Source organism: Ranitomeya imitator, chromosome 1 (genome assembly GCF_032444005.1).
Source record: "Ranitomeya imitator isolate aRanImi1 chromosome 1, aRanImi1.pri, whole genome shotgun sequence".
Classification (NCBI taxonomy): domain Eukaryota; kingdom Metazoa; phylum Chordata; class Amphibia; order Anura; family Dendrobatidae; genus Ranitomeya; species Ranitomeya imitator.
This window is the reverse complement of record NC_091282.1, coordinates 1,128,610,447-1,129,716,683: the sequence shown is the minus strand read 5'-3', so window position 1 is coordinate 1,129,716,683 and position 1,106,237 is coordinate 1,128,610,447. Positions and strand designations below refer to the sequence as shown.

Here is a 1,106,237-nt window from a genome sequence, read left to right as displayed (position 1 = left end):
TGATAAGGGTATACCGTGAAGATTGGTAGAGCAGCTTAGTATACATTTTTTGCAAAAAACGTATCAACCAAATACCCTGTTATTTACATCTTTTACTAGCACTTGCGGATTACTGCAAACATTTTTTCAAACTGAGTGTTTTTGGTTTTACCATTCTCTTTTGTGTCTTCAGGTTTCTTGGTGGTGTGTGAACATGTTCTTACAGACTTGTTCACTGTGCAAGTAGCCCATGTGTTCCTGTTTCCACAGAGGTGTACGGAGCACAGCCGCGTGTGTACGAGGTGTACGGAGCACAGCCGCGTGTGTACGAGGTGTACGGAGCACAGCCGCGTGTGTACGAGGTGTACGGAGCACAGCCGCGTGTGTACGAGGTGTACGGAGCACAGCCGCGTGTGTACGAGGTGTACGGAGCACAGCCGCGTGTGTACGAGGTGTACGGAGCACAGCCGCGTGTGTACGAGGTGTACGGAGCACAGCCGCGTGTGTACGAGGTGTACGGGGCACAGCCGCGTGTGTACGAGGTGTACGGAGCACAGCCGCGTGTGTACGAGGTGTACGGAGCACAGCCGCGTGTGTACGAGGTGTACGGAGCACAGCCGCGTGTGTACGAGATGTACGGAGCACAGCCGCGTGTGTGAAAGGTGTACGGAGCGGAGTCGTGTGTACGAGGTGTACAGAGCACAGCCGCGTGTGTACGAGATGTACGGAGCACAGCCGCGTGTGTACGAGGTGTACTGAGCACAGCCGCGTGTGTACGAGATGTACGGAGCACAGCCGCGTGTGTACGAGGTGTACGGAGCACAGCCGCGTGTGTACGAGGTGTACGGAGCACAGCCGCGTGTGTACGAGATGTACGGAGCACAGTCGCGTGTGTACGAGGTGTACAGAGCACAGCTGCGTGTGTGAAAGGTGTACAGAGCGGAGTCGTGTGTGTACGAGGTGTACGGAGCGCAGCCGCGTGTGTACGAGGTGTACGGAGCGCAGCCGCGTGTGTACGAGGTGTACGGAGCACAGCTGCGTGTGTACGAGGTGTACGGAGCACAGCCACGTGTGTGAAAGGTGTACGGAGCGGAGTCGTGTGTACGAGGTGTACGGAGCACAGCCGCGTGTGTACGAGATGTACGGAGCACAGCCGCGTGTGTACGAGGTGTACGGAGCGGAGCAGCGTGTGAAAGGTGTATGGAGCGGAACCGTGTGTAAGAGGTGTGCGGATGAGAGCAGAGTGTGAAAGGTGTATGGAGTGGAGCCACGTGTGTACGAGGTGTACAGAGCAGAGCCACGTGTGTACAAGGTGTGCGGAGCAGCGTGTGCAATGTGTATAGAGCAGAGCCGTGTGTGTACAAGGTGTACGGAGTAGTGCCGTGTGTGTACGAGATGTATGGAGAGGAGCCGTATGTGTATGAGGTGTACGCAGCGGAGCCGTGTGTGTGCAAGGTATACGGAGCGGAGCTGTGTGTGCAATGTGTATAGAGCGGAGCCGTGTGTGTACGAGGTGTACGGAGTAGTGCCGTGTGTACGAGATGTATGGAGTGGAGCCGTATGTGTATGAGGTGTACGCAGTGGAGCCGTGTGTGTGCAAGGTATACGGAGCGGAGCAGCTTGTGCAATGTGTATGGAGCGAAGCGGTGTGTGTATGAGGTGTACGGAGTAGTGCCGTGTGTACGAGATGTATGGAGCGGAGCCGTGTGTGTTTGAGGTGTATGGAGCAGAGCTGAATGTGTACGAGGTGTACGGAGCGGAGCCGTGTGTGTATGAGATGTATGGAGTGGAGCCGTGTGAACGGAGCGGAGCCGTGTGTGCAAAGTGTACGGAGCGCAACCGCGTGTGTAGGAGTAGCTATGTGTGGCCATTATACGGTACGAAGTATCATGTGCGGCCAATATACAGTATGGAGCATCATGTGCGGTCATTATACGGTACGAAGTATCATGTGCGGCCATTATACAGTATGGAGCATCATGTGCGGTCATTATACGGTACGAAGTATCATGTGCAGCCATTATACAGTATGGAGCATCATGTGCGGCCATTATACGGTACGAAGTATCATGTGCGGCCATTATACAGTATGGAGCACTGTGTGGCCATATTTTTTTGTTTATAATTATTCTTTATGAACAGTGTGATCAGCAGTGCTAAATGGGTGTGGTTGAGACGTGGATATGGGTGGGACTAGTAAATGGGTGTGGTCAGAGGCGTGGCCTAAAATTTGCCGCGGCGCCCACACAGCCTCCCCATGTCCTGCATATGAGGCCCACACAGCCTCCCCATGTCCTACATGTAAGGCCCACACAGCCTCCCCATGTCCTACATATGAGGCCCACACAGCCTCCCCATGTCCTGCATATGAGGCCCACACAACCTCCCCATGTCCTGCATTTGAGGCCCACACAGCCTCCCCATGTCCTGCATATGAGGCCCACACAGCCTCCCCATGTCCTGCATATGAGGCCCACACAGCCTCCCCATGTCCTGCATATGAGGCCCACACAGCCTCCCCATGTCCTGCATATGAGGCCCACACAGCCGCCCCATGTCCTGCATATAAGGCCCACACAGCCTCCCCATGTCCTGCATATGAGGCCCACACAGCCTCCCCATGTCCTGCATATAAGGCCCACACAGCCGCCCCATGTCCTGCACATAAGGCCCACACAGCCTCCCCATGTCCTGCATATGAGGCCCACACAGCCTCCCCATGTCCTGCATATGAGGCCCACACAGCCGCCCCATGTCCTGCATATAAGGCCCATACAGCCTCCCCATGTCCTGTATATGAGGCCCACACAGCCTCCCCATGTCCTGCATATGAATGAGCCCCACACAGCCTCCCTATGTGTAATGACCAGAGGCCCGAATAAGATCCAGTGAGTCACAAACCAAGACCAAGGCAGAAATCTCCAACTGTAGTTTACTCAAAGGCAGAATAAGTAAGGTAATATGAGGAATACTCAGGCAGATGCACCCAAAAGATGCACTAATTCAGCAGCAGCTGAAATCACTGTGCCACTCCAAGGTCTCCTGAGAACTGTATACTCCAACAGGCTAGTAATCAATTTACCTCACAGAACAACTCAATACAAGAACAAGCGTAAATTGAGTGTAGTGTTATCAAGAGGAGCCCCTGGAATGACACACTGAGTATAACTTACACACATCTAATATGCGATACACCTCTAAAGTAACGATTAAACACTCTGCAAAGGGATACCCGGGTATCTATGACTATGGTACCGTTAACCTAAGATGAGTCTTCTCTCAGGCAGGATTCCACACAGGCTGCAGCCAGTCCAAGTCTTCGGCGCCAATAAGTTACAGCACGCTTCTCCGTCTTGTCGGCCGATGCCGAGCCCAAACGCCGGGGACTTAGTTTAGTGGCTTAAAGAAGTTGTCTCTACTCCTGTAGTTCCTAGAGATGTTCTTACAACAATCCGTCCGTCTTTATATCAGCAGTCTGTCCAAACTTGTTTCTCAACTCAATGCACAGGGACTCCACAGACTCTCAAATACGTACTGGGTTTTCAGTAAAGTCTCAGTCTTCCAAAATAAAAAGGTTAACTGTTCCCAGAAAAACGTTCGCAACAAAAACAAGTCTCTCACAGAGTTGATTCTTCTCGAAAGCTTTTCTCCAACACACTGGCAGCAAATTCACACAGTCTCTTGCTATAACACTGCTGCTTCCTTCTCCCTTCCCGCCTTTTCTTCTCTGCCCCCACTTCCTTATATCACACTTTACACACCCGACACCAGACCCCACCCACCAGCACACATAGTCTCCGGGGGCCTGGCAGTGTCTGTCCTTTGCTGCAGCAGGCAAAAACCACAGGGTCCTAGTGCCCTCTCAGTGGGACTACAGTTCACCCTCTTACACATGCACAGTACATGAGGCCCACACAGCTGCCCCATGTCCTGCATATGAGGCCCACACAGCCTCCCCATGTCCTGCATATGAATGAGCCCCACACAGCCTACCCATGTACAGTACATGAGGCCCACACAGCCACCCCATGTCCTGCATATAAGGCCCACACAGCCTCCCCATGTCCTGCATATGAGGCCCACAGAGCCGCCCCATGTCCTGCATATGAGGCCCACACAGCCTCCCCATGTCCTGCATATGAGGCCCACACAGCCTCCCCTTGTCCTCATATGAGACCCACACAACCTCCTCATGTCCTGCATATGAGGCCCACACAGCCTCCCCATGTCCACATTAAGACCCCCATAGCTTCACAATGTCCATAGTAAACCCCAGTAGCCTCCCCATGTCCACAGTAAGACCCCCATAGGCTCCCCATGTCCAGAGTAAGACACCCATAGCTTCACAATGTCCATAGTAAACCCCAATAGCCTCCCCATGTCCACAGTAAGACCCCCATAACCTCCTCATGTCCAAAGTAAGACACCCATAACCTCCTCATGTCCACAGTAAGACCCCCATAACCTCCTCATGTCCAAAGTAAGACACCCATAACCTCCTCATGTCCACAGTAAGACCCCCATAACCTCCTCATGTCCACAGTAAGACACCCACAGTCTCCTCATGTCCACAGTAAGACCCCCATAACCTCCTCATGTCCACAGTAAGACACCCACAGTCTCCTCATGTCCACAGTAAGACCCCCATAACCTCCTCATGTCCAAAGTAAGACACCCATAACCTCCTCATGTCCACATTAAGACCCCCATAACCTCCTCATGTCCACAGTAAGACCCACATAGCCTCCATGTCCACAGTAAGACACCCATAGTCTCCTCATGTTCACAGTAAGACCCACATAGCCTCCATGTCCACAGTAAGACCCACATAGCCTCCCAATGTGCAGCTAAACATCTCACATACATAACAAAAAAAAAACATACTCACCATGGTCCTGTTCCCCGGCGCTCTGCTTCTGCTCCTGCTCCTGTCTTGGTGTCTCAGGTGCGCTGAATCTCCGCAATACACAGCTGACACGATGAAATGACGTCATCATATCAGCTGTTTCACACGCCGATTGGTGGAGGAAGTGGCCGGAGGCTGCTCCTCCACCTCTGCAGTCAGCATGGCTATAGACAGCGGAGACAGCGAGGCGGCACAGTGCAGACTGTGGGCCAATATTGTCAGCCCCTCGGCTGTCTCAGTCTGCTGGCCGGACTGAGACAGCCAGAGGGCTGGATGTGGCCCGCAGGCCACACTTTGCCCAGGTCTGACATACTGTAGATAACTAAAAAGTAAGTTATACATCAATGATTGTGATATTACACAGATAGATAATAAAGATTGGATGTATAGATAATGTCGATGCTGCAGAGAAAACTCACTGATTATTTTATGTAAATTAATAGTGTTCAAAACTGTAAAGGTACCGTCACATTTAGCGACGCTGCAGCGATATAGACAACGATGCCGATCGCTGCAGCGTCGCTGTTTAGGTCGTTGTGTCGCCGCTGGAGAGCTGTCACACAGACAGCTCTCCAGCGACCAACGATGCCGAAGTCCCCGGGTAACCAGGGTAAACATCGGGTTACTAAGCGCAGGGCTGCACTTAGTAACCCAATGTTTACCATGGTTACCATTGTAAAAGTTAAAAAAATCAAACAGTACATACTTACATTCCGGTGTCTGTCCCCCGGCGTCAGCTTATATTTACCCTGGTTACCAGTGAACACATCGCTGGATCGGCGTCACACACGCCGATCCAGCGATGACAGCGGGTGATCAGCGAACAAAAAAAAGGTCCTGATCATTCCCAGCGACCAACGATCTCCCAGCAGGGGCCTGATCGTTGGTCGCTGTCACGCATAACGATTTCGTTAACGATATCGATGCTACGTCACAAAAAGCAACGATATCGTTAACGAAATCGTTATGTGTGAAGGTACCTTTACAGCCCGTAATTCTTCTCAATACAAAAGGTTGTTGCGTTCATTGAAAAATAAAGACCACAACCATATTTTTATTAAATAAGTGTAAAAACATAGCACTACATAAATAACTTCCCCTGGACATCATCCATCCAGGTATATCTCTGTCTGATGGAACTAATACCAACATATTTTCATAACTAGATGCTGAAAAGTTCTGTTCAGATTTTTGATTGGAAAATTTGCACAATTAAACAGTAGTACCAGAGTAGATGATATTTTAACAAATCTCATCCACATGCTACTGTACAATATCTGCTCATAAATTGAAGCTGTGCGGACTTTAAGCCCAACTGTGAATTTCATTTATTGAAGTGAATAGAGGCAGATAATAAATTGCTAGTAACTTTTATCCAAATTCATATTCCAGTTGTGGGCTGCAGTAAGATTTGTGGTGGAAGATACGCCACCGATTGTCATGAGTTTGACAAGCAAGATTTGATACAACCTGTCCCATCCCAGTTCCACCTACTTTGTTGGAGTTGGGCGAAAATGGCAAAAAAATGACAAAAATCACAAGATTTTTGTGCTTTCTTGCGTGTGCAAAACTTTGGCAACCTTTCCAAGCTTTTTAGTGCCAGTTTTCCGGCTTCAAGGCTTTGCTGGATCGGGGCATTGACTTCAATGGAAGCTGCACACATATCGACAATTTTTTGGATGTCTATTGTTTTTTTTAACCTTGAACCACTTTTTTCAAAACGTTATCATCACCTGAACTCGAACTACTGTTATGGATGACTGCCTGAGAAAAGTTTGGAAAATTATATTATTGACATTTGGAGCAGAAAAATACAAAATGTTAACTTGATCAAATAAACTGCACACTAAAATCACACATTAAAATAGCAATATAACTCCAATTCAACAGACCAGTTGCACTCCTTTTTTTGCCATGCTATTTGTTTGCATCTTGATATTGCAGCATAACCCATGCCTTAATATTTCCCATTTTTTTCTGTGTATGACAATTTACAGGAAATCCCATGTTTTTCCACATTGCATAGTATTTTACATTCCTCTGTCAATAGATTACTTACTTTTGTAACTTCTGCTTGCTAGAACTTCCCATGCACATGCATAATGAGTCACACAAATTCTGGGGTCAGCAGCCGGTCTTCGGAGCGCTCCATTGCTGCATAGACGGTATCAGCATCATTACACTAATGTGAACCATGTGAGAACCGACTGCTGCTTCAGCCAAGACTGAAGGTTTTTCCAACATGCTGAAATGTGTTGTACAAGCTACAGCATTGTACTGAGAGCGAGGATCACATTAAAATCAAATTAATCTTCTTCATCGCCAACGAGCTGCCAGATCTTGTTTTCTTGTTTTCTAATCAAAGTTTAACTTGTGTATTCTACTACCCATACTATCTGTCTATGTGAATGGTGCAACGGGTATATGTGACTCATGAGAGCTTCTTTTCATGACAAAACCCATTACCCCCTTTTTATTGGTTCTGCAAAATAACCATACCACACCTGAATGTTAGAATTAATTTGGCCACAGCAGCCCTTTACTAGGCTAAACAACTTCCTAGTGATATGGACGGTCCTTGAAGCCCCAAACTTAACAAGAAACCAGGTTTGGTTTTGCCCAACTCTGCTCAGATTGCTTCTTACCTCCAGCCACTATGCACCAGCTCAGATGCATCAATTGAACAACCTGGCCAATAAACTAAAAAGCCATTGTCAATGGGCTCTCCAATCCCTTCCCCCGTCACCAATTAATTCTACCTAGGGTCCAAAACATCCCATGATCCCCCCATCGATCCGCCATTAACCAATACCACCAAATTCAAGGACCTCCCCTCATGCCTGCTGCTAAGACAAGATTATTAATAGTTATTACCAAATTAAGCAAAGCAGACAAATTAACAAAAAATTCAACATTACTGTGCCCCAAAACCTATTTTCAGGACATAATTGATCTTTTTTAGCTGATGGTAACCTAAAATGGCTACCCAAACCCAAATGGCCATCCCTTATAAACCCTATTTCCTCCCCCCATGATGTCTCCACTCCTTGATGACAACCAACATTCCTTCCTCCATTCCCATTTAACCCTGACATTCCCAGCAACACATCAGCTTCCTATAATTCCCACTTGAATCCTGTTATGCCGGCCTTCCTCTAAGGCCTGGGGCCAAGTACGCTCCCTCTAGTGATGACTACAGGCAGTTAGAATTTTATTAATTACTCTTAAAGGGAGCCTGTCATATCCGATATTTCTATTAGTCTGCAGATATACGGTTAATCTACAGGTTAATAATGTTATTAAGGTGCCCAGCAGCAGTAAAAAAAAAAGTGCGGCACCCAGGAGAAAATAAACTTTACTTCTCTCGGGAGCCGCTAGCGTTCAATCATGCAGGCGTGCCTGGAACAATTACAGTTATTGCTCATAGCACTGAGAGCAGTGGCTGTAAGCATGCCCTGGAACTGACTGACAGCCGGATCTGCACTGAATACACTTCAAATCCAAAAATTTACACAAAATCTGAACAAATGGCATTGGAATAAATTTTCAATATGTGAGAGCAATCTACTCCCCAGATAAACTTCAGGTAATTAAAAAAAACAAACTAGTCTGGGTAGGTAGTGTTTATCCTCAACTAAGACTTGATGGATAGGACACATTTATACAACCTATTTTGTAACAGATCCCATTGACTTGTAAAGGTCTGCACGTAGCCTTGTTCTGCTGAAAGCCAGGTATACATATATTATAAATGTACAGTGACAAGGCTTTGTGACTTACACAACCTTACAGATGTGTGTGTATATGTTTTTAACACTTTGTATATTAAAACACATGGAAACATTGCTATTAGCATTCTCATACTCATTGACCTGGAAACTGAAATATGATGTGTGAAATATAAGACAGTCACACGTTTGTGCCAACCACAAAGACAGAGTGCATTCTTGGCATTGGTTCCCAGGTCTACAAAAAGGAGGTTAATGGGTGAGAAGAGCCTAAGTGATGTCGCAGAATACCCCTTATTTGGTAATCTTATTCCTCGAACTGTTAGTCCTTGTTTTCATTTGTGAATTTCCCTAGAATGTTTATGTTTCCATGCTATTGAAAAAGAAATCTGAGAAAATGATTGATGGTCTTCAGGCTTAGGGAGATTTTAATAGGATGAACTGCTCTCAGTTAGTTGATGATCCAACCAGAGGAGGTGATTTGTTGAATTTGTCCTGTCGTATAGATGAGATATAATATGAGAGCTACAGGTCTTCATTTGGGCATCAGTGCAGTGACCATATTAACTTTCAAAGTAATATTCACATGAACATTACAAAACGGAAATACAATATAATAATAATAATCTTTATTTTTATATAGCGCTAACATATTCTGCAGCGCTTTACAGGTTGCACACATCATCTTCGCTGTCCCCATTGGGGCTCACAATCTAAATTCCCTATCAGTATGTCTTTGGAATGTGGGAGGAAACTGGAGTACCCGGAGGAAACCCACGCAAATACGGAGAGAACATACAAACTCTTTGCAGATGTATACAATACATACCTTTTCTGAAAGGCCACAGAGACTGCAATATCATTAAGCAAGAAGCACCAGTAACCAAACATCACCATGAAGACCAAGGAGATCTCCAAACAAGTCAGGGACAAAGTTATTGAGAAGTACAAGTCATGGTTGGGTTATAAAAAAAATCCCAATCTCTAACTATCCCTCAGAGTACATCAAATACATTATCATCAAATGGAAAGAACTTGGTACCACAACAAACCTGCCAGGAGAGGGCCATCCACTAAAACGCTCAGCCTGGGCAAGGAGGGCATTAATAAGAAAGGTAGCACAGAGCGGCGTGGCCACGGCCGGACTGGGACTAAAATTCAGCCCTGGCATGTGAAGTTGCACAGGCCCACTTGTCACATGGTGGGTTTGTAATATGTTTGTGCACTTGTATGTTACAAGAAGTGAGGTGCATGTAATATGACTATATAACATCTAGTCACAGCTGTGTCCAGTATTACAGCTCAAACGGGGTCTATCTTTTTGCCCTGATGCACCAATAAATGCCTTTAATCTATATCTCGATTTGAACAAGTTTTTTTGGAAACTGACCATTCAGCGCCACTTCCTTATCGAAGCAAAAAATAGGCCCCCTTTCACTGTCGAATTCTCTATAGCTGATACTGAACCTTATCTACATGTGAATCTGAAAACAAATTCCAGTAAATTCTATCCTGTCCATCATAAAGGTGCTCACTTAGAAACCTTTCAACAGATCATATTTAAAGAGCTACGTTCCCTTCCTTTGGTTTCTAATAGATCTTCCAATTTGAGTTTTGCTGAGAAAGCAGCAGTGAAATCATTAAGAGCTAATAATGATATAATTATAAAAAGCTCTGATAAGGGAGCTGGGGTGGTCATCATGGATAGGGACTGGTATGTTAAAGAAGGTTTTAGGGGAGCCTGGTCCCTTGGCATTTTAAACAAAAAGGAATTCAAATTTCTTAACATCCCCAAATATAGGTCTCCTTTCTTTTATTTTTTACCCAAAATACATAAAGACTCTGGTAATCCTCCCGGTCGCCTCATCATATTGGACTCCATCACCAGCAATCTTTCTCACTACGTTGATTTGGTTTTAGAAGAACATGTTATAAAATTGGATTCCTACATTAAGGACTCCTCGCATTTGATTGATCATCTTTTAGCACTACCCAACTTAGAGAATTGTTTTTTGATAGCCATGGACGTCGAAGCCGTCTACTCAAATATTCCCAATAATCGGGGCCTTGAAGTGGTGTCTCAATTCCTTTTAACTTAATGATGTGGGCGTTCTGTGGAATTGCTTCTTAATTTCCATAGGCTGCTTTCCCTATATATACCTGCCCCACTCCACTCTATGTATAACTGTCACCTGAGGAAGACGGAGCCATTCCGTTGAAACGCGATATGGAAACTATTAAAGATTTTTTACACCAACTCATCGCCTTGCATGTGCTCCTTACGACTGGTTTACTTGTCCCTTGAGTATTACAGCTCAGTCCTCTTTATTTCTCTTGATTTGAACCCAGATCCCCAGCGCTGCAAGACTGCAGTGCTAACACTGAGCCACCAAAAAGCTCTGCAAAGGCCAATATCTAGATTACCTCCATATGGTGACCATAAAGTGGTAGATACCAGTCCTGCAGAACATGTAAAAGATTATAACACAGTTATAGATGGAAACTTACAGCTGACTTCCTTCTAATGGAATTGTTCACTTTTCCCGTCTTTTCCATCTACCTCAGACAAATATGACAACTTCTCCAGCCAGGTCTCGGCGGCAGAGATAACAACAAAAACACATTGGACTTCTCACATTTTCAGCACCGTCCCTATCTATTCCCAACCTGCACAAACGCCTCATCCTGCTGATACCCCAATACTGAGCAGTGTCCCTATTACTGCACCCGCTGTGTGGTGCAATAACCGTGCTCCTCTTTCTGCCCCACATAATAATGTCCATCATTGTGCTCCTTACATAGTAATAATGACTCCTTTGTGCCCTCTAGATGGTAAAATTGCGCCCTAGAAAATATTTATGCACTAGAAAACAGTATCGGCATTTCTCCCCTAGAAAGTAATATTGCCCCATGTGAACATATGACAGCCACAATACTCTGAATGCCCCTATAACAAATATGCTTCTTAAGTGCCCACTTAACATCTACTAATGTCCCCTGAGTCCCCAATGTACAACTCCTCTACATACTTCTCACAATATATATTGTATATATATATATATATATATATATATATATATATATATATATATATATATATATTATATAGCGTCATTACAGAGTGATCTATTTCAAGTCTTTATTTCTGTAAGTATACGTGCTCACGTTGCAGATTTGCCTGTGGAATTTTATGTGTAGATTCTGCATCTCTTGGCAGAAAACGCAGGTAAAAATCCACACGGATTTGATGCGGTTTTTATCCGCTTTTGGTGCGTTTTTGATGCGGATTTTCATGCGTTTTTTATGAGCATTTTTATGCGTTTTAGTAGGCTAAATAAAGATCTGTTATTTAACAAAAAAAATAAAGAGTTTTTAAATATATGTGGGTTTAATAAATCCTGCACATTTTTTCAAAGGATATGGAGTGCTGCCTACGTTTTTGAATTTAGATGGATAGATATATCAATAGATAGAGATATCTATAGATAAATATATCTATAGATAGATAATAGATAGATGATAGATAGCTAGATCTATAGATAGATCTATAGATAGATTGATAGATCTATCGATCTATCGATAGATCTATCTATCAATCATCTATCTATTATCTATCTATAGATAGATAGATCTATAGATAGATAGATATTAGACAGATATATCTATAGATAGATAATACCAAGCACGATGTTTAGTAATAAACATAATAAAATGGTACATAAAGAGTTAAATCAAGACACACACACACACACAATCTGCGTTAGGATGGGGTCACACATGCGAGAAACTCGCACGAGTCTAGCACCTCAATACCTGGCACTGCCGCCGGAACTTGGGCTGGAGTGTTCAGTTGCATAGAAATAGCAATATCTGTTTAATTTAAAACAATTTGAAAAAAAAAAATGGTGTGGGCTCCCACGTAATTTTCTGCGCCAGAGAGGGAAAGTCAGCAACTGGGGGGCGATGTTTATAGCCTGGTAAGGGGTTAATACCCATGGATCTTCCCAAGCTATGAATCTCAGCCCACAGCTGTATATTTAGCTTTTATTGGCTATTAAAATAGGGGTTCCCCCCCAAAAAAACAACGTGGGGTCTCCCTATAATTAATAGCCAGAAAAGGCTATGCACACTGCTACAGGCTGATATTAATAGCTTTGGAAGGGGCCATGGATATTAGTCCCCGGCTACAAACACCTGCTCACAGCCACCCCAGAAATGGCACATCTCTAAGATGCGCCAATTCCGGTACTTAGCCTCTCTCTTCTCACTGTCCTGTAGCGGTGGCATATGGGGTAATAGTTGGGGGTTGATGCCACCTTTGAATTGTAAGGTGGCTTAGTAATGGAGAGGCGTCAATAAGAGACCTATCCAATACTAATCCTATAGTTGTGAAAGGGGTTAAATAAAGACACAGTCAGAATAAAGTTTTTAGTGAAGTAAAACACAACACAGTTTTGCCATCTTTATCGTTCTGCCAGTCCATGCAACACCCTTGATCTCCTGCAAAAAAAAGAAAAAATAATAAACAAGCACAAATACTCCCTGGTCCGACGCAGTCCATTTAATAACGAGTGTCCCACGATGATCTCCCCTATAGAGCAGTCACATCAGGAGATGTGACTGCTCTATATGCCTCCAGTAACACGTTGACAGGAGACAATGGCTCCTGCAGTGTTATCACTGAGGGTTCAATGGGCTCTCACTTTACGGCACTGCCGCGTGAGAATTTTCCCACGCAGTGGTGCCGCAAGTGAAAGTATGAATTCTGCACTCACAGCCACGGAGGGATACAGTATGGAGGATTATCTCCTGTCATTGTATCACCGGAACCCCAGGAGAGCGGTCTCATCTGCCGATGTGACAGCTCTCCATGGGAGATCGTCGTGAGACACTCGTTATTAAATGGATTACATCGGTCAGGGAGTATACTGTTGGTTTATTTTTTTATTTTTTTTACAGGTGATCGAGGGCTTCGGGGACTTGATGATTGGTGAATATGTACTGTATCTTGTATGTACTGTATGTACTGTATGTCTATGTGTGTGTATATGTGTTTTTTTTTTTACACTTGAATACAGTAGCAGGATGATGGGACTACTATTTTCCCATCATCGGCTAGCTGTCACTGTAGCAGGCATAGCCGAATGGGCCTAACAGTTTCATCTGATGATGCCTGCCTTCACACAGCCCCGCGTGCACACACATACAGCCCTGCACACACACACACAGCCTCGCAGACACCAGCAGACCCCCTCACACACACAGACACAAACAGCCCCGCACACACACACAGCCTCGCAGACCCACAGACACACACAGACGCACACAGCCCCACACACAGCCACACAGACCCCCACAGACACAAACAAACACCCGCACACAGACATGCACATCTTCTCCGCACACACACTGTCTCTGCCCACACACATAGTCTCCGCCCACACACTCTTCCTCCTCCCGATCTGCAGCGTTTCTCGCAGGCAACTCTGCAGCAAATCCTCAGATCTTTTTTAAACCTGCGGTTTTGCTGCAGATTTGCCTGACACAATGGAAGTCAATGGGTGCAAAAACGCTGCAGATCCGCAAAAAGAATTTTACATGCTGCAGAAAATAAAATGCTGCAAATCCGCACATTTTTTCTCGCAGCATGTGCACACCAATTGTCAATTTCCTATTGACTAACATTGCTTGTGCACTACACTGTGGATTTGATGCAATTCCGTGAGTCCCAAAACGCTGCAGATCCGCATCAAAATCCGCACATAGCCTTAATGTTGATGATTATGGCTTACAGCCAATGAAAACCCAAAAGTCATTATCTCAGTAAATAGAATTAAAATACTTTATAACACTAGCTTGAAAAAATTATTTTAAAATCCAAAATGTTGACTTACGGAAATATATGTTCAGTAAATGCACTCAATACTTGGTCGGGGCTCCTTTACATAGTAACATAGTAACATAGTTAGTAAGGCCGAAAAAAGACATTTGTCCATCCAGTTCAGCCTATATTCCATCATAATAAATCCCCAGATCTACGTCCTTCTACAGAACCTAATTGTATGATACAATATTGTTCTGCTCCAGGAAGACATCCAGGCCTCTCTTGAACCCCTCAACTGAGTTCGCCATCACCACCTCCTCAGGCAAGCAATTCCAGATTCTCACTGCCCTAACAGTAAAGAATCCTCTTCTATGTTGGTGGAAAAACCTTCTCTCCTCCAGACACAAAGAATGCCCCCTTGTGCCCGTCACCTTCCTTGGTATAAACAGATCCTCAGCAAGATATTTGTATTGTCCCCTTATATACTTATACATGGTTATTAGATCACCCCTCAGTCGTCTTTTTTCTAGACTAAATAATCCTAATTTCGCTAATCTATCTGGGTATTGTAGTTCTCCCATCCCCTTTATTAATTTTGTTGCCCTCCTTTGTACTCTCTCTAGTTCCATTATATCCTTCCTGAGCACCGGTGCCCAAAACTGGACACAGTACTCCATGTGCGGTCTAACTAGGGATTTGTACAGAGGCAGTATAATGCTTTCATCATGTGTATCCAGACCTCTTTTAATGCACCCCATGATCCTGTTTGCCTTGGCAGCTGCTGCCTGGCACTGGCTGCTCCAGGTAAGTTTATCATTAACTAGGATCCCCAAGTCCTTCTCCCTGTCAGATTTACCCAGTGGTTTCCCATTCAGTGTGTAATGGTGATATTGATTCCTTCTTCCCATGTGTATAACCTTACATTTATCATTGTTAAACCTCATCTGCCACCTTTCAGCCCAAGTTTCCAACTTATCCAGATCTATCTGTAGCAGAATACTATCTTCTCTTGTATTAACTGCTTTACATAGTTTTGTATCATCTGCAAATATCGATATTTTACTGTGTAAACCTTCTACCAGATCATTAATGAATATGTTGAAGAGAACAGGTCCCAATACCGACCCCTGCGGAACCCCACTGGTCACAGCGACCCAGTTAGAGACTATACCATTTATAACCACCCTCTGCTTTCTATCACTAAGCCAGTTACTAACCCATTTACACACATTTTCCCCCAGACCAAGCATTCTCATTTTGTGTACCAACCTCTTGTGCGGCACGGTATCAAACGCTTTGGAAAAATCGAGATATACCACGTCCAATGACTCACCGTGGTCCAGCCTATAGCTTACCTCTTCATAAAAACTGATTAGATTGGTTTGACAGGAGCGATTTCTCATAAACCCATGCTGATATGGAGTTAAACAGTTATTCTCATTGAGATAATCCAGAATAACATCCCTCAGAAACCCTTCAAATATTTTACCAACAATAGAGGTTAGACTTACTGGCCTATAATTTCCAGGTTCACTTTTAGAGCCCTTTTTGAATATTGGCACCACATTTGCTATGCGCCAATCCTGCGGAACAGACCCTGTCGCCATAGAGTCCCTAAAAATAAGAAATAATGGTTTATCTATTACATTACTTAGTTCTCTTAGTACTCGTGGGTGTATGCCATCCGGACCCGGAGATTCATCTATTTTGATCTTATTTAGCCGGTTTCGCACCTCTTCTTGGGTTAGATTGGTGACCCTTAATATAGGGTTTTCATTGTTTCTTGGGATTTCACCTAGCATTTCATTTTCCACCGTGAATACCGTGGAGAAGAAGGTGTTTAATATGTTAGCTTTTTCCTCGTCATCTACAACCATTCTTTCCTCACTATTTTTTAAGGGGCCTACATTTTCAGTTTTTATTCTTTTACTATTGATATAGTTGAAGAACAGTTTGGGATTAGTTTTACTCTCCTTAGCAATGTGCTTCTCTGTTTCCTTTTTGGCAGCTTTAATTAGTTTTTTAGATAAAGTATTTTTCTCCCTATAGTTTTTTAGAGCTTCAATGGTGCCATCCTGCTTTAGTAGTGCAAATGCTTTCTTTTTACTGTTAATTGCCTGTCTTACTTCTTTGTTTAGCCACATTGGGTTTTTCCTATTTCTAGTCCTTTTATTCCCACAAGGTATAAACTGCTTACACTGCCTATTTAGGATGTTCTTAAACATTTCCCATTTATTATCTGTATTCTTATTTCTGAGAATATTGTCCCAGTCTACCAGATTAAGGGCATCTCTAAGCTGGTCAAACTTTGCCTTCCTAAAGTTCAGTGTTTTTGTGACTCCCTGACAAGTCCCCCTAGTTAAAGACAGGTGAAACTGTACAATATTGTGGTCGCTATTTCCTAGATGCCCGACCACCTGCAGATTTGTTATTCTGTCAGGTCTATTAGATAGAATTAGGTCTAAAAGTGCTGCTCCTCTGGTTGGATTCTGCACCAATTGTGAAAGATAATTTTTCTTGGTTATTAACAGAAACCTGTTGCCTTTATGGGTTTCACAGGTTTCTGTTTCCCAGTTAATATCCGGGTAGTTAAAGTCCCCTATAACCAGGACCTCATTATGGGTTGCAGCTTCATCCATCTGCTTTAGAAGTAGACTTTCCATGGTTTCTGTTATATTTGGGGGTTTGTAACAGACCCCAATGAGAATTTTGTTACCATTTTTCCCTCCATGAATTTCGACCCATATGGACTCGACATCCTCATTTCCTTCGCTAATATCCTCCCTTAAAGTGGACTTTAGACAAGACTTTACATAGAGACAAACCCCTCCTCCTCTCCGATTTTTATGATCCTTTCTAAACAGACTGTAACCCTGTAAGTTATTCCCACTATGTCAAAGTTACCTGTAGATATTTCTGCTTCTAGTTCTTCCATCTTGTTTGTCAGGCTTCTGGCGTTTGCGAGCATGCAGTTTAAAGGATTTTGTTTTGTTCCAATCTCCTCGCTATGGATTGTTTTAGAAATGTTATTACCTCCCTTCTGAGTATGTTTTCCTGGATCTTCTATGTTCAAGTCTAATGTTTTTCTTCCCGTCCCCTCTTCTTCTAGTTTAACGCCCTCCTGATGAGTGTAGCGAGTCTTCTGGCGAATGTGTGTTTCCCAGGTTTGTTGAGGTGTAGTCCGTCTCTGGCGAGGAGTCCATCGTACATGTAATTCACACCGTGGTCCAGGAATCCGAATCCTTGATGTCTGCACCATCGTCGTAGCCAGTTGTTTGCATCAAGGATCCTGTTCCATCTCCTGGTGCCATGCCCGTCTACTGAAAGGATAGAAGAAAAAACTACCTGTGCATCCAGTTCCTTTACTTTCTTCCCCAACTCTTCAAAGTCTTTGCAGATTGTCGGTAGGTCCTTCCTTGCCGTGTCATTGGTGCCAACATGTATCAGAAGAAATGGGTGGACGTCCTTGGAGCTGAAGAGCTTTGGTATCCTATCGGTCACATCCTTGATCATCGCACCTGGAAGGCAGCATACTTCTCTTGCGGTTATGTCCGGTCTGCAGATGGCTGCTTCTGTGCCTCTCAGTAGTGAGTCTCCCACCACCACCACTCTTCGTTGCTTCTTGGCTGTGCTTTTTGCTGTCACTTGTTGCTGTGTGCCCTTTTCTTTTTTGCTTGCTGGTATTGCTTCATCCTTAGGTGTGCCATCTTCATCCTCTACAAAGATTTGATATCGGTTCTTCAGTTGTGTGGTTGGTGATTTCTCCATGGTCTTCTTACTTCTTTTGGTCACATGCTTCCACTCATCTGCTTTTGGAGGTTCTCTGACACTTTTTTCACCTTCTGTGACCAGTAGAGATGCTTCTGTTCTGTCTAGAAAGTCTTCATTCTCTTTGATGAGTTTCAAAGTTGCTATTCTTTCTTCCAGACCCCGCACCTTTTCTTCTAAAAGGGCCACTAGTCTACACTTTTGACAGGTGAAATTGGATTCTTCTTCTGGTCGATCTGTGAACATGTAGCACATGCTGCAGCTCACCATGTAGGTTGTCACATCTGCCATGTTGCTCCTAGATCCTGCAGACTTGCTGTGTGTTTTCCTTCTTGTGTAATCTACTCAGCCAAGCTCTCTTGCAATAATGTCCTACAGGCAAAAATTCCCTGGTTTGGTGATGCTTTCCAAGCAGCTGGTCCCGGCTGTACCCAACGATCTTCTAGCTTAGGGAGACTCTTCGCTTTTCCCAGAAGGCACCTGGAATATGCAAATTAGCCTCCTCAAGCTTGAATCCCTGGTTTGGTGATGCTTTCCAAGCAGCTGGTCCCGGCTGTACCCAACGATCTTCTTGCTTAGGGAGACTCTTCGTTTTTCCCAGAAGGCACCTGGAATATGCAAATTAGCCTCCTCAAGCTTGAATCCCTGGTTTGGTGATGCTTTCCAAGCAGCTGGTCCCGGCTGTACCCAACGATCTTCTAGCTTAGGGAGACTCTTCGCTTTTCCCAGAAGGCACCTGGAATATGCAAATTAGCCTCCTAAAGCTTGAATCCCTGGTTTGGTGATGCTTTCCAAGCAGCTGGTCCCGGCTGTACCCAACGACCTTCTAGCTTAGGGAGACTCTTCGCTTTTCCCAGAAGGCACCTGGAATATGCAAATTAGCCTCCTCAAGCTTGAATCCCTGGTTTGGTGATGCTTTCCAAGCAGCTGGTCCCGGCTGTACCCAACGATCTTCTAGCTTAGGGAGACTCTTCGCTTTTCCCAGAAGGCACCTGGAATATGCAAATTAGCCTCCTCAAGCTTGAATCCCTGGTTTGGTGATGCTTTCCAAGCAGCTGGTCCCGGCTGTACCCAACGACCTTCTAGCTTAGGGAGACTCTTCGCTTTTCCCAGAAGGCACCTGGAATATGCAAATTAGCCTCCTCAAGCTTGAATCCCTGGTTTGGTGATGCTTTCCAAGCAGCTGGTCCCGGCTGTACCCAACGACCTTCTAGCTTAGGGAGACTCTTCGCTTTTCCCAGAAGGCACCTGGAATATGCAAATTAGCCTCCTCAAGCTTGAATCCCTGGTTTGGTGATGCTTTCCAAGCAGCGGGTCCCGGCTGTACCCAACGACCTTCTAGCTTAGGGAGACTCTTCGCTTTTCCCAGAAGGCACCTGAAATATGCAAATTAGCCTGCTCAAGCTAGAATCTCTGGTTTGGTGATGCTTTCCAAGCAGCTGGTCCCGGCTGTACCCAACGATCTTCTAGCTTAGGGAGACTCTTCGCTTTTCCCAGAAGGCACCTGGAATATGCAAATTAGCCTCCTCAAGCTTGAATCCCTGGTTTGGTGATGCTTTCCAAGCAGCTGGTCCCGGCTGTACCCAACGATCTTCTAGCTTAGGGAGACTCTTCGCTTTTCCCAGAAGGCACCTGGAATATGCAAATTAGCCTCCTCAAGCTTGAATCCCTGGTTTGGTGATGCTTTCCAAGCAGCTGGTCCCGGCTGTACCCAACGATCTTCTAGCTTAGGGAGACTCTTCGCTTTTCCCAGAAGGCACCTGGAATATGCAAATTAGCCTCCTCAAGCTTGAATCCCTGGATTGGTGATGCTTTCCAAGCAGCTGGTCCCGGCTGTACCCAACGATCTTCTAGCTTAGGGAGACTCTTCGCTTTTCCCAGAAGGCACCTGGAATATGCAAATTAGCCTCCTCAAGCTTGAATCCCTGGTTTGGTGATGCTTTCCAAGCAGCTGGTTCCGGCTGTACCCAACGATCTTCTAGCTTAGGGAGACTCTTCGCTTTTCCCAGAAGGCACCTGGAATATGCAAATTAGCCTCCTCAAGCTTGAATCCCTGGTTTGGTGATGCTTTCCAAGCAGCTGGTCCCGGCTGTACCCAACGATCTTCTAGCTTAGGGAGACTCTTCGCTTTTCCCAGAAGGCACCTGGAATATGCAAATTAGCCTCCTCAAGCTTGAATCCCTGGTTTGGTGATGCTTTCCAAGCAGCTGGTCCCGGCTGTACCCAACGACCTTCTAGCTTAGGGAGACTCTTCGCTTTTCCCAGAAGGCACCTGGAATATGCAAATTAGCCTCCTCAAGCTTGAATCCCTGGTTTGGTGATGCTTTCCAAGCAGCTGGTCCCGGCTGTACCCAACGACCTTCTAGCTTAGGGAGACTCTTCGCTTTTCCCAGAAGGCACCTGGAATATGCAAATTAGCCTCCTCAAGCTTGAATCCCTGGTTTGGTGATGCTTTCCAAGCAGCGGGTCCCGGCTGTACCCAACGACCTTCTAGCTTAGGGAGACTCTTCGCTTTTCCCAGAAGGCACATGAAATATGCAAATTAGCCTGCTCAAGCTTGAATCTCTGGTTTGGTGATGCTTTCCAAGCAGCTGGTCCCGGCTGTACCCAACGATCTTCTAGCTTAGGGAGACTCTTCGCTTTTCCCAGAAGGCACCTGGAATATGCAAATTAGCCTCCTCAAGCTTGAATCCCTGGTTTGGTGATGCTTTCCAAGCAGCTGGTCCCGGCTGTACCCAACGATCGTCTAGCTTAGGGAGACTCTTCGCTTTTCCCAGAAGGCACCTGGAATATGCAAATTAGCCTCCTCAAGCTTGAATCCCTGGTTTGGTGATGCTTTCCAAGCAGCTGGTCCCGGCTGTACCCAACGATCTTCTAGCTTAGGGAGACTCTTCGCTTTTCCCAGAAGGCACCTGGAATATGCAAATTAGCCTCCTAAAGCTTGAATCCCTGGTTTGGTGATGCTTTTCAAGCAGCTGGTCCCGGCTGTACCCAACGACCTTCTAGCTTAGGGAGACTCTTCGCTTTTCCCAGAAGGCACCTGGAATATGCAAATTAGCCTCCTCAAGCTTGAATCCCTGGTTTGGTGATGCTTTCCAAGCAGCTGGTCCCGGCTGTACCCAACGATCTTCTAGCTTAGGGAGACTCTTCGCTTTTCCCAGAAGGCACCTGGAATATGTAAATTAGCCTCCTCAAGCTTGAATCCCTGGTTTGGTGATGCTTTCCAAGCAGCTGGTCCCGGCTGTACCCAACGACCTTCTAGCTTAGGGAGACTCTTCGCTTTTCCCAAAAGGCACCTGGAATATGCAAATTAGCCTCCTCAAGCTTGAATCCCTGGTTTGGTGATGCTTTCCAAGCAGCTGGTCCCGGCTGTACCCAACGACCTTCTAGCTTAGGGAGACTCTTCGCTTTTCCCAGAAGGCACCTGGAATATGCAAATTAGCCTCCTCAAGCTTGAATCCCTGGTTTGGTGATGCTTTCCAAGCAGCGGGTCCCGGCTGTACCCAACGACCTTCTAGCTTAGGGAGACTCTTCGCTTTTCCCAGAAGGCACCTGAAATATGCAAATTAGCCTGCTCAAGCTAGAATCTCTGGTTTGGTGATGCTTTCCAAGCAGCTGGTCCCGGCTGTACCCAACGATCTTCTAGCTTAGGGAGACTCTTCGCTTTTCCCAGAAGGCACCTGGAATATGCAAATTAGCCTCCTCAAGCTTGAATCCCTGGTTTGGTGATGCTTTCCAAGCAGCTGGTCCCGGCTGTACCCAACGATCTTCTAGCTTAGGGAGACTCTTCGCTTTTCCCAGAAGGCACCTGGAATATGCAAATTAGCCTCCTCAAGCTTGAATCCCTGGTTTGGTGATGCTTTCCAAGCAGCTGGTCCCGGCTGTACCCAACGATCTTCTAGCTTAGGGAGACTCTTCGCTTTTCCCAGAAGGCACCTGGAATATGCAAATTAGCCTCCTCAAGCTTGAATCCCTGGATTGGTGATGCTTTCCAAGCAGCTGGTCCCGGCTGTACCCAACGATCTTCTAGCTTAGGGAGACTCTTCGCTTTTCCCAGAAGGCACCTGGAATATGCAAATTAGCCTCCTCAAGCTTGAATCCCTGGTTTGGTGATGCTTTCCAAGCAGCTGGTTCCGGCTGTACCCAACGATCTTCTAGCTTAGGGAGACTCTTCGCTTTTCCCAGAAGGCACCTGGAATATGCAAATTAGCCTCCTCAAGCTTGAATCCCTGGTTTGGTGATGCTTTCCAAGCAGCTGGTCCCGGCTGTACCCAACGATCGTCTAGCTTAGGGAGACTCTTCGCTTTTCCCAGAAGGCACCTGGAATATGCAAATTAGCCTCCTCAAGCTTGAATCCCTGGTTTGGTGATGCTTTTCAAGCAGCGGGTCCCGGCTGTACCCAACGATCTTCTAGCTTAGGGAGACTCTTCGCTTTTCCCAGAAGGCACCTGGAATATGCAAATTAGCCTCCTCAAGCTTGAATCCCTGGTTTGGTGATGCTTTCCAAGCAGCTGGTCCCGGCTGTACCCAACGATCGTCTAGCTTAGGGAGACTCTTCGCTTTTCCCAGAAGGCACCTGGAATATGCAAATTAGCCTCCTCAAGCTTGAATCCCTGGTTTGGTGATGCTTTCCAAGCAGCTGGTCCCGGCTGTACCCAACGATCTTCTAGCTTAGGGAGACTCTTCGCTTTTCCCAGAAGGCACCTGGAATATGCAAATTAGCCTCTTCAAGCTTGAATCCCTGGTTTGGTGATGCTTTCCAAACAGCTGGTCCCGGCTGTACCCAACGATCTTCTAGCTTAGGGTGACTCTTCGCTTTTCCCAGAAGGCACCGGGAATATGCAAATTAGCCTCCTCAAGCTTGAATCCCTGGTTTGGTGATGCTTTCCAAGCAGCTGGTCCCGGCTGTACCCAACGATCTTCTATCTTAGGGAGACTCTTCGCTTTTCCCAGAAGGCACCTGGAATATGCAAATTAGCCTCCTCAAGCTTGAATCCCTGATTTGGTGATGCTTTCCAAGCAGCTGGTTCCGGCTGTACCCAACGATCTTCTAGCTTAGGGAGACTCTTCGCTTTTCCCAGAAGGCACCTGGAATATGCAAATTAGCCTCCTCAAGCTTGAATCCCTGGTTTGGTGATGCTTTCCAAGCAGCTGGTCCCGGCTGTACCCAACGATCTTCTAGCTTAGGGAGACTCTTCGCTTTTCCCAGAAGGCACCTGGAATATGCAAATTAGCCTCCTCAAGCTTGAATCCCTGGTTTGGTGATGCTTTCCAAGCAGCTGGTCCCGGCTGTACCCAACGACCTTCTAGCTTAGGGAGACTCTTCGCTTTTCCCAGAAGGCACCTGGAATATGCAAATTAGCCTCCTCAAGCTTGAATCCCTGGTTTGGTGATGCTTTCCAAGCAGCTGGTCCCGGCTGTACCCAACGACCTTCTAGCTTAGGGAGACTCTTCGCTTTTCCCAAAAGGCACCTGGAATATGCAAATTAGCCTCCTCAAGCTTGAATCCCTGGTTTGGTGATGCTTTCCAAGCAGCTGGTCCCGGCTGTACCCAACGACCTTCTAGCTTAGGGAGACTCTTCGCTTTTCCCAGAAGGCACCTGGAATATGCAAATTAGCCTCCTCAAGCTTGAATCCCTGGTTTGGTGATGCTTTCCAAGCAGCGGGTCCCGGCTGTACCCAACGACCTTCTAGCTTAGGGAGACTCTTCGCTTTTCCCAGAAGGCACCTGAAATATGCAAATTAGCCTGCTCAAGCTAGAATCTCTGGTTTGGTGATGCTTTCCAAGCAGCTGGTCCCGGCTGTACCCAACGATCTTCTAGCTTAGGGAGACTCTTCGCTTTTCCCAGAAGGCACCTGGAATATGCAAATTAGCCTCCTCAAGCTTGAATCCCTGGTTTGGTGATGCTTTCCAAGCAGCTGGTCCCGGCTGTACCCAACGATCTTCTAGCTTAGGGAGACTCTTCGCTTTTCCCAGAAGGCACCTGGAATATGCAAATTAGCCTCCTCAAGCTTGAATCCCTGGTTTGGTGATGCTTTCCAAGCAGCTGGTCCCGGCTGTACCCAACGATCGTCTAGCTTAGGGAGACTCTTCGCTTTTCCCAGAAGGCACCTGGAATATGCAAATTAGCCTCCTCAAGCTTGAATCCCTGGATTGGTGATGCTTTCCAAGCAGCTGGTCCCGGCTGTACCCAACGATCTTCTAGCTTAGGGAGACTCTTCGCTTTTCCCAGAAGGCACCTGGAATATGCAAATTAGCCTCCTCAAGCTTGAATCCCTGGTTTGGTGATGCTTTCCAAGCAGCTGGTTCCGGCTGTACCCAACGATCTTCTAGCTTAGGGAGACTCTTCGCTTTTCCCAGAAGGCACCTGGAATATGCAAATTAGCCTCCTCAAGCTTGAATCCCTGGTTTGGTGATGCTTTCCAAGCAGCTGGTCCCGGCTGTACCCAACGATCGTCTAGCTTAGGGAGACTCTTCGCTTTTCCCAGAAGGCACCTGGAATATGCAAATTAGCCTCCTCAAGCTTGAATCCCTGGTTTGGTGATGCTTTTCAAGCAGCGGGTCCCGGCTGTACCCAACGATCTTCTAGCTTAGGGAGACTCTTCGCTTTTCCCAGAAGGCACCTGGAATATGCAAATTAGCCTCCTCAAGCTTGAATCCCTGGTTTGGTGATGCTTTCCAAGCAGCTGGTCCCGGCTGTACCCAACGATCGTCTAGCTTAGGGAGACTCTTCGCTTTTCCCAGAAGGCACCTGGAATATGCAAATTAGCCTCCTCAAGCTTGAATCCCTGGTTTGGTGATGCTTTCCAAGCAGCTGGTCCCGGCTGTACCCAACGATCTTCTAGCTTAGGGAGACTCTTCGCTTTTCCCAGAAGGCACCTGGAATATGCAAATTAGCCTCTTCAAGCTTGAATCCCTGGTTTGGTGATGCTTTCCAAACAGCTGGTCCCGGCTGTACCCAACGATCTTCTAGCTTAGGGTGACTCTTCGCTTTTCCCAGAAGGCACCGGGAATATGCAAATTAGCCTCCTCAAGCTTGAATCCCTGGTTTGGTGATGCTTTCCAAGCAGCTGGTCCCGGCTGTACCCAACGATCTTCTATCTTAGGGAGACTCTTCGCTTTTCCCAGAAGGCACCTGGAATATGCAAATTAGCCTCCTCAAGCTTGAATCCCTGGTTTGGTGATGCTTTCCAAGCAGCTGGTTCCGGCTGTACCCAACGATCTTCTAGCTTAGGGAGACTCTTCGCTTTTCCCAGAAGGCACCTGGAATATGCAAATTAGCCTCCTCAAGCTTGAATCCCTGGTTTGGTGATGCTTTCCAAGCAGCTGGTCCCGGCTGTACCCAACGATCTTCTAGCTTAGGGAGACTCTTCGCTTTTCCCAGAAGGCACCTGGAATATGCAAATTAGCCTCCTCAAGCTTGAATCCCTGGTTTGGTGATGCTTTCCAAGCAGCTGGTCCCGGCTGTACCCAACGACCTTCTAGCTTAGGGAGACTCTTCGCTTTTCCCAGAAGGCACCTGGAATATGCAAATTAGCCTCCTCAAGCTTGAATCCCTGGTTTGGTGATGCTTTCCAAGCAGCTGGTCCCGGCTGTACCCAACGACTTTCTAGCTTAGGGAGACTCTTCGCTTTTCCCAGAAGGCACCTGGAATATGCAAATTAGTCTCCTCAAGCTTGAATCCCTGGTTTGGTGATGCTTTCCAAGCAGCGGGTCCCGGCTGTACCCAACGACCTTCTAGCTTAGGGAGACTCTTCGCTTTTCCCAGAAGGCACCTGAAATATGCAAATTAGCCTGCTCAAGCTTGAATCTCTGGTTTGGTGATGCTTTCCAAGCAGCTGGTCCCGGCTGTACCCAACGATCTTCTAGCTTAGGGAGACTCTTCGCTTTTCCCAGAAGGCACCTGGAATATGCAAATTAGCCTCCTCAAGCTTGAATCCCTGGTTTGGTGATGCTTTCCAAGCAGCTGGTCCCGGCTGTACCCAACGATCTTCTAGCTTAGGGAGACTCTTCGCTTTTCCCAGAAGGCACCTGGAATATGCAAATTAGCCTCCTCAAGCTTGAATCCCTGGTTTGGTGATGCTTTCCAAGCAGCTGGTCCCGGCTGTACCCAACGATCTTCTAGCTCAGGGAGACTCTTCGCTTTTCCCAGAAGGCACCTGGAATATGCAAATCAGCCTCCTCAAGCTTGAATCCCTGGTTTGGTGATGCTTTCAAAGCAGCTGGTCCCGACTGTACCCAACGATCTTCTAGCTTAGGGAGACTCTTCGCTTTTCCCAGAAGGCACCTGGAATATGCAAATTAGCCTCCTCAAGCTTGAATCCCTGGTTTGGTGATGCTTTCCAAGCAGCTGGTCCCGGCTGTACCCAACGATCTTCTAGCTTAGGGAGACTCTTCGCTTTTCCCAGAAGGCACCTGGAATATGCAAATTAGCCTCCTCAAGCTTGAATCCCTGGTTTGGTGATGCTTTCCAAGCAGCTGGTCCCGGCTGTACCCAACGACCTTCTAGCTTAGGGAGACTCTTCGCTTTTCCCAGAAGGCACCTGGAATATGCAAATTAGCCTCCTCAAGCTTGAATCCCTGGTTTGGTGATGCTTTCCAAGCAGCTGGTCCCGGCTGTACCCAACGATCTTCTAGCTTAGGGAGACTCTTCGCTTTTCCCAGAAGGCACCTGGAATATGCAAATTAGCCTCCTCAAGCTTGAATCCCTGGTTTGGTGATGCTTTCCAAGCAGCTGGTCCCGGCTGTACCCAACAATCTTCTAGCTTAGGGAGACTCTTCGCTTTTCCCAGAAGGCACCTGGAATATGCAAATTAGCCTCCTCAAGCTTGAATCCCTGGTTTGGTGATGCTTTCCAAGCAGCTGGTCCCGGCTGTACCCAACGATCTTCTAGCTTAGGGAGACTCTTCGCTTTTCCCAGAAGGCACCTGGAATATGCAAATTAGCCTCCTCAAGCTTGAATCCCTGGATTGGTGATGCTATCCAAGCAGCTGGTCCCGGCTGTACCCAACGATCTTCTAGCTTAGGGAGACTCTTCGCTTTTCCCAGAAGGCACCTGGAATATGCAAATTAGCCTCCTCAAGCTTGAATCCCTGGTTTGGTGATGCTTTCCAAGCAGCTGGTCCCTACTGTACCCAACGATCTTCTAGCTTAGGGAGACTCTTCGCTTTTCCCAGAAGGCACCTGGAATATGAAAATTAGCCTCCTCAAGCTTGAATCCCTGGTTTGGTGATGCTTTCCAAGCAGCTGGTCCCGGCTGTACCCAACGATCTTCTAGCTTAGGGAGACTCTTCGCTTTTCCCAGAAGGCACCTGGAATATGCAAATTAGCCTCCTCAAGCTTGAATCCCTGGTTTGGTGATGCTTTCCAAGCAGCTGGTCCCGGCTGTACCCAACAATCTTCTAGCTTAGGGAGACTCTTCGCTTTTCCCAGAAGGCACCTGGAATATGCAAATTAGCCTCCTAAAGCTTGAGTCCCTGGTTTGGTGATGCTTTCCAAGCAGCTGGTCCCGGCTGTACCCAACGATCTTCTAGCTCAGGGAGACTCTTCGCTTTTCCCAGAAGGCACCTGGAATATGCAAATTAGCCTCCTCAAGCTTGAATCCCTGGTTTGGTGATGCTTTTCAAGCAGCGGGTCCCGGCTGTACCCAACGATCTTCTAGCTTAGGGAGACTCTTCGCTTTTCCCAGAAGGCACCTGGAATATGCAAATTAGCCTCCTCAAGCTTGAATCCCTGGTTTGGTGATGCTTTCCAAGCAGCTGGTCCCGGCTGTACCCAACGATCGTCTAGCTTAGGGAGACTCTTCGCTTTTCCCAGAAGGCACCTGGAATATGCAAATTAGCCTCCTCAAGCTTGAATCCCTGGTTTGGTGATGCTTTCCAAGCAGCTGGTCCCGGCTGTACCCAACGATCTTCTAGCTTAGGGAGACTCTTCGCTTTTCCCAGAAGGCACCTGGAATATGCAAATTAGCCTCTTCAAGCTTGAATCCCTGGTTTGGTGATGCTTTCCAAACAGCTGGTCCCGGCTGTACCCAACGATCTTCTAGCTTAGGGTGACTCTTCGCTTTTCCCAGAAGGCACCTGGAATATGCAAATTAGCCTCCTCAAGCTTGAATCCCTGGTTTGGTGATGCTTTCCAAGCAGCTGGTCCCGGCTGTACCCAACGATCTTCTATCTTAGGGAGACTCTTCGCTTTTCCCAGAAGGCACCTGGAATATGCAAATTAGCCTCCTCAAGCTTGAATCCCTGGTTTGGTGATGCTTTCCAAGCAGCTGGTTCCGGCTGTACCCAACGATCTTCTAGCTTAGGGAGACTCTTCGCTTTTCCCAGAAGGCACCTGGAATATGCAAATTAGCCTCCTCAAGCTTGAATCCCTGGTTTGGTGATGCTTTCCAAGCAGCTGGTCCCGGCTGTACCCAACGATCTTCTAGCTTAGGGAGACTCTTCGCTTTTCCCAGAAGGCACCTGGAATATGCAAATTAGCCTCCTCAAGCTTGAATCCCTGGTTTGGTGATGCTTTCCAAGCAGCTGGTCCCGGCTGTACCCAACGACCTTCTAGCTTAGGGAGACTCTTCGCTTTTCCCAGAAGGCACCTGGAATATGCAAATTAGCCTCCTCAAGCTTGAATCCCTGGTTTGGTGATGCTTTCCAAGCAGCTGGTCCCGGCTGTACCCAACGACTTTCTAGCTTAGGGAGACTCTTCGCTTTTCCCAGAAGGCACCTGGAATATGCAAATTAGCCTCCTCAAGCTTGAATCCCTGGTTTGGTGATGCTTTCCAAGCAGCGGGTCCCGGCTGTACCCAACGACCTTCTAGCTTAGGGAGACTCTTTGCTTTTCCCAGAAGGCACCTGAAATTTTTTTTTTTTTTTTTTATTTTCCCTCAGATGGGAAAATCCACGGTCCAGAAATCCAAGACCAAAGAAAAATCCCAAACAGCTGCGTCAAATCCAAAACACAAAAGCTGTTCCCATCATCATCGGAAAATTTCAGTTTAATACAACATCAGAAAAAGCAAGTCAAGACATATTTACAAGGTATCTCCACTTCTTCACCTTCCAAATCCCTTCGGCATCCACCTCCCCCCTTATTCTTTTATCCCATAGAAAACACACATACATCTTCCCCAAAATCACTTTTAGACTATTCTTTACTACAATTTCCTTTCTCTTAAAAACATACACATTCCTCACATCCCATAATACTTCTTTTATACATGCAACTATTAACCACAACACTCTCTCCTTCACACCATCACACATTCCCAAGCCAAACATGAACAACTCGAATGATAACAAGCTCACACCACACAATTCTTTACACAACGGTCCCATTCTTCCAATCACCTCCCTAGCATAATGACAATTCCAAAACACATGTATTACACTTTCCCTTCCACCACACCCACCTCTCGGACACATATCATTTCTCCCCAACCCACGATTCTTCTGAAATTCTCTAACTGGTAACACTCCATGCAAAGACTGCCACACAATCTCACTCTGCCTATTCGTCATACCGTCTAACCGCACTTTCTTCCATACTTTTTCTATATCATTCCCTCTTACCATGTTTATTCCACACTCTGTCTCTCTACATTCAATCATCCTATATACAGCCTTCTTATTACTCAACAACCTAACATCCACATCACATAACTCATACTTCACCAAAAATTTATAAACCCACACATACCATCTAGGCACGTCAAAAGCAACCGGATACCTCAGATCCCTCTCTCGCCACTTCAAACGAAATAAATACGCCCCAAACAAAAACCTACACAGACAAGAAAACTTGCCATCCATCCTAATCACCCTCAACACAAAAACCACAATATTTACACCAAGAAACACCTCAAGGTTTGGAAAACCCAACCCACCTTTTTCTAAACGTTTCACCAAAACCTCCCTCCTAGCCCTCTCCATTCTAGAATTCCACAAAAACACAAACAGAATCCTATTTAACCCTCTCATACACATATACCCCGGCGGAAAGACCACTGCAATATATAAGAAAATAGGCAAAATCACACTTTTAATAACTAAGATTTTTCCAAAAAACGAAAGACTTCTCATCTTCCAAAAACATAACTTCCGCTCAACCTTTCCTTTTGCATCATCCCAACTTTCTTTCCCATCCAAACTCTCTGAAAATTTCACCCCCGAAACCTTAATAGACCCAGTCACCTCATTCACTCCTACATCCTTACTTAAAACCCCTCCCCCAAAAACCTTACACTCACTCTTCTCCCAATTCACCTTAAATGCTGACGCACCACAAAAAATAGACGCTAATAACTTCACCCGCCTCACAGAATACTCTGAATCACACAACACACACACGTCATCCATATAAGCACTAACCTTCCATTCCCTCCCTCCACCTCCTGGCACTTGTACTCCTCTAATCACTTTATCTTTCCTCAACATACAAAGCAACGGTTCAATCGCACAAATAAAAACCACAGGAGACAAAGGACAACCTTGTCGCACACCTGAAAAAACATTCACTCTTCTACCCACAGAACCATTCATCAAAACACAACTATAAATGTCTTTATATAAGCTCCTCACCCTCCAAACAAAATCAGGCGGAAACCCCATTCTCAATAATACCCGGAACAAAAAACTATGTGATAACCGATCATACGCCTTTTCAAAGTCCAAACTCAAAACAAATACACTCTTCTTCCGACTCATACAGTCCCACAAACAATCTCTCAACATACACACACACTCATGTATACGTCTCCCAGGCACCGCACAACACTGTTCATCCCCAATCACACTCTCTATCACATCACGCATCCTATTCGCCATTACTTTCGCATAGATCTTATAATCGCAATTCAACAACGTTATCGGTCTCCAATTTTTTAAACTCTTCAAATCTCCTTTTTTAGGTATTAACACAACCATCCCTGCACGCATACTCTCAGCCACCTCCATACTAGACCACATATACTTACACACATCCACAAAATCCTTACCAATCACATGCCACATCACCCTATAAAACTCTATAGGAAGTCCATCCTCTCCTGGAGTCTTATTTAACGCCATGCTATTCATTACCTTCCATACCTCATCACCTGTCACCTCACCCATCACTCTCTCTCTCTCCATCTCACTCAATTTATTTTCTAATACACTTAGTACATCCTCCTCCAAAGCCTCATCCCTCCACTTCACTGCATACAGCTCCTCATAAAACTTAGCCACATGTTCACACATATCCTCCCCACTTACCTCTCTTCCATCCTCTGCATTCAAAACACCCATACTCTGCTTTTTCCCAAAAACCTTTTTAAAGAAAAACCTCGAACACCTTTCATCTTGCTCCATTCTATCAATTTTTGCCCTAAAAATAATACTCTTCCCTTTCTCTTCCAAAAACTCTTTAATTTCTTTTTTAACCTTTTTTATCCCCTCCTCCACCTCCATTCCTCCTTCCCTCAATTTATACAATAAACATAAACGGGCATTCAACTTAACAAACTTTTCCCTCTTAATTGCCGCAAATTCATACCCCACACTTTTAAAAAACTTTTTTGTCTGCCTCTTAACCCAATCCCACCACTCACAAACATTCCCAAAACTTTCCTTACTTTTACACCACTGTTCATACTTTCTCACATACTCCTTCCTCACAGCTTCATTTTCCAACAATTTCACATTTAATTTCCACAAACCCTTTCCAAACACACCACTAACATTAATATCTAACTCGCACAACACACAAACATGGTCCGAAAAAACGACCCTATCCTGCTTATATCCAACAGGAATAATATTTTTAGAAATAAAACAATAATCCAACCTGGACTGTGCTCTTCCACTATCAGAAAAAAAGGTATCTAACAAAGGGTTAACCTTACACACACGCTGCATATCACTCAAATCAAAGTCAGTAACTAACTCCAGCAAAACTTTTCCAGACACATCCACATTCACTCCCCCCACATCACAATTCATATCACCCACAATCACCACAGGCACTCTTCCTGGAACAAAAAGCTTCACTTTTTCAAATAATAACTTACGCTCATTTTTTTCTACTGGCGCATAAATATTGATAACACAAAACTTAGCATTTTTATATTCAAAATTTGCTAAGATACACCTCCCCACCTCCACCACCAAATAATTATTCAAAACCACCTCCTGCCCCTTAACTAAAATACCCACACCATCATTTCTATTATTTGCACTACCAGACCACACAGACGCACCATAAGACCACTCATCCCCTTTCACACCATCCACAATCCCACATTCTTGCAAACAAAAAATAGATGCACTCTGCATAGCTAAAAAATCCAAAATTGCTGCTCTCCTCCTCGCTTTCTTAAAAACTCTCACATTTTGAGAAACTATAGAAAAACCCATACTATAAAAACAAAAAACAATGCAAAAATTACCACAAAACTACACACATTACACAAAAAGCCCTTGACAAAGGTCAAGACTCACAGAAAGGAAAGAAAAAAAAAAAACAACAGATCCACTGAGCTTTCATTTTACCCAGTATCACCATTGTCCTCCTCTGCCATTCGGACTGAACAGCAAGTCTCTGAACCACTAGCCCCTTCGTGCTCACTCCATTTTTTTTTAGCTGGCCCAATTTTCCTCTTAGGCATACTACTGCATGCCTCATCACTTTCCCCATCCTCCTCCCTCTGACACTTATTCGCACCCCTGTCCTGATCTGAAGAAAGCCCTCTAATATTCTGAGGATCTGAGGGGTGCACAGGGCTCTCAGCTTCAGAAATACGCACGTCTTCCTCCGTTGCATCCATTGCTTCCTCAAGAGAAAACATTTCAGGCACAGTAGAGTCATCATCTTCTTCCTCATCTTCTTCCTGATCTTCTTCCTTCTTCTTAAACCCCTTCTCTACTTTTTTTGCCGCCAACCAAAACTCCTTATCTTCCTTCTGTGCATCACTCATAGTACCACGGGGTGCTAGCACAATGTCATCTGGAGTCACAGAGCGTCTTTCCCTCTCCCTCTCCCTCCTTTCCTCTCTCTCCATTCTTTCAGTTTCCTTCCTGATAGTCGCCAACCTCCTCCTTCTCTCCTCCTCCTCTCTCCATTCACTCTCTGAGCGTCTAGGCGCCCTCCACGGACAATCCTTATACATGTGGTCACTACTACCACACACGTCACAGGTCTTAGCCATCGGGCAATCACCAGCCATATGCCCCTCCTTCTTGCAGTTTCGGCAACACTGCCCCTTCTGGCAGTCTGCCTGGACATGTCCAAAAGAGAAACATCTCCTGCAAAACAGAGGCTGCCCAGGGTACGTGAGGAAACCCCTATGCCCTGCCACAGAGAAGTTCGCCGGAGGGTGTCTGAACCCACCCACACTGCCAGGATCTCTTCTGAACTTTACACGATATTTGTATCGACAATTGAAGATTCCTAAACAGTTCACTTGCTTCTCTCCCTTTGAAACAAAGTCACAATACTGTGAGAGGAAGCTCTCCAACAATGCAGGTTCAGTAAAGGGGTTATAGACAGTGATAGTCACCTGCCTTTCCTGAAGACCAAACAGTGGTTCACATTTGACTCCCTTCAAACAGGGATCTCCGGCATGATTCCGAAACCACTCATAGACATTCAGGCAATAATGCTCCGACATAAAAGTAACATCGTAGTTACCTTGATTAGGGAACTCATTGATGCTATAGATGTTCTCCCGCTTTCCTCCAGCCTTTTCCTCAATAAGGTCACGTACAATAAAGACCACGCTGTTCCTTGCCCGGATAGATGGCTCCAACGTCACTCGGATGGTGTTCTTCACATAACTCATCTTTAAAGCTGTCGGTACGAACGACCACAGAAAAAAACAGAATTCTCTGCAAAAGGGTCTGGATTGCTCCAGAAAACCTCACTCCAGACAGCTGTTTTGGGGTTTTTGCCCCTCATCAGTGTGGAGTAGGAATCTGGCTATTAGGAGCAGTGCCTAGTAAAAAGGCTATAAAGGCACAGATGATTGGCCTCGGGGAGACCAAAACATCCAACACCGCGGAGACACCATCACGTGTTTCTCAACGCAGTGATTCCAGAACACTGCCCCCATCCCTTATGGGAAATATGCAGATGCATGTAAAGAATCTGCGGAGACACCATCACGTGTTTCTCGACGCAAGCAGTGAATAGCCAGGCCTTTCCCCGGGAAGGAACAACCACGGGAAGGGCAGCATCCTATGAAGGAAAGCCACCTATGCCAAGCATGGTTTCATTTCTGTCTATCTCATCATCCACCCCTTCTGAGGTCCCAGAGTTCTTGTCTGATTACCGGGATGTATTCGATGAGCCCAAGTCCAATGCCCTACCTCCGCATAGGGATTGTGATTGTGCTATCGATTTGATTCCTGGTAGTAAGTTTCCTAAGGGTCGACTGTTTAATTTATCTGTGCCTGAGCACGCCGCTATGCGGAGTTACGTGAAGGAGTCTTTGGAGAAGGGTCATATTCGCCCGTCATCGTCGCCATTGGGAGCGGGGTTCTTTTTTGTGGCCAAGAAGGATGGTTCGCTGAGACCTTGTATTGATTACCGCCTTCTAAATAAAATTACGGTCAAATTTCAGTACCCCTTGCTGCTGCTGTCTGATTTGTTTGCTCGGATTGAGGGGGCTAGTTGGTTCACCAAGATAGATCTTCATGGTGCGTATAATCTTGTGCGTATTAAACGGGGCGATGAAATAGATTTAGCAAAGTGAGGCCCGACTTACTGAATAGACCGAGGATAGGAAAGATAGCTTTGCGGTCAACACAAAAACCTACAAACAACCACGCAGAGGGGCAAAAAGACCCTCCGCACCGACTAACGGTACGGAGGTGCTCCCTCTGCGTCTCAGAGCTTCCAGCAAGCAAGAAAGACCAAAATAGCAAGCTGGACAGAAAAAATAGCAAACAAAAATAACACAAGCAAAACTTAGCTTATGCAGGATAGACAGGCCACAGGAACGATCCAGGAGGAAGCAAGACCAATACTAGAACATTGACTGGAGGCCAGGATCAAAGCACCAGGTGGAGTTAAATAGAGCAGCACCTAACGACTTAACCTCATCACCTGAGGAAGGAAACTCAGAAGCCGCAGTACCACTCTCATCCACCAAAGGAAGCTCATAGACAGAACCAGCCGAAGTACCACTCTCGACCACAGGAGGGAGCTTGGCCACAGAATTCACAACAGAATATACACCCAGTCAAGCAGCGATCCTTTCATCAGCATTGGGATCTGCTCCACGATTGATGAGCTGGTTCTCCGCTGCCACTTTTGTTCTGTCCTAATGTGTCTTAAGAGTCAGAGCCTGTGAATTTGTCTAGGTGATTTATTAGATGACGTTGCTTCTGGTGCAAAGTCTGATATAATGGGGAGAGGTTGACGGAATAATTAAAGTGTTAGCTTTTGAATGGGGAGGTAAAAATTAAACAGCAAATAAATTAAAAAGTCTGTTTATTAAAGATGTTGTTATGTCCAAATTGATAAGTCTGCAGTCACACTGTGAGTGCAGACTTATGAATTCCCCCAGTGCATGCGCTGTGCGCTGCAAGACAAGGAATCGCCGGTTTCTGAGTCGCTGTGGCTGTTGCAGCAGGATGTCACCTGTAGTCAGGGGAGGTCTGTATGCTTATCTCTCAGCTGTATAAAAAGGTGGTGCTGAGGAATAAAGCCCATTAATGGCAGCAGCATGGGAAAATATAATATTAGTAAAATACCATTACACTGGGTCTGTCATTCTCATGAATAACACTAAGGCCATAACCTCTATGAATTCTTATTACAGCTCAGAAGACCAACAGTAACTAGGTAGTACTAGTTTCAGTACGATTTGCCTCAGCTTGCTTCCAGGGAGAGGCTACAGGGAGGTACAGGGAGAGGCTAATTTAGATTTTTTTTCCTGTTAAATGAAGGATATCAAGGATTAAAAGCATCCCAGAAAATATGCTTTTAAGGCAACCCAGAATGCTGAGTGGTTATGAAAAGGTTTCTTTTCTGAGATGTACAGTACATTATGTTGATGAAGTATTCTGTCCTAATGCAAACAGACCATGACTAAAGACGTGTTAGCACCAGAAACATCAGCTAGCTGTTCACTTGACTTTTAATGGATTTATAATAAAATTGGACTACTTTTATCCTCGGAATAGTTGCTGACATCATAATGCTCCCAATCAAGCTGGGATCCTAGTATCAGGAGTGGAGTCCGTTTTGGAGGTGGTTCTCCTCTTCCACTTTTGTTCTGGCCTATGAGTCTTAAGAATCGGGATCTGTGAATTTTGCTCTGGTACAAAGTCTGCAATAATGTAGAGTAGTTGGACGAATGTATGGCAAGTGGAGAATTGAAGTTAAAATCTAGCATTGCCTGTGTGTTGCTATATACAGTACATGACAATACAAGGGAGGAAATTCTCACAATGAGTGAAAGTTTAATAATTAGAGTAACTAAACTTTCATAAAGTATTTCCTTATTTAGCAAATGCTTTAATTACCTGTAGACCTGTTGACCCAAGACCACCACCAATCTCTCAATAGACCCCCAAACAATGCAAATCTCAGGAACCAAAGGAAAAAAGAAGGCCAGGCTTCTGCCTGAGCATGCACACAGAGCAATGTATGGATGCAAAAGAAAGCATAGGCTTCAAAGTCTTAGGACTCGGAATCCCACGATCTACAGTCATTTAAAGTGCCTATCAAATATGAAAAGGTTTTTTATAAAAGTTTAGTTTCTTTTTATCTACTAGTTGAAGAAGCTGCCAAATGTCATGTTACCCTAAAGGAAATAGATAAGTAGATAGTTTGTGATTAGGAATTTGGCAAGGGGTAGACCATAGCTTATCCAGTGTGAGTGATCCTTAAAGGAATTGAAATCTACTATATAAAGCTGAATGTGTGTATGTGTGTGTGTGTGTGTGTGTGTGTGTGTATGTCCGGGATTGGCATCTGCACCGTCGCAGCTACAGCCACAAAATTTTGCACAGTCACACGTCTGGACCCCGAGAGCGTCATAGGCTATATTGTGAGGCGAAATTTTAACCCCGCGCGTTCCAATTCACCAAACAATTTTGCCCCTATCTACATAATGGGGAAAAAAGTGAAAGGAAAAGTGTTGGAAGCGTCGCAGCTACAGCAACAAAATTTTGCACAGTCACACGTCTGGACCCTGAGAGCGTCATAGGCTACGTTGTGAGGTGAAATATTAACCCCGCGCTTTCCAATTCACCAAACAATTTTGCCCCTATCTACATAATGGGGAAAAAAGTGAAAGGAAAAGTGTTGGAGGCGTCGCAGCTACAGAAACAAAATTTTGCACAGTCACACGTCTGGACCCTGAGAGCGTCATAGGCTACGTTGTGAGGTGAAATTTTAACCCCGCGCGTTCCAATTCACCAAACAATTTTGCCCCTATCTACATAATGGGGAAAAAGTGAAAGGAAAAGTGTTGGAGGAGTCGCAGCTACAGCCACAAAATTTTGCACAGTCACACGTCTGGACCCCGAGAGCGTCATAGGCTATATTGTGAGGCGAAATTTTAACCCCGCACGTTCCAATTCACCAAACAATTTTGCCCCTATCTACATAATGGGGAAAAAAGTGAAAGGAAAAGTGTTGGAGGCGTCGCAGCTACAGAAACAAAATTTTGCACAGTCACACGTCTGGACCCTGAGAGCGTCATAGGCTTCGTTGTGAGGTGAAATTTTAACCCCGCGCGTTCCAATTCACCAAACAATTTTGCCCCTATCTACATAATGGGGAAAAAGTGAAAGGAAAAGTGTTGGAGGCAAATTGACAGCTGCCAGATGTGAACAAGGGGGACTTAAAAAATGAGAGCGATGGCGCCAAAGAGTATATACCGTACAGTTGCTAAGGTGGGCCCCCGACATGGGATACTCACCACACACAGGGATATGAACACACACCAAATGCGCCACACATTACCACGTGCTTGAACACATATCACCCTCAGCACACATTTCACCACACATACACCAACCTCGCCACATAAAAGTCGAAACACAAAAGTCGCCGCTCAAAACTCGCCACGCGCAAAACTCACCACATGCAAAACTAGGCTCACGCAAAACTCGCCACACGTGCAAAACTCACCTCATGGGAAAACTCGCCACACGCAAAACTTGCACCCGCGGAAAAATTGCCACATGCACAAAAGTTGCAACACATGTAAAAGTTTCCACACACAAAACGTGCACATACTCAAAAGGCACCACACATAAAACTCGCCACGCGCAAAACTCGCCATGCGCAAAATTTGCTGCACACAACTTGCTACACTAACCTGTCACATGCAACTTGACACACAAAAAGTTGCTACACGCATGTCGCCACACAAAACTCATCTCACAAAAGTCGCTACATGCATGTCACCACACGCAACTTAACACACACAACTTGACACACGAAACTCACCCTAAAACACACACAAGTCTGGTATTATCCTTCAAAAATAAAAATCTGATTAATAAGCAGAAAAACTACAAGAGCAACAAATGTACCATATAGGAAATCCGGCAGCTGTCAGTCACATGACCTGTCTATTATGTGTATGTGTGAGCTAATATATACTGCCAGGGGGAGGGCTTCCTGTTGGCTGGGGATTTATCAGGCTGCCAATTTAGCTTACAAATACTGAGGTAAAAATATTGACCAAATAACGTGTGAACGAGGTCTAATACAGGAGGAAATGACATACAGATATATACTATGCACAGGGGAGATAACACACAGGTATATACTATATAGAGGAGGAGATGACATACAGGTACATACTATATACAGGAGGAGATGACATACAGGTATATACTACTGTATATACAGGAGGAGATGACTCACAGGTATATACTATATACAGGAGCAGATGACCTACAGGTATATACTATATACAGGAGGAGATGACATACAGGTATATACAGGAGGAGATGACACACAGATATATACTATATACAGGGGAGATGACACACAGATATATACTATATACAGGAGGAGATGACCTACAGGTATATACTATATACAGGGGAGATGACACACAGCAGGTATATACTATAGACAGGGGAGATGACATACAGGTATATACTATATACAGGAGATGACATACAGGTGTATACTATATATAAGGGAGATGACAAACATGTATATACTGATGTGAAAATGAGAGGTGTGAGGTGAAAATGAAAAGGTGTGAGTGCAAAATGAGAGGAGTGAGGGAAAATAGTGGAGTGATCGGAAAATGACAGATGTGAGGTCGGAATGACAAGTGTTAGGGGGGAATGAGAGGAGTGAGGGGGAAAATGAGAGATGTGAGAGGGAAAATGAAAGATGTGATGGGGAAAATGAGAGGCATGATGGGAAAATAAGAGAAGTGAGGGGCTATAACTAACCACAGATATTTACTATGCCCAGGCAACGCCGGGCTCTTCAGCTAGTCCTCCATAAATATCAAGGTGGCCTGAGGAACACCTGTGGAATAATAGGCAGCTTCTCTTAGTATGGACATGGATGCTAGAGGTGACATATAGATTTCTAGCAAGACATATGGCTACAATCCATGCCTAAGTTCATATCTTCATTTTTAGGTTTGTTTTGTGAAATAACCAGGGACATGACTTGTGGTGTTGTGCATGAACTATTGGATCCAAAATGTTTTCACAAATTTGGTTTTAGATTAAATTGATGAATCAGGCGTAAGTATTAGTAAATGCTGAACTCTAACAACAAAGCAGAACACACAAAAAAAGATGCGTTCATATAAAATAGATTTAACCCCTTCACACTGTGGCCATTTTCCGTTGTTTCATTTCTGTTTTTTCCTCCCCTTCTTGTAAGAGCCATAACTTTTTTATTTTAATAAAAATAAAACAGTAGGAGAGCTTGTTTTTTGGCACGAGTTGAACTTTTGAACGACACCATTGATTTTACCATCTATAATATAATGCTAGGAGAGTCACTCTGTTCAAAGCCTTTATAGACTGTACAAGCGCGATGCGCCTGCGCAGTCTGGACCCCACAGAGTTACGCATCCGGCAGTAGCGTAGCTACCGGGGGGCATAGAGGCATCGCCCCAGGCCCGATGCTCAGAGGGGGCCCACCCAGAGCTACGCTACTGTAACTGTATTGGCGTGCACAGCGCGCCAATACAGTTACATTCTGTGGCAGAGCAGGGAGAATCAATCTCCCTGGTCTGCTGCCCGGCCGCTATGGGCCCCGGAGCAGGCGGGAGAGCTGGTGCCAGCAGTGGGCGCCCCGCTTGTCATTGCAGAGTCAGCTGTATTGGCATTTAGCCGATGCAGCTGACCGCATTGATGAGGGAAGGAACGCTACGCTCCTTCTCCCATTATCCCCTGTCAGTGTCTGACGTCACCGATGCTGACACTGGGCGCAATGCCAACAGGGGGCGCGATAATGTCACTGCCCAACCCCTGTGGTCTGGATGTGAGCGGGAGCAGTGCAGGAACCAGGAAGAAGAGAGGTGAGTATTTATTTATTGTTTTTCTTTATGGGGGTTGCCTTATATTACAGGGTCTGTGTGTGGGGTGTGTGCTGCCTTATACTACAGAGTCTGCCTGTGGGGGGGTCATGCCTTAAACTACAGAGTCCGTCTGTGGGAAAGTGCTGCCTTATACTACAGTGTCTGCCTGTGGGGGATGCTGCCTTATACTATAGAGTCTGCCTGTGGGGTGCTGCCTTATACTACAGAGTGTTAGGGGTCGAGTTCCCACCTCTGCACAGGGGGAATCTCGAGCCATCTCCGCTGCGGTCTCACATTCTTCTCCTGCCGCAGTGAAGCCTGATCAGCGGAGGCATCAGTCCCAGCATCTCGCTCAGTCTGACACTGTGCAAAGGGTTACTGCTGCCTTTCCAGCTTCTGCCATTGTAGCCAGTACTGGTCAGTGGAGAGCAGTCATACTTTTCCCCTTCTGAGCATGCCCAGGGTAAGATCTCTCATTGGAGATCAAGGGTCACATGCTCAGGTACTGCAGCAATTCCCATTGGTCCTCTAGGAAGGTCCTGAAGTTGCTCAAGTTCCGTGGCAGCCTCCCATTGGTCCTTCTGGGAAGGTCCTGTAGATGCTGCAGCTATAAAAGGCTCGCATGACCGCACGGCCATACGCTAGTATTAATCCTTGTTATGTGCTTTGCGCCAGTGTGGTCATGTATGCATGTATTATGGGCCCGGCTGAAATAAGCCACTAGAATACCGGCTCCTCCTGTGAGGAATTGGTAGTGTACTTTTCTGACTGCGTGACCACTGATTGCTATCTGTTCCGCAGTTATCCATGTGCTCCTGTGAACTTAACAGGACACAGTCGTTTTCTATATCAGTGACTCTGTGAGGTAACAGAGTTCGCGTATACTGCCATATAGTGCCATTTACAAGCAGCAGGTTCCTCCTGCACAGTGGACCACGGGCTGCGAACACACCAATAACATCATCTATATTTACTCAGTGCGTTCCGCTACTCCTAACACAGAGTCTACCTATGGGGTGCTGCATTATACTACAGAGTTTGCCTATGGTGTTCTCCCTTATACTACAGAGTCTGTCTATGGGGTGCTGCCTTATACTACAGATTCTGCCTATGGGGTACTGTCTTATGCTACAGGGTTTGCCTATGAGGTGCTGTCTTATATTACAGAGTCTGCCTATGGGATGCTGGCTTATACTACAGGGTCTGCCTATGGGGTGCTGCATTATACTATAGTGGCTGCCTTATACTACAGAGTCTGCCTATGGGGGCTGCCTTATGCTATAGAGTCTGCCTATGAGGGTGCTGTAGTATACTACAGAGTTTGACTATGGGGTGCTGCCTTATGCAACAGAGTCTGCCTATGGGGTGCTGTCTTATACTAGAGGGTCTGCCTATGTGGTGCTGTCTTACACTACAGAGTCTGCCTATGGGATGTTGCCTTACAGTACAGGGTCTGCCTATGAGGTGCTGCCTTATACTATAGTGTCTGCCTATGGGGCTGCCTTATACTACAGAGTCTGCCTATGGGGGTGCTGCACTATACTACAGAGTTTAACTGTGGGGTGCTACCTTACGCTACAGAGTCTGCCTATGGGGTGCTGTCTTATACTACAGGGTCGGCCTATGGGGTACTGTCTTACACTAGAGTCTGCCTATGGGGTGTTGCCTTATAGTACAGGGTCTGCCTATGAGGTGCTGCCTTATACTATAGAGTCTGCCTGTGGGGGCTGCCTTATACTACAGAGTCTGCCTATGGGGTGCATTATACAATATAGAGTAGGCCTAGGGGACGCAGGATGGGAGCAGCACATTACAGAATGGGGCGCAGGATGGGAGCAGTGCAGCGCCCCAGAGTCCAGGTCGTTGCAGTAATGTCATTCCTCCACCAGGGGAAGCGATGTTACATTTGATGGGACCAAATAGTTCACCCTGCCAGGTATCACAGCCACACACACACTTCACACGCCAGACACCAGGGTGGAGAAAAAGGTTCTATCTATTAGGCCACTCCTCACACTTGGGTAAAACTGGGGGTTGGTTAGGTAGTGAGGGAGAAGGAGTTTGGAGTTGGAGCCAGGAGGAGGAGAGGAGCAGACTGGGCTCGGCCCAGGAAAGGGAAAGAAGGACACGGAGCTGCGCCTGAAACCCATGTGGCAGCCTCCTAAGAAAGGACAAGAAAGGAAGTGTGCCATAGTGAGTGAGCACAGAAGTCGTAGCAACAGGAGTAAAACACCAGTAAGAGACCAGCTAGAAGCAGGCTGCCTCCCACTGAGTGCAGATCTGGTGGCCGGAACACCGAGGGAGTAATAGACTCTATGCTTTACTTCAGAGACCGGCAGGACAGTCGATTCCAAGTTGGCTGTCCGACCTAAGAACCTAAGCAGACAAGGTGGCAACGTGGAGGAGGGGCGACGCTAGGGTCCCTATAAAATAGACTCAGGCCACCACCATCATATGGGTTTGTCCTATCCATCTGGGGGACAGAGAGAGAAGAGTAACAAGAGTGAGGACCTTATGGTAGCTAATGCAAGTAAGGACCTACTACGTTACTGTGCACAAGGGGAAGGCTACTGATTTCCACCTGGATAACGGGACTCTGGAATTGTCATCAGACCGGCCGAACTCTGCCTACCCCGTCATCTGGCACCCTGGAATGTGGATGCTGAAGCCTTCAATAAAGGTAAAGAGACTGCACCCATTGTGTCCTCGTTATTCACCACGCCTTGCACCACCCACCATCAACATCTACACTTCTGGGAAGCCCTGGGGATATACTTCACCTGTGGGAAGGTATACCATCTAGCTGCCATTCCATCACCCCAGCGGACCCCTAAGCAGCGTCGGTCACTCTGACCGAATACCACAGGTGGTGTCACAAACACTACCGTTATCTACAAACTATCCCCTTTTATTGTGCGCCCCTCATAGGGCCACGGTCCGGGTCGGGCCACCGTGACATCCTCGCTGAGGGAACTGAAGAACCCGGTACCGAGTACCCAATTGCCCTTACGTGGGGGCGATCCAGCAGCACATTACAGAATGGGGGTGTAGGATGGGAGCAGCATGACAGGATGGAGATGCAGGATGAGAGCACCACATGACAGTATGGGGACGCAGGATGAGAGCACCACATGACAGGATTTGGGTGCAGAATTGGAGTAGCACATACCAGGATGGGGAAGCACATACCAGAATTGGGGCGCAGGATGGGAGCACATGACAGGATGAGGGCACAGGAAGAGAGTAGCACATGACAAGATGGAAGTGCACAAAACAGGATGAGGGCGCAAGATGGGGCTGCACATGACAGGAAGGGGGTGCAGGATGGGGGCTGCACATGACGGGAAGAGGGCGCAAGATGGTAGCAGCACATGACAAGATTAAGGCGCAGGAAGGAAGCAGCACATACCAGAATGGAGACCATACACCAATATAAATGCTCGCCACCCAGGCCTAGAACGGGTTCAATAGCTAGTACAGTATGATGTACTGGAAAATGGGGAAAAAATTCCAAGTGCAAGTGAAATAGCAAAAAAAAGTGCATACCACCAAATTGTTTTTTTTTTAACTACCGTATGTTCAATATATGGCAAAACTGACCTGACAGTATGATTCTCCAGGTCCGTACGAGTGCGATGATACCAAATGTGCATAGGTTCTTTTTTATTTAGGTGGTGAAAAAAAATTGGGACGTTTGTATGAAAATGTATTCTTGCTTTTGTTGCTATTTTCCGAGACCCATAGCATTTTAATTTTTTGTGATATGGGACTCTGTTGGGCTTATTTTTTGCACCCTGAGATGATATTTTTTCGGATATCATTTTGGGTAGATACGATGTTTTTCTCGCCTGTTATTGCATTTTATTGCATTGTTGAGACAGCCAAAAATACGTATTTCTGGAGTTTTGATTTTGTTTATTGTTATGCCATTTACCAATTAGATTCACTTGTTTAATATTTTGATAGGTCAGACATTTCTGAATGCAGCAATATCAAATACGGTATGTGTAATTTTTGTTTGTCATATTTATAAAAACTTTTTTTTTCAATTTTTACTTTATTTAACAATTCCTTTAGGAGACTTGAAGCTGAAAATGTCCAATCGCTAAGTTGTGCAACACATAGCAATGCTTCAGCAGAAAATCCCAGGAGTATTGTAATGACCGGAACTGGGGTCATCAGCAGAATCCCAGCTGTCATGATAACCTATCAGCGGCCCACGAACATGTCACAGATGCACCCATGAGACTGTGAAGTGAGGCATGCCCCAGTTGGTGCAAGTTAAATCCTGCTGTCAGAGATTTGATAGTGGGATTTAACAGGTTAACTCTTAAAGGCACATGATGGCTGATTAAACAAGCTGTTTTGTATCTGATGTGGGCTCAGTGTGTGAGCCTGCATAAAAGTCAGGGTCACGATGTATGATGCAAATATGCGTCATATGTCATGAAGTGGTTAAAAAAGGTGCAAACAGAATAATGATTAAAAAGGTGTAAAACACACAACAGAAGGCAAAAAAGTCAATAATGAATTGGGGCCTATTTGTCTTTGAAATTCACAAATTATATGGATCCAAAATTTCTGCTGTTCTTTTGATAAAAATTTGATTTTTTTAATCTTAATATTGTTTCCATAACAGTATAATTAGTTTATTGAAATCTATGTCCAAAGGTGCATAGGCCGACTTTAATATTTGTAATGCCCGATGTTTTAAGATCCAACTACTTTGCACAACATAAGCACATTTCTTCTGAGTGTCACGTTGCTACTGTAGTAATATACTTTAGCTGTTTAGTAGCTATGTGGGGAGCATTGCTTTCATAGCCTACTAGTATACTGTCATAACATTTACTGTATATTCAACCACACCATAGTAACCCTAGTAAATAGACAAGCTGCTGCAAGGGCTTACGTTCAACCATTCAAAATTACCATTCAACCCAATAAAGATCGGCTGCCTGTCAAAGGTTAAATTCCATAAAACACATATTTTATCCCAAACACGTGTCTGTCTGCCAAGTCCCAGGGGCCTTGGTGGTAAAGTTCAGAAGAAGGACATGCTTACTGTAACCATCATAAACTTAGTTTTCTGCCACAATTTATGTAGCTGCAGACAGGTAATGGTAGGTTAATAAAGGAGAAGGTATAATTATATGTAAATCAGTTATGATCTTAAGAGACATTGCTTGTCTTACTTTTACATTAGCATTATTATTTTTGCATCATACACTTGATAGCTATTCAGTGCTACAAGTTGGTTTAAAGTTGGTAAATGTCACTAAGCAGAGACCACCATATCACCACGTGCACCTAATCATATCAATTTGATCTTTACTGTTACAAATTGGCGACGTGGTCACACATGTATATTACCTGTCCACCATAGTCTTGAATGTTATGGAGACAGCCCCTATTTTAGGCTACACAGTGAAGGAATGTTCACTGTTCATGTTCTGACACATGAAGATTCACTAGAGAAAAAATGACTAGAGGGTTTGACTGATACCTTAAAGTGGTAAGTCCTACATGTGGTATGCAGATAATATCCAATTCGTACTTTGTTTCAAAGAAATTTGTAGGATGTTCCTATGTGTATAATATGCAGACTGTGTTGTGCTGTGATCACTCCCCCTTACAATATATTTTTATGTGACTTAAGGTGATACAGCATAATGTTTCAAGTGTGCATGTCATAATGTGTCCAAAGACCGGAAGTAGCGCACGGATACGGCAGGAGGTGAGACAGACATGATGCGCTCCACAGTGCGGTCCAAAGACCGGAAGGAGCATCTCATACTGGCACCATTAACCAGATGTAGTATAAAAAGGGATATGACATCACATCCGGTTGGACTGCGTTCCATGATGCAGTCCAACAACGGGAAGTAACGCCGGTGCTAATGAGGGTGAGTATGCCCTTATTTAAAGGAGCATGGCATTGGGGTGGGGTGAAAAAAAAGGGAAAATAGCTTAGACTTTAAGGGGTTAAAATATTTCCATCAATTTATCAATTCCAAATCACTAGACACTTTGCAATGTTCTCTGCTTTGATCAGAAAAATGGCTAGAAAGTTAAATGGATATTTGTTTATCTGCTTGATCAGAAATTATCTCATGCGGTCAGGAGTGGGTGAAGACTTAGAAGCTTTGGTTGCAAAGAATGGACTTTTTTATAATTGCATTTTGTCTTCATGTGGTTCCAGTTCATTCATTTGTAAAGCATGGATTGTAAGAAGTGAAAGCGTTGACGTATGGAGTAGATGGGGGCCGCTGATGTAATTTCCATGTTATAATGATAGCAGAATTTGATTTAAGGTTTTAGAGTGTTATATAAGTGGCTCTGGCACATTAGTTGTTCTCGCTCAGTAGAAAAGAACATTATCATCCCTACTATGTTCTCTATAACCACTTTCAAGAGTAAAATAGGAAATACAAATTAGGTTTAGGAAAATTTGACTTTATCACATTACTATTAACTGTGATTTTTCCAAACAGAAGTAAAAGTGAACCAACTGCTGCAGTTTTATTGTAATTTCTGAAAATTGCAGAAAAAACAAAGCCTTAAAGGTGATGGGTGCAAAGTTGACTTAGCGTTAGCAGGTAAGAAGCATATTTATTTCCTCCTAATCCTTTGACAGTGCAAACTTGGACTTGACAGTCTTGAAATGTTCAAGATTTATTATAATTCATAGTGCTTAATAAATCTAGCATATTTTGAGACTGTCTATATTAATTTTAATCAGATCACTTGGCTAACTTTCTGCCAAAAAATTTTCACCAAAATTTTGGCACATTTTTTTATGCAGAGTTTCACTCTATAAGCCACAACCCTTTCCCCCAAGCTATGTCCTAGTTTTCCGCATTGCCACGCTACCTGGTCAGACAAGGAAGGGAAAATGTCTAAAACACATACAAAATATGGTGTAAGTCATGAAAGACAGATTTTGGTACAAATTATAGAGGAATTCTGACACATCAACCCATTCACCACCTTGGGATTTTCCGATTTTTTCATTTTCATTTTTTTGCTCCCCTAATGCCCAGAGCCATAACTTTTTATTTTTTTTGTCAATATGGCCATTTGAGGGCTTGTTTTTTGCAAGACAAGTTGTACTTTTGAATAACACCATCAGTTTTACCATAGAGTGTACTGGAAAATGGGAAAAAAAAAATTCCAAGCGTGGTGAAATTGCAAAAAAAAGTGCAGTTCCACCTCTGTTTTTTTATCATGTTCATTAAATGCTAATACTGACCTGCCATTATCAATTTGCAGGTCATTACGATCTTGCCGATACCAAGAATGTATACTGTAGGTTCTTTTTTATTTAAGTGGTGAAAAAAACATCCAAAATTTGTAAAAAAGCAAAAAATGTGTAGTTTTTTTTCCTAGACCCATGGCATTTCCATTTTTTTAGATCTGGGGCTGGGTGAGGGCGTACTTTCTGTGCACTGAGCTGACATTTTTGATACTATTTTGGGGTAAATACGATCTTTTGATCGCTTGTTATTGCAATGTTGAAAAGCACTTTTAGATAGCATGGTGTGGGCAGGGTTAGCTTTTTCAGCTCTGCTACATTGCTAAATTTAAAAACTCTGATTGTGTCAGAACCACTGCTCTCAGTAAGCTAAGTGATACAGTTTGGGCACCCCTGGTCAAAATTACTGTTATTGTGAACAGTTAAGCAAGTTGGAGATGTAATGATCTCCAAAAAGCCTACATTTTAAGGAGACACATTTCCTTTTGGTCTCCAGCGACCAAACAGCGACGCTGCAGCGATCCGGATCGTTGTCGGTATCGCTGCAGCGTCGCTTAGTGTGACGGTACCTTAAGAGTGAATGGACAAAATCCTGTTGAGATTGATAGAGAGCAGTGAGAAAACGTTTTAAACATGTCTAGGTCAATAACCGGTGATCCACAGTAATGTGTGAGTTTAAGGTACAGGATAGTAGAGTGGATGCCGAAGAAGAATGTAGTTTATTGTGTATCACAACCACAGTGTTTATCAAGGGAGGAAAAAGAAGGAAACAAAAGAAAAAAGGAAAAAAAAGGAAAAACGTTTCTATTTACCAAAATGGGGGAAGTTATGCACAAGGGTCAAAAATGATGCCACACTGATTATATACTGTACATCTATAAGACTGTAACTGAAAACAGGAAATATATAATGAATGCGGATACAGCGGAAAATATAAGGATAATCATATTCAAAATATGGTTGGCTCACTTCCATAAGTGGTAAAGTTGTGCATGAAGACACAAATGTGTCTTGGGAACAGCTGAATAGCATTGTAGCAGAAGCCGACACCAGTGGCTATTAAGCGAATGCTGGCACGTATTGTGTCTGAGGCGGATTCAGATAAAACAGGTCGGTGCTGTCATATAGGTTAGGGAGCCGACTGGAGTACATATATGCGAAACAGATGAACAGATACAATTAGTATTTGTAGGTATAAGAGATACAGGTTTACTTATCTTTTTTGGGTGTTAGTCTGCTCACATCCAATGGTGATAGCGCGGTTGTGTAAACAGATGCAGTGATACCCCAGGAGCATATGATAGGCGCAGCTGCAAGAGCCGGCATTGGTGGACAAGTGGGAGACACTGGTACACGTGTGTCCGAGCGCTGGGTAACTAAAGCAGTGAGGGCTGCGCTGTCATAAAAGGCCCTCTTTGGTCATGTGACCGGGAATGGTGTCAGACACTCGGCGCATGCGCAGTGGGTTAGTTAATCCACTGATGGTGCGTCATAGGGCAGTGTGTTAGTGTTTTGCCATGGACATGGTCATGTGACCGGGGGTGGAGTTGGGTGACCGCACAGTGGGTAGAGATATATGCGGATAGAGTGTATGTAACTTATGTGGCATGCAATTATGTAGAGCCCATCATGTAAAATACACATAACCAGAGGTTAATATCTTATAGGAAACATGCCCCAAACTGATAAAGGGAGTATCATGATGGAATCTATAATATTACGCTGGTAGCGTCACTCTGTCAGTCTCATTTATAGACTGCGCAAGCACAAATGCCTGCGCAGTCTGGACCCCACAGAGTGACGCAGCCCAGGAGAGCTCAGTATGCGTAAGCACTAAACGCATATCGCGATCTCTGACTGAGAAGCAGGGACGTGCCAGGAGGGTGAGTATGCTATATTCACCTGTCCCATTCCACCGCTGCACGCCGCTCTGTCTTCCACATCCTCAGCCTGTGACATTTAGGTCAGAGGGCGCGATGACGTGTTTAGTGCGCACCCTCTCACTGAACAGTCACAGCCAGAGGACCTAGAAGACAGAGTGGCGCACCACGGTGGAACGGGACAGATGAATATAGCAAGTGTCAGGGGCCTGAGCCAGCAGCGACTCCGGCACCTGACCCACATAGCAGGTGTCCCCGCCTGCTCTGGCCCCCATCACTAGGCGCCCAGTGACGATAGGTGAGTGTGCAATTTTTTTTTTCTTTTAATCACAGCAGCATACGGACATTTGACAATATAGACCACAAAATTTGTTTTGCATGTGTAATAATCTTGAATGGGGTATGATTTGCTGGTGCAGGGATGAACCACCTCACTGCCCTTTATGATGTTGGAACAGCTCATACAATTTAAACATAGGAAAGTGCCCGTCCTCTTTTGTCCACTCAGAGTTATTGATGATGTTGATTTGCGTGATCCAAAGTCAGCTCTAACTACTTTGTCTCTAATGTTTTGTGGCCGTCTCATGCACATTAATGGTTGGTTTTTGAAAATCTGGATGTTCAGATAGGCCTTATTTAGAAGGGGCCAATGTCTCTGGATGAGATTATGGATCCTACGCATTGTGAGGTGATGGTTATGGGCAAAAGGGAGTCTTGGAGTCTTGAAGGTGGATATGGTGGTATTATCAGTCTCATTTAGTGCTCTGACAGTTTCAGTGTTAAGGAGTTTTGTAGGATAGTTGCGGACTCTAAATTTGTCAGCCATCTCTCGCAATCTAGTTGCTCTGGTGGTTGAATTGGATACAATTCTGGTCACCTTTTTGAATTGTGATCTGAAGAGGCTGTTCTTGGTGGATTTGGGGTGGCAGCTATTGTATAAGAGGAGGCTGTTTGCAGTCAGTGGATTTGGTGTAGATGTCTGTGTTAAGTAAGCCCTGGGCATCTTTGAGTATTTTGGTGTCTAAAAAAATAGATTTCATTCTGGTGGTATGATAGTATGAATGATAGCTCTGATCTAACATTGTTGATGGTATTATAGAAATCTAGAAGACTGTTCTGGTCACCTTGTCATATACAGAAAATGTCATCTATATATCTGTACCATGTCAGGGCATTCTTTTGGTTAGGGTTAGTATACACGAAATCCTGTTCAAAGAGGTCCATATATAGGTTTGCATATGCCGGTGCTACATTAGACCCATGGCGGTCCCGCATGTCTGTACAAAAAATCATCTTCAAGAAGAAAAAAATCTCTCTAAGAACTAGATTGCGTAGATCCAAACATAACTCTTGGGAACCTTCATCAATGTTTGCCTCCTGCAGAGTGAGGGATACGGCTTCAATTCCTTTATCATGGGCAATTGATGTGTACAGACTGTTCACATCATAGAAGGCTTTCAGGTGGAATGTTGTTAATATGCTGTATTTTGCCTAGAAATCTCCTTTGTCTAGGATGAAGGATTCTGTTGAATGTGTGTATGGGGTCAGTAGTTTCTCCAGAAAGATGGATAGTGGATTGAGGATGGAGTCAGTGGATGCAGTAGGGCATCCTGGTGGATTCTGAAGATCCTTGTGTATTTTGGGAAGAATGTACAGTACAGGGGTTACAGGATGGTGGTTTAATAAATATGTTTTGGTTTTGGTGTCAATAGTTTTAAGTTGTAAATGTTTATCTAGAACTGTATTGAACTTATTGTGCATGGAACTGGTTGGATCAGAGAAGATTTTTTGTAAGTGGCAGTGTCAGAGAGTTTTCTTCTAACCTCGGTGATGTAATAGCTCCTGTTCATGACCACGATTGCCCCACCCTTGTCGACTGGTTTTATGACAATAAATTTTATGACAATATTTTTGTTGACAATTATTTTTTGTTGTCTCTTAGTAAATCAAGAGCCTGTTTCTCTGAAGGGTTTAAATTATGTCGAATTGGGAGGAAGTCAAAGCGTTTGATACCGTGCCGCACAAGAGGTTGGTACACAAAATGAGAATGCTTGGTCTGGGGGAAAATGTGTGTAAATGGGTTAGTAACTGGCTTAGTGATAGAAAGCAGAGGGTGGTTATAAATGGTATAGTCTCTAACTGGGTCGCTGTGACCAGTGGGGTACCGCAGGGGTCGGTATTGGGACCTGCTCTCTTCAACATATTCATTAATGATCTGGTAGAAGGTTTACACAGTAAAATATCGATATTTGCAGATGATACAAAACTATGTAAAGCAGTTAATACAAGAGAAGATAGTATTCTGCTACAGATGGATCTGGATAAGTTGAAAACTTGGGCTGAAAGGTGGCAGATGAGGTTTAACAATGATAAATGTAAGGTTATACACATGGGAAGAAGGAATCAATATCACCATTACACACTGAACGGGAAACCACTGGGTAAATCTGACAGGGAGAAGGACTTGGGGATCCTAGTTAATGATAAACTTACCTGGAGCAGCCAGTGCCAGGCAGCAGCTGCCAAGGCAAACAGGATCATGGGGTGCATTAAAAGAGGTCTGGATACACATGATGAGAGCATTATACTGCCTCTGTACAAATCCCTAGTTAGACCGCACATGGAGTACTGTGTCCAGTTCTGGGCACCGGTGCTCAGGAAGGATATAATGGAACTAGAGAGAGTACAAAGGAGGGCAACAAAATTAATAAAGGGGATGGGAGAACTACAATACCCAGATAGATTAGCGAAATTAGGATTATTTAGTCTAGAAAAAAGACGACTGAGGGGCGATCTAATAACCATGTATAAGTATATAAGGGGACAATACAAATATCTCACTGAGGATCTGTTTATACCAAGGAAGGTGACGGGCACAAGGGGGCATTCTTTGCGTCTGGAGGAGAGAAGGTTTTTCCACCAACATAGAAGAGGATTCTTTACTGTTAGGGCAGTGAGAATCTGGAATTGCTTGCCTGAGGAGGTGGTGATGGCGAACTCAGTCGAGGGGTTCAGGAGAGGCCTGGATGTCTTCCTGGAGCAGAACAATATTGTATCATACAATTATTAGGTTCTGTAGAAGGACGTAGATCTGGGGATTTATTATGATGGAATATAGGCTGAACTGGATGGACAAATGTCTTTTTTCGGCCTTACTAACTATGTTACTATGTTACTATGTTACTATGTTGGTCATGGATAGTGCGTTTGATGTCTCTGTCAAGTAAGTCGATAAAAGTCTCAACCGCATGGTTAGTCTTAGGTGGAATTAAGTTACTTGGATTCCTTAAGCCCATGGGTATCAACTGTAATTTTGGGTCTCCTACCGTGGTCTGGTATTCTGCCTAGCGTGTTTATACTCGAGTTAGTGTTAACCTCGAAATGTACCTTGAGTCTAATGCTCCGGTAAAAACGATGGAGATCCTTTTCAAGTTGGAAAGAATCCCATCTGGGAGTAGGGCAAAAAGATAGGCTCATATTTAGAATTCTTAATTCGAGAGTGGAGAGGGAGTGATCCGATATATTGACCACTACGTTTGGACTCCTGTTGTGAATTCTGTTATCAAACTCCCTCCTGTGGTCATGAATGGTACTTCGGCGAGTTCTGTCCATAGACTCCCTCTGGTGGCTGTGAGTGGAGCTGCTGGTTCTGAGGTTCCTTCCACAGGTGACTTAGTTTATTCTTTGGCTGGCTTCTCTATTTAACTCCACTCAGATCGTTTCCCCTTGCCAGCTGTCAATGTTCTTGTACTGGTTCAGTTCGCTCTTGGATCTTTCTGGTGGCCTGTCTACTCCAGCAGAAGCTAAGACCATGCTAGTTAATTATTTGTTCATTGTTTTCTTGTCCAGCTTGCTATCATGATTTTGCCTTGCTAGCTGGAAGCTCTGGGATGCAGAGTGGCACCTCCACACCGTGAGTCGGTGCGGGGGTCTTTTTGCACACTCTGCGTGGTCTTTTTGTAGTTTTTGTGCTGACCGCAAAAATACCTTTCCTATCCTCTGTCTGTTTAGTAAGTCTGGCCTCCTTTGCTGAAACCTGTTTCATTTCTGTGTTTGTGACTTTCATCTTAACTCACAGTCAATATATGTGGGGGGCTGCCTTTTCCTTTGGGGAATTTCTCTGAGGCAAGGTAGGCTTTATTTTCTATCTCTAGGGCTAGTTAGCTCTTAGGCTGTGAAGAGGCGTCTAGGCAGAGTTAGGTACGCTCCAATGCTATTTCTAGTGTGTGTGATAGGATTAGGGGTTGCAGTCAGCAGAGCTCCCACTTCCCAGAGCTTGTCCTGTGTTAGTTTAACCATCAGGTCGTTCCGGGTGCTCCTAACCACCAGGTCCATAACAGACTCCTACCTGTGATCGAAGGGTCATGTGACGGTCCGCTCCTATTCTTCCTTGATCTCCTGTTTGGGGTGTGTTTGGCCCTAAAAAAGATGGTCTTGTGGATTGGGTGCCACCAGTCTCGCTGCCAGAACCTGGAGAGGAGCCGCCGGCAGGTGAGGAGCCCCCTGAGGGATAATTCCCTCCTGCTGTGCGGTGGTATCTCGGACGCTGTCGTCAGGGAAATTGGTACTCCCATCTGTAGACTTTATTTGTTAAATAGTCCTCTGTGTCCCTCTGAAATTTGGTACGTTTTCTTTCCTCCAATGTCTTTTGATGTGTAGACAAAACAGAGTCCACTTTGTTTTTAAGTGTAGTAAATTCAGTGATACTGACAGTTCCTCAGCATCGTTTCTGCATGGCTCCACTACAGATATGCATCCCTCTGTCTGTTTCGCACCAGACACAAGATCATTAGTTCCCAGAGTCAGAAACCACTGGGAGAGCGACCTGCCCTTCTGTACTGTTCCCTGCGCTTGCCCCACGTCTTTACTGTCCAAACTCACTGCACCTGTAGTTCCTCCAGTTGTTTCGCCCCAGCCTTGTGGGTATCTACCCAAGCAATGAGTTGCCACATTCTGGAACCGCTATTTGCCTCTAACTGTACTGGCCCGCTGCTGTACTGTTCTGATGCTGTTGATGACTGGACTTCACTACTTTACCTTTTTGTGGCTGCTGTAGAGTCCTGGGCCTATAGCCCATGTGGACGGTTGGGGCGTTCCTCACCCTCTGCTCTATCCTAACACTTACACGACTTACCATAGCAACCCCTCCTACTATTAACCATCTACTTACACTATACACTATCTTAGAGCTGTGTGCACTAAAATGCCCTCCATCTAGTGGCTAATCCTACAAACTGCACTTTCCTTAACTTTATACATAGTAGCACATAAATATGCATTACACATTTAACCCTTAAGGTAATACACAGAATAGTGTAGCAGTACCTATGTGACACACTTAATGGTAATACACATGATAGTGTAGCAGTACCAGTCAAATACGAAAAAGAAGTAAAAGATAGAACAATAACATCTTCCATTTCCCTACAGGAGCTCAGTATGAAGAGTAGGGCAGTATGGAAGAAGTCCAGGATGGGGCTCAATATACCAGAATTGGGGACATATTGTATATTACTGGAAGGGGGCCAAGATGGGGGACATTACAACAGGATGGGGGGAATATATTACAGGAAGGGGCCAAGATGGGTAAGTTATTACAAGGGCCCATACATCTGACAAATATGCAGGTGGGAGCCCAGGTCCAAATTTTGCATCATGGCTCATTACACTCTAGCTACGCCACTGCAGAACGATATAGCTATAGTATTAATTTATATACTGTTCCCCATTTTACACAATCATTTTATTGTTGGTATGATACTTTATTATGACCAAACACTTATACTTTTGTTATTTGATAAAACATGGACCTATCAAAGTAGGGTTATTGTTGTAACTTATACTCTGCATCCCTTAGGGCAATATCTCTACTTAATTGCTAAGAATCAATATGTTAAGGCTGCGATTGTTAGATATTCATCTGTGGCCACACAGGATGAACTTGCATACTTTTTCTCCAATGTACTTATCCCTGAGGTCTAAAGCACAGGTGCACCAATAATTCATAGTGTAGCTCAAAATTCACTGCTTGCAATTGGAAAAGAGAGAACAAAACCTCCCAAAAAAACTTACTGGCATCCATCAAAGCTTGAACATGAAATACCAGTAAATCTCTACCCCCAAAGGGGTGATTTGTACACCTCTAAAACAAAGCTATGTGTTTATTATTTTTCACATTTGGGAAGGAATGCTGGGAATGTATTTCAGTAACTCCAGACACATTCATCTGTTTATCTGCTTGTTTGTCCAAGTGGATAGTCCGTCTCCTGTTATCAATCTGCCCATCCAATTCTCTAAAAACTGTTTGTTTATTTTCTTTTTTTTTTTCCAAAATGATCTTCCTTAAAAAATTGGACAGTTTTCAGGATCAAACTTTTCTGGTGATTAATTTCTTATAATGACTTTAATCCATTGATGCTGCAGTAAATTTTCAATTTTCCACTTTTGTTCTTTTCCTCTCCGCCTTCTAAGAAACATCATGTTTTTTTATTTTTTCCTTCCACATATGAGGTCCATTTAGTTTACCATATAATATTCTGCACTATGGCAAGATTAGAATTGTGCTAAAGAGAACATGTCGTCAGAACAAAAGTGGTCGGTCTTTGCTCTTATTGATTACTATTGCTCCTAAATATAACTTTTTAAAAAAATCTGCCATACGGTTTCAGAGATATTAGAGTTATAAGCCATGCCCACTTGTAAGAAAAATTTGCTCTAACTGAAGGGGCCCATACCTTAGGAGCTGTATGGCAGATTTAAAAACAAAAATGGAATACTCAGTGGAACATCAAGAAAAAAATATTCTATTGAAACCATTGTCCCCTGTAAAGAATAGAAAATAATAAATAACCATTATACTCACCTTATGCCTAATTCACCGATGCCCATGTCCCCTGTAAAAAAGGAAAAATAATAAACAACCATATCACTCACCTTGCCGATAATCCATAATGTCCCATGATGATCCAGATGATTTGGATAGCGGTCACGTCAATGATGCGTGTGCTATCTCCTCCAGCTGAAACACACTAACAGGAGTGTAATCGCTCCTCCAGTGTGAAGCTCTGAGCTGTCATGAGAAAGTTCAAGCCTGATGAACCCCGATGACTTCATGGCACCGCTCGTTGCATGAGATAAAGCACCGCTCACTGCGTGAGAACTAAGTGAGGTCACCGAGGTTTAACTATAAACTCTGGTAAATTTTCTCACTGGAGTTCAGCACTAGACACTGGAGGAGCAATTACGCTCCTCTCAGTGTGTTCACAGTATGGATTATCTTCACTTTGGACAGGTAAGGAATATGGTTGTTTATTAATTTCTGTTTTTCTTTACAGGTGACAAGGGCTTCAATGGAATAGTCGTAAGGTGAGCATAACTGTGCTTTTTTATTTAAAATAAAGAAGTCTGTCTTTCAAATAAAGGATTTTATTTTGGCTATGTCTTTTTTGCAACCTAACTATGAGGTTAGTAATGGGGGTGTCTTATAAATGCTTCTCCATTACTAAACTGTGTGCTTGATGTCAGTGACCATAAAACAGCTGAGACCAGCTCCACAGCGATTACCCCACTTGCCACCGGACCAGGCAAGTGGAAAGAGTCTGGAAAAGCGCCAGAATTCACCCATATAATAAATGCAGGTTTTTGGGGGCCGGTGGCAGTGTTTATGTAAAAAATGGGGGGATCCCATGCCATTTTTTAAAATTATTTATTTAAATAAAAAATAAAAAAACGGAATGGGGATCCCTCTATTCTTGATAACCAGCCATGATAAAGCTGACAGTTGAGGGTTATCAAAAATAGAAGAGACCCCATGTAATTTTTTTAAACTAATTTATTTATTTGTTTAGAGCATAGGTGTCGGCTGATGAATACTCCCATCAGCTGCGCCTGTTCTTGCTGTTTTCACCGACAGCAGGCATAAGATGATGGGAGTAGTACTCTTTCATGAGCCGATGCCTGTAACTGGCGGCAACCTTTTTACCACTGGTCACAGCTGCTGACTCATACTGTCATCTGACAGCATGGGAACCGCAGCTCTCTGACTGATAGTAATGATCTTACCGCCACTCAGAGCCCATGTTTGCTGCGCTATGTTTTTTTAATTCTTGGAATTTTGCATCACCTGGCCTTTCTTAATAATGATAGTGAATAAGGCCGCCGTCACACATGCGAGTTTTACGGACGTAAGAGCGCAGAATCTACGTCCGTAAAACTCGCAAAAAATACGGCACAATTATTCTCTATGCCCCTGCTCCTATTTGCCGTATTTTACTGATCAGTATTATACGGCTTTCTACGGCCGTACAAAATCGCAGCATGCTGCGTTTGTCACCGTACTGCGCAAGAAATACGCCAATGAAAGTCTATGGAAGCGTGAAAAATACGGATTACACACGGACAAGCAGTGTGACTTGCGAGAAATACGCAGCGCTGTTAGAGAGAAAAGCCGGTAATTCAGTGCGGTGTACAGTAAAATCACACTGACAGCTTACAGTCCAATAGATATAATAAATGTGTACACATAGAATAGGTATATATATATATATATATGTCAGTGAGACACATATATGTATATATATTAATATTTATTCCAGCGCTATACAGCTTGAAAGCCGGTAATTCAATTACCGGCTTTTTCCTTCTCCTTCATAAAACCCGACATGATTTGAGACATGGTTTACATACAGTAAACCATGTCTTCTCTCCATTTTTTTTGCAGATTCCACACTACTAATGTCAGTAGTGTGTATCTGCAAAATTTGGCCGTTCTAGCTCTTAAAATAAAGGGTTAACTGGCGGAAAAAATTGGCGTGGGCTCCCGCGCAATTTTCTCCGCCAGAGTAGTAAAGCCAGTGACTGAGGGCAGATATTAATAGCCTGGAGAGGGTCCACGGTTATTGGCCCCCCCCTGGCTAAAAATATCTGCCCCCAGCCACCCCAGAACAGGCACATCTGGAAGATGCGCCTATTCTGGCACTTGGCCACTCTCTTCCCATTCCCGTGTAGCGGTGGGATATGGGGTAATGAAGGGTTAATGCCACCTTGCTATTGTAAGGTGACATTAAGCCTAATTAATAATGGAGAGGCGTCAATTATGACACCTATCCATTATTAATCCAATTGTAGTGAAGGGTTAAATAAAACACAAACACATTCTTTAAAATTATTTTAATGAAATAAAAACAATGGTTGTTGTAGTATTTTATTCAACGCCCAATCCAGTCACTGAAGACCCTCGTTCTGTGAGTAAAGAAACATAATAAACCAACAATATACTTACCCTCCGCAGATCTGTAACGTCCAACGATGTAAATCCTTCTGAAGGGGTTAAAACATTTTGCAGCAAGGAGCTGTGCTAATGCAGGCTGCTCCTCGCTGCAAAACCCCAGGGAATGAGGCTAAAAATAGATCAATGATCTATATTTAGCATCATTTGCGGTGAGGCGCCCTCTGCTGGCTGTTCATAGATCGTGGGAAATTACCTAGAAAGCCAGGGAGCCAGGGAGCTTTCTAGGTAATTTCCCACGATCTATGAACAGCCAGCAGAGGGCGCCTCACCGCAAATGATGCTAAATATAGATCATTGATCTATTTTTAGCCTCATTCCCTGGGGTTTTGCAGCGAGGAGCAGCCTGCATTAGCACAGCTCCTTGCTGCAAAATGTTTTAACCCCTTCAGAAGGATTTACATCGTTGGACGTTACAGATCTGCGGAGGGTAAGTATATTGTTGGTTTATTATGTTTCTTTACTCACAGAACGAGGGTCTTCAGTGACTGGATTGGGCGTTGAATAAAATACTACAACAACCATTGTTTTTATTTCATTAAAATAATTTTAAAGAATGTGTTTGTGTTTTATTTAACCCTTCACTACAATTGGATTAATAATGGATAGGTGTCATAATTGACGCCTCTCCATTATTAATTAGGCTTAATGTCACCTTACAATAGCAAGGTGGCATTAACCCTTCATTACCCCATATCCCACCGCTACACGGGAATGGGAAGAGAGTGGCCAAGTGCCAGAATAGGCGCATCTTCCAGATGTGCCTGTTCTGGGGTGGCTGGGGGCAGATATTTTTAGCCAGGGGGGGGCCAATAACCGTGGACCCTCTCCAGGCTATTAATATCTGCCCTCAGTCACTGGCTTTACTACTCTGGCGGAGAAAATTGCGCGGGAGCCCACGCCAATTTTTTCCGCCAGTTAACCCTTTATTTTAAGAGCTAGAACGGCCAAATTTTGCAGATACACACTACTGACATTAGTAGTGTGGAATCTGCAAAAAAAATGGAGAGAAGACATGGTTTACTGTATGTAAACCATGTCTCAAATCATGTCGGGTTTTATGAAGGAGAAAGAAAAAGCCGGTAATTGAATTACCGGCTTTCAAGCTGTATAGCGCTGGAATAAGTATTAATATATATACATATATGTGTCTACTGACATATATATATATATATATATATATATATATATATATATTCTTTTCTTTTTGGGACACATGGATCACTTCTATAGCGGTATGTTGGTTTTGCAAGCCTGCGAGAAAACCACGCAGTACGGATGCCATACGGATTACATACGGAGGATGCCATGCGCAAAAAACGCTGACACAGCCTGCCTACGGAGGAGCAACGGACCATTTTTTTGGGGACTTTTCAGCGTATTACGGCCGTAATATACGGACCGTATTGTTTTACGCTGTGTGTGACGCCGGCCTAAGCCATGACCCTAACAGGCTAATTAAGGTCTGAAACCTTGGTCAAAATTATCTGAGCACATAAATCTCCAAGTGTGCTAAAACATTTGGATCACGTTTTTTCCTTTTAGCAATTTTTAAAATGTAAAAAATTACAATATATATATATTTTTGCCAACCATCCATATTGACATTTCGTGTTCCAATCTAGAGAAATTTTTCCAAGCGGTATGTCTGTTTTCAATTTCTTACTATTCTCTATGATATTTTTTATGCGTACATAATACCTTGCCAATACTACCCAGTCTTTTACCATTGATGTCTTTATACTCTATATATGTATATAAAATAAACATATCCTTGTTGGTAACTTGTACTATTGCACCTATATTTGGAACAAATTGAAGATTTTTTTTTCCCTTTTCAGGACATGCTTTCGACATTGTATATATGTAAATATATTTATTACTTGATGTATTACTTATTGCATTTTGTAATTTATTGTAGTTTTTTGATGTTTTGCAGCAGCATTGTGATCAAGGCCATTAACTGTCCAAAACGTTAATTTGCCTGTCTGTTCACCTGCCACCTGTATTAAATTTTTCACTTGAAGCAAAATTCCTCAATTTGTACGAGTGCAGTGATTACGTACTCTATTGTAGAGGAACTGTCAGGGATGGCCCGACCTGGGTCCATACTATGTGACCATGAGAGAACTGCAGGGAAAGGAAAGGAGCACCGTTTTATGAAGCCTGTTGTGAAAGCTGTGAAGACTTTGCATGCGCTGTGTAAAGAACCTAGTAAAGATGTTCTTGTTGAAGTTGGAATGGACTGTGTCTCAATGAATGCAAATCGGCCTGGAGAGGGTCTCCCGCAGCATAGGTAAGATCCAGAAGGAGCCAGACCTAAAGACACAGGTATGTATTGCTGACTAATGGTAATCATTTTCCTGTGAGGGGAAGCCAGGGCACAGAAACCCAGGTGTCCACGGCCATAACTACGGTCCTGGCTGACCCTTACACTCCCATGCTGCCCCACTCACTATACTGAGCCCCCCAAGCTTCCCTCTCTCCATACTGAGCCCAAATGCAACCCTCTCCCTATACTTGAGTAATCTTTACTGCTCTATTCACCATACTGATCCCCTCCTGCTGTCCCACTCTTTAAACTGAGCTCCTCAAGCTGCCCTAATCTCCATACTGAGCTTCCTATGCTACCTTCTGCTTATATTGACCCCCATGCTGCCCTCTCTCAATAGTGGGACACCTATGTTATCCCTTCTCCACACTGGGCCACCGTTTTATGGCCCTTCTCCACACTGAGACCCCCATGTTGCCCTTTCCTTATGCTAAACCCCTCATGCTGTTCTCTCTCTAAACTGAACACTCCATGCTGGCTACTTATTCTACCTCTTCTCCATACTCCCACTTCTACATACTGAGTCTTCCATCCTTTCTTCATATTGAACTCTTGTGATGCCCTCTTTCCACACTTCCACATGCTATCCTTTCTATACTGGGCCTCTATTCTGGCCACTCATGCCGCCTGCCCCTTCTCCATGCTAAACACACCATGCCGACCCTTTTCCACATTGAGCCTCTCATGTGCCCTTTTACATATTGTGCCCCCCATACTCCTCTTTCTCCTTACTGAGCCCCTCATGTTGTCCTCTCTCCATACTGATTGCTCCATGCTGCTCCCTTAAAATACTGAGCCCCCCCAGACTGCCTCTTCTCCATACCAAACCCCTCCATGCTGCCTTCTTTCCATACTGATTTCCCATGCTGATTCACTTTGAATACTGAGCCCTCCTCTCTCCATACACAGCCTTCCATGCTGCCTTCTATCCATACTTGAGCCACCCCATGCTGCCCAATCTTCAAACTGAGCTCCCATACTGCCCTCTCAACACTGATCCCCCCATGCTACCCTCTACATACTGAACTTCACACTGCTCGTTCTCGATACTTTTACCTCATAGTATCCCTCACTCTGTAAGCCCCCTTAAATCCCAGTCTACAGTAAACGCCTCAGTGTATCTTCTGCTCTGTAAGTGTTTACCTGCTCCATTCTGGCAGGGGGGAGATTTAAAAAAAAAATAATAATTTTCTTTTGAAACCTTTCTATTGGCACTGCTTTCCACAGCCTGACCTTAAAATCCTAATTGCAAATGTGGGCATTCTTGGGATAGAAATTGGCTTAATATGTTCAGAGGTTTTTACCTTGTTTTTGAGTAACAGCTGTAAGCAACACAACGCTAGTCTCAATTAGCATAATGGCAGATCCCCGAAACCCTTGGGATCACGTGCAGCTTCACAGGTTGAATATCTGTTTTCCATAACAAGGTAGTATAGAATAAAACAAAATGTAGCTCTCCTATCTGCTACTGGTTTAAGCCATTACACCCTTATCCTAGGACAGTAGGGTAAGTACTGTTTCCTTTCTTTGTGGGTGGGAAGAGAAATTTAACAATAAACCAGTTAATTTCCTGATGCTCTATAGGCAGAGTGATGTATGTCTGAAGATATAGCAAAGTAATTACAAAGTTGAACGTTTTTGGTGCACTGAGTGCACATTTTGCATAAAACACTCTTTTATCTAATCTATTATACATTTTGTTGTGAAGTTACATGGAAGCTCACTGAGGAGTTTTCAGAATCTGATTCCTCATTGCTTTCATCTAAGGATAATCAATAGTGATGACGAGCGAATATACTCGTTACTCGAGATTTCCCGAGCACGCTCAGGTGTCCTCCGAGTATTTTTGAGTGCTTGGAGATTTAGTTTTTATTGCCGCAGCTGAATGATTTACATCTGTTAGCCAGCATAAGTACATGTGGAGGTTGCCTGGTTGCTAGGGAATCCCCACATGTACTTATGCTGGCTAACAGATGTAAATCATTCAGCTGCAGCAATAAAAACTAAATTTCCGAGCACTAAAAAATACTCGGAGGACACTTGAGCGTGCTCGAGAAATCTCGAGTAACGAGTATATACGCTCATCACTAATAATCAACAAATGCACGGAATGGGCTGTGGAGTTTACATTTTATCTTTAGAGTCTTTAAATCATTCCCTAGTGGTCTGTGTAGGTGCCATCCTCTCATATTGCCTGAACCTGTACACGACATATAACGTATAAGTATGTCATAGTTTGTGTTCCTGCACTCCATGAGGCCTCCGGCGCTGAGCTGATCAGCTGTCATGTGTCTCTAACAGCTGCGGGTGGAATCGCGATCCACCCGAGGCCGTTAACATGTTAAATGCCTCTGTCAATCTCTGACAGCGGCATTTAACATGGCCGCGTCGGAAGTGCGTCACTAATCCTGCCCATCATCACCCATGCCTATGGGTTGACATAGCAACCTGGGGTCTGTCATTGTCGGAATGCTATGAGCGCTGCCCTCATAGCAGATGAGCATTTTTGTTACATACAATCCCTGCTGTGAGTAGAACAGGCGATCGGAAGTTCGCAGCATTTAGTCTCCCATGGAGACTATTAAAGCATGTGAAAAGTAAAAAAAAGTTTTTAAAAATATCAAAAAATGTAAAAAATATAAAAGTTCAAATCGCACTCTATCACCTTATCTCTTTCTCTCTTCCTAAACCTCTCTACTTACCTGTTATTATTGTAAAATATATAAAAATGTATGTACAGAAATGTAAACCTTTCAGACAATGGTTTCATGGAGGGCAGAGATATACCGTATGTTTTTCAGAGTCTGAATTTGTAATTTTTAACACGGAGAAGTTTGTCGCGAAGTATGATGTCATAAACACCTTGTGTAATTTAACTTGAGCTATGAATAACAGAAGAATGATCTTCTAACACTTAAATGTAATAGTTCATACATTCCGTATTGTTAATTTGTTTGCATCAAAAATTTCAATAAAAAGGTGTTTTAAAAAAAAGTTAAAATCGCTCCCCTTTCACCCCATTCAAAATAAAGCAGAAGAAAAACAACACATATTTGGTATACTCGAGTTCAGAATCGCCCAATATATATAAAAATATAAATATATAAAAAGTATGAATCCGGTCAGTAAACAGCGTAATGAGAAAAAAAGCACAATGACAGAATTAATTTTGTTTTGGTCGCCGCAACATTGAAATAATATGCAAAAACAGGCGAACAAAAGATCGTATACACACCAAAATGGTATCAATAAAAATGTCAGCTTGGCGCGCAAAAAATAAGCACTCACCCAACCCCAGATTGTGAAAAACGGAGATGCTATGGATCTTGGAAAATGATGACATTTTTATTTTTATTTGCAAACTTTGGAATTTTTTTTCATTACTTAAATAAAAAAGAATCTATTCATGTTTAGCATGTGTGAATTTGTAATGACCTGGAGAATCAGATCGGCAGGTTAGTTTTAGCATTTAGTGAACATGGAAAAAAACCTTCAGCTGTTCATGGACTAGCATGGTTTTTACCTCACTCATGGTTTATTGAGATAAAACCTTGTAAATATTAGAGCAATTCCTATTTTAGGGGCCAAATGAACTCTGTTTTCCAATTGCTAATATGTTTTAGGATCTCTCAGTGAATGAAAACATTGGTTTACAGCTAGGAAGTGAATACAGTTGTATCTCATCTCGGCAATCTCCAAGCTCCCATTGTAGCATTCTTCATTAAATAGTTAAGGTACCGTCACACTGGACGATATCGCTAGCGATCCGTGACGTTGCAGCGTCCTGGCTAGCGATATCGTCCAGTGTGACAGGCAGCAGCGATCAGGCCCCTGCTGTGATATCGCTGGTCGGGGAAGAAAGGCCAGCACTTTATTTCGTTGCTGGCTCTCCCGCTGACATCGCTGAATCGGTGTGTGTGACGCCGATTCAGCGATGTCTTTGCTGGTAACCAGGGTAAACATCGGGTTACTAAGCGCAGGGCCGCGCTTAGTAACCCGATGTTTACCCTGGTTACCATCGTTAAAGTAAAAAAACAAACACTACATACTTACCTACCGCTGTCTGTCCTCGGCGCTCTGCTTCTCTGCTCTGGCTGTGAGCGCCTGGCAGCCGGAAAGCACAGCGGTGACGTCACCGCTCTGCTTTCCGGCCGCTGTGCTCACAGCCAGAGCAGAGAAGCACAGCGCCGGGGACAGACAGCGGTAGGTAAGTATGTAGTGTTTGTTTTTTTACTTTAACGATGGTAACCAGGGTAAACATCAGGTTACTAAGCGCGGCCCTGCGCTTAGTAACCCGATGTTTACCCTGGTTACCGGCATCGTTGGTCGCTGGAGAGCTGTCTGTGTGACAGCTCTCCAGCGACCAAACAGCGACGCTGCAGCGATCCGGATCGTTGTCGGTATCGCTGCAGCGTCGCTTAGTGTGACGGTACCTTTAGTTGTATACAGTAGACAGGACAGAAGACCGAATGTCACATTTAATATCTTATTTATGAGCAGATTGATATTATTACAACAGATGCTCATCTATGTAAGGATTATGATGTACAGACTGGCCATGGGTCTCCTGTCCCAAATTTAACAGCCTCTTAGGATAGGTGGCTTTTGAGTTTGGATCAAAAGACCAGTGTACAGTTCGTACACGGTCTGTGTGTTTCATCTATGTTTGCATGTCTCCTCTTTGCTGGGTTCAGAGTTTGCTAATACTGGTCTTTGATGCTCTCTGTTCACACCGTGGATTTGCATTGACAAGTCTTTCATGTCCTGAATCAGGAGAAATTGGCAGTGTAGCACAACTGATGTCCAGAGCTTTGCATGTGAACGGGTTTTACGTGGTAGATTGCAAAATATGGAGTTCATTCAGAGATAACAAAGCCATCTCAGTAAAACATGATCAATAAATTCTGAACTAATGTTGCTTGCTAACAAACATAATCTGCCTTTTTCATATTATTATCTTGTATGATAATGTGAATAGTTAAAAATCTAGGGTAAAAAAGCCATATAAATGTAGTCTTTAGCCCAAGTGTGACGCTAGTCAATTCTCATGTCAAGCAGTGAATCAGAAGGGTCAAAGAGTCCAAGGTCAGAAGCCAGGAGGGTATGCCATAAACAGAAGGAAGATGTAATGTGCTATTGCAGTGCAGAATAGTGCAACCTCCACCAGGGGGTTATGGTGAGGGAAAAGAGGTTGTACACACAGCGTAGCAACACTGAACAACAACACAGGTACCACAGGTAATGAAAGAGAAGTCATACACAGAGAGGTCAGCTCAGTACACAGGGGGAGTCAGAGGAATAGTCTGGGACAAACAAGAAGTCAGAGCCTACTGGGAACGTGGTAACCAAAACGTGAGATGTAAGAGGAAGTCGGGATACAAGCCAGAGTCGAAACCAGTCGGGAAGCGTAGTATCAAAGATGGAAAGCAAGGGGCGAAGTCCAGAAATAAGATCGAGTCATACACGGGTGCAGGCAGTCAGAGGAACAAGGATCACTAATAGGAATACAGGTCAGGGTCTCCAGCCGGGACGCTTGAACTATAAGTGGCACTGGCCCACAGGATGCAGAGGACTGAAATAGCTCAGCCAGCTCCATAACGAGGCAGAGGGGATTAACTCCCGCATGACCAGTCCAGAGACAAGACTCAGGACTGGACCATGACAGAAGAGACAAAAGCGTGGTCAGGTAATGTTCCGAGGTCAGAATACCAGGAGGATAATGGTTCAGAGCAGAAGGAGATAAACAGTTGGATGGTCAAAACGAGGTCCAAGGTCAAGCAGGAAAAGATCAAGCATACAGAACTCAAGGCACAGAAAGCACAAACCGCATTTGTTGAAAGTACGTCCGGCAGAGGTCGGGGAGAAGCAGCTCAGTTAAGTAACATGGCAATCACCTGGGGTAATGAACACTTGGAGACAGCCGTCGCCTCCTAGTCTCAGATTGGATAGTCGAGTTGTCAATCAACACATTGACAGCTCAGCACGTCTCTGTATTGGATTGGATGGCTGAGCTGTCAATCAAAGTAATGACAGCTTCAGCACGCCCCAGTACCAGATTGGATGGCTGAGCTGTCAGTAACTTCATCCTGGACACACTGAGGGGTGGAACCGTGACACCAAGAGAGGATTCACACAGGCAGGTTCCCAGCAACGAGAATCGTCTTATCGTCGTTGCTGGGTACACATGAATTGGCCAATTTATGCGCTAAGTATTCTTAATTTTGCTAATGTTCTAGAGGAGTAATGCACTTCAAATTTTATATATTTCATGTTTGTATACTATAGTGCTACAGAGTGCTACTTGATTTGTTGGGTATTTGAGGTATGGCTCAGAACACCTAAACCAGGACCCCCGGTTGTCCTGTCAAAAGTGATAAGTCTGCAGTCACTCTGTGTATTTGCAGACTTATGAATTCCCCCAGTACATGCACTATGTGCTGCCGGGATTCACTGGTTTTAGACAGGGGACCGAAAGGTATGGGTGAGTTACACATGCTCCCGGCCAGTGTATTGAGCCGAGGCTGCGCCACTTCTAGTTGGCCACATCCACTGGTCGTCGGTGTCACTAGACGGGGCACGGCCTCACTCCATACAAGTGCATGGAGAGCAAGGCCGCTGCTCCCACTGGCCGGGAGTATGTACACCTCATACATATCCTCTGATCCTGTTCAGAAACTTGCGAATCCCCGCAGCATACAGTGTGTGTGCTGGAGGAATTCATAAGTCTGCAGTCACACAGAGTGACTGGAGACATATCGGTTTTGATCGGACAACACCTTTAACTTTACTTTGAGTCTACCCCCTTCTTACCTTTATCACTACATGTTTACCACTCCAAAGCTCTGTCCTAGGATGAAGCATCTGACTTCACACACAAAAAACTTCAAGAAATGTTGCTTTATATGAAGTTTTCGTTGTGCCTTGTAAATTTGTCAAATCTTCTGAAGTCTTGATGGTCTTACCTTTTTTCATATTTTACCAGGATCCTTCTGGTTGTTTGGAGACAGGTGGCAATAAGTTTGCCATAACCTGGTGAAATAGCCTATCATTTTACATAATGGAATATCTTTTAAAGAGGAGCCCATAATAATGTGACGTAAATTAAACTAAACGTCCTCTACTCTGAAGTGGTTGTGGGCATAATCAGCTATATATCTCACCCACACATGTAATGTTTTTAAGTACCAATTTCCAGATGACACTTACACTTACCATGTGATGACTGCTATCAAAAGTGCCTCGACCTACAGCTCTATTACAAGATGTGAATCAATGACAGTAATGTCTCTGCACATTTAAATGGCTGTAAATGGAAGTTCACGGAGTATAATGAACTCGCTGATCACTCAGTGCTCTTTTCTAATCATGTTGTGATGTGATGATGCAGAGTAGGATGGTGATAAGGAGGTTTTATGTCTTCTCGAATTCTTAAAAGCATCTGCTCAATGTCATTTATGCTAAAATTACATAGATTTTTCCACCAATGATTTCACACTAATAGGTTTATAAGATTTATATGATTCATACACTGATGTCTGGTTGCAGAGACTTGCATCGGGATAATCAGTAGGGTACCCCCAATGGCTGCTGCTCTCAGATGTATGGGACAATATGGCCCAGCCATGTATAGTATTATATTAAAGTCACCTGCCTGTCTATGTACAAGGAGAAGTATGGAGAAAGATTGGGAGGACTGATCAGTTCCAAAAACGTTGGAACTGGTTCATTCCATAAAATAAAGATTGTTGATATTAAAGGTGACGAGTCATCAACAGGTTATGGGGCTGGAAGCTGGACCAGTCCCTCAGTGAAGAAAATTACCAGTATACTGAGGGGTTAACTAACTGGGATTGCACTTTCCAGGGCTTGGAACACATCGGCTATAGGAATCAGATATATATAATCAAGCAGTGAGGAGCAGCCACTCGGTAAGTTTTCCAGCTCTCTCCCTTCAGTTTGAATGTCAAATAGAGGTGTGTCAAGGTTTAAAATGTAACATCTGGTTAGGGCGCAATCCTGGTGGGCTTCAGTATGCAGTCCGAACCACATTCCTAGTAATATTGATGGCTGACCCAAAGTCCTTTTGCTCCGGTGGATTGCTATCCAAGGGAAATTGACTGTAGTTATGGTCAAAATATTTGTCTAGCTACAAAATTGACTTCAAGGGATAAACTTTTGAAGGAATTAATAAAGATAATTGTATTACACTCTGATAATCTTGGTTCACTTTTACTCAACTTGTTAGCATCACAAGCAGCATTATAATTAACAATATCTGTTACATATAAATAAGACAGGATCTGCCATTCACAATGGATGATGTAAAAAATCACCATCCTCCGCCTCTCTGCACAATGACCTCTGCACAGATCACAGAGCATGCCTGGACAACGTAAATGTTATAAATCAAAAGTGTTTAGTCCTACCAAAAATGTCTGCATGTAAATAGATAATGACATAAAGATAACAGTAGCACAGATATAAGCGTTACAGGGTAACAGTCCACAAAGTTATAATTACTAATAAAGTACCAAGAACACTAATTGTAATATTTATTTTATAGATACAAAAACAGAAACAGCAATAACTAACATCTCCATATCCAAATATGCATCTTGGTGTGCATTCGCCCTACACCATCACACCATTCTCCGGTACACAGCAGACAAACTATTTTTGTGTATCAAGCACAACTGGCCACCTAGCTTTGGTCCATCCTCTACCACTAGGCCACATTATAAGCAATAGTAAAAAAAAAAGTAGCTGAACTACAATGGGGCACTGTAAAATTCCCTGTTTTGCTCAAGTTCGCTACCTAGTGGTGGCAAGAAAAGCTGCTGTCATTGAAAAAAAATGGAAGCATACGTTTTGACATTTTTTTTACTTCACAATGATCCATATCGCTTTTGAAGTTGAGAATCCCCCTGCTTGGTTAGTCACAAAATTATCCATTTATCCAGGGAAAAAAACTGAGCTGGTAACATTTAATGTGCATTTGAGTATTGTTCAACAAATCAAATTAATTTTAAGGGAATCTGTCACCAGATTATTCCCACCTAATCTCAGAGTAGTTTAATGTTGAGAGAGACCCCGATTCTAGCAATGTGTCACTTTCTGGGCTGCCTGCTGTAGTTTTTATAAAATCAATGTTTTATCAGTAGGAGATTATCACGGGCAGCACGGTGGCGCAGTGGTTAGCACAGCAGCCTTGCAGCGCTGGGGTCCTGGGTTCTAATCCCACCCAGGACAACATCTGCAAAAAGTTTGTATGTTCTCCCCATGTTTGTGTGGGTTTCCTCCGGGCACTCCGGTTTCCTCCCACATTCCAAAGACATACTGATAGGGATTCTAGATTGTGAGCCCCATCGGGGACAGTGATGATAATGTGTGCTAAACTGTAAAGCGCTGCGGAATATGTTAGCGCTATATAAAAATAAAGATTATTATTATTAGTGGACTACTTGGCATTCTGTCAAGTGTTTCAACCACGTCTGCACCACGGATTGGCAGCCTTCTGCTTGCGTGCAGTGTACACAGAAAGCTGTTAATCAGAAGTGTGGGTGGGGTTATACATGGCTCAGCATTCAGAGAACCGATAGATCAAAACTGAAGCAAGCAGCTGCACCAGTAAGTGACACATTACTGGGATTAGGGTCTCCCCCTATATCATGCTGCTCTTAGTTGGGATAGCAAAATTTGGTGACAGATTCCCCTTAATTGCCATGTTGGTATACTGATTATAATTAAATATGCTTTCTGGACCAGTTTTCATGGCGTATGATAGTACATCATATTACAGTAAATACCCGATAGTGTCCTTTTCCTCTTTGCTTGTTTCATGCTCATGCATTAGTCCCTCCGGCTGTCACCCTGGCTATAACTAGTGTGGTACATACCCGAGCCACGTGCTCACAGTTAGCATGCCACCTTTTAGCTGGGGTCAGGAGTTTTTATGTCTCATTCATGATTATAATACTGGTCTTTGATGCTTTATGTTCACACAGTGGATTTGCAATGACGATCCTTTCATGTTCCCAATCAGGAGGCATTTACTGGGGAGCAGGCAGTTTATTGTAAAACTGATGTCTACAACAATTACATGCGACCAGGCTCTACTGGGTTTGAGCTTGCAGAATAGTTTTTTTTTTATTCACACATATCAAAGCCATCTTGGAAGAAATGTTCTCTACTAGAGTTGAGCGACTTTTACTTTTTTCGGATCGAGTCGGGTTTTGCAAAACCTGACTTTGTCAAAAGTCGGGTCGGGTGAAATCGGCTGATTATTGCGAAAAGTCGGGGGCTGACTGAAACACGAAACCCAATGCAAGTCAATGGGGAATCAAAGTCGAGTGGAGGACAGGAAAACACCTACAGTCCCCATTTTAATGCCAAAAACATCAATTCTTATTACTTAAGCTTAATTTATTTTATAATAATAGTTAGGCATTGAAAACTGGGGGTCATTTGGCTAAAGTTGTGGGGCGGTAGGGCTGGCTCAAGATTTTTGTGGGACCAGGAAACGCGGAATACGTCACGGCAGTGGAGCAGGGAGAGGTAAGTATTTCAACTTTGCAAGTCCTGTGATCCTGAGCAAGCAGGGGGGGCCCACTCGGCACTGGCACAGGGCCCCTCACAGGACGGCAGTGTGTTTGACGGCGGGTGGCGCCTCCCACTGGCAGAGACACTTTTGCGCACTATGAGGGGCCCTGTGCCAGTGACGTCGCCAACGAGTATGCCCCCCTCACCTGATGAAGGAACCTGCACTTTCATCTGCACCTTCCTCTTTGTCCCCGTGTAAGGTGGTATAGTATGTGGGAAGGGGAACCTGAATTTCAGCAGGGTCAGATTCTGGCTGTGTAGAGTGCAAGGGGAATGTAGTGGTCTGGGTCAATGTACCAGCAGACTCATCTAGCAGTGGCTGGGCAATGGGCAGGATGAGGAGGAAACACAGATATAGGCCCAAATAATAAAGAAGGCTAAATGCAGTTCAAAATTGGTAACAGGACTAAACAGGCGGCATTGCTTTGTTCAGTGGAGGAAAACTGTAATGAGTGGCAGACACAGTTAGTAAGCCCAAATAATAAAGTAGGCTAAATGCAGTTCAAAATTGGTAACAGGACTAAACAGGTGGCATTGCTTTGTTCAGTGGAGGAAAACTGTAATGAGTGGCAGACACAGTTAGTAGGCCCAAATAATAAAGTAGGCTAAATGCAGTTCAAAACTGGCGACAGGACTAAACAGGCGGCATTGCTTTGTTCGGTGGAGGAAAATTGACCACGGCCCTGTGGGGAGAGTCAGCCCATTTAGGGAGGTATAAAAATGGCCTATGGTGGACATTCAGCAGCTGCAAATGGTGGAATTGGAGAAGTCAGTAAGAGGAGGCCAAAAGCAAGACATTTTTCAGGCAAGCTATGTGTCAGCAGGGGAAGGTGGGGCAAAATAATTTGAAATCCATGATTGGTTCATTTTAATGAAGGTTAGATCATCAACATTCTGGGTAGCCAGACGTGTCCTTTTTTTGGTCAGTATTGAACCAGCAGCACTGAAGACTCTTTCTGATAGCACACTAGCAGCAGGGCAAGCGAGCTCCTGTAATGCATATTCTGCCAATTCAGGCCAGGTGTCTATTTTAGATGCCCAGTAATCAAAGAGAAATGACCTGTGAGGGAGAACATCGATAAGGGAGGAAAAGTAGTTCGTAACCATACTGGACAAATGCTGTCTCTTGTCACTTTGAATCGATGCAGCAGTACCTGTCGTGTCAGCGGTCATTGCGAAATCACTCCACAACCTGGTCATAAAACCCCTCTGTCCAACGCCACTTCGGATTTGTGTACCTCTAACACCCCTGCCATGTTGCCCCCTATGGCTCGTGCGAGAACCATCACTGACGCTGTGTGCTGGGAATGCCTGAACCAAACGGTCTACAAGAGTTGCTTGTTTGGTAGCCAATATTTGCTCAAGGTTCTCATGTGGCATGATATTTTGTAATTTTCCTTTATATCGTGGATCTAGGAGGCAGGCCAACCAGTAATCGTCATCGGTCATCATTTGATAATGCGGGGGTCCCTTTTTAGGATACGCAAGGCATACTCAGCCATGTGGGCCAATGTTCCAGGTGTCAATTCACTGCTTTTGCTGGGTTGAGGAGCACTTTCTTGCAAATCAACATGACTTGTGTCCCGCAAAAACCCTGCACCTGACCTTGCAATGCCACCAGTTTCTATTGCCCCCTGAGAAGCATCCTCCTCCCATAAATATTCATCCCATCATCCTCCTCCTCCTCCTCTTCATCCGCCACCTCGTCCAGGAGAGTTCCCTGAGCATACAATGGCTGACTGTCATCAAGGCTTCCCTCCTCCTCGGCTGCAGACGCCAGCTCCTTAATGTGCATCAATCTTTGCATCAGCAGAGGCATTAGTGGGATGCTCATGCTTATGATGGTGTTGTCTGCACTTACCAGCTGTGTGCATTCCTCAAAACACTGAAGGACTTGACAGAGGTCTTGTAGCTTCGACCACTGCACACCAGACAACTCCATGTCTGCCATCCAAGTGCTTGCCCGTGTATGTGTATCCTCCCACAAATTAATTACAGCACGCCTCTGTTCGCACAGCCTCTGAACCATGTGCAGTGTGGAGTTCCACCTTGTTGAAATGTCGATTATTAGGCGGTGCTGGGGAAGATTCAGCGATCGCTGATGGTTCAGCATACGGCTGGAGTGTACGGGCGACCGGCGGATGTGCGAGCAAAGTCTTCGCACCTTCAGGAGCAGAGCTGATAATTTTTCAGGAAGCACTGCACCACCAGGTTCAAGGTGTGAGCCAGGCAAGGTATGTGTTTAAGTTCTGAAAGGGCTATGGCAGCCATAAAATTACTTCCGTTATCACTGACTACCTTGCCTGCCTCAAGATGTACACTGTCCAGCCATGACTGACTTTGTTGCTGCAAGTACTCGGCTAGTACTTCTGCGGTGTGTCTGTTGTCGCCCAAACACTTCATTTCTAACACAGCCTGCTGACGCTTACCACTAGCTGTCCGATAATGGGACACCTCATGTGCAACACTGGAAGCTGCGGATGGAGGGGTCGTGCGACTGCGCTCTGTGGACGAGCTTTCACTTCTGGAGGAGGAGGAGGAGGGGTGGTGAACACCTATAGTCAACTGTTTCCTAGACCTTGGGCTAAGCAGAACTGTCCCACTATGGCTGTCCCCTGTGGACCCTGCATCCACCACATTAACCCAGTGTGCAGTGATGGACACGTAATGTCCCTGGCCATGCCTACTGGTCCATTCATCTGTTGTGAGGTGCACCTTTCCACTGACTGATTGCCTCAGTGCATGGACAATGCGGTCTTTGACATGCTGGTGGAGGGCTGGGATGGCTTTTCTCGCAAAGAAGTGCCGACTGGGTAAGTCATTGCGTGGTACTGCGTAGGCCATCAGGTCTTTGAAAGCTTCGCTTTCAACCAACCAGTAGGGCATCATCTCTAACGAGATTAGTATAGCAATGTGGGCATTAAAACCCTGTGTACGCAGATGAGAGGATGAGTACTTTCTTTTCCTAACGAGAGTCTCTTGTAGGGTGAGCTGGACTGGAGAGCTGCATATAGTGGAACTAGCGGTGGTGGTGGTGGTGGACATGGCGGATTGAGCGAGGGTTGGTGATGATATTCTTGATGTTGGAACCAGAAACACATGGGCTACTTGCACATTGAACAAGTCTGTAGGAACCTGTTCACACACCACCAAGAAACTTGAAGACACAAAAGAGCACAGTGAGGTTAAAAATACTCTGTTGTAAAAAAAATCACAGTAATAAGCAAGTGCTAGTCAAAAGATGGAAAAAACAGGGTATTTAGTTGACACGTTTTTTTGCAAAAAAATGTATACTAAGCTGCTCCACCAATCGTCAAGGTATACCCATATAGAGCAGTCCTACCGAATGTATATAATCCCTATCTGATGTTTTTATAAACCTGATCATCTGTATAGTACCTGTATAAGCAGGGTTCAGAGACGGAATATCCATGTGGACATGCTGAATGGATCAGCTTTGATGCAAATGACCCATAAGGAGTGGTGGACTCCCTATTCTTGTAGAAACAAGAGAACAATTATAGAACCAGAAACACATGGGCTACTTGGACATTGAAAAAGTCTGTAGGAACCTGTTCACACACCACCAAGAAACTTGAAGACACAAAAGAGCACAGTGAGGTCAAAAATACTCTGTTTTAAAAAAAAAATCACAGTAATAAGCAAGTGCTAGTCAAAAGATGGAAAAAACAGGGTATTTAGTTTATACGTTTTTTTTGCAAAAAAATGTATACTAAGCTGCTCCACCAATCGTCAAGGTATACCCATGTAGAGCAGTCCTACCTAATGTATATAATCCCTATCTGATGTATTTAAAAACCTGATCATCTGTATAGTACCTGTATAAGTAGGGTTCAGAGACGGAATATCCATGTGGACATGCTGGATGGATCAGCTTTGATGCAAATGACCCATAAGGAGTGGTGGACTCCCTAGTCTTGTAGAAGCAAGGGCTCTTCCGCCCAAGGGCTCTTCCACCAGACTTCCTCATTTTTTGGAAAATCTAACCAAAATAACAACCGTTATATGGTACTGTAAAACAAGGTAGAAGGTGTATATAAACTTGTTGAGAATTTAAATCTCCCTTTTTTGGGGGGAGACTGAACCAAAACTCAGGCCCAGTGTATATAACAACACAATGTAAGTGGCAGAAAGTGGCTGGCTGATATACGACAAACTAACAGGACTGAAGTATATCCACTTTGTGAGCATTTGAATCTCCCTTTTTTATTGGGAGACTGAACCAAAACTCAGGCCCAGTGTATATAAGAACGCAATCTAAGTGGCAGAAAGTGGCTGGCTGACATACGACAAAATAACAGGACTGAAGTATATCCACTTTGTGAGAATTTGAATCTCCCTTTTCTTGGGGGGAGGCTGAACCAAAACTTAGGCCCAGTGTATATAACAAGGCAATCTAAGTGGCAGAAAGTGGCTGGCTGACATGTGACAAACTAACAGGACTGAAGTATATCCACTTTGTGAAAATTTGAATCTCACTTTTTTGGGGGGAGACTGAACCAAAACTCAGGCCCAGTGTATAAAACAACACAATGTAAGTGGCAGAAAGTGGCTGGAAGATATATGAAAAAATACAAGGACTGTAGTACAATTTCAATCTCCGTACAATGATCTCAGGACAAGTATGGCAGCAATAAAAAGGAGTGCTGCACACAAAAGTGTGGACAAATAAACAAGATAACTGTGCAGAAAGGAGCAACAGGATCTTTGCTTTTAAAAAAGCAGTTGGTTTGCACAGCAGCGTGCAAACAGCAATGCAGCTATCAGGGAGCCTTATAAGGCAGCCTAATAAGCTACAGAGCTGATGCACAAAAATATAAACTCCACTGTCCCTGCAAAAAAAATGGTGGTGTTGGACAGTGGAAATCGCTACAGCACAAGCAGTTTGGGGGTTAATCTTCCCTCCCTAACTATATCCCTTCTTCTGATGCAGCTGTGGCAACCTCTCCCTATGCTAAGATCAGCAGAAGTAAGATGGCGGTCGGTGTGCACGCCCCTTTATAGCCCCTGTGATGCCGCAGAAAGGAAGCCAATCACTGTCATGCCCTTCTCTAAGATGGTGGGGACCGAGACCTATGTCATCATGCTGCGCACACTCTGCGTCCTCCTTCATTGGCTGAAAAATGGCACTGAAAGCGTCATACGAAACGTGACTTTTGCGCGCAGATTGGCGACCTCATGGCCGATCCCACACTAGGATCGGGTCGGGTTTCATGAAACCGGACTTTGCCGAAAGTCGGTGATTTTTGAATTTGTCCGATCCGTTTCGCTCAACCCTATTCTCTAGTATTGGTTGGTAAAGAGAAAATGACAATGCAGCACGATTGATTTGTGCTTGTAAAGATAGCTTTCACAGAGGTGTCTACTGTGATGATCATGTCCTGGAAGTTTCCGTTCCACTGCCTGAAGCTTAAAGGGGTTGTCCGAGACTGACATTGATTTAATTCTAAGTGTCTAGTTATTTAATGTAATAATCGAATCCCTTTTTGAATATACCTTAATTATAAAAAAGTCCCTACCATTCCCTCTCTACTATAACTGCTTTATTTTTGTTTTTCCATTGTTCCGTTATGATGACACTTCATTTGAAAATCTCCAGTGGATGTTAAGATACTCAAATGAGACGTCATCAGGGGGCAGAGACTGCGAGCACCGCAGCAGCCTCTGAAATGAAGCAGCATCAGTGATCTCCGTTCCAGGGGCTGGACTAGTCCCTGCTGTACTGAGCATTTGGAATGCCCGCCAGGGCCGTGTGGTACTCGGTATCGGGTCCGGTAATTTAAGGTGACGCGTCACGGCGGCGGCGACCCCGTCGGTGGCCCTGGGCGCCCATGTTAAAGGAAAGGTCTTTAAAGGGGTTTTTTAAATAAAGTAAGTTCGTGACCACGCCACCTGTGCTATTCAGTCAGAGGTGACCAACGTTGCTTTAAGGGGTCCTCTGGGGTGATGTTATGGCAGCCAGATGGTATAACTTCCCACAGGTGAAGTAGGTCCCCAGGGCTCCTGGTGAAGTAGATAAAGATGGTGAATGGTGCGATAAAAATGGAGGACACAATTTTGCAGTCTTTTTACCTGATTTACTGATGGTAACAGGCAGCCCCAGTTTAGGGCACCAGATCACAGGTACAGGCAGGGTCTGGCTGGCTTGGAAGCGAGTTCAGAGTCCCCTTTAACCAGGTGGAGTTAAATGCCTTCCTTTTAGTGTGGTGGTATTGTAGTCCCTTACTGCCTAAGGCTTCTGGCAAGGTCGTCTCAGTTCTCTCTGTCCCCCTTTACCTAGGATTCAAACCCATATGACAGGTGACTCAAGCCTTTTTACAGGGTCTCTACCCCAGCTCTATGTGTCACTGTGTCTCCTGGGTATTAGGGCGGACAAGTTACATGTAGTCTAGCTGTCCTACCGATTTCTGCTGTGCCTCCTAGAGTATGACACAACCTTGGTCTTCCGGTTACCGGTATCTGCGCTCTGTCAGGGAGGTAGCCCAGTTGCTGCTATTCTCCCTTATTGTCACTCTCCTGTGCTTCACTCTCCAGCACGTTCACTAAAAGCTGTTCTTCCTTCTGTATCTCGCTATCCAGGGGCTACAGCACTTTAGGCTGTACGGCCTCTCTCTCGTCCTTCTGCCTCAGACTGCTCCAGTCGGCTGTCTGGCATCAACTGTCTAATTCTTCCCAACTGCCTAGCAACTGCCTAGCAACTAACTCCTCCTTTCGACCGAGAGAGCAGCTCCCCCCTAAAGTCGGGTGTAGAACTCCCCCTTCTGATGTGGAGTCAGAATGATGATATATGTGCTGATTACCTGTCAAAAGGAATCCTTCATTGCTTCCAAGCGTAATATCACTCTCCCTGTGAAGAAAGCAATGCCACTGTGATAACCAGGACCCTGGGGCGTCACACATATGTCGGCTTTCAAGTCCGATGTATGCTCAGTACGAGCTCCCTTATCACTGTGCAAGTGGAATATTCTTTTAAGTGCACAATGACAGTGTGCTCCCTCACTGGCTTTGATAAAAAGTGACGAGCTGGAAAGAGAGTGCACTGTCTGTGCACTTTGTAAGGAGATAACCAAGCAAACAGGAAAAGCAGAGACCAGTCCTAGTTCTTAAACAAACACTACTTTCGAGGGTAAGGCTTGTCTCTTGCTTCCTGGTCACTGGATTACCTCCTTACAATGCTCACTGACAGTGTGCTTCTCTTGCTAGCTTGTCACTAGAGATGAGCGAACATCGTCGGCTCCCTCCTTATTCGGCAAGCTACAGTGCTTACCGAAGAAACTGCATCAGGAACCCGGATACCTGGAGCGCTCCCGATGATCAGCTGTTCGGCACTGCAGCTGCATGTATCGCGGCTGTGTGACAGTCACAACACACAGGTTCTCCATGCATGTGTTGTGACTGTCACACAGCCGCGACACATATAGCTATGGCACAAAACAGCTCATCACTGGGAGCGCTCCAGGTAACCGGGTTCCCTATGCAGCTTCTTCGCTAAGCGCTGCAGCTTGCCGAATAAGGAGGGAGCCGATGATGTTTGCTCATCTCTACTTGTCACTTCTCATCAGAGCCGGCGAACGAGCGTACAGTCACTGTCCATTAACAAGAATATTGCACTGTGACAAGATCATACTGAGCATATGACAGAATTGACAACCGACAAGATTGCCTTGCGGAGGCGTGTACTACAGAGGACAGAGAATGAACTTCAATCCAATATTTCGGCCAGCATGCAGCCAGCGGGTAAGGAAAGGGTGAATCCAACACCCGAAAACTCCGCCCATATGACCCAAAACCTGTCCCGCCAAATTCAGGTGACAGGTTCCCTTTAAAGGGGTATTCCCATCACCAATGTCCTATCCAATATCTGGTAGGTGTAACAATCATAATAATATTAGCATATACCTCCCATTAGAAATGTAGTATAATTTTTCTGATTTGCTATGTCTCTTTCCTTATGTGCATGCATTGCAGGACCTTAGGTATCCATGGTTACGACCACTAGCAACAAGCTAACTGTCACTATATCAGTGGTCGTTACCATGGATACCTAAAGTCCTGCAATTCCTGCACATAAGGAAAGAGACATAGAAAATCAGAAAAACTATACTACATTTTTAATGGGAGGTATAATATTAATAATATTATTACTAGATGGAGGCCCGATGCTATCACATCGGTAGGGCGGTAATGTCACAATGGAGGCAGACTTTGCAGTGTTGAGAATCTCTCCCCATGTGCTCACCCACCTATCCACTCTCTCTTTCCCCATGTGCTGACTTCTCCCCGTCTGTGCTCTCTTCTTTGAGCTGTCTACCCTATGTGCTATCCCCCCTGTCTCTTTCCTTCCTGTGCTGAGTTCTCCCCTGTGCTGAGTTCATTTTAAAAATTGTCTGTGCCTGACCGTGTACGGAGCATACCACAACTCCTGGGCAGGGGAGAAAGCAAAAGACAATACTGACATTACAGCAGGAGATCGCAGAGGATACATTTTGTGAGGTAAAATATTGTTTAAAAACAGTCAGTGAAATATTTTACCTGACAAAAGAAATCCTCTGTGATCCCCTGCTGTAACGTCAGTATTGTCTTTTGCTTCCTCCCCTGCCCAGGAGATGTGGTATGCTCCGTACACGGTCAGACACAGACAATTTTTAAAATGAACTTTCGTTTGTGGGAAAACCCCTTTAATGTGACCGGCTTCCTCTGCCTGTAGACATGTCATGCATCTGCCGCCGGGATCAGTCGAATGATTCACTGCGCCTGCGTGGAATTCGTGCAAGCGCAGTAAATTAGACTGCCTCCATCATTGTGCATACAGATAGTGGCGGTCACATTAAAACGGCGCATGCACTCCTCCTGTTCAAAGATGGCGGCGGTCAGTAAATCATTTGGCTGATCCCGGTAGCAGCGTGTTCGCGACGGTATTTCAGTGTGTTTGTGTGGTGCGTACGGCGTATACAGTGTGTGTGTGTGTGTGTGTGTGGTGCATACGGCATATACAGTGTGCTTGTGTCTGTGTGTGTGGTGCGTACGGCGTATACAGTGTGTGTGTGTGTATGAGTATTCTGCTGGTTCTGACGATATTCCAGTGTGTGTGTATGGTGCGTACGGCGTATACAGTGTGTGTGTGTGGTGCGTACGGCATATACAGTGTGTGTGTGTGTGGTGTGACTGTGTTCCGCTGGTGGTACTGCGCAAGAGACAGGTACCACCAGCAGTTTCCATATTGAGACACCTATCACTTAGGTGTCCCAATATGGCGGTCTGTGAACTTCCGCCGCTTGCAATTCTGGGACCTGGACACATCTGGACGGAACAGGATAGGAAGACATTACAAGGTAAGTATATATTAAGATTATTACACCTACTACATATTGGGATAAGATCTTGGAGATGGGAATACCCCTTTAAGAAGGGGTTATCCATTAGTGGACAGCCCCTTTAACCCTTTGGACGGTGACAGTGGACACCACCATGACAGCACTGTGTTTCCTTCTTTGTCAAACATCTGTGGGGTATTACAATTTTGCTTTCTGCAGGTCAGTTAAAATATAAGAAGGAGCTCTTCTCAAGAACAATATTCGGAGCCAATTGTCTTAATTTAGCAAAACTGTCTAAAGAAAAAAAAGTCATTGTAGTCCGTAGCAAGCAATCACAGCTCAGCTTTTATTTTTTTTAATCTCCTCCGATAAGGACAAATAATCACAAAGGTTTACTTAAAATGTTTTTCATAAATCTGCCCAGTATATATTTCATGGCGCTGTAAGAATGGAATTTTTTCTTTATTTTTTTACCAGTTGTTGTCAGTTACACAATATGTTATAAAAACTGAAAAATAGTTATGTGTCCTCCAATGACTTAGCAGACAGTGTGTGAAAACTTGCAATCACTTATTTTGAAGTAGCAATTATTATTTTTTGCAACCTTTTCAAATATAGCAATAAAGTGATGAAGTGTTTATGAACAATTTAGACTTGAAGGTGCTGCTGTCATTTTTCTTCTTTGAATCTTTGTGCTTGGCATCTGTAAGCAGTAACTCACCTCTGCCAAGCTGCTATATTTACACTGTGATGGAAAATTAGGCTATGCAAACACTTTCACGAGAAGAGTAAAAAAAAGAATAAATTGTTTTAGAAAATGTGTGGAAGAACCTGATTTTTATCTCTGATTCCGCACTCAACAATTTATTGAATACCTTCAGGCCTCATGCACATGGCATTGACGTGTAATACTGTGCGCCGACGTATTCTGTCCTAGGGTAGGTTTCACACGAACGTATAAAAAAACTGTCAGAGTTTCATTCATTTCTCTCTTGTCATCCGTATATAGTCTATATTTTTTACATTAGCAGCTATTAATCATTTACAGATCACTTACAGTTTCCTGTGTTACAGATTTGCAATGTATCCATAAAACTCAGATGCAATACTTTAGCTCCATATGACTTGAGTGGGTGACTTTTATCCATGTTACAGAAGAAATTAGTGCATGCTATTATTTTTTCATATGCAGATTTTGTCAGCGACAAAAACGCTCATCTGCACTGGTCCAAACATTTTTTCACAGCCAGCACTCGGACTGAAAATACTGTTATGTGAATAAGCCCTTAGAAAGTTTTCTGTATGCAGAATCCCATGGACCAGGCCCAAATTTTATATATGGCAGCACAGGGAGTCCTTACAATCCTTATACTAATAAAGTGTGGAGTTTCATAGGCTAGTCTTGAACCTAGGGCCAGATGGAAATATGTCAATGTATATCAAATAAACTTTAAATTACTAGTGATGATCTAAAATGTTCAATTGCTCAGTACTCGAGTCGAGCATGTCGGAAGCTCAGACGGGCTCAACTCGGGTAATGAGTATAATAGAAGTCAATGGGAAACTCAAGCATTTCTCTGGAAGACCCTACAGGAAGACTGGGCTGGGGAAGGGGCAGGAAAATCGCTGAAATGGATGGCAACAGCGCTCAAATTGAATGGGAACAGCATGAAGAAGACGCCTGGATGCATCTCTGACTCCCAGGTCACTGCGAGGAACAATGTTAAAACACAGTATTATGCAACCTTTACAGAGTTACAATAAAACATACAAAACCAAAGATAAAATGGATTTTACAGTGAACAATGTTAGGAAACATTCTTTCACGTATAATGAATTGTATGTTACACAAAATTAAAAAGAGGAGAAAAAAGCGAACCTTGCCTCCACCACCCCTTAATAGCTGATTATCTCTCATGACTACTGTAGATGACATAGTAGAGGAGGAAATAATAATAAGTCTAATGTTCGTGATGCCACCTGTAGTACTCTGCCAGGGATGACCGACGCTGCCTAAAGGGGTCCACTGGGGCTGATGGTATTGCAGCAGAGTTGGTATAGCTCCCCACAGGTGGAGCTTAGTCCCCAAGGCTCCCGATGCAGTTGGTAAGAGGGTTGATAGATGGTGAGGTGCAGGAAATAATTGGAGGACACAGGATTTGCAGTCTCTTTACCTTTTACTGGTGAAATTGCAGTCCAAGGCACAGGTTACAGGTGATTTTGAAATACGGGCAACCTGGAAGCAGTTCAGAATCCCCCTAGCCAGGTTGGGTTGGAAGCCTTCCTTTCTGCACTGAATTCTAGGTACTTGATGCTTTAGCTTTCCTCAAGCCCCTCTCTCAATCTGTCCCTTGGATGGAACACTACCCACATGGCAGGCAACTCGAGCCTTTTTACAGGTGTCCCTCTCTTGTGGTGACTCCGGGCTCTAATCTGTTGCTGTGCCTTCGAGTGTAGTTGTGGCCAGGAGGCCAATCTCCTGCCCTCCGGTTTCTCATGTGGGGCACACAGTTCCCACACAACTTCGAACCCTGGAGACGGATTTCTTGCACTCAAACCTGGAGTGAGCCCAATCACTGCTCCACTCCAGTTTCTCTCATCTCATGTGCTACCTCTCCCTTCACTGTCTCACACAGACTGACCTCTAGCTCCTCCTCCAGACCAGAACTTATAGGGAAGCTACCCCGAAACCGGGTTTAGAGCTCCCCCTTCTGGCCTGGAGTCAGAAAAGTGTTGTATGTAAGGGTTATCTGCCAAGGGGATTCCTTCTCGGTTCCAGGCATGGCATCACCATCCCCAAGAGGCAGGCAATACCACTGTGACAACTGGATTCCTGGGGTGTCACAACTATACCCACCAATAGTCACCGGTAAATGTAATTTTAACATATTATTATCTTATCATGTGGTATGTGTTAATTTATAAAGAAGGGACAAAGTCTATTCGGACAATACAAGAGCTGCAAAAATAAGAAGGAAAAGGGACACCAATACACCCTATCATAGACATAAACAATTCTGTTTAAATTGTTAGGTAGTGGGACTCCTTGACTTATAAAGCCTATGCACTAAGTGCAAGGACTGCCAAAAATGAGAAGGAAAGTCTGCAATACATCCTGGAAGTCAAGTAGAGGAGTGCTTCAGAAAACATTTTTTTCCCATTTTAAGGAGTGATACTCCTAGACTGGTAAAGTCTATGCACTAAGTGCAAGTGGAACGCCCGCCAGGGCCGTGGTGTACTTGCCATGGGTCATGGCGTGACCCGATCTGTGGCCCTGAGCTCCCATGTAAAAGGGATATTGATTAAAGTTTATGTTCGTGACGCCACCTGTGGTATTCGGTCAGTGGGGACCGACGCTGCTTAAAGGGGTCCGCTGGGATGATGTTATGGCAGCTAGATGGTATAACTTCCCACAGGTGAAGTAGGTCCCCAGGTCTCCCTGTTGTGAATTCTGTGGTCACAAGTGGTATTGCAGTCTCTGGGCGTCCTCCCTCAGGTGTTTTGGTGAGCTCGTTGGCTGCCTTGCTATTTAGCTCCACCTGAGTCTGTCTTCCTTGCTCCTTGTCAATGTTCCAGTGTTGGATCTGAGCTACTGCATCTTTCCTTGGGCCTGCTGCTCTGCTAGATAAGTGCTTCTAGTTTGTTTTCTGTTTTTTCTGTCCAGCTTGTTATTATCTTTTGCTGGAAGCTCTGAGAAGCAAAGGGGTGCACCGCCGTGCTGTTAGTTCGGCACGGTGGGTCTTTTTTGCCCCTTTGCGTGGTTTTCGTTTTAGGGTTTTTTGTAGACTGCATAGTTCTCTTTGCTATCCTCGCTCTGTCTAGAATATCGGGCCTCACTTTGCTGAATCTATTTCATTCCTACGTTTGTCTTTTCATCTTGCTAACAGTCATTATATGTGGGGGCTGCCTATTCCTTTGGGGTATTTCTCTGAGGTAAGTCAGGCTTGTATTTCTATCTTCAGGCTAGTCAGCTCCTCAGGCAGTGCCGAGTTGCATAGGTAGTGATAGGCGCAATCCACTGCTGCTTCCAGTTGTGTTAGGACAGTTCAGGTACTGCAGTCTACAGAGATTCCACGTCTCAGAGCTCGTCCTATTGTTTTGGGTTTTTGCCAGATCTCTGTATGTGCGCTGATTACTGCACGCTGTGTTGCCTGATTGCCAGCCATAACAGTACAAGGAGCCTATTCAATGATTTCCAATAGAGGGAAAAAAGAAATCCTGACATCATTTTTTTTTCTTAGCTCTGTCTTCAGTCTTTTTTTTCCCCTAGACATTAGAGTGCTTCAGGACACAGCTGTGGACATGGATATTCAGGCTCTGTGCTCCTCAATGGATAATCTCGTTGTAAATGTACAAAAGATTCAAGATACTATTGATCAGAAATCGATGCTAGAACCAAGAATTCCGATTCCTGATTTGTTTTTTGGTGACAGAACTAAGTTCCTGAGCTTCAGAAATAATTGTAAGCTATTTTTGGCCTTGAAACCTCATTCTTCTGGTAATCCTATTCAACAGGTTTTGATTATTATTTCTTTTTTGCGCGGCGACCCACAGGACTGGGCGTTTTCTCTTGCACCAGGAGATTCTGCATTGAGTAATATTGATGCATTTTTCCAGGCGCTGGGATTGCTTTACGATGAGCCTAATTCAGTGGATCAAGCTGAGAAAAATCTGCTGGCTTTATGCCAGGGTCAGGATGATGTAGAACTATATTGTCAGAAATTTAGAAAATGGTCAGTACTCACTCTGTGGAATGAATCTGCACTAGCGGCTTTGTTCAGAAAGGGTCTCTCTGAAGCTCTTAAGGATGTAATGGTGGGATTTCCTATGCCTGCTGGTTTGAATGAGTCTATGTCCTTGGCCATTCAGATCGGTCGTCGCTTGCGCGAGCGTAAATCTGTGCACCATCTGGCGGTATTGTCTGAGAGTAAGCCTGAGCCTATGCAGTGCAACAGGACTATGACTAAAGTAGAACGGCAAGAACACAGACGTCTGAACAGACTGTGTTTCTATTGTGGTGATTCTACTCATGCTATTTCTAATTGTCCTAAACGCACTAGGCGGTTCGATAGCTCTGCCGTTATTGGTACTGTACAGTCCAAATTCCTTTTGTCCATTACCTTAATGTGCTCTTTGTCATCATATTCTGTCATGGCGTTTGTGGATTCAGGCGCTGCCCTGAATCTGATGGATTTGGATTATGCTAAACGTTGTGGATTTTTCTTGGAGCCTTTGCGGTGTCCTATTCCGTTGAGAGGAATTGATGCTACACCTCTGGCCAAGAATAAGCCTCAGTACTGGGCCCAGCTGACCATGTGCATGGCTCCTGCACATCAGGAAGTTATTCGCTTTTTGGTACTGCATAATTTGCATGATGTGGTCGTGTTGGGGTTGCCATGGCTACAAACCCATAATCCAGTATTGGATTGGAACTCTATGTCGGTAACCAGCTGGGGTTGTCAGGGAGTACATGGTGATGTTCCATTTTTGTCTATTTCGTCATCCATTCCTTCTGACATCCCAGAGTTCTTGTCGGACTTTCAGGATGTATTTGAAGAGTCCAAGTCTGATGCCCTTCCTCCGCATAGGAATTGTGATTGTGCTATCGATTTGATTCCTGGTAGTAAATTCCCTAAGGGTCGTTTATTTAATTTGTCCGTACCTGAACACACCGCTATGCGCAGTTATGTGAAGGAGTCCCTGGAGAAGGGACATATTCGCCCATCGTCGTCACCATTGGGAGCAGGGTTCTTTTTTGTAGCCAAGAAGGATGGTTCGCTAAGACCGTGTATTGATTACCGCCTTCTTAATAAGATCACTGTTAAGTTTCAGTATCCCTTGCCATTGATTTCTGACTTGTTTGCTCGGATTAAGGGGGCTAGTTGGTTTACTAAGATTGATCTTCGTGGTGCGTATAATCTGGTGAGAATCAGGCAGGGAGATGAATGGAAAACGGCATTTAATACGCCCGAGGGTCATTTTGAGTATCTGGTGATGCCGTTCGGACTTGCCAATGCTCCATCTGTTTTTCAGTCTTTTATGCATGACATTTTTCGTGAGTATCTGGATAAATTCTTGATTGTTTACTTGGATGACATTTTGATCTTCTCAGATGATTGGGAGTCTCATGTAAAGCAAGTCAGAATGGTTTTCCAGGTACTGCGTGCTAATTCCTTGTTTGTGAAGGGATCAAAGTGTCTCTTCGGTGTGCAGAAAGTTTCATTTTTGGGGTTCATCTTTTCCCCTTCTACTATCGAGATGGATCCGGTTAAGGTTCAGGCCATCCAGGATTGGACTCAGCCGACATCTCTAAAAAGTTTGCAGAAATTCCTGGGCTTTGCTAATTTTTATCGTCGCTTCATCTGTAATTTTTCTAGCATTGCCAGACCATTGACCGATTTGACCAAGAAGGGTGCTGATTTGGTTAATTGGTCTTCTGCTGCCGTGGAAGCTTTTCAGGAGTTGAAGCGTCGTTTTTGCTGTGCCCCTGTGTTGTGTCAACCTGATGTTTCTCTTCCGTTCCAGGTCGAGGTTGATGCTTCTGAGATTGGTGCAGGGGCGGTTTTGTCACAGAGAGGTTCTGGTTGCTCAGTGTTCAAACCATGTGCTTTCTTTTCCAGGAAATTTTCTGCTGCTGAGCGTAATTATGATGTGGGCAACCGAGAGTTGCTGGCCATGAAGTGGGCATTCGAGGAGTGGCGTCATTGGCTTGAGGGTGCTAAGCATCGCGTGGTGGTTTTGACTGATCATAAGAACCTTACTTATCTTGAGTCTGCCAAGCGCTTGAATCCTAGACAGGCCCGTTGGTCGTTATTTTTTGCTCGTTTTGATTTTGTGATTTCATACCTTCCGGGCTCTAAAAATGTGAAGGCGGATGCTCTGTCTAGGAGTTTTGTGCCCGACTCTCCGGGGTTATCTGAGCCGGCGAGTATCCTCAAGGAAGGAGTCATTGTGTCTGCCATCTCCCCTGATTTGCGGAGAGTGTTGCAGAAATTTCAGGCTAATAAACCTGATCGTTGTCCGGCCGAGAAACTGTTCGTCCCTGATAGGTGGACTAGTAAACTTATCTCTGAACTTCATTGTTCGGTGCTGGCCGGTCATCCAGGAATCTTTGGTACCAGGGAGTTGGTTGCTAGATCCTTTTGGTGGCCGTCTCTGTCGCGGGATGTGCGTGCTTTTGTGCAGTCCTGTGGAATTTGTGCTAGGGCTAAGCCCTGCTGTTCACGTGCCAGTGGGTTGCTTTTGCCCTTGCCGGTCCCGAAGAGGCCTTGGACACATATTTCGATGGATTTCATTTCTGACCTTCCCGTTTCTCAAAAGATGTCTGTCATTTGGGTGGTCTGTGATCGCTTTTCTAAAATGGTCCATCTGGTGCCCTTGGTTAAATTGCCTTCCTCCTCTGATTTGGTGCCTTTGTTCTTCCAGCATGTGGTTCGTTTACATGGCATTCCTGAGAATATTGTTTCTGACAGAGGTTCCCAGTTTGTCTCAAGGTTCTGGCGAGCCTTTTGTGGTAGGATGGGCATTGACCTATCTTTTTCCTCGGCCTTCCATCCTCAGACTAATGGCCAGACCGAACGAACCAATCAGACCTTGGAAACATATCTGAGATGTTTTGTTTCCGCTGACCAGGATGATTGGGTGTCATTTTTGCCGTTGGCTGAGTTCGCCCTTAATAATCGGGCCAGCTCGGCTACCTTGGTCTCTCCATTTTTCTGCAATTCTGGGTTCCATCCTCGTTTCTCTTCAGGACAGGTTGAGTCTTCGGACTGTCCTGGTGTGGATTATGTGGTGGACAGGTTGCAGCAGATCTGGACTCAGGTAGTGGACAATTTGACCTTGTCCCAGGAGAAGGCTCAGCTTTTCGCTAATCGCAGACGCCGTGTGGGACCCCGACTTCGTGTTGGGGATCTGGTTTGGTTATCTTCTCGTCATATACCTATGAAGGTTTCCTCTCCTAAATTTAAACCTCGTTTTATTGGTCCGTATAGGATTTCTGAGATTCTCAATCCGGTGTCTTTTCGTCTGACCCTCCCAGACTCCTTTTCCATACATAATGTATTCCATAGGTCGTTGTTGAGGAGATACGTGGCACCTATGGTTCCATCTGTGGAGCCTCCTGCCCCTGTTTTGGTGGAGGGGGAATTGGAGTATATTGTGGAGAAGATTTTGGATTCTCGTGTCTCTAGACGGAAACTCCAGTATCTGGTCAAATGGAAGGGTTATGCTCAGGAAGATAATTCCTGGGTTTTTGCCTCTGATGTCCATGCCCCAGATCTTGTTCGTACCTTTCATGTGGCTCATCCTGGTCGGCCTGGGGGTTCTGGTGAGGGTTCGGTGACCCCTCCTCAAGGGGGGGGTACTGTTGTGAATTCTGTGGTCACAAGTGGTATTGCAGTCTCTGGGCGTCCTCCCTCAGGTGTTTTGGTGAGCTCGTTGGCTGCCTTGCTATTTAGCTCCACCTGAGTCTGTCTTCCTTGCTCCTTGTCAATGTTCCAGTGTTGGATCTGAGCTACTGCATCTTTCCTTGGGCCTGCTGCTCTGCTAGATAAGTGCTTCTAGTTTGTTTTCTGTTTTTTCTGTCCAGCTTGTTATTATCTTTTGCTGGAAGCTCTGAGAAGCAAAGGGGTGCACCGCCGTGCTGTTAGTTCGGCACGGTGGGTCTTTTTTGCCCCTTTGCGTGGTTTTCGTTTTAGGGTTTTTTGTAGACTGCATAGTTCTCTTTGCTATCCTCGCTCTGTCTAGAATATCGGGCCTCACTTTGCTGAATCTATTTCATTCCTACGTTTGTCTTTTCATCTTGCTAACAGTCATTATATGTGGGGGCTGCCTATTCCTTTGGGGTATTTCTCTGAGGTAAGTCAGGCTTGTATTTCTATCTTCAGGCTAGTCAGCTCCTCAGGCAGTGCCGAGTTGCATAGGTAGTGATAGGCGCAATCCACTGCTGCTTCCAGTTGTGTTAGGACAGTTCAGGTACTGCAGTCTACAGAGATTCCACGTCTCAGAGCTCGTCCTATTGTTTTGGGTTTTTGCCAGATCTCTGTATGTGCGCTGATTACTGCACGCTGTGTTGCCTGATTGCCAGCCATAACATCTCCCGCTGTATAGGTGGAGATGGTGAATGGTGCAGTAAGAACGAGGACACAGGTTTGCAGTCTCTTTACCTGGTTTAATGAAGCTTCAGGCAACTGCAGTCCAGGGCACCAGATCACAGGTACAGGCAGGGTCCAGCCGGCTTGGGAGTGAATCCAGAGTCCCCTTTACCAGGTGGAAAGGAAAGCCTTCCTCAAAGCGTGGTGGTGTTGTAGTCTCTTACTGCCTATGGTTTCTGATAAGATCCTCACAGTTCCTCTCTGTCTTCCATATAGGTTAGAACGCAAATCCGTATGACAGGTGACTCGAGCCTTTTTACAGGGTCTTTAACACGACCCGGGCCCTATATGTCACTGTGCCTCCTGGGTGTAAAGGTGGACAGGTAACTTAAAGTTCAGCTGTCCTGCCGGTTTCTACTATGCCCCTTAGAGTCTGGCACAGCCTCGGTCTTCTGACTACCGGAATCTGCGCTAGCCAGGGAGGTAGCCAAATCACTTCTCTCCCCTGGTGTCACTCTCCTGTGCCTTTTCTCTCCTGCACACTTTCCACAAGTTGTTCTTTCCTTCTAAGTTTCCTCTCTCCAGGAGCTGTAGTACCTCTGGCTACATGGCCCCTTCAGTCTCTCTTCTTTCCTCTTTCTGCCAGGAGCTGCGAACCCCCACGTCTGCTCAGCTATTCTCCTATCATACCAGCTCCGCCTATCTGATGTTCCTCAACAAGCTCCCTTCTGGCAATCTCTCTCTCTAGCACATCTTTCTGCTTCCTTCCCCTCTGTCTCTCTGAAAGGAACTGACTACTTTTCCCTCCAGACCAGAATGTAGGGAAGTTCCCCTTAATCAGGGTTCAGAGCTCCCCCTTCTAGCCTGGAGTGTGAACATGTTGTGTGCATTGTGATTACCTGATAAAAGGAATCTTTCATCACTTCCAAGCGTCACATCACTCTCCCCTTTAGGAAAGCAATGCCACTGTGACAACCAGGACCCTGGGGCATCAAACATGTACTGCCAAAAATTACAAGGAGGGACTGCAATACACCCTGGAAGACACGTGAAGGTGGGCCTCAGAATTTATTTTACCATTTTTAAGGAGTGGGACTTCTAGACTGGAAAAGCCTATGCATTAAGTGCAAGGGCTAAAAAACATTTACCCCTGGAGGGTATACTTATATATGCAAGAGAATTGTAGAGGTAGGCCTCATACACATCCTGTAAAATTTATGAAGGAGGGCATCATACAAACCCTGGAAAAATTAAGAGCAAGGGTCACATTATGACACTCTAACAATTTTGATTGGGGATTGCCTGATGACTCTCTAAAGATTTTCATTGAGGACCGCCTGTTGATCCTATAAAGATTTTAAGTAAGGGCTGCGTGATAATCCTACATTTAAATTGGCTTTATATTCTGCTGCTTACATTTGGTGGGGTTGAAAAGTCTGGGCTAATCCAGGTCTTGTTAATTTTTAGTCTGCCTATAAGTATTTTCAGTTGACAGGTATATGCACCTATCAGGTATTATTCGCGTAGGCCAGCACTTCCAAGATGTAGAGAGGCAGTTCATGCCATATGTCCAGCTTGGATACCCAATAGTTTTACGGCACAGAGGAATCACTGAGGATACTGGTGCAGTCAGCTAGGTACTTCATCACTATCCTCCAAAACTTTTTCCTCCTTGTCAGAATAACCCGCGCATCAGGGCATGGGCGTTGGGAGGGTCTAATAAAACTTTCCCAGACCTTTGATAGTGTTCGCCTGCCTCTGTTAGACCTGGTGTATGTCTCCCTCATTTCTCCTCCTTTGTTGCACAAGGATCTATGATCTCTGCCGCCACTGTTGCTATATGGGAATTTTTTTACTAATTGTTAGACTAGGGCCTTCTGGTATTGCACTATTTTATTAGCCCACTTCAGCTAAAGGAGAGATGGAAAATTCTCCTTGTAGTGTGGGTCGAGAAGGGTGAACAACCAGTAATCAGTGTTGGCCATGGGAAAGGAAGCAGGACATGAAGTCAGCCATGTGTGCCCGACTCCCAACACCAACAGGCAAGATTTCCCTGTTCCCATCACTAGGACGTCTCTCCATTTTCTCTTCCTCCTCCCATCCACGCTGAACAGACGGGATGAAGCTGGTGTCGAGTTCACACTCAGTCGGAGCAGCCTTTGGAAGTGGGGAATCACCAGAAAATAATACACAAGACACGTCTTGTATAGTGTATCACTGGGAAGTCTCTGAAGCACGCCTACCTTCAAAGGTGCTATCCCTTCTTTATATAGTTGTTTCAGTAGGTTTAGTGGTTATACAAGTTTTGCATGTTTAAACAAAGACACAAAACAGGAATGAAAGAAAAGAAAAGAAAACAGTTTCGTGGGCGGCAGTTTCACAACAAACAGTACAAAGGCAATTCCACAGACAAGAAAAACAGGATTTCATACTATAGCTAAAATGTCCTTGAATGGACAGGTCAATATTTATCACAAATTCTTTTTTTTTTTATTTTTGTTCATTGAGGTAATCATTTTTGTTCTGCTCTTCACAATCCCCCCTTTGACATATTCCATTCAAAACCTTGTCGATCATTTTAGTCATTCTTTTTGTGATATTACAAAAAAAAACTTTATATTCTCGCATCCATTACACAAAATTTATTTGTGCATACCGAGATACCCTTGAGTACAACCTTGAATAATACATATATAATTACAATAACCATAACTGTATGTATTAGGCTTTGCATAATCCCGGTAACCCACCCACCGATCCCTCTGAACCAATTGGCCGGGTTAAGAAAAGAAAAGGTATCTGACCACCAGCTATCCTTATTTTGGTCATTGTCTTTGTCATACTGATCCCTGAGTCGTTGTACGTCTTTTAATTTAAATCTCATACTCATAGTACTATTCGGGTCTATATAATGACAGCAGGTGGGTCCGATGATTTGACACATACCCCCTTGTGAGGCAGTTAGGTAATCCAATACCAGGGTATGTTGGTTAGTGACTATTATAAGCTGATTCTGTACAGCTATACTAGTATTTAATATGTCCAATATATCCCAAATCTGATCATCTAGATAATCCGTGGCTCTAACTAATTTATCCCACATTTGTGTTAACATAGGATAAATAAAAATGGTACTAGCAATTTTGTTGGGAATTCCCATTTGTACTATATGCGGCCTCCCCGAGGGACGTGGTGAGTTATCTGCAGCTCTTTTATACAGTGTGTGCTTGGGCACGGCTTGCATATTCACTTGTTTATTTGAAATTATGAAAGTAGCCGGGGTTAGGCGTCCTAATGTACAAGTACCCTTTATACCTACGGGAAGCCATTTATATGCTCCTTCTCCGCATATCCAAAATGTACCCTCAGGCAGATCCCACAAAGCTGAGTGCTGCAATACCAATCTGTGAGCCAAATCCACAAAACTAGATACATTCTGAAGCATACACCAAGAGCGTTTTTGTCCCAAGGGGCTACAGTACCCGGCTGCGGGATTCCCACATACATGCATTCCGTTGACATACTCATTGGATTCATTACAAACCAGGTTCCCCGGCTTACTTGTACAACTGTTTGCATCACCTTGGGGGAACAACTCAGAATGTTCCCATTTTCTATTATGTATGTATCTTTCCAATACTGTAGGTTTGAAAGCATCAGAGGAAGGGGTGGTTGTACTGAAACTGAGCTGTAGATTTTCAGTGGGGACCTGTCCTAAATCAGTTAATCCAGTCTTATTCCTAGGTACCCATTTTCCTCCCTTGAATGCTAAATATTGTAAGTTGTCTATTTTTCCTGTAAGATTGCCCTGCCACCAAGGAAATTCTACCCATCCCACAATTGGTATGGCGATTGTAGTATTCCATAGTCTAGTATTGCCAGGTTGGTTGTTGGCCAGGTTGTCTGAACAATTAGGCCAAGCGAATATTTCTTCAGCTGACACGGGAACTGCTAGAAAAGGTATACTTGTGGCTGATACTGGTGAATGGGTACAGATCCAACAATCTGCCAGGGGTTGCGTATTATTTAACAAGTCATGCACTAATTTTCTATGATGTTGTACGAATCTATTGTTCAAAGGGGCTAGAGAATTCAGTCTTTCCCATGCCTCCGTTGAGGTTAACATTATTAACATCAATATCATGAGTCTTATACTGCTTTTTTGCAATGGCTTGCATGTATCCATGATGCCTTTCCTTCAAGCTTGACTGCTGTTGGAGTTGTTAACAGGACTTGGAAAGGTCCGTCAAATCTCGGTTCCAGAGTCTTTCTGGTGTGTCTTTTCACGTAGACTTGATCACCAGGTTCCAACTTGTGGCCTCCTTCGAGATTTTCTGGATCTGGAAGGGAAGCAAAAACTTGCGAATGCACTTTAGTTAAACGTTTTTGTAATTCTTGTACATAAGCAGTTAAAGTCTCAGTATTCAACATCAGTTGTTGTGGAAAATAACAACCCAAATTTGCTGCTCTACCAAAAAGAATCTCATGTGGTGACAGCTTAGCCTTCCCCCTTGGGGTGTTTAGGATGGAATACAGGGCAAGTGGTAGACACTCGGTCCAAGGCTTTCCTGTTTCTGCCATGGCCTTCTGGATTTTTAATTTTATTGTCCCATTTAATCTTTCCACTTTACCTGAACTCTGTGGATGATATGGAGTGTGAAACTGGTTTTCTACTCCCAACATTTTCATAACATTCTGGAATATTTCCCCAGTAAAATGGGTACCTCTATCTGACTCGATCACCTCAGGCATGCCGTAACGGGGTATCAGTTCATGTGCTATTTTAATGGCAGTAGTTTTTGCTGAGGCTTTACGAACTGGATAAGCCTCTGGCCACCCTGAGAACATGTCCACACACACAAGCACATATTCGTATCCATTGTACCTAGGAAGTTGGATGTAGTCGATCTGGAGTCTTTGAAAGGGATACAGTGGTCTTACATGATGCTTGGTTGGGGTTTTAATGGCCTGACCTGGATTGTGTGCCAGGCATATAGCGCATGCAGCACACATGTTCGAGCAAAATTACCAAAGCCTGGAGCCAACCACCTTTCTTTTACCTTGAGCGTCATACCATTTGCCGACACATGCGTCGGTAGGTGGAGGTCACTTGCCACTGCGGGGTACCAGGCTCTGGGTAAACACAACAAAGTTCCTTTTTTCCATAATCCTTGCTGATCTTCTGCCCCTTTTTTCTGCCACTGCCCTCGTTCTTCGTCGTCTACCTGTTTCTGAGCTTCCTTCAATCTTTCCTCATCATCTTCAGAGCTATCTAGTGTGTGGGCATGATGTAAGGGTTTACGTGCTGCCTGTTTTGCTGCCTTATCGGCTTTATCGTTACCCCTGGCTTCCTCGGTGTCGAGTCTCACATGTGCAGCTACCTTTATCACCGCTATTTCTTTAGTTTCTTGTGCTGCCTCCAGAATCTGTCTAATGAGGGAGGCATGTTTAACAGGTTGGCCTGAAGCAGTCATATAACCTCTGGCTCTCCATATTACGCCAAAATCGAAAATAATGCCATGTGCATATCTAGAATCAGTGTATATGTTTGCTGTCTGATCTTTGGCTATTTTTAGAGCTTCAACTAATGCCGTAAGTTCTGCTTCTTGTGCAGACTGATTAGCAGGGAGAGGTTCTGCTTTCAGCACTTCATGCTGAGTTACTACCGCATAACCTGTATGAAATTGTCCATTCATATCTGCATATCTACTGCCATCTATGAAAAGTTCAAATGTAGCATTACAGAGTGGCTTGTCACGTACATTACATAAGCCCTGAGTCTCTTGTTCCATTAATTGTACACAATCATGCATTGACTTTGATGGGTCAAAGGAGTTGGAGAGTGCAGTTTCAAAGGAGTTGGAGAGTGCAGTTTCCTCAGGTATGGTACCCCCCTCAGACTCTAAAGGGAGCAAAGACGCGAGATTAAGAGTCTGAATCCTGGCAAAGGAAATGTTGGGCGGCAGTAGTAGGGAACATTGGAGACGGAGGTGTCTGGCCATTGAAATATGTTTAGGTTGGACCTGGTTAAGAATGCCATGTACATCATGAGTGGTCTGAACTAGAAGTGGGTGATCAAGAACAATCTCAGAAGCTTTATCTAATAACAGTGAAATTGCGGCTACTACTCTTACACAAGAAGGTGCGGCTCTAGCTACAGGGTCCAGATGAGCTGATATGTATGCCACAGGTCTCTGTTTGTTTCCATGTTTTTGTGTGAGCACCGCTGTAGCATGTGAGGATATCTCAGCTGCCATCAATTGAAAAGGTTTAGTGTAGTCTGGGAGTCCCAAAGCCGGAGCTGATACCAGTGCTGTTTTCAAAGAGGAAAATGACTGTTTAGCCTCTTCACTGAGTGAATATGGTGTGTTGGCAATACAGTCATATAAAGGCTGCATGAGTTGACTTGCATGTATGATCCACTGTCTACAGTGTGAAACAATACCTAGGAAAGCACGCAGCTGTTTGTGATTCCTGGGTTCAAGCATGTTACGTATGGCTTCCGTACGTTGAGGTGTGAGGTGTCTGATGCCCTGTGATATGCAGTGACCTAAAAACACGACTGTTTGTTGACAAGCCTGGAGTTTCTGTCTATTTACTTTACAGCCTTCTTGCGCTAGGAAAATTAAGAAATTAACAGTTGAGGTAACTGCCGTCTGCTCATCAGGGCAACAAATAAGTAAGTCATCTACATACTGTAGAATGACTACTCCTGGTTCTGGGATGAAATTTTTTAGCACGGTCTGCATTGCTTCAGAGTACAAAGTTGGTGAGTGTACCATACCTTGTGGCAATCTTGTCCATGCTAATTGTTTACCCTTGAATGTAAAGGCAAACAAATGCCAACAGTTCTTATGTAGTGGCACAGAAAAAAATGCGTTTGATAAGTCAATTACCGTAAAATATGCAGCAGTGCTGGGAATTTGAGACAGTAAGGTATGAGGATTCGGTACCACAGGGGTGACCGGTGCCAAAACCTTATTGATTTTCCGTAAGTCGTGCACCATGCGATATTTCACCATAGTTTCTTTGGAGGACACTTTCTTTTTAACAGGATATAAGGGTGTATTGGCGGGTGACCTGATTTCTACCAAAACACCTTGTAACACATAATCCTGAATTTGTTGAGAAATCGCCTGTTCTTGCTGGGCGCTGATGGGGTATTGCCTAAGCTGAGGTAATATGGTTCCCGGGGCAGTTTCTAACAGTATAGGAGCTACTGATAAAAATCCTACATCAGTGTCTCCTTTTGCCCATAGGCCGTCAGGAACCCGAGACAAGTCAATTTTTGCTTGTTGAGTGTAAATTTCGGGAAAATCCTCCATTGCCTGTATTCTAACATATGGTTCCAGAGTTTCTGCATCTTCAGGGATGGTCAGCATAACTGTGCCATCTTCTCTAAAATGGATGTTTGCATGCATTTTACTTAAGACATCAGTACCCAACAAGCAGGTAGGTGCACCTTTAGCAAATAAAAATTTGGATACAAAAGTTTTAGGGCCAAAGCTCACATTTAAAGGTTTTGTAAAGGGCAACGCCTGAATTTTACCATCATACCCTTCTGCATATGTAACCTTTGAGGATATATTGTCAGGATATGGTAAAAAGTCCTGATTTAAAATGGAGGATGTTGCTCCCGTATCTATCAGGAAAGGTACATTTTTACCCTCAACTTCAACTTGTATTATTGGTCTTCTAGAAGGAAGAGAGACCTGCATAACTTTCAGTCATTCTGAGCTGTCTGTTTGATCAGGCACTGGGTTATTTATCCTATTTTTGGGTACAAAGGTTCCTGAATCTATATCTGCTTTTCTCTTCCTACATTCCCTTTGGAAATGTCCTGGCTTCTTACAGTAATGACAAGTAAACTTTTGATTAGCAGAGCCAGTATTAGCCTGTGCAATTCTTACTGGCTTAGAATTTTCTCTTAAGTCCATTTCTATCCCTACAGCTTTCTGTCTAGCCAGGTGTGGGTCTTCCAAGGTTCTCCAATCAGGGGTTGCGGCCTTAAGCTTTTCCTTCACTTTTGGAGACAATCCATCTATAAAGGTTTTTGTAACTAACCTCATCATTCCTGGAGCGGTTAGATCCATGCCTTCATCTCTGAAATTATTTTCTACACTTAGATAATATTCGTCTACTGATTGTCCAGATTTCTGAGCCACCACTCCCGTTGTTCCTCTCTGCCTCTGTCTCTCCCTCATGAAAACCATTAAGTGATCTACAAATTGTGTACCTGATTCTATCGTTTGTAAGGCACCATCTCCTGCTTGGGGCCTATGTACCTGTAGATTTGCTAATAGCTCCTGGAAGAGTCCAGGAGTCATTTTCATTCTACATAATTCTTCTCCATCTGCCCAAACTCCAGCGTGAGTCTGCATAATTTGCTGTATATATTGTGCAAATCTAACTGGACACTGGGTGGGATCTGGTGCGTTATGCAAGAGAGACATGCCTTCAGCGGGGGACCAAGGGAAATATTGTCGAGTTTGGTGATATCTAGTTCCCATTACTCCGTCAGCACCAGGTTCCCTAAAGGGTCTTGGTACTACCCTAACAGGGGCAAGTACAGCGCCATGTCTAGGTGTACCACAGGCTAGGCAATCATTTCTCCAGTCTGGATTTTGTTGTCCGGCTAAACTTTGAGGTGGTGTTTGGAGAAAAGATGGGGCATGTGGGTTAAGGTATGGGGGTGGGGTATTTTTAGATTCCACATTTTGTTTTTCTCCACAGCCTGTGGGTCTAATACACCACTTTTTACTCTGTTGATTATATGTCCATCCCTCATTTTCTGCTACCCTAGAGACATCAATCAATGCTTGGATCTGATCTATCCATTTCTTGTCTCTGATTATGCCTTTTTTCCTTTCCTGAATTCCTTCCCATAGTTTTCTACTAAAAGCTTCTGCCCTAGTAACTCCAAACTTACTAAAAATCTTTTTCAGCCCCTTAGTGGCATCTTCACCACTTCTCTCCTTTATGATAGTATAGATATCTAATTCTTCTGGTTCCGACTTTGTTTGCTTATTCTCCATTTTCTTATCCTGAGCTTTCTTGCCCTAGGTGGCGTTTGGGTATGAGAATACCTCGTTACCTTCTTCCTAAGGAGCTAGGATGTCTTTTTCTTGCCCTAGGTGGCGTTTAGGTATGAGAATACCTCGTTACCTTCTTCCTAAGGAGCTAGGATGTTTAAACTGTGTTGATGTAAGAAAATCCTGATTCCTACACCTATAGCAAACAACACAAATGCAACCAGACAGAAAAAGAAAAAGAACATACAACGTATCTTGTCCCAGGCTAATTTATCTGTCCTGGGCTTATACTATCACATACAACGTATTCTTGTCCCAGGCTAATTTATCTGTCCTGGGCTCATACTATCATACACTTATCCGTCACCAGGTTTTTGTCAAAGACAGGATCAGAGATTGAACATAGGCGCGGAGGTCTCCCCGAAAGGACGCAACCACGTTGCCCAGTGGGACAGTCACTTCTTCTGTTTCAACCCCCTGGGCGGCTTATAGGGCTATTCCCAACTTCCACACACCTTCTATTCACATTCACTCTCATTCAATGCCGTACTCCGTGAGGTGATCAATTCCTAAATAGTTCAAGAACCCGAGCTATAGGTATCCTCCTCTACTAGAACTACCCGCTAAAGAACACGACACAGAAAATCTTACGGACAGTGCAGGGCAGATATAAGAGATCTAACAGTGTCTCTTACCTGGCCAGGTTTTTGTTCATCTGCCGTCCATTATCCCAGATTCTCTTTTCGTTCGTATTCTGCCGGTGTTCTTGAAGGAATACACAGACCTCGGGTCCCTGTTCGGGCGCCAGGAAATGTCGAGTTCACACTCAGTCGGAGCAGCCTTTGGAAGTGGGGAATCACCAGAAAATAATACACAAGACACGTCTTGTATAGTGTATCACTGGGAAGTCTCTGAAGCACGCCTGCCTTCAAAGGTGCTATCCCTTCTTTATATAGTTGTTTCAGTAGGTTTAGTGGTTATACAAGTTTTGCATGTTTAAACAAAGAGACAAAACAGGAAAGAAAGAAAAGAAAAGAAAACAGTTTCGTTGGCGGCAGTTTCACAACAAACAGTACAAAGGCAATTCCACAGACAAGAAAAACAGGATTTCATACTATAGCTAAAATGTCCTTGAATGGACAGGTCAATATTTATCACAAATTCTTTTTTTTTTTTTTTTTGTTCATTGAGATAATCATTTTTGTTCTGCTCTTCACACTGGTGAGGGTGGTACCATCTGTAGAGCAGGCAACCTTCTCCTAGTCCTCCTCTTCAGTCTCCTCATTATCACCCAATCCATGCAGTGACTATGAGATTACGCTGGGCTGGGTTACCCTAAGGCTTACCCTCGGGCTTACCCTAAGTACTTAATTCCTCCATCTACACCTGATCCACAGGCAAATATTATTTTTTAATTGTGAGCAGCGAGTGTTTGAGTAGACACAGAAGCAGGATGGTTATGCCACTCACCATCTTGGTTGATTCCTCAAAGTTTTTTTAGAACCTCACAGATGTCAGACATTCATGCTCACTCATCGGTTGTTATTTACAGAGGCTGACTGGAATACCGATGTGCATGTTATTAAACTACTGCCGTCTGCTGCTCAGAAAGCCTTGCCAACATGTGTAGTGTGGAATTCTAGTACGTTGTCACATCGCATATCAGTCGGTGATTTGGCACTTGCAAGAGTTGCTGCAGTACTGCCAGACCGGCGGCAGCTGTAGCTGACTTGCACAAATAGGTGCACACGCAGCATACCTTCACAAGTAGTCTAGGCATATCTTGGTAAGTTTTCAGACATGCTGAATCACTAAGGTGAGCAATTGGGCCAGGCATGCTACTTTTGCAAGCTTGCCAAGCTTCAGAGCTGCCACCAGGTTACAGCCATTATCACACATGACCATGTGTAATACTGGTATTGGGAAGCAATGACACAGAAGCACAGAACAGGAGTTAACAATTACTTATTTTATCAATACAGAGATAACCTTCTTGCAGATAGCAACAGGAAGTAAAGGAATAAAGGATGAGGGGAAAACTCACTCCATTTTGATCATTTCCAGCCATTACTTGGTCACTTTTAACCTGACATGTACTTTTTTTCCATGCTCACTGTAGTTGCCTACTTAACAAGTATGTCACAATGTTATCCATGTTATTTTATTACCCTCAACTCTTCCTTTTTATTTTATGTATCCCCTCCTTTCCTCACAGTTCTGATGAAGGTCTTATTCAGACTGAAAACGTTCAACTTTTGAGTGCAAAAAAGAATAAATACTTTATTCCACCTTAAATCATTTTGAGTGCCAAGTTTTTCACCTATTAGAAGTACAGAGGTTGTTCTGGTGGTTAATTGACTTTTATGTACCTGTACAGAGGCATCTTTTCTGTTTCTATGTACAAATACCTAGATCTTTCTTCACCAAAATGGCACATAATAAATTAGGCTCTTTCAAACATTTTCGAGCATTCAAGATATTCACCAAAAAATGACATGGAAATGCAAATATTAAATTACGGCCAAATGACTTTACTAATCTGCTCCACTAATTTGCCTCTGCAGGAGGCTTTTCATCAGGTTTCAGCTCTGCAAGACCTACTGTTATTGATACATTCTCAAAAAATGGTGTTTCAAAAGCATTCCGTGTTCTAGAAATATTCGCCAAAAACAGAACATGAAATCAAACATTAATTTACTGCCAATTTTCCCCATGTTTGCTACGATAAATCAGGCAAATTGGACACTTTCACATCAGGATTCAGTACTTCAGGATCTACCATTTCTTAAGATACTCACCAAATAAAATATGTAAGCATATATTGACTTATGTTCATAGGAGGACCAATCAGCACCAAATTTAACATAAAGGTGAATCAGGTACCACAGAAGGTTTTAAATCAGGTTCCAGCTCTCTAGAACTTACCGTTTTCAAGATTTTTAGAAGAAAAAGGAACAAATGCAAACATTTATTTACAGAAAAACAACTGCACCAATATGCACCAAATTTGCCACTCAGGTAAATAAGGCACTCCAGAAGGATTTACACTAGGTTACATCTCTTCAGGACTGATATGTTGGCTTCATATAAGAGGCAAACATAGTTTTTAATCACACACAAACAGTTAAATCAAATAAACCTGTGTGAAGTCGTATAATTCTATTATCTCTATATATAAATTAATTTCACTTGTTATTTTCTGTTGTTTTATGCCCATTCTTCATGCATGGCCAAACTACTAGAACAATCTGAATCAAATTTGGCACATAGGTAAATCAGGTTTTAGACCGGGTTTCAGCTCTCTAAACCCTACTGTTCTTGACATAATTCCCTTCTCTCCATCCCTTCTAAAAAAAAAGCTGAATACGAGAGAAAAGATTACCGTATTTTCCATTTTGTAAGACGCACTTTATTTCCCCCAAATTTGGGGGAGAAATGGGGATGCGTCTTACAAAGCAGATATACCACTTACACTTACACAGGCTGGGATGAGGGGGTGTCCGCCGCCGCCCACCACCGCTGTCTCCTTGCCCGCCACCGCTGCTGCCCCGGGTGATGCTGGAGGCTCCGGTGCTGCGGGGGGCTCTAGCGACATTTTGTGAAGTGAAAGACCGGAGCCCCCCGGCATTTCGTCCATGAGTTCCTGTACGACTGACTCCGGGAAAATGGCCACCGGAATCTCGGGAGATGAGATTTCGGCACCGAGATCTCATCTCTCGAGATTCCGGCGGCCATTTTCCCGGAGTCAGTCATACAGGAACGCATGGACGAACTGCCGGGGGGCTCTGGTCTTTCACAAAATGTCGCCAGAGCCCCCCTGTTATGGACCTGGTGGTTAGGAGCACCCGGAACGACCTGATGGTTAAACTCACACAGGACAAGCTCTGGAAAGTGGGAACTCTGCTGACCGCAACCCCTAATCCTATCACACAACTAGAAATAGCCGTGGAGCGTACCTAACTCTACCTAGACGCCTCTTCACAGCCTAAGAGCTAACTAGCCCTAGAGATTGAAAATAAAGCCTAACTTGCCTCAGAGAAATTCCCCAAAGGAAAAGGCAGCCCCCCACATATATTGACTGTGAGTTAAGATGAAAGTCACAAACACAGAAATGAAACAGGTTTCAGCAAAGGGAGGCCAGACTTTCTAAACAGACTGAGGATAGGAAAGGTATCTTTGCGGTCAGCACAAAAAACTACAAAAAGACCACGCAGAGTGTGCAAAAAGACCTCCGCACCGACTCACGGTGCGGAGGTGCCACTCTGCATCCCAGAGCTTCCAGCTAGCAAGACAGAATCATGATAGCAAGCTGGACAAGAAAACAAAGAACAACAAATAAACTAGCAGGGACTTAGCTTCTGCTGGAGTAGACAGGTCACCAGAAAGATCCAAGAGCGAACTGAACCAGTACAAGAACATTGACAGCTGGCATGGAGTAACGATCTGAGTGGAGTTAAATAGAGCAGCCAGCCAAAGAATAACCTACGTCACCTGTGGAAGGAACCTCAGAAGCAGCAGCTCCACTCACAGCCACCAGAGGGAGTCCATGGACAGAACTCGCTGAAGTACCATTCATGACCACAGGAGGGAGTTCGATAACAGAATTCACAACACCCCCCGCAGCAACGGAGACAGCACCAGAGCCCCCCTGCAGACCCCCTCATCCCAGCCTGCAGCACAGGAGCCCCCCTACAGACCCCCTCATCCCAGCCTGCAGCACAGGAGCCCCCTGCAGCACAGAAGCCCCCCTGCAGACCCCCTCATCCCAGCCTGCAGCACAGGAGCCCCCTGCAGCACAGAAGCCTCCCTGCAGACCCCCTCATCCCAGCCTGCAGCAATGCTCCACTCCTGCCTCCAGCAACGACCCTGGGACCCTGATCCACCGCAGCCACAACCCCTGGTAAGTAATAAGATGCATGGATTATAAGACGCCCCACCAATTTATTAAAAAAAGTTTTTTCCTATTTTTCTCCTCAAAATTTGGGGTGCGTCTTAGAAAGCGAAAAATACGGTACTATACGGACAAACCACTGAACTAATCTGCCCCAAATTTGGCACGTAGGTCCTAATGAGCAGAAACCGAGGGTAAAACTTTCTGAAGTGCCTGATTTACCTATCGTTCGCTACTTGTGTTGAGCATTCCGATACCGCAAGTATCGGGTATCGGCCGATATTTGCGGTATCGGAATTCCGATACCGAGTTCCGATATTTTTGTGATATCGGGAATCGGTATCGGGATTAAGATTCATGTGTAAAATAAAGAATAAAAATAAAAAATATTGATATACTTACCCTCGGACGCGCCCTGGTTGTCACCGCTGCAACCGTTTCCTCTCCTTCAGACCCTGGGAACCATAGAGGATACCTTCCGATATTTGTGTCCCATTGACTTGTATTGGTATCGGATATCGGTATCGGCGATATCCGATATTTTTCGGATATCGGCCGATACCATCCGATACCGATACTTTCAAATATCGGACGGTATCGCTCAACACTATTCGCTACATATTTAGGAAAAAACACATTATAAAAGCTAATAATATCAGTAGCAAACTAAGTTTTTAACCACACAAACCCAATCCACAGACAGTTCAACGAAATATACCAATGTGATGCCAGGTAATTCCACTTTATTTTATACTAGCTGAAGAGCCCGGCGTTGCCTGGGCATAGTAAATATCTGTGGTTAGTTATAGCACCTCACTTCTCTTATTTTCCCATCACGCCTCTCATTTTCCCCATCATATCTTTCATTTTCCCTCTCACGTCTCTCATTTTCTCCCTCACACCTCTCATTTTCCCCCTCACTCCTCTTATTTTCCCCCTCACTCCTCTCATAACACTTGTCATTTCGACCTCACATCTGTCATTTTCCGATCACTGCACTATTTTCCCTCACTCCTCTCATTTTGCACTCACACCTTTTCATTTTCACATCACACCTCTCATTTTCACCTCAGTATATACATGTTTTTTATCTCCCTTATATATAGTATACACCTGTATGTCATCTCCTGTATATAGTATACACCTGTATGTCATCTCCCCTGTATATAGTATATACCTGCTGTGTGTCATCTCCCCTGTATATAGTATATACCTGTATGTCAACTCCCCTGTATATAGTATATTCCTGTGTGTCAACTCCCCTGTATATAGTATGTATCTGTGTGTCATCTCCTCCTGTATATAGCATATACCTGTATGTCATCTCCTCCTATATATAGCATATACCTCTATGTCATCTCCTCCTGTATATAGTATATACCTGTAGGTCATCTGCTCCTGTATATAGTATAAACCTGTGTGTCATCTCCTCCTGTATATAGTATGTACCTGTATGTCATCTCCTCCTCTATATAGTATATACCTGTGTGTCATCTCTCCTGTATATAGTATATACCTGTGTGTTATCTCCGCTGTACATAGTATATACCTGTGTGTTATCTCCCCTGTACATAGTATATATCTGTATGTCATCTCCTCCTGTATTAGACCTCATTCACACGTTATTTGGTCAGTATTTTTACCTCAGTATTTGTAAGCTAAATTGGCAGCCTGATACATCCCCAGCCAACAGGAAGCCCTCCCCCTGGCAGTATATATTATCTCACACATACACATAATAGACAGGTCATGTGACTGACAGCTGGCGTATTTCATATAAGGATAATACTAGACTTGTGTGTGTTTTAGGGCGAGTTTCGTGTGTCAAGTTGTGTGTGTTGAGTTGCGTGTGGCGACATGCATGTAGCGACTTTTGTGAGATGAGTTTTGTGTGTCGAGTTGTATGTGACAGGTTAATGTAGCAAGTTGTGTGCAGCAAGTTTTGCACATGGCGAGTTTTGCGCATGGTGAGTTTTATGTGTGGTGCTTTTTGAGTATGTGCAAGTTTTGTGTGAGGCAACTTTTGCATGTGTTGCAACTTTTATGCATGTGGCAATTTTTCCGCGTGTGCAAGTTTTGCGTGTGGCGAGTTTTCCCTTGAGGTGAGCTTTGCACGTGTGGTGAGTTTTGCGTGAGCCTAGTTTTGCATGTGGTGAGTTTTGTGCGTGGCGAGTTTTTAGCGGCGACTTTTGTGTTTCGACTTTTATGTGGCGAGGTTGGTGTATGTGTGGTGAAATGTGTGCTGAGGGTGGTATATGTGTTCAAGCACGTGGTAGTGTGTGGCACATTTTGTGTGTGTGTTCATATCCCCGTGTGTGGTGAGTATCCCATGTCGGGGCCCCACCTTAGCAACTGTACAGTATATACTCTTTGGTGCCATCGCTCTCATTCTTTAATCCCCCTTGTTCACATCTGGCAGCTGTCAATTTGCCTCCAACACTTTTCCTTTCACTTTTTCCCCATTATGTAGATAGGGGCAAAATTGGTGAATTGGAAAGCGCGGGGTTAAAATTTCACCTCACAACATAGCCTATGACGCTCTCGGGGTCCAGACGTGTGACTGTGCAAAATTTTGTGGCTGTAGCTGCGACGGTTCAGATGCCAATCCCGGACATACACACATACACACATACACATATTCAGCTTTATATATTAGATATTACAGCCAGTTGAAGTCTGTATAAGATCACACTGGATTTGGCCCTAGGTCACACATCAATATGTCATATGTAAAGCAAGTTGTTATATTTCATGATATTAAACTGAGTTTATGTTTTTCTGTGCTTCAGAGCGACCTTAAGTGGACATTATCTGGCTTCTACACCAGCCTCAGTTGACCAATGAAAGCTATAATGCCATCATGCTCCGTTCAGCCATGATGACTTCTATGGAAGTAGAAATACCTTAAAAGTTTCTTATATAAATCACAATGCACTCATGCCAGACTAGGCCAACTCCTCATGCTAGCCAAAAACCTCTATACCTGTACAAATGTCCTCCCGTGGCAGTCATTATGCCTCTATAACAGCCATTATGCCTACCATACCAGCCACAATGTCCAACTTGCTAACGACAAGCTTCACATTCACTCTTCCACACCACAAAAATAAACTTTCAGACGCTAGACTTTTAAGAGAAGAAGTGTGTGCAGATTGGCTAACCCTGAGTGAGGGAAACAGTAGCACCAAAAAATTCTGCACTGTCCCTCCCTTCTCATCTCATTGGCTGTTTTCAATGCATATACTACACAGGATTGGCACATACATATTCCAATCTTTACGTTTTAGACATGTTCTGCGTTTTGTTCAACAAGAGGATGCGGCATAACTGAAAAGGCGATTGCTTATTAGAAAAGTGGTACTGTCTGAAGTGAGACACCAAGTGCCAAAAAATACATCACAATTGTTGTGTAGAATTCTTGCACAAAGTAATCCAGCTAAAAAGTGGCGTAAATTTACACTAGACAGTCTTAAAATATGTCACATTAATCAACATTTATAACAGAATGAACCACTATGATAAATTTGAAAAATCATCATTATGCCATGATTAAGAATCATTCAGACAAATCGGTTTGAAACGCGTAGGCCGGTGTTAGCTTTATTTTGCCAGGATATCCTGTTTTTAAACATGTGGATGTAATTTATTCTGATATGCATTAAATAAAGTAGAATTATATTACCTTTGAAGTTTGATTGCTGGACTACCCTTCCTTTCCTAAGGAAGATGAACAGCGCTCCAGCCGGGTGTCGTGGTATCAAAAAAGGAAACTTTATTGGTCTATGTAAAAGCAACGTTTCGACCAGTGTCCTGGTCTTTTTCAAGCATGTAGCACAGTACAAAGTGTCGGCTTAAATGGTGTGGATACCACACAGGGCACCAATCACCAACCAGCCACTAATTACATATACAAATACAAAAAGTAACATCAATCAAACTATATATAATACATTAAAATAGATACATACAATATCTGCAGCGTTAGAAACAAAGAAAATCAAATCTCAAAAGCATATAACATAATATTGCTGCAATGTTTATATTCCGTCCAGCCAATTAGGTTCCGGCATATCCGTAGTCACGGCTACAAATTTCCAATGAAACAGTCCTTGCAGCGATCCTCCTGTCCAATCCGGATCAATTCTGCGGTGGGCGCCAAAATTCAACCAGCCTATCAAACCCCATCATGCTTCCAAGCCAGTCCCAGGTAATCAATCAGGCAAACACTTATATCATATACCATGACTACATCACAACCCTGCGACTCACTACGGCAAGCCACCTGGCCGCAGAGGACTCAGAAGCACCCTGATAGGTGTAGCTGTGCGTCATGACAACAGCCCGCCCACCTCACGTGATCACACAACCGGGTCCGCCCCACAGTGACGCAACCATCCATCCCCCATGCACAGGGGAAGCCGCGGATGCGCGCAGACTCAGTACCGCTGGAAACCGCCGCATCGTAAGCCACGATACAGGCAGATCCAGCGGCACAGTGAGATGCCACGCCCCCCGCCAACCCACATGCAAAGAGGACGCCGGCGCGTCACAAACAGGACGTCCCAGATGCGACGTCACAGAGTCAGCTAGCCAGATGCCAATACACAGGCGCCTATAACCATTGGATCTGTGCAGCCACGGCCACAACGGGTTGCCAAGGGAACCTAAATAAATATAAATAGATATAATTAGCCATCTATAAGGTGTAACTCAAGATAAAACATGGAAAAAGCCATTTTGATCAGATAGATCAATAGAGTGACACTACCTAGGGACGGAAAAGGACATTGTATAATCAATCGCTAAAAACAATAAAAAACGACAAAAACACTATAAAAACAATATACCGATGAATAATGCCATAACCAAGAGGAGAGAGAACAATAAACCAGGGGAGAGAAAATATTACCTAGGAATGCAGACCTGTAAATTAAAGTCTAAATTAAGGCCTCCAGGTTGTAAGGTCCCTAATGAGTAAATCCATCTCATTTCTTTCTTCCTAAGCAACGATAATCTATCCCCACCTCTCCTCAAAACCGGAACACTATCTATTACCCTAAAGCGTAATTGGTTGACAGAATGTTTATTGTCCAGAAAATGTTTGGGGATCGGCAAATCTGTAAGTCCTGTACGTATCGTGCGTTTATGCTTACTGATTCGCGCCCGCACCTCCATCGTGGTCTCCCCCACATAAGCTAACCCGCACGGGCACGTAATCATGTAAACAACAAAGCTCGAAGAACAAGTGTAACGTTCCTTCAGATAAATCTTCTTCCCCGTATGAGGGTGATAGAAAAATTCCCCTTTAAGCATGTTGTTACAGCTCGCACACCCCAGACATGGAAAATTTCCAAGTCTGGGTGTGCTTAGAGTCGATTGGACTAGGGAGCTCTTAGATGATCCAATATCCGATCTCACCAAACTATCACCCAGATTGCGACCCCTTCTGTATGACATCATTGGATAGTTTTTAAACGCTGGTATAGATGGTAAACCGCGCTGCAAACCCATCCAATGTTTTTTCAAAATCCTGTCAATTTGACCACTAGCTGAAGTGTATGTAGATACAAAAGGGATACGTTCCCCGGGCTGCTTCAAGGACCCTGATTTACGAGTGGACTCCCGTGATATATTCCGAGCCTTATGACTAAATCTGCAAAGCTCCTTCTTGGGATAACCAAGTCTGCGCGCATCCGCGGCTTCCCCTGTGCATGGGGGATGGATGGTTGCGTCACTGTGGGGCGAACCCGGTTGTGTGATCACGTGAGGTGGGCGGGCTGTTGTCATGACGCACAGCTACACCTATCAGGGTGCTTCTGAGTCCTCTGCGGCCAGGTGGCTTGCCGTAGTGAGTCGCAGGGTTGTGATGTAGTCATGGTATATGATATAAGTGTTTGCCTGATTGGTTACCTGGGACTGGCTTGGAAGCATGATGGGGTTTGATAGGCTGGTTGAATTTTGGCGCCCACCGCAGAATTGATCCGGATTGGACAGGAGGATCGCTGCAAGGACTGTTTCATTGGAAATTTGTAGCCGTGACTACGGATATGCCGGAACCTAATTGGCTGGACGGAATATAAACATTGCAGCAATATTATGTTATATGCTTTTGAGATTTAATTTTCTTTGTTTCTAACGCTGCAGATATTGTATGTATCTATTTTAATGTATTATATATAGTTTGATTGATGTTACTTTTTGTATTTGTATATGTAATTAGTGGCTGGTTGGTGATTGGTGCCCTGTGTGGTATCCACACCATTTAAGCCGACACTTTGTACTGTGCTACATGCTTGAAAAAGACCAGGATACTGGTCGAAACGTTGCTTTTACATGGACCAATAAAGTTTCCTTTTTTGATACCACGACACCCGGCTGGAGCGCTGTTCATCTTCCTTTGGACTATTGTACATATCCAGGTTGGTTCCCTGGACAAGGAACGAGCGCCCGTTTGTGTGAGTGCTGTCAGCCCGATCTTTTTTCTACTACATGGACTGAACCTGGACTGATGTGCACCCCAACCATAAATATGGATGTGAATACCAATCTAGAGGTGGGTGGCCTAGCTAATGCCATGATTTTTTCGTATACTGACGATGATGCCAGACGGATACTTTCTGGCTCTAATGCGGATATGTCATTCTTGAGTAAACCCACGGCAGATATGCTTAAAAAGAAGTGGGAGAATGACAGAAGGAGATACATTTCCCTGGAACTCCATGTGGTGACTCTGATGGAATATTTCAGAGCGAGGAGAATTCCACGTGGGCTACGGCCACATCTTAGACCCACCCTTTTACCAGATAATGAACAATTTTGCTCTAAGTTCGAGTCAATTACTAATAAATTTGCATTTGACATCATGTTATTGAACATTGAATTTCTAAAGAAGGAGATGGAGGTGCTGAAGAAAGGTACTTTAGAACTGGAGGAACAACTGAAATCGCAGCTGACAGCACAGGACTGGGGCTCCCTACAAAATAAAATCGAGGTAAATTTGGGGAAGTTCCGGGCAGACATTGAATCCACTAAACGGGTAAAGTGGTTCCGTGACGTGGAAGACTATAAGGCGGGCCGGGTTTTCTCATGGCATATGGGACCTAATCATCTCCCCTATAAGGGTAGGGGTAAGCCCGGGGTGCCTAAAAAGCGCAGGAGGCAACAGGTGAAGAATCATTCGAATTTTGGCTTCACCTCAGCTGAATCTGATTCCACAGAGGATTCTAATATGGAGGGCGCTAGGCGTTTGCCTTTTTTAGAGAGAGAAAATATGGACAAAACAGATCCAGGAGGAGGGGCCGGAGAGGCGGCCGGAAACACAGAAAATCGGAGTATGCACAGAGAACAACGTCCAACGAGGAAGAACACGATGAAAATGAGGAACACGAAGGACAGTTAAATGATAATAGGAGCTTGGTGGTAAATATTTCTTCTGTCACTCTCTCTGAAATTGAACTCAAAGTATTGTCTAAAGGCCTTTCATTTTGCCCGTCTAGTAACCCTGATTGGTTTTCGTTAGAAGTTGACCTGCATGCCTTTTTTAGGAGGTTAAGACTATCTTCATTTTTTGCTGATAAATGTAATGATGAGTCGTTTAGTACGAATGTACCATCACGGGGTTTTACTCTGCGGGAGTTGGGGTTATATACCAAAAGTGATTTTCAGCCACCCAATAGGGATCATTTTGTAGAATCCTATATTGTATTGGTTCAGAGGGATATCGATAGATTAAAAAAGACATTTAAACCTCCGAGCAATTGTAATATGACAGTGGCTGATAAGAAAGTTTTGAGGGCCTTGGCAGATAATTCTTTGTTGACCATTAAACAGGCCGATAAAGGCGGGGCGGTTGTCGTTATGGACAGTGTAAAATACAAAGCAGAAATCTTACGGCAACTGGGAGATCGATGTGTCTATGAGAAACTACCAAGTAATCCCACTACTCGTTTTCAGAAGGAATTACAACTTGTGGTCAGTGACTCCCTAGCCATGGGACTCATTGACCACAAGTTGTCAGAATTTTTGATCGTTGATGCACCAGTGATACCGGTGATATATATACTACCGAAAATTCATAAGGATTTGTAAAACCCCCCCGGAAGGCCTATCGTGTCGGGGAGGGGCTCTCTATTTAATAAGACAGCGATTTTCTTAGATAAAGTATTGCGTACCTATGCTATATTAGCTAGATCTTACATTCGTGACACGAATGATTTCCTTGACAAACTTGAAGGCATCACTGTGTCTGAGACCACCTTGCTTGCATCGTTTGACGTTGTATCTTTATACACGTCGATCGAGCATGACAAGGGGCTCGACGCAGTTTCTTGTGCGCTATCGGGCTCTGACGTGGCCCCGGAGAGTGCACGACTTGTCCTCACACTGTTAGAGCTCATCCTCAGGAGGAATTATTTTCTCTTTGGGGATGAGTTCTTTTTACAGTTGAGGGGTACCGCCATGGGGTCCAATGTGGCCCCCACTTATGCAAACATCTATATGGCGGTATTCGAGGACAGGTTTGTGTACTGTTCCAGCCTCTGGCGCCACGTCAGAGCCTGGTGGCGTTACATTGATGATATTTTTTTGATTTGGGATGGTAATGTGACAGAACTTAATGAGTTTCACCATTATCTTAATGGAGTATACGTGGAATTACAGTTTACTTTGACCTCTTCTACTTCTCAGCTCCAGTTTTTGGATACCCTTGTTTATAAAGAAGGAGATAAATTGAAGACAGACATTTTTGTGAAGGAGACCGATAGAAATGGCCTGTTGCTATTTGATAGCAACCATCCTCGGAGAATGGTTAACTCCTTACCATGGAGCCAACTCTTGAGGGTGCGGAGAATAGTGTCGGATGACACTGTGGTTGATCGGAGGCTGGATTATTATTATTATTATTATTATTTATTATTATAGCGCCATTTATTCCATGGCGCTTTACATGTGAGGAGGGGTATACATAATAAAACAAGTACAATAATCTTGAAAAATACAAGTCACAACTGGTACAGGAGGAGAGAGGACCCTGCCCGCGAGGGCTCACAATCTACAAGGGATGGGTGAGGATACAGTAGGTGAGGGTAGAGCTGGCCGTGCAGCGGTTTGGTCAATCGGTGGTTACTGCAGGTTGTAGGCTTGTCGGAAGAGGTGGGTCTTCAGGTTCTTTTTGAAGGTTTCGATGGTAGGCGAGAGTCTGATATGTTGTGGTAGAGCATTCCAGAGTAGGGGGGATGCACGAGAGAAATCTTGTATGCGATTGTGGGAAGAGGAGATAATAGGGGAGTAGAGAAGGAGATCTTGTGAGGATCGGAGGTTGCGTGCAGGAAAGTACCGGGAGACGAGGTCACAGATGTATGGAGGAGACAGGTTGTGGATGGCTTTATATGTCATGGTTAGGCTTTTGTACTGGAGTCTCTGGGTGATGGGGAGCCAGTGCAGGGATTGACAGAGGGGAGAGGCCAGGGAATAGCGGGGGGACAGGTGGATTAGTCGGGCAGCAGAGTTTAGAATAGATTGGAGGGGTGCAAGAGTGTTAGAGGGGAGGCCACAGAGCAGGAGGTTACAGTAGTCAAGGCGGGAGATGATGAGGGCATGGACTAGGGTTTTTGCAGATTCTTGGTTTAGGAATGTGCGGATCCGTGAAATATTTTTGAGTTGGAGGCGGCAGGAAGTGGAAAGGGTTTGGATATGTGGTTTAAAGGAGAGATCAGTGTCAAGGATTACCCCAAGACAGCGGGCTTGTGGGACTGGGGAGAGTGGGCAGCCGTTTACTGTAATGGATAGGTTCGTTGGGGAGATCGCGTGAGATGGGGGAAAGATGATGAATTCTGTTTTGTCCATGTTAAGTTTTAGAAATCTAGTGGAGAAGAAGGATGAAATAGCAGACAGACATTGAGGGATTCTGGTTAGTAGGGAGGTGATATCTGGTCCAGAGATGTAGATCTGTGTGTCGTCAGCATAGAGATGATACTGAAAGCCGTGAGATTCTATGAGCTGTCCCAGGCCAAAGGTGTAAATGGAGAAGAGCAGGGGCCCTAGCACTGAACCTTGTGGGACTCCGACAGATAGGGGGCGAGGTGAGGAGGTGGTGTGTGAGTGGGAGACACTGAATGTTCGGTCAGTTAGGTATGACGAGATCCAGGATAGGGCCAAGTCTGTGATGCCAAGGGATGAGAGGGTTTGTAGTAATAGGGAATGGTCCACTGTGTCAAAGGCAGAGGACAGGTCCAGGAGGAGGAGGACAGAGTAGTGTCGCTTGCTCTTGGCGGTTAATAGGTCATTGGTGACCTTAGTTAGGGCAGTTTCAGTGGAGTGGTGTGACCGGAAGCCTGATTGAAAGCGGTCGAAGAAGGAGCAGGAAGATAGATGGGAGGACAGTTCAATATGGACATGTTGTTCCAGTAGTTTTGAGGCAAAGGGGAGAAGTGATATAGGGCGATAGCTAGATACAGAGGATGGGTCAAGAGAGGGCTTTTTGAGGATAGGTGTGATTGTGGCATGTTTAAAGCTTGAGGGGAAAATGCCAGTTGTTAGTGATAGGTTAAAGAGATGGGTTAGGGTTGGGATGAAGACTGTGGTGAGGTTTGGGATGAAGTGGGATGGGAGTGGGTCAAGTGCACAGGTGGTGAGATGCGATCTTGAGAGTAGAGTGGAGAGTCCGTCTTCTGTAATGGTGGAGAAGTTGGTTTTGGAGGTGGAGGGCTGGGTAGTTGGGAGGAAGGGTTCTGGGGGTTGTTTACTAAAATTGTCTCTGATGTTCTCAATTTTCTGCTTGAAAAATGAGGCGAAGTCTTCAGCTGAGATGAGTGGGGAGGGAGGAGGTGCTGGGGGACGGAGGAGAGAGTTGAAGGTGTTGAATAACTGTTTGGGGTTGTGAGACAGGGAGGATATGAGAGATGAGAAGTAGGTTTGTTTTGCTGTGGCGAGCATGGTTTTGAAAGCAGTGAGGGACTGTTTGAATGCGATGAAGTGCTCGATGGAGTGGGATCTTTTCCATCTGCGCTCAGCAGCTCTGGAAGCTCGCCTCAGTTCTTTTGTCATGCTGGTGGATGAAATGTGTCTGAAGTTCTCCAACAGGGGTTATCCCAAGAAGGAGCTTTGCAGATTTAGTCATAAGGCTCGGAATATATCACGGGAGTCCACTCGTAAATCAGGGTCCTTGAAGCAGCCCGGGGAACGTATCCCTTTTGTATCTACATACACTTCAGCTAGTGGTCAAATTGACAGGATTTTGAAAAAACATTGGATGGGTTTGCAGCGCGGTTTACCATCTATACCAGCGTTTAAAAACTATCCAATGATGTCATACAGAAGGGGTCGCAATCTGGGTGATAGTTTGGTGAGATCGGATATTGGATCATCTAAGAGCTCCCTAGTCCAATCGACTCTAAGCACACCCAGACTTGGAAATTTTCCATGTCTGGGGTGTGCGAGCTGTAACAACATGCTTAAAGGGGAATTTTTCTATCACCCTCATACGGGGAAGAAGATTTATCTGAAGAAACGTTACACTTGTTCTTCGAGCTTTGTTGTTTACATGATTACGTGCCCGTGCGGGTTAGCTTATGTGGGGGAGACCACGATGGAGGTGTGGGCGCGAATCAGTAAGCATAAAAGCACGATACGTACAGGACTTACAGATTTGCCGATCCCCAAACATTTTCTGGACAATAAACATTCTGTCAACCAATTACGCTTTAGGGTAATAGATAGTGTTCCGGTTTTGAGGAGAGGTGGGGATAGATTATCGTTGCTTAGGAAGAAAGAAATGAGATGGATTTACTCATTAGGGACCTTACAACCTGGAGGCCTTAATTTAGACTTTAATTTACAGGTCTGCATTCCTAGGTAATATTTTCTCTCCCCTGGTTTATTGTTCTCTCTCCTCTTGGTTATGGCATTATTCATCGGTATATTGTTTTTATAGTGTTTTTGTCGTTTTTTATTGTTTTTAGCGATTGATTATACAATGTCCTTTTCCGTCCCTAGGTAGTGTCACTCTATTGATCTATCTGATCAAAATGGCTTTTTCCATGTTTTATCTTGAGTTACACCTTATAGATGGCTAATTATATCTATTTATATTTATTTAGGTTCCCTTGGCAACCCGTTGTGGCCGTGGCTGCACAGATCCAATGGTTATAGGCGCCTGTGTATTGGCATCTGGCTAGCTGACTCTGTGACGTCGCATCTGGGACGTCCTGTTTGTGACGCGCCGGCGTCCTCTTTGCATGTGGGTTGGCGGGGGGCGTGGCATCTCACTGTGCCGCTGGATCTGCCTGTATCGTGGCTTACGATGCGGCGGTTTCCGGCGGTACTGAGTCTGCGCGCATCCGCGGCTTCCCCTGTGCATGAGGGATGGATGGTTGCGTCACTGTGGGGCGGACCCGGTTGTGTGATCACGTGAGGTGGGCGGGCTGTTGTCATGACGCACAGCTACACCTATCAGGGTGCTTCTGAGTCCTCTGCGGCCAGGTGGCTTGCCGTAGTGAGTCGCAGGGTTGTGATGTAGTCATGGTATATGATATAAGTGTTTGCCTGATTGGTTACCTGGGACTGGCTTGGAAGCATGATGGGGTTTGATAGGCTGGTTGAATTTTGGCGCCCACCGCAGAATTGATCCGGATTGGACAGGAGGATCGCTGCAAGGACTGTTTCATTGGAAATTTGTAGCCGTGACTACGGATATGCCGGAACCTAATTGGCTGGACGGAATATAAACATTGCAGCAATATTATGTTATATGCTTTTGAGATTTGATTTTCTTTGTTTCTAACGCTGCAGATATTGTATGTATCTATTTTAATGTATTATATATAGTTTGATTGATGTTACTTTTTGTATTTGTATATGTAATTAGTGGCTGGTTGGTGATTGGTGCCCTGTGTGGTATCCACACCATTTAAGCCGACACTTTGTACTGTGCTACATGCTTGAAAAAGACCAGGATACTGGTCGAAACGTTGCTTTTACATGGACCAATAAAGTTTCCTTTTTTGATACCACGACACCCGGCTGGAGCGCTGTTCATCTTACTTTGGACTATTGTACATATCCAGGTTGGTTCCCTGGACAAGGAACGAGCGCCCGTTTGTGTGAGTGCTGTCAGCCCGATCTTTTTTCTACCCTTCCTTTCCTGTCTTGGTTACAATATTCACGCTTTTCCGGTTCCTACAAGAATTTATCTGTCCGAGAACCACATGTAATTCTAACAGTACGCTATGGAGTGGAGTCGGAGGTGAGCTGAACATACACATATCTTTGTGAATATGTGCTGCCGAGAATAATGATCATCTGTTACCGATTGTTCTGTGCACATCGAAAGTGCGGTCGACCTGTCTACACAGGCGATCGGATTCTATGTATTTACTATTAGCTCAGACACTATTTTTATTTTACCATAACCTTGATTTATTCTGATTTAATGTATTATCGTTAGATTAATACAAGATAAGGATGTTTCACAAAAAGGGAATATTCTCGTTTACAGAGACAACAATCATCAATGGTGAATTATTACTTCCTTTTCCAGTTTCGATGTTCTCTTCAGCAACCCTAACAAGACGCCTTAAAAATTCATGGAATACTCCAATGTCTACTCATCTTTTCTTTGAAATGTCTTTGTCCTGTGCGATAGATCAACTACCTACGAGAAAACTGAGATTTGGAAACAACGGGGATCCTATTGTTGAACAACTTTTCTTTATTGTGTAATTTCCTTTCTTATTTTCATTGGTAATATGTCCAGAGCCAAATCCTTCAAGCAGGGAGAACAGTTTTACATATTTTATCACTGACTTCACATATTGAACAGATAAGTTGTGTGAAGCGTGGAACATGTTAACAGTACAGTATGTACTTTACATGAAAAGGAGATCAGGCCACGTGTTTTTCAGAGGGTCCACTGTCATGCATTGGAACACGTGCTAAATTTTATATGTCATTTTTTGGCATATTTGTTGTATTCACAGAATCCCTCCTCCCCAGACTGTACAGTTTTGCAGACTCAATTTATAGCATTGATATCTTTATACACGTTTTATTAAAATAAAGCTGATTGTTTAGCTAGCATCTTTATAAAGATTTCTTATCTTATAGGGCTGCGGCCTGCTTGTTCAATTTCCAGTTAGCAACAGTATTTTTCCACAGTGCCAGCTGAAAAGATGAACTGAAAATTATGTGACAACAGCATAAAATGATGATATGCTAATTTTATCAAGTATACAGTATGACCAGTGATAATTAACTAGGGATCTTTAACCCCTTAGTAACCACCAATATGTCTTTTACTGACCTGCGATATAAGATAATATCATCCCCATACAGGTGACAATCCAGCAGCTGCCGGCTGTCCACTATAGCTGACAACTTGCTGCATCAGCAATGATCAGTGTTGGCACCATCCATGGCTGTTTAACCCCTTAAACACTGCTCTAAATAGTGACTTCAGCATTTAGATGGCTAACAGAGTGTGGGGGCTCCTTTTTTATCCCCATCGGCACCCTGAGATCTTGATTATGTGGTCCTGATGTTTGCCATGGCAATTCATGGCCAAATAATGGCCTTAGAGTCTGCCGGCTAAATTGACCTATTCAGAAGTTATAAATATTTAGATGGTAAAAATACATTTTTAAATTACTGTCATGTCACTTTGCATTAATTCCTGAAAAGCTCCTAAAGGGTTAATAAACTACTTGAAAGCAATTTTCAACACATTGAGGAGTACTGTTTTTAAAATAATCACTTTTGTGGGTTTCCAATATATAGGACCCCTAAAGTCATTTCAAAACTGAATAGGTCCGTAAAAAGATAAATTTTGTAAATCTCCTTGAAAAATAAGAAAATTACTGCTACATTTTTAAACCTTCTAAAATGTTAACAAACTAAAAAAAATGTGACAAATGAATCTGATGTAAAGCAGACATAAGGGAAATGTTATTTATTAATGTTTTTGTGTATTGTGATTATCTGGAATAAAGGGATAATCATTCAAAGTTTTAAAATTGCTAATTTTTGTAACTTTTTGTCAAATTTCTGATATTTGTATAAATAAACATTAAACGTATCAACCTACGCTTAACATTATCATAAAGTATAATGTGTCACGAAAAAACAGTCTCCAAATCAATGGGATATGTTCAAGCATTCCAGAGTTATTATTATTAGTGATGAGCGAATATACTCGTTCCCCACATGTACTTATACTGGCTAACAGATGTAAATCATTCAGCTGCGGCAAGAAAAACTAAATCTCCGAGCACTAAAAAATACTTGGAGGACCCCCGAGTGTGCTTGGGAAATCTCGAGTAATGAGTATATTCGCTCATCCCTAATTATTACATAAAGTGACACTACAGACTTCAAAAATTTGGTCCAGTCATTAAGGGGTTAAATGGGTAGTCCGGCCTAAAGAAGGGATTCAGACAGAAGATGGCCCCTATGCTAGAACAATATATGGCAGTTTTCTGGCACAAATCTTTGAATGAACCCCAATTTGTACCTCAAAATGCAACATGCGACAGCAAATCTTGACACGATAGAACATATATATGGACTTACAAATTACGGTGATAAATAGTGCATTGCATCAAAAACTTTACTTAATCTAATTCCTTTTTTGCAATGAAGCTTGGTGGCTGCCAATACAGTGTCTAGATAATGAAACCATGACATTTTATAAGTGACAAACAGTGCCAGCTCGTCCAATCGACCATTTCAGAGACTATTTGGTTAAGGTCCAAAATGCTTAGCCCTTCTAAGTCATTGCTTCAGTCCATTACCTCTGTTTATACCTCCCTGAAGTTTGTATATTGGCAGCACCTTTAGATTTTTGTTGATTCATTAGTTGAATTTTTCAAATTTTTTTGTTACAAGTTTTTTTCGGGATATAAACAGTTCTTAGCAATTTTAACGTTTTACTAACCATCTTCTAAAGAGTATATTCACATGCAATAGATTTCCTTGCATGGCAGATATATTTGTTGTGCTGATGAAGCAGATACTGCTTCTGCACCCACACGATCAACTGCAGTAATATGACAGATACACATACATTACTCGTGCTGAAAGTGCAAGAAATGGTAAGAGCAGCTACCGTGCCTTGAAAAAGTATTCATACCCCGTTAACTTTTCCACATTTTTTCACGTTACACCAACAAACTTAAATGTGTTTTATTTGGATTTTATGTGAGATGCGAACTCAAAGTAGCAAGTATTTCTAAAGGAAATGATACTTAGTTTTCTAAAAGAAATTAACCCCTTTACCCCCGAAGGTAGTTTGCACGTTAATGACAGGGACAATTTTTACAATTCTGACCACTGTCACTTTATGAGGTCATAATTCTGGAACACTTAACTGGATCCTGTTGATTCTGAGATTATTTTTTTTCACAACATATTGTACTTTATGATAGTGGCAACATTTCTTTGATTTACAGTATTTGTGTAAATGGAAATTTGGTGAAAATTGTGAAAATTTAGCAAAATTTAAATTTGTATGCCCTTAAATCAAAAAGATACGTATGTCACACAAAATAATTCATAAATACCATTTCCCACATGTCCACTTTATATCAGCACAATTTTGGAAACATTTTTTTTTTCCTTAGGATGTTATAAGGGTTAAAGTTGACCAGCAATTTATCATTTTTACATTTGAAGTCACTTTCAGGGGTCTATATGATAGAAAGTGACACCATTCTAAAAACTGCACACCTCAAGCCGATCAAAACCACATTCAAGAAGTTTATTAACCCCGTAACCCCCAGGGTGGTTTGCATGTTAATGACCGGACCAATTTTTACAATTCTGACCACTGTCCCTTTATAAGGATATAACTCTGAAACGCTTGCATGGATCCCGGTGATTCTGAAATTGTTTTCTCATGACATACAGGTCCTTCTCAAAAAATTAGCATATAGTGTTAAATTTCATTATTTACCATAATGTAATGATTACAATTAAACTTTCATATATTATAGATTCATTATCCACCAACTGAAATTTGTCAGGTCTTTTATTGTTTTAATACTGATGATTTTGGCATACAACTCCTGATAACCCAAAAAACCTGTCTCAATAAATTAGCATATCAAGAAAAGGTTCTCTAAACGACCTATTAACCTAATCTTCTGAATCAACTAATTAACTCTAAACACATGCAAAAGATACCTGAGGCTTTTATAAACTCCCTGCCTGGTTCATTACTCAAAACCCCCATCATGGGTAAGACTAGCGACCTGACAGATGTCAAGAAGGCCATCATTGACACCCTCAAGCAAGAGGGTAAGACCCAGAAAGATATTTCTCAACAAATAGGCTGTTCCCAGAGTGCTGTATCAAGGCACCTCAATGGTAAGTCTGTTGGAAGGAAACAATGTGGCAGAAAACGCTGTACAACGAGAAGAGGAGACCGGACCCTGAGGAAGATTGTGGAGAAGGACCGATTCCAGACCTTGGGGAACCTGAGGAAGCAGTGGACTGAGTCTGGTGTGGAAACATCCAGAGCCACCGTGCACAGGCGTGTGCAGGAAATGGGCTACAGGTGCCGCATTCCCCAGGTAAAGCCACTTTTGAACCATAAACAGCGGCAGAGGCGCCTGACCTGGGCTACAGAGAAGCAGCACTGGACTGTTGCTAAGTGGTCCCAAGTACTTTTTTCTGATGAAAGCAAATTTTGCATGTCATTCGGAAATCAAGGTGCCAGAGTCTGGAGGAAGACTGGGGAGAAGGAAATGCCAAAATGCCTGAAGTCCAGTGTCAAGTACCCACAGTCAGTGATGGTGTGGGGTGCCATGTCAGCTGCTGGTGTTGGTCCACTGTGTTTCATCAAGGGCAGGGTCAATGCAGCTAGCTATCAGGAGATTTTGGAGCACTTCATGCTTCCATCGGCTGAAATGCTTTATGGAGATGAAGATTTCATTTTTCAGCACGACCTGGCACCTGCTCACAGTGCCAAAACCACTGGTAAATGGTTTACTGACCATGGTATTACTGTGCTCAATTGGCCTGCCAACTCTCCTGACCTGAACCCCATAGAGAATCTGTGGGATATTGTGAAGAGAAAGTTGAGAGACGCAAGACCCAACACTCTGGATGAGCTTAAGGCCGCTATTGAAGCATCCTGGGCCTCCATAACATCTCAGCAGTGTCACAGGCTGATTGCCTCCATGCCACGCCGCATTGAAGCAGTCATTTCTGCCAAAGGATTCCCGACCAAGTATTGAGTGCATAACTGAACATTATTATTTGTTGGTTTTTTTGTTTGTTATTAAAAAACACTTTTATTTGATTGGATGGGTGAAATATGCTAATTTATTGAGACAGGTTTTTTGGGTTATCAGGAGTTGTATGCCAAAATCATCAGTATTAAAACAATAAAAGACCTGACAAATTTCAGTTGGTGGATAATGAATCTATAATATATGACAGCTTAATTGTAATCATTACATTATGGTAAATAATGAAATTTAACACTATATGCTAATTTTTTGAGAAGGACCTGTATTGTACTTTGTGGTAGTGGTAAAATTTCCTCGATATTACTTGCGTTTATTTATGAAAAATGGAAATTTGGCGAAAATGCCCTTAAATGCCCTTAAATTACAGAGATATGTCACATAAAATACTTAATAAGTAACATTTCCCACATGTCTACTTTACATCAGCACAATTTTGGAACCAAAATTTTTTTTGTTAAAGGTTAAAAGTTGACCCGTGATTTCACATTTTTACAGCACCATTTGTTTTAGGGAGAACATCATACTTGAAGTCACTTTGAGGGGTCTATGTGATAGAAAATACACAAAAGTGACACCATTCTAAAAACTGCACCCCTCAAGGTGCTCAAAACCACATTCAAGAAGTTTATTAACCCTTGAGGTGCTTCACAGGAATTTTTGGAATGTTTAAAAAAAAATTAACATTTAACTTTTTTCACAAAAAATTTAATTCAGATCCAATTTGTTTTCTTTTACCAAGGGTTTTAGGGGAAATTGGACCCAAAAAGTTGTTGTACAATTTGTCCTGAGTGCACAGATACCCCATATGTGGGGGTGAACCACTGTTTGGGCGCATGGCAGAGCTCGGAAGGGAAGGAGCGCTATTTGTCTTTTCAATGCAAAATTGGCTGGAATTGAGATAGGACGCCATGACGCATTTGGAGAGCCCCTAATGTGCCTAAACAGTGGAAACGCCCCACAAGTGACACCATTTTGGAAAGTAGACCCCCTAAGGACCTTATTTAGATGTGTGGTGAGCACTTTGACCCCCTCAAGTGCTTCACAGAAGTTTATAATGTATAGCCGTAAAAATAAAAAATCATATTTTTTTCACAACAAATTATCTTTTGCCCCCAGTTTTTATTTTCCCAAGGGTAACAGAAGAAATTGCGCCCCAAAAGTTGTTGTGCAATTTGTCCTGAGTATGCTGATACCCCATATGTGGGGGTAAACCACTGTTTGGGCGCATGGCAGAGCTCCGTTTGACTTTTCAATGCAAAATTGGCTAGAATTGAGATAGGATGCCATGTCGCGTTTGGAGAGCCCCTGATGTACCTAAACAGTGGAAACCCCCACAAGTGACCCCATTTTGGAAACTAAACCCCTAAAGGAACTTATAATCTTTTGTGAAACACTTAGGGGTCCAAAGTGCTCACCACACATCTAGGTAATGTATAGTCATGAAAATAAAAAATCAATTTTTTTCACAAACATTATCTTTTAGCCCCCATTTTTTCATTTTCACAATGGTAAAAGGAGAAATTGGAGCCCAAAGTTATTGTGCATTTTGTCCTGAGTACGCTGATGCCCCATACAGTTAGGTCCACATATATTTGGACATAGACAACATTTTTCTAATTTTGGTTATAGACATTACCACAATAAATTTTAAACAAAACAATTCAGATGCAGTTGAAGTTCAGACTTTCAGCTTTCATTTGAGGGTATCCACATTAAAACTGGATGAAGGGTTTGGGAGTTTCAGCTCCTTAACATGTGCCACCCTGTTTTTAAAGGGACCAAAAGTAATTGGACAATTGACTCCAAGGCTATTTCATGGACAGGTGTGTGCAATCCCTTTGTTATGTCATTCTCAATTAGGCAGATAAAAGGCCTGGAGTTGATTTGAGGTGTGGTGCTTGCATTTGGAAGGTTTTGCTGTGAAGTAAACATGCGGTCAAAGGAGCTCTCCATGCAGGTGAAACAAGCCATCCTTAAGCTGCGAAAACAGAAAAAACCCATCCGAGAATTTGCTACAATATTAGGAGTGGCAAAATCTACAGTTTGGTACATCCTGAGAAAGAAAGAAAGCACTGGTGAACTCATCAATGCAAAAAGACCTGGGCGCCCACGGAAGACAACAGTGGTGGATGATCGCAGAATAATCTCCATGGTGAAGAGAAACCCCTTCACAACAGCCAACCAAGTGAACAACACTCTCCAGGAGGTCGGCGTATCAATATCCAAATCTACCATAAAGAGAAGACTGCATGAAAGTAAATACATATGGTTCACTGCACGGTGCAAGCCACTCATAAGCATCAAGAATAAAAAGGATAGACTGGACTTTGCTAAAAAACATCTAAAAAAGCCAGCACAGTTCTGGAAGAACATTCTTTGGACAGATGAAACCAAGATCAACCTCTACCAGAATGATGGAAAGAGAAAAGTATGGCGAAGGCGTGGTACAGCTCATGATCCAAAGCATACCACATCATCTGTAAAACAAGGCGGAGGCAGTGTGATGGCTTGGGCATGCATGGCTGCCAGTGGCACTGGGTCACTAGTGTTTATTGATGATGTGACACAGGACAGAAGCAGCCAAACAAATTCTGAGGTATTCAGAGCCATACTGTGTGCTCAGATCCAGCCAAATGCAGCCAAACTGATTGGTCGTTGTTTCATACTACAGATGTACAATGACCCAAAACATAAAGCCAAAGCAACCCAGGAGTTTATTAAAGCAAAGAAGTGGAATATTCTTGAATGGCCAAGTCAGTCACCTGATCTCAACCCAATTGAGCATGCATTTCACTTGTTAAAGACTAAACTTCAGAAAGAAAGGCCCACAAACAAACAGCAACTGAAAACCACAGCAGTGAAGGCCTGGCAGAGCATCAAAAAGGAGGAAACACAGCGTCTGGTGATGTCCATGAGTTCAAGACTTCAGGCAGTCATTGCCAACAAAGGGTTTTCAACCAAGTACTAGAAATTAACATTTTATTTACAATTATTGAATCTGTCCAATTACTTTTGGTCCCTTTAAAAACAGGGTGGCACATGTTAAGGAGCTGAAACTCCTAAACCCTTCATCCATTTTTAATGTGAATACCCTCAAATAAAAGCTGAAAGTCTGAACTTTAACTGCATCTGAAATGTTTTGTTTACAATTTATTGTGGTAATGTCTATAGCCAAAATTAGAAAAATGTTGTCTCTGTCCAAATATATATGGACCTAACTATATGTGGTAGAAAACTACTGTTTGGGCACAGATCGGGGCTTGGAAGGCGATTAGTGACTTTTTTGAATGCAGACTTTGATGGAATTGTCTGCATGCATCATGTCGAATTACAGAGCCCCTAAACAGTTGAAACCCCCCACAAATGACCCAATTTTGGAAACTAGACCCCTTAACCCCTTAGTGGAAAGCCCCTATTGTGCCTAAACAGTAAAAAAAAAACACAAGTGACCCTATTTTGGAAACTAGACCCCTTAAGAATGGACGCTGGGGGCGGCGCATGCTCAGATTCAGATCTCGTCCCGAGATCTCGGGAGACGAGATCTGAATCTGAGCATGCGCCGCCCCCAGCGGCCATTTTCCCAGAGGCCACCGCATCGCAGCAATGGAGCTGCCGGTGCCTCCGGGCTTTAAGGAAATGCCGGAGGAGCCCTGACTCTGCACGAAGATACGCCGCCGCCCCACAGCACAGAGCCCTGACGCTGCACAAAGATACGCCGCCCCACAGCACAGCACCCATGCGGCACAAAGAAGAGCAGCCGCCGCCGCTCCCCAGCACAGAGACCCCACACGCTGCTACAATGAGGTAATAGGGGGATACTCCACTCACACTTTCCTGTGAGACGCCCCCTCTCTTCATCATCGGGACCACTCCCCCCCAAAGGCACATTAGTCACCGGCCCTATAAGACGACACATGGCATATAAGAAGACCCCCGACTTTTAAGAAGATTTTATATTTTAACTGGAAAAGTTGGGGGGGTCGTCTTATACGCCCAATCGTCTTATACACCGGAAAATACGGTAATTATCCATTGAAAAAAATAATGCCAGAAGAAGCTCAAGTAGAACACAGTTTAGCAGCAGAAATTTCTGTTAGCTGTTCTAGTGATAATGTAGATTAATCCCATGACACCACCATCTCACATCCTATGTATGAGGAGAATGCTACTGTACTGTCTATTATTTGCATGTCCCATACAAGGGCAGCTAGTAAGCAGTTGTAATAAAGAAAATGCAGCTTACTTCATGTTAGTAAATTTAACTACAAAATAGCCAATCTCAATATTGTCAACCAACAAAGTATTGACTAGTGTGCAAAGAGGCTATAAGAAACAGACCAAGATGGATGGACAATTGACCACTACCATTGTAGACTTCATGATTTTCAACTTTATACCACATTTACACCAGCACAACCAGGAAAGGTTTTGGTCACAGGCGGCTGTCACAACATGGCATCCTTACTCTTTACCTGAGTTTAACGTGACTGCAAGATAGTTGCATCAGAGAAAATATAGAGCTTGTGGGCAAAGCTGGTGGTTGCATAGCCCGGACAATATTGTTTACATGTTTGTAAAGATGCATTGTGGTTTAAATGGCACAGAAATAATTACAGTCAGTGTCAGTCTGGAACACAGTCCTAGTTTGTGGCACAGTTGAATGTTTGATATTATCCCTGTGATCTCTTACCTCCTATATATATGGAACAAGTAAGGTGGAAAACAAAGGTGGAAAGATGGGTAAGCTAGTATAGAGGAGGAATGATTGGTAAGCTGGCACATAGGTGCCAATTTTCTAAGGAAGAATGGATGAAAATCCCTCAAACAAGAATTTAAAGACTCTTGGCTGGCTACAAAAAGCATTTACAAGCTATGATATCTTCAAAAGGGGTACTACTAGGTACTAACCATGCAGGGTGCACAAACTTTTGCATCTGCCCATTTTCCTTTTTTGTAATTTTTAGGTCTTTTAGAGGTCATTTCATCTTCAACTTGCTTAACTGTTAAAAATAACAGTAATTTTGAACATGGGTGCCCAAACTTTTAACATGCCACTGTATGTCTTGTATCAATAAAATATTATTAAATAATTACAAATAATACCAATCACTAATATAACAGGGAGGGCCCCTTCCACCAAGTACAATCAGCGTTACATGCTGTTCAGTAATAGTTTGCTTTCTTCTTTGACTTTTAAGTGTTGAACAATGATGCATGTTGTACTTTCCTGAAGCCATGATTTTGCTCTCTGTAGACTATTGTCATTAACGCTCTTTGACCATCGCTATATCAAAGTCAGTGCACTTGATATGGTCACTGGGAGGTGGTACTTATGCCATAGATCGACTCTTTGATTGTGCACTTGTAAAACCCTCTAGTCCTCTTGTGCCTGGCATTTAAGAGAAGCCTTTATTGGACAGAGATGAGTCTTTCTTGATATTTTGGAAGAACACACTGTACAGGTCAGGTATTGATTATCATTTATAAAGTAATGCTCCCAGATCAGCAACCGCTCATTTTCATACAATATGTCTATCCTTTACAATATAATCCCATTAAATGTATATTCTGGTTCCTGGAAATGAAGTCTATTCACTGTAATTATCATTCTGCTTCAACTCCTGATGGTTTCTAAGTTCTCTGTCATTGAATGAATGTTCATTGTTTACATCGAGTGAATAAAAGGAATCAATCAGCCCCAAAATGCATTTTAAATGGGCTGTACAGTGTTGTAGGGGATTTAACCCCTTGTAACAGAGTCACTGGTAATGTAATAGAGGAACGATATGTTTGACTACGCCTAGTGGCATCAGTGATATAAAATCCATAGTTGTATTTCCTCCAGCACAGTAAGTGTTGCGAGGGTTAACTTATGGTATGGGCTGGTTTTCACGGGGACATTCATAGAGCGGATGGGAAAGTGTCCCCCATATCTCCCCCTACAGAGCTAGCACCACTGTGTGCTGACAGGACCTGGGTGAGGTCACTGTCATGTGATCAGTCACATGGTTGAGGAGTCACATGGTCTGGGCATACATGGCTGATGTAAAGAACTTTCAGTTTTCAGTGTTTCTCGCCTGGAGAAGGAGCACTGCAGGAGAGTGCGCCATGGACTAGAGAACCTGAACCGTGAAACACGCTCACAGAATGACTGTTTGTTCTGCCACCATTTTGCTTTGTTTTCCTGTTTGCCCAGAGGACTGTATTTCCATTACTACACCTTGGTTTATGCTGCCTACAATAAACCAAAGGAAGGTCTTAAAGCTGCAGTGTACCCGTGTCTACCTCCGTGTGCAGATCTACCACAGGTGGTGTTAGACGTGAGGGTAGTATTTTCAGTGAACACGTGGGATGGCCATAAGCCAGTGTGCGATGTCAGGCAAGCTAGAGGACCTGCTAAAACATCTACTGCAAGCACAGCAGCAACAGCAATTGCAGCACCAACAACAATTTCAGCAGCTACAGTTGTTTATATTTGTTCATGTTTATTGTACTTGTCTATATTTGCCCCTTTTCACATGTAAAGCGTCATGGAATAAATGGCGCTATAAAAATGCATAACAATAATAATAATAAAAATTTTCCCTGTTGGATCCCCAGCGGTGACCCTGGACTCTTATTGCCTGGACTACAGTGACCAAGGAGGAGAACAGGTAAACTTTGGAGAAAAACTGCACCATTTACATCTTACATGAAGAAAAACTGCACCATTTACATCTTACATGTACAAGGGACCGATGGGCGCTCGCTGACAGTGTGCTCAGAACTGTGGCTTTAAGTGACCCGCCCACAACTACTCCTCCGGTACCCTTGTTACAATATTATTTATGTATTATTATATTTTTGGAGATCCCTGTATACATAGCATGTTTCTTTCTTTTGCCTGTATACAATTCCCTGCAATCGGCTCACCTGTACCAATCATGCATTAAGATTTCAACTGTACAAGCGACTACGTTTCAGATGTTTCCAGAGCCTTCACATTTATTATTTATTTTAGTCACTCACATAGCACCATGATATTTCGTACCATTTTACAGATATCATTATCACTGTCCCCGATGGGACTCACAATCTAAATTCCTTGTCAGTATGTCTTTGGAGTGTGGGATGAAACTGGAGAACCCGGAGGAAACCCACACAAATATAGGGGAGAACATACAAACTCCTGCAAAAGTTGTCCTTGGTGGGTTATGAACTCAGGACCCCAGCGCTTGTAGCTACAGTTCTAACTACCCTATGGACACCACAAATGACCTCCAAATGAAGAATCATAGAGAAAAAGTGGATGGCTATAAGTTGATATAATATGAAGAAAAATATAAAGAAAAAGTTGACTGATATGTAGAAGATGCAGTTATATAAAGGTGTGGGAGAATTTAGGAATCGGAATGATTAATTTAATGTTTTATTAATAGCGTCAACAATTCCACTCCTGTCTTTTACATTGGATCATGTTTGTTTTCCAACAAGTTCCTTTCTGTATGTAGACAATTTCTGGCTACAGTGAACAGAATGTCCCATAGCAATGTCCATGACTTCGCATCCCAGTATTTTACTGCATGGTTTGCCACATGTCGTGACATAGTAGTTTAAATTAAGTACGTGTGTCAAGAGAAAGTAGGGCACTAGAGAAGAATGTAAACTGGAGAGTAATGAGAACAACGTGTCCATATAAACATCAACGCAAAAATAAACACAATTACAGTACAGCAGGCCAATGCCAAGTCACCAATTAATCTGACAAGTTGTATACTATGTCCTGTCCCTTTGGAACGCATAGAACAGCGTTCACGTCTTATGACTCCCCAGATATTGTCAAAAGTAAAGGGGAAGAGTGGGTATAGGGAGCGTGAATATAAAAAACAATTTTTATTAATTACTGGTTAAAATAATTCCTATATATAGTTTCAAAAGATTTAGGGAAGGGGGGAAAATGCTGCAAAGTAGAAATACTTTCTTAGGCTACGTTCACATTTGCGTTGTGTGCTGCTGCGTCGGCGACGCAATGCACAACGCAAACAAGAACGCATGCAAAACGCATAGTTTTGCGACGCATGCGTCCTTTTTTTGCCAGATTTTGGACGCAAAAAAAATGCATCTTGCTGCATCCTCTGCGCCCTAACGCTTGCAGCAAAAAAGACGCATGCATCGCAAAATGCATGCAAACGCATGTCCATGTGCCCCCATGTTAAATATAGGGGCGCATGGCGCATGCGTCGCCGCGGCTGCGCTCGACGCAGCCCGGCAGAACGCAAATGTGAACGTAGCCTAAAGTAGAAGCGTTAACAATTTATCAATTAGCAAAATAATGCAGAGGGAATAAAAGGAAGAGAAATAAAAGTCACATCTATGAATCTACTACCTTTTCCCTCTTTTTGCTTTTGTTCTTGCATCCCCGTCTTCCAAAAGCCATGTTTTTTATTTTTCCGTCAACATAGCCGTATGAGGCTATGACAAACTATAGTTTTGAATGACACCATTCATTTTGCCATGCTATGTATTGAAAATCTGGAAAAAAAATCAAGTTGCATGAAATGTTGAAAAAAATGCAATTCCGTTATTGGTTTTTTTTGCGGTATTCATTGTGCGGTAAAAATTACTTGGGAAAACATGATTGCCAAGGTCAACAGGATTTACCAAACACATACATTTTTAAATTTTTATTTCAGTGATAAAAAAAATTATGAATTTTGTAAAATGCTTTCATTTGCTTTGTTACTCCATTTTCCCGAGACCTGTAACACTTTTTTTCCTGTGGATAAAGCCGAATGAGGACTTGATTTTTGTGTGATGGGCAGAAACTTTTAATGATACCAGTTTGGAGCAAATACCACGTTTTTAATCCCATTGTTTTTTAGATGGTGAGGTGACCAAACACCTCAGTTTGTTATATTATGTTTACCATATCAGTTATTTAATGTTATGTTTTAGTAGATTAGACTTTTATAGACTCAGCAATATCAAATATGTTTTTATTATAATAACTTTTTATTTTTCCCCTTTTTAATAGAGGTAAAGGGGAATGCTTTGAATCTTTATTTTTTTGTAGTTCTATCACATTTTAAAAAAACTTGTATTTTTTGTCCTATTATGGGACTTGAACCTGCTATAATTTGATCGCTTCTACTGTATACTGCAATATCATGGTATTGCAGCTCCACTGCCTTCTGTTGTCCATTTAAAAAATAAAAGCCCATGGTAGGTTTTCTTAAATCTGCCTTGGACAAATAGCTTGCCCAAGACCAACAGTCACTTTTATTTAGCATTGCAATCACAGCAATGCCTGTGACTGCAATGCACTCCCGCGGCCTCAATATGCTTCTTTGTGCATCCTGGTGGACACGTAGCGACCTTCACATATGACCCCGATCACTGCCTCACAGGTAGGTAGATAGATAGAGATATTATTATTATTTATTTATATAGCACCATTGATTCCATGATGCTGTACATGAGAAGGGGTTACATACAAGTTACAGATATCACATACAGTAAACAAACTAACAATGGCAGACTGATACAGAGGGAAGAGGACCCTGCCCTTCCGGGCTTACATTCTACAGGATGGTGGGGAAGGAGACAATAGGTCGGGGGTTTGCAGCAGCTCCGGTGTTGGTGAGGCGGTAGATAGATAGATATAGGGTAGATAGATCGAGAGAGAGATAGTGAGCTGGCAATAAACCGGTTATAGCACATCACATGGTGGATCTCTACATGTGAACAGTGAAGTGACTTTCAAGAAGCTGCAGGATCAGGTAGATAGCCTTCCTCGAGCTGCTGTGGTGTAAAATGTTTGCTAGTAGAAGGGTTGTCTTAGTAGAAAATTGTCAAGTGGGGTGATGTATGTACTCTTAACAGGGTGAGACTGGATAGAAACCACTGGAGACTGGACGGAGGTGGACATGACTTGGGGATGGGTGGTCTGAGAACTCCTGCAGCCTTTGTTTGTATTGCAGTATAGATTTTAAATAAGAGAGCTGTTGCTTTAAGAGGAAGGAGTTTAGATGTTTGTGCCTGGTGTATTACTGTGAGGAGGGTGGGGCTTATATAGGGGAGGCAACTCTGGCTTTCCCTCTTTCTCTCACACGATGGACAGGAGGAAACATGTCTGCAGTTTCAGGAAGTATAATACTGGGGTTATCACCTCACATTATAGCTGATAGGAGTACATTCACTTCACACATCATATATTAGTGTAGTATCAGCTCCTACATCATATATGGGATCAATTTTACCTCATAAATTCATGTAGCTGCCATGTTCCCTCATGTGTACCTCCCTGCAGACATGGCTGATATACTACTCCACATTCATCATGTATTAGTGTAGTCTCAGCTCTTACATCTTAGGCTACGTTCACATTAGCGTCGCGTCGCTGTTGCGTCGGCGACGCAGCGGCGACGCAGCGGCGACGCGCCCCTATGTTTAACATAGGGGACGCGTGCGTCTTTTTGCACGCGTTTTCCGACACGTGCGTCGTTTTAGACGCTAGCGTCGGACGCAAGAAAACGCTACAAGTTGCATTTTTCTTGCGTCCGATTTCGTCAAAAAACGACGCACGCGTCGCAAAACGCGCGCGTTTTTGCGCGCGTTTGCGCGCGTTTTTCCGTGCGTCGCGCGTTGCGTTGCCGACGCAGGGCGGCGCAACGCTAGTGTGAACGTAGCCTTATTTGGGAGCAATATTACCTCAGAGATTCATGTAGCTGCCATGTTCCTTCATGGGTCTGTTACAAGTTGCCTCACACACTGCAGAGACAGCTGCTGTGTGACCTGCTTACAGACATGGCTGTTGTGTCTTATTTCTGCTGTATTATGCAGAGTCTTCATGAGTTTGTGTATCTGTGTGATGGGTCAGAGCATTGGCACATACAGTGTCTGCTATTGGTAGCGTGGAGCTGAGCAGTTACAGGGACTAGTCACTGGTGAGAGGGAGCAGTAAAGGGATGGTATATATATATATATATACCTTATATATATGAGGGTAAGAGGCTTCATGTCTGTGCATTGCATGCTGCTTTCTGCTGATTCCCCCCTTCCAATTATGGAGTCTGGTGACCTGTATGTGACCTCATCTTTGCTGCAGTACAGTCTGATGATGCTGGGTGATAACCAGGTTACTATCACTATCTATATGTGATATATGAGAAAAGGCTCCATCTCTGCGCAGCATGCTTATCATGTATACAGACTTTGAGTACATGTTAGATCCCGGGTGTCCAGGTTATTTTCCTTGCTGCACATATAATCTGTACATGACTTCCAAATCCGTGCTTTATTTCTGGAGATAAGGCAGCCTTTAGTCCTATTATGTTGCATGCTGTCCTGCCTGATATATCCACCCCTTTTTTCTGTATATACTTATGGCTGCAGGCAGCTTATTACAAGCCTGAATGGATTACCTGGAGCCTTACTATATATATTTTATCAGGTGTCAATAATTATTCGGGGAGTAATTCAGCACATGGTGGGGTGGAGAGTGGGCACTAATAGCTCAGCACATGCAGAGGCGTAGCTAGAGCTTTTGCCGCCCGGGGCTGTTCCCGAGTTTGGCGCCCCCCCCCCCGGCTCAATACACACAAAGGTTACCAAAAACGGTTTTCCTGTTTTGTAGAACTTAAACTGGGCCTAATGGTGTCACCCCCACATGCCACACCTGTGACTTAATACCACCACACCATGACCAGGCCACATAGTGACCGAATAATACTACATACAAGGGACAAATACCACAACACCATTTCCAGACCACATATTACCACCACATAGTGACTGAATACTACAATACTGATCAGTAATAAAAAAAAAACCCACAATACTATCACCATAAGTGCCAGTATTCACAGGAGATCTGTACTTCGTATGCAGTGTCTGTGTAGAGGTAATACAGAGATCACTGGTGACATTATACACAGGACCTCTATATAGTATACAGTGTATAGTGTCAGTGTATAGGTAACACTGACTCACCAGTGACGTCTCTAGGTGAAGTCCTTCATCTTTCATCCAGCACAGACCGCCATCATTCCTTCCAGCCAGGACTCGTTTCTGCAGGAAATAACACAGTTATCTCGAGCTCCGCTTGCAGAACACATTACTTAATTTTTCACAACTTCTACATTACATCACATGAAGAAAAAAAGGTGATATAGTGTCACTCTGCACAGTAACAGGACCGCCCCCCCATTTAAAACAGTATACTCAAAAAAATAAAATAAATACATCACTGCAGTAATAATATCCCTTAATTAGCCCCTATGGTAATAATATTCCCCACCCTGGCCCCGTTTCTCATTCCTGGCTCCAGCCATATGTTCTCGCATCCTGCCCTCATGAGTATCCATTCTACCCCATATGATCTCCACATCCTGCCCCACCAGCCTCCATCGTATCCGTCCTGCCCCATGATCCAATCCTGCCCCGTGTCTCCAATCATGCCCCGTATCTACATTCTGCCCATGCCTCAAGTCCTGCCCCCAGTGTGTCCAGCATATTACCCCCATGTTGTCCAGCAATCTGCCCCAGTGTGTCCAGCATATTACCCCCATGTTGTCCAGCAATCTGCCCCAGTGTGTCCAGCATATTACCCCCAGTGTGTCCAGCAATCTGCCCCAGTATGTCCAGCACTGCCCCCAGTGTGTCCAGCAATCTGCCCCAGTGTGTCCAGCAGTCTGCCCCAGTGTGTCCAGCATATTACCCCCAGTGTCCAGCATTGCCCCAGTGTGTCCAGCATATTACCCCCAGTGTGTCCAGCAATCTGCCCCAGTGTCCAGCATTGCCCCAGTGTGTCCAGAAGTCTGCCCCAGGGTCTCCAGCATTGCCTCAATGTGTCCAGAAATCTGCCCCAGGGTCTCCAGTATTGCCCCAGTGTGTCCAGCAATCTGCCCCATGGTCTCCTGTATTGCCCCAGTGTGTCCAGCATTCTGCCCCATGGTCTCCAGTATTGCCCCGGTGTGTCCAGCAATCTGCCCCATGGTCTCCAGTATTGCCCCAGTATGTCCAGAAGTCTGCCCAGGGTCTCCAGCATTGCCTCAATGTGTCCTGAAATCTGCCCCATGGTCTCCAGTATTCAGTGTGTCCAGCAATCTGCCCCATAGTCTCCTGTATTGCCCCAGTGTGTCCAGCATTCTGCCCCATGGTCTCCAGTATTTCCCCAGTGTGTCCAGCATTCTGCCCCATGGTCTCCAGTATTGCCCCAGTGTGTCCAGCAATCTGCCCCATGGTCTCCTGTATTGCCCCAGTGTGTCCAGCATTCTGCCACATGGTCTCCTGTATTGCCCCAGTGTGTCCAGCATTCTGCCACATGGTCTCCTGTATTGCCCCAGTGTGTCCAGCAATCTGCCCCATGGTCTTCTGTATTGCCCCAGTGTGTCCAGCATTCTGCCACATGGTCTCCTGTATTGCCCCAGTGTGTCCAGCATTCTGCCACATGGTCTCCTGTATTGCCCCAGTGTGTCCAGCAATCTGCCCCATGGTCTCCTGTATTGCCCCAGTGTGTCCAGCATTCTGCCACATGGTCTCCTGTATTGCCCCAGTGTGTCCAGCATTCTGCCCCATGGTCTCCAGTATTGCCCCAGTGTGTCCAGCAATCTGCCCCATGGTCTCCAGTATTGCCCCAGTGTGTCCAGCAATCTGCCCCATGGTCTCATGTATTGCCCCAGTGTGTCCAGCAATCTGCCCCATGGTCTCCAGTATTGCCCCAGTGTGTCCAGCAATCTGCCCCATAGTCTCCTGTATTGCCCCAGTGTGTCCAGCAATCTGCCCCATGGTCTCATGTATTGCCCCAGTGTGTCCAGCAATCTGCCCCATGGTCTCCAGTATTGCCCCAGTGTGTCCAGCATTGCCCCAGCCCCAGACAGTCAGACATAAAGAAAAAAAAAAAAGTAAAATCCTCACCTCTCCCGTTCCTAGCGCAGGTCCGGTGCAGTCAGCGTCTCTCCGGCTCTGCGACGCTCAGGACAGAGAGGCTGAGCGGCGCGCACAGTAGTGACGTCATCGTGCCCTCTGCTCTGAGACGTCGCAGAGTCAGAGGACGCTGTAGCTGCCGGCGCCGCAGGAACCAGGAGAGGTGAGTATAGAGCGGGGGGCGGGGTCCGGTGGTGGGGGGAGCTGGCCCTGGTCGTGGCGGCGGACGGCGCCGCCCGAAGATTTAAAGGGGCGTCTTTTTTTTTTTTTTTCTTCTCCAGCAGCGCCGGCCGCCCCCCGCATTGTGCCGCCCGGGGCGGACCGCCCCCCCCCCGCACCCCCCTTCCTACGCCACTGAGCACATGGCGGGCAGTGAGTGGGCACTAATAACTCAGCACATGGCGGGGGCAGTGAGTGGGCACTAATAACTCAGCACATGGCGGGCAGTGAGTGGGCACTCCTAGTGTGATGCTGCACCTTGCTCTGGAGAACACATCATGGGCCCAGTTTTCAGCCCTGTCTCTCGTCTATTGTATGTAGGTAGTGTGACTGACTGGGGACACAGACCTTGCAGTTTTCTGCACATACACTTATGGCTGCAGGCAGCTTATACTAGACCTACATATTATATTTTCTTACGATGTATGTGCAGCTGATGATTAGAGAGCCTGTCTGTAACTGCTGTAGAGGAGCAGGCGGCTTCTTTATTGTTACAGCATATAACAGCATTGCCCATCATCGAATGTATCTGACCTTATGATGGGACATTTTCCAGTATCAACCTGTAATATGCCTTGGTTGTAAACTTACATGGTGTTTTCATCTTCACTTATCCCACATCTTGTGCAGTTAGGGGGGGGGGTCCTTGAAGTTGGTTATAAATTGGTCTGGGGGATCCATTGGGATATTGATTCCTCTTTTTGGAATTTAATTTGGTTCTTGATCTGGTGAATGGTAAAGGGGATTTTCAGCAAGGGTTTGTTGAATCCTCAGGAAGTTCAAGTGAACATTGGAACCCTGTGGTTTTGGTGCTCCCGAGCTAGTGGGGTAACGGCTGGGAGTAATTGTTGGTACATTTTATGTTCACTTTATGCTTGGTAATCTCCAGATCTTATGAGCTTCAAGGACTCCTCCCAGCTAGCTAAGGTTATTTATGCTTTGTTGGGTTATTGTATGTTTGTATTAATAAAGGTGTGTATTTAAAAAAAAAAAAAAAAGCACTTATTTGTTTCTTTTTTAGTGGGTCCTTGAAGCTAATTATAATTTGGTCAGTAGGGGTAACCATCTCAGGTATGGACCCTCTGTTTAGGGGGGGGTGTTCATCATAGTATCACCCCTTGTGTGGAGGAGTAAACATCTCGGGTGTGGCCCCTGGATGGAGGGGTGTACATCATAGTATGACCCCCTGGAATGGAGATGTAACCATCTTTGGTATGGCCCCCTGGTGTGGAGGAGTGACCATCACGGTATGGCCCCCTGGTCTCCAGAAGCATTTATATCTTATAAGACCCTGTTAGGGTAAAGTCCCTGTGGTCATGGCAATCATATTCTACATGCATACAAATTGGGTTTTGGATGAGGTCCTGAATAGAACCTGGACAGGTTATATGCCTGGGGTGTTGGACGAGGTCCTGAATAGTACCTGGACAGGTCATATGCCTGGGGTGTTGGACGAGGTCCTGAATAGCACCTGGACAGGTCATATGCCTGGGGTGTTGGACGAGGTCCTGAATAGTACCTGGACAGGTCATATGCCTGGGGTGTTGGACGAGGTCTTGAATAGTACCTGGACAGGTCATATGCCTGGGGTGTTGGACGAGGTCCTGAATAGTACCTGGACAGGTCATATGCCTGGGGTGTTGGACGAGGTCCTGAATAGTACCTGGACAGGTCATATGCCTGGGGTGTTGGACGAGGTCCTGAATAACACCTGGACAGGTCATATGCCTGGGGTGTTGGACTACGTTCTGAATAGCACCTGGACAGGTTATATGCCTGGGGTATTGGACTGACGTCCTGAATAGCACCTGGACAGGTCATATGCCTGGGATGTTGGACTGATGTCATGAATAGCACCTGGACAGGTTATATGCCTGGGGTGTTGGACTGACGTCCTGAATAGCACCTGGACAGGTCATATACGAGGTCCTGAATAGTACCTGTGACTAGAGAATGCTGAGGCACAGATTTTGACTGTTTATATTGACCAACTCCTATTTCTTTCAAGGTTGTTGTCTGGACGATGCAGTAATCTGGGGCATTAAACTGAAGAGCAATGTACCTAATATGGGTGCCCTGGAGTCAGTGGGAGTGACTAAGAGAAAAGTAATAAAGTGCATCCCGATGCCCTTGAGCCAGTGGGAGCGGCTCGGGGTGAAGACATCAAGTGCATTAACATGAAGGGCAATGTGCCTATTCCCAATGCCTTTGTCCCAATTGCAGAAGGTTAATGGTATATGTTATTAAGTGCCTGTAAAGCAATTAACAATGGCGTGGCACGGTTATTAATAATGTCTTTGTAGACTTTTCTGCTATAGGCTTATTTCATTTACCATGTCCAAATATTGCAGAAATTATTTAAATTAGTTAATGATCGGTTATAATGTCGATATTATATTGTGTATGGCTTTTAATTACTCTTTGTTTATAGTATCTTTCTCTTTACATACACTCATCACTTTTTGGGTAGTAATAGTAAGTGGGTTTAAGAATTGGTTACTGCACAGCCCAGCTACTGTATGTAATGGTGGTTTCTTGAACTGAAATCTGTGAATTAGTGAGTTATTAGAGCTGGCTACAATACATGCAGTATAATAGTTTTTGAGGCATCACAGATGTCATTATACAGATAGTCAGACTGTGGCTACCCCTTTGTTATGGTTTAGTTTCTGCATTCCCTATTATAGGATCCACATTGCAGGATGTTTAGCGGCTGGTATTTTGCTGTAGTTACCATATTATCGATCATAATTTGGTAGTGTTGCATTGTTAAAATTAATCTGTTGCAGTCCTGGAATTTTGTTCCTTATATGCACAGTCCTTCCATAGCATGCAGATCTGGTTGATGACTTTATTAGGCATGGGTGATGGGGGTCGAGTCCATTCAAGGTGTCAAATGGCCTCGCTGGTGGCGGTTTAGGAGTCAGGTGGAAGTTGCAGACAACTTAAGGTGGACTCATTTTAACTAATAGAGGATGTAAAACCTCATGGTGGTGAGCAGGCTCGGCTTTGGTGGCCAGCCTCAAGGATGTTGTAATGGTAACATCAATCAGGGGCGGGCACAGTGGTTAAGCACAGGAGTGAGGATAATAGGGTCATTGGTGCCCTGAAAGTTTACTGGCTCTGCTTGAATGGCAAGCCAGTGTGTGCCGCCCCTTTATGGCTGTCTGTCCTGGTGCTGTATGTCAGACAGCTGGGGATATCGCAGTACTTGTGAATCCCAATGTACTAGCACTCCACCTGACTCCTACTGTGATTATTTAATCCTGTGATTTGAATAAAAGCTGTGGCCATTTTGACAACCAAAATAATGTGTTTTGTGTATTTATTTTAGTACCTAGGTTTACAGTAGTTATGGTGGTTTTAAGAAGGAGTGGGGTCCATCCCATATCCAAAAGTCAAGAAACCACTGGAGACTAGATGGAGGTGGACATGACTTGGGGATGGGTGGACTGAGAACTCCTGCAGCCTTTGTTTGTATTGCAGTATAGATTTTAAACAAGAGTGATGTTGCTTTAAGAGGAAGGAGTTTAGATGTTTGTGCCTGGTGTATTACTGTGAGGAGGGTGGGGCTTATATAGGGGAGGAAACTCTGGCTCTCCCTCTTTCTCTCACACGATGGACAGGAGGAAACATTACCCGCCCTCCCGCCCTGTTTATAATCTCTGTCCTTAAACTTTTTAATTATTGCTTGTATAATGATAAATGCTTTATTGTATTTTTGAATTTGTCATTGTATATCTTGTACCAGGTTCAATTGTATATTGGCTATAAAGAGTTATTATTTGCGGTAACCTTCTAAGCCCAAGGGAAGGGCAATCCTTCAGCCATGGTTCCCTGGAGGTTTCCACCACAGGGGGTTTTTCCTCTCCTGAGTGCTGTAGGATGACTCTTTGTGAGTCGGGGGTTTGCCAAGTTTAGTCCCATTAATGCTTTTGCAGGGACTCCTAATTTTTAAGTTTGCAAAAATGATTTAATTATTAAAAAAATAAATAAATAAAAGTGTCAAATGAGACTTGGAATTTATAACCCGTCACGGCTTTGCGGTTTAGGAGTCAGGTGGAAGTTGCAGACAAGTTAAGGTGGACTCATTTTAACTAATAGAGGATGTAAAACCTCATGGTGGTGAGCAGGCTCGGCTTTGGTGGCCAGCCTCAAGGACGTTGTAATGGTAACATCAATCAGGGGCGGGCACAGTGGTTAAGCACAGGAGTGAGGATAATAGGGTCATTGGTGCCCTGAAAGTTTACTGGCTCTGCTTGAATGGCAAGCCAGTGCGTGCCGCCCCTTTATGGCTGTCTGTCCTGGTGCTGTATGTCAGACAGCTGGGGATATCGCAGTACTTGTGAATCCCAATGTACTAGCACTCCACCTGACTCCTACTGTGATTATTTAATCCTGTGATTTGAATAAAAGCTGTGGCCATTTTGACAACCAAAATAATGTGTTTTGTGTATTTATTTTAGTACCTAGGTTTACAGTAGTTATGGTGGTTTTAAGAAGGAGTGGGGTCCATCCCATATCCAAAAGTCAAGGCCTGACATGTTATTATTAAATCGAGGGCTGGAAAATGTGAGGCCTGTGCTTAGCAGTGAATGCGAAGAATGCGGATGTGATACTCACAATATATATAAGAGGCTGACATTGCTGGGCATCTACCATCTGGGAGCAATAATGCAGTGAATAGCACGGCTGAGTCATGTACACTGCTGTGTAACAAGCAGTCTCTATGGGCAGGCGATTTTCACCTCACTGACCTGTATCATCACCATGACTATCACTATAAATGCATCAAATAAAGAGAAGCCCAGTGGTCGCTAATTCAAACCATGACGGGGCGCTGCCAGAGGTTAAATTGATACATGTAATTCAGATCCGTGCTCCCCACGAAGCTCATTAAACCCGCAGACTGCTAGTGCTGGATACCATGAAGCCACCGCTCTCCTTTCAAGTGCAGTAAACCTTACTGACTTCTTAAATGGAAACTCAGTGAAGACTTTATCCCAATAGCAACTGTAGATCAGTTACAAAGTTCTGTTTTTGTTCTTTTCGATATATAGAATTTTTGATTATAGATAATGTGCAGATAAATGGTATATATATATATATATATATATATATATATATACAGTATATATATATATATATATAAAAAAACTCAAAAAAAAGGAAAAGCAGCACAAAGGATAACACATCCGAAACGTTGCCACGCCATTCAGGCATTAAAGTCCGCTTTTTTTCAATTATTTTGTGCTGCTTTTCCTTTTTTTTGAGTTTATTACTTTTTGACCATTGGATTGCTGGTCAGGAGAGCTCTGCATGCCTTGTAAGGTAGTAATTTGATGCTGTTCCAATTTTTTCACTTTATATATATATATATATATATATATATATATATATATTACACCTATGCATGTAGTGTAAAAGGATCCAGGTGTTGAAAGCATATCAGTCTTAGCATATAATTCTTAGTCTTATATTTTTTGTACCATCCACAGAATATCGTAAGACACAATGGAGGAAATGTATCATTATGTTTGTACTTATATTGCTGCATAAATAGTAATTTTGTTATTGTCATACATGCCTAAACCAATTGTACTAATGTTTTACACCAATTATAACCCTTTTTATGTACATGGGCCAAAAACCAAAAATGTAGAGAAAATGGGCATGGATCACTTTTTTCCATGAAATATTAATAATTGCATGCTTACATAAAAGACTTAAAAATTATATATTCTGGACAGGTCATAGCTGTCTTAAAAGTAATTGGACAAATAAATTTATGTTGCCACCATTTTAAACTTGCATTAGGCTACTTTCACACTGGCGTGTTTTTGAATACGTCGCAATGCGCCGTTTAGGGGAAAAAACGCATCCTGCAAGGTTGTTTGCAGGATGCGTTTTTGCCCCATAGAGTAACATTACCGACGCATTGCGACGGTTGCGCCGTGCTGTGGCAGACCGCCGGGAGCAAAAAACGTTAAATGTAATGTTTTTTGCTGCCGACGGACCGCTTTTTCCGACCGCGCATGCGCGGCCGGAACTCCGCCCCCCACCACCCCGCACCTCACAATGGGGCAGAGGATGCGCCAGAGAAATGCATCCGCTGCACCCGTTGTGCGGCGCATCAAACGCTAGCGTCGGAATCTCGGCCTGACGCAATGCGACGGGCCGAATCCGACGCTAGTGTGAAAGTAGCCTTAAAGGGTTGAAATTTGCACAAAAAATTTACATTAAAATGATCCTCCAAGACTATAATAAAATGGCCCCTGTCACGTTAATCAAACAGCAGCCTATCCTAGTCATGTGTCAGAAGGGCCTGCAGTCTAAAGAGATACTGCTCCTCCTGAGATCTTGGTTAGGCTATGTGCACACGTTGCAGATTTGCCTGTGGGATTTTCTGCGCAGATTCTGCATCTCTTGGCAGAAAACGCTGGTAAAAATCCATGCAGATTTGATGCATTTTTGATGTGGATTTTCATGGTTTTTTTTCATGCGGATTTGTATGCATTTTTGTAGGCTAAATAAAGATCTGTTATTTAACAAAAAAAAAGAATGGTGATGTCATTTCTTGTCCAACCTCTTCATTTACATACTTCATTGAAGAATAATGTTTACACACACAGATAGATAGGTAGATTGATAGATCTATAGCTAGATAGTGTCATGCCTTTATACAAATGCATATAATCAGTTTTGCTATGCTTGCATTGAACTGTGGTGCATTGTGATAACTTATCCAACAGCACCATCTATTGACAATGTTCTAATTACAGCTTACTTTCTGTTTCATTGCTTACTGTGCAATTTAAGGTACCGTCACACATAGCGACGCTGCAGCGATACCGACAACGATCCGGATCGCTGCAGCGTCGCTGTTTGGTCGCTGGAGAGCTGTCACACAGACAGCTCTCCAGCGACCAACGATCCCGAGGTCCCCGGTAACCAGGGTAAACATCGGGTAACTAAGCGCAGGGCCGCGCTTAGTAACCCGATGTTTACCCTGGTTACCATCCTAAAAAGTAAAAAAACAAACGCTACATACTTACCTACCGCTGTCTGTCCTCGGCGCTCTGCTTCTCTGGTCTGGCTGTGAGCTCCAGGCAGCCAGAAAGCAGAGCGGTGACATCACCGCTCTGCTTTCCGGCTGACCGACGCTCACAGCCAGAGCAGGAGGAGAGCAGAGCACAGCGCTGGAGGACAGACGGCTGTAGGTAAGTATGTACTGTTTGTTTTTTTACTCTTAGGATGGTAACCAGGGTAAACATCGGGTTACTAAGCGCGGCCCTGCGCTTAGTTACCCGATGTTTACCCTGGTTACCAGTAGTGTTGAGCGATACCGTCCGATACTTGAAAGTATCGGTATCGGATAGTATCGGCCGATACCCGAAAAATATCGGATATCGCCGATACCGATATCCGATACCAATACAAGTCAATGGGACATCAAGTATCGGAATGTATCCTCATGGATCCCAGGGTCTGAAGGAGAGGAAACTCTCCTTCAGGCCCTGGGATCCATATTAAAGTGTAAAATAAAGAATTAAAATAAAAAATATTGTTATATTCACCTCTCCGGCGGCCCCTGGACATCAGCGGGAGGATCCGGCGTCCGGCACGGCTTCTTTCTTCAAAATGCGCGCCTTCAGGACCTGTGGAATGACGTCCCGGCTTCTGATTGGTCGCGTGCCGCCCATGTGACCGCCACGCGACCAATCAGAAGCCGCGACGTCATTCCTCAGGTCCTAGAAGGCGCTCATTCTAGGACTTTAGCTGAGGAATGACGTCGCGGCTTCTGATTGGTCGCGTGGCGGTCACATGGGCGGCACGCGACCAATCAGAAGCCGGGACGTCATTCCACAGGTCCTGAAGGCGCGCATTTTGAAGAAAGAAGCCGTGCCGGACGCCGGATCCTCCCGCTGATGTCCAGGGGCCGCCGGAGAGGTGAATATAACAATATTTTTTATTTTAATTCTTTATTTTACACTTCCGATACCGATACCCGATATCACAAAAATATCGGATCTCGGCATCGGAATTCCGATACCGCAAGTATCGGCCGATACCCGATACTTGCGGTATCGGAATGCTCAACACTAGTTACCAGCAAAGACATCGCTGAATCGGTGTCACACACGCCGATTCAGCGATGTCTACGGGGAGTCCAGCGACGAAATAAAGTTCTGGACTTTCTTCCCCGACCAGCGATCTCCCAGCAGGGGCCTGATCGCTGCTGCCTGTCACACTGGACGATATCGCTAGCGAGGACGCTGCAACGTCACGGATCGCTAGCGATATCGTCTAGTGTGACAGTACCTTTAATATTTAAGGCTCATCAAGGCTTCTGTAGTTCCCCATCAGCCTCTGCATTAGCCTTCCCTCCTTCTTCTCCAGCAGTCATTTTGGCCTCATGGATGCTGACATGCTGATTATCTCTCCCTGATTTTCAGCCCATCTGGTTGCTTACCTCCACATAGCACAGTTTTCCCCTTGTTAGAGCTCACCGTATTGTATTATGTAGCTACTCTGTTCTACATGTTTTATATCAAAGTAGTCTTTTGATATTACACTACCGCCATGTTGTGCAATTAAACTGTGAATATCCTGTACCATACATAATGCTATGTATTTAGATATGTTGTATGCCTTGTACTGAGTACTTTCATTTTTTCTTATAGTTTTACACTGATCCTATCAATAAAAGTTGCGAAGTACCCCCTGCGTCTACCTCAATGCATCGATATGAAAGAGTTTAGTTGTCTGTCAACTCGCATTTCTTAAGCCCAAAGTTGAGGGTGCCAGAACAGATAGATAAATAATACCAAGCCCGATGTTTAGTAATAAACATAATAAAATGGTACTTAAAGAGTTAAATAAAGACACACGCACAAAATCTGCATTAGGCCGGGGTCACGCTTGTGAGAAACTCGCATGAGTCTCTCGTATCAATACCCGGCACTGCCACCGGCACTTGGGACCGTAGCATTCAGATTCATAGAAATACATGCTTCCGCACACTCCGGTCCTGTGTGCCTGTGGCAGTGCCGGGTATTGATACGAGAGACTTGTGCGAGTTTCTCGCAAGTGTGACCCTGGCCTTAAGCGCAATATCTGTTTAATTAAAAAAAAGTTGAAAAAAAAATGGCATGGGCTCCCGCACAATTTTCTGCGCCAGAGAGGGAAAGCCAGCAACTGGGGGCCGATGTTTATAGCCTAGGAAGGGGTTAATACCCATGGATCTTCCCAGGCTATGAATCTCAGCCCGCAGCTGTATATTTAGCCTTTACTGGCTATTAAAATAGGGGGACACTCATTATTAAATGGATTACATCGCAACACGGAGTATACTGTTGGTTTATTATTTTTTTTTTTTTACAGGTGATCGAGGGCGTAGGGGATTAGCTGTATGGTGAGTATGTATATGTATGTATATATGAATGTACTGTATATGTGTGTATGTGTTTGTTTTTTTTACACTTGAATACAGTAGCCGGATGATGGTACTACTGCTGTCCCATCATTGGCTAGCTGTCATTGTAGCAGGCATGGCTGGATGGGACTAGTAGTCCCATCGGGAGATGCCTACCTACATACAGACCCGCACACACACACATACAGCCCTGCACACACCTGCAGACCCCTGCACACACACACAGCTCCGCACACACCTGCAGATCCCTGCACACACACACAGCCCCGCACACACCCGCAGATCCCCGAAGGCACACACAGATACACACAAACACCCGCACACAAACACGCACATCTTCTCCGCCCACACAATCTCCGCCAACACACTCTTCCTCCTCCCAATCTACTGCGTTTCTCGCACCCAACTCCGTAGCAAAACCGCAGATCTGTGTAAGGTGTAGAGAGCTTCCTGCATTTAGTGAGAAGGGTCTCTGAGCCTGTGCAGGGCAGTTGAGCCATGTAACGTTTCTCAAGTGAAGGAGCCCAGCTTGTCCAGGGTCTAGGAGTAATGATTGCCAAGAAGCAGAGGAATACAGGGCAGCTTTGTCATGATGGCGGTCAGCTACTTAAGAAGACGCCTGCGTGTCTGGTGCGAAACAGACCGGGAACTCCTACATTTAGTCAGACTGGTCAGACCGAGTGCTGCAGTTACCGGGAACAACGGTGCGACCCTGTGGTATTCCTAAAGAAGAGAGGGACAGAACAGGAACAGAAAATGTCGTGTCTTGTGAAGTATCTTGTGCTGTACCTAAATGTGAACTGGACGAGCTGAAAAAGGAACTACTGTAAGTAAAATTGTTTGTTTTAAGTTGGAACTTGACTCTGTCTCTCTTTATATGGAGTCTTAAGAGAGAAACCCACAGCGAACCAGAGAGGACCAAGATGGACAGGAAAGCGGACAAAAAGGTACGCTACCGCTGGGAAATTGTGTGCATGTGATGGAGGGCCAGGGTGCGCTAAAGCAGCCACCATTGAAAGCCACGACTACAGCCCTGGCCCCTGTTACAGTACCATCAGTCTACGTGGGAGCATCTCTACGGCATTAAACTTTGTGGAGGCCATAAAAGGAACAATGAACAGTATGAAACACTATGGGGCTTCATTAACGGCACTATTTTTGTATGGTCGCACAAAAATAAACTGCATGGTTTAAGGATGTGGCTTATCGGTCCCTGTTTCCTGGCCTTCCAAGTTGGGAGGTATGGGTCCCATGAATGAGAAAAAATCCATATGATTGGTACATTGGAGATTTTAGAAAACTATCTGAAACCAAAATTGTCACTGTTGCCCATAGCAACCAATCTCAGTGCAGCTTTCATCTTTTATGAACAATGGAAACTGTGCGGTGATTGGTTGTTATTGGTTTTGCTTTTAGACAATTTTCATATGTAGCATCTTAACTAATACACTGTAAGACTTTCATGTCTTCATGAGCAGCTCCCATTCTGCTGCTGACAGTAAATAATAAAATTTATGTAGAAGTCTTGTCCTTTATGTGTTGAAATCCTACAGGGGCTTGTATTATGGTCGCTCATTTATTTTATGAGAGCACAGTAAACTGGGTCTGGAATCTACTTATACAGAAAGGACATTAAATCATCTGATACATGAAACCAAAAAGGTTACAAGTCAATGCACATAAAGAACTGAAATTAGCTTAATCAGTGCAGTCTTACTGAACTCAGGCTTTACAAGCAGTGCAATCAAGTCAGCATTTTGTTTCTAGGATCAATTACCCAGGGGTCTAGGTAGCACATAACAAATTGTGCTGAATACTGCAATAACTTATTCCCACACCTGGTAAACATAAAGGGAATTTATCACTAAGTTTTTGCTACCACTTCTGAGTGCAGAATAATGTAGGGGCAGAGATCTTGATTCCACTGATGTATCACTGTGCTGCTTGCTGCAGTTTTGATAAAATCAGTGTTTTTACTACTGCAGACATAGCAGTTCTCTGAAGGCCGAACTCTGCCCACCCCACTGATTGACAGCTTTCTGTGTATACTGTGCATAGGCAGAAAATTGTGGTGGGGGCAGACTTAGACAGAGTTCATGAATATGGATGACAACATGACAGCAGGTTTACTAGTCCTCTAGTGATAATCTCCTACTGATAAAACAATGATTTTTATCAGAACTACAGCAAGCAAATAATTAAATGACACATCATTGGAATCAGGCTCTCTGTCTCATATTACAGGTCCTTCTCAAAAAATTAGCATATAGTGTTAAATTTCATTATTTACCATAATGTAATGATTACAATTAAACTTTCATATATTATAGATTCATTATCCACCAACTGAAATTTGTCAGGTCTTTTATTGTTTTAATACTGATGATTTTGGCATACAACTCCTGATAACCCAAAAAACCTGTCTCAATAAATTAGCATATCAAGAAAAGGTTCTCTAAATGACCTATTACCCTAATCTTCTGAATCAACTAATTAACTCTAAACACATGCAAAAGATACCTGAGGCTTTTATAAACTCCCTGCCTGGTTCATTACTCAAAACCCCCATCATGGGTAAGACTAGCGACCTGACAGATGTCAAGAAGGCCATCATTGACACCCTCAAGCAAGAGGGTAAGACCCAGAAAGAAATTTCTCAACAAATAGGCTGTTCCCAGAGTGCTGTATCAAGGCACCTCAATGGTAAGTCTGTTGGAAGGAAACAATGTGGCAGAAAACGCTGTACAACGAGAAGAGGAGACCGGACCCTGAGGAAGATTGTGGAGAAGGACCGATTCCAGACCTTGGGGAACCTGAGGAAGCAGTGGACTGAGTCTGGTGTGGAAACATCCAGAGCCACCGTGCACAGGCGTGTGCAGGAAATGGGCTACAGGTGCCGCATTCCCCAGGTAAAGCCACTTTTGAACCATAAACAGCGGCAGAGGAGCCTGACCTGGGCTACAGAGAAGCAGCACTGGACTGTTGCTAAGTGGTCCCAAGTACTTTTTTCTGATGAAAGCAAATTTTGCATGTCATTCGGAAATCAAGGTGCCAGAGTCTGGAGGAAGACTGCTGAGAAGGAAATGCCAAAATGCCTGAAGTCCAGTGTCAAGTACCCACAGTCAGTGATGGTGTGGGGTGCCATGTCAGCTGCTGGTGTTGGTCCACTGTGTTTCATCAAGGGCAGGGTCAATGCAGCTAGCTATCAGGAGATTTTGGAGCACTTCATGCTTCCATCGGCTGAAATGCTTTATGGAGATGAAGATTTCATTTTTCAGCACGACCTGGCACCTGCTCACAGTGCCAAAACCACTGGTAAATGGTTTACTGACCATGGTATTACTGTGCTCAATTGGCCTGCCAACTCTCCTGACCTGAACCCCATAGAGAATCTGTGGGATATTGTGAAGAGAAAGTTGAGAGACGCAAGACCCAACACTCTGGATGAGCTTAAGGCCGCTATTGAAGCATCCTGGGCCTCCATAACATCTCAGCAGTGTCACAGGCTGATTGCCTCCATGCCACGCCGCATTGAAGCAGTCATTTCTGCAAAAGGATTCCCGACCAAGTATTGAGTGCATAACTGAACATTATTATTTGATGGTTTTTTTGTTTGTTATTAAAAAAACACTTTTATTTGATTGGATGGGTGAAATATGCTAATTTATTGAGACAGGTTTTTTGGGTTATCAGGAGTTGTATGCCAAAATCATCAGTATTAAAACAATAAAAGACCTGACAAATTTCAGTTGGTGGATAATGAATCTATAATATATGAAAGTTTAATTGTAATCATTACATTATGGTAAATAATGAAATTTAACACTATATGCTAATTTTTTGAGAAGGACCTGTATGCTACTTTCAGATTAAGTGGCAAAAACCTGACAACAGATTTCCTTTAAAGGGGTTGCTCAGTGAAAACAAGTTATCAATTACCCACAGGAAAACTTATAACTTGTTCATCAGTGAAGGGGTAGGGGTGGCAACTGCTGTGAACTACCCACATGGGCAGAACGGGAAACTTTTATCCACATTAGAATGGAGCGGCAGTGCACTGCTCCATTCAATCCTCATAAGGCTATCGGGTGCTGCTCTATTTTTTTTTAATGGCAGACCCATAGGCAGTGGCGCCCCCTCATCCCCAAAACAAATATTTGGCAAAGTAGATGGGGTCATATCTCCTTCCTTGAGTTTGATGCTCCCAAAATGCCCCCCACCCATAAAGTGTATGATATCCCGACAGTGAATTCCTCCCCATTTCACTCCACTGCCCACTCACACATAAATATGATGAATCCACTGTGCCTCCAGCAAAGTATGATGTCCCCACAGTGTCCCCAACACAATATAATACCTCCACAGCATGATGGCTCTAAAGCACGCATAGTATCATGGCCCCCACACAGTGTGATGGCTTGTCAGTATGATGCCCCACAACCATATCAGACACTCCACAGTCCCCATACAGTATGATGGCCCTTTAATATGATGCCCCCACAGCCCCTCAGTATGATGCTCCCACATCCCCTATTCAATATGATGGCCCCCATTCAGTATGATCCCCACACAGCCCTCAGTTTGATCACTCCCCCAGTCCTCAGTATGATATCCCACAGCCCACCCCTCAGTATTATGGCCCTCACAGCCATTGCACAGTATGATTGCCCCTTGGTCTGATGCTCCCACAGTCCCTTACTAAGTGAGATTGCCCACTTACAGTAGTCCTCTGCTCAGTATGATGCCCTCCACAGACCCTCACTCAGTATGATTCACCCCAAAGTCCCCTCTGATTATGACTCACCCCACAGCCACCACTCAGTATGATGTTCCCACAGTCCCCCACTCAGTATGATGTTCCTACAGTCCCCCACTCAGTATGATGTTCCCACAGTCCCCCACTCAGTATGATGTTCCCACAGTCCCCCACTCAGTATGATAGCCCCATAAGCTCCCACTGTGGTGACAGTCTCCCATTCATTATGATGGTTCCACAACCCCAAGTTCAGTGTAAGGATCTTCTCAATTCCCCTCAATATGAAATCCCCACAGCTCTCCACTCAGTGTGAGGGTCCCTATAGCTGCTGACATTTAAAACAAAAACACTAATCCGCACTGTAATTGAGATGGAGTGATGTTGTTGCACCTCGAGTGCATGGACTTTCAGACTCACAGGCTCTGAATGAAAGGTGGATCACTTAGTCTTTGGCGCCCTGATCTATCATTCTACTCAATGGCGCCCTCCTCCTGTAGATGTGGACACAGGTGAAATTTTGATGATGGATGGGAAGGAAGGCCCAGTTGCTGAGCGGCACTGGCCCCCCTAGCTTATGGGGCACATGGCATAGCAAGGTTTGCAGCTATGGACTGCACGCTCCTGCCCATAGGGTATGAATGGAACTCAAGTCGGGGGACCTGCTGCTTCATTTCTAAGTGGGGCTTAAAGTTCCCTCATCTACTTATCGGTGCGGGTACCAGAGGTGGGACACTCGCCAATCAGCAGATGCAGATAGATTATAGTAACTGTTTAATAATTTGTTTTTATTGGCCAACCCTTTTAAGGCTTGCAGCCAAAGAACCCTGTATGCTACTAGTACATTGCAGTTTAATACAAATAAATTGAAAGTACTGTGACAAATAATCCAGTTGGTTCTGGCCTTTTGTGACTTGCTTGTCATTGTCATGCTGCATTGCTGGTCAAAATGCAACTTCTACTTGCTTTATGCTGTGATGTGGCTGATGGCAATCTTTAGCCATGTGACCTATGTTACGGGCAAAGCTGTCATGTCCTCACAACCTAAGTTTTCATTGTTAGTAAACGTTTGAGTCATGGCGAACACAATTTTTGCAAATCACATTGCTGAAAGTGTCTACAGTTGTATAACACTCTGTGGTCTCCTTGGTTTATACTGACCCTGTTTTGAGCTCTATAATGCAGACACAGCCTTATTAATTTCCAAGTGACGTCAACCTATCAGATACACAGTATCAGATTTGTTATTCCCCTTTAATTGTAAAAAGAGTCCAAAAATGATCTGTATACATGGGCAGTGCAAATAGAAGAAGTCGTGGCTTTTTCACACAGGTAGTACCAAATTATTCTTGTTCGGAGAGCTTTGCTTTTTCCAATAGCTTTCTTACAAACCATCAGAAATGATCCCTTTATTTAGGGAGACAAAACAGGTGCACTGTTTTGAAAGAGGTTGTCCACAACTTTAACATTGATGTTCTATAAATGTCTGATTGATGTTCTAATGTCTGATTAGTGGGGGTGTCATCTGTGCCAGCAGCGACCAAAAATGCTCAGTTACGGAGCTGCTCCCTCTACTGATAGTGACAGCAGTCAGGTACTGCACATCCACCCCCTATTGATTTTTGTCACCCACTTGGTCATCATGGCGTGTGTCGTCATCATCATCATTCTCACTTTGCCTTTCTGCCTCGTTCCCTGCCTTTGCCAAGTCTATGTCTTCCTCCACATTCACCTTCTGCAGCTTGTTTTTGCCCATAAACTATTCTAGGTACATGTTCTGTCCATAAAAATCCCAGATAGAACATTTACGTGAATGGGGCCCAATGCTGAGTCCAGATGAGCATAATTTCCGTCTGTGCACGATAACCTGCACACGGACAGAACTACGACTAATGTAAGTCAATGGCACAAATCAGAGTAATATTCTTCCGCATGGACACCGTGGCTGTGTGAACACATCAGTGGCATATACTACTCATATTTAATTTCTGGAAAGGGCTTACCCATTGAACTCCATGAGTGCATACACAAAAAATAGGGACCGTGTAAAACACTATCTGTGTGTCATTCGTTTTTAAATGCTTCTGCTGCAGAAATAAAACAGTAAATGATCCCTTTTTTGTGCTGTTGTAAAAAAACAAATGTACTATGGATGTAAAGGATGGATCACATGCGGATATGATTTTAGCACATACGGAGCACCATATGGTTGAATAACCATCTGTTCTGTATCCTGAAAAAATGACAATTTTTTGTACTCTTGTCTAATCTTAACATATACTATTCGTCTTCTCTGCCCACAGATCCTTCAGCTGATACATTACTATAGCAACATTGCTAACGAAAACATAAATTAAATAATATTAGATCATTTTTCTGCCATTGTAGTTTGTGCAGTAAAAATAATTTGCAGAGATGTGTCCTTAACCTACATCATTAAGGCTGGATTATTACACTGACAATGGAAAAAAAGAAAGAATGATTAATATTTGCTCCTGTAAAAGCAAGATAATAGATCACAGTAATATAGTAACCCAAACATCAGATAAAATGTAAGATTCAATGTGGCACAATACAGTAGTGTCATCCTCTTAATGCTATGACAACACAAACAATTATGAGTCGTCGGAGTAAGAATTATTAGTTCATTACTAGGAAATCAGATTCAGCCATGTGACATCCTTACTTGCTGATATTCTCTCTTTTTTTTTTCTTGCTATCTCTCGACGAATAGTTAGGGTTATCTTGAGGACGTTTATGAAAAATAGTGCAAAGGGAAATGGTGAGGTAAACCAGCATCAGGCCATATATCACATTGGCTCATATCCAGGACTGGCATTAGGGGTATGCATACCAGGCAGCTGCCTAGGGCTCCCGCTCCCCCAGGGGCCCCGAGCCAGTCCTCTGCCGCCAGCACCGACTCCCCCCGCCAGCGCTGACTTCCCCCGCCAACGCCGATGCATTCAACTATACCGGCGTCTGTGACGTCAGTACAGTTCAAAGCAATGATTGAGGAGAGAGCGTCAGCTGACGGTCCCTCTTCCATCATTCACCTCTGCCTCTGAGGCCGGCTTCACACAGCGCAGAAACTACGTCCATAAAACTCGCAAAACGTATGGCACAATTATTCTCTATGCCCCTGCTCCTATCTGCCGTATTAAACTGATCAGTATTATACGGCTATCTACGGCGGTAGAAAATCGCAGCATGCTGCGTTTGTCACCGTATTGCGCAAATTAAACGTCAATGAAAGTCTATGGAAGCCCCAAAAATACGGATCACACACGGACCAGCAGTGTGACTTGCGAGAAATACGCAGCGCTGTTAGAGAGAAAAGCCGGTAATTCAGTGCGGTGTACAGTAAAATCACACTGACAGCTTACAGTAGAATAGGTAGAATAAATATGTACACATAGAATAGGTATATATACAGTATATATATATATATATAATTGTCTAAGGGTTTTTCCGTCTGTCTGTCTGTCTGTCTGTCTGTCCTGGAAATCCCGCGTCTCTGATTGGTCGAGGCCGCCAGGCCTCGACCAATCAGCGACGGGCACAGCGACGATGATGTCATAAAGGACGTAGACATCCTGCGTCTCTGATTGGTCGAGGCCGCCAGGCCTCGACCAATCAGCAACGGGCACAGTATCGATGTAGATGTCATAATGGTTGCCATGGCGACGATGATGTCATAAAGGTTGCCTCGACCAATCAGCGACGGGCACAGTCTGCCGCGAATTCTGGAATCATCATTGTCCATATACTACGGGGACATGCATATTCTAGAATACCCGATGCGTTAGAATCGGGCCACAATCTAGTATATATATATATACCAGAGAAACAAAGAAGGAATGGAGCGCACTCGCTGGAAATCCGGTGCGGGTAACTTTATTAACGCAAGGTAAAAAACATCTTCACGACCGGGGGTGCTGTACAAAGATACAAAGAAAAGCGGCGAGGCTAGACGACAACCAGCAGAGGGCGCCCTCTTATGATCTCGAGCCAGGGAGCTTTCTAGGATAGTTCCCACGATCTAGGAACAACCAGCAGAGGGCGCCTCACCGCAAATGCAGGTAAATATAGGTCACTGACCTACTTTACCTACATTCTCTGGGGTTTTGCAGACATGAGCAATGTTGCATTAGCAAAGCTCGTGTCTGCAAAATATTTTAACCCCTTCAGATGGATTTACATCGTTGGACTTTACAGATCTGTGGAAGGTAAGGATATTGTTGGTTTATTATGTTTTTTTGTTACAGAACGAGGGTCTTCAATAAAATATTAAAACAACCTTTGTTTTTATTTAATTAAAATAATGTGTAATATTGTGTTTGTGTATTTTTTTAACCCTTTACTAGTATTGGATTAATAATGGATAGGTGTCATAATTGACGCCTCTCCATTATTAATTTGGCTTAATGTCACCTTACAATAGCAAGGTGGCATTAACCCTTCATTACCCCATATCCCACCGCTACACGGGAATGGGAAGAGAGTGGCCAAGTGCCAGAATAGGCGCATCTTCCAGATGTGCCTTTTCTGGGGTGGCTGGGGGCAGATGTTTTTAGCCAGGGGGGGGCCAATAACCATGGACCCTCTCCAGGCTATTAATATCTGCCCTCAGTCACTGGCTTTACCACTCTGGTGGAGAAAATTGTGCGGGAGCTCACGCCAATTTTTTCCGCCATTTAACCCCTTAATTTACTAGTTAGAACGGCCAAATTTTGCACATACACACTACTGACATTAGTAGTGTGGAATATGCAAAAAAAATGGTGATATGAGATGGTTTACTGTATGTAAACCAGGTCTCATATCATGTCGGGTTTAGGAAGGAGAAAGCAAAAGCCGGTAATTGAATTACCGGCTTTCTGCTATATCACGCTGGATGAAATATTAATATATATACATATATGTGTCTACTGACATATATATCTATATATATAATTGTCTAAGGGTTTTTCCGTCTGTCTGTCTGTCTGTCTGTCTGTCTGTCTTGGAAATCCCGGCTCTCTGATTGGTCGAGGCCGTCAGGCACAGCATCGACGTAGAAATCCCGCGTCTCTGATTGGTCGAGGCCGCCAGGCCTCGACCAATCAGCAACGGGCACAGCGACGATGATGTCATAAAGGACGTAGACATCTCACGTTTCTGATTCAGCGACGGGCACAGTATCGACGTAGATATCATAATGGTTGCCATGGCGACAATGACGTCATAAAGGTTGCCTTGACCAATCAGCGACGGGCACAGTCTGCCGCGAATTCTGGAATCATCATTGTCCATATATTACAGGGACATGCATATTCTAGAATACCCGATGCGTTAGAATCGGGCCACAATCTAGTATATATATATATATATATATATATATATATATAAAAGAAAAAAAGGAAAACAGCACACAAAAAAATAGAAAAAAGTGGGCTTTAATGCCTGGACGGCGTGGCAACGTTTCGGATTTCCAATCCTTTTTCAAGCAGCTGCTTGAAAAAGGATTGGAAATCCGAAACGTTGCCACGCCGTCCAGGCATTAAAGCCCACTTTTTTCTATTTTTTTTTTGTGTGCTGTTTTCCTTTTTTTCTTATATTATTGGAACCATTTGAATATTGGTTTGGAAAGCTTTGCACCACAAGTTTGGTAATATGATGCTGTTCTAATTTTTTCTCTCTCTCTATATATATATATATATATATATATAGACAGTATATATGTTTTTTTTTTTTTTAACACATGGATCCCTTTTATATCCGTATGTCGGTTTTACAAGCCTGCGATAAAAACACGCAGTACGGATGACATACGGATTACATACGGAGGATGCCATGCGCAAAAAACGCTGAAACACCCTGCCTACGGAGGAGCTACGGACCACTATTTTCGGGACTTTTCAGCGTATTACGGCCGTAATATACGGACCGTATTTTCATACGCTGAGTGTGAAGCCGGCCTGACACTGCTGGTGCGCGATGACGTCACTTCATCGCTTACCTGATATGTGCTGGGCAGACTGCAGCCACTGAGACCGGAGCCGAGCCGGGAGCAGCGCGGGGCTCGAGGAGAGGTGAGGATTGTGTGTATTTTTTTTAAAAAATATATCAGTGAGTACTGGACTGTGGGGCCATTGTTGGGAGGGGGCTACATTATATTGTATGGGGGAGGGCTGTATTAGATTTTATGAGGAAGGATTGCATCATACTTTGCATCAAGATTATTGTACTTGTTTTTATTATGTATACCCCTCCTCACATGTAAAGCGCCATGGAATAAATGGCGCTATAACAATAAATAATAATAATAATAATCATAATAATAATACTCTTTGATGGGGCTACATTATATTCTATGGGGAGGTATTTTAATATATGGAGGACTATAAGGAGTGTATTATACTATATGGAGGACTGAGTGTATTTTAATATATGGAGGACTATGAGGAGTGTATTATACTAAATGGAGGATTATGGGGAGTGTATTATTCTATATGGAGGACTGAGCAGAGTATTTTAAGAAATGGAGGACTATGAGGAGTGTATTATACTATATGGAGGACTGAGGCATGTATTATACTATATGGAGGACTGATGAGTGTATTATACTATATGGAGGACTGAGGAGTGTATTATACTATATGGAGGACTGAGCAGTGTATTTTAATATATGGAGGACTATGAGGAGTGTATTATACTATGTGAGGGACTGGGGAGTGTATTATACTATATGGAGGACTGAGTGTATTTTAATATATGGAGGACTGAGGAGTGTATTATACTATATGGAGGACTGACCAGTGTATTTTAATAAATGGAGGATTATGAGGAGTGTATTATACTATATGGAGGACTGAGTAGTATATTATACTATATGGAGGACTAAGTGCATTTTAATATATGGAGGACTATGAAAGTGTATTATGCTATATGAAGGACTATGAGGAGTGTATTATACTATATGGAGAACTGAGGAGTGTATTATACTATATGGAGGACTGAGGAGTGTATTATTCTATATGGAAAACTATGGGGAGTGTATAATGTTATATGAAGCACTATGAGGTGAGTATTATACTATATGGAGGACTGAGCAGCTTATTTTAATATATGAAGGACTATGAGGAGTGTATTATACTATATGGAGGACTAATGGGTATTGTATAATACTATGTGGAGGACTGAGGAGTGCATTTTCATACAGTATATGGAATACTATACAGTTTGTATTATACTATCTGGAGGACTATGGGGAGTGTATTATACTATATGGAGGACCATGGGGCACATTATATTATATGGAGGACTATGGGGTGTGCATTTTACAATATGGAGGACTGTGGTGCACATTATACTACGTGGAGGACTATGGGGTGTATTATACTAAACAAGCAAAATCCTTGTTCACAGCTGCGTATCGCCGGTGTAAACTGTAGATACTGTATGGGGACAGATTGATCTAATAGTGATTGTTCTGTTCCCATCATTCTTTCTCAGTTGGTGTAAAAAGACCGGGAAACAAGCAAACGACTTCAATACTGTCGATCACACTCATTTAGCGGCCTGAGCTCAGCGCATGTAAATACAACAGAAATGCTTCTGTGTTAAGTGCAATATGTTAGCATTTGTGGCCCCATTTTAAACTTTTGCCTAGGGTCACACTTTGCCTAAAACCAGCCCTACTCACAGGGCCATATTTGCCACTATGCACTTGAGGGCACGTGCCTAGGGCGCCAGGAGCCATGCAAACAAGATGGGACAGGGGGGAACAGAGCTGTTATGACCTGGTGGTTAGGAGCACCCGGAATGACCTGATAGTTAAACCACATACAGGACGAACTCTGGGATGTGGGAACTCTGCTGACCGCAAGCCCTAATCCTATCACACACACTAGAAATAGCCGTGGAGCGCTCCTGACCAGACCTAGGCGCCTCGTCACAGCCTAAGGGCTATCTAGCCCTAGAGAAGGAAAATAAAGCCTACCTTGCCTCAGAGAAATTCCCCAAAGGTAAAGGAAGCCCCCCACATATATTGACTGTGAGTAAAGATGAAAGTCACAAATGCAGAAATGAAAACAGGTTTTCAGCAAAGGGAGGCCAGACTAACTAAATAGACAGAGGATAGGAAAGGTAACTTTGCGATCAGCACAAAAACCTACAAAGACCACGCAGAGTGTGCAAAAAAGACCTCCGCATCGACTCACGGTGCGGAGGGGCCACTCTACATCCCAGAGCTTCCAGCTAGCAAGACAAAATCATGAAAACCAGTTGGACAAGAAAACAGAGAACAAAATAAGACAATAAGGAACTTAGCTTCTGCAGGAGAAGGCAGGTCACCAGAGAGATCCAGGAGCGAACTGAACGAATGCAAAAACATTGACAGCTGGCCTAGAGTAACGATCTGAAAGGAGTTAAATAGAACAGCCAACCAAAGGATAAACCACGTCACCTGTGTAAGGAACCTCAGAAGCCGCAGCTTCACTCATAGCCACCAGAGGGAGCCCATAGACGGAACTCGCCGAAGTACCATTCACGACCACAAGAGGGAGCTTGACAACAGAATTCACAACACAGAGCCATGCATACAAGATGGGACTTGGGGGGAACAGAGCCATGCATACAAGAAGGGATTGGGGGGAACAGAGCCATGCATACAAGATGGGACTGGGGGGAACACAGCCATACATGCAAGATGGGACTGGGGGGGAACTGAGCCATGCATACAAGATGGGACTGGGGGGAACAGAGCCATGCATACAAGATGGGACTGGGGGAACAGAGCCATGCTTACAAGATGGGACTGGGGGGAAGAGAGCCATGCATAGAATATGGGCCTTAGGGGGAACAGAGCCATGCATACAAGATGGGACTGGGGGGGAACAGAGCCATGCATACAAGATGGGACTGGGGGGGAACAGAGCCATGCATACAAGATGGGACTGGGGGAACAGAGCCATGCATACAACAAGATGGGACTGGGGGGAACAGAGCCATGCATACAAGATGGGACTGGGGGGAACAGAGCCATGCATACAAGATGGGACAGGGGGGGAGCAGAGCCATGCATACAGGATGGGACTGGGGGAACAGAGCCATGCATAGAAGATGGGATGGGGGAGCCGAGCCATGCATTCAACAGGGGGAGCCACATAGAGCAGGACAGGATGGGGGGAACCACACATACTGGGATAGGAATGAGAGGACAATGCATATCCGGCTTATACTTGAGTCAATAAGCTTACCCAGTTTTCCGTGGCAAAATTAGGTGCCTCGGCTTATACTTGGGTCGGCTTATACTCGAGTATATACGGTATGTAATATATACACATGTATGTGTGTGTGTGGCTATATATATATATATATATATATATATATAGCTTTGTTGCCATAAAAGGAGGGGGCCCAGACACAGTTCTTGCACAGGGGCCCCAAGCTGTCAGTGTCTGACCCTGCCCAGGGATCAATTGTACTCGCATCTTTCAGAAGTGAGTCCTATTGAGGCTCTGACTGCCGGGTCAGAGTGACATGAGCAGCGTGATCAGATCATACTACTGATGTCACTCACTTGCGCTGCAGAGGCCAACACTGGTGATAAGTGCTCCAGTGGAGCAAAAGACACCGAAGATTAAGTGCACGGGGGGGGAAGAATTGGAGTGGGGATGGGGAGATTTATTATGTGTGGAGAATTTGAGTGGGGATGGGAAGATTTATCGTGTGGGGATGGGGGAGATTTATTATGTGTGTGGAGAATTTGAGTGGGGGTGGGGTTATTGTGTGTGGGGAGATTTGTAGTGATGATGGGGGGATTTAATGTGTGGAGGAGATTTGAGGACACAAAATGAAGAGCAAAGGGGAGGTGGGGAAACAGTACTTGGGAATGGGGGGCATGTATGAGGAAACAGTGCTGGGGAATGGAGGGTATGTGTGAGGAAACAATATGCGGGAATGGAGGGCATGTATGAGGAAACAGTACAGTGGAATGGGGGAATGTACGAGAAAACAGTATGGAAGAATGAGGGGCATGTATGAGGAAACAGTACTGGGCAACGGGGGGCATGTATGAGGAAACAGTATTGGGGAATGGAGGGCATATATGAGGAAACAGTACTGGGGAATGGAGGACATGTATGAGGAAACGGTACAGGGGAATGGGGGCATGTACAAGAAAAAGTATGGAGGAATGGGGGCATGTACGAGAAAACAGTATGGAGGAATGGGGGCATGTATGAGGAAACAGTATGGGGGAATGGGGGCATGTATGAGGAAACAGTATGGGGGGCATATACAAGAAAACAATATGGGAGAATGGGGGGATGTATGAGGAAACAGTACTGGGGAATGGGGGGCATGTCTGAGGAAACAGTATGGGGGATGGGTGCAGACAGTGTGGGGAGCGAAAGGCGAATGTATGTGAACCCAGTATGAGTAGTGATGTGAAAAGTGTATGCGTACAGAGTACGGTGAGAGAGGGTGATGGGATGTGTGCAGACACAGTATGGAGAGTCAGGTGAGCAGGCAGTATAGAAAGTGAGGGGGAAATATATGAGGAGGAGACAGTAAAGTGAACAGGAGGGATGTGAGAGGACACAGTATGAGGAAGGAGGGGAATAGTGTGAGGAGACAGTATGGGGGAGAAAAGTGAGTTGGCACAGAATAGAAACTGAGTAGTGGGGGTGTAGCATGGGGGGACAGTGTAAGGACAAAGCCAGGAGGGGACAGTATACCTAGGAGGGGGAGTGTGATGACAGAGTACAGCATAAATACTGGGCCCTATAGGGGGGACACAGTGTGAGAGGACAGTGTGAGGAGTCTCAGCGCTGGCAGATTCTTCCTGTGCTGAGCGGTTACATGGTACCGCTCATTAAGGTCATGAATATGGATGCATATTCATGACCTTAATGAGCGGTACCACATGATCGCTCACTCAGGAAGAAGCTGCAGTGCCGGGACACAGGTGGAGGGACTTTCGGCGCGGTGTGACTGAGAAAGGTGAGTATGAGAGAGAACAGAGGAGAATGGAGGAGGACGAAGGGGGAAGAGGGGGGATGGATGGGGAGCCATGCATACAAGATGGGACTTGGGGAGGAACAGAGCCATCAGCCATGAATACAAGATGGGACAGGGAGGGACAGAGCCATGCATACAGGATGGGACTGGGGGGGACAGAGCCATGCATACAAGATGGGACTTGGGGGGAACAGAGCCATGCATACAAGATGGGACAGGAGAGAACAGAGCCATGCATACAAGATGGGACTGGGGGGAACAGAGCCATGCATACAAGATGGGATTGGGGGGGAACAGAGCCATGCATACAGGATGGGACTGTGGGGAAACAGAGCCATGCATGCAAGATGGGACTGGGGGAACAGAGCCATGCATACAAGATGGGACTGGGGGAACAGAGCCATGCATACAAGATGGGACAGGGGGGAGCAGAGCCATGCATACAAGATGGGACAGGGGGGAGCAGAGCCATGCATACAAGATGGGACAGGGGGGAGCAGAGCCATTCATACAGGATGGGACTGGGGGGGAACAGAGCCATGCATACAAGATGGGAGGGGGAGCCGAGCCATGCATACAACAGGGGGAGCCACATAGAGCAGGACAAGATGGGGGAACCACACATTCTGGGATAGGAATGAGAGGACAATGCATATCCGGCTTATATTTGAGTCAATAAGCTTACCCACTTTTCCATGGCAAAATTAGGTGCCTCGGCTTATACTCGGGTCGGCTTAAACTCGAGTATATACGGTATGTAATATATACACATGTATGTGCGTGTGGCTATATATATATATAGCTTTGTCGCCATAAAAGGAGGGGGCCCAGACACTGTTCTTGCACAGGGGCCCCAAGCTGTCAGTGTCTGACCCTGCCCAGGGATCAATTGTAGTCGCATCTTTCAGAAGTGAGTCCAACTGAGGCTCTGACTGCCGGGTCAGAGTGACGTGAGCAGCGTGATAAGATCATGCTACTGATGTCGCTCACTTGCGCTGCAGAGGCCAACACTGGTGATAAGTGCTCCAGTGGAGCAAAAGACACCGAAGATTAAGTGCATAAGGGGTGGTCTGGACAAGATGAAGAAAAGAAGAATAGCTGCAGAGACGACGTCATCTATAAGGTACCTGGATGTAATGTTATTTGTGATACTGACTAACTCTCATGGTTTTATTTATGTTAGGAGCATTAAAGGGAATGTCCAGCTTTGTAATGAGTCTGCTGTCATTCTTTGTGACTGCAGACTTCTGAGTTCTCACAGTGTGCACTGCACGCTGTCAGGATTCTCTTGTGCTGGCGATTTACATACATGCGGTCACGTGCTGACTAGACATGTGTGGCCTCACTCATTGAAAATGAACTGAGCGAGGCCGGGCACGTCTAGTCGGAATGTGGTCAGAAGTATACAAATCTCATGCTTGTGCTGACATGACCGTCCACTGGCAAGGGAGAATCCTAAGGCCAGTCTCACACGTCCAGATAATTCCGGTACCGGAAAAATCGGTACCGGAATTATCCATGTCCGTGTGTCCGTGTGCTTACGTTGAACATCAGTGTGGCACACGTGCCGCAGCTGTGTGCCACCCGTGTGCCGACTGAGGACCACATGGACCGTGCAGGAGACAGCGCTAGAGTTAAGCGCTGTCCCCTGCATGCGGTGCTGGAGCCAGTATTCATCCCTTCTTCCCTGCAGCGTTCGCTGGAAAGAAGGAATGAATAATATTTTTTTTTTATTTATTTTTGTTTTTAAAATAAAGTTGCCGGTAATCTGCCCCCTCCCACCCCCTGTGCGCCCCCCCGCTGGCATTAAAATTCTTACCCAGCACCCTCGGCGCTTACATCCTCTCAGCGTCGCTGCTTGTCTTGTATGAGCGGTCACATGGTGCCGCTTATTACAGTAATGAATATGCGGCTCCACCCCTATGGGAGGTGGAGCCGCATATTCATCACTGTAATGTGCGGCACCACGTGACCGCTCATACAGGACAAGCAGCGGCGTTGAGAGGATGTAAGCGCCGAGGGAGCTGGGTAAGTAGATTACCGACAACTTTATTTTAAAAACAAAAATAAATTAAAAAAAAAGATTATTCATTCCTTCTTTCCAGCAAACGCTGCTGGAGAGAATAAATGAATGGGGCTTCAGCACCACACGCGGGGGGAACAGCGTTTACAGTAGCGCTGTCTCCTGCACGGCACACGGACTGCACACAGACAGCATCCGTGTGCGGTACGTGTTTTACACAGACCCATTGACTTTAATGGGTCCGTGTAATACGTGCGCTCCCACGAACACTGACATGTCTCCGTGTTTTTACAACGGACACACGGTCCGTGAAAACACGCTGACATGTGCAGGGACAAATTGATTTTAATGTGTCTACGTGAGTCAGTGTCTCCGGTACGTGAGGAAACTGTCACCTCACGTAGCGGAGCCACTGACGTGTGAAACCGGCCTGAGACACGGTCAAGACACCAAAAAATAAAGTTTATTAACGAGAAACATTAGTAACATGTAAGAAAATAACTGGTACAGATAAAATAACAACAGGACATTTACACAACATTGTCCTGCCATGACACACGTCCAATATCCGAATAAAAAAGGCAGCAAATTGTTCCCGCATGTGGCCAACTTCAGCTGTTGACCGCAGCGGGTGATGCTGGTAATCGGGCAGTGGGTGTGCAACTGGTTCATCCAGTTCAATGTTGGGCCGCTCCTTAGCCATTATGTAATTGTGCAGAACCACACAGGCTTTGACCACCTCGTCGACTGTCTCCATTTTTAGATTAATGGCTGATGCAAGAATGCAGCATTTTGATACTAGAATCCCAAAGGTACACTCTACTGTTCTTCGAGCCCTGGTCAGTCTGTAGTTAAAGATCCTTTTAGTGTGGTTCAAGTCCCGACTGGAATATGGCTCAAGTAGGTTTTCATACATATGAAAGGCCTCATCACCAACCACAACAAATGGCATTGGTGGACCTTGAGTGTTGGGGAGCAGTCGTGGCCGAGGAAAGTTAAAATTTTTGCCATACACACGGCGGCCCATATCAGAGTTCTTAAAAGTCTGGGAATTGTTGCCACGGCAGATGAAGCGACAGTCCGCGTCGGCTATTGCCATGAGCACAACAGAAAAATATTTTTTACAATTGAAGTACTCCGATCCTGTTCTGGCTGGTTTGATAATGCGGATGTGCTTTCCATCAACTGCTCCCAAACAGTTGGGGAAATCACACACACTCCAGAATTTTTCCGCAATTCCAATCCACATGTCTGCGGTGGGTATGGGTATAAACTCATCCCGGAGTACATTCCACAAAGCCCAGCAGGTGTCCGCAACTATGCCGGACAGGGTGGATATTCCAAGCCGGTATTGGAAGTGGAGGGATGATAAACTCTCTCCGGTTGCCAGAAATCTGGAGGAAAAAAAAAAAAATTACAATCAATTCTATTTATGGTGTGGTTATGCTAAAGACATAAAGGTAAATACCCCAAAAATACATGTCAGAACACCCAAAATTTGCACTGCCATTGGTTTAGATTTGTTACGTACCTTAATATAATCAGCAGACATTCTTCTGGTGGAATCGCTCTACGGAGCTGGGTGTCCTGTCTTCGTATGGCTCCTTGGACACGAGCAAGCAAATCCCGGAACGAGTCTTGCAACATCCTTGTATATTCCGGAAATTTGTTCGAGTTGGCATTAAGCTCGCCATACAGCGTGTGATATGCTACACGGCTCTCACGTAGTTCAATAATGAGGTGTCTCCAAAAACGCCTACAACGTCTCCTTCTCCGTCTTTCTTGATTTCTGTCTTGCTCCCAAGCAAACGCACAGGTAAGAAACAGCTTGATGCTTAATTCCAGGTTGAAGTAAAAGCTCTCCATGCGAAGATCCATTATGACACAGGAAACAGGAGCAAAATCTGAAGATTTCAGCTGTTCAAGGGTCTATATAAAGATATCCCATAATACACGCCCTCTGTAGTCACATTGGCAGTGTCTGGTTATCTAGATTTTTCTCCAGTAAAATTTGTCACCATGCGCACCAAAAACACAAACGCAGGAAAAAGCGCATTGAGAAGCATGCAAACGCGGTGTTTTTTTACCGCATGCGTTCCCGCATGCGTCTAAAAAAATGCCGCATTTGTACGTGTTTATATGCATTTTCTCCTGTACTTGCGGATGCGGATTAAACACTGCGGATTCTAACGCAAATGTGAAACTAGCCTAAAAGTGCCTAGGACAGCAGAAACTCTAAATACGGCCCTGCCTACTCATATCCAGCACATTTGTTCATCTTTCCCATATACAAAAGCTAAAGTTGGGGAACTATTTTACTTTTTGTCTCAGGCAGCAAATAAGCTACATTATAAGCACCCGTGATGTGCCTGATTCAATACATATGGTCAGTGATACATACATGTCTAAGGCTTTCTAATAATATAAATCTCAACATTGAAATTGCAGCGCCCAGCTGCCATGAAGAAGGATTCTAATAGACCTGAAACTGGGGGTGTGGGAATGCTCCTGTGCTAAGGGCAGTCCCACACGTCCAGATAATTCCGGTACCGGAATTATCCGTGTGCCCGTGTGTTTCTGTGGCACATCAGTGTGGCACACGTGCGGCACACGTGTGCTGCCCATGTGCCCACTGGGTACCACACGCACCGTGCAGGAGACAGCGCTAAAGTTTAGCGCTGTCCCCTGCATCTGGTGCTGAAGCCGCGATTCATATCTTCTCTGCAGCAGTGTTTGCTGTAAAGAAGATGTGATAAATCCTTTTTTTTTTTGTTTCTCGTGTTTAACATAAAGATCCATGTACCCACCCCCTGTGTGCCCGCCCGCTGTTATTAAAATACTCACCCGGCTCCCTTGCTGGCTGGCGCTGCTTCCTGTCCTGGCCGCACCTTCTACTGTATGAGCGGTCACGTGGGGCTGCCGATTACAGTCATGAATATGCGACTCCACCTCCCATAGGGGTGGAGCCGCATATTCATTACTGTAAATGAGCGGCCCCACGTGACCGCTCATACAGTAGAAGGTGCGGCCAGGACAGGAAGCAGCGCCAGCCAGCGAGGGAGCCGGGTGAGTATTTTAATAACAGCGGGCGGGCGCACAGGGGGTGGGAGGGGGGTGGGGACATGGATCTTTATGTTAAACACGAGAAGCAAAAAAAAAAAGGATTTATCATATCTTCTTTACAGCAAACGCTGCTGCAGAGAAGATATGAATTGCGGCTTCAGCACCACGTGGGGGGACAGCGCTTACTGTAGAGCTGTCTCCTGCATGGCACACGGACTGCACACGGACAACGTCCATGTGCGGTACATGTTTTACACGGACCCATTGACTTTAATGGGTCTGTGTAATCCGTGCGCTCCCACGAACACTGACATGTCTCCGTGTTTGGCACACGGAGACACGGACTGCAAAAAATCAATGACATCTGCACAGATGCATTGATTTGAATGTGTCTACGTGTGTCAGTGGCTCCGGTACGTGAGGAAACTGTCACCTCACGTAGCGGAGCCACTGACGTGTGAAACTGGCCTAAGAGGATGTGTTTGTGTTTAGCTTCTGGAATCCTGAGAAGTTATCCTTCAAAAAACCCATATTTATTTCTGCGCTTTGTTGCCCTATCTCTCCTGGACAGTGAGGGAATAAGGGTATGTTTCCACATTCAGGATTGCTTCAGGATTTGGTCAGGATTTTATGCAAGTAAAATCCTGACCAAATCTGCACCTGAGGTCACTGGCAGGTCACCTGCTGCGTTCTGAAAAGACGCACCGCATGTGCGTTTTCGCGGGTATGCCGCATGCGTTTTTTACTGCATAGTGGATATGGGATTTCATTAAATCCCCTCCACTATGCTGTAACATCTGGACGCTGCGTTTTTGACGCTGCGGCTCAACGCAGCATTAAAAACGCAGCGTTTCCTGAACGTGGAAACATACCTTAAGTGTTTGGGTCCAGTGTGGTTGAAATACAATGACCCTCAGCAAAAAGATGGAAAAGAAAATGGAATGACAACATGGCGCCTGTGCGTCCTCTGGGAGGAGACAGTAGGATGTCAATTGGGACAGTGCTGCTAGTTTAGGGCAATATGCTCACAGATCGCATGCTAAAGCTTTGTGCCAAAAGTCATGTATGAATGCACAGGAGTCCTCGAATACATCCCCTACAGGGTCTCGCTACTTGGACCTCGCTGTAGAGGGAAGAGTACTGCGGCTTCTGAGTTTCCTTCCTCAGGTGATGAGGTTAAGTCGTTAGGTGCTGCTCTATTTAACTCCACCTAGTGCTTTGATCCTGGCCTCCAGTCAATGTTCTAGTATTGGTCTTGCTTCCTCCTGGATCGTTCCTGTGGCCTGTCTGCTCAGCATAAGCTAAGTTCTGTTTGTGTTACTTTTGTTGCTATATTTTCTGTCCAGCTTGCTTTATTGGTTTTCCTTGCTTGCTGGAAGCTCTGAGACGCAGAGGGAGCACCTCCGTACCGTTAGTCGGTGCGGAAGGTCTTTTTGCCCCTCTGCGTGGTTGTTTGTAGGTTTTTGTGTTGACCGCAAAGCTATCTTTCCTATCCTCGGTCTATTCAGTAAGTCGGGCCTCACTTTGCTAAATCTATTTCATCTCTGTGTTTGTGTTTTCATCTTACTCACAGTCATTATATGTGGGGGGCTGCCTTTTCCTTTGGGGAATTTCTCTGAGGCAAGGTAGGCTTATTTTTCTGTCTTCAGGCCTAGCTAGTTTCTCAGGCTGTGCCGAGTTGCATAGGGAGCGTTAGGCGCAATCCACGGCTACCTCTAGTGTGGTGTGATAGGATTAGGGATTGCGGTCAGCAGAGTTCCCACGTCTCAGAGCTCGTCCTATGTTTTTTGGTTATTGTCAGGTCACTTTGTGTGCTCTGAACTTCAAGGTCCATTGTGGTTCTGAATTACCTATTCATAACAGATCCCCAGCTGGGGCATCCCTCCATTAAGTGTGCTATGGGGGAACCGTCCAAAAACCCCAACATAGGCTCTGACTGTGACTGCAGAGTATAGCTGATCTCCACAAAGGACCACGTCTTCGGTCACACCAGACAGTTAGTTCTGTGGTACAAATTTAAACATGCACGGTTCTATTCACACTAAACAAGTGGGGTAAAACCAATAAGGGGCACTTTAAGAAGTGCTAATTATGTACAATAATAGTTTTTGGGTCACTCATCGTTCATTATCCTATTGTCCTTCAAATTGGTTAGCAATAAAGGCAACGTTCAAACTTTTTTCATTTTGCTCACTAATCTCTGGAACAATTTACTTCTTTTACCAAGGCTGCTCCTGGTGACAGCCGCTCCCTGGTCGGGGAAGATCAGGATCATAACTTTCCACAGGTACATCATACAGTGCCAGGAGGGTTGATTCCACCACAGGTGTCTGAGTGGCTTGTGTGCACTGAGTGACTGATTGGGCCACACCTGCAGGGTCTGTTGTTGCAGCCAGGTCTGCAACTGCTAAACCTCTTGGTGCAGGTACACACTGTTTGACATCCAGGGCATACCACCCCCTTTTCTGATGAAAGGCTATCACCCCTATTCCCTGCAGCAGTGGACTTTGGTTAATGCTTTTGCTCTTATGGGCTTGGGCCTTAGCCTGCAGGTTCCTCTTCTCCCTCTCCTCCTGCTGGGATCTCTTTTCTGCATAATATTTTGCTGCCTGTGATATTCTTCCCATGTGATGGCTAGGGTTTCCTCCTGGGGTCCCCCTTTAAATACCACCGGCTCAGCGTGCACCTCCTGAGGCCCAATCGTTGGTGTCAGTGGGGTTGGCATCTCGTCTGAGATGTCTGGCGTCTGGTCCCAGGACGCATTTCTTGACGCCCAGCCAAGCCTAGGGGCTGTAGGGGTGGGAAGTGGGCCTACGAAAGTACTGTCGGTTACCGGGGCAAGGTCGTTTGCTGGAGTGGGGTCGGTCACAGTACCTGCCACTGGTGTCTCAACGGTGCCGGTCTCCTCCTCCGATGCGGTTGATGTTGTTGGTGGCAAGGCCATCAGTCACCCGATCAGTTCTCCAGGAAGGCCTCCTTCCATCCCGCTATTGCCGCCAGCTGAGTCTGCAGGAGCTGGCAGGTCAGCTCCTCTACCTCCGCGTCCAGGAGGTCCGGGCCAACTGCAGGCAACTGGTACAGTTTTTGCGAGTCCTGGCTGGGGGAGTCCTCCTGCTCCACATCACGCACTGGTGCTCGCTTACCTCCCTCTGCCATGGCATTGCCCGGGTCTGTTCCATCCTTGCAGTTTCCCGCTCTCTCCCTGCCCGTCTTCATGGGTGGTTCCTCTTTCTTGGTGGGCGGTTCCTTCTCCTCTTCTCGCCATTCTGGGCCAGTAGGCAGATAACCCTGACTGACGGGCCTCTTCTTTCTGCATCATTCTCCTGACGTGCAGGCACAGCTTTTGCACTTTTCAGAAACACAGTTGAAAATAGGCACACAAGACCCGATGTAGTGGGTCGGTTCATCCTGTTCCTAATGCCAAGTTGGAGTGCCCCATTGGCAAAGGACACAGCAAGGTGCAGTTTCCAGACCGGTTGTGCTGTGTCCTTCGGGTCTGTGGCCCAACAAACTCCCAGGTAGTTTGGAATGCACCTTTCCAGGACTCCTTTCATATGCCTTCATTTAGCTGTCTCTCTACGCTGGCTTTCCTCTTCTCCTGCCCAGTGCCTTACCCACAGTGTCCCAAGCCAGCATCCATGAACCTGGTCAGGCGACGTTCTCTCAGTCCCCTGGATTCTGTACGGCTGCCTTTTTGGTGAAGTATGGGTGGATGTGACTGTGACCCTTGCAGAAGCCACATCCTCCGGTTTCTTAGCTAGACTTGCAGATTCTCACTAATTTGGGGCTGGTCCCCTGACTGCGACTTGGTCTCTCCACATCTGGTTGCAGGTCTCACAGACCCCTTCTTTCTTTCAGGGAGCTTCTTTCTATCTCTATTTCCACTTCATCTGTTCTGTCTGTAAGGAGCTGCAGACCTGCTCCACTTCCTCCCTCCTTCTCCTCACTTGCCCTCCTAAATAGCTCCTCCCCTACTCTACCTACCCCACCCCCAACACCCATTCCTATCCAGCCTGGGATGAGGCCTTCCTCCCTAAGGGTACGCCCAGGTGCCCGGACTGAAATGGTGTGTGTTGGATGTAAGACTTAGAGTCCTGGATAGTCCTCCCTCCTTACCTGAGAGTGGGATACCAGACCTCTGAATGAGGTGCAGTATCTCTGTGGCGATTGGACCCCAGGGCCACACCAGCACCAACAACTTCTGCACAGCCAGGGGGAAACAACTGCAGGCTGTTTTGAAACACATCTATTTGGGGGACTAATCCCACATTGCTCAGGAGCAATGGACGGGGATCAAGCAGCAGACAGATGATTGGTTGCTGCTTGTGAACATCAAGCCTGCAAGCAGCAGGCAATAGTGGAGTTTCAGCTGCAGCACGCACGGGTGAGTTGCTCTGCGGAACAGTATCATTTCACAAGCAATGAGTGGGCCTCCATATGGGACATATGTGCCATGTTGTTTTTATAACAACACAATAACAGCAACACGATTCAGCCGTCCCCTCATGAATAGCTCAAAACTCAAACAACCAGCAGTCAGCCCTGGCTGACCAGCCTGACCAAAGAACTGAGACGGGTTTCCAGGGTTGCTGAGCGGAGATGAAAACGATCCCCCCTCTACCGAGCACTTCATCGCATCCAAGCAGTCCCTCGCCATCTTCAAGTCCACACTCACTACCGCAAAACAATCTTACTTCTCATCTCTCATATCCTCCCTGTCTCACAACGATAAACAGCTTTTAAAGACTTTCAATTCTCTACTCCGTCCCCTAGCACCTCCTCCCTCTCCTCTCATTACTGCTGAAGACTTTGCCTCCTTCTTTAAGAAGAAGATTGATATGATCAGAGAAAGCTTTGGCCCGCAGCCCTCAATGCCCCTCTTAGCTATATAAATAACATTATTATTATTATTATTGTTATTAGCTGCTCAGCCCTATTCTTCCAAAACCAGCTTCTCCATCATGACAAAATATCAGCTCTCCACCCTCCTGTCAAGATCACACCTCACCACTTGCACGCTTTACCCACTCCCGTCCCACCTCATCCCTAACTTCGCCACAGTCTTCAACCCAACTCTAACACACCTCTTCAATCCCTCAGTTACAAAAGGTGTCTTTCCCTCATCCTTCAAACATGCCTTGATCACACTCAGCCTCCAAAAGCCCTCCCTCGACCCATCCTGTGTATCTAGCTATGGCCCGATATCTCTTCTCCCTTATGCCTCAAAACTACTGGAACAGCATGTCCATCTTCAACTGTCCTCCCACCTTTCCTCCTGTTCCCTCTTCGACTGGTTACAATCTGGCTTCCGACCGCATCACTCAACTGAAACTGCCCTAACCAAAGTCACCAATGACCTACTAACCGCCATGAGCAAGCTACACTACTCTGTCCTCCTTCTCCTGGACCTGTCTTCTGCCTTTGACATGTGGACCATTCCTTCCTGCTACAGATTCTATCATCTCTTGGCATCACAGACTTGGCCCTATCCTGGGTCTCGTCATATCTAACAGACCGAACACCGAACATTCATTGTCTCCCTCTCCCACACCACCTCCTCACCTCGCCCCTTATCTGTCAGTTTTCCTCAAGGCTCAGTTCTAGGACCCCTACTCTTCTACATCTACACCTTTGCCCTGGGACAGCTCATAGAATCCCACGGTTTGCAGTATCATCTCTACGCCGATGACACGCAGATCTACCTATCCGAACCAGACCTCACTTCCTTAAGTGCCAAAATCCCACAATATTTGTCTACTATCTCAGCCTTCTTTTCTGCTCGCTTTCTAAAATTGAACATGGACAAAAGTGAATTCATCATCTTTCCCCCATCTCACTCTACCCCTCCACCAGTCCTATCCATCAATGTCAATGGCTGCTCACTTTCCCCAGTCCCACATGTTCGGTGCCTCGGGGTGATCCTTGGCTCTGCATCTCTCTTTCAAGCCACATATCCAACCCCTTGCCTCCTCCTGCCAACTCAAACTCAAAAATATTTCCTGGATCCGCGCATTCTTCGACCAAGACACCACAAAAACACTAGTGCATGCCCTTATCATCTCCCACCTCGACTAATGCAACCTCCTACTCTCTGGCCTCCCCTCTAGCACTCTGCACCACTCCAATCCATCCTACACTCTGCTGCCCGACTAATCTACCTGTCTCCCCGCTATTCCCCAGCCTATGTCTTTGTGACCTGCCCAGAAGAAAAGCACTAGGCCATGTGTTATGCAAGCATTTAACCCCTCTGGGTCACTCTCCTCCTGTCCTCTCCTCTAGGCTGAACATAAATTCTCTCCCCTTAACTCTACAGCTAAAAACTCCAAAACCTATGAAAGATCATAACTCCTTTCTGGACGGTCCTAGGGTGGTGGTTCTTGTGCCATCAGATCCATACAAGCACCGGCTACACGTTAAGACCAAACCCAGCTTTGCTGTCTGTTTCCTACTAGTTATTCTACGTACTTCCCCACCCTGTGAGGCTAGAATGGATTGAGACCCCGCAAGGTATTCGGTCTGGTCTGGGAATCTCAGAAATATACACGAAGTATGGTTAGGATGTATAGTATCTCCATAACTCGCTATGGAATCATAGCAGACTTAACAAAATATTTTTGACCACATGGCATCCACATGGCGAAGAAGCCTTTAGTTTGCTCTGAGCTGGTCAAGGTATGAGATCTGTCACTCACAGCCCTTTGAATCTCCCCCTCTCCTTGCTGCTGCTGTGTTCTATTACAACTGCACACTGAAGGGGTTTTTATAATCCCATGCCAAATAGGATATAAATGATTGACATGGAATTATATCTCCAATATTCTTCACAAGCAATTTTTTAGGCAATTGACTGTCTGGCATTCTGATAACATGTCCAGCCCACCTGGCTTGCACTTTCAGCATGTGAGTGTAGACATTACAGGGTGCAGCTGGTTCCAGGATAGATGTGTTGGTTACAATGGCTTGCCACCTGAAGCGGCTGAGGCAGCTTAGTAGAAAGTGATTGAACTGTTTGGCATTCTAGCTGCAGACAGTCCAGGTTGCTTTGGCATAGAGAATTGTGGTAAGGACCACCTTATCCAGCACGAGGTCCGGCTCGTGTATTGCAGCTGGATCGGGGGGGAGAAGATACCTGCCCGAGAATACATACCCCATGAAGGTGAGTGCACTCCCCTGGGCCGTCCATGTCCCTCCAAGTGGCTGAAAAAGTGGAATAGGAGGAAGAATGGGACAGGGATTTTCTGCTCCCTGATCCTTTTCCCCTGCCGCAGGCTATGCCCAAAGTCTCTGACTGGAACATTGGATGCTGGAACACCCCGATCCCAGAGATGTTCTGAGTGACGGAGATACCCTAGTCAACTAAGGAGTTGATCTCAAGTACCCAGGCTAGCATACTGAACCCCAATAGGACCGGAGAAGTTAAATGCTTCAGTGCTGAAGCTTCCCGTCTGGCGATCCTATATTTTTCTTTCTCAAACTACAATTCTATGATGTTGTGGTAGCTGAGACTGAAGTTCCAGAGGTGAATCATGCCAAGGAGAAGTATTCTGACCATCCCTGGAGGCGGGATCATCCTCCTTCCCCCATAACTTGGCTGGTGTCATTAAAGGAGAAGACGAAGTAATGCCAGTGATATCATTCTCCCGGGAGCTGTGTTCCAGTGTTGGTCGAGTTATAGGCCAACGGTTCCACAAGTTCTTTGGGTAATAGCCCTACAATGAGGTGTAGGCTCTGGAACTCACTATTGTCAAAGTTGTAGCCAGTTGGTACTGGCGGTCGTTGCTCCATCAAATGGACTGAGACACTCCAGTTGGGCAGTCCCTCCTTGTGGCCAGCCAAGTTTGATTAAACGTGGACATTGTTCATGGGTGAAGAAAAGAGGGTTTGAACTTTGTCATTTACAGTTTTTTTGCTACTTATATTCTAATGTAATAAATTGGTCGGTGACGACCATATTTTGTCGTGGAGGCAAACTCCACCACACCAAACTCTCCTGACTGACCCCCGTATAAAAGAGGGGTTCCAGGGCAACCAGAACTCAGTTCCGGCCCACAGCAAATCGGCTTTGTACTTGTCTCCAAGTACATCACCACCTATATACTGTCATGACTCCCGGGTATTACTACTGCGGGGAGAGCTGCATGCCACAGCAAGGGAGCTGAGAGCCGAGCGGCGGAGAACTCACCAGGTAGCAAACAGGACCTGAACCACATGACAGGGAAGGAGGTGGTCGAAGGCGGCGCTGGGTGTAGAGGAGACGATATACACTGAAGAGTAGTTAAACGTGCCAAGTCAAAACCAAGAGATAACGAGGTAACCAAGGGGTGAGATGGAGGGATAGTCAGAAAAGGAAGCCAAAGGTCAGAAAGCCAGCAGAACAAATAAGCAATGCAAACCGAGCATACACTCAAGGGCTCAGACACACAGACAAGACGAAAGTATAGCTGACAGTGAATCCTAGTCTGGAGTGTGTATAATTACCCCTAGCAGATCCAAAGAGAGGCCAGCAATATTAACCCTGAGAGAGCAGGACATGAACCATGTCCTATACCATGACATATACACATTCCCAATCTACAGTACATCGCTCCCCAGTCCCATCATGCAGCAAATCACTCATCTCATCTTCCTCCTCAATGTCCAGCTTTTGTATTGGTTTTGGAGAAACTACTTGTTAGTTTAGTTGTTTTGAGCTACATATAAATTGTTTGCATTTGATTGGTTCATTGCAAACAGCAGAAATATTCTAAAATTATTTAATGAGCCTAATTTGCAATAGGGGTTGATTAATTTGCATTGCAAATGTGGTTTACATCTCCCACCTGGCGAGGTAGCCCTAAGTCCTGCTTGGTGAGCCAGAGGTTGTTCCATGTACATGTACATGACTTATCAGCATATGCCACTCCTTTCTGTAAATTGCTCTGACCACTAGTGTTGAGCATTCCAATACTGCAAGTATCGGGTATCGGCCGATATTTGCTGTATCGGAATTCCGATACCGAGTTCCGATATTTTTGTGATATCGGAAATCGGAATCGGAAGTTCCTAGTCATCTTCGGCGCGTGCGGTGCGTGTGGTTCCCAGGGTCTGGAGGAGAGCAAACTCTCCTTCAGGCCCTGGGATCCATATTCATATTAAAAATAAAGAATAAAAATAAAAAATATGGATATACTCACCCCTCCGACGAACCCTGGCTGTCACCGCTGCAAGCGTCTGCCTCCGTTCATAAGAATGCAGAGAGTGAAGGACCTTCGATGACGTCGCGGTCACGTCATCGAAGGTCCTTCACTCTCTGCATTCTTATGAATGTAGGCAGACGCTTGCAGCGGTGACAGCCAGGGTCCTTCGGAGGGGTGAGTATATCCATATTTTTTATTTTTATTCTTTATTTTTTACATTAATATGAATCCCAGGGCCTGAAGGAGAGTTTCCGCTCCTTCAGACCCTGGGAACCATCCAGGATACATTCCGATATTTGTGCCCCATTGACTTGCATTGGTATAGGGTATCGGTATCGGCGATATCCGATATTTTTTGGATATCGGCCGATACCATCCGATACCGATACTTTCAAATATCGAAAGGTATCGCTCAACACTACTGACCACCAATCCTCCCACCAATACTAATGGCAGGAAAAAGTCTCCTTTTTGATGGATCAGTCATGTGAATGTCAGTTTCGTCAGTGAGTTTAACAGACAATTTCTAAAACAGAACCAGACCCATTTGGTTCAGCTTCTTACACTTCTCATCATTCCTAAAGCATCATTTAGACATCTGTGTTTTTTCACATGCTCAAAAAATGGCACGAGTGACATCAATGTTTTGGATACTAGATTAATCAGTATTTGGTCAGTTTTACATCACTGTTTCAACACTAAATTCTGTTTCAGGGACTGGGCTAGTCCTTGCTGTACTGAGCAAATGTCAGGTGTCAATTCTGATGTATGCGCAGTAAAAATAGTAATTCTGATCAGAAGTAACAAGCTGGCAAGAGAGGGCACTGTCAGTGCGCATTGTAAGGAGATTATCCAGCGTGTAGGAATAGCAAAGACCAACGCTGCAAGTGATGTCACTTGCGGAAGTGGGTCTGGTCTCTGCTTTTTCTGCTTGCCTGGTTTTCTACTTACAATGCACTCTGACAGTGTGCTCTCTTACGGGCGTGTCACTTCTCATCATAGCCGGAGAGCAAGTGAACTGTCATTGTGCATGTTACACAGTGGCAAGATCCTACTGAGTATAAGTGGGAATTGACCTCTAATACATGTTCAGTAGAGCAGAGACTAGCCAAGCCCCAGAAACATACATCACTGATGATACTTCGTTTCCAGGCATAGGCAGAGACTGCGGCAGTGACTCTGGTCTCTGCCCCCTGATGACACTGAGTATATCCCAGTATGCCCTGAGATTCCCAAACAAATCATCATCAAACAGGAAGTAAAAATGAATAAAGCAGTTAAAGAGAGGATGGAGGGAATAATAGGAATTTTTAATTAAAGTGCAATGGGGAAAATAAGTATTTGATACACTGCTGATTTAGCAAGTTATTCCACCTACAAAGAATAAAGAGGTCTGTAATTTTTATTGCAAGAACACTTCAACTGTAAAGACAGAATCTTAATAAAATCCAGAAAATCACATTATATGATTTTTACATAATTAATTTGCATTTTATTGCATGAACTAAATATTTGATACAATAGAAAAGCAGAACTTTGTTTGCAATTATAGAGGTCAGACGTTTCATGTAGTTTTTTGACCAAGTTTGCACACCCTGCAGCAGGGATTTTGGCCCGCTTTTCCATACAGATCTTCTCCAGATCTTTTAGGTTTTCTTGACTGCTGCTGGGCAACATTGAGTTTCAGCTCCCTCCAAAGATTTTCTAATGGGTTCGGGTCTGGAGACTGCCTGGGCCACTCCAGCACCTTCAAATGCTTCTTATGAAGTCACTTCTTAGTTGCGCTGGCAGTGTGTTTCAGGTCATTGTCATGCTGGAAGACCCAGCCATGACCCATCTTCAATGCTCTTACTGAGAGAACGAGGTAGTTGGCCAAAATCTTGAGTTACAGTACATGACCCCATCTACCCTCCCTTCAATGCGATGCAGTCATCCTGTCTCATTTGCAGAAAAGCACCCCCAAAGTATGTTTCCCCTCCATGCTTCACTGTTGGATGGTGAAGCATCGAAACATTCCTCCTCCAAGCACGGAGTGGAGTTGATTCCAAAAAGTTTTTTTTTTGTTTCATCTGACCACATGACATTCTCCCATACCTACTCTGGATCATCCAGATGGTAATTGGTGAACTTCAAACGGGCCTGGGCATGTGCTGGCGTGAGCAGGAGGACCTTCTGTGCTCTTCAGGATTTTAATCCATGATGGCGTAGTGTGTTACTAATGATAATGTTTGAGACTTGTAGTCCCAGCTCTCTTTAGGTCATTTACCAGGTCCTCCCGTGTAGTTCTAAGCTGATTCCTGACATTCCTCAGAATCATCCTTGCTCCACGAGGCAAAATCTTGCATGGAGCCCCAGACCAAGGAAGATTGACGGTCATCTTTTGTTTCTTCCATTTTCTAATAATTGCACCAACGGTTGTTGCCCTCTCACCAAGCTGCTTGCCTATTGTAAGGCTACAATTTTGTACCTGGTGTCCTTAGACAGCTCTTTGGTCTTGGCCATGGTGGAGAAGTTGGAGAGTGATTGATTGTGTGGACAGTTGTCTTTTATACAGGTAACAAGTCCAAACAGGTACAATTAATAAAGGTAATGAGTGCAGAGGAGGAGGGCTTCTTAACGAAAATGTAACAGGTCTGTGAGAACCAGAATTATTGCTAGCTGGCAGGTGATCAAATGCTTATTTCATGCAATAAAATGCAATTTAATTATTTCAAAATCATACAATGTGATTTTCTTTATTTTTACTTTTAGATTCTGTCTCTCACAGGTGAAGTGTACCTACGATAAAAATTACAGACCTCTCCATCCTTTGTAGGTGGAAAAACGTGTAAAATATTCAGCGTATCAAATATTTATTCTCCCCACTGTATATCAGAAAAGAGAATAGATTATTACATTGAAAAGATAGACATTTAAGATAAACTGTTAAGGTTAATTTCAGACCACCCTTTTAATATAGTGAACAATACATTTGAATTATAAAACCAAACAATAAATTTAGAAAAAAAAATGTTTCAAATAAAAACTTTGAATTAAACGATAAGTCATTTTATCTATGAAACATTCTCTTTAAAATAGGCCAGTGTTGATCTGGTCATTATCTGGCTCAGATGTCAAGTTGTCCTATATTTATATCCTAACAATAGCAAACAACCACAAAATACAAGAAAAAAAACATCTGTTTTTCAGGCTCAATCAGGTTCTAAACCATTAGGAGGCTGAGACAGTTTGTTTTGCCAGTAGTTTTGTGTTGGTGTTATTTATTTTATTATTTGATTTCGCTTCTATTTATAGAATCCTATAATGATGCTCAGATGTGTTGCTTGTTTTGTGACAATTTGGGCTTGTTTTTGTGTTTTATTGTGTACTGTGAGCTAAGTCATTGCATGTTGACTTTTAGAAAGAGGCAATCAATCTTTATTCTTTACATTACAATTCTTAGTGGAATGACACTTTGCTATCTCTCAACCTGTTTGTTCATAGGAGATCATTTTGATCCTTCCTTTGGACACTTTCTCATAATCCAATCTTGTCACATTAAGCATAACCTGTAGGAATGGCAATGTCACCAACGTGCAGTTTTGCAAAACATTTCTCAGATTTAGAAATTATAGCGATCATGGGGCCGGATATGTTCGTGGACTTCCTGTCCTTAATCCTGTTAAAACTCCTTAATACAGTCCATAAAAATTAATTTCAGTATCGATGATGGGAAAACAAATGCAAATGTGGATAATAATTAAAATTAACCGAATATTGGAGCAAGAAGTGCAGGGACCAGCGAGGGACACGGATAGCATCAGAATGATCGGTGTTTTATTATTTTATTTTATTCAGATTTATTATAATCAATATTCATTATTATTTTCACATTTTCATTGACCGTGCAACTCCTTAAAACAGTGCTAAAACTGCATGTTTCCTCTAGCATGTAAAGTGTGTGTACATATCATGACTAAGGAATGGCTGACTTCAGCCTGCACCCAACCAAAAACCCCTTCACCAAGTTGACATCCCACCATTAACTTCTCGCCTTCCCTAACCCATAATAAAGACAAACACTGTGGGGTTTGGATAAATTGACCACTGCAGAATTTATTAAATAACATTAACATATTAAGTAAAACATAAGGAGAAGTGTCTATGGTAGCTCAACCAATGAACTTAGTGCCATCAGCTGCTCCTCTCTTCCCCAACCACATCGCAGAGGGGACCCCAAGTATTTTCTCACCACTTATAAAAGGAGGAGGGAATGAGATTGACCCCAGCAAAATGGGTCACATACTGTCCTCCTTTTCCATAAAACCAATTGGCTTTCCACAGACCCGTTCCCACCAGCTGCCATAACATTAGGGTTAACCCAAGCAGCCCACCAGCTAAACATACACATTAACTTCTTACCATCCTTGTAACATTTCAAAGGGGGTGGGACTTGGATCCACAAATGGACTGTGCCTATCCCACCCCCGGCTACTCAATATACCTTGAGCCCTCTTCCCATCAGTTAAGTTCCCATGGGAGGACCCTCTTATGGACTACAACCCGAAAGTTTCCTGAGAGCCTACCCCTCAACACCAAAAATGCTAGCTTAGATTTTTCCTACCTGATGTGATCCCTATACTTAACTTTACTGAGACCTAGCAGGCATCCTAATCATGTTGCCCTCCATTAGCCATTTGGGCTTGCACTCCGTGACCTTTTTGACTAAGGAATGGCTGACTTCAGCCTGCAACCAACCAAAAACCTCTTCCCATATTTGCCATCCCTCCGTTAACGCTTCACCTTCTCTAACCCATAATAAAGACAAACACTGTGGGATTTGCATATATTGGCCACAGCAGCCTTTATTAAATAAGATTAACATATTAAGTAAAACATAAGGGTCTAAGGAAGCTCAGCCAATAAACTTAGTGCCATCAACTGCTCCTCTCTGCCCCAACTGCAACGCACTGATTCAGGGACCCTCCTGCTGAATGGCACACCCCCATAAGATTGTCCCCCTGAAACCTTGACTCAGTGGGGACCCCAAGTATTTTCTCACCACTTATAAAAGGAGGAGAGAATAGCCCCACCAAAATGGGTCACCTACTCCACCCTTTTTCATACCACCAGTTGACATTCCACAGACCCGTTCCCTCCATGACATGCATGCATGACAACAACTTATGCGTGTATGTCCCACCACAACTTGACTGCTCTTTCCAGGCCATCTCTTAAACCCAGCACCCAAAGATCAATTCCTATTGGAGACAAATGAACCCCATCCCATCTCAAATGCTGTCTGGATGGAGTTTCCAATTCCCGATGCCTCGTTATAATAGTCTAATTTCTTGCCAGAAAATGGGTTACTTCCCTGTTAAGTTTAATGCGCACCATGCAAGCACAGCAAATGGTGGACCAAACAATCACCATACCCAGGTATGAGGACATGAGACACAGACAATCAAATTTGACATCGCAGATCAAGTCTCTTGATGTCCTCACACCCAGGTCATTTCCCCCTGCGTGTATAATTAAAATATCTGGGGGTCTGTCCAGATTTGAATGGAAATAAAATTCCAGCATGCGACTCGTCCACAACATAACACTAACCTCAATTTATTGGACTGTGACTTCTTCTTTTAAAAGGCCCAGCTTGCACCAGGAGGGCCTGACATCTGCCCTCAATGCTCCCCATACTACATACAAACCTGCAAAAGAAAATAAACATTCAACTTGTAAAACTTGCACACTAGCATCCTTTACTCGCTAAATTATAACCACTGTAAATGAACATAAGACCGAAATCGTTCAGACTCCCAGCGGCCAATCTTGCATACTACAAATGCAATCAACCCCCAACGTGCTGCCTCAGTCGCTGCTTGTATTCTAAATGAATTGGAACCAAATTATGACCCATCTGTACCGATGGCCACCAAACACCTCCTAAAAAATGATATAAATTGAATCTGTGATAACGCCAAACCATTAACTTGAATCAGAAGAGATCCCGGGTTCTCCCCCTCAGTGCCATGTATTTTGCTGTCCAGAACACCAGGCATTCAAATAGGCCTTCAACAGCCCATAACTCAATTACACAACATCACCCTGGTCCGTTTTGATTTTCTCCAAAAGCAACTGGTAACCCCTGATTCACATACCACATCACCATACTGCAAACCGCTATGACTCACCAATTCGCTAATCCTGAATGCGCCAAAGAGGGCTAACACAAAAGCCAGCTGAAATAACACCGTCTGACTAACTGACACACATACTTCATTCAAAATTCATAACATCTTGCCCAACAGCTCAAAAGAAACCAGGTGTCTCCAATCCCACATCGTCTGACCCCTTCTGTAACCCTTTAAAGCTTGCCGGACCATATACTTTTTAGTAACATCCCTGACTCCTGATAATTTAAACCAAAAGGCTAAATCTGCAATACAACTGTTTAATACTGATATAGAAACAAATTCTTCGCATAATCTACCAACCGTGTGCAAAAGCTTTCCTTGTCTGATTTGCAAACTCATGTCTAAGCATACAAATGTTGCCAAGAGTTCCATACCACCTTGTACTTCGCCCAGATACCAGGCGCAATAAATCTCCTAACCCACCTCAATGCTGCTCTTATACCAGATTCCAAAGGTCATGCGGCCAATTGGATCCATGCTGCTCTGCTGACAGTGCCAGCTCCCGTAACTGTGCACGCTGAAACCGAGAAAATGCATCAGCTAAGAAATTATTGACCCCTGGCACATGCAATGCCCGCAGCTAAACATTCAGTTGTAAGCATCTCAAAACCAAATGCCACATCAAGTTTAAAACTGGAAGAGATTGAGCTGACATGTTATTGATGCATTGTACCACACTCATGTTATCTCACCCCAGACATCAACCGCTATAACAATTGGAAACAATTCCAGGACCACCAAATTCCTGGTTAACTGCTTTACTTCCACGTAAGTGGATATTACACCACAAACCATTTTCCTTGAAAGAATGCCCCAAAAGCATGTGACCCTACCGTCAGTAACTCTAAATTATTATTATTATTTATTATTATAGCGCCATTTATTCCATGGTGCTTTACATGTGAGGAGGGGTATACATAATAAAAACAAGTACAATAATCTTGAACAATACAAGTCACGACTGGTACAGGAGGAGAGAGGACCCTGCCCGCGAGGGCTCACAGTCTACAAGGGATGGATGAGGATACAGTAGGTGAGGATAGAGCTGGTCATGCAGTGGTTTGGTCGATCGGTGATTACTGCAGGTTGTAGGCTTGCCGGAAGAGGTAGTTCTTCAGGTTCTTTTTGAAGGTTTCAATGGTAGGTAAGAGTCTGATATGTTGCGGTAGAGAGTTCCACAGTAGGGGTGATGCGCGAGAGAAATCTTGTATGCGATTGTGGGAAGAGGAGGTAAGAGGGGAGTAGAGAAGGAGATCTTGTGAGGATCGGAGGTTGCGTGCAGGAAAATACCGGGAGACGAGGTCACAGATGTATGGAGGAGACAAGTTGTGGATGGCTTTGTATGTCATGGTTAGGCTTTTGCACTGGAATCTCTGGGTAATGAGGAGCCAGTGAAGGGATTGACAGAGGGGAGAGGCCGGGGAATAGCGGGGGGACAGGTGGATTAGTCGAGCAGCAGAGTTTAGAATAGATTGGAGGGGTGCAAGAGTGTTAGAGGGGAGGCCACAGAGCAGGAGGTTACAGTAGTCGAGGCGGGAGATGATGAGGGCATGGACTAGGGTTTTTGAAGATTCTTGGTTGAGGAATGTACAGATCCGTGAAATATTTTTGAGTTGAAGGTGGCAGGAAGTGGAAAAGGCTTGGATATGCGGTTTGAAGGAGAGGTCAGTGTCAAGGATTACTCTGAGACAGAGAGCTTGTGGGACTGGGGAGAGGGAGTCGCATTAGATGGGGGAAAGATGATAAATTCGGTTTTGTCCATGTTAAGTTTTAGAAATCTAGCGGAGAAGAAGTATGAAATAGTGGATAGACATTGAGGGATTCTGGCTAGTAGGGTGGTGATATCTGGTCCAGAGATGAAGATCTGTGTGTCGTCAGCATGGAGATGATACTGAAAACCGTGAGATTCTATGAGCTGTCCCAGGCCAAAAGTGTAAATGGAGAAGAGCAGGGGCCCTAGAACTGAGCCTTGCAGGACTCTGACAGATAGATAGATGGCGAGGTGAGGAGGTGGTGTGTGAGTGGGAGACACTGAATGTCCGGTCAGTTAGGTATAACGAGATCCTGGATAGGGCCAAATCTGTGATGCCAAAGGATGAGAGGGTCCGCAGCAACAGGGAATGGTCCACTGTGTCAAAGGCAGAGGACAGGTCCAGGAGGAGGAGGATAGGGTAGTGTTGTTTGCTCTTGGCGGCTAATAGGTCATTGGTGACCTTAGTTAGGGCAGTTTCAGTGGAGTGGTGTGACCGGAAGCCTGATTGTAAGTGGTCGAAGAGGGAGCAGGAAGATAGATGGGAGGACAGTTCAAGATGGACGTGTTGTTCCAGTAATTTTGAGGCATAGGGGAGAAGTGATATAGAGTGATAGCTCGATACAGAGGATGGGTTAAGAGAGGGCTTTTTGAGGATAGGTGTGATTGAGGCATGTTTAAAGCTTGAGGGGAAAACACCAGTTGTTAGTGATAGGTTGAAGAGATGGGTTAGGGTTGGGATGAAGACTGTGGCAAGGTTTGGGATGAAGTGGGAAGGGATCAGGTCAAGTGCACAGGTGGTGAGATGCGATCTTGAGAGTAGAGTGGAGAGTCGAGCTTCTGTAATGGTGGAGAAGTTGGTTTTGGAGGTGGAGGGCTGGGTAGTTGGGAGGAAGGGCTCTGGGGTTGTCGCCTAAAACTGTCTCTGATGTTCTCAATCTTCTGCTTGAAAAATGAGGCAAAGTCTTCAGTTGAGATGAGTGGGGAGGGAGGAGGTGCTGGGGGACGGAGGAGAGAGTTGAAGGTGTTGAATAACTGTTTAGGGTTGTGAGACAGGGAGGATATGAGAGATGAGAAGTAGGTTTGTTTTGCTGTGGCGAGAGTGGTTTTGAAAGTAGTGAGGGACTGTTTGAATGCGATGAAGTGCTCGTTGGAGTGGGATCTTTTCCATCTCTTTTCCAGATCTCTAAATCCACACTGGAAATCATTTCTTCCATCCATAAAGAACAACTGTTATACAACTTCAGAACATGCAGCCTGCCTTCTGATTTGAATTGAAGCATATGAAATGCATGAGTCGTGTCTCCGCAGTAGACCAAGCCAACCTTCTAGAAAAAAATTCTAACCATTGGCAATATCTTACTTTCAAAATGAAATTTGCCCAATAATAATTGGAATTCGCGCAGATCTTTTTTGCTCGCAATGTCTTTCTTATAACTGCCTTTAAATCATCTACTTTTGCGCTCGGGGAGACAACATTCCATTAACATAGTATCTATTTAAATTTCAAAAAGTGTTAACGTTGTTCTTGGGCCTTCCATTTTTTCTGGAGCCAACAGTATACCAAAATTCCCAGACACCTGCTTCATTGTGTTCAAATGCACCACACACACTGGAGACTCCCTCCTCCCCCGCCGCTCTATCAAAGGACACATATGATCCATGAAACAACTTCGGATTTATCTTGTCGTTTACTGATTACCCCCCAGGTACGATAAATGATATGCCATCCAGAATTTGTTAGGTTTCTTCTTTGGGACCAACCACAAAGGAGAAATTCTCAAATTCAGTAAAAGGTGGTCCCTGTAGGGGCCCGCTACTCTCCCCAATTCCACTTCTTTTGCTAGTTTTTAAAAAAAAACAAAAAACGGGGCCATAATCTTGCCAACTTTAAATTACATACTTCCATAGAAACTCTGTTTACTATGGAAAGAATTCTAAAACCGTAACTAAAACCATCAGTAAAAAAACTGTCTGCCTCTTTGTCTCGGTATCTATTTAGATGATGCTACATTCCTTTCCCTTTCTTAAAGCATTTTGTGAAGCTTTGGTTTCCTCTGCAACCTGAACATTTGGTCCTAAATCTACATAATGAGCCAAAACTGAACTCTTTCTTGTTAAATTGTCAACACACTCCCTTCCGGGTGCCTGCCACAGATCCCCCCAAATTGGCAGGACCCCCGGTGGACCCAGAAATGATTGCAAGGCAGCTCGCAGCGTTGTCATCAGTCCCATCCGTAGACTGTTCTCCTTGTGTTCCCACCGCAAATATGGACGTACCACCTTCTGCTGTCTAACCTGCTCATCATAGCGTACCCATCCAACACCCCCATAAGTATAGTATGCTTCCTCTATTCCGTCCAAGTAGCTAAACTGTGCCGAGCAGTTCTCAGGTGCCTTTTCCACTATCACACTAGACAATATGGCAAATGCCTGAAACCAATTAGCAAATGTCCGAGGAATCAAGCGATACATCCGCCACTCTTTTTCCTCTTTCTCCTCTGCCACACAGCTGCTGGGGAGGCTCCCGCAGCACCAATCCATTATCTCATCATCCACAACAATTGTGACACCTCATTGTCATCTGCTGCCTGCCTTGCACCAACCACACTCTCCTTGCATACTAACGTACAGTGACCATGTTTCTTACCAGGCTGACTACGAGGGCAACTTGGAACAGCTGTTGCGCATGTCCCCCGTGTGTCCGTCTCTTTCTCTTCATCCGATAACAGCAGTCCATCCTCTTCATCCGAGCTGTCTGATGGCTCACCCACAACCAGTGGTCCCTTAGGTCCTGTTGTATTGTCACTGTGGTCCCCAGGTCTTGCTGAATGACATCCAGCAGCAGGGGTCGGCACTTCAACTGCACGCCTGCATCCAGCAATCCAATGACAGCCATGTACCCCTTCCATGTCCCTTTTTGTGTGGTATATGCCTCTTGGAAATGTCCTTTCTAGACCTCTTCTCCTTTTGCTTGCCACCCCATCCAAGTTCAAGCAATCTGTAATCCTCTTCCTCTCTGGGGCCAGCCAAACTCCCCAGACCATATGAGTGGTCGAGAACCCTGACTACCCATTCCGGAGCATCCTTAGACTTGGATGCCCTTTCAGCTGCTGGCACTTCTGCACATGGTGACATACATGGTGACATGGTGAAAACCCTATATTAAGGGTCACCAATCTAACCCAAGAAGAGGTGCGAAACCGGCTAAATAAGATTAAAATAGATAAATCTCCGGGTCCGGATGGCATACACCCACGAGTACTAAGAGAACTAAGTAATGTAATAGATAAACCATTATTTCTTATTTTTAGTGACTCTATAGCGACAGGGTCTGTTCCGCAGGACTGGCGCATAGCAAATGTGGTGCCAATATTCAAAAAGGGCTCTAAAAGTGAACCTGGAAATTATAGGCCAGTAAGTAACATAGTAACATAGTAACATAGTTAGTAAGGCCGAAAAAAGACATTTGTCCATCCAGTTCAGCCTATATTCCATCATAATAAATACCCAGATCTACGTCCTTCTACAGAACCTAATAATTGTATGATACAATATTGTTATGCTCCAGGAAGACATCCAGGCCTCTCTTGAACCCCTCGACTGAGTTCGCCATCACCACCTCCTCAGGCAAGCAATTCCAGATTCTCACTGCCCTAACAGTAAAGAATCCGCTTCTATGTTGGTGGAAAAACCTTCTCTCCTCCAGACGCAAAGAATGCCCCCTTGTGCCCGTCACCTTCCTTGGTATAAACAGATCCTCAGCGAGATATTTGTATTGTCCCCTTATATACTTATACATGGTTATTAGATCGCCCCTCAGTCGTCTTTTTTCTAGACTAAATAATCCTAATTTCGCTAATCTATCTGGGTATTGTAGTTCTCCCATCCCCTTTATTAATTTTGTTGCCCTCCTTTGTACTCTCTCTAGTTCCATTATATCCTTCCTGAGCACCGGTGCCCAAAAGTGGACACAGTACTTCATGTGCGGTCTAACTAGGGATTTGTACAGAGGCAGTATAATACTCTCATCATGTGTATCCAGACCTCTTTTAATGCACCCCATGATCCTGTTTGCCTTGGCAGCTGCTGCCTGGCACTGGCTGCTCCAGGTAAGTTTATCATTAACTAGGATCCCCAAGTCCTTCTCCCTGTCAGATTTACCCAGTGGTTTCCCGTTCAGTGTGTAATGGTGATATTGATTCCCTCTTCCCATGTGTATAACCTTACATTTATCATTGTTAAACCTCATCTGCCACCTTTCAGCCCAAGTTTCCAACTTATCCAGATCCATCTGTAGCAGAATACTATCTTCTCTTGTATTAACTGCTTTACATAGTTTTGTATCATCTGCAAATATCGATATTTTACTGTGTAAACCTTCTACCAGATCATTAATGAATATGTTGAAGAGAACAGGTCCAAATACTGACCCCTGCGGTACCCCACTGGTCACAGCGACCCAGTTAGAGACTATACCATTTATAACCACCCTCTGCTTTCTATCACTAAGCCAGTTACTAACCCATTTACACACATTTTCCCCCAGACCAAGCATTCTCATTTTGTGTACCAACCTCTTATGCGGCACGGTATCAAACGCTTTGGAAAAATCGAGATATACCACGTCCAATGACTCACCGTGGTCCAGTCTATAGCTTACCTCTTCATAAAAACTGATTAGATTGGTTTGACAGGAGCGATTTCTCATAAACCCATGCTGATATGGAGTTAAACAGTTATTCTCATTGAGATAATCCAGAATAACATCCCTCAGAAACCCTTCAAATATTTTACCAACAATAGAGGTTAGACTTACTGGCCTATAATTTCCAGGTTCACTTTTAGAGCCTAAGTCTAACCTCTATTGTTGGTAAAATATTTGAAGGGTTTCTGAGGGATGTTATTCTGGATTATCTCAATGAGAATAACTGTTTAACTCCATATCAGCATGGGTTTATGAGAAATCGCTCCTGTCAAACCAATCTAATCAGTTTTTATGAAGAGGTAAGCTATAGGCTGGACCACGGTGAGTCATTGGACGTGGTATATCTCGATTTTTCCAAAGCGTTTGATACCGTGCCGCACAAGAGGTTGGTACACAAAATGAGAATGCTTGGTCTGGGGGAAAATGTGTGTAAATGGGTTAGTAACTGGCTTAGTGATAGAAAGCAGAGGGTGGTTATAAATGGTATAGTCTCTAACTGGGTCGCTGTGACCAGTGGGGTACCGCAGGGGTCAGTATTGGGACCTGTTCTCTTCAACATATTCATTAATGATCTGGTAGAAGGTTTACACAGTAAAATATCGATATTTGCAGATGATACAAAACTATGTAAAGCAGTTAATACAAGAGAAGATAGTATTCTGCTACAGATGGATCTGGATAAGTTGGAAACTTGGGCTGAAAGGTGGCAGATGAGGTTTAACAATGATAAATGTAAGGTTATACACATGGGAAGAGGGAATCAATATCACCATTACACACTGAACGGGAAACCACTGGGTAAATCTGACAGGGAGAAGGACTTGGGGATCCTAGTTAATGATAAACTTACCTGGAGCAGCCAGTGCCAGGCAGCAGCTGCCAAGGCAAACAGGATCATGGGGTGCATTAAAAGAGGTCTGGATACACATGATGAGAGCATTATACTGCCTCTGTACAAATCCCTAGTTAGACCGCACATGGAGTACTGTGTCCACTTTTGGGCACCGGTGCTCAGGAAGGATATAATGGAACTAGAGAGAGTACAAAGGAGGGCAACAAAATTAATAAAGGGGATGGGAGAACTACAATACCCAGATAGATTAGCGAAATTAGGATTATTTAGTCTAGAAAAAAGACGACTGAGGGGCGATCTAATAACCATGTATAAGTATATAAGGGGACAATACAAATATCTCGCTGAGGATCTGTTTATACCAAGGAAGGTGACGGGCACAAGGGGGCATTCTTTGCGTCTGGAGGAGAGAAGGTTTTTCCACCAACATAGAAGAGGATTCTTTACTGTTAGGGCAGTGAGAATCTGGAATTGCTTGCCTGAGGAGGTGGTGATGGCGAACTCAGTCGAGGGGTTCAAGAGAGGCCTGGATGTCTTCCTGGAGCAGAACAATATTGTATCATACAATTATTAGGTTCTGTAGAAGGACGTAGATCTGGGTATTTATTATGATGGAATATAGGCTGAACTGGATGGACAAATGTCTTTTTTCGGCCTTACTAACTATGTTACTATGTTACTATGTTACTATGTTACGCACAATGGTGTGCGATGATGTCACCACGCCACTGCACGGTGGCATCAGTATGCCATCATGCGGTGATGTCTGCATATCCTGGTGCATGCACGCAGTCATAGAAGGGTCAGCACTCCGATGCAGATTCCTCCCAGACGAGAGATCAGCCGAGCAGCTTGCGCTACTGATTCTGTGGGATCCTTGGTGGGGCTCCTCTCCTTCAGTTGCACTCTCAGGGTCATCTCCGAGCTCAGCCGCACAGGAGCCTGGGATCTACTAGGTCGCTTGGGAGGTGTCGGTAACTCATCCACCTCGCCGACCCTGTCGCTCAGCATCCTTAACTGCTGCTGGAGCCACCCTGGACCTTTTTCAGCTGCCAAAGCCTCAGCTTTCAAGCAAGGATTCCATTACAGCATGGGTTTTCTAACGTGGATCCACCAACTGACTGTGACTATCCCGCCCCCGGCTGCCGTATATTCCCTAAGCCCCCTTTCAATCAGGTAAGCTCCCATGGGAGGATCCCTTTATGGACCCCACCCCAAAATTTCCCTGAGACCCTGCCCCTCAGCATCAAAACCGCCATCTTAGATTTCCCTTCCTAATTGTCACTGGTGTGTCAGATGCAACAGACTGTCGCTCTGCATCTGGCTGCAAAAGGTCTTTGCATTTAGTATTACAGATGCCTCCTTAATCTTTCTGACTCTTGGACCCAGCGGCTACCTCCCTCCGACTCAAGTTGACACACCTGGTCCTGGGTGTCCTTTGTGTTTATAAATCCCCAGTCTGCTGCAGAGAGTCATCCGTGATATTCACATTTTTCCCTTGTGAAAGCTTGAAGCTATAGCAGTCGGCTAACTTCCTCTCTGGAGCTGTTTGAGGACATTTGGTGTCACCTCTCTGAGTCTGCTCAAGCTAAGTTCATTCCTCTTGACTGTCTACCTTTTTGTCTTTAGTTTACAATGGAGACTGACCAGTGCTAATCCCACCCCCTCTCTATCCTGGGTTTAGCTCTAGGGAGATACAGGGCTTAGGTTTCCTGCCTAGGGGTCTCCACTCATCCTTTCCCTAGTGTCTGGGCTTCCTTCCCCTCATCCCTTCGTGTTGCACTCTTTCCCACACTGTGCGTAACAATAATGTTATCCCTATACTTAACCTTATTGATGCCTAGCAGGCATCATAGTCATGTGGCTCTCCATTCCCATTTGGGCTTGTATTCCGTGCCCTTCTTACTTGCAAAAAGATCAAAAAAAGTTATGATTTTACATATACCAACTCCATACCTAGTCGTATGGTACCCGTTACCAGGGCTGCCATCAGGAATTTCAGGGTCCCATACTGGCAAAATTTTTGGACCCCCTTGAGACTCCACCCAGGCTCCACCCCAGCTCTGCTTCCACCCCGCGAACCTTCCACAGTCCCATCACCTACTCTTGGAGATACTACACTTCTGCACCACGTCCTCACCAGTCACACATTAACAGTTCCCATTGATCATCATACTGTACCACATACATAGCCAGAAACTTTTGTTTTGGCCAAGAGATTTTTTAAGCTGCCACCACAACAAGGGAGACTCTTTGACAGGTCCCTACTCTACTCTAACCTATTAAATATTTGTTAAAATATCCAATACTCTTTCTAGGTATAGTTTTATTTATTTTTCTTTAAGGGAATGTGTCACATACATTTTTAAAGATTATTATTACGGTATTTATTATAGCACCATTTATTCCATGGTGCTTTACATGTGAAAAGGGGTATATATAATAAAAAAACAAGTACAATAATCTTAAACAATACAAGTCATGAATAGTACAGGAGGAGAGAGGACCCTGCTTGTGAGGGCTCACAATCTACAAGGTGACCAATAATACTATATACAAGGGAAAAATACCATCACACCATGACCAAGCCACATATTACCACCACATAGTGGCTGAATAATACCAAATGCAAGGAACAAATACCACCGTATCATGTCCAGACCACATATTACCACCACCTAGCGACTGAATCATACCATATAAAAAGAGAAATACTGCCACACCATGACCAAATCACATATTACCACCACATAGTGACCGAATAGTACAATACTGATCATTAATAAAAAAACACAATACTAATATTACCATAACTGCCACTATACACAGGATCTCTGTACATAATATACAGTGTATAGTGTCAGTGTACAGGTCATAGTGATCACCAGTGACATTATACACAGAAGCTCTATATATAGTATATAGTGTACAAGTAATATAGTGATCACCAGTGACATTATACACAGGAGCTCTGTGCACAGTATCTAGTGTATATTGTGATTGTACAGATAACACACTGACTCATCGGTGACGTCTCTAGTTCAACTCCTTCATTTTCGCATTTCTTCTTAATCCACTACAGACCGCCATCACTTTTCCCAGCCAGGACTCATCTCTACATAAAACCATAAAGCAACACACAGTTTTCTATAGCTGATTGCTTCCAGAGCACATTCCCCCCTTCTTCCCCAATCACTACACTGCGCAGCTGAATAGAGACATGGACCCACCACTAATATATATAACTAGTTATTATGCAACCATTATACCCACCATTTGAAATATAAATTGTAATCCATCACATCGCCTCCACTAACTAAAAAAGTCACTTTCCCTACCCAATAAAGATATAAATTAACCCCTTAACGTCCAATGACAGGTATAGCCCACCATGGCCGAGTTGTCAGTTCCCGCACCAGGATGGGCTATGCCCATCATGCATTTAATCTGTCACTGTGTGTAAACACACAGTGACAGTTCAGTGCCGACAGCTGTCTATGACAGCTGAGAGGCACGGGAAGAAGTGCAGGGACCCATGCCATCGGTCCCCGCACCCAGATCGCTTTGATTGATCAGTCAATCTGACTGACCAATCACAGCATGATCGCGCAGGAGATGCTGAAATATTAGCACTTCCTGCCCAATCAGTGCAGCAGCTCAGCTTTGCCAGTGGCTGAGCATCTGCACTAACAGCCAGGAGCGGTGTCAGCGCCGCCCCTAGCTGTTAACCTCCTAAAGCACGATCGCAGCATTCAGGAGTGAGGCACAGGAACAGAAGCTCCATCTGCCTTCAGATCGGCGGCCCGTGACGTCATTCCGGGGGGCCCGATCATTGCCATGGTGAGCCGGGGTTGGCATGACGACCCCCAGGTCACCAAGGTGCAGAAAGCTTGGTGTTAGAAGCTTTCAGTATAGGTATAATGCAGTGCAATGCTAGTGCATTGCTATGTATTTTACCTGCAATCAAAGTAAAAAAAATTAAAAGTTCCATAAAGGGACTAGGTAAAAAAGGAATTTAAAAAAATATATATGTAAAAAAAAATATTACAAAATAATAATAATAAAAAATGTAAAAAAAATCCACTAATAAATACATATTTTTATGTAAAAAAAAAAAAAGCACATATGTTTGGTATCGCCGAGTCCGGAACAATCCGATCTATAAACGAGTCATGGAAGTTAAGCGCTTCAGTGAAGGCTGTAAAAAAAACACCAAAAAAAGTAGCAAACTATGCTTTATCATCATACCGCTTGGAAAAAGTGGAATAAAATGTGATCAAAAAGATGAATGTAAATAAAAAGAGTATCACTAAAAATACCAACATGTTCCTGCAAAAAACAAGCCATCAGCGGAAAAATAAAAAAGTTATAGCTCTCAAAATAAAGCAATGCAAAAATAATTATTTTTTTCTTTAAAGTTTTTATTGTGTAAAAGCACCAATACATAAAAATAAATGTGGCATCGTTGTAAAATACTGACCCGAAGAATAAAGTGACCTTATCAATTTTACCACACGCAGGAGGAAGAAAAAAAAACAATTGCTAAATTGCTGTTTTTTGTTCATTCTGCCTCCACAAAAATAGGAATAGAAAGTGATAAAAAAAAATGTCATGTGCCCGAAAATGGTACCATTAAAAAAGTCAACTTGTCTCACAAAAAACAAGCCCTCACATGACTCTGTGGGCCGAAATATTATAGCTCTCAAAATATGGTGCTGCAAAAACTTCTTCTTGCAAATAAAAGTGTCTTTTAGTGTGTGACAGCAGCTAAACATAAAAAAAGGATATGAATCAGGTATCACTGTAATTGCACTGACCCAAAAAATAATGTTGCTTAAAGGGACACTGTCACCTGAATTTGGAGAGAACAATCTTCAGCCATGGAGGCGGGGTTTTTGATTCACCCTTTCCTTACCCGCTGGCTGCATGCTGCCTGCAATATTGGATTGAAGTTCATTCTCTGTCCTCCATAGTACACGCCTGCGCAAGGCAAGATTGCCTTGTGCAGGCATGTACTACGGAGGACAGAGAATGAACTTCAATCCAATATTGCAGCCAGCATGCAGCCAGCGGGTAAGGAAAGGGTGAATCAAAAACCCCAAAACCCCGCCTCCATGGCTGAAGATTGTTCCCTCCAAATTCAGGTGACAGTGTCCCTTTAAGCAACATTATTTTTTGGGTCAGTGCAATTACAGTGATACCTGATTCATCACTTTAATCACTTATACCGCACAAGGAATGGCATAAAAAATAAATAAAACCAATTGTTTTCCTGCTGTGGATTTGTTCATTCTACCTCCCAAAGATCGCAATAAGGCTCTGCGCACATTTATACTGCGCTCTACACTGAGGGCTTATACCGAGGTTTCTGTGTAAATCTCTGAAATACATGATTCAGACAGAACCGCCGGCGGAAGATTCCCTATAATGAGGCAGATGGAGGAACTGTGAATGCCAAAGGACCTGTGATCCGGCGGTGACAATCTTTATAGGTGTGCATAAAAACACGGTCCACCATAGTTTTGTGCACCTCTGAAAGGAAGGACAACGCTGAACAGGGGCCAGATGGAGTCCAGAGTAACTCTGCTGCCTCATTATAGTAATTGGATCTATCCGGGGTTTCATCTGTCATGTCACTCTGAGATTTAGATGCAAATTGTTTCTTCAGAGAGGAAGAGGACTAGAACTCTAGTGCCACCTATAGGAAGTAGCAATCCTAACAGTCAATGTCGACCCTTTAACGAGCCTTGTCACATAACGTAGGATAAAAGCCAAACCAGAATCTCAATTTCCACTTGATTGAGATTTAGATGGAAACCCCAAGTATGGGCTCTCCATCCCTACCAATACTCTCCGTATGACTAAGTAGTACTGTACAGCCACATATGGGGTATTGCCACATTCAGTAGAAATTGTGGAACAAATTTTGGTGCCATTTTTACCCACTTTTTGTGTGAAAATGTAAAATCTGGGGCTAAAACAATTTTTTTGTGGTAAAAATGTTATTATTTTTTCTTCACTGCCCAATGGTATAAAATTCTGTGGCCCAGCGATGGTGTCAAAATGATCATTGCACCCCTAGATTAATTCAACAAGAGGTGTATTTTGTAGAATGGGGCCACTTATGAGGAGTCCTGCTGTTATGGCACCTCAGGGGCTCTCCCAGTGGGTCATGGCACCCTCAAACCATAATAGTAAAATCTGCACTTTAATATGGCTCTCCTTCCGTTTTCAACTTTGCACTGTGCCTCAAAAGTAGTTTTCACCCATACATGGGGTATTAGCACACTCAGGAGAAATTGCACAACAAGTTTTAGAGTCCATTTCTCCTGTTACCCTTGAGGAAATATAAAATATTGTGCTAAAAGATGATTTTTGTGGAAAAATGTGATTTTTAATTTTCACGGCTCTAAGTTATAAACTTATGTGAAGCACCTGGTGCTCACCAAACATCTAGATAAGTCCCTTGAGGGGTCTAGTTTCCAAAATGGGGTCACTTGTGGGGGGTTTCCACTGTTAAGGCACATCAGGGGCTCTCAAAACGAGACATGGCGTCCTCTCTTGATTCCAGCCAATTTTACGTTCAAAACCTCAAATGGTGCTCCTTCTCTTCTGAGCCCTGCCGTGCGCCTAAAGAGTAGTCTTCCTCTACACATGGGGTATCAGAGTACTCAGGAGAAATTGTACAACAAATATTGTGGTTCATTTTTTCCTGATACTATTGAGAAAATAAAAAAATGTGTCCAAAGTAAAACTTTTGTGATAAAAAGTGAAATGGTATTTTTTTTTCCTTCCACATTGCTTTAGTTCTTGTGAAGCACCTGAAGGGTTAATAAACTTCTTGAATTTGATTTTGTACACTTTGAGAGGTGCAGTTTTCAGAATGGTGTCACTTTGGGTATTTTCTGTCATATAGGCCCCCAAACTCACTTCAAATATGAGGTGCTCCCTAAAATATGGTTTTGTAAATTTGTTGGAAAAACTTTTGTTGGTCAACTTTTAAACCTTATAACTTCCTAATAAAATAAAAAATATGTTTCAAAAATTGTGCTGATGTAAAGTAGACATGTGGAAAGTGTTATTTATTAACTATTTTGTGTGACATAATGCTCTGATTTAGGGGCATAAAAAATTTAAATTTAAATAAATGGCGCTATAACAATAAATAATAATAATAATAATAATAAATAATAATAATAGTTTGAAAACTGTGAAATTTTAAATTTTTTTGCGAAATTTACATTTTTTTCACAAATAAGCGCAAGTCATATTGAAGAAATTTTACCATTATCATAAAGTACAATATGTCACAAAAAACACTCTCAGAATCACTGGGATTCGTTGAAGTGTTCCAGAGTTATAACCACGTAAAGTGACAGTGATCAGATTTCAAAATTAAGGCCTGGTCATTAACCTACAAAGTGGCTTGGTCCTTAAGGGGTTAAGTATCACCTGTACTTTCTCACAATTCATTGCCAGTCACACTCTGTCATCCTCAACGGCCCCCACTCTGTACCACTCACTCTCCCGATTCATTATATGTACATGCCTGCCTCCTCTCCAAATCATTATGCCATGTCCCCTCTTTCCCCCACCCCCACCTCTATTCATCATCATTTACACTCCCCCCAACTTTAATTCATCGTTTGCTATCCATCACTCCCAATTCATAATTTTTTCTGCCCCCACTGCCAATTCATCATTTGTTCCCCCCCACTGCCAATTCATCATTTGCTCTCCCCTTTCCCCCCCCCCCACTGTCAATTCATAATTTGCTGTCCCCTTTCCCCCACTGTCAATTCATCATTTGCTCTACCCCCACTGCCAGTTCATCATTTGCTCCACCCCCACTCCCAATTTATCATTTGTTCTGCTCCCCCTACTGTCAATTCATCATTTGCTCTGTGTCCCTCTGCTAATTCATCATCTACTCTGCCCCCCTACTCCATATTCATTATTTGGTATCCCACCCCACTGCCAATTAAGCATTTGCTTTGTCCACAACTGCTAATTCATCATTTGCTCTGCCCCCCCCCCCCCCCCCCCCACTCCCAATTTATCATTTGGCCAACCCAAAAAAATTCTATACTTACCTCTCATACAATCCCCTGCAGCTCCACTTCTCGACTGGCCTGGCGGCTACATTCACCAGCGCGTCACAGAAGAGGTGGAGAGAGCCCTGGAGCTGCACAGCTGTGAGAGCTACAAGCCTCCCTGTGCCAAGATGTGCCCTGAATAACAGCGCTCCGGCACATGATACCCTGTGGCCTGATGAGCTGAAGCACAAGAGGGGGCCCCCCTCTTTGCTTCTGCTCATCAGGCCCCATACAGCAGTAAGAACAGTAATGTCCTCATGGCGACCCTGCCCGTTACTGTTAAGATTAAAGGTCATCATAAAACACTCTGTACAATACTGACAAAAGTATATGACAAAGAAGGTGTAAAGCTGATTTCCTGCTACAGATGATGGATTTTATCGGAAAGCTTCTGGAACAGGAGGGATTTTTACAGAAAACCACAGTGTGATTTTTCTAATTAATTTTATGATATCCATGATGAATTCATCCCTTTGACAGTAAACGCAATAAACTATTAATTCTAGCAATAACCAAACTTGCACACAATGACAGCAGCGAGCCACATGGCACTATTAATTTCATCACTGACAGTACCCTGTCCTGCTGTAAGTTATGGTCCAAGGAAGGGTTCGGGCCCAAGGGATGAAAATATTGCGGGAACATGAAGTTGTGTTCCAAATCAATGTGCGCTGATGAGCAACATCCTCTTTACAGTAACCTGATGTTTGTACTGAACATTGTGTCTGCTTTTGATAATAGACATATCTACATGTAATCCATGTTTATTGAATTTCCTAAATTTAAGAGGCCAGAAGCATCATTGCATTGCTGCTTATTAGAAAGTAATTTAGAGGCTTAATCCCAAGTGTGTTTTTGAACTTGAATTAATTTGTGATGAGTCACAGAACATCCTCATTTCAGAACACGGGTAAACAGTGTAAACACAGTGTCATAATAAACTAGTGTGTGGTAATGCAATTTCCACATAATTGATTTTTTTTGTCCTTTCTGAATATTAGCATATCATTTTTTTCTTACTCAAAATTGAACTCCCAGAATAAAACTAAAAGTGCTACAAAAAAATTGTGCCATTGCGTGTACATGATAAAGTGGTATTATATCTATAATATAACGATGGGAGCGTCCCTCTGTCCGAAGCCTTTATAGACTGCGCAGGCGCAAGCGCCGGCGCAGTCTGGCCCCCACAGAGTGACGCTCCCAGGAGATCGCGGTATGCGTAAACACTGAACGCATACCGCGATCTCCGATCTCCACAGGAGAGTCAGGGACCCCCAGGAGGGTAAGTATAGTCACCTTTCCCCGTTCCAGCGCTGCGTGCGGCTTCGTCTCCCGGCTCCTCTGCTGTGACAGTTCAGAGGGCGCGATGACGCGCTTAATGCGCGCCGGTGCCGCCCTCTGACTTACCAGTCACAGGTAGAGGAGCCGGAGAGTGTCTTCAAGAAAATGGCGCCGGAAAGCGCGGACTGCGCAGGTGCCGATTCCTGCTGCCGGAATCGGCGCCTGCGCAGTCCGCGCTTTCCGGCGCCATTTTCTTGAAGACACACCTGCAGTGGAGCCGGACGATAGGTGAGTATGGTATTTTTTTTTTTATATGGCAGCAGCATACGGGGGCATACACACTGGAGCGTCTTATGGGGGGCATATAATACAATGGTAGCGCAGGATGGGAGCAGCACATGACAGAACGGGAGCAGGATGGCAGCAGCACATGACAGTACGGGCGCAGGATGGCAGCAGCACATGACAGAACGGGCGCAGGATGGCAGCAGCACATGACAGAACGGGCCCAGGATGGCAGCAGCACATGACAGAACGGGCGCAGGATGGCAGCAGCACATGACAGAACGGGCGCAGGATGGCAGCAGCACATGACAGAACGGGCGCAGGATGGCAGCAGCACATGACAGAACGGGCGCAGGATGGCAGCAGCACATGACAGAACGGGCGCAGGATGGGAGCAGCACATGACAGAACGGGCGCAGGATGGCAGCAGCACATGACAGAACGGGCGCAGGATGGGAGCAGCACATGACAGAATGGGGGCGCAGGATGAGAGCAGCACATGACAGAACGGGGGCACAGGATGGGAGCAGCACATGACAGGATGGGAGCAGCAAATGACAGAATGGAGGCGCAGGATGGGAGCAGCACATGACAGAACGGGGGCGCAGGATGGGAGCAGCACATGACAGAACGGGGCGCAGGATGGGAGCAGCACATGACAGGATGGGGATGCAGGATGGAGCAGCACATGACAGAATGGGGGCGCAGGATGGAGCAGCACATGACAGAACGGGGGCGCAGGATGGGAGCAGCACATGACAGAACGGGGCGCAGGATGGGAGCAGCACATGACAGGATGGGGATGCAGGATGGAGCAGCACATGACAGAATGGGGGCGCAGGATGGAGCAGCACATGACAGAACGGGGGCGCAGGATGGGAGCAGCACATGACAGAACGGGGCGCAGGATGGGAGCAGCACATGACAGGATGGGGACGCAGGATGGAGCAGCACATGACAGGATGGGGACGCAGGATGGATTAGCACCTACCAGGATGGAGACCATATACCAATATAAATGCTCGCCACCCGGGCGTAGAACGGGTTCAATAGCTAGTAGGTAATATGTTTGGATAGGCAGTATCCGGAACCGATATACCACTGGTGCAACCTGTGCAGCCACACAAAGGCCCAAGAGGTAAGGGGGCCACCACCACCTCCAAAGCAGGAGGAATTGTGCATTATGACCCACAAGGGCCGTCTTCTGTCTGTGTCTGCCCGCGGGCAGTATAACACAGGATTTTGATTATGAGCATTATTTGGATATTGTAAGACTCTATGGCAGTATTGTGTGGACATTGTATGGCTTGCCTTGCGCAGGCGTGTACTATGGAGGACAGAGAATGAACTTCAATCCAATATTGCAGCCAGCATGCAGCCAGCGGGTAAGGAAAGGGTGAATCAAAAACCCCAAAACCCCGCCTCCATGGCTGAAGATTGTTCCCTCCAAATTCAGGTGACAGTGTTCCTTTAAAGGAGGGTGGTATTCCCTAATTTATCTGAATATCCGCTATGGAAATGTTAGGCTGGCCACAGCTTCCATCTACAAAATCTGCCGCTTGCCAACAATGTTGAAACTAGGACCTATGACAACTGGATCGCCCCTGGAATACATTCTGAAATGGGTTTTCTCAAGTTGATTACGCAACTGAGTCCCTATAGGGAATGTGTTATCAGAAAATGACATATTGTTTAAAGAGCTTGTCCTGTTTCAGGAAAGTGGATCAAAATGTTGTCAAATACCTAAGATACAAAATGCAGCAGGTACTCTCCTCCCTGGGTCCAGTGCCTATTATCAGAGTTTTGGTTGAAATGGTGATGTAAAGTCAGCAATGGGTGTCACCACTGTAGCCAATCACTAAGCTCAGCGGTTCATGCTGTCTGTTTTGGCACAGTCACTGAGTTTATTGATTAGCTACAGCATGTGTGCTGAGGACATGACGTCAAAGAAACAGCCAAAACACTGAGGTCTGCGCAATGGACAGAGTCGGCGCTGGTCCGAGATAGGGGAGTACCAGCTGTGGCTGTTATTTTAGGCATTTTACAGCATTTGGGGTCCACTTTCCTGATTTATTATTATTTTCATCTTTAGCATTCCTACAATATTCTATTAGGGGAGGTGCATACAACCGTTTTCTCTCCATCTGAGAAAAACAGCCCGATTATTCTGATCAGAGTATGATTGGAGTGTGATCACAGTGGCATCAGTTTTTCTCAGAGGTGGAGAGAGAAAAAAAGTTTCACTACCTTCTCCATTCTGTCATCGAAGTGCATTCCGAAGTTTTTCACAGTCCCATAGTCTTGCATTGCAGATTTTGATTCGAAACTTGGTCAAAATTGGACGTGTTTCCGATTTTTTTTTCTTCAGACCAAAATCAGACATGTACACAGCCCTATAAAATAACATTGGTATGAGAGCTATCCGTGACAACCACGTATAGCACTCGTCCGATATTATCAGTTGTGTGCATGAACTCATGAAGCTGTTAATGCTGCCAAAAGAAACTCTGTCAAGATGGCCAACCCCATCATGATGCAAAGAAAATGAAATGAAGAAAATTATACAATCATAAAGCAAAAACAGAAAAAAGTGTATCTGGTTTTAATTATTAAAATATTGAAAATACAATAGGTAATATATTCTCTTTCAATTAGAAAAATTATTATCTATAATTATATAAAGATTGTGAACATTTTCCTAGCCTCTTGTTGGTTTATCACTAGTACAAATCCTATGTTGTCAATTAGGACAATATAATTGTATAAGGACAACACGTGTTTTGTCATTTTCAGAAATCTGCTCCAGTGAAGGAAAGTTTGGAACAAAGAACAGAAATAAAAAAAATCCTGCCAAAACTTTGGGAAATGATATCCAAAGTATAAGCAAACCATATTTACTGCACTCAACAGAAATGCTCAGTCCAACATTTTGTGCATATGAATTTTACATAGCGACATCCAGCCTGAACAATCCCATTATTCATTGCTGAAGTGAACGCTCGCTCCAAACAATGCAGCTCTTTCTAGGCTAAACTTTCTATACAGCTGATATTATGATGACTAGTGTAGAGCGTTCAGCCTTGCATCTGTGCTCGTTCATACTAATGAATAATAATATAATTCACATTATACATATATTATTGCTGTCTAGGCTGAAAGAATAGAGGTATTATTCCTGACCCTGTATGCCATTAACTGTTGATCATTTCATTTTCTACCACAGATATTTAAAAAAGAAAAAAAAAAAGAAGAAAAGAGAGGGGGTGTTAGACGAAGGGTAGGGGCCAACGGGATACAATACCACACAAGTACAAGGTTGCAGCCTGAAATGTGAACTAAGCTAACCTTTCTATTTAGAATGTGAGAGAAGGTGAATCAGGTGGAACAATAATGGCTATGCAGAGGTGTAACTAGGGTTTTGGTTCAGGGGGGCGAAACTTCTGAGTGGGCCCCTAACCAGGTAACTTTGATTACAACTGGGTGACGCACCCTAAGGCTGCCGTCACACTAGCAGTATTTGGTCAGTATTTTACATCAGTATTTGTAAGCCAAATCCAGGAGTGGGTGATAAATACAGAAGTGGTGCATATGTTTCTATTATACGTTTCCTCTAATTGTTCCACTCCTGGTTTTGGCTTACAAATACTGAGGTAAAATACTGACTAAATACTGCTAGTTTGACGGCAGCCTAATAGTGGAGGAGAACCTCAGCAGATGACAGCAATGTTGCTGAACATAATCTCTATACAAAGCAACATTACAAAGCTAAAAAAGAAAATAATCGTGTGCCTCTAGTAGTCACCTACAATCCAAATCTGGAGGTGCTAAGGGGAGCTGCACGGAAATTACAACTTTTACTACAAAAAGATGCCCGATTACAATCCATTTTTCCAGACCTCCCAAATCTAAGAAGCATAATTGTCAGAAGCTCCTTGTCCTCTCCAACAGCTGCAGGAACCTTTCCTTGCAACCAGAAAAAATGTAAAACCTGTCCATTTATAATGACCACGGACAAGATAAAGATCCCCAATTCACATCAGGACTACAAGATACCAGGTACTTTCAGCTGCGTCACTTCTAATGTGGTGTACCTAATTATTTGTACTAAATGTCCAACTGGGGGTCTGTATGTAGGGGAGACAGGGCAGAAACTGAGAACAAGGATGAACTCTCATCGCCATACAATAAGAGAAAAAATAATGGGTCTACCTATGGCAATACATTTTTGTCTACCTGATCATAGCATTATGGACATGAAATTACTTGTATTAAAAGGTAGCTTCAAATCTCAGAGAGACAGAAGAGTCTGGGAATATAATCTGATGATGACATTTGACACACTCAGTGCAGAAATGAATGTCTCGCATGGATTTATGTTTTTTTTACAATTAAGGAATTTGCTCCTCAGACCGTGTGGGGTTATCATAACATAGAACCAGACCAGAATCAGAGGACAATAAAACATTCACACTCCTTAACTATGAAGTGTTCCAATATTTATGGACATATCTGTTTATCACTCACATAATGGTAGTTTATATGCAAATTGCCTCTTCTGAGAAAAAGAGGACTTAAACTCTATAGCGCCACCTGTTGGAAGTAGCGATCCTACAAGTCACAATCAACCCTTTAACGAGTCGTGCAATATGACTTAGGATAAATAATGGTAGTTCTGCTTCATGTCACCTGTCTTATCTATGGCATTTTTCTGTGCTGTGTTGTGCATAAATATGTGATTCTTCAGAATTTCTATTAGTCTATGCCTGATGAAGGGACCGGAGTAGTCTCGAAAGCTTGCAATTTGTTACCATCTTTTCAGCTAGCCATTAAAAGGTATCAACCACTGAGGACTCTCAAATTCTAAATATTTTTCTTTACAAAAAGCTACATTGATAATACCGCCATATGGTCAGTGGTAGATACCAGCCCTGCAGAACATATAACAGATCAAGGTACAGTTACAGATGGTGACTTAACGCTGACGTTCTTTCTGATGGAGTTCACTTTTCAGGTCTTTTCCATCTGGCCCAGACCGACACAACTTCTTCCACCCAGGACTCTTCTGCAGAGAATACAACAAAGACACATTTCACTTCTCATATTTTCAGCACATCACCATCTATTCCCACAACCTGCACAAACTCCTCATCCTACTAGTACCCCAATGCTGCTGCCGTATGTGTCCCTATTTCTGCACCTGTTGTGTGGTTCTCTGTGCCCTCTAAATTCTAAAGCACCCCTCTATAATATAGTAATGCCAAGTGCAAGTGCTCTAGAAAACATTTAGTCCCGAGTCTCCCCCCTGTAGAGCTCCCCTATACACAGCATGATGCTCTCTTATACATAACATGATGCTTCCTCACTGTAATGTTCCCCCACACAGTATATTGACCCTTTAGTAGCCCCCAAACTGCTTCATGGCCCTAACACTGTGTGATGGTCCCTTCACTGTAAGCCCCACGCTGTATGATGGCCCCCTAGATTGCCTCCATATAGTATAATGTGCCAGATAGTCCTCAATATAGTATAATACATTCTCCATAGGCCTGTGTAGTATAATGCACTCCCCATAGGCCTGTATAGTATAATGCACTCCCCATAGGCCTGTACAGTATAATGCACCCCATAGGCAGCCAGTACAGTATAATGCACCCCCATAGGCAGCCAGTATAGTATAATGCATCCCCATAGGCAACCAGTACAGTATAATGCACCCCATTAGGCAGCCAGTACAGTATAGTGCACCCCTATCAGGCAGCCAGTACAATATAATGCACCCCCATTAGGCAGCCTGTATAGTATAATGCACCCCCATAGGCAGCCTGTTTAGTATAATGCACCCCATTAGGCAGCCTGTATAGTATATTGCATCCCCATAGGCAGCCAGTACAGTATAATGCACCCCCATTAGGCAGCCTGAATAGTCTAATGCACCCCCATTAGGAAGCCTGGATAGTATAATGCACCCCCATTAGGCAGCCAGTACAGTATAATGCGCCTGATTAAAAAAAAATCCAATACTTGCCTTTCTTCCTCCTTGTTCCTGCAGTGCTCTGAGTGCCCGCTCATCTCCAGACAGCGGGCGCTGAATACTGACATCATCGCGACCCCCTGTCAGTGTCTGCGTCGGTGATGTCAGACTCTGACAGGGGGATGATGGGAGAGGGAGCGTTATGCTCCCTCTCTCATTAATGCGGTCAGCTGTATCGCCATGTAGAACATAAAGCTGACCCTGCGATGACAGGCGGGGGCCCACTGCTGGCACCGGGCCCCCCCCCTCCTGCCCAGGAGCCCCATAGCGGCCTGGCAGCAGACCAGGATGATCGTGTCTCCATGCTCTGCGCAGAATGTGACTGTATCGCGATGTGCATGCCAATACAGTTACATAGTGTAGCTCCGGGTGGGCCCCATCAGAGCGCGGGGCCCTGGGCCACCACCCCCTTTACCCCCCAGTAGCTACACTACTGTGGCTATGAGGTTAAGAGAGTCTGTCAATCAGGACAGAAAAAACACGTTTTCCTGAATGTTGTTTTACTCTATTAAATCAAATTAATAGTAGATTTCTACTTGCACCTATATCTGGGGGATATAAGAATGGACTCTGTATGGTCTCTGTGCTGGGACTCCACATGCCTCTGTATGGTCTCTGTGATGAGTCTCCACGTGCCTCTGTATGGTCTCTGTGCTGGGACTCTGTTATGGCTGGCAATCAGGCAACACAGCGTGCAGTAATCAGCGCACATACAGAGATCTGGCAATAACCCAAAACAATAGGACGAGCTCTGAGACGTGGAATCTCTGTAGACTGCAGTACCTGATCTATCCTCACACAACTGGAAGCAGCAGTGGATTGCGCCTATCAACTACCTATGCAACTCGGCACTGCCTGAGGAGCTGACTAGCCTGAAGATAGAAATACAAGCCTGACTTACCTCAGAGAAATACCCCAAAGGAATAGGCAGCCCCCACATATAATGACTGTTAGCAAGATGAAAAGACAAACGTAGGAATGAAATAGATTCAGCAAAGTGAGGCCCGATATTCTAGACAGAGCGAGGATAGCAAAGAGAACTATGCAGTCTACAAAAAACCCTAAAACGAAAACCACGCAAAAGGGCAAAAAGACCCACCGTGCCGAACTAACAGCACGGCGGTGCACCCCTTTGCTACTCAGAGCTTCCAGCAAAAGATAATAACAAGCTGGACAGAAAAAACAGAAAACAAACTAGAAGCACTTATCTAGCAGAGCAGCAGGCCCAAGGAAAGATGCAGTAGCTCAGATCCAACACTGGAACATTGACAAGGAGCAAGGAAGACAGACTCAGGTGGAGCTAAATAGCAAGGCAGCCAACGAGCTCACCAAAACACCTGAGGGAGGAAGCCCAGAGACTGCAATACCACTTGTGACCACAGAAGTGAACTCAGCCACAGAATTCACAACAGTACCCCCCCCTTGAGGAGGGGTCACCGAACCCTCACCAGAACCCCCAGGCCGACCAGGATGAGCCACATGAAAGGCACGAACAAGATCTGGGGCATGGACATCAGAGGCAAAAACCCAGGAATTATCTTCCTGAGCATAACCCTTCCATTTGACCAGATACTGGAGTTTCCGTCTAGAGACACGAGAATCCAAAATCTTCTCCACAATATACTCCAATTCCCCCTCCACCAAAACAGGGGCAGGAGGCTCCACAGATGGAACCATAGGTGCCACGTATCTCCTCAACAACGACCTATGGAATACATTATGTATGGAAAAGGAGTCTGGGAGGGTCAGACGAAAAGACACCGGATTGAGAATCTCAGAAATCCTATACGGACCAATAAAACGAGGTTTAAATTTAGGAGAGGAAACCTTCATAGGTATATGACGAGAAGATAACCAAACCAGATCCCCAACACGAAGTCGGGGTCCCACACGGCGTCTGCGATTAGCGAAAAGCTGAGCCTTCTCCTGGGACAAGGTCAAATTGTCCACTACCTGAGTCCAGATCTGCTGCAACCTGTCCACCACATAATCCACACCAGGACAGTCCGAAGACTCAACCTGTCCTGAAGAGAAACGAGGATGGAACCCAGAATTGCAGAAAAATGGAGAGACCAAGGTAGCCGAGCTGGCCCGATTATTAAGGGCGAACTCAGCCAACGGCAAAAATGACACCCAATCATCCTGGTCAGCAGAAACAAAACATCTCAGATATGTTTCCAAGGTCTGATTGGTTCGTTCGGTCTGGCCATTAGTCTGAGGATGGAAGGCCGAGGAAAAAGATAGGTCAATGCCCATCCTACCACAAAAGGCTCGCCAGAACCTCGAGACAAACTGGGAACCTCTGTCAGAAACAATATTCTCAGGAATGCCATGTAAACGAACCACATGCTGGAAGAACAAAGGCACCAAATCAGAGGAGGAAGGCAATTTAACCAAGGGCACCAGATGGACCATTTTAGAAAAGCGATCACAGACCACCCAAATGACAGACATCTTTTGAGAAACGGGAAGGTCAGAAATGAAATCCATCGAAATATGTGTCCAAGGCCTCTTCGGGACCGGCAAGGGCAAAAGCAACCCACTGGCACGTGAACAGCAGGGCTTAGCCCTAGCACAAATTCCACAGGACTGCACAAAAGCACGCACATCCCGTGACAGAGATGGCCACCAGAAGGATCTAGCAACCAACTCCCTGGTACCAAAGATTCCTGGATGACCGGCCAGCACCGAACAATGAAGTTCAGAGATAACTTTACTAGTCCACCTATCAGGGACGAACAGTTTCTCGGCCGGACAACGATCAGGTTTATTAGCCTGAAATTTCTGCAACACTCTCCGCAAATCAGGGGAGATGGCAGACACAATGACTCCTTCCTTGAGGATACTCGCCGGCTCAGATAACCCCGGAGAGTCGGGCACAAAACTCCTAGACAGAGCATCCGCCTTCACATTTTTAGAGCCCGGAAGGTATGAAATCACAAAATCAAAACGAGCAAAAAATAACGACCAACGGGCCTGTCTAGGATTCAAGCGCTTGGCAGACTCAAGATAAGTAAGGTTCTTATGATCAGTCAAAACCACCACGCGATGCTTAGCACCCTCAAGCCAATGACGCCACTCCTCGAATGCCCACTTCATGGCCAGCAACTCTCGGTTGCCCACATCATAATTACGCTCAGCAGCAGAAAATTTCCTGGAAAAGAAAGCACATGGTTTGAACACTGAGCAACCAGAACCTCTCTGTGACAAAACCGCCCCTGCACCAATCTCAGAAGCATCAACCTCGACCTGGAACGGAAGAGAAACATCAGGTTGACACAACACAGGGGCACAGCAAAAACGACGCTTCAACTCCTGAAAAGCTTCCACGGCAGCAGAAGACCAATTAACCAAATCAGCACCCTTCTTGGTCAAATCGGTCAATGGTCTGGCAATGCTAGAAAAATTACAGATGAAGCGACGATAAAAATTAGCAAAGCCCAGGAATTTCTGCAAACTTTTTAGAGATGTCGGCTGAGTCCAATCCTGGATGGCCTGAACCTTAACCGGATCCATCTCGATAGTAGAAGGGGAAAAGATGAACCCCAAAAATGAAACTTTCTGCACACCGAAGAGACACTTTGATCCCTTCACGAACAAGGAATTAGCACGCAGTACCTGGAAAACCATTCTGACTTGCTTCACATGAGACTCCCAATCATCTGAGAAGATCAAAATGTCATCCAAGTAAACAATCAAGAATTTATCCAGATACTCACGGAAAATGTCATGCATAAAAGACTGAAAAACAGATGGAGCATTGGCAAGTCCGAACGGCATCACCAGATACTCAAAATGACCCTCGGGCGTATTAAATGCCGTTTTCCATTCATCTCCCTGCCTGATTCTCACCAGATTATACGCACCACGAAGATCAATCTTAGTAAACCAACTAGCCCCCTTAATCCGAGCAAACAAGTCAGAAATCAATGGCAAGGGATACTGAAACTTAACAGTGATCTTATTAAGAAGGCGGTAATCAATACACGGTCTTAGCGAACCATCCTTCTTGGCTACAAAAAAGAACCCTGCTCCCAATGGTGACGACGATGGGCGAATATGTCCCTTCTCCAGGGACTCCTTCACATAACTGCGCATAGCGGTGTGTTCAGGTACGGACAAATTAAATAAACGACCCTTAGGGAATTTACTACCAGGAATCAAATCGATAGCACAATCACAATTCCTATGCGGAGGAAGGGCATCAGACTTGGACTCTTCAAATACATCCTGAAAGTCCGACAAGAACTCTGGGATGTCAGAAGGAATGGATGACGAAATAGACAAACGTAGGAATGAAATAGATTCAGCAAAGTGAGGCCCGATATTCTAGACAGAGCGAGGATAGCAAAGAGAACTATGCAGTCTACAAAAAACCCTAAAACGAAAACCACGCAAAAGGGCAAAAAGACCCACCGTGCCGAACTAACAGCACGGCGGTGCACCCCTTTGCTACTCAGAGCTTCCAGCAAAAGATAATAACAAGCTGGACAGAAAAAACAGAAAACAAACTAGAAGCACTTATCTAGCAGAGCAGCAGGCCCAAGGAAAGATGCAGTAGCTCAGATCCAACACTGGAACATTGACAAGGAGCAAGGAAGACAGACTCAGGTGGAGCTAAATAGCAAGGCAGCCAACGAGCTCACCAAAACACCTGAGGGAGGAAGCCCAGAGACTGCAATACCACTTGTGACCACAGAAGTGAACTCAGCCACAGAATTCACAACAGGACTCCATGTGCCTCTGTATGGTCTGTGATGAGACTCCACATGTCTCTTTATGGTCTCTGTGTTAGGACTCCACGTGCCTCTGTATGGTCTCTGTGTTAGGACTCCATGTGCCTCTGTATGGTCTCTGTGCTGGGACTCCATGTGCCTCTGTATGGTCTGTGTTGAGACTCCACATGTCTCTTTATGGTCTCTGTGTTAGGACTCCACGTGCCTCTGTATGGTCTCTGTGCTGGGACTCCACATGCCTCTGTATGGTCTCTGTGATGAGTCTCCACGTGCCTCTGTATGGTCTCTGTGCTGGGACTCCATGTGCCTCTGTATGGTCTCTGTATTAGGACTCCATGTGCCTCTGTATGGTCTGTGCTGGGACTCCACATGTCCCTGTATGGTCTTTGTATTAAATCAAATTAATAGTAAATTTCTACTTGCACCTATATCTGGGGGATATAAGAATTGACTCTGCATGGTCTCTGTGCTGGGACTCCACATGCCCCTGTTTCATCTCTGTGCTGGGATTCCATGTGCCTCTGTATGGTCTCTGTGCTGGGAATCCATGTGCCTCTGTATGGTCTCTGTGCTGGGACTCCACGTGCCTCAGTATGGTCTCTGTATTAGGACTCCATGGACCCCTGTATGGTCTGTGCTGGGACTCCACGTGTCCCTGTATGGTTTTTGTACTGGGACTCCACATGCCCCTGTTTCATCTCTGTGCTGGGACTCCATGTGCCTCTGTATGGTCTCTGTATTAGGACTCCATGGACCCCTGTATGGTCTGTGCTGGGACTCCACGTGTCCCTGTATGGTCTGTGTTGAGACTCCACGTGCCACTATATGGTCTGTGCTGGGACTCCATGTGACCCTGTTTCATCTCTGTGCTGGAACTCCATGTGCCTCTGTATGGTCTGTGTTGAGACTCCACGTCCCTCTGTATGGTCTCTGTGCTGCGACTCCACATGTCTCTGTATGGTCTGTGCTGGGATTCCATGTGCCTCTGTATGGTCTCTGTGCTGGGAATCCATGTGCCTCTGTATGGTCTCTGTGCTGGGACTCCACGTGCCTCAGTATGGTCTCTGTGCTGGGACTCCACGTGCCTCAGTATGGTCTCTGTGCTGGGACTCCACATGCCTCTGTATGGTCTCTGTGTTAGGACTCCACGTGCCTCTGTATGGTCTGTGCTGGGACTCCGTGTGACCCTGTTTCATCTCTGTGATGGAACTCCATGTGCCTCTGTATGGTCTGTGTTGAGACTCCACATGCCTCTGTATGGTCTCTGTGTTAGGACTCCACGTGCCTCTGTATGGTCTGTGCTGGGACTCCGTGTGACCCTGTTTCATCTCTGTGCTGGAACTCCATGTGCCTCTGTATGTTCTGTGATGAGACTCCACATGCCTCTGTATGGTCTCTGTGTTAGGACTCCATGTGCCTCTGTATGGTCTCTGTGTTAGGACTCCATGTGCCTCTGTATGGTCTCTGTGCTGGGACTCCATGTGCCTCTGTATGGTCTGTGATGAGACTCCACATGTCTCTTTATGGTCTCTGTGTTAGGACTCCACGTGCCTCTGTATGGTCTCTGTGCTGGGACTCCACATGCCTCTGTATGGTCTCTGTGATGAGTCTCCACATGCCTCTGTATGGTCTCTGTGCTGGGACTCCATGTGCCTCTGTATGGTCTCTGTATTAGGACTCCATGGGCCCCTGTATGGTCTGTGCTGGGACTCCACATGTCCCTGTATGGTCTTTGTATTAAATCAAATTAATAGTAAATTTCTACTTGCACCTATATCTGGGGGATATAAGAATTGACTCTGTATGGTCTCTGTGCTGGGACTCCATGTGCCTCTGTATGGTCTCTGTGATGAGTCTCCACGTGCCTCTGTATGGTCTCTGTGATGAGACTCCACGTGTCTCTGTATGGTCTCTGTGATGAGACTCCACGTGTCTCTGTATGGTCTCTGTGCTGGGACTCCACGTGCCTCTGTGTGGTCTCAGTGCTGGGACTCCATGTGCCTCTGTATGGTCTCTGTATTAGGACTCCATGGACCCCTGTATGGTCTGTGCTGGGACTCCACGTGTCCCTGTATGGTTTTTGTACTGGGACTCCACATGCCCCTGTTTCATCTCTGTGCTGGGACTCCATGTGCCTCTGTATGGTCTCTGTATTAGGACTCCATGGACCCCTGTATGGTCTGTGCTGGGACTCCACGTGTCCCTGTATGGTCTGTGTTGAGACTCCACGTGCCGCTATATGGTCTGTGCTGGGACTCCATGTGACCCTGTTTCATCTCTGTGCTGGAACTCCATGTGCCTCTGTATGGTCTGTGTTGAGACTCCACGTGCCTCTGTATGGTCTCTGTGCTGGGACTCCACATGTCTCTGTATGGTCTGTGCTGGGATTCCATGTGCCTCTGTATGGTCTCTGTGCTGGGAATCCATGTGCCTCTGTATGGTCTCTGTGCTGGGACTCCACGTGCCTCTGTATGGTCTCTGTGCTGGGACTCCACGTGCCTCTGTATGGTCTGTGCTGGGACTCCACATGCCTCTGTATGGTCTCTGTGCTGGGACTCCACATGTCTCTGTATGGTCTCTGTGTTAGGACTCCACGTGCCTCTGTATGGTCTGTGCTGGGACTCCGTGTGACCCTGTTTCATCTCTGTGCTGGAACTCCATGTGCCTCTGTATGGTCTGTGTTGAGACTCCACATGCCTCTGTATGGTCTCTGTGTTAGGACTCCACGTGCCTCTGTATGGTCTGTGCTGGGACTCCGTGTGACCCTGTTTCATCTCTGTGCTGGAACTCCATGTGCCTCTGTATGGTCTGTGATGAGACTCCACATGCCTCTGTATGGTCTCTGTGTTAGGACTCCACGTGCCTCTGTATGGTCTGTGCTGGGACTCCGTGTGACCCTGTTTCATCTCTGTGCTGGAACTCCATGTGCCTCTGTATGGTCTGTGATGAGACTCCACATGCCTCTGTATGGTCTCTGTGTTAGGACTCCACATGTCTCTGTATGGTCTCTGTGTTAGGACTCCACGTGCCTCTGTATGGTCTGTGCTGGGACTCTGTGTGACCCTGTTTCATCTCTGTGCTGGAACTCCATGTGCCTCTGTATGGTCTGTGTTGAGACTCCACATGCCTCTGTATGGTCTCTGTGTTAGGACTCCACGTGCCTCTGTATGGTCTGTGCTGGGACTCCGTGTGACCCTGTTTCATCTCTGTGCTGGGACTCCATGTGCCTCTGTGTGGTCTCTGTGATGAGTCTCCACGTGCCTCTGTATGGTCTCTGTGCTGGGACTCCACGTGCCTCTGTATGGTCTCTGTGATGAGACTCCACGTGTCTCTGTATGGTCTCTGTGATGAGACTCCACGTGTCTCTGTATGGTCTCTGTGCTGGGACTCCACGTGCCTCTGTCTGGTCTCCGTGCTGGGACTCCATGTGCCTCTGTATGGTCTCTGTATTAGGACTCCATTGACCCCTGTATGGTCTGTGCTGGGACTCCGTGTGACCCTGTTTCATCTCTGTGCTGGAACTCCATGTGCCTCTGTATGTTCTGTGATGAGACTCCACATGCCTCTGTATGGTCTCTGTGTTAGGACTCCATGTGCCTCTGTATGGTCTCTGTGTTAGGACTCCATGTGCCTCTGTATGGTCTCTGTGCTGGGACTCCATGTGCCTCTGTATGGTCTGTGATGAGACTCCACATGTCTCTTTATGGTCTCTGTGTTAGGACTCCACGTGCCTCTGTATGGTCTCTGTGCTGGGACTCCACATGCCTCTGTATGGTCTCTGTGATGAGTCTCCACATGCCTCTGTATGGTCTCTGTGCTGGGACTCCATGTGCCTCTGTATGGTCTCTGTATTAGGACTCCATGGGCCCCTGTATGGTCTGTGCTGGGACTCCACATGTCCCTGTATGGTCTTTGTATTAAATCAAATTAATAGTAAATTTCTACTTGCACCTATATCTGGGGGATATAAGAATTGACTCTGTATGGTCTCTGTGCTGGGACTCCATGTGCCTCTGTATGGTCTCTGTGATGAGTCTCCACGTGCCTCTGTATGGTCTCTGTGATGAGACTCCACGTGTCTCTGTATGGTCTCTGTGATGAGACTCCACGTGTCTCTGTATGGTCTCTGTGCTGGGACTCCACGTGCCTCTGTGTGGTCTCAGTGCTGGGACTCCATGTGCCTCTGTATGGTCTCTGTATTAGGACTCCATGGACCCCTGTATGGTCTGTGCTGGGACTCCACGTGTCCCTGTATGGTTTTTGTACTGGGACTCCACATGCCCCTGTTTCATCTCTGTGCTGGGACTCCATGTGCCTCTGTATGGTCTCTGTATTAGGACTCCATGGACCCCTGTATGGTCTGTGCTGGGACTCCACGTGTCCCTGTATGGTCTGTGTTGAGACTCCACGTGCCGCTATATGGTCTGTGCTGGGACTCCATGTGACCCTGTTTCATCTCTGTGCTGGAACTCCATGTGCCTCTGTATGGTCTGTGTTGAGACTCCACGTGCCTCTGTATGGTCTCTGTGCTGGGACTCCACATGTCTCTGTATGGTCTGTGCTGGGATTCCATGTGCCTCTGTATGGTCTCTGTGCTGGGAATCCATGTGCCTCTGTATGGTCTCTGTGCTGGGACTCCACGTGCCTCTGTATGGTCTCTGTGCTGGGACTCCACGTGCCTCTGTATGGTCTGTGCTGGGACTCCACATGCCTCTGTATGGTCTCTGTGCTGGGACTCCACATGTCTCTGTATGGTCTCTGTGTTAGGACTCCACGTGCCTCTGTATGGTCTGTGCTGGGACTCCGTGTGACCCTGTTTCATCTCTGTGCTGGAACTCCATGTGCCTCTGTATGGTCTGTGTTGAGACTCCACATGCCTCTGTATGGTCTCTGTGTTAGGACTCCACGTGCCTCTGTATGGTCTGTGCTGGGACTCCGTGTGACCCTGTTTCATCTCTGTGCTGGAACTCCATGTGCCTCTGTATGGTCTGTGATGAGACTCCACATGCCTCTGTATGGTCTCTGTGTTAGGACTCCACGTGCCTCTGTATGGTCTGTGCTGGGACTCCGTGTGACCCTGTTTCATCTCTGTGCTGGAACTCCATGTGCCTCTGTATGGTCTGTGATGAGACTCCACATGCCTCTGTATGGTCTCTGTGTTAGGACTCCACATGTCTCTGTATGGTCTCTGTGTTAGGACTCCACGTGCCTCTGTATGGTCTGTGCTGGGACTCTGTGTGACCCTGTTTCATCTCTGTGCTGGAACTCCATGTGCCTCTGTATGGTCTGTGTTGAGACTCCACATGCCTCTGTATGGTCTCTGTGTTAGGACTCCACGTGCCTCTGTATGGTCTGTGCTGGGACTCCGTGTGACCCTGTTTCATCTCTGTGCTGGGACTCCATGTGCCTCTGTGTGGTCTCTGTGATGAGTCTCCACGTGCCTCTGTATGGTCTCTGTGCTGGGACTCCACGTGCCTCTGTATGGTCTCTGTGATGAGACTCCACGTGTCTCTGTATGGTCTCTGTGATGAGACTCCACGTGTCTCTGTATGGTCTCTGTGCTGGGACTCCACGTGCCTCTGTCTGGTCTCCGTGCTGGGACTCCATGTGCCTCTGTATGGTCTCTGTATTAGGACTCCATTGACCCCTGTATGGTCTGTGCTGGGACTCCACGTGTCCCTGTATGGTTTTTGTACTGGGACTCCATGTGCCCCTGTTTCATCTCTGTGCTGGGACTCCATGTGCCGCTATATGGTCTGTGCTGGGACTCCATGTGACCCTGTTTCATCTCTGTGCTGGAACTCCATGTGCCTCTGTATGGTCTGTGTTGAGACTCCATGTGCCTCTGTATGGTCTCTGTGCTGGGACTCCACATGTCTCTGTATGGTCTCTGTGCTGGGATTCCATGTGCCTCTGTATGGTCTCTGTGCTGGGAATCCGTGTGCCTCTGTATGGTCTCTGTGCTGGGACTCCACGTGCCTCTGTATGGTCTCTGTGCTGGGACTCCACATGCCTCTGTATGGTCTCTGTGCTGGGACTCCACATGTCTCTGTATGGTCTCTGTGTTAGGACTCCACGTGCCTCTGTATGGTCTGTGCTGGGACTCCGTGTGACCCTGTTTCATCTCTGTGCTGGAACTCCATGTGCCTCTGTATGGTCTGTGTTGAGACTCCACATGCCTCTGTATGGTCTCTGTGTTAGGACTCCACGTGCCTCTGTATGGTCTGTGCTGGCACTCCGTGTGACCCTGTTTCATCTCTGTGCTGGAACTCCATGTGCCTCTGTATGGTCTGTGATGAGACTCCACATGCCTCTGTATGGTCTCTGTGTTAGGACTCCACGTGCCTCTGTATGGTCTGTGCTGGGACTCCGTGTGACCCTGTTTCATCTCTGTGCTGGAACTCCATGTGCCTCTGTATGGTCTGTGATGAGACTCCACATGCCTCTGTATGGTCTCTGTGTTAGGACTCCACATGTCTCTGTATGGTCTCTGTGTTAGGACTCCACGTGCCTCTGTATGGTCTGTGCTGGGACTCCGTGTGACCCTGTTTCATCTCCGTGCTGGGACTCCATGTGCCTCTGCATGGTCTGTGTTGAGACTCCACATGCCTCTGTATGGTCTCTGTGTTAGGACTCCACGTGCCTCTGTATGGTCTGTGCTGGGACTCCGTGTGACCCTGTTTCATCTCTGTGCTGGAACTCCATGTGCCTCTGTATGGTCTGTGATGAGACTCCACATGCCTCTGTATGGTCTCTGTGTTAGGACTCCACGTGCCTCTGTATGGTCTGTGCTGGGACTCCGTGTGACCCTGTTTCATCTCCGTGCTGGGACTCCAAGGACCCCTGTATGGTCTGTGCTGGGACTCCACGTGTCCCTGTATGGTTTTTGTACTGGGACTCCATGTGCCCCTGTTTCATCTCTGTGCTGGGACTCCATGTGCCGCTATATGGTCTGTGCTGGGACTCCATGTGACCCTGTTTCATCTCTGTGCTGGAACTCCATGTGCCTCTGTATGGTCTGTGTTGAGACTCCACGTGCCTCTGTATGGTCTCTGTGCTGGGACTCCACATGTCTCTGTATGGTCTCTGTGCTGGGATTCCATGCGCCTCTGTATGGTCTCTGTGCTGGGAATCCGTGTGCCTCTGTATGGTCTCTGTGCTGGGACTCCACGTGCCTCTGTATGGTCTCTGTGCTGGGACTCCACATGCCTCTGTATGGTCTCTGTGCTGGGACTCCACATGTCTCTGTATGGTCTCTGTGTTAGGACTCCACGTGCCTCTGTATGGTCTGTGCTGGGACTCCGTGTGACCCTGTTTCATCTCTGTGCTGGAACTCCATGTGCCTCTGTATGGTCTGTGTTGAGACTCCACATGCCTCTGTATGGTCTCTGTGTTAGGACTCCACGTGCGTCTGTATGGTCTGTGCTGGGACTCCGTGTGACCCTGTTTCATCTCTGTGCTGGAACTCCATGTGCCTCTGTATGGTCTGTGATGAGACTCCACATGCCTCTGTATGGTCTCTGTGTTAGGACTCCACGTGCCTCTGTATGGTCTGTGCTGGGACTCCGTGTGACCCTGTTTCATCTCCGTGCTGGGACTCCATGGACCCCTGTATGGTCTGTGCTGGGACTCCACGTGTCCCTGTATGGTTTTTGTACTGGGACTCCATGTGCCCCTGTTTCATCTCTGTGCTGGGACTCCATGTGCCGCTATATGGTCTGTGCTGGGACTCCATGTGACCCGGTTTCATCTCTGTGCTGGAACTCCATGTGCCTCTGTATGGTCTGTGTTGAGACTCCGTGTGACCCTGTTTCATCTCTGTGCTGGAACTCCATGTGCCTCTGTATGGTCTGTGATGAGACTCCACATGCCTCTGTATGGTCTCTGTGTTAGGACTCCACGTGCCTCTGTATGGTCTGTGCTGGGACTCCGTGTGACCCTGTTTCATCTCTGTGCTGGAACTCCATGTGCCTCTGTATGGTCTGTGTTGAGACTCCACATGCCTCTGTATGGTCTCTGTGTTAGGACTCCACGTGCCTCTGTATGGTCTGTGCTGGCACTCCGTGTGACCCTGTTTCATCTCTGTGCTGGAACTCCATGTGCCTCTGTATGGTCTGTGATGAGACTCCACATGCCTCTGTATGGTCTCTGTGTTAGGACTCCACGTGCCTCTGTATGGTCTGTGCTGGGACTCCGTGTGACCCTGTTTCATCTCTGTGCTGGAACTCCATGTGCCTCTGTATGGTCTGTGATGAGACTCCACATGCCTCTGTATGGTCTCTGTGTTAGGACTCCACATGTCTCTGTATGGTCTCTGTGTTAGGACTCCACGTGCCTCTGTATGGTCTCTGTGTTAGGACTCCACGTGCCTCTGTATGGTCTGTGCTGGGACTCCGTGTGACCCTGTTTCATCTCCGTGCTGGGACTCCATGGACCCCTGTATGGTCTGTGCTGGGACTCCACGTGTCCCTGTATGGTTTTTGTACTGGGACTCCATGTGCCCCTGTTTCATCTCTGTGCTGGGACTCCATGTGCCGCTATATGGTCTGTGCTGGGACTCCATGTGACCCTGTTTCATCTCTGTGCTGGAACTCCATGTGCCTCTGTATGGTCTGTGTTGAGACTCCACGTGCCTCTGTATGGTCTCTGTGCTGGGACTCCACATGTCTCTGTATGGTCTCTGTGCTGGGATTCCATGCGCCTCTGTATGGTCTCTGTGCTGGGAATCCGTGTGCCTCTGTATGGTCTCTGTGCTGGGACTCCACGTGCCTCTGTATGGTCTCTGTGCTGGGACTCCACATGCCTCTGTATGGTCTCTGTGCTGGGACTCCACATGTCTCTGTATGGTCTCTGTGTTAGGACTCCACGTGCCTCTGTATGGTCTGTGCTGGGACTCCGTGTGACCCTGTTTCATCTCTGTGCTGGAACTCCATGTGCCTCTGTATGGTCTGTGTTGAGACTCCACATGCCTCTGTATGGTCTCTGTGTTAGGACTCCACGTGCCTCTGTATGGTCTGTGCTGGGACTCCGTGTGACCCTGTTTCATCTCTGTGCTGGAACTCCATGTGCCTCTGTATGGTCTGTGATGAGACTCCACATGCCTCTGTATGGTGTCTGTGTTAGGACTCCACGTGCCTCTGTATGGTCTGTGCTGGGACTCCGTGTGACCCTGTTTCATCTCTGTGCTGGAACTCCATGTGCCTCTGTATGGTCTGTGATGAGACTCCACATGCCTCTGTATGGTCTCTGTGTTAGGACTCCACATGTCTCTGTATGGTCTCTGTGTTAGGACTCCACGTGCCTCTGTATGGTCTGTGCTGGGACTCTGTGTGACCCTGTTTCATCTCTGTGCTGGAACTCCATGTGCCTCTGTATGGTCTGTGTTGAGACTCCACATGCCTCTGTATGGTCTCTGTGTTAGGACTCCACGTGCCTCTGTATGGTCTGTGCTGGGACTCCATGTGACCCTGTTTCATCTCTGTGCTGGGACTCCATGTGCCTCTGTGTGGTCTCTGTGATGAGTCTCCACGTGCCTCTGTATGGTCTCTGTGCTGGGACTCCACGTGCCTCTGTATGGTCTCTGTGATGAGACTCCACGTGTCTCTGTATGGTCTCTGTGATGAGACTCCACGTGTCTCTGTATGGTCTCTGTGCTGGGACTCCACGTGCCTCTGTCTGGTCTCCGTGCTGGGACTCCATGTGCCTCTGTATGGTCTCTGTATTAGGACTCCATGGACCCCTGTATGGTCTGTGCTGGGACTCCACGTGTCCCTGTATGGTTTTTGTACTGGGACTCCATGTGCCCCTTTTTCATCTCTGTGCTGGGACTCCATGTGCCGCTATATGGTCTGTGTTGGGACTCCATGTGACCCTGTTTCATCTCTGTGCTGGAACTCCATGTGCCTCTGTATGGTCTGTGTTGAGACTCCACGTGCCTCTGTATGGTCTCTGTGCTGGGACTCCACATGTCTCTGTATGGTCTCTGTACTGGGATTCCATGTGCCTCTGTATGGTCTCTCTGCTGGGAATCCGTGTGCCTCTGTATGGTCTCTGTGCTGGGACTCCACGTGCCTCTGTATGGTCTCTGTGCTGGGACTCCACATGCCTCTGTATGGTCTCTGTGCTGGGACTCCACATGTCTCTGTATGGTCTCTGTGTTAGGACTCCACGTGCCTCTGTATGGTCTGTGCTGGGACTCCGTGTGACCCTGTTTCATCTCTGTGCTGGAACTCCATGTGCCTCTGTATGGTCTGTGTTGAGACTCCACATGCCTCTGTATGGTCTCTGTGTTAGGACTCCACGTGCCTCTGTATGGTCTGTGCTGGGACTCCGTGTGACCCTGTTTCATCTCTGTGCTGGAACTCCATGTGCCTCTGTATGGTCTGTGATGAGAATCCACATGCCTCTGTATGGTCTCTGTGTTAGGACTCCACGTGCCTCTGTATGGTCTGTGCTGGGACTCCGTGTGACCCTGTTTCATCTCTGTGCTGGAACTCCATGTGCCTCTGTATGGTCTGTCATGAGACTCCACATGCCTCTGTATGGTCTCTGTGTTAGGACTCCACATGTCTCTGTATGGTCTCTGTGTTAGGACTCCACGTGCCTCTGTATGGTCTGTGCTGGGACTCCACATGCCTCTGTATGGTCTCTGTGCTGGGACTCCACATGTCTCTGTATGGTCTCTGTGTTAGGACTCCACGTGCCTCCGTATGGTCTGTGCTGGGACTCCGTGTGACCCTGTTTCATCACTGTGCTGGAACTCCATGTGCCTCTGTATGGTCTGTGTTGAGACTCCACATGCCTCTGTATGGTCTCTGTGTTAGGACTCCACGTGCCTCTGTATGGTCTGTGCTGGGACTCCGTGTGACCCTGTATCATCTCTGTGCTGGAACTCCATGTGCCTCTGTATGGTCTGTGATGAGACTCCACATGCCTCTGTATGGTCTCTGTGTTAGGACTCCACGTGCCTCTGTATGGTCTGTGCTGGGACTCCGTGTGACCCTGTTTCATCTCTGTGCTGGAACTCCATGTGCCTCTGTATGGTCTGTGATGAGACTCCACATGCCTCTGTATGGTCTCTGTGTTAGGACTCCACATGTCTCTGTATGGTCTCTGTGTTAGGACTCCACGTGCCTCTGTATGGTCTGTGCTGGGACTCCGTGTGACCCTGTTTCATCTCTGTGCTGGAACTCCATGTGCCTCTGTATGGTCTGTGATGAGACTCCACATGCCTCTGTATGGTCTCTGTGTTAGGACTCCACGTGCCTCTGTATGGTCTGTGCTGGGACTCCGTGTGACCCTGTTTCATCTCCGTGCTGGGACTCCATGTGCCTCTGTATGGTCTCTGTATTAGGACTCCATGGACCCCTGTATGGTCTGTGCTGGGACTCCACGTGTCCCTGTATGGTTTTTGTACTGGGACTCCATGTGCCCCTGTTTCATCTCTGTGCTGGGACTCCATGTGCCGCTATATGGTCTGTGCTGGGACTCCATGTGACCCTGTTTCATCTCTGTGCTGGAACTCCATGTGCCTCTGTATGGTCTGTGTTGAGACTCCACGTGCCTCTGTATGGTCTCTGTGCTGGGACTCCACATGTCTCTGTATGGTCTGTGCTGGGATTCCATGTGCCTCTGTATGGTCTCTGTGCTGGGAATCCATGTGCCTCTGTATGGTCTATGTGCTGGGACTCCACGTGCCTCTGTATGGTCTCTGTGCTGGGACTCCACGTGCCTCTGTATGGTCTCTGTGCTGGAACTCCATGTGCCTCTGTATGGTCTCTGTGTTGAGACTCCACATGCCTCTGTATGGTCTCTGTGTTAGGACTCCACGTGCCTCTGTATGGTCTGTGCTGGGACTCCGTGTGACCCTGTTTCATCTCTGTGCTGGAACTCCATGTGCCTCTGTATGGTCTGTGTTGAGACTCCACGTGCCTCTGTATGGTCTCTGTGCTGTGACTCCACATGTCTCTGTATGGTCTCTGTGCTGGGATTCCATGTGCCTCTGTATGGTCTCTGTGCTGGGAATCCGTGTGCCTCTGTATGGTCTCTGTGCTGGGACTCCACGTGCCTCTGTATGGTCTCTGTGCTGGGACTCCACATGCCTCTGTATGGTCTCTGTGCTGGGACTCCACATGTCTCTGTATGGTCTCTGTGTTAGGACTCCACGTGCCTCTGTATGGTCTGTGCTGGGACTCCGTGTGACCCTGTTTCATCTCTGTGCTGGAACTCCATGTGCCTCTGTATGGTCTGTGTTGAGACTCCACATGCCTCTGTATGGTATCTGTGTTAGGACTCCACGTGCCTCTGTATGGTCTGTGCTGGGACTCCGTGTGACCCTGTTTCATCTCTGTGCTGGAACTCCATGTGCCTCTGTATGGTCTGTGATGAGACTCCACATGCCTCTGTATGGTCTCTGTGTTAGGACTCCACATGTCTCTGTATGGTCTCTGTGTTAGGACTCCACGTGCCTCTGTATGGTCTGTGCTGGGACTCCGTGTGACCCTGTTTCATCTCTGTGCTGGGACTCCATGTGCCTCTGTGTGGTCTCTGTGATGAATCTCCATGTGCCTCTGTATGGTCTCTGTGCTGGGACTCCACGTGCCTCTGTATGGTCTCTGTGATGAGACTCCACGTGTCTCTGTATGGTCTCTGTGATGAGACTCCACGTGTCTCTGTATGGTCTCTGTGCTGGGACTCCACGTGCCTCTGTCTGGTCTCCGTGCTGGGACTCCATGTGCCTCTGTATGGTCTCTGTATTAGGACTCCATGGACCCCTGTATGGTCTGTGCTGGGACTCCACGTGTCCCTGTATGGTTTTTGTACTGGGACTCCATGTGCCCCTGTTTCATCTCTGTGCTGGGACTCCATGTGCCGCTATATGGTCTGTGCTGGGACTCCATGTGACCCTGTTTCATCTATGTGCTGGAACTCCATGTGCCTCTGTATGGTCTGTGTTGAGACTCCACGTGCCTCTGTATGGTCTCTGTGCTGGGACTCCACATGTCTCTGTATGGTCTCTGTGCTTGGATTCCATGTGCCTCTGTATGGTCTCTGTGCTGGGAATCCGTGTGCCTCTGTATGGTCTCTGTGCTGGGACTCCACGTGCCTCTGTATGGTCTCTGTGCTGGGACTCCACATGCCTCTGTATGGTCTCTGTGCTGGGACTCCACATGTCTCTGTATGGTCTCTGTGTTAGGACTCCACGTGCCTCTGTATGGTCTGTGCTGGGACTCCGTGTGACCCTGTTTCATCTCTGTGCTGGAACTCCATGTGCCTCTGTATGGTCTGTGTTGAGACTCCACATGCCTCTGTATGGTCTCTGTGTTAGGACTCCACGTGCCTCTGTAGGGTCTGTGCTGGGACTCCGTGTGACCCTGTTTCATCTCTGTGCTGGAACTCCATGTGCCTCTGTATGGTCTGTGATGAGACTCCACATGCCTCTGTATGGTCTCTGTGTTAGGACTCCACGTGCCTCTGTATGGTCTGTGCTGGGACTCCGTGTGACCCTGTTTCATGTCTGTGCTGGAACTCCATGTGCCTCTGTATGGTCTGTGATGAGACTCCACATGCCTCTGTATGGTCTCTGTGTTAGGACTCCACGTGCCTCTGTATGGTCTGTGCTGGGACTCCGTGTGACCCTGTTTCATCTCTGTGCTGGAACTCCATGTGCCTCTGTATGGTCTGTGATGAGACTCCACATGCCTCTGTATGGTCTCTGTGTTAGGACTCCACGTGCCTCTGTATGGTCTCTGTGCTGGGACTCCACATGCCTCTGTATGGTCTCTGTGCTGGGACTCCACATGTCTCTGTATGGTCTCTGTATTAGGACTCCATGGACCCCTGTATGGTCTGTGCTGGGACTCCACGTGTCCCTGTATGGTTTTTGTACTGGGACTCCATGTGCCCCTGTTTCATCTCTGTGCTGGGACTCCATGTGCCGCTATATGGTCTGTGTTGGGACTCCATGTGACCCTGTTTCATCTCTGTGCTGGAACTCCATGTGCCTCTGTATGGTCTGTGTTGAGACTCCACGTGCCTCTGTATGGTCTCTGTGCTGGGACTCCACATGTCTCTGTATGGTCTCTGTGCTGGGATTCCATGTGCCTCTGTATGGTCTCTGTGCTGGGAATCCGTGTGCCTCTGTATGGTCTCTGTGCTGGGACTCCACGTGCCTCTGTATGGTCTCTGTGCTGGGACTCCACATGCCTCTGTATGGTCTCTGTGCTGGGACTCCACATGTCTCTGTATGGTCTCTGTGTTAGGACTCCACGTGCCTCTGTATGGTCTGTGCTGGGACTCCGTGTGACCCTGTTTCATCTCTGTGCTGGAACTCCATGTGCCTCTGTATGGTCTGTGATGAGAATCCACATGCCTCTGTATGGTCTCTGTGTTAGGACTCCACGTGCCTCTGTATGGTCTGTGCTGGGACTCCGTGTGACCCTGTTTCATCTCTGTGCTGGAACTCCATGTGCCTCTGTATGGTCTGTGATGAGACTCCACATGCCTCTGTATGGTCTCTGTGTTAGGACTCCACATGTCTCTGTATGGTCTCTGTGTTAGGACTCCACGTGCCTCTGTATGGTCTGTGCTGGGACTCCACATGCCTCTGTATGGTCTCTGTGCTGGGACTCCACATGCCTCTGTATGGTCTCTGTGTTAGGACTCCACGTGCCTCTGTATGGTCTGTGCTGGGACTCCGTGTGACCCTGTTTCATCTCTGTGCTGGAACTCCATGTGCCTCTGTATGGTCTGTGTTGAGACTCCACATGCCTCTGTATGGTCTCTGTGTTAGGACTCCACGTGCCTCTGTATGGTCTGTGCTGGGACTCCGTGTGACCCTGTATCATCTCTGTGCTGGAACTCCATGTGCCTCCGTATGGTCTGTGATGAGACTCCACATGCCTCTGTATGGTCTCTGTGTTAGGACTCCACGTGCCTCTGTATGGTCTGTGCTGGGACTCCGTGTGACCCTGTTTCATCTCTGTGCTGGAACTCCATGTGCCTCTGTATGGTCTGTGATGATACTCCACATGCCTCTGTATGGTCTCTGTGTTAGGACTCCACATGTCTCTGTATGGTCTCTGTGTTAGGACTCCACGTGCCTCTGTATGGTCTGTGCTGGGACTCCGTGTGACCCTGTTTCATCTCCGTGCTGGGACTCCATGTGCCTCTGCATGGTCTGTGTTGAGACTCCACATGCCTCTGTATGGTCTCTGTGTTAGGACTCCACGTGCCTCTGTATGGTCTGTGCTGGGACTCCGTGTGACCCTGTTTCATCTCCGTGCTGGGACTCCATGTGCCTCTGTATGGTCTCTGTATTAGGACTCCATGGACCCCTGTATGGTCTGTGCTGGGACTCCACGTGTCCCTGTATGGTTTTTGTACTGGGACTCCATGTGACCCTGTTTCATCTCTGTGCTGGGACTCCATGTGCCGCTATATGGTCTGTGCTGGGACTCCATGTGACCCTGTTTCATCTCTGTGCTGGAACTCCATGTGCCTCTGTATGGTCTGTGTTGAGACTCCACGTGCCTCTGTATGGTCTCTGTGCTGGGACTCCACGTGCCTCTGTATGGTCTGTGCTGGGACTCCGTGTGACCCTGTTTCATCTCTGTGCTGGAACTCCATGTGCCTCTGTATGGTCTGTGATGAGACTCCACATGCCTCTGTATGGTCTCTGTGTTAGGACTCCACATGTCTCTGTATGGTCTCTGTGTTAGGACTCCACGTGCCTCTGTATGGTCTGTGCTGGGACTCCGTGTGACCCTGTTTCATCTCAGTCCTGGGACTCCATGTGCCTCTGCATGGTCTGTGTTGAGACTCCACATGCCTCTGTATGGTCTCTGTGTTAGGACTCCACGTGCCTCTGTATGGTCTGTGCTGGGACTCCGTGTGACCCTGTTTCATCTCCGTGCTGGGACTCCATGTGCCTCTGTATGGTCTCTGTATTAGGACTCCATGGACCCCTGTATGGTCTGTGCTGGGACTCCACGTGTCCCTGTATGGTTTTTGTACTGGGACTCCATGTGCCCCTGTTTCATCTCTGTGCTGGGACTCCATGTGCCGCTATATGGTCTGTGCTGGGACTCCATGTGACCCTGTTTCATCTCTGTGCTGGAACTCCATGTGCCTCTGTATGGTCTGTGTTGAGACTCCACGTGCCTCTGTATGGTCTCTGTGCTGGGACTCCACATGTCTCTGTATGGTCTGTGCTGGGATTCCATGTGCCTCTGTATGGTCTCTGTGCTGGGAATCCATGGGCCTCTGTATGGTCTCTGTGCTGGGACTCCACGTGCCTCTGTATGGTCTCTGTGCTGGGACTCCACGTGCCTCTGTATGGTCTCTGTGCTGGAACTCCATGTGCCTCTGTATGGTCTCTGTGTTGAGACTCCACATGCCTCTGTATGGTCTCTGTGTTAGGACTCCACGTGCCTCTGTATGGTCTGTGCTGGGACTCCGTGTGACCCTGTTTCATCTCTGTGCTGGAACTCCATGTGCCTCTGTATGGTCTGTGATGAGACTCCACATGCCTCTGTATGGTCTCTGTGTTAGGACTCCATGTGCCTCTGTATGGTCTCTGTGCTGGGACTCCATGTGCCTCTGTATGGTCTGTGATGAGACTCCACATGTCTCTGTATGGTCTCTGTGTTAGGACTCCACATGCCTCTGTATGGTCTCTGTGCTGGGACTCCACATGCCTCTGTATGGTCTCTGTGATGAGTCTCCACGTGCCTCTGTATGGTCTCTGTGCTGGGACCCCATGTGCCTCTGTATGGTCTCTGTATTAGCTGTATTAGTACTCCATGGGCCCCTGTATGGTCTGTGCTGGGACTCCACATGTCCCTGTATGGTCTTTGTATTAAATCAAATTAAGAGTAAATTTCTACTTGCACCTATATCTGGGGGATATAAGAATTGACTCTGTATGGTCTCTGTGCTGGGACTCCACATGCCCCTGTTTCATCTCTGTGCTGGGACTCCATGTGCCTCTGTATGGTCTCTGTGATGAGTCTCCACGTGCCTCTGTATGGTCTCTGTGCTGGGACTCCACGTGACTCTGTATGGTCTCTGTGATGAGACTCCACGTGTCTCTGTATGGTCTCTGTGATGAGACTCCACGTGTCTCTGTATGGTCTCTGTGCTGGGACTCCACGTGCCTCTGTCTGGTCTCCGTGCTGGGACTCCATGTGCCTCTGTATGGTCTCTGTATTAGGACTCCATGGACCCTTGTATGGTCTGTGCTGGGACTCCACGTGTCCCTGTATGGTTTTTGTACTGGGACTCCATGTGCCCCTGTTTCATCTCTGTGCTGGGACTCCATGTGCCGCTATATGGTCTGTGCTGGGACTCCATGTGACCCTCTTTCATCTCTCTGCTGGAACTCCATGTGCCTCTGTATGGTCTGTGTTGAGACTCCACGTGCCTCTGTATGGTCTCTGTGCTGGGACTCCACATGTCTCTGTATGGTCTCTGTGCAGGGATTCCATGTGCCTCTGTATGGTCTCTGTGCTGGGAATCCATGTGCCTCTGTATGGTCTCTGCGCTGGGACTCCACGTGCCTCTGTATGGTCTCTGTGCTGGGACTCCACATGTCTCTGTATGGTCTCTGTGTTAGGACTCCACGTGCCTCTGTATGGTCTGTGCTGGGACTCCGTGTGACCCTGTTTCATCTCTGTGCTGGAACTCCATGTGCCTCTGTATGGTCTGTGTTGAGACTCCACATGCCTCTGTATGGTCTCTGTGTTAGGACTCCACGTGCCTCTGTATGGTCTGTGCTGGGACTCCGTGTGACCCTGTTTCATCTCTGTGCTGGAACTCCATGTGCCTCTGTATGGTCTGTGATGAGACTCCACATGCCTCTGTATGGTCTCTGTGTTAGGACTCCACGTGCCTCTGTATGGTCTGTGCTGGGACTCCGTGTGACCCTGTTTCATCTCTGTGCTGGAACTCCATGTGCCTCTGTATGGTCTGTGATGAGACTCCACATGCCTCTGTATGGTCTCTGTGTTAGGACTCCACATGTCTCTGTATGGTCTCTGTGTTAGGACTCCACGTGCCTCTGTATGGTCTGTGCTGGGACTCCGTGTGACCCTGTTTCATCTCCGTGCTGGGACTCCATGTGCCTCTGCATGGTCTGTGTTGAGACTCCACATGCCTCTGTATGGTCTCTGTGTTAGGACTCCACGTGCCTCTGTATGGTCTGTGCTGGGACTCCGTGTGACCCTGTTTCATCTCTGTGCTGGAACTCCATGTGCCTCTGTATGGTCTGTGGTGAGACTCCACATGCCTCTGTATGGTCTCTGTGTTAGGACTCCACGTGCCTCTGTATGGTCTGTGCTGGGACTCCGTGTGACCCTGTTTCATCTCCGTGCTGGGACTCCATGTGCCTCTGTATGGTCTCTGTATTAGGACTCCATGGACCCCTGTATGGTCTGTGCTGGGACTCCACGTGCCCCTGTTTCATCTCTGTGCTGGGACTCCATGTGCCGCTATATGGTCTGTGCTGGGACTCCATGTGACCCTGTTTCATCTCTGTGCTGGAACTCCATGTGCCTCTGTATGGTCTGTGTTGAGACTCCACGTGCCTCTGTATGGTCTCTGTGCTGGGACTCCACATGTCTCTGTATGGTCTGTGCTGGGATTCCATGTGCCTCTGTATGGTCTCTGTGCTGGGAATCCATGTGCCTCTGTATGGTCTCTGTGCTGGGACTCCACGTGCCTCTGTATGGTCTCTGTGCTGGGACTCCACGTGCCTCTGTATGGTCTCTGTGCTGGAACTCCATGTGCCTCTGTATGGTCTCTGTGTTGAGACTCCACATGCCTCTGTATGGTCTCTGTGTTAGGACTCCACGTGCCTCTGTATGGTCTGTGCTGGGACTCCGTGTGACCCTGTTTCATCTCTGTGCTGGAACTCCATGTGCCTCTGTATGGTCTGTGATGAGACTCCACATGCCTCTGTATGGTCTCTGTGTTAGGACTCCATGTGCCTCTGTATGGTCTCTGTGCTGGGACTCCATGTGCCTCTGTATGGTCTGTGATGAGACTCCACATGTCTCTGTATGGTCTCTGTGTTAGGACTCCACATGCCTCTGTATGGTCTCTGTGCTGGCACTCCACATGCCTCTGTATGGTCTCTGTGATGAGTCTCCACGTGCCTCTGTATGGTCTCTGTGCTGGGACCCCATGTGCCTCTGTATGGTCTCTGTATTAGCTGTATTAGTACTCCATGGGCCCCTGTATGGTCTGTGCTGGGACTCCACATGTCCCTGTATGGTCTTTGTATTAAATCAAATTAATAGTAAATTTCTACTTGCACCTATATCTGGGGGATATAAGAATTGACTCTGTATGGTCTCTGTGCTGGGACTCCACATGCCCCTGTTTCATCTCTGTGCTGGGACTCCATGTGCCTCTGTATGGTCTCTGTGATGAGTCTCCACGTGCCTCTGTATGGTCTCTGTGCTGGGACTCCACGTGCCTCTGTATGGTCTCTGTGATGAGACTCCACGTGTCTCTGTATGGTCTCTGTGATGAGACTCCACGTGTCTCTGTATGGTCTCTGTGCTGGGACTCCACGTGCCTCTGTCTGGTCTCCGTGCTGGGACTCCATGTGCCTCTGTATGGTCTCTGTATTAGGACTCCATGGACCCTTGTATGGTCTGTGCTGGGACTCCACGTGTCCCTGTATGGTTTTTGTACTGGGACTCCATGTGCCCCTGTTTCATCTCTGTGCTGGGACTCCATGTGCCGCTATATGGTCTGTGCTGGGACTCCATGTGACCCTCTTTCATCTCTCTGCTGGAACTCCATGTGCCTCTGTATGGTCTGTGTTGAGACTCCACGTGCCTCTGTATGGTCTCTGTGCTGGGACTCCACATGTCTCTGTATGGTCTCTGTGCTGGGATTCCATGTGCCTCTGTATGGTCTCTGTGCTGGGAATCCATGTGCCTCTGTATGGTCTCTGCGCTGGGACTCCACGTGCCTCTGTATGGTCTCTGTGCTGGGACTCCACATGTCTCTGTATGGTCTCTGTGTTAGGACTCCACGTGCCTCTGTATGGTCTGTGCTGGGACTCCGTGTGACCCTGTTTCATCTCTGTGCTGGAACTCCATGTGCCTCTGTATGGTCTGTGTTGAGACTCCACATGCCTCTGTATGGTCTCTGTGTTAGGACTCCACGTGCCTCTGTATGGTCTGTGCTGGGACTCCGTGTGACCCTGTTTCATCTCTGTGCTGGAACTCCATGTGCCTCTGTATGGTCTGTGATGAGACTCCACATGCCTCTGTATGGTCTCTGTGTTAGGACTCCACGTGCCTCTGTATGGTCTGTGCTGGGACTCCGTGTGACCCTGTTTCATCTCTGTGCTGGAACTCCATGTGCCTCTGTATGGTCTGTGATGAGACTCCACATGCCTCTGTATGGTCTCTGTGTTAGGACTCCACATGTCTCTGTATGGTCTCTGTGTTAGGACTCCACGTGCCTCTGTATGGTCTGTGCTGGGACTCCGTGTGACCCTGTTTCATCTCCGTGCTGGGACTCCATGTGCCTCTGCATGGTCTGTGTTGAGACTCCACATGCCTCTGTATGGTCTCTGTGTTAGGACTCCATGTGCCTCTGTATGGTCTGTGATGAGACTCCACATGCCTCTGTATGGTCTCTGTGTTAGGACTCCACGTGCCTCTGTATGGTCTCTGTGTTAGGACTCCATGTGCCTCTGTATGGTCTCTGTGCTGGGACTCTATATGCCTCTGTTTGGTCTCTGTGCTGGAACTCCATGTGCCTCCATATGTCCTAAATGTTCTAAAGGGCTTATTTTACTTATTTTATTTTTAAAATGAAAGGATTGGGTCTGGGTAGTATAAAGTAAGTAAATGCACGGTTGATGGAAAAGAGTCCAATTACTTCCTCAGTCACAAATTGTTAAAATCTGCCACTGGTTGCCTATAAATGAATCTTTTAAAGGTCAGTGAAGCAGTACTATTTTGCTGCCAGACATTCAGTGCTTAGATATTCCACCTCACATATGTACAGGTTATAGCTTTGTGGATTTCGGAGTCTGTCTTTCATGTGAGTTGAATAAAATTCCCTGCTGTCAACATTGCAGACAAAAAAATATACCTCTCCATAACCGTTCAGTTTTTCTTGGCACCTAAACCTGTAGATATTGTAGCAGCAAAACCCACTTTAAAGCAGAGAGAACGAAAGTAATAATGGTAATGAATCGCAGGTTTCCTGTTACATTTGAAACAGAATTTAGAAATAATTATTGAAAATGGATTGCAGGTTGTAGACTGTACCCAGAAGAAGAAAGTGAGCTTTGAAAATATGGAGCTCCGTTTGTTTTCTTTTCCTTGTGTGTACAGGACGCACCCTGATCACACACCTTTTTAAAATATGAGGTTTTAGAACCCACTGTTCCTTTCTGTACTTAAACCGCCGGTTTTGGGAACAGGGTCATGCTATAGTTTAATAAGTAAGAGTATCGAGAAGCAGCGAAAAGGTTCTAGTATTAGACATAAGTGAAGAATAACATTCCCTATGTAAATATTTGGTCTTGATCTCTGGGAATGTTCTTTAAAAAAATTTGAAATAACATTGAATACTAGCGGGAACCTGTCACCCCCAAAATCGAAGGTGAGCTAAGCCCACCAGCATCAGGGGCTTATCTACAGCATTCTGGAATGCTGTAGATAAGCCCCCAATGTATCATAAAAGATGAGAAAAAGAGGTTAGATTATACTCACCCAGGGGCGGTCCCGGTCCGGTCCGATGGGTGTCGCGGTCCAGTCCGGCGCCTCCTATCTTCATCAGATGACGTCCTCTTCTTGTCTTCATGAGTCGATCTGTTTGTTCATGTCTTTTTTACAATGTGGTTCCCAGAACTAGACACAGTATTCCAGATGAGGTCTGACCAAAGAGGAGAAGAGAGGGATAACTATTTCACATTATCTAGACTATATGCTTCTGTTAATGCAACCCAGAATTGTGTTTGCCTTCTTTGCTGCTGCATCACACTGTTGACTCATGTTCAGTCTGTGATCTATTAGTATACCCAAGTGTTATTCACATGTGCTGTTGCTTAGTCCTATTCCCCCATTCTGTATATTCTTTTTCATTTTTTTTAAGTAGGACTTTGATTTCTTAATGTTCAAAAACATTCTGTTAGCTGCTGCCCCCAGTTCCAGTTTGTTTAGATGTTTTTGAATCCTCTCTCTCTATCTCTTTTTGTATTAGCTATCCATCCTAGATTTGTGTCATCAGTAAATGTAATCAGTTTACCCTCAATTCCTTCATCTAAATCATTGATAAATATGTTGAACAAAACAGGGCCCAGGACAGAGCCCTGTGGTACCCCACTTGCGACATTCTTTCATCGTGATGTGCAGCCATTTATTACTAATCTTTGGGTCCAATCACTAAGCCAGTTATGAATCGACCTGTTGTGAATTCTGTTGTCAAGCTCCCTCCTGTGGTCATGAATGGTACTTCGGCTGGTTCTGTCCATGGGCTTCCTCTGGTGATTTGAGTGGGGCTGCGGCTTCTGAGGTTCCTTCCACAGGTGACGAGGTTAATTCGTTAGCTGGCTGCTCTATTTAACTCCACTTAGGCTACGTTCACATTAGCGTTCCGCTAATGTGCGTCGCTGTTGCGTCGGCGACGCAGCGGCAACGCAGCGGCGACGCGCCCCTATGTTTAACATAGGGGACGCGTGCGTTTTTTGGGTGGCGTTTTTCGACACGTGCGTCGTTTCCGACGCTAGCGTCGGATGCAAGAAAATGCAACAAGTTGCATTTTTCGTGCATCCGATTTTCGTCAAAAAACGACGCACGCGTCGCAAAACGCAGCATTTTTGCGCGCGTTTTGCACGCGTTTTTTGTGCGTCGCGCGTTGCGTCGCCGACGCACCGGCGCGCAACGCTAATGTGAACGTAGCCTTAGATCTTTGCTCCATGCCACCTGTCAATGTTCCAGTATTGGTCTAGTTCACTCCTGGATCGTTCTTGTGACCTGTCTTCCCAGCAGAAGCTAAGTTCCTGCTTGTTTTTCTCTGGTTTGCTATTTTTCTGTCCAGCTTGCTATTTTGATTGTTGTCTTGCTTGCTGGAAGCTCTGGGACGCAGAGGGAGCGCCTCCGCAACCTTGAGTCGGTGCGGAGGGTCTTTTTGCGCCCTCTGCGTGGTCTTTTTGTAGTTTTTTGTGCTGACCGCAAAGCTACCTTTCCTATCCTTTGTCTGTTCAGTAAGTCGGGCCTCACTTTGCTAAATCTATTTCATCTCTGTGTTTGTAATTTTCATCTTTACTCACAGTCATTATATGTGGGGGGCTGCCTTTTCCTTTGGGAAATTTCTCTGAGGCAAGGTAGGCTTTATTTTTCTATCTTTAGGGCTAGCTAGTTCCTTAGGCTGTGACGAGTTGCATATGGAGCGTTAGGAGCAATCCACGGCTATTTCTAGTGTGTGTGATAGGATTAGGGATTGCGGTCAGCAGAGTTCCCACGTCTCAGAGCTCGTTCTATATTATTAGTAACTATCAGGTCATTCCGTGTGCTCTTTACCACCAGGTCCATTATTGTCCTGACCACCAGGTCATAACATCGACCTAACAGTTGCATTGCCCATTCCATACTTACCCATTTTTTCAATAAGAATGGTATGAGATACTTTGTCAAATGTTTTCCTGAAGGCAATATATACTATATCTACTGCGTTTCCCTGATCCACCCAGTCAGTGATTCTGTCATAGAAGGAAATTAAGATAGTCTGGCATGACGTACTTGTGCAAAACTCATGCTGGCTTTGGTTAATCACTTCATTCTCATCCAGGTACTTGCATAAATGTTATTTTATATTTTTTCAAAGATATTTCCTAGTATAGAAGTCAGGCTTAGAGGCCTATAGTCCCCTGGGTTCACCTTCTTCCACTTTTGAAGATAGGGACAACATTCACTCTTCTCCAGTCTTCTGGGACTTCTCCTGTTCTCCAAGAATTTTCAAAGATTATGGAGTACCCTAGGATGTAATTCATCTGGACCTGGAGATTTGAATTAATTTATGTTAGCTAAGTATTCCGTCACTATCGCTTTGTTTATAGATAGTGTTGACTCTTCTATTCCTTCAATAGTAGCGTGAAGATCAGTTGATGTTACATTTACTTTCTGAGAGAAAACAGATGTAATAGTTCAATCTTTTCAACATCATTTTTGACCACCTCACCATTTTCATCCCGTAAAAATCCTATAGTTGTTACGAGTATGTAATGTCCTCTTGGGAGTTCTAGGATTAGAAAATATTTACGTATTGTTTACTGTGTGTTTTTCTCGTTCCATATTAATGGATTTTGATTCCTTTGGTGCTCAAGAGATTAACAGCCCATTCTATGCCCCATCTCACAGCTGCTCCTGTCCTGGTCATTTCCTCTCTGTATAAAATCTGGCCAGACCTCTCTTCCTCGCCAGTGAAAGTTTACTTACTAGTTACCTGGAGTTGTTGTGCTGAGTTGGAGATCATTTTTGCTGCTAGAGATTGATTCGTACATTCCTACCCTTCCCTATATACCATCCTATCTTTGGTGAGTGTTTTGTATGCAAGATGCTTTTTGTTATCCCTGTTTGTCTTATGTGATTATACACTAGCATTTCTGTCCCAGGCCTCCTGAGGGAAGGGGAGGGGACAACTTAGGGTATAACAGAACAGTAAAGCATGTGGCCCAAACCTCCTCACCGTCAGCGGTACCTTCTGGAGCAAGGATAGTTAAGGCCCCAGCCCTAGGGACAGGGGAGGACCCCTTTCTATATTCATGTACAATCACAGTGTGACATTTTCACTGGCCCCACAATTTTGGATCTTGACATGGATCTCGTCGCTAACCTTGCAAAACAGCTGCAGGGTCTGTCTTTAGAGCTATCAGATCTACAGACTAAGGTTTCATCACAACAGCTAGCTGTATGGAAACCTAAAGTGTAGCTTCTGGATAGGTTTTATGGGGGTCGTGATAAATTTCTCACATTCCAGGATGCCTGTAAGCCCTATTTCAGTCTTTGTCATCTCGGACTGAGGTACAGATTGTACTGAGGTACAGATTGTGTGGATTGTTGTCTCCCTTCTTCAAGTATGTGGAAAAACACCATGAGCACAGCTATGGAATGGTGCTAAAGTTAGGTTCCCAGCCCATATATGAAGTGAATATAACTTAGCACTCAGCTTAGATGCTTAAATGGAAAACTTTATTGCAGTATACAGAAAACGTTTCGGTTCATGTGGAACCTTCTTCAGTTACGTATTGTATTGCGCACATAGTATGCTTAGTTTTCAGATGAGAAAACTCAGTATAAGATTGCATTATTAGAAGGGACAGTAACGTATGGTATGATGAGCTGTAGTAGATATGATGTTCGGTCGTGCGTGCCGCCAGACGCGGAGTCCAATAGCGGTGGACTCCACGTCTGGCGGCACGCATGACCGAACATCATATCTAGTACAGCTCATCATACCGTACGTTACAGTCCCTTCTAATAAAGCATGGCTGAAGATTGCTCCCTCCAAATTCAGGTGACAGTGTCCCTTTAAACCTGACAGGACACACATGTGAAGTGAAAACCATTCCCGGTAACTAGCTCTTGAAGCTCATTAAGAGAATGCCAAGAGTGTGCAAAGCAGTCATCAAAGCAAAAGGAGACTACTTTGAAGAACCCAGAATATAAGACAATTTCAGTTGTTTCACACTTTTTTGTTAAGTATATAATTCCACATGTGTTAATTCATAGTTTTGATGCCTTCAGTGTGAATGTACAATTTTCATAGCCATGAAAATACAGAAAAATCTTTAAATGAGAAGGTGTGTCAAAACTTTAGGTCTGTACTGTACGCTCAGGTTGTAATGCTCCACACAACCTGGGGTCAGAAGTTTTCCGATGGTTTGTGGTGTTTTAAATGAGAAGGTGTGTCCAAACTTTTGGTCTGCACTGTATATATTTACTCCGCAGGTTTGTCTCAGTTCTTCCTACCTGAAGAAGTGGTTATAGGTACAGAAACTGAGACAATATCTGTCCTACTGGATAGTGGGGCAGGAGCCAATATGGTGGATGCTCGGTTTGCTGAGATTCATAGTCCTCCTGTAGTAAGCTGCCTAATTCCATTCCCATATTTGCGATAGATTCTGCATCTCTTGGTCAGGGAAGCTTTATGCAAATAGCACATAAGGTGACCCTTTGTGTTGGGGCTCTTCATAGGGAGCTTCTTTCTTGTTAACTTCTGGAATGCCTCCCTACTCCTATTGTGTTGGGTTTTTCCCTGGGTGACTATGCAACTGTCTGATTTTTAGGAGGTGTTCTCTGAAAAGGGGTGTCAAGAAATGCCTCATCATGCGTCATTTTTGGAGAGGGCAGTTCACCCGATCACAGTCATCACAGATCACAAAAATTTGATGTTCTTGAATTTGCTAAACATATGAATCTCAGGCAAGCAAAATAGTCTTTGTTTTTCACCAAATTTAATTTTGTAATCACTTACCATCCTGGTGTTAAGAATGTCAAAGCGGATACTTTGTCTTGAAGTTTCCCTGGGGGTGGGAGTACTGATGATGCTGTCCCCATTTTACAAGAAGAGGTGGTCGTCTCCGCATTCTGTTCTGGACTTGAGGATGAGGTATTGAAGTCTCAGGGGGACTCAGGCTGGTCCTTCAGGGAACTTGTTTGTACCTGTACATCTACATCTCAAAATTTAAGAGGTACATCATAACTCAGCTCTGGCTGGTCACCCAGGTAGTAAGGCGACCTTAGGCCTCCTTTCTTGTCATTTTTGGTAGCGAAGATTGCGTAAGGGTGTAGTTGACTTTGTGTCCTCCTATAGGCTGGGGCTCTTTTACCATCAACCATTCCTGACTGACCATGGACTCATTTATCCATGGATTTAACTGTTGATTTTTCTTCATCCTATGGGAAAATGGTTATCTTAGCTGTGGTGGATAGGATTTGTAAAATGGTGCACTTTATAGCTATAGATGCTCTCCCTAACGCCAAGGCACTGGCTCAGGTGTTTGTCACTGAGATCGTGAAGTTTCACAGGGCTCCCTCTGATGTGGTGTTAGATCGAGGGACCCAGTTTGAATTCAAAATTTGGAGGGCATTTTGTTCCCGTTTAGGGATGCATTTATTCTTTTCCTCAACATTCCACCTTCAAACTAATGGTCAGAATGAACGCCTAAACCAAAGTTTGGAGACATATCTCAGATGTTTTCTGTCAGATAACCAGGAGGATTGGTCTTCTTTTTTACCACTAGCTGAGTTTGCTTTAAACAATCGTCGTAGCGATTTTTGGCGCATCTTGCTTCCATCCACAATTCTGTACCTTCAGTAAAGATGAGTCTTTGGGGGTTCCTGGGGAGGAATAGTTTTCTTCTTTGCTCTCATCTGTGTGGGAAGGGATTCAGAATAATTTAAAGATCATGGGGACAAACACAAACGTATGACTGATAAGAAACGATTATCAGGTCCGGACCTGGGTGGTGAATGATTTAGCATGGCTGTCAACCAAAAATATTGAACTGAAAGCTCCTTTGTGGTAATTAAGCCCTAGCTTAATTGGTCCTTATAAGGAGGTCACCGTAATGAACCCTGTAGATTTTTGTCTCAAGCTTCCTTTGACTCTCAAGACCCATAATGTTTTCCACAGGTCTTTGCTCAAAAAATTTGTTGCACCTGTGGAACCGTCTACTTCACCACTGCCATCGGTTATTATTAATGGCAATTTAGAATTTCAGGAAGTGAAAATCATTGATTCCCATACGGTTTGCTGCTCTGTACAGTACTTGGTACATTGGAAGGGGTATGGTCCTGAGGCGAGGATGTGGTTGTCAGCATCTGAGATAAATGTTGGTAGGTTGATACGGTCCTTTCATTTGGTGCATCCGTATAAACCCAGCAACGAGGGTCCTTGTATATTCCTATCCTTCCCTATATACCTCTCTACCTTTCATTGTTTTGTATATTTGTTGTTTTTCATTATCTGTCTTACGTGTATATACACTAGCATTTCTGTCCCATGCCTGCTGGGGGAGAGTACAGCTTAGGGTATAACAGGATAACAGTAAGGCATTTGGCCCAAACCTCCTCACCATCAGAGGTACCTTTGGGAACAGGGATAGTTAGGGCCCCAGCACTAGGGACAGGGCAGGGCCCCTTTCCCTAATCATGTATAGTCACAGCATTACAATAGCATCTATGACTTTTCTTTTACTTTTGACATACCCCCAAATCCTTTTTTATTGCTTTTGACATACCTTGCAAGCCTTAATTCATTATCAGCTTTAGATAATGCAGACAGCATTATATTGTTCTTTATTATTATTATTATTTATTTATATAGCACCATTGATTCCATGGTGCTGTACATGAGAAGGGGTTACATACTAATTAAAGATATCACTTACAGTAAGCAAACTAACAATTACAGACTGATACAGGGGGCGAAGACCCTGCCCTTGCGGGCTTACATTCTACAGGATGGTGGGGAAGGGGACAATAGGTTGAGGGTTGCAGGAGCTCCGGTGTTGGTGAGGCGGTAGCTTCGGTAGTGGTGAGGAGGCAGCGGGGTCAGTGTAGGCTGTAGGCTTTCCTGAAGAGGTGGGTTTTCAGGTTCAGTCTGAAGGATCTGAATGTGGTTGATAGTCAGACGGGTTGGGGCAAAGAATTCCAGAGGATGAGGGATATTCAGGAGAAGTCTTGGAGGCGGTTGGGTGAGGAGCGAATAAGTGTGGATTAGAGAAGGGGGTCTTGGGAGGACCGGAGATTATGCAAGGGAAGATATCGGGAGATTAATTCAGAGATATATGGAGGTGACAGGTTATGGATGGCTTTGTAGGTTTGTATTAGTAATTTGAACTGGATACGCTTGGGGAATGAAAGCCAGTGAAGAGATTTGCAGAGGGGGGGGGGGGGGGAGCAGAGGAGTAATGAGGAGAGAGATGAATTAGTCGGGTAGCAGAGTTAAGAATGGACTGGAGAGGTGCAAGGGTGTTAGCAGGGAGGCCACAGAAAAGGATGTTGCAGTAGTCAAGGTGGGATATGATGAGGGCATGCACAAGCATTTTAGTAGATTGATGGTTGAGGATAGGACAGATTCTGGAGATATTTTTGAGCTGGAGGCGACAGGAGGTGGAAAGAGCTTGGATGTGCAGTTTGAAGGACAGGGCAGAGTCAAGGGTTACTGCGAGGCAGCGGACTTCCGGTATGGGCGAAAGTGTGATGTCGTTAATTGCGATAGATAGGTCAGGTAAGGAAGATCTATGAGATGGAGGAAAGATGATAAGTTCAGATTTGTCCACATTAAGTTTGAGGAAGCGAGAGGAGAAGAAGGAGGATATGGCTGATAGACACTCCGGGATTCTGGACAGCAGAGAGGTGATGTCTGGGCCAGAAAGGTAGATCTGAGTGTCATCAGCATAAAGGTAGTAGTGGAATCCATGAGACTTTATGAGTTGTCCCAGGCCAAGTGTATAGATTGAGAACAGTAGGGGTCCTAGAACAGAGCTTTGGGGGACTCCAACAGAGAGGGTGGGATGAGGAGGTAGTGTGGGAGTGGGAGACACTGAATGTGCGGTTAGAAATTTATGAGGAGATCCAGGATAGGGCAAGGTCTTTGATGCCCAAGGAGGAGAGGAGCTGTAGTAGGAGGCAGTGGTCAACTGTGTCGAAAGCAGAGGACACGTCTAGAAGGAGGAGTACAGAGTATTGCCGTTAGCTTTGGCTGTAAGTAGGTCGTTAGTAATTTTGGTCAAGGCTGTCTCAGTTGAGTGATGGGAGAAGAAACCAGATTGTAGATTGTCAAAGAGAAAGTTAGATGAGAAGTGGGAGGAAAGTTCAGCGTGGACATGCTGCTCCAGGAGTTTGGAGGCGAATGGGAGCAGTGATATTCGTCGATAGCTAGTGTGATGCAGTGACCCCTGTGACAGCTAGGGGGCGCTGTGAGTGCTCCTTGGGATGTGCATGGAGGCATCTCTTTTGTGATAATCGTGGTGAAACAGTGACTGGCTGTATTGCGAATGGCCGATATGTGTCGCAGAGGGAGTCTGCGTGGTAAGTCTGATGCAATGTTGTTGTTCTGGGACCTGTAGTCCCTCAAGAGTGTGTATATGTAGGGTGTAGTTGTAAGGGAGACTTACTAGGCTAGTTGTGTGAGATGGGCGGGACAAACTAGCCACACATCCACACTCCCACCCAGGGGAGTGGTTAAGGGTATATAATGTGACCAGGGTGTGGGTCACATGTTCCTGTGTGGTTCCAGTGGAAGGTCCTGGAGAGCCTGTGTGTTGGGAGGTCCTGGGAGTAGGACTGGATCCCTGAATAGCACACTGAACAACCTGTGTTGGATTTCCTGGGAGTAGGAGTCCTGAAGAGCACATGGTGGGGCTTTGGACATGCTAGTGGCCTGGGGTGTTGGACTGACATCCTGAATAGCACCTGGACAGGTCATATGCCTGGGGTATTGGACTGACATCCTGAATAGCACCTGGACAGGTTATATGCCTGGGGTGTTGGACGAGGTCCTGAATAGTACCTGGACAGGTCATATGCCTGGGGTGTTGGACAAGGTCCTGAATAGCACCTGGACAGGTCACATGTGCGGTTCATGTGAGGAGGAGATGCCAGTGTGTTGGATTTCCTGGGAGTAGGAATCCTGAATAGCACACTGGGCAACCTGTGTTGGAAGACCTGGGAGGAGGCTTCCTGAAGAGCACATGCAGGTGTGTTGGATTTCCTGGGAGTAGGAGTCCTGAATAGCACACTGATCAACCTGTGTGGGATTTCCTGGGAGTAGGAGTCCTGAAGAGCACATGGTGGAGCTTTGGACTTGCTAGTAGCCTGGGGTGTTGGACTGACGTCCTGAATAGCACCTGGAGAGGCCATATGCCTGGGGTATAGGACTGACGTCCTGAATAGCACCTGGACAAGTTGTATGCCTGGGGTGTTGGACGAGGTCCTGAATAGTACCTGGACAGGTCATATGCCTGGGGTGTTGGACGAGGTCATGAATAGCACCTGGACAAGTCACATGTGCGGTTCATGTGTTAGAAGTCCTGGGAGTAGGAGTCCTGAAGAGGTCATGCTGGTGTGTTGGGAGGTTCTGGGAATAGGACCGGATCCCTGAATAGCGCACAGTAAGACTCTAATTCTGGATGGTCTATGTGGGGAAGCTACCGTCCTTCGGTGGGTCTGGACTGACTAAGATATGCCGCCCAGGCAAGTTGGTGATCCCTGTGAGGCAGCTTTCCCAGAGGAGTGGACTGACAAGGAGTCAGCAGGTGGAGCAGGAGCTCCCGTCAGGTACCGATACAGACTGTTGGTGCTTGTGATGTTCTATGAACTGTGTGGTCTCCCACGGTGACTGAACGGAGTGAGGTTTGGCGTGTTTAGAGACCGCGACCCAGTGTCATATGCGCTGTATGTGACTTGGGACATTGGTGAAGTGTACGGCGTACAGACACCCATGGTAACTGGGCGAAGTGAGAGGTCCAGCATGTTTAGTGTCTGTGAGACAAAGCCGTGAATGAAGTGTTGAAGACAAAGCTGCAAGTTACTGTAATATCACCAATTTGTGCCTATTGTGTTTGATGAAATGTAAATGTGAACTGTGCATAACCCGGTTTATGACTTTAATAAACCGTATAGACTGTGTTTAAGCGAAAAATCGTGCCTGACTACGTTAATCCCGTGCCAAGCGAGTGTCCCCCAATACTCTTAGTGAGAGCAATCTTACACTAGACATAGCTGTTGGATCGAGGGTTGGCTTTTTAAGGATAGGTGTGTTTGTGGCATGTTTGAAAGCAGAAGGGAAGGTGCCAGAAGTTAGTGAAGTTAGGTTGAAGAGGTGGGTTAGGGATGGGATAAGAGTGGTGGTGAGGTTGGGGAGGAGGTGGAATGGGATGGGGTCGAGCGCACAGGTGGTGAGGTGCGATTTGGAGAGGAGACAATTAAGCTCCCCTTCAGTGATGTTGGATAGGGAGGTTATGGATTCGGGCATTGGTCTGGTATACAAACGGATTGTGGTGGTTGAACAATGAAGACTTGCCTTGTTTGGTCGATCTTATTTTTAAAGTGTGTGGCAACGTCCTCAGCAGAGGACTCTTTAGATGTGCCTCCTCTTACCATTTGGTAAACATTTATTTCTTCTTTTTTAGCATATGTTAAGTTTTGTGTTCATCCATCCTGGTTTACTTAAATGCTTCCTATTCTTCCATTTTTTAGGGATTGTTAACGATTGTGCATTGAGAATCTACTTTTTCAAAATTTCTCATCCTTCCTGGACATTTCTGTAAAAAACGCTTCTGCAGGAAGGTGCCAGCTGTGGCACCTGTGCTGCAGCATAATCGTATGTTTTCTGTGCACTTAATCCCTTTTGCTGCCTGCATAAGCGTTTTTTTTTATTCAAAAAGTGCTGGTATTCACTATGCAAACTAGGGCGCAGATCACTGAGGGATCAGTGACCTGTCAGCAGTCAGCATTATGAATATAAAATCAGAGAACCACATAAACCAACCCCGCCTTAGGGCATGAGAATCTCATTAACACAAAACTGAAAATAAAGATTATGACACAGCCACAAGATGGATTTCATCAACCAAGGTATCATTTTATTCAGTATAACGGCGCCGACCTGACAGTGTGTGTAGGTTACTGTACACAATCCTGCTGACAGGTTCTCTTTAAGGACATCCAGCCATTGGATCCCTCCTATACTCTTTCTGAGTCCCTTAAAATCTGCCTTTCTGAAATCCAACCTTGAAGTCTGAGTCTTCACAGGTCTTTCTCCTCTAGTTATGCAAGATTCTATGATAGCATGATCGCTGCCTCCTAGGGTCCCAGCCACCCTTACCTCCAGCGTCGGACTGGCGCACCTTGGGCCCACCAGAGAAAATCATTCTTGGGGCCCACTATGTAGCTACATAGAAATAGATACAAGACCACCAATTGTGCGGTAAAAAGCGCTAATATCAGGGTATAATATAAGGTAGTTCACGTCTTAATAATGTAGCAGGGGTTGGGGTAGCCCCCTCACAGAATATAATGTAGCCCCCTCATAAAATATAATGCTGTCCCCTCTCATAGAATATAATGCAGCACCCCACAAAATATAATGCAACCCCCTCAGGTATGACACAGTCCCCACCACAGAATATAATGTAGCACCCCATAGGGTATAATGCAGCCCCCCTCATATAGTATAATGCAACCCTCCACAGAATATAATGTAGTCCCCTGAGAGAATGCAGTTCCACCACAGAATATAATGCAGCCCCCCCATAGAGTATACTGTAGCCCCCTCATATAGTATGATGTAGCCCCCATAATATAATGTAGTCCCCTGAGAGAATAATGCAGAACCACCACAGAATATAATGCAGCCCCCCATAGAGTATACTGTAACCCCTCATATAGTATGATGTAGCCCCCCATAATGTAATGTAGTACCCTGAGTATAATGCAGTCCCCCCACAGAATATAATGTAGCCCCCCAGGGCCGTATTTAGAGTTTCTGCTGCCCTAGGCACTTTTAGTGCTGCCTGCCCCTTTGGTGAGTATGACACTATTGGCAGTGACTTTGACAAGAATCACTGATGTGAAAGTCACCTTTTGCAGCAGATCTGGGAGTTTTTCTGCATCTGCCGCATAACGGATCACTTACAGCAACACTGCATTCGGTCTCATCCATTCCCTATGGGATTTGTGGCACTTGCCGTGATCTGGCAAATATGGCACCATACCTCCCAACTTTTGAAGAAGGGATGGAGGTATAAAGTTTGCGGCGCGCGTAGTGCGCCGTGGCAAATTTTAGGCCACGCCTCTGACCACACCCATTTTACAACTAGTCACACCCATATCCAAGTCCCAACCACACCCATTTAGCACTGCTGGTCACACTGTTTTATATACAATAATTATAAACAAAAAAAAATATGGCCACACATAATAGCCACACATGATGCTCAATACTGTATAACGGCCACCACACATGATGCTCAATACTGTATAATGGCCAAACACAGTTCTCCATACTGTATAATGGCCGCACATGATGCTCCATAGTTTATAATGGCCACACATGATGCTCCATAATGTATAATGGCCACACAGTGCTCCATACTGTATAATGGCCACACATAGCACTCCATGCTGTATAATGGCCACACATAGTGCTCCATACTGTATAACAGCCACACACAGTTCTCCATACTGTATAATGATCCCACATGATGCTCCATAGTGTATAATGGCCACAAATGATGCTCCATAGTGTATAATGGCCACACATGATGCTCCATAATGTATAATGGCCACACACAGTGCTCCATACTGTATAATGGCCACACATAGCGCTCTGTTATGAACTGGTGGTTTAGGAGCAACATGGGACGAGCTCTGTAGGAGGTGGTACCTGTACTGACCGCAGTCCCTAAGCTCAACACAACACTAGAAGTAGCCGTGGGATGCTCCTGTCACTCCCTAGGCACCTCATCACAGCCTGAGAACTAACTACCCCTAAAGATAGAAACAGGAAAACTATCTTGCCTCAGAGAAAATCCCCAAAGGATAGATAGCCCCCCACAAGTAATGACTGTGAGTGGAGAGGGAAAAGACATACACAGAATGAAACCAGGATGTAGCACAGGAGGCCAGTCTAGGTAGATAGATAGGACAGGATAGAATACTGTGCGGTCAGTATAAAAAACTACAAAAATCCACACAGAGTTTACAAAAATCTCCACACCTGACTAAAGGTGTGGAGAGTAAATCTGCTTCCCAGAGCTCCCAGCTTAACTGAATTAATCCATACTGACAAGCTGGACAAAACATGGAAAGCACAGAACGAATAAGTCCACAACCTGTGGACAGAAAAGAGCAAGCAAGGACTTAACTTTGCTGAACTGGTCAGGATAACAGGGAAATCCAAAAGAGATGTGAATCCAACCAGGAACCATTGACAAGTGGCACTGGCTGAAGGAAGAGCCAGGCATAAATAGCCGAGCAGAAAGACAATCAGTGGAAGCAGCTGCAGACTGCTAAATCCAAGGAGCAGCCATACCACTTAAAACCACCGGAGGGAGCCCAAGAGCAGAACTCACAAAAGTGCCACTTACAACCACCGGAGGGAGCCCAAGAGCGGAATTCACAACAGCGCTCCACACATAGTGCTCCATACTGTATAACAGCCACACACAGTTCTCCATACTGTATAATGATTCCACATGATGCTCAATACTGTATAATGTCCACAAATGATGCTCCATCCTGTATAACGGCCACACATGATGCTCCATACTGTATAATTGCCACACATGATGCTCAATACTGTATAATGGCCACACACAGTTCTACATACTGTATAATGATCCCACATGATGCTCAATACTGTATAATGACCCCCCCTCCTGTATGCATGGCTCATATCCCAGCCCTCCTGTATGCATGGCTCATATTCCCCCTCCTGTATGCATGGCTCATATTCCCCCTCTTGTATGCATGGCTCATATTCCGCCCCCTTAATGCATGGCTCATATCCCCCCCTGAATGCATGGCTCATATTCCCCCCCTGTATGCTTGGCTCAATTTCTCCCCCTGAATGCATGGCTCATATTCCCCCTCCCTGAATGCATAGCTCATATTTCCCCCTCCTGTATGCATGGCTTATCTCTCCACCCCCGCTCACTCCCGCTCCCGCTCCTGACCTGCTCCCTTCTTGCATGGCGCGCCGGCTTATGTCCTCCTTCATCCCACCGTCACTCATACTCACCTGACCCGTCCCTCATACTCACCTGACCTGTCCCACACACCGCACGGCCGCGCCGACATCCCTCTGGCTCTGTCCCGACTCCCGGCGCAGCACCTTCTTCCTGCGTGAGCGGTCATGCGATACCGCTCATTAAGGTCATGAATATGTGCATATTCATGACTTTAATAAGCGGTACCACATGACCGCTCATTCAGGAGGAGCTGCAGACGCTGAGACCAGGCATCGCTGGAGCAGGGTGAGTATCGTCTTCAAGGAGGGTGGGAGGGAGGCGTGGGGGCCCTGGAGCGGGGGGTGGCCTGGAGTGGCGGGGGCCCTGGAGCAGTGGGAGCCCTAGGCAGCTAGCTGCTGGACAGTATGCCAGCAGGTGTCAGTGCCTGGGCCCACCGGAGAATCCTCCGGTTCTCCGGTGGGCTAGTCTGAGCCTGCTTACCTCATTAACCATTTCCTCCCTGTTTTATAAGGATTAAATCTAAGGTAGAAAATTCTCTTGTTTTGTCCTCTACCTTTCGGAAGATAAAGAAAGGAAAAGAATTTGCTGGACCTGTTACTTTTGCCATTTCTGGGTGGTTGAAATCTCCCATAATCACTGCATCATATTTTTTTGAGAACTTGACCATCTGATGCATAAGGACTTCATCCATACCTTCAGCTTGCCCAGGTGGCCTGTAGTAAATGCCTACAATGGTGTCCTTCCCATTGTTCTCTCCTTATATTCTTACCCAAACAGTTTCCACAGAACTCCCCGTCTCTGAAGCTTCAATCTCTGTGGAGATAAACGCTTTTCTAATATACAATGCGACACCTCCTCCCCGTTTATTAAGTCTGTTTCTTGCAAACAAGTTGTATCCTTCTAGCCTTGTATTCCAACCATCTGTATCGTCCCACCAAGTTTCAGTGATGCCAATGACATCATATTTCTTTAACTGCATTAGTAGTTCTAATTCTCCTTATTTGTTGCCCATGCTTTGTGCATTTGTATAGAAATCTTTTAGTTTGTAATCGGTTTATCTTTCTGCAATATTTTTATTATTCTGATTTTTTTGGCGTTGTTTTTCCTTTCCACTTCTAATAGCAGAGTTCTCAACAGTATTTGTTTGCTGTATGGTTTTACCTGGTCTTTTGCTTTCCATCCCATGATTCTCTAGTTTAAAGCTCTCCAGATGGGTGTAGCAAGTCAAATTCCAAATATGTGGTTTCCAGTCTTGGTAAAGTGTAGCCTATCTCTAGCAAGTAGTCCATCGTATAGGTAATTCGCTCTGTGATCCGGAAATCCAAATCCTTGATGATGACTCCATCAACAAAGCCAATTGTTTAACTATAGAATCCTGTTTCACCTCCTTGCTCCATGGCCGTCCACGGGGAGGATGGATGAGATGTCGAGATCTCTGAGATGAGATCTCTGACAATGGCATTTAACTCGTGCTTTCGGAAAGTACGCCAGAAATCCCGCCCATCGGTGACCCCATCATGTGATCGTGGGTCTCCCATGGGTTGGCATGACAACCAGAGATCTCCAGCAGACCTCTATAGTTGTCACTGTCGGATTGCTATGAGCACCGCCCAGTGGTCGGCGCTCACAGCAAGTGAGCAATTCTGCTACATACAGGCAATCTGATCATCGCCTGTATGTAGCAGAGGCGATCGGGTTAAGGCAGCATCTAGTCTCCCATGGAGACTATTGAAGCATGCCAAAAGTAATAAAAAATGTTTTTAAAAATATAAAAAAATATATAAAAGTTCAAATCACCCCCCTTTCGCCTCATTCAAAGTAAAACAATAAAAAAATCAAACATACACATATTTGGTATCGCCGTGTTCAGAATCGCCCGATCTATCAATATAAAAAATAATTAACCCGATCACTTAATGTCACAATGAGAAAAAAAAGTTAAAACACCACAATTACATTTTTTTTGGTCGCCACAACATTGCATTTAAATGCAATAACGGGTGATCAAAAGCTCGTATCTGCACCAAAATGGTGTCATTAAAAAAATCAGCTCGGCGTGCAAAAAAATAAGCCCCACACCCCACCCGCTATCATGAAAAATGGAGACACTACGGGTATCAGAAAATGGCATCATTTTTTTTTCTTTTTTTCAACAAACTTGGGAATTTTTTTCCACCACTTAAATATAAATGTACCTATACAGGTTTGGTGTCTATGAACTCGTAATGACCTAGAGTATCATAATGGCAGGTCAGTTTTAGCATTTAGTGAACATGGTAAAAAAAAAAAAAAACAACTGTGGGATTGCACTTTTTTGCAATTTCATCGTGCTTGGAATTTTTTTCCTACTTTCCAGTACATTATATGGTAAAATCAATGGTGTCGTTGATGGAATAATAAAACAGAAACGTAAAATAATAATAATAATAATAATGATGTTTATTTATATAGTGACAACATATTCCGCAGCGCTTTACAGTTTACCAAAAATGGAAAATGACCCGGGGTGAAGGGATTAAGAGGATAAAAACCATTTTCCAGTGGACGATATGTTAAAACCAATGATGTCCTTTAAAAGTACAACTCTTCCCACAAAAAACAAGCTGTCACATGGCCATTTTGACGAAAAAAAATAAAAAGTTATGCCTCTGGTAAGAGGGGGCAAAAAATGAAAATGCAAAAACAAAAATACCTCTGTCGTTACGGAGTTAAACTACTACATGACTACTGTTCTTCATCTGTTTTATTTCCAAGTTGTATAAGTCCATTGCCCAGTTGATGACATAAACCTGCACAGGGGTTTCTCTGTTTTCAAGCTTCTCAAAATTAGAAAACATGGGAGGGTAAACTGTGCAAAAGGGGAGGCTGGCTACAATGTTCCAAGACAAGGAAAGATCAAATTGTGTGTGCTTGCGTCTAAGACAGGGAAATTAGGGTGCCAGTCCAATTAGGGACAGGAACAGCACTGAACAATACTATATAATAAAATCACAAGAAAATATACTAAAGAAAAAAAAAATGCTAAAAAGAAATACCAAGGGAATCTTACAGAAAAATTGAATAGAAGCCTTAAAATTATTTTTTTTTTAATGTTGGACATTTAACTTTTTTTAATTCTACAGCAATATTGTGGAACCACCACATATACCTGACTGACTGAACCTCAATTTACTTGAAGATACTGGCTTTTAATTTCCCGTAGACGATGAAGCCGGCGCGCCAGCATCCCGCATGAGCAAAAAGATCATGGCATAAGAAACATTTAGAAAGAAAGCTAAATTAGCAGAATCTGTGATTAAAGTCTGGTATATTCAGATTTTTTGTAAATTATATTCAATAGTAAATTGTCCTTTTCTAAAATTTTCGTATATCAAAAATTTTGACCATGTGGATCCAAATACTGAGTCTGTACTTACTGGGCTTAAAATATATATAACTATAGACTTTATATGTCCCAAAGATTGCACTGAGCTGATGGGTCACATTGCTCAGCCTCTTATTTCGTTTTATTAGTTCCTCAGCATCCAATATCTGACATGTCACAATGGTTTGGAAATATATTTAAATCAAAAATGTGCCTAAAGAAATCTCATTACAAATTATACACATTTTTAGTATTTTCTGATGTATTTCATAAATGTAGGAACAAAACAATATATTAATTCTCAAAGAATGGACTAGATCTGCTAATTTAAGATACAGAACTATTTACAGATGTTTTCGTATTTTAGTAAAAATAAATCAAATACTGATCTAAATATTAACATCATACAATGTGTCAGGACCATATATGATATTCTTTTCAATGTAATTATTTAAGTTTATGTATCATGCTGAGAAGTATACAGAATCTTGTACCTCTGCATTATCATCTGATATCAATGAGTCCACTAGAGTCATTACTTGACCTTTCCTACCCCCTTAGCTCTGGTGGAGAATAATGAACTCCAGTATCATGTACTCATTTTCCTATGACTAGACTCTTTGTCCTTAAAGGGAATTGCAAAGTTACACTTAACAAGAGCTTACTATACAATCTAATTCAAAGCCATTAACTTTTGATCTTTTCCACTTTTGATGCTTTTTAAATTATCGGGACAGATACTTGTTTCTATGTAAGAAACCTTTAGAAAATTATATATACTCTTTTATTTGTTAAGAAAATGCAACCTCCTTTCAAAAAATGTCAAAATAAGAAATCCTAGGTAGATATATGTCTGTTCAAAAAGCCATCGCCTGCAATAGGGCGCAGTATTGTTGTGACAAGCATGGATGTTAAATTTGACTGGTAAAACAGATGTGTAATTGTTTGCAATTTATTTGCTTTGTGAGGTAGAGCTTCCCAGTTAAATGTCTGTATTTTGGGGCATTGTCTTCTGTATTTAAAAAAACAACTGTTGATCACTTTAAAAAAAAGTATTTCATAAAAAATGCAAAAACTCAGTACAGTCATTTGTGACAAACAAACATGCCATCTATGACTGACATTGATTTTAGATTTTTTTTTTAATGAAAAATATTGTGCTGGCTTGCTGCTGCTTTCTAGTGCATTTTGAATGAAGAAGAAATGTGTAATTGTAATTCCAATGCAGCAGGACAAATGCCAGCTACGCTATATCAATCACACTGAGTCTGACATTGGTGCTGGCACTTTGCCTATCTCTCTCTCCTCCTATTAAATGAATTTCTGTATTATTCACAGCTTACTACACTCTTCTTCTATACACTACTTCTCAGAGTATTTGTCCAGTGTTTTAGGGTTTTCTCTTCCTGTCTTCCTATTTATTGCAAAGCCTTGAGCTCTTTTGTAATCTTACTATACTAAATTATCCTAAAATGGCTGCTGCATACTCCCTGCCTTGATATTTATATGGGCTATCATAATCCCTCATGATAAGCTGTGCTCTACCATTTTATGTGATAGCTGCAAGGCACTATTGCAAGGCGCTGTTTTGCCTGAGTGTACGTAAATCATTGGCTGACAAAATCGTTTCTAATATGTAAAATGTCAGTGAACATTTTTTTTACACAATTGACGTAAATCGAATATCACATTATTCGAAACCACAAAGACTTGCAAGTTTCTTAAAATTTAACACAAATTGATTTTGCCCCAAATCGATTTGCTCATCTCTAGTCATTAGTACTATTAGTATTCTTAAGTTTTATAAAACTTAAGTTTCATCCACAAGGGATGTATCTGCTGCACAATTTTCATTCCAGCAAAGTGTATTACAATAAATGTTGAGGGTTCTTGAAATCTCATCCACACAATTGCAGAAAAATTTTGAAGAACAGATATATCCTATGTGAATCTATTGGTTAAGTAATCCGGATAATCTGACAGCCAATAAAAGTGATATCAATAAACATTTAATGGTTTCAATATTTTAAAGGTCTTGTACGCCTCATATCATTGAGGCCTATGAATCAAATTTAACAAAGAACAAGAATTAAATTTCCAAGTTTGTGTAGATTTCCTCAAGGTACCCCACTTCCTTTAAAAATGGTGTGCTTGGCATAGGGAATTACATTGTGACTTCTTTTGGTTTTAGGGGCGGATGTGAAACATGTCAATCTGTGTACTGTGCTGCTGTATGTGCTGGTGCAATCGAAGCAACTGCAAATACATAAAAGTAGCACCGCATTTAGCAATTCTCATCTTCCAGGTCTTTGAAACATCGTTCATTTTTGAAGCTGTGCCAAGTAGGCATGTTTATAGAGAAGTCAAGGGTAATAGCTGTCAACCAAGTAACAGGGCACAATGTCTATGGTTGCCTATAGTATCTGTCCAATAATCTGGCAGATTTTACATTCCGCAGATCAGGAGGATACATCTAGTCTAGTGTGTCTTATTATTTATAAAATGCACTTGACATTTGTTTCCAGAAATAAAATAGATGGTTCTGAGACGAGGAAAGGCTCCGGCTAATTCTAGTTATTTCCCTCCGTAGAAAGACTGTTCTAGACAAGCCGGCTAATGTATCAGGGAGAAGCATGAAGCACAAAAGCCCAGTGTTTCAGACGCACATATACAGCACTTTGTGCAGAGAGCTGATCTCCCAGACAGTCATAAACTCTTAGTGCCCCAAGTTTGGTTTTGTGTTAAGTTCACCACTATACCCAAGAGAGCGATCGCAGCGGAGAAAGCATTTCATGTAACAAGGCTTATGTAAAAGAGCGCTGTGATAGCAACATTTTACAGCCTTCCCTTACACAAACAACCATTTCTTTCCATAACCTTTTTTTATATTGTTACTGGCTCTTCTATACACATATCGTTTACGTATTATTCCCCCGTACCACCAACTAATAGACGTGTGAGATCCCTGAAGAGGGCTGGGGCAGGACATGTTAGTTGGGATTGGCAAGCAAACAAAGCATCTTAAGAAATCCAGAGGATGAACATGACGTCTGTGGTACCTGTTAGTGGTCCTTGGAGGGTCCTCCATTAGTTTGAAGTTCAGCTATGTTATATACACTGAGGTGGGATGTGGTAAATCGTAAATGGTCCTGAACTATCAAGAGGCTGCTAATCATTACTGAGCCCCAACAGCTTGACATACACCTATATTAATATGTATTTTGTATGTTTCTGTATATTATTTTATAACATTTGATGCTTATTTTTGCATTGGTATGATGTATTTCACATTATTATTTGGCACGAGTCTTGACATTTGTGTGAACAGGGAATTTGTGTTTGGAAAGGTTTACTTTAAAGGGGTATTTGTAAGTTTGGAAGTTATGACCCTATCCACGGGATAGAGGATAACTTCATAATCACTGAGGGTCTGACCCAGAGGCGTAGCTAGGGGTTCAGCTCAGGGGGGGCGAAACTTCTTAGTGGGCCCCTAACCCCTGATTACAACTATGATGGTGCACTCTAATCGTGGGTATAGTAGAACGTCAGCAGATAATCCTGCTGTAGGTAAAAAAAGATCTCCAAAAAGACCAACACTGATATTACCACCATACAGTGACCATATAGTGGTGGATACCAGTCGTACAAAGAATACAAGTGATTACAGTACACTTATAGATGGTGACATACAGCTGACGTTCTTTTTGATTGAATCGTTCATTTTTCCTGTCTTTTCCATCTGGACCAGACCGACATGACTTCTTCCACCCAGGACTGCTGCAGAGATTACAACAAAGACACAGTTCACTTTTCACATTTTCAGCACTGTCCCCAATGGGACTATTCTCAACCTGCACAAACTCCTCATCCTTGTGTCACCCCAATACTGAGCCGCTGCCGTATGTGTCCCTATTACTCCACCTGATACCCCAATACTGAGTCGCTGCCGTATGTGTCCCTATTACTGCACCTGCAGTGTGGTACAATAGCAATGCTCTTCATGCGGATTCACATAGTAATACCACCACTGTGCCATTACATAGTAAAATGTCTCCTTTGTGCCCTCACAGTAGCCCCAAACTCTTTACAGGCCCCAACAGTAGCTCCCACACTGTATAATGGCCCCTGCATTATCATTCACGCTGTATAATAACTCCGTATTAGCTCTCACGCTGTATAATGGTACCCACAATAGCTCCCACTCCTTGGATTCTGTGGGTTGATACTTGCACAGCTCTGATATATATGGCAAAGAGCTAAATAGAAGAAAATAGAAAGAGCTAGTAGGTGCATAGAGTCCAGCATATGGGCATTGCTCCCTGAATGTATCCAGGTAACCTTAAAGGAATACTCTTGTCTGGAGAAGAACCAAAAGAGGGAAAAAGAAAGGAAGGCAACCAGAAGAAAGAGAGGGAGGTAGAATATTACCAATCTAAAGAAGTACACCCCCTGGTTCGTCTGTTCCTTTTCCCCTTCTCCCCCTTTGGGGGTTTTGCTGTCTAGACAGAGTATTTGTTCAGGGTCCGGCACCGATATATGATCTCCTATACGCACCTATTTGCTGTTTCTATTTTCTTCTCTCTTGCTATTTATCATATACTAGATGGTGGCCGGATTCTAACGCATCGGGTATTCTAGAATATGCATGTCCACGTAGTATATTGCCCAGCTACGTAGTATATTGCTCAACCACGTAGTATATTGCCCAGCACAGAGCCACGTAGTATATTGCCCAGCCACGTAGTATATTGCCCAGCCACATAGTATATAGCAGAGCCACGTAGTACATTGCCCAGTCACGTAGTATATTGGCCAGCACAGAGCCACGTAGTATATTGCCCAGACACGTAGTATATTGCCCAGCCACATAGTATATAGCAGAGCCACGTAGTATATTGCCCAGTCACGTAGTATATTGGCCAGCACAGAGCCACGTAGTATATTGCCCAGACACGTAGTATATTGCCCAGCCACATAGTATGTAGCAGAGCCACGTAGTATATTGCCCAGTCACGTAGTATATTGGCCAGCACAGAGCCACGTAGTATATTGCCCAGACACGTAGTATATTGCCCAGCCACATAGTATATAGCAGAGCCACGTAGTATATTGCCCAGTCACGTAGTATATTGGCCAGCACAGAGCCACGTAGTATATTGCCCAGCCACGTAGTATATTGCCCAGCCACATAGTATATAGCAGAGCCACATAGTATATTGCCCAGTCACGTAGTATATTGGCCAGCACAGAGCCACGTAGTATAGAGACTTAAAAAAAAAACATATACTCACCTATAGCCCGTTGAAGTCCTGCTATACTTACCATCCGCCGCCCTTCCCACTCCTCTCCACGCTCCCGGGATCGCTCCATTGCAAGTGGCAGCTTGCGGTCCCAGGGCTGGTGTGAGCAGGACCTATGATGACGTCGCGGTCACATGACCGTAACGTCATGGCAGGTCCTTGTCGCACACCAGCCCTGGGACGGGAGCGGAACCTGCCGCTTGCAATGGAGCGGTCCCGGGAGCGTGGCGAGGAGCGAGAAAGGCGGCGGAGGGTGAGTATAGCAGGTTTTTAGTTTTTTTTTATTATTTTTAACATGACATATTTTTACTATTGATGCTGCATATGCAGCATCAATAGTAAATAGTTGCGGACACACAGGGTTAATAGCAGCGGTAACGGAGTGCGTTACACCGCGGGCCGTTACCGCTGCCATTAACCCTGTGTGAGCGGTGAGTGGAGGGGATTACGGAGCGGGCGCCGGGCAGTGAGTGCAGGGGAGTAGGGGAGGGACTAATCGGACTGTGCCCGTCGCTGATTGGTCGCGGCAGCCATGACAGGCAGCTGCTGAGACCAATCAGTGAACGAATAACCGTGACAGAAGGACAGACAGGCAGACGGAAGTACCCCTTAGAGAATTATGTATATAGATATTCAGCCTCAACTTTTTTATTTTTAATACAAGGTTTCATAAAGGGGTTTTCATGTTTACTACCTTGGATTTACTGATATGAGATCATGCAGACACTGTACTGATAGGATCCTTACCTTGGCTATAGGATGGATGGATAGATATCCTATAGCCGGGGTCAGGGTCCTATCAGACCAGTGTTTGTGTGATCTCATATCAGTAAATGCAGTGTGTATATATATATATATATATACTGACAAGACAGGTCAGCAATGTGCACTTATAGATTTGACCCCGGCTGCAGGACCCCCACAGAGGATATGACACACACACACACACACACACACTCTACAGTGCCTCAGATATAGACTGCAGATATACAGCACCAAGGCAGGGTCTTATCAGGAGGGGAGCCGTGTTCTGCCACATCCTCCCTGCACGGTGCAGACATCTCCGGCCAGTACCTGCAGAAATCTGTACTGTTACTTACAGCACCACTGTCCTGTGACTGTCTGTCTTGTTCTTCTCTGGACACTCACAGAAGCCGTGCCCTGGTCCTCCTGACTTCTCTGCAGCAGAGCAAACACACTCACACAGCAGTGCAATGTGGGCGTGACTCTGCTGTATGCTGGAGTCAGCCAGCAGACAGATATAGTGCCGGCACCTATCCTCCTCCTTCGTGCATGAGTTCCTCTGGCTCTCCCCGGTCACTGCCCGCAGTAGAGCAGGCAGATCGTGTCTCCCTGCTCTACAACGGAACATGGAGATTAACTAGATCAGCGGGCTGTTCACGCTGATGTAATTAAGTGTAGTGTAGCTCCAGGTGGGCCCCTGTGAGCGGTGGGCCCGGGGCGGCCGCACCCTCTGCCCCCCCGGTAGCTACGCTACTGGTCTGACCACTAGGATTGACCACTGCTCCAGAGAAATGGGGATCTTCAGAACTCCTGTTATTGAAAGTGATGGGGGTCCCAGTGGTCAGACTCTGAATGATCAGGATTTCCCTACTGCATAGATAGGTGATAACATCCATACTTGAGAGTACTTTTAACCCCTTCACCTCAAAGACTGTCTTCACCTTCTTGACCAAGTCAATTTTTTCAATTCTGACCAGTGTCACGTTATGGGTCATAACTCTAGAACGCTTCAACAGATCCCACTGATTCTGAGATTGTTTTTTTTCATGACATATTGTATGTACTTCATGATAGTGGTAAAATTTATTTCATATGACTTATGTTTATTTGTGAAAAAATCTGAATTTTTTTTTACATTTTTCAATTTTTTAACTTTTAATTTTTATGCCCTTAAACCAGTCATATCGCACAAATAGTTAATAAAAAACATTCCCCACATGTCTAAATTACATCAGCACAATTTTTGAAACATATTTTGTTTTGTTAGGAAGTAATAAGAGTTAAAAGTTGACCAGCAATTTCTTATTTTTACAACAAAATTTACAAAAGCATTTTTTTAGCGACCACCTCACATTTGAAGTGACTTTGAAGGTTCTATATGACAAAAAAATACCCAAAAGTGACACCATTCTAAAATCTGCACCCCTCAAGGTGCGCAAAACCACATTCAAGAAGTTTATTAACCCTTTGGGTGCTTCACAGGAATTAATGGAATGTAGAAGGAAAAAATAAACATTTAATTTTTTTTCACAAACGTTTTACTTTAGACGTAATTTTTTTTACTTTTACAAGAATAACAGGAGAAAATTAACCATAAAATTTGTTGTGCAATTTCTCCTAAACATGTTGATTTCCCATATGTGGAGGAAGTCTTCTGATTGGGCGCATGGCAGGGCTCGGAAGGGAAGGAGCGCCATTTGATTTTTTTAATATAAAATTTGCTGACATAATTAGCAGATGTCATCTCGCGTTTGGAGAGCCCTGATGTGCCTAAACAATGAAAACCCTCCATAAGTAACACCATTTTGGAAACTAGACCCCTCAGGGAACTTATCTACATGAATGGTGAGCACCTTGAACCTCCAGGTGCTTCACAGAAGCAAAAATAATTTACATTTTTACCACCAAGATTGTGTGTTAGCCCCAAATTTTACATTTTCATACTGGGAAATGGGTAAAAATGGCACCAAAATTTGTTCCACAATTTCTGCTGTATGTAGAAATACCCTATATACTGCTATGCAGTACTGCTTAGCCATACGGTGGGACTCGGGAAGGACAGAGCGCTATTTTCCTAGAATAGTTTGCAGATTCCATATACAAAGCCCCTAAGTGCTAGAAAAGCAGAATACACCCCCCCCCCCCCCCCCAAGTGACCCCATTTTGGAACTTATACCCATTTGGGAATTTATCTAACTTTGTTTGTTCTACTATTTTACATTGTCCCAAGACAGGACATCATTGTATAGTGACAGATCGCTGATCTGATACTCTGCAATGATTCTGCATTTCAGGGCATTGGAGCACCGACTGACAGGCAGGGGAGAAGGAGTGTCAGATCCTCCTCTTAGCAGGCACTCACAGGCCACCTTCCCTGCTGGACCCTGAAGGACCCCGCAGCCATCTTGCGGCCTGGGGTCGCATTGTGACAGTGGAAGCAGAGAGTGAGCTCACTCCCTCTGTGATGCTCCTCGATGTCATTGTCACTATTGGCTGCGGCATTAGAGGTGTTATATGTCTGCGATCGGTGCTAGCACCAATTGTGCACATTGCTGCAGGGTGGCAGCTCTCACATAGAGCTGACACCCGCACCCAATCGCAGCGGCACTCACCATGAGCCCGTACAATTGTTGCAACATACATATACGGCAGTTTGTGGGAACGCCGCCCCCATGTCGCTGTATATATATGGCGCATGTCAGGAAGGGGTTGAAAGGATTGTTAAAACATCACTGCAGCAAGTTTTTTTTATTGCAGCACTAGCGTGCTGCTACTAACATAAGCTCTCTGCACTCAGTATTATATTTCCTTGTTTCCATCTTCACCTTCTATCACCACCGCTCCGGTCGGTCTACAGCAATCTATGATCTGCTGGATCGCTTCAGTGTTTACTGGGAGAGCTAGTGGTCAATTTCCAATCCAAAACTATGAGCATCATTTTGGCTCTGGTAGACTTACATTGAGAGCTTGTGACCATTAATTCTGACTTCCAGCCAGTTAGAAGTTGTGGTAACAAGATGGCGGCGTGAGATCACAGGGTCTTTGGGAAGAGCTAAATATGGAGGATGGTATGTATAAGAGTATTAGACTAGGGTCAAGGACCTTACATTAGTAGCACCAACTCCAGCGCTACAGTAAAAAAGCGCTGCATGGTGCCTAAAGGCTAAGAAAAACATGGCTGCTTTCTTCCAACAGCATCACTCTTCTCCATACTGTAAGTTGAGTGCCTTACTGCAGTGCAGCTTCATTTTCTTCACTACAACTGAGCTGCAGTTCCAGACTCAAAGTGGGGACAAATGTGACATAGTTTCTGCAGGAAAACAACCCTGCTGTTTTAATACTGGAGATTTCATTTAAAGAAGCACACCCATTAAAGTTTTTATCCTCTTAATATATTGCAATTATTATATAATTTAACATTGTGTACTTACAATTGCTCATCTTGTCTTTCTACCCAGTTAATTTTTTTTCTTTTCAATTAGGTCTATGACATCACGTGATTAAAAATTGACTAGCTGGATCCTTCTAAGCTCTTTGTAGAAAGAGGAAGTCTCTTTTCCCAGCATGAGACATCACTGGAAAAGTCTCTGGCAGGGGTAGGAGGGAGTAGCTTGCTCAGGAGCTGAAGAAGGGCTAGAAACCCAAAATGAGCAATTGTAAGTACACACATCAAATCTTTGATGGGAAGAGGAGTGCTTTGATGGGAGACTTCTACTGATGGAGGAACTATCTGAAGTGCACAGCTCCTGCATGAAATGTGAGCACAGAGCATTGTAAAGCACAATAGTAAGTGTCTGCATCCATATACTGCTCTGTGAGAGTGAATGAAAAGACCAAATAAACTCATGTTGGAGCTATGCACTTCAGATAGGAAAAACATTGGAAATGAAATTTCAGCTCACCGCGAGGCACAATGAGCCAGGTGGTGCACAGATTGAAGCAGGCAGCCTGTCCGAAAGAATGTAGAAAAGCTGTATCTAGCATGCATCCCAAGGTTGAATAGAAATTGCCATTTTGAGATTAAAAATCAACGATACAAAAATTTAACGAAAAAGTACACGTGTGTAGATTGTTACGTGTTTCCAACCCTAGTCCATAGGTTAATTATAACTCACTTCAGATAGGTATTTTGTCCAATTGTTCGGGTATCAAAATATGGACCGCACCTGCCCAGAAAACATGCCTGTAACACTGTCAGTTCTCCAAGAACTGAATTCAACTATTTTCTGACTTTTTGGCAGATATCCAGTTTCAGTAATTTCAGAGTAAGCTCTGCATTTCTATGACTATAGGTAAATGGATCTATACTACCATTCAAAAGTTTAGGGTCACCCACACAATTTTGTGTTTTCCATAACTCATACTTTTATTAATCAAATGAGTTGCCAAATGAATTGAAAATCTAGTCCAGACATTGACAAGGTTCGAAAAAAAGATGTTTATTTGAAATAATAATTTTCTCCTTCAGACTTTGCTTTCAGAAGAGAATGCTCCCTTTCCAACAATTCTAGCATTGCAGACCTCTGGCATTCTAGCAGTTAATTTGCTGAGGTAATCTGGAGAAATTTCACCCCATGCTTCCAGAAGCCCCTCCCACAAGTTGGTTTGGCTTGATGGGCACTTTTTGGGTACCATACGGTCAAGCTGCTCCCACAACAGCTCAATGGGGTTGAGATCTGGTGACTGCGCTGGCCACTCCATTACAGATAGAATACCAGCTGCCTGCTTCTTCCCTAAATAGTTCTTGCATAATTTGGAGGTGTGCTTTGTGTCATTGTCCTGTTGTAGGATGAAATTGGCTCCAATCAAGCGCTGTCCACAGGGTATGGCATGGCGTTGCAAAATAGAGTGATAGCCTTCCTTATTCAAAATCCCTTTTACCTTGTACAAATCTCACACTTTACCAGCAGAAAAGCAACCCCAGACCATCACATTACCTCCACCATGATTGTTAGATTGGGTCAGGCACTCTTCCAGCATCTTTTCAGTTGTTCTGCGTCTCACAAATGTTCTTTTGTGTGTGTGAACCAAACACCTCAAACTTGGATTAATCTGTCCATAACACTTTTTTTCCAATCTTCCTCTGTCCAATGTCTGTGTTCTTTTGCCCATATTAATCTTTTCCTTTTATTAGCCAGTCTCAGATATGGCTTTTTCTTTGCCACTCTGCCCTGAAGGCCAGCATCCCAGAGTCGCCTCTTCACTGTAGATGTTGACACTAGCGTTTTGCATGTACTATTTAATTAAGCTGCCAGTTGAAGACCTGTGAGGCGTCGATTTCTCAAACTACAGACTCTAATTTACTTGTCTCGTTGCTCAGTGCAGCGGGGCCTCCCACTTCTCTTTTTACTCTGATTAGAGCCTGTTTATGCTCTCCTCTGAAGGGAGTAGTACACACCATTGTACTTCAGTTTCTTGGCAATTTCTCGCATGGAATAGCCTTCATTTCTAAGAAGAAGAATAGACTGTTGAGTTTCACATGGAAGTTCTTTTTTTCTGACCATTTTGAGAGTTTAATGGAGCCAACAAATGTAATGCTCCAGATTCTCAACTAGCTCAAAGGAAGGTCATGTTTATAGGTTTTCTAATCAGCCAAACTGTTTTCAGCTGTGCTAACATACTCGCACAAGGGATTTCATGAGTATTCTAACCATCCTTTAGCCTTCTTACAAAGTTAGCAAACACAAAGTACCATAAGAACACTGGTGTGATGTTTGTTGGAAATGGGCCTCTATACACCTATGAAGATATTGCATTACAAACCAGACGTTTGCAGCTAGAATAGTCATTTACCACATTACCGCATAGAGGGTATCTCTGAATCATTTAACCCCTTTCTGACATATGACATACTATCCCATCGAGGTGGGTGGGCCTGTAATGCCCACCGATGGGATAGTACGTCATATGCGATCGGCCGCGCTCACGGGGGGAGCGCGGCCGATCGCGGCCGGGTGTCGGCTGGCTAAAGTGACATCCGGGTTTCAGTTACAATTGAGGGGTTTCCACTGTTTAGGCACATCAGGGGCTCTCCAAATGCAACATGGCATCCGATCTCAATTCCAGCCAATTCTGCGTTGAAAAAGAAAAAACAGTGCTCCTTCCCTTCCGAGCTCTCCCGTGTGCCCAAACAGTGGTTCCCCCCCCACATATGGGTTATCAGCGTACTCAGGACAAATTGGACAACAACTTTTGGGGTCCAATTTCTCCTGTTACCCTTGGGAAAATACAAAACTGGGGGCTAAAAAATAATTTTTGTGGAAAAAAAAGAATTTTTATTTTCATCGCTCTGCGTTATAAACTTCTGTGAAGCACTTGGTGAGTCGAAGTTCTTACCACACATCTAGATAAGTTCCTTAGGGGGTCTACTTTCCAAAATGGTATCACTTGCGGGGGGTTTCAATGTTTAGGCACATCAGGGGCTCTCCAAACGCTTCATGGCGTCCTATCTCAATTCCAGTTAATTTTGCATTGAAAAGTCAAATGGCGCTCCTTCACTTCTGAGATCTGCCGTGCGCCCAAACACTGGTTTACCCCCACATATGGGGTATCAATGTACTCAGGACCAATTGCACAACAACTTTTTGGGTCCAATTTCTTCTGGTACCCTTGGGAAAATAAAAAATTGGGGGCGAAAATATCATTTTTGTGAAAAAATATGATTTTTTATTTTTACGGCTCTGCATTATAAACTTCTGTGAAGCACTTGGTGGGTCAAAGTGCTCACCACACCTCTAGATAAGTTCCTTAGGGGGTCTAATTTCCAAAATGGTGTCACTTGTGGGGGGTTTAAATATTTAGGCACATCAGGGGCTCTCCAAACGAGACATGGCGTCCTATCTCAATTCCAGTCAATTTTGCATTGAAAAGTCAAATGGTGCTCCTTCACTTCCGAGCTCTGCCGTGCGCCAAAACAGTGGTTTACCCCCACATATGGGGTATCATCGTACTCAGAACAAATTGCACAACAACTTTTTTGGTCTAATTTGTCCTGTTACCCTTGGTAAAATAAAACAAATTGGAGCTGAAGTAAATTTTTTGTGAAAAAAAATTAAATGTTCATTTTTTTAAATATTCCAAAAATTCCTGTGAAACACCTGAAGGGTTAATAATCTTCTTGAATGTGGTTTTGAGCACCTTGAGGGGTGCAGTTTTTAGAATGGTGTTACACTTGGGTATTTTCTATCATATAGACCCCTCAAAGTGACTTAAAATGTGATGTAGTCCCTAAAAAAATGGTGCTGTAAAAATGAGAAATTGCTGGTCAACTTTTAACCCTTATAGCTCTCTAACAAAAAAAATGTTGGTTCCAAAATTGTGCTGACATAAAGTAGACATGTGGGAAATGTTACTTCTTAAGTATTTTGTGTGACATATCTCTGTGATTTAAGAACATACAAAATCAAAGTTGGAAAATTGCAAAATTTTCAACATTTTTGTTTTTTTCACAAATAAATGCAGGTAATGTCAAAGAAATTTTACCACTATTATGAAGTACAATATGTCACGAGAAAACATTGTCAGAATCATCAGGATCCGTTGAAGCGTTCCAGAGTTATAACCTCATGTTTACATAAATTTTATTCACCTTGAATTTATTGACTCATTACTGACAGTGACAAGCAATGAGCTGCAATATTTTTTCTAATATTCTCCTTTAGAACTGGGCATGGCCACTTAGTTACAATGTTGCAGTTTATGAATAAACACAACAATTTGTGGTCCTTGTAGATGCGGCACAGGCTGGAGACATCTGAGGTTTACTTCATCTGGAGTCACAATTCCTGTATTTTGGTGGCAGAGAGAGGTCATCGTCTCGTCCTCCGTCCCAGAGCGACCATAACTCAGGAGGTTTTAGTAAAGAATTTGTTGTCTCTTTCTATCATTATGCAGGGGTGTTGGTGAGATTTGGCGGGGATTTCCTAGCTAACACGACCACTTCCATATCTACAGACGCTGTACTGTCAGGTCCGCTCTTGCTGCTTTTCTAGGTTTTCGAACTGAGTTACTAGAACGATGTCTCAAGATTTTAAGTTTAGCTCATCATTGTCGATTGCTCCATAATCATGTTGGGCCTGAATCTGAAGAAAGAAGGATAAGAGAACAAAAATGTGTCAAAGCATCCAAATATCTACAAGGATGAGGGCGAGTACAGCAATGAGTGCGGTAACGGGTATAATGCATTTGTAGTAAACTTGTGATCATCAGACAAATGGATACAAAAATTCCAGTAGTCTGGTAAAACTATTCAATCACCACCAATAATATACCAAAAGTTTAATAAAATGAATTACGCTTTAAGTTAAGTAAAATGTGATTTTCATGTTTCTTGTAATTTTTATTTAAAAAAAAAAGCAATAAAAATGACCCATGTTAACATAGCTTCAATTGTAGCTCCAAGGTTTAGAAAACATGAATGCATATTTCTGGCTATAGCCTTGAATGTGGTTTCTTGTTAGATCTGTAGCATATCAGCGCTTTCCCTTAGATTTGTGTTCTTGGCAAAACGTAAAGTGTTATTACAAAATCACATGTAACTGTGCAAAAATCAAGCTAGTGCTTTGACATTGAACTTGTCCTTGGCTGCAATTTTAAAAAAGCGCCTAATCCCAAACCAGCCAAGGCCAAGTCCTGTATCTGGTCAAGAACCTATTAATTACATAAAATCTGGCCAGCCACTTTCCTACATGTGTCTGCGAGGGAACGGCTGTATGCCTGATACAGAGCAATCTGCTCAAGACATTTTGCTCCATCCAAGGAGAACTCGGTGTTTTTGGTCAGTATGCAAGAATAACTGATCTGTACACAAAGAAAGTAACGTTGATTAGATTAAAAGCCCCCAAAAATCTCAACAGATGAAAGATTCTGTGAACTATTTTACACACAGTAGTACTTAAAAAGTTGTCATTGCTGCAGTTATATCAGTGATGACCATGAGCAGTAGCAGACGGCCACCGCTGGAGCATCAAAGGAACATATCCATAACAGCCGGAACATTGCACCAACATTGTAGTAAAACTAGATTTACTACAAAAACAATGAAAAACAGTATTTTTATATATATTTTGGTGAATGAGAAATAGAAGAAAAATGAGTTAGGAGAATATTCTGTTATATGCATATGGTTTTAAAATACATAAAAAATGTAATTTATTAAAGACGCCATTGAGCCGGAATCTTGCATCACGTGACCAATAGCAAATACAGACTCTGGAAAGGAATCTAGAATCAAGAAGTGTATACGAAAGATGGTAAAAACAACTGTTTATTAATTATCAAAAAATAAAACAAGAAATTCATTACACTAGGTGCCTAATGTCAATTAGAGAACACAGCAGCGTTTATATATTATAAGCATTAAAAAATTTAATAGATACAATACACAGATCAATAACACTTTTCATCTAAAGTTACAAGTGTACACTGCACATATTTTCTTTTCTAATTTTTGGATAAGTGTGGGAAAATAAATATACAGCAATTTAAAGAAAAGTGCTTAGTGCTGTAAACAGTAATATGTATCCTGTAACACAAATGGCTTATGCATTGTTCCCACAGGTAACCATATTGTAATTATGTCTAAGTATATCAAGACCAAAAATTTGCATAATAGTAACAGATTAGGTAATAATATAAAATTTGATACAGTATCTTACATGGAAAAATAGTTCAAACTCAAAGTGCATAGTGCTTGGTGATATGTCAATCAATTATAGTGTATATTCAGTAAAGAAATCCAGTGTTGTATGGATAGGTGGAATGAAAACCAAGAAGGTTACCTACATGCAGGTCAAAGGAGATGTGACTGCTGACTGTGTCCCTTACCCCGACGCGCGTTTTTACATGTCTTCTTCCGGGGACGTGTCTATGTGGAGGAGCCCTATGACTATTTAAATAAGGCAAGCACCAATCAAATGTTGTCTATTGTAATATCCGGTCACATGCGTGGCATGGACTAATAGTAGCTGTATGTGGAGTGATGTATAATGAATGCCCATTGGTGAATCACGTACGATCTCATGTTACTCGCAAGACCATATAAGGTGATGTGCAGAGGTTAATTATGAAAAAAATTATTGATCTGTGTATTGTATTTATTACATTTTTATACTTATAATATATAAGCACTGCTGTGTTCCCCAATTGACATGAGGCACCTAGTGATAATTAATAAACAGTTGTTTTTACCGCCTTTCATACACACTTCTTGATTCTGGATTCCTTTCCAGAGTCTGTATTTGCTATGTAATGTGAAGTGTGACCTTGTAGTATAAGGTCTTTTGAGCAAATATGTTGGCTATCATGTAGCCAGTCTTTGACCGCTGATCAGCTCCAACCTTTATTATTTTCTCGGAGCGAATATCCCATCTTATACAGCTGATCATTGGAATAATATGTGACAAATTTATTAGGAAGTTAACATCTCTTCATAAATTTTGCGCATCTTTGACTGTCCATAGACCACAAACTGAAATCTACATGAGCTATGAAGACAGAAATTATAATTCTGGTAATTCTGTAGGGCTGCAGTTGGTCATGCTTCCTTCTGCTGAGCCTTGGCTACTTTTATAAAATCGGCACAAGCTTTTTAAAATAAAATAAGTTATGCATTTTTGAGCAAAACAGGCAATACTTCTGACTTTTTCCTTCCAGAAAGCTGGAGTGCGGGCCTTAATAAATTCCTTTCTAATTTTGTATTTTTTTCACAAAAAAAAATGAAGTAAATAAACTACATATAAGACGTTATTTAGATCTTTCTATGTATGTTTGTATCCATTATTTAGACTTAGTCTGTGAAAAACGTACAGCACACAGACAGCATCTGTGTCCTGTACGTATTTAAGTTAGCAAAGTATACGGAATGCTTAGTAATTAGTGTAGTCAGCTGATGCGACCGCTCTCCAGGGGCTCCAGTAATACAATGACGGGAGAAAGGTATCCTTCCGCACTGCATTCCTCCGCCGCTGTAAAAAAATAGTCCCTAGTCTCACTTTTGGCATTGCTGTGTGAGAAATTTTCCCACGCAGCAATTGCCATAAAGTGAGACTTTGAACTATAGTAACCTCAGTGATGCACTGCAGGAGCCATTGTCTCCTGTCAGTGTGTCATTGAGGGTCCTATAGAGCAGTGACATCACCCGATGTCACTGTTCTATAGGGGAGATCATCGTGGGACACTCGTTATTAATTGGACTACGGCGGACAGGTAGTATACGGTTTATTATTTTACGTTTTTTTGCAGGCGCTGAAGTATGGTGAGTATGGTTAAATGAAGAATATTAAAATACTTTTTCCCTAATATGTGCGTGTTTTATTAACCCTTCATTATTATCGAATTAATAATGGATAGGCGTCTTATTGACGCCTCTCCATTATTAACCCGGCTTAATGTCACCTTACAAGAGCAAGGTGACATTAACCCCTTATTACCCCATATCCCACTGCTACACGGGAGTGGGAAGAGAGGGGCTAAGTGCCGGAATTGGCGCATCTTACAGATGCGCCATTTCTGGGGCGGCTGCGGACTGGTATTTGTAGCCGGGGGGGGGGCAAAATAGTATGTATGTAGTATGTAGTATGTATGTAGTATGTATGTTGTATGTATGTAGTATGTATGTAGTATGTATGTAGCATGTATGTATGTAGTATGTATGTAGTATGTATGCAGTATTTTTTTTTTACATTCAACACATTAGCCGGATGATGGGACTACTACTGTCCCATCATTGGCTAATGTGTCAATCACTGTCACTGTAGCAGGCATCGTCCGATGGGACTTGTAGTCCCATCGGACGATGCTTGCACACACGCACAGACCACGGGCAGCCCACACAGAGCCCCGGCAGCCCGCACAGAGCCCAAGCAGGCCCGCACAGAGCCCCGGCAGGCCCGCACAGAGCCCCGGCAGCCCGTACCAACCCCCGGCAGCCTGCACAGAGCTCCGGCAGCACGCACAAACCCCCGGCAGGCACACACAGACCCCCGGCAGGCATGCACAGACCCCACCCGCACACACACACAGTCTCCGCCCATGCACCGCCCATACTCCATTATAGTGCATCATTGCACTATGGGAACTTCCGATTACGGTATCCGATATCGCAAAAGTATCGGAACTCGGTATCGGAATTCCAATACAGCGAATATCGGCCGATACCCGATATTTGCAGTATCGGAATGGTCAACACTATTAGTAATGTATTTATTTATTTATCCACAAGTTAAATGTTCTTTAAATATTTAGTACTACTGTTTGCGTCTAGTCAGTACTGTGGTACCTGTAAGCTCCACAGTCTGATGATAGCTGGTAACAACAATCCCCATGATCTCCTTTCCATAGTTAGGGCTATAATGTATATGCTAGAGTCTGACCTGACATTGCAGTTGATGACTGTACTATGTCTGGTGCTCTATACATGTATTTAGGGTGAAAAGAAGTTGGGGCGCGTGTTGAGAACCATGGAGAAGGAAAAGGGTAAGATATGAATATGGGACTAGTTCTCCTACACTTTGACTGTTTTGGGGTCATTGAACTATAGGGTATTTACCCTTCACTTGATGTAACGTTCTGACCCCATATAGCTGCTTAGGGATCTATTTAGCATTGGGCACTTTACCTTACCCTAGAGGCAGCCATTAGTTCTTATTACCGGGTCTATACCCCCCCCCCTTTTTCTATGTCCATGGTGCAACACTGTTTTTATTGTACCCAGTTCTCAATATTCAAATGTTTCTGTATTATGTAATCGTTCTGACTATACATCTGGATTTTTGTCTTTACAAATTTTAGTGTTGCTTATTTGCACTAATAAACATGAATTTTAATACGTTATTTTCTGAGTTGTTATACTTCATGTCCTTTGGTTATTATGTATTTAGGGTGGTTTTAGTGATGTATTCATATACAGATGATTGTTCAGGGTAAGTATTCATGTACCGTTCTGGTGAAGAATTCATGTACTGATAGTGGTTCTGGTGCTGTATTCATAAACTGATGGTGGTTTTAGTGCTTTATTTATGTATTGATTATAGTTCTGGTCATATAATCATGTACTGACGGTGGATCTGGTGATGTCAGTGAGACACGTACCTCTCTGTGTTCATCATCGCATTAAATACATTTACATTTGACCAGCTTGATTTTCCTGAAATTGCCTGCGCCCCCAACAACCAATGTGCGAAAATTTCGCACAGGCCAACTAGTACAATATTAATGTGGATATAGTCATGTTTCATTTTTTAGATTTGATACTCGATAATTATAGGGTAAGTGTGTTGTCCATTGCACACATGGACAACTTAATGACTGAAAACACAGCTGTCTGACTGATGACACATATGTCAGCTGAACAAGTGTTTGAATAAAGCCCCATACACTTTACATAGCTGTCCGATTTTTCAGTCAGCAGCTATTTTGCACAATTCTGCCATAAACAGAAAAGATTGCTTTGGTCTTAGAGAACAAAAGGATCTGCAGCCTGAAATTGGACATGTCCACTGAGAGTTATCAGTCATGGAAACCCATATCCATTACATTTTCTGCCAAACTCGTTGACATCGGTGGGTTTGGCCAACGTTAGTAGTTAAGACCCCACACACATTACACTATGTGTACACGATGTCTGGAAACCCGGACATTATTTTTTGTAATTATTATTTAAGGCTTTTTACAGGTGGGTTATGGAGTAAATCTTCCTAAAAAAGACATATTATGCACATACCCTTAGTATGTACTAATAGGGAGCATGACCACTTATAGTATCTAGTGCAATATGAACGCAAAACAAGGCCCTATCAGTTGACACTAAATCAGTTCAATCTGTACAATGTTGCATTCATTAACAAAGGTCATTCTTTATTTAAAAAAATATATATTTAGCATAAACTTAGCAAATTATCCAGCACATTCAAATACATCATGTGGAGTGCCAGCTCGGCAGAAAATTAAATATGATAATGTATTCGTGCAATAAAAAAATAATCTGACGGAGAAATGGCATATGGCATGAGGGCCTCAGACTAACAAGGAACATTGTGTTCCTATGTATACTCTTCATACAAGCAGTGACACTTATTCATGAAAGTTAAAGAGCTATAAAAAAAACCTCATAACACTCATAACATACTGTCCCTCGTGCCAAAGTCTGCTCAACAAAGTTCTGGATGACACAATGCAAAGTGTGTTACTGATTACAAAATCAGTGATATAGCTCAATTCCAAAGATATTTCATAGCTAAAACTACTGTATCCTAATGATATCTCCGTCTAAACGCAACTAATTGTATATATTCCTGCACTATTTCCAAGACTATTGAAATACATTTTATTTAACCCCTTCTCCACTGGGTAATTATTTGTTTTTGTGCTTTTGTTTTTTTTTCCAAGAGCCATACGCTTTTGATTTTTCCATCAGCATTGCCCTAAAAAGGACTTGAGTTTATGTGATGAATTGTAGCTTTAATCGATACCATTGATTTTACCATATAACATACTGAAAAGCAGGAAAAATGGTGAAAAAAATACCATTCTACCATTGTTTTTTGGATTGTGCCTTACAGTATTCATTGCATGCTAAAAATGACCTGGTCACTTGATTCTTCACATGTGTCAGTACAATTCCGATGATACCAACCATTTTATATTATTATTGTAAAAAAAATTCTGAACTTTGCAAAAAAAAAAAATTAATTTGGTTTGTGCTGGCATTTTATGAAACCAGACCAATAACTTTTTTACTTTTTGTGAATGGAGCAGTGTGAGATCTGCTTTTTGTGTGGCAATCTGGTGTTTTTTTTCTGGGGTGCATACAACATTTTAATCAATTTTTATTGCATTTTTTAGGTGAAGTGCAATGACTGAAAAAAAATGGCAATTCCGTCTTTTATTTTATTTTTTCTATACTATGATTAACATTCTAAATAAATTTTTATTTTCAATGATCAGACTTTTACAAAGACAATATTAATATCTTTATTATCATTATTTTTTTTAAATGTCTTTAGGTTTAAATTGGGAAAAGACGAGTGATTTAAGCTTCCCTATTTCTTTAACTTTTTTTTTATAAACTATTTTTGTTATTCTTTTAATTCCTCTACGGGACTTGAACCTCGTTTGCTGCTTTTAGCTGAAGGTTCTGATTCAGCTTCTGAGCTCGCTCCCCGCACTCACACCTGACTTAGGACATACCAGTACTTCTTATGTCAGGAAAAAATCGGTACCGGAATTATCCGTGTCCGTGTGCCCCTACGTTTCTGTGGCACATCAGTGTGACACACGTGCGGCACACGTGTGCCGCCCGTGTGCCCACTGGGTACCACACGCACCGTGCTGGGTACCACATGTACCAGCATCTGGTGCTGAAGCCGCGATTCATATCTTCCCTGCAGCAGGGTTTGCTGTAGAGAAGATATGAATAATTGTGTTTAAAATAAAGATCTATGTGCCCCCCGCCCTCCCACCCCCTGTGCGCCCCCCCCCCCCCCCCGTGCGCCCCCCCCCCCACTGTTCTGAAAATACTCACCCGGCTCGCTCCCTCGCCGGCGCTGCTTCCTGTTCTTGCCGCATCTTCTCCTGTATGCGGTCACGTGGGGCCGCTCATTTACAGTAATGAGGAGGTGGAGCTGCATATTCATGACTGTAATCGGCGGTACCACGTGACCGCATACAGGAGAAGATGTGGCCAGAACAGGAAGCAGCGCCAGCGAGGGAGCCGGGTGAGTATTTTCAGAACATTGGGGGGGGGGCGCACAGGGGGTGGGAGGGTGGGGGGCACATAGATCTTTATTTTAAACACAATTATTCATATCTTCTCTACAGCAAACGCTGCTGCAGGGAAGATATGAATCGCGGCTTCAGCACCAGTGGGGGGGACAGCGCTTAATGTAGCGCTGTCTCCTGCACGGCACACGGACTACACACGGACAATGTCCGTGTGCGGTACGTGTTTTACACGGACCCATTGACTTTAATGGGTCCGTGTAATACGTGCGCTCCCACGAACACTGAAATGTCTCCGTGTTTGACACACGGAGACACGGTCCGCAAAAAATCAATGACATCTGAACAGATGCATTGATTTTAATGTGTCTACGTGTGTCAGTGGCTCCGTTACGTGAGGAAACTGTCTCCTCACGTACCGGAGCCACTGACGTGTGAAACCGGCCTCAAGAAGAACCGGTCATGAAAATACTTGCATTCCCTATAAAATATCAATTCTGAGTCATCCTCTCTTCTCTTTATTTCCTCTTTTAGGCTTCATTCACATGTTATTTTTTTTTGTATGAGAAGAAATGGATTATTTTTCATCAGTGTGCTGGTTCAGATTTTAATCTATTTCAATCCATGTGTCCGTTTTTACCATGAGTGTGGCATTCCTTTTTTATCATATACTAAAAATTAGAAAAATTCCATGCTTCTCCTGCCCATTAGACAGTAAAAAATAGACAGCAAGGGTGGCATCCATTCTTTTGACAGACCCATTCATTTGAATAGGAGAGTTTGGTCCACAAATTGGATCCAAAACAGACGTGTCTCCATTTTTTCGACAGACAATAGGTCAATAAGCAAGCGGACCCATAGACTATTTAGTAATGGCTGTGTATTCTATCTGCAAAAAACTCAAATTGAGCACACGTGTGAATCATTAACATTTTTTGCTCTAATCTCATTAATGGCTATATGATGTTCCAGTGTGTTACAGCTTTGGAGCCGTTCAATGTGTAACACAGGGTCTCTAATGGTGACATAACCAGAGGCAACTCTAGAAAGTTTTCTGAATATTGATGTGTACAAAACAGAAGCTTAATTAAAAGATGTTCTGTACTGTAGATTGTGCACTGTAGCTGTAAGTAGAGCATGAAAACTATGCCAGTCACTTTCCCATGGAGAATACCCTTGTGCGGTACTGCACGCCCTGTGATCCGCAGTACACATTCTATGCAAACTCTATTCAACATTTGTCGTGTAGCTCTAACTTATTTTATCTTTTTTTTTTTAAATTAGTTTTGTATTAGTTTTAACCTGATATACAGATATCTAGATACAGCGTATTTTGAACAATCACTATGACAATCTTTATTTGTGCTTAAAAACATATATATAAAATTAAAAAGTTAGTCTATAATGCTTGCAGTTGAGCCAAACAGATGTATAGTGGCACCGCCACAGGGCTGGTAGTATTAAGAATGTAATGATATAGTAATAATTATACCGTACAGTGTTCCCCTATCACTATAACAATTCCAAAGGGAGGCAAAAGGACACTAATGATTTATACAATCAGCTTAAAATCTATCAAAACATATTGGCGTGCCCATATTTCAATGGCTTAGAAGCACAGATCGGTGGCGATATGTTGAACACTGAACGGGGAGTAAAGCAAAACATAAGAAGATTCAAAATTACTGATGCCCCAGTGATGGTGCCACTGCCCCTATGCACATATAGGCAGCGGTCTATTTACGTGATTTGTGGTGAAGAGATGACCAATAATTGAAAAGGATAATATCCGATGACCGTATAAGAGGAATGGGTGGTCGAGATCACCTTAACCAAACAGGTTTATAACCTGAGAGGCATGTTTGACCATTTAAATTGTAGGCTTCTAGCCCAAGAGAGGCATGTTTAGGATAATTGGACCCAACAGAGAACTTTCACCTTGCCATGGTTGATTGGCACGCATGAATTTGCCAATTTATGTGCTAAGAACCTTCATTTTGTAAGTACTTCTTTTTGTTAGTAGGCATTTAATTCAGCAAAAGTGTAGTCTAGATCTCGTGTTTGCACATACGCTGAACTTTCCTCACACCTCTCATCTAACTTGCTCCTTGACAATCTACAATCTGGTTTCTGCCCCCATCACTCAACTGAGACAGCCCTGACCAAAATTACTAACAACCTACTTACAGCCAAAGCTAACGGACAATACTCTATACTCTTCCTTCTAGACCTGTCCTCTGCTTTCGACACAGTTGACCACTGCCTCCTACTACAGATCCTCTCCTCCTTTGGCATCAAAGACCTCGCCCTATCCTGGATCTCCTCATACCTTTTCGACCACACATTCAGCGTCTCCCATTCCCACACTACCTCCCCATCCCACCCTCTCTCTGTTGGAGTTCCCCAAGACTCTGTTCTAGGACCCTTACTCTTCTTAATCTATACACTTGGCCTGGGACAACTCATAAAGTCCCATGAATTCCAGTACCACCTTTAACCCCTTTCTGACATCGGACGTACTATCCCGTCCATGTGGGGTGGGCCCCTATGACCATGGACGGGATAGTACGTCCAGCGCGATCGGCGGCGCTCACGGGGGGAGCGCCGCCGATCGCGTCCGGGTGTCAGCTGCCTATCGCAGCTGACATCCGACACTATGTGCCAGGAGCGGTCACGGACCGCCCCCGGCACATTAACCCCTGGCACACCGCGATCAAAGATGATCGCGATGTGCCGGCGGTGCAGGGAAGCACCGCGCAGGGAGGGGGCTCCCTGCGGGCTTCCCTGAGCCCCCCGCAGCAACGCGATGTGATCGCGTTGCTGCGAGGGTCTTACCTCCCTCCCTGCTCGAGCCCTGGATCCAAGATGGCCGCGGATCCGGGTCCTGCAGGGAGGGAGGTGGCTTCACAGAGCCTGCTCAGAGCAGGCACTGTGAAGCAGCCTGCACTGCTCTCAGATCGGTGATCTGACAAAGTGCTGTGCAAACTGTCAGATCACCGATCTGTGATGTCCCCCCCTGGGACAAAGTAAAAAGGTTAAAAAAAAAAATTTAAAATGTGTAAAAAAAAATTAAAAAAAATATTCCAAAATAATGAAAAAAAAAAAAATATTATTCCTATAAATACATTTCTTAATCTAAATAAAAAAAAAAACAATAAAAGTACACATATTTAGTATCGCCGCGTCCGTAACGGCCCGACCTATAAACCTGGCCCACTAGTTAACCCCTTCAGTAAACACCGTAAGAAAAAAAAAAAAAAACGATGCAAAAAACAACGCTTTATTATCATACCGCCGAACAAAAAGTGGAATAACACGCGATCAAAAAGACAGATATAAATAACCATGGTACCGCTGAAAACGTCATCTTGTCCCGCAAAAAACGAGCCGCCATACAGCATCATCAGCAAAAAAATAATAAAGTTATAGTCCTGAGAATAAAGCGATGCCAAAATAATTATTTTTTCTATAAAATAGTTTTTATCGTATAAAAGCGCCAAAACATAAAAAAATGATATAAATGAGGTGTTGCTGTAATCGTACTGACCCGAAGAATAAAACTGCTTTATCAATTTTACCAAACGCGGAACGGTATAAACGCCTCCCCCAAAAGAAATTCATGAATAGCTGATTTTTGGTCATTCTGCCTCACAAAAATCGGAATAAAAAGCGATCAAAAAATGTCACGTGCCCGAAAATGTTACCAATAAAAACGTCAACTCGTCCCGCAAAAAACAAGACCTCACATGACTCTGTGGACCAAAATATAGAAAAATTATAGCTCTCAAAATGTGGTAACGCAAAAAATATTTTTTGCAATAAAAAGCGTCTTTCAGTGTGTGACGGCTGCCAATCATAAAAATCCGCTAAAAAACCCGCTATAAAAGTAAATCAAACCCCCCTTCATCACCCCCTTAGTTAGGGAAAAATTAAAAAAATGTATTTATTTCCATTTTCCCATTAGGGCTAGGGTTAGAGTTAGGGCTAGGGTTAGGGCTAGGGTTAGGGTTAGGGTTAGGGTTAGGGCTAGGGTTAGGGCTAGGGTTAGGGCTAGGGTTAGGGTTAGGGCTAGGGTTAGGGCTAGGGTTAGGGTTAGGGTTAGGGCTAGGGTTAGGGCTAGGGTTAGGGCTAGGGCTAGGGTTAGGGCTAGGGTTAGGGCTAGGGCTAGGGTTAGGGCTAGGGCTAGGGTTAGGGTTAGGGCTAGGGTTAGGGCTAGGGTTAGGGCTAGGGTTAGGATTAGGGCTAGGGCTAGGGCTACAGTTTGGGTTGGGGCTAAAGTTACAGTTAGGGTTTAGATTACATTTACGGTTGGGAATAGGGTTGGGATTAGGGTTAGGGGTGTGTCTGGGTTAGATGTGTGGTTAGGGTTACTGTTGGGATTAGGGTTAGGGGTGTGTTTGGATTAGGGTTTCAGTTATAATTTTGGGGTTTCCACTGTTTAGGCACATCAGGGGCTCTCCAAACGCGACATGGCGTCCGATCTCAATTCCAGCCAATTCTGCGTTGAAAAAGTAAAACAGTGCTTCTTCCCTTCCGAGCTCTCCCGTGTGCCCAAACAGGGGTTTACCCCAACATATGGGGTATCAGCGTACTCAGAACAAATTGGACAACAACTTTTGGGGTCCAATTTCTCCTGTTACCCTTGGGAAAATACAAAACTCGGGGCTAAAACATATTTTTTGTGGGAAAAAAGATTTTTTATTTTCACGGCTCTGCGTTATAAACTGTAGTGAAACACTTGGGGGTTCAAAGTTCTCACAACACATCTAGATTAGTTCCCTGGGGGGGTCTAGTTTCCAATATGGGGTCACTTGTGGGGGGTTTCTACTGTTTAGGTACATTAGGGGTTCTGCAAACGCAATGTGACGTCTGCAGACCATTCCATCTAAGTCTGCATTCCAAATGGCGCTCCTTCCCTTCCGAGCTCTGCCATGCGCTCAAACGGTGGTTTCCCCCAACATACGGGGTATCAGCGTACTCAGGACAAATTGGACAACAACTTTTGGGGTCGAATTTCTCCTCTTACCCTCAGGAAAATACAAAACTGGGGGCTAAAAAATAATTTTGGGGGGAAAGATTTTTTTTTTTAATTTTCACGGCTCTGCGTTACAAACTGTAGTGAAACACTTGGGGGTTCAAAGCTATCACAACAGATCTAGATGAGTTCCTTAGGGGGTCTAGTTTCCAAAATGGTGTCACTTGTGGGAGGTTTCTACTGTTTAGGTACATTAGGGGCTCTGCAAATGCAATGTGACACCTGCAGACCATTCCATCTAAGTCCTCATTCCAAATGGAGCTCCTTCCCTTCCGAGCCCTCCCATGCGCCCAAACAGTGGTCCCCCCCCACATATGGGGTATCAGCGCACTCAGGACACATTGGACAACAAATTGTGGGGTCGAATTTCTCCTGTTACCCTCGGGAAAATACAAAACTGGGGGCTAAAAAATAATTTTTGTGGGAAAAAATTTTTGTTTTATTTTTACGGCTCTCCATTATAAACTTCTGTGAAGCCCTTGGTGGGTCAAAGTGCTCAGCACACATCTAGATAAGTTCCTAAGGGGGTCTACTTTCCAAAATGGTGTCACTTGTGGGGGGTTTCTACTGTTTAGGTACATTAGGGGCTCTGCAAACGCAATGTGACACCTGCAGACCATTCCATCTAAGTCTGCATTCAAATGGCACTCCTTCCCTTCTGAGCCCTCCCATGTGCCCAAACAGTGGTTCACCCACATATGGTGTATCATCGCACTCAGGACAAATTGGGCAACAAATTTTGGGGTCCAATTTCTCCTGTTACCCTCAGGAAAATACAAAACTGGGGGCTAAAAAAATAATTTTTGTGGGAAAAAAATTTTGTTTTATTTTTACGGCTCTGCATTATAAACTTCTGTGAAGCACTTGGTGGGTCAAAGTGCTCACCACACCTCTAGATAAGTTCCTTAGGGGGTCTACTTTCCAAAATGGTGTCATTTGTGGGGGGTTTCAATGTTTAGGCACATCAGTGGCTCTTCAAACGCAACATGGCGTTCTATCTCAATTCCTGTCAATTTTGCTTTGAAAAGTCAAACGGCGCTCCTTCCCTTCCGAGCTCTCCCATCCGCCCAAACAGTGGTTTACCCCCACATATGGGGTATCAGCGTACTCAGGACAAATTGTACAACAACTTTTGGGGTCCAATTTCTTCTCTTACCCTTGGGAAAATAAAAAATTGGGGGCGAAAAGATAATTTTTGTGAAAAAATATGATTTTTTATTTTTACGGTTCTACATTATAAACTTCTGTGAAGCACTTGGTGGGTCAAAGTGCTCACCACACCTCTAGATAAGTTCCTTAGGGGGTCTACTTTCCAAAATGGTGTCACTTGTGGGGGGTTTCAATGTTTAGGCACATCAGTGGCTCTTCAAACGCAACATGGCGTCCAATCTCAATTCCTGTCAATTTTGCATTGAAAAGTCAAATGGCACTCCTTCGCTTCCGAGCTCTGCCATGCACCCAAACAGTGGTTTACCCCCACATGTGGGGTATTGGCATACTCAGGACAAATTGTACAACAATGTTTGGGGTCCATTTTCTCCTGTTACCCTTGGTAAAATAAAACAAATTGGAGCTGAATTAAATTTTTTGTGAAAAAAAGTTAAATGTTCATTTTTATTTAAACATTCAAAAAATTCCTGTGAAGCACCAGAAGGGTTAATAAACTTCTTGAATATGGTTTTGAGCACCTTGAGGTGTGTAGTTTTTAGAATGGTGTCACACTTGGGTATTTTCTATCATATAGACCCCTCAAAATGACTTCAAATGAGATGTGGTCCCTAAAATAAAATGGTGTTGTAGAAATGAGAAATTGCTGGTCAACTTTTAACCCTTATAACTCCCTAACAAAAAAAAATTTTGGTTCCAAAATTGTGCTGATGTAAAGTAGACATGTGGGAAATGTTACTTATTAAGTATTTTGTGTGACATATCTCTGTGATTTAATTGCATAAAAATTCAAAGTTGGAAAATTGCGAAATTTTCATAATTTTCGCCAAATTTCTGTTTTTTTCACAAATAAACGCAGGTACTATCAAAGAATTTTTACCATTGTCATGAAGTACAATATGTCACGAGAAAACAATGTCAGAATCACCAGGATCCATTGAAGCGTTCCAGAGTTATAACCTCATAAAGGGACAGTGGTCAGAATTGTAAAAATTGGCCCGGTCATTAACGTGCAAACCACCCTTGGGGGTAAAGGGGTTAAGCTGATGACACTCAGATCTATCTCTCTGGCCCAGACGTCACCTCTCTGCTGTCCAGAATCCTGGAATGTCTATCAGCCATATCCTCCTCCTTCTTCTCCTCTCGCTTCCTCAAACTCAATGTGGACAAATATGAACTCATCATCTTTCCTCCATCTCATAGATCTTCCTTACCTGACCTAGCTATCGCAATTAACAACATCACGCTTTCCCCCGTACTGGAAGTCCGCTGCCTCGGAGTAACCCTTGACTCTGCTCTGTCCTTCAAACCACACATCCAAGCTCCTTCCACCTCCAGTCGCCTCCAGCTCAAAAATATCTCCAGAATCCGTCTTTTCCTCAACCGTCAATCTACTAAAATGCTTGTGCATGCCCTCATCATCTCCCACCCCGACTACTGCAACATCCTTTTCTGTGGCCTCCCTGCTAACACCCTTGCACCTCTCCAGTCCATCCTTAACTCTGCTGTCCAACTAATTCTTGTCTCTCCTCACTACTCCTCCGCTTCCCACCTCTGCAAATCTCTTTACTGGCTCCCATTCCCTCAGGGTATCCAGGTATCCAGTTCAAATGACTAATATTGACCTACAAAGGCATCCATAACCTTTCTCCTCCATATATCTCTGAACTAATCTCCAGATATCTTCCCTCATGTAATTACCGGTCCTCCCAAGACCTCCTTCTCTCCTCCACACTTATTCACTCCTCACCCAACCGCCTCCAAGACTTCTCCTGAATATCCCCCATCCTCTGGAATTCTTTGCCCCAACACGTCCGACTATTAACCCCATTCGGATCCTTAAGACAGAACCTGAAAACCCATCTCTTCAGGAAAGCCTACAGCCTGCACTCACCCCGCTGCCCCCTCACCCCTACCAGAGCTAACGCCTCACCAACGCCAGAGCTCCTGCAACCCTCGACCTACTGTCTCATTCCCCACCATCCTGTAGAATGTAAACTCACAAGGGCAGTGTCCTCGCCCCTCTGTATCAGTCCATCATTGTTAGTTTGCTTACGGTAAGTGATATCTGTAATTTGTGTGTAACCCCCTCTCGAGTACAGCACTATGGAATCAATGGTGCTATATAAATAAATAATAATAATAATATATCGTGATCATTACTGAGTGCTGCTGTGCCCCTTTTTTGTATGTTATGCAGTCATTGCAGCTTACAGCTGTTCACACTACAGTATATGGAGGTGCTGGTCATTTTTGTGGGGTTTTGTAGATAGATCGATACTGTAGATGGAGATACACATCCATGTTTCACAGTTCCTGTGGGTTTTACACAATATCATAATTTTTTACAGTGATTTAGCCTTGGGTCTCATATATACAGTATGTTTTGGAGGTTGTGGCTCTGAGCTGCATATTCTTATTCAACTTGGCACCCAGGTAATATCATTAACAAAAAAGGTACTTTTTGTAGTTATTTTAATTGTTTCAGTACAGTCTATATTTATTTTATATGATAAAAAAATATTTTAATATTATATAATTGTTTCAGTACAGTCTATATTTATTTTATATGATAAAAAAATATTTTAATATTATATATGCATCACAGTTCTTTTGTGCTTATTCACACTGCTGTTTCTTTCTCTTTAGTGTGCAGTAAGAGTGTTACAATTGTGCTGTTAGCAGTGACATTCTTGTTGTTGATTAGTATATAAATGGGCTTCAAATGTTCAAATAAATCTATTTAGAAGAAGAAGACGAGCAACAATTCAGAGAAACAAATGTACAGATAAACCAAGATTAGCTCTCTGATCTCCATCATGCACATGCAATAATAGTTTCCTGAGTTTAGATTTTAAAAATTCGATGTTCTTTGCAGTCCTATGTAAATATAGCAGTAACCTATATAGGTAATGTTGTACTTCTTTAGCGTGAGCTATGTAACGGCAGAGAAGTCATTCAGAGCATTAGGTATGGGATTTATTACAAGCTAGTGGACCAGGAGCTCCTCACCGGTGGTCAGCTCTCCAGCCAGGTCTCTGCATTGTTCATGAATTTTCATCTCTACAACAGGAATGTTTAATATTTGACCCACAGCATGGGGTAGAAAATGTCCTCAGCTTCCAGCACTAAAATTGCACATTATAAGAGATCTTCATGGTTGATACCAGCTTAAACTGGTTCAGTGCTGAAAGTTTGTATACCTTAGCTTGAAATCCCACTAGCACTGGGTAGATTTACATTCCTCGTGAAATATGATTGGTTTTGTCCCAGCAATCTCTGTGGAGATGCCCCTGCATTCCAACCTTTGTGCCTTCATAGCCTGGAGTTTCTAACCTGGAGAATTTCACCCCCAGTATGTTCTATTTCTGGACGTGTTCTTAATTTAGAGACTTGTACTATTTGGGTAGTTGGGAGATATGAGTCAGTAGGCGACTTTTTTTTACATTCCAGCGCTGTGTTTATGTTTTTTACATGATTACATGTGATCAGAATCAAAGCCTCTTGCGCTGGACTCCTAAAAAACGCACAGGTCCCTCCTTCTTCTAGTAATCTGCATTCACTTCGGGACATTCCTTGGTTGAGTGGAAGAATTGCAGTGTGTTCCTCATTATCTGGCCTACTCTAGTTCAGCAGAGAGGGGCCTACGTCTCATGTACTAGAATGTTATGCAAAATGCAAACAGATGGAGCAAGGAAACATAATGATGGAATCGGATATGTGAAGTGTTATCAATCTGTGCCGTTAGACAAAAGAACATGGAGGATTATCCATAAACCATTTGGTGTTTACGCCCAGACGCCAGTCAAGAAACAAACAGAGCTTCCAGAATTAATGGCCTAGTTCTCCACTGTGTCTTACATATGTAGCTGCAGGGTGAAAAGCAATAAAACTATTTATTTGCAGTGAGGAATTCCAGGAAAGACAACATTAAAACAATCATCTAGTCAAACATGCCATTAGGCTCCATGATGGAAAAGCAGCCGAAGTTCATAACATGGTATTAACAAGCTTATTTAGTCCTGACTTTCTGCACTCATCTACTTATCTGATAATTCAGACAGATGTAGAACAGGGTCTTGTGAACTTCCTCGGCTGACACTATAATGCTGGCATCCTGGGCGCCTCTAATAATAATAATAAGTTTATTTCTATTGCACCAACATATTTCGCAGCACCTTGCAGTTAAGCGGAGTGATGTACAGATAATAAAAACATCACAAAGTAACACATAGTTCACTAGTGACAGGAGGCGTGAGGGTTCTACCAGAACAAGCTTGTTATGTATGGTCCAGCCATCATCTATTTATATAATTGCCTTGTAATGTTTTCATTTCCTATTCTGTCCAGAGGTCACCGTATCCCAGAATTCCAAGCGGAGGAAGTTCACCGACCGCCGTATTGGGACACCCAAGTGATGGGTGTTTCAATATGGAAACTGCTGCTGTTACCAACCTATTGCGTGGTACCACCAGCGGAACACCGTCGCACCACACACACGCACACATACATACTCTATACGCCGTACGCACCACACACACTCACTCACTCACACACTCACACTCACGCAGCCTTTTGCGCGAACATGCCGCCGGGATCAGCCGAATGATTCACTGACCGCCGACATCTTTGTACAGGAGGAGCGCATGCACAGTTTTAATGTGACCGCCGACATCTTTGTGCAGAAAGATTTACTGCGCCTGTGCGAATTACGCGCAGGTGCAGTGAATTATTCGGCTGATCCCGGCGGCAGATGCGCGACATGTCTACAGGCAGAGGAAGCCGGTCACATTAAAGGGGTTTTCCCACGAATGAAAGTTCATTTTAAAAATTGACTGTGTATGGAGCATACCACATCTCCTGGGGAGGGGAGGAAGCAAAAGACAATACTGACATTACAGCAGGGGATCACAGTGGATTTATTTTGTGAGGTAAAATATTTCACTGACTGTTTTTAAAAAACATTTTACCTCACAAAATGTATCCTCTGCGATCTCCTGCTGTAATGTCAGTATTGTCTTTTGCTTCCTCCCCTGCCCAGGAGCTGTGGTATGTTCTGTACACGGTCAGGCACAGACAATTTTTAAAATGAACTTTTGTTCATGGGAAAACCCCTTTAAAAAGCAAATATCAACGCCAACATGGCTCCTTCTAAAAAGTACGCCAATGACAATGAAAGGAAAGCAGCAAAGGCACAACGTCGAAGACAACAAAGGGCAAATGAGACTCTTGAAGAGCAACAGCATCGCTGGGACAAAAACAATGTATATAAGCATAGCCTTCAAGGACATGAGTCCCCTGATGCAAAAGTCATTAGATTATCACAGGATGCCATTAGGCAACAACAGCGCAGCATGCCTGCCCCCATCGCGACATTACCTCCCTCTCGATGCAATAGCATCGGGCCTCCATCTAGTAATAAATAAGGGTTTTCATGTAAAGCTACATGTTCCGGTAACCAGCCCGTATCTGCCTGAGCACAGTTACCAAGTGTTGTTCGGTACATGGAGAATGTAGAGAGTGATGACTAGGAGGTACCAGGTTCTGGGGAAAATTTATAAATTGGGAACAAGGGAGAGTTAGATTAGTGAGTTGAGGTGATAGGCCTGACTAGAGAGATGTGTTGCTTAAAAATTAGGGCTAGGTACAAGTTCATCCAGTGTAGTGCATTCCAGAAAACTGGCACAGCACGAGAGAAGAGAAGTCTTGGAGATGTAATCGGGAAGTTCGGATTATGGAGGATGTTAGCCTTAGATCAGTTGATGCACTAGTCCTTGTGACATTGCAGGAGCCTTGTAAATGCCAGATGTGCCGGGGATACCGTCATCCTAATACTAGCCATAGAAGGTGGTAGAACCCATGGGGTACCAACATGGATGCCAGACCACAGTCCTGCAAATCTTTTTGCTTCTCTGCTGCTGAGTTAATTGCAAAATTATCAGGTAAATTATGAATTCAATATTGTTATCTCTACCTTGATAAAGCAATACAAATTGTCACTGGGAAATGTATTGATCTGGCAGTGGTGTAAGTGTCAAACGCATAGAATGCAATACAATTTTAGGCTGTTCACAAGCTGTGTTCATATGTAATAGTTTTAGTTCTTTTGTTTTGCTGTGAATAGAAGCACAAAAGCAACAGACATGTGTAAGATCTAGTTTCATGAAAGCTGGTTATATTACTTATTGCTATACATTCAATACAAAACAAAGTATTTATGTCAAGTATTCTATAAATTCAATATACTCTTAAAATATTCGTTAGACATTTTAGTTGGGTAAGACTCCCCTGTTCTTAAGTTATGAAATGTGCTTACCTTGGTTACTATAGTGTCTCAAACAACATAGCTATAAGGGTCCTGACTACATAAAGATAAAATGTAACTTTTAATAATAACTTTTAAAATTGGATCTGGACCATCCACATTCGTGACGCAAAATACCAAAGAAAAAACATATAAAGTGCTCTTGCTTAACAGTGCTCAATAAAAAAATGGTTTGGTCTCACCACATCTCATTGTCCCGTATTGAATCCACCATGGACAGGAGCATCTATAGCAATTTATGTTTGGGGAAGGGAAAATATCTAGTCTTCCCTGTCGTGCACATGCATTGCTCCTGTCCTGACAAAGACAGTCCCCAAATATTTCTATTTATGGGGTACCCACTGTCACCTAAAATAATGTATACAATCCCTACGCGTTTCCTCCCTGATAAAAGGGATTCATCAGGGGAATCTAATCCAGTATTAGGTATCCAAGAAAGTTGGACTTCTATATGTATCAGATATAACAATAGGGGACTGCAGTGGCAGGTCTCTCCTATCCCGGCGTGACCATTTGTGTCACCGGCCCTGTTGCAAATGTGACTATAGTGTCTCCAAATAACAAACTATCCAATGCTGGAAAAGTGCACATTCATTAAGAGCTGCTACATTTCAGAACATAATAAATATTAATTCCTGTATTTACTTGATACATCTTGGTTAGGTGTTATAATTGTAAGATATTAGAAAGAGAATTACTGTACGATATATCAGCTCTGAAGCTGGACAGCTATGCTTGTCTGCCCTTACAATCATTTTTTCATTTGAGGAATGCACATTCCTCCACAAGTGCAAGAGCACATCCTTGTCCCACTTATTGCCTGGGTGACATTGCAGAGATCTTGCTGGAGCCTCAGTCATTTACCATATGAGGTTTGCTTATATTGGAATGTCAATCCATTAATCTGAGAGGTCATCCCTGTCTGGCTGTATGACGCATGACAGAGATAACACCAACAATATGTGATCATGTTCGTAATATATATTTTGTTTCTCACTGACAGCATATGAAATTAATTGCTTAATAGGGTTGTACTATGAACTAAGTACATTTGTATTAATAGATTTTGGAATAATAATACATTCCACAATTGGAGGTGTTAGAAAAATGTTCCTGTGCTGAGCTAATCTTATAAATGTGCCTTCGCTATGTACTGTGTTATGGCTTTGTCCAACCATGAAGAGCTGCTCCAGTTCATGGTCGGTAAATACCACATACCATGATATAATCACTTATGATAAAGGGGTATGCAAACAAAACAGCAGTATCTCGAAGCTGCTATTTTTTGAGGTGACACATTTCACTCTATGTTTTATCACAGGAGTGAGTGTTTCACCAGTCCTATGAGCTCATCATAAATCGTGTCAGTGACATAAGCTCAGCAGTTGCTAGAGTGTCATGATCTGGTAATTCAGTACCACAATGGACATAGGAGTCAGAGCACATACAGTGACCTGACAATAACCCAAAAACATAGAACGAGCTCTGAAACGTGGAAACTCTGCTGACCGCAATCCCTAATCCTCTCCAACACAACTAGAGGCAGCCGTGGATTGCGCCTAACGCTCCCTATGCAACTCGGCACAGCCTGAGAAACTAGCTAGCCTGAAGATAGAAAATAAGCCTACCTTGCCTCAGAGAAATACCCCAAAGGGAAAGGCAGCCCCCACATATAATGACTGTGAGTTAAGATGAAAAGACAAACGTAGAGATGAAATAGATTTAGCAAAGTGAGGCCCGACTTTCTGAACAGAGCGAGGATAGGAAAGGTAACTTTGCGGTCAACAAAAAACCCTACAAACAACCACGCAAAGGGGGCAAAAAGACCCTCCGTACCGAACTAACGGCACGGGGGTACACCCTCTGCGTCCTAGAGCTTCCAGCAAGCACGAGAAAACAAATAAGCAAGCTGGACAGAAAAAAACAGCAAACAAAAAGCAAAAGCGGAACTTAGCTATGCAGAGCAGCAGGCCACAGGAACGATCCAGGAGGAAACAGGTCCAATACTAGAACATTGACTGGAAGCCAGGATCAAAGCACTAGGTGGAGTTAAATAGAACAACTTCACCACATCACCTGAGGAAGGAAACTCAGAAGCCGCAGTACCACTTTCCTCCACCAACGGAAGCTCACAGAGAGAATCAGCCGAAGTACCACTTGTGACCACAGGAGGGAGCTCTGCCACAGAATTCACAACAGTACCCCCCCTTGAGGAGGGGTCACCGAACCCTCACCAGAGCCCCCAGGACGACCAGGATGAGCCATATGAAAGGCACGAACAAGATCGGGAGCATGGACATCAGAGGCAAAGACCCAGGAATTATCTTCCTGAGCATAACCCTTCCACTTAACCAGATACTGGAGTTTCCGTCTTGAAACACGAGAATCCAAAATCTTCTCCACAATATACTCCAACTCCCCCTCCACCAAAACTGGGGCAGGAGGATCAACAGATGGAACCATAGGTGCCACGTATCTCCGCAACAATGACCTATGGAATACGTTATATACGTTATGTCCTCTGCAAGGACTTTGAAGAGTTGGGGAAGAAAGTAAAGGAACTGGATGCACAGGTAGTTTTTTCTTCTATCCTTCCAGTAGACGGGCATGGCACCAGGAGATGGAACAGGATCCTTGATGCAAACAACTGGCTAAGACGATGGTGCAGACAACAAGGATTTGGATTCCTGGACCACGGTGTGAATTACTGGTATGATGGACTCCTCGCCAGAGACGGACTACACCTCAACAAACCTGGGAAACACACATTCGCCAGAAGACTCGCTACACTCATCAGGAGGGCGTTAAACTAGAAGAAGAGGGGACGGGAAGAAAAACATTAGACTCGAACAAAGACGACCCAGGAAAACATACTCAGAAGGGAGGTAAGAACATTTCTAAAACAATCCACAGTGAGGAGATTGGAACAAAACAAAATCCTCTAAACTGCATGCTCGCAAACGCCAGAAGCCTGACAAACAAGATGGAAGAACTAGAAGCAGAAATATCTACAGGTAACTTTGACATAGTGGGAATAACCGAGACATGGTTAGATGAAAGCTATGACTGGGCAGTTAACTTACAGGGTTACAGTCTGTTTAGAAAGGATCGTAAAAATCGGAGAGGAGGAGGGGTTTGTCTCTATGTAAAGTCTTGTCTAAAGTCCACTTTAAGGGAGGATATTAGCGAAGGGAATGAGGATGTCGAGTCCATATGGGTTGAAATTCATGGAGGGAAAAATGGTAACAAAATTCTCATTGGGGTCTGTTACAAACCCCCAAATATAACAGAAAGCATGGAAAGTCTACTTCTAAAGCAGATAGATGAAGCTGCAACCAATAATGAGGTCCTGGTTATGGGGGACTTTAACTACCCGGATATTAACTGGGAAACAGAAACCTGTGAAACCCATAAAGGCAACAGGTTTCTGCTAATAACCAAGAAAAATTATCTTTCACAATTGGTGCAGAATCCAACCAGAGGAGCAGCACTTTTAGACCTAATACTATCTAATAGACCTGACAGAATAACAAATCTGCAGGTGGTTGGGCATTTAGGAAATAGCGACCACAATATTGTGCAGTTTCACCTGTCTTTCACTAGGGGGACTTGTCAGGGAGTCACAAAAACATTGAACTTTAGGAAGGCAAAGTTTGAACAGCTTAGAGATGCCCTTAATCTGGTAGACTGGGACAATATCCTCAGAAATGAGAATACAGATAATAAATGGGAAATGTTTAAGAACATCCTAAATAGGCAGTGTAAGCGGTTTATACCTTGTGGGAATAAAAGGACTAGAAATAGGAAAAACCCAATGTGGCTAAACAAAGAAGTAAGACAGGCAATTAACAGTAAAAAGAAAGCATTTGCACTACTAAAGCAGGATGGCACCATTGAAGCTCTAAAAAACTATAGGGAGAAAAATACTTTATCTAAAAAAACTAATTAAAGCTGCCAAAAAGGAAACAGAGAAGCACATTGCTAAGGAGAGTAAAACTAATCCCAAACTGTTCTTCAACTATATCAATAGTAAAAGAATAAAAACTGAAAATGTAGGCCCCTTAAAAAATAGTGAGGAAAGAATGGTTGTAGATGACGAGGAAAAAGCTAACATATTAAACACCTTCTTCTCCACGGTATTCACGGTGGAAAATGAAATGCTAGGTGAAATCCCAAGAAACAATGAAAACCCTATATTAAGGGTCACCAATCTAACCCAAGAAGAGGTGCGAAACCGGCTAAATAAGATTAAAATAGATAAATCTCCGGGTCCGGATGGCATACACCCACGAGTACTAAGAGAACTAAGTAATGTAATAGATAAACCATTATTTCTTATTTTTAGTGACTCTATAGCGACAGGGTCTGTTCCGCAGGACTGGCGCATAGCAAATGTGGTGCCAATATTCAAAAAGGGCTCTAAAAGTGAACCTGGAAATTATAGGCCAGTAAGTCTAACCTCTATTGTTGGTAAAATATTTGAAGGGTTTCTGAGGGATGTTATTCTGGATTATCTCAATGAGAATAACTGTTTAACTCCATATCAGCATGGGTTTATGAGAAATCGCTCCTGTCAAACCAATCTAATCAGTTTTTATGAAGAGGTAAGCTATAGACTGGACCACGGTGAGTCATTGGACGTGGTATATCTCGATTTTTCCAAAGCGTTTGATACCGTGCCGCACAAGAGGTTGGTACACAAAATGAGAATGCTTGGTCTGGGGGAAAATGTGTGTAAATGGGTTAGTAACTGGCTTAGTGATAGAAAGCAGAGGGTGGTTATAAATGGTATAGTCTCTAACTGGGTCGCTGTGACCAGTGGGGTACCGCAGGGGTCAGTATTGGGACCTGTTCTCTTCAACATATTCATTAATGATCTGGTAGAAGGTTTACACAGTAAAATATCGATATTTGCAGATGATACAAAACTATGTAAAGCAGTTAATACAAGAGAAGATAGTATTCTGCTACAGATGGATCTGGATAAGTTGGAAACTTGGGCTGAAAGGTGGCAGATGAGGTTTAACAATGATAAATGTAAGGTTATACACATGGGAAGAGGGAATCAATATCACCATTACACACTGAACGGGAAACCACTGGGTAAATCTGACAGGGAGAAGGACTTGGGGATCCTAGTTAATGATAAACTTACCTGGAGCAGCCAGTGCCAGGCAGCAGCTGCCAAGGCAAACAGGATCATGGGGTGCATTAAAAGAGGTCTGGATACACATGATGAGAGCATTAAACTGCCTCTGTACAAATCCCTAGTTAGACCGCACATGGAGTACTGTGTCCAGTTTTGGGCACCGGTGCTCAGGAAGGATATAATGGAACTAGAGAGAGTACAAAGGAGGGCAACAAAATTAATAAAGGGGATGGGAGAACTACAATACCCAGATAGATTAGCGAAATTAGGATTATTTAGTCTAGAAAAAAGACGACTGAGGGGCGATCTAATAACCATGTATAAGTATATAAGGGGACAATACAAATATCTCGCTGAGGATCTGTTTATACCAAGGAAGGTGACGGGCACAAGGGGGCATTCTTTGCGTCTGGAGGAGAGAAGGTTTTTCCACCAACATAGAAGAGGATTCTTTACTGTTAGGGCAGTGAGAATCTGGAATTGCTTGCCTGAGGAGGTGGTGATGGCGAACTCAGTCGAGGGGTTCAAGAGAGGCCTGGATGTCTTCCTGGAGCAGAACAATATTGTATCATACAATTATTAGGTTCTGTAGAAGGACGTAGATCTGGGTATTTATTATGATGGAATATAGGCTGAACTGGATGGACAAATGTCTTTTTTCGGCCTTACTAACTATGTTACTATGTTACTATGTTACTATGTATGGAAAAAGAATCTGGAAGGGTCAGACGAAAAGACACAGGATTAAGAACCTCAGAAATCCTATACGGACCAATGAAACGAGGTTTAAACTTAGGAGAGGAAACCTTCATAGGAATATGACGAGAAGACAACCAAACCAAATCCCCAACACGAAGTCGGGGACCCACACAGCGTCTGCGATTAGCGAAACGTTGAGCCTTCTCCTGGGACAAGGTCAAATTGTCCACTACATGAGTCCAAATCTGCTGCAACCTGTCCACCACAGTATCCACACCAGGACAGTCCGAAGACTCAACCTGCCCTGAAGAGAAACGAGGATGGAACCCAGAGTTGCAGAAAAACGGCGAAACCAAGGTAGCCGAGCTGGCCCGATTATTAAGGGCGAACTCAGCCAAAGGCAAAAAGGACACCCAGTCATCCTGATCAGCAAAAACAAAGCATCTCAGATATGTTTCCAAGGTCTGATTGGTTCGTTCGGTCTGGCCATTAGTCTGAGGATGGAAAGCCGAGGAAAAAGACAAGTCAATACCCATCCTACCACAAAAGGCTCGCCAAAACCTCGAAACAAACTGGGAACCTCTGTCAGAAACGATATTCTCTGGAATGCCATGTAAACGAACCACATGCTGGAAGAACAATGGCACCAAATCAGAGGAGGAAGGTAATTTAGACAAGGGTACCAAATGGACCATCTTAGAGAAGCGATCACAGACCACCCAAATGACTGACATCTTCTGAGAGACGGGAAGATCTGAAATAAAATCCATAGAGATATGTGTCCAAGGCCTCTTCGGGACCGGCAAGGGCAAAAGCAACCCACTGGCACGAGAACAGCAGGGCTTAGCCCGAGCACAAATCCCACAGGACTGCACAAAAGTACGCACATCCCGTGACAGAGATGGCCACCAAAAGGATCTAGCCACCAACTCTCTGGTACCAAAGATTCCAGGATGACCAGCCAACACCGAACAATGAACCTCAGAGATAACTTTATTCGTCCACCTATCAGGGACAAACAGTTTCTCCGCTGGGCAACGATCAGGTTTATTAGCCTGAAATTTTTGCAGCACCCGCCGCAAATCAGGGGAGATGGCAGACACAATTAATCCCTCTTTGAGGATACCCACCGGCTCAGATAAACCCGGAGAGTCAGGCACAAAACTCCTAGACAGAGCATCCGCATTCACATTTCTAGAGCCCGGAAGGTACGAAATCACAAAGTCAAAACGGGCAAAAAACAGCGACCAACGAGCCTGTCTAGGATTCAACCGCTTGGCAGACTCGAGATAAGTCAAGTTCTTATGATCAGTCAAGACCACCACACGATGCTTAGCTCCTTCAAGCCAATGACGCCACTCCTCGAATGCCCACTTCATGGCCAGCAACTCTCGATTACCCACATCATAATTTCGCTCAGCAGGCGAAAACTTCCTGGAAAAGAAGGCGCATGGTTTCATCACCGAGCAATTAGAACTTCTCTGCGACAAAACAGCCCCTGCTCCAATCTCAGAAGCATCAACCTCGACCTGGAACGGAAGCGAAACATCTGGTTGACACAACACGGGGCAGAAGAAAAACGACGCTTCAACTCTTGAAAAGCTTCCACAGCAGCAGAAGACCAATTGACCACATCAGCACCCTTCTTGGTTAAATCGGTCAATGGTTTAGCAATACTAGAAAAATTGCAGATGAAGCGACGATAAAAATTAGCAAAGCCCAGAAACTTTTGCAGACTTTTCAGAGATGTCGGCTGAGTCCAATCATGGATGGCTTGGACCTTAACAGGGTCCATCTCGATAGTAGAAGGGGAAAAGATGAACCCCAAAAATGAAACCTTCTGAACACCAAAGAGACACTTTGATCCCTTCACAAACAAAGAATTAGCACGCAGGACCTGGAACACCGTTCTGACCTGCTTCACATGAGACTCCCAATCATCCGAAAAGATCAAAATGTCATCCAAGTACACAATCAGGAATTTATCCAGGTACTCTCGGAAGATGTCATGCATAAAGGACTGAAACACTGATGGAGCATTGGCAAGTCCGAATGGCATTACTAGATACTCAAAATGGCCCTCGGACGTATTAAATGCAGTTTTCCATTCATCGCCTCGCTTAATACGCACAAGATTATACGCACCACGAAGATCTATCTTGGTGAACCAACTAGCCCCCTTAATCCGAGCAAACAAATCAGATAACAACGGCAAGGGGTACTGAAATTTAATCGTGATCTTATTTAGAAGGCGGTAATCTATACAAGGTCTCAGTGAACCATCCTTCTTGGCTACAAAAAAGAACCCTGCTCCTAATGGCGACGATGACGGGCGAATATGCCCCTTCTCCAAGGACTCCTTCACATAACTCCGCATAGCGGCGTGCTCAGGCACAGATAAATTAAACAGTCGACCTTTTGGGAATTTACTACCAGGAATCAAATTGATAGCACAATCACAATCCCTATGCGGAGGTAGGGCATCGGACTTGGGCTCATCAAATACATCCCGGTAACCAGACAAGAACTCTGGAACCTCAGAAGGGGTGGATGACGAAATAGTCAGAAAAGGGACATCACCGTGTACCCCCTGACAACCCCAGCTGGACACAGACATGGATTTCCAATCTAATACTGGATTATGGACTTGTAGCCATGGCAACCCCAACACGACCACATCATGCAGATTATGCAACACCAGAAAGCGAATAACCTCCTGATGTGCAGGAGCCATGCACATGGTCAGCTGGGTCCAGTTCTGAGGCTTATTCTTGGCCAAAGGCGTAGCATCAATTCCTCTCAATGGAATAGGACACTGCAAGGGCTCCAAGAAAAACCCACAACGCCTAGCATACTCCAAGTCCATCAAATTCAGGGCAGCGCCTTTATCAACAAATGCCATGACAGAATATGATGACAAGGAGCAGATCAAGGTAATGGACAGAAGAAATTTTGACTGTACCGTACCAATGGTGGCAGATCTAGCGAACCGCTTAGTGCGCTTAGGACAATCAGAGATAGCATGAGTGGAATCACCACAGTAGAAACACAGCCCATTCAGACGTCTGTGTTCTTGCCGTTCAACTCTGGTCAAAGTCCTATCGCACTGCATAGGCTCAGGTTTAAGCTCAGGTAATACCGCCAAATGGTGCACAGATTTACGCTCACGCAAGCGTCGACCGATCTGAATGGCCAAAGACATAGACTCATTCAGACCAGCAGGCATAGGAAATCCCACCATGACATCCTTAAGGGCTTCAGAGAGACCTTTTCTGAAAATAGCTGCGAGCGCACCTTCATTCCATTGAGTGAGTACGGACCACTTTCTAAATTTCTGACAATATACCTCTATCTCATCCTGACCCTGACACAGAGCCAGCAAATTTTTCTCTGCCTGATCCACTGAATTAGGCTCATCGTACAGCAATCCGAGCGCCAGGAAAAACGCATCAACATTACTCAATGCAGGATCTCCTGGCGCAAGGGAAAATGCCCAGTCTTGAGGGTCGCCACGCAAAAAAGAAATAATAATTCTCACTTGTTGAACTGGGTCACCAGAGGAGTGAGGTTTCAAGGCCAGAAACAGTTTGCAATTATTTTTGAAATTCACAAACTTGGCTCTATCACCATAAAACAAATCAGGAATAGGAATTCTTGGTTCTAACAGGCTTCTGAACCACCAAATCTTGAATCTTTTGTACATTTATAACGAGATTATCCATTGAAGAGCACAGACCCTGAATGTCCATGTCCACACCTGTGTCCTGAACCACCCAAATGTCTAGGGGAAAAAAAAGGCAAAACACAGTGCAGAGAAAAAAAAAATGGTCTCAGAACTTCTTTTTTCCCTCTATTGAGAATCATTAGTACTTTTGGCTTCCAGTACTGTCATGATCTGGTAATTCAGTACCACAATGGACATAGGAGTCAGAGCACATACAGTGACCTGACAATAACCCAAAAACATAGAACGAGCTCTGAGACGTGGAAACTCTGCTGACCGCAATCCCTAATCCTCTCCAACACAACTAGAGGCAGCCGTGGATTGCGCCTAACGCTCCCTATGCAACTCGGCACAGCCTGAGAAACTAGCTAGCCTGAAGATAGAAAATAAGCCTACCTTGCCTCAAAGAAATACCCCAAAGGGAAAGGCAGCCCCCACATATAATGACTGTGAGTTAAGATGAAAAGACAAACGTAGAGATGAAATAGATTTAGCAAAGTGATGCCCGACTTTCTGAACAGAGCGAGGATAGGAAAGGTAACTTTGCGGTCAACAAAAAACCCTACAAACAACCACGCAAAGGGGGCAAAAAGACCCTCCGTACCGAACTAACGGCACGGGGGTACACCCTCTGCGTCCTAGAGCTTCCAGCAAGCATGAGAAAACAAATAAGCAAGCTGGACAGAAAAAAACAGCAAACAAAAAGCAAAAGCGGAACTTAGCTATGCAGAGCAGCAGGCCACAGGAACGATCCAGGAGGAAACAGGTCCAATACTAGAACATTGACTGGAAGCCAGGATCAAAGCACTAGGTGGAGTTAAATAGAGCAGCACCTAACAACTTCACCACATCACCTGAGGAAGGAAACTCAGAAGCCGCAGTACCACTTTCCTCCACCAACGGAAGCTCACAGAGAGAATCAGCCGAAGTACCACTTGTGACCACAGGAGGGAGCTCTGCCACAGAATTCACAACACTAGAGCTCCTACTTCACTGACTTGATTTGTGATGAGGACTGAAGATGCATCAGAAACACTCACTCCTGTGTTACCTCAGGCAGGGAAATGTGTTACTTCAGACAAGGAAATGTGTAACCTTAGAAAGTAGCAGCAGTGAGCCACTGCTGTTTCATCTGTATACTCACTTATCATAAGTAACTTATTATTTTCCCCCTGGCTATAAGCTGCAGTATGTGCCAACCATGAACTGGAGCAAGTCTGCATGGTCAGACACAGCCATCACACAGTACATATCAGGGGCACATTTATAAGATTATCTTATCACCAAAATATTTTTTCCAAGATGTATTGATTCAAATGTACTTTGTTAATGGGACAACCCCTTTAAAGATATTCTATCACCAGGTCAAAAGTGTCCAGTTTTTGCTCTTATTATATTTCTGCTGCTCCCCTGAGTAGTCAATTTTTGTATTTTTAAAGGGAACCTGTCACCCCCAAAATCGAAGGTGAGCTAAGCCCACCAGCATCAGGGGCTTATCTACTGCATTCTGGAATGCTTTAGATAAGCCCCCGATGTATCCTGAATGATGAGAAAAAGAGGTTAGATTATACTCACATGGGGGCGGTCCCGGTACGATGGGCGTCGCGGTCCGGTCCGGGGCCTCCCATCTTTTTACAATGACGTCCTCTTCTTGTCTTCATGCTGTGGCTCTGGCGCAGGCGTACTTTGTCAGCCCTGTTGAGGGCAGAGCAAAGTACTGCAGTGTGCAGGCGCCGGGAAAGGTCAGAGAGGCCCGGCGCCTGCGCACTGCAGTACTTTGCTCTGCCCTCAACATGACAGGCAAAGTACGCCTGCACCGGAGCCGCAGCGTGAAGACAAGAAGAGGACGTCACCTGATGAAGATAGGAGGCACCGGACCGGACCGCGACACCCATCGGACCGGGCCGGGACCGGGACCGCCCCTGGGTGAGTATAATCTAACCTCTTTTTCTCATCTTTTAGGATACATCGGGGGCTTATCTACAGCATTCCAGAATGCTGTAGATAAGCCCCTGATGCTGGTGGGCATAACGCTCCTTAGATTTTTGGGGTGACAGGTTCCCTTTAAATATGGGCCTTTTTATTCAGTGCTAAATGTTATGGTCTTTACCAAAGGGGAGTTACTCACAGGGGAATGATGCAGAGTAGCCCGAAGGCACACCCCTAGAGAATGGTGTCTGCCATGCCCCCTTGGAAAAGACCATAAAAATTAGAATTGGATAAGAAAGACCATATCTCTTGAACCGTATGGTGGATTTACATGAGATCAGCATGAATAGAACAAGATAAATAACTGAACACTTTTGACCTCGTCCTCATTTCAGAGATCCTCTTTTACTAGAATGTCATTCAGAAATATTCCAGGTTACAAATCAAAAATGTTTATGCGAAGATGAGAGGCCATCAACTTAATAAAAAATATATTGTTTATGAAACCATCTTGTCAAATTTAACCATGGGTGACAATAATAGGTTCAGTGGTGTGAGCAGTAGTGTTGAGATTTGAGCAATGAGTTCATAGTTAATAGTTCAGTTCAAATTGGGAATAGAAACAAAAATAAGTAGAAAGTCTTTAGTTTTTCCATTGTTTTTAGCTTAAATATATTAATTTTAGGTTTTTGACACAGTAATTTTATAAATGTTATTCATTCAGCACTTTTATTGGATTTGTACAAAGTCTACAAATGTTGAGTGATTATTTTAGACAAATTCTTCACCCAGGATACATCTGCATTTAGTAAAGAGGTGAACACTAGCCTTTGTTTGGGCACAGCTGTGTCACATATGACCCAAGGACTGACCTTAACAAAGCACAGTCTGACCCTCCGACTCCTCTGAAAGGTTCCTGTGACCTTCATGAAAAGAAAGTGAAACAGTAAGAAGTTCAGTGTGATGAAACCTTGATGTGTATTTCAGCCCAAAAAGTGATGCTTCTGACATTCCTTCAAGATGGAGAGCTCTGTCCCAAAAATGTAACATATTTTATATTTTCATTTCATTCATTGCAGTCAGTGTTGTAAATATGATGAGGCAGCAGGTAGCTCATGTAGCATTGGAGACAAAAAAAAGTATTTATTTAACCCCTTCCCGACCTTTGACGCCACATAGGCGTCATGAAAGTCGGTGCCAATCCGACCCATGACGCCTATGTGGCGTCATGGAAAGATCACGTCCCTGCAGATCGGGTGAAAGGGTTAACTCCCATTTCACCCGATCTGCAGGGACAGGGGGAGTGGTAGTTTAGCCCAGGGGGGGTGGCTTCACCCCCCCGTGGCTACGATCGCTCTGATTGGCTGTTGAAAGTGAAACTGCCAATCAGAGCGATTTGTAATATTTCACCTATTATAACTGGTGAAATATTACAATCCAGCCATGGCCGATGCTGCAATATCATCGGCCATGGCTGGAAACACTAATGTGCCCCCACCCCACCCCACCGATCGCCCCCCCAGCCCCCCGATCTGTCCGGTACACTGCTCCGGCTCCCCTCCGTCCTGTGCTCCGCTCCCCCCGTGCTCTTGTCCGCTCCCCTCGTGCTCCAATCACCCTCCCTGTGCTCCAATCACCCCCCCTGCACTCCGATCCACCCCCCTCCGTGCTCCGTTCCACCCCCCGTGCTCCGTTCCACCCCCCGTGCTCCGTTCCACCCCCCGTGCTCCGTTCCACCCCTCCCGCGCTCCGATTCACCACCCCCCATGCTCCGAACCCCCCCCCGTACCCCCCTCCACCCCATCATATTTACCGATCCTGCTGGGGTCCGTCCGTCTTCTCCCCGGGCGCCGCCATCTTCCAAAATGGCGGGCGCATGCGCAGTGCGCCCGCCGAATCTGCCGGCCGGCAGATTCGTTCCAAAGTGCATTTTGATCACTGAGATAGATTATATCTCAGTGATCAAAATAAAAATAATAATAAATGATCCCCCCCCCCTTTGTCACCCCCATAGGTAGGGACAATAAAAAAATAAAGAATTTTTTTTTTCCACTAATGTTAGAATAGGGTTAGGGTTAGGGTTAGGGGTAGGGTTAGGGTTAGAGGTAGAGTTAAGGTTAGGGGTATTGGTAGGGTTATGGGTAGGGTTAGGGCTAGGGTTAGGGGTAGGGTTAGGGCTAGGGTTAGGGTTAGGGGTAGGGTTAGGGCTAGGGTTAGGGGTAGGGTTAGGGTTAGGGCTAGGGTTAGGGGTAGGGTTAGGGCTAGGGTTAGGGTATCGGTATGTGCACACGTATTCTGGTCCTCTGCGGATTTTTCCGCTGCGGATTTGATAAATCCCCAGTACTAAACCGCTGCAGATTTATGGCGGATTTACCGCGTTTTTTCTGCGCATTTCACTGCGGTTTTACAACTGCAATTTTCTATTTGAGCAGTTGTAAAACCGCTGCGGAATCCGCACAAAGAAGTGACATGCTGTGGAATGTAAACCGCTGCGTTTCCGTGCAGTTTTTCCGCAGCATGTGTACAGCGATTTTTGTTTCCCATATGTTTACATTGAACTGTAAACTCATGGGAAACTGCTGCGGATCCGCAGCGTTTTCCGCAGCGTGTGCACATACCTTTAGAATTAGGCTATGTGCACACGGTGCGGATTTGGCTGCGGATCCGCAGCAGTGTTCCATCAGGTTTACAGTACCATGTAAACATATGGAAACCAAATCCGCTGTGCCCATGGTGTGGAAAATACCGCGCGGAAACGCTGCGTTGTATTTTCGGCAGCATGTCAATTCTTTGTGCGGATTCCGCAGCGTTTTACACCTGTTCCTCAATAGGAATCCGCAGGTGAAATCCGCACAAAAAACACTGGAAATCCGCGGAAAATCCGCAGGTAAAACGCAGTGCCTTTTACCCGCGGATTTTTCAAAAATGATGCTGAAAAATCTCACACGAATCCGCAACGTGGGCACATAGCCTTAGGGTTGGAATTAGGGTTGTGGTTAGGGTTGTGATTAGGGTTATGGCTACAGTTGGGATTAGGGTTAGGGGTGTGTTGGGGTTAGTGTTGGAGGTAGAATTGAGGGGTTACCACTGTTTAGGCACTTCAGGGGTCTCCAAACGCAACATGGCGCCACCATTGATTCCAGCCAATCTTGTATTCAAAAAGTCAAATGGTGCTCCCTCACTTCTGAGCCCCGACGTGTGCCCAAACAGTGGTTTACCCCCTCATATGGGGTATCAGTGTACTCAGGACAAACTGCGCAACAATTACTGGGGTCCAATTTCTCCTGTTACCCTTGTGAAAATAAAAAAATGATTGCTAAAACATCATTTTTGAGGAAAGAAAAATGATTTTTTATTTTCACGGCTCTGCGTTGTAAACATCTGTGAAGCACTTGGGGGTTCAAATTGCTCACCACATATCTAGATAAGTTCCTTGGGGGGGTCTAGTTTCTAAAATGGGGTCACTTGTGGGGGGTTTCTACTGTTTAGGCACACCAGGGGCTCTGCAAACGCAACGTGATGCCCGCAGACCATTCCATCAAAGTCTGCATTTCAAAAGTCACTACTTCCCTTCTGAGCCCCGACGTGTGCCCAAACAGTGGTTTACCCCCACACATGGGGTATCAGCGTACTCAGGACAAACTGGACAACAACTTTTGGGGTCCAATTTCTCCTGTAACCCTTGGGAAAATAAAACATTCTGGGCTAAATAATTATTTTTGAGGAAAGAAAACGTATTTATTATTTTCACGGCTCTGCATTATAAACTTCTGTGAAGCACTTGGGGGTTCAAAGTGCTCACCACACATCTAGATAAGTTCCTTTCGGGGTCTAGTTTCCAAAATGGGGTCACTTGTGGGGGTTTCTACTGTTAAGCCACATCAGGGGCTCTGCAAACGCAACGTGACGCCCACAGAGCATTCCATCAAAGTCTGCATTTCAAAACGTCACTACTTCACTTCCGAGCCCCGGCATGTGCCCAAACAGTGGTTTACCCCCACATATGGGGTATCAGTGTACTCAGGAGAAACTGGACAACAACTTTTGGGGTCAAATTTCTCCTGATACCCTTGGGAAAATAAAAAATTGCAGGCTAAAAGATCATTTTTGAGAAAATAATTTTTTATTTTTATTTTCATGGCTCTGCGTTATAAACTTCTGTGAAGCACTTGGGGGTTCAAAGTTTTCACCACACATCTAGATTAGTTCCTTTGGTGGACTAGTTTCCAAAATGGGGTCATTTCTGGGGGATCTCCAATGTTTAGGCACACAGGGGCTCTCCAAACGTGACATGGTGTCCGCTAATGATTGGAGCTAATTTTCCATTTAAAAAGCCAAATGGCGTGCCTTCCCTTCCGAGCCCTGCCGTGCGCCCAAACAGTGGTTTACCCCCACATATGGGGTATCAGCGTACTCAGGACAAACTGTACAACAACATTTGGGGTCCAATTTCTCCTATTACCCTTGGCAAAATAGGAAATTCCAGGCTAAAAAATCATTTTTGAGGAAAGAAAAATTATTTTTTATTTTCATGGCTCTGCGTTATAAACTTCTGTGAAGCACCTGGGGGTTTAAAGTGCTCAATATGCATCTAGATAAGTTCCTTGGGGGGTCTAGTTTCCAAAATGGGGTCACTTATGGGGGAGCTCCAATGTTTAGGCACACAGGGGCTCTCCAAACGCGACATGGTGTCCGCTAACAATTGGAGCTAATTTTCCATTCAAAAAGTCAAATGGCGCGCCTTCCCTTCCGAGCCCTACCGAGTGCCCAAACAGTGGTTTACCCCCATATATGAGGTATCGGCGTACTCGGGAGAAATTGCCCAACAAATTTTATGATCCATTTTATCCTATTGCCCATGTGAAAATGAAAAAATTGAGGCGAAAAAATTTTTTTGTGAAAAAAAAGTACTTTTTCATTTTTACGGATCAATTTGTGAAGCACCTGAGGGTTTAAAGTGCTCACTAGGCATCTAAATAAGTTCCTTGGGGGGTCTAGTTTCCAAAATGGGGTCACTTGTGGGGGAGCGCCAATGTTTAGGCACACAGGAGCTCTCCAAACGCGACATGGTGTCCGCTAACGATGGAGATAATTTTTCATTCAAAAAGTCAAATGGCGCTCCTTCCCTTCCGAGCCTTACCATGTGCCCAAACAGTGGTTTACCCCCACATATGAGGTATCAGTGTACTCAGGAGAAATTGCCCAACAAATTTTAGGATCCATTTTATCCTGTTGCCCATGTGAAAATGAAAAATTGAGGCTAAAAAATATTTTTGTGAAAAAAAGTACTTTTTCATTTTTACGGATCAATTTGTGAAGCACATGGGGGTTCAAAGTGCTCACTATGCATCTAGATTAGTTCCTTGGGGCATCTAGTTTCCAAAATGGGGTCACTTGTGGGGGAGCTCCAATTTTTAGGCACACGGGGGCTCTCCAAACGTGACATGGTGTCCGCTAAAAAGTGGAGCCAATTTTTGATTCAAAAAGTCAAATGGCGCTCCTTCCCTTCCAAGCCCTGCCGTGCGCCCAAACAGTGGTTTACCCCCACATATGAAGTATCAGTGTACTCAGGACAAATTGGACAACAACTTTCGTGGTTCAGTTTCTCCTTTTACCATTGGGAAAATAAAAAATTTGTGGCTAAAAGATAATTTTTGTGACTAAAAAGTTAAATGTTCATTTTTTCCTTCCATGTTGCTTCTGCTGCTGTGAAGCACCTGAAGGGTTAATAAACTTCTTGAATGTGGTTTTGAGTACCTTGAGGGGTGCAGTTTTTAGAATGGTGTCACTTTTGGGTATTTTCAGCCATATAGACCCCTCAAACTGACTTCAAATGTGATTTGGTCCCTAAAAAAAATGGTTTTGTAAATTTCGTTGTAAAAATGAGAAATCGCTGGTCAAATTTTAACCCTTATAACTTCCTAGCAAAAAAAAATTTTGTTTCCAAAATTGTGCTGATGTAAAGTATACATGTGGGAAATGTTATTTATTAACTATTTTGTGTCACATAACTCTCTGGTTTAACAGAATAAAAATTCAAAATGTGAAAATTGCGAAATTTTCAAAATTTTCGCCAAATTTCCGTTTTTATCACAAATAAACGCAGAATTTATTGACCTAAATTTACCACTATCATGAAGCCCAATATGTCATGAAAAAACAATCTCAGAACCGCTAGGATCCGTTGAAGCGTTCCTGAGTTATTACCTCATAAAGGGACACTGGTCAGAATTGCAAAAAACGGCAAGGTCTTTAAGGTAAAAATAGGCTGGGTCATGAAGGGGTTAAATAATTAAAAACAGTGTGGGGACCCCTCTATTCTTTATAACTAGCCTTGCTAACGCTGAAAGCTGAGGGTTGCAGCCCCCAGCTGTGAGTTTTGCCTGGCTGGTTATAGAAAATACGGGGGGCACCCACGCCTATTTTTTACATTTATCTATTTTTTTATAGCGCATGCGGTGGGTGACTGTTATTAGCAGCAGCAAGTGTAGGCTGATGGGAGTAATAGTCCCATCAGCCGCCGCCTGCTGAAATTGTTATCACTTGAATATAACTCTCTGATTGCCAGCAGAGCAGGGGAGAATGATGAGAGCCATCTTCAGCGCCCGAGGCTGGGGAACAGCACTTACTGTACCGCTGCTTCTCAGGAGCCAGGACGTGTCACACGTATGACATCTCAAGGTGTCATCCGTGTGCACATGTGGGGGACGTTTTGCAGCCTGTGCTGACAGTAAAAAATGGACATGTCTACGTGTGGGTCACATGGACACACAGTCCGTGGAAACACACTGACGTGCACAGACCCATTCACTTTAATGGGTCTACGTTTGTAAGTGTCTCCAGTACATGTGAAAACTGTCACCACACGTACCGAAGACACGGATGTGTACGTTTTCCCAGCACTGTACAGAACAATGAATACACAGATGTGGATATACAGATTTATGTGTTTATTGAGTTATATGTACTAGATGAGTAATTGTCTCCTATGATAGTTGCTCCTTTCTGTGTACACGTACTGAAACAGGGTCATTGATGAAATTAAGTTTTATAGGTCTAATCTCAGCATCTGTCTATAAAGAAATCATCTGTATTTGTAATACACCAGGGTTACTTACTGGTAACAGGTTTTTCCGGAACCCATGACGGCACACCTGAGAGAGGGGATCCGCCCAGCCAGGACAGGAAACCCTACTGAAAATAAAAGGGCGGTACCTCTTCCTCGCTTCAGTTGGTTTTCAGAGCATGAGAGGCCCCCCTGGTTAGTACACATGGCAATCCAACACCACATCATATTAACTAAAAAAGCACCCAAAACAATAGTGCACACCGAAAAGGTGATAAAGGGGGGGAATATACAGGTGCCGTCATGGGTTCCGGAAAAACCTGTTACCAGTAAGTAACCCTGGTGTTTTCCCTTCCCCCATGACGGCACACCTGAGAGACTTTTGTAGAATGAAACCTTAGGGAGGGACCACCGCTTGGAGTACCCTTCTACCAAAGGTTAGGTCAGCAGAGGAGGAAAGGTCTAGCCGGTAGTGCTTGAAAAAAGTTGAGGGTGAGGACCAGGTAGCAGCCTTGCAAATTTGATCAATTGATACCTCAGCCTATTCCGCCCAGGAGGTAGCCATGGCTCTGGTAGAGTGAGCCTTGATGCCTTCAGGAAATGGAGTGCCACCCGCAGAGTAGGATAAACTAATGGCCTCCCTAATCCATCTAGCAATAGTACTTTTAGCTACCCCACACCCTCTTTTGCTAACCTGAAAGGCTATGAATAGGGTTTGGTCTTTCCTCCACTGACTAGTCATAGATATGTACTGTAACATAGATCTTCTCACATCTAGCATGTGGAACTTTTGTTCCCCTGGATTTTTGGGATTACTACAGAAAGATGGTAAGGTAATCTCTTGAGTCCTATGGAACTTTTGAACCACCTTGGGGAGATAAGCCGGGTCTGGTCTTAGAACGATCCTGTCATCAAAAACCTGAGTATAAGGAGGGGATATTGACAGGGCTTGCAAATCACTTACCCTACGTGCCGATGTTAGGGCTACTAGAAGAACTGTTTTAAGGGTAAGTAACTTAGGTGATAACTCCTGTAAGGGCTCGAAAGGGTGTTTAGTTAGAGCTTCTAAGACCAAATTTAGATCCCAAGGAGGGATTTTTGGGATAACGACCGGCCGAGATCTACTGCAAGATTTTATGAATCGTGAAACCCATCTATTTGAGGCAAGATTACAGTTATACAGGGCCCCCAAGGCTGAAACCTGAACTTTAAGGGTGCTGGTTGCTAACCCAAGATGTAATCCTGCTTGCAGAAATTCTAGGATAGGACCCACTGGAGCCATCTCCCCCAATGGTTCACCCAGGAAGTCAAGAAATTTTTTCCATGTCCTACCATAGATTCTAGAAGTTATGGGTTTTCTGCTTTTCAACAGGGTGGAGATTAAACCTGGTGAGAATCCATGGCGACTTAGTAACGCCCTCTCAAATTCCAGGCTGCCAGATGGAAGCCCTTCACCTGAGAGTGGGTTACTGGGCCCTGGGTTAGTAGGTCCGGAATTTCTGGCAAAATCCATGGATCTGTTACCGACATCTGTCTTAGAAGGGAGAACCATGGTCTCCTTGGCCAAAATGGAGCTATGAGGATAATCCTCGCCTGATCCTCTCTGATCTTCCGGATCACAGCTGGGATCATCACTATCGGGGGGAATGCGTAGGCCAGAGAAAACTTCCAAGGTATTAGTAGGGCATCTACTGCGAAGGGATGTTCTCTTGGATTCAAGGAGCAGAATTTTCTGACTTTTTTGTTGTGAGAATTGGCAAACAAGTCTATTTCTGGTGAGCCCCAGGCTTGGACTATTTGTTGAAATATCTGGGGGTTTAAGGACCATTCCCCCTGTCTTAAGCCTCTGCGACTCAGGAAGTCTGCTTGAGTGTTTTCTATGCCCCTGATGTGTAGTGCCGACAGAGATAACAGGTGTTGTTCCGCCAGTTGGAAGAGGAGTTTTGACGCATTCATGAGGCCTTTGGACCTCGTTCCCCCCTGATGATTGACATACGCCACCACTGCTCGATTGTCTGTTAGGATTCGAGTATGGCGACCCTGGAGTAAAGGGAGAAAATGTCTTAGGGCTTTCTCCACTGCCCATAGCTCTTTTTCGTTTGATCCATAGTTTTTTTCTCGTATGGACCAGGTACCTTGTACAGAGTGAGATCTCAGATGAGCTCCCCAACCTGCACCGCTTGCGTCGGTCGTGATGATGTCTATGACTGGATTTTTCCACCGGACCCCCTTTGTCAGGTGGTGTTCTACAGTCCACCAAGCTAGGGAATCCCTTACGCTCAGGGAGAGACATAGATTTCCTTCTAAATCCCCTCTTAACAGTCTTTGAGCTGAGAGAACTTCCCACTGTAGATGTCTTAGGTGGAATTGTGCCCATTCTACTGCCGGTATACACGATGTTAACGAGCCTAGAAGGGACATCGCCTTTCTGAGAGTCATTGCGGGTTGACGTATTGCTGTACTGGTCAGGTTTATTATCTTGTCCACTTTGTTTTGTGGAAGGAGGCAGAGCTGACGCTCGGAGTCCAGTATTAACCCCAGGAAGGACTGTATTTTTACTGGCAGTAGTCTGGATTTGGGGATGTTTATTATCCAACCCAGCTCCATTAGAGTTGATGTTACCACTGATATTTGATGAGTGCAGTGGGACTCTGACCTCCCTATTACCAGGAAATCGTCCAGATATGGGACAATTACTACATCCCGGAACCGGAGGTATGACATCACTTCCACCATCACTTTGGTGAAAACTCTGGGGGCTGTAGACAGGCCGAATGGAAGAGCTGTATATTGAAAATGCTTTACCTGATTTTGAATATAGAGAGCTACCCTCAAGTATTTCCGATATTCCTGATGTATTGGTATATGGTAGTAAGCATCCTTTAAGTTTATTACTGCCATGAAGCAGTGTTGGAAGAGAAGTTTTATGGTCGTGTTTATAGACTCCATCTTGAAAGTGTAGTTCTCTATGGATTGGTTGAGCTTCCTTAGATTTATAATAGTTCTCCAAGAACCATCCGGTTTTTGGATCAAGAAGAGGGGGGAGTAAAACCCCTCTCCTTCCTCCTGAACCGGGACTTCCTGAAGAACCTTTTTGTGGACAAGTCCCAAGATCTCGGTTTCTAGGGCAGATTGTTCCTGCTGAGACTTCCGTCGGGGAGTTATTATGAAGTTTTGTCTGGGAGGACAGACGAATTTTATTTTTAGGCCGTCTCTGATGATGTTCGTGACCCAGATACTGGGGGAGATATTTACCCAGGCCGGAAAGAAGAGGGAGAGTCTTCCTCCCACTTCTGGCGTAATGTCATTGGGGGGATTTTTTTGCCGATGTGGAGGGGCCTTTAAACATATAGCCCGATCCTCTTTTATCTCTAAAATCCCAATTTTTCCTCTCCCCTGGGGGGCGACCTCTATTATATCTTCTCCTCCGAAAAAAAGGTTTTTTAGGATCTTTAGGGATGTTGGGAAAACCTTTCTTTTTATCTCCTGCATGTTCCAGGATGTCTTCAAGTTTTTTCCCGAAGAGAAGTTGGCCGTCACATGGAATAGAACACAGTTTGTGTTTAGATGGCAAATCCCCCGGGCAACCTTTGAGCCAGAGGGCTCTTCTTGCCGCGTTGGACAAACCCGCGGCTCTAGCTGTTAGTCTTGCGGAATCCGCAGAAGAGTCTGCCAAAAAAGCTGCTGCTCCTTGTAGCAAAGAAATATTTGCAAGGATGTCAGTTCTGGGTACTTTGTTTTTCAGCTGATCTTCTACCTGATGTAGCCAGACCATTAGGGCACGGGCCGTACATGTTCCCGCAATCGCCGGCTTAAGGCCCCCTGCTGAGGCTTCCCAGATGTGTCTCAGGAAACTATCTGCTTTCTTATCAAGCGGGTCTTTGAGAACACCAGAGTCCTCTAACGGAAGGGATGATTTTTTTAAACATTTGGCTACTGCCCCGTCAATCTTAGGGATTTTTTCCCAGGACTCAGAGTCTTTATCCTCAAAAGGATATCTCCTTTTGGATGAAGAGGGCAAGGAACCCATTTTTTCGGGCTTTTTCCACTCTTTGTCAATTAATGCTTTTATTTTTGCATTAACCGGAAACGTGCGTTTCCTTTTTTCTTCTAGGCCACCAAACATGACATCTTCTAGTGACCTAGGTGTCTTCTCCTCTTTAAGCCCCATTGCAGATCTAACTGCTTTGACCAGTTTATCTACGTCCTCAGTTGGGAAACATGGACGACCTCCTGAATCACTGTCCGAGGAGGAATCTGAAGACTGGACAGAGGCCGAGGAGGTAGAGGGAGACCGGGATGTTTTATGACTCCCCTGTCTCTGAGAGGCATCTGAGTCTGTGGACGCCTTACGGCTTCTCCTTCTTGGTTCGCTAAGGGCCAATTTTAAGGAGTCTTTTATTTCAGCCTGTATTATGGCTATTAGGCTAGTGGCAAAATTAGGGGTCTCTTCTTGTATGGTTTTAGTAATGCAGTCAGCACAGAGATCCTTCTGCCACTGAACTGCAAGTGGGTTTCTACAAAGGGCACACTCTCGGTTCTTTGTTTTACCAACTGCTTTCCTGGACCCCTAGTGATCAAAACAGACAAAAATGGACCCTGTTACCATAAGGGTGACATTCACGTAGATCACTCACCACTACCGACAATCAAGGGTAGCGATTTTGGAGGCTGGACAGTTGCACGTGAAGCGTCCCTCCTGGACGCCGACGAATCCTGCCGGACAGAACGACTGCTGTTCCTACCACTTGAGCGGCTGCTCTTGGTATGCTGGTGGCTCGACAAGGCATCTGGTGAGAGCTCCATTTGCTGCTGCTGCTGCTGCTGTGAAGGCGGCTGCTGCTGCTGCTGCTGCTCCTGTTGTCCTACTTCCATGGTGAAGTTTATGGACATGAGCGCGTCTTCTGTGGTCTAACCCCCTCCAAATTAACCCCCTCCCACTCTCTGCCGTGCCGCCGGAGTTCCCTTTCACCGGCCGGCGTTCTCATCATGGGCGCCGCCATCTTGGATCCGGCGCCCGCCCCCGACGTCACGCGGGCACGCCCATTCCCAGCGTGCCTTGCGCGTGACGTCAGACGAGCGACCCGGAAGCAGCCACCGCACCTGGACGCCGGCAGAGAGGGGAGGGCGGCGTGGCAGCCATGGAAGGGAACACAGCCCTCTGACCATGCTGCTCAACGCCCGCTCGGACGCAGAGACCCGGGGGACCTGCGGACGGCGCTTCCAGACTCCCGAACCCGACGCACAGGCGCTGCCTGATTCTTCCACGCCGGGACGGGACCTGGGTAAGTGAACCGCCGTGTTCAGTAAGAGGGTCCCTGTCAGGACAGGAAACCCAACTGAAGCGAGGGAGAGGTACCGCCCTTTTATTTTCAGTAGGGTTTCCTGTCCTGGCTGGGCGGATCCCCTCTCTCAGGTGTGCCGTCATGGGGGAAGGGAAAATTGATGTATTCACAAAAAAACTAATACAAGATCATTACAGCCCAAATTTCAGGGGCAAATGTTCAAAAGAAAAATTGCTTGCATATGTATGCAGATACAAGGGAAGAATGGATCACCTAATTACCTCTGTACAACTGTGAAATGGGGAGAACAAAGCAACTAAAAGGGGTTCAGAGGCTACCAGGCTTTGATCTGAGGTCTGGGTTAATTGCAAACAAAACCTATTGTGTCCCTAAAGGCCATCAAATGAGCGTGAAGAAGGATCACAAGACATGGATCTCATCAATGAAAGTTTTAGTTTTAATCCTTACAAAGATCATGGATCATAGATATTTTTATATTAAAGTACATGAGAATAAATGATGAGTACAATCATGGCTCATTGTCACCTAAAATCATGAAATCAAATATTATACAGTGGTTTGCAAAAGTATCCCCCGCCCCTTGTCATTATTGTGTTTTGCTACCTCATAATCTGAAATTTCACAGTTTTTTTGTTTGTTTTTTAAAATATTTGGCTTTCTTTTTATTGTTTAGTAAACAATATGATAAAATAACTGAAAACTTCAGTGTGCATAACTATTCCCTCCCCCTAAAGTCAGTACTTTGTAGAGCCTCATTTTGCATCAACTATAGCTGCAAGTTGATTTGGGTAAGTTTCAATAAGCTGTCCAAAACTTGTCACTGAGATTTTTGCCCATTCCTCAAGTCAAAACTCCTACAGCTCTTCAAGTTAGGTGGTTTCCTCTGGTGAACAGCAATCTTCAAGTCTGACCACAGATTCTCAATTGATTAAGGTCTGGGTTTTGATTAGGCCACTCCAAGACATTTATACGTTTCCCCTTAAACCATTGTGTTGCTTTAGCAGTATGCTTTGGGTCATTGTCTTGTTGGAAGGTGAACCTCCGTCCCAGTCTCAAATTACTGACAGACTGAAACGGGTTTTGCTCAAGAATATCCCTGCTTTTAGCACCATTCATCTCCCCATCGACTCAGACCATTTTCCCTGCTAAAAAAAACATCCCCACAGCATGATGCTGCCACCACCTGGTTTCACTGTGGGGATGGTGTTCAAAAGAAGCCTTAAACTTTTTCTGTGTAATTAAAGGCATTTTATGTGCCCACTTTTCCATAAAGACCACCTCTATCAAGTGTATGACTTATTGTAATCATATGGATCGATACTCCAGTCTCTGTTTGAGAACTTTGCAGCTCCTTCAGGGTTACTTTTGGTCTCTGGGCTGCCTCTCTGATTAATGTCCTCCTTGCCGGGGCTGAGAGTTTTGGTAGGCATCCCTCTATTTGCAGGCTTGTTGTGGTGCCATGTTCTTTCCAGTTGATGATAATGATGATTTGACGATGTTCCGGGGAATCATCAGAGATTGGGATTTTATTTTTATAACCAAACCCTGACTCGTACTTCTTAACAACTTTATCCCAGACTTGTTTGGAGATCTCCTTTGTCTTCATGATGGTGTTTGGTCAGTGGTGCCACTTGCTTAATGGTGTTGCAGCCCCTGTGGCCTTTCAGAAAAGGTGTGTATACATTGACCGACCATGTGACACCTAGATTGCTCACAGGTGGATTTCCCTTCACTAAGCATGTGACTTATGAAGATAATTGCTTGCACTAGAATTTTTTAGGAGCTTCATAGCAAAAGGAGTGAATACATATGGACATGCCAATTTTTAGTTATTTGATTTCACAAATTTAATTTATGCCTATATTTTTCTTATTTTACCAACTTAGACTATTAATTGCTGATACATGACACACAAATCAGATTACAAAAATATTTAAACACAGGTTGTAATGTAATAAAATTTGTAAAAAGCCAAGGGGGTGAATACTTTTGCAAGCCACTGTATGTCACTGAGTTATTACAAAGGCTTCAATTAAGGAGATGTAAGCAATAAGAGAATATATCTAGCAATGTACCCTGCCATGTAGGGGACACAGTGAGCATGTGGAATAAGGTGGCATAATCAATTTTTTTTTTGCTTAAAAATTGCTATGTGTGGCGGAAAGCTAACACTGCACATCACCTTGAAAACACCATCCCACATGATGGTGGCAGCATTATGCTCTAGGGATGCTTATTGTCAAGAGAAAGATGAGAGACACCAGAACCAACAATGCAGACGAGCTTAAGGCTGCTAACAAAGCAATCTGGGCTTCCATAACACCTCAGCAGCGCCACAGGCTGATCGCCTTCATGCCACGCCGCATGGATGCAGTAATTGATGCAAAAGGAGCCCGGACCAAGTACTGAGTGCATTTACTGAATATACATTTCAGTAGGACAACATTTCGGATTTTAAAATCATTTAGCAAGCTGGTGTTATAAAGTATTCTAATTTACTGACATAATGACTTTTGGGTTTTCATTGGCTGTAAGCCATAATCATCAACATTAACAGAAATAAACACTTGAACTAGATCACTCTGTTTGTAATAACTATATAATATATGAGTTTCACTTTTTGTATTGAAGAACTGAAACAAATTAACTTTTTGATGACATTCTAATTTAGTGAGAAGCACCTGTATATACAGTTGTGCTCAAAAGTTTACATACTCCGGCAGAATTTGTTCCTTTCTTGGCCTTTTTTCAGAGAATATGAAGTGGTTGGGTGAAGCTATTTATTGTCAAACTACTGTGTTTTCTCGTTTTAAATCATAATGACAACCCAAAAAATCCAAATGACCTTGATCAAAAGTTCACATACCTCATTTCTTAATACCATGTATTGCCCCCTCTAACATCAATGACAGCTTGAAGTCTTTTGTGGTAGTTGTGAATGAGGTTCTTGATTTTCTCAAATGGTAAAGCTACCCACTTGTCTTGGCAAAAAGCCTCCAGTTCCTGTAAATTCTTGGGCTGTATAGCATGAACTGCCCGCTTGAGATCTTTCCAGAGTGGCTCAATGATATTGAGGTCAGGAGAGTTGATATATCCACTCCAGAACCTTTACTTTGTCCTGCTGTAGCCAATAACAGGTCGACTTGGTCTTGTGTTTTGGATCTGCATTCATCTTTCCTTCAACTTTGACCAACTTTCCTGTGCCTTTGTAGCTCACACATCCCCAAAACATCAGCAATCCACCTCCATTCTTTACAGTAGGAATGGTGTTACTTTCATCATAGGCCTTGTTTACTCTCTCGAAATGTAATGTTTATGGTTGTGGCCAAAAAGTTCAATTTTGGTCTCATCACTCCAAATTTCCTTGTTCCAGAAGTTTTGAGGCTTGTCTCTGTGCTGTTTTGCATATTGTAGGTGAGATACTTTGTGGCATTTGCGCAGTAGTGGCTTTTTTCTGGCGACTCGACCATGCATCCCATTTTTCTTCAAGTTCCTCCTTATTCTGCATCGTGAAACAGCCACACCGCTAGTTTTCAGAGAGTCCAGTATTTCAGCTGATGCTATTTGTGGGTTTTTCTTTGCATTCCGAATAATTTCTCTGGCAGTTGTGGACGAAATTTTTGTTTGACTACCTGACCGTGGTTTTGTTTTTACAGAGCCCCTAATTTTCCATTTGTTAATCACATTTTGAACGTTGCTGACTGGCATTATCAATTCCTTGGATATCTTTTTGTAACATATCTTTTTGCAACGTAATCACTAAAAAGCTTCAGCGAGTATCCAGAATTTCAGAACGGTGTTGGAAGAAAACGCATTAGCAAGATGATTTCACTGCACTCAAACAAGCAACACTCGCATTCAAATGAGCTCTCACCTCTGCTAAACAGGCCTATTTCACATCCCTCGTATCTTCTTTATCCCACAACCCCAAACAGTTGTTCAACACCTTTAACTTCCTCCATCGCCCACCACTGCCCCCTTCGACTTCCTTAATCTCTGCTGAGGACTTTGCCAGGAACTTCAAAAATAAGATAGACCAAACAAGGCAAGTCTTTGTTGTCCGACCACCACAACCCCTTTGTATGCCAGACCAATGCCCTAACCCCATAACTTCCCTCTCCAAAATCACTGAAAGACAGCTTGCTCATCTTCACTCCAAATCACACCTCACCTCTTGTGCACTTGACCCCATACCATCTTCTCCCCAACCTCACCACTACACTAATCCCATCCCTAACCCATCTCTTCAATCTATCACTAACTTCTAGTACCTTCCCCTCTGCTTTCAAACATGCCACAATCACACCTATTCTCAAAAAGCCTTCCCTTGACCGGAGCACTATGTCCAGCTACCACCCTATATATTTTCTTCCCTTTTGCTTCCAAACTACTTCAGCAGCACGTCCATGCTGAACTTTCCTCTCACCTTGCTTCTAACTCTCTCTTCGACAACCTACAATCTGGCTTCAGTCCCCACCATTCCACTGAGACTGCCTTGACCAAACTTACAAACGACTTACAGCCAAAGCTAACAAACAATTCTCTATACTTCTCCTTCTAGACCTGTCCGCTGCCTTTGACACAGTTGACCACTGCCTCCTACTACAGATCCTCTCTTCCTTTGGTGTCAAAGAACTTGCCCTATTCTGGATCTCCTCATACCTCACCAACCGCACATTTAGCGTCTCCTACTCCCATACTACCTCTTCATCTCGCCCTCTCGCTGTTGGTGTCCCTCAAGGCTCTGTCCTAGGACCTCTTCTCTTCTCAATCTATACCCTTGGCCTGGGACAACTTATAAAGTCCTATGGCTTCCAGTACCATCTATATGCCGATGACACTCAGATCTACCTCTCTGGCCCAGTCGTCACCTCTCTGCTCTCCAGAATCCCAGAGGTGTCTATCAGTCATATCCTCCTTCTTCTCCTCTCGCTTCCTCAAACTCAGTGCAGTTTTGTCCACTTTAATTATCTTTCCTCCATCTTGCACACCTTCCCTTCCTGATCTATCTATCACAATAAATGAATTCACACTTTCCCCCATCCCGGTAATCCGCTGCCTCAGAGTAACCCTTCACTCTGAACTGTCCTTTAAACCACACATCCAAGCTCTCGCCTCCTCCTGTCGCATCCAGCTCAAAAATATTTCCAGAATCCATCCTTTCCTCAACCCTCACTCTACCAAAATGCTTGTGCATGCCCTAATCATCTCTGGCCTCGACTACTACAACATCTTCCTTTGTGGCCTACCCTCTAACACTCGCACCCCTCCAGTCCATCCTTAATTCTGCTGCCCGACTAATTAATCTCTCCTCGCTACACTCCTGCTTCCCCTCTTTACAAATCCCTTCACTGGCTCCAAATTTCCTAGTGTATCCAGTTTAAACAACTAACACTGACCTACAAAGCCATCCATAACCTTTCTCCTCTGTATATTTCCAAACTAATCTCTCAGTATCTTCCCTCACGTAATCTCCGGTCCTCCCAAGACCTCCTTCTCTCCTCCACACTTATTCGCTCCTCACCCAATCGCCTCCAAGACTTCTCCCGAATATCCCCCATCATCTGGAATTCTGTGCCCCAATACGTCTGGTTATCCACCACATTTGGATCCTTCAAACGGAACCTGAAACACCCATCTCTTCAAAGAAGCTTACAACCTGTAATGACCACATGACCATCTCAACACCATTGGGGTTACTGCAACCCCCGACCTACTGTCTCCTTCCCCACAATCCTGTAGAATGTAAGCCCGCAAGGGCAGGGTCCTCTTCCCTCTGTACCAGTCTGTCATTGTTAGTTTTGTTTACTGTAAGTGATATTTGTATTTTGATATAGCCCCGTCTCATGTACAACCCCATGGAATTAATGGTGCTATATAAATAAATAATAATAATATCCCTTTCCTGTTTTATACAGTTCAACTACCTTTTCCCGTAGATCCATTGACAATACTTTTGCTTTCCTCATGACTCACAATCCAAAAATGTCAATAGCTGGATGAAAGATGCAAGAGTCTCTCTGGATCCCAGAAACTCACTCAGCTTTTATGCACACACACTGATAATAAGGAAACAGGTCACAGGTGAAGATGTTACATTTAGTAACCAGTCAAACTCATGTGTGTCAACTTCTGTGCATGTTATCAGGCCAAAATCACCAGGGCATCTGAACTTTTGATCAGGGTCAATTGGATGTTTTGGGTTGTCATTATGATTTAAAAAGAGAAAACTCAGTAGTTTGATAATAAATGGCTTCACCCAACAACTATGAGTGGAGGAAAAGTTTTGGTGTTATCATTGATATTCTCTGAAATGTAAAGGTATGTAAAGTTTTGAGCAGAACTGTATATATATTTACGTGCAGTCATGTCTAAATGTTTTGAAACTGAAACAAATTTTGATTTTCACTGCTGCTTCAGTGTTTTTAGGTCTTCTAGTCGGATGTTTCTATGGTAACTGAATTACAAGTATAAGTATTTTAGAAGTTTTAAACTTTTATTGACAAACATATCAAGTTCATGTAAAGAATCAATATTTATATTGTTGTGTCTTATTTTTCAAAACTTCTATAATACTAATTAATGGGTATCTGGCTGGGAAACTGCCCAGATCACAATCTCATTCAGAACCTGTGATAAATTCTTAATAACTGCAGGCAAACAAAACCACGGAAATTGTAAACTTCAAGCACTGATTTGACAAGAATGGGCCCGGAAGCCGATATCCAACTGCCAGGGCAAAGGGCAGAAGTCTTGAAAAATAAGGGTCAACACTGCAAATATTGAGTCTTTGTAGAAACTTGATTATTTGTCAATAAAAGTGTAAAAACTTATGAAATGCTAATTATACTACAGTAACCATAGAAACATCTGACTAAACAATCTAAAAATACGGAAGCAACAAACTATACTATAAAAGGTCTATACTGTATATACCATGCTGCAGTGTAAGGAGGCTTGCAAAAATAGAAGTGTTAATAGATTTTTTTTTAATCAATTATCAAAATAGAAAAGTGAATGAACAAAAGACAAATCTAAATAAAATATTATAATAGTATATCAATATTTGGTGTGACTGCCTTTTGCCTTCATAATTACATCAATTCTTCTAGGTACACTTGCACACAGTTTATTAAAGGGACACTGTCACCTGAATTGGAGGGAACAATCTTCAGCCATGGAGGCGGGGTTTTTGGGTGTTTGATTCACCCTTTCCTTACCCGCTGGCTGCATGCTGGCTGCAATATTGGATTGAAGTTCATTCTCTGTCCTCCATAGTACACGCCTGCGCAATGCAAGATTGCCTTGTGCAGGCATGTACTACGGAGGACAGAGAATGAACTTCAATCCAATATTGCAGCCAGCATGCAGCCAGCGGGTAAGGAAAGGGTGAATCAAACATCCAAAAACCCCGCCTCCATAGCTGAAGATTGTTCCCTCCAAATTCAGGTGACAGTGTCCCTTTAAAGAACTCGGGAGGGAGGTTGTTCCAAACATCTTCAATTACTAACCACTGATCTTCTTTAGATGTAAACGTGTGCAAATACTTCTGTCTCTGAGGGTATGTGCACACGTCAGGATTTCTTGCAGAAATTTCCTGAAGAAAACCGGAAATTTTCTGCAAGATATCCGCATTTTTTTTGCGTTTTTTTCCCGTTTTTTTCATAGTGTTTGACAAGTGTGACCAACTTTTTGCTATAGATGCTGCCTATGCAGCAACAATAGTAAAAGATAGAATGTTTAAAAATAATTAAAAAAATAAAAAAATGGTTATACTTACCTGCAGACAGCCGATCTCCTCAGCGGCGTCCGTTCCTATAGATGGTGTGTGTGTGCAGGACCTTCGATGACGTCACAGTCACGTGAGCGGTCACATGAGCAGTCACGCGACCAATTACAAGACGGCGACGTCATCGCAGGTCCTTCACACAGAGCATCTATAGGAATGGAAGTGGCAGCGTGCACCGATGAGAGGCGGGAAGACTCCGGGGGCCATCGAAGGTGAGTATATGACTATTTTTTATTTTAATTCTTTTTTTTTTTTACCAATTATATGGTGCCCAGTCCGTGGAGGCGAGTCTCCTCTCCTCCACCCTGGGTATCAACCGCACATAATCTGCTTAGTTCCCGCATGGTGTGCACAGCCCCATGCGGAAAGTAAGCAGATCAATGCACTCCTAGGTGTGCAGAATCCCCGCAATTCCGCAAATTTAATGAACATGTTGCTTTTTTTTCCGCAATGCGATTTTTTCGCGGAAAAAAAAGCAACATTTGCACAAGAAATGTGGAATACACTTTAAATAATAGGAGGCATATGTAAGCGTTTTTTTTCGCGTTTTTGTCACGTTTTTATAGCGAAAAAACGCGAAAAAAACACGAAAAATACTGTACGTGTGCCCATGGCCTTAATGTTATTACAGACAGACTTAAATGATTTTGAGATTAGGGCTCTGTAGGGGTCATATCATCACTTTCAGCACTCTTTGATCTTCTTTACTCAGAAGATAGTTCTTAATGACACTGGTTGTATATTTGGGGTCCTTTTCCTGCTGCAGAATAAATTTGGAGCCAATCAGATGCCTCCTTGATGGTATTGTATGAAGAATAACTATCTTCCTGTGTTTCTCAACACTGCATAGACTGTATAACATGGTCTTTAAATCTGAAGTTGTCTTCTAATCATCTCTATCTCCATAGTACTTACTGTATATAATTCAGGATGTTTAAAGCACTGAAGCTGTAATACATATACCATCATACATCGATGTGAAGAGCCTGTCACTCCATTCATATAACAGCTAATGTACGGTCGTTATTTTTGCTTCCAGTCTATTAGGTAACAGTCACATAAAATAACTGTCTCCAATATTCATAATGAAAATGATACAGCTCATGATATAATTACACACATTGCGTCAGTCACACTGAATTAATTTACACATGTAAAGATCCATAAATGTAAACAGCCTCCCACACAGGTATGCAATATTTGGGTTTATGAAATTTTTTCAAATCCAATGACTAATTCTTATGTTTTCTTATGCCCTGATTTAAAAACAAAACAAAAAAACACTTCTATTTGTAGTCATCAAGTATGGATTTTGCACAAAACGAGTGTGAAATTATGTGCAAGCAAGATGAGCAAGAAAAAAATTCATTGCAGCCAAAAATGTAACCAATATCATATACAGTTGTGTGAAAAAGTATTTGCCCCCTTCCTGATTTCCTATTCTTTAGCACGTTTGTCACACCTAAACGTTTCAGATCACCAAATTTAACCCCTTAATGACCACCAATACGTCTTTTTACTGACCAGAGATACAAGAGAATAACCTCCCCATACAGATGACAATCCAGCAGCTGTCGGCTGTACACTATACCTGAAAACTTGCAGCATCAACCACAATCAGTGTTGGCACCGTCCATATCTGCCTAACCCCTTAGATGCTGCTGTCAAAATTGACTACATCGTATAAATGGTTAACAGAGTATGGGCGCTTCCTATTTAACCTCATCGGCACCCAGAGATCATGATTGTGTGGTCCTGTGATCATTTTACGACCAAATAGCGGCCTGTTCAGAAGTTATCAAATTTAGGGCAGTCTCACACGTCCAGATAATTCCGGTACCGGAAAAAATCGGTACTGGAATTATCCGTGTCCGTGTGCCCGTGTGTTTCTGTGGCACATCAGTGTGGCACACGTGCGGCACACGTGTGCTGCCTGTGTGCCCACTGGGTACCACACGGAGCGTGCAGGAGACAGCGCTAAAGTTTAGCGCTGTCCCCTGCATCGTGCTGAAACCACGATTCATATCTTCTGTACAGCAGCATTTGCTGCAGAGAAGATATGAATAATCCTTTTTTTTTTAAGTTTATTGAGTATAAAATAAAGGTCCATGTCCCCACCCCCTGTGCTTCCCCCCCATAGGGGTGGAGCCGCATATTTATGACTGCAAATGAGCGATGTCGCCACGCCCACATGACCTGACCAGCCTGATTGACAGGCGAAAACGGCGACTTTGGTAAGTTATTTCGGCAGCATAGGTGGGGAATCAGGGTACACAAAATACACTATAGTAACGCACAGCTCAGGCCCTATTTAACAGTATTTTTTATCTCGTACTGAAAAAACGGGGTGACAGGTTCCCTTTAACTGCACCCCTCTATAAACAATGTGCAACACTAGGACAAAAATAACTATAAAGTGAAGTACAGAAAAATCTGAAGAAAAGGCTAGGCCATTGATCGTGTTCACACAGACACACAGGAAAGACGGCAGAAAATGTGAAGAACTACATAACAAATGGAATATGTGGAAAAACTCCTGGACCCCAAGCGTAAAAGAAAGTAAAGGGTACTGGTGAGGAAGACACACAACAAACCATAGGAAAAGCAACAGAGTTTAACCAGGTAAGATACTGTAATCCCTAGCTGAGCAGCTCGATTTCCAAACACCATCTGTCTTGAAATATAGCCAGAAAAGACTTCAAGTGCCAGGAGAGCATAAATAGCCCCTCCCTAGATATGATAGTACAAACCAAACAAAGAAGTGAAAATACCTGCACAGAAGCAAAATAGCAAATCAAAAGAAAGACAGGCATTATCAGCAGTTGGACAGAGACAATACAGGCTGCGGTCCAACAGAGAAAGAAAGCGACCACACAGTCAAAGGTCCCCGGAGTTGAGCCATGACAATATTACTGTATTTTGGCTACTGCACGGCCAGATTCCAATGAACCACCACAAGTGTATAACCTTGTTATACAGCATGCTGACATATGGCACATAATGGCCAAGAGGCTATGAACATTTATGCTTAGATTTTGCACCAAGGGCAAAAGCTTCAAGCTGCTTCACTACTTTTATGCCCTACCATCTATATCAGTTTCTTTAGCATCATTATTGGTAATATGAATTAGAAATATTAGCTCTATCCTTCAAGGATGGCACATCTGTTACCCTATACTGTATTTTCAAGCTGTTCAGTCTTCTTTGATGCAATACACAGTCAATAAGCTAAGATAATAGGCATACTCTATAATCATAATGTTTAATCACTGAACGCAGTAGAGACTTTACTAATTTTGGTGGATTGATTGCTCTCAGTTGTTAGCATATTACTACAGGAAAGTTCTATAATATGGATAATTATCAATGTTCTTTTTGGACGAGTGCACTGATTAGATTGTTCAATGTCTCAATTATAGATCAAACAAGTGAATTCATAATAACATTTTAAATGTTTGAATAAAAGGCTGCACTGGTCCAAATCGTTCTGGGACAGGTGACGATGCCTCACATCCGTGCCTTATATCAAACCCCTCAGCACCAGTCCTTTGTCTGCTTCCTTTAGAACTGGTAACGGCACCAGTCAGAGCTGTCCATCCTCTTTCCATAGTTGTTATGGAACATCTAATAGTTTCCATTTCAAATTTGCAAAAGTGCTAAAATACGGGGTCTGCAAATCAATAACCTGCATGTTGAGTACTTGGATTTTAAGGATGATTTTCGTATTTATTTTTAACATCTGCGTACCTTCCCGCTGACTTCTAAATGCGCAGTTTGTGATTTTAGTAATTTCTGTTTCTACAAGGGAGTGTTGTGGATCTTCCTAGATCCACAAAGTGTTTAACTAAGGCACTGAGTGTTTAACTAAGGCACTATACATACTGAGAGTATGTATACCGATATACAGTACTCAGCATAAATGAGTACACCCCATTTGAAAAGTAAGATTTTAACCCCTTTACAACCTATGACTTATAGGTATGTCATAGGTCGCCTCCCTCCCTTTGATGCAGGCTCCGGCGATGTGCCCCTGACAGCTGCTAGTGGAATCGCGATCCACCCGCAGCTGTTAACATGTTAAATATTGCTGTCAATCTCTTAAAGTGTCATTTAACTCGCGCTTACGGGATGCATGACACAAATCCCGCCTGTCGGCTCCCCTGTCACATGTTCACGGGGTACCAATATGTTAACATGACAACAGGGGGTCTGTAGAAGACCCTTGAGCCTGTCATTGCAGATCTCCAATGGACGACAGCCGTGGCCAGCATTCATAGTAAATGATCATTTTTACTACACATAGCTGGGTTGAAGCCCTGCTATGTGTAGCACAAGCCAACAGATGATAGCAGCTTCAAGTCTCCTAAGGAGACTATTAAAACAAGTAAAAAGTGTAAAAAAAACTTTTAAAAAGTCCAAATCACCACCATTTTGCCCCATTCAAAATAAAACAATAAAAACTTACACATGCTTAGTATCGCTATGTTCAGAAACGCCCGATATAAAAAATATGAATTCGATTGGTAAACGGCGTAACGAGAAAAAGTCAATCAAAACACCAGAATTAGGTTTTTGGGTCACCCAAACACTTCCTCCTCCCAGCCTGAGGCTCGCAGCATCGCCCCACTCTTGACTCAGCCAGCGGCAACCCTGGGAAACTGCTCCACCACAGGAGGTAAGGTATATTTGAATTATAAGATGCACCCCCCCATTTGCCAAAGACATTTGGAAGGAAAAAAGTGCATCTTATAAACCGAAAAATATGGTAACATAGTTTTTGTCTGGGCAACTGAACATCCAAATGTAGCAAAACCCACCATACTCAAAGGGAATCAAAATGGTGGACTTTCCTTCAAAAGATTGCATTTTTTCTTATATGACAGAAGCTGCTACCAGACAGATCAGTTCCATCATCGCATCACAATCTGCTGTCACAAATCCCTTGGTTGCATAAAACTGCCTCGGCTGGGACCTGCTGTTGACATTACCTTTTAGCGTATGTGCCGACGATCTGGAACTGGCAGCACTTGGACACAGTGCATGTGTGTTGCGTCTAAAGCGATGCTGTCTATTGAACACAGGTGAATCCGCATGTGTTCATTGAACGATGCGTATTCAATGCGTACAAAACTTTCTATGGGTGAAATTTTTCTTGCAGAGACTAGCACCTCTCAAGAGGAATAGATCTGCTGTGGTCTTGGAGAGACGCGCCACATGTCCATCTCCGCAGGTGATCTGCAGTTGTCCGTGCACGCATAGTGGAGATGGGATTTCTTGAAATCCTATCCACTATGCTGTAACATCTGAACGATGCGGGTTGGACGCTGCACAAGTACGTAATTTCCAACCTGCAGTGTTTACTGATCATCTGCACATGCCTTTATATCTTCTTCTCTTTTTAACATGTGTAAATTGGATCCCCCAAAACAAGCATATTTCTTTGGATGTGATGTAGCTCCCACAATTGTAAATATACAGTCAGGGTTGCCAACCTAATATTTAATTTTTCCTGGACAACTGGACAAAAATTCAAAAATGGTCCACATTTTTTACAGACAATTCCCACGCTCCTTGATAAAACCACGTCCTGACATGTCCAAAATAATACAGATTAAGAGAGCATAATGAAAATTGTGCCCAGCATAAGCATACATACTGTATATATAAAAACATACGCAGTGTATATCTACAGGAAAGGACAAGTGGTACTGGGCAGTGTATATATAAAGAATAATACAGATAAGTTTGTCTTGTCATATATCGGCTGTAAATAAAGATTATCTTGTTACACAGAATATTCTCAAGAATTATCCCCTTTTTTGAGTGCCGGAGGTGTTTTCTACTACTGTATATTGTTTTTCCTTCTGGGCACCTGCACTTATTGAATTGAGTGCAAAAGCTTCTTACTACCTCTATTATATCCTGTAGAATGTAAGCCCGCAAGGGCAGGGTCCTCGCCCCTCTGTATCAGTCCGTCATTGTTAGTTTGTTTACTGTATGTGATATTTGTAACTTGTATGTAATCCCTTCTCATGTACAGCACCATGGAATCAATGGTGCTATATAAATAAATAATAATAATAATATACAGAATAATACAGATAATGAGATTACACCCAGTATACAGGACAAGAGAGGTGGTACTGTGCAGTGTATATATATATATACCGTATATACTCGAGTATAAGCCGACCCGAGTATAAGCCGACCCCCCTAATTTTGCCACAAAAAACTGGGAAAACTTATTGACTCGAGTATAAGCCTAGCGTGGAAATGCAGCATTTACCGGTGAATTTCAAAAATAAAAATAGATCATTATTTCCCCATAGCTGTGCCATATAGTGCTCTGCACCGTTCATATTTCCCCATAGCTGTGCCATATACGGTGCTCTGCACCGTTCACTGTGCCCCATAGATGTGCCATATATGGTGCTCTGCACCGTTCACTGTGCCCCATAGCTGTGCCATATATGGTGCTCTGCACCGTTCACTGTGCCCCATAGATGTGCCGTATACGGTGCCCTGCACCGTTCACTGTGCCCCATAGATGTGCCGTATACGGTGCTCTGCACCGTTCACTGTGCCCCATAGATGTGCCATATACGGTGCTCTGCACCGTTCACTGTGCCCCATAGATGTGCCATATACGGTGCTCTGCACCGTTCACTGTGCCCCATAGATGTGCCATATACGGTGCTCTGCACCGTTCACTGTGCCCCATAGATGTGCCATATACGGTGCTCTGCACCGTTCACTGTGCCCCCTAGATGTGCCATATACGGTGCTCTGCACCGTTCATTGTGCCCCCTAGCTGTGCCTTATACGGTGCTCTGCACCGTTCACTGTGCCCCATAGATGCTCCACATAAATCTCTGCCGCCGCCGCTGCTGCTGCTGCAATAAAAAAAAAAAACACATACTCACCTCCCTTGATTGCAGCTCCCGGCGTCTCGTTCCGGCGCCTCCATCTTCCCGGCGTCTCTGCTCTGACTGATCAGGCAGAGGGCGCCGCGCACACTATATGCGTCATCGTGCCCTCTGACCTGAACAGTCAGAGCGCAGACGCCGGGAAGATGGAGGCGCTGGCCGGGAAGATGGAGCGACGCTCGGCGGCTGGAACGAGGACAGGTGAATATGCTATACTTACCTAGTCCTGGCGATCCTCGCGCTGTCCCTCTGCCTGGTCTTCGGTGCCGCAGCTTCTTTCTCTATCAGCGGTCACCGGCACCGCTGATTAGAGGAATGAATAGGCGGCTCCACCCCTATGGGAGGTGGAGCCGCTTATTCATTTCTGTAATGAGCGGTCCCACGTGACCGCTGAAGAGGGGAAGAAGCTGCAGCACAGAAGACCGTGGGACGGCAGGGACAGCGCGAGGATCGCTGGGACTAGGTAAGTATACCTCAGCGCCCTCTCCCCCTCACCCGCCGACCCTGCCACCCACCTTGACTCGAGTATAAGCCGAGAGGGGCACTTTCAGCCCAAAATTTTGGGCTGAAAATCTCGGCTTATACTTGAGTATATACGGTATACAGTACCACTCCTCCTGTCCTGTATATATACACTGCACAGTACTGCTCCTCCTGTCCTGTATATATACACTGCACAGCACCACTCCTCCTGTCCTGTATACTGGGTTTAATCCTCAGTATCTGTATTAGGCCGGGGTCACACTTGCGAGTGCAATGCGAGAAACTCACACGAGTCTCTCGCATCAATACCTGGCACTCGGGACTGGAGCGTGCGGCTGCATAGCAATACATGCAGCCGCACACTCCGGTACCAAGTGCCGGCGGCAGTGCTGGGTATTGATACGAGTTTCTCGCCTCACATTTGCAAGTGTGACCCCGGCCTAATACAGACACTGAGGATTAAACCCAGTATACAGGACAGGAGAAGTAGTACTGTGCAGTGTATATACACAGGACAGGAGGACTGGTGCTGTGCAGTGTATATATACAGGACAGGAGGAGTGGTACTGTGCATTGTATATACACAGGACAGGAGGAGTGGTACTGTGCAGTGTATATACACAGGACAGGAGGACTGGTGCTGTGCAGTGTATATATACAGGACAGGAGGAGTGGTACTGTGCATTGTATATACACAGGACAGGAGGAGTGGTACTGTGCAGTGTATATATACAGGACAGGAGGAGTGGTACTGTGCAGTGTATATACACAGGACAGGAGGACTGGTGCTGTGCAGTGTATATATACAGGACAGGAGGAGTGGTACTGTGCATTGTATATACACAGGACAGGAGGAGTGGTACTGTGCAGTGTATATACACAGGACAGGAGGAGTGGTACTGTGCAGTGTATATATACAGGACAGGAGAAGTGGTACTGTGCAGTGTATATATACAGGACAGGAGGAGTGGTGCTGTGCAGTGTATATATACAGGACAGGAGGAGTGGTACTGTGCAGTATATATACAGGATAGGAGGAGTGGTACTGTGCAGTGCATATACAGGACAGGAGGAGCGGTACTGTGTAGTGTATATATACAGGACTGGTGCTGTGCAGTGTATATATACAGGACAGGAGGAGTGGTACTGTGCAGTGTATATATACAGGACAGGAGGAGTGGTGCTGTGCAGTGTATATATACAGGACATGAGGAGTGGTACTGTGCAGTGTATATATACAGGACAGGAGGAGTGGTACTGTGCAGTGTATATATACAGGACAGGAGGAGTGGTACTGTGCAGTGTATATATACAGGACAGGAGGAGTGGTACTGTGCAGTGTATATATACAGGACAGGAGGAGTGGTACTGTGCAGTGTATATATACAGGACAGGAGGAGTGGTACTGTGCAGTGTATATATACAGGACATGAGGAGTGGTACTGTGCAGTGTATATATACAGGACAGGAGGAGTGGTACTGTGCAGTGTATATATACAGGACAGGAGTAGTGGTACTGTGCAGTGTATATATACAGGACAGGAGGAGTGGTACTGTGCAGTGTATATATACAGGACAGGAGGAGTGGTACTGTGCAGTGTATATATACAGGACAGGAGGAGTGGTACTGTGCAGTGTATATATACAGGACAGGAGGAGTGGTACTGTGCAGTGTATATATACAGGACAGGAGGAGTGGTACTGTGCAGTGTATATATACAGGACAGGAGGAGTGGTACTGTGCAGTGTATATATACAGGACAGGAGGAGTGGTGCTGTGCAGTGTATATATACAGGACATGAGGAGTGGTACTGTGCAGTGTATATATACAGGACAGGAGGAGTGGTACTGTGCAGTGTATATATACAGGACAGGAGGAGTGGTACTGTGCAGTGTATACATACAGTACAGGAGGAGTGGTACTGTGCAGTGTATATATACAGGACATGAGGAGTGGTACTGTGCAGTGTATATATACAGGACAGGAGGAGTGGTACTGTGCAGTGTATATATACAGGACAGGAGGAGTGGTACTGTGCATTGTATATATACAGGACAGGAGGAGTGGTACTGTGCAGTGTATATATACAGGACAGGAGGAGTGGTACTGTGCAGTGTATATATACAGGACAGGAGGAGTGGTACTGTGCAGTGTATATATACAGGAAAGGAGGAGTGGTACATTGCAGTGTATAAGCTAATCCAATACCAGAAGCAGTCATGCTCAGTTGCAAAACACAACAGCACTGCGCTGTCAAATGTATTAACCTCTTTCGTGTTGAACTTCTGAAGAACAACACAGTCTGACACATATATTATAAACTAGCTGAAGAGCCCGGCGTTGCCTGGGCATAGTAAATATCTGTGGTTAGTTATAGCACGTCACGTCTCTTATTTTCCCATCATGCCTCTCATTTTCTCCCTTACACCTCTCATTTTCTCCCTTACACCTCTCATTTTCTCCCTTACACCTCTCATTTTCCCCATCACACCTCTCATTTTCCCCCTCACTCCTCTTATTTTCCCCCTCACTCCTCTCATTCCCCCCTAACACTTGTCATTTCGACCTCACATCTGTCATTTTCCGATCACTCCACTATTTTCCCTCACTCCTCTCATTTTGCACTCACACCTTTTCATTTTCACCTCAGTATATACATGTTTGTCATCTCCCTTATATATAGTATACAACTATATGTTATCTCCTGTATATAGTATACACCTGTATGTCATCTCCCCTGTAAATAGTATATACCTGCTGTATGTCATCTCCTCCTGTATATTGTATATACCCATGTGTCATCTTCTCAATTATATACCTGTATGTCATCTCTTCTGTATATTCTATATACCTGTATATAATCTCCTCCTATACAGTGCCTACAAGTAGTATTCAACCCCCTGCAGATTTAGCAGGTTTAATAAGATGCAAATAAGTTAGAGCCTTCAAACTTCAAACAAGAGCAGGATTTATTAACAGATGCATAAATCTTACAAACCAAAAAGTTTTGTTGCTCAGTTAAATTTTTATAAATTTTAAACATAAAAGTGTGGGTCAATTATTATTCAACCCCTAGGTTTAATATTTTGTGGAATAACCTTTGTTTGCAATTACAGCTAATAATCGTCTTTTATAAGACCTGATCAGGCCGGCACAGGCCTCTGGAGTTATCTTGGCCCACTCCTCCATGCAGATCTTCTCCAAGTTATCTAGGTTCTTTGGGTGTCTCATGTGGACTTTAATCTTGAGCTCCTTCCACAAGTTTTCAATTGGGTTAAGGTCAGGAGACTGACTAGGCCACTGCAACACCTTGATTTTTTGCCTCTTGAACCAGGCCTTGGTTTTCTTGGCTGTGTGCTTTGGGTCGTTGTCTTGTTGGAAGATGAAATGACGACCCATCTTAAGATCCTTGATGGAGGAGCGGAGGTTCTTGGCCAAAATCTCCAGGTAGGCCGTGCTATCCATCTTCCCATGGATGCGGACCAGATGGCCAGGCCCCTTGGCTGAGAAACAGCCCCACAGCATGATGCTGCCACCACCATGCTTGACTGTAGGGATGGTATTCTTGGGGTCGTATGCAGTGCCATCCAGTCTCCAAACGTCACGTGTGTGGTTGGCACCAAAGATCTCGATCTTGGTCTCATCAGACCAGAGAACCTTGAACCAATCAGTCTCAGAGTCCTCCAAGTGATCATGAGTAAACTGTAGACGAGCCTTGACATGACGCTTTGAAAGTAAAGGTACCTTACGGGCTCGTCTGGAACGGAGACCATTGCGGTGGAGTACGTTACTTATGGTATTGACTGAAACCAATGTCCCCACTGCCATGAGATCTTCCCGGAGCTCCTTCCTTGTTGTCCTTGGGTTAGCCTTGACTCTTCGGACAAGCCTGGCCTCGGCACGGGAGGAAACTTTCAAAGGCTGTCCAGGCCGTGGAAGGCTAACAGTAGTTCCATAAGCCTTCCACTTCCGGATGATGCTCCCAACAGTGGAGACAGGTAGGCCCAACTCCTTGGAAAGGGTTTTGTACCCCTTGCCAGCCTTGTGACTCTTCACGATCTTGTCTCTGATGGCCTTGGAATGCTCATTTGTCTTTCCCATGTTGACCATGTATGAGTGCTGTTCACAAGTTTGGGGAGGGTCTTAAATAGTCAGAAAAGGCTGGAAAAAGAGATAATTAATCCAAACATGTGAAGCTCATTGTTCTTTGTGCCTGAACTACTTCTTAATACTTAGGGGAGCCAAACAGAATTCTGGTGGGTTGAGGGGTTGAATAATAAATGACCCTCAGAAAAGACTTTTCAAAATTTTTTTAAAAAATAAACAAAGAAATAACATTCTTTTTTGCTGCAGTGCATTTCACACTTCAAGGCTGATCTACAGTCCATATGTCACAATGCCAAGTTAATTCCAAATGTGTAAACCTGCTAAATCTGCAGGGGGTTGAATACTACTTGTAGGCACTGTATATGTATATACCTGTATGTCATCTCCTGTATATAGTATATACCTGTATGTCATCTCCCCTGTATATAGTATATAACTGCTGTATGTCATCTCCTCTATATACCTATGTCATCTCCTCCTGTATATAGTATATACGTGTGTCATTTCCTCCTGTATATAGTATATACCTGTGTATCATCTGCTCCTGTATATAGTATATACCTGTGTGTCATCTCCTCCAGTATATAGTATATACCTGTATGTCATCTCCTCCTGTATATAGTATATACCTGTGTGTCATCTCCACTGTATATAGTATATACCTGTGTGTCATCGCCCCTGTATATAGTATGTACCTGTATGTCATCTCCCCTGTATATAGTATATACCAGGTTGTCATCTCCTCCTGTATATAGTATATACCTGTGTGTCATGTCCTCCTGTATATAGTATATACCTGTGTATCATCTGCTCCTGTATATAGTATATACCTGTGTGTCATCTCCTCCAGTATATAGTATATACCTGTATGTCATCTCCTCCTGTATATAGTATACACCAGGTTGTCATCTCCTCCTGTATATAGTATATACCTGTGTGTCATGTCCTCCTGTATATAGTATATACCTGTATGTCATCTCCTCCTGTATATAGAATATACTTGTGTGTCATGTCCCCTGTATATAGTATATATGTGTGTGTGTGTCATCTCCTCCTGTATATAGTATATACATGTGTGTCATCTCCTCCTGTATATAGTATATACCTGTGTGTCATCTGCTCCTGTATATAGTATATACCTGTGTGTCATCTGTTCCTGTATATAGTATATACCTGTGTGTCATCTCTTCCTGTATATAGTATATACCTGTGTGTCATCTCCTCCTGTATATAGTATGTACCTGTGTGTCATCTCTCCTGTCTATAGTTTATACCTGTGTGTAATCTCCTGTATATAGTATATATCTGTGTGTCATCTCCTCCTGTATTAGACCGCATTCACACATTCCAAACCAGGGACTCAAACTTGAGGAGGCTAATTTGCATATTCCAGGTGCCTTCTGGGAAAAGCGAAGTCTCCCTAAGCTAGAAGATCGTTGGGTACAGCCGGGACCAGCTGCTTGGAAAGCATCACCAAACCAGGGATTCAAGCTTGAGGAGGCTAATTTGCATATTCCAGGTGCCTTCTGGGAAAAGCGAAGTCTCCCTAAGCTAGAAGATCGTTGGGTACAGCCGGGACCAGCTGCTTGGAAAGCATCACCAAACCAGGGATTCAAGCTTGAGGAGGCTAATTTGCATATTCCAGGTGCCTTCTGGGAAAAGCGAAGTCTCCCTAAGCTAGAAGATCGTTGGGTACAGCCGGGACCAGCTGCTTGGAAAGCATCACCAAACCAGGGATTCAAGCTTGAGGAGGCTAATTTGCATATTCCAGGTGCCTTCTGGGAAAAGCGAAGTCTCCCTAAGCTAGAAGATCGTTGGGTACAGCCGGGACCAGCTGCTTGGAAAGCATCACCAAACCAGGGATTCAAGCTTGAGGAGGCTAATTTGCATATTCCAGGTGCCTTCTGGGAAAAGCGAAGTCTCCCTAAGCTAGAAGATCGTTGGGTACAGCCGGGACCAGCTGCTTGGAAAGCATCACCAAACCAGGGATTCAAGCTTGAGGAGGCTAATTTGCATATTCCAGGTGCCTTCTGGGAAAAGCGAAGTCTCCCTAAGCTAGAAGATCGTTGGGTACAGCCGGGACCAGCTGCTTGGAAAGCATCACCAAACCAGGGATTCAAGCTTGAGGAGGCTAATTTGCATATTCCAGGTGCCTTCTGGGAAAAGCGAAGTCTCCCTAAGCTAGAAGATCGTTGGGTACAGCCGGGACCAGCTGCTTGGAAAGCATCACCAAACCAGGGATTCAAGCTTGAGGAGGCTAATTTGCATATTCCAGGTGCCTTCTGGGAAAAGCGAAGTCTCCCTAAGCTAGAAGATCGTTGGGTACAGCCGGGACCAGCTGCTTGGAAAGCATCACCAAACCAGGGATTCAAGCTTGAGGAGGCTAATTTGCATATTCCAGGTGCCTTCTGGGAAAAGCGAAGTCTCCCTAAGCTAGAAGATCGTTGGGTACAGCCGGGACCAGCTGCTTGGAAAGCATCACCAAACCAGGGATTCAAGCTTGAGGAGGCTAATTTGCATATTCCAGGTGCCTTCTGGGAAAAGCGAAGTCTCCCTAAGCTAGAAGATCGTTGGGTACAGCCGGGACCAGCTGCTTGGAAAGCATCACCAAACCAGGGATTCAAGCTTGAGGAGGCTAATTTGCATATTCCAGGTGCCTTCTGGGAAAAGCGAAGTCTCCCTAAGCTAGAAGATCGTTGGGTACAGCCGGGACCAGCTGCTTGGAAAGCATCACCAAACCAGGGATTCAAGCTTGAGGAGGCTAATTTGCATATTCCAGGTGCCTTCTGGGAAAAGCTAAGTCTCCCTAAGCTAGAAGATCGTTGGGTACAGCCGGGACCAGCTGCTTGGAAAGCATCACCAAACCAGGGATTCAAGCTTGAGGAGGCTAATTTGCATATTCTGTAGGACATTATTGCATGAGAGCTTCGCTGAGTAGATTACACAAGAAGGAAAACACACAGCAAGTCAGCAGGATCTAGGAGCAACATGGCAGATGTGACAACCTACATGGTGAGCTGCAGCATGTGCTACATGTTCGCAGATCGACCAGAAGAAGAATCCAATTTCACCTGTCAGAAGTGTAGACTAGTGGCCCTTTTAGAAGAAAAGGTGCGGGGTCTGGAAGAAAGAATAGCAACTTTGAAACTCATCAAAGAGAATGAAGACTTTCTAGACAGAACAGAAGCATCTCTACTGGTCACAGAAGGTGAAAAAAGTGTCAGAGAACCTCCAAAAGCAGATGAGTGGAAGCATGTGACCAAAAGAAGCAAGAAGACCATGGAGAAATCACCAACCACACAACTGAAGAACCGATATCAAATCTTTGTAGAGGATGAAGATGGCACACCTAAGGACGAAGCAATACCAGCAAGCAAAAAAGAAAAGGGCACACAGCAACAAGTGACAGCAAAAAGTACAGCCAAGAAGCAACGAAGAGTGGTGGTGGTGGGAGACTCACTACTGAGAGGCACAGAAGCAGCCATCTGCAGACCGGACATAACTGCAAGAGAAGTATGCTGCCTTCCAGGTGCGATGATCAAGGATGTGACCGATAGGATACCAAAGCTCTTCAGCTCCAAGGACGTCCACCCATTTCTTCTGATACATGTTGGCACCAATGACACGGCAAGGAAGGACCTACCGACAATCTGCAAAGACTTTGAAGAGTTGGGGAAGAAAGTAAAGGAACTGGATGCACAGGTAGTTTTTTCTTCTATCCTTCCAGTAGACGGACATGGCACCAGGAGATGGAACAGGATCCTTGATGCAAACAACTGGCTAAGACGATGGTGCAGACAACAAGGATTCGGATTCCTGGACCACGGTGTGAATTACTGGTACGATGGACTCCTCGCCAGAGACGGACTACACCTCAACAAACCTGGGAAACACACATTCGCCAGAAGACTCGCTACACTCATCAGGAGGGCGTTAAACTAGAAGAAGAGGGGACGGGAAGAAAAACATTAGACTCGACCAAAGAAGACCCAGGAAAACATACTCAGAAGGGAGGTAAGAACATTTCTAAAAAATCCACAGCAAGGAGATTGGAACAAAACAAAATCCTCTAAACTGCATGCTCGCAAACGCCAGAAGCCTGACAAACAAGATGGAAGAACTAGAAGCAGAAATATCTACAGGTAACTTTGACATAGTGGGAATAACCGAGACATGGTTAGATGAAAGCTATGACTGGGCAGTTAACTTACAGGGTTACAGTCTGTTTAGAAAGGATCGTAAAAATCGGAGAGGAGGAGGGGTTTGTCTCTATGTAAAGTCTTGTCTAAAGTCCACTTTAAGGGAGGATATTAGCGAAGGAAATGAGGATGTCGAGTCCATATGGGTCGAAATTCATGGAGGGAAAAATGGTAACAAAATTCTCATTGGGGTCTGTTACAAACCCCCAAATATAACAGAAATCATGGAAAGTCTACTTCTAAAGCAGATAGATGAAGCTGCAACCCATAATGAGGTCCTGGTTATGGGGGACTTTAACTACCCGGATATTAACTGGGAAACAGAAACCTGTGAAACCCATAAAGGCAACAGGTTTCTGCTAATAACCAAGAAAAATTATCTTTCACAATTGGTGCAGAATCCAACCAGAGGAGCAGCACTTTTAGACCTAATACTATCTAATAGACCTGACAGAATAACAAATCTGCAGGTGGTTGGGCATCTAGGAAATAGCGACCACAATATTGTGCAGTTTCACCTGTCTTTCACTAGGGGGACTTGTCAGGGAGTCACAAAAACACTGAACTTTAGCTTAGAGATGCCCTTAATCTGGTAGACTGGGACAATATCCTCAGAAATAAGAATACAGATAATAAATGGAAAATGTTTAAGAACATCCTAAATAGGCACTGTAAGCGGTTTATACCTTGTGGGAATAAAAGGACTAGAAATAGGAAAAACCCAATGTGGCTAAACAAAGAAGTAAGACAGGCAATTAACAGTAAAAAGAAAGCATTTGCACTACTAAAGCAGGATGGCACCATTGAAGCTCTAAAAAACTATAGGGAGAAAAATACTTTATCTAAAAAACTAATTAAAGCTGCCAAAAAGGAAACAGAGAAGCACATTGCTAAGGAGAGTAAAACTAATCCCAAACTGTTCTTCAACTATATCAATAGTAAAAGAATAAAAACTGAAAATGTAGGCCCCTTAAAAAATAGTGAGGAAAGAATAGTTGTAGATGACGAGGAAAAATCTAATATATTAAACACCTTCTTCTCCACGGTATTCACGGTGGAAAATGAAATGCTAGGCGAAATCCCAAGAAACAATGAAAACCCTATATTAAGGGTCACCAATCTAACCCAAGAAGAGGTGCGAAACCGGCTAAATGAGATTAAAATAGATAAATCTCCGGGTCCGGATGGCATACACCCACGAGTACTAAGAGAACTAAGTAATGTAATAGATAAACCATTATTTCTTATTTTTAGGGACTCTATAGTGACAGGGTCTGTTCCGCAGGACTGGCGCATAGCAAATGTGGTGCCAATATTCAAAAAGGGCTCTAAAAGTGAACCTGGAAATTATAGGCCAGTAAGTCTAACCTCTATTGTTGGTAAAATATTTGAAGGGTTTCTGAGGGATGTTATTCTGGATTATCTCAATGAGAATAACTGTTTAACTCCATATCAGCATGGGTTTATGAGAAATCGCTCCTGTCAAACCAATCTAATCAGTTTTTATGAAGAGGTAAGTTATAGGCTGGACCACGGTGAGTCATTGGACGTGGTATATCTCGATTTTTCCAAAGCGTTTGATACCGTGCCGCATAAGAGGTTGGTACACAAAATGAGAATGCTTGGTCTGGGGGAAAATGTGTGTAAATGGGTTAGTAACTGGCTTAGTGATAGAAAGCAGAGGGTGGTTATAAATGGTATAGTCTCTAACTGGGTCGCTGTGACCAGTGGGGTACCGCAGGGGTCAGTATTGGGACCTGTTCTCTTCAACATATTCATTAATGATCTGGTAGAAGGTTTACACAGTAAAATATCGATATTTGCAGATGATACAAAACTATGTAAAGCAGTTAATACAAGAGAAGATAGTATTCTGCTACAGATGGATCTGGATAAGTTGGAAACTTGGGCTGAAAGGTGGCAGATGAGGTTTAACAATGATAAATGTAAGGTTATACACATGGGAAGAAGGAATCAATATCACCATTACACACTGAACGGGAAACCACTGGGTAAATCTGACAGGGAGAAGGACTTGGGGATCCTAGTTAATGATAAACTTACCTGGAGCAGCCAGTGCCAGGCAGCAGCTGCCAAGGCAAACAGGATCATGGGGTGCATTAAAAGAGGTCTGGATACACATGATGAGAGCATTATACTGCCTCTGTACAAATCCCTAGTTAGACCGCACATGGAGTACTGTGTCCAGTTTTGGGCACCGGTGCTCAGGAAGGATATAATGGAACTAGAGAGAGTACAAAGGAGGGCAACAAAATTAATAAAGGGGATGGGAGAACTACAATACCCAGATAGATTAGCGAAATTAGGATTATTTAGTCTAGAAAAAAGACGACTGAGGGGCGATCAAATAACCATGTATAAGTATATAAGGGGACAATACAAATATCTCGCTGAGGATCTGTTTATACCAAGGAAGGTGACGGGCACAAGGGGGCATTCTTTGCGTCTGGAGGAGAGAAGGTTTTTCCACCAACATAGAAGAGGATTCTTTACTGTTAGGGCAGTGAGAATCTGGAATTGCTTGCCTGAGGAGGTGGTGATGGCGAACTCAGTCGAGGGGTTCAAGAGAGGCCTGGATGTCTTCCTGGAGCAGAACAATATTGTATCATACAATTATTAGGTTCTGTAGAAGGACGTAGATCTGGGGATTTATTATGATGGAATATAGGCTGAACTGGATGGACAAATGTCTTTTTTCGGCCTTACTAACTATGTTACTATGTTACTATGTTACATTATTTGGTCAGTATTTTTACCTCAGTATTTGTAAGCTAAATTGGCAGTCTGATAAGTCCCCAGCCAACAGGAAGCCCTCCCCCATGGCAGTATATATTAGCTCACACATACACATAATAGACAGGTCATGTGACTGACAGCTGCTGTATTTCCTATATGGTACATTTGTTGCTCTTGTAGTTTGTCTGCTTATTAATCAGATTTTTATTTTTGAAGGATAATACCAGACTTGTGTGTGTTTTAGGGCGAGTTTCATGTGTCAAGTTGTGTGTGTTGAGTTGCATGTGGCGACATGCATGTAGTGACTTTTGTGAGATGAGTTTTGTGTGGTGACATGCATGTAGCAACTTTTTGTGTGTCGAGTTGCATGTGACAGGTTAGTGTAGCAAGTTGTGTGGAGCAAGTTTTGCGGATGGCGAGTTTTGCACGTGGCGAGTTTTATGTGTGGTGCGTTTTGAGTATATGCAAGTTTTGTGTGAGGCAACTTTTGCATGTGTTGCAACTTTTGTGCATGTGGCAATTTTTCCGCGTGTGCAAGTTTTGCGTGTGGCGAGTTTTCCATGAGGTGAGTTTAGGACGTGTGGCGAGTTTTGCGTGAGCCTAGTTTTGCATGTGGCGAGTTTTGCGAGTGGCGAGGTTTGAGCGACTTTTGTGTTTCGACTTTTATGTGGCGAGGTTGGTCTATGTGTGGTGAAATGTGTGCTGAGGGTGGTATATGTGTTCAAGCATGTGGCAGTGTGTGGCGCATTTTGTGTGTGTGTTCATATCCCCGTGTCTGGTGAGTATCCCATGTCGGGGCCCCACCTTAGCAAATGTACGGTATATACTCTTTGGCGCCATCGCTTTCATTCTTTAAGTCCCCCTTGTTCACATCTGGCAGCTGTCAATTTGCCTCCAACACTTTTCCTTTCACTTTTTCCCCATTATGTAGATAGGGGCAAAATTGTTTGGTGAATTGGAAAGCGCGGGGTTAAAATTTCACCTCACAACATAGCCTATGACGCTCTCGGGGTCCAGATGTGTGACTGTGCAAAATTTTGTTGCTGTAGCTGCGACGCTTCCAACACTTTTCCTTTCACTTTTTCCCCATTATGTAGATAAGGGCAAAATTGTTTAGTGAATTGGAACGTGCGGGGTTAAAATTTCGCCTCACAACATAGCATATGACGCTCTCGGGGTCCAGACGTGTGACTGTGCAAAATTTTGTGGCTGTAGCTGCGACGGTGCAGATGCCAATCCCGGACATACATACATACATACATACATACATACATACACACATTCAGCTTTATATATTAGACTAGCTGAAGAGCCCGGCGTTGCCTGGGCATAGTAAATATCTGTGGTTAGTTATAGCACGTCACTTCTCTTATTTTCCCATCACGCCTCTCATTTTCCCAATCACATCTTTCATTTTCCCCCTCACACCTCTCATTTTCTCCCTCACTCCTCTCATTCCCCCCTAACACTTGTCATTTCAACCTCACATCTGTCATTTTCTGATCACTCCACTATTTTTCCTCACTCCTCTCATTTTGCACTCACACCTTTTCATTTTCACCTCACACCTCTCATTTTCACCTCATCACCTCAGTATATACATGTTTGTCATCTCCCTTATATATAGTATACATCTGTATGTCATCTCCTGTATATAGTATATACCTGTATGTCATCTGGCCTGTATATAGTATATACCTGCTGTGTGTCATCTCCCCTATATATAGTATATACCTGAATGTCATCTCCTTCTATATATAGTATATACCTGTATGTCATCTCCTCCTGTATATAGTATATACCTGTGTGTCATCTCCCCTGTATATAGTATACTAGATTGTGGCCCGATTCTAACGCATCGGGTATTCTAGAATATGCATGTCCCCGTAGTATATGGACAATGATGATTCCAGAATTCGCGGCAGACTGTGCCCATCGCTGATTGGTCGAGGTAACCTTTATGACATCATCGTCGCCATGGCAACCATTATGACATCATAGTCGCTGTGCCCGCTGCTGATTGGTCGAGGCCTGGCGGCCTCGACCAATCAGAGACGCGGGATGTCTACGTCCTTTATGACATCATCGTCGCTGTGCCCGTTGCTGATTGGTCGAGGCCTGGCGGCCTCGACCAATCAGAGACGCGGGATTTCTACGTCGATGCTGTGCCGGTCTCTGATTGGTCGAGGCCTGGCGGCCTCGACCAATCAGAGAGCAGGGATTTCCAGGACAGACAGACAGACAGACAGACAGACAGACGGAAAAACCCTTAGACAATTATATATATAGATATCTGTGTGTCATCTCCTCCTGTATATAGTATATACCTGCATGTCATCTTCTATATATAGCATATACCTGTATGTCATCTCCTCCTGTATATAGTATATACCTGTAGGTCATCTGCTTCTGTATATAGTATATACCTGTGTGTCATCTCCTCCTGTATATATTATATACCTGTATGTCATCTCCTCCTGTATATATATGTACCTGTATGTCATCTCCTCCTCTATATAGTATATACCTGTGTGTCATCTCTCCTGTATATAGCATATATCTGTGTGTCATCTCCCCTGTATATAGTATATACCTGTGTGTCATCTCCTCCTGTATTAGACCTCATTCGCATGTTATTTGCTCAGTATTTTTACCTCCGTATTTGTAAGCTAAATTGGCAGCCTGATAAATCCCCAGCCAACAGGAAGCCCTCCCCCTGGCAGTATATATTAGCTCACACATACACATAATAGACAGGTCATGTGACTGACAGCTACCGTATTTCCTATATGGTACATTTGTTGTAGTTTGTCTGCTTATTAATCAGATTTTTATTTTTGAAGGCTAATACCAGACTTGTGTGTGTTTTACGGCGAGTTTCGTTTGTCAAGTTGTGTGTGTTGAGTTGTGTGTGGCGACATGCATGTAGTGACTTTTGTGAGATGAGTTTTGTGTGGCAACATGCGTGTAGCAACTTTTTGTGTGTCGAGTTGCATGTGACAGGTTAGTGTAGCAAGTTGTGTGCAGCAAGTTTTGCGCATGGCGAGTTTTGCGCGTGGTGAGTTTTATGTCTGGTGCTTTTTGAGTATGTGCAAGTTTTGTGTGAGGCAACTTTTGCATGTGTTGCAAATTTTGTGCATGTTGCAATTTTTCCGCGTGTGCAAGTTTTGCGTGTGGCGAGTTTTCCATGAGGTGAGTTTTGCACTTGTGGCGAGTTTTGCGTGAGCCTAATTTTTGCATGTGGCGAGTTTTGCGCGTGGCGAGTTTTGAGCGGCGACTTTTGTGTTTCGACTTTTATGTGGCGAGGTTGGTGTATGTGTGGTGAAATGTGTGCTGAGGGTAATATGTGTTCAAGCACGTGGTAGTGTGTGGCGCATTTTGTGTGTGTGGTCATATCCCCGTATGTGGTGAGTATCTCATGTCGGGGCCCCACCTTAGCAACTGTACGGTATATACTCTTTTGTGCCATCGCTCTCATTCTTTAAGTCCCCCTTGTTCACATCTGGCAGCTGTCAATTTGCCTCCAACACTTTTCCTTTCACTTTTCCCCATTATGTAGATAGGGGAAAAATAGTTTGGTGAATTGGAAAGCGCGGAGTTAAAATTTCACCTCACAACATAGCCTATGACGCTCTCAGGGTCCAGACATGTGACTGTGCAAAATTTTGTGGCTGTAGCTGCGACGCCTCCAACACTTTTCATTTCACTTTTTCCCCATTATGTAGATAGGGGCAAAATTGTTTGGTGAATTGGAAAGCGCGGGGTTAAAATTTCGCCTCACAACATAGCCTATGACGCTCTCAGGGTCCAGACGTGTGACTGTGCAAAATTTTGTGTCTGTAGCTGCGACGCCTCCAACACTTTTCATTTCACTTTTTCCCCATTATGTAGTTAGGGGCAAAATTGTTTGGTGAATTGGAAAGCGCGGGGTTAAAATTTCACCTCACAACATAGCCTATGACGCTCTCAGGGTCCAGACGTGTGACTGTGCAAAATTTTGTTGCTGTAGCTGCGACGCTTCCAACACTTTTCCTTTCACTTTTTTCCCCATTATGTAGATAGGGGCAAAATTGTTTGGTGAATTGGAATACGCGGGGTTAAAATTTCGCCTCACAACATAGCCTATGACGCTCTCGGGGTCCAGACGTGTGACTGTGCAAAATTTTGTGGCTGTAGCGGCGACGGTGCAGATGCCAATCCCGGACATACACACACGCATACACACACACACACACACACACACACACACACACACACACACACACACACACACACACACACACACATTCAGCTTTATATATTAGATAAGACCAGTCATGATTTTCTACCATTCATTACATAGTGATTGCTCTGTCTTAGCTGCATCAAAAAAGGCAGCCATGATGATAATGTGAAAAGCAATAAGGGAAGGGGAGCCCTGATCAATGCCCTAGGAGCTCAGGTGAAGTAGGGAAGAAAGCTGGAACTCGAGCCTGCAGGACAGCAAAGAGAGGAATGGTGTAGGACCCAGAAATGGAAGCACAAAATGCACCACAGGGTGAAATTGTTGTAGGGGAACCCAAGCTGTATACAAGGCATTTGTAAAGGATGTGGCCTTTGCAATCATGAAGATCAAAAGACTGGATGCTGCCCCAGCTCAGGATGTGTGGTGTCATAATAGATCAGACTCTCTAGTGCTGTATTTCTTTGAAATGGATTAATTAGGAATAGCACATGCCTCAAGAATTTTAGTACTTGAATTATTGTTGTGGTGTATTTATTAAAAAAGGAAGCAAGTCTAAAGTCCCTACAAGTCAAGCATGTGCTTGTCTTTACAGCGCCTTAAAGGGGTTGTCGAAGACCATTTTATTTTGTTTAAGTTGGACCTAAAATCTAACAGGCAAGTAGTTGCTAACTAAGGCAACTACCTGCCGGTTCATCCCAGCACTGGCACAAAGGGGCACCGATCGCTCCTGTAGTTGATTCAGCTGCTCCACATCAACAGAGCAGCTCTTCTTCCTAGCCGCTCTGTCAATGGGGCATGACTGCCAATGTCAAGCTGATTGACATCTGGCTCCCCGAAGTTAGGTAATGGGGAGCCCGTTGTCAATCAGTATGATGTCAGCAATCATGCCGTTAACAAAGTAGAGTGGATGGAAAGCTGCTGCTCTTTCAACATGACGTCAGCGGAAGCCAATGAATTATCAACAGGAACAGTCTGTGACCACTCTGTGCTGTCGGGAACTGCAAGCAGGTAGTTAGACTACCTGTTTGTCAGTTCTTCAGCCCTTAGTGAAAAGATGTAATAGTCCTGGATAATTCATTTCATGTGCTGTCCAACTTCAAGGGCACATATACAGTACAGTGGGTGAAATAAGTATTGAACAAGTCACACTTTTTCTAAGTAATAATAATTTCTAAAGATGCTATTGGCATGAAATTCTCACAAGATATTGATAACAAACTGTCCAATTCACACAGGCAAAGAAATCAAACCATAGACGTTTATAAATTAAGTTATGTGTAATAATGAGAAATTACATATTGAACACATGAAGAAAGAAAGGTGCAAAAAGCCATGGAAAGTCATTAAACCAGCTGAAATCTATCAGTAATTAGAAAGCAATCCTGCACCTTAGTGAAAAATAATATCAGCTGGTTCAGCTGGCAGCCTATAAAAAGTTGTCTCATTACCAAGGTGCCACACAAGATACATTACATTATGTGTAAAAGCAGTGAGTTGTCTCCAGACTTTTGCAGCCTTATTATTGCAAAACATACTGATTGCATTGGTTACAGAAGACTTTCTACTGAAGCTGTTGGGGCCATAATTTAGAAGTAGAAACACTTGTAAATCAACTGGTTAGAAATAGAAATCAATTCACCATAAACTGGTCATGACCAGGTGTTCCTTGCAAAATTTCAGACAGAAGACTGATAATAATTATCAGAAGAGTTGTCAAAGATCCAAAGACCATCTATGGAGAGCTACAGGAAGACCAGTTCCACTCATTGATCAATCTCACTGGCCTTCCAGTTTCATTCCATTGCTTCTCATATTTCCATGTGCAAATGAAAATAATGATGATACCTCTACACTGTGACATCCCTTCAGATATTTGTAGACATCTGATAAGTCTCCTCTTAGGCTTCCTTTTTGCAAGCTAAACATTCCCAGATCCTTTAACCGTTCCTCGTAGGACATACTTTGCAATCCGCTCACCTTCCTAGTAGCTCTTCTCTGAACTTGTTCCAGCTTTTCAATGTCTTTTTTAAAATGTGGTGCCCAGAACTGGACACAGTATTCCACATGAGGCCTGACTAAGGAGGAGTTTTGGGGGATAATTACTTCACATGATTTAGACAGTATGCATCTCCTAGAACTGTGTTTGCCTTTTTTTGCTGCTGCATCACACTGTAGACTTATGTGCAGTCAGTGATCTATTAGTATACCCAAGTCTTTTTCACATGTGCTGTTGCTTAGTTCTGTTCCTCCCATTCTACAGATGTAATTTTAATTTTTCTTGCCAAATCGTAGATTCTTGCATTTCTCCCTGTTAAATACCATTTTTTTAGTAGCTGTCCATTGTTCAAGCTTATCTAGATCCTTCTGTATCCTTTCTCGGGCTTCTCTAGTGTTATTTATCCCTCATAGCTTTGAATTGTCTGCAAATTTGATTCATTTACCTTCAGTTCCCTTATCTAGATCATTTCTAAAAATGTTGAACAACACTGGGGCCAGGACATAGCCTTGTGGTACCCCACTTGAAACACTTTTCCAATTGGATGTTCAAAAAATTATTAGCCCTCTTTGAGTACTGTGAGGAAAATGTATATAATAAGTTTAGTTTCTCTGCCAGCACATATAGGGTGGGCGTTGACCACCCTTTACTTCAGGGTTTAGCTCTTCTTTTCAATGAGTGTAAAAGAGCTTTTATTGCTTTTTGCTAGCCCATGCTGCGGGCTAACCCCTCCCCCCTTCTCTCTCTGGCTCTCTTTGTTTCTATGTGTGTCTGTGTTTAGCTTTTCTTCTCAATGCCTACCCTGCCCCCCAAGCCCAGGAAGGTTTATTGCGCTGGTAGAGGCCCAAAGCACCCTCCAGCTGAAACTGGTCTGACAGCCCTCTCAAAGCCATGCGGCTCTTTGTTCGGTTATAGTAAAATATTGGGCCACCGATTTGGGCTAGAAAAGTAATAAGGATATATTGTGAATCTCCATTGACGGATTTATCTGCCACTGTAAGCACTAGCCTCTAATTCCACCAGGTAAAAAAATATGGATTTCTCTGGAACTGCATGTCCCAACCAGCCCAAATTTGGTTTCCTTAGAAAGCCAATTTTAAAATAAGCTGAATGAGGGGCGTGCTGGGATTCTGGCATGTTCTGGAGCGGAGATACGAGCATTATAAAACTTTGTGTTAAATTTGGTATGTTAGAGGAGATGGGAGGGTCTGAGGAAACCAGCCCTGCTAGTGATGTCACGAAACTGTGGTTATTTAAGTGACTCCTCTTTACCCAGCGTTCAGAGCTTGAGTCTGAATTTTTCTGCCTGAGGAGCCGTACTATGCATTGGGACATTTGGGGTCTGCCTGTAGCATGGTTTTGCCTGACATGAACTGAGAGCATGTGAGTTTTACCTTTCTTATTTAATCCCTGTTATTTTCATAATTACCTTGTACATATTTTCAATTGTCTCTTTTGTAACATCTTTATATGCCTTTTTTATAAACACTGCCTTAAATCTTTTATGGAGTATAATATTTAAAATACTAGATTCGTTCTTCTGCTCTAAAACGTACCCTAAGTCTTCCGAAGGGAATTACGCTACTGTTTTAGGTTAGCTTCGGACCCGTTTAATCGGAGCTGGTGGCAGCATATCGTGTGCGGGGCCTTTGGGTGTCGTTGTAGCGACTGCGGCATTGATAATTATTGTTCCTGCCTGAGCGGGAGTAGTTAAATCGCCTCGTTGCAGTGTGCCCAATAGCCAGTACATAGCAGGCAGCCTTTCTGGCGACTAATTGCCCTAGGTGCAGTACCTAATCTGACCTGAGGGTGAGGGGGGCGCCAGAGAGCTGCAAGTTTCAAGTGGAACTGTAAAGCGGGATATACATAAATCCCTGCAGTTCGTGGTATATTGAAGAGCAGTGGGATACCTAAAATAAGCCCCTGCTGTAATACAAGAGGTCAATAGCCTTGTGTGTTTTTTCATCACATTGTAGCAGTGGAGGGATAACTAAGATAAGCCCCCCTGCACCTGTGATAGCCGTCTGTTGGCCTAAAGTCACCCCGATCCGTGACGTGGGGGTGACAGTCACAGTGTGAATCGTGACAAGTACAATCGCTGATCCAGTTATGAATTCCCCTAACTGTAGCCTTGTCAATCCCATACTTGGTCATTTTGTCAATAAGGATAGTATGAGATACTTTATCAAATGTTTTGATGAGGTTGACATATACTACATTTACCGAATTTCATTGATCCACCTACTCAGTGATTCTAACATAAAAGGAAATTAGATTAGTCAGGCATGACTTTTTTGCTACAAACCCATGCTGGCTTTGGTTAATTACTATCCATGTACTTACATACATGCTGGTTAATGATTTGTTCAAAGATATTTCCTGGTATAGAAGTAAGGCTCACTGGCCTGTAATTTCCTGGCTCTGACTTATTTCCTTTTTAAAAGATAGGGACAACATTTGCTCTTCTCCAATCTTCTGGGACCTCTCCTGTTTTCCAGGATTTTTCAAAGATTCAGGCTAGTGGCTCTGTAATTTCCTCTGCTAACTATTTCAGTACCCAAGGATGTAATTCATCTGGACCAGGACATTTAAATTTATTTAAATTAGCTAAGTGTTCCCTCACCATCTCTCTGTTTATGGATAGAGTGGATTCTTTTATTCCTTCGATGGCACTGTGAAGATCAGTTGATGTTACAATTGCTTTCTTAGAGAACACAGATGCAAAATAGGAATTTAAAAGTTGCCCTTCATAACATAAATTTTGATCACTTCACCCTTTTCATCCTGTATAAATTCTATAGTATCTTTGACTTTTCTTTTGCTTTTGACATACTTCCAAAATCTGTTTTTACTGCTTTTGGTCTCATTTGCAAGCCTTACTTCATTACTGGCTTTAGCTCTTCTAACGCTTGCCCTGCATTCCCTGCAAACAGCATTATATTATTTTTTAGGTATGCCCCCTCTTTCCATTTGATATACATTTATTTTTTCCCTTGTAACAAGTAATTAAGTTCTGTTCTCATCCATCCTGGTATCTTTAAATGCTTCCAATTCTTCCTTCTTTTCGGAATTGTTACTGATTGTGAGGTGAGAATTTTATTTAGCAAAATATCCCATCCTTCTTGGACATTTCTGTCCTTTAGAACATCCAGCCATTGGACCTTTCATACCCTCTTTCTGAGTCCATTAAAATCTGTCTTTCTGAAGACCAACCTTAAAGTCGGAGTCCTTCCTGGTCTTCCTCCTCTTGTAATCCAAAATTTGAGGATACCATGATCACTGCCTCCTAAATTCCCAGTCACCTTTACTTCCTCAACCATTTCCTCCTTGTTAAGTGTTAATAAAATTTAAAAAATGAAATTTTATTAATTCATCTTATAAAAACAGAAAAAGCCTACAAAAGCTACTTTCTATGGCTGTAACAGATCATGGTGTTTAATGAACAAAGAAGTGTCTAGTGTTATATGGTTTTTGGACATATTTGAGTAACTCCGTGGCCTGTATACACGCTTACCAAGAAAGACAAGACTCCATTGCTGAACAAAAAACATGTTCAAGTGCATTTAAACTTTGCTCAACAACATTTAGACAAGTTTGTGACATAGTGGGAGAATATAGTCTGGTCATATGAGACCAAAATTGAACTCTTTGAATGCCATAGCACACATCATGTTTTGAGGCTAAAATGCCCTGCATATAACCCCAAAACACCATACCAACAGTAAAGTTTGGAGATGGGAACATCATTGTGTTGGGCTGATTTTCAGCATATGGCACTGGCAAATTCATATAATTGAAGGAAGGATGAATGTACAAATGTATTGAGACATTACTGATAAAAATCTGCTACCATCTACAAGGATGATGAAAAAGAAACAAGGGTGGACATTTCAGCAAGAAAATGATCAGAAACACAGAGCCAATGAAACTCTCAATTGGTTTCAGAGAAATAAAATAAAGCTGGTAAAATTACCCAGCCAATCACCTGACCTGAATCCAATAGAAAATGTATGGAGGGAACTAAAGCTCTGAGTTTATAGAAGGAGCTCAAGCACCCTTCAGAATTTGGAGAGTGTTTGGATGAATGGTCCAAAATCGCCAAACACAATGCACCATGAAGCTGTCATCACCAACAAGGGTTTTTGTACAGAGTGTTAAATGAATTTCAGTAAGCGTGTTCAATACTTTTTCCCTGTGTCATTTCTCACTAACTATTACTGTATTCTTCCCCTCATGTCTCCAGTGACTTGACAAAGAGCTTTTACAATATATTCGAAGCAGTAGGCCTCCTTCAGCAGACGCTGGTTACACCTGTCTGAAAAGTGTTGTAAATCCCAACACAAGGCCATAAATACTTGGTAACATGGGTCTGTCCAGGCTCCAAAACACATGTGCAAGAGATGAGCAGAAAAAACTAACAGACTTGACTCGTGTCAGACTTCTGGATCCAGTAAATCTGAACATGTCAACACATGGCGAGTGTCCAGATGGAAGGTCTCATGGAATCCTAACCTACACAGTAAGGCAGAAAAGCCTGTGTGTATATTCAGCTGGCTAGCACAATGCCAAACCTCAATGACGCCCTTCTAGCCTTCTGTTATGGGCACAGGCACAAGTACAAGCAGGCGAAATCACAGGGTTACAATCATCAGTGTAGATCTTAAGTTAAAGGTCAAGTGCTTGTGTGGTTCGTGCTGTGATACACTATAAAGTAGTGCTCATGTGTTGCGTAACATTAAAATCGTTGTCATGCTGCAAGATTTAATGATCTGATTTTACTATGATGCTGTACTATAACCTATCTCAACACAAGAAATGGAAAACTGACCAAAGTATACAAAGTTAATGACTGCCTCCATATTTGCCTGAGCACTGCTCCCATCAGCCTAGGGGCAACTGCAGAAGAGCATATGAGAAATCATCCCAGTTTCATCCAGAAAGTTCAGACAATTTATTTTCTAATTTTCATCAGTGTGTCTGATGTTCCGTGCGGGGTAATTTTTTCACATTGCCATAGACTTGAATTGGTGAGTCTCATACAAGACTCGTGAAAAAGTTGTGTATGCTGCGTTTTTTTTTTTCTTGGACAGTCAGGCAGAGAGAAAAATTGTCCAGCTGAGCAGCACTAATGAATAACATGGGTCTGTGCACTGTCCGTGTACTATCAGCAACGTTCGATTTATATGCTTGTCAGCATGAGCTCGAAGGCTGTTTTTAATTCACGCTGGATCCTACCTGCCATTTTCATTTGTAGGCTTTTAGGCCAGGAGAGACAGGTATGATAGTGAGATAAATATTAAGTTTAAGGTCCCATAAAAAAAAAGGCCGCCTTGTTGTGGCTGGTGGACCCAAATGAATTGACAAATTTGTGCGCTAATTTCCTTCATCTTTATAACAAAATTCTATATCGCAGTAATGTAGTCCATATGTCACATATTCAATGTTTGCATACATCTTAGCATTTACATAGTGCTGCTGTATCCTTTTGTTTGTATCTCAACACAGATTCTTAAATTTTTCAAACATGTTGGATTTTCAGTCACTGTTTGCAAGTCGTGCGCAACTCACTTTCCATACACTTCAATGTGACAGCGACTTGCATGCAACGTGTCTGCAATTTGGCCATTTTTTTTTCTCAGCAAAATTGCAGATCTAATATAGTCACACAACAGCAAGTTGCAGAGAAGTCACACAGATATTTTTGTAAGCCAAAATCAGGAGAGGAGCAATCAGAGGAAAAGTATAATAGAAACATATGCACCACTTCTGTATTTATCATCCACTCCTGGTTATGGCTTACAAATACTGAAGTAAAATACTGACCAAATACTGAAGGTGGGAACGTGGCCTTACTATTTCTAAGCAATGAATGAGCAGCGCTTTAACCCCTTAATCCCATATAACGTACTATCAAGTCGAGGTGACCTGGGACTTAATTCCCAGTGACGAGATAGTATGTCATATGCGATCGGCCGCGCTCACGGGGGGAGCAAGGCCGATCACGGCTGGGTGTCAGCTGACATCCGGCACTATATGCCAGGAGCGGTCACGGACTGCCCCCGGCATATTAACCCCTGCACACTGCGATCAAACATGATCGCTGCGTTCCGGGGGCATAGGGAAGCATCACGCAGAGAGGGGGCTCCCTGCGGGCTTCCCTGAGACCCTCGGTACAAGGCGATGTGCTCACCTTGTACCAAGCGTCTCCTCCCTGCAGGCCCCGGATCCAAAATGGCCACGGTGCTACTTCCGGATCCTGCAGGGAGGTGGCTTACCAAGTGCCTGCTCAGAGCAGGCGTCTGTAAGCCAGGAGCAGTGCACGTCATATCGCTGATCTGACACAGTGCTCTGCAAAGTGTCAGATCAGCGATCTGTCACTATATAGTGATGTCCCCCCCTGGGACAATGTGATAATGTAAAAAACAGTGGCAAATCTGCAACTGCGGATTCTGCCAGGAGATGCGGATTTTGTGCAGAAAATTCTGCACCTCTTTTCTTACGTGTGCACCTATGTGTACCTAAAGGTACAGTACACATATTTAGTATCGCCGCGTCCGTAACGACCCGACCTATGAAACTGTCCCAATAGTTAACCCCTTCAGTGAACATCGTAAAAAAAAAAAAACGAAGCAAAAAACAACACTTTATTATCATACCGCCGAACAAAAAGTGAAATAACACGCGATCAAAAAGATGGATATATATAACCATGGTACCGCTGAAAACATCATCTTGTCCCGCAAATAATGAGCCACCATAAAGCATCAACAGCGAAAAAATAAAAAAGTTATAGTCCTCAGAATAAAGCGATGCAAAAATAATTATTTTTTTTATTAAATAGTTTTTATGGTATAAAAGCGCCAAAACAAAAAAATGATATAATTGAGGTATCACTGTAATCGTACGGATCCGAAGAATAAAACTGCTTTATCCATTTTACCAAACGCGGAACGGTATAAACGTCCCCACCAAAAGAAATTCATGAATAGCTGGTTTTTGGTCATTCTGCCTCACAAAAATCGGAATAAAAAGTGATAAAAAAAGTCACGTGCCCGAAAATGTTACCAATAAAAACGTCAACTCGTCCCGCAAAAAACAAGACCTCACATGACTCTACGGACCACAATATGGAAAAATTATAGCTCTCAAAATGTGGAGATGCAAAAACAATTTTTTGCAATAAAAAGCGTCTTTCAGTGTGTGACGGCTGCCAATCATAAAAATCCGCTAAAAAAACGCTATAAAAGTAAATCAAACCCCCTTCATCACCCCCTTAGTTAGGGAATAATAATAAAATTTAAAAAATGTATTTATTTCCATTTTCCCATTAGGGTTAGGGCTAGGGTTAGGGCTAGGGTTAAGGCTAGGGTTACGGTTGGGGTTAGGGTTGGAGCTAGGGTTAGGGTTGGGGCTAGGGTTAGGGTTTGGGCTAAAGTAAGGGTTAGGGCTGGGGCTAAAGTTAGGGTTAGGGTTGGGGTGTGTTGGGGTTAGGGGTACGGTTAAAGTTGGGATTAGGGTAAGGGGTGTATTGGGCTTAAGGGTGTGGTTGGGGTTAAGGGTGTGGTTGGGATTAGGGTTAGGGGTGTGTTTGGGTTAGGGTTTCAGTTACAATTGGGGGGTTTCCACTGTTTAGGCATATGAAGGGCTCTCCAAACGCGACATGGCGTCCGATCTCAATTCCAGCCAATTCTGCGTTGAAAAAGTAAAGCAGTGGTCGTTCCCTTCCGAGCTCTCCCGTGTGCCCAAACAGGGGTTTACCCCAACATTTGGGGAATCAGCGTACTCAGGACAAATTGGACAACTTTTGTGGTCCAATTTCCCTTGTTACCCTTGGGAAAATAAAAATTTGGGGGGCTAAAAATCATTTTTGTGGGAAAAAAATGATTTTTTATTTTCACGGCTCTGCGTTATAAACTGTAGTGAAACACTTGGGGGTTCAAAGTTCTCACAACATATCTAGATAAGTTCCTTGGGGGGGTCTAGTGTCCAATATGGGGTCACTTGTGGGGGGGGTTCTACTGTTTAGGTACATCAGGGGCTCTGCAAATGCAATGTGATGCCTGCAGACCAATCCATCTAAGTCTGCATTCCAAATGGCGCTCCTTCCCTTTCGAGCTCTGCCATGTGCCCAAACGGTGGTTCCCCCCTCACATATAGGGTATCCCCCCCACATATAGGGTATCGGTTTCTCCAGTTACCCTTGGGAAAATACCAAACTGGGGGCCAAAAAATAATTTTTGCGGAAAAAAAAAGATTTTTTATTTAACTGTAGTGAAACACTCGGGGGTTCAAAGCTCTCACAACACATCTAAATAAGTTCCTTAGGGAATCTAATTTCCAAAATGGTGTCATTTGTGGGGGGTTTCAATGTTTAGGCACATCAGGGGCTCGCCAAACGCAACATGGTGTCCCATCTCAATTCCAGTCAATTTTGAATTGAAAAGTCAAACGGCACTCCTTCCCTTCCGAGCTCTGCCATGTGCCCAAACAGTGGTTTACTCCCACATATGGGGTATCAGCGTACTCAGGACAAATTGCACTACAACTTTTGGGGTCCAATTTCTTCTCTCACCCTTGGGAAAATAAAAAATTGGGGGCGAATAGATCATTTTTGTAAAAAAGTATGATTTTTATTTTTACGGCTCTGCATTATAAACTTCTGTGAAGCACTTGGTTGGTCAAAGTGCTCACCACACATCTAGATAAGTTCCTTATGGGGTCTACTTTCCAAAATGATGTCACTTGTGGGGGGTTTCAATGTTTAGGCACATCAGGGGCTCCCCAAACGCAACATGGTGTCCCATCTCAATTCCAGTCAATTTTGCATTGAAAAGTCAAATGGCGCTCCTTCCCTTCCGAGCTCTGCCATGCGCCCAAACAGTGGTTTACCCCCACATATGGGGTATCGGCGTACTCAGGACAAATTGTACAACAACTTTTGGTGTCCATTTTCTCCTGTTACCCTTGGTAAAATAAAACAAATTGGAGCTGAAATAAATTTTTTGTGAAAAAAAGTTTATATGTTCATTTTTTTTTAAACATTCCAAAAATTCCTGTGAAACACCTGAAGGGTTAATAAACTTCTTGAATGTGGTTTTGAGCACCTTTGAGGGGTGCAGTTTTTAGAATGGTGTCACGCTTGGTTATTTTCTATCATATAGACCCCTCAAAATGACTTCAAATGAGATGTGGTCCCTAAAAAAAAATGGTGTTGTAAAAATGAGAAATTGCTGGTCAATTTTTAACCCTTATAACTTCCTAACAAAAAAAAATTTTGGTTCCAAAATTGTGCTGATGTAAAGTAGACATGTGGGAAATGTTACTTATTAAGTATTTTGTGTGACACATCTCTGTGATTTAAGGGCATAAAAATTCAAAGTTGGAAAATTGCAAAATTTTCAACATTTTCGCCAAATTTCCTTTTTTTCACAAATAAACGCAGGTAATATGAAAGAATTTTACCACTATCATGAAGTACAATATGGCTCGAGAAAACAATGTCAGAATCACCAGGATACGTTGAAGCGTTCCAGAGTTATAACTTCATAAAGGGAGAGTGGTCAGAATTGTAAAAATTGGCCCGGTCATTAACGTGCAAACCACCCTCGGGGCTTAAGGGGTTAAGGCCACGGTCACACATTCAGTATTAGTTCAGCATTTTATTTCAGTATTTGTAAGCCAAAGTCAGGAGTGGGTGTGAATCTAGGAATTGCATATTGTCTTAACAATTCTTCCTTTATCCACACACAACCTTCACAAGAGTCAGCCCGATATGTTGTGAGAAGCTAAAATTGGTTTTCCTGTCTAGAACATGCATTGTAAAACACCCCATTAGGTCATTCTGAATTAATTATGGGGGTCTACTGTGGATGGCCCTCTCTTAGTCGCATCAGAAAAGAGCTACAAGAAGTGTCTTTCTCTCTCTCTCTGGAGGATCTGACATGGCCATGCGTTCCACAGTCTGCCTGTTAGTTTCATTACAATGTGGTATACTGAGTTTGTGCTAAAGTCTACAGATGATCACCAGCACACTCCGCAGTGGGTCACACTGTTCAACAAAAGACTCCATTAAAAAATGCATTGTAGAAAGCAGATAACCCCCCTGCTCTCTAGTCGTAGGGACCCTAATACAAGAGCCTTTATGTCTTGCCGTGTTGGTAGGACTCCTCATAATCTGAAAATCTTGTACGTGCGCATGAGGTGCTAGCGGCTCTGTCAAGATGGATCGAGGATGTCAATGACACCCAGTGGGCTGTGATAAGAGCACCCAAGGGTAGGACTAGTCTTGTGATTGCGATGCCCATCAGGACTAGTTCCTCCTCATTGTTAAATGCCAAGCATCACATTAAAACTTCAAAACCTATTTTTTAAAAGACAGAAATTCTATTGTGCCATTTAATAGATCTTGTAAGAATGCAGGTTGTGGCATATATAATGCTATTGTAGGAGTGGTCTTTGAAACTTAGGGGACCTGATAGGTTCCTTTTAGCTAGGGAATATAGCAGAATCCAATATAGCTGCCTCGTTATAAGTAAAAGATTGGAATTGGGGGCGATGGTTGCCTCCACCATCAGAGTTGTTGGAGCTACTCACAATAATCACAATTCGTGACTGTACATGCTGAACACTCATAAGGTTGGCTGTAAACAGGAATTTAGGTGGACATATTGATTATCATCCTACACTAAGGAATATACCAATCAATCCATTATTACTGTACATTTACTGTATATCTGTTTTAGATGAATTTGCTCTTTAAGAGACCAGCAGTGTAAATCCAGCCTTGGTGCCGGGACATGGCCGCAGTGTGGCCCAAGTCCTTGCCAGGGTGCTGTCCTGTCAGGGGCCTAACTACAATAGGTACGGGGGTTGCAATCTTTTTCGGGCTCTGGAGCCTAAGGCCGGCGTCACACTTGCGAGTTTTACGGACGTAAGAGCGCAGAAACTACGTCCGTAAATCTCGCAAAAAATACGGCACAATTATTCTCTATGCCCCTGCTCCTATCTGCCGTATTAAACTGATCAGTATTATACGGCTTTCTACGGCCGTAGAAAATTGCAGCATGCTGCGTTTGTCACCGTATTGCGCAAATAAAATGTCAATGAAAGTCTATGGAAGCCCCAAAAATACGGATTACACACAGACCAGCAGTGTGACTTGCGAGGAATACGCAGCGCTGTTAGAGAGAAAAGCCGGCAATTCAGTGCGGTGTACAGTAAAATCACACTGACAGCTTACAGTAGAATAGGTAGAATAAATGTGTACACATAGAATAGGTATATATATATATATATGTCATTGAGACACATATATGTATATATATTATTATTTCATCCAGCGCGATATAGCAGAAAGCCGGTAATTCAATTACCGGCTTTTGCTTTCTCCTTCCTAAACCCGACATGATATGAGACCTGGTTTACATACAGTAAACCATCTCATATCCCCATTTTTTTGCATATTCCACACTACTAATGTTAGTAGTGTGTCTATGGAAAATTTGGCCGTTCTAGCTAGTAAATTAAAGGGTTAAATGGCGGAAAAAATTGGCGTGGGCTCCCGCGCAATTTTCTCCGCCAGAGTAGTAAAGCCAGTGATTGAGGGCTGATATTAATAGCCTGGAGAGGGTCCATGGTTATTGGCCCCCCCCCTGGCTAAAAACACCTGCCCCCAGCCACCCCAGAAAAGGCACATCTGGAAGATGCGCCTATTCTGGCACTTGGCCACTCTCTTCCCATTCCCGTGTAGCGGTGGGATATGGGGTAATGAAGGGTTAATGCCACCTTGCTATTGTAAGGTGACATTAAGCCTAATTAATAATGGAGAGGCGTCAATTATGACACCTATCCATTATTGATCCAATACTAGTAAAGGGTTAAAAAAAACACACACACGTTATTAAAAATTAATTTAATGAAAAAATCACAAAGGTTGTTGTATTAATTTATTCTACTCTCGATCCACTCACTGAAGACCCTCGATCTGTAAATAAAAAAAAAAAAATAAACCAACAATATACATACCTTCCGAGGATCTGTCACGTCCAACGATGTAAATCCATCTGAAGGGGTTAAAATATTTTGCAGCCACGAGCTCCGCTAATGCAGCTGCTCATGTCTGCAAAACCCCGGAGAATGTAGGTAAAGTAGGTCATTGACCTATATTTACCTGCATTTGCAGTAAGGCGCCCTCTGCTGGCTGTTCCTAGATCGTGGGAACTTTCCTAGAAAGCTCCCTGGCTCGAGTTCATATGAGGACAACCAGCAGAGGGCGCACTCTTATGATCTCGAGCCTGGGAGCTTTCTAGGAAAGTTCCCACGATCAAGGAACAGCCAGCAGAGGGCGCCTCACCGCAAATGCAAGTAAATATAGGTCAATGACCTACTTTACCTACATTCTCCGGGGTTTTGCAGACATGAGCAGCTGCATTAGCGGAGCTCGTGGCTGCAAAATATTTTAACCCCTTCAGATGGATTTACATCGTTGGACGTGACAGATCCTTGGAAGGTATGTATATTGTTGGTTTATTATTTTTTTTTTATTTACAGATTGAGGGTCTTCAGTGAGTGGATTGAGAGTAGAATAAATTAATACAACAACCTTTGTGATTTTTTCATTAAATTAATTTTTAATAATGTGTGTGTGTTTTTTTTAACCCTTTACTAGTATTGGATTAATAATGGATAGGTGTCATAATTGACGCCTCTCCATTATTAATTAGGCTTAATGTCACCCTTCATTACCCCATATCCCACCGCTACACGGGAATGGGAAGAGAGTGGCCAAGTGCCAGAATAGGCGCATCTTCCAGATGTGCCTTTTCTGGGGTGGCTGGGGGCAGGTGTTTTTAGCCAGGGGGGGGGCAATAACCGTGGACCCTCTCCAGGCTATTAATATCTGCCCTCAGTCACTGGCTTTACTACTCTGGCGGAGAAAATTGTGCGGGAGCCCACGCCAATTTTTTCCGCCATTTAACCCTTTAATTTACTAGCTAGAACGGCCAAATTTTGCACATACACACTACTAACGTTAGTAGTGTGGAATATGCAAAAAAAAATGGTGATATGAGATGGTTTACTGTATGTAAACCATGTCTCATATCATGTCGGGTTTAGGAAGGAGAAAGCAAAAGCCGGTAATTGAATTACCGGCTTTAAAGCTATCTAGCGCTGGATGAAATATTAATATATATACATATATGTGTCTACTGACATATATATATATATATATATATATATATATATATAGACAGTATATATGTTTTGTTTTGTTTTTTACACATGGATCCCTTGTATAGCCGTATGTCGGTTTTGCAAGCCTGCAATAAAAACACACAGTACGGATGACATACAGATTACATACGGAGGATGCCGTGCACAAAAAACGCTGAAACACCCTGCCTACGGAGGAGCTACGGACCACTATTTTCGGGACTTTTCAGCGTATTACGGCCGTAATATATGGACCGTATTTTCATATGCTGTGTGTGACGCCGGCCTTAGGGGCCTCAAAAGTCTCCTTGGCCTATATGAAAAGACCATTACTATTAAAGATTTGCAATAATTAACAGCCCCGTTGGAGCTTTTGCGTTTGGGCCCATGAGCTTCAGGCTATGTCACTGTGTCCTGTGTAGTTTTACTACACATTTACTTTCTCTCACATTGATATAATGAAAGTCAAGTTGTTGGTGCTGGATGTAAGGCGCATGATGTACCCATTAAACCTTCAACTTGGCCCTTATAACAAAGTAACATTTACCATTGATTGTGAGAGCACAGACAGCTGACATTCCTGGGGGCGTTTTAGCACCCTCTCTATGGACACAACTGTCCCTTCCACTAATAGTCGCCCTGTACATAGCTGCGGGGCTTTTAGCACCTTCCTACCAAGAGCAAGTTGTGAGGTGCGACCAGCAGTTAAATCCGGCTGACGAGCCATTAAATGCACACTTCAGCAATGGAGGCGACAGTATTTAGACAAGTTGAAATTTACGCTGTCATTAAAGTGTAACACCGCCCTGGGCTTTATATCAGGGACTGGTCAGAGGGTCTACAAGCTTAAGGCAGCTGTATGGGAACATTGTTTGGGAGTCCAACGGATGCAATAAATAAAAGGATATTAATCCCGTAGTAGGCAGTAAGTAAAAATAACACTGTAGGACAAATGCATTCACTGAATGAAGGCTTGTTACTAGAAAACCCAATGAATGTTCCAGTATACAGTAAAGTCCCTATTCTGCACAATAAAATACTATAGCGATGTGTGCAAAACCCACAGACTGCGGGTCACAGCCGATCAGGGGATTTTTATATCTCCCCTTTCTATAATAGGCTTTATATAATGACTCCAGGTTATATCCGGGCAGGAATCAAAGTAATATTGTACAGTCCATCTACATTTACTTACACAGACTTGTATATGGGCTCGTCGATACTTTTTATAGTATCTAGTAATATGGCTGTGATGTCTAGGTGATCAACATTAGTCTGGCAGATGAAATTCTAAAACCGGCCATACAAAAGATAGTTCTCAGATGAACCTTCATTCGGCAGACAGCTGGCGCTCCTGAAGCCGCCATACACATAAGCGCTCAGCTTGGATGACCATTCATGTTCTTTCACCTGAAAAGAGAAGAAAGTAGCTTCCACCATACACACCAGAGGATCAGCCGGTCTTACCAAAAGAACGGTTTCACCCAATTTTAATGTGCATGGGGGTCTTCAGTTTGAGACTACTTTGCAGAGTTAAAGGGGCTGTTGAGTTTTAATATTCTTATCCTCTTCTCAGGTTCTGGCCTTACTGCATCTGGCAGATTACTGAGTCTCAAGATGCTAGGAAGACATTTGTCTACTTATAGGATAGGATACTGATCCATGATGTCAGCAAGTGTGGCACGTGACCACTGCGGACACCACTTTCACACCACTGCATACCACTTTCTATTATGTTCTTCAATACCCTAAGGCAGTGGTCCCCAACTCCGGTCCTCAAGAGCCACCAACAGGTTATGTTTTCAGGATTTCCTTAGTATTGCACAGGTGATAATTGGATCACCTGGACAGGCAAGCATTCAATAACCTGTGCAATACTAAGAAAATCCTCAAAACATGACCTGTTGGTGGCTCTTGAGGACCGCAGTTGAAGAACACTGCCCTAAGGCTATGTTCACACGTTGTGTTTTTGCTGAGTTTTTTCTGCAGGCAAAACCTTCTCTCTTGGCACTCAAGAAGCTGCTTACAAAAAAGCAGGTTTTGCTGCATTTCTGCTGCCTTTTTTCTGTGTTGTTGTCTTTTGAGCATGCTGATAAAGTTTAGTGCCCCCTCCAAAAAAAATTCATGCTGCAACTTCCATAAGGTCCTCAATGTTTACAAGACATCAGGCGTCCAAATCAAAATGTGGGTCCGGTATCACGATCCAGAGAGGCAAATTTTGCATGACTCACTTGGTTATCCATCCCACATCCTCCATATTGTCTCCAGTCCTACACATTTTAGATTTCACCCAGAATAATTGTAGCAACCAAAATTTTCCATTAATTTTTTTAGTTTTGTTTGTTTAGAATTCTTGGGAAATTTTTTACTTTTAAGTTTTTCAGAATTCTTGGGATGACAGTTAAGGCAGCTGAATATTCCATGTCGTAGATGTTAGTTACATATCGAAATCTCCGTCGTAGGCCAAGGTGAGGGGCTTTTGCGGAGGAAATACGGTCTTCGGTTTCGGTGGCTTTCTGCAAACTAAGTAAGAAATGATGATGAGGAAAATCAATATGAGGAAGCTCCCAACACCTACGATGTAGACCTAGATGCTCACTTGTTCGTCTTGGTCAAATAGCTGACTCAACCAGTTGAATATTGCCGGGAGTTTGGAGTAGATGGGTTTACTCTAGGGAATATACATTTTGACATCGGCCTTCTTAGTAGTCGAGGATGCCACTCGATCTCATGATCTGCGTGTATCTGCTCTCGCAGCTGCAAACTCCGCTCTGCATACAATACGAAAAAGTTTTTTTTGCACGGTGGGTCGCAGTGTCGAACAGCTGCCAGCCAGGAGTTCGGAGCACAGCCTCCTGTAACATTCATCCCGTCCGAGAGCTGGCACCAGACCAACCTCTTATTATCCATCCAGGGGCTCCTCCTTCGAGAGTATCGGAAAAACTTCCCCCCCCGTGCACATCACAGTCTTAATCATCGTCTCCAGGCAGTTCTCCTGGTTGTCGGAGGATTGTACAATGAAGGTTCTAGATCGGGACTGGCGACTGCTGGTTTCGAAACTTCGCCCGTCGATATAGAGGACCTGGCAGGAGCTCCACGGAGACCATTCTGTGAGATGGCCGTCTCCTAGACAGGGCACATGGCAGGGCAAAGTTAGGGCACCTTCCTCTCTTGTCCATTGACCACAGAATTTTGGATCTACCTATATCTTCACTGCAGAGACTGAGGCATTGTGCACCAGACACGCCAGGGTATGGGACATCAGGCCTCCTCCGCATTCACCATTCCCCCCTGCGCCTGCACTCAGCAGCACAGCCAGGATCTGAGCATCTTCTGCAGAAAGCCAGCAAAACTGAAGACCGTATTTCCTCCGCAAAAGCCCCTCACCATGGCCTATGATGGAGATTTTGATATGTAACTCACATCTACCACATGGAATATTCAGCTGCCTTAACTGTCATCCCAAGAATTCTGAAAAATTAAAAAGTAAAAAAATTCCCAAGAATTCTAAACAAACAAAACTAAAAAATTAACGGTAAAATTTTGGTTGCTGCAATTCTGGATGAAATCTAATATGTGTAGGACTGGAGACAATATGGAGGATGTGTGATGGATAACCCAAGTGAGTCATGCAAAATTTGCCTCTGTGGATAGTGATACCGGTCCCACATTTCAATCTGGACTCCCGATGTCTTGTAAACAATGATAAAAAAATGCAGGATTTGTTTTTATGCGTTTTGGTCTCTACAAAACGCGGTTTGGACTACCGAATTAAATCTTTTTAGACCAATCACTTATTCTTACACTTGAACTTTTTAAGGTTTTTGCACCAAAATGCAGGAAAACCGAATACCAGCATTTTTTTGCTATGTTTTTCCTTCATTTTTACACTTACTCATTGTTTTCTATGGGTGAAAAAACACTGCAAAAAAGCTGAAAAAACGCTGAAAGAAGAGACATGCTGCAGTTTTCCAAATCAGTTAGGAAAGAAAAAACAATGTGTGTGCATGAGATGTCTGAAATCTCATAGCCTGTGCTGGTACTGTAAAATGCAGTAAAAATGCAACGTGTGAACATGTCCTAATAGTGTATTCAGGATAGTGTATGTGGCAACATCGCGAGCGCAGTGTTTTTTAAGCTGAATATATGACTGACATAATAATATTACTTGTTACTTGTAGATGCTAAAGAATAACAACTAAAATACAGAATTTATTATGTAAGACCAAAAGAAAGCTTTAAATACAATAAATGTTGCAGATATGTATACATTGAGATTAGTTTTGTTACAAAGTGATTCCTGACAATACACTGTGCCTGATGGACACTTTTCATAGGAATATACTGGGTTGCACGATAAGTGCTAAGTCGTTGATTCTGCTAGATGTTAAGTGTTACCAGCTCAGGTATTTGCAAGTTACGTGCAAATCACTATTCGCCAGTCAGAGACCCTAAAATGAAAATTTACACCACGGTGTTACTTAAATCCATTTCTATTGACTCCTAAAGGTAGGTTGTAACTCCACTTCCAGGAAAGTCATATCTGAAATAGTGATGATCGAGTATACTCATTGCTCGGGTCTCTCCGAGCACGCTCGGGTGGTCTCCGAGTATTTGTTAGTGCTCAGAGATTTAGTTTTCGTGGCCTCAGCTGCATGATTTACGGCTGCTAGACAGGCTGAACACATGTTGGGTTTCCCTAACAAACAGGCATTCACATGTATTCAGCCTAGCAGCTGTAAATCATGCAGCTGCGGGGATGGGAGGAAAACTAAATCTCCGAGCACTAACAAATACTTGGAGACCACCCGAGCGTGCTCGGGAAAACCTGAGCAACGAGTATACTCACTCATCACTAATCTGGAACATTTCTAGCGCCACTGGGTGAGTGGCGCATGTCCCGTCAGTTTCACTATTAGGCCCGCTGCACATATGCTGCCTTGTCATTTCCATCCACATGGAACCCGATGAGGGACTAAATCCATTGTTTGCAATGGGATTGCTGTCACTTGTCTATCACATCAGTTGCACTAGCACGGTGGTCGGATCACAACGGTTCATGTCATATTTTTATTTGGCTTCACACCAACTTCTCGGAGTAAAATGGTAAAAAAGACTTTTGACAACTAACATTCATTTTGCCATCGGGTCTGAGATGCATCTGACTCAAAAACTGAGATTTATGCATTGGATATGTTTGAACCCAACCTTAGAATGAGCTTTATGGCAAGTGCTGTGCCGTAATTCTTAAAGAAATACCTATAAGGGCTGAAGTCAGACCGTGAGTGTTAGTAAGCGCCTCGGGACAGATCTTATTGAGCAATTAATTACAGACAAGGGCAAGCCTATATGACGGGGAGTTCTGGCAACATGTGTAGTCACGATGGATGTAGAGTGAAGAGGGCCAGTTGGGATTGAGCACAGTAGGCTCTTACACCAATGGTGTTACTGCCAGTAAAACACTATAAGTACATGCTTCCAAAAGGGACGAACAATAATAATAATTGTCATCTATAATCAACCCTAGCAAGAGATCACACACTATTTTGGCTCGTTCCGACTTTCGGTTTAATCGGATGAGTGATATTCGTGGTTTTGACAGATAGCTCCTTTACCCTTGTTATATTATGGGGTCGTGCACATGTCCAATTTTTTTCCTCAGACCGAATGGCAGCATAATAATAATAATCTTTATTTTTATATAGCGCTAACATATTTCGCAGCGCTTTACAGTTTTGCACACATTATCATCACTGTCCCCGATTGGGCTCACAATCTAGAATCCCCTATCAGTATGTCTTTGGAATGTGGGAGGAAACCGGAGAACCCGGAGGAAACCCATGCAAGCAAGGAGAGAGCATTCAAGCTCTTTGCAGATGTTGTCCTGGGTGGGATTGGAGCCCAGGACCCCAGCGCTGCAAGGCTGCTGTGCTAACCACTGCGCCACCGTGCTGCCCCACGGCAGCATACATGATTTGCCACCGAGAATCGGATGGAACTCGGCTAGTCAACTCTATGGGTCAGTGAAAATCGAAATCCACTTAGATGTCATCCTAGCGTCGTCCGATTTTAACGGACTGACATAATGGAGAAGGTGGAGCGATGTATTTATTTTTTCACTCCTTCTCCATGAAAATCGGATCGCACTCTGATCACATCTGTCTTCACCTGCCCAAAATGTGAGAGTAAACTTTGCTCTAAACATGTTCCATGACAAACTTCAAAGCAGGTTCCCCAAATTTTGGCAAAAATATGGCAACATTTGACTCCTATTATTTCAGTGTGAGTCCCAGGATCCAGAACTCCTTCAATCAAATCTTCTGACGTGGTATGATAACATGTCAAACGTTCACATAAAATTTACATCAAGGAGCTTTCCACCTGTTCTTTATGTGTCCATTACGTTTGGGTGATGCCACCCAATATAAAGTGGGTATTGTTGTACCCATCAGGGACGCCATGAGGGCATTATTGCTCTTACTGGTGTATGGATTCCCCTGATCACTGTCAAAGAGTGGGGCCTGGATCATCACGTATGCACCGGTATGTACATGCATCACTCACCAGGATACCAGAAGTGGAGCTGCCCCTATAAGAGGATCGTCTGAGAGGAAAGAATGAAAAACTTTTTTTTATTTAATAAAATGAATTAAATGGGTGTGCGGGGAGGAAATTATGATGAATTGAGGGTGGAGGACGGGGGACACTGAATGATGATGTATTGAGGTGGGGGAGCGCAAATAATGATGAATTGGGGGTTGGGGACAGGAACAGCAAATGATAAAATGAAGGTGGGGAGAACAAATGATGAATTGAAGATCGGGGTGAGGACAGCAAATTATAATGAACCGAGGGTGGGTAGGGGACATCAAATGATAATGAATTGATGGTGGGGGAGTAAATGATTATGTACTGAGACTGGGGACAACAAATGATGATGAACTGAGAGTGGGGGGGCAGCAAATAATGATAAATTGAGGGTGGGGGAGAGCAAGTGATTATAGTTGGTGGGGGCACAGTAGTGGATTACAATTTATATTTGGAATGTTGGGTTGCATAATAATTCATTATATATTAATGGTGGGTGCATGTCTGTATTAAGCTGCGTAGTGTAGACGTTGGGGAAAAAGTGGGACATGTGCTCCGGAAGAGGGGCTCTAGATAACTGGGTGCTATTTTCTGCAGAGACGAGTCATTGCTGGAAGAAGTGATGGCGGTCTACGCTGGATGAAGAAGAAAAGCGAAGATTAAGGACTTTAACTAGAGATGTAATGTAGGAATTTGTTGCTTGTATGTGATATTATTCGGTCACTTTGTGGTGATAATATGTAGTCTGGTCATAGTGTGGCAGTATTGGTTTCTTGAATATGGCATTATTCAGTCACTATGTGGTGGTAATATGTAGTCCCATCATGATGTGGCAGTATTTGCCTTGTATGTAGTATTAATCATATTGGTAATATGTGGTCTGGTCATGGTGCGGCGGTATTTGTTCCTTGTATATGGTAATATTCGGTCACTATGTGATGGCAATATGTGGTCCATCCATGGTATGACAGTATTGGTCCCTTGCAAGTGGTACTATTGGTCATTTTAAAAAATATATGTATGTGACACATTCCCTTAAAGAAAAATAAAGAAAAATATACCTAAAAAGATGGTATTAGGTATTTTAATAAATGTTTAATAGGATAGAGTAGGGCCCTGCCAAAAGAGAGAAAAAATATTTTGGCTAAAACAAAAGCTGCTGGCTATATATGTAATATGGTGATGGGAACTGTTAATGTGTGATTGGTGGAGATGTGGTCCAGAAGGAGAGTTTTTCCAAGAGTGGGCGGTGAGACTATGGATTGTTTGAGGGGTGGAGGCGGAGTTGGGTGGGGGGTAGAGCCTGGGTGGAGTCTCAAGGGGCCCTGAAATTACTGATGGCAGCCCTGGTCCCCTGACCTCCTATACTGTGGTGTAATGTCACTTCTTATGTATCATGTGCCAGCAGCTAAAAGCTCTGTGTGTGGATTTTATTATAACACACTTTTATACCTAGGAGCATTGGTATAATTACATCTCATGCAAAGTGCCAAGTCTAAAAAAAGAAGAAGGAGGGGGAGCGCGGCGGATGACAAACTGTCAGCTTTAATTTATTTGGAAAGAACAAAACTATTACCCTCAATTAATAGCACCAAATTAGAATTCCAGGAAAATGTTCATGAAGTCAGGCAATTATAGTTTTTTTTAATGGATCCTAATAAATTATAATTAAAGGTTTCAGGTAGCTAAACATCACACAAGTACAGTGCCTTATGCAATACTGTGTACTGAGGTCCATGGACTGGACAGGTGGAGAGGTGGCAGCCGGTAGTGGGCTACAAGGTTAGGAGTTGAGAGGTCGCCCAGGAGCACATAACATGCCTCACACGTCAGTCCACACTACAACTCATATGTAGCCCCAAGCTGACCACCAGGTAGGACCACCTCCTCACAGGCAGCCGGAAAGGATTTATTGATTTGATGTAAATACAGCTGTATCTCTGTATAACAAAGGTTATGCTGCATTATCGTTTACCTTTCACTTTATTTTCTGTTTTCCAGCTCTTGCCGGGTTGTTTATATTCAGAGGCTGAAGATCCTTCCCGGCTGTTTCTCATGCAGTTGTAAGTAAAAGCCATCGGCCTGGAGTCCAGGACATTTGTGCAGAGGTTTCGCTCACAGAGGATTGTCTTATCTGATACATAGTAACAAACTCTGCGAGGACAAGTCAAACGATGCAAAATATTACTCCTATTCCCTGATACACTATATGGACAAAAGTATTGGGACAGGTCTTAATCATTAAATTTGACTTTTTTATTTAGTCCCATTATCACAGGTGTATAAACTTTGACCCTGCTGTGCGGCCTTCCTTTACTAACATCTGTGAGACAATGGGTCACGTTACAGAACTCACTAATACTAGCGTGGAGTAAAATGACTTCACCATAAGGCATAAAAGTCGGCCCTGCTCTGCTGACTCAATAACTACAGAGCCCAAACTTCCTCTGGCATTAACATAAGCACAAAAACAATTGCTACGACCTTCTTAACATGGGTTTCAATGGCCGAACAGCTGCATACAAGCCATACATCACCAAGCACAATACCAAGCATCAGATGGAGTGGTGTAAAGCGGCACAAACATTTTTTGTGGAGCAATGAATGTGGTGAAATATGTGTATATATATCTATATGTGTGTAGTGACATATATCTAGGGTTATATGTGTGACTAGTGATAATGTAACATCTGTCCTGAAGGCAAGTCGCACCTAGGTGTTAATAGGTACTTCCTTGGGACTAGTAGAAATTGTGTCTCCATATCTCACCAGGAGGTCTAGCTAAGGCCTAGATGAAAGGAACACTTGACACCCCCTAGTGCTTGGAGGGGAGATGCTAATTGCGGCCCGAGGGTTAGCTATTCCTGGGAACCATCTCACAAGTGTCTCCAGAGGAAAATAATATATATTCATTAGTAGAGCGGCCGTGCCCAATCAAATAGACCGCAATTATGATATTAACCTGGGGGGCCGGTCTAGAAACCTGGCCTCAGACCAAAGTTATAAATTTAGGCTGCAGACAAAGAATTGTGTTCATATGATGGTGGGCAGCCTGAGTAGCTGGCGTGATCCAATCTACATCGTCCTACCCTCAGGGAGCAGAAAGCAACTACCAGTTAAATAATTTCTGTAAGTTTCTCCTGTTTATTTTTACACTGTTTTACATAAGTTGTAGGTCTTTTTATTATCATATTTTTATACCTTTTTCTTATTGTAAGCATTGAACCTTTTGTTATTAAAGTATAAAACTTTAAAAAGTTGAACCCTGAATGCTCTAAAAGAATCCATAGCCTAAGGTGTGTGAGCCTTATGAGTGATAGACATATTTTTATTAGTATTGTTAGTTCCAGGACTCATCGCCCGTATATTCAATGGGTGGTGGCAGCGTGTATGAGCGGGTGTGTGGCCTGGGTCGGTGTGTGATTTATGCTCCCATTACAGCATAGGACAGAGGTTGAATGCTGGACTGAGAGAGGGGAGATAGATAACCCTTGCAGGCACAACCCCAAGTCACGTGTGGGAATGGACACGTGACGAATAAGTGACACCACGGAGAAGGGATTCTTGACAATTGGTGGCAGAGGGGTGGGATAGAATTATTTCTATTAGAGCATTAGTGCATTGTTTAAGCAATTATTCCCTATACTAAAGAATTGGTATCCTTGCGAGGCGTGCACCAGTTCTACAAGGTTCAACTCAGTGCTTACGTAGACATACTTGCAAACAGTTTCCCTTCCCCGTTTTTCTTTTCTATCTTTTATTTGGCAAAGGCTGTTCATCGATATGGCAGCCCAGTACAAGAAGCTGAGCAAAGAGGCTCTGACCGGCCTCTGTGAGCAGAGAGGAATAGAGACAGCCGACAGATCCAGGGAGCGGCTGATATGTTTCTTGATTGAGCATGACATGGAGCAAAGTGCTGAAGTATCTGGCCAAGGAGAGAGTACACCTCAGAGAGACCCAGCAATGCCAGCTCTTGAACCGGAGATGCCTGATGGAAGTGTCAGCAATGCCAGTGCTGAGGAGCCTATGGACTGTACTTTGCAAATGGACTTACAACGGCTGGGAACAAGTGATCCCAATCTGCGCATGCAGCTGATTCTACAGTACCGACAGGCTGCTGCTGCCGAACACCGGGAACGGGCTGAGAGAGAGGCTGCTGAACGCTGGGAGGACAGAGCGTTCCAGCTTCAGATGGCTCAAGTAGAGCGGGGTATCAGTCCTCAGATAACCCCCTCCCAGGACATAAATCCAAGGAGACCATGTCTTGAAATCTTCCCTGTGATGGAGAAGGATACAGACTTAGATACTTTCCTTCGGGGGTTTGAAAAAACCTGCAGGCAGTACCATCTCCCCCGTGAGCAGTGGGCACAGTATCTAACCCCAGGGTTGAGAGGCAAAGCCCTGGAAGTTTTTGCTGGCCTCCCACCAGAGCTAGATGCGAACTATGGGGCCATAAAAGAGGCCCTGATCAGGAAATACAACCTGACACCAGAAGTGTATCATAGAAAGTTCCGGAACCTACAACGTGGATCAACTGACAGCTATGTGGATGTTGTGAGCACCTTGAGGACCACGTTCCACCAATGGATTAGGGTACTTTCTGTTAACAGTTTTGAGGACTTAACGGATGTTATGGTCAAGGATCAATTTCTTCACATGTGCCCCACGGATGTATGACAATTTGTGTGTGATCGGGAGCCACAAACTGCGGATCAGGCTGCAAGGATTGCGGACTGCTATGTGGCTAAGAGGATGCCTGAGGTGCGGAAGCCATCGGGATTCAGCTGGAGGGGAGGTAAGCCAAACGGGGACCCTTCTCCCTCTGCCAGCCGATCACCAGTGCTGTCCAAACCCACCTTCTATGGGGCCCGGGGAATAGACATTCTCTTGGCGATGCATGCTGGTGCTTCTCCTGCAGCAAAGTGGGACATGTTAGTGCTGTCTGCCCTGATAGGGAGAAACACCCAACTACCACCACAAAGCCGCCTGTGCCCCTACCGTCTGTCCTCTTTGTAGCCGGCTCTGATGCGAGGCTAATGAGAACTGTCAATCTGTCACTGTTGGCAATAAAGTCACCATTGGTCTCAGAGACACTGGGGCAGAGGTGACCCTGGTGCGTCCAGCCATGATAACCCCAGCCGATATCATACCAGGAAAGACTATGTCTATAACTGGGTCAGCCCGGCCGTGCCCATGGCCCGTGTGTACCTGGACTGGAGAGCAGGGAAGGGACTGAGGGAGGTTGGAGTATCAGAGGCTATTCCCACCAATGTGTTGCTAGGCACGGACCTGGGGAGGATGGTGTCCACTATGTTCCTCCCTTGCAAGTAAATGATGCAGAGAAGGTGGAAGAAAGTGACCCACCTGAGATCCCGTGCGAGGAGGGAAAATGTCCCAATGCACAGGACTGTAATTATGTGGCAGCTGTGACCCGGAGTCAGGCTGCGGCTCAGACTCAGGCCCAGAGATTAGAGGATGAGTCTCAGACAGAACTGCCAGAACAGGAGGCCCATACTGTGGCCCCAGAGCCTCCATACATGGCAGACCCACCAAGGTCCCTGATAACAGACACTGAAAACTCAGCTTCAAACCAGGGCCTGGCAGTCACACTAGGCCAGGGCCTGCAGGCTGACAGTCAGAGCTTCCAGGAGGCCCTGCAGACAGATGTCAGTTTGGAGGAGCTCAGATGTCTTGCAGACCGACCACCTGCTGCTTCTGACAAAGAGAGAGTATACTGGGACCAAGGCAGACTGTATACAGAGACTATCCCCACGGATACTACAAAATCCTGGGACTATGAACGGCGGCTGATCGTCCCTTATCCATTTAGGGAACAATTATTGAGGATTGCCCATGAAATTCCTTGGGCCGGACACCTTGGAATACAAAAGACTAAAGCTCGCCTGACACATAACTTCTATTGGCCCAAGATGGGGACAGATATTGCCAATTACTGCTGATCATGTGTAGTTTGTCAGAGAGTTGGAAAAACCGGGAATATACAGAAAGCTCCATTGATACCACTGCCTGTGATCGATGAACCTTTCCTGCGAGTGGCTGTGGATATCATAGGGCCACTTGCAATCCCTAGCAGCTCTGGCAAAAAGTACATCCTCACAGTGGTGGACTATGCTACACGATACCCGGAAGCTGTGGCACTGTCCTCCATCCGGGCAGACAAAGTGGCGGATGCTTTACTGACTGTGTTCTCTCGTGTGGATTTCCCCAGGGAAATGTTGACCGATCAGGGAACCCAGTTCATGTCTGATCTGATGGAAAGCCTCTGTGAAAGAATACAAGTACAGCAGTTTGTGGCCAGCATCTATGATCCCCAAACCAGCGGACTCTGCGAGCGTTTTAATGGAACATTAAAGCAAATGCTCAAAATACTGGTGGAGACTGAAGGGAGAGACTGGGAGCGGTACCTCCCCCATCTGTTGTTTGCCCACAGAGAGGTACCCCAGGCGTCTACTGGATTCTCCCCCTTTGAACTGGTTTATAGGAGGAGGGTCAGGGGGCCACTTGATTTGATTAAGGACTCTTGGGAGGACGACCCCAGAACTACTATAATCTCAGTGGTCAAATATGTACTGCGGTTCAGAGAGAGAATGCAAAAACTGAGCAATCTTGCCCATGAGAACGTGACCCAGGCCCAAATCAACCAGAAGGTCTGGTACGACCGTAATGCAAGACTGAGGGCCTACGAGGAGGGGCAGAAGGTTTGGGCGTTGGTCCCTATGTTACAGAATAAATGGCAGGCCACATGGGAGGGACCATATACTGTACATAAGCGGCTGAATGATATTAATTATGTGGTGACACTAGATGAGCATGCAAAGCGTCAGAAAGTGTTTCATGTAAATATGTTGAAGGCTCATCATGCCAGGGAGGCCTGTGTCTTACCTGTCTGTAGCCTGCCTGAAGAGGGGGAGGCTGATCTGTTACTGGATGTGGGGGCCGGGACTCAGTACATGGAGTCCCTGGAGTCAGCAGAGTTTAACCCTGAGCTATCCCACAGTCAGAGGTCTGATCTGATGGGGGTGCTCAGCGAGTTCACCGAAGTCTTCACAGGGAAGCCTGGGAGGACACACTTAGCAGTTCATCATGTGGACACTGGTACTAATCCCCCAGTACGGCAGTCTGCATACCGTGTGTCAGCAGAGGTGAAGGCACACATGAGGGAATAGGTAAAGGAGATGCTGAAACTCAAGGTGATACAAAAATCCCAGATAAGTGGCCTATGCCACCATTGAAAAAGAATGGCAATTGTGTGGGGTCTGCAGAAGCTGCAACCATACCTCTATGGGCGCAACTTCACCGTGATCACGGATCATAACCCATGCACGTTCATAAGGAGGGAGGTGTGGTGAAATATGTGTATATATATCTATATGTGTGTAGTGACATATGTCTAGGGTTATATGTGTGACTAGTGATAATGTAACATCTGTCCTGAAGGCAAGTCACACCTAGGTGTTAATAGGTACTTCCTTGAGACTAGTAGAAATTGTGTCTCCATATCTCACCAGGAGGTCTAGCTAAGGCCAAGAAGAAAGGAACACTTGACACCCCCTAGTGCTTGGAGGGGAGATGCTAATTGCGGCCCGAGGGTTAGCTATTCCTGGGAACCATCTCACAAGTGTCTCCAGAGGAAAATAATATATATTCATTAGTAGAGCGGCCGTGCCCAATCAAATAGACCGCAATTATGATATTAACCTGGAGGGCCGGTCTAGAAACCTGACCTCAGACCAAAGTTATAAATTTAGGCTGCAGACAAAGAATTGTGTTCATATGATGGTGGGCAGCCTGAGAAGCTGGTGTGATCCAATCTACATCATCCTACCCTCAGGGAGCAGAAAGCAACTACCAGTTAGATAATTTCTGTAAGTTTCTCCTGTTTATTTTGACACTGTTTTGCATAAGTTGTATGTCTTTTTATTATCATATTTTTATACCTTTTTCTTATTGTAAGCATTGAACCTTTTGTTATTAAAGTATAAAACTTTAAAAAGTTGAACCCTGAATGTTCTAAAAGAATCCATAGCCTAAGGTGTGTGAGCCTTATGAGTGATAGACATATTTTGATTAGTATTGTTAGTTTCGGGACTCATCGCCCATGTATTCGATGAGTGGTGGCAGCGTGTATGAGCGGGTGTATGGCCTGGGTCGGTTTGTGATTTATGCTCCCATTACAGCATAGGACAGAGGTTGAATGCTGGACTGAGAGAGGGGAGATAGATAACCCTTGCAGGCACAACCCCAAGTCACGTGTGGGAGCGGACACGTGACGAATAAGTGACACCACTGAGAAGGGATTCGTGACAATGAATAACCGTTCTTTACCTGGCGGTCTGATGGATGAGTCTGGGTTTGGTCAATACCAGAAGAATATTACCTGCCTGACTACATTGTGCCAACTGTAAAGTTTGGTGAAGAAGGGATAATGATATATGTCTGCTTTTCAGGGGTTGTATTAGGCCCTTTAGTTCCAGGAAAGAAAAGTCTTAATGCTTCAGTATACGAAGGATCCAAGGGGAGAGTTACATGTCAAGCCTGACATGCCAAGGTGAGGGGACTTTTAAGCCTTGCAAAGCTCCTCTGTATAACAAGACATTTTTGACAATTGTATGACTCCAACTTTGTGGAAAATGATTGGGGAAGATCCTTTTCTCTTCCCCATGACTTTGCACCATTGCACAAACTTTACAGGACACACACAGACCCCTCATCTCAGCTCCATGAAATACCTCTGCGACAAAACAGAATGGAGATAGTCAGTCAGCCCTCTCTTCCAACAGCAGCGTCCAACCTCACAAACGCTCTTCTAGATGAAAGGGCAAAATATTCCCAAAGACTAAATCTTATAGAAACTCTTCCCAGAAGAACGGAAGCTGTTACAGCTGCAAAGAGACCATCTCCATATTAATGCTTATGGATTTAGAATGGGATGTTGAAAAATGTGCAGATGCTCTAATATTATCCACATAACAAAAAAAAGACAAAAGAATTATAGGAGTGATACCTTTACTAACTAACCAGAAAAATGTGATTGCATGCTTATAGACTTTTACTCTTTCATCTTTTTTCATTAATTTCTGGTGGCCATACTAAAAATAATAAAATCATTTGTTAGACGTAATGTCCCTACTGCAACCTGCACACAATCACAGGTGCACTTCTGGACCTAGTAAGGGTAAGTGACAGTTGAGTTTATTATAGAGCATACCATAACATAGCTATGCTGCGAGTGTAGGCTCTTGAGACACTGTTTCTATGGATGTCACTACGTACTATTACTCACACTACGAGATTTCATCAGTCAGCTTGAACTCGACTGCGGAGGCACGTATGAAGATTCCAGGAGGTTATTTTCAAGCTGAATTCTTGTAAAATGCACAATTACAGTAGCAGTAGCTGTAACAGCTGCAGTAGGCTATTGTGAACCAGAGCTGCAAGACATAGAGGAAGGGGAAAAGCTAGGGAGTCAGACAGGGAGAGAGGGAGGACAAACTTCTAAAAGACAATGTAACAGCAACAATACCATACTGTATGATTCGTATGATTCCCAAGTGTGGGACATGACAAGAAGAACAAAAAGATCCTCCTGCTGGGGGAGAGCAGAGAAGTCCTCTCCTCTTTCACAAGTGAAGCTGAAGGAAACAGTAGAGAAAACAGAAAAAAATGGGAAAAAAAGTGCTAAATTGGGTGAGTACATCAATAATAACATAACTATAAGGTAATGGACAAATGGTGCTTGTCTGGGATATAACAAATATAAAGCATCGGTAGCCAACCTAGCCTGGGATATGTGGATTCAAAGTAGAAGGGAAAAACTGAGGAGATTGGAAAGGAGAACAGAGCAAATTATTCCACTGATGTACAAAATAAATACGTTTATTACAAAAGTTATATAAAAGTGAAAATATGTAAAATAAGATAAAAATTGAAGCTAAAATAAATGATGTGGAAGAACTGACATTGTGGCGAATTCCCTTAATGGATAATCTCGCAGTGTGGGAATTAGATTAATAAGACGTCATACAGACGTGCTGTTCTATCGCTACTATGTCTGATATAAGGCGCCCATTATTGGTTATCGGGCTGGTCAGATGTCGGCGCTGTGCCCTGATGGCATCCCAGTGCTGGACGCTTCTCACTGATGGTTAATTAGGAAAATCCTGGAATATTTCCATCAGCTCCTTTTTTGTTGCATGCAAAAACAATAAATGGTGAGACACTGATGGCAAAAACTGGCACTGGCTGGCGAAACAGTGATGATCAAGAACACTGATGAAAATCAGTGAAAAATCACCCACATCTGAGTAATAAGCCCCACGGGAGTTAAAAAAGCCCAGATATTGTACATGAAGCAATCTGCCCTGACGGCTCAAGCGTCTTTTGGGTGAGGTTTATCTGCTGGTGGTGGCACATTGCTACCACTAGGTGGTACACGGAGCCCGGCACTATAGACCTGCAGTCCTATAATACCAGGAGGGTCACGTGTGAGTCCCCGGGCAGCTCCCAGCTCGCCCCCTAGTGGTGCTGAGGAGAGCGGCACCTCCAGTATGGAGCCGGCATATGGCGGGTCTGTGCCCTGCGCTGCAGCAGGTCTGTCGGGGACTTCTCACTCATCAGGCTCAGGGCACGGTGGATTCGCTGTTGTAAAATGCCACGGACTATGTTGGCGCTATAGAAATGATTAGTATAAGGGACTATGCTGGAGGGACAGCTTGGCTTTAGAGCTGACAATCTCATTTTCGCTTCTGGTTTACGGTCACTACAGCAGCGCACGTCCATAACAAGCGCCATCAGAGACAAGTTACATAGATCAATAGTTTATCAATGTATACAGTGTATTAGATATAGTTATTATTCATTCATACATACACGTTATTTTCCCTGTAGTGTATTATGTATATAAACCCCCGCTATAGTGGGAGCTCGTACAGTTCCATCATGATTCTATGATACCAGCAGTGACTGGCTCATGACCATTTCCAGCCTCGGAACACGTTTCTTGTAGAACCACAACTCCCAGCACGGCCAGGACACGGAACTCACAGCGTGCACCAACATACACAACAGAACCGCGGAATAACACTGACGGCGCCTTCTGATAGGGCGAAGGGTCCAAGGGGCGTGGCCGCCTATGTCCTTTTACCCTGTGATAGGCTGTGAGGATAGAATGGGCGGTGACATCTTGTGACCGCTCTGCAACAAAACAGCCGGCGCCGCGCTCTGCTCCTCATAATCTCCGGCAGTGTAACCGTGCGACATACAGCGGAGCAGCGCACCACACCGGGATATACAGCGGAGCAGCGCACACACACGGCTCTGCACTAGTGTCCTCTTCATCTCCACCCTTCTCCAATACCCGCCGCCATGCGCCTCATCCAGAACATGTGCACTATTAACGAGTGCCCCCCTGCCGCCAGCACTGAGTGTGCGGGCTCCAGCAATTGTCTGGGGGGCAACAGGGTCGTCAAGATCGCTGTGGTGGGAGCCAGTGGCGTTGGCAAGACAGGTGAGTGATGCGGTTACTGTCCCTTTAAATCCTAGTATAGACTTACTATAAACCAGTCCCTATGATCTATCTCTAGTGTAGAGAGTTTCCCGCTGTCACATATGTAGCAGAGCTGACAGTGCTGTTGGCATTACATGGTGAAGTTCTGGAAATCTCTGGGTGATGGACGGGGGGTAGATCTGTTCTCATCTCCGACCCAAAGTGGTCACTCCACCTGAGCCCTCCTATCTCCACCAGAGGCGGCACGGAGTGTACCCCGTAACCAGTGCAGCCACTATCCCATGTGTATTGCTGGTACCTGCAGTACCACTGGGGGGTCAGTGCTGGGGGCTGGTTTCAGGGCTGGAGCATTGTAATGTAGATGATCTGTGCACTGGAAGGCATCACTACCTGCTGCCGCCCATGGCTTAGTGTGTGCAGCTTTCTGATCCCGTCTGTTTCCTTTCTTGCAGCTCTGGTCGTCCGATTTCTCACCAAGCGTTTTATTGGAGACTACGAGCGGAATGCAGGTAAGAAATGTCATGTACTAGCGTCTCTGCGTCTCATGTAATGACAGAGCCCTGCTCATTGCCATACGGCCGCACGGTCACTGAAGTGTCTTATTGTTTCCCCAGGAAACCTGTACAGCAGACAAGTCCAGATCGATGGGATGACGTTGGCCATCCAGGTGCAGGACACACCGGGGGTACAGGTGGGTGCAGACTCTGACTAATGTTCTAGTAGCTCGCCATGTAGTTTATAGTCTGTCTCTATTATTGATGGTATAAGAAGGCTCCACGTTCTCTCATTTTTCCTAGAGAGAAGACTTTGACCGTCTTATACAGATGCAGCAGAGCTGTGCTGGTTGTCGTAGTATTATATAGGACTGGATTGTCTAAATGTAGTGGTTGCCCGACATGATGAACGACACGCTCACCTCTGCTACATCTGTAGGTCCCTGAACTTTTGAACTGCACCCAAGCCTTGTGAATGTCCTGGGTGCGGGCTCCTTGCCTGCCGTCCTGGGTGCGGGCTCCTTGCCTGCCGTCCTGGGTGCGGGCTCCTTGCCTGCCGTCCTGGGTGCGGGCTCCTTGCCTGCCGTCCTGGGTGCGGGCTCCTTGCCTGCCGTCCTGGGTGCGGGCTCCTTCCCTCATTCTGTCTAGTACACATCCAGCATCTAAGTGCTTTTTGCTCCTCGCAGTTGGGATTGGGCAGCTGTCCAGATGGAATTGCTTCCAGCTTCTATCTTTTCACTTTCCAGACTCTCTGTCTAGCCAGCTCATTTCCCTTTCTGCCCCACTACAAAGTCTTCCCCCTGCTCCTCGCTGTACATTCCACTGGAGAATTGAAGCCGCCACTGTATCTGATTCCAGATCCTGCAGCTGCATCAACATCCATTAGGTTAGGAAGGTGAGGGAGCAGACAGATTGATCTAGCATACGCTTGGGCTAAGTGTTCTCTGGAACTTGTCTTGGTGCGAAGCTGGAAAATCCATTTTTCTTGTAAACTGTTTTAACATCACATTTGGAATCGCCTCGTCTTATTTATTTATTTTTTCCTTTGTCCTTTAGGTCCAAGAGCAGAGACTGGAGTGTAGTGAGCAGCTGAACAGATCCATCCGATGGGCAGATGCTGTCGTCATCGTCTTCTCCATCACAGACTGTAAGAGCTATGAGCTTATCAACCACCTTCACCAACACGTGCGTCAGCTGCACCCCAATATCAGGATTCCCGTTGTCATCGTTGCCAACAAAGCGGACCTCCTGCACCTCAAGGAGGTGGAACCGCAGCATGGACTTCAGCTGGCCAACATGTTGGGCTGCACGTTCTACGAAGTCAGCGTGAGCGAGAACTATATTGACGTGTACAACGCGTTTCAAGTACTTTGTAAGGAGATTAGCAAACATCAAACCACCTGCACACCCGAGAAGAGGAAAAATTCCATCATCCCTCGGCCAAAGTCTCCAAACATGCAGGACTTGAAGAGACGCTTTAAGCAGGTCCTGTCGGCAAAAGTGAGGACTGCCACCTCCGTCTGAAGAATCTACGCGGGGCGACTGTTCTTTCTGTTCTTCCAAACAAGAGAGCTTGTGAGGTTGCAACCACGGGTTATGTTTGACATTGGAGGCTCATGAGTGACATGAAGGCTTCCAAGTGGAACCGTTTTCTGCAGCACAGAGGAGTAAAGCTGATAGGATAAGTGGCCAATGGACACCAGACACATGATTGGTTGGAATTGCGTGGTCACTCGAAAAATGTGATAATTAATGGACACATTTGTGAACTCAAAATGTGGGATTCACACTAAATATGATGGGTGAAAGTTGGAGAACATTTTTGATGTAGCGGACATCCCCATTTTTGGGTTTTCCTCTTACCACAGTGTACATTGTACTTTTTAGACACCATGACTTGCTATTGTTGGAGATCTCTATATGCACAGATCTTAGAGGAGATGATTGTGGTTCATAATACGCCGCTAAAAACTTCAGATGTATCTGTATGACGTCAGCTCGGTCTATCATGAAGCTTTGTATAAATGGGCTTTGTAACTGCACCTTTCCTTACCGTGGTAAACCTGAGTAATGTTTGGGGGGCTCTATCCTGCAGACATTAGGGGGTGCTGGCTTCAGTTCTGAATTCTAAGAGACACTCAGTTGATGGACTATAATTCGTCTCTTAAGAGTCTAAAAATTATCCAGCTAAGACTGAATTGCACTTTAAAAGCCACTCGTGCTTTTTTACTTTGTAAATTGTAACTTATTTATTTTTGTGTACAATAAATGCCTACGAGGCTGCCTTTTTAATTCAAGTTTCTGTCTTTCATGGTTAAAAAGTGTCTGTTTACTAAAATAAACGTAATTCCAGTATTCCACCATTTAGAAACGCAACATTCAGGGCGAGGAGCTGCAACAGAAGTTTCACCACTGTAGATAACATGTGACACAATGCAAATGATATTTACTAAACGTCTCATTTTCTAGAAGGCAAAATGGCTCCCTTCCAGAATGCCGAAAAAACGGATTCCCCAGTGCCACCTGTAGGAGAACCGCTCTATGTAACTTTCCACTGAACATCTCTTCCTGCTGGAGTTACGTTGCACATTTCGTGAAGTTGTCCATCTATTAGAAATAAACACAACAGCAAATAATAATGGGGTAAACCTAGACCCATAATTAAATATATTCCCGATATACGTAGTATGGAAGAGGAGAGGCTTGAATGAGGCAAAGTCACTTTCAGACGTTGAGACAACAAAACTCCACAAAAGATGATGGAAATTGACATGGTGTTTTTAATTAAGTTCCACACTAAGTAAAAAGGTTACTGTCCTGATAGTCGTTGCATTGGGCCCTACAAACACAATATATGACAATGCATTCCTATAGGTTGCGCCCATTTGTTCATTTTAGGCCCCGAAAAGCCATAATTCCCAATAAACTGCATCTTCAATAACCATTGACCTGGGAGAGACACCAATGTACAGGTTATGGATTTGCAGTGTGAGGAACCAGTGACTCCATTACTATTAGTTGGTACAACAGTATGCAGATCAGAGGACACTAAAAAGTAAGAACCCAAATTCTTTATGTAGCTTCTTGTAGAAAAATGTAGCCATCATTGTGAAGAAATATAAAGCCTATGATGTCAGGACTCATCTGCCAAGGTGGACGTGAACACCAGCTTCCTGTGGTATACGGTACACTACACACATTATATATACTGTATGTGTATATAATGTAAGCACATTCTTTTCTGTATAGACACTATAAATTGCTAAGTCTGGGTCTAATGAGACAGGACCCGGGTTACTGTGAGTCTCCATCTTTGTGGTGGGGGGTGAATGCAGACACATCATTTAACAATTACACAAAACATGATTAATGAGAACACCGTCCAGTAATCAATATCGGTCGCAATCCATTTTCAGGCTTTCATGGTAACATCTGTGCAGCAGGTGAATTTCTCCATGTGGCTGCACATTTCCTGCCGGCAGACATGTAGCAGAGTTCAGCGCTCGCCTTTGATGAAGTAACACTGAAATGATCAAGATGTTGCATGAGTTACATATCCGCACATCGCATGACCCGCCTCGGTGTCTGAACCTTCAGTCTGCAAGAGAACAGTGTATTCACACGCATAAACGAGAAATAGAAATCAAGTATGCATTTATGGACCCTTAATATGGCACAGAAAAGCGTTTGATCAGCCATCTACAGCAGGGGTGTCAAACTGCATTCCTCAAGGGCTGCAAACAGGTCATGTTTTCAGGATTTCCTTGTACTGCACAGGTGATAATTTAATCACCTACATAAATAATGAGTTGGTGATTAAATTATCACCTGTGCAGTACAAGGAAATCCTGAAAACATGACCTGTTTGTAGCCCTCGAGGAATGCAGTTTGACACCCCTGATCTACAGTATATCTTCGCCAGGGAGTAAAAAAGACATTTCTTGTAAAGTATATGGACTTTGTAACATGCTATGCAGAAGCAGCATTGCAACCTTGCCCTATAGACGACCCCAGTATTATCAATGGACCTGTTATAGATTTTGCACTCAGGCCCAAGACCTTCAGTTTAGACCCATGCACTGACATGTGGTCCCTCTGAGGGTATACCAGACCATTGAACCAGGCAACCCTTTGCATTCACAGATCATGTCCATATATGTTGAATTTTACATTCTTATGTAAGGGGGACGACACCTGCTTACACATTTGTCTATATTTAATTAGGACCTGTAACATGTTTGTTGCCTTGCCCAAATCCCCATGCTCCCATGAACGTGCCGCTGTTTCCGGTCTGTCATTTCGGCCTTCTTTTGCGGAGGTGTGCCCTTTTTCTTCTTTGGTGCAAATGTATGTTTGTGGTCCAAGACGGCATTTCATAAAAGTTTTCTCTCTGTGTGTGTAGTCCTTTTATAATGCTGCCCAATCGACATTCGGCAGCATCTGAACCTACGTGCACAGCACAATCTTGTGCTATAGTCGTCCTCCTCTATGACGCAGCCCAATCACCGACCAGCAACATCTCAACATGGTTGAATAGTGTGACTTCGCGATTTTAGGCTGTTCAACCATGTCCAGATACTGCTGAGCCGTGATTGGGCTGCATCATAGAGGAAAAGGAGTACAGCGCGAGTTCACAGTGTTCACCAAGGTGCAGATACTGCTGAGCCGTGATTGGGCAGCGTCAGAGGAGAGAAAACCCTTGTGAAACAACTTTTTGGATCACAAGCATACTTGGTGCCAGAAGGAATCGGGGCACATCTCCACACTATAGGGGCAAAAATTACAAACAAAACAGCAGATTCGGGGGAGAATAAGGATTTCTGCAAAGTAATACATTTTTTTTTTAGACACGTGACAGGTCCTCCTTCAGTGTGTATAGAAATGTGAGCAGATACCAGCAGAACCAGTCTGGATGGGATATGCATATGTACAGACATCTAAAACAGCCTGAAAATACAACCATGTAACATAGTAACATAGTTAGTAAGGCCGAAAAAAGACATTTGTCCATCCAGTTCAGCCTATATTCCATCATAATAAATACCCAGATCTACGTCCTTCTACAGAACCTAATAATTGTATGATACAATATTGTTCTGCTCCAGGAAGACATCCAGGCCTCTCTTGAACCCCTCGACTGAGTTCGCCATCACCACCTCCTCAGGCAAGCAATTCCAGATTCTCACTGCCCTAACAGTAAAGAATCCTCTTCTATGTTGGTGGAAAAACCTTCTCTCCTCCAGACGCAAAGAATGCCCCCTTGTGCCCGTCACCTTCCTTGGTATAAACAGATCCTCAGCGAGATATTTGTATTGTCCCCTTATATACTTATACATGGTTATTAGATCGCCCCTCAGTCGTCTTTTTTCTAGACTAAATAATCCTAATTTCGCTAATCTATCTGGGTATTGTAGTTCTCCCATCCCCTTTATTAATTTTGTTGCCCTCCTTTGTACTCTCTCTAGTTCCATTATATCCTTCCTGAGCACCGGTGCCCAAAACTGGACACAGTACTCCATGTGCGGTCTAACTAGGGATTTGTACAGAGGCAGTATAATGCTCTCATCATGTGTATCCAGACCTCTTTTAATGCACCCCATGATCCTGTTTGCCTTGGCAGCTGCTGCCTGGCACTGGCTGCTCCAGGTAAGTTTATCATTAACTAGGATCCCCAAGTCCTTCTCCCTGTCAGATTTACCCAGTGGTTTCCCGTTCAGTGTGTAATGGTGATATTGATTCCCTCTTCCCATGTGTATAACCTTACATTTATCATTGTTAAACCTCATCTGCCACCTTTCAGCCCAAGTTTCCAACTTATCCAGATCCATCTGTAGCAGAATACTATCTTCTCTTGTATTAACTGCTTTACATAGTTTTGTATCATCTGCAAATATCGATATTTTACTGTGTAAACCTTCTACCAGATCATTAATGAATATGTTGAAGAGAACAGGTCCCAATACTGACCCCTGCGGTACCCCACTGGTCACAGCGACCCAGTTAGAGACTATACCATTTATAACCACCCTCTGCTTTCTATCACTAAGCCAGTTACTAACCCATTTACACACATTTTCCCCCAGACCAAGCATTCTCATTTTGTGTACCAACCTCTTGTGCGGCACGGTATCAAACGCTTTGGAAAAATCGAGATATACCACGTCCAATGACTCACCGTGGTCCAGCCTATAGCTTACCTCTTCATAAAAACTGATTAGATTGGTTTGACAGGAGCGATTTCTCATAAACCCATGCTGATATGGAGTTAAACAGTTATTCTCATTGAGATAATCCAGAATAACATCCCTCAGAAATCCTTCAAATATTTTACCAACAATAGAGGTTAGACTTACTGGCCTATAATTTCCAGGTTCACTTTTAGAGCCCTTTTTGAATATTGGCACCACATTTGCTATGCGCCAGTCCTGCGGAACAGACCCTGTCGCTATAGAGTCACTAAAAATAAGAAATAATGGTTTATCTATTACATTACTTAGTTCTCTTAGTACTCGTGGGTGTATGCCATCCGGACCCGGAGATTTATCTATTTTAATCTTATTTAGCCGGTTTCGCACCTCTTCTTGGGTTAGATTGGTGACCCTTAATATAGGGTTTTCATTGTTTCTTGGGATTTCACCTAGCATTTCATTTTCCACCGTGAATACCGTGGAGAAGAAGGTGTTTAATATGTTAGCTTTTTCCTCGTCATCTACAACCATTCTTTCCTCACTATTTTTTAAGGGGCCTACATTTTCAGTTTTTATTCTTTTACTATTGATATAGTTGAAGAACAGTTTGGGATTAGTTTTACTCTCCTTAGCAATGTGCTTCTCTGTTTCCTTTTTGGCAGCTTTAATTAGTTTTTTAGATAAAGTATTTTTCTCCCTATAGTTTTTTAGAGCTTCAATGGTGCCATCCTGCTTTAGTAGTGCAAATGCTTTCTTTTTACTGTTAATTGCCTGTCTTACTTCTTTGTTTAGCCACATTGGGTTTTTCCTATTTCTAGTCCTTTTATTCCCACAAGGTATAAACCGCTTACACTGCCTATTTAGGATGTTCTTAAACATTTCCCATTTATTATCTGTATTCTCATTTCTGAGGATATTGTCCCAGTCTACCAGATTAAGGGCATCTCTAAGCTGTTCAAACTTTGCCTTCCTAAAGTTCAGTGTTTTTGTGACTCCCTGACAAGTCCCCCTAGTGAAAGACAGGTGAAACTGCACAATATTGTGGTCGCTATTTCCTAAATGCCCAACCACCTGCAGATTTGTTATTCTGTCAGGTCTATTAGATAGTATTAGGTCTAAAAGTGCTGCTCCTCTGGTTGGATTCTGCACCAATTGTGAAAGATAATTTTTCTTGGTTATTAGCAGAAACCTGTTGCCTTTATGGGTTTCACAGGTTTCTGTTTCCCAGTTAATATCCGGGTAGTTAAAGTCCCCCATAACCAGGACCTCATTATGGGTTGCAGCTTCATCTATCTGCTTTAGAAGTAGACTTTCCATGCTTTCTGTTATATTTGGGGGTTTGTAACAGACCCCAATGAGAATTTTGTTACCATTTTTCCCTCCATGAATTTCAACCCATATGGACTCGACATCCTCATTCCCTTCGCTAATATCCTCCCTTAAAGTGGACTTTAGACAAGACTTTACATAGAGACAAACCCCTCCTCCTCTCCGATTTTTACGATCCTTTCTAAACAGACTGTAACCCTGTAAGTTAACTGCCCAGTCATAGCTTTCATCTAACCATGTCTCGGTTATTCCCACTATGTCAAGGTTACCTGTAGATATTTCTGCTTCTAGTTCTTCCATCTTGTTTGTCAGGCTTCTGGCGTTTGCGAGCATGCAGTTTAGAGGATTTTGTTTTGTTCCAATCTCCTCACTGTGGATTGTTTTAGAAATGTTCTTACCTCCCTTCTGAGTATGTTTTCCTGGGTCGTCTTTGTTCGAGTCTAATGTTTTTCTTCCCGTCCCCTCTTCTTCTAGTTTAACGCCCTCCTGATGAGTGTAGCGAGTCTTCTGGCGAATGTGTGTTTCCCAGGTTTGTTGAGGTGTAGTCCGTCTCTGGCGAGGAGTCCATCATACCAGTAATTCACACCGTGGTCCAGGAATCCAAATCCTTGTTGTCTGCACCATCGTCTTAGCCAGTTGTTTGCATCAAGGATCCTGTTCCATCTCCTGGTGCCATGCCCGTCTACTGGAAGGATAGAAGAAAAAACTACCTGTGCATCCAGTTCCTTTACTTTCTTCCCCAACTCTTCAAAGTCCTTGCAGATTGTCGGTAGGTCCTTCCTTGCCGTGTCATTGGTGCCAACATGTATCAGAAGAAATGGGTGGACGTCCTTGGAGCTGAAGAGCTTTGGTATCCTATCGGTCACATCCTTGATCATCGCACCTGGAAGGCAGCATACTTCTCTTGCAGTTATGTCCGGTCTGCAGATGGCTGCTTCGGTGCCTCTCAGTAGTGAGTCTCCCACCACCACCACTCTTCGTTGCTTCTTGGCTGTACTTTTTGCTGTCACTTGTTGCTGTGTGCCCTTTTCTTTTTTGCTTGCTGGTATTGCTTCATTCTTAGGTGTGCCATCTTCATCCTCTACAAAGATTTGATATCGGTTCTTCAGTTGTGTGGTTGGTGATTTCTCCATGGTCTTCTTGCTTCTTTTGGTCACATGCTTCCACTCATCTGCTTTTGGAGGTTCTCTGACACTTTTTGCACCTTCTGTGACCAGTAGAGATGCTTCTGTTCTGTCTAGAAAGTCTTCATTCTCTTTGATGAGTTTCAAAGTTGCTATTCTTTCTTCCAGACCCCGCACCTTTTCTTCTAAAAGGGCCACTAGTCTACACTTCTGACAGGTGAAATTGGATTCTTCTTCTGGTCGATCTGTGAACATGTAGCACATGCTGCAGCTCACCATGTAGGTTGTCACATCTGCCATGTTGCTCCTAGATCCTGCTGACTTGCTGTGTGTTTTCCTTCTTGTGTAATCTACTCAGCCAAGCTCTCTTGCAATAATGTCCTACAGGCAAAAATTCGCGCGCTTTCGTGATGCTTTCGAAGCAGCTGGTCCCGGCTGTATCCAACGATCTTCTAGCTTAGGGAGACTTCGCTTCTCCCAGAAGGCACCTGGAATATGCAAATTAGCCTCCTGAAGCTTGAATCCCTGGTTTGGTGATGCTTTCGAAGCAGCTGGTCCCGGCTGTACCCAACGATCTTCTAGCTTAGGGAGACTTCGCTTCTCCCAGAAGGCACCTGGAATATGCAAATTAGCCTCCTGAAGCTTGAATCCCTGGTTGGCCCTACATTTTTCTTTGCTGTCAGTGACTGAAAGTGAAGTGATTAATTACCTGCAAAGGTAGGACATCATTTCTGTCATGAATCTGATATAATTGTATCCAGTGTAGGCAATTGAAATATAGGCCCAATTCATCACTGATTATTATTATTTATTATTATAGCGCCATTTATTCCATGGCGCTTTACATGTAAGGAGGGGTATACATAATAAAAACAAGTACAATAATCTTAAACAATACAAGTCACGACTGGTACAGGAGGAGAGAGGACCCTGCCCACGAGGGCTCACAATCTACAAGGGATGGGTGAGGATACAGTAGGTGAGGATAGAGCTGGTCGTGCAGCGGTTTGGTCGATCGGTGGTTACTGCAGGTTATAGGCTTGTTGGAAGAGGTGGGTCTTCAAGTTCTTTTTGAAGGTTTCGATGGTAGGCGAGAGCCTGATATGTTGGGGTAGAGAGTTCCAGAGTAGGGGGATGAGCGAGAGAAATCTTGTATGTGATTGTGGGAAGAAGAGATAAGAGGAGAGTAGAGAAGGAGATCTTGTGAGGATCGGAGGATGCGTGCAGGTAAGTACCGGGAGACGAGGTACCGGGAGACGAGGAGGGGATGGGAGAACTACAATACCCAGATAGATTAGTGAAATTAGGATTATTTAGTCTAGAAAAAAGACGACTGAGGGGCGATCTAATAACCATGTATAAGTATATAAGGGGACAATACAAATATCTCGCTGAGGATCTGTTTATACCAAGGAAGGTGACGGGCACAAGGGGGCATTCTTTGCGTCTGGAGGAGAGAAGTTTTTTCCACCAACATAGAAGAGGATTCTTTACTGTTAGGGCGGTAAGAATCTGGAATTGCTTGCCTGAAGAGGTGGTGATGGCGAACTCAGTCGAGGGGTTCAAGAGAGGCCTGGATGTCTTCCTGGAGCAGAACAATATTGTATCATACAATTATTAGGTTCTGTAGAAGGACGTAGATCTGGGGATTTATTATGATGGAATATAGGCTGAACTGGATGGACAAATGTCTTTTTTCGGCCTAACTATGTTACTATGTTACTATGAGGTCACAGATATACAGAGGACACAGATTGTGGATGGCTTTGTATGTCATGGTTAGGGTTTTGTACTGGAGTCTCTGGGTAATGAGGAGCCAGTGAAGGGACTGACAGAGGGGAGAAGCTGGGGATTAGCGGGGGGACAGGTGGATTAGTCGGGCAGCAGAGTTTAGAATAGATTGGAGGGGTGCAAGAGTGTTTGAGGGGAGGCTACAGAGCAGGGGATTGCAGTAGTCAAGGTGGGAAATGATGAGGGCATGGACTAGGGTTTTTGCAGATTCTTGGTTGAGTAATGTACGGATCCGTGAAATATTTTTGAGTTGAAGACGGCACGACGTGGAAAGAGCTTGTATATGCGGTTTGAAAGAGAGATCAGTGTCAAGGATTACCCCAAGGCAGCGAGCTTGTGGGACTGGGGAGAGTGGGCAGCCATTTAATGTAAAGGTCCGTTGGGGGGAAAGATGATGAATTCTGTTTTATCAATGTTAAGTTTTAGAAATCTAGCAGAGAAGAAGGATGAAATAGCGGACAGACATTGAGGGATTCTGGTTAGTAGGGAGGTGATATCTGGTCCAGAGATGTAGATCTGTGTGTCATCAGCATAGAGGTAATACTGAAAACCGTGAGATTCTATGAGCTGTCCCAGGCCGAAGGTATAAATGGAGAGAAGCAGGGGCCCTAGGACTGAACCTTGTGGGAACACCAACAGACAGGGGGCGAGGGGAGGAGGTGGTGTGTGAGTGGGAGATGCTGAATGTCCGGTCTGTTAGGTATGACAAGATCCAGGATAGGGCCAAGTCTGTGATGCCAAGAGATGAGAGGGTCTGTAATAATAGGGAATGGTCCACTGTTTCAAAGGCATTGGACAAGAGGAGGAGGACAGAGTAGTGTCGCTTGGCCTTGGCGGTTAATAGGTCATTCGTGACCTTAGGGCAGTTTCAGCGGAGTGTTGTGACCGGAAGCCAGATTGTAAGTGGTCGAAGAGGGAGCAAGAAGAGAGGTGGGAGGACAGAGTAGTGTCGCTTGGCCTTGGCGGTTAATAGGTCATTGGTGATCTTAGGGCAGTTTCAGTGGAGTGGTGTGACCGGAAGCCAGATTGTAAGCGGTCGAAGAGGGAGCAAGAAGAGAGGTGGGAGGACAGTTCAAGGTGGGTGTGTTGTTCCAGTAGTTTTGAAGTACAGGGGAGAAGTGATATAGGGCGATAGCTAGATACAGAGGATGGGTGAAGAGAAGGCTTTTTGAGGATAGGTGTGATTGAGGCATGTTTAAAGCTTGAGGGGAAAACATCGGTTGTTAATGATAGGTTGAAGTGATGGGTTAGGGTTGGGATGAAGACTGTGGTGAGGTTTGGGATGAAGTGGTGAGATGCGATCTTGAGAGTAGAGGGGAAAGTCGATCTTCTGTAATGGTGGAGAAGTTGGTTTTGGAGGTGGAGGGCTGGGCAGTTAGGAGGAAGGGCTCTGGGGGTTGACCAAAACTGTAATCTTTGTATACTACTGTCACGGGGTCCTTCTCTGGTACCACATAATCAACAGAGCTAGAGTGAGAGGTTGTGATGGGGTGATATGTTATGTGGGTATCATTTTTGTGTATATTTCAATTTAATTATTTTCATGGTGTTCTCTTGCAAAAGGAGTTATTTGCTAATTAATGAGTGGCTGTTGCTGCCATCTGATATCAGCCCCACAGCACTGTATTGTTTGCTTATATGCTAATGACATGTTGACCTAGCTTGTTGAAACAATGAGACCCTGAGACATTCCCCCTCCTGACCTGTGAATGAGGAGGGAGGTGAGATACAGATCAGTCCTGTGTGGAACCATGATGTGAAGACAGCACTTGAGAGAGAAAGAAGAGTATATGGACTATGCTATCCTCTGTCTGCTGGATTGTTGGACTTGTATCCTGTTACTGAACTGCATTCGTGTTCTGGACTATTGTATCCTCAGTGTGGTGGATTATATATGGACCTTTCATATTTTTGCCTAAATAAAGGTCTTGGAATTGTTTACTATACTCTTGCTCTGTTGATTATGTGGTACCGGAGAAGGACCCCGTGACAACTAGTGGCAAGCAGTGGGATCAACAGAGCGTAACCAAATGGAGAACCACCCACAGAGTGAATACAGAAATTGGACTGTATCCAGTTTACAGGAGAGAGCCAGAGACCTGGGCCTGAACTACCAGGGACTGACTAAAGAGGCCTTAATTGATCTACTGGTGGGTGCTAACCAGACCACCTACTCCCATATGTCTGAAGGAAAAACCCAGGAGACGAGGACTCCCACCCCAAAAAGTCAGTGGGTGGTGGGGTACGAAGAAGAGATGGCCGTTCTGGGCCCAGGCGCCTCTCAGGAGTATAAGGAGGAGGCTGCCCGCCGGGCACAGTGGAGACAAGAAGCAATGGAGCTGGAAAGAGGGAGTAATGCGATGTGGAGTGTAAACCCAACGATCCGGGAGCCTGTACGGATCACCCGGACAGAGTTTAAAGGGAACCTGTCACCCCCCTCAGGAGTTTGTAACTAAAAGAGCCACTTTGTGCAGCACAAATGCTGGATTCTGACAAGGCATGAGAAAAGAGTGCAGGCGCCGGCTCATTTGAAAACAGCGCTGAGGAGGCGGCGCCCGGCGCGCACAGGCCTGGAGGGACGGCTGTGCTGCGTCTGATTAGCAAGGAAAGACCGGCCTCCAGGAACATTTCACGGCATGAGGGGGCACATTTTATAAGTGATTATTTCAGCGTGTGCAGGCATCATAACTAAAAGAGCCACCTTGTTCGAATGCAGCATTTGTGCTGCACAAGGTGGCTCTTTTAGTTACAAACGCCTGAGGGGGTGACAGGTTCCCTTTAAGCCATTTGATGAGGCTTCTGGAGATATGGAGGGGTTCTTCAAGGATTTTGAGCAGCAGTGTGGCTGGATGCATTTGTTAGTGGGACTCCTGAACGGGAGCCTGGCGGAGGCTTACCGAACCATTGACTCACAGCGGAATCGGGATTATAACATTGTAAAGCAGACTATCCTGGATTACCATGCTATCACCCCAGACTCATATAGGGCCAAGTTCCGAGACCTCCCATGCACTACGGGCGTCATTTAGGATGTTTGCACATAAGATGTCCCAGGCATGTCGGAGATGGCTGGAAGCAGAAAACACCTTTACTGTGGAAGATGTTATACAGGCATTGCTTATAGAACAATTTCTTGCCAATTGCCCCGCAGAGGTACGGGAATGGGTCCGGGAGCGCAGGCCGTGTACCGTGGATAGAGCTGCCGTCCTGGCAGATGAAGCCCTTACTATCTGACCGCAATGGAGGAGGCTTTTGGACAATGAACCACGGCCTTCTCCCGCACCCCGTCCCCCTCAGATTATATCTGCCCTTCCACCTAATCGCAAGCCGATGACAATCACGCCTCACAAACCTGGGCCCCAACAGTTCCGACCACAACCTGGGGGTATCACAGAGAGATGTTATGGGTGTGGGCAACCTGGACATTTGGAGTCTGGCTGTCCCTCAAGGATTCGGAGGGAGCCCCAAGCAGCCCCACCTCGTCCAGTACATCTTGTGCACTCCATCCCACCTGAGGAAGAGCTACCACCACCCCCACCAGAGTGGACCACTGACCACGGCACACCTTAGATACCTCTCCTGGAGTGTACGGACTCCGGCCTTTGTCCATCAGAAATACAGAGCAACGGCATTGCCACCTGCAGGATGTCTTAATTGATAGATACAAAGTGTTGGGATTTAGAGACATGGGGGCATTCCTGACTATCGTTGACCCCCGTGTGGTTCGACCCGAGGCAATTCACCAGGGCCCGGGAATTCCCATTGTCCTGGCGGGGGGTGTCCGCAAATATATACAGCGAGCTTTAGTACGTTTGGATTATGGTTTTGGAGAAAAACTGTGTTGGATTGGAGGATGGGAGGACTTCCTGCAGATATCCTCCTTGGAAATGACATTGGGGAGTTACAAAGTCATTTGGTGGGAGCAGAAGGTCCGTGGGCCTCTCACTCTTCCGAAAGAACAATTGGAGGGAGATATCACAGATACCGGAACGCCCATCATTCCCTACGTTCTAGAGTTCAGAGACTGTCTCGCCCAGCTGGCTACCTTGGCTAATGAACATCAGCGAATGGCCCAGTCCAGTCAAAAAACCTGGTATGACCATAAAGCCAGGACCCGGGAGTTTATGGACAAGTGCTCATGATTATTGCAACCCCTGCCACTGTAAAAGGAACTATAAACTATTGAGCAATGTGGACTAAAGTGAGCAGGCCAGAGGTCTGTCTAGGCCTCATGGTGTGCTCACTTATTATGGGGGAGAGGTTGTGATGGTGCGATATGTTATGTGGGTATCATTTTTGTGTATATTTCTATCTTACTTATTTTCATGGTGTTCTCTTGTAGAAGGAGTTATTTGCTACTTGATGAGTGGCTGTTGCTGCCATCTTTCTTTCTTTCATTATGCCTATTGCTTTGTATTAGGTCTTACAGTTTGGCCCTTTATGCACAGCACTTGCACCTTATTTATCCATCCATGGATTTGTATGTTGGTCTAATAGTCAATGGCTAATTGGTGTAACACTAGTATTTTGTACTGTTTTTTATAGGATTAAATTTTCATGGTGGATTATTGTGTATATATATATATAGTTATAAATATTCTTTTTGGCATAATTTTTTTGGGACTATACTTTATATGTGTTTATACTTTTATTATAGAAATACATTTTTTTGGGCACAGCACTTTATCATTTAATCATGTTTATGTCCATATTATAATTATGGTAATTTTTCACTTGATTATATTTATTGATAATTTATATATTTGGACACTACATATTTTGTTTTGATTAATTGCTGTAGTATAGTCTGTAAATTATTCACTTGTTTGGTATCACACCGGCGGTTACTCATGTCTTTCATCTCTATGTATACTTAGTTTTTTAAGCTTTGTTCATTACCAATAAACATTAATAATTTTTACTTTGGGCTTAGTACTTCTTTGTTGCTCTGTAGGTTGTTTTGATTATTTTGAAGTTTTGCCCCTATATATTTATAGCCTCCCCCTCGCTCTTTAGGAATTATTCTGGGTACATGTGGGGGTTGCCTGGTTGCTAGGGAATCCCCACATGTAATCAAGCTGGCTAATAGCGGTAAATCATTCAGCTCCCAAGATGAAAACGTAATCTCCGAACACTAACAAATACTCAGAGATCACCCAAGCGTGCTCTGGAAAACAAGACCAACGGGTATACTCACTCAACATTAATGAAGAATTTTTTACATAAAACCATTTTTAAGATTTATTCAAGATCAAGATCTTTTTAATCTGTAGTCAAGGAGGTGGAGCCTCTGGAGGGAAAAGCCACACTGTGCCTGCCCCAAACCAATCTGACTTTATTGATATTTCTGAGAACAAAGGCCCTGATTCATTAATACTGGAGTTGCAGGAGTAGGTTGTGCTCGACCTATCTTCTCACTGCCGTGTCCCTCACCAGACATGTCACACCAGTCAGGAACTGAAGTCCGTCTCTGGTGTAAGTTGCGTCAATACTTCATTCATGGCAAACTTTTGAAGAATTTGTCAAGGGGCATTTCCACATGCCCGCTGTGGCCCATACTATGACCACTTTGGCAGATCCGGCCAAGAATTTCACAAAATGTATGCACAACTTTGAAAAGTCACAAAAGTTTTGCAAATTTTAAGTGTTGTTTTACACAAGAAATCTGATAAAAACACTTGGATGAATCGGGGACAAAGTCTTAAGGTACCGTCACACTGAGCGACGCTGCAGCGATACCGACAACGATCCGGATCGCTGCAGCTTCGCTGTTTGGTCGCTGGAGAGCTGTCACACAGACAGCTCTCCAGCGACCAACGATGCCGGTAACCAGGGTAAGTATCGGGTTACTAAGCGCAGGGCCGCGCTTAGTAACCCGATGTTTACCCTGGTTACCAGCGTAAAAGTAAAAAAAAAACAAACACTACTTACTTACATTCCGCTGTCTGTCCTCCGGCGCTCTGCTTCTCTGCCCTGTGTAAGCCCAGCGGCCGGAAAGCACAGTGGTGACGTCACCGCTCTGCTTTCCGGCCGCTGTGCTTACACAGGGCAGAGAAGCAGAGCGCCGGGGACAGACAGCGGTAGGTAAGTATGTAGTGTTTGTTTTTTTTTACGTTTACGCTGGTAACCAGGATAAACATTGGGTTACTAAGCGCGGCCCTGCGCTTAGTAACCCGATGCTTACCCTGGTTACCAGTGAAGACATCGCTGAATCGGCGTCACACACGCCGATTCAGCGATGCCTGCAGGGAGTCCAGCGACCAAATAAAGTGCTGGACTTTCTGCAGCGACCAACGACAGCACAGCAGGATCCAGATCGCTGCTGTGTGTCAAACTGAACGATATCGCTAGCCAGGACGCTGCAACGTCACGGATCGCTAGCGATATCGTTCAGTGTGACGGTACCTTTACACAATCCAGTCCATGCCCAGCTCTCTCTGGGTGTAGTCCTCACGCCACAGGGGTAAATTTGCTTACACTCAGTGGCTCCAGCATAGGGATCAAAATGCTGATAGATCTTTGGCAAATAAGGTCACTTTTCAAAAGCACAGCAGGAAATCCAACGTAATGGTTGGCGGTCTGCAGAGAGAAGATCTTACAGATTTCCATTAATTATAATCCTACTGGGCGCTACAATATTACATAACTGCTCTGCACCCGAAACAGTAATGTCAGGCAGCATAAGATATTACATAATATTCAATAATGCATTTGTAAATGTTTTCAGGGCTATTAATAACTACATCTTATTTTCTCGTAATGCAGAGTGATTCTTATCAGTCTTTACCATTTGTTCATTCATCCTGATGAGAAAAAAAAACAATTTGTGTGTAATGGCGTAAGGTAATGTTCATCATTGCCTTCATCCAGCAGCATGCTGGCCACTAGGGGGAGCTGGGTTCAGTACAGGACACAGGTACATTCCCTCAGATGGCCTCATAGAGCAGAAATAGAAGAAATGACCATTCATTATAGAATGTGTTCCTGCTAAAAGGTCACAAGCAATCATGTGCAATCTGCTGAGCAGTGTACTTAACGTTTCATTATTCTGTGGTTTAGACGTAGGATCCAGAAATCCAATGCAAGTAATATTTTTACAATACATTACAGGCCAATTATTCCATAGACTCCTTCCTTTATAGGCTCTGCTTAATGATGTGGATTCATTTTCTGCAATGATCTGGAAATACAGTTACATATAGAAGAAGTGGACTATGCATCTGCTCTGCGGATAACACAGGAGAACCTGGACAGACGATTCCAGTCGTCAGGATTAGCACTCATTAGTGGCTTTCCATTGTGACAAATACTTTTATTAGTTGGATCCCATGGAAAAGTTTTGCTTAAGGCCCCAGTGCATTTATGGGCTCCATGTGAATTTTAGGATGAAAGCACATGTAATGGCCAACTCCCAGCAATGGCCTGATAACTGATCATCAGAATGTGTCCCAACGATACACCATGCCATGATATATACTGCAGGCCTGGATGGCAAAAGTTATCATGGCATTTCAAGTCATTCTGGGCAAAATAATGGCCTTTCTAGTGATATGTGGAACTTTGGCTTAACAACAGGTAAAATAAAACAGAAATACGGTAGTTCATCATTTTGATTTTTCAAGCCGTTTAAGGCTACTTCTGTCTTTAGAGCTCCGTCGCAATCCGTCGGTTTGGGAAAAAAACGGATCCTGCAAATGTGCTAAGCTATACAACCTGACACAGGCGGAAGCCTAGTGCAGCCAGTACAGATACAGCACAGAGGACAGGCGGAGGCTTAGTGCAGCCAGCACAACTACAGCAGAGAGGACAGGCAGAGGCTTAGTGCAGCAAGCATAGATACAGCACAGAGGACAGGCGGAGGCTTAGTGCAGCCAGCACAGGTACAGCACAGAGGGCAGGCAGAGGCCTAATGCAGCCAGCACAGGTACAGTACAGAGGACAGGCAGAGGCCTAGTGCAGCCAGCATGAGTACAGCACAGAGGACAGGCAGAGGCCTAGTGCAGCCAGCACAGGTACAGTACAGAGGACAGGCAGAGGCCTAATGCAGCCAGCACAGGTACAGTACAGAGGACAGGCAGAGGCCTAATGCAGCCAGCACAGGTACAGTACAGAGGACAGGCGGAGGCTTAGTGCAGCCAGCACAAGTACAGCACAGAGGACAGGCAGAGGCTTAGTGCAGCAAGCATAGATACAGCACAGAGGACAGGCAGAGGCTTAGTGCAGCCAGCACAAGTACAGCACAGAAGACAGGCAGAGGCTTAGTGCAGCCAGCACAGGTACAGTACAGAGGACAGGTGGAGGCTTAGTGCAGCCAGCACAGGTACAGTAAAGAGGACAGGCAGAGGCCTAGTGCAGCCAGCACAGGTACAGTACAGAGGACAGGCGGAGGCTTAGTGCAGCCAGCACAGGTACAGTACAGAGGACAGGCGGAGGCTTAATGCAGCAAGCACAGGTACAGCACAGAGGACAGGCAGAGGCCTAGTGCAGCCAGCACAGGTACAGTACAGAGGACAGGCAAAGGCTTAGTGCAGCCAGCACAGGTACAGTACAGAGGACAGGCGGAGGCCTAGTGCAGCCAGCACAAGTACAGCACAGAGGACAGGCAGAGGCCTAGTGCAGCAAGCATAGATACAGCACAGAGGACAGGCAGAGGCTTAGTGTAGCAAGCACAGGTACAGTACAGAGGACAGGCAGAGGCTTAGTGCAGCCAGCACAAGTACAGCACAGAGGACAGGCAGAGGCTTAGTGCAGCCAGCACAGGTACAGTACAGAGGACAAGTGGAGGCTTAGTGCAGCCAGCACAGGTACAGTAAAGAGGACAGGCAGAGGCCTAGTGCAGCCAGCACAGGTACAGTACAGAGGACAGGCGGAGGCTTAGTGCAGCCAGCACAGATACAGTACAGAGGACAGGCAGAGGCCTAGTGCAGCAAGCATAGATACAGCACAGAGGACAGGCAGAGGCTTAGTGCAGCAAGCACAGGTACAGCACAGAGGACAGGCAGAGGCCTAGTGCAGCCAGCACAGGTACAGTACAGAGGACAGGCAAAGGCTTAGTGCAGCCAGCACAGGTACAGTACAGAGGACAGGCGGAGGCCTAGTGCAGCCAGCACAAGTACAGCACAGAGGACAGGCAGAGGCCTAGTGCAGCAAGCATAGATACAGCACAGAGGACAGGCAGAGGCTTAGTGTAGCAAGCATAGGTACAGCACAGAGGACAGGCAGAGGCCTAGTGCAGCCAGCACAGGTACAGTACAGAGGACAGGCAAAGGCTTAGTGCAGCCAGCACAGGTACAGTACAGAGGACAGGCAGAGGCCTAGTGCAGCAAGCATAGATACAGCACAGAGGACAGGCAGAGGCTTAGTGTAGCAAGCATAGGTACAGCACAGAGGACAGGCAGAGGCCTAGTGCAGCCAGCACAGGTACAGCAGAGGACAGGCAGAGGCCTAGTGCAGCCAGCACAGGTACAGTACAGAGCACAGGCAGAGGCTTAGTGCAGCCAGCACAAGTACAGCACAGAGGACAGGCAGAGGCTTAGTGCAGCCAGTACAGATACAGCACAGAGGACAGGCAGAGGCTTAGTGCAGCAAGCACTGGTACAGCACAGAGGACAGGCAGAGGCCTAGTGCAGCCAGCACAAGTACAGCACAGAGGACAGGCAGAGGCCTAATGCAGCCAGCACAAGTACAGCACAGAGGACAGGAGGAGGCCTAGTGAAGCCAGCACAGATATGGTACAGAGGACAGGTGGAGGCTTAGTGCAGCCAGCACAGGTACAGCACAGAGGACAGGCAAAGGCCTAATACAGCCAGCACAGGTACAGCACCAGCACAGAGGACAGGCAGAGGCCTAATACAGCCAGCACAGGTACAGCACCAGCACAGAGGACAGGCAGAGGCCTAATACAGCCAGCACAGGTACAGCACAGAGGACAGGAGGAGGCCTAGTGAAGCCAGCACAGATACGGTACAGAGGACAGGTGGAGGCCTAGTGCAGCCAGCACCTATACAGTACAGACTGAGGCCTAGAGCTGCCAGGACATGCACAGTACTGGGCACAGGTGCAGGTTCTACTGCTGCCAGCACAGGTACAGTACAGAGAACAGGTGGAGGCCTAATACACCCAGCACATGTACTGTACAAGATACTTAAGAAGTTGGAGTACTGACAGATAGAAAATAGTAAACATGTAGTAACCTGATGGAAATTAACTGAAATGTACACAGGATTGCAACACTCTGCTGAGCTTCATTGATATAAACCTCCAATACAAATAAGTGGAGCTGAGCCCAAACAACTGGAGAATCAATTACTCAACAGCTAAGATGAGATGAGAATACATGCCGATACTAATCAATGGACCAGTCATTTCCCATTCATGTAGGTAGGGTGCCAATATCCCAGAGACTACTTAGTCTTCAAAATTAAATAACATGAAAATCAGACTTAGTATAGGTTTGTGCAGTTCAGGAAACCTATTACCGTATATATATATATATATATATATATATATCCTATTATAGCAGTCGGAGGGCATAGAGGACAGAAGAGGTGCAGTCTCTCACTGTGAAGGACACGTCCGCCTCTATGTTACACAGACAGCCCACTGATTTGAATGGCCATTCTGTGATGCTTTATTTCACCTGTGGTGGTCCTGCCGAGAACAGAGCACTTACTGACAAGTTAATAACTGATATCCGCTGATATTGCACCAACAGGAAAACACCGAATCTGATTATTGTTAGCAGGTTATTCTCATGTTGGAATGGAATTAATACAAGAAGAATGGTAGACAATGAGAAATGTATCAAGTGTGACATTTACTTACTATTTCTCTTCGTTTCTTTTTTCTGTTTCACCACTTCTGTTTTTGCTTATTGCCAAGGGGACCGTCCACTACTGTCTGGGAGTAGTGTCTGAGCATGCACATTTAAGTTCTGTACAGTTTAGGATGTTCACATCACATTTTAGCCAACTCTCGCTGGCTCTGTTGGGGTTTACGTCTGAAACCCTGGAATATGGGATTTGGATGTTTGCGCTGATGGGTCCCTTGATTTTAATAATGCAGATGGAATCACATTATGCTCTGTCGTACATCATTGCCAGCCTTAAATAGGCAGATAAAACAGAAAAATATGTCCAACAGAGCAGACACTACTTCTGTTTCCATTATTAAAGTCAATGGCTCAGTCAGCACAAACATCCAAATCCCATTTTCCAGAGTATCAGACGTAAGCCAGTGACAGCAAGCTAGAATTCAATATGAACATAGCTGTTGTGATGAAGTGACCCCTGTTACAGGTAGGGGACGCTGCATGGTCTCTTCAGAATACGCACAGAGGCGTAATGAGGCCATAAGAATGCATGGCAGTCGGGGGGAGTAACTGTGGTGATGAGACAAAGTCCGGCAGGATTGTAAATGGCTGGTATGCGTCGCAAAGGAAGGAAGACCTGTAGTCCCACAAGTATTTGCTTAGTTTTAGAGGGAGGCTTGCAGGGCCAGTTTGAGAGCTGGGTGGGTCGAACTAGCCACACACACCTCCCACCTATGTGAGTAGTTACAACTATGTAATGTGACCAGGGTGTGGGTCACATGATTCAGAGTGTTTGGACCTGAATGGTCTGTGTTGTAGGTCCTGAAAGAGGTCAGGTCTGTGTTGGAAGCCCCGGCGAGTGGAGACTTCCTGAAGAGCACATGGAGAGACCGTGGACCTGGATGGTTGGTGTTGGAAGCTCCTGTGAGTGGAGACTTCCTGGAAGCACCTGGTGAGACCATGAACCTGTAGAGCCTGGGACGGCTTCTGTGTTGGCGAAGCCAGGACTGACAAGGAGTCAGCTTGAAGAGCGGAGCTCCTGGAAGGTAACCCCGGACAAGGGAGGTTGTAATATACGGCAAAGAGGTTTAACTGCTGCACGAACAGACTGGTGGTCGTGATATGTTCATGGATGTAATGAAATGGACTTTATGTTATGTGGGTTATGATGCCTAAATAAACCAAATATACTGATTTATGAGAGAAAATCGTGCCTGAGTGCTTGAATCCCGTGCCAAGCGAGTGTCCCCCAACACACTCAGGTAGCGCTATCTCACACTGTACAATGAGGCCGGCTATGATCTTCATATTATGCATTCTGGGGATGTAAGTTACTCCTGATCCAGCCACATTTATTTGTATAGATCTGGTCCTGAAGATCCACGGTAGCCCAGAAGCTATAGGACCGTCCTACCTACTCTACTGAGTCAGACCAATAGGACAATGATGCTGTTGGCCTCAACTGATGATCAGCAGTAATGATTTTGTAATAAAATACTTGAGTGTCGAATTGAGCAGGTCGGAAGCTCGACTCTAGTAATAAGTATAATGGAAGTCAAGGGGAAACGCAACCATTTTTCCAGAAGACCCTAACAGGAGGGCTGGGGGGGCAGGAAAATCACTGAAATTAAATGGGAACAGCATGAGGAGAATGCCTGGATACATCCCTGACTCCCCGGTCGCTGCTGGGAGCAATGCTATCAGGGTATTACGCAACCTTTACAGACTGACAATAAAACATACAAAACCAAAGATGAAATGGATTTTACAGGAAAAAAATGTTAGGAAACATTCTTTCCTGCATGAGTTGTGTATAAGACTAGTTTAAAAAGAGAAAAAAACAAATGCCTCCCTCCACCTCTTAATAGCCAGGCCATCTCTCACCGTATTTCCTTCTCACCTTTGAATACAGTAAATGATATAGTACAGTAGAGGAGGAAATAAAACTGCACTAACACAAATTTTGGAGAGAGTGAGAGTGCATTTCAAGGACTGGGGTAAGGACAGCTGAACGTTGCGCAGGGACAAGGAATTGGACATGGTTGCTGAAATTGCTTGTGAATGTGCAACGACAGGTGCAGGACGGAAAGCATCCCACCTGCATCATGGACACGGGATTGGCAAGCACCTGGCGCAGGGGAAGAAGCAGTTGTGTCCTCAGAAGACACCGATTATGGACCCAGGCGTTAGGGCCACTTAGTCGGGTGCTTGGATGACATGTGTCTGAGCATGCTGGTGGTGGTCAAGCTGGTAGTGGTCAGGCACCTGCAGAGCTTAATATGGCAAAGGTTGCAAATGTCTATTCTTTTATCATCTGCACTTTCTTTAAAAAGAAATACCAGACTGGGGAACACATGTGTGCTCTGGGGTACAGTTGCCTGCCTTCTACCTCTGGCCACCCCACTGCATGTTTCTGCCTGTTGCTGTGCCGTGGATCCCTCCCCCTATGTGCTGCTGGTCATCGTTCATCTTTCAATTTCACATTCTGGTTCTCCTGACTTGATGGCAACTGTGCTGGGAAACATACTGGCAGCATTATCTGTCATCCAACAAACCACCTCTTCACATTACCGTGTATGGCGGGCAATGCCCCACAGATGACAAACATGTAGGGCAAGGACTTGAGCATGGCGCTCAAGCATCCGCAATACTCGATTGAGTAACAACCATGCCCGAGCTCCCCAATGCTCAATCGAGTATCAAGCAGTGATGAGCACGCACGCTCATCACTAATAAGTGATTATCCACGCCAAACAGGAAAGCAGCACACTGAGGAGCAGGTTGTCCAAGTGGAGAATTCCATTCATGTAAAATAGATATGATTTATAGGGGCATTGTAAGGTCTTGTCCTTTTTATCCTTCCTTTATCCATTTTGTTTTTGCTAGTAGTGAAAAGGTGGTCAGACACAAGTGCAAAATGTAGACCAGTAACTCATCCTCACATATATTTCCTACTGTCCTTTGCGTCTCATATCAGAAGACAATAAGGTTAAGTTCCTGTAGGGAACAGCTATAACCACCTCACAAAGGAACTCCATTAGGAGCAATAATGCAATAAGCATATCAAAGCCTATGGGAGTGCACTGAGCTGGTGGCTGTCACCATCAACAGGTTGTGTTGGAAATTCCAATGTAATCTGTTCATTTCAGGTTTCTTTAAGGAACAGATGGACCAGGAGCCCTGACCATGTACATTCATATGTTAGTGGACCCTGCTGAGCATGTATAGGACACTAGCAGCATGACATCTTCCTACAAGACCAACTGTATAAAGAATAGGACAAAACATCATCAGCAATGTCAGAGAAGGTCTCCCGTGTGTTTTAGACACATAAAGCAGCACCACAACCGATCCTGCAGACTCTTTGTCATAATCTCAGCTCCTGAAACTTGTTTCTAACACTCAGTGTCTCAGAAATCATTTATTAGTGGATAACATGTTAAGAGATTTCATTAAAGATTGAAGTCTGAGAACAGATCGTTACCGACAAGTTGGCTCTGAAGAACTTGTGCTGTGTTTTGTGTCACTATATTCTGAAGGGAGTACGCTGACTGTTCCAAGACACTTCTGCAGAGGACTTACTTTATACACATTTTCCCACCTTGTCCTCTTCAGGACGCCTATTAATTCTGTTACAGAATAGACAGTCTTACTGAAATGGAGCCAAACACTAAAGCTGGCGCAGTGCTGTCCTGTGATGGACCAGACTGTATCCGCTACTGCTTTCCAGGATATCTGGCAGTACCAAGTATGAGAGTTTTCTACTCCAGAGTTTTCTACTCCACGTCTCCTGGAAAACTAGGAGGTCGGAGTTTTTAAGTGTAAAACTAAATCTGTTTTTCCATCACTGCAATGTAATGGAACAGGCATTCAACTAACGTGTTTTATTGCATTAAAGGCAGCTTGTGAGTAAGCACAGCCCAATACTCACCTTCTGTACAGTACATTAGGCTGTATATACAAACAAAAAAATAGACATATATTGGTTGTGTGTTACCACCTGGTTTAGAATTTGAGCACCAAAATCCCTTTAGCAATATGTCTGTTACATTGATAGGCTTTTGCCAGGGTAAAAAAAAAATCAGTTTTTGTACTTTCTTTAGGTTATGTGTATGCAATGTCTTTTTCAGGCAGATTCAAGGTGGGATCCGCCTGCAAAAGAGCCCATAAAATGAACATAGTGCACAGTAATGTGAAAACGACATGGCCAAGCACATTCTGTCTTATGTCACTTCTAACTGCTTTAGGGTTCGAAAACCTTGAAGTGGATAAAAGTAGTAACATGGTCATTCATTGGGAGGCTTCCTCTGGGAAACTGTTCTCACTGTATACTTAGAGCATAGCGTGAAAGCTGCAAGCGGTGGAGCTGCAGTAAGAACAAAGGCTAAGCTACCGGCAAAGCTGCTTCAGGAGAAAGACCATTGGCGTTTTCCGGAAACAGCTTTGCCTTGGAAAACTTGGCCGCTGCCATTTTGGGCAGAAAATAACCCCAGTTGTATGAAGAAGTCTAAAGACACAAAGCCTCCCATTTATATAATACCCCAAAACAATTTAGTAATAAGCAGTGCTCGTAAAAATATTGCTTGAGACTGGAAATCCACAAGGAACTGAAAAACCCCAGAAAAGTCTTTCAGCAAGTGGTATCACAAATAAATTTCTCGAAAAATGGTGATACAGTACAGTCCAGTGGTTGTATTTCATGATCATTAAAGCAAAGCAGGATTTTGCTAAGTAAACTACAGACACAGTCAGGTTGGCGCCATTATACTGATTAAAATGATACCTGGGTTGATGAAATCCGTATTGTGGTTTTTGTTGTTTAATCTGTATTTATAGTTTTCAGTTAACAAGATTCTGGTGCTTCTGGATGAGACTGATACATTATTTTTCCTCCAGTAAAATGGCGGCAGTGCATGCGCAGTAGCATCCATCTCCTACCGATAAATGCTGCTGTGTCAAGCAATAAATGTTATTGCGCATATGCCGCCAGCCATTTTGCTGTAGGAAAAAAATGTAGTGCAGCAAAATGGCGTTGGCGCTTGCGCAGTAGCATCTATTGGTTAGAGATAGATGCTACGGCGCATGCTCTACCACCATTTTGCTGGATGTAATCTTGTTTTCTAAGTCCACACTATAATATGCAGTATGTAAAATAGGGGGCAGGTCACCAAGGGATCAGTGACCTGTCATAAGCCATAAGGATGAATATGTAAGCAGAGCACCATATAAAGCCCACCCACAGGTCATCCCAGAGCACGAGAATCTCATAAACTGAAAACTGAAAATACAGATTAAACAACAACCACAAGACTGATTTCATAAAACCAGGTATCACTTTATTCAGTATAATGGTACCAACATTACACTGTTTGTAGGTTACTGTGCACAATCCAGCTGACAAGTTCCCTTTAAAGATATTTCCAGTATTTAAGAAAAAAAACTGTGTTTTTGCCCAACCAAATAGGGATGCGCAGCAATATCAGCCACAGCCCATTAACAAGAGGAGCAATGTTTTTCAGAAAAATAAAACATTCTTTTTCAGAACTGGGAGTATTTTCTATCTGAAAGACCTTCCAGCACTTCTCCCCAGCATCCCTGAGCTTGCCTTAGAATCCTGAAGTTATTGCCGACAGGTGTACTACCGCAGTCAAGCTCCCCACCTTTCACTATCAGCCATAGGTGGATTATAGTGGATTATAATGAGGCAATCTGGGCTGCCGCCCTGAGACTCTTGGGGGCCCATGAGCAGATTGCCGTCATTATAATGTTTTGCACATATCCCAAACAGAGTGATCTATTTCAATGTTTATTTCTGCTAATGTTGCTGATTATGGCTTACAGCCAATGAAAACTCAAAAGTCATTATTTCAGTAAATTAGAATAATTAACAAAAAACATTTGCAATGGCTTCCTAAGCCTTTAAAAAGGTCCCATAGTCTGTTTCAGTAGGCTCCACAATCATGGGGAAGACTGCTGACTTGACAGATGTCCAGAAGGCAGTCATTGACACACTCCACAAGGAGGGTAAGCTACAAAAGGTCATTGCTAAAGAAGCATTCAAAAGTTTTGGGGAGAGTCACAAGGAGTGGACTGCAGCTGGAGTCATTGCTTCAAGAGCCACCACACACAGATGTATCCAGGACATGGGCTACAAGTGTCACATTCCTTGTGTCAAGCTACTCATGACCAATAGACAAGGCCAGAAGCGTCTTACCTGGGCCTAGTAGAAAAATAACTGGACTGTTGCTCAGTGGTCCAAGGTGTTGTTTTCAAATTAAAGTAAATTTTGCATTTCATTTGGAAATCCAGGTACCAGAATATGGGGGAAGAGTGGAAACGCACACAGTCCAAGCTGCTTGAGGTCTAGTGTGAAGTTTCCACAATCAGTGATGGCTTAAGGTACCTTCACACATAACGATATTGTTAACGATATCGTTGCTTTTTGTGACGTAGCAACGATATCGTTAATAAAATCGTTATGTGTGACAGCGACCAACGATCAGGCCCCTGCTGGGAGATCGTTGGTCGCTGAATAAAGTCCAGAACTTTATTTCGTCGCTGGACTCCTGCCGACATCGCTGGATCGGCGTGTGTGACACCGATCCAGCGATGTCTTCACTGGTAACCAGGGTAAACATCGGGTAACTAAGCGCAGGGCCGCGCTTAGTAACCCGATGTTTACCCTGGTTACCATGCTAAAAGTAAAAAAAAACAAACACTAGATACTTACCTACAGCCGTCTGTCCTCCAGCGCTGTGCTCTGCTCTCCTCCTGTACTGGCTGTGAGCCGGAAAGCAGAGCGGTGACGTCACCGCTCTGCTTTCCGGCTCACAGCCAGTACAGGAGGAGTGCAGAGAAGCAGAGCGGCGCAGCGCTGGAGGACAGACGGCTGTAGGTAAGTATCTAGTGTTTGTTTTTTTTTACTTTTAGCATGGTAACCAGGGTAAACATCGGGTTACTAAGCGCGGCCCTGCGCTTGGTTACCCGATGTTTACCCTGGTTACCGGCATCGTTGGTCGCTGGAGAGCTGTCTGTGTGACAGCTCTCTTAGGGAGCCATGTCATCTGCTGGTGTAGGTCCACTATGTTTTATCAAGACCAAAGTCAGCGCAGCCATCTACCAGGAAATTTTAGAGCACTTCATCCTTCCCTTTGCCGACAAGCTTTTTTGAGATGAAAATTTCATTCTCCAGCAGGACTTGGCACCAATACCTGGTTTAAAAACAACAGTATCACTGTGCTTGACTGGCCAGCAAACTCGCCTGACCTTATTGTCAAGAGGAAGATGAGAGACAACAGACTCAACAATGCAGACGAGCTGAAGGCTGCTATCAAAGCAACCTGGGCTTCCATAACTCCTCAGCAGTGCCACAGGCTGATCGCCTCCATGCCACGCCGCATTGGTGCAGTTATTGATGCAAAAGGACCCCCGGCCAAGTACTGAGTGCATTTACTGAACATACATTTCAGTAGGCCAACATTTTGGATTTTAAAATAATTTTTCAAGCTGGTGTTATAACGTATTCTAATTTACTGAGATAATGACTTTTGGGCTTTCATTGGCTGTAAGCCATAATCATCAACATTAACAGAAAAAAACACTTGAAATAGATCACTGTCTTTGTAATGACTCTATTTGAATATATGAGTTTCACTTTTTGTATTGATGAACTGAAATAAATTAACTTTTTGATTATATTCTAATTTAGCCAGAAGCACTTATATTTATATATGTTCATTACATATTATGTGATCACTTATAGAGGATGCCTGGTCATTCAGAGTAGTGGTAGAGCGACATCGGGACAGTGGACTAAAGACCTCCACTATGAGGAAGGGAATTGTTAAGGGCAAAACCACTCCCTATCTCCCCTCAATTCTGCTCTTTGTTTTAAATACCGTATATACTCGAGTATAAGCCGAGATTTTCAGCCCAAATTTTTGGGCTGAAAGTGCCCCCCTCGGCTTATACTCGAGTCACGGTAGCGGTGGGGTCGGCAGGTGAGGGGCTGAGGGCGCTGAGGCATACTTACCTAGTCCCAGCGATCCTCGCGCTGTCCCTGCCGTCCCACGGGCTTCGGCGCTGCAGCTTCTTCCTCTCTTCAGCGGTCACGTGGGACCGCTCATTACAGAAATGAATAAGCGGCTCCACCTCCCATAGGGGCGGAGCCGCTTATTCATTTCTCTAATCAGCGGTGCCGGTGACCGCTGATAGAGAAAGAAGCTGCAGCGCCGAAGACAGGAGGGGACAGCGCGAGGATCGCCAGGACTAGGTGAGTATAGCATATTCACCTGTCCTCGTTCCAGCCGCCGGGCGCCGATCCATCTTCCCGGCCGGCGCCTCCATCTTCCCGGCGTCTCTGCTCTCTGACTGTTCAGGCAGAGGGCGCGATGACGCATACAGTGTGCGCGGCGCCCTCTGCCTGATCAGTCAGAGCAGAGACGCCGGGAAGATGGAGGCGCCGGAACGAGACGCCGGGAGCTGCAATCAAGGGAGGTGAGTATGTGTTTTTTTTTCTTTATTGCGGCAGCGGCGGCACAAATTTATGTGGAACATCTATGGGGCACAGTGAACGGTGCAGAGCACCGTATATGGCACAGCACAGCTATGGGGTACAGTGAACGGTGCAGAGCACCGTATATGGCACATCTATGGGGCACAGTGAACGGTGCAGAGCACCGTATATGGCACAGCACAGCTATGGGGCACAGTGAACGGTGCAGAGCACCGTATATGGCACAGCACAGCTATGGGGTACAGTGAACGGTGCAGAGCACCGTATATGGCACAGCACAGCTATGGGGCACAGTGAACGGTGCAGAGCACCGTATATGGCACAGCACAGCTATGGGGCACAGTGAACGGTGCAGAGCACCGTATATGGCACAGCACAGCTATGGGGCACAGTGAACGGTGCAGAGCACCGTATATGGCACAGCACAGCTATGGGGCACAGTGAACGGTGCAGAGCACCGTATATGGCACAGCACAGCTATGGGGCACAGTGAACGGTGCAGAGCACCGTATATGGCACAGCACAGCTATGGGGCACAGTGAACGGTGCAGAGCACCGTATATGGCACAGCTATGGGGCACAGTGAACGGTGCAGAGCACCGTATATGGCACATCTATGGGGCACAATGAACGGTGCAGAGCACCGTATATGGCACAGCTAGGGGGCACAATGAACGGTGCAGAGCACTATATGGTTCACACCTATGGGGAAATATGAACGGTGCAGAGCACTATATGGCACAGCTATGGGGAAATAATGATCTATTTTTATTTTTGAAATTCACCGGAAAATGCTGCATTTCCACCCTAGGCTTATACTCGAGTCAATAAGTTTTCCCAGTTTTTTGTGGCAAAATTAGGGGGGTCGGCTTATACTCGGGTCGGCTTATACTCGAGTATATACGGTACCTGTTTTTCTGTGCACATGTATGTCTTCATGTATTGGGTTTTTAAAACTGACTGAGAATTTTTTAGGGAATTTTTTTGTTATTGTTTAACCCCTTAGTGACCGAGCCAAATTTTTTAAATCTGACCAGTGTCACTTTATGTGGTAATAACTCTGCAACGCTTCAACAAATCCCAGTGATTTTGAGATTGTTTTTTCGTGACACATTATACTTTATGATAATGGTAAATTTAGTTCAATGTTTTTTGTGTTTATTTATAAAAAATATAAAAAATTTGAGAAAAATGTTAAAAAATTAGCAATTTTCTAAATTTGAATGATTATCCCTTTAATCCAGATAGTCATACAACAGCAAACCATTAATAAATAACATTTCCCACATGTCTGCTTTACATCAGCACCATTTGTAAAATGTTATTTTATTTTGTTAGCATTTTAGGAGGTTTAAAAATGTAGCAGCAATTTTTCATTTTTTCAAAGAAATTTACCACATTTATTTTTTTAGGGACTTAACCATGTTTGAAGTGACTTTAGGGGTCCCATATATTGGGAAACCCCCAAACGTGATACCATTTTAAAAACAGCACCCCTAAACATATTGAAAACTGCTGTCAGGTAGTTTATTAACTCTTCAGGTGCTTTACAGGAATTAATGCAAAGTGGCATGACAGAAATGAAAATGTGTATTTTTACCACCTAAATGTTGCTAACTTCTAAACAGATTACTACAGCCGTCAGACTCTGAGGCCGCTATTTGGTCATGAATTGCCATCGCAAACATCAGGACAACAAAATCATGATCTGAGGGCACCAATTGGGATAAAGAAGAAGCCCCCACACTCTGTTAACCCTTTATAATGATATAGTCACTATTGACAGCAGCATCTAAGGGGTTAAACAGATTTAGAAGGTGCAAATACTGATCGTGGCTGATACAGCAAGTTGTCAGCTATAGTGTACAACCGACAGATGCTGGATTGTCATCTGTATGGGGAGGCTATTCTCTTATATGTCAGGTCAGTTAAAAGACGTATTGGCGGTCATTAAGGGGTTAAATGTACAGGACTTGGGGGAGCACGGTGGCGCAGTGGTTAGCACTGCAGCCTTGCAGCGCTGGAGTCCTGGGTTCTAATCCCACCCAGGACAACATCTGCAAAGAGTTTGTATGTTCTCCCTGTGTTTGCGTGGGTTTCCTCCGGGTTCTCCGGTTTCCTCCCACATTCCAAAGACATACTGATAGGGAATTTAGATTGTGAGCCCCATTGGGGACAGCGATGATAATGTGTGCGCTCCAGAATATGTTAGCGCTATATAAAATGTAAAGATTATTATTAAATGTATAAGGGCCCCATGATCACTTTGGTTGTTGATTGAAGGAATGTGTGGGGGCTTAAATTGTATGTAGATGGCTATGTGGGGGATCAATGTGCATATGGGAGAATGTCACCATATTTAATTCTGGTCAATATTAAGTCAATTAATGTAAAAAAATTATTATAAATAATAGTTAATGTTAACATTCAATCACCAAAGAAAGCACTATACCAAATAGAATTAAAGTAAAACTTAATTTTCAATCATACAATAAGAAATAAAACAATATTTATAATACATAAAAATTATGTGGGGGATCAATCTGCATATGGGAGAATGTCACCATATTTAATTCTGGTCAATATTAAGTCAATTAATGTAAAAAAATTATTATAAATAATATGTTAATGTTAACATTCAATTACCAAAGAAAGCACTATACCAAATAGAATTAAAGTAAAACTTAATTTTCAATCATACAATAAGAAATAAAACAATATTTATAATACATAAAAATCCTAATAGACAAAAATGGACAGAAAGACCACTGTTTGGCCCCAAAAATGGGGACGGTGTGGTATAGCCCTAATGTTCCACTGTTAGCCCCCTACCTTGCTGCGGAGGTTGGCACCCTAGAACCTGCGCTGTGTCGCCCCCGCTGACCGTCAACTATCCCTATTGTGCTCTAAGAGGCCCTAAAGTTAGGGGGAGGACAAAAGCCAAACAGCAGATACAATTCTAATCGATATTTCTGATAGGAGGGGAAAAAAATGGCTGACATAAGCTGGCATGGTCAGATATACACTGTTCCTCGACTGCATATATTGGAGCTCCTGACTCTTTTAACCTACGGAGTTTGATCCCTATTTTTCCTGGTTCATTGGATTCAGATAAGTTGTTTGTTTCTAATTTGTCATTAAGTATGTCTCCTGATGAACCGACTGTAGGAGAAAGGCATCAAGATTTGCATAATGAATATGTAAATGTTATTAAACTATAGCGTTTTGAGATTTGAATACTTAATATATACAAATATATATACAAATAAATATAAAATTATTATTATTATTATTATACAGTCATGGCCAAAAGTATTGACACCCCTGCAATTCTGTCAGATAATACTAATTTTCTTCCAGAAAATTATTGCAAACACAAATTATTTGGTATTATTATCTTCATTTAATTTGTCTTAAATGAAAAAACACAAACGAGAATGAAGCAAAATGCAAAACATTGATCATTTCACACAAAACTCCAAAAATGGGCCAGACAAAAGAATTGGCACCCTCAGCCTAATACTTGGTTGCACAACCTTTAGCCAAAATAACTGCAACCAACCGCTTCCGGTAACCATCAATGAGTTTCTAACAATGCTCTGCTGGAATTTTAGACCATTCTTCTTTGGCAAACTGCTTCAGGTCCCTGATATTTGAAGGGTGCCTTCTCCAAACTGCCATTTTTAGATCTCTCCACAGGTGTTCTATGAATCCCATAGAACACCTGTGGAGAGATCTAAAAATGGCAGTTTGGAGAAGGCACCCTTCAAATATCAGGGACCTGAAGCAGTTTGCCAAAGAAGAATGGACTCATTGCTGGCCACCTTAGAAGTCTCCAGTGCTTTCTATCAAACCATTTTCTAGTGCTTTTTGAAGTGTGTTTTGGGTCATTGTCCTGCTGGAAGACCCATGACCTCTGAGGGAGACCCAGCTTTCTCACACTGGGCCCTAAATTTGTTGGTAGTCTTCAGACTTCATAATACCATGCACATGGTCAAGCAGTCCGGTGCCAGAGGCAGCAAAGCAACCCCAAAACATCAGGGAACCTCCGCCATGTTTGACTGTAGGGACCATGTTCTTTTCTTTGAATGCCTCTTTTTTTTCTCCTGTAAACTCTATGTTGATGCCTTTGCCCAAAAATCTCTACTTTTGTCTCATCTGACCAGAGAACATTCTTGCAAAACGTTTTAGGCTTTTTCAGGTAAGTTTTGGAAAACTCCAGCCTGGCTTTTTTATGTCTTGGTGTAAGAAGTGGGGTCTTCCTGGGTCTCCTACCATACAGTCCCTTTTCATTCAGACGCCGAAGGATAGTACGGGTTGACACTGTTGTACCCTCAGACTGCAGGGCAGCTTGAACTTGTTTGGATGTTAGTCGAGGTTCTTTATCCAACATCCGCACAATCTTGCGTTGAAATCTCTTGTCAATTTTTCTTTTCCGTCCACATCTAGGGAGGTTAGCCACAGTGCCATGGTCTTTAAACTTCTTGATGACACTGCACACGGTAGACACAGGAACATTCAGGTCTTTGGAGATGGACTTGTAGCCTTGAGATTGCTCATGCTTCCTCACAATTTGGTTTCTCAAGTCCTCAGACAGTTCTTTGGTCTTCTTTCTTTTCTCCATGCTCAATGTGGTACACACAAGGACACAGGACAGAGGTTGAGTCAACTTTAATCCATGTCAACTGGCTGCAAGTGTGATTTAGTTATTGCCAACACCTGTTAGGTGCCACAGGTAAGTTACAGGTGCTGTTAATTACACAAATTAGAGAAGCATCACATGATTTTTCGAACAGTGCCAATACTTTTGTCCACCCCCTTTTTATGTTTGGTGTGGAATTATATCCAATTTGGCTTTAGAACAATTCTTTTTGTGTTTTTTTTCATTTAAGACAAATTAAATGAAGATAATAATACCAAATAATTTGTGTTTGCAATCATTTTCAGGAAGAAACTGAGTATTATCTGACAGAATTGCAGGGGTGTCAATACTTTTGGCCATGACTGTATATAGGCTATTACACTATAGTTTTCTGTGGAGAACCTATTATGGTATTATAAGGATATATCTGCTTATTGTTAGATGTCTTAATTTTAGGTGATTTTTTTGTTATGGGGGAGTTGCGCTCTACAATTTATTGAAATGGTCTGTGACTATAGAATATATCAGTACATCCTGCTGTGTCCTTTGATGCGACTACATCGTAAGGGTGCACATGTAGCTTTCTGAGCTTTGCGTAACCTGAATTATCAGCCTAATAACTTACTTGCCTAATTTAATAATACTTACGTTAAAAATATCCCCTTTAAATATAGAGCCTAATAGGGCACGATAGAGGGCGACCCCCTCTATTGTGCCCTATTAGGCTGAGCAGAGGTGCCATTTTGTTCAGGTCCTAGGGTGCCGACCTGCTCATTAAGGTGGGTTAACTAGTAATTTACTAGGGTTCTTTTAGGCAACCGCCTGACATACAATGCATATGCTAGCTTTTTGTTCCCTATAGGTCTAAATCTATGCTCCCTCTTGGGTGTCACACTACTGGACATCATGTATAGCGACTATTTTCTTGGCCACTACAGCAACCTGGTACCCAATAATAATAATATTGGTGGCCATTTCTCTCACCCCCTCTTGAGAACCGTCACCCCTTTATCCATGGGTCAGTAGGCTCTCTATTACTATTAGGTGCGATATATATTTGGGAATAGGTGCAATATATACATATATATATATATATATATATATATATATATTAGCTATTGAACCCGTTCTACGCCCGGGTGGCGAGCATCTATATTGGTATATGGTCTCCATCCTGGTATGTGCTGCTCCATCCTGCGTCCCCATCCTGTCATGAGCTGCTCCATCCTGCGTCCCCATCCTGTCATGTGCTGCACCCATCCTGCACCCCCATTCTGACATGTGCTACTCCCATCCTGCACCCCCATTCTGACATGTGCTGCTCCATCCTGCGTCCCCATCCTGTCATGTGCTGCACCCATCCTGCGCCCCCATCCTGCCATGTGTTGCACCCATCTTGCGCCCCCATTCTGTCATGTGTTGCACCCATCCTGCGCCCCTATTCAGGGGTGGATTAAGGGTAGCCAGGGCCCCGAGCTGTTCAGACACTGTGGCCCCCCCCCCCCGGTCATGTGACGGGGGTCATGATATACCCGAACCAGATTATTCCAGAAAAATACCACCGCACCATGACCAGACCACAAATTACAACCACAGTGATCGAATAATATCACATACAAGGAACAAATACCACCGCGCCATGACCAGACCACAAATTACAACCACAGTGATCGAATAATATCACATACAAGGAACAAATACCACCGCACCATGTCAAGACCACATATTACCACCACTTGGTGACCAAATATCTCATACAAGGGACAAATACCACAACACCATTTCCAGACCACATATTACCACCACATAGTGACTGAATACTACAATACTGATCAGTAAAAAACAACAAACACAATACTATCACCATAAGTGCCAGTATTCACAGGAGATCTGTACTTAGTATACAGTGTCTGTGTAGAGGTAATACAAAGATCACTGGTGGTATTATACACAGGACCTCTATATAGTATACAGTGTATAGTGTCAGTGTATAGGTAACACTGACTCACCAGTGACATCTCTAGGTGAAGTCCTTCATCTTTCATCCAGCACAGACCGCCATCATTTCTTCCAGCCAGGACTCGTTTCTGCAGGAAATAACACAGTTATCTCGAGCTCCGCTTGCAGAACACATTACTTAATTTTTCACAACTTCTACATTACACCACATGAAGAAAAAAAGGCGATATAGTGTCACTCTACACAGTAACAGGACCACCCCCCATTTAAAACAGTATACTCAAAAAATAAAATAAATACATCACTGCAGTAATAATATCCCTTAATTAGCCCCTATGGTAATAATATTCCACATCCTGGCCCCGTGTGTCTCATTCCTGGCTCCAGCCATATGTTCTCCCATCCTGCTCTCATGAGTATCCATTCTACCCCATATGATCTCCACATCCTGCCCCATATGTCTCCATCGTATCCATCCTGCCCCATGATCCAATCCTGCCCCATGTCTTTCATTCTGCCCCGTGTCTCCAATCATGCCCCGTGTCTACATTCTGCCCATGCCTCCAGTCCTACCCCCAGTGTGTCCAGCAATCTGCCCCAGTATGTCCAGCATATTGCCCCAGTGTCCAGCAATCTGCCCCAGTGTCTCCAGCATATTGCCCCCAGTGTGTCCAGCATTGCCCCCAGACAGTGTCCAGCAATCTGCCCCAGTGTGTCCAGCAATCTGCCCCAGTGTGTCCAGCATTTCCCCCAGTATGTCCAGCACTTCCCCCAGTGTCTCCAGCATAGCCCCAGTGTCTCCAGCAATCTGCCCCAGTGTCTCCAGCAATCTGCCCCAGTGTCTCCAGCAATCTGCCCCAGTGTCCTCCAGCATTGCCCCAGTGTCCTCCAGCATTGCCCCAGTGTCCTCCAGCATTGCCCCAGTGTCTCCAGCAATCTGCCTCAGTGTCCTCCAGCATTGCCCCAGTGTCCTCCAGCATTGCCCCAATGTCCTCCAGCATTGCCCCAGTGTCCTCCAGCAATCTGCCCCAGTGTCCTCCAGCATTGCCCCAGTGTCTCCAGCAATCTGCCTCAGTGTCCTCCAGCATTGCCCCAGTGTCCTCCAGCATTGCCCCAATGTCCTCCAGCATTGCCCCAGTGTCCTCCAGCAATCTGCCCCAGTGTCCTCCAGCAATCTGCCCCAGTGTCTCCAGCAATCTGCCCCAGTGTCTCCAGCAATCTGCCCCAGTGTCCTCCAGCATTGCCCCAGTGTCCTCCAGCAATCTGCCCCAGTGTCCTCCAGCATTGCCCCAGTGTCATCCAGCAATCTGCCCCACTGTCCTCCAGCATTGCCCCTGTGTCCTCCAGCATTGCCCCAGTGTCCTCCAGCCATCTGCCCCAGTGTCCTCCAGCCATCTGCCCCAGTGTCCTCCAGCCATCTGCCCCAGTGTCCTCCAGCCATCTGCCCCAGTGTCCTCCAGCCATCTGCCCCAGTGTCCTCCAGCAATCTGCCCCAGTGTCCTCCAGCAATCTGCCCCAGTGTCCTCCAGCCATCTGCCCGTGTCCTCCAGCATTGCCCCAGTGTCCTCCAGCATTGCCCCAGTGTCCTCCAGCAATCTGCCCCAGTGTCCTCCAGCAATCTGCCCCAGTGTCCTCCAGCAATCTGCCCCAGTGTCCTCCAGCAATCTGCTCCAGTGTCCTCCAGCATTGCCCCAGTGTCCTCCAGCATTGCCCCAGTGTCCTCCAGCATTGCTCCAGTGTCCTCCAGCAATCTGCCCCAGTGTCCTCCAGCAATCTGCCCCAGTGTCCTCCAGCAATCTGCCCCAGTGTCCTCCAGCATTGCCCCAGTGTCCTCCTCATCTGTCCGCGCTCCAGCGGTGAGTTCCCTCCAACAGAGCACACTCGCCGGCGACTGACAATGACGTCAGACGCCGGCGACGTGTGCGCCTGCGGCCGACATCAGCCGCCAGACTCCAATTGGCTGGCGGCTGTTGTTAACTATTGACGTGCGGGCGCGCGCCCGCACGTCAATAGGAAACCGCCGCAGCGCCGGAAGGGGCCCGGTGAGCAGATGAGAAGGGGCCCGATGCGGGCCCCCTCTCTCTGCCCACCGGGTACGGCGGGGGCACATAAATGCCGGCGGCGGCCGCCGGCATTCACAGATGATTATCAGAGGGTCAATCTGTGCGGTAGCCCAGGGCCCCCCCAGACCACTGGGCCCTGGGTTACCGCCCATATTGACCCTCTGATAATCCGCCCCTGCCCCCATTCTGTCATGTGCTGCTCCCATCCTGCGCCCACATTGTGACATGTGCTGCTCCCATCCTGCGCCCCCATTCTGACATGTGCTGCACCCATCCTGCGCCTCCATTCTGACATGTTCTGCACCCATCCTGCGCCTCCATTCTGTCATTTGCTGCTCCCATCCTGTCATGTGCTGCTCCCATCCTGTGCCCCCGTTCTGTCATGTGCTGCTCCCATCCTGCGCCCCTGTTCTGTCATGTGCTGCTCCCATCCTGCGCCCCTGTTCTGTCATATGCTGCTCCCATCCTGTGCCCCTGTTCTGTCATGTGCTGCTCCCATCCTGTGCACCTGTTCTGTCATGTGCTGCTCCCATCCTGTGCCCCTGTTCTGTCATGTGCTGCTCCCATCCTGCGCCCGTTCTGTCATGTGCTGCTTCCATCCTGCACCCCCGTTCTGTCATGTGCTGCCCTATTCTGTCATGTGCTGCTCCCATCCTGCGCCCCCGTTCAGTCATGTGCTGCTCCCATCCTGCGCCACCATTCTTTAATTTGCTTCTCCCATCCATATGCCCCATACGCTGCTCCATTATGGTTGATGGCCCCCATAAGATGCTCCATAGTATATGTCCCCATACACTGCTGCATTATGGTTTATGGCCCCCATAAGATGCTCCATAGTGTATGCCCCCCGTACACTGCTTCATAAAGGTTTATGGCCCCCATAAGATGCTCCATAGTGTATGCCCCCGTACACTGCTCCATAAAGGTTTATGGCCCCCATAAGAAGCTCCAGTGTGTATGCCCCCCATACACTGCTCCATAAAGGTTTATGTCCCCCATAAGACGCTCCAGTTTGTATGCCCCCGTACACTGCTCCATAAAGGTTTATGGCCCCCATAAGATGCTCCATAATATATGCCCCCGTATACTGCTCCATTATGGTTGATGGCCCCATAAGATGCTCCACTGTATTATATGCCCCCCATAAGATGCTCCATTGTATTATATGCCCCCCATAAGATGCTCCATTGTATTATATGCCCCCCATAAGATGCTCCATTATGGTTGATGGCCCCATAAGATGCTCCATAATATATGCCCGTATGCTACTGACATATATAAAAAAAAAATATCACACTCCCCTATTGTCGCTGGGCGCCGAGTGCTGGGGGGCCTGAGCAGTCGGGGACACCGGCGCGCTGTGGGGGTCAGGTGCCGGAGTCACCGCTAGCTCAGGCCCCCCAGCACTTGCTATACTCACCTGTCTGTCCCGTTCCACCGCTGCGCGCCGCCATCTTCCGGCTCCTCTGGCTGTGACTGTTCAGTCAGAGGGCGGCGCCGGCGCGCATGAACGTCACAGCAGAGGACCCGGGAGACGGAGCCGCACGCAGCGCTGGAACGGGGGACAGGTGAATATACTTACCCTCCTGGCGGTCCCTGACTCTCCGGTGGAGATCGCGGTGTGCGCTCAGTGTTTACGCATACCGCGATCTCCTGGGAGCGTCACTCTGTGAGGCCCAGACTGCACCGGCGCTTGCACTTGCGCAGTCTATAAAGGCTTCGGACAGAGTGACGCTCCCAGCGTTATATTATAGATATATACTGTATATATTTATTTAGCTTAACAATACCTTCTTGTCATTAGACAATTGGGAATAGGTGCAATATATATGGTTACTTGTCCTACATACACCTTCCTTCCCTATTTTTTGCCCATTTTTCCCTCTATCACAAAAATCAATTATAATGTACCCCTATTACATCTTTTATATTTTCTGAACCATTGTATCTGCTCTTTGGCCTTTGTCCTCCCCCTTACTTTAGGGCATATTAGAGCACAATAGTGAGAGTTGACAGTGAGCGGGGGCGCCACAGCGCAAGTTTTAGGATGCCAACCTCTACAGCAAGGTAAGGGACTAACAGTGGAACATTAGGGCTCTGCCACACCGTTAAACAGTTAAGTTTTACTTTACTTAGTTTAGTTTTACTTTAATTCTATTTGGTATAGTGCTTTGGTCGGTGATTTGATTCTTTGTGGACTTACCAATTTGGTTTTGGTGAACAAATAATTAATATTGAGCAGAATTAATTTCAGCCTATTGGTTCGGCCTCCACAACAGTCATGGTATTTTTATGTGGCACCTTGAGAAAATTAATTAATTAATCCCCCATCCTATTTTATATAGCGCTATGTTATGTATAGTGCTGTACATAAGGGGAAAATGTGTGTAGCGCACTATGCCGCTATTCTGTCTTTTTCCATCTACTGATGTGCACCAGAGCACCTGTGTGTTACTTACATGACCTATCACATGATCTATCGAAGGGGATCTTGTGACATGTCATGTGATACATCGGGTACTTGTGGGGGCCCATGCCCTGTTGTCAGCTCAAGCTTATCCCTGGTACACAAGGTGAATGAAAAGTTGCCTAGTTTTGCAGATGGCACTGGACAGTTGTAACCTTCTATTTGACTTGTTTTCCACTTTGCATGCCCAGCACTAAAGCTCTATCTTTATAGAACATCTGCTATGAAAGAACCAGACATCCTTGGCGGCAGATGCCCAATCTTCCATAGTTCATTGTGGTTGTAAACAGTAATTATTTTATTACAAAAATAGTTTTCGGGTCATTGGATGCAACAGTCATTGATGCCCCCATAAACATTAGATTGTTATTGTTCGGCCAACTTTAGCCTTATTTGAGTTGTTTTGTATTGTAGACTTTACATTCATCATGTAATGCTGAGTTTTTGAGATTTCAGATAGTAAAAATTGAAATGTGTCAGCTGTCAGTGTGTAAATGAACCTGTACTGGATCCATTCAGCAGCACAAAAGATTAGTATGGCCGGCACTGGGTAAACTAACACCTCTGTCACATTTCTGACATTTCTTAAAACGATGCATTAATTTGTCTGTGTGTACAAGTACCCATGTTAACCTTTGCAAATAAATTAATAACTTTCAGGCAATTACCCCCTGTGGAATCAAAGGCACAATGCAGTTATTCTCCATCTCACCTCAGGAGTCAAAAATTTGCAGTTTAAGCATAAACACATCAGATCAGATAAACCATGGAGAAGTCATCTTGATGACTATAACAGCCAGCGTAAAAGTAGATTGAGAAAACAGATGTAACAGAGCTGAATTTTTAATGCTTCACATGGCAAGCAAAAGTGATCTGCTAATAAGTCTGGATGTCATACGAGCCCTTTTGTTGCTTCTAAATGGCCTATGGATCTCGGCAAGAAACAAGCTTGCAGGAAAGTTTTTCTACAGAAGGAAGAAAGTGGTGTTTCTAGTGCAAGATTGATTAGGGCAGAAATCAGAGAGTGAAATTTAGCTGCAGAACCAACAATATGTCACAGATCCACCCAAGGATTTGCCCCATTTACCACATTGGCAATCAAAACTATTCAACCTCCATTGTAAATGTGATTTATTAGCAAAAGGTACAAGCTTTCTGCTGCTTGCAATAAAGCAATAAGAACAATTTTAATAGCTCAACACAACAAACGGATAACAAGTGGTTGTGCTACTTTTTGAGGGGATCTGATTGTGCCAAATCACCTGATGGATGTGCTCTATACAAGTGCTTCTCACTAAGTTAGAATATCATCAAAAAGTTCATTTATTTCAGTTCTTCAAAACAAAAAGTGAAACTCATATATTATATAGCGTCATTACAGAGTGATCTATTTCGAGTGTTTATTTCTGTTAATGTAGATAATTATGGCTTACAGCCAATGAAAACCTAAAAGTCATTATCTCAGTAAATTAGAATACTTGGCCAGGGCTCTTTTTGCATCAGTTACTGCATCAATGCGGCGTGGCATGGAGGCGATCAGCCTGTGGCACTGCTGAGCTGTTATGGAAGCCCAGCTTGCTTTGATAGCAGCCTTCAGCTCGTCTGCATTGTTGAGTCTGTTGTCTCTCATCTTCCTCTTGACAATATCCCATAGATTCTCTATGGGGTTAAGGTCAGGCGAGTTTGCTACCAATTAAGCACAGTGATACTGTTGTTTTTAAACCAGGTATTGGTGCCAAGTCCTGCTGGAGAATGAAATTTCCATCTTCAAAAAGCTTGTTGGCAGAGGGAAGCATGAAGCGCTCTATATTTTCCTGGTAGACGGCTGCGCTGACTTTGGTCTTGATAAAGCACAGTGGACCTACACCAGCAGATGACATGGCTCTCCAAACCATCACTGATTGTGGAAACTTCACTCTACACCTCAAGCAGCTTGGATTCTGGCCTCTCCGTTCTTCCTCCAGACTCTGGGACCTTGATTTCCAAATGAAATGTTAAATTTACTTTCATCTGAAAACAACACCTTGGACCACTGAGCAACAGTCCAGTTCTTTTTCTCCTTGGCCCAGGTAAGAAGCTTCTGACATTGTCTATTGGTCATGAGTGGCTTGACACAAGGAACGCGACACTTGTAGCCAATGTCCTGGATACATCTGTGTGTGGTGGCTCTTCAAGTAATGACTCCAGCAGTAGTCCACTCCTTGTGAATCTCCCCAAAATTTTGAATGGCCTTTTCTTAACCATCGTTTCAAGGCTGCGGTTATCCTGGTTGCTTGTGCACCTTTTTCTACCACACTTTTTCCTTCCACTCAACTTTCCATTAATGTGCTTGGATACAGCACTCTGTGAACAGCCAGCTTCTTTAGCAATGACCTTTTGTGGCTTACCCTCCTTGTGGAGTGTGTCATTGACTGCCTTCTGTACATCTGTCAAGTCAGCAGTCTTCCCCATGATTGTGGAGCCTACTGAAACAGACTAAGGGACCTTTTCATTGCTTAGGAAGCCTTTGCAGATGATTTTTGTTAATTATTCTAATTTACTGAGACAATGACTTTTGGGTTTTCATTGGCTGTAAGCCATAATCATCAACATTAACAGAAATAAACACTTGAAATACATCACTCTGTTTGTAGTGATTCTATATAATATATGAGTTTCACATTTTGTCTTGAAGAATTGAAATTAATTAACTTTTTGATGATATTCTAATTGAATGAGAAGCACCTGTATTATAGGAGTCAATGGGAAGATTCAAAAGACACCCGGAGATGCCCATGCATTTTTTGAGTGTTTTGCCAGTGTTTTTGCTTGAAGAACTAGTAGTGGTTCCTATATCATTGATCATTTGGAAAATGGAAATGAAATCATTAAAAATATGGTAGTGACAAAAAAGATTAAAAAAGTGCTCAGGAAATGATCAAAAAGTAATAAAAAAGATGATTCAGGAAAAAAAAACAGCATTTCTTGAGGTGTCTTCCTTTAGAAAAACTCGTCTGAAAGAGACATTGTGTGCACATACCCTTGTTGCCAGATATACTTTTGTATGTCTTGGTTTGATGACTATTGCTTGGCTACTACATCTTGGCAAAAAAAAGCAAAAACTGATGCTTTTGTCCTTGAATTTTCAGCAGAGCACAGCATATATTAGATAACACACGTCCTTCCTTCATGTTGTCATATATTGTTGCTATTGACTCGCACACGAGCCTGTAAATAATACAAGAAGAATCCCAAGAATTCCAAAGAAATAAATATACGGTAACTGTTTCGGTCTTCTTTTTATCTGGGTAGAAAAATATAACAGAATTCATCACGGTGAGACATATGGAATGCAAATAGCGAAATATGCAGATCGAGGATGACAGCTCAAAAAATGTGGTCACCGCCATTAACATTGCCACCATCCAGGAATTAAGACTGGGTGGTGTGTAAAGAATGGCTCTTACCCTAGGACAGCAGTACCAGGTAAAACTAGGTACCCCCATCATAACTCAATGGGTCAACAATTATTAAAATACCTGTAAGCAGCAATGTGGGCACAGCAGAGGAGGTCTAGTTTAGGCTGGGTTCAGGCGGCCGTATTTCATGGTCTGTAAATGGACACCAATGCCTGCATCGATTGCGGGTCTTCAACCATAAATTATCAGCCTCACAGGCATGTATGAAAGCGGGGTCAGGAGACCAGCGGTCAGTCCGGGCACTTGCTGCGTCCAATCTATTTTGAAGAGAATGCAGATGGCGGACATATTACCGTACTTATGTCAGGAGTGGCGTCTGGTTCTTTTTAATATCAGGATGACTTTATGGTCCAGTGGTGGTCCAGGTGTCATTTAAGATAACGTTTAGCAATATATGGGAATTCCTTAGCTATACAGTAATGAAATTATTTTTGCTGCTGTTCTTTTCAAGTAAAAATAACTAATAGTAAAGCTCATATATAAAATGTCCCTGGTGCCTTAGGCACCATTCAGATGTCAGTTTTTCTTCTGAGGGTTATCTGTGTTTTTCACGTATGGCATTCATACCTAGGTATGACAGTCTATGCGACTCTTCACATGACCAATTTTTTTCCCTCAAATCAAGCGGTCCGTGCAATATGGCGGAGACATATCAGATACTGATCTGAGTGTTGGCTCAAAATCACCAATGTAAATCTATGGGTCTGTGAAAAAATAGGATAGTACTAAGGTCCCATCCGTGTGCTGACCATTTTCACTGACTGAAAAATAGGAGAAGGTGGAGAAACTTTAAACAAACCTTAAACAAACTTTAAACAAACCTGATGAAACCCTGTCCAAAATCACTAATGAAATCAGTCTGTTTTTCCTCATACATGAAAAAAACTGATGTATGAAAGAGGCCTTATTGTTAGGCTATGTGTAGATGGAGTTTTTTCAGGAGCTCAATAATGACATGTTTTCTTGTGGAAACTGCATTCTAGTGGAGTTTTTAAGAGTTTCAGAAATGTTTTGAATTACTATTTTTTTTAAAAAAACTTTTTTTTACAGCCTTTTGACTGAATTGTGCCTAGTTTTGAGTATTTTCCATCAAGAGCTGCATTAGGTAAGTGACATGAACATTTTATTCCCCAACCATGCGGGAATTAATTTCAGGTGCTTTTAATGTAGTGGACTCACTTGAAATACCTGCGAAAAAAATTCGGTGTGCACACAGTCTTACATAACCTTCTGATTGATTGTGAAGAGGTGTACGCCCACTATACAGAACAAGTCTAATGCCAGCGCCAATACCCACTTACATAAGGAAATTAATGAAGTACACCCAGAAGATGTTCCTGTCCTGTGGCCAGCTGTGCATTGTTGCATTCACCTTCCAGATAAAGCCAATCCCATGAATGTCCTTGCCCGGGAGCGCAGACTAGAACATTGCTCACTGTTATGTAACATGATTAATCTCCCTACAGACAGGTGTTTATCGCCCCATTAAGGCAGTCAACGTATATTAGCCAAGTTTTATTATTGTCAGAACTTGAGCAGCGCAGATAATGAGCAACGTGTTAAAGCAGATGAGGGAGAGAACACACAATGAGAGCTGCAGAATCCCTACAAGGATAAACCTTCACCCGACAATTATCTTCTCAGAGACATATTTTAATGAATACAAAAACAAACAAACTGGATAGAAATCTTCAGGCTCTTCAGTCTTATACACATTTGAGGAGCGGAGCCCATCTTGTTGTGATTTTAACCCTGGATCGTCACTCATCTGGTGGAGAACACAGTCAGATGCCGGTGTCTGGGTGCAGACGGTCTGTTGCAAACAGCAAATCAGGAATGTCGAGCGGTTTCAGAAGTCTTGTGGACAGAACAACCACCTAAAATTAGAACAAAAACAAACTATAAAACACAAATTCTATGTAGCAGGCTGTGGCAGACACTATTATAGGAAGCAGAGACAATGTATAATATAGTAAATGGCCTTGGACACCATGTTGTCATTTTTTAAGCTACGTTAACACATTCAGTATTTGGTCAGTATTTTACCTCAGCATTTTTAACCCCTTAGTGACAGAGCCAATTTGGTACTTAATGACCGAGCCAATTTTTGCAATTCTGACCACTGTCACTTTATGAGGTTATAACTGGAACGCTTCAACGGATCCCGCTGATTCTGAGATTGTTTTTTCGTGACATATTGTACTTCATGTTAGTGGTAACATTTCTTAGATATTACTTGCGATTATTTATGAAAAAAACGGAAATATGGCGAAAATTTGTATTTTTATGCCCTTAAATCAGAGAGATATGTCACGAAAAATAGTTAATAAATAACATTTCCCACATGTCTACTTTACATCAGCACAATTTTGGAAACAAAATTTTTTTTTGTTAGGGAGTTATAAGGGTTAAAAGTTGACCAGCAATTTCTCATTTTTACAACACCATTTTTTTTTAGGGACCACATCACATTTGAAGTCATTTTGAGGGGTCTATATGATAGAAAATAATGAAGTGTGACACCATTCTAAAAACTACACCCCTCAAGGTTCTCAAAACCACATTCAAGAAGTTTACTAACCCTTTAAATGAACATTTAACTTTTTTTTGCAAACATCTTAATTCAGAACCATTTTTTTATTTTCACAAGTGTAAAAACAGAACTGTAACCACAAATTTTGTTATGCAATTTCTCCTGAATATGCCAATACCCCGTATGTGGGGGTAAACCACTTTTTGGGCGCACCGCAGAACTTAGAAGTGAAGGAGCGCTGTTTTACTTTTTCAATGTAGAATTGGCTGGAATTGAGATTGGACGCCATGTCGCGTTTGGAGAGCCCCTGATGTGCCTAAACAGTGGAAACCCCCCACAAGTGACACCATTTTGGAAACTAGACCCCTTAAGGAAGTTATCTAGATGTGTGGTGAGCACTTTGAACCCCCATGTGCTTCACAGAAGTTTATAATGTAGAGCCGTGAAAAAAAAAAATCGTTTTTTTTATACAAATATTATCTTTTTGCCCACAAATTTTTATTTTCACAAGGGTAACAGGAGCAATTAGACCACAAAAGTTGTTGTGCAATTTCTCCTGAGTACGCTGATACCCAATATGTGGGGGTAAACCACTGTTAGGGCGCACCGCAGAGCTTGGAAGAGAAGTAGTGCCGTTTTACTTTTTCAATGTAGAATTGGCTGGAATTGAGATTGGACGCCATGTCGCGTTTGGAGAGCCCCTGATGTGCCTAAACAGTGGAAACCCCCCACAAGTGACACCATTTTGGAAACTAGACCCCTTAAGGAAGTTATCTAGATGTGTGGTGAGCACTTTGAACCCCCATGTGCTTTACAGAAGTTTATAACATAGAGCCGTGAAAAAAAAATCGCATTTTTTCTACAAAAATGATTTTTTGCCCACAAATTTTTATTTTCACAAGGGTAACAGGAGAAATTAGACCACTAAAGTTGTTGTGCAATTTCTCCTGAGTACGCTGATACCCAATATGTGGGGGTAAACCACTGTTAGGGCGCACCGCAGAGCTTGGAAGAGAAGGAGTGCTGTTTTACTTTTTCAATGTAGAATTGGCTGGAATTGAGATTGGACGCCATGTCGCGTTTGGAGAGCCCCTGATGTGCCTAAACAGTGGAAACCCCCCACAAGTGACACCATTTTGGAAACTAGACCCCTTAAGGAAGTTATCTAGATGTGTGGTGAGCACTTTGAACCCCCATGTGCTTCACAGAAGTTTATAATGTAGAGCCGTGAAAAAAAAAAAATCGTTTTTTTTATACAAATATTATCTTTTTGCCCACAAATTTTTATTTTCACAAGGGTAACAGGAGCAATTAGACCACAAAAGTTGTTGTGCAATTTCTCCTGAGTACGCTGATACCCAATATGTGGGCGTAAACCACTGTTAGGGCGCACCGCAGAGCTTGGAAGAGAAGTAGTGCCGTTTTACTTTTTCAATGTAGAATTGGCTGGAATTGAGATTGGACGCCATGTCGCGTTTGGAGAGCCCCTGATGTGCCTAAACAGTGGAAACCCCCCACAAGTGACACCATTTTGGAAACTAGACCCCTTAAGGAAGTTATCTAGATGTGTGGTGAGCACTTTGAACCCCCATGTGCTTTACAGAAGTTTATAACATAGAGCCGTGAAAAAAAAATCGCATTTTTTCTACAAAAATGATTTTTTGCCCACAAATTTTTATTTTCACAAGGGTAACAGGAGAAATTAGACCACTAAAGTTGTTGTGCAATTTCTCCTGAGTACGCTGATACCCAAAATGTGGGGGTAAACCACTGTTAGGGCGCACCGCAGAGCTTGGAAGAGAAGGAGTGCCGTTTTACTTTTTCAATGTAGAATTGGCTGGAATTGAGATTGGACGCCATGTCGCGTTTGGAGAGCCCCTGATGTGCCTAAACAGTAGAAATCCCCCACAAGTGACCCCATTTTGGAAACTAGACCCCCCATGGAACTTATCTAGATGTGTGGTGAGAACTTTGAATGCCCAAGTGCTTCACAGAAGTTTATAATGCAGAGTCGTGAAAATAAAGAATATTTTTTTTTTCCACAAAAAAGATTTTTTAGCCCCCAAGTTTTTATTTTCACAAGGGTAACAAGAGAAATTGGACCCCAAAAGTTGTTGTCCAATTTGTCCTGAGTATGCTGGTACCCCATATGTGGGGGTAAACCACTGTTTGGGCGCACGGCAGAGCTCGGAAGAAGGAGCGCCGTTTTGGAATGCAGACTTTGATAGAATGGTCTGCGGGCATTATGTTGCGTTTGCAGAGCCCCTGATGTACCTAACCAGTAGAAACCCTCCACAAGTGACCCCATTTTGGAAACTAGACCCCCCAAGGAACTTATCTAGATGTGTGGTGATAACTTTGAATGCCCAAGTGCTTCACAGAAGTTTAGAATGCAGAGTCGTGAAAATAAAAAATATTTTTTTTTCCACAAAAAAGATATTGTAGCCCCCAAGTTTTTATTTTCACAAGGGTAACAGGAGAAATTGGACTGCAATAGTTGTTGTCCAATTTATCCCGAGTACGCTGATGTGCCATATGTGGGGGTAAACCACTGTTTGGGCGCACGGCAGAGCTCGGAAGGGAAGGAGCGCCTTTTTGGAATGCAGACTTAGATAGAATGGTCTGTGGGCGTTATGTTGCGTTTGCAGAGCCCCTGATGTACCTAAACAGCAGTAACCCCCCGACAAGTGACCCCGTTTTGGAAACTAGACCCCCCAAGGAACTTATATAGATGTGTGGTGAGAACTTTGAATGCCCAAGTGCTTCACAGAAGTTTATAATGCAGAGTCATAAAAAATAAAAAAAATATATTTTTCCACAAAAAAGATTTTGTAGCCCCCAAGTTTTTATTTTCACAAGGGTAACAAGAGAAATTGGACCCCAGAAGTTGTTTTCCAATTTATCCCGAGTACGCTGATGCCCCATATGTGGGGGTAACCCACTGTTTGGGCGCACGGCAGAGCTCAGAAGGGAGGGAGCACCATTTGACTTTTTGAGCGCAAAATTGGCTGTCGTGTTTGGAGACCCCCTGATGTACCTAAACAGTGGAAACCCCCCAATTCTAGTTCCAACTCTAACCCCAACACACCCCTAACCCTAATCCCAACCTGATCCATAATCCTAATCACTAACCCTAACCATAATCACAACCCTTACTCCAAAACAACCCTAATGTCAACCCTAACCATAACCCTAATCAAAACCCTAAATCCAACACACCCCTAATCCTAATCTCAACCCTAACCTCAAACCTAACCCTAATCCCAATACACCCCTAATTACAACCCTAACCTTAACCCTAACCCCAAACCTAACCCTAATCCCAAGCATAACCCTAATGCCAACCCTAACCCTAATACCAACCCTAATCCAAACCCTAACCCTAATCCCAACTCTAACCCTAACTTTAGCCCCAACCCTAACCCTAGCCCTAAGGCTACTTTCACACTTGCGTCGTTTGGCATTCCGTCGCAATCCGTCGTTTTGGACAAGAAACGGATCCTGCAAATGTGCCCGCAGGATGCGTTTTTTGCCCATAGACTTGTATTGCCGACGGATCGTGACAGATGGCCACACTTCGCGTCCGTCGTGCACTGGATCAGTTGTGTTTTGGCGGACCGTCGGCACAAAAAAATGTTCAATGAAACGTTTTTTTGTACGTCGCATCCGCCATTTCTGACCGCGCATGCGTGGCCGTAACTCCGCTCCCTCCTCCCCAGGACATAGATTGGGCAGCGGATGCGTTGAAAAACTACAGCCGCTGCCCACGTTGTGCACAATTTTCACAACGTGCGTCGGTATGTCGGGCCGACGCATTGCGACGGCCCCGTACCGACGTAAGTGTGAAAGAAGCCTAACCCTAAATTTAGCCACAACCCTAACCCTAAATTTAGCCAAAACCCTAGCCCTAACCCTAGCCCTAGTCCTAACCCTAGCCCTAACCCTAGTCCTAACCCTAGCCCTAACCCTAGCCCTAACCCTAATTTTAGCCCCAACTGCTGTTCTCCTGCCGGCCAGCAGATGGAGACAGATGGCGGGTGCACTGCGCATGCGCCCGCCATTTTCTTTTGCCGGCGGCCAGGAGGAGCAGCAGGAGGATCCAGGGACACAGGTGAGTATGATAGGGTCCCCAAATCCCCCTATTTCTCTGTCCTCTGATGTGCGATCACATCAGAGGACAGAGAATTACACTTTACTTTTTTTTTTTTTTTGCGGTCGCCGGTAAACAGTGGGGGGCGCTATTTACTTTTTCCACAGCACCGTTAATTAACGGCGCTGTGGTTTAAGTACCCTTAGCGGCCGCCGTTAAAAGGCGTATCGGCGGTCGCTAAGGGGTTAAGCCAAAACCAGGAGTGGGACAATCAGAGGAAAAGTATAATAGAAACACGTCACCACTTCTGTATTTTTCACCCACTCCTGGTTTTAGCTTAAAAATACTGAGGTAAAATACTGACCAAATACTGATAGTGAATGTGGCTCTGAGCTCTCGAGGAGATTTTGATGCTGGATATTTTCACTGCGTCAAAAACGGAGCATCTTGGGGTATGTTCCCACGATCAGTAATTGCTGCGGTTTGGATGCTACGTACTTATGCAGTGTCAAACCCGCAGCGACCAGATGTTATAGCATAGTGGATGGTATTTCAAGAAATTCCACCCATAGAATGTATTGAACGTGGTGAATCCGCACGGTTCTGTGAACACATGCGGATTCACTAGTGTTCAATAGACGGCAGCGCTTCGGATGCTCTTATTCTTAATGTGTGTGTGTATTATTAAGCCTTTACTACTATTGAATTAATAATGGATAGGTGTCTTAATGACATCTCTCCATTATTGACCAGGTTTAATGTCACCTTACATTAGCAAGGTGACATTAACCCTTTATTACCCCATATCCCACCGCTACAGGGGAGTGGGAAGAGAGAGGCTAAGTGCCAGAATAGGCGCATCTTAGGCTTGTTTCACATTTCCGTCTTTTGCAGAACGTCACAATGCGTGGTTCTGTGGAAAAAACGCATCCTGCACAGTTGCCCGCAGGATGTGTTTATTTCACATAGACTTGTATTAGCGACGCATCACAACGTATGGACACACGTTTCATACGTCGTGCACTGGATGCGTCGGTATTTGGCGGGCCGTCGTATCGAAAAAACGTTGACGGGAATGTTTTTTCATACGTCCTCTCCTGTATTTTTTAATGCGAATGCCCGGCCGGAACTCCACCCCCTCCTCCCTGGGACTTTACAATGAGCAGCAGACGCGTTGAAACACTGCGTCCGCTGCGTATGTCACTCACAAATTCACAAACTTCCGTCGGTACGTCGTGCCGACGCCTGGTGACGGCTGAGTACCGTCGGAAGTGTGAAAGAAGCCTTACAGATGTGCCTTTTTTGGGGTGACTGGGGGCAGATGTTTTTAGCCGGGGGGGGGGGAGGGGGGGGCAATAACCATGGTCCCTCTCTTGGCTATTAATATCTGCCCTCAGTCACTGGCTTTCCCAATCTGGCGGAGAAAATTGCGCTGGAGCCCACGCCAGTTTTTTCCGTGATTTATCCTTTATTTTAACAGCTAGAGCCCCCAAATTTTGCACACACACTCTACTAACATTATTAGTGAGGAATATGTAAAGAAATAAGGGATATAAAATGGTTTACTGTATGTAAACCATGTCTCATATCCTGTCGGGTTTGATAAGGAGATGGCAAAAGTCAGCAATTGAATTACTGGCTTTTATGCTATCTAGCTCTGTATAAATATACTGTATATACTTGAGTATAAGCCGACCCGAGTATAAGCCGACCCCCCTAATTTTGCCACAAAAAACTGGGAAAACTTAATGACTTGAGTATAAGCCTATGGTGGAAAATGCAGCAGCTACCGGTAAATTTCAAAAATAAAAATATATACCAATAAAAGTAAAATTAATTGAGACATCAGTAGGCTAAGTGTTTTTGAATATCCATATTGAATCAGGAGCCCCATATAATGCTCCATAAAGTTTATGATGGGCTCCATAAGATGCTCCATATTAAAATATGCCCCATATAATGCTGCACAAATGTTGATTATGTGATTATGACCCCATAAGATGCTCCATACAGACATTTGCTCCGTATAATGCTCCACAAATGTGGATTATGGCCCCATAAGATGCTCCATACAGATAATTGCCCCATAAGATGCTCCATACAGATATTTGCCCCATATAATGCTGCACATCCCCATAAGATGCTCCATACAGATAACTGCCCCATATAATGCTGCACATGGCCACATAGGATGCTCCATGCAGACATTTGCCCCCATATAATGCTGCACATGGCCACATAAGATGCTCCATACAGATATTTGCCCCGTATAATGCTCCACAAATGTTGATTATGACCCCATAAGATGCTCCATACAGATATTTGCCCCATATAATGCTGCACATGGTCCCATACAGATGCTCCATACAGATATTTGCCCCCATATCATGCTGCACATGGCCACATAAGATGCCCCATACAGATATTTGCCCCCATATCATGCTGCACATGGCCACATAAGATGCTCCATACAGACATTTGTCCCCATATAATGCTGCACATGGCCACATAAGATGCTCCATACAGATATTTGCCCCATATGCTGTTGCTGCGATTAAAAAAATAAAAAAATGACATACTCACCTCTCAGGCCACCGGCACTTGCTATACTCACCTTTCCTATTCCATCGCTGACCGCTACTGTGCCTTCCCATCCTCTGCGCCGACATTCAGGAAGAGGGCGGCGCGCACTAATCACGTCACCGCGCCCTCTGACCTGAGCATCACTGCGGAAGACACAGCGGCGCCGACGGTGGGACGAGGAGCAAGTGAGTATCGCGCACTGTCCCCGTCACACTTACCTGCTCCTGGCGCCATCGCTGTACATCTGTTCCCCGGCGCCGCATTTTCTTCCTGTAGTGAGTGGTCACCGTTACCGCTCATTACAGTAATGAATATGCGGCTCCACCTCCATGGCAGCTGGAGCCGCATATTCATTACTGTAATGAGCGGTACCATGTGACCGCTCACTACAGGAAGAAGCTGCAGCGCTGGAAGAAGCAGGGACGTGCAGGGACCGAGCCAGGAGTAGGTGAGTATAACTAGGCAGCACCCGCTCCCCCTCCCCTGCCGACCCCTGGGTATGACTCGAGTATAAGCCGAGAGGGGGACTTTCAGCCCATAAAAGTGGGCTGAAAATCTCGGTTTATACTCGAGTATATACGGTATATATACTGTATGTGTAGACATTTATTTTAGCTACTAGATGGTGGCCTGATTCTAACGCATCAGGTATTCTAGAATATGTATGTAGTTTATTTATGAAGATTTAAGAATAATGCAATGAATACACAGGATTTTCCGGGTAAAATATATACATTATCAGTGAAGCGCCAATATCACTGGTCGCGGCCGGCCGGGAGTGACTAATCAACGAAGCGTGGTTCAAATCCCACGCCAATTCACGGCTGCATTGCGCCTGTTGCTGATTGGTCGCGTCCTGACGGGTGCAACCAATCAGGGCAGCAGTGTTTAACCCCTTCAAGTCGCGGCCCTTTTTCATTTTTGCGTTTTCGTTTTTCACTTCCCTCCTTCCCTGAGCCATAACTTTTTTATTTTTCCGTCAATATGGTCATGTGAGGGCTTATTTTTTGCGGGACAAGTTGTACTTTTGAACGACACCATTGGTTTTACCATGTCTTTTACTAGAAAACGGGAAAAAAATTCCAAGTGTGGTGAAATTGCAAAAAAAGTGCAATCCCACACTTGCTTTTTGTTTGGCTTTTTTGCTAGGTACACTAAATGCTAAAACTTACCTGCCATTATGATTCTCCAGGTCATTACGAGTTCATAGACACCTAACATGACTAGGTTATTTTTTATCTAAATGTTGAAAAAAAATTCCAAACTTTGCTAAAAAAAAAAAAAAAAAAAGGGCCATTTTCCGATACCCGTAGCGTCTCCATTTTTCGTGATCTGGGGTCGGGTGAGGGCTTATTTTTTGCGTGCCGAGCTGATGTTTTTAATGATACCATTTTTGCGCAGATACGTTCTTTTGATCGCCCGTTATTGCATTTTAATGCAATGTCGCGGCGACCAAAAAAACGTAATTCTGGCGTTTCGGATTTTTTTCTCGCTACGCCGTTTAGCGATCAGGTTAATGCTTTTTTTTAATTGATAGATCGGGCGATTCTGAACACGGCGATACCAAATATGTGTATGTTTGATTTTTTTTTATTGTTTTATTTAGGATGGGGCGAAAGGGGGGTGATTTAAACTTTTATATTTTTTACATTTTTTTCATATTTTTAAAAACATTTTTTTTTTACTTGTGCCATGCTTCAATAGCCTCCATGGGAGGCTAGAAGCTGGCATAGCCTGATCGGCTCTGCTATGTAGCTGAAATGCAGGTGTGCTGTGAGCGCCGACCACAGGGGGGCGCTCACAGCAGGCCTGCATCAGTAACTATAGAGGTCTCAAGGACCTCTATGGTTAGCTTCCTGATGCATCGCCGACCCCCGATCATGTGACGGGGGTCGGCGATGACGTCATTTTCGGCCGCCCGGCCGGATGCGGTAGTTAAATGCCGCTGTCTGTGTTTGACAGCGGCATTTAACAGGTTAATAGCGGCGGGTGAATAGCGATTTCACCCGCTGCTATTGCGCGCACATGTCAGCTGTACAAAACAGCTGACATGTCGCGACTTTGATGTGGGCTCACCGCCGGAGCCCACATCAAAGAGGGATTCACGGCATGCGCAGTACTAGTACGGCGCATGTCATGAAGGGGTTAAATCTCGAGCCAATATCGCTGATTGGTAGCGGCAGGGCGGGTGTGACCAATCAGCACAGCGTGGTTCAAATCCCGCGCCAATTCGCGTCCGGACTGCGTCCGGACGGGCGCAACCAATCAGGGCAGTGGGGTTTAAATCTCGAGCCAATATCGCTGATTGGTCGCAGGCAGCTGGCGAGACCAATCAGTGACGCGGGATTTCCGTTACAGACAAACAGACAGAATTAGATGATATAGAAGATTCTATTCTAACCTGTCAGTGTGATTTTACTGTACACCACACTGACTTACTGGCTTTTTAATAGAACACCACTGCGTATTTCTCGCAAGTCACACGCATGGTCCGTGTGTAATCCGTATTTTTTTCACCTCCATAGACTTTCATTGGTGGATTTTTTGCGCAATATGCTGACAAACGCAGCATGCTGCGAATTTCTATGCCCGTAAAATACGGCTGTGAAATATATGGCAGATAGAAGCTGCCCCATAGAGAATCATTGGTCAGTGTGCAATGCGTTGTTTTTGCACCTCTCATACGTCCGTAAAACTCTCTAGTGTGACCTCGGCCTACCACTGTCGCCAGAACAGGTATTATGCCAATTAAACATGCAGGGCAACCTGACAGCGAATACTGGTGGTGTGTCACAATGTCTGATACGTAAACGATAATACAGAGTAAGAAGCACTTATGGCACTATTCCTGAGATTAAGCCGTTGGCTGCTGCTGACCTGTAACAAGTTTGTCTCAGTAAGGCTAGGTTCCCATTGCGTTAATGGGAACGCGCTAACGGACAGCGTTGCACGGCGAAATTAACCCCGTGCAACGCGTCCGTTAGCGCGCCCATTCACGGCAATGGGAACGCGCAGCACTAGCGCGTGCCATGTTCGGCACGCGCTAGCGACGCGCCGGTGTTTCCTGGCGCGCCGCGGACGCTGCTTGCAGCGTCCAAGGCGCGCCCGCGGTCCGTTCCCCACTCTCGCAGATCGGGGATCTGCGAGAGCGGGGACGTTACCGCGACCCCGGGACGCGGCCACATTAAAAACATTGCGTTAGCGCAACCCGCTAGCGCTAAACGGGTTGCACTAACGCAATGTGACCCTAGCCTAAGCAGGAAATTGAAATAAATTGCTAACTTTACACCATTATAGTCAAGTGTGAGATTGGAAGTGTTATGCAAATCTAACAGCCTGGTAGAAGCATAAAGGACACTCCACGTGTTATTACATGAGGACCAACCATTAACTATATCTTTGTATTACCCTACATTGCAGATGCAACAGTATATACATTCATGTATTGTAGCTGTAGCTCGTGTCTGATGATATATTCTTTCAGATGGATTTATATACAAGTGTTTCTCACAAAATTAGAATATCATCAAAACATCAATTTGTTTAAGTTCTTCAATAGAAAAATGAAACTCATATATTATATAGAGTCAATACAAACAGAGGGATCTATTTCAAGTGTTCATTTCTGTTAATGTTGATCATTATGGCTTACAGCCAATGAAAACCCAAATGTCATTGTCTTAGTAAATTGGAATACTTTAAAAGACCAGCTTGAGAAATTATTTTAAAATCCGACAAACAGGCTCTCCATGCATGTGTAGTGACTGCCACACAGCTGCGAAAGATGCAGCTGTGGAGCCGAACAGCTGATCAGCCACAGCGATCCCGGAAGCCGGGTTCCCTCTGCAGGATATTCGGTAAGCGCAATAGATTGCCTAACAAGCCCTGACTTGATCAAATTTGCTCATCTCTAGTCATGAGAGGCTTGACACAAGGAATGCGACAGTTGTGGCCCATGTCCTGAATACGTCTGTGTGTGGTGGCTCTTCAAGTAATGACTCCAGCAGCAGTCCACTCCTTGTGAATGTCCCCCAAATTTTCAAATGACCTTTTCTTAATAATTTCAAGTCTGCGGTCATCCCGGTTGCTTGTGCACCTTTTTCTACCACACTTTTCCTTCCACTCAACTTTTCATTAATATGCTTGGACACAGCACTCTGTGAACAGCCAGCTTCCTTAGCAATGACCATTTGTGGCTTACCCTCCTTGTGGAGTGTGTCAATGACTGCCTTCTGGACATCAAGTCAGCATATTGTAGGTGAGATACTTTGTGGCATTTGCGCAGGAATGGCTTTCTTCTGGCGACTCGACCATGCAGCCCATTTGTCTTCAAGTGCCTTCTTATTGTACATCTTGAAACAGCCACACCGCTAGTTTTGAGAGAGTCCTATATTTAAGCTGATGTTATTTGTGGGTTTTTCTTTGCATCCCAAACACATTTCTTGGCAGTTGTGCATGACATTTTTGTTGGTCTACCTAACCGTGGTTTTGGGGGTTTTTTGCCCCTGATTTTCCATTTGTTGATCACAGTTTGAACGCTGCTGACTGGCATTATCAATTCCTTGGATATCTTTTTGTATCCCTTTCCTGTTTTATACAATTCAACTACCTTTTCCCGTAGATCCGTTGACAATTCTTTTGCTTTCCCCATGACTCACAATCCAGAAACGTCAGTGCCTGGATGAAAGATGCAAGAGTCTGAGAAACTCATTCAGCTTTTATGCACACAATGATTACAAGCAAACAGGTCACAGGTGAGGATGTTACCTTTAGTAGCCATTCAAACACATTTGTGTCAACTTCTATGCATGTTAATAGGGCAAAATCACCAGGGTATGTGAACTTTTGATCTGGGTCATTTGGATGTTTTGGGTTGTCATTATGAGTTAAAAAGAGAAAACACAGTAGTTTGATAATAAATGGCTTCACCCAACCACTAACCACAAGTGGAGAAAAAGTTTTGGTGTTATCATTCATATTCTCTGAAAAAAGGCCAAGAAAGCAAAAATTCTGCCGGGGTATATACATTTTTTAGCAAAACTGTATACCCCATATAAATAACATAGGTTACTTAGTAAATACTGTTTTGGATTAAAAAAACAGCGCTAAAGCTATCCCACCAGGGACATGGTGTAATCAATTATGATGTTTTAATATAACTGATGGCATCGTGGCCCTAATGCTGTAAGAGATCCTGGGTTCACATTCAAAATAATAGTATCTAAAGCCCCACATACACATTGGATAGCTGTCGGACAAATGCGCACTTGGTTGACAGCCATCTTTTCCGACTACCCATACAGAGGAAAGTTAGGCTTAGCCGAGCGCTCATGAGTTATCTCAGAAAACCGTGGCCAGACTCCTCTAGTGGCAACTTATGGATAACTTCAAACACAAGGTTGGAATTCAACAAGCCGGATCCTTGTCTTCCACAATATCTTCTGCCAGAAGAGAGTAAGGAGACCCTCATAAACATTGGGCTGTCTGCCGATCCTACCAGTATGGGTGGGATCAGCCAACCTTAAACTAGTGTGTATGGGGGCCTTTAATCTGTATGTACACAGTGCTTGTTCATACTCCAATACAGAACAATAATATGTGAAAAAATATGTGTATACAGTCAGTGTAATACTAACTAGCACTGATAACTCAGGTCCTGATTCATCAAGACTGGCAATTTTCACACCGGTCTTGATGAGGGGTCATGCTAGAGTCAGACACTCCTTATTCATTTGAAAGTCACCTGAAAAGTACCGTAGTATGCACGTTGCCATAAATATGACTCCAGTCAGTGACTGGAGTAAGAATTATGGCATAGCATTGATGAGTGGGGATAGCAGGCCCCAGCCTTCCCCAGCTCCACCCACTTTGTCACAGCTATGTGAAAATAACAGGAAAATGCCAAAAGTTGCAAAATGGTAGCATAGTCCCTCCGAGCACCAAACCTTTGTGACTTTTCTAAGCTTTTAACGCCAGAATTCTGACATAAAGGTTTCGAGGAACTGGGCCATTAATATTTTGGATTAACCATTTAACATGAAAACCTGATTTCAACAAAATGGCATTTTTTGGTAGCCCATTCCCTGTAAGATTCTGTGTACAGTGTTTTGGTATATGTGACAGCATATACCGAAATGATAATTCATTATATTCACACTGCTTTACCTATATACTGGTTGCAAATGTCTGTGCTCCTCAGTGCATAAAATGTACCAAACAGCATAGAATATGGTGACCTCAGCCTTCTCTTTGCTTTTGTATTTGAGCATTGCCTCGTTATTATCTCCGCCACGTTGCTTTTGGGGTTTGGACTAATTAGTGTTTCTGTTCTTCTTCATTAAACATTATGTGCATTTATATTGAATACATTCAAAGGGTTAATCTGTTCAGACGAGTGTGACCTGTGACCCAAGTCAAGGCTGATGCCCAGCATACGCCAGCTGCGGTGTCAGTGCGCCCCAGACAGCCCGCCAACATTCCCGCAGCATACTTTTGAAACATCTTTCTTATTAATGATGTGCTGATCGTTGGGCTCTTCATTAGGGCCTCGTCGAGGCGTCCGCACGAGCCTGTCTATCAGTACGGGACAATTGAATCAGCGCTGAAGCTGGAGAAAGGATTTCTGCTGCTCTATTGGAAAGTGATGAATGAGACGTGAATTGGGGAGAAGAATTTGTTTGGATTCGAGAGCACCAGAAAGACGTCTTTCACTTAACAGAACCATTGACGGAGCACGATGCTTAACTGAGCGCTAAATTGAGCAGAAATAGTCGGCCTTAACACTTTCATTCCTACACGTAAAAGCCTCTTAACCAGACCAGAAAAACTTCCCGGAATTTTGCAACTGCTGTCAATACTCATGTGCCGGACATGGTCAATAAATATTTTCCATCATTCGCTAATTTTTTGGGCGTAGTTGACAGCAGAGAGGATCATTGTCCACCTGCACACCAACCTTCACTCCTTCATACACTCCTAAACTCCATACACAGGGGACAATATTGGCAATTTTGGTCAAATTTACCCCTGAATGTTACTTGTACGCCCTGAAAGTTACATCCTCCATTAATCTCCAACCGTTCAGCTGCTACTGAACACTTAGATGGAAATTGCTTCTACACTCAAAAGCTTCCCGCATGGCCGCTAGCTATTTTGAAGCTTCGTATGGGATCATTTCGACTCAATTTGATTTTCAATCTTGAAGACGCTTCGTTGCTCATCCAGGTATCTTCCTCAATTTAACAAAATGCCGAGGAAACTTGACAGCGTGCTCCCTATGTGGTTAATTCATTCACCATCTGTGAGTCTCACTGCCATAATAGCTTGTCGGGGTCTTAGACAAAGCCACAGGTGGAAGTGTTTGCTATAGAACTATTGAGGGAGAAAATGAGAAAACCATGTTAGCACAGGACATTACGCCGCAGCTAATCCAGAAAAATATTCATCACTTTGGGATTTTGCACTAAGCCCATAATAAGGAAAAATAAATCCTTAATCACTGCAAAATAGTAATAGTAAAAACATAGTTTGCGGTGCTCTCACAGACCAACATAGAAAACAAAAAAGGTACCCCAAAGCATTGCTAGAGAAGATCCGTGCACACCCCAGGATAGTAAGTTCATATTTAGGAAAATAGAGATCTTCATATGTTTCCATACCGGTGTATGACTTGTAGGGGCAGCCTGGTGGCTCTGCAGTTGACACTGTTAAAGAGGACGTTTCACTGGATTTTTTTCTTTATGTAACCTGAGTGCCTCCTCCAATTGGCGCTTGGTCCTTCTGGAACACTTTTTCTTCTGTGCCCTTCTGTTCCAAAGTTTTGCCCCCCTGGTAATAACGTGGCAAATTTTCTCTACAACCAACTGGACGTATTCAACCAAACTTCTATGTGGGTGTCTGCTTTTTCTCGTTTGATGTTGGCCAAACAAAATACTGGTCAAACTTAGACATTTGGTTGCATACGCCCAGTTTTTTTTTTTTTTTTAAAGAAAATTTGCCCTATGTACCATCAGTGTAATCAAGGTTTTTCAAACATGGATAAAGAAAGAAATTACTAAGCATCTCCAATACTTTGCAATGTTAAACATGGACAGGACATGTATGATGCCAACTGTGTGCTGTACATGCTTTTCAGGGACCCATAGACTTGTGCTGGCCCTTGTCATCCATTCTGCCAGTAAAAAGCGGACAGGTCTCCTTGCGGTTTGCATGGACTCACGGTCTTTGTCAAAACATGGACATTTGAGCAGTCCCATATGTTATAATGGGTACCTGTGGGATCCGTGAAAAAAACAGATGCCACAAGCACTGGAAACACGGACGTGTGAAGGAGGCCTCACGAAGATCCAACACAGACATTGTTCCCTACAGACCTGTCCATCTACAATAATTGAGGGCAGTAGAAGACCACAGACTACAGTAGTCCAACAATCATAGAAAGCTGCAATGTGTGTACATAAATGCATACAGTGGGCACAGAACGTATTGAGACCCCTTTAAATTTTTCACTTTGTTTCATTGCAGCCATTTGGTAAATTCAAAAAAGTTCATTTTTTCTCATTAATGTACACTCTGCATCCCGTCTTGACTGAAAAAAAACAGAAATGTAAATTTATTAAAAAAGAAAAACTGAACTATCACATGGTCATAAGTATTTAGACCCTTTGCTCAGTATTGAGTAGAAGCACCTTTTGACCTAGTGCAGCCATGAATCTTCTTGGGAATGATGCAACAAGTTTTTCACACCTGGATTTGGGGATCCTCTGCCATTCTTCCTTGCAGATCCTCTCCAGTTCTGTCAGGTTGGATGGTGAACGTTGGTGGACAGCCATTTTCAGGTCTCTCCAGAAATGCTCAATTGGGTTTAGGTCAGGGCTCTGGCACCAGTCAAGAATGGTCACAGAGTTGTTCTGAAACCACTTCTTTGTTATTTTAGCTGTGTGCTTAGGGTCATTGTCTTGTTGGAAGGTGAACCTTCGGCCAAGTCTGAGGTCCAGAGCACTCTGGAAGAGGTTTTCATCCAGGATATCTCTGTACTTGGCCGCATTCATGGTTCCTTCAATGGCAACCAGTCGTCCTGTCCCTGCAGCTGAAAAACACCCCATAGCATGATGCTGCCACCACCATGTTTCACTGTTGGGATTGTATTGGGCAGGTGATGAGCAGTGCCTGGTTTTCTCCACTCATACCGCTTAGAATTATCACCAAAAAGGTCTATCTTCATCTCATCAGACCAGAGAATCTTATTTCTCATAGTCTGGGAGTCCTTCATGTGTTTTTAGCAAGCTCTATGTAGGCTTTAATATTTCTTGCACTGAGGAGAGGCTTCCGTCTGGCCACTCTGCCATGAAAGCCCGACTGGTGGAGGGATGCAGTGATAATTGATTTTGTGGAACTTTCTCCCATCTCCCCTAAGCCTAATCCGCAACGTGTGCACATTGCCTAAATGACCATGCAAAGATCATTGTGAATGGATGGGAGCAGGGTCAGCTGTGATGTCACATATTGATTAGTGGATCCTGTTATCAGCTGTGTATAAGGGTTACCTGTCATTGTAATCCCAACTATGGCAATCAGCCTGCTGAAAACTTAGGCTGATTTCACATTTGCGTTGGGAGGGCTGCGTACTTCCTCTGTTAGGCTAGGTTCACATTGCGTTAATGGGTTAACGCTAGCGGACTCCGTTACATGGCGAAATTGTCGCAATTAACGCCATGCAATGGATCCGTTAGCGCACCCATTGACGGCAATGTGCTAACGGAGCTCTAGTGCATCGCTAGCGCATGCCCTTTTCGGCACGCGCTAGCGATGTCACGTTAGTTTCGGGCGGACCAAGGACGCTGTTTGCAGCGTCAGAGGTCCGTTCCTCGCTAGCGCAGATCGGGTACCTATCTTTAACAATGGGTACGCAGGCCATGCGGATGTATGCGAATGTAAGCCCGCAAGGGCAGGGTCCTCGCCCCTCTGTATCAGTCCGTCATTGTTAGTTTGTTTACTGTATGTGATATTTGTAACTTGTATGTAACCCCTTCTCATGTACAGCACCATGGATTCAATAGTGCTATATAAATAAATAATAATAATAATAATAATCTCCCTACTGCATCTCTGGAGCTCAGCCACAGTGATCTTGGGGTTCTTCTTTACCTCTCTCCCCAAGGCTCTTCTCCCACGATTGCTCAGTTTGGCTGGATAGCCAGGTCTAGGAAGACTTCTGGTGGTCCCAAACTTCTTCCAATATAGCATTATGTAGGCCACTGTGCTCTTAGGAACCTTGATTTCTGCAGAAATTCTGTTGTAATCTTGGCCAGATCTGTGCCTTGCCACAATTCTGTCTCTGAGCTCCTTGGCCAGTTCCTTTGCCCTCATGATTCTCATTTGGTGTGACATGCACTGTGAGCTGTGAGGTCTTATATAGACAGGTGTGCGCCTTTCCACATCAAGTCCTATCAGTTTAATTAAACACAGCTGCGCTCCAATGAAGGAGTAGAACCATCTCAAGGAGGATCACAAGGAAATGGACAGCATGTAACTTAAATATGAGTGTCTGAGCAAAGGTTCTGAATATTTATGAACATGTGATATTTCAGTTCTTTTTTAATAAACATGCAAAAATATTAATGAAATAAAAAATTTTTTTTTTTTGAACTTACCAAATGGCTGCAATGAAGCAAAGAGTGAAAAAATTAAAGGAGTCTGAATGCTTTCCATTCCCACGATATATATATATATAACAGGGTCACTGGAGCTGTATGAGGGGAGTGTAGATTGGCTTTTTTTCTCTATTTAGTTACTGGATGTGGCTGCATCCAGACTGATCTTGCACTTCTCCCATTGACCTTGCAGGTGGCAGTAATCAACTCTACCTGCCCATAAATTGTAGGTTTAGCCCAGAGTGACATGTTTTGTCCATACTTGTAGGCTGGTGGCCCAAAAGTGGCATGTATGGTAGAGTAGGACCCATCAGAGGGAGATCACCTTGCCGTGGTTGATGGGCACACATGAATTCATCATTTCATCTAATACTGTAAGTTTTTATGTAAAAAATTTTTTTGAAAAAATTTGTGAAAAATATTTTTGAGAAGTATAATTCATATTGAATATTTGTCTGTGTTTTCACATAGCCTAAATTCATGTACATGTGCTGCTGTGTTCTTTATTATCTATATGAAGCAGCTTGCACGTGTTCACATTAGGAGTGCAGGTTGGCTTTTTCTCTCTCTCTCTCTCTATATATATTTATATATATTGTAGCAGGGTCACTGGAGCTATATGAGAGGGGAGATACAGTATGTGTCAAGAAGATTGCTTTCTTCCGTGATCTAGAAACCGAATAAGTTTCTCTCCAGCATGCTATGAGGTGAAGGGGTTAATCAGCCATGATAAGGGATGAGGTTTTTTCATGAGTAGGTAAGAGATGAGCGGGATGCCTACTCGCAATATCTCCACCTCAAGGTAGTGGCTGGGCAGTTAAATGTTGAGAAACTATTTTTTTTCTCTGTTGTGTGTTTGGACAGGAAAGTGGCTCCAGGAGGAGCTGAGGACTTTAACCCCTTTCTGCCATTAGACGTACTATTCCGTCCATGTGGGGTGGGCCTTACTTCCCAAGGACGGAATAGTACGTCATAGGCGATCGGCCGCACTCACGGAAGGAGCGCGGCCGATCGCGGCCGGGTGTCAGCTGCTTATTGCAGCTGACATCCGGCACTATATGCCAGGAGCGGTCACGGACTGCCCCCGGCACATTAACCCCCAGCACACCGCGATCAAACATGATCGCGATGTGCCGGCGGTGCAGGGAAGCATCGCGCAGGGAGGGGGCTCCCTGCGGGCTTCCCTGAGACCCCCGCAGCAACGCGATGTGATCGCGTTGCTCTGGGGGTCTCCTACCTTCCTTCCTGCAGCAAGTCCCGGATCCAAGATGGCCGCGGATCCGGGTCCTGCAGGGAGGGAGGTGCCTTACCAAGTGCCTGCTCAGAGCAGGCACTTGGCAACGCTGCAGCGCTGTGAGACAGATCGGTGATCTGTCAGAGTGCTGTGCAAACTGGCAGATCACCGATCTGTATTGTCCCCCCCTGGGACAAAGTAAAAAAGTTTAAATTTTTTTTTACAAGTGTGTGTAAAAAAAAAAAAAAAAAATCCTAAATAATGAAAAAAAATATATATATATTATTCCCATAAATACATTTCTTTATCTAAATAAATAAAAAAAAAACAATAAAAGTACACATATTTAGTATCGCCACGTCCGTAACGACCCAACCTATAAAACTGTCCCACTAGTTAACCCCTTCAGTAAACACCGTAAGAAAAAAAAACAAAAAACGAGGCAAAAAACAACGCTTTATTATCATACCGCCGAACAAAAAGTGGAATAACACGCGATCAAAAAGACGGATATAAATAACCATGGTACCGCTGAAAGCGTCATCTTGTTGGGATTAGGGTTAGAGGTGTGTCTGGGTTAGAGGTGTGGTTAGGGTTACCGTTGGAATTAGGGTTAGGGGTGTGTTTGGATTAGGGTTTCAGTTATAATTGGGGGGTTTCCACTGTTTAGACACATCAGGGGCTCTCCAAACGCGACATGGCGTCCGATCTCAATTCCAGCCAATTCTGCGTTGAAAAAGAAAAAACAGTGCTCCTTCCCTTCCGAGCTCTCCCGTGTGTCCAAACAGGAGTTTACCCAAACATATGGGGTATCAGCGTACTCAGGACAAATTGGACAACAACTTTTGGGGTCCAATTTCTCCTGTTACCCTTGGGAAAATACAAAACTGGGGGCTAAAAAATAATTTTTGTAGGAAAAAAAAAAGATTTTTTATTTTCACAGCTCTGCGTTATAAACTGTAGTGAAACACTTGGGGGCTCAAAGTTCTCACAACACATCCAGATAAGTTCGTGGGAGGGTCTAGTTTCCAATATGGGGTCACTTGTGGGGGGTTTCTACTGTTTAGGTACATTAGGGGATCTGCAAACGCAATGTGATGCCTGCAGACCATTCCATCTAAGTCTGCATTTCAAATGGCGCTCCTTCCCTTCAGAGCCCTCCCATGCGCCCAAATGGTGGTTCCCCCCCACATATGGGGCATCAGCGCACTCAGGACAAATTGGACAACAACTTTTGTGGTCCAATTTCTCCTGTTACCCTCGAGAAAATACAAAACTGGGGGCTAAAAAATAATTTTGGGGGGAATTTTTATTTTTTATTTTCACGGCTCTGCGTTAGAAACTGTAGTGAAACACTTGGGGGCTCAAAGTTCTCACAACACATCTAGATAAGTTCCTTGGGGGGTCTAGTTTCCAATATGGGGTCACTTGTGGGGGGTTTCTACTGTTTAGGTACATTAGGGGCTCTGCAAACACAATGTGACGCCCGCAGACCATTCCATCTAAGTCTGTATTCCAAATGGCGCTCCTTCCCTTCCGAGCCCTCCAATACGCCCAAACGGTGGTTCCCCCAACATATGGGGTATCAGCGCACTCAGGACAAATTGCACAACAACTTTTGGGGTCCAAATTCTCCTGTTACCCTCGTGAAAATACAAAACTGGGGACTAAAAAATAATTTTTGTGGGAAAAAATTTTTGTTTTATTTTTATGGCTCTGCATTATAAACTTCTGTGAAGCTCTTGGTGGGTCAAAGTGCTCACCACACATCTAGATAAGTTCCTTAGGGGATCTACTTTCCAAAATGGTGTCACTTGTGGGGGGTTTCAATGTTTAGGCACATCAGTGGCTCTCCAAACGCAACATGGCGTCCCATCTCAATTCCTGTCAATTTTGCATTGAAAGGTCAAACGGCGCTCCTTCCCTTCCGAGCTCTCCCATGCGCCCAAACAGTGGTTTACCCCCACATATGGGGTATCAGAGTACTCAGGACAAATTGTGCAACAACTTTTTGGCTCCAATTTCTTCTCTTACCATTGGGAAAATAAAAAATTGGGGGCGAAAAGATAATTTTTGTGAAAAAAAATGATTTTTTATTTTTACGGTTCTGCATTATAAACTTCTGTGAAGCACTTGGTGGGTCAAAGTGCTCACCACACCTCTAGATAAGTTCCTTAGGGGGTCTACTTTCCAAAATGGTGTCACTTGTGGGGGGTTTCAATGTTTAGGCACATCAGTGGCTCTCCAAACGCAACATGGCGTCCCATCTCAATTCCAGTCAATTTTGCATTAAAAAGTCAAATGGCGCTCCTTCGCTTCCAAGCTCTGTCATGCGCCCAAACAGTGGTTTACCTCCACTTATGGGCTATCGGCGTACTCAGGACAAATTGTACAACAAGGTTTGGGGTCCATTTTCTCCTGTAACCCTTGGTAAAATAAAACAAATTGGAGCTGAAGTAAATTTTTTGTGAAAAAAAGTTAAATGTTAATTTTTATTTAAACATTCCAAAAATTCCTGTGAAACACCTGAAGGGTTAATAAACTTCTTGAATGTGGTTTTGAGAACCTTGAGGGGTGCAGTTTTTAGAATGGTGTCACACTTGGGTATTTTCTATCATATAGACCCCTCAAAATGACTTCCAATAAGATGTGGTCCCTAAAATAAAATGGTGTTGTAAAAATGAGAAATTGCTGGTCAACTTTTAACCCTTATAACTCCCTAACAAAAAAAAATGTTGGTTCCAAAATGGTGCTGATGTAAAGTAGACATGTGGGAAATGTTACTTATTAAGTATTTTGTGTGACATATCTCTGTGATTTAATTGCATAAAAATTCAAAGTTGGAAAATTGCGAAATTTTAAAAATTTTCGCCATATTTCCGTTTTTTTCACAAATAAATGCAGGTAATATCAAAGAAATTTTACCACTATCATGAAGTACAATATGTCACGAGAAAACAATGTCAGAATCACCGGGATCCGTTGAAGCGTTCCAGAGTTATAACCTCATAAAGGGACAGTGGTCAGAATTGTAAAAATTGGCCCGGTCCATAACGTGCAAACCACCCTTGGGGGTAAAGGGGTTAAGGGTACGTGTCCACGTTCAGGATGGCCGGCGGTTTGGACGGAGCGGCAAAATCGCTCCACCCAAAGCTCCGCCCCCTTCTGGGGACGCGATGATGCCGGATGTGTTCATTGCACACTTCCGGTATCATAGCACTCCACACATAGGGCCCTGTGTTATAGCTTGCGGTGGCGCAGCGTCGCCACAAGGTAAATGATCTTAAAAGACGCGCCGCATGTCCGGAATCGCAGGGCCGCCGGATGCGTGTTACCAAGCATAGTGGAGACGGGATTTCATAAAATCCCCTCCACTATGCTTTAACATCTGGACGCTGCGTCTCTATGCAGTGTCAAACACGCAGCGTTTCCTGCACGTGGAAACATACCCTAAGTGTTACCTGCGGGTGAATCCAGCAGGAAAAATTACTCTATTGACCTTTTTTTTGCCATTGGGCCATATATATACGGGTTCTCAACACCAATTTCCAGAAATCTATTATTTTTTATCTTGAGTCTTAGGGTAGATATTAAGCACAGAAGAAAAGATTCACTGGAGAGAAATGTTTCACAGCCATCGGTGGAGTCAAGATAAGACTGGTCTTCTGATCATAACTACCTTGTGTACATATAGATGCATACTTTTATGTATGTGTGGCCATATATCTTAGATAGCTAGATGGGTGAGGTGGTGACTTATTTTTGTTGGCAACACAAGAATTGGGCATGTTGAAATCCCATATGTGTGATCCTATCTTTCCCTGATATCTACTTCTAAGGAGAGAGTCTGGATACCTCCATACACATTAGTCTGCAGTGTAATCAGTATGGCCATCTTAAGCTCGGTGAATAGCCATGAAATCCTACCGCAGAACTTCAAAAACAATTGAAAAAAATTCAAATAGATGTGGTTAAATACCAGATTTAATATGGCACAGCTTTAATGTTAAATTGTTGGGTAAAACGGTAAAATCCGCCCAGAGGGCACAAGCATTACCAGATTATATCATGTGTACATTACATGCATTCTTACTACGGAAATATAACCCCGTCTGACCTGGTGATGTACAGGCTTTCCACTTCATATTCAGAATGTAGATAAGTGTACTTCTGGTCAACGTTCAGTATATGGGAGATCTGCATATGTTCACATCTCACTCATCCATAGAAAAGCCAACCCTCTGCCAGAACACTGCTCCATCAGCCGTCAGCAGCCTTCGAATACTCGTCAGCGAACAGTGCCGCATTATAAACGGATGCAATGACACTAGTCTGAACAGGGACATAGCCCGAATCGAAAATCAGGAACAGAACATAAAAAAGGAGATTCAAAAAGCAAATAAGACTCGGCCTTCACCCAGCTATATAACATGATAAAAATTGTCCAAATTCACAAATTTCATTAGGATAAGATAATGAATTAGTGTAATTGGGGGCTCCTGACTGTACCCCAATAGGCAGATATCGGGGGCAGTATGCTGGATTTTCACTATGGCTGGTGTGTGTGTTGGATAGTGCCCAGCACAGCACCTTCTGTTACCTCCGTTCCCTTCCCATATTATATAGCATTAACCATACTATATATTGCCTAATAATGTAGTGGTCAAGTAATATTTCCATCCATTGCCTAAAGCTGACCATTAACTCCTAACAGCTGTTAACCAATGCGTAACTCAGTTTGATCGAGTGGTGACGAGTGTTGTCAATGGGGAGAGGGGAGTCGGCCCCTGTAAGATCACTCCTAAAACAAAAAATACAGCAAGAATCGGGCATATTCCAATTCAACATGCCCAACTACCGTATATTTTCCCTCAGACGTAGGCCATGAACATCAGTCAGCCTGTCCTGCCTAAATCGGGGCTCGGCTGATCTAAAATCTATTGAGTATTGCAATGTTGGGTGCCAGACAGGTAACACTCTTCAAGGGAACCTGTGAGCAGGTTTTTGCTTTGTATGAGGGCATCATAATGTAGAAGTAGAGACCCTGATAGACCCTGATTACAGCGATGTGTCACTTACTGGGCTATGTTTTGCTGTTTAAATACTGTGTTTTATTAGCAGGAGATTATCACAACAGGACAACTGACCTTGTGCCTCCTTGTCCAACCTCGTCCCCAGCACTGATTATCAGCTTTTTGTCACTATACAATGTACACAGAAAGCTGTGGTGTGGACGGGGTCATAAACAGCTCAACAACTGAGCTCTGCTACATCTGCAATGATAAAACTGTGACCATCACAACTGCTGCACCCAAAGTGATACATGACCGGAATCAGGATCTATGTCCTTACCTCATGGTGCTATGTAATATGAGAGCAGCATGCTTTATGGGTTGAGACCCTGATTTCAGGTATGTGTCACTCACTGGTCTGCATGCTATCATTTTGATACAATCACTGTTTTATCTGCTACAGATCTAGTAGAGCTCAGAATACTGATCCTGTATAACCCGGCCCACACTCCTGATTGGCAGCTTAATGTGTATATTGCATATTTACAGAAAGCTGCTGATCAGTGCTGGGGGCGTGGCTGGACCAGGAGGCATGTGACACCTGGTCCTGTAGTGATCATCTCCTGCTTATGAAACACTGATTTTATTGAAATAGCAAAACACAGCCTAGTAAGTGACACATCACTGGAAACAGGTTCTCAGCTCCTACATCTTGCTGCTCTCTGATTACATAGCAAATCCCTGCTGACATATTCCCCTTAAGGCTAGCTTTAATTTCAAGCAGCCTATTGTGTGATCCCACAGGAATAGTCGTATTTCGCATTTCTAATTGAAGTAACTCTGCCCGATCAGTCATTATACAGTATATTATAACATGGACACTTTATAGTAGACCTGGGAGATACAGTTATAGGTTGTGAATGACCAACCGTCATGATTCTAATCTTTTACATGGAAGTGTATGTCTCGTTAATTCATTTCTGGCCTGAAATTAGACTATAATAAAAGGGATCATTTCTGCAAGAGCAGGCAAGCATTACATGTATGAGGCAGACCTGAGATAAGAGGAGCAAAGTGAATGCAAGAAACCTGCACAAAGCGTTAATCATTAGGTTGCCGCGCCAAATCTCGTCTGAGCCGTACTTAGCACAATCTGCGGCAGCGACAGGTCTCAGCCCCACGTCATTTACAGACATAATACGGACCTGTAAGATAATCAGTAAACCACCTTCCATGTAAAGACAGGCTTATCGAGATCTCCTCCTGCATCGCACATGGGCAGAAGCCGCGGCATTCTTGATAATACTAATGGGTTTTCATATCTTGACGAGGAATAAGAGCGTTAATACACATCTAGGTAATTCCATTAAACCATCAGGGGAATTATGGACTAAGCCCATAGGCAGGAATAATGACTACCATAAGCCGCCCTCTTCAATCACAGACAGACGACCATTTCTTGACACCACGGGCAGAGTCGTCAGATAAAGCAACATCTTAGTATTCCAGAATTTCTATTTTTGGTCCATTATGGCAATCCTTAAATTAGTAGCTTCCATACACAGATACATTAGTCTCAAATGTCTTCTATGGAATTCATAAAACAGAAAAAAATGTTTCCAGCGTCTAATCCCATCAGAGATGTGAGGAGGAACCCTCCCCCAGGAGCCCCGGTCCATCTTAGTGATTAACATAGTCAAGGGGATTACACACTACTTTTCCAGGGAACGTGACTGGTGAACGTGTTCAGAACAGACAACAAGTCAGAAGGTCCAAACTAACCCAGATCCCTTCTAAATATGTGATGGACTGTAAGCATCCCGTCCCTGGAGAACAAGCAGCGCCTGGGAGCATCCATTGTTTTTATTCTAAGTAGGGACCTGCATAGATTAAGCTGGGGTTGTCCACTAGTAGACAACAAAATTACAATAAACATTGTAGACAGCATATCTCTCCAATAATTTACATTAACTAAACTTTAAAAAAAAAAAAAAATTGGTCCAGCATAGAAAGTTATGAAACTTTGCAAATAACTTTTGATGAGGATTTGTCTTCATTCCTGTAAAAAAAAAATCATGTAAGTGGCTTCCATACCCCAACTTTTCCCCTAATCTATATGACTGCCATCAGCTGCATTGACTTCACAGCGTACTCATTTAGAGTACAAATTATGCCAATGAAAGTGTTAGCTCAGTGCCATTGTCTCAGAAAGGCTAGGTGCAAATGACCCAACGCATGTTTCACCCTAGCTTCGTCAGGGGGCGTTTCCTGAAGAATCTATGGAGAAACGCGCGTTGGGGCACCAGGGCCACGCTCCAATTATCCTTTCTCTTCATCACAAGATGCAAGTGTTGCCTTCAGCATAAACTGTATGTTGTTTTTGCATTGTCCACAGTGACATATTCTATAGGCACTGGAACATATACTCTATAATTTACAACCTTCATTACTTTTACTACATATGGTGTTGTGTGGTCCTCCATTGGGTTACTCTGCCCTTTAACTATTGGCTGTTATATATTTATTGTACTGTATCTTGTATATTTGATTAGCATATTCATGAAATGTATGTTCTGGTTTGCCGTTAGTTCTGAATTATTGACAACAAAGATTTAGATGTGATCATATGTCAGTACCTGAATGCCAGGCTTGAGAGTTGATACAAGGTCTTTAACCATTCGCACTTCTGAAACAGTGACTCCACCGATCACAAACAGCATCAAGAGGGAAGAGTCTCCAGGATGCGGCCGGCTCACCTGGATATGCAACAGAAACAACAAGGTTATCTGCACAGACACTCACCAGCACAGCAGCTCTTAACAGTACTCATGCTAACAAAAAATGGCTCTTTAGTATGTGAACCCATTGCCAAGCCAACCACCACTAATTTTATTTAGACTCTCATAAAGGACATTTATCACCTTTCCATAGAATAGGTTATACGTGCCAAATTTCAGAGGATCTCACCGCTAAGACACCTACGATCTTTGGCTGGAGGAGATTAACCACATACATTACTGCTGTATTCAATGTCCATATAGCTGAAGAAAACAGCAAAGTGCCATGTGTCTATAAAGTGCTGCAGACTGGTAGCCACGTCTGAGCTGCTGTCCGGCTGCACTCTACAAACAAGAGGTGTCCCAGTCCTTATGTGGCGTTGGGTGTTGGGTGCATCACGCTCTCTTGTAGGCCGCGTGTCTTCCTCCGGGCTTCCGTTCTCAGGAGCTGCCGCACACAATGCATGGGACACCAGGTTCTTTGGAACAGTGAAACTTTTACTAAACAGTCCAACTTCATCAGTAGGGTACAAGTGGGATAGGGCACAGAAATGTAGACTTCATTCCTCCTTAGCACAACTCCTCTTCTGTTCTGCCACACGTTCATTCTTGACTTTACCAAGCCCGCTGACTTCATCAGCCCTAAGGATACGTTGCCCACACTGGCAGTAAACCCAGGTCCGGCCAACTGCCCCTCATGTAACTCATGTCCACCGACCTCGTTATGTCGGAAGACCAGGCCAGCTCCATGACCCGAGCCCTAGGCTCCAGACTCTCTCGGAGTGTCCATCAGGCATCTCCATTTGGCCACCCACTGCCCTGAACATTTGGCCCATCCTGACCCTAGCTACCCACCACACCTGAACTTGGACTCTCCTCCACACTTCACTGACGGACACTGAACTCCTAACCGCTGTCCTAGGCTTATCCTATGCTATATTCACATTATTCTCTAACACTCTATATACTGTAAATCAGCATAATACATTACATTAGACACATTACTTCACATATAATACCGCATGAGTGTATTCACATAGTGCGTCTGTTGTCTTCAAGGGCAGGAACAGGGTAAGACAGTCCATATCCCTACATGTCCGTCAGTCCTATAGTCATTAAATGGAGTCGCAGGACACCTGCTTGGCCATTGCTGCATCTAATCTCCTCCTTGCTGTGGTTGTACAGTGAAGAGGAGTAGGGGTGCTGTAGTGGGACCCCCAGTGATCAGTCATTTAGTACCTACCCTGTGGACAAGGAAGAAATAACCATCGTGGGAAAACCTCCTTATAGAAATCATTTAAATATTGTTATATGCTGTAAACAGAACCAAATGGAAATCTTTAAGGGTGTGTTCCCACATTGAGTAAATTTCTGCAGCAAAAACCACCTGTCTCTTGGCAGGAAAAATGCTACGTAAAATATGGATGATGTATTTTTCCTCATTCATTTGTATGGGTGAAAACCGCTGTAAAAATGCTTAAAAAAAGTGACCTGCTGCAGATGTGAAATTGCTTCAAATCTGGAAGGACAAAATAAGCCGAGTGTACAGGAGACTTCAGAAATCTCATTAATTTTCTGGTACTATAAAATGCTGTATTTTTGGTGAAGAAATTTCCGCTGCAAATAAGCAACGTGCGCACATACCCTAATTCTGCGAACGTAATTCTCATCTCCTCCCTCCGGAGATAAACTGATAAATTGACCAGCGCTACATACTTCACATTAGCAGCTTGTCACTTCATGTTGCGTCATTTCTGGTTTAACATTTTGCAGAGCAAAGGGTGAAGCCTGTGGCATATTCCCAAACTTTGTGCAGCGGAAAGTTTTTTGACAATTCAGTGTGGGAAATTTGAGCTTGCACAACAAATACGTCCCATCAATCATTGGCCAATGTTGTACAATTGGTGGTGTCCCCTACCGATCCCTAAAGTCAATGGTCACAACAATAAAATCACCGAGCAGAGCTGAGCAGCAGTGATGGAAGCCGCGGCAGCCGGAGCTTCATCACATTAGAAGTATTTCCATATAATGATCAGCCTATTATTCTGCTCCGATCGCAAGTAGGAAATCACACAAGAAGCGCTCGGGTGTCCCAATGCTCAGCATGGCTGTGCCGGCGCCAAGTAATCGGAGCAGGTGATATCTTTATTCTTCAGACTGGCAGGGAGCGTGCCTATTATATCCTCGCACGTTGTGGATACTTACAGAGACACTTTCCACTCAATTTCTACAGAAGAAGGTCCATTGATTTCTTAAAGGCAGCTGCTCCTTGACGAGTTTCGATTATTTCATAGTTAACCAGAACATAAAAGCAGGCGAGGATTGCATTTAGTCTATCAGCAGATTTAACCCGCAGATGGAAAAAAAAACATGACTGCTCTTCCGGTAGACTAAAGATAGATGCAGTTACATTGGTGACGTAGTCCAGTTTGGGCAAACTTTTGTAACTGCAGGAATTCTGTACCAGGATTAATCATACCATCCCGTGCATTGTTGTAAACAGGAAGGACAATGCTCTCATCTCGGGCAAATAGTGGGGGATCCCGAACAATGGATCCATTCATGTGCCGATATGAGACATATCAAATAGACTGCCCAAAGCAGAAAGCCAAAAAGCTGCCAAAGGTATCAAACATGAGTTAAAAATGTGTAAATGCATGGAGTGCTCATACATTGCACTCAAAAGGTTGTGTGGCGCTAACATATTGATGACCCATCCATAGCGGCTCCACCAATCAGCTGTTGGCTGCTCTGGCGGTTGTGGGCTGTAAGCAGTGTACGGATTGGGATGCCACAGCGCCAGACATTGTTCAGTGGCTGCACCTGAGTACTGCACCTCATCTCCTAATCAAGTGAATGGAAGACAATGAACAGCACATTGAAGCAGTTACTAAGGAATGTATGGAGCCGCAAGGTACCACAAAATTCATGTGACCACCGCCAGTGCTGATCATTGGGGTGCCAAGTGTCAGACCCCCACCACTCATCTGACACTGATGACTTATTCTATGGATTTTTCCATATGAATTTGCAAGGAAAACAGTGCAGTATATTTTATTGCGAAGATATTTCCATAAGGATACATCGCTTCTAGCGATAAATGGGGTGCTTATAGATCGGTAATACAGAATTTTAAGTGTGCTGCTGCTCGGCTACACGCACACACATTGCGAACTGAGAGTGAGATCTTGAAGACTACAGCTATATGGCTGCTGTCACACTATCAGTATTTGGTCAGTATTTTACATCAGTATTTGTAAGCCAAAACCAGGAGTGGAACAATTAGGCTAGGTTCACATTGCGTTAATGGGTGTCCGCTAACGGACTCTGTTACATGGCGCAAATGTCACAATTAACGCTATGTAACGGATCCGCACCCATTGACTGCAATGTGCTAACAGATCGCTAATGTATCACAAACGTATGCCATTTTTGGCATGCGTCTGCGATGTGCCATTCGTTTCGGACAGACCTCGAACGCTGCTTGCAGCGTTCAGGGTCCGTTCCTCGCTAGCGCAGATCAGGCATCTGCGCTAGCGGGATTGCCGAACGCAATCCCTTTTTGGACATTGCATTAGCGCAATCAGTTAGCGTATGCGCTAAACGGACTGCACTAACGCAATGTGAACCTAGTCTCAGAGGAAAAGAATAATAGAAACATATGCACTACTTCTGCATTTATCACCCACTCCTGGTTTTGGCTTACAAATACTGATGTAAAATACTGACCTAATACTGCTAGTGTGGCGGCAGCCTATGGAGGAGATTCTAGAATGCATCTCCACATCCACAGGACAGTACTCATATATACTAATACACGCCTCAACATAGAAACTGCAGCCCCAAGAAGGAAAAGTCATGGAATTTTGGAAGTCACAAAATGGACACGCATGTTAGTGATGTGAAAATAATGAAAAAATGGAAACAGTCTTTTTAAAACATCTCAATGTATTCAGTATCAAGTATGAGCGCAACACATAGAAAAAATACGTTACCTTGGCTGCTATCATTGAGATTATTAATGGGTGTCTGAATATCTTGCCACGTTGAGTGCATTTGGGCACACAAATCAATAAGATCTGTTCTCTTCGTTACAAATTGCAATTGCCGACCAAAAATGTCCCAGATGGGAGACAAGTCCGGAGACACTGCAGACCTTTTTAGCATATTTATGACATGAGATTGCTCATGTGGTCTGACGTTATAGAGTTGAAAAACAGCTCTGGGGACACTTTGGAGAATTCACTGAGCTGTTATTGTACCAGGAATAAAAACTAATGGGTCCGGCTCTCATACGTTATGCCACCTATTACCATAATCCTGGGAATAGGAACAATGTGATGTTACCTCTTCATGGTGTTGCCTACATACTTTAGCTTTGAATGCATACAAGACAAAAGTGGGACTCATCTCTGAAGAGGATAGACCTCCATTTCCGTCTTCATTGCTCCATTCGATTCTCCAGTCTCTTTTTGGAAACCACATAGGCAATGCCTTGAAGAGATTTTCACAAAAGGCCTTCACTAGAAAAAGTCACATTGGTCCTTCTCCCAAGAACATGGTGTGAGGTGCATAATGATCAGTAGCTTGACCCCTCTAAACTTCATTCCATGTACACAACCAGCTCGGCGTTACATTGATTTGGTCGTGGAACCAGTGGTATGACCATTTATCTAAAGTGTCCCAGGAACTGTATTTCAACCAGGTTTCATGTTGGTTATGCTACTTATGCGCAGCCTGTGAGACCTAAACGTGCCATCATGGCCTGCAGTATCTCCAGACTTGTCTCACATCAAGCACATCTGAGATGTCATTGGTCAGCAAGGAGGAGTGCATGTATGTGTAGTTCCACTTAAATTAATACCCTGAAAATTTTAAGAAACAGACAAGGAAGCATTTGTACAGCTGGCAAGGTGATCTCTCTTCTAAATTCCAGCACTTCCTCCTTAGATAAACTAGGACAAGAGGAACATCAGCCAGGACTGTAAAATAATAAAGTTTGGGTGTCAATGTTCTGTCTGTGACTGTTCTTCACTGATTTTTGGCTTTTCAGCAGATGTAAGTACATGACTCACCCACACATAACTCACATTGCTAAATCAATGTTTGTTACATAATGAACACAGACTGTTCCTTGTCCAACCTCAGCTTGTGGGCAATGGTATACATAGCTAGTCTAACACATGTACGGGTAACGAAAGAGTTTGTGCTGCTCCAGGAAAGAAATGATGGCTTTTACTTTTATTACAGCCGTTTTTACTTCTTGGGGACAAACATGGTGAAAGATGCATACTTTATATAAAACGTCTCACCACCTCTATTAACATGCCATGTAAAAAAAAAACATAACAAGAAGAATCATTTCAGAACTTTTTCCACCTTTAATGTCACACATTCAGTTGAAAAATAAACTGAAATCTTTCCAGGTGGAAAAACAGAAATAAAAAATTAAAATAATGTGGTTGCATAAAAACATACAAACTGAAACTCATAATTTGTTGAAGCACTCATTGAATTTATGACAGCATTCTGTCTTTTTGGTATCAGTTTATAAGCATGCCACAAATGAAATTTGCAATCTCTTTCCACTATTCCTTGCAGTAGTGCTCCAAACTTTTCAGATTGTGAGGGTATCTCCTGTGTACAGGTCAACCCACATATTTTCAATTGGATTCAGGTCTTGGATCTGGCTGGGCTATTCCAAAACTTTTATCCTCTTCTGGATAACACATTTTTTTGTTGAATTGGTGGTATGCTAAGAGTCATTGTAGTGCTGAAAGTTGAAATTCCTTTTCATCTTCAGATTTGCAGCAGAAGCCTGAAGGTTTTCTTGCAAAATTGACTGATATTTGGAACTGTTCATAATGTTCTACACCGTTACTAAAGCCTCAGTTCCAGCTGCCAAACAACAGCCCAACAGCATAATGCTGCCTCCACAATGCTTCATTGTAGGTGTGGTGTTCATTTGATGATGTGCAATGTTAGCTTTGCACCAAACATACCTTTTGGAATAATGGTCAAAAAGTACAACTTTGATCTCATCAGGACATACAGTGACATGTAAAAGTTTGTGCACCACTTGTCAAAATTACTGTTATTGTGAACAGTTAAGCAAGTTGAAAATAAAAACATCTCTAAAAGGCCTAAAGTTAAAGATTACACTTTTCCTTTGTGTTTTAGGCAAAAAATATATTTTCATCTTTTACATTTTAAAAATTACAAAAAGGAAAATGGGCAGATGCAAAAGTTTGCGCACCCTTGGAAATTTGTATACTCGGATAACTTTGACAGAGGTTTGACACCTTAATTAGCCTGTTAGGGTTATGGCTTGTTCACTATCATAATTAGGTAAGGCCAGGTGACACAAATTTCCCAGCTTTATAAAAACTCAGCCTCCTCTAACATTGTGCCCAAAAACAGCAGCCATGGGTACTTCTAAGCAGCTGCTGGGCACTGGGAAATTGAAAATGGTGGAAGCCCACAAAGCAGGAGCGGGCTATAAAAAGAAAGCAAAGCATTTTCAAGTTGCCCTTTCTTCAATTCGAAATGTAACTCAATAATAGCAGATAACAGAAACAGTGGAGGTCAAGATAAGGTCTGGAAGACCAAACAAAATTTCAGTGACAGCTGCTCCTAGGATTTCTAGAGAGGCAAATCAAATACCTTCTTGCCTGCAAAAGACCTTCAGAAAGATTTAGCAGAATCTGGAGTTGTGGTAAATTGTTCTACTGTTTCAGAGACACCTGCACAAATATGACCTTCATGAAGTAATCAGAAGAAAATCTCTCCTGCATCCTCACCATAAAGTTCAGAGTCAGAAGTGTGCGAAAGAACATCTAAACAAGCTTAATGCATTTTGGAAACAAGTCCTGCAGACAGACGAGGTTAAAGAAGAAATCTTAGGTACGTGGAGAGAAAAAAGCGCACAGAATTTCAAGAAAAGAACATCTCGCCAACCATTAAGCATGGGGTGAACCAATCATGCTTCGGGGTTGTGTTGCAGCCAATGGCACAGGGAAAATTTCACGGGTACGGGAAACAATTGATTCAATGAAATTTCAACACATTTTTTATGCAAACATAATACCATCTGAAAAAAAGCAAAGTTAAAAAGAGGATGGCTTTTAAAAATGGATAACGAGCCTAAACACACGTCGAAATCTAAAATAGACTACCTCAAAAGGATCAAGCTGAAGGTTTTACAATGGCCCTCATAGTCCCCTGATCTGAACATCATTTAAAATCTGTGGCTAGACCTCAAAGTAGCAGGGCATGCATCTTTAACTCTGGGCCTTTTAGAGATTATTTCATCTTCAACTTGTTAAACTGTTTACAATAAAAGTAATTTTGATCAGGGATGCCCAAACTTTTGCATGCCACTGTAACACATTTTTGCACACTTTTCTAAGATTTTACATAGGTTTTGGCAAAACATAGCTGCCTTTGAATGTTTTTCTTTGTAACAAAAGACTTCAATCTTGACACCCTACACCACAGACCAGACATATGAAAAAATAAGGGAGATTGTTGCGTAGACCTCTTGGCAACCTCCTGGACCAATTTTCTTTTTATATATTCATCAATTTTTGAAGGAAGTCCAATTTTAGGTAATATCACTATTGTAGCAAATTTAAGCCACTTCTTGATAACTGACTTTACAGTGTTCTATGGTTTATCTTCTGCTTTGGAATTTTTTTTATACACTCCTCTTGTCTGATACCTTTAAATAATGAGATCCCCTTGCTGTGTTGTAAACTGTTTACGTACCATGGCTTTTGCTCTAAAACGCAACTAAGAAAATCTCAGGAAAATCCTACTAGAATAGATAAACTTTATATGGGGTTAATCAGAATCATTGTAAATGATGGCAGATGTGTACTGACTACTAATTAATATGAGATTAAATGTGATCAGCTAATAACACAACCGTATGCCCAGTTAAATGAGGGTGTTAACACTTATGCAACCACATTATTTTAGCTTTGTTATTTTTATTATCCCCCTCCCAAATTATTTCACTTTGTTTTTTAATAGATTTGTACAGATTATGGGTGACATCAAAGGTGGAAATGTCCAGGAATGATTCTTCTCGGTATGATATGTCATTTCTTTTTTCACATTACATAAACCTGGCAGTCTGTAGACTTTTCATATCCACTGAAATCCTCACCTACACTGTTGCATAACGTGGATATGTTATGTAATTGTATTTATTAAATATTTAATGTTTGGGTCATGCGTGTGCCTTGCTGAGGTCCTTGTTTCATCACCGATGAAGGGCACCTACATGTATCTTGTAAATTCACTGCTGCTTTCTATGACATTGAGCCTGTTACGAGTGTGAATTTGTCTCTAAGATAGATAATATATTTGTAACAATGTGTCTAAATAAGTTATGGTGATTTTCCTAACTTGCCAATAATTTTCAATATGACAGTGACAAAGAGCGCGTTGATCTGGGATCAGTATTTCTGGTACGTTCTGTGCTGACACAATGTGTGAGCGCTGACACTGATGGTTCCAGTTCTTTGTATCGGAGTTACAGATCTCGTAGCAGAACAGAACACATAAACAAAACTTCTGGAAAAGACTGAATGAATGAATAAGTTTTGTTTTTATTTCTTGAAGTGCAGTAAGAGAAGATGTGAACGGCCATAAAAAAGAGCAGCATGCAATGTGATTCCTACTCCCCTCGAGAACACAGTGTACAGTATGTGCCGTAAGGCTAGAGACGCACTAATACAGTGCTCTTCACTGCGCACTACGTTGGGGTTTCTATCAGAATCCCTGAAAAAGAGGATTCCGAAAAGAACCCCGATTAAGTCATTCATAGACTATGCTTTTGTCGGCTTCTTTGAAATGAATGGCTCAAGGGGTTCACATAAAAAAAATAGTTTTTCATGGATTTGAACTGAGATCCCTAGTTAGTGCTCGGCAGAGCGCACAATATTAGTGTGAACCTAACCTGGGATGGAGAAATATGGCAGCCCGAAACCGTAAAGTTTACAATCACTGGACTTCAGGAGACAGAATTGGTACTATGTTGGGACCTATGCTTATTATATGGCCTACACAAAAAAACTGACATTTTACAAGTAGTGCCGTAGCATGGGTCGCCTGCACCTGGGGCAAGGCAAGTATTTCACGACCCTAGTCCAGTCCAGTGTCGAACGCTTTATCCCAAATTCAATACATTTTTGGGTAGTCAAATATGTATCAGAAGGTGGATATTGGTCTAGTTACCAATGTCACTTGTACATAATGCTGTACCTATGGATGGTACAGCTGCACCAAGCTGAAGTGCCAGGTACAGTCACTTATATGCCAGTGTAAAATGGCAAACAGATTTGACTTCCAAAAAATAAAATATATACTATTATGTAAAAAAGTGTTTGCCCCCTTCCTGATTTCATAATCTTTTGCATGTTTGTCACACTTCAATGTTTCAGATCACCAAACAAGCATAAATATTATAAAAAGTTAACAAGTAAACACAAAATGCAGTTTTTAAATGAAGATTGTTATTATTAAGGGAAAAAGAAATCCAAACCAACAGGGCCCTGTGTGAAAAAGTGATCCACCCAAAACCTAATAACTGGTTGTGCCACCCTTAGCAGCAACAACTGCAATCAAGCGTTTCCGATAACTGGCAATGAGTCTTTTACAACACTCTGGATGAATTTTAGCCTAGTCATCTTTGCAGAATTGTCATGCCACAGCATCTCAATCGGATTAAAGTCAGGACTTTCACTAGGTCATTCCAAAGTCTTAATTTTATTTTTCATAAGCTAGTCAGAGGTGGACTTGCTGGTGTGTTTTGCATTATTATCCTGCTGCATAACCCATGTGCACATCAGCATGAGGTCATGAACACATTCTCCTTCAGGATTGTGTTAGACAGCTAGACAGCAGAATTCATGGTTCCATTTACCACAGCAAGTCTTCCAGGTCCTGAAGAAGGAAAACAGCCCCAGAACATCACACTACCACCACCATATTTTACTGTTAGTATAATGTTCCTTTTCTGAAATGCTGTGTTACTTCTATACCAGATGAAATGGGACATATACCTTTCAAAAGGTTCAACTTTTGTCTCATCAGTCCACAGAGGATTCTCCCAAAAGTCTTGGGGATCATCAAGATGTTTTCTGGCAAAACTGAGACAAGCCTTTATGTTCTTATTGCTCAGCAGTGATTTTTGTCTCTTTCTTATGGTGGAGTCATGAACACTAACCTTAACTAAGGCAAGTGAGGCCTGAAGTCCTTTGTATGTTGTTGTGGGGTCTTTTATGGCCTCTTGGATGAGTTGTCGCTGCACTCTTGGGGTATTTTCGACAGCCATACACTCTTGCGAAGGTTCACCATTGTTCCATGTTTTTGCCATTTGTGGATCATTGTGGTTCACTGGAGTCCCAGAGCTTTAGAAACACCATATTTTTCAGACTATAAGACACACCGGACCAAATTTTCAGAAGGAAAATAGGGGAAAAAAAAAAAAAGTGTCAAATGGGAGTCCGTCTTACAGTCTGAATTCAGCTTACCAGGGAAGGGATCAGCACACGTGGAGGAGTGGTCACAGGGGTCCTTTGGTGGTCCAGGCTGTTGTGGTGGGCTATGGGAAATCCCATCCCAAGCTGGTGCGGTAGTGGCAGCTCTGTGCTGGGGCTTTGTGTTGGGGCAGGGGCTCTGTGCAGTGGCAGCGTTTATCATTAGAGACCAGAGGCCGCCGCACATCCGTTGCTGCCATATTGCGGTGACCTCTGGGAATATGGCCTCCAGGAACATGGCCGCCGGGTCGGGGGCGGCGCATGCTCAGATTCAAATCTCGGCAACAAGATCTTGTCCTGAGATCTCGTGACAAGATCTGAATCTGAGCATGCGCCGCCCCCAGCCTGGCAGCCATCTTCCTGGAGGCCACCGCAACATGGCAGCAACGGATGTGTGGGGGCCTCTGGGCTTTGATGAAATGCCAGAGGAGCCCCCCACAGAGCACAGAGAGCTGCTGCCACTGCCCCAGAGTACAGCCTACCACCAACACACCACAGAGCCCCACCGCACTGCCACAGCCGCAGGCTTTGTAAGTATATTGCGACCATAAGACGCACCCCCATTTTCCAAAAAATTTTTAGGGGAAAAAGGTGTGCCTTATGGTCAAAAAAATACGGTAACTTTATGACATTTTCCAGACTGATAGATGTGAATTACTTTGTTTCTCATTTGTTCCAGAATTTCTTTGGATCGTGGCATGATTTATAGCTTTTGAGGTTATTTTCATCTGCTTTACTTTGTCAGGCAGGTGCTATTTAAGTGATTTATTGATTGACAACAGGTGTGGCAGTAATTAGCCTTGGTGTTACTAGGGAATTTGAACTACAGTAAGCTTCCCGAAGATGTGATAAACCACAGTTAATTTATGGTTTAATTTAAGGGGGGGAGCAATCACTTTTTCACACAGGGCACTGTAGGTGTGTATTTATTTTTCCCTTAATAAAAAAAGACCTTAATTTAAAAACTGCATTTTGTGTTTGCTTGTGTTACCTTTATATTTAAATTTAATATATTTAAAATGCCTAGTGATCTGAAACATTTAAGTGTGATAAACATGCAAAAGAATGGGAAATCAAGAAGGGGGCAAAAACTTTTCCACTCCACTGTAAGCATTGGTAAACTATGATCATTATGTCAGTCATGGGCAAGACTACCTTGGTAGTTAGCACAGAAGCTTAGCTGTTAAGGGGCCATCTCCATAGAAAAGGTAAACATTTAAGATAATAAAGGGATAAAAGGAAGTTGGTAATGAGAAATTAAATCCAGATCAATGGAAAATAGAAAAAACACATTTGACAGTGTTGCTCACAATACTCATACTCAGCATAAGTTTTCATGACATAGAGTTCAAAACTGGCTACTTTTGACTTGGTCGGGTTATTTGTTTACCTGAGTAATCCGTCTTTTGTTCTTTTTTAATCCAACATACGGTACTAGAGATACAGACCTTTTATGTAATGTGTCCCATATACAAATTGTATGGTCTTTACCAATGGGGCATTGCTCACAGGGTAATTATGAAGAAGCATAAAGACACACCCCAGATACTCCTGAAACACCCCGTTGGAAAAGAATATAAAAATTAGCCAAGCAAAATAAAAAAAACATATATTTGAAACCATATAATAGATATAAAAATAAAAAATGGTTTACTTACATCGGCAGCAGACATAATAGAAGAGCAGAATATGGTCTCTTTTCACCCGGTGACAGGTCCTACTTAAACTCCTCTGATGCTGTAGGGTGTCTTGGTGGAGAGGACCCTACTTGTTCTGCAATGAGGCCTCATGATTATCCTTTACCAAAAGTTTGAGCTTAAAGGGAAACTATCATCTGAAAAAATGCTGTTAACTTTCAGATATGGGGTTAATCTTTAGGTTAATAGCATTTTGAACCTGTCCTGTGCCAGCACTTAGACCCCCCTTGCCAGGAGGAAATTAGCTTTATTGCCCCATGCAGCATTCAGGTTTCAATCACAGGGGTGGCACCGGCGTGAGTTCAGTCACCGCTCTGTGTATAAAGAGTAGCTGTAATCGCGCCCCTGGCCCTGACTGACAATGGACCCTAATACTGATCCACTGTCAATCAGTGCAAGGGGTGCGGTAGCAGAGGCCGGGCTCTATACACAGAGCATTGACTGAACCAGGACAATTATTAATCTGCAGATTAACCCCATACCTGAAGGTTAATAGCAGTTTTTCAAGTGACAGGTTTCCTTTAAGTACAGGACATCTTAGGTGTTTTTATAGATTAGCATAAAAAATTACACTGGTGTCACATTTCTGACTTGTATGCCTTCTGCTTTTCAGTGTAAATTCAAACTACCATCAAAAGAAAAGCGCCGGATTAAATACCTACAATCTGTGCATGCAGAAATTCAGAATGAATTGCTCATCTTGATACTACCTGTTCCTGTAGAAAAATGCTTGGATGTCAAGGAAATATTACTTGCGCAATTTTCAGTTATGATAACAATAGTGGGTGGGCGGCTGTCTAACATGAGTACACATTGAAGGCAAAAACTACCCTAGCAATAAAATACTAAATTAATATGTTTTGTTTCCCAACTAAATATATTTTCAAGGGTTTTCCGCAAGAGAGAGGAGTCAGAAGACTGCATTGTCTGATTTCTCCTACTCCTGCACTTACCTGAAGCACTTATCCATATTAAAGGTGCAGGTTTCTTCTAGCAGTGCAGGGGCTAATCTGCTCAGTTGAGAGCTCCTGGAAGCTTACCTGCATTAAGGCTCTCAGCTGTTCACTGCTAGCCACTCCAATCTCTTATATAAACTGGACTCTGTCAAGCAGGTATTGCCAGAGCTAGCTTCATTGATGCATGGTTCAGGAGTTGGTCGAGAGTTGGTGTTCACCTCTGTTGTTTGTGTGTACATATTTGTATGATTGGTATTTTCCTTTATACCTTGTTCATATTACCTTGTTAATCTGGTTGGTGTATTGCCATACACCAGTACTCCCCTCTTCCCTGGGAACAGACTGTGGGCGGATTCAGTAGCTCAGCAAGACACGTGGCCCCGGCATCTTCACCATTAGAAATATTCCAGGGAACAGGGATAACTAGGGTGCCCCCTAGAGTAAGTCACTGGCGAGAAGCCCCTTGTCCTGGGACACCCGACAACCATATTCCCCAGTGAAAAATATACATACAACAGTCTCACCTCCTGCACAGGCACTATTACAGCAATGGTGGCGACGGGTCTCTAGGGACATTGTTTGGCCACATGAGTTCTGCAGCCAATCAACGGTTGCCGATGGGCTGCTTCGCTCACACTTCCTTTGGGTATCTAAGGTTCATCTAAAGGAAGTGTGAGAGAAGCAGCCTATCGACAAAAGCCAATGGCTGCAGTGTTCACGTGGTAAAATAATGTCCATGAAGACTTAAGGTGAACCTGTCAGCAGGACTGTGCTCGATTACCTACAGACACTGTCAGGTTGTCGCTGCTATATTGATTGAAATGATACCTTGGTTGATGAAATCCGTCTTGTGGTTGTTGTTTAATCTTTATTTGCAGTTTTCAGTTAATGAGATTGTCACGCTCTGGGGCGGCCTGTGGGGGGGTCTACATGTGGTGCTCTGCTTAGGTATTCATCTTTATGGCTTATGACAAGTTACTGATCCCTCCATTACCTACCCCCTATTTTACATACTAAATATATGTATTGAAAAAAAAAATCTAATTCATCAGGCAGGCGCCTAATCTAAAATGGCGCCGACAGCCGTGTCTGCCGGTAGAATCTATTGCGTTCCGATAGATGCTACTGCGCATGCACTGCTGCTGGCACCATTTTGGTAGAGGAAAAAAAAAGGCTCCATCAAGATGATGCCAGCGGTGCCTGCGTAGTAGCATCTAATGGAGCGATGCTATTGCACAGGTGCCACCGATACCATCTTGATGGAGCCTACATTTTTTTCTATGGTAAAATGGCACTGGCGCCTGTGCAGTAGAATCTATCAGAACACAATAGATGGTACTGCGCAAGCGCCACCTCTGTTTTGATTAAGGCTTTTTTTTTCTACAAAAGAAGTTTATTTCTGAATAGCATGAAAACAGCCATATTATCCACGTTATCATGCTACAGCACAGTCTGCCTGATGAATGTGATTTAAAAAAACAAAAACAAAACATAATTCTATGCAATATGTAAATTAGGTCATAAGCCATACAGATACATATGTAAGCAGAGCACCACATGAAGACCCCCCCACAGGCCGCCCCGGAGCACGAGAATCTCATTAACTCAAAACTGAAAATAAAGATTAAACAACAACCACAAGACTGATTTCATTAACCCAGGTATCATTTTAATCAGTATAACGGCGCCGAGCTGACACTGTCTGTAGGTTACTGTGCACAATCTTGCTGACAGGTTCACTTCTATGGATGAAGTATTAGTACAAGAACTATGAATGTTGTTACTTCTAACTGCCTTTGCTCACAGATCAAACACATCACTCTCTCTGAGAAGAAGGCACATATGTGCAGATTTTCTATTTTGGATTTACATGCAGAAAATCCACAATGTAACACAGTAACAGTTAAAGGAATATTTTTAAGATCTTCTGCAGGAGTATTTCCGCTGCACTGCCTCCAGCTTCCTGCAGGGTTGGAGCGCATTTGCTTGATTGACAGATTGGATCTTGTTGCACTCCTGGCCCGAACTGTGCTCTTCTACTATGCTGCAGAGGACAAGCAGTATCAGAGGAGCACAGCAGCAGTGAAGCTGGTCTGGATCAGAAACTAACAGTGAACTCCAGCGATCCCAGTCTACTTCAGAGCAGCACTTACAATCTTTATTGGAAAAAGCTTGTGAACACTGCGCATGTTCAGCCACCACTTCAAAATCTCTCTATTCTATAATAACAAGTACATTGGAAAAATTACTTTTTTTACATGTACTGTGCAATTTCTCCTTTGCGAAACTTGGGGCTTATCCTTCAAGTAATTATTGAGATTTTTAAAGATGTCGGGAAGTAGTGTCATGGGGGTACAGCCCTGGTTACCATTGTAAAAGTAAAAAAAAAACCACTGACTGTCAGCACTGACTGTCAGCGCCGGCCGTAAAGTAGAGCACAGCGGTGACGTCACTGCTGTGCTCTGCTTTACGGCCGGCACTGACACAGTCAGTGCGGGAAGCTGACGGCGGGGGACGTGACAGACATCGGAATGTGAGTATGTACTGTTTTTTTTTTTTACTTTTACAATGGTAACCAGGGTAAATATCGGGTTACTAAGCGCGGCCCTGCGCTTAGTAACCCGATGTTTACCCTGGTTACCCGGGGACTTCGGCATCGTTGAAGACAGTTTCAACGATGCCGAAGTCTTTCCCCTGATCGTTGGTTGCTGGAGAGAGCGGTCTGTGTAACAGCTCCCCAGCGACCACACAACTAGTTACCAACGATCACGGCCAGGTCGTATCGCTGGTCGTGATCGTTGGTAAGTCGTTTAGTGTAACGGTACCTTTAGGCTTTCCTCCTACCTTGGGGGGACAGATAAGGGTTGATATAAGAACATAGCAAGTCATGGGAACACGTCGTCTCTGCCTTCAGGAGTAATCCAGGAGACAGGGATAGACTAGGGCGCACCTAGTTCTAGGGACCTGGTTAACGCTCACAGTCCCAAAGCATTGTGTAACAAGTAGGAATCATGCAATAACCAATGCTCCTGAATTTATATCAGCTTAATGTATGCAAATGATCCTACAGGTGTACAGCAGACCAAGCAAATGGAGATAACCAGCTGTTTGGACATAAAACTTCCCCAATTTATTAATACATTAAGGGTTCAAGATACATTAAAAATATTGGATCAAGGCAAAAACGGACACATTTCAGACATGAACCTGTCCTTAGTCATGGTACAGCAGACCAGCCTGAAAATAAAGTACAGTCACAAAGTGAAGTTGGCAATGCGCAATATAGTAGGAGTCCAGTAACAATGAACACTATTGTATAAGTGTCCTATACAAAGCCATCACAAGAGGTACAGTACAGACCAAAAGTTTGGACACAGCTTCTCATTTAAATATTTTTCTGTATCAAAAGAATGCCAAGAGTGTGCAAAGCAATCATCAAAGCAAAAGGTGGCTACTTTGAAGAATCTAGAATATAAGACATAATTTCAGTCGTTTCACACTTTTTTGTTAAGTATATAATTCGGCATGTATTAACTCATAGTTTTGAAGCCTTCAGTGTGAACGTACAATTTTCAGTCATGAAAATACTGAAAAATCTTTAAATGACAAGGTGTGTCCAAACTTTTGGTCTGTACTGTAGATGCAAACCAGAGTAACAATGCATACAAGGTGAATACATCTCATCTGCACCCACATAAAGGGTGCCAGCTGCCTAAAATACAGCGGACGACCATCCACATCTGACACGCGTCTCTACTGAACATGTATTAATATTGTGGACCAATAGTGATGCCATGGATCACACGTCATTTGGTTCTGGTTCTATTTGCTTAACAAATGGCATGATTTCCTTTACAACAAAAGTAAAACAAAAACTGAAAAGAAAAGGTAGAGACCAAAGAGCTTTGGGGTTTAATAATATGAGCATAGTCGTGTGTCTATTGCATTATAATATGTTGACAATTTTTGGACATTGCTTTAGTCGAAAAGTTGTGTTCACATTTATGTAGGTTACATCCAGAAAATAAAGTTCAGCAATCCTGCAGTGTTTTTGTTCATAAGTACCAGAAGTAGAAGCCCTAATTACCCCTTCAGTCAAAACAAGTCTGCGTGAAAAAAGGGAATCTGCAAGACATGCCTTCATCGCATACAGGTCAAATTCCAAACCACAAATTACAATACCGCTCAGTCACAACGTCTCTTCTTATGTGGATGTATTTTAAATGAAATTACCGGTACTATTTCAATGGAAACTTCCTGGAGACATGCGATCTGGTAATAGATGGAGAGTTTGGAAAAACCACTTGTTCTAAGGATCTGGCCATGTAAGAGACCATGGAGCACGCCAGGAACCTTATTATATTTGGTATTTCCATTAATGTTTTTGCTGCCTAAAACTTTCCTTGAAATAAACTTAATGAGAAAAATGCACTGTATGCTGGCGAAGACTGTGGGGACACTCCCTACATTTACTGTTCTAAGGTGTGCCTTTAATAGGAGTGCGGTGGGGCGCATTTTCTATGTAAGGAGCCAGATATAACAAAAAAGTAAACACAATACCAACATGATGAGGCACCTACACTATATGGACAAAAGTATTGTGCTCCTACCACATTACAACTACAGGAGCCTTTGCGTCATCCCATTCTACGTCCATAGGCTTTAATATGGAGTTGGTTCTTTTGCCGTTATAACAGCTCACACTCTACTGGGAATTTATTTTCTACGAGATTTTGGAGTTTGTAAGTGTGAACTTTTGTCCATTCATCTAAAAGAGCATTTGTGAGGTCAGACACTGATATTGGGCTTGGAGGCCTGTCTCACAATCTCCATTCTAGTTCATTCTAATGGTGTTCCATAGGGCTGAGGTCAGGTCTCAGTGCAGGCCAGTCACCATCACCAAACTCAACAAGCCATGCATTTTGCTTCGTACACTAGGGTACAGTCATGCTGGAATCAGAAAAGAGGCTTCCCGAAACTCTTCCCACAAAGTTAGAAGCATACAGTTATCAAAAATTTTTTGGTATGCCAAAGGAATAGTTCAGTGGAACTAAAAGGCCTATGCCAACTCCTGAAAAATACTAAAAATAACCCTCTAGTGTTATCGCTTCTCTTCCATCAAACTTTACAGTTGGCACATTGTAGTCAGGCAGGTAAATTCTTCTGGCATCGCCAAACACAGACTTTTCCATCAGATGACAGATATACTATAGAAGCATGACTCGTCACTTGCATGCAGCTGTTCAGCTACGAAAACCCATGCCATGAAGATCCCTGGCACAGACTTGGGGGCAGATGTTGATGCCAGGGAAGGTTTGGACTCTGCAGTTATTGAGTCAGCAGAGCTTTGTAAACTTTTATGTACTATTTGCCTCAGTCTTCGGCGACCCCACAACTTTACATAGTCTCAACTTTGTGGCTAAGTTGTTGTGGTTCTCAAACGCTTCCATCTTTAAATAATACCACTCAGAGTTAACCGTGGAATAATTAGGAGGGAAGAAATGTGGCTCCTTATTAGGATCTTGGAGGCACCCCATGCCATATCTTATTTCACGCGGTAATCTTGAAAGCATAGAAATACAAACTAGTTCGACAAAAGTTAATTTTTTTTGTCTAATATGGAATCCTATTAGAGCTTGTTACGTCATCCCGATGACACAAAGCAAGCCTTGGACCACCCTACAACTATTAGCAAGCGAGAAGCACGAGTTGCTCCAAAGAGTAGTCCACAAGGCTCATCCAGAGTTCCCAGTTGTTTGCCAGTCAGACTTTAATGTAAGAAGATTGTCGTCATGCCACAGCTCCCTTAAATTCTAGCAATTTCTGTCAATAATTGTTATACGGATGGTTCACCATGCTCTATAGACTATATAGGTCACTTTGCCCCATAAAAACAGCAGACTATGCCTGTGATGTGGATAAATACATTTTTGCAAACTATCTTCATTGTGCTATCCTTTCTTATTGTAGGGACAGAATGGATGACGCTAATGGAGATATCAACAATGGATTACATTTTTCAAGTCCAATACAATTAAAATCTATTAAATTCTATCAAGCTCTTCACCAATTCCAATTAATGAGAATGAAACGTACACTGAAGAAGTACTCATTTTTGTGACAATGGGAGCCTTGCTTTGTGCCCTGCAGACTCACGTGGACGGGTTTCAGACAGACACGAAAAAAAACCTTCACGTGTACAAAAGCAAGACTGTTATTATTTAGATGGAGTCAGAATGAACAAATACTCTCCTCCTACGTCGATAAGTCATGATAACGGTCGAGTCCACTAAACACATCCCCTGCACTTCCTCAGCTGCGGCGCCTGTCATAACACTGTGCCTTCTCCAACTCGGAGAATGTGATTGAAGAATGGCTAATGAGAGCAGCTTCTGTGGTGTGACACATGCAGAGACATGTGCTGGAGAGCCAGCGGCTCACACGGGTGACTCAGCGGCTGGCTACACAACCGGATAACACCACAATTACAAGAGAAATAGATCGGATGACTATAAATATATTACCAAACACTAAAATCTCATCTTGAATAACCTGCATTAACCCTTTAAAGACTAGTCTTTATTTTGTGCTTTAGTTTTTGCCTCTCCACATTCCACTTGTATGGGTGGATGAGATCTTGATTTACGTGCAGAATTTTTTAGCACCGTTTACGGGAACATGATACAAAAATAATATTGTTAGATTAAATATCCTCCACTTAATGGCTTTGCCCAAACATCACAGAAGTTGAAATGATAGCTAATCAGTCTATAAATTAATCTTTGCACAAATCTGCATGAAAAACAATTCACCCATAATTGGACAGATAAGTAATATCCATATTCCCAATACTGAGGGAGTTTGTAGAAATGCACTTACAAAATGAGTAAACGAGTGTCCCCACGATCTGATCGGAGAATACTAGACATCAAATGACATGCATTTCCCATAAAAAAGTATTAGTCAGCCTCGGACACAAAGTAATTGCTCTGACACAAAGAATGCGACACTTGTAGCCCATGTCCTGGATACTTCTGTGTGTGTTGACTTTTGAAGAAATTACTCCAGCAGCAGTCCAGTCCTTGTGAATCTCCCCCAACTTTTTGAATGGCCTTTTCCTAACAATTCTGTCAAGGCTGCGGTTATCCCGGTTGCTTGTGCACCTTTTTCTACCACACTTTTTCCTTCCATTCAAGTTTCCATTAATATGCTTGGATACATGTTATGGCTGGCAATCAGGCAACACAGCGTGCAGTAATCAGCGCACATACAGAGATCTGGCAATAACCAAAAACAATAGGACGAGCTCTGAGACGTGGAATCTCTGTAGACTGCAGTACCTGATCTATCCTCACACAACTATAAGCAGCAGTGGATTGCGCCTATCACTACCTATGCAACTCGGCACTGCCTGAGGAGCTGACTAGCCTGAAGATAGAAATACAAGCCTGACTTACCTCAGAGAAATACCCCAAAGGAATAGGCAGCCCCCCACATATAATGACTGTTAGCAAGATGAAAAGACAAACGTAGGAATGAAATAGATTCAGCAAAGTGAGGCCCGATATTCTAGACAGAGCGAGGATAGCAAAGAGAACTATGCAGTCTACAAAAAACCCTAAAACGAAAACCACGCAAAGGGGCAAAAAGACCCACCGTGCCGAACTAACAGCACGGCGGTGCACCCCTTTGCTTCTCAGAGCTTCCAGCAAAAGTTAATAGCAAGCTGGACAGAAAAAACAGAAAACAAACTAGAAGCACTTATCTAGCAGAGCAGCAGGCCCAAGGAAAGATGCAGTAGCTCAGATCCAACACTGGAACATTGACAAGGAGCAAGGAAGACAGACTCAGGTGGAGCTAAATAGCAAGGCAGCCAACGAGCTCACCAAAACACCTGAGGGAGGAAGCCCAGAGACTGCAATACCACTTGTGACCACAGAAGTGAACTCAGCCACAGAATTCACAACAGATACAGCACTCTGTGATCAGCCAGCTTCTTGAGCAATGACCTTTTGTGGCTTACCCTCCGTGTGGAGTGTGTCAATGCCTGCCTTCTGGACATCTGTCAAGACAGCAGTCTTCCCCATGATTGTGGAGCCTACTGAAACAGGCTAAGGGACCTTTTAAAATGCTTAGGAAGCCTTTGCAGGTTTTTTTTGTTAATTATTCTAATTTACAGAGATAATTACTTCTGGGTTTTCATTTGCTGTAAGCCATAATCATCCACATTAACAGAAATAAACACTTGAAAAAGAACACGCTGTATTTGTAATACATGAGTTTCCCTTTTTGTATTGAAGAACTGAAATAAATTAAAAGGGAACCTGTCACCTGAATTTGGCGGGACCGGTTTTTGGTTATATGGGTGGAGTTTTCGGGTGTTTGATTCACCCTTTCCTTACCCACTGGCTGCATGCTGGCCGCAATATCGGATTGAAGTTCATTCTCTGTCCTCCGTAGTACACGCCTGCGCAAGGCCAGATTGCCTTGCGCAGGTGTGTACTACAGAGGACAGAGAATGAACTTCAATACAATATTGCGGTCAGCATGCAGCCAGCGGGTAAGGAAAGGGTGAATCAAACACCTGAAAACTCCATCCATATGACCGAAAACCGATCCCGCCAAATTCAGGTGACAGGTTCCCTTTAACGTTTTGATGACATTCTAATTTATTGAGAAGCAATTGTATGTGACTCAAGGATGTCTGAACGAGGCATAGAAAAATACAAAAAAAAGCAAAAGTCACATAGTCCTCCAGCAAAAAAAGAAAGACAAGACATAAAAACGACTTCACACCATAGATCAGTGGTCCCCAACCTTTCTGACCTGTCATGAGCCACATCCAACTCCCACCCCCTGCAAAGTAGTGACAACCAGAGCCTCTATTACTAGTATAATGACAACCAAAGGTTTTCCACAGAAATCGCACCAAGGCAACATACCAAGATCTAGGGTTTCCCATAATATTTCCATTCAGTATTCTTGCATGAAGCACTCCCACTACACTGTAGTACTCAGCTTCAAATACCTCCTTTGACAGGTAGTATCATCCTGTCTTCATCGTACCAAACCTAAATGATCTCTAATCCCCCAAATCCAGTATATTTGCATCCATATATGCTCTTCTGTGTGGGGATACTCCAAAAAGTCATTATCTGGAGATGTGGCCTTCATAGCTCTTTGCTAGACCTAGTGCTAATGCTCCAAACTGGCAGACAGCAGCGAGCCACAAATCATGGGCTCCTGAGCCACAGGTTGGGGATCCCTGCCATAGGTGAGTTGGGGTTATTGTGTTTTACGGCAAATAAATATTTAAGCTTTTACACCAACCTTCATAAACATGCTGAATCCCGTCTTAAGGAGATCGGTGAGACCAGAAGACATATGCTCGATATCTGTGGGTTCTGCATGATCAGGATGAAAAATTTCTTCCACAATCTGCTTCAGTAAAGGTTTGTAAGAGGCCTGTGAAAAATAGGTTAAAATAGTTAAGAAAAAATAGTTACATGATTAATATTGAACCATCTTCTACTTTAACAAAGTGCAGACTTTAGCAGAGTCAATGTGACTATTAGGCCGGGATCACACATGCGAGAAACACGTCCGTGTCTCGCATGTGAAATCCAAGCTCTGGCGCCGGCACTCCAGAGCGGAGCGTGCGGCTCCATGTGTTCCTATGCGGCCGCACGCTCCTCTCCGAAGTGCCGGCACCAGAGCTTGGATTTCACATGCGAGACACGGACGTGTTTCTTGCATGTGTGATCCCGGCCTTAATGATCAATTCATTGCACAGCTGGAGCCCAGTAAACAAAAAACAGGAGAAGCGAGGGAGAGGTGGTGCTGGAATTTTAAAGGATCAGCGATTGTTGACCAATTTATCCTCAAAAGCAATAACCCCTTTGCTAGAGAATAGTGGACAAAATGAAAAAAAATGTTCTAGTGAATATCAGTTCTCTGGGCAAAGATGACAAAAACCTTAGATCCAATGCATCTTGTTTCAATAGTTGGCGTTGGTGGTCTATAAAAAAAGGTGGGAATGAATTTTGGCCTACATTAGTCACCTAAAACCAAATAACCTTTGTGGAGATGACACAACTATTTGAGTATTGTTTATCACTATGTACTTAATGTTTGGGCAAAATCTAACTAATTTCTTCAGCACCAAATTACTTCAATATACCACAATCCACTGCACTTCATCAAGAGCCCAATGCAAGAGGACCACGTCAGGATGTGGAGGAAGTGAAATATGCTAATATATAAACCTTGAACAATAAGTCTAGGGCTGGAATCACACATCTGGATGGGGCTGCTGAGTTCAGGTCGGGAGATCCACAACTAGCCTGTGAATCACAGATAGTGACACATGGATGTGTAAATCCCACCAAGAAAGGGTATGTTCACCAGAGCTCTTTGACAGGAATTTTGAAGCTGATCTATTTCAAAACCCATATTAAAGAGTATTTGAAGTGTTTTTGTGGGTTTTCCAGTTAATCCATTTCAAGATCCACATAAAAAATTCCACGTGAACCTACCATAATGTTTCCAGTAGCTTGTTGAATTCAGGCTAACCCATGCTACCTAAGATCCTCAGATGACAATGAAGAGTCCTACAAGTTACTAAAAAAATCCTACAAAATAGTATCATGACAGGAGGCACTGTTCACAAAGCAAAGACTTTTTTCTTGATGTCAGACAATAGCAGAAGCTTGGAAGCAGCAAACTTATGAATTCTCTGAAGTCAAGCGGGAAATCAATTACTAGATGATTAGCGAGAAATTTACATCTTTGTCGCTATGGACTCTTAAGTTCCACCAGTACACATTAAGCTAATGTTGGCCGAATCCGCCTATATCAATTAATTCAAACTGTTAATCCTTTTTGTACTTCCGGCTAGACATGTCTGGTTGCGGTTCTCTCATAGATGACAAAGGAGTACTCGGACGAATAAGTGCTCCTGTGTATAGGAGAGACAGACGAGATGGCTGCTGGCTGGACAATTGGCAAAATTATCATTCAGCCAAAAGCCATCTGTATGGGGGGTGCTTTAAAGTATTGTAAACTGCTCTATCAAATGAGGACTCCTTTTACTTTGTCTTCATTATCTTCTCTTGTTAGTTCCAGTTTAACCTTGACTGCTACATAGTTGCTGGTCTTCAGTTGAATGTTTCTGACCAAACTACACTATATACCTCATAGGCAAGTCACGTTCATACACTATATACAAGAACTATAAGAGTAGTAATATCACTACATCATGCCCACAACATTGAGTTGTGAATACAGTATACAGCCCTGACTGGGTACACCTTGATGCTGGTGGGGTGGTTTTTATGCTTTTTAAAAAATCAAAAACAGTGTTTCCTAAGTAACCTACATTATTTATATGCACTATTGTTTTTTTTTTTTTTACTTACAGTAGGGTAGATGTTCACTTTGTTTCTGTATTAGGTTTTTGTTAATATAATTAACCCCTTAGTGACAGAGCCAATTTGGTACTTAATGACCGAGCCAATTTTTGCAATTCTGACCACTGTCACTTTATGAGGTTATAACTCTGGAACGCTTCAACGGATCCCGCTGATTCTGAGATTGTTTTTTCGTGACATATTGTACTTCATGTTAGTGGTAACATTTCTTCGATATTACTTGCGATTATTTATGAAAAAAACGGAAATATGGCGAAAATTTTTAAAATTTTGCAATTTTCAAACTTTGTATTTTTATGCCCTTAAATCAGAGAGATATGTCACGAAAAATAGTTAATTAATAACATTTCCCACATGTCTACTTTACATCAGCACAATTTTGGAAACAAAATTTTTTTTTGTTAGGAAGTTATAAGGGTTAAAAGTTGACCAGCAATTTCTCATTTTTACAACACCATTTTTTTTTAGGGACCACATCACATTTGAAGTCATTTTGAGGGGTCTATATGATAGAAAATAATGAAGTGTGACACCATTCTAAAAACTACACCCCTCAAGGTTCTCAAAACCACATTCAAGAAGTTTATTAACCCTTTACGTGCTTCACAGGAACTGAAACAATGTGGAAGGAAAAAATGAACATTTAACTTTTTTTTGCAAACATCTTAATTCAGAACCATTTTTTTTATTTTCACAAGTGTAAAAACAGAAATGTAACCATAAATTTTGTTATGCAATTTCTCCTGAATACGCCAATACCCCATATGTGGGGGTAAACCACTGTTAGGGCGCACCGCAGAACTTAGAAGTGAAGGAGCGCCGTTTGACTTTTTCAATGCAGAATTGGCTGGAATTGAGATCGGACGCCATGTCACGTTTAGGGTATGTTCACACGTTCAGGATTTCCATCCTTTTTTTTTCCTGACTGTTTTTTAAAAAACTGCAGCTCTTGGCAGAAAACGCAGGTCCTTTTTTTGGTCCTTTTTTGGTCCGTTTTTGATGCGTTTTTTGATGCGTTTTTTGATGCGTTTTTTTGATGCAGTTTTCTAGCCAGAGTCTGTGTGTTTTCTAGGAATTTTTTTAGGGTTAAAATGGCTGAAAATACCCTAACCCTACCCCTAACCCTAACCCTACCCCTAACCCTAACCCTACCCCTAACCCTACCCCTAACCCTAACCCTACCCCTAACCCTACCCCTAACCCTAACCCTATCCCTAACCCTACCCCTACCCCTATTCTAACCTTAGTGAAAGAAAAAAAAAAAAAAATTCTTTATTTTTTTTATTGTCCCTACCTATGGGGGTGACAAAGGGGGGGGGGTGTCATTTACTATTTTTTTATTTTGATCACTGAGATAGGTTATATCTCAGTGATCAAAATGCACTTTGGAACGAATCTGCCGGCCGGCAGATTCGGCGGGCGCACTGCGCATGCGCCCGCCATATCTGCCGGCCGGCAGATTCGGCGGGCGCACTGCGCATGCGCCCGCCATTTTGCAAGATGGCGGCGCCCAGGGAGAAGACGGCCGGACGGACACCGGGACGCCGGGTGAGTATAAGGGGGGGAGATTAGGGCACGGGGGGGGCATCAGAGCACTGGGGGGGGGCATCGGAGCACTGGGGGGGGGCATCGGAGCACGGGGGGGCGGGATCGGAGCACGGGGGGGGCAGCCACACTCCGCCCACGCACTTCCGCCCGCTCCCCGCACTTCCTGCTGCAGCGGTTCTGCACATCAAACCGCAGTAAAACCCGCAGATATATTTTTGATCTGCGGGTTTTACTGCGGTTTGGACCTCACAATGGAGGTCTATGGGTGCAGAACCGCTGCGGCTCCGGAAAAAGAATTGACATGCTCCTTCTTTTTTCCGGGAGCTATTCAGCGCGTCTTTTTTTTTACAATTTCCGGACCATGTGCACAGTGTGTCCTGTTTTCCATAGGGTACAGTGTACTGTACCCTGCATGGAAAACAGCCGCGGAACCGCAGCGGCAAAACCGCCGCGGTTCCGCGGTAAAAAACGCACTGTGTGAACATGGCCTTAGAGAGCCCCTGATGTGCCTAAACAGTGGAAACCCCCCACAAGTGACACCATTTTGGAAACTAGACCCCTTAAGGAACTTATCTAGATGTGTGGCGAGCACTTTGAACCCCCAAGTGCTTCACAGAAGTTTATAACGTAGAGCCGTGAAAAAAAAAAAAAAATCGCATTTTTTCTACAAAAATGATCTTTTTGCCCACAAATTTTTATTTTCACAAGGGTAACAGGAGAAATTAGACCACAAAAGTTGTTGTGCAATTTTTCCTGAGTACGCTGATACCCAATATGTGGGGGTAAACCACTGCTAGGGCGCACCGCAGAGCTTGGAAGAGAAGGAGTGCCGTTTTACTTTTTCAATGTAGAATTGGCTGGAATTGAGATCGGACGCCATGTCGCGTTTGGAGAGCCCCTGATGTGCCTAAACAGTAGAAATCCCCCACAAGTGACCCCATTTTGGAAACTAGACCCCCCATGGAACTTATCTAGATGTGTGGTGAGAACCTTGAATGCCCAAGTGCTTCACAGAAGTTTATAATGCAGAGCCGTGAAAATAAAAAATATTTTTTTTTTTCCACAAAAAAGATATTGTAGCCCCCAAGTTTTTATTTTTACAAGGGTAACAAGAGAAATTGGACCCCAAAAGTTGTTGTCCAATTTGTCTTGAGTATGCTGGTACCCCATATGTGGGGGTAAACCACTGTTTGGGCGCACGGCAGAGCTCGGAAGGAAGGAGCGCCGTTTTGGAATGCAGACTTTGATAGAATGGTCTGCGGGTATTATGTTGCATTTGCAGAGCCCCTGATGTACCTAACCAGTAGAAACCCTCCACAAGTGACCCCATTTTGGAAACTAGACCCCCCAAGGAACTTATCTAGATGTGTGGTGAGAACTTTGAATGCCCAAGTGCTTCACAGAAGTTTAGAATGCAGAGTCGTGAAAATAAAAAATATTTTTTTTTTCACAAAAAAGATTTTGTAGCCCCCAAGTTTTTATTTTCACAAGGGTAACAGGAGAAATTGGACTGCAATAGTTGTTGTCCAATTTATCCCGAGTACGCTGATGTGCCATATGTGGGGGTAAACCACTGTTTGGGCGCACGGCAGAGCTCGGAAGGGAAGGAGCGCCTTTTTGGAATGCAGACTTTGATAGAATGGTCTGTGGGCATTATGTTGCGATTGCAGAGCCCCTGATATACCTAAACTGTAGTAACCCCCCACAAGTGACCCCATTTTGGAAACTAGACCCCCCAAGGAACTTATCTAGATGTGTGGTGAGAACTTTGAATGCCCAAGTGCTTCACAGAAGTTTATAATGCAGAGTCATAAAAAATAAAAAAAATATATTTTTCCACAAAAAAGATTTTGTAGCCCCCAAGTTTTTATTTTCACAAGGGTAACAAGAGAAATTGGACCCCAGAAGTTGTTTTCCAATTTATCCCGAGTACGCTGATGCCCCATATGTGGGGGTAACCCACTGTTTGGGCGCACGGCAGAGCTCAGAAGGGAGGGAGCACCATTTGACTTTTTGAGCGCAAAATTGGCTGTCGTGTTTGGAGACCCCCTGATGTAGCTAAACAGTGGAAACCCCCCAATTCTAGCTCCAACCCCTAACCCTAATCCCAACCTGATCCATAATCCTAATCACTAACCCTAACCATAATCACAACCCTTACCCCAAAACAACCCTAATGTCAACCCTAACCATAACCCTAATCAAGACCCTAAATCCAACACACCCCTAATCCTAATCTCAACCCTAACCCTAATCCCAATACACCCCTAATCACAACCCTAACCTTAACCCTAATCCCAAACCTAACCCTAATCCCAAGCGTAACCCTAATGCCAACCCTAATCCAAACCCTAAACCTAATCCCAGCTCTAACCCTAACTTTAGCCCCAACCCTAGCCCTAACTTTAGCCCCAACCCTAACCCTAGCCCTAAGGCTACTTTCACACTTGCGTTGTTTGGCATTACGTCGCAATCCGTCGTTTTGGACAAGAAACGGATCCTGCAAATGTGCCCGCAGGATGCGTTTTTTGCCCATAGTATTGCCGACGGATCGTGACGGATGGCCACACGTCGCGTCCGTCGTGCACTGGATCAGTTGTGTTTTGGCGGAGCGTCGGCACAAAAAAACGTTCAATGAAACGTTTTTTTGTACGTCGCATCCGCCACTTCTGACCGCGCATGCGTGGCCGTAACTCCGCCCCTCCTCCCCAGGACATAGATTGGGCAGCGGATGCGTTGAAAAACTACAGCTGCTGCCCACGTTGTGCACAATTTTCACAACGTGCGTCGGTATGTCGGGCCGACGCATTGCGACGGCCCCGTACCGACGTAAGTGTGAAAGAACCTTAACCCTAAATTTAGCCCCCACCCTAACCCTAAATTTAGCCCCAACCCTAACCCTAAATTTAGCCCCAACCCTACCCCTAACCTAACCCTACCCCTAACCTAACCCTAGCCGTAACCCTACCCCTAACCTAACCCTACCCCTAACCTAACCCTAGCCGTAACCCTACCCCTAACCCTAGCCCTAACCCTACCCCTACCCTAACCCTACCCCTAACCCTACCCCTAACCCTAACCCTACCCCTAACCCTACCCCTAACCCTACCCCTAACCCTACCCCTAACCCTAATTTTAGCCCTAACTGCTGTTCTCCTGCCGGCCGGCAGATGGAGACAGATGGCGGGCGCACTGGGCATGCGTCCGCCATGTTCTTCTGCCGGCGGCCAGGAGGAGCAGCAAGAGGATCCAGGGACCTAGGTGAGTATGCTAGGGTCCCCGAATCCCCCTATTTCTCTGTCCTCTGATGTGCGATCACATCAGAGGACAGAGAATTACACTTTACTTTTTTTTTTTTTTTTTGCGGTCGCCGGTAAACAGTTAATTACCGGCGATCGCAAAACAGGGGTCGCTAAAACCGACCCCCGATCATGCTCTTTGGGGTCTCGGCTACCCCAGGCAGCCGAGACCCCAAAGATTCTCCCGGTGCCGGCCGGCGGGCGCACTGCGCATGCGCCCGCCATTTTGAAGATGGCGGCGCCCACCGGGAGACACGAGGAGCATCGGGGGAGCTAGGTGAGTATTGGGGGGCCACCTGGGACCCCTTTTCTCTGTCCTCCGATGTGCGATCACATCGGAGGACAGAGAAATTAAAAAGAGATCGCTTTTTTTTTTTTTTTTTTTGCGATCGCCGGTAAACGGTTAATTACCGGCGATCGCAAATGCGGGGAGGGTTAAAAACCCCCCGAATCATGTTCTCTGGGGTCTCGGCTACCCTCGGCAGCCGAGACCCCGGAGAAAATCGGCCTGTGGGGGGCGCTATACACTTTTTCCACAGCGCCGTTAATTAACGGCGCTGTGGTTTAAGTACCCTTAGCGGCCGCCGTTAAAAGGCGTATCGGCGGTCGCTAAGGGGTTAAACAAGACCTTCAACAACATTACCCTGCACAACGGGATCATAGACTCTACAGATATCATGTGATTTTGTGGGTGGACCATATCAAATAATCATTGAATCATAGTATTTTTTTTTACTCCTTTAGACTTGTTACGTGAGAATGTACATTTTGTCTTGAAGTGAACCAATACTTTGACAATGCGTGACAGACATGAGATTTCTAGACACCTACAACCCTAGTAGTACAATTTAAGAAAATATTTTCTTCCTACTTAATATAAATCACATAACCTGTACAGATGTACAAGGAAAGTCGCATTCCACTCATCCCATCAGTCTAGCCATGACACCTACATTGGGAGGAAGTCTAAATATGGCTAGAATTGCTTCTGGGTGTTTTCTTTAGAGCCAATTTTACTTAAAAAAACCCCACAATTTACAGCTTCGATACACGATAATACATGCTACAACAACTGCTAGATTTACGGTGTATTTCTTATCATTGTCTATCACCTAGGAGTGTGCATATACTGAGGCCTTTTATTCCACAGACAAGATGCATAGCAAAGATGCCTACTCATGTCCGATCAGTATATGGATAATTTACCATGAACGCTATTATAAGTGATAAGTATCTGCATGTGTTCTTGAGTCCTCATAGCGCTCCACATATTTTCTTCTAATTCTTCTTTTGGATTTTTCATTGACTCCTGAGACCTCTGTCCATCTCTAAGGCCTCATTCACATGTCCATGTGTAAACAAGTACATGAAAAAATAGCACGGTTAGCATCAGGGTTTTAGATCACTGTGTCATCAGTGTACCATCAGTGTGCCCGTTTTTAACATCAGTGTTTTCCACGGATGGAAAAATAAATAGAGTAAGTTATAATGCTAAATGTAGACAGAAAGCAGATGGCAAACATCTGCCATCCGTGTGAATTTTTCACTCATAGAGCCCTTTTAAACTTGCAGTGTCAGAAAAAAATGTCCTTAACATGTGTCTTGATATAAAACATTTCACTAGACCTTTGATTTATAGGAGATCTTCACCCAACAAAAGGTCTATTCATATAATATTCTGCAGTGCTGGAGAGACTGACCACAAATAGAGTAATTGACCATAGTCCTATTTCCAACGGTAGCCAATAAACTTGGCATCTAACACGCACACTATGACAGTGAATCTTAATTGTGGTTTTGGGGTGAAAGAGGGATCTGAAATACCCAAAGGAAAACGAACACAAGGGGAACATATAATCTCATGGTCTGATAGGAAACTAGGACTCTAGACTGGTAAAACAACAATACTAACCACTGCACCACTATGTCTAAAAATAATACAACATTTTTACATCGAGAAGATAGCACATGAAGAAAAAGACCTTATTCTCGCCAAACATTAGATGGCTCTTTTCTAAACAACTTGGTGGTCCATGAAAGTTGCTGTTGCGGATGACAATTCTATATGTTAAAAGTGTTGTCCGGTGAAAACAAGCTATCACCTATCCATAGGGAAGGTGATAGCTCGTTGATCAGTGGGGGTCCGATCGCTGGGACCCACATTGATTGGCAAAATGGAAAACTTGTATCCTTGTTAGAATGGAGAGGCAGTGCGTAAACTCGACAGCTGCTCCATTTATTTCCCAAGAGCTGCTCTTGACTTTTTCTGGCATCCCTGTGGAGAATGAATGAAGTAGAGATCAGGAATCAAGTCACCACTCTATTTTGTAAAGATGATAAAAGCTCCCTATTTTACCAATCCATGCAGGTGGTTGGAGTGAAGCAGTTGGACACTCACCAAACCTCAAGTTCACCTATCTTGCAAATAGGAGATAACTTGTTTTCACTGGACATCCCCTTACATGAGAATCGGAAAACAATCTTTGCAAGGGAGTGAATTTATAGTGGATCAATGGGGATCTGATCCTACTAACAGCTGATTGAGGATCTGATTCTGGGCACATCTGCCAATCATCTAACAACTATATCCTATGCTAAGGATGGGCCATCAATATTCTAAACCCCAAAAGAATCTTTAGTCTCCCCAACATCTGTAATCAAAACAAATATGATACTTCATGGTAAGTGTAGAAAATCTTAGCTTAGTTCAGCATGATGCGGTAGAGAATCAAGAATAACACTAACATCATATGCCTAAAAATTATCCACTATGTAATTAAATTTCTTTGTCATAATGACAAACAAGGTTGAATGCGGTGTCCCACATCATGACAAAAATTTACAGCAATCTTTTCTGCTTGTGACGTAAAAAATGAATGTAATATTCAAATCTTATGCTCAAGTACAGAGGCCATATAGGAAAAGCAAATATACCGTAATTGTCCTTTTGAATGTAGTGTCTGAATGTCTGATGCATAAAAGAATATGCTGAGAAGTAGGTGGGAAATGTGGCTCATCAATGTGAGAAGGGCCATAATTGTATTCAGTACTGCGGAGACTTCATCCAGGTGCCTACGGCACAATAACATGTTAACAATAGGATCCAAGAATTTTCATTCACGCATTTTAAATGAATCACTATTGTTTTTGCACCCACTTTCTCCACCACTCTAGTGGCATAACTTACTGGAGTACAGGGGTGGATTAAGGGTAGCCAGGGCCCCGGGCTGTTCAGACACTGTGGGCCCCCCCCCGGTCATGTGACGGGGGTCATGTGACGGGGGTCATGTGACGGGGGTCATGTGACGGGGGTCATGTGACGGGGGTCATGTGACGGGGGTCATGATATACCCGAACCAGATTATTCCAGAAAAATGGCCAGGCCCTACTCTACTGTAACCTATTAAATATTTGTTAAAATCTGCAATACAATTTAGGTATATTTTGACCAATAATATCACATACAAGGAACAAAAACCACCGCACCATGACCAGACCACAAATTACAACCACAGTGATCGAATAATATCACATACAAGGAACAAATACCACCGCACCATGTCAAGACCACATATTACCACCACTTGGTGACCAAATATCACATACAAGGGACAAATACCACAACACCATGTCCAGACCACATATTACCACCACATAGTGACTGAATACTACAATACTGATCAGTAAAAAACAACAACACAATACTATCACCATAAGTGCCAGTATTCACAGGAGATCTGTACTTAGTATGCGGTGTCTGTGTAGAGGTAATACAGAGATCACTGGTGGTATTATACACAGGACCTCTATATAGTATACAGTGTATAGTGTCAGTGTATAGGTAACACTGACTCACCAGTGACGTCTCTAGGTGAAGTCCTTCATCTTTCATCCAGCACAGACCGCCATCATTTCTTCCAGCCAGGACTCGTTTCTGCATGAAATAACACAGTTATCTCGAGCTCCGCTTGCAGAACACATTACTTAATTTTTCACAACTTCTACATTACACCACATGAAGAAAAAAAGGCGATATAGTGTCACTCTGCACAGTAACAGGACCGCCCCCCCATTTAAAACAGTATACTAAAAAAATAAAATAAATACATCACTGCAGTAATAATATCCCTTAAATAGCCCCTATGGTAATAATATTCCCAACCCTGGCCCCGTGTGTCTCATTCCTGGCTCCAGCCATATGTTCTCGCATCCTGCCCTCATGAGTATCCATTCTACCCCATATGATCTCCACATCCTGCCCCATCTGTCTCCATCGTATCCATCCTGCCCCATGATCCAATCCTGCCCCATGTCTTTCATTCTGCTCCGTGTCTCCAATCATGCCCCGTGTCTACATTCTGCCCATGCCTCCAGTCCTGCCCCCAGTGTGTCCAGCAATGTGCCTCAGTATGTCCAGCATATTGCCCCAGTGTCCAGCAATCTGCCCCAGTGTCTCCAGCATATTGCCCCCAGTGTGTCCAGCATTGCCCCCAGACAGTGTGTCCAGCAATCTGCCCCAGTGTGTCCAGCAATCCGCCCCAGTGTGTCCAGCAATCCGCCCCAGTATGTCCAGCATATTGCCCCAGTGTGTCCAGCATATTGCCCCCAGACAATGTGTCCAGCAATCTGCCCCAGTGCGTCCAGCAATCTGCCCCAGTGCGTCCAGCATTGCCCCCAGACAGTGTGTCCAGAATATTACCACCACTGTGTCCAGCAATCTGCCCCAGTATGTCCAGCATTTCCCCCAGTGTCTCCAGCAATCTGCCCCAGCGTCCTCCAGCAATCTGCCCCAGCGTCCTCCAGCAATCTGCCCCAGCGTCCTCCAGCAATCTGCCCCAGCGTCCTCCAGCAATCTGCCCCAGCGTCCTCCAGCAATCTGCCCCAGTGTCCTCCAGCCATCTGCCCCAGCGTCCTCCAGCCATCTGCCCCAGCGTCCTCCAGCCATCTGCCCCAGCGTCCTCCAGCCATCTGCCCCTGTGTCCTCCAGCCATCTGCCCCAGTGTCCTCCAGCCATTTGCCCCAGTGTCCTCCAGCTATCTGCCCCAGTGTCCTCCAGCATTGCCCTCAGTGTTTCCACCGTTATAAAAACAAAAAACAAAGTCTCCTCACCTGTCCACGCTCCAGCGCTGAGCTCCCTCCAACAGAGCACACTCGCCGGCGACTGACAATGACGTCAGACGCCGGCGACGTGTGCGCCTGCGGCCGACATCAGCCGCCAGCCTCCAATTGGCTGGCGGCTGTTGTTAACTATTGACGTGCGGGCGAGCGCCCGCACGTCAATAGGAAACCGCCGCAGCGCCGGAAGGGGCCCGGTGAGCAGATGAGAAGGGGCCCGATGCGGGCCCCCTCTCTCTGCCCACCGGGTACGGCGGGGGCATATAAATGCCGGTGGCGGCGGCCGCCGGCATTCACAGATGATTATCAGAAGGTCAATCTGTGCGGTAGCCCAGGGCCCCCCCAGACCACTGGGCCCTGGGCTACCGCCCATATTGACCCTCTGATAATCCGCCCCTGCTGGAGTATCATTTCTAGCAAGGGTCACGCTACTGAGAAAATGCGTTTAAATCATTAAGGAGCATGCAACTCTTAATTAATTTGGTGCATCATACCCCACCCCCACCGTGCCCCGTCATCAAGCCCCATAGGGCTACTTGATAACGCAAGATACTGTTTTATTATTGTCTTCAGTTTAAAAACAGTCTTACTAAACTTGCATAGTTTGGGTGGTTTTCTTTAAATGCCACCACTTTCTGGGACCTATAACTTTTTATTTTCCTTCCAGGTATCTGAGTGACGATTTGTTATTTTGTATGGCAAGCTGTAGTTTTTATTGGTGAAACAACACATATGTTTTGAACCCTTTTTTCGGGGGGATAGGTGTGGTATCTGAAAAATGTAAATTCTGGTGTTTTGATTTTGTTTTTCTTTACCACACTGGTTAAAACATTTTATATTTTTGATAGATTGCAATTTTTTGGATGTGGTGGTACCAAATATGTTTTTAAATGAGGAAAAGGGGCAGGATTTGAATTTTTATGTGTTGGGGCTTTTTATTTGACGCTTTTCACTCAATTTTTTTTTCTTATAGGAGAATTAAGCCCAACATTGTTTGATCACTTGTAGTGAAGAGCGAATGCATTTGGCACTATTCTTGACTCGCACGAATATTACGGTATTCGGGCTATTCGTTACTCGGTGATTAATTTGGTATTCACATTGGTATATTTGAATGACCTGCCCAATATTTTTGGTGCTATATTTGCAGCCAATCACAGTAAAGCTGGTGCCATCTTGTGGCATTACAGTGATTAGCGGCCTTCCAGCATCATAGGGGATATTGAAAGGCTGCTGGCGCCATCTTGCACACAATGCAGCTGGGAACAGCGTAGGGAGAGCATAGTTTGAGCGTAGTGAAAGTAGTGTAGGGAGAGTTATAAGAGTTTATACTGAGTGTTTATTCATTACAGAAAGCTCTTTTAAGAGCTGAAGACTGTCAAGATTACTTTTTTTTTGTTTGTTAAGTGGGGATTTAGTAGTTAGAAATTTAATGGCAGGGAGGGAGGTTGGGTGAAAGGCAGGCACCTGGGTGTTCTGATCACCGCAATTACATGCTGCAGCTCTCTGCTATTTTTCACTTAAAATACCTAATATTTGTCTAGCAGTTGTGCGACTGGCGCAATATGGGTAGAGATAATTGTATGTGACAATTTAGCAGGGGCAATAATCTTCATCAATCCGCATTTGCAGTGTTATAGCAAGTCGATTGAAAAAAATCTTAATTTTCTATTGATCTAAAAAAAATTGCATAACTTTATCTAACAGTTGTGTGACTGACGCAATACGGGTACATATAATCGTACGTGACAATTTAGCAGGGGCAATAATCTTCATTACTCTGCATTTGCTGTGTGTCAGCAAGACGCTCTCCAAACAAATAACCACTTATTACTTAATACAGTGAATTTGTACATAAGACCTTTGTAAGGGTACTTGTGAAACATAAAGCTAGTATTTTTCGGTTTCATAAGTAAAATGTATTCAAGATGCAAAAGAGTGACGTTAAGGGACGTGGATGTGGTGGAGCCCGCTAAGGCCGTGTGACAGATCCAAAGGTGACTGTATTTCGTTCTAGTTTCGTGTCAAAATTTGATCAGCACGCTACACAACTAACAAACCCAGACAAGTGTGAGGATGTTGTGGGTTGGATTGCAGACAAAGGCTCCAGTGCGTTGATAAGCAGCACCACGAAGTCTTCCACATGGTCTAGTCTCAGTAGGCAAGAGGCTGGGCCTCTGAATCCTCAACTTGGTCCTTTTCCTCCCATCATCAAGAGTCCCAGGAGACATATGACCCCAACTCTGGCCAAGCTGAGGAACTGTTTACGTTCCCTTGTAATTTGTCAGGCCTCTCAATGTCCACCATTACAGAGGGTCATGAGAAGATGGAGTGCAGTGAGGCCCAAACATTTGAGCACCCATGGCCAGGAGAAAGCCATGTTTGGGAAGGTCAATTGATGTCTGAAGAGGTGGAGGATAATCATGAGGCACAGTTGCCATCAGGCAAAGTGTATTGTGATGTGCAATGTTGATACTTGTACTCTCTATCTTTACCTCTTGTAATAACTGAAAATGTATTGTGATGTTCCCATGACGGCATCTTTCAGCATGTATGATACAGCCCCTTTGGGGTAATTTTTGGAAACCTTTGTACATTGTGCAATGGTCAAAGTTCTACTCTCAATCTCTATATATTCTATTATTATATTTTTTATTGTATTGCCCTTCTCACGGTCTCTTTAAGCGTCTATCTGGTAGCCTGATGTTGATTATTGGGTCTGCACTTCGATATTTCATAAATGCATTAATATGCTCCACACAATACTTTAGGTTTCTGTCTTACACAGAATAATAATATGAGTAATGAAACATGCTCTCTATATATGCTGCTAGCTCAAAAATCTTACCCACACATCCCTTTATAATGGGAAATTTGACATAATACCTTTGTTAGCACATGATATCCTGCTCATATACACAGCACCCCAAGAGGTGGGCAGAACGCCTGGGTACAAAATATGTGTCTGTCTGTGAAACCACTGGCCCTTCCCCTGTGTTACGTCATTCCCACTCTGCTATTCAGGAAGGAGGCGCTGATGGCTCCTGTCCACAACCTGCAGTTGCAGACACAACAGTCAGCAACCACATCCAGTTCGTTGTCCCAGCGCAGCGTTCAGTGGTCCCTTGTCAGCATATATGTCTGTTCACAAATTTTTAGTTAGAAAGGGCATACATATTTGTTAGTACTTTACATTGTCTGCTGCTGAATCAACACCATTGCTGACTCCAAAGGCTCCAAATGAGACTTTTGTCTTTTTTTTAAACAATGGTGGTGGGGTATTGGCCAGTTTCTGTACATTTTAAGCACGTCTAAAGGCCCCGTCACACTTAGCGACTCTACAGCGATCCCGACAACGATACGACCTGTCAGGGATCGTTGCTGCGTCGCTATGTGGTCGCTGGTGAGATGTCAAACTGTGAGATCTCCCCAACGACGCAGCAGCGATGCGGCGACCTGTAGCGACCTGTACAACGATGTCACATGGCAGCTATTTCATGACGATTAACAGACCTCAATGAGGGAAGTCCTGTCATGAGGTCGTTGGTAAGGTGTCAAACACAGCGATGTGTGCTACCCAGCGGGACCTCAACGACCAAAAAAAGGTCCAGGCCATTCCGACACGACCAGCGATCTCACAGCAGGGGCCTGATCGCTGCTACGTGTCACACATAGCGAGATCGCTACTGAGATCGCTGTTGCGTCACAAAACTTGTGACTCAGCAGCGATCTCGCTAGCGATCTCGCTATGTGTGACGGGGGCTTTAGAGAGTGGATAAATACGCTCGACAGACCTATTCGGGCCGCAGCCTTACACATATTAGAACATGGTAATTACGATGCTGAGGACTTTACCTGAGCTCTGTGGCACTGCCTGTCACCTGAGTAATACGCTCCACAGACCTCGACACTCTCTGGGACATATCCTGTAATTACTCCATTGTTGCTCAAAACCATGAAAAAGATACATTCTGCCTGGTTGGGGAGTTTGCAGAAGTGCTTGGTCTTGTGCACATTGGTCAATGGCACTCCTGGCTCTTTCCCTTGAGGAGGCTTCTTCCAAGTAAAATGAGGCTTGTACATGTCCCTGACATGGGTTTCAGGCCTGACAGACTGACCACAATACAGGCCCTCGCTAGCATACAGTGTATTCAGAATTTAATTCTAATGCTTTTGGTGTCTGGTAGAATCCAATTTACTGACATTTATCATATAGCTCCCCAACTCCTGTATTATATTCACCTTACAGCGGCTTCACCGCTATGACAGTGGCTCCATTGGGATCCGGTGGCAAAAATGAACTGTTGACCTTACAAAACTCAGGTTTCACGCCACCTGCTGGCCCTCTGCTAATTGTCAGCAAGGGCCGCATAATGACATGGCGGCGGACATGGTGCTGGTGGAGGGCAAAGCCCAGAATTTAAATGGGCATGTTTGAAATGGCATTGTAAAGGGATGGGGAATACAGTATGTATTCCAATATCTGGCTAACTATTTGGCATGAGGGAGGGTCCTTCCAAATGTAGGAGTGAGAGCTCTCCCAAATGTTAAAGGAAAACCTAAAGACAAAACACTCTGTGTAAACATATGCTAAAGGAAAGGTATATATTTTTTATATTTTTAGCGTTATATATATGTAATTATGAAGGAAATAATGTTTCTTAGCATTTTTCCCTTTAAAAAAATTTTTGGTTTGGTTTGGTACGTCTTTTTAAAAATCCGTAAAACCGGCGCAATAGTCTGACAACATTATTCCCAGATACCATATGTGAGTCAGAAAGGCGTGCAGGCATCTTCTCCGTGCTGTTCCCATTTAGTTTAGCTCTTCCCATCAATTTCAGCTTTTTTCCTATGCCCCCAGACCTGTTTATTGGGTCCAGCAGAAAAATAATCGGCACAGTGAAATGATGGTCTCCTATGAAGATGGCAACTCCCAATCATGCCTGAATGCATTCACGTTACTTAAAGGGGGTTTCCCCATGAACAAAAGTTCATTTTAATCAATAGATCTTGGAATAATAATAATTTCCACAATTGGATGTGTTGAAATAAAATGTTCTTATGCGAAGATAATCTTATTACTGTGCCCCTGATGTGTACTGTGTAATGGCCGTGTCAAAACAGTACATCTTACATTGTGAACGGGTCAAAATCTCTAATATGCTCCTTACCAGTTAACAGTCATTTTATACGCCAGGGGTGTCAAACTGCATTCCTCGAGGGCTGCAAACAGGTCATGTTTTCAGGATTTCCTTGTACTGCACAGGTGATAATTTAATCACCAACCCATTATTTGACACCCCTGTTATACGCCACCTCCTGGTTTGTTTCTTACCTGGCTAGTTTCCCCTGCACAGCCTGATCTATTACTCTGCCTATTGTTTCTGCTTGACTCTCTGGACTTCCCTAAACTACGCATTGGGTTCCACGTTTGATCTTGGCGCTGTCTCTTTGGTGTTGACCTGGTGTCATGCTCCTGGATTCCAACCCTTGAGCTTGTGGTCTGTGGTCAGCTTCTCTTTCCACCGAGGCACAACAGACACATCTTTTCTCCAGGTGTTTGGATTCTGCTTTTCTGGCTACAGTCCGTTTAGCATAACTCAGGTGTTTTCGTTTGTCTGCCCTATCACCTTTCGGGTGCAACTTTATATATTTTCTCCCTGCTGGTAATTGTCTGAACATCCAATTAAACTTTCTGTTGTGGTTTAAAACCAGTCAGTGAAATTCCAGCTAAGGTTTTCATTGAATCACATGGGCTTCATTTGTTCCAATGCCAACGGGAATACTTAACTACGGAGTACAACTTTGATTGTAGCCACTCCCTGGGGATCCATAAAACCACATAGAGAATTTACTGCACTATTGGCACGTTCCTAAAACATAAGGGAAAGCTAATTGCATGGATAGCACTTTATTGAATATAATGAATAAGTTATATGAATAATGCCCACTAAAATACAGTGTGTTGCTGTTGAAACTCCTTCACCGCTTATATAGCAGCACGGTTTCACTATAGAATTGCAATGATTTAGAACTCAGCATTAACAACAAAAATCACCATATGCTAAAATAGCGACTATAGGATCCTTCATAATTTGAAGCATCCAGCCATTAACATTGCACTCATACAACCCTTGTGTAACTTAGGTACGCTCAAGATTGCACACAGAGCGATTTTTCACCATACCCATAATGAAATCGATAATGGCATATGGCATAGTCAACAATTTGAGAGATATTTTAACCACTCACTTATATTGATACTTTAACAAAAATTAATAAAAGTTATATATTTTTTTCACTCCAATTGGAATAGTCATCTTCCCAAATATGTGACAAACCACAGTTAAATTCTGTATTAAGGGAGAGGGAATCACTTTTTCACACAGGGCCCTGTAGGTTTGGATTTCTTTTTCCCTTAATAATAAAGACCTTCATTTAAAAACTGCATTTTGTGGTTATCTTTATAATATTTACATTTGTTTGGTGATCTGAAATATTTAAGAGTGACAAACATGCAAAGGAATAGGAAATCAGGAAAGGGGCAAACTCTTTTTCACACCAATGTATGTCACTAAGATATAGCTGAATGGGTTATATTAACACACGATAGAAGAGGACAAATGAGTGCGATAATAACCTTATAGACCGGGTAACACATCAGACAGCCATCTCTCCCGAATACCCCATCTATCTGATGTTTAGCTTGGCTATTGTATATGTTTTTTCTATGTGGAGATTGCAGGAAGGTCCTGGAGAACTATACGATAGGGCGAAATTACTTCAGATTGCTCGATAGCCATTTTCCCCGACATGACCTGATGGGTGAAAGTCAGAAGAACCTATATAAATGAGATGAACTGCCGATCCCAATGAAATTGGCAGACTTTTATCTATTGTGCATGGGAGCCTTAAAGGGGTTGTTCAATCACAAAATACTGATGACTTATGCACTAGATAGGTCATCAATATCACATCGGTGGGTGTCTGAAATTCATCACCAATTCTGATTAGCTCCATTCAAAATAATAGCTACTCTGCAGTACCCAGCAGTGATCGCTACACAACCTGTTTATATCTGGTCCTCACTGGGGCTTGGAGCAGATGAAGACCCCTGGACCCCATCTCCGATCCGATATTAATAACCTAGTCCATGGATAGGACATCAATATGTTGTGACCACACAACTCCTTTAAACCAAGAGATCTTCCATTGAAACTTGATGTTTTGCTCTCCTAGCCGCCGCCATCTTCATGTCAGAGTATGTTATGTTCTATTCTTAGATGGAAAAAAAATAACAAATCAGTTTCTCAGTGCGTGACAGATATGTAGCTGTTTGCTTAACAGGCTTAGGATAAAAGCCGCCCATTCACATAACAATAAAATATGTAATGCGGCTCCCTGAACAGGTTCTGTTCCCCCTAGATTACCATGTGAATACCAAGTCCCCCCCGACTAAATGATATAATTGGTGCACGTACACCGTACAGTATGGGACAGCTGACAGCATATCATCATGTATAAAATCAATGCCTCCAGCCGTAGAGACCATTGTGTAGAAACATATGTTGTCCACAGCGGTGAGACCAGGAACTTTTGTGTATAGTGTTTATTAGCACAATGCAAAAAGACTGCGCGGAAGATGAATGGCTTCTTAGGGTTATTTAGTCTAAAGAAGACGTGTGTTATTGCAAAGTCCGGTTCTTGCAAGCGCAACATCTGCTTCAGCACCTTATGCCAAACAGAACCCAGAAATTTATATTATATTTATAATATAGATTATATATAAAATCTGTTCAGAGACAGTGGCCATAAATATAGAATAGAAGTTATGTGTTGTCCTTGAGACCTCAAATTCATGCGTCTTCTGCCATTACACATACATCCGCAGAGCCCATAGAAGAGGCAGCCATGGCTATGTCACCTGTCCGCGGGGATATGAGGATGCAAAGACCATGTCATCAAGAATGTATTCACTCATCAGGGGTACAAGGATTGTAGCGAACATCAGACACATAGAAAATGTATTATACAATGTAAAGTATGCGGTCACTGCCTTTCCAATAAGACTGAGCGCAGGCCAGGGGTTAAGCAATGCCGCGCCTCACATTAACACTTTTCTTCACGTACCAACAGTCTTTGGGGAAAAAAATCCCAACCGGCGCTTGTTTCATCAAGTTATGGATTTCAATGTACGTGCAAAAAAAAAAAGTCTGCTATCCATATAGGAACTGTAATTGGCAATTAGTATTTAGAATTTTTTCTAGATAAAAACAGATTCTATATGGATGTCAAAAAAGAGACAAAAAGAAAAAGTATGTTTTTTTCGCTATGAAAAATGGACGATTTTTTTAAAACGCTCATGTGAATGTTGTCCAAGACAGTGAAAGGCTACTTTCACACTGGCGGTTTTTGCCAGACGTCGCAATGCGTCGTTTATGGCAAAAAACACATCCTGCAAAGTTGTTTGCAGGATGCATTTTTGCCCCATAGATTAACATTAGCGACGCTTTGCCACACGTCGCAACCTTCGTGCGACGGTTGCGCCGTGTTGTGGCGGACCGCCAGGAGCAAAAAACATTACATGTAACGTTTTTTGCTCCTGACGGACGGCTTTTTCCGACCACGCATGCGCGGCCGGAACTCCGCTCCCAGCTCCCCGCACCTCACAATGGGGCAGCGGATGCGCCGGAGAAATGCATCCACTGCACCCATTGTGCAGTGCGTCAAACGCTAGTGACGGAATCTCTGCCCAACGCATTGCGACGGGGAGATTCCGACGCTAGTGTGAAAGTAGCCAAAGGCGATCAGCACTAGTATGCAATCAGAGAGACGTCCATCCCTTCAATGGGCAAGTTATATCAGTAGATCAGATCTATCAGTCCAAGAGAAGGAAAAAACTGACATGTGAACAGCCACATAAATAATTGGGTGCATTACCTATCCAAAAAAACCACAGAGAGAACACGAGGGAAGTATAAATGAGGCCCAACGCGGCCTGTCATGTTGTTAAAGGGAATCTGTATGCAGGTTTTTGCTATAATATATAATATTACATATATTAATATACGGCACGGGACCCTGATTCTATGGATGTATCACTTACTAGGCTGGGTGCTCTAGTTTCAATACTTTCAGTGTTTTATCAGCAGGAGATTATCACTAGAGGACTAGATCTAACATGCAGACCAGTCAGGCTAGTCTGTGTAATCCCGCCCCCACCACTGATTGGCAGCTTACTGTGAATTGTCAGTAAGCTTCCAATCAGTGGTGGGGGTGGGGATGTAGACAGCTCAGCATTCAGAGAACAGCTACATCTACAGCAGAGAAAACAGATTCTATCAAAATTACACCAAGGAGTCCAGTAAGTGATACATTGCTGGAATCAGGGTCTCTTCCCCTACATCATGCTGCTGACATATTCTCTTTCATGCAGAGTAACAGAAAAAAAAACCTCCACTATCTCCACTATGGATCTCACTGTTGTTATGTAAGGGAAAAAAACTCCAACAATAACAGAATGAATGTCTGCAAGATGTGAATAGTGTATTTATTGTGTGACTGATGCCACTTGATATTATCATTGGCGCTACAGTGGGAACACAAGGCCTGAAGCTTAACACACTGGAGCTTATGGCAACCCAGCGACCTTCTGCTTGGACAGTGCTGCGATTTCCTGGGATCAGGGCAGGAATCACTTTGTACTTGATTATGAAGGGAAACATTTGCTGCTTCAGGACTTGCTTTTGATTAGGAGCGGACAGGCTGATTTTCCTCCAGATTGCTGTTTTGATTGTTAGTTATTTACAGATGCGCCCGGGTCAGGGAACAAGGGCGGCACAGAGGAGTTCTGTGTTATGGAGGCTTTCTCAGGAAACCGCAGTAATACGGGTGATACACTATGGGTTACAGATCAGTAAATGTCACAGTCATTTATCTGTTGGTCACAGTAAATGTGTCTGTACTAATGTTTTCTCCTCTGAACGGGTGCATTAGTAAGGCCTTGTGCCGTCATTGTAAACCAGGGACTGAATATCACACAAAATGCATGCATGTCATAACACAGTGTGAGTGAGATGGGCAAAGGGGTAAAGATCACTTGGGTATGGATTTCGTTTTTTTATTTTAATATTTTACAATATAGGGGTTATTAAGGAGGTCCTGCCCCCTCTCCTGACAGGTCCATATCAGTAAATGATCAGGGTCATTTGGATGTTTTGGGTTCTCATTATGATTTAAAAAGAGAAAACACAGCATTCTGACAATAAATGGCTTCACCCAACCACTAACCATGAGTGGAGAAAAAGTTTTGGTGTTATTCATATTTTCTGAAAAAAGGCCAAGAAAACAGAAATTCGGCCAAGGTATGTAAACTTTTGAGCACAACTGTATATTGAAAAAAAAAATCACGTTCAGCAGGCAGGCGCTGTAGCATGATCACATCTATAATGTGTCTTGAAATGGCGCCGGCCGCGCCTGCATAGTAGCGACTAGAGAAGAAAAAAAAGTCTCCTCTAAGATGGAGATCGCCGATAGCTGCTACTGCGCAGGCGTGTCAGGTGCCATTTTGAGCGTTTTTTTTTTTTTTAAATGAATTTATTTATAGCATAAAATAAAATAATTACCTTATATACTCGTGTATAAGCCGAAATTTTCAGCCCATTTTTTTAGGCTAAAAGTGCCCCTCTCAGCTTATACTCGAATCATTGCCCCAGGGGGGTCAGAGGGGGAGGGGCGGCGGCTGTCACATACTCACCATCTCCGATGGTCTCTGGGCGCTGACAGCATCTTCCAGCGTTGAGCGGTCACATGGTACCGCTCATCTATATATATATAATCGTCTAAGGGGCACTTCCGTTTGTTTGTCTGTCTGTCTGTCACGGAAATCCCGCGTCGCTGATTGGTCGCGGCCGCCAGTTCAGATATATATACCTGCTACTTTTACAGGTATTCCACCAAGAGTAATATATTATTGGGTTTCTCATGTATGCTGCTATTGCTCTGAAATATCCTATGGAACTTAAGTCCCTCTTTTTTGGACTATATACCCTTCTTATAATGTACACCTTGTTTTAATCTGGTTGAATAAAAATTGGTTTTACTAAGTACCACTGTGGAGATCATTTTATGTCTGGTCACCCGCTAGTGAGATGTCATATAATTGAGTGGTGCAATGCCCTTCAGGTAGATGGGTTAAGCTATTTTGAGCATTTGTTTGTTAATATGCTCCATTCATTCCCTGTAGTAATGGCACCTGTTTGAACTTGCTATCAGCAACACCTGTCCACAACCTCAAACAGTCACACTCCAAACTCCACTATGGTGAAGACCAAAGAACTGTTGAAGGACACCAGAAACAAAATTGTAGCCCTGCACCAGGCTGGGAAGACTGAATCTGCAATAGGCAAGCAGCTTGGAGTGAAGAAATCAACAGTGGGAGCAATAATAAGAAAATGGAAGACATTCAAGACCACTGATAATCTCCCTCGATCTGGGGCTCCATGCAAGATCTCATCCCATGGGGCAAAATGATCAAAAGAACGGTGAGCAAAAATCCCAGAACCACACGGGGGACCTAGTGAATGACCTGCCTAGAGCTGGGACCATCGTAACAAAGGCTACAATCAGTAATACACTATGCCACCAAGGACTCAGATCCTGCAGTGCCAGACGTGTCCCTGTGCCTAAGCCAGTACATGTCCGGGCCCGTCTGAACTTTGCTAGAGAGCATTTGGATTATCCAGAAGAGTATTGGGAGGATGTCATATAGTGTGATGAAACCAAAGTAGAACTGTTTGGTAGAAACAAAACTCGTCGTGTTTGAAGGAGACAGAATGCTGGGGGTGGCAACATCATGCTTTGGGGCTGTTTTTCTGCAAAGGGACCAGGACAACTGATCATGTACATGAAAGAATGAATGGGGCCATGTATCGTGAGATTTTGAGTGCAAACCTCCTTCCATCAGCAAGGGCATTGAAGATGAAACATGGATGGGTCTTTCAGCATGACAACGATCCCAAGCACACCGCCAGGGCAATGAAGGAGTGGCTTCGTAAGAAGCATATGAAGGTCCTGGAGTGGCCTAGCCAGTCTCTAGATCTCAACCCCATAGAAAACCTCTGGAGGGACTTGAAAGTACGTGTTGCCCAGCGACAGGCCAAAAACATCACTGCTCTAGAGGAGATCTCCATGGATGAAAGGGCCAACATACCAACAACAGTGTGTGGCAACCTTGTGAAGACTTACAGAAAACGTTTGACCTCTGTCATTGCCAACAAAGGATATATAACAAAATATTGAGATGAACTTTTGTAAATGACCAAATACTTATTTTCCACCATAATTTGAAAAATAAATCTTGCTGAATCAGACAAGGTGATTTTCTGGATTTGTTTTCTCATTTTGACTGTCATAGTTGTGGTCTACCTATGATGTTAATTACAGGCCTCTCTTGACTTTTTAAGTGGGAGACCTTGCACAATTGGTGGCTGACAAAATACTTTTTCCCCCACTGTATATGCCTCTACTAGTGATGAGCGAGTGTACTCGTTGCTCGGTATTTATGACTGCTCGGAGATTTAGTTTTCATTGTGGCAGCTGAATGATTTACAGCTAGTAGCCAGGCTGAGTACATGTAGGGTTGCCTGGTTGCTAGGGAATCCCGACATGTAATCAAGCTGACTAGTAGCTGTAAATCATTCACCTGCCGTGATGAAAACTAAATCTCCGAACAGTCAATAAATACTCGGAGGTCACCCGAGCGTGCTCAGGAAAACCCGAGCAACGAGTACACTCGCTCATCACTAGTCTCTACCCATCTACAAAACAAGATATAATGGGGTTGGGTGAAGCGGAAAACAGAGCCCGAATGAAGTGCTTGGCAGCGTGAAATGGCCGTCGCTCTTGTTTGTCTGTCTGTATCCTCTACCAGGTAGGTAATAAAGGAATATCTCTTTAGCCACGGGGTGAAGGCCACAGGTTTTTCTCGTTTCCTATAACATATGCGACTATGTCAGTTAGGTATGATTGAGACACTGGTGCATGTAAATATACATAAAAATATAAATTATTATTTTTATTAACGTAAGGACGTAACTGTTCATCACCCATGGTAATTCTGCTTGATGTCACCTGGCTTATCCATGGTTTTTGCCCTTTTTTTTCCTATACTATGTTGTGCATAAATATGTGAGTCTTCAGAATTTGCTTTAGTCTTTGCCTGATGAAGGGACCTGCGTAGTCTCGAAAGCTTGCAACTTGTTACCATCTTTTCAGTTAGCCATTAAAAGGTATCAACCACTGAGGACTCTCAATTCTAAATATTTTTCTATTTTTATTAAGTCACTGCATGTAAATAAGAATATTCTTATTCACTTACGGTACATTAAACAACGCTCTTGGAAAGAAAAGCAGACAAAGTATATTAGAAGATGGATTAATTTTTCAGCACATAAAAAATAAGCCTTATTTACGTTAAATAATACATTAATTCCGCAGTAAAGACAGAATAGAAATGTTCTGGCCTGCTAGATCTGTGTATTTATAGAGGTACTGTATAAAGTAAATGGACACAGAACACAGTGAACCTCAATAAAAAAAAAATATTTTTTTACAGCTAGTGGAAAATGATGGCCAAATGGTCAGATAGGGGTTAATAATTATAACAAAACAAAAAGGCCTTTGAAAAAAAAAGCAAACTAGCAGAAATATAAACCGGCAGAGGAAAGCCTTATTTTTGTGTACATTTGTGCCATTCTTTGAAGTTGATTGAAGGTCGTCCTCGCACATGTGCTTAGCATCCCGCGAACACAAGGCGACTGCCTAGGAGTTTGTGTAATGGAGCATTCCACGGCCGCTCTCACATCCAGTCACGCAATATTTAGGAGCCTGAACCTTAGAATTCAAGCACCATCTGTTTAATATCCCCACCCTGCCAGGGATCAGTATAAATATGGCCGGGAAGTAGCGAGTATATAGGGTATGATCCGATTATAAGGAGCTGACTACAGATATGGAGAGCTTCACCCTGGGCATAGAACATAGGCAGGCACTTGTGTGACAGTGACTTGTAGTCCTCCAGCGCCAGCATAGAGCTGCATACTTCTATGCTCCAGCTCACCCACACAATACCTGTGCACTCTTCAGGAAGGGAAGAGCAATAAATGGAATGGGTGCATGTCTTTGGATACAGGACATATCAGGATGTGTTTGCCTTTCATTGGGCTGCAGGTGTTTCATACAGTACTCACCTACTGATCGCGGTCAGCAATGACACATTTACAATCAAGAAGCCCAAATCTTTCAACACGACATCCATCCCCACCTTACCGAAGAGAAGGCCGGGGCTCTTGTACAAAAGGACAGAGGTGGGGGCCAGAAATGCTTCTACCTGTACCATACGGTGCACAATGAAGTGTTTAATGGTCGACTCGGCAGAGATGAAACGTTTGGAACCACCATGGAATGTCTTTGTTATTGAAGGACAAAGCGTTATTAATCATCGTTTATTCCCGATATTACTACATCTTATCTTTTTATATCTGTGTGATTACAATCCGCTACCTGCACTTTGTTTCTGAAGGTATTCCGGGAAATTTGAAAGTCAGGACACCTTTTTTTGGAGGGTCTCGACAACTTTTATCTTCTGAGAAAAGGAATGGACGTTTATCATAAGCATGCAAAAAACAATTTTCACCCATTTTTGGCCTCTGTATCCGGTTTTACCATTAGCGTAGAATCTGTTTTTCTCGTATGCAAGAAAAAAAAAACAAAGCTTCTCTTTCCCATTAAACAGTAAAAATTGCACAGCACTTGGACGCCATTATTGGTCTTCTAAGTGCTGCCTGTGAGGTTCCCGGACCCATAGACTTGAAATGATGAGCTTGATTTATGATTTATGAGCTTGATTTATGATCAAAATGCGGACTTATGTCTATTATATTTTGTGTAGACACTCGGTCCACAAACCAACACGGACATAAGATCAGCCTCATAGACTGTAAAGGGTATGCGTTCGATCTGTGAAAAACATGATCAGAACACGTAATGTATGTGAAATATGGACTTCTACATGACGCCTTAGATATAGGCTTCAGATTGATTATTAATATATAGAAATGCAGAGGTTTTACAATCGAGTAAAGGATTTCTTAGAGGAAAAACTCATTGCACATTGCAATTAGCCAATCACTAATAGGTAATGACTGGCTGAAGGGGCATTTCTTGTCATTTCCAGTGTGTTGAGAGTGACAGTCCCCAAAAGAAAAGAAACCAGCAAGGACTGGGCAAACATTGTGCTGGACCATTGAGATAACTTTTTAGTTTTTTTTTTAACCAGTCTATGCCCTGCTTAAAATAATTTTAAACCATTAGGCAACAACTTTAACTTTCTGTAGACTAGAGGGACAGCCCATTTTGAGATTAATCTTATCACATCTGAAGCTCAAAAACACCTAAAAGGGGTTATTCAGGATTTGAAAAACATGGCAGCTTTTTTCAAGAACAGCATCATATCTGTACATAAAGATATGAAAAAAAGAAAATATCCAGCGCTCAGAAAAAAGTAAAAGTAAAGTACTATAAAACTGGGTGTGTTTAAGGCAGACTGCCTCCATTGTAGGGGGGAGTATATGCACATCGACTTCCCGCCTAAAGGTACAGTCACATCACACTGAACGATATCGCTAGCGATCCGTGACGTTGCAGCATCCTGGCTAGCGATATCGTTGTGTTTGACAGGCAGCAGCGATCTGGATCCTGCTGTGACATCGTTGGTCGGTGCAGAAAGTCCAGAACTTTATTTCGTCGCTGGATCACCCGCAGACATCGCTGAATCGGCGTGTGTGATGCCATTTCAGCAATGTCTTCACTGGTAACCAGGGTAAACATCGGGTTACTAAGCGCAGGGCCGCGCTTAGTAACCCGATGTTTACCCTGGTTACCAGCGTAAAAGTAAAAAAAAACAAACAGTACATACTTACCATTCGCTGTCTGTCCTCCGGCGCTCTGCTTCTCTGCAGACAGACAGTGGAAGGTAAGTATGTAGTGTTTGTTTTTTTTTACTTTTACGCTGGTAACCAGGGTAAACATCGGGTTACTAAGCGCGGCCCTGCGCTTAGCTGAGCTGGAACGCCACAGACAACCTGTGGACAAGTGTTGTGCTGTTTTTGGAAGAATACAGCAATGTATTAAAAATCCTGGAAAACCTCTTTAAAAAAGAAGGATTCATTCAATCAATCAATCAATCCGTAAAAGCAATAGGAATGCATAATAATTAATTAGTGATGAGCCAGTGTGCTCGTTACTCGAGTTTTCCAAGCATGCTTGGGTGTTCTCCAAGTATTTGGGGCGTGCTCGTAGATTATGTTTTTGTCTCCATAGCTGCATGATTTGCAGCTTCCTGAACACATGCAGGGCTTGCCTGTATGTTATGGAATCCCCACATGTATTCAGGCTGTCTAGCAGCAGCAAATCATGCAGCTGCGGGGACTCAAACGTAATCTACGAGCACACCCAAAACACTCGGAGAACACCCGAGCATGCTTGGAAAATTCGAGTAACAAGCACATTCGCTCATCACTATAGTTAATCTATATTTAATAAATGATTACTGCAGTCAATGCAGTATATAAGAATATTTGATAAGTGGAGAATATTGGTAAAACAAATTTTGACATTGTGGTTCTCCTGATGAAGAAGTTGGTTCAACTTTGAAACACTTTGAGAATAAACCGCATCATCTAAACCCTCATCACAACCTCCGGATTTCTTGAATCCAGCACAGCAGCACAGACGCTACTTCTATGTTTCACCAATTGTTCTACTTGGCGGCATTTCTCAACCCGAGCATGCTGCAGCTGCGTTCACACCTTGATTCCTCAGTTGTGGGCTAAACAACCCCAAATAGTGAGCAATTCCTATAACTCTCACCTAGACCAATTTTTCCACCCGATTTTACAATATTGAACTTGGTGTCTCCCTCTTCTTTTTGGTAGAACAAAGGCACATACAAGTGCTTCTCACTAAATTAGAATATCATTAAAAAGTTAATTTATTTCAGTTCTTCAATGCAAAAAATGAAACTCATTTATTATATACAGTCAGTACGAGCAGAGTGATCTATTTTAAGTGTTTATTTCTGGTAATGTTGATGGCTTACAGCCAATGAAAACCGAAAAGTCACTATCTCAGTAAATTAGAATATTTTATAACACCAGCTTGAAAAATGATTTTAAAATCCAAAATGTTGTCCTACTGAAATGCATGTTCAGTAAATGCACTCAATACTTGGTTGGGGCGCCTTTTGCATTAATTGCTGCATCGGTGTGGCGTGGCATGGAGGTGATCAGCCTGTGGCACTGCTGAGGTGTTATGGAAGCCCAGGTTGCTTTGATAGCAGCCTTCAGCTCGTCTGCATTGTTGGGTCTGGTGTTCCTCATCTTCTTCTTGACAATAGACCATAGATTCTCTATGGGTTTAAGGTCAGGCGAGTTTGCTGACCAATCAAGGTCAGTGATAGTGTTGTTTTTAAACCAGGTATTGGTACTATTGGCAGTGTGGACAGGTGCCAAGTCCTGCTGGAGAATGAAATTTCCATCTCCAAAAAGCTTGTCTGCAGAAGGAAGTATGAAGTGCTGTAAAGTTTCCTGGTAGACGGCTGTGCTGACTTTGGTCTTGATAAAAGACAGTGGACCTACACCAGCAGATGACACAGCTCCCCAAACCATCACTGATACTTCACAATAGACCTCAAGCAGCTTGGATTGTGGCCTCTCCACTCTTCCTCCAGACTCTGGGACCTTTATTTCCAAATGAAATGCAAAATTTACTTTAATCTGAAAACAACACCTTGGACCACTGAGCAACAGTCCAGTTTTTTTTCTTCTTGGCCCAGGTAAGAAGCTTCTGACATTGTCTATTGGGCATGATTGGCTTTACACCAGGAATGTGACACTTGTAGCCCATGTCCTGGATACGTCTGTGTGTGGTGGATCTTGAAGCAATGACTCCAGCAGTAGTCCACTCCTTGTGAATCTCCCCAAATTTTTGAATGGCCTTTTCTTAACAATCCTTTCAAGGCTGCAGTTATCCCGGTTGCTTGTGCACCTTTTGCTACCACAGTATTTCCTTCCACTCAACATCCCATTAATATGCTATCTTTTGTGGTCTACCCTTCTTGTGGAGTGTGTCAGTGACTGCCTTATGCCTAATGGACTTTTTTAAAAGTTTAGGAAGCCTTTGCAGGTGTTATTTGTTAATTATTCTAATTTACTGAGATGATGACTTTTGGGTTTTCATTGGCTGTAAGCCATAATCATCAACATAAATAGAAATAAACATTTGAAATAGATCATTCTGTTTGTAATTACTCTATATAATATATGGGTTTCACCTTTTGTACTGAAAAACTGAAATAAATTAGCTTTTTGATGATATTCTAATTTAGTGAGAAACACTTGTAAATGCCTGGCCATGTGCCGTTCCTATCTGCTGCCGTCTGCAGGTTCCATCTTGTGGCACAGCTTGTGCCTGCAGACAATACACCACTATATAGTAAAGCTTACAAAACGCTAGTACATTTGGAAGACATGGCGATAAGTGAGTAAGGAACATAATAAAACAGGACAGAACAAGAACATTACGATCACCATGGTAGTGAAATAACTTTAGGCAGATGTTAATATAATAACTTCTCTGGGAGTTCCCGGACAATCTTCACAATCCTATCTCTGCCCTGTATCTAAATATTATTTCTCTTCCGCACCTGTGTCCTTTCTTATTCCACATTTTCTTTGATTTTTTCTATCCCTCATCTACTGTTAGGTAAACTCATGGTGGTTCCTGGGAAGGCAGATGAGATCACAGTAACATCATCCATGGGAAACAGGATATTCTTTATTTTTCAAGCCTTGGAATAAAAGGTGATAATCATCATCTCACTGTGCCCATGATCTTGTTTTCATATAAAGAGGCCACACAGAATTATTAACGCACCACTCCAGCCCTTTTTTTATTGCAGCGCTGGAGTGGTGCAACTACGGTCCCTGCACTTAGTCTTATATTGACCCACCGCCGTCTTCATCTTTTATTCACGTCGCGCCGGTCAGTCTCCAGATGTTTGTGACCTGCCGGATCTCTCTAGTGTTTGCTGGGGTTAGCAGGAAGTCACTTTTCAGCGCAAGTCTATGAGTGCCTGGTTCTTGTTCATAGACTTACATTGAGCACTTTTGATCATTACCTCTGACCACTCCAGAGCTGGTAAAAAAAAGAAAAAGCTGGAGTGGTGCTTAAACACCTCCTCGAATGAGCATTTTCCTATTTTCGCTTTTCTTGAGTTTTCCTACCCATCTGCCAAGAGTTATAACTTTATTTTTATTTCTCCATGGACATAGCTGTATAAGGCATTGGTTTTTTGCAAGACGAGCTGTAGTTGTGAATGACACCATCCATTTCACCATTCAATGTACCTGAAAACTGACAATTTCCAAGTGGGGTAAAATAGCCAAAAACAAAACAAAAAAACTTTGCCATTCATTAAACATTAAAAAGAATGAACATATGCACAGCAATATCAAAATGACTTGTGCATATTTTCACTCTTTTAGAACTACTTTTAATGGCTTCAGGCTATGAAATCTGTGAAGGGAGTAAAAGTAGTGACTGGACCATTCTTCCGGCAGCTTGAGTTTGGAAGTCACTCAGTACTAAATACAAATATATAGTTAGCATTAAAAAAAAGTCACTGGCGGTAAAAAAGCTGCAAACACGAAAATAAGATAACAAAGAAGACGTGGAGCGCAGTTTACAAAACTTTGCTCTTCCTTGGTGGCCATTTTCACAATATTGATGGTTTAGTATGAAGGCTGATATGCTCCGGGAGTGCGGCTGTGGCATAACGCTTCATAGCTGTATGCCCCTGACTGCCGTGCCCTGTTATGAAGAGTTAGGATTTTCTGTCCCATGTAAGCTCCCCCTCTTCCTAAACTGTTTAACCAATGATGCCTGTTCTCCTCCCCCATTTGTCCTTGCCCCTTTTCCGGTCTCTCCTCACTTCCTGGCACCCAGAAGCACTCGTCCCACACTTCCTCCTTATTCTGCTGTTATAATATTAACATTATTATTTTTTTGTATTAAGTCAAAGCAGCAGTCATTTTCATGATATTGATGGTTTTGCATGAAGGCTGATTTGCGGTGGGAGTCCGCCTGTGGCATACCGCTCCATACCAAGGGTTCTTCACCAACAAAACGTGCCTTATGCATGTTATTCAAATTAATGTTTATGCTGTGACCGACCACCATCCATTAAAAGATGAGAGTTGTTACATTTATATATCTCTCCATTAAAGTGAGTTTCATATATTTGTGTGTATATTATTTATTATATGGTATAGTTTTGGTTAAATTTGTTGGGTCTCAGCAGTCGTCTGTTTCTGTGAAGACGTTTTGTGGACAAATCCTATACCGTGCTGGTGTCTATGGGAGTCCCAAGGCTTCAAGAAGAAAGAAGTAGTAGAAATGACAAATTGTTGGGTGGGAGTCTGGTTACAGATTTCGCACTGGACCCCGGATTAAAGCCTTTGCGGTCTTGTAAGAGCCTGGATAATCAGAAGCTGACTGCACACATACAAGCTCCTCTTACGTCTTACACCAATGGATTATTAGTGAACTGGGAGCATATTTCAGGACCACACAATGATACTATAACCCAACTGTCCAGTGTTAACAGGCATACCATATGGCCATCGGTATCACAAAAAGATTTTGCTGTTTGTAAAAAATATGGTCTATAAAATGAAACCAATAGAAAAACAAATGGATCAAACATCGTTAAAATAATCGAAAATCCCAGATTAGTCTGTGATACGAAACATAATCGCTAGAAAGTTAGCCATCCTCATTACTTACATTGTAGCATGCTACTTACTGTAAAATGTATCCCCAGCAAGACCCCAAAACTTGTAGCATTCTATCACAGAAATGTTTGTACAAAATATTACGATTTTGTGGTTATTTAATCACATGTGAAGAAGGCTTCAATTCCACATAAAGATCCATTTATTTGCAGAGGATATTATGGCTGCAAAATTAGCAGGAAATTTCTGTCTGAATATGTGGGTGAAAATAATAATAAAAAGAAAGGCTTTGCTATTTGCATTTATTGGGCAGAAAAATAACATTACTGTATGGTCACAAAAATATATACTTAAGTCAAAATGACAAATATGAGTGGGACCCTAGTCACTACCCATCTTACTAAATGCCACAATAGCACGAGGGCGACCAAACATTAAGATCTACCCTCTTATGTATACGATCAGGAAGAAGTTTAATGAAAACTTGTAATACATTTTCTATAGAAATTGGCGAATCTTTGGAAACGTTGTAATGCTTTAAGGTCACGAGCTTGAACCTAATCAATTATAGCCGGCACCTTCCCAGGATCCACCCTTCAGCAGATACAATGAACCCAAAGAATAATATTTCTTGAACAGAACAAGTACATTTCCGCAGTTAAGCAAAGATTTTTCCCTTAGCTTTTGTAGGACCAAGCCAACATGATCATAGGTATACCACAATAAACCTTTCAATAATATCAGAAAAGATGTCATAAAGTTTTGAAAGACTGCTGGTCTGTTGGTGCATAGGGACTCCACTTAACAATATCCTTCAGACACCAATCGATAAAAGGATTGTGAATCCGCAGCCATGGAAACTCAATACCAAACCAGCATGAAAATTGTCCAAAACTTAGCAGGAGATGGACTCAGAGAGAAGTGCTCCCACCTTAAGTTTGAATTCCACCATTACCAGCTGGATAAAGTCCTGGAGTAACTTTGTCCTGTCAATAGCGACAATTTGAATAATGATAATAATCTAACTGTCCGTAACCAGAATTTAAAAACCAGTCCTGAATCAATGAAGTAGGCTGTAGACTCACAGTCATTGAAAGCAAATGCAGATAAAAGGTTCTGGAAACACAGTTCCACGTTTAACAGCACTTTATCAGAGGAGTAAAAAAGTACCCCGAAGTCTGGGTGACCTCATCGATAATAACCAAGACTTAGGCGTTTCCTGCTGGATTGGTTGTTCGAAGGCATATCGTGCAGTCCTGATGAAAATACCCAGTGCGACCACAGTGAAAGCAGAGTCTGAGATGCACCGTCTCCTCTTAAAGACCTGAGAGCTGGCAGCTCTAACTCCCATCGGTTCTAGTTCAGGTAGGTGGACAGGTTTAGGGGGAATGACAAATTCCCCACCCTCCCAGTCGCTCATCATGTCTCTCCCGAATTCTACGATCCAACTGAATAGCTTGGGTCATGGCCTCCTCCAAGGAACAAGGTGGAGTATAACCAGCCAGAGTGTCCTTGAGAGTATCTGACAGGCCTTTATGGAACTGGCACCTGAGAGCTGCATCATTCCACACACTTCTGTGGACCACTGATGGATCTTGGCTCAGTAATCCTCAGTGGTGCAGCCCCGTATCAGAGTCATAATCTTTGCCTACGTGACCTGGATTCTGTCAGTTTAGTCATTAATCCTAATGCGGAAAAAAAGGCATTAACTGAAGACCGTTTTGGTGTTTGTGAGGAAAAGAGAATGCCTGTGAAGAACATTGGAGATATTATTTCATGTGAATTATCTGTATCCTACTTGGCCTGGGATGAAAAAAAACCCTTCCTTTGTCCAGCACTGACAGGAAACGGGGCTCAGCAGGAAGTCCACATTCTCAAACCCTGGAGGAGAAAGCTGGCACTTAGCTCAGCAGGGGGACCAAACCTCAAAGGCTGTGAGTGACAGGTCTCACACCTTGACCAGCTCCATAGACTTAGTCTATGTTTGGATGTGACGGTCAGTTTTTTTAAATTTTTATTCATTAGCCTTCTCACTGAGCACTCCACCTCTTAGCCACAGGTGTTTTAATGTGGACAACCAATAAAGACATCTACACTTCTCAACACTGAAATTATAAACACCAAGAAGGAAAAGTTGTGGAATTATGAAAATCACAGAATGGATACACCTGGTAATGATATGCATAGCATTAAGCCACATTCACACTTTTAGTATTTGGTCAGCATTTTACATCAGTATTTGTAAGACCAAACCAGGAGTGGGTGATAAATACAGAAGTGGTGCATATGTTTCCATTATACTTTTCCTCTGATTGTTCCACTCCTGGTTTTGGCTTACAGATACTGATGTAAACTGCTGACCAAATACTGATAGTGTGAACGTGGCCGTGATAATGTTAACAGCTAGCACCTGTAAGTACAAGGATTTCTACATATGGACCTGAGACTATATGCTGAATAAATCGGGATGTTTTGAAAATTTTGTTTCCATTTTTCACCATTTGCACATCAATAACCTGTATATCTATCACGTGAGTTTCCTTTTTGGTGTTGCAATTTCCATGCTGAGGAGTATATTTCAGCAGATATGGGGGTCTCTACCAAGGGCTCACAATTGAGGCGTGCAACTATCTCAGGGGCACAGTATCATTAAGATTCTGAATACATGCTTACCCCTGTCTGTGCTCCAAGCCACTTGTTTCTTGAACATTAATAAGCAGAGAGGCTGACTCGTTGGGTACCAGTCCGGCACTGAAAACTCTGATGTTCTGTACAAAGTCTAGTGCATTACCATATCCTGACGCCAAATGATATCTGGACCTTGAGTGATGCTACTCTAAAAAATAAAGAGGATTGAGGAACAGTAAGGTGATTGGGATCGGGCCTGAGGTCACAATTTTCTTTTAATGGTCTGGAGTGAGGTATTTGGGTGTCTGACCTGGAGTATGATTTGATTAAGGGATCTGGTATGCAGTATGATTAATATAGGGGTCTGATGTAAGGTGTGATTACTCTAGGACTCTGCACTGGGGTTATTCATGTTTTGGTCTGGCCTCGATTCTGAGTAATATTGGAGTCAGGTCAGAGTACAGCTGTTTTACAATAGGACGTGGTGAGTGACAATTTACTTTTTGACACGTTTATTTTGCTTATCTTAACTGGGGAAGCCGGGCTACTATTGAGTTATATTGCACAGAAATAGTAAAAGACTAAACACGTTATGGTAATCTCTACAGTTTACTAACTGGCTGCCGCATGAATAAATACAAATAAGTAAATAACTTCTGGAATAACTTTTAGGCTACGTTCCCATGATGAGATTTTAGTGAGTTTTTGATACATGTTTCCTGTAGAATTTCTGCACGTATACAAATTAAGTTACTTATGTTATCTTCAATAAGTTTTTGAGTTTTTTCACTGGTGTTTTATGGTGTTTTTTACATTGCCTTTTTTCTCGCTTGTTGGTATGTCATGTTTTAAATACAGCTGCTTTGCTTTTGATACTTTCTGGTATTTGGCTTGTGCGAGTTTTTTTACCTGCGAATTTTCTGCATCTAATGCAAGTGTAAAGGAACAATCTGCACATAAAACTCAGAGTACCTGAAAAAAAAAATTGACCAGCTCTGGATATGAAACACGAATTTAACGCTGAGTAAAAAAAATGAGCACAATGGGTGTGAGATCTCTATAAACCCCCCCACTTTGCGGAAACTGTAAGACACTGCATTTATGATGCAGCAAAAATATGCAGGGTCAAAAATTTGCCAAAAAGCCATATGGGTGCACAGCTTTAGACTCTGATTCATCAAAAGCAATTACACAAGAATTCTGGCATAAATTGCTCTGAAAAGTCACAAAAATGTTTGTGCAACAAGGATTTGTGTGAGAATTTTGTAACTTTTGGCAATTTCGCACAGCCCCGACAAAATAGGTAAAGCTGTGGCGTGATGTGGGCGTCTAATTCATGATGAGCTGTGGTGTTCCTTACGCCAGAAATCTTACTTCGACTGGTGCATGGAGGAGCACGCCAGCTTTTCCTCATTCATTAAGGCATAATGCCAACACACCACTCTCATCAAGACTGGTGTAAACATTGCTGGTCTTGATGAATCGGGGGCATTGAGTATACAGGTCAGGTCATATCCATGATATGGATGAGCTGCCGCCTCACCAACCACCCAAGCTGCTGCGTCGCCAGCGCCAGAGCTGCCTCCTCACCAACCACCCGGAGATGCTGCCTCACCAACCACCCAAGCTGCCGCCTCACCAACCACCCGAGCTGCCGTGTCTCCACCGCCAGAGTTGCCGCCTCACCAACCACCCGAGCTGCTGCCATGTCACCAATCACCCGAGCTGCTGCCTCACCAACCACCCAAGCTGCCGCCTCACCAACCACCCGAGCTGCCGTGTCTCCACCGCCAGAGTTGCCGCCTCACCAACCACCCGAGCTGCTGCCATGTCACCAATCACCCGAGCTGCTGCCTCACCAACCACCCAAGCTGCCGCCTCACCAACCACCCAAGCTGCTGCGTCCCCAGCGCCAGAGCTGCCTCCTCACCAACCACCCGGAGCTGCTGCCTCACCAACCACCCAAGCTGCCGTGTCTCCACCGCCAGAGTTGCCGCCTCACCAACCACCCGAGCTGCTGCCATGTCACCAATCACCCGAGCTGCTGCCTCACCAACCACCCAAGCTGCCGCCTCACCAACTACCCGAGCTGCCGCCTCACCACCAACAGTGCTGCAGCACACCGACCTCCTGTCTCTTCCCCATTATCCTGAATAATGTAAGTACACAAGGACAGTGTCCTCTCCCCTCTGTACCAGTCTGTTTGTTTACTGTTAACGATATCTATAACCCTGTATGTAACCCATTTTCTCATGAACAGCACCATGGAATTAATGGTGCAATATAAATAAATAATAATAATATCCACCGCAAAATCCTTAGCAACAAGAATCACCTGGATTACGTTGCAGAAATGAGGCGGATTAGATGCACGTTTTATCCTTTGCGTTGTAAATTGAGGAATCCGTAGAGACAATCAAAGTACACCTAGACAGACTGATCATTTCTCTCTTTCTTAAAATCCCATTTGCAACACTGCAAATGTAACGTGCAGTGCATTTTGCTGCATATACACCCATACATACATAGTGCAGCACTCACCTGCTGAATATTGCTGCCCGGTACATGAACGGAACTGAACAGCTTCAAGTGGGAACGAATCCTTGTAAGATCCCTCAAAGATGCAAACACTTTATCCACCACTGCGGTAGATTCCTCCAAGGTCAGCTCAGATGAAGATTCACATCCTGTAAGAAAACAAAATTCTGTTATTCCCAGGTCCGTCCAATCACTGGTTGGCGCTTTTTAGAAAATATAGCCATTGGGTCAGATTGATTAAATTGAGTTTGCTAAACATAGGAAAAGTTTAATTTGTCCCCGATCTCCTTGAGAATCTGCGTCTAGGGCTTATTTTAAACGAAAGAGGTCATTATCAGTGTAAGACATGTAATGGCTGACAGTCTGCTCCCCTGATCTACACGTCTCACACTGGCAATGCCTCCTTTCAAGTAAAATTAGCACATGGATTCTCAGGGAGATCTACGTCCGGCCCATAGATCATAACAGTGCATTTACATATAAGAAAAACGTGCATTTCTCTAGAATAAGACATCAGATCACTGATATCTAGGTGTCATTTTATTAAACTTTCTATGACCTATAGTCATGGCTGAGTGCGTTGGCACCCTTGAAATTGTTCCATAAAATTTAATTTAAAGTATTTCACCCAGAAAATTATTGCAATTACACATGTTTTGTTATTTCAGAGAAAAAAGGCAAATTGGATATAATTTAACACAAAAGCCCAAAAATGGTCCGCACAAAATTGTTGGCATGTTTCTAAACTTGTGGGTAAACAACTTTGTTTCAAGCATGCGATGCTCATTCAAACTCACCAATGGCAAGCAACAAGTGTGCAATATGGGACTGTCTGGGAGCACCTGATTGACAGTACTGGAGCGACAGTGAATTAATTAAGTCATTAATAGGTTTATTGGTATTTCACAACATTTACTGGAGCAGGGCTGTCCAAAGCACCAAATATTTTGGGTGCCCATGCTTTCTCTCCTGTAGCTGTGGCCAGTCATAGTTGTCACTTTGTTCAATGGCTGACAAGGCTATGGTGGCCATGTGGAGGTCAATGTTTTAGTGCCGATGTGGATGACACCTAAAATAACACTCCTGTCAATTTTCTATGTCATGTGGTATATGGAGCAATAATCACTCATGCCTTCCATTGTGGTTTTCTGCTGCCAATCATGTGGCCATCATCGCTGGGGGGGCTGTGCTGGCACACATATAGATGCCTGTGGCTTTCAGTATCTTCTTGTCCTTCTGGCAAGGATCTACGTAGCAAGCCCCAGGAACTGTAGACTACGATTTCTTGATTCACATGTTCGTGATAATTATAAATGACCGCCAAGCAAAGCATTCCTATGAGTGCTGCCTCTAGTTCTGCAGCGGTCATCACAGCAGGCTAGCGTAAACTGACTCTTAAACTTAGTCTTGTAAATCACCAGGGACGGCAGTGCTTAGAATGTTGTCGCTTTCCTCCAGCGAGATGTTGTGCTACAATATCAACAAGACTGGACTACCACACTTTGTCCTGCGCCAGAATGGTTATGACCTGGTGGTTAGGAGCACCCGGAATGACCTGATAGTTAAACATCATACAGGACGAGCTCTGGGATGTGGGAGCTCTGCTGACCGCAAGCCCTAATCCTATCACACACACTAGAAATAGCCGTGGAGCGCTCCTGACCAGACCTAGGCGCCTCATCACAGCCTAAGAACTATCTAGCCATAGAGATAGAAAATAAAGCCTACCTTGCCTCAGAGAAATTCCCCAAAGGTAAAGGAAGCCCCCCACATATATTGACTGTGAGTAAAGATGAAAGTCACAAACGCAGAAATGAAACAGGTATCAGCAAAGGGAGGCTAGACTTACTAAATAGACAGAGGATAGGAAAGGTAACTTTGCGATCAGCACAAAAACCTACAAAAGACCACGCAGAGTGTGCAAAAAGGACCTCCGCACCGACTCACGGTGCGGAGGGGCCACTCTGCATCCCAGAGCTTCCAGCTAGCAAGACAAAATCATGATAACCAGCTGGACAAGAAAATAGTGAACAAATAATGACTATCAGGAACTTAGCTTCTGCAGGAGAAGGCAGGTCACCAGAGAGATCCAGGAGCGAACTGAACCAATGCAAAAACATTGACAGCTGGCATGGAGTAACGATCTGAGGGGAGCTAAATAGAGCAGCCAACCAAAGGATAAACCACGTCACCTGTGTAAGGAACCTCAGAAGCAGCAGCTTCACTCATAGCCACCAGAGGGAGCCCATAGACAGAACTCGCCGAAGTACCATTCATGACCACAGGAGGGAGTTCGACAACAGAATTCACAACAGGTGCCCGCCTTTCTCTGTCGCATTCCACTTTCACACATTAAAACATGCGACATACACTACTAGGTAATCTTATACTGACAGCAAGGTCATTTCAGCATAATTATACCATCTCCAATTCACGGCAAATTTAGTGACCACAAACTGACATTTTGGGAAAAATTCAGCTATCCTGGCACATTGGAATTTCAAAGGATTCAATGGTCTCTAATGAAAAGTTATTGTTATATTTTTTATTTTTAGTCCTAACCCTAGTCCTAACTCTGAGATTAAAAACTTAGAGTTTATTATTATGATGTTAGTGCTTTTTTATTTTTTACAGGGAATGTTTTTTTCAATTTGGAACAGCCCAGGAAGTCTCTGTCTCTCCTTCCCCAAAATGACAAGTGAACGGAGAGGCGGGGAGCTATGGGAAAGCTCAGTGCTGCCTTTGTCCTCTCAGTCACTGCCTACGTGGAGCACAGGAGTCCAGATGAGATGGTCATCGGCTGCTGCACTCAGCGGAGAAAGCAACCGAGATGACAAAGCTGAGGTTTTGTAATCTTCTGGCTGCCTAAGGAGAGTGCCGCAGACGTGATGAGTTTGTCATCGGTTGCAGTCCTCTGCATAGGCAGCGACCAAGATGCCAAAGCTCACTGGAAACATATTGCAAACTTTGTCATTTCAGTTATTGCCTATGCAGAGTAAAACAGCTTATGATAAACTCTTCTTGACAGCTGCACTCTGCGGTGGAGTCTGTGGCACTGTGGTACTGACTCAGATTTCCATCTGAACTAGCTTGCTGGCCCAACGCTCACTGACACCTGCATTGCTCCAAAAGAAGCGGCGCAGGGACACAGTGAGTGCGCCCCCAGAGAATTTGCCAGCTATTTCACCTGTGACCCACTCTCCCACCACTTGAGTTCACATGTCTTTGTCAGCATATCTAACAGTAAATGTGCGTGTAACATATTCTGCTTAATCACTATGAATGTGGCCGGTTTGGAAATATAGAACAATTAGAACCACAACGGAACATTTCACGTGACCACCTGGCCTTGTAAATCCTGTCCAGTGTGAGAATGGTCTGGGCAGGACATCAGCCGCCGGCACGTGGGCACATGAAAGCAAAGTACAGAACGTACAGTCTGGATGTTACACTGGTGAGGAATCCAAATTAAACCCATACTGTGGCTGTTAATGTAACAAGGCAGGAAGACATGTCTGCAGGAAACGTGTGTAGTGCCCAGAGATGTAATAAAGCACGAGAGGGAAAACCAATACTGAAATTAGTATTTTGAAGTCTGACTTGTTGCAAAATCGGCTCCTGGCCCAGACCTGGCTTATGAAATCCCACTACAAATCCTCGGCTGAATTTCAGCTTCTAAAGAAATCAAAAGCCTCAAGTTAAAAGCCACAAGGTGATGAAAGACTGCCACACCCGGTTATAAATGTCTCTGTCCAGACTATCTGGCACTGGAAGCAAGAAAAACTGAAAATGTGTTACCGTAAGCCAGTACTAGGTCTTATAGGATTCATACTGGAACACTGAATTCCCAAGACTGGAGGAGGGTCGCGTGAGACAGACTTGGTTTGATTGAATCCTTGCCAAAACACACACCGATGTAGCGGCCTGGTAGCGTGACCTGCAGAGGCACACTGTCATTGGATTACGCTGAGGCCTATGCATGTGGAGCCAGGTGTGGGCTTCACACAATGAATCGACTGCTCAAGAATGCTCCGAGCCCCCATTAAGACACGCTGCCTTAATGCACAATGTCAATACGCTTTGATAACACACTACGCGAGCACTCGATGAAGACTTTCCTCTCTACACAGTACCTTTCAAATGGAAAAACCTTCATCACATTCATGTTGTGATAAGTGGTCGCCTTCACCAAATATCAACTACACGAGGTTTCTATGAGGACACGGGCAGCGCAATAAGCTTCAACATTTCTAATGGAAACCAGGGGACGGCGCTGTTTAGACAGATGCACACGTGTTTGGGTTGCATTATATTTCCGTATACATCTTACAAGCTGCAGAAATAAATGGATTGTGTTAGTAGCGGAAATTTCAGGACATATTTTAATGGGAAAGCATGTGACGGATGACAGTGTAAAATAATCATCAGGTGACTTATTTACAGGAATTGATCACTTACTATAAGCTGTTCAAGTGGGGATGGAAGTAATAAATTGCAATCACCATCTATCACAGGACACAGGAAAGCCTGGCTCAGCCCACACCTTCCCATCTGCACTCCATCCTACCCACTGCAGGGCCATATGCTGGCACCACCCTCCGGACAGTAATCATCGGTACTTTGCTAATGTTGAGGTTGTTGGACCCAGAGGCATCTCTTCTTACACGTTGCAGTGTAGTTTATTCTTGCTCCCTGTAAGGGGTTATCCACACACTAGATGGTGGCCCGATTCTAACGCATCGGGTATTCTAGAATATGCATGTCCACGTAGTATATTGCCCAGCCATGTAGTATATTGCCCAGTCACGTAGTATATTGTATATTGCCCAGTCACGTAGTATATTGCCCAGCCACGTAGTATATTGCCCAGTCACGTAGTATATTGCCCAGCCACGTAGTATATTGCCCAGCCACGTAGTATATTGCCCAGTAACGTAGTATATTGCCCAGCCACGTAGTATATTGCCCAGCCACGTAGTATATTGCCCAGTCACGTAGTATATTGCCCAGCCACGTAGTATATTGCCCAGCAACGTAGTATATTGCCCGGCCACGTAGTATATTGCCCAGCCACGTATAATATTGCCCAGCCACATAGTATATTGTATATTGCCCAGCCACGTAGTATATTGCCCAGTAACGTAGTATATTGCCCAGCCACGTAGTATATTGCCCAGCCACGTAGTATATTGCCCAGCCACGTAGTATATTGCCCAGCCACGTAGTATATTGCCCAGCCACATAGTATATTGCCCAGCAATGTAGTATATTGCCCGGCCACGTAGTATATTGCCCAGCTACGTAGTATATTGCCCAGCCACGTAGTATATTGTCCAGCCACGTAGTATATTGTATATTGCCCAGTCACGTAGTATATTGCCCAGTCTCGTAGTATATTGCCCAGCCACGTAGTATATTGCCCAGCCACGTAGTATATTGCCCAGCCACATAGTATATTGCCCAGTAACGTAGTATATTGCCCAACCACGTATTATATTGCACAGCTACGGAGTATACAGCACAGAGCCATGTAGTATACAGACTTAAAATAAAAAATAAACATATATTCACCCTCCGTTGAAGTTCTGGCCCTGTGTGCGGTGCACACGGCAGCTTCCGGTCCCAGGGTTGGTATGGGCACAGGACATGTGATGGCGTCGTGGTCACATGACCGTGATGTCATGGCAGGTCTTTCTCGCAGGACCTGTGATGACGTCGTGGTCACATGACCGTGACGTCATGGCGGGTCCTTGTCACATACCATCCTTGCCACCGAAACCTGCCGCTTGCATGGAGCGGTTACCGGAGCGTCGCGAGGAGCGGGTTAGGCGCCGGAATGTGAGTATATGATGATTTTTTATTTTTTTTTATTATTTTTAACATTAGATCTTTTTAGTATTGAGGCTGCATAGGCAGCATCAATAGTAAAAAAGTTGGTCACACAGGGTTAATGGCAGCATTAATGGAGTGCGTTACACCGCGGTCCATTAGTGCTGCCATTAACCCTGTGAGCGCTGACTGGAGGGGAGTACGGAGCAGGCACTTACTGCGGGGAGGAAGGAGCGGCCATGTTGCCGCCGGACTGCGCCTGTCGCTGATTGGTCGTGGCAATGGTCGTGGGCGTTTTGCCACGACCAGTCAGCGACTTGGATTCCATGACAGGCAGAGGCCGCGACCAATGAATATCCGGGACAGACAGAAAGACGGAAGTGACCCTTAGACAATTATATAGTAGACTAGATGGTGGCCCGATTCTAACGCATTGGGTATTCTAGAATATGTATTTATGTATGTATATAGCAGCCACATAGTATATAGCACAGGCCACAGAAGCCTTAAGTGACCCTTAGACAATTATATAGTAGATCCGTGTCCATGTCTCATCCTTGAAAGAATAGACTGATGTTTCCTTTTGTCTGTCTCATGGTCTGTTTTTCATCAGTTCTTGGTCCGTATGTCTGCTTTTCCCATCCATGTTTCATACATTTCTCTCCTAGCATCCACATCAAGGTCATGCCATCCATGTGATGTCTATTTTTTTTTCATGGACCCGCTGGATGTGAATAGTCAAGTTCTGTCTACAGAACACATTACAGTGGGACATGTATCTCATTCTTTTCCTTTTTGTGGACCATTGGTCTACAATAAAAAAACAAACATGCCAACAGTCCCATAGGGTAAAAGGGTACCTGTCACCTGAATAACATGAATGGTCAATGGTTTATGTTTAGCTTTAGTTTTTTGTACTCACTACACTTAGTTCGGCTGCCTCCTTGGGCTGTGTACCTTGTCTATTTGGCTTTCCATAGGCAGGGGCAAAAGGTAAGGAAATGGAGGTGCTGCCCCCTTGAATATATGAGTTGTGATTTAATGCATTGCACTGTTTAAATGTGATTTTAGCTGTTTGACACTTTGTATGCACTTAGTTGGGGAATAGATAGAATTAATAGTTGGGACTAGCCCAGATTGAAAGGGGCTACGATGGAAGACAGAAGACGACTTCCTGACAGTGAGTCAGATAGAGCCTAGTGTTCAGTCATACCTAAGGTCTGGTATTTCGCAGACTAACATGTTTCAGTGTGTTATGTGCCAAGACGGAGGACGACAGGACATCAGATAACACGTCATAAAGAATGTAACAAGACGTTTGCCAGATTGGAACCCAGGCCGAGGAGGCCACCTAAACAGTACAGAACATAACCCAATGGAAAGTAGAAGGCCCACTTAAAAGGACCGAAAACAAAGAAGGAATTGAATCAGAATGATGTTAGTGAACAGCTACATATGGTGAAAGGAAGCTCAATTGTGTATATTGGAAGGAAGAAATGGACACCATATTGGGACTTAACTTCTCCTACGTAGAGTGGTGGACTTTTGAGATTTTAGTGATGAGTCGTACTGACGTTCCTCAAGCAGTGGGGTTGGGTTCTCATTAGTCAGTTGGGAACAGAGTATCTGTGAGCGTCCATAGTGCTACACCTCAACCCGTGAGGCCCCCAAAGATGAAGATGAAGTCTTCCATAATTGTTTGCTGGTTTGTAGTGAGGTGCAAGAGTATGAAGTGCAAGGAAAATGAATTGTCATGAAATGTAACCGAGAATTAACGATGTTTTCTTAATGCAAAGGAAACATTTGTGAAGAATTGTGCCTATCATCTAATGTACGTAGTTCTTATCGAGTACATGTTCAGTAAAAAGCAGTTTATTGGTGGACTTTGTTCTCCATCACTCATTCCTTTAATATCTGGTCCTGGCCTGCCAGGTACAGTGATACCATGCAGTCTGCAGAGGTGTATCGAACAACTAAGACGAGCACACACCTAGCCCGGACCCACATTTTCATGATGCGTGCTGGGGCGCGAAACACAAGTACCTCACCCATGGCTATCGCCCAGCGCCACGTTACAAAAAACACAGTGAGGTATAGGTTTCGCGCTGCCCTCATTTATGTTTAGGCCTGTTGGGACAAAGCACGTTGAGTTACTAGCAATAGAGACCATCCTGATTGGATACACCTTGTCACAGTGGGATGGATTTTACTCTCTTTTCATCAAAACTATGATTTTTACATGTATTACTACTACTTATTAACTAGTCATTGTTTTTATTCTAGGTTTTATAAGTTGAGATAGTTGCAATTTGTGAGCATGACTGGCTCAGTGTACACCAGGGGTGTCAAACTGCATTTCTCGAGGGCCGCAAACCATGCGTGTTTTCAAGATTTCCTTAGCATTGCACAAGGTGCTGCAATCATTATGTGTGTAGGTGATTAAATTATCACCTGTGCAGTACAAGGAAATCCTCAAAATATGACCTGTTTGCAGCCCTCGAGGAATGCAGTTTGACACCCCAGTGTACACCATGTGAACAGGTGCAGGGACACCCGCTATTGACATGCAGTAGCCAGGTCCATAAAACCAAGTAGACTATTGTGCACGCTTCAATTATTCTGACATGATCCATCAATCCATATGAAAAATCGTTTGTGTGCCACAAGTTATTATTGGATCAGAATGCTGTTTATAAAATGCTCTGGGATAATTCCCAGCGCCCATATTAACTGTGTCCATAGGCTTCTCAATCACCAAGAGGAGACTCAAACAGTGTCTTCTCACTTCTAGACAGGTAATATACGGTCGTATATTGTAAGTGAGTTGCTGTAAAATGGTGGCCACGTTTGTCTCTTGCAATGGTTGTAAAGTGGTCAATGACTTTGTTTGCCATTAGGGGGAACACTGTGGTTGCATCATGGTAATGAGCCTATTTCACAATGATTCGCCATATAGATAGCCTCATTATTATTCTTCAGATAACACAACACTGGAATAATGCAACACAAGCAGTGAGATTCAGCACCGATCTTTCCATGGGCCAACGATTCATGCAATGTTAAGTTATCTTAATTAAAATTAATCTTTTGTGACAAGTTATTAACATTAAAGTGTTATGGGTCACAATAACCTTTTGCTACATCTGTATAATCGTGCCCCAAGTTTTGTTGAAAACTGGAACAAAAATTTCAGTTTTCGCAAGGATTGCGGCTTCAGTGTTTTTAGATCTTTCGGCTAAATGTTTCTACAGTTACACAAGTACGATTATGAGTATTTGATAAGTTTTTAAACTTTTTAAGACTACGTTCCCACGATGAGTTTGATGTTGCAGAATTTCTGCACCATTTCTGCATCTATTATATAAATTAGGTTACTTGTGTTTTTTTCACATGCGTTTTTGTCACATTTTTGATGTTGCGTTTTTCGTCTCTGTTTGATGTGTCATGCTTTAAAGAGGTTGACCGCTACTATTACATTGATAGCCTTTCCTTAGGGTAGATCATGCATGTCTGATCGGCCGCGGTCGACACCCAGATTAGCTGATATTGGTGTCGGCGGCACCAGCCAGAAGTACCCGCTTGCGGAGCTGGCCGTCTACTTGTAGTGGCCAGAGCTTAGTAATACGCATCTGCCTGATATTCAAATTATTAGGAGACAGATGTGCAGAACCTTGCAGTGGCCACTATAAGTAGACAGACAGCTTTGCAACTGAGTACTTCCGGCCGGCGCTGCCGCTGACAGCGATAACAGCTGATCAGCAGGGGTGTCGGACCCCGGACGATCAGACATTGATGGCCTATCCTAAGGATATGCCTTCAATGTAAAAGTAGTGGACAATCTCTTTAAACAAAGCTACTTTGTTTTTGCTACTTTCTGATATTTGGCTTTGACAAAGCTTTATTGATTTACAGAGATGTGCATTAAATGTGTTTTTTATATGTTTCTGTTATAAAAAAAAAAGCACTAAAAATGTATGTGCGTTTTTTTTACCTGCGGATTTTTTGCATCTAATGCAATAGGGAGAATCTGCACAAAAAATTCAGCGAACCTGCAAGAAAAATTGACTTGGATTTGAAATATCCACCGCAGGATGGTTAATGCTGAGTAAAAAATAAGCACATTGGGCATGAGATTTATATTAATCCCATTCACTTTGCTGAAACTGTAATACACAACAACAAAAACGCAACAAAAGCTCATAGTGGGCACACAGGATTACAGACAAATACATCAAAGTTTATGCAAAAGACTTAATATTTACTCCCAAGGGAGTGGACTGGGATCTAAGTATCCTACAAGAATAACTCGTAACAATCCAGGAGAAATTTGGTGATGAACAATTCTTCCTCCAGCATGGTGGAGACCATGTCACAAGGAAAAAGTGATAATATAGTGGCTCAGTGAACCAAGCATTGGCATTTGGGCCAGGAAATGCCTCAGATCTCAATCTGACAACCTCTGGTCAATCCTCAAAAAATTGGTGGACAAACAAAAACACAGAAATTGTGATAAACTATAAGCACTGATTAGGCAAAAATGGGTGGTCACCAGTCAGGACTTGGCCTAGAAGCTGATATCTAGCTGCTAGGGCCAAGTGCAGATTTCTTGAAAAATAAGGGGTCAACACTACATTTTGAGTTTCTCCATAAACTTTATGCATTTGTCAATAAAAGTTTTAAAAAGTTATGACATACTCACAATTGTACTGTAACCACCATAAAAACATTCGCCTAAGGCTGTGTTCCCCAACTCCGGTCCTCAAGAGCCACCAACAGGTCATGTTTTCAGGATTTCCTTAGTATTGCACAGGTTATTGAATGCTTGCCTGTCCAGGTGATGCAATTATCACCTGTGCAATACTAAGGAAATCCTGAAAACATGACCTGTTGGTGGCTCTTGAGGACTGGAGTTGTGGAACACTGGCCTAAGGGTATGTATTGATGTAGCAGTTTTGTCAAAAACCTGGGAATTTCCTAGTGCCAGCAAAATGAATAAGATTCCTGAAGTTTCCTGCACACGTTGCTCATTTTTTTCCTTGCAAATTTGCAGCAGATATAATTCTGCAGCATGTCAATACTTTCTGCGTTTTTGATGCAATTTTCACTCACTGAATGTATGTATTTTATGCTGCGTTTTTCCTGCCAACACATCAGTATTTGCAGCAGATTTGTGGGGTTCATGAATTTTGTACAAAGTCAAAAATGGTATAACGGTCTTTTTTTTTTTGCCTTAAACCAATTTATTTACTTTTTAGCGCAAAGTCTCACGTTTTGCAAAATGGTGTAAAGCACCAAAGTAGATGGCCAGCATATAATCACATTTGCAACAAATTTTGCAAATTTTCCATTGAAAATTTGCAAATAATGAATCAAGTAAAAACATCAGGTTAACACATATAAAATACGGTGGACTAAAAAAGCGGTAAATTAAAAGAATAAGGTGCAAATGATCAATAGGCGAAAAACACAAACAATATTTAAAAAATAGTGCAAGTGCAATACTGAATCGGGCCATATAAATTTAATGGGAAGAGCAGAGCCTGTCTAACATTCCAGAAAGTCATTACCATTTCAGAAAATATTATCAAGGAACATTACATATTAAATAACAGATAATAGCTGCTCAACTCTGTCCAGAAATTTCATGCTGGAGATTGTTCCTGGAAATGAACATCAAATGACATGATTAAGCTGTGTACTCACATGCAACATCGCCCCATAATCATAATTTACTGTACTTTACAAAAGTGTTTCCTATAACCCTACAAGATATGGAATAACAACCAGAAACTGCGGCATCCACTTACGACACATACTGACATTGTACAGCAGCGCCCTATAAAGGAGCCTTTGTCTGGATTATGTCCGCCTCATTTTGCGACTGATTTTTCCCTATTTCTTTTAAACTATTAAGAATTACCGTAGCTCAGAAAACAAGACCGCTCATTAGAGACCGAGTTTGCTTAGGTCATAAATTAAAATCTAACAAAAATGTCAAATTATCATGCACACAATATAATCATTATCGCTATAATTTATTTAGTGCACGCAAGGTCTTGATAGAAAGAAAACGACCAATAAAATATATTGCGGCAGTGACCAGTGGAAGGAACAAGACATAAAAGTATGAGAAATAATGAATCATGAATAAATGCAAAAATGGACTCACAATTTTTGCTTTGGGCTACTAGATGCCACTTTGTTAACTATTCCTAGAGCCATCGGTTTTTGTTTCATTTAAGTTGCTTAAAACGATTTGCAAAGAAATGTCAATATACAGTTCTTACAAAAATGAATACTTTGGGATACATTCTTTAGTTTGTTATTGCCATATAGATGAGTAGCTATAGTGGACTTCATGTATGCTGTTGCATAGAGTTTGTATATACTCTGCAAAGATTTTAGGCAGGTGTGGAAAAATAATAAGAATGCTTTAAAAAAAATAGAAGTGTTAATAGTTTATTTTTATAAACTAACAAAATGCAAAGCGATTGAGCAAAAGAGAAATATAAAACAATTCAATATCTAGATAACGTAACTACCCTTTGCTTTCAAAACAGCATTATAATATCAGTTCTCCTAGGTTCACTTGCACATAGTTTTTGAAAGAACTCGGCAGGGGAGTGGTTCCAAACATCTTGGAGAACTAAACAGAGATCTTCTGTGGTTGTAGGCTTGTGCTAGTTCTTCTGTCTCCTCGTGTAATCCCAAACAGGCTCAATGATGTTGAGATCAGGGCTCTGTGGGGGCCATATCATCACTTCAGGACTCCTTGTTCTTTATGCTGAAGGTAATTGTTAATGACATTGGCTGTATGTTTGTGGTCATGGTCCTACCCAGAATACATTTGCAGCCAATCAGATGCCTCCTTGATGCATGATGGCTAAGTATCTGCCTGTATTTCTCACCCTTGAGGACACCACTTATCTTGACGAAAGTTCCAATTTAATTTACTGAAATGCTTCCCCAAACTTGTAAGGATCCTCCACCACGCTTCATTATTGCCTGCAGACAATTGCACTGCTTATTGTACTGCTCTCCCGCTTTTTGCTGAACACACTGCCTTAGACAAACGTTTCACATTTTTCTCCTCAATCCAGAAGACCTGCTACCATTTCCTGCAGCCATTTACTGTTTTTCTGTGTATAGTTCAGATACTTGGCCTCGTTTCCATGATGAAGGTATGGCTGGCTGGTAGTAATTCTTCTATGAAGACCACTTCTGGCCAGGTTTCATCGAACAGTAGAAGAGTGTAGCTGGGTCCCACTGGTTGCTGCCAGTTCTGAGTTGATGACACTGCTGGACATCTTCTGATTTCAAATTAAGTATGCATGATGTATCATTCAGCTGCTGCACTAAATTTCCACTGCATTTACGGTCATCGACACTGCCCATTTTTTTAAGTCCTCAATTCTCAGAAATACAGGCAGATACTTATCCATCATACAATACTATCAGTGTGGTGTCTGATTTCCTCCAAATTTATTCTGCAGCAGGACAACATCCCCAAACATACAGCCAATGTCATAAAGAACTATTTTCAGTGTAAAGAAGAGCAAGGAATCTGGGAAGTAATGATGTGGCCCCACAGAGCCCTGATCTCAATGTCATTGAGTGTGTGTGGGATGACATGAAGAGATAGGGTTTGAGCAAGCCTACATCCACAGATCTGCAGATAATTATCCAAGATGTTTGGAACAACCTCCTTGCCAAGTGTCTTCAAAAACTTTGAGCAAGTGTACCTAAAAGAACTGGTGCCATTCTAACGGCAATTTGTGGTCAAACCAAATATCGATTTAGAGTTCTCTTTGGATTACTCACTTTGCATTTTATGAATTAATTAAAATAAACCATTAAAGGGATTCTCCACTATTCCGAAAACCTATTCTCAATCCTTCTGTTTCCACCCAGTAAAATAACTACATCTACATTCTCTTCTGGGACCATCGCTGTTCCAGCGACATTGTAACATTCCCTGTTGCCAATCAGTGATGGCTTCATTCTTCTCACCGGGATCGGGTGACATTATGAATTAGTGCTGACTCAGTGGAACTGTCCTGGCACCAGAGGTGAGCATATTTGATAATATTTTATTGGGTGAAAACAAAATTCAAAAGGGGTTGTTCGAGTAGTGGACAACCAATTTAACACTCCTATTTTTTAAGGCATTCTTATCCTGCAGCATTCTTTCCACACCTGCCTCAAAAATGTTCACAGTGCTGTACCTTTGTACTGAAAGAAAAGCGTACATTCACCTGAGTATTAATTTCATACTATAAATAGGGCTGGCGGATTTCTACATTTTTTGCATTGTGCAATTGGGGGGGGGGGGGGGGAGGCCATAAACCCTATGAATCCATTTTTCCAGGCTGTTTTTCAATAGAGCAACGTATTGTATTGCGGCATCCTATGGTCATTTGAGCCTAACTTTAGACATGGAGAGGTAAGTCTGTAGAGGAAGGGTGAGAAGAGCGCACGTTATCGGTCGAAGATGGGCTAATACAATGTTGATTAAAAGTATAAACTAAATACCTGAAGTTTTTTGGCCTGTAGCTATAGTTGAGTTCACTTTTTCTTTACTCCTGGAGTGTTTTTGTATATATTTGTATATCAGCCACAGCGTGTGTGTGCCTGCATGTCATTAAAGGATCAATATTAATACTGTAAGATACATCTCACCTTGGTACTGATGGAGTGTATGGTCATACACAATATGCCCGCCTGAGTAGTTGAACTGCTCCCTTCTTGACATGCAGACTAATGTATACAAAACACTTGTGTAAGTGCCTCCATTACTGTTATTAGTGTACGCCTAAAGCCATTTATTTCTGACACAGGAGCACCATTTTTCTTTTCCTATGAGGGTATGTTCACATTGCATTTTTTCATGAGTTTTTTTGCATAAACTCTCCAGAAGCTGAAAGCCCACAAGTTTTGATTGGGGAGTTGGAAAGTTTATGTTCCAAAAACTCCTTAAAAAAAAACCTCAGTTTTACACAAATCCAACAAAACAGTAAAACAGTGTGATCCAAGTCTTAGAGCAGAAAATGTATTAGAGAAAGTAAAACAAGCAATTCTCATTTACTCTGTCCCGGTTGCCCAACTGTTTCCACCAATCTTAAGGCCGGGGTCACACTTGCGAGTGCAATGTGAGAAACTCACACGAGTCTCTCACATCAATACCCGGCACTGTCACCGGCACTCGGGACCGGAGCGTTCAGCTGCACAGAAATACATGCTTCCGCATACTCCGGTCCCGAGTGCCGGCTGCAGTGCCGGGTATTGATGCGAGTTTCTCGCATTGCACTCGCAAATGTGACCCCGGCCTTACAGTAAAGATTTCCAGTCAATCATACACATGACCACTGCAGCCAATCACTGCCTTCAGAAGTGAGGTTGGATACTGTCATGTTAGTGAAATGACGTCAATGTCGCGGCATTGGTGGCAAATAAATATGCCCGTATTGCTTATTTTTTATATTTTAACACATTTACTGGTTTCAGCTTATATGAGATTTTTTTCAATCATTGAAGACATAACAAAAATCTAAAAAATAAAGGCAGCACTCACAGGATATTCAAGTGAAAAATTATGACTTGATGAACTCCCCATTTCTCACTGGAATATCCTGGAGTGATGTCTTTATTTTTTTAAAATTTTTGTTGGAATGAAGGAATCTCTGTGGGCATTTTTCTTGGAGGATTTTTACACCGTAAGTTGCGTAACTTTTCATGAATTAAGGAAGGTAAGTGTAGCCCTTCCTGGCCCACCTTAATGAATTAGCCCCTTGGAGTTTCCACTCCAAAAGATTGTGTCTTTATTACACCCCCAGGCTTTACTTTTGTAAATTAACTCCATTCTTGTCCAGCACCGTATGCAAATTATCATGAATAGTTGCAGTGGGATTGCCGGGACCATTGTCCCTGCCTCAATAAAGCTCAGAATCCGACCCCCTTGCTTCTGGGTGAGGTCAGTGATGTAATTTTAGGAGACAAGTTTACATCTACCTTGCCTTGTATTGTGCAATAATTGCTTCCCTATCTTTGTAGTGGAGTTTCCCAGGGGACAGGTTATCAGTGGGAAAGTTTCAAGGTGTCACTGTACTTATCTCATGGACTTGCTTATCATTAGAGATACTGTATGAGGCTGTTATCACGGGGTAGAAAGTAAAATAAAAAAATACACAATGGCATACTGCATATGGAGCTCCCAAACTTTCTTTTGTTCCATTGCATTGTATTATTAGCTACGTTTTCCATTCTATTTACTGGAAAGAATTTCTTTTTTTTTTCTGATGAGTTTTCCTAATTTTCTGCTTGGCTAAACATAAAAGGCTTGCAACTATTGTGAAGGAAATCTAGACATGGAGAGATCATATAGAAACCCTGTCTGTAGGACCTATTCTGTGACATTTGTGGTGTTACAGGCTGGGAATGGCTGTAATCAACAGGAGGCCCCTGATGGAAGAGGGGATGTCAAATGGCTCCGAAAATGGAAAGAAGAGAAAGATGGTAGAGTCAAACTTGACTTAAAGAAGATATGTACCCAGGGTTTTGCCACCTAATCTGAGAGCAGCAGATGTAGAGACAGACCCTGGTTCCACCGATGTGGCAGCTATAGACTGCCAATAAGTGTAGTTTTCATAAAATCACTGTTTTCTCAGCAAGAGATTATCACTAGGACTAGTAAACCTGCTGGCTGATAGTCCTCCATATTCATAAGCTCCTTATAACCCCACCCACATCACTGATTGGTAGTTTTCTGCCTACACTATACATGGAGAGATAGCTGGTAATCAGTGGTGTGGGAGGTTATACACAGCTCAGCATTCTGAGCACTGCTAGATCTGCAGCAGAGAAAACAGGGATTGTATCAAAATGACAGCAAGCAGCCCAGTATGGAATCAGGGTCTCTGCCCTTATATTATGCTCCTCTTAGATAGGGCATAAAAAACTAGTCAAAGTTGCCCTTTGAAGAGTTATTCCCAATATCTGTGGCATAGAGATAAATTTACTGATTGAAGGGGTCCGATCACTGGGTCTTCCACTGATTTTGAGAACTGTGCTCTGGAACCAGTCTCTGTAGAGCCCATCCTGAATAAAGTGGAGGTCTGCAAGCTCAGCCTCCACTTCACTCAATGTCTATGGGACTGCTGGACAAAGAAAAGTACGTCACTCAGCTGTTTCCAGCAGTCTCATTGACAATGAATAGAACGGAGGTCAAGCATGCAAACCTCCTCTTTTCTCTGCAGAGAACCTGGGTTAAATTTTGAGTGGACCCTGGCAATGGGGTCAGATGGTGGCCTGAAGAGGGCTGTATAGGAGGCTAGCACACAAGTGGCATGCTTAACCCCTATCTGACCTCGGACGGGATAGTACATCCGAGGTCAGATAACCTGCTTTGATGCAGGGCTCCGCGGTGAGCCCGCACCAAAGCCGGGACATGTCAGCTGTTTTGAACAGCTGACATGTGCCCGTAATAGGCGCGGGCAGAATCGCGATCTGCCCGCACCTATTAACTAGTTAAATGCCGCTGTCAAACGCAGACAGCGGCATTTAACTACCGCATCCGGCCGGGCGGCCGGAAATGACGTCATCGCCGACCCCCGTCACATGATCGGGGGTCGGCGATGCGTCTTCATTGTAACCATAGAGGTCCTTGAGATCTCTATGGTTACTGATGACCGGTGGCTGTGAGCGCCACCCTGTGGTCGGCGCTCACAGCACATCTCCATTTCTGCTACATAGCAGCGATCAGCAGATCGCTGCTATGTAGCAGAGCCGATCGCGTTGTGCCTGCTTCTAGCCTCCCATGGAGGCTATTGAAGCATGGCAAAAGTAAAAAAAAAGTTGAAAAAAATGTTAAAAAAATAAAAAAAATATAAAAGTTTAAATCACCCCCCTTTCGCCCCAATCAAAATAAATCAATAAAAAAAATATAAAATCTACGCATATTTGGTATCGCCGCGCTCAGAATCGCCCGATCTATCAACTAAAAAAAAGCATTAACCTGATCGCTAAACAGCATAGCGGGAAAAAAATTAAAAACGCCAGAATTACGTTTTTTTGGTCGCCACGACATTGCATTAAAATGCAATAACGGGCGATCAAAAGAACCCGACCCCAGATCACGAAAAATGGAGACGCTACGGGTATCGGAAAATGGCGCAATTTTTTTTTTTTTTTTTTTAGCAAAGTTTGGAATTTTTTTTCACCACTTAGATAAAAAATAACCTAGTCATGTTAGGTGTCTACGAACTCGTACTGACCTGGAGAATCATAATGTCAAGTCAGGTTTAGCATTAAGTGAACCTAGCAAAAAAGCCAAACAAAAAACAAGTGTGGGATTGCACTTTTTTTGCAATTTCACCGCACTTGGAATTTTTTTCCCGTTTTCTAGTACACGACATGCTAAAACCAATGATGTTGTTCAAAAGTACAACTCGTCCCGCAAAAAATAAGCCCTCACATGGCCAAATTGACGGAAAAATAAAAAAGTTATGGCTCTGGGAAGGAGGGGAGTGAAAAATGAACACGGAAAAACGAAAAATCCCAAGGTCATGAAGGGGTTAAGATACCATCAGGGTCATTAAGGGGGTAATACAGTTTTCTGACCCTTAGTGATTGGTTGGTGGATCCGTTGGCCCAAACTCAACAGAAAAGCAGCCAGCCTGCTAGAAACATTCAATCCAAAGGTATAAAAGCCATGAAACTGTCGGGCCATGTTGAAAAAAACCAAGGCCAGATAATAAAGGTAAAGTCAACATCATCAGATTATACAGTATAAGCAATGTACCCTCCCAGCAGAAATCTTTCCTTCAGACTTCCAGTTCTACAAGTAATGTGCATCTATTTACAGGGACAATGCCGCCATTGAATATTTAATATCCCACCCCTGGGTTAAGTATCGGGACTAGCTTATATAAAGAATGACTTTATATCACTTCAGCATTCCTACTTATAACAAGTAAAATAAATAGGAATCCAGCAGTGTCTGCGTTCTAAGCCAAGAAAGGAAGTCGGGTGTTTCATTTCTTGGTGTGTTTGTGTAGATCGGCTGCTGTATATGTATTACACTATGAGCCCTCCATGCTGTGCCCCTGCTGCGTGGATTAGAAACACACATATATTCCAAGCTTATTTCGGAAGTATATACCACAGCGGAAGAAACATGGTTTGGGAGAGTTTCTCTTAACTCATTGCCAACTCCGCTGCTTCCTTTCCTTGCAAACGTAGTAAAAGCAAAAAAAAAAAAAAAGAAAAATAATGGAAAGCTAAACAGTTTATCCATTAATAAAACTTAATTGCAGGGTTTCAGTTAAAAAATACTTCATATATATTTTGTTAATGATTGTACATGGCATCGTCCCATAACCAGTCACCTGAACCAGCTTCTAGCCAAGAGTCTCTTGAAGGATGAAAGGAAACTTCTAACTTACTCCTAAATCACCTGACCTTCTTGTTAACTTGACCTTTTCTGGGACCACAAAAAAATGCTGAAGTTTCTAGATACCTTGTCCAAGAAAAGGAACCAAAACACATTTCTCTACCACAGTATATACTATGCACCAGTCACATCAACGGCCTTCTCAGGTCACATCAGACAAGACTCCAGGACCTTATGGCCTCACTCGAAGAGGCCCATACAGTATATGAACCAGGCTGAACCTGCCAATGTTGGAGGGATCCAACCATCTGATGGACGGAGGCACTACCCAACTCTCCTCAGACTGACCATGTCAAGGGGAATATTAAGGTACCGTCACACTGAACGATATCGCTTGCGATCCGTGACGTTGCAGCGTCCTGGCTAGCGATATCGTTTAGTTTGACAGGCAGCAGCGATCAGGATCCTGATGTGCCATCGTTGGTCGCTGCAGAAAGTCCAGAACTTTATTTCGTTGCTGGACTCCCTGCAGACATCGCTGAATCGGCGTGTGTGACGCCGATCCAGCGATGTATTCACTGGTAATCAGGGTAAACATCGGGTTACTAAGCGCAGGGCCGCACTTAGTAACCCGATGTTTACCAGCGTAAAAGTAAAAAAAAAAAAATACTACATACTTACCTTCCGCTGTCTGTCCTCCGGCGCTGTGCTTCTCTGCACTGTGAGCGCCGGCCAGCCGGAAAGCAGAGCACAGCGGTGACGTCACCGCTGTGCTTTCCGGTCGCTGTGCTTACACAGTGCAGAGGAGCACAGCGCCCTGCGCTTAGTAACCCGATGTTTACCCTGGTTACCCGGGGACCGGTATCGTTGGTCGCTGGAGAGCTGTCTGTGTGACAGCTCTCCAGCGACCAAACAGCGACGCTGCAGCGATCGGGATAGTTGTCTAGATCGCTGCAGCGTCGCTTAGTGTGATGGTACCTTTAGTCACACAATCTTATCTGAAATGCCCGATCATTTTATTCTCCCTGTAAATAAGCTGCTTTAGGCTAGAGTCACATTGCGTTAGGGCAGTCCGTTTAGCGCATAGCGCTACGGACTGCGCTAACGCAATGTCCCAAAAGGGATTGCGTTAGCCGATCCCGCTAGCGCAGATCCCCGATCTGCACTAGCGAGGAACGGACCGTGAACGCTGCAAGCAGCGCTCGCGGTCCGTCACTCAAATGACGGCACATCACTAGCGCACGCCCTGTGTGGGCGTGCGCTAGCGATGCGTTCACCATTACTAGCAATGGCGGTGTTAACGGATTACGTTACACCGCGTTATGCAGCGGTGTAACGTAGTCCATTAAACGGGGTCACATAACGCACTGTGACCCCAGCCTTATAGGTGTCTGGAAGTTGCTTACTCCACTTCCACCCACCCACCGAAAATACATGAAACCCAAAACTGAGCCTTCAATTTTGTAGGTCAAAGACAAAGGATTATCTTCTAGATCTGCTACATCCGACCTACTATAATGTTGTCATTTTTCATTAGAAGTTCAATGAGAAAAATTGAAAAAAAAAAAAACCCAAAAACATCTGCTTAATATGTGCAGGTTGAGACTCCACAAAACCTCTGTTTATTTAGTGGTATTCAATATTAAAGGGTTACTCTCATCACTGCATTTCAGTGCACTCCTGCTTTCTGGATTGTGCAATCTCTGATCCTGTAAAAAGAGGCAGTTATGCCTCTGCACCATCGGAGGAGCACAGATGACTGAAGCTGACCGGGATAATGAACTAAAAGTGTGAGCCAGCATTCCCGGTCAGGTTCAGAACAGCGTTTACAAGCTCTATTGGAAAGAATGTGTAAGCACCGCTCATGTTTGGCTATCGTTAAACTGCTACGGTGGTCGGTAACCTAGACAATCTAATATATAAAGCTGAATGTGTGTGTGTGTATGTCCGGGATTGGCATTTGCACAGTCGCAGCTACAGCCACAAAATTTTGCACAGTCACACGTCTGGACCCCGAGAGCGTCATAGGCTATGTTGTGAGGTGAAATTTTAACCCCGCGCTTTCCAATTCACCAAACAATTTTGCCCCTATCTACCTAATGGGGAAAAAGTGAAAGGAAAAGTGTTGGAGGCAAATTGACAACTGCCAGATGTGAACAATGGGGACTTAAAGAATGAGAGTGATGGTGCCAAAGAGTATATACCGTACAGTTGCTAAGGTGGGGCCCCGACATGGGATACTCACCACACATGGGGATATGACCACACACACAAAATGCGCCACACACTACCACGTGCTTGAACACATATACCACCCTCAGCACACATTTCACCACACATACACCAACCTCGCCACATAAAAGTCGAAACACAAAAGTCACCACTCAAAACTCGCCACGCGCAAAATTCGCCACATGTAAGACTCCCACATGCAAAACTAGGCTCACGCTAAACTAGCCACATGTGCAAAACTCACCTCATGGAAAACTCGCCACACGCGGAAAAATTGCCACATGCACAAAAGTTGCAACACATGCAAAAGTTGCCTCACACAAAACTTGCACATACTCAAAACGCACCACACATAAAACTCGCCACGTGCAAAAATCGTCATGCGCAAAACTTGCTGCACACAACTTGCTACACTAACCTGTCACATGCAACTCAACACACAAAAAGTTGCTACACGCATGTCGCCACACAAAACTAATCTCACAAAAGTCGCTACATGCATGTCGCCACACGCAACTCAACACACACAACTTGACACATGAAACTCACCCTAAAACACACACAAGTCTGGTATTATCCTTCAAAAATAAAAATCTGATTAATAAGCAGACAAGCTATAGAAGAGGATTATTTACTGTTAGGGCAGTGAGAATCTGGAATTGCTTGCCTGAGGAGGTGGTGATGGCGAACTCAGTCAAGGGGTTCAAGAGAGGCCTGGATGTCTTCCTGGAGCAGAACAATATTGTATCATACAATTATTAGGTTATTTCTATTCAAACTGATGTATTTAGGAAGGAAACTTCTGTTAATGCCCTCCTCCACGCATCCTCGGCCGAGCGCTTTGAGGGGCAGGCGCTGGACCTTCGGGATCGCTTTCGTACTCGTGGCTACAGTAATCGGTGTATCAAGAGGGGCTATTGGAGGGCCAGGGCATCCGCTCGTGGCCGGCTTCTGGCGGGCTCCAGGAAAGATAAGGATGATTCAAATCAGATTAGATTCATTTCTACCTATAATAATAGGTGGGCCACTATTCGCAGCATCCTTAATAAACACTGGTCTATTCTGAAAACCGAACCAGTCATTGGTGGTCTTCTCCATGAGGGGCCGCTCTTAACAGCAAGAAGGAGCAACAATCTAAAGGACCTACTGGTTAAGAGCCCCTATGTGGCAACTCCCTCATTACCATTTTATACTGGTAAACCACGGCAGGCGTGCTTTCCCTGTGGCTCATGTAAGGCCTGTCGTAACATCGTGCGGGCATCAGACTTTCAGTCATCTGATGGCAAAAAGAGCTTTAAGATCAGGGATTACATATCCTGCAGTAGTGACTTTGTCGTTTATTATGCGACCTGCCCGTGCAGTTTAATATATATTGGCCTAACGTCTAGGGAGCTACGCGTGAGAACGAGGGAGCACGTTAGGGATATTAGGGCGGCCCAGTCCGCTGTGGACGTGGCTTCTTTAAAGACGATCCCTCGGCACTTCAGGCTGCGCCTTGCATGTGATTCGGACCTTTTGAAGGTCCGTGGTATTGACCGCCTTCATGGTGGTGTTAGAGGTGGGGATCTGAAGCATAGGCTGGCGCAGCTTGAGTGCCGGTGGATTGTTACTTTGGATACAATGACCCCGTTGGGGCTAAATGAAAACATCAGTTTCTCCTCCTTTTTATAAACCTGTGCGTCTTTTTAGCGGTATCCGATATTTTCCTAGCTGTGACACCATATGTCTACTGTTGTAGTCACTTTTTTTTTTTATTACTTTTAACCTGTGTGTGTTCCATGTCTTTTTCCCTTTTTTAGTTTATTAGAGTTCGTATATGGGACTGAGTACGTTTGCCTTTTGACATCTTAACCACCTCCTGCTCCTGATCGGTGTTATCTGTTGCCTTTTTGGATTTTATGCTTCATCACCGCTAAGTCATCATACGCACCATGGACAATCTTATAGCGATATATGGGCGGTTTTCTACTTTACAAGTCTGCCCTTTACGCTTCATCACCGCTAAGCCATCATACGCACTATGGACAATTCTACAGCGATATATGGGCCTATTTTTTTTCCTTTGCAAGTCTGCCCTTTATGCTTCATCACCGCTAAGTCATCATACGCACCATGGACAATCTTATAGCAATATATGGGCGGTTTTCTACTTTACAAGTCTGCCCTTTATGCTTCATCGCCGCTAAGCCATCATACGCACTATGGACAATTCTACAGCGATATATGGGCCTTTTTTTTTCCCTTTGCAAGTCTGCGCTTTATGCTTTATCACCGCTAAGTTATCATACGCACTATGGACAATCTTATAGCGATATATGGGCAGTTTTCTACTTTGCAGGTCTGCCCCGTTGGAATTGTATATTTGTTATGTGCTGATTGGAATTGTTAATTGTTTATGCACTAATGTTGTTTCGCTATTTTGATTTACTGTATTGGATGTATATATATATTTATTTGCGGTACATACTCACAGCGTCTCTGGTGGCTGGCTGCCCTTATTGAAAATGGCGTATCATCTCCTTCCTGCCGTGGGTAGCGCATGTCCGCGGCTGACTCCTCCCCCTTGCATCCTTTCGGGCGTCTGTATGGAGCGATATGTGTATTGTTTCCATGGGAACTCATTACTTTGCTCTGTGACGCCGGATGTGATGCGGGGGCTTGGGTGTCTCCGCCTCCATGCGCTCATGAGACACGGCTGTGTGGGATTATTTTCATCATCGGCGATTGGATATCAGCCTGGGAGCGGGCTATATAAACTTATGGTTTGGCACTATCACACACTGCCCCCTGAGGAAGCAGCGAAACGCGCGTTGGGGTATCGGAGCAGTGCGCCATTTCTGTCATAATGGGTGAGACCTTACTTTCTCCAGCCTCTCTCCTCCGGTGACTTTTTGCATATACCCTATCTTCATTATGGGTCTTGTATATATTCCACATATGGAGTTATGGAGTCTGGTGGTATATATCTGCGGCTCACCCACTGATGTATATGGGTCTCATTGGGTTACTTATAATTATGATACTGTGGTCTGGGCACATGTATTATTGTGGCTATATATTTGGGAACCCTTTCAATTATAGACAGTTTTGGCACTGCCTGTATGCATTGTCGCATTACTCACCTGTCCTAATTTATTATATGTTTATTTTTTGTATATGTTTCTGTGTTAATGTTTCAATAAAATTTTGTAATTTTTTATGAAGATTTCTCATGGTATATGTTACATATTTTTATAGGTAATTATACTTGGGATTTTCTTGGCTCCTTGTTTTTTTCGTATGATTACTACAATTATTAGGTTCGTTAGAAGGACGTAGATCTGGGGATTTATTATGATGGAATATAGGCTGAACTGGATGGACAAATGTCTTTTTTCGGCCTTACTAACTATGTTACTACAAGAGCAACAAATGTACCATATAGGAAATACAGCAGCTGTCAGTCACATGACTTGTCTATTATGTGTATGTGAGCTAATATATACTGCCAGGGGGGAGGGCTTTCTGTTAGCTGGGGATTTATCAGGCTGCCAATTTAGCTTACAAATACTGAGGTAAAAATACTGACCATATAACGTGTGAACGAGGTCTAATACAGGAGGAGATGACACACAGATATATACTATATACAGGAGAAGTTGACACACAGGTATATACTATACACAGGGGAGATGACATACAGGTACATACTATATACAGGGGAGATGACACAGGTATATACTATATACAGAAGCAGATGACACACAGGTATATACTATATACAGGAGGAGATGACTTATAGGTATATGCTATACACAGGGGGAGATGACATACAGGTATATACTATATACAGAAGAGATGACATACAGGTATATACTATATACAGGAGATGACACATAGGTATATAGAATATACAGAAGGAGATGATATACAGCAGGTATATACTATATACAGTGGAGATGACAAAGGTATATACTATATACAGGAGATGACATACAGGTATATACTATATACAGGAGATGACATACAGGTGTATACTATGCATAAGGGAGATGACAAAAATGTATATACTGAGAAGAAAATGAGAGGTGTGAGGTGAAAATGAGAGGTGTTCACCGGAGCTCCTAACGGTGGAGACAGACCAGACTGCAGGCAGCTGCCAGGTACCAGTCCATGGCAGATCCCGTTACTGACACTGATTAGGGCTATGTTCAGACACACAGGTCTAGGATCCTGGATCAAGTAATGGCCACACATGGTCTGGGGGGACAGTGTTCAGAAACCGGATGCACTGGGACCAGGGGACTTTGGGAACAGGGCTGGCCGCACTGGGACCAGGGGACTTCGGAAACAGGACTGCCACTCCAGGACCAGGTGACAACGTTCAGGCACTGGCCCCCCATGATCAGGGAACTTCAGGAACAGGACTGTCCGCATCAGGACCAGGGGACTTTGGATTCAGGACTGGCCACTCCAGGAGGCAACGTTCAGGCACCGTTCGCACTGGGACCAGGGCATCGGGTTCAAGACAATGGCTGCATCGGAACCAGGGATTTTGGTTCAGGAAATTGGCCACATTGGGACCAAGGGACCTCAACTGCACTGGTAGAACACCAACTACCTAATGACTCAACTCGTTGCTTGGAGACACCCTAAGGGAGAGGGAGTCTTATATACAGGATAACTCCCAACTGTCCATAGCGCTACAGTCGTATTATGCAAGTCGTACATTTCAAAATACAAGTCAAAGTACCATCCACATGGATGTAAGGTGAAAGATTTTCAAGTAGAACATTGTCCAAAATATTACACTGCCTCTGTCTGCTTTGCTTTTTTTCCCACAGTGCATCCTGGTGCCATATGTTCCCAAGCCAGACAAGGTATGTGCACTCATCCATCCACATGATGCTGAACAAAACATGATTCATCAGACCAGACCAGTTTTTCCATTGCTACATGAGATTACCTTGATGATGGTTGATGGATGGTTGATGGACTCACACTATTTGGCCTAATTTTGTGCTAAACGTCTCATGTGTATTTTTCCTGTATTTCAAAAGCCATTTAGCTATTCCCACTTCCTGTGTTTCACATTGACATGCTTGAACACTATTGAGTGCAACCATTTTCGTATTTTGATATATAAGTTGCTTTTTTTTGGTATGCACCTGCTCAGACTAGTTCTTGATGTGTCGGTCATTCATGCTCCCAGTCGCTTTTGGTGGTGAATCGGGCTCACAGCAAGGGCAGAATGACCGGTTAACATTTACGAAGGCAAGCTGTGATGTACCGCATGATCTAACATCATAGTCGACATTAACATTTTCAACAATTTGTGTAATAGTATTTTTGATAGGCTGGACCTCCCTCCCTAAGTGCATCAATGAGCCTTGGGCTTAAGCCTTGAACCTGTCTCCGTTTCACCAATTGTCCTACATCGGAGCATTCCATATAAATAATAACCACTGCCTAGAAGGAAAACCCACAAGACCTGCTGCATTGGATATGCTCTGACCCAGACATCTGACTATCACAATTTGGTACTAGTCATTGTCGATCAGATCTTTACACTTGCCAATTTTTCCAATTTCCAACAATCAACTTCTAAAAATAATTGTTCACTTTTCGGTCTAATAAATCCCAGCTCTTGAAACGTTCCAGTATCCTCAGATGATCAATGTAATTCACTTCACATGTTCTTGATTTTATTATTATCATGGCTTATCAGTTTATACACAGTGTTTTGTGTAGTTTTTGTTTTCGGACTAATTACTTTTAAGCATACGGGTCGTATAACGTCATCATCATCTAATTGTAAGTCCATGATTACAATGATCATGAGTTTCTAGCTGTAATTTAAAGGTTTATTTTTCATCACGTTTTGGTCTAGCTGTGAACTGGGTTAATCCTGGTTCACAGAGCTTGTAAATCCAAAATAAGAGAATCTCATGGCATGCTGAACGGCTGGCTTCATGCCATACGGCTCTTAAACTAACAGCAAAGCATGCTGTCAGTGGGTAGCTCAACTGGTTGAACACGTCAAACTTCCCAGCATACCACCAAACCATTAATGGGATCTGTTCTGCAGTTCTTTGTACTTGTCAGGATACTTATGTCTCTTTTACCCAGCTCATACAGAAGAAAATTTTGATAGGGGCCAATTGATATAGGACTTTGTAGATGGGAATAGTCACGTTTAGTATTATGTGTGTGAATAAGTGTTGAGGCTATTCTCAAACAGGCCTTCTTTCTGTCTGGACGACTTCAACTGGTTTATATGAACGTGACTCATATAGTATGAATACATAAGGGTTATACTCATCTCTGGCCCCATCCATTGTGTATACTTTTGCTGGGCAGCGGGCCAAGAAAGGATGATGGAATCGTGTCTGCAGGAGGAAGGATCAATTAAATAAATAATAATAATAATCTTTATTTTTATATAGCGCTAACATATTCCGCAGCGCTTTACAATTATAAGTTCTTCTTCTGTAAACCTCGTACAGTAAAGGAAAAGAAAGCCTACCAGTTTCCTATCCATACCAAAACCATTGTTAAGTTTGTAAACCCTACTAAATTTTCCATATATATGCATAAATTTGAACTAAAACTAGTTCAGATTTTCACACAAATCCATAAAGGGGTTGCCCGGTGTTAGCTACAAATCTGCAGTCACTCTATGGGATTGCAGACATTTGAACCCTCCCAGCGTATGCAACGGGAACAGCTGGCGCATCACTGTAAGTATGTGATTTGCATATAAGCGTATTGAGTGAGGTGGCACGCATTTAGTTGGAATGTGGCTGGAAGTATCCAGGAGCGGAGAATCCTCAAAGTGCACGGTGTGTGTGACTCCCCCCTGTGTAGAACAATTTGTATGCTTCGGTCGTTTTCTTGTTGGAAGACCTAAATTCTCTTGAGATTCATCTCATAGACAGATGGCCTGACATTTTCCTTTAGAATTTGCTAAAAAATGTTTGATGACAAGCCATTCTGGCCCATATGCAGCAAAGCCGGCCTAAACAATAATATCACCTGCACGGTGTCTCACATGATGGTATGAGGTCTTTATGCTGTAATTCAGTGTTTTTCTTTCTACAAACATATGCTTCTCATTTAAACCTAAAAGCGCTCTTTTGGTCTCTCTGTCCACAAACCACTGTTCCAGTAGCTTTGTGGCTTGTCCAGCAGATCTTTAGCAAAATGCAGACAGGCAGCAATGTTCTTTTTAGAGATAAGTGGCCATGCTCTCCATTTCTGTTCAGTGTTCTCCTGATGGTGGACTCATGAAGAAAAACATTAGCTAATGTGAAAGAGGCTCCCCTCTAGCACTCTGGCACCACTCCAATCCATCCTACACTCTGCTGCCCGACTAATCCACCTGTCCCCCCGCTATTCCCCAGCCTCTCCCCTGTGTCAAGCCCTTCACTGGCTTCCTATCGCCCAGAGACTCCAGTTCAAAACCCTCACACTGACATACAAAGCCATCCACAACCTGTCTCCTCCATACATCTGTGACATGGTCTCCCGGTACCTACCTACACGCGACCTCCGATCCTCCCAAGACCTCCTTCTCTACTCCCCTCTCATCTCTTCTTCCCATAACCGCATCCAAGACTTCTCCCGTGCTTCCCCCATACTCTGGAACTCTCTACCCCAACACATCAGACTTGCGCCTACCATAGAAACCTTCAAAAAGAACCTGAAGACTCATCTCTTCCGACAAGCCTACAGCCTGCAGTGATCCTCAACCTACTGAACAGCCGCACAGCCAGCTCTTCCCTCTCCTAGTGTATCCTCACCCACCCCCTGCAGACTGTGAGCCCTCGCGGGCAGGGTCCTCCCTCCTTATGTACTCGTGTGCCTTGTTATCTGCTCATGTTTAATGTATTTGTCTATATTTGCCCCGTATTCACATGTAAAGCGCCATGGAATAAATGGCGCTATAAAAATGTATAATAATAATAATAATAAAAGAGGCCCTTACTTGCATAGAGGCTACCTTGGGTTCTTTTGTAACATCATGGACTATTATTCACCTCACTATTGAAGTAATCTTTGTTGGTCTACTACTCTTGAGGAGAGTAATAATGGTCTTGTATTTCCTCTAATTGTAAACGTTCTACTTGAATGTGAATTGGTTGAGTTCAAACTCTTTAGAGATGGTTTAGCAACCTTTTCCAAACCAAAGTGTATCAAAAACATTTCTTCTGAGGTCCTGAGAAATCTACATTGCTCCTGCCATTATGCACTTCCATGGACATATGTTGTGAAGATCAGAATTTGATAAATCCCTGTTCTTTAAATAATACAGGTTGCCCACTCACACCAGATTAGGTTCCCAAACATGAAACATGCTGACATTGAGTGCAAATATATTCACCCTCGAACGACTGTTCAAGGCATGCACACATCCCACAAGATGCACACCTGGTAGCATTGTCAATGGAGCACATATTCAATGGGGATAAACAGTACAGATAAAAGCAGAAAAACAATGGAAACTAGTAAGGAAAATACCAAACTATGCTCTTGTGTTAAACTATGATATTGTGTTTAACTATGACTTATCTGCAGACCCCGCACTTAAAATGCAGCCCTCGCTCAGATCAGCAGCCTCGCTTAGAGTCCTTGGAACTTGTAGTCCAGTAAAGCACATAGAGTTTTGCATTTAGCCCAAAAAGTTCTAGTTTGGTCTTATCTGACTTCAGCTCCTTCATCCACATGCTAGTTATACCCTCTATATGTCTTTTTGCAAACTGCAATTGGGACTTCTGATGGCTTGCTTGGAAAAATGACTTTTTTTCTAGCCAATCTTCCATAATGGCCAAATTTGTGGAGTATATGACCAATAGTTGTCCTGTGGACAGATTCTTCCACCTAAGCTATATATCTATGCAGCTCCCACAGAGAGACCAAAGACATCTCAACTGCTTTTCTAAATAGTGCTCTCCTTGCCTGGGATGTCAGTTTAGGTGGACAGCCATGTCTTGATGGGTTTGCAGTTGTGCCATACTCTTTCCATGTTTGTAAGATGGATTGAACAATGCTCCGTAAAATGCTCAGAACTTGGACTAGCTTCTTTATAACCTAACCCTGCTTTACGCTTCACCAAAGCTTTATCCCTGACCTGTCTTTGTGTGTTCCTTAGCTTTCACGATGCTGTTTGATCTTGGTCCCTAATGTTCACAAATAAACCTCTGAGGTCTTCACAGAACAGCTGTAGTTATACTGAGAATAAATTATATACATTTGGACTCAATTTGCTAATCTTGTTAATTCTGGAGGTAATTAGTCACTTAAGATTTTATGTAGGGGTATCAGACTACAGGGGGCTGAATACAAATGTACATCACTATTATCAGATTTATATTTTAAAAATATTTAGAAAACCATGTATCATTACCTTTGCAAATATGTGCTTCTTTGTGTTGGTATAGCACGTAAAATCCAAATAAAATAAATTTACATTTGTCAGTGTAACATGAAAAAATGTGGAAAATTTCACCGGGCCTGAATAATTTTTCTAGTCACTTTAATTGAGTACTACCAGATGATCTGTTAAGGTGCTGAACCCATGACTCTTCTTCCACCTGTCTTAGGTTTGTCTTTTGCTTTTTAATCATATTTTATTGTAACAATAGAAAATGTTTTTTCCTCTAGGCCAACTTTACATTTTGCAGTTGCAAAAGTTTTTCCTATTTTTTTTTTTTTTTTAAATAAGCAAGTGTTAGGCCTAAAAGGACATGGATAATTGAATGGCGATTGAGCCATCTATTTTTGGATCCATTTGTTACTTTTACTACAGGAAGTACTTTGAATTGGTATTAACAGGTCTAAAAATTGATTTTAGTGATTTTAATGTGTAGCAAGTTACCTGCAGTCATTTCAACAACCATCTAACATACAGAACTATGCAAAGTAAGAATGCTTTTAAAAAATGGTAGTTAATTGATAAGTATAAACTATTAACCTTTTCACCATTTTGCGATTTTCCATTTTTGCTCTTTTGTATTGTTCTCCCCAGAGCCATAACTTTTTTTTATTTTTGTATCAATATGGCAGTAAGAGGGCTTGTTTTTTTGCTGGACGAATTATACTTTGGAATGACACCTTTGATTGGTTCTGGAAAATGGGAAAAAATTTCCAAAAAATATTGCAGTTCCACAATTATTTTGGTTTTTTTATTTACCATGTTCACTAAATGCAAAACTGACTGCCAAAATGATTTTCCAGGTCATTATGAGCACATACAGTAGATAGCAAACATGTATAGGTTTTTTTTTTATTTAAGTGGTGAAAAAAATCCAAAATTTGTAACAAAAAAAAATGTAAATTTTCCATGACCTGTAGCGTCTCCGTTTTTCAGGATCTGGGGCTGGGTGAGGGTTTATTTTTTGCACCCTGAGCTGATGTTTTTATTCATACCATTTTGGAGTAGACATGGTGTTTTGATCACCTGTTATTGCAATGTTGCGGTCGCCAAAAAAACCTAATTCTGGCATTTTGGGTTTTTTGCTCGTTACGCCATTTACCGATCAGATTAATTTACTTTATATTTTGATAGATCGGACATTTCTCAATACACTTATATCAAATATGTGTATTTTTTTCAATTGTTTTATTTTGAAGGGGGCAAAAGGGGGTTGATTTAAACTTGCTTTCTAATTTTTAAAACATTTTTGAAAACTTTTTTTTTTACCTTTTCACTTCAATAGTTGCCTTAGAAGACTTGAAACTGCGATCATCCGATTGCCTGTGCTATACATAGCAGGGCTTCATTAGGGTCTGTTGAGGCGGTATCATCACTTCCAGGACTCCTTCTTTCAGGTCACAGGTTAAACAGCATGGCAAGGCTGAGCACAGCAACAAGACACCAGGTAGTGTTACTGCAGTAGAAAGGTCTCTCCCATGGCAAAGACTTCACAGCAGACTGCTGTGCAATCTCTGTCGAAAATGCACCAAGAAATGGACGGAAACTTAGTGCAGCAGATGATAGACAAATCATGCTCACTTCCTTTGGAAACTGGAAAATGTCAAGCAGTGCCAATAGCTCAGAACTGACAGAAACCAGTGGGACCAAGCTACACCCGTCTACTGTTAGTAGAATTCTGGCAAGAAGTGGTCTTCATGTTAGAATTGCAGCCAAAAAGCCACACCTTCAGACTGGAAACAAGGCCAAATAACTCAACTATGCATGAAAACATAGTAATTGTGGTGCAGAAAATTGGCAGCACAGTAAGTGCTCTGGACTAATGAATACAATTTTGAAATACTTGGTGTGAGGGACAAGGGAGACTCCATTTTGATTTATTCATTTGAGGCCAAATATAGTATCCAGAGATCTCCCTCTGCTCCCGGAACTGTGGCTCCCACTCATGGGATATATATACAAATTTCCCAAAAGAATAGGAATGTGCCATATGGAAAGAGAATTAATATGCCCCGTGTCAATCAATGCAAGGAGGAACAGAGCTGGGACCCCTACTGTCTTTTGTGCAGTGCTGTAAGCTAACACTGGAAGCCCTAGACGGAGCAGCATTGAGACATAGATGAATTATGAGAGTACCGTGCATCTCAGGGTTAAGTCCAATATACCACCAGAATCCTGGGAGCCCTTCGAATACTCACCTGTGTCTTGTTGTTCTATAGCTGTCCCAGATACTGAGCTATTAAGACTGGCTCTCCAGAACCACTTAGCCAACCCAAGTTTAGATTCTCCATATTGGTCAAGCCCCAAAGAACCCGTTGAGACGTCAGTCGTTCCGTTTGGACCTAGTCATAACTAGGAAGTTATGACCCATCCTAGATATTGGGAATTATTTTGACTAGGAGGTCAGGGGAGATTTCAGTTTGGCCCAGAGGGGCAGTGGCAAATATGGGAGGGGGAGAGCTAAGGGTTAAAAACTAGCCACACACCTTTAGCCAGCGTCATTGTTCTGTCACGGAAGCCCCGTCATGTCATGCGTGGAGAAGGACCAGAAACTAAGAAAGTACATGTGGACTCGAGTGCTTCCCTGGCCCCACATGCCAAAAGGAATGGTAACGAGACACATACAGCTAACCGCAATCCCATACCTGTACCCATCTGTATTTCCCCGACTCTCGTTTCATCACACTTGATTGTAACTGAAGGCAGCTTGTTTGCCGAAGGGTTGGAGAGCGGTACAAGTGTCTGCAAGCCGAATTATACATGGTGGAGGGTCTTTTCAAGTTTTGGGCTCCATATAAGAAAAAAAAGAGTTGGGGGATGGGTCAGGATTAATGATGACCTCAATGCTGAGAAATACCGGCAGAGACTTATCAATAATGCAAAACCATCAGTGAGGCATCTGTTTGGCTCCAAATTCATTGGGCAACAGGACAACATCAACCCAAAACATATAAACAATGTCATTAAGAACTATCTCCGGTGAAAAGGACACTGATGATGTACGTGTGTGGACCTGTTTTGCTTTTTCTGCTTTCATCAGGGCTCGGTACTGACCACTCAAATTCTTCCAAATTCACCCAAACCAGACTTCAAAGACCTTGCTTTGTGCACAGGGGCAGTGTCATGTTGGAACACAAAGAGACTTCCTTAAAGGGGTTGTCCACTACTAGGACAACCCCTTTTTAAACTAAATGTTCAGCCCCAAAAAATAATAAAGCCTATACTCAGCTCCTGTGTCAGCTCCAGCGGTGTCGGCACTCGCGGTCCCAGGACTGATACAGTGGAATGACACGTGACGCCCAGCGCCCAATCAGTGCTGGCGTCACTGCCTCCGCCTTTGGACAAACTGAACATGAAGAAGAAGTCAGAGATGAGCTGCAGCCCTGGCTTCCTTTTCATGCTCAGTTCGTACGAAGGTGGAGACAGTGACGCCAACGCTGATTGGGCGCCGGCGTCACGTGTCCCAACACCGCATCACAGTCCTGGGGAGAGCGAGTGATGACAATGTGGTAATGGAGCCAGCACTGGAGGCGAGTATAGGCTTTATTATTTTATCGGGGCATAACATTTAGTTTAAGAAGGGGTTGTCCTAGTAGTGGATAATCCCTGTAAATGTACACACAAGATGTCTTGTTATGTTTACGCATTAAAATTTCCCCTAATTCGAACTAAGGGTCCTAGGCCAACCCTTGTAAATACAGTATCACAAATGCAGGATTGTTCACCAGATAAAAAAGCGTATACGTAAGCGTATACACAATACGCTTCTACAGTTCCAGAGTCCAGTGCTACATGATTTGCACTACTTCATCCAACGCTTGGCATTGGGCTTGGTAATGTAAGACTCGCATGCAACTGCTTGGCCATGCAAACCCATCAATGTCCTTGAGCTCAGTTTACATGTTTATGTTAAAGGAGGTTTGGCCTCTGCAGAGTGTTGGCGACGTTTACGGCCTATACAACTATATAACATGATTTGCACTTAAAGCAAGATTACGTGAGCAGAGGGTAATCAACAATATAACAAGTATATTTATACATGTTTTAATGTACTTTTAGATGACCCGATGAAAACTGTATGGGAACAAACCATCAAACATTCTTATGAACACTGGGTCCAGTCAATTACTGGTCTGTGTAAAAGGACTTTAGGAATTGCTCTTGTAAGTTGTGGATTCTGCTATGGATTTTTTTTTTTGCTAGAATAATAACTAAATGAAAGTTACCTCCAGAATGACCGCGTCTTAACTATTGCCAAGTTAAAGCGAGTCTTGGTTGGAGAAGGCAATGAATGTCAGCCTGAGCACAAAGCAGAAGATCGCATTCACTCTCACAGGCCTGGCAGGTGGATCAGAAAGCTGCTTTTCATCACTGTACAACCTCAAGTCATTCGTTCCGCTGCTCCATGCAACTATTTCAATTTCATTGTGTTAACAGCCGCATTGTGTGGAAGGGATCCCAAACGGTCATAAAGAATATGGTGGTGACAAGCATTTATCTCCGGGTTGTGGCTGGGCATTTTTAATTAAGCAAAAAGCCCATTTTTTCTTTTATTTGGCATTACTTTCCAGGATGCCTAAGCATTTATGCCTGGAATATAGTAAATGCCACCTGCTAGACCTCATGCTGCAGAATAACTAAAGGAAATCCAAGAGGATTCTGGCATGGACACAATAGAGCATTAAAATCTTATATCAGATGGTAAGAAAATCTTTAGTTTGTCAACAGCAAATGCAAAGGTACAGTATATGACTGTATTGCCATGAAAGGGCTAAAATACTTCATGTATACTCTTGCCGAGGGCACACAATTCAAGCAAATGGATTTTAACCAATCTAATCAATTATTTTTGTTATATGAGATCAAAATAAGCTCTTTGATGAGCTGAACATGAATCTTTATGGGTAAATTGAGGCAAATACCTGTTGGCCATTAGATCATTCAGTCAACAGCAGTCGTATTAGGAATCCATTTCACATGGAGCCATAAGAAAGTCCCCATGGACTGCTACTGACCTATACCATACATCAAGTAGAAAATACTGGGGTATTCTCTCGTCACAAACACTGGGGCAACCCAACTCAACAAGTGTGCCATAAATAAGACAATATTGCATTTCTCTGCCAGGTTTACAAGACGTTTACAAGCCTCAAGTTCCTCTACTAGGCCCTCATAACATTTTTTGCCCTTTCTATGCTTTAGCTTTATTCAGTCCGCATCAGTGTACACATCTTAAGAAATAAATACTACTATATGCAGCAATCGAGCTCGTCATCTGTGTACATCCACTACACCAATGCCTCCAACCTGTACTATTCACCGCATTCATACAGAACACCATGTAAACTTATCACTTTCATCCAAAGGGCTCTCCACAGTGCTGCACCACTACATCTCCTGCCTCATCTCTGCATACTACTCCACAATACATCAGACTCTCGCCTACCATCGAAACCTTCAAAAAGAACCTGAAGACCCACCTCTTCCGACAAGCCTACAACCTGCAGTAACCACCGATCGACCAAACCGCTGCTTGACCAGCTCTATCCTCGCCTACTGTATCCTCACCCATCCCTTGTAGATTGTGAGCCTTCGCGGGCAGGGTCCTCACTCCTCCTGTACCAGTTATGACTTGTATTGTTTAAGATTATTGTACTTGTTTTTATTATGTATACCCCTCCTCATATGTAAAGCGCCATGGAATAAATGGCGCTATAACAATAAATAATAATAATAATACTCTACATCTTCTGCCTCATCTCTGCATACCATCCTACATCTCCTGTCTTATCTCTGCATACCACCCTACATCTCCTGCCTCATCTCTGCATACCACCCTACATCTCCTGCCTTATTTCTGCATACCACCCTACATCTCCTGCCTCATCTCTGCATACCACCCTACATCTCTTGCCTCATCTCTGCATACCACCCTACATCTCCTGCCTCATCTCTGCACACCACCCTACATCTCCTGACTCATCTCTGTATACCACCCTACTACTCCTGCCTCATCTCTGCATACCACCCTATATCTACTTCCTCATCTCTGCATACCACCAGACATCGCCTGCCTCATCTCTGCATACCACCCTACTCCTCTTGCTTCATCTCTGTATACCACCCTATTCCTCGTGCCTTATCTCTGAATAACACCCTACTCCTCCTGCCTCATCTCTATATACCACCCTACTCCTCGTGCCTCATTTCTGTATACCACCCTATTCCTCGTGCCTTATCTCTGAATTATTATTATTTATTATTATAGCGCCATTTATTCCATGGCGCTTTACATGTGAGGAGGGGTATACATAATAAAACAAGTACAATAATCTTGAACAATACAAGTCACAACTGGTACAGGAGGAGAGAGGACCCTGCCCGCGAGGGCTCACAATCTACAAGGGATGGGTGAGGATACAGTAGGTGAGGGTAGAGCTGGCCTTGCAGCGGTTTGGTCAATCGGTGGTTACTGCAGGTTGTAGGCTTGTCGGAAGAGGTGGGTCTTCAGGTTCTTTTTGAAGGTTTCGATGGTAGGCGAGAGTCTGATATGTTGTGGTAGAGAATTCCAGAGTAGGGGGGATGCACGAGAGAAATCTTGTATGCGATTGTGGGAAGAGGAGATAATAGGGGAGTAGAGAAGGAGATCTTGTGAGGATCGGAGGTTGCGTGCAGGAAAGTACCGGGAGACGAGGTCACAGATGTATGGAGGAGACAGGTTGTGGATGGCTTTGTATGTCATGGTTAGGCTTTTGTACTGGAGTCTCTGGGTGATGGGGAGCCAGTGCAGGGATTGACAGAGGGGAGAGGCCGGGGAATAGCGGGGGGACAGGTGGATTAGTCGGGCAGCAGAGTTTAGAATAGATTGGAGGGGTGCAAGAGTGTTAGAGGGGAGGCCACAGAGCAGGAGGTTACAGTAGTAAAGGCGGGAGATGATGAGGGCATGGACTAGGGTCTTTGCAGATTCTTGGTTTAGGAATGTGCGGATCCGTGAAATATTTTTGAGTTGGAGGCGGCAGGAAGTGGAAAGGGTTTGGATATGTGGTTTAAAGGAGAGATCAGTGTCAAGGATTACCCCAAGACAGCGGGCTTGTGGGACTGGGGAGAGTGGGCAGCCGTTTACTGTAATGGATAGGTTCGTTGGGGAGGTCGTGTGAGATGGGGGAAAGATGATGAATTCTGTTTTGTCCATGTTAAGTTTTAGAAATCTAGTGGAGAAGAAGGATGAAATAGCAGACAGACATTGAGGGATTCTGGTTAGTAGGGAGGTGATATCTGGTCCAGAGATGTAGATCTGTGTGTCGTCAGCATAGAGATGATACTGAAAGCCGTGAGATTCTATGAGCTGTCCCAGGCCAAAGGTGTAAATGGAGAAGAGCAGGGGTCCTAGAACTAAACCTTGCGGGACTCCGACAGATAGGGGGCGAGGTGAGGAGGTGGTGTGTGAGTGGGAGACGCTGAATGTACAGTCAGTTTGGTATGATGAGATCCAGGATAGGGCCAATTCTGTGATTCCAAGGGATGAGAGGGTCTGCAGCAGCAGGGAATGGTCCACTGTGTCAAAGGCAGAGGACAGGTCCAGGAGGAGGAGGACAGAGTAGTGTCGCTTGCTCTTGACGGTTAATAGGTCATTGGTGACCTTAGTTAGGGCAGTTTCAGTGGAGTGGTGTGACCGGAAGCCTGATTGAAAGCGGTTGAAGAAGGAGCAGGAAGATAGATGGGAGGACAGTTCAAGATGGACATGTTGTTCCAGTAGTTTTGAGGCAAAGGGGAGAAGTGATATAGGGCGATAGCTAGATACAGAGGATGGGTCAAGAGAGGGCTTTTTGAGGATAGGTGTGATTGAGGCATGTTTAAAGCTTGAGGGGAAAATGCCAGTTGTTAGTGATAGGTTGAAGAGATGGGTTAGGGTTGGGATGAAGACTGTGGTGAGGTTTGGGATGAAGTGGGATGGGAGTGGGTCAAGTGCACAGGTGGTGAGATGCGATCTTGAGAGTAGAGTGGAGAGTCCGTCTTCTGTAATGGTGGAGAAGTTGGTTTTGGAGGTGGAGGGCTGGGTAGTTGGGAGGAAGGGTTCTGGGGGTTGTTTACTAAAACTGTCTCTGATGTTCTCAATTTTGAATAACAGTAGAAAGTATAATATCTGATAATCCAAATTAGTATTAAACCAAGAAAAACAAAGAAAACTAATCTATCCAATAAACTTTATTAAACAAAATAAGGATAAAAGACTGACACAACACCCAGACCCCTCTAAATGGGGGTGGGTCAATTAAAAAACCTGGCCCAAAAAGATTGTAAAGGGCAAAGGGTGGGAGGGACAACGGGGCCGATAGCAAAAACCCTACACGTCCCTACAAATATTCCCTGCCTGTCTGCGGAGGTTGGCACCCTCTTGGACGCAATATGGCGCCCCCGCTCACCGTCGACTCACCCTTAAGGCCCTATAAGTCCCTCTACATGTATAAAGATACTATACCACAAACAACACCCAATACATGGCCTAACCAAACTCGGGACCAAAAAAAGAGAAAAAACACCAGGTAGTGATTCACCAGTAAAGACAAACGGTCTGACCGTACCAATCCCTAATGCTAAAGTATAACGCCTGAAACTAAGGCTAATACACCCTAAGGAGTCCCTAACCGAGTCTCCCTACCTGTCAGCGGAGGTTGGCACCCTCTTGAACGCAAATGGCGCCCCCGCTCCTCGGCGGCTGCCCCTATTAGCCCTGGCTGAATCCCTAAAAGAAGATATATCGGGATACTAAATACGGGTGGTGCCTTAGGGGCTATACTAGTGACCCAGATAAATAGGTCCCTATAGCTCGGTCAGACCCTAAAGATAAAGCAAATAGCAACAATACTTAAACCAATGCTTGCACGGCAATAGGAAAGATGTATATAACAGCTTAACGAATACAACTATATTATAATCACAGTTGGTAAAGTACTCGTATGCAAATACAATGGTTGCGGGGAAAAAAAAACAGGGAGACAGACAGGCAGGGAATATTTGTAGGGACGTGTAGGGTTTTTGCTATCGGCCCCGTTGTCCCTCCCACCCTTTGCCCTTTACAATCTTTTTGGGCCAGGTTTTTTAATTGACCCACCCCCATTTAGAGGGGTCTGGGTGTTGTGTCAGTCTTTTATCCTTATTTTGTTTAATAAAGTTTATTGGATAGATTAGTTTTCTTTGTTTTTCTCAATTTTGAATAACACCCTACTCCTCCTGCCTCATCTCTGCATACCACCATACTCCTCCTGCCTCATCTATGCATATCACCCTACTCCTCCTGACTCATTGCATACCACCCTACTCCTCCTGCCTCATCTCTGCATACCACCCATCTCCTGACTCATCTCTGCATACCACCCTACTACTCCTGCCTCATCTCTGCATACCACCCTACATCTCCTTCCTCATCTCTGCATACCACCATACATCGCCTGCCTCATCTCTGCATACCACCCTACTCCTCTTGCCTCATCTCTGTATACCACCCTATTCCTCGTGCCTCATCTCTGAATACCACCCTACTTTTCCTGCCTCATCTCTGCATACCACCATACTCCTGCCTCATCTATGCATATCACCCTACTCCTCCTGCCTCATCTCTGCATACCACATTACATCTCCTGCCTCATCTCTACAAACCACCCTACACCCCCTGCCTTCTCTGTATACCACCCTACATCTCCTGCCTCATCTCTACATGCCACCCTACACCTCCTGCCTCATCTCTGTATACCACCCTACTCCTCTTGCCTCATCTCTGCATACCATATTACATCTCCTGCCTCATCTCTAGATACCACCATACTCCTCCTGCCTCATCTCTACATACCACCCAACATCTCCTGGGGCTCATCTCTGTATACCACCATACATCTCTGGTCTCATCTCTGTATACCACCCAACTCCTCTTGCCTCATTTCTGCATACCATATTACATCTCCTGCCTCATCTCTAGATACCACCATACTCCTCCTGCCTCATCTCTACATACCACCCAACATCTCCTGGGGCTCATCTCTGTATACCACCCTACTCCTCCTGCCTCATCTCTACATACCACCCAACATCTCCTGGGGCTCATCTCTGTATACCACCCTACTCCTCCTGTCTCATCTCTGCATACCTCTTGTCTGCTAATCTAAGGTTAAGTGCACACTGCATCTACAATGTACTTTGGAAGCCATTTCTGGCGTATACTGTAACATTCCCATATGTACCAATTAACTAGAATGAGGCCAAAAGTGTGCTCTTTTGGCCATTGTTTAGCTGGTATGTGTCTGTATACAGTTTCTATTATTGGTGTATAGGAGAGCACTAAAAACTGTTTTCCTGTTCAGAGGGCCCCTACAAAACACCACATACCAACTATTACACATTTTTGTTAACAATGGATCCCTATAATTATTATTATTATTATTATTTATTGTTATACCGCCATTTGTTCCATGGCGCTTTACATGTGAGGAGGGGTATACATAATGAAAACAAGTACAATAATCTTAAACAATACAAGTCATAACTGGTACAGGAGGAATGAGGACCCTGCCCGCGAAGGCTCACAATCTACTATAGACAGATGTCTAGGCATCCAACCTGCCTGTGGCCATTATCAGGTGCACAAATATGGAGATTATGTGTGCCCAACAGCGGGAACAAATGTAGTGTGTTCTCAGACGAACTTCCGCCATAATCCGCACCTAGCACTTTTTATCGTTTATGTCACCCCTATTTCCTCAATGGTCTTGCGCTTGCCAGTGAGGCCCTCACTCCTCTTGTATGAATCATTACATAATGTGTTAGTGCCTGTAATGTCAGATTTTCACACTAAAGATTGTTTTGTCCCCATACAGTTACCAACGAGCACCAATCAACTAGTAAATAACAATTAGAGCTCAATTATGACAGTTTTAGGCACGTTGGATCCTTTGTTCTCGTAGGAGATAAGCTGCCGCCAGAGCTGTCTGGCAGCTGCTTATTCCTCTTTCAACATTGAAAACACAAGCTCATGAAGGTTAGGTTAGGATATGGGTTGAACTAGATGGACTTAAAGTCTTCCTTCAATGTTAATAACTATGTTACTATGTTAATGCAGCTAGACCAAACTGAAGGTGTATCAGTGGAGTCAGCAGACTACAGCTATCCAAGCTGTACAGCCAACTTTCATTCTGAACTTGTCCTACAATAAACGTTATTATTACCCATTATAGTAGAATTTTTAAAGTCAGTTTTACATGTGGTTGTATTCCCTTTATTTGATCAAAAATGTATTGATGTGTGAGAACCTTGGATATAACACTTCTGTCTAGAGATGTTTCTTCACTTTTTCACCACTTTACTACTGGAGTGAGAATAGAAACTTTTTTTGCCACTTTTTTATAAATGTCCAATGTCCTATTTAATTAAAACTGGTATTTTGTATATACAGTATTCTTCCCAATGATTTTAGCGCATTGTACAACTGCCAGAAATGGTACTCCAGCCAAGGACTACCGTACGAATCTGGCATAATTCACACTTTTGTGGTGTGAATTAACGATGACTTTGCCAGGCAGGTTTTGCCATACCTTCGCCTAGCTTTACCCACTTTGGCATAAAAATTGCAAAAAATTGGGTGAAAATTCATGGAAAAATGGAGGCCTAAATTCATAAATTGGGATTAACCCTATTTCCTTAGCTAGCCATACAAACTGTTCAACCCATATTGAAAAAGAGGTGCGAGCAGTGTAAAAAAAACTTGAAAATATCACAAACTTTTTGAATAACAATGTTGTGTGTCAAAATTTAATGACAAAAAGGTCTTCATGAATTCCCACCAATATGTTTGTTGACACAGTAATGTTTGCCTTAACACGTTCTTTTACATATACAATTTACATTGGATCTGTCACCAGATTTCACATTAAAAACTGTGAACTTCATTAAATAGGTCTTGCAGACCTGATGAGGGTGGTGTACTTACTTTGCTAATCCATGCCAGGCGGAGTGTATAATCCTGAAATTGGACTCATAAAATATATCAATGGAGTAAACTTTCGAAAAAGGATTACAGAGTAATTTTGATATTGATTTTCAAAGTAAGTACAACACCCTCATCAGGTCTAAGAGGCTAATGTATGTAGTTTCTACTGTTAAATGTGGTGACAGGTCTGCTTTAATGATAATCGTTAGCCTGTAGAAAATAATTAGGTTGGTAAAATAAACTATAGTAAATTGTGACTATAGTTTTACGTGCGGTGTCCTCTGCGTGATTTCCAGTAGGTAACCAACCCAATGGGTAAAATAGATCTAATGCAAGTTCTAATCCAAGTTAATGTAAACTTTCCCTCACATTGTTGCTGGGTCTGTAGTCTGGGTGATTTGACCTTGGTTCCTTACACAAATACTATAGGTATGTAAATCATGGTTTCCCTGAGAACAATGACCTTAGACTGAAACTGAATTCCAGACTCATCATACCTCAGGGAAACACAGGAAAGTAACACTGCACATTTGTTCACCTTCCCATTTACAAGCTCTGAAATGTGAGGAATGTGACTATTATCAGGCGATCTCCATTGGCTGCTGTTTCCTCCGATACTATTCTACTGGATTATTTGCAGTTGATACCAGTAGCGTGGCTGGATATGTATGGTTCTGGAGTAACGCCAAGACATGGGGCTTTATAGGTATTTTCCCAACACAAAGTATAAAGAAACAAGGAAACAATAAAGAAAATGTTTAATTCTAATCGAAACCTCCCCGGTGGTCTACGGAAGTGGAGGGAAGGTGGTCACTAGCTCTGGTGGTCTAAGCTAGAAAAGGAGGATCATATTTTATTCCCTGGTGGCCTAGAGTACAAGATGAATTAATATTAAGTGTTCTACTACAAATGTGAGGGCTCATACCTGGTAATCAGGGGAATATCAAGGGCTAAACTATTATTCTCTTGTGGTCAAGTGTGAAATATAGGTTTACAACTGGTGGTTTCCTTAAGGGTATGTTCACACGTTCAGGATTTCCATCCTTTTTTTTTCCTGACTGTTTTTTAAAAAACTGCAGCTCTTGGCAGAAAACGCAGGTCCTTTTTTTGGTCCTTTTTTGGTCCGTTTTTGATGCGTTTTTTGATGCGTTTTTTGATGCGTTTTTTTGATGCAGTTTTCTAGCCAGAGTCTGTGTGTTTTCTAGGAATTTTTTTAGGGTTAAAATGGCTGAAAATACCCTAACCCTACCCCTAACCCTAACCCTACCCCTAACCCTAACCCTACCCCTAACCCTACCCCTAACCCTAACCCTACCCCTAACCCTACCCCTAACCCTACCCCTAACCCTAACCCTACCCCTAACCCTACCCCTAACCCTACCCCTAACCCTACCCCTAACCCTACCCCTACCCCTATTCTAACCTTAGTGAAAAAAAAAAAAAAAAAAAATTCTTTATTTTTTTTATTGTCCCTACCTATGGGGGTGACAAAGGGGGGGGGGTGTCATTTACTATTTTTTTATTTTGATCACTGAGATAGGTTATATCTCAGTGATCAAAATGCACTTTGGAACGAATCTGCCGGCCGGCAGATTCGGCGGGCGCACTGCGCATGCGCCCGCCATATCTGCCGGCCGGCAGATTCGGCGGGCGCACTGCGCATGCGCCCGCCATTTTGCAAGATGGCGGCGCCCAGGGAGAAGACGGCCGGACGGACACCGGGACGCCGGGTGAGTATAAGGGGGGGAGATTAGGGCACGGGGGGGGCATCAGAGCACTGGGGGGGGGCATCGGAGCACTGGGGGGGGCATCGGAGCACGGGGGGGCGGGATCGGAGCACGGGGGGGGCAGCCACACTCCGCCCACGCACTTCCGCCCGCTCCCCGCACTTCCTGCTGCAGCGGTTCTGCACATCAAACCGCAGTAAAACCCGCAGATATATTTTTGATCTGCGGGTTTTACTGCGGTTTGGACCTCACAATGGAGGTCTATGGGTGCAGAACCGCTGCGGCTCCGGAAAAAGAATTGACATGCTCCTTCTTTTTTCCGGGAGCTATTCAGCGCGTCTTTTTTTTTACAATTTCCGGACCATGTGCACAGTGTGTCCTGTTTTCCATAGGGTACAGTGTACTGTACCCTGCATGGAAAACAGCCGCGGAACCGCAGCGGCAAAACCGCCGCGGTTCCGCGGTAAAAAACGCACTGTGTGAACATGGCCTTACTCTTTCAGAGCTATCCATGCTGTCAGTCTCGAATTGGGAGATATTCATTTTTTTCCCTCAAAAAATGATATGTAATGTTTGTTGCCATGCTTGAATTAGGTTCCTGAAAAATTATGGTAAAACTGTAATTTTTGTCCAAAGTAATAAACTTGGATGGAAATTCAGTTTGAAAGATGCAAAAGTGGTCAAAAGAAACCTGACAGCTGATACATTCTGGCCGATCCATGGGCTGCATGTATCCAACACTGGCTGTATGATTTCACCCAGGTATGTGTGACTCTGAAACGCTATGGCGTTTCAGATATGAACATACTTTAAAAGCCGCCAGGGGATCAGGTCGCACAGGAGGCTAGTCAGACCGGTGGGTCCCTGCCATTTCCTGTGTAGTGACAGTTCCCTCCCCATACACACACAAAAGAGAGAACTGTCACTCCAGCGGAGCGTCCTATCTGTGACTAGTCTCCTATGTGGCTCTGTCCTCGGCAGCTTTTCAAGTATGTTTTCCTCTAAAACACTGCAGTGCTTTCCTCAGAGTCACACATGACTGGCTGATACAGCGAGTGCCTGATATATGCTGTCATGGATCGGGCACCATGTATCAGCTGTCAGGTTCTCTTTAAATGGTTCCCTTTAAATGAAGTGTTGGGTATTTATGTGGCTTACTGAAGCACCAGCAGGTAGCAGTTTTATAGGCCTTACAAAAATGCGACTTTATAGTTATTTTCTTGCTAATTATGTCTCTTTATGAATACAAACTAGAAACAAAACAATCCAACTAAATGTTCATATGCTGAATTCATAGCAGACCATTACATTAACTCCTGCATCACAACTAAAGTGTAGGCTAACCTTTACACCTTTACCTTTACAGCAAGTCCCTCACTTGTATCTTTTAGCCAAACAACAACCTTTAGGGTAAAGCCTGACAGTGGGGCTATGTTGCAAGTAGTTAAGTGAAACAGCTCCTTTTCCTGCAAAATTAAGTGATTGTTTAAAGGGAACCTGTCACCCCCTAAATCGAAGGTGAGCTAAGCCCACCAGCATCAGGGGCTTATCTACAGCATTCTATAATGCTGTAGAAAAGCCCCCGATGTATCCTGAAAGATGAGAAAAAGAGGTTAGATTATACTCACCTGGGTGGTCCTGGTCCGGTTTGGTCCGATGGGCACTATGCTTGACAAGTGTGACCAACCTGTCAAACAGTTTTCCAAGCGATGCTACAGATCGCTTGGAAAACGCTAGCATTCTGCAAGCTAATTATGCTTGCAAAACGCTAGTGTTTAGCAGGAAAATGCATGCCAGTTCTGCATGCGTTATACCTGCGGCAGGGAGTTTCAGAATTGCCGTGGAAATTTCCGCAGCAATTCTGCAACGTGTGCACATAGCCTAAGTCTTCATAATGCTCTCTGTGCTTCAAAGAGAACCCTGAGACTATCACAGAGCTGGTGCATAAGGGTATGTGCACACGTCAGGATTTCTTGCAGAAATTTTCCTGACAAAAAAACGGACATTTCTGCCAGAAATCCGCATGCGTTTTTACCGCGATTTTGACGCGTTTTTTGTGCGTTTTTTCCCAAATGCATAGAATTGCGGGAAAAACGCAGAAAATCCGCAAAAATAATGAACATGCTCATTGTTTTACCGCGATGCGTTTTTTTCGCGGAAAAAAACGCATCCATGTGCACATAACATGCAGAATGCATTCTAAATGATAGAATGCATAATGTATGCGTTTTTAATGAGTTTTTATAGCGTTTTTACCGCGAAAAAACGTGAAAAAAACGCGAAAAAACCTGAACGTGTGCACATAGCCTTATAGGGAAGGCTAAAGGGAGTCTGTCAGCAGAAAATGATTGTTCAAACCAAGCACAGACACTCGGTGCCTTAGCATGGCCAAGAAGTTCAGTTCACCTTCCCACCTACTTGTTTTGTATCTGCCTCTACCCTCCTATTTCTAGATTGACAGCGCTGGCTTTACAGGAGCAAGAGAAAGGTGGAGATCGAAGAAAAACAAATAAGTGGCAAGGTGAACTGAACTGTTTGGCGATGCAAAAAGTGCAAAGGGTGTCTGTGCTTGCTTTGAAGGACAGTAGATGATAAGGATGAAGGACAGACAGTGATGTGCTGCTAGTAGGAGGTGCAGGAGAATAGTGTTCTCACTAGAAATCTTAATTGGAGAAATACCATCGCGTTTTAGGGTTGCAACAATCCCTTTGTCAGGTGTAATATCCTGCCTAAGGGAAGGGTAAGACCGTGAAGTGCGATAATATACCAAACTGCTCTTCTGCATCTCCTACTAAGAGCAGATCGCTGTCTAACCTACTGTTCTTCATATACAAACCATTTGGACCACAGCAGAAGGTCGCCAAGCAGCTCCATGCATCAACAAACTGGAGCAAGTTCAGAGAAGAACAACCAGAATGGTGACCGGTCTGAAAACAATGTCCTGTGAGGAAAGCTTACAGGATTTAGGAATGTTTCGCTTGCAAAAAAGAAGACTGAGAGGAGACTTAATAGCTGTCTACAAATATCTCAAGGGCTGTCTGTCACGGACACTCCTTCTGCGGCCGTGCCTGCTGCCGGGAACACCGCCGCTCCCTCCGCTCATACTAACCTGCTGCGGCGCGCTTCTCCTGCAGGTGCGTGTCCTCTTCTTCATTCTTCCACGCTCCCTGGTTCTCATCGGGTGCGCATTCGCACCGCCCACTCCAGCACTCCCTCTTTCTGATTTACAGGCGCTCTGTATCTCCTCTGTGTGATCCTGGAGGACCGTGACCCGGAGGTCCTTCAGCACTCCATGTATTTAAGGCGATTCCTTCCTCTGCTCCTTGCCTGTCATTTGTGCTTCTGTGACTCAGGTCCACCTTTGTCTTTGCTCTGCCTGTTCTGAGTCTCCGCTCTGTCCAGCCAGTTCAGCTTCTCTGCCTTTCCCAGGCTTCCTTGTCTCCTCATCCAGTCCAGCCTTCCCAGTGTTCGCTCCGTACTCTGTTAGTCTGGTGTCTCTGTCCTGTGTCCTGTGTCTTCCCCTTCCCAGTGCTCCTTAGGTCTCGCCTGTATTCAGCTCTTACCAAACTGTACTTCATCTTACCCCGCTCTGTCCGTCCTACGCCCAGCTTCTCTATTTTGTACCTCCTACTACCTGTCTCCGGGTTCCAGCTTCTGCGACAATAGTCTCCCTTGGGTCTGCCCCTAATGCTCCCTGTATAGGGGGTGGTCTACCTGGTCAGCTCACCCTTGGGAGGTTCGTTGTCTTGGATCTGCGGGTCCACTCCAGGTGTTCCAAAAGATCTCACACTGTCACATTGTAGAAGGATCATCTTTATTCTCATTTGCACAAGGAAAGACTAGAAGCAAAGTGATGAAACTGAATGGGAGGAGACACAGATTAGATATTAGAAAAAACTTTTTGACAAATGATGGTGATCAATGAGTTGAACAGGCTGTCACGAGAGGTGGTGAGTTCTCCTTCAATGGAAGTCTTCAAACAGAGGCTGGACAGACATCTGTCTGGAATGATTTAGTGAATCCTGCTTTGAGCAAGGGGTTGGACCAGATGATCCAGGAGGTCCCTTCCAACTCTAATATTCTATGATTCATACACGATCCTTCTACTATAGGTGTGAGCTATACACAATAAGAGCAGATGAGCAGTGACACATGGGGGTGGTAATACCTGAATACTTGTATCTGCACCCCCAGCAACCATGCTTGTTTCCTTATGAACTGCCCTTGCCTTTCTCTAGGTCTCACTTCTCCATCGGCTTGCTGTGAACAGTGATTTTGTGCTGACAGTCTCCCTTTAAATAGAAGCCAAGTTTTGGATGGTTATGGAGACGGATGCGTCCTATATATGGAATTTAGGAAGTAGTAGGAGCCGGTGTTAATACAGATAAGATTAATGTGGTTCTAACAGTCAGTGGAGCAAGGAGCGGAGAAGATATGCAGACTCATTACATGCATTTTTATGGGACAAATTATCAAAATGAAAGAAACAATATGTAGCACAAAGACTACAGCTGTAGATAACAGAGGACATTCACTCATTCATTCATCTAATGAAAAGGGAAAACTATTATTATTATTCCTTTCAGTGGATGTTCTTCTCAAAATAATTTAAAGGGCTGTCTTACGTTGATAACCAAATTCCATAGATTCTATTACAGCATTTACAGTAGGCTGTGCACATGTTCAGGATTTTTTGTGTTTTCTCGGCCGTTTTCCGCAGACAAAAAGCTAAAAAAAAAACGCTTAAATTAAGTACCCCATCATTTCAATGCATTCCACAGTTTTTGTGCACATGCTGCGTTTTTTCCATGAAAAAAACGCATCGCGGTAAAAAACACAGCACGTTCATTAATTTTGCGGATTTTTCACGTTTTTGCCACTATATTATTGCATTGAGACACTCCGGAAAATAAAACGCGAAAAATCTGCAAAAAAAAAAAAACGCGAACGGATTTTCTGCAGAAAAAGTCTGGTTTTGTTCAGGAAAATTCTGCAGACATTCCTGAACGTGTGCAGATGTCAGAGCATCAAAAATGTCCTTGCCCTGTCGGACTGCAGCCTGTCGTGTATCACTGATAATATTCCTGTTAGTGTCATTATCATTGCGTGTTCTTAATTGTATAGATATATGGATATCATACAACATGAAAATCTTTAGGCTCTGCAAGAAATCCCGTAATGCATCCTGCAGTGCATTAGTGTTGTGACGTGTTGTGGGTAGGGGAGTCTGACTTTTTTGTGATGTTTTTTAATTTTATGCCATTTTCAGAGAGTTGCTATTAATTTTAGTGTAAAGACTAGCAAGACAATGAAGACCCTTGATGTAGGTTGCGATATGGTGTAATTTGGCCGTAATATAAACTAATACCTCAAGCAGTTTCTACATCTTTTTTTCCGTTGCACATTTTTAGATATTTTGCAGGGTGCAGCCAGGTCCAGTAGTGTCGGCTATGGGAAGTGACAATTGGGGGTCTGTCCCTGTGGAGAGCACTCACAGTGCTGGGCAGCCCACCTGATTTCATAGCATAAGTGTGACTGGTGCTCTATGCAAGCCTTATCCGTGTGCATTTATAGTACTAGGCGGCCACCCCCTCCGTGAGCGAGTGGCTGTTTTATCTAGAATTTGCACCTGTCTTTGTTATGGAGGGCTGATGCATCCTGCAGTGCATTAGTATTGTGACGATGTTTTTATATGATGTCCTTTAAGAAATAAAATAATAAAAAAAATGAATGTACGCACCCAATGTGACTAAACAGTTATTCTATATGTAACCATTGTGTCAAAACTATGACATCCACTTGGCCACAAAGTGCACCTCCATGACATCCCAATGATTTTTTTTGTCTTACAACCTAAAATGCATCTTGTTAGGGTTAATGGTCGCCACGTCTATGGTAGGGAAATAAGACAGTGAGCTCCATTGGGGAAAGAGGTCGCTAATAATAATTAAATCCGCCTGCCCGGCATCTCTCTCCTAACTCCAGGTTACGTATTGCAGAATGAGAAAATCCATTCATTTTCCCTTGTACTAAGGGGATAAAAACTATGTATGAGATGCTAATGAAACAAGTGCAAACTTTCAGAACCCCACCGCTTAATAATGGCCCCTGTAATGATAATTAACATCACTGTTCTTCTTTCTTGAGCTGTGAAGACTAATTACATGTGCAACGTTCAATACACGGATTGCAGCTCTTCTTCCCTGTAGCTGTAAGTCCAAGGCCCAGACACATGTATCCGCATGTGACTATGTATTAGCTAAGGCTGACAACACTATTTTTTTAATAAAATAATGTCAACTACTTACACAGAATACATGAAAGTTACAGCCCTTTTGTTGCTTCAGGTAAGACAGAAAGCAGCAGCGATTCTGACCTGATTTTTCCCGCTGTTCTATTTCTCCTCTGATATTTTTCCATTTCCGTCGCTCCCCAGTTCCTGCTATTTATAATTCAATTTGAAGATTATCCTCTGTGCATGTCAGACATGTGCAGAGCAAACCTCCCGCTATAACCCTCACAACACGGCCGCCTTTCACAGCTCAGTTTTGATAAAAGCTGGCCTGTGTGGCGTATAGAGTGCTGCTGCACTTCACCTTCATATTGAAAGGTGCAAGTTTCTTTTAGCGAAGCAGGGGTTAATCTGCTCAGCTGTCCACTATTAGCCACTCCCATCTCCTATACTGTGTCCTGGCTGGCACTCATTGTCAGAGTTAGCTTATGCTTCATGGCTGGAGGTTGTTGGTGGTTAATATTGGAGAAGGCGTTTGGTGGATTTATCTGTGACTGTTGCTAGGTTTTGACTGTGTGATAATTCCTTTTCTTCTCCTACTTTGGTTTAACCCCATCCGCTACTCCCCGAAGTTTATCTCAGTTGTTTGTGTGTGTTTATTTGTATGATTGGCATTTTCATTTATCCCTGTTTGTATTACCTTGTTAGTCTGGTTAGTGTATTATGATACACTACTACTCCCCCTCTTCCCTGGGTGGGGAAAGGGTACAGACTGAGTGCGGATTCAAAAGGTAAGGCAAGGTATGTGGCCCCGGCATCTTCACCATCAAAAGTAATCCGGCGAGCAGGGCGACCTAGGACCCCCTTAGTGTTGGGAATAGGGTAGGAGCCCCTGGTCCCGGGAAACCCAATAACAGAGTCATGACAACATTTTTACATGAGAAATAACACTATTTCTTGCCTTTATATAAGTTGAATGCTGCATTTTTCACCCAAGTCCCTGAAGAACTATGAAGGTTCCCTCTCTAATTTCCAGTTGTCCCTGGGCTGGTGGGTGGAAACCAGTTGCTATGATTGGCCTAAGGAAGACAACATTTCAATATTAAAAGGCTTTGTCCCTTTTTTTTTAATCTTTTTTACTTTTTTTTTGTTCTACAAATTTCCTTTTCTTGGATTTTACTTTTTTGCTTCCTCTAACCAGGAACACTAGAGAAAGAACTCTCTTTTTTTCACTGACTGACATTAAGGTGATCTGCGTGATCCTCCATAGGGAGTAAGTAGAAGCTGAAAAACAGGCACACACTGCAAAAGAGTTGTGCCTGGTACTTGCACAACTTTACAAAGTGAGAACTCTAAATGGCAACTTCCTCCTATCCTCTGTTTACTATGTGAAAAGAATCTGCTACACTATGGAGAACTCTTTTTCTCTTTTACTTATTAGCTAATAAGATGTTTTCCATATATAGTACAGAAGTACAGAGAGAGAGATGAATTCTTGGTCGTTTTTCTCTTCTGCACGCAGACAAAACCAGTAGCATGGGAGATATTATACAGTATTGCTAAGCAGTGTAGCTGTGGATCCAGCACTGATGTGAAATATATTGGTGGAATAAGATTCTGCAGGTAAACAACTGGCTACGTCGATGGTGCCATCAGCAACGATTTGGATTTCTGGATCACGGAGTGAATTACCTATACGATGGACTGCTTGCTAGAGATGGGGTGCACCTTACAAAGATTGGAAAACATGTATTTGGAAGTCGCCTTGCTACACTCATCAGGAGAGCTTTAAACTAGAACAATGTGGAAAGGGAAGCAAAAGGCCAGAAAAAGCCGTACACCTGATAAATACTATTGAGAACTCTGCTATTAGAAGTGGAAAGGAAGAACAAAGACTAAATAATCTAAATAATAAAAATATTGGAGGAAGAGAAACCAATCACAAACTAAAATGTTTCTATACGAATGCACAAAGCATGGGCAACAAACAAGGAGAATTGGAATTACTAACACAGGAGAAGAAATATGATGTCATTGGAATCACTGAAACTTGGTGGGATGATACACATGATTGGAATACAAGACTAGAAAGATACAACTTATTAGCAAGAAACAGATGATAAAGGAGGAGGAGGTGTCACATTGTATGTTAGAAAAGTGTATATCTGCACGGAGATTGAAGCTTCAGAGACTGGGAGTTCTGTAGAAACTGTTTGGGTAAGAATACAAGGACAGAACAACGGAAAGGACACCATTATAGGCATTTACTACAGGCCGCCTGTGCAAGCTGAAGATATGGATGAACTCTTTATGCATCAAATGGCCAAGTTCTCCAAAAAATATGACATATTGGTCATGGGAGATTTCAACTATCCAGACATTTGTTGGGAATCTCTCTCAGGTAAAACTAACAGGTCAAACAAATTCTTATCCTCTCTTGCTGACAATTTTATCTTCCAAAAGGTAGGAGAGAAAACAAGGGGATCTGCTACCTTGGATCTAATCCTTTTAAACAGGGAGGAAATGGTTGAGGAGGTAAGAGTGGCTGGGACCCGAGGAGGTAGCGACTATGCTATTTTAGAATTTTTGATAACTAGAGGAGGAAGACCTGTGAAGACTCAGACTTCAAGGTTAGATTTCAGAAAGGCAGATTTTAAGGGACTCAGAAAGAGAATCGGAGGGATCCAATGGCTGGATATCTTTAAGGACAAAATGTCCAGGATGGTTGGGAAAACTTGAAAAATGAGATTCTCAAAGCACAATCGTTAGCAATTCCAAAGGGGGAAGAATACAAAACATTTAAGGAAACCAGGATGGAGGAACACAGAACTTAAACACATGCTAAAAATGAAGAAAGAAATGTTTATCAAAATGGAAAGAAGGAGGCATATCTAAAGAAGAAGATAATGCTGTCTGCAGAACCTGCAGGGTACAAATCTGATTAGCTAAGGCTGACAATGAATGAAGGCTTGCAAGAGACATCAAAAGCAGTAAAAAAGGATTTTGGAGATATGTCAAAAGTAAAAGAAAAGTCAAAGATGCTTAGGATTTTTACAGGATGAAAATGATGAAATGGTAAGAAAGGATGTAGAGAAAGCCGAACTTTAAATTCCTATTTTGCATCTGTTTTCTCTCAGAAAGGAAATGTAACATCAACTGATCTTCACTGTCCTATTAAAGGAGTAGAACAATACAGGATATATATATAAACAGAAAGATAGTGAGGAAACACTTAGCTAGCATAAATTAATTTAAGTCTCTAGGTCCAGATGAATTACACCCCAGAGTACTGAGGGAGATAACAGAAGAAACTTTTTAACCACTCTCCATAATCTTTGAAAAATCTTGGAGAACAGGAGAAGTCCCAGAAGACTGGAGAAGAGCAAATGTCTTCAAAAAGGGGAAGGTGGACCCAGGGAACTATAGGCCAGTGAGTCTGACTTCCATACCAGGAAAGATCTTTGAACAAATTATTAAGTATGTAAGTACCTGGATAAGAATGAATTGATTAACCAGAGTCAGCATGGGGTTGTAAGTAGTCATGTCAGACTAACTTAATTTCCTTCTATGACAGAATCACTGACTGGGTGGATCAGGGAAATGCTGTAGATATAGTATATCTTGACTTTACCAGAGCATTTGACAAAGTATCTCACACAATCCTTATTGAAAAAATGACTAAGTATGGAATGGACAAGGCAACTGTTGGGTGGATTCATAACTGGCTTAGTGATCGGACCCAAAGAGTGGTCGCAAATAGCTGCACATCCAGTTGGAAGAATGTCTCAAGTGGGGTACTACAGGGTTCAGTCCTGGGCCCTGTATTGTTCAACATCTATATCAATGATTTAGATGAAGAAGTTGAGGGTACACTAATTACATTTGCTGATGACACAAAGCTAGGAGGGATAGCTAATACTAGAGAAGAGAGAGGATTCAAAAAGATATAAATAAACCGGAGCAGTGGGCAGCAACTAACAGAACGGTTTGTAACAAGGAAAAATGCAAAGTACTACATCTGGGCAATAAAAATGAAAAAAGCATTTACAGAATGGGAGGCATAGGGCTAAGCAACAGCACATGTGAAAAAGACTTGGGTATACTAATAGATCACAGACTGAACATGAGTCAACATTGTGATGCAGCAGCAAAAAAAGGCAAATGCAATTCTGGGATGTATTAACAGAAACATAGTGTCTAGATCACGCAAAGTCATTATTGCCCTCTACTCCTCTTTGGTCAGACCTCACCTGGAATACTGTGTCCAGTTTTGGGCACCATATTTTTAAAAAAACATCAACAAACTGGAGCAAGTTCAGAGAAGAGCGACCAGAATGGTGACCGGTCTGCAAACCATGTCTTATGAGGAACGTTTACAGGATTTGGGAATGTTTAGCTTGCAAAAAAGAAGACTGAAAGGAGACCCAGACGACCCAGGAGGTTCCTTCCAACTCTACCATTCTATGACCTGTTAGTGGCTTTTGAGCACTGGAGTTGGGGAACACTGTTCTATTCTGTGCACTTGAACCTGAATTTCCATCTAAATCCCCCAAAAAGGCATTAAGATGGAACACCCTTATAGAGCCAGTCAGCACAATAGGGTGGACAAAGTCAAATTGGACTGCTTGTCTTCTGCTCTGGCGACGTCCGTCTATTTTAGTTGGAAAAAAAAAGCATGCACACCAACTTATATTCCAGTTCTTTGCTTTTGGTCCCCCTCTAGATTTGCATTAAGCATATATTATAAATGTTCATGTGAGTTGTTTCTTAGTCTTGTCTAGCTCACATAGTGGAAACCGTCATTACCAATATCTTGACTATGAACGTTAATCTCACTTCCTGTCAGTTTGCCTGCAGACACATACCACTAAGTGGGAAGTAATCCATTACATGAGCAAACAGGAGGAGACGATCTGCTGGCAGGTCTCTACCACCTCAGGGCAACCACATTTCTCAATCCTGGGAACATCATTGACGAACGTATGTTCTGTTCAGCTACATCTAAAGCTACGGAGATATTAATTATGACATGAATTAAATTAATCTCAGCAGGATGGGATCTACGTAAGAAATATTTGGAAATGTTTTGGGAAGTAGAGGTGTAAAAAGAGAGGTAACATCACTCGTCATACTAAAGTAGGCAATGTAATATGCTTTATATAATGTTTACGTCTGCCAATGACAAGACCCCCAACCAAATCATTGGCTATGACAAAAAACAACAACCAAGGATTCGGGAACATCAATCCCACAAAATCTTTCAAGTTTTATCTGTCCCTCTTTTCCAGAAGATTTACAGGAACATTACTTATGTATGCTTGCAGTAATCCGGATAAGAACCGCTTACAGCAGTCTTGGGTTCATAACATTTTCTTTTGACGAATGGCCAAAATAAGCTTGAGGCAGCACAAGCCTTAGGAAAATCCGGGAAAAAAAAATAATCCACTATGTTTGTTCATTTTCCTCGTGCAAAGAGAAAGTCATATTTTTTATGTTCAGGTCAAAAAATATTAAACTTCCCTCAAGCGTTCTAAAACGATTAGACAGGCAACAAGCGTGGTATCCGAAAGTATGACAGAGGCGCCCAAAATGCTGCAAAAGTCATTTATGGCCACAACTGTTTATCCCTCTCCCATACTACTTCACGTCACCTGTCTTATCTATGGCATTATTCCTGTGTCCTCTTGTGTATAAATAGGTGACTCTTCAGAATTTCTATTAGTCTATGCCTGATGAAGGAACCTGCGTAGTCTGGAAAGCTTGCAACTTGTCACCATCTTTTCAGTTAGCCATTAAAAGGTATCAACCACTGAGGACTCTCAAATTGTAAAAGACATGAGAAATCAATAAACAGGTTGTCGCCTGCCGATCTGTCACAAATTCACTGATATCTATTTGTCGGAGAGATGGGAGAGAACTTCTCCGGCAGCTTTGACCCTCTGAACATGCGGAGTTTTCACTGTAGACATCTAGCAGGTGTATGAAGAATTACAGGCAAGGTACCATGAGAAACAAAGTGAGAAAATGAGTCTTTCTAAAGAATGGAGGATTCTATTTAAACGTTTTTCTTCCTTCTGAAAGTGAGCTCGTTTGTACAACATCTGCTAAATCATGCAGTTCCATATCCCTCCTCCCCCACTCTTGCACTCATATCTACCTTTATACAATGTTTCAACAAGAAATTTGCTTGGACGTAATCAGTACTATGCATCTCCTGCTGTTATAAAAAAAGGGTGACATTTCCCCCCCAAAAAAAAACATTTTCGTCTGCTGCGTACTTGCACAGAGATCTTGTTAGATATCTTTGGGAGAGAATGTTAACCCCTGTGTAGAGAAAGCAAATAGCGCAAGTCATGTTTCTAATGAAGGCAGACATCTATAGGACGATGCTTTATTACTTGTTTTCACGCTAAACGTTTTGGCGCTAAACAGGTTCATTCATCAGATGTTTTATGAAATTGCCAGTTTGGGGCTGAAGTGCACAGCATGAAATAAAGCACCTTTGTGAGGGTAACTGTATGTGTTAAAGGGGTAGATTGGCCTTAGAATATTGACAAACATCAGATGGGTGGAGGTCGGTCACAAATCAGCTGAACTAAAATCAACGGGACAAGACCACTACATACATAATGAACGGAGCCGTGCTGCTCTGCCTCTGCTCACTGTTTAATGGAGCTGAAAACAGATGATCGGTGGGAGCGGTGCGTGTCAGACCCCCACTAATCTGCTAAGGATGACTATCCTGAATACAGGAGATCAATATAAGGCCAAACAATGCCTTAAAGGGAATTTGTCACCAGGTTGTTCCTACTCCCTGATAGAACGGTATAATGCAGAGACAAAGAATCTGATTCCAACAATGTATCATTTATTGAGCATTTTAATAATATAATGGTTTTATCTGCTCAGATTTAGCAGTTCTCTGTATGTTGATTTCTGTATAACCCCGCCCACACCACTGATTGGCAGCTATCTGACCATGTACAGTGTACACAGAAAGCTGTCAACCTGTGGTGCAGATGGGGGGTATACCTAGCCCTCTAATAATAATCTCCTGCTGATAAAACAATGATTTTATTAGAACTAAAGTAAGCAGCCCAGTAAGTGACACATAGCTAGAATCAGGGTCTCTGTCTCTACATTATGTTACTTTCAGATTAGGTGACAAAAACTTAGTGACAGATTCCCTTTAAATAATATCCACCAGTGCCTTCCAAACCAGCATTATTTTCTTTTGCTACACTTGGTTTGGAGCACGCACGCACGCACGCACCGTGGTCCCGGTTAGCAGGCTGTGCAGCGGTGGACTCATTGTCCCAAATTCATCAAAACCATCGATTTTCATGCCAGCCTTGAAGGAAGATGTGTTGGAGACAGACACTCCTGACTCATTCAGAGGTGCTCGCATGCTTTAGAATAAGGATCATCTGATAAGTGGCGTGCTCCTCCTTTTGCCTCAACACAAATCTTACTCCAGTCACTGATTGGAATAAGATTTCTGGAGTAAGGAATGCCACAGCTCATCTGACAAGCTGTAGCGCCACGTGCCCATCCCACAGAGCTGGGCAAAACAGGCAAGAAAACAAAAAAAAAGTCTCAAAATAACATTTTTCAAAGCTTTTTATGTTCATTTTCCGATATAAAAGCTTTGATGAATCGGTCCTTTGTTCTTGCACATTTACAGCGGTATTCTTCTTGCTAGGTGATTATTTTAGAGACGTTTACAAGGGTTCTACATATGGGTCCAATTTCCACTGGACTATACATTTCTATTCTATACACCATGAGGCTAAGTAGGCTGTTGACATGACAGCAGAGGAAGATCGAGGTCATATAAGAATTGTCGATTCATAATTTAACCGAAAAATGCATTTTAACTTGCTTCTAATACAATTCCAAATATTTGTAATCCTATAAAAAAAATGCAAAAAAAAGTTTTTCTGAGATTTTCAAGGCTCACAGTTATATTTTTTTCCCCCTGCAGCTTACCGGCATCATAACAAGGTATTTGCTACCCAGCCGCTCTTTCTTTACAAAAGCTAATGAACTGTTTTATGGAAACGACCTTCACATTGGCATCCACAGTGCGTCATGTGTAGAAATGCTTTGTTACCTTCTGTGTTCAGGGAGAATGGCAATATGCCGAGGATGAATGCGGAGGAATAAAACGTGTATATTTAGTAACAAACATCGGCCGAGTCTAACAACAACGGACTGAGGTCGTAACGATAATAACTTACCAGCTCCAAATTGATGTATGTGGATATAAGGCAACCTTCCCCGAACACATAAGTGCTTTACTTCTGTATGGAGCACTCACAGAATGGCGGCTTTATAGATTCACATGCAGCTTCTAACTCGCTAATATATCTATAACCCTAATCCCGATTGGTCTCATAAATATTTGATGCATTAACTGATTACAGAGAGTGTTCACCACCATCACAGCTGGTCGTATGCGACCATACATCACACTCAAAGAGAAACTAAACTTTTATTCTTTTCTTCTTGATTAGATTTGTCTCCATTTTTGTAAAACAAGTTATGCTACGTCCACATTTGCGTTGTTGGGCGCAGGGTCGTCGACGGATACCGACGCATGCGTCCCTATCTTTAACATGTGGGGCGCATGGACATGCGCCAGTATGCGTTGTCATGCGTTGTACGACGCATGCGTCACTTGGGCGCACCAGACAGGGCGCGCCCGACGCTACATGTAGCGTTTTCCCTGCGCCAAATTTCCTGTACTTTCCTATTTTTGGACAACGCATGCATCAAAAAACGCTGTGTTGTGTATATGCGTTTTGGGTTGTGTCGACGACGCTGCGCCCAACAACGCAAATGTGAACGTAGCATTACCGGTATATGTGTCTTCCAAACCCCTGCTTTTGCTCAGTGTATTTGCCTGCCTCATTTGGAGTACAGATGATGGCAGTGAAAAGGTCAGCTCAGTATTTGTGTCTGGGGATAATGCAAATTAAAAACTCCTTTTTACAGTACCAGCAAAAGCTGAGATTTCAGAAGTGTCAGTCATACATATTGGTTTTTTTTCTTGCCTGATTTGGAAAACTGCAGCAAAGCAATTCTTTCAGTGTCTTTGCAGAGTTGTTTCGCCCATAGAAAGCAATGAGTAAGTGCAAAAATGCAGCAAAAAAAGTTGCAATCTGTTTTTTGCTGCGTTTTTATTGGAAAAAAAAAGCAAGTACAGCAGGATGTGAAACCCGTTTAATTTAGCAATTTTCTCAAGCTTAAACTAAAATGTCTTGGTCTTCTCCCCTGAGAATGACTGGTAGGATTAGCACAGTTTCATTAAATTAGTTATATGTGTAAAGTAAACATTGGCCGATTAATCTAATGGCCGAGCAATGTGTGAAATTGAACAATACCCGACCAACCCAATGGCTGACCAATGTGTAAAAAAGTAAACAGTTCCCAACCAAATTAACCCCTTCCCCCGCTGTTTGTACATTTGCAATTCTGTGATTTTTCATGAACTTTTTTGTATAGAATTGTCACTATTTTTACAGACATAAAAATCTTTCTACACTAAATAAGTTGATCAATTTGCCCTTTTTTCCAAAAATGTTTTATGGTGTCACATACGTCTTGCATCGGTGGCCTAGCACCTTGCATTGTTCATACTTGTATGGTGGAAGCAAACCTGAATTTTGGAATCCTAAAAAACACAGCAAAAAAGACAGCAAAACCTGCTTTTTGTCTGCAGCTTTTTTACTGCCAAAAGGTCAGGTTTTGGCTGCAGAAAAAAAGCAGCAAAAAAGCAACATGTGAATATAGTCTAAGAGGTGCTGACTAGAGATGAGCACATTTGATGGGGTCAGGGTTTATTCGGCAAGGTTACCAAATAAGATGCAGAGGGAACCTGGATACCTGGATCACTCCGGCTGATCCCGTTTGACTGTGTGACAGTCACAGCACATGCATGGAGAGCCCAACAAACAGGCCTGTGATATCTCAATTTTAAGGCTGTGTTCACACGCTGCGTTTTTTTCGCGTTTTTTCCCGATAAAAACACTATAAAACCGCAAAAAAAACCGCATACAATAAGCATCCCATCATTTAGAATGAATTCCGGATGTTTTGTGCACATGATGCGTTTTTTTCCGCAAAAAAAACGCATACCGCACAAAATCCGGACATGCTCTATCTTTTTGCGTTTTTTTTTGCGGATTTCCCACTCCAAAATGCATTGGAAAGTGTCCGGAAAAAACCGCGTCAAAAACACGTCAAAACCGCGGCAAAATCGCGGCAAAAACGCATGCGGTTTTCTTGCGGATTTCATGCAGAAAATGTCCGGAATTCTCAGGAATTTTCTGCATGAATTCCTAAACGTGTGCACATAGCCTAAAAAACATTCTTGATATATTGCTTTAACATCCCGAATGTAAACTCTTCAGACTACAGTAAAATGTAAGGGTGCATTCACATTGCGTTCCAGCACCCATTTGCTGGCCCCATCAAACCCACCTCAAAATGGGAATGGTACTTATGCGCCAACGGGGCATTAGAATACTATGGTGCCAGCAGGGCGAATGTGCGATCTATCATGCATCATGTTTGGGCATGTATGCACATTTCGTGTGGTCACTTCCTGAGGAAGCGACCACACGAAACGTGCGTTGGGGCGGCGGGAGCACCTGTATCACAACTGGATTATAACCGAGCCAAATTTTCGAAATCTGACCAGTGTCACTTTATGTGGTAATAACTCTACAATGCTTCAAGAAATCCCAGTGATTTTGAGATTGTTTTTTTGTGACACATTATACTTTATGATAATGGTAAATTTAGTTCAACATTTTTTGTGTTTATTTATAAAAAATATAAAAAATTTGAGAAAAACGTTAAAAAATTAGCAATTTTCTAAATTTGAATGATTATCCCTTTAATACAGATAGTCATACAACAGCAAACCATTAATAAATAACATTTCCCACATGTCTGCTTTACATCAGCACCATTTGTAAAGTGTTATTTTATTTTGTTAGCATTTTAGGAGGTTTAAAAATGTAGCAGCAATTTTTCATTTTTTCAAAGAAATTTACCACATTTATTTTTTTAGGGACTTATCCATGTTTGAAGTGACTTTAGGGGTCCCATATATTGGGAAACCCCCAAACGTGATACCATTTTAAAAACAGCACCCCTAAACATATTGAAAACTGCTGTCAGGTAGTTTATTAACCCTTCAGGTGCTTTACAGGAATTAATGCAAAGTGGCATGACAGAAATGAAAATGTGTATTTTTACCACCTAAATGTTGCTAACTTCTAAACAGATTACTACAGCCGTCAGACTCTAAGGCCTCTATTTGGTCATGAATTGCCATGGCAAACATCAGGACCACACAATCATGATCTGAGGGCACCAATTGGGATAAAGAAGAAGCCCCCACACTCTGTTAACCATTTATAATGATGTAGTCACTATTGACAGCAGCATCTATGGGGTTAAACAGATTTAGACGGTGCAAACACTGATCATGGCTGGTACAGCAAGTTGTCAGCTATAGTGTACAACCGACAGATTCTGGATTGTCATCTGTATGGGGAGGCTATTCTCTTATATCTCAGGTCAGTTAAAAGGCGTATTGGCGGTCATTAAGGGGTTAATGTAAGCGTTTACTTTGCTTTCTCCTTACATATTCTATATGCACGCTTCAGAGAAGCACCTTATACCTGAGGCACTTTAGCGGATAGCGGCATTGTTCTACTCAGGATCTATTTTGCACATTAGAATTATTCCAGGTAAACACCAAGTTTTATATTATGCAGTGTTTCCCATCCATCATATTTGGTATTGCAGCCTTTGTGATTAAGCTGATTTGTTTTTTTTTTAATAAACAATATTTAATAAAATGTAATTTTTATGGCACATAAACTTTTTTTTTGTTATTTTTTAATATAGCGTTCTGAATTGTGCATATTTGCTCTTCTTTATACTCCTGGGTGTTTTTTGTTACCTATATGGTTCTAAAATGTGTAAAATTTCCTTAAAGGGAACCTGTCACCCCCAAAATCGATGGTGAGGTAAGCTCACCGTCATCAGGGGCTTATCTACAGCATTCTGGAATGCTGTAGATAAGCCCCCGATGTTACCTAAAAGAGGAGAAAAAGAGGTTAAATTATACTCACCCAGGGGCGGTCCAGGTCCAATGGGTGTCTCAGGTCCGCTCCGGCGCCTCCCCTCTTCATTCCATGACGTCCTCTTCTGGTCTTCACGCCGCGGCTGTGGCACAGGCGTACTTTGTCTGCCCTGCTGTAGATAAGCCCCTGATGACGGTGGGCTTACCTCACCATCGATTTTGGGGGTGACAGGTTCCCTTTAACCTCCCATTCTCGGCTTACGATTAGCCAGGCTAGTGAGACGTCACTGCATGCCACACAGAGGACATCACACCAGCCTGGTGAATCAAACGCCAAGTCGGGGAACCCGGAAGCTCTGCAATTTTGCCTAACTCCAGTCAATGGCCAGAGAACATTGACCTGGACCATGGACTGGGGTTGCACAAAGCGATCCGCTCATCTCTAGCGTATTACCAACTGAGACATTTTTGGCTTATAGAAGGTATATGACACTAATATCTGATACATGGGAGTCTTGGAAGAGCCCCCGACACCTAACAGGAGACTGGAGGTCCCTTTCTTTCTCTTTGTACACCAGAATGGAAGAGACCATAACTCTTTTACTACTCCTAGGCTTGACAATGAAAAAATCCATATGCATGTACGGCCACTTCTCCACCTTTGCTCCTTTCTGAAGTGCCATACTGGGGGGTCAGTAGACCACCATTATATTGATAGATGGCAGTTCTGCTCTTACCACACATTGCACCATTAGTACTTATTAGTGCATTCTGCTGACTATGTGGCACATCACTTCCCTCTGACATGGAAACTATCCAGACACAGACTAGAACGTCCATGACCAGATGGTTGGGGGCCACACAGCATGGCACTGTGGCCCCCATATGGCCCCGCTTGTGTACCTCTGCTCTGCAGCTTTATGTACTCAGTGAACATTCTTGTCTTTATACTACTGGGATATGATCCATAAAGAAGATGGTTTGAGAGGTTTATACCTATAAATAATAAATTACCTGCAGAACCGATAGTAATTAATGTCACTATGGCGGAACTTTAATGACCTCTTTGGAAAAACAACTGGCTCCCTGACATGATAAATCTACTCTATGTAAACAGCAGATAAAGCGATGCCACTACTGAGGAGCAGCAAACATTCCCAATTCCGACAGATATGCCCGTTTATGTATCTAAGGTATTTCTTCCTCATTTTCTACGTGACCTTTAAATGATCCCTTTAAAAAGCTCCTATTCAGAGATTTCAGGAAAAAAAAAAGACCTGTTTTATATGTACTAAATGCCTCTCTCGTAGGAGCAATGCCAACTATTCGTTAATTAATTTCTTTTTCCAGGTTGTATATTTCCCCTGAGCAGCCTGAGGCTCATTCCACAGAAACATTACCTAATCAGCGTGAACCCCCACAGAACCAAGTGGTATTTAATGTCTACATTTCCATGCAAATGTGAGGACCATTCATTCTTTACAAAGCGCAGAATGGCGAAAGAGAAGGAAAAGTTCAAGTGCGGGAAATTGAGAATTCCACAAGTGGTTGGAGTAAAAGCCGCAGGTATGGGGATGTATGAAACGTTGCGATACGCGCCGTCACGTGATGAGTGATTAGCAGTAATGACCCCGGTCAAACAAAACTGGAAAGAATATAATAATGAGAGGTAATTTTATGAAACTTGATCTGTACAATGCGCTTTGGGGCCTATAATTCCTGCATAATGGCCTTAGTGTCTAGCCAGCAGCTATGGCGGTGCTGGATGATGGCGGTGATGATAATCATGGGCTGTGTTCTGTGAATATCTATATGTTAATTGCTTTCACAAATCTCATGCTGGAGCTAAAGCCACTTGTACATTGTGATCTGTGCAGAATTCATTCCATCCACATCGCACCATCGTACCTACTGCACTTCTCCTGGCAGAAAGCAGTCGCACATACGTGAAAAGTGGTAATAGATCCTTATGTGATAAGCCTCAGTTCCCAGCAGCGTGTACTTTCCTTTATATGTTCACAATGCTACAGTAAAGGTATGTTCACACTGCGTCTTCTGATGTTACGCTCAGAAAAAATGGTGGAGAAATTGCTAACCAAAACCGACAAAAGAATGGCCCTATTAACGTGCGAGGGACAATGACTCGCGGTTCATATGTTCAGGCTTTTAATATTATTATTAATAATGTTTTTTAGACGCTTCATGCTTTCAAAGATGCTAAGTGGTTAATAGACGTGCCGCACATTCTCCGGGCATAAGATAATACGGATAAAACTGGGAAGAATAAAAGCACAATAGGGTCTATATCATGGTCATTTTCCGGGCATGGAAGAAGCATCATATTTTACAAAGAAGCCAATGGGAAAACTCAAAAGATGCGAGAATACTTTTTTGTGTGTGTGTTTTGGCAGAAAGCTGTTGAGAAAAAAAAAATAGCACTTTCTTAATTGTTTAATGGATTTAAACAATCTCCAGGAAATACCAACCCCCAAAAAAGAATGCTCAAAAACACAAATGAAAAAAACATTGAAAAACTGCTCATAAAATGCTTCAGTTTTACAAAACGCTCGAGAACGGGAGAAATTCGTGAAGCATGTTCTGACTGAAAAACAGAGGTTATTGACCGCCAGAAAAAGATGCAGTGTGCAGATAGGAGGGGTGTGAAGCTGCAGCTTGCCGCCCTCTTCCCCAGTGTGTGCATGTGATCAAGCGAAAGAGACTGAGGCCCCGATTCCTCACGACTGGCGCTGTTCTCGCTGATACTGATGAGGAAGCGTGGTGGAGTCAAACGCTGTGACTTGATGAAGGGGTGCACGCCTCTTCATGAATCAGGAGCGTCTGACCAGCGGTATACAGATGGAAGGCCTCACACGAAATCTCACCTCAGTCAAGGACTGGAGTGAGATTTCTGGGTAAGGAACGCCTCAGCTCATTGATGTAGGCGAGCTGTAACGTCATCCCCCATCTTGCCCCATCCCAGCTCCACCCATTTCAGTGGAGCAGAGAGAAATTGGCGAGTAAATGCCAAAAGTCGTAACATTTTTGAATTTTTCAAAGCTCTTAAGCCCGTTTTTGGGTGTTAAAGCTTTGATGAATGGGCGCCTTAGACTACATTCCCATGATGGACATTTGGAGAGAAATTAATGATGCAGATTTTCTGCACCTATTAGGTAAACTCGGTTACTTGGATTTTTTTACTACGTTTTTATATCATTTTTGATGCTGAGGTATTTGTTTCTTTTTAGTTCGTAGTGTTTTAAATAAAGCTCCTTTGATATTGATACTTCCTGGTATTTGGCTTTGACAAAACTTTATTGATCCAGTCATGTGTGGATCAAATGCGATTTTTACCATGTTTTCACAACAAGTATATTTTTTACCTGCTGCTTTTCCGCATCCAATGCACATCATTTGGGGAATTCAGCACATAAAGCTCAGAATACCAAAAAGAGAGAAATTGTCACTTTGCGGACATCAAAAACGCGCCATAGATCAGTTATGTCATGAGGTAAAAAAGCACAGTGGGCATGAGATTTCTATAAGGGGGTATTCAGTTCACTGCAGCAGCGGAGACTCGCTGGTGGACCTGGGGATGGTGAGTACTGCGAGGATTGTTATCTGCTAGGGGCCAAACAACATCTGAAAGAGAATAAATCCTTTAACGTAATTTTATAACAATGTTTTTAAGAACGGGTCCATCTATCAAGCACTCTGCAGAATGAAATACTGCCATAAACTGCTCAGAATTTATCAAAAGCCATAAATGATGAAGCCAATTCTTGTGGCATTATGTAATGTTGATGCTGTCTGCCAACACTCCAACACCTCCTGATTATTGTATAGTGATGGACAATAATGGCTGCTTTCCTGGCTTTAGGGCACCGGCATTCAGAACGTCACAGCGGGACAAATCAATGGCTTCTCTGTAACGGGAACAAAAAGAATACACAAAAGTCATCAGCAAGGAAAAGTCACTTTTCCTTCCATCGTTATACTATTATGTAACTGCTCTACAGAAAGGCATTTTTCAATTACAAGGTTGTTTCTATTGTTTAGTTTCATTTTATTGTGGTGGAAAATATCTTTGTGAGAAACAACAACAACAAAAAAAATATATACGGTATATATTTTGACCATAATTCATTATGTTTGGAACATTAGGGGGCAAATAATCAAGCCCCTCTTGCAGACTTTTGCAGTGTTTATGCCAGGTCCCCCAACTGTTTAAATCGTGGAAAGAGCTTAGAAGAAGGGGCTCGGCTATATGGTACCATAATGTGCACCAGGAAGGGGGCAATGGATAATAAGGAAAGCAGTTTATGCCATCAGCGGATAAATCCAAAGGATTTGGACTGCGAGAAAGGCAGTCATGTCCCCCCACACAGAGACAGGACCATGCCAGGTGCTAAAGAAGGAAATTATATGTAATAGAATGAAATAGAATGATGGACCAGTGAAGTCCAAATATAGACACAGAAAACATAATATATATATATATATATATATATATATATTTTAAATAAGGTCTAAGGCTTCATTCAGACATCTGTGTTGCACATAAGAGTTAAATCCGTTTTTTTTCACGGATACAACACGTACCTATTATAATCTCTGCTGCTGCTCACATAGTCTGCACAGTCCGTATGTCCAAGCAAAACACATGGAGACATGTCCGTTTTTCCAGAAGCAAAGATGGAAAGGGAAAATACAAGTCTATGGGTCCGTGATAAACTCGTACAACACATGGAAGGCATCGGTGTGTAGTCCTGTGCTGTCCGTGTCTAACACTGCAAAGTACAGGAGAAGCTTTGTCATTTGTTTATCCATCTGTGAAAACCGCTGATGACATATCCAGAAGAATCTGCAGCAAATACTAATATGTTGGCAGGAGAAACATATGTACATGCGGTTTTGATGCGTTTATCTCATTCATTAGTATGAGTGAAATCTGCATCAAAAACGCTGAAAGAATTGATATTCTGAAATCAGCTGCAAATCTGCAAGGAAAAAATAAGCATCGTATGCAGGAGACTTCAAGAACCTCATTCACTTTGCTGGTACTAAGAAATCGTTCATGTTCCAAAACGGAGCAGAGAAAAAAGTGACAAAATCGCAACGTGTGCACAGACCTTTACATGGGTAGTCTCATGTTATGCAAGATATCCCTTATCTATGGGATCGGGTACAACTTCCCGATCTAGGGTCCAACCGGTCTCAAGAACCAATGCTCTTCCCGTGTGAATGGAGCGATGGTTGATTTTGCGCACTGCCGCTCCATTCATTCTTATGAGATTGCTGAAGCTCAGCTGAACACAGCGCTCAGCTAACTCCAGCAGTGCCATAAAGAATGATAGTAGCAGCAATGCACATAATTGACCATAGCGCTCCGAGTCCCGGTTCTCAGGATTGGTGGGGGAACCCAAGGTCAGAATCCCAGCGATTGGGAAGTCATCCTCTATTCCATGGATTACTTCCTAATTTTAGAATGCCCCTTTACACCCCGATCATGTACCCAACATATCTACCAAGCCGTGAAGGAGCTAAAGCAATAACCCTCATTCAATAACAGAATGTGCCACTCTGAATTAATAAGAGATAAGTATTTAGACCAGGATCATGAACTGTTTGGTCTGTGTGCTAGCTGTACTTTTTGTTAATAGATTGCAGACCTATTACAATGAATGTTCCTTTTTCACATGTCCATTCATTTTTCACCAAAACTCCCCCCCCCCTCCCCCTAAAACCTGAGACATGGTCTACTTTGATCCATGCTGTGGATGAAACTTGCCAATGCAGGTCAACGGGCCTGTGACAGAGAACAGATGTCAGCCGAGTGCCGTCCTTATTTTACTTTTTAATGGATAGGAGAAAATCAGATTTTTTTTCATAACAAGAAAAACGGATGCAACAAAGATTGTAGAAACAGACACATGGACCAAAAATGGATTCAGCACAGTGAAAGAATTCGGACACTTTCTCATAAAAAGAAAAAAAATGATGTGTGAAACCAGCCTTCCATTATATGTTACGTCTAAAGAGGAACACCGACCTGGAACAACATGTCTGTTTTGGGAATTATTTTATTCCCCATGATATATAAATTCTGAAGCACTTTTTGAGAACTCCTTGCTTTACTATTCCGCTTTTAATCCTCCTAGAAAAAAATCTGACTACAGTGACTACTGGGTATTACTATTCCATGTGAAAATATAGACCACTCAACGCTGATTGGACAGTCAGAGTGATCAGTAACACCCAGTTGTCTATTGTCGGCCAGAACTGCTCAGTTGTAGAGTTGCACAGCTCGGTGAACAGAATCGTGGCGGCGGCCGGGGTACTGCTCATTCCCCCTATTGATTCAAATAGAGGGCAGAAGTGTAGTACCAGCTGTGGCCACTACACTGTTGAGGGAGCTGTCCAGCTCTGCAAATGAGCGGTTCCAACCTCCGCCAGCATTAGGAACTGCTGATAGGCGGGAGTGCCGAGTGTCACACCCCCACTGAACAGACATTGATGACCTATTAATCAGCTGATAGGCGGCAGAGCCAAGTGTCACACCCCACTAAACAGACATTGATGACCTATCAATCACCTGATAGGCAGGAGCAGGGCCGGACTGGGACCAAAAAGCAGCCCAGGCACAAAAAAAAAAATCACCAGCCCACATACAATGAATTACATACACTTCATATAGTCACACACATCATACATGTACATCGCACACATGCTAGACAACACAAGCTCATTACATACACATCAAATAGTCACACAGACAAACACATCATACATATACACAGCACACATGGTGGACAACACAGACTCATTACATACACATCATAGTCACACACATCATACATGTACATAGCAAACATGCTGGACAACACAGGCTCATTACATACACATCATACATGTACACAGAACACATGGTCAGGGGTGGATTAAGGGTAGCCAGGACCCTGGGCTGTTCAGACACTGTGGGCCCCCCGGTCATGTGACGGAGTCATGTGACAGGGTCATCATATACCTGAACCAGATTATTCCAGAAAAATAGTTGCTGTGTGAAACTATAACCTGTCAAACATCCATTGATCTAGTCAATTTACCCTTCAGTTAGGAAGAAAAAACAACACAATACTATCACCATAAGTGCCAGTATTCACAGGAGATCTGTACTTAGTATGCAGTGTCTGTGTAGAGGTAATACAGAGATCACTGGTGGTGTTATACACAGGAGCTCTGTATATAATGTATAGGTAATACAGTGATCACCGGTGACATTATACACAGGACCTCTGTATATAGTATACAGTGTATAGTGTCAGTGTATAGGTAGCACACTTACTCACCAGTGACCTCTCTAGGTGAAGTCCTTCATCTTTCATCCAGCACAGACCGCCATCACTTCATCCAGCCAGGACTCGTCTCTGCAGGAAATAACACAGTTATCTCGAGCTCCGCTTTTAGAACACATTACTTAATTTTTCCCAACTTCTACATTACACCACATGAAGAAAAAGGGGCAACATAGTGTCACTCTACAGAGTAACAGGACCGCCCCCCATTTAAAACAGTGTCCTCAAAAAATAAAATAAATACATCATTGAGGTAATAATATCCCTTAATTAGCCCCTATGGTAATAATAATATCCCTCATCCTGGCCCCGTGTATCTCTTTCCTGGCTCCAGCCATATGTTCTCCCATGCTGCCCTCATGAGTATCCAATCCTGCCCCATATGATCTCCCTATCCTGCCCCATCAGTCTCCATCGTATGCATCCTGCCCCATGATCCTGCACGATCTGTCTCCAATCCTGCCCCGTCTTTCATTCTGCCCGTGTCTCCAATCATGCCCCGTATCTACATTCTGCCCATGTCTCCAATCCTGTTCCATCTGTCTCCAGTCCTGCCCTCAGTGTGTCCAGCATCTCTGCCCCCATTGTCCAGCATCTCTGCTCCCAGTGTCCAGCATCTCTGCCCCCAGTGTCCAGCATCCAGCACCAGTATGTCCAGCATCTCTGCCCCCAGTGTCCAGCATCTCTGCCCCATAGTCCAGCATCTCTGCCCCCAGTGTGTCCAGCATTCTGCCCCAGTGTGTCCAGCATATTGCCCCCAGTGGGTCCAGCATATTGCCCCCAGTGTGTCCAGCATATTGCCACCAGTGTGTCCAGCATCTCTGCCCTTAGAGTCCAGCATTCTGGCCCAGGCCCCCCAGATTGCCGTTCGTAATAAAAAAACAAACAAAAACGAGTTCTCCTAACCTGTCCGCGCTCCAGCGGTGAAGCTCCCTCTTCGCAGCTGAAGCACGCACTCGCCAACAACTGACAATGACATCAGACGCCGGTGACGTGCGCGCTGCGGCTGATGTCAGCTGCCAGCCTCCGATTGGCTGGCAGCTGTTAACTATTGATGTGCGGGCTCATTACGTACACATTACTCATTATTACACACATACACACAAGGATTACACACACAAACACAGAAGTATTACACACACGCAAACACTACAGATAACTCACACACATTGCACACACACTACAGATACCGCACACACATTACACACACACTACAGTTACCGCACACACAAGTATTACACTACAGATACCGCACACACATTACACACACACTACAGTTACCGCACACACAAGTATTACACTACAGATACCGCACACACATTACACACTCACACACAGGCTCGGACTGGCCCACCGGAGAACCAGAGGATTCTCCAGTGGGCCCAGGCACTGACACAGGGCCGGGAGGGCCCCCACTGCTCCAGGGCCCCCCCGCGCTCGCACGCCTCCCTACCGCCCACCCTCCTTGAAGACGATACTCACCTGACCCTGCTCCAGCGATGCCTGGTCTCGGGGTCTGCAGCTCCTCCTGAATGAGCGGTCACGTGGTACCGCTCATTAAGGTCATGAATATGCACATATTCATGACCTTAATGAGCGGTATCACATGACCGCTCACGCAGGAAGGTGCTGCACTGGGAGTCGGGACAGAGGCAGAGGGATGTCGGCGCGGTGACGCCGGTCAGGTGAGTTTGAGGGACGGGGGGGGGGGGGATGAAGGAAGACATAAGCCGGCGTGCCATGCAGGAGCGGGAGGGGGGTGGTGGTGGAGAGAAGCCATGCATACAGGTGGGGAAATATATGAGCCATGCATTCGGGGGGGATATGAGCCAGAGCCATGCATTCAGGAGGGGGGAATATGAGCCATGCATTCAGGGGGGGGGGTGGAATATGAGCCAGAGACGTGCATTCAGGAAGGGGGAATATGATCCATGCATTCGGGTGGGGGGGGTTTAATATGAGCCAGAGACATGCATTCAGGAGGGGGGAATATGAGCCATGTATTCAGGGGGGGGAATATGAGCCAGAGCCATGCATTCAGGAGGGGGGAATATGAGCCATGCATACAGGTGGGGGGAATATGAGCCATGCATTTGGGGGGGGGGGGAATATGAGCCACAGCCATGCATTCACGAGGGGGGAATATGAGCCATGCATACAGGTGGGGGGAATATGAGCCATGCATTCAGGGGGGGGGGGGGAATATGAGCCAGAGCCATGCATTCAGGAGGGGGGGATATGAGCCATGCATTCAGGGGGGGAAATGTGAGCCATGCATACAGGAGGGGGAATATGAGCCATGCATACAGGAGGGGGGGTCATTATACAGTATTGAGCATCATGTGGGATCATTATACAGTATGGAGAACTGTGTGTGGCCATTATTCAGTATTGAGCATCATGTGTGGCCGTTATACAGTATGGAGCATCATGTGTGGCCGTTATACAGTATGGAGCATCATGTGTGGCTGTTATACAGTATGGAGCATCATGTGTGGCCGTTATACAGTTTGGAGCATCATTTGTGGCCATTATACAGTATTGAGCATCATGTGGGATCATTATACAGTATGGAGAACTGTGTGTGGCCAGGGGACCTGGGTGCAAATTCTGCAACATCGATATTGGAGGATGAGCAGACTAATTTTAGAGTATCCGAAAATGATGTGAGGAGGCAGTTTAAGTCACTTAACATTAGTAAAGCTGCAGGACCAGATGGACTCAGCTCACGTGTCCTTAAAGTTTGTGCAGACCAGCTGTGTACTGTCTTTACGCGCCTATTTAATGGAAGTATACAAACACAGAGGGTACCTGTGCTATGGAAAACTTTCTGTCTGGTGCCGGTACCCAAGACTTCTTCTCCTGCAACCCTAAATGACTATCGTCCTGTAGCCTTAACATCTCACGCTATGAAGGCCTTGGAAAGATTAGTGCTTGCTCACTTAAGACCAAGGGTCAATGCTTTTATCGATCCCCTTCAGTTTGCCTACCGACAGATTGGGGGTGGATGATGCTATTCTTTCTCTGTTACATAGGGTACATTCATTTCTGGAGATTGACGGAACCACGGTGCGAGCGATGTTCTTCGATTTCTCGAGTGCATTTAACTCCCTGCAGCCACTTTTACTACACAAAAAGATGACTGATATGAAGGTTGAGGTGGGGATGAGAAATTGGATAACTGACTACCTATCAGATCGGCCACAGTTTGTACAGATGGGAGCAGTTGTGTCAAGCAGATTATTGAGCAGTGTAGGTGCCCCCCAGGGAACGGTGCTTGCACCCTTTCTATTCACACTGTATACTTCAGACTTTCAGTATAAATCTGAACTTTGCCACCTTCAAAAATTTTCGGATGACTCCGTGGTTGTGGGATGCATTAGGGGAGATCAGGGGGATGAGGAATACAGAAGGGTGGTGTCGAATTTCGTGGATTGGTGCAATGGTAACTATCTGCAACTAAATGTTAAGAAAACAAAGGAGTTGGTGGCCAACTATAGCAGGATTAAGTTGGAATGCTTACCGATCACTATTGCTGGTCAGGAGGTCGAGCAGGTGGAGAGTTACAAATATTTGGGGGTCCATTTGGATAGCAAACTGGACTGGAGATGCCACTCAGAGTTTGTCTACAAGAAGGGGATGAGCAGATTGTATTTCCTAAGGAAACTGAGGTCTTTTAATGTGTGCAGCAAAATGTTAGAAATGTTCTACCAATCTGTGGTGGCAAGTGCCATCTTTTTTGCAATCACGTGCTGGGGTAGTAGTGTGCGGGCCTCTGATGCTCATAAGCTGAATAAGATTATTAAGAAGGCAAGTTCTGCTGTGGGCTGTAATCTGGACTCTTTTGGGGAGGTAGTGGAGAGAAGAACTCTGAAAAAGTGTATGGCAATTATGAACAATAATGCACATCCATTATATGAGCTATTCATGAGACAGAAGAGCACCTTCAGTAACCGGCTAATACTTCTGAGGTGTAAGAAGGAAAAATATAGGAAATCGTTTGTGCCAACTGCCATGGGAATGTACAACAATAACATTAGGGTTAAACCACCAAGGTGATAGTCTACTTATTTCTCTACATTTCAGTTCACTCGTTGTGTATGTCCTATTCTAATGTATAATGTTCTTCTGTCAACAAACTGTCATGTCAACTATGTAATTCCTTTATGATTTTTATGATTTAAGTTGTGCTGCTGTGATACCATAATTTCCCACGGAATCAATAAAGTGTATCGTATCGTATCGTATACAGTATTGAGCATCATGTTTGGCCGTTATACAGTATTGAGCATCATGTGTTGCCGTTATACAGTATTGAGCATCATGTGTGGCCGTTATACAGTATGGAGCATCATGTGTGGCCGTTATACAGTATGGAGCATCATGTGTGGCCGTTATACAGTATGGAGCATCATTTGTGGCCATTATACAGTATTGAGCATCATGTGGGATCATTATACAGTATGGAGCACTGTGTGGCCATTATACATTATGGAGCATCATGTGTGGCCATTATACACTATGGAGCATCATGTGTGGCCATTATACAGTATTGAGCATCATGTGTGGCCATTATACAGTATGGAGAACTGTGTGTGGCCATTATACAGTATGGAGCATCATGTGTGGTGGCCGTTATACAGTTTTGAGCATCATGTGTGGCTATTATGTGTGGCCATATTTCTTTTTGTTTATAATTATTGTATATAAAACAGTGTGATCAGCAGTGCTAAATGGCTGTGGTTGGGACGTGGATATGGGTGTGACTAGTTGTGAAATGGGTGTGGTCAGAGGCGTGGCCTAAAATTTGCAGCGGCGCACTACGCGCGCTGCAAACTTTATACCTCCTTCCCTTCTTCAAAAGTTGGGAGGTATGGTACCGCATTTGCCAGATCACGGCAAGTGCCACAAATCCCATAGGGAATGAATGAGGCCGAACGCAGTGTTGCCGTAAATGATCCGTTACGTGGCAGATGCAGAAAAACTGCCCGATCTGCTGCAAAAGGCTACTTTCACATCAGCGATTCTTGCCAAAGTCACTGCCGATAGTGTCATACTCACCAAATGGGGAGGCAGCACTAAAAGTGCCTAGGGCAGCAGAAACTCTAAATACGGCCCTGGGGGGCTACATTATATTCTGTGGGGGGACTTCATTATACTCAGGGTACTACATTATATTATGGGGGGCTACATCATACTATTTGAGGGGGCTACAGTATACTCTATGGGGGGGCTGCATTATATTCTGTGGTGGAACTGCATTCTCTCAGGGGACTACATTATATTCTGTGAGGGGGCTACCCCAACCCTTGCTACATTATTAAGACGTGAACTACCTTATATTATACCCGGATATTAGCGCTTTTTACCGCACAATTTGTGGTCTTGTATCTATTTCTATGTAGCTACATAGTGGGCCCCAAGAATGATTTTCTCTGGTGGGCCCAAGGTGCTCCAGTCCGACGCTGCTCACACACTACAGATAACACACACACACACACACACATTAGACACATACACTACAGATACCGCACACACAAGTATTACACTACAAATACCGCACACACACACACACTACAGACACCATACACATGTATTACACACTCACAGACTACACACACACACTTCTGTGGTGCAGAGCAGGCTGATGTCCATGTGCAGCTCTTCAGCTTCTCCTGCTCACAGCAGCTCTGTCCTGGCACTTTCTCTGCCGGGAAAGAAAGCAGATCAGAGCAGGAGATAATGTCAAGGCGCTGACTGTGTGCTTCCGGTGAGAGCTAGGGAAGCAGTTTCGCAGGCAGGTATTACCTTTCAGCTTGCATGCTGCTGTTCTCTGCCACTGTTTTCTGACGCTGGTACTTGCCACTAAGCCATCATGCACCAGTCGAGCGGCCCACTACAGGCACTGGCCCTTCTGGCATTTGCCAGAAGTGCCCGATGCTCAGTCCGGCCCTAGGCGGGAGTGCCGAGTGTCACACCACCACTGAACAGACATTGATGACCTATCAAATAGCTGATAGGCGGGAGTGCCGAGTGTCACACCACCACCCACCAGACATTGATGACCTATCAATCAGCTGATAGGCGGGAGTGCCGAGTGTCACACCCCCACTGAACAGACATTGCTGACCTATCAATCAGCTGATAGGCGGGGGTGCGGAGTGTCACACCCCCCAGTGAACAGACATTGATGACCTATCAAATAGCTGATAGGCGGGAGTGCCGAGTGTCACACCACCACCCACCAGACATTGATGACCTATCAAATAGCTGATAGGTGGGAGTGCCGAGTGTCACCCCCCCACTGAACAGACATTGATGACCTATCAATCAGTTGAAAGGCGGGGGTGCGGAGTGTCACACCCCCCCACTGAACAGACATTGATGACCTATCAATCAGCTGATAGGCGGGGTGCCGAGTGTCACACCCCCACTGACCAGACATTGATGACCTATCAAATAGCTGATAGGCGGGAGTGCCGAGTGTCACACCCCCACTGACCAGACATTGATGACCTATCAATCAGCTGATAGGCGGGGTGCCGAGTGTCACCCCCCCCCACTGAACAGACATTGATGACCTATCAATCAGTTGAAAGGCGGGGGTGCGGAGTGTCACACCCCCCCACTGAACAGACATTGATGACCTATCAATCAGCTGATAGGCGGGGTGCCGAGTGTCACACCCCCACTGACCAGACATTGATGACCTATCAATCAGCTGATAGGCGGGGGTACGGAGTGTCACACCCCCACTGAACAGACATTGATGACCTATCCATCAGCTGATAGGCGGCAGTGCCAAGTGTCACACCCCCCACTGAACAGACATTGCGGACCTATCAATCAGCTGATAGGCAGGAGTGCCAAGTGTCACACCCCCACTGAACAGACATTGATGACCTATCAATCAGCTGATAGGCGGGAGTGCCAAGTGTCACCCCCCACTGAACAGACATTGATGACCTATCAATCAGCTGATAGGCGGGGTGCCGAGTGTCACACCCCCACTGACCAGACATTGATGACCTATCAAATAGCTGATAGGCGGGAGTGCCGAGTGTCACACCCCCACTGAACAGACATTGATGACCTATCAATCAGCTGATAGGCGGGGTGCCGAGTGTCACACCCCCACTGACCAGACATTGATGACCTATCAATCAGCTGATAGGCGGGAGTGCCGAGTGTCACACCACCACCCACCAGACATTGATGACCTATCAAATAGCTGATCGGTGGTGGTGTGACACTCGGCACTCCCACCTAACAGACATTGATGACCTATCAATCAGTTGAAAGGCGGGGGTGCGGAGTGTCACACCCCCCCACTGAACAGACATTGATGACCTATCAATCAGCTGATAGGCGGGGTGCCGAGTGTCACACCCCCACTGACCAGACATTGATGACCTATCAATCAGCTGATAGGCGGGGTGCCGAGTGTCACACCCCCACTGAACAGACATTAATGACCTATCAATCAGCTGATAGGCGGGGGTACGGAGTGTCACACCCCCAATGAACAGACATTGATGACCTATCCATCAGCTGATAGGCGGCAGTGCCAAGTGTCACACCCCCACTGAACAGACATTGATGACCTATCCATCAGCTGATAGGCGGCAGTGCCAAGTGTCACACCCCCCACTGAACAGACATTGCGGACCTATCGATCAGCTGATAGGCAGGAGTGCCAAGTGTCACCCCCCACTGAACAGACATTGATGACCTATCAATCAGCTGACGGGCGGGAGTGCCAAGTGTCACACCCCCACTGAACAGACATTGATGACCTATCAATCAGCTGATAGGCGGGGGGTGCGAGTGTCACACCCCCCTTTCCCCGAAGAGACATTGATGACCTATCCTAATGATAGGTCATCAATGGTAAAGTCTCAGACAGCCCCTTTACGATAAATGTACACTTTTCTTTTATGGGGTAATGTGTATCTTTGTGAAACTACATTTTCCAGCCTGTATTGTGACATTTGCAGTGACCGTCTGACTGGAGAGCCGCCTCACTGCCAGACTGCTGGATTAACTGTGCCCTGTGAAGCCGGTCATTTACCAGCTGCCTGTAGGACAATCGGTCTGTAAGCTACGCAGATCTAGTAACTGGAGGAACCCAACACATGCCGGGAATCTCACACTATAACCATCTCAATTAATGAAGAAGGCTTTTCAGTAACCGGCAACTTACTGGTAAATCCATTATGAGGTCATTAAAAATAGTTTAATGCTGATGGTGTATTCTCAATATAATCTTAATTGAGGTCTAACAACTGGCACCTGATAAAAGTGTCCACAATGCCCCAAGACACACTACAGCCTTGTTATTGCTAAAGGGAATTGGTCAGCAGGTTTCTGATATGTAATCTGATGTAGGGACATAAACCCTGATTCCAGCGATGTGTCACTTCGTTTACTGGTTGCACCAGTTGTGGTAGAATCACAATTTTCTTCTACTGCAGATCTAGCAGTACTCAGAATGCTGAGCCCTGTATAACCCCATCCACACCACTGATTGGCAGCTTTCTGTATATAAAGTATATTGATAGAAAGCTTCTAATCACTGGTGGGGGTGTGGTTGGACAACCAGGCATGAGGACAGCTTGTCCTGTAATGATAATCTCCTGCTGATAAAACAATGATTGTATTAAAAAACACAGCCCAGTAAGTGACACATCGCTGCAATCAGGCTCTCTTCTCCTACATCATGCTGCTCTCAGATTACACCGCAAAAGCCAGCTGCCAGCTTCTATTTAAGCAGCCAAGGTGCCATACATTTGGAAACGGCAGTACCTGGTATTGCAGATTAGTTCAATTCACTTGGAAGTGAGTGAGCTATAGAGCACAAAATACTAAGTACAACCACGGCCAAATGTACGGCGCTGTGCCTGGAAAACTATAAAGAGGCTGATAACCTATCTTAGGGATAGTTAAAAGGAACCTGTCATGTGAAAAAGCACTATTCACCTGCAGATATGGGTTTAGTCTGCAGGTTAATAGCGTTCTGAAGCTGTATGGCTACCATACTGAAAGCCCAGCTGTCGGGTGGAAATGATCTTTATTCCTCCCAGCAGCCTCTGGCTTTCAGTCATAGAGGCACAGCTTTGAGTCACGGCTTTCAGTCACTGATCAGTACATAATGAGCGCCAGCTGCAACCACATACCCGACACTGACTGAAAGCCGGCTCAGCACTGATGCACTGCTAGGTTGACTGTCAGTCAGTGTTGGGGTGTAGTTACAGCTGCCGCTCACTATGTACTGAGCGGTGACTGAAGTCGCACATCTATGACTGAATGCTGGAGGCCGTCAGGTGGAATAAAGGTAATTTCCTCCCAGTTGCCAGGTTTTGGGTGAAGCAGCTGCAGGGCTTCAGAACACCATTAGTCTGGAGATAAATCCCATATCCGCATGCTAATAGCATCTCTTCATGTGGCAGGTTTCCCTTAAAATCAGTAATTTGCCAGCGCTTCTTGTTCACAAAGCTGCAAGGAAAATGTGTCAATCTACAATAAAAAGAATAGAAAACAATAGATGTGTATTACTACTGCATTTCTTCTATTGCTCGGGTTTTCACGAGACTATACAATTGTAGTCAAAGGCATTCTCAGCTAGAAAGGTTATTATCCGGAGGAGCGCTCCGGCCGGCAGCTCTCCCAAGCATTCAGTGCTGCACGGTAACGTCACTTATCTGTATGGGAACTCCAGAAGATCATACAAAAAATACTACGCGTTATGGAAAAATGTTGCTTTTCGTCGACAAAGACTTTTGATTGTTTTTGTTTAGTTTGTGTTGTGCATGTATTTATATAGCCCTGGTTCTTGGCTGTAATAGGTTGAAAAATAAGCGCAGGAGTGTAGTAATAGGCGTCTATTGGCTTTATTTTACAAAATGTAATTTAAATAGGCTCTTCAGACTTGAATTCTAGTGTCACCGATTAAGAAACTGTCCAGCAATATTAACCCCTTAAGCCCCGAGGGTGGTTTGCACGTTAATGACCGGGCCAATTTTTACAATTCTGACCACTGTCCCTTTATGAGGTTATAACTGTGGAACGCTTCAACGGATCCCAGTGATTCTGACATTGTTTTCTTGTGACATATTGTACTTCATGTTAGTGGTAAAATTTATTCGATATAACTTGCGTTTATTTGTGAAAAAAACGAAAATTTGGCGAAAATTTTGAAAATTTCGCAATTTTCCAACTTTGAATTTTTATACCCTTAAATCACAGAGATATGTCATGTAAAATACTTAATAAGTAACATTCCCCACATGTCTACTTTACATCAGCACAATTTTGGAACCAAAATTTTTTGTTGTTAGGGAGTTATAAGGGTTAAAAGTTGACCAGCAATTTCTCATTTTTGCAACACCATTTTTTTTTAGGGACCACATCTCATTTGAAGTCATTTTGAGGGGTCTGTATGATAGAAAATACCCAAGTGTGACACCATTCTAAAAACTGCACCCCTCAAGGTGCTCAAAATCACATTCAAGAAGTTTATTAACCCTTCAGGTGTTTTACAGGAATTTTTGGAATGTTTAACCCCTTCATGACCCAGTCTATTTTGACCTTAAAGACCTTGCCATTTTTTGCAATTCTGACCAGTGTCCCTTTATGAGGTAATAACTCGGGAACGCTTCAACGGATCCTAGCGATTCTGAGATTGTTTTCTCGAGACATATTGGGCTTCATGGTAGTGGTAAATTTAGGTCGATAATTTTTGCGTTCATGTGTGAAAAAATTGGAAATTTGGCAAAAATTTTGAAAATTTTGCAATTTTCAAATTTTGAATTTTTATTCTGATAAACCAGAGAGGTATGTGACACAAAATAGTTAATAAATAACATTTCCCACATGTCTACTTTACATCAGCACAATTTTGGAAACAAATTTTTTTTTTGCTAGGAAGTTATAAGGGTTAAAAGTTGATCAGCGATTTCTCATTTTTACAACAAAATTTACAAAACCATTTTTTTTAGGGACCACCTCACATTTGAAGTCAGTTTGAGGGGTCTATATGGCTGAATATACCCAAATGTGACACCATTCTAAAAACTGCACCCCTCAAGGTGCACAAAACCACATTCAAGAAGTTTATTAACCCTTCAGGTGTTTCACAGCAGCAGAAGCAACATAGAAGGAAAAAATGAACATTTCACTTTTTAGTCACAAAAATGATCTTTTAGCAACAATTTTTTTTATTTTCCCAAGGGTAAAAGGAGAAACTGGACCACAAAACTTGTTGTCCAATTTGTCCTGAGTACGCTGATACCCCATATATGGGGGGGAACCACTGTTTGGGCGCATGGCAGGGCTCGGAAGGGAAGGAGCGCCATTTGACTTTTTGAATGACAAAATTAGCTCCAATCTTTAGTGGACACCATGTCGCGTCTGGAGAGCCTCTGTGTGCCTAAACATTGGAGCACCCCCACAAGTGACCCCATTTTGGAAACTAGACACCCCAAGGAACTTATCTAGATGCATAGTGAGCATTTTGTACCCCCAGTTGCTTCACAAATTGATCCGTAAAAATGAAAAAGTACTTTTTTTCACAAAAATTTTCTTTTAGCCTCAATTCTTTTCATTTTCACATGGGCAACAGGATAAAGTGGATCCTAAAATGTGTTGAGCAATTTCTCCTGAGTACACTGATACCTCATATGTGGGGGTAAACCACTGTTTGGGCGCACGGCAGAGCTCAGAAGGGAAGGAGCACCATTTGACTTTTTGAATGAAAAATTAGCTCCAATCTTTAGTGGACACCATGTCGCGTTTGGAGAGCCTCTGTGTGCCTAAACATTGGAGCACCCCCACAAGTGACCCCATTTTGGAAACTAGACACCCCAAGGAACTTATCTAGATGCATAGTGAGCATTTTGTACCCCCAGGTGCTTCACAAATTTATCCGTAAAAATGAAAAAGTACTTTTTTTTCACAAAAATTTTCTTTTAGCCTCAATATTTTTCATTTTCACATGGGCAACAGGATAAAGTGGATCCTAAAATGTGTTGAGCAATTTCTCCTGAGTACACTGATACCTCATATGTGGGGGTAAACCACTGTTTGGGCGCACGGCAGAGCTCAGAAGGGAAGGAGCACCATTTGACTTTTTGACATACATAGTGTACATCAGGTTGGTGTGTGTGTGTTGTAGTGTACGTCAGGTTGGTGTGTGTGGTGTATACTGCACCACACACACCAACCTGATGTACACCACACCACACACCAACCTGACATACACTACAACACACACACCAACCTGACGTAGGGTCAGGTTGGCGAGTGTGGAGTAGTGTACATCAGGTTGGTGTGTAGTGTACATCAGGTTGGTGTGTGTGTGTGGTGTATACTACACCACACACACCAACCTGACGTACACTACACTACGCACTAACCTGACATACATTACAACACACACACCAACCTGACGTAGGGTTAGGTTGGCGAGTGTGGAGTAGTGTACATCAGGTTGGTGTGTAGTGTACGTCGTGTACATCAGGATGTGGTGTAGTGTACGTCAGGTTGGTGTGTGTGTGGTGTATACTACACCACACACACCAACCTGACGTACACCACACCACACACCAACCGGACATACACTACAACACACACATACACCAACTTGATGTAGGGTCAGGTTGGCGAGTGTGGAGTAGTGTACATCAGGTTGGTGGGAAGTGTACATGTGGTGTACTGTATGTCTGGTTGGTGTGTGTGTGGTGTATACTACACCACACACACACCAACCTGACGTACACCACACCACACACCAACCTGACATACATTACAACACACACACCAACCTGACGTAGGGTCAGGTTGGCGAGTGTGGAGTAGTGCACATCAGGTTGGTGGGTAGTTTACATGTGGTGTAGTGTACGTCCGGTTGGTGTGTGTGTGGTGTATATTACACCACACACACCAACCTGACGTACACCACACCACACACCAACCTGACGTACACCACACCACACACCAACCTGACATACACTACACCACACATACCAACCTGACGTAGGGTCAGGTTGGTGTGTGTGGTGTAGTGTATGTCAGGTTGGTGTGTGGTGTAGTGTACGTCAGGTTGGTGTGTGTGGTGTATTGTGTATATCAGCCTGGTGTGGGTAAGTGCTGTAGTCGAATATCAGGATGTGGCTAGTCCACGGACGTGTGATGAATTCTGAAGCATTCATCCAAACACAGTCCAGGTTTGTCGGGACACGTTTCACATTGGAAACGAGTTTCCCTTCTTATCCCCCTTTTATAACATACCCGGCACCTTTTTCTTTTTTGCCCCTCACCGGGAAAATGTTGCCCTGGTACGATACGGGAACCTCGAGTTCCAGCAGTGCTGGGGCCCGCTCCTTCCTCGTCTCCAAACATCAGGGCCTTTATCACCGCCTCCTGGAACTGAAGGAAGGTGTTGTTGGTCTGGCCTGCACATCGTGATAGCACGTATGCGTTATACAGTGCCATTTGTACGATGTGCACAGCCAGTTTTTTATACCACACCTTTGTCTTCCGCATGGCACTATAGGGCTGGAGGACTTGATCAGAAAGATCAACTCCCCCCATGTGTTTGTTGTACCCCAGCGCACAGTCCGGTTTGTGGACCTGTGCTGTGGTACCTTGAACGGTGGTGGCCGTGGTGCCGGGACCATGGATTGTTGTCAAGAAAAAGACGTCCCTTTTGTCTTTGAACTTGACCACAAGCATGTTGCCACTACATTGGGCCCGGCTCTCACCCTTTGGGAGAACCTGCTCAATTAGTGACAAAGGGAGACCCCTCTGGTTTCTGCGCACGGTACCGCAAGCAACAGTAGCTCTGGCAGAGAGGGATTGAAAGAGTGGGATGCTTGTATAAAAGTTATCAACGTACAGATGGTAACCTTTATCAAGCAGTGGGTGGACCAAATCCCACACTATTTTCCCACTCACCCCCAGAGCAGGTGGACATTCTGGGGGCTGGATCCTGGTGTCCTTTCCTTGATAAACTCTAAAGCTGAGAGTGTACCCTGAGGTACTCACGCAGATCTTATAGAGCTTAATCCCGTACCTCGCCCTCTTGCTGGGCAGGTACTGACGGAACTGAAGCCTCCCTTTGAAGTGGATGAGGGATTCATCCACACAAATTTCCCTTTGGGGAATGTACACTTCAGCAAACTTGTTGCTGAAGTGTTCGATGACCGGCCGAATTTTGAACAGTCTATCAAAATTCGGGTCATCGCGGGGAAGGATGTCCGTGTTGTCCCTAAAGTGGAGAAATTTATGAATCGCCTCAAAACGCTTGCGAATCATAACCATGCCATATATTGGAGTTTGATATAAAATATCAGTACTCCAGTATTGGCGAAGTTCTGGTTTCTTCACAATTCCCATGTGAAGGACAAGTCCCCAATATTTCAACATTTCTGCAGAGTCAACGGGACTCCAAGCAGAAAATGATGAAACTGGGTTTTGGGCAAAAAATTGCAGGGCATATAAGTTTGTTTGCTCCACCATGAGACTGACGATTGACTCCGAGAAATAGACTTTGAAAAAGTCTATTTCCCTGAGGTTGGCAGTCTCAAATTGGATTCCTGATTGGGGAATGAAATCAGGAATCCGTGGAGTAAAATTTTCAGGGACGGGGGTCCAGGTGGGGGTACTAGTGCTAGGTTGGGCGTGACTAGCACTAGGTTGGGGGTTACTCACACTTGGTTGTGTGTCTTCTTCCCCGGCCTCCGACTCTTCTTCCCTGGGCTCCGGCTCTTCTTCCCTGGGCTGCGGACGATTTCTCGTCCTGCGACTTCGTGGTGGTGGCGAGTCCGTGTCACTGGAGGAGGAAGAGTGGGAGGAATAGAGAAAGGTAGGGTCCTCTCCCTCACTATCAGCTTCAGAGGCAATAAAAGAATATGCCTCCTCTGCCGAGTACAGCCTTTGTGACTGGGACGAGCGGGACATTGTGTGTGCGTGCGTGTAAAAAAAACTAAGCTTTATTGGTGTGCGTGTGTGTATGTGTGAGTGTTTAGTGAAACTTTACTGCAGGAGGGGGCTTTCAGGCGTGGGGGGCTGAGGAGATGCAGGAGCCGGCAGCAGCAGTAAGGGGAGCGATCAGCAGGGCACGGGAGCGATCAGCAGGGCGTGGGAGCGATCAGCAGGGCACGGGAGCGATCACGCGGGAGCGATCAGCAGGGCGTGGGAGCGATCAGCAGGGCACGGGAGCGATCACGCAGGAGCGATCAGCAGGGCGCGGGAGCGATCACGCAGGAGCGATCAGCAGGGCGTGGGAGCGATCAGCAGGGCACGGGAGCGATCACGCGGGAGCGATCAGCAGGGCGCGGGAGCGATCACGCGGGAGTGATCAGCAGGGTGCGGGAGCGATCACGCGGGAGCGATCACGCGGGAGCGATCAGCAGGGCGCGGGAGCGATCACACGGGAGCGATCAGCAGGGCGCGGGAGCGATCACACGGGAGCGATCAGCAGGGCGCAGGAGCGATCACGCGGGAGCGATAAGTGGGGCGCGGGTAGCTGTCAGGCGAAGGGGCCTGAGGAGACGCAGGAGCCGGTAGCAGCAGCGCGGGGGGGGGGGGGGGATCAGGGTGATCACTGGGGCGGGTGGCTGTCAGGTGCGGAGGAAATGTGGGGGCAGGGGAGCAGGGAAGGGTGATCACTGGGCAGGGGGGTGATTTCCGGGGCGTGGGAGGGAGTGGCGGTCGGGAGGAGGGAGTGGCGGTCGGGAGGGGGGATTGGACGGCGGGGGGAGCGGGAGGCAGAGAGGGGGAGTACCGGAAGGCGGACAGGCGGCGATCAGCAGACCGGAAGGAGGACAGGCGACGATCAGCGGGGCACGGGGGAGCTGTCAGGCGAAGGGGCCTGAGGAGATGCAGGAGGCGGCAGCAGCAGTGGGGGGGGGTGATCAGGGGGGCAGGGGGTGATCAGAGTGATCACTGGGGCGGGTGATCACGGGGGGGGGCAGAAGGTGGATGTCAGGAGCGGGGGGGAAGGAGGGGGCAGGGGAGATGTAGGAGCCTGCAGCAAGGAAGGGTGATCACTGGGCAGGGGGCTGATTTCTGGGGTGTGGGAGGGAGTGGAGGGGTTAACGGATGGCAGGGGGGGGATCGAACGGTTGGGGGAGTGGGAGGCAGAGGTGGGAGTACCAGAAGGCGGACAGGCGGCGATCAGTGGACAGGAAAGCGGACAGGCGGCGATCAGTGGGGCACGGGGGAGCAGTCAAACGAAGGGGCCTAAGGTAATGCAGGAGCCAGCAGCAGCAGGGGGGGGGGGGTGATCAGGGGGGCAGGGGGTGATCAGAGTGATCACTGGGGTAGGTGATCACGGGGGGGGGGTCAGAAGGTGGCTGTCAGGAGCGGGAGGGGGGGGAAGGAGGGGGCAGGGGAGATGTAGGAGCCTGGGTGATCACTGGGCAGGGGGCTGATTTCTGGGGCGTGGGAGGGAGTGCAGGGGTTAACGGACGGCGGGGGGGGGGATCGGATGGTGGGGGGAGAGTACCGGAAGGCGGCAGCAGCGGCGATCAGGCAGCGGCGGCGGCGATCTGGCAGCGGCGATCAGGCAGTGGCGGCGGCGGGTGCGGCACACAGGGACCTCACTCTCCAGCTTCCACGGAAGGGATGAAGCTGGAGAGTGATGTCAGACATGTTTCACTCCGCCCCTCCACCGCTGATTGGAGTGAAAGCGTCACATGGACGCTTTCTCCAATCAGAGCTGGAGGGGGGTGAAACAGAGGGCACAGGAGCGATCGTGGCCACGGGGGGGGGCAAAGCCACCCCCCCTGGGGTCAACTAGAGGTCCTCACGTACCTGCGGGTCGGGTGACATTTCATTGACCCCGGTCACCCGACCCGCAGGAACGCGATCAAACCATGACGCATATGCTGCGTCATGGGTCGGAATGGCACCGACTTTCATGACGCAGCGTATGCGTCAAAGGTCGGGAAGGGGTTAAATAAAAATGAACATTTAACTTTTTTCAAACAAAATTTATTTCAGCTCCAATTTGTTTTATTTTACCAAGGGTAACAGGAGAAAATGGACCCCAAAAGTTGTTGTACAATTTGTCCTGAGTACGTTGATACCCCATATGTGGGGATAAACCACTGTTTGGGCGCATGGCAGAGCTCGGAAGGAAAGGAGCGCCATTTGACTTTTCAATGCAAAATTGACTGGAATTGAGATGGGACACCATGTTGCGTTTGGAGAGCCCCTGATGTGCCTAAATATTGAAACCCCCCACAAGTGACATCATTTTGGAAAGTACACCCCCTAAGGAACTTATCTAGATGTGTGGTGAGCACTTTGACCCACCAAGTGCTTCATAGAAGTTTATAATGCAGAGCCGTAAAAATAAAAAATCATATTTTTTTACAAAAATTATCTTTTTGCCCCCAATTTTTTATTTTTCCAAGGGTAAGAGAAGAAATTAGACCACAAAAGTTGTTGTGCAATTTGTCCTGAGTACTCTGATACCCCATATGTGGGTGTAAACCATTGTTTGGGCGCATGGCAGAGCTCGGAAGGGAAGGAGCGCCATTTGACTTTTCAATGCAAAATTGACTGGAATTGAGATGGGACGCCATGTTGCGTTTGGAGAGCCCCTGATGTGCCTAAACATTGAAACCACCCAAAAGTGACACCATTTTGGAAAGTAGACCCCCTAAGGAACTTATCTAGATGTGTTTTGAGAGCTTTGAGCCCCCAAGTGTTTCACTACAGCTTATAACGCAGAGCCGTGAAAATAAAAATTCTTTTTTTTTTTCACAAAAATGATTTTTTAGTCCCCAGTTTTGTATTTTCACAAGGGTAACAGGATAAATTGGACCCCAAAAGTTGTTGTCCAATTTGTCCTGTGTACACTGATACCCCATATGTGGGGGGGGAAGCACTGTTTGGGCGCATGGCAGAGCTCGGAAGGGAAGGAGCGCCATTTGGAATACAGACTTAGATGGATTGGTCTGCAGGCGTCACGTTGCATTTGCAGAGCCCCTGATGTACCCAAACAGTAGAAACCCCCCACAAGTGACCCCATATTGGAAACTAGATCCCCCAAGGAACTTATCTAGATGTGTTGTGAGAACTTTGAACCCCCAAGTGTTTCAACTGCAGTTTACAACGCAGAGCCGCAAAAATAAAAAAAATCTTATTTTTCCCACAAAAATGATTTTTAGCCCCCCACATTTTTATTTTCCCAAGGATAACAAGAGAACTTGGACCTCAAAAGTTGTTGTCCAATTTGTCCTGAGTACGCTGATACCCCATATGTTGGGGTAAACCCCTGTTTGGGCGCACCGGAGAGCTCAGAAGGGAAGGAGCACTGTTTTACTTTTTCAACGCAGAATTGGCTGGAATTGAGATCGGATGCCATGTCGCGTTTGGAGAGCCCCTGATGTGCCTAAACAGTGGAAACTCCCCAATTCTACCTGAAACCCTAACCCTAACACACCCCTAACCCTAATCCCAACAGTAACCCTAACCACACCCCTAACCCTGACACACCCCTAATTCTAATCCCAACCGTAAATATAATCCAAACCCTAACCCTAACTTTAGCCCCAACCCTAACCCTAACTTTAGCCCCAACCCTAACCCTAACTTTAGCTCCAACCCTAACCCCAACCGTAACCCTAGCCCCAACCCTAGCCCCAACCCTAGCCCTAACCCTAGCCCCAACCCTAGCCCTAACCCTAGCCCTAACCCTGATGGGAAAATGGAAATAAATACATTTTTTTTAATTTTATTATTTTTCGCTAACTAAGTGGGTGATGAAGGGGGGTTTGATTTACTTTTATAGCGTTTTTATATCGGATTTTTATGATTGGAAGCCGTCACACACTAAAATACGCTAAAAAGTTTTTGCGTCTCCACATTTTGAGACCTATAATTTTTCCATATTTTGGTCCACAGAGTCATGTGAGGTCTTGTTTTTTGCGGGACGAGTTGACGTTTTTATTGGTAACATTTTTGGACACGTGACAGTTTTTGATCACTTTTTATTCCGATTTTTGTGAGGCAGAATTGACCAAAAACCAGCTATTCATGAATTTCTTTTGGGGGAGGCGTTTATACCTTTCCGCGTTTGGTAAAGTGGATGAAGCAGTTTTATTCGTCGGGTCAGTACGATTACAGCGATGCCTCATTTATATCATTTTTTTATGTTTTGGCGCTTTTATACGATAAAAGCTATTTTATAGAAAAAATAATTATTTTGGCATCGCTTTATTCTCAGGACTATAACTTTTTTATTTTTTTGCTTATTATGCTTTGTGGTGGCTCGTTTTTTGCGGGACAAGATGACGTTTTCAGCGGTATCATGGTTATTTATATCCGTCTTTTTGATCGCGTGTTATTCCACTTTTTGTTAGGCGGTATGATAATAAAGCGTTTTTTGGCTCGTTTTTTTTTTTCTTAAGGTGTTCACTGAAGGGGTTAACTAGTGGGACAGTTTTATAGGTCGGGTCGTTACGGACGCGGCGATACTAAATACAGTGGGGCAAAAAAGTATTTAGTCAGTCAGCAATAGTGCAAGTTCCACCACTTAAAAAGATGAGAGGCGTCTGTAATTTACATCATAGGTAGACCTCAACTATGGGAGACAAACTGAGAAAAAAAAATCCAGAAAATCACATTGTCTGTTTTTTTTAACATTTTATTTGCATATTATGGTGGAAAATAAGTATTTGGTCAGAAACAAAATTTCATCTCAATACTTTGTAATATATCCTTTGTTGGCAATGACAGAGGTCAAACGTTTTCTGTAAGTCTTCACAAGGTTGCCACACACTGTTGGTGGTATGTTGGCCCATTCCTCCATGCAGATCTCCTCTAGAGCAGTGATGTTTTTGGCTTTTCGCTTGGCAACACGGACTTTCAACTACCTCCAAAGGTTTTCTATAGGGTTGAGATCTGGAGTCTGGCTGGGCCACTCCAGGACCTTGAAATGCTTCTTACGAAGCCACTCCTTCGTTGCCCTGGCGGTGTGCTTTGGATCATTGTCATGTTGAAAGACCCAGCCACGTTTCATCTTCAATGCCCTTGCTGATGGAAGGAGGTTTGCACTCAAAATCTCACGATACATGGCCCCATTCATTCTTTCATGTACCCGGATCAGTCGTCCTGGCCCCTTTGCAGAAAAACAGCCCCAAAGCATGATGTTTCCACCACCATGCTTTACAGTAGGTATGGTGTTTGATGGATGCAACTCAGTATTCTTTTTCCTCCAAACACGACAAGTTGTGTTTCTACCAAACAGTTCCAGTTTGGTTTCATCAGACCATAGGACATTCTCCCAAAACTCCTCTGGATCATCCAAATGCTCTCTAGCAAACTTCAGACGGGCCCAGACATGTACTGGCTTAAGCAGTGGGACACGTCTGGCACTGCAGGATCTGAGTCCATGGTGGCGTAGTGTGTTACTTATGGTAGGCCTTGTTACATTGGTTCCAGCTCTCTGCAGTTCATTCACTAGGTCCCCCCGCGTGGTTCTGGGATTTTTGCTCACCGTTCTTGTGATCATTCTGACCCCACGGGGTGGGATTTTGCGTGGAGCCCCAGATCGAGGGAGATTATCAGTGGTCTTGTATGTCTTCCATTTTCTAATTATTGCTCCCACTGTTGATTTCTTCACTCCAAGCTGGTTGGCTATTGCAGATTCAGTCTTCCCAGCCTGGTGCAGGGCTACAATTTTGTTTCTGGTGTCCTTTGACAGCTCTTTGGTCTTCACCATAGTGGAGTTTGGAGTCAGACTGTGCACAGGGTGTGCACAGGTGTCTTTTTATACTGATAACAAGTTTAAACAGGTGCCATTACTACAGGTAATGAGTGGAGGAAAGAGGAGAGTCTTAAAGAAGAAGTTACAGGTCTGTGAGAGCCAGAAATCTTGATTGTTTGTTTCTGACCAAATACTTATTTTCCACCATAATATGCAAATAAATTGTTAAAAAAACAGACAATGTGATTTTCTGGATTTTTTTCTCTCAGTTTGTCTCCCATAGTTGAGGTCTACCTATGATGTAAATTACAGACGCCTCTCATCTTTTTAAGTGGTGGAACTTGCACTATTGCTGACTGACTAAATACTTTTTTGCCCCACTGTATGTGTACATTTATTGTTTTTTTGGTTTTTTTTTAGATAAAGAAATGTATTTATGGGAATAATATTTTTTTTTAATTTATTTATTTAGTAATTTTTTTTTTTTTTACACATGTGGAATTTTTTTTTTTTAACTTTTTTACTTTGTCCCAGGGGGGGACATCACAGATCGCCGATCTTACAGTTTGCACAGCACTCTGTAAGATCGGCGATCTCTCTGACATCGCTGCAGGCTTACAGAGTTGCAGGCGACCCGGAAGTACTCCCTGCAGGACCCGGATGCAGCCCCGTGGCCATTTTGGATCCGGGGACTGCAGGGAGAAGACGCTCGGTACACGGTGAGTACATCACCGTGTACCGATCGTCTCAGGGAAGCGCGCAGGGAGGGGGCTTTGTTTGATCGCGGTGTGCCGGGGGTTAATGTGCCGGGAGCGGTCCGTGACCGCTCCTGGCACATAGTGCCGGATGTCAGCTGCGATAGTCAGCTGACACCCGGCCGCGATCGGCCGCGCTCCCCCCGTGAGCGCGGCCGATCGCATATGACGTACTATCCCGTCACTGGGAATTAAGTCCCAGGTCACCTGGACGGGCTAGTACGTCATATGGGATTAAGGGGTTAAGACTTCCAAGAAAATATGTCCCAATGCTATTTAGTAATGGATAAATGGGTATTCCCATCTCCAAGATCATATACCAATATGTAGTAGGCATAATAATATTAGCAAATACCTCCAATTAGAAATGTAGTACAGTTTCCAGCCCTCCAGGAATGCAGTTTGACACCCCTGCTCTAGGGCTTACTTCGAACTCCGCAGGACAGTTAATTATAGGTTGGCTGTCTACCTTAAATTTCCTACGAATACATAGGGGGCAACGCGTGGAGAGGGGCATCTCTAGGGTCCCGGAAGAGCTCCGAGCCTTCCCGTCATACGGGTGCATCCTAGCCATAACATACCTGGGGGACGAGAAACTAGTAACATCTGGAACAAGCGAGAGAGAATTAGAAAGAACGAACAAACGAGAACAGCAGTTGTGAGGACTATTCCGAATGCTCAGCAGGGTAGCACTACAACACACAGGCGCTAGTGGTAGGCACTGATTTCCACCTGCAAAGGGAACGCTGGATGTGCCCATCGGACCGGCCCGTCTCAGACAGCCCTGCTCTGCTCTGGATTGAGGCTCCTGAAGTCTTCAGTAAAGAGGTAAAGAGACTGCAACCTTGTGTCCTCGTTATTGACTGCACCTCACACCATCACCATCCACCTTACTGGGAAGCCCTGGGGACATACTTCACCTGTGGGAAGTTATACCATCCAGCTGCCATTCCATCACCCCAGCGGACCCCACAGTAGCGTCGGTCACCCTGACCGAACACCACAGGTGGCGTCACGAATCCCTGATAGACTGTACCACCTTTATTGTTGGACGCCCCTTAGCAGGGTCGCGGACCGGGTCTAGCCACCGTGACAGCCTCAGAACCGAACCAGAGAGGCCCGGTACCGAGAACTCGTGGCACTGTGTCTGGGGGCGCTCCACTTACCCCATGTGCAGGGCTTTGCAGTTGCTTAGGTATCCATGGTTGAGACCACACATATAGTCATCGTTAGTTGTTACTGGTCGTAATCATGGATACCTAAGCTACTGCAATACCCTGCACATGGGGTAAGCAACATTGCTTATCAGGAGAACTATACTAAACTTCTAATTGGAGGTAATTGCTAATATTATTATTACACCTACTACATATTAGGATAAGATCAAGAAGATGGAAATACCCCTTTAATGTTTGTAAAATCAATAACTCTTGTAACAATAATCAATACATCGATAGCATGCCCAAACCATAAAGTTCTCCGTGTAGGGTATGAGAGGGTGTTGTAAAGCCGTCCTTGCCAATGTCAGGCTGCACAGCTCTAACAGGTGGTAATGACTCGGGAATACTGAATACTGATCCTCTGACCACTGATCCAACACTGAGGCATGTAACGCATTCCTTGTACCGCTAGTTCGGCCAAGTATCCGCCTTCATGTTTTCTGGTCTGGTATTTATTGTGCAGGACCAAAAGAGGCACAGTACATGTAAAAGCTGTACAAACACTGCCTGGATCACCCACAGAAGAATAAGAAGGTTGATTTTACAAAAAGCACACAAAATCTATTAGTGATTAGTGCAAACAATAGCAGAACAAACACTGGAGGCAATAAAGAGGAAGGTGATACAGAAGAATAATGTACTGTAATAGCAGACGTGTCCACACTTACCTTTTGTTTAACTTGAGTGAAGGAGTTCTCCATAACTTTTATACTGATGACTTATCCTTAATAAATATCAGAATGGTGGGGGTGCAATACCCGGCACTGCCAATGACCAGCTGCTATCACCTCTGATGTAAACAGTGTTTGGACCAGGACAGTAAGATTCATACTCTGTGTAGCGGTCGCCCCAGGGTACTGCAGATCAGCCCAATTCATTTCAATAAGAGCTGAGCTGCAGTACCAGGCAGTGGCCACAAACTGTGCATGGAGCTGTGCTGTTCTACTACATATACTGTTCATATGCAGCCGCCACTGGAGGTGATAAGCGCTGATCGGTGGGCTTACCGGGAGTTGGATCCCCACAGATCTGATATTGATGACCTGCCCTATGAATAGATAATCAATATAGATGACGTGGAAAAGCCATTAAAGGACTCCAATATCACAAAACTAACTTTATACAATATTGTGAAAAAAAACCTTGAGAAGCTGCAATTATGGGTTAAACACATATAGACTCATGTTTTTTTTTTTTTTTTTAAAGTTGGGTATTTCTTACGGCACATTTTGAGATATGTTGAGTCAATAGTAGAGGTGTAGTTAGGGGATTAGCTTGGGTGGAGGGAAAAAGTCTGAGTGGGCCCCTAGCCAGGTAACCCTGAATACAACTATGGTGGCGCACCCTAATTGTGGGTATAGGAGAACCTCAGCAGATGACCGTGCAGTTAAAGGGAACCTGTCACCCCCAAAATAGAAGATGAGCTAAGCTCACCGTCATCAGGGGCTTATCTACAGCATTCTGGAATGCTGTAGATAAGCCCCCGATATAACCTGAAAGATGAGAAAAAGAGGTTAGATTATACTCACCCAGGGGCGGTCCGATCTGATGGGCGTCACGGTCCGGGTCCGGCGCCTCCCATCTTTTTACGATGACATCCTATTCTTGTCTTCACACTGCGGCTCCGGCGCAGGCGTACTTTGTCTGTCCTGTTGAGCGCAGAGCAAAGTACTACAGTGCGCAGCCGCCGGGAAAGAGAGGCCCAGCGCCTGCGCACTGCAGTACTTTGCCCTGCCCTCAACAGAATGCTGTAGATAAGCCCCTGATGCCGGTGGCCTTAGCTAAACTTCAATTTTGGGGGTGACAGGTTCCCTTTAATGAAAAAAAATCTATACTCAAAGACCAACACTGTCATTACCACCATATGGTGACCATATAGTGATAGATATCAGTTCTGGAGAATTTAAGAGATTACAGTCTAGGTATAGATAGTGACTTCCAGCTGACATTCGTTCTGATGGAATTGTTCACTTTTCCCGTCTTTTCCACCTGGCCCAGACCGAAATGACAACTTCTCCAGCCAGAACTTGTCTGCATAGATTACAACAAAGATACATTTGACTTCTCACATTTCCTGCATCGTCATGATCTTTCCCCAACTTGCAGAAACTCCTCATCCTACTGTCACCCCAATGCTGAGCAGCTGCTGCTGTATAAGTCTCCATTAATGCACTTGCTTGCTGTGTGGTACAAAAACAGTGCTCCTTTTACTGCCACACATAGTAATGCCACCCCATTGTGCCCCTTACAAAGTAAAATGTCTCTTTTGTGCCCTCTAGATCAGGGGTCCCCAACTCCAGTCCTCAAGGCCCACCAACATGTCAGGTTTTCAGGATTTCCTTAGTCTTGCCCAGGTAATAATTGCATCACCTGTGCAATGCAAAGGAAATCCTGAAAACATGACCTGTTGGTGGGCCTTGAGGACTGGAGTTGGGGACCCCTGCTCTAGATGATAAAACTGCCCCCTAGAAAATATTAATGCCCTGTGCAAGTGCCCTAGAAAACAATGTCCACATTTTGTCCATAGAAAGTAATATTGCCCCATGTGCACCTTTGAGGGTTACAATATCTCGTGTGCCCCTATAACAATAATGGTTCTTAAGATTCCATTTAACAATAATGTCCTCCCTAGACAGTATGATGGTACCACAGCTCCTCTATACACATTATTATCTGGCCCACAGCTTCCCTATAGACAGTATGATGCTCCTACTCCTCCCCTATACAAGTATGATGGACCCACAAGCTCCCCCAAAACGCAGCAAAATGATCCACCCAATGTATCATGGACCTCACATTGTATAATGGCCTCCATAGTAGCACCCACTTGTATAATAGCCCCCACAGTAGCCTCCACAATGCTTAACCCCTTCAAGACGCAGCCATTTTTCCCTTTTGCGTTTTTGTTTTTTGCTCCCCTCCTTCCCAGAGGCATAACTTTTTATTTTTCCATCAATATGGCCATGTGAGGGCTTAATTTTTGCGGGACGAGTTGTACTTTTGAACAACACCATTGGTTTTACTATGTCTTGTACTAGAAAACGGGAAAAAAATTCCAAGTGTGGTAAAATTGCAAAAAAGGTGTAATCCCACACTTGTTTTTTGTTTGTTTTTTTGCTAGATTCACTAAATACTAAAACTGACCTGCCATTGTGATTCTCCAGGTCATTATGCGTTCATACAAGTAGAGCAGCTGCGGAGACACCATCACGTGTTTCTCAACGCAGGCAGTGAATAGCCAGGCCTTTCACCGGGAAGGAACAACCAAGGGAAGGGCAGCATCCAATAAAGGAAAACATCCAATAAAGGAAAACCACCTATGCCAAGCATGGTATCCATCCATGCGTTCATAGACACCAAACATATCTAGGTTATTTTTTATCTAAGTGGTGAAAAAAAATTCCAAACTTTGCTAACAAAAAATAAAAAAATTGCGCCAATTTCCGATACCCGTAGCATTTCTACTTTTCGGGATCTGGGGTTCGTTGGAGGGCTTATTTTTTGCGTGCAGTGCTGCCGTTTTTAATGATACCACATTTGTGCAGATAGGTTCTTTTGATCGCCCGTTATTGCATTTTAACCCCTTCAAGACCCAGCCTATTTTGACCTTAAAGACCTTGCCGTTTTTTGCAATTCTGACCAGTGTCCCTTTATGAGGTAATAACTCAGGAACGCTTCAACGGATCCTAGCGGTTCTGAGATTGTTTTTTCGTGACATATTGGGCTTCATGTTAGTGGTAAATTTAGGTCAATAAATTCTGCATTTATTTGTGATAAACACGGAAATTTGGCGAAAATTTTGAAAATTTCGCAATTTTCACATTTTGAATTTTTATTCTGTTAAACCAGAGAGATATGTGACACAAAATAGTTAATAAATAACATTTCCCACATGTTTACTTTACATCAGCACAATTTTGGAAACAAAATTTTTTTTTGTTAGGAAGTTATAAGGGTTAAAATTCGACCAGCGATTTGTCATTTTTACAACGAAATTTACAAAACCATTTTTTTTAGGGACCACCTCACATTTGAAGTCAGTTTGAGGGGTCTATATGGCTGAAAATACCCAAAAGTGACACCATTCTAAAAACTGCACCCCTCAAGGTACTCAAAACCACATTCAAGAAGTTTATTAACCCTTCAGGTGCTTCACAGCAGCAGAAGCAACATGGAAGGAAAAAATGAACATTTAACTTTTTAGTCACAAAAATTATCTTTTAGCAACAATTTTTTTATTTTCCCAATGGTAAAAGGAGAAACTGAACCACGAACGTTGTTGTCCAATTTGTCCTGAGTACGCTGATACCTCATATGTGGGGGTAAACCACTGTTTTGGCGCACGGCAGGGCTTGGAAGGGAAGGAGCGCCATTTGACTTTTTGAATCAAAAATTGGCTCCACTCTTTAGCGGACACCATGTCACGTTTGGAGAGCCCCCGTGTGCCTAAAAATTGGAGCTCCCCCACAAGTGACCCCATTTTGGAAACTAGACGCCCCAAGGAACTTATCTAGATGCATAGTGAGCACTTTGAACCCCCAGGTGCTTCACAAATTGATCCGTAAAAATGAAAAAGTACTTTTTTTTCACAAAAAAATTCTTTTAGCCTCAATTTTTTCATTTTCACATGGGCAACAGGATAAAATGGATCCTAAAATGTGTTGGGCAATTTCTCCTGAGTACACCAATACCTCACATGTGGAGGTAAACCACTGTTTGGGCACATGGTAAGGCTCGGAAGGGAAGGAGCGCCATTTGACTTTTTGAATGAAAAATTATTTCCATCGTTAGCGGACACCATGTCGCGTTTGGATAGCTCCTGTGTGCCTAAACATTGGCGCTCCCCCACAAGTGACCCCATTTTGGAAACTAGACCCCCCAAGGAACTAATTTAGATGCCTAGTGAGCACTTTAAACCCTCAGGTGCTTCACAAATTGATCTGTAAAAATGAAAAAGTAATTTTTTTTCACAAAAAAATTCTTTTCGCCTCAATTTTCTCATTTTCACATGGGCAGTAGGATAAAATGGATCATAAAATTTGTTGGGCAATTTCTCCCGAGTATGCCGATACCTCATATGTGGGGGTAAACCACTGTTTGGGCACTCGGCAGGGCTCGGAAGAGAAGGCGTGCCATTTGACTTTTTGAATGGAAAATTAGCTCCAATTGTTAGCGGACACCATGTCGCGTTTGGAGAGCCCCTGTGTGCCTAAACATTGGAGCTCCCCCACAAGTGACCCCATTTTGGAAACTAGACCCCCCAAGGAACTTATCTAGATGCATATTGAGCACTTTAAACCCCCAGGTGCTTCACAGAAGTTTATAACGCAGAGCCATGAAAATAAAAAATAATTTTTCTTTCCTCAAAAATGATTTTTTAGCCTGGAATTTCCTATTTTGCCAAGGATAATAGGAGAAATTGGACCCCAAATATTGTTGTCCAGTTTGTCCTGAGTACGCTGATACCCCATATGTGGGGGTAAACCACTGTTTGGGCGCACGGCAGGGCTCGGAAGGGATGGCACGCCATTTGGCTTTTTAAATGGAAAATTAGCTCCAATCATTAGCGGACACCATGTCACGTTTGGAGAGCCCCTGTGTGCCTAAACATTGGAGATCCCCCAGAAATGACACCATTTTAGAAACTAGACCCCCAAAGGAACTAATCTAGATGTGTGGTGAGGACTTTGAACCCCCAAGTGCTTCACAGAAGTTTATAACGCAGAGCCATGAAAATAAAAAAAAAAATTATTTTCTCAAAAATGATCTTTTAGCCTGCAATTTTTTATTTTCCCAAGGGTAACAGGAGAAATTTGACCCCAAAAGTTGTTGTCCAGTTTCTCCTGAGTACGCTGATACCCCATATGTGGGGGTAAATCACTGTTTGGGCACATGCCGGGGCTCGGAAGTGAAGTAGTGACGTTTTGAAATGCAGACTTTGATGGAATGCTCTGTGGGCGTCACGTTGCGTTTGCAGAGCCCCTGATGTGGCTTAACAGTAGAAACCCCCCACAAGTGACCCCATTTTGGAAACTAGACCCCCAAAGGAACTTATCTAGATGTGTGGTGAGCACTTTGAACCCCCAAATGCTTCATAGAAGTTTATAATGCAGAGCCGTGAAAATAATAAATACGTTTTCTTTCCTCAAAAATAATTATTTAGCCCAGAATTTTTTAATTTTCCCAAGGGTAACAGGAGAAATTTGACCCCAATATTTGTTGTCCAGTTTCTCCTGAGTACGGTGATACCCCATATGTGGGGGTAAACTACTGTTTGGGCACATGCCGGGGCTTGGAATTGAAGTAGTGACGTTTTGAAATGCAGACTTTGATGGAATGCTCTGCGGGCGTCACGTTGCGTTTGCAGAGCCCCTGATGTGCCTAAACAGTAGAAACCCCCCACAAGTGACCCCATTTTGGAAACTAGACCCTGAAAGGAACTTAGCTAGATGTGTGGTGAGCACTTTGAACCCCCAAGTGCTTCATAGAAGTTTATAATGCAGAGCCGTGAAAATAATAAATACGTTTTCTTTCCTCAAAAATAATTATTTAGCCCAGAATTTTTTATTTTCCCAAGGGTTACAGGAGAAATTGGACCCCAAAAGTTGTTGTCCAGTTTCTCCTGAGTACGCTGATACCCCATATGTGGGGGTAAACCACTGTTTTGGCGCACGGAAGGGAAGGAGCGCCATTTGACTTTTTGAATCAAAAATTGGCTCCACTCTTTAGCGGACACCATGTCACGTTTGGAGAGCCCCCGTGTGCCTAAAAATTGGAGCTCCCCCACAAGTGACCCCATTTTGGAAACTAGACGCCCCAAGGAACTTATCTAGATGCATAGTGAGCACTTTGAACCCCCAGGTGCTTCACAAATTGATCCGTAAAAATGAAAAAGTACTTTTTTTTCACAAAAAAATTCTTTTAGCCTCAATTTTTTCATTTTCACATGGGCAACAGGATAAAATGGATCCTAAAATGTGTTGGGCAATTTCTCCTGAGTACACCAATACCTCACATGTGGAGGTAAACCACTGTTTGGGCACATGGTAAGGCTCGGAAGGGAAGGAGCGCCATTTGACTTTTTGAATGAAAAATTATTTCCATCGTTAGCGGACACCATGTCGCGTTTGGATAGCTCCTGTGTGCCTAAACATTGGCGCTCCCCCACAAGTGACCCCATTTTGGAAACTAGACCCCCCAAGGAACTAATTTAGATGCCTAGTGAGCACTTTAAACCCTCAGGTGCTTCACAAATTGATCTGTAAAAATGAAAAAGTAATTTTTTTTCACAAAAAAATTCTTTTCGCCTCAATTTTCTCATTTTCACATGGGCAGTAGGATAAAATGGATCATAAAATTTGTTGGGCAATTTCTCCCGAGTACGCCGATACCTCATATGTGGGGGTAAACCACTGTTTGGGCACTCGGCAGGGCTCGGAAGAGAAGGCGTGCCATTTGACTTTTTGAATGGAAAATTAGCTCCAATTGTTAGCGGACACCATGTCGCGTTTGGAGAGCCCCTGTGTGCCTAAACATTGGAGCTCCCCCACAAGTGACCCCATTTTGGAAACTAGACCCCCCAAGGAACTTATCTAGATGCATATTGAGCACTTTAAACCCCCAGGTGCTTCACAGAAGTTTATAACGCAGAGCCATGAAAATAAAAAATAATTTTTCTTTCCTCAAAAATGATTTTTTAGCCTGGAATTTCCTATTTTGCCAAGGATAATAGGAGAAATTGGACCCCAAATATTGTTGTCCAGTTTGTCCTGAGTACGCTGATACCCCATATGTGGGGGTAAACCACTGTTTGGGCGCACGGCAGGGCTCGGAAGGGATGGCACGCCATTTGGCTTTTTAAATGGAAAATTAGCTCCAATCATTAGCGGACACCATGTCACGTTTGGAGAGCCCCTGTGTGCCTAAACATTGGAGATCCCCCAGAAATGACACCATTTTAGAAACTAGACCCCCAAAGGAACTAATCTAGATGTGTGGTGAGGACTTTGAACCCCCAAGTGCTTCACAGAAGTTTATAACGCAGAGCCATGAAAATAAAAAAAAAAATTATTTTCTCAAAAATGATCTTTTAGCCTGCAATTTTTTATTTTCCCAAGGGTAACAGGAGAAATTTGACCCCAAAAGTTGTTGTCCAGTTTCTCCTGAGTACGCTGATACCCCATATGTGGGGGTAAATCACTGTTTGGGCACATGCCGGGGCTCGGAAGTGAAGTAGTGACGTTTTGAAATGCAGACTTTGATGGAATGCTCTGTGGGCGTCACGTTGCGTTTGCAGAGCCCCTGATGTGGCTTAACAGTAGAAACCCCCCACAAGTGACCCCATTTTGGAAACTAGACCCCCAAAGGAACTTATCTAGATGTGTGGTGAGCACTTTGAACCCCCAAATGCTTCATAGAAGTTTATAATGCAGAGCCGTGAAAATAATAAATACGTTTTCTTTCCTCAAAAATAATTATTTAGCCCAGAATTTTTTAATTTTCCCAAGGGTAACAGGAGAAATTTGACCCCAATATTTGTTGTCCAGTTTCTCCTGAGTACGGTGATACCCCATATGTGGGGGTAAACTACTGTTTGGGCACATGCCGGGGCTTGGAATTGAAGTAGTGACGTTTTGAAATGCAGACTTTGATGGAATGCTCTGCGGGCGTCACGTTGCGTTTGCAGAGCCCCTGATGTGCCTAAACAGTAGAAACCCCCCACAAGTGACCCCATTTTGGAAACTAGACCCTGAAAGGAACTTAGCTAGATGTGTGGTGAGCACTTTGAACCCCCAAGTGCTTCATAGAAGTTTATAATGCAGAGCCGTGAAAATAATAAATACGTTTTCTTTCCTCAAAAATAATTATTTAGCCCAGAATTTTTTATTTTCCCAAGGGTTACAGGAGAAATTGGACCCCAAAAGTTGTTGTCCAGTTTCTCCTGAGTACGCTGATACCCCATATGTGGGGGTAAACCACTGTTTGGGCACACGTCGGGGCTCAGAAGGGAAGTAGTGACTTTTGAAATGCAGACTTTGATGGAATGGTCTGCGGGTGTCACGTTGCGTTTGCAGAGCCCCTGGTGTGCCTAAACAGTAGAAACCCCCCACAAGTGACCCCATTTTAGAAACTAGACCCCCCAAGGAACTTATCTAGATATGTGGTGAGCACTTTGAACCCCCAAGTGCTTCACAGACGTTTACAACGCAGAGCCGTGAAAATAAAAAATCATTTTTCTTTCCTCAAAAATTATGTTTTAGCAAGCATTTTTTTAGATTCACAAGGGTAACAGGAGAAATTGGACCCCAGTAATTGTTGCGCAGTTTGTCCTGAGTATGCTGGTACCCCATATGTGGGGGTAAACCACTGTTTGGGCACACGTCAGGGCTCGGAAGTGAGGGAGCACCATTTGACTTTTTGAATACGAGATTGGCTGGAATCAATGGTGGCGCCATGTTGCGTTTGGAGACCCCTGATGTGCCTAAACAATGGTAACCCCTCAATTCTAACTCCAACACTAACCCCAACACACCCCTAACCCTAATCCCAACTGTAGCCATAATCCTAATCACAACCCTAACCCCAACACACCCCTAACCCTAACCACAACCCTAATTCCAACCCTAACCCTAAGGCTATGTGCCCACGTTGCGGATTCGTGTGAGATATTTCCGCACCATTTTTGAAAAATCTGCGGGTAAAAGGCACTGTGTTTTACCTGCGGATTTTCCGCGGATTTCCAGTGTTTTTTGTGCGGATTTCACCTGCGGATTCCTATTGAGGAACAGGTGTAAAACGCTGCGGAATCCGAACAAAGAATTGACATGCTGCGGAAAATACAACGCAGCGTTCCCGCGCGGTATTTTCCGCACCATGGGCACAGCGGATTTGGTTTTTCATATGTTTACATGGTACTGTAAACCTGATGGAACACTGCTGCGAATCCGCAGCCAAATCCGCACCGTGTGCACATAGCCTAATTCTAAAGGTATGTGCACACGCTGCGGAAAACGCTGCGGATCCGCAGCAGTTTCCCATGAGTGTACAGTTCAATGTAAACCTATGGGAAACAAAAATCGCTGTACACATGCTGCGGAAAAACTGCACGGAAACGCAGCGGTTTACATTCCGCAGCATGTCACTTCTTTGTGCGGATTCCGCAGCGGTTTTACAACTGCTCCAATAGAAAATCGCAATTGTAAAACCGCAGTGAAATGCGCAGAAAAAAACGCGGTAAATCCGCCATAAATCCGCAGCGGTTTAGCACTGCGGATTTATCAAATCCGCAGCGGAAAAATCCGCAGAGGACCAGAATACGTGTGCACATTCCTAACCCTAACCCTAGCCCTAACCCTAGCCCTAACCCTACCCCTAGCCCTACCCCTACCCCTAACCCTACCCCTAACCCTAACCCTAACCCTACCCCTAACCCTATTCTAACAGTGGAAAAAAAAAAATTTCTTTATTTTTTTATTGTCCCTACCTATGGGGGTGACAAAGGGGGGGGGGTCATTTATTATTTTTTTTATTTTGATCACTGAGATAGATTATATCTCAGTGATCAAAATGCACTTTGGAACGAATCTGCCGGCCGGCAGATTCGGCGGGCGCACTGCGCATGCGCCCGCCATTTTGGAAGATGGCGGCGCCCGGGAGAAGACGGACGGGACCACGGCTGGATCGGTAAGTATGATAGGGTGGGGGGGGGAACACGGGGGGGGGGATCGGAGCACGGGGGGGGGATCGGAGCGCGGGAGGGGTGGAACGGAGCGCGGGGGGCGTGGAACGGAGCACGGGGGGGCTGGAATGGAGCACGGGGGGGTGGAACGGAGCACGGGGGGGGTGGATCGGAGTGCAGGGGGGGTGATTGGAGCACGGGGGGGGTGATTGGAGCACGGGGGGAGCGGGCACGAGCACGGGGGGGAGCGGAGCACTGGACGGAGGGGAGCCGGAGCAGTGTACCGGCCAGATCGGGGGGGTGGGGGGGCGGCACACTAGTATTTCCAGCCATGGCCGATGATATTTCAGCATCGGCCATGGCTGGATTGTAATATTTCACCCGTTATAATGGGTGAAATATTACAAATCGCTCTGATTGGCAGTTTCACTTTCAACAGCCAATCAGAGCGATCGTAGCCACGAGGGGGTGAAGCCACCCCCCCTGGGCTAAACTACCACTCCCCCTGTCCCTGCAGATCGGGTGAAATGGGAGTTAACCCTGTCACCCGATCTGCAGGGACGCGATCTTTCCATGACGCCGCATAGGCGTCATGGGTCGGAATGGCACCGACTTTCATGACGCCTACGTGGCGTCATGGGTCGGGAAGGGGTTAAAGCAATGTCGCGGCGACCAAAAAAAAAAAATAAATTTTGCCATTCTGAATTTTTTTCTCGCTACGCCTTTTAGCAATCAGGTTAATCCTTTTTTTAATTGATAGATCGGGCGATTCTGAATGCGGCGATACCAAATATGTGTATGTTTGATTTTTTTTAATTGTTTTATTTTGAATGGGGCGAAATGGGGTGATTTAAACTTTTATATTTTTTAATTTTTTTCATATTTTTTAAAACACTTTTTTTTTAAACTTTTGCCATGCTTCAATAGCCTCCATGGGAGGCTAGAAGCTGGCATAGCCTGATCGGCTCTGCTACATAGCAGCGATCATCAGATCACTCCTATGCAGCTGAATTACAGGCTTGCTATGAACGCCGACTACAGGGTGGTTCTCACAGCAAGCCAGCATCAACAACAACCATGGAGGTCTCAAGGAGACCTCAGGTTGTCATGCCAACACATCGCTCACCCCCGATCATGTGATGTGGGTCGGTGATGCGCGCATTTCCAGCCCGATGGCCGGAAGCGGTAGTTAAATGCCGCTGTCAGCGTTTGACAGCGGCATTTAACTAGTTAATAGCGGCAGGTGGATCACAGTTCCACCTGCAGCTATTGCGCGCACATGTCAGCTGTACAAAGCAGCTGACATGTCGCGACTTTGATGTGGGCTCAGCGCCGGAGCCCACATCAAAGGGGGAGACACGACATGTGCCGTACTAGTACGGCGCATGTCGTGAAGGGGTTGATGGTGCCCACAGTAGCCTCTAAACTGTATAAAGGCCCTCACCATAGCTCCTAGACTGTAAAATGTATAAGCAGTTCACTTTCTATAGAGTATTTACCTACAGAGCCTGGTGTGGGCGGGTGCAGCTTTTCAGCTCTGCTGTATTGCTAAATCTAAGAACTCTGATTGTGTCAGAATGGCTGCACCCAGTAATCTGATTGATACATCATTGGATTCAGGCATGGGCGGACATACCGCTGGTTCAACTGGTGCGGCTTCACCGGGGCCGAGAGTCTCCGGGGGGCCCTGCAGGGCAGCTATTACTGAGGGCAATCTGTCCAGTTAATCCGCCCTAAGGCTCTGGGTGTCCCCTGGCCAGATTTCTTTCATGTGCGGCGGGCAGGGAGCAATCTCTATAGCTCCGCTGCCTGCAAGAGAAAATGGCAGCGGAGCTGGAGGGAATGAATCCCTCCTGCTTCCTACCCACGCTTCCTGTCTCCCACAGCAGCGGCTGAACGACATCATTATTCAGCGCCGCGACTGTGCGAGACAGGAAGCTGCCGGCGATGGTGCTGCTTTAGGATACCGGGCAGCACGGTGGCGCAGTGGTTAGCACAGCAGCGCTGGGGTCCTGGGTTCTAATCCCACCCAGGACAACATCTGCAAAGAGTTTGTATGTTCTCTCCGTGTTTGCGTGGGTTTCCTCCGGGCACTCCGGTTTCCTCCCACATTCCAAAGACATACTGATAGGGGATTTAGATTGTGAGCCCAATCGGGGACAGTGATGATAATGTGTGCAAACTGTAAAGCGCTGCGGAATATGTTAGCGCTATACAAAAATAAAGATTATTATTATTATTATACCGTGCGCAGAGGTGAGGTGTGTGTGTATGCAGAGAGATGAATGGTGCTGTGTGTGTGTATGTATGCAGAGAGGTGAATGGTGCTGTATGTTTATGTATGCAGAGAGGTGAATGGTTCTGTGTGTGTGTGTGTATGTATGCAGAGGTGAATAGTGCAGTGTGTGTGTATGTGTATGCAGAGAGGTGAATGGTGCTGTGTGTGTCTGTGTGTGTGTAGGTGAAGGAGAGAGCAATAATGGGGTGACGGGGCAGAATGCAATGATTGGGTTGACAGAGGGCAATGTGGGGGTGATGGGGCAGAAAGCAATGATTAGGTTGACAGAGGGCAATGATGGGGTGATGAGGCAGAAGGCAATGATTGGGTTGACAGAGGGCAATGATGGGGGTGATGGGGCAGAAGGCAATGATTGGGTTGACAAAGGGCAATGATGGGGTGATGGGGCAGAAGGCAATGATTGGGTTGACAGATAGGGCAATGATGGGGGTGATGGGGTGGTGGAAAAGGCAATAATGGGGGTGGTGGAGGAGGAAATGATGGAGGTTGTGAATGGGCAATAATGGGGGTGGTGGGGAGTAGGAAATGATGGAGGCGGTGTAATGGGCAATGATGGGGATGGTGGAGCAGAAGGCAATGATTGGGTTGACAGAGAGGGTAATGATGGGGTGATGGGGCAGAAGGCAATGATTGGGTTGACAGAGAGGGCAATGATGGGGGAGAAAGCAATGATGGGTGGTGTAATGGGCAGTGATGGGGTGGTGGGGGAGGAGGAAATGATGGAGGTGGTGAATGGGCAACAATGGGGGTGGTGGGCAGAAGTAAATGATGGATGTGGTGGAATGGGTAATGATGGGGTGGGGGGAAAAGCAATGATGGTGGCAGTGGAAAGGAAAATGATGGGGTGGTGGGAAGGAGTCAATGATGGAGGGTGGTGGAATGGACAATAATGGGGTGGTTGGGAAAAATCAATGATGGAGGTGGTGAAGAGGGCAATCATGGGGGTGGGGGAAAGGGCAATAATGGGATTTTGGGGGAGGACAATGAGGGGTGTGGGGGATTGGAATGGGAGGAAGGGGGATTTATAATGGATTTAGGAACAGGGGGAGGTGGAGGAAGACGTTATTATCAATTATTATGTCTAACACAGTACCTTAGTATAAAGTGTACTCACTTATAAAGTATAGCACAGCCCCTTAGTATATGGTGTACTCACTTATATATAGTACAGTCCCTTAGTGTATAGAGTACTCACTTATTATGTATCACACCATCCTTAGTTACATAGTTTCCTCTTTTGTTACATATAACACAGTCCCTTATTACATACCATCCTCTCTAGTTATATATGGTGCCGTTCCTTATTATATACAGTAGCTTCCTCTGCTGTTATCTACAGTGCTGTCTCTTACATAGTGCTTTCTTGTTATTTTTGTTATTCACAGCCCCTCTTTCATTACATAGTCCCCTCTATTGTTAGATGTAAAATGACTACTGATGGAGGAGCCGGTGACCAGACTACCAGTCCATCAGCTCCTCCTTTAGGCCTCTTTCACATTTCTGTCGGTACGGGCCGTCGCAAACCGTTGGCCCAATGTACGTTGTGCAAAATTGTGCACAATATAGGCAGCGGATGCAGTTTTCTGACGCATCCGCTGCCCATTATGAAGTCCGGGGAGGAGGGGGCGGAGTTTCGACCGCGCATGCGCGGTCGGAAATGGCGGATCCGACGGACGAAAAACGTTCCCTTGAATGTTTTCTCATCACGACGGACCGCAAAAACACAACGCATCTGTTGCGCGACGGATTCGACGTGTGAATATCCGTCGCAATCCGTCGTCAATAAAAGTCTATGGCAAAAAAACGCATCCTGCGGGCACATTTGCAGGACCCTTTTTTTACCAAAACGACGGATTGTGACGGATGGCAAAAAATGGAAATATGAAAGAGGCCTTAGAAAAGAAGCTTTCCTATGCTCCATCAGACCTCATTATTATTATTATTATTTATTTATAGAGCACCATTAATTCCATGGTGCTGTACATGAGAAGGGGGTTACATATAGGGTTATAGATATCGTTTACAGTAAACAGGTTTACAGTGACGGACTGGTACAGAGGGGAGAGGACCCTGTCCTTGCGGACTTACATTCTATGATATAGTGGGGAAGAGACAGAAGGTAGGGGTGAGGCGGCGGCTCTGGCAGTGGTGAGGCGGCAGCTCTGGCAGTGGTGAGGCGGCGGCTCTGGCGGTGGTGAGGCGGCGGCTCTGGCGGTGGTGAGGCGGCGGCTCTGGGGGTGGTGAGGCGGCGGCTCTGGGGGTGGTGAGGCGGCGGCTCTGGGGGTGGTGAGGCGGCGGCTCGGTTATTGTTGGCTGTAGGCTTTCCTGAAGAGATGGGTTTTCAGGTTCCATCTGAAGGATCCGAGGGTGGTGGATAATCGGACGTGTTGAGGCATGGGGGATATTCGGGAGAAATCTTGGAGGCGGTTGTGTGAGGAACGAATAAGTGTGGAGGGGAGTAGAAGGTCTTGGGAGGATCGGAGATTACGTGAGGGAAGATATTGGGAGATTAGTTCAGAGATATAGGGAGGGGACAGGTTGTGGATGGCTTTGTAGATCAGTGTTAGTAGTTTGAACTGGATTCGTTGGGGAATTGGGAGCCAGTGGAGGGATTTGCACAGGGGAGAAGCAGGAGAGTAGCGAGGAGAGAGGTGGATTAGCCGGGCAGCAGAGTTGAGGACAGACTGGAATGGTGCAAGAGAGTTAGCTGGGAGGCCACAGAGGAGGGTGTTGCAGTAATCGAGGCGGGAGATGATGAGAGCATGCACAAGAGTTTTGGTAGATTGTGGGCTGAGGAAGGAACGGATTCTGGCAATATTTTTGAGTTGGAGGTGACAGGAGGTGGCAAGAGCTTGGACGTGAGGTTTGAAGGACAGGGCAGAGTCGACAGTTACCCCAAGGCAGCGGATTTCATGTGCGGGAGAGAGCGTGATGCCGTTTACCATAATAGATAGATCGAGTAGGGGGGATGTGTGAGGTGGGGGAAAGATGATGAGTTCGGTTTTGTCTACATTGAGTTTTAGGAAGCGAGAGGTGAAGGAGGAGGATATGGCTGACAGACACTTCGGGATTCTGGACAGCAGGGAGGTGACATCTGGGCCAGAGAGGTAGATCTGAGTGTCAACTGCATACAGTTGTCTTAGGCCAAGGGTATAGATGGAAAAAAGTAGGGGCTCTAGGACAGAGCCTTGAGGGACTCCAACAGAGAGAGGGCGGGATGAGGAGGTAGTGTGGGAGTGGGAAACGCTAAATGTGCGGTTGGACAGGTATGAGGCAATCCAGGACAGGGCAAGGTCTTTGATGCCAAGGGAAGAAAGAATCTGTAACAGTAGGCAGTGATTGACTGTGTCGAAGGCAGAGGACAGGTCAAGAAGGAGAATGACGGAGAACTGTCTGTTAGCTTTGGATGTGACTAAGTCATTAGTAATTTTTGTCAGGGCCTTTTCGGTAGAGTGGTGGGGCGGAAGCCAGATTGGAGGTTGTCAAGGAGAGAGTTAGATGTGAGGTGGGAGGAAAGTTGAGCATGGACATTCTGCTCAAGGAGTTTTGAAGCAAACGGGAGCAGTGATATGGGGCGATAGCTGGGCATAGCGGTTGGGTCAAGGTTAGTTTTTTTGAGGATGGGTGTGATGGTGGCATGTTTGAAGGCAGAAGGGAAGGTACCAGAAGAGAGTGATAGGTTGAAGAGATGGGTTAGGACTGGAATGAGCATGTTAGTGAGGTTGGGGAGCCGGTGGAAAGGGATGGGGTCAAGTGCACAGGTGGTGAGGTGTGATTTGGAAAATAGGCGAGTAAGCTCTCCTTCAGTGATGTTGGAGAGGGAGGTTATTAGGGAAGGGCAGAGGTCTGGTATATGGAGTGGTTGGGGTGGTGGACAAGTAAAGGTTTGCCTTGTTTGCATCATTGCATCACTGTCTGTGTCCGACCCTGGATTCAGGGTTTCTTTGCCTACTTCAGGCTGCTCTCAGACAAGGTAGCAAAAATCTGCAGACAGATTCCATTTAAAGGAGGGTTACTGAAGCTACATCCTCCTTTTGTTACTGTCTTTTTTGCACTATTTAGATTGGAGAGATTATGGTTTCTGAATATTCACATCAAGCTGGAATATATGATTTACATACATCAGTTTCACGTGTATTATTCATGTCCACTGATTTGTACTGCAGATGTGTCCTTTCCTTTGATGTGGGCTCCGGCACATGTGAGCTGTTTTGAATAGCTAACATTTGCCCCTAACAGCCGTGGGTGGAATAGCTGTCCACCCACAGCTGTTAACCCGTTAAACGCCGCTGTCAAACTTGAGAGCGGCATTTAATGTGATCATGTCGAAAGCGCATTGGTGACCACGTCACATGATTACGGGTCACCGATGGGCCGGCATGACAACCAGAGGTCTCCAGCAGACCTCTATGGTTTTCATAGCAAGTGAGCATTTCTGCTACACACAGGTGTGTGATCATCGTCTGTGTGCAGCAGAGGGGATCGGATCATCGCAGCTTTTAGTCTCCCATGGAGACTATTGAAGCAAGTGAAAAGCAAAAAAAAATGTTTTTAAAAATATAAAAAAATATCTAAAAGTTCAAATCAGCCCCCTCTTCCCCCATTCAAAATAAAACAATTAAAAAAAATATCTATACACATTTGGTATCATCGTGTTCAGAACCACCCAATCTATCAAGCTATAGAAATAATTAATCCGATCGGCAAACAGCGTAGCGAAAAAAAGTAAAAACGCCAGAATTAGTTTTTTTTGGTCGCCGCAACATTACATTAAAATGTAATAACGGGCAAAGCTTGTATGCATACCAAAATGGTATCATTAAAAATGTTAGCTCAGCATGCAAAAAATAAGGCTTCAGATCCAGATCACGAAAAATGGAGACGCTTAGGGTCTCGGAAAATGACGCAATTTATTTATTTTTTTTAAACAAACTTTGGAATTTTTTTCACCATTTAAATAAAAATAATCTATCCATGTTTGGTATTTACGAACTTGTAATAACCTGGAGAATCATAATGGCAGGCCAGTTTTAGCATTTGGTGTACATGGTAAAAAAAAAATCCAAAAAAACAGTTGTGGGATTGCACTTTTTTTTTTGGTATTTCACCACACTTGGAATTTTTTTCCCGTTTTCGAGTACATGACATGGTAAAAACAATGGTGTTGTTCAAAAGTACAACTCGTCCTACAAAAAAACAAGCCTTCACATGGCCATCTTGAAGGGGAAAAAAAAAGATATGACTAAGACGAAGGAGAGTGAAAAACAGAAATGCAAAAACGAAAAAGGCAGCGACGTGAAGGGGTTAAACCTTAAGTGATCATAAAAAAGAATGTATCTTTTCTTAAAGCACCACTGCATAGTTGTTTTTTTCAGCGCTTTAGTGGTACAACTAAACTAAGGTCCATGCCCCCTGTCTAATACTTATCCACAGCCATCTTCACCTTCTATTGGTGCCCCTCCGCTTCCGTGGTGTCATCTTGTGACCGTAGCTTCTGACTAGCTGGGTGTCACAAGTTACATCACAAGCTCTCAATGCAACTCTATGAGAGGCATAACAAGGCTCTCATAGACTTGTTTGAGTTGTGGCCTCAGGCTTGCGCCATGAAAAAGTAGGGTGATCTGGCAGATCACAAACTGCTGGAAACCGATGGGAGCGGCGGTGATGGACAGTAAAGATAGTGGCACGTATAAGACTATGTGCAAGAACCTTGCATTTTCTGAAAGTCAATTCTACTGAAGCATCTATTACCTAGTTACTGGGGAGAATGGAATAAACTACTGGAACCTCTTCACTGCAATGTAGGATCAGACATGTTGCATGGTCTTCTGATCCTACCGTAATTGGTGGATCAACCAGAATTTGGTGTAATGTCTATAATACCCGCCGCCCCATGATATGAATAATAGGAAGTGAAACAAAGTGAGATGTACAGTAAAGCTTGGTGGTTGCTCAGTTAGTTCCAACGTACTCAACAGAGACTATCTTCTACGCCATACAGTCTTTCGTAAATTTCTAATAATAGCTTTTTTTTATTATCTTCTGAAGCTGAAGATCCCAAAGTTTTCAATTTTTCGCTTGATGCATACATGAAACTTTAAACTTTACACAAGAAGTGGTCTTAATGGAAACATTCAACCCTAATCTATTATATCTTCCTAATTAAGTCCAGACAGTCTAGAAATTATACCTCGGAGATAGAAGTCCTTGACCTTAAATTCTAACCTATATTCCTTACTAGTAATGATTGTAACCTCAGCAGTTAGCAGATGTGTGCACGGCCTACAGTTGTGGCCAAAAGTATTGACACCCCTGCAATTCTGTCAGATAATACTCATTTACTTCCTGAAAATGATTGCAGTCACAAATTCTTTGGTATTATTATCTTCATTTAATTTGTCTTAAATGAAAAAACACAAAAGAGAATGAAGCAAAAAGCAAAACATTAATCATTTCACACAAAACTCCAGAAATAGGCCAGACAAAAGTATTGGCACCCTCAGCCGAATACTTGGTTGCACAACCTTTAGCCAAAATAACTGCGACCAACCGCTTCCGGTAACCATCAATGAGTTTCTTACAATGCTCTACTGGAATTTTAGACCATTCTTCTTTGGCAAACTGCTCCAGGTCCCTGATATTTGAAGGGTGCCTTCTCCAAACTGCCATTTTTAGATCTCTCCACAGGTGTTCTATGGGATTCAGGTCTGGACTCATTGCTGGCCACCTTAGAAGTCTCCAGTGCTTTCTCTCAAACCATTTTCTAGTGCTTTTTGAAGTGTGTTTTGGGTCATTGTCCTGCTGGAAGACCCATGACCTCTGAGGGAGACCCAGCTTTTTCACACTGGGCCCTACGTTATGCTGCAAAATTTGTTGGTAGTCTTCAGACTTCATAATGCCATGCACACAGTCAAGCAGTCCAGTACCAGAGGCAGCAAAGCAACCCCAAAACATCAGGGAACCTCCGCCATGTTTGACTGTAGGAACCGTGTTCTTTTCTTTGAATGCCTCTTTTTTTCTTCTGTAAACTCTATGTTGATGCCTTTGCCCAAAAAGCTCTACTTCTGTCTCATCTGACCAGATATAATTCTTCCAAAACGTTTTAGGCTTTTTCAGGTAAGTTTTGGAAAACTCCAGCCTGGCTTTTTGATGTCTCGGGGTAAGAAGTGGGGTCTTCCTTGGTCTCCTACCATACATTCCCTCTTCGTTCAGACGCCGACGGATAGTACGGGTTGACACTGTTGTACCCTCGGATTGCAGGGCAGCTTGAACTTGTTTGGATGTTAGTCGAGATTCTTTATCCAACATCCGCACAATCTTGTGTTGAAATCTCTTGTCAATTTTCTTTTCCGTCCACATCTAGGGAGGTTAGCCACAGTGCCATGGGCTTTAAACTTCTTGATGACACTGCGCATGGTAGACACAGGAACATTCAGGTCTTTGGAGATGGACTTGTAGCCTTGAGATTGCTCATGCTTCCTCACAATTTGGTTTCTCAAGTCCTCAGACAGTTCTTTGATCTTCTTTCTTTTCTCCATGCTCAATGTGGTACACACAAGGACACAGGACAGAGGTTGAGACAACATTAATCCATGTCAACTGGCTGCAAGTGTAATTTAGTTATTGCCAACACCTGTTAGGTGCCACAGGTAAGTTACAGGTGCTGTTAATTACACAAATTAGAGAAGCATCACATGATTTTTCGAACAGTGCCAATACTTTTGTCCACCGCCTTTTTTATGTTTGCTGTGGAATTATATCCAATTTGGCTTTAGGACAATTCTTTTTGTGTTTTTTCATTTACGACAAATTAAATGAAGATAATAATACCAAATAATTTATGTTTGCAATCATTTTCAGGAAGAAAATGAGTATTATCTGACAGAATTGCAGGGGTGTCAATACTTTTGGCCATGACTGTAACTGTCATGAAAAGATAGAAACCAGAAGATAAAGAGCCGGAAATCGGCAATGAAAGGAGAACAAGTAAACCTTTTTTAAATTAAATTTCCTCAAATAATAAGTCATGGCTGAGGTCAGTGGATGGGGTAAATCATGAGAGAGCAATCAATGTGGTACTCCTATTGGGATAGTACTAATATGACATCTGGGTAAGAGGAGGACATCTGGTCTTCTACCTATAGACAGTGTAACAATGGCCACAAAGCCAGATATCCATAAGGAAATAATCAGGGATAAATGCAAATTTAATTTACTAAGTGCTTATAAGTATCCAATATCTGCTAGCTGAACTTTTTGGAAAAATGTCATAAAGGACATTAAAAGGACAAATAGCAAAAATGATAAAAAATAGACATAGCGTTTAGTTATGAACATGGAGAAACTGCATAATTCACGGTAAAGTGAGGTGTCATTCAGTCACTATTTACCTTCAATTTTTATGCAAAAGCTATTTTCAGGAACGGTGGACTTGACGAAAAAGTAAAAGGAATCAAAATTGCTGGCTGAATCATCAACAATCTTGAATACGCAGATGCTACAACAATGATAGCAAGAAGCGTAGATGGAATGAAAGACTTACTGTATTACGGAGTGTCAAGATGGAAAGCTCGAACATGGGACTGCTACTCAACACAAAGAAGACATGATATTGTTGACTACTGCCAGGTATGACCGGGACATATTTGAGATGGACGTCGACGAAATGGATATATAAACTTCAACCTACTCGGATCAATGATCACTCAAGATGCATAAATGACACCGGAAGTCAATAGGAGACTAGCTATGGGCAAATCAACAATGAAGTCACTGGACAGGGTGTTCAAATCAAAGAACATTTCATTGGTGAAAAAGACACTGCTCGTACATAGTTAGGTCTTCTTTGTGGTAACTTACGGTTGCAAAATGTGGACGATAATGAAATAAGACAGATTAAGAAAGGACACCTTCGAAATGTAGTGCTGTAGACAGATGTTATCAGTACCATGGATGGCTAGAAGAAAAAAAAATCAATTTTGGAAAAAATCAAGCCAGACGTGTCACTTCAAGCAAGGATCGCCAAGCTACGACTTGCTTCCTTTGGATCATACAAGGAGAGCAATCGCTGGAAAGGACTTCATGGTCAGAATAGAAGGAACAAGGCAAAGAGAAATGGCATAACACTAGCACGAAACCGGCAGAGAAGACCCTGGTGGACCTATCTACAGTTGCACAAGTTCAATCTTCCTACAGATTGTTCATCCACCAAGTATCCATGGCTCCAGATCAAGCCAAAGGCTGTTAAATAATAAATAATTAGTTACAGTTTCATAGCATTATATGCGAGTCTCCCTGGAAATTCGATTTAAGTAATTTCCTAATTCAGATAACATTTCTGTATATAGGGAGGATGTGTAGGGCTCATGCCATATATAGGGAGGCTGTGCGGGGCTAATGCCGTATATAGGAAGGCTGTGTGGGGCTCATGCCGTATATAGGGAGGATGTGTGGGGCCCATGCCATATATAGGGAGGATGTATGGGGATCATGCCGCATATGGAGTAGGCTGTTTGAGGCTCATGCTGTATATAAGTAGCTGTGGGGGGGTTCAAAAATATATAGGGGGTGTCAACATACTTAATTATGCTCAATATTAAGTGATACCATTAATATTAATAAATTAATATTGAGTGGAATTAATTTCAAGCTATTAGTTCGGCCCTCCACAACAGTCAAGGTCTCTCATGTGGCCCCTAGGGAAAATTAATTGCCCATGATCACTAGATGTGATTGACATCTTCATTCTGCCCAGTCATGGAACAACGTCCTGTACTGAACCTATGATTTGACACAGTGAAGCAGTGGGCATGATTATAGAAATGGGGCCACAAATAGTTTTATGTAAAATACATGATTAGGTCTCTTTATGATAATGGTGGTAGTTTGGGGGCTATGGAGAATCGGACAGGTTCCCTTTAAATATGCACAACTGGTGGTCTAGATATCTGGAGCTTTCACCTCCATTCTCAGTTTATTGAGAAACATTATTTAGGCAACAGGTAGCATTGTTCGGGCACCTAACCACCATATTAGAGCATTCGGGCTGGTATGGATATTTGTAGAACAAATCATTGCATTATTTAGCCACTACATGAGTGAGGGTCAATAAAAAGTACTACACAGGGCAGCATCTCACCTCAGACCAGCAGTGGTTATATCCTACAGAGTGAGATGTAATAGTATTCACCTAACTGAACCATTCATTATGAAATGTAGCCTCACACACTATAGCAAATGATGTGCTGACTGCCTTTACCATAGCCCCAGTCCTATTTTTCCATCAATTACAGTCCTGCTCATCATTATTGGCACCTATGAAGTTTAAGTACATAAGGTGGAATATCTCCTGAAAAATGAATCAAGTGAAACAGTTTTTTGTATAGAGCACTCACGTTAAATACAAAAGAGCAAATAATAAACAATAATTTAACACAAAAAAATGGAAGGGAAAAATTGAAAAACCCAAATCTTGCTGTGACACTGGTATTGGCACCCTTCTAATTAAATTAGTAAGGAAACACATTTTGACTCGCCCGCGGCAAATCACAAATGAGAATCACTGTTATTAATTGTCGGTATCCATGTGACATGAATTACCTAATGAATGATGACTTCAGTGTTTTAAAAAGCCACATGCTAAGCTGTGTTCCATTGTCACAATAGTGAAGACAAAGAAGCTGTCTGAGGGCATCAGAACTGCTATTATTAACAAACAAAAAACTTCCAAAGGGTATAAGGCCATATCCAAAGACTTTGGTATCCCAGTTTCAACAGTGTGCAATGTTATTAAGAAGTTTACCAAGCATGAAACCTTCAAGAACCTTTTTGGACATGGGGGAAAGAGGAAATTGACAGGAGATGTCTTCAAAGGTTGGTGCAAATGGTGGAAAAAACCTCACGTCAAACATTCAAAGGCCTAAAGGCCAACCTGGAACAGTCTGGGGTCATGGTTTCAACAAGTATCATATGCCACACTCTAAACCAAGCAGAGCTTTATGGGCGAAGGCTTAGAAAGAAACCATTGCTAAAGAAAAGACATAAAAAGGAACAACTGATCGTTGCCAAACAGTACTTTGACTAACCACAATCCTTCTGGGAAAATGTTCTTTGGACAGATGAAACAAAAATAAAGCTTTCTGGCGATGGAAAGCAACAGTTTGTTTACAGACGGCGCACTGAAGCTTATAAGGAAAAGAACACCCTTCCAACAGTTTATCATGGTGAAGGATCCCTATTGCTATGGGGTTGCTTTGCTGCATCTGGTACTGGAGGCCTTGACCGTATCACAGGAAGTATGAAATCAGAGAATTATCGAGAGATTGAACGAAATGTCCTACCCAGTGTAAGAAAACTTGATCTGAGTTGAAGATCATGGGTCCTCCAGCAAGACAATGACCAAAAGCACACATCCAAAAGTACACAGGAATGGTTGAAAAGAAAAATAGACTGTTTTAAAATGGCCAGCAATTAATCCTGACCTCAATCACATTGACATTTTTTGGGGTGAGCAGAAATGTGCTTTTGGGAAAAAGAACCCTGCAAACATTCAAGAGCTTGAACAAATTGCAAAAGGAAGAGTGGGAGAAAATACCAACTGAGAAGCTCAAGAAGCTTATAGATGGCTACAAGAAACGTTTGGGTGCTGTCATCAATGCCAAAGGGTGTACAACCAAGTATTAATTACTGTAGTGGTGCCCTTATTGCTGCATATGCTGTTTATTCGGTTTATTCTTTGAAATTGTAACATGTAAGTTGAAAAACAATGTTTTATGGTTGTATTACTTTGAACCACTAATTAAAAAATCCTGAGGATATAACTTTGGTACATTTCCATTTATTTCTGAAGATATTGTACAGTCAGGAAAAAAATGAAGGGGTGCCAATAATGGTGAGCAGGACTGTATGGTGCTGAGGGGAGTGAGTCAAACAATTTTCTTGCAGCTACTTCACCAATAGAATAAACCATCAATTTGTTAATTGGAATTTATTACAACAATTTTTTATACACTACTTAACTAAAAGGTTGTAGGACTGGCAAATAACCATCAAAGTTTTATGATCGTTATATAACTTTAACCTCAAACTTTTTGTCATTCCAAATCAAGATATGATCTAAACCCAAGTTCCTTTGCCCAAAACTCTGTCATGACTTATATACTGGAGTCCATGAAAGAATACAAACTATATAATAACCCCACTGTTCTCTGTGGCATTAAAAGGGTGCAATACATTTTTATAGTTCTAGGAAATCATTTCAGTTGGCAGTGGAATTCATGTTGGCACCTGGATCTTCTGTGAATAGCTTAAAGGCCTGTTGATTTAGCACGTTCACACCTATTGCAAGAAACCAAGAGACATGACACAGAGAGAGGAGTTTAATACCGCCATACCGATGCCTATACAACCTCCTTTGTTAACGAGATTGTGGCTTGCTGTCTATCATCCTTAGCTAATTGCATTAAGAAAATTGTTACATAACTTAAAGAATAAAAACAAGAATGAGGAAAAGTAAAGATCTACAGGTCCTCCTCAAAAAATTAGCATATAGTGTTAAATTTCATTATTTACCATAATGTAATGATTACAATTAAACTTTCATATATTATAGATTCATTATCCACCAACTGAAATTTGTCAGGTCTTTTATTGTTTTAATACTGATGATTTTGGCATACAACTCCTGATAACCCAAAAAACCTGTCTCAATAAATTAGCATATTTCACCCATCCAATCAAATAAAAGTGTTTTTTAATAACAAACAAAAAAACCATCAAATAATAATGTTCAGTTATGCACTCAATACTTGGTCGGGAATCCTTTGGCAGAAATGACTGCTTCAATGCGGCGTGGCATGGAGGCAATCAGCCTGTGACACTGCTGAGATGTTATGGAGGCCCAGGATGCTTCAATAGCGGCCTTAAGCTCATCCAGAGTGTTGGGTCTTGCGTCTCTCAACTTTCCCTTCACAATATCCCACAGATTTTCTATGGGGTTCAGGTCAGGAGAGTTGGCAGGCCAATTGAGCACAGTAATACCATGGTCAGTAAACCATTTACCAGTGGTTTTGGCACTGTGAGCAGGTGCCAGGTCGTGCTGAAAAATGAAATCTTCATCTCCATAAAGCATTTCAGCCGATGGAAGCATGAAGTGCTCCAAAATCTCCTGATAGCTAGCTGCATTGACCCTGCCCTTGATGAAACACAGTGGACCAACACCAGCAGCTGACATGGCACCCCACACCATCACTGACTGTGGGTACTTGACACTGGACTTCAGGCATTTTGGCATTTCCTTCTCCCCAGTCTTCCTCCAGACTCTGTCACCTTGATTTCCGAATGACATGCAAAATTTGCTTTCATCAGAAAAAAGTACTTGGGACCACTTAGCAACAGTCCAGTGCTGCTTCTCTGTAGCCCAGGTCAGGCGCCTCTGCCGCTGTTTATGGTTCAAAAGTGGCTTTACCTGGGGAATGCGGCACCTGTAGCCCATTTCCTGCACACGCCTGTGCACGGTGGCTCTGGATGTTTCCACACCAGACTCAGTCCACTGCTTCCTCAGGTTCCCCAAGGTCTGGAATCGGTCCTTCTCCACAATCTTCCTCAGGGTCCGGTCTCATCTTCTCGTTGTACAGCGTTTTCTGCCACATTGTTTCCTTCCAACAGACTTACCATTGAGGTGCCTTGATACAGCACTCTGGGAACAGCCTATTTGTTGAGAAATTTCTTTCTGGGTCTTACCCTCTTGCTTGAGGGTGTCAATGATGGCCTTCTTGACATCTGTCAGGTCGCTAGTCTTACCCATGATGGGGGTTTTGAGTAATGAACCAGGCAGGGAGTTTATAAAAGCCTCAGGTATCTTTTGCATGTGTTTAGAGTTAATTAGTTGATTCAGAAGATTAGGGTAATAGGTCGTTTAGAGAACCTTTTCTTGATATGCTAATTTATTGAGACAGGTTTTTTGGGTTATCAGGAGTTGTATGCCAAAATCATCAGTATTAAAACAATAAAAGACCTGACAAATTTCAGTTGGTGGATAATGAATCTATAATATATGAAAGTTTAATTGTAATCATTACATTATGGTAAATAATGAAATTTAACACTATATGCTAATTTTTTGAGAAGGACCTGTATGTGTAGGTGCAGAATGATGCCATATATTGTTCATTATCTAGCCATTTATCACACTGTGTACACAGGTTGAATTATGCTTTTATTTTTCTTGTATTTTACCCAACAATTTCCTCAATTTCTACAAAAATGTAGGACCATTGTGACTCGTTTACATGAACCGACAGGGGGCATCAAACGATCACAGATTGGTAAATATTTTATGATTGGCGGTTATTTAATAGCATGTTTACACAGCCAGACCATGCTAAACAAAGCGCAATCAATGATCTGTAGTAGATAGAGAGTCCTGTTTACACAGGACAATGTGCTGCAGAGAATGATGAACGTTTGTGCAGCACAAAAGATCATATCACCCAACAAAGGAGAGTTTTGCTCGTTCATCTGGTGATCGGCAGATTATCATGGAACAAGCGTTCCTATGAAGGCTCATTCACAATGGTCTTGCGGTGTAAACAGACCTTATTTTCCCATCTCTGTTTTTCATGCCTGTGATAGTAGATATTATTAACTGGACAACCACTTTACGCTTTAGTAGAGAGGGGGTGTGGGGGGTTGAATTTTTGCCCTGTGTTAAGAAAAGTTTAGCGACGACTCTGTACAGGAATATCATACAACCAAAATGGACAATTAAGAGATGGGAAAACTAAACTGATAAATTACACAGGAAAATAGTGTGTCTCCAACGTTAAAAAAACGACGGTACTTTTTGTTACAATAATAATTCAGAACCTAAAAGCTTTGAAGTATTGTTGTCCGGTGCCATGTCCTATGTAATCTAACCAGTTGTTCTCATATTTTACATTCATGGCCATTTTGGTACTGAGCTGAGACTAGAGAATGGGGACAAGGAGACGTTGCAACAATAAAAAAACTCATTTCTAAGACCACATCATATCAGGTTTGTGGAGGTGTCCTGTTTTTTAGTTTTGTTTTTTTTAAATATATTTATAATGAAAGTCAATGGTACCATTATGTCTGCAATTTATATGCAAAAAAATAGAACGCTCAACAGGAATGACAATGTAATTAAAAAAGAAAAAGATGCCATGGTCAGACATGAAATATCTTCTGATCTCATTCAGAAAGACAGCTGTCATCTGTGTGCTATGTGTGTGTCGGTGTGACATCCATTTTTATTTATCTGCAAAAAAAATAAAGTGCATGTCACTTCTCTGAAGGGACTCCTGAAGGAATTTGTGCCAAACTCGGTGTTATTTATTCAAAAGGCAGCAAAAAAACATCTGGGAAAAAACCTCTTACAAAAGGCTTCAAAACCTCTAAAAACTTCACTGAAAACCAAAAAACTCTTCCTAAAACTGCAAAGAAGTAGCATTTTCTGAACAGTAGCAATAAAAAACTTTGCATTTCTGACTGCCTCAACAAACTCCATGTAGAAACGATGCTGAGAACCTTTGATGATTTCTGAGAACCTTTAGCACAAGGATTTGGAATACAATATCTCAAGCTCGTCCCTCCCCTCTCCCTCCATTATAAATGCAGTAGGGTCTGCTCACTCCAGCAGCATCTATTTTAGCTCCACCAACCTTCAGCCAGGTTCAGCCAGGGGGATTTCACGGACTGTATTCGGGACACAATGCCCGCCGTATTGAACTGAGGTCTCCTGTAGAGATCAGTGAATATGTTCGGCTCCCTCCTTATTCAGCAAGCTATAGCACTTACCAAATAAGCTGCAGAGGGAACCTGGATACATGGAGCGCGCCGGCTGTCCGGTGCCGCAGCTGCATGTGTCACGGCTGTGTCACTGTCACAACACACGGGCTCTCCCATGCATGTGTTGTGACAAAGCAGCGACACATGCAGCTGCGGCGCCGATCAGCTGATCAGCAGGAGCGCTCCATGTATGCAGGTTCCGGATGCAGCTTCTTCGGTAAGCGCTATAGCTTGCCCAACAAGGAGGGAGCCGAACATATTCGCTCATCTCTAGTCTCCTAATACAAACATGTAGCCTCAAAGACACAAATGAGATTGTATGGTCACGTCTGTATACCAGCTGTCTGTCCTGATATTCTGGTCTGAACTGGCTGAAATCGCACCCCCTAAACTGACTGACAGCAGCTCAGCATTAGGGTCGGCTGTCAGTCAGTGCCGGAGCACGGTTACAGCTCCCGCTCTATCTTCACAGAGCAGTGACTGAACCCGCTCCGGAGCCGCCCCCGTGACTGAAACCCTAACACTGTGGGGGGAATAAAGTAAATTTCCTCCAAGCAGTGCCATCGACGGAAAGGTTTACAACGCTATTAACCTGCAGATTAACCCCATATTTGCAGGTTAATGGCGTTTTTTCACATGACAGGTTCCATTTAAGTTTCTGAACCACCGTTGTTCACACTTAAAATCCCAAATATTTTGCCTAAAAAAAAGGCGGAAAAAAAAATTCTTGCGCATTAGCTAAAGAATTTAATTACATGTTCAAATAAAAAATATACGGTAATAAGGTAGAATGAGGTCATGCACATTTTAGTCATTGTTTTTCTCCAATAAAACTGATGTTTCAAGGTCCACATAAGGATAATGGCAGGTTACTGTACATTCCTAAGACAACTACTGTTTCATGCCCAGGTATTTGGAAGACAAGAAGAATAAACTACAGCAGATGGCTGGCACCCAAACCACACACACTTGGCTTTGTAATTGTATCATTAGCGGGGGGGCTTAGACAACAGATTCAGTGAAGACACACTTTAAAGGGAATATCTACTGATGAATATTATCTATGGGGGTAAATAGTCTTTGGGGTTTTTCACATGTCGGCAATGTTGGGGGAAGACGATGTTTCAGAAAAAAAAAAGTGACATGTCTGATTTTGATCAACGTCACAAATGTAGATCACACATTCATGTCTTTGGCTAAAAATGAGTACACCACAGGGATATGGATGCCATAAACCTGCATCTGTGTGCTGTTCATTTTTTTACTGTTTATTAGGAAAAGCTTAGAAAATGGATTTATTTATTTTTTTACATACAAGGAAAACAGATGGCAAACTGATGAAAATGGAAACACGGACTAAAATGTATAAAAATAAAAAAAATCACTGAACAATATTTAACAATTTATCTTGTAAGCAAAAAAGGAGTCGGGACATATGAATGAGGCTTTATGATAAACAATTCCTCAAACAAATTTTAGAATTTACAATATTTTTAATGTTTGTGCAGGTGAATTGGAGATCTGTATAATGATCAGTAAGCTATTGAATGGCTTTAATGTCGAACATTAGCTTTGTTGGGTTCATTTAAAACTGTACATGGGCAGAAACATTGAATGTCTGTAACTTCATACACTGCAGATAGCCTTCATACACCAGAATGGTGGCTAGCCCCAAATATTAACATCTTCCACCTAGAAATCTCCAGATTAAGAAACAAAGATATTTTGCAGCCGAAGAAACTGAGAGATGGCCACTCCTCGGTAAAGAAGAATATAGAAAACAGATCTTCACATATGGGCTATGCTCGTTGGAACAAAGATGCAGCAGAAGATTCTCCTTTGCCATCTAAGCAGATCTGCATCGCAGTAGAGCCGTCATCTGAGGTCGCTGACATCTAAATAACCAAGGAGAACAGTGTAGGAACAGGTACGGTATTATTCTCTGACCGCTGCACCTACAATTTGCTGCTAATGTTCTCTCGATTCAATGACAATGCAGCTGTTGGATGTTTCTTGTAGCGCCAAAGTGACTCACTCCATAACCGAGCCCCATGTAGACATTTGTAAAGACTCCGACTGCTTTATTATAGTAAAAAATAAAGCTGAAACCTGTCACCAGGATATGCCATGTTTTCCAGAAACATGGGACGGCATGTGCTATCCACATACAGAGGGTGAAATAAGTATCCAATTTTCTAAGTACCGTAAATATATTTCTAAAGGTGCTATTGACATGAAATTCTCATAAGATATCAGTAACAACCCATCCAATCCACACAGGTAAAGAAACCAAACCATAAATGTCCATAAATTAAGTATAATAATGAAAAATGATGCAGGGAAAAGTATTGAACACTCTCACAGAAATGTACAGTTACAGGTCCTTCTCAAAAAATTAGCATATAGTGTTAAATTTCATTATTTACCATAATGTAATGATTACAATTAAACTTTCATATATTATAGATTCATTATCCACCAACTGAAATTTGTCAGGTCTTTTATTGTTTTAATACTGATGATTTTGGCATACAACTCCTGATAACCCAAAAAACCTGTCTCAATAAATTAGCATATCAAGAAAAGGTTCTCTAAACGACCTATTACCCTAATCTTCTGAATCAACTAATTAACTCTAAACAAATGCAAAAGATACCTGAGGCTTTTATAAACTCCCTGCCTGGTTCATTACTCAAAACCCCCATCATGGGTAAGACTAGCGACCTGACAGATGTCAAGAAGGCCATCATTGACACCCTCAAGCAAGAGGGTAAGACCCAGAAAGAAATTTCTCAACAAATAGGCTGTTCCCAGAGTGCTGTATCAAGGCACCTCAATGGTAAGTCTGTTGGAAGGAAACAATGTGGCAGAAAACGCTGTACAACGAGAAGAGGAGACCGGACCCTGAGGAAGATTGTGGAGAAGGACCGATTCCAGACCTTGGGGAACCTGAGGAAGCAGTGGACTGAGTCTGGTGTGGAAACATCCAGAGCCACCGTGCACAGGCGTGTGCAGGAAATGGGCTACAGGTGCCGCATTCCCCAGGTAAAGCCACTTTTGAACCATAAACAGCGGCAGAGGCGCCTGACCTGGGCTACAGAGAAGCAGCACTGGACTGTTGCTAAGTGGTCCCAAGTACTTTTTTCTGATGAAAGCAAATTTTGCATGTCATTCGGAAATCAAGGTGCCAGAGTCTGGAGGAAGACTGGGGAGAAGGAAATGCCAAAATGCCTGAAGTCCAGTGTCAAGTACCCACAGTCAGTGATGGTGTGGGGTGCCATGTCAGCTGCTGGTGTTGGTCCACTGTGTTTCATCAAGGGCAGGGTCAATGCAGCTAGCTATCAGGAGATTTTGGAGCACTTCATGCTTCCATCGGCTGAAATGCTTTATGGAGATGAAGATTTCATTTTTCAGCACGACCTGGCACCTGCTCACAGTGCCAAAACCACTGGTAAATGGTTTACTGACCATGGTATTACTGTGCTCAATTGGCCTGCCAACTCTCCTGACCTGAACCCCATAGAGAATCTGTGGGATATTGTGAAGAGAAAGTTGAGAGACGCAAGACCCAACACTCTGGATGAGCTTAAGGCCGCTGTTGAAGCATCCTGGGCCTCCATAACATCTCAGCAGTGTCACAGGCTGATTGCCTCCATGCCACGCCGCATTGAAGCAGTCATTTCTGCCAAAGGATTCCCAAGTATTGAGTGCATAACTGAACATTATTATTTGTTGGTTTTTTGTTATTAAAAAACACTTTTATTTGATTGGATGGGTGAAATATGCTAATTTATTGAGACAGGTTTTTTGGGTTATCAGGAGTTGTATGCCAAAATCATCAGTATTAAAACAATAAAAGACCTGACAAATTTCAGTTGGTGGATAATGAATCTATAATATATGAAAGTTTAATTGTAATCATTACATTATGGTAAATAATGAAATTTAACACTATATGCTAATTTTTTGAGAAGGACCTGTATATGAAAAAGTTTGGGCACCTCTATTAATCTTAAGCTTAATGTTTTATGAAAATTGTTTTTTTTTTGCAACAACTATTTCAGTTTCATATATCTAATAACTGTTGGACACAGTAATGTTTCTGCCTTGAAATGAGGTTTATTGTACTAACAGAAAATGTGCAATCTGCATTCAAACAAAATTTGACAGGTGCATAAGTATGGGCACCCCACCAGAAAAGTGACATTAATATTTAGTAGAGAATCAAAAGACGTGAGCACAGCTACTTAGGTGCCCGGGTAGGTTCCCAAACCGTATACATATAGATAAATAGAACCCGGCACTCAACTTGAGTCAAACTGGTGATATTTTATTTCGTAGTACGAAAAACGTTTCGGCCTGGTCTGGCCTTCGTCAGTTACGTACTGAAAAGAGTCTAGAAGAACGCTGAGGAGATGTGAGCGAGATAAATCGCAGGGAAATCCCTTAGGAGATGTCTGTCTCCGAACAATGTCGCAGCTGTGAGCTGTGGTAGAGGCGGGTCAGGACGCGGAGTCCACCGCTGTCAAGGAAGATGCCCGAATGAAGGATTCGGGCATCCTCCTTGACAGTAGTGGACTCCGCGTCCTGACCCGCCTCTACCACAGCTCACAGCTGCGACATTGTTCGGAGACAGACATCTCCTAAGGGATTTCCCTGCGATTTATCTCGCTCACATCTCCTCAGCGTTCTTCTAGACTCTTTTCAGTACGTAACTGACGAAGGCCAGACCAGGCCGAAACGTTTTTCGTACTACGAAATAAAATATCACCAGTTTGACTCAAGTTGAGTGCCGGGTTCTATTTATCTATTAATATTTAGTAGATCCTCCTTTTGCAAAAATAACAGCCTCTAGTCGCTTCCTGTAGCTTTTAATGAGATCCTGGATGTAAAAGTTTGTGCACCCCTGGTCAAAATTACTGTTATTGCAAATACAGTATGTCCCATGTGTTTTGGTTTTGTCCCAAGATAAGGTCTTTCTGGGCCGAGATAGTGTCGACTTTGAAGAAAATAGGCCTAATCAACCATACTTTACCACCACTAGAAGTCTTACTGTCCTGCCCAACAAAACATTACAAGCCCAAAAAACACAACCTACTAGCATCGCTACTAGGGGCCGCCAAACATCTAATCCACTTACACTGGAAACAAGAAGCTCCCACTACTCACTTAAAATGGACAATAAAAGTTAATGCAATTCGACGTCTTGAGGAACTCACTAGTTGGGAATCTTACACACACACTCAATTTCTTAAAGTCTGGGAACGATGGAATCTTGTTTTACCAAGCTAGATAAAATATGGCTCACATAATATAACCAATCTCACGTTCACTGGGCATCCTTTCTACTATAATATCAGGTGTCACTATGCCCCTGGTGAGGTTCATATTTCAGGATCTCTGTATACAGTTATAGAAACAGTGTCATTTTGCCTCTCTTACTCTCATCATTTTTTTTCACAAATATGTTGTTTTAGCCCCAAATTTGTAATTTTCACAATGGATGAGAAAAAAACGGACCCCATAATTTGTTGCACAAATTTTCCCGAACATGGTGCTGTCCAATATATTGTCAGAAATTACTGTTAGGCCACATGTTAGGGCTGAGAAGGAAGGAATGCTATTTGGCTTCTGGAGCACAGATTTTGCTAGAATAGTTTGCGGGCGACATTTGCAGAGCCCCGAAGGTGCCAGAACAGCAGAAAATTCCCAAAAGTGACACCACCGTAGAAACTGCAACTCTCAATTAATTCATCTACAGCTGCAATGATGACCATTCTGTAACATCCACGTCGTGCTTTATTCTGGAGAATTGCAAATTTTCCAGTCTAGCACCTATATATTTTGCCCCCACACATTGTGCTTCTGGAGATACGCACCCGTAAATTAAGTGCCTTCCCTCCATTACAATAATGCCAATCAGTGGCCTCATACTGTGGTTTAGTATTTTTTGGCGCACAGAGATGTATGAGGGCTTATATTTTGCAGGACAAGTTGCACATTTTTTTGGTACCAATAACCAAAAAGAAAAAGAAGCACCAGCAGAACCAATATAACAAATATAATAATTTATTAGACAAATATTAAAAACACTAATCGGAACAGGAGCACAAGACAAACGACAGGGAACACATCACAAGGGGTGGCAACATGGTGACCACTAGGCAACCCTATGTATAAGAATAACAAACATAGCACACCTATAAGTACAAGGATAACAACCATAGCACACCTGTAAGTATGTATGACCCAAATGAAAAGCAACAGTGCAGAGTCTATGGGAGTGCCTAGGTACATACAAGCAACTATAAGGCACCAAAAGGAAGCTATGACCGTACAGAGAGGACAAGCACAGATGAGCTTGAAAGGGGGTTTACCTGCGGAGACCAAGGTGCCACCCACCCCAACGCGCGTTTCGGCTCCGTGCCTTCTTCCGGGGGCCGAAACGCGCGTTGGGGTGGGTGGCACCTTGGTCTCCGCAGGTAAACCCCCTTTCAAGCTCATCTGTGCTTGTCCTCTCTGTACGGTCATAGCTTCCTTTTGGTGCCTTATAGTTGCTTGTATGTACCTAGGCACTCCCATAGACTCTGCACTGTTGCTTTTCATTTGGGTCATACATACTTACAGGTGTGCTATGGTTGTTATCCTTGTACTTATAGGTGTGCTATGTTTGTTATTCTTATACATAGGGTTGCCTAGTGGTCACCATGTTGCCACCCCTTGTGATGTCTTCCCTGTCGTTTGTCTTGTGCTCCTGTTCCGATTAGTGTTTTTAATATTTGTCTAATAAATTATTATATTTGTTATATTGGTTCTGCTGGTGCTTCTTTTTCTTTTTGGTTATTTGTATTTATATGCACTGAACCCTTATATGTGCATCCTGGCATCCCTTCTATTTTAGTGTTGGTTGCCTTATATGTTTTTGGGTTAATATTTTTTTGGTACCAGTTGGGGTACGTAATTTTTTTTATCCCTTTTTATTCAAAATTTTCATACACGGAATGAACAAAATACATCAATTCATTTATTGTTTTTATTTTATTTTTTTGCGCTATTCCCTATGCGGTAAAAGTGATTATTCGTTGGGTTGGTACACTTACCGCAATTCTAGATTTATATAGTTTTTTTATGATTTTCTATTTTTACACACTAAAAACCATATTTTAGCAAAATTAATTTGTTTTTGCATCGTCCTATTCTGAGAGATGCATCTTTTTTATTTTTTTGCCGAATGAGCTATTTTAGTGCTTGTTTTTGGTGGGACGGTTTGGTGTTTTCATTTATATTTTTTATATATGGCTTTTTGATAGCTTTTTATTCACTTTTTATGTGAGTCACTATGATGAAAAAGCGACATTTATGGTGTTTTTTTAACAGCATTCACCAAACAGAATTAAAAAAAGTGTCAGTTTTAGGCCAGTCTCACACGTCCAGATTTTTCCGGTACGTGAAGAAATGGTCCCGGAGCTCTCTGTGTCCGTGTGTGCACGTAGGCCATCCGTGTGCTGTCCGTGCATTCAAACAATTTTTTTCAATTTTAATCATTAAAAAAAAAGCACACGGACAGCACAAGGACGGCATCCGTGTGCGGTACGTGTTTACACACACCCATTAACTTTAATGGGTCCGTGTGATCCGCGCTCCCACGAACACTGACATGTCTCCGTGTCTTGCACATGGACACACGGTCCATGAAAACACACTGAAATCTGCAGGGACACATTTATTTTAATGTGTCTATTTGTGTCAGTGTCTCCGGTACATGAGGAAACTGTGACCACACATACCGCAGCCACTGACGTGTGAAACCGGCCTCATACAGAGGGTCGATGTGATGTGGCGATACCAATTATGTGTACTTTTTTGTTTATTTTTGTTTTCATCACAAACGCTGCATTTTGAGTGTCGAAATGGATTTTAGTGATTTGTGTGAGCATTTTTGTGTGTTTTTTAAAAAATTTTTACATTTTTTTTCTTTTTACACTTTTTTTCTTTGGGACATGTATAATTTTTACTTTAATCACTGGTCTCATACACTGCTGTACTCATGTACACAGAGTCTCACGGACACTCACTGACTCAGCCTGTGAGACCCAGCTTATTGCTGGATCACACAGGCTACCGTACCCTGGGGTCATCACAGGACCTCAGGGTACCACGGTAACCATCGGGACCCGCGATTCTGATCGCAGGGGTTCGATGGTTACTAAGGGGGTCTTGTGACCCCTTGTAATAACTTAAATATTGCTGTCGTGATTGACAGCGGTATTTAAGGAGTAAATCGGTCCTGATCGGTTGCAAAACTGGTCGGGTCCGTTACTGCAGGGTGTCATCTGTCAGGTACAGCTGACACTTGCATGGCGGCACTATTCTCTTATTCCTGGGTGCAGTTAAAAAGCAGCAGTGAGGAATAAGTACCCTTAATGACCACCATTAAAAGGTGTATTGGCGGTCATTAAGGAGTTAAACTGCCTCCTCCCTTACTCCTTTGTAAACACCCAGAAGGGGAGGGGAGAGTGACATCACACACGTGAGCAGATCCCGCCCACATTTAATGCAAGCTAGTTGTGCAGTAGGTGTTCATGGCAAATTTCAGCTGCCTCTCCCCCTACTGTTTAAGAGTGGAAAATATATTTAAAAAAAATTATGTTCCATATTTTACTCCTTTAAAAACAAATGTAAAAAAAAAAAAAGAAAACATTAACAGTTTACTTTTTTTGGGGGGATGGAACATTCCATTTAACTCCGTACACCCATGAGGATTGTCTGAATGTAAAAAAAAAAAAAAAAAAAATCCCTTACACTTCTGTTTCAGCTCTAAGAATAATCATATAGTGAGCAAGCTAGATAGACAAAGAGGCTTGAATTTGAAATGGTCCATTCTGGTGATGGCCAGACCTGGGCCTACATTGTTAAATGTAACTATTTGTCGAAAAGCACAGTCACATAATTTAAGACAAATAATACATTATCTTTGTCTCTCAATAGTTTTATTAGAGTAGTTAGCAATAAAAAATAAGCAAAATACAGTATTGTGCTAACGTTTTAGGCAGGTATGGAAAAAATTCTGCAATGTAAGAACGCTTTAAAACTGCTAAGTTTTAACAGTTTATTTTTTTAGCAATTAAAAAAATACAAAGTGAATGACCAAAAAATAAATCTAAATCAAATTAATAATTGATGTGACTATCCATTGCTTTTAAAACAGCATCAATTTTCTAGGTACACTTGCACACAGTTTTTGAAGGGACTCAGCAGGGAGGTTGTTCCAAACATCTTTGAGAACCAAACACAAATCTTTGGTGGATGTACATTTGTGCAAATCAAGATTCCGTCTCCTCATATAATCCCAGACAGACTCAATGATGTTCAGATCAGGGTTCTGTGCGGGCCATATCACTTCAAGGTCTCCTCGGTATTCATTATGCTGAAGATACTGTAGTTCCTAATGAGAGAGGCCTCCCTGATGGTGTTGCATGATAAATAAGTATCTGCCTGTATTTCTCAGCATTGAGGACCACATTAATCCTGGTAAAATCCCAAATTCCTTTTGATGAAATGCACCCCCAAACTTACATGGATCCTTCACTATGTTTCATTGTTTCCTGCAGACACTCATTATTGTAACGCTCACCAGCCCTTTAGCGAATATACAGCCTTCTGTTTGACTCATCAGTCCAGGGGTTCTGCTGCCATTTTATTTCATCCCAGTTCCTTTTTTCATGCATAGTTGAGCGAGTTCGCCTTGTTTCCGTGTTGAAGGTATGGTTTTTGGATGCAATTTTTCCATGAAGATCACTTCTGGACAGGCATCTTTGAACAGTCCCAATGGTTGCTGTCAGTTGCCAGTTGATGGCACTTCTGGACATCTTTCGGTTTCAAAGGAAAATACTCATGAGGTCTTATCTGCTGCACCAAGTTTCATTGGCTGACCACAGAGTCTAGAGTCCTCAACATTGCCCATTTCTTGGTTCCCTCAATGCTCAGAAACATTTGATTGGCTCATATTTTTTCCTGCAGCAAGAAATCGACCCCAAACATACAGTCAATGTCCTTACGAACTATTGTTATGGTAAAGAACAAGGAGTCCTGGAAGTGATGATTTGGCCTTCACAGAGCCCTGATCTCAACATCATTGAGATGGTCTGCAATTATATTAAGCGATAGAAGAACCTGTGCAAGCCTACATCCACATAATACTGGTCGTTAATTCTCCAAGATGTTTCGAAAAACCTCCCTGCCGAGTTTCTTAAAAAACTGCATGCAAGCATACCTAGAAAAATTCATGCTGTTTTGAAGACAAAGGATGGCCACACCAAATATTGATTTGATTTAGATTTCCCTTTTGATCATTCACTTTGACTTTTGGCATTGATAAATGTAAAATATTAACTTTCTATTTTTTAAAACATTATTACTTTGCAGCATTTTTTCCACATCTGCCTAAAACTTTTGCACTGTATTACATATTGAGTCACAACCCCTCATAGGGGCCCAAAAAGTATGTGTTACAGGGGTTGTCACATCTCCTTTCTTTAGGAGCGCATCGCTCCACAGCCTTCCAGCTTCCTCTTTGCTTGATGCGGTGAGCACCTGATGATTACCAGTTCGGACCAGCAGAATGGTCGCACTGCTGACTGGTGCTGTCTCCTCTCCTATGCTGTAAGCAGAGGACAATTTACCTCTGTGGAATCAGAGGAGCGGAGGGGCAACAAAGCTGGCAGGGTCCAGCTATCTGGCCAACTTCAGGGCAGCTCTTACTAGCACTAAAGCAAATAGATTGCAAGCACTCTCCCCTTGGCAATAAGTAGTAACTCAGTGTGACACTTGGATATTGGAGTAGACCAGGAATGAGCAGTCATACATTTCTCTGATGTACAGTGGGTACAGAAAGCAACCATCACTCCAGCCCTCCAACAGTTGGGCATTTATGGCAGAGTGGCCTGACGGAAGCCTCTCCTCAATGCAAGACATATGAAAACCTACACAAAGTTTGGTAAAAAACACATGAGGGACTCCCAGACTATGAGAAATATGATTCTCTTGTCTGATGAGACAAAGATAGATCTTTTTGATGATAATTCTAAGCGATATTTGTGGAGAAAACCAGGCTCTGCTCATCTCCTGCCCAATACAGTCCCAACAGTGAAACATAGTGGTGGCAGCATCATGCTATGGGGGTGTTTTTCAGCTGCATGAAGGACTCCCAGACTATGAGAAATAAGATTCTCTGGTCCTGCAGGGACAGGACGACTGGTTGTCATTGAATGAAAGTGAATGCGGCCAAGTACAGAGATATCCTGGATGAAAACCTCTTCCAGAGTGCTCTGGACCTCAGACTTGGCCAAAGGTTCACCTTCCAACAAGACAATGACCCTAAGCATACTGCTAAAATAACAAAGGAGTGGCTTCAGAACAACTCTGTGACCATCCCTGACTGGCCCAGCCGGAGCCCTGACCTAAACCCAATTGAGCATCTCTGGAGAGACCTGAAAATGGCTGTCCACCAACGTTCACCATCCAACCTGACGGAACTGGAGAGGATCTGCAAAGAAGAATGGCAGAGGATCCCCAAATCCAGGTGTGAAAAACTTGTTGCATTATTCCCAAGAAGACTCATGGCTGTACTAGTTGAAAGGGTGCTTCTACTCAATACTGAGCAAAGGGCCTGAATACTTATGACCATGTGATATTTCAGTTTTTCTTTGTTAATAGATTTGCAAAATGTTCTACATTTCAGCTTTTTTCAGTCAAGATGGGGTGCAGAGTGTACATTAATGAGAAAAAAATGAACTTTTTTGAATGTACCAAATGGCTGCAATGAAACAAAGTGACAAATTTAAAGGGGTCGAATATGTTTCGTACCCACTGTAAGTAGTTTTTTTACCATCAGTGGAAAAAAAAAAGAAAACAATAAACAGATTTATCAAATCCAGAAAAAGGTCCATCAAGAAATTAAACTGACAGACCAATAAGATTTATCCAGAGCTGCCAGATGAGTGAAAACCTCCATATTATCGCTTCTTATTGCCATTAACATTTGTCTTCCAGTTGGCCGCTATATGATTTCTTGCTGCCATGCATATATGCAGAGCTACGTTACGAGCCTGGTTTCTGAGTATAGAAGGTTTATCTACCAATAATAGTGACAACTGCTGTGAAGAACCGAATCTCCAAAGGGCACGTCCACCATATATGAAGATGAGTGCCTCAAAACTGATTTCCTTAAAACCCAAGGTAGGAGACATAGGATATAATAAGTTTATCCTTGAAGGAACAAAATAAGCTTTGGGCATAATTTAGACATTTCTCCATTCGATTAACAGTCTAACTTCCTTACGACATAGTGGTGCAGCGCTGGTGCCATCGGTCTATGGGCGCATGAACCCTGAAGGTACCAGGTAGACATTTCAGTCTTCCTTCTGCTCTATGACACTATGCAGCGAGTAGCGCTGTGTGGGGTAAAGTCCTGTCCTCCAGATTTGTTCCAGGAGCATGGTTATACATTATGAGAATCAATCGAGAACCAATGGACAGTGCTGCAAAGGTGACACATTTATCACGCGGCTGACATTGTAAAGCCATACATCTCCTGCAAGAATTCACTTATCTTTTCTTGCGCTATTAGCATGAGCCTCCGGCTTTCTATGATCCAAGAAAGATGTGCTGGTGTTAAAGATTGAGGAAACACTTTCTGTGATTAAATATTACATTAGTCCACCGCGCTGACCTCTTAGTGAAAGGCCATAAGTTTACGCACAGGCGGTCTAACACTCTCCCCATTATCAGGCATCCGGAGCTATGTGGACACTTTGGCTTGTATGCTTTAGCAGTCAGAGACTGTAGAAATTGCCTGCTATTTCCTCAGAAGTGACTAATGGTGAATTGATTAAATGCATATTTTATTGTAAATGACAAATGATTTACTTGTGGTCATTAATCGCACTTTGATTTTTGATAAATTACGTCTTGATGAATGACACCTCCTGCTATGGTATTATTTCATCTTGCAGAACCGTGATGATAGATAAGTGCACTAATCGAGCAGCTTGCACTTATCAGCTTGCGGACAGCTTCACTAATGCAAAAGATGAAATAACTAAAAAGAACAGGACTAAGTATGGTATGGACATACAGAGCAAGAAAAAAAACACATGTATTTCAACACAGTATTCCACTGTACGACCTAATGGTAGTGGAGTGCTCGGCAAACAAGGACTCGGCACCAAACACTAGATACCATCTACAAGAGGTAGCAAATAGAATACATATATAGAATATTGAAAGAGTGAAACTTGAAAAACCTGACATCCCGCCAAAAAGTTTATAGACCAAAGGAAGCCATATTATAAAATAGGGCCCTCTCCTCACTGGTTCACGCACATCACACATTTAGACTATGTGAACACAAGATTTTCTGCAGCGGATTTGCATGCAGAAAATCATTTACACACAAGGTAGAAGAAAAACATCTGGATTGTAAATTGTCAGCCAGTGTGGATTTTACATTTTCTTTGCCGCAAAGATTGAGCGGGGCTACAGCGAAACTGAAATCTGCATCAATTTCACTTCTAAGACCATATCCATATTGTTTATCGCCATCGTGGAGTTCGTGCAGCAGATCAGTCCCCTGTGGATGAGTACAAGGGCTGAAAAGGAAAAACTCTATACTCTCTAACGCACACTGGTTGCATTTTTTTAGGCTATTTGCCCCCACCCAATGTTCTGCATTTAAATTGTGCAGTTGTCATAATGACAGTCTGTTAAGAGTATAAACGCTTGAAAGCACTTATTATGTTACAATTATTGGGAAGTGTGCATGAACGACATTTGGCTGCGAGGCTCTGGGAAGTATTCCGGGGTAAGTCCGTAGGGGACCCATCCTAAGTAGCCCCCATGGGGAACCAACTGATTGGTGCTGAGTGTGCAATGTGCTTGAGATGGGCAAAGCTGTGTGCATGGGAACAAGTTAAAGCACACCTAGCGTGTCAGAGGATCTGAAGGCCTCTATTTCCCACCACTCTGGGTCATTGGAAATGCCGTGTAAACCTGGATGGTCCAGATGAATGGAGTAATGGAAGGTTGGTGGATGGCCACCATGTCCCAACAAGGCTGCAATGTCAGCAAGGAGGTGGCAGAGTCATGTTTCAGGATGTAAAGAATGGGAGATAAACTGGTCCAAGCTGGCTCCACTTAAAATGTTTCTCATAGTGGTTGACTATACGAAATACATGTCCTTGGGTATCACAGAAAAAACATGCAGCCTGGAAACTGGGAACAGAAAATGAACCCAAACAGTAGGACCCCAACTGAAATGAGCGTCAATGCAGATTACTTTCCAGTTCCCTGCATGCCAACATGGCTGGTCCTCACCAATGGATTCAAGTTCTGTCATTCCAGTCATGTGCAGTACTTTTGAAAAATATTCCACAGTTAAAAGATATGGGCCAGCAGGGTGATTAATTAGGCATTTTAATGGCTAAGATAAAGATATAGAACTTCTTAGTTTATTCAGTAAGACCATATTTTCCATGTCATTATACACTTTCCCTAAAAATAGGTACAAAAATAACTTAAGAGTCTATAAATAATCCAATGCATTCCTGGAGACAGAATGTAGGTCATGTATTAAAAAAAGACATTTCACACTGAAGATTGCACAGAAAGATAAAAATGGAAAAATGATAAGATGCTGAAACCAAAGCAATACTTTTTATAGGTTCTGTTTTTAGAGTTTGTTATTCGCTTGAAAGGAAAGATCTCAAAAAAGCTAATGGTATATGCACTGTAAGAAAATAGTATGCAAAACAGCCAGGCCTGTCAAAGTGGGCCCAATGGGGCTTATGTATCAAAGGTGGTACAGTGGTATTCCCAAACCATTTCCATAATAGATGAGCACATGGCTGTGATCGGCAACCATCGATCTGGGTAACTGCCAGGGACCATTCGGCCCAGATTTCTATTGGCGACATCACCCATTCAGATACTACTGAGGGAGTGTGCACTGTATCTATGGAGCGGGCTGTTGTGAATTCTGCTCTTGGGTTCCCTCCAGTGGTTGTAGGTGGGAATGCAGTTGTCTGAGTCACAGACCTGGCCAGGTGAATCGGATGATTACAATTCTGACTGGGATATTTAACTGGGCAGGATCCTTTAGCCCTTGCCAGTAGTCAATGTTCCTTGTGAAGTGTTGGTTCACTTTCTGGCTTCTCCTGCTCGCTGCCTATTTCAGCAAAGATAAGTGTTTGGTTTTTGTTTCTGTGGCACACTGCCAGTGTGCTTGTTTCAGTTTTATTCCTGCTCTGATTGTACGATTCACTGGAGTTGCAGATTTACGCTCCTACATCTTTTAGTAAAGATGTAGGAAGTTTTTGTATATTCTGCTGTGGATGTTTTGAAGGGTTTTTTATACTGACCGCACAGAACTCTGTCCTATCCTGTCCTATCTAGCTAGAGTGGCCTCCTGTGCTAAATCTGTTTTTCTGCCTGTGTATGTTTTTTCCTCTCCGACTCACCGCCAATATTTGTGGGGGGCTGTCTATCCTTTGGGTATTTTCTCTGAGGCAAGATAGTATTCCTATTTCCATCTTTAGGGGTATTTAGTTCTCCAGCTGTGACGAGGTGTCTAGGTGTGTTAGGTACACTCCACGGCTACTTCTAGTTGCGGTGTTAAGTTCAGGATTGCGGTCAGTACAGTGGCCACATTCTCCAGTGAATGTTCTCATGCAGCTCCTAGGTCACCGGATCATAACAGCGGGCTCAGGAGCTCAGCCTGCTCCACACAACATGGGTGCTGGCAGGGTCTAGCAGATACTAATACAGCTAGCTCAGATTGAAGCAGTTTCACCCTTTAGATGCTTATTTTAAATGAAAGGGGGAGTTACCAGTATAAGACATGTAATGACTGACAGTCTGCTCTCCTGATCTACATGTCTCACACTGGTAACGCCTCCTTTCATTTAAAATCATCTCTGGAGGCAGATTCTCAGGGGCATCTATGTCTGGCCCATAGATCTCAACAGCTCATTTACATATAAGAAAACATGGCTTTCTCTGGAAAAAGACATCGGATAACAGATATGTGATCTAGAACTGTGTTCAGTTCTGGGCACCAGAATTTGAAAAAGACATCGAAAAATTGGAACAAGTTCAGAGAAGAGCTACCAGGATGGTGAGTGGACTGCAAATTATGTCCTATGAGGAGGTTAATGGAGCTGGGAATGTTTAACTAGCAAAAAAGAAGGCTAAGAGGAGACGTAATAGCTGTCTACAAATATCTGAAGGGCTGTCACATTGTAGAGTGATCATCATTATTCTTATTTGCATATGGAAACATGAGAAACAATGGGATGAAACTGAAAGGGAAGATTTACAGATTAGATAGTAGAAAAACTTTTTTGACTGTGAGAGTGATCAATGAGTGGAACAAGCTGCAACAAGAGGTGGTGAGTTCTCCTTCAATGGAAGTCTTCAAACAGAGGCTGGACAGACATCTGTCTGGGATGGTTTAGTGAATCCTGCATTGAGCAGGGGTTGGACACGATGACCCTGGAGGTCCCTTCCAACTCTAAAATTCTATGATATCAAGGCATCATTTTATTACTATTTTTATCACCTACGTGCCCTTATAGATGGCTTTGGTGGGTTGATTCTACTGACAGACTCCCTGTAAGGTGTTCAGACTCCTTAGCAGCAAGCTAAATATTTTTGTGGTGCAGAGCTTTTCTCACGCTCAGATTGCCAAGTAGACATATTCTTTAAATATGAATACTGGCATGAGCCACTGACAGTCTCCTCCAGCAATGGTTTATCTCTGTGAATACAAATGGATTGGGTGTTATAATTCAACATGCCCAATCCTTCCCTCACCAGATATCATTTGTCAGGAAATCAGGAGGTCCCTATATACCCTGGATAGTTTGCTGAATGTATTGTTTTGTAGGGTGGTCTTTTATTGGTAAGGATCAGTGATCTGTCTGATCTCCAGCACTGAACCACTGACTCCAGTGCTCACCTTTGAGGAACAGTACCATGTATACATAGAGGATACAGGAACGGCAGCTCTTCAACATCTATTTGTTCTGAAGGTGGTATACACACCTAAGGAATAGTGATCATTTCCCTGCCGCAGATTCCCGCACTTGACACCAGCGAGCTGAGGATGTGATTTTCAGAAGCTGTAATTTCATGTAAATGAGACGTCAAATTGCAGCTACAAAGCGCGGCTGCCTCGTTACATAAGCTTCAGAGATGCTCGCGGGAATAAATCATTATATAACTTCTACCGTTACCAGAAAAGATCTATATCTATAGAAACCTTCACCTGCGGCCGTCTCGTCCTTCTCCATGGTAAATGCTTTGTTATACTCTAACCTATTGTCACTCCACACATTTATTTTAGGAAGTAGATAAATGTAATTTCTACAAATGTCATTTATATACTGTGATAACCAGAACGAACGTTCATTAGTAAAAGGTGATTTTAGGGAAACAAGAGAATATGAACCGAAAGGGGTATTTATACATTACTAGATATTGGCCCGATTCTAACGCATCGGGTATTCTAGAATATGTATTTATGTATGTATATAGCAGCCACATAGTATATAGCACAGGCCACATAGTACATAGGAGCCATGTAGTATATATATATATATAGCAGAGAAATACTATGTGGCCTGTGCTATATACTATGTGGCTGCTATATACATACATATTGTAGAATACCCGATGCATTAATACAGGCCACGCAATATATAACAGTGGCCACGCAGTATAAAATACAGGCGACATAGTATATAACACAGGCCACGCAATATATAACACTGGCCACGTAATATATAGCACAGCCCACGCAGTATATAGCAGCCACGGAGTGTATAACACTTCCCACGCAGTATATCAGTATATAACAGTGGCCACGTAATATATTGCACAGCCCACGGAGTATATCACACTGCCCACATAGCATATAACACTGCCTATGTAGTATATTGCAGCCACGCGGTATCTAACACACCCCACGTAGTATATAGCAGTGTGGGCACCATATCCCTGTTAAAAAAATAATTAAAATTAAAAATAGTTATATACTCACCCCTGGGATCCACCGAAGCTCCGGCGATACGCGCGCGGCTGTCGCCATCTTCCGTTCCCAGGATGCATTGCGAAATTACCCAGATGACTTAGCGGTCTCGCGAGACCGCTAAGTCTTCTGGGTAATTTCGCAATGCATCACTGGGAACGGAAGATGGCGGCAGGCGCAAACGGCTCGGCGGACTACGGAGGGTGAGTATAGCAGGTTTTTTGTTTTTTTATTATTTTTAACATTACATTTTTTTACTATTGATGCCGCATAGGCAGCATTAATAGTAAAAAGTTGGGGACACACAGGGTTAATAGCAGCGGTTACGGAGTGCGGTACCCGCGGCATAACGCAGTCTGTTACCGCCGGCATTAACCCTGTGTGAGCGGTGACTGGAGGGGAGTATGTGGGCGCCGGGCAGAGACTGCGGGGAGTAAGGAGTGGCCATTTTCTTCTGGACTGTGCCCGTCGCTGATTGGTCGTGGCTGTTTTGCCACGACCAATCAGCGACTTGGATTTCCATGATAGAGAGAGGCCGCGACCAATGAATATCCGTGACAGAAAGACAGACAGAAGGACAGACAGAAAGACGGAAGTGACCCTTAGACAATTATATAGTAGACTAGATGGTGGCCCGATTCTAACGCATCGGGTATTCTAGAATATGCATGTCCACGTAGTATATTGCCCAGCCACGTAGTATATTGCACAGCCCACGTAGTATATTGCCCAGCCACGTAGTATATTGCACAGCCCACGTAGTATATTGCCCAGCCATGTAGTATATTGCCCAGCCACGTAGTATATTGCCCAGTTACGTAGTATATTGCCCAGTGACGTAGTATACAGCACAGAGCCATGTAGTATATTGCACATCGACGTAGTATACAGCACAGAGCTACGTAGTATATTGCCCAGCCATGTATGTCACAGGTTAAAAAATAAACATATACTCACCTTCTGATCCGAGGGCCCCTTATAGTTCTGTCGCCTGTGCGCAGTGCACGCGGCAGCTTCCGATCCCAGGGTGTGATGACGTCGCGGTCACATGACCGTGACGTCATGGCAGGTCCTTCTCGCGCAGGCACGCAGGACCTGTGATGACGTTGCGGTCAAATGACCGTGACGTCATGGCAGGTCCTTGTCGCATACCACCCTTAGCACCGGAACCTGCCTCTTGCATGGAGCGGTCACCGGAGCGTCGCGAAAGGTGAGTATATAATGATTTTTTATTTTTTTCATTATTTTTAACAATAGATCTTTTTACTATTGACGCAGCATCAATAGTAAAAACTTGGTCACACAGGGTTAATAGCGTCGGTAACGGAGTGAGTTACCCGCGGCATAACGCGGTCCGTTACCGCTGGCATTAACCATGTGTGAGCGGTGACTGCGGGGAGTATGGAGCAGGCGCCGGGCACTGACGGCAGGGAAGTAGGGAGGGACTAATCGGACTGTGGCCGTCGCTGATTGGTTACAACAGCCATGACAGGCAGCTGGCGAGACCAATCAGTGACTTGGATTCCATGACAGACAGAGGCCGCGACCAATGAATATCCGTGACAGACAGAAGGACAGAAAGACGGACAGACAGACGGAAAAACCCTTAGACAATTATATATATAGATAGAAGATTGTCTAAGGGTTTTTCTGTCTGTCTGTCTGTCCTGGAAATCCCGCGTCTGATTGGTCGAGGCCGCGAGGCCTCGACCAATCAGCGACGGGCACAGCATGGCGACGATGTCATAAAGGTTGCCTCGTCCAATCAGCGACGGGCACAGTCTGCCGCGAATTCGCCTCGACCAATCAGCGACGGGGACAGTATCGACGTAGATGTCATAATGGTTGCCATGGCGACGATGATGTCATAAAGGTTGCCTCGACCAAATCAGCGACGGGTACACTCTGCCGCGAATTCTGGAATCATCATTGTCCATATACTACGGGGACATGCATATTCTAGAATACCCGATGCGTTAGATTGTGGCCCGATTCTAACGCATCGGGTATTCTAGAATATGCATGTCCCCGTAGTATATGGACAATGATGATTCCAGAATTCGCGGCAGACTGTGCCCGTCGCTGATTGGTCGAGGCAACCTTTATGACATCATCGTCGCCATGGCAACCATTATGACATCTACGTCGATACTGTGCCCGTCGCTGAATCAGAAACGTGGGATTTCTTCGTGCTTTATGACATCATCGTCGCTGTGCCCGTTGCTGATTGGTCGAGGCCTGGTGGCCTCAACCAATCAGAGACGCGGGATGTCTACGTCCTTTATGACATCATCATCGCTGTGCCCGTCGCCTGGCGGCCTTGACCAATCAGAGACGTGGGATTTCTAGTGTGCCCCTCGCTGATTGGTCGAGGCCTGGCCCGATTCTAACACATCGGGTATTCTAGAATATGCATGTCCCCGTAGTATATGGGCAATGATGATTCCAGAATTCTCGGCAGACTGTGCCCGTCGCTGATTGGTCGAGGCAACCTTTATGACATCATCATCGCCATGGCAACCATTATGACATCTACGTCGATACTGTGCCCGTCGCTGATTGGTCGAGGCGAATTCACGGCAGACTGTGCCCGTCGCTGATTGGTCGAGGCAACCTTTATGACATCATCGTCGCCATGCTGTGCCCGTCGCTGATTGGTCGAGGCCTGGCGGCCTCGACCAATCTGAGACGCGGGGTTTCCAGGACAGACAGACAGAAAAACCCTTAGACAACTATATATATAGATGTGCCACAAGGGTACATCACTAGTGTACACTGTGAGCAGAAATATTAACAAGTGACTATTTCACCATATAATAATTTTAAAGCAGATTTTCGACCTCCAAACTGTATAAATGTGACTGCTGATTGGATGAAGCAGATCAGGTGATGTGTATTTGTGTAATGAGGGAGGTGCGGCCTAAAGATACAACGGCCTTTATTGGACGCACATTCAGTTGAAGTATATTGCAGACAACAATCTCATCGGCTCCGTGCATGGGAATACACACTGCTGGCAAAAAAAGAGGCCGGAAGCTGACAACGGCGTGCGCTACACTTGGGGCGCTGAGCAGTGACGTCATGTACTCCAGTCACTTGCACACTGAAGTCAGCTGCCAGCTTCAGAAGAAGCTTGTGGAAGTATATTCCAAATGTTTAGCCCAAGTCATTGATTAAATGTTTTGTGGTAGAGCGGCTGACTCGGCTGCACACAGAGGTAAACACGGGTACATTGCCGCTTTAAGATCTTCCTTTGGTTTATGGTTAATTGTAGGCAGCATCAACCAAGCTGTAGTAAAGAAAATAAAGCCCTCTGGGCAAAACAGGAAAACAAAACAAAATGGTGGCAGAACAAACACAACCCTTCTGTGAGCGGGGTTCCTCCGGCTCCCGGCTGATAGAACGCACACTATTCGTCTTCACAAGTCCAAGCAACGCTTTCCTGGAGTCCTCCTTCTCCCGGCCCACACTGAAAGCTCTTTCCTTCAACCAATTAAGCCCAGGCCATGTGACTCCTCAACCATGTGACTAATCACATGACTGTGACATCACCAAGGTCCTGTCAGCACAGTGGTACTAGTTATGTAGGGAGAGATATGGGGAGACACTCTCCCAGCCACTCTATGAATGTCCACCTAAAAACCAGCCCGTAACATAAGTTAACTTAACCCTCGCAACACAGTGTGCTGCAGGAAATAAAACTCTGGATCTTATATCACTGATTCCACTAGGTAGTGACACATATCTCCCCTCTATTACCAGTGACTCTGTCACAGTATGGAAACTTTGGACTTTGCAGTAAGTAATAAAAATGCCTTAAAACATTCTCTCTCTCATTATTCTGGCATTTGGCAAATATTAATAACTAGCTGAAGAGCCCGGCGTTGCCTGGGCATAGTAAATATCTGTGGTTAGTTATAGCACCTCACTTCTCTTATTTTCCCATCACGCCTCAAATTTTCCCAATCACATCTTTCATTTTCCCCCTCACATCTCTAATTTTCTCCCTCACACCTCTCATTTTCTCCCTCACTCCTCTCATTCCCCCTAACACTTGTCACTTCAACCTCACATCTGTCATTTTGCACTCACACCTTTTCATTTTCACCTCACACCTCTCATTTTCACCTCATCACCTCAGTATATACATGTTTGTCATCTCCCTTATATATAGTATACATCTGTATGTCATCTCCTGTATATAGTATATACCTGTATGTCATCTCCCCTGTATATAGTATATACCTGCTGTGTGTCATCTCCCCTATATATAGCATATACCTGAATCATCTCCTTCTATATACGGTATATACCTGTATGTCATCTCCTCCTGTATATAGTATATACCTGTGTGTCATCTCCCCTGTATATAGTATATACCTGCTGTGTGTCATCTCCCCTATATATAGTATATACCTGAATCATCTCCTTCTATATACAGTATATACCTGTATGTCATCTCCTCCTGTATATAGTATATACCTGTGTGTCATCTCCCCTGTATATAATATATATCTGTGTGTCATCTCCTCCTGTATATAGTATATACCTGCATGTCATCTTCTCCTGTATATAGTATATACCTGTATGTCATCTCCTCCTGTATATATATGTACCTGTGTGTCATCTCCTCCTCTATACAGTATATACCTGTGTGTCATCTCTTCTGTATATAGTATATATCTGTGTGTCATCTCCCCTGTATATAGTATATACCTGTGTGTCATCTCCTCCTGTATATAGTATATACCTGTATGTCATCTCCTCCTGTATATATATGTACCTGTATGTCATTTCCGCCTCTATATAGTATATACCTGTGTGTCATCTTTCCTGTATATAGTATATATCTGTGTGTCATCTCCCGTGTATATAGTATATACCTGTGTGTCATCTCCTCCTGTATTAGACCTCGTTCACACGTTATTTGCTCAGTATTTTTACCTCAGTATTTGTAAGCTAAATTGGCAGCCTGATAAATCCCCAGCCAACAGGAAGCCCTCCCCCTGGCAGTATATATTAGCTCACACATACACATAATAGACAGGTCATGTGACTGACAGCTGCCGTATTTCCTATATGGTACATTTGTTGTAGTTTGTCTGCTTATTAATCAGATTTTTATTTTTGAAGGATAATACCAGACTTGTGTGTTTTTTGGGCGAGTTTCGTTTGTCAAGTTGTGTGTTGAGTTGCGTGTGGCGACATGCATGTAGCGACTTTTGTGAGATGAGTTTTGTGTGGCAACATGCGTGTAGTAACTTTTTGTGTGTCGAGTTGCATGTGACAGGTTAGTGTAGCAAGTTGTGTGCAGCAAGTTTTGCGCATGGCGAGTTTTGCGCATGGCGAGTTTTATGTGTGGTGCCTTTTGAGTATGTGCAAGTTTTGTGTGAGGCAACTTTTGCATGTGTTGCAACTTTTGTGCATGTGGCAATTTTTCCGCGGGTGCAAGCTTTGCGTGTGGCGAGTTTTCCATGAGGTGAGTATTGCACTTGTGGCGAGTTTTGCAAGAGCCTAGTTTTTGCATGTGGTGAGTTCTGCGCGTGGCGAGTTTTGAGCGGCGACTTTTGTGTTTCGACTTTTATGTGGCGAGGTTGGTGTATTTGTGGTGAAATGTGTGCTGAGGGTAATATGTGTTCAAGCACGTGGTAGTGTGTGGCGCATTTTGTGTGTGTGTTCATATCCCCATGTGTGGTGAGTATCCCATGTCGGGGCCCCACCTTAGCAACTGTACGGTATATACTCTTTTGTGCCATCGCTCTCATTCTTTAAGTCCCCCTTGTTCACATCTGGCAGCTGTCAATTTGCCTCCAACACTTTTCCTTTCATTTTTTCCCATTATGTAGATAGGGGCAAAATTGTTTGGTGAATTGGAATGCGCGGGGTTAAAATTTCACCTTACAGCATAGCCTATGATGCTCTCTGGGTCCAGACGTGTGACTGCAAAATTTTGTGGCTGTAGCTGCGACGGTGCAGATGCCAATCCCGGACATACACACACACATTCAGCTTTATATATTAGATTATGGTAATCCTAATTAACCTAAAACGGGAAAGGTTTATTCTGATTTCATGTCAGATATTGAGAAAAACATGCAGATGTGTCTTTTTATATAGTGTATGTAAACGTCTAGTTTCAACTGTATCTAGAATAAATGCAGTCAGTGGTGACAAAGAGAAAAGAGGGCCCCTGTGCAAAAACAGATTATGGGCCCCTGTTTGTATATGTGATAGGACCCGCTTGCTGATTTGCAGGTGTTAGTGGCCCCTGACCTTTTGGGCCCCTGTTTGACTTCACACATTTGCACCAGTGATATGGCGGCCCCTAAACACAGTTCCCATTTATAGGGACTCCTGGTTGATAGTTTACTTATCATTGGCTGCTACTTCATCACATCTCACCTTGCACCATCTGCAAACACAGCCCCGAGTACACGTGATCATAAACCCTTAATTAGCAATTCACAAGGACAAATGACTCGCACAAAACTAAGTAAATGAGTGAATATAACATCTCCATTTCCACTACAATACAACCAGCTTCTGCCAATGCAAGGCTTTATTTTAGTGTGAACAATTGTTATGGCATCCAGACACTACTGTGATATTATGTACAGGTAGCGCCTCTTAGTGGCCATATAAAGAATTGCAATGGATAGTTGCGTGATGTAATGCTGCCCTCTGCTGGAAGCCGTCACTAAGTGTAATAATAAGCAGCTTTATTTTATTACATAGGGGTTTTGTTTTAACATCCACATATTTTACTAATTGATATGAAAGACACATTAGACATGTATCATCTCTTGTGAAGGTGATGATGTACGTGAGGCTCATTGAATGAAGTGAACAATAAGCTCATTTCTTACCTGCTTAACTAATTTTAGTAATGTCTGTTTCCTTTACAGGGGAAGAGCGACCTCTGCTGTATAATTTTGGAAAGGCAATAAAGCTGAACAATTCTTAGCACAGTGTTGCTCTTTGTCCACATGCGATATTGTGGTAGCGCAGCCTGGACTGTGATCCCATATCATCTTACCATCTGAATAAATACGAAGTAGAATATCACTACTTGGTTTTGGTAGATGTTTTACAACAAGCATATAAACATCGTTCATGGACATAGCTAGACCTGAATACCCACAGCGTATGACTGATAGGAAAGAGGCGGCTAGCAAGCAAACAATGGCCGGTGTGATGCTGTGACCCCTGTTATAGCTAGGGGGCGCTGTATGTGCTCCCCAGGACATGCATGGAGGCATAATGGGGAAGTGAGACAGTGTCCGGCATTGTGGTGAAAGGCCGGTATGTGTCGCAGAGGAGGAGGTCTTCTGCACTGTAAGTCCCCCTTGATATGGGGAGATGATCCCTACAATGCAACCCGGAGTATTTGGTCTTTGGTGCACATGAGCACTAAGATGTTGTTTAGTGAATCTGGGTCCGGGTTGCGGGTAGCTATGAGAGATGGGAGGGTCTGGCTACCCACATACCTCACCCACTGGGTGAGGGTGCTCACTGTAGCCCCTTTTTCCTATTCGGCAGTGCGGATGTTTGAGGACCTGCAATGATGTCAGGATCACGAGACCAGCCCATGTGATCCATACCTCACCTGTGGGAGTGGTTACAGGTACATAATGTGACCAGGGTGTGGGTCACATGTTCCTGTATGCTCTCTGAGTGTGGACCTGAGTGGTTCTGTGCTGGAAGGTCCTGGAAGCCTAAGTGTTGGGAGTGTGTCTGTGCGCGCCGGGCGCCGCCTCCTCAGTGTTGTTTAAATCTGTCCTGGAGCCTGCGCTGTGTTGTTAACCCTTGGGCATGCGCAGTGAGCGCTGCCCATCCTCTGCCCTCATTTGCAGACTAGCTGACTGTGCCTGTGCGGCCGCCCTGCCAGACATCCCGCCCCGCAGTGTCTTATGTTCCTCTGAACGTTTTCTCTGCCCGACGGACCGTTTTTTTATGCAGGATCCAGTGAAAGACGGATGAAACGGATGGCCATCCATCACAATCCGTCGCTAATACAAGTCTATGGGAAAATGCAGGATCCTGCAAATTTTGATGTGATTATGATGGATTAAAAAAAACGCAAGTGTGAAAGTAACCTAAACGTGAGGCATGATTGAGGCTTTATGTGAAACTAGGATAAAGATTTTCACATGGGAAAGATGCGCCACAGGGAAGGGCCCCATTCACAGGTATCATTTTCATATTCTATTGGTACTTTTCTGATAAAATATGCATTTATTGTAGTCTACGGCTCCGTTATACGTCTTATTTTGATGCAAAAAGTGGATTGAGCTTGCCCAATTGGATGAATAGGAAGACAAAAAAAAAAAAAGATCTCAGCCGCCACCTGCTAAGAGTAGTGATTGGAGCAGCTTCTATCACTGCTGTGTATCCACATAAGCGCCACTGATAATCTCCAGCAGTGATATTACAGTGGAGTGAACCCGGCGTTTGTGAACCCGGATCGCAGGTTGCCAATGGGTTACAATGGTGCCGGGGGCCTGCTGAAAGCTATGGTTCCTACCATCTGCTCTGTGTATTCTTCCAGCATGGAAAAAAACAATGGGTCAATTATTCTGGTGTTCAAGTCTGAAAAAAGCTCCAAATTTGGCTTTTTATGTGAACATTTCATGTAGATTTTCAGTGTTAAACATTAAAAATTTTGTGCAAACATTACTCTTACAGAAAATTTTGCTGAATAGTTCCAGAGTTTGGAGGACCATTTGGTGACTTCCTCACCGTGAGGTGGTAAATTTGTGATGGTGACATCTCTGCTTGTGAACAACAATAAAGGGTTAAGAGAGGACCAGTCACGACAATGCCGATTTCTCAATGCTGCACTTTCTGTGGTCACTTTTGCAAAAATAGTTACAAGAAAGAGAAATAAAAATTCCAAACAGACAATCCAAGTCCAAGTGAGATGAAGAGCTCCCCGCGTAGAAGCCGGGCACGAGGGAACTTACACCCATTCTTTCACAACTCCCACCCGGTTTCTGATCCCCTATTATGGGCACAATTGCATTATACTCTATATTACCAGGAATTTCCTAGTATCCAGCAGTGTCGTTAGAAAGACCTACACAGAAAGCAAAAACAAAAAAGGATCGGCAATTCCATTTTTGGACAATGATGCTTTTAAGAAGAAATATTAGTCACAGTATTAATTCTCTAAGAAGAGACTATACTTGTAATGTATATATTACACAGGTGGATTATACTGGGTCTTGCAGTAATAAATCTCATTTCATGTCTCGCTCTTCTCCAAATTCAAGTGCTCAGACTGAGTGTAAGGTTTGTGCTTAGTGCGAGACTCCACAATGTCCTACTATGTGATTTATGGTTGTGTCCATGATTATAATAGCAGGTAATGTGAACAATATACATGCAATGCAAAGTTAGGAAAGTGTTGGAATCTTTGCTGAAGCAAAGTATTTTATGATTCTTCTGTATCATAAAACATATAATTATTGTGACTGCTAAACCTACTGAGCCCAGCCTGACAAATAGAAGCCACAACCAGTAATAGACAATGGCTGTACAGTAGAGGAGGACTGTGGCTACCATAGACCCCTAAACTGGTGACCATATTAAATACACGTGACCATATGCCATAGGAGACTCCTGTGCATTTTATACGACATTCATGCTATACACAGGTATGATATGGCACCACTAATAGTAACTAAGAACAAAACATTGTTGTTGAAGCAGAAGCTGCCTGCAGAAAAATGCCTTAAGCACCTTTTCTGATGTCTTTCTGGACGTCTTCTGCGGTGGGTTGGCTGACGATGTATTTTTGTTCATTATATAACACAGTGGCGGGCTCCAAGCCAGAAGAATAGACGTGTCACTGATTCTAGCCATTTCACAGCTTTCCAAGTCTGAAGTGGTTAATAGAAGCTACTAACAATAGAACATATGCACGGCAAGTCGATTTGTTGGTGCAATTTTAGCACTTTGAGGGTATGTGCACACGTCAGGATTTTCTCCTGACAAAATCCTGAGAATTCTGCCAGAAATCCACGTGCTTTTTTCGCGCGGATTTCTCGCGGAATTTGCGCGTTTTTTGCGGATTTTTTTTTTTTCAGAATGACCTTTTTGATAGGAAATCCGCAAAAAATCCGGAAAAAGATAGAGCATGTCCGGATTTTTTGCGGGATGCGTTTTTTTTGTGGAAAAAACGCTAACATCTGCACAAAAAATGCGGAATGCATTCTAAAAGATAGGATGCATAATGTTAGCGTTTTTTTACCGGATTTATAGCGTTTTTATGGCGAAATTCCGCAAAAAAAACGCTAAAAATCCTGACGTGTGCACATACCCTTACAGGCAGGTTCCAGATGGAATCCACCTGGATGAGATGTCATGTGCACATACGCTTATACGCAACGTATAAAAAGACTGTGCATTAAACAGGTTATCCACTACTTTATCACTGATCACCTATCCTTAACTCAACTGCTTAACTGAACAGTTCCGGCCGCCATCACCAAGAACAGCTGATCAGCCGAGTGCTGGGTGTTGGGCCCCGATCGATCAGTCATTGATGACCTACAGTCATGGTCAAAAGTATTAGCAAATAATACAAAACCCGGCACTCAACTTTGTGGAATGAAGAAACGAAAGATTTATTATCCCAAATTAGAAAACGTTTCGGTCCCACAGCTGGACCTTCATCAGTAAAGTTTACTGGGACAATGTATAGATTCAAGTGGCTATATGGCCTGCCCGGAGGTTGCTACCAATATAGTATTGGATATCCAGAGAGAAAAGCTACAGTCTATATGGGTGCTGTCATCGCGGCGTCCAGCCGTAATAAAGTATTTTAATTAAATAAAACACTAAACACAGTTTCCCATCTTTATTGTTACGTCTAATCCATGCGACGCCCTCGATCTCCTGTAAAAAACATAAAATAATAAACCAACAGTATACTCCCTGTTCCGACGTAGTCCTAAATAACGAGTGTCCCACGACAATCTCCCCTATAGAGCAGTCACATTAGGAGATGTGACCGCTCTACAGGGCCTCCAGTGATACACTGACAGAAGACAATGGCTCCTGCAGTGTTATCACTGAGGGTTCACTGGAGTTCATGTTCTCACTTTACGGCACTGTTGCGTAAGAATTTTCCCACGCAGCGGTGCCACAAGTGACAACATGAACTCGAGTGCCCTCTGACAGCAGAGTGATCCACTGCAGGAGGACACCTGCTGTCATTGTATCACCGGAGCCCCTGGAGAGCGGTCACATCGGAATGTGACAGCTCTACATGGGAGATCATCATGAGACACTCATTATTAAATGGATTACATTGGAACAGGGAGTATACTGTTGGTTTATTTTTTGTATTAATTTTTTTTTTTTTTTTTTTTACAGGAGATCGAGGGCATCGGGGATTAGCTGTATGGTGAGTATATACTGTATGTGCATATGTGTTTTGTTTTTTTTACACTTGAACAGAGTAGCCGGATGATGAGACTACTGTCCCATCATTGGCTAGCTGTCACTGTAGCAGGCATAGCCGGATGGGACTAGTAGTCCCATCGGACGATGCCTGCCTACACACAGACCCACACACCCACACACAGCCCCGCACAAACCCGCAGACCCATGAACACACACAGATGCACACAGACACCCGCACACAGACACACACTTCTCTGCTCACACAGTCTCTGCCCACACACACTCTTCCTCCTCCCGATTTGCAGCATTTCTCGCATGCAAATCCGCAGCAAAACCGCAGGTTTAAAAATCTGCGGTTTTGCTGCGGATTTGCCTGACTTAATGGTAGTCAATGGGTGCAGAAAAGCTACAGATCCGCAAAAAGGATTTACATGCTGCGGAAAAAATAAAACGCTGCAAATCCGAGCATATTTTTCTGCAGCATGCGCACACCAATTCTCAATTTCCCATTGACTAACATTGGTGGTGCACTACACTGTGGATTTGATGCAATTCCGCGTGTCCAAAAATGCCGCGGAAACGCATCAAAATCCGCAATGTGTGCACATAGCCTATTAGAAACACGACACCACTTCTGTATTCATCACCCACTCCTGGTTTCGGCTTACAAATACTGATGTAAAATACTGACCAAATACTGAATGTGTGAACATGGCTCTGGGGTAACTTTCCCCAAAACGTTTCCGCTACAGAATTTCCATTGTGAGAATAAAAAACAAACAAACCATGAAATCTGCAAAAAAATGCCACTGTAGATTTTGTCCGGGAAAAGGAGCAGGTTTGTCAAACAAATCACCCTTGCATTATCCAATGCCCAAAACAGTAAAATGCCCTATCAGATTTACAGGACTAAGGGAGTCTCTATATGACACAATCGCACTGTACTCTAATAAGAAATGAGAAATAACAGTCCCATACAGCGCCGCCATAAAAGTGGTCTACTACATCCACAAATAGTCTTATAGAGGAGGAAATGGTTTGCCCACAAAAACTTCAGTTTTCACATGATAATACGCCAAAAAGAGTTATACAGTAACCAAAGTGGGACCTAGTGCTCCAATAATACCTCCATACAGTGCCTAGATAATACCACCAACAAAATAATGCCTTAGGGGTAGAAAAATAGCTGAAATAACAGTGCACAATACCCAAAAACACTGTCCAAATAACAGACTGTTGTATACGACCAGAGTCCGAGCTTTATTGTGTATACTTTTTATGTCATTTTATATCCTTGCAGTGTGATTTTGGTTTTATTTCAGAAATATTTTATTTGATTTGTATAAACCTAAAAACATCATAGTTTGACCATGTGGCTCGTACCGTCTGGACCTGTGTCTGGTTCTCCTACAGTGGCAGCAGCTCCCAAAAAAGAAGATGCCAACCGGCCTCACTCACTGCCTGGCATGAACGAGAGAGCGGATTATCCCTTGAAAGAGGTCCTATTCCCCCATGTGACGTTCCGTAAAGTAAATGAAGCAATTATAAACATTTCTAAAATATATATAATTTGTTACATAAATATATTCCTGTCCTAATTAAGCCATAAAGACCTGGCCCTTTAACCCATTCTGATTGCGGACAATTTTAATTTTGGATCTTTTGCTTTTTTTCCTCCCCCCTCTTCCTAGGGTTATTACTTTTTTTTTTCATTGACGTATGCAGGCTTGTTTTTTTGCTGGATGACTTGTACTTTTGATTTACGCCATTCATTTTACCATACACTGTATTGGCAAATGGGAAAAGATAATCCAGGTGTGGTGAAACAGTAAAAAAAAAAAACCTCCACTTCTGAAAGAGGATTTTTGGCTTTTTTACTCAACCACTGAGGTTTCTTAATTCTAAATATTTTTCTGGCTTTTTTACTTACAGCATTGATTGTGTTATAAAAATGATTTGACAACATGATTTTTCAGGTCTGTATTATTTTAGAAATGAAATAGAAAGTATTTTGTAAAGTTTGAATGTTGAAAAAAACACAAAAAATGTAAAAAAAAAAAGAAGTTTGTGTCTCCAATTCTGAGATCCATAACTTTTCTGTTTATTTTTCTATTGGCTTGCTTTTTGCATGGTAAGCTGATATTTTTATGTGAACCATTTTGGGGTATACTTAGTTTTTGATCACTTTTTTTTTCTTTTAGCATTCTTTTTGTGGGACATCTAAAAAATGAAAAATTTGGCATTTTGTTTTCTTTCTTTCTGGCATTATAACTTGATAGAACAGACTTTTACAGTTATAGCAGTTTTTTATTATTTTTTAATTATTATTGTATATAAGGGGAAGTATTTTTCGAATATTTTAAAAAAACATTTAGTTTTACCTTATTTTTTTTAGTCTTGTTTGTAGTCTTAAATCTGTGATTGTTTGCTTGTTCCTCATCACTGCATTATAAAGGTAAAACAAATTGTGAGGCTCAGCCAAGCCAAGTCGTCAGTACCCAGTGTCCACTTTGCAAGGTGGAGAGGGGCAACAGATGACCGAAACAGTGTGTCTCCTGGACAGCGAACCTTAAATGTTACCGTCAGAGGATGACAGCGGCATTTAAGTTAGAAGTATGAAGCTAGCTCTGGTCACCACTGTTAAAGATGAACGCTGTCTGTATAACACGGATGGCATCTGTCATGTGTGGAGCAGGCACAGATCCGGAAGTCAGGGCTCTCCACCTTCTCACTATAGTCTGTGTGCTGGGTACTTATCAGAACAAAACTCAGCAGATGAGGGCACCAAGTTGATTGAATGGTCCTCTGTTGGGGAGTGATTTTTATGATCAGTTTCCCACTAGTAATGAGGGAACATGCTCGGATAAGGTTGTCTAACCGAGTAACTTCAGCGTGCTTCAAAAATATGTTCGAGTCCCCGCAGCTGCATGTCTTTGGGATGTTCGTCAGAAGCAACACATGCAGGGATTGTCTGTTTGTTGTCGAACAGCCACGAGACATGAAGTCGTGGGGACGCGAACATATTCTTCGAGCACGATGAAGACATTCGGCTAGCACCTGGGCATGGCCGGATAACACTGTATTCCAGCACGTTCACTCATCACTATTTCCAACTTAAATGAAAGGTGAGAGCAAGAATAAATCAGTGACAAAATGATCTCTTTAGGTCAGCCTGCTTGGGATCTACGATCTGACGGCATCTTGGTTGCTCTTCTGATTGGCTGGTCTAGTGCAACGTCATTGATGCAGGGTGATGCACATATAATAATGTCGGACCAGGCCACCTAATCAAAAGAAGAGCCGAGGATACTGTCAAGTGAAAAGTCCTTCTCAGGGCTCCCTGTCCAACGACTACAGATTACTGATGTGCCCGATGTACTCGGTCCTGTGAATTAATTTGCACCAATTCTAGTTATAATCAAAACTCAAAGGATAAAAAAAACCAAAAAATTACATGTTAAAAAAAAAAATAGATGCAAACAGAGACCAAACTGAAACCAGTTTCAGTTCTTATGCAAATTGAACAAACAGTAGTAGATAACATCGGTTATGATTACCGTAATTTCTCATAGACTTTAATGTTAAAAAATGGATCCCTCTGCTGTTTAATTTTTGGATGGTCGAAAAAGAAGATGTGCAGACAAGGTTTTCCGGTCAGTCCAAAAAATGGTTCTAGAAGTATGCAGAAAATGTTTTAGGAAAATAAAACCATTCAAACGAGTGGATATTGTAACTGAACGCTTTAAGTTCCCCAGAAGACGGACATGTCCAGAGGGACTGACAGTGACCTATCCCGTGCTGTGAGGTGAACGTGACATTCATGAGACTGGGACTGTTAGGCCGGTGTGACACTTGCGAGTGCAATGCGAGAAACTCGCGCAAGTCTCTAACATCAATACCCGGCAGTGCCGCTGGCACTCGGGACCGGAGCGTTCGACTGTATGTATTTCTATGTAGCCGCACGCTCCGGTTCCGAGTGCCAGGTATTGATGCGAGTTTCTCGCATTGCACTCACAAGTATGAGCCCGGCCTTAAACTAAATGAACTGTGTCAAAAATACTAAATACAAAAGTAAATCTGGAAATAACAACAAAAGCAACATAATCCTTCTCCTGTATAAAAATCGTTACATGAACTTCTTCTTAGGTCACACAACAATTCGACATATAAACAGTGGTGAGATGTATAGCTTCTATACTCTATACGGCAAGGCTTGATGTAATGTAATACTCTCGTCACTTAGTAGTCTTCATCTGCTTCAAGACCATTATTTCATATTTCCTTTGACAATTGGTATAATTAGATTTCTTTTCATAGCGCAGTATTGTTGTGGATCATACTGGCAATAAAACTGTCACGGCACATCGATGTACACCTGATGAATTACACTATTGCCTTTCTATAAAAATACGAGCAAATGGTTCCAACTTTCCACAGCTGCGGAACTGCGCTCTGCCAAGGGATTTCTTGAGCGCGGTTCTCTCATCCAATCCAAACAGTGATATAATAGGCAAGAGATGCAGATTTATATGGATCAGCCATGAAAAAGGAACAGAAACGTATTCCGCAAAAACTTATACCGAAATGGAAATAGTACCGCAATCCTCGGTGTGTGACGCAGCCAGCCTACACATGGACTGGTGCCAACGCACATTAGACATAGGAGATTTTTTGGGCAACGTTTCTGACCAGTCGCTCATAAAATATCCAATAAAGTTTCATGGTGTTCTCTAAAGTCTTGCCTAGGGAATTGGGTCTTTAGAGATAGTTAAGAACCACCTTAATCCTTTAATGGAGAACCATATATAATAAAGGAGATAAAAAAAAATCAGTGTGCCAGCTCTCAGTTGGAAGTCCTGGCTTTTCTGTACTGTGTGTAGGTTCTTCATGGCATAAATGGAAGGGATACGGGGTCATTTAACAGTAATTCCAGGACACCTCATAAATACGATTGCAATCAGCTGGAATTATCGATGCATCAATAACTGATAATATCAGAAAAACTTTAATCCATGGGCTGTGTCCAAAATTGCAGACACTGCCTATTTATATTAATAAGGCTTGGGTCATTTGGGTAAGTGCACACATAACGGAAATGGCACAATTGTTTTTTTGTAGACTGGTGCAGGACAATCTGCAGTAGATTACAGGACCCAGCAACGGGATGGATGAGAATTGTACAAATCTTTCTGAAATGAAACCTGCAGGGTTAATTTTTATCACTTTTGTTGCCCATTTCCACTGTGGATTTCATCCCTTTCAAAGTAGCCATTACTCATAGATTTTCCTGCAAATCCACAGCCAAGTAGGCCTGGGCTTTGCTCTTACTTGCGGACAAGTGCAATCCAATACAAAATCGGATTGCACTCAGCCCAGCATTATACTATAGGGTAGCTTACATCTGCAATTATTTTCTCATGCTGATTTGGCATGCAAAAACCATCGTGGCATGCTGCAATTGCAGCCAAGAATCGGATCGCACGCACCCATATAAGTCTATGGGTGCGTGGGAAACATTGCACTGCACTTGGACATCACCCAAGTGCAGTGTGTTTCCAGTGGACACCGGCAATAGAGGAGATGGAGAAATTACTTTATCCGTCTCCTCTGCAGCCGTGCTGTGATTCCCTCATGCGAGAGGCTCGGAGCACAGACACTGACACTCGGCTCACGCTCACAGCATAGCAGGAGCCGAGGGTCATTAGCAGATCACATCCGATGCCATAAGCTAGTGTGACTCCGGCCTATTGGTTAATTTGGGAATGAGCCATAATTGGCTTGAATAAACCCATCAGCAGTCAACTGATGAATGAATGAGCAATTAAAATTATCTTTATTGGCTGCAAATCATCCGTGTAAACAGGACATGTGCTGCCGATATCGATGATACTCCATACACACAGAATGACGGTGTTAATGATCATTCTGTATGAATAGAATTCTTCCCGACAACCCATTAGATGACCACCTACGGGCCTGTATGTAGCCGGCAGTCAATCAATGGGTGTGCTCAGTCTGTCTAAATGGGCCCTTATTCTCATAACACTGGTACCGTTAACTCATTGCCTTTAAAAATACGGTGCTGTTAAAAGTAGAGTTCCACCATTAGTCTTAGTCTGCCTTATAAGGTAGAACATTTAGTCCACGAATTTGCAGTCACCTCCTTGAAGGTAGAAATGGAGCATATAAACGTGCGCTTGTTATCTTTGGAAAATAAGAACGCATGTGAAGCCGCATGTACCACGTACACTCCTCCACTTATGTGTTCTTCCTCAGCACTTCATCGCTCTCTGGAGACATAGTTGTGGCGAGCCGGCTCTGTCTTCACTTACATCCAGCGTTGGTCGGACACACGTTGGGAGACTTCTTGGGAGACAAAGTTCAAAACTGAAATGTATTCATAGAGTTAACAGTCGGCTTAATAATGTAACTGTGACAGATTCTGGGAGAAAAATGTAATGAAAACCATGTTTATCTGCTCAGAGGCACAGAGGAAATGCATTACTCCGAGGAATTGTCCACTCCACAAGTGAAATGAAGGCAAGCTTATTTATGGCAGGAAGAGGACTGCTCCACACAGGACTGTAACACAATCACACTGATATTTCATGAAACATCGACAAACAACTTTGAGTGGAAACATCCGAAGGTGCAAAAACATTCTCTGCGACAAGTGAGGGAAAAGTAGGGTAAGGTGTTCGTTTAATGAAATAGTGAAGTACACACATGCATACATCCAACGTTATTCAAGAATTACATGTAACATCCTGTATAGTGTCCTTGTAACCAGGGTCTGACTGACCCACTGAAGAACCGGAGGATTCTCTGGTGGGCCCAGGCACTGACACTTGCTAGCATACAAGGCCGGCAGCTGCCTAGGGCCCCCAGCCAGTGGCATATCGCTAATAGAGGCACATCATGCAGCTGCTATGGGGCCCCTGAGTCAGGGGGCCCACCCAGTGCCAGCAGAGCAGCAGCAGGAGACAGGAGGCAGAAGCCTATCCCCGCTGCAAAAGAGAAATGAATATTCACTATTCCCCATGCTCCCATGGGCATGGAGAGGGGTGAATATTCATTTCACAGTAATAGCTGTCAGTGTTAGCCGCAGATTGCAGCTAACATACTGCATGTAAAGCCGGTGCGGCTGCACCGGAGGTAGAGGGGGGGCCTTGCAGGCAGCTAACACTGAGGGCAATCTGGCCTGTTAATCCCGTCCTGAAGATTCGGGGGCCCTCATGTCCGGTGGGCAGGGAGCGATGTCTGTAGCTGCGCTGCCTACAGGAGAAAATAGCAGCGGAGCTGCAGGGATCCGTCCTGCTTCCTGCCCGTCGCTTCCTGTCTGATACAGCAGCGCAGCTGGATGACGTCATCATTCAGCGCACTGCTGTGCCGGAGAGGAAGCTGCCAGTGACAAAGATGCTGCTGGGGAATGGACATAGAAGTGAGTGGTGCTGTGTGTGTGTCTCTGTGGGGAAATGTGCAGAGAGGTGTATGTATGTGTGTGTGTGTGTGTCTGCGGGGGAATGTGCATAGAGGTGTGTGTGTGTGTAGGTGGTGGAGAGGGCAATGATGGGGTGATGGAAAGGACGATGGGGTAGTGGGGGATGAGGCAATGATGGAGGTGGTGGAAAGTGCAATGTTGGAAGTAGAGGGGGAGAAAACAATGATAGAGGTAGTGGAAAGGGCAATTATGGGGTGGTGAGGGAGAAGGCTACGATGGGGGAGATGGAGAGGACGATGGGAGTGGTGGGGGAAAAACAATAATGGGGTGGTGGGGAGAAGGCAATGATGGTGGTGGTGGAAAGGACGATGGGGGTGGTGGGGCAGGAGGCAATGATGGAGGTGGTGGAATGGCCAATGATGTGAGTAGTGGGGGAGAAAATCATAGAGGTGGTGGAAAGGACGATGGGCGGTGGAGCAGGATGCAATGATGGAGGAGATGGGGAGGGCAATGACAGGAGTGATGGGGAGAAAGCAATGATAGATGTGGTGGAAAGGGCAATGTTGGGTGTGGTGGGAGAGAAGGCAATGATGGAGGTCATGGAAAGGGGAATGATGAGGTAGTGGGGGAGAAGGCAATGATGGAGGTGGTGGAAAGGGCAATGATGGGGTGGTGTGTGAGAAGGCAATGATGGAGGAGATGGAGAGGGCAATGATGGAAGTGGTGGGGAGAAAGCAATGATGGGGTGGTGGGGGAGAAGGCAATGATGGAGGAGGAAACGACAATGGGGGTGGGGCAGGAGGCAATGATGGAGGAGGTGGAATGGGCAATGATGTGGGTAGTGGGGGAGAGAACAATCATAGGGGTGGTGGAAATGGCAATGATGGGGGTGGCGGGGGAGAAGGCAATGATGGAGGTGGTGGAATGGGCAATGATGTGGATGGTGGGGGAGAGATCAATCAGATGGTGGAAAGGGCAATGATTGGGTGGTGGAAGAGAGGGCATTGATGTGGTGGTGGGGGAGAAGGCAATGATGGTGGTGGTAGAAAGAATGATGGGGTGGTGGGGCAGGAGGCAATGATGGAGGTGGTGGAATGTGCAATGATGTGGGTAGTGGGGGAGAAAATAATCAGAGCTGGTGGAAAGGGCAATGATGGAGTGGTGGGGAGAAGGCAATGATGGAGGTGGTGGAATGAGCAATGATGTGGGTGGTGGGAAGGTAATGATGTAGGTGGTGGAATGAGCAATGATGTGGGTGGTGGGGGAGAAAATAATCAGAGGTGGTGAAAAGGGCAATGATGTGGGTGGTAGGGGAGAAGGCAATGATAGAGGTGGTGGGGAAGAAGGCAATGATGGAGGAGATGGAGAGGGAAACGATGGTGGTGGTGGAAAAGACAATGGTGTGGGGCAGGAAGCAATTATGGAGGTGGTGGAATGGGCAATGATTGGGGTGGTGGGGGAGAAGGTAATGATAGAGGTGGTGGGGAAGAAGGCAATGATGGAGGAGATGGAGAGGGCAATGATGGAGTGGTGGGGAGAAAGCAATGACATGTGGTGGAAAGGGCAATGATGGGAGTGGTAGGGGAGAAGGCAATGATGGAGGGGGTGGAAAGGGCAATGATGGGGTAGTGGGGAGAAGGCAATGATAGGTATGGTGAGGGAGAAGGCAATGATGGAGGTGGTGATGAGGACAATGATGCGGTGGAGGAGAGAACAATGATGGAGGTGGTGGAGAGACTTAAGAGGGGGGCTATATTATATTCTGTGAGGGGGGCTACATTATATTCTAATAGTGAGGCTGCATTATATTCTATGAGGGTGCTACCCCAACCCCGCTACATAATTAAGACATACTAACTTATATCAAACCTTGATATTAGCGTGTTTTATCGCACAATCGGTAGTCTTGCATTTATTTCTATGTAGTTACATAGTGGGCCCCAAGAATGATTTTCTCTGGTGGGCCCAAGGTGCTCCAGTCCGACACTGTTTGTAACAGTAACATAAAACTCCATAGAGTAGTGCTAGGGATAGTCTCTCTACAGTGGTGCCAGGGACAGTCCCTCTACAGTGGTGCCAGGGACAGTGCCTCTATAGTGGTGCCAGGGACAGTCCCTCTACATTGATGCCAGAAATAGACCCTCTGCAGTGGTGCCAGGGACAGTATCTATACAGTGGTGTCAGGGACAGTCTCTATACAGTGGTGTCAGGGACAGTCTCTATACAGCGGTGCCAGGGACAGTCCCTCTACAGTGGTGCCAGGGACAGTCCCTCTACATTGATGCCTAGGACAGTCCCTCTACAGTGGTGCTAAGAACAGTCTCTCTACAATGGTGCCAGGGACAGTCCCTCTACAGTGATGCCAGGAAGACCCTCCGCAGTGGTACCAGGGACAGTATCTATACAGTGATGTCAGGGACAGTCTCTATACAGCGGTGCCAGGGACAGTCCCTCTACAGTGGTTCATGGGACAGTCTCTCTACAGTGGTGCTAAGAACTGTCTCTCTTCAGTGGTGCCAGGGACAGTTCCTCTACAGTGGTGCCAGGAATAGACCCTCTGCAGTGGTGCCAGGGACAGTCTCTATATAGTGGTGTCAGGGACAGTCTCTCTACAGTGGTGCCAGGGACAGTCCCTCTACAGTGGTGCCAGGGACAGTCCCTCTACAGTGGTGTCAGGCACAGTCGCTCTAGAGTACTACCGGGCACAGTCCCTCAAGAATGGTAACAGGCACAATCCCTTCAGAGTATTGAAAGGCACAGTTCTTCCAGAGTAGTGATAGGCACATTCATTCTAGAGTGGTGCTAAGCACAGTCCCTTTACAGTGGTGCCAAGCACAGTTCCTCTAGCATGGTACGAGGTACAGTTCCTGGAGTGGTGAGAGTCCCTCTAGAGTGCTAAAAAACACTGTCCCTCTGCAGTGGTGACAGGCACAGTCCTTCTATAATGGCGTTAGACACAGTAGCTCTAGATTGATGCCAGGAACAGTCCCTCTAGCGTGGTGCCAGGCATAGTCCTTTTACAGTCGTACAAGGCAGTCCTTCTAGAGTGGTGCCAAGCACAGTTCCTCTACAGTGGTGCCTGTTGCTCTACAGTGGTGCCATGCACAGTAGCTCTATAATGATATCAGGCACACTTGCTCTAGAGTAGTACCGAGCACAGTCCCACTAGAGTGGTGACAGGCACAATACCTCTCGAGTATTGACAGGCACAGTTCCTCCAGAGTAGTGATAGGCATGGCCCTTCCAGAGTGGTGATAAGCACAGTTCCTCTAGAGTTGTACCAGGCGCAGTCCCTCGAGCGGTGACAGCCACAGTCCCTCTACAGTGTTAACAAACACTGTCCCTTTGGAGTGATCACAGGCACAGTCCTTCTAGAATGGTGCCAGACACCGTCATTGTGGAGTGGTGCCAGGTACAGTCTTTCTAGAGTGGTAACAAGCAAATTCCCTTTTGAGTGGTGGCAGGCACAGTCAATTTAGAGTGGTTTTGGACACAGTAACTAGATTAATAATAATAATAATAATAATAATCTTTATTTTTATATAGCGCTAACATATTCCGCAGCGCTTTACAGTTTTGCACACATTATCATCACTGTCCCCGATTGGGCTCACAATCTAGAATTCCTATCAGTATGTCTTTGGAATGTGGGAGGAAACCGGAGTGCCCGGAGGAAACCCACGCAAACACGGAGAGAACATACAAACTCTTTGCAGATGTTGTCCTGGGTGGGATTAGAACCCAGGACCCCAGCGCTGCAAGGCTGTAGTGCTAACCACTGCGCCACCATGCTGCCCTAGATTGAGTGTGCCTAGATTGATGTCAGGCACCGTTCTTCTAGAGTGGTGTCAAACATAGTCCCTCTAGAGTAGTGCCAGGCATAGTCCTTTTAGAGTAGCACAAGGCAGTCCCTCTAGAGTAGTGCCAAGCACAGTCACTTTAGAGTGGTACAAGGTTGACCCTCTAGAGTAGTCTCGGACACAGTCCCTCTAGAGTGGTGTCAGACAATTCCGCTAGAGCAGTGTTCCCCAACTCCAGTCCTCAAGAGCCACCAACAGGTCATGTTTTCAGGATTTCCTTAGTATTGCACAGGTGATAATTGCATCACCTGGACAGGCAAGCATTCAATAAACTGTGCAATACTGAGGAGATCCTCAAAACATGGCCTGTTGGTGGCTCTTGAGGCCTGGAGTTGGGGAACACTGCTCTAGAGTGAGGATATTCACAGTCTTTCTAGAGTGGTGCCAAGTATAGTCTTTCTAAGGTGCACCAAGGCATTTTTCATCTAGGATGATGCCAGACACAGTTCCCCCACAGTACTGCCATGCACATTTAACATACTACTGAGTGGTATCAACTTCAGTCCCCATGCAGTATTGCCAGTGAAAATCCCACTAGAATAGTGCCAGGCTAATCTACCTAGAGTAGGGCCAGTCAAAGTTTACCCACAGTAGTTCTGAATAAAGTCTAGCTGGAATAGTGCCAGATAAAGTGCACCTTTAGTAGTGTTAGGCAAATTCTCACTAGAATGGTGGCAGGCACAATCCCTCTGGGCTGCTCCTATACCGTCTGCTACTGTGATGACTATGGAACATGACCGCTGCAGCCAATCACTGGGCTCAGTGGAATTGTAATTCTTACCACTGGATCACTGCTGACCTCAGTGATTCGCTAATGTGGTCATGTGCCGAAAACGCTGCAGTCATGCCAATAAAAACAGCTAGGAGCAGTGGAGAGGTAGTGCTGGAGCAGCAGAACGAAGTAATGATGATTTTGTTGAACAGCCCTTTAAGCTGAGGATGATACAACTGTAGCATAAAATTAGCGGTGTTGTCAGTCTATGAATGTTCTGTTTACTAAAAGCAGCATATCTGCATTGTCAAGATACATGCAAAAGTATACAAACTGAAATTCAATAGTTTTGATCCATCTATCACGAGTATTTATTACATAACGGTATGTCTACCGTATACACAAAAAAGAGCAGTGAGCAGCACAGGGGGTAAATCATGAATGTAAGGGGGAAATTCCACCAGAAAGAGCCATAGCAAGACTGGTAGATTACATAGCCAGTAATGAGCCCGAACCCATAGCTAAATAACAAGGTTAGGCTACGTTCACATTTGCGTTGTGCGCCGCTGCGTCGGCAACGCAACGCACAACGCAAATAAAAACGCACCAAAACGCACGCAAAAACGCTGCATTTTGCGACGCATGCGTCGTTTTTTGCAGAAATTTGGACGCAAGAAAAATGCAACTTGTTGCGTTTTCTGCGCCCGATGCTTGCGGCAAAAAAAACGCATGCATCGCACAACGCAGCACAACGCATGTACATGCGTCCCCCATGTTAAATATAGGGGCGCATGACGCATGCGTCGCCGCAAACACGCAAAACGCTAATGTGAACGTAGCCTAACAACTCAGAAATAAAGAAAAAACATAATGTGAGAGGGGGAATTACCAACGAACATACCCTTAGTGTAAACACCAACCACCGCGTGTCTTACCCTGTACCTGTTTGCTATTTATATTATTATAATAAATTATATTTGATACTCTGGACTAAAAACTGTTGCTGATGCTTTTTTGTGGTTTCTTGTTGAATTTTGCAGCTTGTCCTGCATTTGTCCATATATGCATTGGGGTGATTATCAGGCTTTATTGTTGGGCCTATTTCGAACTATCTATCTCCCGCTTGCGTATGATGTCATTGCTTTTTGATTTATTATTGCACACATAAAGAAGAGGACATCCTGCTTCCTATGAAAACTAGGACAAAATTATGGAAGTTGAAGCCCTACCAGAAATAGAGAGCGCTAGCCTCTAAAATATTTCCTAAAATTAATCAGCACATAAATTTGGGCAGACTTGGTCTAGAAAAAAAATACAACTTACATTTCTTTAAATTTTGGAAATAAACATGAATACCCGGATCATAACTATATGGCCACGGATAGAACACTCCCTAGTGATGTTAAAGGTAGGAAGTTTTAAGGGTGATTTACAACAATTATTTTTTGACCCCATAAGCATCAACTGTTTTAAAATTAAGAGGAAGATTTCAGGCCATTAAAGGAGTGGTCCAATCAGAACCGATAATTCTGCAGTCACTCTGTGTAACTGCAGACTTATTAATCACCCTTGGGGCACGCTCTGTGAAGATTCACTGGTTTCAGACCTGGGACCGGAGGGGATGCATGAGTTATACATACTCCAGGCCAGTGGGTGCCGCCTCGCCCCATACACTTGTATTGAGCCGACACCGTTCCCTGCCAGTGGCTGGGTCTTACTAGAGGGCATGGCCTCGCTCCATACACTTGTAACACTTGTATTGAGCCAATAACACGCCCCGCCATTGGACGTGTCCGACCAGAGGGCCTGGCCTCTCTCCATATATGTGTCTGGAGAGTGAGGCTGCCGCTCACTGGCCGGGGGTATGTATAACTCTTACATATCCTTGTCCCGGGTCTGCAGACTTATCTGGTTTTACTGGGCCACTCCTTTAACCCCTTCCCGACCTGTAACACAGCATATGCGTCATGAAAGTCTGTGCCAATCTGACCTGTGACGCATATGCTGTGTCACAGAATGATCGCGTCCCTGCAGATCGGGTGAAAGGGTTAACTCCAATATCACCCGATCTGCAGGGACAGGGGGAGTGGTACTTTAGCCAATCAGAGCAATTTGTAATATTTCACCTATGAAAAGTGGTGAAATATTACAATCCAGCCATGGCCGATGCTGCAATATCATCGGCCGTGGCTGGAAACACAGATCTGCCCCCCCACCGCCACCGATCTCCTCCCCAGTCTTCCGTTCTGTGGTCCGCACCCCTCCTTCTTCCTGTCCGCTCCCCCCATCCTCCTGTCCGCTCCTCCGTGCTCCGATCCACCCCCTCCGTGCTCCGATCCACCCCGTGCTCCGATCCACCCCCCTCATACTTACCGAGCCTCCGGTGTCCATCCGTCTTCTCCAAGGGCGCCGCCATCTTCCAAAATGGCGGGCGCATGCGCAGTGCGCCCGCCGAATCTGCCGGCCGGCATATGCGTTCCAAGTATATTTTGATCACTGTGATAAAACCTATCACAGCGATCAAAATAAAAAAAAAAATAGTAAATGAACCCCCCCTTTATCACCCCCATAGGTAGGGACAATAATAAAAAAAAATATATATTTTTCCACTAGGGTTAGGGTTAGAACTAGGGTTAGGGTTAGAACAAGGGTTAGGGTTAGGGTAAGGCTATTTGCACACGTATTTTGGTCCTCTGCGGATTTTTCTGCAGCAGATTTGATAAATCCGCAGTGCAAAACCGCTGCAGATTTATCGCGGATTTACCGCGGTTTTTCGGCGGTTTTACAACTGCGGTTTCTATTGGAGCAGTTGTAAAACTGCTGCGGAATCCGCAGAAAGAAGTGACATGCTGCGGAATGTAAACCGCTGCGTTTCCGAGCAGGTTTTTTTCGCAGCATGTGCACAGCGTTTTTTGTTTCCCATAGGTTTACATTGATCTGCAGCGTTTTCCGCAGCGTGTGCACATACCCTTAGAATTAGGCTATGTGCGGATTTGGCTGCGGATCCGCAGCAGATTGGTCGCTGCAGATTCGTAGCAGTTTTCCATCAGGTTTACAGTACCATGTAATCCTATGGAAAACCAAATCCGCTGTGCCCATGGTGCGGAAAATGATTGTGATTAGGGTTAGGATTAGGGTTAGGGGTGTGTTGGGGTTAGGGTTGTGGTTAGGGTTAGGATTAGGGTTGGGATTAGGGTTAGGGGTGTGTTGGGGTTAGGGTTGTGGTTAGGGGTGTGTTGGGGTTAGGGTTGTGATTAGGGTTATGGCTTGAGTTGGGATTAGGGGTGTGTTGGGGTTAGTGTTGGAGTTAGAATTGAGGGGTTTCCACTGTTTCGGCACATCAGGGGTCTCCAAACGCAACATGGCGCCACCATTGATTCCAGCCCATCTTGCGTTCAAAAAGTCAAAAGGTGCTCCCTCCCTTCGGAGCCCCAAAGTGCGCCCAAACAGTGGTTTACCCCCACATATGGGGTACCAGAATACTCGGGACAAACTGGGCAACAACTATTGGGGTCCAATTTTTCCTGTTACCCATGTGAAAATAAAAAAACTGTTTGCTAAAACATCATTTTTGAGGAAAGAAAAATGATTTTTCATTTTTACGGCTCTGCGTTGTAAAATTCTGTGTAGCACTTGGGGGTTCAAAGTGCTCACCACATATCTAGATAAGTTCCTTGGGGGGGTCTAGTTTCCAAAATGGGGTCACTTGTGGGGGTTTCTACTGTTTAGGCACATCAGGGGCCCTGCAAATGCAACGTGATGCTCGCAGACCAATCCATCAAAGTCTGCATTTCAAAACGTCACTACTTCCCTTCCAAGCCCCGACGTGTGCCCAAACAGTGGTTTACCCCCACATGTGGGGTGCCAGCATACTCGGGACAAACTGGGCAACAACTTTTGTGGTCCAATTTCTCCTGTTACCCTTGTGAAAATAATAAATTGCTTGCTAAAACATCATTTTTGAGGAAAGAAAAATGATTTTTTTTATTTTCACGGCTCTGCGTTGTAAACTTCTGTGAAGCACTTGGGGGTTCAAAGTGCTCACCACATATCTAGATAAGTTTCTTGGGGGGTCTAGTTTTCAAAATGGGGTTACTTGTGGGGGGTTTCTACTGTTTAGGCACATCAGGGGCTCTGCAAACGTAACATGATGCCCGCAGACCATTCTATCAAAGTCTGCATTCCAAAACGTCACTACTTCCATTCCGAGCCCTCCCATGCGCCCAAACAGTGGTTCCCCCCCACATATGAGGTATCAGTGTACTCAGGACAAACTGGGCAACAACGTTTGGGGTCCAAATTCTCCTGTTACTCTTGTGAAAATAAAAAATTGTGGGCTAAAAAATAATTTTTGAGGAAAGAAAAATGATTTTTTATTTTCACGGCTCTGCGTTATAAACTTCTGTGAAGCACTTGGGGGTTTAAAGTGGTCACCGCACATCTAGATTAGTTCCATGGGAGGTCTAGTTTACAAAATGGGGTCACATGTGGGGACACAGGGGCTCTCCAAACGCGACATGGTGTCCGCTAACGATTGGAGCTAATTTTTCATTCAAAAAGTCAAATGGCGCTCCTTCCCTTCCGAGCCCTGCCGTGTGCCCAAACAGTGGTTTACCCCCACATGTGAGGTATCAGTGTACTCAGGAGAAATTTCCCAACACATTTTAGGAACCATTTTATCCTGTTGCCCATGTGGAAATGAACAAATTGAGGCTAAAATAAATTTTTTGTGAAAAAAAAAGTAATTTTTCATTTTTACGGATCAATTTGTGAAGCACCTGGGGGTTCAAAGTGCTCACTATGCATCTAGATAAGTTCCTTGGGGGGGGTCTAGTTTCCAAAGTGGGGTCACTTGTGGGGGAGCTCCAATGTTTAGGCACACAGGGGCTCTCGAATCATCACTTAACTCCCCTTGCTCCAGCGCCGGTCCTCTCCTGCTGTTTTTATTGACAGACTTCAGCTGTGACTACAGCACACCACGTCACTGCTGCAGACAATCACTGAGCTCAGCAGCCTCCTCCTGACTACCCCAGCATCACCACTCAGCCCAGTGATAGATTGCATTGGTCATGTATCATCAAGGAGAGTGGCGTGGAGGCAGCGCGGCAGTAGGAGATGATAAATGAATTCATGTTTATTTTTACAACTGAAGTTTATAAGGTCGAACATTTAATTCTTCAAAAAACCCTTTAAAGCCTCTCTACCTTTTAATGGATAAAATAACAACCACAAAAAAATTCTACATATGGGAGTCAGTGGCTGCACTAATAAATAACCAAGTAGCATTTCAAGACTTATTATTTTTTTTTAACGGTTTGGAGTTGTATTGCAGTCACCTATAGGTGGCAGTAATAAGACAGTTTTCTGAATTAAAACTAGTGATAACAACAGTAACAAACTTCAACCACTAGGTGGCAGTCCATACCCGTGGAACCACATGTCTGTCCCGCACTGAAAGACCTCATTATATTCCCATTGTACACAGTGTACTTTTCCAAAACTAAATGGGACAGCTGCTTTTGTTGGGATGCAGATGTTTGTCTATGAGGCAGGTTGACCATTGCGGCGATACGACAAGCTCACAGCATAAGACTCCGCCATATCAGACATCCTGGCAGTATACCTTCACTTATACTAGGGTCTGAATTGGACAAATAAAACATCCTGTATCAGATACAATTAGAAACACTTGAAAGTCTTCAATTACATTCTGAGTGTGCACAAAACTGCTAATTATATCCATTTACTGTTTTTGTGTTTGTGCGGGACCATGCAATGTGCTCCATCCTAAATTTCATATACATCCTAAATCTTACACAGACGCTTTTCGTTACGGAGCTAAAAGAATGATTTTATCTTCACGAGAAAAAATAAACATATGAAATGTAGTATATATATATATGACAGTACAGACCAAAAGTTTGGACACACCTCATTTAAAGATTTTTCTGTATTTTCATGACTATGAAAATTGTAAATTCACACTGAAGACATCAAAACTATGAATTAACACATGTGGAATTATATACTTAACAAAAAAGTGTGAACCAACTAAAATTATGTCTTATATTCTAGGTTCTTCAAAGTAGCCACCTTTTGCTTTGATGACTGCTTTGCACACTCTTGGCATTCTCTTGATGAGCTTCTAGAGGTAGTCACCGGGAATGGTCTTCCAACAATCTTGAAGGAGTTCCCAGAGATGCTTAGCACTTGTTGGCCCTTTTGCCTTCACTCTGCGGTCCAGCTCACCCCAAACCATCTCGATTGGGTTCAGGTCTGGTGAGTGTGGAGGCCAGGTCATCTGGCATAGCACCTCATCACTCTCCTTCTTGGTCAAATAGCCATTACACAGCCTGGGGGTGTGTTTGGGGTCATTGTCCTGTTGAAAATTAAATGATGGTCCAACTAAATGCAAACCGGATGGAATAGCATGCCGCTGCAAGATGCTGTGGTAGCCATGCTGGTTCAGTATGCCTTCAATTTTGAATAAATCTCCAACAGTGTCACCAGCAAAGCACCCCCATACCATCACACCTCCTCCTCCATGCTTCACGGAGGGAACCAGGCATGTAGAGTCCATCAGTTCACCTTTTCTGCGTTGCACAAAGACACGGTGGTTGGAACAAAAGATCTAAAATTTGGACTCATCAGACCAAAGCACAGATTTCCACTGGTATAATGTCCATTCTTTGTGTTCTTTAGCCCAAACAAGTCTCTTCTGCTTGTTGCCTGTCCTTAGCAGTGGTTTCCTAGCAGCTATTGTACCATGAAGGCCTGCTGCACAAAGTCTCCTCTTAACAGTTGTTGTAGAGATGTGTCTGCTGCTAGAACTCTGTGTGGTATTGACCTCGTCTCTAATCTGAGCTGCTGTTAACCTGCGATTTCTGAGGCTGGTGATAAACTTATCCTCAGAAGCAGAGGTGACTCTTCGTCTTCCTTTCCTGGGGTGATCCTCATGTGAGCCAGTTTCATTGTAGTGCTTGATGGTTTTTGCCACTGCACTTGGGGACACTTTCAAAGTTTTCCCAATTTTTCGGACTGACTGACCTTCATTTCTTAAAGTAATGATGGCCACTTGTTTTTCTTTACTTAGCTGCTTTTTTCTTGCCATAATACAAATTCTAACAGTCTATTCAGTAGGACTATCAGCTGTGTATCCACCAAACTTCTGCTCAACACAACTGATGATCCCAACCCCATTTATAAGGCAAGAAATCCCACTTATTAAACCTGACAGGGCACACCTGTGAAGTGAAAACCATTCCCAGTGACTACGTCTTGAAGCTCATCAAGAGAATGCAAAGAGTGTGCAAAGCAGACATCAAAGCAAAAGGTGGCTACTTGGAAGAACCTAGAATATGTCATAATTTCAGTTTCACACTTTTTTGTTAAGTATGTAATTCCACATGTGTTAATTCATAGTTTTGATGCCTTCAGTGTGAATGTACAATTTTCATAGTCATGAAAATACAGAAAAATCTTTAAATGAGAAGGTGTGTCCATACTTTTGGTAGGAGATGCCACGTCCCGGAGGTCACCACTGACCTGTATGGAGAGCAGATGAGGCTGACAGTGAGTGACCTCTGGGATGCTAGCAATTCCTGGCTGATGGCTTTCTGTTCCTGCCCCTATAACCAGTAACACGGTATACACTGAATAATGGGAATGTTCTGCCATTCACTCTCACTGTCTTCCAGGAGGATGAAACCTTGCAGTGTGTATAGTTAATCTAGCTCTCGCCTCGGCTGCACACTGATCACAGATCGGTGCGTGGTCACATCTGGGATCCTGCTCTTTTTACACTTGGACTTTTGGCCAACAGAAAGTGACAGGAGCGCTGAAGACGCCGCTCATCTCCATGCACTTCTCAGAACTGTGCTATAAGATTGTGTAAGGCTCTCAGCGATGATCTCAGTGTCGGCTCTTATATTTCGTCTTTGGCGCTCATGACGTAATGCTCAGTGCAAAGCGAATATGGATAGTGCGGTCTGAACCCAATTAAAGGGAACCTGTCAGCAGCTTGTTACACCCCGAGCTCATGTCATCTGTCATCTTACCTTTGCTTTCAAAATCCTTGTTTCCGTTTTTGCCACAAATGCAGCCGGGTCACTACTGCACTTAGGGCATGTGCACAAGTTACAGTAAGTATTTGAAGCAGATTTTTCTGCAGGAAAAACAATGCTGAATAATACAAGCTCTTTTCTGCTACATTTTCACTTAAATTTGAACTGGAGAAAAACTGCAAAAACACTAAAAGAATTGACATGCTGCAGATATGTAAAAAAACAAAAAACACAAAAAACACTTTGATCGTTCAAATCTGCCTGGAAAAGTAAGCAGCATGTGCATGAGATTTCACTATAAAACTCGGCACATTTTTCACCCCCAAAAAACCACTGCAAGAATGCATTGTGGGAACTTAAAATGCAGAAATGAAACCCTTGAAATGTGTGGATGGGAACAGCAGAAAGATGAAGCTGAGGAAATGACACAGAGAGGAGTAAAACGTTTCGAATCACCCAGGTCCGACATCTAATTGGATCCTTGGATCCTCCATGGCAGCCAGGCCGGGCAGTGATCACTGTGGTGCAGGTAATCCCCGGCGGCTCACTATCCTCAGCTGTAACCATACAGCACCTTCCTTATAGACTTTATAGGTATAGTTAGGTCACCCCCATAGTATTATTTTCCATGCAGGGATGCAGAAGGGGTTACATAAGCTGGGATGTGGAGCTTAAATTGTTCATCTCTGCTTCAAGTGCTAGAGTTTAATTAACCAAGTGGTTAATTAACCAAGCCAGCTCCTAGCCCATTTCACTAGTGCGAGCGCAGTATTATCTTTTACGTGACTCTGACCAGATTGAATTATTACCAAGATCCATTTATTAACTCTATCAGTACGTAACTGAAGAAGGTCGATTAGACCGAAACGTTTTATTGGTACTCAATAAAATATCAAGTTACATGCATTTAAGTTGAGTGCCAGGTTCTTTTACATTCAAGTTCTGACTTGATGGCACTGCTGAACATCTTTCTATTTCAAAAGGAAGCATGATGTCATGTCGCCGTCATCACCGCCGCCGCCCCTGCTGCCCGCTCATACTTACCATTGCACGGCACCCCGACACGCTCCTCTTCTCCCTCCAGCGCAGTCTCCTCTGCTCGCACTCCCGGCTCCTGCTTCCTGTCGGGTGCGCGTGCATTATGTTTCTCTGTGCACGCGCACACTGTTTTCCATGATCAGCCGCGCCTAACGCTGTTCTCTACGCCCCTGGAGGACCTTTACCCAGAAGGTACGCTGCCACTCTGCATATCAGGCCGCCTCTTTCTTTCGGCTGTGCCTGATTGTCATTTGTTACCCAGCAAGTGTCTCTGGCTCTTAGGCTTCTCAGCGTGCCCCCCATTCTCTCTGCAGCTTGCATTCTTGTGCCTAACCATTGTTTGTTTCCTTGTTTCCTTTCAGCTCCAGTCCTCCTGTTTCTCCGTTTCCTCGGTGCTCCTGTTCCTCTGCTTAGCCCTCATCTTGTCTCCTGCTTTGTCTCTCATCGCCCGTCTGTATTTTGTCAGTCTACCGTACCCGTGTCTCGTCGTCTTTCATGTTTTTTCCCATCGTCCCTGCCTAGCCCTTTTACCTTCCCTCCTTCTTTTGGTACCAGCTGCCATGCAGTAGTCTCCCCTGGGCCTGCTCCTAACGCTCCCTGTATAGGGGGTGGTCTACCTGGTCCACTCGTCCTGGGGAGGTTCGCTGTTGCGATCCAGTGTGTTCACCTTCTTTGTTCTCCTGGTCCTAAACCATAACACATGATGTGTCTTTCATCTGCTGCACTAAGTATTCTTGGCTGACCACTACATCTACGGTCCTCAATATTGTCATTTTTTGATGCCCTCAATGCTGAGAAAAGCTAGCAGATACTTAATGATCATATAGTATTATTGAGTAAAAGTCTGATTGGATCCAGATTTATTTCTCAGCAGGATTATGACCCTACGCATTCAGCATAAAACAAGATCAAGAAGTCCTGGAAGTGATGATATGGCCCCACAGATCCCTGATCTCAACATCATCGGGTCTGTCTGGGATTACATGAAGAGACAGAAGGATTGCAGAATCCTACATCTACAGATCAGTGGTTAGTTCTCCAAAATATTTGTAACAACTTTCCTTCCCGAGTTGCTTAAAAAAATGTGAATACAAGTGAACCTAAAAGAACTGATTTTTTTTTAATGCTGTTTTGAAGGAAAGGGCGGTCACACAAAACATTGATTTGTTTTAAATTTCTCTTTTGTTCATTCACTTTGTATTCTGTTAATGGATTAAAATAAACTATTAACATTACTATTTTTAAAAGAACTTCGCAGCATTTTTTTTTTTTTACAACTGCCTAAAACTTTTGCACAGTACTGGATGTGATGGCGTTGAGTATTGCGGTTTCTACAGTGATATTAGGAGCTTTACGTAGAACATTTGGCCAGAGTGCAGTATTGCTCACATCTGAACGTATTTAGTTCAGTTTAAAAGAGTGCTCCAGATTATGAAACAGCTTTGCTTTTGGAAATGTTATTTGAGACGGACGCCTTGCCGTGCCTGACGTTTTTCATGAAGTTTCTGTAACTCGAGGAGGCCCGAATCATAATTTTAAATCTCCCCGTCTAATTTATGAAGCAGCAGTTCTTAGGCGGGTTTTCAATCTGCGGCCAACTACAGCAGGCGGGGTATCAGTTACCAGTGTGGAGCAGGGCAGCCATTTATCATCTGGTTAAAATTTAGCTAAATGGATTCCACCAACATTTCTCTATAATAAAGAAATCTGATTGATGTCAACTAGCTCGGCCGTTTCAAGTGTCAAAAACATTTGCATGGAGGAGCGACCTACACGTTTAGCTTTGTAGTGAGTGCGCCAAGCATGTGGGCAAGTGCCACAGGGCAAACACTTCCAGAAAACTGAATATTTCTGGGAGATCACTAGGCTGTTTGCATTGAACCGTCATTAGCCTCAGTGCCGTATTGCCAGGCCTTTATGACTAAAGCTGGGAATTATTAAAATGTCAAAGATCCCAGGGCACATTGTATAAATAATCATCATGTTAGGGGGGAACTGCTGTATAACGCGAGAAGCATGGCAGAAAATGCCTCAAACTATGTGTAGATTCCCAGAATTCTACGGAAGCCGCTCAGGGGCATGCCAACCTATAGGGAGCGTCTCCGAAGAAATTAATTAGAGAGACTGGTACTATGTGTTACATCTTATACAGCTCACTACTCTCTCCGAACATCGTGTAGTACATATATATATATATATAATTTTTTTTCATTTGAAGTACTGTTGAGCATGCTCTAAATAATAACTGGTTAGCCCTATTGTCATGCATACACATAAATTACATTTTCCAAACATGAATGCCTGCTTTATTGAGTCCTGAAATTAATCTTTCAATGCCTCCGTGACTCCATACTACTACTCCCCTGCTGTGAAAATATGCTGTGTCTGTGCACTTAGCCTAAAATATACGCCAATAGCTTTTTCCTAAATATACTTTAAAGTTCCCATAGGCAATCACTCACCAGACGAAGGTCAAACGTGCGTCTGTCTGGCAGGTAAGCATCTCCATACTGATTACTTTAGTGGATTCTCAGGCCTTAGGCTACAAGTCTGCAGTCACTCTATGTGACTACAGACTTGTGAGTCCTCACATTGTGTGCGCTGTGAGGTTTCTCTGGTGCTAACGTCAGGAGCAGGTGGTCATGTGACCAAAAGTAAGCGATTTGCATACTTTCAGATACATTCAGACAAGTCGTGTCCAGCCTCGCTCAGTACAGTTGCACTGAGCGAGGCCGCATACATCTAGTCGGCATGTGACTGAATGTATGCAAATCATATACTTACGGTCCTATGGTCCATTCAATCCACAAGCAGGCATATACCTCTTTAGCATATACACCTGACAGTGCCACGCATACACCACACTGAGCTCATGGATATAGCTATAGGTTGGCACAGTGATGACATCACTGGGCACTGGAGTGTATTCTTTTCTTTATGCCCTCATTAATCCTTGCCTTAATAGAACACGTTAAGGACAAACATGACAGCTGCTTTAGTAAAGAGATACAATTGTAAAGTGCTTGTAAAAACCAACGTCTTTCCAATTTATTTCTTATTAAAAATCCTCTCCAGTCTCAAGAATGGAGGGAATTTTCATTCTATAGTTTACTGCTCATTGCTCAGGTTACAGACCTCACTCCATACACTTGATTGAGCAAGGTTGCGCCCCATCTAGTGATGCGGCCACCCAGTGGGTGTGGCCTACTAGAAGGCGTGGCCTTGCTCCATACAAGGGTATGGAGCGAGGTTGCGCCCACTGTCTGGCAAGATGTATAACTCTCCAGTCCCGGGTCTAAAACTGGCAAATCGCTCTAGCATACAGTACGCACGCTTGGGGGATTCATAAGTAGGGGTAGCACGGTGGCTCAGTGGTTAGTACAGCAGCCTTGCAGCGCTGGGGTCCTGGGTTCAAATTCAACCAAGGACAACATCTGCAAGGAGTTTGTATGTTCTCCCAGTGTTTGCGTGAGTTTCCTCCGAGTTCTCCGGTTTCCTCCCACTTTCCAAAGACATACTGATAGGGAATCTAGATTGGGAGCCCCATCGGGGACAGCGATGATAATGTGTGTAAAGCCCTGCGGAATATGTTAGCACTATATAAAAATAAAGATTACTATTATTATTATTATTAGAGATGGGTGGACACCTGGACGTTCGGGTACAGCGGGTTCGGCCAAACAGTTACAAAAAGTTTGGGTTTGGGTACCAGAACAGTACTCGGACCCCATTCACTTGAATGGGGGGCCCGAACATCCAGTATTTGCTGCGCTGTAATGTGCAAGACAGCGTGGCAAACATTGCTTCTGAACGGTGGTGAAACCATCCCTGCTGGTTAGAGAGCCGAAGTTCCCACGCTGTCAAAAGACGGTGTGAGCGCTCAGCTGTGATCGGAGGTATAAAGTTTACCTCCGGTCACTGATGTCAGCAGATAGGACTACTGCTCCCATCATCTGCTGCTTGCTGCCGCTAATAACAGCAAAATAGAAAAAAAATCAAAAAGCCAAAATTATGTTTTTTTGGTTGCTGCAACATTGCAATAAAATGCAAAAAAGGGTCAATGCAAATGTCAGCTCTGAGCTTAAAAAATAAGCCCTCACCCAGCCCCAGATCCAGAAAAATGGAAAAGCTACAGGAATCGGAATATGGCAACATTTTTTTTTCCCTTACAAACTTTGGATTTTTTTGCACCACTTAAATAAAAAAGAACTTGTACATTTTCGGTATCTGCGAACTCATAATGACCCAGAGAATCACAATGGCAGGTCAGTTTTACCATATAGTGAACATGGTAAATAAAAAACTCAAACTATAATTGTGGAACTGCAGTTTTCTTTTGCAACTTAACAACAGTTGGAATTTGTTTCCCTTTTTCCAGTACACTATATGGTAAAATCAAAGATGCCCTTCAAAAGTACAACTTGTCCCGTAAAAAAAACAAGTCCTCATACAGCCATACTGAGGGAAATTTTTTTTTTAAAAAGTTATGGCTTTGGGAAGAAGGGGAGCAAAAAAAATGAAAAAGCCAAAAATGGAAAATTGTCTGGGGGTGAAGGGGTTAAAATCTCTGGAGGCAGTTTCTCGGGGAGTTCTATGTCCGGCCCATAGATCTTTACAGCTCATTTACACTACGGTTCCAAAGTTTAAGGTCACCCAGAAAATGTTGTGTTTTCCATGAAAACTCATACTTTTATTAATCAAATGAGTTGCCAAATTAATTGAAAATCTAGTCCGGACATTGACAAGGTTCAAAAAAATGTTTTTATTTGAAATAATAATTTTCTCCTTCAAACTTTGCTTTCGTCAGAGAATGCTCCCTTTGCAGCAATTACAGCATTGCAGACCTTTGGCATTCTAGCAGTTAATTTGCTGAGGTAATCTGGAGAAATTTCACCCCATGCTTCCAGAAGCCCCTCCCACAAGTTGGTTTGGCTTGATGGGCACTTTTTGGGTACCATACGGTCAAGCAGCTCCAACAACAGCTCAATGGGGTTGAGATCTGGTGACTGCGCTGGCCACTCCATTACAGATAGAATACCAGCTGCCTGCTTCTTCCCTAAATACTTCTTGCATAATTTGGAGGGTGTGCTTTGGATCATTGTCCTGTTGTAGGATGAAAATGGCTCCAATCAAGCGCTGTCCACAGGGTATGGCATGGCGATGCAAAATGGAGTGATAGCCTTCCTTATTCTATATCCCTTTTACCTTGTACAAATCTCACACTTTACCAGCACCAAAGCAACCCCAGACCATCACATTACCTCCACCATGCTTGACAGGTGGCATCAGGCACTCTTCCAGCATCTTTTCAGTTGTTCTCCGTCTCACAAATGTTCTTCTGTGTGATCCAAACACCTCAAATTAGATTCAACTGTCCATAACACTTTTTTCCAATCTTCCTCTGTCCAATGTTTGTGCTCTTTTGCCCATATTAATCTTTTCCTTTTATTAGCCAGTCTCAGATATGGCTTTTTCTTTGCCACTCTGCCCTGAAGGCCAGCATGCTGGAGTTGCCTCTTCCCTGTAGATGTTGACACTGGCATTTTGCGTATACTATTTAATGAAGCTGCCAGTTGAGGACCTGTGAGGCGGCAATTTCTCAAACTACAAACTCTAATGTACTTGTCTTGTTGCTCATTTGTGCAGCGGGGCCTCCCACTTCTCTTTCTACACTGGTTAGAGCGTGTTTGTGCTGTCCTCTGAAATGAGTAGTACACACTGTTGTAGGAAATCTTCAATTTCTTGGTAATTGAATAAACTTCATTTCTAAGAACAAGAACAGACTGTCGAGTTTCACATGAAAGTTCTTTTTTTTCTGGCCATTTTGAGAGTTTAATCCAATCAACAAATGTAATGCTTCAGATTCTCAACTAGCTCAAAGGAAGGTCAGGTTTATAGGTTCTCTAATCAGCCAAACTGTTTTCAGCTGTGCTAACATACTTGCACAAGGGTTTTCAAGGGTATTCTAACCATCCATTAGCCTTCTTACACAGTTAGCAAACACAAAGCACCATAAGAACACTGGAGTGATGGTTGTTGGAAATAGGCCTCTAAACACCTATGAAGATATTGCATTACAAACCAGACGTTTGCAGCTAGAATAGTCATTTACCACATTAACAATGTATAGAGTGTATTTCCGAATCATTTAATGTTAGCTTCAATGGAAAAAATGTGCTTTTCTTTAAAAAATAAGGACATTTCTAAGTGACCCTAAACTTTGGAACGGTAGTGTACATATTAAGATAAACATGGATTTCTCTGGAATAAGACATGTATCATTTTACTCAGCTTTCTATGACCTACATGCCCATATAGATGACTTATGAGGGTTGATCCTAGTAGTCAGGATCATATCTCCTCGGCTTTTCCACTCCTTTGTCTTTCTCGGGGCAGAGAAAGGCAGTGGAGACCTGGTTCAGACTTACAACAATGCTTTCCATGACTCTGCAGCAGTGATTTTGGATAAGACAAAGGGGCACCAATTGCAAATACAGAAGGAGCATTAGAAACCATTAGAAATCTATAGTCACATGTACAATGTTGAATAAAAGGTTCATACAATTGAAAAATAAAAAAAAGTAATTATTTTGCCTGCATCTTCAAAGATTAAATCATTCAGTTTATCAAATTTTGCTCCAAATCTCAACTGGCCTTACATCTCTTGTACCCACTAAGTTAAATGTATCATAAACTATGTCTGTATGGATCGGGGGGACATTACAACTTTACTCCACTACTTCCTACCAATAACAACCCAAGACAGCAAGAAGATCTAATCCAGCCTATGTCAATAATATTTCTATTCCCTGAACTGCTCTGCAGCTATTTCCTGTGAATTTGTATCTGCAAAATCTGTTCTCTAGATCATAAATAAACCTCACAAGGAATGTTCAGAAAATCGAGGCATAACATGGTGCACACTGACATGACACCACTGTGCAGAAACATGAAATGTTCTAGTAATGGGACCGGACTCATGCACATTTCTAGGTCAAAGGGATGAAGATTTTCTACTTCAGGGTCATTCTATATCAAGTGATCCAAATATGAATATTTTTTTTTACCTGACGTCTTTACTTTTTTTTTATTTTTTGTTTTTATGAAGTACAACTTTAGTTATTTACAAATTAAAAGTTTAGCATTTTGTTTCTTCATCAGTTAATTTTTTACAGATTTTTTAGTTTTGAAAAAGTGCGGATTTTGGCCTAGTATGGCTTTACACTTTTTATCATATCTCGGGCTAGAATTAAGATACAGAGGTGGGAGAGGCATCATTGTTCTCAGAACGGTGCCAGCTTTCATTTGATATGTCACAAGACTATGTTTCTTGATATTTTGTTTTGGAGAAATCAAATTCAAACTTTTGATGCGCAATTGTGAAAAAAACGTATGTTTTAAAATTGTTAAAAAACATTCATGTGTGTTACTTGTGTTCTTGTTTATATTTGTACAGGGATTCAACTTAGGACCTGTCAATTTTTTTTTCTTTTAAGCCTTGAATCATCTGATTTTAGGTTTGTGAGTTTCTTTCCTTTTTCTTTTCAAATGACAACTTATTGAATTCAACATTTATATGCAACAATAAAGAAACACAAAAAAACACAATACCTTAAAGGAAACCTGTCACCCCGTTTTTTCAGATTGAGATAAAAATACTGTTAAATAGGGCCTGCGCTGTGCGTTACAATAGTGTATGTAGTGTACCCTGATTCCCCACCTATGCTGCGAAATACATTACCAAAGTCGCCATTTTCACCTGTCAATCAGGCTGGTCAGGTCAGGTGGGCGTGGTGACGTTAAAGCCGCGCGTGCGCAGATGGAGATCGCGGCGGCCATTTTCCTGAAGCCGAGATGCAAACTCGGCTTTGGGAAAATGGCCGCCACGATCTCCATCTGCGCACGCGCGGCATCCCGCGGCCATTTTCCTGAAGCCCCGTGCAGCAGAGCACTCCATCTGCGCACGTGCGGCCTCAGGAAGATGGCCGCCCCCACCAATGACAAGGGTAATAGCGCAGATCGCGCGCTTTTACTTCACCTGCGCGCAGTGGATTCGGCACTTGGACATGCGCACACCACTACGCCACCAACGGAAAGCTGGGGAAGAAACAGCGATGTCACCACGCCCACCTGACCTGACCAGCCTGATTGACAGGCGAAAACGGCGACTTTGGTAATGTATTTCGCAGCATAGGTGGGGAATCAGGGTACACTACATACACTATTGTAACGCACAGCGCAGGCCCTATTTAACAGTATTTTTATCTCAATCTGAAAAAACAGGGTGACAGGTTCCCTTTAAGTGCCAGAATAAATACATCTTAATCATCATAACACAACTTGTTCAGCATTTTCAACCTGAATTCATTGAACAAGCCAAAAGAAAAAAGGTGATCATATCCTCAGGTGTGATTTTCCAAATACAGTCTCATCCTAATTATATGTTAAAAACAAGATTAAAAGAACCAATATTTTTACCACCTATTTATACATGGAACAATTGTTTTTCTATTATATCACTAGACATGTCATTTATGAAGTGTTTAAGAAGAATAGTACAGTAGTTAAATCCTCGTTTTATAAAATATGAACTAATCAAAAAATTAATCGTAGGTTTTTACACTGGCCTGTTATCATCAATGTGTCCCTTCTAGTCCTTCTCCTGTCAGCATCGGCCACTCACTGCTTTGTGATCCTGTGTGCAGCAAGCGGCCACTAAACACAGGAGAGGGATGAGAACATGTGCACACTGACATTGTGTGTTTTTTCTCGTCTTCCTCCTGTCGGCTGCTTTGTGATCTTGTATGCAATGAGGGGCTGATGCAAACTTAAGTGCAGGGCTGGAGATTTAGACCAGGCAGCACTCCAAAGATAGCACTGTAATCGCATATTTTCGCTGCGTTCAAAGCGCTGCATTCAAATCACGCAGGTAAATCCACATGTGGTCATTGAACGATGCAGATTTACTGCATATAATACATTTCTATTGTGGAAGTTTCTGTTGTCGAGATTAGTGTCCCCGCAACAAAAATTAACATGCTGCAGCTCGTAAACCCGTACCGCGGTGAGTCTATGTAGCATCAAATAGAAGCACAGTGGCCATGGGATATCTATAAATCCAATCCACAGTGCATGTACTATACAAGGCAGCGCAAGTGCACTGCGTCCATAACACTGCTATTCCTGTTTTGCACAATGGTCCAGTGATCTTTAAAAAAAATAACAAGTAAGGTAGCATATACAGCTCTGGCAAAAATGAGACCACAACATCAAAAGCCTGTCATGGGCAGACCAATCTCCAGACCTGAACACCATTGAAAACCTCTGGAATGTAATCAAGAGGATGATGGATAGTCACAAGCCATCAAACAAAGAAGAACTGCTTACATTTTTGTGCCAGAAGCAGTGTGAAAGACTGGTGGAAAGCATGTCAAGACGCATGAAAGCTGTGATTAAAAATCTTGGTTATTCCACAAAATATTGATTTCTGAATTGTTGTTTGTGAATGATTATGAACTTGTTTTATTTGCATTATTTGAGGTCTGAAAGCGCTGTTTTTTTTTTTTTTTTCAATTTTGACCATTTTTCTCTGTAAAAAAAAAATACTAAATTTATTGCTTGGAAATTCGGAGGCATGTTGTCAGAAGTTTATAGAATAAAAGAACAATTAACATTTTGCTCAAAAATATATCTATAAAGAGAAAAATCAGACAAACTGAACATTTTGCAGTGGTCTCTTAATTTTTGCCGGGGCTGTATATCAATGTCAGCATCTGTGTATCCAAGGATATAAAATGCATTTGGATGCAAGGAATATGGGGGTTACTCTTATATGAAGGTATCTTGTTCTGAGGAATAATGTACAAGTAGGAACAAAGAATTGTGCTAAACCAGCCTAACAAAATGAGTTCCAGGGCACATCTAAACTGTGAATGCTGTTATATAATCCAGGGTAGCGCAGTCCAAAGAACTGGTCCAGCACAAGAAAAGTTTTAGGGATGGGAATGTGGATTTAGATTATTCCTTTAACGAGCTATTATGCTGAACATGTACATATACGTTTTACAGGTTTATTAGTCTACCATAGCATGTCATTTGATAAGAAAAGTGTGTCTTCTGTAGAAACTCTATACAATAATATGGATTCTGCAGTGTGTATCCCCTGGTTCCAGTTCTGTTTGCACTCAGCAGTTTTGTAATAGCACATATCAGATTTATTAACACAGATAACACCTCTGTGGTTAAATGGGCCCTAGAACAACAGCTGTTTTGCTGTGGTGTTTATGGAACACATATGGAAGTGTTGACTGGTGCTCCTTGGAACATGTAATTAGTCTTCAGTGTACACATCGAGGTCTAGCTCCAAGCAGCTGCATGCTCATTTAGTGGATATATCTGCTTGTGTTTTATTAACATCTGCCTCGGACATTAAGAGACTAAGAACGTGCTGCCGTGGCCTCTGAACAGACATTTCTGTATTGGCTTGTAAATATTACTCATGCCGATGGGGTTTCAAAACGCTAGTTAGTTTTCCATGGTAGTTCTAAAAAACCATTAGGATCACTTTCACCAATCTGTTTCCGTCCTGTAGACCAGTTTTTTCAATCTCTAAGCCACAGATTGCAATAAACCATGTAGAGCACAAGTGTAATATATGTATAAACTGTAATAGATACATATACTGCTGGGAATTATGTCATAATAATTTATTTATTTGTAATAACCATTGATTGTGAAGTGATTGATCATTGGGTATCAGGAACTAACCGCGAGATTTACTGGATCGAACACCAATTAATGGATCAAGTGTGGATGAGAAGAACAGATCAGGTGTCAATGAGAACAAGACTTGTGTCCTCATGTGAATCTTCTAATTGGGATATCAAAAATGGAAGGATTTCCAAATGGGTCACTTAGAGCCAAGCACTATGTAACTGGATTCATGAATGTATCAAGATGGATGAAGTCTTCACTCACTACTTTATCCGTGCACCTACAGTGAGCTCTTGCCACTGTACATACAGTTCAATCTGCAGACACCATGTCACAGAGCTCAAGACGCTGAGCAGATTGTTATATAGTTTTGTGGGAAAAGTTTCTGTATAACCAGAGTTTTATTCATTTCCATCCCTGCTGAATCTGGACTTCTCAGTCAAGTGGGCGGTCCTTGAACTTTCAATGAATAAAACCCAGGTTACACTGACTATTTTCCCACAAAACTATATATCTATCTGCTCAGCTTCTTGTGCTCTATGACATGATAACCACAGATTACAATTAATTTTATGTGTGACAGGTTCCCTTTACAATTTATTTGACTGTATTTGATGGTGAATAAAGGGGTTTTCCACCTTTAGAAAATCAGACCCCAAAGTTTCTTGCCACATAAAATAGCAAAATCAGAGCGTGCTCACCTTCCTTACTCACCCAACCCCCAGCCCACCCTCTCCTATCCGTGTCCGGCACCAGCTCACCGCCACTGCTTCGGTCTTAGTGTTTTGACTGCAGCAGTGAGTTCACATGGACAGTTCACATCACCGCTTCAGCCAATCCTTGAGGTGAGTTGATCGGCTGCAGCAGTGATGCAAATGGTCAACGTTTCAACGCTGCTGCAGTCAAAACACTGAGATTGGAGCAGAGGCAGAGAGCCGATGCTGGACCTTGGAATGGAACTTTTCAACTTAGTTATTTTACATGACAATAAAACGTTCGGGGTCCACTGTTAAAAGTGGAGAACCCCTTTAAATTAAGGTGAAGTTTTGGACACATCAGTCCTTCATCAACCATTAATTGTATTAAAAAGGGGAGGAGGTGGTGAAAGGCAAATCAGTCACAGATTGTCCAGCTGCTGCCCAGGGAAAATGTAGAGCTTTAGATTGAGAGTGATCACAGAATGTCACCGGAGGAAGGTCTTCTATAGGATTAAAGGAACAGAAAACCTAGAAAATTTTATGAAAAATAATGGGCCCTCCTCAACCCTCATGCCCCCGTGAAACATGTGTCTGCAAATGGAGTTTCTTCTTTGACTTTTTATCCTATGTGACAAGACCCTTTTTAAAGGGATGATATTTTAGGATTGCTACTTCCAATAGGTGACACTAAAGGCCCCTTCCACTTAAGAGGCAATTTATATTGCCAAAAGAGCATTGGTGCTCTCCATAAGGCTAAACTTAAGTTTTTAGACTATTGTCAGAAGCCACTCACCCAGCAAAATCACCAAATCAAACCTCCTGCTTTGCATAGATGAGGGGTAAACACCCCAAAAAACATATAGGCAAATGGAGTTTCTCGTTTGGCTTCCTTTCCTAAGTCATGTGGCAAGGCTCTTTAATGAGTCGATATTGACTTGTAGGATTGCTGCATCCAATACATAACACTAAACTTCCAGTCTTCTTTCTCCCTAAAAAGGCTATTTGCATAAATTTATATAGAATAATGTATTGAAAGGGATTTATTGTATTTTCCACATTCGCTGTATCTTTTATAGAAGTCTCATTCTGTTAGGAAGTATAGACTGGATCACTGGGGGGTTATATCTAACAGTGTGGTATTAGTATCTGGTAGAGTTGAGCAAAAAGATTCGTATCTCCCTGGTCCAGCGACCACGATGGTAGTCTGTGAACCTCCTCCTCTTACCTGCCGGCCGGCATCTCACCATCATGTCGTAATGATAATAACATCATACGGGGCTTACTAATCATATGAGGAGATGGTGACGCAAGCAGGGAAGAAAAGATGTGTAGGGCTCTGGACTATCAAAGTGGCCGTGAACCCAAGTCCTGTAAATCTTTTGACTGAAGTCTAGTAACTTGTAAATATAGGACACAATAAAATTGGATTCAAACGTACAAAGCACTTTTTGTACAGTTGAAACTGTACAATTCTAGACTGCCCATAAAGTTACACCTGAAACATGCTGCTACATTGTGTAGGATTATGAGAAAGTCTAAAGAAATCAGCCAAGACATCAGGAAGAGAATTGTGGACTTGCACAAGTCTGGCTCATCCTTGGGTACAATTTCAAGATACCTGAACATGCCTTGTTCATCTGTACAAAAAATTATACACAACTACAAACAAGATGGGAATGTCTAGTCATTATACCATTCAGGAAGGAGATGGGTTCTCTGTCCCAGAGATGAACATGCTTTGGTCTGACATGTGCATATCAACCCAAGGACAAAAGCCAAAGACCTTGTGAAGATGATGTCAGAAGCTGGTAAGGATGTGTCAATATCAACAGTGAAACAAGTACTGTATTAACATGGGCTGAAAGGCCACTGTGCCAGGAAGAAGCCATTACTCCAAAAGAAACAAAAAAGCCAGATTAATGTTTGCAAATGCACACAGGAACAAAGACCTTAATTTTTGGAGACATGTCCTGTGGTCTGATGAATCTAAAATGTAACTTGTTGGGCATAATGAACATTATTACGTTTGGAGTAAAAATGGAGAAGCTTGGAAGCCTAAGAACACCATCCCAACAGTGAAACAGCATCATGTTGTGGGGTTGTTTTGCTGCAGGAGGGACTGGCACACTTCACAAAATACAGTATATGGCATCATGAGAAAAGAGGGTTATGTGGCAATACTGAAGCAACATCTCAAGTCATCAGCCAGGTAATTAAAGCGTGGGTAGAAATGGATCTTCCGAATGGATAATGATCCGCAGCATACTGGCAAAATGGTAACAAAGTGGCTTAAGGATAACAAAGTCAATGTTTTGGAGTGGCCATCACAAAGCCATGATCTCAATCCTATTGAAAATTTATGGGCAAAGCTGAAAAGGCCGGTGCGAGCAAGGTGACCTACAAACCTGGATCAGTTAAACTGGTTTTGTCAGAAGGAATGGGCCCAAATTCCGATCAACTATTGTGAGAAATTTGTGGAAGGATATCCCAAACATTTGACCCAAGTCATTCAGTTTAAGGGCAATGGTACCAAATATTAAACATTCTCTTTTCCTCATTATTCTGGCATTTGGCAAATATTAATAATTATGGTAATACTAATTGACCTAAAACGGGAAAGGTTTATTCTGATTTCATGTCAGATATTGAGAAAAACATGCAGATGTGTCTTTTTATATAGTGTAAGTAAACTTCAGGTTTCAACTGTATATGCAGAAAATCACCCATTGTGAAAAAAAACAAACAGTGTGAGTGGGATTTACTAGTAAAAAATAAACACTAACAACATGTGGAAGACATATCCCAGCTTTTCAAAACATTTTTTTTCTCCTAGTTATGGCAAAGCAATTGATAAAGAAATCAAGAGCCTCCTGAACCAGCGCAAAATGAAGCCAACATATGGAAAACATTATGAGGACAATTTCGCCTAAACAAATGGACGCCGGGACTGTTAGTAGAGAACATGGGAAGATTAAGGTTAAACCATGATGGGATAAGCAAGCAATCATCATCCAGTTACACTGGCATAGGTATCTATACATGAAAGTTTCACCCACAGGCAAAAGTTTATACACTTTGCTACATGTATCACAGCCTAAATACAGGCCATTAGCCCTCCCTGCAATACTCCAATTATATTTATGTTTCAGAATTAATCAGATCTAGCTGCTGCTACTTTATATACAGTGTGAACCTGAGCATGGAAATCACATCGGTGCACGTTGTGTGACGGATCCAGTGGATTGTGGATTCCATTAAAAACATAGAAGAGTGCAGATCATTCCGTTACAGCTGCACCGTCCTCTCCATCCCCTGCCTGCACTCGTCTGTATAAGGACAAGAGTATCTAAATGGGGCGCACCTGACTACATTCGGGCCCCAATTCATCACTGACTTTGCACATGATTTTTCGCTACGTTTTGTGTGTTTTGTCCCTTTTCTTTTGTTTGCAGCCAATTCTTTATTTTATTTGTGCTTTTTTCTAAGTCTATTTTATTAGTGTTTGCTTGTTTTATTTTGATTTCTGGGCATAGTTTTACGATTCCAGATGTTTTTACCTGATTGATCCATGAATTGCAACTTTTCAAAAAGTCACATAATTTGGCAGAATTCCATGCCAGTCCCCACCCCAATGGTGTATTTTGATGCAATTTTTGTACCATTCTGTGTCAAATCCAACATTTTATACTAAAAAGGTGCAACAAAAGTTCAAGACAGGAAAAAAAAGACCATTTTTGTCAAATTCATGAATCGCCTGTGCCATTTTGAAGAATTTGACACAAAAAAGCCAGCTAATGCCACAAGACGAAGATTAACAGTGACAAAACCCCTCAAATGATGAATCAGAGCTTCAGTCTCACAACAGACATTCACTAGAGAAACGTCCCTCTAAATATCAAGTCTGCTATAATGAAAAAGACCTGTTGCGGTGGTTTTTTTGTGTCCCTGTCACATACAACTCTGATCCAGCATCGAACAGTAGTAATATCTTTTTTAGCATAAATGACAATGAAGGTTTAAGAAAAGCACACTGGTTATGTAAGACTAGAAGGTAAGATATTGGAGAACACTACCTGGCCAGAAGAGGACCATCCAGTCACTTATAGTTACTTAGTGGGAAAGTCTCTTTAACATAAAATATATATTTTCATTGATTTACCCTTTCTTGGGGTTGTCTTGTCGTCTGGCTAACACGTTATGAAATCAGGTCTTTTTTCACTTAGAGATAATGATGCATGTGTCAATAAGTCAAACCCATGCTGAACATCTGGCCTTCATCTTCAAATTGTGCGGGAAGGTTTGTGTAGAGCGATGTACAAGACCACAGCCTATAATGAGTCTAATGATGCAGAAAGTAGCATCCATAGGAAACTAGGTGTGATACATGTCCCACACAAGCAGTAATTGCCTCCAGTTGGGAAACACTTCTGCCTGGCCGGACTGGATACATGGATTAGAGACTGGTCTGGGCAAAATCTGCCAGGTCTTGTATATTCTCAGTAGACTGGAGGTTACCGTGAATGTTCACACTTAGTACTGTAAAGTGACTATATTCCTTTAGAATAGGGAACAGTATATATAGCATTAAGTGGCGGACTTAGGGGCTGTGCAACCTGTCCAGGCAACAGCTGCTCCCCCTGTATCCTCCAAAACCTTTTGAAGTTCTCCCGTGCTGTATGGTAATCCTCTCGGTACGGTCCGACGGACATGGCTTCTGGCCTCTCCATCCCTCCTCCCGGCTGCTGATCACCGTCCTCCTTCTTTGATTGCCCATGCTGCATCATCAACATTGTTGAGAACTTTGCCCACAGTGCAGCCGTACTTGAGCACAATATGGTGGTATTTACGGCACTTTTTTATAGTGTAGCTCTAATTCTTAGGCACGGTATGGGATATTTGCACTGTATAGTGATGACCATATAGTGTTTTTAGACAACTGTATAGAATTAATATTTGCCCAATATATAGGAGGTGCATTATTAGGTATACATCCAATTTTAAAATTGTTCCTGCCAGAAATTTTCTTCCACATATATTGAACTTGTCATCACAAAAGATGGCCATATATGCAGTTTTTCATACTTTTTTTTTTTGTCAACAGCGTTGCAACCAATAACTGAGCGGTGCTTCCATGGTTGACATCAAGAGCCACACAGAGCTGCTTAGCTCAGTGATTAGCTCAGTGATTGACGTGATGTCAGCAGTGCGAACAATAACAGACACCAGGAGCAGCGGTGGAGACTCAGTGCTGGACCCAGGGAAAGGGGAGTAAAAACAAACTGCAGCTGGAGTATAGGGGTTTCCAAAATTAGAATACCCCTTTAAGTGTTGACTAGACATATTCTTTAGGGGAATAAATGCTTACAAAGTGTGTATATCACTATAATAGGGGCCATAGGTCATATACTTTTATGATGGTCTCTATATGGAGAGTTCAGTTTAGTATACTCAGACACCAAAGACCCCACTAAGATTTTCAACTATTGAATGTTAATATAACGACATAATATCATCATCATCACGAGAAGGAACAAGCGTGATACAAGTGTGGTTGTTATGCATCTATTCAGATCTTCTAGGTTTAGGGAATATTTAATGAATAAAAAGTTAGTTATTTCTGTATACATCAATTCTTGTAATTAACAGGAGTGACGGCAACACACAAATAAGCCGTAAAATACTGAACATCCCAAAGTGCCCTTATGACATTATCCTGTCTCTTTTTATTGGTGCGCACATTTCTTTTGGTTAGGACTTGTTCATTTGAGACGTCATTCAGAGCTGTAAATACTTTTCATTAGGTCCTAATAGAAATAATGCGTCGACGATACAATGGAAATCAATGCCTTGATCACACGCGAATGTTAAAAAGGAATTACATCATTTTCAGTTGAGTAGGTCAACAAAAGTCATAATGATCCCAAGAAGATAGAACTTAAAGATTGTAATAACTCCTAAAAAACATTACTCTAAATATGAGACATTACAAAACACCTGTATAAGATAAGCAACAAGCATGTAAGGCCTGTCCCACACGTCCAGATAATTCCGGTACCGGAAAAATCGGTACCGGAATTATCCGTGTCTGTGTGCTCACGTGGCACATCAGTGTGGCACACGTGCGGCAGCTGTGTGCCGTCCGTGTGCCGACTGGGTACCACACGCACCGTGCAGGAGACAGCGCTACAGTTAAGCGCTGTCCCCTGGTTTGGGTGCTGAATCCAGAATTCATTCCTTCTTCCCAGCAGCGTTCGCTGGAGAGAAGGAATGAAAAATCATTATTTATTTTTTTTGGTGTTAAAATAAAGTTCCCGGTAATCTCCCCCCTCCCTCCCCCTGTGCGCCCACCCGCTGGCATTAAAATACTTACCCAGCTCCCTCAAAGCTTCCTCTCCACGTCACAGCTCTTCCTGTATGGGCGGTCACGTGGTGCCGCTTATTACGTGACCGCTCATACAGGAAGAGCTGCGATGCGGAGAAGAAGCTTCGAGGGAGCTGGGTAAGTATTTTAATGCCAGCGGGCGGGCGCACAGGGGGAGGGAGGGAGGGGGAAGATTACCGGGAACTTTATTTTAACCCCCCCCCAAAAAAAAGTTTTTTAATTCCTTCGCCCCAGTGAACGCTGCTGGAGCGAAGAAATGAATGGGGCTTCAGCACCACAAGGTGGGGGGACAGCGCTTACTGTAGCGCTGTCTCCTGCATGGCACACGGACTGCACACAGACAGCATCCGTGTGCGGTACGTGTTTTACATGGACCCATTGACTTTAATGGGTCCGTGTGATCCGTGCGCTCCCACAAACACTGACACGTCTCCGTGTTTTTCAAATGGACACACGATCCGTGAAAACACGCTGACATGTGCAGAGACACATTGATTTTAATGTGTCTACGTGAGTCAGTGTCTCCAGTCCGTGAGGAAACTGTCACCTCACGTACCGGAGCCACTGACGTGTGAAACCGGCCTACGGCGAAGTTCCCGCGGAGCTAAGATCACGCGGAGCGGGTAGACAGCGGATTTTCTGATGCGTATTTGCTAGTGGACAATCTTCACTGTGTGAAGTGGATCCGCTAAGTCTCTTGTCCAGGGGGCACATGGGATCCGGGCATTGGTGCAGCTTTCTTGAGAACATGTGAAATCGAGGACTTGGTCTATCTGAAATCTCAGAGAGATGGAGAGGAACTCAGAAGGAATTGATGTAGAAGTACAGATGATGGAGCAAACCAAACATGGAACACCAGAGTCTCAATCCCAAGACACAAGTGTGTGTCAATGGAGAAGATATTATTAACTCATGCCAGGCAACCTGACGTGGAGCACAACAGAGGGCAAAGCACCCAGGAGAAGAGAATGGAGCCAGGGAAACCCAAAACAAGTGTGTAACAACTATGTTGTACAATGCTAGCATAGTGCAGGACATTTTAAGAAATCTCATGCACATTCTGCAAAATAATAGCTAGAGCATAAATTAAAAAGGGCTGTGGGTTTGGGATTCACAGCAGATAAATGTATGCTGTGGATAGAGGTGCAAGTTTCACCTTTAGCAATGCAAAGGATGAAATGTGCAGCTTCACCATATTTTTTTCACAATGACAGCTGCAGATATCACTGCGGGACCTCTGCTCCCGGCGGATGCGGGGTCTAAAAACCCAACTCTCCGCAGGAGTCAATGATTACACAATTGATAAATGCATTATTAGTGTTGAGGGCAGCAGTCAATTAGTCAGCGTCTTCAGATCTCCTGATCATCTGATCAAGAAGTACAAAGAATTATTCCTATATTATTCAGGTTTTGAAAAATATACGGTAGATTTTTTTTGGAGGAAGCAAACCATTTTTCAGATAAAACAGCAATTTTTGCAGATAAATCCAACTTTAGCTAACATAACTGTGTCCAAACTCAGCTTCAAAGTTGGGTACATGTGCCAAAATAATGTGTTTTATGCAAATTTCATGTATATCTAAAATGCTATGAATTGTGTGTATAAAAGGTTTTAAAGTTAACGTTAGCCAAAAAAGTATTAATAGACACGTTCATCTGTTGGTACAAATTATTATTTGGAAATATACTCCAGCCATGATGTATTGTAAGAAAATGAAGTGAGTGTCTAGCAAGTGTATCCGGCCATAACCAGCACATGTGCGTCTTATAGCACAACGTTTCCCCAATGTTGGACAATGCGCGGCCAGTCATGACATCATTACATATAATCACAAGGCCTGTCTGAGGAAACAGATTTTTGGCAATGGGATAATTTCAATTCCAAAGACAGCAATTATGTTAAATAGAAAATGATCTTCTCAGGTAATCTGCGCAATCATTAAACATCATCGGCCTGAATTGGTTGTCCCTGGCCACATGATTGTGCAGGCAATTATGGGCATATTCTTCACATTCAAGCTCAATTAAACTTGGTCGCTCAGGAGAAAAAAACACCTAAATTCCTTTTTGGACAGCAAAGTATAAAATGAACTGGCCTCGACTTTACTAAGAGAACATTCAGCATCTTTAGGAGAATTACAATTAGAAGATTATTATTTTATTCACGCTTTTAACAGTTCTGGCCACACTGTGAACTTGACGCTGACATTTCTGTAGGTGGGGAAGTTGGGCAAAGTACAGCTTTGCTCTTCCAGTCTAGGAATGTGAGGACACAACGTTAAGCTCCGGAAGTTCACTGGACCAATCTTTCGGCAGACTATTAGTCTACTGACACTATTCTAACCGCTGACTAGGCTCGGACTGGCCCACAGGGTAACAGGGGAATCCCCCGGTGGGCCCCTGTGTAGATCTGGGCCCCCAACCCCACTGTATGGGCAGTATTTGGCATAATTCACTTGATTCACTCTGTACAGAAAAAAGCAGCATCTCATCATTCATTAGCCAAGCTACCTAGTTTATTAATATATAGATATAGGTAAATTTGTGAATGAGGGTAATGTAATATTTTTATATTTGAGACCACCTTGACAATGGTTGATGGGCAGATCTAATTTGGCCAAATTTTATGCTAAGCCTCTCATCATTTTTTTCCCTAACAGTCAAAAGCCGTACTGCTTTTCATATTTCATATATTCCACATTGACATACTTTAGCATAATACAGGGCAACCTATTTTTTGTATATTGTATATGGAGGTAGCTAGTGATGAGTGAATATACTCGTTACTCGAGATTTCCCGAGCACACTCGGGTGACCTCTGAGTATTTTTTAGTGCTCATTAGCCACTTCCCCGCCCACCTGTCAGCTGATCAGTGAGCGGGGAGCAGCACATGAATACTCCTTCACTGAAACAGGGACACACATGGTTTCCCCAGTGCTGGATTCCTGCAGCAGCTGGGGAGATCTGTGTGTCCGGTGGAGGAGGGGGCAACAGCAGGGGCCAGGGGAGACAAGATCGCTGCCACCTGCCTGCCTGTGCTGGATGCTGAGGCATAAGGATCTGTGTGATGTCATGAAGTGGGTGGGCTGGTGCATCACATGGCAGCACAGAGCCCTCCCTCTTCTGATGTCATCACAGGTCCTTCAGACTCCCCACTAGAATCTGCTGGCTTCCTCCTATGACCTGTGCTGTGGAGAGGCATCAAGAGGGGGGGGCTCTATGTCTGCAGTCATGGGATACTCCAGCTTTTGCACCTCACCACTGTGGCTGGATGCTACAATTAAAAGGTTAGTCTTTACAACACACAATAAAGCACTCTGCCACTCCTGTGGTGAACTATAACTCCCAGCATGCCATAGGATCTGCAGGACATGCTGGGAGTTATAGTTCTCCCAATGGGATCTTAAAGCAGCACTCCAGTGTTATTTTTCAGTTCTTTAAACATAAGCCCTGTCCCCCTATTCTTATACTCACCCTCCAGCGTCTTCATATAGTACTTTACAGACACAACACTGGTCCCGCAGCACCATCTTCTACCCGTAGCTTCCAATATAATAACATACTATTATATATAATAACACCACACATAATAGTATGTTATTAAATTTTACCACATTTTTTTTTGCTTCAAATATTTTTGTCCCTATTTTCCACCTCTAAAACGTGGGTGCGTCTTATAGACCAGGGCATCTTATAATCCGAAAAATACGGTACATGTGGGGGTTGCCTGGCTGCTAGGGAATCCCCACATGTAATCAAGCTGGCTAGTAGCTGTAAATCATCCAGATGCAGCGAAGAAAACTAAATCTCCGAGCACTAAAAATACTCTGAGGTCACTTGAGCGTGCTCGGGAAATCTCGAGTAACGAGTATATTTGCTAATCACTAGAGGTAGCGCCTCCTGTTTTGCACCTATAAACACTAGCCTGGATGTGCCAGTCAGTTTTTGGTCATCAGCAATATTTTTATGCAGTTGAAAAGTCGGCCCCCGATAGTCAATGCTACTGGTGGGCCCCTGGCACCCCAGTCCGACACTGCCGCTGACTCTTATTCACTGAGCACACGTGTAACTGTATGCCTCCACTGACAAACACAAGAATTATCTTTTTCAGATCTACAATTAAATAAAGAAACTTAAATTATACTTGTGATGCATTGCATTTAATTAGAGTGCATTATTATTATGCATTTTGACTACTTCTTTAAAGATATTAATACAGTTGATAAAAAAACCCCAAAGTTTAATAGACACCCTGATGTTCAGACGCTGTTTTCTAATTGACGGTATCCACTTGATACAAATACCAAATATGCATTTTAAAGGGGACGTGTCATTAGTTTTATCATATCAACTAAAACGATCATCTTACTCAGCGCCTATTCTGCAGAAATGGTTATATAACTCCCCTTATACCACCCAAAACCTTTTTAAGTTTGCATGTTAATCCTGTCGGTCCGATGGATGTCCATTCTATGCTATCTATCCCTCCTCCTGGATGATGTTCGCCGTCCTCCTGCCTTGACTGAAGTGGATGACGCCCTCCTGCAATATCCACAATGCTGGGCGAAATCTTGCGCATGTGCATAGAAATCGTGCATGCGCCTGTGCGCTATGCTTTGTCCTATTGTGGGCACAGCTGAAAAAATAAGTGCGCATGTGCGCAGTAGGGCAAAGCTTAGTGCACAGAAACGATTCCTCTGTGCAGGCGCAAGATTTTGCCTGGCAATGTAGAAAACGCAGGAGGCATCATCCACGTCAATCAAGGCAGGAGAATGGCGACCAGAAGCCAGGAGGAGAAAAAGACAGCACAGAATGGACGCCCATCTGCCTGGACAGACAGGATTAACATACAGCGCGGAAGAACTTCAAAAGGTTTTCGGGAGGTATACAGGGGGAGTCAGGGGGTTATATACCCCTTTATGGAATGCGGCACAGGTGCTGAATGGTGACAGTTTTAGTTGATTATGATCAAACTGGTGACAGGTTCCCTTTAAAGCTTAGCTGTCCCACCTCTATCTTTCTTCAGAGCCTTGAACGGTTACACCCATCTTCATAGATGCTGTTGGATAATGTAAAAACAAACACTTTTGCAATTTACTACTTATTAAAATTTGTACCTGTTCTCAAGAAGGGAGTCAGTCACCCCCAAACTGTATTTTAAATGGGTTATACAGTGTTGTATGGGACTTAGTCCGTATGAAAACCATACTAGAACTGTACCTGTCTGATACTGGTATGGTGCTTGAGAAAATAACCTCTAATTTGTATGCAAATGAGGAGGCTAGGGCGCACCCTTGACCCAGAGTTTAGTACGCCATGCACCTCCTCATTTGCTTATTTGGGGCCTTAGCCACTTCCTAGAGCGAGAAATGTCTGAATGCTACCGAAATGTGAGCGATTGTGTACTGACATTGCCTGTCCCTGGCCACGCACTTAATGGCCGGCACGTTCGCCTCCATGTTTCTTTCTGCTTATGCCGATCGCTACAGTGATCCACCTGGAAATGTAGCGAGCGGCTTCTAGGAAATATATGACAATATTCATTTATGAAGATAGGGGGAATGGCCCTCTAACCCAGTCAAGCATGGAATCAATGAATTCTGCTATTTGATGGATTGCTGGCCTGGAAGGCATGTAAGAAATCCCTGGAGAGCAGGCTTCTGCGCCCATCATCTCCCTGCATCTCAGAAGTAGGTTAGATTTAAGGGATTCATGCCACGTAACTTACTGGACCATGGAAACTACTGGATGCATGCTCTTGCATGATATATTTTGGGTTTTCTAGCACTGTAGCAAGGAGATCCATCTTCCATGAGTATGGTGGTTGCTATGTCCAGTAGAATATTTGGACTTTTATAATTGTTGTAATAGGTAGTTACAGTAATTAAGTATCTGACATTAAAGAGGTATTTTAGCTCACAAACACCATTACCTAGAAAACCTGCAGCCAGGAGAGAACCAGGCGAGAATAGGGGATATAAGCTCCCTGTTGAGGCAATCGGTGTCAGATCCCCACTCATACAACAATTATCAACTATCCCTTGAATAGGAAATCATTTCTGTTGACCAGAATACCTGTTTGAAGTGTTATTCCCAAAATAACAAATTATTCTTTATCTACAGATTAGGGAATAACCTGCTTACAACTTGTGGTATGACTAATATGACCCCCAGCAATCCAGAGATTTGGGATTTGCAGGCCAACCTCAAATGGACTTGCCATATCTATGCTTGGCCTTCAGCCACTGTCAATGGGACAGCTAAAATCAGCTGAACACAGCGCTTTTTTCTCTCTACCAGCCCCACAGACAATGAATAGAGAGAAAGTTGAGCGTTCAAGCTGTCGATCCATTCAATATGGCGCTTCGTAAAGCCCTACTCTTGGGCTCCAGAGCCCTGGTCTTGGGATCATTTTGGGTCCCAGCGGTCGGACCACCAGTAATCAGCAGGTTGTCCCCTATCTTGTAGATAGTGAATAATTTGTAAGTTTCTGCCAATAATCTACAAACGTTTATAAGGAAATATAAAAACTGAGTGACACATTTAGGTTAAAAGCCGACAAAGATCAAGACAAGCTTCCATGCCTCCGTGGCTATTTAATAGCTACCAGCCTTTTCTAGAAAACTACTAATTCTACTATCAAAGGAAGATTAACATCTCCACGTAAAAGCTGTGTCAGTGTACCAGAGGCAGATCATTCCTTGAGACAAATTATGTCTACGCACCATCTCATGTCTGAACTTCGCCAGCTGCACCACAGACTAGGTTAAATTAACTATTTTTAAATGCTAAAATTTTCCCAGAAAGGTACAGATAACTTCCAGATGTCCAGCTACAAAATCTAAATTGGATTTCCTAGAATAAAAGAGGAAAAAAAACCTTCAGAACTGAGTCATGTTCACTGTATGAAAAATAGTGATATCTGAACCAAATCAGGTCCAAACATTGAGGAGTGTCGCACACGATTGAGAAACATGAGGCCGTTTTACATGTGGTATTGGACGTAGATTGTTTACCAGCCCCACGTAGAATGAGCCATCGAGAGCAGGCGCCCAGCGCTGCGAGCAGTGATATAAGCTATAAATATGCAAAATGCGTTACATAGCAATGAATCAAACGTGATACAGAGCCCAGATGTGGTTTCACCAGGCTAAGAATACAGATGTGTCTAATAACTGTATACGTTCAGCTTTGGGTCATGAAATACTATTCCTAACACAGAAAACGAAATCTAGAATAATTCTTTCTTAATAATACTAATATTTATACTATTTTTCATTTTCAAAGGTTTTAGCACATATCCACAAGATTCACTATGCTCATAACACGTTTACTTTAAAGGGAGTCTGTCACCCCTAAAATGCTAACTTAACCACTTATACAGGAATGTAGGGTAGTTGGCATAAAAAACTCTAACTTATGCAAATAAGGCTTTGGTGCAGTTTTGGAGTGGCCAAGAGCTCAGCTGACCAATACCCACCTCTTCACTTTGCGCACTAAGAACTGAGTTCTGCAGTCGCCCCTAGATAGTGTTATTGCCAGCTCTTTGGCTCCTGTCTGCTGTACAGGACTAAGTGGCGACCGCAGACAGGAGCCAGCTGTAAGAGCCGGCAACGACACTGTGTGAGCGCGGCTGAGTGTCCGGGCAGAGATGCAAAGATGCGGTTTGTCATACCTTGATTGACAGCACTGGACTCAAGCAGCAATTCTGCACCTCTGCATGGACATAGTCACCGTGTTTCAGAAAATCGCTGCTCCCCGGCTGCTGTTTAAAAAAAAAACCTGAGCTTTGCTCACCCTTTTCCCGTGTAAAGGACCGAGTATCCATCGCTGCTCCTAGTGTGTGTTATTGTCTGCAGTGCTGATGTCATGTCAAGAGTGCTGCAGCCAATCACTGAGCTCAGAGGCACACGCCCGTTAACTCTAGCTGAGCCGAGTTATTCGCTGCAGTGCTATCGACACTACGTCACACAATAATTGACACATGGTGAAATGGAAGAGATAATAATAAAATAAATAATACTGGGTTCGTGACCAGATGTTTTCCAAAACTAGAAAACTGCTATAACATGTTCACATGTTGCGTTTTTGTCACGTTTTTTATGGGGGCAAAGGAGGCAGTAAAGAAGCTGCTTACAAAAAGCAGGTTTTGCTGCGTTTTTGCTGCAGTTTTATTGCTACGTCTTTGCTGTTTCTTGTGGATGCTGACAAAGGTTAGTGGCCCCAAAAAAGCATGATTTAACGTTGTTAGGTTTTTGCACCAAAACACAAGAAAAACTGATACAGTTTTTGCTGCATTTTTCACTTACCCAATGCTTCCTAATGGGTGAAAAAATGCTGAAAATATGCTGAAAAAAACACTAAAAGAAGTGACATACTGCAGTTTGCAAATACGCAGCAGTTCTCCAAATTAGTCAGCAAAATAAACCAACGTGGGTGCATGAGGTTTATGAAATCTCATAGACTTTGCTGGTGATGTAAAACGCAGCTTAAAATTTGCATTAAAAAATTTCAGCATAAACGCACCATGTGAACATAGCCTAAGTGTGACTTTATCATTCATAAACATAAAAGACTGCCCTGCTTCTGATACAGAACAATGCACGCAATGATAACTGTATAAATGTGATGTCACTGCACCCATAATATTCACATAGGAAAAGGATTGGGGCTACGTTAATACTAAACTGAAAAAATATGGACAATGTCTCTTAACAAAAAATCTTCAAAATTAAAAAAAATAAAATTCTCTGCCATTCTAGCACCGGTCGTCCCGACGGTCTGTGTTTATTTTTCTAGATCATTGATGGGATAGCTGCAGCCAATCGTTAGTCTTAGTGGTCACATGCTTTATATATTAGCTTCAACACTGAGCACAGAAGCAGTTATATAAGGCCATGTTCACACGTTGAGTATTTGGTCAGTATTTTACCTCAGTATTTGTAAGCCAAAACCAGGAGTGGGTGATAAATGCAGAAGTGGTGCATATGTTTCTATTATACTTCCCTCTAATTGTTCCTCTCCTGGTTTTGGCTTACAAATACCGATGGAAAATACTGACCAAATACTCAAAATGAAAACATGGCTAAAGGCACATTATCAAGCCAGGAAAATAAATAAAGACCCTGAGCAAATCAGTAGGATATGACACATTCTGCTGCTAACCCATTTCTGAAACTCAGGGGCTGTACATCACCACCATGCTCAGCGCATCTCTAACTCTCTCATTGATACTTGGACAGCTCATAGAGTTGATTAGTGCCTAATACTGCTGAAAAGAGAAAACAGGTCATCCAAGTGTCTTAGTCTCTTGGTATTAGAGATCCCAGGGACCATATAAAAAAAGGAAAGAAAGCGCATCATGTGCACATCAACCAAGATCACCAATGATAAGGGCTAGTCAATGGCTCACCTTTAGTGGTTGTGCATCCCGGTACAACCCTGAGGTAAATGTGTGAATCAATAAGGCCGCTGCTCCTCCTCCCTCTTCAATCCCAGGGACCAGATTTCCATTAATCACATCAAGTCCATGCACTAAAACTCTTATAAGCTATTCAAGGACAATAGAAATTTAGTGATGTTCTTTTATTCATACAAAGAGGTGAGGGAAGGGCTTACAGAACTCCGGACATGTTATTCAAGGCTGGTCTGAGACCTAATTCAGAATGCCCTAGGTGCCTGCAGTCCGAGGCGGGTATCCTACATACGATGTGGCAATGCCCCAGGCTGTCCTCCTTTTGGATTGTGGTGTTGAATAAAGTGGGACTGTCATATAACTGTTCTATACCGCGCAATCCCTAGGTGTGTGTTCTAGGTTACGTAGAAGAGATGTAACTGACAATTTGTATAAAACGGCTATTGCTAGATTGCTTTTAATTGCGCGAAAGTTGATTGCCAAGTTCTGGATTAGGGTACAGCCACCAACAAGAAGAGACTTTCTGATGCAAGCGGACTATATTATTGCTTTGGAGAAAAGTATCTACTTTAACCCCTTCATGACCCAGCCTATTTTGACCTTAAAGACCTTGCCGTTTTTTGCAATTCTGACCAGTGTCCCTTTATGAGGTAATAACTCAGGAACGCTTCAACGGATCCTAGCGGTTCTGAGATTGTTTTTTCGTGACATATTGGGCTTCATGTTAGTGGTAAATTTAGGTCAATAAATTCTGCGTTTATTTGTGATAAAAACGGAAATTTGGCGAAAATTTTGAAAATTTCGCAATTTTCACATTTTGAATTTTTATTCTGTTAAACCAGAGAGTTATGTGACACAAAATAGTTAATAAATAACATTTCCCACATGTATACTTTACACCAGCACAATTTTGGAAACAACATTTTTTTTTGCTAGGAAGTTATAAGAGTTAAAATTTGACCAGCGATTTCTCATTTTTACAACGAAATTTACAAAACCATTTTTTTTAGGGACCACCTCACATTTGAAGTCAGTTTGAGGGGTCTATATGGATGAAAATACCCAAAAGTGACACCATTCTAAAAAATGCACCCCTCAAGGTACTCAAACCCACATTCCAGAAGTTTTTTAACCCTTCAGGTGCTTCACAGCAGCAGAAGCAACATGGAAGGAAAAAATGAACATTTAACTTTTTAGTCACAAAAATTATCTTTTAGCAACATTTTTTTTATTTTCCCAATGGTACAAGGAGAAACTGAACCACGAAAGTTGTTGTCCAATTTGTCCTGAGTACGCTGATACCTCATATGTGGGGGTAAACCAATGTTTGGGCGCACGGCAGGGCTTGGAAGGGAAGGAGCGCCATTTGACTTTTTGAATGAAAAATTGGCTCCACTCTTTAGCGGACACCATGTCACGTTTGGAGAGCCCCCGTGTGCCTAAAAATTGGAGCTCCCCCACACGTGACCCCATTTTGGAAACTAGACGCCCCAAGGAACTTATCTAGATGCATAGTGAGAACTTTGAACCCCCGGGGGCTTCACAAATTGATCCGTAAAAATGAAAAAGTACTTTTTTTTCACAAAAAAATTCTTTTAGCCTCAATTTTTTTCATTTTCACATGGGCAACAGGATAAAATGGATCCTAAAATTTCTTGGGCAATTTCTCATGAGTACACCGATACCTCACATGTGGAGGTAAACCACTGTTTGGGCACATGGTAAGGTTCGGAAGGGAAGGAGCGCCATTTGACTCTTTGAATGAAAAATTATCTCCATCGTTAGCGGACACCATGTCGTGTTTGGAGAGCCCCCGTGTGCCTAAACATTGGAGCTCACCCACAAATGACCCCATTTTGGAAACTAGACCCCCCAAGGAACTTATCTAGATGCATATTGAGCACTTTAAACCCTCAGGTGCTTCACAAATTGATCTGTAAAAATGAAAAAGTACTTTTTTTTTTCACAAAAAAATTCTTTTCGCCTCAGTTTTTCATTTTCACATGGGCAATAGGATAAAATGAATCCTAAAATTTGTTGGGCAATTTCTCCCGAGTACGCCGATACCTCATATGTGGGGGTAAACCACTGTTTGGGCACACGGCAGGGCTCGGAAGGGAAGGCGCGCCATTTGACTTTTTGAATGGAAAATTAGCTCCAATTGTTAGCGGACACCATGTCGCGTTTAGAGAGCCCCTGTGTGCCTATGCATTGGAGCTCCCCCACAAGTGACCCCATTTTGGAAACTAGACCCCCCAAGGAACTTATCTAGATGCATATTGAGCACTTTAAACCCCCAGGTGCTTCACAGAAGTTTATAATGCAGAGCCATGAAAATAAAAAATAATTTTTCTTTCCTCAAAAATGATTTTTAGCCTGGAATTTCCTATTTTGCCAAGGGTAATAGGAGAAATTGGACCGCAAATGTTGTTGTCCAGTTTGTCCTGAGTACGCTGATACCCCATATGTGGGGGTAAACCACTGTTTGGGCGCACGGCAGGGCTCGGAAGGGAAGGCACGCCAATTGGCTTTTTAAATGGAAAATTAGCTCCAATCATTAGCGGACACCATGTCACGTTTGGAGAGCCCCTGTGTGCCTAAACATTGGAGATCCCCCACATATGACCCCATTTTGGAAACTAGACCCCCAAAGGAACTAATCTAGATGTGTGGTGAGGACTTTGAACTTCCAAGTGCTTCACAGAAGTTTATAACGCAGAGCCATGAAAATAAAATAAAAATTTTGTTTTCTCTAAAATGATCTTTTAGCCTGCAATTTATTATTTTCCCAAGGGTAACAGGAGAAATTTGACCCCAAAAGTTGTTGTACAGTTTCTCCTGAGTACGCTGATACCCCATATGTGGGGGTAAACCACAGTTTGGGCACATGTCGGGGCTCGAAAGTCAAGTAGTGACATTTTGAAATGCAGACTTTGATGGAATGCTCTGCGGGCGTTACGTTGCGTTTGCAGAGCCCCTGATGTGGCTAAACAGTAGAAACCCCCCACAAGTGACCCCATTTTAGAAACTAGACCCCGAAAGGAACTTATCTAGATGTGAGGTGAGCACTTTGAACCCCCAAGTGCTTCACAGAAGTTTATAACACAGAGCAGTGAAAATAATAAATACGTTTTCTTTCCTCAAAAATAATTTTTTAGCCCAGAATTTTTTATTTTCCCAAGGGTTACAGGAGAAATTGGACCCCAAAAGTTGTTGTCCAGTTTCTCCTGAGTACGCTGATACCCCATATGTGGGGGTAAACCACTGTTTGGGCACACGTCGGGGCTCAGAAGGGAAGTAGTGACTTTTGAAATGCAGACTTTGATGGAATGGTCTGCGGGCGTCACGTTGCGTTTGCAGAGCCCCTGGTGTGCCTAAACAGTAGAAACCCCCCACAAGTGACCCCATTTTGGAAACTAGACCCCCCAAGGAACTTATCTAGATATGTGGTGAGCACTTTGAACCCCCAAGTGCTTCACAGACGTTTACAACGCAGAGCCGTGAAAATAAAAAATCATTTTTCTTTCCTCAAAAATGATGTTTTAGCAAGCAATTTTTTATTTTCTCAAGGGTAACAGGAGAAATTGGACCCCAGTAATTGTTGCCCAGTTTGTCCTGAGTACGCTGATACCCCATATGTGGGGGTAAACCACTGTTTGGGCACATGTCGGGGCTCGGAAGTCAAGTAGTGACGTTTTGAAATGCAGACTTTGATGGAATGGTCTGCGGGCGTCACGTTGCGTTTGCAGAGCCCCTGGTGTGCCTAAACCGTAGAAACCCCCCACAAGTGACCCCATTTTGGAAACTAGACCCCCCAAGGAACTTATCTAGATATGTGGTGAGCACTTTGAACCCCCAAGTGCTTCACAGACGTTTACAACGCAGAGCCGTGAAAATAAAAAATCATTTTACTTTCCTCAAAAATGATGTTTTAGCAAGCAATTTTTTATTTTCTCAAGGGTAACAGGAGAAATTGGACCCCAGTAATTGTTGCCCAGTTTGTCCTGAGTACGCTGATACCCCATATGTGGGGGTAAACCACTGTTTGGGCACATGTCGGGGCTCGGAAGTCAAGTAGTGACGTTTTGAAATGCAGACTTTGATGGAATGGTCTGCGGGCGTCACGTTGCGTTTGCAGAGCCCCTGGTGTGCCTAAACAGTAGAAACCCCCCACAAGTGACCCCATTTTGGAAACTAGACCCCCCAAGGAACTTATCTAGATATGTGGTGAGCACTTTGAACCCCCAAGTGCTTCACAGACGTTTACAACGCAGAGCCGTGAAAATAAAAAATCATTTTACTTTCCTCAAAAATGATGTTTTAGCAAGCAATTTTTTATTTTCTCAAGGGTAACAGGAGAAATTGGACCCCAGTAATTGTTGCCCAGTTTGTCCTGAGTACACTGATACCCCATATGTGGGGGTAAACCACTGTTTGGGCACACGTCGGGGCTCGGAAGGGAAGGAGCACCATTTGACTTTTTGAATAAAAGATTGGCTGGAATCAATGGTGGCGCCATGTTGCGTTTGGAGACCCCCTGATGTGCCTAAACAGTGGAAACCCCTCAATTCTTACGCCAACACACCCCTAACCCTTATCCCAACTGTAGCCGTAACCCTAACCACAACCCTAACCGCAACACACCCCTAACCACAACCCTAACCCCAACACACCCCTAACCCTAACCACAACCCTAATTCCAACCCAACCCTAACCCTAAGGCTATGTACCCACGTTGCGGATTCGTGTGAGATTTTTCCGCACCATTTTTGAAAAATCCGCGGGTAAAAGGCACTGCGTTTTACCTGCGGATTTCACCTGCGGATTCCTATTGAGGAATAGGTGTAAAACGCTGCGGAATCCGCACAAAGAATTGACATGCTGCGGAAAATACAACGCAGCGTTTCCGTGCGGTATTTTCCGCACCATGGGCACAGCGGATTTGGTTTTCCATAGGTTTACATGGTACTGTAAACCTGATGGAACACTGCTGCGGATCCGCAGCGGCCAATCCGCTGCGGATCCGCAGCCAAATCCGCACCGTGTGCACATAGCCTAATTCTAAAGGTATGTGCACACGCTTTGGAAAACGCTGCGGATCCGCAGCAGTTTCCCATGAGTTTACATTTCAATGTAAACCTATGGGAAACAAAAATCGCTGTACACATGCTGCGGAAAAACTGCACGGAAACGCAGCGGTTTACATTCTGCAGCATGTCACTTCTTTCTGCGGATTCCACAGCGGTTTTACAACTGCTCCAATAGAAAATCGCAGTTGTAAAACCGCAGTGAAATGCGCAGAAAAACCGCGGTAAATCTGCCATAAATCCGCAGCGGTTTAGCACTGCGGATTTATCAAATCCGCTGCAGAAAAATCCGCAGAGGACCAGAATACGTGTGCACATACCGAAACCCTAACCCTAACCCTACCCCTAACCCTACCCCTACCCCTACCCCTAACCCTACCCCTAACCCTACCCCTACCCCTACCCCTAACCCTACCCCTAACCCTAACCCTAACCCTACCCCTAACCCTACCCCTAACCCTAACCCTAACCCTAGTTCTAACTCCAACCTTAGTGAAAAAAAAAAAAATTCTTTATTTTATTATTGTCCCTATCTATGGGGGACAAATGGGGGGGGTCATTTACTGTTTTTTTATTTTGACCACTGTGATAGATTATATCACAGTGATCAAAATTCACATTGGAACGAATCTGCCGGCCGGCAGATTCGGCGGGCGCACTGCGCATGCGCCCGCCATTTTGGAACATGGCGGCGCTCGGGGAAGAAGACTGACGGACCCCGCCAGGATCGGTAAGTATAAGGGGGGGAGATCAGGGCACAGGGGGGGGAGATCAGGGCACGGGGGGGCGTCGGAGCACGGGGGGGGAGGGATCGGAGCATGGGGGAGAGTGATCGGTGTGCGGGCGGGTGGATCGGTGTGCGGGCGGGTGGATCGGTGTGCAGGGGGGGGGGATCGGTGTGCAGGGGGGGTGGTTCGGAGCACGGGGGGGGATCGGAGTGCGGGGGGGTTTGATTGGAGCACGGGGGGGTGTGATTGGAGCACGGGGGAGCGGACAGGAGGACGGGGGAGCGGAGCACAGGACGGAGGGGAGCGGGCCACAGATCGGGGGGCTGGGGGGGCGATCGGAGGGGTGGGGTGGGGGCACATTAGTATTTCCAGCCATGGCCGATGATATTGCAGCATCGGCCATGGCTGGATTGTAATATTTCACCATTTTTTTAGGTGAAATATTACAAATCGCTCTGATTGGCAGTTTCACTTTCAACAGCCAATCAGAGCGATCGTAGCCACGAGGGGGTGAAGCCACCCCCCCTGGGCTAAACTACCACTCCCCCTGTCCCTGCAGATCGGGTGAAATGGGAGTTAACCCTTTCACCCGGCCTGCAGGGACGCGATCTTTCTGTGACACAGCATATGCGTCACAGGTCGGATTGGCACCGACTTTCATGACGCATACGCTGTGTCACAGGTCGGGAAGGGGTTAAGAGAAACAAGATGGACCTCTTCCACAGGTTGTGGAATCCTTGGCTTGAGTCAATTTGATTTAAGGGATTTTGTTCGCGGTCTTGGGCCGTTTGACCTCCTGGGAGCATTATCGATATGCCATCTTCCTTTTTTCTCTATGTACGATGTAGCAAACTGGGGCGGCTCACTTTAGGTCTCTAAAGGGTGGAGGGGAGGGGGGGGGGGGGAGTTTGGCTTGGGGTTAAATTGTTTTTCAAAAAGTAAAATTATATTTGTTTACTGTTCACAGTAATGCAATTTCTATGTATTATCCTTACTGTTCAATAAAAATATCTGATTAAAAAAACAAAGAGGTGAGGGAAATTATTAAAGATCCTTGGAGCAGTAAGGAACCAGAGGGCACAGAAGTACAGAAACTTACTTAACTGATGAGATTAACAATGGACAGATAGCTGAATTCCTTAACTGTTTAGTGGTAGAGACATCTAGTGATAAATCTCACCGTACAACAGGTACAACATGCACATGTGACATTAGTAACCTCAGCTTAATTATCACAATTTAGGAAAGCAGCAGCAGACAGCCCGAGATCCTGTACCCAGAGCATTTTTGGGAATTTCTGCATTTCATTAAGTTTGCTTACACTCGTAGTTATAAAACCATGACTTTTCTTAGCATAATATATTTACGATATTTAGTTTAGCATGAAACAACAGCGCATATAAAAGAATGATATTGATGACTCAGAATGCACTCACAAAGCAGGACAAAAAAATAAAAGCAAAGTCATAAAAAAGGGACAAAGTAGATGAAAGGTGATTAAGATATAGGGAACAATGCAAAGAAGAATGGTAAACAAAAGAGGAAGTAGAGGAAAGAAAGAAAAAGAAAGAGAAAGAAAGAAAGAAAGAAAGAAAGAAAGAAAGAAAGAAAGAAAGAAAGAAAGAAAGAAAGAAAGAAAAGAAAGAAAGAGAAAGAAAGAAAGAGAGAGAAAGAAAGAAAGAACGAAAGAAAGAAAGAGAGAAAGAAAGAAAGAAAAAGAGAAACTTGTGAAAGTCGCTGATAGGAAACAATACTAATACACTTACACTAAATTACTCACAAGTTTACACAGGTTGGGTTACTGAAAAAAATCAATAGGAGAGCTACTTAAGTATTGTAGTGTAAAGTACAAGAAATCAAACAACTGCAGGTTCATGTTCCCTATAACAGCTTAATAATAAGTACATTTTTTACACATATTACAAAAAAAATTGACTTGTTCCACTTTAAACTGTTAGTGACTGAGCCAATTTTACCTTAAAGAGGTTTTCCCACAAAAACAAAAGTTAATTGTAATCACTAGATCTTGGAATAATAATAATTTCCACAATTGGATGCGTTGAAATAAAATGTTTCTGTGCTGAGATAATCTTATAAATGTGCCCCTGCTGTGTACTGTGTAATGGCCGTGTCTGACCGTACAGGAACATGGTGTGATCATACCATTGCTCCTGGGCAGGGGAGTGGGGGGTAACAAAAAAAAAAGAGAAAAAGAGTATACAGATAGCATATCATGAGATCACAAATATTGGGGGTTATCGGGGGGCCTTTAACCGCTCCTGGCACCCGTGTGCGCGGGCAATCGCTCAGACAAAATATTCCGTCCGTGGTCAAATAGGCCCAGGGCACATGGACTGAATATTACGTCTGATGTCAGAAAGGGGTTAGTATCTCCAGAGTTTATACACAGATGACACATATAGTTCAATATCGGAGATCATTGCTCTCCAAACTTGAATATCATTCATCTATATATATAATTGTCTAAGGGTTTTTCCGTCTGTCTGTCTTTCTGTCTGTGTCTGTCTTTCTGTCTGTCCTGGAAATCCCGCCTCTCTGATTGGTCGAGGCCGCCAGGCCTCGACGTAGAAATCCCACGTCTCTGATTGGTCGAGGCCGCCAGGCCTCGACCAATCAGCGACGGGCACAGCGACGATGATGTCATAAAGGACGTAGAAATCCCACGTTTCTGATTCAGCGACGGGCACAGTATCGACGTAGATGTCATAATGGTTGCCATGGCGACGATGATGTCATAAAGGTTGCCTCGACCAATCAGCGACGGGCACAGTCTGCCGCGAATTCTGGAATCATCATTGTCCATATACTACGGGGACATGCATATTCTAGAATACCCGATGTGTTAGAATCGGGCCACAATCTAGTTATATATATCCACCCTTTATTATATATTGCCATAGTCCATCATGCGCTCCTCATGAGGAACATCTATTAACCCCTTAACCTCCAAGGGTGGTTTGCACATTAATGACCGGGCCAATTTTTACAATTCTGACCACTGTCCCTTTATGAGGTTATAACTCTGGAACGCTTCAACGGATCAGCGATCTGACATGCAGTGCTGGAAGCTGGCCGGCTTCTGCTCTCAGCATGCGCTCGCAAGCCACCTCCCTGCAGGACCCACGCGGCCATCTTGGATCCCGGGCTTGCAGGGAGAACGGAGGAGACCCTCATAACAACGCAATCACATCGCATTGTTCTGAGCTTCTCAGGGTAGCACGCAGAAAGCCCCCTAATGGCAGCCCTCCCCCATACATAATAGTCATAAAGCAGGGGTCTCATGGCAACACGGGCCCTTGAATCAAATTCAATTGTATTTGGTTATGGTTATCATATGGTCTGTCAGAGCAAGGTCAAACTGAAGTGAATAAGTTAGCTGTGGTTACCCATGAGCAGTATAAAACAGTCATAACCAGTTTATGGCGCCTTTTTAAGTGGTCTCCTAATCGAGGATTTATGAAATGGCGGACTTTTTGAAGATATATAAAGCTATGTTTTGGCTGGTTTTCCCCATACCATGGATTATGAAGAAACTGTAGATCCCACCCTCCCTCCCCATATTTTCTATAATTATTTTTTGTAGGAAAATCGCCCAGTCTACGGGCGGATTGGTTTTTTGGTGGTTGAGCTTTTGGACATTTTGAAAGTTAATTTATCTAAGTATTTCCAATAATTCTTAAGTAACCCTAAATAAACATCACGGCCATTTCTTCCAAGGATTGTGATGTGTTTTTATTTAATGGTATGAATGGGTCTTGTGTTGCCATGTGTTGGCAGGAAGAAACCTGTGTAAAATAATTTTTTTTTACATACCGTATATACTTGAGTATAAGCCGAGAATTTCAGCCCATTTTTTTTTCATTTCCAGGGGGTCGGCAGGGGAGAGAGAGCGGCAGCTGTCTAATCATACTCACCTGCTCCTGTCCTGGCACAGTCCCTGCACGTCCCTGCGTCTGCGCGCGCTGACAGCTTCTTCCTGTGTTCAGCGGTCACATGGTACCGCTCATTACAGTAATGAATATGGATGCGACTCCACTCCCATAGGGGTGGAGCCGCATATTCATTACTGTAATGAGCGGTACCATGTGACCGCTCAATGCTGGAAGAAGCTGTCAGCGCCCGCAGAACCAGGGACGTGCAGGGACCGTGCCAGGAGCAGGTGAGTATAACGGGGGCATTGCGCGATATTCACCTCTCCTCGTTCCACCGCCGGCTCCGTCTTACGCGTCCTCTGTCTGTGACGTTCAGGTCAGAGGGCGCGATGACGTGTTAATGTGCACGCCGCCCTCTGCCTGAACAGTCACTGCGGAGGACGCTGAGGAGCAGCAGGCAGCGACGAGAGGTGAGTATGTCATTTTTTTTTTTAAATTGCAGCAGCAGCATATATACTGTACAGTTAATAATATCAGCATAAACTGCATTTTATGGGGCCATAATCAACTTTTATGCAGAATTATATGGGGCAAATGTTTCCATGGAGCATCTTATATTGCAATAATCAACTTTTATGCAGCATTATATGAGGCAAATGTTTCCATGGAGAATCTTATATTGCAATAATAAACTTTTATGCAGCATTATATGGGGCAAATATCTTTATGGAGCATCTTATGGGGCAATAATCAACATTTGTGCAGCATTATACGGGGCAAATGTCTCTATGGAGCATCTTATAGGGCCATTAATAACATTTGTGCAGCATTATATGAGGCATATTTTAATATGGAGCATCTTATGGGGCCCAGTATAAACTTTATGACACTTTAAACATTATATGGGGCGTATTTTGTATGGAGCATCTTATGGGGCCCATCATGAACTGTATGGAGCATTATATGGGGCTCCTGATTCAATATGGATATTCAAAAACACTTAACCTACTGATGTCTCAATTAATTTTACTTTTATTGGTACGTATTTTTATTTTTGACATTTACCGGTAGCTGAAGCATTTTCCACCCTAGGCTTATACTTGAGTCATTAAGTTTTCCCAGTTTTTTTGTGTCAAAATTAGGGGTCTCGGCTTATACTTGGGTCGGCTTATACTCGAGTATATACGGTACTTTTGTTGCATATTTCCCTGCTCATTAGTATGAGTGAAATACAGTGCAAGAATTCACATAATATGAAAATGTTAATCTGCTGCAAATCAGCAAGGAAAAATTAAGAAACATGTGAATGAGACTTCAGGGATCTCATTCACTTCGCTTGTACAATAAAACCTTGCATCATTTTATTTTTTATTTTTTTAATCGGACATCACTTACACTGTGACATCTACTATTCCAATACACTACCTCCCTACCTATAAAGCTATTCTGTACTTTTTTGTTTTCTAAAACAAAATCAGGCTCACTTACACTGTAGCATCTGCTATTCTAACACGCTACCTCGCTATCTAGGAAATTACACTGTACTAACTACTATTTCTCTAAAAGAAAATCGTGTGTCACCTATACTGCGACGTCCGCTACTCTAACTAGCTAAAGAAAGATAAAGTCCTTTGGTGCAGACTCTGATCATCAGCGATACTGAGTGGAGCGCTACGACCACGGGAAGAGCACGAAAGCTCAGCGTAGGACGTCGTGTACACGGAATAAGGGCAACAAAAAGTGTACAAAATATACAATTGGGAGTGGGGGTTTGGGGACTGGAACAGGGATTGGGGAACTGCTGCGGCTGTGATCACAGATCAGACACACAGCACAGGAGAACCCAGCAGTACCGCACTGGCCACCAATGATTTTTCTTTCTCTCAAGCACGATATGACCAGTCTGCACGCAAACTCTGAGGTAAAGACGGCGTGAAGAGCGGGGATCGCTATTTTATATTAATCCCTTGGGCGCTGATTGGTCAAGAATGATTATTCAGCTAATCAGCGCCAAAGGGGTCAATCGGGAGAGGCGACGTCGCAATCAACCCACCTACTGTGACTGCTGTGATCGGTGCGGTGTCAGGCAGCACCGATCACGGCATTTCACTTGTTTGTTTGTTTAATTATTAAAACTTTATTGTCACATGTCAGAATTGATCAGCCAATCACAGGGATCGCCTACACTGGGGGTGGTATAGACCCCCGGGGTGACATGCGGGGATAGCCTGCTGATCTTAACTTTAGAGCACAGCTTTGAGGAATGCAGCTCCAGCTGTGCCGTATATATATGGTGCATGTCGGGAAGGGGTTATAGGGAATCTGTCGGCAGATTTTTGCTAAATAATCTGACAGCAGCAGGATGTAGGAGAAAAAAACCTAATTCCAGTTATATACTACTTAGCTTACTGGATGCAGCAGTGTGGTTGGACTAGGAATCATGTGGCCAGTTGTCCTGTAGTGAAAATCTCCTGCTAATAAAACACTGATTGTATTCAAACAGCAAAACACATCACTGCAATCAGGCTCCCCTACATCAGGGTGCTCTTAGATTACATAGCAAAAAGTTGCTGACAGATTCCCTTGAAGCCTCCACTTGCATATCCCTTATTAGAAGCATGCCCACCAGAGCACATAACCTTGAACTGATAACAGACAAGATGTAAAATTCAGAAATAATCTAGCAGCAATACTCAGCCTTGAAAAATGGTTGAAAAATGACAGGATTATAAATATTTCAAGTAGAATAATGTTCTTCCTTCATTTTAAGAAAAAATTGTAAATCAGACACCCTAGGCTTGACCTCTGCCCCGTGCACATATTTACATGCAGCCGTCTTGTTCCCAGCTCCAGTATTTGTCAAGTAAATGACAATGAAGAGACATATTCCAGCTGCACGCTTACCAAGAGGGACCCTCCAAGTCCTTGGATTTTACTCTGAGCACTACAATGAGCTTACATTATGTGCATACTTCGCTGCTATTTGTTACTTATTTCTAGCCTAAATCTCAATGGCATTCTGCTTTATGACATAGATTTATTTTTTCATACAGAGATCCTCAAGTAATGCATACCCCAAATACAACTAATGCGCTTTAGTTTTCTTAGAACCTGTGTATTCCCAAATATCTTCTACAAATTCTAAAGTGCAAGAGACTATAAAGGGGAGGAAATGTTGGAGGCAGTCAGATGATATAGCCTTGGCAATACTAAAATGGCTTCCAGCATTTGGCAGGAGGGGCTTGTTTCTGCTAATAACGCTTCCACTCAAGTCTGAATCATCATTGTGGTTTGGTACTCATGGAGACGTTCGGAAAGCTTGAAACACGTTGACGATACACCGCATTCATGCTTCACCTTCGTGTGATCGTATGTTTGAACCTTCGGCAGCACGGACTCTGAACCACCATTTTCCTCATTTATTGCAAGGTATCTCCTTGGTCTGTAGGAGTTGTCATTGTCACAGCCCTATCAGGTGAGCGTCCCTAGAATATTTGACACCGCTTGGTTATCAGATAGGACTCTATTTGCACTTTTTGTCTCTCCAGTTTACTATTTGATTTGCTGTATTATCCAAACATCATTAGATGTCTCCATTAAAAAAAAACATGCTCTTCGTTTTTCAATGAATTTCTCTAGTCTCCAGCTCTGCAATTAGGACCAAAGTGCAGTGTAGTCTATGAAGAAGACCATACTGGACTACTAATATAATAGTGGTATATCTCTACTAATGGTATAGTGGTAATAATAATGGTATAATGGTACTAGTGGTATATCTATACTAATAATAGTGGTATATCTCGATTTTTCCAAAGCGTTTGATACCGTGCCGCACAAAAGGTTGGTACACAAAATGAGAATGCTTGGTCTGGGGGAAAATGTGTGTAAATGGGTTAGTAACTGGCTTAGTGATAGAAAGCAGAGGGTGGTTATAAATGGTATAGTCTCTAACTGGGTCGCTGTGACCAGTGGGGTACCGCAGGGGTCAGTATTGGGACCTGTTCTCTTCAACATATTCATTAATGATCTGGTAGAAGGTTTACACAGTAAAATATCGATATTTGCAGATGATACAAAACTATGTAAAGCAGTTAATACAAGAGAAGATAGTATTCTGCTACAGATGGATCTGGATAAGTTGGAAACTTGGGCTGAAAGGTGGCAGATGAGGTTTAACAATGATAAATGTAAGGTTATACACATGGGAAGAGGGAATCAATATCACCATTACACACTGAACGGGAAACCACTGGGTAAATCTGACAGGGATAAGGACTTGGGGATCCTAGTTAATGATAAACTTACCTGCAGCAGCCAGTGCCAGGCAGCAGCTGCCAAGGCAAACAGGATCATGGGGTGCATTAAAAGAGGTCTGGATACACATGATGAGAGCATTATACTGCCTCTGTACAAATCCCTAGTTAGACCGCACATGGAGTACTGTGTCCAGTTTTGGGCACCGGTGCTCAGGAAGGATATAATGGAACTAGAGAGAGTACAAAGGAGGGCAACAAAATTAATAAAGGGGATGGGAGAACTACAATACCCAGATAGATTAGCGAAATTAGGATTATTTAGTCTAGAAAAAAGACGACTGAGGGGCGATCTAATAACCATGTATAAGTATATAAGGGGACAATACAAATATCTCGCTGAGGATCTGTTTATACCAAGGAAGGTGACGGGCACAAGGGGGCATTCTTTGCGTCTGGAGGAGAGAAGGTTTTTCCACCAACATAGAAGAGGATTCTTTACTGTTAGGGCAGTGAGAATCTGGAATTGCTTGCCTGAGGAGGTGGTGATGGCGAACTCAGTCGAGGGGTTCAAGAGAGGCCTGGATGTCTTCCTGGAGCAGAACAATATTGTATCATACAATTATTAGGTTCTGTAGAAGGACGTAGATCTGGGTATTTATTATGATGGAATATAGGCTGAACTGGATGGACAAATGTCTTTTTTCGGCCTTACTATGTTACTATGTTACTATGTTACTATGTAATGAAGGAGAATAATGGTGATTTGCTAATAAGTGGTTTATATTGATGTTTACAGCACATTTGTGAAATTCATTATAAATTGCAAATCCCTTCAAAGGGAACCTGCCATTGCCAACAGAATCACAATGCACATGTGTCCACTGCTGCTGACCTGGAGTCCTGGAATCCTTTCCAGTGGTTTATATTGAATGTTCTTACCTAGTGCCTGTCTCTTGTAGACTAAAGGGGTATTCATAAGTTTGTAAGTAATGTGACACCCCAGGAATGTGGTTGTCACAGTGGTATTGCCTGCCTCTCGGGGAGTGTGATGCCATGCCTGGAAGCGAGAAGGATCCCCTTAAACAGTTAACACTTACATGCAACACTTTTCTGACTCCAGGCCAGAAGGGGAAGTTCTAGACCCGGTTTCAGGGTAGCTTCCCTATAGATTTCTCTATAGATATTCTGACTGGATGAGAAGATAGAGAAAATTGTAAGAGACCGTGAGGGGAGAGGAGCAATAGAGGAGAAAGAAACTGGAGTGAAGCTGCGAGCGGATTCCCTCCAGGTTTTAGCGCCAGAAACCGGACGCCGGGAGTCTGAGGTTGAGCGAGAACTGTATGCCCCACAGCAGAAACCAGCGGGCAGGAGATTCCAAGTCTCCTGACCACAATTACACCCGAAGGCACAGCAGATTAGAGCCCGAAGTCACCACGAGAGAGGGACCCCTGAAAAAGGCTCGAGTTGCCTACCATGCGGGTAGAGTCCCACCTGAGGGACGGATTGAGAGAGGGACTTGTATGAAGCCTAAGGCAGCAAGGGACATAGAATTCAGAGCAGAAAGGAAGGCTTCCAACCCCACCTGGCTAGGGGGATTGCGAATCGCTTCCAGGCTGCTCAGATGCCAAAGACCACCTGTAATCTGTGTACCTGAACATCATCAGTAAAAGGTAAAGAGACTGCAACCCTGTGTCCACCAATTTTTTCCTGCACTTCATCATCTATCATCCTTACCAACTGCACTGGAAGCCCTGGGGACTAAGGTCTACCTGTGGGGAGCTATACAACTCTGCTGCAATACCATCATCCCCAGAGGACCTCTTTAAGCAGCGTCAGCCATGCCTTTTTGGAAAAGCATTGAACAGCAAGGTGGATTGCTGCTGAGGGGGAAAAAAATCTCTTTAAATCTTCAGCTTAGCGAGTGTGAACGAGCTGAGTGTGACCTGAGCGCAAGTGCGAACGACGGTAAGGATGTGACTTGTGATTCAGTGACTTTGAATTCAGGGAGTTTCCAAGGGAAGAATTACTGAATTGCTGTCTGTGTTTTATTGATACTTTGCATTTATTTTTTATTTAACGTTTCTGGCTGGTGCAATCCCCTTTAGGAAATGTGGTCCACTATTGTTAATGCAATCCAGTGCACATCTTGCCACATGTATGCAATCCTTGAGCAGCCGGTCGAGGGTGCATACTGCTGTGCGAGATGTGAGCACGTTGTGCATTTGGAAGCCCAGATACTGGATCTAAATGTGCAGCTGGCAACACTGAGATCCATTGACAATATGGAAAGGGGTCTTCTGCTCACTGAGCAGACGCTCAATGTGATAGATGGGCTGATGGTAGGATGGAGCTGTAGGACAGTTAAGCAGCAAGCTGGGTAACAGAAAGCCAGGTAGAGGGAAGAGTGCCATGGAGGCTAGTCCTGATCTGGCATACCCCAATAAGTTTGCTAGGTTGGCAGATGAGGGGGGTGCCAGTACAGAGGCAGCACTGCTGCAGCCAGGCATGTCCTCTGAAAGCCGGAGGAGTGACTGCTACAGTCAGGAGGGAAATAGGAGAGCAGGGCAGGCCAGACAGGTACTGGTAGTGGAAGACTCAATGATCAGGGGAACAGATAGGGCAATCTGTCACAAAGACAGGGATCGTCGAACCTTGTGCTGCCTACCTGGCGCTCGAGTCCAACACATCGCTGATCGGGTGGACAGATTACTGGGAGAGGCTGGTGAGGACCCAGCGGTCATGGTGCATATTGGCACAAATGACAAAGGTAGAGGTAGGTGGAAGGTCCTTAAAAAAGATTTCAGGGAATTAGGCTGCAAGCTGAAAGCAAGGACCTCCAACGTGGTATTTTCCGAAATACTGCCTGTATCACGCCAGAGAGGCAACGGGTAATTAGGAAGGTTAATAAGTGTCTCAAGAATTGGTGTAGAAAGGAGGGGTTTGGGTTCCTGGAGAACTGGGCTGACTTCTCAGTTGGCTACAGGTTGTACGCTAGGGACAGGCTGCACCTCAATGGGGAAGGTGCAGCTGTGTTGGGGGAGAAAATGGCTAGAAGGTTGGAGGAGTGTTTAAACTAGGGAATGGGGGAAGGTATTCAATTTATAGGAGGGGAAGATAGTGCAGATAGAAACTTGGGCACAAATAAGGAAGTTGGGGTGGCGGTGGCATGGGGGGTGGGGTTAGAACAGTTAATAATTTAAGAAAGAATAGAGGTACAGAGACATACATAAAGTGCATGTATACTAATGCCAGATGCCTCGCCAACAAAATTAAGGATTTAGAATTAATGTTGTTGGAGCATAATTATGACATGGTGGGGATATCTGAAACATGGCTGGATGAGAGCCATGACTGGGCTGTTAACTTTCAGGGTTATAGTCTGTTCAGAAATGACCGAATGGATAAGCGAGGGGGAGGTGTGTGTCCATATGTAAAATCGTCCTTAAAACCCATCCTGCGTGATAATATAGGTGAGTCCCTGTGGGTGTAGATAAGGGGGGAAATAATAAATTACTGATAAGGGTTTGTTATGTCTCCAAAAATAATGGAAGCAACAGAGAATATCCTTGTAAAGCAAATAGATGAAGCTGCGACTCAAGGAGAAGTCATTATTATGGGGGACTTCAGCTACCCTGAAATAGATTGGGGAACAGAAACCTGCAGATCCAGCAAAGGTACCGTAATCGGTTTTTGACAACTATGAGAGACAACTACCTCTCACAACTGGTTCAGGACCCAACAAGAAGGGGGGCACTGCTAGACCTAATATTAACCAACAGGCCAGACAGCATATCAAATATAAGGGTTGGGGGTCACTTGGGGAATAGTGATCACAAGATAATAAGTTTTCATGTATCCTTTAATAAGATGTGTAGTAGAGGGGTTAAAAAGGACACTAAACTTCAGGAGGACAAATTTCCAATGCCTGAGAGATGATCTTGGTGCAATTAACTGGGACGATATCCTGAGACACAAAAATACACAAAGAAAATGGGAGACGTTTATTAGCATCCTGGATAGGACCTGTCCACAGTATATACCATATGGGAATAAACATACTAGAAATAGGAGGAAACCAATATGGCTAAATAGAGCTGTAAGGGGCGCAATAAGTGACAAAAAGAAAGCATTTAGAGAATTAAAGGAAGTAGGTAGTGAGGAGGCATTAAATAAATACAAAAAATTAAATAAATTCTGTAAAAAGCAAATCAAGGCAGCAAAGATTGAGACAGAGAAACTCATTGCCTGAGAGAGTAAAAATAATCCCAAAATATTCTTTAACTACGTAAATAGTAAGAAACTAAAAAATGATAGTGTTGGCCCCCTTAAAAATAGTCTGGGTGAAATGGTGGATGAGGATGAGGAAAAAGCCAATATGCTAAATGACTTTTTTCATCAGTATTTACACAAGAAAATCCCATGGCAGACAATATGATCAGTGATATCAGAAATTCCCCATTATATGTCACCTGCTTAACCCAGCAGGAAGTATGTTGGCGTCTAAAAATCACTAAAATTGACAAATCTCCGGGCCCGGATGGGATACACCCCCGAGTACTGCAGGAATTAAGTACAGTCATTGATAGACCATTATTTTAAATCTTTAAAGACTCCATAATAACAGGGTCTGTACCACAGGACTGGCGTATAGCAAATGTGGTGCCAATATTCAAAAAGGGGACAAAAACTGAACTCGGAAATTATAGGCCAGTAAGCTAAACCTCTACTGTGGGTAAAATCCTGGAGGGCATTCTAAGGGAAGCTATTCTGGAGTATCTGAAGAGGAATAACCTCATGACCCAGTATCAGCACGGGTTCACTAGGGACCGTTCATGTCAGACTAATCTGATCAGTTTCTATGAAGAGGTAAGTTCTGGACAGGACCAAGGGCACGCAGTGGACGTAGTGTATATGGACTTTTCAAAAGCTTTTGATACGGTGCCACACAAAAGGTTGATACATAAAATGAGAACAATGGGGATGGGGAAAATATGTGTAAGTGGGTTAAGAGCTGGCTCAGGGATAGGAAACAAAGGGTGGTTATTAATGGAGCACACTCGGACTGGGTCACAGTTAGCAGTGGGGTACCACAGGGGTCAGTATTGGGTCCTCTTCTTTTTAACATATTTATTAATGACCTTGTAGGGGGCATACAAAGCAGAATTTCAATTTTTGCAGATGACACTAAACTCTGCAGGGTAATCAATACAGAGGAGGACAATTTTATATTACAGGATGATTTATGTAAACAAGAAGCTTGGGCTGATAAATGGCAAATGAGCTTTAATGGGGATAAATGTAAGGTCATGCACTTGGGTAGAAGTAATAAGATGTAGAACTATGCGCCTAATTCTAAAACTCTGGGCAAAACGTCAATGAAAAAGACCTGGGTGTATGGGTGGACGACAAACTCACATTTAGTGGTCAGTGTCAGGCAGCTGCTACAAAGGCAAATAAAATAATGGGATGCATTAAAAGAGGCATAGATGCTCATGAGGAGAACATAATTTTACCTTTATACAAGTCACTAGTGCGACCACACGTAGAATACTGTGTACAGTTCTGGTCTCCGGTGTATAAGAAAGACATAGCTGAACTGGAGCGGGTGCAGAGAAGAGCGACCAAGGTTATTAGAGGACTGGGGGGTCTGCAATACCAAGATAGGTTATTACACTTGGGGCTATTTCGTTTGGAAAAAACGAAGGCTAAGGGGTGATCTTATTTTAATGTATAAATATATGAAGGGACAGTACAAAGACCTTTCTGATGATCTTTTTAATCATAGACCTGAGACAGGGACAAGGGGGCATCCTCTACATCTGGAGGAAAAGCAGACGCGGATTCTTTACTGTAAGAGCAGTGAGACTATGGAACTCTCTGCCGTATGATGTTGTAATGAGTGATTCATTACTAAAATTTAAGAGGGGACTGGATGCCTTTCTTGAAAAGTATAATGTTATAGGCTATATAGACTAGATTCCTTGATAGGGCGTTGATCCAGGGAACTAGTCTGATTGCCGTATGTGGAGTCGGGAAGGAATTTTTTCCCCTATGTGGAGCTTACTCATTGCCACATGTTTCTTTTTTTTGCCTTCCTCTAGATCAACATGTAGGGCATGTTAGGTTAGGCTATGGGTTGAACTAGATGGACTTACTCAAGTCTTCCTTCAACCTTAATAACTATGTTACTATGAGTACCACAGGTGGCATCACGAACATTACTCTTCAGCCTTTATTTCCCATTACACTTTAATCCTTTCTTATTGGATGCTCAGGGCCACAGACCGGGTCACTGCCACTGACCGATCCCTTTAAGAACTAGCCCGGTACCGAGTAACCACCGGTCACGGCGGGCGCTCCAGTAACACCCTATCCAGAAAATAGGCTATAACTTTCCGATTGCTGTGCACCCAATGATTCCGACACGTCAGCTTCTGAAGAGCCTTGTGTGAATGGAGCAGTGGTCGATCATGATCACTGTTGCTCCATTCATTATTTGGTAGAACATCAAGCACTGAGGCTTATCTTTGGCATTCACATAAATAGAGAGTTAAGGCATATGCATGATTGTCCAACGCTCCATTCACCCTTTAGAGTCAGAGTTCTCAGAAACAACGGGGGTCCCAGTGGTGAGGCCCACAGATATACTGATAAGGCAGGTATAGGGGTTGGGGGAATCCACAGATCTGGGATAACTTTTAATCTTGACAATATCCATTTAAGATATTAGACAGAATATACCTGGGACATTGTATAAAATAATTTAGGAATCTATTGAGTGACAACTCAGTCTAGCCCGATGTATTGACAGAATGTCCTTAAGATCGTCTTCAGCTTCTTGTAGATGATGTAAGCCCCTTACCAACCAGTCATTTTCCCCATTCCTATAGCCGGCCGGAGTTTACACCCTGCTTATATGCTGCTGCATAGGGCACAACCTGCAGAATTCGTGTGACTTTTCAGAGCCTATGGTTTGGCCACAGCTCCCTATGCGATTACCCGAGCAAAACATCATTTTACATATACTTACAAAAGTGACCGTGTACATTCTACAACTGACATGGCAGAGCGAGAGCTGGACTACTCTTAGAAAATATGAGATATTCTATTTAGGTATAAAGAATGTTATAAAATGGGCCAGAGAATGGCGGAAACGATTTCACTTGCCCACAGCAGCGATCCCTAACCTGTAGCTTGCGGTCCCATGAAGTGTGGCTCCCTCCCGGCTGTCTGACTGCTATGAAGAGCAGGTCTCAAAATGGTGACTTTTCTGTGTAACCTTGCACAGAAGAGCAGATCTGGGTGCGTATACACCGGCCATGGGGGTGGAGAGATAAATATGGTAAGATGTAGATAGGATGATACGGCAAGATGTAGGGAGTGCTTTAAGCTGGATACGGAAGTCTAGTGGGAGTGCTTGATGCAGGAATACCATATGGGGGTAAGAAATTGGACGCAGGAGCGTATCATATATCAACAATCTTTATTAGAATAATTCCTAAAAACATAACAAATAAAAAGCAAAACATTGTTATTTATGGGGGGGAAAAAGCGATGTCAAAGTGCCGCGTTCATACAGGGGAGCACAAAGTCCACGGGATGAAAAAGAGCATGCAATGGAGAGAAACCGGGGAAGACAAAGAAGGCTGTAAGAACTAAACAGTAATATTCCCAAAGTGGATGCCTGGTAATGCAAAACAATTGAGAAGTTACAGTATATATGTATAGATCCTGTGGGGCAGTATAAAGTACTTGTGCACCTGAATAATCAAGATAAATTAATTAGTATATTACAAGAAGTATAAAGTGTCGAGTATACAGAGGCCAGTCCATGAAATATACACACGCCATACAATCAATAAGTATTGGTAACTATAACAGCCAACGTATATAGGGATCCCAAGTTTCTAGTATTATAGCAGAATATGAATCCCAGTGACCAACCTGATGGATGTGGATAGAAGTACTTACAATTGCTAATTTTGCCTTTATACCCAGCTGATTCTTCTCTTTTCCATTAGGTCTAGGACATCACATGGTTAAAAATTGACTAGCTGAATCCTTCTAAGCTCTATGTAAAACAGGAGGAAAATTTTCCCTGTATGAGTCATGAGTCACTACAAAAAAATCAATGGCAGGAGATGAGTGTTAGGGGTCGAGTTCTTGTCCCTGCACAGGGGGAATCTCGAGCCATCTCCGCTGCGGTCTCCCATTCTTCTCCTGCCGCAGTGGAGCCTGCTCAGCGGAGGCATCGGTCCCAGCGTCATGCTCAGTCTGACACTGTGCGAAGGGTTACTGCTGTCCTTCCAGCTTCTGCCATTGTAGCCAGTACTGGTCAGCAGCGAGCAGACGTTTTGTGTGCATGCATGACCACTGACTGTTGGGCAGTTAGCCTGTGCTCCTGTGAAGTCTAACAGGGCACAGTGCTTTCCTTTCATGGCTCCTCTGTGAAGTAACAGAGCTAGTCTATACCGCCAAATAGTGCCACCATTTACTAGCAGCAGGTTCTCCTGCACGGTGGACCCTGGGCTGCGAACGCATCAATAATAATAAACATCTATATTTACTCAGTGCGTTCCGCTAGCCCTAACAATGAGAGGAATGATTTCTGCAGGGACAAGAGACTACCTGTTTCAACATAGAGCAGAAAAAAGAGAAGAATTAGCTGAATACAAGGGCAAAATGAGCAAATGTAATTACACAGTGCTACATAATATGATTGCAATATATTATTATATATACTCAGTGTATTATAAGATGACGATCGCAATATATTAAGAAAATAAAAATGTTGATGGGAGGAGGAGGGCTTCTTTAACCCCTCTGTGACCTTAGACGTACTATCCCGTCGAGGTGCCCTGGGCTTATCTGACCCTGGACGGGATAGTACGTCATAGCCGATCGGCCGCGCTCACGGGGGGATCGCGGCCGGGTGTCAGCTGCTTATCGCAGCTGACATCCGGCACTATGTGCCAGGAGCGGTCACGGACCGCCCCCGGCACATTAACCCCTGGCACACCGCGATCAAAGATGATCGCGATGTGCCGGCGGTGCAGGGAAGCACCGCGCAGGGAGGGGGCTCCCTGCGGGCTTCCCTGAGACCCCCGGAGCAACGCGATGTGATCGCGTTGCTGCGAGGGTCTCACCTCCCTCCCTGCTTCCTCCAGCCCCGGATCCAAGATGGCCGCGGATCTGGGTCTTGCAGGGAGGGAGGTGGCTTCACAGAGCCTGCTCAGAGCAGGCACTGTGAAGGCTGCAGCGCTGCATGTCAGATCAGTGATCTGACAGAGTGCTAGGCAAACTGTCAGATCATTGATCTGTGATGTCCCCCCTGGGACAAAGTAAAAAAGTAAAAAAAACTTTTTCCAAATGTGTAAAAAAAAAAAAAAAAAAAAAAAAAAATTCCAAAATAATGAAAAAAAAAAAAATATTATTCCCATAAATACATTTCTTCATCTAAATAAAAAAAAAACAATAAAAGTACACATATTTAGTATCGCCGCGTCCGTAACGACCCGACCTATAAAACTGTCCCACTAGTTAACCCCTTCAGTAAACACCGTAAGAAAAAAAAAAAAACGAGGCAAAAAACGCTTTATTATCATACTGCCGAACAAAAAGTGGAATAACACGCGATCAAAAGGACAGATATAAATAACCATGGTACCGCTGAAAGCGTCATATTGTCCCGCAAAAAACGAGCCGCCATACAGCATCATCAGCAAAAAAATAAAAAAGTTATAGTCCTGAGAATAAAGCGATGCAAAAATAATTATTTTTTCTGTAAAATAGTTTTTATCGTATAAAAGCGCCAAACCATAAAAAAATGATATAAATGAGGTATCGCTGTAATCGTACTGACCCGAAGAATAAAACTGATTTATCAATTTTACCAAACGCGGAACGGTATAAACGCCTCCCCCAATAGAAATTCATGAATAGCTGGTTTTTGGTCATTCTTCCTCACAAAAATCGGAATAAAAAGCGATCAAAAAATGTCACGTGCCCGAAAATGTTTTCAATAAAAACGTCAACTTGTCCCACAAAAAACAAGACCTCACATGACTCTGTGGACCAAAATATGGAAAAATTATAGCTCTCAAAATGTGGTATTGCAAAAAATATTTTTTGCAATAAAAAGGGTCTTTCAGTGTGTGACGGCTGCCAATCATAAAAATCCGCTAAAAAACTCGCTATAAAAGTAAATCAAACCCCCCTTCATCACCCCCTTAGTTAGGGAAAAATAAAAAAAAATGTATTTATTTCCATTTTCCCATTAGGGCTAGGGTTAGGACTAGGGTTAGGGCTAGGGTTAGGGCTAGGGTTAGGGCTAGGGTTAGGGCTAGGATTAGGGCTAGGATTAGGGCTAGGGTTAGGGCTAGGGTTAGGGTTAGGGCTAGGGTTAGGGCTAGGGTTAGGGTTGGGGCTACAGTTAGGGTTGGGGCTAAAGTTAGGGTTAGGGTTTAGATTACATTTACAGTTGGGAATAGGGTTGGGATTAGGGTTAGGGGTGTGTCAGGGTTAGAGGTGTGGTTAGGGTTACCGTTGGAATTAGGGTTAGGGGTGTGTTTAGATTAGGGTTTCAGTTATAATTGGGGGGTTTCCACTGTTTCAGCACATCAGGGTCTCTCCAAACACGACATGGCGTCCGATCTCAATTCCAGCCAATTCTGCGTTGAAAAAGTAAAACAGTGCTCTTTCCCTTCCGAGCTCTCCTGTGTGCCCAAACAGGGGTTTACCCTCACATATGGGGTATCAGCGTACTCAGGACAAATTGGACAACAACTTTTCTGGACCAATTTCTCCTGTTACCCTTGGGAAAATACAAAACTGGGGGCTAAAAAATAATTTTTGTGGGAAAACAAAAAGATTTTTTATTTTCACGGCTCTGCGTTATAAACTGTAGTGAAACACTTGGGGGTTCAAAGTTCTCACAACACATCTAGATAAGTTCATTGAGGGGTCTAGTTTCCAATATGGGGTCACTTGTGGGGGGTTTCTACTGTTTAGGTACATTAGGGGCTCTGCAAACGCAATGTGACGACTGCAGACCATTCCATCTAAGTCTGCATTCCAAATGGCGCTCCTTCCCTTCCGAGCCCTCCCATGCGCCCAAACGGTGGTTCCCCCCCACATATGGGGTATCAGCGTACTCAGGACAAATTGGACAACAACTTTTGGGGTCCAATTTCTCCTGTTACCCTAGGGAAAATACAAAACTGGGGGCTAAAAAAATAATTTTTGTGGGAAAAAAAATTTGTTTTATTTTTATGGCTCTGCATTATAAACTTCTGTGAAGCCCTTGGTGGGTCAAAGTGCTCACCACACATCCAGATAAGTTCCTTAGGGGGTCTACTTTCCAAAATGGTGTCACTTGTGGGGGGTTTCAATGTTTAGGCACATCAGTGGCTCTCCAAACGCAACATGGCGTCCCATCTCAATTTCTGTCAATTTTGCATTGAAAAGTCAAACGGCGCTCCTTCCCTTCCGAGCTCTCCCATGCGCCCAAACAGTGGTTTACTGCCACATATGGGGTATCAGCGTACTCAGGACAAATTGGACAACAACTTTTGAGGTCCAATTTCTTCTCTTACCCTTGGAAAAATAAAAAATTGGGGGCAAAAATATAATTTTTGTGAAAAAATATGATTTTTTATTTTTACGGTTCTGCATTATAAACTTCTGTGAAGCACTTGGTGGGTCAAAGTGCTCACCACACATCCAGATAAGTTCCTTAGGGGGTCTACTTTCCAAAATGGTGTCACTTGTGGGGAGTTTCAATGTTTAGGCACATCAGGGGCTCTCCAAACGCAACATGGCGTCCCATCTCAATTCCTGTCAATTTTGCATTGAAAAGTCAAACGGCGCTCCTTCCCTTCCGAGCTCTCCCATGCGCCCAAACAGTGGTTTACTGCCACATATGGGGTATCAGCGTACTCAGGACAAATTGGACAACAACTTTTGGGGTCCATTTTCTCCTGTTACCCTTGGTAAAATAAAACAAATTGGAGCTGAAGTAAATTTTTTGTGTAAAAAAGTTAAATGTTCATTTTTATTTAAACATTCCAAAAATTCCTATTAAACACCTGAAGGGTTAATAAACTTCTTGAATGTGGTTTTGAGCACCTTGAGGGGTGCAGTTTTTAGAATGGTGTCACACTTGGGAATTTTCTATCATATAGACCCCTCAAAATGACTTCAAATGAGACGTGGTCCCTAAAAAAAAATGGTGTTGTAAAAATGAGAAATTGCTGGTCAACTTTTAACCCTTATAACTACCTAACAAAAAAAAAATTTGGTTCCTAAATTATGCTGATGTAAAGGAGACATGTGGGAAATGTTACTTATTAAGTATTTTGTGTGACATATCTCTGTGATTTAATTGCATAAAAATTCAAAGTTTGAAAATTGCGAAATTTTCAAAATTTTCGCCAAATTTCCGTTTTTTTCACAAATAAACGCAGGTACTATCAAAGAAATTTTACCACTATCATGAAGTACAATATGTCACGAGAAAACAATGTCAGAATCACCAGGATCCGTTGAAGCGTTTCGGAGTTATAACCTCATAAAGGGACAGTGGTCAGAATTGTAAAAATTGGCCTGGTCATTGACGTGCAAACCACCCTTGGGGGTAAAGGGGTTAAGAAAGGTCGGGAACCACTGATTTACTGGAGTTTGTTTTAAAGTGAAGAAGTCTTTAATATTTGATATAATTCTGAAGAAAAGCCCCTGATTCTGTATACAGCTGCATAGCACAATTTACAATTACAATCAATAGTGATCTCCGAGTAGTGTTCTTTTACCTTTTTTTATAACATTTCAGCTGGAATACTACACAGATTAACATGATGAAAAAAAAAGCATTTATGAGAACTAATATCACTTAAATGAAAGAATCATGTTTCCACGATTAGGAGCCGAAAGTTGTCTTCCTACAGCCTCCTAATCTAACCCTAGCAAGGGGGAATTTAACAGCCCCCACAGCTCAGGCACTAACAACTTTCAGTAAAACAGAACCATGTGGAAGTATCTGATGCCCCAATGTGACCTCTTCCCGGCAATGCATCTAACAATGCCTGGGGAATTCTAAATATCAGGTGGCCGGCCATTCACAATGCCAGCCGTGACACAACCGTCTATCACCAGGACCAGGAAATAGAGAAGACGAAGGCTACACACAGAATTCTTACACCCTATGCCTCAATGGAAGCAAAGCTATACACCAGGTGGGTTCTGCAGAGCTGGGCAGACTCATTTTAACGGATCTGTTTAATAATGAGCGGACATTAATGGGTTCTCAAATAAGTGGATTATTCACAGGGTTATAGCAGACAAAGACGCACTGATTCGCGGCTCCAGTTCCTGACTAGCCGACCCGACCGATGGCAGCGGGCACATGCAAATGAATATTCTAATTACCGAGAGCGACTCATAAACAGATCTTTTCTGTAATTTGTTGTGGAAAACATGGTCCTTCTCAAAGTGCAGATTCATCAATAGCAAAAGGATTAGTTTCACAGCAACTGAAAACCGCTTCGATTTCACAAGGATCTTTGTATATAATGAGCAGATATTTGTTTGAACAAGTCAAAATTTGGATTCCACAGAAGCCACAAATGTAATGTGATAACATTCAGATATGTTACTGTATGCATAAGCCAATTTATGGAAGATCTATTGCTAGTTCTTGCTTTTAAGAACATTGTGTTAGATTGTCTTGGCTGGGTGTTAGGTCAACAAAGAAAGCAATGTAGATGTAACAGATTACAATTTATTTAGATGGCGGAGAAAGCATATCATTTTCACTTATTCCCTTCTTTTGCTTACATCTATTGGTATAAAGGATCATTCATACGTCAGGGATTTTCTCGTACAATTAAATCTTATTTTTTTTTTTTATCAGAGTGAGCCCAGAGCTTGGATATTGTGTGAGGTTTTAGCGTCAGAAGCAAACTTTCTCCATTTTTTACCATCTAGCAGTCAATGAAAAGCAGACTGCATACAGATTGCATCAGAGAGCTGTCTGAGTCTGTCACAAACCCAAAGACTTGCATTGCTAATTTTTATCCGACATGAGAATCAACATCACAGACGTCTCGCTGATATTGTGCGGACCACTCATGTTAAAATGCCTGGATGTGAAAAACAGGGACTGAAATCAAGAGGAAAACGGACGTATAAGTTAGCCTTTACGCTAGGTTCACACATATACAGCGCTTTCCACTGAGCTCAGGTTTCCATCAGAATCCCTTGCAAAGCAATTCACTATAATGACGCCGACAGAGTCATTGTGCCCTCCGTCCTAGCAGTGTTCATCTTTTTCAGATGTGCACAAAAGCACGACAGACCACGCTTTTGCGCATATCCGTACGGCTCAGATAGAGGCTAGATAGTGTCCAAGGTGACTATCTGCGTCATAATAGTGAATAGCTATGGCGGGGAATCCGCTATAATCTAGTTTTTTGAGGATTCAGACTGAAAGCCCAAAACAGTGTTCAGCGGAAAATGCTGCACATGAGAACCTAGCCTAATTCTACAATATTTTTGTGATTGTTAACCAGGTTATCCATATTGTTAAGGGGTGATAAAGCAATCCGGCGTAACTCTATTTGGATCTGTAGGATCACAGCCCCCTGACGAAGCCCACGCGAAACGCGCGTAGGGGTACACTTGCGGCGGACTTGGCAGCTATGGGTAAGAAAAACTAAATCGCACACAATACTCTATGTGGATGCCATGGGATGATATTAATATGATACGCCATTACATGTCACTTTGACTATACTAGTATACTCATGGTTATCCAAATTATGGGTATGAGTATATGGATTGTACTTGAAGCACGGGCACTTTATCAGTTTTTGATCTTATCTTACCTTGCTGTTGTCTGTCTACATGTGGTTTGCTGCAATTGAGTCCTCAATTCAAAGGAGCTTATGTCCTGATATGATTTTGTTGTATTTTTGTTTCAGTGCCATATATGTATAGTCTCAATAAATTATTTTGATTTTATTCTTTGGTGGATTTTTTTCACTCCAATTTCTTCTTGTTTAAAATACTGCTGGGAGTGGTTCCATTGCTAATGCATGTGGTGGCTGGGTTATTCAGGCCTGCGGTCACCGGTATTTATATCAATACTGTCTTAAAGGTTTTGTTTGCCACCTTCTTCCACATGTTTGGTGTGTCTCCCAGGTGACTTGTTGCAAACTTTAAATGACACTTTTTATGGATATCTTTGAGAAATGGCTTTCTTCTTGCCACTCTTCCATAAAGGCCAGATTTGTGCAGTGTACGACTGATTGTTGTCCTATGGACAGACTGGACAGACCACCTCAGCTGTAGATCTCTGCAGTTCATCCAGAGTGATCATGGGCCTCTTGGCTGCATCTCTGATCAGTCTTCTCCTTGTTTGAGATGAAAGTTTAGAGGGACGGCCGGGTCTTGGTAGATTTGAAGTGGTATGATACTCCGTCCATTTCAATATGATCGCTTGCACAGTGCTCCTTGGGATGTTTAAAGTTTTGGACATCATTTTGTTTCCAAATCTAGCTTTAAACGTCTCCACAACAGTATCTCGGACCTGCGTGTTGTGTTCCTTGGTCTTCATGATGCTCTCTGTGCTTCAAACAGAACCCTGAGACTATCACAGAGCAGGTGCATTTATACGGAGACTTGATTACACACAGGTGATTATATTTATCATCATTAGGCATTTAGGACAACATTGGATCATTCAGAGATCCACAATGAACTGCTGGAGTGAGTTTGCTGCACTGAAAGTAAAGGTGCCGAATAATATTGCCCGCCCCACTTTTCAGTTTTTGAATTTCCCCAAAAATTTAAAATAACCAATAAATTTCGTTCAACTTCACAATTGTGTTCCACTTGTTGTTGATTCTTCACCAAAAATTTACATTTGGTATCTTTATGTTTAAAGCATGATATGTGGGAAAATGTTGAAAAGTTCCAGGGAGCCGAATACTTTCGCGAGGCACTGTATCTCTTCTTTAGCAAAGGTGACTCATGCTTTTTGCTGCATCAGCTTTTGAAGACGCCGATGACGTCTTAAGACATGATGCGACTGTTAGGAGACTGCTGCCATATTCATATGCAGGTTCTACATAGATAATGGCGGGCTCCATATATTACGACAATTCAGTGCAACAGTTAGGAGGCTGCTGTGATATCCGTACGTGGGCTCTATGTGAATAATATTAGGCTCCGTATAGTGTGAACTTCTGAGCTTGTTCTCAGCACTATAGTTCCACTATACTGTCCTTATACACGCTAGCAGGGTGTGTAGTAAGACATGTCACTAAACCCCATCTTCTTGCAATTTTCATTTTGATAGTAGATTGTGACAGGAAAGGATGAAACTATACTGTAGGATGCAATAATAGGAGTATTTCAGAATATACTGTTGTGTGAGAAAGTGTTTGCCTCCTTCCCGATTTCCTATTCTTTTGCATGCTTGTCACACTTAAATGTTTCAGATCACCAAACAAATTTAAATAATAGACAAAGATAACACAAATAACCACAAAATTCAGTTTTAAATGATTATCTTTATTATTAACGAAAAAAGAAATTCAAACCTGCAGGGCCCTTTGTAAATAAAAAAAAAAAAGTAAATTATTGGGAAGACACTAGCGCTCACCCTGAAACACGACCTCCTCAGCTGCTGGATATCAACCAGGGTAGTGCCAACCCCTGTACACAAAATCAAAATATAGGAAAAATATAGAAACCGCGCTGAGGACAGGCAGAGAAATGGTACACGATAAATACACCAAAATGCAGTACAGGACCTCCAAAAAGATAAATGTCCCGCAGGACAACAAAGTCACTTAACCCGATGAACTAATAGATGCCAAAATCGAAGAACCAGGCTACAGTTACCCCCCGCACAGAGATATGTACAGCTGCCGGCTTACCTATACCGGATGCAAAATATGGCATGCGATGTGCTGCTGGATCGTGGTGCACAGAATGCTGGTGTCGGCTGCGTGCAGAGGGTATAGTACTGTCCGTGCCCGGTGGCGAGGTGCAAAGTGGTGGCCAGGCGCGCTCCGGCCGGTAGCGCGTCTCGGGAACCACGAGGAATCGAAGGGAAAAGTAGCTCCTCCTACTAGTGACGTCACTCAGTATGGAGCGCTCAAGCGCTCAACAAAGCCAGGGGGAAGGAAGCAGGAATCAACCAACGCGTTTCAAAACGACTGCGCGCTTCTTCGTCAGGGTTACCACTGCTCTCGCTCCCCGGCCATATAAACCCTTCCATCCTGATTATGCACCTCCCACATTATTAACCCCGGACATTCCAATAGGTGCTCGCCCCTCTATGATGGAATGCGAAGAATCTGCCTGACTCCAGCCATAAGTGACCGCTAAGTGTATACGGTCACTGTGCCCATACTTCTGCTTAAAAACATGTGCAAATATACTGATAACACCCAATAAACTTTAATAGCGCTACCAAATCAAAAAATAGAATAAAATAAAATAAAGTAAAACGTGCACGTAAAAATATCTTAAACCCCTTACTTTCACATGCATGTATATACACCCTATAAAAACCTATTCCAATTCCATCAGGATGGAAGGGTTTATATGGCCGGGGAGCGAGAGCAGTGGTAACCCTGACGAAGAAGCGCGCAGTCGCTTTGAAACGCGTTGGTTGATTCCTGCTTCCTTCCCCCTGGCTTTGTTGAGCGCTTGAGCGCTCCATACTGAGTGACGTCACTAATAGGAGGAGCTACTTTTCCCTTCGATTCCTCGTGGTTCCCGGGACGCGCTACCGGCCGGAGCGCGCCTGGCCACCACTTTGCACCTCGCCACCGGGCACGGACAGTACTATACCCTCTGCACGCAGCCGACACCAGCATTCTGTGCACCACGATCCAGCAGCACATCGCATGCCATATTTTGCATCCGGTATAGGTAAGCCGGCAGCTGTACATATCTCTGTGCGGGGGGTAACTGTAGCATGGTTCTTCGATTTTGGCATCTATTAGTTCATCGGGTTAAGTGACTTTGTTGTCCTGCGGGACATTTATCTTTTTGGAGGTCCTGTACTGCATTTTGGTGTATTTATCGTGTACCATTTCTCTGCCTGTCCTCCAGCGCGGTTTCTATATTTTTCCTATATTTTGATTTTGTGTACAGGGGTTGGCACTACCCTGGTTGAAATCCAGCAGCTGAGGAGGTCGTGTTTCAGGGTGAGCGCCAGTGTCTTCCCAATAATTTGTTTTTTCGTTCAGTGCATTTTCACGTAGGCAGCCCCCTTTTTTGTGCTGTGCACATATCGTCTTTTTTGTGCTGTGTACATATTGTCTTGTATTTCCAATGGCTTTTAGCATGTTATGGCAAGACAGGAATCATCGCATATCCTTTATTAAGGAGCGATTTTTGAAGAAGGAAGCTCCTAGAGCGGAGTATAATATAACGAGAGGACTATTAAAAACATTGGAAAAATTGCTTTTCATTGAGATGCGGGATATGTGGGAAATAGCCTCACTAGAGAAATACCTGCAAGCCCAATCAGCCCCGAAAGGATTAACCATATATAAGACGCTTGCAGGCGACTTTGGGGATCCTAATATCCAGGCTGAATGGGACTGCATGTTTAGAGATTTCTCGTTAAAAACAGTCCAATTTATTATTAATAAGAGATCGTCCAATCTGAGCAGAACCAGTGAGTCCATTATGGATATATTTGAGCAATTAAAAAGCTGTACCAATATGGATGGATGTAAAGAGCTAGTAGACAATATTCTGTTAAGGCTAAAAGAAAAAGAAAAAGAGATCATTTCAAGGAAAATGAAGAAATTTAAAAGGGACAATGTGCCGGAGCATTTATATTTGAAGGGCTCGAACGTTACACCTTCGAGGAGCCCACGCCTTGAATCCAATGAAATGGTAACATTGGACGAATGTAACGTCACTCAATCTCATGGTGATCTTGAGAACTCTATGGAGTTCTCGGTCTATGCTAATTCAAATTCCACCCAATATACACCGGTTTCAGGTCGTCGGGAACCTCTGACTCTGAACTTGGATTCCCTTTCGGTAAACTGTCATAACTTACTAGATATTTCCGTATATCCTGACACCCCGCTGCCTAATGACACGCAGACAGCACCGAGTGAAGTATCCCAGTACCCGATCACTACATCTAATAGATATTCACCCCTTACACCAACCGAAGGGGACAACGGGGGTAGACCACTTTTTTATCAAGATGATCCCTGTGCTAGTGAGCACCAGGAATGTGATACATTCACTGGCCATAAGAAACAGACAGCAAAAAGGGACCCTCAGATTGAGAACTCCAGGGGCCCCCTTCCACCGCTAATTAACAACAAAAAGGTCAGAGGAGGTAAAACCATAGTAGGTAATGGCACGTTGGGGAGGCACCCAAGAGGATCCAAAACACTACCATATCGTCCCTCCATCAATCGGGATTTTTTCCGGGCAAGGTCTACAAAACTAAAAGAGGCAGGAGGGGGCGGGAAATGCCCCAAAAATAAAATAGAGAGCCAGGGAACTGGCAATGAGCAAAAAATATACAATTTAAGTGACTACCATCTATCAAAAAACGAAATATCTCTATTACAGAAGGGTTTGAAATTTTCACCCACATCTACGCCGAACCCGTTTAATCTATATATCTCCATGAAAAAATATTTACGTAATCTAGCCCTAAAAAAGTATTTTTTAAAAAGGGAAGGTACCATCACCAGCGACCCTAGTACATCCGGAGCGGGATACATTCATACATCGCTATCTAACCCCTCCAAATTTACTCCTGTTCAGGAGTTTTCTAACGCTTTCCATACATTTGATACACTTGTCACTACCGACATCCGAAAAATGGGCCGGAAACTAACTAAGAACGTATCCCATAACCTGACGGCGCAGGAAAGGATAGCTATCAAGGCTCTGCAAGATAATAATGACATTATAGTCCGACCGGCGGACAAGGGAGGGGGGATAGTTGTACTGAAAAGATCCATGTATCGGGAGGAGGCAATCCGACTCCTTAGTGATGAAATCACCTATAGCAAATTGAAAAGTGATCCAACCACCTATTTTGTTAAAAAATTAAACATCTTATGCTCTAGAGGGAAATCCATGGGTATTCTCAATAAGAAAGAGTTTGAGTTTGTGATGAACCGCACTCCGAGTATAGCGGTTTTTTACCATATCCCTAAACTACACAAGAACCCGATGTGCCCCCCAGGGAGACCGATAATTTCGGGTATCAACAACCTCACATCTAATCTCTCTAGGTATGTCGATATCCATCTGCAGAAATGTATGACTCTTATCCCGGCATACCTGAAAGATACAGGCCATGTACTACAGGTACTCGAAAATGTAAACTGGAAACCCAATTATATTCTGGGTACACTGGATATTAAATCCCTATATACGGTTATCAACCAGGATATGGGCTGCCAAGTGGCAGGTTACTACCTTGAGCTACTAGGTATTTACACGCAGACTCAGACCCAGTTCATACAGGAATGTATTAAGTTCATTCTACAACATAACTACTTCCTATTTGAGGACCAATTTTTTGTACAAAAGTGGGGTACAGCTATGGGGACACGATTTGCCCCAAGCTACGCCAACTTATATGTAGCCAAGTGGGAGGAGTCTCAGATATATCAAGCAGGACAACTCCAAAAAGGTCTGGTTTTTTGGCGTCGATTTATCGACGACATTGTGTTCATTTGGGAAGGTACCCAGGATGACCTTGACACATTTTTATCTAGTCTAAATATTAACGAATATGGCTTGGAGTTTACCCCCACAACAAGTAGCATGAATGTCAATTTCTTGGACCTTGATATTTATGTAGAAGGGAACCAACTGCTTACCCGGTGCTACCATAAGGAAGTAGATGTGAATAGTTTTATTCACATAACCAGTTGCCACCTCCCTATATGGCTTACTAGTGTACCCAAAAGCCAGTTTATACGTATCAAACGGAACTGCACTAAGGAGGAGGACTACTATAGGGAGGCAGAGACGCTAACTCAGCAATTCCTGGATAAGGGATATCCTATAAATATAATGGAACAAGCGAAAATAGAAATAGAATCCTTGCCAAGAAACCAGTTGGTACATAAAGTTAAACTACCAACTCCAGATAATGGTAACATCAGAAACCAAATTGGCCAACTGCCATTTATATCCCAATTCCATGTAGGACACAAGTTCTTTAGAAGAATAATCGAAAAACACTGGGCAGTTCTACGAGGCGACAAAATAGTGGGGGACCATCTACCCATCCGCCCGAGGTTCATTTATAGGAAAGCCCAAACTCTAGGCCATATGATTGCCCCTACCACCAAACTGTTTATGGGTAATCGATTGAGAGGGCCGAGGACTACCCCACGGAATGGAGGGTTCGCACCTTGTGGTAGCTGCTTTAGTTGCATTAACACCGGTTTTAAAAAAACGCAACAAACAACGTTTAGGGACACAAGTGGTAACAGGGAATTCATGATCAAGGAAAGCATCACCTGTTTTTCAACAGCGGTCATTTATGTGATCCAGTGTCCCTGTAATAAATTATATGTGGGGCGAACGAAACGCTGCCGCACGACACGGATCAAGGAGCATTTGAAGAACATCCAGAAGGGCCACATTGGTCATCCTTTATCACGGCACTTTGTGGAGAAACACAACAAATCCACTAAAGGGGTATTCTTTACTGGCATCCAACAGGTCCGCAAAAATCCAAGAGGGGGGGATTTTATCAAAAGTATGTCCAGGGTGGAGACACAGTGGATCTTCACATTGGACAGTTTGGCCCCTAGGGGCCTTAATCCAGAACTAGAGCTGTTTGCTTTTTAATTAGAGATAGTAAAAATATTATAAAATCTTTGTAATAACCTTTTATGTGTGTGAAAAAGAGAAAAAGAGAGGGCCACTAGTATTTATAGGGTCCTTTCTAGACTTTTTAGATTGTAAAATGTATTTTCAATGTATTTTGAACATCATAAATGTATTGTCTAGTCACTTTACCCCTAATGACGACATTGCCAACATACCCTATCTATATGGCCTTGGCCTTGCTAACTATGGAATTGGAATAGGTTTTTATAGGGTGTATATACATGCATGTGGAAGTAAGGGGTTTAAGATATTTTAACGTGCACGTTTTACTTTATTTTCTTTTATTCTATTTTTTGATTTGGTAGCGCAATTAAAGTTTATTGGGTGTTATCAGTATATTTGCACATGTTTTTAAGCAGAAGTATGAGCACAGTGACCGTATACACTTAGCGGTCACTTATGGCTGGAGTCAGGCAGATTCTTCGCATTCCATCATAGAGGGGCGAGCACCTATTGGAATGTCCGGGGTTAATAATGTGGGAGGTGCATAATCAGGATGGAAGGGTTTATATGGCCGGGGAGCGAGAGCAGTGGTAACCCTGACGAAGAAGCGCGCAGTCGTTTTGAAACGCGTTGGTTGATTCCTGCTTCCTTCCCCCTGGCTTTGTTGAGCGCTTGAGCGCTCCATACTGAGTGACGTCACTAGTAGGAGGAGCTACTTTTCCCCCCGATTCCTCGTGGTTCCCGGGACGTGCTACCGGCCGGAGCGCGCCTGGCCACCACTTTGCACCTCGCCACCGGGCACGGACAGTACTATACCCTCTGCACGCAGCCGACACCAGCATTCTGTGCACCATGATCCAGCAGCACATCGCATGCCATATTTTGCATCCGGTATAGGTAAGCCGGCAGCTGTACATATCTCTGTGCGGGGGGTAACTGTAGCCTGGTTCTTCGATTTTGGCATCTATTAGTTCATCGGGTTAAGTGACTTTGTTGTCCTGCGGGACATTTATCTTTTTGGAGGTCCTGTACTACATTTTGGTGTATTTATCGTGTACCATTTCTCTGCCTGTCCTCCAGCGCGGTTTCTATATTTTTCCTATAAAAAAAAAAAGTGTTTGACACCTCACCTCCCATAAAACCATCTTTAGGGAAGCAGAGTTCAAATTCCCCAGCTACATGCAAGCCTGACTACTGCCACACCTGTTCTCAATCAAGAAATAACTTAAATAGGACCTGCCTGACAAAGTGAAGTAGACCAAAGGTTACTCAAAAGCTAGACATCATACTGCGATCCAAGGAAATTCTGGAAAAAATGAGAAACAAAGTGATTGAAATCTATCAGTCTGGAGAACGCTATAAAGCCATTTCTAAAGCTTTGGGATTCCAGGGAACCACAGCAAGGGCCAATATCCACAAATACTGAAAACATGGAACAGTGGTGAACCTTCCCAGGAGTGGCCGGGTGACCATAATTACCCCAACAGCGCAGTGGAGACTCAACCAAGAGGTCACAAAAGACCCCACATCATGTAATAATGTAACCATACCGTGCTTGAGGATAAACCAGAAAAGAAATGATTCAGGTCGGTCAGGCCACCCACTGTACCAAAGCTTCAGCTTCCACTCAAGTTAGCAACTGTGTGCATATCTACAAAGACATATGGTTGTCCTGCGGTAAAAAAGTATATAGCTGCCAGCTTACCTGTGTATATTGGGTGCTGCAGTGTGGGATGTATTTCAATGTCTGTGTGATGCAGGCTCACTGGTTTGGGGCAGGCGTCCGGGGCACTGCGTATATCAGATAGTGAGGTGCGATGTGCAGCCAGGGATGCTCTGGCCGGTAGCGTCCCTGGATATCGCGCGGGGCAAAAGAAAAAATGGCCGATAAGCTCCACCTACTTGTGACATCACGTTCAGGATGGAGAACTGTGGCACTCAAAAAAGGCAGGAATGGAGCTAACCAACGTGTTTCGAAGAGCCACGCTCTTCTTCCTCAGCGTTACCGCTCCCTAGAATGTCCCTCCCATATATACTCTCTAGCTGATTTCGTGTGCCACCCATACCTTTAACCCTCGACTGTCTAGTGCCTGTTTGTTCACGTATTCACATCCTGACACCAATCCTAAATGGTTAGTGAAGGGCTAAGATGTTTACCTCCAAATATATAAGTAGTGGATATCAAAAACATATACACCCTCCATACTGCTCAACTACAATAATTTGTACCCACTATGTGCATTTTAAAAACAAATTTTATTTATAACATATTAAAATTAACATATGGGAATAAAAATATGAGTATTCCCCCCAAGTCAGTAATAACTGCACCTATAGTCAGACCCCACATCAACATCCAAAGAACTGCAGGCCTCACTTGCCTCAGTTAAGGTCAGTGTTTATGACTCCACAATAAGAAAGTAAAAAATGGCCTGCATGGCAGAGTTCCAACAAGAACATAAAGGCGTATCACAGTTTTGCTAGAAAACATCTTGATGATTCCCAAGACTTTTGGGAGATTACTCTGTGAAGTGACAAGACAAAAGTTGAACTTTTTGTAAGGTGTATGCCCCACTACATCTGGCGTAGAAGTAAACCAGCATTTCAGAAGTGGAACACCATACGAACAGTAAAATGTGATGGTGGTAGTGTGCTGGTCTGGGACTGTTTTGTTGCTTCAGGACCTGGAAGACTTGCTGTGGTAAATGGAACCATGAATTCTGCTGTCTACCAAAAAGTCCTGAAGGAGAATGTCCGGCCATCTGTTCATGACCTCAAGCTGAAGCGCACTTGAGTAATGCAGCAGGAGAATGATCCAAAACACCAGCAAGTCCACCTCTGAATGGCTTAATAAAAACAAAATTAAGACTTTGGAGTGGCCTAGTCAAAGTCCTGACCTTAATCCGATTGAGATGCTGTCACATGACCCTAAAAAGGTGGTTCATGCTAGGAAGCCCTCCAATGAGGCTGAATTACAACAATTCTGCAAATATGAGCGGGTCAAAATTCCTACTGTGCACTGTAAAAGACTCATTGCCACTTATCGCAAACACTTGATAACAGTTGTTGCTGCTAAGGGTGGCCCAACCAGTTATTAGGTTTAGGGGGCAATCACACAATTTCACACAGGGTTCTGTAGGTTTGGATTTATTTTTCTCCTATTTATAAAGACCTTCATTTAAAAACTGAATTTTGTGATTACTTGTATTATCTTTATCTGATATCTAAAATTTGCGGCAGCCATTACCTACACATGCTTTGAATACGTAATACCAGGTGAGCAGTTTTCTGTCAAATTGCTTACTCTATCCGTGGGATAAGACCCTATTTTGCACTTGTGTCTCCCTTCTTCCTCACAATACAAACATGCAAATAGGAAATCAGGAAGGGGACAAACACTTTTTCACACAACTGTATAACTGTACAGTGCATAAGATACAGACAGTATGACATGAGGTAATTATACAAGTTGTCGATTATCTAATACAGCAAACATACATATGAAATAGAACTGTAACATCATAGATCGTGTGCTTGGCAACTATGCTTGGAGCAGGCTGTTTGCAAAGAGCACAAGGTACAAAAACGAGTGGTAAAGTGGCTTGTCAATCAGAAATGTAGAGGAAAAGATGGCTACTGTCTTTACTGTGACATGAACAAGACCATGATGCAACAGGACTGTCCCACAATGCTCTAGGAACTTCCCATAATACATAGCAAACTGATAGTGAATACATTAAATCGCCAGCAGATGGTGCTGTTACCAAACAATATTAAATAGGATTCAAATTGCTGAAAATAGACAGTGGCAAATGTGATAGACACAACATGACTAATCTCCTCTGGTAGCTGGATTCACTGCTTTGGACAGAACAGCATCCTTATACATACCAATCTCTTTTTTTCCGTTGATCTATGTATTGCATACAGTAATTTCATCCAACTATGGTATAGTTAGCTTATCGAATCATGATGTAGTTTACTTATTGCATTTATGCATCTAGATATATATATATAGTCCTCTGTCACTTGCATAGTTAATTCTTGATACATTTTTGTGGCTGGTAAGAGGATTACATTATAATTTGTCCTTAGTATTTTAGGTATTTGTGCAAAATAGATGTTTATATGCATTTTTTGCAAGTTACCCATTTAACTACCTTTGAATATGTGGGAGACACTGCGCTCCTTTAAAGGGAATCTGTCAGCGGGATTTAATCTCCCAAACTGTGTATATGTGCAAGTGCTGTAAATGTCAACAGTGTAAAGCAAAACTTATGGATTAGGAAAAAATCTGAGGATTACAGATTAGAATTATATACCGTACTTAGTTTTCAAGATATATATTCAATAGAAAATAGCGATATGATAGCAAAAGCCTTGACAACCTGTAACTCGCAATACAACACAGACATACTGAATAGACATCTCCAGACAGAGTATCATGAAATCAAGGCTTAGAGGTCGGTGATCTCGCTCCACAAGTCTTAAGCAAGAGGAAAGGTAATGAATGATACATCTGTATGTTGGTATGTCCTGGGGGACACCTGGGGTCCAGGTATAAGGAGTGTATTCCTAGCACAGTATACATGTATGTGCTGCATACAATTAGATACATAGAATTATACATATGGTTTCTACGTCTGAAATAATGCTAAATATTTACTGTAAAGTAACACTTTTCTAATAGGAGACTCTAACAACAAAACCTAAAAATATTTATGAGTTCGGCAAAACTTACAGTCCTCTGTCAGCCCCAATGTGTTTGACAGTCTCAGTCTTGGATTTCATCAGATTTACCTGGGATCTTGTTAAATATGATATAGTAAGTTTTTCTATTTACCAATATATTTTGCGAATACTAATGCCAAGTCAAAAATAAGACACAAAATGGACGGGAGATTTCTCGAAAATTGGGAAAATTAATGCAGCAGCTCAAAAGAATTTCTATAGTAACTTCCTCGTGCCAACAGGATGGCTACTAAGTGGAAACTTTAGTCTCACTAGTTACTTCATCATCCTGGACTTGACGATGATACATTTCTATAGGAATGTTTGATGTAAACTATAAGTATTCCTCAGTTACAACGTATACCACAAGTCACATTTCCTTTATTTCTACTGGCATCATCAGAAGTCTGAAAAAAAAACACATTGATAATAAACTTTATTTTCTGGTTTTGACAATATGTGTTATGAGTTAGATGAAGAAAAGATTTGGGTTACAGATTATTCTGTGATGACATCAGCGTGAACTCCTTCACCCCTGGGCCATTTTCCTTTTTTTGTTTTTTTTTTTCCTTTTTTTTAGTTTTTTTGCTCCCATTCTTCCCAGAGCAATAACTACTTTATTTTTCCATCAATATGGCCATGTGAGGCCTTTTTCTTTTTTTGCGGGACGAGTTGTACTTTGGAACGACACCATTGATTTTACCTCATTTTACCATATTGTGTACTGGAAAATGGGAAAAAAATTTCAAGTGCAAAACCAGTGCAATTCCACAATTGTTTTTTGGGGATTTTTTTTTTACCATGTTCACTAAATGCTATCTATAACTGGAGTGCTATTATGATTCTCCAGGTCATACCAAATATGTGTAGTTTTTATTATTGTTTTATTTTGAATGGGGCAAAAGGAGGGTGACAAACGTTTATATTTTTTAAAACTTTTTTTTGCACTTTTTACTTGCTTCAATAGTCACCTTAGGGGTGTCCTCCGGACCCTGAGATGACATGACAACTCATCGGCGCCCAGCGATTAAGTGACATGTGCGCCAATAGGCGGAGCAAAGTGACCCACATCCGGCACGATCATGTTAAATGCCAATGTCAGAGATTGTCTGCAGCATGTAATACGTTAGCAGCAAGTGGATCAGGATTCCACCCGTGGCTGTTAGTAACACATGTCAGCTGATTAAATCAGCTGTCGTGGTGGAAAAGATGCGAGCTCAGCACCGGATGTATAAATTTACTGATGGTGGTTTTGTTGATATATTCAAGTAAATATCTCTTTAAAAAATGTTGCAGCCCTTGGGATTGGTTCACTAGGGCAATGTGGCCCTTGGACCAAAAAAATGTTGTGCATCCCTATTCTAGGTCAACTTTATAAGTCTTGTAAGGCGACAAGCTACCAGAGGTGGACTACAACTGATGCTTTCAAAACTTGGCACTAAAGTATATAACGTAGAATAGGTAAATGTATTACCATACAAAGGTGTGAATATTAGTACTGTTATAAACCTCTTGGCGACCGCCATTTATGTTGGCAACTTTTCTTTCATTCCTGTCTTCCAAAAGTCATAGCACTTTTATTTTTGGGTGGTCACAGCTGCATGAGGGTTAGTTTCTTTCAAGCGAACTTCATTTTAATGGCACAAATTATACAACTGTCCCATATAATTGATTAAAAAAAAATAAATCTTTGGCGGAATGGAAAAACAGCAATTACACAGCATGATTTCGCTTTTTGGGCTCTCTGTGCAGCAAAAATGAGATTTTAACTTTATTCTGTGGATCGGTACAGTTATATTGATAAATGGAAACGTATCTAAAATAAACAAAAACAATATATATATTTTTTTAGGGTATGTTCACACGTTCCTGATTTCCCTTCTTTTTTTCAGGACTAAAACCGCAGCTCTTGGCAGAAAACGCAGGTCCTTTTTTTGGTGGTTTTTTGATGCGTTTTTTTGATGCAGTTTTCTATGCAGAGTCTGTGTGTTTTCTAGGAAGTTTTTTAGGGTTAAAATGGCTGAAAATACCCTAACCCTACCCCTAACCCTATTCTAACCTTAGTGGAAAAAAAAAATTCTTAATTTTTTTATTGTCCCTACCTATGGGGGTGACAAAGGGGGGGGAGGGGGGGTCATTTACTATTTTTTTTATTTTGATCACTGAGATATAACCTATCTCAGTGATCAAAATGCACTTTGGAACGAATCTGCCGGCCGGCAGATTCGGCGGGCGCACTGCGCATGCGCCCGCCATTTTGCAAGATGGCGGCGCCCAGGGAGAAGACGGCTGGACGGACACCGGGAGGCCGGGTAAGTATAAGGGGGGGAGATTAGGGCACGGGGGGGGGAGGGGGCGTCGGAGCACGGGGGGTGGCATCGGAGCATGGGGGGGTGGGATTGGGGCACGGGGGGCAGCCACACTGCAGCGGTTCTGCACCACAAACCGCAGTAAAACCCGCAGATATATTTTTCATCTGCGGGTTTTACTGCGGGTTTGACCTCACAATGGAGGTCTATGGGTGCAGAACCGCTGCAGTTCTGCAAAAAGAAGTGACATGGTACTTCTTTTTACCGCGGCAATTCAGTGCGGCTTTTTTCGTGATTTTCCGCAATGTGGGCACAGCAGTTCCTGTTTTCCATAGGGTACATTGTAATGTACCCTGCATGGAAAACAGCAGCGGGAAAATCGCGGCGATTGTGCATGAAAAAAAGGATGGTGTGAACATGGCCTTATTGTTCTGTATCATTTAGCCATAAGTCAATTACTTCTCAGTGATAGAGTTGTTTAGTGATTTGATTTTTAATAGTAGCGTTTTGGGTTTAATATGTAATTTTAATCAATTTATATTCCATTTTTTGGGAGGAGAGATGAGCAAAATACAGTAATTCTGGTGTAGGAAAAATGATGTGTTGTAGACAGTAGGGACTACAGAATGTAAGCAGTCACCTCTGTCACTACCCAATTTACCCATTAATGGATCATAAAAACAAAGTTAATTAGATATAAAGTTAGCTCAATCAATATCTTAGACAAGCATGGAATTATAAGTCAATGTGTTTTTAGACTAAACTTGCTAGTGTGTAAAGTTTTGTGATTGCAGCAGCCTCGGCAATGGTTCAGGCAGACAATCTCTCCCTACAATGTGAGATTGGGTGACCACAGGGCAGTATGAACAGGGGAAGAGTGGCAAATACTGTAAGCTAGAAGGCCTGTAGGGATAGTAAGCTTGACCAGGTTGCAGATCCATGGTACCCTATGACAGGCAATTTTCTCTTAGTAAATTGAGAAAAAGAGGTTTTTTAGCACAAATGGCTTTAAATGTGAAGGTCATCCGCTACTTGATCTAAGAGCTCTGTGAAGCGGATCTGGTGGATGGCAAAAAAACAAAGTACTGGTAAGACTATAGTCATATCTTTGTCATGAGCTCTATGAGGAATCTTCATAACGGAATTAATAGATTTTGATGGGGAAAAACAGCACTGGATGCAGCGATGTTATACCTTTAAAAACGATAACCTTTGATGGAACCCAAAAGAACCTTTTATAAGTCATTTTGTCTGTTATGAGCTTCTAGGATCTCTTTTATGGCAGATCTGGCAAAGCTTTGAGGCTTTCATTACATACAAAAGGCACAATTAAAATAACATTCTAAAATATATAGTAATTTTAATTTATTTTTTTATGCCAAAATATTTGTTCAGAGAATACTGAACGAATATAGTGTTCTAGCAGATAGCTTATTGCAGGAAGGTGGCTGTAACAGACAAGGCATTGTAACAGGCTGGGTGGTGGAAGCACTGTGCTGGGGCCAAGGAAGGCTTGGAGGGGCGTAACTAGGAACCCAACCCAATCAGACCTGGGAATGCGCAGCCGCATACGATACTGAGATCCGAGGAGAGACAAGGGAGGTGGTCCAGGTGCTACTCCAGGACTGACCCTGCATAGATGGCAGCTGACCCCCTAGGAATGGGTAGCTGGGGCGCCCCGAAAAAATGTCCAGTAGATGCAGACAGGCTGCAGACAGTACCGGCTGGTGTGAAGATGGGCACAGTCCGGTGCAGGCTGGACCAGTTGATATATACCCAAAAAAATATTTACTAAATAAATAAATAAATTAATTAAATCAAATTATTTTATTATCAGAAAAGGCAATATGACACAATACATAAATTAAAAAGTAATATTTTATTAAAAAAAAATTAAAATTGATAACAGATGAATAATGCCTGTACGTGGGGGGTGGGGCGCGTCAGACTAATTGGCATTTTGATTAAAAAAATTAAGTGTATAATATAATATGATATAAATAATAAAGAATAATATTCATAACAAATAGAATATAAAAAATCTCACATGACTGGATATAAAGGATGAAAAAGTATACAATTGGCGACAAAATCCTCTCAATATTTCATAAAGTGCAAATGGCAGTAGTGAAATGGAAGTATATATTGACAGACAAATACATGCAGTATAATATAAAACCAAGATCCACTGCAATGAAAAAGAAAAAAAAGGTAACAAATATAATCAATAATGCTGTGCAAAAAGTAATACTGTGCAAAAGTGTGAATAAAATGGCAATAGTGCAATAAAAGTATATATTGACAACCAAATGCATTCAATATTCCATAAAAAAAATAAAATTCAATCTTGCAAGTGCAAAAATAAAAATGCCAAATTAAACTGTGCTGTAAATACACAATATTATTAAGGATGTGATTAAAAAAAAAAAATATATATATGAAATATATAATGGCCCCCAATTATATAAAATATAAAAGAATGATGAATGGATATATATAGTTTCAAAAGTCCATAGTGCCGAAAACTCATAAAATTAATGATAAAGGAAAATATTGTAAAAGAAATAATCAATGTATATAATTCATGGGTATAATAGTGGACAATATGTATCTCTATATGGTTATCATAAAGAGATATATCCTGAATGCATATATCCTACAAAAGATATATATATATATATATATATATATATATATATATATATATATATATATAAGTCAGAGGAAGAAAATAAATCAGTAAAACATGAGTCAATAAAAAACAAAGAAGCCAGTCATGTGTACCAACCAAAATGACGTGCCGCAACCCCCGCACACACCACTCCAACGAACGTTTCGCAACTGCTTCGTCAGGGAGTGAACTGTGGACCAGTTGATAGACAGGCTGGTGGACATGGCTGATATACAGAAAGGCTGGCACGGCTGAAAGACAGGCTGGTGGGCACAGCTGATAGACAGACAAGTATATGAGGATACGGGCACTGGGACCTGAGAACTAACAAGTAGTGTTAGAAAACAATCTTACAATGTTGCACAGGCACCTCCCACCTGGTGGAGGTGCCTTAAATAATAAGTGCTCACCTGCCATTGGCTGGGGACACTTCAGGACGGTGTGCACTGTCCCTTTAAGAAGCCTGGACCATGCTTCCTAAACACTGTGCATGAGTATCTGTGAGTAAGTGTGGGACTACGGTGGTGAGAGTGTTGGCATCTCTGCTGAGGGAGGGAGGCAGAGGCAGCGGAAACAAGGCAGGAATAGCAGAGGGAGGTGCGGTGCTGCGGTATTGATAGCGCCGGTGTCTTTGCCAGGGAACGGGATGCAAAGACACCAGCTTTGCAAGCATCCACTTAAAAGCAGAGTTCTTGTCCCAGGACAACAATTGTAATCTATCTACTTTATAAATACTGTATATACAGCTTGGTCCAGAAATATCCTTTCAAGGCTGCGGTTATCTCGGTTGCTTTTGCACCTTTTTCTACCACACTTTTTCCTTCCACTCAACCTTCCATTATTATGCTTGGATATAGCACTCTGTGAACAGCCAGCTTCTTTATCAATGACCTTTTGTGGCTTACCCTCCTTGTGAAGTGTCACTGGCTGCCTTCTGGACATCTGTCAAGTCAGCAGTCTTCCCCATGATTGTGGAGCCTACTGAAACAGGCTAAGGGACCTTTTTAAATGCTTACGAAACCTTTGCGGGTGTTTTTAATTATTCTAATTTACAGAGATAATGACTTTTGGATTTTCATTGGCTGTAAGCCATAATCATCAACATTAACAGAAATAAACACTTGAAATAAATCACTCTGTCTATAATGACTATATAATATATGAGTTTTAATTTTTGCATTGAAGAACTGAAATAAATTAATTGTGTTATGATATTCTAATTCAGTGAGAAGCACTTGTATAGTAGATGGTTTTCCTTGGCCATATATGCAAAAGTGATATTGCTTTAATAACCGTCAAGAACTAAAATCATGTTCAAAAGTTTTTTAAGATAAAAGGTAAATAAATAAGCTATAGAAATGGCATGGGGGTGGGATAGGAAATAAATAATATTTAAAATTTTTGCATGCTCAAATAAAAAATACTGTATATAAAAAAATCCTCATTAGAAGCATCAGAGCGCTCTCTTTTTAATGATTCTCTAGGACCAAATGAGTTAAATGTCTGAAGGCTGACTTGCAGCCATATGATGTGTCAGATGAAAATGTATATTACCGAAATGATTCCGGATGCAGAGGGCCCACGCCTGATCCGTGACCATGAAATCACTGTTTGCTTACCCATAGGGGCTCATCAGGGGGATCGCGGTTACTGCTGAAGGGTCACTTGGGGGGCATTTACTGATCCAGTTCTTTTGTTAGCAGCACATATTTCTATTCATTTTATGCATCATTTAATAACGGCAGTTTGGAAAATCTCTCGCTTTAAATTTCACAAATATAAAACTAATGAAAATATGGGGACAAAGCAAAGCATATACCAAGTCTCCTTACACAGAATCACACAGGAGATTTTCATTTTTATCACATATGCACCAAATTATATTATTTACTACTGTCTGAATATTTTGTAGATTACAGAGGGCTGATAGTAAGGTCAATTTGTTCTTTTGTGTTTGTGTAGAAGTCACTTTCTGGTTGCACAAAAATGAACATCAGTAGAAAAGACATCCACTTATTAAATGGCCAGATATCAGATAAATAAATAATGGTTGATGTATTTATCAGGTCTTCCTAATTCCTGGCATGTGGTCCAGCTCCTGACACACATAGTGAGGAATGGAAGTAATCTGATCTATATTGCCTGTGACTGTCACAGGGAATTTTCATTTATTATCCCCAAAGTTGCTCAACTTCAGATCATAGCTGTATACAGTGTAGAATAAATTGGTTTTAAATAGTGATGAGCGAGTGTACTCGTTGCTCGGGTTTTCCTGAGCATGCTTGGGTGACCTCCGAGTATTTATGACTGCTCGGAGATTTAGTTTTCATCGCCTCAGCTGAATGATTTACAGCTATTAGCCAGGCTGAGTACATGTGTGGGTTGCCTGGTTGCTAAGGAATCCTCACATGTAATCAAGCTGGCTAGTAGCTGTAAATCATTCAGCTGCAGCAATGAAAACTAAATCTCCGAGCAGTCATAAATACTCGGAGGACACCCGAGCGTACTCGGGAAAATCTGAGCAACAAGTACACTCGCTCATCACTAGTTTTAAAAGCTGGACATACACTTTAAAGCTTAAAGTGAATCTGTCATCAAACAATGCAATGTACGGCCACGTTCAGTATTTGGTATTTAACATCAGTATTTGTAAGCCAAAATCTCAAGATCTCGTGAGACAAGATCTGAATCTGAGCATGCCCTGCCCCCGGCGGCCATTTTCCAGGAGGCCACCGCATCGCAGGAATGGATCTATGCGGACCTCCGGGCATTCACGAAATTCCAGCAGACCTGCCACCCAACAGGTCACCGCAACCCCACAGAGCACCGCAGTCCTACAGAGCACCGCAGCCCCACAGGCCACTGCAGCCCCACAATGCACCACCACTACCGCCACCCATCCCACAGAGCACCGCCACCGCCGCCCAACAGGCCACCACCGCCCAACAGGCCACCGCAACCCCACAGAGCACCGCAGTCCTACAGAGCACCGCAGCCCCACAGGCCACTGCAGCCCCACAGTGCACCACCACTACCGGTGCCACCCATCCCACAGAGCACCGCCACCGCCGCTCAATAGGCCACCACCGCCCAACAGGCCACCGCAACCCCACTGTGATGACTTTTACGCTTTTTTTGGTCGAGAACGTTGTTTACTAAGTACCCTGTTATTTATATGCACTACTGCTTTTACTTATTTACTTACAGCATAGTTCACTTACTTTCTGTCTTCGGTTTTGTCTGTTTTATGGCCAGTGTGAACATGCTCCTATTTTGCATGTATACCAACTTATACCACTCCAGTTCATTCTTTTTGTTTAAGTCACCAAATAGAATTGGGCGGGCTAAAACAAAACATCCAATCTCAGATAGCTGATTACAACTAGGTGGTCAGGATACAATTAGATTATTGGCAAGTGAAAAGATACAACAGTAAGACAATGAGACATGGATGAGTTATATTTTATCACAGTCTGAACAGCACAAAAGGAGCAATTTCTGTAAAATCAAATATCATTAAAATGTGATACCCTGAGCCATCTTGATGTAATTACCAAAGCTGAACTGGAAACGCTACCCTCACTTTGTAGGATAACAGCTAGAAGCCCACTTAGAGGAAGCTACGTATCTGCACTTCAAGGTCACTCACAGGATTCTGTTATTTATAAAAGAAGCGCCCACCATGTCCATCTCATTTAGAAGAGATGTAATACTCAATGCAGTAAAAAAGTGTTTTTGTAACCGTTCTAAGATACTAGTTTTGTATTGCGTTTGGTTGAATTTATTGTGTGAGAGTAAGGTCCTACATAGCTGACACCGAGCACCCACATCATGAAAGTCACAGCTGCTATGAAAATGATTATTGAAAATTAAACAGGTTGTCCCACAAGCAAAGTCAACAGATATTGGAATAATCATAAATTCTACAATTCGATGAGTTAAGGCTATGTGCACACGTTGCGAATTTCCTGCGGATCCGCAGCGTTTTTTACCATGCAGAAACGCTGCAGATCCGCAAGTGATTTACAGTACAATGGAAATCAATGGGAAAAAAAAGCTGTGCAGATGGTGCGGAAAACTCCGCACTGAAAACGCTGCGGGTTAAAAGAAGGAGCATGTCATTTATTTGTGTGGATCTGCAGCGTTTCTGCACCCATTGACTTGCATTGAGTCGGGCACATCCGCAGCAAAACCGCAGATCTAAAAAAGATCTGTGGTTTTGCTGTGAGAAACGCTGCAGATCGGGAGGAGGGAAGAGTGCGTGGGCGGAGTGTGGGCGGTGCGTGGGCGGAGACTGTATGTGCGCGGGGAAGATGTGCTTGTCTGTGTGCGGCGATCGCGAGGGTCTGCGTGGATCGCGGGGCTGCTGGGGGTCTGTGCGGAGCTGCTGGGGTCTGCGCCCGGCTGTGGGGGGATCCTTGGGGGTGTGTGCGCGTGCAGACATCGTCCAATGGGACTACAAGTCCCATCGGGCTATGCCTGCTACAATGATTGACACATTAGCCAATGATGGGACAGTAGTAGTCCCATCATCCGGCTAATGTGTTGAATGTAAAAAAAAAACAAAAAAAAACCCACGAACATACAACATATAACATATGACAGTACATACAGCATACAACATATGACAGTACATACAACATACGTACAATACATACATACAGTACATTCATACATTACATACAATACATATAACATACAGTACATATAACATAGAGTACATACTCACCATCACTTGTCACTTTGCTCCCCGAAGCGAGTGTCACCAATAAAAAAATATTAAAATAACAAACAAACAATATACTCCCTAATCCGCAGAAATCCACGAGTGTCCCACGACGATCTCCCGTAGAGAACGGCAGCATCAGCTGATGCGACCGCTCTCTAGGGGCTCCAGGAATACAATGACGGGAGGAAGGTATCCTTCCGCACTGTATTCTTCCGCCACTGTAAAAAATAGTCCCTAGTCTCATTTTTGGCATTGCTGTGTGAGAAAGTTCTCACGCAGCTTTTGCCATAAAGTGAGACCAGTGAACTACAGTAACCTCTCAGTGATGCACTGCAGGAGCCATTGTCTCCTGTCAGTGTGTCACTGAGGGTCCTATAGAGCAGTGACATCACCCGATGTCACTGTTCTATAGGGGAGATCGTCGTGGGACACTCGTTATTAATTGGTCTGCGTCGGACAGGGAGTATACGGTTTATTATTTTACATTTTTTGCAGGCGCTGAAGTATGGTAAGTATGGTTGAATTAAGAATACTAAAATACTTTTTTCTGGCTATCTTTTTTTTTTTAAAACTCTTTCACTACTCTAGGATTAATAATGGATAGGCGTCTTATTGACGCCTCTCCATTATTAACCTGTCTTAATGTCACCTTACAATAGCAAGGTGACATTAACCTCTTATTACCCCACATCCCACCGCTACTCTGGAGTGGGAAGAGAGGGGCTAAGTGCCGGAATTGGTGCATCTTACAGATGTGCCATTTCTGGGGTGGCTGCGGACTGGTATTTGTAGCCGGGGGGGGAGGGGGGGGGGGGAGGGGAGCAATATCCATGGCCCCTCTCTAGGCTATGAATATCAGCCCGCAGCTGTTTGCGTAGCCTTTCTGGCTATAAAATATAGGGGGACCCCACGTCATTTTTTTTGGGGATCCCCCTATTTTAATAGCCAGTAAAGGCTACGCAGACTGCGGGCTGATATTCATAGCCTGGGAGGGGCCATGGGTATTAACCCCTTCCCAGGCTACAAATATTGGCCCCGGGCCATCGGCTTTCCCCCTCTGGCGCAAAAAATTGTGCGGGGACCCACGCCGTTTTTTTTTTCCCGTTTTTTTAATATGTTCATTAATCAACATCGGCCTATCTATGGATATATCTATCTATAGATATAAATATCCAAAAATGAGGCAGCACTCCATAGTTCCGTATAAAAACGTGCAGGGTTTAATTTACCCACATATTGTGGCAACATTTCAGCTCGCAATGAGCTTTTCTCAAGCCTTTCTCGGCTTCAGATAAGCTCATTGCGAGCTGAAACGTTGCCACAATATGTGGGTAAATTAAACCCTGCACATTTTTATACGGAACTATGGACTGCTGCCTCATTTTTGGATATTTATAAATGTGGATGATCGCTGGACTGATTGTCTTGGGGCGCTGCACTTGAAGCTAAGTATTTCTGTGCTGTTCCTTTTTTCTTTTTGATATCTATAGATATATCTATAGATACATAGATGTTTCTATCCATATATCTATCTGGCTAATTTCACACATCAGGTTTTTGCCGTCAGGCACAATCCGGCGAGTTTTGAAAAAAACGATCCGCTTTTTTCTGCTGGATCCGTTTTTTCTCATAGAGTTGTATTAGTGCCGGATTGCGCCTGATGGCCACACCTTTCATCCGTTTTTTGCCGGATCCGTCAAAAAAGCTGTTTCCGCCGGACGGAAAACACATACAGAGGAACGTTTTTTCTGTACGGCGAAAAAACGCACAGCGACGGATCCGACGAAAAACGTACAACACTGAGATGTTAAATGATAAATCCGCCTCCGAATCCGTTTTATCATGCATGTTTCCATTCAAATCATGCACATTTTCCGTTCGCTCTCTGTTTTTTTTTTTTTTAAAAAGGTCAGTTGCATCAGTTTTTCACTATCTGCAATGGATCCGTTTTTTCAAAAATTCGCTGGATCCTACTTGACAGAAACAAACTGATGTGTGAAAGTAGCCTTAGGCTTGTGTCGTTTTAGATCCGTTGCAATGCGTCGTTTTGGGAAAAAAAAGCATCCTGCAAATCTGCCCACAGGATGCGTTTTTTTTCCCGTAGACTTGTATTGCCCAATGGGGTGCGCCATTGCAGGACGAGGCGACCATTAAAGGTATATTCCAGGATTTTTCTGAGTCCCTTTCCGCACGTGCACTTTTGGAACATACAAACATATGGTTTGTTTGTTCACTTCATTGCACTAGATATAATTTGATTTTTGCAGTGGATATATGTAATTTTTTTGCACACTGCACTTTATATATCTAATTTTTTGGTGTGATTTTAGGTATCTTTGTGCACAGCACTCTGCACTTTATAGTTTTGCTGCTGAGAAGATATGTATTTTTTGGGCACAGCATAATGCTTTATATGGATTTTTTGTATATAAGTTATCACTTTGTTTTTATTTTGTAAGGGACTTTTATTGTTATCAGGTCTGCCATTAGGATGTTATGAAATGTCCTGTTATGCGCACATATTTATTGTTTTTATATGATTTTTTTTAATTGTTGCCACAAGGATTATAGAATAAAGGCATCCTCTGATACAAATTCCTGGCTTTGGTTTCTGCCTGGCTATCCATGGTTCGGTTGTTTGGGTCTCTCTCTGAGGCCAGTCTCACACGTCCAGATAATTCCGGTACCGGAAAAATCGGTACCGGAATTATCCGTGTCCGTGTGCTTACGTTGAACATCAGTGTGGCACACGTGCGGCAGCCGTGTGCCGCCCGTGTGCCGACTGAGGACCACACGGACCGTGCAGGAGACAGCGCTATAGTTAAGCGCTATCCCCTGCGTGCGGTGCTGAAGCCGGTATTCTTCCCTTCTTCCAAGCAGCGTTTGCTGGAAAGAAGGAATGAATAATCTTTTTTTAAAATTTATTTTTGTTTTTAAAATAAAGTTGCCGGTAATCTGCCCCCTCCCACCCCCAGTGCGCACCCCCCCCCCCCTGCTGGCATTAAAATATTTGCCCAGCTCCCTCGGCGCTTACATCCTCTCAGCATCGCTGCTTGTCCTGTATGAGCGGTCACGTGGTGCCGCTTATTACAGTAATGAATATGTGGCTCCACGCCTATGGGAGGTGGAGCCGCATATTCATCACTGTAATGTGCGGCACCACGTGACCGCTCATACAGGACAAGCAGCGACGCTGAGAGGATGTAAGCGCCGAGGGAGCTGGGTAAGTATTTTAATGCCAGCGGGGGGGAGGGGGCAGATTACCGGCAACTTTATTTTAAAAACAAAAATAATTAAAAAAAAAAACATTATTCATTCCTTCTTTCCAGCAAACGTTGCTGGAGAGAAGAAATGAATGGGGCTTCAGCACCACACGCGGGGGGAGGACAGCGCTTACAGTAGCGCTGTCTCCTGCACGGCACACGGTCTGCACACGGACAACATCCGTGTGCGGTACGTGTTTTACACGGACCCATTGACTTTAATGGGTCCGTGTGATCCGTGCGCTCTCATGAACACTGACATGTCTCCGTGTTTTCCAAACGGACACACGGTCCGTGAAAACACGCTGACATGTGCAGAGACACATTGATTTTAATGTGTCTACGTGAGTCAGTGTCTCCGGTACGTGAGGAAACTGTCACCTCACGTACCGGAGCCACTGACGTGTGAAACCGGCCTGAAAGTAGATGTTCAGCATGTCCAAAATAATACATGACACAGTACTACTAATTAGAATTAAAGTGGTTCAGCCTATCACATTTTCAATACGTCTGCACAGCCATCCTTGAAGCAATGCACAGAGTGAAGGCTATCTGACCATCATGGTGGTAAGGGCAGAAGAGTAAGACTGTATAAAGAATCAGACAATTTTCCAAGTGTCTTAGAAATATTTTTCCTTGGATTGTAACAAGTAGCCATACAGCAGTTTACTGTGTTTGCTTTCTTTGGGGATTAAGAAAATGTGAATTTAGACATTTGTAAAGAGTAGGGAAACATGGCCGAGGACTGGTACTACAAAGAATGCCAGTCATATCCTCAATAATTACAGCTCTATGCTAACGCCAGAAAAGAGAACGGGAAGGAAGCTAGTCATACACTGCTCAAAATGTTCCTTGTGGCCTAGAAAACAGATTCCTGTCACTCAAGTAAAATACTTGTAAGAACATCATGTTTGTGGTAATCTCTTAATCACTGCCGAACAAATTAACTATTACGCTGTTTGGCAGCTCGGGAACACGATCACTACATGAATCAATGAAGAGAAAGTGTCAGGAGAGGGGAGAAACAAACAGTAGCTACATCCACGGTAAAAGTATATCACTTGTATGGGTACACTGGTTTATTTGTCAGAGTTTTGGGGATTTTATGTGGGACACTAGACACCAAGGCCTTCGGAGAACCATACTGAAATACATTTAATTGCCCTAGGGACTATTCTTCTATAGGACTCTGTTCCTGAGCAATGTTGGTGGTGAGATTTGGAGCCCAATTAGCAGATGGAATAATAAAAAGACTTTTTTTGCTTGCATGTACATACGGTATATAACAACTTGCACAGACTCACAGTAAAATATGCAGTTGAATGACTTATGACTAGAAATGAGCAAATATTTCAATATTTGGATTACGATCGCCCGTATTTGTAATATTCGCCGAACATAGTAGAACGCCATTGGAGTCAATGAAAGTACAAATGAGCGAATACGTTCGGAAACCATCATCAAACATAAATTCGGCACAACTATGGTACGAATGTGGCAAATTTGGATTTGGCGATCATTTTCCAAACATATTCGCTCATCTCTACTTATGATGAAGTATCCCGCTATCCAGACTTGTGGTTCTCCAAGTGTTATCGAGCCCAGCATTGAGAAGGATCGCAGAACAATGATAATGAAGGTAGTTTCATTAAAATGACGAAGATACTTGATTTGTGACAACTTTTTAAATTGTGATAGTTGTTTGTAAATTATAGGGAACCTGTTGGAAGCTTTGATGCCCACAGTAATAACGTTTCTGCCACTTATTAGGACCACCAGACAGATATTAAAAAACCCCATGGGTAAAAAAGCAGAGAATGGACGCATATGTCAGGGATCATCTTCTCATTGATGCCCCGACAGCCTCATTTAGATGAAGATTCAAGGCTGAACCATTTGTGGCCATGAAGGTAATGCTGGAGCTTGTCTTCTGCAACTCTACACAACAACGTTGTTCATTTGCTGACCCTAAGGGTCCCATACAAATTGGGAGAAAGTTGTTCAAACCTGCAGATTTTGGTGGACTTAGCTGTCCTTCTAACGCATATGGTGGTTTCCCAACTCTCCCCGACAGATAAATTATCTTTAATCACCAGACCTGCAGGCTGATAACCCACTGCTAGAGGAGTCAGGTAAATGTACAAGCCATTCCCTCCCATAGAGAACATATGGCGCTCCATTGAACAGATGTACTGAAGTGTCAGGAGAAGCAGCTGTTGGCCAAACCAGCTATGAGGACATTACGGCCCCTAACAGATTCCATTTAATGAGCTGCTACAAAGAGTAGATCCCAGTCTGGAAGGCTTGGTTCCTGATATATTATTACATGGTCAGCCATTCATTTAGATCAGTGGTAAGTATTACTACATTGTGTGACCAAATGCAGCACCCCTCAGCAGCTGATCTTCAGGGATATTGTTTCTAAAAAGGAATTGTTCAACTGGTACAATCCCTCTAACTGCAATGTCCGAACGTGAAAAAAAAGCATCAGGAAATCATTATGGGCCAATTATCGCACACCTATCATAAATACCTGTGGCTTTCATCTCAGTGAAGAAAGCTACCAATAACCATAAAGTCAAATGCTTTATCTTTATCATTGGAGAATAAACAGATTTTACAGGGAAGCAAAGAAAATGATCCAATCCACCAAACCATATGGTCGTAGTGTTCTCTGAAAAATAATATCATCCACATCTTTACTTATGCAATCTGCTCTTCCCTGACTGAAAAATAGATGTCTTATCCAAATGAGGCTGAAGTGCTCTGGGTGTGGTAAAAACACTTCCCAAGCCTCTACTTCTCTTGCTCTATTTTTTGCCTAGCCCGGCTTACCTCTGCTTGACAGACAGCTTACTGGATTGACTACACAGCCAGCAAGATATCAGTCAAGCATAGGAAGATGGATGTTGGCAGTGGCTTGGGAAATGCTCCGTTCCCGCCCACAGCACTTAAGCCTCATTTACATAATATTTAAAACAGTGAACTTCAGTCAGGAACCAACATGACATTATCTTTCAGAGAACAACATGAAGTGTAAATATTAAAGAGGTTGTCCACTAGGATAGATCATCAATCTGTGATCGATCGGGATCTGACACTCCTGACGATCAGCTGTTCTCAGTGTCGACGGCGGCGCCCACGAATGCTCAACTGCATAGCTGCTCCATCTTCAGATAGTGGCCGAGGTCGGGTACTGCACATCCACCTCCTATTGCGGCCAATATCAGAAGACGGAGTAGCGCCAAAAGTGTGCATTTCCGGATGGCAGCTGTGCTGGGTGTCGGACTCCGACCGATCAGGCCTTTCCTAAGGATAGGTCATCAATGACAACCTCTTTAACATTTACACTTTCCACTCCCAGTATATACTGTGTCCATTGTGTGTTTGGGAAGCATGTAGGGATAATTTAGGGCATTCTTTTCATAGGGACTGCCCTAGTTAGAGCGGGAGTCTTGGGGTAGCCAGGGCTGTAAAAGACATAACAGGGCCTAATAGAGCAGATTACTGCTCTGCTGGCGACATGAGTCATTGAAACATGAACTAATATGCAAGGACTCCTCCGGACCGACAGACGGATGAGATTGTTTCATTTTATACCTCCCTATATACACCAGTATGCTATGGATAACTGTTGTGGGATGACATTTTGATATCAGGTTTTGTATTTGTAGACCATCTTTGTAATACTGACCACTGTCAGTTCTGTTTGTTATCCATACATACCACTGGTATTGACTTTGCTTGTTGTGTCTGAATCCACTATTGTGGACATTGCACTTTTCTACCTTTTTTCAAGTGTCAGTTGGTCGGTTTTATAATGTGGGATTTTTTGTATGGTTTGCGGCTGCAAATATATTTTATATAACATTTATTAAAAGTTATGTTTAAATATCGCTCACAATTTGCTGGCGTATGATCATATTTCGTGAGAAGACCACACATTTGTGACGTGCACTTAAGCACGTCACATCCTGCTATTGCAGACCAGCGGTGGATACCGCGTCGCACTAGCACAAGCCGGCACCGGTCTCTTGGTGAGTTAATGCTGCCATTATTTACTGTGACACTACCTCCCATATTTCCCTCCAGAACCTGCTGTATAAGGACCCATCACATTTCCTTGCATATAACTAACTGTGGACACTATAACCCGGACTTCGTTACCTCGAGCAGCTCATACTGGTAATCTTACCTTCTATTTTGCAGCTACCTATGCACTCCATATAGTACACTGTATATGGGCACTCACAGTTACTGAATTTTTTCACCTTATTACAGCACTAGTGCCGTACATCCCACATCACGTCCAAGGGACGCTTCTATATCTTCCTTATGGAAATTGGAATGTTGAAAATTAAACAAGCTTACCTTGTCTATTAATGGGGTTCATTTTGTCTTGGGTGCATATTCCAGCTGTACCAATTGTTCGTTGGGTGCATTTTGTCTGAGCATAATACGCTATTTTCCCTGCTTTCTAGGTATCCTAAATACTACTAGGCCTTATTGTTAAATATATCTCTCCTCCCTCTCCCCTTCCCCCATTCTTTGTATATAATTTATTTTGTTATACACTGCCTATATGTTGGTTGATCACTTGAAAAAGCCACTTAGGCGAAACGTACGTTGGAGTCGGAGTCCTTGGGGGTCACAGATCATCTCCACACTGGTACTAGTATTTTTCCAGAGTCTTATGCACTTACTGTACTTTGTCTAGGTTAGACTATTTATTATGGATGCATATGCACTTTATTGAGATGGATGGCTTACTCTTTTGTGTCATCTATCTTGTCTCATTTTGTTGCACTTTGGAGGGCTATATTTTTTCAGTATATATTTTTTTAGTATCTTTTTTATTATATGGATCTGGTCTCCTCATTCACTATATCCTTTGTTATATGGTGTAGTATTATTGGTTGTTTTTCCCTTTTTTGTATTTTTTATTTTTACTTTCAATAAAATTATTTTTTTACATACTTTTTTGTCATTATTGTTTATGTTCACTTTGATATTGGTTTTATATAATTTATTTTGTTATACACTGCCTATATGTTGGTTGACCAACAGTTTTGTTATATTTTGTAAATAAACTCTCTTTTGTATATAGTTACTGAAGAAGGCCAAGCATTGAGGCCGAAACGTTTATTTTGATGACTACAATAAATTACAAAAAACTTTATTTAAGTTGAGTGCCTAAGTTTATCGTTCACTATATACGGCTTTGGACCCTACTAAGGTACCATTTCCGGATAGTGCATGCGGTTTTCTTCTATCCTGATATACATGGCCTCCTCATTCTTAACCTGGTATGCATGGCCCCTCATCCCTATCCTGGTATGTGTGGCTCCTCATCCCTATCCTGATATGTGTGGCTCCTCATCCCTATCCTGGTATGTGTGGCTCCTCATCCCTATCCTTTTATGCGTGGCTCCTCATCCCTATCCTGGTCTGCATTGCTCCTCATCACTATCTTGGTATGCATAGCTCCTCATCCCCATCGTGGTATGCATAGCTCCTCACCCCTATCCTGGTATGCCTGGCTCCTCATCCCTATCCTGGTATGTGTGGCTCCTCATCCCTATCCTGGTATGCATGGCTCCTTATCCCTATCCTGGTATTCGTGGCTCCTTATCCCTATCCTGGTATGTGGGGCTCCTCATGCCTATCCTTTTATGCATGGCTCCTCATCCCTATCCTGGTCTGCATTGCTCATCACTATCTTGGTATGCATAGCTCCTCATCTCCATCGTGGATTATTTAGTCTAGAAAAAAGACGACTGAGGGGCGATCTAATAACCATGTATAAGTATATAAGGGGACAATACAAATATCTCGCTGAGGATCTGTTTATACCAAGGAAGGTGACGGGCACAATGGGGGCATTCTTTGCGTCTGGAGGAGAGAAGGTTTTTCCACCAACATAGAAGAGGATTCTTTACTGTTAGGGCAGTGAGAATCTGGAATTGCTTGCCGGAGGAGGTGGTGATGGCGAACTCAGTCGAGGGATTCAAGAGAGGCCTGGATGTCTTCCTGGAGCAGAACAATATTGTATCATACAATTATTAGGTTCTGTAGAAGGACGTAGATCTGGGGATTTATTATGATGGAATATAGGCTGAACTGGATGGACAAATGTCTTTTTTCAGCCTTACTAACTATGTTACTATGTGGTATGCCTGGCTCCTCATCCCTATCCTGGTATGTGTGGCTCCTGATCCCTATCCTGGTATGCCTGGCTTCTCATCCCTATCCTGGTATGTGTGGCTCCTCATCCCTATCCTGGTATGTGTGGCTCTTCATCCCTATCCTGGTATGTGTGACTCCTCATCCCTATCCTGGTATGTGTGGCTCCTCATCCCTATCCTGGTATGCCTGGCTCCTCATCCCTATCCTGGTATGCATGGCTCCTCATCCCTATCCTAATATACATGACACCTCATCCCTATCCTGGTATGCATGGCTCCTCATCCCTATCCTGGTATGCATGGCTCCTCATCCCTATCCTGGTATGCATGGCCCCTCATCTCTATCTTGGTATGCATGACCCCTCATCCCTATCCTGGTATGCATGGCTCCTCATCTCTATCCTGGTATGCATAGCTCCTCATCCCCATCGTGGTATGCATGGCTCCGCATCCCTATTTTGGTATGCATGGCCCCTCACCCCTATCCTGGTATGCATGGCCCCTCATCCCTATCCTGGTATGCATATAATAATAATAGATTCCCTGTAACTTTACATATGACCCCCAGTGTTGTGGTCAGCATGTGACTGCTGTAGCCAATCAGTGGCCTCAGTGTCTGGCTGCAGCTGTCAAGTGCAGACCTCAGCAGAGAAAAAGGAAATAAGATTGATGGGGGAGAACAGCTAGTGAGATGGGGAGAGGAGGGGAATAGAATGAGCATATATGCTATTTCCTTTTTATCCACACAGTGACCATATATATAGTTAAAAAAATGAAACAAAAAAACCTTTATAGAGACAATTCTTTAAATTAAATAATGAGAATTTGTCTTTCTTCTTTGAGAATAACTCAGTGCTTAGCCAACAGATTCCAACTCTAAGCACAATAGGTAAAAAAAATAGTGGCACCCCAGGAGTGGAAAAAATGTACCTGTGTATAACATTTTCCAGATAAATTTGTTTCTATAGATCAAACATTATCTGATTAATTCCAACGGAACAACTGTGGTCCAATTATACATATGGTTATTTACAGACCCCAAGGACCAGTTTTTCTGCACATTCATTTATCTTAATGCAATGTAATACGACTAATATTAATTATGCGAGTTTCACTGCATGTCATCAACTATATTCACAGAGCAACCTACCATGAAGTGCATGAGTGGCTCCCTGAGAAAGCCAAATGTGAAATATACGTCGGAGTCCTGGAGTCCGTATTTACGTGTTATTCTCCCCTTTATATATGTTTTTCTTTCGATATATACAGTGCATTTATTCAGTTACTAGATGGAGGACGGTAATGTCACGATGGGGGCAGGCTTGGCAGCATTGAGAATCTCTCCCTCCCCCCATGTCTGTGTCCTACCGTGTACAGAACATACCACAGCTCCTGGGCAGGGGAGGAAGCAAAAGACAATACAGACATTACAGCAGGAGATCGCAGTGTTAGGGCTAGCGGAACGCACCGAGTACATAGATGAAGTTATTGGTGCGTTCGCAGCTCGGGATCCACCGTGCAGGAGGAACATGCTGCTAGCAAATGGCACTATATGGCGGTATAAGCGAACTCTGTTACCTCACAGAGTCGCTGATATAGACACTGTGTCCTGTTAAGCTCTCAGGAGTACACAGGTAACTGCTGAGCAGATAGCAGTCTGTGATCATGCAGTCAGGAAAGCACACAACCAACTCCTCACCGGAGGTGTCGGTATTCTAGGGGCTTATTTCAGCCGGGGCCCTGAACACATGCATACATGACCACACTGGCGCAAAGCACATAACAAGATTAATACTAGTAACCCTTTGCACAGTGTCAGACTGAGCAAGACGCTGGGACCAACGTCTCCGCTGAGCAGGCTGCACTGCGGCAGGAGAAGAATGGGAGACCGCAGCGGAGATGGCTAGAGATTCCCCCTGTGCAGAGGCGGGAACTCGACCCCTAACACAGAGGATACATTTTGTGAGGTGAAATATTTTACCTCCTAAAATGAATCCTCTGTGATCCCCAGCTGTAATGTCAGTATTGTCTTTTGCTTCCTCCCCTGCCCAGGAGATGTGGTATGCTCCGTACAGAGTCAGACACAAACAATTTTTAAAACGAACTTTTGTTCGTGGGAAAACCCCTGTAATGTGACCGGCTTCCTCTGCCTGTAGATACGTCGCACATCTGACGCCGGGATCAGTCGAATGATTCACTGCGCCTGCACGGAATTCGCGGTCACAATAAAACTGCGCATGCGCGCCTCCTGTACAAAGATGGCGGCGATCAGGGAATCATTCAGATGGTCCCGGCGGCAGCGTGTTCGTGACAGTGTTCCGCTGGTGGTACCGCGCAAGAGGCTGAGGACGGCTTACACAGTGTGTCTGTGCTGCGTATGGCATATACAAAGTGTGTGTGTGGTGCGTACACAGTGTGTGTGTGTGTGGTGCGTACGGCATATACAGTGTGTGTGTGTGTGTGGTGCGGACGTCGTATACAGTGTGTGTGTGTGTGTGTGTGTGTGTCATGGTGTTCCTCTGGTGATACCACGCAAGACGCTGGTACTACCAACAGTTTCCATATTGGGACACCCATCACTTGGGTGTCCCTATATGGCGGTCGGTGAACTTCCGCCGCTTGGAATTCTGGGATCCAGACACATCTGGACGGAACAGGATGTGAAGACATTACAAGGCAAGTATATATTAAGATTTATAACGCTACTTGTTCTTACAAAGTTATTTTTATGATACCTCTTTTCAGATACGTTTGTTGTGAACTTTGTTTTTTCATTGCTCCGCACTATTCTAATATATTCATTTCTCTTTTTATAACAAATAAAATTATATATTTTATGATTTATTTATTTTCTTATGTGGCTATTCACTTCTTTCCTCTATGTGAAGTATATCATGTATTCATTCGAGTATAAGCTGAGATTTTCAGCACATTTTTTGGGGCTGAAAGTCTCCCTCTCGGCTTATACTCGAGTCATACCCAGGGGGTCGGCAGGGGAGGGGGAGCGGGGGCTGTCTAATTATACTCACCTACTCCTGGCGCGGTCCCTGCTTCCCGGCGCCCCAGCTTCTTCCTGTACTGAGCAGTCACAAGGTACCGCTCATTACAGTAATGAATATGCGGCTCCACCTCCCATAGAGGAGGAGCCGCATATTCATTACTGTAATGAGCGGGAACGGTGACTGCTCAGTACAGGAAGAAGCTGCAGCGCCAGGGAACAGACGTGCAGGGACCACACCAGGAGCAGCTGAGTATAACGGGGAGGGGAGCACTGCACGATATTCACCTGCTCCTCGTTCAGGCACCGCTCCATCTTCAGCGTCTTCCACAGTGACGCTCAGATCAGAGAGCGCGGTGACATGGTTAGTGCGCGCCCTCTGCCTGAACATCAGGGCAGAAGACGCTGAAGATGGAGCGGCGCCGGAACGAAGTCAGGTGAATATTGAAAGTGCCGGGGGCCTTGAGCGACGGAGAGGTGAGTATGTGATTTTTTATTTTTATCGCAGCAACAACAAATGGGGCAAGTGTCTGGAGCATCTTATGGGACCATAACGTTTGTGCAGCACTATATGGGGCAAGTGTCTGCATTTGGCCATAACGTTTGTGCAGCACTATATGGGGCAAGTGTCTGTAACATAGTAACATAGTAACATAGTTAGTAAGGCCGAAAAAAGACATTTGTCCATCCAGTTCAGCCTATATTCCATCATAATAAATACCCAGATCTACGTCCTTCTACAGAACCTAATAATTGTATGATACAGTATTGTTCTGCTCCAGGAAGACATCCAGGCCTCTCTTGAACCCCTCGACTGAGTTCGCCATCACCACCTCCTCAGGCAAGCAATTCCAGATTCTCACTGCCCTAACAGTAAAGAATCCTCTTCTATGTTGGTGGAAAAACCTTCTCTCCTCCAGACGCAAAGAATGCCCCCTTGTGCCCGTCACCTTCCTTGGTATAAACAGATCCTCAGCGAGATATTTGTATTGTCCCCTTATATACTTATACATGGTTATTAGATCGCCCCTCAGTCGTCTTTTTTCTAGACTAAATAATCCTAATTTCGCTAATCTATCTGGGTATTGTAGTTCTCCCATCCCCTTTATTAATTTTGTTGCCCTCCTTTGTACTCTCTCTAGTTCCATTATATCCTTCCTGAGCACCGGTGCCCAAAACTGGACACAGTACTCCATGTGCGGTCTAACTAGGGATTTGTACAGAGGCAGTATAATGCTCTCATCATGTGTATCCAGACCTCTTTTAATGCACCCCATGATCCTGTTTGCCTTGGCAGCTGCTGCCTGGCACTGGCTGCTCCAGGTAAGTTTATCATTAACTAGGATCCCCAAGTCCTTCTCCCTGTCAGATTTACCCAGTGGTTTCCCGTTCAGTGTGTAATGGTGATATTGATTCCCTCTTCCCATGTGTATAACCTTACATTTATCATTGTTAAACCTCATCTGCCACCTTTCAGCCCAAGTTTCCAACTTATCCAGATCCATCTGTAGCAGAATACTATCTTCTCTTGTATTAACTGCTTTACATAGTTTTGTATCATCTGCAAATATCGATATTTTACTGTGTAAACCTTCTACCAGATCATTAATGAATATGTTGAAGAGAACAGGTCCCAATACTGACCCCTGCGGTACCCCACTGGTCACAGCGACCCAGTTAGAGACTATACCATTTATAACCACCCTCTGCTTTCTATCACTAAGCCAGTTACTAACCCATTTACACACATTTTCCCCCAGACCAAGCATTCTCATTTTGTGTACCGACCTCTTGTGCGGCACGGTATCAAACGCTTTGGAAAAATCGAGATATACCACGTCCAATGACTCACCGTGGTCCAGTCTATAGCTTACCTCTTCATAAAAACTGATTAGATTGGTTTGACAGGAGCGATTTCTCATAAACCCATGCTGATATGGAGTTAAACAGTTATTCTCATTGAGATAATCCAGAATAACATCCCTCAGAAACCCTTCAAATATTTTACCAACAATAGAGGTTAGACTTACTGGCCTATAATTTCCAGGTTCACTTTTAGAGCCCTTTTTGAATATTGGCACCACATTTGCTATGCGCCAATCCTGCGGAACAGACCCTGTCTCTATAGAGTCCCTAAAAATAAGAAATAATGGTTTATCTATTACATTACTTAGTTCTCTTAGTACTCGTGGGTGTATGCCATCCGGACCCGGAGATTTATCTATTTTAATCTTATTTAGCCGGTTTCGCACCTCTTCTTGGGTTAGATTGGTGACCCTTAATATAGGGTTTTCATTGTTTCTTGGGATTTCACCTAGCATTTCATTTTCCACCGTGAATACCGTGGAGAAGAAGGTGTTTAATATGTTAGCTTTTTCCTCGTCATCTACAACCATTCTTTCCTCACTATTTTTTAAGGGGCCTACATTTTCAGTTTTTATTCTTTTACTATTGATATAGTTGAAGAACAGTTTGGGATTAGTTTTACTCTCCTTAGCAATGTGCTTCTCTGTTTCCTTTTTGGCAGCTTTAATTAGTTTTTTAGATAAAGTATTTTTCTCCCTATAGTTTTTTAGAGCTTCAATGGTGCCATCCTGCTTTAATGGTGCAAATGCTTTCTTTTTACTGTTAATTGCCTGTCTTACTTCTTTGTTTAGCCACATTGGGTTTTTCCTATTTCTAGTCCTTTTATTCCCACAAGGTATAAACCGCTTACACTGCCTATTTAGGATGTTCTTAAACATTTCCCATTTATTATCTGTATTCTCATTTCTGAGGATATTGTCCCAGTCTACCAGATTAAGGGCATCTCTAAGCTGTTCAAACTTTGCCTTCCTAAAGTTCAATGTTTTTGTGACTCCCTGACAAGTCCCCCTAGTGAAAGACAGGTGAAACTGCACAATATTGTGGTCGCTATTTCCTAAATGCCCAACCACCTGCAGATTTGTTATTCTGTCAGGTCTATTAGATAGTATTAGGTCTAAAAGTGCTGCTCCTCTGGTTGGATTCTGCACCAATTGTGAAAGATAATTTTTCTTGGTTATTAGCAGAAACCTGTTGCCTTTATGGGTTTCACAGGTTTCTGTTTCCCAGTTAATATCCGGGTAGTTAAAGTCCCCCATAACCAGGACCTCATTATGGGTTGCAGCTTCATCTATCTGCTTTAGAAGTAGACTTTCCATGCTTTCTGTTATATTTGGGGGTTTGTAACAGACCCCAATGAGAATTTTGTTACCATTTTTCCCTCCATGAATTTCAACCCATATGGACTCGACATCCTCATTCCCTTCGCTAATATCCTCCCTTAAAGTGGACTTTAGACAAGACTTTACATAGAGACAAACCCCTCCTCCTCTCCGATTTTTACGATCCTTTCTAAACAGACTGTAACCCTGTAAGTTAACTGCCCAGTCATAGCTTTCATCTAACCATGTCTCGGTTATTCCCACTATGTCAAAGTTACCTGTAGATATTTCTGCTTCTAGTTCTTCCATCTTGTTTGTCAGGCTTCTGGCGTTTGCGAGCATGCAGTTTAGAGGATTTTGTTTTGTTCCAATCTCCTCGCTGTGGATTGTTTTAGAAATGTTCTTACCTCCCTTCTGAGTATGTTTTCCTGGGTCGTCTTTGTTCGAGTCTAATGTTTTTCTTCCCGTCCCCTCTTCTTCTAGTTTAACGCCCTCCTGATGAGTGCAGCGAGTCTTCTGGCGAATGTGTGTTTCCCAGGTTTGTTGAGGTGTAGTCCGTCTCTGGCGAGGAGTCCATCATACCAGTAATTCACACCGTGGTCCAGGAATCCAAATCCTTGTTGTCTGCACCATCGTCTTAGCCAGTTGTTTGCATCAAGGATCCTGTTCCATCTCCTGGTGCCATGCCCGTCTACTGGAAGGATAGAAGAAAAAACTACCTGTGCATCCAGTTCCTTTACTTTCTTCCCCAACTCTTCAAAGTCCTTGCAGATTGTCTGTATGGGGCCATAACGTTTGTGCAGCACTATATGGAGCAAGTGTCTGTATGGAGCATCTTATAGGGCCATAATTAACGTTTGTGCAGCATTATATGGGGCAAGTGTCTGTATGGAGCATCTTATGGGGCCATAATCAACATTTGTGCAGCATTATATTGGGCAAATGTGTCTATGTGTCTATGGAGCATCTTATGGGGCCATTATTAACCTTTATGCAGGATTATATGGGGCATATTTTAATATGGAGCATCTTATAGGGCCATCATAAACTTTATGGAGCTTTATATGGGGCTCCTGATTCAATATGGATATTCAAAAACACTTAACCTACTGATGTCTCAATTAATTTTACTTTTATTGGTATCTATTTTTACTTTTCACATTTACCGGTAGCTGCTGCATTTCCCACCCTAGGCTTATACTCGAGTCATTAAGTTTTCCTAGTTTTTTGTGGCAAAATTAGGGGGGTCGGCTTATACTCGAGTACATACGGTACTTAATGTGAATACCTACCTCAATTCATGACATTAATTATATCATGATGTATTTCTAGACATTTGAAAGTCGCAAAAAGGTTAAAGACATAAAAAAGCGCGATTTTTACCTACTCAAGAAAAGATTATACAGCAAGAGACTGATTTTCATCGGGTATAAGCTATCTACTTAATAATATAATGAATGTAGTTAGTACTGTATTGGGAAATCTGGTGACAGGTCAACTACATAAAAGAATATAATAAAATAATACATGTCAACATCAGTTTATGGATGGCTTTACAGGGCTGGGTTTCTTTATGCTCTAGATCATAACTTCAGTAATAATAATAATAATAATAATAATAATAAAAAACTGTCTAAAAAGGTGCAGTTATACATGACAGATAAAACAAACTGACTATAAAGGAGCAGTTATACATCACAGATAAAACGAACTGAGGTGCAGTTATACATTACAGATAATATGAAGATGAAACCTTGCCCGCAGAGTTGTCGAGAGTTCAGCGCTAGTGTCGGGTTCTAGGAGGCTTCACTTCTGTATATGCTTTGACACAGCAAGGAGGCGCCTGCCCCATCACTAATAGTGTTGCGTATTGTTAGAGATGTTTTGGAGCGACATGATTGCAGATGACAAGAAATCTGCAAGTTACATAGATTCAAACTGATACGGAAAATCCTGACCATACTTTTGGGTCACACATTTTAAGCCCTTAATTTCATTTTCTGTATAGGATGTCTGCATACTGATCCGCCATTCATTTACTTTCTAGATCCTAAACAGAGATGTGGCAAGGATTGCGGCATGTGTCGGGCAGATGTCAGTGATGGGAATCCTGCTGTGATATTTTCTAGTGCCAGTTTGGACTCTTGTCGACAATTCGCTTGCTTGAATATCTACAGGGATCATTCATTTCAAAACTACAGATAATCCATTGTCATCTCTACTGAAAAACACACGGACACTATTTATTTGGGTGAATAAAAGTAAAGATGATTTATATCATCATCCAGTCAACAGAAATACACAACAAAGGCTATCATTCAAAGACGTTCTTGCAGCAATAACAGCAGATGTGCTCGACATATTTAACAGATTAAAATTAATGATTGATTAAAAAAAAAAGGAAAAAATATGTTCTTGGTTTGAATGCATGCAAATAAAAAAAGCACACATCTTTCAATATAAACATCAGCCTAAGGGCTGGGCGGCTTCAGACATTCATGCAAATCGGTGTGGGCACGTGCCACAATGCACAGACTGGCTGTGGTTCTCCTGTCCCGACCCAAGCGCCTCAGCCTGAGACACTGATGAAGTTGTCACGCTAAGGTCGGGGGACCTGTGGCCAGTCTATGCATTGAGGTCTGAGCTCGGAACGATTTGCATGGACGTCTGAAGCCGCCCTTAGGACAAGCTAAACATGAAAACTGGTTGCGTCTTATGACTTTAAACAAAGGCTGCATTGCGGCCAACAAACAAAGCAACTGCAACGTGACCACTGCAAATAAATGAAAACCAGGGGATATTTCGGCACAGAAAGAGTTGCACATCACCATGATGCATAGTGACGTACAAATGACTTTAGTTACACAAGTTATAAAAATGGAAAGCACTGAGGCCCCCGCACATATTAGGTGTAATGATATAAGTGAATGGTAAGCACTGAGGCCCCCACACATATTAGGTGTAATGATATAAGTGAATGGTAAGCACTGAGGCCCCCGCACATATTAGGTGTAATGATATAAGTGAATGGTAAGCACTGAGGCCCCCACACATATTAGGTGTAATGATATAAGTGAATGGTAAGCACTGAGGCCCCCACACATATTAGGTGTAATGATATAAGTGAATGGTAAGCACTGAGGCCCCCGCACATATTAGGTGTAATGATATAAGTGAATGGTAAGCACTGAGGCCCCCACACATATTAGGTGTAATCATATATGGTAAGCACTGAGGCCCCCACACATATTAGGTGTAATGATATAAGTGAATGGTAAGCACTGAGGCCCCCACACATACTAGGTGTAATGATATAATCAAATGGTAAGCACTGAGGCCCCCACACATATTAGGTGTAATGATATAAGTGAATGGTAAGCACTGAGGCCCCCACACATATTAGGTGTAATGATATAATGGAATGGTAAGCACTGAGGCCCCCACACATATTAGGTGTAATGATATAAGTGAATGGTAAGCACTGAGGCCCCCACACATATTAGGTGTAATGATATAAGTGAATGGTAAGCACTGAGGCCCCCGCACATATTATGTGTAATGATATAATCAAATGGTAAGCACTGAGGCCCCCACACATATTAGGTGTAATGATATAAGTGAATGGTAAGCACTGAGGCCCCCACACATATTAGGTGTAATGATATAAGTGAATGGTAAGCACTGAGGCCCCCACACATATTAGGTGTAATGATATAAGTGAATGGTAAGCACTGAGGCCCCCACACATATTAGGTGTAATGATATAATGGAATGGTAAGCACTGAGGCCCCCACATATACTAGGTGTAATGATATAATCAAATGGTAAGCACTGAGGCCCCCACACATATTAGGTGTAATGATATAAGTGAATGGTAAGCACTGAGGCCCCCACACATATTAGGTGTAATGATATACCGGTAAGTGAATGGTAAGCACTGAGGCCCCCGCACATATTATGTGTAATGATATAAGTGAATGGTAAGCACTGAGGCCCCCACACATATTAGATGTAATGATATAAGTGAATGGTAAGCACTGAGACCCCCACACATACTAGGTGTAATGATATAAGCGAATGGTAAGCACTGAGGCCCCCACACATATTAGGTGTAATGATATAATCAAATGGTAAGCACTGAGGCCCCCACACATATTAGATGTAATGATATAAGTGAATGGTAAGCACTGAGACCCCCACACATATTAGGTGTAATGATATAAGCGAATGGTAAGCACTGAGGCCCCCACACATATTAGGTGTAATGATATAAGTGAATGGTAAGCACTGAGGCCTCCGCACATATTAGGTGTAATGATATAAGTGAATGGTAAGCACTGAGGCCCCCACACATATTAGGTGTAATGATATAGTCAAATGGTAAGCACTGAGGCCCCCACACATATTAGGTGTAATGATATAAGCGAATGGTAAGCACTGAGGCCCCCACACATATTAGGTGTAATGATATAAGTGAATGGTAAGCACTGAGGCCCCCGCACATATTAGGTGTAATGATATAAGTGAATGGTAAGCACTGAGGCCCCCACACATATTAGGTGTAATGATATAAGTGAATGGTAAGCACTGAGGCCCCCACACATATTAGGTGTAATGATATAAGTGAATGGTAAGCACTGAGGCCCCCGCACATATTAGGTGTAATGATATAAGTGAATGGTAAGCACTGAGGCCCCCACACATATTAGGTGTAATGATATAAGTGAATGGTAAGCACTGAGGCCCCCACACATATTAGGTGTAATGATATAAGTGAATGGTAAGCACTGAGGCCCCCACACATACTAGGTGTAATGATATAATCAAATGGTAAGCACTGAGGCCCCCACACATATTAGGTGTAATGATATAAGTGAATGGTAAGCACTGAGGCCCCCACACATATTAGGTGTAATGATATAATGGAATGGTAAGCACTGAGGCCCCCGCACATATTATGTGTAATGATATAATCAAATGGTAAGCACTGAGGCCCCCACACATATTAGGTGTAATGATATAAGTGAATGGTAAGCACTGAGGCCCCCACACATATTAGGTGTAATGATATAAGTGAATGGTAAGCACTGAGGCCCCCACACATATTAGGTGTAATGATATAAGTGAATGGTAAGCACTGAGGCCCCCACACATATTAGGTGTAATGATATAATGGAATGGTAAGCACTGAGGCCCCCACACATACTAGGTGTAATGATATAATCAAATGGTAAGCACTGAGGCCCCCACACATATTAGGTGTAATGATATAAGTGAATGGTAAGCACTGAGGCCCCCACACATATTAGGTGTAATGATATACCGGTAAGTGAATGGTAAGCACTGAGGCCCCCGCACATATTATGTGTAATGATATAAGTGAATGGTAAGCACTGAGGCCCCCACACATATTAGATGTAATGATATAAGTGAATGGTAAGCACTGAGACCCCCACACATACTAGGTGTAATGATATAAGCGAATGGTAAGCACTGAGGCCCCCACACATATTAGGTGTAATGATATAATCAAATGGTAAGCACTGAGGCCCCCACACATATTAGATGTAATGATATAAGTGAATGGTAAGCACTGAGGCCCCCACACATATTAGGTGTAATGATATAAGTGAATGGTAAGCACTGAGGCCCCCGCACATATTAGGTGTAATGATATAAGTGAATGGTAAGCACTGAGGCCCCCACACATATTAGGTGTAATGATATAAGTGAATGGTAAGCACTGAGGCCCCCACACATAAAAAATAGCTAAATGGTATCCCCATCTCTCAAGAGTCAATATTGTGGCCCAGACTGAAGAAGACAAGTGTTGTGAATGTCAGCCGTGATGAGGACGTGTATTGAAGCCAGAGACTATTGATTTGTTAGAAGCACACCTCTTAATCAGGAGCATCTTAAAAGTGGCATGCTGCTATTTGCGCCTCCCCACAAATCTTAAAAACACAATAAATATGGATGGAAAACATAATATCAAATTAGGTGTAATGATATACAGTTGTGCTCAAAAGATTACATATCCCAGCAGAATTTTTGCTTTCTTGGCCTTTTTCCAGAGAATATCAATGATAACACCAAAACGTTTTCTCCACTCATGGATAGTGGTTGGGTGAAGCCATTTATTTTCAAACTACTGTGTTTTATCTTTTTAAATTATAATGACAACCCAAAACATCCAAATGACCCTGATCAAAAGTTCACATACCCTGGTGATTTTGGCCTGATAACATGCATAGAAGTTGACACTAATGTATTTGAATGGCTACTAAAGGTAACATCCTCACCCGTGACCTGTTTGCTTGTAATTAGTGTGTGCACATAAAAGCCGAGTGAGTTTCTGGGATCCAGACAGACTCTTGCATATTTCATCCAGCTACTGACGTTTTAGGATTGTGAGTCATGGAGAAACCAAAAGAATTGTCAATGGATCTACAGGAAAAGGTTGTTGAACTGTATAAAACAGGAAAGGGATACATATAGATATCTAAGGAATTGATAATGCCAGTCAGCAGTGTTCAAACTGTGACTAATAAATGGAAAATAAGGGGCTCTGTAAAAACACAACCATGGTCAGGCAGGCCAACAAAAATTTTGTCCACAACTGCCAAGAAAATTTTTTCGGGATGCAAAGAAAAATCCACAAATAACATCAGCTGAAATACAGGACTCTATGAAAACTAGCCAGAAGAAGAAATCCATTATTGTGCAAATGCCACAAAGTATGTCACATACAATAGGCAAATCAGCACAGAGACAAGCGTCAAAACTTCTGGAACAAGGTAATTTAGAATGATGAGACCAAAATTGAACTTTTTGGCCACAACCATAAATGTTACATTTGGAGAGAGGTCAACAAGGCCTAGGATGAGGATGAAAGGAACACCATTCCTATTGTAAAGCACGGAGGTGGATGGCTGATGTTTTGGGCATGTGTGAGCTACAAAGGCACAGGAAACTTGGTCAAACCTCAAGGAAAGATGAATGCAGCATGTTATCAGCAAATGCTGGAGGCAAATTTGCAATAATCAGCCCGAAAGTTGCGCATGGGACGTACTTGGACATTCCAACATGACAACAATCCAAAATAGAAGGCTGAGTCAGCCTTTCAGTGGCTACAGCAGAACAAAGTGAATTTTCTGGAGTGGCCATCTCAGTCTCCTGACCTCAATATCATTGAGCCACTCTAGGGAGATTTCAAGCACGCAGTTCATGCTAGACAGCCCAGGAATTTACAGGAACAGGAGGCTTTTTCCCTAGAAGAGTGGGCAGCTTTACCATCTGAGAAAATAAAGAACCTCATCCACAACTACCACAAAAGACTTCAAGCTGTCATTGATGTTAGAGGGGGCAATACACGGTATTAAAAAATGGGGTATGTGAACTTTTAATCAGGGTCATTTGGATGTTTTGGGTTCTCATTATGATTTAAAAAGAGAAAACACAGTAGTTGGACAATAAATGGCTTCACCTAACCACTAACCATGAGTGGATAAAAAGTTTCGGTGTTATTCATATTCTCTGACAAAAAGGCCAAGAAAGCAAAAATTCTGTCGGGGTATGAAAACTTTTGAGTACAACTGTAAGTTAATGGTATGCACTGAGGCCCCCACACATATTAGATAAAAGTCTGTAACCGCAGATTTTGGCAGAACTGGCCAACCATCTAAAGTGTATGGGACCTCCTTGCTCTCCCCCAAATAATAATTCCCCTGTCCTATAATCAGGAATACATTTGAAAACTTGGCACAAATTCTTTATAAAGTAACTAAACTTCCAGTGTTTTTTCATATTTGGTAAGCACTTTAATTTCCTACATATTGGTTGAGATCCAGTTCCTGAGCACTCCATCAAGCAGCTACACACAGAGCGGGGTACGGATTTATTAGAAAGTATAGGTTTTATTTCCCTGAAGACCTATATTTAAGACATGAGCTCAGATTCATCAAAGCGCAGAAATCTGGAGTAAAGCACTTTGAAAAGTCTCAAAATTTTGCAACGTTTGGTGTTTTCATGCCAGTTTCGACCAGCTCTGCCAAAATGGGTAGCGATACACGTGGGGATTTACACCAACAGGCAATCCCTTCTCTGTCTTCCTGGTTGTAACACCCTCAATTTTGCACTTTATTTGCAACGAGCACTTTTGAGTTTACATTTTTTCGTCCCTATTGTCAAATTGTCGTCTGTTCCTATCATAATATCATTTGAATAGTTGTGGATTCAAGTTATACAGATCTGCTTTTAATTTGTACATATGTGCTGATGGATCATTGTTTATCCATGGGGACTCGACTGTCTTTATCCTGTTTTGTGCTATTTCGGATTTATTTTGGAATATTTTTTTCCATCCCTATTTTTTTGTGTTTTAAAGATTTGTGGGGTGGAGCACAGAGGAGCACGCCACTTTTAAGATGCTCCCGATTAAGAGGCCTGCTTACCTTAGGGCAGAGGTCCCCAACGTTTCTGACCTTGAGAGCTACATTCAGCTCTGAGAGTGGGTCGCGAGCCACATCAAGCCTTGAGAAATTCATTCAGCTCCCACCCACTCACAATAGTGGCAACCAAAGCCCCCATTAGAGGCATAATGATAACCAAAGATTTTCCACAAAAATCAATCACCCCAAAGCAGTATGCAAAGATCCAGGAGTTCCTACAATACCCCCAATTCAGTATCCCCCTATAAAGCACTCCCAAGACACTTCCTCTGATGGGTGGTGTCATCTTGTCTCCAGCATACCATACTTAAATAATCTCAAAACCCCTAAGACCAGAATATGTGCATCCAGATCTGCTCTTCTGTGCAGGGATGCTCACAAAATTCACCATTTTCAGATGTGATCTTCATACCGGTTTGCAAGAACTGGAGCTAATGACCAAGCTGACAGACAGCCGCGAGCCACAATTCATGGGACCGCGAGCCACATGTGGCTCCCGAGCTACAGGTTGGGGATCCCTGCCTTAGGGGCTACCATTTAGCTATTTTTTTCATACAAGGCATAATATAAATTGAATAGAGCTTATAGATACATTTTATATAATAAAATACGGCACCCCTAGTCATATTTATACATAGCGTATATATAAAAAGAGCAAATTAAAAAAATAGTGGAGAAAAAAAATGTTATAGTAGCAAAAAGTGTTATAAGGAAACTATTAGAAGATAACATTTAAAACCTACTACTTTCGAGGCCCACACGTCCTCACCGATATGATGAAGAACATGACCCACTCCTCTGGAGCCCATTAGCGGAATGCGGGGGTTTTGTCTCTGTCACTGGGCAGCGCCTCCAGATCTCGGAGGAGACAGAATAACATTAGTGCACTGTTATCTCCACTAACAAGAAGGCTGTTGTGGCCCGAGCTGCAGCTGTGCTTGTTCCTTTCACTCGGGCGGATCAATGCTGGACATTGTATGTGCAATTTGTATGTGGGAGATGGGTCTTCCTGAGGAAACAGATGCTTTGTGAACATCCATTATGGAATCTACTAATTAATAAGATTGGAATAAAACTTGTCTTGAGATGTGAATTAATGGACGAGGTACAGGAGATGCTAATGTGTGGGAAGTGAAAAGGTGATCCAAAAAGATAGAGAGACTAGAAAGAGGCGACTGAGCTCCACGTGCAGGGTCCATACAAGCAGTCAGACACCACAGCTGTGCCCCACAATAAGGACAATTCATGTAGGTGGCCCCAAAAACGCCTTCTGTTGTGCCTGCAAACCCTCATTCTAACACATATATTGCTCTGGGAAAGGTTTCAATTATGAAGGATCCAACAAGAATTCCTAATACCGTAAGTGTTTTTAAGTTAAGGCTCCCGCAAATAACATTTCAAGTAAAACTTCCAGCATATGGACTCGTAACCTCAGATTATATCTTTGATGACTAGTTACAATTCATTTTCCCTAGTACATGTAAATGTTTAATGTAAACGACTATTTTATCATAAGTAAAATACGTGTAGAGAAGGAAATAGCTGAACTGCAACGTGAGACACAACCACAGACAAGAAAAGAAAATCTAGTCTCATACAATGGGGTTGTCTGGGGTAGTTAACCCATTTTTACCTATCTGAGTTCAGAGGAAGAGAGGTCTTTTCTTTCCAAGCCTTAATGGGAATCTGTCAGCAGGTTTTTACTTTGCAATATAACAGCAGCATAATGTAGGCATAGAGACCCTGATTCCAGAGATGAGTCACTTACAAGGCTGTGTTACGCCCCGCGAGAAAGAGGAGCGAAACGCGCGTAATTCATCTCTGACAGGTAGTAGTTATGTCTTAAACAAAAAGGCAGCACACTGTAGCGCCAGAGCATGTAAATATGAAATATGAAAATTGAATTGCATTACTGCATTAGTCCTGCTGGGATTTAAAAGCAGGACTAGTACCCCTCCACAGAGATATAGATTTAAGTCTAACACAGGATTTATGTTCCCATACAGATGAAGACTTTATTCTAAGTGAGGAAAGGCATTGCTAGGTCCTGGAAATGAGAAATGTCTTATCATGGCTTCCAGGTACACATGAATTGACCAATTTATGCGCTAAACTTTCTCAATTTTTCATATTTTTAATGCAGTAATGCAATTCAATTATCATATTTCATATTTACATGCTGTGGCGCTACAGTGTGCTGCCTTTTTGTTTGAGAGTATATGAGTTGGTGACTCTAGGTTCAGCACCTGTTCACACTTAGTCTATGTTTGGATGGGACGGTCAGTTTTTTGAAGGTAGTAGTTATGTGACATGGAATTCATTCGTAATTTGTTTACTATTAGATTGCAAATACACTTTAGAACGGCACCTTATTGTTAGGGTTGCTACTTAGACCTCCATTACCTGTCAGGTCCTTTTATGTTCAGCACAAGGGAACAGACACTACGGCATCATGCAGGCTTTAGCCGCAAACTAACAGCAACATAATGTAGGTGTAGAGACCCTGAATAGAGAGATGTGTCACTTACTAGGCTGTGTTTTGTCGTTTCAATATAATAAGTGTTTCATCAAGGAAATAATCGCTACACGAGTAGGTATCTCATGCCACCTTGTCCTGCTGCTTTATGTAATCCCGCCTCCACAACGGATAGGCAGCTTTAAAGGGAATCTGTCACCCCCCAAAATCAGCGGTGAGCTAAGCCCACCGGCATCAGGGGCTTATGTACAGCATTCTGTAATGCTGTAGATAAGCCCCCGATGTATCCTGAAAGATGAGAAAGAAAGATTATATTATACTCACCTGGGCGGGCAGGCGGTCCGATCCGATTGGTGTCGCGGTCCGGGGCGTCCCATCTTCTTACGATAATGTCATCTTCTGGTCTTCCCTGTTGAGGGCAGAGCAAAGTACTGCAGTGCGCAGGCGCCGGGAAAGGTCAGAGAGGCCCAGCACCTGCGTACTGCAGTACTTTGCTCTGCCCTCAACAGGGCAGACAAAGTACGCCTGCGCCGGAGCGTGAAGACCAGAAGAGGATGTCATCTGATGAAGATGGGAGGCCCCGGACCGGATCAGCAGCGGGAACGCCCCTGGGTGAGTATAATACAACCTCTTTTTCTCATCTTTTAAGATACATCGGGGCTTATCTACAGCAATATAGAATGCTGTAGATAAGCCCCTAATGCCGATGGGCTTTCCTCACCCTCGATTTTTGGGGTGACACGTTCCCTTTAAGTGAATATAGTGTACACAGAAAGCTGCCAATCAGTAATGTGGGCAGGGTTATACAAGGCTCAGCATTCTGAGTACTGCTAGATCTGCAGCATAACGAGCAGTGTAAGAATCAAAATGACATCATTCAGGCCAGCAAGTGACAAATCACAGGAATCAGGGTCTCAGCCTCTACATCATACTACTCTCAGATAACATTGAAAAATCTGGTGACATTAACATATCTTAGGAGATGGTTCTAAGTTGCAAAGGCAATTTATTAATTTCAGCCATTATCTAATGCTTCATTTCTCCAACAGAGGTGCTGAAGAAAAATATAACAATTGCATCCAAGTTTTTCTGCATGTTAAAACTAGATCCCCAAATGTTACACCAATGTACTGATGTTTAGCAGCATGGATCATTAGATCTTATATGCAGTATGTCTATATTAAAGGAATTGTCTGGGCAAACTTTGCCCAGGGGATAAGAATCCTGCGCAAGTCGCTCTCAGGTCTGTGCAGAGATAGGGGACGTAATGTCCACCAGTCACAGGACCCCTGTGGACTGTATGTGGGTGTAGACATCAGGAGACATTGAGCAGCGCCTCGTCATAGAGCGTCCGATAGCGTGCTTCCATAGTCTCCTGACCACTGCAGCCAATCACAGGCACAAACATCCTGGTGCCATTGGAAAGGTGATTTCTGCTCTTACTGTGTAACCACAAAGCCACGGCCCGGCCTGCACTACGTCCAGGTGAGTATAACTTGGTTAAATATACAAAACAATGTTATATGTGATATTTATCCGGTCACAAATCTATTGGAAGAGCATGGCGGCCCTCCTAACCTGTGGTTGTAAAATGAAGGAAATCCATATTTGATTAGACGCCCATCAGCTCAGCAATAAGGAAATACTGGTGATGAAGTGTTTCCTGTAGTGACTGGGACTCTTGATTCTGGTGTTTCCTGTAGTGACTGGGACTCTTGATTCTGGCATAAAAAAGGGATAAAAAAATTGTACATATCCTGTAGTGAGCAAAGGAAATACCTAAAGTAGTAATCATACATGAAAGGGGATGAATGTTTTTTTTTTTCAATAGCTAAATACAGCAGCTATTACTGACCAGTACAGGCCGCATGGCCAAAAAATCATTATAGGTCGATGCAGCATTGCAGCGCAATACAAGTGCTGGAGTCGACAGGGTAATTTTTTAAAATTAAATGGAAAAATGTTTAACTTTCACCTAATATATAATCTATGTCCTGATGTGCATAAAATATGGCTGTAAGAGATTTCCAAATCATTGCATTCTTGTTTTCTTTATATTTTACATCCAACTTTTTGGAATTGAGACTGTATTAAATTCAAATAAATAAGGCAGCACACTTCGGCGCTAAAACATGCAAACATGAAAATTGAACTGCATTACTGCACTAGAAATATGAAAAAATGAGAGCGTTTAGCGCATAAATTGGCCAATTCATGTGTACCTGGTAGCCACATTAAGGCATCTCTTGTATACCAGGTCCTAAACTTTCCTTTCCTCGCTGAGAATAAAGGTCTTCATCTGACTGGGTACATGTGAAACCTCTTCTTAGACTAAATTTCTCTCTCTCTCTGTGGAGGGGTAATGGACCTGCTGCGATTAAAACACCTGTGGCTAAGAGATGGAGGAGTGCTCAGTCAAAAGGCTAATGAATACAAATTTCAATAAACTGACAGTCACATCCAAACATATACTAAGTGTGAACAGGTGCTGAACCTAGAGTCACCAACTCGTATACAGTCGAACAAATAAGGCAGCACACTGCCCCCTCCACAGAGAGAGAGAAATTTAGTCTAAGAAGAGGATTCACAGGTTCCCATTCAGATGAAGACGTTTATTCTCAGCGAGGAAAGGAAAGTGTAGGACCTGGTATACGAGAGATGCCCTAATGTGGCTACCAGGTACACATGAATTGGCCAATTTATGTGCTATATGTGCTAAACGCTCTCATTTTTTCATACTTCTAGTGCACTAATGCAGGTCAATTTTCATGTTTGCATGTTTTAGCGCCGCAGTGTGCTGCCTTATTTATTTGACTGTATATGAGTTGGTGACTCTAGGTTCAGCACCTGTTCGCACTTAGTCTATGTTTGGATGTGACAGTCAGTTTTTGGAAATTTGTATTAAATTCAAGGCACAACTTCGGTATACCATACACCCACTTACCTGCCTCTAAACCACACTCCTCACCTATCTGAGGGTGCCTACTGAGTCATAAAGCCTGGAGGGTGCCTACTGAGTCATAAAGCCTGGTTTATTAAACTACAATGTCAGCAAAAAAAATCTTTATAAGTGCCACAGAACCAAAAAAAACACTTAAGATTCAACCAGAGTACAGCATTCATTTTTACCAGGGCAGTGTGAGAAGTGAAACCTGAGCTTGGATTGGTTGCTATGGGAAACTAAGCCTGTTTTTCTATTAGGCCTTCTTCACACGCCTGATTTGGATGTCCGCATGCGGTCTATTTTTTAAGGATCGCATATACGGACATACACACACCCATCGTATTCAATGGTGGTTCGCAAATTTCAGGTTTTTAACACAGACTGTCAGGTTTTTTTTGCGCAGCACGGACAAAATGCGTCCTACACATATGCACACGTATCGGCATCTGGGAACAAGGCGTACAGTTTGCACTGAAAGCAGCTGTCATCATTGTCTCCTGCTTACGCGGAGATCAGTGCGACCAAAAGACAATGATGGGAGATGTCATCAGCGTGACATGTGCCTTTGCCAGGGAGAAGTGGTACAGTTTGTGCTGTTCCCCGGCAGCGGCTGCTGAAGGCAGCTCTCATCTCATCTCATTGTCTCCTGCTTGCGCTGATCTCAGCTCGAAGAAGAGAATGATGGGAGTTGTATTCAGCAGAAGCTGTGTACAGTTAATAATTAAATAAAAAACCAGTGTGGGTTATCAGGTAGTTTTCATAACCAGCAGAGGTAAAGCCCACCCTGGGGGCTGATGTTAATAACCTAGGACAAGGGACAATACCCCATAAGGTTCCCAGGCTATTAACAGCTCACAACTGTTGGCTTAACCTTTCCTGGTGAATTTGCAGGGACCCAAGAAAAAAAATGACGCAGAGTCCCCAAATAAATTCAAACCAGCAAAGGCTAAAAAGTCAGCTGTGAGTTGATATGAATAGCCTGGGAAGGGGTCAGAGATATTGCTCTCTCCCCAGGCTACCAACATAAGCCCTCAGCCACCCCAGAAATGGCACATCCATACCCACTTGCCCGGTGTAAGTGACAAGTTAAGTTAATATTTGTGGGGTTGATGTCATCTTTGTATTGTCAAGTGATATTAAGCCCACAGGTTAGTAATGGAGAAGAATCTATAAGAAGACTACCCATTACTAACCCCATAGTCATATTGTAAACAAACACACAATAATAAAGTCCTTTATTTGAAATAATGCAAAATACCTTGTTTAGCACATTTATTTAAAAATAACAAACACAGTTATACTCACCTTATGCCCATTCCATTGAAGCCCTTGTCCCCAGTAAAAACAAAGAAAAATAATAAACCACCATATCCCTCACCTGTGCAACATACAGTGCCATGCCGTAATCCATCTCAGCAATAACTGCTTTACAACCTGAACGGTGCCAAGATGCAACCGTCCAGGCTAAAGAGTAGGACACAATGAGGTGTTGCGAGCGCAGCTACAGTGATGAGTGGTGATGCCATAGAGTTCACAGCCAGTCATTGTAGCAGTGTTCCCACAATGCAATGAGATCACCGCAAACATCGTAATAATACTCACAGTGAACAGTGGGAACACAGCTACAATGACCAGCGGTGAACTCTATGGTGTCACTGTTCGTCACTGTAGCCGCGCTTGGAACACCTCATTGTATCCTGCTCTTCAGCCTGGTCAGTTGCATCTTGGCACTGTTGAGGTTGTAAAGCAGTTATCGCTGAGATGGATTACGGAGTGGGACAGTATGTTGTACAGGTAAGGGTTATGGTGGTATATTATTTTTCCTTTTTTTACAGGAGACAAGGGCTTCAATGGAGCGGGCGTAAGGTGAGTAAATGGTTGTTTATTTTATTATTTTTTTTACAAGGGACGAGGGCTTTAATGGAATGGGAGTAAGGTGAGTATAACTGTTTTTTACTTTTAAATAAATGTGTTAAACAGGGTGTTTTGTAATTCAAATAAATTACCTTATTCTTGCTGTGTGTTTATCTACAATATGACTATGGGGTTAGTAATGTATAGGCATCATATAGACTGCTTGATGTCACCTGGCAATACAAAGGTGACAGTGCATTAATTGGATAACCTTTTTAATCTTTAGGTTGTTAATTTGTGCATTTTGTGGACAATGAAAGAGTAAGCAGTCTTTATATTATCTGTGATATCATAAAATGTCACCTAAACCATTACACATAACCAAGGCTTAAAAACAATTACAAATGTAGAACTTGCGTATTGAAACAGAAATGCACCCTCTCTGGAAGTCTGGAGTGATTGTCAAGAAACAGACTGTCTGACATGTAGCCAATGTCAATAAATATGGTTTACGTGACCTCTTTTTGTCCGACAATACCATAAGCTGTCGTCTGAGGCAAGACTCTTTAGGGTGTGAAGTGTTTGAGGCTCGTAAGAGAACTTCAAGATCATTAATGCAGACAACTATAATTTCTTAAAATCATATAAGCCTTGAGAAGTATTAAGCTCCTGGTAAAAAAAAGAACTAAATGAGATATTTACATGTTGGAGAAAAGAAAGAAAATAATAACATTGGACTAATGAATGTAGCAGTATATTGATTTCCTGCTCTACTTGGCTGACTTGTAAAGTTGGCAAAAGTACAGGGGGCCTGCACAGCTCCAGGCATATGTCTCATGTTAAGAAAGACTGCATGTTATAAACACTTCAATGAAAATTACCATTCAGTATGAGGCCAATTCAGACCAGGTGCTGAATGAAGAATAAATAGGTAACATATGAACTCAGAAAGAAAGGAGGAAAACGAGAGAGGAGATTATATAGATATTATTCCTGATGCTGAATCAAGAACTCATTTGGAAAGATGCATCATGTCGTCCAAATCCTGCAAACCAAGTCTGGACAGCATCCAAGAAACGAACACAAAAAGCAGAATGAATCCATCACCCTATTAAACACACATGAGTCTGCAACTTGTTTCTCTGCAGTTTCAAAATGAGTGTAAAAAAAATACTCCAAAAAAGAAAATTAATTACCAAAATCCACTAGAAAACCATTAATTGCAAAGAACTCTGCCCTCGCATGGCAACGTCACTTCACACTATTCCCAAGGGACTGGAAAGCTATAGGTTATTCTAAATCTTACTAATGACAAATGGGAGAATTGGCTTCAGCAAAGGGTAATGATCCCATGAGCTATTAGTACGTTTAATAGCAGAGCAGATGTCGGCACAAGGCCAAGAAAGTCAGAGAGGGATTTAAAGAAAAGTCTCCCATCTTTAATTAAAAGGAGATTTACAAGGTCGCAATGTAAGTTATGCTCGTTTTAAAAGAAGGCTATGTGAAAAAAAAAAAAAAAGTTTCCCTAAACCGCAAACTGCAGGAGTCCTATATATTCACTGCATAAGCAGGTAAAGACGGAGGAATAAGACTACAACAATCTACTAGGAAACTTGCCAAGGGTTTCTCCTTTTCTGGGGCCTCAAAGGCTAAAGCTGGAGTGGACAATGAATGTACAAGATAGCTGACTGAGACGAAAAGAAGCGAGGTATTACTGTTTCACATAAAAATGTGGTTTCGTGCCGTTAACATGTATTCTGATTTGTCCTTAAAATCCACTCTACGTATTTACTTTGGAATGAAAATATGGCGCATAGCAGTACACTGAGAAAGACAAAGCCTTGATTTATGTCTGACTTATAGAAGGAAAGAAATAAGGAAAGGAACTGTTCCAGTGTCAAAAAAAGGTTTACCCCTTATGTGCAGACAGAGGTGGCCATTTCCTGGGCCGAACCATATTACATTCAGTACATAGAAATATTGTGGCATGAGGAAAGTCAGAACTATACACAGAATGCGCAAGCTCCAGTGTGCAAGGTGCAACTTCGAAAGAAGAAAATGGACAGAAAGAGCAAACACGGCGTTATCCAGGTACAGGCGGTTTTCAGGTACAGGCGGTTTTCAGGTACAGGCGGTTTTCAGGTGTGGTATTTGCTCACCTGATTATGTTGTGAGAAGCACAACTCTTAGAAAGGCTTAAATGGGTTGTTGACTGCAGACTTGTGAATCCTTACAGTTCACACATTGCGCGCTGTGAGGATTCTCTGGTGCCGCCACCGGGAGGAGAACAATCATGTGATGCAAGAACACAATTTGTATACTTCCAGATACGTTCTGACTAGACGACCTTTCCAGCCTTGCTCAATACACTTGTATTCAGCGAGGCTGCACACGTCTAGTCGGCACGTGACCGTTTTACAATTCGAATTCTTGCGGTCGTATGTCCGCATGCTCCCTGTGTCAGCACTGGAGAATCCTTACAGTGCGTAATGACATACAGAGTGAACAACTGAGGAAGAAGTCAGAACAACTTTGAAGCATGTTGAGAATAAACCACCATACCATCTGAACACTCATTATTTCCACAGGCATCACACCATCACCAAGGTGCAATTTTGGTCTGGCCGAGGAGATCAGTGCAGGTCCCCACTTGTTTTCCATCCATCTCTGCCCTTTTCTTCCTTGACTGACAGCTCTAGCTTTAAGGAGCGAGACATGGGATGAGGTAAATGGAAAACATGAGGCTTGGCACTGACCCAACCCAATGGAGCACTGGTAATCTCCATTTCATATATTTATTTTCGCTTTTGTGATGGGTTCGCTGTTCTGGTGAACCTGACTTATCCATGAGTCCATGAGGTATATGGACAGCCATTCATCTGAAGGATGTTACATTACATTTGTTCTACAAAGGAAATGTCTGGCTACACACAGCTTGTTCCGGTGATATCAGTTTACTGCAGTAGGTTGTTAAACCTGGACCTTACCATGTGAAAACGCACATAGGAAATATAGCAGTGTCTTTTACCAGTCTTCTGGCATAAAAACGTTACAAAGTTTTTGCTCATGTCATAACTTCCACCAGTCTCAGTATTTCACTATTATTTACACTAGCGATGCCCAACCATTCTTATCTCACATCTCAGCTCTAAGAAAGGGTTGCGAGCCATATCAAGAGCCCCTCCGGAATAGTGACATCCAGCTCCTGCCTCCCCCACAGTAGTGACACCCACCACCCACATTATCGGTTTAATGACTCCCAGAACTTCCCCACAGAAATCACACCAAGACAACATACTTCTATCTCGCAATTCCCATCTAACCCTTCTTTGGTATTTTTGCATCAAGCACTCCCACCACCTGATCGCATCCAGCTTCAAGCACCCTGCTATCTGGCATGATTATCCTATGTCCAGCTTAGCGCTTCTATAACCGATCCAACCTCAAGGTCAGTGTACACATATCCAGTTCTGCTCTTCTATGTGCAATAAACATAAGGATGAATGACCTCGGGGAGATCAAAACATCCAACACCGCGGAGACACCATCACGTGTTTCTCAACGCAAGCAATAAATATCCAGGTCTTTCACCAGGAAGGAACAACCACTGGAAGGGCAGCATACAAAAAGGAAAACCACCTATGCCAAAACATGGTATCCATCCACAGACAGCTGTTTCGGGGTATTTGTCCCTCATCAGTGTGGAGTAGGAAACTGGCTATTAGGAGCAGTGCCTAGTAAAAGGACTATAAACATAAGGATGAATGACCTCGGGGAGATCAAAACATCCAACACCACTGAGATACCATCACATGTTTCTCAACGCAAGCAATAAATAGCCAGGTCTTTCACCAGTAAATAGCCAGTTTCCTACTCCACACTGATGAGGGGCAAATACCCCGAAACAGCTGTCTGTGGATGGATACCATGTTTTGGCATAGGTGGTTGTCCTTTTTTGATGCTGACCTTCCCGTGGTTGTTCCTTTCCGGTGAAAGACCCGGCTATTTATTGCTTGCGTTGAGAAACACGTGATGGTGTCTCTGCGGCTTTTCTACATACATTTGCATATTTCCCATAAGGGATGGGGGCAGTGTTCTGGATCACTGCGTTGAGAAAATCAGCAGAGTATCAAATACTTATTTCCCCCACTGTATATATATATATAAACATATTAATTGCAGCATTATGGTTAGGTGATTAGGATACAATAACTCAATGTTATATTTATTGATCATGCTGACAAGTAATTGTGAAAGCTCATCCATATCAACTATACAATCTAGTAATTAAAGTATGCTATTAAGGAAGTGGTAGCTGCAAAGCGATGTGACAGGTTGTGACATCTACAACCCGATGCCTGCAGATTTCAGGAAGTGTAGTGCTCATATATTGCTGATTTGTGTAGTTAACGACCTCTTAAGGGCATGTGACAGAGGTGATTGCTCAATATTAATACCCCCGGACCTACCTGCGACATTTTATACAAGGTCATGGGGTTTTATCGATCAACTGAAAAACAACTACAGCCATGGTGGTCATTTAGTATAAATCTTTGCCCAGATGGGGTCACATGGAGAACAGTTCAGCTACTATACTAATAGACTCATTATACTTTCTAACACCCCGGCATGAAAGTAAAACCAAAGCCCATAACTATTCTGTAATTATATTTCTGACTGAAATATTGCACAGAAAATGTCTTACATTCTTCAATTTTCTTTTTAGGCATCAAGAAGATTTTCAAGAATTCTGATGTTTGTAGCACAAATAATCTCTGAAGGTTAGAGCCCTTTCAGATTGTGTTTTTTTCCTACGCTCACTGACTCGGTCGGAGCGGTCATTGAAACATCCCCCCTACCCTGCAAAATTCCGGAGTATGCGCCAAAGGGGCCATTGGCTATAGTGATGCAGATGGAGTCACCGTGATACACCGTGTCGTGTATCATTTTCAGCCATACGTGTCTATTATTGGTGCATCTTGCTGTACAGCGTACAGCATAGGCGTATATGACCGAGCACACGGTGACTCCATCTACATCATTACAGTCAATGGCCCCATAGGCGCATACTCCAGAATCCTGTTTTGCAGGGGGTTTCAGGTATAAAACTGGATGGGGCCACTGAACATTGGAAAAAAATGCAATCTGAAAGGGCCCTTACAACTTTCTTCCCTTCCTAAATTTGCTGACAAGTGTTTTAAAACAGTAAGTTATCACATGTTCCTAAGGTAAAAATTAATTGATCTATCCTTAGAAAGCTTTCCATCTAGGATTAAAAGTGGTAACAAATAAAGTAGAAGAAAAAAAAACATTTTATATATATATATATATATATAGAACTATTTTCAATGTATAGAACAAGGGGTTCTGGAAGTGGTGATACGGCCACACAGAGCCCTGACCTCTACATCATAGAGTCTTTGCGTCTATGCTACATGAAGAGACAGAAGGATTTGCACAAGCCTACATCCACAGAATATTTGTGGTTAGTTCTCCAAGATGTTTGGAGCATCGTCCCTGCAGAATTCCTTCAAGAAACTGTGGGCAAGTATATCTAGAAGAAGTGATGCTGTTTTGAATGCAAAGTGCAGTCACATCAAATGTTCTTTTGATTTAGGGGTCTCTTATTTTCACAAACTTTGCATTATGTTATTGACAAAAAAAAATATTGCCACTTCTATTTTTTTTAAGTATTCTATTTTTGCAGCATTTTCTCCACACCTGCCCAAAACGTTTGCACCTTACTGTACATGCCTTGGCTGAACGTACTCAGGCATGTTTTGCAATTGCCAAGCAATGACGTCCCAGAAGTGCTTGAAGGGTGACAAGTCTGGAGACGCTGCAGGCCATGGTAGCACATTTATGCCACATAGGTTGCTCACAGGAGCATGAGAAACATGTGGCCTGTCGATGTCATGTTGAAAAACGGCTCCTTGGAAACCATTGATAAATGGTTACACGATTGATCCATCCTGTACTACAAGTTAAATCGGATGTCACATGCCAAGTCTGCAGCATCAAAAAGTGTCTAAACAAACCAAGGCATTAGCAAGGACATTGAGCTACAAGCCAGAAGTACAGGTTTTCTATTGGCCTCACACTACCAGACGTTCATGGAGCAGAGGAAGATGGAAATAGAGGCTGGAATGGAGGTCTAGCTTCTACAGTGAAGAGTCCAGCATTTGTCTTGGTGGCAATGATAGCCGGACATTTTTCTACTGACCACAAGGGCAACACCATAAAGAGGTCTTCACAAGGAAATGTCAAACCCGTCCTTTTCCTGGGATTATGGTGTGGGGAGATACAAGACAGATGTACCCTCTCCAGTTTTCACTCCAGGTGCACTAACAGCTCAGTGTTGCATTGATTTGGTTGTGGAACTAGTGATAAGGTCATTTCTCAAAAGTTTTGAAGTAGCGCCTTTGTAACACGTCAATGCTAGGTTGCATGTTGCTTGTGCTATTGTGAGCAACCTGCATGGCATAAACGCGCTACCATGGGCTACAGCATCTCCCGAACCGAGCATATCTGGGACGTCATTGGTCGGCAATTGCAAAGGGAGCTGCTAGCAGCAGATCTTGATGATTTTCCCAAGTGAATTTAGTGTGGCAGAACATTCCTCAGACAACTATATATATCATCATTGACAGCATGCCATATATTAGTGTGTGTACTTCTGCATGTTGCACTCATACTCCATACTTAATAAGTCAAGATGTTTTGAAAGTTCTGTTTCCATTTTTCCATCTCTTGCATATCATTAACAAGTCAATCCATGTTGTGATTTTCATAATTCCACATTAACGTTAAAGATGACACATTGCCTTTGTATTTTAGGCAAAAAAAAAATTACATATATTTTACATTTTAAAAATTACAAAAAGGAAAATGGGCTGATGCAAAAGCTCGAGCACCCTGCATTCATAGTACCTAGTAGCAGTCCCTTTTGAAATTATCACAAGTTGTAAATGCTTTTTGTATCCAGCTAAGAGTCTTTCAATTCTTATTTGAGGGATTTTCATCCATTCATCCTTGAAAATTCTTCCAGTTCTGTAAAATTCCTGGGCCGTCTTGCACCCTGTGCTATTTTGAGGCCTAGCCACAGATTTTCAATGATGTTCAGATCAGGGGACTATGAGGGCCATTTTAAAACCGTCAGCTTGCGCCTTTTGAGGTGGTCTATTGTGGATTTTAATGTGTGTTTAGAATCATTATCCATTTTTAGAGGCCATCCTCTTTTCCACTTCAGCTTTTTTACAGATGGTGTTATATTTGCATCAAGACGTTGTTGAGATTTAATTGAATCCATTCTTCCCTTTAACATTGGCTGCAACCCAACCCCAAAACATGATTGATTCACCCCCATGCTTAATAACCGGAGAGATGTATCTTTCCTGAAATTCTATGCTCTTTTTTCTCCACACATACCTTTGACCATTGTGGCCAAAGACTTCTATATTAACCTCATTGGTCCACAGGATTTGCTTGCATCAGGCTTGTTTAGTTGTTCTTTTGCATACTTCTGATGCTGAATTTTATGTTGAGGACTCAGGAGAGGTGTTCTTCTGATGACTCTTCCATGAAGGCAATAGTTGTGCAGGTGTCTCTGAATAGTAGAACAATGTACCACAACTCCAGAGTCATCTAAATATTTCCGAAGGTCTTTTGCAGACAAGCGGGGGTTTGCATTGCCTCTCTAGGAATCTTATGAGCAGTAATGATGAGCGAATATACTCGTTACTCGAGATTTCTTGAGCATGCTCGGGGGTCCTCCAAGTATTTTTTAGTGCTCGGAGATTTAGTTTTTCTTGCCGCAGCTGAATGATTTACATCTGTTAGCCAGCATAAGTACATGTGGGGGTTGCCTGGTTGCTAGGGAATCCTCACATGTACTTATGCTGGCTAACAGATATAAATCATTCAGCTGCGGCAAGAAAAACAAAATCTCTGAGCACTAAAAAATACTCGGAGGACACCCGAGCGTGCTCGGGAAATCTCCAGTAATAAATATATTCGCTCTTCACTAATGAGCAGCTCTCACTGAAATTTTGCTTGGTCTTCCAGACTTTATCTTGGCCTCCACTGTTCCTGTTAACTGCCATTTCTTAATTATGTTTCAAACTGAGGAAAAGACAAGTTTAAATCGCTTTGCTATCTTCATATAGCCTTCTCCTGCTTTGTGGAGCGCCACCATTTTCATTTTCAGAGTACTAGGCAGCTGCTGTTTTCTGACACGAGGTTAGAGGAGGCTGGTTTTTAATAAAGCTGGTAAATTTGCATCACCAGGCCTTTCCTAACGATGATAGTGAACAAAACATAACCTTAACAGGAAGGTCTGAAACGTTCATCAAAGTTATCTGAGCAAGCACACAAATCTCCAAGGTTGACTACACTATTGTATTGGCCTATTTTGCTTTTTGCAATTTTTAAAATGTTAAAGATGAAATATATATATTTGCCTAAAATACAAAGAAAATGTGCTACCTTTAACTTTTAGAAATCATTGCATCTGCAACTTGCTTAACTGTTCACAATAACAATAATTTTGACCAGGGGTGCCCAAACCTTTACATGCCACTGTATACACACACATATCCACGCACAAGTTACATATAAAAAAAAGAGAACAATTGCTTTTTGGGACAAAAACCTAAGCTCTGAGTTAAAGTCTACCCTGGAGAACCATAAGACAAGAATAATAGCATTAATCATGAGAACGTTTAAGTACAATTCCAGATGCATCGGAACATATGTATCAACTTATACAAAACTTGTCAAGTATAAAATCCATCACATTGATCCCAAGGGGATTTACGTAATGCACCGAACTATTTGTAAGAAAGAACATCACAACACACAAAAACAGATTTGCATACTATAACCCAAAGGCATCATTATAACTCGCATGTCTCATAAAGAAAATAATAATGAGGATGATGTACAATACTGTACACTGACTGACAGGTAACATAGTAACATAGTAACATAGTAACATAGTTAGTAAGGCCGAAAAAAGACATTTGTCCATCCAGTTCAGCCTATATTCCATCATAATAAATACCCAGATCTACGTCCTTCTACAGAACCTAATAATTGTATGATACAATATTGTTCTGCTCCAGGAAGACATCCAGGCCTCTCTTGAACCCCTCGACTGAGTTCGCCATCACCACCTCCTCAGGCAAGCAATTCCAGATTCTCACTGCCCTAACAGTAAAGAATCCTCTTCTATGTTGGTGGAAAAACCTTCTCTCCTCCAGACGCAAAGAATGCCCCCTTGTGCCCGTCACCTTCCTTGGTATAAAGAGATCCTCAGCGAGATATTTGTATTGTCCCCTTATATACTTATACATGGTTATTAGATCGCCCCTCAGTCGTCTTTTTTCTAGACTAAATAATCCTAATTTCGCTAATCTATCTGGGTATTGTAGTTCTCCCATCCCCTTTATTAATTTTGTTGCCCTCCTTTGTACTCTCTCTAGTTCCATTATATCCTTCCTGAGCACCGGTGCCCAAAACTGGACACAGTACTCCATGTGCGGTCTAACTAGGGATTTGTACAGAGGCAGTATAATGCTCTCATCATGTGTATCCAGACCTCTTTTAATGCACCCCATGATCCTGTTTGCCTTGGCAGCTGCTGCCTGGCACTGGCTGCTCCAGGTAAGTCATTAACTAGGATCCCCAAGTCCTTCTCCCTGTCAGATTTACCCAGTGGTTTCCCATTCAGTGTGTAATGGTGATATTGATTCCTTCTTCCCATGTGTATAACCTTACATTTATCATTGTTAAACCTCATCTGCCACCTTTCAGCCCAAGTTTCCAACTTATCCAGATCCATCTGTAGCAGAATACTATCTTCTCTTGTATTAACTGCTTTACATAGTTTTGTATCATCTGCAAATATCGATATTTTACTGTGTAAACCTTCTACCAGATCATTAATGAATATGTTGAAGAGAACAGGTCCCAATACCGACCCCTGCGGTACCCCACTGGTCACAGCGACCCAGTTAGAGACTATACCATTTATAACCACCCTCTGCTTTCTATCACTAAGCCAGTTATTAACCCATTTACACACATTTTCCCCCAGACCAAGCATTCTCATTTTGTGTACCAACCTCTTGTGCGGCACGGTATCAAACGCTTTGGAAAAATCGAGATATACCACGTCCAATGACTCACCGTGGTCCAGCCTATAGCTTACCTCTTCATAAAAACTGATTAGATTGGTTTGACAGGAGCGATTTCTCATAAACCCATGCTGATATGGAGTTAAACAGTTATTCTCATTGAGATAATCCAGAATAACATCCCTCAGAAACCCTTCAAATATTTTACCAACAATAGAGGTTAGACTTACTGGCCTATAATTTCCAGGTTCACTTTTAGAGCCCTTTTTGAATATTGGCACCACATTTGCTATGCGCCAGTCCTGCGGAACAGACCCTGTCGCTATAGAGTCCCTAAAAATAAGAAATAATGGTTTATCTATTACATTACTTAGTTCTCTTAGTACTCGTGGGTGTATGCCATCCGGACCCGGAGATTTATCTATTTTAATCTTATTTAGCCGGTTTCGCACCTCTTCTTGGGTTAGATTGGTGACCCTTAATATAGGGTTTCCATTGTTTCTTGGGATTTCACCTAGCATTTCATTTTCCACCGTGAATACCGTGGAGAAGAAGGTGTTTAATATGTTAGCTTTTTCCTCGTCATCTACAACCATTCTTTCCTCACTATTTTTTAAGGGGCCTACATTTTCAGTTTTTATTCTTTTACTATTGATATAGTTGAAGAACAGTTTGGGATTAGTTTTACTCTCCTTAGCAATGTGCTTCTCTGTTTCCTTTTTGGCAGCTTTAATTAGTTTTTTAGATAAAGTATTTTTCTCCCTATAGTTTTTTAGAGCTTCAATGGTGCCATCCTGCTTTAGTAGTGCAAATGCTTTCTTTTTACTGTTAATTGCCTGTCTTACTTCTTTGTTTAGCCACATTGGGTTTTTCCTATTTCTAGTCCTTTTATTCCCACAAGGTATAAACCGCTTACACTGCCTATTTAGGATGTTCTTAAACATTTCCCATTTATTATCTGTATTCTTATTTCTGAGGATATTGTCCCAGTCTACCAGATTAAGGGCATCTCTAAGCTGGTCAAACTTTGCCTTCCTAAAGTTCAGTGTTTTTGTGACTCCCTGACAAGTCCCCCTAGTGAAAGACAGGTGAAACTGTACAATATTGTGGTCGCTATTTCCTAGATGCCCAACCACCTGCAGATTTGTTATTCTGTCAGGTCTATTAGATAGTATTAGGTCTAAAAGTGCTGCTCCTCTGGTTGGATTCTGCACCAATTGTGAAAGATAATTTTTCTTGGTTATTAGCAGAAACCTGTTGCCTTTATGGGTTTCACAGGTTTCTGTTTCCCAGTTAATATCCGGGTAGTTAAAGTCCCCCATAACCAGGACCTCATTATGGGTTGCAGCTTCATCTATCTGCTTTAGAAGTAGACTTTCCATGCTTTCTGTTATATTTGGGGGTTTGTAACAGACCCCAATGAGAATTTTGTTACCATTTTTCCCTCCATGAATTTCGACCCATATGGACTCGACATCCTCATTTCCTTCGCTAATATCCTCCCTTAAAGTGGACTTTAGACAAGACTTTACATAGAGACAAACTCCTCCTCCTCTCCGATTTTTACGATCCTTTCTAAACAGACTGTAACCCTGTAAGTTAACTGCCCAGTCATAGCTTTCATCTAACCATGAACCAAGAATTCTAATTAAATAATGACAGCTAAGAAGTTTAATGTAAAATATCTCCCAATCAAGGTATTAAAGAAACTAAGATCTCCCTGTGCCAAATCTGTAAAAAAATATTACAAGGCAGTAATATCTACAACGGCTGGACCATTGGCAACAACAAAAATTGGAGTCTATGGTAATGCACTCTAGAGCATGTGCCACTGTGACAGTTCCTGATATTAAAGGGTTATTCCCAAGACAATAAATCATCCTTTATCCAGGGAAGGCTGTGCTCTGTGCCGCTCCACTATTTCCATCAATCGCATAGACTATGAATGGAGAGGAGGACCAGAACACAGACATTTGCTCCATTCATTATAAGCTATGCAGATCCCGGTTCCCCGATTCCAAAGCCCTTATCTTGGGATCACTAAGGGTCTCAGTGGTTGGACCCCAAGCAATCATTAACTCGTTCCTTATTTTATGGGTAGGATGAGGGAAAACTTCTATCTTGGGATAAACTCTTTAAGTACCTACACCTTGTAGGTGGCAGACCATCGCCAGATAGCTCTCGTCATCAGAAATAGGGACAATCTGGATTTCAACTAATCCTAACCGTTTGTTTCCCAGAGATAAGATATTTTTGTCAGGTTATCTCTGGCTCCCAAAAAAACAAAACATACATATTTGGGCTACATTATCTGGCATCATCATGGCATAGTTAGGGGAGACAGTGTTCGGTGAATGGCTTGTTCACCTGGAGGGTGTCCTATATTAATTGTGAATTTTAGAAGTGACTTTACAAAACCTCTCCAGACCAATGTATTCAAAATAACCATTTCCTTGTCTCTTCGGTACTGTTATTTAGGGCTACATTCACACAATGGTTTACAAATTAAAATTTGAGTTCTTCTCTCTTATGTGTCATCTGTATTGTCTCCGTGTTTTCTCATCTCTTTTTAAAACCTAAAGGACAGACTGAATTTATCCGGTGACTTTTAGCTATGGAATAATTAAAAAAGGATGAAGACAGATGGAAAACCAAAGAACAAAGTATGTCTTCCATTTTTCACCTGTTCTGAAACACGTTATACACTTTAATAGTCGACTCCGATCCCTAAAGTGGATCATACATTAGGACGCGAGTATGGTTCGATGAAACATTATAGGTTCGTGTCTTCCCGTTTAGAAACGGCATACGAATGTGCACATCATTTGTGTGAATGCAGCCAAAATTGTGACACTGATATTAAAAAAGCTGAGCTCGTCACTCTCTGAGTTAGGGTACCGTCACACAGTGCCATTTTGATCGCTACGACGGTACGATTCGTGACGTTCCAGCGATATCGTTACGATATCGCTGTGTCTGACACGCAGCAGCGATCAGGGATCCTGCTGAGAATCGTACGTCATAGCAGATCGTTTGGAACATTCTTTCGTCGCTGGATCTCCCGCTGTCATCGCTAGATCGGTGTGTGTGTGACACCGATCTAGCGATGCGTTCGCTTGTAACCAGAGTAAACATCGGGTTACTAAGCGCAGGACCGCGCTTAGTAATCCGATGTTTACCCTGGTTACCAGCGTAAATGTAAAAAAAAAAAACACTACATACTTACATTCCGGTGTCCGTCAGGTCCCTTGCCGTCTGCTTCCCGCACTGTGACTGCCGGCCATAAAGTTAAAGCACAGCACAGCGGTGACGTCACCGCTGTGCTGTGCTTTCACTTTACGGCCGGCAGTCAGTGAGTGCGGGAAGCAGACGGCAAGGGACAGACACCGGAATGTAAGTATGTACTGTTTTTTTTTATGTACTGTTTGGTTTTTTTTACGCTGGTAACCAGGGTAAACATCGGGTTACTAAGCGCGGCCCTGCGCTTAGTAACCCGATGTTTACCCTGGTTACCCGGGGACCTCGGCATCGTTGGTCGCTGAAGAGCTGTACTACGACTTACCAACGATCACGGCCAGGTTGTATCGCTGGTCGTGATCGTTGGTAAATCGTATAGTGTGACGGTACCCTAAGATACAATATTGAGGTTTACACCTAACAGGGCTTAATGAAGATGAACATTGCTTTGTCGAAGTCAAAACATTTTTTCCTTCTCATAGATGATTGGTATTACAGTATATGTCAAATACATCTCTCCATTGCAGTAAATATATTGGAAATTCTAGCAAAATTGAGTGTAATAAGAGCAAACAATTGCATATCTTTTATGTATGACAGTAAACGAACAAGTACACAGACCTGTTATCTTTTGTAGTAGAGGACTCAGGTCCGGCTCATCACACAAGCATTGTATGAGAACTTTTCTTACTTGGCTTTCAGCAACTTCCAGTTCATTATTGATCATGACTTCTCCAGTCACAGAGTACATGTAAACCAATAACACAAGCATGTCTTCAATACTGTAGTCATCCTCCCGTCTTTCATTATGTGACTTAATCCTGGGGTACAGCTGATTGAGGACTGCAGGCAGCTCTGATCTCCCAGTGTTCTACAATGAGAAATACAAGCATATCAGACGTCTGTAGACTTAACATATAATGTTTCACATAAAAAGTAGGGATGCTCTAGGGATCTAGGGCAACAGGCCAAACTCTGGTTCCTAGATATCTGAGGGTCCACTTGGGGATGGGAGCCCTTTGCAAGCGCCTAGTTGCACCCCTCTTCCATACATAGCATCAGCACTACTTTTCAACAAAGGGTATAACGCTATACCAAACACACTACACGTAATACTACCCTCAAGCCAGTATTAGTTTCTTGTACTTTGCACATACAGGGGCATGGCTCCCCTTTTTTGACTGTAAATCTTGTCTATATAGCTTTTCAGGGGGCAGGTGCAAAACAGTCAGTTCTGAGTCCCGCTCTGCCCACCTATTTTGAGGCATGAGGACACATAGTGAGATGAACTACAAGAGTTACGGTCCTTCCTGTTTGGGTACACCTTGTCGTGGTGGGAAAACTCTTTTGATCAAAAGTGTATCAGCTAAGTACCCCATGTTATTTACAAGAACTATTACAATTTATTTACTTACTGCAGGGTATTTGCTTACAGGGGTGTTACGACCCCGGCCGCAGAGGTCGTGATACTGACCCGGCCAGTAAGGGTGAGGGGCACGCCGATGCACACACAAACTTCAACTAGATGTTCATCATTGGGCGCACATTCAGCTGAAGTGTATTGTGACGCAGAGACCCATTGGGTCCGTGTATGGCAATACACGCTGCTGGCCATCAGAGGCCAATAGCTGACAAGACATGTAAGTGACTAGGGGGCACATGGAAGTGACGTCATGTGCTCCCATCGCTTGCATACTGAAATCAGCTGTCGGCATCAGAAGAGGACACTGCACGGCGGGGGTGCGGAGGCAAGGCGAGTATAATCTAATATATAAAGCTGAATGTGTGTGGTGTATGTGTGTATGTCCGGGATTGGCATCTGCACCGTCGCAGCTACAGCCACAAAATTTTGCACAGTCACACGTCTGGACCCCAAGAGCGTCATAGGCTATGTTGTGATGTGAAATTTAAACCCCCAATTCATTAAACAATTTTGCCCCTATCTACATAATGGGGAAAAAGTGAAAGGAAAAGTATTGGAGACAAATTAACAGCTGCCAGATGTGAACAACGGGGCTTAAAGAGTGAGAGCGATGGCGCCAAAGAGTATATACAGTACAGTTGCTAAGGTGGGGCCCCAACATGGGATTCTCACCACACACAGGGATATGAACACACACACAAAATGTGCCACACACTGCCACGTGCTTGAACACACATACCACCCTCAGCACACATTTCACCACACATACACCAACCTCGCCACATAAATGTCGAAACACAAAAGTCGCTGCTCAAAACTCGCCACGCGCAAAACTCGCCACATGCAAAACTAGGCTCATGGAAAACTCACCACACGCAAAACTTGCACACGCAGAAAAATTGCCACATGCACAAAAGTTGCAACACATGCAAAAGTTGCCTCACACAAAACTTGCACATACTCAAAAGGCACCACACATAAAACTCGCCATGTGTAAAACTTGCTGCACACAACTTGCTACACTTACCTGTCACATGCAACTCGATACACAAAAAGTTGCTACACGCATGTCGCCACACAAAACTCCTCTCACAAAAGTCGCTACATGCATGTCGCCACATGCAACTCAACACACACAACTTGACATATGAAACTCGCCCTAAAACACACACAAGTCTGGTATTATCCTTCAAAAATAAAAATCTGATTAATAAGCAGACAAACTACAAGAGCAACAAATGTACCATATAGGAAATACTGCAGCTGTCAGTCACATGACCTGTCTATTATGTGTATGTGTGAGCTAATATATACTGCCAGGGGGGAGGGCTTCCTGTTGGCTGGGGATTTATCAGGCTGCCAATTTAGCTTACAAATACTGATGTAAAAATACTGACCAAATAACGTGTGAACGCGGTCTAATACAGGAGGAGATGACATACAGATATATATTATATACAGGGGAAATGACACACAGGTATATACTATATGCAGGAGGAGATGACACACAGGTATATACTATATACAGGAGGAGATGACATACACATATATACTATATACAGGGGAGATGACACACAGGTATATACTATATACAGGAGATGACATACAGGTATATACTATATACAGGAGGAGATGACACACTGGTATATACTATATACAGGGGAGATGACAGACAGGTACATACTATATACAGGGGAGATGACACAGGTATATACTATATACAGGGGAGATGACACAGGTATATACTATATACAGGAGATGACACAGGTATATACTATATACAGGATGAGATGACACACAGGTATATACTATATACAGGGGAGATGACACACACATATATACTATATACAGGGGAGATGACACACAGGTATATACTATATACAGGAGATGACAGAGGTACATACTATATACAGGGGAGATGACACAGGTATATACTATATATAGGGAAGATGACACACAGGTATATACTATATACAGGGAAGATGGCACACAGGTATATACTATATGCAGGAGGAGATGACACACAGGTATATACTATATGCACGAGGAGATGACACACAGGTACATACTATATACAGGAGGAGATGACAGGTATATACTATATATAGGAGGAGATGACACACAGGTATATACTATATACAGGGGAGATGACACGTATATACTATATACAGGAGGAGGTGACACACAGATATATACTATATACAGGAGCAGATGACACACAGGTATATACTATATACAGGAGGAGATGACACACAGGTATATACTATGTACAGGAGGAGATGACACACAGGTATATACTATATACAGGAGATGACTTACAGGTATATACTATATACAGGAGGAGATGACACATAGGCATATACAATATACAGGAGGAGATGACATACAGCAAGTATATACTATTTACAGGGGAGATGACATACAGGTATATACTATATACAGGAGATGACATACAGGTGTATAGTATATATAAGGGAGATGACAAACATGTATATACTGAGGGGAAAATGAGAGGTGTGAGGTGAAAATGAGGGGTGTGAGGTGAAAATGAAAAGGTGTGAGTGCAAAATGAGAGGAGTGAGGAAAAATAGTGGAGTGATCGGAAAATGACAGATGTGAGGTCGAAATTACAAGTGTTAGGGGGGAATGAGAGGAGTGAGGGGGAAAACAAGAGGAGTGAGGGGGAAAATGAGAGGTGTAAGGGAGAAAATGAGAGATGTGAGGGGGAAAATGAGAGGAGTGATGGGAAAATAAGAGAAGTGAGGTGCTATAACTAACCACAGATATTTACTATGCTCAGGCAACGCCGGGCTCTTCAGCTAGTTGGCTATATTTTTCTATGAAATACGGGGCAGAACGGGGTATATATACCAGGATTGGGGACATATAGACCAGGATAGGGGTCAGGTATACCAGGATAAGGATATATATCAAGATGGGGCCCAGGATAAGGGAGAAATATACCAGCATGGGGAATATATATATATACCAGGATGGGGAAAGTATATAAGCCAGGATTGGGTCCATGATAAGGGGCATAAATAGACCAGGATGGGGGATATATATACCACAATGGAGCCCAGCATAAGGGCATATATACTAAGGTAGAGGATATATACCAAGATGGGGCCAGGAAGGGGAACATATATATTAGAATGGAGGGTGTATATATATACCGTGATGGGGCCAGGGTGAAAGGCATATATATATATATCTCTAACAGGATGCGGTACATTACCCATGATATGCTTTTATTATGGGTAATGTATGCAACACACGCAGCAAAATATTCAAAATATAATAATCCTCTCGGTATTAAAAATTTGCTCCTGAGAAAACCTGAGCATATTTTGAACATTGTAGGTTGGCATAAAGTTGCACCTTAAACTAGCCGACACCAGAATTACAGTTAGGTCCATATATATTTGGACAGAGACAACATTTTTCTAATTTTGGTTATAGACATTACCACAATAAATTTTAAGCAAAACAATTCAGATGCAGTTGAAGTTCAGACTTTCAGCTTTCATTTGAGGGTATCCACATTAAATTGGATGAAGGGTTTAGAAGTTTCAGCTCCTTAACATGTGCCACCCTGTTTTTAAAGGGGCCAAAAGTAATTGGACAGATTCAATAATTTTAAATAAAATGTTCATTTTTAGTACTTGGTTGAAAACCCTTTGTTGGCAATGGCTGCCTGAAGTCTTGAACTCATGGACATCACCAGACGCTGTGTTTCCTCCTTTTTGATGCTCTGCCAGGCCTTCACTGCGGTGGTTTTCAGTTGCTGTTTGTTTGTGGGCCTTTCTGTCTGAAGTTTAGTCTTTAACAAGTGAAATGCTGCTCAATTGGGTTAAGATCAGGTGACTGACTTGGCCATTCAGGAATATTCCACTTCTTTGCTTTAATAAACTCCTGGGTTGCTTTGGCTTTCTGTTTTGGGTCATTGGTCGTCGTTTCATACTACAAATGGACAATCAGTTTGGCTGCATTTGGCTGGATCTGAGCACACAGTATGGCGGCTCTGAATACCTCAGAATTCATTCGTCTGCTTCTGTCCTGTGTCACATCATCAATAAACACTAGTGACCCAGTGCCACTGGCAGCCATGCATCGCCAAGCCATCACACTGCCTCCGCCGTGTTTTACAGATGATGTGGTATGCTTTGGATCATGAGCTGTACCACGCCTTCGCCATACTTCTCTCTTTCCATCATTCTGGTAGAGGTTGATCTTGGTTTCATCTGTCCAAAGAATGTTCTTCCAGAACTGTGCAGGCTTTTTTAGATGTTCATTAGCAAAGTCCAGTCTAGCCTTTTTATTCTTGATGCTTATGAGTTTCTTGCACCGTGCAGTGAACCCTCTGTATTTACTTTCATGCAGTCTTCTCTTTATGGTAGATTTGGATATTGATACGCCGACCTCCTGGAGAGTGTTGTTCACTTGGTTGGCTGTTGTGAAGGGGTTTCTCTTCACCATGGAGATTATTCTGTTATCATCCACCACTGTTGTCTTCTGTGGGCGCCCAGGTCTTTTTGCATTGATGAGTTCACCAGTGCTTTCTTTCTTTCTCTGGATATACCAAACTGTAGATTTTGCCACTCCTAATATTATAGCAATTTCTCGGAGGGGTTTTTTCTGTTTTCGCAGCTTAAGGATGGCTTCTTTCACCTGCATGGAGAGCTCCTCTGACTGCATGTTTTCTTCGTAGCAAAACCTTCCAAATGCAAGCACCACACCTCAAATCAACTCCAGGTCTTTTATCTGCTTAATTGAGAATGACATAACGAAGGGATTGCCCACACGTGTCCATGAAATAGCCTTGGAGTCAATTGTCCAATTTTTTTTGGTCCGTTTAAAAACAGGGTGGCACATGTTAAGGAGCTGAAACTCCTAAACCCTTAATCCAATTTTAATGTGGATACCCTCAAATGAAAGCTGAAAGTCTGAATTTCAACTGCATCTCAATTGTTTTGTTTAAAATTCATTGTGGTAATGTCTAGAACCAAAATTAGAAAAATGTTTTCTCTGTCCAAATATACAGTGGGGCAAAAAAGTATTTAGTCAGTCAGCAATAGTGCAAGTTCCACCACTTAAAAAGATGAGAGGCGTCTGTAATTTACATCATAGGTAGACCTCAACTATGGGAGACAAACTGAGAAAAAAAAATCCAGAAAATCACATTGTCTGTTTTTTTATCATTTTTTTTGCATATTATGGTGGAAAATAAGTATTTGGTCAGAAACAAACAATCAAGATTTCTGGCTCTCACAGACCTGTAACTTCTTCTTTAAGAGTCTCCTCTTTCCTCCACTCATTACCTGTAGTAATGGCACCTGTTTAAACTTGTTATCAGTATAAAAAGACACCTGCGCACACCCTCAACCAGTCTGACTCCAAACTCCACTATGGTGAAGACCAAAGAGCTGTCAAAGGACACCAGAAACAAAATTGTAGCCCTGCACCAGGCTGGGAAGACTGAATCTGCAATAGCCAACCAGCTTGGAGTGAAGAAATCAACAGTGGGAGCAATAATTAGAAAATGGAAGACATACAAGACCACTGATAATCTCCCTCGATCTGGGGCTCCACGCAAAATCCCACCCCGTGGGGTCAGAATGATCACAAGAACGGTGAGCAAAAATCCCAGAACCACGCGGGGGGACCTAGTGAATGAATTGCAGAGAGCTGGGACCAATGTAACAAGGCCTACCATAAGTAACACACTACGCCACCATGGACTCAGATTCTGCAGTGCCAGACGTGTCCCACTGCTTAAGCCAGTACATGTCCGGGCCCGTCTGAAGTTTGCTAGAGAGCATTTGGATGATCCAGAGGAGTTTTGGGAGAATGTCCTATGGTCTGATGAAACCAAACTGGAACTGTTTGGTAGAAACACAACTTTTCGTGTTTGGAGGAAAAAGAATACTGAGTTGCATCCATCAAACACCATACCTACTGTAAAGCATGGTGGTGGAAACATCATGCTTTGGGGCTGTTTCTCTGCAAAGGGGCCAGGACGACTGATCCGGGTACATGAAAGAATGAATGGGGCCATGTATCGTGAGATTTTGAGTGCAAACCTCCTTCCATCAGCAAGGGCATTGAAGATGAAACGTGGCTGGGTCTTTCAACATGACAATGATCCAAAGCACACCGCCAGGGCAACGAAGGAGTGGCTTCGTAAGAAGCATTTCAAGGTCCTGGAGTGGCCTAGCCAGTCTCCAGATTTCAACCCTATAGAAAACCTTTGGAGGAAGTTGAAAGTCCGTGTTGCCAAGCGAAAATCCAAAAACATCACTGCTCTAGAGGAGATCTGCATGGAGGAATGGACCAACATACCAACAACAGTGTGTGGCAACCTTGTGAAGACTTACAGAAAACGTTTGACCTCTGTCATTGCCAACAAAGGATATATTACAAAGTATTGAGATGAAATTTTGTTTCTGACCAAATACTTATTTTCCACCATAATATGCAAATAAAATGTTAAAAAAACAGATAATGTGATTTTCTGGATTTTTTTTTCTCAGTTTGTCTCCCATAGTTGAGGTCTACTTATGATGTAAATTACAGACGCCTCTCATCTTTTTAAGTGGTGGAACTTGCACTATTGCTGACTGACTAAATACTTTTTTGCCCCACTGTATATGGACCTAACTGTATGTGTCATGTTTTCAACAGGACATTACTGACACTTGACGATGTGCTGCTGAGAACAATGCTTTTTAGAATGAGCATTTTACTCTTTCATTGGGTGATTATTGACCTGTTTATACCAGCAAATCATTGAAAAATAAGCGTTCTTAGGAATGTACGGTACATTCCCAATTGTTTGCCTGTCTGAATGGGCCTTTGGTTTTCAGAATTTAAAATTTAGTTTTCTGTTTTATGTCACAAACCACATCTTCTGTCACAATTTTGCATGTTTTGAACAAGTCTGTTCTTGTATCTGACTGCACTGTTCAAAAAATGTGTTCATGAGATAAAAAATAAAACAGAAAGAAAATCACTAAAACATCAACCCAACTACTAAACATAAAACATTTCTAAACAGGATTGCTACATCTGTCAATTTCTGATTTACCTATTCAAATTTTTCTAAAAATATATTATAGAATGGACTGCTGATTTTAAACTATTACCAGCGCTAGTGGGCGATACAAAAAAAGAAAAAATAAATCAATAAAACTTTAGTCCTTAGAAACTACATTTTTTTTATAAACTACGCCTCCTGATTGTCAAGTTTTAATTTCTAAGATTTGGGCCCAGCATATAAACAGCAATCAATGCACCCCTTATGTTGGCACAGCATACGCTCTGCCTGGTGCACATATGCTGCAATGATTTTCTAATAGCTAAAAGGAAGTTCAGCACACAGGATGGGAGATGACAGGCAGCTGAAAAGTCCCAAATGCAGCAACACATGTATTATTGATAGCATTGTGTGGAAACCCACATCATAAATAATAAGCCCTTTTGTTGTAGAGGGGAGCTGTTTTTTATCTCCAACCAGCACTGCTGGGAATAATAATGCCAAAATTTCATCAGCAAATTTATCAGTTCATGTCTTGACATCTCCAGGGGTTAAGTCTTAGAGAAGAAGCAAAGAGTAATTACTGGATTTACACTCGTTTGTTTTATATATACTTAGCATTTACTAATTAGATTATCGAGAAAAAATATTTACATGGCCAGAGACATTCTACATCTACTTGGAAAATAACAGATATTATGTAAACTTTGAACCAGGGACCAATAACTTATAAAATATACTAAGGATGCAATTATATATAGGCACATCAGAATCTAGATAAAAGTTATTATATACCTCACTGACAGCATTACGCAGCAGGAAAGCCATACATCAAGGCATACTAACACCTAAATATTCACCATCTAAACACTGAGTGAATATGGTTGTACAACTATTGATAGTACCTGATTACTTACTCCTTGAATTTCAAAACCAATAACTATTATATTTTGGGATGACATAGCCGTATGAGAAATGGCGTAAATAGAGTCCTATGGGCCCCGATGCTAATTTTTTATACATGGGACCCCACCAGCATGTATGTCATGTTCAGGCCCCTGTAACAATGCCCTCCACCCTTACCCATATCCTATAATAATGTTTCACTTCCTTTTCTTTAATAATGCTCCCCATCCTGGGCCGTATCCTGTAATAATGTTCCCTATCCTGACCCCTTTGCTTAATAATATCCCCTGTCCTGGCCCTCATGCTGTAAGAATGTCCCAATCTGTAACAATGCCCCTCATCCTGCCCCATTCCTATAAAAAAAAATCCTCCATCCTAAAATCTTTCTTTAATAATGTCACCCATCTCGGACCCATCCTTTCATAACACCCCCCCTCCATCCTGACCCATTCCTATAATAATGTCCCACATTCTGACCATTTCTTTAATAATGTCCCCCATTCTGTACCCATTCAGCAATAATGCTCACCGTCTTCACGCTATTTTGTAACTAAAAAAAAACCCTTTCCCGGCTCCCACGGTGAGCAACGCCCTCTTCTTTCTTCACAATTGGTTCACAGGTGCAATAGGGCTGGTGGGACCTGGCCCATGATGAGCACCGTGACCTCTGCTGCCTGCCTCCTATTAGATTGACCTTTTTCTGATCTTTTTCTATTTTATGCTTTTTGGGAGGCAATGAGATTAAAACAAAAAAAAAAAAAAAAACATTCTGCCATTTAGTTTATTTTTTCTTTTCTGCAGCCACTGTATCGGATAAATATTTTATTAATTAGGGCAATTAAGCGTGGCTTGATACAAAATATTTTTTGTATTTTTTACATTTCACTATTTAGTTTTGTGGAAAAAAATGTGATTTAGATTTTTATATATATATTTTTTTACATGTTTAATTAATTCCCTGAGAAGACAAACTTGTGATCACTTAAATTGCTTTCACAGTGGTAGTGCACTGTATTGTAAGATCAACAATCTTTTAGGAGGCCCAGTTACAGGCCACAGGAATGGCATCATAGGAATATAAACGCGGCAGAAAGGGGCCCCTGGGTGCTATGGCAAACCATCGGCACCTCACAAATGTGTTGCACGAAAGGCGGAAACTCTAAAAGTACTTTAAAAGTTGTGTTTTAATATTTTCCAGGTAAATATAGTTAAAGGGAACCTGACAGCTGATACATACTGCCCGATCCATGAATGTGTAATAGTGATAGACTGTTCTGCTCTGTTCCTGACCCTGAAGACAACAATTGCGCAGTTTCTCTATGTAATGTGAATAATGATGTGCATCTTTCATATTGTATGATGGTAATGTATAGTGCATAAGAATGTAAAGTATTAATGTATAATGTGCATAAAGCATAGTCCAGGGTAAGAACAGTGTTACACCTGAGATAGTATACGCACTGTTTCTACAGTAAATGGATTAGCAACGGCATAGAACATAAGATAAGGAAAATAGATTTAGGCTATAGGATATGAAGGTATCGGATAAACAGTGCCTTGCGAACGTACTCGGCCCCCTGGAACTTTTCAACCTTTTCCACATATCATGCTTCGAACATAAAGATACCAAATGTAACTTTTTGGTGAAGAATCAACAAGTGGAACACAATTGTGAAGTTGAATGAAATTTATTGGTTATTTTACATTTTTGTGGCAATTCAAAAACTGAAAAGTGGTGCATGCAATATTATGTTAATCACTTGGGGTATGTATCAGTTTTGTACATCGAGAGACTGAAATTCTTGCCCATTCTTCCTTGGCAAACAGATCGAGCTCAGTGAGGTTTGATGGAGATCGTTTGTGAACAGCAGTTTTCAGCTCTTTCCACAGATTCTCGATTGGATTGAGGTCTGGACTATGACTTGGCCATTCTAACACCTGGATACGATATTTGTGAACCATTCCATTCTAGATTTTGCTTTATGTTTGGGATCATTGTCTTGTTGGAAGATAAATCTCCATCCCAGTCTCAGGTCTTTTACAGACTCCAATAGGTTTTCTTCAAGAATGGTCCTGCATTTGGCTCCATCCATCTTCCAATCAATCTTAACCATCTTCCCTGTCCCTGCTGAAGAAAAGCAGGCCCAAACCATGATGCTGCCATCACCATGTTTGACAGTGGAGATGGTGTGTTCACGGTGATGAGCTGTGTTGCCTTTACGCCAAACATATTGTTTGGCATTGTTGCCAAAGAGTTCGATTTTGGTGTCATCTGACTAGAGCACCTTCTTCCACATGTTTGTGTGTCTCCCAGGTGGCTTGTTGCAAACTTTAAACAACACTTTTTATGGATATTTTTGAGAAATGGCTTTCTTCTTGCCACTCTTCCATAAAGGTCTAGCAACCAGGCAACCCCCACATGTACTTATGCTGGCTAAAAGATGTAAATCATTCAGCTGCGGCAAGAAAAACTAAATCTCCGAGCACTAAAAAATACTTGGAGGAGAAATCTCGAGTAACGAGTATATTCGCTCATCACTAGTCGTAACCTATGGCCCTCTGCATGAACTGGGGCTCATGGAAGAGTTTGAAACCCGTCAGCACATTCTTTTTAACCAAAGGGCAGTAGTCGAAACAGAACACTTACCCCGAAACTGTAGGCCGCAGTATCAAAAATGGTGACCTTGAGTGGAAAAATGGCCCTGCCTGCTCAGTTGTGCTTGTTACATGAAGAGAAACACTTAAAAAGGACTGTTCTACGTTCGAGAGGGCTGGGGGCCATGAATGTACCGGGAACCCCTGGGTGTTGGCCAGGATGGCAGAAGTTTGTGTCCACTCCACAGCTGTTTCTACGTTCCAAAGGGCTGGGGGCCATGAATGTACCGGGAACCCCTGGGTGTTGGCCAGGATGGCAGAAGTTTGTGTCCACTTCACAGCTGTTTTACGCACATTTGTGTATTTCCCTGCTGAACTGATGGACTGTAAATCGTTTAACGGTCTTAAACACTTTTCTGTCCCTGTAGACAGTAGACATTGCCCAATGGACTCTGTTCCCTCTCCCAAAGAAAGCAGCCTCCTGATTCCCCATGAACTTTGCTCAAAGTGACTGCAAGCCTGATACCAAGGCAACAATGTGTAATTTAAAGGGACCGTTTTTCACAAAAGGGGTAGGGGAGAAAACAGACAGGACTTTGTTAACTGTCACCTTGTCTTAAAGGGCTGATGGGCACTTTATGGACTGTGCTCCTGGATGGCTTCAGGTGTTGGCCAATGGGCCTTTAGATACAAAGAACTTGAACACGATGTGTCAGGGGGGCTCCAAACTTGTGAGACTTGGGTAACGCAAACCCATGGAGACAAATAGTTACCCGATGTCCCTACCAGGTTGAAAAATTTGGACTTTGACAGTCATGACTCTGTTATCCGGTGTCTCAGGACCAGGGGCTCCTTCCTGGTCCCTAGCGCTAGGGTTGCTCTAGCTCACCCTATTCCCCGGATTACTTCTGATGGTGATGACGCCGGAACCATGTACCTTGCTTGAGCTCCGAAATCCTCCCTCAGTCTGCACCCTTCCCCCATCCAGGGAAGAGGGGATTAGTAGTGTACCGTAATACACGATCTAGACTAAAATGGTAATACCAACAGGGATAAAGGAAAACACCAATCATAAAAATACACACACACATAAACGACAGAGGTAAAAACCTGGGAGTAGAGGATTGGGTTAAACCAAAGTAGGAGAAGAAAGGGAATTATCACACCCTAAAAACTTAACAACAGTCACGGATAAATCCAACAAACGCCTTCGCCAACAACCTCCAGCCATAAAGCATAAGCCCACTCTGACAATGAGTGCTAGCCATAACCCAGTTCATACAGGAAATGGGAGTTGCTAACAGTGAACAGCTGAGAGACTTAAGGCAGAAAAGTTTTCAGGAGCTCTCAACCGAGAAGATTAACCCCTGCATTGCTAAAAGAAATCTGCACTGCTTAATATGAAGGTGAACTGCTTCTAATCAGTGCAGGAGTAGGAGAAATCAGATGTTGCAGTTCTCCCCCCTTCTACGAGGACCTCTGGAACATCAGGACCAGGTTTATCAGAGTGTGCCACTTAAAAACACAGGATCAGCCTGGCCGCATGGACGACAGATGCTGGCACCCACATCCACTCTTCAGGACCATATTCCTTCCAGTATACCAGATATTATAGTGAGCAACAAACTATGCAAGAATCAACGATCTTGGCTTCTTGAAATTCCAAATTTCCATCCACAATGACTGGAGATGGCGATGGCGGTGATGGTACAGAGTTCACAACTTATTTTTTGAGGGGAGATCGATAAACAAAATTATGGATCCTAAAAGTGGGGGAAAGGTAAGGCAGAATGCTACGAGATTGACGATGGTTAATATCTTCTAAAAACTGATGAACCTGGGACCCAGTTTCCAAGAGGGAAAGTTCAACTTAATGTTCCTTGAGGACAACCACACCAAATCACGAACACACAGGTGCGGATCCACCTAAGGTCTCTGATCAGCCACCCTCTTATATTTGCACCCCATCTTATTCAAATTATCAATAAACCCTTGCCACACAGTTGTAATTGATGATGAAAATAGTTATTCTTCAGGTACTCCAGAAGAATGATTCCTACTAAATGAGCTGTATTAAATATGAAACCCGTATGCCCCGAAAAACAGAGACTTTCCAGTAGATGCATGACAACGATTATATTTACCGTAAATTCAGCTAAAGGTAAATAGGTAACCCAATCCTCCTGATTCTCAGACACAACACGCCTAAGATAAATCTCAAGATTCTGGTTAACCCGCTCAGCTTGCCCATTTGACTGCGGGTAAAATGCTGGTAGATCCCCAAACGAGTGCAAAACGCCCTCCAAAATTTGGAAATAAACTGAATCCCCTGGTCAGAAACAATATCAGTAGGGATCCAATGTAATTTTATAATTTCATTGATGAAAATTTGTGCCAAGGTCTTGGAGTTAATTAAAGCAGGTAGCACAATAAAATGTGACACATTGTGCACATCGGGACATACGTGGACCCACTATCCGGATACCCAGGGACCCTCTACCTGGCAGATATATCTTGAAAAAGAAAACACAATGCCGAAACGTCGATTAATTATTTGAATTGACTTGGGTCTGATGAATAGTGAACTACCATATTCAATGGTGTCCACCACCTGGAACTGCGGAGATTTTTCATTAATAAAAACTTTATTTGGAGTGCCGGGGTTCTCTCTATTTTTTGTGTGAAACTAAAGTCAGACCAGAGACTTGAGCATATGTAATGTGAATAATCCCTTCACTCACTCCCAATTACACAGAGACTCCAGTTAAAAACCCTTACCATGGCATACCTCTGTGACCTAGTCTACTGGTACTTTTCTGCAAGCAACCTCCGATCCACACAAGATCACCTTCTCTAGTCCTCTCTTATCTCCTCTTCCGACAATTGCATACAAAATTTCTCCCATGCATCCCCCCTATTCTGGAACTCTCTACCCAACATATGAGACTCTTGCCTACCATGGAAACCTTCAAAAGGAACCCGAAGACCCACCTCTTCTGACAAACATACAACCTGCAGTTACCATCGTCCCACCATACTGCTGCATGACCACTTCTACCCTCATCTATTGTATCCTCACCCATCAGTTCTAGACTGTAAACCCTCACGGGAAAGATTCTTGCTCATCTTGTACCAGTCAGTGACTCGTTTAGTTCAAGATTATTGTAACTGCTTTTTTATTATGTATGCCCCTTTTTTTGAAAGCTCCATGGCGCTATAATAAATAATAATTATAACATACGTCTTTATGATGGTAATCTACATCATGTAACAATGTAAAGGGTTAGACATGAGATAATATAAGTACTGGTCATATAGTAAGTGGCTTAGCAACGGCATTGGACATAAGATAAGGACAATAAGTTTAGTCAATATTAGCAGCATAACCACGGTAGGTTAGTTACTTTGTTCTCAATCTCCTCCACTTGACCACCGGGTATCACACCAGGAGAACCCCCTCCTCTCATCTACCTTTTGTTACACAGCCGCGACACATGCAGCTGCGGCGCCGAACAGCTGATTATTGGGAGCGCTCCAGGTATCCAGGTTACTGATGCAGCTATTCGAGGAGGCGCTGTAGCTATTCAGATAAGCAGATATGCAAAGCTATTTGATCAATCCTAGTTATGATATGCACGGTATATTGGTAGAATTGTTTAAACTTTGGATTTCTGAATCTGTGAGAACAAGTGAACCATAGATTATAGCATCACTTTATTGCACCTTAACTCATGATGCCTATGGATCTTCAGCATTGACTATATGCAGAATTTGCAGGTATGCATACACTATCCCTTAACTACAGACTATTTCTGATTTCTGTTGAACGCATTCTGACTGCAATGTAAGGTTTGATTTGGTTCACTGCTTTTAACAAGAGGTTGGAATATTACAAGTGTGAGCGAGTCCTCTGTTTCCAGATGTACCTTAGCACCTTTGGAATACACTAACCATATGGGATGTCTATAGGCAGCCCCATAAATTAGGCGAGGTTATTGCTATTCTCAGAATAACATACAGAAAACCTTGTGTTGATGAAACTATTTTCAAAGTTTTTTTTCACCTCTAATAATTTTCACAAATGTTAACTTCTAATAAAACATACATAGAAAAGGCAACAATTGAGCAATACTAATAGTTATTTAGTATAAGGAATACAACTTTTAATAAAAAAAAATATTTTTAATACGTAGACTATCCAGTATTTGCACAGCATAGTATTAACCCACACATGAATGATAGGACGGCATCATATTATTCTGATTATTGAATTACCAGCTATATTGCATTATTAGTTGCTGGTTGTAGTAGCAGCAATATTCTGTACTGTATGCTACAGGATAAATGCATTTAAAGAGAACTGTTCTCTGAATGTTATCATTTAAACTGACTACCTCTTCCAATTGCTGCTGTTTTATAGATTATGGATTTTTTTTCTGTGCCCCTCGGTAATAAAAATGCAAATATTCCACTCAAACAACTAGGTGTATAACACAGCTTTTCTTTTTTTAATAAATTGGCAAAAATGTCTACATTTCAGGTTTTTTTCAGTCAAGATGGGGTGCAGAATGCACATTAATGAGAAAAAAATGAACTTTTTGGAATTTACTTAATGGCTGCAATGAAACAGAGTGAAAAATTTAAAAGGGTCTGAATACTTTCCGTACCCACTGTACAACAGGTGAAATAAGTCTTGAACAAGTCACCAATTTTCTAAGTAAATATATTTCTAAAGGTGCTATTGCAATAAAATTATTACCAGATGTAGGTAACCAACCATCCAATCAACACAGGCAAAGAAACCAAACCATAGATGTCCATAAATTAAATTATGTGTAATAATGAAAAATGACACAGGAAAAAAGTATTGAGCACATGAAGAAAGAGAGGTGCTAAAAGCCATGGAAAGTCATGACACCAGCTGATATCTATCAGTAATTAGAAAACAATCCTGACACTTAATGAAAAACAATATCAGCTGGTTCAACTGACGGCCTATAAAAAGTAGTTTCATTACCAAGACGCCCAAAAATATCTTATGATGGGTAAAACCGGTGAGCTGTATCAAGACCTTCGCAACCTTGTTGTTGTAAAACATACTGGTGGCATAGGCTACGGAATTACTAAATTAAATTACTGAAGGTTCCAGTAAGCACTGTTGGGGTCATAATCCTGAAGTGGAAATAACATCGTTTCACCATAAACTGGCCAAGACCAGGTGTTCCCTGCAAAATTTCAGACAGAGGAGTAAAAAAGAATTATCAAAAGAGCTGTCCAAGTGCCACCTGTGGAGGGCTATAGAAAAACCTGGAATTAGCAGCTACAATTGTGTGAATGTGCTATGTGTATATATGATCTTCGCATGTTTGCTTGATTTTTCTCTGGGTTCTCTGGTTTCCTTCCACACTCCAAAAGACATACTGATAGGGAACCTAGATCATGAGCCTCAACGGGAACAATGCCAATAATGACTGTATAGTGCTGCGGAATTAATGACGCTATATAAACGATTAAATAAAAATATACATGGGCAGCACGGTGGCTCAGTGGATAGCACTGCAGCCTTGCAGCGCTGGGGTCCTGGGTTAAAATCCCACCAAGGACATCTGCAAGGAGTTTGTATGTTCTCCCCGTGTTTGCATGGGTTTCATCCGGGTTCTCCGGTTTCCTCCCACATTCCAAAGACATTCTGATAGGGAATTTATATTGTGAGCCCCAAAGGGGATAGCGATGACACGATGACAATATGTGCAAACTGTAAAGCAACTGTATTAGCGCTATATAAAAATAAAGATTATTATTGATATACATAAATAAAGCATATACAGTACATGGGTGTGCGCTATTTGTATATACATGTGTGCACTGGCAGAGCAGATATGAGTTTGTACGTGTTAGCATATTGGTTATGATGGAACAAAAATCACTGTATTCAGCACACATTGCTTGTTGTATACAGGAGATGTACTGCTGATAACATGATACTGTATGGGGACAAACTGATCTATTAGTGATCGTTCTCTGCCAATCATTCTTCGTCAGCCTGTGAGGCTGAACGATTTGAATAACCATTGTTTAACCATCTGAAATCAGCTTGTGTAAATCTACCAGAAATTATTCCGTCTGATGGTAGAATATGTTAGCATTTGGGGCACCGCTGTTAACTTTTGCCCAGGGCTCACTTTGTCTTAAACCAGCCACGTCTATGATAGAAGTTTGGGGGCATTTTTATTACTAGAGGCATAACAGTGCACCAGAAGGCCACAGAAAAAACCCCAAATAAAAACTATTGCAAAAGACAATGGAACAGCTGCAATTGTAGGAGGCACTCAGTTAAATATAGAAACATTTCAGTGAAGTGTCCTCAAAGGCCATATATAGTGAACTTACCGTATATACTCGAGTATAAGCCGACCCGAGTATAAGCCGAGAACCCTAATTTTGCCACAAAAAACTGGGAAAACTTATTGACTCGAGTATAAGCGCCTAGGATGGAAAATGCAGCAGCTACTGGTAAATTTAAAAAATAAAAATAGATACCAATAAATATAATATTGATTGAGACATCAGTAGGTTAAGTGTTTTTGAATATCCATATTGAATCAGGAGCCCCATATAATGTTCCATACAGTTCATGATGGGCCCAATATAATGCTCCATATTAAAATATGCCCCATATAATGCTGCATAAAAGGTTAATGATGGCCCCAAAAGATGCTCTATAGAATATTATGCCCCATATAATGCTGCACAAAGGTTGATGGCCCCATAAGATGCTCCATAGCATATTATGCCCCATATAATACTGTACAAAGGTTGATGGCCCAATAAGATGCTCCTTAGAATATTATGCCCCATATAATGTTGCACAAAGGTTGATGCCTCCATAAGATGCTCCATAGATTATGCCCCATATAATGCAGCACAAAGGTTGATGGCCTCATAAGATGCTCCATAGATTATGCCCCATATAATGCTGCACAAAAGTTGATGGCCCCATAAGATGTTCCATAGATTATGCCCCATATAATGCTGCACAAGGGTAGATGGCCCCATAAGATGCTCCGTAGCATATTTTGCCCCATATGCTGCTGCTATAAAAAAAATGACATACTCGCTTCTTGTCGCTCAGGCCCCCGACACTTGCGATATTCACCTGTCCACGTTCCACCACCGTGCGCCGCTGTGTCTTCTGACTCTCTGCAGTGACTGTTGAGGCAGAGGACGTGCACTAAACACGTCATCGCACCCTCTGACCTCTGAGGACGCGAAGACGGAGCCCGTCGGTGGAATGGGGACAGGTGAATATCGCATGGCTCACCCTCCCCCATCATACTCACCCCCTCCTGATGCACACCCCCATAGCGGCACCGGAGAACTGCAAGATGCTGTGGTAGCCATGCTGGTTCAGTATGCCTTCAATTTTCAATAAATCCCCAACAGTGTCACCAGCAAAGTACCCCCACACTATAACACCTTCTCTTCCATGCTTGACGTGGGAACCAGGCATGTAGAGTCCATCTGTTAACCTTTTCTGCGCCGCACAAAAACATGGTGGTTGGAACCAAAGATTTCAAATTTGGACTCAGCAGACCAAAGCACAGACTTCCACTGGTCTAATTTCCATTCATTGTGTTCCTTAGCCCAAACAAGTCTTTTCTGCTTGTTGCCTGTCCTTAGCAGTGGTTTCCTAGCAGCTATTGTACCATGAAGGCCTGCTGCACAAAGTCTCCTCTTTACAGTTGTTGTAGAGATGTGTCTGCTGCTAGAACTCTGTGTGGCATTGACCTGGTCTCTAATCTGAGCTGCTGTTAACCTGCGATTTCTGAGGCTGGTGACTCGGATAAACTTATCCTCAGAAGCAGAGGTGATTCTTGGTCTTCCTTTCCTGGGGCGGTCCTCATGTGAGCCAGTTTCTTTGTAGCGCGTGATGGTTTTTGCCACTGCACTTGGGGACACTTTCAAAGTTCTCCCAATTTTTCGGACTGACTGACCTTCATTTCTTAAAGTAATGATGGCCACTCGTTTTTCTTTACTTTGAATTTGTATTATGGCAAGAAAAAAGCAGCTAACAGTCTATTCAGTAGGACTATCAGCTGTGTATCCATCAGACTTCTTCAACACAACTGATGGTCCCAACCCCATGTATAAGGCAAGAAATCCCACTTACTAAACATGACAGGGCACACCTGTGAAGTGAAAACCATTTCCGGTGACTACCTCTTGAAGCTCATCAAGAGAATGCCAAGAGTGTGCAAAGCAATCATCAAAGCAAAAGGTGGCTAATTAGAAGAACCTAGAATATAAGACATATTTTCAGTTTTTTCACACTTTTTTGTATATAATCCCACGTGTTAATTCATAGTTTTGATGCCTTCAGTGTGAATGTACAATTTTTAGTCATGAAAATACAAAAAAATCTTTAAATGAGAAGGTGTATCCAAACTTTTAGTCTGTACTGTATATATATATATATATATATATATATATATATATACCGTATATACTCGAGTATAAGCCGAGATTTTCAGCCCAAATTTTTGGGCTGAAAGTGCCCCTCTCGGCTTATACTCGAGTCAAGGTGGGTGGCAGGGTCGGCGGGTGAGGGGGAGAGGGCGCTGAGGCATACTTACCTAGTCCTGGCGATCCTGGCGCTGTCCCTGCCGTCCCACGGTCTTCTGTGCTGCAGCTTCTTCCCCTCTTCAGCGGTCACGTGTGACCGCTCATTAGAAAAATGAATAGGCGGCTCCACCTCCCATAGGGGTGGAGCCGCCTATTCATTTCTCTAATCAGCGGTAACGGTGACCGCTGATAGAGAAAGAAGCTGCAGCACAGAAGACCGTGGGACAGGCAGAGGGAGCCGGACGTCGGGACCAGGTAAGTATATCATATTTACCTGTCCCTGTTCCAGCCGCCGGGCGCCGCTCCATCTTCCCGGCATCGCTCTGCTTCGCTCTGACTGTTCAGGTCAGAGGGCGCGATGACACATATAGTGTGCGCGGCGCCCTCTGCCTGATCAGTCAGTGCAGAGACGCCGGGACCGGACGCTGGAACGAGACGCCGGGAGCTGCAATCAAGAGAGGTGAGTATGGCTTTTTTTTTTTTTTTATTGCAGCAGCGGCACAGATTTATGTGGAGCATCTATGGGGGCAGTATGAACGGTGCAGAGCATCTATGGGGGCAGTATGAACGGTGCAGAGCATCTATGGGGGCAGTATGAACGGTGCAGAGCATCTATGGGGCAGTATGAACGGTGCAGAGCATCTATGGGGGCAGTATGAACGGTGCAGAGCATCTATGGAGGCAGTATGAACGGTGCAGAGCATCTATGGGGGCAGTATGAACGGTGCAGAGCATCTATGGGGGCAGTATGAACGGTGCAGAGCATCTATGGGGGCAGTATGAACGGTGCAGAGCATCTATGGGGCAGTATGAACGGTGCAGAGCATCTATGGGGGCAGTATGAACGGTGCAGAGCATCTATGGGGGCAGTATGAACGGTGCAGAGCATCTATGGGGGCAGTATGAACGGTGCAGAGCATCTATGGGGGCAGTATGAACGGTGCAGAGCATCTAAGGGGGCAGTATGAACGGTGCAGAGCATCTATGGGGGCAGTATGAACGGTGCAGAGCACTATATGGGGCACAGATATGGGGGCAGTATGAACGGTGCAGAGCACTATATGGGGCAGTATGAACGGTGCAGAGCACAGGGCACAGATATGGGGCAATATGAACGGTGCAGAGCACTATATGGCACAGCTATGGGGAAAAAATGAACGGTGCAGAGCACTATATGGCACAGCTATGGGGAAATAATGAACGGTGCAGAGCACTATATGGCACAGCTATGGGGAAATAATGATCTATTTTTATTTTTGAAATTCACCGGTAAATGCTGCATTTCCACCCTAGGCTTATACTCGAGTCAATAGGTTTTCCCAGTTTTTTGTGGCAAAATACTCGAGTATCTATATATATAATTGTTTAAGGGTTTTTCCGTCTGTCTGTCTTTCTGTCTGTCTGTCTGTCCTGGAAATCCCGGCTCTCTGATTGGTCGAAGCCACCAGGCCTCGACCAATCAGAGACCGGCACAGCATCGACGTAGAAATCCCGCGTCTCTGATTGGTCGAGGCCGCCAACGGGCACAGCGACGATGATGTCATAAAGGACGTAGAAATCCCGCGTCTGATTGGTCGAGGCCGCCAGGCCTCGACCAATCAGCAACGGGCACAGCGACGATGATGTCATAAAGGACGTAGACATCTCACGTTTCTGATTCAGCGACGGGCACAGTATCGACGTAGATGTCATAATGGTTGCCATGGCGACGATGATGTCATAAAGGTTGCCTCGACCAATCAGCGACGGGCACAGCAGCGACGTAGAAATCCCGCGTCTCTGATTGGTCGAGGCCGCGAGGCCTCGACCAATCAGCGACGGGCACAGCGACGATGATGTCATAAAGGACGTAGACATCCCGCGTCTCTGATTGGTCGAGGCCGCCAGACCTCGACCAATCAGCAACGGGCACAGTATCGACGTAGATGTCATAATGGTTGCCATGGCGACGATGATGTCATAAAGGTTGCCTCGACCAATCAGCAACGGGCACAGTCTGCCGCAAATTCTGGAATCATCATTGTCCATATACTACGGGGACATGCATATTCTAGAATACCCGATGCATTAGAATCGGGCCACAATCTAGTACGGTATATACACACACACCCACAAAACAATAACAAAGGTAAACTTGAAAGATACAGACATGAACTACAGAAACAAACTTGGTGCAAACAAATCTCATAAAATATACACCTTTATTAATAAATAAGTCAAATTTAGTATCAAACCCGAAAAAAAAGAGAATCTCTTACAAAAAGGCCAATACACACATTATATCTAGAAATGGACAAATTATACAATATGGTATTAGATCTCCAAATTGCGAGCCCCCTGACGAAGCTGCAGGTGAAACGTACGTAGCGGTTTCTGGACCAAGTCACACATGCTACATCTTGACACATCACCAGTAGAGTCCTCCTAAATAGGCGGACACTTATCTTTTTGATAGTCCAGGTAAATATCCTATAGATTTGGGGATCTAATACAATATAGTATGGTTTATTTCTATTGTGGAAGGTCAGCTCACTTAGCTGCCCCCCGAGGTAGACACAGGAACAAGTTCAGTTAAAGTCTCTGGGTGGTTTATTGCTTCATAAACCATAAATCCCAAACTAGTAACAGAAAACAGCCTTTCTGGCTCAAATGAAAGTAAAAAGTCCATATAAAGTCATTCCCAGTATGGTTCCTGCCTTCTGTGACAACACATGCTCTTGCAGGACTTCCATCTGGAGGCTCCTTTTCTTGAAACACAGAGAAAAAAAAATGGCTGGACATTTAACTCCCTCCAGCTACACCCTAGAGGTGGAGATATGGTAGGTAGGCGTCCCAACCATCTCTGACCTACCCACCATGAAAGCCTGACCCCATAGCTACTGGATTTCTCTCAGCATATACTGTATAATGCTGGAGAAAAACTTATGGCTTTCACATCACGCAGGATAGCAACCTTTGCGACACAAATCTCTCCTCACGTACGGCACCAGCAACCCATGTCACATATTCCCCCCCTCTGCCCAAAGCTGGCGGATTTGGCACCTTCAGACACCAAACAGGGAATTCAAAAGAGGGCATCTGTGTTTTCGTGGAATTTCCTGAGTCTGTTTTCTACGTGGAACCTGAAATACTGGAGGCCTAAGAGCCACCTAGTCACCCGGGCATTTTTACCCTTTTTCTCCCTTAACCATTTCAGAGGAGCATGGTCTGACAAGTTTAAACCTCCGGCTAAGTGTTACGCCCACAGGGTGTGACAAGGTAAAGTGGACTCACTAGACCACTGATGGTGCAGTGGCGGCTGTATACCCAATACTCAAAAGACAGGAGAGTAGATCTCATAAACCAAAAGATATTTATTAACAAAAAGGAAACAGGTGTCAGAGGGAAAGAACCTCTGGATCACAACACTGTACCACGTAGTGGAGCACCGGGCAAGGTGTACCCCTATACAGGGATTCCCCCGTCACAACACCAGGTGGCCTGAATGCTACAAATCCAGGACCAGAGGACGACCCATACTGACAAACTAGCAACACAGTAGAATACTTGGGCCAGCTGGTGGGGACAATCCCAGAAGCTCCATGAAATCCAGCAAGGTAGTTTCCACTGGTAGCAGGGTCTGGAGGATTCCGTGAGGAGAGGCAAGACAACCTGGAGTGAGAACCGGAGAGACCAGAGAAGTCCAGAATGGGATTCACCAGAAGAGGACTCTGTGAAAATAGAGACATAAGTAAAGTGCAGAGCACAGCAGAGCGTGGCCTGAAGCTGCGGCAACAATCCAAAGAATGAACACATAGCCCAGGCACCTCCCTAAAGGGGAGGGTGCTTTTTATGCACAGAGCGTCATAACACAGACGGCCCTAATAGCGAACAGGTGTCCTGCTGTTTCAAGTATGTGCAGGAAGCGGGGCGCGGCTCCTAAGAGCATTTCCAGGAGACCTGCCAAGAGGATGCAGGTTCTTAGCAGAGAAAGAAGCCGCAGATCGTCTGGAGCCACGGACAGGGTGAGTAAGGCTGTGTGATAGGCGCCGGTCTCCCTGCACAGCGGAGACCGAACCTGCGGCTGAGGGCATAACACCAAGTAGATAATACTTCAATGTATCTACGGCCTATTTTATGGCTAGACACTCCTTCTCGATGATGGCGTAGTTCTTTTCGCATGACGACAGCTTCCGGCTCAAATACAGGATGGGATGTTCTTCTCCATTTATTTCTTGAGACAGCATGGTTCCCAAATCGACTTCTGACGCATCCGTCTGGACCACAAGCTCTTTGCTGAAGTCTGGTGCGACCAGAACTGGATGTTTTCACAGAGCCCACTTCAGCTCCTGGAACGCCATTTCTGTGTCATCAGTCTATTTAACTATTGTCGATTCGGTGCCTTTAAGAAGACCTGTCAATGGTGAATGAAAGCGGTTGCGGCCACTATTGAATAGGCTTAATCTTGTTTATTTGCGGCTTAATTTTGCACCTCCTGACGACAAAAACTAGGTACTTGGCCTCTTCTTTCCCTATGGTATACTTCTTTGGATTTATGGTGAACCCCGCATTTCTTAAAGCATCCAGAACTGCCTGTACTTTTGGCAGATGACGAGCCCTCAAATCGAGGGTTGTAATTTACCTCGCAGGACCAAGTCTCTCAATGAGTTTGTCCACTCGAGGTATCAGGTACACATCAAATCTTAAGTTCATTCAGCTTGCAATAGACGTTACAGAACCGCCATAGACGTTACAGAACCGCCATTCAGTGTCGGGCTTTGGCACGAGGATGATGTACTCAACCATCCACTTTTCAACTCCTCTATGGGTATGTGTCCACGTTCAGGATTGTATCAGGATTTGGTCAGTATTTTACATCAGTATTTGTAAGCCAAAACCAGGAGTGGGTGATAAATACAGAAGTGGTGGATATGTTTCTATTATACTTTTCCTCTAATTGTTCCACTCCTGGTTTTGGCTTACAAATACTGATGAAAAATCCTGACCAAATCCTGATGCAATCCTGAACGTGGACACATACCCTATCACTCCAAGGTCTAGCATCCTCTTCACCTCATTTGAAATCGCCTCCTGACGTGCTTCTGGAATTCAAAAGGGCTTCAGGTTCACACTTACCTGTGGTTCAGTCAACACGTCATGCTCCACCACCTGCGTGTGCCCTGGCAATTCCAAGAACAGGTCACAGTTCCACTGCAACAGCTCCTGACATTGTTGCCCCTGGGCCAGCGTTAGAGTTTCTGCAATGGTGATATCGTCCACTGTGGCTTTGTGACTGGCTCCCAGGCAAGGGGTTTCCAAAACATTCTAGTCTGCCTTTATATGCTAAATCATGTGGCAAGTTCCTTTGAAGGTTCAATACTGACTTTGAGTTTTGCTAACTCCAATAGATACCGATTATCTTCCTCTCTAGAGAAGCTATAGGTATAATTTTTTCCATGGAACATAGCCCGGCCTACAAATTTCTGTATGCCACCTTGGCCTTTTACTAAAGGAGAAACTTTACCTCCCTCCCCCCTGACCATGAATCTGTGTGTCACACCCCACCCTACAGGCTTTGTGCCAGGCATAACAAAATACAAAGCTTTACTTTAGTGTACTTCCATACTGCATGGAGGGTTACTACTCACTATTTTTTTCTCTCACTGGCACCAACATATTCTGCAGTTCCTTAGATTATTATTTTAAGGTTCTCAGTATTCTGAAAAAGTCTAATACTTTAAAACTACGAGTTCCAGAGTGGCCAGAAAACAGGATTACGGTATTTTGTTCCTAGGTTCTAAGGTAGAATAATGTGAGAAACACTAGAGTCAGCTCGCTTCACTATGGGTGGCTTGTCATCATTTAATCATCACTAATGGTTTACAAAACTCTCAAGGACACAATATTATCAAACTGTACGTCTGTTTTGTGTCCTGACTTTACAACTAGTACAGCTTACCACACGTTTCCTGCTGCGTGTGACATCTGCTGGATAGAATATTGTTTATCTATTGTCAAAAACGTTTAATAAAAGAAAAATGAACTGGAAGGGACTAAAAGCCTTGGAACAAATTTCCACTCTGTGGAAACCTGTGCCAGCGAAAAACTTTGCGACCCAGATGTTCTCCGTTTTCACAGTTTTGTGTTTAGACATTGTCTTACATTGACTTGTGACAGAACAATTAGCTATTTCTTAGGGGAAGAATAAAACGCAGCACCAAGCCCCACTTCTGGAAGTGAACACAATTAGCATTTACAGTCTCATTTACAAGGATTCCTGCACGCTCAGTTAGGAGGTTTGGACAGAAAAAAAACAAGCTAAATTGCAGTCAATGGCAAGAAGTACACAACATCTAATCAGTCCAAGAAAGACAACCACTGTCCATCTGGACAATTAGGCCAAATGTGTGTTATACAAGTAAGTTCCCCACTTCACCAATAAAAAACAGAACAGACATCTTTCTGGTGGACCACTGTGTCCATTTCAATGGCTAACATACTGTAGGAAGGATGGTTAGATGTTGCCTCCATAACTAGGGTTCCCTAAAACGTAATCATGGTTTACCCTAAACTTTGCGTTTGTAAGACCTCACTCACAGTAGACATGGCAAACTGATTTCAAGGTTGCCCAATGACAGCCCCAAAACCTGAAAGATCTGGAGAAGATCTGTATGGAGGAGTGGGTCAAAATCCCTTCTGCCGTGTGTGCAAACTTGGTCAAGAACTACAGGAAACGTCTGACCTCTGTAACTGCAAACAAAGGTTTCTGTACCAAATACTAAGTTCTGTTTTTTTATTGTATCAAATACTTATGCTAAATTATTCGCAACAAATACAAGATAACACTGACTGCGGATTGAAGTACCTTTTATTACATGTTTAATGTGTACACTTTATATGCTACATGCTATGTTTCTTAATCTAACTGTACATTGTATGTAACATGATTGATTTTGTTACTAATAAACGAATTAAAAAAAAAATACGTATGCTAATTAATTTCTGTAAAAACCATACAATGTGATTTTTCTGGATTTTTTTTTTTAAGATTCTGTCTCTCGCAGTTGAAGTGTACCTACGATAAAAATTAAAGACCTCTCCATTCTTTGTAGGTGGGAAAACTTGCAAAATCAGCAGTGGATGAAATACTTATTGCCCCCACTGTAAAAGACTGAACTGCTGGCTAACTGCTGGGGCTGGTCAGAGAGTCTATGACATGACAGGAACAAGGTCTACACTTATTTGCTCATATTGTTGTGTTTTTTTTTATCTGTGAACCATGTATATGTAACTACCGTATATACTCGAGTATAAGCCGAGATTTTCAGCCCATTTTTTGGGGCTGAAAGTCCCCCTCTCGGCTTATACTCGAGTCATACCCGGGGGTCGGCAGGGGAGGGGGGGCGGGGGCTGTGTAATTATACTTACCTGCTCCCGGCGCGGTCCCTGCAGTCCCTGCTTCTCCCAGCGCTGCATCTTTTTCCTGTATTGAGCGGTCACATGGCACCGCTCATATACAGTGATGAATATGCGGCTCCACCCCCATAGAGGTGGAGCCGCATATTCATTACTGTATATGAGCGGTGACGCTGCCCGCTCAATACAGGAAGAAGATGCAGCGCCAGGGAAGAAGCAGGGACGCAGTGCCAGGACCAGGTAAGTATATGGGGAGGGGGAGCGCTGCGCGATAGTCACCTGCTCCTCGGTCCGGATGTCGCTCTGTCTTCAGCAGTGACGCTCAGGTGAGAGGGCGCGGTGACATAGTCAGTGCGCACCCTCTGCTGAGCGTCAGTGCTGGAGACGGAGCTGCACGAGGAGCAGGTGACAGTGCCGGAGTCCTGAGCGAAGAGAGGTGAGTATGTGATTTTTTTATGGCAGCCACAGCATATGGGGCAAGTGACTGTGCAGAGCATCTTATAGGGCCATAACACTTGTGCAGCACTATAATGGGGCAAGTGGCTGTGCAGAGCACTATAATGGGGCCATAACACTTGTGCAGCATTATATGGGGCAAGTAGCTGTGCGGAACATCTGTATGGGGCCATAACACTTGTGCAGCACTATATGGGGCAAGTGACTGTATGGAGCATCTTATGGGGCCATAACACTTGTGCAGCACTATATAGGGCAAATATCTCTATGGAGCATCTTATGAGGCCCTTATTAGCCTTTATGCAGCATTATATGTGGCATATTTTAATATGGAGCATCTAATGGGGACCATCAAACTTTATGGAGCATTATATGGGGCTCCTGATTCAAAATGGATATTCAAAAACACTTAACCTTCTGATGTCTCAATTAATTTTACTTTTATTGGTATCTATTTTTACTTTTGAAATTTACTGGTAGCTGCTGCATTTCCCACCCTAGGCTTATACTCAAGTCATTAAGTTTTCCCAGTTTTTTGTGGCAAAATTAGGGGGGTCGGCTTATACTCGGGTTGGCTTATACTCGAGTATATACGAGTAATTGTTTCTGTATACTAAGCACATTGTATATGGTTATACCAGTGGCCATTATATTGTATTGTATGACCATGCTGGAGTAGTTGGGGATGTCGGTTGTCACTCTTTTCCTACATTATCATATTAGGATATGACTTGTGCACAAGATTTGTGCTGTTGTTGCACTTTTAATGTTTTTATCCGTTTTTCTGTGTGATGTATCTTTTTGTGTGTTGCATTATTTTTTGTAAAACCTTACTAATAAAAGATTTTGTATTTTTTACATATGGTTGTGGTGCTCCCTTCCGTGTGAACTTGATCTTTCTCTATGGGTTTAGTTGCTATGTTTCCACGGTGAGCCCCAACAGTTATACATTCAGCGGTGCCCTCCGCCCTCACGAATTTATATGACAGGAGCCATTGGGGCGTATAATGCCCTAGTTAAATCTCTAAGATTTTCCCAAGCATGTGTCAGCTGTCTTGTATATGTAAGAGTGGTGGACTGTACTAACGCGTTCCTACCCCTGAAGTCACCAATCACATCATGTATATAGTGTTACGCCTCTTTTGTATATCTTCTGTACTGTATTATGACAATGTATAGAGCATTGTATAGAGCAGTGATGCTAGTTCCGGCGCTGACGGCATTTGTGCATGCGCCGCTGACTGAGTCCCGTAATTAGTACCAGGTGAGGTGGCCTTATAAAGATCTAGTTAGTGACACACGCTGTACAGCCCCCTGAAGAAGCCTACGCAAAAACGCGCGTAGGGGCTGGCGCTGCCACGTCCACACCACGACTGATATGGGTGAGGTCCAGTCCTATATATTGGTATAGACTTGCACTTTTTATGGATTCTCAGTGGGACAACTTATGTGTAACTATTTATAGTATACGTTCTCTAGTGAACCTGTGACCTCAAGTCGTAGAATATAGGTGTGGTGTGTGGTTTTGTTACCTGTATCCGTGATTCACATAGTAACCCTATAATTATTGTAAGTTTTGTATTATCAGATCATCTGAGTATTTTAAATATATTAATAAATGTTATAACTTTTATATACTTAAAATGGCAGTTTTGTGACTCCTTTTTTTCGGATGATATATATACTGCTTGGGAGTTTGTTCTGTTCGCCTGAGGATTTATATGTGGCTCTATTCTAATTTATTAAATGTATAGAGCATGTAGAGGTAATACATAAGTGTAACATGTATACGGTCAATAGTCTGTGTTATGGTAATGTACAGCATAGGGTAAGATATAGATTAGGATATAAGAGAAAGACGATAGGCTTAGTATATATTGGTATAAGATAGTAACTGTATCTGGCTGGGGACATAGGATAAGGCACAGTTAATGTTTGGGAATAGACCACAATGCGATGGGGCTATTGCTGGTTTAAAGCCGACTACTTCATGATATTTAGTCACATAGGGAAGTACAGTAATCAAAGTCAAGATCAAGTGCAGTGGGTTGCTGTCGACGGCAAGGCGCTATCGTTCATGACAGTGTTAGGCCTTACTAGAATCCCTTGCGGACATCCCTGCAACATCCAGAGCTTACTGCTCAGCATAGTGCCTTATCCTATGTAGTACAGGGACGATGGATGCGGAAGAAGCTTGAGTGACACAAGTAACTTGTATAGACACCCAAAAAAAAAGTGGTACATGAGCAAAACCCTTAAATATCTTGTAAAGGTTTAAATATAGTTTGGGGTGTTTTGTTATGATAGGCAATTCAGTACCACAATGGACATAGCGGTCAGAGCACATACAGTGATCTGACAATAACCCAAAATCATAGAACGAGCTCTGAGACGTGGGAACTCTGCAGACCGCAATCCCTAATCCTCTCCAAACAACACTAGAGGCAGCCGTGGATTGCGCCTAACTCTGCCTATGCAACTCGGCACAGCCTGAGAAACTAACTAGCCTGAAGATAGAAAATAAGCCTACCTTGCCTCAGAGAAATACCCCAAAGGAAAAGGCAGCCCCCCACATATAATGACTGTGAGTAAGATGAAAAGACAAACGTAGGGATGAAATAGATTCAGCAAAGTGAGGCCCGACTTTCTTAACAGAGCGAGGATAGGAAAGATAACTTTGCGGTCTACACAAAACCCTAAAGGAAACCACGCAAAGGGGGCAAAAAGACCCTCCGTACCGAACTAACGGCACGGAGGTACACCCTTTGCGTCCCAGAGCTTCCAGCAAAACAATTAGACAAGCTGGACAGAAAAAATAGCAAACAAATAGCAAAGAAGAACTTAGCTATGCAGAGAAGCAGGCCACAGGAATGATCCAGGGAAAAACAAGTCCAACACTGGAACATTGACAGGAAGCCAGGATCAAAGCATTAGGTGGAGTTAAGTAGAGCAGCACCTAACGACCTCACCACATAACCTGAGGTAGGAAACTCAGAAGCCGCAATACCACTTTCCTCCACCAACAGAAGCTCACAGAGAGAATCAGCCGAAGTACCACTTGTGACCACAGGAGGGAGCTCTGCCACAGAATTCACAACAGTGTTTTTACTAAAATAAACTAAACACAAAGGCATGAGGGCACAATCTGAAATTGGTTGGGAAAAAATATCAAATGAAATTTCAGAAAAAAATATCAGAAGCAGATGTTTGGAACAGCAGATGTGAACAGAAAACCAAAAGTAAGTGAATGTAAACCTGCATGGAATAAACAGAAAAAGAAGATATTATAAGGACAGACTATATAAACCATGCCCTTTTATGCAGCTGTATATGTGCCCCCAATCCGACTTGCAAGACAAAAAAAAGAGCTTTTATTCTACTCGTCTACAGGGCGGTCTGGATCTGGCGCCTCCTTTCTTCTAGCGATGCTGTTGTCCTTCTCAGCTTTGTGTGAATGATGTGTCCTACATCATCCACACAGTATCCAGCATTGCGCTCCTGCGCAGACGTACTTCTCTCTGTCCTATCGAGGGCAGAATAAAATACTGTAGTGCGCATTGGATGGCGCTCAACTTTTTTGAGCATGCGCAATGCAGTACGTTGCTCTGCCCTCGAGAGGTTACAGAGAAGTATGTCTGCGCTGGAGCGCAATGCTGGACACTGTGTGGATGATATAGGAAGCATCATCTACACAAAGCAAGAAGAACAGCATCACAAGAAGAGAGGGGGCGCTGGAAAGACCAGCGACACACATAGGACCATACCTTCCCTAGGCGAGTATAATAAAAGCTCTTTTTCTTCTATTGCAGGCTGGATTGAGGGCAAATATAAAGCATATTAGAATGCAGTGTATGAGGGCTTACAGGTACTGGCCTTACCTCATATGGCAAAATCCTGGTAACAGGTTCCCTTTGACATACATGCCACCTCTCAAAGCTGGTCTAATCACAGCTCTCTGCACTTGTTGTCCAGAGCAGTGTGCTGTTCAAATACCTTGTTAACTCTATGTGTAGACATAAGTGATAGCAGTGTAGATTTAGAACAAATCATTGGTAACTGAATGTGTTAAAACAGATGTTGTGCTGAGCTTTCTAGTTCTACTAATACTATAGTTTAACTCTTCACTATATCTGTCACTCAAGGAGGAGAGCCCACTCTGCCATAAATCAGGACGTAACAAAACTACAAGAAAACACCCAAATCTTAGTCACAGTTCTACCCAAGGTTTTACTATCTAGTACATAACTGTACATTTAGTTTCCTATGCCCAAGTGCATGATCTAACATTGATCTACTCTAAACGTTAATAGCCTTTTTTCAGGTCTAACCTCCATCGTCTTCAAAGTCCTCTGTAGTATCATATTATCCTCCTGTAAGTTGATTACTTTGCAGAGTTTAGCATCATCTGGAAATATTGAAATTCTACTCTGCATTCCCTGTACAAGGGCATTAATAAAAATGAAAAAAGAGGACCCAATGCTGACCCCTGTGGTAACCCACTTTTAACTTTCACCTAATCAATATATTTAACATTGAATAATTCCATTACGTTGGCAATATGAGCTTTTGTGCCAAGTCATTACATTAATATCAAAACGCACCATTATTTTGGCAACACACTTTTTTTTTTTCAATCTAGAGCATCCCCTCTTGTGATGCACTTCCAGATGGGGTCTTTTTGCATTCCACGAACTAACAGTGGAGGAACGCAGAGTGATGGCAACATATTTCTGGCTCGAGGCCTCACGTTCCCGTATATTTTCTTAAGGAAATCCAGTACCTCCTATCTTATCGAAGAACCTGATATTACATGGGTGAAACACGTTGAGGCGGTAAAATGGACTCAAAGTAGACATGAATCTCATTGCTTCTATGGTCCAGTATCTGAGGTCCATAGAAGGTCCTGTATCTGAGCATGGCACACTGGGAAATCCACCCACTACTCCCCATCATCTCTCCTCTGACAAGGCTCCTGGATGACACACCAGAGGCGGGTGTAAGATGTTGCAGCCCTTCAGGATTCTCGTCTGCGCAACCAGGTGAGTGTATTACCTCTCCTTCCTCTCTTCACTGACCTGGGGTGTCTTTCACATGCAGCGCTGTTCTGTCTTTTGTTTCCTTCTATGAGGATGTAATATATATCAATAACTTTTTATTAAAATCCAAATCTATAAACTGAACGGTTTCGAAGTTTCCATAAGCTATGGAAACTTTGTGATTAATGATGAAGTGTATTTTCTTATTGATACTTCTGAATCATGATGGCTGCAATCGGTAAGAAACTTGGAGACAAACTACAAGTGAACGTTCATGATTTATAGGATATAAGTTGATACTTGGTTAACTGTTTTTTTTTTCATTTTACATTCCAAGTAGCGTTAACTTACGGTCATATAAGTGAAATAAACATTTATGAAGAATGACAGCATGGAACACTCTGCAGAAGAATTCTAACAGGATTTTCAAGGGAGTGGTTGAAGGAAGGAGACCTGATCTGGATAGGATTCATTCCACCCAATGAAATCTGATGCATATGTGGCAGAAAGCCTGAAAAACCTCTATTTATCCTTAATGTCCTATGAATATATTAATGTAAACCTAGCAAATAAACCCACATCTTGTGTAGAGGCTACTATAAGAATCCATGCGAGTGCCTCAGGGTAAATACGGCCAAGCTTGAGCTATATTAATATTTTTTACGTGAAATGTGTCCTTTTGAAAAAGGATAAACTTGTGTAAGGAATGAATCTGCATATTTAATGATCACATGCATTGTCACGGGGTTACAGCGACAGAGAGGAGCCAGAAGACAGCAGCATCTGAGTTCTCTTACTCTAGCGCTGAATAGAAGCACTTCACCTTCTTATTAAAGTGTGAACTTCTTTGGGCAGTGCAAGGGTTAATCTGCTCTGTTGAGAGCTCCTGGAGCTAAGGCTCTCAGCTGTGCACTGTTACTCACATCTCCTCTACAAACCGGGCCCTGGCTAGCACTCATTGTCAGAGGTTAGCTTCTGCTGCATGGCTGGAGGTTGTTGTTGGTTATTATCTGAGAAGGCATTTGGTGGATTTATCTGTGACTGTTGCTAGGTTTTGAGTCTGATAATTCCCTACCTTCTCCTACTTTGGGTTAACCCCATCCCCCACTCCCCTGTGCATAGTTCTGTTATGTGTGAGTGTATATTTGTATGTTTGGTATTTTTTGTTACCCCTGTTCGTATTACCTTCTGAGTCTGGTTGGTGTACTACGGTGCACTACTACTACCACCATCTCCCCTGTGTGGGGGAAGGGTACAGACGTAGGGTGATTGGTGAGCTAAGACAAGGTACGTGGCCCATCATCTTCACTTTCAGAAGTAACCCGGGGAACAGGGCAAGCTAGGGCACCCCTAGCATTAGGGGACAGGGAAAAGCCTCTGGTCCCAGACAACAGACTCGGTACATGTATACTTTCTGTGCTATTTTGAATTTCAGAATTTGTTAGATTAGGATTACTTGAATAGATCATGTAATAGGTGAGCTCAAATATATGACAAATAAGCTCTCTAAACTCTCTTTTGCTGAAGTATATTACCTCAGTATATACAGTACTGTGCAGGTTTAAGCAGATGTGGTGAAAATGCTTTAACATAAGAATGCCATAACAAATAGAAGTGTTAATAGTCTATTTTTATGATCATCAAAATGAAAAGTGATTGATCAAAAAAGAATTCTAAATCAAGTCAGTATATAGTGTGATCAATCTTTGCAAAATAACATCAAAGCATTGATAGAACGTATGGCACTGGTGGACATCTTCTGATTACAAAAAAAAGCCAACAAGATGTGTATTTCATCTGCCGCACTATGGGCTTTAATATTGACAATTTTTTTGTGTTCACAATGCTGTGAATAAAAAGGCAGATACAATACTTACCCATCATGAAATACCATCAGGAAGCCATCTTATTGGCTCCAAATTTATTCTGCTGAAGGACAACAACACAAATCCCATGTCTTTAAGAACTATTTTCAGTGTAAAAAAGAACAAGGAGGCCTGATGATATGGCCCCTACAGAGCTTTGATCTCAACATCAAGTCTATCTAGAATTACATGAAGAGACAAAAGGATTTATGAACACCTACATCAGTCGAAAACCAGTATTTAGTCCTCCAAGATGTTTGGAACAATCTCGTTGCCGAGTTCCTTCAAAAACTATGTGCAAGTGTACCGAGAAGAATTGATACTTTCATGATGTTTTGAAGGTCACACCAAATATTAGTTAACATTTCTCTTTTGTTCATCCACTTTGCATTTCGGGTAACGCCCCTCCTACTTAAAAGAAGCTCTTAGCGCATAATTTCATGCAGATAAGTGTTCAGCCCATAGCCTGGAACAGCTCATTTACACATTAAAAAAATGTGGATTTCTCTGGAATAAGATGTCAGATATCAAGGTATAATTTCAATCACCATCAATAGGTGCTAATATACAAACTACCATGACATAATGTACAGTGAAGAAAATACTATCCATTGATCTGTTAGTAAGTCTGGGGTCTTTCCAGACCAATTGTTGCCCGCTATCAGCAGTGAGGTGGGATGATTAATGGAATGGAGTGGGATACTAAGAATAAAGGCTCACAGCACATGCCCCTCCACTGAGCATTCACCACACTACTACTAATGGGCCATGATCCGATAAGTGTGTCCTAGAAGTGTGAAGATTAATGTAGAATGGGGACCAGAAGGGAACTGAAGGTAACTGGACAGTCACTGTAAACAATGTTTCTGTTTATTTTCACTTTCACCCCTATAATCCTTCACTTTTTGCTAACTCCCTAACCCCTACACCTAGTAAGGAACTGTTCCTCTCTTCTTCAATCCTCCCCATCCATCTCACCTCCTCCTCAGAACAGTTCCTCAACATACAATCCTCTGTTTCAAAGCACAGACAGCCACCTCATGCCCTCTACTGCTCCCACCTGCTAATACTTTCTCTGCTCCTTCTCACTGCTGGTGATATATCTCCAAATCCTGGTCCTCCTCACCACATCACCACAGTCAGTTCTACCTCCCATCCACACTATCACAAATTTCCATAACCTCTCTAACCTTATACCCATTTGCCCGGCCCCCCCTTCCCCAGTCCCACTAACAGGAGCTCTATGGAACGCTCGCTCTGTCTGCAACAAGATTTCCTACATCCATGATCTTTTTATTACTAACAATCGTTCCTTCCTCGACATCACCGAAACCTGGCTCACCCCTTCTGACACAGCCTCTCCTGCTGCACTTTCGTATGGTGGCTTCCACCTTCCTCACACACCCCGCCCCAGCAGCAAGCATGGCGGAGGAGTTGGTTTTCTCCCGTCAGATAACTGCTCCTTCACCCACAAACCACTGCCACCCTCTGTTACTCTCCCTCCCTCTCTGTGCGCATCTACTCCCCCTCCAACTGGCTGTCATTTACCGCCCCCCTGGGCCATCCACCACCTTCTTTGACCAGTTCACCACCTGGCTACTTCATTTCCTTTCCACGGACATCCCCACTATCATCATAGGCGACTTCAACATACCCATTGACACTTCCCTCTCAGCTGCCACTAAACTTCCTCCTTCGGCCTCACTCAATGGTCTTCTGCAGCCACTCACAAAGATGGTCAGACACTAGACCTCATCTTCACCCGCCTCTGCTCCCTATCTAACCTCTCTAACTCACCTCTTCCTGACCATAATCTACTCACATTCTCTTCCCTCCACTCCTTGTCTACAATCCCCACCCCACAAACTTGCACACCCTCGCAGAAATCTTAAACACCTTGATCTACACTCACTCTCTGAATCCCTCCTCCCTCTCACAGACATAATTTCCATGCGAATGACGCGGCCGCTCTATAACACCACAATAGCTGTAGCTTTGGAATCTCTTGCCCCCTCACACATACTAAAGCTCGCAAAATCAACAGACAGCCCTGGCACACCAGCCTGACCAAAGAACTGAGGCGAGCTTCCAGGGCTGCTGAGCGGAGATGAAAAAGATCCCACTCCAACAAGCAATTCATTGCATTCAAACAGTCCCTCACTACTTTCAAGACCACACTCGCCACAGCTAAACAAACCTACTTCTCATCTCTCATATCCTCCCTGTCTCAAAACCCTAAACAGTTATTCAACATCTTCAATTCTCTCCTCCGTCCCCCAGCACCCCCTCCCTCCCCACTCATCTCAGCTGAAGACTTTACCTCATTTTTCAAGCAGAAGATTGAGAACATCAGAGACAGTTTTAGTCCACAACCTACAGAGCCCTACCTCCCAACTACCCAGCCCTCCACCTCCAAAACCAACTTCTCCACCATTACAGAAGATCGACTCTCCACTCTACTCTCAAGATCGCATCTCACCACCAGTGCACTTGACCCGATCCCTTCCCACTTCATCCCAAACCTCGCCACAGTCTTCATCCCAACCCTAACCCATCTCTTCAACCTATCACTAACAACTGGTGTTTTCCCCTCAAGATTTAAACATGCCTCAATCACACCTATCCTCAATAAGCCCTCTCTTGACCCATCCTCTGTATCTAGCTATCGCCCTATATCACCTCTCCCCTATGCCTCAAAACTACTGGAACAACACGTCCATCTTGAACTGTCCACCCATCTATCTTCCTGCTCCCTCTTCGACCGCTTACAATCAGGCTTCCGGTCACACCACTCCACTGAAACTGCCCTAACTAAGGTCACCAATGACCTATTAACCGCCAAGAGCAAGCGACACTACTCTATCCTCCTCCTCCTGGACCTGTCCTCTGCCTTTGACACAGTGGACCATTCCCTGCTGCAGCAAATCCTCTCATCCCTTGGCATCACAGATTTGGCCCTATCCAGGATCTCGTCATACCTACCTGACCAGACATTCAGTGTCTCCCACTCACACACCACCTCGTCACCTCGCCCTCTATCTGTCGGAGCTCCGCAAGGTTCTAGGGCCTCTGCTCTTCTCCATTTACATTTTTGGCCCAGGACAGCTCATAGACTCTCACGTATTTTCAGTATCATCTCTATGCTGACGACACACAGATCTACATCTCTGGACCAGATATCACCACCCTACTAACCAGAATCCCTCAATGTCTATCCGCTATTTCATCTTTCTTCTCCACTAGATTTCTTAAACTTAACATGGACAAAACAGAATTCATCATCTTTCCCCATCTCACGCGACCCCAACAAACCTATCCATTACAGTAAACGGCTTACCACTCTCCCCAGTCCCACAAGCTCGCTGTCTTGGGGTAATCTTTGACACCGATCTCTCCTTCAATCCGCATATCCAAGCCCTTTCCACTTCCTGCCACCTTCAACTCAAAAATATTTCACGGATCCGTACATTCCTAAACCAAGAGTGCAAAACAATAATAAATACCCTCATCATCTCCCGCCTTGACTACTGTAATCTCCTGCTCTGTGGCCTCCCCTCTAACACTCTCGCACCTCTTTAATCTCTTTTAAACTCAGCTGCCCGACTAATCCACCTGTCCCCCTGCTATTCCCCAGCCTTTCCCCTCTGTCAATCCCTTCACTGGCTCCCCATTAGCCAGAGACTCCAGTACAAAAGCCTAACCATGACATACAAAGCCACCCACAACCTGTCTCCTCCATACATCTGTTACCTCGTCTCCCGGTACTTTCCTGCATGGAACCTCCGATCATCACAAGATCTCCTTCTCTACTCCCCTCTTATCTCCTCTTCCCACAATCGCATACAAGATTTCTCTGGCGCATCACCCCTACTCTGGAACTCTCTACCACAACATATCAGACTCTCACCTACCATCGAAACCTTCAAAAAGAACCTGAAGACCCACCTCTTCCGACAAGCCTACAACCTGCAGTATCCACCGATCGATCAAACCACTGCACGACCAGCTCTATCCTCATCTACTGTATTCTCACCCATCCCTTGTAGATTGTGAGTCCTCGCGGGCAGGGTCCTCTCTCCTCCTGTACTAGTCGTGACTTGTATTGTTCAAGGTTATTGTACTTGTTTTTATTATGTATACCCCTCCTCACATGTAAAGCGCCATGGAATAAATGGCGCTATAATAATAAATAATAATAATAATCAAGGTCTGGGAAGGCCAAAACATTGGACATCTTGCAAAGTGTGGTACCCTTGAACATGGCATGCCGACATATCAATAAATGGTAATTTCTTCACTGCAGCTAATATACAGCTATACCCATCCTGCCACTAAGCTCCATCCCAGTACCGCAGTGTGCACGGGGCTTCCCGACGGACTCTTTTCACAGATATCCTTGATATCAAGGATGCCAAAATGTTGGATGAATTTATGACTGTAACGTCCTATAAAGTCAGCTGTGAATTAAATTGCTACATCTTTGAAACATAATTCTTTCTGACTTTTTTTGAGTGCCGAAGGTCATCATTTATATTGCTCCACCATCTACCCAGACTGTCCACCATAAACTTTCTACATCATAAAGTGCCGACTAAAATTTAATTTTGAAATTATGACTGGACATTTACAAAGTCAATATTGAAAATAGCAGATGGCAAAATAGAGAGAATACTACAACATCTAATTGTTAAAATTTTAATAAAATTTTTTACTAAGAAACAAGATAGATTACTCGGTGATACTATCAGAACTTCCAAACCCCAAGAGTGAACCCACAGTACCGCAACAACAAACCTCCCTAGAGTGAGCTTACGAGATGGACCACCCCCTATACAGGGAGCGTTAGGGGCAGGCCCGAGGGAGACTATTGCCGCGGAAGCTGATACCGGGGAACAGGAAGCAGGAGAGGAAGGATGCGGAAGTGGCTAAGGCGGAGACACAGGACTGAGTGACAGTGACTGAAACACAGAGTGGACTGGATATGGCGGACGACCAGGACAGGCAGGGAATGGCAGAGACACAGGACGGACTGGATATGGCAAACGCCCAGGACAGGCAGGGTATGGCAGAAACACAGGATGGAGCAAGGTATAGAGGACCTGGGTCAAATGAGGCAATTGACAAACAGGCAAAGAGCAGAGGAAGGAATTACCTTATATACAAGATGTGCTGAAGGACTTCCGGGTCAAAGTCCTCCCAGTATTATAGAGAAAGGTATGGAGCGCCTGTAGTTCAGAAAAGCGAGGTGCGTGTGCGCTGAGAGGTGCTGGAACGAGGAGTGCGCATGCGCACCCGCCGAGAACCAGGAAGAGGATGTGTGCCTGCAGGAGGAGCGTGCCGCCGTGTGTGAGAAGAAGCGGAGACGATGGCAACGGACCCGTCAGCTGGAGGAACAGGAGGAGCGCGCCGGAGCAGGTAAGTATGAGCTGAAGGGGCGGTGGACCTGGCAGCAGAGGCGGCCGTGACAGTATCCCTCCTCTTACTCCCCCTTTTCTAAGACGAGACAGAAACCTGGATAAAATCGGAGGAGCTTGTATGTTCTCACAGGGCTCCCAAGACCTCTCCTCGGGACCAAAACTCTTCCAATCAACCAAAAACAGAGTTTTACCTCTCAACTTTTTCATGGCAAGAATGGCATTAACCTCAAAAACATCTGGATCAGAGACAGGTAAAGGAGTTTGAGCAGGAGAAACATGGAACTGATTTTAGACAACTGGTTTCAAAAGAGAAACATGAAAAGAATTAGGTATGCGAAGAGAAGCGGGCAATTTCAGCTTGTAGGAAACATCATTGATACGAGACACAACCTCGAAAGGGCCAATGTACTGTGGACCTAATTTATACGAGGGAATCTTAAGACGAATAAACCTGGAGGACAACCACACTTTATCGCCTGACCGATATACAGGAGAATCTAGACATCGTTTATCGGCATGTCTCTTAATCCTGGCCTTAGCTAGTTCCAGGGCGATTTTGGTCTCCTACCAGACCCTGGAAAACTCCTCGGACAGAAGATCAACCGCTGGCACACCCGAGACAGGGAGTACTGGCAGAGGGATACCAGGATGTTGCCCATAGACGATGAAGAATGGAGACTTGGAAGAAGACTCATTGATGTGGTTATTGTAAGCGAACTCAGCCCATGGAAGTAAATCAGACCAGTTATCTTGATGAGCGTTGGAAAAATGTCAAAGATAAGTCATCAGTATTTGGTTTGTGCGCTCTGCTTGTCCGTTGGTCTGAGGATGATAAGTTGTAGAAAAGACCAGGATAACATTCATTAATTTACAAAGAGCCCGCCAGAAACGAGAAGTGAACTGAACTCCTCTATCAGAGACTATGTGCAACGGAAAGCCATGAATCCGGAAGACATGAGAAATGAAGATTCTCGCCAACTCAGGAGCGAAGGGCAATCCAGGCAAAGGGATGAAGTGAGCCATCTTGGAGAATCGATCCACAACAACAAAAATGACTGTATGACCAGAGGACTGAGGCAGATCAGTAATAAAGTCCATAGCGATATGTTGCCACGGGACTGAAGGAACTGGAAGAGGATGTAGGAGACCGGAGGGCAGATGTTTGGGAACCTTGTTCCTAGCACAAGACGGACACAAAGCGACAAAACCTTGAACATCCGAAAGAAGGGATGGCCACCAATAATGACGCGAGATGAGAGAGAGCATTTTCTTGTACCCGACATGGCCTGCCAGTCTTGAGGAATGGCCCCAACGTAGCATTCGAGACATCTCATTCACCCGGACAAGGTTTTTACCTGGTGGTAAGGAAGACAAGCTGACCGGAGCCACAAGAATAATTTTGCTGGGGTCCACGATGTGTGCTGGTTCCTCTACAACATCGGATGCAAGAAATGACCTGGACAAAGCATCAGCTTTAAAGTTCTTGTCACCAGGACGGAAATGTAGTTCAAAGTCAAAACGGACAAAGAATAACGACCATCTGGCATGTCGGGGATTCAGTCTTTGCGGAGACTGGATATATTCAAGGTTCCTGTGGTCTGCAAAGATCTTGAAAGGGTGAACAGCTCCCTCTCAAAGATAACGTCATTCCTCCAGCGCCAATTTTATGGCCAATAGTTCCTTGTCACCAATGGCGTAGTTCCTCTCCGAGGCGGAGAAGATTTTCGAAAAGAAACCACACGTAGCCAATTGTCCGGAAGAAGATCTCTGGGAGAGTACTGCACCAACTCCAAAGGCAGAAGCGTCTACCTCAAGAATAACGGGTTTGTTGATCTCAGGCCGACAGAGTACAGGAGCCGAGGCAAATGCATGTTACAGAGACCGAAAAGCATCTTCAGCTTCGGAAGACCAGATGTGGAGATTGGACCCCTTGCGAGTCAAAGCAGAAATTGAGGCGACCAGGGTGGAGAAATGTGGAATAAACTGCTGGTAGTAATTGGCGAACCCAAGAAAATGTTGCATTGCTTTCACTCCCTGAGGGCGTGGCCAGTTAAGCACAGCAGACACTTTCTCCAGGTCCATTTGCAAGCCAGAGTCAGAAATGATATAGCCAAGAAACAGTAGCGAAGACTGCTCAAAAACACATTTCTCGAGTTTGGCGTAGAGACGATTCTCTCTAAGACGGGAGAGCACTTGACGGACATCTTTTCTGTGAGAAGCAAGGTCAGCGGAGAACACCAGAATGTCGTCTAAGTACACCACCTCACAGGAGTAGCGTAGATCTTAAAAAACATCATTCACAAACTCCTGATACACTGCTGGAGCATTACATAAGCCGAAAGGCATGACTAAATACTCAAAGTGACCATCCCGGGTATTAAAAGCAGTTTTCCATTCGTCTCCTGAACGAATACGGATCAAGTTGTAAGCTTCACGAAGATCAAATTTCGTGAAAATTCGGGCTCCTCTCAGGCGATCAAACAACTCAGGTATGAGTGGTAGCGGGTACTTGTTCTTGATTGTGAGATTGTTGAGGCCACGGTATTCTATACACGGACGAAGAGTCCCATCCTTCTTCTTAACAAAGAAAACATCCGCACCTGCAGGGGAGGAGGATTTGAGAATAAATCCTTTGGTTAAATTCTCCCCGACGTATTCAGTCATGGCTTGAGTCTCGGCAGGAGACAACGGGTAGATTCGACCTCGGGGAGGAGTAGAGCCCGGAGCTAGATCAATTTGGCAGTCGTAGGGTCGATGCGGAGGTAAGGTCTCAGCCTCTTTCTTATCGAAGACATCCAGAAAAGACAAATACGAAGAAGGTAAATTGGAGGACCCGAGATAGGACGAGAAGATTCTCTTGGTAACACAGGAAGCAAACAGTTTCTCTGGCAGAAGTCCCCAGCACAGGATTTCGCCAGACCGCGAGTCAATACAAGGCTCGTGAGTCCTCAACCAGGGAAGTCCAAGAAGAAACGTGTAGGACAAAGAAGGCAGCACATTGAAGAAGATCTTCTCACGATGCAGGATTACAATTTGGAGTTCCAATTCTTCAGTAACTAACGTAACGGACGCCCGCAGAGGTTGGCCATCAACTGATACCATCTGTCGAGGAGTCTCCAGTGATCTGACCGGAATCCGCAATCTCCTAACTGCCTCGAGTTGAATAAAGTTCCCGGCTGCCCCAGAATCTATATAAGCAGAGTAAGAGAAACGTTTATTACCCAGATATAAAAAAACAGAAAGAGTGAGGGGTTGAGAGGGTTCTGGGATACCTAGGGAAGCCTCTCTTACCTGTCCTAGGCGGAGGCGTTTCCCGGCCTCAAAGGACAGGAACGCAAGAGATGAGATGCACTGCCACAATAGAAACACAGACCTTGAGCAAACCTCTCTTTCCGATGCTGCTCCACAGCTTTAAGACGGTCCACCTGCATGGGTTCCGTGGCAGAAGTCGAATCAGACCGAGAACAGGAAGAATTAGGAGTAACCGGAGGGAGTCAAGGAAATCTCCTCTCTCTAGCGGATTCTCGAGAACGTTCCTGGAAACGTAAATCAATGCGGGTTGCCAAAGCAATAAGATCTTCCAAGGACGACGGACGCGCCAACTCGTCCTTGATTCGAGGAGAAAGCCCACGCCAGAAGGCTCCCACTAAAGCCTCATTATTCCATCCTAATTTGGATGAAAGGGTGCGAAAGCGGATGGGGTATTGACCCACCGAAAGCGTACCTTGATAAAGGTTAAACATAGACTCGGTGGTAGAGGACAAACGACCCGGTTCATCAAATACTTTACGAAAAGTATCAACAAAGGTGGAGAGTTGGGAAACAAGGGGATCACCCCACTCCCAAAGAGGATTAACCCACGCCAAAGCCTCGACCTCTAAGTGAGAGATTACAAAAGCCACTTTAGAACGGTCAGTGGGATACTGCATGGGAAGTAACTCAAAATGAAGCTGGCATTGGTTTAAAAACCCTCTGCACAATTTAGGATCCCCACTACAGCGAGGAGGTTTAGCCAATTGGGGAGGTGGATGAGGAGCCGAAGCCTGAGAGGGAACGGGAGCGGAAGACTGGAGGGCACAAAGGCGATCATCCACAGAAGCCATAAAATTAAGAATATAAGCTTGAGTGTCATGCTGTTAGGCCAGCTCCTGTTGGAGACTTGCTAACTGAGAGGCGCTCCCAGGGTCGGAGGCCTGCAGGGACGAGAGTCGGGACTCCATGGACTTCAAAAAGGACATAATCCTGGACTGATTCTCCCGGAGAAATAATAATTCCTTCTGGGTAGGAGTCGGGGTACAGCAGGGTCCATGGCCTGTTTGTACTGTCAGAACTTCCGAACCCCAAGAGTGAACCCACAGTACCGCGACAACGAATCTCCCAAGGGTGAGCTTACCAGGTGGACCACACCCTATACAGGGAGCGTTAGGGGCAGGCCCGAGGGAGACTATTGCCGCAGAAGCTGATACCGGGGAACAGGAAGCAGGAGAGGAAGGACGCGGAAGTGGCTAAGGCAGAGACACAGGACTGAGTGACAGTGACTGAAACACAGAGTGGACTGGATATGGCGGATGACCAGGACAGACAGGGAATGGCAGAGACACAGGACGGACTGGATATACCAGATGACAAGAACAGGCAGGGAATGGCGGAGACACAGGATGGACTGGATATGGCAGACAACCAGGACAGGCAGGGAATGGCGGAGACACAAGACGGACTGGATAAGGCGGACACCCAGGACAGGCGGGTTATGGCAGAAACACAGGACGGAGCAAGGTATAGAGGACCTGGGTTAAATGAGGACAATTGACAAACAGGCAAAGAGCAGAGGAAGGAATTACCTTATATACAAGACGTGCTGAAGGACTTCCGGGTCAGAGTCCTCCCAGGATCATAAAGAAAGGTATGGAGCGCCTGTAGTTCAGGAAAGCGAGGTGCGTGTGCGCAGAGAGGTGCTGGAGTGAGGAGTGCGCATGCGCACCCGCCGAGAACCAGGAAGAGGACGTGTGCCTGCAGGAGGAGCGCGCCGCCGTGGGTGAGAAGAAGTGGAGATGACGGCAACGGACCCGGCAGCTGGAGGAACAGGAGGAGCGCGCCGGAGCGGGTAAGTATGAGCTGAAGCGGCGGTGGACCCGGCAGCAGAGGCGGCCGTGACAGATACTGTGTGTAGCTGAAAAATCATCCAATTCTACGTAAACTAAGCACAATAGATTTTCGTTTTCAACAGGCAAAATAATAACACTGACTAGTGTCTGAATAGTGGGATTTGACATTAATCAATGAATCAGAGGAATCGGAGCGCAATGTTAGTTTCAGGTCAATGGATGAAAATCCTGTATATGTCATTTGATTCCGTGATGGGAAACTTTAGGAACCCCTTTCGAAACAAACTATCGATATTTACAATTGCATATAACTAAAGCAGAATAAAATGGAACAAATGGAAAAAGAAAATGAATGCACTGAATGCAAAAAGTCCCAACATGTGAGAGAATAATAAAAGGTCTCATTTTTGCAATTAAAGGGGTTTTCCTAAGTAATCCAAAAACTAATCTGAGACAGGGTTGTGACCATCAGGGCTATGGAGTTGGTAAGCCAAACCACCGACTCCAACTCCACAGCCCTGGTGACCATGCATTCTGCCTCCTGGGTCACATATAGATTCATTTTTTATATATCTCTCTATTTTGCAATACGAGAGTGATTATGATATCAGATATAATGGAGGTTTTCTTAAAAGGAGCCAGTTAGCACAAAATTTTCAAACAAGCACAGGCGCTCGGTGCACCCTTGGCATGGACAAACAGCTCAGTGCACTTTGTCACCTACTTGTTTTCCAACAATCTCCGCTCTTCTGTGGCTTTGTAAAGCCAAATCTGTCAAGAAAAAGGGGGTTAGAGATGGATGTAAAACATATAGGTTAGAAGGTGCACTGAACTGCTAGGCCAGTCTAAGGGTGCACAGAAGGCATGAGCTTGGTTTGAACAGTCATTTTACTTTGCTAGTCTCCTTTTAATATGTAGTGAATTTTCTCTGTTTAGTGTAAAGACTCCTTCAGATGTCAGTGAAACAGAGTCTGAGTACGGATCACAAGGCACGGGACTGCCCACGGTTTCCTGGCCCAAACTTCACGGCCTCATGTAAGAGTTTGAGACTATCAAGTTCTGATGGGGAGAGAAACGTGGCCAGTTATCGCATCACGGCCCATACTTGGACTGTGTTTCATGGACATCTAAATAAGGCTTTATTTAAGTTATTTTAGCTACATCCACATTACCAGTTATACAGAACAAAAAGCACACGAGCCGCCATGGTCGCAGACTTGGTATGACAATTGGACAGAAAGTCTCATTCAATTCTGGGTAAATTACATTTCACATTATAAATTCCCGGAGTGTAGAACACATTTTAAAAAAGCACAGCAATTATTAGCAATTCTATCTTCTTACTAGTACATTATTTGGGAATGTGATCAATGTGCAGACAAGAGGATTACGCTGAATGTGACCTGATAATTGATTCCAGAGCAGACGTTTTGGTAGAGAGGACACGTTCCTCACATAATACAAGCTGCTGGCAAGATGGATACAGATAATCACTACTACTCTGTAAGAGGACGATCTGTTTATAAAATATTACAGCTAGCGTGCTCCATAATCACGCCTGCCGTGAGACTAGCAAGTGTAAGATGAATTATGGTAATGGCTATGGGATGACCAATACTGACATGTAGGAAAATAGCTTTAATTTGAAAGCCAAAACTTGCAAGGAAAATATAATATTTTATGAATGGCTGTAACATTTCCAGCAGAAGCTAGACTACATTACCCATGATCCTATGCATGCAGAATTATAAGGAATAAGGCAATTAAAGTGAGTGAAAACTCAAAGTCTCCATATATAATTATGTGTAGGGACAGAAAGGTTTCTTCCTTTGTATGCATTGCAGTCGGTCTGTTGTCATTCTCCTGCAATGAGAGCTTTTATCTTTTATAGTGTAGAGCTGGTTTCCATATAGCCTGACCTCTAGTGCCCGGCCAAGAGTGTGTAGTTCCTACATTCCAGGAAAGAGGTTAGCTCTTAATATCCCAGTCTGCTTTCTCCAGTTCCTATACAGCAGTTAGCTACTCACCTCCCTCATCTTCTGAAGAGATAAATTTATAAATCAACAGCCTGGCAGCTTTCTCATGGAGATCTAAGTCCAGCCCATAAATCTTAACAGATAGGGCCCGCTTCACACGTCCATATAATGCAGATACCGTAAAAAGCTCTACCGGTGTCATCAGTGTGCCACCTGTTTTTTTCCGGTATGGCTTAAGATAAATCTATTCCAAAGCTTCTCCTCTACTTTGCAATGCTTAACACGTACAGCACATGGATGCCATCCATGTGCTGTAGGTGTTTCATATGGACCCATAGACTTGTATTGGTCCTTATCATCCGTGCTGCTGGCAAAAACCGGACATATTTCCATGTGGGTCACACGATCTGTGTGAAAATACGGACACGTGAACATCAGCATAGGTTTTAATGGGTATATTCTCTGACAAGTGTGAAAACTGATGCAACATGTATAGAAAACACGGACAAGTGAAAGGGGGCTTATAAAAATGTGGATTTCTCTGTAATAAAATATCAGATCACTGATAAAGTATAATTTATTGAACTTCCTCTGACCTACATGCTCATATAAATAGCTTAGGAGGGTTTATCCTGACAGATTTCCTTTTGTCCCTAACCACTTTTATAATTTGCGTTATTATAAAATTCCTTAATGTGCTTTTGTCTGAGAGGAGTCTGAAATGGATTATCACAGGAGGAAGGCCCTGTAGTCACTTTCCGGCAGCTTCTGTTGCCCACTTGAAAGCGGACATCATCAGGCGGCGGAGCTTGCATCACGTACTCCATCTTCTGTTACTGACATTCCTTTATAATGTCCTGTTTCAGTAGTGGTGATTGAGAAGTGACCACTGTATTATGTTGCTGTACTTCTGTCGCTGCCACCCGGCATCCTCGGCCCCCGCCGCCACACTGCTTTTGTCATTGATGCCTTGTTTATACTGAAACCAGACGTGATCAGGGGCAGGGTGAGTGACAGCAGCGTTGATCCACTGCTTCTGTCACCATTCTCAAACAAAAAGTCATCAGGGGGAAGTGTTCACTCCATCATCACCCTCTTGTCATGTCTTAGAGCGTGGTATTGGGGACAGAAGCTACGGGGCAGCTAAGAACAGAATTGAGTGTAAGCAACAATTGAAAGTAAGTGTCCACAACACCATCCTCTGATGACGTTCCTGTTTTAGGGCAAAATGATGAAATCTGCAGAGAAAGAAAATGCTGATATAGGGATTAGCCGCATAGGGAGAACGGTAGCACATTTTAAAATAAAGCAAATTACAAAAGTGGTTAGGGCTTAAAAAATAGATATTTATAAATGGAATTACATTTATCGAACAACCACTCGGGAGATGAGATCTCAATGCCAAGATCTCCATCTGCGAATGCGCCGCCCCCCGCAGCCATTTTCCCAGAGTCCACCGCGTAGTTAACCATGGAAGTGTGGGGGCTCCGGGCTTTCACAAAATGTTGGCAGAGCCCCTGCACCACCAAATGCCCGCAGCGTTGCACATCCGAACACCCCTCTCTCTGTCTGGGGTCCGCAGCAACGCTCCACTCCTGCCTCTGCCAGCAGCGACGCTGGGACCCCGCTTCACCGCAGCCACACCCCTGGTAAACAATAAGACGCATGGATTGTAAGAAGCACCACCATTTTATTAACAAGTTTTTTTGCCTATTTTTCTCCTCAAAATTTGGGGTGCGTCTTATAATCAGGTGCGTCTTATAAACCACAAACTACGATATGTTCTGCAGCGTTGCATCTACCACTATATAGTCAGCATATGAAAGTAATATCAGTGTTGGTCTCTGTATAGAGATTATTTTCTGTAACAGCCGGGTCATCTGCTGAGGTTCCCCTACATCCACTATTAGTGTGTGCCACCATAGTTGTAATCAGGGTTACCTGCTAGGGTCCCAAACAGAAGTTTTGCATCCCCTGAATCAAAACCCTAGTGACTCCTCTATGCTAAAGCAACACTTGAGTGGTTTAAGGGGAAACGTGTAAATGTTTTGGAGCGACCTAGTCAACGCTCAGACCTTAATCCAAATGAGAATCTGTGGTCAGACTTGAAGATTGCTGTTCACCAGAGGAAACCATCTAACTTGAAGGAGCTGGAACAATTTTGCCTTGAGGAATAGGCAAAAATCCCTGTAGATATGAAAAGCTCATAGAGACTTATCCAAAGCGACTTGCATCTGTAATTGCCACAAAAGGAGGCTCTACAGAGTACTGACTTTAGGAAGGTGAATAGTTATGCACACTGATGTTTTCAGATATTTTGCCTTACTTATTGTTTGCTTCACAATAAAAAGGAAACTAAATGTTCACAGTTGTAGGTACCGTATATATTCGAGTATAAGCCGAGATTTTTAGCCCATTTTTTTATGTTGAAAGTCCCCCTCTCGGCTTATACTCAAGTCATACCCAGGGGTCGGCAGGGCAGGGGGAGCGGGGGCTGTCTAATTATACTCACCTACTCCTGGTGTGGTCCCTGCTTCCCCGACGCCCCAGCTTCTTCCTGTACTGAGCGGTAACATGGTACCGCTCATTACAGTAATGAATATGCTGCTCCACCTCCCATAGGGGTGGAGCCGCATATTCATTACTGTAATGAGCAGTACCATGTGACCGCTCAATACAGGAAGAAGCTGCAGCGCCGGGGAAGCAGGGACTGCTCCGCGCCAGGAGCAGGTGAGTATAACGGGGAGGGGAGCACAGCACTGCGCGATATTCACCTGTTCCTCGTTCCAGGCGCTGCTCTGTCTTCAGCATCTTCTGCAGTGACGCTCAGGTCAAAGGGCGCGATGACGTGGTTAGTGCGCGCCTCTGCCTGAACGTCAGTGCAGAAGACGCTGAAGATGGAGCAGCGCCGCAACGAAGTCAGGTGAATATTGAAAGTGCCGGGGGCCTGAGCGACGGAGAGGTGAGTATGTGATTTTTTTTATCGCAGCAACAGCAAATGGGGCAAGTGTCTGTATGGAGCATCTTATGGGGCCATAATGAATGTTTGTGGAGCATTATATGGGGCAAATATCTTTATGGAGCATCTTATGGGGCCATAATCAACGTTTGTGGAGCACTAAATGGGGCAAAGATCTTTATGGAGCATCTTATGGGGCCATAATCAACGTTTGTGCAGCACTATATGGCACAAATATCTTTCTGGAGCATCTTATGGGGCCATAATCAACGTTTGTGCAGCACTGTATGGTGCAAATATCTTTATAGAGCATCTTATGGGGCCATAATTATTTTTTGTGGAGCATCATATGGGGCAAGTGTCTGTATGGAGCATCTTATGGGGCCATAATCAACATTTGTGCAGCATTATATTGGGGAAATGTGTCTATGGAGCATCTTAAGGGGCCATTATTAACCTTTATGCAGGATTATATGGGGCAAACAACTGGCTAAGACGATGGTGCAGACAACAAGGATTTGGATTCCTGGACCACGGTGTGAATTACTGGTATGATGGACTCCTCGCCAGAGACGGACTACACCTCAACAAACCTGGGAAACACACATTCGCCAGAAGACTCGCTACACTCATCAGGAGGGCGTTAAACTAGAAGAAGAGGGGACGGGAAGAAAAACATTAGACTCGAACAAAGACGACCCAGGAAAACATACTCAGAAGGGAGGTAAGAACATTTCTAAAACAATCCACAGTGAGGAGATTGTAACAAAACAAAATCCTCTAAACTGCATGCTCGCAAACGCCAGAAGCCTGACAAACAAGATGGAAGAACTAGAAGCAGAAATATCTACAGGTAACTTTGACATAGTGGGAATAACCGAGACATGGTTAGATGAAAGCTATGACTGGGCAGTTAACTTACAGGGTTACAGTCTGTTTAGAAAGGATCGTAAAAATCGGAGAGGAGGAGGGGTTTGTCTCTATGTAAAGTCTTGTCTAAAGTCCACTTTAAGGGAGGATATTAGCGAAGGGAATGAGGATGTCGAGTCCATATGGGTTGAAATTCATGGAGGGAAAAATGGTAACAAAATTCTCATTGGGGTCTGTTACAAACCCCCAAATATAACAGAAAGCATGGAAAGTCTACTTCTAAAGCAGATAGATGAAGCTGCAACCCATAATGAGGTCCTGGTTATGGGGGACTTTAACTACCCGGATATTAACTGGGAAACAGAAACCTGTGAAACCCATAAAGGCAACAGGTTTCTGCTAATAACCAAGAAAAATTATCTTTCACAATTGGTGCAGAATCCAACCAGAGGAGCAGCACTTTTAGACCTAATACTATCTAATAGACCTGACAGAATAACAAATCTGCAGGTGGTTGGGCATTTAGGAAATAGCGACCACAATATTGTGCAGTTTCACCTGTCTTTCACTAGGGGGACTTGTCAGGGAGTCACAAAAACATTGAACTTTAGGAAGGCAAAGTTTGAACAGCTTAGAGATGCCCTTAATCTGGTAGACTGGGACAATATCCTCAGAAATGAGAATACAGATAATAAATGGGAAATGTTTAAGAACATCCTAAATAGGCAGTGTAAGCGGTTTATACCTTGTGGGAATAAAAGGACTAGAAATAGGAAAAACCCAATGTGGCTAAACAAAGAAGTAAGACAGGCAATTAACAGTAAAAAGAAAGCATTTGCACTATTAAAGCAGGATGGCACCATTGAAGCTCTAAAAAACTATAGGGAGAAAAATACTTTATCTAAAAAACTAATTAAAGCTGCCAAAAAGGAAACAGAGAAGCACATTGCTAAGGAGAGTAAAACTAATCCCAAACTGTTCTTCAACTATATCAATAGTAAAAGAATAAAAACTGAAAATGTAGGCCCCTTAAAAAATAGTGAGGAAAGAATGGTTGTAGATGACGAGGAAAAAGCTAACATATTAAACACCTTCTTCTCCACGGTATTCACGGTGGAAAATGAAATGCTAGGTGAAATCCCAAGAAACAATGAAAACCCTATATTAAGGGTCACCAATCTAACCCAAGAAGAGGTGCGAAACCGGCTAAATAAGATTAAAATAGATAAATCTCCGGGTCCGGATGGCATACACCCACGAGTATTAAGAGAACTAAGTAATGTAATAGATAAACCATTATTTCTTATTTTTAGGGACTCTATAGAGACAGGGTCTGTTCCGCAGGATTGGCGCATAGCAAATGTGGTGCCAATATTCAAAAAGGGCTCTAAAAGTGAACCTGGAAATTATAGGCCAGTAAGTCTAACCTCTATTGTTGGTAAAATATTTGAAGGGTTTCTGAGGGATGTTATTCTGGATTATCTCAATGAGAATAACTGTTTAACTCCATATCAGCATGGGTTTATGAGAAATCGCTCCTAATCTAATCAGTTTTTATGAAGAGGTAAGCTATAGACTGGACCACGGTGAGTCATTGGACGTGGTATATCTCGATTTTTCCAAAGCGTTTGATACCGTGCCGCACAAGAGGTTGGTACACAAAATGAGAATGCTTGGTCTGGGGGAAAATGTGTGTAAATGGGTTAGTAACTGGCTTAGTGATAGAAAGCAGAGGGTGGTTATAAATGGTATAGTCTCTAACTGGGTCGCTGTGACCAGTGGGGTACCGCAGGGGTCAGTATTGGGACCTGTTCTCTTCAACATATTCATTAATGATCTGGTAGAAGGTTTACACAGTAAAATATCGATATTTGCAGATGATACAAAACTATGTAAAGCAGTTAATACAAGAGAAGATAGTATTCTGCTACAGATGGATCTGGATAAGTTGGAAACTTGGGCTGAAAGGTGGCAGATGAGGTTTAACAATGATAAATGTAAGGTTATACACATGGGAAGAGGGAATCAATATCACCATTACACACTGAACGGGAAACCACTGGGTAAATCTGACAGGGAGAAAGACTTGGGGATCCTAGTTAATGATAAACTTACCTGGAGCAGCCAGTGCCAGGCAGCAGCTGCCAAGGCAAACAGGATCATGGGGTGCATTAAAAGAGGTCTGGATACACATGATGAGAGCATTATACTGCCTCTGTACAAATCCCTAGTTAGACCGCACATGGAGTACTGTGTCCAGTTTTGGGCACCGGTGCTCAGGAAGGATATAATGGAACTAGAGAGAGTACAAAGGAGGGCAACAAAATTAATAAAGGGGATGGGAGAACTACAATACCCAGATAGATTAGCGAAATTAGGATTATTTAGTCTAGAAAAAAGACGACTGAGGGGCGATCTAATAACCATGTATAAGTATATAAGGGGACAATACAAATATCTCGCTGAGGATCTGTTTATACCAAGGAAGGTGACGGGCACAAGGGGGCATTCTTTGCGTCTGGAGGAGAGAAGGTTTTTCCACCAACATAGAAGAGGATTCTTTACTGTTAGGGCAGTGAGAATCTGGAATTGCTTGCCTGAGGAGGTGGTGATGGCGAACTCAGTCGAGGGGTTCAAGAGAGGCCTGGATGTCTTCCTGGAGCAGAACAATATTGTATCATACAATTATTAGGTTCTGTAGAAGGACGTAGATCTGGGTATTTATTATGATGGAATATAGGCTGAACTGGATGGACAAATGTCTTTTTTCGGCCTTACTAACTATGTTACTATGTTACTATGTTACTATGTATGTATATTTTAGTATGGAGCATCTTATGGGGCCATCATAAATTTTACGGAACATTATATGGGGCTCCTGATTCAATATGGATATTCAAAAACACTTAACCTACTGATGTCTCAATTAATTTTACTTTTATTTGTATCTATTTTTACTTTTGATATTTACCGGTAGCTGCTGCATTTTCCACCCTAGGCATATACTCGAGTCATTAAGTTTTCCCAGTTTTTTTGTGGCAAAATTAGGGGGTCGGCTTATACTCGAGTACATACGGTATGTTCTTTACATGAACTGATACAAACCGTAAAAAAAAAACAATGAAGTTACAGGTTGTGAGGTAGCAAAACATGCCAAGGGGTGAATACTGTCCCAAGCCACTTTATATAGCTGTGACGCTACCTTGGATATTTTTGTTACTCTCTTAAAAGTCGATAGAGAACGCATCTGCAGCAACCACTCCATTCACAGAGGCTCGAAGCAGGGGCCCCACAGCTGCAGGTCTCAGAGCAGGGACTGCAGTCTGTCAGACAATAATGGCATTTCCTGTGAATATGGCAACACACCTTAAAGCTATAAGTGGATAGGTATCTTTATAATCTTTATAGTTTCCCTACAAATGTGCAGAGTCACTTTAGGACAAAGGTGGCGAAAATAAAAATAGCAGGGAGAGCTGTATACGCTGCAAAATCTGCATCCAATAAAGACAAGTGAAACCAGACACGGCATGGAAAAAACAAGCATATGGATCGACAGCAGAGAAAAACACGAGACAATATTAAACAGATTTTCTTTACTAAAGAAAAGTCTGAATACATCATAGAAAATGTTTCAATGGGTATAATGGAAAAAGAGAGGAATCCACTACAAAGAGTTGTTAGCTGCGACCTAGAGCTACTATTCTGTGTATTTCGGACTTTCATCATTCTGAACATTTATTTGAAAGTGTTGTTACTAAACAAAACAGATTCCTAACCATAATTCAGAATAGTCACCTGAACAGATCTTATAAATTTACAGCATTCCAGCGGCTCGGGCACAAATATTTAGTGTATACAGTCGGATACTAATTATTACCAGCACTAAAATAGGATGAAGAACTGTACAGGGTATTGATAGTGGCAGGAGAGAAAATGCTGGTATACAGTATGGTACAAATATCTATCACTACATAATTCAGCATTTGGTCATTAGTTTCCCAATGCATCTGTTCACTAAACGAAAAGTTTAAAGGGAATGTGTCCCCCATACTTGTTAGCTGATCCATGCTGCAAAAACCAAATAAAAAGTCCTACTAAATAAATTTAATCAGTAATACATGATACTGTATGTGATGTGTGACAGATGCCCCCATCCCCAGCAAAAGCTTCTAAACCCCCAGTCTTGGCGGGTCTTCTGAATTTTGGCAGTCATAGGACACCTTTCCTGTGTTGGAACATAAATGGAACGATTTTCATGAGGGTCTGGTTGCCTTATTGTTGCAATAGCTAAGCCAGTCCTCTTCTATGTCTACAAAATGGCTGCAACAAATAAGGGGGGTGGCTCAGCTATTGAAAAAAAAACAGTCAACCACTCGCACCGCCCTATAAACAAATAGTTCCAGTCACAAGCCATCACAACAATCCAGATTTTCCAACATTTACTAGAAGAGGATTTGTCAAACCCGGAATGTAAGAAGTCCAGTGTCCTTGGGATGTTCAGACACAAGACATCACACATAGACCTTGCATACTGTGAACAAAAGGTCTTCCAGATTTTGGTATATATCACCAAGGTCACAGGTTTCCTACTTTTATGGATTGTAGATAAGACCGAGTCAGAAAGACCTTGAGATCTCAGGATCAATGGATCAAGGCTGACAGTTGCAGAAACTCCACATTATGATGGTATATCGTCCCCTGAAGCAGAATATCATATTTTAATGGTAATAGGACGGGACTCTACAGAGCCAGTTGTCTTGGCAGAGAGAACCAACTTCTTCTTGACCAAAACGGAACTATTAGGATTACTTTCACCTGGTCTTTCTAAATCTTCCTCAGTACACCTTGAATCAGGCAAAAAGGTGGGAAGGTGTATGCCAGGTCCATGTTCCACTTCTGGGATAAGGTATCTATTCCAGTGGGGCTGTCCCTTTGATTTAAAGAAATAAAAACTCTGTACTTTTGCATTTCCCCTTGAGGTGAACAGATCCACCTAAGGAGTAACCCAGCGCTGTGTCAACTGGTGAAAAACTTTCATGCCTGCACCTTTTCTCTGCGGAGAATGTCAACAACTTGATTTGGTCATCCCTTCAAATGTACCGCAGAGATAAAGAGAACTGTCTTCTCTGCCCAAAGGAAAAATTTCTAGGCTAAAGACTGAAGATAGCGATGTTTCGCACCTCCTTGGTGATGGAGAAAGGACACTGTTGTGATGTTGTCCGATAAAACCCTGACATATTGGTTCTTTCGATAGACCTGACATTTTTGTAATGTCTCCCACACAACTCGGAATTCTCTGTAGTTTGAAGATCTGAGATGAACATAAGATGGCCAAGTGTAATGAAGGTATCATCCTTGTATGTGAGCTCCCCATCCACTGCGGCTTGTGTCGGTAGTGACTGTCATGAATGCGGATAGAATCCATGGATTTTCTCTCTGATAATAAACCAAGGAGGTCTCTAGAGACTTCCTTACACTTGTTGATAATTTGATCTTCTTGTCCAAACTACCAGGCTGTTGTAAATCCCTTGTTTGGAACTGACTCCACTGGATGCACAGTATAGAAGTTGTCATCAGGTTTAGGATTCTAATTGCCTCTCTGATGGACATTCGTGTTTGCCTCTGAAAGGCCAGAACTGTGGCCCTGGTCTCTTCTTGTTTCCGTTCTGGAAGGAATGATGACCTGGTTTGAGATCTGTTTTCCTGGTTTGAGATTTCCTCCAGTTTAATCCATCCTAGATGTTTTAGCACTGAGATGGTAGACGCTAGATGGCCACATAGCTCTTGTGGTGACTTTGTAGGAGGAAGTCATTCAGACATTGGATGATGAATATATCTTTTTCCTTAGAAAGTCCATAACCTCTGTATTAACTTTCATAAAGATGCGGGGAGCGGAACAAAGCCCAAAGGGAAGACACTAGAACTGGAAATGTTGAATCACATCCTGTTCTTTTACTGTGAACCTCAGGCACTATTAAAGGTGAAGAGAACAACAACAACAACAACAACATCTACACTAGCAAAAAGAATCACATTATACAGTGAGACAGCAATATTTTGACCTTACAAGATAGGTATTTATCAAGCCATAGAAAACAGGGTACACAACCACATATTTGTATGATTTCTTAGCAATTAAAATCATCATATGATAAGGCAACTGAAATGGCAGTAGCAAAAATAGATTAAGAAAAAAGCAAAATACTCTTATAGAGTCATGAACGTACATATACTTCATGACTCAGAGTATTTTGCATTTTTTAAATCTGTGTTTTCATTACTACCATTTCAATTAGTTGATCATATGATGTTATGATGTATGTCCGCATTATCTGGTTAAAAATTAGTATTGTTTCTCTTCCGGTAATATTGGGGTAACACTTTCATACTTACCCTGCTCACCTTGGAGTAGTATAATATCTCCCCGTCCTCTGAGCTTGAATCCATATCTCATCTATGTCTTTGATGATGAGGAGAGACCGAGGGACCGAGGGGAGACAAGGCCGGATACAGTGTTCTGGACCTCTTACCTGATCATAGCTCTCATGCCAGTCATGAGGGAGGAACGTTCCTCCTTGACTATCCTAGAAATTCATACTGAACATAGCAGCGTCCTGTATGCCTACGGTAGTTTAATGCTACGAGGCACATTTCTTAACTCTTCTTAGAAGAAGTAGCTTTTTAGGGATCTCCTTGTCCTAGGCAAAAACAATGGATACAATACAGTTATCTGAGGGAATAAAGAAGGGTGCCCTCTATCCCCAGACTCCACTCACTTGACCAAGAAGATTGCTCTGTAGGAACATCAGAACAGCTAAGACTCTGCCTCTCCATTGCAAGCAGACAGCTGCACTGGTAAGGTCGGCTTCAGGAAGAAAAATAAATGGTTACTTCTCTCCTGGCTTCCACCTCTGATTCATCAGGAGCAGATATGCTGCTAGTTGCCGCATAATTAGAGCAGCCTCCAACTCATAAAGGATCCGGCTCCCATTGCAGACCACGCCGGAACGCATGCCAGAAGAGTTTTTTCCAGCGCTAGTACCTCAGGACCAGAAATGTGTTCCACCTTGGACCACATGCCAAGCAATAGAGGACCTCCAGCACCACTTCGCGGAACCGGAAATGCATTCCACACTGGAAAGCACGCCAAACTTGTCATCACAGTATAATCTCTTTCCCTGTGTTTGCTGCAGGAATTAGCTATCGGGAAACAGAGAGCCCTCCATAAAGAGAAGAGGCTGAAAACAGAAGCTACCCAGCTCAATTGGAAAGGCTGAGGCACCTCTACACAGAAAGATGTTGGCCCCGGACCATACAGCAAGAGGAAGGAAAGGGACGAACCCTTCCAATCTTCCCGAGTCTGCCAAGATGCAGTAAGTCTTCTATGCACAGAGCGCACCTCTCCTGCGTCTGTCTCTGATAGGAACAGGAAAAACACTGACCCACCAGGCTGACGGAGGGGCTATTTGACCTCTGGTGTGTTCCTACCCCTATCAAAGATTTGAAGGACTACCTCGTGGTGGTGCTGTCAGAAGAGACATCCTGGAAAAAGGAGTTTCATTACCAAGGTGACACACAAGAAACCTCTCATGAAGAGTAAAATCAGGGAGCCGCCTAGAGATCTACGCTATCTTATTTTTGCAAAACATATTGATGGCATTGTCTACAGTATAATTTCTAAACAACTGAAGGTTCCAGTGAGCACTGTTGGGGCCATAATCTGGAAGTGGAAAGGACACCATTTCACCATAAACCAGCCACAACCAGGTGCTTCCTGCAAGATTTCAGACAGAGGATTGAAACAAAAAGAAAGTTGGAATTCAGTGCCCCAGCACATCCGGTTATCCACTACTTTTGGATCCTTCAAAAGAAACCTGAAAACCCACCTCTTCAAGGAAGCTTACAGCCTGTAAAGACCACACGGCCACCTCAACACCATTGGAGCTACTGCAACCCTCGACCTACTGTCTCCTTCCCCATAATCCTGTAGAATGTAAGCCCGCAAGGGCAGGGTCCTCTTCCCTCTGTATCAGTCTGTCATTGTTAGTTTTGTTTGCGGTAAGTGATATTTGTATTTTGATGTAACTCCTTCTCATGCACAGCACCATGGAATTAATGGTGCTATATAAATAATTAAATAATAATAATAATAATGAATTGTCCAAGAGCCAAGGACCACCTCTGGATAGCTACAAAAAGACCTGGAATCAGCAGGTACAATTATTTCAAAGAAAAGTAATGCCCTCAACATCCATTGCGAATATACTCGTTGCTCGGGTGATCTCCGAGTATTTGTGACCGCTCGGAGATTTAGTTTTCTTGGCCTCAGCTGCATGATTTATGGCTGCTAGCCAGCTTGATTACATGTGAGGATTCCCTAGCAACCCCCACATGTACTCAGCCTGGCTAGCAGCCATAAATCATGCAGGTGCGTCAACAAAAAATCTCCGAGCAGTCATAAATACTCGGAGATAACCGAGTGTGCTCTGGAAAACCCGAGCAACGAGCATATTTGCTCATCACTAATTCTTAATAAAAATCTGCTACCATTTACCAGGATGATGAAGATGAAATGAGGGTGGACATTTCAGCAAGACAATGACCCCAAACACACAGCCAAGGAAACTCTCAACTGGTTTCAGAGAAACAAAATAAATCTGCTAGAATGGCCGAGCCAATCACCTGACCTGGATCCAACAGAGAAGTTATGGAAGGAACTAAAGATCAGAGTTCCTAGAAAGAGCCCATGGAACCTTCAGGATTTGAAGAGTATTTGTGTGGAATAATGGGACAAAATCCCATCTGAGCAATGTATGAGACTAGTTTCTACATTCAGGGGGCATCAACAACAAAGGCTTTTGTACGACAAATAAGATAAATTTGGTTAAGCGTGTTCAATACTTTTTCCCTGTGTCATTTCTCATTATTACACATAAATTATTTTATGGACAACTATGGTTGGGATTCTTTGCCTGTGTGGATTGGATGGATTGTTACTGACATCTGGTGAGAATTTCATGCCAATAGCACCTTTAGAAATATATACATTTAAACATTTGTTGACGTGATCAATGATTTAATTTGCCGTATATAAAGCTATGGTGTCAGTTTAGGAGGGGTTAGGGAGCTGACAGGTTCCTTTTAAAAACGGTATAGATTTAACATTTTAGTTGGAAATCTTATTTAAAATGTTTATTATCTCCAAAGATGTGTGCATCTGAGTGAACTCTCATTTTCCAAGTGCATTTATATCTAAAACTTATGTTGCAAACCAGGGGTGTGAAATCTTTTTTCTGCCAAGGGCCATTTGGATATTCATACCATCCTTTGGTGGGCCGCATAAATTGCCCACTACCTCTGCCCAATGTCCTGACGCTGGCACTGGTGTCAGGACGTAATCTTTCATTGCATGCACCTCAGTGTTCAGTATTGAACACCGCGTGCACATGCTCACAGAGCAAGAAGAAATGAATGGGCCGGCCGATATCAAAATACACCTGTTGGCCTAAGTACCGCGGTCCCCAGGAATCTGACCTAAAAGGTCATCGACGGCTGTAAATGGCCCGCGGGCCTAAGGTTCCCCACCCCAATCGATCAATGCACCAGGCCCAACAAATTGAATATTTACTCCTCAGAGCTTTACAATATAATAATGTAATGTTATATATTATATTAGAGACCATTATATAACGCCTGATCTTGCTAATACTCCACACTTCGTCAGATCATGTACTACAGCTCTGTACTATAGGGCTGCTGGTTTTGCTATTATCTATGTGGTTGGCTGAGAGTTTTACTCTGAAGTACAACATGGTGACAAAAGGTTGAGGTTGTGTGGTAGAGAAGACGAGGAGACACACTGCTTGTTATTTCATGAATATAACAGACATCACTCATACTTGGAGGGAGAAAAACAATGTTAACATTTCCATCATATTGCACTAAACACAAGCCAAAATATGCCTAAGCCAAACCTCACGATCCCCAGGGAGAGAAATATATCTTCATATCTGTGGCTTCCTGGATTTCTATGTGTTGGTCAATACAAAACTTAATATCACACTCCATGTACAATCGGGATTTACTCATGAAATGAATGACAACTAAATAGCTTCCTATGAATTTGGGTCTTTTTATTCTGTTAAAAATAGTAAAACTGGAAAGACAAGTCTTGACGTATGTGTGTTCTCAAATAAACAAGCCGTAAAAAGACCTCAAAGTGGAATCAAACTTTAGTTGATTTCAAAGCAAAGCCATTAAAGGGGGTTGTGCGGTCTAAAATTAATAGTCTGCAAGTGTATGGAGCGAGGGCGCGGACGTCCAGTTGGTGCACTTGTATGGCGTGCGGCTGCGCCACCTAGACGGCTTCTTCTCAGGAGTATGCATATCACCGCTGTTCCAGGCTCAGAAACCAGTTAATCCTCGCAGTGCACAGTGCGTGCGCTGGGGGGATTCAAAAGTCTGCAGTCAGAATGACTGCAGACTATTCTTTTTACATTGGACAACCCCTTTAAGACAATATCTTCCAGGAAAGTCCCTTGATAATTGTCTGATCACAAGCTGTAATGACAGTAAGTGCTCAACGTCCTAGCAGCAGCACCACCATAGGTAAAATGAAGTATTACACAGCAGCAATTCAAATTAACAGACTGGGTAATTCAGGATGGTAGGAGTCCTCCAGAGCAAGTTTAATTTGAGGGTTATTCTCAAGGGGTCTCTTAAGCAGCTTACAACTTTGCAGTCTCCTTACTTCTTTGTTTCTTGCAGGGCAAGCTCTCCACTGTAGTGAAGGTTCTGGTGAGTAGCAGAGCTGTAATATTTGCTCAACACAAGTTCTGCTGCTCAGCACAAGTTCTGCTATAACACATTCAGCTAACAGTGGTTTGCTCTGGAGTCTACACTGTTATCAGTATATTTATACATAAAAATAACAAGGTATTTGAACAAGCACATGGCACACTGAAAGCCATGATCAGAATACCAGTTCTGGGAGAAACAGATCTTGAAAGCTGATGGTTTTGCAAGATTTATAGCTGCAGCTTGTCAGAAGCTGACAAGGAGGTGGAGGGAGCAACTACTGTTACATAGAAATCTGGGCAGGCGCTAATGGCTGAGCTATATGGAAACCAGCTGTAAACTATGAAAGATAAAAGCTCTTATTGCATATTCAAACTTGCTTATTTTTATTGTAACTAAAGCAATTTAGAAAAATATTTAGAATTCAGAGTCCTCGGTGGTTGATACCTTTTAATAGCAAACTGAAAAGATGGTAACAAATTGCAAGCTTTCGAGACTACTCAGGTCTCTTGATCAGGCACAGACTAAACCAAATTCTGAAGAATCACACATTTATACACAACACAGCACAGAAATTTCATTATGAGAGAGTGATAAGTGATAAACAGTTGTGTCCATAAATATTGGAAAGTTCCTAGATTAGGAGTGAATGTTTTGTTGTCCTCTGATTGGGGTCTGGTTCTGTTATGATGACCCCACATGGCCTGAAGTGCATACTCCTTAATTGATGCAAAAAGACATAAATCCATGAGACACATTCATTCCTGCACTAAGTGTGTCAAAGGTTGTCATAAATTTATATTCCCAGATTCTCCTGTCTCTCTTAGATTTGAAGTTACCTTTCAATACAAGTTATTTCAGGTCCATGGTGCTATGATCAGGGAGACAAAAATGTTTGGCCACAGGTAGATCCATTCTTTTTTCTCTTATTGTATGGCGGTGAGAATTTATCCTTGTTCTCAGTTTCTGCCCTGTCTCCCCAACATACAGATCCCCAGTTGGACATTTAGTACAAATAATTAGGTACACCACATTAGAAGTGACGCAGCTGAAAGTACCTGGTATCTTGTAGTCCTGATGTGAATTGGGGATCTTTATCTTGTCCGTGGTCACTATAAATGGACAGGTTTTACATTTTTTCTGACTGCAAGGAAATGTTACTGCAGCTGTTGGAGAGGACAGTGAGCTTCTGACAATGATGCTTCTTAGATTTGGGGGCTGCCTAAAACACAGTAGTGGAGGGTCTGGAAAAATGGATTGTAATCGAGCATCTTTTTGTAGTAAAGGTTGCAATTTCTGTGCAGCTCCCCTTAGCACCTCCAGATTTGGATTGTAGGTAACTACTAGAGGTACCCGGTTATTTTCTTCTTTAGCTTTATAATGTAGCAGGTGATTCCTTGATATTCTCGTAATCTGATTTTCAATTGTTCTTGGATGGTAGCCCTGATTCAAAAAGGTCTTTCTAAGGCAACCAAGGTGTTCATCCCTATCCATGGGGTTGGACCATATACGATTGTATCTGATGGCTTGGCTGTAGACAATAGAGTTTTTTTATGTGTTTTGGATGGAAACTGTTCCATTTAAGGTATGCTGGGCGGTCGATTGGCTTCTGATACAGGGATGTCTCTATTTTATTGTTCTGCAGCTTAATGATGGTGTCCAACTGGCTAACACGGTACCAAGATATATATCTTTCCTGTAAAGCAATTTAATAGCTGAAAGGGGTTGTCTCGTTTTGGCACAAAAGTCTGCCATTTTCTGACTTGATGTGCGCGGTCTCGCTCAGTTCAAGTGAATTGAGAAAGACTGCGCACGTTTAGTTGGAATGTGACAAGAAGTAAGCACATGACATTCTTACAGTCACATGAATGCCCAGTCTTGCCGCCAGCACCTGATAATCCTGACAGAGCGAGCTGCGTACACTGCAAGGATTCAAAAGTCTGCAGTCACATGGAGTAACTGCAGACTATCATGCCAAACCTGGACAACCCCTTTAAGTTAATTAATTTAAACATAAATAAAAAATATTCTTTGTGTTCCATTCACAAGAAAACTTTGTATTGAAAAAAAATATTTTCTTTTAATAAGAAAATTATTACCAAAAATAATAAAATTCAGCGGACCGCACCCTGATGGCCGAGGGAGCTAACAGGAAGCTGGGAACTACTGACCAGATATAAATGTTCAAGACTTCCAAGGTCCCAGCCAACAGCACTCCACCCTGAAGTCATGCACACAGAATAACATAGGGGACTTGTAAGGATTTGCTAGTGATATAGTTGGACTGACATATTTTGGAGCAGAAATATTTCTTTTAAAATTCAGAGAACATAAAAGAAAATATTGAGAGGTGAAAAGGTAAAAATAAAGGGCAATTAAAAATGAATTGTGCAAAACTATAGCCTAGGTATTCATAACCAAGAGGACCGAGAACACAAATGTGTTAAAGGGAACCTGTCATCTGAATTTGGCAGGACCGGTTTTCGGTCATATGGGCGGAGTTTTCGGGTGTTTGATTCACCCTTTCCTTACCTGCTGGCTGCATGCTGGAGGACATAGAATGGAGGACATAGAATGATCCTAAATTGCGGCCAGCATGCAGCCAGCGGGTAAGGAAAGGGTGAATCAAACACCCGAAAACTCCGCCCATATGACCGAAAACCGATCCCGCCAAATTCAGGTGACAGATTAACTTTAACACGAAGAGACAAACTATCCACCCAAGTTTTATCTCTACATTACAAATGTTCAAAGTGATTTCCATTGTGACATGACCGATGTCTGGTCCGGTTCTGTCCAGATGCTGGAGTGTATCCTCAGATACAGATCCCACTGTTTCAGTGATGCATTGACTCAGGCGGATTCACCTATTTTGTGCTGGCTTCTAGAATCACCAGATTTAATACCCAGCAACTTCTTCTTGTGGGGCTTCATCAAGAACTCTGTGTGTCTGAACAACCTGCAACACGGCATCCCTGAAACAGAAGAGTCCATACTTGGCGAGCATCTGCACAGAACTGGACTACCGCCTAGATATCTGCCTGGTCACCAATGGAAATCACTTTGCAAATCTGTAGTATGTAGATAAAAAATGAATAGTGTGTCTTTTCAGGTAAAAAAAATTGGTGTTTTGCTCTCTTGGTTATGAATACCAACGATATAACAGAATCGAAATAGAATAAAAGATATAACACACAAGTAAACAAGAAGAATTTCAGGCAAAAGGAAACGGCCAAAACACATAACACTGCTGAAAAGGAACAGCTCCTGAAGGGCTTTAGGCACCCTACTATACATGTACACCACCAAAGTCCATGTTTTATGGACCCCCATACACTTTGATGGCCGAGTTTGATCCACAACACGGATGAGAATAAAACCTCTTACGAGTCTCATGGAGCGGTGACATACATCGTTTTTTGCTTTTTTTAAGAATGTGTGTTTGGATCAAGGAAATACTGTAAATGTAGCCTAAATGAAAGGCAATGTTAAGGTAAGTGCACACGATCAGGAATTGGCAGCGCATGTCCTCTGTGTCCAAAGCGCTGCCGGCTATTGAACGCAGGTGAATCTAAATGTGTTCATTGAAACCATGCGGGATTACTGTGTCCAATACATTGTACGGGTGAAACATATCTTGCATAGACTAGCGCCTTGCAAGAGAAATTGACATGCTGCGGTCTGTAGAGACGCGCCACATGTCCGTCTCCACAGGTTATTCGCAGGAGTTTCTGGACGCTTAGTGGGAATGGGATATAGCATGGGCTCACCCGTTGAAATGTCAGACCTTCACTCTGCCTCTAGCAGAGACTGACTCACACAAGTAACGGCTGGACTTCCTTATATCTGCCATTTCAAGCCCCGTGGTGGGGATATATGAACAGCCAGTTCCATCCATCTCTTTGATTGTTTGTAAACCTAGCCCCTAATAACTCTCAGCACTATATGTGCTGGAGCATACTTTTTTGGGGTTACATCACTGAGGCTATCAACCTCGATGATACATATCTCCCCTCGAGCATCTGTCCGGTGGCCAGCTTACAATATGTATTAATATATCTTTATTTTTTATTTAAAGTATTAAAAAGAACCTGTCACCTCAAATTGGCGGGATATTTAAATGAGTTTTTACCGGTCCGATGGGCGGTGTTTCATCTTCATTTCTCCACCCCGTCCGTCCCTGTTGTCCACAATATGTTAGTGAATTAGAGTATGTGTGCGCCATAGTTGGCGCGTGCGCAATGCAATCCTCGGTCGTGCATGCGCAGTATGCTTTGCCCATCTGCGGGCAAAGCCAAAAAGCATTACTGCGCATGCGCCCACGCACTATGCCCCACAACACAGCAAAATACTTCCGGGACATAGTGCACGGGCGCATGCGCAGTAATGGTTTTCGGCTTTGCCCGCAGTTGGGCAAAGCATACTGCGTGTGCGCGACCGAAGATTGCATTGCGCACACGCCAACTATGGCGCTCACGTACTCTAATTCAATAACATATTGCGGACAACAGGGACGGATGGGGTGGAGAAATGAAGATGAAACGCCGCCCATCGGACTGGTAAAAATTCATTTAAATATCCCGCCAATTTGAGGTGACAGGTTCCCTTTAAGTGATAGTGAAGCTAAAGAAAGTTGTCAATGTACATTGTAGTATAGTGACCCCTGTGTCAGCTAGGGGGCACTGTGTGTGCTCCTTGGGATATGCATGGAGGCATATCTGTTGTGATAATGGTAGTGAAACAGTGACTGGCAGTGTTGTGAATGGCCGATATGTGTCGCAGAGGGAGTCTGCGTTGTAAGTCTGATGCAATGTTGTTGTTCTGGGACCTGTAGTCCCTCAAGAGTTTGTATAGTTGTAAGGGAGATTTACTAGGCTAGTTGTGAGAGATGAGTGGGACAAACTAGCCACACATGCACACTCCCATGTGTTGGGAGTTGTTAGTACTATATAATGTGACTGAGGGATGGTCACATGGGCTCTGAGTGTGGATCTGAATGGTCTTTGCTGGAATGTCCTAGAGAGAGGCCCATGTGTTGGGGAGTGTCGGCTCCCTGGAGAGCACATGGCGGGGGGCTCTGGACCTCGCACAGACCAGACTGTGGAACGGATGGAGATCCGTGTTGTACTGACCGGGGTCAGAGTGAGAATGTCTGAAGGATGCCTCTGAGGAAGAGAGGTATCCGAGAACCTGTGCAGCAATGGCAGGTAACGAATGGAGATTCGTGTTATACTGACCAAGGTCAGAGAAAAGGAAAGACTGAGTGTGAACGACTAAAGGATGCCTCTGGTGAGGAGAGGTATCCGAGAAACCTGTGCGGCACCGACAGGTAACGGGAAGGAACCGTGTTGTACTAACCGGGGTCAGAGTGAGAGACATTGTGTATGGGGCACCTCTAAGGCCAAGAGGTGTCCAGGAACCCGTGAAGGTTGCCAACGGGTAACGGTCTGAAAACCGTGTGTAATGCTGACCAGGGTCAGAGACGAACTGTGGTAAAGTTGAATACGTCCAGATACTGTTCAAGCTGTTACTAAGTTCCTGTGGATGTGGTTTATGTTGTGCGAAATAAACCGTAAAGACTGTGTTTTTGATAGAAAACCGTGTCCGAGTGCTTTAATCCCATGCCAAGCGAGTGTCCCCCAAGACACATAGTGGGTGAAACGCTACAATTGGTGTTTCGAATGCGGGCAAACGGTTCCCTAAGAAGCACATGTGCAGTGCTGGCTGAGCCAGAGGAGTCGACGGTCTAAAAACCGTGTGTTATGCTGATCGGGATCAGTGAGATAAAGAGTGTTTGTGCAGCAATGCCTGTAACTCAGCGGGGTTACGAAGGTGACAAGCATCTTGCTGTAACTCGATGGAGTTACGAAGGTGACAAGCGTCTTGCTGTGGATTGGCGGGTCCACGAAGTCTGCGGTGGAGCCGTACAGAGCATTGTGGAGTGCAGCTGCAGTTGCAGCAAGAGGTTCAGCAGCAGCGGCTTGTGATTGCCAGCAGGAGCTGGTGAAGTGTTGAAGAGAAAAAAATATATATATTTTTTTGTTTTGCAGACTCTTAAAGGGCCAGTGCGACACAAAGAGACTTTTGTTCTGTACTGTGTGAACTGGTACTGTTGGGTGTACCCCAGGGAAGGGGTGGTGTCCCTAAAGGGTAGCATCCCCAAAAATGGGGCGGAAAACCCAAACAGGGATGGTTGCCAAAAAAGGGGCGGAGTCCCAAAAGGGGGTGGTATCCCAAAAGGGAGTAATTGCCCAAAAGGGGGTGGTATCCCAAAAGGTAGTATTTGCCCAAAAAAAGGGTGGAGTACCGCGGGATGGTGGTTTCCTAACAGGGGGCGGAGCGTCCCAAAATGGTGATGCAGTCGGACTATTGTCCGGGGCAAATGAATTAATGTGTATGAAAGTTAATGCAGAGAATGTACCCCTATAGTTGACAGTCCTAAGTTAGGCGTGACCAAGGAAGATGGTGGACGGTCTCAACTTACGGACATGACACCACCTGATGTGGGCCACAATATGACTGATAGTGATGTGGTAGATAACACATGTGGAGGTAACACCCGGAAAGAGTATGACTTGGGGGTTCACCATACTGTGAGGTGTGACACAGACTATGCGGGTGACTGTGACTCTGAAGAAATAAGGGAGTACAGTGAGGCCACCAAAGGAGTGGGGCCTGAAGTAGAAACCTGGTTAAAGCAAGAGGAGCTTTGGAGACAGGCTGCTGAGTGCCGTGTGAGAACCTAATGGAAGGAATGGTCAAGCCATGCAAGAGATGGTGGATGGGTCTGGAGTGGTGATGTTGAGAGTGACATAGGTGGGAGACCTTGTTCCAAAAATGTGGTGACTAAAAGGTCTGTTGACACAGACAGATGGTGACTTGGCGGCTTAAGTTCAAGACTTACATGTTGACCGCTAGGGGCGGGGTAAAAGCCTAACAAAGGTGTGATGATGAGGATGGTGTGTGATAAGTGTTCAACCCTACGTGTTTGAACAGAGGGGGGGAATATGTAGTATAGTGACCCCTGTGGCAGCTAGGGGGCACTGTGTGTGCTCCTTGGGATATGCATGGAGGCATATCTGTTGTGATAATGGTAGTGAAACAGTGACTGGCAGTGTTGTGAATGGCCGATATGTGTCGCAGAGGGAGTCTGCGTGGTAAGTCTGATGCAATGTTGTTGTTCTGGGACCTGTAGTCCCTCAAGAGTTTGTATAGTTGTAAGGGAGATTTACTAGGCTAGTTGTGTGAGATGGGTGGGACAAACTAGCCACACATGCACGCTCCCATGTGTTGGGAGTGGTTAGTACTATATAATGTGACTGAGGGATGGTCACATGGGCTCTGAGTGTGGATCTGAATGGTCTTTGCTGGAATGTCCTAGAGAGAGGCCCATGTGTTGGGGAGTGTCGGCTCCCTGGAGAGCACATGGCGGGGGGCTCTGGACCTCGCACAGACCAGACTGTGGAACGGATGGAGATTCGTGTTGTACTGACCGGGGTCAGAGTGAGAATGTCTGAAGGATGCATCTGAGGAAGAGAGGTATCCGAGAACCTGTGCAGCAATGGCAGGTAACGAATAGAGATTCATGTTATACTGACCAAGGTCATAGAAAAGGAAAGACTGAGTGTGAACGACTAAAGGATGCCTCTGGTGAGGAGAGGTATCCGAGAAACCTGTGCGGCACCGACAGGTAACGGGAAGGAACCGTGTTGTACTAACCGGGGTCAGAGTGAGAGACATTGTGTATGGGGCACCTCTGAGGCCAAGAGGTGTCCAGGAACCCGTGAAGGTTGCCAATGGGTAACGGTCTGAAAACCGTGTGTAATGCTGACCGGGGTCAGAGACGAACTGTGGTAAAGTTGAATACGTCCAGATACTGTTCAAGCTGTTAATAAGTTCCTGTGGATGTGGTTTATGTTGTGCGAAATAAACCGTAAAGACTGTGTTTTTGATAGAAAACCGTGCCCGAGTGCTTTAATCCCATGCCAAGTGAGTGTCCCCCAAGACACGTAGTGGGTGAAACGCTACAACATTAACAAGCAATATCAATGCCCAGCAGTAAGCACCTACTTAACAATCCACAAACTTACATTACCTAAGCAGTTCAACTACAGTAGAAGGATGCGCTCACGTGCAGTATTTTTTTTGCTTCATTTGTTTCTTTCTGCAAAAAAGAAGCTGTGTTTTACAGTATCGGAAAAAGCTATGAGATCTAAAAAATCTCATGCACACGTTTGTTTTTTAGTTTGTTAATTCATTAATCCCCAATCCCCACAGTAATCCCCAATCCCCCCAGTTTTAAGCGTACCCTAAAAACTCATTTGTTCAGACTGGCCTACCGCCTCAATGCATTAACCTAACGATCCCTGTGTGGCCTATTTATAAAAAAAAAAAAAAAAAAAAAAACAATCAGGTTCCTCGCATCATGTTCTCATTCACTTTATGCAGTTAATAGCCCTCTGTGTCTGTACTGCTACATACTTAGGCAGTTAACTGGTTCATACAGCTTTACATGAACACCCGAGTCTTACACTATGGCCGGTCCGAATAACTAAAGCATTTGTTACCATCCACCTCTCCTGTCTCCCCTTTTCCTCATAGTTTGTAAGCTTGCGAGCAGGGCCCTCACTCCTCCTGGTATCTGTCTTGAACTGTATTTCTGTTATGCTGTAATGTCTATTTTCTGTACAAGTCCCCTCTATAATTTGTAAAGCGCTGCGGAATATGTTGGCGCTATATAAATAAAAATTATTATTATTAAGCATTTTTTTTAGCATTTATTTCACCCATAAAAAGCAATGGGAAAGTGTAAAAATACAGAACACAGGTTTTGCCACGTTTTTGGTGAATAAAACTAACTTTACTAAATATGTACTATAGATAAATCACATGTAATGTGAACCCCAAAAGCACAGGAAAATTGCAAGGAAAAATGCAGCAAAATATGGATTGTCAATGCAGTATTTTTACTATAAAGAGGAAAAAAAAAGTGCAAAAATGCTTTGCGTGAAGATAGTCCGATTAATGGATGGAGAAAAAAATAATATAAACAAACTATTATAAAAAAAATAATACCAGTGACTTAGGCTATGTGCACACGTAGGAAATGTGGTGCAGAATTTTCTGCACAAAATCCGCATCTCCTGGCAGAATCCGCCATTGCGGATTTGCCGTGGTTTTTATGCGGATTTTGTGCGGATTTGCCACAGAGTTGATGCGGTTTTTATGCGGATTTTATGCAGTTTTTGCCACTGCGGATTTCTATCATGGAGGGGTGCAGAAACACTGCAGATCCGCACAAAAGAAATGACATGCACTTATTTTAAATACGCAGCAATTCCGCACTGATTTTTCCGCACCATCTGCACAGCTTTTTTTTTTACCCATTGATTTACATTGTACTGTAAATCACAGTGCGGATCTGCAGCGTTTCTGCGCGGAAAAATCCGCTGCGGATCCGCAGCAAATCTGCATCGTGTGCACATAGCCTTACAGTGATAAACAGTAAATACGGTAATACTTTATCTATAAATTTGATGATGCAAAACCTGACCTCTCTATACAGTAGTCACAAGGCACCAGCGCAGAACTGAAGAGTGATTTTGTTGTAGCTGCTATTGCTCCACTTTGCTATGGGGACCGTGTAAATTAGCAGCTGTAGTATATCTTGTCTAATAGGTTGAAGAGAACCCAATAGCAACAGGATGTTTAAAAATAAAGAGAACACAGTCTGGATTCTAATACAAAAAGAAACAAATGCACTCGCCTCAATCTCTGCATGACTATAGGAAGTGAATCACCTGGTCAAATAGTTGATTCAGGTTTAAAAGCCATTTTGGTTTCGTCTCAAATGTTGAAGTTTACAGGTTGTTGGCGATTATGAACACACGTAATCAGAAAAGCAATACAATCCTCTGCAGTGTGTGCACACGCTCCACAGTGACTCCATGCAAGAAATGAAGCTTTAGACACATAAAGCCAGTTGTCTTAACCCTGCTGTTGTCTTCGGTCTGGGGAGACTGATTTTGAACTTTGGTATTTTTTGGGGTGTTCAAGATGCGGTTCTGAAACTTGTGGTTGATTGACTTAAATGAGGATGGGTCGGTCGGCCACGGGTCTCAGAGCCGCATCTTGAATATTTTAAAGAATATTGAAGTTCAAGGTCGGTCATTTTTGACCGAAGACAACAGCAGGGTTAAGAAACCGTTTTCCTTTTGATGACATTTTGGTTTTGCAATGGTTGTCTGATGAAAATATGTAAAGCCAACAGTGTGTGCATGGTGGTCTTAAGAGATTCTCTTATTTATAATAATATTAGTGGAAAGGATTACTATGTATATCTTTTTTTTTTTTTTCCATCTATGGAGGTAAAATCGAATGGTGCCATTATACACAATATCAAGTGGTGTCAAATTAAACCAGTTCTCACATTCTCATACATATCTGTCATATAGTCGTGTCACTAATCTGCTGCTCCACGACTGTCCCAGTCTGCCCCATGACAGTCCCAGCCTGCCCCATGACCGTCCCAGTCTGCCCCATGACCGTCCCAGTCTGCCCCATGACCGTCCCAGCCTGCCCCACGACCATCCCAGCCTGCCCCACGACAATCCCAGCCTGCCCCACGACAATCCCAGCCTGCCCCACGACAATCCCAGCCTGCCCCACAACAATCCCAGCCTGCCCCACAACCGTCCCAGCCTGCCCCACGACAATCCCAGCCTGCCCCACAACTGTCCCAGCCTGCCCCTCACCCATCCCAGCCTGGCCCACGACTGTCCCAGTTTGCACCATGGGAACAATGCTGTCTAGTAAACCAGTCTTCCCATCAATGGGATTCGGAGCCACCCCCATCACACAGAATTTGTTGATATAGTAATCTTCTACAATCATCGGCAATAGTGTAAATCTATGTAGCATCCTGAAAACAAAAGACATAACAAGGTATGGTGTTTAAGGTAAGAGCATGGCAAAGGGCCGGGTGAAGCCTTGCTGTGACTACTGGGAGGATGTTAAGCTAGAAAGACTCCTGTTGTAACTACTAAGAAAGAAGAAAGGGAAATGCTGTCACTACTGGGGAAGAGAGCCAATGTCTACAGGAGAAAACATGGACTGCTCTGGTGACATACACTTTCAAGGGACTTTTAGCATAAGCTGTCATGTGCATGTACATGTGCACTATTTCTGGTCATTTGCTCCAGTTTTCCAGTTTACAGGCTTTACCTCTAATTTGCAAGTTACTTAGAAGTAGGATGGAAACTGCTTTAATATCTCCCATAAAAACAAACAAAATGGTAATCCTTTTTTTCCCTTTCATAGCATACAGATTGAAGCTACAGAGGCATGAAGAACATTTTCCGGAAGTACTAAACACAGTAGCTGTGAATCCAGAAGCGGGCTAAGGTAGGAGCGTTTACTAGAAACTCCCTCTTCCCTTGACCCCTCTCCACAGTTATCCATTGGGCAATATATAATCCAATCCCTCAAAGAGCTGATAATCTGTCTCGTTTGTCAAGTATTATAGCAATATCTCGAAGGAAATGTTCATTTCAGCCGTAAAAAGCATTTTTCTCTAATAAACACTGGTATGTGATCACTAGATCTGCTCCTCTCTCTGCTTTGCTCCTCTCAACAGACTTCAATATGCTGTGTAACCTGATACCTCACTGTAATAATAATAATAAATAATAATTTTATTTATATAGCGCCAACATATTCCGCAGCGCTTTACAAATTATAGAGGGGACTTGTACAGACAATAGACATTACAGCATAACAGAAATCACAGTTCAAAACAGATACCAGGAGGAATGAGGGCCCTGCTCGCAAGCTTACAAACTATGGGGAAAAGGGGAGACACGAGAGGTGGATGGTAACAAATGCTTTAGTTATTCGGACCGGCCATAGTGTAAGACTCGGGTGTCCATGTAAAGCTGCATGAACCAGTTAACTGCCTAAGTATGTAGCAGTACAGACACAGAGGGCTAATAACTGCATAAAGTGTATGAGAACATGATGCGAGGAACCTGATTATGTTTTTTTTTTTTTTGAATGGGCCACACAGGGATAGTTAGGTTAATGCGTTGATGTGGTAGGCCAATCTGAACAAATGAGTTTTTAGGGTACGCTTAAAACTGTGGGGATTGGGGATTAATCGTATTAACCTGGGTAGTGCATTCCAAAGAATCGGCGCAGCACGTGTAAAGTCTTGGAGACGGGAGTGGGAGGTTCTGATTATTGAGGATGCTAACCTGAGGTCATTAGCAGAGCGGAGGGCATGGGTAGGGTGGTAGACTGAGACCAGGGAGGAGATGTAGGGTGGTGCTGAGCCATGGAGTGCTTTGTGGATGAGGGTAGTAGTTTTGTACTGGATTCTGGAGTGGATGGGTAACCAGTGTAATGACTGGCACAAGGTAGAGGCATCGGTGTAACGGTTGGTGAGGAATATGATCCTGGCAGCAGCATTCAGGACAGATTGGAGCGGGGAGAGTTTGGTAAGAGGGAGGCCGATTAGTAGAGAGTTACAATAGTCCAGACGAGAATGAATAAGTGAAACAGTAAGAGTTTTTGCAGAGTCGAAAGTAAGAAAAGGGCGAATTGTAGAAATGTTTTTGAGATGCAGATAAGAAGAGCGAGCCAGTGATCGGATGTGGGGGGTGAATGAAAGCTCGGAATCAACGATGACCCCAAGGCAGCGGGCATGTTGCTTTGGAGCAGTGGTCCCCAACTCCAGGCCTCGAGGGCCGCCAACAGTGCAGGTTTTCAGGATTTCCTTAGTATTGCCCAGGGGATGGAATCATCACCTGTGGAGATGATCACATTACCACCGATGCAATACTAAAGAAATCCTGAAAACCTGCACTGTTGGCGGCCCTCGAGGCCTGGAGTTGGGGACCCCTGCTTTGGAGTAATGGTGGAACCGCACACGGAGATGGCAATGTCAGGCAAAGATGGGTTAATAGAGGGAGAGAACACGAGGAGTTCAGTTTTTGACAGGTTCCGTTTCAGATAGAGGGAGGACATGATGTTAGAGACAGCGGTAAGACAATCACTGGTGTTTTCTAAAAAGTTCGGCGTGAATGGCAGCCCATGTTGTCTGCCCTAGATGGATTTAAGTTGTTCTTTTTTTCCAGAGTGGATAATAAGTTCAGGAGGCAGGGGAGAGAGAATCAGTGGCTCATAAGTGGAGAAAGAAGATTTTTCCGAAAATGTATATATATATTTTTTTTTACTATGGACCTAAGACCAGGCAGGTAGTTGCTAACTACCTGTCTGTTCAACTGGGCACCAGCTCAGAGCGGTCAAGGACGGCTCCAGCCAGCAATCCTGCTGCTCACATCAACACAACAGCTCTTCCTCTTCTGGGCTACTCTACTGACAGTGCGCCACTGCTAGCATTATATTGATGGACAGCCAATTTCCCACAATTAGGCAGCCGGATATCAGTCAGCATCAAATCCACCCTGTTCAACAGAGCAGAAGAGAAGCAGCTGCTCTGTTGACCCAATATCAGCGGATGCCGCAGAATCGCCAGTAGGAGCCATTTGTAAACGCTCTAAGTTGACAGAGATTGGCAGCGGGCACAACAGGATGGTAATTAGTAATTAAATGCCTGTTAGTTCTTAGGCCCATAGTGGGAAACATGAATGAGTCCTTGATAACCCCTTTTAAGTACTCAGGAAGAGATATCACATTGCTGTAATTATTAAAGCTTCATTCTGACTTAGGCCTCTTTCACACTTCCGACGTTTGGCATCCGTCGCAATCCGTCATTTTGGGCAAAAAACGGATCCTGCAAATGTGCTCACAGGATATGTTTTTTGCCCAAAGAATTGTATTAGCGACGGATCGCGACGGATGGGCACACGCTACGTCAGTCGTGCGACGGATCCGCCGTGTTTTGGCGGACCGTTGTCACAAAAAAACATTCAATGTAACTTTTTTTGTCCGTCGCGTCCGCCATTTTCAACCGCGCATGTGCGGCCGAAACTCCGCCTCCCCTCCCCGGACTGCAGAATGAGCAGCGGATGCATTGAAAAACTGCATCCGCTGCCCACGTCGTGCAAAAAATTCACAACGTCCGTCGGGCTGACGCATTGCGACAGACCTCTACCGACGCAAGTGTGAAAGAGGCCTTATAGAGGAAAGGACAAATATCAAATGATCTGTTCAGATCTGATACATGACAGTTTGGCAGTAAAAAGTCAGAGAAATGTCCAACAGCATGCCACGGCTAGTTAACACTGAGCAGTGAATGTCTGCTGAGATACCCTAATAGCATGCTTCATCTGCACAGGAACTCTGACACAGTCATGCTGTAATACAAAAGAAAAAGAGTTTATCAATTTAGAAGTTTATTACTAAATGTTAAAGGAAGTGTCAGATTCCAAAAAGTTACATGAGTAAGAAGTTGTGTATTCTGAGTGATCTACATAACACTACTATGTAGTAAGGGTGACAATCATGATAATTAGGCAAAATATTACTTTATAGCAGGGTGGGGAACTTCAGGCCCCAGGGCCATTTATGGTCCTTGATGGCCTTTTATCAGGCCCCCTGAGCATATTCTCAGGGACCGCATGCTTGGGCAAGGAGCTGTATTTTGATTACAACCAGCTCATTAATTTCTTCTTGCTCTGTTAGCACACACATATAGTGTTCACTACAGAACATTGAAGGGCATGCAATGCAAGATTACGTCCTGACACCAGTGCCGGAGTCAAGATGTAGATTGTGGATGGAGTTTGTACAGCCCCCGAGGATGGTATAAAGATCCACATGGTCCTTGTCAGAAAAAAGATTCCCCACCCCTGCTTTATAGTCATATGGCCAAAACATCTTTTCATCACTTGATTCCGTACCTGGCCCTCTTACTGGGCACATATCACTGGAAGTTACTATTCCCATTGAAGTGGATTGGGGACTCATCTATGCAGATGTCGCTTTGTGGGATGTACAACTCAGCAAATGTATTACTGACCGGACTCATTTTGCAAAGTCTCGGGTGTTGGACCTTGTGGATTATCATGGCCTCAATACATGTGCAGCTCTTCTAGGAGACTTGTCACATTACATGGGGGCACTGGAGCACGAAATTACGGTTCTAATGTAGATTGTTTTATCGGTCAATTCCTAAATAAGTTTTTTCTTGGAATTTTCCCAAATGCGAGAAACATCCACAACATCCGCTCTTTCAGCTTGTGGTTTGTTCTAAACTTTACACAGGGCTTTTATCACTTGAAGTATCTGTACTATGCAAGGCTGTTTACTACTCAGAGTACACAGATCCGGTGAGGGGTCCGGTATTAACACGAAACCTCAATTTTATCAATCTATACAAGCAATATCAATCTAATGTTCTGTTACATTAGATCCCATGCAGATGGGCCACGGGATATGAGGTCATGTCCATTTTTTTAAATCTTATCACGGGAATGGATTTTGTTATTCTAAATAATCCAGTTCAGTTCCACATTTTGTATATTTTATTTTATCTGTGAATAAAAACATTTTGGTTATGTACAATGACTTGTAATGAGTGAACATGCTGGGATAAGGTGTTATCTCAGCATGCTCGGGTGCTAGCAGAGTGTCTTCGTCGTGCTTGAAATCTATGTTCTAGTCCCCGCGGCTGCATGTCTCCCAGTTGTTAGACAGCCACAACACATGGGATTACCTAACAATACATCATCAGAGTTTCTGCTTCCGACAACTAATACATTTTTACTTTTACTCCAGGAACACATTATTCTATTTCAGCTCATTCATTGCAGTAAGTGAAGGACCATCTATTAACACTTTGTCATAATTACGTTTTCTCTTCAGTGATAATTTCTCAGTGTACCTATATATCGGTACACACAATGTCTTCCTAGGCAGCGTTCACACAACGCTTCTCATACACAAAGTGGCTCTGCCAGGGCTTACATCCGAGCACTCGCAAACATTTGGACTTTTGCACTCATGAGGCCTTTGACTATGATGGTGCAGACGGTGCTCTGCCATGAATCATTTTCAGCCATATAGGCTTATTGGAGGCGCGCAGCAAGACTTAGTCTACTATGTCCAATGTTGATCTGCGTCTCTTTCAAACTTGCAAATTATTATTATTATCATTATTGTTTATTATGATAGCACCATTTATTCCATGGCGCTTTACATGTAAGGAGGGGAATACATAATAAAAACAAGTACAATAATCTTAAACAATACAAGTCACGACTGGTACAGGAAGAGAGAGGACCCTGCCCACGAGGGCTCACAATCTACAAGGGATGGGTGAGAATACAGTAGGTGAGGGTAGAGCTGGTTGTGCTGCGGTTTGGTGGTTACTGCAGGTTGTAGGCTTGCCGGAAGAGGTAGGTCTTAAAGGGAAGGTGCCATCAAAAAAAATTTTTTTCAGAAATTGTAAAAATGTAAAGAATTAATGATTACATTTTCTTAAAAAATATTATCATTTGTTTATAATTTAGTAAAATATGAAAAATAATTTGAAAAGTTTTGGAATTTCCACTTTTAAACACTAGGGGGAGCAGCTGCTGAAATTTCAGAAAAACCTAGTGTACAAATAGCTCACATTACAGCACTGCAGTAATTATGGGCGGAGTCTGCTGACGTGTGTGATGTCTCCTCTCCTCCCCTTCTGGGTGTTTGCTAAGGGATTAGAGAGGATGATATTCAGGAACCCAGTGAGCAGCCATTTTGTTGGTGACTGCAGAGTATGGCTGCCGTCACACTATCAGTATTTGGTCAGTATTTTACCTCAGTATTTGTAAGCAAAAACCAGGAGAGGAACAAATAGAGGAAAAGTATAATAGAAACATATGCACCACTTCTGTATTTATCACCCACTCCTGGTTTTGGCTTACAAATACTGAGGTAAAATACTGACCAAATACTGATAGTGTGAAAGCAGCCTTATACTGACAAGTAGACAGTCACCGAGGATGGCAGGCAGCAAGGATTCTGGGAGATATGTGGTGGAGGGAGCAGGGTGACAGCAGCACAGAGTATTTCAGGAGAGCAGTGTGCTGGTCTATGGGGGCCCCCTGTTTGGTATGCGGAGCAGCCAGGGATTGTACATAGAGCGCTGTCTTTTATACACATGGATGGACCGTCTGCTCCACAGAAATCCAGGAAACATTTCTGCGGATTGATGGCCTGGTCTGATCCAGATTTTGCATGCAGACCCCATTCCCCTCCTCAGATCCTGTCTTCCCCATCCTGTCCTGGCGATGTGTGAAAGCGAGGCGACAGGCGAAGTACGGGGTGACGCTGGGAAGGAAATGTAGCCATATAGTAACGATAAAAATGAGACCCCTCTCTTCAGCTGCCTCACCAGCCTTCCCCTGACTACACCTAACTGGAGGTCACGCTGTCCCCTCTATTACCCCAGACCCGCGTGCAGGTGCTCAGCCAGAACCACCATAGAATGGGTCCGCTTTCTGAAGATAATACTGCCATAGTGTTCTCACATAATACCGCCATATAGATCACACATAATACTATCAAATAGATCACACAATACTGTCATACAGTTCTCACATACCACCATATAGATCACACATAATACCGCCAGTGTTCTCACATAATACCGCCATATAGATCACACAATACCGCCAGTGTTCTCACATAATACCACCATATAGATCACACATAATACTGCCATAGTGTTCTCACATAATACCACCATATAGATCACACACAATACTATCAAATAGATCACACAATACTGTCATACAGTTCTCACATAATACCACCATATAGATCACACATAATACCGCCAGTGTTCTCACATAATACCGCCATATAGATCACACATAATACCGCCAGTGTTCTCACATAATACCGGCATATAGATCACACACAATACTATCAAATAGATCACACAATACTGTCATACAGTTCTCACATAATACCACCATATAGATCACACATAATACCGCCAGTGTTCTCACATAATACCGCCATATAGATCACACATAATACCACCAGTGTTCTCACATACCACCATATAGATCACACATAATACCGCCAGTGTTCTTACATACCACCATATGCTTCTCACATAATACCGCCATATAGATCACCCATAATGCCGTCACATAGATCTCACATGTATTGTAAATAAAGACTCGGCCAGAATAAAGTCCTTTATTAATCTTTTTTATACCATACCGAACGCATAATCCTCGACTCCCTCCTCTCCCACAACAAAAATAATAAACCACAATGGGGAAAGACACGCAGGGGGAGAGGAGTGCATAGGAGAGGATTAGATACTGACTGCTGAGCCGTGTATCTAATCCTGTCCTGTGTGATACTGTGCTGCGCCGTGTATCTAATCCTATCTTGTGTGATACTGTACACAGGACAGGATTAGCTACACAAGACTAGATTAGCTACACAGGACAGAGGTAGCAGTGGTAGGTGGTATATAAGGGCTGGTAGCAGTGGTATATAAGGGTTGGTAGCAGTGGTATATAGGGACAGGTAGCAGTGGTATATAAGGGCTGGTAGCAGTGGTATATAGGGACAGGGAGCAGTGGTACATAAGGGCTGGTAGCAGTGGTATATAGAAGCAGGTAGCAGTGGTATATAGGGGCAGATAGCAGTGGTATATAAGGGCTGGTAGCAGTGGTATATAGGGACAGGTAGCAGTGGTATATAAGGGCAGGTAGCAGTGGTATATAGGGACAGGTAGCAGTGGTATATAAGGGCTGGTAGCAGTGGTATACAGGGACAGGTAGCAGTGGTATATAAGGGCAGGTAGCAGTGGTATATAAGGGCAGGTAGCAGTGGTATATAGGGACAGGTAGCAGTGGTATATAAGGGCTGGTAGCAGTGGTATATAGGGACAGGTAGCAGTGGTATATAAGGGCAGGTAGCAGTGGTATATAAGGGCAGGTAGCAGTGGTATATAGGGACAGGTAGCAGTGGTATATAAGGGCTGGTAGCAGTGGTATATAGGGACAGGTAGCAGTGGTATATAAGGGCAGGTAGCAGTGGTATATAGGGACAGGTAGCAGTGGTATATAAGGGCTGGTAGCAGTGGTATATAGGGACAGGTAGCAGTGGTATATAAGGGCAGGTAGCAGTGGTATATGGGGACAGGTAGCAGTGGTATATAAGGGCAGGTAGCAGTGGTATATAGGGACAGGTAGCAGTGGTATATAAGGGCAGGTAGCAGTGGTATATAGGAGCAGGTAGCAGTGGTATATAGGAGCAGGTAGCAGTGGTATATAGGAGTAGGTAGCAGTGGTATATAAGGGCTGGTAGCAGTGGTATATAAGGGCAGGTAGCAGTGGTATATAGGAGCAGGTAGCAGTGGTATATAGGAGCAGGTAGCAGTGGTATATAGGAGCAGGTAGCAGTGGTATATAAGGGCAGGTAGCAGTGGTATATAGGAGCAGGTAGCAGTGGTATATAGGAGCAGGTAGCAGTGGTATATAGGGGCAGGTAGCAGTGGTAGATGGTATATAGGGGCAAGTAGCAGTGGTATATAAGGGCTGGTAGCAGTGGTATATAGGAGCAGGTAGCAGTGGTATATAGGAGCAGGTAGCAGTGGTATATAGTTGCTGGTAGCAGTGGTATATAGGAGCAGGTAGCAGTGGTATATAAGGGCAGGTAGCAGTGGTATATAGGGACAGGTAGCAGTGGTATATAAGGGCAGGTAGCAGTGGTATACAGGGACTGGTAGCAGTGGTATATAAGGGCAGGTAGCAGTGGTATATAGGGATAGGTAGCAGTGGTATATAAGGGCAGGTAGCAGTGGTATATAGGGACAGGTAGCAGTGGTATATAAGGGCAGGTAGCAGTGGTATATAGGGACAGGTAGCAGTGGTATATAAGGTCAGGTAGCAGTGGTATATAGGGGCAGGTAGCAGTGGTATATAGGGACAGGTAGCAGTGGTATATAAGGGCAGGTAGCAGTGGTATATAGGGACAGGTAGCAGTGGTATATAAGGGCAGGTAGCAGTGGTATATAGGGACAGGTAGCAGTGGTATATAAGGGCAGGTAGCAGTGGTATATAGGGACAGGTAGCAGTGGTATATAAGGGCAGGTAGCAGTGCTATATAGGGACAGGTAGCAGTGGTATATAAGGTCAGGTAGCAGTGGTATATAGGGGCAGGTAGCAGTGGTATATAGGGACAGGTAGCAGTGGTATATAAGGGCAGGTAGCAGTGGTATATAGGGACAGGTAGCAGTGGTATATAAGGGCAGGTAGCAGTGGTATATAGGGACAGGTAGCAGTGGTATATAAGGGCAGGTAGCAGTGGTATATAGGGACAGGTAGCAGTGGTATATAAGGGCTGGTAGCAGTGGTATATAAGGGCAAGTAGCAGTGGTATATAGGAGCAGGTAGCAGTGGTATATAGGAGCAGGTAGCAGTGGTATATAGGAGCAGGTAGCAGTGGTATATAAGGGCAGGTAGCAGTGGTATATAGGAGCAGGTAGCAGTGGTATATAGGAGCAGGTAGCAGTGGTATATAGGGGCAGGTAGCAGTGGTAGATGGTATATAGGGGCAAGTAGCAGTGGTATATAAGGGCTGGTAGCAGTGGTATATAGGAGCAGGTAGCAGTGGTATATAGGAGCAGGTAGCAGTGGTATATAGTTGCTGGTAGCAGTGGTATATAGGAGCAGGTAGCAGTGGTATATAAGGGCAGGTAGCAGTGGTATATAGGGACAGGTAGCAGTGGTATATAAGGGCAGGTAGCAGTGGTATACAGGGACTGGTAGCAGTGGTATATAAGGGCAGGTAGCAGTGGTATATAGGGATAGGTAGCAGTGGTATATAAGGGCAGGTAGCAGTGGTATATAGGGACAGGTAGCAGTGGTATATAAGGGCAGGTAGCAGTGGTATATAGGGACAGGTAGCAGTGGTATATAAGGTCAGGTAGCAGTGGTATATAGGGGCAGGTAGCAGTGGTATATAGGGACAGGTAGCAGTGGTATATAAGGGCAGGTAGCAGTGGTATATAGGGACAGGTAGCAGTGGTATATAAGGGCAGGTAGCAGTGGTATATAGGGACAGGTAGCAGTGGTATATAAGGGCAGGTAGCAGTGGTATATAGGGACAGGTAGCAGTGGTATATAAGGGCAGGTAGCAGTGGTATATAGGGACAGGTAGCAGTGGTATATAAGGTCAGGTAGCAGTGGTATATAGGGGCAGGTAGCAGTGGTATATAGGGACAGGTAGCAGTGGTATATAAGGGCAGGTAGCAGTGGTATATAGGGACAGGTAGCAGTGGTATATAAGGGCAGGTAGCAGTGGTATATAGGGACAGGTAGCAGTGGTATATAAGGGCAGGTAGCAGTGGTATATAGGGACAGGTAGCAGTGGTATATAAGGGCTGGTAGCAGTGGTATATAGGGACAGGTAGCAGTGGTAGATGCATAAGAAAATAAAAACTCTGTACTTACCTTCAGTCCTCTTCCAGGAAGTGCTGACTCATGTTCAGGGCAGAGCAGTGTGACGATCTCCCTGCTCTGCTCTGAACGGCAGTGAGCAGTGATTGCAGCCTGTGCTGTAATACTAAGTACAGGCTGCAATCACAGCTCCTGGCTGCAGATACTCACCCCGACTCTCGCTCCCAGCAGCAGCTTCTCCCTGGCAGCTCCTGCTATGATCGCACACACTGAGCTGTGTGTGCGATGAGAGAGGAAAAAAACAAAATGGCCGCGATCTCCTCTCACAGCTGTGACGTAGCAGCCCAGTGGGCGTGCCCAAGTCACAGCTGAGAGGCAGGAGGAGCGGTCGGAGCCCGACTGTTGGCTCCTATGCCCATGGCTGCCGTAAGTGAGGTGTAGAAACAGGAACACATGGGCTACTTGCACAGTGAACAAGTCTGTATGATCATGTTCACACACCACCAAGAAACCTGAAGACACAAAAGAGAATAGTAAAACCAAAAACACTCAGTTTGAAAAAATGTTGCAGTAATCCGCAAGTGCTAGTAAAAGATGTAAAAAACAGGGTATTTGGTTGATAAGTTTTTTGCAAAAAATGTATACTAAGCTGCTCTACCAATCTTCACTGTATACCCTTATCAGAGCAGTCCTAACTAATGTATGCAATCCCTATCTGATGTATTTAAAAACCTGATCATCTGTATATAACCTGTGTGAACAGGGTTCAGAGAGGAAAAATTTTTCCTCTCTGAACCCTGTTCACACAGGTTATATACAGATGATCAGGTTTTTAAATACATCAGATAGGGATTGCATACATTAGTTAGGACTGCTCTGATAAGGGTATACAGTGAAGATTGGTAGAGCAGCTTAGTATACATTTTTTGCAAAAAACTTATCAACCAAATACCCTGTTTTTTACATCTTTTACTAGCACTTGCGGATTACTGCAACATTTTTTCAAACTGAGTGTTTTTGGTTTTACTATTCTCTTTTGTGTCCGTAAGTGAGGTGTGCAAGTGTCGTGCCCAGACACACACACCCCCACTAATGAAAATGGCGGCCTCCAGTGGCAAAAGTAAAAATGAATAAATAAAAAAGTATTAAAGTAGTACATTTACTTTTGTATTATAAATAATTGATTATATAATCAATAATTATTAATACAAAAACTAAAATCACGGCACCCTCCCTTTAAGAGTCGTTTCAAAGGTTTCGATGGTAGGTGAGAGTCTGATATGTTGTGGTAGAGAGTTCCAGAGTAGGGGGGATGTGTGGGAGAAATCTTGTATGCGATTGTGGGAAGAGGAGATAAGAGGGGAGTAGAGAAGGAGATCTTGTGAGGATCGGAGGTTGTGTGCAGGTAAGTACCGGGAGACGAGGTCACAGATGTATGGAAGAGACAGGTTGTGGATGGCTTTGTATGTCATGGTTAAGGTTTTGTACTGGAGTCTCTGGGTAATGGGGAGCCAGTGCAGGGATTGGCACAGAGAAGAGGCTGGGGAATAGCGTGGGGACAGGTGGATTAGTCGGGCAGCAGAGTTTAGAATAGATTGGAGAGGTGCAAGAGTGTTAGAGGGGAGGCCACAGAGCAGGAGGTTACAGTAGTCAAGGCGGGAGGTGATGAGGGCATGGACTAGGGTTTTATGAAAAGTCATAACGATCGTTCATTAAGGGAAATGATGATATAACCAGGCTCACAAAATCAACGTTCTTGGCAGGACATCATCTGGTGTAAACAGGTGATGTGAAGCGGAGAACAATGACATACAGTTATATGAAAAAGTTTGGGCACCCCTATTAATCTTAAGCTTAATGTTTTATAAAAATTGTTTTTTTTTGCAACAGCTATTTCAGTTTCATATATCTAATAGCTGTTGGACACAGTAATGTTTCTGCCTTGAAATGAGGTTTATTGTACTAACAGAAAATGTGCAATCTGCATTCAAACAAAATTTGACAGGTGCATAAGTATGGGCACCCCACCAGAAAAGTGACATTAATATTTAGTAGATCCTCCTTTTACAAAAATAACAGCCTCTAGTCGCTTTCTGTAGCTTTTAATGAGTTCCTGGATCCTGGATGAAGGTATTTTTGACCATTCCTCTTTACAAAACAATTCCAGTTCAGTTAAGTTTGATGGTCGCCGAGCATGGACAGCCCTCTTCAAATGATCCCACAGATGTTCAATGATATTCAGGTCTGGAGACTGGGATGGCCATTCCAGAACAGTGTAATTGTTCCTCTGCATGAATGCCTGAGTAGATTTGGAGCAGTGTTTTGGATCATTGTTTTGCTGAAAGATCCATCCCCTGCATAACTTCAACTTTGTCACTGATTCATGAACATTATTGTCAAGAATCTGCTGATACTGAGAGGAATCCATGCGTCCCTCAACTTTAACAAGATTCCCGGTGCCGGCATTGGCCACACAGCCCCAAAGCATGATGGAACCTCCACCAAATTTTACTGTAGGTAGCAAGTGTTTTTCTTGGAATGCTGTGTTTTTTGGCCGCCATGCATAACGCCTTTTTGAATGACCAAACAACTCAATCTTGGTTTCATCAGTCCACACTTCCAAAAAGAAATTGGCTTCTCCAAATGTGCTTTTGCATACCTCAGCCGACTCTGTTTCTGGGGTGCTTGCAGAAACGGCTTCTTTTGCATCACTCTCCCATACAGCTTCTCCTTGTGCAAAGTACGTTGTATAGTTGTTGTGAATTCTGTTGTCGAACTCCCTCCTGTGGTCGTGAATGGTACTTCGGCGAGTTCTGTCTATGGGCTCCCTCTGGTGGCTATGAGTGAAGCTGCGGCTTCTGAGGTTCCTTACACAGGTGACGTGGTTTATCCTTTGGTTGGCTGCTCTATTTAACTCCTCTCAGATCGTTACTCCATGCCAGCTGTCAATATTTTTGCATTTGTTCAGTTCGCACCTGGATCTCTCTGGTGACCTGCCTTCTCCTGCAGAAGCTAAGTTCCTGATAGTCATTATTTGTTCACTGTTTTCTTGTCCAGCTGGTTATCATGATTTTGTCTTGCTAGCTGGAAGATCACAGAGCTCTTCCAGCTAGCAAGACAAAATCATGATAACCAGCTGGACAAGAAAACAGTGAACAAATAATGACTATCAGGAACTTAGCTTCTGCAGGAGAAGGCAGGTCACCAGAGAGATCCAGGAGCGAACTGAACAAATGCTAAAACATTGACAGCTGGCATGGAGTAACGATCTGAGAGGAGTTAAATAGAGCAGCCAACCAAAGGATAAACCACGTCACCTGTGTAAGGAACCTCAGAAGCCGCAGCTTCACTCATAGCCACCAGAGGAAACCCATAGACAGAACTCGCCGAAGTACCATTCACGACCACAGGAGGGAGTTCGACAACAGAATTCACAACAATAGTTGACCGATGCACAGTGACACCATCTGCAGCAAGTTGATGCTGCAGCTCTCTGGAGGTGGTCTGAGGATTGTCCTTGACTGATCTCACCATTCTTCTTCTCTGCCTTTCTGATGTTTTTCTTGGCCTGCCACTTCTGGTCTTAACAAGAACTGTACCTGTGTTCTTCCATTTCCTTACTATGTTCCTCACAGAAGAAATTAACAGGTTAAATCTCTGAGACAGCTTTTTGTATCCTTCCCCTGAACAACTATGTTGAATAATCTTTGTTTTCAGATCATTAGACAGTTGTTTTGAGGAGCCCATGATGCCACTCTTCAGAGGAGATTCAAACAGGAGAACAACTTGCATGTGGCCACTTTAAGTAGATTTTCTCATGATTGCATACACTTGGCTATGAAGTTCAAAGCTCAATGAGGTTAGAAAACCAAAAAAAGTGCTTTAGTAAGTCAGTAAAAAGTAGGTACAAGTATTTAAAACAAGAAAATGATAAGGGTGCCCATACTTATGCACCTGTCAAATTTTGTTTGAATGCAGATTGCACATTTTCTGTTAGTACAATAAACCTCATTTCAAGGCAGAAACATTACTGTGTCCAACAGTTATTAGATATATGAAACTGAAATAGCTGAAATGACCACCATTGTGTAGTGTAAATGCACTGTAAATCTTAAATTGGCTCATTATAGAGCCCCAGAGGAGGACTGTCTGTCTGGAGTGGGAGTTTTCTTACAATCTCTAGCAAAATTCATCCTAAATATCACTTTTTTGTTGTTTTTTTTTTTTAGGTGAATTTGCCTTTCAGCCGCTGATTTTTTTTTCCCTGAAGGTCGACAGACTCCAACACATCAAAATTAAGACAAGTTTAGAAGTTAATTTCAGGCACACATTTTTTTTACCATTATCCCCTCCCCCACAATCTCACCTAATAAATTCTTCAGTGTATAATAAATCATCTGTCTCCCTCTGTTACCACTACGAGCAGGGCTGGAACTAATTCTGAACCTGGGTCTGATGCCCTGTCCTCTCCCAGCATTTATGAGCACAGTTAATGGTGAGGATTACTGCCGACCATACCATGGATTCATGTGTTAAGTGGGTTTTGATTTGTTTTCTTAGACAGACAAGTAAAGACCAGTAACCCCCAGTCCACCTTGTTATACGCCGACCAGTCCGCCATGACGGCACATGCGCCGTACAACACAGGATTACATAGGAATATGATGTAGTCTCCAGCATTTCAGGCTCAACCTGGAGATGGACCAACAATAATGGCTTCTGTCTGTAATGCTACTTGCAGTAAGAATTTGGCTAATATTTTCCTTCTCGATCCTATGATCCTGCGGTTGTATTGTGAAAGCCAGGAAATGGCCAATTACAGGACAGTGATTCACGTTTAGAGGTTAATTGTTATTTTACCCGCTGACTATTTAATCTGCTTTTATTCTGGAATTAATGGCAGTATGCATTATTGCTGAAGGACAGGGACGCAGGCTTTGGATTGCTGGGGAGAATAGCAGAAGTGGTAGTCACTAAGCTCTAATTAGCTACATCCTGTAAACCATCATTAAGAGACATGGCTCAATTGCTCGTCATAAAAGCTGAAATAATACCCCAGAATGCTTCACCGGGGAATGAACGGCTCTCTGAAATGTTTATTTGTGAGCCCTTTCGAAACTGAGCGGAGACAAAAGTCAGTTCCGGAATAAAATATGAAGAACTCAACAGGAAAATGCAATACAAAGGCCTGAGACACGATGTGCCACAGTATCCTGGGACTAAAGTAAACTATAGTCATTAAAAATAAGCTGCAATAAAATTGTATTTTTAGGAGGGTGACATTCATGTAGTAGAAGGTATGGATAGATTCACAAATCTTAAAAGTGGGCTAATTGTGACCCATTTTTCTACTTTTCAATTGACATTTAAAAAATCTCATAGATCCAACGCCTTGTTTCCATTCACCTACATAGGTCCCTGCCATTTGTATACAGTGGGTACAGAAAGTATTCAGACCCCTTTAACTTTTTCACTCTGTTTGGAAAAATTTGGTAAATTCCAAAAAGTTCATATTTTTCACATTAATGTACATTCTACACCCCATCTTGACGGAAAAAAACAGAAATGTAGAAATTTTTGCAAATTTATAAAAAAGAAAAAATGAAATTTTTACAAGGTCATAAGTATTCAGGCCCTTTGCTCAGACACTCATATTTAAGTCACATGCTTTCCATTTCCTTGTGATCCTCCTTGAGATGGTTCACACCTGTCTATATACCACCTCACAGCTCACAGTGCATGTCAGACCAAATGAGAATCATGAGGAACTGGCCAAGGAGCTCTGAGACTGAGTTGAGTTGTGGCAAGGTACATATCTGACCAAGGTTACAACAGAATTTCAGCAGTATTCAAGGTTTCTAAAAGCACAGTGGCCTCCAAAATCTTTAAATGGAAGAAGTTTGGGACCACCAGAAGTCTTTCTAGACCTGGCCGTCCAGCCAAACTGAGCAATCGTGGGAGAAGAGCCTTGGTGACAGAGGTAAAGAAGAACCCCAAGAACACTGTGGCTGAGCTCCAGAGATGCAGTAGGGAGATGGGAGAAAGTTCCACAAAGTCAACAATCAATGCAGCCCTCCACCAGCCAGGCCTTTAAGGCAGAGTGGCCCGACGGAAGCCTCTCCTCAGTGCAAGACATATGAAAGCCTGCATAGAGTTTGCTAAAAAAAAACATATGAAGGACTCCCAGACTATGAGAAATAAGATTCTCTGGTCTGATGATATGAAGATAGACCTTTTTGCTGATAATTCTAAGCAGTATGTGTGGAGAAAACCAGGCACTGCTCATCACCTGCCCAATACAATCCCAACAGTGAAACATGGTGGTGGCAGCATCATGCTATGGGGGTGTTTTTAAGCTGCAGGGACAGGATGACTGGTTGTAATTGAAGGAAATATGAATGTGGCCAAGTACAGAGATATCCTGGATGAAAACCTCTTCTAGAGTGCTCTGTACCTAAGGGACGGTTCACCTTCCAACAAGACAATGACCCTAAGCACACAGCTAAAATAACAAAGGAATGGCTTCAGAACAACTCTGTGACCATTCTTGACTGGCCCAGCCAGAGCCCTGACCTAACCCCAATTGAGCATCTCTGGAGAGATCTGAAAATGGCTACCCACCAACGTTCACCATCCAACCTGACGGAACTGGAGAGGATGTGCAAGGAAGAATGGCAGAGGATCTCCAAATCCAGGTGTGAAAAACTTGTTGAATCATTTCCAAGAAGACTCATGGCTGTACTAGCTCAAAAAGGTGCTTCTACTCAATACTGAGCAAAGGGTCTGAATACTTATGACCTTGTGATATTTCAGTTTTTCTTTTTTAATAAATTATCAAAAATTTCTATATTTCTGGGGTTTTTTCAGTCAAGATGGGGTGCAGAGTGTACATTAATGAGAAAAACAATGACATTTTTTGAATTTACCAAATGGCTGCAATGAAACAAAGAGTGAAAAATTTAAAGGGGTCTGAATACTTTCCATACCCACTGTAGGAAGTCAATTATCCAATCTGGAGTCAAACGCTCCTGATTCATGAATAGGCGTGAGTCTCTTTGTGAATGGCCGAGTGTTGTGCACCTCTGTGTGCGTCTTACCACAAATCCTATTCCAGCTCGTGCTGGAGTAAGACGTGTGGCATGGTGTAACCTCACTGCTCGTCATGAATTTGATAAGTGGTGGTCGCTACGCCCCCAAACCCGCCTCAGATCTGCCCACTTTCTTATAACTGGGGAAAATTGGCGCAAATATGCCAAAAGTAGCATGATTTTAGTGAAGCTGCCAGTTGCGCCAAAATTATGCGAGTTTTCATTGTTTTTTAAAAGAGAAAACTGATATAAAAGCTTTCATGAATCAGGCCCCAAATTTGTACATCAGTCTAAAAAGAATACTGAATGTAAAAACAAGGATTACATTTCCGTATCGAAAGTCAGGTGGAAATACAGTCAAATGCAACTGAATAAGGCTAGGGTCACATTGCGTTAGTGCAATCCGTTTAGCGCTAACGGATTGCGCTAACGCAATGTTTTCTATGGGGCTGCGGTCGGGGTCGCGATAACGTCCCCGCTCTCGCAGATCCCCGATCTGCGAGAGCGGGGAACGGACCGCGGGCGCGCCTCGGACGCTGCAAGCAGCGTCCGCGGCGTGCCAGGAATCACCGGCGCGTCGCTAGCGCGTGCCGAACATGGCACGCGCTAGTGAAGCGCGTTCCCATTAGCGTGAATGGGCGCGTTAACGGCCGCGTTGCACGGCGTTAATTTCGCCGTGCAACGCTGTCCGTTTAACGCGGTCCCATAACGCAATGGGAACCCAGCCTAAGAATTTACAAGTGCAAATTTACACATGGTAGAAAAAAAAATTCAACACCATTTTCAAATTGTGCTGCAGATTTTAAAATCCTTACCAAGCTCCTACATGTGGTGGATTTCTTGCAGATTTTGGAAGTGAAATGTGAGATAGGGTTCCTTCACTTAAGATGCAGCCCAGGCTTCAGCAAAAAGAAAAGATATATTCAATGCTTCACAAAAATCACCTGTCAACCTGACTTTAAAGACTAATTGTTGTCTCGATTCTCATTTCATAATAAATACTATTAGAAATTAGAGAAATCTGCTGTTTTCTTCTTCTGGACTGATTTTACAATCTCAACGATTGAGTAAAAGCTGTAAAATCTGCATTGAGTGAAGACAAAATTTAGCATTACAGAGATAAGCGATGACAGTAGGTGCTCATGAATCTCTATGGGGCGTGGGTCAGGGAGGCGCTGGAGGCAGACACAGACATGTTAAATGACAGTTACGCTTTAAAATACCAAAATATAATGCTTCATCCCTCCCCGATACAATCATTTTTAACACCTTTTATCATTTTTGTTAGAATCATAGAATGTTAGAGTTGGAAGGGACCTCCAGTGTCATCGTGTCCAACCCCTGCTCAATGCAGGATTCACTAAACCATATCAGACAGATGTCTGTCCAGTCTCTGTTTCCAGACTTCCATTGAAGGAGAACTCACCACCTCTCGCAGCAGCCTGTTGTACGCATTGATCACCCTCGCTCTTGCTTTTTATTCTTGTAGACCTTATAAGAGCCAGAACTTTTTAATTTTTCCATCACTATTGATTCAGGAGGACCCCCCCCCACTGCCATAAATATCAGGAAGGGGCAATAGGGTAAGAGATGGGTCTCGCTCTCTCATTTGACGAATTGATGCTGCGGTTACTTTGGCACATATGGGGTTAAACTGCCACAGATAGCGGAACCTCTCAGCATGGCATTTAGAGGCTGGAGTCAGCTGTATAATACAGCTGGCACCCGCCAGTTATGGAGTGTACTCACCTCCTGAACTCCGTCCATAAGTGGACACCAGACGTCTGCCATACATATACCACAGATCTCCGGAACAAATGAAAATAAGAAAATCAGGGAATGCACAAAGATCTTAAGGTCGTTATTTCTGCTACCATGTTATTCTCAATGAAATTACACTCAAAATTAGGATGAAGGTCAAATTTGACCAAGAAAAAAACTAAAAAACATTTTAGTGAAAAATAAGGCTGTCGTCACACTAGCAGTATTTGGTCAGTATTTTACATCAGTATTTGTAAGGCAAAACCAGGAGTGGGTGATAAATGCAGAAGTGCTGCATATGTTACTATTATACTTTTCCTCTAATTGTTCCACTCCTGGTTTTGGCTACAAATACTGATGTAAAATACTGATCAAATACTGATAGTGTGATGGCAGCCTTTTAAAGATTAAATATGTAATGAGAGTATTCCTAGTACATTTCTGTACAGGCTTCACAAATCCCACGGTGCTGTGCACAGACTGTTATCACCTCCATCAGTCCCTGCCATTTGCATAGGAAGCCAATTATCCAATCAGTTGGTTTCTAGAGCGCGGAAGAAAGCAGGAAAGCGCGTAAGCATCTGAATTACATACAAGCAATAAGCAGATGCTGCCACTGCAAGGGTTTGAACTTAGGACCCCCGTGCTGAGAGGCCACCGTGAGCCCCCAGCTTCCCTTACTGTACAAACCCCCATGTGCACAAGAGAATGAGCGCAGCCAATATACGGCATATGAAGCCAATATACGGCACTTCGCCTATACAGCCTCCATATGAAGCCACTATACGGCACGTCACCTATACAGCCTCCATATGAAGCCACTATACGGCACTTCGCCTATACAGCCTCTATATGAAGCCAATATATGGCACGTCACCTATACAGCCTCCATATGAAGCCACTATACGGCACGTCACCTATACAGCCTCCATATGAAGCCACTATACGGCACGTCACCTATACAGCCTCCATATGAAGCCATTATCGTGCACGTCACCTATACAGCCTCCATATGAAGCCACTATACGGCACGTCACCTATACAGCCTTCATATGAAGCCAATATACGGCACTTTGCCTATACAGCCTCCATATGAAGCCAATATATGACACTTCACCTAAACAGCCTCCATATGAAGCCAATATACGACACTTCGCCTATACAGCCTCCATATGAAGCCAATATACGACACTTCACCTATACAGCCTCTGTATGAAGCCAATATATGACACTTCGCCTATACAGCATCCGTATGAAGCCAATATACAACACTTCACCTATACAGCCTTCATATGAAGCCAATATACGGCACTTCACCTATACAGCCTCCATATTAAGCCAATATGACACTTCGCCTACACAGCCTCCATATGAAGCCAATATACGACACGTCACCTATACAGCCTCCATATGAAGCCAATATATGACACTTCACCTATACAGCCTCCATATGGAGCCAATATACGACACTTCACCTATACAGCCTCCATATGAAGCCAATATACGACTTCACCAATACAGCCTCCATATGAAGCCAATATACGACACTTCACCTATACAGCCTCTATATGAAGCCAATATATGGCACGGCACCTATATGGCCTCCATATGAAGCCAATATACGGCACTTCGCCTATAGAGCCTCCATATGAAGCCAATATACGGCACTTCGCCTATAGAGCCTCTATATGAAGCCAATATACGGCACGTCACCTATACAGCCTCCATATGAAGCCACTATACGGCACTTCGCCTATACAGCCTCCATATGAAGCCAATATACGACGCTTCGCCTATACAGCCTCCATATGAAGCCAATATACGACGCTTCACCTATACAGCCTCTATTTGAAGCCAATATACGACACATCACCTATAAAGCCTCTATATGAAGCCAATATACGACACTTCGCCTATACAGCCTCCAAATGAAGCCAATATGCGACGCGTCACCTATACAGCCTCCATATGAAGCCAATATATGACACGTCACCTATACAGCCTCAATATGAAGCCAATATACGACACTTCGCCTATACAGCCTCCATATGAAGACAATATACGACACTTCGCCTATACAGCCTCCACATGAAGACAATATACGACACGTCACCTATTCAGCCTCTATATGAAGCCAATATACGACACTTCGCCTATACAGTCTCTATATGAAGCCAATATACGATGCTTCGCCTATACAGCCTCCATATGAAGCCAACATACGAAACGTCACCTATTCAGCCTCTATATGAAGCCAATATACGACGCTTCGCCTATACAGCCTCCATATGAAGCCAATATACGAAACGTCACCTATTCAGCCTCTATATGAAGCCAATATATGACACTTCGCCTATACAGCCTCCATATGAAGCCAATATACGGCACTTCGCCTATACAGCCTCCATATGAAGCCAATATACGACACTTCGCCTATACAGCCTCTATATGAAGCCAATATGACGCTTCGCCTATACAGCCTCCATATGAAGCCAATATACGACGCTTCACCTATACAGCCTCCGTATGAAGCCAATATACGACACTTCGCCTATACAGCCTCTATATGAAGACAATATACGACATCACCTATACAGCCTCTATATGAAGCCAATATATGACGCTTCGCCTATACAGCCTCCATATGAAGCCAATATACGACGCTTCGCCTATACAGCCTCCATATGAAGCCAATATACGACACTTCGCCTATGCAGCCTCCGTATGAAGCCACTAAAGGGCACTTCACCTATACAGCCTCCATATAAAGCCAATATACGACACTTCGCCTATACAGCCTCCATATTAAGCCAATATACGGCACGTCACCTATACAGCCTCCGTATGAAGCCACTAAAGGGCACTTCACCTATACAGCCTCCATATATTATTACTGTCACCGATTCAGAACCTCAGAGGCTGCGGCCAGGTTTACAGTCACATTTCAGCCTTAATTCTTGGGTTTTATTGCAAGTTCCTTTATCTTTCCAGAAAAAAGTGCAACATTCAATACTACTGTACTTTATTGTTCTTGTCAGAATGACAGACATCCTAACAGAAAGAAAATGGACCCCAATATAATCAGTCTGGCGCCTGTGTGTCCCTCCATCATGTGACGGGTCATGAGTTCGGTTTTCCTGTTCCTATGAAGTGGTGATTGTACCGAGAAGATGGGAGTAGTTGGTCAGCGCTCAGCCCACGACAACATTCTGGTGCAGCAGTAATTTTACTCCGGCGAAACAAAGAAAAATTGTCTACTTCATCGGGTAACACCAATTACCAAATGACGCAGACGGATCCTCCTCTAAAGGGGTTATATTGTACCGGGGTAAGATTACCACTGCACCAGAAGAATGTAGTTGTGTGCTGAGCAACAACCAACTACTCCCATCTTCTCAGTGATGTTATCTTGGCCATTTTGTCTTATCACCAAACCCAAAGACCTGATCTTGGTGGACAGAGGTCTGGCTGACGCCGTACTCCTTGTATTTCCTCGTGGATGTTATGCTCCCAGCAAAACTATGCTGGTGGCAACTTGTCCACTACTGAGTGAGTGTAAGCTTTTATATTTTAAGGCGGGCAAGCGTTCAGAGTGTGAAGGTGTGGTCTTAATAGTGGACAACCCGTTTAACTCTGTTTCCTTTGAACTTGAATTTGACAGCGGTGCCCTTGACGCGCGTTCTCTTATTCTTCTTTTGTATACGTTGATCTGTTCCTATAACGTAACATCACCGGACACTAGTGTGATCCGAGCCGAACCTACTTCCATTCTGTTACGATAAGTGTAATCAGGAGCACTGAGAATACCATGAATTACAAAGTGCATTATCTGTGATTTTTGGCTTGAATACGGACTAAAAGTCAACAAAATAAGCATTTATTGGCTTAGTCTGGCCGCTGCTGCCTTCTCAACCCAGGGACGAGGTAAAATGATTCAGCTTAGTCTTGTGGCCCGGCTTTTGCCAAGGTCAACAACACACGCAGAGAAGAAGTTTCTCGGAATCTGGCTGGAAGTGAAGAGCTGTACGGCTTCATCAACACAAAAGCACTTTCTGTTCAATTCCAACAAGTTTCCAAGCAAAGAAACATATATGTTCGGGGCAGAACGCTGTAGGGTTCCAGTACGTCTCATCTGAAAATCCTTCACTTGTCACTGAATATCCAATTAACTGCATCTTTCTGCCCACTGGAGCATTCATGCCGTACTGGTAAACTGGGCTCCTCGAGGACAGACGACTCCGCTTCATCCCTGGAGCACGGGAAACATCAGCGTCTCTATCTGGTCTTACGTGCTGGAATAATGTGCCCTTTACTTTTTACAAATCCAATTTTTATATAATATTTTCTATTATTTTATAAAATAGCAATAATACATTATACAATAATAGATACAATAAACAATCTAACCGTTTAGCAACAAAAAATATGCTTTGCCTCTAGGATGATCTTTATAAAAAAATAAATAAAAAAAAAGCCTCTTTTCCTAACCTAAGTAACAAAGAAGAGGGGGTGGGAGGGCTAATCACAGACCCAAATTTTTCCAAATGTTCTACTTTTTCTTAGTTCTTTCTTCATTGTGGACACACGCTACCATTAAATTGTCCAATAGATGGCAGTGTTGTACTAGTTTGAGTAAATGACTAACAGTGAACTAAAAAAAAATTATCCTTCCCCCCAAAGATTTCAGTGCTTTTTTATGCACAGAAGAAACGTGGCATGATTTTTTTGGAAGTTACAATGTAAGCAATTAAGATAACTTAGAAGTCATTCACAGGGGAAGCTACACGATGCAGCGGATGTCAAATCATAGGACAAGATGCAGAAGCACTTTATCTCACCATTATAATGAGTCTGCAATTAAGACTAAGGAGGAAAAACAACATCGTTGCACTTGAATATTATTCAGATGTCGTTCTGAAACACATTTTTAAAAAGCACTGAAAAATCCAGTTAGGTACAGGATAAACATTAGTGATGAGTGAGCGTGCTCGGATAAGGTGTTATCTCAGCATGCTAGGGTGCTAACAGAGTGTCTTCAGCGTGCTCAAAAAATATGTTTGAGTCCCCGCGGCTGTTCGACAGAGATTGCCTGTTTGTTAGGCTATCCCTGCATGTGTTGCGGTTGTTGAACATCTGCGAGACATGCAGACGCGGGAACTCGAACATATTATTCGAGACACTCTGTTAGCACCGAAGCATGCCGAGATAACACCTTATCCGAGCACCTTCGCTCATCACTAATAAACATCATTTATTTACAATAAAAAAGGACTATATATTTTAGATGGACCAATCAATAAAAAAAAAGAGACATGATGAGTGGGGAAAATACCTTTATCTTTATACTCCGATCTTCTCTTATAGTTTTAGAGGGATATAATAAATATATTTGGCACTATGTGACATTTAGACTTGGGTCACATTACAGTTAATGTGGGTTTCTAACGATAAATTGGAAAAAAAGGGCTCGAAAAGAATAAAGATAAGTTATATTCGCCTTACGTCCTCATAATAACTTAGAATGTTGAGGTTAGTGAGAAGCTGCCGGGGACTCGTCTGTCCGACTGGTTACTGTGTGTCTCCATCCTGGGGGTTTAATGTATGTTTTTCTCTGAAAAGCCGCAGCATATATGGCTGAAATCATACAGTGCCAGATGCCTGCGGCCCGTGGATCGAGCAGAATGTATCCGCTGACAGGTTCGCCTTATGAACTTATAGTTTTGAATACAACTATTTTAGGGAAAGTAATCAGATACTTGTTCTGAAAAAGCAGCTAAATACATATTTCCAGCTCACCAGTCTTAATGTGTCGGAATGATTTAGCACGTTTTCTACGTTTAAGCAGTGGAATAATATTTTTGACCTGACACAAGGGTTGGAAGAATATCAGGTCCACGACGTACATTTTAACTGGGGAGAAGTTTTCCTAAAGAGTACTAATAGGATCAGCTAGTGTCTAGCCAGGTCATACACCTGAGGTTTGGCCGCATGTGACCACTTAGGGTATGTGCACACATTGCGGATTCTCTGTGGATCCGCAGCGTTTTTTGCGGTGCAGAAATGCTGCAGATCTGCAATTGATTTACAGTACAATGTAAATCAATGAGAAAAAAAAATGCTGTGCACACTTTGCGGAAAATCCGCTGCGGTTTAAAAGAAGTAGCATGTCACTTCTTTTTTGTTAATCTGCAGCGTTTTTTAACCCATTCCATTATAGAAAACCGCAGGGGTAAAAAAACGCAGTAAATCCGCAAAAAATACGCAGCAAAACCGCACAAAAAACGCTGCGGATCTGCACAAAAAAAACGCTACAAATCCGCAGCTGCGTGCGGATCCGCAGCGTTTTTTTGCCTTTTTGGATGCTGCCCTTCCCGTGGTTGTTCATTCCCGGTGAAAGACCTGGCTATTTATTGCTTGCGTTGAGAAACATGTGATGGTGTCTCCGCGGCTTTTCTACATGCAATCAGCGATATTGGCGTGGTATTTAAACACCTCTTCGGTCATTGGTCGTGCCCGGCCGGCCGCGACCAATCAGCGACAGGCTCACTCCGGCTGCGAATTGGCGCCAGATTTGAACCATTGGCGCAGAATTCAACCCCCACTCACAGCGCGATGTACATGCATACAGTACAGACCAAAAGTTTGGACGCACCTTCTCATTTAAAGATTTTTCTGTATTTTCAGGACTATGAAAATTGTACATTCACACTGAAGGCATCAAAACTATGAATTAACATATGTGGAATTATATACTTAACAAGAAAGTGTGAAACAACTGAAAATTTGTCTCATATTTGTCTTATATTCTAGGTTCTTCAAAGTTGCCACCTTTTGCTTTGATGACTGTTTTGCACACTCTTAACATTCTCTTGATGAGCTTCAAGAAGTAGTCACAGGAAATGGTTTTCACTTCACAGGTGTGCCCTGTCAGGTTTAATAAGTGGGATTTCTTGCCTTATAAATGGTGTTGGGACCATCAGTTGTGTGGTGCAAAAATCTGGAGGATACACAGCTGATAGTCCTACTGAATAGACTGTTAGAATTTGTATTATGGATAAAAGCAGCTAAGTAAAGAAAAATGAGTGGTCATCATCATTACTTTAAGAAATGAAGATCAGTCAGTCCGAAAAATTGGGAACACTTTGAAAGTGTCCCCAAGTGCAGTGGCAAAAAACATCAAGCGTTACAAAGAAACTGGCTCACATGAGGACTGCCCCAGGAAAGGAAGACCAAGAGTCACCTCTGCTTCTGAGGATAAGTTTATCCGAGTCACCAGCCTCAGAAATCGCAGGTTAAAAGCAGCTCAGATTAGAGACCAGGTCAATGCAATAACGCAGAGTTCTAGCAGCAGACACATCTCTACAACAACTGTTAAGAGGACACTTTGTGCAGCAGGCCTTCATGGTAAAATAGCTGCTAGCAAACCACTGCTAAGGACAGGCAACAAGCAGAAGAGACTTGTTTGGGCTAAAGAAAACAAGCAATGGACATTAGACAAGTAGAAATCTGTGCTTTGGTCTGATGAGTCCAAATTTGAGATCTTTGGTTCCAACCACTGTGTCTTTGTGTGACGCAGAAAAGGTGAACGGATGGATCTACATGCCTGGTTCCCACCATGAAGCATGGAGGAGGAGGTGTGATGGCGTGGGGGTGCTTTGCTGGTGACACTGTTGGGGATTTATTCAAAATTGAAGGCATAATGAACGAGCATTGGTACCCCAGCATCTTGCAGCGGCATGCTATTCCATCCGGTTTTAGTTTAGTTGGACCATCATTTATTTTTCAACAGGACAATGACCCCAAACACACCTCCAGGCTGTGTAAGGGCTATTTGACCAAGAAGGAGAGTGATGGGTGCTACGCCAGATGACCTGGCCTCCAGTCACCAGACCTGAACCCAATCGAGATGGTTTGGGGTGAGCTGGACCGCAGAGTGAAGGCAAAAGGGCCAACAAGTGGTAAGCATCTCTGGGAACTCCTTCAAGATTGTAGGAAGACTATTCCCGGTGACTACCTCTTGAAGCTCATCAAGAGAATGCCAAGAGTGTGCAAAGCAGTCATGAAAGCAAAAGGTGGCTACTTTGAAGAACCTAGAATATAAGACATAATTTCAGTTGTTTCACACTTTCTTGTTAAGTATATAATTCCACATGTATTAATTCATAGTTTTGATTCCTTCAGTGTGAGTGTAAAATTTTCATTGTCATGAAAATACAGAAAAATCTTTAAATGAGATGGTGTGTCCAAACTTTTGGTCTGTACTGTACATACATATTCTAGAATACCCAATGCGTTAGAATCAGGCCACCATCTGGAGAAGATTCTCAGGGAGATCTATATCCGGCCCATAGATATTAACAACTCCTTTACATACTAAGAAAAAAAGGGGATTTCTCTGGAATAAGATGTACCGTACATTGTGGACCATAAGATGCACGGGACCATAAAACACAACCCAAATTTTGGGGAGGAAAATAGAAAAAAATGTTTTTAATAAAATGGTGGTGCGTCGTATAGTCTGCTTTTAGCTTAGCTTACTGGGGGAACTATGGGGGTGGAGCGGGGGTCCCAGGAGGTAGGGTAGCAGGAGTGAGGCTGCTCTGGGCCCCGGGCTGGGAGAAAGGGTTGATCGGCGCTGCGCGTCTTATAATCCGAAAAATATGATATGTTGCTATGGATGGTTTAGAAGGTTGATCCTACTGAAAGAATTCATTTAAAGGGGTTGTCCACTACTACAGTTGTGTTCAAAAGTTTGCATACCCCGACAGAATTTTTGCTTTCTTGGCCTTTTTTTCAGAGAATATGAATGATAACACCAAAACTTTTTCTCCACTCGTGGTTACTGGTTGGGTGAAGCCATTTATTGTCAGACTACTGTGCTTTCACTTTTTAAATCATAATGACAACCCAAATAAATGCCTTGGCCACATCTGATATTTCACTTACTATTGATAAAAGAAGTGTATGTTGCATACAGAGAGCTTGGCTGAGGGTATATTGTACACAAGGAATGCAGGAAAAGATCCAAAGAAAAAAAAACACTATCAAATATGTGTCAAGGAGAATGAGAAGTGGGATATCATCCTGGATTTATTTCTGGCTGCAGAGAACAGACACAGGGTGCGGATAACTGCACATTCCATCAAGATGGTCTTCACATGATCATTTTGATGAGTGACCATGAACAAATCTTGTCTGTTTTCCGCACAATGTGATCAACCCAATAGGACAATATTATGAACAGTTTAAATGGAGTCTATCAGCAGGATGTCACACCCCAAGCTCTTTATACAGTTAGGGCCAGAAATATTTGGACAGTGACACAATTTTCGCGAGTTGGGCTCTGCATGCCACCACATTGGATTTGAAATGAAACCTCTACAACAGAATTCAAGTGCAGATTGTAACGTTTAATTTGAAGGGTTGAACAAAAATATCTGATAGAAAATGTAGGAATTGTACACATTTCTTTACAAACACTCCACATTTTAGGAGGTCAAAAGTAATTGGACAAATAAACATAACCCAAACAAAATATTTTTATTTTCAATATTTTGTTGCAAATCCTTTGGAGGCAATCACTGCCTTAAGTCTGGAACCCATGGATATCACCAAACGCTGGGTTTCCTCCTTCTTAATGCTTTGCCAGGCCTTTACAGCCGCAGCCTTCAGGTCTTGCTTGTTTGTGGGTCTTTCCGTCTTAAGTCTGGATTTGAGCAAGTGAAATGCATGCTCAATTGGGTTTAGATCTGGAGATTGACTTGGCCATTGCAGAATGTTCCACTTTTTGGCACTCATGAACTCCTGGGTAGCTTTGGCTGTATGCTTGGGGTCATTGTCCATCTGTACTATGAAGCGCCGTCCAATCAACTTTGCAGCATTTGGCTGAATCTGGGCTGAAAGTATATCTCGGTACACTTCAGAATTCATCCGGCTACTCTTGTCTGCTCTTATGTCATCAATAAACACAAGTGACCCAGTGCCATTGAAAGCCATGCATGCCCATGCCATCACGTTGCCTCCACCATGTTTTACAGAGGATGTGGTGTGCCTTGGATCATGTGCCGTTCCCTTTCTTCTCCAAACTTTTTTCTTCCCATCATTCTGGTACAGGTTGATCTTTGTCTCATCTGTCCATAGAATACTTTTCCAGAACTGAGCTGGCTTCTTGAGGTGTTTTTCTGCAAATTTAACTCTGGCCTGTCTATTTTTGGTATTGATGAATGGTTTGCATCTAGATGTGAACCCTTTGTATTTACTGTCATGGAGTCTTCTCTTTACTGTTGACTTAGAGACAGATACACCTACTTCACTGAGAGTGTTCTGGACTTCAGTTGATGTTGTGAACGGGTTCTTCTTCACCAAATTAAGGATGCGGCGATCATCCACCACTGTTGTCATCCGTGGACGCCCAGGCCTTTTTGAGTTCCCAAGCTCACCAGTCAATTCCTTTTTTCTCAGAATGTACCCAACTGTTGATTTTGCTACTCCAAGCATGTCTGCTATCTCTCTGATGGATTTTTTCTTTTTTTTCAGCCTCAGGATGTTCTGCTTTACCTCAATTGAGAGTTCCTTTGACCGCATGTTGTCTGCTCACAGCAACAGCTTCCAAATGCAAAACCACACACCTGGAATCCACCCCTGACCTTTTAACTACTTCATTGATTACAGGTTAACGAGGGAGACGCCTTCAGAGTTAATTGCAGCCCTTAGAGTCCATTGTCCAATTACTTTTGGTCCCTTGAAAAAGAGGACGCTATGCATTACAGAGCTATGATTCCTAAACCCTTTCTCCGATTTGGATGTGGAAACTATCATATTGCAGCTGGGAGTGTGCACTTTCAGCCCATATTATATATATAATTGTATTTCTGAACATGTTTTTGTAAACAGCTAAAATAACAAAACTTGTTTCACTGTCCAAATATTTCTGGCCCTAACTGTATGTGCACTAGCTATTGAACCCATTCTACGCCCGGGTGGCGAGCATTTATATTGGTATATAATGGTCTCCATCCTGTCATGTGCTGCTTCCATCCTGCACCCCCGTTCTGTTATGTGCTGCTCCCATCCTGCACCCCTATTCTGTCATGTGCTGCTCCATCCTGCACCCCCGTTCTGTTATGTGCTGCTCCCATCCTGCACCCCCGTTCTGTCATGTGCTGCTTCCATCCTGCACCCCCGTTCTGTCATGTGCTGCTGCCATCCTGCACCCCCGTTCTGTCATGTGCTGCTCCCATCCTGCGCCCCCGTTCTGTCATGTGCTGCTTCCATCCTGCGCCCCCATTCTGTCATGTGCTGCTGCCATCCTGCACCCCCATTCTGCCATGTGCTGCTGCCATCCTGCGCCCCCATTCTGTCATGTGCTGCTCCCATCCATATGCCCCATACGCTGCTCCATAAAGGTTTATAGTCCCCATAAGAAGCTCCATATTATATGCCCCCGTACACTGCTCCATAAAGGTTTATGGCCCCCATAAGATGCTCCATATTATATGCCCCCATACACTGCTCCATAAAGGTTTATGGCCCCCATAAGATGCGCCATACTATATGCCCCCGTACACTGCTCCATTATGGTTGATGGCCCCATGAGATGCTCCATGGTATTATATGCCCACGTACACTGCTCCATTATGGTTGATGGCCCCCATAAGATGCTCCATAGGATTATATGCCCCCGTACACTGCTCCATTATGGTTGATGGCCCAATAAAATGCTCCATACTATATGCCCCCGTACACTGCTCCATTATGGTTGATGGCCCCATAAGATGCTCCATGGTGTTATATGCCCCCGTACACTGCTCCATTATGGTTGATGGCCCCCATAAGATGCTCCATAGGATTATATGCCCCCGTACACTGCTCCATTATGGTTGATGGCCACATAAGATGCTCCATACTATATGATGCTCCATAGGATTATATGCCCCCCGTACACTGCTCCATTATGGTTGATGGCCCCATAAGATGCTCCATACTATATGCCCCCGTACACTGCTCCATTATGGTTGATGGCCCCCATAAGATGCTCCATTGTATTATATGACCCGTATGCTGCTGCGATATATATAAAAAAAAAATACCATACTCACCTATATTCGCTGGGCGCCGAGTGCTGGGGGGCCTGAGCAGGCGGGGACACCGGCGCTCTGTGGGGGTCAGGTGCCGGTATCGCCGCTAGCTCAGGCCCCCCAGCACTTGCTATATACACCTGTCTGTCCCATTCCAGCGCTGCGTGCCGCTCCGTCTTCCGGCTCCTCTGGCTGTGACTGTTCAGTCAGAGGGTGGCGCGCATTAAGCGCGTCATCGCGCCCTCTGAACGGTGAACGTCACAGGCAGAGGACCCGGAAGATGGAGCGGCGCGCAGCGCTGGAAAGGGACAGACAGGTGAATATACTTACCCGCCTGGCGCGTCCCTGCTATCAGTTGGAGATCGCGGTGTGCGTTCAGTGTTTACGCATACCGCGATCTCCTGGGAGCGTCACTCTGTGGGGTCCAGACTGCGCCGGCGCTTGCGCAGTCTATAAAGGCTTCGGACAGAGTGACGCTCCCAGCGTTATGATGTAGTCCTTTCACAGAGAAGTCCAGCAAAACCTTTACATGGCCAGTGCGTTCCTCTGTTACTGAGAAATCAGTATTTGAATTAATATGTAATTGAGGCTGGCCAGCTATTGAAGATCTGAAGCCTCTGTCACTCCAGCTCTACTCCCTGCCAAGGACAGTCTCCTCCTGCTTGGCTGATGACTCCTTTGCCTGAAGTCACACAGCATAGAGGTCGTCAGACAAGTAGGAGGCAGCGCTGGGCAGTGAACAGAGCTGGAGTGACAGAGGCTTCAAATCTACCACGGCTCTTTAGTATCATTTGCATAACAATTAAAACACTGATTTCTCAGTAATAGAGGGACGGGCTGATCAAGTAAAGGCATTGCTGGACTTGCACATACAAATAATTTGGGAGTGAAACCTTGCTGATAGATTGCCTTTAATAATAGTATGTTGCAGTAAATATAGGCCCCTAAATAACAAATTCAGATTGTATGTATATCCCATCACTGATGTCAGAGCTAGTGTTTTATGTCATCAAAGAACAAGCTTCCATTATAAGGGGCATTGCTCTTATATTACATTTTCCTAATATTCACGGTTCAACCACAAGTTTTTCTAGCAGGGATCTTAAAATTCCAATACACCACTATACTCGCTAATTAGAAATATGAAGCGGGAATACGGGACACTAAACTTTTTTAAATCAAGACTTTAATTATTCCGGGGGGCAGTCCTTTGGAAGACTCTATTATATGTCTTTCATAAACTATTAAAGGGGTTATCAAATTTTATGAAATTTCCAAGAGAAACTTGTTGTCCAGGAATACACACTCCTTGGTCCTTTTTTAGTTCTTTCCTATAATTCTCTAAGTCCGGGTCCTTGCCAATTTTCGTTAGCACCTTTGTTTACTGGCAAGCAATGGCTCAGGGAATGCCATCAGTGCCACAGAAAAAACTCAAAAGAACCGTTAGGGCTGTGTGCACACATTCAGTATCTGCAGCAGAAAAGTCTGCTGTCAATATCGGAGTGTTTGCAGGAAAAATGCTGCAGAAAAGACATACGTCGTCTTCACATTCATTTGAATGGGTAAAATACGTTGCAAAATCGCTGAAAGTATTGTCATTGCTGCATTATACCGCTTCCATGAAAAAATAAGCAGCGTGGACATGCGATTTCACTTTACAGGAGCAGCAAAAACATACGGAAAAAAAAAACACAGAAAAAATGAGGCAAAAATGCAACATGTTATCATATATCCTTTTGAATACTAAAGCACCATGAGGGACATGTATGATGGATCTTGTGCACATACTATGACTTTTGGCTTCCTTTCCAATGGAAATGACATTTGTTTTTAGCAAAAAAAAACCTTCATGGCAAATAAGGTTAACAAATTTACTACAGCTTATACCAACAAAAAGTGTCACAGTGGTAACTCACATTCCTGGCACTGTACTACTCACTGCGTTCCCGCTCTGCCTTATCCTCATGCAGCACTTCCAACTCTACCGCGTATCCCTGATGTCTCCATATGACTATAGGGGAGCGGCCAGATCCTGCAGGAATTTATCCCTGCTGTGTCCTGCAGTGTTTGGATTCCCCAGCCAATCACCAACCAACAGGAGCTATATCAGGCAGCGCTGTCCTCAACACGTTACCTGAGAGCTTGGGTTCTAGTTAAGTAAAAAGGGCAGCACACTGCAGCGCCAAAACATGCAAACTTGAAAACACGAAATTTGAACTGGATTACTGCACTAGAAATATGAAAAATGAGAGCTTTTAGCGCATAAAAATGGCCATATTTATGTGTACCTCGTAGCCACTTTACGGCATCTCTCTTATACGAGGTCCTACGCTTGACCTACCTCGCTGTGAATAAACGTCTCCATCTGAATGGGTACATGTGAAACCTCTTCTTGGACTCAAATTCTCACTCTCTGTGGAGGGGTATTAGACCTACTATAATTAAAACACCTGAAGCTAGGAGGCGGAGTGCACGATCAGAAGGCTAGAGAATACATTTCAAAAACCTGACCTGCACATCCAAACATAGACTGAGTGTGAACAGGTGCTGAACCCAGAGGTGTTTTAATTATAGTAGGTCTAATACCCCTCCACAGAGAGTGAGAATTTGAGTCCAAGAAGAGGTTTCACATGTACCCATTCAGATGGAGACGTTTATTCTCAGCGAGGTAGGTCAAGCGTAGGACCTCGTATAAGAGAGATGCCGTAAAGTGGCTACGAGGTACACATAAATATGGCCATTTTTATGCGCTAAAAGCTCTCATTTTTCATATTGCTAGTGCAGTAATGCAGTTCAAATTTCGTGTTTTCAAGTTTGCATGTTTTGGCGCTGCAGTGTGCTGCCCTTTTTACTTAACTATATACGAGTTGGCGACTCTGGGTTCAGCACCTGTTCACACTCAGTCTATGTTTGGATGTGCAGGTCAGGTTTTTGAAATGCACTTGGGTTCTAGTGTCTTGTCTGTTATCTATCCATTCCTCACCCCAGCCTTATGAACCAGTGCCGTATTCCCTGACTCCAGACCGCCTGACTACTCTTCTGTCTCAACTCTCAGTTTCTCGCGCACCTACTATGACTCGTGCATCAGCTGCTGCAGGTCCAGACACTACTCTAGAGTGGAACCTGGTGACTATACTGCGGCCCAAGCCTATCCTCACCATTAGAGGTGCTAGTGAAGACCAGGTACCTACATAGATTGCCACTAGAAACTAGCAAACCTGCTGTCATGTCGTCCTCCAAACTCATGAGCTCTGTATACCCTGCCCCCCAAAACATTGATTGGCAGCTTTCTGCCTATTCACAGTGTACACAGAAAGCTGCCAATCAGTGGTCTGAGGGTAGGTTATAGAGAGCTCAGATTCAGAGAATTGGAAGTTCTAAAGCATATGAAACAGGAATTTTATCAAACCTGCAGCAATTACCCAATAAGTGACACATTGCTAGAATCAGGGTCTCTATCCCTACATCATGATGCTCTCAGAAGAGGTAGCAAATACCTAATGATAGATTCCCTGTAAATCAAGTAATGAGAACTAGAAGAGCTTTTGAAGGTCCAAAAGAGCAAGATCATTGATATCCTTTTGAAATTACGAGAATTGAATTCTACTCAAACGTTACAAAAATCTAAATGAGCTAAAATGTGTATTATTTATAACTCGCTTCTGCCCGGATTCAGCAAAATAGTGTCTGCTGGCATCTTTTGATTTTCCACCACTCGTGCTGGAATCCCCAAGCGTCTGTCACTGAACAGGGACTTCGGTCTCTGACGATGCCCGGGACGGTTCAGCACATGCAGGTGGAAGGTCACTGCGCACGTTATGACGTTAGGATACCGGGACCTTCCGTACACTCGGGGATTCCAACACAACCAGCCGAGGATCAGAAGACACAGCGAGGATCTGACTGGTCATGGTGAGTATCAGAGGGGCTGGAGAGGTCAGCAGTAAGGGGAGTAGAAGGATTGTTACTGTAGATTTTCTTACTATTGTGTTTATTGTTTTCTGGAGTCTGGACAGACCCAGTGCAGAAAATAACTTCTCTGCACGTTAAATTTCCCAGGAAAAAACAAGGGAATGTGAGTTTTGCCTGATCCGCATATCTCTAGTGTCTTTAAAGGGACACTGTCACCTGAATTTGGAGGGAACAATCTTCAGCCATGGAGGCGGGGTTTTTGGGTGTTTGATTCACCCTTTCCTTACCCGCTGGCTGCATGCTGGCTGCAATATTGGATTGAAGTTCATTCTCTGTCCTCCATAGTACACGCCTGCGCAATGCAAGATTGCCTTGTGCAGGAATGTACTACGGAGGACAGAGAATGAATATTGCAGCCAGCATGCAGCCAGTGGGTAAGGAAAGGGTGAATCAAAAACCCCAAAACCCCGCCTCCGTGGCTGAAGATTGTTCCCTCCAAATTCAGGTGACAGTGTCCCTTTAAGGCCGGGATCACACACAGCGAGATACGGCCGAGTCTCGCAGGTTAAAACCAAGCTGTGGCACCGGCACTCCAGAGTGTGCAGCTCCATGTATTGCTATGCGGCCGCACGCTCCGCTCTGGAGTGCCGGCGCTTGGTTTTAAGCTGCGAGACTCGGCCGTATCTCTCTGTGTGTGATCCCGGCCTTAATTGTACAGGCTCTCTTAGTGTTGCATCCTGAACGGAGTACTGGGCCTTGTTACAAGCCACGTAGCCACGTATATAAAAGAGCTGTGGGGTTTTAGGTGATTTGGTTCTGTAGTTCTATGTATAGAACATGTGGCACATAAATAATAATCAGATCACTCCGATATCTTTGCCGTAGATCTGCAAACACAACTCGCCACATTGTTGAAAGCAAAATTCAGCTAATTGCAAAATGTAACTAAATTAACGTCTGCCGCCCCATAAAAGTAACATTCGTCACAATAACTGTTATATTGACTCCAGCTTTATTTCATTTACTTATTAGCATTTTTTCTTAAGTCTCAACTAGAACAAGCAGGAAATTGGAGCTGTGAGTATTAAGTGCCTATATTTTAATGGACAATATTCCTCTGGGCTAAATTATTTGCCAGAACTTGACACTGGGAAGAATCAGGCCGTTCCAAGAACGTCTATATAATAAAGACCACATGCTCGGTGGAGTAGATTACTAAGTATTCATTTGCTCTTTTTATCATTTGCTGCTTGCCTCTATAACTTATTTTAGAGGAGTTTAATGATTTCACCCCGATTCAGAAAGAAAATTGAAAAATAACATTCGTAGGCACGAAAATTTACAGGAATATCAAATCTGATGAAAAAATGTTTTTTTTGTAGAGCACAAAAAACATTTTCATTTCTTAAATTTGGACACAGATAGTACATTTGTTAAAACAATAAACATCATTTCAGACTGAGTCGGTCCTAGGTATAATTTCCAGAAAAAAAATATCATCAGACACCATTTAAAGGGTCAATCTATCATTTATCTTATTAAGTGCATTTCATTTTCACAGGTTTACAGCAAAAGAGAGGAGCCAGAAGGCCGCAGCTTCTGATTTCTCCTACTCCTGCACTGATTAGAAGCACTTCACCTTCATATTAAACAGTGCAGGTTTCTTTCACCAGTGCAGGGGTTAATCTGCTCAGTTTAGAGCTTTTGGAAGCTTTCCTGCATTAAGGCTCTCGGCTGTTCACTGTTAGCCACTCCCATCTCATATATAATGTGTCCTGGCAAGCACTCATTGCTTATGCTGCATGGTTAGGAGATGGTGGTTTCTGATTGTTGTTTGAAAAGGCGTTTGCTGGATTTATCTGTAGCTGTTGCAAGGCTTTGGGTGTGTGCTAATCACTTCCTTCTCCTACTCTGGTTTAACCCCATCCTCCACTTCCCAGTGTTTACCTCTGTTGTTTGTGTGAGTATATTTGCATGATTGGCATTTTCCTTTATCCCTGTTCGTATTACCTTGTTTGTCTTGTTGGTGTATTACAGTATACTACTACCCCCCTCTTCCCTGGGTGGGGGAAGGGTACATTATTAGGGCTAATTCATGAGTTAAGGCGAGGTGCCTGGCCCGGTGTCTCCATCATCAGAAATAATCCAAGCAACAGAGTGAGCTAGGGAGTTGTGAAAGTCATTAGGGCTAAAAATCATTTTTGCTATTGTTTTTTATTAAAAATGTTGCATTCTTTCAATTTTGCAGGCTGTTTTCTGCACATTCAAATTTGATGAGGTCTGTATCCATACATCATCTGATAAACGAGAACTTAAAAACTTACAAACTCCCCATCCCACCATCAAAATGGACTGACTGATTCTCTGTTAACTTATTCCGTAGCCAGCAACAGAGAGTGCAACACAAAGGCCTCAGAAGGCAAACTGAGCAAATATTTTAATGAGACCTGATTACATAAATTTAAGCTAAAAAATTGTCTACAAGGTGGACAACCCCTTTATCAGTTGCATCATATAACTTTAGAGTAACTTTACAAACCTCATAATGGGGTGAAATACAAAATAAGCTTCTTACTTTTGTACATATATAAAAAATAAGCATGAACAAGTTAGGTATCGTCATATTCTGAAAGTCATAGGTTTTTAGCTTTTCCTGCCAACAGAGTTGTATTCAAGATTTTTTTCTGTCGGACAAGCTAGATATGTTACAAAAGTTTGTACCATGTTCTAGTACATTCAACTTGTTGATGCCGTTTTAATTCTAATTTTGGAAGATGGAATAAACTAAAAAAATAAATAGCAATTGTGGATTTCTTTTATCCATTTTACAGAATTGACATTAATTTTATAAAGAAGGTCTATGTGATTAAGATAATACAAAATGTATGGGTTTTTTATGAAGAAGTTGTTGTTCTTTGAGCTAAAAAAAAGGCATATTTTAATTTTTTTAAGTTTGGTTGCCCTATTCTGAGAAACATTTTTATTTTTCCAAAGATGTATAAGAATTTTTTTTTTTTTGTGGGGACAAGCTGTAGTTTTCACCAATAACATTGCGAGATACATATTACTTTTTCACCACTAATTACAAAAAGTATATCGTTTTTGGTGGGAGGAACTAAAAAAAAAACCCAATTATTTTGGAATCATATTTTTCTCTGTGTTCACACTGCAGATGTGGTTTTAACAATTATGCAGATATCAAATGTACATATTCTTTGTTATATTTTACCACTTCTGCCTGAATTATTTATGTTGGGTCACATCTTTTTTTCACTTTTCTGTACATAGGGCTAAGTTATAGCTCTTCTTTTTTATTCATAATTCCCTGTAGTTAGAATTGACACCATTTTGAGATAAATATAACTTTTCACATTATTTTTAGTCCCACTTATTGCTTACACATTACATTATATTACGTATATACACATGTATATTTTATTCTGAGAGGCAAATATACCACCCATTTATGTCTCAATTCTCAATCTCACATCTAAGCAAAAGAGGGGTAGAAGCCAGCGCCCAGCGCTGCTTATGGTCAGAACGCAATACATAAAGTGCATGTGCACATATTAATTTCTAACTATTTCAAAATGAGACATTTAGCAAACAATTGATCAATTCTTTGAGCCATCCGCCATGTCATTCTCATAATGGGGCAGTCTTGCTAAAGTTCTCATTTTCATATACAATGAAAAATTAATATGTGCACATGCACTTTATGTATTGCGTTCTGACCATAAGCAGCGCTGGCTTCTCCCCTTTTGTTTTCAATCTCATATCTGGATTCTATTTTCCCAGATATTTGCCACTGGGTAATAAGCAGAAAAGTTAAGATTTTTCTAATGTACATGGCCAGTTTAAGTTGGCGATATGTCATATGATCAGTACTGGGCATTCTTGATGCTGTAATATCATTGTCATTTACAGGGCACTGTACAAACAGCCATGCCATCCTTGTCCAGCACTCAGCAATTTAAAGGGGGTCATCCAGCCTTTGTCTACAAGTCTGCAGTTCCTGTGACTGCAGACTTGTGAATCCTCACATCGCGCAAACTGTGTGCTGTCAGGATTCTCTGGTGCTGGCACCAATAGATGACGGTCATGCGACCGCAAAAATGCAATTTGCAAATTTCTAGCCACATTCCGACTAGACATGTCCGGCCTTGCTCAGTGCGCTGGCATTGAGCAAGACCATGCCCATCTAGTCGGCACGTGACCGCATGTATGCAGATCACATATAAACAGTCACACGCCCACCGCTGGCATTGGAGAATACTCACAGAGTGCGCGATGTGACGACTCACAAGTCTCCCACACAGAGTATGTGCAGGTTGTAGCCTAAGACCAGACAAATCCTGATTAGAAAGTTTTTAAAATTGCAGAATTATTGTAATCAAAACTTTTCCCTAAAAGCTGCATAAGCTATGATAATGACTATTTATTACAACTTAAATATTCCTGTGTGAAGCAATAGGTGTACTCTAATAATACTGCACTTACCAATGCATATCCATTTTATGTAGGAGCCTCAATTATGGATAGAAGTATTCTATAGCAGAATCTCGTGTAAGGTGGATATAGCAAAATAAAAAACAATAGTGCTATTAATATTACATTAGTGCTCTTTTTTTTTTTCCTTTAAAGGGAATCTGTCACCCTATTTTTCACCTATAAGCTAAGCCCACAGCCAGTAGGGGCTTATCTACAGCATTCTGGAATGCTGTAGATAAGCCCCCCATGTAACCTGAAAGAAGAGAAAAAGAAGTTAGATTATACTCACCTGGAGGGGGGGGGTCCCGCTGCGGTCCGGTCCGATGGGCGTCGCGGTCCAGAGCCTCCAATCTTCATGGGATGACGTCCTCTTTGCTTCCTGCTGCGGCTCCTGTGCAGGCGTACTTTGTCTTCCCTGTTGAGGCGCAGGGAAAGGTCAGAGAGGCCCGGCGCTTGTGCACTGCAGTACTTTGCTCTGCCCTCAACAGGGAAGACAAAGTACGCCTGCGCCGGAGCCACGGCGTGAAGACCAGAAGAGGACGTCATGGAATGAAGATTGGAAACCCCAGACCGGACCACAGCAGAACCGCCCTGGGTGAGTATAATCTAATTTGTTTTTCTTCTTACATCGGGGGCTTATCTACAGCATTACAGAATGCTGTAGATAAGCCCCTGATGGCGCTGGCCGCAGCTTATAGGCCAAAAATGGGGTGACAGATTCCATTTAAACTAATTCCACCTTACACAGTACGGTCAGCTTCAGATAGTGTCTGTACACAGAATATAATGCCCAGGCCGACTGCGGCTGTGCTGCCCCTAACTTACAGCCTTATAGGTGAATACGGACTGTGAAATACGGTCATCTGTATATAGGTGGAGAGAATTGAACTGATTTGGATTTAAGAATCGTAAATTGCATTCCCTAAACTTTGTGAATCCCCCTAGTGTACGCACTGTGTGCTGCAAGGATTCGCTGGTGTCCGAAACAGGAATGATGGTGCTTTACAAGATATGCATACTCCAGGGCAGAATTTGTCTAGTGGGAGTGGCCTCGCTCCATGCCACTGGATGGACACACCCACTAGACAGCTGCACCCCCCACTCCACACAAGTGGGCAACGCCCACTAAACAGCTTCTGCCCGGGAATTTACCTATCGTATACATCGCCACCATTCCACGCTCAGACACCGGCAACTCCTTACCGCACAAAGTGCGTGTGCTGGGGGGATTCAGCAGTCACACAAGACAACCCCTTTAAACTGGGCATCCACAGCACAAATTCATGGCAGATTCATATTCATCTGATGAATAAAAATTCTTTTAGCATTCTAGATTGAAATGTGTTGACGCTTTTGGCACTGATGACAATGAGACCTGTATATTATATCAACACAGATCCACGCTTATTTCCCACCTTCTGATTACTTTTACATTTGGTTTGATGGAAAACAAATTTTATTGCAGAAAGAACATTATCTGCCATGTTCCAATAGTCTCTTAATAACACATAAAAGTCGCCAGATAGCAAAACATTCATTCCTTGGATGGTCACAGAAAAGTATGAAAAAATATGTACTGTGCACAAAGTATATTACTATCTCACATTATATGATTCTACAGTCTCTTGCCAAACAGATGTTAAACGATCTAAATTTCTAAATTACTAGATTACATTTTGGGCAAATTAATTAAAAAAGGAGAAACCTCTAAACTGAAGGATAAGAAATAAAAATTGTACAAGGAACCTGATCCGGCTGATGCCATCATTATATGAGCAAATATTAATAAAACTGATGATAAAACCTCGGCAAAGGTAAGCGCCACTTATCACATGTATCACAGAGTATCGAGAAGATGTGTAACACTAACAGACAGAGCGAATGGTCAGCTAGAAATCATATTTATCACTATGAGAAGATTCTTTTTTCTATTTCCACGAGAACATGAACAGGTAAATAATTATCTAGATGACGAACCTGAAAGTACTACGGTACGACACTTCGGTTATATTCACACGTTGTGTTTTTGCCACATTTTCTCCACACATTGTTGCCATGTAAAATAACGCAGCATTTTACTGTTCCAATTTTCTGAAGTCTCATACTGCTTATTTTTTACTTGCAGATTTGAAGCAGTTTCATATCTACAGAATGTCAATACTTTCAACGTTTTTACAGCATTCTTCACTCATTCTCATAAATGGGAATAAGACGTAATAAAAAAAAAACACATAAAAAAACATGTTTTTCTGCCAACACACAAGTTTTTGACACAAAAATGTCTGCGGCAAATACTTAATGTGTGTATAGACTCTTGTAAGGCTGTGTGCACACATTGCAGATCACACTGTCCACTTAGGAAGCAGCACTGTTTGACAATCAATTTCACATGCTGTTGTGCAAATGGAATAGACAACAGATGGAAATTATTGCCAATTATCAAGACATAATAAAGGAGTGGTTCTGCAGGTGGGGACCACATCTCAGTACCAATGCTTTCTGGCTGATGTTTTGGTCACTTTTGAATGTTGGTTGTGCTTTCACACTCGTGGTAGCATGAGACGGACTCTACAACCCACACAAGTGGCTCAGGCAGTGCAGCTCATCCAGGATGGCACATCAATGCGAGCTGTGGCAAGAAGGTTTGTTGTGTGTCAGCATAGTGTCCAGAGGCTGGAGGCGCTACCAGGAGACAGGCCAGTATACCAGGAGACATGGAGGGGGCTGTAGGAGGGCAACAAACCAGCAGCAGGACCGCTACCTCAGCCTTTGTGCAAGGAGGAACAGGAGGAGCACTGCCAGAGCAAAATTACCTCCAGCAGGCCACAAATGTGCATGTGTCTGCACAAATGGTTAGAAAAAGACTCCATGAGAATGGTCTCAGTGCCCGACGTCCACAGATGGGGGTTGTGCTCACAGCTCAACACTGTGCAGGACGCTTGGCATTTGCCACAGAAAACCAGGATTGGTAAATTTGCCACTGGCGCCCTGTGCTCTTCACAGATGAAAGCAGGTTCACACTGAGAACATGTGACAGAGTCTGGAGACGTCGTGGAGAGCGATCTTTTGTCTGCAACATGCTTCAGCATGACCGGTTTGGCAGTGGGTCAGTAATGGTGTGGGGTGGCATTTCTTTGGAGGGCCGCACAGCCCTCCATGTGCTCACCAGAGGTAGCCTGACTGCTATTAGGTACAGAGATTAGATCCTCAGACCCCTTGTGAGACCACATGCTGGTGCGGCTAGCCCTGGGTTCCTCCTAATGCAGGACAATGCCAGACCTCATGTAGCTGGAGCATGTCAGTAGTTCCTGCAAGATGAAGGCATATATATATATATATATATATATATATATATATATATATATATATATATATATATATATATATATATATATATATATATATATATCCGTCCTGGAACAAGAAGTCTACCCTGAAGTGGATGCATTTTCTATTACAGTCACCATCCTGGGTCAGGTTATCTACTACTGTAATATTTCATTATAAACTCCATTTGTGACAAAGATGAAAAGCACAAGATTACCGCGGGGGTCCTATGCACCTGATGTCCATTTCATTCTACATTTCCACATGTGCTCTAAAAGCAGAACATATGTGTCCCAGTTATGCAATGTGGCTTGTTTTTCTGAAGGAATGAACCCCCTGCAAAATGACACATTTGTAAAACTGAATATGGACTCGATCTCGGAACATACCTGTTGAAAGAATATATCCCAGATGTAATACACAGACTCGCTTATAAACATTTTCTTCTGTATTGTAATTTGGTTTAGGGGTCTCTTTTTGAAACAACTATTTGGTGCGAACGATGAGCCCATAAACGATAAAAAGGACATAGTGGGAAAAGGGGATCACAAATTTCTGGTCCGACTTCTTCGCACAATGCCCCCTAATTGTTGGCGGTAACTTTAATGTAGACACCTGTGATGTTATTTAACCCTACATAGAAATGTGTGACGAGACTTTCTTCCCTATATAATATCTCATGCACAGACAAAAGCTCGGAAACAGAGTACAGTTGTGGCCAGAAGTATTGACACCCCTGCAATTCTGTCAGATAATACACAGTTTCTTCCTGAAAATGATTGCAAACACAAATTCTTTGTTATTATTATCTTCATTTAATTTGTCTTAAATGAAAAAACACAAAAAGAATTGTCCTAAAGCCAAATTGGTTATAATTCCACACAAAACATAAAAAAGGCGGTGGACAAAAGTATTGGCACTGTTGGAAAAATCATGTGATGCTTCTCTAATTTGTGTAATTAACAGCACCTGTAACTTACCTGTGGCACCTAACAGGTGTTGGCAATAACTAAATCACACTTTCAGCCAGTTGACATGGATTAAAGTTGACTCAACCTCTGTCCTGTGTCCTTGTGTGTACCACATTGAGCATGGAAAAAAGAAAGAAGACCAAAGAACTGTCTGAGGACTTGAGAAACCAAATTGTGAGGAAGCATGAGCAATCTCAAGGCTACAAGTCCATCTCCAAAGACCTGAATGTTCCTGTGTCTACCGTGCGCAGTGTCATCAAGAAGTTTAAAGCCCATGGCACTGTGGCTAACCTCCCTAGATGTGGACGGAAAAGAAAAATTGGCAAGAGATTTCAACGCAAGATTGTGCGGATGTTGGATAAAGAACCTCGACTAACATCCAAACAAGTTCAAGCTGCCCTGCAGTCCGAGGGTACAACAGTGTCAACCCGTACTATCCGTCCGCGTCTGAATGAAAAGGGACTGTATGGTAGGAGACCCAGGAAGACCCCACTTCTTACATGAAAAAGCCAGGCTGGAGTTTTCCAAATCTAACCTGAAAAAGCCTAAAACGTTTTGAAAGAATGTTCTCTGGTCAGATGAGACAAAAGTAGAGCTTTTTGGGCAAAGGCATCAACATAGAGTTTACAGGAGAAAAAAAGAGGCATTCAAAGAAAAGAACACGGTCCCTACAGTCAAACATGGCGGAGGTTCCCTGATGTTTTGGGGTTGCTTTGCTGCCTCTGGCACTGGACTGCTTGACCGTGTGCATGGCATTATGAAGTCTGAAGACTACCAACAAATTTTGCAGCATAATCTAGGGCCCAGTGTGAGAAAGCTGGGTCTGCCTCAGAGGTCATGGGTCTTCCAGCAGGACAATGACCCAAAACACATTTCAAAAAGCACTAGAAAATGGTTTGGGAGAAAGCACTGAAGACTTCTAAGGTGGCCAGCAATGAGTCCAGACCTGAATCCCATAGAACACCTGTGGAGAGATCTAAAAATGGCAGTTTGGAGAAGGCATCCTTCAAATATCAGGGACCGGGAGCAATTTGCCAAAGAAGAATGGTCTAAAATTCCAGCAGAGCATTGTATGAAACTCATTGATGGTTACCGGAAGCGGTTGGTCGCAGTTATTTTGGCTAAAGGTTGTGCAACAAAGTATTAGGCTGAGGGTGCCAATACTTTTGTCTGGCCCATTTTTGGAGTTTTGTGTGAAATGATCAATGTTTTGCTTTTTGCTTCAATCTCTTTTGTGTTTTTTCATTTAACCTTCGTCAGGCTGCATAATTTTACAACATTAACAGGCTGCAGAGGTACAATTGTACCTTCATATATACCTCCACTGTGATATTTGGCCAATATATTCTGGACCAAAACTGCAGAGATGTCACGAAATTTCAGCCCTCTACGGCTTTTCGAAAAAAAGTTATTGCAATTTTAAAACGGAATAGTTACAATTGTACCTAGTCAGCCGGACAAGGGTTAAGACAAATTAAATGAAGATAACAATACCAAAGAATTTGTGATTGCAATCATTTTCAGGAAGAAACTGAGTATTATCTGACAGAATTGCAGGGCTGTCAATACTTTTGGCCACAACTGTAATTCCTTCTCTCTAGTACTATAACACACAATAATATTAATTCTCTGCTAACTCCCTCCAGGTGCTCTGCTGACTGGACACTGGTCCCATCCGAGTATTGTCTCATAAATACACTCGGACAATTGTGGCCTTTTAGTCTCCACACTGCAGCCTCTCCACAAGGTCAGCGCTGGGGCAGCAGCGGGTTAATATACCAGAGTTTGTCACTTCTAACCTTTGCAAGCCTATGCACTAAAAAAAGTAATTATTGGAGAACCTTGATTATATAGATTGTGGTTTGCTATTGGCAGGCACCTCTCCATTAGTCTGATTGTTTTTTCATTTTCTTTTATTACTTAGCATGAAATAAAAATTACCAGCCACAAATTACCATAATACAATATTCACCAATATATTGACTCTGATACAGCCCTTTGAAAATAGGAGAACCTGAGTCTTCATATATTAAAAGATAAGGTTTATTGATACAAAAATATGAGAAAAACTCTATACAAATTCTATAGATATCACATATGTATGGATTAAAGTGTGATCCTCAAAATTGTCAAAAAATTGAGCAGCCGCAGACCCGAACCCAAATGGTGCAGTACCAGAGTTAATATCCTAGTAGGCATATATACAGTATATCCAGCTGGATCACCCCCAGACACAGGGCCACGGGTTCTCGGTACCGGGCCTCTCTGGTTCGGTTCTGAGGCTGTCAAGGTGGCTAGGCCCGGTCCGCGACCCTGCTAAGGGGCGTCCAATGAAGGTGGTGATACAGTCTGTCAGGGCTTCGTGACGCCACCTGTGGTGTTCGGTCAGGGTGACCGACGCTGCTGTTGGGTCCGCTGGGGTGATGGAATGGCAGCTGGATGGTATAACTTCCCACAGGTGAAGTGTGTCCCCAGGGCTTCCCAATAAGGTGGATGGTGATGGTGTGAGGTGCAGGCAATAACGAGGACACAGGGTTGCAGTCTCTTTACCTCTTTACTGAAGACTTCAGGATCTTTAATCCAGAGCACGTTTAACAGGGCTCTCAGAGACCGGCCGGTCCGATGGGCACATCCAGGGTTTCCTTCACAGATGGAAATCGTTGCCTACCACTAGTGCCTGTGTGTTGTAGTCCTACCCTGCTGAGCATTCGGAATAGTCCTCACAACTGCTGTCCTCGTTCGTTCGTTCTCTACAGCTCTCTCTCTCTTCAGTTCCAGATGTTACCAGTTTCTCGTCCCCCAGTATGTTTTGGCTAGGACGCACCCGTATGACGGGAAGGCTTGGAGGTCTGCCGGGACCCTAGAGACGCCCCTCTCCCAATGTTGCCCCCTATGTCTGCTTAGGAAATTTAAGGTAGACAGCCAACCTATAATTGACTGTCCGGCGGAGTTTGAAGTAAGGCTTGAAGTCAGTTACTCCTGCGGTGTTTCGGCCACTGACTACGCGCCTCAGTAAGATGTTGCCTCTCTCTCGGCATGATTCTTACTGGCTCTCCTTTGTGCTTGATCTCGTTTACACTGTTCCACAATATCCTTCCCTTCGTGTCTCTCTCCTGGATACCGCCGCAGGGTGTGCAGGCGCGGTTCCGTTACGTTCTGTTCTGTTCGCTAGGCACCTGCCAGGTTCCCACGCCTGACAGGGACCCCTGTTGTGGATTCTGTTTTTGGGCTCCCTCTGGTCGTTACAGATGGTACTGGGTGACTTGTGTTCTCTGCGGTCTCTGGTGTCCACCTGTTCTATCAGGATATGGGAGTTTCCTATTTAACCTGGCTTTCTTGTCATTTCCTCGCCGGCTATCAATGTAATCAGTGTGTCTTGTTACCTCTGCTTCCCGCTTCTGTATTCTTCAGGACAAGCTAAGTTTTTGATTTTCCTGTTCCACGTTTTGCTTAATTTTTGTCTTAGTCCAGCTTGCAGATATGTGATTCCTTTTTGCTGGTTGCTCTAGTGGGCTGATATTACTCCTCATGTTCCATGAGTTGGAACATGAGTTCAAGTAATTTCAGGATGGTTTTTTGTAGGGTTTTTCGCTGACCGCGCAGTTCACTTTTGTATCCTCTGCTATCTAGCTTTAGCGGGCCTCATTTTGCTGAATCTGTTTTCATAACTACGTATGTGCTTTCCTCTCATTTCACCGTCATTACATGTGGGGGGCTGCTATTTCTGTGGGGTGTTTCTCTGGAGGCAAGAGAGGTCTGTGTTTCTTCTAATAGGGAAAGTTAGTTCTTCGGCTGGCGCGAGACGTCTAGGAATCATCGTAGGCACGTTCCCCGGCTACAGCTAGTTGTGTGTTGAGGTTCAGGATCGCGGTCAGCTCAGTTTCCATCACCCTAGAGCTTGTTTTGTTTTTTGTGCTTGTCCTTTTGTGATCCCCTGCCATTGGGATCATGACAGTATAGCCGGCCAAAAAGTGGTAATCGTATTGGCTGAAGTAGGAGGAAAAGTAGTCTGAGGAAGTTTTTTTTTTTTTTTTTTTCCCCTCAGAGTTTGCTGCATAGCCTTAATTGCAGCCTGGCTGCGTCTTACCTCCTCTTAATCCTTGAATGGCTCTGACCTCAGCTGTTTATCATGGACGTCCAGAGTTTGGCTTCCAGCCTGAATAATCTTGCTGCTAAGGTTCAAAATATACAAGATTTTGTTGTACATGCTCCTATGTCTGAACCTAGAATTCCTATCCCAGAGTTTTTTTCTGGAGATAGATCTAGTTTTCTGAATTTTAGGAACAATTGCAAGTTGTTTCTTTCTTTGAAATCTCGCTCTTCTGGAGACCCTGCTCAGCAAGTCAAGATTGTTATATCTTTCCTGCGGGGTGACCCTCAGAATTGGGCATTTGCATTGGCACCAGGGGATCCTGCGTTGCTCAATGTGGATGCGTTTTTTCTGGCATTGGGTTTGCTCTATGAGGAACCTAACCTAGAGATTCAGGCTGAAAAAGCTTTATTGGCTCTCTCTCAGGGGCAAGATGAAGCAGAAATATATTGTCAGAAATTTCGGAAATGGTCGGTGCTTACTCAGTGGAATGAGTGCGCCCTGGCTGCAAGATTCAGAGATGGCCTTTCTGAGGCCATTAAAGATGTCATGGTGGGGTTCCCTGCGCCTACAGGTCTGAATGAGTCTATGACTATGGCTATTCAGATTGATCGGCGTTTACGGGAGCGCAAACCTGTGCACCACTTGGCGGTGTCTTCTGAACAGGCACCTGAGACAATGCAATGTGATAGAATTCAGTCCAGAAGTGAACGGCAAAACTATAGGCGGAAAAATGGGTTGTGTTTTTATTGTGGTGATTCAGCTCATGTTATATCAGCATGCTCTAAACGCACAAAAAAGGTTGATAAGTCTGTTGCCATTAGTACTTTACAGTCTAAGTTCATTCTGTCTGTGACTCTGATTTGTTCATTATCAGCCATTTCCGTCGATGCCTATGTGGATTCAGGCGCTGCCCTGAGTCTTATGTAATGGTCATTTGCCAACCGCTGTGGGTTTAGTCTGGAGCCTCTGGAAGTCCCTATTCCTTTGAAAGGAATTGACTCTACACCTTTGGCTATGAATAAACCTCAGTACTGGACACAAGTGACCATGCGTATGACTCCCGTTCATCAGGAGGTGATTCGCTTCCTAGTACTGTATAATTTACATGATGTCTTAGTGCTTGGTCTGCCATGGTTACAAACTCATAACCCAGTCTTGGACTGGAAAACGATGTCTGTGTTAAGCTGGGGATGTCAGGGGGTTCATGATGATGCACCTCCGATTTCTATCGTTTCATCTACTCCTTCTGAGGTTCCGGTATTTTTGTCTGATTATCGGGATGTTTTTGAGGAGCCTAAGCTCAATTCGCTTCCTCCTCACAGGGATTGCGATTGTGCTATAGATTTGATTCCTGGCAGTAAATTTCCTAAAGGTCGTTTGTTCAATCTGTCAGTGCCAGAGCATACTGCTATGCGGGATTATGTTAAGGAGTCCTTGGAAAAGGGACATATCCGTCCATCTTCGTCCCCTTTGGGAACAGGTTTTTTTTTTGTGGCCAAAAAAGATGGTTCCTTGAGGCCTTGTATAGATTACCGTCTTTTGAATAAGATTACAGTTAAATATCAGTATCCTTTGCCATTGTTGACTGATTTGTTCGCTCGCATTAAGGGGGCTAAATGGTTCACTAAGATTGATCTTCGGGGTGCGTATAATCTTGTGCGGATAAAGCAGGGTGATGAGTGGAAAACCGCATTTAATACGCCTGAGGGCCATTTTGAGTATTTGGTGATGCCTTTTGGACTTTCTAATGCTCCTTCTGTCTTCCAGTCCTTTATGCACGATATTTTCCGTGAATATCTGGATAAATTTATGATTGTGTATTTGGATGATGTTTTGGTTTTTTCGGATGACTGGGAGTCCCATGTTCAGCAGGTCAGGAAGGTGTTTCATGTCCTGCGGGCCAATTCTTTGTTTGTAAAAGGTTCAAAGTGTCTCTTTGGAGTCCAGAAGATTTCTTTTTTGGGGTATATTTTTCCCCTTCTACTATTGAGATGGATCCCGTCAAGGTTCAGGCTATTTGTGACTGGACGCAGCCTACATCTCTTAAGAGTCTACAGAAGTTCTTGGGCTTTGCTAATTTTTATCATCGTTTCATAACTAATTTTTCTAGTGTTGTTAAGCCTTTGACGGATTTGACTAAGAAGGGTGCTGATGTTGCTGATTGGTCTCCTGCGGCTGTGGAGGCCTTTCAGGAACTTAAGCGCCGGTTTTCTTCTGCTCCTGTGTTGCGTCAGCCAGATGTTTCGCTTCCTTTTCAGGTTGAGGTTGATGCTTCCGAGATTGGAGCGGGGGCGGTTTTGTCCCAGAGAAGCTCCGATTGCTCAGTGATGAAGCCATGTGCGTTCTTTTCTAGAAAGTTTTCGCCCACTGAGCGGAATTATGATGTTGGTAATCGGGAGCTTTTGGCCATGAAGTGGGCATTTGAGGAGTGGCGTCATTGGCTTGAGGGTGCTAGACATCGTGTGGTGGTCTTGACTGATCACAAAAATCTGATTTACCATGAGTCTGCCAAGCGTCTGAATCCTAGACAGGCTCGTTGGTCACTGTTTTTCTCCCGTTTCGATTTTGTGGTTTCATACCTGCCAGGTTCAAAGAATGTGAAGGCGGATGCTCTTTCTAGGAGTTTTGTGCCTGACTCCCCTGGAAATTCTGAGCCCACTGGTATCCTTAGGGATGGGGTGATTTTGTCGGCTGTCTCCCCAGACTTGCGACGTGCTTTGCAGGAGTTTCAGGCGGATAAACCTGATCGTTGTCCGCCTGAAAGACTGTTTGTTCCGGATAATTGGACCAGTAGAGTCATCTCCGAGATCCATTCTTCTGCGTTGGCAGGTCATCCTGGAATATTTGGTACTAGAGACTTGGTGGCCAGGTCTTTTTGGTGGCCTTCCTTGTCGAGGGATGTGCGTTCTTTTGTGCAGTCTTGTGGGATTTGCGCTCGGGCTAAGCCTTGCTGTTCTCGGGCCAGTGGATTGTTGTCACCTTTGCCTATCCCAAAGAGGCCTTGGACGCACATTTCCATGAACTTTATTTCGGATCTCCCTGTCTCTCAAAAAATGTCCGTCATCTGGGTTGTGTGTGACCGCTTTTCTAAGATGGTTCATCTGGTACCCTTGCCTAAGTTACCTTCCTCCTCTGAGTTGGTCCCTCTGTTTTTTCAGAACGTGGTTCGTTTGCATGGCATTCCGGAGAACATCGTTTCTGACAGGGGATCCCAGTTTGTGTCTAGATTTTGGCGGACGTTCTGTGCTAAGATGGGCATTGATTTGTCCTTTTCGTCTGCATTCCATCCTCAGACGAATGGCCAGACGGAACGAACTAATCAGACCTTGGAAACTTATTTAAGGTGTTTTGTTTCTGCTGATCAAGATGACTGGGTTACCTTTTTGCCGCTTGCCGAATTTGCCCTTAATAATCGGGCTAGTTCTGCTACCTTGGTTTCTCCTTTCTTTTGTAATTCGGGGTTTCATCCTCGTTTTTCCTCTGGTCAGGTGGAGCCTTCTGATTGTCCTGGAGTGGACATGGTGGTGGATAGGTTGCATCAGATTTGGAGTCATGTGGTGGACAATTTGAAGTTGTCCCAGGAGAGGGCTCAGCAGTTTGCTAATCGCCGTCGCCGCGTGGGTCCTCGACTTCGAGTTGGGGACTTGGTGTGGTTGTCTTCTCGTTTTGTTCCTATGAAGGTCTCTTCTCCTAAGTTCATGCCTCGGTTCATCGGTCCCTATAGGATCTTGGAAATTCTTAACCCTGTGTCGTTTCGTTTGGATCTCCCGGCATCGTTTGCTATTCATAATGTGTTCCATCGGTCGTTGTTGCGGAAGTATGAGGTACCTGTTGTTCCTTCGCTTGAGCCTCCTGCTCCGGTGCTGGTGGAGGGAGAATTGGAGTATGTTGTGGAGAAGATCTTGGATTCTCGTGTTTCCAGACGGAAACTCCAATATTTGGTCAAGTGGAAGGGTTATGGTCAGGAGGATAATTCTTGGGTGGTTGCCTCTGATGTTCATGCTGCTGATTTGGTCCGTGCATTTCATAGGGCTCATCCTTGTCGCCCTGGTGGTTCTCGTGAGGGTTCGGTGACCCCTCCTCAAGGGGGGGGTACTGTTGTGGATTCTGTTTTTGGGCTCCCTCTGGTGGTTACAGATGGTACTGGGTGACTTGTGTTCTCTGCGGTCTCTGGTGTCCACCTGTTCTATCAGGATATGGGAGTTTCCTATTTAACCTGGCTTTCTTGTCATTTCCTCGCCGGCTATCAATGTAATCAGTGTGTCTTGTTACCTCTGCTTCCCGCTTCTGTATTCTTCAGGACAAGCTAAGTTTTTGATTTTCCTGTTCCACGTTTTGCTTAATTTTTGTCTTAGTCCAGCTTGCAGATATGTGATTCCTTTTTGCTGGTTGCTCTAGTGGGCTGATATTACTCCTCATGTTCCATGAGTTGGAACATGAGTTCAAGTAATTTCAGGATGGTTTTTTGTAGGCTTTTTCGCTGACCGCGCAGTTCACTTTTGTATCCTCTGCTATCTAGCTTTAGCGGGCCTCATTTTGCTGAATCTGTTTTCATAACTACGTATGTGCTTTCCTCTCATTTCACCGTCATTACATGTGGGGGGCTGCTATTTCTGTGGGGTGTTTCTCTGGAGGCAAGAGAGGTCTGTGTTTCTTCTAATAGGGAAAGTTAGTTCTTCGGCTGGCGCGAGACGTCTAGGAATCATCGTAAGCACGTTCCCCGGCTACAGCTAGTTGTGTGTTGAGGTTCAGGATCGCGGTCAGCTCAGTTTCCATCACCTTAGAGCTTGTTTTGTTTTTTGTGCTTGTCCTTTTGTGATCCCCTGCCATTGGGATCATGACAGACCCCCCTGTGCCTTCTCCCTGCAACACCCCCTGCCACGGGATGTTGCCTGGTTCCAACCCAGTCAGCTTCTGACTAACTTCCTCCCCAGCCCCTAGTTTTACCAGTGTGAGGAGTGGCCCAATAAATAAAGCCTTTTTCTCCCCCTAGTGGCCGGAGTGTGAAGTGTAATGTGTTCTGGTGATACCTGGTCAGGAGAATTCCTTAGTGCCATCAGACGTACCGCCACTCTCCTTAGCGGCAGAGTGCCATACTGCAACGACCAGGTCTCTGGGGCACTGCACAGCCACATGATGACAACAGGCAATAGATCATGAGCGAAATAAAGTGAGGCAACCCTAATCAAGGCACGTGGCTGAAATAGGCCGAAACAGCCCTTCAGTAAGTTATGCTGAAATGCTGTACCAAAAACACAGAGCTTAAAAATAAATTACCCATAGTAGTGATCTCTCCGGTCCAGTCCAGGGAGCGGCCACTCACCCCAATTGCCCAATTTTTTGTCACTTTTGAGGACCATACTTTTATCCATACATTTGAAATATCTATAGAATTTGTATTGAGTATTTATCTCATATTTTTGTATCAATAAACGCTATCTTTTAATATATGAAGAATCCCTTTCATGGGAAGTAGAGTCCCATGAAAGGGGTTCTCCACTGTGGTGAAACTTTGCAGCAATTGTTCAATTTCTCTGTAGTGCCGTCTCTAGGGAATGTTGGCATTACACAGCGACTATTAAAATTAGTGGGTTGTCTGGGCAATTTAGGACAGGAGAAGTCCTCCATAGAAATAAACTTTTCTCTATGGTGCAGCTCTCCGCTCCAGCCAAGAGAGCAGGATTCTGAGCAGATTAACTATCAGCTATGAATAGGGGTTTCCGGGACACTGCAGTAAATTTGTGGGGAGTGTACCATCGAGAATCCTAAAATGGTGTAATATACACAGAGTTAGGATTCTGCTTTGCACATGACAGTTCATACTATCTGCATACTCACACTTAGGAGCTGACCACGTTCTCTTCTTGCAATTCTCAGTACTCCATTCAGATTAGCAGGAAGAGAGGCTAATTGGGACCCGACAACAAGTATGCAAAAGGCATATGAGTGATGACCACGTGAACTGTCAAAAGAGCAGAATCCTAACTGTGTGTATATTAGGATTACCAATGGTACACTTTCCGCAAGTTTTCTGCATTGCTTGGAAAATCTCTTTAAAGGGAGTCTGTCAGCAAAAAATGACTGTTCAAACCAAGCACAGGAGCTTAGTACAGTTTTTGGCTTGACCAAACAGTTCAGTGCACCTTCCCTCTACTTGTTTCCCATCAGTCTCTACTCTTCTCTGGCTCCTGAAAAGTCAGGGCAGTCACTCAAGTAAGAGGCGGAAGAGATAGATGGAAGAACAGTAAAGGTACCGTCACACTCAGCGACGCTGAAGCGATATAGACAACGAGCCGACCTAAACTAGATCGCTGGAGCGTCGCTGTTTAGGTCGCTGTAGAGACGTCAAACACAGCAACTCCAGAACGATGCAGGAGCGATCCAGTGACGTAACGGCGACTCACTTATCGTTCTCGCTGGTTGTTAGCTCCATGTCAAACAGCCGGAGTGTACCGATCCGACACACATCTAGGGGACCTATGCTCGTTGGTGGCGTTGTTGCTTTTGATGTCACACATGACGATACACGCCGACCTGGCGACGAAATAAAGTTCTAGCTCCGACCAGCGATGGCACAGCGGGATCCAGATCGCTGTTGCGCGTCAAACACAACGAGATCGCTATCCAGGACGCTGCAACGTCACGGATTGTTGTCGTTCTCTTTGCAAAGTTGCTGAGTGTGACGGTACCTTAAGAGGGAAGGTGCGCTGTACTGCTGGACAATGCCAAGAGCCAGGATTTTGGCTTTAACAGTAATTCTGTGATGACGGACTCCATTTATCTCTAAATTCCCTGACAAGGTACAGTATATGAAAATGGGTTTTCTAAAATAGACAAACCTTTTAAAAGTAACAGTAATAATGTAATAATGTTCTTACTCCTCGCCAGAGACGGACTACACCTCAACAAATCAGGGAAACACGCATTCGCCAGAAGACTCGCTACACTCATCAGGAGGCCGTTAAACTAGAAGAAGAGGGGACGGGAAGAAAAACATTAGACTTGAACAAAGAAGACCCAGGAAAACATACTCAGAAGGGAGGTAAGAACATTTCTAAAACAATCCACAGCGAGGAGATTGGAACAAAACAAAATCCTCTAAACTGCATGCTCGCAAACGCCAGAAGCCTGACAAACAAGATGGAAGAACTAGAAGCAGAAATATCTACAGGTAACTTTGACATAGTGGGAATAACCGAGACATGGTTAGATGAAAGCTATGACTGGGCAGTTAACTTACAGGGTTACAGTCTGTTTAGAAAGGATCGTAAAAATCGGAGAGGAGGAGGGGTTTGTCTCTATGTAAAGTCTTGTCTAAAGTCCACTTTAAGGGAGGCTATTAGCGAAGGAAATGAGGATGTCGAGTCCATATGGGTCGAAATTCAGGGAGGGAAAAATGGTAACAAAATTCTCATTGGGGTCTGTTACAAACCCCCACATATAACAGAAACCATGGAAAGTCTACTTCTAAAGCAGATAGATGAAGCTGCAACCCATAATGAGGTCCTGGTTATGGGGGACTTTAACTACCCGGATATTAACTGGGAAACAGAAACCTGTGAAACCCATAAAGGCAACAGGTTTCTGCTAATAACCAAGAAAAATTATCTTTCACAATTGGTGCAGAATCCAACCAGAGGAGCAGCACTTTTAGACCTAATACTATCTAATAGACCTGACAGAATAACAAATCTGCAGGTGGTTGGGCATCTAGGAAATAGCGACCACAATATTGTACAGTTTCACCTGTCTTTCACTAGGGGGTCTTGTCAGGGAGTCACAAAAACACTGAACTTTAGGAAGGCAAAGTTTGACCAGCTTAGAGATGCCCTTAATCTGGTAGACTGGGACAATATCCTCAGAAATAAGAATACAGAAAATAAATGGGAAATGTTTAAGAACATCCTAAATAGGCAGTGTAAGCGGTTTATACCTTGTGGGAATAAAAGGACTAGAAATAGGAAAAACCCAATGTGGCTAAACAAAGAAATAAGACAGGCAATTAACAGTAAAAAGAAAGCATTTGCACTACTGAAGCAGGATGGCACCATTGAAGCTCTAAAAAACTATAGGGAGAAAAATACTTTATCTAAAAAACTAATTAAAGCTGCCAAAAAGGAAACAGAGAAGCACATTGCTAAGGAGAGTAAAACTAATCCCAAACTGTTCTTCAACTATATCAATAGTAAAAGAATAAAAACTGAAAATGTAGGCACCTTAAAAAATAGTGAGGAAAGAATGGTTGTAGATGACGAGGAAAAAGCTAACATATTAAACACCTTCTTCTCCACGGTATTCACAGTGGAAAATGAAATGCTAGGTGAAATCCCAAGAAACAATGAAAACCCTATATTAAGGGTCACCAATCTAACCCAAGAAGAGGTGCGGAACCGGCTAAATAAGATTAAAATAGATAAATCTCCGGGTCCGGATGGCATACACCCACGAGTACTAAGAGAACTAAGTAATGTAATAGATAAACCATTATTTCTTATTTTTAGGGACTCTATAGCGACAGGGTCTGTTCCGCAGGACTGGCGCATAGCAAATGTGGTGCCAATATTCAAAAAGGGCTCTAAAAGTGAACCTGGAAATTATAGGCCAGTAAGTCTAACCTCTATTGTTGGTAAAATATTTGAAGGGTTTCTGAGGGATGTTATTCTGGATTATCTCAATGAGAATAACTGTTTAACTCCATATCAGCATGGGTTTATGAGAAATCGCTCCTGTCAAACCAATCTAATCAGTTTTTATGAAGAGGTAAGCTATACGCTGGACCACGGTGAGTCATTGGACGTGGTATATCTCGATTTTTCCAAAGCGTTTGATACCGTGCCGCACAAGAGGTTGGTACACAAAATGAGAATGCTTGGTCTGGGGGAAAATGTGTGTAAATGGGTTAGTAACTGGCTTAGTGATAGAAAGCAGAGGGTGGTTATAAATGATATAGTCTCTAACTGGGTCGCTGTGACTAGTGGGGTACCGCAGGGGTCGGTACTGGGACCTGTTCTCTTCAACATATTCATTAATGATCTGGTAGAAGGTTTACACAGTAAAATATCGATATTTGCAGATGATACAAAACTATGTAAAGCAGTTAATACAAGAGAAGATAGTATTCTGCTACAGATGGATCTGGATAAGTTGGAAACTTGGGCTGAAAGGTGGCAGATGAGGTTTAACAATGATAAATGTAAGGTTATACACATGGGAAGAAGGAATCAATGTCACCATTACACACTGAATGGGAAACCACTGGGTAAATCTGACAGGGAGAAGGACTTGGGGATCCTAGTTAATGATAAACTTACCTGGAGCAGCCAGTGCCAGGCAGCAGCTGCCAAGGCAAACAGGATCATGGGGTGCATTAAAAGAGGTCTGGATACACATGATGAGAGCATTATACTGCCTCTGTACAAATCCATAGTTAGACCGCACATGGAGTACTGTGTCCAGTTTTGGGCACCGGAGCTCAGGAAGGATATAATGGAACTAGAGAGAGTACAAAGGAGGGCAACAAAATTAATAAAGGGGATGGGAGAACTACAATACCCAGATAGATTAGCGAAATTAGGATTATTTAGTCTAGAAAAAAGACGAATGAGGGGCGATCTAATAACCATGTATAAGTATATAAGGGGACAATACAAATATCTCGCTGAGGATCTGTTTATACCAAGGAAGGTGACGGGCACAAGGGGGCATTCTTTGCGTCTGGAGGAGAGAAGGTTTTTCCACTAACATAGAAGAGGATTCTTTACTGTTAGGGCAGTGAGAATCTGGAATTGCTTGCCTGAGGAGGTGGTGATGGCGAACTCAGTCGAGGGGTTCAAGAGAGGCCTGGATGTCTTCCTGGAGCAGAACAATATTGTATCATACAATTATTAGGTTCTGTAGAAGGACGTAGATCTGGGGATTTATTATGATGGAATATAGGCTGAACTGGATGGACAAATGTCTTTTTTCGGCCTTACTAACTATGTTACTATATGTTACTATGTTACTATAAATCATCAGTGATCTTGCAAACTTCTTAGATCAGTATATGCTCTCCGTTCTCCGTCTTTGATATAACACTATCTGTGGGGAACAATTACTGACATGTGTAGACTCCTTGTGAGGTCACAAACTTGTTTGCGGTAGTTCCAAGATGATAAAACATATTGGGCATGTGTTAAGCAGATGAGCCTCAGATTCCTATTGATGGACTGTGCGCCACACTGGAGCAGGACACTGATACGCGCCATACACACCAGCATCATCGCCGATGCCTCCAGATCAGGGTTGTCTTCTGATATTCTGACAAAATATACTGTAGGTCTATCAGATTCCTAAGACACGTGCATGCATGGGATAACACCAAAGAAAAAGAACTCTGATCTCTGTGGTAAAGATATTATACTATATATTCACACCATATTTCAATTTGTGGTCTAGAGATCGCAATAAAACAAATAAGGGGATTTTTTTAGTGAAAAAGTATAACTTTTATTAAGCACATTAAGCATATATAACAGACAAAATTGCAGAAGGCATTTATATGTGAGAAGCAGCTAAAAAAATCACTGGCACCAAAAAGATTGAAAGAAATGTAATGCCAGGAGATAGAGAAACAATAGTGTCTCAGTAGGCACTATTATGCACTTATTGTGTCAGGTAGTAGGGGAGAGAGAGGCTGAGTCTATAGGGGTTAGTATGTTAGCTATGCCCAAAATAGACACGCACTGGAGTCCTATGTAGTATAGCCGTAGTCTGCGCTATACGTCTCCCAATTGTTCCTTATCATAACCCCATAGGCCAGTCATAATTAGTAAGCCAATCTGTCCATAGTTCTCAGGAAGGATACCGCAGTTTTACATGTATAATAGTTTACCTTGTGACATGATGATCGCCCTGTGCTATAATGCCCGTGAGACACGCAGGAGCCTCGACGCGCGTTTCACCGCCCACGGCTTCATCAGAAGGCGTAACTAAAAGGGTAGGGTCAGGCGTACATGTATAGAAAGGTGAGAGTATATCAGCAAATCGGCGCGCTATCGCGCGTGATGCCCCACCCCCCGGAGAGGCGGGCCGGCGTGCGACATGCACGATGGGAAGGAGGATGTGTGTCATCGCTTCACGTTGCCATGGCGACTCGTCCAGACCCACCACGCCCTGAGTAAAGAGCAGCGCACGTGCAGCAGCGCGTCTGTGCATGAGTCACTGTCACTGCACTAAGGCAGATCGGTAAGTATTTATTATGAAAGAAAGCAGTACATCTTTCAAATTGCCACAATAACAGACCCAGCAGAGTACTATACCGGTGCGGGTTAACCGCCCTCACAAATGGAGGCCTCTGGGTGTCATTATATTGTAGCATATAGGCATCAAAGATGACTGAATAGTGCCGGCATAAAACAGTCACAAGGAAATAAATAAACTATGACTGTCAATCACAGCCTAGGGTGATCATAAGTGTAATATAATGTGTTTTATATCAGCATGAGCTCTCAGCATATAGAAGAATGATAAATACTATTATGTCAAATATAAATCATATAAGTATCATCATAATCAATGGTGTCATTATATTACTGTATAGTATATGAACATCAGAAAATGACTGAATAGTGGCCAGAGTAAAACAGTCACAATAAAATGAATGAACAATGACTGTCGATCGCAGTCTTAAATAGCCAAGATATAGTCTAATGTGTTTTTTAACAACATACACTATAAATATATACCAAAATGACGAGTACTGTAATATTCCAATATCAAATACAGATCATATATTATCATCATAATCTATGCTGTACATAATGTCAACATCCTAATACTGTCATAATTAATTAAAATTATAAAATTTCACAGATCATCTGTTCATACGGAAAAATGCCTTCCAAGCTATTAAAACACTAAGGTATATGAAGGATATAGTGATTAAGCGGGCTGACCAGGGGAAAATGTAGTCATCTGGCCTCTTGAGATGTACGAGGAGGAGGTGTTCAGACAACTTAATAAAAAGGAGTTTTATCGTCGTTTAGATGCCCTTCCCCTTCCAGCTTTCCAACGAGAACTCACCCATCTTTTAGATGAGGGAGTAGAGAATAATGTGATCACTAATAAGATGAGAGAGGCTCTATTACCATAATTCCCTATAATTCCTACCTTCTACGTGCTCCCCAAAGTTCATAAGGACCCTCAATGCAAACCGGGGAGGCCGATAGTGTCGGGCATCAGGGGTCTTTGTGAACCAGCATGCAGGTTTATTGATTTTTACCTGTAGAAATGTGTGGAGACACTTCCATCTTTTGTGAAGGACACCACTGATGTCCTCAAAAGACTTGACGGCCTTACCTTGGATGATGATATGTGGCTTGTGACTTGCGACATGGAGTCCTTATACACGTCGATTGACCACAGCCCCCGGATGCGAGCTGTTCAATACTTTCTCAACATGACCAACCTTGACTGTGGATTGATAGAATTTATTTTAAATCTATTGAACTTTATACTTACTCATAATTTTTTTGTGTTCAGGGACCGCCCCTTCCTACTGCTCCAGGGAACGGCAATAGGGGCGTCTTATGCGCCTTCATATGCGAACCTGTTCCTGGGGCTGTGGGAGAGGGATACGGTCCTTGACACACCTGGTCACAGCTCGGTCATCTCGTGGCTGCGCTATATCGATGATGTCTTCTTCATCTGGCAGGGCTCCACGTCGCAACTCGATTCATTCCTTGGTCATTTTAACGATAATTCACTCAACATCAAACTGACCTGGAAAAATAGCCAAACTGCAATTGATTTTTTGGATCTCCAAATTTTAAAATCCATCGATGACACAGTCTGCACAGACATTTTCAGAAAGACCACCGCAACGAATGCGCTATTGCATTTTACATCTTCACACCCACCCAAACTTAAGAGCTCTATTTCGACATTTCCTGTGAGCCCGTCACATTTGCTCAAATGATGCGATATGCCACAAACAAGCAAAAGATCTACAGCGCAGATTTAAAAATAGGGACTATCCAACTAAAGACATTGTTAGGGGTTACTCCCGTGCCCTACATGAAAACAGGCCTAACCGGTTATCTAAATCTACCCAAAAGAAGACCACATCTACAGACACACGAGCGAGATTTATCACTCAATTTAATTCTAATTGGGCTGAGATTAATCAGATCTTCAGGAAACATTGGTCAATACTGTTAATCGATAATATTACCTGGCGCAAATCTCAGACGCTGGGCAACATGTTGTGTAGGGGCCACTACATACCTCCTAAAAATAATTATTTTTTGAGTAGCAAAGGGCCCCCCTGGGGATGTTTCCCTTGCGGAAACTGCTCGGTTTGTCGCTATATTATCAGGACAAAGGAATTCCTGAATTCAAAGGGAGATAAAACAGATAAAATAGTACATCATATTACATGTAACACAGAGGCAGTGGTTTACCACGCCAGCTACCCCTGCGGTTACATTTATATTGGGATGACATCCAGACCTCTTAAAATCCGGATACAAGAGCATGTCAAGATATAAAAAAAGCAGTGGATTGTTCGCAACCACACCTCCTGAAAACTATCCCGAGACATTTTTTCGAAACCCATTAATGCAATCCAAAAGGGCTCATAGCTCGGGGTATAGACCATGTATATATGGGTATCCGCGGCGAGAGTCTTAAACAAAGGCTTCAACAAAAAGAAACGCGCTGGATAGTTATACTGAACACCATGAGACCCAATGGCCTTAAAGAAGCTATTAGTTTCAAGTCTTCTCTAATCTTTTTCTTCAAATCTTATATGTCAGCTATTTTAATAGTGTCATGGATTTTTTGTTGTTTAGTTGTTTTTTCGTGTATATAATTACCGTTTTAAATTCATAGATACTCTTTCCCTTTTACTGGTATTATTATTATTATTATTATTTATTTATATAGCACCATTGATTCCATGGTGCTGTACATGAGAAGGGGTTACATACAAGTTACAAATATCACATACAGTAAACAAACTAACAATGACGGACTGATACAGAGGGGCGAGGACCCTGCCCTTGCGGGCTTACATTCTACAGGATTATGGGGAAGGAGACAGTAGGTTGAGGGTTGCAGGAGCTCCGGTGTTGGTGAGGCGGTAGCTCCGGTGTTGGTGAGGCGGTAGCTCCGGTGTCAGTGCAGGCTGTAGGCTTTCCTGAAGAGATGAGTTTTCAGGTTCCGTCTGAAGGATCCGACTGTGGTTGATAGTCGGACGTGTTGGGGCAGAGAGTTCCAGAGGATGGGGGATATTCGGGAGAAGTCTTGGAGGCGATTGGATGAGGAGCGAATAAGTGTGGAGGAGAGAAGGAGGTCTTGGGAGGACCGGAGGTCACGTGAGGGAAGATATCGAGAGATTAGTTCAGAGATATATGGAGGAGACAGGTTGTGGATGGCTTTGTAGGTCAGAATTAGCAATTTGAACTGGATACACTGAGGGAATGGGAGCCAGTGAAGAGATTTGCAGAGGGGGGAAGCGGAGGAGTAGCGAGGAGAGAGATGGATTAGTCGGGCAGCAGAGTTAAGGATGGACTGGAGAGGTGCAAGGGTATTAGCAGGGAGTCCACAGAAAAGGATGTTGCAGTAGTCAAGGCGGGAAATGATAAGGGCGTGCACAAGCATTTTAGTAGATTGGGGGTTGAGGAAAGGACGGATCCTGGAGATATTTTTGAGCTGGAGGCGACAGGAGGTGGAAAGAGCTTGGATGTGTGGTTTGGAGGACAGGGCAGAGTCGAAGGTTACTCCGAGGCAGCGGACTTCGGGTACAGGGGAAAGCATGATGTCATTGACTGCGATAGATAGGTCAAGTAAGGAAGATTTGTGGGATGGAGGAAAGATGATGAGTTCAGATTTGTCCACATTGAGTTTGAGGAAGCGAGAGGAGAAGAAAGAGGATATGGCTGATAGGCACTCTGGGATTCTGGACAGCAGAGCGGTGACGTCTGGGCCAGAGAGGTAGATCTGAGTGTCGTCAGCATAGAGGTGGTACTGGAATCCATGGGACTTTATGAGTTGTCCCAAGCCAAGTGTATAGATTGAGAAGAGTAGGGGTCCTAGAACAGAGCCTTGGGGGACTCCAACAGAGAGAGGGTGGGATGAGGAGGTAGTATGGGAGTGGGAAACGCTGAATGTGCGGTTGGAAAGGTACGAGGCGATCCAGGATAGGGCGAGGTCTTTGATGCCAAAGGAGGAGAGGATCTGTAGTAGGAGGCAGTGGTCAACTGTGTCGAAAGCAGAGGACAGGTCTAGAAGGAGGAGTACAGAGTATTGTCCAGTAGCTATGGCGGCAAGTAGGTCGTTAGTGATTTTGGTCAGGGCAGTCTCAGTTGAGTGATGGGGGCGGAAACCAGATTGTAGATTGTCGTACAACAAGTTAGATGAGAGGTGGGAGGAGAGTTCAGCATGGACGTGCTGCTCCAGGAGTTTGGAAGCAAATGGGAGCAGCGATATTGGGCGATAGCTGGACATAGCAGTTGGATCGAGGGTTGGCTTTTTAAGGATAGGCGTGATTGTGGCATTTTTGAACGCAGAGGGGAAGGTGCCAGAAGTTAGTGATAGGTTGAAGAGGTGGGTTAGGGATGGGATAAGTGTGGTGGTGAGGTTGGAGAGGAGGTGGGATGGGATGGGGTCGAGCGCACAGGTGGTGAGGTGGGATTTGGAGAGGAGACAATTAAGTCCCCCTTCAGTGATGTTGGATAGGGAGGTTATGGGGTTTGGGCATTGGTCTGGTATACAAAGGGGTTGTGGTGGTTGAACAATAAAGTCTTGCCTTGTCTGGTCGATCTTATTTTTAAAGTGTGTGGCAAAGTCCTCAGCAGAGATGAGGGAGGTTGGAGGGGGCAGTGGGGGGCGGAGGAGGGAGTTAAATGTTTTGAATAACTGTTTGGGGTTGTGGGATAGGGAAGATACGAGGGTTGTGAAGTAGGCCTGTTTAGCAGAGGTGAGTGCAGATTTAAAAGCGAGTGTTGCTTGTTTGAATACAGTGAAGTCGTCTTGCGAGTGTGTTCTCTTCCTACGCCGCTCCGCAACCCTGGACACTTGCCTTAGCTTTTTGGTGGTGTTATTATGCCAAGGTTGTCTGTTGATACGTCGCGCTCTGCCATGGACGAGAGGGGCAACCGTGTCAATAGCTGATGCGAGAGTGGCATTGTAGAAAGCAGCAGCACTGTCTGTGTCGTGGAGTGAGGATATGGATGCCAGTGGTAGGATGGAGTCAGAGAGTGTGTGGGTGTCTAGGTGTGCAAGGTTTCTGCGTGGGTGCGCATGTTGCTGGATATGGATGATTGGTGAGGATGACAGGGATGAGAAGGTGAGCAGGTGGTGGTCGGATAGAGGGAGAGGGGAGGTGGTGAAGTTAGATAGAGAGCAGAGACGGGTGAATACCAGGTCTAGTGTATGCCCATCTGTGTGGGTGGCTGCGGAGGACCACTGAGTAAGTCCAAAGGATGAGGTAAGGGACAGAAGTTTGGAGGCTGTTGACTGAAGGGTATCAATGGGGATGTTGAAGTCACCCATGATGATGGTGGGAGTGTCAGCAGAGAGAAAGTGAAGAAGCCAGGTGGAGAATTGGTCAATAAAGGCAGTGGCCGGGCCCGGAGGTCGGTATATGACGGCCACTTGGAGGTTGGAGGGAGAGTAGATGCGGGGATTGGGTTAGAGGTGCAGTTTGAAGAAAGGAGAAGACCCACTCCTCCACCATGTTTGTTGCCGGGTCGAGGGGTGTGGGTGAAGTGGAGGCCTCCGTAACACAGCGCAGCAGGGGAAGCAGTGTCAGAGGGTGTTAGCCATGTTTCTGTGAGGCCAAGGAAGGCAAGATTGCGGGAGAGAAAAAGGTCGTGAATCACATGAAGCTTATTGCAGATTGAGCGGGCATTCCAGAGTGCTCCAGAGAGAGGGAGCAGGGGGGTGGGCGTCAGGGGCACGGGTTTTATGTTGGAAAGAGTGCGGAAGTTCATGTTGGATAGTGAGTGATAGGAGGGAGTAGTAATGGGAGGTATGAGATGTGGGGGTCCAGGGATGGGAGATATGTCTCCAGCAGTGAGGAGAAGGAGAGAGAGAGAGCAGGTGGGAGAAAGAGAGTGTCCGACTTGTTTTATGTGTTTGTTGGACAGATTTGAGGTTGAGGAGCAGGTCAGCAGAGGAGGACAGGTGGGGAGGTAAGAGGGAAGGGGAGATGATTATTAGGTTAGGGAGTGCTGGGATTTGTGATAGCAAAGGAGAGAGAGGACTAGTGGAGCAAACAATGTAGTGGCATATGTAAACATGGCAAAGAAGTAAGATGGGTTAATAGAAAGCTAGATTAAAGTAATAAGAAGTGCTTACTCGGAAGACACACCCAGAAGAAACAGAACATAGAGTGGGGTCCTGACTCCTGCCGTGACTAACTGCCGTTGAAATAACTGCGGCGTCTGTATGCTTAGCTGCCGTGATGCTTTGCTGCAGAGATGCGCGTGCCTGACCCCACACGCGCGCACCCCTTAAGATGCTACTAAATTTATAGGACTGACTAAAGGATCAGGTGAGAGGGATTGTGGGTCCTTATTTGGGATAAATTAGCAATTGGCCAACACCCCGGGGGAGGTTACAAGATCAAAGGCACTAGACCTGGCAGCAAACATTTGCTCTAACACCATGAACACAATAATGTCTCCTGTGACCCCAGCATGGATGGACAGCAGTAAGTAATACAATGCAACAAATGCATTTAGCATACAGTCAACAGGCACATTAAAGGTAAGGGTGCAGGATTAGGGGCGGCAGATAACAGCGAGTAGCAGAGATGTTCGTACCATTAAAGGGAAGGGTGCAGGATTAGGGGCGGCAGATAACAGCGAGTAGCAGAGATGTTCGTACCATTAAAGGTATGATGAATCATCACCATACGATATTTTTGGGTCAAGCATCAGTATTAATCATCATCTATGAAAAATCTGAAGAAAACAGTCTAGGACATATGATATACTGACATATGAGGAATTATGATATATATTCTGGACATCTGTGAACATTAAGGTCACTGAGATATAGTTATTTATCTATTGTATATTAGGAGCTTGTTTAACATTTACTAAATATTTACGCATCTATCCTCTCGCCCATTTGAGCTTGGAAGGCATTTTTCGGGATGAACAGATGATCTGCGAAATTTTATGTTAATTAATTATGACAGTACTAGATGGTGGCCCGATTCTAACGCATCGGGTATTCTAGAATATGCATGTCCACGTAGTATATTGCCCAGCCACGTAGTATATTGCCCAGCGACGTAGTATATTGCCCAGTTACGTAGTATATTGCCCAGCGACGTAGTATATTGCCCAGTTACGTAGTATATTGCGCAGCCACGTAGTATATTGCCCAGTGACGTAGTATACAGCACAGAGCCACGTAGTATATTGCCCAGTGACGTAGTATATTGCCCAGTGATGTAGTATATTGCCCAGTGACGTAGTATACAGCACAGAGCCACGTAGTATATTGCCCAGTGACGTAGTATATTGCCCAGTGATGTAGTATATTGCCCAGTGACGTAGTATACAGCACAGAGCCACGTAGTATATTGCCCAGTTACGTAGTATATTGCCCAGTGATGTAGTATATTGCCCAGCCACGTAGTATATTGCCCAGTGACGTAGTATACAGCACAGAGCCACGTAGTATATTGCCCAGTGACGTAGTATACAGCACAGAGCCACGTAGTATATTGCACAGCTACGTAGTATATTGCCCAGCCAGGTTTGTCACAGGTTAAAAAATAAACATATACTCACCTTTCCGAGGGCCCCTTGTAGTCCATGGCAGCTTCCGGTCCCAGGGTTGGTATGTGCGCAGGACCTGTGATGACGTCGCGGTCACATGACTGTGACGTCATGGCGGGTCTTTCTAGCGCTGGCGTGCAGGGCCTGTGATGACGTCGCGATCACATGACTGTGACGTCATGGCAGGTCCTTCGCGCGCAGGGCCTATGATGACGTCGCGGTCACATGACCGTGACGTCATGGCAGGTCCTTCTCCCATACCATCTTTGCCACCAGAACCTGCAACGGAAGTTGGAGGCCGGCGTGGGCGACTACGGAGGGTGAGTATAGCAGGTTTTTTTTTGTTATTATTATTTTTAACATTACATTTTTTACTATTGATGCCGCATAGGCAGCGTCAATAGTAAAAAGTTGGGGACACACAGGGTTAAAAGCGGCGGTAACGGAGTGCGTTACCCGCGGCATAACGCGGTCCGTTACCGCCGGCATTAACCATATGTTAGCGGTGACCAGAGGGGAGTATGCGGGCGACAGGCACTGACTGCGGGAAGTAAGGAGCGTCCATTTTCTTCCGGACTGTGCCGGTAGCTGACATGACAGGCAGCTGGCGAGACCAATCAGCGAATGAATAACCGTGACAGACAGAAGGACAGACAGACAGAAGACGGAAGTGACCTTTAGACAATTATATAGTAGATTAGGATGTTGACATTATGTACAGCATAGATTATATTATATGACCTGTATTTGATATTGGAATATTACAGTAGTCTTCATTTTGGTATATATTTATAGTCTATGTTGTTAAAAAACACAGACTATATCTTGGCTATTTAAGACTGCGATCGACAGTCATTGTTCATTCATTTTATTGTGACTGTTTTACTCTGGCCACTATTCAGTCATTTTCTGATGTTCATATACTATAATGACACCATTGATTATGATGATACTTACATGATTTATATTTGACATAATAGTATTTATCATTCTTATATATGCTGAGAGCTCATGCTGATATAAAGCACATTAGATTACACTTATGATCACCCTAGGCTGTGATTGACAGTCATAGTTTATTTCCTAGTGACTGTTTTATGCCGGCACTATTCAGTCATCTTTGATGCCTATATGCTACAATATAATGACACCCAGAGGCCTCCATTTGTGAGGGCGGTTAACCCGCACCGGTATAGTACTCTGCTGGGAATTTGAAAGATGTACTGCTCTTTCTTTCATAATAAATACTTACCGATCTGCCTTAGTGCAGTGACAGTGACTCATGCACAGACGCGCTGCGAGCTGCTCTTCCCTCATGGCGTGGTGGGTCCAGACGCGTCGCCATGGCGACGTGAAGCGATGACGCACGTCCTCCTTCCCATCGTGCATGTCACACGCCGGCCCGCCTCTACGGGGGGTGGGGCATCACTCGCACCAGTCTATATACCCCTGACCCTACCCTTTCAGTTACGCCTCCTGACGAAGCCGTGGGCGGTGAAACGCGCGTCGAGGCTCCTGCGTGTCTCACGGGCATTATAGCACAGGGCGATCATCATGTCACAAGGTAAACTATTATACATGTAAAACAGTGGCATCCTTCCTGAGAACTATGGACAGATTGACTTACAAATTATGACTGGCCTATGGGGTTATGATAAGGAACAATTGGGAGACGTATAGCGCAGACTACGGCTATACTACATAGGACTCCAGTGCGTGGCTATTTTGGGCATAGCTAACATACTAACCCCTATAGACTCAGCCTCTCTCTCCCCTACTACCTGACACAATAAGTGCATAATAGTGCCTACTGAGACACCATTGTTTCTCTATCTCCTGGCATTACATTTCTTTCAATCTTTTTGGTGCCAGTGATTTTTTAGCTGCTTCTCACATATAAATGCCTTCTGCAATTTTGTCTGTTATATATATTTAATGTGCTTAATAAAAGTTATACTTTTTTCACTAAAAAATCCCCTTATTTGTTTTATTGCGATCTCTAGACCACAAATTGAAATATGGTGTGAATATATAGTATGATATTTTTACCATAGAGATCAGAGTTCTTTTTCTTTGGTGTTATGTATCTGGCCTAAGGGGTGAAATCCCGTCTTGGCCACGGGAACTATGTTGTAGGTTATACGTGCATGCATGGGAGTTTAAAGGGATACCGTCACCTCCAAAGAGGATTTTAAACGAGCTATATCTCGAAATTGGGCTCTTAGCCCCTATAAAAATCAGACAAGCTCTAAACCTATTACTAATACAATGCCTGAGAAAATAACTTTTAATACGTAGGTAAATGAGGCTTTGGTACACCTTTGGTGAGGCCAACACCTCAATGTGCCATTAAGCCTCCTCACTATGTTGGGGCTTTCCTCTGTTTCTAAAAAGAACAAAGCAGGAACAGTAATTTTTATAGGGGCTACATCCCTTAAATCACAAATGGCTCGATTAAAATTAATTTTGGATGCGACACTTCCTTTACCGATAGGAAGTGGAAAAGTTCGCAATAGGTCTCTGGACCATAGGGGGAGACGAGTGCTACAAATAGAAGTTAACATTGAGGGGTTCGGATACAGATTTTCCATTAGGACCCAGGAGCTTGAACGTACTCCTCTAAGTAGGTTTCTGCTCATATCTAAAATGCCTAATACTTCCATTTTAAATATTGCCAGTGACATCAGCTAGACACAAAGAAGTCCAGGTGGTCTGGAATAAGGGAGACCTGCTCATGCGCACATTGATCCCTGTTAGAGATGAGCAAATTTGTTCGGGTCTCCGCTTATTTGGCAAGCTATAGCGCTTACCAAATAAGCTGCAGAGGGAACCTGGCTTCCTGGATCGCTCCGGCTGATCGGCTCCGCAGCTGCATGCGTCGTGGCTGAATCACAGTCACAGCACATGCATGGAAAGCCCAACACACAGGTACACAGTTTAGTTTCAATTTCAAATTTTTTCAAGAAATTTACAAAACCTGTTTCGTTAAGCACCTATTTAAATGAGTTTGTGGCGCCTATATATTGGAAATTCCCCAAAACATTTTAGCATCCCTCAAATATTTCAAAACTACTGTCAGGAAATGTTTTAGTCCTTCAGGTGCTACACAGGCATTAATGCAAAGTGAAATGGAAAAAAAAATTGTGATTGTTACAGCAGGGCTCGAAAGGGACAGAGCGCCATTTGAATTTTGGAACACAAATATGGCGGAAATAGATTGAGGACACCATGTCGCATTCACCCAGCCTCGAAGGCGCCCAAACAGGAGAAAACTCCTACAATTGACTCCATTTTGGCAACTACACCCCTTAAGGATTTTATCCAGGGGTACGGTGAGCATTTTGAATTCACTAATAATACACAGAATTGAACAACATTAGGTCGTCATAATGAGAATGTTCCCTTTTTTCACAAAAATGTTACTTTAGCCCCAAATTTTTCACTTTTGCAAGAGGTAACATGAAAAAGTGAATGGTACAATTTGTCACTATCCTCTAAGCAAGCTGATACCCCATACTCTGGAACTCTCTACCCCAACATTTCAGACTCTCAACTACCATGGAAACCTTCAAAAAGAACCCGAAGACCCACCTCTTCCGACAAGCCTACAGCCTGCAGTGATCCTTAGTCTGCTGAACCGCCGCACAACCAGCTCTATCCTCTCCTAGTGTATCCTCACCCATCCCCTGCATATTGTGAGCCCTCGTGGGCAGGGTTCTCCTTCCTTCTGTACCTGTGTGTGTGCCTTGTATTGCTCATGTATATTGTACTTGTCTATTTTTGCCCCTTCCACGTGTAAAGTGCCATGGAATAAATGGCGCTATTAAAATGTATAATAATAACGTAGTCAAAAAGTTTGATCACACAGCAAGGCTCGGAAGGGAAAAGGCAACATTTGGTATTTGGAATGTAAAGTTGGCTGGAATAGATTGCAGAGACTATGTCTCATTTGCAGAGCACCCGAGATACCAAAACAGCAGAAACCCCCAAAGGTGACCCCATTTTGGAAACTAAACCCATCAAGGAATTCAACTAGGGGTTTGTTGAGTTTTTGAATCTGTATGTGCTTCACACAACCTTTTAAAATGTGGATGACAAAACGAAAATTAAGCTTTTTCTCTGCTAAAATATTGCTTTAGCATCAAATTTGTAGTTTTCAAGATGGATAATAGGAGAAAACGGACCTCATAATTTGTTATGCAATTTCTTCCGAACACGAAGATAACCCATATCTGGTCAAGAACTGCTGTTTGGGAACATGCCAGGGCTAGGAAAGGAAAGAGGCCTGTTTTAGTTTGGAGCGTAAATTTGTCTGGAATAGATTGTAAATGCCATGTTGCAGAAACCCCCCCCACAAGTGAACCGATTTTGGAAACTAGACCCCTCAAGGAATTCATCTAGGGGTGTACTAAGCATTTTTAACCTACAGGTGATTCACAAAATGTTAAAACATTTAGATGCGAAAACAAAAAATATATATTTTTTCCACTAAAATACTGTTTAAGCACAAAATTTATCATTTACATGAGGGGTAATAGGAGAAAATGGCCAGGACAATTTGCTATATAGTTTTTACCGAATGTGGCAGTACCCCATATGTGGTTGTACACTACAGTTTGAGCACACAGCAGGGATCGGATGGGAAGGAGGGCTACTTGGCTTTTTGGAAAGCAGATTCCGTTTGAACAGATTGTGGGTGCTGTTAGCCGAGCCAATGAGGAACCAGATAAGCAGAAACCCCCCACAAGTGACCCCATATTGAGAACTGCACTGCTTAAAGGGAACCTGTCACCCCGTTTTTTGAGATTGAGCTATAAATACTGTTAAATAGGGCCTGCGCTGTATGTTCCTATAGTGTATGTAGTGTACCCCGATTCCCCATGTATGCTGAGAAATAACTTACCAAAGTCGCCGTTTTCGCCTGTCAATCAGGCTGGTCAGGTCGGGAGGGCGTGGTGACATCGCTGGTTCTTCCTCAGCTTTACATTGGTGGCGTAGTGGTGAACAAGCAGCGCGCGATCTGCGCTGTAATCCCTTGCATCGGTGGGGGCGGCCATCTTCCTGGGGCCGCGCGTGCGCAGATCGAGTGCTCTGCTGCACGGGGCTTCAGGAAAATGGCCGCGGGATGCCGCGCGTGCGCATTAGAGATCGCGGCGGCCATTTTCCCAAAGCCGAGATGCAAACTCGGCTTTGGGAAAATGGCCGCCGCGATCTCTAATGCGCACGCGCGGCATCCCGCGGCCATTTTCCTGAAGCCCCGTGCAGCAGAGCACTCGATCTGCGCACGCGCGGCCCCAGGAAGATGGCCGCCCCCACCGATGCAAGGGATTACAGCGCAGATCGCGCGCTGCTTGTTCACCACTACGCCACTACGCCACCAACGTAAAGCTGAGGAAGAACCAGCGATGTCACCACGCCCTCCCGACCTGACCAGCCTGATTGACAGGCGAAAACGGCGACTTTGGTAAGTTATTTCTCAGCATACATAGGGAATCGGGGTACACTACATACACTATAGGAACACACAGCGCAGGCCCTATTTAACAGTATTTATAGCTCAATCTCAAAAAACGGGGTGACAGGTTCCCTTTAAGGAGTTCATCTAGGGGTGTATTTTGAACTCACAGGTGCCTCAGAGAATTTTATAACATTTGGAAGTGGAAATATAACAATTTGGAGGGAAATATGTATTTTTTATATGTGTTGCTTGTCACTTACACAGGGGCTAATAGGTGAAACAGGACCCCACAATTTTTGGCGCAATTTCTCCTGAACATGACGAGGTGCCATATGACATCGGAAACGACTGTTTAGCCACACATAAGAGCTGAGAAGGAAGGAGCACTATTTGGCTTTTGGAGCGCAGATTTTGCTAGTATAGCTTGCGGATGACATTTGTGGAGCCCCCAAAGGTATCAGAACAGCAGAAAATCCCCCAAAGTGACCTACTGCAGAAATTGAACTTCTCAATGAATTCATCTCCATTTGCAGGGATTATTTTGTTACATCCACGCCAGGCTTTTTTTCTGGACAACTGCTAATATGCCACTTTAGTGCCCATATGTTGTTCCACCCCTACTAGGTTGTGCCCCCATACATTGAGTGCCTCTTATATTATAACGCCCCCATACATTGTGACCAGCTGGTGCTTCTGGTGACAAGCACCACGTAAATTGTTAATTGGGTTCTGCCACCTACAATGCCAAACATGTGGCCGCTTACTGCGGTTTAGGAACAGTGGGGCTCAGAAGAAGGGGTCATTTGGATTAGGGAGCACAGATTTCACTGGAGTTTATTAGAGGGGGTGGGAGCAGTGTCGCTTCTCCATAGTCGTTCTACCAGGAACCCCTATATTTCCAGTGACAGATGACGCATCTGAGTGGGGGCTGGTTTTGGGTGGGATACATTAGGGGTTTCATTGGTAACATGTTAGGGTACATAACATGTTTTGATCTCTTTAAGAGATCACATTCTTTTGTTCTACGCAAAGCACTTAAGTCGGGGTCTCTGTGTAAATCCCACAAAAATGCGATTAGACGAAACACACTTATGCGCTAAATAGACACCTAAAATGATGGGATCCTGCTGGAACATAGAATAGATGTAGTCTCCATCTGCCTCATAAGTGAGAGATTTTGTTGGGGATTTCATCTGAATAGCATTTTTTGGGGTTTACATGGAAATCTAGACATAAGCACTCAGTGGAGAGCACAAGATAAATGTGAGCCGAGCCTTATTCTAATTTTTGGGAGGCACAATGACCAAATAGACAGCAGTACAAGAATAGTACTTATTTTTATTTTTGCGCGGTTCACGGTGCGGTATAAGTGATTAGAAAGTTTTATTAATCGGGTCGATGCGATTACAGCAATACCAGATTTTTATTGGGTTTCTTATGTTTTGCTGCTGTCACACAGTAAAAAAAAAACCTTTTGTTCTAAAAATTATTGTTGTTATTTATTAATTATTGAGGGGTGATTTTGCGCTGCTCACTGTGCGCTAAAAGGGATTAGACCGAATTATTTGTCGGGTCAGCACAACTACAGCAATACGAGATTTATATATTTTTTTGGCTTTGCTACTGTAAGTTTTATATTTTTTGATGAATGAGCCATATTAGGGTTTGTTTTTTGCGGGATGGTTTGGAGTTTTCACTTATACCAATTTTTTTTTACGTATGACTTTTTGATCGCTTTTTAGTCTATTTTTTTATTTAGCATGATGAAAAAGCAACATTGTTGGCATTGTTTTTTTTTTCTTACGGTGTTCACCATAAGTTGTACAGAGTGTGTAATTCCAGATGCAGCAATGCCAATATTTGTACTTTTTTTTACGCGAATAGTGCATTTTTAGTGATTTGTGTGCACTTTCTTGTGTGTTGTTTTACTTTATTACAAATTTTATTTTATTTTATTTTTTTTTTTACTTTTTCACTGTGTGACTTGTATATTTTTTTTTACTTTGATGTCTGGTCTCGTGTACTGCATTGCCTGAGGCCTGTCAGTGTTTCACTGACTCAGTATGTTAGACTATGAGGTCAGTGAGATCTAACAGGTTACCGTACCATGGCATCCCGTAAGTTTACCATGGCAATGATCGGCAACCACGATTACGACCGAAGGGGGTCGATCCTGTTAAAGGTGGTCGTTTAACCCCCTTTTAACCAGTGAGATACATTGCGACAGTGGTATTTAAGGGGTTAATTGGCCCTGATCGGCCAGGGACGATGACATAAGGGTGTTAGCTGTCATGTACAGCTGTCACCCATGGGATTTGCACCTGCAGCAGGGTGTTATTCACTTATTCCTGCCTGCCGCTTTAGAACAGTGATGAGAGAATAAGGCCCCTTAACGACCAAGGTTTTAATGCATATTGGTGGTTGCTAAGGGGTTACATCTTTTTTACTATTTTCGGCATCACAAACCTGTTACTCTGTGCGCACAGTAACATTGTATTAGTGATTGTTCTGTGTGCACATAAGTGCGGTCGGCCAGTCTAAACAGGTCAAATGATCGCCAGTTAACCATCCGACAGTTGCCAGGGTTGAAATGTGTAAACCTAGCAATACTTTCATCAATTGGACACTAATGCATATCTTACACCCCTTAGCCCTGAGCGATTTTTCCTTTTTTTTTTTAATTTTTGCTTTTTTCTCCCCTTCTTCCCAGAGCCATAACTTTTTTATTTTCCCGTCAGTATAGTTGTATGAGGGCTTGTTTTTTGCAGGATGCATTGTACTTTTTATTTACACCATTCATTCTATCAGACAGTGTACTGGAAAACAGGAAAACGTGGTGAAATTGCAAAAAAAAAGTGCAATCCCACAATTCTTTTGTCTAGTTTTTCACTTACCATGTTCACTATATTGTAAAACTGTACTGGAAATATGATTCTCTACATGATCTGAGTACGCAGATACCAAACATGTATAGGTTTTCTTTAATATAAATAGAGAAAAAATTCTGAAATTTATGTTTTTTTAATTTTGTCGCCATTTTGTAGACCCGTAACATTGTCATTCTCCAAGACGTGTGGGTGTGGCTGTGTGAAGGCTTATTTTTTGAGCCCTGACCTGGTTTTTTTTTATTGACACTATGTTTAGGTAGATACAATGTTTTTATCACTTGTTATTGTATTTTATTGCATATGTTGCGGTGGCCAAAAAAACAATTCTGGCATTTTTTTTTTCGTTACGCTGTTTACCAATCTGATTAATTTATTTTACATTGTGATAGATTGGACATTTCTGTACAAAATGATACCAAATATGTGGTTTTTAAAAAAAATTTAATTGTGGAGTTAAGAGCTGCCCCTGTATGTGCTCAGAGCTCCTCACCGCCACAGCCCCTGTATGTGTTCAGTGCTCCTCACCGCCACAGCCCCTGTATGTGCTCAGTGCTCCTCACCGTCACAGCCCCTGTATGTGCTCAGTGCTCCTCACCGCCACAGCCCCTGTATGTGCTCAGAGCTCCTCACCGCCACAGCCCCTGTATGTGCTCAGTGCTCCTCACCGCCACAGCACCCTGTATGTGTTCAGTGCTCCTCACCGCCACAGCCCCTGTATGTGCTCAGTGCTCCTCACCGCCACAGCCCCTGTATGTGCTCAGTGCTCCTCACCGCCACAGCCCCTGTATGTGCTCAGTGCTCCTCACCGCCACAGCACCCTGTATGTGTTCAGTGCTCCTCACCGCCACAGCCTGTTTATGTTCAGAACTTCCCACAACCACAGCCCCTGTATGTGCTCAGTGCTCCTCACCGCCACAGCCCCTGTATGTGCTCAGTGCTCCTCACAGCCACTGCCCCTGTATGTGCTCAGTGCTCCTCACCGCCACAGCCACTGTATGTGTTCAGTGCTCCTCACCGCCACAGCCCCTGTATGTGCTCAGTGCTCCTCACCGCCACAGCCCCTGTATGTGCTCAGTGCTCCTCACCGCCACAGCCCTGTATGTGCTCAGTGCTCCTCACAGCCACTGCCCCTGTATGTGCTCAGTGCTCCTCACCGCCACAGCCTGTTTATGTTCAGAACTTCCCACAACCACAGCCCCTGTATGTGCTCAGTGCTCCTCACCGCCACAGCCCCTGTATGTGCTCAGTGCTCCTCACCGCCACAGCCCCTGTATGTGCTCAGTGCTCCTCACAGCCACTGCCCCTGTATGTGCTCAGTGCTCCTCACCGCCACAGCCACTGTATGTGTTCAGTGCTCCTCACCGCCACAGCCCCTGTATGTGCTCAGTGCTCCTCACCGCCACAGACCCTGTATGTGTTCAGTGCTCCTCACCGCCACAGCCCCTGTATGTGTTCAGTGCTCCTCACCGCCACAGCCCCTGTATGTGTTCAGTGCTCCTCACCGCCACAGCCTGTTTATGTTCAGAACTTCCCACAACCACAGCCCCTGTATGTGCTCAGTGCTCCTCACCGCCACAGCCCCTGTATGTGTTCAGAGCTCCTCACCGCCACAGCCCCTGTATGTGCTCAGTGCTCCTCACCGCCACAGCCCCTGTATGTGCTCAGTGCTCCTCACCGCCACAGCCCTGTATGTGCTCAGTGCTCCTCACAGCCACTGCCCCTGTATGTGCTCAGTGCTCCTCACCGCCACAGCCTGTTTATGTTCAGAACTTCCCACAACCACAGCCCCTGTATGTGCTCAGTGCTCCTCACCGCCACAGCCCCTGTATGTGCTCAGTGCTCCTCACAGCCACTGCCCCTGTATGTGCTCAGTGCTCCTCACCGCCACAGCCACTGTATGTGTTCAGTGCTCCTCACCGCCACAGCCCCTGTATGTGCTCAGTGCTCCTCACCGCCACAGACCCTGTATGTGTTCAGTGCTCCTCACCGCCACAGCCCCTGTATGTGTTCAGTGCTCCTCACCGCCACAGCCCCTGTATGTGTTCAGTGCTCCTCACCGCCACAGCCTGTTTATGTTCAGAACTTCCCACAACCACAGCCCCTGTATGTGCTCAGTGCTCCTCACCGCCACAGCCCCTGTATGTGTTCAGAGCTCCTCACCGCCACAGCCCCTGCATGTGCTCAGTGCTCCTCACTGCCACAGCCCCTGTATGTGCTCAGTGCTCCTCACCGCCACAGCCCCTGTATGTGCTCAGTGCTCCTCACAGCCACTGCCCCTGTATGTGCTCAGTGCTCCTCACCGCCACAGCCCCTGTATGTGTTCAGAGCTCCTCACCGCCACAGCCCCTGTATGTGCTCAGTGCTGCTCACCGCCACTGCCCCTGTATGTGCTCAGTGCTCCTCACCGCCACAGCCCCTGTATGTGCTCAGTGCTCCTCACCGCCACAGCCCCTGTATGTGCTCAGTGCTGCTCACCGCCACAGCCCCTGTATGTGCTCAGTGCTCCTCACCGCCACAGCCCCTGTATGTGCTCAGTGCTCCTCACCGCCACAGCCCCTGTATGTGCTCAGTGCTCCTCACCGCCACAGCCCCTGTATGTGCTCAGTGCTCCTCACCGCCACAGCCCCTGTATGTGTTCAGAGCTCCTCACCGCCACAGCCCCTGTATGTGTTCAGAGCTCCTCACCGCCACAGCCCCTGTATGTGTTCAGAGCTGCCCACCATGGCACCTGTACGTGTTCAGAGCTTCCCACTGTCAAGTATTGTGTATGTGTGCACAACAGTGCCATTTTATATTGTTTTACAGTGTGTTTTATCCGAAATGTCACATTATTTCTAAGTAAAACATACACTGCTGCTATAACAGTCAGTGTCTGGTTTGTGCTACCCGTGAGTCCGGCAGCATGAAATCAAATTCATTTAAAAAAAATAACAAAAAAAATCGTTTACATTTTTGTGTACTCTTTTTTTTTTTTGTCTATTATAATGAAAACTGAGAAGTATATAAAGAAATCTCTATGTGTCCTACTCCTTCATGCTGTCTTGTCGGCAGCTACTGCAGAAATCTTTATTAAGTCTGCAAGCAGGACTCATCTTTCTCAGTTGCTACCCATGCAAAAATGGAGCACTGAGAGCACAGAATTTCTACAAGAATATCTATCTGGCAACTTTCACACATCAGGTTTTTGCCGTCAGGCACAATCCAGCGACTTTTGAAAAAAACTGATCCGTTTTTTTTCACGCCGGATCAGTTTTTTTCTCATAGAGTTGTATTAGCGCCAGATTGCACCTGATGGCCACACGTTTCATCCGTTTTTTGCTGGGTCAAAAATTTCTATTCCGGCGGACGGAGAAAGCGTCCATTTTTCTGTCCGGCGAAAAAACGCCCAGCGACAGTTCCAGCCATAAACAGACTCTCTCTCTCATCTAGCAAAAAAACGGATCCTTTGCATCAGTTTTTCACAATTTGCACCGGATCCGTTTTTTCCAAAAATAGACGGATTATGCCTGAAGGCAAAAAACTGATGTGTGAAAGTAGCTTAACAGGAAGATCCAGAAAATCATGAAAATTGGGGGTGGAACTAACTAATTTTACTTGTATTATATGTGTCTAGGTTTTCAATTCCTTCAAATTCACCGATTTTCCAGTAATGGTGACTGGTTTACTTACTGTCTTGCTTGGGATCAGCATATTTTCTGATGTGTCTCAGGAAGCTTTTTATGTCTGTACTTATAACCACACCGGCCACACAGTGTCATTTTCCATAATCTAAATTTTAGACTCCAAAACTTACAAGTTTTGAAAATACGGTACCTAATGTTTAAGGTACACATAGCCCAAACTAAAGCATCATTACAGAGTAATTTAGTAAAACAATTCTTGTGTGCTTTACTTTTTCGCGACAATTTTCATTTCTTTTTTAAACCCTGGCAGAGATAAATTGCTTGCATCCATGTCAGTGTCCGTAAGGGAATGAGCTGTGCCTGTTTTTACTTTAAATGTGGGAACCACACCCTGATGTTTCCAGTCTCTCCCAAATGAAGTCATTATCTGCTGTTTTGTTTCATTCACAAGCTGGAAAATGAAAGAATGCAAAAAGAAAATGTACAATACCAAACAAGGTTCAAAAGGGCATACGAGAAACCTCTCATCAACATCAATACAAAGAAGACTCTACCCGAGTTCACTATTTTAAATATTTTCGCATATTTATAGTCCTGATTAAAAATGGTCTACCAGACCCTCTACTTCGATATCTGGAGATGATTCCTTCCTTTGAGGGAAATGGGATAGGCCACCTTACACTCAAGTCCTTGGCATTCGCCGACGACATATTACTCATGATAGCCAATCCTAAGGAGTACATTCCTTTCATAATGGAGGCTTTCTATGAGTTTGGAGAAATCTCGGGATTCCGCATAAATTTTAACAAATCCAAGGCTTTAGCGATCTTCAGGAATGCTTGACAAAGGTGGCCCTTCCCTTTTCCATTTCAGTGGGGGCATGGTTCTTTACGATATCTGGGTATTCTTCTACACTCCAACCCACATACTATTTAACAACTTAATATCCGACCCTTAATACCTGCCATTACTTGGGAAATACAATCTTGGACGTCTTTTAAATTAGCTTTCACGGGTAAAGCTCACCTTATTAAAATGGTTTCCTTCCCTAAAATACTCTTCCCTTTACAAATGCTACCTATTCTATTATCTAAAGCTGCTGATCAACTTGTAACTAAGATTTTTCGACAATTTAAATGGGGTTCGAGGATCAGTATTTTTAAATTGCAATAGGCTAAATCTTTGGGAGGCCTCAATTTTCCAAATTTAAGATTGTATAGTGTTGCAGCCATTTTCAGACATTCTTTTGATTGGATTTGGGCCCATACAAAATTTATCAACATCCCATTAGATGAAGCAATGTATGGACTGATCAGTTTTCCTGCCTTACTCCATTTACAACAAAATAGAGTTCCCGCTGCAATCAGGGATAATCCTGCTACCTGCAAGTGTATTCTGCATCTGTGGGCACAGGATGCAACCCCTTTACTAAATTGAATTTCTTCGAAGGTAACATATTTGTTTAAAATGGATTGGATTGGATTGGATTGAGTCCATACTTCATAAAAAAAGTTATACAGAACGTTTTTTCCTCACATGGTCCTCCTTTTTTGATCCGCAGCCACTACCGGTTCGTCAAGCATTACATGGTTGCTTTCAATTCACCGATTGGTATATGAGAGAGCTTATATCTGGTAACACACCTATTAGGCTTACCTAATTAAACCTGCAGGGTATGCAGCGTGTGGGGGTGGGGGGGTGGGGTGGGGGGGGAGTTGGGTCGGGGCTGATTGTTATACTGAATAACCCTGTCTTCCTTTGAATTTTTCAAGCTACACTTTCTGGATATTGTTATGCCCTTCTTTGTCTTTATATGCTAAGTATGTTACTGATTCTTATATTGTTTGCAGACTGTTATAAATATTACAAAAAAAATGGTCTACCTATTTGTGCCTACAGATTCTGTGATATAACTATAATGTCCTCATGATTACAGACTACAAAGAAACGGTGAGACGGTGAGAGTTGCCTAGAGATGAACGGATCTGACGAGATTTGATTTTGCCAAATTGCATGGATTTTACCGGGAAATTGGATTTGCAACAATACTTTTTCCCATGTGTGAGGGTGGTGAAGATGGCGTTCCACTCCACTAGAGACTATTGTGTGTTTGGACTCCTCTGAGAACTCCAGTTTTTTTAATGTATTTTGCATGTATTGTACTGATTTCTATTGTTATGGTTGGATGTCACAGGGTTAACTGTAAGGCCGGACCACAGAGGGGAGGAGGATTGTGAATTTCAGGGTTAGTTTCAGGAAGAAGAAGTTAGAAAAGTGTTAGCAAGAAAAGAAGTAGGACACCCTCTAATCAAGGTGATTTTCACCTGGGTGTGTGTATGTGAAAGAAGACAACAGAGGAGCAGACTGACAGAAATGGAACATTTCAAAAGAATTCCATTGGCGGCAAAGGGGGAAAGGGACAAATATCCAGCAACTTGGTTTAAGTCCCTAAGGGTCTCTGGGGAACTGATGAGTGTCAGCCAGGTGTTGGAGGCTGCGGGTCCGAGAAGAGACAAATCAGTGAGGCTTGGGGCACACTCAGTAAGTTGGCAGCCATAGGCACTTCATTTACGTAACTCCAGAAAAATGGGCTTGAAAGATAATGATCACCGAAAAGCTCAGCTAAAGTGCTGTTATAGCTAGGAAGACTGGATATTCTTAACTTGTTCTGCAAACTTCACCAATTACAGTAAGGAAAAAAAGTATTTTGTCAGCTACCAATTGTGTAAGGGTACCGTCACACTGAAACGACGCTGCAGCGATACGACAACGATGTCGATCGCTGCAGCGTCGCTGTTTGGTCGCTGGAGAGCTGTCACACAGACCGCTCTCCAGCGACCAACGATCCCGAGGTCCCCGGTAACCAGGGTAAACATCGGGTTACTAAGCGCAGGGCCGCGCTTAGTAACCCGATGTTTACCCTTGTTACCAGCGTAAACGTAAAAAAAACAAACATTACATACTTACATTCCGTGTCTGTCCTCCGGCGCTCTGCTCTCCTCTGCACTGTCAGCGCCGGTCAACCGTAAAGCAGAGCGGTGACGTCACCGCTGTGCTTTCTGGCTGGCCGGCGCTGACACAGGATGCAGGAGGAGTGCAGAGAAGCAGAGCGCCGGGGACAGACAGCTGAAGGTAAGTATGTAGTGTTTGTTTTTTTTACGTTTACGCTGGTAACCAGGGTAAACATCGGGTTACTAAGCGCGGCCCTGCGCTTAGTAACCCGATGTTTACCCTGGTTACCAGTGAAGACATCACTGAATCGGCGTCACACACGCCGATTCAGCGATGTCAGCGGGAGATCCAGCGACGAAATAAAGTTTCAGACGATCTGCTACGACGTACGATTCTCAGCGGGGTCCCTGATCGCAGTAGCGTGTCAGACACAGCGAGATCGTAACGATATCGCTGGAACGTCACGGATCGTGCCGTCCTAGCGATCAAAGTGCCATTGTGTGACGGTACCCTAAGTTCTACCACTTAAAAAGATGAGAGAGGCCTGTAATTGACATCATAGGTAGACCACAACTATGAAAGTCAAAATGAGAAAAAAAATCCAGAAAATCACCTTGTCTGCGATTTGACTGCTTTATTTTCCCTCCTGATTCTCTCCTTGTAAAAGAGGTACAATTTTTACAACTGAAAAAACAATAATGAAAAAAAACTATTGGAATATTCAATGCAATCTTGAAATTGGACAACTAAAAGGGGCTGCCTAGGAAATGGAGCCTTAAGTAAGGTCATCAATTTCAAATCGGTAGGAGTCTGAACCCAGCACCCCCATGGCACATCTGTTTATTATCTATCAGTGGTATATTAGCAGCTGGATGTAATCACTGAACAGAGCTGTACAACTGAACCACATTATGAAATGTCCACTGCCGGGTGCTGCAGATCAGCTTCTTGAAGCTCATCAAGAGAATGCCAAGAGTGTGCAAAGGGGTATCGTTTCTCCTTATGGAGAGTGACATACCATCTCTGGCTTGTCAAGGTAAGGAGGCTTATTCGCCGTGCAATGCTCCTCTGGGAAATATAATATGCAAATTGCCTCTTCTAAGAAAAAGAGGACTTAAACTCTATAGCGCCACCTGTTGGAAGTAGAGATCCTACAAGTCACAATCAACCCTTCAACGAGTCGTGCAATATGACTTAGGATAAAAGCCAAATTAGTATCTCAATTCGCAGACACGGTGTTTCGGGCTGTTGGCCCTCGTCAGTGCGAAGACGACATTAAAGAGTTGATTGTGACTTGTAGGACCGCTACTTCCAACAGGTGGCGCGTTAGAGTTTAAGTCCTCTTTTTCTTAGAAGAGGCAATTTGCATATTAAGAGTGTGCAAAGCAGTCATCAAAGCAAAAGGTGGCTACTTTGAAGAATCTAGAATATAAGACATATTTTTAGTTGTTTCACACTTTTTTGTTAAGTATATAATTCCACATGTGTTAATTGATAGTTTTGATGCCTTCAGTGTGAATGTACAATTTTCATAGTCATGAAAATACAGAAAAATCTTTAAATGAGAAGGTGTGTCCAATCTTTTGGTCTGTACTGTAATTTGTTGCGTAATTTCTCCTGAGTATGGATATATACAAAACTGACTTTTGGAGTGCAAAATTGGCAGGAATCGATAGCGGACACAATGTTGCGCTTGGAGAGACCCTGATGTGACTAAACAGTGGAAACTCCCACAAGTGGCCCCATTTTGGAAACTAGACCCCTACAGGAATTTATCTAGAAGTTTGGTGACTGCCTTGAACCCCCCAGGAACTTCAAAGAATTTTATGATATTCAGCCGTGAAAATTAAATTTTCCCCCCCAAAATGTTGTTTTAGCCCAATTTTTGTTCTATTTTCACAATGTTAGGAAGAAAAAAATGGACCATATAATTTGTTGTGCAATTTCTCCTCCGTGTGCCAGTACCCCTTATGTGGTGTAAAACTAATGTTTGACTTTTGGAAAGCAAAATTAGCTGGAATTGGTAGTGGACCCCATGTCATGTTTGCAGAGTGCCTATTGTGCCTAATCAGTGGACGTTCCCCCCCCCCCCCCCCACGCACACACACACACACACACACACACACAAGTGACCTCATTTTGGAAACTACACCCCTTGAGGAATTCATCTCCTGATGTGTTGACCATCTTGATACCACAGGTGCCTCACAGAATTTAAAAATATTGGGACGTGAAAAGAAATATTACGTTGTTTCCATGAAAAGTTGATTTAGCCTCAAATTTCTCTTTCATAAGGGTTAAACTAGAAAATGGACCCCACAGAAAACACACATGTTTTCCTGAGTACGCCAATACCCAATATGTGGTTGGAAAGGCAACATATGCAAATAAATAAATAAAAATACAAGTTATTGCTCTTGGAAAGTAGATTGCAAAAAATTGAAAAAAATAAATAAAAATGGCTTAGGCACAAAGAGGTTCAATGCTCAAGAGCTCGAAAAACTGCACCTATGTAGACTTATGTGTACAAGATGGGTAAAATAACACCAGAACCTAATCACAATCAAGTTAGAAAAACATGTGCATCGACTTATGAATTCAATGTATTTATTACACAAGCTACTGCCAGAAAAGTGGTTTCCCCATGTCGCTGTGATCAGTGGTCGGTGATCTGATTTTTTTTGAGCTGATCAAAGAGCGTCTATGATTACATTCAACATTATTCTTTCAACAGTTCAAAGATCTGGAGATGATAAATGATTTTTAGGCGTAAAAAAAAAATCAACTTGTCCAGCTACACTAAAGGGCCTGCAGCACAATAAACTATGGTATAATGACCTTTAATTAGTCTTCGTATAATTATGTTACTCACCTGAATAGCTGATTTCTCTGGGCAATGCTCATATACAGCTGTGCTACACAACGGTGACAGCCTGATATTAATCAGTTGTACAGGATTTGTAAGACATGGCTGCATTCTACTAGAAACAGCGGACAACTTGGCCATGGATTATATCTGGCATTGCAGTAAACATGGTTAAGCTGTAATACCACACACAGCCTGCAGACTGGTGTGGCGCTGATGTTTTCTAAACCTGTACAACCCTTTGGAAAACAATATTTGGCTAGTAAAGAAAAAGACTTCATAAGATATCGTATATTTTCCTGCATTTTATATCTGTTTCTAGACTGTCAGGTATACAATTACACAGACCATGTCTGAGAATTACCCCTGTCAGTATTCCTCTATCCCTAATATACTGCTCAGTGCCTCTTCCAAACATTTCTCTTGTGCTACGTAGTCACATCTGCTTTCCTGTGTTTCTTCCACTTTCTACATGTCCAGTTTAATCAGTTTGCACGTCCAGAGTTCTCCATCACATATCTACTAAGAGTTAAAGGGCTTGTTCATAAAGCAAATCCCTGTCCTCATGTTCCATAAGGCAATGCAAACACTACATGGGATGCTCCAGTGAGCACAGGACCTTCACACAGTTCCCCTGTAGGGGTCCCTATGGGGAAAATGTATAGCAGGACGTGGTTGGAGTTGCCAGGTGTTAGAAATGGTGAAAACCATTCTATTTAAAATGGTAAGAATTTTTTTGTAAGAATCTATGCTACCTACAGCTAAGAGCGCAGAGACGAGACCATGCAATTGCAACACCCGCAAGGGCCGTGGGGTACTTGGAACAGGGTCGCACAGCTCTTAAAGAAGGGGTGGTCACAGCAGCAGTGTTCCTGTCCATGGCCCTGGGCGCGCAATTAAAGGGATGAAGAATAGAGAATGGATGATGGTGGAAATGGGAATAAAGTTTGTATAGGGAAAGGGGGATTGTTCATGACGCCACCTTCGGTGTTCGGCTATAAATGGCCAACGCTGCTTAAAGGGACTCTGTCACCTGAATTTGGAGGGAACAATCTTCAGCCGTAGGGGCGGGGTTTTCGGGTGTTTGATTCACCCTTTCCTTACCCGCTGGCTGCAATATTGGATTGAAGTTCATTCTCTGTCCTCTATAGTACATGCCTGCACAAGGCAATCTTGAAAAACCAAAAATATGTTGGAGGACCAACTGATTGAAAAAAATAAAAAGGAAGCAGAGCTCCTCCAGAGATGCATCATTTTCTCAGTTTCTTCCACACATAGTGGAGGCCTTAGACACTGGGCTGTGCAGGGACCTGTAGTAAGGCAGGTGGCCATAGACGCATTGGTGCTGTCACGATAGGACTGGCGACTAAACTGGGACCAGGGGCACCTTTCCTGGCCCTAACACTATGGGGCGCCCTAGCTCGCTGTTCCCCGAAATACCTCAGATGGCGAGGATGTCGGGGCCTCCGCCCCTGCCCTGTCTCCTAGCTGCAGCCCTGCATCTGTCCCCTTCCCCCACCCAGGGAAGAAAGGCGCTACCGTGTACCGCAGTACACAAACCCGACAGACAGGGGAACAGAGACAAGAGTAAAAGAAAATTCCACTCACACAAATATACTTTCACAAATAACAGGGGTATTCACCAGGGTGTGAAGGATGGGGAAAGAAAATAAGGCAGGTAAGGATGAGGAATTTCGAAGCGTACAAACCAAGCAACAGTCGCACAAAAAACTCCTTCAGCTCTCCAGTCATCTGCTCCTTACTCTCCAGGTCTATCTAGCAAGTGCTAACTCAGACAAGGACCTGGCCAGAAGGCATAGCTTTTATACGAGAGAGAAGTGGCTAACCGAACACAGTTGAATGCAGGGATTACCACATGGCCGATAAACCCCTGTCCTGCTGAAAGAAAGCAAACACATTTAATACACCTGAGAAGTGCTTCTTCTCAGCGGCGAAGCAGGAGCCATCAGACGGTGCAGTCTTCTGGTACTGCTCTGTCGCGGTAACTCCGTGACATGTGCAGAGGAAAAAGTCTGAAAAGAAGGCAGTGCGGCAGACCATTAATTCTCAGAATTGGTGGGAAACCTGGAGGTCAGAAACTCAAGGAGCATTAAGTGACTGTAGAATATAACTATGATATGCCTTCAATTACTAGAATGGAAAGAATCCTTTAAAGGTGTGGTCCACTGCTTGAACAACCTCTTCTTAAGGCTATCCGCACATGTTCAGGAATTTTCGCATTTTTTTCGCTATAAAAACGTGATAAAACCATGAAAAAAACGCATACATTAAGCATCCTATTATTAGAATGCATTCCACATTTTTTGTGCACATGCTGCGCTTTTTTCCGTGCGGGGATTCCGCACACATAGGAATGCATTGATCCGCTTACTTTCTGCATGGGGCTATGCCCACCATGCGGGAAGTAAGCGGATCATATGCGGTTGGTACCCAGGGTGGAGGAGAGGAAACTCTCCTCCAGGCCCTGGTAACCATATAATTGTTAAAAAAAAATTTAAAATAAAAAATCATTATATTCTCACCTTCCGGCTTCCCCGGCAGTCTTCCCGCTCCTCGCGATGCTCGCGTTCCCAAGGATGCTTTGCGGCAATGACGTGTGGTCTCGCAAGACTGCTACGTCATCTGGGGTCATTGCCACTAGGCATTACTGGGAACGCAAGTGTGACCAACCTGTCAATCAGTTTTCCAAGCGATGCTACAGATCACTTGGAAAATGCTTGCATTCTGCAAGCTAATTACGCTTGTAAAACGCTAGTGTTTAGCGGGAAAATGCATGCCAATTCCGCATGCGTTTTTCTCGCGGCAGGGAGTTGCATGTGTGCACATAGCCAAAATGTTATGTCCTCTGTGTAAAATAAAACCTTATATTAACCTCCAATGCTGACACCGTTCCAGAAATCTCAGCAATATTATGACATTGTTATAACACATGAATGCTGCAGCCGATCGGTGGCCGCTGATGGGCTGCAGTGCTCACAGTTCCCTAGGACAATGGAAGTGTGAGCAAAGAAGCAACTGATTGGCTGCAACACAGCAATGTCACATGAGTAGTTCTGGCGCTAACATTGCTGGAAAGGAACGAGTGCAGGAGGTGGGTATTAGCTTTTTTTATGTTACTCTGTGAACTACAGTATTTAGGAGGATGTTGTCTGAACAGATGAAATTGACCACCACTTTACCTGCTGATTGACAAATTCTCCTAGTGATGCAGGGAGTAATCCCCAACTCCACCATCACAGGGATGATAATTGATGTAAGTGATAAAATATTGGTCATATATAGCTTTCAGTGATAAAAGTAAGAAAAATCTCAAAAGAATGAACTTGACCGACAACTGGGCCTGATTCATGAATACCGCGAGAACTTACTGTGAAGAAAAGAGCAGCCAATCACAGCGCTTTCCTGTCAGCGCAGATAACTAAAGCCCCGTGGTGCTTTTTCCTCTTCTGTAATTAAAATGAGAAATGTGAAGTAACCCTAGGAATCCATCTTGCCGGCCAGCCCTATCCCAGTGAGATCACCTACACTAGAGAAGATTACCTCAGCGCTTACTAGAAAAACCGCACGGTTCACAGCCCCGACTCTCCTGAACCTTTGCATCTTACACATCTAGTACAAAGAAACTAATGATAAAAGGAATTAATGAAACGCTCTTAATGGTTATTTCTGGGAAGCCGTCCAGCACATGGAACACATCTGTCTGATAAATCCCTGTATTCTTTGTCATTATTATAGAAAATAATCCTTAAAAGATGATATGTCCCACACTGCACCGTGGGCAGAGCGCCCGCCTCCACAATAACAACATTCAGGGAAAGACATAAAGGTAAAAAAAAAATAATACAGGAAATGAAACGTCATACGTGAGCGATGCCCTGGGAGTTAGATAAACACCATTTATTTTACTTTAGAGAAAAGGTCTTTACGGCTTGTTTTATTAGTCTTATGCTTTCAATCCGAGTCAGACATAATCGGAGGGGATGGAAACGGCCACATTTTCTTTGTAACTTATCACCATACTATTTTACAGCAAAGAATCGGGGAAGGGTCTTGTAATTTTACTTTTTTATTTTTATAATACCTAATACATTTAAATGGTTATTGTGGTTATCACTTATCCACGGGACAGGAGATAATTTGCCGATTGGTAGGTGTCCCTGGAACCTGCACCGATCAGCAGATCGAGCAATTTATATCCCCGTTACAAAATGGCGTGACAGGTAGGACACTCGACTCTCGCTCCATTCATTCTCTATGGTACTGCAGAGCTTGGCAACGCCACGGGGAATAACTGGAGTGCAGGTCAGTCCAAAAGATAACAAAGCACTCACATCTTCTTAAAAAATTGCTTTATTGATCCAGTAATAAAAAAAAGGCACAAACAATGGTTGAAAGCAACAGCACAAAAACTAAAAAGGCGGAAAAGAAATATCTGCTGCGCTCCCAGGCAAGATGTTTCAGACCTCCATGGTCCTTTGTCAAGCATGTGCACTTCAACTCCATTTTAACAGGGTTGAAGTGGCCTTTTCTGTTAATTGGTTGGACAACATCCGATCAACAAGTTATCAACCATCCTATACGTGGCTGAGAACTTTTTGTTTCAGCAGAAAAATGGAAACATGCGAATATTAGAGATGAGCAAATCTCCCAAATTGTCCTCGTATTAGGAGGTCAAGGAATTCGATTTGCAATTCAAATTCATTTGATGTGAATCAAAAGTGTCCTGATTGTCATTTGAAGACATTTATTATTCTCTGAAGTTTCTCCAGATCCAAAAGCATAATAAATAGTGGGCCGAGAAGGGGTTAAAAAATAACAGCACATGATTCCCACCTCGTCCGTGCCTGGAGCCCACATAAACAAGACGCGACCTACGTCATATAGACATTAATGATGTGCATGTGGCTTAACGTGCCGAAGGTCTAGGAGTCCACTCTAGTAGACCCCGAAGGAGCTACAACATGACAACATGAGAGGGGTGAGGAGAGAATGGGAATTTATTATTTTTTAACCCCTTTCAGCACATTGTACTTCTTTATACAGGAGAGTAAACAGACTAAACTATTCCCTACAGAGGCGTCCAGGAGAATATGGTTTACTGTATCGATAACTTTTCTTAACCACAATGGCCGATCTAGCCAACAGCATAACGGCTCCAAATGGTTACCATATAAAACCCACTGTGAACACTGCATGGACTCATCGACTTGCTGGAAGGTTATTTGCTAAGTAATTACTTTAGCCAGTTTCTGGGTACATTAATCTGCAGATGCCGGTGACGGAGACTCCGTACAGTGCGTGGAATGAAGAGGTGATGAAAGCAGATTTCAGTAATGGAAGGCAATCTATAATACTGTTACATAAGGGGCAGCGATGCGCCAGGTGTGCCGCTATCATCAGAGTGCCAGATGACAACATATTACAGAGGAATATTAGTTATATCATGGTAAAATGAATCGCTATATAGTTCTACAGACTCAGAGAGGCGTGATGCATGTGAGCGCAGAACAACCAGCGAGCATTATACAACCCACCAAACACTGCAGTGAAGACGGTCACCGGGGAAAATGTGAGGCTTTGTTTATAAAGTGTCTTCATTGTGGTTTACAAGAGTTACAAAACAACATTGCGATATATTATGTTACTTGAGTCTGGAATAACCACATTATTATTATCAATGGACTATCAAAGGTGGCGAACATTATTGGTGTCACAGAGCCTCCATGATCATCAGACAGGTCGTAAGGCAGCTTTGCCATTAGATTCACGGGCCCGAACCACGGACAGCATGAATCAGACACGGACAACATGAATCATACTCTGTGTGCACAATTAGTAAGAAATTTGTATTTTGATGTTTAATTGAATTATTCAAAATGTAACAAACCTGAAAATGTAAGAAAGGAAAAAGTGAGAAAAAGCGCAGAATTGTTAGGCAAATAAATGAGAAACGGAAATTTTTCCACCTCAATTGATTATTTTCATCTGTTAAATGAAACCCATCACCAGGTTTTTCTCATATAAAGTAGGGCCAGCACCTGTAAGCAGTCACATAAAGTACGGTATACTGGAATGCTGTATACATGTCCCCGATGCGCTCTCTATAAAACAATAAAATACCTTTTATTATCCACACCTATGGGGCGGTCCGTCCGATGGGCGTCGTTGATCTTGATCCGGTGCCTTCTCTCTTCTTACAATGACGTCCTCCTTCCCTGCTTCGTGTGAGGATACTTCCTGGGTCATCCACGCAGTGTCGATGGCATCGTGCTCCAGTGCTGGCGCACTTCTCGCTGTCCTGTCGAGGGCAGAGCAAAGTATTGTAGTGCGCATGTGCCGAAGCTCTTAGCCCTTTCCTCACATATTCGCACTACAATACTTTGCCGAGGGCAGAGAGAAGTGCGCCAGCGCAGGAGCACAATGCTATGGACCTGCATGGATGACGTTGGGCGAGTCATACACATGAAGTGGGGAAGGAGGACGGCAATCAGAAGAAAAGAGGAGGTGCCGGACCAAGCCAGTGACGCCCATCGGACCAGACCACGACGTAGGTGAAGATAATCAAAGCTATTTTTTGTGTTATACAGAGCGGATTGGGGACACATATACAGCATTCTAGGATACTGTGTTTGAGGGCTTACAGGTGCTGGCCCTACTTTATATTAGAAAAACCTGGTGACAGGCTCCCTTTAAGGTGAGAATAATAACCAAACAACTCAACATGTACAAAATACATTTCTAACATTTAAAAAAAAATATCAGTGGTCAATATAGCCGCCCTTCTTTTCAAGAACAGCCATAAACCTTCCAGCTATGGAGTCTGTCAGCTTCTTAATCTGTTGATGATCACCTTTTTGGGCAGCACCAACCACAGTCCCCAGACACTATTCAGAGAGCTGACTCTTTTCCTTCACCATAGATCTCCCATTTAGGAAGGGCCCACGTTTACTTCATAGGGTTTAGGCCAGATGAGGAAGGGGCTGTGTCATTTTTCTTTCATCTTTAAGGTCTTTCTTGTTAGTCAAGCCATGGAGGACTTTAATGCATCGGACTGCATAAAAATCATGGTTTTTTTGAAAGATGCAGACTTAGTACTGTGCCGATGCTTGAAGAAAGTGTCTTCTAAGAACTGACAGTAGGTTTGTAAGTTGATTTGAGTCCATGTTCAACTCGAAAATGAGAAACTAGCTCATATTTAATAATACCAGCCCAGAGCAGTACCCCACCTCCACCCTGCTGGCATTTGCGTTGAAGTTAAAGTCTGTGCTGGTTACTGATCCTGTCCCGAGCCCATGTATGTAGTCCGGCAAGGGTCACTGTCATCTCATCAGTCCATAAAACCTTGGAAAAACCTGTCTTCAGATATGTCTTGGGCCAGTCTTGACGTTTCCCCTTCTGTGTCTTGCTCAGTGGTGGTTGGATTTCTGCCTTCCTTAACTCGCCCATGTCTCTGAGCACTGAGCACCTTGTATTTCTGGGCCTCCAACAAGGTTTCAGTTCTGGGACATGATAGCACTGGAGGATTCACATTTCATTTTTGTGAAATCTTAGGCAGCCAATGTGCTTCTTTTTTTCCACACCTGGTGACTATTTTAAGCAAAACTTTTGATGGTTCTGTGATCACACTCTAATATCATAGCAATTTCAAGAGTGCTGAATCCCTCTGTTGTAAGAGTTGTAACAATTTTTGACTTTTTAGAGTCTTTTTTGGCCCATTTTGCCTGAGGAAAACAAGCTGCCTAATAATTCTGCACACCGTGATAAAGGATGTTGTATCCTTGGGCCTTACCCCCTTATTACACCAATACACGTCACCTGACCTGCTTCGTCCAATAGGAATCCACATTTATACAGCTCAGAGGTGGAAAATATACAGAAAAATAATCATATGATCAGAATACTCACTCCGACTCGCCTAATAATTATCCACACAGCCGTCTGGGGACTATGGTCCCGATTCCTTGAAGTGTTCTTCCAAAAGTCAAACATTGTTCAAGCAACTCAGAAATTGAACAAAAATTTTGCGATTTTGAGGTTTTCCTCTTGGGTCCCAGCTATAGTTGTGAAAGTGGGCGAAGTACGGGCAGGGTGGTGCATGACTACACCCACCCGTCTAACTTTTAAAAGGTTAAGAAGTCAGCCAGCCTTGTTTTTACATGATGAAGCTCACTCCTGTGGTGTGTGCAAACGTTACAGCTAAATACACCTCTCACAGCCAAAACCAAGAGTAATATATTGATGCCATCCATCTTGTATGCACAGAGGGCTCTTTCACATTTCATTAACCTTTTACACATTCATCCTCAGTGATGCCAGCCTGGACTTGCATTATCGATAGCAGGATTGTGTGCCCGTCTATCACATACTAGACTCCGTATAATCACTACTTGTATTAGCTTCTGCTGCTTGGTAACTTTGGTGAGACCCTAACAGTGTGATGAGGATGGATTGCTCCTTTTTAGGTTTCCATACTTTTGCAATCCCATCCTGAATCCTCCCACATACAGACAAGAATAGCAATTGGTAGTCAGTGACTTTAGGAAATGGCAATTATGTGCAGGCACTGGCACACAGTAATATCAAGCGGGCAGCTAGTAACAGCTAGCACTAAGTATTTAAGGTTCTGGTACTTAGTAACAGTAATTGGCATTAAAGGGATCCTGTAGTCACTTACACCCTTTCCTAAACGCGGGTAGCATGAAATCCTGACCGGGCCCTTCGTACAGTGAACTAGATTTTACTCTGAAAGGCTGTAATGAATACAATCTTGTCACCTAGGCGGTTCCCCTCCATCTTCCTGCCGCCCGGGATGGCTTGATTGACAAGTTTCTCCCCATACACAAATATGGCAAAGTTGAGAAAGCATAGAGAAGCCAGAGGCGTGCTACCCAGCAGACATTTACGAAGGGTGGCCCCACGAACAAACTACATTTTCATCAACATTCAACACATCTTGCAATAACAATAAGTTCCACAAATGGATGTGTTAAAGCATCACTCCAGCAATTTTTTCAGCGCTAGAGTGGTGCTTCAAACTTAAGGTCCCGCAGCTCCATCTTGTAACTGCAACTTCTGACTGGCCAGATGTCAGGAGCTCCCAATGCAAATCTATGAGAGGCAGAACGAGGCTTTCACAGACTTGCATTGAAAACGTTTCCTCCGGCTCGCTCCATGAAACACTGGGTCTAGCAGGTCACAAACTGCTGGAGACTGACAAGAGCAGCGGCGGGAGAAGGGAAGAGGGCGGCAGGTAAGTAGGGTCAGGGACCTTATATTAGAAGCACAACTCCAGTGGTGAAATATAAAAAACTGCTGGAGTGATGTTTCAAGAAAATGTTCCTGTTTTGCAATAATCTTAATAAATGTAACCCTGTTATGTACTGTTGTTTGGTGTGTCCAACCAAGCAGAATGGCTCGAACTGCAGGCTTTCAAAGTTAACATTTCTCTGCCTGTTTTATCACAGGAGCGTTTGCTTCTGCTGCATTACCGGACCTCTGAGCACATCATAAATCACGTCAGTGACATAAGTGCTCTAGCATCTGCTGAGCTTGTACAGCAAGTCACTGACTTGATTTATGAGGCTCTCACAGGACTGATGATATAGCAGAAACACTCAATCCTGTGATAAAACAGGCATGGAAATGCATTACCTCTGAAAGTAGTCTGTATACCAGGGCTGTGGAGTCGGTAAGCCAAACTTCCGACTCCTCAATCTCCATCACACCGGCTCCGGCCCCACCAAAATGGGCTCCGAATCCGACTCCACAGCCCTGCTGTATACTCTCTTATCATAAGTGACTTATGCTTACCCTGCCATGAATTGGGACAGCTTTGCACGGTCAGACACAGCCATTATACCATTCATGGCCACACATGAACTTTGCTAGTGGTACAATTCCTTTAATTCCTTGTTGATATGAAATTTTTACTCTACATGGGTTTTTATCTGCAGTTTTATTGTGGCTGAAAAATTTACATATACATAGAATTTACCTGCAAGACAAGCCTTTCAAATGCCAGTAAGGTGTCCCACTTGGAGCATTCAGGATGTTTTAATGCCTGAACTGCGGCTAATGCCAGCTGAAGCAGACCACAGTGGTTTTCTAAAGCTTGTTTGCTTTGTTTGAAGACCAGGGCATGGGATTTGAGTTGTTCAGTAGTCACTCTACCTGCGAATAACAAACAAAGCCAACATTATAAAATATTACCGTATATGTAGATATAGAATTTCAACACACAAAATAGCAAAGTAAACAAATACAAAAAATTGCTGCATTCATTTTTTTAATGTTTTTTTTTGCCAGTTAGAATCCAGCTCTTATGCCTTGAACACGTGACTCTTGAAGGACATACACCTCTACATCTCAGCTATAGAAAAGACAAAAAGGAGTGCCAGCCGACACAACTTCTGAGCATATGCAGGGTCGGACTGGCCACCGGAAAACCGGAGGATTCTCCGATGGGCCCAGTCACTGACACCTGCTAGCATACAGGGCTGGCAGCTGCCTAGGGCCCCCACTGCTCCAGGGGCCCCCAGCCAGTGGCTTGTCGCTAGTAGCGGCACACTATGCAGCTGCTATGGGGCCCCTGAGTCAGGTGTGCCCACCTGGTGACAGCAGAGCAGCAGCGGGAGACAGGAGGCAGAAACCTGTCCCCGCTGCTAAAGAGAAATGAATATTCACTCTTCCCCATGCCCCCATGGGCGTGGAGAGGGGTGAATATTCATTTCACTGTTAGCCGCAGGCTGCGGCTAACATACCACAAGTAAAGCTGATGCGACTTCAACGGAGGTGGAGGGGAGCCCCTGCAGGCCGCTAACACTGAGGGCAATCTGGTCTGTTAATCCAGCCCCAAGGCTCCCCTGGACAGATTGTTCTCATATGCGGTGGGCAAGGAGCGATGCCTGCAGCTCCGCTGCCTACGGGAGAAAATGGCAGCGGAGCGGAGCTGAAGGGATCCATCCTGCTTCGTGCCCAGCGCGTCCAGTCTGATAAAGCAGCGCAGCTTGATGACATCAGCATTCAGCGCGCGGCTGTGCCAGAGAGGAAGCTTCCGGCGACGAAGATGCTGCTGGGGAACGTGTGGAGACGTGAGTGGTGCTGTGTGTGTGTCTGCGGGGGAACGTGCACAGATGTGTGTGTGTGTGTGTAGGTGCTGGAGAGGGCAATGATGGGGGTGATGAGGAGAAGGCAATGATGGAGGAGAGGCCAATGATGGGGGTGGTGGGAGAGAAGGCAATGATGGGGGAGGTGGAAAGGATGATGGGGTGGTGGGGCAGGAGGCAATGATAGAGGTGGTGGAACGGATAATGATGTGGGTGGTGGGGGAGAAAACAATCAGAGGTGGCGAAAGGGCAATAATGGGGATCTTGGGGGAAAAGGCAATGATGGAGGTGGTGGGGAAGAAGGCAATGATGGTTGTGGTGGAGGAGAAGGCAATAATGGAGGTGTTGGAATAGGCAATGATGGGGGTGATGGGGAGAAAGCAATGATAGATGTGGTGGAAAGGGCAATGATGGGGGTAGTGGGGGATTAGGCAATGATGGAGGTGGTGGAAGGGGAAATGATCGGGGTGGTGGGTGAGAAGGCAATGATGGAGGTGGTGATGAGGACAATGATGGAGGTGGTGGAGAGGGTAATGAGGGGGCTACATTATATTCTATGAAAGTTGCATTATATTCTATGAGGGGGCTACATTATATTATGAGGGGGCTATCCCAAACCCTGCTACATAATTAAGACGAGTACTCCCTTATATTATACCCTGAAATTAGCTTGCTACCACACAATCGGTGGTCTTGTATTTATTTCTATGTAGCTGCATAGTGGGCCCCAAGAATGATTTTCTCTGGTGGGCCCAAGGTGCTCCAGTCCGACGCTGAGCATATGTATCAGTAAAGGTACTATGTCATTTCACTTACTTCGCAGGGGGAGAGGATCCACTTTTGCCCCCCTCCCCCAATCCAGTTAATTATTCTATTTTCTATTTATGGCATTACGTGATTATAAACAGACTAGATGAATCCTTCTAAACGCTATGTAAAAACAGGGAGTCTTTCTCCGCATGAGTCATCATTAGAACTACATTTCTACATCACTGTAAAGTCCCTGGTAACCCAGCTCCACCTCCTCTTCAACTCCTGACCCAGCTGCACCACTCCTCCCCCTGCCAGAATTTTCACAAGGTTGTAGAATTGTAGTTCTAGTGATGACTCTGCATGGAAAAAGAGACTTCCTGTTTATATATAAAGGTTAGAAGGATTCAGCTATTTATGAATTTATGAATCACATGATGTCATAGACCTAAATGGAAAAGAGAAAAATGAACTGGGTCGACGGGCAAGATGACGAATTTTAAGCACACAGTGCTTTATAATATGATGACTGCAATATATTAAGATGATAAAAACTTTGATGAGAGGAGGGAGAAGTGCTTCATTAACAATTGTCTTCAGTGTAAAGAAGAAGTAGTCCTGGAAGTGAGCCCTGATCTCTCCATCCGCCAGTCTGTGTGGGATTACACGACGATACAGAAGGATCCGCACAAGCCTCTATGCAGAGAAGATCTCTAGTGAATTCTCCACCTCTCTGTTGAGTTCCTCAAAATCCTGCACATAGAAGAATTGATGCTGTTTTGAAGGCAAAAGGTGGTGTCACACCAAATATTGCTATGCTTTATATTCCTGTTTTGTCCATTCACTTTGCATTTCTTTAAATGATAAAAAATAAACTTTTTTATGCTCTTTTGCTTTGCAGCATTTTTTTGCACACCTGCCTAAAACTTTTGCACTGTGCTGTAGTTTATTTTTGCAGGTCTAAAAAGTGCATTAAGGAACGCAATTGTTATTTCTTCTGTTTTCGGAAAGTCTACAACTGCACATTGTGTCTCAATAACCTGCTCTAGGGCTTGAGAATGAAAATTATATAACAATTCTGTGCGGAACTGTCAGACTTTTTGACATGGAACACAATAAAGGAAATAAATCTGTCCACAATGTTTACCAGCTTCTGCAAGCTTCAGAATCAAGGAGTAAATCCTGCAGGAAACACAGGGGTCCTACAAACCAGTCTTACTTTCTACTGGTGACTGACTGAAAGCTTAAAGGGGAAGGGGCTTAACCATCTTTGTATCCTACTGTAGGCAGGGAAGAGGGGAGAGGCTTCTGCTGCAGCAAGTTCTCTTACAGCCAGACACAAAGAAGTGAGGAAAAGAAAGGGAGAAATTGATGATCGCCTGGGGAACACAAAGAAGAATACTTTATATATTTTTCAGCTTTAATTGCACATACGACAAAACAGTATTAAAGAAAAAAAAAAAGAAGATTACGGAGTATTCTCTTTGTTTAGCGCTCCCCTAACAGAATCTGATCCTGGTTTACATTTGTGGCTTGGAACAATATTCACTGTTGCAAAATAGGTATTTGTATCTAACCATGGAAAAATCTTACATTTATGCACCACAAACGATTGTGTCATTTCATTTTTCTCTTTTTCTAAGCGTTTTAGTTTAAAGAAAATAAAAGTGCAAGATAAAAGCAAAGCAGATTGTGGTCTGCCCAACAGCTTTCTTCAAAAGTGCTTAACATTAATCTGTCAAACTGCAGTGTACAAAAGAAGGAAAAAAACTGTATTTCTTTAAACTAAGCATGAATCAACACCTGAAATAACATGTTGCATGCAACATCAGTACAACCGAGTCAGAGGCTCCCGCCAGCTAAAACACGGAGACCTCAGCAAAATGGGGAGCTTGGAGCAGAAGGGTTAACAAAGCAAAGGGCCCGGACTGAATCACTGCAAGCCATGGGCTTCATATAATATGCAACCCCCAAAACCTCCCTGGGAATAGATAGTGTAGTTCTTTCTTCCAGTGGAGCTTACCAGGATCACTTACAGAGCTAAATAATAGCTGTCTTATAATTATGACAAAAACTTCATATATAAACAAGCTATTAAAAAATTAGCTAAAAAAAAAAAAGAAGGGAAATTCTACAATATAAGCAGCCTTTGCCATGCTGAAAACACTGAATGAAATCCTTGGGCCGTTCAGCATCTGGTTCTCATTTCCATTGTGAAATATAAACAAACCTGACATTTGTAATACAGACTGGTGGTGCAGCAGAGTGCCTGTAGGGGGCGCTGTTCACCAGGCTAAGACCAGACACTGTGTCTATACCATGCAGTACTCGCCCTTAGCCAGACAAATTCTTGTGTTAAAAGTACTTAACATTACATAAATCTTCATTTTTAAAAGTCTACTTTCATAGGACTGCAGAAAACGGAACTTTCGTGTTTTGCTAAACTTTGAATACATTGTTTGGGTTATTTCCACTCATGGTCACTTCTGCCATCTTATCTTTGGCGACGTTCTCGTAGTCATCTCCCAGGGGACTGCATTTTGCCGCCACCCTGGAGTAGAACTCGCCAGGGTCTCCGATCCGGATTTGATCGTCGGCAGAAGAGCAGTTCCCGGTTATCTACATATAACTGTATTTGTATCTTTTAGACACAATTACAAATAAAGAAATTAGCGTTGGCACTCGGGCAGAGGAGAGCTCATCTCCCCACCATGATGAGCAGCGGCGTGATGAAATAGCCTCATCACACTGCCCACATCAGAGGCGAAGATGCCAGGGCAGGAACGACGTACGCTCCAATTCATCCAAGACTCTTCATAGCCATGCTTCACGGGATCGGTGGAGGACATGGCGGTCGGTGGAGGACATGGCGGTCGGTGGAGGACATGGCGGTCGGTGGAGGACATGGCGGTCGGTGGAGGACATGGCGGTTGGTGGAGGACCTGGCGGTCGGTGGAGGACATGGCGGTCGGTGGAGGACATGGCGGTCGGACCCCCAGTGATTAGAAAATGAATCCTCTAGTGACTAAGGGATAGCTTTAAACTTTAGGGAAACCATGTCTGACCCTGCTGTCACTGCCCACCTTCAGAATCACTGCAGTAATTTTTTTTTATTATGCCTTTCCTAATTTCAGCAGTGGGCTAAAGAGGGAAGGTTATGTCAGAGGAGAGCACAACTTCCGAGAGATCGTCTGCAGATCCATCCAGCATCGTTCTTAGCTACAATTTTACCCACCATTATCTTTTTCATGTCTGTTCTTTGCCAACATCTTGTGGGTTTTATATGACTGGGTTCACACTTTGCAATCACACCAAAATGAAGGTGCACCATGCCAGAGTGGAAAGTGGTTTCACAATGTCATCATTTATAAAACTAGACAAGTCCATTGAGTTCAACGTATAGCTGAAAATGAAGAAAAACCCCATGAAGCAGACACGAATATAATGGGAAAAATGCCATCCTGACTCCACATACAGCACTCAGACAAGCTGCCTGGGTACATGTCCTATCCCACAATCTAAGGCCCCAAACCTGTAATATTACATCTATAAAGAAAGGCCTCCAGACCCTCCCTGTACCCTTATAGTGAATCAACCATTACAACGTCATGTCACAGTCTCACTGCTCTTACAGTAAAGAATCAATAAAGAATCGCTGTCTGTGATTATGAGTAAACCTTCTTTCCTCTAGAATCTTTTTTCTGCCAGGGGCTATTTGGATATTTATACCATCCTTCGGGGGCCGTACAAATTCCGCCCACAAAGTGCATCCTGACTCCGACACTGGTTTCAGGACGTAATCTTGCATTGCATGCCCTTCAGTGTTCAGTAGTGAACACTGCGTGTGCTAACAGAGCAAGAACAAATTAATGAGCTGGTGGCAATCAAAATACAGCTCCCTGCCCAAGAATGTGGTCCCTGAGAATCTGCTCGAGGGCCTGATAAAAGGTCATCGTGGGCCGTAAATGGCCCTGGGGCCTGAGGTTCCCCACCTCTGCTCTAGATGTAGTAAATGCCCCCTTATCATCACAGCAGGCCTGGGTGTAAAAAGATCATTGGAACGATCTCTGTACGGTCCTTTAATATAGTTGTACTACTGCAGTTTCAAAATGCATCTGAAAGCAGTTCCATAGTTATAGGAGCTGTATACCTTTGATTACAATATTTAAAATCGTATGTAGTTTGAGCAAAAAATCATTTTCGCACTTGGGATTTACTATACTTTTTGCATTGTTTGCTTTCTATAGCTTCTGTGTTGCAATGCCCAATGTTGGATGCAGAATAAGTTAACTCACGGGGGATGGGAAGAAAAACATTAGACTCGAACAAAGAAGACCCAGGAAAACATACTCAGAAGGGAGGTAAGAACATTTCTAAAACAATCCACAGCGAGGAGATTGGAACAAAACAAAATCCTCTAAACTGCATGCTCGCAAACGCCAGAAGCCTGACAAACAAGATGGAAGAACTAGAAGCAGAAATATCTAAAGGTAACTTTGACATAGTGGGAATAACCGAGACATGGTTAGATGAAAGCTATGACTGGGCAGTTAACTTACAGGGTTACAGTCTGTTTAGAAAGGATCGTAAAAATCGGAGAGGAGGAGGAGTTCGTCTCTATGTAAAGTCTTGTCTAAAGTCCAATTTAAGGGAGGATATTAGCGAAGGGAATGAGGATGTCGAGTCCATATGGGTCGAAATTCATGGAGGGAAAAATGGTAACAAAATTCTCATTGGGGTCTGTTACAAACCCCCAAATATAACAGAAATCATGGAAAGTCTACTTCTAAAGCAGATAGATGAAGCTGCAACCCATAATGAGGTCCTGGTTATGGGGGACTTTAACTACCCGGATATTAACTGGGAAACAGAAACCTGTGAAACCCATAAAGGCAACAGGTTTCTGCTAATAACCAAGAAAAATTATCTTTCACAATTGGTGCAGAATCCAACCAGAGGAGCAGCACTTTTAGACCTAATACTATCTAATAGACCTGACAGAATAACAAATCTGCAGGTGGTCGGGCATCTAGGAAATAGTGACCACAAAATTGTAGAGTTTCACCTGTCTTTCACTAGGGGGACTTGTCAGGGAGTCACAAAAACATTGAACTTTAGGAAGGCAAAGTTTGAACAGCTTAGAGATGCCCTTAATCTGGTAGACTGGGACAATATCCTCAGAAATAAGAATACAGATAATAAATGGAAAATGTTTAAGAACATCCTAAATAGGCACTGTAAGCAGTTTATACCTTGTGGGAATAAAAGGACTAGAAATAGGAAAAACCCAATGTGGCTAAACAAAGAAGTAAGACAGGCAATTAACAGTAAAAAGAAAGCATTTGCACTACTAAAGCAGGATGGCACCATTGAAGCTCTAAAAAACTATAGGGAGAAAAATACTTTATCTAAAAAACTAATTAAAGCTGCCAAAAAGGAAACAGAGAAGCACATTGCTAAGGAGAGTAAAACTAATCCCAAACTGTTCTTCAACTATATCAATAGTAAAAGAATAAAAACTGAAAATGTAGGCCCTTTAAAAAATAGTGAGGAAAGAATGGTTGTAGATGACGAGGAAAAAGCTAACATATTAAACACCTTCTTCTCCACGGTATTCACGGTGGAAAATGAAATGCTAGGTGAAATCCCAAGAAACAATGAAAACCCTATATTAAGGGTCACAAATCTAACCCAAGAAGAGAAGCGAAACCGGCTAAATAAGATTAAAATAGATAAATCTCCGGGTCCGGATGGCATACACCCACGAGTACTAAGAGAACTAAGTAATGTAATAGATAAACCATTATTTCTTATTTTTAGGGACTCTATAGCGACGGGGTCTGTTCCGCAGGACTGGTGCATAGCAAATGTGGTGCCAATATTCAAAAAGGGCTCTAAAAGTGAACCTGGAAATTATAGGCCAGTAAGTCTAACCTCTATTGTTGGTAAAATATTTGAAGGGTTTCTGAATAATGTTATTCTGGATTATCTCAATGAGAATAACTGTTTAACTCCATATCAGCATGGGTTTATGAGAAATCGCTCCTGTCAAACCAATCTAATCAGTTTTTATGAAGAGGTAAGCTATAGGCTGGACCACGGTGAGTCATTGGACGTGGTCTATCTCGATTTTTCCAAAGCGTTTGATACCGTGCCACACAAGAGGTTGGTACACAAAATGAGAATGCTTGGTCTGGGGGAAAATGTGTGTAAATGGGTTAGTAACTGGCTTAGTGATAGAAAGCAGAGGGTGGTTATAAATGGTATAGTCTCTAACTGGGTCGCTGTGACCAGTGGGGTACCGCAGGGGTCAGTATTGGGACCTGTTCTCTTCAACATATTCATTAATGATCTGGTAGAAGGTTTACACAGTAAAATATCGATATTTGCAGATGATACAAAACTATGTAAAGCAGTTAATACAAGAGAAGATAGTATTCTGCTACAGATGGATCTGGATAAGTTGGAAACTTGGGCTAAAAGGTGGCAGATGAGGTTTAACAATGATAAATGTAAGGTTATACACATGGGAAGAAGGAATCAATATCACCATTACACACTGAACGGGAAACCACTGGGTAAATCTGACAGGGAGAAGGACTTGGGGATCCTAGTTAATGATAAACTTACCTGGAGCAGCCAGTGCCAGGCAGCAGCTGCCAAGGCAAACAGGATCATGGGGTGCATTAAAGGCCCCTTCACACTCAGCGACGCTGCAGAGATACCGACAACGATCCGGATCGCTGCAGCGTCGCTGTTTGGTCGCTGGAGAGCTGTCACACAGACAGCTCTCCAGCGACCAACGATCCCGAAGTCCCCGGGTAACCAGGGTAAACATCGGGTAACTAAGCGCAGGGCCGCACTTAGTAACCCGATGTTTACCCTGGTTACCAGCGTAAAAGTAAAAAAAAAAAAAACAGTACATACTTACCTACCGCTGTCTGTCCACGGCACTCTGCTTCTCTGCACTCCTCCTGTACTGGCTGTGAGCACAGCGGCCGGAAAGCAGAGCGGTGACGTCACCGCTCTGCTTTCTGGCTGACCGACGCTCACAGCCAGTACAGGAGGAGTGCAGAGAAGCAGAGTGCCGTGGACAGACAGCGGTAGGTAAGTATGTAGTGTTTGTTTTTTTTTACTTTTACGCTGGTAACCAGGGTAAACATCGGGTTACTAAGCGCGGCCCTGCGCTTAGTTACCCGATGTTTACCCTGGTTACCAGTGAAGACATCGCTGGATCGGTGTCACACACGCCGATCCAGCGATGTCCACGGGAGATCCAGCGACGAAATAAAGTTCTGGACTTTGTTCAGCAACCAACGATCTCCCAGCAGGGGCCTGATCGTTGGTCGCTGTCACACATAACGATTTCCTTAACGATATCGTTGCTACGTCACAAAAAGCAACGATATCGTTAAGGATATCGTTATGTGTGAAGGTACCTTAAGAGAGGTCTGGATACACATGATGAGAACATTATACTGCCTCTGTACAAATCCCTAGTTAGACCGCACATGGAGTACTGTGTCCAGTTTTGGGCACCGATGCTCAGGAAGGATATAATGGAACTAGAGAGTACAAAGGAGGGCAACAAAATTAATAAAGGGGATGGGAGAACTACAATACCCAGATAGATTAGCGAAATTAGGATTATTTAGTCTAGAAAAAAAACGACTGAGGGGCGATCTAATAATCATGTATAACTATATATGGGGACAATACAAATATCTCGCTGAGGATCTGTTTATACCAAGGAAGGTGACGGGCACAAGAGGGCATTCTTTGCGTCTGGAGGAGAGAAGGTTTTTCCACCAACATAGAAGAGGATTCTTTACTGTTAGGGCGGTAAGAATCTGGAATTGCTTGCCTGAGGAGGTGGTGATGGCGAACTCAGTCGAGGGGTTCATGAGAGGCCTGGATGTCTTCCTGGAGAAGAACAATATTGTATCATACAATTATTAGGTTCTGTAGAAGGACGTAGATCTGGGGATTTATTATGATGGAATATAGGCTGAACTGGATGGACAAATGTCTTTTTTCGGCCTTACTAACTATGTTACTATGTAACTAAGAATCAGTCAGTGAGCTCATTGGGTTTATCTGACATGTTGCACCGCAAGGCTCTGTATTTCCCCTGCACATTCACGTATGATGTAGTTGTTAGTCGTAAATCAGCTGAGAGGAGCTCAGAAACAAAGAAAAGCATAAATATTTTCATCAGACTGACGAAAAAGGTTGTTACGCTTTTGTCTTTTTCTGAGCTCCTCTCAGCTGATTTACGACTAACAACTATATCAAACGTGAATGTGCAGGGGAAATACAAAGCCTTGCGGTGCAAAATGTCAGATAAACCCAATTTCAATTTAGTTCAAAATACATGCGTTTCAGTTATAGAAAAAAAATCTGCCTATAAGTGACAACCCATTTAATGGCCACACAGCTGAGTATGTTCACATGATTTTCTGAAAAATGGCAATTCAGAATTCTGGTGTGCACATAACCTGATGCAGTGAAACAGCAATTTACATGGCAAGGCTCGTTAAAGGGTCGATATTGAAATTTAGGTGGCACTAGAGTTCTAGTCATCTTCCTCTCTGAAGAGACAATTTACATACAGTATATAAACTTTTCAATTAATTTAGGTGCGATTAATATAACATGTCATGTAAGACTCAAGTCATATCTCAGAACGTGAAGATGCATAAATTAAGTTTTTTATAAAACATTTTTATTGTCCAAAATTATTAAAATATTTTACATTTTTTCAATATCAATCTGTAATAGTCATATTTGTACTGACCCACAACATAAAGCTATAGCGTTATCGTTATTGCACGCTTAACAGCAGAAAAAAATAATAGCACACAAACAACGGAATTTATGTTTTTTGCACCCCCATAAAAAAGAAATAATGTACATATGGCTCATTCCCCATGACTCAACATCCAGAAACGTCAGTGGCTGGATGAAAGATGCAAGAGTCTGTCTGGATCCCAGAAACTCACTAAGCTTTCATACACACACTGATTACAAGCAAACAGGTCACAGATGAGGAGAAAATAGGAGCAAACAAGTATACTAGAAGAAGTGTATCTTTTATTAATAATTTCAAAGGAAAACATATGTACCCAAAAGTACCATAACAAAAGTCTGAGTAAAAAACATATGCAGGGAGAAAAACAGAGAAACCAGGGAACCAACAATTGCAACTGCCCGACTGTGCATACAGAATAAAGTGCCTAGTGCAATAGAATACCAAGATGGCAAGCCAACCCCTCACAAAATAGATGCCAAATGCATAAATCCAAAATGGGATCACAGGGGGGCATAGACTTACCACAGGCAGAAGCTGAAGGACCCTGGGCCAGGTGTGTATAGCTCTGATGCGCCTTTCATGTGTCTAATGCACCGCTTTCTAAAGGGGAATACACAAATGCAGCTACAAAGACCTTTTATGGTCAAGTGGTAGAGCCCATGGTACAGAGATGACCAATAGCAGTGGTTGGAATCGGCGCCTGCGCACTGCTCACCCAAGGCCCCGGCAGATACACCGGACAGATTTCCACTGGTCTAATCTCCATTCCTTGTGTTCTTTAGCCCAAACAAGTCTCTTCTGCTTGTTGCCTGTCCTTAGCAGTGGTTTCCTAGCAGCTATTTTACCATGAAGGCCTGCTGCACAAAGTCTCCTCTTAACAGAACTCTGTGTGGCATTGACCTGGTCTCTAAACTGAGCTGCTGTTAACCTGCAATTTCTGAGGCTGGTAAATTGGATAAACTTATCCTCAGAAGCAGAGGTGACTCTTGGTCTTCCTTTCCTGGGGCGGTCCTCATGTGAGACAGTATCTTTGTAGTGCTTAATGGGTTTTGCCACTGCACTTGGGGACACTTTCAAAGTTTTCCCAATTTTTCGGACTGACCTTCATTTCTTAAAGTAATGATGGCCACAAATTTTTCTTTACTTAGCTGCTTTTTTCTTGCCATAATACAAATTCTAACAGTCTTTTCAGTAGGACTATCAGCTGTGTATACACCAGACTTCTGCTCAACACAACTGAGGGTCCCAACACCATTTATAAGGCAAGAAATCCCACTATTAAACCTGGCAGGGCACACCTGTGAAGTGAAAACCATTCCCGGTGACTACATCTTGAAGCTCATCAAGAGAATGCCAAGAGTGTGCAAAGTAGTCATCAAAGCAAAAGGTGGCTACTTTGAAGAACCTAGAATATAAGACATATTTTCAGTTGTTTCACACTTTTTTGTTAAGAATATAATTCCACATGTGTCAGTTCATAGTCTTGATGCCTTCGGTGTGAATTTACAATTTTCATAGTCATGAAAATACAGAAAAATCTTTAAATGAGAAGGTGTATCCAAACTTTTGGTCTGTACTGTATATATATATATATATATATATATATATATATATATATATATGTGTATATATATATATATATATATATATATATATATATATATATATACACACAGTTTTGCTCAACAATTTACATACCTCAACAGAATTTTTGCTTACTTGGCCTTTTTTCAGAGAATATGAATGATAACACCAAAACTTTTTCTCCACTCATGGTTAGTGGTTGGTTGAAGCCATTTATTGTCTAACTACGGTGTTTTCTCTTTTTAAATCATAATGACAACCCAAAACATCGAAATGACCCTGATCAAAAGTTCCCATACCCAGGTGATTTTGCCCTGACAACATGCACAGAATTGACACAAATGGGTTTGAATGGCTACTAAAGGTAACATCCGTGACCTGTTTGCTTGTAATCAGTGTGTGTGTATAAAAGCTGAGTGAGGTTCTTTGATGCCGACAGACTCTTGCAGCTTTCATCCAGCCACTGATGTTTCTGGATTGTGAGTCATGGGGAAAGTAAAAGAATTGGCAACAAATCTATGGGAAAAGGTAGTTGAACTGTATAAAACAGAAAAAGGATACAAAAATATATCCAAGGAATTGATAATTCCAGTCAGCAGCATTCAAACTGTGATTAACAAATAGAAAATCAGGGGCTCAGTAAAAACAAAACCACGGTCAGGTAGACCAACAAAAACTTTGTCCACAACTGCCAGGAAAATTGTTTGGGATGCAAGGAAAAACCCACAAAATAGCATCAGCTGAAATACAGGACTGTGATAACTAGCACTGTGGCTGTTTCAAGATCCACAATAAGGAGGCACTTGTAGAAAAATGGGCTGCATGGTCGAATCGCCAGAAGAAAGCTATTACTGCACAAATGCCACAAAGTATCTCTCCTACAATATGCAAAACAGCACAGAGACAAGCCTCAAAACTTCTGAAACAAAGTAATTTGGAGTGAAGAGACTAAAATAGAACTTTTTGGCCACAGCCATAAATGTTACATTTGGAGAGAGGTCAACAAGGTCTATGATGAAAGGAACACCATTCCTACTGTAAGCATGGAGGTGGATTACTGATGTTTTGGGGATGTGTGAGCTACAAAGGCACAGGAAAAATGGTCAAAGTTGAAGGAAGGATGAATGCAGCACATTATCAGCAAATACTGGAGGCAAATCTGCACTCATCAGCCTGGAAGCTGCGCATGGGACGTACTTGGACGTTCCAACATGACAATGATCCAAAACACGAGGCCAAGTCAACCTGTCATTGGCTACAGCAGAAAAAAGTGAAAGATCTGGAGTGACCATCACAGTCTCCTGACCTCAATATCATTGAGCCACTATGGGGAGATCTCAAGCGTGCAGTTCATGCTAGGCAGCCCAGGAATTTACATGAACTGGAGGCTTTTTGCCAAGAAGAGTGGGCAGCTTTACCATCTGAGAAAATAAAGAACCTCATCCACAACTACCACAAAAGACTTCAAACTGTCACTGATGTTAGAGGGGGCAATACATGTTTTATGAAATGGGGTATATGACCTTTTGATAAGGTTCATTTGGATGTTTTGGGTTATCATTAGGATTTAAAAAGAGAAAATACAGTAATTTGACAATAAATGGCTTCACTCAACCACTAACCATGAGTGGAGAAAAAGTTCTGGTGTTATCTTTAATATTCTCTGAAAAAAGGCCAAGAAAGCAAAAATTCTGCCGGGGTATATAAACTTTTGAACACAACTATATATACAGTGGGTACGGAAAGTATTCAGAGTACTTTAAATTTTTCACTCTATTTCATTGCAGCCACTTGGTAAATTCAAAAGAATTCATTTTTTTTCTCATTAATGTACACTCTGCACCCCATCTTGACTGAAAAAACAGAAATGTAAGTTTTGCAAATTTAGTAAAAAAAAAGAAAAACTGAAATATCACATGGTCATTTCCATTGTGATCCTCCTTGAGATGGTTCTACTACTTCATTGGAGCGCAGCTGTGTTTAATTAAATTGATAGGATTTGATGTGGAAAGGCACACACCTGTCTATATAAGAACTCACAGCTCACAGTGCATGTCAGACTAAATGAGAATCATGAGGGCAAAGGAACTGGCCAAGGAGCTCAGAGACAGAATTGTGGCAAGGCACAGATCTGGCCAAGGTTACAACAGAATTTCTGCAGTACTCAAGGCTCCTAAGAGCACAGTGGCCTCCATAATCCTTAAATGGAAGAAGTTTGGGACCACAAGAAGTCTTCCTAGACCTGGCCGTCCAGCCAAGCTGAGCAATAATGGGAGAAGAGCCTTGGTGAGAGGTAAAGACGAACCCCAAGATCACTGTGGCTGAGCTCCAGAGATGCAGTAGGGAGATGGGAGAAAGTTCCACAAAGTCAACTATCACTGCAACCCTCCAACAGTTGGGTCTTTATGGCTGAGTGCCCTGACAGAAGCCTCTCCTCAGTGCAAGACATATGAAAGCCTGCACAGAGTTTGCTACAAAACACATGAATGACTCCCAGACTATGAGAAATAAGATTCTCTGGTCTGATGAGACGAAGATAGACGTTTTTGGTGATAATTCTAAGCGGTATGTGTGGAGAAAACCAGGCACTGCTCATCACCTGCCCAATACAATCCCAACAGTGAAACATGGTGGTGGAAGCATCAAGCTATGGGGATGTTTTTCAGCTGCAGGGACAGGACGACTGGTTGTCATTGAAGGAAACATGAATGCGGCCAAGTACAGAGATATCCTGGATGAAAACCTCTCCCAGAGTTCTCTGGACCTCACACTTGGCCAAAGGTTCACCTTCACCTTCCAACAAGACAATGACCCTAAGCACACAGCTAAAATAACAAAGAAGTGGCTTCAGAACAACTCTGTGACCATTCTTGACTGGCCCAGCCAGAGCACTGACCTAAACTCAATTGAGCATCTATAGAGACCTGAAAATGGATGTCCACCAACGTTCACCATCCAACCTGAAGGAACTGGAGAGGATCTGCAAGGAAGAATGGCTGAGGATCCCCAAATCCAGGTGTGGAAAACTTGTTGCATCATTCCCAAAAAGACTCATGGCTGCACTAGCTCAAAAGGTGCTTCTACTCAATATTGAGCAAAGGGTCTTAATACTTATGACCACATGATATTTCAGTTTTACATTTTAAAAAAATTTGCAAAAATTTACTATATTTCTGGGTTTTTTTCAGTCAAGATGGGGTGCAGAGTGTACATTAATAAGAAAAAAATGAATGTTTTTGAATTTACCAAATGGCTGCAATAAAACAAAGAGTGAAATATTTAAAGGGGTCTAAATACTTTCCACACCCACTGTGGAACAATCAGTGATGGTATGGGGAGCCATATCATCTGCTTGTGTAGGTCCACTGTGTTTTATCAAGACCAAAGTCAGCACAGCCGTCTACCAATAAATTTTAGAGCACTTCATGATTCCCTCTGCCGACAAGCTATTTGGAGATGGAAATTTCATTCTCCAGCAGGACTTGGTACCTGTTCACACTGCCAAAAGTACCAATACCTGGTTTACAAACAAAAGTATCACTGTGCTTGATTGGCAGCAAACTCGCCTGACCGTACCCCCCACAGAGAATCTATGGGGTATAGTCAAGAGGAAGATGCGAGACACCAGACCCAACAATGCAGACGAGCTGACGGCTGCTATCAAAGCAACCTGGGCTTCCATAACATCTCAGCAGTGCCACAGGCTGATCGCCTCCATGCCACGCCGCATTGATGCAGTAATTTATGCAAAATGAGTCCCGACCAAGTATTGAGTGCATTTTCTGAACATACATTTCAATTGGCCGACAATTCGGATTTTAAAATCATCTTTCAAGCTGGTGTTATAAAGTATTCTAATTTATCGAAATAATGACTTTTGGGTTTTCATTGGTTGTAAGCCATAATCATCAACATTAACAGAAATAAACACTTGAAATAGATCACTCTGTTTATAATGACTCTATAGAACAGGGGTGTCAAACTGCATTCCTCAAGGGCTGCAGACAGGTCATGTTTTCAGGATTTCCTTGTACTGCACAGGTGATAATTTAATCACCTACACACATCATGATTACAGCACCTTGTGCAATGCTAAGGAAATCTTGAAAACACGCATGGTTTGCGGCCCTCGAGGAATGCAGTTTGACACCCCTGCTATAGAATATATGAGTTTCAATTTTTTGTATTGAAGAACTGAAATTTACTTGTTGATGATATTCTAATCTTGTGAGAAGCATCTGTATATATACAGCTCTGACAAAAATTAAGAGACCACTGCACAGTTTTACAAAAATCCGCTTATCTACATGTCTGACAGCCATTCCATTCCAGTGTCAGTTGAATTCCAACCAGAGTACACCTCATTCTACTTAATGTGCTTCTTGTTAGGTGATCACCTGAACCAAATCTTATTTAAGAAAGGAAAAAAAATAAAAAACCCTGCTGTGGTGTTCACAATCCTCTTGCAATATGACAAGCTGGATGGCAACACAAGTGCTAGTAATAGCCCAAAATTAATAGGAATGAAAAAATAACTTTTGACCATGCCAATGGAGTTGGAAAGAAAAGTCGTGAGTGAGGAAAAAAAGGGCTCAATTCTGGCTTTACTAGCTGAGGGACACAGTGAGCTTCATGCTGCCTCCATCCTTAAAATTTCTAAGACGGCAGTCCATTACAACAAGGTCAAGCAGCAGACATTGGGGACAGCAACGCTTCAGACCAGCCGAGGGCGAAAATGACTCTTCACTGACCGGGATGACCGTCATCTTATTCGAATGTCACTCAGCAACCGCAGGATGACATCAAGTGACCTACAAAAGGAATGGCAAATGGCAGCTGGGGTGAAGTGCACGGCAAGAACAGTTTTTAACAGGCTCCTAGAGGCAGGACTCAAGTCATGTAAAGCCAGAACAAAGCCTTTCATCAATGAGATGCAAAGGAGAGCTAGGCTGAAGTTTGCCAAAGACCATAAGGATTGGACCATAGAGGACGGGAGTAAGGTAATCTTCTCTGATGAGTCTAAATTTCAGCTTTGCCAAACATCTGGTCGTCTAATGTTTAGACGGAGAACCGGAGAGGAGTACAAGCCACAGTGTCTTGCACCCACTGTGAAATTTGGTGGAGGATCGATGATGATCTGGGGATGTTTCAGCAAGGCTGAAATTGGACAGGGTTATCTTTACGGAGGACGTATGAATCAAGCCGCATACAAGGTTATCCTGGAAAAACAGTTGATTCCTTCTGCTCAGGCAATGTTCCCCAACTCTGAGGAATGGTTTTTCCAGCAGGACAATGCGCCATGCCACACGGCTAGGTCAATCAATGTGCGGATGAAGGACCACCACATCAAATCCCTGTCATGGGCAACCCAATCTCCAGACCTGAACCCCATTGAAAACCTCTGGAATGTAATCAAGAGGTTGATGGTCAAAAGCAATCAAACAAAGAAGAACTGCTTATATTTTTGCACCAGAAGCAGTGTGAAAGACTGGTGGAAAGCATGCCAAGACGCATGAAAGCTGTGATTAAAAATGGTTATTCCAAAAAATATTGATTTCTGAACTCTTCCTGTGTTAAAACATTAGTATTGTTGTTTGTAAATGATTATGAAATTGTTTTCTTAGCATTATTTGAGGTCTGCAAGCAATGTATTTTTTGTTATTTTGACCATTTCTCATTTTTTGAAAATAAATACAAAATTTAGTGCTTGGAAATTTGAAGACATGTTGTCAGCAGTTTATAGAAAAAAAAGAAAAATTTACATTTTACTCAAAAATATATCTATAAAGGAAAATCAGACAAACTGAAAATTTAGCAGTGGTCTCTTAATTTACTTACATTTTAACAATTACAAAAAGGAAAGTGGGCCAATGCAAAAGTTTGGCCACCAATGGAGATTTATGCGCTCAGATAACTTTGACCAAGGTTTCAGACCTTAATTAGCCTGTTAGGGTTATGGCTAGTGATGAGCGAGTGTGCTCATTACTCGGGTTTTCTGAACATGCTCAGGTGTTCTCTGAATATTTTGGGAGTGTTCGTAGATTATGTTTTTGTACCCGCAGCTGCATGATTTGCTGCTGCTAGATAGCCTGAAAACATGTGGTGATTCCCTAACAAACAGGCAATCCCTGCATGTGTTTTGTTGTCTAACAGCCACAAATCATGCAGCTGTGGAGACAAAAACATAATTTACGAGCACGCCCAAAATACTCAGAGAACACCCGAGCATGCTCGGAAAACCCGAGTCAGAAGCACACTTGCTCATCATTAGTTATAGTTTACTCACCATCATCAGTAGGAAGGAACACGTTATGTAAATTTCCCAGCTTTATAAAAAAAATTGCGCCAAAAAAACCATCAGCCATGGGTTCTTCTAAGCAGCTGCCTAACACTCTGAAAATGAAAATGATGGAAACATGCAAAGAAGTAGAAGGCTAGAAGAAGATAACAAAAAACGTTTTTAAAGTTGCCCTATCCTCAGTTCGAAATGCAATTAAATAATGGCAATTAAGGGTAACAGTGGAGGACAAGAGAAAGTCTGGAAGACCAAGCAAAATTTCAGTGACAGCGGTTTATAGGATTGTTAGAGAGGAAAATCAGAACCCCCGCTTGACTGCAAAAGACCTTCAGAAAGATTAAGCAGACTCTGGAATTGTGGTACATTGTTCTACTGTTCAGAGACACCTGCACACATATGGCCTTTATGGAAAAGTCAACAGAAGAAAACCTCTCCTACGTCCTCACCATAAAATTCATAGTCAAAAGTATGTAAAAGATCATCTAAACAAGCCTGATGCATTTGGAAACAAGTCCTGTAGACTGATTAGGATAAAATAGAACTCTTTGACCACAATGAGAAAAAAAGCACATAATTTCAGGAAAAGACCATCTTCCCAACCATTAAGAATGGGGGTGGATCATTCATACTTTGGGGTTGTATTGCATCCAATGGCACAAGGAACATTTCACAGGTGAAGAGAAGAACGGATTCAGTAACATTTCAACAAATTCTTGATGCAAACCTAACACCATCTGTAAAAAAAAACCCTGAAGTTGAAAAGAGGATAGCTTAATCAAATAGCTAATGACCTAAAACATAAGTCAAAATCCACAATAGACTATCTCAAAAGGCATAAGCTGAAGGTTTTACAATGGCCCTCACAGTCCGTTGATCTGAACATCCGTGAAAATCTGTGGCTAGACCTCAGAATAGCAGTGCATGCAAGACAACTCAGTCTCAGAACTGGAATAATTTTCCAAGGAAGAATGTATTAAAATCCCTCAAACAAGAATTGAAAGACTCTTGTCTGGCTACATAAAGCGTTTCCAAGCTGTGATACTTGGAAAAGGAGGTGTTACTTGCTACTAACCATGCAGGGTGCACAAACTTTTCTATCTGTCCATTTTTATTTTAGTCATTTTTAAAATGTAAAACATGACAATATTTTTTTGCCTAAAATCTAAAGGAAATGTGTCATCTTTAACTTTAGGCCTTTTAGGGATCATTTCATCGTCAACTTGCTTAACCGTTCACAATAACAGAAATTTTGACAAGGGGTGCCCAGACTTTCACATTTCACTGTATTCCCTGTGCTTGTTACATGGGGAATGAATATGAAATATATGAATATAATAGGGGAGTGAAAACATATCCCATATAAAACAGGAGTCTATTAAATATGGAAAATATGTAAATAAGGCATGATTATATTCCCCGTGCTTGTTATGTGGGGAATGAACATGTAATACATGTAGATTACAGGGATATGAACACATATTCCATATAAACACTGTAAACTATATTCCCTGTGCTTGTTAGGCGGGGAATGAACATGGAATATAAGAACAGTGGGAAAAATAAGTATTTAATACTCTGCCGATTTTGCAAGTTTTCCCAGCTACAAAGAATGGAGAGGTCTGAAATTTTGTATCATAGGTACGATTCAACTTTGAGAGACAAAATTTTTAAGAAAAATCCAGAAAATCACATCGTATAAGTTTTACATTATTAATTTGCATTTTATTGCATGAAATAAGTATTTCATACAACAGAAAACAATACTTAATATTTGGTACAGAGATTTTGTTGACAATTACAGAGGTCAGATGTTTCCTGTAGTTCCTGACCAAGTCTGTACACACTGCAGCAGGGATTTTTGGCCCTCTCCTCCAAAGAGATCTTCTCCAGATCTTCCAGTTTTCGGTGCTGTCGCTGAGCAACATTGAGTTTCAGTTCCCTCCATAGATTTTCTACTAATGGTAAAGCTTGAGACTGTGGTCCCAGCTCTCTTCAGGTCATTGACCAGGTCCTCCCTTGTTGTTCTGGGCTGATCCATGACCTTTCTCAGAATCATCCTTACACCACAAGGCAAGATCTTGCATGGAGCCTCAGACCAAGAAAGATTGACCGTCATCTTGTGTTTCTTCCATTTTCTAATAATTGTGCCAACTATTGTTGTCTTCTCACCAAGCTGCTTGCATTTAGTCCTGGAGCCCATTCAAGCCTTGTGTAGGTATACAATATTGTCCCTGGTGTCCTTAGACAGTTCTTTAGTTTTGGCCATGGTGGAGAGGTTGAAGTGTGATTGTGTGGACAGGTGTCTTTTCTACAGTTAACGAGCTCAAACAGGTGCAATTAATACAGGTAACGAGTGCGGAGTAGGAGGGCTTCTTAACCCCTTTACCCCCAAGTCTGTTTGCACCTTCATTACCAGGTTAAATTTTACAATTCTGACCAGTGTCACTTTATGTGGTAATAACTCTGGAATACTTCAACGGATACCATGGATTCTGAAAATGTTTTTTCGTGACATATTGTACTTCATGATAGTGCTAAAATTTATTTGATATGACTTGGGATTATTTGTGGAGAAAAAACAGAAATTTGGTTAAAATATTGCAATTTTAAAAATCTTAATTTTTACGCCCTTAAGTCAGAGAGTTATGTCACGAAAAATAGTTAAAGATAACATTTCCGACATGTCTACTTTACATCAGCAACATTTTTAAACATTTTTTTTTATTAGGAAGTTACAAGGGTTAAAAGTTGACCAGCGATTTCTAATTTTTCCATCAAAATTTACAAAACCATTTTTTTAGGGACCACATCACATTTGAAGTGACTTTGAGAGACCTATATGACAGGAAATATCCAAACGTGACACCATTCGAAAAAACTGCACCCCTCAAGGTGCTCAAAAACACATTTGAGAAGTTAATTAACCCTTTAGGTGTGCTTCACAGGAATTTTTGAAACATGGAAGGAAAGATTAACATTTAACTTTTATTTTTTTTTATTTTCTTTTTACAAAAATAGTAATTTTTTTTTTTATTATTATTTTTGCAAGGGTAACAGAAAAAAAATTAACCCCAAAATTTGTTGTGCAAATTCTCCTGAGAATACAGACATCCTAAAAGTGGGGGAAAACCACTGTTTCGGGGCACGGCAGGGCTTGGAAGTAACATTTGACTTTTTGAATGCAAAATTTGCTGGAATAATAATAATAATAATAATTTTTATTTATATAGCGCCAACATATTCCGCAGCGCTTTACAAATTATAGACGGGAATTGTACAGACAATAGACATTACAGCATAACAGAAATATAGTTCAATACAGATACCAGGAGGAATGAGGGCCCTGCTCGCAAGTTTACAGACTATGAGGAAAAGGGGAGACACGAGAGGTGGATGATAATAATTGCTTTAGTTATTCGGACCAGCCATAGTGTAAGGCTCAGGTGTTCATGTAAAGCTGCATGAACCAGTTATCTGCCTAAGTATGTAGCAGTACAGACACAGAGGGCTAATACTGCATAAAGTGTATGAGAACATGATGCGAGGAACCTTTTTTTTTTTTTTTTTATAAATAGGCCACACAGGGATCGTTAGGTTAATGCATTGAGGCGGTAGGCCAGTCTGAACAAATGAGTTTTTAGGGCACGCTTAAAACTGTGGGGATTGGGGATTAATCGTATTAACCTAGGTAGTGAATTCCAAAGAATCGGCGCAGCACGTGTAAATACCTGGAAAGCACCTGGAATAATTAGCGGATGCCATGTCGCATTTGTAAAGCCTCTAATGTGCCTAACCAGTGGAAAACCTCACAAGTGACATCAATTTGGAAACTAGACCCCTGAAGGAATGTATCTAAATGTGTGGTGAGCATTTTGAACCACCAGGCGCTTTACAGAAGTTTATAACAGTGAGCTGTGAATTTTTTTTTTTTTTTTTTTAAATCGCGTTTCTCCCACAAGAATGTTTTTCTAGCACACAATTTAGCAATTTCACAAGAGTAACAGGAGAAAATGGACAAAAAAATGTGTTGCACAATTTCTGCTGAGTACGCAGATACCCCATATGTGGGGAAAAACTACTGTTTGGGTGAACGGCAGGCCTTAGAAAGGAAGGAATGAAGTTTTGCAACAGAGACATTGATGGAATGGTCAGCAAACACCATGTCACGTTTGGAGAGACCCTGATGTGCTTAGGCAAACAGTGGAAACCCCCCACAAGTGACTCCAATTTGGAAACTACACCCCTTAAGGAATGTATCTAGATGTGTGGTGAGCACCTTGAACCCTTAGGTGCTTCACAGAAGTTTCTAATGTAGAGCCGAGAAAAAAACAAATTAAACATCTTTACCACAAAATTATTTTTTCACCAAATCTTTTATTTTCATGAGGGCAACAGGACACAATGGACCCCAAAAATTGTTTTTCAATTACTTTTGAGTACACAGATAACCCATATGTGGTTGAAAACTACTTTTGAGGTACAGTGCCAAAGTCAGAAGGGAACAAGCGCCATATCGGAGTTTAGATTTTGCTGGACTAGTTTGAGGTTGCCATGTCATATTGGCATTGCCCCTGAGGCACCAGAACAGCAGAATCCCTATAAGTGTCCTCATTTTAGAAGCTACACTTCTCAATGAATTCAATGATCATATTGACACCACTGCTCAGCTTGCTGCTGGGAGTTGCAGGTGATATTTCCATTTCCCCCTGTTGAGGCTTGGAGCTATAGTAGTCGACTATCATCCTCCTTGGTGTTGCTGGAGGACATCTGTGTTACATCTTTGAGTCTTCCTATGATAAGTGTACCCCTTGTTTGTCTTCCCCAGCTGTCTTTAGTGGTAGTGGGGATTTACTAGTGCTCATTCTGTCCTTCCCTATGCAGCACGGTGGCTCAGTGGATAGCACTGCAGCCTTGCAGCGCTGAAGTCCTGGGTTGAAATCCCACCAAGGACAACATCTGCAAAGAGTTTGTATGTTCTCCCCGTGTTTGAGTGGGTTTCATCCGGGTGCTCCGGTTTCCTCCAACATTACAAAGACATACTGATAGGGAATTTAGATTGTAAGCCCCATCGGGGACAACGATAAAAATGTGTGCAAACTATAAAGCGCTGCAGAATATGTTAGAGCTATATAAAAATAAAGATTATTATTGTTATTATTGCCAGGGTAAGGCAGGGATTAGGTTCCTGCTCTGCGATAGGTGCAGAACCCATTTAGGGACATTTAGGGCAGACAGTGATCTGCCCAGGGGTCTCCACTCCCCCCTTTCCTAGTGTTGGGTTCCCTTCCCCTTATCCTTTCGTGATGCACTTAGTCTTTCCTACACTGTGCATGACACACATTTATCCGGTGCTCTATGCTCAGCACTTACATTGGGGTTTCCATCTACATTGCTCAGTGACATGATTCAAATTAAATCTCAGAGGGATCCATTCACGATTATGAGGAAGAAGAGTTACCTCCGTCCTTTTCAGAGGTACACAAAACTGGCCGATGGCACAGGCTGGGAGGAGGGGGTGTTCTTCAGTGGTGCGGGGGTTCAGCTGACATTTTCTAAAAGCCCGAAGCCCCCGCACTTCCATGGTTTACATTGTGGTGGACTCCGGGTAAATGGCCGCCGGGGTCAGCGCATGCGCAGATGGAGATCTCAGCACCATGATCTCGTCTTGTAAAAAAAAAAAAATCCTGAATTGCTGGGTTTTGTTCATTCTGCCTCCCAAAATTCAAAATCGAAAGCAATCAAAAAATGTAATGTGTCCAGAAATCGTACCAATAAAAAAATCAACTCATCCCACAAAGAACTAGCCCTCACATGACTGATGGCCGAAATATAGAAAAATTATGGCTCTCAAAATATGGCGACAGGAGAGTTTTTGCAATAAAAAGCTTCTTAGTATGTGACAGCAGCCAAACATAAAAACCCGATATAAGTCACTGTAATCGCACCGACCGAAGAATAAAGTCGTCTAATCACTTATACCACACGAGGAACGTAATCTTGACAGAACTGCTGAGTTTTTGCAGCATAAGAACTTCCGCCACAGCTGATCTGCAGGAGTGCCGAGTGTTGCCCCAAGAAGTGATCGTATATTGATGGCCTATTGAAATGACATGTCGTCAATAAAATAGCGGCGAAAGACTTTCATTTTTCACAAACCCTTTTAAGCCACAAACCATCTGTGTCCTTAAGGCTTCTTTTACACATACCGTGTTTTTTGCGGCCCGTTATTGCTGGTCTTTTTTGCGGGCCGTATTGCCGCAATTTTCAAGGTCTGCTGCAATAATGGACAGCAAAAAACTTGCGGACTGCCGTTTTCCAGGTCCCCAATACTATAGCAAAAGTATTGGGGAAAAAAACAGTGGTCCGCAAAACAGGAAGTGACGGGGCCACATTGATTTACAAAAGGGGCTGTGTCCGTAATCCGTGAAAAAGATTGAGCCATCTCGATATTTTTTCACGGCCGTAAATATGGCCATCACAGCCGTATGGCGCACAGTGGAATTATTGCAGCCCCATAGAAATCTATTGGGGCCGAAAAAATCACAGCAAGTGTAAAACCAGCCTAAGGGTAAGAGTTGAACTTCATTTTTAGTCCAGTACAGAAGTAGTATCACTAACAAGAAAATAACCTGAGTCAGAAAATATTATACAATATATTATATCATTTGGATACTTGCACTGAATCGAAGAAAAGCGAAGAATAACATCACTTCTTTCCAAAGAACTTTATTGGAATTTTGTGTCTTGACCTGGAGAGGAGGGGCGGGGAATAGAAAGGGAGGGGGAGGGAGGGAGGGAGGAGGGAGGGGATATGAGAAAGGGAAATAAGGGAGGGCAAAGACAATACAAGACAAAAACTTTGAAGAATAGTAACAATTCAACGAAGAGTAATGCAAGGGACGCAGCCCTTGAAGGCAAATAGGCAGAATACGAATCAACATCGATGTATCTAAACAATACAAGGGGACGACCCTTGTAAGAGAACTTGTAGATATCCAACATTTACAGCTGCAAAATCGAAGTTTAGTGTGGGAAGGGAAGGAGAGAGAAGATCTTGTGAACAGTTATGTAGACATAAACCAATTTGAGAATGTTGGTTGTTCAAGGAGGATAATGCTGCTCCCATATATGCCATTTTTGGTAAAATCTGCCAAATTCATTATTGAGTAAGGCAAATTTGAGCTCTAGCTCTCTGTGTTGCATCATGAGCTTGATGACAAAAGCTGCGTTGGGCAGAGTGGCCTTTTTCCAATGACATGCAATGGATTTTTTTGCAACCAGACAGATATGCAAGACTATACGCAGTAAGGATCTGTCAACAAGGTTGGTGTCCAAGGAGAGAAGGGCTAGTTGTGAGGAGAGTGTGAAAAGGGAACCTGACAATTTAGAGATGATTGAAGAGATTTCCAGCCAAAAGAGGGCCGCAGTGGGGCAGCTCCAAAAAATGTGTAGAAGGTCACCTTTATGACCACAGTTTCTCCAACATAAGGGGGAGTTGGATGGGCTGATGTGGGACAGTCTTGCTGGGGTGTAGTACCACCTGGAGCACACCTTGAAGTGCGACTCCAGAAGGGACATTGAAATTGTAGATTGGTAAGATGCCGAAAAGGCCTCCTCCCAATCGTCTATGGAGGCGGAGAGACCTAAGGATTTTTCCCAGGTTATGAAAGCTGCGCTTTTGACCAATGATTCATCTTTATTGAAAGTATTATAAATGAACTTGTGACTCCAGAAAATAGAGTGGTTTGGATTGGATAGAATTTTTGAAGAAGACTCCGAGAATTTCAGTTTGAGGTTGAGAAACATGCTTAGGTTTTCCCTCAGTATCATATACAGGTCCTTCTCAAAAAATTAGCATATAGTGTTAAATTTCATTATTTACCATAATGTAATGATTACAATTAAACTTTCATATATTATAGATTCATTATCCACCAACTGAAATTTGTCAGGTCTTTTATTGTTTTAATACTGATGATTTTGGCATACAACTCCTGATAACCCAAAAAACCTGTCTCAATAAATTAGCATATTTCACCCATCCAATCAAATAAAAGTGTTTTTTAATAACAAACAAAAAAACCATCAAATAATAATGTTCAGTTATGCACTCAATACTTGGTCGGGAATCCTTTGGCAGAAATGACTGCTTCAATGCGGCGTGGCATGGAGGCAATCAGCCTGTGACACTGCTGAGATGTTATGGAGGCCCAGGATGCTTCAATAGCGGCCTTAAGCTCAACCAGAATGTTGGGTCTTGCGTCTCTCAACTTTCTCTTCACAATATCCCACAGATTCTCTATGGGGTTCAGGTCAGGAGAGTTGGCAGGCCAATTGAGCACAGTAATACCATGGTCAGTAAACCATTTACCAGTGGTTTTGGCACTGTGAGCAGGTGCCAGGTCGTGCTGAAAAAATGAAATCTTCATCACCATAAAGCATTGACCCTGCCCTTGATGAAACACAGTGGACCAACACCAGCAGCTGACATGGCACCCCACACCATCACTGACTGTGGGTACTTGACACTGGACTTCAGGCATTTTGGCATTTCCTTCTCCCCAGTCTTCCTCCAGACTCTGGCACCTTGATTTCCGAATGACATGCAAAATTTGCTTTCATCAGAAAAAAGTACTTGGGACCACTTAGCAACAGTCCAGTGCTGCTTCTCTGTAGCCCAGGTCAGGCGCTTCTGCCGCTGTTTATGGTTCAAAAGTGGCTTTACCTGGGGAATGCGGCACCAGTAGCCCATTTCCTGCACACGCCTGTGCACGGTGGCTCTGGATGTTTCCACACCAGACTCAGTCCACTGCTTCCTCAGGTTCCCCAAGGTCTGGAATCGGTCCTTCTCCACAATCTTCCTCAGGGTCCGGTCTCCTCTTCTCGTTGTACAGCGTTTTCTGCCACATTGTTTCCTTCCAACAGACTTACCATTGAGGTGCCTTGATACAGCACTCTGGGAACAGCCTATTTGTTGAGAAATTTCTTTCTGGGTCTTACCCTCTTGCTTGAGGGTGTCAATGATGGCCTTCTTGACATCTGTCAGGTCGCTAGTCTTACCCATGATGGGGGTTTTGAGTAATGAACCCGGCAGGGAGTTTATATAAGCCTCAGGTATCTTTTGCATGTGTTTAGAGTTAATTAGTTGATTCAGAAGATTAGGGTAATAGGTCGTTTAGAGAACCTTTTCTTGATATGCTAATTTATTGAGACAGGTTTTTTGGGTTATCAGGAGTTGTATGCCAAAATCATCAGTATTAAAACAATAAAAGACCTGACAAATTTCAGTTGGTGGATAATGAATCTATAATATATGAAAGTTTAATTGTAATCATTACATTATGGTAAATAATGAAATGTAACACTATATGCTAATTTTTTGAGAAGGACCTGTATTCAAAGAAAAGAGATGAGGGGGCATTAAATTTACTTTTTAGTGAACTGAAGTCCATGGGTTTAGACCCAGTGTAAATATCGCCAATTGTTTGAATTTTTAAGTCGGCCCATATAGGGGGTAGGGGAAGATTCAAAATTGAGTAGACAAGTGACAAGGGTAATTTGGGATGAGTGGGGCTGCTTTGAGTATTATTCCCCTTTATTAGAGTTGAAAACCAAGCGAGGGAGATCGCCTGAAAAATTGGGTGGTTATGTGTTTTGTTGGGGGAACTGGAAATAGCTTTGAGGATGATGGATTTAAGGGGTTTTCTTCCATTAATCTCTTCCTCCAAGTCGAGCCATGCAGTCTCGCTCTGGTCTGACCACCAGGGCGAGCTTTGTTTAAGTAGGAGTGTATTATAGTGGGCCATAATATTTGGGAGATCCATTCCTCCGTGGATTTTTGTCTTGTAAAGGGACCTGGTACTTGTTCTGGGCTTTTTATCATTCCAAATGTATTTATTTAGCTTTGATTGGATCTTCAACAAGGAAGGTGTGGGGATAGGAAGAGGGATACATCTCAGGATATACAAAATTTTTGGTAGGGTAAACATCTTAATTGTTAGATTTCTCCCCCACCAGGACAAACTTTTATCATTAAAAGTGGTGCAATCCTTTTTAAGTATTTCATCTATCTTCCCCAGATTTGAGGAGGCAGTCTTATCAAGGTTTTTGTTAACTATGATCCCTAAGTATGAGAATTCTTCATTGCACCACTTGAATGATATTACGTTTTTTAAGGAGTTGGTATCCTTTTTGCTGAGGTGGATGGGTAGGATGTTGGATTTTGAACCGTTAATTTTGAATTTGGAAAGGGATGCAAATTTTTCGAGTTCTTTGATAGTTTCTGTAGTGGAGACAACTGGGTTGGTTAGAGTTAAAATTATGTCGTCTGCAAATAAGCTTAGCTTATGGTGACGTTTATTGGTAAGTATGCCTGAAATGGAAGAATTTTGTCTAATGCTTTCAGCCAGAGGTTCGAGAGCCAAATTAAAGAGCAAAGGGGATAGGGGGCAACCTTGTCTAGTGCCGTTGTTGATATGGAAGGGGTCAGAGATATGGTTGTTGCAGGTGACTTTAGCTGTAGGGCCTTGATATAATGTCATGAGTGAGAAAATAAGTTTGTCGTTAAACCCAAATTTTTTGAGGGTGTGTTTGAGGAAGTTCCAATCTATACGATCAAAGGCCTTTTCAGCGTCTAAGGAAACAAAAACTGTAGGGGTTTTGAATTTATTAGTGAGTTTAATTTGGTTCAAAATCCTTCTGGTGGCGTCAGCAGGTTGCCTATTTTTTATGAACCCCATTTGATCATTGACTATTAGTCTGGGGAGGATAACGCTAAGTCTATTGGCCAGAATTTTTGAGAACAATTTGGTGTCTGAGTTCAGAAGGGATATAGGCCTATAACTACTAGTGGCCATAGGGTTGGCCGCTTGTTTTGGGATAAGGACGATTGAGGCCTCCAGCATTTCTGGAGGAAAGGAACCTGAATTGGATGCATAGTTAAATAATTTTACCAGGTGAGGTATTAAATTTGTTGCGAAGGCTTTGTAGTAAGAATTACAAAAGCCATCTGGCCCTGGGGATTTTTGCGATTTAAGGTGGTTGATGGCCTCTTCAACTTCTGAAGAGGAGAAAGGGGCCGATAGGGATTCAATTTCTTCCTTTGTAAGGGAAGGAAGGTTGATTTTGGCGAGATAGGCTTTGATGTCCGAATCTTTTGGTGGGGGTGTTGATGGGTCTAGATTTAGGTTATATAATTTAGAGTAGTATTTGGAAAATTCATTAACTATATCTTGGGGATGAGACAAGGTGGAATTATCAGAGAGGGAAGAAATTCTGTTAATTTTGTTGTGAATTCTAAATTTTTTTATTCTATTTACCATATATTTGGTTGGCTTGTTCAGGGAGGAATATACCTTGAATTTGGAGGAATTGAGGGCTGCTTCGTAAGGTGAGAACAGGAGGGATCTTAGGTTTTGCCTAAGGGAGTTTAAGTCAGTTTGGAGTTTGGATGAGGGGGAAGGGAGGCTAATTAAAGATTTTTCCAGGTCACGAATGTCTTTTTGAAGATTTTGGATTTTTGCTCTTTTTTCCCTTTTTATTTTAGAGGATATGCTTATTAGGGTGCCTCTAATAACCGCTTTGTGGGCGCACCAATTGGTTGCGGGGTTAGTGATTTCTGGAGGGTTTTCATTGAAAAAGTGGGAGATATTATTACGGATCGTTGTCGCGTGGATGGGATCATGTATGATAAATGAGCTGCATTTCCATGCTTTAGAGTTTTTTAGGGAGGGGCCAAGGATAACTTCTCCAGTGACAGGGGAATGATCAGACAGTGTCCTGTCCCCTATGTCCACCTTTTTGAATTTTTCGAGAGAGAAAATGTCAGATAATATCAGGTCAATCCTGGATGCTGAATGATGGACCGAAGAAAAATGAGTGTATTCTCTTGATGTGGAGTTAAGACATCTAAAGGTGTCATAGAGCTCATTTTTATCCAGCCACCAATTCAGAGCCTCTGAGGCTGGTCTCAAGCCAGAGGAAGAGTCAAGCGTTTTGTCAGGGATGGTATTAAAGTCCACCACAACCTCTTTGACATAATTCTGTCAACATAGAAGGCTACAGTTAGCCCAAGAAAGGAGAGAAAGGATATACCCACTCAAACATACATATTTATAAGGAGGAAAACGAGTTTTCTTGGGTAATAAGAGTAAAAAGGTCAAAATTTATTGATAATTCATATTACATATAATAGATTTTAATAAATACAGCAATCAAATAAAGTGACACATGTGCAGATACAAAACAGGGGGAACCAGGAATCACAAACAGAGTCTGTCCCTTAGTGCAAAATAATCCATCTAATCATAAAGTGCATGTGCATTCGGATATAGCACTAGCAAGCGGCCCTGCCCAATATAGTACTTATAATAAGGAAGAGGGTCCATGTAACATAGTACCCAACAGGGTCAGGACACACTTACCACGGGGCACACACTGAATGGAACCTGGGGTGGGTGTAGACAAAGCCCGACGCGCGTTTCGCGTCTCCAATAGAACGCTTTCTCAAGGGAAAGCGTTCTATTGGAGACGCGAAACGCGCGTCGGGCTTTGTCTACACCCACCCCAGGTTCCATTCAGTGTGTGCCCCGTGGTAAGTGTGTCCTGACCCTGTTGGGTACTATGTTACATGGACCCTCTTCCTTATTATAAGTACTATATTGGGCAGGGCCGCTTGCTAGTGCTATATCCGAATGCACATGCACTTTATGATTAGATGGATTATTTTGCACTAAGGGACAGACTCTGTTTGTGATTCCTGGTTCCCCCTGTTTTGTATCTGCACATGTGTCACTTTATTTGATTGCTGTATTTATTAAAATCTATTATATGTAATATGAATTATCAATAAATTTTGACCTTTTTACTCTTATTACCCAAGAAAACTCGTTTTCCTCCTTATAAATATGGTATTAAAGTCACCTAGGAAGATGAGGTTACCCTTCTTAACCTTATTGATTTTTTTCAGGAGCTTGGACAGAAAGCTAATCTGGTTTTTATTTGGGGCGTATGTGTTAATTATGGTGCATTCTTGGCCATTAATATTACATATCAGGATGTGGTACCTACCTTTTGGATCAGCATATTCCTCAATGAACTCGAAAGGTACACTATTCCTGATCAGGGTAATCACCCCCGCTTTTTTGCTGGAGTTACAGGCCTCAAAAATATGAGGAAAGCTACGATGATTAAAGTAGGGGTGGTTCCCCGCCAGGAATTTTGTCTCCTGTAAGCATGCAATGTCAGTCTGAAGGCTGATCAACTCTCTCCACAAAGCATGTCTTTTTTGTGGGCTATTCAGCCCTCTAACATTGTAGGAGATTATCTTAAATGACATTTTTACAAGTAGAACCACAAGAACTGATGTAACCTAGGAGGAAACAAGCATAGATCGAAACGGTAATACAGAGACCTGAATAGAACTCTTCTCTAGTATATCTACAAATCAGCCGAAACTTGGTGGGTACCTAGTGAGAAGAAAAATTAGAACAGAACTGGTAGGTCCACAGAACTACCTAAAAGAAGAAGAAAGGGGGTTAGTGCATGTGGGCGGGATTAAGGGGTTTGTCCCAAAATATGATGAGGGAAAAAGGAGACCCCTTACAATAGAGCTTAACCACATATGTATAATATAAACGATCAACGGCTCAGTGATCTGACGAAGTCCATTCCTTCCTCGACCGAATAGATCGGGATGATTTTTTCCCGAAAGGAAACAAGAAGTTTGAGCGGGAAGCCCCATCTATATTTTATGCCTTTGTCGCGGAGGGCTGATGTGACAGGCCTGAACTCTCTGCGACCCTCCAGGGTGTCTTTGGAAAAATCGGGAAAAACCTTCAGATTTTTGTAAGGGTCTGGGAATGATTTTTTCTCCCTCAGGTAAGAGAGAATGGCTTCTTTAGTCTTGAAGAAATGAACTTTGAGAATGGTGTCTCTTGGTAAATCAGCTGGGACTTTAGGAGGTTTTGGCAGACGGTGGGCCCTGTCAATTGTTAGGTCTAAGTCTGATAGGTCAGGCAAGGCTGATTTAAATATGCCTTTTATATGTTGAGATAACTGGTCTTGAGGCACGTCTTCAGGGATTCCCCTGATCTTTAAGTTATTCCTTCTACTTCTGTCCTCCAAATCGGCCATCTTGGAGCGTAAGTTTTTCAATTCAGTGCTAACTCGGTCAAATTCGTCAAATGAGATTGATGACCTGTGTTCAAGCCTGTTGATCCTTTCCTCATGTTTGGATAGTTGTCTGTCTATGTTGTCTAATTTGTCATCTAATTTGTCACAGTATTTTTGGAAGTTAATATCCATTTCCGTCTTTAGTGTTTTGACGGCGATATTTAATCTTTCGTCCATTTTAGATGCTAATCTGTCAAGTAAATTTTCGTAGTCTGGTGGATTAGAGCTTACGCAGGGGCCTGGGTTGTCGTATTTAATTTTGCTCTTCATGGGGGTTGGATTAGGAGAAGTGTCACTAGAGTCAATCTCGTCTTCTACTTCTGAGTAATTTCCTGTGGATGTGTACTTCTCGCTTATTGCGCCTGGGTTCGATCTTTTTAGGCTAGACGATGAGTCCATTTTTGTTGGGGAAGGTTTACTGGTTGGAGATTTGCAAAAAGACTCGTATTCTAGAAGGTTAGGTAGGTCTCTCCTAGGGGATCTGGATCTGGGCCTAGGAGATGTGAAGGAATTATGCCTGTTTTTTTCCTGGTCTCTGCGACTTAGGGTTTTTTCCTGTTTTTGGCTGTATTGGGATCTTAGTGGCGCGGACATGGCGGTTTTTCCTTTGGGTTTAGTGCCGCTCATTTTAGCAGATAAGAGGTGTAGAAGCCGTTAGTGCCTTGGCTGAAATTTATTTTAGAGTATTAGAGTTGGATACAATGGCACTGAATTTCAACCTTTTCCCCTTAGTTATCTGTTAGTGTAGGAAATACTGCTTCTTATTACAAAAGGTCAGAGGGGAAAATACTGTGAGAGACTCTAGACAGGTTAAATTTTTTTTTTTTTTTTTTTTTTTTTAACTGAGCTTGAGATTTAGAGCTATTGCTCTCTGTTGTCAGTCTAGGGAACAAACAACAAAATGGCCCCTGCGTATGAATTCCTGGCTGGTGTTGCCGGGACTACTTTCTATAGGCAGCTATTATGGGATCTTGAGTCTTTAGTTTACTCTTTGTTTAATACTTTATTTATTAAGTGGACGATTGTAATGAGGGATAATAATGTCCTCTGGTTATGGGGAGTTTTTGTGCTTGTAGGGAGGCTTAGTGTTTAGAAAGGAGGAGTGAAGGGGGATCGAACCGGTGCCCCACCAGGGCTGTGCTCCAGGGGATACCAGTTGGCTTATGAGGGTATGGAGCGGTTCCCTTATAGCTGGGGCACAGCTAGTAGCCGAGCCACCAGAGTGAAGGGGCGGCTTAGCGTGTCTGTGCTCAGTGCGGGGGGATCAGGAGGGATCAGGAGCTGGAGCGGTTACCTGTCACGGAGCTGTTGCGGCTCCGTATCTATCAGCGCCGCTCAGCTCAGCTTCTCAGTCGCCAGTAAAGTCCTCGGCGGCGCCCGCAGAGCCTGCGATGCAGGGGCGGAGCTTCGGGTCCCCGTCTGAGACCGGAGCTCCGGTACCTGCCTCCTTGTGTGTGCGGTCCGGGTCTCCTATTTCGGGAGCGTCGGCCGGGAGAACTTCTGGCCGTCGCTGCAGGGGGAGAGATCGCCGCCGCTGCGGCTCTGCACTATCAGTCGGCGCCTGACAGGCGCTGGTGGTGGAGTCCCGGCGGTGCTGTTCCCGGCGTGGAGGGAGACTTCTGTCTTCTTCCACCGCCGAAGCTCCGGAGCTGGTCTTCTGGGGGTGGATGCTGTGTCTTCTGCCGGGGAAGCCGGCCGGCCTTCTGTGTGTTGATTGTAGACGCCGCTGCAGCTCCGCTCTCCCTGCCCGCAATTAGCGGTCGCTGAGGGCGGATCTCCGGCGGCTCTGCAAGCCCGGGAGAGGGGACTACTTTGGCTGCAGGCTTTGGCTGGTGCTGGGGTCCAAATGGTCTGAGCCTTACTTTTGTTTGCTCCTGTGTCCGGGGGTCGGTCGTGGGGACCCTGGAAGGGTAGGATGAGTCCGCTGGGGGAGTTTATCCCTGGGTACAGGAGGCAGAGATTCCTCCTAACAGCGCGGATGAATCCACTGGGCGGCAGGCCTGAGGCCTAGATGAGCTGGTGCAGCTTTGGGGCTTGGGAGCCCTAAATGTGGAATTTTTGCCCCAGAACTTAGTTGGAGGGGGTCTCTGATGAATCAGCTGAAGTTGAAAGGGGTCTGTGTGGCATGGGGGTCTCCTGAATGCGATGAAAGTAGCTTAAATGGGACAAAACCCCAGGAGCTCCCTCTTCACAGGTGCTTCTCCATCAGCACCGAAGCCACGCCCCCCAGAATAACATCACTTCTAACCCACACCCAGATCCTAAAATAAATATGAAAACGGCTGCACTAAAAGCTTGTTACATTCAGCATGTAGGCAAGAAATATATGGCGACAAGAAAAAGTTCTACATTTCTGCTGAGGTGGAACGTAAAATCCCACATCTGAGCGCTTACATTGATGTAACATGAGAGCTGTGCTGTCCCAAAATTCAACTTATTCTATTCCTGTGTGGCCATCGTGTTTTAAACAAAGAAAAATGGTGTATTTTAAGAAAGTGTGTTACCGTGAGCCAGTAACCATTCACTGCCGGCCCGTGTCAGCGTGCCACACATCAAATGAAACTCTAGGAGCGTGCCCATGGAACACTGACAGGCTTCACTTCACAGGCTGAGGGGCACAGAATGAAAGACTTCATAGTTCCGGAGGAGAAATGCATCTCTATGTGTGATGCTGGGGATATGGGAAACAGACCCCTTTACTGCACAGTAACAGGCAGCAGCTTACCGTGTGTGGGGGAAGAAAAGGGCCACTTTGTGTGACATGACCCTAGTGAGCCCAGAAATAATGAGATCACATCTTGAACTGACGTTACAGAAGACCATGCTAGGACAGTGGAAAAAGCAAAAATAAAAGGGAAGACTTTACACTAGGAGTGGGCAATTAATTTTCTTAAAGGGCCACATGAGAGACTGACTGTTGTGAAGGGTTGAACCAATAGGCTGAAATTAATTCTGCTCAATATTAACATATTAAGTTATCATTTTATATTAATTGTATCACTTAATATTGACTAAAATTAAGTATGCTGACACCTCCTATATACAGTATAATCCCACAAACAGCCCTCCTATATACAGCATGAGCCCCCCACAGTACACCCTATATACCGTACATTATGAACCCACACACAGCCCCCTAAATACATTATGAGCCCCACATGTTGCCCCTATATACAGTATGAACCCCACATATTCCCCCTTTACATAGTATGAGCCCCCACATATTCCCTCTATATAGAGTATTAACCCCCACATAGCCTCAGTTGCACACACTGAATGGTGGAAGAAGGAGCTAGTGGCTCCCTCCTCCACCATTATACACATCACTACTTGCAGAGACCGGTCAAATAAGGACAACCGGTGGGGGAGAGCAGCTGCATGATACAAGCCGTGAGCAAGTGTTTTCAGCCCTTTGGCTGTCTCGGCATTTTGCCCAGGTTTGTCTTAAACTAAATATATAAATATTCATTTTTTTAATTGTTTTTTTTTTATTCAATTTTCTGTACATGTTTATGTGGGTGGCCATCCTGCCTAAAAGCCTGTTAACTCCTTCAAGGTCTATGACGTATATATATATATATATATATATATATATATATATATATGTCACAGGTCGTGTCTCTGCACTCCATGCAGGCTCCAGCGCTGAGCCCGCATATTTTCATCAGCTGACAAGTGCCTCTAAAAGCTGTGTGTGGAATCGCAATCCACCCGTAGCTGTTAACATGTTAAATGCCACTTCCAAACTCCCACACCGTTTTTTAACATGGCAGCACCGGAAGCACATCACTAATCCCGCCCATCAGCGCCTGTGTCAGATGATCGCAGGTCGCCAATGGGTTGTCATGACATATCGGGGTCTTAAGGAGACCCCTGTGGTTGTCATTGTTGGATTGCTATGAGCGCAGCCCCATGGCCAGCGCTCATATCATTTTAATACAGGAAAGAAATATATCTTGGTACCGTGTTAGCCAGTAGATAGAAAAATATTTAGAATTGAGAGTCCTCAGTGGTTGATACCTTTTAATGGCTAACTGAAAAGATGGTAACAAATTGCAAGCTTTCGAGACTACACAGGTCTCTTCATCAGGCAAAGACTAAAACAAATTCTGAAGAATCACATATTTATGCACAACATAGTATAGAAAAAAAGTATAGAAAAAAAAAAAGGAAAAAAAAAAACATGGATAAGATGAACTCCCATTGCCATACAATAAGAGAAAAAATAATGGATATACCTGTGGCAATACATTTTTGTCTCCCAAATCATAACATTATGGACATGAAATTACTTGTGCTAAAGGGGAATTTCAAATCCCAGAGAGACAGAAGAATCTGGGAATATAAACTGATGACGACCTTTGACACTCTAAATGCAGGAATGAATGTGTCACACGGATTTATGTCTTTTTACATCAACTAAGGAACTTGCCCCTCAGACCATGAATTGTCACCACAACAGAGACCCTAATCACAGGACAATAAAACAATCCTTATCTAAGAATTGGCCCAATATTGATGGACGTAACTGTTCATCACCCATGGTAATTCTGCTTCATGTCACCTGGCTTATCCATCTTTTTTTTTTTTTCTATACTTTTTTCTATACTATGTTGTGCATAAATATGTGATTCTTCAGAGTTCATATCATTTTAGAAATACATAGAAAGCAGAAGACCTGTTATGTGTAGCACAAGCCGTCGATTGATCGCAGCTTCTAATCTCCCATGGAAACTATTAAAGCTAGTAAAAAATAATGGTTTTAAAAATATTTTAAAAATATAAGTTCCAATCGCCCCATTAAAAATAAAATTACAAAAAAATTAAAAAATACACATATTTGCTATCGTTCAGAAATGCTCGATCTATCAAAATAAAAAAATAATTATTCAGATCGGTAAACAGCACAACGTGAAAAAAAAATCAAAAAGCCAGAATTAATTTTTTTTTTTTGGTAGCCGCAACATTGCATTAAAATGCAATAACGGGTGATCAAAAAATCACATCTACACTAAAATTATACAATAAAATTGTCAGCTCAGCACGCAAAAAATAAGCACAACTCGTCCTGCAAAAAACAAGCCCTCACATGGCCAAATTGACGGAATAATAAAAAAGTTATAGCTCTGGGAAGAAGGGGAGAAAAAAAGGAAAAACACAAGGTGGTGAAAGGGCTAAAGGGGTTGTCCTTTTCTTGGCCACACAGAAACATGGTCAGCACATACCACAGCTCCTGGCCTGGGGAGGAAGCAAAAGAGTATACAGACAGGACAGCATGGGATGGCAGCTGCTGCTTTCTGTGAGGTAAAACATTTCTCTGCTTTTTTTTTTTTTAAACAATGCTTTACCTCACAGAAAGAATCAGGTGAGATCCCATGTTGTTCTGTTTGTATTCTTTATTTTCCCTTCTTTCCCTGCTGAGGAGATGTGGTATGATTAGACATGGCCATTACACAGTATATAGCAGGCACATTTACAGGATTATCTCAGCACAGGAACATTTTTTTTAACAAATCCAATTGTGAAACAATTTTATTCCAAGAGCTATTGACTCAAGTGTACTTTCTTCGTGGAACAATCCCTTTAATAATTTAGAAGCAATTCAATGCTTAATAGTTGGGGACAATATTTTCGACTGTGAAGGATGGCACCGGAGAGATCATGCAGATCCCACAGCTGCCACCACATATGCAGATCCCACACCTCGCTATTCCGCCTGATGTCACTAATAGGTTGAAGAGATCACGTAGCTTACCATCCTCACTTGAATGAGCATGATCTTCCGCACCCCTAGGGACAAACAAGGTCATCTTGGCACAGTTTTACACTGACATCCCCCTGTGCACACGGGCACAGGGAGGCATGGAAGGTGGCTAACAGTCAGTGATGTGGCACAACACTCGCTCACAACCCTGATAGGCTGAGAGGCCTCTTTCAATAGCACCAGTGAAACAGAGCAATGCCAGCCCATTAGGAATGCCACCAGTTCTATGTTAAATGTAAGCCTAGTCCGTTAACGGGATTATATCGGTCCAGAAACCAGCCCCAGTAGCATGGAAAGCTGAGAACACGAACGTGTGGATTTGTGGATTGAGTTAAAAGAGCAGCCCAAGGTTAAATTATATACACTGCTCAAAAAAATAAAGGTAACACATAAATAGCACAAATGTAACTCAAAATCCATCACACTTATGAAGCAACATCAATTGTGAATCAATTTCTTCTGCTGTTGTGCAAATGGAGCAGACAAGAGATAGAAATGATAGGCAATTAGCAAGACAACCCCCTAGAAAGGAGTGGTTCTTAAGGGGTTGAACTTAGGCCATTTCTCTGTTCTTATCCTTTTTAGCCGCTGTTTCGGTCACTTGCATTTTGTCATTGCTCTCACCCCTAGAAGTACTGTACAATAGCATGAGGCGGTGTCTACAACCCAAAGAAGTTGCTCAGGTAGTGCAGCTCATCCAGTATAGTACATCAATGCAACAAGTGGCAAGAAGGGTAGTTTGTCCAGAGCATGCAGTAGATACTAGGAGACAGGCCAATACACCAGGAGACCTGAAGGGGTCATTCGGGGGCAACAACCCAGCAGCAGGACAGCTACTTTCTCATTTGTACAAGGAGGAACAGGAGGAGCAGTGCCAGAACTCGGCAAATGATGTCCAGCAGGCCACCGACATCCATGTGTCTGCTCAAACTGTCAGAAACAGACTCCGTGAGGGTGGCATGAGGGTCCAATGTCCCCAAGTGGGTGTCGTGCTTACAGCCCAACACCGTGCAGAACAATGGGCATTTGGCAGAGAACACCAAGAATGGCAGATTTGATATTGGAGCCATGTGCTCTTCACTGATGAGAGCAGGTTCACAATGAGCACGTGACAGATGTGACAGACTCTTGAGATGCCTTGGAGAACATTCTGCTGCCTGCAACATCCTCCAGTATGACCGGTTTGGCAGTGGGTCAGTAATGGTGTGGGGAGGCAATTCTTTGGAGGGTCGCAGAGTCCTACATGTGCTAGCCAGAGGTACCATGACTGCCATTAGGTACCGGGATAAGATCCTCAAAACTATTGTGAGACCATATGCAAGTGCAGTGGGCCCTGGGTTCCTTTTGATGCATGACAATGCCAGACCCTATGTGACAGCATTTCCTGCATCATGAAGGCATTGATGTTATGGACTGGCCTGCCAGTTCCCTGGACCTGAATCCAATCAAGTACATCTGGGAAATCATGTCTCAATCCATCCACCAAGGCCACACTGCACCACAAACTATCCAGTTGACTGATGCTTTAGTTGAGGTATGGGAAGAGATCCTTTAGGAGAACATCCGCTGCCTCATCAGGAGCATGCCCAGATGCTATAGGGAGGTATTACAAGCACTTAGTGGCCACACACTACTGAGCATCATTTTCATGTCTTGATGCATTTCCACTGCAGTTGAATCAGCTTGTACATTGATTTTCCACTTTGATGTTGAGTATCATTCCAAATCCAGACCTCCATGGGATTATAATTTTGATTTACATTGATGATTTTTATGTTTTATTGTTCTCAATGCACTTCATTATGTAATGAATAAAGATTTACAACTGGAATATTGCATTCAGCGATATCTAGGATGTGGGATTTTAGTGTTCCCTTTATTTTTTCGAGCAGTGTACTTAATTGCCTTAAGAACACACAAGACAAACTATATACACAATGGTTATACATATACAATTGTCAGACATGCAAATACAGGTGAAGTACAAAAGATATAAGCAGATGAATCATGTCAATTACCAGATTGATGCTCGACCATGTGTGCTGGGCAGCATGGGGGCAAGGGGCTGTCAGCTGATTCAGGTCCTTCCAGCAAGTTGGGGAAGGAAGACGTCTTGGCAGATGAGATTTCCATATTCCCGGAGGCCACCGCATCGCAGTAATGGATGTGCGGGGGGCTCCGGGCTTTCACAATAAGCCAGCGGAGCCCCCCACACCACAAGCACCGCCGAACCTGCTGCACCAGCCTGGGAAGGGAGTGTGATCATCGCCCTGCAGTGTCGGACCGCCGCAGAATGGTCTGACTCCTGCTGCAGCCACACTGCCTGTAAGTATATTCCGACTATAAGACGCACCCCGATTTTCCCCAAAAATGTTTTGGGGAAAGAGTGAGTGCGTATGGGTGGTATGCCCTGTCAGGTGTCTGGTATTTTGGCAGGGTACTTGGGAGCCTTAAGCTATGTTTACATGTTGTGTTTTTGCTGTGATTTTTCAATGCAGATTAAAAGTTGTGTTTTACAGTACCAGCAAAAGCTATGAGATTTCTAAAATCTCATGCACACACATTGTTTTTTTTTCCTGACTGAATTGGAAAACTGCAGCATGTCACTTCTTTCAGTGTTTTTGCAGCGTTATTGCATCCATAGAAAGAAATGAGTAAGTGCAAAAATGCAGCAAGGAAAAAAACAAAATTTTTTTTTCTGAGTTTTCTGTGAGAAACAGCACGTACAGCAGCATATGAAACCCATTTATTTTTGTGATTTTCCCAAGTTTAAACCAAAATGTCTTTCTTTGTCTCCTCCCCTGAGAATGGCAGATGAGATTAGTGCAGTTTAATTAAGCTAGTGATGAGTGAAAAGTAAACATTGGCCGACCAAGGTGTGACATTGAACAATATCTGACCAACTCAAGGGCTGACAAATCTGTGAAAGTAAACAATGTCCTACAAACTCAGTGCACGGCCACCTCCCCGCACTGTTACATTTGTAATTGAGCATTTTTTCATGAACTCATATGAATGTTTTTGTTCAGAATAGTCACTATTTTTCGAGACATAAAAATCTTTTTCCACTAAATAATTTTCCAAAACTGGTTTTATGGTTTTGCATATCTTGCATTGAAGGCCTGTGTTCATGCTTCTGTGGTAGAAGCAAAGCTGAACTTTGGGATCCTAAAAATATAGAGCACAACCTGCTGTTTGTAAGCAGCTTCTTTATTGTCAAGAGAGCAGTTTTGCCTGAAGAAAACAAACGCAGCAAAAACTCAACATGTGAACATAGACTTGCTCTGTACTCAGATTTCTCTCGGCTCTCCTCTATGAAGCCGGGTTCTCCACCTGCTCAGCTCATCTACTGCAGTGGACCTCTCAGGAGCGCTCCTGCTGACCCACAACCCAGAACAATCTTTCCCCTGATATTTCTATACGTTTCATATACTTTGGTCATATGCTCCACTAACGTCTCAACAAATATAGGAGAGAGAACTGTTGAACTTCTGGTTCACACCTTAAAGGAGTCAAGCAAATGATTAAATCCACTGAGCTTTTTAACAGAAGGAAATTACAAAATTATATTTGTTTTTCCCAAGTACTAAAATATTAAATTTTTTTTTTGTCTCAGGAAAACCTTTTACAGCGGCCCTGAGTTCATCTTTTCATTTCAATAAAATAAAGCCAGTGGTTTCTATTAGCATCAGTTATTAAAGGGAACCTGTCACCCCGAAAATCGCGGGTGAGGTAAGCCCACCGGCATCAGGGGCTTATCTACAGCATTCTGTAATGCTGTAGATAAGCCCCTGATGTTACCTGAAAGATGAGAAAAAGACGTTATATTATACTTACCCAGGGGCGGTCCCGCTGCTGTCTGGTCAGATGGGCGTCTCTGGTCTGCTGCGGCGCCTCCTATCTTCATTACAAGACGTCATCTTCTGATCTTCAGCCACGGCTCTGGCGCAGGCGTACTTTGCTCTGCCCTGTTGAGGGCAGAGGACAGTACTGCAGTGCGCAGGCGCCAGAAAGGTCAGAGGCCCGGCGCCTGCGCACTGCAGTACTGTCCTCTGCCCTCAACAGGGCAGAGCAAAGTACGCCTGCGCCGGAGCCGTGGCTGAAGATCAGAAGATGACGTCTTGGAAAGAAGATAGGAGGCGCCGCAGCGGACCGGAGACACCCATCTGACCAGACCGCAGCGGGACCGCCCCTGGGTAAGTATAATATAAAGTCTTTTTCTCCTCTTTCAGGTAACATCAGGGGCTTATCTACAGCATTACAGAATGCTGTAGATAAGCCCCTGATGCCGGTGGGCTTACCTCGCCCGCGATTTTCGGGGTGACAGGTTCCCTTTAATACCAATGACTAGAATGTTCTTTAACAAGCAAATATTTTACCAAACCATTGATGGCATCAGAGCAATCTCTATATTTCAGTCTATATCCATTCAACTGTCCTGTTCTCAAATTTCAATTGTTTGTTGAATATTTAGAATTGAGAGTCCTCAGTGGTTGATACCTTTTAATGGCTAACTGAAAAGATAGTAACAAGTTGCAAGCTTTCCAGACTACTCCGGTCCCTTCATCAGGCATAGACTAAAAGAAATTCTGAAGAGTCACATACTTATGCACAACATAGCACAGAAAAATGCCATAGATAAGGGGATGAAGGGACCTGTGTAGTCTCGAAAGCTTGCAATTTGTTACCATCTTTTCAGTTAGCCATTAAAGGTATCAACCACTGAGGACTCTCAATTCTAAATATTTTTCTATCCACTGGCTAACACGGTACCAAGATATATATATCTTTCCTGTAATTGATTGATTATTTTGCTTACATGACTGATAATTTAGCATAAGTCACCTCTAACATTTAAGAGGTCAAGTAAACAACAGAAAACAAGAATATAGTATGAAATCAGCAAAGGCAGGGTCAGGAGGTAGAAAGGGTCAGAGTTCACTAGCGACAATGAAATCGAGCAAGCCAAGGGCAAGGGTTAGCACACTGAAAAATAGCAGAAAAACAAAAATACTACAACACTGGAGTAGTGTAAGATAATTAATGCAAATGTTAAAGGTTTGTATATTCAACAACTTGATCCAGTATGACAAACTATATATAAGAGAAAACCTAAAACAGAAACAAAATGAACATATACCCAGCTGTAAGTAATTAAGTAAAAACAATACCGCATATAAATAGCATTGGGTACTTATTAAATATCGTTTTTTATTTAAAAAACAAAACAAACCGTAAGGGTACTTTCACACTAGCGTTTTTTAAAATCCGTCACAATGCGTCGTTTTGCAGAAAAAACGCATCCTGCAAAAGTGCTTGCAGGATGCGTTTTTCCCCCATAGACTTCTATGGACGACGCATTTGCGACGGATTGGCACACTTCGCATCCGTCTTGCGACGGATGCGTCGTGCTTTGGCAGACCGTCGGGAGAAAAAAACCCTACATGTAACGTTTTTTTTCTCCTGACGGACCGCTTTTTCCGACCGCGCATGCGCGGCCGGAACTCCGCCCCCACCTCCCCGCACCTTACAATGGGGCAGCGGATGCGCCGGAAAAATGCATCCGCTGCCTCCATTGTGCAATGCAGCAAACGCTAGCGTCGGAATCTCTCCCCGATGCATTGCGACGGGGAGATTCCGACGCTAGTGTGAAAGAAGCCTAAAAGCCATCCCACCAGCATCAAGGTGTACTTAAATAGGGATGGTCCTAACCTATATTATTAAAACTTTACCATGCGTCAAAGTGACATCAATATGAATAAAAGCCAAGCAGGACCAGGTCCCGAATATGGATACATAGCAGATGGGAAGCAATATAAATGTTATATCCAGCTCAAAGGAAGGGAGGCCACATTCTTACCTGCACTAAATGCAGAAAACTGAAACATAACTGAAAGAAATCACATGGAGTATAAGTTGGTATGCATGCAAAATAGGAGCATGTTCACACTGGCTATTAAACAGACAAAACCTAAGACCGAAACAAAATGAGCAGATACCCTGCTGTAAGTAAGTGAAAGCAGTAGTGCATATAAATAACATCGGGTACTTACGGTAGTAAACACGCTGACAGTAAACAAGCTGGTGGGATGGCTTTTACGCTTGGTGTTTACTAAGTACCCTGTTATTTATATGCACCACTGCTTTCACTTATTTACTTACAGTAGGGTATACGTTCATTTACTAGGCACCCTTTTTCAAGACTCGGTCCTGCTCAGACCTTTTCACATTGCTTTGGAAAATGGTAAGGTTTTAAAGGGAACCTGTCACCCCACAAAATCAAAGGTGAGCTAAGCCCACCGGCATCAGGGGCTTATCTACAGCATTCTGAAATGTTGTAGATAAGCCCCGATGTATCCTGAAAGATGAGAAAACGAGGTTAGATTATACTCACCTGGGTGAGTGGTCCGATCCGATGGGCATCACCGGTCCGGTCTGGGGCCTCCCATGTTCTTACGATGACGTCCTCTTCTTGTCTTCATGCTGCGGCTCCGGCACAGGCGTAGTTTGTCTGCCCTGTTGATGGCAGAGCAAAGTACTGCAGTGCGCATGGCCTCTCTGACTTTTCCCTGTTTGACCTTCCTCAACAGGGCAGACAAAGTACGCCTGCGCCAGAGCCGCAGCGTGAAGACAAGAAGAGGACGTCAAGAAGATGGGAGGCCCCGGACCGGACCGCCCCTGGGTGAGTATAATCTAACCTCTTTTTCTCATCTTTCAGGATACATCGGGGGCTTATCTACAGCATTACAGAATGCTGTAGATAAGCCCATGATGCCGGTGGGCTTAGCTCACCCTCGATTTTGGGGGTGACAGGTTCCCTTTAATACTAGAGGTTAGGACCATCCCGATTTGGGTACTACTTGGCGCTGGTGGAATGGATTTTACGCTTTCTTAATCAAAAACGCTCTTTACCAAGTACTCGGTGTTATTTACATGCAGTATTACTTTCACTTATTTACTTACAGTAGGTATACAGTTTATATACCCCGGTAGAATTTTTGAAGAGAATATGAATGATAACACCAAAACTTTTCCTCCACTCATGGTTAGTGGTTGGGTGAAGCCATTTATTGTCAAACTACTGTGTTTTCTCTTTTTAAATCATAATGACAACCTAAAACATCCAAACGACCCTGATCAAAAGTTCATATACCCCATACATTAATTCAGTGTGATGACAGTATAAGGGTAGAGAAGAGATCACAAATGCAGCGCTTAACCCCTTTATCCCATATGACGTACTATCCAGTCGAGGTGCCCTGGGACTTAATTCCCAGTGACGGGATAGTACGTCATATGCGATCGGCCGCGCTCACGGGGGGAGCGCGGCCGATCGCGGCCGGGTGTCAGCTGCCTATCGCAGCTGACATTCGGCACTATGTGCCAGGAGCGGTCACGGACCGCCCCCGGCACATTAACCCCCGGCACACCGCGATCAAAGATGATCGCGATGTGCCGGCGGTATAGGGAAGCTTCGCGCAGGGAGGGGGCTCCCTGCGGGCTTCCCTGAGCCCCCCGCAGCAACGCGATGTGATCGCGTTGCTGCGAGGGTCTTACCTCCCTCCCTCCTTCTTCCAGGCCCGGATCCAAGATGGCCGCGGATCCGGGTCCTGCAGGGAGGGAGGTGGCTTCACAGAAGCCTGCTCAGAGCAGGCACTGTGAAGCAGCCTGCACTTCTATCAGATCGGTGATCTGACAGAGTGCTGTGCACACTGTCAGATCATCGATCTGTGATGTTCCCCCCTGGGGCAAAGTAAAAAAGTAAAAAAAAAAATTTCCAAATGTGTAAAAAAAAATGAAAAAAAATATTCCAAAATAATGAAAAAAAAAATATATATGTTATTCCCATAAATACATTTCTTTATCTAAATTTAAAAAAAAAAACAATAAAAGTACACATATTTAGTATCGCCGCGTCCGTAACGACCCGACCTATAAAACTGGCCCACTAGTTAACCCCTTCAGTAAACACCGTAAGAAAAAAAAAAAAACAACGCTTTATTATCATACCGCCGAACAAAAAGTGGAATAACACGCGATCAAAAAGACAGATATAAATAACCATGGTACCACTGAAAGCGTCATCTTGTTCCGCAAAAAACGAGCCGCCATACATCATGATCAGCAAAAAAATAAAAAAGTTATAGTCCTCAGAATAAAGCGATGCAAAAATAATTATTTTTTCTATAAAATAGTTTGTATCGTATAAAAGCGCCAAAACATAAAAAAATAATATAAATGAGGTATCGCTGTAATCGGACTGACCCGAAGAATAAAACTGCTTTATCAATTTTACCAAACGCGGAACGGTATAAACGCCTCCCCCAAAAGAAATTCATGAATAGCTGGTTTTTGGTCATTCTGCCTCACAAAAATCGGAATAAAAAGCGATCAAAAAATGTGACGTGCCCAAAAATGTTACCAATAAAAACGTCAACTCGTCCCGCAAAAAACAAGACCTCACATGACTCTGTGGACCAAAATATGGAAAATTTATAGCTCTCAAAATGTGGTAACGCAAAAAATATTTTTTGCAATAAAAAGCGTCTTTCAGTGTGTGACGGCTGCCAATTATAAAAATCTGCTAAAAAAACTGCTATAAAAGTAAATCAAACCCCCCTTCATCACCCCCTTAGTTAGGGAAAAATAAAAAAAATGTATTTATTTCCATTTTCCTATTAGTGCTAGGGTTAGGGCTAGGGTTAGGGTTGGGGCTAGGGTTAGGGTTAGGGCTAGGGTTAGGGCTAGGGTTAGGGTTGGGGCTAGGGTTAGGGCTAGGGTTAGGTCTAGGGTTAGGGCTAGGGTTGGGGCTAGGGTTAGGGTTAGGGCTAGGGTTAGGGCTAGGGTAAGGGCTAGGGTTGGGGCTAGGGTTGGGGCTACCGTTAGGGTTGGGGCTAAAGTTACGATTAGGGTTTAGATTACATTTACGGTTGGGAATAGGGTTGGGATTGGGGTTAGGGGTGTGTCAGGGTTAGAGGTGTGGTTAGGGTTACTGTTGGGATTAGGGTTAGGGGTGTGTTTGGATTAGGGTTTCAGTTATAATTGGGGGTTTCCACTGTTTAGGCACATCAGGGGCTCTCCAAACGCGACATGGCGTCCGATCTCAATTCCAGCCAATTCTGCGTTGAAAAAGTAAAACAGTGCTCCTTCCCTTCCGAGCTCTCACGTGTGCCCAAACGGTGGTTTACCCCCACATATGGGGTATTAGCGTACTCAGGACAAATTGTACAACAACTTTTGGGGTCCAATTTCTTCTCTTACCCTTGGGAAAATAAATAATTGGGGGTGAAAAGATAATTTTTGTGAAAAAATATGATTTTTTATTTTTACGGTTCTGCATTATAAACTTCTGTGAAGCACTTGTTGGGTCAAAGTGCTCACCACACCTCTAGATAAGTTCCTTAGGGGGTCTACTTTCCAAAATGGTGTCACTTGTGGGGGGTTTCAATGTTTAGGCACATCAGGGGCTCCCCAAACGCAACATGGCGTCCCATCTCAATTCCTGTCAATTTTGCATTGAAAAGTCAAACTGCGCTCCTTCCCTTCCGAGGTCTCCCATGCGCCCAATCAGTGGTTTAACCCCACATATGGGGTATCAGCGTACTCAGGACAAATTGTACAACAACTTTTGGGGTCCAATTTCTTCTCTTACCCTTGGGAAAATAAAAAATTGGGGGCGAAAAATAATTTTTGTGAAAAAATATGATTTTTTATTTTTACGGTTCTGCATTATAAACTTCTGTGAAGCACTTGGTGGGTCAAAGTGCTCACCACACCTCTAGATAAGTTCCTTAGGGGGTCTACTTTCCAAAATGGTGTCACTTGTGGGGGGTTTCAATGTTTAGGCACATCAGGGGCTCCCCAAACGCAACATGGCATCCCATCTCAATTCCAGTCAATTTTGCATTGAAAAGTCAAATGGCGCTCCTTCGCTTCCGAACTCTGTCATGCGCCCAAACAGTGGTTTACCCCCACATATGGGGTATCGGCGTACTCAGGACAAATTGTACAACAACTTTTGGGGTCCATTTTCTCCAGTTACCCTTGGTAAAATAAAACAAATTGGAGCTGAAGTAAATTTTTTGTGAAAAAAGTTAAATGTTCATTTTTATTTAAACATTCCAAAAATTCCTGTGAAGCACCAGAAGGGTTAATAAACTTCTTCAATATGGTTTTGAGCACCTTGAGGGGTGCAGTTTTTAGAATGGTGTCACACTTGGGTATTTTCTATCATATAGACCCCTCAAAATGACTTCAAATGAGATGTGGTCGCTAAAAAAAAACGGTGTTGTAAAAATGAGAAATTGCTGGTCAACTTTTAACCCTTATAACTCCCTAACAAAAAAAAATTTTGGTTCCAAAATTGTGCTGATGTAAAGTAGACATGTGGGAAATGTTACTTATTAAGTATTTTGTGTGACATATCTCTGTGATTTAATTGCAATTCCAATTTTCAAAGTTGGAAAATTGCGAAATTTTCAAAATTTTCGCCAAATTTCCGTTTTTTTCACAAATAAACGCAGGTAATATCAAAGAAATTTTACCACTATCATGAAGTACAATATGTCTCGAGAAAACAATGTCAGAATCACTGGGATCCGTTAAAGCGTTCCAGAGTTATAACCTCATAAAGGGACAGTGGTCAGAATTGTAAAAATTGGCCCGGTCATTAACGTGCAAACCACCGTTGGGGCTTAAGGGGTTAACAGGGTTGGCCATCTTTGGGACATTATGTTTATTTTTTTACTTAACGTATTTTGGGCTAAAACCCAATTTTTGCAATTGAGTTTCAGTACAAATTTGGTTCCATTTGGCTATTACAGATTCTTTATTTCTGAGCACATTCAACTTTAATGTAGTCTGTGGCCATAAATCAGCTGAGAGGAGCCGAGCCAAAGACAGATAAAGCAGAGCAACACACTCCTTGTCAGAACGAGCTCACTGATGGATTCTCAGTTTTTTTCGGCCTTTTTCTCTTGTTATTGCAGCTTTCCTCACACAGAGCAGGACTTCTGTTAATACAATGGCACCACCGCAGTCTCTAGAGGCAGCATACAAGTAGCCTCTAATGGGACTCTAGCACCGCTCATGAAATATTTCATCTCCTTGGCTTTATACTATAAGTAAGGTTTGATAAAGACCCAGTGGGTCGAAACGTTACCTTATACCATTGGAATACCTTATTGTCTCAACTGCGGTGAATCATTTAATTTTGGTGTTTTGAAAATAAAATTCTTAATTGTTTGCAACTTAAAGGAATTCTGAATGCGACTGTTTATCCTTGGGAAAACAATGGCCACTGGCGGAGTAGCGGTGACCAGACCTGTCCATAAGTCTTCTCCACTTGTAAAACACCTCACATGGGAAAGCTGCTTTCCTACTGGACACTGATGGACAGGTTTGGTTACTGCTCCTCCACCAGCAGCCATTGTATGGACAGAAGTCCTGCTCTGTGGGTAAGAAAAGCAGCACTAATAAGAGAAATAGGCTGAACAAAACTGAGAATCCATCAGTGAGCTTGTCTGTCCTTTTCTGAACTCCTCTTAATTTATTTATGGTCACAGTCCTCATTCAAACTTAATGTTTTGGAAAACAAAGTCTGTAATACCAACATGGAGCAACATTTGTAAAGAAACCCAATTACAAAAATGATTTGATTTTCTTAAGCCAAAAATACATGCAATTAAAGGGAACCTGTCAAATAAAAAAATGCTATTAATCTGCAGATATGGGGTTAATCTGCAGGTTAATGGCGTTCTGCACCTGCCGGCGCCGGCAATTAGACCTCTGCTGCCGGTAATGTTCAGGTTTCAGTCATGGGGTGGTGCTGGTTCATAGAATCATAGAATGTTAGAGTTGGAAGGGACCCCCAGGGTCATCGTGTCCAACTCCTGCTCAATGCAGGATTCACTAAACCATCTCAGACAGATGACTATCCAGCCTCTGTTTGAAGACTTCTATTGAAGGAGAACTCACCACCTCTCCTGGCAGCCTGTTCCACTCATTGATCACCCTTCACTGTCAATAAGTTTTTTCTAATATCTAGTGTAGATCTTCTCCTTTTCAGTCTCATGCCATTGCTTCTCATGTGTGCATGTATAGCGGAGCTGGACGTGGTCGGTCCCCTAGTTAAATCAGCCCGGGACCATCAGTATATATTAGGCATCCTGGACTATGCCACACGCTATCCTGAGGCAATTCCCCTGAGAAATTCTTCTGCGAAGAGTATAGCCCACGAGTTGGTCCATGTGTTTCTCCGGACAGGTCCTGAGAGACCAGGGAACACCCTTTATGAGCAAGGTGGTGAGGGAGTTGTGCAAAGTCCTGAAAATCTCCCAGTTGAGGACTTCAGTGTACCATCCTCAGTCTGATGGCCTTGTTGAGAGGTTTAACAAGACACAGAAGAGCATGCTAAGAAAAGCCATAGAGAAAGATGGCAGAGACTAGGATGTGAGGAAAATGTATATAATAAGTTTAGTTTCTCTGCCAGCACATATAGGGTGGGCGTTGACACCCCCTTCACTTCAGGGTTTAGCTTTTCTTTTCAATGAGTGTAGAAGAGCTTTTATTGCTTCTTGCTGCAATCCTGACTTTCAGCTCCCAAACCCCTCATGCCCCTCCTAAAGGAATTTTTACGATCGGTATAGATGCACAGACAGTTGTACCAGCTGAAACTGATCGGATCTCCCTTTTAAAACATGAGATTCTTTGTCCTAATATTGCAAGATATTGGGCCAACGATTTAGGCTAGGAAAATAAAAAGTACATATTGTTAACGTCCATCGGCGGATCTGTCAGCCGCTGTAAACATGAGCCTCTAACTCCATCAGGTACAAAGTATGGATTTCTCTGGAACTGTGCGTCCCAAATAGCACAAATTTGGTCTCATTAAGAAAGCGAATTTTAAAATAAGGTGAATGCGGGGTGTGTTATGATTCTGACATGTTCTGGACCGAAAATACACAAATTATAAGAATTGTTGGAGAAACCTATAAGGCTGAGGAGAGAGGAGGGTCTGGGTAAACCAGCCCTGTTGATGATGTCACGGGCTGCAGTTTATAAGTTTCTGCCAGGCCCCCAGCAGTTAGTTTTACCTGAGGAGCCCTGACTGCTAGCTTTGATGAACTGGGACATATAGGAGCTCCGCCCACTAGCCTGGTTTTGCCTGCCATGATCTGAACACTTGTAAGTGTTGATTTCTTATTTAATCCCTGTTATTTTTATAATTACCTTTGTACATATTTTCAATTGTCTCATATTGTAACATCTTTATATGCCTTTTTATAAACACTGCCTTAATTTCGGAGTAAAATATGTAAATTACTAGTTTTCGTTCTTCCTGCTCTAAAATGTACTCCAAGTCTTCTGAAGGGAATTACGCTACTGTTTTGGGTTAGCTTCGGACCCGTTTAAATGGAGCTGGTGGCAGCATACCGTGTGCTGTGCCTTTGGGAGTCGTAGCGACTGCGGGGTTGATAATTATTGTTCCTGCCTGAGTGGGAGTAGTTATATTGCCTCGCTGCAGCATGCCCAATAGCCAGTACATAGCAGGCAGGCCCCCCTGCACATGTGATAGCCGTCTGTTGGCCTAAAGTCACCCCGATCCGTGACGTAGGGGTGACGGTCACGGTGTGAATCGTGACACTAGGACTGTCTCTTACCGTATCTGCTGTTTTCCATCCATGAAGTTCCACAGGCCTCATGGGGTTCTCACCATTCGAGCTTCTGTCTGGCCGACATCCGCGAGGTCTTCTGGATATAGTCAAGGAAATCTGGGAAGCCGAAGTCACGCCCCAGAGAAGCGGCACAGAGCATGTGGCAATGATGCAGCAGAGGATTTCGAAGGTGATGCCCATCATGAAAGAACACCTCTGCCAGGCACAAGAAGCTCAGGCCAGTGTCTACAACTGGTCAGCAAGAGTGAGGTAGTTCGATCCGGGAGACAGAGTTCTTGTGCTAGTTCCGACGGTGGAGAGAAAGTTATTGGCCAAATGGCAAGGGCCATATGAGGTGGTCGAGAAGCTTGGTGAGGTAAACTATAAGATTCACCAACCAGGAAGACGGAAACCAATCCAAGTTTACTATGTCAACCTCATCAAGCTATGGCAAGATAGAGAGCTGGCGGTAACCCCATGTTTGCTGGGCAACCAAGAAGGTGAGGTTGGAGGGGTTACTATAGCGGAGACGCTATCGATGGCCCAGAAACAGCAGTGCCAGGAGTTACTCCAGAAGAACAGGGACCTGTTTTCAGAGTTGCCAGGGTGCACAAAGGTCATAGATCACGAGGTCCTGACAGAGACACATGTGCGGGTGAACGCAAAGCCCTATCGAATTCCTGAGGCCCGACGAAAAGTAATCACCAAGGAGGTGGAGTGTATGTTGAAGCTTGGAGTCATTGAGGAATCCAAGAGCGGTTGGTCGAGCCCAATTGTCCTGGTCCCAAAACCTGATGGTGAATGGAGGTTCTGCAACGACTATCAGAAGTTGAATGAGGTCTCCAAGTTCGACGCATATCCCATGCCACGTGTTGATGAGCTCATCGAAAGACTTGGGCCTGCCAGGTACATAACCACCTTGGATTTGATGAAGGGGTATTGGCAGATCCCAATGGCACAGAAAGCCAAGGAAAAGACAATTTTCTACACCAGACAGATGCTTCCAGTACGTCCGATGCAGTTTGGCCTGCAGGGAGCTCCGGCAACCTTCCAGAGGGCTATGGATAGAATCCTTGCACCTCATAAGCCATACGCTGCTGAGTACTTGGATGATATCGTCATCTTTAGCCCGGACTGGGAGAGTCATCTGGAAAAGGTCCAAGCAGTGTTTGATGCTCTAAGGGAAGCGGGGTTTACAATAAACCCAAAGAAGTGTGCCTTCGGTAAAGAAGAAGCCAAGTACCTGGGATATGTAGTGGGTCGTGGCGAAATAAAACCCCAAATCAGTAAAGTGGAGGCAATTCAAACATGGCCAAGACCACTCTCCAAAAAGCAAGGTAACTGTGAGAGATGGTAGGGTCTTACTACCCATATACCTTACCCCTGGGTAAGGGCATCACCATACCTCTATATGTGTTTGAGGACCTGCGGTGAAGTCACTACCACGTGACTAATCATGTGATGGGTTCCTAGGTGTGGTTAGAGCTATATAATGTAGGCTAATGCTTAACACAGAACCTGAATGTGGGGAGGTGAAAGCCTCCAATGTGTGTTGAGGCTCGAGGACTGAGCTTGAAGTACTGGGCATATGTATTTTCTTCTGCCTGAGCTAAAGGCTATTTGTTTTTCTGTTTTGTTATGTGGGTTTGTGGAGCAATAAATCCTGTGAACTTTTGAAGGAACGTGCCTTATGATTGCCACCCGCTGCACGTGAGCGAGTACAATCCCTACAATATAAATATAGCAAGACACCTTTATATACCGGTATATATATATATCTCAAGACACCTTTTAACAGATACCCAATGGGACGGAGGAAGACAAGTTCTCATTTATTTTGCCAGACCCCTCAAAAGGACCTATGAAGCAAAATAAAATGCATACTTCCATTTGTTTCCATTTTGACATCTGCTATAGACTTTTTTTTTAGAGTTTTATTTTGCTTCTGAGCATGTCCAGTTGAATTTAACAGATAGGTAAGACAATAAATGATGTAAAGTCAGAACCTGACAGCTGTTAAATGCTGCTGAACAATCCACACTCATAGGGAGAGACCTGTGTCTCAAGTAGAGCACAGAGGGGAGAAACTGCTGGGGATAAAAACTACATTACATCTTTTTATGCAAAAAAAAAAATGAAAACTTGATGAAACAAAGACAAACCAAAGACAACTGAGATTTAAAAATGCACACTCAAATAAATGGTTCCTTTAATCCCTTCACACTTTTCATTTTTGCGCTTTTGTTTTTTACTCCCCTTCTTCCAAGACCCAGAAAATTTTATTTTACTTAGGTGCATATTAGCTTTATTTTTGCATGAGGAGTTTTAGTCTTGAATTAGATACTTCACGCATTCATTAAAAATGTATGAGAAAACAGTAAGGGTATGTGCACACAATCAGGAATCGGAAGCAGTTTGGAAGCAGCACATGTCCGCTGTGTCCAAAGCGTTGCCGGCTATTGAACGCCGGTGATTCCGCATGTGTTCACTGAACTGTGCGGATTCACCGCGTCTAATACAGTGAATGGGGGACATTTATTTTGTGGAGGTTCGTGTTTTCGCAAGATAAATTGACATGCTGTGGTCAAGTGTGGTCATGTCTGTCCTTGCAGGTGAGCCGCGGGTGTCTGTGTATGCATAGTGGAGATGGGATTAATTCATCTGTTGGACTTTTATGGACGCACCGATATCAAATATGCTTTTTTATTTCTTTATTAGAATGGTTTAAACTGTACAGAAAGTTTTGTTTGTTTCTAAGTAATGGTAAGAAGAGGAGAGGAGCATTGCGACTTTAAGTCTCCTCACCTCGACATGCTTAACATGTCACTCTACGCAAGAAAAAACGATACTTCTTGGATCTAAGTAATGGTATAAACTTTTTTATTTTTACATTTTATTTTTAGCCCCCTATGGGAGCTTGAACCTGTGATCTACTTCATTGCAGCAGGTAAAGAAAATCATGTTGTCATATGAAGCCAAGCGACTGGATGAGCTTCAAATGAGGACAAAGACGGTAGCCATAAGGGCAAGCTTCCAGCCACATAACACATCAGCAGCCAGGACCATGCCATTTAACTGTCATTGTCAGTGATTGACAGCAGAATATAAATGCCTAAATAATGTTTAACTCCAGTCTCTGCTGTTACAGGAAAAAGTGTTCTGCCGGGTATGGTGCAGAAGCCTGACATAGGACGTCATACTTAATACTAAGTCTGGAACGGGGTAACAGAAGCGTTAGCTATCATTTTTCCATTTGTCTGAACAAAAAAGTGGAAAACACAAGACATGAGAGCCATGAACTTGGCCTTAATGTTTTTTTGTGCCACCATTCACATTCATAGAATCATAGAATCATAGAATGGTAGAGTTGGAAGGGACCTCCTGGGTCATCAGGTCCAAAAATCTATTTTATTTCCCCACAATATTTTGGAAGTCTTTGTCCAGATTTGGCCCCTTATGCCCCCAGGAGTTCCATATTTATTCCGTTTCGTTGCTGTATGGATTTCATTGATCATAACTAGATGCATAATCTTGTAATATATCAATGCTATTATTTATTATTCAATTTGAAAAGTTGTGTCTGTGGCCGCACATCTTTCATCTACACCATTATGTACCTGCTGGTTCTGTCGAAAAGCAAACAAGCAAAAATGCTCATGGCCTGTGCCTAAAATAGCAAAACTACCAAAATGATAATGCAGAAATCCTGAAAATTTCCAGGCTTGTGCGGTGAACAAAGCAGTCTTTGTTGCTCACTGGTTTTCTGCAGACAAGTACGGAAATATTTGAAATGAGATTAAAAGAAAGAGGTTTCCACATGAAACGTTTTCCATGCTGGGCTCGGAAAGCATCGGCTTTCTTGAGGAGAACGTGGCCTGCTGCTGACATAATCAGACGCTGGTGCAGGGAGCAACAGAAAATGGCCATCCATAAGGATAGAATATTACAGGGGCACATACTGTGTGTCTGAAGAAGAGACACTACACATAAAGCCTGGTTATTGCACGATATAATGGCCAATGATGGGAATATAAAACAATCAGGCCACTTAGCTAACAGGTAGTGCCAATGCCACCAGATAACCACGGATAATGGAGCCACTGAACCACTATGGCTCAGAATCCTGAGCACCATGAAGTTGTAGCCATTTACACCAGTGAATGGCCTATTATTTTTACTTTGTATGTCTAGATTAAATCTTGTGTACGCTATAAAATTATGTTGTGCGATTAACCAATTATTCTGTTTTCAGAAACGTGAAGGTGCCTAAGTTACCACTTCCACAAATTTTAAGATTTCATTCATACTTCTGATTACTGTAGGAAATGCTAAACGATCTCTAATCAAATCACGATAACGTTCAGAAGCAGGGGTAAAGGTACTTTGAACACATACGTAGTAATTCCCAGCCGACTGTGTGGTTAACGTGGTGGGCACAGTCCATTTTATAACCAATGATGAACAGGTAGTTGGCCAAAAGGACACCTGACCATCAGGGTATGACATCAACTGGGACTGCCAGATTCACCGTACAATCAGGGAATGGAAAAAAACACTCGACCAAAACCGATCAGGATACTGAATAGGGTACATGAGCAACTGGGCATTTTGGCTATTTATGGTACTAAAATGACCATTAAAATGACCTTGCTGCCACCTCACCACTGCCGGAGCCATCATCCTGTAGAGTGTAAGCCCACAAGGGCAGGGTCCTCTTCCCTCTGTACCAGTCTGTCAATGTAAGATTGTTCACCGTATTTTATATTTGTATTTTGCATGTAACCCCTTCCCATGCAGCCATTAGCCATTTAAGTTAATTTCTCTGTCCTGGAATATTTCCTGTTGGAGAGCTCACATTACATAATATCATAACGAGCATGAAAAATATCAATGTAGAATAAGAATAATTTAAAAAAATACAGCCCCACACACACATACTGAAATTGCCCCGTCAATAACAGAAAAATGGATTGGCTTAAAAGGATGCATTTTCCTCTAGATCATAAACTGTGCACAACATGTCAAAGCCGTGGCATTTTCACCCATCACTGTGCTCTAACTACACAGTAATTAATTTAAACAGAGCCCTCCACACAAAAATAATGGGCCCTACATACAGAACAATGAGGCTCACGTAGTCCTCCACACAGTATAATGGCCCACATAGTCCTCCATGAAGTATAATTGCAACCGCATAGTCCCCAATACTGACGAATGGCAGCACAGTCCTCCATACAGTAAAATGGGCCCCACATAGTCCTCCGTACAGCATAATGGGCCCACAATAGCCCTCCATACAGTAAAATGGTACCCACATTTCCTTGAATACAGTAAATTGGCATAATGGCCCCACATAAACCTCCATACAGTATAATGGGCTCCATATAGTTCTCCATACCGTATAATGGGCCCCACACTGCTTTCCAAACAGTATAATAGCTCTACATAGCCTTCCGTACAGTATAATGGCCCCACATAACCCCCCATACAGTATCATGGGCCCAACATAGTCCTCCATACATCATAATGGGCCCCACACATTCCTCCATACAGAATAATAGTTCCACCCAGTCCTCCATACAGAATAATAGTTCCATATAGTCCTCCAAACAGAATAATGGCCCCAGATAGCCCTCCATACAGCATAATGACCCCATATAACAGCATAATAACCCCATATAACCCTCCATACAGTCTAATGTCCTCACATAGCCCTCCATACAGTATAATTGGCCACACATTGGTTTCCATACAGTACAACTGTATAATGGCCCTACATAGTGCTCCATACAGTATAATGGTCTCCATATATTACTCTATACTGTATAATAGGCCCCACATTGCTTTCCATACAGTATAATAGATCTACATAGCATGGCATACAGCCTAATGACCCCATATAAAAATCCATACAGTATAATGACACCACATAGTCCTCCATGCAGGGTGTGTATTTTCATTTAACCCCTTCACCCCAAGCCAGTTTTCACCTTCATGACAAGCCAAATTTTACAATTCTGACCAGTGTCACTCTATGCGGTATTAATTCTTGAATGCTTCAATGGATCCCAGTGCCAGTGATTCTGAGAATGTTTTATCTTGACTAGGGTTGAGCGAAACGGGTCGAACATTTTCAAAAGTCGCCGACTTTTGGCTAAGTCGGGGTTTCATGAAACCCGATCCGACCCCTGTGCGGGGTCGGCCATGCGGTACGCGACTTTCGCGCCAAAGTCGCGTTTCAATGACGCGAAAAGCGCCATTTCTCAGCCAATGAAGGTAAACGCAGAGTGTGGGCAGCGTGATGACATAGGTCCTGGTCCCCACCATCTTAGAGAAGGGCATTGCAGTGATTGGCTTGCTGTCTGCGACGTCACAGGGGCTATAAAGAGGCGTTCCCGCCGACCGCCATCTTACTGCTGCTGATCTGAGCTTAGGGAGAGGTTGCTGCCGCTTTGTCAGAAGCAGGGATAGCGTTAGGCAGGGTCCATTAACCACAAAACCGCTTGTGCTGCAGCGATTTGCACTGTCCAACACCACCCTCGGTGTGCAGGGACAGTGGAAGTTTTTTTTTTTTTTTTTTTCCCCTCAGCGCTGTAGCTCATTGGGCTGCCCTAGAAGGCTCCCTGATAGCTGCATTGCTGTGTGTACGCCGCTGTGCAAACCAACTGCTTTTTTCAAAGCACAAATCCTCTTGTTCCTTCCTTTCTGCACAGCTATCTTTTTTGTTTGTCCACACTTTTTATTTCATTTGTGCATCAGTCCACTCCTTATTGCTGCCTGCCATACCTGGCTGAGATTACTGCAGGCAGGGAGATAGTAGCTGCCTGCCATACCTGGCTGAGATTACTGCAGGCAGGGAGATAGTAATTGTAGGACATTCCCTGTTTTTTTTTTTGTTTTTTTTTTGGTGGGAGATTAAGATTGGCAATTTGGCATTTCTGCTAGAGTGCCATCCCTGTGTGTGCCATCTCTCTCACATAGTGGGCCATAGAAAGCCTTTTCATTTTTCTGTATTTTTTTTTGTGGGGTGTATAAATTCTCCCTGATAAAAATACAGTGGGAGATTAATATTGGCCTTTGGGCTTGTGTGCCAGTCCTGAGTGTGCCATCTCTCTCACAAATAGTGGGCCATAGAAAGCCTATTTTATTTTTTTTGGGGTTTTATAAATTCTCCCTGAAAAAAAGGGAGATTAATATTGGCCTCTGGGCTTGTGTGCCAGTCCTGAGCGTGCCATCTGTGCCAGCCCTGAGCGTGCCATCTCTCTCACAAATAGTGGGCCATAGAAAGCCTATTTATTTATTTTTTTGGTTTTATAAATTCTCCCTGAAAAAAAGGGAGATTAATATTGGCCTCTGGGCTTGTGTGCCAGTCCTGAGCGTGCCATCTGTGCCAGCCCTGAGCGTGCCATCTCTCTCACAAATAGTGGGCCATAGAAAGCCTATTTAATTTTTTTTTTTGTTTTATAAATTTTCCCTGAAAAAAGGGAGATTAATATTGGCCTCTGGGCTTGTGTGCCAGTTGTGAGCGTGCCATCTGTGCCAGTCCTGAGCGTGCCATCTCTCTCACAAATAGTGGGCCATAGAAAGCCTATTTAAATTTTTTTTTGGTTTTATAAATTCTCCCAGAAAAAAAGGGAGATTAATATTGGCCTCTGGGCTTCTGTGCCAGTCCTGAGCGTGCCATCTGTGCCAGTCCTGAGCGTCCCATCTCTCTCACAAATAGTGGGCCATAGAAAGCCTATTTTATTTTTTTTGGGGGTTTTATAAATTCTCCCTGAAAAAAAGGGAGATTAATATTGGCCTCTGGGCTTGTGTGCCAGTCCTGAGCGTGCCATCTGTGCCAGCCCTGAGCGTGCCATCTCTCTCACAAATAGTGGGCCATAGAAAGCCTATTTATTTTTTTTTTTTGTTTTATAAATTTTCCCTGAAAAAAGGGAGATTAATATTGGCCTCTGGGCTTGTGTGCCAGTTGTGAGCGTGCCATCTGTGCCAGTCCTGAGCGTGCCATCTCTCTCACAAATAGTGGGCCATAGAAAGCCTATTTAAATTTTTTTTTGGTTTTATAAATTCTCCCAGAAAAAAAGGGAGATTAATATTGGCCTCTGGGCTTCTGTGCCAGTCCTGAGCGTGCCATCTGTGCCAGTCCTGAGCGTCCCATCTCTCTCACAAATAGTGGGCCATAGAAAGCCTATTTTATTTTTTTTGGGGGTTTTATAAATTCTCCCTGAAAAAAAGGGAGATTAATATTGGCCTCTGGGCTTGTGTGCCAGTCCTGAGCGTGCCATCTGTGCCAGCCCTGAGCGTGCCATCTCTCTCACAAATAGTGGGCCATAGAAAGCCTATTTATTTTTTTTTTTTGTTTTATAAATTTTCCCTGAAAAAAGGGAGATTAATATTGGCCTCTGGGCTTGTGTGCCAGTTGTGAGCGTGCCATCTGTGCCAGTCCTGAGCGTGCCATCTCTCTCACAAATAGTGGGCCATAGAAAGCCTATTTAAATTTTTTTTTGGTTTTATAAATTCTACCAGAAAAAAAGGGAGATTAATATTGGCCTCTGGGCTTCTGTGCCAGTCCTGAGCGTGCCATCTGTGCCAGTCCTGAGCGTCCCATCTCTCTCACAAATAGTGGGCCATAGAAAGCCTATTTTTTTTTTTTTTTGGGTTTTAGAAATTCTCCCTGGAAAAAAAAAGGGAGATTAATATTGCCCTTTGGGCTTGTGTGCCAGTACTAAGCGTTCCATCTCTCTCTCTCTCTCTCTCTCTCTCTCAGTCAGTGGGCCATAGAACGCCTATTTTTGGTTTTATTTGTTTTCTAAATTCTCCCTGAAAAAATCATTTTATTTTATTTGGTTTCTAAATTCTTCCTGATAAAATCACATTTTTTTTATTATTTTTTTTTCTAAAGTCTCCCTGAAAAAAAAAAAAAAAAAACAGTGGGAGATTAATATTGGCCTTTCTGCTTGTGTGCCAGTCTTGACTCCTGGGTGCGTCATCTCTCAGTCAGTGGGCCATAGAACGCCTATTTTTGGTTTTATTTGTTTTCTAAATTCTCCCTGAAAAAATCATTTTATTTTATTTGGTTTCTAAATTCTTCCTGATAAAATCACATTTTTTTTATTATTTTTTTTTCTAAAGTCTCCCTGAAAAAAAAAAAAAAAAACAGTGGGAGATTAATATTGGCCTTTCTGCTTGTGTGCCAGTCTTGACTCCTGGGTGCGTCATCTCTCAGTCAGTGGGCCATAGAACGCCTATTTTTGGTTTTATTTGTTTTCTAAATTCTCCCTGAAAAAATCATTTTATTTTATTTGGTTTCTAAATTCTTCCTGATAAAATCACATTTTTTTTATTATTTTTTTTTCTAAAGTCTCCCTGTAAAAAAAAAAAAAAAACAGTGGGAGATTAATATTGGCCTTTCTGCTTGTGTGCCAGTCTTGACTCCTGGGTGCGTCATCTCTCAGTCAGTGGGCCATAGAACGCCTATTTTTGGTTTTATTTGTTTTATAAATTCTCCCAGAAAAAATCATTTTATTTTATTTGGTTTCTAAATTCTTCCTGATAAAATCATATTTTTTTTATTATTTTTTTTTCTAAAGTCTCCCTGAAAAAAAAAAAAAAAAAACAACCAAAAAAAACAGTGGGAGATTAATATTGGCCTTTCTGCTTGTGTGCCAGTCTTGACTCCTGGGTGTGCCATCTCTCTCTCTCTCTCTCTCTCTCTCTCTCTCTCTCTCCAATTGTGGTCCATAGAAAGCCTATATTTTTTTTCCTTGATTTGGGTTCTAAAATCTACCAGAGAAAATAACTACATCAATCATTGGTAGAAAAATATTGGCCTCTGGGTTTGTGTGCCACTCCTGACTCCTGTGTGCGTCATCTCTCAGTCAGTGGGCCATAGAACGCCTATTTTTGTTTTTATTTGTTTTATAAATTCTCCCTGAAAAAATCATTTTATTTTATTTGGTTTCTAAATTCTTCCTGATAAAATCATATTTTTTTTATTATTTTTTTTTCTAAAGTCTCCCTGAAAAAAAAAAAAAAAAAAAAAAAAACAGTGGGAGATTAATATTGGCCTTTCTGCTTGTGTGCCAGTCTTGACTCCTGGGTGTGCCATCTCTCTCTCTCTCTCTCTCTCTCTCCAATTGTGGTCCATAGAAAGCCTACATTTTTTTTCCTTGATTTGGGTTCCAAAATCTACCAGAGAAAATAACTCCATCAATCATTGGTAGAAAAATATTGGCCTCTGGGCTTGTGTGCCACTCCTGATTCCTGTGTGCGTCATCTCTCACTCAGTGGCCCATAGAAAGCATATAGTTTGTTACATTTGTTTTCTAAATTCTCCCTGCAAAAATCTTTTTTTTTTTTTTGGGGGGGTTTCTAAAGTGTTCCTGAAAAAAATAAAAATAAAAAAAAAATAATAGTGTGACATTAATATTAACATTTGTGCTTCAGTGACAGTCCTGCGTGTGGGGCATCTCTCTAATTTGCAGCCACCAAAAAAAGAGTGTGTAACATTGGGCCTGATTTTCGCTGTGGTCTCACCAACCTGTAAAGGGGTAGCTAAATCATACTGAAGTTATAGCTCACCGTGTAAGTTGTGTGACTGCAACAAATAACGTTAGTTTGGTTACGTTTTTAAAACAATGAGGAAGTCTAGTGGAAGAGGTCGTGGCCGGGGGCGTTCATTGTCAGCTGGTAATGAGGGTAGTGGTAGTGGTGGAGCATCAGGTGGTCGTGGGGGAAAAAATATTGCACCTAAGTCTGGAGCTGTGGAGCCAGGTTCGTCGTCCGGCTACACAAGGCCTCGAACGCTCCCTTTTCTGGGATTAGGAAAACCGCTTTTAAAGCCGGAGCAGCAAGAGCAAGTTTTGGCTTATCTTGCTGACTCAGCCTCTAGCTCTTTTGCCTCATCTCGTGAAACTGGTAAAAGTAAAAGCAGCGCGTCGTTAGTGGATGTTCACGGTCAGGGACAAGTCACTTCCTTGTCCTCTTCAGCAAAAACAACAACAGAGAAGAATGCAGCAGGCGACACAACGGGTTACTCCATGGAGCTCTTTACACATACCGTCCCTGGCTTAGAAAGTGAAGCAGTTAACAGTCCATGCCCATTACAAATTGAATCTGACATGGAGTGCACTGACGCACAGCCACAGCCAGACTACTATGCTGGTCCTTTGACTCAGACCACAACATTGCCCTCGCAGGGTGCTGATCAAGAATCAGACCCTGATGAGACTATGTTGCCCCATCACGAACGCTATACCACCGAACGACACGGTGACACAGACGAAGTTGCGCAGGAGGTACAAGAAGAGTTATTAGATGACCCAGTTCTTGACCCCGATTGGCAGCCATTGGGGGAACAGGGTGCAGGCGGCAGCAGTTCTGAAGCAGAGGAGGAGGAGGGGCCGCAGCAGGCATCAACATCGCCACAGGTTCCATCTGCCGGGCCCGTATCTTGCCCAAAACGCGTGGCAAAGCCAAAACCTGGTGGAGGACAGCGTGGCCATCCGGTTAAAGCTCAGTCTGCAATGCCTGAAAAGGTATCCGATGCTAGAAAGAGTGCAGTCTGGCATTTTTTTAAACAACATCCAATTGATCAGCGCAAAGTCATCTGTCAAAAATGTTCTACTTCCTTAAGCAGAGGTCAGAATCTGAAAAGTCTCAATACTAGTTGCATGCATAGACATTTAACCACCATGCATTTGAAAGCTTGGACTAACTACCAAACGTCCCTTAAGGTTGTTGCACCCTCGGCCAATGAAGCTAGTCATCAACGCAACATCCCTTCCGGCAGTGTAGGACCACCATTTAGCGCACCACCTGCTGTATCTGTGCAGGTATCTTTGCCAGGCCAAAGCAGTCAGGGTCAGGGAATCACCAGTTTCGTAGTAGGAAACACTGCATCTAGGGCACCGGCGGCAACAATACCATCTCCCACCGTCTCTCAGTCTGCCATGTCCACCGGCACCCCCGCTAGTTCCACGATCTCCAGCTCTCCAGTCCAGCTCACCCTACATGAGACTATGGTTAGAAAAAGGAAATACTTAGCCTCGCATCCGCGTACACAGGGTTTGAACGCCCACATAGCTAGACTAATCTCGTTAGAGATGATGCCCTACCGGTTAGTTGAAAGCGAAGCTTTCAAAGACCTGATGGACTACGCTGTACCACGCTACGAGCTACCCAGTCGACACTTTTTTTCCAGAAAAGCCATCCCAGCCCTCCACCAGCATGTTAAAGAGCGCATCGTCCATGCACTCAGGCAATCTGTGAGCACAAAGGTGCACCTGACAACAGATGCATGGACCAGTAGGCATGGCCAGGGACGTTACGTGTCCATCACGGCACACTGGGTAAATGTGGTGGATTCAGGGTCCACAGGGGACAGCAAGTTTGGGACAGTTCTGCCTAGCCCACGGTCTAGTAAACAGTTGTCTGTAGCCGTTCGCACCCCCTCCTCCTCCTCCTCCTCGTCCTCCTGCAGAAGCAAGAGCTCGTCCACAGACCGCAGTCGCACAAACACTCCATCCGCACCTGCCACTGTTGCACACCAGGTCTCCCATTATGGGGCAGCTACTGGCATACGTCAGCAGGCTGTATTGGCTATGAAGTGTTTGGGCGACAATAGACACACCGCGGAAGTTCTGTCCGAGTTCTTGCAGCAAGAAACGCAGTCGTGGCTGGGCACTGTAGATCTTGAGGCAGGCAAGGTAGTGAGTGATAACGGAAGGAATTTCATGGCTGCCATCTCCCTTTCCCAACTGAAACACATTCCTTGCCTGGCTCACACCTTAAACCTGGTGGTGCAGTGCTTCCTGAAAAGTTATCCGGGGTTATCCGACCTGCTCCTCAAAGTGCGTGGACTTTGCGCACATATCCGCCGTTCGCCTGTACACTCCAGCCGTATGCAGACCTATCAGCGTTCTTTGAACCTTCCCCAGCATCGCCTAATCATAGACGTTGCAACAAGGTGGAACTCAACACTGCACATGCTTCAGAGACTGTGCGAACAGAGGCGGGCTGTTATGTTTTTGTGGGAGGATACACATACACGGGCAGGCAGTAGGATGGCAGACATGGAGTTGTCAGGTGTGCAGTGGTCGAAGATTCAAGACATGTGTCAAGTCCTTCAGTGTTTTGAGGAATGCACACGGCTGGTTAGTGCAGACAACGCCATAATAAGCATGAGCATCCCCCTAATGCGTCTGCTGATGCAAAGTTTGACGCACATAAAGGATCAGGCGTCTGCACCAGAGGAAGAGGAAAGCCTTGATGACAGTCAGCGATTGTCTGGTCAGGGCAGTGTACATGACGAGGTACCGGGCGAAGAGGAGGTGGAGGATGAGGAGGATGATGGGGATGAGTATATTTTTAATGAGGAAGCTTTCCCGGGGGCACGGGAAATTGGTGGCGTGGCAAGGCCGGGTTCTGGTTTTTTGAGGGACACAAGTGACGTAGATTTGCCTGCAACTGCCCCTCAACCAAGCACAACCGCAGATTTGACAACGGGAACTTTGGCCCACATGGCGGATTATGCCTTGCGTATCCTCAAAAGGGACACACGCATTACAAAAATGATGAACGATGACGATTACTGGTTGGCCTGCCTCCTTGATCCTCGCTATAAAGGCAAATTGCAAAATATTATGCCACATGAGAACTTGGAACTAATATTAGCAACAAAACAATCAACTCTTGTTGACCGTTTGCTTCTGGCATTCCCTGCACACAGCGCCCGTGATCGTTCTCACACGAGCTCCAGGGGCCAGCAGACCAGAGGTGTTAGAGGGGCAGAAATCAGAAGTGGCGTTGGCCAGAGGGGTTTTCTGACCAGGTTGTGGAGTGATTTTTCTATGACCGCAGACAGGACAGGTACTGCAGCATCAATTCAAAGTGACAGGAGACAACATTTGTCCAGTATGGTTACAAACTATTTTTCATCCCTTATCGACGTTCTCCCTCAACCGTCATTCCCATTTGATTACTGGGCATCCAAATTAGACACCTGGCCAGAATTGGCAGAATATGCATTGCAGGAGCTTGCTTGCCCGGCAGCTAGTGTCCTATCAGAAAGAGTATTCAGTGCTGCAGGTTCAATACTAACAGAAAAAAGGACTCGTCTGGCTACCCAAAATGTAGATGATCTAACCTTCATTAAAATGAACCACAACTGGATTTCAAAATCTTTTGCCCCACCCTGCCCGGCTGACACCTAGCTTTCCTATGAAAAGGTCTTGCCTGTGGACTATTCTGAATGACTTTTCCAATCTCGTAATTTTCTTCACCTGATTGTCCAGCATACGACATGTTTCCACCTCACGAAATGGCCAAACTCCCCACACGGGGCCGTGCTATCGCCACTTTGCGCTTGGACCCTTGAGAGTGCTGTTTGTCTGAAGAGGTGGGTGTGGCCGCTTTTGGTCGACGGCACTGCCACTGGGTCCCTCATAGTACAATAAAGTGTCTCTGGCGGTGGTGGTGCGCACCCAACGTCAGACACACCGTTGTAATATGAGGGGCCCTGTGCCTGTAACGCCGGCCACAAGACAGTTCCCCCCCCCCAGCTCAAACAGTGCTCTACCACTAGCAAAATTATCTCTCACAGCTTCACCAATGTGTAGTCTAGGCGCTGACATCCTTCAATGCCTGGCACTGACAATACCATTGTTTTGACATTTTTGTTATGTTAGGCCTTCGAAGCCTGTCTGCGGTCCCTTCTTTCTACAACTACTACACTGACCAGGCCACTGCTGGCCGTGTTACCCTGGAACCAATTTAAAAGTGCCTACAGTCAGCCCAATTTTGTTATGTTAGGCCTTCGAAGACTGTCTGCCGTCACTCCTTCCACTAGACTTCCACTGACCATACACTGCTGCCCATGTACCCCTGGAACCAATTTAAAGTGCCTACAGCCAGCCCAATTTTGTTATGTTAGGCCTTGGAAGCCTGTCTGCGGTCACTCCTTCCACTAGACTTCCACTGACCAGACCACTGCTGCCCGTGTACCCCTGGAACCAATTTAAAAGTGCCTACAGCCAGCCCAAGTTTGTTATGTTAGGCCTTGGAAGCCTGTCTGCGGTCACTCCTTCCACTAGGCCTCCACTGACCACACCACTGCTGTCCGTGTACCCCTGGAACCAATTTAAAATTGCCTACAGCCATGTGTTATTATTTTAGGCCTTCGATGCCTGTCTGCGGTCACTCCTTCCACTAGGCCTCCACTGACCACACCACTGCTGTCCGTGTACCCCTGGAACCAATTTAAAATTGCCTACAGCCAGCCCAATTTTTTTATTTTAGGCCTTCGATGCCTGTCTGCGGTCCATTCTTTCAACTACTACTACACTGACCAGGTCACTGCTGCCCGTGTACCCCTGGAACCAATTTAAAATTGCCTACAGCCATGTGTTATTATTTTAGGCCTTCGATGCCTGTCTGCGGTCACTCCTTCCACTAGGCCTCCACTGACCACACCACTGCTGCCCGTGTACCCCTGGAACCAATTTAAAATTGCCTACAGCCAGCCCAATTTTTTTATTTTAGGCCTTCGATGCCTGTCTGCGGTCCATTCTTTCAACTACTACTACACTGACCAGGTCACTGCTGCCCGTGTACCCCTGGAACCAATTTAAAATTGCCTACAGCCATGTGTTATTATTTTAGGCCTTCGATGCCTGTCTGCGGTCACTCCTTCCACTAGGCCTCCACTGACCACACCACTGCTGTCCGTGTACCCCTGGAACCAATTTAAAATTGCCTACAGCCATGTGTTTTTATTTTAGGCCTTCGATGCCTGTCTGCGGTCCATTCTTTCAACTACTACTACACTGACCAGGGCACTGCTGGCCGTGTTACCCTGGAACCAATTTAAAAGTGCCTACAGTCAGCCCAATTTTGTTATGTTAGGCCTTGGAAGCCTGTCTGCGGTCACTCCTTCCACTAGGCCTCCACTGACCACACCACTGCTGTCCGTGTACCCCTGGAACCAATTTAAAATTGCCTACAGCCATGTGTTATTATTTTAGGCCTTCGATGCCTGTCTGCGGTCCATTCTTTCAACTACTACTACACTGACCAGGGCACTGCTGGCCGTGTTACCCTGGAACCAATTTAAAAGTGCCTACAGTCAGCCCAATTTTGTTATGTTAGGCCTTGGAAGCCTGTCTGCGGTCACTCCTTCCACTAGGCCTCCACTGACCACACCACTGCTGTCCGTGTACCCCTGGAACCAATTTAAAATTGCCTACAGCCATGTGTTATTATTTTAGGCCTTCGATGCCTGTCTGCGGTCACTCCTTCCACTAGGCCTCCACTGAGCACACCACTGCTGTCCGTGTACCCCTGGAACCAATTTAAAATTGCCTACAGCCAGCCCAATTTTTTTATTTTAGGCCTTCGATGCCTGTCTGCGGTCCATTCTTTCAACTACTACTACACTGACCAGGTCACTGCTGCCCGTGTACCCCTGGAACCAATTTAAAATTGCCTACAGCCATGTGTTATTATTTTAGGCCTTCGATGCCTGTCTGCGGTCACTCCTTCCACTAGGCCTCCACTGACCACACCACTGCTGTCCGTGTACCCCTGGAACCAATTTAAAATTGCCTACAGCCATGTGTTATTATTTTAGGCCTTCGATGCCTGTCTGCGGTCACTCCTTCCACTAGGCCTCCACTGACCACACCACTGCTGCCCGTGTACCCCTGGAACCAATTTAAAATTGCCTACAGCCAGCCCAATTTTTTTATTTTAGGCCTTCGATGCCTGTCTGCGGTCCATTCTTTCAACTACTACTACACTGACCAGGTCACTGCTGCCCGTGTACCCCTGGAACCAATTTAAAATTGCCTACAGCCATGTGTTATTATTTTAGGCCTTCGATGCCTGTCTGCGGTCACTCCTTCCACTAGGCCTCCACTGACCACACCACTGCTGTCCGTGTACCCCTGGAACCAATTTAAAATTGCCTACAGCCATGTGTTTTTATTTTAGGCCTTCGATGCCTGTCTGCGGTCCATTCTTTCAACTACTACTACACTGACCAGGGCACTGCTGGCCGTGTACCCCTGGAACCAACATCAGAAAATATAAAAATAAGTATTTTGCTTATAAAAAAGAAAATACTGGTGAGATATCAAATGCAGACATTTTAACATTAAAAACAAACACACAACTAAAATCTGGTACAGTACTAAAAATGGCCACCAGCTACAATTACTTTCTCCTGCAAGTAGTTAACTGAAAGTTTTTTTAAATTGAAAACACACATATGGCATCCACCGAGTGTTGTCCTGTCGCGTCTTCTTTATATTATTGCCGAGAAGATGCAAAATAATGAAAATAATAAAATCATTAATTACCAAAATAATAGAGAAAGTCAACACCACATTGCAAATAAACATTCATTCCAAATAAAGAAGCAGGGCGCGTCCGAGGGTGAGTATATACCTAATAAGAATCTAATCACCCTCGGACGCGCAATGCTTATTTCCAACAGCCTTCCTTCCTAAGAATCAGCCCTTCCGTCGTGTAGAGAGACGTTGTGTTACACTCCAAGGTGTTCCCCAGGTTGCCTTTCCTGAGCTTCGATCTTCCGGCTCTCGTTTAGTAGTTCTTGGAAACTACACTGCATTAGGCCTTCAAATTGGGTATGGGGTGTAGAGAGAGGGTGTGTTACACTCCAAGGTGTTCCCCAGGTTGCCTTTCCTGAGCTTCGATATTCCGGCTCTCGTTTAGTAGTTGTTGGAAACTACACTGCATTAGGCCTTCAAATTGGGTATGGGGTGTAGAGAGAGGGTGTGTTACACTCCAAGGTGTTCCCCAGGTTGCCTTTCCTGAGCTTCGAAATTCCGGCTCTCGTTTAGTAGTTGTTGGAAACTACACTGCATTAGGCCTACAAATTTGGTATGGGGGAAACATTGGCGCATCTGCGGTCCCTCCTTCCTCTAGGCCTCCACTGACCTGTCTACTGCTGCCCGTGTTCCCCTGGAACCAATTTTAAATTGCCTACAGGCAGCCCAATTTATTATGTTAGGGCTTCGAAGCCTGTCTGCGGTCCCTCCTTCCACTAGGCCTCCACTGACCTGTCTACTGCTGCCCGTGTACCCCTTGAACCAACATCATAAAATAAAAAAAAAAGGATTTTGCTTATAAAAAAGAAAATACTGGTGAGATATCAAATGCAGACATTTTGACATTAAAAACAAACAAACAGCTAAAATCTGGTACAGTACTAAAAATGGCCACCAGCTACAATTACTTTCTCCTGCAAGTAGTTAACTGAAAGGTTTTTTAAATTGAAAACACACATATGGCATCCACCGAGTGTTGTCCTGTCGCGTCTTCTTTATATTATTGCCGAGAAGATGCAAAATAATGAAAATAATAAAATCATTAATTACCAAAATAATAGAGAAAGTCAACACCACATTGCAAATAAACATTCATTCCAAATAAAGAAGCAGGGCGCGTCCGAGGGTGAGTATATACCTAATAAGAATCTAATCACCCTCGGACGCGCAATGCTTATTTCCAACAGCCTTCCTTCCTAAGAATCATCCCTTCCGTGGTGTAGAGAGACGTTGTGTTACACTCCAAGGTGTTCCCCAGGTTGCCTTTCCTGAGCTTCGATCTACCGGCTCTCGTTTAGTAGTTGTTGGATACTACGCTGCATTAGGCCTTCAAATTGGGTATGGGGTGTAGAGAGATGGTGTGTTCCACTCCAAGGTGTTCCCCAGGTTGCCTTTCCTGAGCTTCGATCTTCCGGCTCTCGTTTAGTAGTTCTTGGAAACTACACTGCATTAGGCCTTCAAATTGGGTATGGGGTGTAGAGAGAGGGTGTGTTACACTCCAAGGTGTTCCCCAGGTTGCCTTTCCTGAGCTTCGATATTCCGGCTCTCGTTTAGTAGTTATCGGAAACTACGCTGCATTAGGCCTACAAATTGGGTATGGGGTGTAGAGAGAGGGTGTGTTACACTCCAAGGTGTTCCCCAGGTTGCCTTTCCTGAGCTTCGATATTCCGGCTCTCGTTTAGTAGTTGTCGGAAACTACGCTGCATTAGGCCTACAAATTGGGTATGGGGTGTAGAGAGAGGGTTTGTTACACTCCAAGGTGTTCCCCAGGTTGCCTTTCCTGAGCTTCGATCTTCCGGCTCTCGTTTAGTAGTTGTTGGAAACTACGCTGCATTAGGCCTTCAAATTGGGTATGGGGTGTAGCGAGAGGGTGTGTTACATTCCAAGGTGTTCCCCAGGTTGCCTTTCCTGAGCTTCGATCTTCCGGCTCTCGTTTAGTAGTTCTTGGAAACTACACTGCATTAGACCTTCAAATTGGGTATGGGGTGTAGAGAGAGGGTGTGTTACACTCTAAGGTGTTCCCCAGGTTTCCTTGCCATTGCTTCGGTCTTCCGACTCTCGTTTAGTAGTTGTAGAAAAGTACACTGCATTAGGCCATACAAAATGGGTATGGGGTGGAGAGAGATGGTGTGTTACACTCCAAGGTGTTCCCCAGGTTGCCTTTCCTGAGCTTCTATCTTCAGGCTCTCATTAAATTGTGGTTAAATGGAACAACTGCATTTGGCGTACTAGTTGGTTTGGGGCCTACTATCGGTGTCTGCCACTCCTTGCTGTTCTCCTCCACTGAACAAAGCTGTGCCGCCTGTTTACTACGGTTGCCAATTTTGAACTGCATTTCGACTACTTACTGATTTGGCCCTACTCTCTGTGTCAGCCTCTCATTCCAGTTGTCCTCCACTGCAATGCCCCCTGGTTATTCCTGTGTTACCAATTTTGAACTGCATTTAGCCCACTTTCTTCTTTGGGCCTATATCTGTGTTTCCACTTCATCGTGCCCATTGCCCAGCCAGTGATAGATGAGTCTGCTGGTACATTGACCCATAACGCAACATTCCCCGTGCACGCTACACAACAACATTGTGACCCTGCTGAAAGTCAGGTTGCTCTTCCCGCATACCATACCACCTTACACGGGGACAAAGAGGAAGGTGCAGATGAAAGTGCAGGTTCCTTCATCAGGTGGGGGGAGGAATACTAGTTGGCGACGTCACTGGCACAGGGCCTCTCATAGTACGCAAAAGTGTTGCTGCCGGTGGGAGGCGCCCCCGCCGTGCAAACACACCGCTGTACTTTGAGGGGCCCTGTGCCAGTGCCAATGCCAACGAGTGGGCCCCCCCTGCTTGCTCAGGTTCACAGCACTTGCAAAGTTGAAATACTTACCTCTCCCTGCTCCACTGCCGTGACGTGGTCCAGATTTCCTGGGCCCACTAATTACTTGAACCAGCCCTACCCCCCACAACTTTAGCCAAATGACCCCCAATTTCAAATGCCTTCCAATTATTATAAGGTAAATTACGCTTGACAAGCTTCATTAAGAAGAATGGATGGTTTTGACATTAAAATGGGCACTCTAGGTGTTTTCCTGGCCCCCACTCACTGCCGACTATGCTGCCCCATTGACTTGCATTGGGTTTCGTGTTTCGGTCGATCCCGACTTTACGTCATAATCGGCCGATTTCACTCGACCCGACTTTGGACATAGTCGGGTTTCGCAAAACCCGGCTCGACTCTAAAAAGGTCAAGGTCGCTCAACTCTAATCTTGACATATTGTACTGATTTACTTTCATTTGTGAAAATATTGGAAATTTTAAAAAAATGTAGAAAATTTCACAATTTTTGTACTTTTAATTCTTATGCCCGTAAACCAGAGAGTTATGTCACACAAAATAGTTAATAACTAACATTTACAACACGTCTACTTTGCATCTGCATCATTTTGGAAACATACCGGTAATTTTTTCTTTTTAGGACGTTAGAAAAGTTAAAATTTGATCACCAATTTCTCATTTTTCAAACAAAATTTACAAAACCATTTCTTTTAGGGACCACATTACACGTGAAGTGCCTTTTGGGGCCTATATGACAGAAAATACCTATAAGTGACACCATTCTAAAAACTGCACCCCTCAAGGTGCTTAAAAATCACATTAAAGAACTTTATTAACCTTTCAGGTACTACACAGAAATTAATGCAATGTAGAAGGAAAAATGAACATTTTATTTTTTTTCACAATTTTCCTTTAGCCCCAATTTTTTTACTTTCACAAGGGTAGCAGGAGAAAATGGAACTCAAAATGTGTTGTACAATTTCTCCTGAGTACAAATATACCCCATATGTGAGGGAAAAATACTGTTTTGGAGTACGGCAGGGCTTGGAAGGGAAGGTGTACCATTTTACTTTTTGAAAACAAAAATGGCTGGAATCGAGAGAGGATGCTATGTCGCATTTGGATAATCCCTGATGTGCCTAAACAGTGGAAAGCCCACAAGTGATCCCATTTTGGAATATAGACCCCTCAAGGAATTTATCCAAATGTGTGGTGAGCACCTTAAACACGTAGGGGCATCACAGATGTTTATAACATTGAGCCGAGAAAACGAAAAATTAAATTTTTCCCCCCAAAATATTGTTTTAGCCCCAAATTTAGCAATTTCACATTGGCAAATGGAATAAACACACTGTACAATTTCTTCTATGACGATACCCCATTTGTGGAGGAAAACTACTGTTTGGGCGTACGGCAGAGATTGGAAGCGAATGCGATCTGTTCGACTTTTTGAAAGGAAAATTGTCTGGAATCATTATTGGATGCCATGTCATGTTTGAAAGGCCCTGATGTGACTAAACAGTGGAAACCCCCCACAAGTGACCATTTTGGAAACTGCACCCCTGAAGGAACTTGAATAAATGTGAAGTGAACACTTTGAACCCCCAGGAGCTTCACTTAATTTTATAACGTTGAACTGTGAAAATGAAAAAATATGTTTTTTTTACGCAAAAATGTTGGTTTTGCCCCACATTTTTTATTTTCACAAAAGGTAACAGGAAAAAATGCACCATACAATTTGTTGTGCAATTTCTCCTGAGTACACACATACCCTATATGTGGACGAACACTACTTTTGAGGAACAGTGCAAAGCTCAGAAGGGAAGAAGTGCCATATTGGAGTTCAGATTTTGCTGGAATGGTTTGAGGGTGCATTGGCACTTTAGCAGAGCCCCTGTGGTGCCAGAACAGCAGAAAACACACATTAGTAATGATATTTTACAAACTACACCCGCCAATGAATTTATCTAGTGGTGCAGTGAGCAAGCTGACACCTCATGTGCCTCATAGAAATTTATCCCATTGTGTGGTGAAGAAAGAAAAATTTAATTTTTACTGCTAAAATGTTGTTTAGCTCCAATTTTTTTATTTTTATAAGGTCTAATGGGAAAAAAAACGGACGTCTCAGTTTTCTGTGCATTTTGTACTGAGTGCACCAATACCCTACATGTAATCTGGAACTACTTTTGAGGCACAATGAAAAGCACAGAAGGGAAGGTACATACAGTTATATGAAAAAATTTGGGCACCCCTATTAATCTTAAGCTTAATGTTTTATAAAAATTGTTTTTTTTTGCAACAGCTATTTCAGTTTCATATATCTAATAACTGTTGGACACAGTAATGTTTCTGCCTTGAAATGAGGTTTATTGTACTAACAGAAAATGTGCAATCTGCATTCAAACAAAATTTGACAGGTGCATAAGTATGGGCACCCCACCAGAAAAGTGACATTAATATTTAGTAGATCCTCCTTTTGCAAAAATAACAGCCTCTAGTCGCTTCCTGTAGCTTTTAATGAGTTCCTGGATCCTGGATGAAGGTATTTTTGACCATTCCTCTTTACAAAACAATTCCAGTTCAGTTAAGTTTGATGGTCGCCGAGCATGGACAGCCCTCTTCAAATGATCCCACAGATGTTCAATGATATTCAGGTCTGGGGACTGGGATGGCCATTCCAGGACAGTGTAATTGTTCCTCTGCATGAATGCCTGAGTAGATTTGGAGCGGTGTTTTGGATCATTGTCTTGCTGAAAGATCCATCCCCTGCGCAACTTCAACTCTGTCACTGATTCATGAACATTATTGTAAAGAATCTACTGATACTGAGAGGAATCCATGCGTCCCTCAACTTTAACAAGATTCCCGGTGCCGGCATTGGCCACATAGCCCCAAAGCATGATGGAACCTATGAAAATTTTACTGTGGAAAGCAAGTGTTTTTCTTGGAATGCTGTGTTTTTTGGCCGCCATGCATAACGCCTTTTTGTATGACCAAACAACTCAATCTTGGTTTCATCAGTCCACAGAACCTTCTTCCAAAAAGAAATTGGCTTCTCCAAATGTGCTTTTGCATACCTCAGCCGACTCTGTTTGTGGCGTGCTTGCAGAAACGGCTTCTTTCGCATCACTCTCCCATACAGCTTCTCCTTGTGCAAAGTGTGTTGTATAGTTGACCGATGCACAGTGACACCATCTGCAGCAAGTTGATGCTGCAGCTCTCTGGAGGTGGTCTGAGGATTGTCCTTGACTGATCTCACCTTTCTTCTTCTCTGCCTTTCTGATGTTTTCCTTGGCCTGCCACTTCTGGCCTTAACAAGAACTGTACCTGTGTTCTTCCGTTTCCTTACTATGTTCCTCACAGTGGAAATTGACAGGTTAAATCTCTGAGACGGCTTTTTGTATCCTTCCCCTGAACAACTATGTTGAATAATCTTTGTTTTCAGATCATTAGACAGTTGTTTTGAGGAGCCCATGATGCCACTCTTCAGAGGAGATTCAAACAGGATAACAACTTGCAAGTGGCCACTTTAAGTAGCTTTTCTCATGATTGCATACACCTGGCTATGAAGTCCAAAGCTCAATGAGGTTAGAAAACCAAAAAAAGTGCTTTAGTAAGTCAGTAAAAAGTAGGTAGGAGTATTTAAAACAAGAAAATGATAAGGGTGTCCATACTTATGCACCTGTCAGATTTTGTTTGAATGCAGATTGCACATTTTCTGTTAGTACAATAAACCTCATTTCAAGGCAGAAACATTACTGTGTCCCACAGTTATTAGATATATGAAACTGAAATAGCTGTTGCCAAAAACACAATTTTTATAAAACATTAAGCTTAAGATTAATAGGGGTGCCCAAACTTTTTCATATAACTGTAATATAGTGCAGAGTTTACTGTCATGACCCACTGGGAGACGCCCTGAGGTGCCAAAACAGCAGAACCCCCCTAAAAAGTGACACCAGTTTACAAACTACACCACCCAATGAATTCACCTAAGGGTGCAGTGATCATATTGACACCATGGGTATGTCACAGAATTTTATGCCATTGGGTGGTGACAAAACAATTACATTTTTACCACAAAAATGTTGTTTTAGCCCCAGATTTTGCATTTTTCACGACGCAATGGGTAAAAATGGCACCAAGATTTGTCACACAATTTCTACTAAACGTAAAATCCATATACAGAGCCATAAGTGCTAGAATTGCAGTATACCCCACCCCAACAAAAGGGACCCCATTTTGGAAATTACACCCCTTTTGGAATTTATCTACAGATGCAGTGATTATTTAACTCCATGGGTGTTTTCAGGAAACAAGCAGCAATGGATGCTGTTGAGTGAAAATTGCAAATCTGCTATTGTAGTGCCCAGTACGTTATAGTGCCCAATATATTATGCCCAGGTTGGGCTTCTGGAGATATGCACCAGAAAATTAGGCGTTCTCTGATAGCTACAGAAATGCCAAACATGTTGATGCCAAATGTGATTTAGGCACACTGGGGCTCAGAAAGGAGAGGGATATTTGGATTTGGGAAACCAGAATTTGCTGGATTTCTTTTGGGGGTCACGAGCCATAGCACTTTTCCAGTGCCTCTGCACTACCAGTAACATGGACCTGAGTGGGGACTAGATTTTTTTTTTGTGGAAAGAGTTGAAGCTTTCATTGGGAACATTTTACATAACATTTTGGATCACAATTATCCTGCGCTCTACACTGAGCACTTACATCGGGATTCCATCTAAATCTTCGAATGACAGGATTCAGATGAAACCCCCAAGAGATACATTCACTATTATGAGTCAGCAGAGTTAGGATACGGTCACACGATCAGTATTTGGTCAGTATTTTACATCAGTATTTGTAAGCCAAAACCAGGAGTGGAACAAACAGAGGGGAAAGCTATAACAGAAACACTTCACCAAGTCGGTATTTTTGACCCATTCCTGGGTTTTGGCTAACAAATACTGATGTGAAATACTGACCAAAAACTGATAGTGTGACCGTAGCCTTACTCTGACTCATTGTAGGAAATCTTCCGCTGGGGGTTCTGTCTGAATCACTTATTTCAGAGATTTACAAGAAAACCCCAGTGAAAGCGCTCAGAACAGACAGCAGGATAAATGTGTTTTGAATCTTACTGCGATCTTTGGGAGGCAGAATGAAGAAATTAACAGTAGGTCAAGAATTGGTTTTATTTTTTAAGCTGATCTTCGTGGTGTTTAAGTGTTCAATTTTTATTTATATTTGTCATTTTGATCGCGCCCTACCATGTTTTGTTTGGCGGGTATGATGAGAAAGCATAGATTGTTTGTTTTCTTGACACAGTGCTCACTGAAGGGTTTAACTAGTGTGACAGTTTTATAGGTCAGGTTGTTCCGGACGCGGCAATACCAAATATGCATACTGTTTTTTTAAATGTATATATATATATATATATATATACATACATACATATATATATATACCATATATACTCGAGTATAAGTCGAGATTTTCAGCCCATTTTTTGGGGCTGAAAGTCCCCCTCTCGGCTTATACTCGAGTCATACCCAGGGGTCGGCAGGGGAGGGGGAGCGGGGGCTGTCTAATTATACTCACCTGCTCCTGGTGCGGTCCCTGCACGTCTTTTCCCTGGCGCTGACAGCTTCTTCGTGTACTGGAGCTGCCGGCGCCAGGGAACAGACGTGCAGGGACCGCACCAGTAGCAGGTGAGTATAATGGGGAGCGCTGTGCGATATTCACCTGCTCCTCATTCCGGCACCTTCCGCACTGACGCTCAGGTCAGAGAGCGCGGTGACGTGGTTAGTGCGCGCCCTTTGCCTGAACGTCAGTGCAGGAGACGCTGAAGATGGAGCGGCGCCGGAACGAGGAGCAGGTGCATATTGAAAGTGCCGGGGGCCTGAGCGACGGAGAGGTGAGTATGTGATTTTATTTTTTTTATCGCAGCAACAGCCAATGGGGCAAGTGTCTGCATGGAGCATCTATGGGGCCATAACGTTTGTGCAGCATTATATGGGGCCATAACGTTTGTGCAGCACTATACGGGGCCATAACGTTTCTGCAGCATTATACGGGGCCATAACGTTTGTGCAGCATTATATGGGACCATAACGTTTGTGCAGCACTATACGGGGCCATAACGTTTCTGCAGCACTATACGGGGCCACAACGTTTCTGCAGCACTATACGGGGCCATAACGTTTGTGCAGCACTATATGGGGCCATAACATTTGTGCAGCACTATATGGGGCCATAACGTATGTGCAGCACTGTATGGGGCCATAACGTTTGTGCAGCACTGTATGGGGCCATAATGTTTGTGCAGCACTGTATGGGGCCATAACGTTTGTGCAGCACTGTATGGGGCCATAACGTTTGTGCAGCACTGTATGGGGCCATAACGTTTGTGCAGCACTATATGGGGCAAGTGTCTGTATGGGGCCATAACGTTTGTGCAGCACTATATGGGGCAAGTGTCTATATGGGGCCATAACGTTTGTGCAGCACTGTATGGGGCCATAACGTTTGTGCAGCACTATATGGGGCAAGTGTCTGTATGGGGCCATAACGTTTGTGCAGCACTATATGGGGCAAGTGTCTATATGGGGCCATAACGTTTGTGCAGCACTATATGGGGCAGATGTGTCTATGGAGCATCTTATGGGGCCATTATTAACCTTTATGCAGGATTATATGGGGCATATTTTAATATGGAGCATTATATGGGGCTCCTGATTCAATATGGATATTCAAAAACACTTAACCTACTGATGTCTCAATTAATTTAACTTTTATTGGTATCTATTTTTACTTTTGACATTTACTGGTAGCTGCTGTATTTCCCAGGATTATACTCGAGTCATTAAGTTTTCCCAGTCTTTTGTGGCAAAATTAGGGGGGTCGGCTTATAGTCGGGTCGGCTTATACCCGAGTACATATGGTAGGTATGTGTATATATATATATATATATATATATATATATATATATATATATATACATATATATATATATATATATATATATATATATATATATATATACACACACACACACCGGTATATATATATATAATACTTATTTATGGGTACAATATCTTTTTATCTTTTTTATTACTTTGTGAATATATATTATATATATATATATATATATATATATATATATATATACACACACACACACACACTAGATGGTGGCCCGATTTTAACGCATCGGGTATTCTAGAATATGTATGTATGTATGTATATAGCACAGGCCACGTAGTATATAGGAGCCATGTAGTATATAGCAGACAAATACTACGTGGCCTGTGCTATATACTATGTGGCTGCTATACACATAAAATACATACATATTGTAGAATACCCGATGCGTTAATACAGGCCACGCAGTATATAACACAGCCCAAACAGTATATAACACAGCCCACGCAGTATATAACACTTGCCACGTAATATATAGCACAGCCCACACAGTATATAACACTGGCCACGTAGTATATAGCAGCCACGCGGTATATAACACAGCTCACGTAGTATATAGCAGTGTGGACACCATATCCCTGTTTAAAAAAATAATTTAAAAAAAATAGCTATATACTCACCTGCCGGGATCCAGCGAAGCTGTGCCGATGCGCGCGCAGCTGCCGCCAGCTTCCATTCCCAGAGATGCATTGTGAAATTACCCAGATGACTTAGCGGTCTCGTGAGACCGCTAAGTCTTCTGGGTAATTTCGCAATGCATCTCTGGGAACGGAAGCTGGTGGCAGCCTGGGAGGACTACGGAAGGTGAGAATAGCAGGTTTTTTGTTTTTTTCTAATTTTTAACATTAGATCTTTTTATTATTGATGCTGTATAGGCAGCATCAATAGTAAAAAGTTGGGGACACACGGGGTTAATAGCAGCGTTAGCGGAATGCGTTACCCGCGGTCCGTTAACGCTGTCATTAACCCTGTGTGAGTGCTGACTGGAGGGGAGTATGCGGGCGCCGGGCACTGACTGCAGGGGAATAGGGAGGGACTAATTCTCGGCTGGACTGTGCCTGTCGCTGATTGGTCGCGGCAACCAGGACAGGCAGCTGGCGTGACCAATCAGCGATGCGGGATTTCCGTGGCGGTAGTTGCTGACAGAAAGACGGAAGCACCCCTTAGACAATTATATAGTAGATTTCAATTTTATTAAAAAACTTTTTTTCTTAACTTTTTTCACTTTGATCGCAGTTATAAACCATTGCTATGAGCATGGTCTAACAAGCTTGCTAGCCTTGGTGACTTGGATGTTGTGATGAAGACGTCGGGTCACCATGGCAACCATCATGCCCTTGCGATCGATATTGATCTCAGCATTTAGAGAGCTAAACTGTAGGGAGCGGTGTGGCGCACCGCTTCTGGCAGTGAGAACCGGGTGTCAGTTGTCAGATTCGCTGAACATCCGGCGGCGATCGCATGCACAAAGAGCCGATGCGCGCAAAATTGCCATGCGTCATTCATACTTCCAAGGTCGAGAAGTCCTTCTTAACCAGGACGTATGGATGCGTTTAAGGTTGTGAAAAAGTAGGAAATAATCATGGGGTCCTTATTATGGGTGATTTTAACTATCCAGACATTCAGTTAAACAAAGAAACTTCTGGATGTGCTAAAAGCTTCAAGTTCTTATCCTCAGTTCAAGACAATTATCTCTCTCAGCTGGTAGATGGACCAACTAGGGGAAGAAATCTGCTGGAACTGGTCATCGTATAGACCAGATACAATTTCATATCTACAGGTCCGGGAGCGTTTGGGAAGCAGCGACCATAATATTGTAAGTTTCAATGTTATATTCAATAAAACATTTCAAAGGGGAAATGCAAAAACCTGGAACTTTAGGAAAACGCAAGTAACTGAGAATTCCGAACATAAATGGGGAGTTTTGAAGGATATACTACTAGAATATTGTAGAAAACATCTATCCTGGTAAAATAAAAACGTTATGGATAAATAAGATCATACAAAATACGATGCATGTGCTGTGACACAGCCGCGACACATGCAGCTCTGGCACCGATCAGCCGGCGCAATCCAGGAAGCCGGGTTCCCTCTGCAGCTAATTTGGCATTGTTAACTAATTTATTTACTATAAGATTTGGCTCCACAGTTTAAAAAGGATGTTTGGAAGATAGAGCCAATTCAATGGCGGGTAACTAGATTACTAGAAGGGAAGGAAGGCCTTTCGCCTGATGAGAGGTTGGAAAGGTTGGGCTTGTTTTGCTTAGAAAAATCACGCCTCAGAGGGGATCTCATTCATATGAAGAAATGCATGTGTGGTCCATACAAAGCACTGACACATGACTGATTCCTTCCAAAGACCTGACAAAGGACAAAGGGAACTCACTATGGCAATTCCAGATGCTAAATAGGAAAGGGTTCTTTACAGTTAGAGCAGTCAGTGTGTGGAATGCCGACCACAAGAGGTAATAATGGAAGACACTAGAACAGCTTTTAAAAAAAGGGCTGGTGATTTCCTCAGCAGAAACGGCATAGTGGGATATAGATGATTTAGGGACAAAAAGTGTATAACTGGTAGAAAATGTTTGGACTTGATAGACGTATGTCTTTTTTTCAACCCATGTAACTATGAAACAAGGAGCTAAGCAAACATGAATGAACCAGAGAAACGCAAGACTGTATCTGGCACTCCTCAATTGACTTGAGCCGTGAGGAGAAACAGTTATATGAAAAAGTTTGGGCACCCCTATTAATCTTAAGCTTAATGTTTTATGAAAATTGGTTCGATTGCAACAGCTATTTCAGTTTCATATATCTAATAACTGTTGGACACAGTAATGTTTCTGCCTTGAAATGAGGTTTATTGTACTAACAGAAAATGTGCAATCTGCATTCAAACAAAATTTGACAGGTGCATAAGTATGGGCACCCCACCAGAAAAGTGACATTAATATTTAGTAGATCCTCTTTTTGCAAAAATAACAGCCTCTAGTCACTTCCTGTAGCTTTTAATGAGTTCCTGGATCCTGGATGAAGGTATTTTTGACCATTCCTCTTTACAAAACAATTCCAGTTAAGTTTGATGGTCGCCGAGCATGGACAGCCCTCTTCAAATGATCCCACAGATGTTCAATGATATTCAGGTCTGGGGACTGGGATGGCCATTCCAGGACAGTGTAATTGTTCCTCTGCATGAATGCCTGAGTAGATTTGGAGTGGTGTTTTGGATCATTGTCTTGCTGAAAGATCCATCCCCTGCATAACTTCAACTTTGTCACTGATTCATGAACATTATTGTCAAGAATCTGCTGATACTGAGAGGAATCCATGCGTCCCTCAACTTTAACAAGATTCCCGGTGCCGGCATTGGCCACACAGCCCCAAAGCATGATGGAACCTCCACCAAATTTTACTGTGGAAAGCAAGTGTTTTTCTTGGAATGCTGTGTTTTTTGGCCGCCATGCATAACGCCTTTTTGTATGACCAAACAACTCAATCTTGGTTTCATCAGTCCACAGGACCTTCTTCCAAAAAGAAATTGGCTTCTCCAAATGTGCTTTTGCATATCTCAGCCGACTCTGTTTGTGGCGTGCTTGCAGAAACGGCTTCTTTTGCATCACTCTCCCATACAGCTTCTCCTTGTGCAAAGTGCGTTGTATAGTTGACCGATGCACAGTGACACCATCTGCAGCAAGTTGATGCTGCAGCTCTCTGGAGGTGGTCTGAGGATTGTCCTTGACTGATCTCACCATTCTTCTTCTCTGCCTTTCTGATGTTTTCCTTGGCCTGCCACTTCTGGCCTTAACAAGAACTGTACATGTGTTCTTCCGTTTCCTTACTATGTTCCTCACAGTAGAAATTGACAGGTTAAATCTCTGAGACAGCTTTTTGTATCCTTCCCCTGAACAACTATGTTGAATAATCTTTTTTTTTCAGATCATTAGACAGTTGTTTTGAGGAGCCCATGATGCCACTCTTCAGAGGAAATTCAAACAGGAGAACAACTTGCAAGTGGCCACTTTAAGTAGCTTTTCTCATGATTGCATACACCTGGCTATGAAGTTCAAAGTTCAATGAGGTTAGAAAACAAAAAAAAGTGCTTTAGTAAGTCAGTAAAAAGTAGGTAGGAGTATTTAAGGCTATGTTCACACTTTGCGGATTCCACTGCGGATTTTTCCGCAGCAGAATTCCAAAATCCGCAGTGAAAACCCGTTGCGGTTTTTAATGCGGATTTATCGCGGTTTTTACTGCGTTTTCTTCTGCGGATTTTCATCTGCAGTTTTCTATTGGAGCAGGTGAAAATCCGCAGAAAAGAAGTGACATGCTGCGGAATGTAATCCGCAGCGTTTTCGCGCGGATTTTTCTGCAGCATGTGCACAGCGTTTTTTGTTTCCCATAGGTTTACATTGCAATGTAAACTCATGGGAAACTGCTGCGGATCCGCAGCGGTCAAATCCGCTGCGGATCCGCAGCAAAATCAGCAAAGTGTGAACATAGCCTTAAACAAGAAAATGATAAGGGTGCCCATACTTATGCACCTGTCAAATTTTGTTTGAATGTAGATTGCACATTTTCTGTTAGTACAATAAACTTCATTTCAAGGCAGAAACATTACTGTGTCCAACAGTTATTAGATATATGAAACTGAAATAGGTGTTGCAAAAAAACCTATTTTTATAAAGCACTAGCTGAAGAGCCCGGCGTTGCCTGGGCATAGTAAATATCTGTGGTTAGTTATAGCACCTCACGTCTCTTATTTTCCCATCATGCCTCTCATTTTCTCCCTTACACCTCTCATTTTTCCCCTCACTCCTCTCATTTCCCCCTAACACTTGTCATTTCGACCTCACATCTGTCATTTTCCGATCACTCCACTATTTTCCTTCACTCCTTTCATTTTGCACTCACACCTTTTCATTTTCACCTCACACCCCTCATTTTCACCTCAGTATATACATGTTTGTCATCTCCCTTATATATAGTATACACCTGTATGTCTTCTCTTGTATATAGTATATACCTGTATGTCATCTCCCCTGTAAATAGTATATACCTGCTGTATGTCATCTCCTCCTGTATATTGTATATACCAATGTGTCATCTCCTCCTGTATATATTATATACCTGTATGTCATCTCTTCTGTATATACTATATACCTGTATGTCATCTCCTCCTATATATAGTATAAACCTGTATGTCATCTCCTGTATATAGTATATACCTGTATGTCATCTCCCCTGTATATAGTATATACCTGCTGTATGTTATCTCCTCCTCTATATACCTATGTGTCATCTCCTCTTTTATATAGTATGTACCTGTATGTCATCTCCTCCTGTATATAGTATATACGTGTGTCATCTCCTCCTGTATATAGTATGTACCTGTAAGTCATCTCCTCCTGTATATACCTGTGTATCATCTCCTCCTGTATATAGTATATACCCGTATGTCATCTCCTCCTGTATATAGTATATACCTGTGTGTCATCTTTCCTGTATATAGTATATACCTGTGTGTCATCTCCTCCTGTATATAGTATATATCTGTGTGTCATCTCCTCCTGTATTAGACCGCGTTTACACGTTATTTGGTCAGTATTTTTACCTCAGTATTTGTAAGCTAAATTGGCAGCCTGATAAATCTACCGCCAACAGGAAGCCCTCCCCCCTGGCAGTATATATTAGCTCACGCATACACATAATAGACAGGTCATGTGACTGACAGCTGCCATATTTCCTTTATGGTAGATTTGTTGCTCTTGTAGTTTGTCTGCTTATTAATCAGATTTTTATTTTTGAAGGATAATACCAGACTTGTGTGTGTTTTAGGGCGAGTTTCATGTGTCAAGTTGTGTGTGTTGACTTGCATGTGGCGACATGCAAGCAGCGACTTTTGTGAGATGAGTTTTGTGTGGCGACATGCGTGTAGCAACTTTTTGTGTGTCGAGTTGCATGTGACAGGTTAGTGTAGCAAGTTTTGCGCATGGCGAGTTTTGCGCTTGGTGAGTTTTATGTGTGGTGTGTTTTGAGTATGTGCAAGTGTTGTGTGAGGCAACTTTTGCATGTGTTGCAACTTTTGTGCATGTGGCAATTTTTCCGCGTGTGCAAGTTTTGCATGTGGCGAGTTTTCCATGAGGTGAGTTTTGCACGTGTGGCGAGTTTTGCGTGAGCCTAGTTTTGCACGTGACGAGTTTTGCGCATGGCAAGTTTTGAGCGGCGACTTTTGTGTTTCGACTTTTATGTGGCGAGGTTGGTGTATGTGTGGTGAAATGTGTGCTGAGGGTGGTATATGTGTTCAAGCACGTGGTAGCGTGTGGCGCCTTTTGTGTGTGTGTTCATATCCCCATGTGTGGTGAGTATCCCATGTCGGGGCCCCACCTTAGCAACTGTACGGTATATACTCTTTGGCGCCATCGCTCTCATTCTTTAAAGGGAGGGTGCCGTGATTTTAGTTTTTGTATTAATAATTATTGATTATATAATCAATTATTTTTAATACAAAAGTAAATGTAGTACTTTAATACTTTTTTATTTATTCATTTTTACTTTTGCCACTGGAGGCCGCCATTTTCATTAGTGTGGGTGTAAGTGTCTGGGCACGACACTTGCACACCTCACTTACGGCAGCCATGGGCATAGGAGCCAACAGTCGGGCTCCGACCGCTCCTCCTGCCTCTCAGCTGTGAATGGGCACACCCACTGGGCTGCTACGTCACAGCTGTGAGAGGAGATCGCGGCCATTTTGTTTTTTTCCTCTGTCATCGCACACACAGCTCAGTGTGTGCGATCATAGCAAGAGCTGCCAGGGAGAAGCTGCTGCTGGGAAGAGAGGTTCGAGGTGAGTATCTGCAGCCAGGAGCTGTGATTGCAGCCTGTACTTAGTATTACAGCACAGGCTGCAATCACTGCTCACTGCCGTTCAGAGCAGAGCAGGGAGATGTCCCACTGCTCTGCCCTGAACATGATTCAGCACTTCCTGGAAGAGGACTGAAGGTAAGTACAGAGTTTTTATTTTCTTATGCATCTACCACTGCTACCTGTCCCTATATACCACTGCTACTAGCCCCTATATACCACTGCTACCTGCTCCTATATACCACTGCTACCTGCCCCTATATACCACTGCTACCTGCTCCTATATACCACTGCTACCTGCTCCTATATACCACTGCTACCTGCCCCTATATACCACTGCTACCTGCTCCTATATACCACTGCTACCTGCCCCTATATACCACTGCTACCTGCTCCTATATACCACTGCTACCTGCCCCTATATACCACTGCTACCAGCCCTTATATACCACTGCTACCTGCCCCTATATACCACTGCTACCTGCCCCTATATACCACTGCTACCTGCCCCTATATACCACTGCTACCTGCTCCTATATACCACTGCTACCAGCCCCTATATACCACTGCTACCTGCCCCTATATACCACTGCTACCTGCCCCTATATACCACTGCTACCTGCTCCTATATACCACTGCTACCTGCCCCTATATACCACTGCTACCAGCCCCTATATACCACTGCTACCAGCCCCTAAATACCACTGCTACGTGCTCCTATATACCACTGCTACCTGCTCCTATATACCACTGCTACCTGCCCCTATATACCACTGCTACCTGCTCCTATATACCACTGCTACCAGCCCCTATATACCACTGCTACCTGCCCCTAAATACCACTGCTACCTGCTCCTATATACCACTGCTGCCTGCCTCTATATACCACTGTTACCTGCCCCTATATACCACTGCTACCTGCTCCTATATACCACTGCTACCTGCTCCTATATACCACTGCTACCTGTCCCTATATACCACTGCTACCAGCCCTTATATACCACTGCTACCTACCCCTATATACCACTGCTACCAGCCCTTATATACCACTGCTACCTGCTCCTATATACCACTGCTACCAGCCCTTATATACCACTGCTACCTGCCCCTATATACCACTGCTACCAGCCCTTATATACCACTGCTACCTGCTCCTATATACCACTGCTACCTGCTCCTATATACCACTGCTACTTGTCCCTATATACCACTGCTACCTGTCCCTATATACCACTGCTACCTGCCCCTATATACCACTGCTACCTGCTCCTATATACCACTGCTACCTGCTCCTATATACCACTGCTACCAGCCCCTATATACCACCTACCACTGCTACCAGCCCCTATATACCACCTACCACTGCTACCAGCCTCTATATACCACCTACCACCGCTACCTGCCTCTGTATACCACTGCTACTTGCCTCTGTATACCACCGCTACCTGCCTCTGTATGCCACCTAACACTGCTGCCTGCCTCTATATACCATCTACCACTGCTGCCTGCCTCTGTATAGCACCGCTACCTGCCTCTGTATAGCACCGCTACCTGCCTCTGTATAGCACCGCTACCTGCCTCTGTATAGCACCGCCACCTGCCTCTGTATACCACCTACCACTGCTGCCTGCCTCTATATACAATCTACCACTGCTGCCTGCCTCTATATACCATCTACCACTGCTGCCTGCCTCTATATACCATCTACCACTGCTGCCTGCCTCTATATACCATCTACCACTGCTGCCTGCCTCTATATACCATCTACCACTGCTGCCTGCCTCTATATACCATCTACCACTGCTGCCTGCCTCTATATACCATCTACCACTGCTGCCTGCCTCTATATACCATCTACCACTGCTGCCTGCCTCTATATACCATCTACCACTGCTGCCTGCCTCTATATACCATCTACCACTGCTGCCTGCCTCTATATACCATCTACCACTGCTACCTCTGTCCTGTGTAGCTAATCTAGTCCTGTGTAGCTAATCCTGTCCTGTGTACAGTATCACACAAGATAGGATTAGATACACGGCGCAGCAGTCAGTATCTAATCCACTCCTATGCACTCCTCTCCCCCCTGCGTGTCTTTCCCCATTGTGGTTTATTATTTTTGTTGTGGGAGATGAGGGAGTCGAGGATTATGCGTTCGGTATGGTATAAAAAAGATTAATAAAGGACTTTATTCTGGCCGAGTCTTTATTTACAATACATGTGAGATCTATGTGGCGGCATTATGGGTGATCTATATGGCGGTATTATGTGAGAAGCATATGGTGGTATGTGAGAACACTGGCGGTATTATGTGTGATCTATATGGCGGTATGTGAGAACACTGGCTGTATTATGTGTGATCTATATGGCGGTATGTGAGAACACTGGCGGTATTATGTGTGATCTATATGGTGGTATTATGTGAGAACTGTATGACAGTATTGTGTGATCTATTTGATAGTATTGTGTGTGATCTATATGGCGGTATTATGTGAGAACACTATGGCAGTATTATCTTCAGAAAGCGGACCCATTCTATGGTGGTTCTGGCTGAGCACCTGCACGCGGGTCTGGGGTAATAGAGGGGACAGCGTGACCTCCAGTTAGGTGCAGTCAGGGGAAGGCTGGTGAGGCAGCTGAAGACAGGGGTCTCATTTTTATCGTTACTATATGGCTACATTTCCTTCCCAGCGTCACCCTGTACTTCGCCTGTCGCCTCGCTTTCACACATTGCCAGGACAGGATGGAGAAGACAGGATCTGAGGAGGGGAATGGGGTCTGCATGCAAAGTCTGGATCAGAACAGGCCATCAATCTGCAGAAATGTTTCCTGGATTTCTGTGAAGCAGACGGTCCATCCATGTGTATAAAAGACAGCGCTCTATGTACAATCCCTGGCTGCTCCGCATACCGAACAGGGGGCCCCTATAGACCAGCACACTGCTCTCCTGAAATACTCTGTGCTGCTGTCACCCTGCTCCCTCCACGAGATATCTCCCAGAATCCTTGCTGCCTGCCATCCTCGGTGACTGTCTACTTGTCAGTATAAGGCTGCCTTCACACTATCATTATTTGGTTTGTATTTTACCTCAGTATTTGTAGCCAAAACCAGGAGTGGGTGATAAATACAGAAGTGGTGCATATGTTTCTATTATACTTTTCCTCTATTTGTTCCACTCCTGGTTTTGGCTTACAAATACTGAGGTAAAATACTGACCAAATACTGATAGTGTGACGGCAGCCATACTCTGCAGTCACCAACAAAATGGCTGCTCACTCAGTGGGTTCCTGAATATCATCCTCTCTAATCCCTTAGCAAACACCCAGAAGGGGAGGAGAGGAGACATCACACACGTCAGCAGACTCCGCCCATAATTACTGCAGTGCTGTAATGTGAGCTAGTTGTACACTAGGTTTTTCTGAAATTTCAGCAGTTGCTCCCCCTAGTGTTTAAAAGTGGAAATTCCAAAACTTTTCAAATTATTTTTCATATTTTACTAAATTATAAACGAATGATAATATTTTTTAAGAAAATGTAATCATTAATTCTTTACATTTTTACAATTTCTGAAAAAAATTTTTTTTGATGGCACCTTCCCTTTAACCCCTTTCTGACATCGGACGTACTATCCCGTCCATGTGGGGTGGGCCCCTATGACCATGGACGGGATAGTACGTCCAGCGAGATCGGCGGCGCTCACGGGGGGAGCGCCGCCGATCGCGGCCGGGTGTCAGCTGCCTATCGCAGCTGACATCCGGCACTATGTGCCAGGAGCGGTCACGGACCGCCCCCGGCACATTAACCCCTGGCACACCGCGATCAAAGATGATCGCGATGTGCCGGCGGTGCAGGGAAGCACCGCGCAGGGAGGGGGCTCCCTGCGGGCTTCCCTGAGCCCCCCGCAGCAACGCGATGTGATCGCGTTGCTGCGAGGGTCTTACCTCCCTCCCTCCCTGCTCGAGCCCCGGATCCAAGATGGCTGCGGATCCGGGTCCTGCAGGGAGGGAGGTGGCTTCACAGAGCCTGCTCAGAGCAGGCACTGTGAAGCCTGCAGTGCTGCATGTCAGATCAGTGATCTGACAGAGTGCTGTGCAAACTGTCAGATCACTGATCTGTGATGTCCCCCCCTGGGACAAAGTAAAAAAGTAAAAAAAAAAAATTTTCAAATGTGTAAAAAAAAATTAAAAAAAATATTCCAAAATAATGAAAAAAAAAATATATATTATTCCCATAAATACATTTCTTTATCTAAATAAAAAAAACTAAACAATAAAAGTACACATATTTAGTATCGCCGCGTCCGCAACAGCCCGACCTATAAAACTGGCCCACTAGTTAACCCCTTCAGTAAACACCGTAAGAAGAAAAAAAACGAGGCAAAAAACAACGCTTTATTATCATACCGCCGAATAAAAAGTGGAATAACACGCGATCAAAAAGACAGATATAAATAACCATGGTACCGCTGAAAACGTCATCTTGTCCCGCAAAAAAATGAGCCGCCATACAGCATCAGCAAAAAAATAAAAAAGTTATAGTCCTGAGAATAAAGCGATGCAAAAATAATTATTTTTTCTATAAAATAGTTTTTATCGTATAAAAGCGCCAAAACATAAAAAAATGATATAAATGAGGTGTCGCTGTAATCGTACTGACCCGAAGAAAAAAACTGCTTTATCAATTTTACCAAACGCGGAACGGTATAAACGCCTCCCCCAAAAGAAATTCATGAATAGCTGGCTTTTGGTCATTCTGCCTCACAAAAATCGGAATAAAAAGCGATCAAAAAATGTCACGTGCCCGAAAATGTTACCAATAAAAACGTCAACTCGTCCCGCAAAAAACAAGACCTCACATGACTCTGTGGACCAAAATATAGAAAAATTATAGCTCTCAAAATGTGGTAACGCAAAAAATATTTTTTGCAATAAAAAGCGTCTTTCAGTGTGTGACGGCTGCCAATCATAAAAATCCGCTAAAAAACCCGCTATAAAAGAAAATCAAACCCCCCTTCATCACCCCCTTAGTTAGGGAAAAATTAAAAAAATGTATTTATTTCCATTTTCCCATTAGGGCTAGGGTTAGAGTTAGGGCTAGGGTTAGGGCTAGGGTTAGGGTTAGGGTTAGGGCTAGGGTTAGGGCTAGGGTTAGGGCTAGGGTTAGGGTTAGGGTTAGGGTTAGGGTTGGGGCTACAGTTTGGGTTGGGGCTAAAGTTACAGTTAGGGTTTAGATTACATTTACGGTTGGGAATAGGGTTGGGATTAGGGTTAGGGGTGTGTCTGGGTTAGAGGTGTGGTTAGGGTTACTGTTGGGATTAGGGTTACTGTTGGGATTAGGGTTAGGGATGTGTTTGGATTAGGGTTTCAGTTATAATTGTGGGGTTTCCACTGTTTAGGCACATCAGGGGCTCTCCAAACGCGACATGGCGTCCGATCTCAATTCCAGCCAATTCTGCGTTGAAAAAGTAAAACAGTGCTTCTTCCCTTCCGAGCTCTCCCGTGTGACCAAACAGGGGTTTACCCCAACATATGGGGTATCAGCGTACTCAGGACAAATTGTACAACAACTTTTGGGGTCCAATTTCTTCTCTTACCCTTGGGAAAATAAAAAATTGGGGGCGAAAAGATAATTTTTGTGAAAAAATATGATTTTTTATTTTTACGGTTCTACATTATAAACTTCTGTGAAGCACTTGGTGGGTCAAAGTGCTCACCACACCTCTAGATAAGTTCCTTAGGGGGTCTACTTTCCAAAATGGTATCACTTGTGGGGGGTTTCAATGTTTAGGCACATCAGTGGCTCTTCAAACGCAACATGGCGTCCCATCTCAATTCCTGTCAATTTTGCATTGAAAAGTCAAATGGCGCTCCTTCGCTTCCGAGCTCTGCCATGCGCCCAAACAGTGGTTTACCCCCACATGTGGGGTATTGTCGTACTCAGGACAAATTGTACAACAATGTTTGGGGTCCATTTTCTCCTGTTACCCTTGGTAAAATAAAACAAATTGGAGCTGAATTAAATTTTTTGTGGAAAAAAGTTAAATGTTCATTTTTATTTAAACATTCAAAAAATTCCTGTGAAGCACCAGAAGGGTTAATAAACTTCTTGAATATGGTTTTGAGCACCTTGAGGGGTGTAGTTTTTAGAATGGTGTCACACTTGGGTATTTTCTATCATATAGACCCCTCAAAATGACTTCAAATGAGATGTGGTCCCTAAAATAAAATGGTGTTGTAGAAATGAGAAATTGCTGGTCAACTTTTAACCCTTATAACTCCCTAACAAAAAAAAATTTTGGTTCCAAAATTGTGCTGATGTAAAGTAGACATGTGGGAAATGTTACTCATTAAGTATTTTGTGTGACATATCTCTGTGATTTAATTGCATAAAAATTCAAAGTTGGAAAATTGCGAAATTTTCATAATTTTCGCCAAATTTCCGTTTTTTTCACAAATAAACGCAGGTACTATCAAAGAATTTTTACCATTGTCATGAAGTACAATATGTCACGAGAAAACAATGTCAGAATCACCAGGATCCATTAAAGCGTTCCAGAGTTATAACCTCATAAAGGGACAGTGGTCAGAATTGTAAAAATTGGCCCGGTCATTAACGTGCAAACCACCCTTGGGGGTAAAGGGGTTAAGTCCCCCTTGTTCACATCTGGCAGCTGTCAATTTGCCTCCAACACTTTTCCTTTCACTTTTTCCCCATTATGTAGATAGGGGCAAAATTGTTTGGTGAATTGGAACGCGCGGGGTTAAAATTTCGCCTCACAACATAGCCTATGACGCTCTCGGGGTCCAGACGTGTGACTGTGCAAAATTTTGTGGCTGTAGCTGCGACAGTGCAGATGCCAATCCCGGACATACACACATACACACATACATACATACATACATACACACATTCAGCTTTATATATTAGATTAAGCTTAAGATTAATAGGGGTGCCCAAACTTTTTCATATAACTGTAACTCCAGCTGGACAGCACACACATTCATACTGTCAGACCGGATGGCACTGTAGGTCCCATCCATCCTAACTTACATGGCTGGACAGAGCCTGCTTTGTCCAGAATTTCTGGTTCCAACGTCCACCGAAACTGACATCGAAGCACGTTGAGAAGCAGCTAAGAGGCCCATGGTCACTCTGGAGGAGCTGCAGAGATCCACAGCTCAGGTGGAAGAATCTGTACTCATGATATCTATTAGTCGTATACTACACATACCTGGCCTTTATGGAAGAGTGACAAGAAGAAAGCCATTTTTGAAGGCGAGCCATTAGAAGTACCACTTGCAGTTGGCAAAAAGCCATATTGGGGACACAGCTAGAATGTGGTAGAAGATGCTATGATCAGATGAGACCAAAGTAGAACTTTATGAGCTACACGAGAAATGCTATATGTGGCGGAAAACAAGCACTGCACATCACTCTGAAAACACCATCCCCACCATCAAACATGGTGGTAGCAGCTTCATGCTGTGGTGAGGCTTTTTTTAGGGACAGGGAAGCTGGTCAGAATTGATAGGAAGATGGACAGTGCAAAATATATGGCAATTATGGAGGAAAACCTGTTAGAAGCTGCAAAAGACTTGAGACTGGGGCGTAGGCTTGCCATCCAGCAGAGCACCAGCAATAAAAAATATTGTGAGAGCTACAATGGATGGTTTAGATCAAATCGTATTCATGTGTGTGAATGGCCCAGTCACAGTCCAGACCTAAATCCCATTGAGAATCTGTGGTACGACTTGGAAATTGCCCACATCCAATCTCACTGAGCTAGAGCTAGTGTGCAAAGAAGAATGGGAAAAAAATGAGCCTCTAGATGTGCAAAGCTGGTATAGACATACCCTTTGCAGCAGTAATTGCAATGAAACGCGGTCCCACAAAGTACTGACTCAGGGGGCTGAATACAAATGTACGTAACAGTTTATCAGATTTATATTTTTAAAATATTTTGAAAAACATAATTTTTTTACCCTTCACAAATACTCGGTGTTGGTATATTGCATAAAATCCCAATAAAATACATATTAGTTTGTGGGTGTATCGTGAACAAATGTGGAAAAATTCATGGGGCATGAATAATTTTTCAAGGCACTTTCTATAGCTATCAACCAGAAGCAGTAAAAATATAAAATGCTCCACAAAGGAAGTTAACAAAAAAGAACAGAACTATGAATTATACAAGAGTACGGATAAAACATACGTTACATATGTAACAGAGCAATGTTTGTGCTATAAACCTTTGATCTGCAGAGAATCGACTTTCCATATTCCTCACTTTCTTCAAAGGAATGTAGAAAGCCCTTTAATCCAGGTGGCACAATAAAAATGTGTATTTCTGTCCGGAGAATAGGGAAAGCTCCGTGCTGAGACAAGGAAAGATCATAAGAAACGGGAAAAAGAGAGCGGTCTTCCCCAGAGCCACTTGTGCCCAGAGGATTCTTAGGTTTCTGCCACTTCCTGCGCAATCTGCTGGCTCCTCACAGCGCACACTGTGCGACCAGAAGAATGGACAAAGATTTAAGAAAACACATTTCATGCAGAAATTTACACTGGGTTCATAATGTGCATTCTGCATAAAAAAGGGCGAAACATTTCTCCCCGACTCAAGGAAAGTGGTTATCCAACTTTAAAAGATGTTTTAAAAAAGAAGGATCCCAAGTGACCACTTCCTCCCCCGCACAGTCCAGTGCGGACCCCGAGACTGTGCTCCCGGTCTACATTTACATATCAGGCCCGTGAACGGAGCCGCCAATTAGTGGCCACAGTAGTCACATGCATTAACATGTCACATGACCACTGATTGGCGGCAGGGGTCACACGCTGACGGAATATAAACATAGACTGGGAGAACTCTGCAGTTGATCATCAGGGTAAGGGTACGTTCACACAGGACGTTTTTGCTGCCTTTTTTATGCTAATTTTCAGCTGTCTTTTAACAGTTCTAGCAAAGCCTATGATATTTCAGATCTCTCATGCACACACATTGGGTTTTTTGTGTGATCAGTATTTTGTGCTTTGCTGCTTTTTTTGGACATAGAGCATGTCACTTCTTTCAGCGTTTTTGCTGCGTTTTTTCACCCATTGACTTGAATGGGTGTTGAAAAAAAAACGCAGCAAAAACGCAGGCATCATTATTTGCTGCTGAAAATCCAAGGACATTAGCCTGGACAAAGAGAAAAAAAAACCGCACCAAAAAAAACCGCACCAAATACGCAACAAAAAACGCACCTAAACCTGCGTTTTTGATGCAGCTTCTTTCCTGCCAAGATAATCAGGTTTTGCTGCAGAAAAAAAGCAGCAAAAACACCCTGTGTGAACTTACCCTTAGATATAGGTGAGTAATGGTGCTTTTTATTTTTTATAAAAATAAACCCCTTTAACACTTCTTGTGGTAGCACATTACATGACTTCTTGTACAGTAACTTTCTTCCATTGATCGGAGACTCTCCATCATGGGCTGATGCTACCTGGTGTGGCACACATTTCATGGAATAAGTAGATGATGGGCCAATTCTTTCTATTAACCTTGTAGATACCCAGGTAAGAAGACTAGACCAACAGTGAAACTGGAACAGCTCAAGAAAACAAGGCAACCTACAGAAGATTAAAACTACACAGGTTAATACCATACAAGCCACTGCCATGGAGTACCTGGCGATGCATCACAGACAACCACATAACACAATAGTGGTACGGGCCATGAGCTGCTTGCTGTGGTTCTGACTTTAGGCGAAACATACTGTAGAATGGCTGCCCATTTAAAGGGAATCTGTTTCTGAGTTTGTTGACACCTAATTTGAGAGCAGTAAAATGTAGAGGCAGAGACCCTGATTCCAGCGATGTGTCACTTACTAGGCTGCTTGCTGTAGTTTTGCTAAACTCACTGTTGTATTAGCAGGAGATTAGTAAACTTGCTGCAAATAATCCTCTATAATCTTGAGCTTTGTATAAGTATAACCACACCCCCACAACTGATTGGCAGGGTTCTGCCTATGCACAGTGTACACAGAAAGCTGCCAATCAGAGGTGTGGGCGGGGTCATACAGAGCTCAGCATTTAGAGAACTGGTAGATCTGCAGCAGATAAAATAGGGATTTTATAAAAACTACAGCAAGCAGCCCTGTGATACATCACATCACTGGAATCGGGGTCACTGTTCCTACATCATGCTGCTCTCAGACAAGACAGAAAAACCTGGTGAGAGATTCCCTTTAAGCTACGCAGGCTTCTGGTGCAGCAAAGTGAAAAGCAGCAGTGCTCTACCTTGGTTGCAGATGGGGTACCAAGTCCATAAGCCTGTATAGTTGTTGAGATAAGACAAAGCCTTTAAGAAGAGTAAGCCATCTGCTAGCTTCTTAATACAGGCTGACAGTCACTCCTGATAGCAGCACAACAACTCATGGATGTGTGTCTCAGCAGCGGCCTATGTTCTCATAGTAATTCAGAAGACCACCACTAGCTCCAGGCCTGACCCCGATCAGTGGAGCCACTAGACGGTACAGGAGTGAGCAGAGTACCTACTTATTGATCATCTCCCCTGGGAATGCATTATTATCCATCGGGTTAGTGATAAATGCTCGGTCAGTGGGGGCTGGCCTCAGGGACCCTCACTAGCCCCCATCCCAGGTCTCCCATTTCCACAGATACAAGACTGCAACTAGGAGAAGCTTGGAATGGAGCGGAGGGCGACCACACGTTCTCCTCTGTTGTTTCACTTAAGGTTTATAAAGACTTGCACCAAGATTGCTGGACATAACTAGCGAGCTTCCACCTTGCTAAACTCTATTCCACATATTGGAGCAAAAGCCTCATAGTACGCGCCGTTACAGGAGGATCATAATCTGTATGAATGACAACCAGAAGAATATGGAAAGCTTCTGCTCCTTTCCAGAGAAATAGAACATCTAGCTGACACTTTCCCAAGTTCCCAGATTAGTAATGACCAGCCCCTGGAGGAGTCACCTGGACAAAAACAATTCCAAAAACGATAATAAAAGCATCCAGTAGAAGACAACTGGTCACACTGCCCGCAGCAACAAGTCACGCAGCAGGTAATGTGTCACGTTAGGGGTTTTTGTGCAATCATTAATTGTACTTCCAAAAAAAAAGAACAAAATGAGCAGCACATTAATGTCAAACCAGTGGGAATTTTGGGATAACTAATTTCTAATTCACTAGCGGGTCATTGGCAGATAGGGAGGCTGCAGACATTAATGCCCGAGCCACGTCAGCCGGGAACCTCGCACACAACTCATCTCTGCAGTGGGATATTTTTAATCAGGATTTTCTGGAAGAAAATCTCATCGACAAGCTGCATCTGTAACACGGCAATTTATACTCCTGATTTTTAGAGAGGACGTCACCCTTTACATTGCAGCATTTCCATGGCTGAATTCACAGATATCTGCAGGATCTGGCCCGAGATTGTGATGCTGCAGAGAATCCACAGCTATAAAAGTCCTGTGTGGACATACTCTTAATGGGGCATTTATTAATAGAGTATTCCCATCTCCAAGATCCTATCCCAATATATAGTAGGTGTAATAATAATAATAGCAAATATCTCCAGTTAGAAATATAGTATAGTTCTTCAGATAAGCCATGTCACTTACCTCATGTGCAGGGCATTGCAGTAGCTTAGGTTTCCATGATTACGACCACTAACAACTAACTGTCACTATATGAATGGTTGTAACCATAGATACCTAAGCTACTGCCATGCCCTGCACATGGGGTAAGCAACATAGCGAATCAGAAGAACTATACTACATTTCTAATACACTTGTGAATAGTATTATTATTACACCTACTACATATTGGGATAAGATCTTGGAAAAGCGAATACCCCTTTAAGTGCTTAGCTTCAGATTTCCAGAAAAAAAAAGTCAGCAATTGGTGTAAAATACAGCACAAATGGTTTTAATTTATGGCACAAGGACATAACCAAAATGTCCCGGATTTATTAAGGTTTCTATGCTATGTTTCCTGCTTCGTGATTCTCAATAATTACCCATGCTCATCTTAATGGGCAGTTTCTCCCTGCTCGCTGCATCTACAAGGTGTCTTCTTACTTCCATCACGGCTTCCTTCTGTTTCATGGTTAGCATGGACTCCCACAAAGACTTGGCAGCAATGTCACTAGCAACAAAGAAAGAAGAAAAGTAAAAAAAAACAAACAAACAAAAAAACAACCCACATTGTAGTCAACTAACATTTCACTTGAGCATTAATCTCACTCATATGCTGAAAATAATAACTGGATTTTACGCTACACAATCATCTGGCCTACAGCTGGGGAGCAAACCATACAATTAATCAAGTCACTAAAAATACATAATTCACCCTGAAACCACACAGTCAAAAACGCGCGAGTATATAGGATATTTTGGCAAGAAAAAAAATTAATACAACAAAATAAATAAATAACAACAATACAACAAAAGCTTGTAAAAACAATACAATGGTGGGAGGTTCTGCAGATGACACTCCATTCTTTTTGCCACTTCTAATGGGGTTCAATGGAATACCACATGAAATATCAATAACAGATTTCTATAGGGCAGCTGTCCATCTATTGTGCTGAGGAGTTAGCACATGTATTATTGTGACATAGATAATATTTCACAGATCTTGTAATAACCAAGTGAGGGCTTTGTCTTCATAAAAAGAAATGAAAATACTTAAAAGAATAATATACTAGATTGCTTGTGAGGGCCTCCTTCACACGTTCAATGTTAATGTCCGTATGCAGTCCGTTTTTAAATGACCTCAAATACGGACACACGCTATTCGATGGTAGTTTGCACGTCAGGTTCTTCACACGTACCCAGTGTGTCCGCATGAAAAACCCAGGAATATGTCCTTTTATAATGCAGCACAGACAAAATGTGTGCTGCACACATGCACACTGATGACATCCATGTGTCATCAGCGTGAAACGTACCAGCGCCTGGGAAAAGCAGTACAGTTCGCGCTGTTCCCAGTCGCCTGGTGATGAATCCTACAGCCAACATTATCACCTTGTCTCCCTGTGATCAGCGAGACTAGGCGAATCTGATGACAGTTGTAGTCAGCGCACGATGTCTGTGTCTAACACTAACTACAACTGTCATCAATGTCGCATGGTCTCCCAGCGATCATCATTTTCATAACCAGCTGGGAGCTGATGTTAATATTCTGGGAAGGGGCCAATAGCCATAGAGGTTCCCAGGCTATTAATATCAGCTCACAGCTGTTTGCTTAGCCTTTACTGGTTATTATAGGGGAGACTCCCCTTCCCCCCAAAAAAATGGCATGAGGTCCCTTCTATATTTACTAACCAGTAGAGGCTATGCAACCAGCTGCGGGCTGATATTAATGGTCTAGGAAGGGACGATAGACATTGGCCCCCTGCCACACTAAGAACATCAGGCCTCAGCCACCCAGAAATGTCATCAAATCTGGCGCTTAGCCTCCATTCTTCCCACTTGCCCTGGTGAGGTGACATGTGGGGTAATAGTTGTGCGGTTGATGTCAGCTATTTTATGGCCGCTGACATCAAGCCCAGGGGTTAGTAATGGAGAGGATTTTATAAGACACCCCCATTACTAACGCCATAGTCAAGTGTAATAAAGACACAGACTGAATAAAATCCTTTATTTGAAATAAAAAAAAAAAAAATGAAAAAAAAGCTCTTTTACCCATTTATTCCACAAAAATAAAAAAACAAAGTTATACTCGGCTTTCCGTCAATAATCCATTAATGTCCATGTCACTTGACGATTCGGATGGTTTAGTTAGCAGTCATATTAGTGATGCGACTTCTCATCATTCCAGCCGAAACACACTGAGCTGATCGGGAGATAACTTGATGACGTCACCGTCGGTCACACGCAGTCATGTTCTCACGCTCAGCTCAGTGTGTTCTGGCTGGCGTGGAGAACAGTCTCATTACTGATATGACTGCTCCCCAAACCATCTGGATAGTCGTAGGACATGGTCATTAATGGATTATCGGTGGAAAGGTGAGTACAATGAGTACAATTTTGCTTTTTTTTATTTTTGAGTAATAAATGGGTAAGAGGAGTTTTCATTTCAAATAAAGGACTTTGCAATGTTGTTATTACATTTGACTATGGGGTAGTATTGAAGGGGTCTTATAGACGCCTCTCCATTACTAACCTCTGGGCTTGATGTCAACGGCCATAAAACAGCTGACATCAACCACACAACTATTACATCACTTGCCACCACACCAGGGCAAGTGGGAAGTGGAGGCTAAATGCTAGAATTTCAGCATCTTATGGATGCCCCATTTCTGGGGATGCAGAGGGCTGATGTTCTTAGTCTGGGAGGGGGCCAATATCAATGGCCCCTTCTTAGGCTATCAATATGAATATGCAGCTAACTGCACAGCCTTTGCTGGTCAGTAAATATATGGGGACTGCACCTCTTTTTTTTGGGGGGGGGGTCTCCCCTATAATGAGTAAAGGCTAATTTGTGAGCTGATACTAATAGCCTGGGAACCTTTATGGCTATAGGCCCATTCCCAGTATATTAACATCAGCCCCCAGAAGTTGGCTTTCCCTCAGCTGGTTATGAAAATTAAGGGGACCCCACGCCATTTTTCTTTATTTTAGTTATTTCTTTATTTAAAAATTAAATACAAGTACAGAAAAATAAGCACACAAAGCAATGATTAGACATCACACTGACATATTTCTATCTATCTAGCTATCATCTATCATGTTCCTCATCGCTATCTATTTCTATCTTTGGACATCTTTAATACAGAAAACTCTTTACTCTCTATGCTGCATTTCACACTGACAGCACACGGACAGCACACAGATACACCGATGTCACACGGACATGGATTTCACCAGTGCTGTTTTTTTCCAGTATAGGAATCACCAGGACATGTGAAGGTTAGCACAGCAGCCTTGCAGCGCTGGAGTCCTGGGTTCTAATCTCACCCAGGACAACATCTGCAAAGAGTTTGTATGTTCTCTCCGTGTTTGCGTGGGTTTCCTCCGGGCACTCCGGTTTCCTCCCACATTCCAAAGACATACTGATAGGATATTTAGATTGTGAGCCCCATCGGGGACAGTGATGATAATGTGTGCAAACTGTAAAGCGCTGCGGACTATGTTAGCGCTATATAAAAATAAAGATTATTATTATTAAAGGGAACTTGTCAGCAGGATTGTGACAAGTAACCTACAGACACTGTCAGGTCGGCGCCATTATACTGATTAGAATGATACCTTGGTTGAGGAAATCCGTCTTGTGGTTGTTGTTTAATCTTTATTTTCAGTTTTTAGTTAACGATATGCTCGTGTCCTGGGGCGGCCGGTGGGGGGTTCGTTATGTCATGCTCTGATTAGCCATTCATAATGCATACTGTTGACTGGTCACTGATTCCTCACTGACCTGCCCCCTAGATTGCATAATGAATACCTGTACATACTGAAGAAAAAAAAAAAACCTTCTGCAGGCAGGTGCCAGCTGTAGCACCTGCGATGCAGCATAATCCTACACCAAATTTCACAGTGGGTGCAAGACATTGTGGCTTGTACGCCTCTCCAGGTCTCTGTCTAACCATTAGACGACCAGGTGATGATCTGGGGATGCTTTAGCAAGACTGGAATTGGGCAGGTTAATCTTTGCGAAGGACGCATGAATCAAGCCGCATACAAGGTTATCCTGGAGAAACAGATGATTCCTTCTGCTCAGGCAATGTTCCCCAACTCTGAGGACTGGTTTTTCCAGCAGGACAATGCGCCATGCCACACGGCTAGGTCAATCAAGGTGTGGATGAAGGACCACCACATCAAATCCCTGTCAATGGGCAGCGCAATCTCCAGACCTGAACCCCAATGAAAACCTCTGGAATGTAATCAAGAGGAAGATGGATAGTCACAAGCCATCAAACAAAGAAGAACTGCTTACATTTTTGTATCAGGAGTGGCATAAGGTCACTAAGAAGCAGTGAGAGACTGGTGGAAAGCATGGCAAGACATATGAAAGCTGTGATTAAAAATCATGGTTATTGCACAAAATATTGATTTCTGAACTCTGATTTAAAACATTAGTATTGCTGTTTCTAAATGATTTTTTTTGCATTATTTGAGGTCTGCAAGAAATGCATTTTTTTGTTATTTTGACCATTTCTCCTTTTCAGAAAAAAAATAGAACATTTATTGCTTGAACTTTGGAGACATGTTGTCAGTAGTTTATAGAATAAAAGAACAATTTACATTTTACTCAAAAATTTACCTACAAAAAGAAAAATCAGACAAATGGAAAATTTTGCTGTGGTCTCTTAATTTTTGCCAGAGCTGTATGTAGGATGTTCTTGAAATTATACATTAGCAGATTATTATTATTGAAATTATACATTAGCAGAATATCTATCACTTCTAACATTCTATTATGTATCTAACATAGTAACATAGTTAGTAAGGCCGAAAAAAGACATTTGTCCATCCAGTTCAGCCTATATTCCATCATAATAAATCCCCAGATCTACGTCCTTCTACAGAACCTAATAATTGTATGATACAATATTGTTCTGCTCCAGGAAGACATCCAGGCCTCTCTTGAACCCCTCGACTGAGTTCGCCATCACCACCTCCTCAGGCAAGCAATTCCAGATTCTCACTGCCCTAACAGTAAAGAATCCTATACTATGTTGGTGGAAAAACCTTCTCTCCTCCAGACGCAAAGAATGCCCCCTTGTGCCCGTCACCTTCCTTGGTATAAAGAGATCCTCAGCGAGATATTTGTATTGTCCCCTTATATACTTATACATGGTTATTAGATCGCCCCTCAGTCGTCTTTTTTCTAGACTAAATAATCCTAATTTCGCTAATCTATCTGGGTATTGTAGTTCTCCCATCCCCTTTATTAATTTTGTTGCCCTCCTTTGTACTCTCTCTAGTTCCATTATATCCTTCCTGAGCACCGGTGCCCAAAATTGGACACAGTACTCCATGTGCGGTCTAACTAGGGATTTGTATCTAATATTGTTCAATCATGTATCACTATCTTTATAGAAAGTTTTTTGTTTTTTTCTTCTTGGTGTTCAGAAGGGTTCTGGCTGCGAACTTCGTGTGCTTGGCGGATGCAATTTCCTGGTTCCTTTGAGATGTGAGCGTAAAAAAGCGAACCCCATATGGATGGGTGTGTGCTGTCCAGGTTTTTTTCACGCATCCATAGACTTGCATTGCTGAGACTTGTCTGATTTACGCGTCCATACACAGCATGCTGCAATTTCTTCCTCACACCGAATACAGGTGAGAAAAAAAAATAGACGCAAGTCTGAGCGAGCCCTAACGACGAGTATAGCCACTGAGTCACCAACCATACACAATACAAAATAAACTAGGCACACAACTTAAGGGTATGTTCACACGTTCCTGATTTCCATCCTTTTTTTTTTTCAGGACTGTTTTTTAAAAAACTGCAGCTCTTGGCAGAAAACGCAGTTCCTTTTTTTGGTCCTTTTTTGGTCCTTTTTTGATGCGTTTTTTGATGCGTTTTTTGATGCAGTTTTCTAGCTAGAGTCTGTGTGTTTTCTAGGAATTTTTTTAGGGTTAAAATGGCTGAAAATACCCTAACCCTACCCCTAACCCTATTCTAACCTTAGTGAAAAAAAAAAAAAAATTATTTATTTTTTTTATTGTCCCTACCTATGGGGGTGACAAAGGGGGGGGGGGGTCATTTACTATTTTTTTTATTTTGATCACTGAGATAGGTTATATCTCAGTGATCAAAATGCACTTTGTAACGAATCTGCCGGCCGGCAGATTCGGCGGGCGCACTGCGCATGCACCCGCCATTTTGCAAGATGGCGGCGCCCAGGGAGAAGATGGCCGGACGGACACCGGGAGGCCGGGTAAGTATAAGGGGGGGAGATTAGGGCACGGGGGGGGCATCGGAGCACGGGGAGGGGCATCGGAGTACGGGGGGGTGACATCGGAGCACGGGGGAGGGGCATCGGAGCATGGGGGGGTGGGATCGGGGCAGCCACACTCCACCCACGCACTTCCGCCCGCTTCCCCGCACTTCCTGCTGCAGCGGTTCTGAACCACGAACCGCAATAAAACCCGCAGATCTATTTTTGATCTGCGGGTTTTACTGCGGGTTTGACCTCACAATGGAGGTCTATGGGTGCAGAACCACTGCTGTTTTACAAAAAGAAGTGACATGGTACTTCTTTTTTACCGCAGCTAATCAGTGCGGTTTTTTTTTTTTCAATTCAGGACCATGTGCACAGTGGGTCCTGTTTTCCATAGGGTACAGTGTACTGTACCCTGCATGGAAAACAGCCGCGGAACCGCAGCGGCAAAACCGCTGCGTTTCCGCGGTAAAAAACGCACTGTGTGAACATGGCCTAAGGATACATTTTTTTACTTTTAATGTAGTCAAGACAAAACGTTTCGGCCGCATCTGGCCTTTATCAATTACTACAGAACAGAAAAAAACAAATAATCATTATTAAATTCATAATGAGAACAACAAAAATAAAGTATGTACAGAGATGGGTAATATTGGTCAGATCAGATGAATATAATAGTACCAACATACAGAGGTCCAAAATACAATGCTCAACTTTATAACTTATTATATTAAGGGAGGAAAGAAGAAGAAACATACCAAACTATACAGGAGTGTCAGGGATTCGTGAGAATCCTGTGGATTATAGTGAGGCACGTCTCTATGGTGGAAAACAGATACCGTATATACTCGAGTATAAGCCGACCCGAGTATAAGCCGACCCTCCTAATTTTGCCACAAAAAACTGGGAAAACTTATTGACTCGAGTATAAGCCTAGGGTAGAAAATGCAGCAGCTACTCGTAAATTTCAAAAATAAAAATAGATGCTCCATACCGTTCATTATTGCTCCATAGATGCTCCATATACAACTGTGCTATATAGAATGCTCTATACCGTTCATTATGGCCCCATAGATGCTCCATATAAAGCTGTGCCCCATATACGGTATATTGCTCTGCACCGTTCATTATTTCCCCATAGATGCTCCTTATAAAGCTGTGCCATATATAATGCTCTGCACCATACTTTTTGGCCCCATAGATGCTCCTTATATAATGCTGTGCCATATATAATGCTCTGCACCATACTTTTTGGCCCCATAGATGCTCCTTATAAAGCTGTGCCCCATATATTTATTGCTCTGCACCTTTCATTATGGCCCCATAGATGCTGCATATATAATGCTGCTGGTGCTGCCATAAAAAAAAAAATCACATACTCGCCTCTCTTGCTCAGGACGCCGGCGCTTTCAATATTTACCTGCTCCTCGTGCGGCTCCGTCTCCAGCACTGACGCACAGCAGAGGGCGCGCACTGACTACGTCACAGCGCCCTCTAACCTGAGTGTCACTGCTAGAGGACGCTGCAGACGGAGCCGCACCGGAGCGAGGAGCAGGTAAATATAGCGCAGCGCTGAGCTCCCCTTACCTGCTCCTGGCGCGGTCCCTGCAGTCCCTGGCTTCTCCGGCACTGCAGCTTCTTCCTGTAATTGAGCGGTCACATTTACCGATCATTTACAGCAATGAATATGCGGCTCCTCCCCTATGGGAGGTGGAGCCGCCTATTCATTTCTGTAATGAGCGGTGCCATGTGACCGCTCAGTACAGGAAGAATCTGCAGCGTCGGAGAAGCCAGGGACTGCAGGGACCGCACCAGAAGCCGGTAAGTATAACTACACAGCCCCCGCTCCCCCTCACCTGCCGACCCCCGGGTATATGACTCGAGTATAAGCCGAGAGGGGGACTTTCAGCCCCCAAAAAAAGGCTGAAAATCTCGGCTTATACTCGAGTATATACGGTATACCGTATATCTGTTTCCCACCATAGAGACGTGCCTCACTAAAATCCAGACCACGAATCCCTGACCTCCTGTATAGTTTGGTATGTTTCTTCTGCTTTCCTCCCTTAACTGATATAATGAGATATAAAGTGGAGCATTGTATTTTGGACCTCTATATGTTGGTACTATTATATTCATCTGACCTGGACCAAGATTACCCATCTCTGTACATACTTTATTTTTGTTGTTCTCATTATGAATTTAATAATGATTATTTATTGTTTTTTTTCTGTTCTGTAGTAATTGATAAAGGCCAGATGCGGCCGAAACGTTTTGCCTTGACTACATTAAAAGTCAAAAAATTCATCCTTAAGTTGAGTGCCTAGTTTATATTGTGTTACTTCATGGTGTGGGATCCTACTACGGCACCTTCCTTAGTAGTGCACACTGTTTTCTTTTAGTACCAACCATACAGCAACATACTTAATTGAATACTTAAAAGAAAGACGATTGGCAAACCCAAGGTGGAGAGACCCTCAATGGGTCTTCTGTAGGCATTTCTTCTTCTAAATTACAGCTGGAATAGATGGCTTGTTGGTTACAAGACCAAGATTGGAAGTGGTGTGACTTTGCTTGGGTCCCAAAACTACCATGTTGGCATTGATTACTCTGAAGGAATAATGGTGGTGATCCTTGCAGGTCCTGTCACTAGGTCCCAAATTCTTGGACATGACTACTTAGCCGATCCCTCACTATAGTTGTGACTAACTCCACTCAATTATGGGCCAAGCTTGAATTTTCTGTGCATTGATTATTAAGGGTCAGTATTTTTTGCAGAGTGAGGCAACTCAATGCTAATTTTGGTTCCCTTTAACAGAGAGGACATCAGAGAGATTTTATTCTCAATCCAGATACCTACAAACCCTGTAGAACAATCAGCCACCATTCCCTGGCCTGCTCTGTGAGTATACAGAGGCTCCAAGGCTACAAATCACTTTCATTCAAGAGTCGACTCCACAAACTGCACTTGTGAAAGTTCCATTTATGAAGAGACTAAATACAAATAACCCGATTGTCCAACTCCCAGCTCACAAGATGTTTGTTGCTGTTGGCCAACGCTAACTGCATGAATGTGTTTGGAAAGTGCAGAGCTTGCAGAATATTCGGCAGCTCCTGAATGAATGAGCCGAGCTCAGGACAGAACACATTTCTAACACTGTGTTTATAGCTTGGAAAACTTTCAACCACTGGAGAAATCGACAATGGTGAAAAAAAATCCTGAATTTCATAATGCGTTAGATACCATTAAAGGGTAACTACATTTGATCATCTTACACCCAACAGATGGAAATCATCAATGTAAAATCAGTGGAGATTTCTCTGGAACAAGAAACAGTAACAAGCAAACACTGAAAAATAACCAAACTATTGCTGGATGGATAATTGTCTAACAGCTTTAGATAAAACACATCCGGTATGGTCAATGCTGCAACTAAGAAAAAGGTTTGCTGCAGAAGTAGAAGTTAAAATTATGAGCATCAACCAGAACCGTCAAGTGACATTTACATTGTTATTTACCATTTTTTCCATCCTGTAACGCACCATTCCGGAGTTGTTCTTTATTTCAGAGCTGGAGTGGTGCTACTAATGTAAGGTCCCTGACCCCAGTCTTATGCTTCTCAGCCGCCAACATCAGAGCTTTCCAGTCTCGATCCGCCATCTTGCGTCTGTAACTTCTGACTTACTGGAAATCAGAGTTATCGGCCACAAGTTCTCAATACCGTCTGTAAGACCCTCGTTCTGCATCTCATAGACTTACATTGAGTTGTGACTTCCGGCTCATTCAGCAAACACTGGAGTGATCCAGCATGGCACTAACTGCTGGAGACTGACAGGAGTGGCGCTGATGACAGATGAAGATGGTGGCTGGTAAGGTTAAGACTGGAGCAGGGAACGTACATTAGTGACACCACTCTAGCAGTAAAATAAAATAAAAAAAAGTGGAGTGGTGCTTTAAAGTGACCCTCCTGCATTTTTTGCGAAAGTTTTATTGTGAGCCAGTTTTACTTGAAGACTATGAACTGTCAATCAAAAAATACAGGGGTTGAGATTGAGGGAAACAAGCAGGTGGGAAGATGTATATAAATGATTGGCCGCCATGGTGCACCGAGCGCCTGTGCTTGGTTTGAGCAGTCATTCTGTGCTGACAGTCCCTTTAAGTCCCTAATCACGGCTCTATAGACGACGAAAGAAAACAGCTAAGTTTTACATTAAACGCAGATTATTTAGGAAATAGAAAGCTTTTCCACAGGCTGCACAATGTGTAAACTGTGTATGTATTGGGAAAAATGATGATTACTTACCGGTAATTTGATTTTCCAGATCCATGACAGCACCTATACATGAGAGATGGTCCCAGCCCCCAGGAACAGGAAACCTGCAGAGGAGATAAAAGATGGCGGCGGCACCTCTCTCCTCAATTTGGTTACAGAGTATGCAAGGTAACAGCTGTGTTAGTTCAAGCTTTATGCATAATACATCTATTCTTATAGGCTGTCACTTGATATAGTTACATATCCCCATCATTTTTTTTGTGTGTAATATTATATATATATATATATATATATATATATATATATATATATATATATATATATATATATATATACACATATATATACATATACACAGGTCCTTCTCAAAAAATTAGCATATAGTGTTAAATTTCATTATTTACCATAATGTAATGATTACAATTAAACTTTCATATATTATAGATTCATTATCCACCAACTGAAATTTGTCAGGTCTTTTATTGTTTTAATACTGATGATTTTGGCATACAACTCCTGATAACCCAAAAAACCTGTCTCAATAAATTAGAATATTTCACCCATCCAATCAAATAAAAGTGTTTTTTAATAACAAACAAAAAAACCAACAAATAATAATGTTCAGTTATGCACTCAATACTTGGTCGGGAATCCTTTGGCAGAAATGACTGCTTCAATGCGGCGTGGCATGGAGGCAATCAGCCTGTGACACTGCTGAGATGTTATGGAGGCCCAGGATGCTTCAATAGCGGCCTTAAGCTCATCCAGAGTGTTGGGTCTTGCGTCTCTCAACTTTCTCTTCACAATATCCCACAGATTCTCTATGGGGTTCAGGTCAGGAGAGTTGGCAGGCCAATTGAGCACAGTAATACCATGGTCAGTAAACCATTTACCAGTGGTTTTGGCACTGTGAGCTGGTGCCAGGTTGTGCTGAAAAATGAAATCTTCATCTCCATAAAGCATTTCAGCCGATGGAAGCATGAAGTGCTCCAAAATCTCCTGATAGCTAGCTGCATTGACTCTGCCCTTGATGAAACACAGTGGACCAACACCAGCAGCTGACATGGCACCCCACACCATCACTGACTGTGGGTACTTGACACTGGACTTCAGGCATTTTGGCATTTCCTTCTCCCCAGTCTTCCTCCAGACTCTGGCACCTTGATTTCCAAATGACATGCAAAATTTGCTTTCATCAGAAAAAAGTACTTGGGACCACTTAGCAACAGTCCAATGCTGCTTCTCTGTAGCTCAAAAGTGGCTTTACCTGGGGAATGCGGCACCTGTAGCCCATTTCCTGCACACGCCTGTGCACGGTGGCTCTGGATGTTTCCACACCAGACTCAGTCCACTGCTTCCTCAGGTTCCCCAAGGTCTGGAATCGGTCCTTCTCCACAATCTTCCTCAGGGTCCGGTCTCCTCTTCTCGTTGTACAGCGTTTTCTGCCACATTGTTTCCTTCCAACAGACTTACCATTGAGGTGCCTTGATACAGCACTCTGGGAACAGCCTATTTGTTGAGAAATTTCTTTCTGGGTCTTACCCTCTTGCTTGAGGGTGTCAATGATGGCCTTCTTGACATCTGTCAGGTCGCTAGTCTTACCCATGATGGGGGTTTTGAGTAATGAACCAGGCAGGGAGTTTATAAAAGCCTCAGGTATATTTTGCATGTGTTTAGAGTTAATTAGTTGATTCAGAAGATTAGGGTAATAGGTCGTTTAGAGAACCTTTTCTTGATATGCTAATTTATTGAGACAGGTTTTTTGGGTTATCAGGAGTTATATGCAAAAATCATCAGTATTAAAACAATAAAAGACCTGACAAATTTCAGTTGGTGGATAATGAATCTATAATATATGAAAGTTTAATTGTAATCATTACATTATGGTAAATAATGAAATTTAACACTATATGCTAATTTTTTGAGAAGGACCTGTAATATATATATATATATATACACACTTTTTTTTTGTGCAAAATACAACCATCACCAAGATAGGGTGGGAATTAGTGCGGTGCTGTCATGGATCTGGAAAATCAAATTACCGGTAAGTAATTATTTTTTCCCTTCCCCATGACAGCACCTATAGATGAGAGGAAGAAATAGAAGACTTCTAGGGTGGGACAATAGCCGATAAGACTTTCCTCCCAAAGGCAAGACTTGAAAGCCCCAGGTTCAATCTATAGTGGCGAAAGAAGGTAGAGGGTGAAGACCATACTGCCGCATTACAAATTTGCTCTATCGACACATTTGCCATTTCTGCCCAGGATGCTATCACCACGATAGCTCTTGTGGAGAGTGCCGTTACCCCTAATAGAGGGCACTGCCCTGAAGAGGAGTAGGAGAGTGCAATAGCCATTCCCCTGTTTGCTCCCTGAAAGGAGACAAAAAGGGCCGAAGACTGTCGCCATGGTTTTGTCACTTCTAGGTATTGAATTAGGCAACGTCTGACATCAAGGCACTGAAAGGTTTGTTCTCCCTGGGATTTTGGGTTGGCACAAAATGAGGGTAAAACTATCTCCTGGTCCCTATGGAATTTTGAATTGACCTTTGGTAAGAAGGCCGGGTCGGTTTTAATCATTACTCTGTCCTCCAAAAAGGTTGTGTATGGAGGATCAATAGAGATAGCTTGAATCTCACTAATGCGTCAAGCCGATGTAAGGGCAACCAGGAGAACCGTTTTAAAGGTTAGGGTTTTTTCTGAGATGGAGTTAAGAGGCTCAAAAGGAGGAGAGGTTAAGGCCTGGAGCACTAAATTTAGATCCCAGGGAGCTACCTTTGGCCGAGGTTTAAATGGTCTGGCTGTGGAGGAGGCTCGGATGAACCTATACACCCAGGGGTGATCAGCCAATTTTTGATCAAATAAGACGCCAAGAAGGGAAACTTGCACCTTTAGGGTGCTGGTAGATAAACCCTGTTCCAACCCTTTTTGGAGGAACTCCAAGACTTCACTTATTGGGACTTTCTGAGTGGTACTTGACAGGCGTCGTCCTGAAAACTCTAGAAATTTTTCCCAGATTTTCTGATATCTATCAGATGTAATTTTTTTCCTGCTGGATAGCAGAGTAGCAATTAATGGAGCTGAAAATCCCTTTGCTAGCAGAAGCCCCCTCTCATGTTCCAGGCAGTGAGATGTAGGCTGTGTACTTGAGGATGGTATACTGGACCCAGGTGTAGTAGATTTGGAACATCTGGAAGGATCCATGGGTCTGATATGGACATGCGTCTGAGCCAGGTGAACCATGCTCTCTTTGGCCAGAAGGGTACGATCAGTATTATTCGTGTCCCGTCCTCTCGGATTTTTTTCAACACTGTTGGTATTAGCGGAATCGGGGAAATGCGTAGGCAAGTTGGAACTTCCATCGGTGCAACATCGCATCCACTCCTTCTGGGTTCTCTCCTGGATTCAGGGAAAAGAATCTTTCTACCTTCCAGTTTTGTTTTGTGGCCAAGAGATCTACCTGTGGAATACCCCAACTGGCACAGGTTTCCCCAAATATTTCTTGATTTAGGGACCATTCGTTCTGGTGTAACACGTGACTGCTTAAGAAGTCTGCAATAAGGTTGTCTGTCCCTTTTAGGTCTGTGCTTGTCAAGGATAAGAGGTGATTTTCTGCCCAAGAAAACAGTCTTTTGGCTTCTTCTAACAGAGACCTCGACCTTGTTCCCCCTTGTCGATTTATGTAAGAGACTGCTGTGCTATTGTCAGATAGGACCACTAGGTGTTTTCCTTTGATAGTCCCTTCTATTTGTAGAACTGCTTGCCTTACTGCTGTTAGTTGCTTTAGGTTGGAGGATGCAGACTTCATTTGAGGATCCCATCTGCCTTGCAGAATCTGATCTTTTAAGTGGGCCCCCAGCCGAGAGGGCTCGCATCCGTGGTTAGTACCACTGGTTTGGGGATCGACCATGGCACCCCCTTTTTTAAATCCTCTAATTTTAGCCATCAATTTAAAGAGTCCTGAACTTGTGGCCATAGGGCGATTTTCCGATTTAAATTGTAGGGGTCCTTTGCCTGTTCGGTCAGGATTTGCCACTGCAACTCTCTTGAATGCAGTTGAGCCCATTGAACCGCCGGAATTGTTGCTGTCAACATCCCTAGAAGGGACATGGCTTCTCTTATCGAGATGGACCAGGCCGATTGGGTTTGTTTTATTTTTTGTTTTATGGCTACGATTTCCCTGTTCGGAAGGACACAAACTTGTTTGATTGAGTCCAGATGAATTCCCAGGAATTCCTGTATCTGGACTGGAATAATTTTAGATTTTTTTAAATTTATTAACTATCCTAGTTTGGACAGTAGATTCCGTACTTTTGTGACTGCCTCTATGCAGTCTTCCTGGCTGTCTGCTATAAGGAGGAAATCGTCTAGATATGGTACTGGTAAGATGTTTTCCTTCCTTACCAACGATGCCATCTCTGAGATAATTTTTGTAAAAATTCGGGAGGCTACTGATACCCCGAAAGGGAGACACTGGTACAGTAGATGAGTGGGAATTTGATTTATTTCTACTACCAACCTTAAAAATTGTTGATGTTCTACACAAATGGGAACATGATAGTAGGCATCTGTGAGGTCTGACCTCCATGTAACAGCCTGGATATAGCAGTTTTACTGTAGTTTTTAACGTCTCCATTTTAAATTTTTCTACTTGGATATATTGATTTAGAGATTTTAAATTGAAGATAGTTCTTAGTGAACCATCCGACTTTGGTGTGAGAAACGGTACTGTAAAACCCTTTCATAGCTCTTGTGCAGGTACTTTTATAAGGACTTGTTTTTCCATGAGGAGATGAACTTCCCTTTCTAGCGTAACCTGGTTTCTTTTTGCAACATGGGTGATTTTTACTCGATGAGGGAGGGAGGTGAAGTTCAGCCGTAGGCCTTCGGATAATAGGGCGATTACCCATTGTGAGACTTGTAACTTTTCCCACTGATGGACAAAGAACCGAAGCCTTCCCCCCACCCGGATGTCGGCGTCGTTGTTTGGGGTCTGGTTTTTGAGGGGGTTTATGAAAAAGGTATCCTCTTTCTCTTTCTCTCATTCCAGGGCTTCCCTCGTGTGGACTTATCACCTAGCTGACCCACTTTTCCAGAACCCCGAAAGGAACACCGGGTATCATTCCAATGGCGTCTTGAGAAGGGGGTAAGTGTTTTTTCTTATCTGCTGCTTTTTCTAGAATTTCATCTAGTGCTTTCCCAAATAAATACTGTCATTCACAAGGGACTGCACACAGTTTGACTTTTGACTGAAAGTGAGCAGTCCAATTTCTTAACCACAATGCTCTTCTACCGGAGTTGAAAGAGCACATGCACGGGAAGAAAACCGTACCGAGTCAATGGCAGCATCCGCCAGGAAACCTGCCGCATTTTGTAATGAGGGTATTACTTCCAAGAGTCTGTCCCTTGGACATTTGTCTCTTATTTGGTCGCTCAGTTCCTCTAACCATTTTATCATGACCCGAGCTGTACAAGTACCGGCCACCCCTGGTTTAAATGCCCATGCCGATGCATCCCATGCCGATTTTAAGAATGCGTCCGCCTTTTTGTCAAGAGGATCTTTTAACTCTCCCATGTCCTCTAAGGGAAGTGCTATGCCTTTTGAGGTACTCGCAATTGCGGAGTCAAGTTTAAGTGCTTTTTCCCATTTGTCACAAATTTCAGCATCAAATGGATATTTTCGCTTAAGGGCCTGACATTTTTTTATTTGTTTTTTTCCCCACTCTTAATTAGATTTAATACATTCTCGTGGAAAGGAAGAACTCTGTTTTTTTCCCTCTAGATTACTAAACATAAAGTCATGGGTTGTTTCATGTTCTTTTGGTGTTTCGACCCCCAAAGTGGATCTAACTAGTTTTTGTAGTTTTTTTTCCCCACATCTTCAGATAATACATATGGCTGACCACACTCTTCGTCTGAAGTCTAAATCTGAGTCATCACCAGGTGGTAATTCCCCCGCTTCACCTTCTGATTCCACATCAGTCTTGGGCAGGTTTAGAGGGTGGATTTTCAGACCTATGTAACCCATGCTGTTTCATCTGCTCTTTTACTGTGATTTTAACTTCATCCCCAACGATAGATTTTATGTTTTGGAGCAATGATGAGGATTCCTCGGCCACGGTTTTATCTATACATAGCTGGCAAATCCGCTTCTCATAAGTTCTAGGGAGAGCTTTATCACAGAGTGCACACTTTGTTTTTCTGTTTGGCTGTAGCTTTCTTTATCTGCATAACATGATACTGAAAGACACTGCTACTGACGTGTTTTGCCTTACAAAGGCACTCACCCACCAGAACCTCAGCACCACGGGAGTCTGTGGGATGTCCACCAGAACCGGCGGGTCCGCCATTGACAGAGAAGCTAATGCCACCATTACTTGCACTGTGCTTCTTTAAATATTATAGGGTGAGAGCGGTGTGAGCGTTCCTGAACATTCTCCTCCTGGGAGTGTCAGCACATCGCTCCCCCTGGCGTGCGACGTCACTTGCGGTCTGAACCAGAAGTCGTCCCATTCACTTCGGCGCCAGCTTAGTGATGGGCACGCCCCCTACCCCGGCCCAGCCTCTGGCCAGGAGCGGATGCCGGGGAGCCACCAGCGGGACGGACGCCATCCAACAGCTATGCACTCCGTGAGTAATGCCGCACATCGCTCCCCCTGCGCGCCGACCAGCTGGTCCAGCCGCGGACCTCGGTCTTCAGACCGGCATGGCCCGAGAGAGATCCCTCCGGCATCGCAGGCTCCCCGCAGGAACAGGAAACCAAACTGAGGAGAGAGGTGCCGCCGCCATCTTTTATCTCCTCTGCAGGTTTCCTGTTGCTGGGGGCTGGGACCATCTCTCTCATGTATAGGTGCTGTCATGGGGAAGGGACAAAAAAAATGATGTTTGGCATAAACAAATGTCTGCGGTCCATAAAGATAACCTCATCCCAAACATGAAGTGCGGACGTGGGAGTACAGCGACAGGGATGAGCGAGCCAAACCCTGCTATCTTCAGACAAACGCCACGAGATATCATCAATATAATGGTGCTGGATTGGGGTCACGCAGCAAAAAATACAAACGTACAACTGAGGACGGCTGGCTTGTGTGCCTTCCTGACCATTTACCTCCCTGACTTTCATTCATGGGACTCGAATTGAAAATATGCTTGAAAATCAGGTCTGACTCCCAGCGCTACTATCACCCTGTACGTTCCTTGCTCTTCTCCTGCTACATACAATCTAAGCGCAATTACAGCAACAGCTTTAGTTTCATCGGGTCCGGAAAACCCAGATGCTTTATCTATGTGCTCCGAGCTTTTCCCTTTCCTCAGGCTCTTGCACTCATATCATTCTTGCCCTGATCACTATAGAGTATGGGACACATGTGGAGTCTCCCTCAATATTCAGCTTCTGTTCCCTGACAATTCTCCATCTCGCGATATTCTCCTAGGACTGCTGATAATGGGAATAATAAAGAAAGCCGCCATACTTCCCATCCACACAAGATGAGGTTTTCCATTCTTGTAGTACAATGAACCCTGGCCCCGTATACTGATCATATGCTCTGGCGATGTATCCACGTGCTGGCAGCAGCTACATGCAGCAGCCATCATGTCCAGCTGCAGCAGTTCTCCATCACCACATAGATGGAGGTCATCTTACATAAACAGACTTACGCTGTGTGCACACGTTCAGGATTTTTTGTGATTTTTCGCTATAACAACGCGATAAAACCGTGAAAAAAACACAAATTAAGCATCCTATTATTAGTATGCAATCCGCAATTTTTGTGCACATTGTGTTTTTTTCCGCGGAGGAATCACATTACGGAAAAAAAATGCAGCATGTTCATTCTTTGTGCGGAATCGCGGGGATTCCGCACACATAGGAATGCATTGATCCGCTTACTTTCTGCATGTGGCTATGTGCGATTGATACTCATACAACATACCACATTAAATACAACATGACATACAACAGTATATACAACAGTACATACAACATATGACATACAACAGTACATACAACATACATTACATACAACATACAGTACATACATACAACATATACATATAGAAATACAGTACATACAACATAGAGTACATACTCACCATCACCTTGATCCCCGAAGCCCTTGCCCACCTGTAAAAAATATTAAAATAATAAACAAACAATATACTCCCTGATCCGCAGATATCCAATTAATACGAGTGTCCCACGACGATCTCCCGTGGAGAGCTGCCACATCAGCTGATGTGACAGCTCTCCAGGATACAATGACGGAAGGTATCCTTCCGCACTGTATCCCTCCGCCCCTGTGAGAAAGAGTTCCTACTCTCACTTGTGGCACTGCTGTGTGGGAAAATTCCCACACAGCTTTGCCATAAAGTGAGACCCTGAACTCAGGTAACCTCTTCAATGATGCACTGCAGGAGCCATTGTCTCCTGTCAGTGTGTCACTGGAGGCTCTATAGAGCAGTGACATCAACAGAAGTCACTGTTCTATATGGGAGATCGTCATGGGACACTCGTTAATAATTGGACTACAGCGGAAAGTGAGTATACGGTTGGTTTATTATTTTAAATTTTTTGCAGGTGATCGAGAATGGCAAGTATGGTGAATTAATATATTAAAATACTTTTTTCTGGCTGTGTCTTTTTTTTTTTTATTTAACTCTTTCACTACTAAAGGATTAGTAATGGATAGGCATCTTATTGACATCTCTCATTAACCAGGCTTAATGTCACTGTACATTAGCAAGGTGACATTAACCCCCTATTACCCCATATCCCACTGCTACAGGGGAGTGGAAAGAGAGGGGCTAAGTGCCGGAATTGGCGCATCTTACAAATGCGCCATTTCTGGGGCGGCTGGAGGCTGGTATTTGTAGCCGGGGGGGGGGGGGGGGGCAAATATTCATGGCCCCTCTCTAGGCTATGAATATCAGCCCGCAGCTGTCTGCGTAGCCTTTCTGGCTATAAAATATAGGGGGAGCCCAAATCATTTTTTTTTTTTTTTTTGGGGGGGGGGGGGTCCTCCTATTTTAATAGCCAGTAAAGGTGGGCTGATATTCATAGCCCGGGAAGGGGCCATGGGTATTACCCCCTTCCCAGGCTACAAATATTGGCCCCCGGCTGTCGGCTTTCCCCCTCTGGCGCAGTAAATTGCGTGGGAGCCCACACCATTTTTTTTCCATTGTTTTCTTTTAATTAAACATGTTAATTAATCAACATTGGCCTTGCTATTATATATCTATGGATATATCTATGGATAAATCTATATATCTATAGATGGATATCTATGGATATATCTATAGATATAACTATGGCTATATCTATCTATAGATATATTTATAGATACATAATCTATAGATACATAGATATATCAATCCATATATCTATCTGGCTACTTTCACACATCAGGTTTTTGCTGTCAGGCACAATCCGGCGAGTTTTGTAAAAAAAATGAATTCGTTTTTTTTCCCGCCGGATCCGTTTTTTAATCATAGAGCTGTATTAGCGCTGGATTGCGCCTGATGGCCACACGTTTCATCCGCTTTTTGCCGGATCTGTCAAAAAAGCTGTTTTTGGAGAAAACGTACAGAGGAACGTTTTTTCTGTCTGGCGAAAATCCAGCGACTGATCCGGCGAAACACGTATGAAACTGAGATGTGAAATGATGAATCCGGCCTCCGAATCCGGTTTTTCGTGCATTTTTTTCCATTCAAATCATGCACATTTTCCCTTCTCTCAAAAAAAAAACGGATCAGTTGCATCAGTTTTTCACTATTTGCAAAGGATCCATTTTTTCAAAAACTCGCCGGATCCTGTCTGACTGAAAAAAACTGATGTGTGAAAGTAGCCTAACTATCCAAATATTCCATCTACATCTATCCATAGATATATCTATCCATACATACTGTATATCTATTAGTGATGAGCGAATATACTCGTTACTCGAGATTTCCCGATAACGATCGGGTGACCTCCGAGTATTTTTTAGTGCTCGGAGATTTAGTTTTCATTGCCACAGCTGAATGATTTACATCTGCTAGCCAGCATAAGTACATGTGGGGGTTGCCTGGTTGCTAAGGAATCCCCACATGTACTTATGCTGGCTAACAGATGTAAATCATTCAGCTGTGGCAATGAAAACTAAATCTCCGAGCACTAAAAAATACTCGGAGGACCCCCGAGCGTACTCGGGAAATCTCGAGTAACGAGTATATTCGCTCATGACTAATATCTATCCATACATATATCTATAGATCTATCTATCTATATCTATTATCTATCTGTGTGTGTAATGGAGTGTGTGAATGACATTACAATTTTTTTTGCTCAATAATACATCTTTATTTAGCTTTCAAAAACGCATCAAAAACGTGCAAAAAAACGCACCTGCGTTTTCTGCCAAGAGATGCAGAATCCATACAAAAAAATTCCAGAGGCAGATCTGCAACGTGTGCACTTACCCTTAGTCTATCCAAGACATTCTCAGCCACAAAATTTTGCACAGTCACACGTCTGGACCCCGAGAGCGTCATAGGCTATGTTGTGAGGCGAAATTTTAACCCCGCGCGTTCCAATTCACCAAACAATTTTGCCCCTATCTACATAATGGGGAAAAAAGTGAAAGGAAAAGTGTTGGAGGCGTCGCAGCTACAGCAACAAAATTTTGCACAGTCACACGTCTGGACCCCGAGAGCGTCATAGGCTATGTTGTGAGGTGAAATTTTAACCCCGCGCTTTCCAATTCACCAAACAATTTTGCTCCTATCTACATAATGGGGAAAAAGTGAAAGGAAAAGTGTTGGAGGCGTCGCAGCTACAGCCACAAAATTTTGTACAGTCACACGTCTGGACCCCGAGAGCACATTTCAAAAACCTGACCTGCACATCCAAACATAGACTCAGTGTGAACAGGTGCTGAACCTAGAGTCGCCAACTCGTATATAGTTAAGTAAATAAGGCAGCACACTGCAGCGCTAAAACATGCAAACTTGAAAACACGAAATTTGAACTGCACTCCGCCTCCTAGCTTCAGGTGTTTTAATTACAGCAGGTCCAATACCCCTCCACAGAGAGAGAGAATTTTAGTCTAAGAAGAGGTTTCACATGTACCCATTCAGATGGAGACGTTTATTCTCAGCGAGGTAAGGCAAGCGTAGGACCTGGTATAAGAGAGATGCCGTAAAGGGGCTACCAGGTACACATAAAATTGGCCATTTTTATGCGCTGAAAGCTCTCATTTTTCATATTTCTAGTGCAGTAATGCAGTTCAAATTTAGTGTTTTCAAGTTTGCATGTTTTAGCGCTGCAGTGTGCGGCCTTATTTACTTAACTGGATCCCGAGAGCGTCATAGGCTATGTTGTAAGGTGAGATTTTTTACCCCGCACTTTCCAATTCACCAAACAATTTGGCCCCTATCTACATAATGGGGAAAAGTGAAAGGAAAAGTGTTGGAGGCAAATTGACAGCTGCCAGATGTGAACAAGAGCGATGGCGCCAAAGAGTATATACCGTACAGTTGCTAAGGTGGGGCCCCGACATGGGATACTCACCACACACGGGGATATGAACACACACACAAAATGCGCCACACACTGCCACATGCTTGAACACATATACCACCCTCAGCACACATTTCACCACACATACACCAACCTCACCACATAAAAGTCAAAACACAAAAGTCGCCACTCAAAACTCGCCACGCGCAAAACTCGCCACCTGCAAAAACTAGGCTCACGCAAAACTCGCCACAAGTGCAAAACTCACCTCATGGAAAACTCGCCACACGCAAAACTTGCACACGCGGAAAAATTGCCACATGCACAAAAGTTGCAACACATGCAAAAGTTGCCTCACACAAAACTTTCACATACTCAAAAGGCACCACACATAAAACTCGCCATGCGCAAAACTCGCCATGTACAAAACTTGCTGCACACAACTTGCTACACTAACCTGTCACATGCAACTCGACACACAAAAAGTTGCTACACGCATGTTGCCACACAAAACTCATCTCACAAAAGTCGCTACATGCATGTCGCCACACGCAACTCGACACACACAACTTGACACATGAAACTCGCCCTAAAACACACGCAAGTCTGGTATTATCCTTCAAAAATAAAAATCTGATTAATAAGCAGACAAACTACAAGAGCAACAAATGTACCATATAGGAAATACGGCAGCTGTCAGTCACATGACCTGTCTATTATGTGTATGTGTGAGCTAATATATACTGCCAGGGGGAGGGCTTCCTGTTGGCTGGGGATTTATCAGGCTGCCAATTTAGCTTACAAATACTGAGGTAAAAATACTGAGCAAATAATGTGTGAACGAGGTCTAATACAGGAGGAGATGACACACAGGTATATACTATATACAGGAGGAGATGACACACAGATATATACTATATACAGGAGATATGACACACAGGTATATACTATATAGAGGAGGAGATGACATACAGGTACATACTATATACAGGAGGAGATGACATACAGGTATAAACTATATACAGGAGATGACACACAGGCATATACTATATACAGGAGCAGATGACCTACAAGTATGTACTATATACAGGAGGAGATGACATACAGGTATATGCTATATATAGAAGATGACATACAGGTATATACTATATACAGGAGGAGATGACACAGATATACTATATACAGGAGGAGATGACATACAGGTATATACTATATATAGAAGGAGATGACATACAGGTATATACTATATATAGAAGATGACATACAGGTATTTACTATATACAGGGGAGATGACACAGCAGGTATATACTATATACAGGGGAGATGACATACAGGTATATACTATATACAGGAGATGACATACAGGTGTATACTATATATAAGGGAGATGCAAACATGTATATACTGAGGTGAAAATGAGAGGTGTGAGGTGAAAATGAAAAGGTGTGAGTGCAAAATGAGAGGAGCAAGGGAAAATAGTGGAGTGATCGGAAAATGACAGATGTGAGGTCGAAATGACAAGTGTTAGGGGGGAATGAGAGGAGTGAGGGAGAAAATGAGAGGTGTGAGGGAGAAAATGAGAGATGTGAGTGGGAAAATGAAAGATGTGATTGGGAAAATGAGAGAAGAGAGGTGCTATAACTAACCACAGATATTTACTATGCCCAGGCAACGCCGGGCTCTTCAGCTAGTATGTATATATATCTGGACTTGGAAAAAGCCACATGCTGCTTTGGATGATTCTCTATAAAGAGTATGGGACAAAGAACAAGTATAACTGTATGAGCAGAAGACAAAATGCAGCTGTCGAGAAATAAACTGCGCACTCACCGACAACTGAAGTTACCCAGATGCATCTCAAATAATAAATGAACAACTGGAAGAACTTACCACTGGGTGTTATTCACACAACTGCAGGATTATAAAGCCCTTTATACGTGTCACCCTGGTGGAAATGGAACCCATGGCCTCAGCACTGGGGAATTAAGACTGAAGCCATTGTAGCACTTGAACACATACTTAACCATGTTGAAAACAAAGAAATGATGACATTTAAAGGGGATCTATCATCAGGTTTTTGCTATGTAATCTGAGAGTAGGATGATGTAGGGGCAGAGAGGCTGATTCAAGCGATGTGTCACATAAAGGGCTACTCAGTGAAGTTTGATAGAGTCCCTGTTTTATCTGTTCTAGATATATCAGTGCTGAGCCCCGTATAACCCCGCGCCTACACCCCTGACTGGCAGCTTCCTGTGCACACTGTACATTGTCAGCAATGGTGGGGGCAGGGTTATGCAGATGAGCCTGCAGGAGAGATGTAGTCCTCTAGTGATAATCTGCTGATAAAACACTGATTGTGTTTGAACTACATCACACAGCCTAATAAGTGTCACATCGCTGGAATCAGGCTCTCAGCACCTACATTATGCTGCTCTCAGATTAAATGGCAAAAAACTGGTGACAGATTCTCTTTAAGACCATTCCGCAGGATGCCCTGAATATGTTCAGGGATGTCCCTAAACTGCTCACTTTGGCTTCCTGCTTTCCCCAAGCTTCACCAGTTTCTCAGTCCAGTTCTGCAGTCCGATCAGGGCTGTTGGTAAGCGTGTGAACGCACCGATGAAGCGGCTATGGCGGTACGTTATACTCAGGAATAACACTCTGCACGGTTTTATTTTCGTCTATCTCTCTGAGTATCTGTGTTGTGGAAAATGTTGTTAATGAGCCACACTGAGCACAACGCTGAAGCCCCACAGGGGTGCAAACTGACCAATACTTGGAAAATGTTCCCCAAACCTCATTAGATGGTTGTTTCTTGCTTACTTTGGCTGTGACAAGCATCCCGGTGCTATTATACCCTCATTTTCACCATCTACTCGCAAGTCGGTGAGTTCCTTCATGTCGATCATTACATCATTTTTCTGCCCAGGAATGGAAGGAAGAACAGAGAGAATCTTCTCTACAAGGCTGTCTCCATGATGTCCAATGGCTCCTGGAACAAGAAGGAGTGAAGAGGAGGATCAGTAGCAGTTTTGGAGGAAATAAAGCCCATAAATATTGGTTCATACATTTTTCGCTATTCACTGCAGATTTCGCCTTTCTTACTGCCCGTACTTCATCCATATACACCATGGACGTCATGCTATGCTGAACGCTGACGGTTGGGTGGACTTTTATTACAGGAATACCACCATGGTACCTGGACTGATGATTTCCGCTAGGTTCACGATTAGATCACAGGATACTCACTGCTTATTGTAAGGATTCTGGGGCAGATTCTGGTACAAAATGTACTTTTAACAATACTTCAAATACTCTGGGAAAAAAAACTCTCTGGGGAAAATTGCCTACAGTGCTCACGGTGCTATTATTTTCACAAGTTTTTTTTTTTTAAATGTCCCATTAAAAACAATATTCGAAGCATTTTTCCTTGATTTCGATGTGGATTCAGGAGAAGAATCCTAGAGCTCAGGGGGATCCTTCAGTGGGCTGCACATCACATTCAGCTGCTGTATTTCTGCAGGACTCATTTTTTCTATATTTTCTCTGGCTACAAGCAGGTGGGACAAGTGAAAAAAAGGTAAATTCTGATCATGGGAAAATAGATACATTTTATTGCAGGATACAATGTACCCTTCTTATCAAAGTATACAGAATGGAACAAAAACCTCTTCTTCGGGACTCGGGTCCACCAGAGCTGCGCTGGTGATCTTTTTCTGTTGAGTAGTATCTGATAGTAGCGAGGAGACCCCCCACTGGAGTGATTGATCCCACTACCCTGGCTGGCAGCTCTGCTACCTGGGCGGCCTTTAGACTTGTTCTGCCCATCATACACACCATCCACCAAGTTCTGTTACACCAAGCCCTGTCCTTCACCCTCCACTGAGATATCACCTCTGTCTTTTCCCTCGGTTCCTCCCTGCTTACATAGCATCGATTCCATTACATGCCAAAAATCTGACCTTGCTTTTGACAATATACATACAGAGGGAACACAGTAAAAGGATATAAAAAAAATATCTGATTCATGTACATAAAATGTAAGCGAAGACACTCGCACATCAAATTTTGGAAATAGGAAAGCTACCATAGTGCCCAAAACACCAGAGAAAACAGAAAAGTTCTTCTGTCCTTTATGGTTCGGCCCAGTACTCAGAAGCATTGCGCCTGATTATCCTGGGGAAGACAACCATGTCATCGGACTACCCCTGCCTCTAGGGCACAGGGCTCTCATATTAGGGGCACATCTTTCACCCATTTGTCCCTGCTGATTTGCTATAGAGGAGGAATCATCAGCTGTGCTGAAATCTGTAGTAAACATATAATTCTCATTAAAGAGATTTTCTAGTCTGGACTTAAATTTTGGCAGGGAGTGTATCACACCCAATCCTGACAGTTTTATTTCAGGTTGGTCATCATGTGACTGCTCTTAGGCCATTTGTAGACTTGCAATTATACGTCCGCTATTCAATGGGCTCAACTGAGAGAAGTGGAAGAGAAAGTGGTCGGCAGGTGATCAAAGTACACAAATCGCTGCATATGAGCAGTTAGCGGTTGAGCACAATGTTAGGATTCACCAGGTCAGACTCCCTTGGCAAATTTACAGCCCCTTTAAGGCTGTTTGGATGGTGCCCGGATGGGTATAGTGAACTTAGAAAAGCAGAGTGTGCACAGAATCATAGCTGCTCAATCACCCAGCGGTGCCCATTGCTCCACTAATAAACATTATCTTTGTACTCAAGACCTATTGCATGCGGGGCCGACACAAACATGAAGAATACTGGGAATGAGGCCTAAGGGTGTGTGGAAAGTAGACTGGATGCTAATCGATAACCGGTTCATTGGTCACATCAATAGGCTGTGGCCGCTGGATGGGAGCCATGAAAACCGCCTCTTAGGGTACGTTCCCACGGTCAGGAAATGCTGCGGGTTGGAAGCTGCGTACATCCACAGCGTCCAGATGTTACGGCATAGTGGAAGGGATTTGAAGAAATCCCATCTCCACTATGCGTCCAGAGACGCCTCTGGCTTCCCTGCGGAGACAGACATGTGGAGCGTCTTTCCAGACTGCAGCATGTCTATTTATCTTGCGGAGACGCTAAAGTCATAATCATCAACAGAAAATAATGCTTGAAACATATCACTCTATTTGTGATGACTCCACAGTATATAATATACTAGATGGTGGCCCGATTCTAACGCATCGAGTATTCTAGAATATGTATGTATGTATGTATGTATATATATATATAGCAGCCACATAGTATATAGCACAGGCCACGTAGTATATAGGAGCCACGTAGTATATAACACAGCCCACGTAATGTATAGCACAGGCCATGCAGTATATAACAGCCCACGCAGTATATAACACAGGCCACGCAGTATATAACACAGGCCACGCAGTATATAACACAGGCCACGCAGTATATAACACAGGCCACGCAGTACATAACACTGCCCATGTAGTATATAGCAGCCACGCAGTATGTAACACAGCCCACGTAATATATAGCACAGCCCACGCAGTATATAACGCAGCCCACGCAGTATATAACGCAGCCCACGCAGTATATAACACAGCCCACGCAGTATATAGCAGCCACACAGTATCTAACACAGCCCACATAGTATATAGCAGTGTAGGCACCATATCCCTGTTAAAAAAAATAATTAAAATAAAAAATAGTTATATACTCACCCTCTGGCGTCCAGCGAAGCTGTCCTGATGCGCGCGCGGCTGCAACCCGCCAGCTTCTGTTCCCAGAGATGCATTGCGAAATTACCCAGATGACTTAGCGGTCTTGCAAGACCGCTAAGTCTTCTGGGTAATTTCGCAATGCATCTCTGGGAACAAAAGCTGGCGGCAGCTGCGCGCACATCAGCGGATGACGGAAGGTGAGAATAGCAGGTTTTTTGTTTTCATTATTTTTAACATTAGATTTTTTTTACTATTGCATAGGCAGCATCAATAGTAAAAAGTTGGTCACACAGGGTTAATAGCTGCGTTAATGGAGTGCGCTACAACCGCGGTCCGTTAACGCTGCCATTAACCCTGTGTAAGCGCTAACTGGAGGGGAGTATGGAGCGGGCGCTGGGCACTGACTGGACGGAAGTAGGGAGGGACTAATTTTCGGCCGGGCTGACATGGGATTTCCGTTACAGACAGACGGAAGTGCCCCTTAGACAATTATATATAGATGAGTTTCACTTTTTGTATTGAAGAACTAAAATACCGTATATACTCGAATATAAGCCGAGACACCTAATTTTGCCACAGAAAACTGGATAAGCTTATTGACTCGAGTATAAGCCAGGTATGCATTGTCCTCTCATCCTTGTCCTGCAATGTGTGGCTTCCCCGGTCTCTCAGTTGTATGCATGGCTCGGCGTACTCCCCCTTCTATGTATGGCTCGGCGTCCTCCCCCTTCTATGCATGGCTCCGCGTCCTCCCCCTTCTATGCATGGCTCCGCATCCTCCCCCTTCTATGCATGGCTCCGCATCCTCCCCCTTCTATGCATGGCTCCGCATCCTCCCCCTTCTATGCATGGCTCCGCATCCTCCCCCTTCTATGCATGGCTCCGCATCCTCCCCCTTCTATGCATGGCTCTGCATCCTCCCCCTTCTATGCATGGCTCCGCATCCTCCCCCTTCTATGCATGGCTCCGCATTATCCCCCTTCTATGCATGGCTCCGCATCCTCCCACTTCTATGCATGGCTCCGCATCCTCCTCAGTCATAATCACCCTCCTCGCGCGGTCCTGCACATCCCTGCATCTTCGTTGCCCTGCTCAGAGGTCACATGGTACCGCTCATTAAGGTAATGAATATTCCCTCCACGCCTATGGGAATGAAGATGCGTACATATTCATTACCTTAATGAGCGGTACCATGCAACAGCTGAGCAGAGGAGAGGAGAGCTGCCGATGCTTGACAACGGAGAAGCAGGACCACACGAGGAGGGTGAGTATGATATCACAGCCACTACTCCCCCTCCCCCGTCGGCTTTCTGGGACTGTGACTTGTGTATAAGCCGAGAGGGGCGATTTCAGCACAATAAAATGTGCTGAAAATCTTGGCTTATACACAAGTATATACGGTAAATTAACTTTTTGTTGATAATAATAATAATCTTTATTTTTATATAGCGCTAACATATTCCGCAGCGCTTTACATTTTGCACACATTATCATCACTGTCCCCGATGGGGCTCACAATCTAAATTCCCTATCAGTATGTCTTTGGAATGTGGGAGGAAACCGGAGAACCCGGAGGAAACCCATGCAAACACGGAGTTTTTTGCAGATGTTTTGCAGAGTTTCTTTGCAGATGTTGTCCTTGGTGGGGTTTGAACCCAGGACCCCAGCGCTGCAAGGCTGCAGTGCTAACCACTGAGCCACCATGCCGCCCCATATTCTGATTTTGTGAGATGCACCTGTCTCCAAAATCTACAGTGGGAACTAGTGTAGCTGTAAAAGATGACCAACTCCATATTACTGCTGATAGATTTACAATGAGTCATCATAAAAGCTCCTGTATGTGTAATGTGTAGGTGTCCCAATACTTCTGTCCATATAGTGCATATGACTCTATGGCTATACAGTAACATACATTTGGGCTTTATTTAACCCCTATCTGACCTTGGACGGGATAGTACGTCCGAGGTCAGATTCCCTGCTTTGATGCAGGGCTCCGCGGTGAGCCCGCATCAAAGCCAGGACATGTCAGCTGTTTTGAACAGCTGACATGTGCCCGCAATAGGTGCGGGCAGAATCGCGATCTGCCCGCACCTATTAACTAGTTAAATGCCGCTGTCAATCGCAGACAGCGGCATTTAACTCCCGCATCCGGCCGGGCGGCCGGAAATGACGTCATCACCGACCCCCGTCACATGATCGGGGGTCGGCGATGTGTCTCCATTGTAACCATAGAGGTCCTTGAGACCTCTATGGTTACTGATGACCGGTGGCTGTGAGCGCCACCCTGTGGTCGGCGCTCACAGCACACCTCCATTTCGGCTACATAGCAGCGATCAGCAGATCGCTGCTATGTAGCAGAGCCGATCGTGTTGTGCCCGCTTCTAGCCTCCCATGGAGGCTACTGAAGCATGGCAAAAGTAAAAAAAAAAAAAAAAGTTAAAAAAAATGTGAAAAAAATTAAAAAAATATAAAAGTTTAAATCACCCCCCTTTCGCCCCAATCAAAATAAATCAATAAAAAAAAATCAAATCTACACATATTTGGTATCGCCGCGCTCAGAATCGCCCGATCTATCAATTAAAAAAAGTATTAACCTGATCGCTAAACGGCGTAGCGAGAAAAAAATTCGAAACGCCAGAATTACGTTTTTTAGGTCGCCACGACATTGCATTAAAATGCAATAACGGGCTATCAAAAGAACGTATCTGCACCAAAATGCTATCATTAAAAACGTCATCTCGGCACGCAAAAAATAAGCCCTCACGAGTATCGGAAAATGGCGCAATTTTTTTTTTCTTTTTTAGCAAAGTTTGGAATTTTTTTTCACCACTTAGATAAGAAATAACCTAGACATGTTAGGTGTCTATGAACTCGTAATGACCTGGAGAATCATAATGGCAGGTCAGTTTTAGCATTTAGTGAACCTAGCAAAAAAGCCAAACAAAAAACAAGTGTGGGATTGCACTTTTTTTGCATTTTCACCGCACTTGGAATTTTTTTCCCGTTTTCTAGTACACGACATGCTAAATCCAATGATGTCGTTCAAAAGTACAACTCGTCCCGCAAAAAATAAGCCCTCACATGGCCAAATTCACGGAAAAACAAAAAAAGTTATGGCTCTGGGAAGGAGGGGAGTGAAAAACGAACACGGAAAAATGAAAAATCCCAAGGTCATGAAGGGGTTAAAAAATGTAAGTTGGAAAATACACCTTATGTATACCTCCAAAGACAGGCTGATATTCCCCTTGATAGACAGAAGTGTGCTGTGTTGTGCTGATTCAGGTTTTGTGTCTTCCTACAGTCACAATTCACAGTATGAAATGCAAGTCTAAAGGTACCGTCACATTAAGCGACGCCGCAGTGATCTAGACAACAATGCCGATCGCTGCAGCGTCGCTGTTTGGTCGCTGGAGAGCTGTCACACAGACGGCTCTCCAGCGACCAACGATCCCGAAGTCCCCGGGTAACCAGGGTAAACATCGGGTTACTAAGCACAGGGCTGCACTTAGTAACCCGATGTTTACCCTGGTTACCATCGTAAAAGTAAAAAAAACAAACACTACATACTTACCTTCAGCTGTCTGTCTCCGGCGCTCTGCTTCCCGCACTGACTGTGAGCACAGCGGCCGGAAAGCACAGCGGTGACGTCACGGCTCTGCTTTCCGGCTGACCGGTGCTGACACAGGATGCAGGAGGAGTGCAGAGAAGTAGAGCACCGGGGACAGACAGCGGTAGGTAAGTATGTAGTGTTTGTTTTTTTTACTTTTACGATGGTAACCAGGGTAAACATCGGGTTACTAAGCGCGGCCCTGCGCTTAGTAACCCGATGTTTACCCTGGTTACCAGTGAACACATCGCTGAATCGGTGTCACACACGCCGATTCAGCGATGTCTGCAGGGAGTCCAGCGATGAAACAAAGTTCTGGCCTTCTAGCTCCGACCAGCGACATCACAGCAGGGGCCTGATCGCTGCTGCATGTCAAACTGAACGATATCGCTATCCAGGACGCTGCAACGTCACGGATCGCTATCGTTATCGTTGTGAAGTTGTTTAGTGTGAAGGTACCTTAAAGAGCAATCTTCACCATAGCTAGAAGAACATCAACATTGGGTATACTGACAAATTGGACTCTCCATTCAAACCCAAGTCTGCAAAGTTTGGCCTCATTCAGATACAGTATATGTCATGTAATGCAAGTACATTTTAGCATTTTATTTATGGCTGCAAGTCCCGTGCCTGACAGCAGGTTTTATGGCCAAACTGACAGGATCAGAGAGATCTATCATGCTGTCAATTTAGGTCACTAGACTTATAATCCTTCTCATCAGACGCTTCTTCTCTCTGTGAGCTAATCAGTCTCCCTTAAAAATGTCTCAAATATGACCAAGTTATGTTTTCACTCATGAATCAGGTTACACCTTCTGCCTATAAAAGTCTATGGAGAATGAAGAAATACAAGGGGAGTACACAAATAGCTCCCTAGCTTCTAGTGAGCAAAGCATGTAAACAGAAATAACATGCAGGATGTAAGTCATATGAAGGCCAGACAAAGTGTTGTTCCTCATGCGTGTAAATAACAAGCGGTGCACTTTAAAGCATTTATTACACAGCATATAGTCTATATTTAAAAAAATGTGAGAAACATAAAATAATCTCTATCAAAATAAACTAAATCTTATACTAGATACAACCCCTGGACCAGAGGAACGTAAAGGGAACTTGTCGTAGTGTACAAGTAGTCTGATGTGTGGACAGCACGATATAGAGAAGGAGAAGCTGAGCAGAGAGATGTACAGGTGGGAAAAGATTACGTAGGACTTGTAATTCAGTCATTGAATTTCCTGGGGATTGTATACATACGAGTCCAGTGGGCGGTCCTATTACTGATTATCAGCGGTCACTGCACGCACAGTCATTGGAGGAACACTGTCAATCACTGAATAGCACCGCCCACCGGACTCACATAGGACTTCAATTATCTTTTCCCACAAAAATCTTTCAATCTGATCAGCTCCTCCTGCTCTATCTGGAGATGGCTGCACTTTCCCATACTGCTGGATTCAGGCCTTGACAAACGTCCAGGGACGGATAGAAGCCTCTGCAGTTTTCGCCTCACACTCCTCACCCAATAATAGCACGTTTAATGTGCATCATTCTGAGTGCTGTGGTTTGCCATTCTATTACTATGGATTCCCTTGAATCCTTCTGCTGAGCATCTTACAGTATTTTTGAGCGACAACCAGGTTTTCTCCTTGGATTACCATTTTCAACATGACAGGTTCCCGTTAATGCTGGGACTACATGATGACCTATATTACATGAGCAAAAACATTTCTATTTTTAGCTAAAAATGTGGCAGTAAATAATTATATAAATGTATAATAAATAGGTTTATTCATTAAGGGGTTGTCCATTTTGAAAAATATATATGTGAAAGACTCAGAATGGGTTATAAAATGAAAAGAAGAAAATCCTCCCCTCTCTCATTTCTGCTGCTTCCAGGTCCCCCATTGGTCTCAGCTTCCTGCTGCAGCAATGAGGCCGGCACAGGGACTTGTACCTGCTGCAGCCAATCTACAGCTGTAGTAGGCACTGATTGGGTTTGCAGTCTTTCACTGTGTGGCACAAGGGACCAGGGAGTAGAGAACAGTGGGTAAGTTTAGAACAGAAGGGGAGGCGGAGTAAGACTTTTTTTTTTAAGCCTTTTTCATGATGTGGACAACTCATGTAATTTGTAACCAATGAAGACTGATGGTCATACTGGTGTTTTACGGTTTCATGATGTTGGATTAATACAATTCTTTATTCTTCTGTTTTTGTTTTTTTGTTGTTTTTTTTTACAATTATACCCGATACTTTATGAAACTTTTGAACTTTAAATTAGTGGACTGTGAAATGCATTAATGGCTTCCTACAGAAGCTCCCTATCTCTCGGAGAGTTGTTGGCACGCTTCATTGCATGCTGTGGCCTTAGTAAATCCTCCTCTTGTTTCTAAGGGAGCACATGGTAGCTTATGAAGGGGCCATGACACAGAGACCTGAAGGCTGCCAGGAGATCTTTCTGCCACCATCCATGATGCACCTATACACCAGGGAGCTGACTGATGGCCCCCTCAATGCCTCATTGGTGCCCTCAGAGCAGTGATATCAGAGAACAGCCGGCAGAGCGCTCACTACTCATATACACCAAATGCAGCGTGATGTCCCCACACATCAGAACATGACGTCATCTGCGGCCTAGGTCTGAAAACCTCTAGCTACGTCCCTGGTGAACAATGTGGTAAGAAGGTCCTCATACCAGTAATGTCCAGTGTCCGGTCTATGAAGACCAGTGACGCCTTGCTCTGGGCTGCCTTCCTGCGGTTTTTCGCCTGGGGGTGGTTGGCCAGTTCTCCTGCAATGACCCTGCTGAGACACCCCACGGAGAAGCACTCCTCCCGCACGCCGATGCCCTCCATTAGGTTACTGAGTCCGGACACCAGGCTCCTGATGTGAGCCTGCAGCCCCGGAGGAAGCGATGGGAAGTCCACGTCCCCCAAGCCTGGAAACCTCTTCTTGTCTGGGCGGCTGCGGTTCAGGGTCTGGAGGTCTTGTCCTGGCAGGAGGGGGCAGAGGGCATGGAAGGCCGGGGCCACGAGCAGCCATGGGCTGAGGGGGGCCAGCATGAGGGGGGCCCATAAGACCTCTGCAGTGTAGCCCAGGTTCCCCATCCACTCGCACAGCTTCTCCTCCAGCTGCTCGTACACCATCCTGCCCTCGGCCTCTCCGGGGCTGACAGCCGTCACCACTATGCAGTACTGGAAGGAGCTCTGGCTCACCACGTCCCTGAGCACGGCCAGCGCCCGGCCCCGCACTGGGCTGCTCACCACGAACACAGCTTTGGGCTCCCCGGGGCCCCCGGACTCGAAGCTGGAGAACTCCTTGACATTCAGAGCTCCGGCAGCCAGGAACAGCTCAGCCCCGCCGCACCAGTGCAGGATCTCCGCGCAGGGCTCGTCCACAAACACCACAGCCCTCCGGGACTTGGCCAGCACCGGCTCCCACACTTTCTGACAGAAAGCCGCCAGTCCCGCTCCGCTCGCCATAATGACAGCAGCACGCCGGCTCCACTCTGACAGCTCCCTGCTGATGACGTGTCACAACAACAACACAGAGGGCGCACACAATGCACGTCATCACCGGCACTGTCACGTGACATGTCATGATGTGGTGTATGGGTTACTCCTAGCAACCAGTCAGAATTCTGCTTTCTGAACAGCTAGCTGAGAACTCAAATGTGATTGGTTGCTGTCATGATGTGGTGTATGGGTTACTCCTTTCAACCAGTCAGAATTCTACTTTCTTACCAGCTAGCTGAGAACTCAAATGTGATTGGTTGTTGCTGTCATGATGTGGTGTATGGGTTACTCCTAGCAACCAGTCAGAATTCTGCTTTCTGAACAGCTAGCTGAGAACTCAAATGTGATTGGTTGTCTTGTCATTATCAAGTACTCTACCGTTAACTACTTTTTTTTACACAGCTTTATTTATACTATTTTTTCTGGCAATTTCAGGTAAAATTGAAAAAAAAAAACTTTTTTTTCATTATATCTGTATTATTAAAGAATGTAAGCAAATGACAGTCCATATCAGTGCAGCTACACCGGCTGTACACTGACAAGAATTGAGCTCGGCATGAGGCATAGTTGGTTGCAATTTATAGGCCAGGTTCTGAAACCATTAACGAACCACTAGGCCCCGGCTGACTGTGGTCTCCCTATGGGAACTTCCAGCTTATATACGTGTATATACGTATACGTGCTCAGGTCCGGGCTTTATGGCCAGTGACTATTGCCATCTGAGCCGAGCCTTGGGAAAGTGCACAGGGCTGTAATGTCAACACATTGTAGCCCAGGTTCTCCGTCACTACAAGTGGCGCTATCACAGTACAGCATTAAGAACAATGCACAAAGCAGGCTAAAACACCCTCATCAATAGAGAATTCTCGCGCACAAATAACAAACAACATTAAAGGGAATCAGTCAGCAGGATTTTGCTAATTAATCTCAGAGGTGTAAAATATAGGGGCAGAGACACTGATTTCAGCGATGTGTCACTTATTAGGCTGTGTGCTGTTGTGTCAATACAATGCGTGCTTTATCAACAGGAGATTATCACTACTATGCCTCCTGGTCCACCTCTGCCCCCAGCACTGATTGGGAGCTCACTTTTAAAATACAATGTACACAGAAGCTGTGGTGTGGGCAGTGTTCGCTTTCTGAGCTCTGATTGTGTCACAAGTGCTGCACCCAGTAATCTAAGTGACCCATCACTTCATTCTAGGATCTCTTTCCTACATTATGCTGCTCTCAGTGATGTAGCAAAACCTGGTGACAAAATGTGGTTAGAAATTGTATAGGAATAAAATAATAATAATTGATAATGTAATACTGTGGGGTTGTCATACCCAGCTGCTATTTAACCCAGTTTTTTTTCACAACAAATGGAAAATGAGCGCAGGTATTGGGGCACCGGGACCATGTGCTCTCCCCAGCTCTAAAGCAGATTCAGCTCAGCTGCTGATTGTTTGTCAGGAGTTTCAGCACAGAGCTGTGGCAGTGCCATAACAGACCTGGTGCAACAGAACAGTGTTAGAAACGTAGAGCAATATTCACAATGCGGGGTCAGATGTAGCAGAGAGGCAGAGCTCAGATAGGAATAAGCCCTATACAACAGTGCAATGTCACCAGCAGCAGCAATTTACCAACTGCCTGAGTACTCAGGTGGCGTCCTGCTGTCTGAACTGGGCTCTTTCTAAGGCCGGTTTCACATGTCCTGATAATTCTGGTACCGGAAAAAACAGTACTGGAGATATCTGTACCAGTACCACACAGAGAGCAGCCGGGGAAGAATTGCTACAGCAGGCGCTGTTCCCCGGCAGCAGGTGCTGAAGCCGGCTGTCATCATTCTCCCCTGCTCTGCCGGCGAGCAAGGGATAATGATGAGCGTTATATTAAAGGGAACCTGTCACCCCGAAAATCGCGGGTGAGGTAATCCCACCAGCATCAGGGGCTTATCTGCAGCATTCTGTAATGCTGTAGATAAGCCCCCGATGTTACCTGAAAAAGGAGAAAAAGACGTTAGATTATACTCACCCAGGGGCGGTCCCGCTGCTGGTCAGGTCGGATGGGCGTCTCCGGTCCACTGCGGCGCCTCCCATCTTCTTTCCATGACGTCCTCTTCTGATCTTCAGCCACGGCTCCGGCGCAGGCGTACTTTGCTCTGCCCTCTTGAGGGCAGACAAAGCACTGCTGTGCGCAGGCGCCGGGCCTCTGACCTTTCCGGCGCCTGCGCACTGCAGTACTATCCTCTGCCCTCGAGAGGGCAGAGCAAAGTACGCCTGCGCCGGAGCCGTGGCTGAAGATCAGAAGAGGACGTCATGGAAAGAAGATGGGAGGCGCCGCAGCGGACCGGAGATGCCCATCCGACCTGACCAGCAGCGGGACCGCCCCTGGGTGAGTATAATCTAACGTCTTTTTCTCCTCTTTCAGGTAACATCGGGGGCTTATCTACAGCATTACAGAATGCTGCAGATAAGCCCCTGATGCCGGTGGGATTACCTCACCCGCGATTTTCGGGGTGACAGGTTCCCTTTAAAGTCCAAACGACAGCAGGTGCTGACCTTTGGGACTGTTACCGCTATCATCCGACACCTGCTGCAGCTAATAACAGTGACAGTAGGTGCGGATGATTGGGGTATTCCACAGCCGCCCGCTGTGATCGTTCGGAAATAAATGAATGAAAAACCCGACATGGGTTCTCCCCTATTTTATTGAACCAACCAGACAAAACTCACAGCTGTGGGCTGCAACCCCATGCTGCTTTTTTATTTAAATCAATAATTTAAAAAAAAACGGCATGGGGTCCCCCCCATTTTTGACAGCCAGCCTTGCTAAAGCGACAGTTGGGGGCTGGTATTCTCAGACTGGTAAGGGGCCATTGATATATGCTCCCCCAGCCTAAAAATAGCAGCCCACAGCAGCCCAGAAAAGGCGCATTTATTAGATGCTCCTTTTCTGGCGCTTTGCCCGGCTCTTCCCACTTCCCCTGTAGTGGTGGCAAGTGGAGTAATATTTGTGGGGTTGATGTCACCTTTCAAGGATGATACCTCTCCATTACTAATCCTATAGTTGTAATATTAAATATAGACACGGACAGAATAAAGTCCTTTATTTGAAAACATTACACAAACACCTTTAATGTTCTATATTAAACCACACTTACTGTAACACCTAATTCCCTGACGCCCTCGATCTCCTGTAGTAAAAGTAAAATAAGAAACCAACAATATACCATACCCAGGGTCGGCCTGGGACACCGGGACACCGGACAATCCTCCGGTGGGCCCCGCCCCCAGCTCCTGCCTCCTTCATTTGTGCCTGCCCGGCCCCTGCATCATGCTCATAGTGTAAACCCAGCCGGCACCGCAGCGGCTGGCAGACTGCACAGGTGATGGGAAGTGCAGGAGCAGCTCCTTCACATCACCTGCTGCCGCTGCCATTACTCTGCCAGGAGAGCGGTGTGTCCAGAGTGCCGACCCTCAATACAGCCAGCAGTCAGAGGAACAGCTGACTGTGAGGCTGAGAGCAGACAGCACACAGCAGCTGACCCGCAGTCACCTGTCTCCTGTGCTCTGTCCTCTGCTCCTCTTCCACAAAGCCCTGGGCAGCAGTGTAAGCGCTGATTGGCTGCAATTCAGCCAATCAGCGTTAGTTTTCTTTGCGTGAGCTCACAGCACAGCTCAGGCAAGGAGCTGTGCTGTGATTGGTCAGCAGTCCTGCCCAAGCAGCAGTGGAGCAGAGGGAGTCTGATGGCTGCAGTCAGTGTGACTGTAAGTACATAACTATATGAGTAGATCTCCGGCCACAGAGGCAGTTAGGGGAGGGGGCCCCATGCATCCTATAGGTGACACAGGGGAGGGGGCCCACAGTGATACTCTAATTTTCTTGTGGGCCCCCTCCCCTACCTCTATTTTAGGCTATGTGCACATGTATTCTGGGTCCACTGCGGATTTTTCTGCAGCGGATTTGATAAATCCGCAGTGGAAAACCGCTGCGGATTCACCACGGTTTTTCTGCATTTTCCACTGCGGTTTTACAACTGCGGTTTTCCGTAAGGGCAGTTGTAAAACCGCTGCGGAAAACGCAGAAAGAAGTGACATGCTGCGGAATGTAAACCGCTGCGTTTCTATGCGTTTTTTCCACAGCATGGGCACAGCGTTTTCTGTTTCCCATAGGTTTACATGGTACTATAAACGCATGGGAAACTGCTGCGGATCCGCAGCTGCGGAAATACTGCGGATCCGCAGCAAAATCACATCGTGTGCACATAGCCTTACTGTGGCTTCCCTTTCACTCTCTGAGCAGGCCCACAGGAAAATAGAGGTGAAACAGTGGGGGAGGAGGCCACAGGAAAATAGAGGTGACAGTGGGGGAGGGGGCCCATAGGATACTGGGTGACACAGTGGTGAAGGGGGTCCTCAGGTGATTAACACCCTTACGACATCAGCCTTACATGTATGGCGCGTGTTAAATGCCAGTGTCAATCTCTGACTGCAGCATATAACACATGCCAGCATGCGTGCGTATCATTCTCTCACCCATTGGTGCCCATGAGGTGATCGTGGGTCGCCGATGGGTTTTAATGACAGCCAGGGGTCTTCTTCCTGTAGCCGAGCTTTAAAGGAGACCATAATTTCTTCTATATGCAGGGATGCTGTGGCATCACTGTATATAATAGCACATGTGATCGGATGATCGCATCTTCATGTCCTCGAAGGCTTTGTGCACACGTTGTGGATTAGGCTTAGGAATATATGGTGTGGATTCTGCCTCTCCTGGCAGAAAACGCACCTGCGGATTTGTCGCTTTTTTTGTGCAATTCTGCAGCGTTTTTTGTGCGTTTTTACTGCGGTTTTCTTGCGGATTTGCTGCGCTTTTTACCCCTGCGGATTTCTATAATGGAATGGGTACAAAAACGCTGCAGTTTCACAAAAAAGAGGTGACATGCTACTTCTTTTAAACCGCAGCGTTTCCACAGCGGATTTTCCACAAAGTGTGCACAGCATTTTTTTTTCTCATTGATTTACATTGTACTGTAAATCAATTGCAGATCTGCTGCATTTCTGCACCGCAAAAAACGCTGCGGATCCGCAGAGAATCCGCAACATGTGCACATAGCCTAAGGGGGCTAACTGTACCAGTGAAAGGTAAAAAGAAAATAAAAAAATTCCTAAAAGTTCAAATCACCCTTTTTATCCCATTGAAAATAAATATATTTTAAAAATAAAAAACAACAAATATTTGGTATTGCTGGGTTTAGAAAAGTCCGATCGATAAAACTATAAAAACAATTAACTTGATCAGAAAACACCGTAAAAAGAAACAAATGCCAAATGTCCTTTTTTCTGTTCGCTACAATTCCACAAAAAAAGCTATAACAAATGATGAAAACATTACATCTATCCCAAAATCGT

The 1,106,237-nt window shown here is 43.7% G+C and overlaps 2 protein-coding genes across 3 annotated transcripts; one reads left to right on the top strand and one right to left on the bottom strand.

Moving 5' to 3' along the window:
* Positions 1-370,927: 370,927 nt before the first annotated feature.
* RASL11B (RAS like family 11 member B) lies at positions 370,928-373,995 on the top strand. The gene is made up of 4 exons (XM_069744481.1): positions 370,928-371,204; positions 371,657-371,713; positions 371,819-371,895; positions 372,755-373,995. Exons 1-4 carry the CDS (start codon positions 371,063-371,065, stop codon positions 373,220-373,222), a joined length of 744 nt encoding a protein of 247 aa, XP_069600582.1. The 5' UTR covers positions 370,928-371,062; the 3' UTR covers positions 373,223-373,995.
* A 43,551-nt stretch (positions 373,996-417,546) lies between these two features.
* Positions 417,547-1,100,924, bottom strand: SCFD2 (sec1 family domain containing 2). 2 transcript variants are annotated; one of them, XM_069744479.1, is made up of 9 exons: positions 1,100,022-1,100,924; positions 1,090,845-1,091,013; positions 1,066,382-1,066,509; positions 968,195-968,370; positions 800,686-800,935; positions 505,538-505,683; positions 467,456-467,590; positions 444,785-444,904; positions 417,547-417,921 (listed from the first exon to the last, which is right to left on the bottom strand). In XM_069744479.1, exons 1-9 carry the CDS (start codon positions 1,100,806-1,100,808, stop codon positions 417,829-417,831), a joined length of 2,004 nt encoding a protein of 667 aa, XP_069600580.1. In that variant the 5' UTR covers positions 1,100,809-1,100,924; the 3' UTR covers positions 417,547-417,828. The 2 variants fall into 2 exon arrangements, with proteins under 2 accessions (XP_069600580.1, XP_069600581.1); XM_069744480.1 differs by lacking the exon at positions 444,785-444,904 and having other exon boundaries at positions 1,100,022-1,100,873.
* Positions 1,100,925-1,106,237: the final 5,313 nt, after the last annotated feature.

Excerpts from the sequence above, each read along its gene's own strand:
- RASL11B (XM_069744481.1), top strand. The coding sequence starts at position 371,063 with ATGCGCCTCATCCAGAACATGTGCACTATTAACGAGTGCCCCCCTGCC. Across the intron at positions 371,714-371,818 it reads AGACTACGAGCGGAATGCAG|GAAACCTGTACAGCAGACAA; the intron begins GTAAGAAATGTC and ends TTGTTTCCCCAG. Across the intron at positions 371,896-372,754 it reads AGGACACACCGGGGGTACAG|GTCCAAGAGCAGAGACTGGA; the intron begins GTGGGTGCAGAC and ends TTTGTCCTTTAG.
- SCFD2 (XM_069744479.1), bottom strand. The coding sequence starts at position 1,100,808 with ATGGCGAGCGGAGCGGGACTGGCGGCTTTCTGTCAGAAAGTGTGGGAG. Across the intron at positions 968,371-1,066,381 it reads GCCCATTAAGATGAGCATGG|GTAGAGTGACTACTGAACAA; the intron begins GTAATTATTGAG and ends TGTTATTCGCAG. Across the intron at positions 444,905-467,455 it reads GATTCAGCATGTTTATGAAG|GTGAGCCGGCCGCATCCTGG; the intron begins GTTGGTGTAAAA and ends TTGCATATCCAG.